The 1,153,433-nt window shown below is 39.6% G+C and overlaps 13 protein-coding genes and 2 non-coding genes across 40 annotated transcripts; 8 read left to right on the forward strand and 7 right to left on the reverse strand.

The window, feature by feature from the left end:
- The first annotated feature begins 27,413 nt into the window (after positions 1 to 27,413).
- Positions 27,414 to 33,517, forward strand: SEM1 (SEM1 26S proteasome subunit). Its single transcript, XR_015774107.1, has 3 exons — positions 27,414 to 27,576; positions 31,327 to 31,420; positions 33,314 to 33,517. It is a non-coding gene; the product is annotated as an SEM1 26S proteasome subunit (transcript).
- Positions 33,518 to 137,332: 103,815 nt separating this feature from the next.
- Positions 137,333 to 239,026, forward strand: SLC25A13 (solute carrier family 25 member 13). 4 transcript variants are annotated; one of them, XM_088063437.1, is made up of 19 exons: positions 137,396 to 137,417; positions 139,647 to 139,661; positions 160,760 to 160,813; positions 165,389 to 165,531; positions 173,201 to 173,316; positions 190,134 to 190,273; positions 196,714 to 196,860; positions 198,424 to 198,562; positions 199,394 to 199,487; positions 199,656 to 199,740; positions 201,906 to 201,990; positions 202,452 to 202,610; positions 209,214 to 209,266; positions 210,246 to 210,326; positions 222,416 to 222,556; positions 232,876 to 233,014; positions 236,679 to 236,837; positions 236,917 to 237,007; positions 237,881 to 239,026. In XM_088063437.1, exons 1-19 carry the CDS (start codon positions 137,406 to 137,408, stop codon positions 238,068 to 238,070), a joined length of 2,043 nt encoding a protein of 680 aa, XP_087919563.1. In that variant the 5' UTR covers positions 137,396 to 137,405; the 3' UTR covers positions 238,071 to 239,026. The 4 variants fall into 4 exon arrangements, with proteins under 4 accessions (XP_005518873.1, XP_087919563.1, XP_087919559.1 ...); XM_005518816.2 differs by lacking the exon at positions 139,647 to 139,661 and having other exon boundaries at positions 137,333 to 137,417; XM_088063433.1 differs by lacking the exons at positions 137,396 to 137,417; positions 139,647 to 139,661 and adding an exon at positions 142,047 to 142,104.
- A 5,587-nt stretch (positions 239,027 to 244,613) lies between these two features.
- DYNC1I1 (dynein cytoplasmic 1 intermediate chain 1) lies at positions 244,614 to 446,161 on the reverse strand. 5 transcript variants are annotated; one of them, XM_014248490.2, is made up of 17 exons: positions 446,146 to 446,161; positions 411,684 to 411,801; positions 409,455 to 409,569; positions 406,563 to 406,620; positions 389,293 to 389,352; positions 385,218 to 385,333; positions 327,691 to 327,780; positions 318,694 to 318,856; positions 317,398 to 317,497; positions 312,398 to 312,523; positions 292,335 to 292,481; positions 288,081 to 288,194; positions 285,150 to 285,283; positions 282,752 to 282,896; positions 269,129 to 269,269; positions 262,794 to 262,919; positions 244,614 to 245,564 (listed from the first exon to the last, which is right to left on the reverse strand). In XM_014248490.2, exons 1-17 carry the CDS (start codon positions 446,148 to 446,150, stop codon positions 245,454 to 245,456), a joined length of 1,869 nt encoding a protein of 622 aa, XP_014103965.1. In that variant the 5' UTR covers positions 446,151 to 446,161; the 3' UTR covers positions 244,614 to 245,453. The 5 variants fall into 5 exon arrangements, with proteins under 5 accessions (XP_014103965.1, XP_014103963.1, XP_087917942.1 ...); XM_014248488.2 differs by having other exon boundaries at positions 406,563 to 406,653; XM_088061816.1 differs by lacking the exon at positions 446,146 to 446,161 and adding an exon at positions 428,519 to 428,677 and having other exon boundaries at positions 406,563 to 406,704.
- Positions 446,162 to 456,149: 9,988 nt separating this feature from the next.
- On the forward strand, positions 456,150 to 466,349 carry PDK4 (pyruvate dehydrogenase kinase 4). The gene is made up of 11 exons (XM_005519125.3): positions 456,150 to 456,397; positions 457,235 to 457,376; positions 458,399 to 458,470; positions 459,055 to 459,239; positions 459,675 to 459,764; positions 460,338 to 460,415; positions 461,038 to 461,114; positions 461,611 to 461,709; positions 462,003 to 462,113; positions 462,823 to 462,936; positions 463,880 to 466,349. Exons 1-11 carry the CDS (start codon positions 456,250 to 456,252, stop codon positions 464,021 to 464,023), a joined length of 1,260 nt encoding a protein of 419 aa, XP_005519182.2. The 5' UTR covers positions 456,150 to 456,249; the 3' UTR covers positions 464,024 to 466,349.
- Positions 466,350 to 478,512: 12,163 nt separating this feature from the next.
- Positions 478,513 to 489,003, reverse strand: ASB4 (ankyrin repeat and SOCS box containing 4). Its single transcript, XM_005518813.3, has 5 exons — positions 488,725 to 489,003; positions 485,027 to 485,326; positions 482,382 to 482,872; positions 480,652 to 480,765; positions 478,513 to 480,037 (listed from the first exon to the last, which is right to left on the reverse strand). The coding sequence occupies exons 1-5, from the start codon at positions 488,936 to 488,938 to the stop codon at positions 479,849 to 479,851; spliced, it is 1,308 nt and encodes a 435-aa protein (XP_005518870.1). The 5' UTR covers positions 488,939 to 489,003; the 3' UTR covers positions 478,513 to 479,848.
- A 15,563-nt stretch (positions 489,004 to 504,566) lies between these two features.
- On the forward strand, positions 504,567 to 522,777 carry LOC102101075 (serum paraoxonase/arylesterase 2). 3 transcript variants are annotated; one of them, XM_088063912.1, is made up of 9 exons: positions 504,567 to 504,639; positions 508,452 to 508,522; positions 513,141 to 513,196; positions 514,053 to 514,218; positions 515,309 to 515,435; positions 516,249 to 516,449; positions 517,044 to 517,125; positions 517,612 to 517,740; positions 518,678 to 522,777. In XM_088063912.1, exons 1-9 carry the CDS (start codon positions 504,593 to 504,595, stop codon positions 518,834 to 518,836), a joined length of 1,038 nt encoding a protein of 345 aa, XP_087920038.1. In that variant the 5' UTR covers positions 504,567 to 504,592; the 3' UTR covers positions 518,837 to 522,777. The 3 variants fall into 3 exon arrangements, with proteins under 3 accessions (XP_087920038.1, XP_087920031.1, XP_005518868.2); XM_088063905.1 differs by having other exon boundaries at positions 504,583 to 504,677; XM_005518811.3 differs by lacking the exon at positions 504,567 to 504,639 and adding an exon at positions 505,007 to 505,104.
- Positions 522,778 to 523,277: 500 nt separating this feature from the next.
- On the reverse strand, positions 523,278 to 657,338 carry PPP1R9A (protein phosphatase 1 regulatory subunit 9A). Of its 5 annotated transcripts, none has more exons than XM_088063883.1 (20): positions 657,204 to 657,338; positions 654,058 to 655,733; positions 586,426 to 586,558; positions 585,792 to 585,912; positions 579,242 to 579,346; positions 565,332 to 565,467; positions 556,875 to 557,030; positions 552,354 to 552,407; positions 550,277 to 550,506; positions 548,799 to 548,895; positions 548,496 to 548,667; positions 544,192 to 544,349; positions 543,332 to 543,632; positions 539,198 to 539,285; positions 539,020 to 539,097; positions 535,797 to 535,995; positions 533,127 to 533,246; positions 531,207 to 531,230; positions 529,882 to 530,064; positions 523,278 to 528,926 (listed from the first exon to the last, which is right to left on the reverse strand). In XM_088063883.1, exons 2-20 carry the CDS (start codon positions 655,513 to 655,515, stop codon positions 528,714 to 528,716), a joined length of 4,026 nt encoding a protein of 1,341 aa, XP_087920009.1. In that variant the 5' UTR covers positions 655,516 to 655,733; positions 657,204 to 657,338; the 3' UTR covers positions 523,278 to 528,713. The 5 variants fall into 5 exon arrangements, with proteins under 5 accessions (XP_087920009.1, XP_087920006.1, XP_014104043.1 ...); XM_088063880.1 differs by lacking the exon at positions 657,204 to 657,338 and adding an exon at positions 656,831 to 656,942; XM_014248568.2 differs by lacking the exons at positions 531,207 to 531,230; positions 657,204 to 657,338 and adding an exon at positions 656,831 to 656,942.
- Positions 657,339 to 693,179: 35,841 nt separating this feature from the next.
- Positions 693,180 to 726,317, forward strand: SGCE (sarcoglycan epsilon). 6 transcript variants are annotated; one of them, XM_088051359.1, is made up of 13 exons: positions 693,180 to 693,323; positions 701,475 to 701,579; positions 705,401 to 705,523; positions 708,154 to 708,311; positions 711,017 to 711,089; positions 711,912 to 712,110; positions 714,099 to 714,261; positions 717,462 to 717,673; positions 718,416 to 718,442; positions 719,136 to 719,324; positions 720,899 to 720,942; positions 721,782 to 721,816; positions 723,474 to 724,373. In XM_088051359.1, the coding sequence occupies exons 1-13, from the start codon at positions 693,215 to 693,217 to the stop codon at positions 723,522 to 723,524; spliced, it is 1,488 nt and encodes a 495-aa protein (XP_087907485.1). In that variant the 5' UTR covers positions 693,180 to 693,214; the 3' UTR covers positions 723,525 to 724,373. The 6 variants fall into 6 exon arrangements, with proteins under 6 accessions (XP_087907485.1, XP_014104204.1, XP_014104206.1 ...); XM_014248729.2 differs by lacking the exons at positions 721,782 to 721,816; positions 723,474 to 724,373 and adding an exon at positions 724,830 to 726,317; XM_014248731.2 differs by lacking the exon at positions 721,782 to 721,816.
- Positions 726,318 to 727,187: 870 nt separating this feature from the next.
- Positions 727,188 to 755,719, reverse strand: CASD1 (CAS1 domain sialic acid O acetyltransferase 1). 3 transcript variants are annotated; one of them, XM_005518807.3, is made up of 18 exons: positions 755,493 to 755,719; positions 750,277 to 750,373; positions 749,509 to 749,629; positions 747,908 to 747,952; positions 745,614 to 745,676; positions 744,398 to 744,442; positions 741,510 to 741,633; positions 739,659 to 739,873; positions 738,305 to 738,730; positions 737,814 to 737,903; positions 737,129 to 737,248; positions 736,016 to 736,172; positions 734,446 to 734,525; positions 733,486 to 733,587; positions 732,192 to 732,332; positions 731,587 to 731,664; positions 730,527 to 730,619; positions 727,188 to 729,527 (listed from the first exon to the last, which is right to left on the reverse strand). In XM_005518807.3, the coding sequence occupies exons 1-18, from the start codon at positions 755,623 to 755,625 to the stop codon at positions 729,261 to 729,263; spliced, it is 2,397 nt and encodes a 798-aa protein (XP_005518864.1). In that variant the 5' UTR covers positions 755,626 to 755,719; the 3' UTR covers positions 727,188 to 729,260. The 3 variants fall into 3 exon arrangements, with proteins under 3 accessions (XP_005518864.1, XP_087907479.1, XP_087907482.1); XM_088051353.1 differs by lacking the exon at positions 755,493 to 755,719 and adding an exon at positions 754,707 to 754,923; XM_088051356.1 differs by lacking the exon at positions 755,493 to 755,719 and adding an exon at positions 754,671 to 754,692.
- Positions 755,720 to 761,154: 5,435 nt separating this feature from the next.
- On the forward strand, positions 761,155 to 761,228 carry TRNAN-GUU (transfer RNA asparagine (anticodon GUU)). The gene has a single exon. It is a non-coding gene; the product is annotated as a tRNA-Asn (tRNA).
- A 6,230-nt stretch (positions 761,229 to 767,458) lies between these two features.
- COL1A2 (collagen type I alpha 2 chain) lies at positions 767,459 to 806,512 on the reverse strand. The gene is made up of 52 exons (XM_005518806.2): positions 806,320 to 806,512; positions 803,907 to 803,917; positions 803,262 to 803,279; positions 802,543 to 802,578; positions 800,821 to 800,904; positions 799,492 to 799,548; positions 797,304 to 797,348; positions 797,154 to 797,207; positions 796,805 to 796,858; positions 796,375 to 796,428; positions 795,836 to 795,889; positions 795,551 to 795,604; positions 793,773 to 793,817; positions 793,519 to 793,572; positions 793,372 to 793,416; positions 791,291 to 791,344; positions 789,839 to 789,937; positions 789,709 to 789,753; positions 789,501 to 789,599; positions 788,860 to 788,913; positions 788,653 to 788,760; positions 787,789 to 787,842; positions 787,586 to 787,684; positions 786,672 to 786,725; positions 786,199 to 786,297; positions 785,392 to 785,445; positions 784,800 to 784,853; positions 784,620 to 784,673; positions 784,467 to 784,520; positions 783,545 to 783,589; positions 781,367 to 781,465; positions 780,605 to 780,712; positions 779,720 to 779,773; positions 779,092 to 779,145; positions 778,539 to 778,592; positions 778,377 to 778,430; positions 778,168 to 778,275; positions 777,189 to 777,242; positions 777,050 to 777,103; positions 775,950 to 776,111; positions 775,126 to 775,233; positions 774,568 to 774,675; positions 773,579 to 773,632; positions 773,363 to 773,470; positions 773,099 to 773,152; positions 772,670 to 772,777; positions 771,873 to 771,926; positions 771,634 to 771,741; positions 770,969 to 771,215; positions 770,357 to 770,550; positions 768,444 to 768,686; positions 767,459 to 767,872 (listed from the first exon to the last, which is right to left on the reverse strand). The coding sequence occupies exons 1-52, from the start codon at positions 806,387 to 806,389 to the stop codon at positions 767,726 to 767,728; spliced, it is 4,095 nt and encodes a 1,364-aa protein (XP_005518863.1). The 5' UTR covers positions 806,390 to 806,512; the 3' UTR covers positions 767,459 to 767,725.
- Positions 806,513 to 974,192: 167,680 nt separating this feature from the next.
- Positions 974,193 to 981,750, forward strand: BET1 (Bet1 golgi vesicular membrane trafficking protein). Its single transcript, XM_005518805.3, has 4 exons — positions 974,193 to 974,384; positions 977,779 to 977,894; positions 979,892 to 979,948; positions 980,500 to 981,750. Exons 1-4 carry the CDS (start codon positions 974,366 to 974,368, stop codon positions 980,653 to 980,655), a joined length of 348 nt encoding a protein of 115 aa, XP_005518862.1. The 5' UTR covers positions 974,193 to 974,365; the 3' UTR covers positions 980,656 to 981,750.
- Positions 981,751 to 981,910: 160 nt separating this feature from the next.
- Positions 981,911 to 1,059,651, reverse strand: LOC102107530 (putative acyl-CoA dehydrogenase 6). 3 transcript variants are annotated; one of them, XM_014248371.2, is made up of 9 exons: positions 1,059,501 to 1,059,651; positions 1,046,513 to 1,046,633; positions 1,012,185 to 1,012,314; positions 1,007,534 to 1,007,640; positions 1,001,445 to 1,001,612; positions 996,102 to 996,275; positions 989,860 to 990,021; positions 989,589 to 989,739; positions 981,911 to 982,718 (listed from the first exon to the last, which is right to left on the reverse strand). In XM_014248371.2, exons 1-9 carry the CDS (start codon positions 1,059,612 to 1,059,614, stop codon positions 982,628 to 982,630), a joined length of 1,218 nt encoding a protein of 405 aa, XP_014103846.2. In that variant the 5' UTR covers positions 1,059,615 to 1,059,651; the 3' UTR covers positions 981,911 to 982,627. The 3 variants fall into 3 exon arrangements, with proteins under 3 accessions (XP_014103846.2, XP_087909588.1, XP_087909592.1); XM_088053462.1 differs by lacking the exon at positions 981,911 to 982,718 and adding an exon at positions 982,728 to 986,382; XM_088053466.1 differs by lacking the exon at positions 981,911 to 982,718 and adding an exon at positions 986,397 to 987,276.
- A 102-nt stretch (positions 1,059,652 to 1,059,753) lies between these two features.
- On the reverse strand, positions 1,059,754 to 1,063,376 carry LOC102099867 (guanine nucleotide-binding protein G(I)/G(S)/G(O) subunit gamma-11). 3 transcript variants are annotated; one of them, XM_014248453.2, is made up of 3 exons: positions 1,063,266 to 1,063,376; positions 1,063,030 to 1,063,133; positions 1,059,754 to 1,060,180 (listed from the first exon to the last, which is right to left on the reverse strand). In XM_014248453.2, exons 2-3 carry the CDS (start codon positions 1,063,123 to 1,063,125, stop codon positions 1,060,055 to 1,060,057), a joined length of 222 nt encoding a protein of 73 aa, XP_014103928.1. In that variant the 5' UTR covers positions 1,063,126 to 1,063,133; positions 1,063,266 to 1,063,376; the 3' UTR covers positions 1,059,754 to 1,060,054. The 3 variants fall into 3 exon arrangements, with proteins under 3 accessions (XP_014103928.1, XP_087911702.1, XP_005518861.1); XM_088055576.1 differs by having other exon boundaries at positions 1,063,262 to 1,063,335; XM_005518804.3 differs by lacking the exon at positions 1,063,266 to 1,063,376 and having other exon boundaries at positions 1,063,030 to 1,063,239.
- A 3,167-nt stretch (positions 1,063,377 to 1,066,543) lies between these two features.
- TFPI2 (tissue factor pathway inhibitor 2) lies at positions 1,066,544 to 1,073,062 on the forward strand. Of its 2 annotated transcripts, none has more exons than XM_005518803.3 (5): positions 1,066,544 to 1,066,806; positions 1,066,896 to 1,067,075; positions 1,067,547 to 1,067,726; positions 1,068,914 to 1,069,087; positions 1,071,469 to 1,073,062. In XM_005518803.3, the coding sequence occupies exons 1-5, from the start codon at positions 1,066,725 to 1,066,727 to the stop codon at positions 1,071,567 to 1,071,569; spliced, it is 717 nt and encodes a 238-aa protein (XP_005518860.2). In that variant the 5' UTR covers positions 1,066,544 to 1,066,724; the 3' UTR covers positions 1,071,570 to 1,073,062. The 2 variants fall into 2 exon arrangements, with proteins under 2 accessions (XP_005518860.2, XP_087911689.1); XM_088055563.1 differs by having other exon boundaries at positions 1,066,554 to 1,066,806; positions 1,071,466 to 1,073,062.
- The last annotated feature ends 80,371 nt before the right edge of the window (positions 1,073,063 to 1,153,433 follow it).

Raw genomic sequence — 1,153,433 nt, forward strand, 5'->3', positions numbered from 1 at the left:
TATTTCACTGTAGCCAAGTGTCATCCTTTGCTTACTTTCTATGCTGCTGTTGAATACAGGAACAATTTGTACATCTTCTGTGGTTCATGAAAACAAAGACAACCCATTGTATTTAAAGTTCCAGGACCACAAGCCTCTCCAGAAGGATGTTGTTCTGGAAGAGCAAAATTGATGTGATTCTTTTTTCAGGTGCAGAAGAGATGTATGTGATAGTTGTTGTAAAGTCATCTTAGCAAATGCCTATGTGGAGTGGCACTGATGAAAACACAAAGTGTTGAGCAATGAACTGCTTCATATAGAAATTGTCAGGGAGATTCCTGTACTTACAGGGAGGTGGACTGGGTGTTCTAATAGATCTTTTCCATCTCAGTTTTTTATCACTATGATTCATGCTAATTGTTAGTGGAAAATCACTTAGTGTCAGTAATAGAGGTGACACATTCATTTCTTTTTAGTCATTGCACATATATTGTATTTGAGGTGAAAGAAAGGGTTTATTTCTCTTCTCCTTTCCCCAGAAGCATGTTTGGATTTCATGCATAAATAGTCTTTCTTCCCTTAATCTGATTCACATGACAGTATGCATTTGCATAAAGCTTCTTCTTGGGAAAACCATTCAAACCTTTATCTAGAAAGAGTAGACATGTCGCAGAATTATGTCCTGCTATACAAGACAGCTTCTTTTTTTCCTTTTTCTGATGCATTATTTGTAGCATATGCTAATTTATTATAATGGTTATTAAGAGCACAAGGCCTTGCCTTTCAGCTTTCCACATTTCCCCAGGCATCCCCTAACATTCCTCTCTTTTCAGCTGTGCTCATCTTCTTCTGTCAGGAAGTAAAGAACAATTAACACATACTGCAGATAAAAATGTTCACACCAACCCACTCATTATTTGTTGTGGCTAGAGCTCCAATGTGCTTTGTGCTTTCTAGACATCCAAGCTGGATCTGCCCCAGCAAGAACATGAATTTTAACATACCATAAAGCTGCTCATTTTTACCACACCACCTGTGGCTAGTCAAAGGGACAGTACTATAGTATAGCTGAAAATCTATTTCTGGGCCAAATAAAGCTCAGATTCAGACCTGGCACTTTAAATTCCTCCAATGCCTGCTTCAGAGACACTCACCGGTTGAGAGAGGATGAGGAGTTAAGTCAGGATACCAATTGCTCCTGCTGGCTTTCTGCCATCTTGAGTTAAAGGCTTACACCTGATTGCTCTGCTCAGGATCTCTCTAGACCAAGAGTGAAGAACAGTCTCCTTTTCCACTTCAAACACAGCCAGTCCCCTAACCAAGAAGGAAGGTCTCAAACTCTCATCCTACCTCCTTCCTAAATTCTATGTGGAAAAGCTCCTATCTGAGGGGGAGTCCATACTCTAAAGTTTTGAGCTGTTGTTAAGTCAACAGAGCCATACTGAGAAAAAGCTAAGGTCTGACTCTCTGGCTTGCATTTTGGCCCCTTTTTAGTTCTGGGATTCATTCTGATATGTAATGTAATGCATACATTACAAGATGTAGTTCATGTAATAACTCATATCTGTGGCTATGTAGCTGAAGCAAAAGAGACCCAGTCTATGCAATCTCAGTTTTGAAAAAGTGTAACCTAGAAATATGTTAGTAATCTAGATATAAATTTTTATAGATTATATATATGGATTATAAACATTATTATAATCTTTATAATCTAGATATATTTAATGGATTTTAATAGATGATAAAATTGCACTGGACATTTTTATGAAATCAAGTTTCTTTTGTCCCAGTCCTGAAATAAAAGTTTGAATAGATCCAGTGTCAATGTTTTCCCTTTTGATAAAAAATAATATGTTGTAGAAAGCCAAAATCTATAAAAAGTTTACTATAATGTTACTTTCCATAGAGTCACAAAGTCTCAAGTTGAAACAATCTTTACTATCATAACTGAATTTTAAAGTATCTTTTTGGGAAAGAGAAGTAAAGATAGATGTGATATCAACATTTAATCAACAGTTAGAGTAACAGTAGATTAACATCTATTGAACAGAGAGCTGGAATTGTATCAAAGGGTTTGGTGACACCATAGACCACAAAAGCACCAGCCAATTTTCCTCTCCTATGGCAAGATTTTGAATTTGCAGCTCAGCTGAAGCGGCTCTCAGTGAACTAACAGAGCAATAATCATAGCAATACATCACTGTGTGCTTGTTTAGATACCCACTTAAAATAATTTCAAAGAAGTCAGAGGAATGCCAGTAGGTACTTTCCAATTGAATGAATGAAGGTAACAGTCTAAATCCAATTGTTGGTATATTAAAATCACAGTTATTTTTACCTAATTCCACTGAGATAATTAGTAATGATAATGGCTTCCAGAATGGGACCCTGTATTTTCAAAATGTTGCAACAGTCCCTAATTATCAGGCATATTTAAAGTGCACACAAACTAAAGAAGGTGAAGGTTAAATATTATGTTCAAAATTTAGTAATTGGGAAATGAATCCTTTAAAGAGGCAGAAATGATTCTGTGGGAGGCAAGTATTGTCCTTCTGCTTCTCAGTGCAACCTTTCCATTTCTAATTATTCCATGTTGAGTAATATGTTACAAAAAGGAGAAATGATTATGGATGTGTAGATCCAATTAATTTCTAAAGGAAAGTGGTCTGTCTCATCTCCAAACAAATGCTTTCTTAAGGAAAGGAGAAGTAAGGTATATCAGAGAATGCCTCCACTATGAACAAATAGCCATTGAAGTTTACAATTCAGAATCACTTTGGTACCCAATGTACTGCAGTATTGAGTTATACCTCCTTGGCTGATGGAGATAACCATCCACAGGAAGAGTTTGTTTTGCTTTTTGGATCTGGAGAGCTGTCATTACCACAAAACAACCGCAATGCTGTGCTGCTTGGACTGAGCTAATGGCCTGTCTGTAATCAAGTTATTCTGCTCAGCAAAGAGGGACACAAACATGTTTTGAAAGAGAAAACGTTCACAGTACTTACCGCACTCCCAGCTGCCTTACACCCTACGGGTCTTCCACTCTTTGATGAACCTGGGGTTTAATTTAATGTCTGCAGTATATTCTGTCATAAACTTGCGTGTACAGCATGCACAGATTCCTCAGTAAGGAGTTCTTTCCTTCTACATCCTCACAGTCTCGCTCTAACTTAATCCAAGTCCTAGAGAGAAATTAGACGAAGGAAAAACTCACCAGAGGGAGTTCCTGATAAGCATATCTCAAATATATTCCTTTGTATCTACTATAGTGAATCATGTACCCAGCCCTTATGTGTAAAGAGCTCTCTTGTGATAAGCAAGCACCTTTCCCACAGGAGCAGGGGCTCCACTAAGGCTCAGGCTGGATTTCACCCCATCCACTCGAATTCCTCTCCTGTTTTTATTATCACTACAGCCTGCACAACTAAAGAAGATGATCTACAGGAGTGAGAGTGCCAGTGAAAGGAAGAGCTACTGGAGGTAACCCCTTTTTCTTCCAACAAGCTGGATCTGCAAAAGATCTGTACTATATCCATTTAAGAAGTATGTATGTCTTCATGTTGTTTTAAGTCTATCCACAATGCTTATTCCACAGGGTACCATCCTGTGGCTAAGAGATGTCTAGGAGATGGTGACAACACCAGGCTATCCCTAAACTATTTTTTCTTTTTTTTTTTAATCATAGTATATTCCTCTCGATCCTTTGTTGTTAATTTATTATCAAATTCGGAAAAAAAAAAATAAGTACCTGAACCAAAAGACAAGATTCTCAGTTTAAGAGTTCAAACAAGTCTCTCAATGGGACTGAAATACACCACATCCTAAGGCAGGAAGGTCTTGGAGAGTGGCATGTACAAGGGCAAACATTGACAAAAAGGGATGGAGGGACCACCTTTACTCTTTGCACTGTTCTGACTTCATTGTTCCAGTTCTTCATGCAAAATCACTGCTGTGGAAAGATTCTTCTGCTTTTGGTGTGCTGTGGTGTCGTGGTTTTAACAGAAGAAAAGTGTGGCAATGAAGGGCATTTATCTCCCACTGCCCAACATGCTTTCCCACTCTGTCTTCATATCCAAACCTACTCCAAATTGCTTTTTTATTCCTTCTGTCCTGTACATGAAGTCAAACTGAGATTCATTTTCAGAATGGTTTGAGTAACCACTGCTCTAAAGCACAGAGGGACCAAAACAATAGTACAGCTCTTAAGAGACTTGCCTGTTCTTTGCTAAAGGGGTGATAGGGAACAACAGGGTCTGGACAGCTGAAATGAGCAATGTGACAGTGAGCCTCAGAAATCTATTTGTGGATAAGCCCCTACAGCCATAGAATAATGGCAACACCGTAGCAATCCCTAAAGATTGATCTCACAAGTACAAATCTACTATACCAAGAGAGCACTGTCTCCTGAGACTGCTTGTGCTGCAAGAGGGCATTGAACTTTGGTGTACCTATCCTAGAGGTTTCCCAAAGCTAACAAAATGTAACTAACAAAAATCACATAAACCTGCGTTTGTGACCGAAGTTAGGACTTGGGTTTCTGGGTTGAAGAACAGCTGCTTTTTCTTGCTAAGATCACTCACAGCTGAAGAAATCCAACAACGTTTTTTTATGAGCCCCTTAGAGCTTGTAAAATGGTATTAGCTATTATCATAGTTAATATTGCTTGATGTGGAAATATAAACTTGGGAAAACAAGTACTAAAACATTTGTGTAAATGTAACTCCTGACATTTATGTTTATTAATTTGCTTTTGAGCAGTTTTCCATATTAAAAAAAGAGATTGATTACTCCGAACGTGGAAAATACCACGTTGTCACTAATATATATTATTTAATTACAAAAGCAATAGAAAGAGGGTTTTAATATAATTCTCCTGCACAATTCAGTATGCAGGATTTTTTAAAAATCTAACGCACACTTGACAAGAAACAGATATGTTGAAAGACATCAATAAATGTACTGATTAAGACTTTGAGACACTTACTTTAAAAATGTGGAGCAAAGGATGACTATTCTAATTACCTGAGACATGTGACGTCAATTGTCCTTAATACTTTAAGAATGACAGATTACAAATGAATAGATATTAGGGCTTTCTGCTCTGTTGCTTGCTGAAGAATCTGTTGAAGGACAAGTACTTGGATATGTCACCTTGTGTCTGGGGAGGGGAGGGGAATAGAGAAGAATGAAAGGATGATGATGGGAAAAGTGAGATTATCTCAGTGTTGCATTCTTTCCTAAATCCAAAGTGGGAACTGATTCTTAAAGAGAAAACAATGCTTTGTGTTTTTCAATTTGAAATACCTAAAGGTATATGCAGCTAAGCTTCAAGCATTAGCTTCCCTTCACAGCTCCGAGGAGTGCTAAGAAACTGCACAGACCATATTTCCCATATAAATAAAAAGAGGAATTAATTCTGTTTAGTGCTGGACATGGCCTGCTAACCAAAGAGTTTGCTGCTTTCAAAGGGCTCAAAATGAAAATTAAATTTCTAATGGTGTTAATACAAACTCTCAGTTAAACAAAGATTATGTCTTTTTTCTAAGCAAGTCTATGAGCACCTTTCCCCTCAAACAGAAAAGGCATACCCAGGATCCAGCTCTGCTCCTCTACAGCCAGGAGAAGTATAGATTGAGGTTAGCAAGTGCAATGTTTCCTTAAAGTAATGATTTTTATGTGGAAAAAGACTATGAGAATCACACTGTGATGCCAGAATTAGCACAGCTGTCTACTGTACATCTCCTGCCTAAAATAAGCCATAATTTGCTTCTTCCAGCACGTAAGCCTGGTGGGGATCCTTTGCCACTGGATTTTATACCCAGCCGCAGGAGGCAAAGGACACCCAGCAGAAGTCACACAACAAACTCAGCGAGTGCTATGGCCAGGAGGTTCTCTCAGGACAGCCACCACAAACAGCTGCAGCCCAAGGCAGGGCACAGGGTGACAGCCCCCTGGCAGAGGCAACGGGGCTGGAGCTGACCTGAATAACACAGCTCGGTCTCTGCCCCTCTGTGACAGACAAGGGGTGTGCATTCTCCCAGTGACCAGTGCTCATGCATGAACGCCTTCCTGCCACTCTTGACACAACCTCATTGAAACTGCTGACCTCACCAGGGAGGTATTTATGACATGTTCATTACCCAGAGTCTGAACACCTGGAAGAGAAAAGGCTCTGGATTCTATTACCAATCCTCTAAGTCATCCTGTTTCGCTAATTACTTTTAATTCTCATTTATTATAAATAATATGGCCTCTTCTCTGCCCATCTTTCTTTCTGCACAAAATGCAATGTAGAAAAATTATTTACTCTAAGTCACCAAGTAAGAAAATGAGACAATATTTCTCTTCAATTCTATGCTTTTAAAGCAAAGAATTGCTTTAAAATTTTTTATGCATAAAATAATAATGTTTATTTATGTAAATACATATTGGCATCTATTGTCCCCAATACAATTAGCATTCCTTTTCCAGAGAATAATTCACTGGCAGTGGCTGAATACAAAATGCAGCTCTTGAGAAGAAAGATTTCAACAAACACAAATACCAGTGCCCCTAAATATATCATAATGGTTAAGAAAACCAACAAAACCAATAAACCACTGATAGCCATTATAAATTCAGCAGTAGATCAGCTAATATCACAGTCCTCTGAACACATTAACCCTGACTGAATTTTAGCAACATAACCTTCCTTGTAGATACAAAATGTCAGTTAAATAGAGGACTGTTCTCCTGTGGCTTTGCCAGAATTTAACCCAAGATGAACTCTAGCTACATCTATGCTGTTGACTGGTACCCACAATGCACATGAGACTGATGATAAATGTTTCTGTAAGGGTTTTTTTGCAGAAAGACCAATCCCTTTAGAGTGAAGAAAGTAAAGCAGCAGACAAAAGGCACACATTTTAAAGCCTCAGAACATGGACTCCTTATTTCCCCAGTGATAGGCTTAGAAAAAATTGTGGGTAGCAGCAGTGCCCAAAATTCTTATTAAAAATTTGAAGTGGTTTTGCTCAGAAATACTTCTTAGAAGTACTCAAAAATAGAACTCAACATTATTTGATGGTGTTCTTCTGAAAGCATAAAAGGTGAGAGAGAAAGGTGAAATTTAAAGGCAACAGGACAGTACCTTCTGCCAGGACCAGAAAATAAATTGAAAGCAGCCCTATAAAACGCTTATTTATAACATGAAATCAGTGAAGAGGTAGAAATTGAACTAGAGAATTGACTTCTCATCCTCTCACTTTACTCCCTCCTTGAAAACAATCATAAAAATGTGAAGCAATTTGGCACAATGACCTGTTCTCCTGTTAGACTCCTTAATACATTTAATTTCTTCTAGTTATTCTGAAGTTCTTAATTAGACAAACAATTACATGATTCATGCGCATCCAGGACAGAAAATATTTTAGTGAACTATTACAGTTCTTGACTCTACATTCTTGTGGTCAAAACCACAGGGAGACAGGACAAATTTATCTATAAAACCACGCAAAGCTTTTCGTTTTCCCTAAGGTATAAGAACTAGATGTAATTAAAATTAAACCTTTACTTTAATGAAAATATTTTCATACTACTTCTGTCCAGGTGTGACAAACTCACCCATATTTCAAGGACTTGGTGAAATAAGAGTTCTGAGAAAACTGAAAGACTGTAAGAGACAGAGACTACAGAAAACAAGGTAACTTCCTGCAACAAAAAACATCACAATGTGACTTTTCAGAAAGAAAATTCCCAGCTTGAAGATGTTCCAAAGCACATTTTCTCCCAAGAGTGCTTGGTAAAGGGAAGAAAATACAAAAGGAAGAATATTGCAAAATAGAAGAAAATCCACCTAACTCGAACCACAGCCATTTTCTTGTCTGATAAGTCCCAAGCCAGGTGGCTAGAATAAAAGATTGGTGTTTATCTGTTAGAAGATCTGGGGCTGATTCATTCTATTTACTGCAGCAAGCTCACCTGTGAGGCTTTATAGATGCCTCGGGGGTAAAAAGCTCAGCAGGGGTTAACTTCTTGTTGTGGGGGAAGAAAGGAGAGGTGAGATTTGAGTTTTAATTGGTGGAAGGGGAAATCCCCTCTCTTTTATATACCTGGTTCAGAGAAAAACACAGGTAATAACAATAATAAAAAAAAGTCTTAGGAGCACAATTCTTTAAGCATTTCCAGGTCATCTTGGAGGGGGGGAAGGGAGTTATCGTTATAAAAGCTTCCCCTGAGGTTCAGTAGGGAACTCAGTTGTGAGATTTGTAGGAAGCTTTAACTTGTGTGAAATCTGTGAGTTTATTGCTTGAATTAACTCTGAGCTGAGGAATAAAGTATACTTAATGCACTTTTAAAGCACTGTTTTACTTCCCCATTTGTTTCTATAAAAGGATGCTTTCCAAGCTGATCTGTGCAGTATATTTGTCCCTCTGGGTTTTACCTTAATTTGCTTGCTTGATCCAGAACTAAGAGATTTGAATACCTGGTCCCAGAAGTTATTCTTTCATTGTGTACCACTGTCATTTCTGTCTTGCTTTCCATTTAAAAGATTCCAGCTTCCAGGACTGCAGTTTTCAGGTACTAGAAACCTAAAATGGCAGTGCTTCTCTCATGCGTAGTAACTGCAAAGATAAAAGAAATCAGTTAAAAAACCCAGAACAGTTGTTTTAGTCCAATTTGCAGTTGATGTGGGATAAAACACCAGCTTGTTTAAAACTAAAAGTGAGAACAAAAACCCCCTAACTTTTACATATGGCTGCAAGGCAGTTTATTTTGAGCAAGAACCCTCTAAAGCTATTCCAAAACTACTTGCTTGTAGAGGCAAGGTTTTTCTATAGCAGCAGGCATGTGGAGGTGTGTTGCCCTCTACTCGGCAGGGTTAGCAGATCTGCTCCCACCAGCCCCCTTGCCCGTCAGCTGCCAAAGGCCACCTCAAGTAGCACAGCAGCAAAAGGTGGTGACACACTTCACCCCTTTTTTGTGTCAGAAAGATATTTTCATGTCCTCCCCCATGGGTTTCCTCACTGTATGAAAAAATGCCTGAGGAATTATATTACACTTTTTAGACAATTTGATCAGGAAGCACTGCTGGCAAATAATAATGTTTCATATTTGCAAATTTGCCTTTTTTTTTTTCTTTCTGCATCTAGCTCCTTGTTAGGGTAGGCAGCTACCTACTTTGTCTACCCTTAGAGCTGGTCCTGACAAATACTGTGTTGTATTCCAACTGAGCCTATAAAGTTTACAGAATAACAGGGCTGCTTTAATGTGGCAAATGGAAAGGCCGGAGACAGGCCAAAATTACTTTGACATTTAAAAAGTCCAGCCTCTTTTGCTTTACACTTTCACTTAGTGCTGGAGTTGAGAAACATTTAGAAAAATGAAGCATTACAATTTCCTGTTAATTCTAACTATTCCATACTGTGTAATTAATTGTGCCCTTGCTCTTTCAATCCTCTCAAACTGAAATTTATAACAAAACAAAAATTTATAACAATAACATTGTGGGAAGCCATGACTTTTACAGAGATGTGTAGTTTAAAAACTGAAGAAACGCTGATTCAAAGAACAAAGTGAGAGAAACATAATAAACATTCTGTCTGGGGGAGAAATGAGCTAGTTTCTTCATCTCTTGTCAGCTGAAGTCTCTGAATTCCCCCACCTCAGTACATCTCATGAAGTGAGTAATTTGGAGTAGATGACTTGTGGATGTACAGTATGGCAAAATCTTCCACAGCACTTCATCCGTTATGCTCTGTCAGCTGCACACAACACAAAAAAATACGCAGTTTAACCTTCCATCCCATTTAATATCCAGGATCAACTGATGATGGGAAACTGGGGACTGAAGTTATTTGTCCTTCATCCATTTATTCATTTCACAGAGTAGAAGTAGCTGTATGCTGTTGATTTTACTGTTCTGTAACTCAAAAAGGAAATACTACTGTGGTTTTTTTCTCACTATTTTCCTGCACTCTGGCCTGATCTGAGCCACACAACTGCTGGCAACAGCACAAGGCCAAGCAGTGGGATAAAACACAGATGGCAAATGTTCTTGCCACTGCTTCCCACACAGGTCCTGCTACATCTCTCCCTTGGGGTCATTCTGTCCCTGGAGGCACATGCCATCCTGTCCATAAAGGAAACAAAGAAAGTTCATTGCTGCAGTGTCAGATCAAAACCAATATAGATCCTAAAGGTCAGAAGGGTAATAACTCCACAGAGCTGGCCAAGATAACTTCATCACACTGTAGAAGGATTGAACATATAATCCTAATTTAAATGCCTGGTGTCTGGCCCTTTTATTCCCTAGTGAAGCAAACAAGAAAACAAAAGTAAAGGATCCTGAAGTTTCTTGGATATGTGGGCATTCCAATAAAATATTCATAGAGCCAAAAATAAACCTTGCATGAAGAAGGTCCAAAAGAAGTTTGGAATTTTACCACCAGCTGTGGTGGCAGCAGCTGTGCCTGCACTGGGGCTGCACAAGATGGAGTTGTTTTTTTCCCAGGGCCAACTAAGCAAGGACTAGGAGTCCAACCAGCTTCCTCCAAGAAAAGCTGCACCCAGTGCTTCCCACCAAGAGGACTGGAACTTGGCCACTGCTTTCATGGATATTGGCATGGGGTCTTTCATGTCGGCGGCTGCTTTGCTGGTCCTAGTGGATTACGGTGCTGTCCAGGGATGAGATCTCCTGTCATTGCCTTGAGCTCTGCACCTGACTGAAGTGATTTTTCCTGGCATCTGCCTGTGTGTTGAGTCAAACCCACCTGCAAATTTAAAGTAGAAAAATGTAGCTAATAATCAAACAAATCCTTTCAAAGTGACTGGAGGGCAGGAAGAAGGAATAATGGCAAAATGAATAACAGAAAAAGGAAGAAAGGTTTGGCTGAGACCTAAAAAGGACATGTGAGATGAGTATTTGCTGTGCCTGGTAGTTAAGCATCTGGCTACCTGCATGGGTTTATTTCCCTGAGTTAGGTACTGATGATCTCCGCAGAGGGTAGGGCCTTAGTTCTCAGAAAAATTAAAGCAGTTAAAAGTAGCTTCTCAGCCCCTGGGAATAAAGTCCTAAAAGCCACCAGTTGGAGGAGAGAACTGCTCAACCTAAAGTAGTAAAGGACCAGTATTTCTAACTTGTGAAGAGAACAAATTCTATCAGAGCAATTCTCACTCTTTTCTTCATCTACAAATATACTGGACACCCTTATATGGATTTGAACATGCCTGTGGAGAACACTAATTTGGCTTTACCCAAAGCTGTTCCCAAATTACAGGTAAAAAGAAATGCAGAAAGAAATGTTGATCTGCCTCCCACATTTGTTGTTCTTTAAATGAGGCATGAGCCTGCTTTTAATGAGTAACTTGAGAGACAAAAGGAAGGCTCTTAGCTTAGGTGGGAAATTCCCAGGAATTCAGGAGCAAAATCCCGCCTTTCAGTGAGGTGAAACTATTTTCTGAATTTTTATCCCAAGATAGAGCAACTCATACATTAAAAATCTGTATTGCTTAGGGAATCAAATCACTTGCTACAGCTCCTGTAGTAATTTCCCAAAACAAAACATATTTGTTTTTTCTGTTAAAAAAAATTTAAGATACTTAACACACATGCCATGCTAAGGGAATTCTTGCTTGCAACAACAGTAAGAACATAATGAGATCCAAAATACTCCACGTGGTAACATACAGGAAAACAAAACCTCTGTTCCTCAGATATTTCAATCTTTTGGACAGATAAATAGCTAACACAAATCATTATGCTTTAGCTCACTGATTATCTTCTCAGAGACCTCCTAAACTCCACACACCAGGAATCCATTTATGCATTGCACCAGCTTTTGCTGTTTCCTTTTTCCCTGTCTTTCAGAATGATCCTATTTATTTTAATTCCTACATGTCTTTTCTAAAAATCATTCTGTGGGAATATTCTGGGGCAGGATGTACCTGCCACTTTGAACCAGAGATTGAACAGACAATGCCCCATTGCCATTGTCTTGGCATTATCTCACTATCATTACAGAAAAAAAATAGGTTTATTGCATGTCTAATAATCATTGCTACTGTTAATTATACTATTAACATATTTTTATGTCAGCTATTGTTATTTATACCATCTTAATAAAATCTTAACATGTGTAAATTTATAAAGTAAAAATGTATAGTGTTAGACAGCACTCCCTTTCAGCTTAATTTCTCTTGGTTGCTCTTTACCTACTGGAGGGACACAGCCAAAGGATATGGCATTGGCAAAAAAATATTTCTGAGGTGGGAAAATCCTTCCGCATTGGGAGAATTCTTTGCCACAGCTGGCTGTAGTAGAAGACACCTGAACCCAAACAGCTAGGCCATTGAAGGAAGTCTGGTATTTCAAACTTTTTCAGTAGAGTTATGGTGTTAGTTTCTGATCTGCAGGACATTTATGGGCTCAAATCTACACACACAAGTTGTTTTCATCGCAGGAATACCATGGGAAGCATGTGCAGGAACGTTTCAATAGAGTCACTTTTTACACTGCCTTGTAGCTGCTCTCATTTTCTGATGAGCCAGATGAGGGTAAGCACCTTCCCATCTTGCTTCTCATGAAAATTATATTCCAAGGCAGTAAGTCTCAACTTTTTTTACCTTTTTTTAACTTTTTTATTTTTTTCTTCTTTTTTTTTTCATGTGAAAACCTGAAAACCCTTTTTGGGGAAAAAGGGGACCAGGCTGAAACCTGTTAACAGTAACGCTGCTTTCCACAGGACTTTTTGCAGAGTCCCTCTCTCTTCTCCTTCCAGACTGTCTCAGACCATGGGTTGAAAAACATTGCTGTGAAGTTGGTTTCCAAATGACAACATAAAGCAATGAAACATAAATCCCTCTGGCACTACTGTACTATATCAGAATATTTTAGAACTACAGGGAAAAAGGATGTTTCATCTAAGGAAAAGATAAAGTTGCTTCATAGGGACATAACCTCATATTTTTTCAGAAAGTATATTTGAGTCTTAATCAATTCGGCAATTTAAAAGCCTGTAATGAATTAAAGATATGATTTCTTTGTGGTTGCATAATGGTTGGAAAATTGATTTCTTAGAGACAAGAGAACAAATGCTTAACCTGGGTTACTCTGCTGTGTTCTCTGACAATCCTCAGGTGAGACTGAGTTTTTGAAGCAATTTTACTTTTTGCTGTGCTGTTCTTTAGATGTGAGAATCAAAGTTGTGCAGTCCTAAAGTTACAGGTGTGAAGATCAACTCCTTGTATCCTTCCTTAGCCATATAAACATGCATCAGATTGAGATGGGTTGGTGACCAGTTTTTTATTTTGGTAATTTTGTTAACAGTCTTACAGGAAAAGTGTTGGAGTTTGAAAGTATGCTTTGGGGATTTAGACACTTTCTTCCTTCTGTGGCATTTTATGGGTAATCTGGTGGTATCTCGGAGCATAAAACAATTGCCTGTGGATTTGTAATGAGCTGGCTATATTATTTCCCTTTGCAAATAAAATTAAAGACATTAAGGACACAAACTGGGAAATTCCCTGTTTGAAGGATGAGTGTTTTTTTTCAGGGATGGCAAACAGACAAAGTAGATAAAAGCTGATATTAGCATTCCTACATTTAGTTCCTGTGACTATAGACATTATAGACATTAACCTGTTTAATATGAATACTGTCTCACAAAATGCTGGTAATAAGAGCTAAACCGTGCTGTATTTCATTTCATTCCCGCTGATAGCATTTATCAGCAAAATCTGGATTTAAAACCCCCCAAAATATGCAATTTAAGCCTCATCATAACTGGACTGCTGAGGAGGAAAGTGAGGGGATTATCTGGAGCCTGGAAGCACAAATATAAGAGCGTATTGTCAGCATGGGCTATAGGCCTTTTAGCAAATGGTAGTGTAAGCTTCAGCTGACAGGCCTTTTCACAACTGACAGATGAAAATATGAAACTTAAATTCTTCATGACAGATAGCTGTGCTGAATGAAGAGGCCAACGGGACAGTGCTGGGCTGGGGGTGAGAGTGACAAATACAGGCCCAGTGTCTACAGCGCAGGATGGCTCTTTGTAACTCACACACAATTCATTCCTCAAGCCTCTCCCATTTTGCCAAGCAAACTGTTATAGCAGACTGAGTTCTTTTCCCTCTCTTTTTCTTTCAGATCAACGTCTTTTTTTAGTAGATGAATGCCAAGTCTTAAAAGACGGGGGTGGAAGATTAAATTTAATGTGCAGGCATGAAAGATGTTTCCTGGATGCTTCTCCATTGGACTTTTCCACCCAATCTAACACACTGCTATTGTAGGAAGCTTATTCAGTGTGCTTAATCCTCAGTGTTGCGGAGCTTTGACAATTTTTTTTAAAAATTGTATTTTGAAATCACTGCTCCTTTCTGTCAGCACCCCACCTCTCCAGCCCTGCCTGCTCATATGGTTGTATTCCCAACTAGGACGCTCCTCGGTGCAGGATGGGATTCCTGGCATGAGATGGAGGTCCTGGGAATAGAGCCCAGCCCAGGCCCTGCCTCCAGATGTGGTTTTGTAGCAGGAAAAGCACAGGCAAAGGTTCTGTGCAGTCAGAGGGGCCCTGTACACCTTTGAATGCGGAGCCAGCCCCAGTCTTGCTGCCAAGCTCTCTCATGGCTCCACCACTGGTGCCTGCAGCACCTGCCTGCAGGGAGGTCACCCTCCCATGGCCCCAAGAGACTCCTGAGGTACAGCTGCCCCCTGTGGACAAGCAGCTCCTGCAGATGTTGCTACCTCGTCTGCCAACGCCAGTTTCCAAGCTAGTCTCCTTCACGCCATGCGCTGTCCAAGACGTGGCCTGTATGGTTGCCAGGCGGTTTCCTGGCAGGAAAGCTCCTTGGCTTGGCGTTCTGCAGGGCATCACATCAGATGATGACAAAGGTCTCCTCTGGCCCTCAACTCTATGAAAAAGAAGAAAACACCCAGGCAGGTTTTGTTGGTTTGTTTGTTTCTCCTTTGCAGAGGGAAGTGCCCAGCTATGGAGTCATTATGGTCTCCCCTGTGTTTTCAACCTCGTTAGTGGGCTATAAAAAGGGGAGATGGGAGCCAAAAATAACAACACACAGTATGGCCTCTGGCCAATCCCAGAGTCATTACCTCCACAGAGTTCCCTCTGAAGTCAATGGACTGTAGGATCCAGTCCTTAGTATTTGTCTTCTTTTATACAATTTGTAATTATCAATACAAAAAAATAGAAAACCCTAAGGTAATATGTTAATTCTTACCAGATGTACTGTATGTATCCTTATATGCTAGAAGCCTGGCAGGACTGCAATGTCACAACAGACATTTACTGAAGTACCTGGGGAAATGTAACAAAAAGTGTTAGTAGAAAATGGTCTTTCAGCTAAATTACCTAATATATTTGCTAATGGTATCTGATTTAAAAGCCATAAAAATACTAAGTTAAAAGCACATTAGAAGATGTGGTATATTTATAAGTGTTTGTCACCTTGGCAACAAAAGAGAAATTCCAAATCTAACACTAGCTTTCATGGGCCAAGACCTTTGAAAATTGATAAATACCTACTCTTTATAGCAATGATCTTCCCTCAGTGAAGAAATACCCCACTGTAAAAGGAAGTTCTTCATTGCATAACAAGATTTTTGATAGCTTTCAGCTACGGTTTTGCTCTGTCTGCCCACTGTAGTATAATTTAAAAAGTCTTGACAATGAAAACAATACATTTGTAAATATGGTAAAGCACTGATTTTTTTTTTGTACCCTTTTTATAACTTTGAGCCCTAATTTCCTTTATATAAGCCAGGTTTCTTAGAATCTTTCTCAGTTCTGACGTGGCCTTGGTCAGTTTGCAGATCTATAGCTCTGATGTGATGGGGGCTCTTTTTTCCTGCCTATGAATAGCTGTGCCACAAGCACTAAACTATGCATGCCTTGATAAATGAAGTACCAGTTTCAGCTTTGCCTTCCTACATAATATATGGTCCCATAAAACTGCACTTTAAGACTAAAAGGAAAGCTATTTGCTTGCTTGTAATGCAAATGCTTCCAGTATATTACCTCTGCATACAACTGAGTATAGATCCTTATTATGTTAATTCTCAAAGCACCACTGGTTTGCCCACTGATCATGGATGAGGATCATAGGGACAGATCTACACAAAGAATTAACAGTAGCCAAAAAAAATATTCACACTGTCCCGTGGACCCCTCCAACACTGCAAAGCTCTGTTCTGTGTGATGACAACAAGTTTCCCCGAGGAACAGGGAGTCAAATTAACCATGAAAAAGAATGTCCCTAAAACTAAGCATTACCCAGCATAATTGCCCTTTACCTGTATCCTCACATCTGACGGAACTGATTAAACAAATTGATCACAAAAACAAAAGCAAAATCTGTTGTATGTGGGTAATCTCTCAGCAGAGGTGAAACCCTATGGATTCAAAGCTCCAAAATACCTTTAAGGATTAGAGAAGCCTTTAGAGAGCTTTAGGTAGCACTAGATTAGATGCTGCTGAGCATCTCATATCCCTCTTTTTCTTCCTATTTTATAGACGCTTTCATTTTTCTTCTACTGTTGACAATTGGCTAAATTGAATTGACAGCTGAATTGTCCATGATCTCAGGAGACACTGAGCCAAGCTTATATTTATTCTTTATTTGAATCAAGTATCTATGGGAGAAAGGAAATTATCAATATGAATTAAAAATCTGGAGAAGTTTCTTTGAAAGGAACTTTCCATTTCAGAGTTGTTTAGGACATATCAGTATTAGTGTATAATTCTTCTGTCCTGAGTCTAAAGTTTGGGTTTTTTTTAAATAGGAAATTTAAAACCACATATTTCTAGTCTGATTTAGATTTCCCTGTGCAAGTGTTCATGCCTAACTAATTTTCATCATAAGCACACCTTGCTTTTGTTAAAATTAATGAGGACTGAGAGTGCTAATCAGATTGGACCTCCAACCTTGCCAGTGTTTCAGTGGCCTGAAGACCAAACTCACAGCTCTATCCATCTCTATCCATCCATCCACTTGTGCCCCAACACCTCCTGAGCGAACAACTCCAGTGAACCATAGAACTGACCCTTGTATTAGGGAAATTGCTTTTTAGCAAAATACGTGCAATTTATATGGAGCTGATAAAGCTTCTATTAAGGCACTGGTTAATAGATGTGGTTGGAGCTATTTTTCAAGTATTGATAATAGGGTGGGAAAAGGGTTTCAATTAACGGAGGTTGCAAGAAACATATGGATAGACATGTGCTCTTACACTCAAGTGCACAATTTTCACTGATTGATAAACCTAACACACCACTTGAGACTATATTCTAGTTACATCACTTCACCATTAAATTCTTCATTTACCCCCAAATGAATAGTCATTAAGTAAACTCTATTGAAAAATGGTACATTTCAGTGAAACTTCAATGTAAATTTGTAACATAAAAGATTACAATTTAGCCTTTGAAAGTCATTATTTAAAATGTACAATTCAAGTTTTTTATGCAATAAATGTTTCAGATATGCTTGTTCACTAAGTTTATGGGAATCTGCAAAAGACTAGCTACCCCATGTATGTATGTATATAATATATGTATATAACATATAAAAATATAACACATTTTAATAAATTAATAATATAAAATTAATATTAAAAGGTGATTAAATTTTATTATAAGGGTTATCATCCATATTATTTTAGCAAATCTGTATTCATAGTTTTTACTTGCTCTTATGTATGCCTCAAATAGATTGGGGTTTTGTTTTCTTTAAAATATATAAGGCAGGTCCTATGATTCTATCTGTAGAACCAGCATTTTTTATGCTAGAAAAAAATTACGATATTACAGGGATGTTCCTGAAAGTCGCTGAAAATGCAAAGTAGATGGAATTGCCTTAAGAAGAGATATAAAAACAGTACTGTTAAAGGATTGTCAAGATTGTGGCCCAAATTTTGAGGAACATAGAGATGTCCTGTGGAAACCAAATGTCTAAAACCCACATTGCAATACCTCAAAGAATCAGGACTTCAGTACACAAAGTTTGGCTGCCTGCAGAACTAAAGACCAATTGCTACTAGACTGTGCTTTTAAGAGGAGATGGTTTTCCATAATACCAAAAAGGCAGCTGTCAGGAGTCCTTGGTGAATATTTGGAGCCCCTTAGGGTCATTAGCAGTATGAAAAGATAGGATGCTTCTTGTCTTGTATAACTTAGGAATTCTTAATCACTGACAGCATAGGGCAGATCTGTCAACTTCTTTTACTTTCAGCATTAAAAATAATATACATTTTTCCAATTGTCTTTTTAGGTTACGGTTTAAACTCCTACAACTGAAGAGCCAAGCATTTGGATGCATTCGGTTACACTGTGCCAATAAACCATGCATGTGATAACTGGTTGGGATATATAATTCTAAATTTAGTTACATTTTTGGGAACTGAGGAGCCATTGCCTCTCAGATCTACATGTGATTGCTTAAATTTATTTTTCCTCGTGGCTTACATACAGCCTGCATAAACACTGAACATACAATTTCAAACCTTATTGTTTTACTTTGGTTATACTTCAGACTGCAGCCACCTCAAACCACTTCTGAGGGAAAACACATTGGTAAAAATGGACTTTTATCTCCAGATGAAAAGGCAATGAAATACAAAGAACAAAAGTCTACTTTTTTGAAGCATTGACTTTTTATTTGGCCCATGAATCATCTGCCATTAATGTGCAAGAACCTTTGTGAAGATGGTGCCATAGTCAGGCAGAATGATGCAATGGAGAGGATCTAAAAGTCACAGCATTTCTGAGACTTTCTTTTTTAAACAATTGTTGTCTTAACTTTAAATATATTATCGGTTTCCTCAAAGATTGTTCTGTTGACCAGAGTTACATATCTTACTGGTAAGCAAAAACAATTGACTTAAAACATAAATATCTGTTCTGAATGGTTTTAATAAAATATGGGTTACTACAAAGGAATAAAAAATAATATCTAGATTTTCAAGAACATGAAAATAAGATTATAAAACCATCTTCTAGACCTCAAATATCTGACCTGCAGAAAAGCTTAGCATTGCTATCTCTGGGTGCTTCGGATCTTTCAAAATCAGGCCCAGAGCCTGAATAAGAATGTCACCACAAGACATTTTCATGCTATTTGCAGATTTTCTTTACAATACCTCCAGCTTTTGATTGTGCTAAAGGCTTAAAAGCAAATCAGAGAAAAGACTCCCCTATTGTGTATTACAAAAGATACAAGCCAGAAACAGTAAAACTGGGAATACTGTTTCCTATTGCACTCCTTCACATGACAATCAGTTTAGATCTTTTACTTTCTTTCTCAGCCAACCTCAAAAACCATGTATTCAAATCTAACTTTTTTGCTGTAATATACTGCTTTAGGTGATCATGCCAATTTTTAATTTACTTTGTATGCTAGAATATTAATGACCACCACTGTACTATCATATTAGCCTGCCTAATTGCATAGTTTATCTGTACAATAAGCACTGTACAACTAAATATTTTATGTGTGTGTATACTATGTTGACAAAGGATTTTATATATATTCTCAATAAAATCATTGGTTTTGTAGATTCATTTGACATATGCTCACCATTTACTCTAATACTGTTTTTGTAAGAATTCCAGGTGTCACTGGTGTTACTGTATTTGCAATGGGGCTAAGAATTATAGTTACAGAAGATTTATGTGCTTTAGAAAGCAGAGTAGGACAATGAGATTTTGTTTTCTAGGATTTTCTTTAAAATATAATTAAGAATAAATTCCTATCTGACAGAAACAAAAAGAACTATCAGTTTTTCACAGTTGTTTATACAGTGGCCCAGAGCTGGCTGGGCCAACTGCTGCACTCATGAGAGCTGGTTGGATGAGCTGAATTAAGATCAGGACTTGCCCAAATTGCTCCTTGTGGCTTTGATTTGATGTACTGCATCAACTTCACTTGGTAATCTAAGATAAAAAGAAGACTAAGATAAAAAAGGTCTCAAGAGTGTCTTTATTTAAAAAGAATTTAATCGATGCCTCTGCACACGGCACAGTGTTTCTTCATTAATTTCTGTGGAAAACCACTAGATGGTTCATCAAAACCTCTATGCTTGCTGAAGAAGACATGACAAGTCAACGGGAGCTCTGAGGAAGAAGGTATCCTCTGTTTTGAAGGATGGATGAGGAGGAGCTTTGAGGCTCTATGGGTTTCTTCATGCCATGGGCACCATGTCTGCTTTTCCAGCTGAGGAGGCCTTGCTGCCCCCCTGCCTGAGCAGCAGCTGGCAGCACGGGGGCTGGGGGGCCCAGTGTGGTGGCCCTGCTCATGCATCGCACTGAACCTGCACTGCTGGCCCCTGTGCTGCATCTCTGGGAGCTACATCCAGGGCTGCAGGATTAAAACAGGCCTTAGACACCAGACTTTCATTGACTGCGTAAGTCTGTGTGATAAAATGCACCCATCTTGTTTTCCTGACACGTTTGCAATGAAGATGAGTCCACAAGCATAGGAAGTAAACCAACTACACACCACTTCTTCACAGGCTATGGATGAGCCACACTGGGGCACAGGAGCAGTAAGAAGTGAGGAGAGCAGAGGGCAAGAAGTGATTTGCAGAGACAGAAACCAAAGTACCTGGACCCCAATTGCCTGTCACCTCACTGAAGGGACTGGGAGGGAAGGAAAGTGGGAAAACAAAGGGAGCTGGGGTGAGAAAGGAGGGAGGAGAGGTGTTTGACTGAAGGAGGACTGAAGGAAGATAAGGAAAGGTAAGGGAAATAATTCCCTGAGTTTGTTCAATTGTATGTTTCTTTTTTCCCCTCAGTACACAAATCAGTAATTAAAAGGCTGTATTAATTTGCAATAAATTAAATTAAGTGAAATTCCCTGCATTGAGGCTGTGCTGCCTGTGACACTGCAGAACAGCTGAATGACAGCCAGGGCTGGTGACAAGCAGGCCCCAAGGGGCTGGAAGGGCAGCGAGTAAACTCTTGCCTGCCAGCACAGCAAAGCCAACACCAGCAGCACGCTCTGAGTGACACACACTGCTAGTGCCAGCTCCCACCAGATACACTCAAGAAGCTCCTGAGGGAATTGCTGAGCTGTTAAGTGAGTTAAACAGATACATTTAGGGCTAAAAATGCCCTGGAGGAATTTTGCCAGAGAAATGTGGCCAACAAAGATGACTGCTCTTACTTGAACTTGCAAGAGATTATTTCCATCTCCTGACTTTCCATACATAATTATGGGCAAGTCTGTCTAATATAGTCAGAGATGAGATAGGTCCCTTCAAATTACATTTCAGGGCTGATATTTAAACCCAGGTGCTCTGAACCTCCACCTTGAACAGCCCATTTATGTCTTTTCCAAACTGAAAGTACAGAGGGGCTGTCTGAGGGAGTCCCCCAAGGTGAGGTTGGCTTCAAGTTCAGTGGCCTGAATCTTGCTCTTGAAATAGTCTAGGTATTAGTAAGTCCCACAGCTCACCAGAATTGCTGATGAATAACTCTGCTTGCCTATCTGAACATCAGAAATAATGCTTAATAATTTTTCCCAGTCTACATTTGATTTTATTTGGGTTGAACTTCATCCTGGCCTCACCTTAGACATATAAAGGTAGAAGCATATTTGAGCTGGAAAAAGAGGGCTACTCTGTTCACCTGATTCCTAAAAGTCATACTAACCTATCCAGTGACTATCCCCTGTTGAGGCTACCACAATGTACTATTCTCAGGGCAGCCGTGGCAGAATAAATAAAGTCAGTTGTGCAGTAACATGAAAAAGACACTTGAGCACAAAACACATTTATTTAATAACACACAGTTATTTCAACAAATGGTAGGAATTCAGTCACTTAAGCATAGGCAACTGATGATATTTTGGAAACCCTGAAGTATTTTAACCCATCTCCAGTTGCAGTTGGGAAGGGCCAGGGTCTCCCAGGTTACATCAGGCCCTGTGTTTTAGGGCATCTAAACTGAACTTAAAAACATTTGTTTAGTGAACTGAATTCTATCCTGACAATGCATGGAGATTCTAGCCATGGTGAGAGGTACCTAGCGATTAATTACATTGTGGTTACCCCTTTTATGTTCAAAACATCCTTACAATTTTACAAGGTTCCACAATAAACATTCTGCTGATATATCTACATGGAATATTCAGTTATCCCAGGGCCACTTAGCTTTGTGAAACCTGGTTCTGGATGTATCTGTACTCTTCCAGGGTGTAGAGCTAAGCGGTCAGAAAACAAGTGGTCAGAAAAAGAAAGGGGAACAGTATTTAGGAAGCTTCCTGCACTTCCTATACAGAGGAAGAGTCAAAGGAAAATGATGAAAATTTGTAATGATGGACTGAGAGGAGAAGAAAGACGATACCAGAAATGGTAAACAAAGGCAGGAAATAGCCTGCTGGTGGTGTTAGTTCTTGATTAAGAGCCCGTTAAGTTTTGGCTAGAGGGCTAAACCCGAGGAGACATTTTGTCAGCCCCAATGTGGAGAGAAAACAGAAAGACAATAGAACAATTAGACAAAGGAAGAGAGCAGAAGTGAACAAACATATTGCCCCTATTACAATGACACACAGCTAGAGCTTTGCAGCAATACTGCCCAGCTGCCTTTAGACCGAGTGAAAATGAGAAAATAAATCAAACCCTCTTTTGACTGTCAAGGGCAAAGAGAGAACTGTTTCTATTTCAGCCACTGGTAACCTGATAGCTTGCCACAGTATATTTCACATAAGGAAGTCTGTAAAGCAACATCTAAGTGTTCCTTGTGATTAATACTCCTTATGATCTGCAGCCACCTAATCACATCCTGACCCCAGTGAGCGTCGGCTCTGAGAACGGACGGGCTGTGGGAGCAGGGTGGGCTACCAGGAGGTGCTGGTGAATGATGGAGAATATGGAGAGAAAAAGAGGACCTCTGCAGACATGAATAAATAAAATAGTGGCAAACCCAAAGCACTGACCTCAGGAATAATGCCATAGGTCCCAGAGCTGTGCATATCTATTGAAAGAAAGAGGGCAATCCATTCCTCACTTCCAGATGCACTGAATGTAGGATATGCTTTTTTTCCTTCAATTTAACTCAAAAAAAACCAACAAAAAACTACAGCATGAAACACAGCACTATCCAGAGGAACAGAACACTAGCTCTGAAGGGATTCCTAGGATGCATTAATCAGTGCTTGGACTGCCCAACAGGACAGATATTCCGCACTGCACAGTAATTCATGCATTCTGAATGGTAACAATGCTAATAAACTTTCCTGTGGGTTTTTTCCCCCAGGAATTAGGTGCATTCCTGGATATCTAACAGCCTGGACCATAACACAGTCCCTCTCCCAGCCAGATAAGCTTTGCAGGCACCACTGATCTGAGACAGACATGTCTGGGCTGGTGGGCCATTAGATGTAGGTCTCTGCCCAGATTTCACATGATATTGATCCACGTCTGGATCAAACACACACAATGCCAATTTCCTTTGCAGCACAGGGTTTTTCTGAATAGGCACTGATTTGGAACCATGCAGACCTCCAAAACAACAGTTTACCCAGTATATCTCAAATGCTTAATATGGCTTTGAAATTTTTTTTCAACAGGACACCTTTGACTGCTTATAAGCAAATTAATTCCAATCTGTTCTATTGTCTCTTCCTAATCTTATCCATAGAATATGCTTTCAGACATTAAAGCATCCAAATCAAAGAAAATGGGCCCAGGCACTGAAGTGACTAATAGTCCACCTAAAAAAAATCTGGAAATCTTTATGAGTGTACTACACACACTTTTTGTTTCACCTTGAAGGGGAAAAAAGGCTTTAATTCTAAAAAAAGTGTTTATTTCCATTTTTCATTTATGCAAATTACATTCTGAATAAATAAATTTACATAATACATGTCCCTGCTAGACAACTTGGAGCAACATTTGCCAAGAGAAAGACAGGCTTTTCTGATACTAATGCATAAAACATGCTGAATAAAAAAATTAAAACAAATCATATTGTGTAAATAGCTGATGTGCAACTCTGAAAAGAATAGAGGTACTGATGAATTACTCAGGATTGTCTTGTTCAATTATTTCTTACATGCTACCAGTTAAGGGTATATTTAAGTAAAGGTTTTAATAGAGACAGTCATATCCCAAACCACTGAAATCCATAATAATTTTCCCCCTTTAATTTCCATGCAACAGGCATGTAGATTTCTCTGCTGAAGCACCCAATACTGTCAGGCTTTTGGTCTTGGAAAACCAACCTGTTTAGCATGTAGTTATATGCTGTGCAGAGGCTGCAGCTCCAAGAAGGCAGATCTCTTATACTGTTTTGGAAATGTAGGGAGTGCCTTCCCTACTTTAATCAAAACCTAATCCTTGATCTGTGTATCCTGTGTCCATGTGAAATACAGGTTTCATGACTGTAAAGGTTGCTTCCAGTCTTGGAACTGCCACAGGGGAAGGATCAGACAAAAATCACTGACAGTATGCTCTTTAGAGGTATCCATGGCCTTTCCCCACTGACTGCATAGGGTAGATACTGAAAGGCAACCCTTATTCTTTATGGTCCATCCAGAAACTGTCAAACTCTGATCATACTTGGAGCTTGGACACCCTCCTGCACATTTTCCACATTGGAAAATCTGTTCTGGTCAGCTGAATCCTTATGGTATTTTCCCTGAAGAATGAAAACTATTCATGGGCCTGAGTCCCACAGAAGGCTTGAGTACTATAAACGGCATCACCACATTTTTACATGCTGTGATGCTTTGTAGAATTTGAAGATACCTTTTCTAGGTGCAGAAATGTGAGTTTCTCACATGCTTCCTTGGAGCCACTGAAGTGTGGGATATACAAAGCCTACAGACTGGAAGCTACATAAGAAGGCCAAGAAGAAACCTTAAGAAAATATAATTTAATCCCATGCCTCTGCTAAGAAATCCCAGCCATAAGATTGGCACTAAAAACAGTGTTTTCTAACAGCTACCTGCAGGAGAATAAATTCTATTTGCTTAATGCATAGTCTGGTTGTTAGGAACATACATTTGGGATATGGTACGTCATACCCATCCACCACCTGCCAGGAGATTCCCCTTGGAAGGCTGTTTGCTGTTGCAGACTGAGTCGTTTACTTGTCAGATCTGCTCCACCATGAGTGAAAATACCTGAGTGTACTTTGGAGGAGTTTGATCCCCAAACAACCAGCAAACAGCCTGTTGGTTGTGACACTCAGCATTCATACCAGGTCAAATCCAGCTTGGACACAGTGGAAATCTGAAGGTATGCCTTGTTCCTGCAAGGTCTAGCAGGTTGGTTTGGAGAATGTTTCACAGCTCAGGTCCTTCAGGCAATAGAGGATGGGTATACCTTGATGAGAGAAACACAACATGGCAGATACCTGTGCCCTTGGAGACCCTACTAGCAGAGAGTTAAAGGGTTTGGATAATTACAGTGAGGTCTGCATTCATGCATTCATCCCCTAAAAATGCTGGACAAGCTAGTGAAGTTCCAGGCTTACAAAACTTGGGGTATTTGATTTAAACCAATGTAGAGTTCTTATTTTTAAAATCATTATTTTAAAGCAATCTTACAAGTAAAATAGGTAAAATAAGACCCAGGCTCCTTATTTAATGACAGAACTTCACAAACCACAAATTTAAAAGAACCATCAAAGAGTTTGAGATTTATAATAAAATGAGGAGAATTTGACACTACAGAATTTTGTGTCAACACAAGATTAAGTCTGGCTAACTGGTGATACAGGAATACTCCAGCTCCACCGGTGGGAAATGCATAGGAGGCCTCAAATCCGAGACTTACTCTGGTCAGACTCTACATCAGTAAGACACTGCTTCAGGAGTCCTTGATTTTCCTTGTTTCACTGTGAAGTGGCTGGCCATATTATCTTGGGAAGTACAGATTCTTCTTTTCATGGGTACTCCAGAGCTTCCTAACTAGCATCTTGGCAGAGAAGAAAGAGAAAGAAGGGGTGGAAAGGACTCTTGCATCTTTTCTCTACAGCAGATATGTAGGGAAACTGTGAAACAAGTTCAGGCTGTTTCCTGCTTCAGGAATACTTGAAGCCACTTGCCCATAGGAGTTTCCAATTTACATTCTTTCTTGGATAATCTAGGTGCAATTGAGTATTTTGTTAATCCCCAGTGTAATCCAGACTTTATAGTTCAGTTTTAGGCAAAAACTACAGGGTTTGAATATGAGCTTTAATAGCTGAATGATCATGGATGACTGCAAGCTTTTGGTATGACAGACCCCTATCCACTTTATGACTTTATCTTGCACTCTCTTCGAGTAATATATCTATTATTCCAAAATGCATGGCTTGCTTAAAATCACAGCTAAATTATAACTGGATTTCACATACCAATTTATTAAACTGGAGTTTTAATAATTTCACAGTCACCTGGCAGAAGGGCTCATTTCCCACCTTGCCTTTACCTGTGGCTGCATGCCAGAACATGCTTATGCTGCATTGGAACTCAGTGATGTATGAATTCCCACATCAGTATTTTGTTGTGTCCATGACTTTAAATCTAGGACACAGTAAAACCCAGCTGTGCAAGTCATTGCCTTGTGAATGAGCTTCTCACAGAGTAAGGGAAAAAAATCCCAGCTCCTCCACCAAACTGGCAGTATTGTTATAAGGTGATTGCTGGGACAGAAGCCACCGGTGCTGCCATGCACACAAACTTGTTCAGGCTAGTAAGTGCTGAACTTTGCCTTTGTTGAAATCATCAACAGAATCTAGATTTAAGTGAAATGAATACACTTTGGAATAATAAAAACCAGTAGCATTTCTACTTTTCATGCAACAGTCTAAACTCTTAGTGAATAGTTTAGTCAAACTATCTCTTTCAAGCTGCTTGCTTGTTTCTCTGATGTGAAGGACAAGGAATTTAGAAGACAGCAAATTAGTTATAAGTTTTCATGGAATCACAGAATCAATTCGGTTGGATAAAACCTCTGGGATTATGGAGCCCAACCTGTGGCAAAACACCACCTTATCAACTAGACCATGGCACTGAGTGCTACGGCCAGGCTTTCTTTAAACACCTCCATAGCTGTTTTAATATTTAAAGATAACTCATTCCAACGTCTAGTCATTCTTTCTGTGAATGAATTCCTCCTAATGCCTGAACCTCCCCTGGCGTTTTGAAACATTTAAAAGCCAGAAGGGAAAAAAACCTCTAACACCATGACTTGGAGATTAAGGACCGAAGGCTGGTTCTCGATGGGTTTTGCCTGCATACCAAAGCGATAACGAGAGGGAACAGCCGCGCTCGGCAGCGGTCTGTGCAGATCGGTCAGGCGGTGCAGGAACGATCCTGTTGCTCCCACAGCAGCGCAGGCAGCGCCGGCACTTCCCGCGGCCACCGAGGCCCCGGCCCGCCCCGTGAGGGCCCGGCGGCGGCGGGCGGGGCCGGCAGCAGCCGGGACCGCAGGGCGCAGGCGCGGGCCGGAGCCGGGCCCGGCAGCGGCGCAGGCGCGGCGGTGGCCGCGGGATCCCAGCAGGCGCGAGGGCGGTGGGACGCGGTGCGGGCCCAGCATGTCGGAGAAGAAGCAGCCGGTGGACCTAGGACTCCTGGAGGAGGACGACGAGTTTGAGGAGTTCCCGGCTGAAGGTGCCGGGCGGGGGCGGCACGGGACGGGACGCCAGGGCACGACAGGCCGCGGCCCGCAGGCGGGAGCGCCGCGGCCTGGGTCGGGCGGGGCGGGCGGGACGCGGCGGGCGGGAGCGGCGGTGGGACTGGCGGTGGGACTGGGGCGCCCTGGGCGCGGGCCCTGCCCGCGGGGCCCCGCGGCTCCCCGCGACACCGCTGTGCTGCCGCTCCGCAGGGCCCGGCTGAGACCCGCGGAAGCTTCCCCGGTGCCACGCGGGTCCCTGCCCAGCCCCCACCCGGGCAGGGGCGACAGCGCCGTCAGAGCCGCGATCGAGCGCGGTCGTGGTGCCCGTGGCCGGCTCTGTGCCGGTGTCACGGCGCTGGGCACATCGCGCTGGAAGTGCTGTGTCATTGTGCGAGAGGGCTGGGAACAAGTGCGGGAGAAATGTACTGCTTTTTGGCACTGGAGATGAGAATCGGAAGGAAGAGGAGGGATGAGGGCTGGAAACTGAGCGTAAGGTGGAAAAATGTGTGAAAATGAAATGCAGTGCTCTGTAGTTACTCCAGGTCTCTTTACCTATTGAAGCACTGATACGTGTCTGCTGGTTTGCTTTTCGTACGTACAGATATACTTAATAAGGAAGTTAAATTCGGTAAAACAGCTGTGTCCCTTAGCAGAGATAGACTTGGAAACATCCCTGTTAGGGCATATTTGCTTTTTATGTCCTTAATTCTGGGGTTGTCTCAAGTTGTGAATCATGAGAAATCATATATATCATGATGAATGTAATGTCAGGACTTTTTTTCTCTAACGTCTTTATTACATGTGGTTTTTCTGTGGCCTTACAAGCCTTAGGTGTTCTGAACCCTTTGGTATTGCTAATATTAATATTTTTGCATGCACTTATAGAGAAAGTTCATGACACAGGATATTGGCTTAAGTAAACTTACAAGATCGTACTTTCTTTTTCATAAGTGTTTCCTAAACAGGAAAAAAGAGTTTATCTTATTTAATGTCTATTAAGTATTCACAGTAGGGGAAGTCTCTGAAGCTTCTAGACCTTGGATTGGGCAGAGCCCTGGCTTGCTGTTTCAGAAGGTGAAATTAGTTTTGCTTGACTCTAGTAGTAATGCTAAAGCAAAGTACTGTGCAGGCTTTCTGGGTGGACCAGAGAGACCTACTAAAAACTGACCATCATTAGGCTTCTAAATGTTCTTTCTTATAGAAAATAAGAACCTCTAAAGGGGTCCATATGAATCCTCAAGTGAGGTCGTAGTTTTGAGATGTTGAGTGTTCAGGCCACTTTGTTATCTCGAGTATTTAGGAAAGAACTGTGATAACTGGGCTCAAACCCACTCCATTTAATTATTTCAAATTAAAACACCGCTTTCTAGCAATAGAAGAACTTTGTGTTCTATTACCCAGTTTTTATCCAAAGGAAATTAGATCATGCAAATCTGTGTTGAGGGGTGAAAACATGGACTTTTGGGGTTTATTCCAACCTAAAAATTTACTTAATTTATGAAATCAAGTTATGTATCAAAACCAGATGTGCCAAATTTTTATAGGATAATTTAAACTATAGCATAAGTATACTACAGTATATGAAAATAGGTGTAAACGAGTCACTTAAGAATCTTTTGTATAGTGCATTTCAGAATATAAAAATGTAATGTGTAAAGTGATAGAGCAGGGGTTAAAAAAATCCCTAAAATCCTAAGAATTGTTTTTTGTTTCTGAAGTGCAAAATTAAACAATCAGTGATCAGCATATGAAAATGTATTTTTAAGGAGCTCAGCCATGACAAGGTTGTGGTTTTGTTGTATATTAGTAATTCTTAATGGCAGTGATCTTAATACTTTCAATCCCAGATAATGCTCTACCTTTTTCACTTTTGTTTAGTCACAGGCATATAATGTAGCACAGAGTAATAACTATTATACAGTTGGAGAGTAATGGTTTCAATATCCAGATGCTGCAGAATCTTGTCCTACGGAGATGAGAATGTAATTTAGGCTTTACTTTCACCCACCTCCCCACCCCAGCAAGGAAGATTACATGGGCCTTTCTGACTCCTCTTTACTCAGTGTGATTTAGAGCATCATTTTGCAGTCTGCCCTGCTGATCTTATATGACTGAAGCTGCTGTTTGTTGTGCTGGATATGAGTTACTGGGAGATTTTTTTTCAAGTTTGTAGTTCTGTCTGAGCTACTTGTGTGCTTGTAGATAAAAACGTTTGTATTAATTTTAAGTTGTTTGAACTTTGTTTTTTTCTCTCTTTGAAATCAATAAAATTTGATGAAAAAAATCAATGGAATATAAATTGACAAAATTTTGTTTTGATGAAAAATCAGTGGCATATAAATTGGCAAGGGCAAAGCTTATTGCAGGTAGTTCTAAAGGATAAGCTCTTCCCTTTGAGCAACTAGCAATACCACTAAATCCAAATAATGCATTTTATATACAGTGTTTTTTCTTCACCTTTTCTTCCCAGTTCTTTTCTTTTGCTCTCACAGCACAATTTCTATGCTACTTTGTCTTTTCCCATGATATAATTTGAGTAGGGAAATTTAATTGTAATGCCTTCCACACGTGTGTCTTTAATCAGTGACAAATGCATTTTCCTGTCCTGGTGAATCTCAAATATTAATTTTGTTGCCTGTCAGTGTTAGAAAAAGGAGGAGAAAATGCAAAGACCAGGCTTCATTCTTAGTAAGTTAGCTGTTCACAGTGAATTAGTTTTTGATGTTTTACCGCACTAAATTTCTCCCCTGCTTTCCCCATATCTCCATTAGTGTTTTATGTTACTTTAGGCCTTAGTCTGCAAAGCTTTCTGTGCATGGGCAGCAGATGGCTTACTAAAATGGAAGAGGAAGAACAGTGTTATCTCTTTAAATACACTAATAGACTTTGAGAAATAAAAAGTTCCAAGTGTCAAAATTAGGGGGCATTTTTTTTTTTTAACATTTAAAAAACTGTCTTTCAGTAGGAGTAAACTAAGAAACTGAAAAAAAAAATCAAGTAAGCCAACTTCTATTTTCATAGTGATTCTGAGCCTTTCATTTTCATTATTTTTCTAAACTATTTTATTTTTTTTAATAATGAATCATGAAGTGTGTGATCAGTAATTTGTCAAGGGTGATGTGCCAGATTACTTTATTATAGGAAAAATATAAATAAGGTTAGTAAATGTGTTATGTAGACATAAAGTGTTTCCCTACAAAGGCAAGACAGCTTCTGCTGTCTTGGGAACCCAGAAATAGCTGATTAGAGGTATCAAGTGATGTTTGCAGATGCTTGTCTCAATTTGCCTTTGCTTCTGCATCACAGATAGTTTTTGTCATTTGTCCATCGACTGTCTGCATCTGATTTGAGGGAACAGAGAATCTGTTTTTCTGTTTTGGCAAAAGCATCTGATACATATTTACTTTTTTAATCTGAAAAAGGTGTTTAAATACAAATCTGGAAGGATAATGCTACGGATTATCCATAAGTATGCAAAATATCTCTTAGGAAGTTTTAATCTCACAAGCCATGATGTGTGTGTAATGATGTTTTTCACCAAGTTTCATTTTTGTTGTAATTACAGAAACTCTGAGATGTGTTTTAGATCTTTTTGTCTCATAAACACTTGAATGTGATCCAGACTCTTCTGGTAAATTTACCAGAAGTCTGTCTTTCCCTGTGGCTGAGCTAATTGGTCAGCAAGACATGGTATCAAAGCAGCACAGCATACAGCACAGCATTTAGATCTGGTTTTCTGTCTTTAGATTGGACTGGTTTAGATGAAGATGAAGATGCACATGTCTGGGAAGACAACTGGGATGATGACAATGTAGAAGATGATTTCTCCAATCAGTTAAGGTAATGTTATTTAAACTTACTGTTCTAGAAGACAGGTAAAATACTTAAAATGGAGTTGATTAGTTAATGGCTTAAAGTTTGAAATCTGCTTACTTTAAAAAAATAAACATCTGAAACAGAAATAAATGGAAGTTCTACTTTTTGCTTTTCTCTTTAAAGCCTTTTAGAACTAGGGATTACAAGACTCTGAAGTACTGATCAGCATTTCATCTTTTAATAATTATGCTGAAATATGCCTTAGGAAATATGCCATTGTGGTGACAGAATTTTGCTCTATTACACAAACAACGCAAAGATCAAAGAAAGCTGAGATACAGTTGACACTTTGTCAATTTAACATGAGTGGATCCTCTTCTAATGACTTTTCTATGTGTGTGTGAAAGTTTGGAATTGTACTGCCAAGATTAATGGCAAGGCATCCAAGATTATCCCTTTGTGCTATGTGGTGTGCAAAGTATGTTACAGTTTTATGTCTGTACTTTAAAACAGCACTGCTGTTTGTCCAAATGGGCAAATTTTCTGGAGATTAGTCATCTGTATGGAAGTTAAGGTTCTTTCCTATGTGATCAACATACTGTTTAGGAGCAACAACAGCAAAGTAATTGTTAATTACATGCTTTAAAAAAAGTGTTAGCAATTTGTGTACCTCTAAACCAGTTGCTTAATCCTCTTTGTCACTTGCAGTTTCAGTAATCCTTTACTGACGCATAATTGTAACTTAAATTGTTTCAAGCATTCAGAACAAAGCCAGATTTTATAATTAATCCCTCAATATGTTGCATGAAGAGCAAAATGTCTGTAATATGCCTGCTTAAACAGTTCCTGGGTTGATCTCCCTTGTACTCCAGGGAAAGAAATTAGTTTTGTATCTTCTGCATAAAAAATTGTTGGTATAGTTATTTCATGGTTATTTCATGGTTGAAAGGCAGTTAAATGGTAGTATTGGAAATCATGTAGTGAAACAGACTTTCAAGAAGTACTGTAATTCTTGATAGACATATTTGATCTATATCAAACTTTCTGTAACTGGCCTCAGTCGCAGACTGCAGTATTGCTGACCATATAGTGGTTTGCAGTGTTGCTTGGTTGTAGCATGTTTCTTATATCTCTAGAAAGCAAATGCTGCAGTCCTCCACTTTGAAAGTCCTACTACTAATTGTGCAAACTAACCCAAAATATTTTTAGAGATCTGTACTTCTGCATCTAGATACACATATGTTAAGACTAGGGGATAAAACAGGATGCATCCTTGCTGGTGTCTTCAGAGGCAGGTGAGAACCAAAGTGATGGCAGGGCAGGAGTGATAACAATTGTAGTTCCTGACTTGCTGTCCTGGCCACAACTGAGGACAACAGAGCAATTGTTTCCCTCAGAATTGTTCACTACAAGGTGTATTGCACCAAGACATAAATAAAAATTTCAGACTGCACTATTCTAAAAGCAGGAAAAAAAAAGCTTATAATTGTTTTGGAAGTACATGCATTTAAGTCAAATACAATAGTGAACTTGCTTGAGTTAAGGAAATCTTGAGAATAATGCGTAAGATTCTTGAGAATATAATGTATAAGATAATATTCTGGTTATTCTAATGAGTTTGGAGATGTTGTAGGTGCATAGGTGCTGCTTTGTGCCATATGGTGGGTCAGAGGGCAATAACTGATTAAAACAGATATTTGAATTTTTCACTGAGAAGTCACTTAGAGTGATCTAAGATAAAAAACTGGAGTTCAAGAACTAGAGCAAGTAAGGTTATGGTTGTTGGTATGACTCAAAAAGCAGTATGATATTGCTATTTAAAATGATTGTATATTGTTTAGTATATATTTTTTTTTAAAAATCAAACATCTAACACTATTGTATGTGTTTCAATACATCTGTCTCTTTTTTATACAGAGCTGAATTAGAAAAACATGGATACAAGATGGAAACATCATAGTTTTTGCAGAAAATGGAGTGGTTTAACACTGAACTGTGGATAGACTTTATTGAGAAAAGAAGAAAAAATGGAAAGTGAGAAGACACACTTAGTTCATTATCTGCTTGGATTTATTATTGTTTTGTATAAAAAATAAAGTTTTTAATCTTAGCCTAGTCATACATTCAGCCTCTACTCACCTGGTACCTTGTATTTTGGTTCTGAAATTACTTGTGTGGCGGAATTCATGGACCTGCCTGGAATGCCTCTAATGGTCTGTCAGTGGCTGATGCTCTTGCACCTGTCCTGGGGAGCTAAACAGGTGTAACCAGAATGAAGACTAATGAATGTTGCTGTCACAGGAAATAAAATACTTGTGTGTTCCAATTAAAATGCAGCAGAGATAGAATGCAGTTTTAGGGAGTGATACAGCTTGTTTTGCCTCCGCATTTTATTTTATAATTACTTGGGATTTTTTTCATAGTCATTTCATGTGAGTGCTGGCTTAATAAAACAGACTTCAAAATGTCTTGCAACAGCAGAAATCCAGACTCCCAATCTGGTCCTGCCGTTTCTCAGGACTGATAAAGAGGAGACTTCTGTGGAGGTGAAAGTTCTGTTCTTGCACGTATTTGAGCCTAGGAATCTCTGCTGAAATTGCTTCCAATTTGCCAGTTACAACAGTTCATCTGTATCACACAAACATACCTGCTGAGAACGGAAATCAAACTTCCAACTCATTTCTTGGAGGCCAGCAAAGATTTGCCAGAAAGATATCACAGTAGTGACTGGATTCAATTACTCTCTGAACTAGAAAACAGAAAGTGGAAATTACCACCTCTATTACCACTTCCACGAACGCTCCCCAAAGGAGCTGTTAAAGCTGGTGTATGCAAAGACAGAGGGAGATGGCAGGCATGGCTCCAAATTAAGTTAGTTTTTTTTAATAAAGGCAACTATAGTTACATACTCATGGAATGTGAATGAGCTACTTGCTTTTTATCTGTTCATGTAGAGAAAAAGAGACTTAACTGTTATTTAAATTTAGTTTTCAGAATAAAGGTATAGTTTATGAACATGCAGTTATTTAACCTTGTTAACCAAATAACTGAGTATCTTGTGTTATAATGACATTGATTAATGCAAAACGTGAGGAAGTTTCCCCTCCCCCAGATTATTAGGTGGTGCTATTTTAATGGTGGTGGCAAGATTCACTGCAACCCTTACTGCTTTCTGAAGATAGCTATGTAAAGACTGAGAACTTCATTGCCATCTGAATGGTTCTGCAAAACTCAATTTTTGGGTGGTGTTGGATATTGTCAGTTTACCCAGCTCTTTGCTGCTTGGGGAAAGAAAGAGAAGGCTTTTCAAGTAGGCTTGCCCTAGTTATTTAAATTGTTCACATTGAGATGTGTGGCTCATGCAGCTCAGTTCAATAGAATACAAGTCCTGGAGTTCATATTTTGAAACATAACAAATGTAAAGTCTGTGTATTGAGTGGCAAATAACAATACAAACATCCTCAGGTTAGCATTGGGAGTTAAGGAAAAAAGTATGTTGAATACAGTTCTGGGATTGCTGGTGTTATTAAAACAGCAGTACTGGAAGGTTAAGTAGCACAACTGACCAAAAGAAGATGACAAAGTAATTGTGGGGATGTCTGGTGCAATCTGGCTAGAGACAGCTGCTCTCCATTACAGGACTCTGGAAACCTGACTAAAGCAGCCTTGTCCCATTGATTGCAAACAGCAGGAGGAAGCCATGGAGATGGGAAAGCATCTTTGTCTCAAGAATGCTTTGTTTTTGCTGAGCCTTAGTTGTATTAGTATCTTTCCCTCTTTTTTCACAAAAGCAGAATTGGAAGGGAAGCTTCAGCTGAGGAAGTGGCTCCACACTCTTGTAGTATTAACCTTCAGCTGCTGGGTTGTGATATGAAACCCCCAGCTGCAAAAAAAGGAGAGCAATCTGCTTTGAAGGTCAGTTTGATGATACGGTCTTAAATGGTGTCTGCTTAAGAGAATGTATTGCAAAGGAGTAAGTAAGTCATAGGCAAAGTGCTTCAAGAATGTAGCTTACTGCAAAATCAAACACTTCATGTGGGCTGATTTTCTATATAATTACCACTGATTTTCACCACTAAATTTGCCCCCTCTCAAGTTTACTGTGTGGTCACATGGTTCTTTTTATGCATTCTAGTTTAAATATGACTTGGGAACTTTTCTACTTCTGATTTCTTTCTGGAAATTTTAAAACTTGGCTGCTTTTGAGACAAGCTAGAGGCTTTTTGCCTCTGTTGGTTCACTTTTGACAGCTTTGGTGTTCAAGAAGGAAGTTGAGGTGGTTGGCCAGGATGTTATAGTATAATGTACCCTAATGTGCCTGCTATTCAGCTTTAAAAGGAGCTAATATTCCTGTGTGCCTTTTTTAGATTGGCATTGCTGGGCGAGGTTTCCTTTGGAAGACGTTCCTGGAAGTGTTGTAATGACCCCTGTTAGATGATGGAATGCATGAAGTGTGGGAGACAGGAGTACTTTGGGGTTGTGAGGGAGGACCCACTGAGAGAAGACAAAAGATTTCGGAAGGAAGATCTGCAGCCAGTCAAGGGTGGGAATGTGTTGAAGAGAGGGAGGTTTGGCAAAGATCTGAGTGGAGGAGAGACTGGGCTTTCTAGTCAAGAAGTTAGGGCAGCACATGGAGGTGTGTGTGTGGCGATGGCTGGGTGTGGGCTGCTGGGTAGTCCCTGTTCCCTCGGAAGGAGATTTAGGTTGATGTTTTCCTGTGTTTGGGGACCTGTCCTCCTCATTAGCCCATGCCTCAGCCAAGCTGTGCAACTCTTGGCCAGTATCCTTACTCTGAGCCATGCCAGGGTATGTAGCACACGTCTACAGCTCTGCATGAGGAAGGAGGGGGTGTTTTGCAGCGTGGGGAGGGTTGACTCGCTGTGACCTAGATGCCGAGGATGTCTCCAAGCTAACTTGGGGGAAAGCTCTGGAACATTCCTGATTGCCAATGTCTGGCACTCATGCTCTCCCTTGATCCTTGAGAAGCCATGCAGAACTGAGAAGAAATGCAGTCAGAGATAAGCACACAGAAAAGTGAGCAGTCCAAAGGCTGTTTGGAAGGCCTTAAATTCAGCTCTTTTGTTTCAGAATAGCCTTTGCTGTTTCCCCCCCAGGCACCTGCCTCTCCCTGCTATCTTGTGCAACATCACGAACAGCTTGCCCAGGTATTTTCTGCTGCTGGCTCACTGTGTGTCCTGTTCCCCTCCTGCTGCACCGAGTCCACGTGGTGCTGTATAGAACGAGAAAATGTGGGTCTCCATAACCAAGCAGTGCGGCTGTTTCACAATTGCTCAAATACATTTTCCACTGTCTCTGGGAGAGGGAGAAGTGTTTTCCCCTCTTTGAAGTGTACGATTATTTTAAGTGTGAGACCCCAGGACCTCATCTTTCACTGGGTTTGGTAGTATGTAAAATGCTCTGCACGTTCAAATGTTTCTTTAGCTTCAGTTACTGCTGTGCATATTCAGCGTTTCTGCCAATCAGGATTTATGGGGTACCAAGTCAGCCACCCAGAAAAGGAGGCACATGCATTACAACCTTTGCAGCTTTTGTAAGGAATGAGGCAAGGACTCCACAAATGGCTACCTTTCCCTGCTAGCTTTTTCTTGAACCTTATTTTTTTTTCTCATCCTGTTTTCTCTTGAACATTAACAAGGACTAATAAGTCCCCTGAGGGAGGGGGTACATATAAGAAAACATGCGATCATAAAATTAAAGACTATAAAAATACATGTGGATGGGAAAGGGAATTTATATTTCACAGAGTCTCAGTTCCAGCATTTCCTATCTTCTAACTGTCTCACTTTACAGCACAAATAATAATCTTCTAATGCAGGTATGATTTTTTTTTTGTTTGCATAATGATACAGCTAAATTTGATTTAATTTCAAGGCATGCAGGGAAATAAGAAGATTGATGCCCAGAAAGTTTTTGTGGTGGAATTTTACTAAAGAATAAATGTTACATAACATTTCAAACACAGTGAGATCCTTCAAGATGAAGTGTGTGATATAAATGTAAAATATTTGCAAACTATAATTTAGCAACCGTTTTAAAATCACAGTCAGTTCCAACCTCTTACATGTAACGGGTGAGATCCTTTATCAGCTGCAAGCTAAGGGCAGTGAATGTGAGATTCATTAAGTAATTATATAGGAACATTAATTTCAAATTAATTTCAACAGTTGTTTTAGACATTAGCAACCAAATTAGGGGACCAAAGGCAAACAGTAATGCAGCTTAATACTTTTAATAAATGAAGGCATTTGAAGTGATTTACATAAATCGGATGATAAGTTCTCATTTAATGGGCTTCCAAATGCCCCCGCCTCCCCTTCCCGTTCACCTTCCAGCGTTTCCAGGCTGTGTGTGCTCTACATTTACCCAGCTCTCCTGTTACATCGTTGTTACATTATTACTCAAATCCTTCCTACATCGGCTTTATAAATAGCGGTCAGACTTTCTGGAATTTGTTACGGTGAGCTGGAACCCTTTAAGGCTTCTGAACCTACAGCGCTGGGAGGCACGGGAAGGGAATGGAGCCACTGTTGACAAGGCTTCTAGGAAAATAAATGGTGGAGAACAAAAAAAGCAGATTAGGGTATTGGGGGATGCGTGCCTACAGGCAGGGCAGGGAGATGAAAACCAGCCCATCAGCAAGTGAATGGGTCACATGTAATGGATAATGACCAGCCCTTTTCTTCTTTCCTGCAGTGAGCTCAAGGCTCTTAATGAAAAGGAACAGGCGCTGGTCTGGATTTACACTGCACCTGATGGAGGCACGGCAGCTCGGTGACTCACAGGGAGGCGAAACCGGCGCTGCCAATGCTCCAGCCACCTCACCTGCCTTGCGTCCCTCCTGCCACGAGGAAAAGAAAAGCCCTTCCTTCACGGGGGAGCTGGTAGTCTGTGAGATGTAAAAGGCAAGATAGGGCAGCTAGGGAGCGTGGGTGATGGGCTGTGCTTCCCTTCCTCGTGGTATCGGTTTGCAGTGTCCAGCTAGGATGTGGTGGAACCGTACAATGCAAGCCTCTAACAAAGGTTCCTCTAACATCCTTATGTTAGAGGAATTGTTCCAGTCACCAGGTTGTTCAGTGATACTGTCCAGCTGGCAGTAATGTCTGAACCCTGTTTTTCAAGACTTGGGTAACAAACTGATGTTATCAGCCATTTCTCCCTCAGGAAAAGCAGTGGGGTGGCTGGGTGGTGACAGCATATCCAGAAAACAAAGGTGCAGTGATTCTGTTTGTGCTCAGCTAGGCGCTGCTTTCTTATGCCACAGATATCCAGCTCAGGCCAGAAACGCACAAAGAAGCATAAGCTCTGGAAGAAGAATTTGATCAATCTTATTTTGAAATATTTAAGATGTTAGTTTTCTCCTCCCTTCCCAAGCTGGCTGTTGTGCCCTCTCTGCAGGTGAGTGTGAGCTGGCAGAGCGGAGACCCAAACATGTTTTCTTTTTGGCTGGTAGTTAGCCATGGATGAGGATCCCAGAAGGACATGAGGGCAAAGAGAGAACCATGGCAGCAAGATTAAAAAAAACACCTGTTTTCTCTCTGGAGGTTAAAATGGGAGAGGGTAAAAATCCTTTCTAAGCAGAAAGCAGCATCTGGGAGGGTATGTGAGCACATCACAGGTTGAATCACTGTAAAGGGCAATTCACTCCAAATTATACCTGTGAAATGGCAAGACCTCTAATGTAACAAGTCACGTAGATGGATCCGTTTCAAGACTATTGCTTCAGTGGCTTTTTAGGGTATATTATTTTTCTCTTTTTTTTCCCCCTGGGGCATATTAAAATTGCAGAGGGTGCTGTGCAAAGTGGACTTTATCCAACAGGTATCACCTTAGTTCTCTGGGTCTCCTGCTGCAGGGCCCAGCTCCTGGGCACTCAGTGCTGCAACCAGATGTGGCTTTTCAGAGCCAGGTTCCAGCTGCAGCTGATCCCTGCTACCTCAGACAAGAAATGGGCTATGCAGAGGTGGCACCAAATGGGTACTACTGTGTGTTGCCCAATGGGAGCCTGAGCTTCAGCCTAGGAATGTGATCTTCTTGCAGCCTTAATTTCTTAAATTAAGAAATTTAAGGGATTTCACTAAAACATGTGCTGGATTCTGTTCCTTGCTCTGCTACTCTATGATCAATATCCATTAGAAGAGAGAGCACAGGAGCGTTTCATTGCCTGTGAGCATGACTAAGATTACCATGGTACTGTACATCCCTCCCAGGATGGCATTTCTAGGCTGAGCCATGCCTTGTTAGAGCCTGTCTGCCCCCTTTGTAGGTGCTTGCTGTCTGTACCACAAAGAGGGTCTGGCATGGAGCAAGCCAGCCTTAGAGGAATTATAGCAGTTAAAAAAGAAATTAAGAGTAATAAAACCAATGAGTAGAGATTTGATTGGAACTTGATGGAGCTGCAGAAACTGCATGACTCATCTTAAAAAGAATATATATATATATATATATATATAACATTTATAAATAGGCTTCTTTATTTCTGCAGTTCCTGTGGAATAGTTAGCAATTGATGTTCTTTATAAAAATAACTTAGATGTTATACAGATATCTAGGGCTTGCAGGTTGTGTTGTTTATTGAGAAAACACACCCTTTAGCAGTAGCCTTCTGTAAGAACAGGCATACATGGTGCTTTTACAAACACAGCATCAGGCATGGCCTTCCTGCCCTGAAACTGTCAGTGAGACTAAAACAACACACAGGGTACTCTGCAGGAGAGAATGGAGAGGGTTGTGATGGCCACTGGTAAAAGGACACAAGTAGTGGATGTTTGGGGTCAGGCAGAAGGAAGTAAAGAGAATTCTCCTGAGTGAAGAGGTTAAGGACACTGGTTCTGCTTCAGTGGATAAAATGGACTGGATCCAGATTGCATCTGAATTGAAAAGGCTGATGTGAAATGAGTTCTCTTCCTAATCTGAAGAGCAGCATACCTGAAAAGCATAGGGAACTTAGTCAGTTTGTTTCGTCTCGGAGACAGTTGAATGGCAATTTAATCGCAGTTCTCAAGCTCCTGTATGAAGAAAATTGTCCCATAAGGAGATGGGTTTTTTAACCTCACTATAAAGGTAGAGCAAGGCTGAGAAACTGGAAGCTCAAGTTAGACAAATCTATGTTGTATATTTTTGCAGCAGATTCTGAACTGAATCACTCTCAGATTTAGTGGTCTGCCCACCATGGAACTGGTAATCAAGATTCTTCTTGATGCTTTGTAATGGCTGAGAGAGATGGTAGAGATGCTGTGCAGGAATGGCAGGATGGAAATACGGATGTGTTAAAGGGGAAAAGGGCAGATGAGAGTTTCAGTCTTTCCTCACCATAGCTTTTCTCTTTTCCTACTGCTCAGCACTGCAGGGAGTTTTGCTGTGCGTTGATGGTGCATGACATGAGTTCATGTTGTGCCATCTCTAACATCTTCCATGACAGAAGGCACTAAATCAGGCAGTTTGTCTTCCAGGTCTTTGTCTCTTCCTGGTTTTGCTTCCTTGATGCCCCAGGGTGTTTATCAATTTCAAATTGATGTGGGATCAGAACCTGGAGCCTGAGAACATGGGGCAAAAATGATCTTGCAGCCATGGACCCAAGGAACCACCACAGGGTTGTTTGTGGTGTACATGGAGCTGTTCCCCAGGCTCCACTGGACTACTGGGACCTTCTGTGTGGGGGGGCTTTGGGTTTCCTTTCCCTCCTCCTTCAGAAGGCTCCAGAGATAGAGATCTAGATGCAAGATTTTAACTAGATTCAAATTCCTTACAAGGTTTAAAAATACTGATCAAGGTGTACAAATTCTTAAATATTCAGTGTTTCCAAGGAGTTGGAGTACAGTGGTTGCAGTCCATTCTGATAGTCCATCCATCCTGGAGGAACAATATTGTGGGCTTCAACTGAATTGGGAACAAAAAAGTGATTTTTTCCCTTAGGAAGTCATATTAGCAAGAGCACTCAGGGAGCTTCCTCCTCAGTTTTACTGAAACCAGATCCAGTAGGTGGAGGAATCTCATGTTGGGCTCACCTTTGCCATTTCCACAAAGATTTTAAAAGCAAGAGAAGGAGTAAAGGAAGAACCATGTAGCTAACTCCAGAGAGATTCCCCACAGTAAGACTATTGTACATATTGCCAACGTAGCACAAAGCTATCACAGAGCAAAACCATCTTAATACAGTGATGGTGCCACGTCTGAAGAGTTTCTGAGAGACTAGTGACTCTGTGCCCAGAGGTGTCAGCTGCGAGGAGAATCTGGCTGGGAGGAGTATCACTACAGCCACAGCTGCCCCTCAGAGACATGCCACTAGTGCTACTGGCAGGTAGACACAGGTGTCCTGTTTTGAGTGCAAAAATGGTTGTGGAGAAGCGTTTTCACCTTCATGTGTGGATATCTCCATGGTGCAAGCTGGTGACTTTTATAGCTATGATGAGTGACAAGCAGCAGTAATCGTTTGAGGCACTTCAGCATCAGCTCTGTAGTGAGTACCATTAATCCTCACCACTGATTGCTCTTACTGAAGCTTCAAGTGATTGGAGGAACTGCCCAATGTTCATGAAAAAAGTTGAACCTCTTTAATCTACCTCTGGAAAATCTTGAAAACAAATATATTGATTTGTTTGGGAGGGGATGGGGTAAGTCAAATATTGTTTTAGCGAGTTTGAAAAAAGAAAATGTAATTGTAGAGACAGCAAGAGAGATGTGAAAATGCAAAAGAGGTAAACCCCTGATCAGCCATTGAACTGAAGAGGATAAGAAAGATTGAATCCAGGCTGTGACCATCTTGGAGGCAAAGGATCCAGTGTTCCCAGGGAGCTGCATGTTGCATCAGGAAGAGCACTTGTACCTGCTCTCCATGCCTGAGTGCTGTGTTTCACCAGTGCCTGGTATGCAGAGCGGCACCAGGCTGTGCCTCTCTGTCAACATACCTGTTTTAGAAAGTGATGGCAAGCTCCCAGTTGGATGTCCTTTGTGGAGAAACCTTCCCATGGGTAGATACTCCTCCTTCAGGAGGCTGTTCTGGTTTTGCTTGCTTAGAAATGTTGGAAATAGTTGCTGGTTTTCCAAGGACACCATGTTGTGCAAGCTGTTGCATGTCCCCACCTGGGCACACCCTGTGGTGTTAGCCACAGTGTCTCTGTACAGAAATGATTGGTTTTCAGAAAACCTTTAGCTCCTGAAGCCAAGAGTGTCTGCAGGAATGTATCTTCTTGAGTTACGTTCAGATCTGAGATCAGGAAAATCACAGAAGAGAGCAGGAGACTACAGGGATACCGACAACTCCTTGTCCAATGGCAGGAAGTAGCTGGGTGGGTGGAGGTGCCCTTCCACACCCCTACCTACACCCACCAGTAGAGGCTCTGTGCTCTGGGTGTTGGAGTGGCAGCCAGAGCCACCAGTGATTTGCCAGGCAGGGTCTTTGTCACTTTTCATGCAGAGTTTCATGAGCTCCTGGGTTGATGTTGAGGAAATGGTAGTAAATTGAAAATTCTCCTCCCCACCCCCTTTTTGTTTTTTTTTTAAAATCTCATACCACCTATTCACCTATTTCTGTTATTTTAAGGAATTCATAGTGTAGCACCCTGTTGGTCATTTTTATGTGGTAAAGTTTGCTGAATTTATGGTTCTCACTATTTTTCAATCACTTAAGTATCTGAAATTTGTACCTTCTCATAAAAGGTTCCTCATTTTCTGCTTTCTTCTGACAAAACAGTCTTGCTCAGGTTGCCATAACTGTCTTTTAATAGGCTTTCCAACCACAGGAGGGCTTTGATCTCAGTCCAACCCAGATGCATCCATATATTGTTACACCTCCCATGGACCCTACGTCTTCCAGTCTGGCATCTGCCCTTCCACTTCCATCAGGGAATGTGGTACATGTAATTGCCCACAGATTTTTCATTTCTAGTATGCAGATTAAAACCTATCCCCTGCTCAGAGGTGCACAGAGCTCCAGGGCACCAAGGAGTAGAGGTGAATTGAAAGCTCCCCTCAGCTCCCACCTCCGAGCTGGCGAAGGCCTTGGGGTGGGGAGAAGAACAGACATTGGCTTCTCAGTAGGGTTAGCACTATGACAACACAGTACACCACTTTCAGTATTCAGCTTTACTACTACCACTGTCACTCTTACGATTTGCAAATAAGGAAATTACATGCTATTAATGATCAGAAGAAATTCCTATAAGAATTTACAATTAAAGTGGTCTTTTATGTTATTGGAGACCAATGTTCCCTTGCATATAGTCACCCTTTACTTCAAGAGCTTTGAAGTTGCATTTCTGTTTCAACTGACAAAAAACTGACCAAAGGCAATATTATAGTCACAGGACTCTGTTTATTTTCACTGGCAATGCATTAGCATTTCAAGGAAATAAAATCTACCCAAAAATTACTGGATGATCACCAGAGCATTTCTCAAAAAGATTGTGAAGTCACAAGGTGAAAATTCAGTAATGAGTAATTCCATCTCCCAGTAATGAGATGGAAGCTGAGGAACAGCGAAGAGAATGTCCATAGAACAGGAGGTGTGCAGAGCTGCATTACTATGAGGGCCATCAAATCACACATATGGGGAGCTGGCACTGCTGATTTTGCTAGAAATTCAGCAATTTAAGTAACCTAATCAAGTGTCATGATTAATTGGAGGTTAATTTCCTCTCTTGGAAAACATGAGGGGTAGTCATTGCTTGCTAAAAACAAATTAACCCTCCCCACAGGGAGGGTGTTTCTCCCTCTTGCCAACAGAAAGCCATTGGCAGCCTGCATCCAGGGTGCACAGTGGGCAGTCACAGTCCTTAGAAAGGGGTGCAGTGCACTCACACATGGAGGGATCCCTGTCAGGAGGATGCTGGGCCTTTCACAGCAGCTTCACCATCCATTAGTGAGCTGCCCTCACTGCCAGAGTGGGGTGTGTGCTGGGAAGTGGTGCTGAGCGACGTTACTGTGGTGTTGTGTTCTTTGCTGCATCTGTGTGTGAAAAAGAAGTCTGAGTGCAGAGGTGCCCAGGTTTGCCCCTCACACAGGTGGCAGGCATGGCTGGTGTGAACTCTCTCTCCTTCCTCCCAGTAATGCCTGCCAAAGCACAACCAACACTCTGTGGAAGAGTGTAGCTCCAGCAAAGGGGATCACCTCTGCAAATGCACTATCCAAATCATGGGCATGTCCAGTGGTGTTAAACGCTTCCCATTTCACACATAGAGAGCCAAGCATTACTTCTTTCATGTGTTTTGAAATATCCTTTCTTGGATTAGCCCATAAAAGAGATAACACTATCTCTTAAAGTTTGGCAAAATGAATATCTCAGTCCATAGGAAGAGGTTTTGTAATTTTATTTTAAGAAGCACTTGGAAGATAGTTTTATTTGTGAAAGAAATGTAAACAAAGTTAAAAAGCTGTCATTCTCGTAAATCAGAGTTTCTGACCTCCAAACACACAATATTGTTTTCAGTGAGTGGGCTCTGCAGATGTACTTTCTCCAGGTAGCTACTATTGTGCCAGCTTACTGTAATCATTGTAATCAGCCAAACCAACTACAGAGTAGCAACCTACTATACACATAATATTCTAGGTATATATTAAGGATGTTCTGTTAAAATTGATAAAAGTTCTTTAGCAAGAAGAAAAGCCTTCATCACTATTTTTTTGTGCTTCATTTTAGTGAGGACTTAAATATAGTAGTATTTATATTTTTCACCTTGGAAAATATTTGTACTCTAAAATAACACATTAAAGCTTTGAGCCTGAAAACACTAATGCACAAGAGTGACTTTATTTATACATTAGCAATATTTTAGTCAGATGGTCTAATGTTTGCAGAATCAGATTCTGAAAAATAATGTACTATTTTATGTTGTATCACTGTTGATTCTGAAATTAATGGATGCTTTATTTAAATCAGGCGTTTAGAGAGAAGCTTTGTAACTTGGCTGTTTTATGCTATCATATTGTTATCATATGAAGAAACATGTAAATAAAATATAAGGGAATGGGAATTGAAAATAGAGGGAATGAAATGAGTACACATGAAATGTTCAAGATGTGAAGAACACCTGCCTCAGTCTGAAATGTCCCAGATTCAGAGCAGAGACAATTTTCAACTTTTCCTCTGACCCAGGATTTAGTAAAACTCTTGATCCGTCTTTTCACAACTAAAAAATCCTTTCATCGTTTTGCTTTCCATCAGCCTCAGAGGTTAAATCTTCCCTTTCAGCTCCGATTATCACAGATGTGGCTTTGTATGAGTGGAGACCCCAGGTTTATCCAGGACTGGCCTTTGCATTCAAACGCAAATGCCTTTTCTTCTGAAGCTCACACAGACCAATTTGTTTAATGTTCTGGATATTAAGTATAGTCATTGCAGAGAATGGCTGGGAATTTTTAACTAGAAGAGTGAGCAGTCTGTGGCTTCATTCAGGATGGAAAGAAGAAGCTGAGGTAGACAAGCAACACTGCTAGAGGAAACACAGATAATTCTACACACAGATGTCCATTTTTGTTTCTGGCAGTAATCCTTATTAGACCTTTTATTAGAGATCTAAGGTGCTGGTAATGGGAAGACATAACACCTACCTCCATCAAAAGTACTTCTTGACTCTTTTAAGATTAGATTTTGACCCCAAAGTTCAGGTACCCTTTTCATTGCCGTTTCTGTCACCCCTGAGTACCCAGTGTGGTCTTGCACCATCGTGGTGTCCACAGGAGAGGTGCCCAGGTGGTGACTGGACCCACAGCACACTCCAGCGGGTGCTGACTTGGGTGAGCTGTAACTCAGAGCTGATGCAGAGCTCTCGTGTGGTTAAGCAGTTTCTACCATCAGTACTATAATTTACTGGTAGCAAAACAAAACTCTCATTAGAAAACCCAAACAACCATATACCTGAATAAATTTTATGATGTCCTGTTACTTTACAGTCACAATTCACAGTTTCATGCTTGAGCCACCAAGGTGTGGAGACCAACCCTTCCCACGTGCTCGTGTGGCAATACATGGACATTTCACTCAGAGGAGCACCAGGGAGTTTCCCAAAAGCAGCAGAGCTGGTTGTGTAGGGAAGCTAGGAGTAGAAATGCCAGTGAGAATGAAGTAATGACAGTCACAGCCCTCCACCTAAAATAGAAGCTCAGTTGCACAAACTGTAGTGTCACCACACTGTAACTCCTTCCTTGACTTAAGATCTTCACAGAAATGGAGAAGGGACAGAAAGAGACCCCTGGATGGGATATTTCATGCTCGCCAAAATGGGCTATTGCTTTCCTGAGTAAATGCCATGTGGACTTGTTGAGAAACAGATCTGAACTACTTCAACTTCTACATGGCAAATGGTTTTCTACTGCATCATGACCCACAGGAATGCAACTTACCTCTGTGAAGGCCTGGACATACATATTTATTTTTTTTTTTTCTGTTTTGTCTCTCTGTGGTTGTCCAGTTTTGTTTTTCACTACAAACATCCCTGGACTAACAGCTTCATTATAAACCTTGTGGTGCAAGGTTTTATATATTCTTGGACTAACAGCTTTCAAAAATGATATCTGCCTTTTCTTCCTAAATAGACCCCTTTTACACAATAACTACCATGCATTTCTGACTGTGAATATGTAAATAGGTAAAAAAGAAAATGTATCCACTGTCACAAAGAATAACATTGCAGCCTTAAACTTCAGATCCATTCAGAATGATTTGCTAACATTTGGTCCTCCAAGCTGAAGTTCCGAAATTGCCTGCCTTGTGCAATTTTCAAACATTGCACCTGCACAGAGTGAAGAAAAAAAATAGCTATTTCCAAGAGAGAGAAAACTCCATTTAACATGTTTTACAAAGTACTAAATAGCTTTCATATTTCAGATGAAGAGCAGAGAATATGTCCTCTGTGCTGTACTTACTAAGTACTTACAATATTGTCTATTCCATGTTGTTTCAAAGACACTATAACATTCTGCATTACTATGATTATTTATCAAAACCAAAATAATGTACTTTTTTTATGAGTCAGGAGCTCAGTGGGGAAAATTTAATTTCTGTTGCTTTTAATTTCTTGAAGAACTGAAATCATTTCCATTGAAACTATTTTGGAAGACTAAAGCTTTCTCTAGTCTGCTTGCTAAATACAATTGCAACTATAAGGTGCTTTGGGTATCATTCAACAAAAAAGCTGAATATCTATTCAATTATACCTAATCTTAGGACTGGTACTGCCTTCTTTACTCCGAGTCCTCTGTCACATTAGGGTTTTTTATAGACACAGGAGATTATTTTTCCCTGTGTAAATTCTAAACAATGTAGCGATGTATAAACACATTTATGGACTGCTATTTAATCTGACAGGTGAAGGGTGACTCCCTATAAAGTCTATTTGCATGACAGTCACGTTTTCACAAAGAAAACCTGATTTACACAAATGCAAACCTGAGCTATAGAGGATAGTAAAGAAAAGGCTCAGTAAGACTTGTGCAAGAGAATCTAAGCTCCGTGTGGGGCTGAAGCTGTACAATTATTTAGTTCTGATATTTGAGCTGAGGGCTGCCCTTACAGTTTGCAGAAACCTACCCCACAAACACAGGTTACTGCAGAGCATATACACTATTTTAATTTATACTAATTCTTCCAAGAATATTGATACTTTACCATTGTTTTTTGTTAGCAATTGTGCTTACAAACTTTTCTGAGAAAGAACCATGTTTTCTCATCATGATTAAGAATTCAGAAACCTGGGGCTACTTTGCATTAGGTAATGTTCCTAAGTACCCACAATTCCTAAAAACATCTAAATTATTCCTATGCTCTTTAAATTGTTAAAATCGAACAAATTTTCCCTCAAAATAATTAAAGGGTAAACACCAAATTTTTGCTAATTTGCAGTTGATTTGTATGTGATGTAGAGTACCTTTGAGTTGTATATAAAGGATCATATGATTTTTCTTCATGTGTTGGAATCAGGTCAAAACTCGTAGTCAGCAACAACTGATGCTAAAAATTAGGAAAATTTTTATGGCAGAAAGAAAGGAGTCTTTTGAATGGAGGACATTAATTTGTGGATATGACATAGCCAAGACTTCCTTGCCATATTTCCAGCATTTTGTCTTACCCTCTGGGCTTGAACTACCAGGAGAATAATTTGTCTTGTGATGTTTGGCATTTCTGCTGCTGATGCCAGAGTAAACTAAGGAGAGAAAGGGCAAGTGGAAATTAAAAGCCTGCCACATGAGAATAAACTTTAGATGGCTTTTATTTTAGTTCTTCACTTCCCTCTAGTATGACCTCAAATATACGACAGCTACTTCTGAGGGTAGGTCTCTGTGGTATTTGCCAAAACAACCAAAATCACACAAACACCTTTAGAATGAAGTCTGGTTAGATGCAACCTGAATCACTTCAAGCTCTGAGCTGTCATGGTTGCAGACAGAGCATTTGGCAGCAAAACAGCACATCTTCCACTGAGACATGCACATCACCATCTGCATGTCCCAACACCTCCAGTGCTGCTGAGCCGACCCCTCCGAGGAGCTGCTGTCACTGGCCCTGCCATCAGCAGAGTCCAGAGTGTGACTGCCAGCATCCCTAGGAATCCGAGCCTTGTTCCCCGGGGGCAGTGGCTGTGATGCTGGCTGAGAGCCAGACCTGATGGAAAACTGACATCTGCAGCTGGGGCAGCAGAAGTTTTTCCTGGTCAGAAGGGAATCAAAGGGGAACTTTGAGTCACCTGCTCAGTGCTGTCCTGTGAATCAGGAGTGATGGCTGGTGGCTCTGGTGTCAGAAGACGTTGCTGCACAGGTGTGCAGCAGAATAAAAACCTTTACCCCAGAGGAGATAGATTAGATTAGATTAGATTAGATTAGATTAGATTAGATTAGATTAGATTAGATTAGATTAGATTAGATTAGATTAGATTAGATTAGATTAGATTAGATTAGATGGAAGGACTAACAAATAGTCCTGAACTGAGTAAGGAATATTTCAATGATGTTAAAAGACACTTGGAAATTAAAAAAACATTACTGACCTACCAGTACTGAGTAAGTGCCAGCAAATGCATCAGCTCAGTGAGAAACAATGATGATGATGATGATGATGTGCTCTTTGTGAATGTGAAGATGTTTTGTGGTGGTGCAGGAATCTCCAGCACTGTGGCTGGAAAGTCAGCAGGACTTTTGTTCCCAGGGTACTGGGCAAACACCAACACAGAGTCTACACCATGCAGAAAACACCTCCCAGATCAGTTTCCAGCATTTTAGGAAAAGTTCACAGCCAACTGCTCAGAAATAGCAAATATTTGGCTGCACTTATGGTAATTTCTCACAGTCTGCTCCCTCCGTGTCAAAATGATTATGTATATACTTCAGAGTTGATAAAGTTACTCAGCTCCAAAGCCAAAAACATGTGTTGAAAAGCTGAGGTTCATTAAAGGCTTTTTTTTGATTCCAGCCATTTCACACACATTTTCCCTGAGCTGTGGCAAGCTTCCAGCATCGCTGAATCCAAATGTTGCTCCTCTTACAGGCACATAATTTGCCAAGACTAAGGTTATTCCTTCTCCTTGCAATGCAGTATTTCTTACTGACCACTGCTATGTAGAATGAACCTGGTGGCACCAGCTTGGCTGCTGCATGTGAAAAAAAATCCTGATCCCTCAGTTTTGGGAGTTTTGAAATGTTTATTTCCATTTATTTGTACACCTCTAAGCATTATTCAATTTTCAAACAATCACTTTGGTGGTGAGAAGTCAAGTAAACCATAAAAATGAATTGGCAAGATTTTATTTGTAAAAAGTGATTTGTCTCCACTGTAATGCACATAGATATTGTCAGGTTGGGAAGAGGAGCCTTCTTGAGAAATCAGAATTAGATTTATCAGCTCAGTTTCAGAGTCATGTTAGCTTGCCTTATTTTCATAGCATAGCAAAGAAAATCCAGCTCTTCTGCTGTTTTCTATTTCCTGAGAGCCCCCTTCACCCCTCTCACCTGTCCTCCCTTTGTTAGTGCCACATAAATAGAAAATGGTGTTGGCATATTTTACTTATGCAGAAAGCTTGTAACCTTCCCCCTGATAATTCTCACATGCAGCCATGGAATCATTGCCAGAAGGGCATTTCTTCCTAAGGGCATATGATTGCTACTTCTATTTCCTGTCTCAGCCATAAACCTGCACAAAAAATGTCACAGATCACAGAATGTTCTGAGTTGAATAGAGATCATCAAGCCCAGCTCTGAAGTGCATGGCCCATACAGGTATTGAAACCATGGCCTTGGTGTTGTTAGCACCATGCTCTAACCAACTGGGCTAAATAGGATGCTTTTCTTTTGCTTTGCCTTCTCAAGGCCCCAGTCTTGGCAAGAGCCACAAGGCAGAGCCTGGTGACATGCAGGACAAAGCTGTGCTGGCTCCTTTTGGGGCACACCAGCCAGTGGGGCTTTTGGCTCACATGAAGGACAGCCCATGTCTGAGATATTCAGTGTTATAACAAAGTGAGGCTCCCAGACCATCCATTTAGTGCTGTCCCATTTTTCTTGCTGCAAGGCTGTTTCTTGGTTTTACTCAGATTCTAACTGGTGCCAGGACTCTGCAGCCATAGGATGGCTCTGCTAACTCTATTACTCAGCCATAGTATGAGTCTTCTAAATATGGCTTGTAAAACCATGCTTAGCTAGAGAGCCGTCCTGTTCATTTTGTGACAGCAACAGGCTCATCGCAGTGTCTCCATTGCTGCAACATCTTTTGCACTAAAAATCAGTTTGGAGCAGTGAGGCAGGCAGCAGACACATTGTCAGTGGGTACAATGAAGCAGGGCAGCGAGGTGAGTGTGACAAAAGAAAGACTGGAGATTCCATGCCACATCTCTTCACAGCTCTTCAGGTATTTTCAGAATAATTTTTCTAGCTTTTATTTTTGGGTTCCTTGAAAAAAAGCTTTTTGCTTGTCTGGAGCTTCTGCTTCTCAGTCCCTGGAGGCTGTGCTGCTCTTCCTGTTCCACGACGTGTCAAGCAATGCATGAAATATCACAATTACCCCAAGGGTGGCAGTCCCTGGGGAGACCTGACAGCACAGTTCAGATCAGCAGAGACTTTGAGTTATTTTCAACTAGTTTTAAAGATCATCCAGTAATTCCCCTATATATTCTACGGATTCTGATCAAGATTTTCCTCTTGCAATTTTTTTAAGTCAAGAGCAAAAATCAACCCTTATTTTCTCTTACAAGCAGGAGTAAGAGGACTCTTCATTTCAGTGATGCAATGGCAAACTATGAATTTAGGGCACCAGGCTTTTGAAGTGATAGTCCAAGGGAAGCACATCTGGTCTTTTTTTCAGATTCAAAGAGATAAGACCCACTGACATTGATTTTGAGCTACTTTTAGATATCCTTTCCTTGGTCTCTTCTTGGCCTCCTTCTTCCACAAGACATTTCCTTTCAGTAGACCTACTCCACTAGAGATTGTGAAGCTTTCAGAATCCCTAAAATGTCAATGGATTGATTCTTCTCAGTCCTTGACAAGGAGGTTCAATCAAGCACTGGAACAGGTTTCTCAGGTTGTCTATTCACTGTCCATCCTAAGAGGGGTTAAAAGTCTGGCTGGGTAAAGCCCTGAGCAATCTCATCTCATCTCATCTCATCTCAAGCTGACCCTGCTGTGAACTGGACGCTGGACAAAGACCTGCTGAGGTCTCTCTCATCCTAGATTATCTGGTGGTCCCATAGAGTGCATCGGGTCAGTGTAGTATCGTCTACTTAAAGCTGCAAGAAGTTAGAGGTGGTTCTTTCCTGGGACCTAAGAAAGAACTCTGAGTAGAAAAACAGAAAAAATCCATCCCTCTCCCTGTGGGAGATAAGTGATAAATGTGTAGACACAGAGTGTCTCCCTCTTCATCCTGGAATAGTAAACTAATCCATAGTCTGGCTGTATATGGTTTGAACACACAGCACTGGCACAGAGTTTTGGAAGACTCTCCTCTGGCTGTAAGGGTTATCCCACCAAGTGACACTACAGAAGAGACCCTTCTAGGGTTAACCATTGTGCTGAATATCTGCTGGCACCTTTGTTCTGGAACCTTGGCACAGCCACACTTTGGGAACCCCGCGTGCCTCCAGCTGCAGGCTGGCAGTGAGGGATGGGAAACTCAGGTCTCTGCAGCAGGTGGATCAGGATGAAACCCTGCAGGGTACAGGATACAGGATACAGCTGTGTTTGTATCCTGATGGAGGCTGGTGGGGCAAGGAAAGGGAGATCCAACTCTCAACATTGCCTGTGGGGCTGTTCAGAGTTTTCAGCAATTTCTCAGAGGATATGACCATGTCAGTAATTTGCCAACATCAAATAGCTACTCTGAGCAGCATGGGCTAAGGATGACAGAGATCTAAGCCCTGTGAAGCTTCAGATCTGAATATGGGACATGACACTGAAATTGGTGGTTTGTGTAACTTCTTTTGATTTTTTTTGCTTCTATATTGCAACTACCACATAGCTGGCATGATTGCTAGCAGAAATAGCAATTTCTGGACTTGTGGAAACTCTGATACCAATGGGATGTTTTTCACTGTCTATCAGAAAGTGATCAGATATGTAACCAAATTCAGTGTTGCCAATTTTTATGTATTTGTTGTGACTGTGAAAAAAAAAAAGTGTTCTACTTACAGCTCCAAACTGCTCCTTCTGTTTCATAACTATAGCTTTTTGTTTGAATGAAGTGTATGTTTTCAGTCCTGACAGCTGGAGACAAAAACTTGAGGCCCAATAACCTGTGCAAAGACACCAGCAAAGCAGATGTGTGATGATCTATGCACTATCTCCTTCTTGCTTCTAATTGTATCCAAACTAACTCAGTACTGCCTAGCCTATGTTATCACCTACAAGATTTCCTCCAGCTGTTGAACATGGCTGGGAAATCCATTTTTCTGTTGATGGTGCCCGTATCCCAAGAGCCATTTGTTACCATAACACGTTGCTGAGCGTTGTCCTACAGCTCTGCTGCCAAAGAAAGGGCTTGGGCACTCCTGAAGCATCTCCTTGGCAAAGCCAGCTAGCTTGGATAAAGGGTTGAGGATGCTGATCTGCACTTACCCAGCCAGCTTTGCTGGCTGAAATCAGGGTAACTGCTTTCCACCCACACGTAGCAGGATGGGCACAGCAAACCTGAAAAAGGACCTCAGTGTGTGGCCATTCCCCCACCATTAGGGCTGAATGGAAGTTCTGGGCAAAGCTTTCCACATAGGAGCAGCCTTTTTCTTCCTTCACATCAGGGAGGTGATGTCTGTTTTTTCCCCTTTTGGATGCTGTAGCAACTTAGGCTGTAGAATTTCCTTTCTTGCACTCAGGAGACTTTTTTAATTCCCTAGCTTAGCACTCCATAATAATTTTGCTGTGGAAGGAGGTGGCAATTTTAATGTCAGGGCTGCTGGGCACAGAGCAGGATCTGGATGATAAGTACAATAAAATGAAGGTGTCAGATAAACACCTTTGCAATGCCTTAAGAATTATCTGATATCCTCCTTCCACAAAATGAGGGTGTTTCCTCAGCCCATACTTTTCAATCACTCATGGTCACTGACACCCTACTGGCCAGAGAACTGCCCAAGATATCCTGTAGGCACACGCTCACAGCAACAGCACTTAGTGTGTGTGCTGTGTGGGCAACTTAGGCATTAAATCATCCTGGTTATCATCCCTTTCACTCACCCCCTGCCACGAAAAACCGCTGCAAAGGAGAGGTGGGGAGAGGGAAGGGGGAAGGGGAGCTCTTGCAGGAGTTTTCACCTGGATACAGTTGCTATAGGAACCACTTACGGAGCATCTCGGTGCCTCCACTGTACATGAAAATTTGCTTGTCCTTATTAGTGGGAAAAGTGATTTACCCATAGGTGCGGACACTTGGCCCCTGCTGACCCCCAGCAGGACAGGATCTCCTTGGCCGGGGCAGCAGGGACCACCAGCATTTGCAGCAGGGGAAGGGGCTCCTTTGTTTAATGGAACAGGACATGGAAAGAGTGATGCTCCCTCTGCATCTGCAAATGGCTGTGGTGGTGCTCAGAGAGCTACTGGGGTTAATGGACAGCAGTGGAGGGTCTACAGTGGACAGGGAAGATGAGAAGAAGCCAAGAGATAGGGACAGAAATCTGGATTTTTATTGCAAAGGGTTCAGGAATAGAAAAAGTATATGTAAGCTCTGGACAAAAATTGAGTAGAGGAAAAGATGAAAAAAGAAATCAAAGCTGTAGGAGAGATGGGTGGCATTAAAGGTGTAAACCTTGGAGAGTGAAGCAGCATTAGTGGAAAGTGCCCAGTTTGGTATTTGTAATGTGCACTGGGATCCTAGGATGAAAGACTTAAGTAGAAAGAGCAATACTGTGTCTTTTAATATAATTTTGATAGCCTTTGCAGTAGCTATTAGTTTCAGTCCTTGAAACCTCATCTTGATGAAAACTGCAGTGGTGGCTCCGTGTCATTATCCTGCTGCCAGGTGTACATTTGTACTTGATGGTGTGGTACAAGTGAGGAGATTGCAGCTGCTGGAGCAGGGGCTTATCAGCTCCATATTAGGGCAGCTCTTGACCCGTGGTTTGTGGGGAACAGTTCATTGGCAGCCAGGAATAGACCGCAGACAACAAGTTAATGACCTTTTCCCACAAGTTCAACAGGAAATGTAACTGCAAATCTGACATTGCTGGCAGAGCCTATATCAGAGGAGAACAGCACTAATCACTGCAGAGCAGTGAGGGGAGGCTGTGAGGCAGGGAAAAGATTAAACCGAATTACATCAAGGATGCCCAAGTTCAGCAAAGCACTTGAGTAGCTGCCTAATTTTAAACCATAACAAGCACAAAGTATGAACCAATTTGGAGTGATCATAGAAGGAACAATCTAAGGATGGATCAACAGAGCAGTGTCACTTAGCAGGAGCTCAAATGAGCAGAAGAAAAGCAAAGGCAAACTTTAAAATGGCTTAGAGTAGGCAACAAGTAGGTGAGCAGAGGTCAGGTGAAGAAGTGCAACATGACAGAGGAGGAAAGTGGCAGCAATGGGAGTGAATTATAAGCTATTATGATACATGACAAATGGATTATGGTAAATCTTCTTGATGGCCTATTTGTAGGCTGCAAATCAACACAGGTTGGAACCTATTTACCATGAGATGCACTTTAACTTCACAAATTAATGATATAACCCTAAACAACTTCTGCTAAATGCACCACTTCACAAAATTACACAATTTAGGTAAGGAAACCTGAATTGCATATGTCAAGTAATATAAATAACAATATTTATATAATTGTATTTTTTCAAATATATGAATTTAAAAGAAACAAAACCCACACACAAATTGAGCAAATGAAAAGTTTATAGACTTTATGCTATAAACATGTGCTGTTTATGCACTGCCAACACGACCTGGATTGAAAGTGTTTTTCTTGTATTCTGCTCTGAAAAAGTTTGTCGCCATGAAGCTCCTGACCTCAAAAATTATATATGCTCCTAGATAGGTCTTTATGCATACTTTCTTTCAAAAATATCCTGCCACTACTGCCCTTATTTTATACCTAATCTCACAAAGGGCACAAAGAAGAGCACTTGGTAAAAGCCAGGGGACTCTCATACACCAGCAGTTGACGTGCACAGGGCTAGTTCAAGTGGTGATGTATTTGAAAAATACTGGCAATGATGGTCTGATCCCAGCTGTCCTCTATAGAGGCTACAAGTTTCCAAAAAGTGCTGTTTGTGCTTAGTGGATTCTTTGGTTTGGGCTCAGAGCTCTCTCAAAACTGTGACAACCATTTCCCCTGTGGCCTGGATGGGCGATACACACATCCCACAATCAGGCCTCACAACTGATCTCCCAAATATCAAGGAGAGAGCAACAGATTTTAAACTGTAACTCTAAAGGGCAGGAGTCAATCAACACAATCACTTTATGGGCTTCTTTAGCAGGAATATGTGATAGAAACTGTGGAAGAGAAAAAGTGGAGAAAGGCATTTACGTTGCCAATATTCAAATTAAGAAATAGGCTGAGCTCTGAGTAAGGATGACAAAGACCAGTTGAAAAGTTTTACTACTGTGTCTCAGGGCAAAGTATATGTTGCAAGGGGGAAAGGCTGTCATAGGAGACAGCACCAGCCAAAGCATCAAACTTATTCTAAATCTCACCAATAGAGAAGGTGCTCTTTTCACTGGGACAGCAGAGATTGGAAACAGGAATGTTGGAAACATCACAAGTATTTCAGTGTAGAAATGCTCCTGACAGCCAGTAGGAAGATGGTGGCATTCAGGAACTGGAGGAGAGGCTAGTGGCAAGTGCTGTTGCCCTTGTACACAGTAACTGAGCATCCTCTAGCCTGAGCAGACTGGCAGCTCTTCCCAGGCAGGAGAGCTGCTCCTCTGCTAGGCAGGGATTGCCTTCCACAGGCTTCTGGGAAGAGCTCCATTGCATTAAGACTACTTCTCTGCTCTGCTAATTAACTGTTGGCCTGATTTCTTCTCCAAGAGATCTGTTCTCCTTTTCTTTTATCATCCTCCCTTCTGGTTACTCTAGATGTGTTTTATACCCATATAAATTTGGGTATCATGACATCCCAGGGACCTGGTGATGGCAGGGAGCTCTGCAGGCTGACTGCACACTGTGTAGAACAAACATTTTCTGTTTTCTAGTTCAGTAGTCCTCCTTATTAAAAAATGTAAACTTTTCTTTTTCTGGCTTATCATCAGAGACAAGAGACGTTCCCACTGTAATTTCTCTTATACATACATTCTTCTCTTACTGAAAACTGACCCCATTTTTCCATTCTCTTTTCAGAGGAGAGTTTTGACAGCCTGGCTCCTCAGCTGTCCCCTGGCTGGCAGGTTCCCCTTCTCTTCAGAGTTGGAAGGCAGAAGAGCTCTGCCCAGCTTTGCAGATGGGGCTCCTCTACTGCTTTTAACAGAGGCTCTGTATGACTGAGTGTGCTGTTCCCTGCACAGCAAAATACTTGTTTGCTTTTGGGCTCTTGGCTGCATGTTAGGCTGGACTCTTCCCCATGCTGACAGTGATGGTGTCCATCTCCCTCTCTCCAGCTGCTAGATTTGGTGCAAACACTGCAGGATCCAAGAGCCACTGTGTCTGCCTTCCTCCCACCCCAGTGCATGACATTTTGCCTCTCTGTTGTAAAACAATGTTTTTTATTACTAGCACTGCAGTCTCACTCGTTTCCCCCTGCATAAAAGATTATTATTATTGCCAGGGTTGAGTGACATAATAATATCCAACACATTGCACAGGATTTTTATCCTCAAATGTGAATTCCCAGCTCCACTGAAGTCCTAATAGATTTCAACATATTTTCAGCATTTTATTCCTTGTAATATTTATAACATCACTTCAAAACTCACAGCAGCCCAAAGAAATAGGTTTAGTGAAATTCCAGTCATTCAAATGAACTAAGATTGGCATGAAATCAGTGCTAAATAGTAAGAGACCATGTCAGAAATATTCAGCATTTCTAGGTTACCTTCCACTAGATTCCATCACATCTTGAACATTTTGATGTTTTGCAGTGTTAACAGAGTGGGCCACAACTTTGATTGGTTCTGTTTTTCTTTTTTCTCTGGGAATAAAGCCACATAAATAACAACAGATCCAAGCCACTTATTCCTGTAAAATAAAAATGAAGCTGAAATCTTTTCTTCCCATGAAATCTAACAGAGAAAAATTACTGTGATTGGCAAAAGATTTTGCAGTCCTTTCATCAAGTGAAACCTATCTCTTGAGGCTAAGATTTGAGACACTGGCTCTTTTTTTTTTTTTTTTTTTAAAAGAGCCTGTCCAGCTAGAGATCTTTGACAGGCTTGAAACGCGGCAGCAACCTTTAATTTAGAGAAATTATTTCCAGTAGGGAAAGTGGCTGGTCATGTGCAGGACTCGAATTAGGACCAACAACAACAACACCCCCCACCCCCAGAAATCAGAATGCATAACGCCATCCAGGCTTGCTTAGCTCTGAGGCTGATTTGTGTTTCAGTAGCAGCTGTTCAAATAAGGAGCTGCCCTGAGGAAAGATCTGTAGAAATGACGGGGCAGGTTTTGGGTTTGGGATTTGTTTTCTCCTTTTCTTTTTCTTTTTTTTTTTTTTTTTTTTATTTTGTTTTTCAGTTCTTTTCAACCTCTCACCTAAAACCCTGAAACAACTAGTTGCCCTTGTGATGGATGATTATAATAATTATTGGAAAACAACTGAAGTGTGATCAGGCAGGGAGGGTGGTAATTGAAATATTGACAGGTGGTTGCTTTGTGCCAAACAGGAGTTTTTAGGATCAGCCACACTTTGAAGGACTCCCAGCTATGATGTTTATGATAAAATCTTTAATTAACTGTGCTATAGATTTTACTACAGAATCTACAGAAAGACCACAGAAAGAGCCACTAGAAGAAGCCCTGAACTTCATACAAATAATCTTTTGTTAAGGAATTCTTTAGTACATGTTTTTATATCAGTTTTTTGTGATTATTCCACCTTTTAATTTACATGCAATTATAAAAGCAAAAAGCTTGTCTATCTTCTCTGAAAATCAAATATCATTGACACATAATGTTATCCCAAAACATCATTTACACAGAGTATGATCATAATTGGGTGATACTAAGGAAATCACATCATGGAGCCACAAGTAGGAAGGGCACAGTTTATTCCCAGGCAACTATGCCAATGCTAAGGGGATGACAGATTTGTAAGGATTCTGTGGGCTTATTTGGGACTCAGAGAGCAGATGTTGTGAATTACTGAGAAACTAACATTATTAAGAAGTGCATTTTTGTTGAAGTATTGCTTCTAATAGAATAAAGAGGAGTGTTGCCAAAACAGTAAGAAATACATATTCTTCAAAATCTCCTGGTAGGAAAAGTACTTCCTGAAAGGATAGCCTGAAAGGATGCTAAATTTGAACTTCCCCCTGAAGCATTCCCTCTTTATTAAAAGTCATTTTGTCAGTTATTGTCCAAGAACTGTACAGAAGATTTAAACACCAAATCTTGCAAAAGTTTCCACAAATGTAACTTTTCCTGAAGCATGAGATCTGAGACAGACACTGTCCATCATTTTGGGCCCTAGAAATGATGTATGCAGTTTCCCATCACCTGGTGAAATGGGATCAATTCCTCTGCCAGCAGTGAACACATCCCCCAAAAAGAGTAATGATCAGGTGTCATCAATGAGCAAAGCATGAAAGACAGGGCAGGGAACTGCAGTTTGATTTGCATAGGTAAGTGGCTTACAAATACACACTGGATGAGCCTCCTGCATCAGCTGAAACACCTTTGCTGTTGCAATTGATATTTCTGAGTGAGCTGATTATTTGTAATTTAAGGCTAGTGATCTTCAGTAAACATTGCAAGTAATTGAATGCTCTCTTTAACCGTCACCATAACTTCTACCATCTCCACAATTAAGCAGGCTATTTAGAAGCATCTCTGCAGTAGAATTTGTTGGTTAATTTCTAACATTTTCATATTAACTGTTAACAAATTGCAGTATCCTTGCTAAAACCTTTGGAACAGCCAGAAAAGCTGTTTCCTGCTGAAGCTTCCCTGGCTGGTTTCCCTGAATGTCTCTGGCATACCAAAGGGGCACAGATAATGGCTCTTACTCGCTTCTCTCCCATTTTTGCTTCATTTGTGTCTGAGGCTGCTCTCTTCCTACATCCATCAAGGACCAAGTTTACCAAGGCATGTTCTCTGCTGCTGCAACTTGGTACCTCATGGTATGTTTTGAGGAAGGCACACCAGCTGTGGGCCTGAGCAATGAATGCAATTTAAATGCACCCTGTAACTCCTCATGTAAATGGCTTGTGCACTGCCCAGGTCCATGGTAAATGGATGGGAGAGAAAAGTCATTCCCATGATTTCTCTGCCCCTGTTTCTCATGGATTATCTTGCAAAGGCAGGGCCTGAATGAAGGTCACCCCTGGGGGGTCACAAGAACTTTGGCTGAGGGACAAAAGAGGAAAAAAGGGACTTGTATCCCCAAATCAGCTTCCTATAGCCCCTTTTGCAGAGGTAACTAATGAGATTTTTTTAAAATAATCCCTGATGAACATAGTGTTAGGCAAAGAAAAGTCTGTAAATTTCAAATAAATTCAAGGGAAAATTTCAGCACCCCCCATGGCCATAATATTGGGAGGGAAAAATTCAGGAAAGCCAAACCTGATGGGACTTTCCCCTTTATAAAATCGTTTGTCTTTCTGAAATAAAATGTAACTTTGAATGTTTAATTAATGCCACTCACTATTTTTTTCATATGGTTAAAAATACCTGCCCATGGCTTCAGAAACACCTTGCTTTGAGTGGATTGAAATTCTCTGAATCTCAATTACATTTGCATTACATCATTACAAGGTGACTTTGAAAAAAAAAAAAAGGAATTAAAAAAATTCTGCAAATCCTGTTTGTAGCTGGCAGAGCAGGTTGCTTGTGCATTCTGTTATGTGGGTGACAGGACAAGCATGTTTTGTACCACATCACATGGAGTGCATGTTGTGGGACCTGATAGGGGAGATGCTGCACCAGCCCACAGCCCTGTCCTCCTCACAACAGGATCAGCTGCATGGCCAGACCTCTTCATGAGCCTCTTCCTGTGCCTGGCAAGCTGGAGCAGATTTGCCTTGTCAGTACCTAAGTCCTTCTCCTGTACATAAATATAATCCAGTCATCCAATGCCTTGTTTCCTCATCCTTCCTCGGATCCTTCTCACAAGTACTTGACTGAACATGGGAAAACAGACCAGGTCAGTTCATTCAGTCCCTTCTCTTCAGTTTGCTCTTCTTATCTGTTTTGGTTGCCAGTCTCTATAAAGTACATCCTCAGGAAAATCAGTAATGTAAAGCAGCAAGACCAATGTTTCAAAGCTGGGCAGTGTCTTGAGTGGGGCTTTTGGTTACATTTATTCCAGCTCATACTAGTTTTTAGAGGGTCTGCAACTTAGATTTTGAGTTACAGAAGCACTTAATTGTTCAAGGACAGGTTGGATGAGGCTTTGAGCAACCTGATCTAGTGGGTGGCTTCCCTGCCCATGGTGCTAGATGATCTGCAAAGTCTCTTCCAAACCAAATTTTTCTATGCTTCTGTGAAGTATAGGATATTTATTTAGGTTGCAGACTTCAGCCAACACACAGCCAAAGACATTGGCCTCTGTGCTTAGATGACACTTTTTCAGTGTAGAGAAGTTTTTATGCTCCAAGGTAAAAGCTCTGTTTCTCCCGCAAACAGCTCATAGACCTCGGCTGCTGTTTGAGTGCACTTGGTGCTTTACACCACTGCAGTGCCTTTCTCTGAAGTGTAGCGTGCAGAAAAGACCACACAAGACGAAGCTTGTGCTGAAAATGAATTTTTAACATGGAACAAATAATATCACTATGTAACTGGATCATAAGACATAAAACTGCATAAGCTGTACCTATCAAGATGTGGTGAGCTATAGCTTCCCATTTAAAATGCATAGGAAAGAATCCAGAATTAAGTAAAGAAATGAAAGGTTTCCAAATAATATACAGTGGAGAAGACAAGAAACATATTTTCACTGATTAGATTTTCTGAAGGAAGTTGAATGTGTTCAGAAAATGAATACAATTGATATGCAGAAACAAAAAAAACCCAATACTGTGTTCACTTTGGAGGGAGTTCCATCAAGCTGCAGTTTGATAATTTACAGCAGATCCCAGCTGGAAGACTGGAAATCTGGATATAGAAGGTAGTCTTTTTTTGCACAGGTCGAAGAGTAGGAAACTCATAACCACTTTGTAAATGTTGTCTTTTAATGAACATGTGGATTCTTCTTTTTTATCTACTTACCTACCTACCTACTGGACTACCTACATACCTACCTATTTAATAAACAAGTCTGTACTTAATAAAAAGATAGGATGTTGATTGAAATAATTTCAATTATTTGAACAGCACTAACAATGTTTTTTTTTTGTTTTTTTTTTGACAAGCAGCTCACTGCCTTACAGTAGATACAGAAAGCCCTGATCTAAACAGGGATAAGAAGGACAAATGCTCCAGTTTATAGCATGTCACCTGGGATGCACCATGCCAGCCTTGCTGGAGGGAGAAGGATACAGGAGGATGAGGACAGGGGAAGACAAGCCTCTCTTTCCACAGTCCCCCTACCCTTGAATCCAGTAAAATGGTATCTGATTAGTTTGTTCTTAATTTCCTCCATTCTTAAAAATTAGGCTAAATCCCATTGCCAGCTGCCACCTAACAGGGTTTTCTTTGGCAGATTATAAATATAGCAGGGATCAGAGCATCACGGTGAGTACTTTTAAAAACTACCACAGAAAATGACTAATGGTCTTGCCAGATTTTGATTCTGTTGGCCCAGACTGTTGGCCAGTAGCCCACGGGCTTTGTTTCTCAATTTTTAGAATAGCCTTTCTGGTCTTTGTGTAGCTGCCTGATTCACTGGTGTCGCAGGAGCTGCTGAAAAATGTATTCTCTGTACCTAGAAAGAACCTGTATAAATATTCTCAATAAATAAATAACAGTTGTCATTTTCAAAATATGACAATCTCCAGTTGCCTGTGCTTAAATTGAATGACATGTCATTTATCCTAATAGATGTGAATACATGTATAGTACATATGAGTGAGTCACCTAATTCTTATTCACCTCAGCCTTGGTCTCAGTTGGGGGCAAGTGCCTCTAACAGGGTTTGGATGGATCAAATCACAAGCAGAAAAATCTTGGTCAATTATAGATGCCTAAGACTAAAAGGGCTAAAAGGTCTTTTCCTCTTCTTCGTTTTTTTTCCCCCCTAATCTCACCAAGTGCAGGATGCCCCTCCTATCCACAGATTTACTAAAGGAGCAAGTCAATCTCTGATCTGTGGAACTTCTGGGAATATCTCTTCTCCCTGTAATTTAACGTGACTCAATTCTCCATCCTGATAATACAAGTGGTGAGAAAAGCTTCTAATCCTATTGGCATACTCTCTTGTCAGCACCTCTTTATTTCACTGCTTTAAAGGCTCAACATGTTTTCATTTACAATAAGCACTAAGATAACTGCAGGTGCCCTCTCTAAAAGCAAGGTTAACTCACCTGAGATGAATTCTTTTATTAGAAACAAAAGCAACGCATGAGCAGGAAATACAATTAATACAGGTGCTTCCCTGAAATTTAGCAAATGCCATTTGTCTTGAAATGACATAAATCCCCATTATATAAACAGGCCCCAGAGGCTTGATTTGTATTATTTCTGGAGAGGAAGGATTTAAGCAAAAGATAAATGAAGCGGTGATGGTGGGGAGAAAGAAATCCTTATACTTAAAAGGTATTTATTTGACAGTAACACTGCTAGTCTGCTATTTTGTGATTGTATTTAAAAATACGCAAATGCCTGAAGAGAGACAAAAAATCCCAGTCTAGGTGGGATTTGAAAGTTAACTGATTTTTGGTGATGATGTGTAATATCCTGTGTACTTGCAATACAGCATTCGAGCGTTTAGTCTGACACACAAATCTCCTAATTATTTGCTGTTTGGTGATAATGTCAGATCCTTCTGGACATTGCCAGATGCTGAGTACCTTGGGTCTCCACAGCAGTAGAAGGATGCTCCTTCCCAGCTCTCTCAAGGGGGATCTTGCAGGGTGCAGCCTGAGCTCTTGCTCCTGCTCCCTTTGCACCACCAGAAGTATGGCTCCAGACCTTCTGGAGGCAGAGGTCAGGGACAGCTCCATGACACCTCCAAGTCTACTGCTGTCCCCAGGGATTCTGGAGCTCAGGATGTCTGGTGAGTGCATGCTGATGCCATAGAGCTGGACATTAGGTCATCCCCTGGGTACCCCAGATGTTTACTTTGCTTGACACTGGGGCACCATGTCTAAAACAAAGTAGAAATATGCTAACAAGGAAGCAGACAGGGAGGGCAGCACAGGAGATTCTGCTGCTGAAATATTCTGTTCCCTTTTCTTCTCTGCTTCTGACTTATACTGAGCAACCTTAGTCAATATAAAACAACCTTATCTCCCCAAGGCTCTTCATGCCCCTTTCCTCTGCTGATTTTTTCTAGCTAGTCTTTCACTCCAGGTAGACCACAGGGCCAGGTTTTTAGATTGAACAGATATTGTGGTCTGGACAACAATCTGCCTTACATAATTTTCTGAGAAATGTGTGTTGCTTTCCTGAGACTGTGTACCACTCTTCCCTTTGCAATTACCAGTATGAACTCTTGGTGCTTATAAACAGGTAGGAAGAAGGTATAAGGCTGTCATCATAGCTGTTTACAGTCTAAAAGGCCACTTCAAAATAGAATTTATTACCCATTTCCTTTATAATTCACATATAACTACCTAAAAAACAGACTCCAAAATTACCTAAAACAAATAAAAAAACAAAAACTGGAAGAAAGAAATTGTAATACTTAATAGGATCATCAGACAAACAACTGCAATTATGTTGACAAGTATAATACAGTGGTTTAGATATTTGGCTGTATCATCACCAAATCCAGTACCCCCCTTTTCTTCCCCCAAACGCTGTGCTTTGTCTAATGAGTGCTCCTGATCTTCAGTTTCTAACAAGTGAGGCTCTGATTTTTGCAACCCTGCTTGGCTGGATTTCTGCAGCCCTGTGGAAGCTATTGCCCTCAGGTTAACTATGACCCCAGAAGGTGTCAACCTGCAGAAAGCAAATTGCATCATCTGGGCCAAAGCTGAGACATCAAGTTGGACTGATGTCTTTCCTCTGACTGTATTATTATAAACCAATAACTTCCAGTATCAAGACTTCAAAGGACTAAAAGTTTATTATTTCCCCCCACACCTCTCCAGGCTTGAACCCATTGCACATCCCAAATGTCCTCAATTGTCCATTGGACCTTTAGGTGTCAGAGAAATACTGAATCAGCCCCTTTTCCCAGAAAATTCAGGGTTTATTCAGACAGCTACAGCAACATTTAGCAATCCCAGTCTGCAGACACTACCTTCATCAGGAATGACAAGTTGACATGGTTGTATGCTCAATTAAACCTTCTCTTCCTTTTTAAACAAATGCATTAGGCTTCTAAATTTTACACAAGTTTTCTTGTACACTTTGACTACATTAAACTTCAGATACCAAACTTCAGTTGCAAACCTGAACTTGGTTATTTGGAGACTTAACACAGTTTTTTTTTGTTTGTTTGTTTTTTTTACAGATATTTAAGTAAAATTAAAATTGCTTTAGAGCTTTTTCAATTTTCTAGAAAATATGCAGCTTCCCCAGAAAACAATCTTTAAATGTATGAGGTATAAAACAAACTATGAAAGCCCTACTTTCCAGAAGTCCCAAGAACAAGCAATTTCAGCTGACAATGGAGATAGATAACCATTACATGAAAATCTAGCCTTAATGTTCCAAAAAACCTGCTTTGAAAACTTTATCAACTACTCAACTCTATACTTGGATGGCATGTGTGGCATTTTCACTTAATTTCTCCTTTCTTACAATTGGTCTCCCATGAACAAGCCCTTCATGTAAAACTCCACTAGGGTAGCAAAGAATGTGTGTCTAAAAATAGGTGTAATATTTTGCAAAATATATATATTCTGAACTGGCTGACTGGCTGTGAATGTAAATATCCTTTTGGGAAACTCAAACATTTTTATAAGAAAAGCTATTTCTACTTAAAGTCTTTAGGATTTTTGTTGTCTGCTAAGTGAAAGAAAGCTTAACCCAGCAGAAGTAGCAAGCTTCTCCTGGTTCTATTCTCCTTATCTAGGGTATTGATAACTGTTTCTTTAACAGAAGGAAGAGTCGAGCAAGCATCTCTCTCTCCCAAAATAATTTCTAATTTTCTCTTAAATGGGTGGGTGGAGCACTTTTTTCCCAAGGAAAAGTGATAGACAGCCTACCTGTGTGAGTAGCTGCAGAGGAACACATCATGTCCATTGCCTCCACCATGGGTTGGTGGTTTCACCTTGCCACAGTTCAGCCTCTGAAGCTGGAGATTCCAAACTCTTTTCTGCTTCATGAAGCTGTTTTACTTTCTAAAGGCAGAAGTTTGCTGTAATTCAGGAGATCACTGAGAGGCATTTGTGTCTGAGATACCAAATACTGAAAGAAAAGGCTGATGTAAGAATAGCACAGAGCTGAAATGCTTTAGGTGCATTGGCCTGCTCTGTAGGAATCAGTCACATTCCTTGTCTTCCCATCCCACCTGAGAAGACAAGCACTTCTATCATGGGCATTACATTGGTCTAAGAAGGAACGTACACTTTTCCATAATGGTTTGATATATCCACCACTTTGAAGATTCAAAAAATCCTCCAGAGGGAACAATAAGGAGTCATCCCAGCCCAACCATTCTTCAGCTGCTGTTAATATGATTTGCAGCCATTGGCTTTAAATGATGTACAGAGAATCAGAGATGAAGATTTGCCTATTGCATTTAATTTTCAGTTTTTCTCCTCCTATGAAATATCCTCCAAGCTTTGGGTTCACAAGAGATTGCAGTTAAAGAAAGTTTCCCTCCAGATAACGTAGGAACAGAGATCTCTTGCAAGGCCATGATTTTCATTGTGGCCAAAGGCTAGACCTTCAAGCCCATGCAGCAGAAACACAAACCTTTCACTAACCTTACAGAGATCTGTGGTGAGCCAAAAGCAGAGCAATGGTGTTCTCCTGCCACAAGGGAGAGAAAAGACTCTGTCCCATAAATGGAAGAGCAGAGGACTGCTCAGGGTTGGGTCCAGAGGAACCTCTTGACCCAAAGGGTGATACCAGACAAGACTGTGGGATGCACCACATCCACACAGAATGTGTGCAGCTAAAAGTTTAAGTAGTAAAAAGATAAATATAATCTTGCACACACACACTCACCAACTTCAAATTCCATGACAAAAGCAAAAAGAAACCTCTGTCAAAATGTTCTTATGATAGACCTGGGAATGTATTTTATTTCCTGCAATCTCTAAAAGATTCACAGAGATCTAGACAAGGAATGTAAAGGACATATGTCTCTGAGACTCACAGACTTGCAGGAAGATTTAGGTGCCTTTGAATGTAATGTGACCAAAATGATGATAATATTTTATATATCAATTTGATTTGAAGTGTTTGCTTCAAAGTGCTTTTGATTTGAAGTGTTTGCTTTAACTGAAATAAGCAATGCAATTTGTACCCTCATCCCAAAAATTTGTGTGGTATTTAGATAATTTAAAGTTGGAAGATTTACATTCTAGAAACACAAGCATTTAACAATGATGTGTTTAGGGAGCACTGCATTAATTAGAATGGATCTGGAGGATAGGAACAGTATTTCAGTTTGAGTACTGAAAGAGGACTACAAATTCTGCTGGGGTGCAGAGAAGGGGAAACTGCATGGTCTGAATGAAACCATGAAAGACCAAGAGTGACTGAAAAGATGAAGAGCCAGAGGAAAACAGGGCTGTGGACAAGACTTCCAATAGATGGGTCTGGTGATATCAAGACAAGTTAAATAATTGCTAAGGAGATAGTGGAAGTAGCAGATACTTGAAGCAGTACAGGTCATTTGCCATAAGATCAGACCTGACTGAATAAAGGGAAAGAAAAACAAGGTGTTAGAGTAGTAAAAAACCATATGGTTTTCTCTGGATTACCATTCTGCAGCTTGAATATGATAAATATGTATGTTTTAGGCATGATATGAAACTTATCTACCAACTGTTTGTGAAGAAATTAGACTGAGAGGCACTATTATGTCAATAAAAAAAATACACTTTGCATCTTCAAAAATGTTTTGTTATTTCTGGATATGATTTTCTGATGTGCTTGATCCCTAGCTAGTATTGCTCTCAGTCAAGTGAACTTCACTGTAAAAGTTTGGTGTTTTTTGAAAATCACACCTAATAACCCCTCAGAAGTTGCGAGTGAAGTTACTTTAAATCTAGGGAAATGCAATATGTGCAATACAAATTGTCAAGATTAGACATAAATGCTGTACATGCAGATAGAGAGACACAAATGCTCATTTGCAAACAGACAGAGCCGCACCCAGGCGCTGGTGCTATTGAGCTGCTGTGGTAGATTTGGCATTCTTATCGCATTTCTGCTTCAAAGTCCAATTGTCCTCACAATTGTTGTTCTGATTATTTACCAGAGCACAAAAGTAATATTGTTCTCCATGTTGCTGTACTAAGAGATGTTTTTCATGCAGGAGAAAAACACATTTCCTTCCTTTTAAACTCTGTCTTCTCCCCCTCATTTTGTCTAGAAGCCGAAATGTATATTAAAAATGTGTCTGTCCCCATATTCTTCTAGTTTAAAAATCATGGGTTGTGGCAGACCTTCTACCCTGATTTGACTCCTGTGCCAACATCACTTCATACACTGCACAAACAGAAAATACATGGCAGTCTCCTGCTGGGGATTTTTCCAGCATGGCAGATTTTCTGGGTGTGCAGAAGGAACCTGACCAGTGCCCGCTGCACTGGCCCAGCATGGGAGCAGGACGTGACAGAGGGGCCAGCATGTCCCAGCCACAGCTCAGGTTAGCTGCAGCATGCTGGAGCTGTGGGGAAGCAGCTCCGGCTGAAGGTTTCTTCCCAGACCTTCTGGTTTTAACAGGCCTTTCAAACAAAGCCTTCTGCCTGCCCTTAAGTGTGTTGAGAATTCTGAAGCTGAATGCCATCCCTGTAAACTCTATTTTACATGGGGGATGCAAACAGGTCAGAGCCACTGCCAAATTTCCAGTGACTTCTGTGAATGACACTGAAGTGATAGATATCACATGAAAGAAAAGATAGCTAGAATGTGCCCTGAATTCAGAGCATGCAGAAAAAATGTGAAGAGAGGTATTAGCTAGCTGGCATTATTTTCATAATTATAAGTAAATAGGCTTTTAGCATCAGCAAAGCCCCCATAATCTAATACTAGTAATCTAATTAAAGACCTTGTGAAAAACAGATTCTATATCCATATGATGATGTGATGACCTATAAAATGATGATAGATGTTCCTAGCTGACATTGGTAACTAGGAGAGAAAACCAGGTTTATTGCTTGCATTATGTGAAAATGTAAATTCTTTAATTATACACTGATCTGTCCATGGAACCCTGGAGTTCCAGTTGTTAAGTCTGCAGATTGGTTGGATGGAGATATTTAAAACAGGAAATAAAAAGGCATTATAGTATAGAATATAGAATAGAATACAACTATTTCAGTAGAAAGGGTTCTATGATGATCATCTGTTTCAGCTACCTGACCCCTTCAGGCTTGATCAAACCTTAAAACATATTATTAAAGTCATTATCCAAATGCCTCTTTAGCACTAATAGGCTTGAGGCATCGATCACTTTTCTGGAAAGCCTTTTCCAGCATTTGACTGCCTTTTTTCCAAAGCCTTTAAAACATCATTGTGGAAAGCCTATGCCAACAAAAACAACCCATCTCCCATCAATTTTCTCAGTAACAGACAGTATCAGCAAAAAATTTTGTACCATAGCCATCAGAAATCAATCCTGCCTAGCACATGAGAAGCAAGCTAAGGCTGTCAGAATAAGGGACCAGCATCTCAAATGTTGTCATAATCTTTAATTCAAAGGACAGAATACCTTTTGACAAAGTATTCTGCAAAACAAATATGTTTTAAATCTTAAAGATTTAAAAACATGATACACTTTGTTTACACTTCTCTTTCATACAGCAAGTGGGTTTTGTACTGCTTCATGCATTGATTGAAGATGCAAGACACTACAGTGATATGTAACTGGGAAACTATTAACAAATTGCCTCCATAGAGATTCCAAAAAATGCAGCAACATATTGAAACAAAAAATAAAAATAAATTATGGGACTAACAGACTGTATTGGGTTTGTGTGACAAGGTTTTGGTAGCAGGGGGTCATATGGGTGGCTTCTGTGAAAAGCTGCCAGAAGCTTCCCCTCTGTCTGATGGAATCAAAGCCAGCCAGCTCCAAGACAGACTCACCACTGTGGTGATGCCTCAGAGATAACATATTTTAAAAGGGGGGGAAACAGCTGGACAACAGCAGACAAAGAGAGGAATAATAATATGTCAGAGGAACAGCCCTGCAGACATCCAAGTCAGTGCAGGAGATGCAGGAGCTCCTCCAGGAACTGGAGCTCAGATTCCCCTGCAGCCCATGGTGCAGCCCATGGTGAGGCAGCTGTGCCCCTGCAGCCCATGGAGATCCACAGTGGAGCAGAGATTCACCTGCAGACTGTGGAGGGCCCCATGCCAGAGCAGGTGGATGGCCAAAGGAGGCTGTGACCTTGTGGGAAGCCCATGCTGGTGCAGGCTCCTGTCAGGACCTGTGGCCCCAAGGAGACAGAAGTCCATGCTGAAGCAGGTGTGCTGGCAGGAGCTGTCATCCTGCAGGGACCCACCTGTCTGCTCCTGATGGACTGCACCCAGAGGGAGGGACCCCATGCTGGAGCAGTTCATGAAGAACTAAAATGCATGAGAAGGAATCATGAAGGTCATGGAGGACTGTCTCTCATGGGAGGGCTCCCATGTTGGAGGAAGGGAGAAGGGTGAGGAGAAGGGTGTGGTAGATACAGTGTGTGATGAACTGACCTCAACCTCCATTCTTCATCTCCCCTGTGCCAATGGGGAGGAAAAGGTAAAGAATTCAGAAGTGAAGACTGGGAAGAAAGGGCAGGTGGACAAGGTGTGTTAAGATTTGATTTTATTTCTCATTATCCTACTCTGATTAGATTGGTAATAAATTAAACTTATTTCCCCAAATCAAGCCTGTTTTGCCCATGACTGTAGCTGCTGAGTGATTTCTCCCTGCCCTTATTTCTACCCACTAGCCTTTAGTTATTTTTTCTCTCCTCCAGATAGAGTGGGTTTGGTGGGAAGTGGGTCTCCAGGCAGGGTCAACCTACCACATGACTTACCTCAAAGTCAGCTGGGGATTAAGGAAGGATGGATTTCATCTATGGGAAGTATATATGAAAGAACTTTAGGTCTTGCTTCCTTTAAATACTGAGTTCATATTTAAAAGTACTGAATATTTCAGTGTTTGTGTTAAATCCTCTTCACTTCTTTATTTCATAGCCACAGTCTTTCTATTTTCCATTTGCTAAAAAAAAAAGAAACTTTGCATTTAGGAAGAAATCCCTGCTATCCGGCACCATGCAATTAGCATATATGAATAGAAAATGAGTTCCCGCTGCTCTGGACCATTGTTAATCCATATTGATGGGCTAGAAAACATGACATCAACTGTAAAAATCCAAGAACATTCCTTAAAATATTCAAATACTGTACCTGGTCCTGTATTCACTCTGCATCTCAAATTCTCACTGACTTTGTGGGTGCCTGGAATGCAGGAGGAATGCAGGATGAGGTACACAGGCTACATGTGGTTTGCCTACCTTGACAGTGAAAACAGTTTTATATTCTGTCTGAAATTCTCTGAGACATATATTCAGGTCAAAGGAACTGGACAAAAAATACACACAAATTTTGCACAGCTGCTATTTGTTCTGGGCCAGATGCCACCCTGAGCTCATTGGGGCTGTGTTTAACTGCTGCTGAAGTGGTGAATGCACACTGCTCTGTGCAGTGCTAGAGAACGTGGAGCTAAACACCGTTTGAAGTCCCTTATTAGACCCACACCTGCTTGTTCATTAGTCCCTCTTATTTTTTACAACTTTTATGCAAACTGGTAGCACATAAAATTTGTCTTTAATGATGGTAGAAAAATATCATCATAGTGATTGTTGAGATACTGAGCAATTTTGTATTTTCAGTCCGCAATAATTAGTGCTGTGGAAGTGCCCTGAGAATTGCTGAGTAGAAAAGACTTAGGAGTCATCTCAAGTGGCATATATTAAAGCATCCCTAAGGTTGATCTTAAATCAGACAACCTCAAAATTAGCCCCAAAATGGCACTAGAGATAGAAGATGTCACAATCACATTCACTTTCACCATTCTTCATCTTTTTTCATCCTCTCTGTGCAGAGGGAAGCATCCCCTTTCAAGCCAACAAATTTTATCTGTATATCTCTGCCTCCATTAAAAAATGCACATAGAAATATCCTAATCTATAAAGAGATGCACCTCTCTGAGTTCAGATCTGTCTGGAAGACAATATCTGAGTATTCCTGGAGTCTCCAAAGAAATCTATCTACCTACCTAATGTCAGCCCACCCATTGTGTGGGCTGGCTCAAAGGCTTTCTCTCAAAGCCCATTTACTTAAATCGTTGTTCATAAATTGTTGGCCTTATCGAATTTAATGACATTTTCTGAACCATCATTACTGAGAAGGGAAGTGTGTGAGTCATTTCTCTCCCAACAAATAAAGGTTCAAAAGTTTCAAGCAGCAGCTAGACCTTTACTTTTCAGACAAATCTTTCTACCCCCAAAAGTCAAAGCCATTAGCCCATTTTAGAATTTGCAGGCTGTGAAATGTCATAAAAAGAACAACCTTTTTGAGATATTGGAGTACAAAAGGTGCCTTATAAAGGTATCACAGTACCATTGATAATAGCTTTGGCAAAGACCTTTCAGGTCACTTAGTCCAAACCCCAGCAAGGAACAGTTATGCTAACCTTTTGTACAAGCCTTGTTTTGAACACCTCAAAACCAATGCTACTCCAGGACTGAAGGCTTGGTTCCAGCACCAATTCCCTTCTCCTGTTATCCCCTAAAACTCACACTTTCTTTCTTTGGAGTTAGGCCTCCAGTCTCTCTCTCTCTCTCTTTTTTTTTTTTCTTTTTTAAACTTCAGTAGCACAAAATGTTTCTTTTCAGAACGCTTGTCCATTTTTACCTTAGATGAGTAGGTCTAGTTTGGTATCAGTGAATCAGTGGGTTCCTCAATTTTTATGGGGCTGTTTTCACTCTCTTATCATTCTACTGGGCTTAATTTTTTTAAGCTGACATTTTCCAGCATCTAAGTGATTTCTTTGATGGTACAGAACTTAAGCTGAAGGATACAACAGTTTCCAAAATCAACAAGAGGGAGAACATGATGTTAAGATAACTGGGTGGTGTTTTTCGGCAAAGGAATCTTAAAATACAGGAGGACTAGTTTTCTGTGGAAAATTATGCTTTTTAAAAGAAACCTGTTCATAGTAGTATTGTGTTCTGTAAAAGCTGGAAAGAATAGGTTGGGACAGGCAAATCAACACGGACCATCTAAATATCTGTCAGCCTTTAGGCAATACGTCCTAACTGGGAAATGCTGCAGAAGAAATGCTGGCTCTGGAAAAAAACTAAGCTCAGTAGTTCTCACTTTCTTGGGATACCAAACTAAGTCTCAAATAACTCTGCTGCAGAACAGTGAAAAGAAAATACCAAGTCATTTCAAAGAGAACAAGAAAATCTTTAACTGGGAATCTTCATTTTTAATGGACTTTTCTTGTGTAGTCTGGTGAATAAAGCATAGAGACTCCAAATCCTCACTGGATTATACTTCTAAAACAATTATTTAGTTTGCTGCAATCACCACATTGCCAATCAACTAATTAATACTGAATTTCTTCTGAAAGTTCAGAAGAATCAATTTTGTCATATTTCAGTGTTTCTTCTCATGCATCAGCCATTAAGTGGAGAAGCATCAAGTTTAATCCTACCTGAAGGATGGGACAGAGAGGTCAGTGGTTCAGTGAGCACCAAGATTCAGAGCCCCTCATGCAGTGGATGCCATGCCCCTAGAGGTGGGGTCACCTTCCAGTCCTCGTCTGCCAGACCCTGTGCCTTGCTTCCCCCCATCCCTCCAGGCAGGTGGGCAGGCAAAGGCAGGCTGGTGCTGTTGGTTTTCATCTGCCTATTTCCTCGTTGCTATGACAACCCACCAGAAAGTACATCAAGAGCTACATCATCAAATATCACAGGGCCAGTGACAGGAGGTGTGTGCCCCACGAGCCTTTGGCCAGGACTGTGTGTTCTGGCAATGGTGTCCTGCTCCCATGGCCGTGGGGTAATAACACACACCACCCTGCTCAGAGCCAGCCTGGTAGCCCCTGATGGATGCAGTAGCTGGCTCCTTGTGCTCCTAACTGTGGACAATAAAATGTCTTCATGTGGCTATGTTTTCTATAGGATGAAGCCTATGTAAAATGAGTATTTCCTTTTATTCCTTGCTCCTTCCCTGAGCTAGAATATTCTCTCTCCCTCAGTGTTACCACTGGTGTCTTTCCTGCTTTCAAAACACAACTTAAATTGAATTATTTTTTTAAACTCTCACCAAGTTTCTGTCTAAATGAGGTGTCTTTATTAGATATTGTATTCCCTGCTTTGTGTACTTGCCTGTGCTTTGGAAGTGAAAGCACAGCCTACCTCTGTTTCTCAGTACTGTATAAGATCAAAGCATTACAGAAGCTGTGTCACATAGTGTATTTTCTTGCAGTATATGTTATTAATTTTGTTTTTGTTAGCAAAGCTGTGTCATTTCAACTCAGGAAAGGAAGGGATAGCTTCTCCCTCCATGTGAGTAGGTGGCAAGGCTGCCATTGGTATATTAGACAATGGGGGAGTTTATCCCTCCCAGCCTTTGGGAAAATCTGGGGAAATGAAAGCCTCTGTAGTCATTGCCAGATATCAGCTCCTAATTTTAGCCACTCAGCAGTGTTTCTGAAGGTAGATGATTGCTTTGAAAGGCCATTGTGATGTTTCCTCAGCCTTTCAAAAGCAATGTATTATTTTTAACTTGGGGCATTTTACCATCTTCTCGAACACCAACCTGCCTGGATTTCTCCCTTATTATGACTCCTACACTGGAAACATTTTCTTCTCTCATTATTTGAAAAGCAGAAGTTTCCAAAGCTATATAAATAATTCATGAGAAAGCATGCCTGCCATGTGTGGGAATAAATTGTATGTGAGAGGAAGAGTTCAGGAAATACAAAAATTGGAACAAACAAGTGCAGAAGATGCTAAAACTAGGCTGGATTAGTGGCTAATCTCTACCAGGCCAGTAAAATGCAACAGAGGAAAAAACAGAGAAACTGGTCTTGAAGTGATGACCTAACCTGGAAGCAATTTGGGGTCAGGACAGCATGTTACATGTGTGTACAACATCTGAGTACATGTTCATGTAGAGGAGGAGTGTAAACTGTTGTCTATATATGAACCATAATATGGCTAACCACACTCATTCACTACTAATGAAAACCAGCAAATTGTACCTTTTACCTCCCTCACAGTTAAAAGGACAATGCAAGAGGGTGGTGAGAGATGTTCTCACTTCAAAAATGAAAAATAAAACAAATCTTAAAAAAAAAAAACTACTTTTAAAAAAACATTTTTTTAAAAAAGAAGCTACCTTGATTTGTGTACATTTTAATTGACTCAGGATGTGGGAAGCTTTACAGAGATGTTAGCCTTTGGAATAAGCATTTTCTCTTTTTTCATCCATCAATGCCACTAGAAGAAAAACAGTTGAGATATGGAAATCCATCCATTTCTAAAGCTGAGAAGAGGGCTCAGTGTTTTGTTTTGAGATCAGACTGAAGTGTGGGTGATGCAGATCTTTCCTGACTAATTTCCTAATACATTCACTTCAAGAAAAAAATGTCAAAAGCCATAATTTACAAAGCATGTGTTGGATGCTGGGATTGTTGGCTCCCTTTTGCCTTTGCCGTGAGCATTTTAGGCACAAGAACAGTGGAATATACCCCTGCAGTGATGGGGACACCCAGCCCAATGAGTTGAGAGCTGCACTCGGTAGGTAAGTGACTGCTTGAGAGAAAGCTGTGTGTGACACTCCAGTCCCTCCCTAAGAAAAACTGCCTGACTCAGGACAGTGAAAAAACTCTGCAGAGTCCTTGGGCAGCAGAGGGTCCCACCTGAGTTTCTTGACCTGGTAGGGTGAGGTAGGTTTTAGGTCCTACAGTTAGTGATTAGGAATCTGCAGAATGGATTATGCATATTTCCCAGGGACATTTTAATGTGAAGTAGTGAAACAAGGCTGAGAGCTGCCAGGCACTGACAGACTATCAACAGGACAGCCTCAAAAGGAGGCTCAAGGTGTGTCTGGGAGAGGCACAGGTACTCCTGCCTTCCTTTCCTCTACCTACCAGCTTCACCCTGTGTTGAGGACATCTTGAGTCCTTCAGATAGACTAGGCCCCAGTGGAACTCCCTCACTTGATGAAGGAGCCCTTGACACCTCTGAAGGGATGGAGAGCCAGCTCCAACTCTTCAGGACAGCCCTTGGTATGGGGCTTGTCCCACAAGTATGCTGTGGCCAGTCACTGACAGCATCAGCTGAATTAGGTCCTCACAGGACCTAGGTGAAGAGAAAAATGAATTCTGTCTGGAGCAGCAGTGGAGTGCCAAGGGGTGCGAGCTGAGAAGGAAACCTGAGGTTCATGGGTTAACTTCAGCCTGCCAGAGACAAGTGTTTTTGTTAATATCTGCCTGGGATCCCACTATAGCCAGTGGAGATAACTGGGATAAAGCATGCCAGACAGACACCTGTTTTCCTTCCACTGACTATTGCCATTGCTTAGACAGCTTTCTTCAATGATATGTGACTTCTGGTTACTTCTAGATAGCTAAAATTAAAGCAACTGTATCCTCTTCCAGGAATCTGGTAGCAAAAGTAAAGAAGGGAGGTACTGAGGCATTCCTCACCTATTCTAGGAACTATGTGGCCACTAGAAATAGGTTTTTTTGACTCCCAACATTTGCTTTAAGCAAATAATCCTGGCTAACTCTTGTTTCAAGCAAGGCAGTTGCTGTATTCACCTCCTGATGCTAGGTCAAAATACGTAAGGCAAAGTAAACACTGAAAATTTGGCCCACTGAGCTTTAAAAGAACTAGAGGTCTTGAAGAGCTAGTGGACTCAAGTGCAGAGGCACGTGGAATGTATTGCTAAAATGAGCTTAGCATATTCTTGTTATCAGTATGTATATCACCTTAGACATTGCTTGACAAAAACATGTCTTCTAAAACAAGCACGTTCCTTCTGCACAGCTCATAGAGATACAGAAACTGAAATCGTATTTTATGAATGGAAAATGAAATTAGCCAGAAATTACAGTGATAAATGTAGCTTTAGAAAATCTTAATTCACTTCAGTCGAGTGATTAACTTCTGCCATTCCACAGTGTTCAGTTATTGCAAAGTCATTTGGTGACATTAAACAATTAAACTTTAGACCTGGGAATAATTTTGCAAATCTTTATAGAACCATAAAGTTCATTATTGTTTTACATGCTTGCAATGAAATACAGTGCACAACTCCAGCTGTTTGCTCTAGCATAAAGCCAGCCTCTGGATAGAAAATGATAAGCTCTGGGCAAACTACCAACTCTCCATCAGTCCAGCTCTCCCAAATGGTTATTCTCTGCAGGGCAGAGACTTTATTTGTTTCTTGTAGCGAAAAGTTCCTGCAAAATACTTTCTGCTGTAATAGTCTGACCAGAATGATAACTGTGGGCAACAGTGGTCAGAAACAATCCTGGTGCAAATGGGCTCTTGCTGGGGCCAGCTCTGCCCCAGTGAGCACTGGTTTCCCAGGTGGTGCTTTGGAGGCTTCAATTCACCTCACCTGGCATTCAAAGCACTGGAAATAGAGGTGTTTTAACTTTTCTTTGCAGTATTCAGCCTGGTGCCTTTCTTTGTGTCATTATTCCACCACAACAGGAACATTTTCATTGTAAATAGCCCTATTTCTGAGGAAGAAAACTGGGGCCCTTTAGGAAGAAAATTGTTGTTTTACTAAAAACACATGTGAAATGTCATGATTTCTCATTTTTTCACCACCAAATTACCATTTTGTGTGACACACAACAAAACCAGAACATATGTATGGGTGTGAAAATGGGTAATAACACAGCAGAAAAAATGTAGTGAATGTTCTCAGCGATTTTTCAAGACACAGAGTAGCTCTAGTACACATTAAACTAATATGCAATATGTATTTGATTTCCATAACGTCCTTGTTGACAGCAAAGGCAGCTAATTAGTGTAATTGATATTTGTATTTACTTGGCTGTTCTCTTGTGTAATTTTGGAGAACGGCTGCTCATGCTTGTTATCCAAGTGCTGGGTGTAAGGACCAACCATGACAGTGGCATTAGGTGTTTTAGGGTTGGGCGTGGACCCCAGGAGGATTCAGTGAGCCTGCAAAGCCCTGGTTTGTCACTGTCACTGTCATGACAAATGGAGGATTCATGGGCTCAAGCTCAAAATCTCCCATTGTCCACCCCAGCCACCAGCCCCACATGGCCCTACTTCATTCCTGTGGCCACTGTCCAGGGGCTGCAGCTTGGAAACTAATTTTTGAAGCCTGGAAATGCTCATTTCCAAGCAGATGCTTATTTCCCAACAGAAGCTTAATTTTCATTAATTTTTTTTTTTTTCAGGTTCTGGCTACCAAATGTTATTTAGAATGAGCTGCAAGGCTACAAAGGTGGTACCAGCAAGGCAACAAATCGCTGCATGACAGTACTACTTACTGTAGCAAGAAACAGCTTTTCTCTGTGACCACATTTCTAATTGGGCTGTAAGAAATAGCATTAGAGCAGTGGTGGATGAGAAGAATCATATTTGTATGAGGCTCATGGCTTGCTGTGGCTCATCCAGATACCACTTTACAACTTCAGTCATCAAATCAGCAGAACCACAACAGGCTCTGGTACAAGCCAAAGGGGGAAAGTGCCATTGTAAAACTGAATACAGCTGCTTCCATAATAGAACTAATTGCATATTGCATCGCAGAGCTAAATTAGTAGTGAAAACAGTTATAAAACCAACAGACAGTGAAACATGACTCACCAAGCAATTGCTGCCAGTTTGGCGAATTCTCATTGGCCCCAGTTCAACAGCCCACACCTGCATTTTCTGAATAGTAAATATATAATAAGGCATAATTACTAGAAAAATACGCAGCACTCCAAATGTGACAACACACTACTTGTTTATTGGGATAGTGAATAGTATATAATAAGTTTGACCCAAAGTACTTCTGAGCCACCTGGGGTCAGAGCACAGAGAGGAGACAGACAGCACAATCCTGAACCGTGTGAGGCAGTAGAGGTTATCTATAACATAGCTGATGGCTGCTTCCAACTGAAGTGATACAAACCTCCCTGTGCTACTAAATCAAAGGAGAGTAAATAGGAAGAAAACATAAACAATAATCACTGTTTTAAAGAACCCAGATATTTATAGCCCGGCTTAAAAATTCAAGCTGCAATCACTTGGGATGTCTCAGCTGACTTTACTCACAGTTACAGCTCCCTCAATAAAAAACAGATGTAGAAAGTGAACTTCATCTGTTTCTTCTGCTTATGGTTCCTTTCTCCCCTCTCTTTCCAGGGGGTTTTGTGACTGTGCTGCCCACAGCTCTGCGTGAGATGTGGGAATCAGGCCCAGGGCACGGGGAGTGAGGTGTGAGGTGTGTGAGGAGTGTGAGGAGTGTGAGGTGTGAGGTGTGTGAGGTGTGAGAGGTGTGTGAGGTGTGTGAGGTGTGAGAGGTGTGTGTGAAGTGTGAGGAGTGTGAGGAGTGTGAGGAGTGTGAGGTGTGAGGTGTGTGAGGTGTGAGAGGTGTGTGTGAAGTGTGAGGAGTGTGAGGTGTGTGAGGTGTGAGGAGTGTGAGGAATGTGATGTATGTGAGGAGTGTGAGGTGTGAGGAGTGTGAGGAGTGTGAGGAGTGTGAGGTGTGAGAGGTGTGTGAGGTTTGTGAGGTGTGAGAGGTGTGTGAGGTGTGTGAGGAGTGTGAGGAGTGTGAGGAGTGTGAGGAGTGTGAGGAGTGTGAGGTGTGTGAGGAGTGTGAGGTGTGAGGAGTGTGAGGTGTGTGAGGTTTGTGAGGTGTGTGAGGTGTGTGAGGTGTGTGGGGCAAGCTCTCTCCACTGCAGACCTCGGAGCCGGTGCTGACTGCCAAAGATAAACCCCTGCTCACGCTCTGAGTGTGGCAGTACCTGGGCACTGCTCCAGGCTCAGCAGTGACTCTCAGTTTGAACAGTGATTTTGAAGGACATTGAAATATTTGGGCCCTGCTTTCCCTCTCTCCCATGTAATTCCTTCCTCACCGATTTCTGCAGAGCGTAGGTGGAAAATCTTAGGTTTACCTCCATCTTTATCAGACAAAAGACACTGCAATGCTCCAACTGCTTCCTTCAAAGTCTGCTTTTACACCTGTCTACGGACATAATGGGGGAACTGCTCTAGAACAGGCACATTAGCATTTCTTGTCTCCCCTTCAGGGCAGCAGATGTTACTGAAAAAGAAATACAGACATCCAAATTCATTTTGCATTTCCACTAGTGCTTCTACATGTAGTTCACAGAAATAATTTCTGTCCTACATCTCAGCTTTCAGAGGTGCTGGAATCTCTGTCCTGAGCTGCTCCAGACTCATGAGTAGTGTGACTGTAATTAGGTCATTTCATGTCTCAAGTCACTTGATGAGCAGCTAGCAGGACTAGCCTCACATGGGGAGGAAAAACTTAGTTTGGGTGCCTTGAAGAAACAGCTGTCCCTGCTTTCAGAAGTCTGCTATGGCATCACTGCCTCAAACTAACTTGTGTTATTCTGTTTTTCACTCCCATGAGGACTTGAAACTTTTCCTTGAGCAGACAAAAATCTTCACTATTTCAAGTGAAGCTGAATAACTAAAGTTATTCCCTTTAGTAGAAAAAAGAGATTTTCCTGTGCTTCCAGGACAGTGTGTGCTCCAGCTGAAACATCTGGCTGCTAGCAGGAGCAGTAGAGCAGCCCCACATTGCTGGGCTCTGGGTCTCCAAACAAGCCACTCACTGTGCATCTCCTTTCTTCGCCTTGTAATGCCTCTCACCACATTCCTTGTGAAGAACAAGAGGTGTGGGTAGGCTGTCCCTTAAGCTGGACATGGTTGGTGCTGCTTCACGGGCTTGAGGACCATCTGGAATCAGGGAGTTTAATTACTTGACAGGGCACAGTACATTTTGCAGTACATCACATTTCTGCCATGACTTAAAAAAAAAAAAAAAAAAAAATCTATTTCAGTTGTGTAAAAATCAAAAGCAGGTATAAAGTCAAAGGCTCCGAGTCTTCCATAAGAAAATACTAACCTGCATAAAGGTATATCATTATATACCAGGGATTCCCAAGCATTTCTCCCCTTTCTATCCAGAAATTTTGTCTTGTCAGAATTTTAGAATTTCTAAATTCTAAAATTGTCCATATTTATCTGGGATTTCCAGGCATCTGGGAATGTTATCAACTGGCAGCCATACTGAATCAGATTTACTTTGCATGTACTGAACTGTATGCAGTCTGGAAATTCCATGCAGGGATAAGATAGATTATTCGTGCATGGAATAAAGCAGCTGATTAAAACAATGGGAGATCTATTACTGACACAACAGGGCCAGTATTTCACTCCACATTTTGACAAAATATTTTAGGAAATAGGATTTTGCCCATGATAGTTTAATTTGAAGGAATGATGAGTACAGTAGGTTTTTACTTCTAGAGGTCCAGGTTCAAATTTATGTTGTAGGACTATAGATCTTGTTCTGGTCCCACCTCCCGAAACCAGATTTTAATTTCCATGCACACAATTTTCAGAAACATAGTCCTGCCCTGGAGAGCTCAGATTAGAGCAAGAAGAGATTTTATAGTTCAAGACATCAGAAGGCATCAAGAGCACCATATAGAGAACTGCTTGCCTCAAGTTTTATGCTGGCAAGTAGCAGAAGCCTCACACACAGGAACAAAGATTTTCTTATATCTGAGTTAAAATTGTACTGCCAGGAAGGAAAAAAGAAGAATGGAAGGGAAGGGAAAGAGTGCTTCAAGTTCATGCGTCAAGTTCTCCCTTGGTTTAAGACACTGAGAAATAGCTAAAGCATAAGTGTAGGTCAGCCAGAGCCTAAATCCAACTAAGATGTTAAGCCATTTGTGTATTGCAGGGGAGAAATTAGAATGCATAGCAGAAACATTTTTCTTACTGTGTACATTCAACCTGCATATCTTAAACTTGAAAAATTCCTTGTTCATTGTCAGTTTTCTTCCTTCTCTGTGTGCATACAGAAAGTCTGCATGTGGGGCGCTCATGCAGACTTAAATCCACTTTTCTCTGGTAAACTTTTAAGAGCTTAAGTGTAAAACATTATGCAAGCAAGTATTTCTGTGAAGCTTTGGAAGGTATTCAGAAAGCCTTGTTATCGGCTTCTTGTTGGCAGGCTCGTTGGTATTGCTTAAAACCCAGTGCCAGCCAGCACTAACAAACAACCCCTTATTCCTCTACCACATCAGTTCCTCAGAGCTGAATATTTCTACTCATATGGCAATATTTTAGCAAGCTGTTGAGTTTTACTTCAGTGTAACTTCAGCAACCAAAGAGCTGTACTTTTTCAAAGTTTCAGGGGAATGGAATAAATTTAGGTTAAGTAACGATGATTATTCTAGGCAAAGATTTCCTTCATTTAATCTTCCCATAACCAAAAAATGCAAGCAGTATTACCACTCATTTTTAAAGAAAACTAATGAATTTCCAAGGGAAATTAGAGAATCAGTCCTAAAGCATTTGGATTAGGGAATCTAATTCTGCAGCCTCTTTGCATATGAAGCAAAAAACAGAGTGGATGAGAGCCACATGCTATGTAGTTCCTCAGTCTGGCAGATTTATTTTTCATTCCTCTTCTCTCTGGCCAGAACTTCTGTTTCATTCTCTGCACCCTTCTTGCTCCAGTAAAGTTGCTTTACTCTAATTTCCCTAGGGTTGTTGAAAACCCAGACCTGTATTTAAGCTTTTGCAGAGGTCTGACCATTGTTCCAATGCTTGACTTCTGGTGCCAGGACTTGGCCTCACCTTCAGAAATGATCTGAATACTCAGTCACCAGCAGGTGAGTCCTCAGTGCACCTTGAATGAGGATGCAGTGTCTGCTTTACTGTTGAAAGAGACATTTGCATGCCTACAAAACACACTGCCTAGCACAGGGAACACCATCTTTCAAAGATTTCCCCATCTCCTTTTAATTTGAAAGCATTCCCAAGGAAAGTCAACAAACTGAGACCAGATGTATCTTCTCTGGCAGTGCTGGGGGGCTGCCCAAGTTCTGAAACTGCCATGTTTTTAATTGTCTTACAATGGGGCAGCACCCATGAATGCAGGGTGTGGCGGTGGGATCCAGCACCATCCTGGCAGGAACAGCAGAGTGGTGGCTCCTCAGGAAACTGTCTCAGGAGCTGTGGCATTGGAAGGTCCACTTATTTTTACCTCTGTCTCACATTTGCTTAGTTTAAAAGGTAAAACTCTTTTCTGTCTCTGACTTTCAGTCCCCCAGACTTCAGACATGCTGTAAGAAACCAGTGAACGACGTTTTACAACAACTGCACGTCTGAGGGACACTACTACCACCCCCAAGTCCCCTTTGTTTTCCTATAGCACCTCTGCAGCAAGTCCATCCTGCCTGTACAAACTCCAAACTGAGCAGTTGTCTTCAGACAATTAATATTTCAATATTTTGGTATCACTGCTGGACCAGCCGGTCTTTCCTCAGTTACAAGTCAGTTTGACTCTAGAAAGGATAGAAAGGTAGTGAGGACTGAAAGACATGGAGGAGGGATTTCTCCCACGCTGAAGAACCAACCATCCTTCTCCTACAAAACAATATAAGGATCAGATAAGGATCAGATAGTAACATATCTGGCAGAAAGAGAGGGCAAGGGTAGAAGGTTCTTTTTGCTATGTTACTGGACAAGGTCCCAGAGGTCTGGTTTTAGTTCATCACCAGACCTAGGGGTGCCTGGGTGTTGTTTAGGATTTCTTCATTTTGTACCAACCCTTTCCACTGACTTGGTTGTGACATGAGTAGCTCTACCTCAGCCCCCAAACTGCCAAGCAGAACTGCTCCTCCACCTCCTGAGCCCCTGTGCCACCTTGTCTATTCAAATCATAATGAGTTTGAGAAAAAAATATGCTTTGGGCAGAATCAGTGTGCCAGATTTGTCTGTGAGATGGGATCTGCAGGTCTGTCTTTGACAGGTATCGTGTGTCAATACACAATATCCTGCCCCTGCCAAAATGTTGAAGTATGGGAGGCAGGTGATGGGAGCGAGGATGGAGAGCCAGGGACCTCAAGGAGCTCTATACCTGCCACCAAGGAAACTGCAAACTGCAGCCAGAAGATATTTGTAATGTCATTTCAAAGGGATGGTCAGATTCCCAGAAATTTGCTTCTCTTCAGAGACATTTTCCAGACAGGAGAATATGGCAGGATCCTTCTAATAAACTGTTCCTGCAAATTACGTGCCCAGCTCCTCCATGTGTGCCTGTGTGCACACATTGGGCACTGTTATGAGTGTCTTTTTTAGGGATATCTCAGGCTGCATCTTGAATCCCTGAAATATGATGTTGAAACAGAAATTCTGGAAACCAGGAAAAAACCAGAAATGGATGCAAACACAATTAGAATGTATGGTGTGCCGTCTGCATCTTTAATAAATGTTTGTCTGCAATGAAATACAATTAACATGTAAGATAATGCAGTTTACCTCATTTAGCTCTTCACTGGTTTATAAACAAATTCTGCCAGTTAACTGTCCTTGTTAAGCAGATGCACTCACCATACATGAGCTAAAACACACCGCAGACTGCAAACTGGAACAGGTGCAGGGATTATAATAGAATGATGAATTTGTCAATTTACCAGCTCCACACATTGACAACAAAGAATGCATTTTATTTAAAACACTCAACATTGAAAAGCAGTTCTTTTCCCTAGTCTAAGGATTCCAAGGTGAAGGGAAAAACATGCAATAAAACTTCATAATGCATTCTAACTTCTAATGCTGGTGAAGAAGGTTATTTCAGATAAATTCTATGTACTCTGTACTAATTAAGAAGGCAAATTATGCCATTGATTTTGAAATGGAAGGATTACTGGAGAACAACATAAGGAGAGCTTCTGACTACTCTAAGGAGGTGCTGTGAGCAAGGAAGATGTGTTAGAGAGGAAGCTGCTGAGGGAGGGGGCTGTGCATAGCACAGGACAACCTCCAGAAAGAACAGACTGCTTATGGTATTCACATCACAGTTGATTCCAAAGTTGGTTTTGTGTTTACCCAAATTACCATCCAGTCTGATTTCCACAGCATCCTGTAACCAGGGTTCATAGGCACCTCTCCAGTTCAGTCACACCAACAAAGGTAACGGCTCTAATTACCAATTTGCATCTTTGAACACCTAAATATCTGCAAATCTGGGCTCTTGTGCTTGAATTCTCAACATCCTGACAATGCTTCATGCTCAATCTTGCTCAGAAGCACCCTGAAGGACAGTCATCTATTGTCAAAAATGTCTTCTTGAACCTCATGCCTTTGCTTTGTAATTTTAGCTCATATCAGAACATATTAATTGCTGTTAATTGTTTCATCAGTCTCTATGATTTCACTTGGTTCTCCAAGAACAATTCTGTTCAGGTGAAGTTTTTCTCATTTTTGCTCTCCAGCTAGGGCTGGATCCTCACCCAGAATAAATGAAGTTGAAGGAGCTAAGCCAACATACACTTCTAGGGAACGTCATGCCTATATTGTGAATAACAGCTGAAATGTTACTATTCTCAGCTACTTTTTCAAACAAATTATGCTAGGTTTAAGTGTAGATAATGAAAGCCTGGAATCAGCCTTGGTGTAAAAGGGTAAAAACTCCTTTGACAGCAAGAAAGCTGCATTTGGTTACCCCACAGCTGAATTTAGCCCAGCCAGTTCAGCTTGGCACTATCAGTGGGAAGATGTGGCTGTGAGTTCATGAAATGTCACAGCCTTATAGCTATAAAGGTGACACTTTAAATTGTCTTAAAGAATAAGTGTGCATTTAATTTACATTTAACAGGATGGTTACTGTATATCATTTAAATACTAAATCAGTCTGAGGTTTAGTATATGCCCTAAGGTTAAAGAGTTACAGCAACTGGGGAGAATGGGCCAATTCACCTCTGAGGAAAGGGTGTTGGCTCAGTGGAGCTGCAAAAGGGAGCGTTTTGGCTCTTTTGTTTTGTTTTTCAGAATCTTTCAGCACAGAACATTGAAGAAGCCTGAGACAAACTAAACACTTTTTTGCTCATGTTTCCATCTACATGGTAAACCTAAAGAAAAATAAGTGTTCCCAAAGGCTGACTTTTCTACTGCTGACACAGTTGGTTGCCCAAAATTGTGGCTATATTCTTCAATTCCGCTTCAGCTGCTGATGCACCTTTTAAAACTGCATATCTTCGTCCTAAAGGCACAGGATAAACAGCCAGAGATACAAAGGGGTTTGTGGGTTGTTTTCTTTTGTGGGGGAGTGGTGGGAGTAGGGCAGCAGGAAAGCAAAATTTTTCATTTTAAAATGTCAAAGTATAAAAAGTGATCATTCCAGAATAAAACCCCAAAGCATTTCTCAGAAATGGAAATAGTTGATTGATATGCATGTTCTACTGTTTCAGTTTTTTAACTTAATAACATATCATTTGATTTTATTTTAATATCTATTTTTTTACAACAAGAAATGAAAATTATTACAAAAAGTCATCTTTCTGGGAAATGGAAATGCTGTGTTCTTTGAGGATAGAAATTTTTATTTTTCTTTCTTATATTTGAAAACAGATTCTCATCAAAGGTCAGAAATTTCTGCAAAACATTTTTGCCTTTGACAGTTTTAGTCAGGGAAACAGGTTTGTAAAAGATTGCCACTAGCTTTAGCAAGCAGAGCATTATCAGGAGTACCCAAGCTAATTGCCTACATGCACACAGAGGATGGATGTTTGAGTGAAATTGTGCCTACAGGTACTTTAACTTATTGCTGGAATTTCTATTCTATGCAGAAATGTTCTTCTTCCCTTTACCTCCCTCCCTGCCAGATTTCAAATGTTGCTGGATATCAAAGGAAAAAATGGAGAGGAAGTGAAAAACATCCTTTTCTCATTTTAAAGGCAAATGTCATGCCTCTGTATTTAAATTCTTTCTCGTTAAGGAATTAAAGGCTGAGGATTGCTATTTGTGGACAAAGCAGCTGTTGTTCTACCCCAATTGCATCATTTTAGCAAGAAATGAGAAATGTACCTTTACGGTTTTTGAAAGTGTGTACCAAAATCTCAGGAACAAAAATGTGACAGTAGGATCTTCTGTCTAAAGGAGACAATGGAAAATTCTCAGTGCTTAAACAAGCTACTTTGGGGCTACTGGCTGTTTTGTTATGTTTTACGTCTTTAGACAAAGGCCAAACTTTCTTTGTAAATCTGAATTTTGCTTTGACACCTACCTTTAGTGCTGTATGTGACAAAAAGTGTATAACAGAGAACAAGTTCAAACTCTTGGCATTGAAGTGAAAATTGTCATCAATTGAAAGTATGTTAGAGGCAGTTTTACTGATGAAACATTAAGCCTAGGATGTATTTGATTAGTGCTTCTTTTTTATACCTTTGGATTTACAGGAGATAGTAATAATCCCATCAGCCACTGTTACGAATCTTGACCATCTTAAAGTTGAGGATTGAGCAAGACAATGGAGACTCCACTAAAGCCACTGAGAAAGCACACACAGTCACTTCACTGGAGCCAAAGTTTCATCTGAAGTTTGGTTCCGACTGATCTCTAACAGTACATCTTCTGTGGCAGCTTGACAAGTAAGGCTGCATTTTTTCTATTTATAGGATAAAGACTGAAGTAAAAGCACTTAATGCACATAGCATTGGGAAATGATATATTAAACAGAAGAGGTTTTTTAAACTCTTTTGGCCTTGAACCATAATAGAAAGTTTGGGAAAACAGTGCATTTACATACAAGATGATATTTTTTGTATTCTTTGGGGAATTAAGATCCAAGAGTCATATTTAATTTGCCAGCTGGAGAAAAAATCCTTTGGTTATTGAAAGTTACTTAAAGTCACTCCTGCTCTGTAGTGCCTGCAATGCTCATGCTTTTATTTGATGGTATGTGGAAAGTCTTTTAAAGTGGTTTACCCTGACTAGATTGATTGTCTTTATATATATACATACATATATATGTGTAACTCTGAATATATATATGAATACAAAAATAAATAAGGCACAAACTATTTTCTCTTAACTAACCCTGAGAAACTGTGGGGTTGCCTGAGACTGCGAATCACCAATTCTGTAAATAGTTTTTCCTCAGCATGATCTGGAGATCATCAGCCTTTGATGAACCCCTACATTGTTTGGCAGCTCACCCCATGCTCAGTGCTGTCCCTTTGACTCTCACTGTGCTTCCCAGGCAGTAATTGTTCATTAGGCAACACCTCACCACTGCAAGGCAGATAACTGCTACAGAAAGGCCTTGGCAGAGGGTTTAAGTGCCTTGTGTGCAGTGGCAAACAAGGGCAATGTCCAAGTTGGAGCCCAGAGCTTTCCCTTCTCATCCCTACCTCCAGTCCTTAGACTTTCCAGTGCCAAGAAAGAAGATGGATAATGTGGTAAACTTCTTCCTTAGTAACTTATTCTGAATTTTTGAGCTTGTGTATCTCGGTAAGTAGCTGTCAAATTAAACAAAATAGGAGTGGAGGAGGAAGCATTAGATGTCAGAGCCCAACTTAGTCTGCTTTCATTTAGCCTAGTTCATGCACTGACATTTTCAGACAATGCATTCAATTTTTTTTATTCTAGAAATGAAAAAGCATATTTTCCTCTTTCAGCCTGTGACCTCGTCTTCTGCTGATGACTTCAGTCATTGTTTGCAATAGTCAAACCCCTGGGGCAGACAACAGAGTGATTCATTGGTACTTGGGGCACTTGGATTTATAGACCACTAAACAGACTGAAATTATTCTGACTTGACTCTTGCATGAGACAGTCTTCAAAACTAGAAATGTTGCCAAACCAAAGCCCTAGATCCAGATTCAGATTTCAGTGGGCAGTGCAACCTGTTTCCATAGCAGGATGAGATGTATAGCAAACTTTTGGAAAGATCTCTGTTATGATTAGCCAAATTTACGAGCATTCACTTATGAAGGAACTCACCGCTATGTAAATACTAGACAGCTTTACTGACAATTAAGTCAAAGCATGGTGTAAATTTCAGCCAACATATATATTCTACACAGACCATAAATTATTACTCAAAAAATGGTACTGGCTTAAGATGTTGGAGTGTCCCCTGCCAGCAGCTGCTGACCTCTGTAAATTGTCACCATCCCTGGTCGCAGCTTATCTGGGCACTCCCTCACCCACTTCATCAGCAGCTCTGCTTTTCTGGCTCCTGCAGCCACACCTGGCACTACAGTAGGCTTAAACAAAGGGCAAGCTTTGGTAGTTCAGGGAAGTGGGGTGGGTGACCATTCCACAATAGTGCCAGGGTGCCAGGAGCACCATCCCATCTTTGAAGTGCCATCTTCTGGGTGATATCAACTAACTTGTTAATGAGAGAAGGCTAAAGCCAGGATTATGTACTCAGCTTCACCCAAATCTGAGCCAGCACTGGTTTTCATTTTGCAAACCAGGACCTGACAGGTGAGGATTTGCAAATCCAGATCTCCTTTGATTTTTTTCTTTAATAAAGATAGGTCAAATGTAGAACTCATTGCTACCTATGAGGAAAATTTTGAACTAAATTGGAATTAGCCTGACCTCCCTTCTGGATTCAACTTTGCAAAACCAACCTCTGACAGACAAGCTCTTGTGAAATCCAAACATCTCCAGTTTGGTCATTTCTGCTATGCATATTTCAATAGCTCTTTGCCAGCTACAGTGCTTATGATAATAAGAATAACAGAAACCAAAGTGAAACCACAAGTTAAGCTGCTTATTATATAATTTAATTAGACTCCACTGCACTTTCTCTTCCAATTCCCAACTTACAAGGGTTGAATTGTTAGGTACATTTTTCACATTGGGATTCTGAAGAGTTTATTTTGACCTGGCAAATGATTTTAAGTCTGAGGAAAAGCAGGTCGAGCAGTGGTGAAATAAAATAGGAAGTATGCAGTTTCTTCTCACCAAGCCTGGTATCTGCTTGACTCCAGCACACAAAGAGCTGGTGTGAATTTCAGGTCCTGTGCCTGCCTTAAATCAAGGCATTTGCAGAAATTAGTCATGACATGGTTTACCCAGTGGTCTTTGCTAAAGGAGCATTTTGGGGGGGGAATTTTTACATCAGATGCTCATAACTTATTGGCTTCATGAGGTCACATGTACCATTGAGTTAGGAAGGAAGCAAAAAACATGTAGTTATTAGCAAGCCCCTCACCTTCTTCCCTCCTTCTCCCTTCCCCCCTCTCCTCCGCCTTCTTCCCTCTCTTTATGCCTCTGGTATGAGCAGTTTCCTTCACAGTATCTGCTAAATCTGCACAGGCAGGACAAAACGCTCCCTCTTCCTTTCACAATGTAAGGTCCAGTGTTTCCTTTCTGCCTGCACATATATTGATTTATATCCTTTCAAGCCAATTGACTGATTGTCCCATAACACACCATTTAACTTCTGTGTCGCCAGGACATTTGTTGTCTCCCCTTCATTCTTCTTTCCCCCCACTTTGGCTTTAAAGGCCACATTTTCCAAGAGGGAGACAATCATGAGAAATAATGTTTTTTTGAAAAGGGACTGATTGTCACTGAAACCAATACGTCTGTGTGATAACAAAAACTGTCATTGCCTCACATGGAACATGTGCCCCAGGGACTGGGAAGAACAAAGAGATCCTTAGAGAGGAGCAGCGAGCCATGTGCGTCCTCTCATCTCTGTGGCACCAGGCAGAGCCCACAAGCCATTTTTCTCATACACCACTGGGACAGACAAATGAAGGAAGCATTTGAACGGTTTCCATTTAAGGAAGGAGTTAAATAGTTGAGTCATTCTTTTCAGCTATATTATTCCTTCTGCTGTTTAGAGCACCAAGACGCTAGAGGAAGGACCAGGGAGAAGCTGCCTCCTCTGAATGTTGGGGCTGATCCTGCAGGTCCTCCATTTATTGATAGAAATATCATCTAGGGAACATGGCTTTTTCTCCTGTTCTCTTCCTAAGCACAAGCTCTTCAGTTCTCTGGAGGGATGCAGGTCACCTTCTTCTCATGTTTGCTTTTTTAGCAGACTGAAGCCACAAAGAGAACTTTTGTTTCCTGAAGTATTTCCTAGAGAACAGATGAGAGCAATATTCTGAGTTTGTGGATGGCAAATGTCAAGCTTTCTGCCATCTGTTTAATCAACTGATCTGCTGCTATCTGCCAGCTATTAGCTGTTAATTCACTTTACTTTATCAGCTGCACAGTGTCACTACTCACATCCTTTGTGTCACTTTTCTCTATTATCATGAGATGCAAAATGAATAAGTTGGAAAATAACTGCAATCACATTTGAAAATGAGCCCTAAACAAAATTAAATAACACTGGCTGAGCTGATCAATGATCACTATTAAGGCTGTGCAATAAAAGGAAACACAGCTCAGCTCTAGTTGGAGACAATAGGACCCTGTGGGCCACTCGGAGGTTAGCAACTTTTCCCTCTGAGGGATTCTGTAGGCATTCATTCCATCAGCTGTATTTTCCCCAGTTTACATGGTAGTAAAATGTGATAGTATGATGTGACTGAGCTCACAGACCAAGACGTGCCAGGTCTGTCTGCAGAAGCTTTGCATATCAAAGCTGAGGGGACAGGGAGATACGGCTGGCTTGCCTAGGCTGAGCTGCAGTTACAGTATTAAGGTGAAGCTCAGATAAGTCTCAGGTTCTTGTACCTCATGAAGTGTGTCATGGTACCGAGGTATAGATACCATCAGAGGCTTTCTGGCTGCTCTAAACAGAAAGTACCTGTTGCCATTTCTGCTGCTGGATAGTGTAACTCATACTTTTGCTGCTGCTGAGGGTGCACTGGGCAAAAAAATAAAAAAAATCTTAGGAACTACTGAGGACAATTAAGCTTTCTAAATTTGCTTTCTTACAGCTGAATCTTATGAATGACAGGACATGAAATTAACTATCTATTTCATTGACAATGAGTTGGATCCCCTAAATTTTCAAATTCTCAAATACTCTTCATGGACCATAACTTCAGTTGGCTTCTAGTTTTTGAGAAGGATCTGGAATCCCAATACCTTTGAGAATTGGAACTAAATGAGTATTATCAGGTGTGAAGCAGCAATTTCATATAGACACATAAGGGAAAAGAATTCTTCAGCAAACTTGTTGCTCCTCTTATTTTCTCATATGGCAAAATCTCCAAGAGGATATCATGGCTCATTATAAGATTGTATGTAAAATGAAACATAATCCTGCACTTCTTATTTTCTACATTGCAAACCTCAAAGTTAAATTATGATAATGTTCAGAAGCAGCAGTTGCTTATTGTTGTCAAAAGGCATAAAGCAAAAAGGTTTATGTTCTGCTGAGAACAATATAACAAATGATAACTATGTAGGGGGTTAAACCCAGGGATCTGAAACATGTGCACTAGGAGAAAAGGACAGCATGAAAGGTCTTTGCACCTGTGTTTGTACAGAATGCTAGAAGGTGTTCATCTAGAGCAGTCACAGAAAATCTTTCCAATGGGCAACCCAAACCCACAATAAAAATTATTTAATAAAATCAAATAGGAGTTTGTCCATCCAGCCCCATCCTGCTGCTTTGGGGTGTCAGCAGAGCTCACAAGGCCACACTGGGGCTGTACTGAAGCTGCCCAGAGCAGCTAGATGGGAGCTCTTGACTCCCTCTGCAATGCCACCAGACAAAAGACCATTATTCTGAAAATTTCCATGTTGTAGACAGAAAAACAACAACAAGGCAAGCTGAATGGCCATCAAGAGCAAATAAAACCACAGGGCATATGATGCACTATTGATTTTATCTTTCTCCATTAAAATTGCTTCAGACTGTGTTTGTTTACAAGCGGTATTATCAGATTCAGGTAATGTTAATTATAAAGCAGAGCCAGCAGAAGTGTGCTTGCCACAAGGGCTCTCAGGGCATGAGAAAGCTCCCACCCAAAAGCCCCAAAGCCCTGGTGGGGTGCATACCTAAGAGCTGGAACCAGGAAGGGGAAAGCACAAGATGTTATGTGAGTGAGAATCATTCACATGAGAGATGTTTTGCTTAAATCCAAATGGATGAATCGTATACATTAACAGTTGTTAACGGTGAATAATTTTGCATTACCATAAATATAATATTTGTTCCAGGTTGTGGGTTTAAAAGCAAATCTAGGTTGCTGCACACAGGTGAATAAGACAAACCAGGCTTTGTTTTGTCTCAATACTTAGAGAAAGGAGGGAATCAACTGTGCTGTTGCCTATGGCTGCAGCACCTGTATCTGTCTCTTAGCAGGACTTGCTGATTAATGAGTACACAAGCCCAGTCAGAAAGCAGGTTGTGGTGCTGGAGCAATCCAGCTCCCTCCATCAAGCCATTAGGTGATGCCACCAGTGTCCCACCTACTGGTCATGGGTGCACGCCACTCAAAATGGCAGTCCTTGCCCTGAAGGGCTCACAGCATCAGAAAGCAGACACAAGTCACACAAAAAAATTTACATGAAAAAGAGCCCAAGCCCTCGACTGTTGGAGGTAGAGTCCTCTGAGAGGGCATGGTCCCATTCCACCTGTGCCACCTAGATGTTTCCCTCAGAGTCCAAGGTGAGATGGAGGAAGGTCAGGTGTACAGGAACTGGGCTCTATCCTCCTACACACATTTATTTATGAATTTGAACCTAAATTCATAAATAAATTGAATTTGAATTAAAAAAACCCCAACAAACCACTCCAAGGTTGCTGGCTGGTACTTGCTAATCACAAGTTGACGGATTTTCCTCTTAGATCCGCGTCTGCTCATGTACCTCTCTTTTAAAATCCAGCACCAGGTCTGGTGTTATTGATGTTACCAATTATCCCATACACTTTGTCTTTAGTGGTATCTGCAGATAACACTATCATCTAGCCCTGTGATAGATGGCTATCAACGCCTGTCAGAATGCCTCATGCTGAATCACTCACAGGAGAAGATGCCCGTACTAGCCTCGCTGTGTTATGGTTTCTGAATGATTCTGTGCATGTAAAAGAAACACCCCTTCAAAACAAGCATCTCGTGTATCTTATAAAAATTACTTCTAAATCTTACATTACCCTTCTAGCTCATCTATTATTTGTGGGGAAGGTTGAGTTTCTTTTTATTCCTGTCTGTCTTCCATTAAACTAAAGAACTCTATAAATCAATAATAACCTTTTAGAGATGAACCTCTTTGTAATTATGTCTCCAAAGCCAGGTAATTGTTTGCATATTTTTATAGAGAAATAAAGAAACATGTGTTCAGTATGACCGAAACAGAAAAAAAACAAAGAATAAAAAGGTAATTGAAACTGGTTATCAGAATTAATCACATTCACACTTTTCATCAACGTTTTGTATTACTCTTAGACAATTAACTTCTTTTGCACAAGAATCAAATCAATCAAACAACAGTACACACACAGGAGAAGGGAAAGTACAGTCTCTCAATTGGGATCTGATTTGGGTTTTATTACAATATGGTCTTTATTAACGATAATAATCTACAACCTCTGAGTTAAGGGAATGGTTGATTTGAGTCAAATCAATCTTTGTGTATCTCTCTGATGCCTCACTGACATTTCCCAACAGGAAGGGGCTAAGAGCCCAAACGGGAGTGATCTCCGATTAAGAAACAACACAGACATCTTGAAGGCACTTGGTTTGTAGAATAAGATGACAGCAACCAGAGCGCCCTGGGGCACTTTTCCAGGATGCCTACTCCGTGTGTGCCAGCCATCTGGGTTCATTTAAAGTGCCTGCCTCTCGTGTGTGTGTGCGCACACGTGTGTGCGAGGGGAAGGTGGGGAGCTGAGCTGGAGGGGGTGTTTCAGGTTGCAGGCTTCAGTGTGGGCTGTGCTGGGGGGCTAAACCCTCCCGCCTGGACCTTCTCAAATCCACCAACATCATCTGCTGGTCCCTCCAGAGGAGCAATTTCAGCAGGACCAGCTGCAGGGGGTATGTTTAGCATATCTTTTATTCAAAGTGAAAGATGTTAAGCAGGAAATTTCAGGAGCCCTCTTGTTCAGAGAAAGAGAAAGAAAAAGGAGGATCAGGGGAAGAAAATAGAAACTGGAAAACATCCATGAAATTAGTCCCAGTCATTGCCTATACCGAGCATTTCCTGACAAGCTGTCTGTCATATATTTGCAGAAGGTTATGCAAAAGTCTCTGTTGCCAGTAGCACATCCACATGAGTAATGTGAAAACTCAGCTACCAGTGCTTCAGAAACTGCATCCACCAATGTGTTTTATTTGGAATTAATTTTTAAAAGGAGCATAATAATTTCTGAAGGGAGAACTCACACAGGATACGGCCAGCAGACAGCTTCAAGCCATATATTTCCTCTCCTTATTGCCCTGGATTTTGCAGCACAAGTGCATCAGTCTGAACAGGCGTGCTACCCCACTCCCTCCCCTCTCAGGCAGTTCAGCAGGGGCAAATAAGCTTTGATGTGGCTAGGGGACTCCTAAGGAACTGCAGAACAGGGAGAGATGGGAGGACTTGAACTCTAGAGCCCACAAGAATGGCAAATAGGCAGAAATTCAGCAAGACTAAGTCAGTTCTGAAGATACAAAAAACAGATATATAGATACAGAAAATCACAGGGAAAAAATCCAAGTGGGTTTACAGCATGCTGGACTGAGTAGCATGACACCAGCATGAAAGAAGGACCATGCAGTTCACATATACTGAACATACAGGATTGGATATATAACAGAATGAGAATTTAATTTTTCTTTGTGTTTTTATGCATTAAATTGTAATAGAAATTAAATAAATTATACAATTTTGATAGTGAATTTTTATATTTTAATTTTAAATGTTTAATTTTAAAATCCACAAATCAATTCTAGAATTTTCAGACTGGCTTAGTTGAATTTAGTGGTTTTGTCTTCACTAATCACACTCTAAGGGCTGAATTTAAGAAATACCATGCTGGGAAGATGTAGAGTTGTGACAGTAGCTATAGCTACAGACTGTGTGGCACAAAGAAATGACCTAGCTCCATGCAAAAGCAGCCCAACTTTATATATTCCAACAGACAAAGCCTTTTAATATCCCAATAGATAAAGCACCTGCAGATAAAGAACAGTGCTGAAGCTCTTCCCAGACAAGGAGGGTGTTTCTTGGTCAAAATTTTATTGTATTTGTGTTTGTGCTGATTGCATCCCTAGGTACCAGATGTTCCAGTTTCAGGTGAGATCTGCAGCTGGTGGCAATGGTTTCACAGGCAGGTCTATGCTTCTGGCTGGGTCAGCCTTGACATGTTCTGTGGGATAGGTGAACAAGAGAAAACATCCAGCTCCTGCTACCCTTTACCACTCTGGTTGATGGGGAGATCCACTGATCTCATCACATCTGCAGAGGCACAGAGAGGCCACTCCTCCCATGTCTGGGCTCTCAGTAGCCATCTCCCAAAAGCCTCAGCTCACCAAATTGCTCATAAGCAGCTGCATTATGTACTGACTCCAAGCAAAATATGGTCAAAGAAAATGGTAGGATAACTAAATGTCCTCCTGCAAGGACATCACAGTAAGGTTGTACTTGTGCATTCAGGTTTATATGTGTGCATTTTCTGTGTGAGCCAACATGAAAAAATGAATGAGGGAGGATGTAGCCAGATGGGACTTTTCCATGTTTGCTGAGACGTGTCCAACTTTTTGAAGCAAGAAGGTAAGACAAGAAAAGCATTGGGGAATTACCTACTGATCTCATCTGTATCCTCTGACACCATGTAGATGAGGAGAAGGGCCAACTACCTCCATCTGAGCAAAATCCATCAGGAGAGCAGATTGGATTAATTCTGCTGACCATTCCTCAGGCTAACTTATTATTCTTTCAATGTTGATGTCTTACATTTTATATGACCTTTTTAGAAGTCTTTTAGGAAGCAAAAGCCTGTTTTTTTTGGTGCAGTATAAAGATAAGAAACAGTTCCTGCTCCACAAAAAGTGTGTGGAGCTAATAGCCACACATTAGAAATAGTAATTGTGACAGAGGCACAAAGGAAGAACCAGATACAGCACACAGGGCTTTGCAGTCCTGTTTCTCTGGTGTATCAGCTAGACCATATTGAATAGCCCATGAAAAAATAAATATGTTTGGAATGAAGTGGTGTTAAGAGAAAAATTGCAAATTCATTCCCTGAGTAGCCCCTCTGAAGCTGGTGGAGTTGCCCTAGGGATGAATTTGGTCAGGTATATGTCAACTGGCCATAAGACATAATTTGAACTTCTACCTTTGCCAAATGAGCGAATATACACACACACCATTTATTGCCAGTTCTGTTGGTTTAAGAGGTGCTCTGTGTTTCAAAGCTAACATTTGTACCACTTGTTGCTGTGGTTGTCTCCTATTAACACAGCAAATAGCTAATGAAAATCTATGGCCTTGGAAAAAACCAGCTCATAAGTTAGGACTTTTAAATAAGTCTGCCTGACATGTACACACAGCATGGTACCCTGCTATTTTTTGTTTTATTCAGTCAGCCCATTTATAAGGACACAAAATCATGGGGTACAAAGGTTGCAAGGAATTTTTTTTTCCATGAGGAAACAAGCCTGGCTCAACTGCAAACAGCTCGTGCTCTATTTAAAGTCAGGCATATTCATTTCTCATGCCAGAGAACCCGATTCATCCAGAGCCTAACTCCACAAACACCAACAAACTTCTACTAGAGAATAATTTAGTCCAAAGTTCTCTAAAATCTTGCTTAATTTATACATGTTTCAGTTTGGCTTTAAAGCCATTAGTTTCCACCACCTTCCCCCAGGACCAGGTGCCCCTGTGCTGGCTCCCTCAGCAGAGCACAGAGGGAGATGGCTGAAAGCTATTTCCTTTCCCAGACTTTCTTCCTCAAGGCTCCTGTTCTGCAGAAAGTCTGACACCAACCTGCCTATGATAACAGTGTGACCCATCCAGCAGTCATGCGTGTCCCCAGTTTTGGGCAGGAATTTTTTGAGATCACACTTCCTCCAAGGAAGCTAAATTTCTTCTTAATAAAAAGAGGACAGCTCTTACATAGAGCTGTCCATTTAGCACAGTTTTGCATTGCCCCATGTGCAAGGGTACATTTCTGTAAAGCAAAAATAAACTGTATAAAGTTCATCTCAGCAACAGCTCCCTGCCCTTCACCAGGGACTAAATTAGCCTGTAACATTTAAACATCAAAAAAAGTGGATTTTCTGAAGCATCCTTTATGCTTTCTTTAATCTTCAGTAAAACGTCCATCTCTTAGCAGGAAATTCATGTTCACCCTAAGGATGCTTCTAACATATGATGTGAAAGCATGATGCACTGACAAAGGGATTGTACCCCAGCTGTAATCACCAGACTTTCCCTAATGGGACCTATACGGGTCAGATTTGCAGAGGCTCCTCCCAGAATAATTAAAGCATTGAGCTGTTAGGATTTTTTAAACAAGGTTTCTGGCCCTTTACAAAGCATGTGTGCTATATATCCTTAAACGTGACATGTTTTCCTCAAGGAGTTCCTTGTCAAGAATCTTTGTATTTAATAGTGGGTGATGATGAGAACATGCCCTAAATGAAACGTAATTGAAAATGAGATTATGTAACTTTACTTCCTCCATAAGTAGACTTTCCCTTGACATATTGTAGTCAGGGTTTGCATTGAAGTCTTCAGTGTTAAGCAAACTGACAATACAAAATTTCTTTAAGAAATTAAAAAAAACCCCACTGAGATCTGATTAACATCTGCTGGTCTTCTGCAGCAGGAGGAAACAGAGCTGTGTTCCAGAAGAATAAACTTAAAAGAATAAAATCCAGTGGGTGATGAATTTTAAAAAAAGAGTTAAAGTGAAAATCCTGATGTCACTCAAATAAATCCGACATCAACACAAACAAGCTTTAATTTACTAATTACCCTATTGGTTGTCAAATAAAATTTTAGTCATTCTTAGTACAGCTGCACATGCTCCTCTTGATGAAAATGGACAGAATTTTTGTTTTATTAAAGACAGCTAAATCAAATATGTTTTTTACATCCAGGCCTGAGAATGAGGCAATATTTTGCTTCAAAGTTTCCATGCCCTTCCAGGAGGCAAAACACCATGTCTGATTAACTGATTCTCAGTGGGACCTCAATAAGTTTGGCTGGCAATTCCTCTTCAAACCAAAAAGTAAGATTAAATTTACTATTTTAGAGAACGCAAGAGTGCCTACACTTTAAATGTCCATATGTTGTCTAAACAATAATGGAGTTTGTTGCCTACAAAATACCAGCTGCCAAAAGCATTATAGAAATGGTGCACTACTCTTTTACAATGAACTGGATTCTTTTTTAACTTGGCCTGTGATTCCAAAAGTGATATTATTCCTGAAAAAATCTGTCAGTGGGGCAGTCCCTTTTAACTTATTTTTTTAACTCTTCAAGACTTGCAATTTATGGTGCTGAGTGCTGAGCAAAAAAAGTATTATTTTCTCTTGCAAAAGTGACAGAAGTTACTATCAGTGAGCTGTTTTACTCACCATATTTATCTAGCCTGCTAGGTTTAGTTGAATCAGCTGGGATTTTGCTCATGCAGCTTCTTTCTGAAAATGATGCTGATATCTGCTCCATTTTCCCCATCTTTGCCAGGTGAATAGCAGTTCTGTCCTTGAGGGCAGACCACGTGTGAACGAAATGATCAGTAAAAGTAATTACAGTATCAACAGGAGCAAAGCTTCTGCCAATGCTGCTTCTCCCATCTCAATTTTCAGTTAAACCAAATCACCTTATAAAGTGTCTGGGGACGAGATTTAGGCATCCGGTATTAGAAATGGAGATGAGAAATATCTTTTTGCTGGGGGCAGTCCCCTCTGGCCATGTATTTAACATTCATCCAGGAGGAAGGAGACGTCAGTTGGAGTAAAGCTGTTGCTCCCACTGTGCTGTAAAAGTTATGACAATGCACTTACAGAATCACAGCAGTTGGTTGAATGGCCAAGGAGAGGAAAGAAATAAAACAGCTGTTGATCTTTGAGCCAAACAAATAAACAAACATAAAATGATGCTGCCACAGATTTCTGACTCATACATAAGAAGCTGTGATATAGGGGTCAAGCCTACATGAGAGTGAGCTGGGCTCTGATCTGAGCACAGGTGCACCAGGTTACATGGAAAGAAGAGGCAGCTCTGATAGCAAGGGTCACTGTCCTACTTCCCTCTCCATGGGGCAGCTAAATGTGGACAAAAATTCTTCCTGATAAAGTAGATTTGCGCCTCTGCATGTCTGAACACTGCAAAAGATGAGTAGAATGACCTTTATGTTTAGGGAGGGCTTCTTATGAATATGTTTTCATTTGCTTAGGTAGGTTTGCTCACCAGAGTTTCATTGGGGTTTAGGACAGTCAACAAAGCAGAATTTTCCTTATATGAGAACTAAAGAGCCCCTATCAAATATTCCTCAGTAAACTGGTAATTCCTCCGGTGTGTACCCTTTTTCTTGCATTTTGCATGAGACATAATTCTCTGACCCTCCCAGAGGATCATTTCAGTTTCCTAAAAAGTTGGGTCTGAGGCTTAGAGATGAAGGAGGACACAGGGAGTAGCTGCAGGTGGTGGAGTGTAGCCATTCCAGCCGTGGCTCCTCATTCCTGGCTAGCTGAATGCCAGGAAGGTCCCACTGAGACATTCTATGTGCAGAGCAGTCTCTTCACGATAATGTGGTAGTAAATACATGTGTGAATGGGGCTGCAAGTGCTGTGAGAGATTAAGAGGCTGTGGAGCTGGTACCTGTTATTGAGAAGCTGGGATCTTCTGTGATCTCCTGGCAGCAGCTTTGACCCTTAATGTTCCAATTTGGGTAAACAGGACACCACTCTAATGGCTCAAATAACTCCAGACAGCATGGGCTTGATCTGCAGAGGCACAGTTCAACATGAAGGGCTGGGACAACCTCTGTCCTCAGACTCCACACCAGGACTATGACAAGTTTGGCTTCAGCCTGACAACGGGGGGCAAGGGGCAATGTCAATGTGCCCAGGGCTCTTCTGGTTCTGAGGCTGGCTGGCATGGGATGGCTTGTGTCCGTGCTATTAAACTGTCAGTAATCCCCAGACAATTTGAAAGGCTGAATGATTGATTTCTAGTGCCTGGAAACATTCTTCAGTGCTATTTAATTTATTAGTATGGACAGAGTCAATGTGAACTAACAACCAAGTCCAGACAAGGAGCTGCAGTCCAGCTGTGTAGAAGGAGCATCATCAGCTGTCCATAGCCAGGAGGCAAGGGTGGGGAGATCAGAAGTACTGCTCCAATTTACTACCACATTTCTGTTTTTCTGTGTTTGATGTCCCCTATACAAGGAAAATTTTGCTTTCTTGTCCTTTGGGACTCACTGGTTAAGAGTGGAGAAATATTGCCACCTGTGAGTGCTCAGACGTCCGTGTTCCTTCCATGGGATAGAGACTGAATCTATAATATCTAAGAAAATGCTTAAACACATACACACCTCCAAGGTCTAGATTTTTGCTGAATAGATTTTAGAACAAACACATTTGATATCAGAGAGACAGATTTTTAGTTTCAGTAACAAAGTAGGTTGAAAAACGTGGAAAACCCACTAATCTCCAGCCATATATTAATTTTACTGCATGCAAATACAGTTTGATATATACTGATTGATACATGTTTTAACTAATCAAAGGAAGAATTACGGAAGCAGTGCAGTTTATCAACAATTTTTTTATCACAAAGCTATCAAAGCACTAATATAGTGCTTTCTCCACTCAGATATAGTTTTTCAGCAGTCCCAGTGAAGCTCTCCGGCCTTTTCAGTGAAACTAACACCAAATTTTTTCTCTTATTTGGGCTCGTCTGTTCCTTGGAATCTTCTTATCATGCACATATGCCATTTTCCAGCCTGATTCTCCCTTCTAGTACTCAGCTGGAAGCTCTTCCATCTAAGCCACTACCTATGGGCATGGCGGAAGTGGGCCACAAAGCAGCCAGGATCAGACAAAACACTGAAGCATTTGAAGAGAAACTGCAAAGAGGAAAATAATATTGCTGGCTGAAAATGGGGTGAAAGTTTTTCTGTCTCTTTCCTTCTGGAATCTTTTTGTCCAGTGTTTGCTCTATCTTTTATGTTTTCCCCTGCACTGCCTTATCCTTGCACCCCTGGGATCCCTTTACTTCAGTCAATGCTTCAATGTCCTGTCCTGCTCTGCACAGTATATTCTTTGTTTTTCTATTTCCCCTGTGCTTCCCAACCCTCATGTAGCCTTAAAGCTTCAGAGAAATTGATGTAAAATTCCTTTTTGTTGCAGGTGGCTCATTTTGTTTTTATGACAGCCGCATTTTCTATTTCTTATCTGCATTTGTATGTAAACATACGTTCAAATTCCCTTTATATAAAAAGGGGGCAGCTAGTACAAATGGCCAGCAGAGCTATTGAAAAGCCACCACAGGACATACATCTATATGAAAGAATACACTGCTTTTTGATACCGCTAGTTGCAAGGTCATTAATGGCAGGAATAGGAGACAAACAGTGTTAATAACAGGCTAGCGAGGAACTGAAGGAGCTTCATGCTTCCTATGAAAGCTTTTAGGATTTTCTTCAAATCCTTCCCCGACAGGAAGGGAACGAGAGGACCGGGAGATTTCTTCCACCCTGGCCGTTTCTTTGGTACACCACAGCCAAAGCAGGATGCCGCGAGGATAAGTGTTTCCTACCTGGCCGATGAACATGTTATACCTTGACCATGGTGGCAGTGGAGCTACCTTTTTCTGCCCTCTTCTACCTGCACTCCTCTGAATTCATAGAGGATTTAGATTATATCTTTCAGGGTAATTGTTGAAATCCTCACTCAATGGGGAAAACTGAGTGGTTATGAGAGATTAAGAGGTTGAGAAGGCAACCAAAAATGTTATAGTCTGTCTCTTTTGACACTTTCCCTATTAAAGCTTCATCCTCTCAAGACACATCCACCTAGGTGGACATGAGTGAGGTGGCTCATTCCCGTGTGACTGTGAATGAGAATTTGGTTCAATGGCATAGATAATTTTAAAACTTGGGAATAGATTTTTCTCCAACAACAGTACAATTAAGAACAACAACTACTTGGGATCTGGCTTTCATTTCTGCTGTTTACAAGTTTAATTTAGGTTGAGTTAGACCTCTGTGAACTTAAAAATGAGCAATTGCGATCAGCTGTTCATTGACCAGCTGATCAAGAGCTGCTTGCTAAATTAGGAAAGAGGAATAATTAGCTTGTCAACATTTAAACCCCAGAAGTCTGTAGCAAAAGGTTACTTTGAAGGATTCCTATCACCATATTTATTGACCTTTAAACTCTTCATCTCTTCTGTCATTGATGTTTAATCGAGTCACTTAGGCTGTCAGGCTAATAACTAAGATAATGAAGTAGTCTAGGACCTTGGTTTACTGCTTTGTTATTCTAATGCTAATTTTAGAATGCTAAAAATAGGTTCACTAAAAATAAGACATTGTGGGTGGGTTTTTCTCCTAAAACAATTGAGCTTTTGTTACTTCCCTTCCCAAACTATTAGGATACCATTTGATTTTAAAGAGGTTATTTTTTAGTAAAATTTAATTGTAATTTTTGTTGTGAAGGGCTTTGTAAACCAAATTTCTGGGCAGGTTATATTTGAGGAATAAAGAAAGATGGATTTGTTACTTGTTTACAGTTCTATATTGCTAAACATGAAGAGAAAATAACATTTATGCCACAGTAAGTGCACCAGGAAGGTGAATCATTTTATTAAAGGACAATATCTTTAAAAAAAACAAAGTCACTGAAGCATAAGTGATTGATACTAAAATGTTTTAATAGTATGCTGATTGCATGGAATGTCTGGAAGGACAATTTAGGTTCTTCAGACGTTTACCTGAGATGCTTTTTTTAACCTTGAGTTGCACAATTTTTTTTTTAAGCATGACTTTGTTTAGCAAATTTCTGTGTGCACAATACTTGAGCTTCAGATAATGTTGATATGACTGCAACCTCTTTATTTACCCCTTGGTTCCTGGTATACATTTTAACCCTTGCAGCTATTTCAATATATTTATATTTTGGTACAGCTAGCAATATGCATAGATGAAAGCACTGTGCAGGAAAAAACACAGTACTAAAACATATTCTGAGAAGAAAAAGAGAGCATCTAAGTATGTTTTTAAGAATACTTGCTTGACACATATTTTTCACAAACCACTTTATTTTTGGTTTTATATTTTCTATTTGGTTTTACAGATTTTATTTTACCCCAAACAGGAGCTCCATCTATTCAGATACTCTGTCATGCCCAGAATGTTAAATCAATTTATGAGTTTTTGCTTTTCTTTTAAAGTAAAATAACTTTTGTTCTTCCACCTTCCTTTGCACAATAACATGCCCTTAAGACTTGTAAAAGGTTCTATGAGATTTTAAGGCAATAAAAAACATTGAGGGGTGTGTTTTTGGGGAAAATGTATTGAAGACTGTTTAACATATTGGAAAATTGTGTTTCAATGGGATTTTGCTTAATAGGAATAAAAGAAAATAAATTGCTTACATTTTTGATTTTTTTTTTCCCCTCAAGATGTTAGCTCCTCTTCATTTTAAATCCTCTGTTTGCTGTACCCCATCAGTTTGACCTAGCAGCTTTGCAGCCATAAGGACACTTGGTTATTTTATTTTGTCTGTAATGGAAGTTATGCAGACAGCCTTAGATGTGTCCTATAGCCTGACCAGTTTCCTGGATTATTATCTTGGAGGGCACAGCTGATTGTGTTAAATAGGAGGAATGATGCTACCGCTACTCCCTGAGTCTGTTGAAATCTCTCCCTGTCTCTCCCAGCCCCCTACTGACTCGTGTTTTAATGCTGTGTGCTCTGTCTAGTAGAAACAATTCCTCCAGGCTGAAACAGGATCAGTTTTATTTGTCTGGTAACTACTGTGTTAAGGCACCACACAAACAACAGTAATGTCTTTGAGACTGGTTACATTATTTGCTGCACTTTCATAGGAGGCTTAAACGTGCGGGCTCCTTCAGTATTAAATAATTCATAACAACTGCTATGATCTGGCATGGCTTATACCATCTTCTGGAGTACATCTTTCTTCTTGTGGATGCCTGGCTTTGAATGAGATGAGATTTTGCTTCTAGTGAAAAGTCTTGGAATTTCTTCATGATTACTCCAGGCCAAGAAGGCTGTCAAAGGTTTCATTCAGAAACAAGACCCAAATAAACTAAATCACACTGACCTCTTTCAAAAAGGCATCCTAACAAAAGTGCATTCTCCTGCATCACAGTACCTTCTGACCATACTTCCCTCCAGCGTTGGCTGGAGCACCTGTTAAAGCTGAAAGGCAGCATGGAGCATCAGTCCTATATTTTCTATATTCAGTCCACAGCAATCCTTCTGTTAACTGGGAGCTTCCTGAGCTGCAGTTTTGGGAATGAGGCAGCTCTGGGTTAGAGTCAGTATCAGAGATAACCACATTTCACAGGCATACTGATACACCCCACGCTCCTGGGATTGTTTTCTGAACTTCATGCTCCTAATCTGATGCTGCTTTGGTGCCCCATTTTTTGGCTGCTGATAGAAGGCACACGGGAGCACACTTCCTTGGGAAAGCAGTTTCTGCATGTCAACACAGATATCTCAGTCACAGCTCTGGGGGAACATTTAACAGAGTGGTTTTTAACTAGTCCTTCCCACACAGACAAGAGGTGTTTTGTGTCATCAAGTGCACCACACACAGATCACAGCATTGTTGCAGCCAGAGGACTTGGGGGTTACTATTTCAAATTAAGATAAACCCTTCTAGAAATATATATATCCATTAGTATACCAAGAGAATAATTTTATTCCCATAATTTGCAAGAGTGTTGTAGCATTCTCCCAATTATAAATTTTGATTTTCCAAAAGAATTTCTTTATGCAGAAACATTACGTGCAGACCATATTTCATCTGCATCTCCAAGATATTCCTCTGATGAGCATTCTCTCTACATAGTAATTATTATTCTGAATTTGTTCTTGGCAGATACCTGCTAGCATCTCATTTCTCATTGCTCTGAGAACAGCCACTGCACTTAACTTTGGTTTGTCTTTCCTTAGAAAAGAAAACTAGTATCAGGGAATTCACTACTTCCATCCAAACTTGCAGGCTTTCCCAGATAGTATAAGCTACCAGCACTTAGATTAAACTTAAACAGGGGCTCAGTCTCACCTCCACACAACCAAAAACTGTTTGCAACACTGATTACAAGGGAAGGAGGCTTGTGTCTGATGTGGATCCCCAGAGCACAGTTAAGGACATATTCCCCAGCTATATAGCCACAGCAGAGATCATAAATTCGGCCCCACACAGAGGAGGCACAGGAGGCAGAGGTATCCTCACGGATTAGTGCTGCTGTGCATCCTTGCACACACACTGAGTCTGCAGTGCCTCCACACGCTCCCTGAACCTACGGCCCCAGGCCTCCCTGCTAGAGCCACCTCCACCCACCAGCAGGCATCTCCTGGGACAGCACACCTACACCTCCATGCCCTTACACTGAGTCTTTGATCCCAGACACAGCATTTTTCTTCAGTTTCTGTGGTATGGTCAGGAAACTCAGGCCTCCCATCTGCTGGATGGGCCACACAGATGTGCCACCCCCTCTGGCACCACCAACAAGAGTGCTTTCTGCCACCACAGGGCACCAATCCCACACTGGAATCCCAGTGCACCAAGAAGTTTTTATGTCTGAAAAAAAGTTATTTATTTTTGGCTCTCACCAGTAGTTATCTGCTGCAAGATGATATGTGTCTCATCTACAGAAGGGCTCACTTCCCCTTGATAAACCCCAGAAATTACCTCCCTTCTTTTTCCAAATAGCTGATGGCATGTTCTTGGGCAAGTCTGGACTCTGCTTGTCTCTGGCCAGATCCCTTGGCTCCATCAGAAGGAAGTGTTTGAGGCCTTGAACTGGGGGCTGCCAAGGGACACCCCAGCATATGCTGGCTGCGAGTCCTGCACAGCAGAAAGCAGTCAGACAGCAGCATTGCAAGAGATAGGAGCAAACTAGCTGCAAGCTCTCTCCAAAATTAGGCTTCTGCCCCAAGTCCCGCCTTGCCTCAGTTACAAAGAGCTGCCTTGGCCCAGTAGTGACAACCATTACTGCTAGAAACATGCTGCAGATTTCCTACATGTCTTAGGCAAATCCCTTGGTTACCTCAAGGCATTTCTCCGGCACAGGTTTAGGCACCTGAATCCTGCCCTAGATGGCAGTAGTAGGACAAAGAGAGATTCAGAGCACTTGTGTCCAGTGGGTGCCCTACCTTGGACACGGCCCTGCAGAATTGCCTAAGCCTGTGTTCAACTGAGCACATGAAAGTGAAAGCTCATTGATGTTGCATGGCCAGCTGTAGCTTGTAGGCACACCAAAATGGAAAAACTCGGTATTTCTACTCATAGTCAGCTAGATCCTATTTTTCAAGGCATATTAAGATTTCTCTTGCTAGTTATCTTCTATAGAACACAATGAGCATGAGCTTCTCATTAACAGAGAGACCTCAGTGCCTGACGCTGCCCCATTCAGGGCTGAAGGTGCTTGTACACTCGGCTGCAAACAGCACACACTGGTACACTCATGACTTGGGCTAGTGCTGGTTCAGCACTGCCCTGAGTAAACACTGCAGCCACTCACCCAGCCTCCTGTTTTTGCATTCTGAGATATTTCAGGAACACATTTGAGCAACACGCTTCACCGCAGCTGTATTGACTCTGAAAGAGAAATGGTGGCCTTAAAAAACATTCTACCTCTCTAACTCAGTGAGGGGATTTCCAGACTGTGACCTGAACTTCTTAGTGTCAGAGATATTACTCTTTGGCTATTCAGTATACTTGGATGAGTTGCCTATTTGCTGTGCCCTTATGGGCTTTGTAAAGATATTCCTTCTGTTTAGAAAACACCTTCATTACACTCTAGGTACCTGAAAAATATTTTGCCAAGTGACTAAGGACTTCAAAGGAAGCCAGAGTCTTTGCCACAGATGCCTTTAATGTCAGATGCAGCTATGCTTTCTTTTATACATTTATATTATATATGTGTGAGCATGTCTGTGTATACATATATGAAGATATTTATTTTAGAAGGGTTTCAAATTATTTCATCAGGTTTTTTTCAATATGTATTATTATTTTACAGTTACACTCCTTGTACTTGAAAAGCTTATAAATAAGAATGCTACCAAAAATTACAATTCTGAGTTTTTAATCTCACACACTTTAAAAATAGCTGCTTCTTCCCTTTGTGGGCATGCAGTGGCATTCTGCCATTGCCCATGCGCACAACTGCCTGCCTGTGGGATTTGTTAAACAGGAATAGCTCACACACAGTCTCAATGACTCTATGATTTAATGAATTTGACTCAGATGTATGAGACTATAAAAGACAGTGGATATGCAGCTGATGTGTCACAGGGGATAAAGGTTTTGCTAGATACCACAGTAGCAGCACCACATTTTCCTGACAAGAGCATGATGACTGCATTTTTGGGTGTTTGAGTAAAGAAAGGGTTTATATGTGCATGGAGAGATTGGTTTTCCCTGGAATAGCTTGAAGTCCTGTAGGTGCTGAGCTCAGCTCACATAAGATTTTTCTCAGAATGCAAGCTGAGGGTTGGCTTTATGTCTACAATTCAGTATTTGTTCTCTTCTCTGTGCCAAATCCTTTCATCTCCCGTGTACTGAATTGATCACTGGTTTATTATTTTGAAAACAATCATTTGAGTCCATACTTCAGCCAGCAGTTTCTTTTTTCTTCCTCTTTCCTCCTCCTCCTCCACCTAGTTTGCCACCGTTTGCCGTTGTATGGTGACTTGCTGCGTAGAGCCCAGGACATTTTCCAAACTCGTTAATGACACCCTTCCTACCTCAAATGATTCACCCTTGGCTTCCAAAATGGGAGGTCATCTCTTTTCCTTTCCTACGGAGTCTCACATAGTGCTGTTGGAGGAAAAACTGTCAGCTATATTTAAGTGGTGTGCGTGGTTATATTTCACCGATGTTTGAACAAGTCTCTTCAGGATTGCTCCAGATGAAAGCACGCGCTCTTTATTCCTGTCATTAGCCAGAAATGCAACCGAAAAGCTTTATTTCAAAGTGTGTGCAGACATTACTCCTTAAGCAAGTTTCTGGCATGACATCCAAAGGATCTTGGTGTTACTAGTCTTCTTCAGTCTGCTACTGGAATAAAAAGCTTGGCTGTAGCATCCTGAATTCGATAATTTCCAGAGCAGCCTTGATTCTCCAACTGCCACCTCTCAGAGTAGCACCATGGCACTGCCTTGTAGTACCACAGGTATCTTTGAGAAAGGACATTTTGAAGTCCTGTTGCCACTTCCTATGCCATCAACTGGCCATACAAATAGAAGATACCAGATTTTCCTGAGTAAGTAGGATCCTTTTAAGGTGATGTCTGAGGGTCGTGAGATTTTTCAGAACAAAATTTTTGGTCAGTTGATCTTGTGGCAGAGAAGTTTTTAAAAATTTGCTAATCTTAACAATAGGCTCTCATGAATAAAAACACCCACTTCATTAAGCAGAGCCACAGTGCCATGACTCCCAACTGTGATTTAGCAAGAAATATTTCAAAAGTGTGTGTCAATGTAATATCTAAACACTCTTTTGGGAATATAAAAATGCAGAGATCCACTCAGAAGGACAGTATATCAATTCAGAGATGAGAAGTCATATCATATTTCATCAAATATAATTCTATTCATGTATTCAGCTGTACCCCACTGCCAGCCATTGTAGGAAGCAACAAATGTGTTATTCAAAGGTCTCAAGGCTCCTCCTGGAATAAGTGAATAGCATTGGCTCAAACCCCACTCCAAATTTCTGGGCTCACTAAGAAGCCTCCCAAGGGGCCCTCAGAGGATGACATCTCACTGTGGGTGTCTGCAGAGGTTATGCACCAGGGGACTTGCATGGAGGAAATGGTGCTTGGCTCGGGAACACACACCCTGTGTCACAGCTGCAGCCTCATGCCAGTGTCGTTTAAAAGGAACATTCCTGTAGGGAAGTGCCCCATCATTGCACCACTTCCTGTGAGCTGAATAGTTTCACAAACTAAGTGTGATGATGTCTGACCTGCCTTGAAGTCCTTGAAAAGTGCAGGAGTCCTCCTGTTCTGACAATTCCCTGAACCAGCCATGGTGACCTGGTGCACAGAGAAGTCACTCAGCTCTGCCCCAGTTCTCGCGTCTCCCTCCAGGAGCCCTGCCAGTGTTAGAGGCTTCTTGCTGGAGGACAACCACACCTCCCTGTAACCCTGAGCAAGGTCCTTGCTGGAGAACTGTGTTGCCCACCACAATGCAGAACCTCCTCTTCTCTCTTTCTTTAATCTGTTCCTCTCAGCCTCTCTACCAATTCTGCCTGTGCAGTATTATTGTTCTGAATCTTGTTTTGTCAGCAGGCCTTTGAGGTTCTAGCAGGCTTATACTGCTGAGTCTTCCTGCACTTGACATCCAGGAAAGGAAGGAAAGAGGACTTAGTCTCTCTGTCTGTATGAGACCTTTTTGCACTGCCACAACTGATAGAAAATTTTATTAATCAGCAAGCTACAAACTCAAATAACTGTTGAACAAACCCCATATGCTTGTAATGTGCTCTGAAGTTCAGGAGTACTCAGGAGGAGATGGAAGAGCAACAGGAGAACCTCAGGGCTGGGACCAGTGCCTAGAAAAAAGCTGATATTGTAGGACAGTCAACAAATAGATGATCAATACTGCACTGCTCAGTTAAATCAAAGGAACCATCTCATCAGATTTCATTACAAGTCCTGAGAAGGCATGGCAGAAGAAGCAAGAAGTTCTCTGCAGGGACTGCTGCATCACACCATTTGTTACTTCTCTTTTCTCAAATCCCACCAATACATCCCAGCATATATCCAAAATGTATATAAAGATCAAAAGTAATTTAACTCAAGCTTTGTGTAAACTATTAGGAAAACAACTGTAAAAAGTAGAAAATTTAAGATCAAACTTTAAAGTGTTCAGAAATGCAAAACTGGACAGTGGGAGAACTAAAAGCTTAGATTCTTCATAGTAGCATAATTTTTTAATATGCTAGCACAGAAGTCTTCACATTAAAAGAGGGCTAATAATGCTCCTAATTCTTGCAATTTTATAGTGGATTTTAAGCACTTCAAAAAAATCTAATGATAACATGGCTATTCAAAATTCATCTTTAAAGATGAAGCTAAAGAGCATAGAAAACAAAAAATGTCACATTGTTTGAGGATTTAACTCTCAATCAATTCTTCTTGGCCATAGTGAGTTAAAACAGGATATTGCAACTATGCACATAGCTGTTTTTGTTATGAAAGACATCAAGTGTAAACACAGAGGTCAAACATCATCCCTCATTCTGAAGATGAATCAAGATGTAGAGAGTTTTAGATCCCATTTATTGTAATGTTTTAGATCCCATTTATTCCAATGTTTTTCATTCTTTAATGTAGTAATGGAAGCAATTTCATTGGCTCTAAGCCTTCTCTCTGCTTGAATGCAAAGAACACAATAGTCTCCCTCAACCCAGAGCATAAATCTGGGTAGTCTTCCAAAAGAAATCAGCCAAATGATCAGGGGAAAATGATTAAGTGGTTTCAGCAGAAGGATTTATGTGTTTTCCCTGCTAAATAAAGAATTAATAGGTATGGAGTATCAGCAGCTGGGATCTGTTGATGTGTTCACTCCTGGTTTAATGGTTCTTCTGCAGAAGTAATGGGGAGTCCTTCTCATTACAATTACAATTCTCATTGCATCACAAGGGAACACCATTGGCAAAAACTGAGTGGTTTTGAAAATCCCAATGATAGTATTTTCCAATTAGACTCTATTTTATTGGTGAGCTATGCACTATCATGTAATATAACAGGCACAAATATCTTTCTTTTCTCAGAATGTGTGAGAAACTAAAAAGAGGAGATTATTTACTTTTTGGGATGATGAAGGACATTTGCCATGCAAGGTGGAGTGCTCTGGGCTCTATTTTGTCCCTCTGCTAAAGCAACATTTACTATTTTGTTCTGCTTTTTCCTATTTCCTCTTAACATCATTACCGAAGCAGTTTGTTTATTTTGTCACGATTACATCTTTACCCCAGACAGAAATGCACCTAAATAACCCCTGTGAGTCTGCTGCCAAGGCTGCTCTGTGAGTGAGCTGGCAGGGGATGCTGTTGGAGGCGTGCAGCCAGGACACCTTCCCAGGGATGCTACACCTTGTCCTCATACTCTGCCTGTCTGCCCTTGCTCTGTGGGACACGACCTCCCACCTGGATGGTGGCTTTTGGCTTCCAGCAAACAGGGCAGTGGTAAAGAAGTCCTTTGGTTGCTTGACCCCATCCATGGACTGGATCCATCCAGGCATCATCACCCATCAGAAACTGTTTGTTTATTTCATGTCTTCTACTGGCCCCATGGTAAAAAGCCATAAATACTGCCTTTTATCCCTCTTGAAACTCAGAAGAAATGAGAATGTTGTCTTAGTACATTCAAGACTGAAATCCTTTGAGAGAAAAACAAAACATGTTTTGCCTCCATTTATTAAGCTTTCTCCAACGTGTGTGAAGGGCTCCTTATTTTGCAGAAATATGAAAAGGTATGAAGTCCATAGCCCTACTTGTGTGGAGTGCTCATACCCTCTGGCTGGCTCAGAGCAGCAGGAGTGATGTTTGGTAATCACACCAAGAATGGAAACTTCTGCATCTGCACTGTATTTAAATCACTTTTAATGGGATGAGTGAGAACTCAGGTGAAGGATTTGGGTTCAGCTATTGGAAGTACAGGAGATGAGAGATAGAGAGGAGAATTATGTCCATTGAGGGACAAGGGGGCTGGACAGGAGAAGTTTAGGCTGACCAGATATGAGATCAGGACTGCAAAGTGTAAGGCTCAGATTGATGCTCATTTCAAGACAAGGGTTACTAAAAAAAAAAAATTAAAATATAACATAAAATGAGTGGGAACTTAAGGAACTAGGCATTTGTCTGTTTGAAAGGTTTCCACACTTTGGGATAGCCAAGGCATGGTTGGCATGAAAAAGCTACTTCTGGGTCTTGCTCTTTTGCTTTCTCATGCTGAATTTCAGCAGTAATGCCTTAGCAATATATATGTTGGAATTAAAAGAATAAAAGAAAGTATTTGTTAATTTTCTCAAATGCAAGCCGGTAACTGTGGTTCAAAATATGATATCCTATTCTTGGGGTAGAAGAGTGACAGGAAACAATATGGGCACAGAAATATTCATCATCATTCTACTATTTTGCCTTTATATCTCATCTGTTTTTCTTGCATGGATTTTCTGAATACATTTCCTCTCTTCCTTGCTTCTGAAAAGTGGGTACTTTTGGGTATAATCTGAAGGTCTCTTTTGCATCACAGCAACCATTAGTGCTGTGAGAAAAGGTGGACTGGGCAGGGATGCTGCTAAGAACCCTAGCTGGTGTGACAGCCCCATGCACAACGCACCCCCACTGCCCTTTCCTCTCCACATCTCCATTGCACCAGCTACAGATGCTCCTCTGTGTTTTGGAGATGTCCCTTTTCTCCAAGCACTGATGTCCTATCATTCACATGAGGTGAATAGAAACACTGATTTTTTGTTGGCTTAGCCCCAGCTAGTCAGGTTTGGGAGTCAAACTGGCTGGAAGTCTCCATGAGTGAGTACTGGGCCAAGGAAACCTGTTTGCATGTTGCAATTGTAAAGGCTGACATGAAAACGTGAGTGATTGTACACATTTGCAATTACTAATTTGTGAGTAGGTAAATAGAGATGTCTGTGGCCAGGGAACAAACAGGTTTACACATCCTGTATGGAAACCTGGGACTGCACCCTTCTTCCATTGTTTAATATTTACATTATGAAAATCTAATTGACAGTTAAGATGCCAGAGGTTAAAAATATTCTGCAAACTTACCTGAAAAAACCCAACTGTCAAGAGTTCAGGTAGTTTCTATTTTTTTTTAATGTGCTGTCAGTAGTACATTCACACTTCAAGAGGCTCTCATATAAATATTTGCTTGCAAATGCCACCAGAACAGAAAACTGCATAGTGAGTCCTGATGCTTTGAATGAGGATCTAAGCCTAAATTGGCCAACTGTTTTCTACAGCCTGCTTTGGTAAATCTGCTGCCTCACTTCCAGGAGATCTCATTTACTCTTTATCATCCAAATATTTGTGGAAAATTGTTTACTTCTAATTTTTAATAAGTCCCTATATTTTTAAATATCTTCTGCAATATTGTGTACTTAGAGGACTGCGTCCTCAAATGTTGCAAAGCAGAATAACTATAGTGAACTTAAAGGAGAGAGCTTGGTATAAATGAGCTGAAAATCTGGCCACCCTGACCTATATGAAGAATTAATTATTTTACTTTTTGAACTGTTAGTAAATTAAGTTAAACTGAGATATAACAGTAACGATGCAGCTTCTTGGAATCTGGCTTCTAAGCTTTACCAGGTTCTTACTGTAATAGCTGTTAGAAGGTAAGTCAGTGGTCTTCACTGATGACTTAAAAATGTACTCTGTAATATCTCCCTCCCTTAGTCATGGATGTTCAGAGGTTCAAGGTCTGAAAAATTATCTTCCTGGTGGACTCCTCTCTGAAACCTCAACTGTCTAGAGATCAAAGAAGATCCCTTGTCTGTGTTGTCATTTTGAGTGACAGATCAACAATGTGTAATTCAGTAGAGCAACCCCTACTATGAAAATAATAATACATCTTCCTTAGTTATATCAGTAAAATCAAAGTGATGGTCTAACACAACTTAATTTCATCCTTCAGAAAGAAGTAATTCTTGTGCTCACAATAACCTCAGAGATATTTTTTTGAAACCGTTTCCTAATTAACCGTTCCACTGCCCAAGCCCATGCTTGATTTGTCTGTTATTACTATACCACCTTTTTTTTTTTGGCTTTTTTTCCCCTCTCTTTTTCTTCTTTCCCCCTCTCTTTTTATAGTTGAGAATTATTTTAATAAAATAGCTCAGAGGAAAATCTACATGTGGAGGCCACAAGGAAGCAGTAAATATTTGTGGTAGCAGTGTCATGAAACACAAATTTCTGTAAAATCTGCCAACAATGTCAGTCAAGTTCTCTCTGAATGTCTGTGTGTGTGTTCCACAGAGTTTTTCTTGGCATCATAAAAATACATTTGTACCTGCTGCACGAAAAATCTGCTGAAGCTCAAAAGTGATGAAGGCGAGAAGCACAAATGACCTTTTGGGATGTAATTGGGAAGTGAGTTGACAAGGCATTTGTGGAGGACCACATTTCTGTTTACAGGGAGAAAAAGGACACAATCTCACTTTTGGCAGCTGCTTTTCTTGCCAAATTTGCAGTTCAGTTTCCCCTAATATTTGCTTTTAGACATACTTTACCCTGACAGTACCGGAGATGTGAATATTTGAAAGTGCATTTGGAAAATTTCTAGCACATGGGCACATGTTGTATAACATTTGCAATCCAAACATGTACAGTAGCTGGTAATTGCAGAATGGCCACATGGGATCAGCTGGTTTGCTCTGCAGCAGTGACCAGTACCAGCTGCTTCAAAGGAAGATGCACAAATCCTTGCAATTAGCTTTTACAGCATAGTTGGTATCTAAGGTAGTTTCCCTGTCATTTTGGCTTGTTAAGGATGGCTCATAAGATGGCACATAAAGGGTCAGCAATTCTGAGTTTTTTGCAGCTCTAGCACAGCACTGCCAAGGAATTATGGGCAGATCAGGCACAGAGTGTCTGTGAACTCTGGCATGAAGAATTTGTTGATTTTCCCCCCTCAAAGGCTTGCAAAGGCTGAAACAGAGGCACCTCTGCTGCATTCCTAGTTCTTACATTGCTAGTTCTGATTATTTCCTCTGTCCCTTTTCCACTGCCACCTGTCCCCATGAACCCCAGTTTTCACCATCTTTCAAGCTTTCAGCTACCCATGCCGGCAGTGGCCGGGAGGAGGAACGGAGGAGCAGCAGAGCTGCCGCGTTTCCTCAGTCCCTCGGGAGAGACTCTTCACATTTGCTCAGTGACACCACGTACATGCTGTATCGTGGCAATATGTCATGTCAGCTGGATAATAACAACCAAACCTGAGACAGGGCAACAGGAACTTTCTGTCATTTCCACCCGCCCTGTCTGATGTTGCAGGTAGAATGTGCACTGTTTGCGACGCACACTGCATGAACTACTGGACATCTGAAAGCAAGGTGGGATGATAAAACCAAGTATGTCACAAAATTAAGCCACTGTTTTTCTCTACAGATGATATTTCCTCACTGGATATCTTTACACAGGCATAAACTGCTCTGACATTTTCAGACTCATAGACCTAAAATACCAGGATAGTCACTTCCATCTGATGAGAACAAGAGACTGTTTCACGTCAAAACATGGGATTTACTCAATTTGCCCCATTGAATTAATGTCAGGATTTTATGTTAAAAGTTCAGGATGCTTATTAACTTTTGGAAGAAAACACAAAAGCTCCATTATATACCTTTACTGTATTAAAAAACCCCCAATCAATCTTTGATGTGTTCAGCATGAAACTTTTTGAAGTTTCAAATATTATAGCAGGCGAAGCGTGGAGCAAAGCACCTTTGCTTTGGTCCTTGAGTCTATTGACCTGTGATCTCAAGCAATAAGCAGCTAATAAAAGCAAAATTAAGATACTGGAACAGATTTTCTTATAAAATTAGGCTGCTTTTTGTTTTAGCAGTCTCAGAGTCTCAGCAGTGTCTGCATGCTAACAGAAATTAAACTGCTTTCAAAGGGAATAGCAAGCTGTACAGTCAGAGACAGAGAGAGTTAAAAACCCTTCACATTCATTAAAATGTATTTGAGGAAAGATAAATCTTCCTTGCATGTCAGACAGCCATCTTTTCTGCTTTATTTTAAAAGCTGCTTTCCAGAGGTTTGAGAGTAAACAAGCATGCAAAGACCCCTTTAACTGCACAATTTTTTACTTTTTTTCCCCTCTCTAATAAAAGAGTGTTTATGACTTCATATGCAGGACTGGAAAGAAAAGGATGTGACTAACAAAGATTAAAGGTATAAAATCCACAGGCTACATTTAAAAGTAACTTTGAGAAGCTTTATTTAATGTTGTATATGAAAATAAATTATTTCCCCTGTCTGTTTAAACAAAACTATTGCAACCTCCTTTTTTTCTTCTATTTTTGTATTTAGATAATTTTATTACTTGGTATCAGCTTTTGTCTGAACCTAATGAAGGTTTGGCAAAGCCTAAAAAGAGTAACAACATGTCCTGCATTAACTGAACATACAGCATCAAATGATAAGTTTTAGAAACAATCTCAACTAGAAGATTAACAGCTTAATGCAGAGAACATTGCAGTCAAGTGGTTCTAATTTTCTGGTGTTAAATGGGATGACTAACCACACTGATGGTGTGGCTATTTTCATAAACACAGATTATCTAGAAAGAAAAGGGAAATCTTCAAGAATTGTAATTGTCACCTTTGATTGGTCTAACTAAGGCAAGAAGAATTTACATCAGGAGATTTACCAGGTTTTCTTTTCAACTTGCTTACCCACAAAATCATAAAGTGCCATCTCTATACTTTCCCCAGCGAAGGATGGACTACATAATCAATGTATTCATAACATATACATTAAGAATGCTGTATTAGTTTAGTTGAAAGGAAACATAAACCCCATTTTATATATTTTGTAATTATGGCAAGTGACTTTGCTCATTCTCTGTCTTCAGCTATGCTTCCTAGTCAAGAGTAATGATGCTCTATATTCCCTTTGCTATGTGTGCCATGGAAGTCATCACCTATTTTAATACTGCTGTCAGCTCCAGATAGTCCTCTCACCTCCCTTTTCATTTGCAGTTGCCACGGTTGTGAGTATCTCATGCTGAGACATCCTAATTCCATTCCAGATACCCTCTGACCTTCTAACCAAGATTTTCATGCAAAGCAAATATGGCCTGTATGATCAGGAATTATGCATTTTCCTGCCTCACCTACAGTAACAAAAAAGCCTTTGGATGCAAATATCTACCCCTTTTTGAAAGGCATCTTTCATTTGCTCTGAAAATAGGTAGCTTCCTAATGCTTTTCTGATCTATTTTAGAGCAGCAAAAATCACCATTAGCTTATTACAACATAAAACAAATTTTTGGGGAGGGTATTCAGAGAGTATTATCTGAGGATATCACCTAATTTCAATTCCTTCTCTTATAGGCTTTCTACATGACCCCAGGACAATATTCTCTTAGGATAAAATTTCTGAGACGGATTTGTACATTAAGTCTTGATCTAGAAAAGGGCTTATGTGATTAAAATGGAACTTAGGGAGGTTTTAAGTACCTGTGACCAAGACTGAAATCCTGCCAATTCCTGCTCAACTACAGCTTAACCTCAGAGGCACTGAAGGAACATATGGGCCTGAATTTTTATTTTTTGTTAAAATGCTTTAGAAGCATAAGGTACTACAAAACACATGAAGCCATTCTGAAGCACACAATTGTCCTTTAGCAATGTATATGAAAAATAAATGCTAATGAAAGGCCCAGTGGTTTGACTACAGGGTGCCTCTTTCCTTCTCCCTCTGGGTCTGTAAGTGATAATATTAGTGATGTTCAATTAACAAGTCTAGGGTATTCCCATATTCCCAGGCCTAATTTCCAATTATTTTAGTAGGAGCTGACAGCCCATAAAATTCCGAGGTTTGTTCTTTGGATGCATAACCTGCTTTTGAAGATGTGACTTACATATTTTGGCGATGTTACTTGTGGTATCTCTGGATCTCAGCTTTTTGTCGGTGAAAGGGACTTGGAGGTGCTTCCCTGCTAACCTACCTGTATGCCAGGTGGGTGTATTTACAAACATGTAGCTCCTAGCTACTAATGGAAATCTATACTGGATTCGTTTTGACTGAATTGCACTCAGTTAATTTTATGTTATGTTAGAAATAATTTTAAATGCAGAACAGCCCCAGAATGTGTTAGGAATCAAAATCACACAATGGGAAGTGCTGGAATTGCCATAAAACACATACCTTAATATTCTGGTTCTTCTCTGAAATTCTAAAGGAATTTAGACATTATTTATTACCTTTTTTCTTAAGCTATTAAAAAAAAAATTGTCAAAAAGTAGAGCAAACATTCTATATGGCAGAAAAACATCTCTTCAAGAGTCTTCCAACATCTGACAAGATAGTACATTTTTTGTGCTACATGACAGTTATTTGTGCAAAGTTATGTGCTGAGTCACAAGGAATGATGCATGCCATGCTCTTTAAGAAATTCTTTGTAAAGTGTCTGCAGAATCTGCAGAAAGAATGGGAATCTAAATGTGGCACATCCTCCTAATGTAAAGAGACACTGACCTCTGACACAAACAAGTTCATAAAACTGGAATATTTTGTTCTACTCCTACGTACTTAAAATTTGGTTTGTTTTGTTTTCTAGGTAGTTTTTTTACTAAGTAAGAAATTACTTTCATTATTTTATGCATAATTTCCTCCCTGTTTACTTGTCCAATTTAGTATAAAATAACTCTTAGCAAGGAAGTTTTGGGAACCATTTTTCTTTGGAAATTGTTTCACAGTCTCATTGATATTTCTGCTTGAAACTCACTCCTGTTATTTTTTTCAAAATTGTAATTTGCTAAAATAATCACATTAGCTTCTAATCCTTGCAACCATTCCCTTCAAAGGCTTTTCAAGGTAACAGGCAGTGATTAAAGCAGCTGTCTGCCCTCCTCCTATTGCAGCCACTCACACATCTCATTCTTCATTTGCTCCCCAGGATTTCCAGCCCCAGTTTCTGGGTATCAATACCAGAAAACACTGTGAAATGATCCTGGAGCTCAGCTTCAGGCCAGGCAGGTGAGGACACTGGTGAACTTAACTTGTCTCACTTGTGTGAGTCATTAGTGCTGCATTAGTGCTGCAACCAAACTCTTTGTGAGCATGCTGCCAATGCCTGGGGAGGTCTCCACCTGAGACTTCTTGCTGCCCTCCCCCAACTTCCTTACACACCTTCTGCAAAAGTCCTGCTCCATGAACACTGAGGGAAAAGAGGCATTGTCTTGACAATATGCAATCCTTTGCAGAGCCAGTCATTCAGATTACATCACTGCTGTGCTAAACCCTGCTTCAGCTTAAATATTCTTGCCTACTTTTTGCTCACTTAAGCAACTCCTGCCTGCATGCTCTCCTGTTTAGCAATAGCCGCTCTCAGCTGGCAGTCCTGGCTCTGTATTGGGAGACTTTTTGGCTTGCTGTGTATACTGAGTTGGATGTTTGGTTTGCAGGGTTTTCCATATCTGAGCTCAGCTGTGTGGTTTGTTTAGTTCTTGGAGACTGGGGTTGGCCATCTGAATTCCTAGGTCTTGTATGTCTGGAGCGAACCAGTTTGGTTTTACAAAAATATTCTCTGGTATGACAGGCTCTTGAATAGCAATCAGTGTTCAGCAGCAATGACAGACAGCAGTATCCACAGGAACTGGGTAATCTATGGAGACTCAAGTAATTGGCATGCTAACGGTAAAAAAAAATTAACTCATTCTAGGAAAATGAATGGCATGGACTCATGAATGGTACTTTTTTCCGAAAAGGTTGTGATGTCAATATCAATAATTGGCCCTTAGAATATTAGCATAATGGAAATATTAGCAATGGCTGTGTTCCACAGGGAAGAAAACAATCTGTCACAAGAAAACATAATGGTAAACTAGCTACAGTATAATAAAAACAACATATACTTAAAGCCTAAAGGCTTATTTGTATGTTACGATTGCAACTAAACCTCTTACTGTATAATTGCTAATGACTTAATCAAGTGTTTGAATTTCAAGTCCTCTCCATGACAGCAAATTAAGACCTTTTGAAACTGGAAGTTCTTTGGGGCAGGCACCTATAGCCGAGAAAGGTTTGCATTGTACTAGCCCTCCCAAAATTCTGGTCTGAGGGTATTTTAGTAATGTGAACAGCCATTAGGACTAGGATTAAACCCCTCAGGCACTTGAGATGAAGAAAAATGTCTCATAAGGGGTCACACAATGTGTAACATTTTTCTGTAAATGGCAAGATATGACATTTATACCACATCATCTTTCCTTTTCATTGGTCATAGCATAACTTTTTTTTTTTTTTTTAAGTTATTTATCATAATATATTAGTATTTTCTAACTGTCTGAAATGACCTAGTTCTGAAATGACAGGATTTTGCACACCTTGCCAGCAGGAAGATAGCAATAAAAACAAGAAGTTGGATTAAGTTTTATGTTGTTTTCTTCTATAAGCTAACACTGTTAAAAATGTCTCCACTAGCTCCTGTTTCCAGCTTTCTTTAGGAAAGGAGACGTTGGTTTCTTCAGGAGCTCTACTTGCTTTACCAGAAGAATCCTCTGTTACACATAAATTAGTCTGTATAAATACAAACCACGTTTGAGAAAGTTACTCCCAAAATGCTGATGTCTGACAGCCATGCAGCCAGTGGGAGAAAAGATGTATAGCACTGCCGTTTTTCACAGAGGGAACAAAGGGACACGCTAAGTTACTATGTTTCTTCTTTGTTGATATTGGACACTTATTCTGGACAAAGTGATCCAGAGGAAGATAAATAAAAAGACTTTGATTTTTTAAAATAGTGACTTTGAATTGGCCAGAAAAGAAAAATAAAGAAAGCCAGTACCAAGTTACCACATGCCAGGAGACAGTGGTAAGTTTTCATTTTTATAGCACATTCTGGAAAACATCAGGGAAGGAAAAAAAATATCACAGAATCACATAATTATAATTCTCTATATTAGGAATTAAAATGCATTTTCATATCACTTCTCTTATGTTACCCTTTAGGGGATAATTTTTCACATTTTAGATAATTAGCAATATTAACCATTAAAGAGATTAATAAAAAAAGAAATATAAAATATGTCTGCATTTCAGTGAGAGGAAAATATCTAAGTAAATCTGTCTCAGTTTCTGAGCTTACACCTTCAAAAGTGATCTTTGATGTTTCTGTTGGCTAGTACTGGGCCTCTGGATGCATGGGAAGTTCTCTCTGTGTCTGATTGCAGGACTGGGACTTCATGTGGTAGGTCTTTGAATGTTCACCACTTTACACAGAAAAAGCTCTGGTCTACTGGTTACCACAGTGTAACCAATGCAAGTCTAGAAAAAGGGAAAATGGAAGAACTGCATAATTTTCATCGTCATGTCCAAAATAGCAAACCCATTAAGATGACAGCTATATAATATATCTTTTGTTAGTTTCCAGTGAAAGTGGCTTTTGCGCTTTTGTGGAAACCTTCATTCTTTCTTTTGAAGTTTATAAAAAGCTCTGTCATTTCTATCTAGAGATCGGATCCTGAATGACCTCTGTGACCTCAGCGCACTACACACATGGGTTCTTCTGGCCACAGTGGAGTCCATTTTGCCATTGCCTTCAAGATACAATGTTGTAAGAAAAGAATTTTTTGGGTCTGGCTAAGTGGACCAGGCTACAAAATCAGTCTGACATTTCACAAAGCTGAGCACCTTTGAAAACAAGAGTGTTCCTTATAAATAGCAAAAGGCAGAAGCTGCGGCTTCTTGAGGCCAGGGAGGCAATGAGCCAAACTGGGGTTGCACAGACACATGGCTACAGACAATCATCTGGTGTGATGACAGGAAGGCCAAAGAGTGCCTGAAAAGGGCATATCACAGCAGTTCCTCATTGCTGAACACAGCTATTAGCCACCTATTTATAATTTCATGGAATTAAGTCTCTTTTATATCACTGTAGAAGTTATTTTTAGACAGCAGAGTTCCCTGCTTGTTTTGAACAAGCCAGTTCTGACATCAGAAGAAATACAACCATATTTTCCAGTGCTGAGGCTATAGCAGTACAACATCTCTGTCTCATCAGCATGGCCAAACCCAACATGGACTGAATAAAAGCTGTGACCAAAGGGCCAGACACTCCACCAGAATTATTTTAGAGTGATTTTCAAAGACAAAGAAAACAACAAGCAGATCTCTAGTATTTTTTTTCAAGGCAAAAACTTTAATTTATATATTAAATTTATAATTTTATCTTATATAAAAACAAATAAATACAAATTTTAAATCTTACAGATGGATTATAACACATTTAACAGAGGCAATCTCTCCTGGAATCTCTGATTCTAACATAAAATGGATAGATGGTAACGCCAATATCAAAGAATGGCTGAAGACCTAGACTGGAGTACCCAAATGCTAGAAACCCAAGGGCTTTAGGAAAAAGTGGAACTAAGGAAAACAGAAAGTTAAAAGCTCTTTTGAAGGTATACAAATGTTTGTAATCAAACTCAAAACTAAAGAGGTAAATATCTGATGAACAAAGCATTCAAAAGAAGGGGAAAATGATGAAGCAGTATAAAAAGGGAGCTTCTTATTTCAGGATGCATGCACAGCAATGGAGTCTTTCCATCTCAGGCAATATAGCATTCTTATTACTCAAAAGTAGTCATTCTTTCAAAGCATAATAAAAATTACCCACAGAACACAATTCTAAGTTATAAAACCCCCAACACTTTGAAAGAAAAAAATCAAGGAAGTTATCTTTTCTTGGCTCCAGCAGCATTTTCTAAAATTCAAACACAATTTGTGGACTCAATATAGTTTTATTCTAGTAAATGTAATAGAATGGGTTTCTTAGTATTCATAACAAAAAATAATAATCTGTTTGGTCTTGAGTACCTTAATGCAGCCACATTTTGTAGTGGTGGCTTCAAAAATGTACTTATGCACAGTGGAAAGGGGCATCTCTTTTTGTAGTTTTACACTTACTGCCTTTCAATTTCTTTGAAAGTCAGTCCGCTCTTGAATTTTTGAGAGAGCCAAGACTATTAAGCTCGTTTTTTCCTGGAGCAACTCTTTTCTTACAACATAAGTGCCATCTTCTTCCTGAAGCAAATCACTTCAGTTGTTTTCAGTGTCTCCTTAGATTCTTCTGCTTTCTGCCCTCCAGCCCTTTAACTTTTGCTTGCTTTGGCTTGATCAGTATTTTGAGATTAACTTGATGGAAATCAAATATGATATCCACCATCAGATACCCACTAAAAGCAACTGTGTCAGAAATGCCATAGCTGTTTACTGTTATAATTCCGTAACATAATAAGGGCTATTAGCTGCTTTTATTCTTAATAACATACCATGCTGTTAGTTCCTGCTTTCTGTTTTCTCCTGACTGCTATGTACAGTAGGATACCAAAAGCAGTCTAAAGACTGTGTGAGTGGTATGGGCTAAAAGGAGCAGGGACAACACAACAATTTTGTGCTTTTCTTTTAAACTGACAAAGTGTGTGAGCCTGCATGGACAAAGTGGAAGCACCAGCACTTTGAAGTACATTCCTCCTGCCTATGCTCACTGCTTTGTCCTGCAGACACTTAGAGTCAAGCACATAAACTTCTGAAGGGATTTCCTCAGCATTCCCTGTATGCACAAACTATTATCAGTTTCCAAGGCAAAATGTTGACATCACCTGAATCCATTCTAGCTGGACTAGAGAAAACAGTGAGAAACTGAGCAGGGTGAAAATGGCTTAAATACCCTTTGCTATGTTCACATTCAAGGATTTGCAGAAGACAGTTTTTAGAGAAGCAGACATGATCCTATGTATGAATGTGGATTTGTCTAAGCAAAGCTCAGAGCAAATAATCAGAGAGATGCTAGAGTTCACGGTTATTCAGTTGAGGAGACAACTTTTGTAAACTGCTTCCTGAATCAGCTATCACTATAGGGGAATGACAACAAACATAAAAGAAGAAAAGGACACCTCTGTGACTGCATTCTGTAGAAGTGGTCAACTACTATAACAGCCAGAACATGCAATGTGGGAAAATATCAGTTTTACCTCAAACTATAGACTGTATGCAGAGTTTGGATCAAAAGATTCTTTTTCCTTAAGAGTCTTCTCCACTCCAGCAAATAATGCTGTTGACCTCAGAAGGATTTTCACTCATGTGACTCAAACCCATTAGATCTACTCTGGAGAATGTGATTAGTTTCTTTAACTAAGTCTTGCTCTGGGTTTCCTTAGTTGAAATCTGAATTCTAAGCCATGGCTTATGCTGTCATACACCCCTTGGAAGAAATTGCCTGCCTGGGGCCTTAAGGAAAATACACATCACAAAATTGTCCCAGAGAGTAAACATGTTTGTGACCTGAATCTACTTTTTCTTTCTAAAGGGTAGTTTGAGAGAGCTGCAAAACCTCAGACTCCTATGGTTCATTCATTGCAATTGTTGCTCATAGTTGTGGTTGTTTTCCTTCAGACACTCGTTCTCCTTTTCCTGCCTTGTGGCCTGTTTTGCACAGTTCACTTGCTCAGGCAATGGAAATAACTTCCCATGGAAAACAACACTGAAGATCTGCAGCTTAAAAATGTCATAGCAGTGCAGAAACGATTGCAAAAAACACTTATAAGAAAATGACAAGTTTTCAGGAATACTCTTCAGTTTGAAATGTAGTCCTTAACAAAATGGGATACCTTCAAGATAAACTGGATTTCTAAAAACTACCAATAGATCTCTGTAATGGAGGATTATTTTTTATATTTGCTTTGCTTCAATGAGAAATAAGATTTACAGTTAATGATGACTTTAGAATTAAACTAGAGCATTGTTTTGGTTTGTTTCTTGATAAGTAGGGAAAATTCAAAATTTAGAATTAATTAATCTATAAATAAAAAATCCATCCTTTCAGTTTGGTTTATTCTTAGCCTAACTTTGTTCTTCAATAGCTGTAGCCTTTAACCAGCTTTTTATTGTGGAGCTATTTAAAACCTTTTCCCTCAACTTCCAGCTAACCCAACACGACTACCACAGCCTGAAGTCAGAATTTCTTCCAGGCATCTAATGGAAGCACTCATATGTATGTAACTTCCACTCTCAAGAACTGTAGGAATACACTGCAGCACATTAAAACTCTTTTTACACTAAAAATGAATGGTGCATATAGTCAATGCAATCTATTATTTTTCACTTATTCAGCAAAAGAACAATGCAAACCTAAAGGTGGGATCTTTATCTACACTAACTTCCAAATTCAGGAGTGTACCACACTCTTCCATAAAACATTATGATTAAGGGTACTGATGATCATCATGAGGCATGAAATCCCTGAGAAAATTATTAAGAACCAATGTATTTCCACAGAACACTGCCAAGCCATGAGTGTTGAAATAATATCCATAAGATTTTATTTTTAAAGCTGGGAATCCTAACTTTTACATCAAAAGTTGTATTCAAGTAAATGTCTTTATTTTCTCCAGTAGTGTAAAATAGATATTTCTTTTGCATTCGCAAACATAAATTTGTAACCCGTTTTCACCCTACCTCTGCAATTAGTTCCAAATGAAAGAATAGTTACAGGAATAAAATTGAGTACTAGCTGAAGCAAAAGACAACAAAGAAATCAGTGGTTTGCATAAATCCTGTTGTAGTACATCAAAAATCCCATTTCTAGTTGGAATGCTTTCTACTGTTAGACAATTATTTCTACAACAGTGTCAAAGAGCATTTTCCTCCAGAAAATTTAGTTCTGTCTTGCCAAAGTAAATATTCTTAATCTGTTGTAATTTTCTGTCATTCTCTAAGGTCCAACATACCTCTGTTGGAGGCTTTACAGTGTCTGATCAATGATTGTTTCAAGGAATGTCAAGACTTTCTATATACATTCTGTGCAGTCATTTACTTTTCTAGAAGACTCAACACACAAAGAATTTTAATTCTGACAAAAAATAGTGCATTTAATCTGAGCTATTTTTTTATAACCGGCCCTTTTCTTCAAAGCAAGTGGAATCTCTCATCTACTACTTCAATACAACAAGCAATCACAGTTATTTTTCTGCTCTTCTACTATTTCTAATTGTACCTACTTACATTCTGTATCTCAAAAAAGAAAAGAATGCAATAAAGAAATAAATGAGATTACACAAATAACTTATTCATCATCCAACTGGAAAAAAAATATAAAGTTTTTCAGCATTTTCTATTATAAGTTTTTTCAATTGCCTACAGATTAATCCATCACACTAGGGTTATCCCAGTTATAATATTATCCATAATATTCCATGGAGCTGTCTGGCTCACAGTAAAGTTTTTTGAAAGTCTGAGCAAAACTGGTGCAGTCATTCTGAAGAACAAGATGCAAAGAATGTCTTTTCAATGTTAAATATCTTTAAAGATAGTTAGCTGTGGCACTCAAGCTATTCTGGAACAGATGGATAAAAACTAATAGAGAGCTAATACTTGTATTAGGGATGTGCCTTTTTATTACTACATGCCAGTAAAAATGACCTAATTTAGACAAGATGAAAACTTTGGAAAATTTGGAAAAGTCTGCAGATTTGCAGGAATGGTTTGGTCAGTGCTGGTATCGAAATTCTTTAAATATTTGTTCTACATTGAATCAGCAACTGAAGGATGTCGGCTCCCCACATTCCCATAGAAAGGCTCCTCTTTGATGTTGTTGGATAATGCAATACTTTAGATCCAAACTACAGTTAGGGAACTTCTTTTCTGCTTCACTGCACGAGAGAGGATGAAACAGCTCCATGAAGGCACAAGAGGAACAAGTCAGAACTGATGTGCTGGGTTACAGAAGCAGAGCTTGAGGTAAGAAAACTGAGGCAGAGGAGTCATTGAAAAGCCTTAGACAGAATGGCAAAGGACTTCAAGCACTGGGCTAGGAAAGGAAAACTGGTGAACTGAAGAAGGATGAGGTTTCAAGTACCCAGATTAGAAAAAAGTCAGACTGAGCAAGGCAGAAAAAATGAAAGGAGGACCATGAAGAGAAAGGCAATTGGCCAGAGAAGGAGGTTCATGAGGAGCAGCAGTAGGGGAAAGACCAGGATATTTTCTGTGCCACAGCATAATGACTTAGGAATAAATAAAATCAGCAGACATCAAGCAACTGAGAGGCACCAGCATTTCTACAGACATTTCTGGTGCTTTCACTGTCTGTCGTGTACCCAACTGCAAGCCACACTGTGTGAAAATTTGTTCAGTGTCCAAAGTCCCTGCTGAATCAAATCCTCTAAGAAATGCCAGTTCCTGACCCCAAGACTTACAGAACCACATATGGTGGCTTCTCTAGGGTTGTAGTACCTCCTGACTCTATTGAGGGAAAAAAACAAAAAACTTGCTTTGGAATAACATTCCCAACTGTTTCACTATCTTTTCCTGTATCTTACACAGAGAAGTTAGGATTTCTCTTCAGGTGTCACAGGTTACAAAAAACAGCTGACTAGGCATTTCAGGATCACTTACAAAAGCTGGATGCAGGTTAGTTAAGCAAAGAGAACCCCAGGTACTGACCTCTGAAAAGTTGGCAGGAGCTTTTGGAATCACATTCTGATATGCAGCAAGTAGTTGACAAGTAATGATTAACAGATTCCATATATCAACTTCAGGCCATGTAGTTGTGGTTAGAATAAATGGTTCATGTTAATGATTTACACAAGCATTTCAAACTCCCTGGCACCAAAGTGAGTATCTTTGATTTTAGTAACAAGAATATAGAAGATCTGCCTGAAAGGAATCTGAAAGCTCAGCTATTGTGATACTTGACCTAAGTTCCTCCCTGAAACAGAAAGTGGCATCTTAGATGCTTAAACTGAGCTTTTTTCTACATAATCTCTCACGGAATATTTTCTTTCCTCCAGAGAAAAAGCTCTGACTGGGACTAACAAGACCCTCAGAAGGTATGATTTGCTAAGTTTCACTTAAAATATGTCAATGCAAAGTTAGGTAGACACTTCTAAAAAACTGATCAGAACTCATTTCCTCAGCTCTTGTCCAAAAATGCACTTTACAACAGGCTTTGCAACAGGCACTGCATGTCAGCAAATTCAGGCCTTCCAGAATCAAGAGAAAACATGCTTTGGAGCTCTGGAAAATCATGCCAAAGTTCTTCAGGATATGGATCTCCTAGTTGATATGAAGTACAGCAAGGAAATACAGAGAAGGCTGCTAGTTTGCCTTACTTTTAAGAGCAAAGAGACCAAGACCAAAATCTCCACTATATACCTAGGGACATATTTGGGAACCAATACAAGATTGATGGAGTGGGAGATTAAATACTGCATTTTGCAATTGCCCAGAGTCAAGAAGTCTGTCAGATGTGTCTCATCCAGTATAAGAGTTGCTGTGGCAAAATGCTATTCTATATCAATTTCCAAACAATATAACAATACTAATGTGCCCAAGACACGATTCCCCCAATAAGCCATAATATTAAGTAGTCACCAATACACCACTGAAGTTCCAAATGCTTTTTAGATTCAACTTCTGTGTGGATCTCATAAAGCCCTGTTTCAAACAGGCAAAAGGCAAGTGAGCGGATTTTTTGCTAAAAAAAGTGCCAGTCCCTTATGGGAGAACAACCAACCTGTACATCTTCAGTGCTGGTTATCACCTCAGCATCTGATTTGTGGCTAAGGATTCAAGAAAGGTAATCAAATCTTGGGAGCAAAAGGTGCATGTATTCTCTCAATAAATACACCCTACTTATATGAGTTATCCGGCTGAATCTAGTCATGAGTCTCAAAGTGATTGCATATGCTTTCCACTGACAGGAATATTCTAGAAAAAGAGGAAACTACACAAGCCTTGAGTGCATTTTATGACTATTTCTCTGATGCTCCTGCAGAAGGCTAAGGTAATGGATTTCCTCACCAGGTGATGAACATTTCAATGATATGCACTTTAAGTCACTCTATATTAATATAAACAAAAAAGCAGTACATGACAAAGTGGTTCTCCTCACCATAGCAGAAACTAACATTTTTTTTTCCTCTTTGCAAGTTTTCCATTCTCTCTCTAGAAAAGGACATTTTGCTGACTCACATGTGATTAGCTCTGTTGCTGTAGTAGCAGTGGAAAAGGAGAAAAAATATGAATTCTTTTCTGCTTCATACACCTCTAGCCACCCACAAAATCTAACAGAGGATAAATCATAATCCCAGATGGGAATTTTCCTACTGGTTCCAGCAAGCATAGCAGGGGATTTTTTGTATCTGTTATTTAAATCTTGCTAACTACAGAAATAGTGGACTAAACAACTAAAACAACTGTCTCAGTTAAACTTTTAGGAACTTACTTGAAAGCCCTGAAAATCTCCTTCTGATATGTAAGGTGTGGACATCAGGTTAGAAAAGCTCTGGGACACAAAAACACAAAAGCTGCACAACTCATTTTTACTGAGTCACCACTGATCTTACAACTCATCCTGAAAAATATCTTGCCTACTTCATGAAACTACAGATGCAGATGGTTTCTTCCCACCTCACCAAGGCTGGTTCCAACCAAAACAACAGCAAACAAAATGAAAAGAGGAAAGAGGAAAGAAACAATCTAGAAAGCAAGCAGCTGTGTGAGCAGAGCAACCTATAAAGCCTGATCTCCTGTATTCTTCTGGAGTTTAAAGAGGTAACTAGCATACAAAAGCAGTGTGACCTGCATTTCTTGGTAATGAAATTAAAAACAAGTACTCCAAATAATTAGAAGTTACCATCTTCCCTAGGTAAACACACTTGATATCAGTGGTTCCAATCTTGTAAGTAATTAAAAACCTTTTGAACTTTTGCCTCAATCCATCTCATTTTAACAAAACAAATACCAAAAACTGGCATACACTGATAACAGAGAGCTGTAAATACCAAGGTAAGTGATAGTCTTCGACTTTAAGCAAAGCATTGAAACTAATAAAAAAGCTCCACTTGGTTTTAAAGGACTTTGAGCCAGACCATCTTTTTTCAGCTTGTGGAAAAAGACTAGCTTACAATGGGACCTATGGAAATGTGTATTAATACTTAATAAATTTATCTCCATGGAAAATAAAAAAAATACAGGGTTTGCCTGGAGAATGAAAGAAAGCATTGAGTTTCAAGATGACCAAATGTTTATATTTTCAAACATGTAAGTTTATTGAAGCTAAGAGAAACTCAGTGTTTCATACAAAACTCTGCAGAGGTTCTGTTACTTTCTGCAAAGTTTTGGCTAATCAAAATCCAGTTGTCCTCTTGCACACAATGCAAGTTCAGCATATGCAGACATTTGTACATACACTTAAAAGACCTACAAATGTTGTTAAATTATCTCTAGTCTATTCTGTGAGTAAAGTCTGATTGAAGTAGTATGTCTATTCAATGGATTTAGTAACAGATTTCAATCTATCCTGTTAGGGATAATACTTTATATTCTAGGTATTTTGGTGACTAAGGTTAACTTCATAAATAGCAAATTAATATAATGTATTAAAAATCTCATGTACTTTTGCTTTTTATTTTGCAGTGATTGACAGATTTATTATAATTTTTCCCTCTTCATAAATGCTTCAGTATTGAGATGATCTAATCCCTCTTTTGGTATTTTAACTTGGAGTTGCAATTTAGTTAAGGTAATAAATAAAATTGCAGAAAAAAAGAAGGTAATTTACCTCTTGATAAACCTCCATCTTGTTAGCTTCCATCTGTGAATAATGGCTAGTGAGTGTGCAATGTGCTTGGGGTACCGGTTGGATTTGGTGTGTGGTGAAATAATTCTGATGGTATTGTTAGGAGCTGTCATCTGCACTTATGCAAATTTTTACTGGTCCAGAATAACAATGATTTAATGCAGCAGAACAGTTCAGCACTTGACATGCAAACACAAGTGTTAGTGGGCTTTGTTTTTTTATATCCCTCTTTAAAAAAAAACCCAAGAAAAATATAGGTAACTTGTATATCTGTAATATAATTTACATTCAGTACTTAGCTTATAAAATGTGATACTATTAGTACATGGTATGATAAATATTCTAAGCATACACAACTTGCACTAGGTGATAAAATATTCTGAGCATGTCCTAAAATGATTCTCTCATCAGAGATGGCTTGTTACCTCCACCATCAGCAGATACTGATAATTAATCAACTGAAATGAATCTTTACAGAATAAACAAATCTGTTATACATGAAGGATGATTATGTTCTTTTGGCTGTGAAGATTTTTCATAACTTATTCATGCCAATGATGTGCCTGAGTTATGAAGCATTTTTCACTTAAGAAATAAATATAGCATCTTTCGTTTGTCCTGTATCCCCTCTATCTTTTGGGCTTTACCAATGTAAATCAGCACAAATCTACCACCTACACTGATTTACACCAACAGAAGAATTAAACCCCTACTCATCATCAGCAGCAATGTTTCCTTAGTTATTTCAGATGCATTTCTAAACCATAGCTTTGGTAAAGCATTTTCAGCTGTTTCACTTTTACAGCAATGCCTGTGTAAATGCTATTATCAGCTGTAAGACAGAATCATAGCTGTCTCCTTCCAACTTTGTGAATTCCACTCTCCTGGTAGACGTAATATGCACACTGGGAGATAGTGTTGCATTTAGAGATGGGAAAGCTGTGTAAATATACTACCATTTGTATGGATTTTTTAAATGAATTATTCATACTTCAACATGCTGCTTTCATATTCACTTTTCCTAGAACTATTTAAATGACCAGTTTGTTTTTTCATTGGCAGAAGCTCTGATAGACAATGAATTCTAGACATGCACGTAAAAGTACTTGAAAATCTTGTTTTAAGAAAGGGAATAAGATCATGTTTGGCTGACCTTCTCAAAAATCACAAATAAACAACAGAATTTAAATTAAGAATATGTGTGACTTAAAAGTACAACAGTAAAAAAGAAATATTGACAATCATTAGACAATGTTATAAAATAACCAGAAAAACAACAAATATATTTGAGGAAATCGTGATCTGTAGTGAATATCTTTCAAACAGAAGAATTGTGAATGATTCATTCAGAGTGAGTCATATTTTTTAGAGAAATTCTCAGGGTTAGGCCTACTGTGCAAGCACAAATTCTTGGCAAAGTCACTAAAACTGACGTGCTAACTCACATCAGCCAAACATCCTTTATTAAGAACAAAACAAAATAAAAAACCCATAGAAAGAACAAAAAATCCACACCAAACCCTTGACCTAAGGAAGGGGATACTGCTTTGTGCCTTTCCTTAAGACTTCACTGAAGGAGAGAGGTCAATAAAGAGTTTTAAGAAACAAGATCTGCTCAGGAAAACCTTATGCTTATTTCTTTTTAACATCCAACTCTTTCCCACTAGGATTGAGGCCCCTTGGTTTTTGTGATTATCAGCTGTACTTGCAGGAAGATGTACTTGATGCCAGTTTTGTGGTAAGTTAGCACACAAGAAAATGTCGATGTTGCTGAACATACAGTATAACACAGAAGGAGGCATCTGGAATATAGTTTATATGTTGTGAGGCAGAGAGAAGGTATACTGAGGAAAACATTTCAGTAATTTGGACAGCAGCACAGATCTTGAGGGCCTTGGGTCAGTCTTTGCTTTATCTCAGCCTTTCACCACGATAGTCAGTAATCCACATCTGTCCAGTCAGATTTTTCCAGATCCAGTCCTCTCCAGACCTCCCCAGATGCTCTCAGACCTTTCTAGATCCAAGAAGATATTTATTTGCCTTTAAGCTACATATTTCAATGCCTACATTTTACTACATTTTAGGCATCTGACTGCTCACACAAAATCCAGAACACTGTAAGAGAAATCATAGAAACAGTAATCAAAGTAGTAATAGAAAGAGTAAAGAATAAGATCCAAAATAGCCAGCACACTGAGCTCTGCCTTACACTGTCAATAGGCAAATGTTAATTCTTTATTAGTTGTTTAGTGAGTCTAAAAAACCATGAGCCCCAGGCTGTTGGTCTCTCCAGGGTAATTGTTAATAAGCTCAGCAAAGATTGTATGTGCCTACTGAGATATGTTGCCCTGCTATACAATACCCTCATAGTTAAAACATCAAGTACTTAATCAGCTCTCATTCTGTCTTCTACATGAAAATTATCAGAGCCTAATTTTTCACCTCAAGGACAGTGTCCGGATACTTGGTTGTGATTTCTTTTGGGAACAAGCTACAGCTCTTCCAGCAAAACCCATCCCCTTGTGTACAAACAAAATCAAGATGCCATGTCAGAAGAGAGCACAAGGAGCTAACTCCTTCAGCTATCTGTTTCTAATTGTAGAATGGAGCCTAGAAATTACTGTGCACTCTGTTTTGTATTACATGTGAAATACAGAAAAAAAAAACAACACTGGCTGGAGACACACCATGTCCTGACTTCTCTAAATAATATTTGTATGCTTTGTGATGAAAACTTCACAACTTCACTCTCATCTCTTTACATTCTACCATATAAAAGAGTAAAGTTTCTCTCCAGTCCAGTTGATCTCAGATTCTCTTCTTCACAACGACATGTGAAGAATGACTAGAAAGAATGAAAAGTGTTCCTCCTCTCTTCCCCAGAGCAGTCTAAGGCTTTGTGGTTAAAGCATAATGAAATGAGTATGACACATGGACTCAAACCTAACCTCAGTCAACAGTGGACTTTGAAAACAAATTGATTATGTGGTCAAGGAGAGTGCTGTAGTCCACTACAGTCATGTAGCTTGTCATCTAAAATGTGAACATTATTCGCCTTCACTGCCTTTTCTATGAAGATAAGGAACTTGGGCCTGCTATGCACATGTTGGTCATGATCAGAGACCTATGAGGCCAAACTCAGGTTTTCCTGCAACCGAGGCAGTGACCTTCCAGTCCTGTCAAGACCAAGGCAGTGCTGAAGGCATGCTCAGATCTTGAGGTGCCTGGAGCTCTTGAAGGATGGGAAATGAGGCAGATTTAGACTAGATAAAGGAAAGGACATTTTTTGAAACACTGGAACAGGTTACCCAGAGAGGTGGTAGACGTCCCATGCCTGGAAATATTCAAGAGCAGGTTGGATGATGGAATGATCAAGATCCTTCTTGTTTTCTCTCTTCAGTCCACTGCTGTTTATGCTTTTGGGCCTGAAACTTGTAACAATTGTCCTTGGTGTCAAGCTAGAAAAGGAATTGTTTTGTCTACCTACTCTGTAAAGAGAGCTCACTAACATTTAATATGAAGCTCAAAACTACACACCCAGGCAGCACAGAATATGAAAAATATGAGAGCTAAAACTTGAGGCATCAAAAAGAGGTCAAGCGCTGTTGTATTTAGGGAGCAGTTGAATAAGACCTTCCAGGATCATCCTTTTTAGTGAAAAACAAATCCCTGAATTTTACCACCAGTCTACTTGAAATGTAGGCAGTTTCTTGACTTGTGTTTTTCCTTGGCAATTAAGACCATGTGTCAGTATAACATGAGAATTCTAGAAATTTTCTTAGCAGTCTTAAATGGAAAAAAAATCCCGTTGAAGCCAGTTTTCACAAAGATGAAGCTCAATAGGACTGACTTTCAGGCTCACATCTAAATATCCTGACTTATTAATATACACAGAATGTAGTATTTGTATTCTAAGACAACTGTTATGCTATTTCCTCTATGTAATTTTTCTCTTCTTAGTGGTATCATTAAAATAATTGAAGATTGTTTTCTATTGTTTATAAATGGACTGCTATTATCTATTCATTTATGACAAGGTGACAGTATTTACTTATCTAGTTTGCAGATAAGCACTATGTAATCTGGTTTTTTGTGTTTATTTGAAAAAGTGGGGTTGGAGGAAGGCTCCAAGTCTGCCTTGATCTAACTGCTATTTTCTAGGTCAGGGAGTTGCAGCAAGAAGAGAAAGGTTGTGCTGTCTCACAGAACTGCTGAGCACATGCAATAGGCACACATATGAGGGGCAAGTAGAAAAGGAAGAGAATCCAGCAAGTGGGAGGATTTTACAAGAAGCTGAGACTGGGAGACTGCTGAGAAGGGGATATATCACTCACAGGTGATGGAAGAAACTTCCAAGAGGCACAGGGGAGACTACAATTTGCTCAGACACTGGAAGTAGTTAACTTGGACTGAAAACATAAAAAAAATATATTCTTAGTAGATTTATAGTGGGCAAGTACAGATATGTTTTTGAATCCTTACAGTTTCTCTACTGTGAAGAGACATTTAAGAATCCTTATCATTCTCTCTCTAGGACAACTAATAGCAATTAAAGAGTTAATTGGTTTTGGTTTATAACGTAGTAGATCTCTCTGAGATCCTTTGTCTTTTTAGCATCTTTACAAAATTCAGTTTATGGGAAAGCACTGAAATATCTACCTCAGAGCTATGACTAACTTGAGACATCGTTATTAACTTGAAAACTTGCCCTGGAGCTGTTCTTTTAAGCAACCTTTTAGTTACACGCACGTGGCAAACTCCCTGTCTCCACTACCGAACCCAGTCTATCCTAAAATCCCCCCGAAGTCCCGCGACGAGCCGGAGCGGGCACTGGCAGCCTGGCGATTGCCCCGGAGGCAGCCCCAGGCCCGCATGGCGAATGCTGCAGTGCCGAACGTGCCCGGGCAGGCTGCCCTCGGCAGTGTGCGAACCGCCTGCGAGGCTGAGCCTGCCGCACTTGTGCTCCTCTGGGGCACAGCCCTGGACTGCGGCGGGGGCTGCTTGTGTGTCATCCTCATGCTGACTTAGAAACTAGCACGGCATTGTTTGGTTGAAGGCACAGCTCGTTCATGGGACACCCCAGAATGAGGGCTGGGGATGCTGCAACTGCATTAAACGTCCCTCGAACAGCAGCCTGTCTTGAGGGGAGGGAAACAACGCTGGGAAGGACAGCAGGGTTTGATGTGAAGCTGCTGGCAGCCTTTCGCTGCTCGCCCCGGTGTCCTCCGAACACGCCGGGGGCATTCGCCGGGGTCAGCAGTGCGAGTCACCAACTGGGGACATGGTCACCGTCTCCAGCGGGCAGAGAGGCTGCAGGGCCTCCAAGAGCTCGGACTCCCCGTGCGCCCGCTGGGCCACTAGCCGTAGCCGTGGAGGAACCAGGATGGCAACTGGGCCCTTCACAGGGACGAGGCGGTGCTCGCTCCGCTACGCCGGCATTCCGCTGGTGCCCGAGGCCGCCTCACCGGCGCCCGGCGCGCAGCCCGCGGGCAGCTCCGGACCGTGCCGGGCGATCACGGGGCCGCGGCGGGGCCGGGCGGGGGCGGCGCCCCGTCCTTGCCTGTGAGAACGAGCGGTGACGGCCGGCGCTGGCGGGCTGGTGCGCAGGCGGGGAAGCTGCGTGCCGCGGTCGGAAGGGAGGGGAGCGGAGGAAGGGAAGGGACGGGAAGGGGTGGCCGCGCCGGGCACAGCATGGCTGCCAAGGTAAGGCACCGCCGCCGGCGGGCGGGCAGGCGGCGGGCGGCTGCGGGGAAGGGGCCGCGGCGTGTCGGTTGCCAGGTTTGACCTCGGGCCTGTCCTTGACGGAACCCCACGGTGGCGCCTCCTCCTCCTCCTCGCGGCTCGGCGGGCGCTCGCCGCCGGCCCGGGGGAGCGGGGGGTGGGCAGCGGGCGGCCTCCCCGGCCGGTGGGGCCGGGTGCCAGCGCGGCGAGGATCCGCAGCTGCCCGCGCCGGGAGCAGCGGGCCTGCGCTCCCCTTGCGATGCATCAGCGGCGTGAATGACACTGCACGGCGCCTCCCGCTGCCTGTGCCGCTGCCGGTGCCGATGTCGCGCTCTCCGGAGAGGCCCCGCACTGCCCCGCCGGGCACCCGTGCCCTGGCCTAGCCGCGGCTCCGCCAAGCGTGTTTGGGCCCAGTAGTGCCTCAGTGAGAGGCACTGCTCTCCCGCCGTGCATCTTCTAATACAATGTGCGGATGCATAAAGATGCACCTACACACGATATACATGCGGACACACACACCTCTGTGGACGAGAGGATGCAGCGGGTTCGGGGCACGGCGGCTGGCAGGGCCCGGAGTGGGCACAGATGTTGGCCCTGTCCTGCTTGCAGGCCTTAGCGCGATAGTCCCTTTTTGCTTTTCCCCCCATTTTCTCCATGTACCTTTTTTTACCTTCTCTTTTCACATCTGGTTATAATTTCCAACCATTTTTACTTCTCAGTGCTCTCCTGTCAGGTGGGTACCTGCTATTTAGGCTTTTTTGCTGATCAGAAGGATAAACAAATGGATAAAGCTTGTTTAATCGCCTAATAGTATACTCCCATCCCAGAAATAATATACTCCCATCCCAGCCATTAGCTGGATCAAGGCCGTATCTAAAGGGAGATAAAATTAGATGTAGTGTTGGTGTTTCAAAATGTAATACTTTCATTAGATTTCATATTTGAATACTGACACTTGAAAAAGAAATTACTCCGTGGCCTTTTATTGAAGTCAGTGATGAAACTTACATTGAGGAAACATCAGGAAACAAAGCTTCCCTAACAACTCAAAGCAGCACATAGCTCAGTATGGCTGGAGTTGTGTGCTCCTTTATTTCAGCTAGTGTATAACAGAGATGCTTTGGTCAGCACCTTTTTCAGTAAGAACTTAGGTTATCTGAACTGAATGCTGTTTTACTGGATTGAGCAATATTTGATTCCTCTTTGCTAGTGTATATAAAATAGTCATGCCCAAATGTTCACTATTTGTAAATTTCAGCTGACCTATCTAGCCTTTTGATTTTGATTTTTTTGGAAAATTTTTGATTGCCCACTGTGGTCCATACACACGTCAGCTACATCTTACCAAACTATTGGTGTTTAAAGACTTAAAAGTCTCCTATTCTCTGGCGTTTTGAACCTTTTACTTATTTTCTCTTCAAGCAGTGGTTTGTAATCTGCAATCCATCTGAACCTATGCTAGTCACATATACTTAAAAATACTATATGTGTAGTTAGTGTTTGTCTAATCAGGTACACACACGTGCTCCATGCTACACATTTGTGTGGTGTCCTTTTTCTTTAAATTGGATTTCTTACACTGTCCAGATCCTAAAAGCTATAGCTTCCATACACAAGCAAATGTTGGAAAGATTCATCACTTTAGGAGCTACTTAATTGAATATTGTATATTATGTATTAATATGTCAGGTTACATCAGGCTTGGGAGAGACATACCCAATAAAAAGAATAATGGCTTAATTGTCATGTCATAAGCATTCTTGGTGTATTGCAAGGCAGAGATGTAATTCTTTGTACCCCAGGGTATACAGTCACATAGCTTCCAAGGAAGGCTTCTGGTCTGTATGCCTAAACACGTTCTGAGAGATTTATGTTAAAAACAAACAAACAAGCTAGAACTGTGAGCAGCTAGAATGAATTAATTATATTACTTTGTGAGACTTCAGGGGGGTTTTTGTCGTCTTCAGCTGAAAAAGTTAAACACAGGTGAATTTCTATTTATATTGTGGTCAATAGCAAAATGTGAGTAGCATTTTGTACTTTGAGAGCAACACCTGAGCTTAGGTTCTGCAAGCACACATATGAATAACTTTGCCATGAAAGAGCTTCTAGGCCTGAAGTTATTCACGTGTGCTTGCAGGCATGGGCCTTGATTTGTGTTCTAACTTCCTCACTGATGCATCTCAGTAATGTTTGCCTTTTTCACCTCAGCCAAACAATGGACTGGTGAGTTAAATGCTTTTTCTAAAATTTCTTCAGTACTTTTTCCTTGCCAGTATCCTGCATGACTGCTTCCTTTGATTTTTTCATTATACCCTTTTAGGCATATGAGTTTCTGGGATTGAATGTAATTGGTCTTTGCTTGCAAGAATTCAGATGTTGAAATTTTAAGCAGACTTTAGGAATTCAGTCTCTCAGAAGGAAAACCCAAATGGGATACTGTTAAGGCTGCATAGTTAAGCACTCAGGTATCAAGAAATTGGCACTACAGCCCTGTTTAATTTCCTTTGTTTTATATAGCTCAATGTTTGCAACTTATGCAACATTTTAAGCAATGTGTGTTACACATCGGTGTCTTTTCTTAAACTTTGAAAACATTTTCTGAAACTGTTTTGGGAAAACTCCGCTGTAAATTATATTCACACAAATTTTCAGTAAAAACCAGAAGTGAGATTTTCCAGTAGATTTTTATTCCATTTGTAACTAAATTACCTCCTTAGGACTGTCTTCTTTTTTTGCATTGTGCAAAAAAAGAGGGTCGGTAGAACATTTTTATGGTAGTGCAGGTACAAAGCACTAATATTTTACATAGTGTGTCCTGCTTATTTCTTCATTTTGAGTGTTTAACGATGCAATCACAATGTTGTTTTTCTGCCCTTTAGCCAGATAGTTCTAAAGAGAATTTACGTAGTCTAGCTAATGTCCCTTGCTGTTCATCTGGTGTGTATTTTACAGCAAAATTAAATGTTTGTGTTGAGTGAATGTCAGTTACCCTTGATCCCTATTCTGCTACAAGTTCTGGGCATAGTTGTTGTCTCATGCATGTGCGAAGTGTGACTTGTCTTTTTAAAGTTCTACTGCTTGGTAAAATAAAAACATATTTTCAGTGGGAGGTTTTAAGGTATGTCTCAGTGAGACTTCTTTCTGTAGTTGATTTTGCCTTTGCTACTTTGTCTGTTCACCTTAAGGTCAGAAATTGATATTTATAATGGGAGTTAGTATATATAATATTTTTAAACTTTATATTTCATAACCACTAAGCTACATCCAAAACAGTTAAAAATTGCATTAATGAAAATTCAAAACTCTAATAATTTTGATAGATAAATCAAAGCCTAGAAAACTGTAAAAACAGTGGCTTAGCATGGAAGCACTTGAACATCATTAAACTTTATCTTTGCTATGGTTAGCATGTGAATAAACTTCAGTAATTGTATGAACTGCGTAACAAGGATACAGGAGTTGATTTTTAAATACTGTGGAATATCTCTGTTTCTAATGTAATTTGTTTTTTGTGTGTTGTGTGTGACCTTTCATCCATTGGACTCGTACTAGTTGCCCGTACTCCCCAGAATGTATGAGTTATTTTAAAATTTTTGTCTTATGACCAAAGTGAACACAAACATTGCATGCTAAAAAAGCTAGTTGTAAAATGACTGTTCAAGTGAAGGCATGAACCTTACATCAGTACCCAATGGGACTGCTTGCATGCTTAATTTTAAGTGCATGTGTAAGTCTTTTGAAGATCAAATTCATGACTGTCAGAGCCACATCAATAATGTAACAAAAAGAGATTTGTTGCTAACTTATGTGACAATATTTGGGATAGTTCTAATGCAAGGTAAAGAAAATTGGTTGTGCAATTTTCATGTGTTTAACTTTTTTTTTAATTCTCTTTTCTCTTGTGTTTTTCTGAAACTGTTTATTATGGAAGCTGTGTCAGTGGAGATGAATGTTGTTTCTGGTTACTGCCACATCTACCTCTAAAATCCTAAACCTTGTCACATCAAAAATAGTTAGTTCCCAGGCACAGGCTCCTTGTATGTCTTGGTGTTACTATAGTCAGACATCTCACACTGAACACCCCAGTCCTGCAAGATGCATCACCTCAGCTGTATTAACTGGACTTCTGTGAGGCATTGATACCACTGGCCCTCCCTCTACAAACCTTTTTGTCTGCAGAAGCGATCCAGTGCCTGCCCTGGATGATGTGAATTAGTGAGGTTTGGGTAAGCAGTGTTTGAAATGCAGGCACAATGGCAATGCAATTCTAAATAAATGTGATTGCAAAAAACGCCAGAACTATTAGATGCTGACACAACCATGCCACTCTGATTATTTTGCTGCCATGCACACATAGTGTGTCCCTTTGTGCATCATCCAGCTCCATTTGGCCTCTTTGTTCAGCTCCTTCTCCCATGCTCGTCTCTCCTGTGCTAGCAGTAGTGTGGAGTGTGCCTGGGAACAGGTTAAATTTGCTCTTCTTGCCCTCAATCGTGCCATTCTTCCCTTCCTCCAGCAAAATGGAAGAGAAGAATTGCATGGCATTGGACATGGATTTGTTGGGCCCTCAAAAAAGAAGAGGTGAGGGATTCTGGCATCATGATGGGCTCCTGTGTCCATGAAAGGAGTGGAGTCCATTGTGGACAGACTCCAGCCACTCAGTGAGGTCAGTTGGAGGGGAAAGTGGTTGGTGAGTAAGGAGAGAGAAATCTGTTTCCCTGAAGCACCACTGAGTTTATCTGCTATAGATTTAATAGTGCTATGGCACTTAATGGTACCATGGTAATTTTTTGGATGTGATAGCACTGTGTAATGTCCACGTGGAAAGTTCTGTTGCTAGTCTGTACAGGTCCAGAAGTACTTGCTCATGCGTAGTTATATTTTGGATCTGTGCAGAAAAAGTAAATTATTAAACACTATATGTATCATAAGACTCATTTTTCCACTTTCCCCTCAGAAAAAGCCATGTATTTATGCTGCTTATGACTTATTGCTTCATCTTGCTTTCTTAAGAGACCAGAATTTACCTGATGGAGGGGCATTGAATTTGTATGAGTGCTGATAAAACTTCAGACCTTTTCTAAGTACAAAGTAGCATGACTGATGACTGCAGCCGAAAGGAGGAGAAATGAAGTAATTTACTCCACTGTCCAGCCTGTCATAGTTTGTGTTTAGTTTCATTTGGTTTCTTTTACTGCATAAATGGTTGCTTATGATGCGTACCCTCAGGAGAACTGGTTGAGTCCTAGTCTCAAGACTCACAGGATGCTACAGGGCCCACTGGCAAGAATAATCCCAGGAAAGACTCTCATAGAGCAACTCTGCTGTGGAAAATGTCCATACAGCTCTCTTCCGCAGTGAACGCTGAGTTATCCTGAAAAGAAGCTTTATTACAGTGGGTTTTTTCTCTCAGTTGAGTTCACCTATGTCTTTGTACTACGATTTCCTCTCTGACCCCACCTTTCCTTGTCAGAGCAAGGTGGGGGCAAGAGGAGGTGGTGGAAGAGGTTGCTTTTTGTCTTCAATATGTTAGGTACTGATGGCATTGCATGTTGCCACTGCCAGTGGTTTTGGAAAGTTTTTGAAACTTGCTGCTTTCCATTACCGTATCCCTGTAAGAGGGTGACTGCTTCATGTATAGCCTAGGAGAGAGCTACTGGACTAAGCAGTTATGTGTATACCTTGTCTTTTGTCATGCCTGCTGGAAAGTATTTAAAGTTACCTGGATTTTATCACATTGGGAAATAATTTGCTCTTTCTATGCAGCTTTGTGTCTCAGGAGGCTAGAGGAGCTCTTCCAAGTGTGCCTCAAACTGCATGTTAAAGGCACTCCTGCTGGAGCTGTAATGTAGACAAGCTTACAGCTCTGAGTGATAACAATGTGTCTTCTGACCAGCTTGTTTAGGCCTATATCTATTTTATTTGTCTATGTTGTCCAAGGAGTATGACAAGGAGGTATGTGATACTGTATTTCCTGGAAGATGGTATGAACGTGCTGCTGAATTTTAGCTTCATTTTTGCTTTTGATCTATGGAATTGCCTCTGCTTTGGCTGTAGAATGGCTTTACCATACTGAATAGAGCCTGTGTGTGTGTATGGTGCCAAATCTAAACTTGCATAAGGCCTCTAGGTACTACTTGTCTCTGCTGATCATGCCATTTTGCTTTTGCTACAACATAATCTTCAGGAACAGAGCAACTGATGTTTTATGGTGTTAGATAACTATGGCTAGTAAAATGTAAGGCTGCATATTTTCAGGTGTATTCTCTTTCTGGAAAGTATCTGTATCTCAGTCATTTGCAGAGAGGCAAAGAGGTCCTTATAAAAATACTCTATATTCAATTACTTTGGAATAAAGCAATTTCAGCTGAAGCTGTGTTAAAACACTTAAAGAAACACTGTAAATGCATTTTTCATAAGTTTTAAAAATAGTGTTGTGCTATTTACAAGATCTTAGAAACAGGCAATTGCAATTATATTCTTTACCAAAAATGTTACTTGACCTGAACAAAATCCGGTGTGTTAAAGGATGAAATTGCTCACAAGGAATGGGTTGTTGGCATTTTTCTTTTCCTCTGAAGAGGAAATAGAGAAACATTTGAGAGAGGGAGTGGCAATGTGACTGCATGTACACCAAACTATGTGCATTTAGAGGAGAAACAGAAGAGATGTAGCTTGTCGCAGGACTAATCACATTCCTCTTGTTGGATAAATATGAGATCCCTAAATATCAGCTGCTGGATTCATATATTTATGATTTCTTGCTTGCCTAGGCAGTCTGCAAGAAGTGTTTTTAGCTGACCAGTATGGTCACTCTTCGAGCCTCCTTGGAGATCTGCCTTACACTCTGGCCATGTGAAAACCAATTTAGAAAAAGATGATTTTTTGGTGGTCTTTAGATTGACATCTCCATGCTTAACTTTTTTACCCACTTGACTTTGTAATTAAGAAACCTACCAAAGGTGTCAGGAATTGGTACCAAAACAGCCAGTGTGGTGACTAGGGAGTATCTAAGGCAGCCGGCTGGAAATGAAGGAATAGGGATGAAGAAAAGGAAGGTCCCTGGAGGATCTTTAAAGAAGCAAGTTTGCACTTCTGTTTCAGGCAGGGCCATGGCACTGTGTTGTTGTAATGCAACAGAAGGACTGGGGGCAAGAGGTGTGGGCCAGAACCTGATTCAGTTTCTAGCAATTAGGGTACCTAGCTGGGAGGGGGGAAGATTTGGATTCTCTCTTGCCAGCAGTGTTGATGCATTTTGCATGAATGATGCTTCCAGCTGCCGCAGTTTCAGAGGGTTGCTGCCTGGCGCTTACTGCCAATGTACATTAGACTTGTTGCTTGTGTGGTTGCTGGGTGCCTGGTCTGCGTCTGAAATGTCTATACGTGCTCAAATCAGGGCTGAGGCAGTCCTGGATGTGCACCTTGGTGAAACTTCTGGAATCCTAAAACCTTAAATTGCATGTGGCTTTCTGCTTGTAGGGATGGAATGGTTTTTGCATCATGCTGTGACTGGAGGTAGTGGAGTGTGCTAATGGATCAGCCCCTCAGAGGCTGAGCAAAATGGAGTTTGCAAATACACAAACACACATTTTATTTGTAGACAGTGCAGTGAGATGGGCAGACTTGTGCCCACACAGCCAGAGCTTTTAAAAATACTTCTAAAATGTTAGTGTCATCACTACTTCTATAGCTTTGGGGTCTTACTGGCTCTTTTTTGAAAGCCAAGGCTAGACCAGATCTCTGGGACTGGTTTTTTGCCTTCCTGATACTGGGTTGATTGTTTCTCTGCTCTGATGCCAGGGCTGGACTTGCTGTAGCTGTTCTGTTGGTTGGGTTGATGTGGAGAGGTATCTATTTCTTGAACTGCCAAGTCACTGCAGTTTTTAAAAGGTGGTGGTAGCCATGAAGTTGTGATTTCACTAAATCATTCAGTGGCAATACTAGGGTAGTGTAATGTGTGAGGATGAATTGGAGTGCATAGCTGATTGGGCAAAAAGTGACACATTTTTTTTTTTCTTTTTTAGTACATATAAATTGGTTTTGTTTGCATCAGATCAGATCAGTTCCCTAATATGGTTCACAGCAAAGCAGCTTAAAGAGTTATGTGGATGGCACTGAGCACAGAAATACCTGAAGCTGGAAACCTGCAAAGGGTAGTTTAGTGTGACCACTATAGGACTTTCTACTGCTGTGCATTTACAGATACTTTTGCATTTTCTGCTGCTCAGAGAAATGAGAAGGCAGGGTTTTTTACTTTTGGTAAGTGGTTTGTCTGTTGTCAGTCACTGTTCATGCAGCAATAGCCATAGAGGTTGTAGGGATTTTTCCCTAAAGGTAGGAGGTGTGGCACAAGGATGCAGCCATGCAGATGTAACTGTAATATTGCATAGGCAGAATTGTGAGATTGTCATAGAACTAATTGGTCAACTAATTACCCACCAGTTATTTACATGCCAGTGGGCAAAAATTTAAATTGAAAGAAGTAAAAAATGGAACATCAAGAAAGCTTTGTCATAATTTTTCTTTTAAATATTTATACTCAACTCTTTAAAGTATTTTGTCCCATTTTCTCTATATAGTCTAATATCTGGACTGATAGGAATGTTTTTAAAGGGAGTTTTCTGAGTAAGCAGAAATAAAACGTGGTTTCTACTGTTGCGTTCCTTTTGTTTTTTCCAAAAGATGTGTCTTTGATTGGCTTACTTATGTATTCAAAAGTGACCTGATTTTGCTGTAGAAGGAGTAACTACCACTTGCTTTAAGCAAGTTTGTGGTTGGTTTTGCCTTGATTAGCCTAGCTGGTCCCTACATGTTTTTCTAACAGTGCTGATCAGCCTTAGCTCAACACCGCACACAGAAGATGACTGCGGCCTTAGTCTGTAGGAGTAAGGCAGCTGGTGAAATTCCAACTCTGAGAAATGAAATCCTAACTCCAGAAATTTGGGAAATTAAAGGAGGGTGACTTTGACGATGGATGCTGAAGATGAACGAACCTTAAGTGCCATGCAATAATCTGTTTTATTTTCATTTGATTGGTAGTTTTTGAATAATTGATATACATGTGAATTGTTAAGCACTCTGTCATTTTATGAATTATCCATATTAAAATGTATAAAATGTATAAAGAAAAAATGAAGCTACAGAGAGGTTTCATGCATTTGTGGTTTAGGTTACTGTTGTCTTTATGACTTATGACCTCTACATGCCCTTGGTCTTGCTCCCTACCAGCCAGTCCATGTTAGCATCAATAATACTGTTTTATCCCTTCAGCAGAAGACCCATCTCAAAGGTTCTGGACCAGAGCTAGAGGGAGGGTACTGTGGGAACAGACATCTGAGACCTTTCCTGGGATTTGTCTTTGTGTTGTTTTTTTTTGGTTTTTTTTTTTTTTTTTTCTGGTATATTTGGTTTGGTTTGGTTTGGTTTGGTTTGATTTTTTTACCCAGATATAATATTTGGAAAACTTAGGCAATCTAAGTAATAAATAGTACTACCACAACTTGTGATTGTTCTAGTTACTCTAAAATATGTTTCCATTCTTAAGTGACAAATTTTCTTTACTCTGCACATCTCTGTAGTCTTTTCACATTTTTGGCATTCATGCTGTTAATATTTTAGGTGGCTGTGATTGCAATGGATAGAACAGATAACCTCTCTTGAGACTGCTAATTCTCGCTCCACAAGCTGTCCTTATGACAGGTGAACACTTCCCAACCCTATTAATGCTGTTTGCATTATTACTGGTTCTTTTTGATGAAAACCAGGTGCAAATAATGGAAAACAATGTTAACACTGCATTTTATTGCATATGACTGGAATAATGAAATTTGATGTAATGTGGAGAGAAACACAGTCGTATATTTATTCAGACCGGTAAGATTACATTTTTGTGACCTGTGGTGCTTTGCAGAAAGCTAAGACTGTACTCCAGCACTTCGTGGTTATCTGGGACAGGATTGTTTGGCAGCAAAACAGACTGATCAGGGAGGCAAATAGTTAATGATGTATTGCAATTTGAAGAACAATCCTTTAGAAACTGAGCATTTTAAAGATGAATAAATGCTTTTTGACCAGCATATATTATCTAATAGAAGCTGCCAGAATACGGAATTAAATTTACCTGCTAAGGTCCATGTTTTGGTGAGCTGGCAATAATAGTCCTAGAGTTGTAGTTATCTGTAGAACTATTGTTAGATTATGTTGAGATTAGCCACAAATTATATAGCTGGAACTTGATTGTGTCTTCTTTTCAAAACAGAAATATCAAAGAATAGTTTTACTTGAAGGGAATTAGCATTACACTTAAAGGGCGCAATCTTTAAATTGTTTTCCATTCTTCAGGTCCCAGTGTGAATCAATCCCATGTGAAGATAATGTACCCTCCAACTCTTAATGTCTAGGTTTATTTTAAAAATTCCATCAGTTTAAAAATTCCAAGGCTTTTAAAGGCTATTTTTGCAATTATGGGGACGTATCACAAGAGTAATACATGTGCTCTTTACAACTATGATTGTTACGGCCTTGATGATTAGGGTAATTGAAGGATTGCAATGAGTAAACTTAATTTCAAAGCTAGAATATGGAAGAAGATGTTGTGTAGCTAGATGACCATAGTTTTAGCCAGCTTTATAAATGCGTAGAAGCAGAGTTTGTTTTCCCTCCTCCTTTAGAAGAGAAGACTGAGGGGACACCTCATCACAGTATACAACTTCCATGTGAGGGGAAGAGGAGGAGCAGACCTGATCTCTTTACTCTGGTGACCAGTGACAGGACCCTAGGGAAGGTTGGGCAGTGGAACAGGCTCCCCAGGGAAGTGTCGAAGCACCTAGCCTGACAGAGTTTAAGAAGCATTTGGACAATGCGCTCAGGCTCATGCTGTGACTCTTGGGGATGGTCCTGTGCAGGGACAGGGATTGGATTTGATGATCCCTGTGGGTCCCTTCCAACTCAGCATATTCCGTGATTCAGATGTTTTTGTGTAATTAGTATTCTGTAGTATCAAAACCATGGCTGTTGAACTAAACAGCTTTTGAACAAATCTAAAAGATACCATTCCTGAGCAGTTGTGGAACTGCACGGGGAGGGAGGTGTGGGAAGTCTGAGTACTTCCTGTATAGTTGAACAAATTTCTTAGACTGAAAACTTTAAGAAAAGGATGAGAACAGAGATTTGATACATTTGAATTTTGCTTGTTGTTTCCCCAATAGAGTTTATTCTTTCTCTGTGTTTGTGACACTGTCATCTTGCTTTGTATTTCCTTTGTAATTGAAATTGATTTACTGGAATTCAGATGGTTATGTAGAATGACATTGACCAGAGATTTTTCCAGCTCCATGCACTGTTTTGTATTTACCTTTTCACATTTTTCAGTTTCTGTAGGTGAATACTATCTGATCTTTATTCGCTGAGGATTTAGAAATGTTCTTTCCTGGAGCCAAACTTCATTTCTATCTGACAAGATAAGTTTAAACTTAATAGGAAATGGAAGGTTCAAAGAAGGTTCTGTGGCAGGTTGGAGTCTTTTTTTAGAAATGGCTTTGCAAGGGGATGAGAAAAAAATAAGTAGCATTCGCTGGCTTTGTTTTTCATTCTGACATCGTGTACAGGGAAAAATGCCTGAAGATTTCAGAATATGGAAGGGCATACATTTTTCTACCTTCCTTCTGATGATGTTTGCCCACTGCTTAGAAATGCACTTAGTCAACAGGGGAGGATGCTTTCACAAGGATGATCCTAAACCAAATGCCGATCATCCAGCTAGCAGAAGGAAGAAATTCTAATTGTCTTTATCTTTTAGTTGCTGTTTCTTATCCCAACTTCCCTGAACTCTCTCAGTCAGTAGAATCATAATTTTGGGGGGTTTTTGGGTTTTTGCCTCAGCCAATGGAAATTTAATTCTAGAAAGTTACCAAAAGTGCCCACGTCATCAAAGCAAAGAAGTGAATTAGAGTATTTTTAAAGGAATAAATTAAAGCAAATCATTCAGTGTTGGAGTAGCTTGAGCGGCATCTGACTACATCTTTCGTCAAAGGTTGATGGGTGTTAATCAAAATGCAGGTAAGCTCTCCAAAACACGAAAGGCCGTCAGCAGGATCATAACACAAGGATTCTGTCTGTGTATGCAACTCTGGCTTAAAGGTCTGTGTTCAAATGCATAGGCACATGGTTTCCTATACTGAGAAATAAAACCTTCTGTCTTACTGCCTCTTAGTAGTGTGTGTTTATGGTGTGGCTTTGATCTTTTTTTTTTTTTTTTTACATCAGGTGCTCTCTACATCTGCTTTGTCAAGTTTGGGGTCTGATGTGTGCTCTTAGTGTAGGAGAGAGACTGGGATGTTGCTTTGTATCAGTAGCAGGGCAGGAGTCTCCCTGCTTAAAAGAGTTAATTGAAAGATACATTCTGCAATAGTAGTCATGCGTTATCATCTGTCCTTTGTTATGTGACTTTCCTGTCATGTCTGTCCATTGCATGACCTGATATGTAGGTCTTATTTTAGGATAGAAGAGGTCTGCAAATTAGTATTACTGAATACAAACTGCAGACTTCATTGCTGTTGTCATTTTTCTGTGCTTTGGAAATACAACCTATTTCCAGTCTTTCCTGTATCCTTGGCTACTAAAACCTCTTGGTCACGTATTTTATTATTGTAGTTCTTTATCATGTTTGACAACTACTGTTTGATGAAACATCGCTGATTTAACAGATCTTTGACAGAAGAAACCTTTAAGTGCGGCACTGAGTATGAAAAGCCATTAGAAAAACATGGTATGTAAAAATACTGTGTCTGCCTGATTCCTTCTCTCAGCCCATTGTGCAGTCTGAATCTGACTAGAGAAATCTTCACGTGTTTAAGAGAAGAAATTTTTGAATAATTTCACATTTCCATTAAAATAGTTTTTGTCACTGACATCAAGTCAGCCTTCCTCCTTCCTGTCACTTCACCTGTCTAAGATTGCTTGCCATTGTGTGTCAGTCTAACTGGAAACTACTTTCTAAAGATCATTAATTAGTCCCATGTTGATGCTGTTCAAAAGGAAGGAAAACATGGCAACAACAAACTTTATACAATTGCTTTTACTGTGTTCACAGACCTAGATCAGCCGCTTGGTCTGAATCTTTTCTGTCAAGATTAACAGGTGTGAAGCAGCAGGTTCAGTCTTTACTGTGTTGTGAAGATTATACTACAGACGTTTTGAGCCTCTTTTATCTCCATAAAGAAAATATTGGTTTGAAACTCTTAATGATTATAAAACTGGCAATTTGCTTTTGGTTTTCCATTACATGCAACCTATAGATTCAGTATCTCAGGTATGAGAATAACCCAAACCAGAATACTTAATTCTCAAGTGTGCAAGCATTCAAATCCTGTGTAATTGAAATAGCACTCAATAGTTCCTTATTCTGTGTGCCTTTGACAAGTTAAAGATAATAAACCAGCATTTTCCCTTTTCCTGTGGATGTGTGGGGAAAGAAGGAAGTAAAGAGACCACTGAACTCTTGAAAATGATGGAAATACCTTAGCAAAATGTGCACAGAAAGACTTGTTTTTGGAGTCTTACTTGGGATGGTGAACTTGCTGTTCTGAATTCATTTGGTGATGTCAAGGTGCTGACATCAACCTGAGTGTCCTAGGAATGAAATGGAAGAGCTCCTGGTTACTGAGACATCAAAAGAAAAGTGCTAGGTTTTCTCTAGTGTCTTAAACACCACTCTATGTTTCTTAATCTGGTATTTTTAGAGTTTAGTTTGACTGCAATGCCCTTAAAAGCAAATGGAAATGCTTTTCTTGGGAAAAAAAAAAAGTGGTTCGATGCTGTTTTCCCCTCTGCTAAAAATGCTTTCCTGAAAGTAATTTTAAGGATTTTATCTTTAAATTCCCATCTTTAAATCAAAATGTTCAGTTTGACATCATCATAGTTATTTCCATTGCAACCAAGTGATCTCACAAAAACATTCAGAGGGCAATGCAGCAGAAATAAATTTAATGTTTTAATGAAACAGTTATTGCTTTATGCAAATATCTATGATAAAATAGACTCACAGATGAGAAGCCAAAATCATTCAAGCTAAAATCAGAATAATTTATAATTAAAATGCTGAAAATGTTTCTGCAGTTTCTTAAGGAGATGAGAAGATTTTAATTATTGTTGTCAGGTATCTTACAACTTAGGTGAATTATGGAGTTATTGTGAACTCTTTAACAATTTTGACTGAGGTGTGGCAAGTCAATGGCAGATAAACTCTTAGGATTACAGTGACAGCATTGCATAAACAATATAGGTCTTCACTGGATTATTTTATATTCCCATATGAAACTGTAAATTTTTTCCAAGTACCCTCTTCGATAGCTTTGCCTTTCAGTTCAGCTCTTTAGCAAGAACGAAGGTCACACAACCACAGTGTCCTGTGGCAACTGTGTAATCTGCTAATATTTAAACATTAAGCAGTTGTTTGTTGTTAATATTGAAGGTAGGAATTGTGAAATAAAATGTTAAACTGCCTTTACTTTGTACTCCCTGTCTTCAGGGAGATTATGTAATAAGTTTAAACGAAAACCCATATGGTGGTAGTTGAACAAACAGTCATACCCTTGTTTACAGGCAAAAGAGAGTGTGTTTGCAAGCACATATTTTGACATATGTATTTTGAGCTGACAGGTAAAAATATTTAAGGGAGAGAGATACTTTGTTAACATGAAAGTCCAGGTTTTCCATAGTCAGAGGCTGATTAGCATGTTTATGTGAGAAAGGTGGATAGTTACTGTGACTCAGCTTTCCAAGACCATGGATGGCCATGCTTCCCGTGACCCAATATGCCACTGTGTTGAGTGCTGTTGGGATTTAAAAAAGGAAAACAAATAACATACTTGTTTTGTTTCAAGTAGGAAAGTATTACTTTTTGCTCAAGTATGTGCCTGGAATGCTCCTGTTATTTTTGTTAGCTATGGGGAAGGATTCCTGACCACAGGACTTTAGCTTTTCTTTGAGTCTCACCATTTATTGCCTTTTAATAATTTTACTTGGTGTATGTGATGTTGTTTCCCTTGTGCAGGTAGCATTTATTCTTTTTAAGGTTGTAGATTGTATCCATGCACACATAAGGATTCATGCCCACTCCCACACCCTTCCCAGTTCTCTCAGCTGCTGAGATGTAGCATTTTGAATAGAGCTGAATAGATGGAATTGATTATAAATAGGATCTTGAAAAATGAACTTCTGTCTTCAAAGAAGAAAACACAACACTGAAACAAAACACATTTACTTGTCAGTTATTCCTACATAATTCCTGTCATGCAATTATTAGTCAAGACATGTAATGTATAGGAACTTCTCTCCAGCACGTTTCCTTTACTTGCTCATTCACAAGCATGAAGTCGCAAATTACAGATTACTCTAGCAACAATTTAAGATGCTGCCTATAAACTCTCCACAAGTTTATGGCAACTGCGCATAAGTAAATTATACAATTTTTTGTTATTATAGAATTAGTAGTTATTTAAGAGCAGATCATTCTGGTTATGATACCCTTATATGGCACTGCTCCAGGTCTGCTTTCTTCAAAAGACAGTAGAATTTTGTTTATTATTGCAAACAGTCTTGCCAGTGAGTGACTGGGACCTTGCATTGACATCTGGGAGAGAAAATTATGCAGAAACCTTTTTTAACGTTGTTCAGGGAGTCTGTTCTTGCTATTATTGCTTCTGTAATTCATGAGGGTGTCAGATAAAGCATGGAATGCCTCTTTTTAGGTCTCTGTGTACTGTATGATATCACATGCAGTTGAGGACTCTGAAGAAGTTCCGTGAGAGTGCAGCATTATACCTTTGTTTTGAAACTTTGGATTGTGACTTTTCTTGGTGGAAGCACCTCTTTAGGCTGTTAAAGCTGCTTTGTGCTATGGCAGGGGAGAGTGGGTGTTTGGGTGGTGGTTGGGGTCTGAAGCTTGAAGCTAGGCAAAACCAGGAGTGATTGCCTCCATTAAGCTGTGAATTGTTGGGAACCTTGAGCACAGTGAGTATGGGTACCTTGGAGATGCTTGTTACTTTTGTGTTGCATTCAGAGATGGATCTCTCAGAGGTCACTGTTGCTCTGTACAGCTGTGAGACAATGCTTCCTGGAGGTGCCACCTCCTGAGAACCATGGTGTTAAACGGCCTTTTGTCTTTCCACCTCCCCATTGCTTTATCCTGGTTCAAAAACATATTTTATGCTAGTAACAGTAAGTGCCAGGTAAGATTCATGCTGCCCTAATAGTCTGCCAATTCTCCCTTACAATTTTTGAATGATAACGGTATCATTCATTATCTTCACTGCCTGCTTTTTTCAGAAACTGCTTTCAATCCTGCAGTTGTTACACCAGAGAATTTTCCTATCCTTTGCTTCTTTGGGTGAAATTAATGTTTTTTCTGCTAGATGTAAGCCTCTAGAAGACAAATTGCTGGAACTCGGGTGACTGCTTTTGAAAGATGAACATGAGACAGTTGATGTCTTGAACTTCTGGTCAATGCACTGGTTATATGCACTGGTTACAGTAGCATTGTTGTTGTAACAAAGCATGACCTGGGAGAATCAAAAGGGAAAGTCTGTAATCTGGGCTGAGGTAGCCACCAAATATGTTTTATCAGGTTCATAATTCTTAGATATGCCTCTGTTTCTGAAAAATGTAAGGAAGCGAAGAAGAGAGCAGAGTAGCAGCATTAACATCTATAATCTCAGCCATCTAGGGTGAGCAGGAAAAAATACCTATGACTGGATGAAGATGTCACTTGACCATTCTCAGCAGCTCCTTTGAAGAATAAACTTTTTTTTTGAAGGACCCCTTATAGAACTTAAGAAGAATTATTACATTCTTCAAGTGAATGGTGAGCTCTGGTTTGCTGAGATGCATAGGAACATGTTAACGTTGCATAGTGGCCATTACAACGTAGCTGGCAAGTGAAAGAAATTTCTGTTTTTAACAAAGTTTTGGTTTTCAGGTTCAGTTTCTTACTGTGGTGTAGTGTTACTGCTGAAGATGAATAGATAACATGAACAGAGGTCGAGGTGTGGTGAAAGGAAGAGTTTATTTTTCCTCCCAGGATTTATAGGCTTTTGACCGCGGCCAGGGATTGGATGGTCAGGATAACACTTTCTCACTGCACTGGCCATGAGAGATGCCCATCACAAGATGTGTAACAGAAAGAATGTACACATATCTATGTTTACAGTTACTGTCTTGGGAAAGTCCTTAGAAAACCATGTTAGCAAGCTCAAAAGATGAGTTTTCAGGGCGACAGTGTAGTGCATCGATTTTTGTAGCAGGAAGGACAGAAATTGTATCCTTGTCCTGGTCTGAAAGCTCACTACAAATAGTCCAGTTTGTTCCTAACTCCATTTTCTGTTAAGTGCTTAAAGTTTGGAGTGGTTTGTGTTGACCACAGTATGGTGCTTTTTCCTTTACTAAATAATTTTGCTGAGCAATGCCAATGCCTAGCTATTTTTACCTTTGTATTAGGGTAGTTTTATTGTCCTATTTTTCAGGTCTTTAAATACAAAAATTGTAGAAGTACACAGTCTAATGCATTTTTACGTAGCATCAATTAGCTAACCTTGGAAATTCTTGTAGTAGTTTTTCTTAAGATATGTACTACTCCCACCTTGGTTTCTGTACCTGCTTGGAAGTATTGTGCAAACTGGACAAGGATTTTCCTGTATGTATATGCGTAGTAACTGTGTGTTGGTCCCTAATCAGTTTGTGTGCAAAAATACTATGACTCATTGGGAATCTCCCTGTGTGAAAACCATCTTATGAACAAGCCATCTGCATTTGTTCTGGGACTTTGAAAATAGGATCAAAGCTAGAAAGTAATTGCACAATAAAATAGGTTTGTTAGCTTTGATGCGCTTGAGGGAAGTGAGGTTTCCACCTCCCATGGTGCAGAAGACTAGGAATTGCCCAGACATTTATAACTATGATAGAGTGAAGATGGATGTGAATAATTTTGCCTGAGATATGCTGTCTTTGTTAGCTAACAAATTCCTTTTGCTTCACCAGTGTGTTGGGTAGACTCAGCACAACTGTCCAGTTTCAATAGTGTTTATTCTGTATCTCTTCATGCCAAACCAGTCTGTAGGATATGAAAAATCCTACAGAAGATTGTTGGTTGTTGTTAATAGCATTAATCTTAGCTTTGCTAGGTGTTATTAGACAAAGGAATGCAGTAACTGCTGCTTAGCATAGGGTTAGACTTTTGCAAAGTGTAGTTGTAATGTTTGACTGTCAGGATCAGAACTGTTTTTGGAAAAGAAAGGTTTTTATCTCAAGGCTCTCTGTGCTCACACTGATCAGACTGGATATACCTACCTGCTTGGTAGTTACCAGCTTCTCTTGCAAGTCTTGTTTCCCCAAGCCTTTGGGTAGGTATGTCAAATGCCATCTGAACTGTATTTTCTAGTTGAGAAGGTTTTTGATCTGTATTCAGTACCAGTTCTCCTTGCAGTTGTCTTCATTCTCTGCTTGGTGAGCTGGTCCACATCTTGCTTGAAATCTTCCTTGTAATGTCAAGTTCTGCATATTCACTTTCCATTGTAGCTCACAGTCAAGTTCTTTTGCTGCAAGAGGAATGGCAGTTCTTTTGCTGAGGTGAGAATATGCATGTTGGACTACCAGAAAATGCTTATCGAGGCATCTGAAACAGGAGACAGTGCCCTGCACAGATGCTGATCCAGAACAGTTGTAACTTTGGATATGGGTATGATGATGGAAAGTGACCAAGGAGAGTTGCTATGTTAGAAGAATGATTATATGTGTTTATGGTAGTATTAGTCTAAATATGGAAGAAAGATAATTATCATCTACATAAACAGGTTAGTTGCATTAAAAACTGGTGTGTCATTCTAGCATAATACTTAAACAGTATTAATGAGTTTCTGGTCTGAATTCAAACTTGGCCAGTAACTGTGCTTTAACTGGTTTCCGATATTCCAGTCACTCATTTAAACAAGAATGTAAGGTCAAACCCCAGTCTGATCTCCTTTGGAGTTGCACATTTGAAGTGTATATGTATACTTTTAGCCAGAAGGAAACATTACGATGATCTAATCTGACCTCTTACATAAACTGGGCCACATGTGTTTGAGTCTTACAGGTGGACTCAATAACTTGTGATGAAACTAAAGAATCCCCCTACAAGACATAAGGTTTCAATTTTAATTTGAGGTCTTTAGTGGTACGAAATACATTGCATTCTTTAGTTGCATTTAGGAATGGATGAACTTCTGAAAAATAACCTTAATTTTAACACAAGTTGCAAGAGCTTGTGATCACTTGTTGAGCCTTTCATCCAACATCTTTCCTCTGTATGTGTCTGTAGATGGTCTTCTCTAGAACTAACCAGACTGAGCTCACCACTGTCAGCCCTGCCACAGCTCTGGCTCTCTGCTTGGAGAAGGACTGCGGTCCAGCATCTTACCTGCTCATTGTCAGGAGGTTTTAAATATACTGAAGTGTAGAGGGGCAACCTTAACTCTGTCAACTTTTTCCTTTACATCTGAGTTCTATTCACATTAAACCAAGAGAAAGAAAGAATGAATATGAGATATTTATCTCCTTGTCTTTGGTTAGAACTTGTTGTTGCAGTAAACTTTCTGGAATATTGTAGCAATTCGCAAGTATTCCTGGATCACAATCACCTTTCTACTTTATTCAGACTGTGGATACGAAAGTGATTTGAAAGGTGAGAAGATCAGATATTATATTTTTGCCATTAGATTAATACTATATTGACATTAATTCTGATTTTCCTACTTCCCTTTTTCTTTCTTGCCCACCCATTTGTTGTTCTTTACTGGATGGAGCACACTCACTATTATTAGTCTTTTTGTGTCTTTTGATACCATACATTCTTGAATAACCTATGTCTTCTACCTCATGTATGACAAATATATTAATAGAGTTGGTTGGAAATGTAAAATGATTTTCTTTGATTCTCAATGGATTCTGTTTTCTTGTGTTGTACAGTTATATTTTTCTGGAAAGACTATTCATTTAATTTTGAGTATGGAAGTGAGGATGAAAATGCATGTCTCTGTAAACTGAACATAAGTCAACGAGGAGAAAAGAGGTCAGCTGGAGAAAATGGGCTGAAAATAAGGTCAAGGTGCAAGGGAGTCTAAGGATATGATGAGCTCCAGCATGCAGATCAATCTGTGTTACTGTCTCTCACAGAGCTTTCCATTTTTCTCTGCACCCTTTATTGAATGCTATTGCTAATGAGAGAGGCTCAGCATTTTTAAGTGCAGTTCTTATATTGCCTGTTCTCTCTCATTCTTCATATATGTTATAACACACATGTACACATAGTATGTTGATAAAGACTTTCAGGTGTCTACCTAGGAATGAAAATCCCCCCTGATATTTTCTATATGTTATACAGTCTCTCCTGTGGAGTGTTCCAACTTGATTATAGTCCTGCACTTCAGTTGCTGTACTCTGTTGTCTCATGTGTTTTTTAATAATAAATGTTTGTTGGAGGCCTTTCTTTACTGAGCCTTACTCAATAGAAGTTGCTGTTTTATTTTAAGTGTTAGTGTCTGTTACATAGTGTTTCTTTGTAAAGCAATAACAACCTTATTTCCCTCAGATCTCCTTTATCAAATGCCTTCTCCTGCCACTAGAGAGGTGTTAGGCCTGCCAGCTCATAGCTGGTTTTATCTTTTTGGAGAAAACATGCAAGTAAAATGCAGAACTCTTTCCAGTAACAAAACACATCACCTGAACCCAGTTATGTGAGAGTCAGTAAATATGACCTGAGCTGACAGAGGAGAAGCAGCTTTCATCTGTGGGTCACTTTTCATCAAGCATGCTACCTGTCAGCTTGCAGTCCGTGTTGGCATCAGGTTACTTAGCCCTTCAACTGTTGACATAACAATTTATGGAATGGTATGGAAAGTGATATTTTGACCTTTTCTAGAGTGGGAATCTTCTAGTAACACCTGTCATCAGGATCAATTTTTGTGGCTCTGCATAAGCAATTTCAGCCTTGCCCATAGCTGGGTATGGGTGAGAAGCTGGATTAAATACTTCTTTTAACACTGGTATGGCTGCATTAGCATCAGTCTTCCTGAAGGTCTCATTTGATAGAGGCTCTGTTCTTTAATTGGCATCAGATACACCTTTGAGAATGGACATTGATGTCCATGGATGTACCAATTAACATTAAGGCAAATAACATGGTCTTAACCATGCCTTTTCTCTCCTGTTTGCTGGGAAATGGAAGAATGTGGAAGTAGACTGTGGGAAATGGATAAAACCTGTGGTATGCAGCCACTGCTTGGGCTGCCAGTCTGCAATTCTTCTGTGCATTCATTGGCTTCACCAACTTCAACTTGTCTTTCATTATATGGTTTGAAGAAATTGACAGTAAAAAACCCCACTCAAATTCCCCCATAATCAAAAAGGGGCTGAAAAACGGCACCTGGCTTGTGAGCACATCTCCCAAGTTTCTCAAAATTGTTAATATCAGTGGAACTAAAGAAAAATTAGTGTAGGTTAATGTATATTTTCCTTTTTTTCCTCCCCTGGTTTCTTTAGGCTTAGCTTTCTGTGACAGTATAAACTTTAAACTTTAAGGCCGATAAAGTATGATGCTGATTTATATTTGCTGGCTAAAGGTGTTTGAAGTGTCTTTCCTTTGCCTGTATAGTGGAAAGGTTCTGGATTGAAGCAGCATAGAAATACTGGGATTTTTCTTTCCACCAAGTTCCCAATTGCTCTAGACTATCAGATTTTTACGAACAGGGTTAAATGAAATCTTTGCTCACAGTGATTATATTTAGAACAGCTTGCATTTTAGAAAACACACATTCTTGTATTCTTAGGTTCACAATTGCACTTGGATTTTTTGCAACTCCCTTCACACAGATTTCTGTGCAGACACAGGATTGGGACTCCAACAGTTGAATCCTAGCATAGGTGTGTTTTTCACCCTTTTAAAAAAACTACTAGAATATTATAAGAAACCTTAATCGTACACTTTTCTTAAAATACTCTGAGTTTTGGTTTGGTTTTTGGGGTTTTTTTTACATGTTTTTGTGGAGTTTTTTGTTGTCTTCCTTAGTTTTTAAATGACCCATTTAGATTAAGGACAAACTTACTGAAGATTTGTTATTATGTGTACGTACATGTGAGGATATAATGCTGTCGTGCAGACTTACACAGATTCCTGTTTTCTGCCAGTATGCCAGTATGCTTCTAGAAATGTACATGGGGTCACATTTGCCTTTACAGTCTACCATTGCTATAAAGAATTAGGAAAGTAAAGTAGTGTTTTATTGGTAACATTTCTGATGTTTGATTTTTAAGTGAGGGTAAGATGGTATGTCTTGTCCTTTAGGAGTTTATTCCCCATTACAGAGATATTTTCACAAGTTTTTTGAAAATCCAGGTTTGCTTGCAAAGTATTTTTGTTTTTAATTTGAAATAGATTGATGTTCTGAATTGACTTGTCAGATGAGGGTTGTTATGTTAGCAAGTAAGATTTGATCAAAGTATCCTGAAGAAGGAAAGGGAAACTATAATAGGCACAGACTGAGGGGACACATTCACTCACTGACAAAAGCAGCAAAAGGCTTGTATGGTATGTCAACCAGGATAATACTGATGGACTTACTCCATAGTGGGTTGAATATTTTTTGATTCAGTGTTTTGAAAAAAAAATCTAATTACTTTGGGCTTGTGGTGATAAATGTAACTTAGATTTTAGTTTGGACTTGTTAATGAGATCTGCAGAAAAATCTAGATACTTTCCTTTCTGAATTAATCTCATTAAAGAGATCAGCACTAAGTTTAAAATGGTGTAAGTAGTGAACCAAATAGTTAACATGGAAATTCAGTTTTTTATGGAGCTGTTTCCTTGAACAAGTTTATGAGTCTCAGTATTTAATTCTTGCCATTTATCACTTACGGACTGCATGTGGTACTCTAATATCTTTAGGTGAAAGGTGCTGGAAGTGTAAAAATCTGTGGTAAAGATGGTATAATGCTGGATCCCAGCAGAGAGGTATGCTATAGAGATTTGATTCTTGAATATCTTTATGACTTGCTAATGTGTGCTTGTTTAGGAGTTGTGGGGGTTGCATAAGGAAAGCAAAACAAAAATGTTGAATAACTTTATGTAAGTGTGAAATGGATAAAATGAGCATGGCTAACTAAAGCAGTACCTAATTTATCTAAGGTGAACATTTATTTTCATCACTCATTCTGTTGTTTGTGTTGTTTTTAAATGATGCTTTGACACCTTTTGTGTAAGTTATGCATATTAATGTAATTGTATTTACTTGTAGGTGGCTCTAACCAAAAGAGCTGATCCAGCTGAGTTGAAAACAATATTTTTGAAGGTATGTGTAAAGTAAATATTTTACTCTCTCTGCTTAAATTTTTCGTATCTTTTGCTCCATTATTGCAGCATACAACTCTTGATAGTTTTTTTCCAACCATTAATCATTCACCGTATTATTACCATGTTAGACTTAAATACCATTATCAGAATTGAACAATGCTCACCAAGAAGTCAGATATATTACTGAGTGATTATTGTATTGACTCAGAAGAAGTATTGCTATCTTAGAAAAAACCCACATTGTTCAGAGAATGTGGTAGGAGTTTCACTATTGTTCCTACATGTGGTAAAACATTCCTGTAGACACCTTACTGTTAGGTGATTTGGTAAACTTTCTTCTTCTGTCCTTGCCATCTTTCCTTCCCTAGGGTTGTCTCTGCTTCTGTTATTTGTAGAAGTGTTAGGAAGATCACCTTATGAAGTGCTGGCCATATATATTATTTAACTGAAATTCCTTCTCTGTTGGCCTGCTGTGGAAAGCATGCAAGTAAAGAAATTACTCACGTACCTGTTTATATGCTTGAGAGAAATGTACTTTAGTGTTTTGCTGAAAACTGGGAGGTGATTCTCCAACCCTACTCTGTACTTGTGAGACCCTACTTGGAGTGCTGCATCCAGCTCTGGGGTTCCCAGCATAAGAAGGATGTGGGATGTGACCCTCCAGAGGAGGGTCACAAAGACAGTCAGAGTGCTGAAGCACCTTTGCTTTGAGGATAGACTGAGAATTGGGATTGTTCAGCCTGGAGAAGAGATGGCTCCAGGGAGATCTTATTGCAGCCTTTCAGTACCTCAAGGGAGCCTAGAAGTAATCAAGAGGGACATTTTACGAGTATAGGGACATTTTACAAGAACATGATAGGTCAAGGGGAAATGACTTTAAACTGAAAGCGAGTAGGTTCAGGTTAAGGAAGTAAGGAAGAAACTCTTACTGTGGGGGTGGTAAATCCCAGAATATCTTGCCCAGAGAAGTTGTGACTGCTCCTTTCCTGGAAGTGTTCAAGACTAGATTGGATGGGGCTTCGAGTAACCTGGTCTAATGGAACATGTATATGCCTGTGGTAGGGAAGTTGGAGCTAGATGATCTTTAAAGTCCTTTCCAACCTAGACTATTCTATGATTTTGTGGAACTGGATTTCCTTGACCCATTTCCTAAACTTAAATAACTATTTCTAGCCTTCCTAAGGTTTATTAGTCCAGTGTTTGGCTAAGTTTGATATTCTGGTATTAAAAAAAAAAAAAAAGTACAAAAATTGAATGGTTGTGGTTCTGAAGAATGAGGCAGATGCCACAGTGCTATTATAGAGCTGTTGTATCTGAATTATTTCTACGGAGGTATTTGAGGGCCTAAGAGAACTCATACATTTCCAGTTTCTTCCTTCCATCTTTGCTCTCCTGCATCATGCCCCACTCTCCATGTAGTTCTTGGTATTTTTTCCATTGTCCCTTGTGAGCTATTATTAACAATATGTGTAGGTGTCACAATGTATATTGCCTGTATTTATAGTTTTATTATATACTGTCAGTATTTATAGCTCTGAAATCAGATTTTCAGTTGAGAAAGCCAGGATTTAACTTCTTAAGTTCTGGAACTTGTATCTGTAAGGAGAGCAAAAAGACTCTTGCAAAGGAAGCATTTATGTGGTTTCCAGAGGAACATACTTGAGGAGCAGGAGCATGGCAGCAGAAAAGGCAGACAGGGAGTAGACCACTGAGAAGATAATAGCATTGAGGAGGGAAATACACACACTAGAGAGAAACCTGGTCCCTTCTGAACTGTGGGGTGATCCTCAGTTGGAGAGTGGAGAGGTTGGTTAGTTGGTTTGCTGAGAATAGTGTGAAAATTATTTCCTACCTGCCTGTGAGTACTCTCTTGCATTTCTGCAGATTGTAGCCCCTCAACCTTTTGATTTGGTGGATTGAATGGATCGTAGTTGAACACACTAAATTTCACCTGTGACATCTTTTTCTTCCTCTTTTCCTTTCCCTTCCACTAAAAAGAAGGGATCCCAGCAAAGTGAAGTAATGAAATATGAGCTAAATGTTTTCTTCAGTATAATGCAGAATTGTCATGCTGCTTACTCCCAAGAAGGAAAAATGATGAATAAATGTGTTATGTTGTTTCATGATCTAAAGATAAGTGATAGCAAGAGTGTTAATTAAGCTTCTCCAGATTATTTTAAATGGTGAAGCCAATACAGCTGCTTCTGCAGATTGTGGAATGTTCACTTACAAAATAATTTGACAACCATTCTTTTCTACTTCGATTAAGAATTAAAAAATATGGTTTCCATGTAAGAATGGTACCCACAGTGTAGAAATAAATGTGAAACTATCAGTTTAAATGCAGTGGATTGCAGTCAACTTTTAGCATATTTAGTATGTCAAATCCCCAATAGAATGTTTGCAAATCTTACTTAAAATGGGGTTAAACTTGTTATTACTTGACTATCTAAAATGTATGTAAATTACCAAAAAGCCATTAAGTACTATTGTATAATATCAAATTCTCTGAATAATTGTCAAAGTGGGGGGAAATAAAATTGTAAAGAATCAATTTTTAAATGTTGCTCCTCCAAAATGAATAGAATTGATGTTTTTTTTCTTTTTGTTATGGTAATTTCCAAGAGTACTTCTTCAAAGTCTTCTAACATAACCCCTAAGAGATTAGATTTTAGTCAAAGTGATCAAGCTGACATTTTTCAAGGTCATTTTATATATGTAGTATAGAGTACGTGATTGGATTTCAAATACACTTGAGTAAATCACAATGACAAGAAACAGGGGGACACTGAAACCTTGTGCTGTTTTCTGTTATTGAGTGACCTAGCAGGGGGTAAGCCTGGATGAAAAAAAAAAGAAATACAGAAGCATAGGCTGTCTGACTTACTTGATTTGTTTCTCAATAGCAGCAGTGTTAAAAGTTTCTGAGGCTGGGATTCTGAGGGATTCTGTCTTTCTGCAAATGATTACATTGAAATCAATTGATCTGTTAGTTCTTATAAAAGTATACAATTCAAAATTCCTTGCAGTGTAGCAGCTAGAAAGCATGTGTTACAGTGTCTATTGAAACAGGAATCCTTTAGCACTAACCAATATATAGATGCCAAAGCGAGTTATGTTTTGTTTGGGCTCGCTTCTCTGAAGCCTTGTTTCTTGAAGATATTGCTGTACCTGAAAATGGTATTTATATAGCACTAGAAGAAAATAATCTACTTACTGTAACACTTTGGCATCCCTCTGAGAGTTATATGCCTACAGCAGGTATAACGGTATGCTGCAGGCACCAGTATGAAATGAAAACTGGCAGTTTCTGCCCCTTTAGCAAAGCCATAGTAATGTGAAAGAAAACGTGTATTTGAAATATACTACAAAATAGCGATAGACATCTAATTTATTTATTACTTTAGTGTGGATAATGCTCTATGGGGAGCTGCAATGATAGTTTATCATCCTACCTTGCCTTAAAAGAAATAAGAAAAGAGAAATTAACAGTTTCTTTCCTGTTCTCAGTGCACATTTGTTATCCCGAGATAGACCTGTTTCCCTTAAAGCTAACACATGGTTCTGCAAGTCTTGCCTGGGATTTCTTTTCCTCTTAATGATTGTTCTTATCCTTTTTCTTTTCTTAAAATGCATTCTTTAGGGTTGATTTCAAATTTGACCTTCTTCAGGAAATGAGGACTTTAAAATTTGAGGGATGACCTAGCAATGAGGGTAGGGGTGGTAACAAAGGGAATTTTATTTATTTATTTAGATATTATCTTTAAAAATGTTTATTTTCTATTTGTAGCACATTACTGGAGGCTTGCCCTGGGAGCAAATATGCTTGGGTCTATCAATAGCTGTTTTCTGAAGTAATATGCTAGTTACTGTGTGTAAAGCAGGGATAATGTATGGCAGGTGTCAGAACTATTTTCCTATATCTGCAGTGTGCTGAACTGTCAAAGTTCGTGTTTTGCTGTTATATTTTTTTGCAAATGCTATTCTTTGGCCTCCTTTCAGCACTTCAGCCAAGGAGGAGTACCTTTAAGTTCTCCTTTCCTTAAGGACCAGCCATGGCTGGAGGTGATGCAGTAGAGTTCTTCAGAACAGCACCCCCAGGTGGATATTCCTGCGGGAGTATTTACTCCACTGGCATTTTGTGGGTGTAACCAACCCTGCCTTCTCATCCCAAAGTAGAATAGTTAAAAAAATTACTCATTTCAGATAAATAAGGTATGCTGCAGTGTCCCAGCCGTCAAGGTTTGACATACATGCTTGCAAATGTGCTTATGCTATTTCTGCTTCAAAAACATATCTGGTATGGAGTATTTCTGGGCTACTATGGAGAAATTGTTGACATGACAATCCAAAAATCATATGTCTGCCATTTGTTGTCTGGGAAGCCAAGCCTTCAGTTGCTTGATTATTCCCCTCTTACTCTTTCCTGTTTGGGTTTAGGCTGTAGGTTCACTGGAACAGAGCTGTCATCTGTTGTAAAAGAGGCCTGCTCGTGATTGGAAACTTTGGGTGGTGGTAATAAATGCCTGGAGAAGGATGTGTTGAGGCACTAAGTACTGTATTCATTTAACAGTATGCAAGTGTGGAGAAGAATGGAGAATTCTTCATGTCTCCTGATGACTTTGTCACACGGTACCTGAAGATAATTGGAGATGGTTTGCCTAATGCAAGCACTGTGCAGCTACTTGCAGGTGTGGTGGATCAGACAAAAGATGGGTAAGTGTTTTTTTTTGTGGTTTTGGTTTGGGAGTTGGGGGGATTTGTATTTGATTGGGTTATTTATTTTCCTTTTTCTGTTGTTAATTTAAAAAAACAAAACTTTTTTTTCAAACAGTCTGATCCTTGAACGGGGAGGGGGGGTGTGTTTCTTTTGTTTTGTTTTGTTTTTTGTTTTGTTCTGTTTTGTTTTGTTGTGTTTTCCCTTGCAGGTCCATAAAGGAATACAGTATCTTTTAAGTGAAAAGAGTAGAAACGTTTTCAACTGAAGTACCATTTAGTGGTGCAAACCATTTTCTGTCTGCTATGTATTTTTAATTCATGGAACCTTTCATGTTTGTTGGCTGGCTTCTCTAACTCCTGCTTTTCTTTCCTTCCCTGAGTTTTTCTGTCTCTGTTTACTTTATGTATCTGTCCCAAACACATTCAAATAGAAATCCAAATTAAGTTTAGATGGTGTAGGAAGAGATCCTAGAAAAAAGTGCCCCTGCTTTGTTTTGCCATGGCACTGTTAAAGGTTTTTTGCTGCTGTGTTTTTTCCTCAAGAGGGAGGAGGAGCACCTGAGGTATTTAGGGAGCCACTCTGCAATCTTGGGAAGACAGCAGTGAAGTTGGTTGCACATGGTTTGCATTTGAAAGGCCGACTTTGCCAATAGGCAAGATTAGCTTCCCTTCCATCTTCCTTCCCCCTACTTTAATGAAATCCTAGCTTTTGCTTTTGGTACTTGCCCAGGCAAGCTGTCTCTTCACCCATATGAATTGCTGAACCCTCCCTTTAAAGTATCTTTAGAGAAACTTGAGAATAATTAGCTATGGACTTAAAGTGTGTAGTTGTGGCATTTTTAGAAGCCAGAAAACTTCAGGCATGACTCATATCAGTGGTTGCAGGGAGTAAAATGTGAGATAAACAAAGCATGACTAGAGAATGCAGTCTTCCTAGGGAACAGATGCAGGCATAACTGAGAAGTTTTGCAGTCCTTTCAATGCTTTCTTTTCTGCTCAGCCAGTCTTATGTATTTGGCAGCTGGGCAGCTTAAACTTTGCAGATGAGTTAATGTGAAGATTGCTGCCCTGGTAAAAGAATTCTGTAAAAGGTTTTGTTGGTAACATTGATGGCATCAAGAAAGCCATGGCTTCAAATAGTGTTTGACTGAAGAGGTTAAACATTTCTCAGATTTCTTCCCTTGGTTTGATGCCTGAAAAACCAGCATTTTCCAAATTACATGGCTTCAAATCTGTTTTGTAATAAGAAGATTGTGAACATAATCCATACCTTGTGATTTGGATCTCCCTCACAAACAGAAGCTGGTGTCAGGAAGAACAAAATGTAAAACTGTAGCCAATGTGAACTTGTTGACAAGCTGGGATTTCATAACTTGGCGTGATCTTATAAGAGTTTTGCGGTGTAGTATTGAGGCTTCTAATTGCTGCTTTCAGCCGTGGGTAAGGATTGTTTCTGTAATCCACACTGTGCACTGACAGTTCATAACGTGTCTTCGGAGAGTCTCTTCTGCTATTCAGGCTGTCTTCCTGTTTAGCTAACATGTGAAAAATGGAGGAAGTTTGGAAAGTGATTAGCATCCACCTCTCTAACGTGGCATTGTAGCATTTTTTGCCATGTGGCTTAGCATTTGTACCTTGTTCTCCTGGTGTTTAAAGTAATCATCTGAGGCAAGGGTGAGTTGCTTTTTGGTTCCTATCATGAGATCTCCTAAAGACAGCAACAGGACTATTGGTCTTCTTCTATTGAATTCTGCCAACTTGGCAGTCCAGAGCTCACGGTTTTACAGTGAAGCACAAACCAGCTTTTGTTGGTGTTCATTTTTAATAGGCTTGTCAGTGTTTAGAGACTTACATCTAATTAAGATCATGAGAGTCTATTCAGTAATTTAGCATTATTTCTGCTATAAAATAGAAGCTATCTTGCAAGAGCAATAAGTTAATTTTATTGCAGTGTTAGTGACTTAAAGTAGTGCAGTTCTGAAAATACTGCTAGGATATTTCCAGAACCATTGATCCCTCTTTTGGTCTGAAGAAGCAGCTGTTGTTCACAACTGGTGACATGACCACTTGTCACTAAAAGGGTCTGAGCCTTCACCAAGGTTGTTCCTTGCACTCTTTAGAATGCTTCTTTCTGAGTTTGGTGACAAGTTAGGTATATGTACGAAGTGTAATCAGTGTGAAATACTTAACTGGGTAAATACACAGGTGAAAGGCAGACAACACAAGAACATCTGACTCATGAGCAGGTCATAGATGGGAAAAGGTTTCTTACCCAAGAGCTGAAGAGGTTCTGAGTGTGAAATGAAAAGAACCGTACAATCTCACAGTGGTTACTGTAGACAAAATCTTATGTAAGTCTAGTGCAATTCCTGCATTGCCAGAGATTTAGAGATTTGAGGGTCTACATGAGCTACTGTTCTTGTGACAAAGGTACGAGACCTCTTAAGGCATACTCTGTTGTTCAATGAATATCCGTTGCCATGGGAGCAAGTTTTGCCTCCATTTTAAGCCAGGGCAGAGGTTTATTTAACGGTGGGCTTTCCTGCTGTTCTCTTATGGAGGCGTGTTTTTAAGGTTTCCTCTAAGAAAAGGGAATACTTGCCTTGCTGATGGCCAGACAAACCTTTCAAAGTAGTCAACTGGTAATAACATAGATTTTAATAAGTGTTATTTTGTGTGGTTGTTGTTCACATGAGACAGATTGAAGAGCCTGGTTCCTGGCCTTAAGCTTCTCACTCCTAGTCTAAGTTAAACAAAAAAAAACCCAAACAAAAGAAGGCTTCATTTGACCTCAGCTGGATCAGAAATTTCCCCAAAATACAGTAGCTTTCCAAAAGCCTATCAGCAACAGGCCAGGCATTTTCCATTCTGCCTACTGCAATATCGTTTTTCAGATTCTTGTTGTACTTTTAAACATCTGCCTAACGAAGTAAGTATTTACTGCACATCTCTGTTTGGACTGTAGTAACTAACACTTTACTGAGAAATGCCATATGCTTTATTTTTAGAAAGGACAAAGTATTCAAAAACAACACTTGGAAATGCCAGTATTTTCCATTATTATTGGATATCAATTTATCTTCTAATGCACCAATTTACACTGTACTTAGTTTACCTAGCTTGCAGTGAAAAATTATAGATGTAGCTTCAATTTGTGTCCCATTATGTTACCATGTTTAAATTGCTGATACAGTAAAAACATCTGCATTGATTTCTGAAGAAAAACTCTTCATCATTGCATTTGTATGTATTATTACAGCAGGTGATAGCTTTTTTTCTTTGCGTGGTTGCATGCAGACTTTCTCTGGTGGGAATGTGTCATGTCTGTGGGGTGTCCAGATACCATGGGCATGGAAGAAAGAAGAGAGCAGTAAATAATGGTTTTGCTGCGCCATACCCAGTTCTGTTTAGACTGGTGCTCTTGTATGTGGATGCTTTTAAAATATCAAGATTTGAGCCTTCCTTGAATAAATTGTGTAGTATTGGCACTGGTAATGAGGATATGAAGGTGAAGGAAGATTTTGACTTATTTGGGTGGAATATCTTCAAAACTAAAATAAAATTTTGCTTCCTCTCCTTGTGCTGTTAAAATCACTGGGTTTTTCTCTGCTTTTGTAACAAATGACTACTTGTTTAGGTATATGAAATAACTCTTTAAGTAGTATATTAAAGTCCATGTTAACATGTGCTGTTTAATGACACCTAATGATATTCACTGAAGGGTTATGCTAAACCCAAAAGGGTGATGCTAAACCAGAGAGAAAACGTGTTACCCAGGCAACTACCCTTGTGCAGTATAGAGAAGTGAGCATATGGCTATGTAGTACACATTTTTTCAGCTTCTTTAAGCATTAAGAATCACACGTGTAATTGACTGAAAAATTACTGCTCAGTTACTGTATTGTATGGTCATAATAGAAGTAAATGAATACGTCGTTGTTAGAATAGATCTGTTGGGAATCACTAGCAGGCTAGTCTACTTAGGGAGCAAAAATACAATAAGAAGAAAATAGCTGGTTTAATTAACATGTAAAAATTGGGTTAATTTGAATTCAGCTGGCACAGCGGATATTAATGTCTCTTCTTTAACAGTCTGGCTAGAACCACACAATTCGTACACTTTTAATCTTCCAAGTTCTATGAATAATGGTTTTAAAAAATGGATATAGGGTTATTTTAAGCATTTACCTGTGACTTATTGGGGGGGGGGGGGGGTTGCTTCCAAGTACTGAAAAAAAATGCTTCTACCAGTATAAAATCTTGTAAATATGTGTTAATACGTGGAGTTTTAGTCAAACCCAGGCCTAGTAACATAGAATATGTTCTTAACATGGTGCTGGGATAGGTGTTGTATTTCTTTGCTGTGTCATCACTGTATTATGATCTGTTGGTAAGAACATGTGCAGGTTATTTCACCCAAAAAGTGGCTTTACCAAAATGGCGTTGGCAGAGATTTTACATTTACAATTCCAAACAATCCTATTCTAGAGTCTTGTCACCTGCTGTCTTTTTTGTATTTTCTCTGTGCATGTATTATAATCTTTGGGACAGAATTCATTGCTTTGGATCTGTTTACTGTTTGGTAGCCAATAATAATAATAAATAATAATAGACTTTTATAGCCAGTAGGTCACATTGTAACAGTAAATATGAATAAATACAAAACGGAGTGGGTTGTGATATACTGGTTTAAAATTGAAAGAAATGTTACTTTTGAAAAGCTTCCTGGCTTAGAAGGGATGGAAGTTTTCTTCCTTTGAAATACTGAGTATCTGTGTAGTCTGTGTTGAACAGTGGGGAGGACCGAGAGCTCCCAAGGAGTGTAAAGGACTGATGGATTGCTTGTGTGCTAACATGTGCATATGGAACAAGGCACAGACTCCTTTGCCAGTAAAGCTTAAGGCATTCTTATATGTTTGCTGACATCATTAATTGTGAGTTTAATCTTAAGAATACCTGAGGAGGTTTCTTTTTATTTACTTCTTGCACTATATTATAATTTATGGTGGCAAGCTGCTAGAGTTAATTATTTGTTAGACCATTTCATACTCTACATTTCTTTTATTTTTATGTATTGCATGTATATTGAGGGAGATAGTGTAGAACAGCTTTTAGGCCTTCTCTGCGCTATGCTTTTTTTTAAGAAATGTCCTAATTTATTAATTTTGTCATGTTTTTATGTTCCTCATGGAAGTCAGCTTGTTAGCTTATGTATGTTTGGCTGCTGATGTGAAGTAAGCAAACTTCAAGCGTTCATCTAGGAAAGCCAGTAGTTGTAATTGTTTTGGACTTTGGCGAAGTTTATGATACCGTCTCTCATAATGTCCTTCTGGACAAAATGTCCAGCACACAACTGAATAGCCCTGCTACATGATGGGTGAGTGACTGGCTTACGTCAGGCACAAAGGGTTACAGTGAATGGGGTGACATTGGACAGGCAATGTGTCACTAGGGGTTCTGCAGGGCTCCATCCTCGGCCTTGTGCTCTTCAACATCTTTGTGAGCGACCTTGATGCAGGACTCATAGGCATACTAAGTAAGTTTGCCAACTGCTGACACCCTCAAGGGCAGAGAGGCCGTGCAAAGACACCTCAACAAGCTAGGGAGATCACCAGCTGTGTGAGGTTTAACAAGGGAAAGTGCCAGATTCTGCACCTGGGATGGGGCAACCCTGGACAGACAGACTGGAGAATGAGAGGCTGGAAAGCAGCACTGTGGAAAGGGACCTAGGAGTCCTGGTAGACAGAAAGTTGAACATGAGTCAGCAGTGCCCTTGCAGCCGGGAGGGCCACCCATATCCTGGGGTGCATCAGGCACAGCATCACCAGCCAGGCAAGGAGGGGACTGTCCTACTCTGCTCTGCAGTGGGACGGCCTCACCTTGAGTGCTGGGGGCAGTTTTGGATGCCACAATATAAAAAAGACATTAAACTGTTAGAGTGTGCCCAAAGGAGGGCAGCAAAGATGGTGCAGGGCCTTGAGGGTAAGCTGTGTGAGGAGTGACTGATGTCACTTGGTCTGTTCAGTCTGGAGGAGGAGACTGAAGGGAGACCTCATTGTAGTTTCAACTTCCTCATGAGAGGAACTAAACTCTTCTACTAAACCCTTCACTCTCATTACCAGTGTCAGAATTCAAGCAAACAGCATGAAGCTGAATTCAGGGAAGTTTAGAGTTAGACATTAAGAAAAGGTTTTTCACTCAGAGTGTGGTTGGGTACTAAAACAGGCTTCCCGGGGAAGTGGTCACAGCACCAAGTCTGTCTGAGTTCAGGAAGGACAATCCTCTCAGGTACGTGGTGTGACTCTTGGGGATGGTCCTTTGCAGGGCTGGGAGTTGTACTCCATGATCCTGATGGGCCCCTTCCAACTCAGCATATCTCTGAATTCCCATAAAACAGGTGACTGGAAGTTGCTTTGTAGTCATGGGTCATCATAACTTGAGGTCACCTGGCCACTTGATGGAAAAAGTATCTTCCCCAACTTACTCAAACCCTTGGTTCTTCACTGTTACTGCATACTGAGTAGAAGTTTTCATTGAACTGTCTGCAGTGTCACTTCGGATCAAAGTCCTAAGGATATAGTTAGTTTCCATTAAAAATCCCCTGGATTTATGTGTTTCTTGACATTGGATACACTGAATTTTGTGCTTTTCAGAAATAATCCTTGTTCCCCAGCTGCTGCCACATGAGCCCATTAAATCTATGTGCCTACAACACTGACATAAAGCAGCCTGAAAGACAGCAATCTTAACTATCCCAGACTGCTAGCAGGCCCTGCCAGCACATATTTGAAGATGATTTTAAATTTTACAGCCTAAACATTAAAGAAGCAGGAAAACAGAAGAACAGTTGTCCTTTGCCTCTTTAAGAATAGGAGCTTGATCTCCATTTGAACTCTTGGGTGTGATGCAGACAAATTAGAATGTTCAAGGTCTTTGCTGTATCAAACCTACTGCTGGAAACAATGCCAAGTTGTCTAATTATGTATTTCTGCTTATGAACTAACTTCTGTAAGGACAACTCTGCTATTATCTATGCCCTACTACTGTGCTAGCACATTGGGAACCTGACTGTAATGATGAATTTGAATAAACTGCAGTTGGACTGAGGAAGAACATGCAGACTACTGATTGAAATTTATGACTCAACATGCAGGACTGGAGGGCTGTGATGGATGACTAATAAGTTGCTAGCAAATGGATAACACATTCTGATCGGTTCCTTCTGAAGTGAGTGGCAGCATGTAGGTCTTGAATGGATTTGCTTTCCAAAAGTGCTAAGTAGTGAGTCTTGAGGGAAGTTACTCATGTCTTTATTGGCTCTGTCTTGCCAGTGGAAGGAGGTAGGCTCCCCCAGAGGGCAGTTCAGTTAGACATTAAAGCTGAGGTGAGTAGCCATGCTGAGTGTTTTGCTTATTTTATGTTCTGTTGTGACTTGCCATGAGGAATAATGCCTTGTTCAACAGACATTTCTATTTAGTGATATAAAGGCTTCCTGACAGCATTGGGGATAGGGCATTTTAGGATAAATTTTAATCCCTACTGAATACATTTTGAACACATTTTGGTTAAGGTTTTGTTTCTTTTGTATAATCAATATTATATTATATTTCAGTTCTCGGCAAGCATGTTGGTTTCATAGCTATTGTTTTCTTTCTTCATCCCTTAGGTTGATATCCTTTCAAGAGTTTGTGGCATTTGAATCAGTCCTGTGTGCTCCAGACGCATTGTTCATAGTAGCCTTTCAGCTGTTTGACAAGACTGGCAAAGGAGAAGTTACTTTTGGTAAGACATTCTTAAATGTGCATTCTTAATATAAAGCAGCCAAACTCTGTTTTACCTTCTGTTACTGTAGGAGACAGTGATTGGTAGTGGAGCTGCACTAATGCCAAGCAACTTTGTCTGCACTTTTAAAATTTATTTATTTGTGTGCAGTATGAAGCCAAAGTCATTGTCATCATCATAGTTTTCCTTGGAGGACTGGTCACTTCTCTTTTTCTCTTCCCCAACGTGCTTGTGCAGGTCCAGACCAGCAGTGATAGGTGACTGTGGGAAATGATTGTAAAACTGCAAGGAAGTTGCCAGAAGACCTGTGTGAATGTTGGGTTTCAAATCGTTACCCTGAATTATATTTTGTTTAAATTGGCTATATTTCAAGCTGGCTGACTTTTAAGGCTTAAAACTGTACTCTGTGAGATTTTACAGTAATGAATTCATTATTACATGCTGTCTTCTGTTCCCTTCCCCTGTAAAATTCAGCTGTACGTTGGAAGTGTGATGTTTGCACTTAATAATGAGATACTCAGGGCAGTTTAAAACTTGATTAAGAGGACTGTTTGTTTCTAGATATCCTAGAGATACCTTTTGATATCTGCAGGGCTATCTCCCACCTGCCTAGTGATAAGGGTTGTTCACTCTGAAAGAAGGATTCAAAATTTAGCAGTTTGGACTAATTTCTGATATTGAGCTTGCACTTGAAAAGGTATGGGGAATTTTTTTGAGTAGCTACACTGGATAAAATTGCTGTTTCTAATCTGCTGCATTTGGACATGGTTATTCCTATATCAAGTTTTATTGTTTGGTTGTTAAGCAGTTCTAAGTAAATGGAAAATTTGATGACATTGACTTTTTGTCTTTGCAAAATAAATGGTTCACACATCCATTGCCTTTTACTGGTATTTCCCGCACAGGTCTTATGCTCAGTTAAAAAAAGCCCTTCTCTTTCCATCTGAACTAAAAAGATTCTGTAACCGTTGCTTGAAGCATCATTGTATTCCTTCTACCATCTCCAACAGCCTGTATTAGAAGCTGATGCTGTTGAGAAGACTTGCTGTCTCTTGTGTCTATTTTGGTTTTTTTATTATTTTCGTAGTGTGTTGAGGGTGTGACAGATGTGCTTTTTGTGTATAATACTTCAGGAGTTCCTACAGATGCTAAGAGATTTTCAGAAAAAGATTCTGCAGATCATAACCTCGATGAAGGAAGTATTTAGTGTCTAACATTTTTGTGTATGTATATGGACAGAGAAGCAGTGAGAGATGCCATGCTTTTATAACAGGAGGGAATGCATATTTTACTAGGGTTTTGTTTCAGTGAAGACAGACCAGAGTTCCTGGAATGCCTGTGATGTGCAGTTTCTTGTCTGCGTCAGAGCCCCTGGTTGCTTGGAGCACTCATTAATAATCTACGAAGAACTGTATTCGTTTGATCTGAATGCTGAATCAGTCCGACTTAACTTTTTAACTCTTGGCATTCTTGTTCCTATTTTTCCTGCTGTCAAATGCTTCCCTTGGGGTTTGACACAGTGAGTCAAAGGATTTGTTTGGCATTTGAAGTCCATTGAAGTCCTTCTAGTGATGAGAGAAAATCCCATGCCAGACTGTATTTAAGGTATTTGAAAGAGGAGACATGCCAACATTGGCAGAAGCTCAGGTAGTTTTTTTTTAATTCCTTCATCTCCCCTTTTGAAACCATAGATGTATTTGTAACTTCTGTGTAGTACCTTGTGGCTGCCACCCCAGCGAATGCCTCGACTGGGGAGGATGGAAGAGCTATCTCAGTGTTGTGCATTCTCAGCAGAAATGGTTGACCTTTAGACAAGGCTAATTCCTTATTTTCTATCATGAGGAGAAAAAAAAAGAGTTTCATTTTCTTGCTATTATGGAAAAAACCTAATATTTTCATAAGAACATTATTAAAAATACTATCCTGTAACTTTGTCACTCAGTGCCTCAGTCATGCATCTTTGAGGCTCATTATGAGATCTTTTTCCATTCACTTGAATGAGAGTGGTATCAAGTCCTTATCAAGGTTAAGAGACTTAAATAGGGGTTTTGTATACTGTGGAATTACAGTATGAAAAGAACAGAAGAATAGGTAAAGGATAATTTTTCAGTATACTGCTGTTAGGTGTAGTATCTCATGGCTCTCGTTTTAAGTCTGTATCTCATTTTATTGTTGTAAAGAAACAGCATGGCTTATTTGTGCAGTCGTTGTTTTTCTGTACAGTAAAATAATGATATAAATATTTTAGCTTATACCAAGCAGAATAGTTCCCAGCAGTGAATTTCATATTTTCTACCATGAAAATCCATCCAACTCTTACTCTTTCACAGGTGCACTTGGTTTGGCATCTTTGTTAAATGAATTAATAATGAGCTTTATGCCAATGAACTTTTACACTGAATGTGAGGTCCAGGCTGTGGATATTCAGAGAAATGTTCTGGGTAAAGAAGTTCCAATTTAACACTTTGCACTTACTTTTCTTGAAAAATGCTGCACTCTTCCTTTAGCTTCTGGATTGAAAACGGATTTGCATTTTAGCTGTATGTTGATATCTCTACAGTTTTAAATGTTTTATTTCTTTCGAGTTGCAAATTAGCTGTACCTGGTTCTTTGACAGAACTATTACCTATTTAAAAGAGCTGATTTTCAAGCAGTGTGGGTAGATGTGGGTGGGGTGGGGGGTGGGAAGTATTTCTAGTTTATTGCTTTTTGAGGCGAATTAAATGGCCACTAGTAAATTAGTGGCTAGTGGCTGATTGAGACTACACCTGGCCATTGCATCATGTTGTAGATTTACTTTCTGCTGAAGTGTCAAAGCTTTGACAGTTTGTAAGGAGTTAAAGCTCTCAGCAGGAAAGTGAGAGGAAGTTTAGCTGGCTTTTAAATTCGAGGCAAAGAGCAAACCATTGCTTCTTACTGTTGAGTGTTGACAGGCACATAAAAGCTGATAATGTAAGTCCAGGGGTTTAAGAGACTTAGTAGAGTTGCTTTTTTTGTCGTATGACTGTATTTTAATGCCTCATTAAAGAAGCAGAGCCCTTTGAAATTCTTTACTAGATGGCATTTAAAAAAAGGTGAGATGGTTGGGCAAAATGTGTTTAAAAACTGAGTCATTGTAACCTTCATCTTTAGTTTTGGATGGGTAAAATAAATGATGGTACCTAACAGTTCTGAGTTCTGAATAACACAGCAGTGATACCCAGGAGCTGGAACATTCATTTTCTGATACCGGTTCTCACAAGCCCTAATGAAGAGCAAAGTAAGTGTTGTCCATGTTGATTTTGCTAAGAGAGTAAGGAAAGGTGCAATAAGAGCTGTGGTTGTCCAAGTCTTTGCTGCCAGCCATTACTGAACCTGCTTTAAAGATTTTAATTCTGATTTGTGTTAAAGTAGAATTACCCACCCAACAGAAATTCTTGCTCTTGTACTTTAATGAAATGGAACTGTGGTATAGTGTGTGGTTTTATGGTTTTGTTTTCTTTTTTAGAGGTCCTCTAATTCAATCTGAAGCTGTTTCAAAATGGGTGCTGTGTTGTGCTGCTTTGGGAAATATGAGTATGCAGTAAAATGTCAGTCCTTTAATTAAAAAACCCATCAACAGCCTCCCCCCAAAGCCAGCAAAAACATGATTGGGAACCCAACCCCCAAATTTTTGTTTGTTAAGTGTAGCAGCTGCAGATTCAAGCATTGTATTTTGCTTTTGTGTCTAAACAAGACTTCATTGGCATGCAGACAGCAGCTATTGTGGGTCTCTGCTTCTGTTATTAATTATATCAGCACATTTCTTAGATAAACACATTAATTAAGGTTACATCTTAAGAAGTGCTCCTGTTTGCTGATACCTGATACTTGAATTGCCTGAATAGTTGTTTGTAAACTTTCTAAAAGGACATAGCTCTTAAGAGAGGTTTAAATAGCTCCACAGCTATTGCGATGAGCTTCACAATTTTTTCCTCTATGATAATGCTCTGATATTTTTTTAATACACAAAAAGTTATTACAGGAGTTTCCCGATTGCTTTCACGACCAAAGAATTAGCTTCTGATTGTGTGATGTAGCTCTTGCTTTTGTCACAGAGGATTACTTTTTTTATGCTTTGGACTGCAGTTGATGGTATGACTTGGTTCTTATGGAATCTGTAACTCTTTTTATCTCTTGAGAAACACCTAGCTTAGTGGTGCCCAGCCTGGTACACTGAATACCATGTAAAGCAATGTAAATCTAAATCTGAACTAACTAAATAAATTGCTGTAGCTGTAAGCTTTGATCTCTTGATAAGCTGCAGTATTTAGTATTTATCAATGATACTTTCATTGCAGTTCAAATCGTCTTGAAACCAGTTGTAGCTAGTGATGTGTTAGCTTACACATCATAGTTTCATCTATACAGTGAAACATTTGCTGATTTATAAATGACAACTGCCTAGATATGATGGATCCAGTGGGAACATTACAGATATGAAATCTGTTTAGTCTCTGATGTTTTTTGTTATTTGTACAATATTGGATTTTGCACAAATAATTGGCAGTTTTAATTATAAAAGGATGTAAAGTAGACTTGCTAGTATATTTATTTTCTTTAAAACAATTTTTGAAATCTTCTCAGACTATTCTTTGAGAATTTAATTTCTAGGTATTGTTAACTTGGAGATTTTTTGTTTCGGCTTTTTTTCTTTTAACTAAAATGTTATGTAACCAGACAGACTTGGATGCAAGCATCTTAAGTAAAAGGGAGCCTGTTTGGTTACAAAATGAATCTGTCAGTCTAAATATTAGGAGAAGCTTTGTCCTATTACATGTTTGGTTTCATTTGGTATAGAAAATGCGTCATCCAGAACTGAAATTCAGTGTTTCAGTTTGATCTTTGTTGGTTTTGTTCTGTTGTTTTGTTGGGGATGGTAAGAGAATCATCAAACAGTTCAGATTGGAAGGAATTGTGGCAGCCAAATGGTTCAAACCCTTGCAGTGCCACCCTCAAGACCAGTTGCTTGAGGGGAAATATCAATGTTTTAAATAATCAGTGAGGCTGGAGACTCTGCAGCCTCTATGAGCAAGTATTTCCCAGTGTTTGATCACTATTACAGTGGAAGACTAAATTCCTGAGGCCTGTTTGGGATTGGCAGTGTTCCAGCTTGCATCCATTGCCTCTTGTCCTTCCACCAGGCAGCTCTGTCTTCCCTTTACCTGTTGGGTAGCTGTAGACAGCAAAGAGCTCCTCCTTTAGTTCTCCCACCTCCAAGCTAAGAAAACCCCATTCCATCAGCCTCTCTGTGCATGTCACATGCATCATCCCCTGGCTGCCTTGTATGGAGGAAACAGAAGTGATACTCGGTTTTTGTTAATAGTTTGTTGTTTACCTTGGTGAAAGTGATCTGGGTTTTTTAGTGATCTGGGTTTTTTGGGGGTTTTTTTTGGTTTTTTTTTTGTTGTTGTTTGTTTGTTTTTGTTGTTTGTTTGGATTTGTTTGGGGTTTTTTTGGTTTTTTTTTAATTATTATTATTACTCAAGGCAAGAGGAATAAATTTATTTTTTATGCCCACAGGGGGCCTAGCATTTTTCAAACTTGAGGCCTTAGGGCACTGGCAGTTTGTTGCTAACTTCTAATGAGGTCAGGAAAGGTAATAAAAAAATGTAAGGCTGTTGCCAGTGAAATTATGGATAGCCACATTCAAGTAGAAATATTTCCAAGGGATTGCATTCTGGAAAATTTCTGAAAATGTTTTAAGTAAGCAAATTATGTAATATTCTGTGTGTAAATACATGTTATTCTCCCTTACATACGGCGGAGACAGAAGAAGCAGACAAGCTTGAATCCAGAGTCTTACTTGACTTGCTCAGGGTGATGGTACTTTTTTTTTTTTTTTGGTGGTACTTGCAGTATTTAGCATGGGTAACAGAAGTGCATGAGTATCTCAGTTAAAAATTAGGGCCAAGTAGAACAGGATGCTGTACGGATATGTCATGAGAAAGTGGATTAGTAGTTTTCAGAAGTGACAAGAGCACAAGCAACCAGAGCAGGTGGAAGGTAAGAGGGTAGAAAAGACAACAGTTTCAGCAGATTTGTGAAGTTGAAGCTTATCATGGATCTTCTTAATTGGGAAAAATCATGAAGGCATAAGCATATTCTGTGTGTTAATGTTTTCAGTAATGTGAATTAATCTGTAAGACTGGTCTGTCCTTCCAAACGTAAAAGTTTGGCTAGGGCAGTGAATTATGTTCAGTATCTAGCGTCTGTCTCCTGAAAGAATGCATGCTGAACATGTTTTAGGACTGGTACTGGACTTTATGGTTTGCTGCAGACTTTTCGGGGGATCTGTTTTGTTGTTGTCTTCTTTAAAGTCTACTTAAAACGTTTGATAGGCATTTATTTACCAATACTGGTGTTCATCTCACCTCTGTGTACAACAGGAGCCGTATAGCCTTTATTGCTTCTTCCAGCCACAAAACGGTTGTGGTTCACATCTGAGCAGAAGTGACCAGTTTTAGAGGGAGACTCCAGCCTCCTGCTTCTCCACCCTGCTGTGGCTGCCTCTAAGGATGGTGGCACTCTACTCAGGCTGTCACAGTACAGTCTTTTTTAATGCCTGAGGGTGTGCCAAGTTAACCAATGCATTTTTTAAGAGCAGCTCAACAAGTATCATAACCTTTTGCTTCTCACTGGTGGGCGTCAGATGTTGGTATGTTATCTAGAGGTGAAAAAACATTGTGAGAGCATCCATTTTTTGTATATATGGACCTTTGTTGCACTTACTTTATTGATCAGCTTTTATTACAAAAAGAACTACTCTGATTTTTGGAACTTTTTAAGTGACATTTGAGTGTTTTCTGAACAACTGAACGTAGATACATGGGAATATCAGACTGGCATGTGTGTGTTGTATGGTATCTTGTCAGAGATCTGAAGAACTGCTTGGAAGATGTTCCAGTCCAGTGGGTTAAAAATCCTCTTTTTACAGTTGGATGACCAACTGTAGATTTGCACAATTGACTATAATGGTTCCAATTTGAAAAGATAGAGGTAGCAGAGAGCACTTCCAATTGGGATAGTTCAAGAATACTACATGCTCAGATGGCTAAAATATTGTGCTTTCTGCTGCTACTTCATGCTACTTAAAAAGAAAAAATATAGGTGCAGAAAAGGTGGGAACACGCCAATTTGAGAGTCAATTTCAACTGTATGAGGTCACTCTTTGGTTAACGGAGTAACTCTTTGGTAAGCTGAGGATCAGCCATCTGTATATCCTGTTGGGAAAAAAAGCCCAACATGATTACTAGACAGCACTTGGGGAGGCACCAAAAGCTTTCACACCAGAACATATTTTAAACCATATCAGGAGCAGTATATATCATTAAGATTGTTTTTTGTTAAGATTTTTCGCCATTCAATTTTCAAACTGGCCTGGAATTGCAGATTAGAAAGGAGAAACTTAAGCAGGTTCTAGAGTGAGAAAAGTGTTCAGTTATTGCAGATCTCAATATGAAATTTCAGATAGCAAAATGCAGATATTTCTGTGGTGTGTGTAATTCAGTTTTCTAAATTGGAAAATCTGCTGTTACCTAGCAGTTAATGACTATTTTTTCCTAACTTTGGAATTCGGGACCTGATTTGAGAAGCTGATAAAAGAAAACAAAACTGAGAATATGTTGGAAGTGCTCAAAGTGAAAATTACAGTTTAGATAGGTTTGAGGGTAGATAGTTAGACATTTTAATTGAACTAAAATAGTTTTATACTAATACAGTACTGTTGTGGGAGTACATTTTGTGCTGTATTTGAAATTGAAGTATTTAAGTGAGGGAAAATGTATGTTAATGCTTTGCAAGAAAGTGATTTTTTAAAATTTTTTTTTATATCATCTATCTAAGCAAAATAGCTGTTAAAGACATAGAGCTCTCAAGTCTATGCTGGAAAGTAAAGTGTAAAGTTCAGGGTTATTTCTTTGATCCAGAAATTTACTTTTATCACTTTGGTTGGTATATTAAAATGCTGTAGGAAACAAAGATGTGAATTCTGAAGTAATTTTTTTATTGCTGGACAGCTACAGTGAAATTAGCCCCTGCCAGTGTAAAAATAGAAGAGGTGTTGGTTCAGTCTGGATTCTGAAAGTTGTGTTTTTACATCTCCATGATAGGGATTACAGAAATGAGTCCAAATGATGATTTCATTTGCCTACATGGGGAATTGAATTTGATATTCAGCTTTGATTAAACACAAGCAACACTGGCTTATGTTAAGCAGCAAAATACAGCACTAGTCCACAGTTGGACTAGCTCAACATAATTGGTTGAAATTATGTTTTTTATTTTTTGAGTTAAATTTGTCTTTGGGAATTTTCTCTAGATTTGGAGAAGCTAGCTCTGTGAAAAAAATGAACTACCACTTACATACAAAGTTATCAAAAGAAGTGAATTCTGGGAGTTTTCAGGTGTTTATATACAAGTATATATGTGCAGCCGTGTATTTCGGGTGCAGGTGAAACTGATCTTAGTCTAAATGGAGCAGGTGCACTGAGGCAGGGTTTTGCACTCTTTTGAATGACTCTTTTCTAGAATGGTAGTGATACCACATGATAGAGCAGAGATACATTGCACTGACCTGAGCTGCTTTTTTCAAACCACCCCCCCTCCCCTTTCTGAGTCGTGTAATACACTCCCATTATCTTCAAATTATGTGCTCCATTTCTACTCTGCCAGCTTCACTTTGAGTGTTCTACTACTTTCTTTGTAATATTTTAAAGAAAAAGTAACCCAATTAAATATTTTTTTTTAAGTCACAATTGCAGAAAAGGTTGTGGTCCATGTTTTGTGAGGAATTAAGAGGAAGTGAAAATACAGCATTAGTTTATTATTTCAGGGCTTCTAACCTGTGGAAAAAGGTGGCTGTGACATCCCTTCCTGCTCTTAATGCTTTATTGAGAGAAGTTGGAGGGGTGAGTACCTTTCCTTTGCTGTCCTTGGTAATGAATGGGTAATGAAAGTATTCCAACATGTTATTCAATTTATTGCATGGCCACCATAAAATTATTTCAACTATTTCCTTAACAAAGCAGCAGAGAAATGAAGGTGATTGTAATGCTTGTACTTCCAGAGTGTTGTTCCTCTTCTACATAAGTGGGGATAAATGGAAAACTCAGCCAAGTACTTGGGCTACTTGTCATTCCACATCTTACCTGAACAGATGTGATGTTGACATACTTTTTCCAGAATAAAAGTCATCATTATCAAGGATGGAAATAAATTCTATTCTAACTAGCTGTGAATTTGAAGTCCACAACAGTAAATAAAAACCCAAGAAAACGAAACAAAGCCAAAACAATGAACAGACAAAGAAAAACAAAACTAAAAAAAAAAGAGAACAACTAACAGTTCCCCCCCCCAAAAAAAAACCCACACCAAAAAAGTCAAAACAAACCACCAAACAAAAATATACCAAACCAATCTTGGATAAATCCCAACAATTCCAGTAAAAGAAGATAATACATGGAATTATTACTTGATTATTTCTGACATATATATATATAAATATATGTATGCAACTCTCTCTTTATACATGCTTTTGTACAAGTTTATTGCTCTTCCAAAATGTCATAAGTAAAACCAGGCTGGCAGAAGGCCAGCTTGGCAGAGCAAGGATCTGCTTTGGAGCTAAGGCAAAAAACAGAAAGTATATTCTACAGAGAAAATTCATGTGGCCTAAGGTCAACTGGAGTTGAAACTGGCCAAAAATGTGTGGGACAAAAAAAAAAAAAAATATAGCAAAACAGAGTCCAGAAATAACATTGGCTCATTACGTGATGAGAATGATCACTTCACAAACAGGGACATAGACAAGGCAGAGATGTTCAACACTTCATTTGCTGTTGTCTTCAACATGGATGATGGGCTAAGGGGGTCACAGTGTCCTGAGCTGGAGAACCGTAGGACCTGAGGAAATTGCATGAACCTGCATCAGGAGAGATTTAGGTTAGATAATAGAGAAAGATTCTTCACCTTGAGGGTGGTTGGGCACTGGATTAGGTTTCCCAGGGAAGTGTCACAGCACCAAGCCTGGCAGAGTTCAAGAAGTATTTGAACAATGTTCTCAGGCTCATGGTGTGTGTGATTCTTGGGGTTTCTCTGTCCCAGGCCAGAAGATGGACTTCAGTGATTGTTGTGAGTCCCATCCAATTCAGGATATTCTGCTATTCTGTGATTTTTCTGTGTCCAGGAGCAGCAGAAGCTGTCTGGTCCACCAGACTGACAACCCTGATGTGAAAGAGGCTGATTCCTGGGCACAGCTCTCACTGACTGGGGGTGCAGTCCCATGCTACCTGAGCATGGACAGAAAAGCAGGTCTGGTGACAAGTGACCAAGGTCAGCCAGACATGTCCATAGGCATGAGGCAGGTCTGAGATAAGGCTGGGAAGTTAAATCAGGGAGTTGGGGGTCACTGAGGTATAGGCATCCCTACAGCATACCTCATCCAGAGAGATTAAGACCTGAGATGAAGCTTCTTCCAGCTCTTCCTACTGCGATGTTATGCCTGGACCCATATCCTTCATGCTCGTGCACGAGGAAGAAGTTGTCATAGGGAAGAAGTTGCAGAATCTGGTGGTGTACTCAGGATCATGAGGCTTATGAAAAATGTGCAATTGTTTCAAGTGGTTAGTGAGAACCAAAGCCTGTGGAAGTCATTCTGTCGTCATCTCCTCTGAACTTGAGGTCAAATGGTTGGTAAGGTGCTGGGGTATCCTACTCATGACATTGAAACAGCTACTCTCATCAAAACAAAATTGTTTTCTTCTTTGTAAGAGGTAGGTAGTTCATGTTCTTTACAGAAGTTGCTATTACAGATATCATCAGGGTAATACCATTTTTTCTCAAGGCCTGGGGCTTTGGTGCATGTTTTCTATACTATAGAAAATGGTTCAAATAATAGTTCATATAATTTAATTTTGTAAAGGAATAAGATATATAAAATCCATGGATTTTATATAAAATAGAGCTGAGGATGACAAGTTTTCTGGAAAAATGTTGTTGACTGTTTTGTAAGATCAGTGGATTTTTGTAGATGATCATGAAATTTTTGAGATTCTGTTGAGACTGTTAATTTTACTGGGCTTAATGATGACAGAATATGAAAAATATATTTGCAAAATACATTTGAAAAATATACTTGCAAAATAAATAGTTGGAAAGAATTTCAGATTTAATATGTCGGATACTTATGGACTATACCCAGTAAAGATTTTAGTAGCTTGTTTTGTTAAGTGACTTTCCTTAGATACAAAATGCAGTGGAGTAATTACTTTCATAGTTTTCCTTTTAAAGTCTAAAATTCATAAATCCAAATTTCACTTGGACAATATTGGTGGTCCTTGTTGCATTAAGAGTGTCTGTAGTTATTCCAAAGCATGTTTTATTTCTATTTTACGTCTTAATCACAGGAGATGGAATGTCATAGGAATGAAAATGTGAATGTAGCATGTTTGTTTGTGCAATAAGCATTTAAACATACCCATTAGTACTCTGCAGAGAAGAAGGTCCCCAAGACTTAAAGGACCAAAAATCCCCACTGTAAATCAGCAGGCAGATCACTTGGAGGGAAAACAAAACAACTCTTTCATGCAGTGATCAGAAATTAATGGCAAGGTAGCTATTTTTTAGTTAGAGACCATGGAGGGACAAACAATTATTTGTTTTAGGACCTTGCAATTTATTTTAAAATTGAGTTTCAAAGTTGAATTTTTTAAAAGGTTGATAAAAGTGACTGCATGGATTTCTGAAAATGAGTGTTTAAAATCTTCAGCCAATTGTTTGTTTTGCTTTCTGACAGCTCTGGTTCAAACAATGCAAACAAACAAATGGTTGTATTTTTTGCTGGCTTTAGATTGATTTTGTGCTGTTATGGCTCTTGACATTGAAGCATTAACATTTTGCTTTTTTAACGCTAAAGCAATTAAGCAGTATTCTGACCTGGATTTTAAAGCTTCCATTTACCAGATATTTTGATTAAATACTTGTTTAGGATCAAAGCCCAGTTGCCCAGAGAGGTAGTGGAATCTCTGTTGTTGGAGATACTTGCAGAATCACAGTTTGGGTCAGGTTGGAAAGGACCACAGGGAGTCATCTGGTCCAACCTTCCTGCTCAAGCAGGGTCATCCCAGAGCACATGGCACAGGATTCTGTCCACATGGTTTTTGAGTGTCTCCCGTGAGGAAGATTCTGCAGCCTCTCTGGGCAATCTGCTTCAGTGCTCAGACACCCACAGAGTAAAGAAGTTCTTTCACATGTTCAGGTGGAACTTTCTGATTAAGCAGTACTGGGCCCAGTATTGAACCTTGGGGAACGCCAGTAGTGATGCTGCACCCTGTGCCACTGATTATGACCCTCTGGGATTTCAACGTTCCCTTACTGGACATCCTGAGTCAGAAATTCATGAGGGGGTATTCGAACCTCATCTGGCCATGGCCCTGAGCAACCTCTTCTGGTTGGACTTTCTTTGCCTGGTGGCTGGACTCCACGAAATCCAGATATCCTTTCTGTTACAAATTAATCTGTAGCTCTGAAACAGGTTCCTTTAAAAAAAAAGTCTAAACAGATATAGTAACTCCTAGCTTCTGAAGCACACCTCAGCTTCTCTGTGTTTTGCTGTGTTTAGTTAAGTGATTTGTGGATAGCTGCTGAACTTCCAACTGCAGGTTTAATGCAAAACTACATTTTTTTTCATTATCCATTTTTTAATACTGGACTTAGATGATTAGGAAATTACCCTGTTAGAACTGAACAATAATTTGGAGTGAGTTCTGGTACATAACTGGATACTTTTTGATGGTTAAATCACAAGCTAAAACACTTCAGATTTTTCATGTAGTATGAATGGTTTTTAATGTCTGAATTGGGCAATCTGCCTACATATGAGACTTGAGTCAGTGATGTGGTAGATGAATGGGTATTGAGACCTAGCAAGGGAAGAGGAAGAGGACTATTTACTGGGCATAGGAGTTTGTGCACCATAAATGGTTGCAAAAAAAGAATTCTGGGGTATGTGTAAAAAGGCAGTGGTAAAGAGGATACCATGTCTCATGCCATCAATGAATCAGTAGAAGCACAGTTGGCAATCTTCCAGTCAGCTGCCTGCACTGTATAATCCAACATTTTCTGTTAGAAAAGCATCTGGTAGTAGTTGCCAAGTCATATTGACATCAATATACAGTGTGATTGTGAAAAGATCAAGTTGTGTGGGTTCTCTTACTGTACCTACACTAATGTGGTTGTCTGTGTTTTCCAGGTCATAGGAAAAATTAAGTGCACTTCTTTAACTTGGGCTGTTTAGAGAGATGTTTGTACTTAGATGAACTTCTAAGACATGCTTGTGGCCTTTAATGTCTAAAACAGACAAGGGAATGCAAATGGTCTGGATAGAGACCTTATTATATTCCTAATTGGCTTGATGAGGTTTTCACTTTTATTGCTGTGTGTTCCTTTGCCTTTTGTAATGCCAATAATTAAACATTGTATTTAGTCTGAAGATACCATTCTTTTTACTTCTTGATGTTTGGGCATGTCTTGGTAATGTGCCCTTGCAGCCCAGAAAGCCAAATGTGTCCTGGGCTTCCCCAAAAGCAGCGTGGCCACTAGGGTGAGGGAGGGGATTCTGCCCCTCTACTCCGCTCTGTTCTGCTCTGCCCTGGTGAGATCCCACCTGGAACACTGCATCCAGCTCTGGGGTCCCCAGCGCAGGAAGGACATGAAGCTGTTGGAACAAGTCCAGAGGAGGAAACCCATGATTAAAGGGATGGAGCACCTCTCTTCTGATGAAAAGTGGAGATAATTGAGCTTGTTCAGCCTGAAGAAGAGGCTTTGGGGTGACCTAATTGCAGCCTTCCAGTGCCTAAAGAGAGCCTACAAGATAGGACAAGGGGGAATGGTTTTAAACTGAAAGAGAGTAGATTTAGGTTAGGTTTATGGAAGAAATTCTTTACTGTGAGGGTGGTGAGACACTGTAACCCAGAGAAGCTGTGGATGCCCCACGCCTGGAATTGTTCAAGGCCAGGTTGGATGAAGCTTTGAGAAACTTGGGTCTAGTGAAGGGTGTCCCTGCCCATGACAGGGCCATTGAAGCTAGAAGGTCTTTAAGGTCTATTTCAACCCAAACCATTGTATGATTGTATGTTTCATTTTCTTGAGATGGAATTTTAATTTTGGGCTCCAGCCAAGGAGAGTTTACAGGGCACAGAGCTGGGGGAGCAGGATACATTGTTCCTTCAAGTTGGCTAATGTATGATAATAAATTAAAATAAAATGACAGGGGCATATTCAAAGGAGACTCTGCAGCTTTCATGTGCTAACAATTTGAAGTAAGAATTGTGTGGAGCCTTGCCCCATTAAAACAAAATTGAGACTCATTTTATGCTAGCTAAGTGTCTGCTATCTCTTACCTGGCATCAGGTAAGAATGTGCCTTTTTTCTCTAAGGCAAGTCTGGCGTCCAGTGAAACATAGCTTTTGGTAAATGATGATTTGTTCCTAATTTCATTCACACAGGCTCAGAGGCTTGCTGTGGGGAAATTCTGGAGGTGGGATGATAGGGAAAGAGGAAGCAGATGAACATCTGATTTCTCTGCGAATGTCTTTATTTCTCTGGAAAAGCAGTGGTCACTGCCAGAAAGAGACAACCTTTATATCCTCTTGTATGCAGGCAATTCAGGTTGTCCTTTTCCTGCTGGTTGCTTTCTTTGAAGAAAGTCTGGCAGAAAGCAGGGACTTGATAAATGTGATCTCCAGTGACATGTGGCCCGGTGCCTTGAGCTGTGTCGGTAGAAAGCACCCTAGATGGAAGACTTTACATAGAGGGATAGGACCTCACCCTGAACCAACAGACTTTCTCTCCCTCTGCCTTGAGAATTTTTCCTCCTGGAGAATGCTGGCAGACAAGATCCAGCCTGGCTTTGATGGAGCTTGAGACATGAATGAACAATGGGGCTGTCCTGGGGGCCTTGACTTTGCTTGGAGAAAATTCTCATAGGACATTAGGACTTGGAGTTACGAATTTTATGAATTTGAGGTTAACTGGGGTTAGTGTTTCTGTTTGTAAGTTAAATCCAACTTGCTCTTTCACCACTGATTTCCTGGGGTCAGTGGATGCTGTGTTTTTAAAGCTGAAACTACAGACTAGGTTGTGAGATAGGAAGAGGTCTGCATTTTCATTTCTGCTCTCTTTGTGAAGCCTTCTTGCTTTAGATTAAGGTATTCTTGTGGATAATACCATCTGCAGGGCTTTTGGATCAGTGCAGCAGGACACCTGCCCCTTTCATCTCTTTGTAACTGTTTCTTTCTGTGTCCTTATTCTTAATTTACTTGGGCTCTTCCTGACATCTTCCTGGCTCTCAGTGGTGCCACTTCACTCTGACTTTTTCCTGCTTCCTTGCCTAAAAGAGGGAATTCCACTCCGGTTGGATTTCCCCACGTCAGAAGAGCTGCTGTGCCTGCCTGGCATGGACTGAACCAGAAGCTGGAACTCAACATGCGCAGGAGACACAACCTCATCACCCCAAGGAGTCAGCTCCCACCTTTGCTTGTGGCAGTGGAATGGAAGGTGGCTCCCAGTACTGCCTGGCAGGCAGAGGCTGCCTCCAGTGGGGTGACTCCCAGCTTGTTCTGAACACAGGCAAGCACTAAACTGTGCTGATTTCCTCAACCCCAGGCACCAGCCAGGCTTGGGAATTGGCTTACAGCTCTGCTGCTCACAGAGACAGACAGGAGCTCGTGGTTTCGACTCCTGGTCTTTCTTCCACAAAGCGTGAAGGGAGCAGACCAGCTCCTGGCCCAGCCTGTGGGTAGGGAGCGACTCCTGGGAACCATCTCTCCATGCTCCCAGGAACCCACAGCAGACAAAAACTGGCTCTTGGCTTGAGTTGCTGGAACAGTCATAGAGCAATTAGGAAGGCATATAGCAGCTGGGAACCTCTGGCCTTGAGCTTGTCTTCAGAGGCTTTGCCCTATTCTTTTGGCTGAGACAAAACTCGAATTGGGCTCTGTCCTTTGAGACAAGTACTTGCTCAGATCTCATTGCTGTTTTCATTGCTCACAGTGATGCTGTCAGTAGTTGCAGAAACGTATGGTCCTTACTACTGATGGTGTATCAGATAGTTGCTTCTTCACAGAAACTGCTCTGTATTACCAGTCTGCCAAGTGTTTAGTAAACTGTGGCCCAGTTGTGACTACTAAATATGAAGCTCGTATTTAGGTGTGATCATACTTGTCATGCTGCCCCCCTCCTTGTAGAAGAGATTTAGGTTTAAGATCTGCATAGTGCTGGTGATAAGTTGTTTTTCCTGCCTGCCGTGTTTCCCCCCATCCCCTGTCCTGCTTTTCAGTGGTCCATAAGTAACTCCAGAAAAGTGGATCTTGAAATAATGGTATTTTTGTCATTGATTTGTTTGAATGTGGAGAACTCTGGGAAAAATTCAAACACATGAATTACAGTCACACAAAACTTTCATTATTAGCAACTTGAAAAGGTAATGCCTCAGTTTGCCTTAGTCATCTTTTTATAAGTTGTCTTTTAATTTTAATCTTCCCTTGTTTGAATTTGAAACTTGAAATATCTTTCTTTTAATTAAATGCTGTGCATATAAAACTTAACAAATAAAAGTATTATTCAGAAGCTAGTTGAGAGGGTGATGATTTGGGTAAAAAACAAACATTAGGTTTGCTTTGCAGTATGTTACTAATTTATATGAACAGTATTACTTTCCTGTTATAAAATATCATACTTGTTTATATGTTTGTCTCTATTGTTATTTTATTACTAAATTAATGTTTTTCTTTTCTTCCCAGAGGATGCTAAACAAGTTTTTGGCCAGACCACGATTCATCAGCACATTCCTTTTAACTGGAATTCAGAATTTGTACAGCTGCATTTTGGAAAGGATAGAAAAAGACACCTAACATACGCGGAGTTCACTCAGTTCTTACTGGTGGGTCTAATACAGTATGGTTTGTTAAGAGTAATAAGAGGGATGCAAGAATCCAAGTATTTGCAAGCTTGTGAAATACCATGGTGGTAGCAAAGTTGAAATACATACCAAGTGTAGGCTTTTACAGTCAGTGTGCTGGACTTGTATAGTATGTTGATAAATAGGATATGCTATTGTTAAAACTGCTGATTCAGGCTAGCTGGGGTTTTCTTTCCTTCCCCTTTGCTTTTTTCACCTGTATGCAGAAGGTGATTTTTTTCTATACTGTTGTGTAGAAAGACATGAAATTAAAAGCCTGGACTTCAGTGACTGAAAATCTGTATTTTTAAATCTACAAGTCAAAGAATGTTAAACAACAGTATTGAACATTTTAGACTCAACTTGCCAGACTCATATTACGAAGTACTTCTGTCTGTAAACAGCATGTTTACCAAACATATATTTAATTCAGAGCTGATATCCAGGAATATTTGTTACAAGCCATTTCCACACACTTTACTTTTGATCTTTTTGAATTAAGCTTATCTTAGGGAAAATTTGCTTGTAGCATATAAAGAATAAAATTCCGCTTTTTACAAGGAATTCTTGGCTATTCATACTTCTGTGTACTTTGTTACAGGAAGTAAAATATTATGCTAATAAAAAAATAATCCAATTATCTGTATTTCAGCAGTACTGTTAAAAATAGGCTTCAGTAGGAAAAGAGGTGAAACACGTGAGTTTCTTGTCGGTATTCCTCCTGAATACTTAATGCCTGTATTAGTATTTACACTAGAGAGTTTCAAAATGGGAACCTGCTTCAAGACTGTAAGGTTTCTTTTTTTCTTGTTTACACAAGTATGTTAGTTCACAGTAGGAGGTGGTATCATTTTGATGAGGAATAATTAAGATAATGCTATTGAGACAAATGTTTCAAATTGACTTCATAGAACAGAGCCTAATTAACTTTGTATGAAGAGGACGTCAGGTATCACATGATTAAATCATATTCCCTTAGGCTTTGTATTGACTACTGTAACTCCTAAGTAGCTAAGACATAAACCAGTTTTGTGACAGAAACAGGAATCAGAACCTCTTTTCAATGAAAAAGCAAATGTGCTACTTGATTAGGAAAAAATGCCTCTGGCAATGTGTTCTGGTATCTCCTTCCAACTACAGAATAAGCCTCGGAAATGAATCCTGATTTTGGTGGTTTAAAGTCACAGTTTTAATGAGCTACCAGTCTTTTTTGCCTCATCTGTCTATTTGCTTAGAGATCTGAGAAAAACCTGTAGAAAGACTCAGAGTAAAAATATGACACTTTTCTCACCATTGGAAAAAAAAAGAAAAGGGTATGTGTAGAGGATTGTAGTGAGAGGTTAAGAGAGGTTAAGAGTCATAGATCTAAAAAGAACTTGTAATGTTAAGACTGGATATTTGGAATATTTGAATTCTTTCTTTGTGTTCTTTTGTGTTTTAACTTGAATTAGGAAAAGCAAGCACCGAGGCAGGAGTTTCCTAACTTTGGAGATTAGTCCTAGCTATTAGGCTTTCTCGTCTTGTGGAGGGATGATGCTGTGGGGATAATCGGTTGTGTTGGAAGATGTTGGTGGTCCTAATGAACCAGCCAGCCCTTTTAGTGATAATCCATATAGGTCTGAAACATGGGAGGAAGAGCATAAATCAGGAGAATAAGGATGGCAATTCTGTGTGTCTCTGGAGAGGTGAGATGCATTCAGGAAAAGTTCTAATGCTGCTAATAAAGATGCTCTCAGCGCTGGTGCAGGCAGAAGGACTTTCAAATAAATTAATTGTCCTAAGACTGTTGAAGCTGCCTATTATCAGTACAATCTATTAGGATGCTCAGTCAGTTACAGTAGTTGAGTACATCTGTTTACCCACTTTCTAGAACTGTAAATCCTTGAATCACGTAAGTTTCCTTGACGATTCTTGCCTTGCAGCATTGTATTACAGAAGCTGAAGTTTGGGCACAGAAATGGCTCTCAGCACAAAGTGGAGATGGAAATCTTCCTTTAAGCTCTGTAACCTTTAAATGTTCCTTCTCACAATCTGCCTGTGCATGAGTCACTGCTTTTGGTCTGATGTCTAGACCTTGGACCTTAGACAGCAGGAGACCATAGTGGATACCAAATTACCTTTCTGCATTCCTTATGTGTGAATGCACTTTACATTACCCTTAACATGGACCAGATGGTTCTGTAAGGTGCTTCAGGTACTGCTTTGTAAGTACAATGCAATTTGCAACTTCTGATGGAATAATCTAGCTAGATTCAAATTCCTTTACATTGGATCCTATTATGTCACATAAACTTGTTCCATGATCATTATCTGTTGCAGCGTTTGGACTAATCATCACTTCTGGCAAAGCTCAAGGTAGTTGGGAAATAACATTGGTATATTTTATCCATGCACAAGATGGATCTCTTGTGGCTTTAAATATTAAGTATTTATATGGGATTCTGAATATTTATATCCTACCAGCACTTTTTCTGTCTTAAATAACAGAGATGCCTGAAAGGATAGCCTCCAAACTCCTTGGCTCTAATACAGTTAACAATCTATTTGCATCAAGCTAGAGCTCAAGGTGTGTTGTTTTACCCTGCTCATTTGCTAGCTTAAAATTAGCTCATCTATCTATGCTATATATCCATCATATGTATCTGTTTGGATATGATCATGTTCCATCATCACTTAAGTGGCAAGTCTGCCTTATGAAGAGCAACATCAGCCCCTTTCTCAGCATGTAAAATCTATTCCACACAATTCATTTTAACATATGCTTATATGTGGGTCTGGTAAAACCATTTCTGCATTGTCTGGGAATTTATTTATGCCCAGAATATTAGCTGATGAAGTAATACTCTCTATAATTGAACCTTGGGATCTACTCCAGTGGCAAAGATTGTGTTGTATCTGATGACTTGTAGATCCATTGGGATGGAATGCAAACATAAATTTTTATCTAAGTGGAAGGTAAAGAAGCTTTTAATGAGCTGTAAGTGAAAGCTGAGGTAAAATCTCTAGAAGAGAAATAATTTCATTAGAATTCTGGTGCCAGCATGCCTGCCATGATGTATGAATTAATTTTTCACAAAGTCTTACGCTACCTGAGGGAATTCTGGACTTCCAGCATCAAGGAAGATGCTTGTTTTCTATGTATATATAAGTTTACAGAAAGTCTAGTTGGAGGAGGTTCTTTAGGATGTGTAATTTGTATTGCAAAGTAATGAGGATTGTATTTCTTTAAATTTTAGTCTGTCTAGGTAAAATAATATGGGAGTGAAATAAAACTTTTAACTATAAATAAAACAATAAAATTATTGCAAGTCAGATAGCATCTCTGAAGATTACAGCTTTGCTTTATTGTTTTTCAGTTTATTTTTAGGGTGATACTTTTTATATTAGCTGCATATACACAACATATGTTACAAACATCTCATGAAGAATTTCCTGATAAATTGCCAGTAGCTACTGAACTCATTTTGAAGCATAGTTAGTTATGCTGTGAGTTGTCTCAGCTTTCAGGCATAGAGGCTGGGGGAATGGATAGCCTCTCTTTTGAGGTGAACACTTTAAGGAATTTATTGTATTGATATGCACTGTGCAGTGATCAGAAAGGTGATACGTCTGGTTTGTTTGTGACAGACTTCAGGTCTGTCTGGAATTCAGTTCTGAGATTGTTTGTTATCATGTGATTGCGTGTTCTTGTGTGCCATACTGCTGCCATCCATGGTCATGGATTGGGAATGTCATGTGACTGAAGATCCCTGTGCTTCTTTCTTCTTGGCGTAACTGAAAAATGTGTAGCACTGCTCAAAATAACTGTATCCTAAAACGTCTCTACCTTTCTGAGGCCGGTCTTCTTTATCTATGTGCAGTATGCATAAACCATTTTGAACCGGAACTTAGTTTCTGAACTAAGGAGGAGGTGTGAATAGGGAGTTTCAGAAGACTGACATCATCCCATTCAGACATTCTCACAGCTTTGTCTTGCTTTCTGTCTACAGCTAAATGGCTCTTTTCTGGCTGACAAGAAGTTGTATAAGTGGAAGCACCAAGACCTTGACAATGTGTTTAACCAAGTGGGATAATTCTCTCCAGTGGGTTCCAGTTTATCAAGAAAATTGCAAAGAATCACGTTAGCAATGAGAGGATGGGATGTTATGCCTTGTTCTCAGCTATAGTACTAGCACCCTTTTTGCAGTTAGCTGGGTGATGACAAGAAACATGCACTAGACGCACCTCTTTGGAGCACGAGCCCTGCTTTGTTGTGTGGCTAAGACATCACTGTCAGTCAAGGTTGCACCAATGGTATAATATCGCTAATACCTCCAAACTCACTGATGGATGTACACAGACAGGAACAGATTGGACTTATGCAAGTGATGTCCAGGTTTTCTTACTGCATTTTAGTGCTGGATTCTGCCAATGAAACACTGCCAGCAGTTGCAGTGGTTAAAACAAATTGAATGAGAGAAGGAGAAGAAAGCAATATTCACTGTTTCCCACATAATCCTTTGCTAAATAGAGTTCATTTTTTCTCTGGTGGTACTTCCATTTAATGACAAGCATTTTTGTTCATTTGTTCATACATTTCTACCTGCTAGGTGATGAGTATTTAGGATACAAGCTTTATTGGACTTAACTCCTCTGTAGAGCTCTCTGCCTCCCAAGTAGTTGCTTGCCTCAAGCTGATGAAGTCATTTTGAGTTTTTGTGCTCATCTCACCATAAACCTTCCAAAATTGCTTCCTTCCAAATTTCTGTTGAAATTATAGTCTCAATTGGAGTGAAGTAAGAACTTGCATGGCTGCATCCAGCCAGAGTGAGTATTATTGCTGAATTGTAGCACTTCAACATAGGGGTCTGTAATGTAAAGAAAATGTGGCTGAACTGAAATTGTACCACTTCAAATTATAACCCCCACAAGCATTTCCCATCAAAAGAAGAAAATTCAGATTAATTCTGGAATGAAGCATTGATCACTCTTACCTCCACCCCTTTCTTTCCTCTGCCTAATACATTAGGAGGTTTTCATCATACAAGGTACAGTGCTGTAATTAGAAATAAGGACCAAAACTGGCGAAGTCAGAAGGCTGAAATAAAAATACAAGCATGGTTTGAGTGGCAGCGTGAACTGAGTAAATAGAAGGAGGGAGGGATGGCGTCTGCAGGCCTCTGGCAAGTCTGATCCTACTCCATCTAAATTTGCCTTTTTCCCTTCACTCTTTATTTACTTGAATGCTGCTGTCAGACAAATATCAACTTACAGGAAATCATATTTACTGTGAATACTTCATGATGGTGATTCTTGACTAACTTGAGTCTTGAATTAGTATGTATTTTAAGGCACGTATTTGTAAATACAATGGAAATCGTTGGATAGTGTCATGGTCCACAGCAAGACTTGCTTAGTATTGCTGACATAGTTCTACTCTGATTCTATTTTCTTAATAACTGACTATGAATACGTATTCAGAATAAGCACTATTTTTCCAGTGAAGAAGTTTTTATAATCCTTAAAACTTAAAGGGAATACATGGCAATGATTTGTGTACCTCCATTCAACTAAAAAATACAGGTTGGGAAGTCTTAACTGCATCGCCAAAGATATTTCTTTCTTTACAAACCTGCAGAACTGAACAAAAATTCATAAGTAATATCCAGTTACGCTCTGTGCAGGGTTATTCCTTTTAAATGACAAAAAAAAGAAAGTAGTCTAACAGTAATTTAAGAAGAAAGTGTGAAGGTCACAGTAAGAAAAGATACAACTTTGAGAGATTATATACCTTTTTACTCCTCTTTTCTCTCAGTAGTACATTTGAATCACAAAATGAGCTTATCAGGTAGTTGTATCAGGTAATGTTTATGCCTGTTTCTACTACTGAAATACTGATAACTGATATTTAATCAGTCATGATACAAGGAGTTCTAAATTAAACTGGCGTCTTTTTATGTCTTAACGAGCACTTTGAGGGAATTCTTTTCAGATTAGTAGGTGTCTACATGGAAATCTCTGATGATTTCATTGTCCTCATTTGGGGAGTAGTGAGTGCTTTTACAGAAAGTATTTTGACCTGCTGTGACACATGCAATAAACTGGATAATGTACATCGTGGAAAACTTTAATGTTCATGAGTGGGAGATTACTTGCACTGGTGTGTTGGTATGTGTTCTCCATTTCTCAGTTAAAGGAGTTGCATGTCATAATGTCCAGACAGCAAAGAAATCATGATGTTGTCCTAGGTGCTAAGGTCAGTGATAGAGACCATAGGAAAGGCTCAATAGAAAAGCCTGAAATTTGCATAAAACATACATACAACAGCCAATTAAAATTAGATGTAATTGTGTTTTGTTAGGTATGAGAGTCTTGTAGGATTGCATTACTTATATTAAATGTGATTATTTTTAACCTAACTGCTTTTTTTTCCCCATTTTCAGGAGATACAATTAGAACATGCAAAACAAGCCTTTGTACAGAGAGACAATGCTCAGTCTGGAAGAGTTACAGCTATGGACTTCAGGGACATTATGGTCACTATCCGGCCACACATGCTGACACCATTTGTAGAAGAATGTCTAGTAGCTGTGAGTAGTTCTGGTATCCCAGCTGGCAGACCTGGGATGCAGATGTGGGGTTCCTTTTGTACCTTGACCACTACATGACATGTAATCCAGCTTGAGGATGCGTGTTGTGAAGTCTAGTGGTTATTATCTACACATGTGAAAATTAACTCTGATTGCTGAATATAAATCCTCAATGTTCTTGGTTGCCAGAGACAAAAGACAAAGTATGTTGATGGACCTTAGTAAGGGCCTAAAAATGTAGAGCTTGCCTTTTTCCAGCCATTCCATCATAGGAGACTGTGTCAAATATTTTCGAATGCCATTACATCCCAGTTAGGACATCATCCTCAAAGAACCTGCTTTGTATTGTAAATTATAAGCTTCTGAGTGTAATATCCAAGAACTTGGGGACAATGTGTGAACTAGAACATCAACCTAGGACATTCAATGTGTCTTGACTGATAGTTGTTACGCTTGACTGTGTGTTTTGTCTAAGTTTGGAGCGCATAAACTGAATTAAATACTGCAATTCTGCAGTTTCACTAAAGAAAAGAGGTACATTTGGTTTTGACCTCAGTTTATAATTTTGAGAACTTGTAACAGCACATCCCAAGTAATCTAAAGCTTGGCCATATTCAGGTTTGACGATCTGCTTAAAAGTCTGTTCTGCTTTGAGTTGCAAGGGAGAATTTCAGAGAGATGAGTGAAGTGATGAGGAGTCCAAGCTCTAATGAGACTATTGGAAGATGCATGAAGCAAAAAGCATATCCAGAAGATTTAGGGACTGACAGTGATATCTGGTACTTTCTTCCATGGTTCCCTCACAATCTTGTTACCAGCCTTCCTGGGTCATATTCTCTTTCACAGAGAACATCAGATAATATTTTTGATTATCCCTCAAGGTCAGTTAAATTTTGGCAAGCTCATGCATAATTTTTTCAGAAATTTGCTTGACCATTGATTTTAAAATTTAAGTAGTGAATTGATCCAATAATTTTTCTGTGTGCAGACCCAACACCACTTTAAAACAAAGGTTTAAGCTCAGTTCTCATTTGAAAATGCATAACTGTTCAAACCTTATGTTTGACTGCCTGATATAAGCCTTAGAGTTTACTGCTGTTTTTCCATGACTTGATTTTTAAGGTTGAATTTAAAGGTTTCAGTTGACCTTTTTCAGAATATGTTTTGGTTTTGTTGAAATTTTCTATATAGTAATACGCTTTACATGTAGAAGTAGATTTCCTCATTACTAGAAATGAGCCAACTTATGAAACATTTCCAACTGAAGCAGTACTGAAACTTGAACTTTGTAAATTACTACTGGTTATGTTGTTATAATCCTGCATATGTATTTGTTTAGGTTTGTAGGGTGGGAAGAGTTTTATATTCTGGTCATGATTAGTTTCAGTAACATAAGAATCTTTCATAGTTTAAAGTTCTTTATTTTGCAGGTTTTTTAAAAAAGCAAGCCTGTGTTGCGGTCACTCTAGTAAAAGAACATTATTTGAAAACTTCTATTTCAAGTTTTTTTTAGTCTTACAACAATCTCCTTTCTCTTTTCCTCTTTTACTGTCTGTACTCTAGGCTGCTGGAGGTACCACTTCCCATCAGGTCAGCTTTTCCTATTTTAATGGATTTAATTCTCTGCTTAACAACATGGAGCTCATTAGAAAGATCTACAGTACTCTGGCTGGAAATAGAAAAGATGTGGAAGTCACTAAGGGTTGGTAGAAATATTTGCAGTCTGGAAGTTTCCTTGGGTATTTGAATGGAGGGGAAGACCTCATCTGTATGCTTTTAAATCAATTGGTGGGGGGGGAGGGAAGCCTGCCTCGTTACCATTCCTTGGTTTGCCACTCAGTTTTGTACAGTCCTGTCGTAGTCCACCCTCCAACTTTTTCATTTTGTTTCAATCAGAAAAAGGTCCTAGTAAACTGGTGGTGGGGGCAGGGTGAGGAAAGTATGTAAAGATATTTAAAAGTTTAAAAAACTTCCTAGGACTCCTGCCAAATTGGCAGCCTATTAAAGTGACCTTCAAGGGTAGTTGAAGAATTCCATAAACTTGTATTGGCGGCATAGTAAGCTGATCTACAAGCTTGGAACAAGATGTTATCTGCTATATCTAACCACTTTTATAGAGAATTCCCTGTGCAACACCAGAGTTTCATTAATGTGGCCTCCTGGGACTACGCATGAAAAGTTCCACATCTCTTGACTCCTGTTTTGGGGGTTTTTCTTTGTTTGCTTTTTATTTTATATTTTTCCCTCTGACCTGCAGCTGATTGATACCGTATGTCAAATATCCTAAATCCTGCTGGTAGCACTAAGCTTTAAGACCAGAGAGCTGTACTTACTTGCATGAAGGACAGACCATTTAAGGCACACATTTATGTAGTGACAGGAACACTTCTGTGTTGGGTAACTTACTCCCCTTTCACCCTCCCCAACCAGCGTCTTCTACTTTATAGTAAAATACAGTGCAACTTTGGGGTGCTCTGGATTATTTTTTCTGGTTTGATTTCATTAAATTTTCTGTATTTTTATTCTGTTGCAGAGGAGTTTGTTCTGGCAGCCCAGAAATTTGGTCAGGTTACACCCATGGAAGTTGACATCTTGTTTCAGTTAGCAGATCTTTATGAGCCACGGGGGTAAGTGGAGAGTTATCTATGCTCCTCTCTTTCCTTTTCTCTACTACTTGGAAGGAGTGGGAGGTGGTGTTGGGGAGCAGGAGAGTACTGTAGTGGCCTTGTGCAGGTAACTGTAGTGGTCTGGAAACCAACCTCTAAACAAACACTAATGTGAATTAATTTCTTCAGGCGCATGACATTAGCTGATATTGAAAGAATTGCCCCTCTGGAGGAAGGGACGTTGCCCTACAACCTGGCTGAGGCTCAGAGGCAGGTAGGAACAGAAGCCAGCATGATGTTATTATTTGTTTCCCATGCCAGGTAAAGAGACAGCCAGCCTCTTCCTGTTGTTGTTATCTAAGTTGCTTTTCTCTTGTGTTCTGTAATAAAGGTGAGGAGCAACATCTTGTTAGAATTTATTTTTTAACCTGTGTCATGTTCTCTCCATCTCTGCTTTGTGTCCCTTCCTCTTGGGCTTCATTTTGGCAGGTGAAACGTAATTTACGTTGGAAAGATAAAGTGTCTAGAAGTGTCATCCAGGCATTCAGCAAATACTAGATGCATGCCTGTGTGAGGTGTTTATGTTTTGTGATTCTTTTGCTCTGTGTTCTTGTTAATGAGGAAAAGAGACTTCCTACGTCAAATATGGATGGTTAAATTCAACATCTAGCCTATGAAATGGCAGCCCTTGTTCACAACACATATGCATTTTCCTGGATTCACAGTGTTCTCTGCTTTGCTTTATGCTCTGTTGAATATCAAAATGGGAGAGCTTATGTATAGACTAACATCACAGTTTCGGTAAAAGTGTTAATATTTTCTTCATGTCCAAAACCTAAAGGATATTTACTTTCAATGGTATAACCACAAATGAACTTGTTTTTTTGGTTTTGAGGCAAAAGGAAATAGGATTGTTCTTTAAATGTCAAACCTGTTGATCTTTTAGTTTTTGTATTATCATATTTTGTATTTTCATTGGCACAAGTTTCTATACAGATAGCTTTAAAACTAACCCTTCTGTTTCTCTCTGTCTCTATTTTAAGGCAGTCTTAACTTTGTGTCTTGTGAGACTAAGGGTTTTTTGTTGGTTTTCTTTTTTCCTGCTCTGGGTCTGTGCGGAGACGCCAGTTTGACCACAATGAGTTGATCCAGGCTACATTTTTAGGACTACCAGGCCATAAGCCAGGCCTCTGTGTGTGTGTGTGTGTGTGTGTATACACATGTGTCTCTTTTCCTTCTCTTTTTTATTCTCCTGCCTCCCTTACAAGTGAACACCCCCACCACCACTCCAAGACGGTAACAGGGGTGGTGGTTTTCTGTTTGAGCAGTTACAAAATGGTGATGATGCTGGGATGAATTCAAATGAGTTGGCTCCCAAAAGCTCACCATCTATTCCTAGAAGACTCGTAAAGGAGTTAAAAGCATTTGCATTGGGCTGAATATCAAGTAACGTAAGTTACAATAGGTGGCAGTAAAAGGTAGACAAAAATGTGTGATGAAAGTAGCAGCTTCTTCACTTTTTGTTTTGGGGCCATTGCTACCATGATATATGTTGTTCTAAGAGGCGAGGACATATGAACCTGCTTAATTCTTACAATGTATTTTGTGTATCTGTCCCACATTTTAATTTTTTTCAACGCTGTTCCTTTTTAATGTTATCTGCTTGATGCTGAGACTGAAAAAAATTTCAGCTACATTGAAATCTTCCATTTATTTCTGGTCAACTCCACCTATATTGGAATTAAGTAAAATGTAAACACAGGAAATGTATCCATATTTTTATTTTGTTGCTTTACTTGTAGTGTCCTAAAGAGAACACATTGCAAAAAGTGCTAGTAAATATGAAAGAATTAATGCCCCTGCAGAGCTTTTGTTTTCTTCATATTTTAGACATGAACATAACATTAGACAGCAATGTTAAATCTGGAACACTTCTGAAATTTATTTCTCATTGGGTTGAATCTAGCACTCACAGACTGTGAGCAAAATGAAATTGTGCAGGTGCTTTATGGAACTTTATTTTCCTTTAGCTAATCTGTGTGAATGCTTGCATACTTGTTTTGGTAGCCTGGGAACTCTGTGTTGGCGACAGTAGAAAGGAATTCCAAGCTGGAGTTGCTTTTAGCTGTAGAAAATTAATGACTTAAGAGGCAATATGTAAGCCCTCATTTAGACCATTGATTTTGGAGTTGTATAATTTTGTTGTAGTGTCAGTCTATTTTCTTTGCTATTCCAGTTTGAAGAGGCTGCCTTATATGACACTTAGAAATCGGTGGGAAAAAAAGTAATAATTGAGAACAAAATCTCCAGTGTATTGTGGAATTTTTTCCAGGTATCCGTATACTTGTATCTGTCTGATCATGAAATGTACTGTTGGGAAATGATATGTTGTGATTATTTTCCTTGTCTTTCCTTTTGTTTTAAATCCTGCCTTGACAGAAAGCTTCAGGCGATGTGTCTCGACCTGTTCTCATCCAGATTGCAGAATCGGCGTACAGATTTGCCCTTGGTTCAGTTGCTGGAGGTTAGTAATGGCTGAACAAAAGAATATTCATCTTCACTGTTCGGGTTTTTTCTTCTTTTCTTTTGTCCTTCTTCTCCTTCTGCCTCTCATTTATTTAAGCATGGAAGGCTTCTCAGACTTTCCCTTGGAGCTGTGTCTAAGGGATGGGATGACTGTAAGGTTGAAGGGGAAATGATCATCTGGTCTACAAGAATTTTGGAATTTGTGAGCTGTTGGAGTTTCCAGGTAGTATTGCTATCTGATTTGTCCCCAAACAAATTTCAGGAAGATGAAATTAATTGTGAAGTATGACTGGAAAGTGCATTTGGTTAAAACTGTGGGAGGTAGTTTAATGTATCCAGAATATATCATGAAGAAAAGATGTAAGTGATATGTTAGATGTAAATGTGACAGATGACAGTTGCAGTCAAATAGTGCAAATGCAAAATCATGGTTTCTTATATCTTGAATTTCATTTGCAGCTGTTGGAGCCACTGCAGTCTATCCAATTGATTTAGTGAAAACTCGCATGCAAAACCAGCGTTCGACAGGCTCTTTTGTGGGAGAACTTATGTATAAAAACAGCTTTGATTGCTTCAAGAAAGTGCTACGTTATGAAGGTTTCTTTGGGCTTTATCGAGGTAAGTTTAAAAAGCTGTTATATACTAATGATAAGATATTATTAAGGGTTTTATGTGACGGTATTTTTAAGTCATTTTAGTTCATACTTCAGTTTTGTTTCTTCTCTGTTGCAGGGCAAGGATTTGTGAACCTCTTGGTAATTAAAACTTCACTGTAATGAGAACATTTCTGTAGGACCTCTCTGTTCTTTCCCTCCTCATCTGCCATAGGGAAACATTAGTGATTTCCTAATATATTGTTAGTAAAGCACAAATATATTGTTAGTAAACTTCTCATTTCCTTAGCAGTGCTTAGTGCCAAGAGTGTTTTGTCCTGTTTGGTAAAGAGTTAGATCATTTGTGGGTTTTTGTTCTTTGGAGTACTTTTTGTTGTGTTTCTTTTGAGACAACAAAGTCTCTGTGAACCAGTTGCATTTGCTTCAGTAATCATTGGAAATAGTCATCTTTATCTAGTTTTATGTATACCTTTACTTAGGTTGTCACTGTGGAGTCAGCCAGAATGATTCACTGGGTTTCAGCCCACTTAGCTTTATATATGTAACCAGTACACCTAAGTTCCAAAGTTACCCATTCCAAACTGCCTTTGGAGGCAATGGAGAAAGCTCCAAAATCTATTGACCCTGTTCAGGATGTAAATCATTCTGACTTTGGATATCTTGGTGCCTGAAGTTTTTTTGTTTGTTTTATTCTTGTCCCAGTTGTGGCATCAGTGGTGTCAGTTGAGGTAACTCAGGAGGAGTCATAAAGAATCAGGAATCTTGGCATGAAATTCCAGTTCTTCTCTGTCACAGAGTTAAAGTAAATTATATTTCTGGTGTCACAACTATTGAGATCTTTTATCCCCCTCTGCCATATTCATAGGGGAGAATTTGAAACTTGCATTACCAACTTCATTTTTAGCCAGCTTGCTTAAAACCTTGTCACTTGTAAAAATAAGAATTGTAATGAAAGAAATTAATTGCTAAAAGCAGTTGAGTAAGGAATGAAGAACAGAGGATTTTGGTAACGTATGGTTATGAACTGGTGAAGCTATGTGCACCTTAATAAAAAGCAACAGTTCATAAAACAATGTGGGAAACAACATTAAAACTAGGTGGTGTGATAGGTGTGTACATTATAACATATGACCTGAGTTACTGGGGGTTGGCTAAGTAGCTCCTCTGCAAAATACAGACTCTGTAATTATTACAGCACAATTGGAGATGGGAAGGCTCTCTTAGTACTGACTGAGTTGGAGGCCATTTTTGGAATAGACATAATAATTTAATAAAGAGTACTGGCGTGGTCTCTATTTTGTAAGGATTTATAGCAATCAAAGTCTTTTCAAAAGTCTCATATGACCTAAAGAACCAAATATATTCCTTGAAAAATTTTGTCTGCTTCTTCCAGCATCCTGAAAGAATAAATATGCAGAATTCTACTATTGCTTTATTCTATTTTATTGAAATTCCGAAGGACAGTGATTTTTTTTTTTTCACCTGGGAAAAAAAGCCAAACAGATAAATCAGAAATGTCACAAATGCATGTTCTTAACTCTGTTTGCTTGTCCTTGAATTTGGAATTATTTTTTTCATTGCCAGGTTTAGGGAACCTTAGGAAACTTCATCGGTAGAGCTTGTCTTTCCATTCCCCATTATCTTTTACTTTTCAGTTTTCCAAGGAATACTGAATAGTGAAATCTCAGACAGTTTGGTGGAGCTGAACTTCTAAGACCAGGCCAATAGTCTAATTTCTGGATTATATAGTAGAACACCATCATTTTAGAGGCAAATTGAGATCTGTGCTTCTACAAATTCTCTCTGTAAAGAGCACCCTGACTTAGCTCTTTTTAAAGAGGCAAATAGAGAAAACTTCTTAAAAATCTGGAGCTCCCTCTGTGCAGTTCTGTAAATTCGGACTGTTGCTTAATTTCTACGGAGATATTGAAGAAAGTTAAGGAGCTGAGTGCAAAAGGAATTTCCCAGTCAAGCTTGAGAGGACAAGAAGATTTGAAAGGAACATTTCATAGATTAGTGTAATTACTCAATGTAATACAGTAAATTTAGCAAGAATCATCATATTCTAGTTTCGAATCGTACACTAGGTACGACACACTCCAGAGTACATTACCTTTTGCTACTCATTGGACACTGCAATTCTTTCTTGAACTGATTTTTCAGGGTTAAATCAGTGTAGTGGTTTTGTCCCCACTGAAGGAGGGAGTAATCATTGGTAGACCTCTCCTTAGCTGAATAGATGCAAAAGCTTTTTAAAAATTGTACTAGAAAAATTCAGAGCAGTGGTCTCTTTGTCATGATGCACTTCAAGAAAGCAAGCAGAATTTGTAAGCCCCACTCTGAACTCAGCCATTTCAGATCATATTTTTAATAAAAGGCTCATATTTCCATCCAGCAAAGTGAACTGATTTTTTTTTTTTTTTATCACTATTTTTTTCCAAACTTGGAAACCATGTTTTAAACCACTATCTCAGATAAAGATAAATTACACCATCTTGTGGATATATAGAGAGCACTAAATTTGGTTTGATGTCAGTTTGGTTCTAAGTATAATCAGTGTTTCCACTGAGAAGACACTTGGATTAAAAAACAAACAAACAAACAAAAATAAACATGATATAAACCTTTGTAGAGTCTTTATAATATGCATTATATGAAGGCTGTGTTGTTAGCATTTTTTTAAAGACTTTATATCTGAGATAAATTTTTCATCTTTGTCTCAGCATGGCTGAAAAGAATGCTCATCTCATATACCTGTAATTTACTGTTGTGTCTGTGTTCATACCCGAAATGCATATTTAGAAACTCATGGGTATTTTTATACATGCAAATTTAAGAAAATTTTGAAAGCTGTGATTTGTCAAGGTCTCTTCCAACTGATGAGGTCACCTTCCTGTCAAAATAGAATTTTAATGAGAAGTCCACCTGATGAGTCACAGAATGCCTCACAGACTTAAGCAGTGCATCCAGTAGAGATTGTTTCACACGTACATGATAGAAGTTTGATGGGAAATTTAAGTACCACAGATAAAATGTAGTTTAGGAAAATGTTTGGTAGCCATGCTGTTAATGCCACTTTGCCTAGAGGATGGAAAAGACAGGGAATGCTGTTGAAGACATTGTCATCTGTGATCATTAACTGTTCAGGAGCTTGCTTGTTAGTTTTATTTCTTGTTGATGGTGCTTCTAGCCCTGCAGTGGCTCCAAATGCTATCTAATTTAGATTTTAATGATTTGTTCATCATTCAGCTTCATTATTACTGATGGACTCCCATGCTAATAATGCAAAAAAGACTGTGGCAGAAGCTTTCCTTCCAAATTATGCAATGGAATAATTTATAAAGACTGGAACTACAAGCCTGTTTGTACCCCAAGTTCTGTCAAAGCACAAGATTTTCAGGAAATACCCCATTTCCAGTCTGAGGGAGCTGTATTTGAATGGCAGCTGATGATTAATTGTCTAGTTTATCGTGTGAATCTTGTAATGGAAAAATGTGGCAGTATTCCATTACTGCCTTCCTATAAGATGCCCTAATGGTTTCACAGATTTTATCCTTTTATATATTAAACCTTCAGTCACTGTTTTTTTCCTAATATGAAGGGAAAATCACATGTTACACAGTGAAACTGAAGCTTCCCTGTTAGACATCTGAAAAAATACTTTGGCCAAATAAAATTTTTGTTTCTCAGTGCCATCAGTACAGCTGGGCTGGACGAGCTGTTGTGTGTGTATTCACAATGTATTGAACTGCCTTCAGAAAATAACTTGTAGGGTGTTGCAAACTGAATGCAGCTTTTGGTACTCTCTCTTGCACACACCTTCCCCTTCCCTGAGAGTCCCACTATGGCTGTGTCAAATACGAAGTGGTACATTGTAATTGCTGCTAAAAAGCCTTGGATATAAAAAAGGCATTGAATAATGTGTTTACTATGTACTATACTAGCAGGCTGCCTATGTGCAAGATATTATGCTCTGATGTTATACAAGGCATGCATTTTTAAGGTACTGTCAGACACTTCTAAGCTTGTTCTCTATCTCTGTATATGTCATATTGCTGATCTGCTAATGCATAGTAACGCTGAGAAATTCCCACTGTGTCAAGATAACCCCAATAGAAACATGACATTTTCATATGGGGCCTTTGATGTGCTTTCTTTCTTTCAAAACTTAGCATCTTTATGATGTTTAGAAAATTTTCAGCAGTGTTTCAGGGCTCACATCAAAACAATAAAGAAAATAAAAATTAATTTTGATGATCATAGCATATAGAATGTACGGGTACCACTCAGAGATAGGTATGAGATCAAATGAAGGGTCCCTTTGCCTTCCTAAGATGCTGGAGACAGCAGACCTAGCTGGTGCCTCGTAAGGCTCTAATACCTAGTCTTAAAATTCATGCTACCTTTTATAGAACACTGTCTGCTATCTTGCTTTAGGTATATACAGCATTATCTGTAATTAAACTTACAAAGGCAGGAAAAGAGAAAAATGTTCTAAGTTTTGGTTGTTCAGTTGGGTTTTTCTGGTGTTGGGTTTTTTTTTAACTGCTACATATTCTATTTAATCTTTCTCTTCTCTACCTCGAAGTTTTATGGAAAGCTTTGAGTTGTAATAGTCCCATTCAGATTTGAGTATAAAAGGAATGAACTAGATGAAAAAAAACAGCAAAAGATTTGTGCCAAGATAAACCTCTCTTATGACTTTACAAATATTTTTACAAATGCAAAGTTTTGGGAGCTGAAAAATGGTTAAAAGACCATTTTCAGATCAATTCAGTGAAAATGGATTTGATTCATCCTGCTAATGTTGTTTCTAAAATTGCATAAAATTTATGCAGATCATTAACTGGACTACTTGAATAATTTTCATATATTGATATTTTAGAATGTCTTTTTCTGTGATTTATTTGATAAAATATGACTTGAAAGTCATGGTATATATAGCTTGGGTATAATAATATATGTATATGTAATTTTAAGATTAATGACCTTCGTGTTTGGAGTTGTATCTGCTGTATCAGACCTGCTTAATTTTACTAGATTCAGTTTAAGATTAGGTAGTGTGCTTTTAGAGTACATGGAACATATTTTTAATCTCTGAAGATATAAAGTCATTTGCCATAATGTTTATATAAAGCCACACATACCCTATAGCAAGCTGTAAATATAGCAGTTACAAAGATAATTTTGTAATGAAAAAAATCCTGTTCATTTTATGTTACTGTGTTTCCCTAACAGGGCTGCAGATAATGTAATATTTAACTACATAATTCTGAATGGCTTAATGGTTTTTCATTGAGGTCTGGTTTCAAGTCACTGGTACAAGTAAAACTTCTTAAGAAACTCAGATTCTGAAATTTAACTTGCTCTGAAGATTCTCCTTTGGTTTTGAGCAATTGTATATTAATTTAGTTCTCCTGTATGTTTTTGTTTGAGTATTCATTCATATGATCATAATGCACCATAGTTGTCTTGGGTAAATGTTACATGTATATGTATATCAGCTGTATAAAAACATCAGTATATAAATATGTGTCAATTCTTTATTAAGAGTATCAGTAGGAACCAGTAAAGCTGATGGATGGAAGCAGGATCAAAGAATATACTAAACCAGAGCATGTGCATTTTTCTCTGTGTTATTCTGAAATTTAGCTGTTTAAGAAAATGCTTTTCAGCAGGTAAACTTTTAGAGGAGGAAACTTTTTTTTTTTTTAATTTGAAACAAAATTTAAACCATGGAGAGGTGAAAATGTCAGGCTTTGTAGGAAGTACCCAAATGTGCTGCCTGAGCTGCTAAAACAAAGAGCTCTGCAGCAGGAGCTCTAGCTGTGGTGATTTTCTCACATTTTTGAATGGTGTCCTAATTTCATTATGCTGATGAATGCTTGCAACACCATGCTAGCTTCAGGCTTTGTTGGTAAACTTTGCCTATTTTTAGGCTGTGTCATTCAAGTGTTTACAAAATATCGACCATTCACTTCAAACAAGTGAAGCTGACAGTCAGAAATTCACGCTTCCAGTTCTGTAGCACATCACTTCTAACAAAATAAAATAGAAAATTCCCTACCTGGGTAGAAAGCAACATAACTTCCTTTGTTTTAAGAACTGATGATTTACTTGGGAAAAGAGCTCAAGAATGCAGTTTGAATGTTTTGCATTATTTTTATTCCAGTCCCCTTAGATCCTGCCATCTAATGCCATTGTTTTTACTACAAAAAGGTACTGAGGTTTTGACTTTTGAAGTGGATGCATTGTGTTATCTCACAAAAATTAATTAGTCTTGGTTTTGTGTGAAGATGCAGAAAATAAAAGTCAGTTTAGGACAGTACTGAAACATATTTAGCAAATCCGTATTGGTGTTTAAACATAAAATGAGCTAGTATGAATTAAAAAGAAACAAATATGTATAGACAGTAGTAGCACTTGAAGTGGTAGCACAAAGTTTGTTCTCAAAATTGAATGTTTAAGTACTCACATTATATATAATAATACAAAATTGCTGCAAAAATCGCCTGTTTCTAGGTGCCGGTCTCTACATATATTTGTTGATTTGTTTATTTAATACCAAGTTACTCAATGCCCTGAATTCTTTATTTCCTTGTTATAGGTCTGTTACCACAGCTATTAGGAGTAGCACCAGAGAAGGCCATAAAACTTACTGTAAGTTTGTAAATGGATTTTTTCACATTTCTCCACATTGTAAAATGCATCAAATTACAATTAGCAACTGTTAATATATGATTTGTGAATAGTACAAGTGGCATACAAGTCTCATCCAGAGGTGGACATGAACATTTTAAGAATCTTACTGAAAACTTAGTTTTGGTCTCACTCCAAAATATGACAAGCTCATTCAACTTGTTCAGCTCGTCTGCTTGTCTGTAAGTAGCACAGGCCTTTGGTTTCACTTCTTAGCAAATCAGAAGAATTATTTATTGGAGGGCTTTTGTTTTTGTATCTCCATGTGGTTCCTGTATACATGATTCTAGTGGAACAGGAGATAGATAATATGAGCAGGTAGTGAATTGTTGATAAGAAAGGAACTTGTCTGCGTGATGTTTTTTTCTAAATGTTTTACTTTTGTAATTTTGTTATTTCTTAAGTGTTTGAAAGGCACTTAAGAATTTCTTATTATAATTCAGTCATAGTATATTGTTTATTCACTGATTAGGTAGTATTCATCAAAGCTAGTAGTATTCATTTAAAAAAAAGGCACGTAATGCTACTAATTGAATTGTCATTGTGTTAAAGCTTAGTACTGAACATTCTGATATTAATTTGACATTTAATTTAATTTTTTTAAAAATTAAATTAAAATTTATAAATTATAAAATTTCATATAATGAGCATTTAAAAAATATAATGTATTTTATAATTTTCTGATTTTTAAAATTACCTTATTAGTGATGATTTTTTTTTTTGAGTAATAAGTATTCAAATTATGCTGCAAATTCTTGTTAGAAGGAAGAGCATAACTTTAGAATATTTAATATAAAATCTAAGACTGATTTCTTTGATATCGTGTAGTTTGGTAGGTTTGGGGATGTATTTGCATTTTCATTTGCACAGATTTTGCAGCTGATGAGTGTTTTCTCTGACCTTTTAATTTATCAGCTTTCATAAATGTTTGTCTTTTAAGGTTAATGATTTTGTGAGAGATAAGTTTAGGACTAAAGATGGATCTGTCCCACTGGCTGCAGAAATTCTTGCTGGTGGCTGTGTAAGTATCTTTAATTTCCTTCATATGGTATTCATGAAAGTGCAGTTTATAAGATTAATTGTGTGGACTAAGGCTTCTGTTTAACCACAGATCCGGTTCAAGAGCAGATTCTCCTAGAGCATCTCAGTTCTTTCCTAGATAGGCCATCCGTTCTTGATGAAAGGGTAAATGTTTCTGTGCATCGTGCCTTTTAACTGTGCTCTGTAATTCTCACAGTTTAGAGTTTGTTTCCTTGATAAAGAATGTCTTTATTCATGTTGGCTGTAGCTTACGGCCTAAAGAGGATTCATGCTAACCTTTCCAGAAGTTAATAATTAGTTACTACTTTGTGGCACCCACTCTACCACGTCACTTCTTTCCTGATGTGTTATTGCACCCACTAATTTTCACTTTTTGCAGTGATACTGGCTTTTGAAATGGCAAAGACTGCTCATGCTTCTTTGAGTTCATAGCAGACGTAGGCTGTGTAATGTTAACTCAGTGCATAATGCATTCCTGAATGTAGGCTGTATTTAAAACCCACTAAGATTTTAAGAGTGTTTTCCTTGCACAAAGTAGTATCTTAATGAACAACTAGCATATTACTGGATAGATGATAATACTTCACTACTTGGTCTAGTTCTATCTGTTCATATTACAGCTTACTGTATCTGGTGTATTGATTTGTTCAAGCAAATGTAAATACTTTAGGTAAAACTAATAGTTGTTCAAAGACTGGTGCATTTTACAGATAAAGAGCACCGTTTATTTAAAACAGCTTTGATCACTGGGGCAGAGCAATGTTGGTGTATTTTTAATCTATCTTTGTTTCTGCTGTCATAAGACAGATGAGGTCACATTTTCAAGCGGCTTTTACCTGTGTCAAAAACTACAGTGAGCAGCAACTTAAAAAAAAATAAATGCTTGCATCTCAACCTCAGTAGGTGCAGAGATTTGTGCTGTATGTGCTTGCAGAAAGTGAACTACGATTACCAGCCTCAGGGTGCAGTGGCTCTGTTGCATTGCAGGCTGAGAAGCCCTGGCTTTCTGTAATTCTCAGGAGATGGGGCAGGATTTGGCTGCTGTCTCACTGCTCCTTCTGTTTGATCACTGACCTGTTGTAGACTGCCAGGTAGGATCCCCTTGTTCTGTAACTTTAGGAGCATTCAGGGAAGAAAAAAAGAAGGGGAGGGAGAGAAGAATGTGGGTCTCCAAAGCACTAAATAAAAAGCATGCTGTAAATGAAGGGAAAATGCAATAAAGCGCTTGCAGAGTAAAAAGTGTTTGCCCCTTACACTAATAAAAAGTCTCATGAACATAGCAGCCATAGAGAATTCAGCAAAATTTTCATTTAAAATGTCATTTGATCTAGAGTTTTTATTTTACAGACTGCTGTGAATTTTTTAATGCAGTACAAAAAGCACTCTTTACAGAGACCTGTCATTCATGAGAATGTTGCAGCAAGCTTTTTGCAGCAGTTCACTGTAAACGAAGGATCTGCTTTAAGAGATAGGTGGTTTGAAATGTATTTTAAATGTGCTGTAAATGTTGGCTTGTCCTAAATTTATATTAACAGTGAGAAGCTGCATGAAGCTGTAGCAGTAGACGTGCAGTGGCAGAATGCCCTGAGTTTTCTTTTAACTGTAGTGCTCCACTTAAGGGCATAGTTTGGTGCCAGGTAGATAGGTTGCAACTTGTCCCTTCTGCAGGTGGTCTTTGGGTTCTTTTGTAATTTTAAACCAAATTCAGACTAGCGACTCTCATTACCAGCGTTGCCTAGGTTTTTTGGGCTGAATTTTTCTCTCAAGGTGTAAATATATGTGTTAAATATGACATGCCAAAGACATGCTTTTTCCTCTAGCTTTCAGGATTGCATTGGCCTAACTTTTTGTCCCCGTTTAAGCCATCATGAAACCTGTGATTTCTCTGTGGAAGCAGCACGGACAATATTGAATGCTCAAAAATTGTCAGTCTTGGATTTTTACCTCATTTCACAATGTAGTAATCGCTTATGTGGGAGGCAAGAAGACAGGAGAGCATGATGTTTTAAAGTCTAAAAAGGGGAGGCCAACTAAGATGAATTTTCTAAGACACCTGTCCTATCACCTTTCCGCTTTCCACATCTAATTCTCAGCTGGGATTGTGTTACAAACACAGATTTAAATTTTTCTTCTTCAGTGCTTCTGTTTCCTTGGAGTGTATTCACTGTTTAAGCAAGAGCCGAGTGCTGGGATGCATGCTAGTTTGTAATGTTTTAAATAGCAGCTCTGTGAATACGGTATAGTAATAGTACCTAGGGAAGGGAGGACAAGCAGATACTTGGATAGTTTGGGTTGTTCAGTAACACAAAGGGCTTTGAAGGGGTCAGTATCACCTGAGTAGCTCCACTCTGCTGTTTGCCCAACCATTGCCAGGCGTTGACTTTTAAGTCTCCAAGGAGTTCACTTTGCATCATAATTACTGTGAATTAGTACACATGGCTGACTTTTGCACTTGTAACTAAAGCTGATTGTTTCATTGAACAAGTCTTTTTCTGTTTTGTAAACTGTTTTCTCTCCTGAAAAAAAGAAGAAAGAAAGAAGAAAAGAAAATAGATCTTTTATTTCATGACCTTGTGACACTTAATTCAGTTAACAGCCTGTTTCATAGCTTTTTATTACGTGAAGATGAAAGCAATAGGTGGGTTGAGTTGGTTTTTTTTTTTGAGACCCCCAAGAATATAATTAAAAGCATAACCTTTTTACTTAAGGAAGGCTGTTATGTAAATTACTGACACAAGATTTCCATCTCCTTTGTTTGTAAGAAAATTTCCTAACGGCTATAGTATTTGTTACCCATAAAAATGCATGTAGCTTTCAGATTTGCACAATGCCTGACACCCACCATGAACTCTGATCTCTGCTGCGCATTTTGGACTCTCATCACTCATGCAAATCCTATATAGCCCTTATCATTATGAGGCTAGTAAAAAGCTTCAGTTTCAAGGCATGGTGTAATGATGCTGTAGAGCTAAGATCTGCTGAGCATCTTAACCACAAAGCTGACTTTACCTTATTGAATTAAAATGGGCACAGATATGCTAGGTTTGATTTCTGCTAATGCTATAACTTACCTTCGGAGTTCCTTAATAAAAGGATGTGTAAGCTGTAAGTACAACTTGAAATATTTTCTTTACAGTGGCAATAATCTTGACATTTCTGGAAGCTTTATTTCATGGTGTTTTACTTCATTTTATATCTTAAATAAAAATTAAGTCATACCAAGTTTAGCTGTTTGCTTTTTTTAATCTTAATTCACTTACAGGCATCTGTTGAAAGTAACCTTTTTTTTATATAGCATTATATATTCTTATTTTTTTGAGTTTTATTAACACATGGAAAACTGCAAAAATGTCATAAATACTATAATATTTGGGGTTTTGAGACATTATCTTTAATACTAGCTTCTTAGGTGAGACAGTCATTTTGCGTAGTACCTTTAATAAAGCAATTCAACATTTAATGAAAAATTTACATTTGTGTAATTGGGAAGGAGATTCAATGAGCAAAATAAAGAGTGATTTAAAACATAGAAGAATACTAAGAAAAACAGAAGCAGGATTATAGCATGACTAAAAAGAAATTTCTATATAATGTATGTTGCCTTGTCTGCATATATTAATACAATGATATTGGTAAGTAGGAGGCGTAATTTTCAGCAAGAAAAGAGAATTACATTTTGCTTTATTAACCTTTCCTTCTGCTCTCCCTTCTCCTTCTGAGCACACAGTCTTTTCCTTCCCAGCTGCTCAGTGTGTGCTCACTATTAGCCAGCTTAAATCATGTAGCACAGTACAATTACAGATCCCATACAGATCTGCTTTTGTTTAAATTGTCAAGGCAATTTTAAGCATATTTCAAGAGACTTTGTAGTAATCAGAATAAAGTAAAAATATATTGGACCTGCTTGGGCAGCCTCAACTCTGCTATGGAACATAAAAATTAGATACAGTTAAGATGGAGTGCAAAATCCTGCCCAGAATTAATTTTTATAAAGGAATATGATGTGAAATTCCATGAGAATTGTGCCAAATAACAGATCCAATGCAAATAGTTTTATTAAGCTACTTAAAACATTTATTTTATGTTTCAGAGAGTACTAAAGATAAGTCCACATCTGAGCTGTATTTTCTTCGTGGCATTGCAGTGGAGACAGAGGGTGTATAAACTGCAGTTCCCACATTTAGATCTCTTACTTGCAAAAATTCAGACATTTGGAAGTTGTGGACTAAAGGAGACTGAAGTTGCCATTCTTGCTTTCATTATTATGAAACCTAAATATGTTAACACTTTACTTTATTTGGCTAGGGAAGCGGAGCTATGGGTAGAATTAAACTGCACAGTATATATGCCAGGGAAAAAAAATTCCTGCATGTATATCTGGGAAGGAAAAAAAAAGCAAACAACTGCTGTCACACAGAAAAGTTTTGGTCTAATTTATTGAGATAGTTAAATGAGAAGATGGTCATCCTGATGAACTTTGACAGCAAATGGCATATGTCTCTTGAGCACTTTGCAGATTATTCTCAGAGGTCTGTTCTCCCAGTGGTTGGGGATCCTTTACTTTCGAGGGGAGTTCTGCCTGCTTGTGTATTCCAAACTTTCACATCTGCTTTAAGGAAAACTTCAGAATCTCCTAATGCATGCATTTTCCCCTTGATTAAATTTAAAGCTATTTTTTGAGCATAAAATTGATGTTCAGTAAATTATTTAGATTTAAATTCTGTTTAACATAATGAATATAATGTAACTGAGTATACTATAATTAATTAGGTATTTTAAAACTGTAGTGTTGTTCTCTGGACTACTGTAAGTCTGGTTATTTTCACCATGCTGAAAATAATTTAAACTAATTGTAAATTTTTGGTAAAAAAATTCCAACTAGATCTCGACTTAAATTTTATTTCACATTTGCAAACTCACTGTGTTTCCACACTGCTCTGTTTTAATTGTCTCTGATAAATTTTCAGCCAATTTTAGATTTAAGCCTTACGATGAGGTTTGGGAAGGCAACATACAGTAACATGATAGCCCTTTCCAAGAGGTACCAAAGTGTGGGAAAGTTAGTGGTATAAAGTTCCAGCTTCTCTTTGACTTCACCCCATATTTCCTTGCAGGTTTGGATGTTTTTAAAATAACAGCTTGCTGAATTTTTCACCCAGTCATACCTACTTAAACTAGTCTTTCCCCAAATCAGCAATGAATTTTGAAGATTTTCCTTTTGCATTAGTTAATCTAAATTTAATGTTTTTCTTTTTCCAAAAGGTATTTTTCCATAATGAGTTAGAGATACTTTCCCATTTTGCTTTCCCTCTCATCTTTATTTTCATTTTCTTTCCACCTGAAAAAACAAGAGAGGGAAAATTTTTCAAACTGTAGAATGAGGAGGGATGCCTAGGTTTAGGGTGATAGTTTTCTGATTCCAGAACTAAAGAATTCTGTATGCTTTAAAAGTCCATTTTTCCCAGCAAACTTATTTAATATTAATTCAATTTGAATGTTACTCTCTTTTTCTCCTGTTATATTAGAAATAATGACTGCAAAGTTTTACATGAACGCACACTGCAGTTTAATACACGGATTTGTTTTGACAATTATATTTTATTACATATCCCTTTCTCCTTGTACTTCTTTTACTGGCAGTAAAATATTACAGTGTTTACCAGTGAAGGTTCAAAAAAACCCCAAATCCAAAAACAAAGGCTAGAACTCAAATCAGGAATTAAAATCTAGCTTTCAGTGAGAAAAAGGAAGATATTTATGATGTCACAGTAATTTATGATGTGACCAAGAAATAATGGGTCACAGTTTTAATACAGCTACCATACCTTAAGACTTGAAAGGTCTGTAAATCATTAAATGATTCTACAGCTAGTCAAAATAGACAAGTAGAACAGACAGAACCAAATGTTAACAGATTTGACAGGTCTGTAAGTTAATTGCTTTTATAATGCCAATCAAATAGGCTCCACTTTGATTTTTTGGCTAGGCTTCTGAGAAGTGAATTACCTATAACATGGAAAATAACGCACAATTTCAATTTGTTTCCCGTTGCAGACTTGGTCAGTGCTTATAAACAAACCATACTCCTTTTTGTTTCTGTTTAGACAGGTCATTAATATTCTATTGTACGACAGTCCTCACAACTTGTATCTGACTTTTGGAAATCCAGGGCAGTAGCAGGAATGTACTTCTGTTCAGACTAATTGCAATTCTATTTATGAGCACTTTTATGCAAGGATTTGGCAGAACTTGCTTTACATTTTATGTACATTTGGACATTAGCAAGACTGTGATTCTGGCAGCGTTCGCTGTTTGAACTGTACAAAGTAAAACCATAGCCAGACCAAGGGAAGGCTGTCCTCTGAAGACAAGAAAGATTAGCTAGAGAAAAACAGAATTCTGCCTGAGCAGCATGAAAGCTGTTTCTGTGATAGGCTGATCAGGGTAGTGAAAAGCAGATGATTGAGGCCTCAGGAAATCTAGTGATCTGAAAAAAAGGTATTTACTATATGAACTCCCATTGCTAAAGAGCATTATCAGAATGCTGTGTAGATAGGACCATAGATGAGAGAACACAAAATAGCATGAGATGGCTCATCTAGATTTTTGAGGCCTGGCTTTTTGGAATGAAAAGGTAGCATAGAACTAAGCTTTTGAGAACCCTCTTGCTTGGGTCTTGACATACAGTACCACAAAATTAAGGTTATCACCTTTGAGATCTGTAAGAGAAGCAGTCACTTTGGACTGCTCTCTGTTACTTGGGACCTTTTCTGGTAACAGGAGAGTCCATAGTGAAATCCCCTCTGCAGCAGTTTGGCATAATTCATCTAATCCTCTTGGGACCTACTGCCATGCAAGCACCAAGACTTTTAGAGGTAGTTCGAAGCACTGCAGTGGCACTCTGTAAATCTGGCTTTTAAGCCTTGTTCTGTTGTTGAGTTGGGGTGTGATTTTGTGGTAAATCATTGAACAGTTCTTTGCCTTAGTTGCCCTTTATTATACAATGGGGATGGTAATTCTTCCATTCTTGAAATCATCAGTACATTTTTAATTTAATTTTTGTTCATAACAAAGAGCAATCTTTATTTAGTGGTCTACTTTAGGAACCTTGACTTTAATTAGGATTAATGGATGCTAGGAAATGCACACGAAAACAAGCTGCATCTGACAACTGAGAGTATAGTATGCAGTAGGACTGAATATGATAAACAGTTGACTAAAAATCTTGGAATTTGATCTGCTTGTCTTTTGTAGATTAAACAAGTAACCAAGACATTGTAGACAATTTCTTTAGCAGAGGTTGATTTTTGGTAATTATATAATATATTGCTTATGTATTTTTATGATTGCCATTAATTGCTATAATTGCTATCCCTGGGTAATATTGTTGAAAAAACATTAACACTCTAATAGCAATAGTAATACTTTCTTCATCCATGAAACCATAAAAGGGAATATGTGATAAGATGGATGGGATGCAGAAGAAAGATCTTAGGCTGACCCTAAAAGCTGTTGCTGAGAGCAGGAAAGGGGCTATGGTTGGAAATAGGTAATAAGGTTAATTAGAGGAACAAGAACATTCAGTAGCACTGAAAAGAAAATAATCTAGTACTTTCTTCTGGAATGGAAAACACAGAATCTCCTTCTTTAATTGCAAGCTGCACTCCCTCCAGAACATACACCAAAGCTTTCAAATGGAGATGTGAAAGCCCGAGGAGAGTTGTGTCTGGTGTGCTAATTTCTTAATCTCATAAGGACACAAAAAGCAGTTATATTTAAAAGAACAGGAATTTCTTCTCTCAATGTAATGAGGGGGGTGAAAAATCTGTTTATTTTCCAGTAAGTTTATTGCAGAGTGATTTGAGCACATGAAGAAATAGAAAAAGTTTAGACTTCTTAAACTGAAGTATTGTTAAGTGGTTGCTACTAAATCAATTTTTTTTTAATTACAGAGTGAGCTTTATTTCTCCCCGGACAAAAAAACCCCAACCAATCCTCAACTATTTCTACTTCTTCCTTCTGTTCAGTAAAGCAGGAAAGTAGCAGGAGTCATGATAGACAGTACTGTATTACTGTGCAAGACTATACTGCCATCGAGAGGTGTTGGGTGATATCATACTGATAGCAGAGGTGAAGAACTGCTAAAATGGGAGAAAAACCAGCTTATTTTTAAAAATCCACATGTGTATGGGTACATAGCTAGATGACTTTGTTAAAGGACATTTAAAGGCATGTAGATTTCTAGTTATGCATGTATGAATTGTTCTTCAATGACAGTGATATTTCCCTTTTATTTTATTTGTTTTAAATCAAACAAGACTGTAAGTGCTTGTGATTAGGTCAAACGTTAAATTCTTTCAGTATAATATAAGCCCTTTGTGGGCCCTTAGAGATAATTATCTATGCAGTACCTCTGGCTATCTACACATATAAATAACTCAAAATTGTAGTTTAATCACATGATAAAAACTGAAAAATTATAGAGTTACTTATACAGTCAGATCATTTGTTTAAAAAATGATTGGAAGATGTGATAAAGAATTCAGAGTTGAGGGTATTCAAGTTTGTAACTTCAGTACAGCAAAATCTGTGTTACTGGGAAGCATCTGTATTAAACAGTTGATGTATTTGATTTTTCTGACACTTAGCTGAGAAATCATTAAACTTGAGTAACCTGAGCTTAAATGGTGTTTATTTAAAAAACAAACAAACAAAAAAGTAGTTTTCTTCCCTTTGGGAGCTTATTTCAAAATTTTATAATTAAATGCATTTTTAACTGCAAAAGCTAGCAAACCAGAAGGCAGTATTCTTCAATTTTTGAACAAACAAAATTAATGAACAGGGTGATACAATGTGCTGAGGATGTTTTGTCTTTTTTCTTCATACTAGTTTATACCAGTACCTTGAAAAGACTGGAAAAAAAAACAGATTGATGAGATTTCTTTCATTGCATTCACTATGCAAAAATTGAGGAAGAGGACAGAAGCCATGCTATTGTGATTCAAGCTACTGATTTGGAGATGAGGTTATCTAGAGACTGTTACAAGTTGTGAATGTTTGAGCTGGGGGAAAATGCACACACTGGTCATACAATTAAACTGTCTGCCTCAAAACCCCTTCTTGTAAAACCGGATTCATTGCACTTTCCTCACAGAAGCACTGGGAGAAAATAAATTAATATTTATGAGACGCTTGCATTACTGTGATGATGAATAACACAATAGGAGTTACCAGTACTAGATAAGCAAGAAATCATTTCATTAGAGAGCCATCTCCGGTTTGCTTCCCCCCCATTTTGAGAGCAAGGAGCTGCAGTTACCAGCACAGATGCTCAAATAACAGAATGCTCAAAGCTCCCCACCAGGCGACTGTGCTTGTTACCACTGGAACTGCCTCTGCACAGGCTGATAAACCAGCCTTCCTCTGCATCACAAGGCAGGCAGGTGGTAGAAACCCTCCTACTGAGACCTCTGTCAGGTATTGTCTGGCTCGTCGCTTGCAGTTATTCACCGTTTGATTTTTGGAGTTTATCATTGATCAAATTCAGAGTGTGACAGAGGTTGTTCAGGGAGTTCTGGGATAGTATCTGGACTGTCTGGAAACACTGGAAATGACTGGTGTCTCTCTTCAAACCTGCTGTGTGGGCAGCAAAATTGATAGTCCTTTTAGTACTGTCATGTGCATGCAGGTTTCAGTGATTTTTTAAAACTTTGAATGTATTGAGCTTGGTTGTATGCAGTGTGTAAATAATAGCATCCATGTTCTTAAATAGCAAGCTGAAGCAGAGGAAGTCCTGTGTGATTTAGCCAGAGCAGCAAATGTCTAATGCTGGAAGTGTCAACACAGCCAGGCTGGCCATGCAAACACAGGCATTTATATGTGCTAGCACCTGAAGTACTTCCCATCTGTTTGTATTGAAATTATATTGTATGGAAATAATTTGTCTTTATTCTTCTTTAAAATCAGAGATACCTTTCTACTTCCTTTCTTTATAATAGCATTCACTTACAAACATTTTAATAGATTTTTTACATTATTCCAAGTTTTGGTGCACTAATAGTAGTAAAGATACTAATTTTGTACTAATACCTAATTTTGTTGTAATCTTTTAAAATTTAATATGGTTTTCCTGTAGTGAAAATTAAAGGAACATTTCTCACGGAGTCATGGCACAATGAATTGCAGGAATGTTATACTGAGGGAATGTAGTTTAATTCTGCTAGTAGATCAATTGATATGAGTTTTTAAGTAATATGTTTTAGGGAATAACATAGAGTATAACAAACTTGCAAATTAACATTATCACCTGCAATTCAGTTTTTATAGTTCTAAAGAAGAAGATATGTATGTTGGCATATGGGAGTGCCTAATAATTGTAATACCTACACCAAAATTTTTATTATATAGAAGTATGCAATTCATCAAAGAACCTTTCCAGGATTCTTTTTATTTATTTCAAGACTTTGCAAGATGAATAGACAAGTAAAAGGAAGAATTTTTTGTTTTGAATGCTTACTTATTTAACATTCAGCTTAAGTGCAAAATTTAAATCAGCATTATGTGGCAAATAATTTATCAGTCTAATTTTTGATGGCAACAAGAATGGCGGTTTTATATACATCAGGATTCTGGTTTGGTAAAAGCAGTTAAATTAAATTATTCCAATTTGAAAGTCAAAACCAGTTGAGTTACACAAGAGTATGCTTTTCCTGGTCAAAATAGGAAACACTTGGGATATTTTGGGGGTTATGTAAAGACTTTAATTTGTAACTACATTGTGTATGCTCACTCCAAGTGGTAGACAAGAATAGTTGTTCGTGTGATTTGCCATTTCTTCAGCACATTATTTGAAACATATTACTGCGTGTATTTTTTATTTTGAATGATAGTTAATCTGAGCTACAATTAATTCTTTTAACACTGGGATAATTTTTAAAATATTACATACTAGACATCACTACATGCAAGTGCTTTCAAATGCTTATTTTATTTTAGTCATTACCTTCTAGAACAAAGTAGTTATTTTGTTGTAGGGAGGGCGAGGTTTGCCCTTTGCATACTTCACATGATTTCAGAACCTAGAGAAGAGCACAACTGTCACACTACAGAATTACATACTTATCAGAAGTTAGAATGACATTCTGTTGAATTTGAGCCAGAAGGAGTTTGAATGAATATTTTTAAATGCACTTAGGTAACCTTCACATACCTTTTTTCCTGGTTGCAGATTTTTAGCTCAGGATCTGTCAGTGTAGCAGAAGGGTTATGCCCTAAGTTACATGTGATGAATGAGATGGACTTTACGAGAACCAGAGGGAGTCCAAAGTGCTTTCCACCGTTGTGTTTTAAAGCAGACTTTCAGAATTGATTGAGTGGTGTCTTCCCAACAAATGGAGACTGACATATGGGAAACATTTAGCAGTTCTTGATTAAGAGAATCCTTCAGTCTGTAGACCTTCTTTTCTATAATACCTGGTACCTAAATAATGATGTAGAGCTCAGACTCTTGAATCAAACAGCATTGAATGGCACTGAAACTGGTAGTTCAGAGGGTTTTTTTAAAAAGCACAATATACTTGCAATTCAGTTTATTGGAATCCATGTGTTCTTTGTTATACGAACTCATGTGAAAATTGGAAAGAAGTTTCTGCCAGATTTCTACTCTTCAACAGTATGTTTTCACTTTCTGTATACTGCACATTACAGCTGCTTTACTAGTTACGAGTTCTTCTTTTTACTTCAGTACTTGTGTTACAGTGTTCTTGGCTTGTCAGTATTGCATAACTTGGTGTTGGTGAACGTGTTCTTGTAAAAAGAATTGAGCTAGTGTCTGTCTGATGTACTGCAGTGTCCTGCAGTGGCTGACCTGCTTCCTCTGTTTTTCCTGACAACTCATCTCACGGGGGAGTAGGTTTATTACCTTGTGAGGTGCACTAATACTAAAACTCTTGACTGCTAATAGCTTAACAGAGTGCAGCAAGATTGAAAATGTCTTGTCTTGAATGTAACAGGATGCACAGTGCAAATAATGTGGCAGGTTAATATATTGATTTCTGCTTTTAATTTCAGGCTGGAGGTTCTCAAGTAATCTTTACCAATCCACTGGAAATTGTCAAGATTCGATTGCAGGTGGCTGGAGAAATTACTACTGGTCCACGAGTTAGTGCCCTCAGTGTGTTAAGGGACTTAGGTTTCTTTGGTCTTTACAAGGTATGTTTTTAAAAAATATTAAAAATAAGCTTATTATAAAACTTTCAAATCAACATATAATTACATTGTTCTCGCAAACTTTCATGGGTGGACACAGTTGTACTTTTTAAAAGAAATATTACATGATAGTATATCTTAATTTTTTTCCTTTTTGATTAAGGGAAGAAACTGTCTCATCTTTTTGAGCATATGGTTTTTGTAAATCTTACTGAGATTTCTTTTCTTACTTCAGCATGTTTAAGGTTCATTGAGTATTAGTTTGTGATTCCTGATATTCTGCCTGCTGTAAAAAAAAGCTTATTTTCATCTGCTACATGATATAGGGCTTACCGTTTTGGAACTTTGTTTCTACTTTCTGTGTTTGATTCAGCAACTTTCCCAGATGTCATCATTCATTTGGTGATGGGAATTAATTGCAGCACAATAATAGTGAAGAAATACAGACAGTGGGAGCCCAGCATAAAAATAAACTCCTAAAGCAAGCTTCCCCTAGCTTCTTTAGAAGAATATTACCCAAAATAATACCACAAAAAGCTGCCTTTGTGAGTGTATGCTACAGACTCCACAGTTCTGCTTGCTATATTACTGTCTTCACATAGATACATAAATACGTGTAAGTTACGTTAGGCTTAATGATGACAGCAGAAATAAAAACATCTTCTGAATGCTGAATCTAATAGGATATATGCTACAAACAATTTAAAGGATTAACATACTTTTATGATGTCTTTTACTTTTAAATGAAGGAGATTAGATATGGGGGGATATGAAAGGTCTTAAATATTTTGAGAAAGCCAGAGAAACTTATTTTGAGAAACTTTGTTTCAAGTATTGAAACAAAAGTGGTAATTAATACCATATACTGCAGAGCACCGTGTGATGTTTCTTCTTACTCTGCAGCCTAAAACTCGGGGAAAAGCTTGCATACTTCCAGTTTGTCCTAGGATTTCCAGTGAAGCAGGCAGTATTCCTGTTTCTTATTTACAGCACTGCAGCCATAAATTGGAGATGCTCCAAAAGACACCAAATGAACCCCATCCCCCTTCTCCCCTGTATTTAAATTCCATCTGCTTTTTTAAGCATCCAGTCTTTCTAAATTGTTCTGTTAACATTACAAAGAGGGAGTCTGCCCGCGAGAACGTGTCTGTATGTTTTGGCCTGGAGAGAAGTTGCAGGTCTGAATAGGATTTAATGGGGAGTTGTTTTTCCCTTTAAATTGACTTGCTAATTTTTTTAGGCGTTTTACTGAAGCTGAGGCTATTTTGTAAACTCCTAGTAAATGGCATTGTGTGTTGATCAGATTAACATTTACAACTGAAAACAGGGATTTTGTAGAGTCTGCTTCCCTGAGGCTGTGCAGGAATGGAGGTCAGCTACTGACTTTTACTTGGACTAGCAAAAAGAAAACACAAAATGAGAACCAGCGATGAACTAGTTTACTAAGGTAGCAACTTTTGATTTTTATTTTTTTCCCTGAATACCTGCTCTTGGTGGTTGAGCAGAATTTGCTACGTTTTTCCATTTTTAATGACATTAATATCTAGGGTTGTATCATGAATTATTTCTATCCACTAGAATAAATACCGGTGGTTATTGTAAGGACTACACATGAACAGGAGCTAGTTACAGCACTGTGTTGCATTGAAACAGACAGTCACTTAATCACAAGACACACCATTTCAGTGCTTCATTTATTGAGTTCATTTGCCTCCACAAAAAAAAAAAAAGAAAAAAAAAAAGAAAAAAAGCTACAGAAGGATTTGGGTTTGGTTTTACTCAGCTGTTGTCTCTGTTAACGACTCCCTCAACCCCTCCACCCCACTTCTTGTGTTCATGTCCTTTTGTATGTCCTTAGGATTCATTGCCTACAGAAACTTGAGCGATTTGACAGAACTAGAGAATTTAGCCTGGCAATGATAGGCACCCACTAGGCATAGACCGTGTCACAAGGCTTGTGTGGTAAGCCTTACCTACTACTAAGGTCGTTACAGCTAGGTCTGTAATTACGCAGGTTTATGCTCCTTTTACCAAACATTTGGCACTGCAGTCAAAAGAAAATAGCAATCCTATCTGCCCTCTTTCCTGTGTACCAGTCAGAGAATCAGTGCACCCACATAACGATCTGGAACAAGAAAGTCATTAAAGCCTCCTCCTCCTTAGGGCTTAGTTTGTTCTGAAACCAGACCAGCTCACTCTGTAACTTCTCAGGATGGTTGTACCCAGTCAAAGGGAGGAATGGCTGTGGCATGGGGAGCCAGTCTGTCTCGGAACAGTTTTAAACTGCCTTGAGGTGCTTGTGGAACAGCAATGTTGGAGGCAAATGCAGCCCTCTCCTGAATGCTTGTGCTGGAGCTGGCAGTGTTTGTGAGGCCAGGCAGATATTAATAACTCATTGCATCAGTCACCAGCTCCAGTAAGTGTTACCCAGAGACATCAATGGCTCTTAATGAATTTCAGATGAGACTAGATTTGGTAGGTGCTGCCTTCTTTGGTGGTGCTTCTAAATTAATTTAGTAAGTATAATGACCAAGTGGACATCAAAGAATAATGAATCTTCTACTAATGAGAGCTGGAATATCTTGGTATGTTTGGAATGTTCATACTCTTAACAAGTCAAATTAGCTTTAAACTATGAAACAGGAATGAGGATTTTATGACTATCTCAGTACTTTGCATGTTGTTCACTCTAACAATTCCATTTGCGTCTGAAGTCTTTGCTTTAGCTTTGTCTTTTGTGTTTTAAGACGCAAGACTTCTATCTCAAGCCCTTAATGTACTTATTTTAGTAGATCTAGTTATGACTTCATTGATACTGCTGTGGAAGATCAAGAATAAATAGTTATTCTAGAAATTTCATTTGGGAATCTTGAAGTTTCTTTCTTGAAGGCTTAGTGGATCTTCAGGTAAGTATTCCAGCTGTTTAAACACTTTCCTGTCTTAGCCATGACTTAAATTTTAACTGATTGACTTTCTTCTGCAAGTGTTGAAAGCAGAATTTTAGAATTTTAATTTCAGGAATTTTAATTTGAAATAAATGAATGTCTTTTTCAGTTTTAACTCAAAATAGTTATTATTTACCACATGGCAAGGATTGCAGTGAAAATTCTCCTTTCTTAGTTCAGAGAAAGATCATCCCTGAAAGTTGTTGTTACCACTACAGATCCATCTGGCATGTTCTGCTTAGTTCCCATGAGTTGTTTATGCTGAAATTTAGGTGAAAATCTGTAAGAGTCCCATATAGTACTCAGCAAGGAAGAATGTATTAATTATAAGTGCAGCCAGAAGATGTGAAGAGTTAGTTTTAGCTTCATGAGACAAATTCCTGCATGCCTTAACAAGAGGTACTACTTGTTATTTGAATTCTTATATTTTGTGTTATTTTCTATCTATGAAGCACTTCCTGTGGATTTTGAAATAAAATGCCCACACCCCCCTGATAGAGGTAATTTCAGTGCTCCTGTCTTGCATTAACAGAGAAAACCAAGGTACAGACAGATAAGTCTTACGTCTCATGACAACAAATTAACAAAGGAAATGCTATATAAACCCTTTTTGCATCCAGCTGAGTGAATCTTGTATTGGTTATGATCATAATTATCCCCACATTCTAGTCCAAATGAATATCCTTTGAGGATCACAGAGAAGCTGGATTGCATAGTTTTGGTGCCCCTCTGTATAAGTGAGTGTAATATTCTTTTGGGTCATTCATTGGCATGTTAATGTGCACTTTACTGTGCTACAGACAGAAACAATTCACAGTAGTACTGTGCTGAGATCTCTGCTCTGTGCTCTCCCTACTTGCAGATTTGATGTTGGAATAAGTTCTGTTGAGAGCCAGTCCTGGAGGTCACCTGGGCAGCCTGGCCCGTTACTTGACCACCTTCATGGTTTAAAAGCAAACATGGAAAAGAAAAAATCCCACACCTCTTTTTTTATGCCTAATTGAATTGGCCTTGTTCAAGCTTCTGATCTGTGCACCTCCAAGAGTAGTTTTCTTTCCCAGCACTCTCTTTAAGTGAGCATTAAGGTTTCTCCCTAGCCTGCTCTTCTTGGAGCTGAGCACACTGAGTTCCTCTTTTATATGCCATGGACTACACAGCTGGTTTGATGGCCGGGCACTGGGCTCACTCCAGCGTGAAAACATCTTTCTTTCATGGGAGAGAGCAGAACTGGACACAGCCTCTCACTATAGCACACTATTTCCCCAATTCAGCATCATCTGCTGAGAGTGCAGCTCATGTTCCACTGGTTTAGCTATGGGATATGATAACAGACCTTCTCAAAAGCCAGGCTTTTAGTCGAGGTGTACAACATCCATTTATGTCCCCTTATCCACAGGTCTGGCATACTGGTTGGTCAGCTGTGATTTGGTAAATCCGTATTGGTTGTTCCCAATATCTCTTTTGCTCTTCATATGCTTGGAAATGGCTTCCCAGGGACATTTTCTCCATAAACCTCCCAGGAACAGAGGTGTGCCCAGACATCTTGTAGTTTCCCAGATCTTCCCTCTTACTCTTCGAGATGGGTGTGATGTTTGTCTGTTCTAGTTCCACTTGTCTGACTTGACCTTTTGAAGGTAGTAATAACCTCACACCATCATCAGCCAGCTGTCTCAGCACCACTGGAGGTATCTCTTCTGGTCTCAGGATTGTCTATGTGCAGATGGCTCCAAGTGCCCTGTCTGCAGGTAATGCAGACTTTTCTGGTAAGCTTGTGGAGCTGAGAGGTCTGGGGACAGATTTTACTAGTAAAAAACAAGACAAAGGTAATTCCTCTGTTTTTTCCATGTGCTTTGTTGCTAGGTTTCCTGCCCCCATCATGCAACAGCCTCACAATTTATTTAGTTGCCCTTTTGCTGCTCATGTGCTTACAGAAACCTTTTTTACTCCCCCTTCATATCCCCTTACTAGATCAGTCTCCAGCTGATCCTTGACTTTTCTGTCGCAATTGTTGCACACCCAAGCAGTGGTTCTGTATATCCTGGGAAGCCCATACCCGCCTCTGCTTCCCTTTAATTTTCTGCATTTGAGCTCAGTCATGAGTTCCTCTCTGCTGGTCATCTGACTTGGTTGCTCAGCCTTCTGCACAGTGGAATAAACCTTCCTAATGCTTTGAGGAGACTGTCCTTGCTGGACCTTTGTAACTCTAAAAGTTTTTATCTGGGAGAAAATTCCTATCACAGCACATAGAGGTTGGGGTCAGATAATTGATATCCCCTTCTCTTCCTTCCTCACTAATGAACTAAAGAGCAGTAGGTCTGGCATCATAATAAGTGCAAAAATTTACAGTCAGCGCTTGCTCCCAGACTCCCTGCTCCTTCACTGGGTAGTCAGATATTAGCCATTCCATAATGATATGCAGCTTAGAAATAAAATGCATGTTAATTCCAGCAATAAAAAGATTTGACACATACAGCTTGTTAAGCTGACTGCTGGGTTGAACCCCTGTAGTTCTTCAAAGCTAGGAAGCAAATACTTTTTTCTGTCTTTGTCTAAAATTCTGAACTACTTGTGTAAATAAATATTTTAAAACACTGTACTCAAAATCCAGATGCTGCTTTGGGGAGGCACATAACAGCACTTTTGCAGAGGGAATTTATTTCCTCTGTTTGTGTTCTTTCTCCCAGTAATAGTTACTGTGAAAGCACCAGGGCATGGAAGCTTGTGACTAGTAAATGCTTTAGCTACAGATACTCCGTAGATGACAGCTGTTCTTAAAAATATAGAGACAACATATCGCAGTCAGGGAAAATATCACTTAAACTAAAGCAAAATATCATTTGTGCTGGCAGAAATGGGAAGAGATACTTTTTTGTTTTTCAATATTTTTAATAGATTTTATATACTTTCTAGTCACAACTGAATATTGAAGTAATCATCCAAGATTACATTAATACATTTTCTGTCTTCTGCCTCACACCTTAATATGAATAAAGTCCCGTTAAAGTTAGTTGAATTTATATTCTCTGGTTTTGAAAGACAACTTTAAAGTGTCCATGTAAAGAAACACTGTAAGTATACCTACTTATTTTGTAGATCACAGAAACTCATATCCATATAATATCTACCATAAAAGGTTTAATAAAATGTTACTCCTCTTATGCATAATCATTTTGAACAGTGCTTTGCAACATAACAGTACCGCTCCGTAATTTTCCACAACAAAGTTATTCTGTATCCCAGGAAGACAGTAAATAATAGAGTGGTAAATGATTCTTTTAAGGAAAGGGTACATTGGTTGTGGTAATGTTTATTTTTATAATTACTACAAGGTATTTAGCTCAAATTTGTGCTTTGGCTGATATTGCCAACACAGTTTTCATTTCCAAAACTAGTCAGAAAAGCTTCTAAAAGTCTCCTTTTCCCCTGCTGTCCCTTCCCCCCAAATGCTTCATAGACAAGTTTCTGGTGTGTTGACCTGGAAAGTGTAATCTCAAGTGACAGGATGTGTACCAAGCTCTCACCTGGTTCCTTTGATAACAGCTGAGCTATTTCATGTCATGAAGCTGAGTGTTTACAGCAGGAGGACAAATGTATGAAAGACAGTAGTAAAAGTTTTGAGTTACATTTTGCATCCATCATGCCTATTTGTGACTGTTATATGTCAGAACTTGCTTTTCAGAAATTTCCTTTGAAATTAACCAAAAAAATGCCTTTCCTACTAAAACAGCTATATTTTTTCCCTGCAAACTGAATTGAAATTGCTGGTAGAACATTTGAAGTCGACATTTTGTTCCTCTAATGTGATGTTTTAAATCAGTTTCATATTTTGGTTGGTATAAATATATGTGAATAAAAACCTATAGAAGCTTTTAAGTCAATGTCATTTTACAGTAGAAAAAAAAAATGTAGCACTTGAAAGCAAATACCAATAATATTTGACTGACTGTTACAAAACCTGTTAGGTGCTGATAGGGCTCCAATTCCAAAGGGTTAAGTCTGTAGTAAAACCCAAGAAGAATGCAAAATGATCAAGAAATGACATGCTGCCTATTGTTTGTAGCTATAGGATCAAAATAACAATTATACATGCCAAATAAATTCTAAACCTGTAAAAGAGAAAAAGAGGAGGTGGCTGTAAGTACAGGTGCCAGAAGCATTAAATAACTCTCGCAGACAAGGTGCACCACTGTTGTCTTGAATGCTGCTGGGTTCCCCCAGTCTGGCATTTTTCCCCCTGCACTAGACAATGTGCATTCACTGCAGGAGACTAGGCTAAGCCTGCGTCTCCCAGACCTGCCGGCTCCTTCTGCCCAACCCGACACAGAGGTGCCTTTGTCAGTATAATTACCCTGCCCTTGTAGTAGAAATAGTTTGTTTAGAGCCTTATTTGCAGGTAGAGCTGGTATAAGCAGGAATTAGCATGCTAAAGAACCTGCCCCAGCACTGACTTGGGTTTATTTATCCGAATCTTTGACAACCAGGGTTTTTTTTTCCTCCGTTGATTTATTCAGTGAGATACTATCCGAGATTAAGAGCTTTAAGGTTATTAAAGAGATTGAAGATGGGAGCCAACAGGCTGTTGCAGAGGAAGGCGCATGTCCTGGTGTGTAGGATCTCCCAACAATTCCATGCCTGGCAGGTCTGCACCTTGGCTGCCAGAATAAACTCGGGCGGATGCTCCTTACTGCTTTCTGGGGATTGATTAAAACTCCCTTTGGCTTTCAGCACGTTGTCCACATCAAAAAGGTGCGAGAAGTAAAATAAATGTTTCTTTTGCTTTTCAAGATACTGTGGCCAAGCTCCCTAAGCCTTCCTAATTGGTCTAGGCTGGTTGCAGATGATTAACTTGACATTAAATGGGGCCTGCTTTTAAACACACTTTCCCAGACTTTAAATGGAGTGATGGGGGGGAAACTTTAGACTGTTGCAATGCTGGATCAGAGCCAACTTTGGTTATTATTAAAGTGGATCCAAGTTTTGATCCAGGTTTTGTTTGCGCTGAGCCAAATGATCAAGACATCCCTCCCTCTCTGCATACCTGAATGTATATGATTAGTGATATTAACAAGATGTCACTTCTGCCCCATGAAAAGGAGCCTTTTAATGAAGGGGGAGGAATATTAACAGCTCAGGAACTGAGAGTTGCTTGCATTTGGACTTTATTGATTTCTGTATTTGGACTTTATTGATTTTAACTATATCAGGATATTTCAGGGTATGCAAAAAATGCAGAGGAAAAAATCTGTGCAGTGTTTAATGACAACATTGCAAAGAAAATAAAAGTATTGTGCCCTGAGGGCAAAGGCAACAAGGAGATTTGCTCTGAGGAAAAGCATGCTCTAAAAATAAATCTTTGAAGAAACCATGTCAGTCTGTGAATGTTTCAGTTGTGAATTTCATAATTTTTCTATGAAGTAAATACAGATATTTGATCCTTAAAAGGCTGGACTTTTTCATGCAGAAGTTGGTAAAACCCTTGTCTTGTCTATATGAAGATTAAAGGTAAATTGTTAAACTGGCTTCTATTGTGCATGAGAGTCCAGAATACTTGCCTCTGTTGAATACAAAAAATTCACCTTCTCTGTGTCCTGAAGGTAGAGCATAAGGGGTAGAGCAGCACCAACACCAGTGCTTTTCGAGTTCCTTTGTGACATTTTGCCTAGTGTCTCTAGAAAGGCATAACAAGAACCAGCGATGGGCAGCATAAATCAGACATCCAGCTGAGTGAGAAGCCAGAGGGTCTAAACAGCAGAAGTCATTAACCTCCAAAGGGAGTGTCAGGGGAAGTGTTCAGTACTCAGTCTGAAAACATCAAGAAATAAGCTGAGAAAGTGTGGTGGGAAGCACTGAGGGCTGGAGCAGAGCCTGTTGTGCTCCCTGTGTTCAGTAGATGAACAGACACAGAACAGCCAGACACAGAAAGCCTGACTGCAAGATCTAATGGCTTTTTTAGATAAATCTTTATTTTCTCAGAGGCATCTCTGACTGCAAACTGCACTTATCAGAGTCTCCTGAAAAGTAGCTTGCAGGACCTGTCACACATCCTGCTGCCTTGATCTGCCTTGCCTCATGGAAAGGCAACTTTACGGTTTTTCTGACACTTTGCAGCTCTTTTGTCTGATAACCAGCATCCAACTTGGATAAGCGCTATATTTTAACTTGTATTATAGTACAGGCTAAGCTTACAGATGTGTCCAGGCATATCATTAGATTTAATTAAATTATGTGGATATTAGCATGTCCCCTGTGAAATGTCTGGCACTGAGCCATGTGCTGGCAGACCTGTGAAAAAGAGAAGTACAGTAAAAAGGGCACCCCCCCGAGGGTTTGTGGATGAACCTCAAGCAGTTTCACCAGGTCTCCACCCTTGCTTCAAAGAGAAGAGGCTTAGGCTCATCCATGAACCATTTCTTTCTCAAGCTTGAAAGATTTTACCCATTTTCCCAAGCCACCTCTTGTTTGTGGCTTCCTCCTGTCTTAGTCCTGGCAGGCTCTGGTGTCCTCTGGATCTCCATTCTGAGGAAAGGCAAACTGCAAATCCCTTCTGCTGTTGGAGCATGGATACTATTTGATATTTTATTTTGGCTGACCTTCCCTAGTGGCCTTTTTACTTTTCCTCCTGCTTGAAAAACATTTGATTGCTCTTCACTACCCCAGAAATTTCCTTTTCTGATTGCTTCCCTCAGATTTGAAACCAGCTGCATTGCTGGTAACTTCACTGGCTGATAATGGTACTTCCTCAAGTTGATAGCAAGGCAGATTTAACAGTAAGAGATGAAAGTTACTGAAACAAACTGTATCCCAGATAACTTGTATTTTAAAATTCACAAGTAAATCATGCTGTTACTGTGCTGCAAAAGACTTGCTGTTATGCACCTACTCCCTCAATATATGTTGCATTATCAATTATAGTGTCTGTATAGAGGTATGAACTGGGTTTTCCTGGGAGTATTAATTTTAAATGGGAGTGAGAGGTGTCAGACCTATCTGTGGCTCTATTTCAAACACTTCTTAAACTCCCACTACAGGTTCATGGCTACAAGGTCAACTATTTAAAGTTTTCCAAAGGTGTTTTCAGAGTTTACTCAAACATGTAGCATTTTCTCCATTACCAGCACATAACTACAGTACTTCAGAGTGAGGGAGAACAAGTAGACAAGATACATACAATGACAAAAATTACTGAACCAAGAAAGAGCACAGAGACACTCCTCAGCAGGGATGCATGTATCTCTCAAAATTTTGAGGGGGAAATTGCTTTTTCTATAAGGCCTGTGCAGCAAAATGAAAAAATACAATGTTGCTCTGTTCTCTGATATTCATGGTTCGTCATAGTAAATTTGCTCATTCTCAAAACTCATTCTCTTTTGCAAACAGGGTGCTAAGGCATGTTTCCTGCGTGACATCCCCTTCTCTGCCATTTACTTCCCCTGTTATGCTCATTTGAAAGCTTCATTTACAAATGAAGATGGGAGGGTTAGCCCTGGAAATCTGCTCTTGGCTGGATCAATAGCTGGTAAGTTCCCAGATTTCTTTTTTCATGGCTCTATACTGCTCTGGCAGCACAATTATTATGATAGTGACAACAGTGAAAAAATGTGCAAAAGGACTATGTGCAACAATACTGTATTTTGCAGCCTTGTGCAGAAACAACAAAGTTACTATGCTTCAGAGTGAGTTGAAGATACTGTAAGTTCCTGGTATAATCAAAAGAAAGGGAAACTAAAGCTTTTTGCTGATGTTTTTTTATCATTTATCATCATTCCTTGTGAAGTTACTGTGCTGGTTTTGGCTGTGTCTCACTAGTAGGCAATGTTTTATTGAAATTATTTATGATCTAATGAGTCTTGAATTTTGGTATATATAGTCCAGAAGCCACACTAGAAGCACAGCTCTCCAAACACAATGATATTAAAGGTGACAAAATTATGACTGTATTTGTTACCCTCAGTATCCCATTGGAGATCCTTGGCTTCTTGAGGATTTACCTTTATCATTTTTTAAAATATTAAACAAAGCAGAACATCTTGAAAACATTGCTGCAGTGCCACAGGTTGCTAATTCCTCACATACCCAGATATGACAGAGGGTGCAGAGTGTGATTTTGAGCACTTGGATGTTTTAGTCTGCTGCATACCAGACAGAAGAGCCCAAACATGCTTAACTTCTCACAGATGAATTTAGCTTGAGTGTGCCAGAGCCTAAGGGAGGAGACAGAGGCTTTGTAAGCCTCAGCTTGCCCTTGTGTCTGCTGCAGGGCTGGTACCTCCACAGCACCCAGCTTCTACACCCAAAGGGGACTGCCACTTGATAGCTGTCTGCTGGAGAGGGCAGCTTGAGAGACTTGCTCCTGCAGTGTCCATGGTTTCCTCCCTAGGAAACAAATAGGCTTGCAAATTTGTGCAACAGGACTTTTAGGGGAGTGTGTAGCAAGCAGGAAGGGTCAAATCAGCTGGGGGCTGCTTGGTCTCTCTAAGCTGCAGCCAAGTTCCTTCTTCAGCATGGCCCCTGGCAGACTGCTGTGACCTGCCAGGTGAGAAAAACGAGGGAATAGCATGAATCCAGTACAGAAAGGTTGTTTAGCAATATTTTCTCATTTGATTTTAAGCTTTCTCCTCCCTGAGAAAACTTCTTGGTCAAAATTATACACAGTGCTGCATCACTTTGAGAGCAAGGCCCTTTTATAGCCAGTATCTGGTCTCAGAGAACAGCTAAGATTGGCTGGTTTGTCGTGTTGTAGCATACTGATTTCTATTCAGTAGCTCATACTCCAGAGAAATTGAGCTGGCACTAGCAAAGCCAGCTGTGTTCCAATGATTGCTGCTCAAAACCCCCTTGTCCTCTCCCCTCCCCCACACCATTCCAAAGCCAGGCTCCAAACCCTCCAACAGGAGCTTTTACAGCCAGTTTATTTCTTACCCATTTTACTGGAACAAAACAATTTTTGAACTTTAGATCATATTTACAGACTTGAAATATAAGATGGCATTTTTAAGCCAAGTAATTTCTTAGATTTTCCTATTTTTCTCTTTCTAGCCATTGTCAGGTGATTGCAGACTGAGATAACCGTCCCTTTGAAGTTCAGGCACAGAAGCAGTCTTTATTGTTGCTGATATGGCTCACCAATCTAGCTATAATGTGAATTTTATCCAGTGCTTCCTGTGAACCCCATCCTAGGTTAACTCTCATGAGCAAATTACAGTGTTAGAGATACAACACTCATCATACTGTTTACAAAAACAAGAAATTTGTTTTATTGGGTACATGTAAAGCGTGATGGGGGGGGTGGGGGGAGCATGTCTCCACTGTTTTGCCAGAAGAAAGTTAAGGGAAAGACAGAACAAAACACCCACCACTTCTGAAAAGCTGGCTTCGGTCTCTTCTCCAGCCAGGGATCTCACCTGGTCATCAAGACTTCAGATGTGTGCATGAGCTCTGGCTGCACATGGAAAACTCCCCCTTCCCACACACAGCCCATGGTGCTGGGATATTCAAGCTAGCCATACTGACGTGGACGGGTCCTGCTTGTACTGCCTACATTATCTTCCTTTCCATTGTGGTTGGGGTCACAGGAACACACGTGTCTTCTATCTTGATCTGCATCTGGTTTTCAGACATCTCAACCTGTTGTGCCGTAGCATATTCTGAGATGATTCTAATATCATCTGCAGGGTCTCTCCTTACTTTGCTCTGTTTGCTTATTGCCTCCATGAAGTTCCTTCTCCTTCCCTAGCTCCTTTTTATTCTTGTCAGCTCCTGCTGGGCTATTTGTCACATTCTGATTGTAAGCTTCTCTTGGCAGCAATCTGTAACTTCAATTTGTCTGTAAACGCTTTTGTCCTGTTCACATAGTTCCTAAAGAAAGGATTTTAAGTATCTCCAGTGCAAAATATACTCAATAATATGGAGTGAGTGATAAGGAGATGGAAGTCAACGTGTAGAAAGCAGAATTGTTTCTAAGTAAGTTCTTAGGTTTTCTTGAAAACACTGGTTGGCTTTTGAAGGACAAAAGTCTGGCTTTAAATTTAATATTCAAGCAATACCCTGGTGTGGGTAAGGCTAAGCTAAGAGGAATTTCAGTGTTTCTGGAATTCAGAAACCTTGACCAGGTTTTAATGCTTGCCTGCCAGACAGCCCATGCTTGCACTGAGTGCACACTCAGTGTATGAGTTATTTTGGGGAGGCAAGGAGAGGAGGAGGAAATCTTTTGGTGACATGCACATGATTTGATCTCTTGAAGCAGTCTGCAGGAAGGGTGCTCTGGAGCTTGAGGCCAGACCATGCTGGTTTGGACAAAATTTGTTACAGAATTATTAAGCTGGAAAAAAATAAAGGAAAGGAGATTTATGCATCTACATCTAACCAAGTTGGTTTGGAACAGATGCAGAATGGAAAAGTAATAAAACCATAAGAGACAGTGTCTTCTGGGTACAGTCTTGGTGCTTTTCTTTGCCTTTTTGGCTTTTTTTTTTTTCCAATTCTAAACATGCCCCAAGTTTGGATAGGGATGGTTTTAGAAATACCACCCATCGGTAACTTGGTATTTTTTACTTTCAGTTGATTACCTGCCAGAGTAAATTTAAATCTTCCTCCACATATTCTGCTGAGGATATCAGCTGTGGCTTTGCAGCTGAGCAGTCTGCCATTCCTAATGAGAAGAATGACCCTTTTTGTAAGCCTTAGCTCTCAAGCAATGCTGAGCATGCATGGCATTATCTGGTTCTCGGTGACATTGCTGTGTGAGGGGTGTTTGTGTGTCTGTGTGTGTGTGTGTGTGTCTGTACAGCCTATTCTAGCACAGTGTACTCCAGGATGCCAGGAACCACAGAGAGGAGTGAAAACGAAAGGGAAGTATCAACCTTTCCTCCAAAAGCTTTGTGTTTATTAACTATGCAAGTTTCTGATTAGCACTGCTAACTCCAGTTTGTGCCTCCCAGCTTGGCAGGAAGCATGTGATATGGTTGTTCCTCTGGAAGAAGCTCTCTCTGCATTAAACCATGTCCACAACAGCAACCTCTTGTTGCTTGTTTCTTGTTCTCCTTCCCAGGTTTTGCTTTAATCAAATGTGGCTGAATTCACCTGATGTAAGGAGGAAAGACCTGCTTCCCTGTCGATAAATGAGATGTGTAGTATACGTGCCAAGCCAGTGGTACCGACCTGATGACTTTTGTATTGTGCAGGTATGCCTGCAGCCTCTCTGGTCACCCCTGCAGATGTCATCAAAACAAGGCTACAGGTGGCAGCCCGAGCAGGACAGACCACCTACAGCGGTGTTGTGGACTGCTTTGCCAAAATCTTGCGGGAAGAAGGTCCGAAGGCTCTCTGGAAAGGAGCAGGAGGTGTGTAAAAGAGCTTTGATTGCCAAGTGATTACTAATTGTGGCATTTGTCACTTAGGAACTCTCTTTTTTCTTTCAAGCTCGTGTATTTCGATCTTCTCCTCAGTTTGGTGTAACTCTGGTGACTTACGAGCTACTGCAGAGATGGTTTTATGTGGACTTTGGAGGAGTGTAAGTATGTGATGTCTGAATATACCAGGGATCCTGAAGTTACCCTTGGTTCTGTTGGGTCTTGGTCCTCCTCAGGACATCAGAGCCAGGGGCTTGCTAGGACATGTTGTAAAGGCTTTGTAAATATTATTTGCAACCACATTTTACTGGTGGAGGTTGGAATGATATTCCAGTACCTGTTTCATAGCAAGATATTGCCGCATTTTATATCACAGTTTCAAGCAGGGGACCTATGTTAGTGTAAACAGAGACAGTGGGAGGCTAAATAATGGGCTGGGGATGAAAATGCAGGAAAAATGTGATGCCTACCAGGTCAGGATACACTCTGCCTTAGTTCTCATTATTTGGTGGAGAAGCCTCATTAGGCAGGGCATTTGATATCCAAAAAAATATGCAGTTGTCACCAAGGTCAAAACCAATTTGTTGGAGCTTCAGCTGTGCCTCCTGCCTTTGTTGACAATACAGGTGGATGTGCATGTAGCTGTTTAACTTGATCCCAGAGCAGCTGCAGACTCTATGGATCTTTGGCAACAGCAGCTTGAAAGCCATGACAAAAATTACTTAAATTCTGCTATGTTCCTGGATTGGTTGTGTGCTGCAGCAAAGACTTATGAACCCCAGCTACCTCACACTAGTTTTGATTAATGCGCTGCAAATTTTATCTAGATTTGACCGTACTCAATCACCATGAAGGCTCCTAACTATTCTGGAAAGTTTAAAAACAGGGTATTTCTCCTTAAATTGCAGCATTTAATTTGGTTACTTACAGGGAAGTACACTCAGATGTATCATTCAATTTACTTTATGGAGGAGATTTTTGTGAATACTGATTTTAGTCTATGCAATTAATTTATTATTTTTATTATTTTGCAGAAAACCAGCTGGATCAGAGACAGTTCCTAAATCTAGGATCACGCTCCCTGCTCCTAACCCTGACCATGTTGGTGGTTATAAATTGGCAGTTGCCACTTTTGCAGGGATTGAAAACAAGTTTGGACTTTGCCTACCTCGGTTTAAGCCATCGCCACCTACCTCAAAGGCTGCTGCAGCAGTAGGACCCTAAGTTTATCGCTGTAGGGTTTTTGTTATTAGTTGGGAAAGAGCCACTTTTCTAATTGGTTAATACTTTGTTCCTTTAGCTTCTCATCATATAAAAGATTAGCTTCATTTGAGTTTTAAAGTAATTTTCATCTTAAATAGAATCATTTGTCTTTGTGCTTCCGTAACCAGATCACTGTGAAATTCTTACCAGTTGTTTTAAGTTTGGGACCATGAATGTATTTGTCCACATCTGACATGTGCTTGTGTTGGGAAGACACTAATTTTAGGTTCCGTTTATTGGGGAGGGCTGGGTGAGAGCTGTGAACCAGATCATTTTACAGGCAATGCTCAGTTGCAGATTACCAGGGCAGATGTCACACATATTCACTCAAATGGAAAACTCAGTGGATATCACGGTGCTCAAAGCGGAATGATTTGGACTGTGTGTGTAAATTGGTTTTAAACTCGGTGCGTGTCTGTAGAGGTCAGCAAATATATACCCAGTACCTAGGTATGCCAGTACAGCTTCAACTTCTTAAATCTGTACACGCACAAGTTCTGTTTCTGGATTGTATTATGGAGCTTTTATGTGGAACATGTTTTTTTAATGGAGACCACATTTATAAATGTTTAGCCGTTGTATTATGTTACTGGTATCAAAATGCTCAAAAGAAAGTGTTATTGTCCATAGTCTTTGCACTTTATGGCAGAACTTTTGGCATTCTACTACACATACAAGGAAGTTTCATAACTAGGTGCCTATCTTGGGTTGCTGGTGTTTGGAATTCAGTTTGTATATGCACTTCTGTAGTAAAACGCTGCTTGTTTAAATAACTGCAATAGAAAATTCATGCACTGTATCAATGGTACCTGCCTTAACTGCTGGCTTGTAATTGGCAAATAGATGGTTTCAGATTCTTATTTACTTCATTGAGTCAAAAGAGATTAAAATAATCTAAAATAAAAGATTTTACTTAATTTTTGGTGCCTTGCACAGTGTTCAGAAAATTCTGTATTTATGAAGATAGAAATAAACCTTTCAAACAGATGCACACATGTTATTCTGTTACGGAAATAGCGCAGTACATTAAATGTCTTGTTCAACTTCAGTGATGAAGTCAGGTTAAGATGAAGCTAATATTTGCACTTGTAGGCTATAAAAACACCTGCAGCTTGAGAACAAATTACTACAATTCCCCTGCCTAGAAAAGACATCTGTTGGTGGAGATGTCACTCAGGAAAAAAGAGAAACTTTTTACTCAGTCAGAAGCCAGGATTGAAGCTTTTATATTTTTATCTCTACATTTGGGGAGAGGTTAGTGGATATAAAAAGCCTGATTACCTAGTCACTTGAAGGTCCTGTTGGGTGTCTTCTATGATACCTCTTAGGATGAGGAATTTGGCCTTGCTTGTCTCCTTGGAGTGGGAGGCATGAGGGTGAGTGCCTTCAACCTTGACTGTACACTGAGGGAATGCACAGATGCAGCATCTGTGCAGAAGAAGGGAGTTTGCTGTGCAATACCACACTGTGCTGTAATTTGTGGAAATACTGAAATAGAAATCTCTCTTTATTTTGCATTTCTATTTGGGTCATCATGAAAATTATTCTCCTGGGCTAATTTGTATTTTGAAGTTACTAGTGACATGAAGCTCGAGGGTAGGAGTAGCACTTGTGCACATGAAGGTGAGGGGAGCAGATGACATTTACCTGCCAGCTGCATCTTGGAGTCTGGCTAAACCACTGTGCAGAGACTGCTCTGACAGGCAGCAGCTGCTTCTTGCCAGCCCTGTGTATCCAAGTCTCCCCAAACAACAGCTCCTTCATTTCAGAAATAGGGGAGAAAAAAGCTCTCCCTTGTAATAACCCTTCAAAATTAACCAGGATTTTTGGTTAAAGTGTGTCACAGAAGTAAAACATTCTCACTGGGAGCTGCCTGTGCTTCACACATGAGATTTTAGGCTGTTTAAGAGCTGGTTTTATACTTCACCTCTCAGGTTTGCTGACATACCACGTCAGGGGTTTCTGGGGAAAGTCAGCAGCTCTGGGAAGATGTCTGAGTGCAGAGCTGCACCTTCTCCCTGATCCAGGAGAGGAAGTGCCTGGCCACTGGATGGGCTTGGTTGGCAGCTGCTTCCTCTTGGCTCATTCTGGAGAGGGACACCCAGGCTGCACCCACCAGAGCACGTCCCTGTGCTGCCTGACCCTGAACCCCAGCGCTGCTGGGGCTTTGCAGCCAGGAACGGATGAGGAATTAGAGCTGGGTAATTGTGGGGCTTGCACAACTTCTTGGCTCCTGTGATAAAGACCATTCGTTGCTTGTGTTTCACAAAACCAATTTCTGTGCCTCCTGGTGCCCTCTCATTCCCAGGCCTGGCAGTATATTTATGACTAGTTCTTTATTCTGGGGATGAAGGGCAAAGCTCCCACCCCAGGAACAAAGCACAGGCACAGCTCTCCTATGGCAGATCCATCTCAGAAGGCCACAGCCTTCATCTTCTCTGAGCAGGGCTGGACTGCCACCCCCACCCCACCCATGGTGGCCTTTCCCTTTGCCATTAACTTTCTTGGAGGATCGTTCTCTCCTGCACATTTCTTCAGGGTCAGTAGACATCAGATGTAGGGGCAAAAGTGTTGAAGAGCCAGTGGCTGCTTGTTAACATGAAGTGAGTTTAAAACATTCCAAATCATACTGCAGCTCTGCCCAGAGATCTTAGGGAAGATCTGTGCCCACATTCGGCTTCCTCCAGACACAAAAGGATGCATTCCTGCTCTGAAAAGCTTGCAGGCCAAGGAATTGCCAGATTGCCTTGCAAACAAACAAAACGCCCTGAGGACATTGTCCTCTCTTGGTTTCTGGGTGAGTTATGCAAATGGATAAAAAAGTAACCTCACTTGCTTCCTGCACTCCAGCTAACTTCCTGTGACAGCACTTCTAGAAAAAAGAAATGGCCAAAACCTGGTGATGTTACATGTCAGACTGAGAGTGGGACAGGGGTGTCCCTGAAGCAGTTACCCCGTTTTTGTTTCTTGGTCCAGCAGAAGCCAGGAGATGCTTTCCTGCCTGGTCCCCAGGGATTGGGTTGGGTTTAAGCTGACTTAATACTGACAGTTTGCAGGGATGCTTTTTTGAGCAAACTTACCACAGGGCTCAAAAATAAATTGGGCAGGTTTTTCTAAACCTGCTAAAAATACAAAACCTGACAAGCAGCTCTGCATCATCTTAGGAGGGGACAGCCTGCTTGGAATGACCCTACTCTCTGTGCACATACATGTCACACTGCATGCTGCTGAGATCCTCTCCAGTCGCACAGGGACAATCAAGAGTCCTCCAGCTTTGCTGTTTAAGCACTGCTGTGAAACTCAGACTCTGTTTTCGGTTTAAATATTTGCCTTTTTTGCATAAGCTAGAAGGCGATTTCCAGAGATAGTAATCATTTGTAAGTTATTTAATGGTTGAGAATATACCAATCTCAAGATGTTTGTATTTTAAGTGTCTCCAGAGACCTTCAAACACATCAAATAACACAGAAGCAGCTTGGGATGAAGTGGTTTCTTTAATGCCTCGTGCCATATGGCCGTTCTGCTTTCTGCACGGTGGGCAGCAGATAACTCAGGCTGTGAGACTGGGCAGCCTTCCCTAGTGCTGAATGTGGGGATGTCATCAAAGTGTCTGTTGCCCTTCAGAGAGATGACATTTGAAGTGTAGCAATCATTTTAACTACTCCTTGCACTGTTCCTCATCACCACGAAGCAGTACTATTGCTTGCAAGATTCATTCCAGCTGCTGTAGTTAAATTGCCTGGCCTTCCTCACACCCCAGGCTGTGCAGACACTCTGTACCAGACATGGTGGTATTACTTCAGAAGTATCTTTGTGTGTGACTCTTGAAGGAGAACCGGTCCTGTAAGCTTCCCAAGGACAGGCAGCTACCCTATGGCACCCTTAGGCACTGAGTCCTGCCTTAGACAGGAGAGTGGCCTTTGTCACTGGTCAGTGGAAACTGACCACTTTGTCACTCCATGTGGGATGCCGTTTTGCTTTGTGAGGGGTTTTCAGTATTCTGCTGTGCATGCTTTTTATCAGCTGCTAAAACTCTTCAGAGAAGTTTTCCACTTGTCTTGTGTGAAGAACCTATTCCTAGTTGTTTCCATAGATGCAGACTGTCACTTGTAGTGTGAGATGATGCTATTCCAGGGCATTGTAGGGCCTCTGATGTTTTCAGAAGTAGCAAATGTTTGGGGCACTGGTTTTGAGACCGAGGAGGAAACACCATCCATCTTGGAAAATTTATTATGGAGCATTTGCTGAGTATTCTGTGGAAAAAGCTGCAGCTCTTGAATCATTGCAACCCAGCATCATTTGTCCCACCTGCTTTGTCTCTTTGAAGTAATAAGCTACAGGTAACTCTGTGGAGTGTAATCTCAGCAGAAAAGACTTGTTCTGATAGCCTTTCCATGCAGATGTTTGTGGTGTTCCCAGACTTCAGAGGTAGCCTGTTTGACTTCCATCTTTCAAAGACCCACCAAGTGCTGTTATTTACACGATGGACCTGGCATTCCAGCCTCATGCTCAGTTTTGTGTGTCCTGGTCAAATTCCAGGTTGGCCAGTGCTGTGCATGTGTTCTTTCAGTATACCCTGGCTATCATCTTCTTTCTCTGTTACCATAGGGTCTCTTGAACAAAGTACATGTCATAAAGGTGAAGAATCCTGCTTTACCTTTCAGCCAATGCCTTCAGCTCCCACCCCCAGTACCTGTCATGTCTCCCTATGTCCTTTCACAGCTCCTTTCAGAACAAATCCATGTCCCTGGCCACATCATTCCTCTTCCTCTCGCCTGTGCTGGTGTAGCTCTGATCCTTGGCACTGAAATCAAGGGAGACTCTGAACTTTCCTTCAATGAATATAGGAGAGTCGTCCCTTCCACATGTACCTTACAGTCCTGTCTTCCATCCTAAACCTCAATTTAGCCTCTTCCTGCCACTTGCCTGCAGTAGTTTGGTTTGCTTTCTCTGACCTCTGTGGTTCAGATGTGCTCTCTGGCTCAGTCTGAGCACAGCTTATGTCCTTCACAGAAAGCTCACTTGCAATGGCCCTGAAAGAGCCAGGCTGCCTTCTGACCCATTCCACACCTGGAGCAGTCATGGCAGCATCCTGGCAGTGCTACAGCAGAGGACATAACCCTTTATGTTCTTCCTTCTATTCTCTGGATGTTCCTAGGCAAAAGAGACGGGAGAAGATGGTTTCTTTTTGCTCAAATTCAAGGATAATTTTGTATTTATTTCCCTACTGGGCAGATTCTGAGTAACATTTTGTCATATGGGCTGTTTGAGAAAGCCAGTGAAATGCAGCTATTTGTTTAGCAGCAGGAAAATCAAACAAACAAGAACTGTGGGAGATTCCGGGAAGGGAGGCAACGAGGGCAGGTCAAACTCCACTGCAGGATAATCATGAGCAGCAGAAGGAAGGTAAATGCCTCTCGTTCGTGGGTGCTTTTCCATCTGCTTCAGCTGTGTGAAATGACTCTTTCATGTTATTGCTCTGTAGATAAAAACCTGGTGATTTCTGTGGAAATTCAGATCTTTTCCTTGTTGCCTCTGTGTACTGCTGGACCCCACACACACACAAAAAAAAAAAAAAAAGGAAGAAAAACACAAAGTTCTCTAACATGGCTCCAATCTCAGGAAGCCACCTGAAAATGACTGATAAATCTCTGCTGTGTACTAGGCCTTCTGGGAGAAGATGCTCTCCACAGCTCAGTGGAAGGACACTCCATGGGCACTGGGAGTTGCTTCTAACCACCAAGAAGATAAGGGCAGCTTTTCCAAAGGATACATTTTTCTCAGCCTACTCTGGCTTTAGCAGTGCAGACTTGCCAGTGATCCATTCCTCAACATGACTGCCCAAAGATGAGATGAGCCAATGCGATGAGAAACTTTAATGTACAAGATCTTTCTTGTCAGACTCACAGTGCTTCTTGCTAAAATGGTTCACCTCCATGCCCCTGAGTGTGAGCCACTGCTAAACTCAGATGGCAGAGCTGCCCTCTGGCTCAGCAGAGTGCTGTGACATGGACGTATTGAGGCAGCCTCATCACCAATATCCATCTGGGCCACAGCACTCAACAAGACCAATCTGCACTGTTCCTTTGCTCAGGCCACAAGATTGTCATAAAGCCTGTTCCTTTGTCCCCTGTCCCAACCTGTCTCTCAAGACAGTCTGCAAGGCCTTGTCTCTCCTATTCCTTTTCTTTTAGCACATATGGCAGCACGCTGCTGCTCTGTGTGTGCATGTGTGTACAGGTAAGTACAATAGGGATGGCGGAAAAATAAAAATTAGCCCAGAAGCTGACATGCATTAGTGCTTGCCCACGTAAAATTGGCAGCAGGGTCTGATCCACACAGGTCCATTACTGGGCAGTCCCAATGACAAAGGTAACTATTTACAGAGCAGCGGCATGAGTTTGCTGTGAGTCAGTGCAGTCACATTTGCCTGGTGCCTCAACAGTGACTGGTAATGAACATAGTGAGCACTGCTAGCAAGGAAAGATCAACCACACTGCAACAGAACAGGCCTGATACATTTTATTGGCAATACTGGTGTCATACTTGGGAACCACAACCCTTTGTCAGACTGTTAGTGTTAACTTGCGTGACAAGTATCAGTGACCAACTGAAATATAGTTAAAGTGCCTAGAAATAATAGGCATCTTAAAAAAAAAGGAAAGGGAACTCATTCCGTCCACTCAAGCCAACCTTTATAGATCTTACATCTTAAGCACAACTGATGTACTGTAATTGTTACGTGGACTTCAGTGTAACCTCTACAGCAGCACACAGACAATGCAGTTCTCTCATTATGCACATGCTTTAAGATCGTTTATTTTAATGCTTTCAAATAAATACGTTCCATGCAGCACACCGCAATAAATAAGGAGCAGCAACTTTCGTATAGTACATCCATTCATAATGTAAGTCACCATGTGATACACCACATCTAAAGTCTTTGGCCCAGTCCCATACAGTGAAGCACACCACATCTGCACATAATCATATCTGGCTTCATATGGATTTAATAGGACTATGCCAGAAGGGCAATGTGAGCACAAGTTTAACCAGGGGTTCCTAGCTATTAAATACAGCTACTAAGTAGTTAAAAGGCAACAACTAAACCCATAAAGGGTTGATTTGTCTTTTCTTTCTTACTTTTCAGACAGGAATATAAAGTATGAAAATGCTCTGGATATTTTCAGCCTTTTATAAAGCAGTGTGATTAATATGGAATGCTTTGAGCAATACTGGCATGTACACTGGCATCAAAAGCCACAGCAAGACTGACTCTGACACTGAACACTGGCGCACTCAGCGGGGGAAGCTGCTGTTGTGGCGGGCACTGCTCCTCTCCCTCTATGCTGAAAGCTCCACCGCCCCCTCTTCTTCACTGTCGGCTCGGTTGGCGCGGATCTCCACCAAGGTCCGGGCGAAACGTGTCCACTCGTCGTTGTGTGGCACAGCCAGCTGCAGGACAAACCAGGAGAGAATTAATTAGGACACTGGCAGTGCAGGACTGGTTCTTGCTCTGGCCCAAAACAGAGGCACCTTTGAAGAGGGCTCCTACTGCTATCAGCACGGCTGTGCACAGTGAAGCACCGAGGCATATCCTGCACCAGCCCACTGGGGGCTGGTACCTGGGAAGTTTGGCCAAGCTCACAAGGCACATCTGGCAGTTTCCTATTCAAGTACCAGACAGAAGGAACCTTTAGTCAGTGGCAGACCGAAAGGCTTTATCTGGTTGATTTTGTAGTGTTGCTGCAAAATCTACCCCTTGGTTAAAACATTTCAGATTTTCCAAACTAGAGCAAGGCCTTGATGTCTACATGTACACACGCGTATGTCTCACACACACACGAGCTGGCCATTGGCAGTCAGCAAGGCTGTGCCCAAGTGTAATTGTTTGCAGGACCCTGGTCAGTGTGTACAAGGTAACAGTGGTAAAATATGGTGTTGAAACTATTTTCCTGAAGTTCATTAAAGCTCTAAGTAGTAAAATAAATATATTGTGTTGTTTTAGTTACCCTCCTCTATGTTAAGGAATTCACAGTTACCAGAAATGCATTACAATGGAAATATTATACCAACTGGATACTGCATTACTAGTTGGATTTTTTTATATCATCATGCAAGATCCATTTCTATTTAATACCATTGATGTTTCTAATGAAGAGCTCTTGAATATTAGGCTTCAAGAGGGACATGTAATCTAAATAGCTGAACTTCTAGACAAAATGCTTTAGTGCTATGGCAAAATAATACTGCAGTCGTTTCCAGCTGGATCCAATATTGCAATTTCTGGAAGATAATGCAGACTGGGACTGAGATAATAAAAAAAAAAGAAAAAAAAAGTAACGAAACACCAAAACAAAACAAGCACTTTTCTCAACTTTGTTTTCATTAAGTCAAATTCCAGAAAACAGCAACAAGCATCCACATGAACCACGCAAGTTTTTACTGCCCTCCTGAAGCGCTGTGATCACGTCCTACATATAATATGAAAGAATAACTGTTTCAAGACATTACACAGTGCTTGGTACTGAAGAAGGCAACTCTTTTGGAAACTACAGGAAACTATAATAAACTGCTGTCCACCTTAGCAAATGGATGCCTTTGGACTGAAGAATGGGTATAACCATAGCTAATCCAGTCTGTACTACTTAGTATTCAGTCTGAACTGACTTACATCTTTTAATACACCACAAGAAGTGCCAAGCAAATGGTCAGCTAACTATGTCCACATGGCACTAGTAGATCATAGGTGCCCATGAGACATACATATGGTACATTGCAGTGGAAAACAGTCAAATTATTCTCTTCTCCTTACATCTTGACTGGATATACAGACCTGGAGACTAAGAAAAGCATGTTACATGACCCAGCTGGCAAAAGAACTTGTGTGTGTGCCCAAGATTAACTGCATGTGAGAGCTCCATATAGACTGCTGCAAGTGTTAACTGTATGGACAGGAATTTGCAATACAAGATCTAAACATCTCTGGATCTCACTGGTGATGATGAGGTTTTTTTCAATTATTTTTTATCTAGCTTTGCCTCTACATCCAGTATTTTGCGGAAAACACAGTGTGTTTTTCAAAGCTCAGTACATAATACATGTATTATATATATATTATACATAATACATACATGTATTATACATATATCAGTGACTGAGTTACATTATGAAGGGCTGGTGTGCAAGTTTGGGTTTTTGTCTGTTGGAACACCAAATGTAGTACAGTTAGCATTAGATGAGGCTACAGACTGAGAAATGCAGCCTGTGAAAAAGCCCTCTCAGCCCAGTTAATACAGGCATTGCTGCCGTCTCTGGGTTTTCCCTTGTCTTCCACTTCTAGCATTTTTCTCCTTTACTTCTCCCAGGAATGGAGACCAGAGTTACAAGAGTAAATAGTTTCAGACAGCTGTCTCTCATGCTCACATGCACAGATGTGGATCTGGGATGGTCTATATTTGAAAGACCACTCTATTCTTTCAAAATCCTTCAGTAGAAGGAACTGTAGCACCAGAAGAGAGGTCAGTGCACCAGCACACAAGTACCTGTAGCACACGTTTGGCCACAGCCACACACCTAGTTTGGATTCTGTACAGTAGTAAGGGGCAGTGCAGAGATCCTTCTATCAGAGATGGAACCAAACCCAGCTGTGCAACCATCTCCCTGTTATTACTGCTTTATTTCTTCTGATGTGTACAGCACTACCATTTGTCGAATTCTTGAATGAAGTGAGTCTCACTGATTTCAAGTAGAAAAATCTTTATAGTGGAGCAATATCCTAGGCAAAGGACTTTCTGAATTTAATAAAGCATTCCTGCTCCTTGTCTTGTAAAGTCTTTAACAGCATTACATTGTATTAAGTGTCTGAAAAAGAAAGTATGTCATTCTAAAGAAAAAAATTAAATGTATTTATGATATTGAGATAATTTAATTGTTTTTACTCCACAGCATAGCCAGAGACAAATAAAATAAAAGTCCAGGCTATTAAAAGAACTTGGTATCTCAAAGTGTCTCCCAAGGAATGTATGCATTACACGTGTTATTTTTAGCTGATAGTGTTAGCAAGGTCTGGGCCATTTATAGTGACTCAGTTCACAAAGCAATTAATGACCAAAGTCAATACCTTTAGCACAGAGGAAAAAATATTCAGCACCCACATGCAACCAAATTCCTTACAACTTCATCTTATTTTAACTTATTTAATCTCATGTACTGCATCATGCTTTCAACAAGGGGCCAATCCTGCTAATAGACTGTTAGTAGAATAAACCTCTCTAATATAAATTCCTCAGGGATGCAGCGGGAGACCTTGGCAATAATAAAGTCAGAGGAAAAATTGTCTTTCATTCTCCAAACCCCTTCTTTCTGCAAAGGCCCCAATACTAAACCACAATAGGTGGTTCCTTTTATACAGGAAAATACCACAAATAAAACCAAAAGTATCCACAAACTCCAATTCAAATTCTTCTCTGGATTAATGCTCCCCTTCCAGTCATTTTCCACTCAAGTTCCTTCATCTGGGCACACCGACACCCACAAGTGCTGGAGACCTGGGTTTATCTGTGGGATCTCTCTCTCAGCTTTTCTGCACATGTTATTTTTTGCAAATGCTGGGGCAGAGGTGGAAGAAATGAGGAGATACCCCATGGAGGAAGGGCAGAGGTTTGAAACTATCTGGGTGTTCCTCACTCATGTGGCAACTTTTCTGTCCACTTCCAGTAACTACAAAGCAGCACGTGTTAACTTTCCTGTCATGATGTTGATGCAGGGTAGAAATGTTCAGCAAAGCATAATAATTTAATATAAGAACTTATTTGAGTCAGAAGGTTATTTGAATGAACTGATGCTAAGGTATGGAGCAAAACAAGAAGACAGAAGCTATTAAGTGTTTTCCTCTGGTCCCTTTACAATGGAAGGTGAATGCTACCCACACCTAATTAATTGAATTACACTGCTTTAGCTTTAACATGTTAACATGTAACATATTAACCTATGTTTAGGTTGCATGAGACAGTAATTCTAATGAGAAAAACCAGTATTATCTACAAAAAATGGCAGCCAGGATCTTCCTGACAAGCACCCATCCTTGCCTTGCTGATGCGTCACTATTCTACATGATTTATGCAGTACACAACCAAACTGTATCTCAGTGCTACCACGGAGCATTTGAACCTTCTGAAGCTTCTGTTTCTTGGGAGATCACTCTAGCCAAGCACTTCACTTATCTGTCAGCTTTCCTGACGTGCTCTGCTCCCCACTGGGCTGACCAAGGAGATGGTTTATGTGTGACACCAGATGCAGTGACAGAGTGTTCCGCCCCTGAGGCTTGCCAGGGAGCACAGGCAGCACCAGGCACATGAGTTCACCAAAACCAGCCTCATCCATCTTCTCATGGAGCCAGAGACTTCCTCTGTGTGCAGACCTTCCAATGTATACACCAGAGATTTGACAAACACAAGCTGTATTTTTGCGTTTTCCTAGAAACCGTGCAATTAGCAACTTCACTGAATACTACTCTGAAAACTGTGACAGAACTCGGGAAAAGGAGATGCTCTGAGCAGACAACTCTTGATGCTGTCCTCTGAGTCAATCAGTGCTGGGCTCCCTGAGCAAGCAGGAAAGGAACAAAAAGCAGTGCCTAAAGATACAAATCAACATCAATTTCATTTTCAGATAAATTAACACCTTCTAGTATATTTGCTCTTTAAACTTAGGGAAAAGGAAAAGGGTAAAAAAAGGAGACAAGGAGAAAAGGAGAAAAGTTGAGAAGAAGAGAAGAGGAGAAAGATTTTGAGACAAAACCCCCAAGTCTTTGAATGTGCCTTTTAAACGAATCTATCCAGATGGTTGAAACAAGATATTAGAACATATTTCAAGACTTTTGTATATTTCCCTCCTACCCATCTTTTTTATGGCTGAGTATGTTTCAGCTGAATTTGTCCAAATCCCTGTATAGCTTCAGTTTCCCTAAAAAAACATTTTCCAGCCAATGAATTATTCATTGAGGATATTTCACTTTATTTCTGGCTCCTTGCCTTCCCTGAAGTCTCTAAATCTTTGGGATGGGAGTGGACAAACTCTTCCTGCCTTCATCCCTCCAAGCTCTTCTCCATCACAGCTCTCCTTTGAGGGCAGTGGACTCTCCTGAGAGGAATCAAAATACAATTTCAGCAGCAGCAGCCACCTCCACTTCAGAGGAACCAGTGTCCTATAAAGGGACACTTTGTGTCTGTCCTCAGTGTGCTCAAAGGGAACACAATTGTCTATATTGAACTGTTCCATTTCCTTTTAATGCCTGTACCTCATGGGCTTATTTACCTGTCACTGAGACACTCATAACCTGCAGCACTGATCACTGGTGGAATTATTATGTGATCTCAGTCACCAGTTTAGTAGTCACTGTTTTTTTGGCTTCACCTAGAGCTCAGAAGCCTCAAAGCAAAAAAGCTATGGGAAGAACCTCCTCGACATCATCAGTGACTGAGAGGTTGTTGTGAAGGGGCAAAGTTTTCCAACCAGCATGGCCCATAACACTTCTGACCCACACATCCCGTGGACACAGGTGTAAATGGAGACTCTGACAACGAGCAGCTACACCACAGCTCGGAGGATCTGCCAGAGCCTGTGGTTGCAGCCAGCCCACGCCGCCCTGGTGCCACACACTGTTTTCAATTACATGTTTGCAGACGAGCCGGCATGGTGGTCCAAGATACACTCCAAGGGTGATAGCGGCTCCCAGCTCAAAAATCTGTGACCCATTCAGACATTTTGTAGAAGCACAACACTTTCTTATTTTTGTCTTAAGAAAAAGCTTGTTCTCAGCTAAATTGGTGGCTTTCTTATAGCTAATCACTGTGCTCCAAAAGGTCAGACACATTCTGATTAACATTCATCTTTCGTTAGTTGCATTTGGGTTTGTTGCTGTTTGGAGGCAAAGGGTGATCTTATTTTAGACAATTCTGTTTATTTGTCTCTGCCTCCACAGAGCTGTATATGCCATAAAATATCTTATCTAGCAGGGAAAATAAAAACTATATAAAAATTAATGTTCTAAAATAGCCTGTTGCTATTAAAATTTCTTAGAAGGGCAAGTTAAACACTCTTTGAAGAGATAGCTAATTAAAACTTAGAAAATACTCAGATTAATCTGAGTTTGTGGACAACAGCAAGTCTGGTGAACTAGTGACTAAAATCTCAGACTTCACACTAAGTTATTTATGTATGTGGCTTATCACCATTTTTATATTCCTTCAATTCAATTTGACAGCATAATCAGATAAGCATAGCTTCAGGCAAATGTAGTTTTAGCTATATTTTCTCTGAACAAAATTTTTGTCAACCCATATTGTCCGTATCTCTAAGTGCTGAAAAGAAATCTGCAGCAAATACTTCAAACAATGGATTAACATCTGAATGCAGTTATGACATTGTAGGTAAAAATGTGTTTCATGATGATAAACTGTAATACTTGAACTTGATGATTTCTAAAAAGTAGAACAATCACTTGGTCTCATTTTCTGGGTAAAAGACAGCACTTACAGAATGAGGATCGCAATACAAACAGTGACAAACTATTACAGCTCCACTTTCAGAACTGATCCTATCGTCTGGAGTTCAACAGATGTTTTGTCACTCTCGTTGTGGTGAAAACAGATATGACAATGCAAATATTAAATATCTTGATACACACATACAGCAGGCAGGAACACACCTATTCTGGCCCTGGTCTTGCCCCCCAGAATCAATTACTTTGATATTTTTCTCAACCTATATGGATATTTTATTTCCTGAAAAAGCCTATATTTTTTCAGGCAACACCCTATGCCACACACATGGATGGAAACAAAGTGGGAGGTAATATGCAACGAAACGGCCACCAAAGTAACCAAGAGCACCCTTTCCACATAACTGAAGTACCACTGTATTTAACTCTTGGGAGAGCTGAGCATCACTGTTAACAATGGATGAAACCACTGGCAGGAACTCAAACCCCACATACTGCATGCAGATGATTTTAATAAGATACAGTGTTCAGACCACAAAGGATACACTCCAGAGTAGCTCTATATATATTTGTTTACTTAATTGAAGGGGTGGAATACCATAGGCAACCTAAATACTGCATTTATTCTATGCACAGCAGTCAGTCTAGTGTCACAGACACAATATACACCACCCTTCTATGAAGTTAATTACTTAGCCCTCATCTAGATTAATGTCTGTTGTGATTTATTTCGTTGCAATTCACCAGCAGGGTCTGATTTAACTAGTGCTGCCTTAGTAAAAAAAAAAAAAAAGACAAAATATTAGCTAATATCAAAACCCCTCAACTTAAAAAAACCAATCAATTTTCAGCAAACTCAGACTTTTTATTCTAAGGAGAACAGTAACTTCTGAATTGTTACACAGCTGATGCCAAATTATGTTTTGAATACCATGCTAACAACAGTGTGATTTTAATAATTTATATGTAATGTGCAAAGATATGCTGTACAAAGGGCCTACATAGGAACTGAATATTTGAATGCCCATTAATTCTTTTCTAAACTTAGTATTCTTCATCTGTATCAGTCATCTCAATGCCAGTCTAACAGGAGAACAAAATAAAACACAGCCTGTAAATTACACATACGTGACACATAAATACATATTAACAGAACATTAAGACTGCAGACCGTAACACTTCAAAGATAGGAAATGTCAGAGTTAAGACTAACTCCCTCAATTTGAGCATGTTATTAATTTTGTGTTATGGTACTGTCTTTAATCTTAAAAGAAAAAAGAAAAAGAAAAAGAAAAAAGTAAGAAACAACAAAACCTGCACTAGAAGCAAACACCAATTATGGAAAACTTCAGCCTGAAGGTTTACAACTTGCTAGGGTATATAGAAAAGAAAACAAGGAAGTGAGAAGCATCTTTAATTGTAGACAATGCTACAGTTCCACCTCTAAAACCAGAGTTGGCTTAGGTTCACCTGAATTAACCAGAAGGAATGATGTCCAAGCTATCAAACAGATTATGCCTCACTCAACTAACGTATCAAAATGCTGCACTTGATATTGACTACAGAGGATAAAACATTTAGTAATCATCAGACATCCTGAAAGAGTTGACTTCAAACTCAAATTTCAATAACTTTTATTTCCTTAAATCACCTCCTATTTTTAAAATATTACGGCTGACTATAAGTTTACAGCTTGTTCTTAAGCCCACTTAAACTGCTTTCAGCAGTCATATTGGGAGAAGTCTCTCTTACACATCTCCCTTGAGGGATACTTTAAATGGCAGAGAGGATTGGCCTGTAAGTCCTTAGAAACAAAAGAGATTTAATACAGTTAATCAGCAGAAAGAACAAAAAGTGCATCTGCCTACGCTTGAGGAAAGCTCAAGATTTTGCTTTAACAGAGGTGGTGCCCTAAGCAACAAAGTTCTTGCAGTTCCTGCCATTCCACTTCTTCTGCAATGCCATCAATTTACTGGCGGATTGAGAAAAACAGTGAGGAATGCTGCCTGCCATCCAGCTCGCATGGGGATCTCAGCCCTGCTCCAACTGTCATTTCTCAAAGTCATTGAAAAGTCCTGGAATTTTTTACATGTGTTTCAGGACATTTAACATTTGGAGCTAAGAGATCAGGATTCCTCCTCCACCAAATTATATTATCAGTTGTCATCATTGCACAAGAAAGCCTAAAAATACCAAATGAACTAAACTAGAAGGTAAGGAGCCCTCGACCTGTTCTTTCCAATACCGGCTATTTTTTTTTACGGAAAACTACATTAATTGGAAGAATGGGCCCATCGTTCTCACTTGCAATAGCAGAGCTTCAGCTTGTGGGGTAGCTGCACTGGCAAAGGTGCCTCCTTGGAAGTTCAGCTGTGTGAAGCACTGTTGCCTCAGGGGAGAAATAAATCATCCTCAGCTCAGCTTGCTTCTCATCCAGACCAAGCTGGCCATGTCCATGCCATGATTCATGCCAGGAAACCTGGCAGAACAGGAACTGTAAAGGACTTCTGTCACAGCTTTCTGGCTCTCAGCTGGCAAATGGACTCTCACCATAGCACCTGATAAACTGCTCAAAGATTTTAGTCAGCAGGACAGTTGCTGCTTTCCCTGAGATTTTGTATACATTCCGTTATCTGCAAGAGCTCATCCATCATGAAATAGCCATGGGTTTTATTTTGTTGTTTTTCTATTTAATTTTTTTTTTTTTTCATTTTGGACATAGATTCTTCCATCACTTTAGGCACTGAAGTATAGGTTTCACATTTAAATATAGAATATAGAATTTTATACAGACATAAATATTTATAAATATAGAATATAGAATTTTAGCTGCAAAATAGGGTGTATTAAGGCCAAGAGTTATCCTCAGTTGATATGTTAACTGTTACTCTCCAAGTCACGAATTAAGTATTTTTTCATGTTCAAAGTACAGACCATTGTGCAATCCATAAAGATTGAAATCACAGTTAAGGATTCTCAAAATGAAAACTGCTACTGGATATGACAGGTTGAAACCACAAAAGCCCCCTGAAAAAAATTAATTATACAAAGCAGCTCTTGCCTCAGAAGTGTTTTAACACCACAATGGTAAGTCACAGATTTCTCTGAAATTTGCAAATTGCTGCACACAAACTGAGCTTAAACTGAATTTCATACTTGACAATTTTCCTCTTCCATACTTTCTATAACTTAAAGCTATGGACACTTTTCAGTAAAATTGCCTCTTGACAAGTTTTCAGGAGAAGCAGTAACTGAGGAAGTCATAGTGAAGCCCGTTGGTAGTGTCCATGTGGATGGCAGTGTCCATCCAGACGGGTATGTCCGATCTGGGCTTCCCTTTGCTCCTTTTCTCTTGCCCTTTACAGTGCTTCCCAGCTCAGCAGGAAAATACCAGCAGGAAGACTGTCACACACAGCTCTCCCTTCTCCCCCTCCTGCAGGCTGCACTGTGCAGACAGGGAATGATCTCTTACAGATTCTCTTCTGCCGCTCTCATCACTTCGTTATCTGAGTGCCTTCCAATAGTGCATTTAGCTACATGATTAACTCCTGTCACATGTGGCTTGTTCTCTCTGATCCTCTCTGCAGGGGGAGGATCTGGGCCTTTGCAAAGGAAAAGGAAACATAAGTCAGCTTTAAAAGTAGTGTGCAAATGAATAAAAAGGACTAGGGCCAGAGTTTTGTTGGTTGGTTGACTGGGTTTCTTAAGGTTTTTATTTCATACGATGAGAAGTTGAATATTTCTTCTAAAATATATTTGTATCAGATTGGAAACTCATGTCTTTTTACCCTGTGAAAGTCTCTGGGGAGCTAGTAAGCTGTCTCTGGAGAACCGCTGAAATATTTCATCATAAGCAAGTAGAAGCTAAGAATAAAGAATCAACTGAATTTTTAAGATGAGCATTTAAAACCCCCAGCCCTTTCTGTCTGTTTTCACTAATACCCATTTAATTTCACTGTGTAAGCAATAAATGAGAAAAATGGCACCTTCATTAAAAATCTGACACTTCCTCCTTTAATTTTAACAGGTAACATTCAGATAGTAAAATGGAAGTAGAATTTTGTGTCTATTTATCTGGAGAGAGAAACAGAAGAAACTGTTGCCAGGAATAAGCAAATATCTGGGCTTGGGCAGGAGAGTAACTCTGTACACCAGGTGTGACACACTTCTGCATCCCACATAAACACATCACAAAATCCTGGGGACAGGCTACACTTTGAGAGGATGTTTGTCCCACTGTCTCTACCTGCTCTGGCACTTCAGCCTTCTGATAGTTAAAAATATTCTTTTAACTTTTGACTCCAGTGAATACACGGCCAGCTTGCAGCCACATGCGCTGGTGGCAGCATGTCCTCAGCTCCACGAGGTCTCCTCCTCTGGCCCCAAGCACTCTGCAAGAACATGGAACTTCTACATTGCCACCAGGCTCACACCTCCCTGGCTTCAACACACCAAGTTCTTCTGTCCCTTTCTACAGGCGACTCTGCTCTCCCTGTAACCCAGATCCACATCCTTCTCTGACACATTTCAAGAGTTCTTTTTTAATATAAAATACTTTTTTAAAAGTATTATTTTTTAAACATAAGAGTAAGGGATTTTGCAGTCATACTGCAAAATATGGATATGACCTGGAAGAGATAGATGGGGAAAAAAAAGGAAAAAGAAGTAATAGAAGTAATAGAAGTAACAGAAGTAACAGAAGTATCAGAGGTAACAGAGGTAACAGAGGTAACAGAGGTAACAGAGGTAACAGAGGTAACAGAGGTAACAGAGGTAACAGAAGGTGGACAAGAGGCTGCTTCTTTTACAACCAAAGGTGCAAAGAGCATTTACAAAGTTTTGATCTTTTAAACAACATCAGTTTATGAAGCTGCTTTGTAAGTCTGAAACCTATGATGAGGGAGACTGAGAAGAGCAGAGACCCAGTGATGCCACATGATATGCAAGAGGTGGCAGAGAAAGGAAAGTGCAAGGGCCCAGGCTGGCACTGTAGATAAAGAGCTCCAATCCTCAGCAACCAGCCTTAGGTAACTCAGATTAATTAGATCACGGCTCAGTTTTCTCTCTTAAAAAGTACTTCCTGAATAAAGATTGTTATTAGGAACATAAGCCTCCATTCCAGCTTCTTTAAGTACACAAACAGACTGAAATAACAAGGTAACTCGTATCCCTTTCCATTTCTTATCAGTTTAATACAACCTCACCAACAAGCAAACAGCCTTCAATAGGTGTGTATAGGGAAATTTATATTCAGAGGTATAAATTTACACATTTCTATGTATGGATGTAGCTAAACCTCCTTTTAAACTGTAGAAGTATATAAACACTTGGTTTTAACTTATCAACATAACATTGTTTTTCTACAGAGGAATAAACCAGTGCTTACATAAAGACCTCAAAGCGTTCACAGTAACCTAAAGTAATGAATATTGTAATGAGAAACACAAGTATTTAGGGTGATAATGACTGGACTTTGCTCTACTTAGATCAGCTCACCCCCTATGGAGGCTACCAAAGCTTAAAGATTTTATCACCCTAGTAATCAGCAATGGGTAATGGCCTTCATAAAACACAGTAATTAAATTGACTGATTTCAAACTAGTGCATTTTTTTCATTAGGGAGTTCTTATTTAACCTACTTCAAAAATCCCTTTGTGAATACAGACTATATCAGTCAAAATTGAAATGATGAGGGACAAGGAGCTTGTTCTGCTCAATATTTCAGACATTATTCAAGTAAAAAGTTCCTTGTATTTTTTTTTTGTCATCTCTAAATGACTTCCAGTTTTTTTTTTCAACTTATAAACTGGAAGAAAAGACGAAGCAAATAAAAACCTTAGTTCTTTACATTTTCCAAAAACTCTTAAGAGATTCTGCTTTGTTAAAACAAGTTTTTAAAATTCTCTGAGGCCAGGGTTCCAACCTCCCCAGCAGAAATATCAATGGTGAAATTTAATTATCCTTTATGCCTGGATTGTGCATGTTGTTGTAACTACTGTGTCTTACTTAATCTTTGAATGTTTTTGAATAAAACTTGGTTGTAAGCACAACCCCTTATTATTGCTCAAATTTGCCTTCATGATACATGTATGAGCCATTTATCTGTGTTCCAAGAATACTTGTAACTCAACATAGATTTTAAAATAAAATGTTTTATGGTGAGTCTCAATTCTGCTTTTGTGGCAGAAACTTCCCAACTCAATATATACTCTACAGAAGCTTTATGATGGCAAAAGCAAACCTACTGGAAAATCTACCTGGGTAACTACATGACACAAAATATAGCTCCATATTTCTCTCTCTGGGCTACAGCAGTTTTTAACTGCATGAAGGAGATGCTGGATATGTGTTTCCTGTATGAAATCTATAGTGAAACGCAAGGATCTCAAGACAGGAGTACAAAGTACAAATGCTTCCCCACTCTAGCCAGAAAAACAAGTGACTTAATAGTCATGCTTAAATGTGAGAGCTGGTCATAAATATATTTTTGTTTCTGACTAGAACCCTAGGAATTTCAGAGCAGCTGTTAAAGGCTGCTGAAATCAAAGGAAATTATTTTATAGGCACCAGCACGATATCCTTACAGTACAACTTCATCCACATACTTCAGGGCAGTTACCAGCTCCTCCCTCTCTGGTCATGTACTTGAAAATGAGATATGGGATTAACACCTATCATGGAGCAAATGGGGAAGTACACAATCAACCTAACACAGCAGCCCTAAAAAGGCTTAAGGTAGTATTAACTCTGAAACCTAACAAAGTCACAAACTTCCATATGATTCTGATTTCACTGCAAGGAAGCAAGGACAGAGGTAATAACCATACCAAGAATCCCAGGTAACTGCTTCGTTGGCAGAGCCAGCCTTCCTAGATGGTCTTGAGAAAGACATTTTCTTACTTCTCCTCAGTCCACCTGTCATACTAGTTGCCTTTTAAAAGCATGACTAGAACTAACTGTCTGAAAAGCTACCAAACAGATGCAATAGTTTGTCCCATAACCACTTTAACAGAATAATGTAGTGCATTATGCTCCTTGTGATTACAGTTTCAAATTCCGTGATCCTATGTTGCAAACCTATTTTATATTTTATTAGAATCAAATAAGAAGTCATTGACTCACAGTTTTTATCTATGTACTCACAGTGCAAGCACAATATGACCTGGAAGACATAAATGGGAAAAAAAAAGAAAAGAAATCATAGAAGGTGGATGAGAAGCTGCTTCTTTGACAACCAAAGGCACAAAGAGCATTTGCAATAAGCCAGGTAAGCAACAAACATGGTTGTTAGAGAATATTTATGACAGCAGGCAGTGTTTAACATCACTGAAGCGTGCACAATGGGAGCAAGCTTTCTAGAAAATATATCTGCAAAACAGACATGCAGTTAGGGCTAACTATCAATCACTTGAACATGTGAATAAATCTATAGGCAGTGGTCCATGCTCTGTTAAAACCAGCTTCTACCATACAGAAAACTTGCTGCCCAGTAAATTAGCCATAAGGCCACAGAAGCTAAAATATATTATACAAACAATCACAATGATAATATCACAACTACTATGCCAGCAATAGTTTGAATATATAGAACTTACGGAGACTAAAGTGCATTTACAATGATTGGTTATATGTACTAGTTAAGTTATATAGGTTTAAGATCCCATCACACTGAAACAATCGGATTTTTGCGTGTTTGAGTTTCTATTTTATTTTATAATTCACATTCTTTAAAACAGTGTTTGCTGATCCGCAAAAGCACATCTATATGGACTGTTTAAGTCTCCTCTCCACTGGAATTGTGTGTGTGTAACTCCTATTAATGCTAATGGGCATAAAGCACACGCATAGAGGAGAAAATAGACCCCTCACTGTGAAAATAAATGTGTTCAGTTATTTTCAGATGTGATGCCAAAATCAAACAACTAAAAGTACATAGTCAAAGAGACAGCACTATATAGCCTAACTGAAAGTGTCACCATTGCTTTTAACTCCCTGGTCATGGACCCTGCCATGTTCTTCATGTGTCTGACATTTCTTGTCATAAAGACCATGACTGGATAACGTATCAATACGGGCCAATCCTAAATTTTTACACAAGTGAAAACAGCCCCGATCCCACACTCCTTACCTTCACAAAGGATGCAAGGTTAGGCCTTATGTCTTATGTTTTTCACTTGGGTCACGTTTTCTTTTTATACCATAGGGGTTAATAGCAGCAGTAAACTTTACTGCTCTCTGGGATAGTTCCTTAAAACCATGATCAATCTATCAAAGTAAAAATTCCTACCACTTAATTTTTCCCTTAATGGTTGATAGCCTGATATTTTCTGCTCTGACCAAAATTCACAGAGTGAATGCTGTCTAAGAAACAGGTAAGAGAAACTATTTATCTAGTAAGGTAAAATTTAAAGATAAGATGCTGTATTAAAATACAAATATAGTATTTTTTTCTTCTGATGGAACCAGTGCTTTATGAGTTTACAGCTGATCTAATATGACATTTGGAACAGTCACAAAAAAAAAACCAGTTTTTAAAAGGGTGCAGTACAAGTGGAGCATTCATGGTTTTGGTGCGTGTATTTAGGGTCTTTCTAAACTGGCCTGCTGACTTTCTAATGCAAGTAATCACACCTATCTTCCCAAATCAGGGAGATGCACCTTCAAACAAGTAGATGCTACTGAGTTATCAGCCAGGCAGAGATGAGTTCTTCCAGTGATGAGGCCTTTTCAGAAGCTGATGTTGTAGGAGACAAGGAGAGTGCTGTCACACAAAGGCCACCTTTCACAGCTTAGTGTCAGGATTTGCAACAGTGCTGGGTCAAATACGAAAGTTAGCTGCTGCTGGTGCTGTACAGTCCAGCTCCCAGCCCCTTGACCCCAGCCACATGCTCACTCGTCTAATTCCACATGAGTCAGTTCATGGAGCAAAACAGCCCGAAGAAAACAAAGCAAACAAATAAATAAATACTTCTCTACTGATCCGTCTCTCTCTGCATAAGCACTGCTACCTGCACAAAAACTGGGCAGTGAGGGATGTGGCTAAGGATGGCTGCCAGGAGAAGAAGAACTTTTCTTTTTAAACTGTCAGACCAGCCCCATCAGATCCCAAAAACAAACCCCTACAAAATAGACAGTCAAAGGAGGACCCCAGCTGAGCCAAAACCTGGCCAGTGTCTGCACACTGAAGTAAAGCAAAATCCCTAAAGGCTGCCATATTTCTGCACCAGACACTTCCAAAAGTGCATGTGCACTGTGAACCCCCCATGTGTCGTGCCTGAGGACAGCTAAGGATGGACTCTCATCAAAGAGCTCTTTACAGACTGGCCCACAGACTTAATGACCCAAGAGGCTGCTACTCACTGTACATGCCCTTGGTTCCAGGCACTTGATCTGCAAAGTATTTCTGCATCTCACTTGAGGCTTTGTAGTGATAACAGCTGGCCTAGGAAATATACAAGCACCCTCTCTTTTAAACCAGAACAAGGCATTAACACCACAGCAGCCCCAGCAGTGCTGCAGCTCAGATGACCTCTCCTAAATTTCATACAGTAATTACTGCAGAGACTGATACTGCCTGACTGAACCAGGCAACAAATTAATGATTTCCTCCAATCATTACAGAAGAGGAGGATTGGCAGTGGTCTGTCAGTAGCCATGTGGATAGACATCCATTGGTTTACTTAAGCACATATGGAGCTGAGCTGGAGACACTGATGCTCTGCAAGGGCAGGGCACACAGCATCCCTAAAGCAGAACCCTTTACATAGCACTGAACTGGACTCACACAAATCAATACTGCTGAATGACTCTGTTTTCTTTTTCAAGTAATAGAATCCCGTCTTTCTTTTTTGAGTGTATCACTGTGACTCATTTTGCAAGATGACGTCTTATTATACAGAGGAAAGGTCAAAAACTTCAATATTGCTACTTCTGCGTAGAACACTATTTTCTTCTGGGTGAGCTTGCAGGAGTAAACAGTCCTATGAATGATTTGGTGTATGATATGCAAAAAGAGACATTTCTACAGCCTGTCTAGACTCTCAGACAAGATCAGACTGTGCTGTCATCAAAGACATTTCCACAGCCTTTCGTATCACTTGAAAGACAGATCAGTCATGCAAAAATGAAAAATAAATAAAAACAGCTGACCTGCCAGTGTCACTGTGGAAATCTGAGCACAGTAACCTTAGACAATTTAGAGATTATGCTAACAACATGGCAAGAAGTTTTAGCAAACATTTGTGAAGCAGGGCAACTCCTGCACTAGTGAATGAAATCCAAAAATGAGTCATGCACAAGCAATTTTGCTATGGGCCATAAAATCACTTTATGAGAGTTACAGATAATTCTGTATGCATTCCATAATGTTTCCCTACTGTGTAGAGATGAGTATCTCAGTATCCTATCACAGATAATGATGGAAAACAAATTCTCTACATAAAAGCTGATTGCTCAGAGATTCACCCTTAACTGTTCCAAGGGATTGTAATGCCGATGGAACACTTTATACTGCATTCATCAACAAAGAGTGAGATTCATCACTGCCAAACAGTGTAGTTTAGATGCTTGTTATAAGATGTAGCAGGGTGAATTGAGAGCAGCCTTAGACACAGAATATGCAACCTGCTATTGTCTATCATGCATGCACCTACCATCCCTCAAAATGACACCTCTCATTTCCTCCTGTTAGTACTCTTGCATGTATTCAGACATATGGAGCAGTATCAAAAGAAGAGATGCATTCTGTGCATGTCATGCTGGCAAAAACTTACAGCAATAAGCCAGTCATAAAATAACAGATACTGGAGTATAAAAGGTGAACCCTTTAGGACCAACTTTAGAACAGCACTGCCTCTTTCTGCACCTCAATTTTTTCTTTATGTTCTTTTCATTTTTTCCAAGTGTACCCACAGGATTATTATAACAAAACAGCCTGAAAAACACTGGAAGCTTTCAAAAGAGGCTTCTCTCATGAGACTTTAACAAGTTAACTCTTTTGCAAGGTAGCTTTACAACTAACACACTGTTGGCAACCCAAATTCAACGCAGACTCCACTGAAAGAATAAGACAGAATTATTTCTTAAACTTGGATGTGGCAGTCTTCAGGAGCTGAGCTTAAAAACAAAACACAAACCCCAACAAAACAAACAAACCACAAAATAATCCCAGAAGAAGATACCTCTCCAACATCATAGACCCATATGCGGCCTTCTGAATCACCAACTGCTACCTCCTTCCCAGCCTGGGCCCAGCGAACACGGTTGAGGGCAGACGCTCCTTCTATGGTGACACTGGCTGTGGGAACCTGTTGAAACAATAGGAACAGGAAGGACAATAATATCACACTGCCTACAAACCCAGGGGTCAGTTTTGAACGTCCCACATCAGTCAAAGTCCTCTGGCATTGCTGGAAGAAGCAAACGACTCTCATTGAGGTGAGAAAAAAAAGGAAAAGGGTTCATGTGCTAAAAAGAGAGAAGAGTCAGAGATTGCTTGGAATGAACAGTAAAGGGCAGTAAGTGAAGCCATTTTTTTTCCCCCCTTAGCCCTGGAAACATGCAAAAACAAATCTTTTTTCTCAAAAGTCACTAACATGATCAAGAAACAACTGAGAGCAGGATTTGGCTTCAGTCCTGCCATGGCTTCTGACTCAGACCCAGATAACCTGATGGTCAGCAGACACATCTCTGTATTCATGCTGACATATCCTCTGAATCCATACTCTCCCCTGTGGCTAGATGCAGAGGCTGAAACTTAGATATTCTATCAGAAAAGTCCTGAGCTAATCACTTTAGAGTGACAACATGGCAGAAGTGAGAACAGCTGAGCTGACATTTTGGAACTCCTACAATATATTCCCACAATTCTCTTTTACATCCCCAGGACATTACTTATCCTTTAAATACACCTGGATGCTGTCTAATTCTTAAACCTCCTCCCTGCCCCAAGTCAACCAACTTAACAGGTGATCCACAAGAATACATAAAAATTCTGGTTAATGCGTGGGGTGAATAAAGCAACGAACATGATCTTAAGAGAAGTATTTGTCATCTACGCTGGAATGAGGGCATCAAAAGATGCTGCAGGAGGAAGGAACTGAGTGGGTGTTTGTCCCAGATAGGTGGATCACTCAGTTGATTTAGGTCACCTCATATGACAAATGACAGTAACCTGAAAGCCTACTAATGCTCCACCCAGCTGCCTTTAATAGGAGAGAACCTGCCTGAGCAAGGAGCCTGTAGCTTGGCACAACAGTCTTCCAAACAAGGCTTTTTAGTTTCTGTGCCTTTTAGGTCAAGGCAAACAGGATAGGATAGCTGCAAAAACAACTCCTCCACCAGATCTATCTGGTGGGAAAAGGTTTCAGTCACATTGTGAGATGACAAGGGAGTGTCCCAGGATGTATAAATGGGCATAGAATGTAGAGCAGTCTAGGTGAAAAGAGATAGCTGGACAAGAAATGGAGTCCAGGCTACCCTGAGAGGAGTGACAGGTACTCCTTCTGTCCTTATTGGCAGTACAGTGCAGCAGGAGTAGGAAGAAAGCAGCTTGAAGGTTGTATTAAACCCTGGTCTAAACACTGACAAACTGGCAAGATTAACAAAACCAGTATTTTGCTGACCTCATCTTGGTTCTCCGACTGTAGCTGTATGTTTTTCTTGTGAGACAGGTCTAAAGATCCTGGAGGAAAATAATTTTAAAATGAACATTATGTAGCTCTGATGGCAGTCTCCTCCTCAGCCCTAATGCCTTCATTGTGTCACAACAGATGAGTGACAGCAGAAAGCTGAAGCTCTGCAGACTTGCTGAGACTCTGTAACAGCCACAGCGCGTGCACTGCCACGCCAGCAGCTGGACAAGAACCGGGAAGCAGGGCTGCTTCCCTTCCTTCTCCCCCTGGAGGCTCCCTGCTCCCCCTCACCAACCCTGGCACCAGGCTGCCAAACCAGCTGGCACCTCAAGCACAAGGATGCTGCCACAGCTAAAGCATCACCTCGGCAAAGGGCTTCACAGCAGCGTCCTGAGGCCCAGGAGAAATGCAGGAGGATTTTCTTTGCAGAATGATGAATGATGTAGAAATAATGCTGGATATCGGTCAGAAAGCAGATACCATCCTCCCCCTCTTTAGGAAGTCATTCAAATGCAAATAACCACTGGACTCATCTCCCTGTTGTGCAAGGCCCAGGTCCTGTCCAAGGCAGTATTACCCAAAAAAGTTGGCATGCACTAACTCCTTGTCCCGAGTCTGTTACCTAAGAAGGGCCAATGGCCTTAAGCTGACATGGAGTCATTTATCCATGATAAAAATCACAGTAGAAAACAAGCAAGTTTAACTGCTGCCATCACAGATTTCTTGGGGGGGGGGGGGGGGGGGGAAGTGCAGCCAAAATTAATTTCATAACATCATTTGGGAATGGGTTTTTTCAAACAGCTGAATGCCACATTTTAGAGGACTAAGCCACAAACCAGCTATGTTTCTCAGAAAACTTCAGATCACAGATATGTGTTTCATGTAGAAATACACAGTCTATACTTAAGGCATTGAATTTTCACAAAATCTTTCAGGAGGTTGTAATACATAACTCTAGAGCTGGGCTTTGGTTTAGGTTTTTGTTTTTGGTGGTTTACTTTTTGTTGTTGTTAATACAGCATTCTTTCAGAGTTCCACATAAAAATAAGCAGCATGAATGCCACAGACACAAGACACAACCCGTGCTTTTTTCAAAACCCGATGGTTTTGAAAAATCCTGTTGCTAATTCACAAAGCTATCTAACAAAATAAAAAGCAATACTGAAACAGTCTTTAAAAATCCAAAGAAAAAAACCTTTTCTCCAGTGATACGGAGAGAAATATAGTCAAACCATGGTATCTTAAAATAGATTTGTCTGCTCTCAGTAGTGATAGTTTAAATTACACATGCCTAGTTTAGACTTCAAGGTAAGAGTTTATTTATAATGGTAGCATTATGTTTTTAAAATTACATTTGAAGTACTTTATAAATCCTCTGAAGTTGGTGCTTGTCAGATTTTAAACAATTTTAAAATGAAATTTCAACAGATAACAGATTAAGAAAGATGAAGCCAGAAAAATCCGCATGATAAGAATATAGATTTTTGGGTTTTTTTATTGCCTATGTAGTGTCAAAACCTGCTTGCAAATATATCTATTACCTGTTTCTAGATATAGACACCGTTCGCACTTTAAAAGCCAAGGTACAGCACGCAAAAAACCTGAGAAACATCTGAACAGGATATTAACACAGAAGAAATAAGTGGCTTTGTCAGCTTCATATCAGTTCATACATAAATAAGAGTCATCAAGCACCAAGATATCTTCTCCACTCTTGATCAAAAAATAAATGTTATGGATACATAGGTAAGAAATCAGCATTTGCTATCCTGAAACTGTTTGCAAACCTCACTAGACTGATCCATAAAAAGAATATTCATTTTGCAAAAGAATGATGGAGTGGGTAAGGATTTTTTTCTTTTCAACTTTTTCTAATATGCATTTATAAGGTACAAAATAAAACGTGCTGGTTTTCCTTGCTATTACAAAAATAATTTCTGATATGCAGAAATAAACATGAAGTACACCAATAGCCTTGCAACTTTGCAATGAGATTTTGAAAATAATTATTACACTGATTAAATCCTTGGTACAGTGTAATAATCTAAGTTATTTGGTCAGAAAGCATCTAGCTCTCAGGAAAAATATTTTCAATAAATACCGAGAGCAACACTAATGGAAACTCTGCTGCGATTCAAAAATTTGAAGGTAGCATATGCTAACTAAACCCAGGTGTTTTTTTAATTGATTTTCAAAATAATTCCTAAATATTAACGTGGCTTATTCCCCAAATTAAACAAGCCAGGACTCATTAATAACAATCATATCTGGATTTTACACAGAGATTTTTATCAATAGCTAGCAGTTAAACACAGTAATAGACCTGTCATTTTCTACTGCCTTCACAAATACTTTGACATCACATATCTGACATCTAAAAGTAATAATGATCTAAAAAATAGGTGTTTCAAGATCTCTTATTACAAAGGCAGAAGTGCTGACAAGGAGTTTTTCTTAGCAAATAGCTGTGCAGACTTAAACAGCATAGTCAATTACAGAAATGGCATAATCAATTACAGAAACGTGGAAAATTATTAGCTAATTACGACCTACCAGATAGAGGGTTAAAGCAAACAACGATCACTTTCGGTTACAATGCTTAGAAGAACTGTTTGCAGTTCTCTCTTTCAGAGATAGTTCTATTGCTTCTCCTGTGTAACAGAACTTCACATCTATTCAGAATCTGCCAGTTTATCCTTTCTACAGATGTTTTTATTTGTTTCATCAGTGCTCAGTAAGGAAACCAAATTATATTTCTGTGTTCAGAGACCCAAACTTGATTCTCATAAAAATACAAAGCTCAGATGCCATGGAAATAATTCCAGTCTGATCCTTACATGAGAGCTGATTTTGACCTCTCAGAACGGAAATAATTTGTGAAATCAGGGGGTGGCCTTGCATGCAGAATAAAAGCAGGATGAAGCTTGAAATTAATTCTTTTTTCTAATGTTCCTATATATTTATATGTAAACACACTGAAAACATGCAGCAGTTTGCTACGTACAGCCTTATTATTGATGGGAATGGGATCAAGCAGTCCAGACTAATTTTTTTGAAAGAAATTATGGTCTCCTTGAGTAAAATGGCAAAACATCAGTTGATTTCAATTTCAGCCCTGGTACTTGGGGGGAAAGGGTTTTTTTTTTTCTCCTCAAAATGCTGTGTTTTATGCTCTGTGTTTAAGCCTGCATTAATGAGAACACCTGAAGGATATGTCCCTCCCTTCCCAAAATAAATTCTTAGGAGACTCCTCCTGTATATCCTCCAGCTGTATGTGCTCTAATTAAAAAGGCTGCACTGCTTCCTGCTCAGAGCACTTCAAAAGGCCTCGCTGCTCCCCTTGACAGTGCAGTGCCTGGTGCTGGTTCCTCTTACCTGTCCATGCTTATTTATGGCAAGCAGCACTCACTAGAAGCCATAAACTGTGCCCGTATTTTACTCTGACTGAAATGCATAGCAGGTTTGTGTGAAAGGTGTATTAATGAGCCAACTAATCTTAAAATAAATAATAAAATTTAAAAATAGGGTGTATGAATGAAAATATTGCCACTTGCTCTTCCATCTTCTCTTTTTTGGACATACAAAAGAAATTTGCCAGCTAATATACGATGTTTTATTTTCTTACAGTCCGTTTGTTCTAAATTTTATGTTGCATTAAGTAAAAATATGGAAGACTTTGTGTGTTGAAAAAATAACTTCAATTTTTGTGCTGAAAACTGATGACCGGCCATCTAGGATTGACCTCAGGTGATGACAGGTTTTCTGAAAATCATTTTGGGGTGAAACTCAAATCCAGAAAAGACAGTATCAATTTAAGCCTCTGCTGGCTTTAAAAATTTTTAATAATAGGAGGGAAAAAACCGGGGTTTGGCACATTTAGAAAGACACTTTTTAAAAAACACGGTGTTTATTAGTCTCAAGCTTTGCTAAAAGTGCTCCGATTAATCCTTTCTCACCAGTCAAATTCAAAGTCGACACCTTTCCTTTCCAACGGTCCCCACTATTTAGCTAACAGCAGTGAAAAGAAAACTTGTTATTTGCATTTGCACCTTCAAATTCCGCAACAAAGTTTAAAAACAAAAAATGATGAGGGTGTATGGCCCTCAAATGGCATTTGAGAGGGATGCCCTGTACTTTTAAAGACTGAGGCGGGGTACTAAACAGCTCACAGGCAGGGTTCGAGGGGAGAGGCAGGGGCACACGCTTGGTTTCTGACACGCTGGAGGCACTGGCACGGGGTTCCCAAAGCACAGTCCCCAGAGAATCTGGCGCAGAGGACAGTAAGTACAGAGGGAGAGGAAGTCTCTGAGGCAGTCCAACACGAGCCCGGTCCCCGCTGGCGGTCAGTGGCGGCGTGGCCGGGCTGCCGAGGTGGGACCCCTGGGTGAGGGCCGGCATGGCAAACCTGGCGCTTGGAGCGTCGTGCCCCAGGAACGGGGTGGGGGGGATAAAAAAACCCAAACCTGAAGAACGGGCGCGCTTTAGAAGTGCACCTTAAAATAACAGAGGGGGAGGGAGCCTCCTCCCCGAGCCGGCACCACGGCATTTAATTGCGTTGGCTTTCTGCCGGGGGTGCCGGAGTCGGCCCTCCCGCCCCTGACAGGTACCGAGAGCAGCAGCCCCGCCGCAGGGGAGGGAGCGAGAGAGGGAGGGAGCGAGAGAAGGAGGGAGGGAGCGAAGGAGGGACGGCGGGCGGGCGCCCGCGGCAGCGGGACCTGCCCTCCCTTACCCTCCCCTCCGCACCCGAACGGAGCCCCGGCGGGGAGGATGGCGAGGGGTGCCCTCGCAGGGCAGCGCCGGCCCTCACAGGGTTAAGGTCTCTCCCGGCGCCCCGCTGCCCGCCCGCCCGCGCCGTCCCACCGCCGCCTCACGGCCTCCCTCACCTCGGTGTCGTTATTCAGGTTCCACAGATCCAGGCGCCCCATCCCGTCCACGCAGGCGAAGAGCGCGGGATGCACTGGCGACCACATGACATCGTAGACATAGTCGGCATTGTCTTCAAAGGAGTAGAGCGGCTTGTTGTGCTGTAAAGCAGAGAGCGGCATGAAGACTTCGTGGCGCTAGTGCTGCCTGGGGCTGTCTGGCGAGTCTAATTAAAAACTTTGCACATTTACAAAGTGTCATAAAACTTCCCCAGATGAAAGGTCCTCCGCGAAGGGCGGGACTGCGCTTTAATGGAGCAACAACTGTCCGGTGGGATAAATGAGATGCCCGGTGTGAGGGGTGTGGGACGCGCGGATGACGGCGCGGGGGGAGCGGCCGCTCCCGGCCGGCACCCCGGCACCCCGGCGGCGGGCGGGGGTGCGGAGGGCGGTGCGGGAGGCAGCGGGCACGGAGCCCCGCTCCCGCCCGAGCCCGGCGCGCCGGCGGAGGCTCCGATAGGGATCGTGAGGGCGGCGGGAGCACCGCGGGCGGCGGCTGACACCCAGCGGCGGGCGGCGGCAGCGCACCGGCCCTGCCCCGCCCCGGGCTCCCCGCGCCCGCCGGCTCCGCAGGGAGGGAGCGAGGGAGGGAGGCAAGGCTGTCATCTGCAGCAGGCGGGGAGTCGGAGGGAAGTTAGGAAGTACACCAGGAATAAAGTGTAATTGTCCCTCATGAATTATTCATTGCATCTGGCTTGTCTTTAATTTTTGCATAATGGCTTCGCTAATCCCCGATCAATTAATGGAAAATGAAATTTGAATGATAATGAAAACTCCAGAGATGAAAGAAATTAACTATTCTCATGGCTTGTGACAGAAATCTAAACAATGGGACTTCTCCGAGGGTCTCCCTCAGTGCCTCCCTCCTCCTGCCGTTCCCTGCCGCCTCCCCGGCGAGCGCGGCCCGGCGGGACCGGCCCCCTCGGTCCCCGGCCCCGGGAAATGCGGCATCACGGAGCGGGCTCTGCAAGTGTCCAGGTCCCACCCGTAGAACACCTCGGTCAGGTCCCTCTGGAATGCACCCTCGTGCATTTTACAAAGGAAACATTGTCCGGAGTGCCTCAATGCATCGCCACGCATTATTTTTCCGAAAAGTGGAGTGACTAGTTGCAATTATTATATGGCTTTCCTGTCGTATATGATTAATTTAAAGCGCTAATGCAGTCGGTTTGACATCTATTTACAGACGAGTCCTTCCTAGCTTTGGATTTGGTGCTCTTGCACCCCAAGGTGCTTGGATGGATGCTGGGACTGGAAGCACTGCAGGGTCAGTGCATGGGACAGCTGTGTGTCCATCTCTGTGCTGCAATGTCTCTGAGGATTGATGTGCTGTGTTGCTGTTGCAGCACTGAAAACAATTCTGTAATGTTTCTGGCCATCACAGGTACCACAAAAAATTACTGGAAGTATTCAGAGATTTAATTACATGACTTTGTAATTTGAAAATGTACTGAAAATACATAGGGATTTATTCCAGAGGCTGGGTTTTCCCCTGCTTGAATTAAAGAAAGATGCTTTGATTACAAGATCGGGTCTCAAATTTTTGTAACCAGCCTAATGGATTTTATCCATTTCTTAAGACTAACAAACATTTTGTGTAACAATGAAATTAAATTAGAGCTTGACCTTATTACCTCGAATTTATACAACATTTAATTTCTTTTCCCAGGCTGGAGTTTTGCAAAAGAAAATGAAAAAAAAGTAGAAAAATATTTTCGTTCCTGAAGAAGGTCTTTTTCTCCAAACACCCATGTGTCTGCTTACTGTATTATCAGTGGAGTTACTTACATGTGTTAATGGAATTACTTACATGCTCATGCTAAAGCTTTTCCAGGCTCTAAGGCCAAATAAACACCAAATTTTGAAGAGGCAGAGGTATTTCATAAGAAATTTCAAAGTGAATCTTTACAACTGTGAGCCAGGGAACAGTATTTAGAGAGGGCTACATGGATTCCCAATGCTGCACTGTGGATTTTCACTGAAAACATCTAATTTAGGTTCAGATATATCAAGTGTCTAAATCCTGGTGGGCATTGAAGATAGTAGTATAACAAAAGAAAAAGAAATCTGGTCAGCTGCTAGATGGATGGTATATTTCTTATTCATTGAAGAAGCGCTGCACATACAGTGCTTTTACATATGATGTCATGGGAGAAGTAACAAAATTCCACAGAAGTTAAGGGCCTATTAAGATATCAATCAATCCAGGGCAGATTTCAATCAGCATTTCCTTTTTGTCAGCATATCAAAACTTGTTTTGATCCTGAGTGTGGCACTTTTTAAATGGATTTTTTAGTTCTATTACTTTATTTTCCACTTCTTGCATAAAGACCAAGGCATTAGAAGGAAGGGTCAGGAATTTTGGTGCTAGTCTATATCTTGCTGTACACACGTTGTATAGTCTCTGGTAAACAGCTTTAGCTGATGTGCCTCTGTTTCATTTGTTTTTATCAAAATAAAAACACTTTCAAGGTGCTGGGATTTGACGTGAAAAGCCTCAAATACCAAAAATGAAATGCTTTACCATGACAGTGGAAGTATTCGGTCAGATAGATAGTCAGAGGAAAAGTGTGGACAACAGGCACAATATGACTTTTGAGAAAGATCTCAGACATGCAAGGAATGACACACAAAATAATGCAGAATAATAGGGCGTGGAGCACTGCAGAGAAATAAAAAATTGCAGGATTGCGAGCAGCCCAACCAAAAGGCAAGATGAGCTGCAGTGTGGTTAGGAAATCAGGGAGAAATCATATGAAAATCAGGCAGTGGTAGTGGAGCTGATATACAACTTGTCACTGCCCCCAATATCACTGTCCTCCCAGCTTGACTGGCTGCCAGTGAAAGAAGAGAAAGTATTTCCCATACTGTCTTGTCTTCTTGCACTGTTTAACCAGAGAGGAACACAACAACTGCATAAGGACCATCTTGCTTTGTGTCCTGTCTTCAATACTAACAGCGACTGGCCTTTCTTAAATGCTGATGTTTCATCCTGGTCTGAGAGCAGTTACGTTGATTTCATTGTGAAGGCTCCATTTCTGAGTTTAAGTGTGTATATGAATGCTCACAGGACTGCCTTACTGTGAGCCTGCTTCCTTACTACGGGCCCAGGCCTGCAGATCTTGTAATACAACGATTTATGAGTAAGGACCGATACCGACTGCTTTTAGAAAATGTTGAAATGTGGAACCATGTAAAGGTCACTTTAAAGCAGTTTTAAATTACCAAAAGTTCAGACCTACACAATCCATAACTAACATATGGCTATTATTATAAAACAACTGAAATTTAAGCTTGATGAGCTTTCATTCTTAAATATCAACCCACTCTGTTATTCAATAGAACAGAAGAAACAGTTTAAAGCCGTATCTTCAGAAAAACTTGGGCCAAATCTACTTATTAGTGAAAAAGAAGAGTGTAGGGTGAAAATACAGTCCTAAAGAATCAATGGAGTTTTGCCATTGATTCCAAAAGGACGTGATTTGAGCATTTAGTGGAAAAGGCAAAAAGCCAGTTCCAAGACATGATTTTTTTTTCTCATTTATTTAATAATGTTATCAAAGTCAATCATTTATCCTCAGTATTTGTATTGGGGCATTGTTTAAGAGGACAACGAAGAGTAAACATTTTAATTATCCATTGGCTGTCTAGGAAGTAAGACTTGTCTATGAAATAAGAAGCTCACCTAAATAAATTCTACACATTTATATAAAAGAGGGGGGGGTTTACACATAAAAATTTGACCAGTCTATTCCACTTATTTGCATAGAAGAATTTTCTTTAATCCAGGAGGCGCCACACATAAAGTAGCTAATTATCCATATTAAGGAATGTATACATATCCACAGGTTTTAACTAGCATCTGACTTCTGGAAAGCCATGGAAAAAACTATTGGCTTTGCCCACTTCATGAAACGAGCATTTTTTTTTTTTACACGTTGCCACAATTCCTGTGGGTGTCAGCTCCACTTAAAGGTACTTTCCTAGACTGTACCTTCAGCAGTACAGATGTGTGGTGACACCACACACTCTGCTGTCTTCACTTCTTTCTTTCTACTCGATTGTCTTCCGTCCTAAAGATGATAAGCCAAACACCATACTTCTGGCTCTCACCATATTAACAACAGCCATCAGTGTTGTGCAGTATTGCCAGTTGATTCAAGCTGATTTGGTTTTTCTAGGTGTGCAGCAAATATGACAGATTCATTAGTCCTTGGCATAGAAACTTTCTGAACAAGCTAATGTTGTTTGCTTAAGCTCAAGCTCAGGCTTTCAGGCACTTGGAAAGAGCACAGCCAGAGTGGTCCTGAGCAGAGGATCTGTTCCTCTGTCTGGCCCTTGAACAAACCAGGGAACAGGAGTTGGGAATGAGATGATCTTTACAGACCCTTCAACCCAAACCATTCTATGATTCTATGAACTTGGTCTCTGTGAGCATTCTATAAAATATTCTATAAATAAATAAAACCACAACCTGCAAAAGGGTGTCAAAGAAAGACATCTCTTTCAGAAGAGATAACACACAGGGAAGGTACAATCTTCTGTCTTTCTTTAACATGAGTGCTGTAGTGTCACACTGACTAGATGATGTCAAAGAAACTGGGACAGGGCACAGCTTGTGGAACTTCTGCTCAGGATAGGATCTGTGCTTGTTCAGTGTTTTATAGGCCCACTCTTCTCCATCTTGAAAGAGAGCCCAATGTTCTTCTGAATCCAGGCTCATTGTTTCCCTTCTGACAGTGACATTTAACCAGGCCTTAAAACATGCAGACAGCATAGCAGAAACTAAAAGCTGTTGGGAATATTGAGGCAAATACTCATCGAGTCTGGTTTTACTCTGGTCTTGGCCTTCAATGTTGTCCCACTTGGGACACCATCTATTAGCTTTTTAGGGTTGTCTGTCCATACCTCTTGTGGTGAGAAGTGCTCTGTTCTGTACAAGGCTCAGCTGCTCTTGCAAACCTTCATGTTCTCTCTCAATTGGTATTGAGTCAGAGGCCCTGGTTTTCATTCAGACTGACTGATCTCCACAGGAATTTTGCCACTTCTGGACTACCATGTTTCTCAAAAATCTGTTTTCTAATGGTTACAGTGATCTAGGATTATCCAATAGCTCCTACTTGGATACTATACTTGTGCGACTTGACTAAATTCAGTTTATGCTCATTTTTAAGTTACAACATTCCCAGGAACTGTTGCTAAATATCATAAATCAGAGGCAGCAGTTACAGGTACATCCCTGATGGCTCAGCAAAGCCTGTCTGCATTCTCCACAAAGGGTATCATTATCCTACAGACCCCAGCACTATACAACTCACAACTTGCAGCCTGCTCCACCTTTTCCAGAACTAGCCAGATCTTCCAAGGATGGCAATGGGAAAGCAAAAGGGGAATGTTCTGCTTCAGCCACCCAATGTCACTGGCTAACTGAGGTACCCTGAACTGAGTTACAGTTCCTTTACCTGCCTTAAAATTCCTTCTGGTAGTCAGTTTCAGTGCTGGATTGCAGATGAGCCTCTGGGACTCAAAGAAAATTTCACTGGGCTATGACTGATCTGTATGCTGTGTCACCTCACTGTCAGCTAACTACTAGGTCACTGAACCAAGTCTAAACTGACTTGATTGGCAAGATAACAGGCTTAAGTTTTAGACTCAGTAGCAACAGGGGGAAAGGAGTGAGTGTGGAAATGATCCCTATACTCGTAACAACCCTTTTGTTTAAGTGCTGTAGTATTGTTACACTGATTGGGTTTTGGCATTCTAAAAGCTGCAGACAGACAAGGCAGAAAATTGTTCACTTTTAGAAATCATTGTTCTCACAGAGATGCTGAAACTGTTGCCTTTCTTTATTGTCAATAATAAAAGAAAGTCCAATATTTTTGCATTAACATGTGGGAATTATTATGGATGGAGGAGGGGACAAGGCTAACACCGAAAGGAAAGGGGCTATGAGAGCAGACCAAGTCTGGAGATAACCTGATGATTACATTTTTGTGGTTTCCTTCAAAGTCAAAATGCCACGAGTGAGTATAAAAGAAGGAAGCAAAGGAAAAAAGGTTTGATGATTGGCACAGGCGGTTTTAATGAGAACTGATCTTAATGTCTAATACTATGGTATGAAGAAAAAAATAAAAGAACTTGGAAAGTCAGACAGCACTTGTCTTTTAAGAGCATCAGAAATTCAAACAGCAGAGCTTTTGAAATCTGTGAAGATAGCCTGGAAGCCAGTTTTACTGACAGGTAAACTACTTACATGGTTAATCCTTCTTAACTCTTTACGTGCTCAGCAGAGGTTCAACACATTCTGGCTGTGCTGCTCTACTTCAAAAGTTCTCTTCTACCACACCTTTCCACTTACCCATGGGAAAAAGACCTTTTTATTTTCTAAAGAAAAAAAGCAGAAAGCGTGGCATTCCTCTTCACCACTGCATATTAGCTGAGGAACTATTTTCAGTGAGTTTGATATAAATGTGCATTGCTTGATGCCTACTGTAAATTTAAATTATTTAAAAGATTTGCTTGCAATGGGTGAACTTTAAAAACATCAGAATGTATGTAAGGCAAACTGGCTTACAGTGTTCCCCAGCTCCTTCTAGCTGTGGTTCCTTCTGGCCAGGCTGGTGTATTGTTTATGCATTTTAGATCATCGAGTTTAATTCCTGATCTGGAGCCTCTCTTACTCCACAATTACAAGAGTTGTGCCTATGGGTCTCCACTCTGTGAGGTTTAATATCCTCTGCTTCATTCACCCACATCAAGCTGGAGGCAAGTGCAGACAGCAACACTGGAAAAGCTTATACAGGTATCTGCCATTTGTTCTGTACTTCCTCAGACTGCAGACTTCATCGCTGAATGGTAATCAAGTTTTCCACCTTTTACTTAAAACATGCATCTAAAACTATGCATTTGTGTCAAGAGACTTCTTTAGAAAAACTATTGTTTTCTTTTGGAATTTCTACCTGCTTCTAAAAATGGCTCAATTTCTTTGAAGAAGCTCAAAACATTACAGGAAGTCTTACTGCCCTTGCCTACCAAACTGATTCATAGTTTCTGTAGTTCATATTCCTGCCTTTATATTACTAAATTCCTGGATTATTTTTCAGAGAAGCTCTTGAGGGACTTTCTGAGAAATATAAGCAAGGCATGTTGATTGAAGAACGACCAAATCCTGGTCAGAGGAAACACAGTGAAACACTGAGGGGCAGATTTGGCCTTCTACCTGCAGTTGTCACTCCCTGTGGGTTTAAATCCCACACAGATGGGACAAGGCAGCAGGGCTGGAGAATGAGTGGGATGATTTGGGAGAAGCTGGATGGGTGCGCTATCCTTTCCTGTCATGCAGGAGAGGCAGCAGCACATGCTGAGGTCCTCCTGCACGTACCTCTTCTGGGGTCATTGGGACTGGGCTCCCTGCTTCGGGCCTCAAGTTGTTAAAGAGAGGTAGTTTAGCTCAAATTGCAAGGCGAGGAGAGGAGTGGGATAATGTAGCTGCGGTTTAGTTGTTTCCCACCTCTGCGGCTCTGATGGGAACGTTCAGTATGAGGCCCCTGAAAATTCAATTTCTCTTTTTAATGGAAAATGCCGCTTCATCGCAGGGTATCTGGCTCAGCATTGCGTGTGTACTCGGCGAATTGCCAGGCTTTCAAGTGACCCTGCTGCTGCAGTTCAGCTGCCAGGAAGCAGGAGCACAAGGAACATTGCAGGATGGCTGACACAGCCTGATGTTACAGCACTGTCTGCTAAACAGTCAAGATTAGTATTTGTAGCTGCTGCCACCAGGATGCCTGCAGAGCTTTCATGGGTCAGTAAGCAATGATTTTGAGGCTAATTATTATTGAAGACAACTTCATCTTGTAGGACTTGGAACATGGCTTCTTTTCTTTACTGAGAACAAAAGTCTGTCACATGGCAGAGAAAGGATGGCTGCCTGAAGCAGGTGGGAGAAAATTTCCATTAGGGAAGAAGTCCTGGGCTTTATATACTGATAATTGTCCTGAGATGTTTCACTATTGCATGTGAGCTTGATCCTCCAGTGTAATTCTGCAACAGAACTGTCAGTGGGAGGTTTGCATTTTGATTTCAGGGAGAAAAGGAAAGATGACTTTGTTTTGCACAGATTATATAAGCTCCTGAAATCCAATTCTGCTTTCCATGTGCAAATAGAGCTTTCACTGCTACAGCTGGATTTATATTAGGGTTTTCTGAAATACACTTTAACCCACTGAGCTTTTTAGAACTCAGTATTTTAGATAACTGTTTTATTTGTGTGTGTGCCATTCTTCCTGAAATATATCACAAAGAAGCACCATGTTTCATGTGAGCAAATTAATTATGTTGGCCAGCTGATGAATATTTTCCTAACACTTATCAAATATGGCTACACAGAAAACCAAAATCATGAGAAGTATTTCAAGTGAAGAACTTGGGACTCATTTCAAGCCACCTGACTTCATTCTTCATTTTGGTTTTGCTCTTTAAAATTACCAAGAAAATACTTTTTTTTTTTTTTTTTTTTTTTTTAATACAGCTGGATGAGAGCCAGACCTCTGGCTCCAGAGGTAAAGGGCAAAACCTAAAAAAATCCTGTCTGAACAGGCAACTCCACCCTCTTCCCCAAGTCATCTTGGCCTTTTGACAGAAAGTGTGCTCTGAAGCAAATTCATTCATTGCCTCGTTTTTGGACCAAACTCAAAATTCTGAACTCACACCACATAGAGACCTTTTCCATGAAATCCCAGCCTGCTATTTTATCACCTTTTGTCATTCTCTATAATCAGATAACATTTGGGCAGTGATTAATCAAATTAATAATTTTCATTACTTTTATCAAAGAGAAAAGGAACTTTGTGTGGTAATGCAGCAGTGAGGGAGACCATTCTAGTCAAGTATCTAAAATAAGAGGAGTGAAATTGTCCCCTGAGATAGACATTTGAGCTCCATCAAAATCAGTCAGAGGGAGGAGTAGTAAAGGATTCCACAGGATTCTGGCTGCAAATCAAGGTGCATATGTGTATGTGTGTGTGGTGTGGGATAAAGAGGCTGATTCCTTCCTGGTAGTGGTTTGGGAGAAGCCAGAATAAGAAGACAGACTTGGGAGCTCAAAAGTGCTGACATGTCTGCCAGTTTAGATATGGCCTGAAGCTGTCCAGATGCAAGAAAGCCACCAAAAGCTACAGCAACTGATCATCTGCCAGACTTGGGCTCCTGCATAGTCAGTGGCAGGCAGGAGTGGTGGTATCTCCAAGAGATGTCTAATGTATGCAGTACAGTTACTTCTTTCCAGTGGCTGCACAAGAAACCAAAGTGTGAAAGCTCTACATAATAAAAGATCCAGGAGGATCCAACTTCATATGAAGTAAGAGTCATCTAAAATGCCTTACATGATAATATGAGAAGACAGCCCAAAGATGACCATCAAGCAGTGCTCTGGTTCATTCTGCAACACCCTTTTCCATCACAGTAAATCTGGTCTATTAAGTAGATCTAAGCAGATGCTATCAGCAAAGCTTCTGGGGAAGGGCAGAGTCACTATAGGTGTTACAATAAAACCAACACCACATGCTTCTTTGCATTTTTCTAGAGGTAGGCTTCAGCTTGGAGGGGATGGTGTTCAACTCAAGGCTAAATGACAACCAGTGGAGTCTGAGGTTACATGCTGATAGGAAGGTATGACAGGTAAAATAATTTGCTCCAAGAGACAGGAGGACTGGTTTGTACCCAGTGGTACCAGGTTGTCAACAAGCACATGGGTGTAAGATGTTCAAGGTACAGAGATGGATGTGAAGGCACATAGCATAGAAATGGGAATGTTTGCTGTTTAAAGTGTGGTTTCTCAGAAAAGCTCAACAGACTGCAGACTGGAGCAGCACAGCATGCCAGAAGAGAAGAGCAGCATGTGAGGAGCATAAGAAACAAAAGACAAAGGAGAGGGACAAGGAAGGCACTACCGCTGATGCACATGCTAGTAAAGCAAAACTGAGCATAGGCACACAATGGGTAGTCTGTCACTGATGGCACAAGTGACCTCTGGTTCCATTAGACCCTATTAATGGTTATGTGGTGGTCCTGATACCATTCTCCTCACCTCTGAGCTGCCTTCTGATTATGGCATTTACCACCATTACTTAAACATTAGCCAGAGGGAGACCAGCATGCATGGGGATACAGCAATGTTGTTACAGTTATTCCAGTCTCTGCCCACCTGGGCTTGACTCAGGCATACTGCAAGAGGAGAAAACAAGTCATTAGCACCTCCCCTCAGTGGAAGGATAAGAGCTAAAGAAGGCATGTGAAGGATGAAAAAACTAACAAAATCCAGCTCTCTGTCCAGATCCTTATTAACTCCCTTAGCAGCAAACAAGCCATCTTCTAGGCTTCAGCTGAAACCAGCTTATGCTTTGCTATGTTTTAACAATTCCAAGACAACTTCCGTCTCTTGACACAATATCAAAAAATTTGCTCTCCAAACAGCAATTGCTGTAATAATAACAACAATACTTACATTTCATTATTTAACCTCATGCTATTCATTCATGAGGATTAGTGTTTAATTAATTAACAACACTTAGCATTTCCACTTAGCACTTTACCTCTTCAAAGCATCATACCGACACTACCTAATTAAGGGCAGAGCTCTACAGACACTTCACATCGGGACTTCCCTTTCACAGCTCTGCATCCAAGACTTGCTCACACAGTGTAGCATGAATTCAAGTTGAAAGCCCTATTAGCTTCATCAGGAACCAGGTAATGCCATGGTTATCAAGGAACTATATTTGCAATTTCTGTTTCTTTTCCTCTTGCTTCTGGTTGCTTGCTATTCACACAGGGATCTAATTGTTGGCTAATGTGATGGATGATAATGTGAACCTTGTATTAGTGTTATCTACAAAACGCTCATTCATCTGTTAGTGAAAATCTTGTTCTCAGTCACCTGGTTGAACTGCCTTTAGCTAGAAAATGTGTTAACCACGAAAACATTATAAAATGTCAAGCGAGAGTTTTTAAGGGAGATGGTGCTTTCAATCCATCAGTCAAATGCCTGCTATGAAAAGTGCCTTTCTTGTAAGCACACCAGGATGCTACACAACATCAATAGACAATATAAACACAAAGCTTTTATGGTTCACTTTACAATTGGACATTGACTCTGAACCTGTGAAACAGAAAGGAATTGAATTTCATGACCAAAGAGGATAATGTGCACAGGATTAAGTAGACAACGCTTGTAGAAGCAGGAAAGCAATACGGCTTTGGATGCTGATAGGGAGATTAAATTTACAAATAAGAAACTAAAGAAATAAACCAATTCCGACTAAAAACTTGTTAGCCAGCAGAAGCACTTAATACTTCACATCAATCCACTATTTTTTTTCAGAGCCCACTGATTGACTGAGCCTTGACTATGAGAACTGAACAAAGAGAGCCTTAAATATGTAGTAGCTCCAGCCAAGAAAATTATTCAGACAATATGGAAATAAACTTCTGATGCAGTTGAATGGGGAGAAAAAGAAAACATTCATCACAATTCAAGAACTTGTCTAGTGTCTCAGAGGATGTTTTCACAGGGCAGTGGCTGGTGGGGCAGCAGCTGGGGGCTGCTGCTGCTGCTCAAACCTGCTCGAGAAGAAAGTGAGTGATCCAAAACAGCAATGTGGCTTCCAGCTCTGAGCAGTGCTGTGGCGTGTCACATGCACATCACAGCTCACCCAGCTCGGTCAAACAGCTCTCTCAGGAAGCCCCTCTTGCCAGATGAGCCACAGCTTGATATATATCAGAAATTTAAATGGTTTGGTTCTTTGAAAACTGATTGTCTTGAACAAAATCAGACTCAACCATTCTGACACTGAAATATTCCACAAGGGTAACTGTGTGTTACTATCTGCAGTGTCTTTGTGCCCAAAATATGCTGTATTAGTGTTACTACTAACTTCTAAAATCCCAAAAGTTTAAAATAAAAATCAGGCTTTATTATCTGTTCAATGCAATTTCATTTAAGCTGCAGATGAATGAGACCCTCATTGCCATATTCAGCCTCAAGCTGACAACCAATCCTTTTCTGTACATGTGTGATTGGAATTCAATACTTGCCTTTCATCTTCCCTGCACTCCCCACAAACTCTTCTCCCCTTACTCAGCTTCAGCTTCAACACTCCAGTATTCCCCTGTCACCACTGCCCTTGTCCCACACACCAAGTAGCCTATCTAGCCCCAGTGAGCCAACATCTAAGCTGTCCATCCTGCAGCCTTTTCTAATGTTTACAACCTAGGAACCATCCCAGACCCATTCCAGCCTGCCCATGTCCATGCCTCTGGATTACTTTTGCATTGGTTAAGGCTGGGTCTAGTGATAAATATAGTGAATATAGTAAAGATGTGAATTAGGTAAATCATGTATCTTTCTCACTATGAGTTTCCTGAAGTGTAATGCTCAAGACAAAACCATCAGCTGTGGTTACTGCTGATTAGGAAAAGATACCTGTAATTAGCACACACATTGGATCAGGCCATTAACAAAAGCATTAGGAAGCCACTATGGAAGCTGATTCAAGTTGTAATCTAGGTAACTGCTTCTTTTTCCAGCACAAGGCTGTCACATGAGCCCTTCTGATCACTTTCATATTTACATTTGTTGTGCATCTGCTCTAGCATCTCCAAGCCCTGATATCTTGGAGTTACACATGCTGAGATACTTCCTGACTGGTGTCAGCTTCCAGTACTGGAACTCTGCAGGGTGCAGCTCAGGATGTGAATCAAATGCAGGCATAAAACTAACTCGGTTAAGGCAAGAACCTGACATTTGGAAAACTGTTCTCTGTGTGGTGTATGGAAAAATAAATTTAGATGACTTATATAATTAGGATTTTACATCTCATTGTCCTGTTTTACTTAGCCTGGACAACAAACCAGGTTGGTCTGTTTAGCCTGTCCCATGGAGGGTTGGGGTTTCAAAGTTTCACAGGACTGTGACATTTCTGCTGTTCTGCTGCTCCCTCTGAAAGAAGTCACAAGCAGACGGCCATAGAGTAGTCAGCAACAGATCCCTGGTGGTCATGAATGTAAGTTCCAGCATGTACTTCCTGCTTCCAGTGTCTAATGTCATTGGGATATTTTATACCTTTTGGCTATCACAGCCTCCTCCAGCAGTGAATTTCACAAGTGATATTGATTGCACTAAGTTGCATGTGCACTTCCCCTGTTGCTTCATCAGAGGAAAGTGTTCCTGCTTGTGCACCACCACAGTGCATAGTATTAGCCTTGCAATTTAGCCTGCACTGGGAGTGCTGAATGGATTGTTTGATGGCTGAGAGTACCAGATATCCTCATCTCCCTGCCTTGTGAAACTGCACAGCACTAGGGTTAATACCGAAATGAAAGCCTGCTAAAGGGCAAGGCATGCTCCAGGGCAAATATGATTGAGGGTTACACTAGCTATATATTTTATTTACAATTCTACCACTATGCTCATTCTCACCTCAGCCTTTCAATTAATTGGTTCTTAGGACTTGATAGGATTAAAATATTTCTAACAACAGCATTTTCACAAGCAGCATTACTTGTACCGGCCCAACTTTGACTTCTTACCTTTGTGGTCCACAATTTCACTGTCCAGTCAAATGATGATGTGACAAAGAGATGGGAAAAATCTATTGGACCCACTGCCATGTGACAATTGATTCCTGTGACAGGTCCTTGGTGGCCTTCAAAAATTTCACCAATGCCAGCTTTACTACAGGAAGAAGAAAGATTTACATGCAGAGAATGATTTACTACCTAATGATTTTATATAAGTTTTCTTTACTGTTAGGTTCCTGTTTCCTTTTAAAGTTCTACTTAACCTGCAAATCTGTCTCCTTCTTCTACGGCCTTTGCCTGCAGAGGTTTACTCCAGTGGGCAAAATTAATGCTCAGAATCAAGCACAGGGAGAATTTATCTTCTGAAATACTTACCTTACTCACTTCTATATACACTGTCTACTCCTGTAGATTGAAATAACATTTCTGTATAATTATAAAATAATTCTAAATTGTAATTATACTATAGCTTATGCCTCTGAGTATGCCATTATCACAAGGAATAACCATTAAATAACAATGCAGATATGTTAATGACTTATCATGGGCCATTCTTTTTCTCTTAAATATCTAAGATAACTTTTCATAGCAGTCAATCAAGTTACTAGGAAGTAAATGCTTTTTCACAAAAAGTGAAGGAACTGATCCTGTGATCAGGTATCATACAGTCATTAATTTGAACAAGGGGAGATGTGCATTTAATCAGCCAGAGGCTAAAATAGCTGTTAGGAAGGAAAAGTACAATGCTGTGTAAGAGAGAATGTTCACAGCTTTCTTCTTCCTGGAAGCAAATGATGCCAGATCAGTTGTCAGTGCTGTCTCACAGTGTACACAGACAAGGGAATCATGAAATTACCCTTTTAGCTAGATTGTAGAAAAATTGCGAGTGGAAGAATATACATTAAAAATAGCCACAGCTCTGATGAGCCTGTCAGCCCTGTGCCAGTGTGAGTACAGTGTACTGAAATGGGATATGGAACTATGCCAGAGGAAACTGGTTCCTCATCCAGCTGGTGCAGCGTCCCCTCACCTCTCCTGTGTGGACAGTGTGGCCTCACTTAGGTTCCCCTGCCAGACCCCGCAGCATGTGCTGGAGCAGTGCTGGATACAAGGGACACCTCTCATTTCATCCTGGCTATCTGCCAAGTAGTCAGTAGGGTAAGGGGAGTTCTGGAGCAATGAGACCATTCTGTTTATCTGCTGTGCTTTGATACACCTTTTTCCAGAATAACGTATGGCTCTTCACAGTGCCAGGCTGAAGGACGCAGGAGCCTCTGGAAATAAACCAGGGATGATAGCAAAAAGCTCCAGGAAAGACAGGCAGGAGCAGAAGGGCTTTTGTCAATGGACAGTAGAAGGTTTCTAAAAAGGTGTGCCAAAAAGAAGATCTGGCACCTTGCCCTTGTGAGGAACAAACCAGGCAAGTCTGGAAGTTCAGAAGTGAGAAATGCCCTTGGGCATGCTCCATTCATTTTAGCAGCCTAAGACTCATTCAAACCATGGTCTGCCACACAGCCTATCAGCCAGTATATGCCTAAATAGACACAATTTTGGAATACTGACAGTGGTCAGGCTAAAATAAAAATCGTTTAAAATAAAAACACTGAACAAAACATATGCAAATCAGTATTTATAAAACATTGGGGATGTGAAATGGAAGCCTTACAATCTTAAACCACTGTATCAATGTCTTTTTTGGTCAACATAAACTCAGAATATGATAAAATACGGATTCAGAGAACATTGCATACTACTGGTGGGGATGAGCTCCAAGTCTATCAGTGGAAAAAGTTTGTTCTTTACAAAAACCTTTCAATTTTCCCAGAGATTAAACTACTACTGGAAGTTAACAGAACGCACTAGCATCCTGCAGGTTTGCAGGGTGCAGAACAAGGAACTTGCAGTATTAGATTACAGCCTGGGTTATATTATGCATGACCACTGTGTATGAGAGAGAATAGGATTCTCTAGAACCCAGGTGGCACACTGTGGCTGCATCCATGTTATTAAAGGAACCAGGCCCGTGGTGGCTTTTCTCTGATTTATCCGTGTAGAGACTCATCTCATCATCTCATATCTCATCTCATCACATCTCTGACAAAGAGGCATTTCTGAGGGCCCAGCCATCTTCTCTTCAGGCACATAACTGAAAAAGGTGAAGGAAGTGAACCTAAGGGTAATCATTGCTCCCCACTAAGTACACAGGGAGCCTGGGATAATTGCCCCAGTATAACAGACTGTAGCAAAGATGCTCAAAGTCAGGCATCTCCTGTACTGGTCACAGGAACAGTACAGACATTGTTGATCCAAGAGAAAAAAACACAGAACACTCTCCACACACACACTTTGCTATCTCTCATCAACACAGGTACACAATGTTTTATAAGTACAAAATGCTGAACTTCACCTTCCATGACGACAGGCTGTGTAGACTGTCCCCTCTTCACTGCCCACAACAAAGTTATTGACATCTCCGGTTGGGAAAGCCATTCCTGTGACCGCCACTGGCTTGGACTTATTGTATACCAGCTCCATGCTCTCCTACCAAAACAGGTTTTTGTTATTATGCTGGGATCTCCTTTTGTTAGTCTGGGTTGGGTTTTTTTTATAACTGATTTCTAAATATTACATGGGGTAGCAGGAGAGGAATATGAAATAATTTGACCCAGTCACAGAACTTTAGTTTCTGCATAAGATGTAAGAAGATGCAATGGCACAAACCAGGATGCTCTTGCCATCCCCAGTACTGTCTGTCACACGAATGAGACTGGCAGGAAGGCAATGGTCTTTTCTGCATCATCTTAAATCAGCCAGAGATGACAGGTGAGAATTTAAAATCTAATGGGGCAGAAACTAAAGATAATACCTTAATGGTTACATTTGCCAGCCTCAGGCTTTAATAAATCATGCAATACCCTTCTATTTACATTCTGGAAATCAGTTGTCAGGAAGCACATGTAACATTGTGTGCATGTGAGGCATTTATTGCACTGTGTCATTTGTCCCTTTGCAGAACGAAATTTAAAAGTACAGGTCTGGTCACTACCACCATTCTAAGCATTGCTTAGAGTGGGATTTTTCTGAGGTAGCTATAAACACTCCCTCTAGACTCTACCATCAAGCTACAAACCAGCAGGAGTATTTTCTGTTTTCATTTGGTAGCTATATTTAAAGTAAATCAGCATGACGATTTTTGCAATTGCAAATACAATCACCGTGCAAGTTTGTGGCTGTTGCGAGATGTGTACGCTTTGAGCAGATTTTGCACAACTTTTTAGTTTTTCAGCCTAAATGGTGTAACCCAAGAATCCACAAAAGGCCTGAATGATTTCACCATTTTCATTTTTAGCTATTTAAGTGTTTATGTTCTCTATGTTTAAAAAGTCTGTGCTGCTGTTCTTCTAGGGCCAAAGCCTGTAGGGTTTTTCTCAAAAGGGCTTTTTTGCTGTAAAGAAAGTGGGTATCCCTGTGAGAGGAGAATGATGCAAATCCATGGAGAAATGCTTGGTTTATACTTTTCCTTGAAATAAATTATTTCTATTGTAAAGGCAAAACAAGGCATGGAAAATACACTGGGAGACCACTCCTTATTTCTGTAAACATATGAGAGAGAGAGAGAGAGAGAGAAATTCTGTTAATATGGGAAAGAGACCATATATTTTTGTTAAAATCTTCTCGGCTGAGATCATCACTTAGTGTCTCTGCAGAGGAATGACCATAGGCTGTGGTGGACTTTCTGCTCCCAGTGCCCACACCATGACTGTACACAAGTGCTCTGGAGCTGTGTCTTTGGAAAGATTCAGACTGACACACATCAGCAACACTTTACTCCTCCCAGTTTAAAGCTATGGCATGCAGCTTGACATCAAGCCCTGTGCCTTTCTTTTCTAGATCACCACGAGCCATGTGCCAAACTTCAGTGTAATGTGGGGTGTGTTCCCATCCTTGATGAGAGCCAGTTTTGGAGCAGGGAAATTCCATTTGAGTGAGGAGGTACTGGAATTCAGATGTTCACAGATCTGTGCTTCAGACTTTAGTATTCCACTAAGTGAGAATGCAGGGGTGGGATTTGTCTCCTTGATGTTTAGGTGAGAAACTGTGGAAGGGATTAGAGTGCTTGGACATAGGTGCCTGGGCCATTTTAGAGGCCTCCATTTCTACTGCAGAAGAGATTCTGACAGTCCCAGGGCACAACTGCCAGCCCCACACTGTTGCCTGACATGAGCAATGTGGTTGAACTTTGAAGCTGGCCTCGCTTTGAGTAGAGGGGTAGAGTGATGACTTCCAGAATCCTCTTCCACCCTAAGACAGGATAGTTCCATGTCCTAGGGTGGGTATCTGAATTAGCTTTTCACACTTGGATGGGATGAGTCATCCTCCAGAAGTACCAGCCTCTCTCTGCCTCAACTGTACAGAAAATTCTAATTTCTCAGACTTGACACATCAACTTTTGGATGGTTGAGGTTAGGATAGAGGAGTCCCACCTCTTGTGTCAACACTGAAAAGCAAATAATTCAATAGTAATTGCACATTAGTGCATGATTAATGGAATCATTATCGGGAGTTTCTATGCAGCATTTTGAAACAAGATCAGATCCCATGATGCTTAGTAAAAATGATATTAATTTTTTTTGTAAGAAATTGTGTATAAAAATGAGTGATGTGTTGGAATAGAAAATGTGCTTCTTCAGAAGATAACACTTAAAAGATGCTTTCTATACACCTTTTTCAGCATTGGATTCTTTGTTTAGTTTCCATTATTATAATCACAAGTGGTTTGGGCAATTTTCCTGTGTTTCTTTTCATTTCTAATACAAAGGAAAGGAGGGGAGGGGGAACAGACAATAGTAGCAAACATTCCAGAGGGGGAGAATTAGTTCTAAAACTTCTGATTTGCATTGTTTGTTCCTTTGGCTACTGAAGGCAGCAAGTTTCTGAGTTTCTGACTGTGTGCCTTGGAAACCTGCAGTGCCTAGGGTGTGTTCAGCAGCAGTGCAATCTAGTCCATATTTGTTAAACAATGCTGTAGAATAAGTGCAATTTATACCACAGGCGACTTCTGTAATTACCGTGCTTTAAAATGGGCTATTTCGTTTTCACTTGAAACTGACCTATGTATTAACGTATTACAATAATTACACGATTTGTGGTAAAGGAAATGGGGTTTGGCTCTTAGCAGAGACTGCTGGAAGCAAGCTGTACTCTTTCAAGTGCATCCACTGGTTTTAGTTTGTATAGGATGCGACATTTTGGCTTTCAGGAGCTATATTCCTCTACACAGGTATCCTGCTCTACCAAAGACACTTTTTCCCCCCTGTGTAGATGAAAACCAACCCACCTGTGGAGTTGAGAGCATGTCCAGGCTCCAGGAGCACATTTTGCCATCCGTAGAGACAGTGATAAGATTGTGTGCATTCTGTGTTCCAACTACATTCACACAATACACAGGATGCTGAAAACACAGAACACTGCAAGTCAGAGAGTCATTCTTACATTTTGACAAAAAAAAATTTTAATGTCTCATATGTTATTTTAAGGAATGATTAAGTAGTCACACAATGCCTGGAAAATAGAAGACTCAGCTTTTGCCAGATAGGAATTGTTTTGGTTGAGTTTTTGTGTTTCTTTTTCATTTAAATTTTAAGAAGTACATTATGGAGGTGGAAATGTTTTCAAAGTTTCATTTTCCTCATAATAAAACAGCCCAGCTGAGTAATGCTGTGAAAATACCGAATTATGTGGATGAGATTTCACCCACAGGGACATGTATCATTCTACTGATGGCTTTTGACACTGAAAATAACCAGCAGAAAGAGGAAAACTGTCCAAACGGAATCAAAATGAAAACTTTATTCAAGAAAACAGCTGCACAAAACTTGAACTCAGTCAGAATTTGGCTTGCATGCTAAATATTTGCAAATGTACTCCAGTTGAAGGATATCAACAAACCCATCAACATTCTTCAGCATTGGCCAATACACCTTTTAGAATCTGTCATTGTAAGTGGGGAGTGACTAAATTTAGGGTGTTACACCTGGTTCACCATAGTGCAGTCATTCCATGGAGGCTGAATTCCAGTTAGTATGCATAATGAAACTTGGCCTATTCCTTTTCCAAGGAACCTGGTAACATTTTGAGCCTAAAGTGTCATCTGATATCTGACGGTGACATATGAGGGATGGGTCAAGTTCAGCAATCTCCAGAGTGAAAAATCAGTCAGACTGAGCAGTAAGATTTAATTTCCTTTGACCAGTACAAGTGGTACTGCTAAATTAAAGGTTAGACATATAAAAGAGTCAAGCAAAGAAAACTTAATTTCTCTGCTGCATTTACCAATAAATAGAATACCTGCATCTACAGAAAGAAAAAACATTTTTCTCTAATTGTCTAATTAAAGAAAATTAGGACCAACTTACAAGAGACCCATATGGAGCTTCTAAGCCAACTCCATGTTGTGTTAGGAATGTAGCATTTGGTCCTGCTGAAAGGAATGGCAGAACTGCCACTTATGTCAAGAGCCAGCTGCAGGTCACCTACCCAGTCAGTGGGGAATGTCAGAAATCCTCAGAGCTCTGGCTCACTCTCACATTTGATAGCTGAGTGGGCCCACTAAATGTCCCCTCTCCAGGAGCAAAAGGTGCAGCACCTGTACAAACAGTCTTTGTGCCCACACTGAGATGGACTAAGCAGCTGCTGCTGAAACAGTAACTTGTGCTTGGAGGAAACCTGTACACACCAGCAAGTCACGAGGTCCATTTGATGCCAATTTTTTTTCTTTCTCTCAAGATTGTCAGGCACCTGGTTTCTCCCAGATCATCAGATGGACCCCAATTTGTCCCTGACCTGTGTCTCACACTATTACCTTCATATCATGGACCTTCTTCCTGGTTAGTTAGTGCAAGCTAATGACCCCAGTGCTAAACATGATTACTGCATACTGGTGTGTGAAATAAGCACAGACCTCTTTTTTTTTCATGGGCTTTTCTCCTCCAGTAGTCCAAACAGAGTGGGTGGGAGGAAACTACAGCAAGCAGTGGAATATCTAGAATATTTAGTGGGGGGGAAAGAGTGAGCCATGTCTTCCCAACAGCACCTCAGTGTGTCAGGCCTGGCTTTAATCAGGGCTACCAGCCATCAATTTCATGCACAATAAAACTCATGGCAGAAATGAAAAGATGTAAGGAAAGCAGACGAAAAAGACAACCAACTGTATGTATCAGAAAGTCTAAACAGGCTCCTTCCTTTCAAAGGGTTGCTGCCAGCTTGCTTTTATTTATCTTGGAAATGAAATCATCATGCAAAAAGGTTTTGTCTTAATTAAAATTTCCTGTTGTCCCAAGTGCAGATGTGTGGTGGGTGTGAAAGGAAATTAGTGAGTAAGCTGTGGGTAGACTTCTCTTTCCTGGTGAATCCAGGCAGTAATCAGTGATACTAAATTTCAGGAAGGTTTAAGTCAGGGAAAACAACACAATCTATCTGTTTCAAATAAACAAAGCAAGAGAAAAAAAAGAGAAAAATCCTTTTTCCACATACAGCATGAGTTCAAATTAAAAAAAGACTATTCAGCTCACGTATCTAGCAGTACAAAAAGTAACATCACTAACACAGTGCTGTCTTAATTTATTTTTTTTTCTTGTCAGCAGGGATTCAAGCCAGCCTTTTGCAACCAAGACCTCATTTACAATTTATGTAAGTAATTCCTATGTATGAATATAAAGTAAGCAACTTATTGTAAAATCTGAGCACTCCTTAAAACATCATGCTTCCTCATGTTAGACTATGTAAACACTTATTTATAACAATCCATGACAGCACATAAAGTGCCCATCCACAACTGAAAGTAATTTATTTATATTTTTCAAAAGCAAAACATTACATATTGTTCTATTGAAATAGCAAAACTGCTTTAATATATAATTCCAGGAGGTACAATTTTGCCTTAAATGATTTTTGAGTGTAAACAAATTACTTCCCATTAATCTTTGCTTTTCCACTAGATTTTGAGTCCCAGTTGTTCAATTTTCACTGACAGTCAGCTTCTTGCCACTAGTTTTCTGGTCTGCTACATCTCTAAATTGCACTTCCAGGAGAGACTGTTTCTTTTCATGCAGATTGAACAATATTACTGGCAACAAAATGAGCAAAAACATTAGGGAAATGAAAAGCAATGTTGAAGTTGCAACCCATGGCACAGATCATTAGATAATTACATCAACATTCATGATAGTGGAAATTTAGGGAACAATATTTGTATTGCCTGGCCCACTAAGCATGTCTGTGCACACCTGTAATTTTTAATATAAGAGACTTGCAATCATAATACTGGCCCCATACTGAATCTTCAGCAGTAATTCACATGGCATGGCTTCTGGAGTTGTCTTTTAACTCCAGGGATTATGTTGTCACAGTCATCTGAAAGCTGAACCTTGATCTGTAAATTCCAAACATTAGAATCACAGAATTGTAAAAGCTGGAGCTGCGAAAGTACTATCACTTTGTCTGATCCTTCATTCTGCTAGAACAAGATTATTATCTTATCTCTCAGAGTGCTTAGTCGAGTTCAGTTCCTTATGTTAAAGAAAATTCGTTTTTTTCTGCACTCTTATATAATACTTTTGCATTTTTCTCCTTTCTACTTTCCACTCAGGAATTGCCCTAAGCCCATTTCCAGGATGAGCAGCTCCACCTTCCATCTCTCCTGAAGAGCTCACCCAAACCCAGACTGTGGAGGAGGAGAGCTGAAGAATGCACAAGATATTTGTGCAGGATGGACTGGATGCTAGTGCCACAGTGGAGTAAGGACACTTTAGCAGGGAACCCAGGCTTGTCCTTTCCTCCAGCACAACATGAGCACTTTGTGATGTAAGGGACTCTCCTATCACAGACATCATCCTTATATTACAGACAAAATCTCTTCTTTCTCAGGCATTTTGTGTTACTGTTCTGCTCATTTATCTTCCAGACATCACTAGAGCCCTCTGCCACCATCACTAATTACCTCCAAGCATCTGTGTGTGCCAGCAAAATGCTCTCCTGCATCATTCTACTGAAACAATCTCTCCCTCAGTGTGCAGACTCTGCCCTGTGGCCCTGTCTGGAGCAGAACACCATGGCAGGGATTCACTTCTTTCCAAGGGCACTGGTGTCAACTTACAGGAATCCACTCTGAGACCTCCACAGGTGCCAAAGGAGAAATTTGTATATACCAAGACAACAGTAATGACTCAAATTGCCTGCCATGTCGGACTGAGAAGCATACAGCCTCCACAGTGGTCTGTCTCTCTTTACAGACGATGGGACAAGAATTGCAGTGCCATGGTGCTGGCACATATGTGCCTCACTCAGGTGTTGTACTCAATCCTGCTTTCTTCCTTGGAAGGGAGAATAATATCCTGACTTGACTGTACAACGTGTGATGATTAAGCACTTACAAGAGGTGGTTGTTCACGTCTCATATCTACTTTTTTCCTTTCAAGTACCACAGTTTTGTTTTCATCGGTGTGGGAACTAGCACTGTAGACACAACTAGGCAGCTGCCTTTCCCTGATGACCACCTCCTCTAAGGAAAGGAGGAGGTGACTTTTATCCTTACCGTGTGAGCAGCAGCAGATAAGGGAGTTCTCTGAACTGGAGTGCGCCTGTGACTGCGATTATCCCACAAGACAATTTGGCCAGAGTATGTTCCACCAACGACCAGGTTTGGGTGAAAGCGGGCAAAACAGACTGACATCACGGAGGACTGGGGGAAAAGAGGTAGAGAAGAGAGGGGTTACAGTGGTCAGCCATCTTCATTTCTCTCCCTAGGGAAGCACACCATAATTAGCATTTTGTATTTTAGGAATCACCATTTGAATTCTATTCATACTTCTTGCACACCAGTAATTCTACTAAAGCCAACAGGACACATGCAAAGAAATAACTTTGACCCGAAAAATGTGTTGTTCCCCATTGGTCCTGGGGAAAATACAGGATGAGTCTGAGCATGATGCTAAAAACCTGAGATAACCTCTCCATGACAGTGATGGTAAAGTGCTTAATTACTTTCCCAGAAGTGAGAACTTCAGCTAACCAGATGCCAGCCAAACAGAGAATAGCATCCTGGCCCATGATATCCCATCAGGGAGAGCTATTTCCCTGTTTTTCCTCTAACTTTTAACTCAGGCGGCTTGAGGCAAGTCTGTGAAAGACCCACTGAAGTTCACCTCAAGGTGTGCTGTCTTGAGAGCATCAGCTGACAAGCTGTGTCTCATTGTTGAATCAATTCCTCTGATTCCTCTGCTACCAAGGTCTTCCAAGAACAAAGGGAACCACACTTTACACTGCTTAAGCAGAACTGAGTTCTTCCTCATCCTAATGACATCCTGAGTTATCTTTGGGTTATTTTCTTTAGCTGGGGATGCTCAGGAGCCAGACTGGTGTGATGGGTACCCTGGCTACCTGGTAGAGTGCCCCACAAGCCAGTATGGAGATCGTGATCTATCCCAGCTACCACTTTTCAATGTCTTTAAAATGACATGCAACAGCTGAAGTCCTCAAGGAAACAGTCCCAAGACCTTCATGTGCCAACAAGCCACAGCCAAGAGCAAGAAGCAGTAACTCCTTCAAGTCTTCTATGCTCTTCTTAAATAATTATTTCCCATTTTTATGTAATTGGTCCTGCATGTTATGCCTTTGTTTTATGCAAATCTTTTTTTATATTTTAATGACTGGATATTTTGAAGTATTGGTATTCCTATCTGGGAACACACTTTACTCAATGACAAAGGGTTAACTAAATTACCATATTTCATTTCCATAAAAAGCATGGCAGACATTTAAGTAAATTTTGTTGAATTAGGAACACTGGAGCTGCCAAACTGAGCTAGACCCAGTGTCTACCTAGGTAATGGCCCTGTCTCTGGGAGAAGTGGATGGGGTTGTAAAACCCTTGACATGGGCAGATGTGTTACCTCCTTTTCTTACTACCCCTCATGATGATTTCTAGTGGCTAGAGACTGATTTGAACTCACAAGAGACTTGAAACCCCTTCTGATAGGGATAGAATTAATGATGCTAACTCTTGAGGCCTATAACTAGATTAGTAAGAATAAAGCAAAATGGAAAGTTTAAACAGTTTTTATTGAATTCATGTGGCTGCCTGATATCAATTGTTTAAAGGCAGATTATATGCTAAGTGAACTTAATAGACATACTTACAGCATACAGCAGTATATTTATTACTGGGTTTTTTTTTTTTTTTTGACCTAATGAGATAATCAAGACAATGAAAAAAGCTGCCATTACTTTTTTTCTTCCCCACTCTCTCTGGATCCTCCTGGCTGTTCACTTGACATCTTTTTACTTTCCCCTCTTGACTAACACTTCTGCATACATTTCTCTGATGTTATATAGTCTAGCACCCAACGACTAGATGATTAGTGTACATAAATGCCTATTTTATTCCATTTCTAAGTACTTGAACACAGCAATTCCATTATGGTCAGTCATAGTAATGAGAGGTAGCTTCCAAACAGCATTTCCAAAGGACCTAGATGTACAGAAAAGAAACTCCACCCCTAAGGAGCAGGAGTTACTATTAAAAAGGGGTTTAAAACTCAGCTACACTGCAGCTGCCATCCAGTTTCCACAGATCCCCCCCCACATTATAATTAAAACGACCCTACAGCACATGTTCTACATTTTATCTCTTTGTTTAATGGCTCCGTGAGTTGTTTTAATCAACCCCTCTCATTCCTTATAACTAAGCTGACAGATATTCTTACATGAAGTGAAATAGCTAGATGATTTTAAAATAGTACAGCTCCACCACTGTGTACACCCCACAGCAGCTACAAGGCTCCACGTGTATTTTAAGAAACCCCAATTCAAACAGTCATTCCACAACAAAGTTCCCAAGTTTGTCCCAAACAAACTTGGGAGACTGAAGCAGGGCAAAGAAGCGAAGTGGACAGTGTATTTTTAAAAGTTCTGCTTTCATGGTTAGCATGTTTTTGCATTTAGGATGCCAGAATACAGTTGAATGGTCAGGATATAAACTGCCAAAGTGTGTTTTTCATAAAGTTCAAAAATAACCTACAGACATGACATGGGCTTGAGCTCTCTGCACTGCTCTTAGTCTTCAAAAGGTGAAATGTTCACATCCTTTTAATTATGTCAGCATTATTTTTCTATCCAATAAAAAATTCTGTCAAATATTAGAATTTAACAGTTTAAGGACTCCATTCCATAGCACTTAATATAGTGATTATTTTCTTAAAATTAATGGCAGTACACAGATGAGTAAGGGCTGTAAGATCAAGCCCATTCATTTAACAACTTGAAAAGTATTCATTTCTTAGTCTTAATGGGAGAGAGTGGCTGACAGGTCTCCAGTCTGTCTGAACAGCTCTGTGCTCAAGGACAGCAGCAGAAACCATTCCCTGTAAGCCTCTTCTGCCCCCAGGCTGCCTCTTGTTTGCCTGTTCAAGTATTCTCACTCCTCTGAAACAGCTTTGTCACTGACTTCAAAGGGGGAGGAACCAGCCCATGGTCAGGTTTTTAAAATAACAGCATATCCTTGGTTGCACTTCTACCACACCCTTCCAGGGAAATCTCACGGCACTTTCCAACAGCAACGGTAAAGCTTCCCAGTTTTTCAGTTAGGGATATTTTATGCTGTAGGTGCATAGTTACCTGTAGCAGAGGACAGAAACAGCAAGTTTCACAGTATATGGCGACAGTGCATAAATAAATGTAGGAGGAATCATGTCAGAAGGCAATTACACAGAGTTTAGTGTCCACAGTGGAAAAGCAGCTAGGCTAGGAGATTCCCAGCATTATCTTTTTATGGGTGCCACAAAGCATCTATCTGAGCAACTGCTGGGACCCACAAGAGACAGGCAAAAGCACAGTGTCTGGTCATCTGCATTTCTCTGAATTGCACTGTGCAGTGAATCATTTCAGTATTTACTTCAGCTTAATGCTCAGGTGCTTTCTCCCTCTATGCAAATACAGCCTACTGGATTTTGCTTTTTCTGTCTCTCCTTAGCTTTCTCAGTGGCCTTACTAAAATATTCCTGGTGCTTCTGGCTTTGTGATCTTCCACCCAGATGTTGCACTCTTAGTGGGCCACAATACTGGTGCTGCTGCCTCATGCCATGCATGCTCTGCCTCCCTGCAGAGGCAAACAGATATCTCCAAGGGCCAGAGGAGAAAACCTGAGTTAGTTCCATGTGGGAGCACTGCCCAAGCATAAGAGAGAGCTCAAACCTGGGGATTTTGCCTGGCAAACAGGCAATCCTGGTTCTCAAATGCTACAGCTTCTGCTCCCAGCTGCTGCAAGAACCGCACTGAAAAGATAATTAAGAAACAAAACATAAGATGTCCGTGCTCTTGTTGCTGCAAAGAGAGGGCTGGGCCTCACAAACAGAAGTGTTGCTGAGCCCCTGGAGAGGTCTGCAGTTAAGGGGAAGAAGCAGCACCCTTTGCCCCCTGCCTTGGTGGGGGGGTCAGGTCACCTCAGCCCATGGGGAGGAGCACTGTGGAGCCACCTCTGCCTCCCTGCTCCTTCCCTCCCTCCCTCCCCATTAATGCACTGATCCAAACAGGCCCCCAGCCCTCTTCAAGTGGCTGGCAAAGCTGTTTTTTATTTTAGAAGCTTAATACAGCCCAGATTTGGATTAATGATGGCATATCCCGTCAACCACAGGTACACGTGCTTGGGACAGACAGTCATTTAGCTTCTCCCTACTGAGAAGCCTGACCTCAGTACCCACATCTGATGTGTGTAAGGCCCTGGAGACTTGGCTGTCTCTGCTCATGTCCATACGCTCGGATGGCACTCTGCCCAGCCACCAGTCAAACAAGTTCACAAAGACCTGGGTGCTAAATAATAATAACAACTCTCAATAGGCAGTGACTACTGCCTTCAGCCAGACCTCTTCTGCAGGAAACCACCCCTGGAGCCAGCATTGCCATACTGGTGCCATATGCCTATGCCTGACACCAGATGTATCTCAAAACAATACTTTGTCAGTGGGAAGAAGCAATCCGAGGAGTTCACAGGGATTTCTAGGCTCCAGAAGACCAGGTTATATTGCAGCAGGCTCTCAGGAAGCTCCTGGGTGGATTTTCCAGCTGAGCACATGCATGTGAAAAAGCACTACCATCAGTGTCATGCTGCTGTGGGTCAATCTGACACAGTCAACTGTGGGCAATGAAATCAACTGCAGCTGAAATCATAGAATCATAGAATATGCTGAGTTGGAAGGGACCCATCAGGATCATCGAGTCCAATTCCTGCACAGGACCCATTAAGAATCACCATGTGCTGAGAGCCTTGTCTAAACACTTCTTCAATTCTGTCAGGCTTGGTGCGGCAACACTTTCCTGGGGAAGCTTTTTCTAGTGCTCAACCACCATCTGAATGAAAAACCTCCTCCTGATATACAACATAAATCCCTCCTGACACAGCTTCACACTATTTTCTTGAGTCCTGTCACTGGTCATCACAGAGAAGAGATCAGCACCTGTCCCTCCTCTACTCCTCATGAGGAAGCTGTAACTGCAATGAGGTCTCCCCTCAGTCTCCTCCAGGCTGAACAGACCAGGTGACCTCCGCTGCTCCTCATTCGCCTTCCCCTCCAGACATCCCCTTCAGCATCCTTATGGCTCTCCTTTGGACGCTCTCTAATAGTTTTATGTCCTTTTTATATTGTGGCACCCAAAGCTGCACACAATACTCAAGGTGGGGCCGCCCCAGCTCAGAGCAGAGCAGGACAATCCCCTCCTTGCCCGGCTGGTGATGCTGTGCCCAGGACACAGGTGGCCCTCTTGTTGAAGTGGCAGATCCTTTTCCGTGCTGGAGGGACTGAGAGCAGAGGGACAAAGCGCTGGTACTGCTCCTTAGCTAAAACTATGAAAAGGTTCATCCATCCAACATAGGATGTTCCCTGAAGAACAAGGACTGAACCACTGATCACTTATGTCTGCTCTCCTAAGGAATAAATAAATCAAGAGGAAGGCCAGAAGCAGACTTGCAACTTACTCATAGCCTTTTCTTCCCAGTCCTGCTCATCAAGAGCAGCATTTACAGAGTCTCAGCACTCAGAGTCCCTCTGAAAGCTGCCTAACCTTCTTCTGACCAGGCAATCAGGAGACCATTTCATTCCTGCATTGCTATACACACATATATCTGGCTCTCTTCATCATAGGGATGATATACTTCTACTGAAAATGTGGATTAAAACCATCTAGAAATAAAACAGCAACTGAATTGTTATATAAAGCCCTTTTTTTGTGACCAGTCATGGACTGAGAATAATCATGGAAAGTAGCAGTATCAGATCTCAACACTTTCTCTGGTTTAGGAACCTTTCTCTGGTTTTGCATCACAAAAGGTGTGAGATAAAAAGGGAACTTCAGGGTGACTTTGGCTAACGAGATACCTGGAATTGTACACTGAAATAGAGCCTGTGTCACTTCAAAAGTTTATTTTTAGTACCTGCTACTGTGAATTTGGATATTTCTGAGTTCCATATAACTGTCTAAGCATAATTAGTAGTAACAAGAAAACAGCAAAGAGAATAGCAACAGAATTACAGCTAGTTTTGAAATTAAATTTGAAAAGGAAGTTAAAATGCGATTTAACAAAAGAGGTAACCTCTTAATTCTAAAAGCTTCAGATTCCAAGACTTCTGTACTGCTCCCCTCCAACCATCTTCCTATTAAACTATGAAATAACATCTGAAAGATTTTTTGCTAGAGATTATTTGCAGTACCATACAAAATTCGTCTCTACTAAAAATAAAATAAAAGCAGTTGACATCCTTCACATATTAAGAAAAATAAATAAAACCAAACAAACACTTCTTCAAACCAAATGTCAGAACTCTGTTTAATTAAAAAAAGGAAGTTTATACTTGGTTATGGTGTGTGTCGACATCTACCCCTTTGATTTACAAGAGTATGGACGGGAAAGAACAGATTGCTTTATTCAAGAGAAAGAAAGGAGGGAGGGGGCCCAGTGTGACAGGAAAGAGTGTAGGCTGTATTAACTTCAGTGCTTGTTAAAACATGAAGGATTAATGGTAGAAAGGGAGGGAAGAATTGTGAATGTCTCCAGTTTAGGATCTTCAAAAATGTTTGGGGATTCTAAGAATGTCTCACCAGACCACATGAAAGCTGCACAGAGAGACTCAGCCACACGACTGCTCTAAATCCAAAGCTGGTATTGCTCCACTTATACCATCAAACCAATGGAGCTGAAATGTAGCCACAAATTAAATTTATTTTTATTGAAAAAGTACTAAGTCCTTAAAAATAAGGAAAAGAGTATGTCAGGAAATGCAGCCTTTCTTAGCTGAGTTTACAGGGTAGGTAACTCTGACATCTAACCTCACTGCTGACATCTGAGTATTGCAGCAGAATCAGAGCACTCTGCCCAAGTCTGCAGAAAGGCAATATCCAGCTTTATGACTTCATTTTAGATAGAGCAGAAAGCTGGAGCTTTCTGCTTTCATCTCTGTAACTGCAGGTTCAGCCCATGTAACTACCAGAGAAAAATAATCGGGAAAAAAATCCACAAGCTGCCTTTGCAAAAGGGAATCTACACTTCAGCCCTTCTGCAAAGTTCATTTGCTGTAATTATAATTCAGCAGTGTCATGGTGACTAGGAAAAACAGCAAAACTGCTTGCTGTATTGCAAATGCAGATAATCCAATTTAATTTAATACAGGGAGATCCTGTGCGCCTTTATCCATGACTGCAACAAGCAATCAACGTAGTAACCCTGAATTATTGCACACACATGCAAGCCTGAGAATAGAAGTCTTTGCTGAGCATCAAACTGTCTTTGTTAGACTGACGATGAGACAATTAAAGCAGGAGAAGTAGGGAGTCATTTCAAAACAACAGCACATCAAAATAAAGTTTTCTTTCCAACCAACTACTTCAATGTTAAGTACCCAAATATGTTTCTTTTCTCTGATTAGGACCTGACTGCTTATCAGATCTCAGGGTCAAATGATTAATATCTATGTCCCTGCATGTTGGAGAAGCAAGCACTTCCTTGGTTTGTCTATTTTATTTAAGTCATGATGCTCTACAGTTATTCATAAGCACTCTTAGTTGTTTTGATTAAATTATTGACAAGCTTGAAATGATGGGTCTACACCACCTTTTCAGACCTGGTTCCTGAGGGCATGTGTCTGTGGGTGGAGTGCAGAGACCTTCTGCCATCCCGCCTATTTCACAGGCTGGCCACAATTTGGAGCAGATGGTAAATGTCAGCTTGAGCATGGCAGTCTGGCATGCAGCTTGCATGCAGAAGGGCTCATTGGTTTCAGCTCAGCACTAGCCAAAGGCTTCTGGACCAGAGCTGCTGTACATGTAGGGTCATGGTGTCACTGCCTGCCACCACTGCTAACTATAGCTGCAAGTTTTGTGGCACAGAGACTACTTTATTATGATGGGTTTGTAACAAAATCGCTACTAAAGCATCTCAGTCTGCTGAAGGCCCCTAGAATTGAGAAAATACTAGCATTACCTGAAAAATTCACTTTGTACAATGGTTAGAAATACCATATAAGCATCTTATTTTAAGCACTGCAAATGAAATCAGATCTAGAGGGGCACATACTCAAAACATCATGCAAATCAAAGCCTTCTGTAAGTGTTGCAGTTAGCCAACTCCTAAAGCATCTCTGAAGGTGAAGCCACTTCTATATAGCAATTACCTGGGGAACTTGGCTGTGAGGTCCAAATCCAGGAATTTTGGTCACTCTTCCTGAATTACTTCTGCATATTATCTCTCTGATATGATCTGATATAGAACACAGGTGTAGACTTGCCAGTCAGCCCCATGCTCATAAAGTGTCCCAGCCATTTATCTCAAGATTTAAGCTTCTTAATGTTGCACACTTCTGCAGGCAGAATCTCCTTCCTGCTGGAAACAGGCCTCAGGAGTGAGGCTTAGGAGTCCCTATCCAGAGGTGTTCCCATCTAACATTATGCAAAAGTAGAAGAGATCCCCCAGAGACTGAGGTTAGACTGGGATTTTGGTGTCCTGGCCTCTTCTCCTCACAGTGAAAGCACAATAGATAATCACTTGATGGCAAGTTCTGGAAATACCAGTGTCAGACTTCAGAGAGCCCACAGAGATAGAAAATTCCAGATCTAGAGCACAGGAATAGAAACACAAGTTATTCTCATGATGTGGTGATGGTTTTGTGGTTTCTATGGCAGCAGTTCCTCAAACCAATGCATTTGATCAACCAAACTATGTGAAGCCACAGATGAATTAGAAAGCAGTACAGATGCTGCAAGAACCAATTATCTACAACTCAGCCTGTGAAGTTGGGTGTAGTAGTCACAGCTGCTTGTAAGAGTCACAGATAAATCTCAAGTGTAGCACTGAGTCCAAACCCCCAGAAGAAATGAAAAGGCCATGAGAACCGAGGCACAGTCAGAAGATTGAACATATTGAAGCAAGAACACTTTAAATCCCCAGACAAGTAAAGAACTTACTTAAGTCCATCTTTTCTCAGAAGTCCATGACCTTAATTGTAATTAATTCTAAGTTCTCCATTATTTTAATGACTCAAAAAACTGCTCACAGCCAAACAATTTGGTAAGTGCTTTCCTAAACAAGCAATTTTTGTCAATTCAGGCCTTCTGAAAGCAAATGACCTCCATTCTGTGGGGAACAAAGGACACCCTGATGTTCAGATGGTTCTGGGAATACTCTGTAGACTTAAAGACAGTCTCAACCTGACAGACTTCCACATCAATATCAGAGATAGGGAAGGGAAAATGAGTATGAAGTGTCAGAGACAGACTCACTAAGTTGCCAGTGTTGGGAGGTACACCTAGAGATTGTCTAGTCCAACCCTTGGTCAGAGCAGGATCAGCTGGAGCAGACTGTTGATGACTGTGTGTAGCTGGGTTTTGATTGTCTCCATGGATGGAGGTCCCATCGGCAGCTCACGTTGAGTTTCTCATCAACCAATACCCCCAGGTCCTTTACCTGCAAGGCTGCTTTCAATCCCTCCCCTTGAGCCTTTATTTGTATTTATTGTCCCTCCCCAGGTGCAGGACCTTGCACTCAGCCGTGTTGAGCTTCACGAGGCTCAATGACCCAGTGCTCAAGCCCATGAGGGTCCCTCTGGATGGCATCCCTTCCCTCCAGTGTGTCATCCAAACCCCACAGCTGGGTGTGGTCAGTGACCACGCTGAAGGTGCTCTCAATCCCACTGTCCACACTGCTGAGAAAGATGTTAAATAGCACTGGTCCCAAGCCTGACACCTGGGGACACCACTTGTCACTGGTGAGCCCTTGGGCATCGAGCCATTGACCACAACTCTTTGGGTGCAACCATCCAGCCAATTCCTCATTCACTGAATGTTCCATCCATCAAATCCACGTCTCCAGTTCAGAGACAAGTGCAGGACTCTGTGAAATGCTCTGCACAAGTCCAGGTAGATGATGTCAGTCATATGAAGACTAATATGCTTTTAAATTTGCTCAAATCCCTCACTTTCACTGATGTAACTTTTATAACCAGTGTCACTGTGTAATTACAAATAATTGGAAATAATTTAAAATTAATTTAACATTGCACATAGATGTGGCGACTGAGAGACCAAAAGGCACAAATAAACAGCTATCTCGTGGAAACACGGAAGATACCACAGGTAAGTCTGTATTTAAGAAAGGGTGGAAACATGATTTGCTTCCACGCTGTTCATGTAAATTACTGTTACTTCAGTAAATTATTGAAGAGATTCTAGTATCAGTAGCCTGACTCTGCACCCACAGAGCATTAGGAAAAAGCTAAGATCACAGAGGAATGAATGAAACCCATTATAGACAATTTTTAATTCCCCTTTCTCCAAACAAACCTTAGTTTTCTGAAATTTCACATCCTGCTTTTGTCACCTGCAAGGCTATGCTGCTTGGTTTCTACAATTTTTTTTGCTGAGTAGTTTTGTAGAGGAGGAAGGATTGGGATAAATGTTTTCCAGTCTCAGGGTGAAAGCCTTAGTAGCACTAAATCAGCATAGTTAGGCCACATTAGAGTTTCTGACTCCTGGAGTATCAGCGGACCACCTCTTGAACAGAAACAAGCATCCCTGGGTCATTCACTCTCACCAGTGATGGGATGTTTCATAATGCACCTTTATCCTGCCAGGAAGAATGGATTTATCCCAGAAAACTCATGCCATTAGTTCTGCACAACTCCAGTACAAATTTGGCTTAGTCTATTTATTTACAGATGTAAACATGAGATAGCAAACGTTAAGCATGTTTTTCCCTCCATGAAATGAGTGGTGATTTAGTGTATGTTCATGAACAACACGGAACTGAAGTGGGATTGATATTTTTCTTAGCTACAAAAATACTAAACAGTGTTACAAGAGCAATCAAATTAATTAATCACAGGTCCTAATGCACTCTGGCACGTTTTGTTGTAGAGGTAATGAAAACACTCTGATCTCTGCAATATGACAAATTGTTAAAAGCGTATTGCTTCTTGTATGTAGGACATTTGCTTGTCATTTTATGCTAAAATAAATGTACTTTAACTTGTCTTTCTCTTTGCCCCATGGGAAACATCTTCCAAGGATAATATCAGTATCTCAGCCACAAGGCACGTGCTTCTGCTTTCCCTTTGTGAGAAGCCAGGAGTGTTAATCATCATTGAATCAATATTGTCCATGTACAAAAGTTCTTTTTAAGGAAGAACTTGTCAGTCATCCACCCATGGGGGCAGAGGGCAGAAAACTGTTGATTTTAGACTTAAGGCAGTGGACAGTTGTATCCTGCGCTGTAATGATGGATTCCTTGGTTTCTGGGGCCCTTTACAGCAATTTAGAAGAGTTACTGGTTTATATTTTGTGCCAGGTAACACAAAAAGAGGCTTCACTCCTCACATAGAGCTCCCACAGAGACAAAAATCATGAGGTGAAATAATTTTCTTGAATGTGGACCAAATCAACTCTCCATTGCAAGTAGTTTACACAGAGAACAGTTACATAACCCAAACAGAAATGTCATGCCTATGGCTGTTTATCCATCATTTGCAGTGCAGCTAGGGAATTGCATGGTATTTTACATCCTTTATGGAAAAAAATTCGGTGGAAGGATCTCAGTGACTTACTGATTTCACATCTGATCTTGCATTTCTTGTTCACCTAAAACACTTTTAGCACTGGGAGTTTCAAATATACAAAAAATATATAAAAAATAATATTCATATCAACAAGGGAAAATTGGGTTCTTTTTTCCCTTCCTTCCTTTTTACACTAGGCTGTGTTGAAATGTAACCAAATCAACAACTACTAAACTATAAAACAACCCCAGGAGCAATTGCAGAATTTGGTGATTTTTTTCTCTGCAATTTTGGGATAGTGTGACAAATCTGCATTTTTTTATCAACACAGATTTTCAAAATTCTGAGTTGAACGAATAATGTCATGTGTTTGTAAGTATCAATAATCTAAGCCATCTGCAAAGGAATGGTTTTGCAAAGGCATTTCTTTCAGGACACAGTGGATTTTGTCACTGCTTGAGGTTTTGGCAAACCATCAATATCACTATAATTTTCTCTCATGAAATATAATTTTTGACTGAGATATTTTTTTTTTCCCTTAGCTAGCTAAAGTTTAAAAATATTGCATGTCTAACTCGGCAAATTCAAAAGTTAGGCTTTCTCCAAATTGTATATTACATGCCAGTAATTCAGAAAGGTATAATGCAAGTTATCAGTGAAATAAAGGAACTTAAAAAAAAATAAAAATTGAATGCTCACTGTATCAAGTAGCCAACATATTCTTTATATTTGGTTTGAAAGGAAGATTACAGAACTTTAGGAAGAGAAATAGCATCTTTAAGTACAGGTTCATTACAAATCTCTATTTTCACACTTGCAAAAAAGCACAATGCTATTGCTAGTAGTGACAGTGTATCATTTAAGTGTATGACATCTACCCCCTCCAAAAAAAGCTTAGATATGAGAACAGCTTGAAATTTTCTATCCAAGACAAGCAATTGTCACTTCTTAATTATTTGATTCATAATTGAAATCTCAGTTTCAAATGAATAAGACGATTTGTGTTAAGCCTTGCTCTAAGCAAAGGAGCATTCTGTTGCTAGCAGACTTTGTATGTATAAACACAGTCCTCAAATAATTCAGAATGTTAATTACCAGTGGGGGAAGTACACCCACCTTTTGTATCAGCAGTCATTTCACAGACTGACATGGTGTACAATTATTTTGTTGTAGAAATTGTCTTTGATGGGTGTGTTGCTCTTCAGGGCTCCGTACAAGACAGCGAGAGAGCCAAGTGATCATGGAAAAAACCAGCATTGCTAAGGGTTTGTAAAGATACAGTTAAAATCCAAAGGAAGGTACACAACTTCATGACATCCCTTTAGTCTAAATAATGATGTTTATTTGCTGTCTGACCTTGCCTTCTCTCACTCTTGTTATGAATAATATAATGATTTGAGTTTTGTGGAAATAAGTCTGGTTTAAGAGATTTTAGGACTGAAAGGTGAAGGGATACATGGAAAACATGGGATACTTGGTTTTGAACAGCAGATATTAGTAGACTCCATGCTAACAGCTGTGGCATTTCAGCAGAAATCACCAAGACTGGTGATTTCAGGACTGCCAGACTGTCAGGACTAAGACATTGTGGCATCCAAGCCAGAATATACATTTTACATTTTCAGTGCCTTTTCTGTCCTCCCCCACCAATGTCTTTGACAGGAGACCTGATCACTTGTACATGTGGTGCTCTTTGTTCCCCTCTACAAATCTGCTGCATGCAGGTCACTCCTCTCGCTTAAGACACCAAAATCCATTTTCCAAGTGCTACACTTAGTCTTCAGATGTGTGAGTGTAACTTCTACTGACTCACACACCATCTCTCCATAAGTATTGGGGCACTAATCTTAGGCCAAGTGATAGTTACTTCTAATCAACAAAGGCTAAAAGTGATGTAGCCTCCAATGGGAGGAGCAAAAAAACCACAACTGGTATCCACTGAGAACAGAGGGAAAACTCTAAAACAAAAGCCTAAGAGACAAGACACGGGCTGTTTCTTACTGACATCTTCACAGCACAAACTGTGTTGTGTATTTCCACATCCCAAGCAGAAACATGGCAAAGGACAAAAGTTTTGAAATAGGAACAGAGTTAAGTATGTCCTATCACAAGCTGTAGCTGGAACTCTTCTCCCCCAGTCATATAGTTAGAGTAAGAACTTCCCTAAACCGTAATTCAAAATGGCACAACTATGCATCTGCATTAATTATTACAGTGTGCAAATAACCACATGGGCACAAATGTAAGAGCAGTAGTGTCCCAGAGAAAAGGCACAGCAAGCTTTACACTGCTCCACAAAGATCATCCTACCAATGATGCACAGCAAGAGACAAAACTGAAATGAAAAGAAAACAGCCCCTTTATCTCTGAAGAAGCCCTCCTTGGCACGATTGACAACATTTTTATACGTGTTATAGAAGTCAGCAACAAATTTGGGACCCTGGGTGCTGAAGTATTCCCACTATGACAGCTGTCTCAGTATCTTCACAGGCAGACATTCAGAGGCACATTTACCAGGGAACTACTATAAAAAAGGTAGAATCTGATTCATGTTTAGGATCATGGCATCATGGGGAAACTCAGGCTGGAAAAACTTTCTCTTCCGAAGAAGGGGTTTGGGGTTTTTTTTTTGGAATATTTGCAGTGAGCTCAGAACCATGTCTTCTTTGACATTTACAGCCCAATAAAGACTGATCACAGGTACTCTCTTCTCACTAGAAACTGAGGAATTGGGCAAGTCAGCTCTGGAATAGGACATGCTGGATTTTTTGATTGATTTTACTTAGGAAGGTTTGTGAAGCTTAGATAGAGTTCAGGGTCTTTAATTTCTTTTATGTTGCTGAATAATTGAATCCTTGCTTGAAACTTAGTGCTAACAAGGTGAGGAAGTTTTCCTAGAAAAGCATCATTATAACTACAAGAGAAAATTTTCTCTTCTTTGGAAAGTATTCCAACCATACTTTCTCAACTTTCCTAAACTTCTTGTAGCATTTCTTCTTTTTAGAAGCTCTGAGCTCTGGTCTGGCTTCCACTGAGAAGGAAATTCAAGGACGAGAGGGAAAGGAGGATATTAGTCATTCAGGCTTTTACCTCAGGCTGTTCCACACACAAGTTTTGTGGATTTGGGCGCTCAGCACCTTTAGAAGTCGGGCTGCTGGAGCAAAAGGCACATCTGAAGGAATTTATGTTGATTTTGAAAGAGCAGACAACAACAAAGGAACCAAATCGAGAAAAAAACAAGGCAACTCTGGCCAATATCAGCCACTAAATATAGCCTTTCACTTACCTCAATGCATCTAATTCTAAGATATGCATTTATGACTCCATCCATTTAGTTGAAAAGGGAAAGACCACACCAGGATAAGCAATGAAGAGTGGTCAAACACATAACTTAATGGCAGTGTATGGAAGCCACTACAAAAAAGCTAGGGGAGAATGAAACATTTTGTGGTGCAGCTGTGTAGCTGATTTCTGTACCCAATCCACCAATATTTTCCAAGCATGGACAGCTTTTCTTGAAATTAAAATAGAAAACACAAATCCCCTTTCCCACAAAAAACCTGACAGTTTAGTAAAAAGATGGGACTAACCAAGTAAATCTGACTGCATAACATTTTAGGAAAAGGACAGAAATAGCTACAGCTACTGAAAGTGATATACTGCTGAAATATTTTTGTGATTATGCTAAAAGCCAATCTGACTCCTTGAAAGAACTCTTAAATGGTTACTGTTTCCTCAAATAAAAGCCACTTCATATGTGTTCTCCTTCTTTAAAAATACACTGAATGTAATTGCGTCTAATGTCAGATCTGTACATCTCACTGGCCTTTTGAGACATTTGGAAAAGACATAGCTGACAAAGTGGAAATTAGTAGATCAGGAAATAATCCATAATAAATTAAAAGACAGTCAATGCAGTATTTTTTTGTTTCTGTTATCATTAGATTGGGTGTAGTAAAGCAGAATTCTTTACTCTCCAATAACAATACAGAGTCCTCCAAATCAGAAACTAACATTCAATTTGGTTTATTTGCATGAAACTAATATCTTTAGCTGTCTTCCTCCTTCACCCCTCCTCTTCTGAAATGATGGATGTTTCAGGCTGAGATCCAGATACCTCAACCAGATTTAATGACCCCTCTTCAGTTCCAGAAGAAAGGAAATGGTTTGCAATACCCTCAAGTCCCTTAGATACACTGATTATTTCTTTTTCCTTGTGACTTCTGTCTCTGCAGATCAGCTCTAACCCAAAAGCTATGAGATCTGATAGAAGAGCTGTGCTGTACATATACTAGCAGGCCCTGCTGAAAGAAGGGGTATAAAGCTCAGACTATTATCTACTAGCCCATCTACTGCAAACTCTGAGCTCTCATTTACCTCACTTGACCAGATATGTTGCTGTAAAGTTTCAGATACTTCCTCAGGTCACTCTGGCATAGAAAGCTTAGATCAGACCACCATGAAACAGAAACATCATCAAGGGCAGAGATGATGAGTAGTACAAATAGTCCTCATAAATGTAGATTTTTATTTCAGTGTTCAGGGAAAAAACACATTAAGGACATAAAAGCACCTCCTGAAAAGGACAGAAATATTGAGAAATATGGTTGGTGCTAGTCCATCGATCAATGGAATGGGAATGTTCACATCCATGTCCAGCCCCATGCATTGCAGAGATCAATACAGGATTGAGCACTCTTTGAGTCAAGATCATCAATAACTGTGAGATACTATTTTTGTTTTTGTCACTCCCACCTAAACAGAAACCAGCAGTAGCTGAGAGAAGCAGTGTGAACCACTGCTTAAAATTCTCCCAACTAAACCAAGGGCAGAGTCAATGTGATTTCCATGTTGTTGCTGGAATTCATTCCATCTCTGGATACCGCCAAACCAACCCAACTAGAGATGACTCATCTGCATGGTTTCACAAAGTACTTCTGAAAGGCATGTGTCTTGCCTTTGGAATGCTCTGGATTACACCAAGAGTATGTGATGCTCCAGCATGGGGGAAGAGGACTTCCCTGAATCTTCCCTACAAAGATATTCCCAGTCTGCACGCCGCAGTATTAAATGCATGCTCAATTTATTTCTCACTACCTAAGGAAAGCACTGAACATGCATTCCTTTGACAAATTATATCACCCTCCCATTCCAGTTTTGCTCCTGATACAATGATTTTTGCTTGCATAGGAAAACAAATGAACAAATTGCCCAATCCCTCATTCTTCCCTGTTTTCCTATTTCAAACTTTGTGGTAAAGAGATGTATGATGAGCTACAGAGGAAAAAATCTGGGAGTCACAGCTAAAATACTGTCTGCACATAAAGCAGAAATATAAAAACCCAAAGAAGGGCAAAAATAAAAGACATACAAGAAAAAAAATATTCCGTGGGAGGTGAGCGTAAAAGTCATCAGGACTATTATAGAAAGCATCTGATAGAGCACATGACTGTACATATGAATTAATGAGTAAGCATATCCACTTGGCTAATTATAATTTTTTCTTTAATGAATACTAACTAAAATTGAGCCCAGTATTTGTAGCACAACACATTGTAGAGCTATGAAATTTACTACTAAAATTGTTTTAATGAGACAACAACTTAATATGACTTTAAATTGGGTAAGAATTTCGTATTTACAGAATACACCACCCCTCACGTTTGAGGACTGAAATCAAGTGTTTTGCTGACTGGAGCTAGGCAAAAATATCATTGCCAGTAGATTTTTACATCATTGTCTGTCATGGCTGATAGACAACTTGGTTCTGGCAACTTTCAGCATTTCACATTCTCATATGTAAGATTAAAAACAGTCTTAGAAAGAGGTAAATAAAATGAAAAAAATTCCATGGTGCACACCTGGATAATAGAACAGGAAAAACAGGAAAACATTAAGGGTTCTAGCTTCAAGAATTTACCAAATGTGCACAACTGGTATCTGAAGTTCTCCCTGCTGCACTCCAGCCAGATCTTTAGCTGTCCAGAGATAGTTCACAGATCTATCTCTATTGATGGTAGCAGAACTCCTGAGGTGAAATTTCTTAGAAGTTTCTCAGAAATGCCTTCATAAACCTATTTATTGATTTGGCTTATCAGAAGTGGCTTGCAAATGCTCACCGACAGTCACACCTGAAATGAGTTTCCACTTCCTTGAGTCTTGCTCTCTATGCCCCAAAAATTGAAAGGCAAAAGGTATATTAGTCAGCATCTTGTAGGATTTATCAAGATCCCTTTTTATAGAAAGTCTTTGGGAAGGAAAATAGAGGCCTATTGGGGAAATACACTCAAAGTACTGTGTTTGTCATATCTGGTCAACCTAGCTGTAACAGTAAGGTGTGTGTTCATCTCTAGCTGTTGGACTGGACTGTTGTAAGGTCATGTGCTTGGTGAAACAAAATTGGGCCTCTCTCTAGAAGGCCTAGAGAAATAACTGAATCAGGACTGAATAAGGGAATGTTTCTCTAGCAAAATGGTAATATAAATTATATGGGGCTGACTAATTATACAGTTAGTTTCCACTAACAGAATAACATGATGATCTATAGAACTGAAATCCAGACTATGAGCTAAGATACTGCTCTTTTCTTATTTTCCATCTGAGTCAGTTACAACAAAACCTGTGTTCAAGAGACCAAGTTACATACTTTTTGCTTTCCCATTTAATCACATGTGGGCATCCCTATCTGATCTGAAGATATGCAGAAGATACTCCACATCAAAAGCCCTATAATGGTGGTTCAAAGACAGATCCAACTCATAACGGACTTAAAATGCAAATTATCTATGGTCAGTTTGAAAAGAAAAAAAGTATTTCTCATGGGCAGAACTGATTTTCTTTAGCTGAAAGAGAATGAATCCAGGATACATGTACAAGAATGGTGTCATATATGAATCAGAATTCATAGGTTTTAAGGTTCCAGTTCTAAAAGGGAGCACATCCAACCATGTGAGGATTAGACAGAAGCTCAGCCGTGCCAATGGCTTTGTCCTTTGTGTGTTTCCCTAATGGAGAGCGTAGCCTGTCTCATTGCTTTCAGTGCAGCAAGCCATACCTCTCCTGTTTAAGTGTATCTGGACAGAACTTTATTGGAACAAATTGTTACATCTTTAGTCAATCTTCCTCTGTATGCAGGAGGGCTACCCTGAATCTGGCCATTATCTTGCAAAATCAATCTAGTTTAAGGGTTATCCTTCCTAGAAATGCCATCTCTTCTCTTGGAAGTTTTGTTCAAAACATTAAGCTGCATGTACATTTATAGAAGAATCTGAACATGGGATCTGAGCTAAGACCTTAAGCAGTCTGAAAGAACACATTGGCTGCCAAATATGGTATCAAGGAAAATACAAGCCCTCATTTCAAAGGTAATACACACACACACACACACACACACACACACACACACATATATGTATATAAATCTGTATGGCATATTTGCAGGCCTGAACTCCTTGTGAAGTTGTTTTTCAGTATAGCAAATTAGAAAAATATGTCCAGAATTAAAGGTTACTTAATCGGGTTGAAGCAGCAACTTCAATTCCAGCATCTCCCTCCCACTATGTTACATCTGATAATGTACCCAAGTCCAAACATAAACTTAGTTCAAAAAGATGTTTGGACCTCAAATGTAAAATGACACTTAGCTTACACAATTAGCCAGGTAATACATATCCTTCCAAGAGAAGCAATTTTTACCACAGAATTATCTGCATTTTACTAATCTCTGATTGTTAAGTTTTACTTGCTGAAACTTTTCCATATGGCTTTTTGAATGCCACTGTCCTGTATTTAATTACCACAGAGGGATATTAATGAAGAGGTTTGAAATTTGGCCCAAGCCCCGTTCTTCAGTTTGAACAGTTTGATGAAGATAGAGCCAGTGAGCTGAACACATCTGTCAATACGAGGCTGTGCCATTTCACACACAAAAGCACTGACAAAACAGGAGTAAATAGACATACAGAAATGAAACACTCAACTATTTTTGAATTGTCCATAAACTTCTAAGCCAGCATAATTGTAAAATAGCACTGGGTGAAGAGAAGCACTATTTTGCTGACCTAAAGGACAGTCAAACTGACTGACCTGAAGGAATAGGTGGACTAGTTCTTGAAATTGAGACTATTTTGATCAAGCTGGAAGTCAGACACATGTCCAAAAATGCGAAGTTTACTACCCAATTTTAAAGGGAAAACATGATATTGAGCAGAACCAAGGCAAGGGTAGGCAGCTTGAGTGCAGAGGATGCGAGGAAGTTAACGTGGGTGGGAAAGCATGTGTGACTGCCTGGATGAGGAAGTGGTACACCACAGTTACTTCATAAGTGCGAGGGATTTATGAACTACATCTCCTAGGGACTGTTTTAAATAGATGAAGAATGATATGCAGCCCTGACAGGCTTTTGTTTGAGAAGGCTGGTTGCCTTCTAAAAACACTGGACTGTCACTTGTACTTTTACTAAAAATGCCTGTTTTTAATCTTAACCTTTTCATGTGAACAGTGGGGAGATTCACCATGTAGTAAATTGTTTTGTCTAGCATAAAATCAATGGCTTCTTCAGCCTTACCTGACAATGGAACACATATTCTGGTGTGGTTTTCTTGAACTTCATGTTCCACACCAAGGCTACCCCATCAGGCTCATGTGGAGCATCTTCATTATTGTTATAAGATGCAACCATCAATTCAGGGTACTAGAAAGGAGAAGAAAATGCAAATGAAATAACATGGATGATGAAAAACCTACACAAAATCATATCAGACAGAAATAATCTGCACTAAATGTGCAATATCTGGTTTTAATTAAAATGCATGCTAGTTCAATCATATTATTCTGCTTCATTTTGGTTTTACATTTTACTCATCCCTAACATCCTTAAAGCCCCTGATACTTTCTCTCTGTCAGTTATTCTCAAATATCCCAAAGGCAATGTTATTTTCTGCAGATAATTCTTAAGAAAAGACAATTAGCAAAATAATTATAAAGGGAATGAAAAGGAAGGAAAAGGAAAATTTTGAAAGCTTTAATAATTTTACTGTATTTGCTTAAACATCTCTTCAGGGACAAACTACTATCTTAATTGATTTTGATAATAAAACACTATGACCATAGGGTTGACTCGCTTTTTTTCTGAAATTCACATTTTTTTAAGCATTCCTGAAAGCTGTTCTTTCTTATTTCATTATGAACTCTTATTCACTTATGCACAGAATCAACTTGAAAGCTCTTCTTGATGACTCAAATGGCAAACAAAATATTTTCTTCGCAGAAGCTCAATTTTGCAAGATGCTGAGGTCATCTTGTGAAGCACAGGGTGACCTTGAATTCCACAGACTCAGTAAGACTGATGCAATGAGGGCTCTAAAATCAGAGCCACACTTTTTTGTATACCCATTATCCACTGTTTTATAGATGTAGATATGCAACACGCATATTTATTTACTTTGTTTATATATGCAGATCTATATATACATAATATCATACATGAAAAATCAGAAATTCACACTATCTTGATGACCTTGCATCATTTTAAAACACCAGAAGAAGCAACAATTTATCCACAATTAGTTACTTTCTGTCTACATAGTATTCCCAGTTGTACACTCTCACATGTTTGACACCAGGCACCTCCGGTAACCTCTGTCCTTCCCTCTAAATCTTTTCCTGTTTAGAGGGAGAAGGCAGTGGAGATTATGGCATGTCCAGAGAAAAGCATGTGGCTTCTGCAGACCAACAAGTCATCAGCCCAAGTTCTGCAATACCTACATTCTCCTCTTGTAAATTAGAAATGCTTTCCCTCAAAATTTCTCAGTATCTGCAAATTATTGTCACTTTTTTGTCTTTACCAGGTAAATTCCTGCCAAACCACCTACCACTTTACAGGAGAACAGTGCAGCTGGTAGATTCAAAGGAAGCAGGACAAAGAAACTCTCATTTGGAAGCTGTGAATTTGATCCAAAGGCACTTTAACAATAAAAGAAACCCCAAACCACCACCCTTTCTATTATTATTATTGGGGTCTGAACCTCTCTGCTCTCAAAATCCATTCGGAAGAAATAATGTACACAGCTGTAACTTCTGCCACCAGCAGCTGTTGCTTCCCACATTCTGTACACTTCCATGGATAATGTATCACAGAGCTGATGATTTTTCTATTCAAGCTCATAGCTCCAAATGAGCCTGGACCCATGTGTGGAAGAATCAGCAATGACACATGGACACCATAGCCTACCCCTTTCCCATTTGAAGGAAACTCTGACTGGATTGTATTACATCCCTGCAGACCCTGGCTGCTGGCACAGCTTGTAAGATTTAGCTCCCAATTCACTTGCATGGAATTTAGAGGATGCAGTAGACCAACCATGTCTTCTCCCTCACCAAGACCTGAAGGACACCTGAGGGTGGATTAATCCCACACCTGAGATACTTCCTCTCTGGACACAGTTGCGCCAGCTCTGCCCTCAACTGCTCTCATCCATCTTACCCCTCTCCTCTCTCACTCCTGCAACAGAGCTTACAACCACTTTTGAACAGCAAGCTCTGCTTCTCCTTTGAACCTTTTCATCCCACGCTGGCCCATGTCCAAGTAAACAGAGTGTGCAGCAGGCTCTTGACAGGGTACCACGTTTTGGCTGAGCAGGTCGGGGACTTTCATACGAGTGGCTGAGCCTGCAGTCATGAAGGGGAAGGTAGGTGGGCAGGCAGAATCAACAAGCCCTCCTGCCAGCGTGACTGCAGCCAGCTAGGGGGTGTGATCAAGTCCAAAGTACCAATTTTGAGGCACTCTGGGGCTTGTTCATGCTCCTGTGAAGTTTAGTGAGCATGGTTAGCAGCATGTCTGGCCATAAACAAACACTGACTCAAGTCTTGCTGGTCTATTGGTAGGTTTTGCAATCAGTTTATGTATTCAACTGGAAGCGCAGTTTAAAGTTTATGCCTAGCTGGGTAACTCCATTATGAGGTTTTTTGACTCTTAAAAAACAGCTAAATGCAGCACCCTAAATCCTCTCTGGCACTTCACACTCCAATGCTCCACTCAGTCTACTTCCATTTACACAATTTCAGTCCTCACCAGGTGCCCAGATGTCCTGCAACTGAAAACAACATGAAAATGGTGCTGTGCAAAACCTCATTCAAGGCTGCTGCCTGAGAGTCAAGAAAGACACATCCCTATCCACAAGATCACGGTTTTCTTGGCTTCAGGCTAAGTTAGCTCCCATGGACAGAGTAAGGATAGAATGCTATAATTCTTTTGTGTTTACTTTCAGTCTGTTGGGCCTTTCTCTAAGATTCTTAAGCCTCTAAGCCATTTTCTTGTTGCTCTGTGAAAGAATCAAGGGGCTAGAGGGTTAAATCGAATGGTATGAATGATCCCACATGTTCAAGACCATATTCTACATGTGACTGGGAACAGAGTCATTTGTTTAATCAATGCATCAATGTCCTTTGTTTGATTAAGCTTCTATTTTCCTCCAGGCTGTTTCGCAGCAGCAGTTTTATCGGAGAAAATTGAGCAATGTGTTCTGCAGTTCCCATGATTATTCAAGTTATTCTTTGGCACAGTGGACACTGTCATGTCCTGGAGCATGTGTGAGCAGCAGAGCTGGTGGTTAGGTAAAATAGCTCTGTCTGCCTCCAGCTCCTGTCCCATACAAATAACTCAAAGCAGGAAGGAGAGGAGGCAACTCCATACTCACAAGCTACTGTAGGGCAGCATGCAGAAGCCCCCCACACAGAGAAGCCCCTGCTGGGGTGCCAGGCAGCTGAGCATGAGGAGTTAACAAAGAGGAAGGCAGGAGAGGCCACCCTGGAACAAAGAGGTGGGAAGCAGAACATGCCTTCAAGCCCCAGGGGCTGAACAATTACATTTGGCAGTGCTCTTCTGAGGCGGCTTTTTTTCTTGCTGCCCTGGGAATACAGTAAGAGCTGCCTGTTAGGAAAATATCAGATAAGAATTCCATGTAATTTCCAGCCCCTGAACAAGTGAACAACCTAAGATAAGTGTTTCCTCAGGCTTATATTTGATTTCTGTGGAAATCCATATGTGCTTAAAGGCCACCCACATCACAATAGTGCATACCTGTTGCTAGGCTGATATTTTGTATGAAAGCAAAGGTATAAATCCTTCATTTCACACACGGGGTGCAAGCTGGCTATTACAAGAAGCCTCTCTGCAGCTGGCTGTTGTGCACCACCCAGACCTCCTCAGCCTAGCAGCCATGCCCAGTGGGACCCCCTGATTCTTCTCCCCTGCTGCCTCCACATCCTCTGGGCAGTCAGCTGCCACCTTGCCTGGGAAGTACCCAGTGGGATGGAAGCAGCTCTGCTGCCTTTCCAAGGGGAAAGGGAGAAGCATGGATTGAAAGTTCCTGTGCCCCTTATCCACTGCTTCTCTCCAGCCTGCACACAACATTTATGTACTTGACCTTGAGCACTTGCTCTTTTCATGTGCATGTCTAATGTGGTGCAGAAAGAGCTGCTCCTTTAAGATTAGGCAAAGCTTGCTCATAACACTGGGCTGACTACATCTATAGCACCTTTGCTACCCACACCAGGCTGCACCGGGTCTCTGGAGACTCCGTGGCACACCTGAGGCTGGGTTTGGGGCCAAGCAGGCAGACTGGCTTGTGCTCACATTTTTCAACTCAATGTCTTCTTGGAGAAGTTTTGTTATATCTGTATGGTGGATTTAGGAGCAGTCTCCTTGGTTCTCTCCCCAGGGAAACCAGATGCTTTGCTCCAGGCTAGAACCTAGGAACAGGCTAACAATGATGAAACAGGACAAGGGGGGCTGCAGTAAAACCAGAACCAAATTCGTTTAACAGGACCTGTGACAATGTCTGCTAATCCTAGCTCCCCAACAGAGTAACTAATTAAACTGGTTTCTGCACTTTGCTGATGTGATTGCATTGGTTCTGGAGAGCTTAAGCAGGTCTATCATGAGTTTTATTTTCCAATGACAATGCTTTGCACTGCAGAGAAACTGGGTACATTCCAGGCATGCTGCTTTAGCATGACCCAGAGCAGCTGCAGCCTCCTCTTCCATCACTTGAAGAGAGGACCCAGCAGTTCCTGAAAGACTTCTTTTTCATCTCTCCATATTGTTCATATATTTTCACATTTTTAGTTTTAGTATATTAGATAATTTTCTCACCATTTTTTCTATTTTTATATGCTACTATATATAGTTATGCATATTTAATAATTTAATTTTTGTTAGTTTAATTTTAAATCTTTTGTTCTAAAAAAATTTCCATTTTTGGCTGAAGTAGTGAAAGAGGGAGGAAAAGTAAAGACTTCATCTTGGTAAGTTTGTTAATCTAAGGTTTTAACACAACATCCTGATTTTGAAGACCAAGTAACATATACAAAAAAAAAATGGCAGCTTCATTATTGTTCACTACTCTTCTTTACAGAGAAACATGCTTCTGTTCACCCACGGCCCTGCTGTTAACTCAGAAATAACATCCTGCTCTGCATAAAGAAGAGCAAACAGAAGCTGCCCAGAAGTTTTACAGGGAGAAGTGGAAGTGGTATGGAAAGGTATCTCCCAGCTTCTCATCTTACCTGAAGAGACCAATCCATGCAGGTGACCACACGATGCTTTGACCAGTGCTCATCATAAAACTGCCGATTAAAGGAAAGGTTGGCTCCTGCTTGAACATCTCTGTGTGAATTCAAACAAAGTGACAAATTTTCAAGTACCAGGGTTCAAATGCTATGAAAAACAGTGAGAAAGTTTTTGACTACTTCTCAGATATCTGCTCAGCCTGGGGAAGTCTGCCACCTTGATTTAATTCCTCTCACTGACTGTCTGGCTGAAAATGATGCAACAAGGAACGCATTTTAGATCTGTTTCACAAAACCACATTTTTAAATTTCTCACTGCCTGCCTGACTCTTCTGAGTCACCCTGGGCCATCTGTGCCCTCTTTTTCTCTCGGGATGAACTCAGGAGAACTCAGCTCTCCCTTTTCTGAACCTTCACCTCCAAGCTCTAACCAAATCTCTCTTACTTTTGACTCCTGAAATCTTAAAGGTGCAGCACCTCCTCCCAGAGATGGAGACAGCAGATGCTGTGTGACACTGCAAGGACAGGCTGAAGCTCAGTGCTGGCCCAACACTGCCACGCTGATGCACTCAGCTGGCCCACAGGGATGATATTCTGGGTTAACCTCCAGTAACTTCCATGCAACACAGCTACTAATTTCCCACGAGGCTTCAACAGATACATAGCTGTTGCAATGTAAATATTTCCTCTCCAACTAACAAGTTTTACTGCTTTTCTCCCATATCAATTGCTGAAAACAAAACTTGTCACTTCTCATCTTGGCTGCTTAGATTGCAAATGCTTTGGGAGATCATTTTCATCCCCACAATGCATGGTATAGTGGGATCCAGTACAGACCTGAGGCTGTAGTAGAATATAAACAGCACTAGTTTGAATTTGTGAAAATATCAAAATATCATAAGCACATACACGTCCACTGCTGGAATGTTCACATTTATGTATACATGTATATACACACATTTATCTATTTAAGTTATTTTTCCAGAATTTTAAATTCAATCACAGAAATGAAACAAAAAAATTAAACCTGCTGAATAATATGTCAAATTAAAAAAAAAAAACCAAAAAAAAAAAAAAAAAAATCCAAAACCCAGATCAGTAAAGCACAAGCTTTACAATATGCTACTTTACAATATGATTTCAGATGACAAAGTGACCCAGGCCTTCATGAAGAGATTATGAGCTTTTCTTAACTACTAAAATGTTACATTTTGTTTAAAGTTAAGGCTTCCTGTTATTTGAATTATCTCTATAAAATTTATTTTACAAGAGCAAAAAAACCTCCAAACTGACCCATCTTTCTCTTCTACGTCTCTGCCACTATAGTCAAAGAAGATGTCAGAATCTTCAGCCAAAGCTCGCTCAATTACACGTATTGTGCGGTCAAAAAATATCAGGAATTCTTCTGAATGGAGAACTTGTTGCTTTTCTTCTTCTGTCAGTTCTCTAGGAGGAGCTTGGAAAATGAAAAAATGTAGTTAGGAGTATGACATTTCACCCCTTTCCCAATGAATCAACATCTTCAGTGGGTTTCTTCTGACATGAAAGCTTGCTATAGCCATGTCAGGAAAAAGAATCAAAGCTTTACTCTTAAAATCATAACTAAGAAGTTTTTAATATGTCTAAACATACTCCTGTATATTACCAGAATATAGCCTTTACATAGACGAGATCTTATATCTTATGTATTTATTATTCTGAAATGGAAAACACTTAAACCTCCCAAATTAAATAAACTCAGTGTTCTTATTTCAGGAAATGGCCTTGACTGACGTTTAGGCAATACCTAACTGGAAAAAGCAGAACACTTATGTAACAGAGGACCTGTCAGAGGAGCTGAAGATAAAATAATCTTCTTAACTTATACTACAGTTCTTTATATTAAAAGGTCTCACATAATCTTTCCCTTCAATTCTTCCAATTTCTACTTGGTGTCAATGATAAATTCTGTCTTTGCTTCAGAGCTTTTGCAAAGTAATGAAGTGAATAACCAAAAATATTCTCTGAGACAGCAAAATTGAAAGCAACCAGCCAAACAGCAGTTTCTTTAAGGCAGTGTTATTCCTTGCAGAGGAATCCTAAGACCCAGGGCAACAAATGTCACCGAGCCATGGGCAGAGCTGCCCTGGGAAGGGTAGGGGCAGTCTTGGGCAGCAGTAAGAATAGCACGTCCCCCACAAGATGAAGCTGCTTCTCTACTTGTACACAGAGATGCTAAACCTTTACTTCAAATATTTCCAGTTTGGCCTTCATTTGAAAAATGCTATCTTTAAAGGATGCACCAGTGCAATGTCTCCATCAGTTGAATGACCTGTTGGTAAATTATAACTCAAACATGAGCATCAGAGGGAATGAAAGTCTGGATGTTACTACAGTACAAAATTCTGTTCTCAATTACACTATCAGGGTCATAGTGATATTGAGGCAATATTGTATATTGATTATGCATTTGCCCACATGTGCTTTTGAATCATCATTTTGGTTATATTTCAGAATTACTTGTATTCCAAGAAATGACATTAGTATCTTTATAGTTACCCTAAACCAACCTTGCACCTAGCCTAAATTCCCAGCACAAAAAGCTCTGTTGATGGAGAATTTTGCTCCAAATTTATAATTAGGAACACAAACAACATATCATAAACAGATTTACTGCAAAACTGCAGAGACTACAATGTAAGAGTTTAACAGATGATCAAAGGTCTCCTGCATTTGGCTTTACACTACAGATTTGAGGTGTTTACCTGTGAAAATGACCTTGCAGTCTCCATAGGCCACATTGGGTTAAAACATCAGCAGCCAAAAAAGGGAATTCAGCAGTTCAGAGAACACCCACCATACAGCAAAGTTTAACTCCCAGCCCTGTCATACATATCTCAATGTTTAATTAAACAATGAGTGACACAGTTTCAAGCTACAGCTCAAAATGATTTTCTAGTTTCTGTGCCATGCCACACAGCTTCTTTCAGTGATCAGGCAGATGTGGCCCTTGCTCTCCATCTGATTTTTTCTTCACATTGGATTCATGCACTCCAGTGCCCAACGGGATGGGGCACGATGCCACCACCAGCCCCCAGGACAGGAATGGATGGCAGGGCACAGCAGCAGGCTGGAGGAGTGACATGGTCATCACTCCTGCCATCCTCAGCCACCCCTGCTTTCAGCATACCTGCTCTCAGAGCTGCTGTGGTTGGGAGAGGCTGCTGTCACCACACTTTGCCTCAAGTTTGCCTCGAGCTAGCTCTGAAAGACAAAATCTCTGCACTACACCTGAGCTAAACAGAGAGGGCAGGAGAAATGCAAAAGGTGGAGGAGCGATCTGGCCCTCAGGAGACAGAGCAGCTAAGTTACAAACTTTAGCCTTTGATGATCTCCTATGGCCTTGGTCCTATGCCTCCTACCAGCAGGTTAGTGGTCTCTGTGGAGCTCCAAACATCCAGAGGATATCTGCATCCCCTCACATGGCCCCCCTGAGTAGCAGAGTGACAATTACCAAGGCAGGAGCACAATTTGCCCCTAAGTGCTTTACACAGAAGCAATGCATGTGAGAGGAAAAGAACCACTAGCAAAAAAGTACAGCTTGACCTATTGCAGCATCCACTGCTGAACAGCAATTGGCACTGAGGGAACTCATCTGGCAAGGAAGCCTGTAATGAGGCAATATCCCATCGTCACCACTAAAGCATTGCTTTCCGAGAATCAAAGACAACAAGCATGACAATGCAGCAAAATGGCATAAAGTGGGGGAAAATAACTGCAAAGGCAAATGGAAAACTCGTTTTAAACTGCTCCAAATGGAAAAAATTATTTGCTAAATCAAATCCTCTCTACAGCTTGGAAATGTGAATTTATTACTCGAGCATTTGCTGACTATAACTGTAAAGAAAATACAACCCAAAATCAATAGAAAGGGAAAAGGCAAAAAATAAACAACTTGGGACCTGTGGAGTGCTCACAAGCAGTGGAGGCACACATGATTGTAGCTCTACCTCAGCAAAATCTCTCTTGCAGTTAGCAATGATCTGTGGGAGGCCAGCAGTCTATTAAACCATCAGGAACACCTTGGCTAAAGTTTTTAGGGCATAAATCAGCTTACCTCATTCATCTGACTGACACACCAGATGCCCTCTGGCAATATTAAGCTTCATATTTTAGCCTTATTTTCTTCTTTCATTCGGCTGCCTCTGAAGTTTTATTTGAGGCAATCTCTTCTTACAAGAACCTTAACATCATTACTTTTTCCAGTGTAAAACATTGCTGTAACTACTGTAAATACATGAAGTATAAGCAAAAAAAAAACCCAAACAGACAGGTTTGTTCTTTCAAATATGGAGGTCTTCTAACCATTTATCTTTCAGAGACATTTCCATTTTCTCCTTGTTCCTTCTCCCTGTCTGTCCATTACCTCAAATAAAATAAAAAGAACCCATGTAATTTTCTGCCATTTTTCTTCCAATCTGGGAGCTTACAATGACTTTGATCTCAGCTTTCAAGAAACACGGGCTCTCTTCAAGGAAAACTGAGAAACATAAGTAGCTGATCAAAGTGGTTTTTTTGTTTTGTTTTGTCACAGAGACCTATGTGATGTGACAATATCTCCAGAAATTCCCTGTAAGAATACAGTATTTGTCTTCAAGTATCTGCTCTCCTTGGCATAAAACCCAAACCAACCACATCTAACCTTCTGTGCTGAACAAAGCCCAGTGCGGTGTGTAGTTTACCACTGCTAAAAGTTACGTGCTTATTGCCCAGAGTGCAGTGAAAATTCCTGCAAAGAGAGCTCCGCAGTTTGCTCTTGTTCCAGCACCGTAGCTTCCTGATGAACTGTAGTGCCTGTGCTGTGATCCCACCCTCAGGAGCTGAGCCCATCTGTGGCCCTGCACAGCTCATGGCAGGAGGATCCATGAAGCCACCAAGTGCTGCCTTACTCCCGTAAAGGATGTCTGCCCAGGAACCCACTGAGACATGGGTGGCACCCACCAGCAGCAAGGGCTCTGGGGCTGTGCTCAACAAGGTGTGCCAAAGAAGCCCTGTCTTCATGCTAATGGATAATACCGTACAAAACAAAGTGGAATTTACATTTAAAATTAAATTGCTGTACAGAGTAATGTATGCGCAGAGGACACCACAGGGAAAGAAATTGTGAGGTGTATCTGTAAGGAAAGATGTGCTTGAAAAGGAAGGTCTAGAACATGAAACAATAGTTGAACATGATGTGAAAACAACCAATTTATTCAAGATGTATTTACAAAAATAAGAACATTTTATCATTTTATGTGACTTAACATAATCCTCAGAAATACCATATATCACATCAGGTCCTTTGTCCATAAATTTATTTGGACAAAACAGAAAGAAACAAAAAATGATAATAAAACATCTTTTTGAATCCTTAAGAACAAAGATAAAATTGCCTTAGGCTTGTTCTTATTCAGTAGAAGCATGTTTGTAGTAAATATAACATAAATAGTTGGGAAAACAGTGCAGGAAAAAAATTAGAAATATTCAAGTACCAGGATTTGAGTCTTCTCTCAAGCAAGTTAAAATTATAAAGAAAAAAAACCACCGAAATATCCCAAAACAAAACAAAACAAAAAAAAAACCACCCCACATGTAAATAAATAAAACAAAGATTCTTCTGGAATCTCAGCAATTCTAAAAACTTGACAAGAGAAATGAATATCAAGTCCATTAAAGGAAAAAAAACAAAACAAAAACCAAAACCAAACCAAAAGAAAAAGACCATAAGGAGTAAGCGAATGAAAGAAAGGGCAAACTAATAAAAATAGTAAAGCAGGAAGCAGCCTTGTTATCAACCCAGAGATATAATGAGAGACAGAAGGAGATTATTAAAACCCCTTTAAGAGCTCTAATATTTCTTTCAGCATCTATTTAAATCCATGTAAACTTCAGATGTGCTGACTACGGAGGATGGCTGAAAGGTACAGGGTGAGAAATGCAAAGTGTGAAGTGGCTCTTAGCAGCTTTCAGTCCTTGCCTGATGATACCTTGTGATCCTCCTGTTTTTCCTTGTGCTTTGCACTTTCATCTCAGGCTTGATATATGCCATATCCTGCTTTGCTGTGCTCCATACCATGGTTTGATATATGTCATGTCTTTGTTGTGCTGGCAAGCCACTTCATGGCATAACCACCGAAGATAAAAAGGAAGATTTCAAGCTTTATTTAGGGATCTTTTGACTATGGAGTAGAGAAAGTTGCAGAGCCTAAAATTTGGTACTGTGGCAGGCAGGGCTGTTTCCACTGCCTGTGCTTCTCCAGGGGCCATGCTGGACACCATCCCTGAGTGTGCATGAGCTGACCGAAAGGATGGGTCGGCACACCCGAGCTCACTGTGGTGTTGGTGGCAGTGAAACCGTGGCATTTCTGGCAATGACAGACATCACCACAGCCTGTCTTGCTTTTCCAATACTGATGCCTGAGCTGTGGAGAGTGAAACCATCCCCACCAGCCCAGCCTGCACTGCGGACACCCGAGCTCCATGCACAGAGCCAGGGCAAGAGCAGGGTGCAGCAGGTCTTTGGAGCTGCAGGTCCCAGCCTTTCCCATCTCAGAGTTTCGTGCAAGTTTCTGTGGATATGCCCATGGCTTCAGATAAATGCAGGTTGAGGCCCACTTTCAAGACCAAGCCTGTCCCATTGTTCATGTGGCTTCTATTGACACAAAGAGGAGCCTTAGGTGGAGCTCCAGAGCTCTCTGGTGGTGGAAAACCCCATCCCACTTGATGCCACAGTTTGGGACTGGTCTCTTGTTTATGTGGTCAGGAGAGGCTGGGAACAGGCAGAGCCCAGCCGCTGCCAGGTATCCCACACTCAGTTCTTCCAAGAGCAATGGGGTGCTCCCATGCACACGAGACATGGGTGGCAACAGGCAGCCTCACAGAAAGAACGCAAGGTGGTCCCAAGGCTTCATACACTTCAAGTGGTCAACAAGTCAGTTCTTCATCTCCCACTCCACTTCGGGGGACTCAAGCTGCTTTTCTGCCCTTCACGCCTCCTTGGCAGTGAAGTTCTGCAAGAGGTGCCATGCCAGACAGGCTGCCCCTGCCAGGGCAGGTGCACTGTGGGCCTGACAGTGATGCTGGGACATGTCCAGAAGCAGGGTCAGACCCTACAAACACCCCTGATTGCTGAATAATCCCACCAAACCCCACAGAGCAACTCTGGGGTGTGCAGGGGGAAGATGAGGAAATTAAGCATGAAATAAATGTCTGAAGAATTCAATTGAACTACCTATAAACCACATAGAAAAAAAAAAATCACATTTCCTCTTAAAATACCATTGTAAAAATAGAGCACTCTTGTCATGTAGGTTTGGAGAGAGGAGACTGAACAAACCGTATCCAAACTTTATTTTTTATCCTGACCAATTTTTGAGTTATATTCATGCAAAAATGGTCTGCCTTTCTCTCCCTGCACTTCTCTCTCCCATGAATTTTTTCTTAACACTCCTATAACTCAAAAAAGGCCATGCTGATTTTTTTTAATCTGTTAAAAAATGTGCTCCCTGAGCTGAAACCAAATTTCAGCCCAGAGCAAATTTTTACGTCTGGGTTATAAATCCCTGAAAAACAGGATTCATAATGGAAGTGCTGACACAGCCTTAACTACTATATAGCAGTGTGAATGGCGCCACTATAATGTCTATTAGAGATTCTTAAAAAAGTTTGCAAAATATTGTCTTGCCTTGCAGAGAAAAAGAAGCCAGAGTACTTAATGCCAACATAAACATGCTTTTAACCCATTATGTGCTAATTTGCAGAAAAGCTATTAATTCTGAGTAGGCACACAGAGTGCAGCACCGACAGGAAATGTTCTTCTAAACTCCTGTTTGACTTGTAACATGGTTTTAATCACTTCCATGAAACACAAACGATGGCTTATAACTCTGAATGTTGCTCAGAACATGAGAAGGGTGATTACAACAGAGAGGAAAATGGGATTTTGTAGGCAAAAGAGCTAAAGCCAACAGGAAGAGAATGACACCAAGCACTAAAAAATGGGACTCCGTTCCATGTCAGTTTGGGGACAATGGCTTCATTTGATTCACAGCATTTAATGCCTATCATCAGCACACCACTATTTTATCTATCACAACACATACTACAGGTCAAGTTCACTTTCTATCAGGCAATGAGCATGTTTTCTCCTTCCTTGAAGCCCGTCAAATGTTAGCACCTCACAAAGCCGGTTCTGCTGAAACAAGCTGTGCCTTGCTTTTACAGCCTGCAGTTTGAGTGTCTGAGACCAGTGCTAAACCAGCCCAGATGATCTACTGCTCCTGGGGGTCTGCTAGGCAGGGAAGGGGAGCACTGCCCTCTGACTAAAACACAGCAAAGAAATAAAAGATGTTGGCAGTGGTGGCTGATGAGCAAAGTACATAAAAAGCTAACTTGAAAGACCATAAAAAAAGTGAAATATATTAGTTCAGGGTTCTATTTTGCTCTTCTTTTCTTCTCTTCTTGCAGGAATTTGTGCTTTCTCCCTGTGTATAAGCATTGGCATCACTTTTCTGTGGGAATAAATGGTTGTGGGGTAAGCTGTAAGTTGAATACTACAGGGACATTCAGCAACTCTGGACAGTGCTTATGCACTGTGTGCATTAGTAGAGGTTTATATGGCTTTCTGTTGCCATCAGTAAAAGAGATACTGTGTTAGGTCCCATGACTGCAAAATCTCATATGCAAGCTGACCTCACAGTTTTGGAAAGAATATTAATTTTCATGAAAAATGAAGATTTTCTATGTTGACACATTCCTTGCTCACATCCTCAGTTCTGCCTTTGCAGACTTGCCTGACTCCTGTTCCTGCTGTGCCCACTGCTCCCCTCTGCCCATGGCATCAGTGGCTGGGGCCAGTGGAAGATGCAGAATGATAAGGAGCATGAGGACTGAGTTTATCTCTCCACATTTCTACAAGGATGTAAACGAGCAATGAACACTACAGAATTTATGGCATGGGTGATTTCTGTGATGCTCTAACAAGGGAAGAAAGATCAATTTATAATCAAAATGGTATGGCTAGTACTGCAACTCACTTCAGTGGGTGAGGATAGCAAATGTGGGCACTGTGTACCTGATTAATTTTTTTTTGGATACTGATGAAAATATACCAGTCTCCCCTGGATGAAAAACAAGCATCAGCTGCTGTGTATCCAGTTGAAGATTTCATGGACTTCCATGTAAAATGGCTCCATATTTTTCTCCTAGTGAGATTATCTTGGGAAAACCAAGCTTATGGCTCAAATATCCTGGTAATGAATCACCATAGCAAGAAATTACTTAGGCCCTACCTGAAGAAGTAAGATACCTTTCAAGAAGCTAAACAGAATTTTGAGCAGTCATGGCAATACAGAAGAAATGCTGGAGAAGAAACCCATTTCCTTCTACCCTGGATCTGCTGCTATTTTAGTTCTTTTTCCATACTCAAAAAAGGAGCATTGACTGTTGAAGGCATTGACACACTAGAATAGCCAATACCCTAGTAAATTTCTAGATGAGGAAGGCCAAATTTCACATCCTCCTTCTAATTTGAAAGCTAGGACAGGTCTAAGGAAAGGAAAAGAGACACCAAGCATATCTACCACATCCAGTGCTGACATGCATGACTTAAGTGTCTCTTGTCTGCACCAGAAGCAAGTAGTAACCTGAATTTTCGTCTCTTGTAACCATGCAGAGCACCTCAATGCAGAGTAATGGACAGAAGGGCTGGTCCTGTCTGGCTTCAGGGTTTTTTTTAAGTTCCTTGAGGCAATTCCCACAAAACGTTTTGATTTTGACAGAAAACATTTTTCAAGTGAAATTATTTTCTGCTGGAAGATTCCTGACTACCATTAGGTTTAAGTCTGTTCATCTCAAGCAGGCAGACATTTATGGGCTCCAAGTACCTCTGAAGACCAACAAACTTTATAGAGCTGCTGGAATGGCTGGCATTCCCATTTTAAATCTTTTCACATAAGCAGGATATTTGAGCCAGAGGACAAATTAGTACCAGTACTGGGATCCAAGAATCTCTACTCATTTTCAAATTATATGGACACGTAGCTTCTTCTAAACAGCTCAAGTCTCATGCCTGTCACAATCTTCTCAGGCCTACCAGCTGGGTCTCTGGGATACAGTTTTCTGCTTTTATGCTACTCATATGGTTTTGAATCAATAAAACTGGTGACTTTAAATTTTTGTGTTCTCAATAGTGGAAACTACTTATAAGAGTAACTACTGGCAGGATCCAGTCCTTTAAACGTCTGTCATCCTTTTGATTTTTTAAGGTACCTTCTTTCACCTCCTGCTTCTGGTCTTGATTTTCTGTCTCCAAGTCATCCTGTGTTTTTGGTTCCACCATCTCTTCGTCATCTTCATCCTCTGAAAGGAAAAAAAAAAAAAAAAAAGGAAGAAAAATATTTGTGAGATTCTCCTCTTTAAGGGGCCTGGAAATTGTCTGACTTGTTTACAACTGTGAACCAGCAGCAAACCCAGGTAAAGCAAAGTGCCCAGTACATGGAACATGTATATTTATGCTCAGAGTGACACTCTCAGACATCACCCTCCCGACTGCAAGACGATCTGCTCACACAGGGCACCTGCCACTTCTGCTCCCCGTAACTTCCCATCTCAGATGTCAACTGAATATCTCCTTGACCTCGGATATGACTTCTTGGATGGCATGAGGACAGACACAAACATGTTTCAGCCTGGCAGCTATTCCACAGCTGGGACACCTGCTATCCAGATACCTCATTTCCAATTCAATTCTCACCAGATTAATTTGTCTTTTGACCTACAGGAATAGGTTAAACAGAAAACTGACCTCAGGTCAGATGCCACTAGCAAGGAAACAAGTATGGCACAGTTCTGAAAAGTCATCACCATCAGCTGGGGGAATACAGCAACCAAAAGTGGCATTTGGAGCTTAGGAATCATTCTTGCATTAATACAAATTTAATGAACACTAAAATTTGACACATGTCAGTTACTAATGCCAGATGTTTTAATGACCTTTCCCGACCTATGCAAATGCATCTCTCCCTCCCCCTCTCTCCCCACACTCACATGTTCTCACTTTATTCAGGAGGGCAAACTATTCATTCCTTGATGTTTCTCTGAAGTTACAAGGACCCAGACCAGAATATAACACAAGCAGAGCTGGAAAGACAGCGATGATCCAAAATGGCTCAGAGTCTTCCTAGCCCTCATTACTTGTTACCAGCTTGTTACAGCAATGTGATTCCTTTTCTCTGTGCCCAGGGCTGGCACCCAATCCACTCACATTCTTGAGAGGATAAAGACATACAGCTTTCCAGATTCTGTGAACTATGAGGACTGAAAATAGATCTCATCCTAAAAGTAACAGTAAGGATGAGTAAATCCACAGGCTATGGAGGAGTTACTTTGCAGTTATTTTGGAGCTTGACATACCACCAAGGCATAGCAAGCATCACTGGTACACTGTGTTGGTCTGTGGCATGAGAGAGCACATGTTGTCCTGTCCCTGGGGCATTCAGCCATCAGGAAAAACACTGCAGTTCCTCTGGGGCTTTCTGAGCAACCCGCTGTCACCATACAATTCCTTGTGTTGTGGTGTTTCTCCAGGCACACTTCTTGCTCTAACCTGTCATGCTAATGGGGAAAACATATCATGCTTCTCCAGCTGGTCGGTTACTGGCACCTTCTGCTGTGCAGGCTGGCTGTAATCAGTCCTGGCTTCTTGCGAGATGGTGGTGCTGACAGGCTGTGTTCAACCAACAGGAACTGTACAGGCAGCTGTATTTTGTTTTGAATAACGTAATAGGCACCATACTATTCCCACCACATTGCCTACCCTAGGACTTCTCTCAGGAGCCCAAAGGGGACATGTTGCTAGTAGGACTCAGTGATCTTTGTGGGTCCCTTCCAACTCAGAATATTCTGTGACTCTGTGATTCTGCAGTATCTTGGCTGGAGATCATGGCTGAGACACATACTGTAAGGAAATGTCTCAGCATGGACAGATATGCTTTTCCCTATTGGGAAAACAAGGAAATCTTGGCAGAAGATGTGCCATCACTTCCCTTACTGCTAGTGACTGCAGTGGGGAGAAAAGGAAAGCTCATCTCCTCAGCCACCAGAGAAGAGGGATAACCATGTGCTTCACAAGCTAGAAAGGGAGGAAGAATCCAGCATGGATGAACAGACATTTCCAGAATTAAAAGCACAACTAATGAATCCCACTCCTTTATCAGGGATTTGTCAGAACATGGAACTTGAAGTGGAAAAAAGGTAGGATACTCACAATGCCTCCCTTTGGTGCCTACTTTTCCCTAGGTACCCTACACATAAGGACTAAGGAAGAACTTTTAGAGAGCAAGCCAGCGTGGTTCAGCTTGCCAGGGTAAATATGTTGCTCTGTCCACTGGCTGAAAGACAGATAGCATCCAACACAGTCAGCAGAGAGTCAGCAAGAAGAGCTCTCCTGCTGCACAGGAGGGGTGAAAAAAGGTCCTTCTGTGGCACTAGTGGAGATGGGGATGCACGGAAGAGAGAGGCACTCCCAGTTTCAAAGAACAGGTGAGAAGTGTGAGCGCCTGGTGCAGCAGGGAGTGAATACTCTGCTAACCTCAAGTACCATGCACACACTGATAGGATCACAATGCTGTACAGATATATATGTACATATACACACAGACAGAATTATGGCAGATACTAATAAAATCAGCTCCTACAAAAGTTTTGTGAGTCTTGCATTATAAGTTTTCATTCCCTAAAGCATCAACTCTCAGAACCAGCTGTTTAATTATGGATTTCTGCTTCAATTTTTAACTTGTTTCTAGCCTGCCAGATTGTGCAGGGAAGTTTCAAAAGGTGAAAGGTTTGAGAAAATTTTCAGGCAGCAAACAAAAATGACACCAATATTCAACTGAAACATCTGGGATTTTTATGGCTTCTTGCAATGCTTTTTAATGCTTCGCTTGCAGTTTGGTAATAGATAGGAATGATGTAGCAAATTTAGAACTTGAGATTTAGTAGCAGGTTTTCAGGTTGAAGTGAAGCAAATTTATCCTTTTTCTAGAAGTCCTTGATCCCCCTGATTTTCGGCGTCAAATTATTTACTTGCCTATAGCCCTTTCCTGCCTGTAATGCAGAGTAGGGATAAATGGAAGTAAGTAAAGGTTACTAAAACACATGGCATGACTTTTTTCAAGGGCACAAACATCAATAAATTAGTTTAACTGAGAAAGCGGTGCAGGAGTTTTTAGCAGATTAGACATGGTTTAGATGTCCTTATTTATTTACTGAGAAATATATACACATACACAGAGAAACTTGGCTAAAGGAATGATAGGGTTGTGAGTCAAATGCTAAAATCTTAGCAAATGCCAGAATTTGGATTGTCTGGGCATGATTAGCTCCTTTCCCCTCCCCACATGTAGGCATGATGACATAATTCTGGAATTTCCTCCCGCTTGAGTGGTTGGCTTCATTTTCTGGGTGCTCAGCAAGAGACACCTGGGGCCTAAAATGCAGAAGTGCTGAGAGCTGAAGTCAACTGGCCCTGTGCTTTGAGTGGAGAAAGTCTTAGGGAAATTCTACATGTGCAAAGGCTCCCACAGCTCCCTCTTTCAGCTTTCACTGAAAGCTGTCATTGTGACACTTTTGTCCTTTCTCCCCCTGTGCTTACGTCCTTTTGCAAGGTGGCAATAATATAAATATATTGTATAATATAAATATATTTTATAATATAAATACACTAGCACCAGCAGCAGTGTTACACCGTATTCAGAAGAGAGCAGGGTGTAACACTATCAGAACACAAATGTCTATTAAAGGAACCACATGAAAAAGAGCTAGTAATGGAGACGTGTATAACTGCCATGCAACACTTCTCCTTTGTAGATATAAAAGGACTTTGCAAGGAGGCCAGTTTTGCTATGCCTATTTACCACACAGAAGCTGACAGACCCACTCGCTGCAGATCACTCAGTAAACCAGCAGCTTAGGGAAGATAGAGTGGGCTTCAGAGTTTCAGGCTTGAGTCCTGCCCACTAAGGCCACCCTGCCTTTTACTGTAAATAAACAAATCCTCAATGGAAATGATCATTAAATGCTTGGATAATGATGTTTGCCTACAGAAGCTGGTGGAGCCATATGTGGGATTAATACAGACTGAGATAACTGGACCAAAAACCTTTTCTTCATAACTCAGTGACTGATGACTCTCCAGGCTCTAGGAGGTGGCCAATCAGTCTGGACAGTGCTTGACAAAGTAAAAGCAAAGCAGTTGTTTTCATCTTGGTCTTAGCTTGAACACTCCTGCTTCTGTTTCAGACCAGAAGTGGTCTTGTCTGTCTAAAAGCTTGTCTGTTTTTCTCAACTACAGAAGTTGCCCTAATAAGGGTATGACCACTCCCTACAAATCTGGGTTTTTTTTCATCTGGGTGTAAATACTAATTTTCAAATGTTATCTGATTACTAGTTCCAGTGAGCCTGCTCTATGCCTGGTCTTTGCCTTGGCCACCACAACTACTTGCAATAGGTGATACAGGGGAAAGCCCTGTGAATACATGGCCATCTCCCTGGCAACTGTAGAAGAAATGCCCAGATGTGCTGAATCGGATCAGATATTCACAGAGAGCACAGATGATCTCAGAAAATCAGACCCTGCATTTTTGCATTTTGCTGGACTATTTGATACCTACTTGGACTTTCAAGGGCTTTAAACCACTGTATTTATTTTCACAGCATATAAAAACATACCAGGCACATTCAAGACAAACTAGAATACTAGAATAAATAATTGCTTCTGAGAGGACTACACATGACATTGGCTTAGGGTTTTAATTCTTTAGACGAGTACAGTTTTGCCATTTTTGGATTGCCAGTTTTAAGCAGTCAGCACTGGTACTTCTCAAATAGATGAATAGCTTATTTCTGGGGGGATTTATGTAGTTATAGGTCTCTGTTCTGTTAATACATGTAGCATCAATTAAACAGCAGGCAGCATGTTGTGCATTCTTCTTCAGTGGAGGATTTACACCTCCTCAGACCTACACTTCTGAAGCTAAGAAGTTGCAGCTTCTGTGTATTGTTTTTAGAATTGACAGCTATACTGAATTAGACTGATAGCTCTGGTTTTAATTCTGGGTAGGTATAAAAAATTCCTTTGTTAAAGACACAGCCTTAAAATTGCAATTTAATTAGCATCACAATTATATATTTTATTGACTGAGTCAGTGATATATGAGAAGCCAGTGAGTTATTACATGGGGTTTTATATCAGCATTGACATGCCTTCAGTGCATGAGAAGGATAAGCCATGCATATGACACATTCAATAAAATAGAGTGTCTTCACAAAAAGCAGACACCATTTTTGCAACAATGAAATACCAGAAGCCACTGTATCAGTTTTATATTTACAACTGTTCAAAATAATTTTTCTGCTTCTGTTACAAAAGAACTACAAACTGAACAAGGACAAATGCATTGTATTTATATTGGCATAAGCCTGGACCAAAGAAGTTGAATACCGTTGGCATTATCCTAGGTAGGAGTTAAAACACTGCCTTTCCTTTATGAATATGTTCTTTCCATCACTAGCAAAATATGCAGCAAGCAAAGGAAGACATATTTTTTCAAATAGGATTGCCTGACATTCCACATTTTTGAAAATCTATGATTTGCAATCTGGCTGAATGACCTATTTTTCATATAATGTCATTTTTTGAAATATGTCCAGTTTTTCACTTTCATCTTTTGACTGCCCTTGGAAGCAAGAAGAGAATTAATTCATCAGTGGATCTTGTTTGCAGAGTGGGTTGTGAGACTGGACGTACACTGGGCACATGTTAGTCATCCCAGATGGAAATATTCTTGCATTAGGGCTCTTCTTGGCAATAGGCAGCTGCCTTCTAAAATGTATTTCATTTAGCCAAAGCAGGGAACACTACTCAGACCTCAATACCGAGAAAAAAACCCACAGGTGAACAGAACTTGCCCTAAGCTCCATGAAGCAGGCAGCAAATTTCAGACGAGAATTTCATGTGAGCTGAAGCTTGCAAGTATTTTTGCAGTCAAGAATCATATGTATGCAAGGCTGCTCACTACCCAGAAAAATACTTGAATGTGTGTTAGAAGAACATAACAAAGGTCCAAATCATCCCTGTGAAGTTCCCCCATCCCTGTTAGAGAACACTCCCACCATCTTGTCTTTATGAACTAGCACAGGGAGTTGTGCTTTCCAATGGACATCAGATGGAAAGAGAACACTAGAAAAAGAAACTATATAATTGATGAATGAATTTCTGGAACCATCTTTTGTAGGCCACAGCACCTACAAAACTTGAACAGAAGTATATGATGTTCTTCCTTCACTTTCCACATACATGATTTTAGTATGAAGAAAATGGTCTGTCTGTATGTTCCTTGACTGCCGTTCAGCAAGAGCAAGAAAAAAATCACAGCACAAGAAAGACTGCCTAGCATCTTCAAACTCCCTTGATTTTGCTATCTTTGTTATCTTTTGTCATGTTTTGTTATCAAAGTGCTGTCATGCTCTTATGCAAAAGAGAAGCTTTGCATATTGGTAGAATACAGGTTGTAGGAATCATACTACTTTTACCAGAGTCAAGCATATTGTCTCAGTAATTTTGAAGAAAATATTGTTCTGAAATTTATGCATAAAATAGTATACTATGTATATATATAATACAAAATAATATAACATTTGACACATATGTTATTTCAATCCAGAAGACTGCAGGGCAGCTCTCCATGGGATTAATTTATTTAGCCTAACATCTTCCACAGTTAGTAGACTAGTAATGATACATCACTTTTAAAAGTGCAAGACTAAGGGAAAAACCTAATTTTCTTGATTTTTGTAAAACTAAGTACATCGCCCATATCTCTGACACATTTAAGAAGGGTTTTCTGATCTCATCCCTTATTCTGCAATGCAAATTTGCAAGACTTCACCTCTCATCCCATAAAGGGCAGGTGTTATTACCAGCCATTACAACCAGATCCCCAGAGTCCTCCTCTCAGGCTTCAGCTATCCTTGTACAAGCACAATGAAGGAAATACATATTTCACCCCAAAAACAAACACTTAGCCTGGCTGACTGAGAGGAGTAATTTAGTTCAGAAAATTTATTTTGCCTACAGCATAGGCCATGCCTGTGCTATTGCCACTTAAAAAATTGTCCTAAAATTTACTACGCTTCCCTCTTAAAACAAGCACACCATAAGTAATTTTTACTCAACATTTCTTCTCAAAGCTCTCCTTAACAATTACCACGTTCAGTTACTCCTAGTCAGGGGATTCTGAGGTCCCCAGTATATGATTTCTCATAACCATCTCTTGATCTAGGGTTACGCCACTCAGCTCCTGTCCCTATGCCTCTTCCTGACTTGTGTTTGCAGTCAGATTTCTTTTTGGTACATTATGAAGACAGAACTTATTTTTTTCCATTTTGTGACAAATGATAGACTAACAGAGCCAAATGGCAAGAAAATGTCACAGAAAAATTTGTTTTACTGTACCATTTCACTAAGCTCTTCATAGCTCTGACTGCAAACCTTTGCACTGGTTCAAATGTTAAGATCACTGCTTCAGAATACAGTCATTTCTTTACCAATTAAAATGGAAAGCTGCTTCTGACTCTTCAAGGAAGCATTTCTCTAACCCAAGAAACTGATTTTCCAGTTCCTTGGCCTGAACACAGTTTTCAGTTGTGGTGAGAGTCTAAGAATTCAAAGTGTCCCTTGTTTTTAGTTGCTGGTTGGTCTAGATCAGAAGTGGATTTTTCTCTCCTCTTTTGGACTGTTGCAACATCACACTGGTTGAAAGCATTTTTCAGTCCCCAGATAACTAAACTGAAAAGTATCCCATTGGAGTCACCTCTTCTAGCTGTCTCCCTTTTCTCCTCTCATTCCCTCTCCAAAGCTCATGTTCAATTCTATTGTGCTTGAAAATAATCCAGTTGGAAGATGTAACACAAAAAGGAAAGTACAGAAGTTTCCTTTCCTTGGCCATGGTTGAGCCTTCAAATGAAAATGCCAACATGAAATAATGTTTGAAGAGCAGAAGCCTTACAGTAGCATTTACAGCCCCCTCCAGCTCTGAAATCAAATAGTACAAATTTAAAATACCCTGCTCCAGTATAACTGCAGTTAACCTTGAGGAAGCAAAATATGGAGAACCTTTATTTCTGTGGATGAAGAAGGGGGTTGTTGAACCATGCAGATTTTCACAGCCTCTGAAACCTGTGAGGATTTGTTCCTGCTGGAGGAAATCATGTCATGCCAGCAGTGTGAAATGACTTCTGCCCTGGGAAAGGGCACTGAGACACGTGGCAAACTTCTGGATAGGGCCTGCTCGAGTCATTTTCAAACATTCAGATCATGCAATAGTGTTAAATCACAAAAACTTAAGTATGTTAATGAAAACCAGTCCCCACAAGCTATGGCGTGAGCAGCAATTGTAAAACAAAAGCTGCTTTCACATTAGACACACACACACACAGAGATGAAGTATCTGGCACATACACTGAGCCCGATACAGAGGTCAGTCACTGGGTACTAGGTACTTAAAACCTTAAGTACAGTGCAGACCAAATAAATTCTGTGGGACTGCTACTTCTGAGACTAAGACTTCACTCATAGACTCGTTTATTCCAATTGAAAATTACTTTGGACTCCACTGGCCATCTCTCCTATTTTCCACCATGTTTTTGCATAAGCAAGACTACAAAATCTGGCTTTTGTAAACAAAATTAATTCTCTACTTCCATGCTGTATGTCTGCTCATGCAGCCATACTAATATACTTTAGGTCAAATTCTTCAGCCCTGACTCTGCATTTAACTTCTCCTTCAGGTATTAGCATTGAGTTCTGGCCTTTCAGAGTTTTTCCTTTTGTTTTTGAACATGAAATAAAATTTCAGTTCAAGGCCCAGAAATCATCTGAATGGCCACACAGTTTTTTGTATCTGAATGGCCACACAGCTTTTTGACCACGGTTGAACTTTTAGTGCCATTTTTTCCACAAATCTCTCCATCTCAGTTTGATGGCATTTTATGAATAAAACCTGATGTTTAAGATGTAGCATATTCTTTTGTAACTGAAGTATCTGACAGCATGAATCTCTGCATTTACACACAAACCTCAACCAACAGAAATGGAATCAAGGCTGCTAATATATTTAAACTGGAAAGGATAATTGGAAAAAACAACTATATTCAAAAACAATTACCACAGCAAATAGACAAAAACTCCCTCTCTTCGTCTCCTAGACACACACATGCATACATTTCTCTCAGCGCTTCAAAAATAACCATTAGTCATACGGAAAATGCATTTTACATGGGCAAAGATTAATTTCAACATTTTTCTTAGGAAAAGGTGGGCAAAAAATGCTTTATTAAAGAATTTTAAACTACAAAAGAAACGCTGGGTCAGGGCTCGATGAGTGTGTGCTTATTACTTTTATAGGCACTGAACGGACCCCACTTAATTCTGTTTCCCACTGACGCCGCTTCACCTTAGTCACTGGTGTTAGCCATGATTTGCATCAGCATATGTGAAAAAGGAATTCCCTCTGACAGTTTTGAACTTGCCATATTTTAATTTCATTTTCAATTTAATGTTTTTGTTCTACCACACTGGAAGAGGAGAAGCTTCCACTTCTCAGCAACCACTCCATTGCAGGGTATCCAGGCGAGCAACACCTTTTGGTGGCAGAGAAACCAGGGCACAAGCACATCAGCTTCTTGCCCAAGGTCACTCCTGAAAAAGCTGCAGATGACAGAATGAAATCCTGGTCTCCTGATTCCTAAACTGATATTTCAGCCACTGCTTCCCCTGAGGCATGTGATCAGGGCTGCTTTGGAGGCTGCTCAGCTCTCATTATGTTAAACCAGCTGTTAAAAAGCACAGCCGGTTTCCCCCAGCTGCTTGTTGCAGCCTGTTGGGAGAAGACCCAGCTCCCGGCACTGGTGTCCCCAGGGCTGGGAACCCCCTGCCCGCACGCCCTCTGCCCTGACCCCTGCCTTCACCTCCCTGCCTGCCAGCTCCTGCACCCCTCTGCCCACCCGGCTGCCTCTCGCCTCCGCTCCCACCCTCTTGTGCTCAGGGTCACACTTCAAAGTCTCCCGTGCCCCCGGGAAGGCCTCTTCCTTCCTCCTGGCCCCTCTCCAGTCTCCCTGGCATTTGGTTTTCTCAAAGCAGATATCAAAAATTCCCTACTTGCAGTCTGGTGCTTTCTGCACGCCAGGAGCCCTACCCACCTGCAGATACCTGTTTGACACAGAAATGCCCTCTGATCTGGATTCTCAGATGAACTTCTAGGTTTTTCTGGGAACTTGGGTTATAAGACATTGATTAAAAAAATAAAAAAATAAGAGAAAAACCAATCCCCGTCACCCAAGTTCACAATTGCTATGGTTAAAACCCTATTTATCTGTTGCAACTCAAAGGATCAGCTTAAGCTCAACAGACTTCAGTAGGTTCAGACATCTAAACAGGCAGACTGCACCTGCAGTCGGGGTACAGGGGAAGATTGCACTGCACCATAACCACTCACTGGAATATGCCATCTTTTCCCCACTTCACAGTTGAGACTCATCAGGAAAATCATTTCTGTGGCTACTTTATATCTGTCCCTCTTTGGAAAATGGATGCTTTGAAGTGCCACACAATGCCTGCCTGCAAATTAAAGCCCTTCTTTTTCTCCCAAAACACTGCCAAGTCCCTCTCCTGCAAGCTCTTGGAATCTCTCAGCTACAGACAGGAGTCTGGAGAACTCTCTGCCTCATGATCCTGTACTTTAAGAAGCACCTCTGCATCAATTTATTTTTTTTTCAGGAAAACAAAAGAAATAAGTTGCTGGCTTCAGACCCTGTGTCCTTTCACTGTAACACAGCTCACAGCTGCGAATTCACATGTGTTAACTTGGGATGCCACAAACCAGGCAGCAATGAGGTTGTCATCCTGAACTGAGGAAACACAACGTGCAATGAATTTACTGCGAGTGAAGCGTTTTGCTGTGATAATTCAAAGCACATTATGCTTCATCAGCTGACTCTTCCATCTATAGCCAGATCACAAAAGCCAGCAATGCTGGAGTTATATTCCTTCAAAAAGGTGCAGCTCCATCAAATCTTGGTATTTTTGCAAAATGGTGCCACCTTCTCTGTGGAAGTGGGAAAATTAAAAAAAGAAACCAGGATGAAGAGGCAGTCCTGGCAACATTAAAATGGCCTGTTCTCACATTTTCTGAATGGATTTTTTTTGGGCCTTCCATTAAAAAGTACTTATTGTATTTTTTTACTTTTAGACTACTTCAGAATATGAGGTAATGCAAAGTAAAATTGAAAGTTTTCAGTTTTGTTAAAACATAGATATTTTAAGTAACCAAACTGAAAAAGAAGGCAAAATTTTACTTAAGGTGGAGTGTCAATACATTGGAGTCTTCTTCCAAGCTGGTACAAAATTATTTTTTGAAATTTGAAATTTCACAGCACTGCATGAAAAAGAGATTCCTTCTGGGCCTGACTTTAAAGGAATCACTGCCTAAAGGATGTGGCAATTTTAAAATCTGATATTAAAGCAACATAGAAGCACACACTGGATTGGGAATAAGGATATATTTCATTACCATAATGCCAAGATGTCTCTTCCTGTGATCTGAGATTCCCTCTCTTAAGACCTATTATTCAGGTTAATAATTTCTTTTAGATGGGACAAACCTCAAATCCTGCTTTCAGTCCTGAGTGCCTGAAGGCAAATTTCACATCCATGTCCTGAGAACAAGATAACAGATAGTGGTAACAAACTTGATGCACACCTGAAACACAGCCCAGTACACCAAACAGGAGGTTAGCAAACAGGTATTTATTGCTTTTGAAGCCTGATCCTGACTCTTTGCATTTGCATGCAAAACTCAAAATGAACAGGACAAATGCATTATGAAGCCAGGAAAGTGCTACAAATTTGTCTTGATGGCTCTTGTATGCCATCAAGAAAAAGTAGACAAGCCAAGTCTGACCAGCATCTTGGAAACCACTGTCCTGGTTGCCTGTCCAGTTAGGTGGTTGGATAAAATAGGAAAATTCATTTAAACAGAGGTGTTTGTTTTGGGGGTGGGTACTGGGGGTAGTGCTAAATTCAGCAGCCACAGCAGAACAAATAGAAATTGTGAGCTTTCCACTACATTAATGAAACTTCATTCAAAAGGTGGAGAGTAATGTTCTTCTACAAGATGGATAATTCACATAAGCTGTGTGATTCAAATACTCATGTCTCCACACCAGCTCCACACCACCTTGGGATTTATGTTTTATTTCAGTTTTCATCAGGCTGCTTATGAATGACCAATGACAAAAGAGCATGTGTGCATTTTTCTTTTTCACAGGTCCCTGTTAATGAGGACTCTGTTGCATTAAGATAGTCAAGACTGTCTCTGGCAAAATGTGTTGAACCAAGGTGTTTGCGCCTGCATAAAATTAAGCCACAAGTAAAGCACTTACTTCTGACAGCAGATTTATAATAGGAAAATCCCAGCAGGAATGAAGAGTTACAAACCCCCGTTGTAGCCTTTTTCATAAACTTCACCTTGATTTAGTATTTCAAACAAGTAGCAGGAAAGGCTAACAGCAGAGGTAATCCTATCATCTTTTCTCCAACAGCACCATTCCATCTTTTTGACTTCCTCATGCTGCTAACATGAATTCAAATCATCTGTGTTTAAAGTTAAATACAGTGATTGACAGATCTTTGTAGTCTCAGTTCATACTGAAGATTATTCTAGATACCTATCAGTTATTACTACAAGCTCTGTCTGATATTCAATACCTACAGGGAAAATTGTTTTTAACAGTGTAATGTCTGATCTATTTTGAAAGCTATTTTAAAATAAGAAACTAACTATAAACAGGTGGCTAAAATCTAGACAGGTTTTTTTATAGCTTGATTTTTGGGAAGAGAAGGTTGGAGATAACAGCAGAACTGTCTTACACTCCAGTAACAACCATGATTCAGAGCAAATCTCAGGCAAAAAAAGCATTTTGTTTTGATTCCATGACATCAATTTCTGTAAAAACACCTATTCCGATTACACAGGACACAGAAAGGTTTAGGGGTTTTCTCCTAGCTCTTGGAACAGACTCATGACAGTACACGCTGCTATGAAGTAATTGCTTCCTTTTATGAGCACAAGCTCATTTACTGTGCTAGAAAACTGGGATGCTGGAAGAGACTTCTGGATGTCCTAAAAACCTTACTGTAGACACAGATGTGAAACAAAATAGAAAATGCAGTGGTCAGACCACTCATGGTGCTCAGGGACCTGTGATGCAGAAAGGCAGAAGGTCCTCTTCCATGAACACCTGCTGTGCTCAGCTCTGCCAGCCCCACTGCTGTGCTGAGCCATAGTCTTGCTGCTCCAGTTACAGCTGTACAGAACAGGCTGGCTTTGGGCACAGGAAGACCAGCCACTTGTGTGGGAAAGCACTCTGGTCAATGCCCTGTGCTCACAGGGAGACACGTGGAAGCATTGCTCTCTTTCATGGGCAGCTCAGCAAAGGTGGAAGATGGAGGAGGGTGGGTGGGCAATGACAGCTAGTGCCCATCATTCCTTCCATGAGCTCACTGCTCACTTCAAGGCAGGCTGCTCTCCGAGTCCCATTCTTCCCCACCACTCCATTTCCCACTGAAAGATTTTGGGTAAGTTCTGGCCTCATTCTCCTAGTGTTTACCTCCACAGAACTGAAATGTAATAGCAGGGAAAGAAGTACCAAGAGAAGCAGCTTGGCACAAGCAGCAGGCGGGATGCTGCCCCTCAAATTCCACCACTTTTCAGAGCTCCTACCAACATGACTGAGATCCCACACAGATCTTTGTGAAACTCGATTAACTTTGTGCTCATAGTTAAATGAATCTGAAACTGTTAGACAAGAGCTTAACAGTGTTGCTCAGTTCAACAAAGTCTTTTCTGGTTTTGTGATTGGGATGTGAGGAGCAAGCACAGATAGTGTGTTTTGGCTGTAAATCATGGTAGGAGAAGAATAAACAAAACTGGGGAACTGAGCTTGTGTGTCTTGGGTTAGTTGGGATGGTTCAGGCTGCTAAAAATTCCTAGTGGCTTTTTCAAGATTGAATCTATCCCTGGTTGTTATTCTGTGTGCTTAGCAATGAAAAAAAAAAAAAAAGTACATAAGAGTTGAAAATACAGACTTTATAAAGCCATACTCAGCCCCCTAAAACTAAAGGCAGTAATGGCATCAGTAAATGCATCAGTAGTTTGCCCAAATTGGAAAGTTACGAAGATGGGCAAATTCCCTCAGCAGAATGACAGCTAAAAATAATCTTGCATGGAAATGTGTATGGAAGTTCAATTTTCATGCACTGGGCAAATAAGATCTAATTGGTTTTTGCATTCTCAGTATTACCCCATTACACTTCACGAGAGCTTGAAAGAAGATGATGATTTAAATAAAAAGATCCTCCCCTGTTTGTCAAGTTGTCATTTTTCCATCTGCAAATAATGAAACATAAACTACTCTAAAAGGGAGAGAGATGGAAGGGAATGTATTCCATGGATCTGTGGAGAACCACATAGAAACATATACAGAAAAAGAAGCTGCAGCATGGAGCACTTCCTGACCTCCTCTTGGCTACGAATCTAAAAGAAGTCTCCAAGGCAAGAAGCATGAAAGAGCTTAAACAAGAAACCCTTCAGAAGTACAGCTCTTTGCTGCATGAATACCACAACACAGGGAAAATCTGCTGTGTAGGAGTACAGTCCTCCCACTTGAAAAGAGCTGGTAATGCCATCATGTCACGGAAAGATTTTCTTCATGGCTTTTGTGCATTGAAGGCATTAGCAAAGTGGGAAAAGTGTGAGCTGACAACTGTGCGAAGAGTTTCTTAATTACATTGTAAAGTATGTCTCATTTAAGCATGCAGCAGAACTAATGTTAAAAATACATGTCTTCCCATATAAATGGATGTGAAATCAGTGCAGGTTAATCTAGCAGATAGTGCACTCCAGAGCTCTTTACAAATGGTAAGAAGTTAAGCTTCATCAACAGCACATTAGTATTGCTACCACTCCAGCTTCTTCCTGCAGTGTTTGCAGTCCATGGCTGGACCTTGATATTAGTCGGTCCATGCTTCAGCATTTGGCCAAATGTTTTTGTTTGTCCTGCCTGTTCATCATCTCTCAGTTTACAAACTCACAGTTTGGGATGTGTTGACCCTTTCCTATCCATGTCTGGATGCCTGCTCGTATCTCCTGTGCCAAGTGGTTTCAACCAATTATACCCAGCGTGCTGGTGGTGGTGACACTGGAGCTCAGATCAGTGTCTTGATGTGTTCCCACCCAACTGAGTTTCTCCACCTGGGGATCAGAGCTGGCTCCCAGGTGTACCAGACTGCAAGCCAAGAGCCAGGCAATGTGGAGCACCAGGGCATTCAGCCTCGAGCAGAGGCTCAAACTGGGAACCCTCATGACAACAAAAAGAAGTAGTCCAAGTTTCAGAGATGAGAATTGAAAACAGGGCTCTGGTTTTGGGTCTGATACTTTACACAAAAGGCTGTCTTGAGTGACCAAATCAAAGTCTTTAGCACCTGGAATGTGGGTAAGATCTACTGGCTTTTGAATGAGGACCACTGCCTGAAGACCACACCAGGATTAATGCCTGAATTCCCAGATGTTCTGGAAATGAACATACTTACTCACACTATTTCCTTTTGTTACATGTTGGTGAATAGCAGCCTCCATTTCTGTGCATGTCATTTTTCTCATTTCAGCTGGTATATCTGTCACTGTGCTGAGCCTGCCCAGCACTGTAAGAACCAGAGAATATCCTATACAAATTAGTGACACAGACACTTGTACAAAATCCTCACTTTCAATAAACGCCAGAGTACACTTCCCCCCTCCGTCCTGCACATGGAATTCAGAATTAAAGGCCAGAGTTGCCTTCTTTCTCTGCCTTTAGAAAACTCTAATAGCATTATTGCCCTCCTGCCCACTGATCCTTAAAACGGCATTTTCCTTCACTAGCATGCTTTTCAATTTGGGAAACCCTTTTTTCCTTTCCTTCACTTGCCTTGGAAGTCCACTGTTGCACATCCAGAGCACGAGCTCTGTCTCTTGTGGTGTCTGCACAAGGTGGAACGTGCACATGCAAGCTCACACACGCGAACACAGGAACCGACAGCACTGGTGCAGCTCAGCACCTCACCCTGCTTTGGGCTATGCTTTGATACAACAGGCACAGGAGCTTTGCAGCGTGGCAGCAACGAGCTGTTCCAAACACGCTTTGTGTTTTGTCTCCAGAGGAGGTGTGGTGGAGCACAAGGGATACTTGATCATAAAATGCTGAATATTTAAGCCCTCTTGCCCTCCCACCACCCCATTTAAATCAGCAATGCAGTTGGAAATACAACTCGGCTTTCAAACATTTTCTTATTTAATTCAATTTACTACTAGATTGATAGTTAAACTCAAAACAGATTTTACCCCTTTTCTCCTGGATGAGGAAATAGAGATGACCACATTCCCTTTGAACTTGGTTTAAAAATGTTTCTGTTTTTTCCTGTTAACTAAAAGCAAGCAAACAAAAGAAAGCAATTATTAAAGTGGTCTGTACAGGATTCATTGACACAGGGTGAAGAGCTGAGTCTCCCCAGGCCTAAGGGACAGGTGTTTCTAGTACTGACATACGGGGTGGCTGTCTCAAAAAAAGGGCAAGGTCTTGAAAGAACGTTTTAATTTTAGGAGCAAGATTTCTCTATGTTAAGGTGTGCTTTCTCTGAGTTAAGGTGTGCTTTGGGTGGTAGGAACTGTGATTTTGGGGGTGGGTAGATCCAAGAGACACCCATATACATAAGGAGAAGACGGGTAGGATCACAAGAGATAAGGCTGAGAAAAGAATGTTCTCAGTCATCACATGTGTCATGATAGTTAACTTTTGGAAGGAGTTAACCCCAAAGTAATACTTGATCACCTATTTTGGGAATGACATGAGTAAAGGGGAATGGAAATTGATAACAAAACCACAGTTTCCAGTTCTGTAAATGCTAAAATTCACCACGTAGAAATTTCTAACAGCCTAAACAGGGAATAGTGAGAATTTTTTTGAGTGATCCTTCAGCAGCATGGAAGATTTAAAAGATTGTGGACACAGGGCACACAGTTCTCGTGGGAAAAGTACTAGGTCAGCCCAGCTTGGACTGAACTCATGCTGCCAACAGCTCTGTTCTTAAGCAGAGACATTTAATATTCACAGATGTCAATTTCTACTCTTTCATAAACATTCATTGCATATTAATACTCTTTTTAAATGGCTTTTTTTTTTCCAGTCTGGTTTTGGTGACTGTCCCAGAGCTCAGATATTTCTCCAAAGTTTGGATGACTTTATTTCAACATCTATTTTTTTCTCAAAGTACATTGGAAATACAAGAAAATCTTCCTGTTCTTGAATCTCCACGTCTTGCAGGTTTAACTTAGGGAAGGATTTAGCAACTTGCTCACATTTTTTTTTTTTTCATGGGTTTGCTCAAGTGCAAAAGGTAATAGAGAAAAACGATGAGTAGATGATCTCCTGAGCTCCCTTCTGGCATCTGTGAAAACTTACTACAAATTACACTAGCTGTGTCTTCAAACGTATGAGCTGTTTAAATTTTGGATAGACGAGATTTTTTTATTTGAACATTCCTATTGTCAGCATTTACTAATAAAATTCTAAACTCATTTTGTTAGTAAATGCATTTCTGAACAAACAAGTACCATCACAGTGTTTGTAGCTGAGGCCTCTGTTCAGTTATTTTTGATAGCCTGAGACCAATGTGAAAAGGGCTGTTCTTTTACTTCTGTAATTCTTCCAGAGCCTACGGTAACGAAACACATCTAGAACCTCCCTCTACATTTCAGTTTAATTCAGAGGCCTATTTTACACACTCCAAGCACAGCTCTATTTCACACCTCTCTCATAACTTCAGTGAGTGCAAGTCCAGGCACAAAGCAGGTCTGCTTCTGAAGGACTCAGCCCTGCAATGCCTGTTCATGCTCAGTTCTGCTCTGATGTTTAAAAGCCTCCCTTTAGAAGTACTTTACAATTCAAAAGTCAGAGTGAACTGTTTTCTGTTCAGAAAACTGCTCTGTCCTCCCTAGCAGACCCAGATTTCCTCCATCTGCACAGGAATGCAATAAACACACAAGGAGAAAAAGATCTACGAGGAAAATAATTTAGAAATCAAAGGGTCATAATATACCACTTAAAGTATTTTGTGGATTAAATTACTGAATAATAATGAAAGATGAGAGATTAATGACAACCTGGTCCAAAGACCTCTATTTATACCCAGGCCAAACAAAATGGTAGGCAGGTGCAGTGTATCCCTGAATCCATAGAGGATTTCTGTCTGCCCCTCACTTTTCAATACCATTAAAGTTATTATACATGCTTTTGTAAAAAGACAAAAAATATTTCCCAGAATTAACAACAAATGTATTTTATCTTTAGTATTTACCTCTATCAATTACATTTTTTGGCAGTATTATAAAACAATGCAGGGCAAAAAAATCTCAATCCATTCTAAGTAGAAATCCATTCAAAATTGCTTTCATCTTTGTTTAGAGGAAATCCAGACAGGCTATTAAAATATCTTCTATTCTTGTTGTTTTTTATTTCTTCCTAGTGTGAACAATCATCTGAGATGTTTTTACTCTTTTAAGAATTTTAGAAATTTTTATTTTGTTCTTTGTTTTGCCACGGCAGTGTCATCACAAAATTGCCAGAATAGAAAACTTTAGCACAAAAGCAAATTATTTCTAGAAAAATCCCCAACATATATTTCCTCCCTCCAAACAGTTTTTTAACATTCATGTTACTGCCTTCTCTAGCTCCTGTTCCAAAGGTTCTTCTATTCTTGTACAACTATTTGTTGCACATTCATACTTTTTTTATGTTACTTTTTCTGTAACAAAGAGAAAAGCCCCAACAAACCAATTTTCTGGAAACAAGTTTGCTCATTTATGAATTCTTTTAAAAATGGGGGGGAGGGAGGGGGAAAAGATGCCCTATTAGCAACTTACAGCATCAAATAGTTGTTTTATACGCTGTAAGTTAAAGTTCTTTGTGATAAAGAACCACACCAAATGTACCAACTAAGATCAGAAGACTGAACATAATGGACTTTCCAAGCTGAATCATAAACAATGGCACATATATTGCAGTGTTCATGTTATTAGGAAGAGTAATGACTGGAGAAATGAATTATACCAAGAAATGGTCTTGATGACTTCTATGAATCAAGTTCTGTGTGATGGCAAGAAATAATAGCTACCTGAAAGCTGCTCACCAGAATATACAAAGTAAAAAGGTGACTTTAGTCTATTTCCTCATAGAAAAACACCAGAAACATACTGCAATAGCATGCTGTACATCGAAGCATGGTGAGCCAGGATAGACACAAAGAGTAGCAGACATTTAGGTAAAAACTGCTTTGTCAAAGAACTTTGACAAAAATAAGCTTTTGGTACAGAAAGGGCATCACCTTAAGTCAATTGCAGGATACCTGCAATATTAAAACTCTCCATAGAACATATTTTAGTGATTCTCTTTGGAAGTGTCATAGAGCAAATGCAGCAGACATCACTGCAAAGTGAAGCCCTATAGAGAGTAACACAGTTTAAACCACTAAAAAGAGTGGGAGGAAAGGAAAGAATGGGAGCTCAGCTCTATAAGCCTTTTTTAGGCCAAACCCTAGAAAATCAACCGGGAAGGCTGCGTGCTCAGCACTTTGGGTAACCAGGCTATTTGTTTAAGTGCCTGTATACAGATTTATGAGCCAAAGTTTCAGCTCTTTATAAATCCTTAAGCACAATGGCAGAGGGTTAATATTTCACAAGTTCTCATTTCTTAATTACAGTAAAAAAGATTAGGTACAAATCTACATTGTAGAGAAGATTTTCAGAAGACCTCAACACCTAGCAATTCCCAGTATGGCCACCTTGAGTCTTGTAGAGAATCAATTATGATGTCTACTTATCTTAGACCTAAATAAGACCTAAATGTATTTACATCCATGACCCCAGGACTCTCCCTAAATGCAATAAAACAGTTAATTTCTGTGCCTACCTACTATTAGATGGACTGTGTAGGACTTGCCCCATCTTTAAGGTCTCAGCTTTGCCCTTTCATCTCAGCTGAATTTCCCTATCACACAGGGGTTTTACAATTCTTACTTCATCTCAAAACTGCCATTGCTATGTGAGAGCTGAAAGGGCTGCAGAAGACATGGGTGTGCCAGAGGTGACCTGGACAGGTTGCTCTTTCCCAGATCTGTCAACTTTCCACTAGACCACTCTTCCTGTGAATCCATGGTCTTCAATATATCCCCAAATCAGGGCCAGGTTCAAAATACTGGGTGTTGCTCTCACAGCTTTTCTCAGAGGAGACCATACCATCATTTTCCTAAGGACCACTGCTTTCTAAACAAATGCATTGCTGAAAGAAGTCTTGAGGACAGGGGTGGAGAAAGGAACTGGGGTGGGGGGAGAAACCAAGATGAGGGGGATTGACTAAAACCAACCTAAGGAATATTTTTCTTATTCCAGCATGAAATGTTGACAGAATTAAATGTGGGATTAAAAAAACCAACCTTCTAACGCACAGTTTCATGTTACCTCCGCAAGAGTTTTGATTCCACTTATGAGACTTCCCGAATGAAAATGCTGGCTGTGTGCCTGCCTCCAAAATACATTTTTTCCTCAGCAGAGTGGGTTTGCCAGTTGTCAATGCCATTTCTTTGCTAGCCAGCAAAATACGTTCATACTCACAGCAGGCAATTACCATTCTTTTCTCTACTGGTAAGGGGCATGACTTCACTCCTAGGTTGAAGATCCCTGGATCCTTTCTGTATTGCACAGTCTAGTTAGCCAGTGTAATTAACCCTTAAAGCAAACGGAATAATTATTTCCTTTCTTTTTAAAGCAAGTTTAAGTGGTTTCATCTGAGAATGGTTTTACAAAGAGGTGAATCTGTTTTACACATTTGTGGCCTGTTCCAAGGGGCATCGATTGCTGGGAACAGAAGTGCCGCTGGAGTGAGGCTGCCTCACACCACGGCTCAAAAACCTCTGTTACAGGCTCTGAAAACAAAAAACACCGGCGATCGGATCCAAAACATCTTGAAGTTAATGGGAGCCTTTTAATTACTTTCAGTGTCTTTGGGGAAAACCCTCAGGGCAAATATTCCTTTTTGAAACTTGTTCTCCAACTCGTGGGGCCGGGAGGTGGTATTTTTCATGCATACACAACAGTGTGGCAAATGCTCCCAAAGCGCTCTTATTACAAGCCCCAAACCATACCGGGAAAAGAAGGAAAAAACCCCCAGAGGTCTCTGGATTACAAGTCTGATCTGCTTTGTCTGATAAGAACAACATTATTCCAGCAAACAGTGAATGTGATAGCGCTAACAGATCTGGACACCACACTCACTTAGAGCCAATGTGGCAGATTACTTTTAGGGTACTGCTCGATGTGAGTAAAGCATAGCACACTAACCACTGAAAGGGGCCACAGCTGTATAAAGAAAAAAAAATTAAAAAACAATTTAGGGTCCTTATATGAAGGCCATTGTGAATTCAGCTGCACAAACCAGTTGCTTAAAAATGCCAGGCAGAGAGATTTGCTACAATCAGGCAGATCTTCCATATCTCAGCTGGGAAGTTTGGGGATCAAACCACTAGACATCCACGTTAATTTACAGAATACATGGATCTTTCCTTGTCAAGCAGAAGCACTATTTCTTATTTCTGCCACTACACAGTACACACTCCAAAGCCAGCATTGTGCTGCAGATAGAATGACATTCCAAAATATATGTATCACAGCTCTTCACTCAAAGGAACAAAGTTATCAGCTTTACCCCATGTTTACACCACAAAAAATGGGATCAGGATCAGCACCACAGTACATGGAGTGCAACTTTCCAGACCAAATACAGTCCTGGAATTATGTAGAACAACCTGTCTGTACCAGAAAATGCAGACAGCTTCTTAAGGGTTACATTTCCTTTTTACATACTTCTACATCAAAACCATATTGCAGCACAGCCTGGGATTCAAACACATCCTACAAAAACAGGCAGCATAACTCTGATATTGAACTCCAGCCCAGTTCTAATTGACTGCCAGCTCTCAGCCACTTCCTAAAGCTCCAGATAGCCAATACCAATGTTGTAATTTCTAAATGTGTGCTTCTCTCAGCAGGAGACAAACTCTAAGGGCTTCAGCTTGCTTTTTGAAATATAAACATGGTATCTTAACTCCCACAGTGGACCCCCACCTTCAACACCTTCCCGAAGGGGAAAAAATTTAAGGAAGGCAGCAGGGAGGCAGTTGCTTATTAAGAGGATATCCTTGAAGTATAAACAACCCAATATTTTCGTCATTCATTGACAAATCATTTACAGTGCTGCTGGTAAAAAGAAAGCTCTTCAGGCACTGGCAACACAGTAGACTGATAAGTATTTTTAATTAATGCCACTGTAATCATGTGTTCCATATACTTACAATGGTATTTTCACGCCGATTGTTAACAGCAAAATGGTTTTCAGTGCATGCTTCAGTTTCCAAAAGCATGAATCTACAAAACTCAGAAGCAGCACTCTTGGGCAAGAGAAATGTTTAATCATGGGAATTTAGGTGAACAATACACACTGTACATTGCTACAGCAAGGACTGGCTGACAGTGCACAGACACTTTGTCCTAGCTGGGTATCTAAGAGCATTTCTAGCCTTTCCATGCCAGAGGGAGTTTAGGGAGAAAGCCAGTTGATGAAGTAATTTGGAGGCTCTTGAGTCCCTCCCTTCTTAAAATGGTTATTCCCCATTTTGAATGTCCATATTTTTCCAATTCACACTTCCTCTGCAGAACCTTTCAGTGGAATGGTAAACAACATTGCATCCCTTCCTTTCAAGTCAGAGTAAATCTTTAGGTGGAGACCAGGGAATAAGACAGTAATGCCAAGGTCTGGAGGACTCTAAGTGTGCTAGCAGTAGCATACAAGAAGAAGCAACACTAGCTTTCTTCACTTATAGGATTGTCTGAAATGTTTCAAAAGTGCTGTGAAAAACATAATGTCACTTCCTGAAGTAGGCATAAAGACATATAAAAACATGTTTTCCAGACAGCCAGAGAATGTGGTTTTGGTAGCAGCGAGGAAGCCGCCTCTGTCACTCTGGGAAACGTGTTTAAAAGTAAGCTGAGTTCCAGTCCTGGCTCCCAGTGTAAGGGGAGTGGTGATTTAGTAATTATTTCTCTTGCTCATTATAGCATCTCATGCCTGCAAAGCTTGCAGAATATTGGCACTATCCCAAAATATCTCCAGTGCTGATAAAGACATCACAAAGCACCAGAGTGTAACGATGCATCACCACCTCCCCACACAGCAACATGACATGAACATCACTGAAGAACAAGACAGTGACTTTATCGCTGAGTAATTTAATTGATGACTTGAGCTCTAAATAGCCACTTCCCTTCACCTCCTCAGCTGCATCCCTACTTCTAAAGATGTCATCCACACTGAACTAGCACTTACTGTTGTGATACTGATTGATGCTTCATGGCAGCAAGTAAAAGGAAACAGCTCTATTGGAAGTTCATTAACTTTAAGCTAATGCATTTCATGATAAACAACAAACTGAATCACTGGGGGAGGGAGAACAGCTTTGATTAATAGGAGATGATCTGTAAAACAGCAGGAATGACCAAAATCCAGATGGAGCATAGAGTGAAACAGAGGAAGATGGAGAAGCTAGAAGAATGGAAGAGAATACTGTCTCAGTGCAGGGCTGACAACACAAAAACCCTAAGAGGTAGGTTCCCTAAGTATATATTAGAAAAAGTAGGATCTCTGTCCCAATGAATGCCTAGAGTATTCATTTATATCATTCCTTTTCAGAAAAAAAATACACAAAGGAGCTGAGGGGAGACCTGAATAGGAAACCATGTCAGTTTATTTCACATACTCTGACTCCCATGATCTTTTTGGTCACCAGCAGTTTCAAGATAACTTGAGAAATCAAGTTTCTGCTTATCCTGAAGAGAAGCTGGGACACCACCTCATAGCTCATCAAACTTCTTGGCTGTATTGGTTTCTCCATGAGCACATACACTGATGGAGTTACTTCGCCTTTCCCACCCAGTCCCTCCTCCAAAACTGCTTTCTCTATTTGTGCCTTGGACAGACCCGCTTTGCCCCTTTGTAATATCATCTACAATGCACTCAAATGCTTGGTTAAAAGACTCCTATGTGATCTGGACTGAAACAAAACCTGTGACCCTCTCCATATTTCTAGGTGTCATTGCATACTGAGACTGAGGTCTCTTAAATCTCCCGGACTTGGGGAATGCAGGCAAATTCCCACAGCTGAGCAACTCAGAATTGCACAGGCTTCTAAAATTTCTCCTAATTTCTTCATTCAGTCTCTAAACAGAATAGGGATGTGGAACATGTTGGTACTTGAAGCTTAGAACTACCTCTTGGTTAATTATATAGTTGATTATGTAGGACTCTGTTGGCTGACACACACAAAAGCTAGGGCATTCCAGAAAAAAAAAAAGTAAAAAAAAAAGTAAAATAAATAGAAAGACCTGCTGCCACAACGTGGCAGGAGCTAGAAATGATGAGAAACAAGGTCCTCTGGCTTCATGTGTGGCATTTACAATATGGAAAACTCAATGCCACACATGAAGTACAGTAAAAGTAACAGAAACAACAAAGTAGTTCTTGGTTTCCTTATTTAAACACTTCAACTACAGCTGGAAGCTCCCTTTCTGCAAAAGCAACTCAGTCAGCACAAGCCCTCTGAACTTTTTCACTCGACTTGACTGGTAGAAAAAATATAGTTTTTTGCTTCTCTGTAACTAAATTTTTAAAAGTATGTGCGCATATTTAGTGAGGTTGTTGAATTATGGAAACCAGAGCTACACCCGACAGATACTCCTCAAAAAAAAGAAAAGGCTTTTGTGCATTTTGATTGGAATGACTGCTAAAAATACTCCAATGCAGCTGTTTAATTTGCTATAGCTCGAATGCTAGTTTTACACTTTTAATTGCTACTATACAAAATTCTTTGATTGCATTTGATGAAATTAAGATTTCCAGTGTTTAGTGATTAAACCTGGGGAAGAAAATGTAACCACATGCTAGTTAAAATGTAAATTGTCTGTGTTGGGAAACCTAGGTAAAAACCTATTCAGATAGTTGTCAGAGGTCTGGTTATACCCATCTTGATAAACTTCTCAAAAAATGATTGTTCTACAGTCTCCAAAGGGTCAAAAAATGCATCATGTATCTCTTATTAGTAAACCTAGTTTACATGGCAGTCACATAATTTTGCACTTACTTCTGAGGATAAAATGCCTTCCTGAAACAGCAAATGTCACATTTTCAAAGACCCAAGATAGCCTGGTTTAGGCACAGGTAATTTTGTGGGTGCAGTTTTTACACACTGGCCCTCAGGCATGCAAACACTGGGATTCACACGGACAGAACCTAGACGCTGAGAGCGCGCAAATACCATGCGTATAAATAAGAGAGATGTTTACAAGAACACACAGAGCTTAGTGGTTGAGGTGTTTTGCTATGCATACAGACACACAGGGTTTGAGCTCGCCTGGACTGATGCCGAAAGCCAACCGCATTGAACCACATGTTCTTTTGTGTGCTGTACCTTGACCACCTCAAGGCAAGAGACTGCAGAGGAGAGGGTGCAGTTTCCACCTTAGGACATCAGAGCTCTCACTGTACTGTTGCCATTCAGCTACTTCTTCCTTGTGTAAGATGCATGCCACAGCCCTTCTCTCTCTAAAATTTGAAGTGCTCCAGATTGTTTAGTCTTACTGTAATGATGCTGTAGCAATCGTGCACTTCATCTGATATATTTCTTCTATCTGGCATAGGTGACTGTTGTGTCAATATCTGGGATAATGAGGCTGGTGTTCAGATTATCCTCTGGGAACTCGAGTCTATCACCCCAGACAGTGTTATTCAAGCATAGCTCTGTCAATAAAACCAAATATATACTCTTCTTTCAAACAAGAGCCAGCCATATGAAAGAGAAAGCTGAAGTGCCAAGGAAAAAATACAGTGGGTGTTATTGGAAGCATGTACCACAGCAGCATTTGCTCTCACAAAGTCTGTAAGAAATACAGCAATGGCTATAGCAAGCTCTGCTATCTATTGCAGAATCCAAGTCTTTGTGAAAATCCACCCCAAGTACTGGACTTTGCTGCTGAATAAAAACCTTCACAAGCTGCACAGGGACACAAGGAATCTAACAGAAGCCTCTGCTCCTATGCATGTATGCAGTAGGCTGTACTTAATTCAGGCAAGCCATTTTTTTAAATGCTGTTACATTTTTACCTAGTAATTATATTACAAAGGCACATAGGGAAAGGACAAGCACACAAAGCACACTCTCTTTCCATTTTCTTCCTCACTACAAAAATGCCAGCATTTGAGATGATCTCTGACTGAATTTTTCAGTACTAAATTCTACCTTCTTTTAGGAATCTAGTATATTTTTGCTATGGAATTTTACTTAACCAAAATATTTTGTGTCAGGCACAGCTTCTGAGCACTACTGTCTAGTGTATAAACGCTAGCCATACTTACACAGAGCAATCTGCAAAAGCTTTATAAAGTCATTTCTTACAGTACCCCAAATGAAAGAAGCATGAAATCCTATAGTCATGTCAGTATGTCAATTGTGCAGCTCCCATGGATTACAGCAAAAGTGGCATGTACATCTGGGATTTTTTTGGTTGGTGTTGGGTTTTTTAATGCTCTTTTTTGGTTTGGGTTTTTTTTTTGGCATGGGGGTAGGAGAGGGGGTTTAGGATGGGCAACAAAGAAAAACATTTTGCATGACTACTTGCAGAAAGAATTGGACTAGTTTCCTAGTCCAGAAATCTGAAGGAGGTGCTGTGGCAAAGATTCAGTGCAAGACTGGGGTCAAAACACAGATGTGCGAACTCTGTCTCTGGCAAGGAGCTGATCATGATGTGCCTGTATGACATATTACTGAGGGCAGGAAGTGGGACAAGAGTTCCATATATATGCCAAAATTCCCTGTGCATCCAGATGCCTGTGCATCATCCATGCTGCAACACGTGTTTGTGTATGATCCAGAATGTGGAAGAGGTGAAGCCTGAGCTCCCTTAACCCTGTAACGGAGTGTCCCTAGATATGTCCCACACTGCACCCTATGAATAGTGGGAGCACAGGTAGGGAAGAGGGCTGTGCTCTGTGACTCAGCCCCAGCTCCATGTGCCTACATACAGCACAGGTGTAGCCAGCATGGTTTCAGAGAAGTCCCACACTTTCTTTGCATTGCTTTCCCTGCTACAGAGCAGATAGGAAAAGCCTGACCTGTCTACTTTCTAAGTGTGTAGCCATGGCTAGAGTATTTTCAGGAAACCACACCACAGGTATTTCCCCTATATGTTAATAGAAACGGCACCTGCATTAAGCAGTAAAAACACTCACGTTGATTTTGCTACATCCTCTGGCACTGATGCATTTAGGTCCTCAAAGGCTCATTATGACTTAGTCCACTCTTATCCTGCTAAATATATGGTTGCAGAAGTTAAATAAATGTCATTAGGAAAGCTGTGATCTTCCCTCAGTCATCTCAGGCATTTGCTAAATCTGTCTTTTTCCATGGTGTTTTCTGTGATCATTTTGATGCCTGCAGCTCCAACAGAGGTAGTAACAACAGGAGCACTTGTTTATACAAGCCATGAAGAGCTGTCTACATCAGAGTACTGTTCTCTTTTGATCTGAAACACACAGTTTTACCTATTGAGTCCATTTTTTTTTTTAACTGTGGCCACTTTCCCCATAATTTCCAGAGATCTCAACTCATTAATGTTAAAATAGAATTTCTTCTGATTGACTGAAATTTTTTTTGTGACAATAAATACAGGGGAAAAAAAATCATGTTTCCAGCTTCATGATTCTAATTAAATAATTAAGATTGTACTAATGGCATGGGCTTCTTATAATGGCAGACAATATTTTTTGATACAAAAACAAAATAATAATCTGGAGCGATCCTGTCTCATTAAGCCTGAAAACAAGTCAGATTTTGAAGTGTTTGCTGCGGAATTCACAAAGATAAGGGGCAATCTTGCTGTTTATTGATTTTTACCAGAAATAAAGATTAAGAGCTATTACAATGTTTTCTCCTAATCTTTGCATTGAAGATCGAGGCTTATTCAAATTATAGTGAGCAGCAAAACCCATGCACTCTGAGGCATGACTCATGTTTTCTTCTTCTGAACTCCCAGTCCAAAAGCAGCATGCGTGGTAGAAGGCATGGGTTCATTTGCCAACGCATGACATTTTTCATGCTGTCACAACACATCTTGTGCCAGCTAATCTGCCAGCCAAGAGTGGCACCCACCAGCTGCAAAGGATGCTCATCACCTCCGTTCCCAGTTCGTGGGAAAATGCCATGTAGGAAAAAATTTGGACACATTGAGCAATGTTGTTTCTAATAAGTTATTTGTAAAAAAGTAAACAAAAAACAACCCCCTTATGACAACACTGAGAAATATAGCAGTGACACAGTCTTTCAGAAACAATTCATTAGAATATAAATATTTATAACTTATAAATATTTAAATATTCTTATTTAAATAAAAATATTGAAATATTCTTATGCACGCTCTGGCACAAAAAATACTGCAAAGTCTGTATAGCCAAAGCAAAAGGTGATGAAAGTTCCTGTACAACCTCAATTCCCCCTCCCTATCCCTCACTCAAACACTGAAGTTACCAGGGTTACACAGATGTTTTGAGATCATAACACAGGGTCAGAGGATAACGGGTAAGGTCAGCTGGAAAAGGGGGAATGTAAACACACTTTTTGGACTTTCATGAATGGGACTCTCAAAATAGGAACTTCAGCCTGGAAGAAAAATGAGATAATCTGACTCCACTGCTCTCCTGTACTGTTATCAGATTGTCAGTGTCTTCTACACAACTCGAATTTGTTTTACCTGCTGATTTTTGAGTGCCACTCACAAAAGGCAATAGTAAAGGGACCAAAAGTCAAACCTGGCAAGAATAATTTTACATTAAGGAATAACAAATAAATGGAAAATACATTTTGGAGGTTTTAAGCAAATCAACTAAAGATTTTCTTCTGTTCCATCATGATAGAGCAGCACACTCTACTGGCTGTTTCCTTGCAGTTTTCTAGATAAAGCCTTACACATTACTGGAAATCAGGATCTTTTACCGTTCCACTGACACCATCAGAGAAAACATGCTGTAGCTGGAAAAAAAGGAAAACCAAATGATATGGACAGCAAGTCCTGCTTCTGCCACCAGCTCATGTTGCTGAAGGCAAATGACTCGACTTGCAGCACTGCAGTTTCCATATTAATAGAGCAAGGAGAATGAAACCAACCCCTGCAATGCACACTGACCTTCACAGTCTAAAAGCACAGACTGAGAGAATTAGTACTGTTGTTTCAATATTCACAGTGAAAACACAATGGTAGAGGTTTATGTTTCGTCTTTCATACCAGCTCAGTCGTTCAAGATTCTTCGACGCTGTAGCACAGCATCGTCTCAGGAGAATGATGTCTGTATACTTATCAAGATGTTTGTGGTTAAACTTCCTCTCTTCTTTCATTTTGCATCTCTGTGCAAATACACTATTTTGCCTGGGAAGCCTATAACTGATGAAACTGAAGACTGCTATTTTGCTGATTTTGCATGGGGTACATTACAAAGAGATGTCATTCACTCTCATGAAAAGTCCGTCTCAAAGGCATGTGCCCCACATGCCAAGTTGTGTGTCAGACCACAAGAAACAGTTAAACTGGTGCTCCAGTGTTGTGTGAGGTTTCTGATGTTAGCACCCAGTACACAGAATCCAGTTTCATGTAACTGATGGGTTTAACGTGTTATTCCCTTCAAAATATACTGATTCAGTATGTTCCCAAAATGTTACAGTTAATAAAAAGCTTGCATACTTAAACATCCCTGGATGTCATATACAGAGAACTAATTCTTCTTTCAGGTTGAAATAAACTAACCTATTAAAAAAAATCTCAGCTGCTAAAGCAAAAACTGATATCACAAACAACTGTCAGTAGTCATTAGTGTACTGAAAAAGTTTAAAACAAATATCTAACTTTAAATTTATGCAACTGTTTGTAGAATATCACTGCTACTGATACCTTTGCTTCCTTAGGACAGATTACACTAACTTCTTTGTAATTCAAAAGACCATAATTTCATTCCCCAACTATACCTTTGCTTATGTACATACTACCTAGAACACTATTTTAAAGAAACTTCCTAACTGGAGATACAGAATTAAGACAGAAGAAAAGAAAGTAACAAAACCCCCGAGTCTACAAATAATTTTGTTCATAATTACATAGCAATGTTTTTATTAATAGCCTATTTCTTTCCTATAAATTCACTTAAAGATTTTGCCTTTTTCTGATTGCAGATAAAGAAATACAACCAAACTCTTACAGAGTTAACAAAAAAAGACAACATGATTGCAAGAGACTTTCATCTTTTATTCTACAGAGAAAGAAACAATTCCATGAGGGTCACTGAATCTCAAACTGGCTCTTATGTGCAGCTGCAATTTTTAGTTTATATGAAAACAAATCAATATAATGTCCACAAAACTATGACTCTTTCTAATAGCACTAAGCTGAACTCCCCTTTATCAAATTTTCAGTAGAATTTCAAGTTCATTTTGCTAGGTTTAAAAGAGATTACATTCAACCAATCACACCTATAAATAGAGTATCCAGCCCTTTTAGCTGAAAAACTGGACAAGAACTTGTTTTGTGAAACTACTTCTCTGTGTACAAAAGAATACATGACCATGAATAGTATCACAGGAAAATAGGTAAGATAGTTTTCAGAGAAATGTTCTTTCAGAGAAATGGGGCAACTGGCACTTTTCACACACTTCTTTCTGTCTCACAGCTAAGGAGGGATGAAATTTAACCCTGTAAGAGAAGCTAAATCCTTCTGGTATTATAATTCAGTCAGTCAGACTTCAATTCCTTCGTCCTTAGGGCTTGATTCAAAACCTTTTGAAGTCAACAGAAAGACTTCCCCTGACTGCAGTAACTTTGGCTCAGGTCCTAAGCCATGCTTCTATACCTTTCACTCACCCTTATACCTTCACACCCTCCCAAGCCTTGGAACCAGCATGCTTGTTTCATGGCTTAGAGCAGCCTCAGGGCTGCTCTGAATTACTTTAGCTAATATTATCTCCCAAAGAACTAACTGGGGGGCGATACAGCATCAATCTATTGTACCTTCTCCTCTGCTGTATCTCCATAATGGCCTCAGAAGAATGGTTGGCTTGGGAGAGCTGAGATTTTTAGTGTGCCAAAAGAATTCATATCCAGAAACTAATTCAGCTGTTTTTTATTTTAATGGCAGAAAATAATGCCAGATTTTGACTGGAAACGACTACAATTCATCTCAGAAAACAACTTTCTCCCAGCCCTGCATTCCTTCCCAGCAAAGGGGACCTACGCAGAGCTGGGCTCTGGGAGCCCTTCACGGCAGGGGAGTGCATGGCATAAGGCCCTCCACATCCCAATAGCTCCAATTAACAGAACAGACACTTAGAACAGTGAGGGTCAGATGCACAAGGACTCTCCTTTTTTATGGCCATTACAATCAGTCTAAATTTATAAAGGTAGCATTCACAGTGCCCATTACATGTTTCTTAAGTGTCTCTAAATCTGGCTGAGTCCTAGCAGGATACCATCCAGAATCCTGGGTTCCTCTTGGAGAGGTGCTGCCTTTCTCTTTTTTCCTCTATAATCTCCATCTCCATGGTATTCTAGGCAGCCATGCATTATTCAGCAGAGCATTGAGTAATGTGAGTGACATTTGTGGGTCCTTTTTCCCTTCATATTCTCATCAGAGAGAATTATATTTCATTGTTATCAGGCCCAGTGTAATGGTCAGATGGTATGGACTGTTGGCAGAGCCACTTGCCAGGAACTGCTCTCCCATTGTCACATACATGTGTCAAAGCCATTTGACCACACAAGCATTTCCTGAAATTCCATTTTATCTCACTGCTACTGAAATTAAGGTACATTCCATGGGTCTGAGCAAATGAGCAACACAAAGGTGCTGACTGCTAACCTCCATAAAAAATGTAGTCAGTGCAATCATAATTGGGAGTATAACAACAGCAAAACCAGGATAAAATAGAGGAAAAAATTTACCAAGAATAGGGATAATGGGATATGGATCAGTTGTGTTCAGTTTGCACATCTAGATAAAAATTAACTTCATTAATAAAATGACATCATTTTCAAATCCAGAAAAAGTCTGTAATTTTCTGGCAAAATAAGAAGTGCAGAACAGTTGAAATGCAGATTTCACATCTAGAGAAATACAGATTTTACTGCAGACAATATAATATACGAATATATCACTCTCCACAGGAAAACCAAAACTGTATTACACAGAAAATCAATCTACAAAGCTATACAACCACCAAAGCCATTACCTTTTATTTTGACTAGTTCCTGCTCACTAATTTTCAACCTTTCTTTTAAGTGCAATAATAATATTGAATGGCTCCATGTTATTTACCTACCTCCTTTAAGATAATGTGACTGTCCACCAACCTGTCTGAATGCTCATACCTTCTCCATTTGAATTAACGAATTGCCTTAACCCCACAAAAACAAGCAGCTATGTTCACTCTGTACTGTTTGTACTTTTTACTATTTCTTAACTAAATTTGTTCCAAAAAATTTTTGTCTAATCACTGACAGAAATTCCAGAATACAAACAGTCACAAAATTCCTCTTCAGGATTTTAAAAATGCCAATGTAGAGAAGAAATCTAATGATCACATCAGCTCCTCATCAACAGACACAAATACATCCTTCTAAAATAGACTCTGAATTACATGTTAATAAACACCTAAACTGTGTGGAGTTATTTCTATCTTGTGACCTAGTATTTTTTGAAAGCTTGATGAAACATAAGCATGAATGCAATTCATGAAATAGGAAATAATCAGGGGTCTGCCTAGTTTTAGTAGCACCATCTAAATGTGGAAGACAACTTTGACCACTGTGATTACTAAGCACATAGCCAGCTGCATCGATGTGTTCTCCTTCCCAAAGCATCTTTCAAACACTTTGCCAGACAATGTGTCATATGTGACGGTGCTTGTGGGCCAATGACCCTCTATGTTCTCCACAGCTGCTGCCTGCTGACACAGGTGGGTTTGCTCCTAGCTGAATTCAGCCCAGTAGACGTCCCTGACTACACAGGCAACTCCAGGAACCAACAGAAACAAGGAACTCCACAGCAAGATGGGTAAGACAAATGCTGTGCTCAGAGATCAGGCTGCAGAGGGGGTCTTAGAAGGGTCTGGCTCAGACAGTGATAAACACAGCACCCACTGAAGTCTTTGCTAGGTGATTCTGGACTTCAGGAGAGTCCTAAATTACTCCAATTACTAATTACTGCTGGGCATTAACATCCTTACTCTATCCCATCAAGTGGTGGGTTTTGTCTCTTCCTACATTTATCTACATGGATTTGATCTACTGGTGAATAAGAGAAAAAACCTTGTAATATTTGGAGAGCCAGCTTATAATAAGGACATTTATGTACCAGTGTACCTACAGCATGAAGCTGCTAAGCTGTAGCTTGAAATGCCTATTACACTGTACAAGAGCAAGAGAATAGTCTACAATGGAACAGCAACAAATTCAAACTTGAAAAGAGGAAACACTTTTTTTTTTCAAACAAGGTGTAATTGGACCTTGGAGCTCATTATGACAGGATGTTACTGGGGTTGTGGTCTTATGAGAGCGTAGGCATGTACTGAAACAGTAGCAATACCCAGGCTTGTAATAGTTAATGCTTAAAGGAAGAGTATGGGAACAAAAATGAAACCTTATGCTTCAGGATTTAAAGCAATCTCAATTTACTAAGAGAGATCTTTTCTGAGTGTGATGAAAAGAGGGAGAAATTATCCACCTCTGCCTGCTCTGAGCTGCTGAAACATTTCTCTGAAATACCTCATTCTGGATGCTGTTGAAAATAAAAGTACTATATTGGACGAATCTCAGATTTGATCCAGGCTGGCATTTATGTTACCAAATATCTCTAACAGTATATTGCACTGTTGATTGTATACTACAATAGATTGTAGTGAATGCAAGGTAGCTTTCTTTAAGGACAGAATATTCAGATGGATTAACTAACTACTTGTTTATTTGTTTACTTTAGTGTCAGATACGTCTTTTCAAGCCACATATATATTCATTTCACATTTAGACAGTTACACTTTGGAGCTCATAATCACACCATCTTCCTGGGATATATGTATGTAAGAAAAGACTTAGTATTTTTAGCTGTCTCTGAGGATCACAGAGATCACAGTTCAAGTAGTTTAAGCAAGGAAATTCTTCTGGGAAAAATGGTAGGGTGTGAACAATTCCCACTGACACTGTCAGAGACAGTACATGCAAAATGATGGTATGTGCAGCCCAAGGAAAAATGCTAAGGGCAACAAGGGAGGGTTGCACATAACCCACAGAGGTTTCAGCCATATTAAAATAAGATGGGTTATTGTTAGTACGAGGCGAGAAACTGTCCCCTCATCAATTAATAGAAGGCCTGAAATACAGAATATGCTGAGTTATGTGTTTTTCTGGGGAAATAACTAGAAATATTTTCTAACTGAAAAGGAGACAAGTGGATTTAAAACATATCGTGTTTTTAGACGACTACGTTTCCTCCGTATGGAAGAAGAGGTATAAATATTGCATTTGAAAAATGTCATGTTGATAAAAAAAGCTACAGTTTCACCGATATAAAATATGAATGTAAACAACATGTCTGTCAGACATGGCTATAACATACTACTTAGCACTGCTAACTTATAATATGCACCTATAATTGTTAGTTCTCTTAATGAAAGAAAGACACTGCATAAATTCTTGAACACATGTTTCACTTTTCCAGCTGCCTTGTGCTGTAGAACATCATGCTAACAAGAAGTGATGCTAACAAGAAGCTAAAACCAGTGTAGCAAATGGGGCATTTAAATATATATAAACATACAGACATTCATATATAAATAGAAACTAGCTATTTTGGGGAAATGAATGGATCCCTAGACAGACATATTTCAGTTTAATATTACCTATATTTTCCTACATGGTAACCATTACAGTCCTGCTTAATCAGAAAAAAAAAATTGTTATGCTCAGTGCTAAAATGGAAGGTCAATATTCAGCTATCATCTCTTTTACGTTCAATATGAAATTTTGTCTGTCAAGCAAAGGGAGGAAAAAGTATATGACTTTTGACATTTTTCTTCAGTCACTTCAAATCGAGACTTGACACCTATATGTGTTAGTAAAAGGTGTGAGTGCTCATGTTCAGACCAGTGCCATAAAGACTGCCAGTATGCAATGCTAACAAAGTCAGAAACTCTAAATCTGTGATTTAATAACTAATAAAAGAGCATATTTTAATACCATCTTCAAATGTATTGTACTTGCAGTGTCTCAAAGAGGTTATTTTTTGTTCTTTCCTATGCCAAAATCCACATCTTCTTTTGTGATTTTCAGTCTTGACTCAAGTACAAAGCATCAACATCATTATTTACTGAGAACTGCAGCCCAATACTGCTGTAGGGTGGCATACTTCTATCTGACCAGCACATCATAAAAATGGTATTCTGTTTGCACTGTGCCCTAAACACTGACTGCATAGTCATATGCAAGCATTAAGCTATCATCTTTCTTCTGAAACAGGAACAAAAACTAAAAACAAACCAAAGGGACCTATATAAAATAGGCTGAGATGTTCAATACCTGATGGTGATCACTAAGAAGTCTGTAAGCTTGAGTATCTGATTAAACAGAGGGGGAAAAATGACCCTTTGAACTTAAACCTACTAGGGGTGGTTTCTACTGCAGTAACACCCCATTTAAACCCTGTGGCTACAGTACATCTGCGGTTCACTGGCTATAATTACAGCTTTAATACTGTAACTGTAGCAAACAAGTCCCATGGTGTATTAGACTAAACACACGAGGCATTTTGTCCTCTCAACTACAGCCTGTTTAATGGCATTTCAGGCTCCAGCACGTAAGTCTGCTCTTGGCCACGCACTCCCAAGCAGTTAAAGCTGGCCTGAACTAGTTCCAGAGGAACACCGATCCAGCCCAACTGGGCATTGGACAATTACTTGAGAATATCATTTAGGGTTGAAACTGATATTTATCTAGTGATTGAAATCAGTTGGGAACTCAGATACTGTTGTGTCAGCATTATGTCTTTCCTGGAGCCTTCGGCACTGTTGGTTTGGCTTCTTCCTGCACTGGGCATTTACAGCTGGGCTGACGTGGCAGCTGAAGAAGCAGCACACTGAGTGTATTTGTTTGTGTTTTTTATTATACTTCTCTCTTTATCCTGGCCTCCCTCCTGAAAAAAAAACCAAACACAACCCACATCAGGAGAACTGAACTCACTTTGACTACACTTTCCCTTCCTTTTCAGAAGTCTGTCCATGCTCCCCCCCTTGCCATGCACTGCAGGCAGGAGTCCAGCCCAAAGCCAGGGACTTACTTTGAGCCTCTTTTGCTGGACATGTTGCAATGTGCAGCCTCATCTCTGTAACTTCCCAAAGAGAAATGGGTGTCTACTTAGGGTAAATGACCTGGGGAAACTCTTTATATGTGATGTTTCCCTCCAACTTGATCTCTTTACCTCTGCCTTTAAGGATTGGCCAGTGGAGCTCCTGCTGCCATACCTCGTGATCTATGTATGAAGATCCCTGTAATCCTCCCTTTACTGAGAGGTTTCATCCAGCCAGCCTTGTCCAGAGGACCGACTTGAATAGCTCAAGTTTTCCTTAAATTCTGCACTAAAATGAGTCACTAGCAGTCATACCCTTCTCCTGACCTTCAGAGTAAGAGCCAATTTTATTTTCCAAGTAGGATTTCACTTTTGCTTTCCTTCACAAGATTACCATTTTTCCAGTTTTCTGATTATATCACTTGGTCAGTGAAACTTGGTCCTCCCCATGCTCCTGCCTACCACAGCTGGATATTTCTCTTACAGACATTTTATTTTTTTTTTTTTTTCCCATCTCCTTTCAAAATAATTATTCAGTATTTTCTCCTACACAGTATATTTATCTGAATGCAGAGTGACCCTGAAGACAAAGAAAACCTGACATTTTGCCTATGAGGTGGAAATAGGCACCAGACTTTAAAGCAAGGCCCTCCCTTCCTTTGCTCCTCCACCATCCACCCTTGAACCTCTGTTCCTCTGTGCCTCTGTTCCACAGCTCCTCCCTTTTAACTGTCCTCTCCCATCACCATAAAACACCTGTATCCACACTCCCATTTCTTCAGCTGGAAAGCCCAGGGATGCTGTTCTAGTCCTACAGGCACTGTAGGGGCTTGAAGGGGGCATGCTGTTTACTTGTCTGTGTGTTAAGTAAAACATCCAAGTTCCTGACCACAAAAAAACCATGGTGAATATGAGGCAAATATATTCTTAGAGCAACTATTTAGAAATAAAGTTTTGTTTGTTTTTTGTTGTTGTTGTTTATTTGTTTTTATGTAGGAGAAATGGTAAATTTAATAAACATGCAACAGTAGCTTACACCACAACCTGAGTCTGGTGGGAGCTGTTTCCACCAGCCACAGGTAGAGAGCAAATCAAAGAAAGCCACTTACGGCCCCGTGCCACAGCTACTGCCAAAGCAGGCTTGGGCATTTCCTTAAAATATTGGAACAGCACCTGGCAATCAGTTTGGTCAAGGGAAAGAGCCTGCATGTGGATATTTAGATGCCCACTACATATCACCAAAATAATGTAGGTTAGAACTTTAAAAATAATATCTTGCCACTAATAATAATAGTAACAGTTCACAGGATTGTAAGTACCTTTCAGCCTAGGTTATCAAAACACTTTACAAAGGCAGTTAAGTAAGTATCATTATATCTATTCTACTCTGACGTGACAATGACTTTGTGTCAGCTATAACTGAAGAACAATCCAATACTTACCCATTATTCAGCTTCCCAAAATAACCTGCAATTCTCTAAGCAGCTCTAACAGGAAAACCAAGTTACAAATGGGGCAACAGAATGATTCATCCAACAACAAATTTAATGGTTTATTCTCCTACTGGCCAGAGCTACCACCTCATTGAACTCACACTGTAAATAATGACAGTTTGTATCAGCACAGGATCTTTCACCCTGGATGTTTGCAAAACCCTCCACAAACTCTGCAGTAACATCTGGGAACTGCCACATGGCAGCACAACACAGCCACCTCTGGGAAGGAATGCAAGCAGCATACTGAAGCAGAAAAGTAAAGAAAAAATCCACGCAAACATTAGCTTTTTCTAAAGGAAATATGAAAAGGAGCATAAATTCTCAGTGTAGAAACATAGCACAGCTCTTTTTGGTAGGTAACATGAAAGCTACGGTGAGACAATCAGTTGAAGAATTCAGGGGTTTCCTAAATAAACAAAAAAGCCAGGGCCCCAGCAGGTGGCCAAGTTTGATATTCAAATCTAACATTTTACATGTGGAGTTTTCATTAGGACAAGGTTACCACATGATGGACAATCTGTATATATTTGCAGATGTGGCATGCAGGGAAGTCAAACCTGGGCAAGGAGCATAATTCACAGCAATCTCTGCCCGAGAATAGCTGAAGGCAATGTCCAATCAAAGTACTGTCAGTGCAGCGCTCGGCGAATAAATGAGTTGCTTTGACAGGAAATTCCAACAGCAATTTTAATTCTGATCAGGCTTCAGGAAGTGGAAAGAATAAAAACACATCAATTATAGTGACAGGAAGTTTTAAATCACATGGCAAGCAGCTGCTGCCAAAGGACACGTCTGCCAGCTTTGTTAAGAAGTATGGTATTTTGGTGCGACCAAAATTTTACACCAAAGTTTTACAGGCTGACATCAGTCTCTAATTGCACGTTATCCCACTACAAGGTTAAGGAAAATGACACAGTGCAGACAGCACACCATCATTACAACAAATCAGAGAGACCACTTTTTTTTTTTTTTTTTTTTTTAAATCCTGACCCAAACTGAGCGTATTTATAACAAGTCCAGAACACACCACCAGTAATGACATGGAACACATGCATATCTACCTCAGTAAAGCAGGCAATGCCAGCAGCAAGGCAAAGAGACCATCCTTTCCTGAGAGCAGAATGATCAGCACTTCAATCATTTTACATGCACTGCTTTTTTTCACTAATCCATGTTGCAGACAGTGACCACTACAATGAGTCAGTGGTGCACCGAGAGCAAGCCTGAAGTTTGCTACCAAGGCTGACATTTGTTGATGTTCTTATTCTTACTGTATGTTGCAGGCTCAGTCTACCAAACAGCTTCTTTTAGTTATATGGTTGCTTTTCCATGTTCCCTGTGCAGTACCATATAATACAAACAAATTCTAGGCTAGATTCTTCATCACAGAATACTGAGGGTTGGAAGAGACCTCTGGAGATCATCCCCAATCATAGAGGTCATCATAGCCCAATCCCCCTGCCAAGGCAGGGACAGAACCTAACTAAGCTGGCTGGGAATGGGATAGTGGGCCTTGGGTGGGCAGTGAGCAGAGATCTCAGACTACATTGCTGATTTGCCTCTATGGGATCATCCTTCAAATGGCTCTCACTTCAGCAAAAGTCATTCAAATAGATGCAAATTGTTTTGGCCTCAATTTCAGGTACACTGAAGCTGTCATATACAGCACTGGGATGGAGAAGGGCATTAAAGCTAATGCAAATGTGATTTACAGTCTAGCACAATGCTATAAAGCAGCCCAGTTACACAGGGGACTTAGAATGCTGAAATAATATCTTGATTTCAGTTTTATCAACAGGTATTTTGTAATTGGCTTCAGCAAGCATTTCTCTGCTAGAGTCCAAGAAAGGAATTGTTATTGCTGCCTACATGAAGGGAATTGTTATTGCTGCCTACATGACACACATCTACAGAAGGTTAGTAGGACATGGCAAGTGCCATTTGAGGCAAAGTGACCAAAGAACTGTGTTGAGCAAACATTGATTGACCCATATTCTACATGGATAACTGATTTATATCCCTCACAAGCAAATTATATCCTCTGCTGTACAGCTTCCTGGCTCAAATAACTCCCACTGTCCCTTCACTAAAGTCATCAAGAGGGTCAAAGGGTTCACGTCTGAAGACTGTTTCAGGGTGCGTAAGCATAGGACAGAAAAGTTTTCCCTCAGAAAAGGAAATGTTCATGAGTTTTGCTATTCATGTGGACACAAATAGCACAGTACTTTCTAAAGGACTTTCTAAACTGCAGAAAGAAATAATCAAAAGTGACAGAAATATTTATGCAGATTTAGCAAAGGTCACCAAAAAGTGTGTCATTTTAACAATACTGGCAAGCTGAGTATAAAGTTCAGCTTTTCAAAGAGAATACTTTTCAGTATAAAGACTACTGGGGGAAAGACTTAAACTACATAAAATTTTTCATTATTTCTTTGGAAACTGTGAATGTTGGATTCCAAAACAAAGAAAAAAAACCTGTCAAGATAAGACATGATACATCTTTTTATTTCATTTTAACTTCTACTTAAATAGTAAAAGAAGCTAAAACATGAAAGTGCTCATAGCTTCCTGCATAATTATCCACATTCAGATTTCTCCTCAGGAGAGATTCTGTGGGCTTTGATCCAGGGATTTTGAAGCATTTAAGGGAGATTGAGGAGCCAAATCTCCTATTTCTTCTGAAGAAAATATGGTATAATTTGCTTATGATTTTAAGGATGTTCCATGCACAGACAATCTAGCCTGAAGCCAGAGACAAGGAAAAATACAGGCAGACTTATTAAATGTCCATTATTTTTGTAAGTCTGCTTCTATTATTTTTTATTTTTGTAAGATTCTCTTTATATTCTGACAGAATCAGTGTTTCCAATCCAAAGACTTAAAAGCTATCTATAGTGTAGCTTACTAATTGTCCATATTTTTAATCAAAATGACCCTGTTTCACCCTAAAATGACACCAATCTATGTTCACACAGATTAACGATGAATATGATGGTGCTACAGGGTTGAAGATTAGACTTAAGGATCCTAGAGATCTTCTCCAAACTTAACAATTCCATGATTCTATGATTTCTATATACAGACAGGCATGTACAATACCTCCTAAAGACCACTGTGGCTCAAAATCACTTTGTGCTTCAAAAACTACCTAAAATGGGCAATATAGTAAGTGGCACAGATTTCCTGTGTCTGTTCTCCGCTATTGTCCTGCCAACAGTTACGAATCTGTGTGTACAGACCTCCTTCCAAAATCCAGCAATGGCCTTAATAATCCAGAAGTTTCCCACTTAAGTCACCTAGAAGTGTACCTTGAAGGACAAGTGTCCAAAGGCAGAGTCTTGGATGCGTGCTTGGCTACCTTCACTTCCTGTCAAAATGTTCTCAGCAGCACCATTTTCCACAATGCCCTTGTTATGCATAAGGGCTGGGGCAGGCAGTGTTGCACTTCAGCTGAGCTGAGAAAGGCCCTCTTTTTCGCCCTAAGATCATTCTTCAAGCCTCTGTTTCTGTGGCAGTTTCATGTGCCAATAAAACCTGCTACATGTCTGACCCTTGCACATCTTCCTCCTTTATTCATTAGCCACTTTGTGCAAAGTATCTACAAACCATGGAAAAAAAATCCTTGGTTTCAGTCATCTGATTTCTTTCCTGCTTGATTTCTTCTCTGTTTTTTAACAGCAAGACTACAGCCAGCACCTGGACTCCTACACTTTCTTATGGCCCTGCCTTTCTGCTTCAAAGGACCCACTGGTTCACTGTCAGACTGTCAGTGTTCACAGGCTGATGAAACACTAACAGTATGTCATGGGTGTGTGCAATTCAAACTCAGCCCTTGTAGTCCCAACCTTTAGTCTTTCTCAGGTTTCTTTTACTTTGTTTCTAAAACTGCTTATCAAAAAATCATTCCAGGAATAATGTTGTTTTAGAGCTGGAGACCACAGGAGTATAGAGCAATGCCTAACAGCTTGACCACCTGACAACATTAACCAAAGGCAAAGAGCAGTACTGCTTTAACCACGAGGTGAGTTACAGAGCCTTTGATGTCCTGACTGATACTGCACACTGAAGTTCATACCCCCATGATGTATGAAGAAATTATTCATTGTTACAGCTGTGTGATCCCCCCTTCATGTGGCCCTGCCTGTGTCCAGAGAAACTTCCACACCACGATGCGCAGCTCTGAGACAGCCACCTTCATGCTCACACTAAATATAAACCATTCTGTTTTTTGCTGCACAGAATCCAGTCCACCAGCTGACAACAGACCCCAGGGACAGAACACGCCACTCAGCTGCTGGTACATTTAGTCCAAGAGCTCCCTGTGCTAACTGACAGAAGCTCTTCCTTCCCTGAAGGGTACATTGCAGCTTATCAGAACAAGTTTATTTGATTTGCTCTAACAAACAAAGCTTCACTGGAGACTGCAGTCAGAGCATCTGGAATCAGGAGCAATGCAACAAGATGACTCATTAGTCTGTGGTCAGATTTTTTCCCGTGTAGGACAGTCAACTCCTCATATCCTTTCCTTGTTACCTCCAGGAGTATCCTGTTAATTTCTGAGGAAAATACAAATATGTCTTTGTGATTTTCAGGACTTCCTCCACTTTCTTCCAATTATTTCTTCATTTAATTCCTTTTCATTTCTTCATTCTCTACAATCTAGTATTTATCCACCTTTTTTCTCTGTTCATCATGCTTTCCTTTTCATGCCTATCACCAGGAAGTATTCTTCAGCTTTTCATGCTCCTTCATCTCTTCAGGTCTTTGTCATTCCACCAAGTGCCAAATGACACATTTTTCAGCATTTTTTTTCCAAAGACTTTTTCTGATTTACCTTGTGACTGGTCCTCCCCAGCATCATTTTGTTTCTTCATCAGTTGGGTAAAAAGAGAAATGGTGATTTACTGTTGTTATTACTATTTGCTAAACTTTAGAAAACAGTGTTAAAGATCACAGGTGGATTCAACACCGAGATCCCCCTCCCAAGAGAACAGTCTCATCTCCAGGTAACCACTGACTGTTTTCCAGCTGATACAGTGATACTCTTGGAAAGCTTCCTTTTAGTCACCTCCCAATGAGAGAGTATAAAAGGCTCTCCCAACCTCAGTGAGTTGATCAGTGATATAAAAGGGTGATGCTGGTACAGGGTGATTTTGTAACCAGTTTCCTATCCAATTCCTGACAACTTTTAGAACAAGACACATTATTTATGAAGATGCCTTTCAACATTCATCTCAGTTTTCCAGTCTCTGCAAAACCACTGGAAGTCTGTAACCTCCATTGCAGACATTTCTCCAGGGATCACGCTACACCCTGTAGAGATGCGAGTTGTTCCTAAGTCCTATTCCTCTGGTCCAAGACATCTTGCTTCATTCATTCCTTCCCTGAGGAACTTGTTCAAGATTCTTGCACAACTGAGATCTCACCATCCAAAGAACCACAAAAATACAGCTCTGTTTTTCAGTCTGGCCACACCCAGACTCAAGATCATGGAAAGAAAGTGCTTAAAACAAATGAAAAGCCTACCTCTTGTAGCAAGAGCTTACTTCTTGACAGAAGAAATACAGATTGACAGCATGCAGGAAAAGGACACAGGTCACTGCCCTTTTAAGAGACCGTGAGTGAAAGCCGTAACACACGAGAGATTCAGAAGACTGAAATTCCACTCACTCTAACCAGCCATGGGAATGACCCAGCTTGTTGCAGTGTCTCAGCATGTCTCATAAAATACACTGAAACATTTGCTAACGAGGCTATCTGCATGTTATTGTTCATTTTTATTACAGCAGCACTAGGAGTGCCCATCAGTATCAGGACCTTGTGCCTGGTACAGATGTAGTGTGCTAACCGAAGGAGAACACATTCAACTTTCTACCCCCAACAGAAGCAGTCAAATAACAAGACCCTTTCATGTCAGTGTGCCAATTGTACAGACAAATGCTCAGCAGCATGGGTCATAAAAGCTAGCCCACAAGGACTGTTTCAAGGGGGAAAAAAAGATTCTTAGATTTATTATAAGATTCATATCTATGCATCCATGCCTGTGCATTTAACCATATAAATAGTTCGCTTAAGTTTAAGAGACCTGCTTTTAAAAACTTGACCACTGTGTCATACCATGGAAACTACCTCAGGGCTACTAGGAAGGGGGTTCAACATCCCTCTTATAAAACACATCATTATGCATCAGAGGAAACTTCATTCAACAGAGAAGAATGGCACACCAGCTGGAGGTGAACACCATAAACCACATAAAGTTTTAATTAAATTCATTAAAAATTCTTTGTCTCTCACTGTGTTTGGAGGCAGATAGAACCCTTTAACAATGGCCAGCACACAATCAGGTCTGTCAAAACTAATAATAATACAAAAGCATTTGCTTACCCTGGGATATTTTGAAAAAGTTTGAGTAACTGTATTATTTTTAATATGGGACATTTATAAATTATTGCAAGATGTGGCCAGTATTGGAGCAGAGCTGCTCTTTCTATTGTTCACTGGATTGATAAAAGGTGTTAATAATAAAATGCACATTTTTAACATTTACCAAAGTGAATCAACCTGAAGAACAGGGAAGAAGCATATTTTCCCATTTAAATGCAGATATAGATATAGGTATAGATGATATAGATATAGATATAGATATAGATATAGATATAGATATAGATATAGATATAGATATAGATATAGATATAGATATAGATATAGATATAGATATATGTGTGTAATACATATGTTTAGTAGGTTCTGTTGCAATAAAACAAGGGACAATAGCTTTAAACTAAGAGACATAAGGAAAAGATTTTTCACAATGAGAGTGCCAAAGAGGTGGCAGATGCTCCATCCCTGGAACCATTCAAGGTCAGGTTCTACAGGGTTCTAACCACCCCAGTCTAACTGAATATATCTCATTGGAGAGGGATAGATGGATTAGATGATGTTTAAAGGTCACTTCCAAACCAAATTATTCTATGATATATCAATACATTTTTCATGATCAATATTTCTTTACAGCATGTTTTCTATATTTTGTACTGGTGAGTATGAAAAATAAACACATTTCCTGCCCTTCAGAGCTTGCAGTCTATCAGCAAAACAGCATAAAACAAATGAAAATTACAGCACCAGATCCCCTCCTGCAAACACATACATGCCTGATATCAGACAACCAAATATGTCAGAAGACTAACGATGAGCACAGAACATGCATAAATATTTGCAGGATTAAGCCTGCTAACCAGGGTAAAAGAGGATAGCTATTTTGTTGCCTGGCTCTTATGTAAATGACTGTTTTTCAATGCTGGAAAGCCTAGCAAAATAATTTTGTATTTAATCAAATACAAATAACATGATTCTACAATGTACTGAAGGGCTTCACATCATGAGTCACTGACAATGTCAACTATTTAGGCTCATGGCAAGCACTTAATTTGGTCCCAGTCCAGGTCCCATTTTAGTCAGTGGGAGTCTTTTCCCTGATTGCAACATGAGCCTTTGTTACTAAATTATCTCAAGCTGATGAACTGTGAAACAGAAAAGGTACTTTTACTAACCTTTTCTGATCTAGATTCATTAAGGATTATCACAAACTAGTACTAATTCAGTAATTAGATCTGAAGATATCCTCACTGCATAGCTAACACCTAAGGGTTGGGTATTCATTTTTTTATACTTCTTCAAGACACTCTAATACAATAAACATCAGAGGTCAAATGAACAGTCCCACAACCTATGTGATATTGTTGAAAGTGATGAAAGAAGAGATAAAAGCATATATTCCCCATCCTACACCTCAGTAAACAAAGTTGTGGTTTTGTCCATCTCAGAGTCATGATGCTATAATTTCTAGATCTAGATATGTATCCACTTGATGCTCAGCACTCCTTGGGGGAAGGAATTTGATGAGCTTTACTGTATGGCAAAATCTTCGAGCAAAATGGAATAGAAACATGCATTTGAGGACATGCATGATATGCATTGATAATATGCAAACTAGACTGATGTATCAAAATAAATGTTAGCACATAAAATGTAGTATTGAGCCTACACAATAAAGTCCTCTGAATAGTATGAAAACACTACTTAATTGAAGATATAAAAGAGCAACGTAATTTTTCTACTTTTTCTCTATCCAATTGTCTTTATCAGCTGAGAAAGAGCTGTCCTCAATTACACAGGTTTCAGAGGAAAATAAGATGCCTGCTTTTTCACTTTTCTTTCATGGAGACCCAAGAAGCAGCTTCAAAGAGGTGAAGGAGCTCAAGAAAAGAAATAGCAGTAACAGTAGTTCCAAAACTGTTTCAGGGGATTACAGTAAAATACTTCATAACACACTTGCCCATATTCCCATCAGAAAATGGTGGGAATTACCTAAACTCAACCATCTAAAAATGAAGGTTTTAATTTGAATGCATTGGCTAAGTCGTGTAAGCAATGGAGAAAAGCACCAATAGAAGATGATTTTTCCAGTGTTGTGATAAATACAGTACATAGGGTAAATTGCCTTCAAGGAGGCTGTGCCTCACTCTTTTGGGTATGGAAAGTTCACACAAACAGGCTCAAGGTAGAGCTATTGCATGTGATTACACTGAACTACTGAAGTATCTCCACAAGGATGCAGCTAGTCAGCTTGGGTACTAGCACTAGTCATGCTGCTAGACCAGACAGCTCTGTGATGGCTAAAAATCCTAATAAATGATGCTGCTGTGAGTTCACTTAGTTCATGTTTAAGCTTTTAGTGGTCTCTGCTTTGGGGAAATGAAGAGATAGGCCCATGTCTCTGCGCTGATTGTAACTCAGTTTGTGACTTGCTCTGAGCTACACATATAGACTGTAACAAAGATAAGACTCCTGAGACTCACACAGTTGCTCTGAGCCAATTTGGCAGGTGGTGAGGTCTGGTAGTGGTCAGCTTTATGTGTGTATCTACAAGTATCTGTAAATCCACAGAGATAATATAGATAGGTAATACATTGTGTAAACATTGTATCTATAGCTGTACCTATATGTAAATAAATAACTATATAAATGTATCTGCAACTTTTAAACGCATTTCCATCCACAGACTAGAGAGACAGTAAAAGAAAAGAGAGACCAGATTCATCTCCTGCTCCCTCTCTGCCTCCATCCTGTTCCACCCTAGGAATGGCAGAACAGATGTTTCCCAAGCACACAGTGTCATGGTGCACTTGTGCCTGAGCACTCCAGCTCTGTCCAAGGCATTCTTGAAAATGGAAGCTCACTGTTCACTAGACACCTTTTCATGACTGCACAAATGAGAACCAGATGTAAATTTGTTCTATTTTTGCTTAAACAGCAGCTCTTACATCCCTAAAATGTACGTAAACATGCCTAACTCTTAGGAACCCTGCCTACTTGGAAATCCTGAATCCAAGCTTTCTGCAATACCCAATTTAGCAAAGAGGAAAAGGCAGATTATAAGAGATGCTTATTCCTAATCAGTACGAATAGTGAGCATGTTACAGCACACGCAGTTCACATCTGGACCAAATTAACTAGTTCCACTGGTCTGGGAACTTGGGCACAGTCTGGGCTAGGGTCCATATCCCCCTCACAAGACTGTGTTGGGTTCAGCTCCTTTGGCCTCAATTATCTCCCCATGCGAATCCCAGAGCATCTCACATCACAGGTAAGAAGTTTGTGAAACACAGGCAGGAGGAGTTTGTGCTGTCTCATTTTGTAAGATGCTGTCTTCAACCTGCCCATTATTTGTGATGCAGTACCAGCACACAGAGAATTCTTCATGTAGTCATAAGCAAGATCTTTAGTGCTTTCTGTGTTTCATAGCAGATGAGTGGCTTTTTTGAGCGTGTTGTTGCTGAGTAATTGGTGCCTACGAGAGGAAGAGTGAACATCTGAGTGGAGATGACAAGGAGGAAAATATGTAACAACCATGGATTAAGGGTTAAAATTTCAAAACTTCTCCAGTTGTGTAGCTTGGGAAATACCTTCAAAGAAGTTCAGCTCCAATTCTGAGGGAGTCCTCAAAATCCAGCAGCTGCTACTGAGATCAGTGAGTCTATTCATAAGTGCAGGGATCTGCTTGTGCCAATCACAGAGGAGCTGAACCCATACTGAGCTTGGACGTAGCAAGCTTCACAACACAATTGGGATGAGGAAAAAAAAAAGGAGTATCCACAGCAACAACATGCAATTATAGACTTAAAATAAGTGTGAAGTTTCATGGCTCAAGCTCAACACATTTCAGAAAAATGATGATTATGTTTTCACTTCCTGTGTGCTTTAAGTAGGGTATTAGCTTGTAGGAAGAGAGAGTGCTGGTTTGGAGGTTTATGGCTAGGACATACATCTGAAGTAATTGTGGCTCAGAGTGAATACATGCTAAGTTTGTTTTAAATAAGATAGATGGGCAAGTGACAGCCAGGGTCTGGTTGAAAAGTGACATTATTCGTGGAGACAGTCTATTGTATTGCAGCAAAAGAGAATTCCATCTTCTATTAATAGTGGCCAGTGGGAATTCACGCTGAGAGTTTTACTTTACTGACATACCCATTTCATTAAAGGTTTCTTCATCCAGATCCTTTCTTCAGTTTTCAGAGTAACTCTTGGTGTGCGTGAGAGACTAAAAGGATTCTCTGGAAAGGATCCAGCTACTACTGATTTTGAGCAGGGATTCTCAAGTATTACATACAGATGAGACCTACAGTTTGCCATTATACTAAATACAGGATGGCTTTACATGACCTTGGAGCAGCTCTTGGAAGGAAGAAGGGGGCCCTGGGGTGCCACTGAGGGCTCTGCCCAGGTGCTCAGGTCAGATTGTGAGGACACACCTGGTGAACAAAGATGCAGCTTGGGGTGCATCCCCATTCATCTTCAAGGCCGGGAGTCATGTGGGGTGTGCCAAATTCTTCACTCTGCCCAGCCCAGCCACTTGGCTCCCTCTCCAGTCAGTCTGAGGGCAAGCAGCTGACACTGCTCTATCCAAGGCAGGTGGCCTCTCCTATGGAAATGAGCCAATTAAAGGAGACTATAGAGGGGCACAATTAGCCAGCTTCTTAGGCTGAGGCTCAGCTATAGAATTGAAGATAGAGAGGTGCTGAACAGGAGAATTTTCAGCTGTGTAATTTTTGACTCAGTACATTAGTACCGTGGGTTAAAACAGAAGAGGGGATTTTGGCACGTGAATCTTTTTCATCTCTTAGAGTCCAAGTGCCAAGGATCAAATTGAGAAGTGTGAAGTAACCAAGCAGTTTTCTCTACATCTTTTTAACACCACTAATGAAAGCCTTTCCACATTATGGCCTGTGTCTATTTCAGGCCTGATTTTGTATCTACTTACAGGATTAGAAAGATTAAGTGCTAATTAGAGCACTGAGGATTAATAACTGCTACTTCTGCCATGCACATTTTTCTTAATCTTGTCTTAAATGCTAGTGGAGATTGGTCCATGTTACAAAGCCAGAATTTGCCAAAGGTTACTAAACACATAATAGAAGGTGCTGGGTATTAGTTTTCATGTATACACTGAATAGGCATCACCCATTAGTCTAAAGAAGGAATTACAGGAATGGCAGGAAAAAGCATGCTTTCTGAAGAAAACAAAAAGACATGTCTTCATTGTTCTGTTGGAAGCACTGTTAACCCAAATTTCACCCTTTTTGCATTTTCAGGTCTGAACCTTCTTGTTTGAACATTGTAATATGTATACACATTGCTAATTCAAAGCATATTCAAACACTGCTGAAATTATACATAAAGTGATAACTAGGAACATGTGAAAACAGCAAATAGAAAAAAATTGGTCACTGTCATGCCACTGACTGCTGACTGGGGAAATCACGGTGTTGCTCATTAGTGGGACAAATTCCTTGTTCTCACGTTAAAGCTAAGTTACAACATACTAATAGTCATATATTTGCAAATAAGTTTAGAAATATTTTGTTGCTTGAGGGGAACATTTAACAAATCAGCTCAATACAGCAGTTGTTCATGTGTAAAACATGGCCAGGATCTTTTCCAGTGAAAAAAGACTGAAGAGGAAGGTTTTCATTTCCAGCCAACAAAGAACTCAATTTGCATACAGGTGTTACAGGGCTTCTCTCTGAATTCATGGATCACTGCTAGTTTCAGATGTCAGGACACAGAGATGGGTCAAAGGCACTGTGAGATGACTTGCAGCTAGTTAAAGGAGTCTGAGGTCAGGGCTCTTAACATCAGCTCTGTTGTTTTCCATCAAGCAACACCAGATGTAGCAGGATCTCATTGCATTATTTCCCACTGCAGCTAAAGGAGCAGGTTGGTTTCCACACAAGGAGACCGACTACAATGCTTTTTGGGTTATTCTAGGAGACAACAGCTTCCTATCTCTCAGGTGGAGGATAGGATCCACTTGCTCAAAAGCACAGAGCAAGGATCACCCATTAGGATCGAGAAGGTGCAAGGAGGGGTGGTACAGCATGGTCCCTCTCCATGACAGCTGCAAAAGCTCTGAAGCAGTATTGTTTCCACGCACAGAACAAAATTGCACAACAGTCCCCTCCAAGGCAGCACAGGCCAAAAGCTGGTTCCCTATTTCATCAAGAAGGCAGTTAAGCTTTGGTTTGTTCCTCATCTTTTGTTGCCTGAATGGTTTGGAAATGGCATAGTTCAGCTGTGACAAGTCTGTTGTTCTCTCCCCACCCTCATACAGAATTACCAGATATACTTTCTTGGCTTGGATTTAATGCAGAGGTACCTTGTGCAAAAGATACCAGAATCTGCAGAAGGTCAGAGACACTTTAGAGCAGAAAACTCCTATGTGTATGTGCCTGGCTTTCAGGAGACCTGCCCAAAACTTTGTTAAGATCGTGGAGGAGCTGCAAAGAGTCAAGTTACTTGATTCCTGAGTAATTAAATGATCAAGAAAAAGTCTAAGATCTCTAAAGAGTTTTCTTTCTTCAGACCTCCAACTGTGTGTGGCCAGAGGCAATCTTCCCTCTGCTAAACCAGTTCTTAGCAGATAATTCCCTGAGAATTACTGATGCTTAATAAATTGTCAGATGTGCTTGTTCAAAACAGTTCAGCATTAAAAGGGCTCTCTGCATAGGACTATCTGAGAACACCTTGAGAAAAGTCCCTTTCCAGAAGTCTTTAGAGAAAACCTGGAAGGAGAAACAGGGAATGGGAAATTGCAAATACTGAAGCAATGACTGCAGATTAATATACCGTTTGGCCACCTTTTTGAAATGGACTGGGATTGTCTTACAGAAATCCTGTTTGAGCCCAATCCTGTTACATGTAATAGGAGAACAAACATCTGATGTCCCTTTCTGCACTCAAACAACTAAGTATCCAGGACCAGACTTTGGCCTCTTCATTCTTCCTCCCAGAAGAAATCCTTAGAAATGTCAAATGTATTGTTCTGCACAACAAAAAACTGAGAAACAAATTTCTAAAGCCAAGATTCCTTATTCTAATTCTGTACCACATAAAATTATCATGAGCCAGGTGGTAAAGAAAGCCTTCAGAGGCATACATCCAATGTCTGTAGCCTACTAGAAGTGGAACACAACACACTTGGTAGCTGCCTGTTGTAGCTGTTCTGGAATAGATAAATTAACAAATTGTACTTTACTAATTGTACTTCAAAAAGGCATTGGCAATAGCAAGAGTTTGCACCTGATTTCACTAGTGTATTATTGCCCTGAATACCTATGACTGATTTTCCAAGGCATTTTAACATTTCTAAATACTATGCTTTTTTTCCCCCTGAATTTCTGTGTAATGCCTTGGTCTCCTCTCTCACTTCTTTCATCAGCACTTGCATTAATACATCTCAGTCATACAACTCAAGCACCTTCTGTTAAGTATAATTCTTTTTTTTTTTTTCCTTGCCTCAGACAAAAGATGAGGCGAGGGTTTTTCCGCAGGTCACTCCAGCATCCCCGCCTCCCTCCCTGCCAGCATTCCTCAGGAGCGGCGCCTCACCTCTGCACCACCAGAGAGCGCTGCCTGAATGCCTTTGAAAGATTTTTATGTCGAATTCAAATTTAAAAGAAAAAAAAAAAATAAAAATCCACCTTGAAAACTTTGTTATTTAGAAAAGGTGATGCAGTTGTGACAGGAAGAAAGAGGAATTATTGAAAGACTGCTATACAATGCAATGCCTCAAATCTTTGCATTGTTTCATTCTAGTCTCATCCCATCTTGTACAGTCTGGTACAACAGTACAAACTAAGCTTTGTTGATTTAATCAAACAAAGCCGTCTTGAATCAGAGTGCTTATGCCAGCTATTGAGATCCATGGTACAACTCTGATGGACTGCAGTCTGAGAAGAAAAGACAAACTGGATTTTTACAGCTAACTAAGAACACCTAGTGACACATTGGTACCGCTTAGGATGGAGCATAATATTTTACAAAATTACAAAAAAAAAAAATCACAAAATTAGTGTCCCTTAGTACAAATCCTAAGGCTCTGTCTCTTTAAAAAGTCTCTTCTTTAACACCGATTCATCTTTAGGTTATCCTCTCTTTTTAAGAGTGATTTCTATCCTAGTTTTGCTATTCAGCACCTCCTTTTGTTTACAGCAGAAGGTCTTTGCTTTCCCCCCAGTTATGTCCAATTTCCATCACACATTATCATGTATCCTGACACATATGCTACATGCATGGTAATGCACAAATGGGCATCTGCATTTCCCATTAAATGATCAAATGTTCAAAGCTATTCTTGGGCCCAGACTCGTCCTTTTCAGACTAGAGCTGAGCTTACAATTCCCTGAGAGGGAAAAGCCAAAGTAAGCTCTTTAACTTAAACCCCAGTTCTGATCCACAAGCTTTAGCCAGGCTGGCCATGGGAAAGCTCAAGTATGATCTCACTTAGTTCCGGGACTGGCTTTTCCAAAGTGTGGCGTGAATTCACAAAGCTAGAGCTGAGCTGCAGTCAGGCACGGCAGGCACAGTAGCATTGGGGCAGAGTTTGCTGGGCTGGAGATCTGCTGCACAGTATCCTAAAGCATTTACAGAGACACATCTCCTCAATGATTAAACCTGGAAATCTCGGACCTTGATCAATCAAAGTATAAATTGGTTTATCCATGGATTTTTTCATGGAAACGTTGAGATTCCAGAGGCCTGACTTGCTTTCACAGCACTGGAGCTCGTCAGTCCTAGTCACAGATAACTTCCCATTCAATTACCAAAACTCAAAGTAGGCCACAGGCCTCACATGATGCCAATGTATCACTCTTTTAGACATATCCATTCCACCCACTATTGACAAACCTAAATCAATATGACTATATAAAGTGCTCTCTCATCAAGTTAGTCAGTGAAGAACTAGTCAGTGCAATCAGTGGCACCTAGAGAATTTTGTTTCACCCTACAGTAGGCACTTAACATTTGCTATCTCACACAGATACCTGAACTTGTGTCTCATGAGCCTGACTGTGAGCAGAATTCCCCTCTCTTCCCGCACTGCTTTAAAAAGGGTAACTTTCAGGAGCCTTAGTTAAGAGAATTGCACTGTCAGACACACGCAGAACCCAACGCAGCCTCTGGAGCTCCACCTCCATTTTGCCACTTCATTCCAGCCTACTTCCAGATGGAGTAGAGAGCTTATTTTACTTTTTTCTCTAATAGTCAAAATACCCTTAGTGTTTGAAAATGTCAGATAAATAGATAGATCAAAGGTCTCAAAAAAAACCAAAGTTCTTTGCCAGAACTGGGCTACATTTGTGACATAGGATGGGGTTACCCTGCTCAGGAGGTGAGTATGGCAGATCATTTGTTTTCCCCTCATGAACCATCATCTGTTGAAGATGATAAACTCATGAAGTGCACACGACTTCCATTGTTTTAAAAATCAGATCTTTTCTTTTACACGGGACATACTCTTTCAGGAATTCATTTCTGACTAACCCATTTGCAGTGACAGTCAAGCCAGAATGTCGGAACATCTCATTTTATTGATGAAGTAGTTTCTGCTTCACAAAAGAGGAATAACAACACTCCTGACACTGGACAGCAAAGCCAGAAAGCTCACAGAATTTCTCCTTCTCGCAGCCCAGAGTTTCTGAGGGGACACAGATCAGAGGAGTATCTCCCTTCTCTGAGATTTTACCTCCTGGCCCATTGTAGAGCAGGACAGTAAGCTGGAGATGAGACAGGCATCTAGCAAAGCCTGAATGTGGAGAGCGTTTTTCTGTCTGAAAGGGTGGACTGCAGGCAGTCATACAGAGCTCAGCCCACTGCTGCACAGCATGAGGGATCTGTCCTGGGCAGAGGTCAGGCCAGATCAGAACAGATTTTCTGTTTTCTCCTAGGTGCACCTTCAGCAAACAGTGGGTCTGCAGTGCTTTACAGGGTCCAACCATTGAAGGCTACATGAGGCTGCCACTCCTGAGGTGATGTGAGAGCTTCTGCTCAATGAAGGAAGTGTCCCAGAGACCTCTCAAAAAATATTTGTCATGGGCTAGGTCTTAATCAACTCCAGAATGGAAGAAATTGGACAAGTAAAATGTCTCTCAATGCCTACAAATACCTGAATTCAAGTTCAGTTATAGAAGGAGGAGGGGGAAAGTAAAGAACACATCTTTTTCACCAGGCTCCAGAGCCAAGATCTGTGTGTTTTTGAAGTCATCCTGGAAGGAAGAAAAGGCTGAAGCTGACTGTGACCTAAATAAAGCATACGAATTAGGTACTTGTGATCAAAGGATTGAATGATGCATATACACATTTCCATAAATAATAGAGTTGGTGAGGGAAATGACATGTCATTATTCCTCTGAAATAAAGCAAATTACCTGTTCTGAAAAGGAGTTAATATGTTTTTTATACAGTGAAGAATAATGCCACACTATTTCTTCTAAAATTAGCAGCTGACAAGCTGAGACCAGTGCACACAGCACCTGGCTCTCTGGCACCGCATGGTCGTACCAGAGTGAACCCTTCCTTTTCCAGTTCTGTAAGATCTGGTGGGCACAAAGAACATCCACTGAGCTCCAGAATAGCAGTAGGCTTAAAGTACCTCAGAGTTTCTTTCCTGCTCTCTAGAGAAGCAAATGCAGAAAACCTGATGAGAGTATTTCAAAAAAGCTGAAGAACTTGGAGTGGAGTCAGAGTCCTCTTTTCACCCATCTTTCCAACTAGCTGTACCCTTCATTAATTGTCTTCCAAACAAGAAGCAAGCATGGGACAATCTCATCCTAAAATTCTGCATTTTGACAGTTCCAGTATTTAAGGCAGGCAGTGAAAAATGAATTTCAAATGCTGAAGTCAGACTCATCCAAGTTTCTTGTTTTCTATTCTCAAACTCTAAGGCTTCAGATGCTAAATAACTGAGCCCATAACCATAGTAAAAGGCTGAAAATTTTATTTTGAAAAGACAATGGCTTTATTTTATCACATGAATGCAGAGAAACAGTGTAGAGACTTCTCTAAGCTGCTCTCCTGAGGAATCTCTCTGCTGTTCAGGTTTGGACTGACAGTGTGATGGCTTCAGCATCCATAAAGAGGCTTGGGAGATTGGAAACCTGAGAGTTCATTTCCATCAGGCCTGGGAGACCAAAATCATGGTGCTTATTTACCCCCTAGAGAATTTCCAATTAAAAAGCCTCTCAACAGAATAACCAAACTTTCCCAAATCTCCTTTACTGATGCATAGCCATAATCATATCCAAGTTAAATGCAGAGAATTTCCCAGCAGCAGATTGGAAAGGAAATGTAAGTTACACTTTCTGTCCCTCACGCATCTGAAAGAAGAGATTGGGTGATATTTCCTCTGTGTTTCAATATGTAAAACACCGCTACTGTTGGTGTTTTTTCCTTGGTTGTGATGACAGAGAATAGGACAGATAGCAAACCCAGTCACCAAACCCACATATTTGACCACTTCCATCACAGTTTTGGCCCAGGCAGTTTAAAGTGCATGATGTTTTATGTTTGCACTTATCTTCTTTCACACAAAGGAGGAACAAGTGACTTTCCTCAGCGCTGGGAGGACCAATTGAAACCACACTGCCTCTCTGCTCATTGTCCTGACTGCCAGGCTCCATGGCATCACACAGTTGTTTGGGGTTCTTTCCTTGAAGGGCAGGAGATTGTCCTCTTGTCAAGCAAGGAAAGGATTTTTTAATAGTTGAAGAGCTCCTTGGGAAAAAAAAGCAAGATCCTACTGAAAGAGGATGCTTCCTGAAGTGAGCCTGTCTTTTTCAGAAAGGCAGGTCAACTCATGAGTGCTGGAGTTGTAGGCCTGAGGAAGGCAAACACAAAACCATGTCTTAAATTCCCCATATCCCTAAGTTCTTGCATTGGATAAAGACCATGTGTCAGAGAGGAAGGTCACCCTCTCCATCTGATCTAAGAATGAATTCACTATAATGCTCCAGGCTTGAGCATCAACTGGTCTTAAGCAAAGAAGATAAACACTTGGGGGCAAAACCCATTTTCTTGAGGCTTCAGCAGCCCACAGACAGACAAGCAGAGATGAGCTGGACTGACCCAGGGAGGCTTCTGAGACAGCTTCTCCCTATGAGCAGGCAAAGCTCTCTGGACATGCTGCTGAAGGAGCATCATCCAAGCAAAAGGGCTGCCTGGGTTTGAAGGCACTGTTCCAGTCCACAGATGACCAGGATAAACTTGTGCTCCAGAAAAGTAGAATCTGAGCATCTAGCTCAGTGGTTTCTATTTCTGCTTCCTAAGGCAGAGCTGGTAACCCAGTTGCAAAAAAACTCCCCAAAAAATGGCTACGTTTATCACTCTTTTCTCCCCAACAGTAACTTAGACAGATTCACCATCACCACCTTCCAAACATGAGTATTTTTCTTCTCTAAATGAAGATGGGTCAAGTTCTACACTATCTTCTGCAGAACATTACTCAGTTGTTGAATTTTCCTGGATCCTTCATTGTTAACAGCAAAAATTATGGTCAAGACTGCTGTGAGTTTCTCCTCTTCTATCCACTTTGTTCTAGTGCATATATAACCTCAGGGTAATGCACAGTTTTGCATTCAGTTTAAATGGTACCACTGACCTGCAATCAGCATTCTGCAGTACAACCCTGGCAGATCAGCAACCCCCTGCCACTCTGTGTATTTTACTTATCAACAAGAGAGCCCAACAGCCAACAAACAGCTTCATGAGTACAGATGCCAGCATGATTGTCAGCAGAGAGAAGGAAAGACTGCCCACATCCAAGTATGCAAACCTCCTTTTTCAGTACATGGAGCTAAGCTGCAACTTCTCCCTAAGCTTCACCTACAGCAGGGGGACATAATTACCCTAACTAAAGAACTGAGGGCAACTTTCCAACACTGCCTCTTTACAAAGCACAGAATTTATAACTTCCTTGAGAAAGCATAAAAAAATTGAATAAAGCACAATTTTAATTATATTCATAGTGGTGTATTTTTTAAATGTTCCCATTAAACTGCTATCTGAACACAACCCATTGTAAGTCAGTAGTTTGGTTCCACCTGCATTTAAAGTGATTTCTATAATTATTCTCATCAGAACAGCCATTAATCACATAAACAATAACCAGCATACAGAAAATACATGATAAGCAGCTATGTTATGACTCACTATTATTTTTATTACATTCTTTAACTTAGATGCAAATTTTCTATTATTTTTTAAAAAAACAAAACATCTTACCTTCAGATTGATGTGTGGCCAGAGGTGTCTGTGTCTCCTTGGAGTACGATACCACCTCCCGAGGTAAGAAATCAACCTGGGTAATCTTTGACACCCCTAGTTTGTGCAGTCTGCGTCTAAGGTGGAATACACAACATCAAAAGGTTAGTCATGCTAAATGTGAATCATCAGCAGGAACAAATGTTTGCTGTTATGAACAGGATAAAAATACCCCAGTGTTTGTTGAGACGAAACACAACACAGTGTGCATGAGAAGTACCTCTTTGTAGTGAAGAAAATTAACCTGGGAACCATTTTCAATAATAAAGTACAGTTGTGGAACCTCTAGATTATGCTGGTGAGAGGGACTGCAAATGGGAGAGAGAAATAGCCTGCTTGTGTCCCTCTTAACATGCATCAAAATTCTCTTTCATACCATCATTACTATGATGTTCTGCCTGCTCAAAGGAGCTCATCCTCAGCCTGGGCTACATAGCTGTGGAAAGGGTATAGTGGGTTTAAACCAGGACAGATTTGACTGCCAAGTGTTCAGCTGGGAGTAGTAACAGTCTTTGACTGGCAAGGTGGGTAACTTCCACAAATAAGAAGATTCTCCTCCTTCCACAGGAGTCATTAACAATGGCATTGAACTAGGTTTATGACTAGTGGAATACTAATGCAAGGGCTAGTGGAGAGCTAAAACACAACTGGAGCAAGGCAAGTATAGCCTTCTCTTTTGTCTACTTCCCTTACTTTAAATAAACCAAATTAAATGAATCACTGAAGCAAACAAACTGTAAGCAGGTAAGGGAAAAAGAAGAGAGGCAGCTGAGCAGGGTCATGAACACTTTTAGTTGTGCACAATTCACTCAGGAGCAGGGGGAAAAAAATCAGTTTATTTCTTGAATATTATTTGACTGTCTGCAACGAGTGAAGAATATAAAAACAGTTGCTTGGAAGTGTTTTATCGGAAAAAATGCCAACTTTAGCAGAGAAGTAATGCAAACACAATAAAGAAATTAACTAAGTAGGTCCAGTTACCTTAATCAACAAGTGTGAGCATGCTTGTGCCTTTATGGGGAAATAAATTGCTGGACACAATGTTTCTCAACTTGCCACATTACTGAAGAGAACAATTTGGAAAACCAGAAAATTCTTACATATTATCTATATCCTCTTCATTTTCCAGATTGTCAGAACAGAAGTCATAGGGGTTTTGATCTAATTAATTTACAGTGGTCTAGGTATTCAATTAAGATTGATGTCCAAAAGGAAATGGGAGTTTCAAAAGGAAACTGTTACCACTGGAAAACACCTACTGAACTTTTCAGCTGCATCAGCTATATTTTTTTTCTAATCTATTTTACTCCCTGGATTGTTATTAAGCTGACTGCAATTAGATTCAGCAGGTAATCAGTACAAATCAGCCGTATTGTGCAACAAACCACTAGAGCAGAAACAGTTGTTGTAGCTCTGAGTCATTCCTCTTTTCAAAGAAAAATTAACAAGTCTCCCTTCTTACAACCATCTCTGAGTTTACCAATATGAACAAAATCTACAATTGTCTAAAAACTATACAGAAAAACTTCCACCTTATTACTGGGGCAGAAAAGTTTCTTCAGCTAGCAAAACTTTTAGTAGTTTTACATTTTACAGCTGCTTTAACTTGTGCCCTGTGTGAATTCAATGAATATTTAATATTATTACCAAAAATATTCAATTAATATTTAATATTAAATATTTAATAAATATCTCACCCCAGCAAACTCTCATGTTCTTTTCCCTCCCCCAGCACCAGATGTGCAAGCTCTGCTGCCTGCTTGGTCAGTTTGACTTCCCTATGTAACCAGTCTCCTGCTGCCCCAGGCTACTCTTTCCATTTACTGAGGTTCTTAAGCCTTTGCATTTAAAGAGTCTCTTGACAGTGGTCTTGGTTAAATATAATCCCTAATTAATTATGTCTAATCTGGACCCAATTAGAACCTCACCTAATTCTAAAACAGTTTCACATGAGGTCACTGTATCTCCAGGGCTGCCAAGGATGGGGAACATGACCCTAACGGAGAGCTGGATTTAACTGCTAGATGGGTGGATTGAACCTCCTTGCCCACTGTGTCCCAGAAGTGAGCTACTTCCCACAGCACTGTGCTGAGACAATGCATGGAATTCTTCATCTACAACACTTCCAATTCAGTAACTGCTGCTGCCTGCACAAATGCATTGTGCCACCCATATGATGTAATTACTGGTGAACACTGGGAGGTCCTTCTACATCTGAAGGAATGTGATCGACTGGCCAAGCCACCTCTAATTGTTCTCATGTTACTAACAGTTGGCCTAGTCTTTGTTCTCAAACACTCAGGGACAACTGGAGCATCATTTCAACATCTGGGCTCTACCAAATATGCACTGTAATGTTCTAATCTCTAGTTCTTCTTAGGGCAACACTAATTAGTCTCTTATTTTCCCATCCACGTGTTTCATCTGAGGTGCTCATAATTCTCATAAATTCAATGACTATTCATCTTAGAGATCACATAAGCTTTGAAGGATTCCTTTCCAAACTGCCAATGGGATATCAGGAGGGGGATAGTGATTAAATCCCATGCATTAAAAGTGATTCTTCTGTCGATAGGTATCATAAGAAAGATATACATCTAAAGATATGCTAGAAGTGTTTACACTTCATTTAATTGCTGACTCCAGGATTTCTTTTGCATTTGTTTTGCTGGTTTGTTTTTTTTTTTCTCTAGTCTCAGGACACCAGAGGAAAGTTTAACTCTGCCTTTGGTTTGAAGACAGTTTTCCTTCAAAAGGGGCAGGACATCCATGAAAACGTATACCTGTGGATTTGCTCTTTGGCATACTTTTTTTCTATCTTTGCACTGACCACTAGTAATTGATTGAAGTATTGTAGCTACATACAGAGTTATCTTTTCATGTGTCAGATAAAGGCACTTGCCTTGCAGAGCTGTTTAAGAAGCCTTGCTCCTAGGAGTACTCATCTATTAATCCAAACTTCTGTAAAAAAAGCAGCTAGGATTTCTAAAAGTTTTCTGTAGCTTAAAATAGCTCAAAAACCTCTACCTTTTTGGTGCAGCCCAGGTAAAGTTGTAGAAGTGTGACCTATTTGAAGTCACACTTTTTTATTTTGTGTAAACTACAAACATTCCTAGGAGTTCTGGATCTTTCCTGGTGAATAGAACTAACACACCTAACTGGAGCTGGGAGCAGTCAGTCAGCAGCTAAAGGGAAGTTGTTTTTCTTACAGAACGATGAATGAAATAGCCCATGAACAAGTGAAAACACGAGACACTTGCCTGGAGACTTAAAACAGGCAACTCTAACTTCATTGTAGAGCAAATTCTTCAGTGTAGTGATTTGGTTTTACCTATGACTCCTGCTCTGAAGAACTTGAGGTATTTTCAGAGGAACAGGCTATCATAAATATCTCTGCAAGCAAGCATTTCTACATTATTACTACAAATTAACTTTCTTTTTTTTTTCACTTATATGGGGGAATGAAGTTCCATATTAATTTTAGCTCTATTACAATTTTTAAAAAGCCTCATAGGTCTGAACTCAACTGAGGTGGCACTTATTCTTGGGCTATGATCATTCTTAAGTGCAGAATTTTAAACACATACATAGCTCTTAAGGAAGAAGGAGTCTTGTTACTGCATGTGGAAACAGTGTAAATATAGCCAGCAGAAAGAAGGGGGAAAAGTATCTTGCAAACGATTCAGAGGGAGCAGTCTGAATCAACAGGTACAAACAAGATCAATGTAACTACACATGCACATGTGTGCCACAACAATAACATTTCATCCACAATGAAATAGTTATTTGTATTGTGTTTCAAGCAACAGAAATAGCAATTTATCTTTTCATAAGCTTGTTTAAATAGTTGGGGTTTTTTTCCACAAAGCTGACTTTTCTGACACTTCTTATTTATGAAACTGAAAAAAGGAAACTTAAATTATGGTCTTTTTGAGACAAAAAAAGCAAATGAAAATCACATACAACCAGCTCAACTAGGAAGCATTTTCAACATAATTCTTGCAAAGAAATGATAACAGAAAGAACTGACATATACCCAAGTTCAGAGTCAGACTGGAGTTGCAGCACTGAGGGGTCTGTGTCCCATTGCAAGGTCCTAGGGTGGTAATCAGCCGTGCAGCATGAAGGGGAGGGAAAAAAAGAACACACAGAATTAACTGAAAGGATGAACAAAACCCCACCTCCTTAGTTACATGCTCTACGTAGTACATTCAACCTCCAGGTGCAAGCAACAGCCACCATATGTCAAACAAGGTTTGTAGGTCAAACAGAGACAGAGCAGGCAATTTACTAAAACTACATATTATCAATAAACAGAGGAAAGAAGCTGGATTTTTCTGTCACATACTGATTAACGAAACATGGGGTTGGGTTTCTTCTCCTTTTCCTGAAAAATTCTAACTCTTTAACTTAGGTTGATGGATTCACAATAATTTGTAAAATCTGCAGGCACAATTTATTTACGTTTTTATGGTAAGGCATTTCTGAGTTAGGCAGTAACCCATCCTGTACAGCGCTGCTCTGGGCAGGAACCTCGCATAGTGCATGTGACAGTAAATGGCACACTGATACCAGCTCTGACATACTCTGAGGGCATCTAGGACAAACAAACAAAGTCTTCTTTTCCTCCCAATAAGATTCCTGGGGAAGAGGGCAATAATACATCTGAGAAGATCAGATCTATGAGAATCTTTTGTCAACTGCTGCCAGGTGAGGCTATCACCAAATGCACAAATGTTCCAGAGGTGCGGTTTGAAGTGAAGATGTTGCTCCTTGCACTGCAATGCAGTTTCCCATGTGACCAGCTCTAAAACACCTTGCAAACACTCACAAGAGGCTTTAAGGGGTCTTGTGAAATATTCAGAATGCTCCAATTTAAAAATGCAGAAACTGACATATCAAGGCCAACATTTTCAAAAATGCCTGCTCCTTCCCTGTCTCTTAATTTTACTTTATTTTTCCACACTCACAAAGCCACATCTGACATGCAAGAAAACTGCCGGAATCCATGAAAGAATCAAGAACACAGGATTGGCTCCTGAGCACCTTTTCCTGTAGTATGAATACTAGATTATGCATTGCTCTCACTAGCAGAAGCTAGAGCAAAGGAAAGTGCTCCTTCACTAAGCAAGCTTCACCTCATTAAGACATGCTGGATAATGATAGTTGTCAAAATTAAAAACTCCCCTAATTTTTATCTGAATACAAATTCTGAGGATATAGAGATCATAATATTAACAGGTTCAGCCAAAACCAGCCATATAATCAGCTGTGGTCAATATACACAAGTCTTTCTGCAACAACAGCAACCTCTGCCAATGAATCACTCATAGAAACTAACAAGTTACTGAATTAGTTCAGAAATAGATCTATTAAAGCCAAATAACTATTCTACCTCCTGTCCTTAGTAAACTCACCCATTCTATTACCAGTGTTAACTCACTCTCTGGAGAGACAGACAAGGGCATGTGCTGCACTCTCATCATTTCAGAATGAAAAAGAATCAATCTCAACACCCTGTGCATACAAAAAGAATGAAAATCTGTAATACAGAGCTGCCTTCTTATGCAACATAAGGGCACTCATTTCCCTTAACCTCTTATGAGTAGTAATGCTTATCAGGATAAAAGACATTATACTGACAGAGAAAAGCTTCTCCAAAACTAAACTGTATTACAAAAGGTCAGAGATAAAATAATTCAGCAATACAGATTTTTCCCTTGTAACTTAACTGCAGTGTAAGTACAGTAGAAAATGGACATAAGATCTGAATGGCTGATGCAAGGCAAAGGCATCAATGACTAATACATTATAAATACCCCATTAAAAATGCTATCTGTGTGAAGATTACTCTTGTAATGTCACCAAGGTCAGTTGCATATATTAGGCCTTTCTATAAGTGCCAGTTTCTAATTTTATGGCTGCCTAGGGGCTACTTATAGATTCACGTCCAGGTCTTCCAAACTCTTAAAAGAAAATACACATAATTCATTTTAGTTTCCTCCCCCCAACATTCACTTTCAAACCTACAGGTTTTGCAGGGGGGTAAAGGCTTTTTCACCAGAAAGAACACCAATAGCATTTGATTAAAGCAAGAGCTTGCAATAGGTCTCTAGAACTAGGATGCTTATGTTCCACCTCCAAGAATGCCAGGTCACAAGAGAGGGCACCTTTACCTGGTACCCAGATAAAAATGCTGAAAAAAAAAAAATTTAGAGATTTCCCACACTCAGGACAGCACTCAAATCCCAAAAATATGAGAAGAGCAACACCTATGGTTCAGGCCATCACATGCAGATATGTATTGAGACACATTCTTCCCGTAAGTACTTATTATCTGGGTTCTCACATACAGCCTTCACCACTCTGGACACTGATACCTACTTTTAATAGCAATTCTCCTTTGTTACCACTGAAGATGAATAGATCACACCGACACAGATCGAGGTGTGGTGAAAGAAAGAACAGAGTTTATTTTTCCCACCAGGATTTATAGGCTTCCTACCACGGCCAGGGATTGGATGGTCAGGATAACACTTTCTCACTGCACTGGCCATGAGAGATGCCCATCACAAGACGTGGAACAGAAAGAATGTACACATATCTATGTTTACAGTTACTCTCCTGGGAAAGTCCTTAGAAAACTATGTTAGCAAGCTCAGAAGCTGAGTTTTCAGGGCGACACTCCTTGACTCCTAATTATATCTGTTTTCAACAGTTTTAATGCATCTGCAACATATTTCCCAGATTTGTGCTCCACTGTGCATCCCTGTGTTACCACTTGCACAGGTGTGAGAAATTGATGAGGAAGTGATCTGAGTTGTCCTCTCCAGCTTGGCTGAGCAATGCCATCACAGAAAATGAGGCTGCAGGTAACAAATCTTCAGGTTTCAGGTCTCTTGCCCTGGGAGACAGAACACAAGTGGCTACACTCAGGTAGTAGAGGCTGGAGAGCACAGGGAAGTGACTCAGTGTTTCTAGGAACACTACTGATTTGTTCTTTGTCTCTTCCTGGCACCTGAAGAATGTCATCAAATCAAAATGATAGTGAGTGAACAGTAAAGATGTAATCTGGACCTGCAATTTAGCCAGTTTCCATGGCAATAACATCAAAAAAGAAAGAAATAGATTCTTTGAGGTTTAGCAACCCAAAAATGATGTTGAATAGCCTGTGCTGTCATCCTGACTAGAAGATTAAAGCCAATCTGTTTGTGATGAACAGACATTGCATATGACATTCCTTGATCATGTGGATGAGCAACATAATTACACTTGTTCTCCTGTGGACTCTCCTCAGTGGGGATTTTGAAATGCCACTGGATCTGAGCAGAAAAGCAGTTGCCAATCTTTTTCCAACTGGTGCATGAGTTTCTCCTCCAGACACCTATTGATGAGGAAAAGGATTAGGTGTTGTTGCTTTTCTTTTTCCTTTCTTACTTCTTCATTAAACAAAACTATAACAGCTTGTCCCCCAGAGACAGAGGCAGAAAATGTAATGTCACAGACCCTGAGGACAAGCGCATGGCCTAGGAGCCAGCAGCCAGGCTGAGCTGCTCCCACTCTGGACCCTTCAGAGAGCACAAGTTGGTCAAGGTTCCGCTAAATGGATTCAATGGATTTTGGCACAGGTCTGTGTAGAAGAGATGTAAAACATTTAGTTGAACATTTTTATGGGGAGCAGAGAGGAGCGCTAGACCGAGCAGGTAAAAGTAGTGCTCTCTACCAGTCTCCAGTTCTGCAGACTCCTCCCATGGGTGAAGGAGTGACACAGGCACAGCAAGGAGCCCTGGAAACTCACTGAACAGCACAGTCAGAGCTAAGCTGGATCGGTCTGTTCCCTGCACCCAGACAGCACTGACACTTTTAATCAGAACTATCCAACATTGTTTCAGAGCCGGGTGCTATATCAGTCTCCCACATGGCAGCAAACAATAGCCCTGTGTCATGGTCCATCCCCCTTTTACATTTCAGCTGATCCTGGCTCACTGATGGATAAAAAGCTGTATTACTAAATAACAGATTGTTCTAAAGCAGCACAAAGGGAATGAGGGCTGTTAGACGTCGCACTCAGAAGACAAGGTACAAGTGTTATTACCTCTCTTTAAACTGATCTGCTTTCACTCTCTTCCTTTAGACAGACATCTCAATAACCTATTTTTTCTCAAATTTAGGACAGTATTAATGCTGGTGCTGTTTCAGCTCTTACTACTGAAGAAGTACCAGATAATTTTGACACATCATCTTTTAATAACATGAAGAAAGAAACCAACAAGAGGAAGAGGCCCAGATGTCATATATTTACTAAAGGATCAGATGGTAAAACAACACTTATCTCTTCTAAATTCAAGTCCAAAGCATTAGGAAGATATTCAGAGCACAGTTCTAAAAGGACAGAGAACTGTTACAAAATTTAAGGTAGGAGGAATTTGAACAGAAGCATTCCCTTTTCTGTAGCATTATTTTTATTACCATGGAAAAACAGGCACTGCCATGTGTTACAATGACCTGTGTAACCTTACCTCCAGAAGATTTTATTCGGATTGCATAATGTCAATTATGTAGATTAAAAATGTGGAAAAGACTAAAATAAATAAACTAAAAACAAAATAAAACACTTGAAACCTTTTGGAAAATTCCCAACATCAGAATGCATTAATGAAGCATAGATTCTGACAAACCAAAACAGTCTGGAATCCCTGAGAGCTTCTCAGCTGATTCAAGCAACTTTATGTCTGGCTTTAGCAGTAGTGTATGAAACACGTAAGGCATCAGTTCCAATACATATACTTAGTAATCTGCCATCATAAAATGATACTTAATATCTGTAATCATGGTCATATTGCAACAGAACTTGGCCCTGGGTAAGTGCCCCAACCCAACACTTTTCATATGCAACATACTGACAGCTTAGTTCTGGCTCTGCTTCCCTGAAGCCAAAATCAAATCCTCCCTCATCGGTTGCTGATGCTGCAGAACATGTGTTCTGCATGATTTCTTTTCTCCCCCCACTCCCCCTTCCCAGGTCAAGAGCAGCCAGGCCTGAAAATCCATGCTTTTGAAAAAGAGGCTCCTCACATGAATAACAGGAAACTCTGCCTTCCCAGGGGCTTTTTGCAGGGCAGAAACCTCTTTGCAGCATTGCAAATCACACCTTCAAGCAGAAACAGAGGAAAGCAGACACCATATTCTGGCATCTCCTGTCACCAAGAGCTGCTGTGCTCTCCAGACCAGGAGAAAACTGTACTGACAGTGCACTGAGACCCGAGGTATCTCCTAAACTGAGATATCCATATGTGTCCCTAATGAAACACCATTAGATCTGACAGGCCCCAAACCAAGCATCTCCCCTTGCAGCAACAACAGTGTCCTAAAATGACCCTTCATATGGGAAAATAGTGATGCCCTCCTAACCCTAAAATTCAGTGGCAGACTGTGCCATGACTCCACAGATTAGGCTGTGCCAGGGTTTTTCAGTGATCAAAGGCCAATCCACTAAGAAGAGCACAGACTGTTACTAAACTGAAGCACAGAGACCAGAAATGAAGGTGGGACTCACCCAGAGCATTTGGACTCACCTATCCTTTAGGAAGTCTCAAGGCACCTTTGCTTACCAAAGCAATATTTCTAAATGGATGTGAATGTGACTAGCCTCATTCTCCCAATCTGTGGTGGGAGGGGGTCTTGTTGCAGAAGGTATTTATACAATCTTCAGGCACCCAAATGAAGGGCTCCACCAGGGAAACATTACCATGGACTCTTTCCATACAAACAGAAAGGCAGGAGATTGCTCCATGGAGCAGTTCCAAGCACCCAACTTAGACTCCAGTTGTGAATAGGTATTAGAGGTGGTTGGTATCTTCACTGTTCAGTCTCATTTTCATCTGCTGAGAAACAGATAAGGAAGCAATCAGCTGCTACTTGACAGCCTGCAGGCTTCAGTCTGCTTCATGCTTTCTTTTCTTCTAACTTCAAATGCAACTAGCAAAAGAAGTAAATTAGGAAAAAGGAGCTAACCAACAAGCTCAAAACAGCAGAGAACACAATTCTTGCTTCTGACTTTGATGTAAAGAGGAGCCTCATGTTTAAAATTACAATTTTAACCCTGGATTACAATTTCCAAAAGATTCACAATTGCTTACATTGGGAACTCTGCACCTTCCTAGTGATGGTGTATAGAAAAACACGTTATACTCAACTCATATAACCTTAAAAAATACTGGGCACAGCAACTGTGACATAAGACACCTTTTTTAAAATCATCAATAGAATAAAATGCTAAGATGTGTATGCATGCATTTTTTCAATATGATACCAAATACTGTTAGCAAGTTGCAATCCAGTAGTATTTGCAGTTTCAATGTGTAATTTATCATGTGTCTAGACCACTTTTTTTTTTAAATGTCTGAATATTGCCAGAATGAATTTAAGACTGCATAATTATTTAGCTACTTCAAAGAATTCCACCTACTTTTTGTGTCAGTTTCTCCAAAGCTCCTAACTTGCTGCTGATTAAATAGAAAATCTGAACTAAGAAACCGTTGATGAGAAATTACTGCAGATGTTTAAATATGTGTGTACAGATAAGCTATTTATTTTTATTCCTTTCACTCTACATTTTTATAATTTTAATTCTCTCCACTGTGATTTTCACTTTCTGATATTTTTTGTACATTTGAAATGTATTTCCAAAACAAACTACACACACACAAAAAAGAAGATTCAAAGCTGCTAGTTAGACTAGTATGACTAGTATGACTATCACTAGACAGAGATGGAAAAGTACCACTTGCCTCAATGGCTGCTTTGCATCTAAGCCACTATTCTGCTGCCATCTGTTTTGTTTTACTCTGTTTTGCAGATCTGTTCCACTGTGAAAGGATTGGCAAAAAGAAAATACCTTCCTTGTGCTACTTGTTTTCTGAAGCAAGATGGCTATCAGCAGTTGGGCAGGATTTGTGCCTCTCAACACCACCCTCACTTGTGCTCGTAGAGCAGAAGTCTGCTCTGGCTTCACTGTGTGTTCTTGTGTTCAGAACTGGGCTGCTACTGCTAATCATAAAATAAAATGCCTTAATACATTCAGAGAACAAGGAGTTTGGCGCTGCTGCTGGAGCACAGCCAGAAGGTTTTGCTTGGCTTTGCATTTACACTTCCAAGCAGGCTGACACCTCTGACTTCCAGTCTTCACCAATAAAAAGAGCAACTCTGACCTCCTTGAGAGCACAGCACTATCTTTTAGCTGCCTGGGAACCATAAGAACCCTTTTCAGAATGGCATGAGTTTAAAATATGGGGTTTTTTTTAAGGTATATTTATGTAAAAATCACAGACAAATAATACTTAAAACACACGTCTATGTCAAAATTCTTCTTGAATTAAGGTTATTCTATAGAATGGATTTCATAGTTTTCAAAAACCATTTGAGTTTTAAATCAGGATGAACAATTCTGGCAAGCCTGCAATAATAAGGCCATATCACAGGACCAACACCTTGCTGTTTTCCATTTCACAGAATTTGACTAATTAAATCAGAAATTTAATTCATCCAATCTGCTGAACTTAGCTGCTGTATTTGAAGTCTGTCCTTTTGATTCGGGTCTGCATTACAGATCTCCTGGCAATATCATATTCACACTTTACATTCTATAGCCACAGAAATCTTAGTCTGCAAATTTATGCTGGTTTACCAGGAGGGTCACTGTAGGCAGCAGGCTGGATCTGTGAGGACAGAAGGTCAAATAGTTAGAGCTGACACAGATTTACTCTGAGAGCCAGATACCAAAATGGTCATTTTGAAAGTGCAGTAATAAAAAACAGGTTCAGAGGCATGGCACAAGTTGTTTTATTCCCTTAGCAAACCCTGAAAATTCTTTTTTCAAACTATTTTTGTCTTGGCTTTCATACCAAGAGTAAGTCTGCGTAGCAAAACAGAACTCAAATGATCACAAATGTAAAGAAAGAACTTGGCAGGAGAAGTTTTACATGCTATCAGCTCGTGCAAATGCTTGAAAGGAGCTGCAGTACTCACAATAGGAGTCTTTGATCCAGACTCCATGGATATGCATATGAGGAAAGTTTCCTCATAAACTTCAAGGGGCTTTGGGTACAATTGCATAAAAGTCAAAAAAATATTTAATAGTCAAATCTAGGAAAGGCAATCCATAAACTTGCAGAGGACTCAAAGAGGTAACACCAAGGTTGGAACCTACAACATTTAGGTCTGCTATTATTCATCTGAAGAAGAATGTGTAAGATTTCAGCAATTTTTTCATTTTGCTTTGATATTACAATCCAGTAACTGCTAGATGGAAGAAGAGATAGTGTTTCCCATCCTTTATATCATTTACTTTGTGGTAGAAAAAGAAAAATCATTCCAAAAGGGGATGAGATTTTTGTTACAATTAGAGCTGAAACAAGAAATCACTGTATGAGAGTTATCAAAAATTTTTCACACTAACAGTCAAAATGTCAGAAGTTCTCATGACCCAATGATCTGGCTTTTAATAGAACAGCTCAGAAATTATTTTCTGAGTTTGAACCATTAAAGTAAATAAGTGCATCTAAAATTTATGAATCAAAATCAGTTTTAAACGGAAAGCCATTCATTTTCATAGGTTCTGCTTATGGAAAATTTTACATGGCATACTTAGACTGTTTCAAAACTCCTTGGGGAAAAAAATAAAATAAAATAAAAATAGCAGTATCTCACTTGTGGTAGCAATTCCCACATTACACGTTTGAAGAAAAATCGTGAAAATTTCATTACCAAAATAGTTACTCATTGAACCTTTTTACTTTTCCAGATAAAACATAAAATTGTGAATGAAAATTTCCTAAAGTCTTTTTAATAAGCTAGAGAAGGAGAAAACATCAATATGCACAAACTGTATGAGTTTAAGATAGGAGGTGATCTTGCACAGTTTAATTAAATCAAGATGAAATTCAGTGCAAGAGAACTGTTTAAGCTGAGCTAGCCTTAGCAAGTAACTTGTTTTGTTTTAAGACGATTAGGGTTTTAGTCCCGAAAATCATCTGATTGTCTGACAATATATGATGATATGCCTGTAAATAACTAAAGAGAACTAACTATAGCTGGGCTGATAACCTAAATGGTTAAGTGGGGCTTTATACATTAATTTTATTTTCTTCTGGATGCAGCTGGGGTTCAGGTTTCTAAGGCATTTTACGAAGCACCCTGGGAATGGCAATCTTTCCTTCTCCTTTGATTTATAGCATGGAGATGCTTGCTAATGAGAAAAATAATCAAAGATCTGGAGGACTGAACTCTATCAATCCTTTAGGAAGGAAAGCATGAAAATCCTTAATGATGCCAGAGGCTCACATGCTAAAAGGATTGCAGATGATTCTAATTAATATGGACCATTCAGACTTTGTAACTGGCACACACCAAAAAACACTCCCTACTTTCTAGGTCAGATATAACAGACACTTGAAAGCGACTGCCAAATATCAATCCCTAAGGTGACTGCTTCTGTCTATCGGCTAAAAAAACCCCAAAAAACTGGCAGGGAGAGGCTTTAGATATCTAGGGCTAAATATTCATTGAATGTAAAGGAGAAGGATTGTGGTTCTTGTGCAGGGAGAAAAGGAGGGAAAACAGTGTAAGAGATCTGCCATCCCCCAGCCTTGCATCCTAATCTATGCAGGGCAAGCTGCGATGTGCAAACAGCCCAACACAGTCACCCACTGCTATCCTGTAATCAGGCTGATGCTGGGAAGTGTGGGAGATGGCAGCTTCACTTTAAAAAGCAGCAGAGTTCCTAGGCCAAAGACAGCAGGGACAGCCAGGGGTCCCCCCTGGCAAGGGGAGGAGGTGGCACTGTCACTGCTTCACAGAAGGCTTAAGGCATGATTTGGCCTCTAAGTCTGCTGGAAACTGGAAATGAAATGTGTGCCAAGCAATCCTGACAACAGAGTTGTGGTAGTTTAATGGGAAAAAATGTAACAGCTGGGTGTTATCAATTTCTGTCCTACCATGTAATGGCGCACACCCCATACTAAGCCCCACCAAAACAGAGTGACAACACAGCATCCCACAGGCTATCCGATTTATCTCTAGCCACCAAGCAGAAAAATTCTCTTGACTCTGCACTGTGAAAGACTACACAACAGTCCCTAGGGTTACAATCCTTCTTTGTCTGAATAAAACACCATGCAAGCATAGTTTGCCATGAAGTAGTTTTCCCTCAGTCTTTCCTGTAGCTCCCTTAGAGTCTTTAGATTGTTCTGTACTTCCCTTTGGCTCAGCCCATTTATTAAATAAGTATGCCACTAAAGCAGCCATTTAGAAAGCATTTTGTACATATAAATTGATCTTACAAAGAAGCACCATAAAGAAAATAATCCACTACCAATAACTGTTACAGCTGCTGCTCCTGAGGCAATACATCACAGGCCCACTTGTCCTGGAACAAGTGAAGAAGGATCCCTGTCATTTCTGAATGTGGTAACACAATGGAATGCTGGTAATGCAAAGCTGAGTGGCAGTGATGAAACAGCATCATGGCAAAGAACCTGTCAAATGCATTTGCTTAATGATAAAGTAGCTAAGCCCGAGGCAGTGCGGTTCTGTTGGCAGTGGTTTTAGCAGGTCTTACAGAAAACATGGTTTAGCTAATGTCTGTGAGAGATGCTTTCTACAGCTAAAGAGAACATAGGAAATATGCTGTATGGATGATTAAAGGTCATCTGCTACAATAATACAACCTTCCTGCACAAATTAGAGACCAGAATCTAACTTCATTTGCCTTCTTTTTCTGTCTAATTAAATACAAAAGTAGACACTTAATAGAGAGAATGGCATTCTAATACCCTTTCTTCAGCTTGTTGATGTGTTATATTACTGTTCCAGTTAAGAAGCTGTTTGAAAATTAAAGCTGAGTAGCCAAGCCTGATTTTTCAGGAAAAACAGACAGAACCCAAACACTTTGATGGCATGTAGATGTACTCATGAGAGATCATCAAACAAAAAGCATCTTTCTGATTTTAAATATTATGTAGTAGGAACACACTGGAGTAAAGATAGCTTTTTTTTTTTTTTTTTTACTGACAGGGAACAAGATTAAATACAAAACTATAAAATAATGACATGCTTTGACTCATTTGGTGCCCAGATACTCCAGAGCTATCTCTTTCCTTTTGACTGTGTATCTGAAAAGCATGAAATGTTTGTGTTTGACAGTCAGACATGAAGTAATGTGGGATTAACACAAGACTGGTGTGTGTGTGTGTTTAGATACTGCATTATAAATCAGAACACCTATTACCTTTACAAAAATGAGTAAACAATATGCTGCAGAGAAAAAGAACTGGAATCATATCCTGCACTGGGCCAATACAATTTTGGAGTGAACATCAACACATTGAAAGAAAACACATTCTAGTGTATTTCTTTTTATAACAAAATGGCTCAAAGTGGCCATGGTAGATGGAAGGAACACAGGATTATATCTGATGAAAATATACACAAATGCAGACTGTCAGCAAACTTCAAAACAGAATGAGAGAGAAGAAGACATGCTCTTGACTCTTTATCAGTAAGGACATCCAACCTAATGTGACAGCTGCTATTATATTCTCTGGAATACAACTGGGAACATTCAGAGGTCACAGTGACTGCAAGATGAACTGATCTAGTGGACAAAAATATCATGCCATGAGCCAAAGCCAAAGGGGATACTGCTCCTCAGAGAAAAGTGCTCCAGCATTGTAGACAGCTGTTCTATTTCTAGGATTGCTCATTTATGTATTTTATGCAGAATAAAAAAAACTGGTGATGGTGAGACAATCAGGATTCCAGAGTGATCTAACTTTTCCAGCGTGTTACTGCTACAAAATCTCTTTGAGAAATTCAGTTTCCCTTTATCTTTTGTTTTCTTTGCTACCTAATGCTCAAACGCATTCTCACAGGATCTTTCATTAAATATTTAGAGCTTCGTCCAAAGAAGGGCTACCCCTGCTTTACTGCAAGTATGCTTCATACACTGAAGTTAGTTAATTGATTTCAGTGCATAAAACTTATCACAAAACCTGTGATATCAAAGGAACAACAACATAAATCACATATGAACCATTTAAACCAAGTACTACATTGTACCCTAATCCAAATAAGGACAATAACTACAGAATGAGTAGCTGTAGCCAAACAAATCCACAGCACAGTCCAATGGGCTATGAGAGAAACAGCACAAAATAATCCAGCTTACATTATTTTACAACAGATAAAGCACCATTTTGAAATAACCATCCTCTGGAAGAAGCCACCAGAAGATTAATGTTTTTGTCTTTATGTGAGCCCACAAAATAATCATCTACCTAAACCTATGCACAGCAAAATACACAAGTTAGAAAGCAAAAGAACACACATAAAATTCTTGCAGAAGGGAGGGCAACCATTAACCTTTACACACCCAAGACAGCTGAGCCTGCTGCTGTTCACTGAGCAGATGGCAGGTAGGAAACCTTACACCCAGCCTGATGGGATTCTCATGTTCCCCAATGCACAGCAGGAAGTGCTGCACACATGGGACTCCACTGGGCACACACACACACACACAATTCACAATAAATGAGATGCTACTGTGCAAGCCTACTACTGGAGGATAGTGAAGCTATCTGAGCACATGGAGGTTGTTACCAGCCAGGAACACATAGGAGCAGTGAAGGATACAGGGCAGATTGGGCCACAGAGTTAAATCACCCCTTGGTCCCCAAAAGAAACTCCTCCCAGCATGCCACATGCCAGGTGAGCACAGGAGCCTCTGTAGGTGACACAGGCACACACACCAATGCAGGCTGGTGTGAGCCCTGAAGGCTGCCCAGCCACAGCAGCACCTCCTCCCAGCACAGACGTATTTCTGCTATCTTATACTGGGTTGACATGCAAAGGGCAGATGGACCCTGCCTGAGCCAGGATACGAGATCTTTCTAGGGAGCTGCTCAGCCCACAAAACCTTACACTGCACTGCCTGTCTCTGAGGCACTGTACAAGGTCTGTCCTTGTGCACTTCCTCAGACAACAAACCCAAAATTCACGTGTGAGTGCTGCAAAGACGAGAATTACAAATGCCTAAGGTATGCTGAGCAGCAGAACCTACCTCTCCATGGGCATGTTTCATTGTGGCTCAATTATATTAGTTAGCATCCTCTCTAGCACACTGGGGTAGTAAAAGTTCAGAGTATCCAGGGAGATGTACATAGTCATTACAAAGGAGTTTTATTTTAGTAGAAACAGATTTGTGTTTCACACTATGCTACAGCACAGGAGCTCTCAGCAAATGTCTTTACCTCAGCCCTTGTCTTCATATGCATTCAAATCTACACTGAAGTTGTGCATGTCTGTGTGTGCATAAGCTGACCATCAGCAAGAGGACATAGGGAATCATCAAAATGCTTACAAAATGCTAAACAAACCAAAACACCTATCCTGAAAGAGCCAAGCATACTCTATTACAAGGAGAATCTCCATGCAATCCTGCAATACTGTCTTACGGAAAATGAGTCATGTCTGACAACATCATATAAGAAAGCTCTGTGAACCAATGACCCATCTATTCAGAGATGGATATCTGCTCAGGCTATGTCATTTTTCCATCCTATCTGTGTTGCACAAGCAACACAGGCATCCAGAAAAGCAAAATGGGATGTGTAAAGCAATGTGGAGACAGGTAAGTAGTTCTCTGAGCAACAACTCCTGTGAATTGTTCAGTGTAGCCTGGTAACTAAGAACAGCACCAGAATCAAAGTGTAACACACATCTGGCTACCCAGATATGATCCCCAAGATCACAAAAAAAAAAAAATATGAATTTGGCTCTCCTGTCCAACTGAAAACATTCAGTCAGCAGTTTCTAGAACAGTTATACATCTAACATCTGCTTATTCTTACAGTTGCCGTCATGGCTCAGAGGGAATCTGGAATGCTGCTCAAACCTAATGTTTTCCCCAGTGAAAAGGTTATGACAAATAGGAAAATGGTACTAAAGATTAATCAGCCAAAAAAATAACCCATAGAAACCTGGGATGCCGAAGATAGAAATGGTTCCTCTATTACAAAGTCCACACCTCCTCTTCTAATACAGTGAATCAGAGAGAAGACAACACTGCTCTGGCTATTGTGCTGGAGATAATGGACAATGGTCCTGAAGGATAGCAGCACTACTAGTCTGTAGGTTGCATGGCAGAAGTGACTATTGTGGCCATGCAGCTTTTCTTCCTGTGCAACAAAAGGGCTGTACAACTTTTATGAATGAATTGTTGTTTGACCTATTGTCTGCCTGTTTGCCAGGCACGTTATCCTGGACAAGAAATGACCACTGATAGAAGATCCCACAGACTCTTTAGGTAAATTGTTTTAGCAGTGAATCTGTCTCACTGTTGAATTTTTTCTGTTTTATATTTCTCCAACTTCAGTACCAAATACCTTGCTGCTTTCACCTTTTCTGCTGCAGGAGCCTGTTTGCTCCTATGTATCTATTAAACTTGGTGAGCAAGTTACTAATCAGTTTTCATCTTGCAAAGTAAGACTGAGTGAGATCTGTGGTTCCAGGACTACAATTAAGCAGTGTTCAGACTCTCAGTTTATCAATTTTCTTTCCTGAAAAACAGATGTCATAAATCTCTGTTTCTGGCTGAACTACATTCACTTTGATATAAGAAATCACAGATGCTTGCTGATCAAAGCATATCTCAGATATATTTGGTGATATTGGGACCAACAGATTAAGTCTGACAACTACCAGAAGTATCAGCAACTCAAAGAAGTATGAACACAACCTAGTTCTGTACCAAAATATGTTCCCTCTTACAGGAACATATGAAGATCTCCTGCATTCTTCAAAGCTTTCAACAGTGCCTCTCTCCTGTAACGAGCCAAAATCTGTGACTTCACTTCGCTTTTTTATTTTTAAGTTTTTTTCTTTAATATCCATCAACTTCCTCCAGGGAACACTTCAGCAATGAGTAACCAGACTGCCCGCAGGATTTCTGCCAGGCTGTGTGAGCTCATTATTCCTGCAGCAGTTAGCAGCAGCAACAACAGACAAGCTGTGATCACTGAGATTGGGGCATTAGTAGCTTTGAAACTAATCTGCTCTCCTCTAAAGCCTGAGCTCAGCCTAGTACAGAAAAGTGAGTGATTTAATAAGCGTGATGGCATGACAGGGGATCCAGCAGGAGTGCCCCCTCTATCACAGAAAGTGAAAAGGAAAAATAAATTAAAATGAAGCAGGATAACCTTGTCTATACAGATCAACAGGCAACAATATATGTAGTAAAATAAGTTTAATAAAATAAGTTAGATGAGAGGTCTGTGCACTTCTCAGAGAAAACAGCTGAGGTGGTTTCATCCTGTTTACCCACTATGATGACAGTTCTATCAACATCTTCCTCGCCAAGTCTGACCACTCTATCACACATGCAGGCTTAAGTGCACCTGTTCACAGGGACGCTGAGCACATCTACCTGCACCCAGTGACACTAATTCAACTAACTGCCACTCAATAAAACCACTGCTTACACACATTCCCCAGGGCCTGGACCAGACATTATCGTATTTCCATTACCACAGACCAATCGCTCCAGGCAAAGATCTGCAAGCAGCCTTCCTGGCGCACAGCACAGCCCTTTCAATACCTAAGAATATGCCAAGCAAACTGGGAGACTACAAGCAAGGTCTTAGGATTCCCACTGAATTCCTAGTACGGCCTCAAGAAGCCGGAAAATGGCTCCAAAATGAAAGCTCACAATGCAGAATGTCATGAGCTCGGAAGAAGGGGACAAACTCCATTCTCCTCTGAAAGGACACGTGGTCATGTGCTTTCATTGCGTGTTGCTGACAGAGAGCCAAAGTGGGTAACAGCCAAATAAATTCTTCCAAGAGCCTTTTTTTACCTTAATAGTAAAACAGTTACACCATTAGGGTTCAGAGGAAAAGCAGGAATTTAGAAGTCTCCACCCAGCTTTGTCAGAGCTTCATGCAGGACTGCGGTAAATAGCTTCATCCTGAACAGCAGGCTATACTTTGCTTAAAAAGGTTTTTTGTTCTACTCAGAGAATTTTGTCTTGTGGAAATGTACTGCATTTACTTATTAAGGCAGAATTACACTATTTTCTGTGTTTTAAACTGCTACATCTTACAGGCTAGGTCTTTTCACTTAACAAGCTCCATTTCTTCTAGAGGGTAGTCCTGGGAGCGGGGCTGAGCTGATTTAATAGCAGCTGTGCAGCATCCACATCAAAAGGGAGAGTGTTTGCATCTGGCTGAAGGGGACACTACAAACTCTCTGCTTATGGAAGTGTGATTTTTCTAAGCAGAAGGCTGGTGTGGCGTGAAATCTGGTGACCTGAAGCTCTGTCACATTGCAGTCTGTGTCTGTAGAGGTATGAGCACTGTTAACTACAGAAAGCAAACACGCTGCTTTCAAGCCATTAGCAAAGTCTTGGCTCACAGAATTGGATGAGCTGGCAGCTCAGCTCTATCTTGATTTAGTGTGATACAAAAGGAACTATTAGGTTCCATTTTTACATCTTTTATTTTTTCCCAAAATATACAGTATAGCTGCTTGTACAGCATCCTCATGTTCTCCTTTATTTTCTGTTCCAGAGAAGGAATTATTTTTGGATTGCCACTTCATTTTTTATTTCTCCCATGGAAACAAAAATAAGAAGATTACTCTTGTTTCCATCCCTCACACACATTCCACTTTACAACAAGAGCAGAGCTGTTTCCCATCCATTATTCATTAAACTCTCCCATATCCAGAGTTTCCAAGACAGAACTGCCAGTGGGTCCTGGGATGTTTCAGCCTGTTCCTGTCCGAGCTCTTCTCTGCCCCTTTCAGTGGCACACACTGCAATGAGCAGTCAGCCTCAGGAACCTGAGGCAACCTGGTGTTGCATGAGGAGGAATTCCAAGGGGACTGATTATGTGAACAAAGATAACTCAACATGAATAACAGGTTTTACCTCTGAGCACATCTCCCTTTTTTTTTATGTATTTCCGAACAGCATGACAGCTTTCTGTAGGCCATTTTAAAAGTGTAAATTAATCTCTTGCTTTCACTATAAGGTTTGGGGCTCAGAGCTTAAGATCCATTTGCTGCATGCATTTACTTGCCTCAGATCTGAGACCGCTCTTACTGGGTAACACCCAGTGGACAATGCAGAAACAAAAGTACACATTCAATACTGCATGCTCTTATTTACAGCAGACAAGGAAAAAAGGGGGAAGTAAGAACAAAGTGAAAAAAACCTCACATTTATTCAAGTCTGTTAACTCTGTGTCTTACCTTCCTATGGGTCCCAGATCCCCTGAGTCCTGGCTGCCTGCGTCACTGGGTGTGCTCACTGATTTCGAAGAGGGAGACATAGGGGTTGGGACTAAATAATGAAAATAACAGGTATCCCATGTTAACACATGCAGCGACTGCACTGATGAAGAGCAGTGTCAGACAAATCAAAACCAATGGACCAAAATGATAGTGGATGAATGAGTAGGAGAGTTTGAAATGGTGAAAGCAAATAAGGAAGGAAAGAAAAAGAAAAGGAAGAGAGTCAAGTGAATTTTAAGTCTTCTGGAAGTGTTAAAACTGACAAGTATTTAGACAGGACTGAAAGCCCAATGGGAATCTACAGCTAATCAATGGAGAAGCTAACCTGTGGAAATAAAACAGCACTTGTTTTCTTGAGTCTGGTTTGAAGCTGACTTGCAAAAGATTTTAAAGGTATGAAGAAATATTAGGGGCTTGTCTTGTCAAAAAACTAAGTGAACTCTTCTGGTAAAGTCAAGTAGGCAACAGAACAAGCATACTTTTCAAATTCTGATTTTAAATCAAAAGCCAGTGTCCATTAGATATGCTCTAAGGCTGCAGTGTGGAAATGACATAAAAAAATAAAAGCTAAATAAGGAAATGCAGCTAAGTTAAAATCATTTCCCAAAGATGCTGAGAATACACATTAGTTTACTTGGTGATTGTTTTCTTAAGTAATGTAGGTCATAGAAAAATTTCCATTTTGGGTGGGACATGATTTCAACACACAAGGAAAAGTTTCCCTTGGTTTACACACTATTTGCCCAAGCACTTGAAATTATTTTCTCTTTGCCTTGCCAGGGCTTTTGAAGCATATTTCATGCAAAGGCAATTTTGTTTCCTGAAACAGGAAAGGAAGTTCATAGCTCAAGGTCAGCCCAAGTTAAAGCTCTTCAGCAAAGAAATAATAAATAAAAGAGTAAAAATATCCTGATTTCTTTTAAAATGGTTTCTCAAAAATATTAAAAATTAGGAGATAGCTCCAGTCAAGATTTAAAGTAAGTATTCTTCAAAGCAGCCACATTGAATAAAACACAAAAAGAGGGTTTAGTGCAAAAGCAAAGTTTCCATTTGGTTTAAATCATGTGCATTTTCTTTTATAGATTTAACAGAGTAAAACTTTAGAATACTTTGTTATGTTTCACAATGTATAATGACAGACCTGTCAAGAGATTTGGATTTTCCATGTGGTCAAACATTTAATGCAGGTTCTCCCTAGAGACTGTCACAGAAATGACTGCAGCATGAAAAGTGAATTCATCTTCGTGACAGCCCTTTGGCAGGTTACAGGTATGTCTGGTTGTTTGCATATTCCATATTCACAGTGAGACCTGGCATCGTGCAAAGGTGCAGTTAGACTCCTTTGTACATTAATTGTGAGTGTATGTAAAAAAAGAGAAAAAAATATTATTTTTAACTAAAAGGAATCACATCTTACACGTGAATTTACATACTCTTTTGGCAGTATCAAACACAAAAAAAGTAACTGATAAAAACTGATAACTCGCAACGTGAATATATGTGTTTTGTTAATAAAATTATAAGGACACATATACTCATTCTTACATAAAAATGACTATTTAAAATGTTATACATTAAAAATGTATCTGATTTTATCTTGAACCTTGCTTTTGTAAAATTGTATCATTTTAAAAACATATTTTATTATAGATAAAAATAACCTAACCATTACTTGTCAGACAATTCTTCTGAGAAGTGGTATCTAAAAGCTTCAGTCATTCAACCATAACTTATAAAAATAGTAACTTTTCTCAATAATGTTAGTTGATGCAAGTAATTAATTCAAATTCCAATTCAGAATGTCACTACCTACTTGGATATTTACTCAGGCATCTGTAAATGTAAAATGCCTAAACCAAAACTTCAATATTTTGTCAAATTTGAAGTTTCTCCCATATATTACTGGCAAGAATAACTAGGAGTAAAATCCTAGATTCAGTCACAATAAACTAAATAAAAAGGCTTGGTGGCTCCAGAGAGGCCAAGATTTCAGCTAAAATAGTGAAAGTGATCCCAAATTTGAGGGAGAAGGGAAGGGAAAAGGGAACAGGGAAGGGAAAAGGGAAAAGGGAAAAGGGAAAAAAGGGAAAAGGGAAAAGGGAAAAAAGGGAAAAAAGGGAAAAGGGAAAAGGGAAAAGGGAAAAGGGAAAAGGGAAAAGGGAAAAGGGAAAAGGGAAAAGGGAAAAGGGAAAAGAGAAAAGAAAGGAGAAGGGGAATTTCTCGCTTTAGGATCATTCAATAAATGAGGCAGCTCTTAATCAAGGTAACCCATACTCAGACACTGTACTGAATACTTCAGGTTCTAGAACTGAAACATCAAAACCAAAAAAGAGGTCAAGCACACGAAACCAGAAAAAAAAATCTACAATAATGTCTCTTGATAAGTGTTTTTCCATTTGAGATTTGGGGTTTTTAAAATTTTTCTTCTTCAGTTTTGCTTAATTTTAAAAGAAACTCAGTGGGAGTTCTCACATGACTATGCTCCTCCTTCCTTACAAATACTTAATTTGAATTTTTAGAACAAAACTTGGGGCTAATGAAGTACAGCACTTATATTTTTGAGTGAGAAGATAAAACAGTCCATCAGAAAAGAAATCACTGCTGATATACAAAACCAACCTGCATTATGTTAATAAAAAATTCTTGAAGAAATGAAACAGATGTTTTAGGCAATGACAAGTACTCAAAATGCCATGAGCTTGTATATGTGAATGGTATGGCAGGCATTCAAACAGAAGAGTTCACTTCACTAATACAGCCAAAAATCAAAAAAGCCAAGCATGCTTTGGTAGAAATAAAGCATTAGTTGTGGCAGAGCTGAATGCTTTACAGTGTGCTTCTCTTAAATACCTAGAGGTGGTTCTGGGGATATACCAATGCTCTGTAACAAAGCTTCTGTCTCTCTTCTTTTACGGTCTAGGTCAGAATCTTCCTGAGCTGGCTCCTTCTTCTGTTGTAGATCAGCCTGAGTTAAGCCAGAAGAAAACAGAAAAAATTATTTAATATATAATCAGCTCTAGGAATTATTTCACATATAATCGGCTCCAGCAATTATATGTGTGGAGATATTCATATGCTGTTCTGCTTAGGTACAATTTGAAATTAATGTTGATACTTTCAGGTAATCTATAACTTAGATAATTTATAATGTATATATCAGTATCAGTATTTTTCCCTAAATGGATGGTAAGACCAGTCTTTACAAGGATATTTGAAAGAATTTTCAAAGGACAATGATGGAAATTTTCTGCTTCTCACTCATTAGGTGCAAATTTTTTCAACTAACACAAAAGCTGACCGTAGAACAACATGTATCAATATCCTGAATAAAACTGGCCCTTTCCTACTTACTTCAGGTTCAAGAATGAAATTTCATTGAAATGAAATGAAGTATCATTTCAGTGATGTGGCTTAAGGTCCTACATTCTATTCCAAGAGGTACAAAGCCCTCTAAACTAGGATTTTGGCAGCCCTTGGCCCACTAGAGGTCCACAGGACCCTCCCCACTCTGCTTAACTATCTCTACCTCCTTGGAGCTTCCACACATTAGCCTTCTCCCACTCTGATCTATGGGCATCTAAAAACAGCAGCAACACCTGCATTAGCCAGAATCCCACAATGAGGCTGTCCTTTCTGCTGAGACCAGAGTGTTGGAAAAGAGGACTTGTACAGTTCCTCAGACTGCTGTTGAACTTGGTGCAGGCACAACAGAAAACCTGGAAATTTAGCAGCAATCCCCATGCTCTCCAGTTCGGACCCAGCCCAGAAACACTGATTTTATAGTCAAGGCCCAGGCATATTCCTGTGCTCAGCTCTTCTCATGAACTCTCTCACTGTATGTAAGGTCCTGCACCTGTGTGAATGGCCAAGCACCTTTGTGAGTGTCAGCCTTCACTCCTGGACACATCCAGCCCCACAGCACAGCCCATTTACACAATTATGCACTGTAGCATTTTCTGCAGACAGGGCTCTCAGGGCCAATGCAAAGTTTTAACCACCACAACTCCTCCACGAGGCATAAAGTCAGAGTCAGGGGACAAAGAGAAAGGACCTAATAGCTCCCTTGAGCCATTAGCCTGGCCCCCTTCCCTCCAGTTCTTTAGCAATGGGCACTGAAAGCGTTACCATTTAAAGATCTGCTCATGGAGGACTGCCCCAGCGAGTCCGGGAGCCTCTCTGGGGCGTGGGCTGTAACTGCACAAATGTGGCTCAAGTGAAAAAAAAGATTAAAAAGACAGCCAAAACTGGAATGCTGATTTCTTGGATCACATCACATTTCCACGGTAATTCCATGAAATTCATGTACAATATTAAAGTGTCAGTTTAAAAGGAAACCAGTTATTAGTAAAGGATAACAGGTGCTTTAAACTATAGTAAGTGTTGACATTTGAAGGAAAGGAAGCATAATCACTTAATGCTTCTCTGACTTTGCATGAAAATGAATATCCACTCCCTGTCAATTCTCACCTCTATTCCACTAAGTGACTGAATAAAAAGAAGTACAAATCCCTTAATGATAAACCTAATGCATATTGTCAAGGACAAATAAACTAATATGTCAATCAAACTTTAACAGAACTGAAAGATGCACCCATGCCAAAAGAGGAAAATGCAACTGCAATTATATTTTACTTTACTGGAGAATAATAATTGTAAATCTGTTACCTTAGCTAGTAATCAAACTAGTCTTCAGAGTACAAAAATACATATTTAGATTGTAATGGCTTGAAAAAATGTGAGTCCTCTTTCTGCCTTTCCCCACTCTCCACTCCCTTTCCATTGAAGGAGAGCCCAGGAAAAAAGCATTGTGGCAAATCAATTTTTCTTTCTCCATACACATGCACATCATGTTGTCTAAACTGCTGTCATTTGACAGTGCTGTGGTTTTGAAGTCAATTCCCTCACCCCAACATTCTTGACTAAAAATAAGCTTTTTGATTTTAAGGTTAGTCTGACGTGGGTTTGAGTATCTCATTCCACATAGCAGATGCCTTGGGGCATATAATACTGAGATGCCAAAACCTCAGCAAGCCCCTTGTCCAAGCATGAGCTATCTAAAAGGTTGTGTTGCAAATTTACCTCTTTTTTCTTCCTTTCTTCCTCCTTCCGTTTCTTTTCTTCTCTTATCTGAGCCAAACGTTGTTTTTTGCGCTCAAGTTCTGCTTTTAAATCACTTTTGTCTGACATTTTGACTCTGCTGAAAACAAAAACATGGAAATCAAAGTGAAAATTGAATGGTTACCCTATTTACTGGAAAAAAGATAATTATATCAAAAGGAGGGCTTCTAAAATTACAATAAATATATTTCTATATAAACACTGGTCCTTGGACTATACTGACATGGTAGGAAGTGGAATATTTTATTCACAATTTTCATTTCAAGAAATTAATTCTAGACCAGAATATCACCAAATGTGGAATATTTCAGACTGCCTCTACTACAAAATAACCTTTGTGAAGCAAACCTATTGCTGTTCAAAATAATGCTTTAATGCTTTCAAAGTGAAGCTAAAGTATTTTGATTTCCATGATCCTCAGCAGCTCTGCCAGACTGTAGAACTCAGATCCACAAACGGATTTCAAGTACCAGAATCAGAGCTGCCCCAAACAGCCCATACTTCTTAGACAAGTAATAATTTTACTTGCAAAAAATGGAAACAGGAGAGCTTTTGCTTCTGCAGGTGCTTTGCACAGCTGCCAGGCAGGATCCTTTGTTCCACCAACACAGTCCCACACAAACCATCAATTCAGTCTCAGTATCTTTCTCACATTCACCCCTCCAGCACTCTCACCAAGCTATGAGCTATCCTGCCCAGGAATCTCCTCCACTCTTTCCAGGGAAAGCTGGGCCATTCCTCCAAGAAGCTGCAGACAAGGCACAAAACCAGGCAACCCAGTAAATGGAAGCTTCTCTTTAATGAAGCAGCACATTACTCTGCCAACAGTCCTGTGTTCAGACCATCTTTCCAAGAGGCAGAAGACAAGCCTAACACTCCTGATATGATACCAACCACACAAACTCGGCAAAAACATTTCTTCTAAAATGCTGAAAGACCTCTTCCACCACTTAAACCCACTTTTCTTATTATGTGAAGCCACAGATACACTTTGTCTTTTATATCTCTTTCAGCCTATGCTGATGTACATGAGCCTTGAAAATGAAGGGTAAAGAAATAAAAAGTCATACTATACAGATAGAGAGCCAGATCTTTAAAGATGATATTAAACCAAACTTTTCCTACGGTGTTCCACCAGTGTTGCAAAAATCCGTAACTTAAGCGGCAGATTATTTATTGATTTTCTAACATCATCATCATTATGAACTGTAATCTAACAGTATCAATACTGATTTTCTTATTAGGACTTTGTTTCAAAGACAGCTCTAATATAATATAGTCATTCATGAAAATCATGTCTAATATAGTCATTCATGAAAAGAGTTAACTGTGCCCTTCCTGTTCACACATCACCGACCATATCCTCTGCTGCAACTCAAAATCAATCAGATCAATGGCAGTGCCACGTATACACAATGGAAGTCTATTGTTCACTCGATGCATGGGAAATTTGAATGTCAACTCTCTGTTGGTACAATGAGAACTCTGCTCATATTACTGCCTGGATGGAATTATCTGCTAAAAATTACATGGCGCTTTCACCCATCATAAATTTCACTGCAGACATCAGCTTCCTCCTCAAAATGATAAAAGCATAGTCAGCCTGTGACATAGAGGACACTGCCAACAAAACATCACCTGCACATTAAGCACAATCTTGGCCCCGAATGCTTTGTTGTCTTTGCAAACATTTTCCTTAAAGGAAAGAATGGAATAACATTTGGAATCAGACAAGGAAACTACTTAATGAAAAGACAGGCAAAAGAGCAGCTCAAACTCCAGCTCACACTGTCACAGATCCTGCACTTCAGCAGAGCTGCCCATGCTGGCAAGGCACCCTTTCAAGGCAGGGGGACTCTGGTTCAATCCACAACAGCTGCCAGCAAATGGTATAGCTAGGAAGGACAGCTGCCAGCCAACAGGACCACTGGATACACTGGCTGCATGTGGAGGACCACCATTTCTTTGTTCCTCCATCACTCTCATCCTATCCATAATAGTACTGCTATCAATTGGAAAAAATCAAAACAGTCAGAAAAAAAAAATGTATTTGATATCAAGAAAACTAAGCAGTAGCACCTTAAACAACATTAATCTGTGTGATCAGCTGACATCAGTGAGCTGTTTTTCACATGAGAAATGCCCAGAGGAAAAAAACCAAAAACATTTTAATGGCAGTGCAGGTAGTGTTTTGCCTACCAATCTGTTCAGGATTTCTGTGTCTCTCTTAGATATGGTTGAAATCCTATTTGAAGTAATTTTCCTAATCTGTTGCACACATTTGAATTCTGATTGTGAAGTTGCCCCTTCAGAGCTCTTTGGACTAGATAGAGTTTTTGCATCCTTTTAGTTCTGCAGTTTGACAACAGAGAGAGAGCTCCCGTTTCTATGCAAAAAATATGCAAATGAATTTTAAGGCTACTGACAGAAACCCTGAGGGTTTGGCATCCCTTTCAAGCTGTTTGTCAGATATCAATGAACAGCTTTCTGAAAATTCATTCTCTTAATGCCAGGGATGCTAACTAGCTTTTCCCCTGATTTGAGCATCAATGGTTTAGTGCCTGGCCCCTTTTTTACAATGCTCCAGTCAGGGTGATCAAATCCTATTATAACTTTTCTCTATTTTTAACAAAATAGATCTTGCATACAACAAAGAGGATGTATTAAATTTCTTTCAAAGAATGTTGCCAGAGCTCAGTTACATACTTTCATCCTGAATATATTATAGTTATGCTTGAACCCCCCAGACAGCTTTACCAACCTGCAGACTGGCTGTTTACAATTTTAGCACAAACTGAACACCAAGGGTATGTAACCATCTTTCTCAGACTCCAGCAAGCCAGCAGCAAGCAAGGAGGCAAATGTACTTATCACTCTGCTTGGCTTTAACCACGCAGTTAACACTGCTCATTACTGGGAGCAAATTTTCTAATAAATGCCATTGTGAGTGCCAAAAGGCATGCCACACCAAGAGAGATAAAGGCTAACAGAAAAAGAGATTTATTTCTAACATTCTCTGTGGTGCAGAATGACAGGCTCATGCACAACCTAATCTCCAGTGTGGGAGAAGGCACTGGTCAGAGGGAATCACTGAGGAGCACATTTTGTACTGAAGCAATTAAATCCCCTGTGTGGGAGAAGGAACACAGAGGAACAAACACACTGAACGTTGAGTAAGTGTAGAAATAATTATCATAGCAGGGCAACAGCCTGGGGCTCCCCTCTTTAAGGGAGATGCATAATCCTAGATCTTAGATCAATTTCTATTTTTTTTGCACAGTTTATTGTCATGGATTTAAAAGGGGAGAGAGAGTCCTCTCACTCCAGAAGAGCTTACCACACATGCTAGCACAGGTTTTTGTTATCAGGGCCTTGCACAGAGAGCACCTGTCTGAACTCCCAATACTTGGAGAAAATTCTCCTCCCTTTGAGATACTGAAGAAAGGAGCTGGCTCCTCATGGCATGCCTTTTAATGAAATGGAGTGCTCCATTTCAAGATGTCAGTTTTCCCCATGTGCATTAAACATGCCTCAGAGTCCCCTTTTAGGCTTGGAAACACAGTAAATTCCACTTACAGACCAGACCCAGCACGATGGCAGCTGCCCAGGCCTGTGCACACGCAGCGCTGGCTTCCAGGGACTGCTTTCTGGAACTTCACCATCTACTGGCTTAGCTCACAGCATCCTGCATGCCCACACTGTACATGCAGAGCTATCCCTACCTTCAGTACAGGTAAAATCAAGAGTCTGGGTATCCTAGGAAGTGATTCCACTTTTCCTGAAGCAGATGTTTAAAAGCAGCTAAGATCAAGCATGCCCCAAAGTCACCAACTCCTTTTTACTGATGATAAAGAGTCCTGAGCGATCTACATTAAGTTCTAGAAATCTCCACTGTAAATGTCCCAGACAGGGTGAGAAGAATCCTGTCCTTAAAATGCTCCCAGGAGCTTCTTTTAGCTTGTCACTATATGAAACAAGATATTTGAAAGACAATTTACATTCACCTTAAAATAATAATGTTGTTTGCACAAACTTCTCGCTGTACACAACATAGGTCAAACTACTCCACTAAGCTCATCCCACAGGTAGTAACATCTCATAACCATTTCATTTGTGGTAGCAGTAAGAATACAAAAACGTAAACAACAGCATTTTATCCTTGACTGGACTAAAAGCCATGAAAGTACTTTCACAGGTACAAGCCAGTTTTACTACAGCTTTATAAACTACAAGGTCTTTAACAATGATCAATATCACAATGTTTGAGCAGATATTTTTCCAAAGCATTTATATGAACACTTAACAGCAGAAACAGTCACAGGTATCTAAAAAGGTTTTACTTGAATTTCAGTACCAAGAAGTTGATACTTGTTAGAATAATAAACCCAGAAGAACAGGTACAAAGAGTTGCAAGACGTGTATGTAGGTTGGACTAAATATAGGAAAAAATAAGCCTAAAATATCCAATGTATATCAAATAAAATAAAAAGGCAATTACAGCAGTGCACTTTTTAAGTAGAAAAAGTAAACTATATATAAGATCCCCCTTCCTTCAAGGCTGATCTTTGTATTTGCTAGAACAACATTTTGCCTGCATGCTTTCGCCAAGCTCATCTGAAAAGGAACCTAAGTTTGCAAATCTGGTAGCTTTGGAAAGCTACATAAAAAAAGCCTACAAATGTTACTGCTTTTTGGTGTTTGCAGGATTTTTATATGCTGTTCATTCAGTAGGCTGCACTAGAGTATAAATTTTCCAAAAGGAGTAGAGATTTTACCCTTCCTGAGCTTTGAGGTCTTTCCTGGTTTGTGACTTCCTGTGCGGCCCTTTTTGTTATTATCTCCATTGCAATTACCAAAGGGGTTCATTAAATACTGTTACATATGGCATTAGTGGTCCTATAAAATTAACTATAAATAATTGATTCCTTAATATACTTATCTAACATAAATAGGCAGCATCTAGCATTTAAAGATGCTGTACATGTATTATTCATATGCCTTCATAAATAGCCACTTACTTGAGTCCAAAACTGCAAAATGTATTTGTGTGAAATGCAAAAGATGATGCACAATATTACTCAATGGTTTTGGTTTTAAAGAGCTGGAGAACTATTACTATTGAAACTCTAACATATGAAGTGTTCCACTGGAAAAAATTTATTCATTTCTATAATGTATTGTATTTACCTCTACATGGTAAAAATTGCCATCTTTCTTACAGTTAGAAATATTATCTATTTTTGCAATAGAAAAAAAATTCCCCTGAGATCTACCTGTGACTTCCACAACTGTGAAGTGTGCATGCAAAGTATGAAACTGTACAAAGTAAATAAACATCTTTGGTCTGCAAGAAACCAGAGGGAGTTGCTAGCCTAGTATAAATGCATTCCAATACATCACATTCATTTGAAAATAATGTTTGAAACACACTTCAAATGGGCAAGAGGGGCTAGAAGCATCTCAACAGCAATTTTTAAATAAACATGAGTGCCTCTTTTCATCATGCATCAGAATTTGTACTTGACTTCAGTAGAACAACATAAATAATTTTGCTAAATGGGCATATCAATGTTTGCAAAATCACAACAATGAGCAAATATTTGCAGCTGCAAAAACTCAGCATTTGCAGTATTTAAAGAAATCTCCTATGTGTGATGAATTCAGGAAAACACTAAGTAAAATTGGAGAGACTAAGTATTTTTTCTACATAACCTTGAGGCAAAATAGTCGGGCTTTTTACACTGCATCTGTGTATTTATCTATAAATAAAAATAGTTGTCAAGTGTTACATTTCAGGGAATGTACCATATTTCTCCTTCAGCTTCTGAACATTTCTAGCAGATGGGCAAAGGTCTTGTACTTTGTTCTGTAAAGGTTTACAAATCACAAGCATCCAGAGATTTGGTTCTGCGCTTCCTCCTGGTTGCTATGCAACAGGTCAGCACGTCTTTAGCCTATTTATTTTAATGCTGACATAGTATAAGATATGTACCCACAACTGCTCAGTTACACATCCCTTAGAATCCATTACCATTTAATCTTTTCACTCTTGTTCTTTCATCATGGCCCTACTACAAAATTAACTCAGTTTCAGCAGAATTGTAGAGTCCCCACAAAGCAACCTGTCAGCACAACACTACTACTGCCCATTCTTTCAGGAGCAGTGTTGACAAAGCAGCACCTTCTTGTCATCCTTTTCTCTCATGCCCCTTTAGTCTCTTAAATTTACCATGAAGTTTTCAATTTCAACAAACCTAGTGCCATGGAAGAGCCATCAAGGTTGAAGGGAAGAAGCTGCTGGCAACAACTTGCTGGAGATGAGCAAGAAACACACAACCTTCCAGCAAGGAGCAGAAGGAACTCAAGGACTCATACTAACATGTCACTCTAGCTAAACTGCTGCAAGTCTTTATATTGAGTTCCACAGAAACAACTGTGCCTTTCACCTCAAGGAAAACTGAGTTTTAAATAGGTCTTTTAAATATCTTGGATTTTCTCTCAATAAGCATTAATGAGCCCAGTTATAACTGCACAGTGATCTCAGATATGCTGCTGTGAGATGGTCCTCCATGATGCAGCAGCCAATACTGATATGTACTTCCCAGAGATCTGACTGAGGAATTGTGCCCCAGTTACAAAGAGCACACCACCTGCATGCTTGACATTTAGATCTTGTAGAATATAAGATTCCTAAGCATTCTTGATCACTGCCCTCTCTATCAGCTTCTTTCTCTGTTATCTTTTACTGTTTGGCTGCAGTAACACCCAGGACTCCGTATGTGGCTCTGTATATGGCTAGGAAGGGACATAATAAAATTCCAAAATTTTTGACTCTACATTCCTCACACATTAACTGGTCTTTCTTCTTGCACTGTGTTATTTTTCTGTGAATTTCCCAGCTTTCTCAAGAGAGGAATTGCAGGATGAACAGATCAGGAGTAGCCCTGCCCAGAAGGACCTGGGGGTGCTGGTGGATGAGAGGCTGGACATGACCTGGCCATGTGCACTCACAGCCCAGAAAGCCAAAGGTGTCCTGGGCTGCACCAAAAGCAGCGTGGGCAGCAGGGCAGGGGAGGGGATTCTGCCCCTCTGCTCTGCTCTGGTGAGAGAGATCCCACCTGGAACACAGCGCCCAGCTCTGCGGTGCCCAGCTCAGGAAGGACATGGAGCTGTTGGAGTGAGTCCAGAGGAGGCCACCAAGTTGATTAGAGAGATGGAGTATGTCTCCTGTGAGGAAAGGCTGAGAGATTTGGATTTGTTCAGCCAGGAAAAGAGTGGGCTTTGGGGTGACCTAATTTCAGTTTTCCAGTACCTTAAAGGAGCCTATAAGAAAGAGAGAGAGACTTTTATAACAGCACGAAGTGACAGGACAAGGGGAAAGAGATTCAAATTGAAAAAGAGTAGGTTTAGATTGGCTATTAGGAAAAAGTGGTGAGGCACTGGAACAGGCTGCCCAGAGGAGCTGTGGATGCACCATCCCTGAAAGTGTTTAAATGCCAGGTTGGGTGGAGCTCTGAGTGAAAGGTGCCTCTATCCACTGAAGGGGGCTTTGAATAAGGTTATCTCAGAGGTCCTTTCAACCCCAGCCATTTTATGATTCTGCGACCTAGCAAAATTATTTAAACGTGTTTTCTGACATTAAAAGACAACCAAATTCAAGCTGTAAATTGGTAAGATTTTAGAAATGGATAATGTGAGAAAGGTAACAATCTAAATCTCAAGCTGCAGGTCACTTACCTTTGATTTCAATTTCTTTTGTATGTATTTTTATACAGTGATCAGATGTCAATTACATCTGCTCCTGTCATTAATATGACCATTTCTTCAAAACCTATATAAAATACCTTGTTCATCATGACAGTACCAAAGTGCCTCCCAGGGATAAATTTAATGATTTACTAAACCTGAACATCGAATTTTGCTTCAGGATGTCTGCTAGTCTCTCCTGAAGTGTAACAAAGACATTTTCTCCATCCTGAAAATATTTCAGCCATTAAAACATATACTTTCATTCCATATGGGGGGTAAAACTGACCCCTCTGAACTTTTCCACCCTCCTCCTGAGATAACCCTAGTGGTACATGGCCAGCAGAGTGATACTTTAAGCCATTTACCCAAACATGAAAAATTCATGCTCTAGTGTCTGCTTCTTAACCCAGTTATGACAACTGCCAGAGAGACATCAAAGAACAAGCTATGCTGCCATCACACAGGTTTTGCTGGAAGACTTACCCAGATACCGTTTCTTTCTTATGACAAAATATGCTTTGCTTCGCGCTGATGTCTGTAAGGATGTAACTAGGTTAAAAATATTGCACATTAATTTCAGCTCTGAAGTCAAAGCAGCTAAAGATTTAGAAAGCAGGGAAGAGCCCTGGTTTTAAGAAATATGCAGAAAGTTCACAAAAAGCAGAATAAACAACACTACCATTCTCTTTGTACTTCCCAGGGCTTATCTGGCAGTACTAATAAAGCTAGATGAATGCTCAGAGTCTGCCTTTGCCAAGCATCCCTGTTGATCAACAGAAGAGAAAAAAGGTATGTCCAGATAACAAGGCAAGATGATAAATGCAGACGTCTGACAGCATGATTTAAAGGACATATGCAAAGAACTTCAATATGAGAGAGGACTAAGAATCAAAAAATCTATGCCTTTCATTTATCTTTTCTGTGGTTAAAGCATTCAAAATAGGAGGAACATGTTTCAGGGTTTGTTTGTTTATGGTTTGTTTTGGGGGGAGGGGGGAGTTGGACTTTTTTGTCTTGAGAAGACTGAAACCCACATTCCTAGGGTGACTGCTGGCTAATAAGTGAGAAGGACTGGAGGAATGGAGATTGCATTCTTAATCATTGAAGCTATTTTCTATTAATTTCTTTTCTGCAAAGATTCATTGGACCAGAAAAAGCAGATGCAAGAGAGCGAACAGTAATCCCTAACAGAGGCCCCTGGGTTCTAGTCTTTGTTTCAGGGTTAGTTTATATTATACGCAGTGACTGTTTAGTTTATAATACAATGCTGTATTTAGTATCTGGAGCCAAAGACTCCTCTTTCCTCCTGAGTGTTTGAAGCAAGGTGCTGAAGAGTCCTTTCTCTTTTGCACACATCCTCTGTTGCACCCAAAGAAACTTTAATACTTTAAACTTATGTGAAGTAGCTTCAGCAGGAAAGACTGGAAAGGTACATACTGCAGAAGATATATAGGTTGCTGGTCAGAGAACAGATGAAGGCAAATATCTCTTTAAGCAAAAGTAAAAATTACCTGAGACTCCTGTACTTTAGGTGAGTCCCATTAAAACCAGGAGCAGATGCTGCCAGCTGCAGCTCGGCATGGAGCACAGTCTGGCTCCATGGGTTTGAGGAGTGCGATCTAGGTGAAGCAGCCTCAGAGAGACAGAGTGAACACCTTGGCTGTTGAGTCTGGGGGCTCAAGGGTAAGAACACATCAGAAAAGGGCAAAAAAGGCAAAAAGAGTGAGTTTTTAGAGACTGCCTGTGCTTCAGGAGCTAGGTGAGAGCCAAGCTGATTTTTGAGGACAGCAGTTTTAGTTTCTGTTTCCACACCATTTTGTCAGTTTAGGTGAAACTGAGCTTCCCAGGCACCATAAGAACTTCCAGTTTGTGGAATTCAAGTATGCATCCCAGGTTTAAGATGTGGACATGTTTAAGCACAGCCTCCTACAAAGACAAGGCTGGCTGCACATGAGCCCTTCTCTCCCATGCACACACACATCTCTCAAATGCCCTGGCTTCCACTGAGAAGAAGCTTTGCAAATGGGCTGGCTGAGAGCAAAAGAAAGCAAGTCCCCATCTAAGTGCTGGGGCAATCACACCCCTGGAGCACACTGCAGGACACCTCCAGAGTGTGGAAGGCCCAGGACACCAGGACCTTGGCTCCAGAATTTGAGACCAAGACATTAGAGACCACCAGTTCTCTTCAAATGGGGAACTCGATACAGGTAGTTTTGGAAAACAGATCAATGTTTACTAGTGGCTGTCAAAATACTGGACCACTGAAGGTCCACAAGGCAATCAGAAATGGTCCATGTCTGGTTTTCAGCCACATCCAACTGTTAAACTGGTTCCAACAGGTCGTCTTAAGAGCAGAACATAGTTTAAAAACTCTACAGTTCACTGCAGTATCAGAAGAGAGAGCCAGAGAGAAGGCAGGAGTAATTGAGTAATAGTTACAATTAATTCTTTAGAAAAAGTAGACATTATATGATATGAGAAAGCACAGCAGTCTTATTGCCATATATACATATATACACACATACATATATATACACACACATACACAGTACCTCAAGAAAAATAACACAAAAAATGGGAGGCAACCAACTTTAATCATACTTACTCCTAATTCATCACTTGATTTAGTGAGATCAGAAACTTTCTGGGGAAAAAATTAAACTTAATTAAACTTTACTGAATCAACTCTGAGGAGGCATGGTCTCCACTTAAAGACCTCAAAAGCAATACAAGTATTAACTAATATTAGTGCTGCATTTTATTACAACTTTTTTAGAAAAGACTCGTATGTTTGTCAATGTGGAAGTCTAGAGTTTTTTACTTGCCTGCCCCCAGAGTCACTGATAAGTAAACAATAAAACCCAATAAATGTTATGTATATAAAGGCTGCTATAAAAGGTGTGCACAGCACCAGTAGTAAGGCTGAAGCACAGGGGTTTTGCCACCTTAGCCCCTAACAAAGATTATTATTTACTGTAATCTTCTGAGTTCTATGCTTTAAACATATGGGAAAAATCCTAAGGATCTTTAATCTGTAATTATCAGACAAAGTACTGAATTTGCACAAGGTGTTTTTAAAATATTTTCAGAGGCCCCTAAAAGCTGAGAAATCTAGCATTTTCTTGCTATTCAGCCTTCTGTGAAAAAGAAAATATTGTGGGAAATAAAGGGACAGTTTTCCCACGGGCTCTTTTAGTACAAAGAGAGAATGGCATCACTGTTTTCTTTCATTTTGTCTCCAGTACAATACCCTCCTATCCCATCAGCAGAATTTTTGTTGTATTATTATTACTACTGTGGAGATAGTGAAAGGCAAGAATACAACATGCACAGGCTTTGCCAAATGCAGCAGATTATGTACATGAATAGCTAACTGCACACTAGGGGGTATGATTTAGGTCAAATTTCTTGTTCCATTCCAAAAGGTTATAGATTTTTAAGCCATTCATTGTTTAATGCAACACACAGTTTACAGTCATAAGTGCATATAACTTGAACTATCTTTTCTCTACTTTTTGCAGAAGTAATTTGTGTTCCTAGGCAATGAAGACTGGCAGAAGTTGATAGCCTGTAACAAAGTGCTATAAGCGTGTGACAAAGCTCTATGAACAGTTTGAGCTAAAAAGAACAAAGAATTAATTCATTTAGGGGCAAGCTAAGATCTGAAATAAATCAGAATTATGATACAAACCACCTTCTGGTTCAGCAATTGCTCAAAATGTAACTAGAGACAAACTGATGAAAGAAACAACATTGTCATAAGACTTTGAATAATGAGATTAACAAAAATGGTATATATTACTTAAAGAGAATATAAAATGTCATGAGTCTAGATAGTCCCCCAACTTCATGCTGTGAGAATCTGAGAAGAAGTTCTTTTAAAAGCTCAGTGTCAGTGGAACAGTCTTTAAAACAGGACAAACAGGTTCAAATAGAAGAAACAGTCTGGGTTGGTTTGTTGTTGTTTATTTTCCCCTGTAACCCTGCTTTATTAATATTTTAATTTCTAGAAATATATAATAGCAATCACTGGAAATGTCTTTGCCCCAATTACCAAGTGACCTGGTAACCACTCTGATCCTAACAGTGGTGGCCTAATGTGCAAAACACGAAACAAGGGCATGCCTTGAATAGTAAGGATTTAATATGGCTGTCTATGCCCTTTAAAAGCTAAGATCTGTTTCAATGGATATGAAACGGAAGGGGTGAATAGTTTAAGGCAAGAGAAATCCATATTTTCCCTGCATGTGGTCTAAGACCTACAGTGATTAACTTTCAATACTAACACAGCATAGTTTCAGTACCAACGTAGCATAGATTTTTCTGTCAAATTCAGCCTGAAAATATTAGAATCAAAGAAGGCTTGATTATAAAGTGATATAAATAGATAAGAAATATATCCTCTATTATACTTATTTATATTTAATCATACTAGGCATGTTTGTGTCTTTGCCTTACTATAACTCCCCATTGTTTGAACACAAAACACACTGCATCTTTCTGCTGGGCTGAAGTGAAAAATTAATAACTGAGGAGCAGGATTTGGAATTATTTGTACCACATCACAGATGAAGGGAGAAAAGAACAAGGAACTAATATAATTTCTTTGCTAGGGAGAGAAATCAAAGGGGAGGAGAAGGGAAGGCCAGCAAGGAGGGAATGTGATGTTAAGACAAGTATTGAGGGAAGCAGAAAAGGGGAAGCTTCAAAGAATGATAACAAGAGGGAAAGGAAATGTGAAGAGAAGATACCACTATAAATAAAAAGGTCCTTAAAGGATTCCTTTTGTAATAGTTTTCTTCTGAGTGGTAATAAATGAGCCTTTTCCTTTAATCAAATTATTGATTAATTATTCTAGAGCAAAGCAGAGACAGTCAGCCAGAACCTGGGGAACACACAGGATGGAACTGCACTGCTCCAGAAGGACTCCCAGGAGGTCTGTTCCTCAGGTTGATGTAACTTTTCTCTCCAAATCAACTGATTCACATGCATGGGAGCAGTGTTAAATATAAAACATGTACTTTTACTGTAAGATTAAGAGCCAAGAAGCACAGGAGACATCTAAGCAGCTATTATTCATCAGGTAACACAGATACCTGCACACATGTCAATGCAGCAGTTAGACAGGGACTCATACAAACTCTGTTAAGTCAATGTGAAACTCTCATTTCCTTCAATAGCGTTTGGAGAAGTATCATGGCTCTCAAACAAGGAGGGCAGCTGACTTCTGCCATCAGTCCATAGGCTCAGTTCACCACCAGACGAGTCAGAGAGACACTCCATTACTGTCAGCAGCTGAGACCTCTTTCCTTAAACTCGAGCATGAAGTTACAGTGTGCTGCCCACAAAAGGCTTCAAGGAACCATCACTCCTGCTCCATGCCTTCTCCATGCTGCACTACACCCCCAGATACTCATCAGAATGCCTCTGCCTCAAAAGGTACAACAGAAAGTGCTGAAGAAGCACAGTAAAAAAAGGCAGGGGTATAGTTTTAAGCTCAGGAGGAGTTGGTACATGACTTGTCACAGGTTATCAGAGGTGTCTTGTATCTGTATGATCTAGTGGCTCACACACTAGTCTGCTTCACAGCTTCCTGCAGCTCCTGCCATCTGCCTGGAAGTAGCCATCTTCCCAGAAAAGCTGGCAAGATGATGCCACGTGAAATGAACAGTATTGGGGGAACAAGCTCATGTATACTGCCTTATTTTGAGGCTTGCAGATGGCCAAGTGAACAACAGCTCCCAATGTCATATCTAACTAAAAAGAGCTAGCACACTTTCAGAGGGATTATTAACAAGTAGCAATGGGACATATTGCATCGATCAGAGGTTTAGACTGAGTCAGACAGTATCATTCCTGCACTACCATTTCTGCCTGCCTACAAACAGCTCAGGGGGAGACCATTTGAGTCCTCACCTGAGAAGCAAACCCTCATACAGACACATAAATGTGTACTCAGCTGCAGGACTTGTGTTGCTCTGACAGAAATAAAGCTGCACTGGCAAAAGCACGGTTTTACTAACACAAGTTGCGTCTGTACTAAGGGCATTTTGCCACCATATTCCACCAGTATTTTGGCTGGAAATTGTCCCTTTTAAACACAGATTACATCTAGAGTCATTATGGTTTGTTTCATTTAAGGTTTTAAAAATAAAAATCTGTAAGTATCAGATGAGTATTGCACTGAGAGGTCATTATGTATGACTATGGCAGAAAGCCTGAGATGATATCTCTGCAGTATGAATTGCATGCACCCCATGCACTTCAGTGAGGATTTCAGTGTTACTTCCCTCCAACTTCTCTGAAAATTGAAGCCCATGGAAAGAACAAGGAGGATCATTCTCTTAACATACCACCACCACCTCCAAGCAGCAACTCACTGTGGCATTAGGTGCTGGTAACTCTGAAAGATTTCTAATTACTGCTTCTGCTGCTGGTCCAGCCAAGCCAAAGGAGCTCAACAGGGCATTCGAGGCATAGCCCTGGTAAATAAATCTGAGTAGTTCTAGAGGGTGATCACAAATACATTTAAAATCTCTGTGAGAACTTAAGTTTGAGGAGCTGAAAGATACCACATGATTAACTGATTCACTAGCAGAAGTAAATGAAGCTTTCAGAAACAATACTGCCTTTCTATACCCTTATGTTTTTTTCTATTTCAATCCCTTATCTTTTTCCCTTCCAGTTCATTTCACATCTTTATCCAGTATTCTGCAATGGTGGTACCTCTAAAACAGCCCGTTAGATAGAGCAACCAGCTCTTTCTAGTATTCCCCCTCTTCCTTCTTGCGGGCTGGAAAACAGAGGGCAGCAAGAAAAGCTTTTTGAAACCTGCCTTACAAAAGAAAAGAAGACCAAGGGAATGAATCTGTTAATTTATTTGAAAATAAGGCAGATAAGTTCTTGTTGTATCGTTTAGAGTACCTACACTGAAGATGGAGGCTAAAGCAAGGCTTTTATCTATGAGAGGCATAATAGGAACCAGAAACCTGAAGTTGGAAAAATACACTGGAAAGAAAACCTATTTCAATAATGAAAAAAATAGCCACTGAAAGGCATCACAAAGGAGAGCAGCTCACTGCCCTTCCTTCTACAGAAAGACCTGGAAGGTCAGCTTCTTAATTTAAGATCTGCAAGGTACAAAATATTTCCCTGACTATTCTTAGAGTAGACAGTTTTCTAAACTTCCAGTAATTGCATGTGTAAGGTGTGGTTTATTGGTGGTCCTTTAAAGATTCCTCTCCTAAACTGTGGATAAGGCAGCATTTCAGTTAGTGCATTTTTATGCTAGACTAATTTGAGGTAGAGGTGTTTAGAGCTGTGAGAAATCTAGCCAATCCAACTCTAAACCATCTTTTGGCCCTCAGAAGTCTCACTTATCAAGGAAGATGATGGCAAGTCCCAATCTTCAAAACAGTCTGTTCACAGAAAAGGCCCAGAAGGGACAACACATTTTGTATTTTTATGGACTATAAATGGTTGATTTTGGGAAAATAAAATAAGAGGATGGGTATCACAATGAGCGCTCCCATGGGGAGAAGACCTGGATGCAGCCCCAAGGTTTGTGTGGAAGAAACCCATTCTTGCAGAAAAATGCTGCAGAGAAATTATAAAAGGAATTTTATCTGCCTTCACTAAATACAGACAATGTTGCTAGAGATGCCATCTCAAATGAAAACAAAAACAAAAAACAAAACAAAAAAAAGAGTTTAAAATAATCAGCATAGCAAACACATAACTTTTCCCCCTTAACTTCACAAGAACAAATGAGGCACTTCAACAAAGCACATTGGTAGTAATAGAAATTAAATTCCCCAATTGCTCTGATAATACCATCTATCAGGAGACAGGCAGTCCTGGGACCTGGGATTTCCATTCTGAAAGAGGTTTTGCAGTCCCGTGCTTCAAGCTATTTAGTGCAATTTCCAGTGTAATTTAAAGTCCTCATGCAGAAGCAAAGCACTGACAAAACCCTGTATGTCAGGATAAATTTCCAGGTGCAAGAGCCAAAGTCACGTGCCAACTTCATGTCAGGTCCTTCCCTCTTGTGCCCTCTATATTATCAAGCTAGATTGCTTGGTCTGCCAAGAAGCCTTACGTTATATGCATTTATAGCCCAAATCTGTACTTTCTGTCAATGGCAATATTGACAGAAAAACAAACTTTGTTCCAGTCCATAAAACGGGGGCTTTGTCTGGGAAATCTGGGGCCTCATGTTTTCTGCAGACTGTGGGGGACTCCCAGTATGATGTAACTGTAGTAACATCCTTTTGAAAATCTATTTCACTGGACTACCAGTGAAGAAAGGCCTCTGGCCCTCCTTCTCTCACCATTTTAGTCAATTACCTTAAGAAGGGGGAAAGATCTATTTACTGTCCGCTATCATCCTGGGCTTGAGTAAACCCACTACCGCTCACACTGTAAGAACAATTATGGATGAAAAACTTTTACCACCTCCTTTTGCTTTAAGCTGTTCGGCGCTCAGGCACCAGCTTGCGGTCGCTACTCGCAGCCGGGGCCGAGAGGCGCCCCAGGGACCGGAGCAGGTGCCGAGGCCGGCGAGGCTCGCTCACCGCAGCCCTCCCGCAGACGAGCGGCCAGAGCCCACCCGCGCCGAGGGCCGGCCGGCTCCCGCGGGGATGCCCGCAAGCCCAGCCGGGGATGCCCGCTCGCCCAGCCGGGGATGCCCGCTCGCCCAGCCGGGGATGCCCGCTCGCCCAGCCGGGGATGCCCGCAAGCCCAGCCGGGGATGCCCGCTCGCCCAGCCGGGGATGCCCGCTCGCCCAGCCGGGGATCCCCGCTCCCCCGGCCGGGCCGCCTGCCCGGGGAGCGCCTCCGGCGGCTGCACCAGGCTCCGCGGCCGCTGCGCATCCCGCGGAGGGGCTCCCGCCCCGCTCCTCCGCCGCCAGCGCCGGGGCCCAAGGGCAGCCCCCGCTGGCCCCTCCGGTACGGCCCCGCCGCGTCCCGGCCCCGCCGCCCCGCGGGTGCCTCACCTCCGCCGGCACCCGGGAGATGCGGAGCGGCTCCCGGCGCCTTGCAGCCCTCACCGAGCCCTCGCCGCCGGGGAAGCAGAGGGATGCCCCGCTGACTGAAGGGCTGCTGCCAGTAGCTGCGCCCAGCCGAGCCGAGCCGAGCCGAGCCGAGCCGAGCCGCCCTCCGCTGCGGCAGGACCGCCGCCGCCGGCTGAATATGCTGTCTCACGGTGGACAAGCTCCTCCCGAGAGCTGCTGCTGCCGCTCTCCTCCTCCCTCCTCCTCCTCCTCCTCCTCCTCCTCCTCCGCCCGCGCGCCCCCGGTAGCGACACCCCCGCCACCGCCCGTGGGACCGGGGCGGGGCCGCGGGGGGCGCGGGCAGGTGGCGGCGGAGGGGCCGGCTCAGTGTCCCCGCCCGGCCCCCCAGCAACTCCGGCCTCAAGTGCGCTCGCTCGGCTCCTCCGTGCTCCCCTCGCTGTCACCCCCACAGCGGCGCAGGCTTCGGCTCAGGAGCAGCCGAGCCTGCAGCTGAGCGGCTGGCCGGCTGTCAACACAACACCGGCTTCACAATCGACAGCCCAGGCAGCATCCACCTCCGCAGCATCCCTGACAGCATCCCATGGCAGCAGCCTTCAGCCCCACGACAGCTGAGGCAGCATCCCCACACCATCCTCACGGCAGCAGCTGGCAGCCCCACAGCTGCTTTAGCCATCACTCTAAGCTGCCTAGGACATCCCCCCCCCCAGTCAGCCTCACCGTCACCCCCACGGCAGCCTGGCCATCAGCCCCATAGCTCCCTGGTCAACTGCCACGGCGCCAGGCTCCTGCTTATTCCTGTCCCTTTCTGGAAGAACAGGGAGAGCTCCAGAACAGATGAACGAGACCAAGCTTTCATTGTTAAACAAGGACAAGACTGCCCAAAGGCAGAGGTTTTGTTTTGTCCCTGCTTCCTCTCACCACTCATGGGGACAGGAGGACCAGACTTCTAGCATTGCCCCTGCTTCTCTCCATACACTGACATATCCCTCTGCTGGGAGAGAGATCCCGCATTGCACACAGGTACATTGCCCCACATGAGGAAAACATGCACTCTTTGGTACTGTGGTTCTTTAAAGATGTGAAGTCCTGGACATATGGCTCACTGTTGTCCATCCCTCTGGTCTAAGAGAGCAGGAAAGGTACTCTCCAGACCCCTGTCCCCAGAGCCTAATCTCTTGTTTTCTTTTGGTGGGAAACACTTATTCCAGCCACTGTCATTGGAGGTCTAGGGCCTGTTCTGGGAAGAGTGAGGTACACTGAGTCCTCTGAAAAGCCATAAAGGGATTCACATCACCTCCAGTTCCTTCCAGATCCAGACAGATTGCACCTCTCCAGGAGATAAAAAATCCTGAAGAGGAACAAAAGCCTCCATTGCTGGTGAGGATACAGTGATGAAGTAACAGTTCCTCAATTTAATTGGAATTGAATTGGGAAAGAATACTCTTTTGCTCTCCTGTGAAAGTCCTTAAAGAGCAACATCTTCTGCTTCTGCAGGTTGGAGCATGTGGAAAACCAGTGGTTTTAAATGCACAATTTGAAAAGTTTTGTGTTTGGGGCTTTTGGTTTGCAACTCTTTATTAAAACAAGGCCCTTCCAATATCAGGCAACCAAAATTGAACTTCAGAAACTAATTTTTGCTTTTGAAAGTGTTGGAGTGTTGGCCTTAGCTCTAACATAAATGCCACAGGGTTTGTTTAGGTTCCTTTGAATTGCGTGTCACTTGCAAATTGCCTGCAAACTCAGTGGATTGCTTTAAATTATTCCTGACCTTCGAGGGCCTTGGAGTCATTTAGTATTCCTGAATCAATAGATGAGACTGGGTCTCCATGGGGCCTGATGAGATCCTGCTATTGTTAACATGCTGTCCTACCCATATATAACCATTATGCCGTGGTATCACACACATACCATGACATCACTGTGTATGATGATACCAGGCATACTAAAATATGTCATAAATGGGTTTCCAGAGATTGTTTAGCCCTAGATTTTTTGTTACAAAGTAATGGTATCTTGTGTTCTAGTAATAATTGCATGAGATGCTTCTTTAAAAAATCCTGTAAACCCCAGTTCAATGAGACACAATTTTGATATCTATTACATTCACATTTGCCAGAGGTGAAGTATAAAAATAAAGGATGGAAATGTATGTGTCAAGGAAAAATTGTTTAAAAATCCTCATCAAACATAATGACAGATTCAGTAAATTATTAAAAAACAGGCAATTGTATACAGAGGAGCTCAGAAATAACTTCAGTGGCCAGGGTAGTATATTAAAAAAAGCACAAATTTCTCCTCAGAATCAACCATTGTAAAGAAATCTCCAAGGAAATTTGGAGAGAAGCAATCCTAGGTAGTATAGGTTACGTGCTCCTACAAGTAACAACCTCCAGGAACTCAAGAAAAAAATTATGAGCAGCCCAGTAAAGGAGGTCTCTGAAGGAATAACAAATTTCCCCACAAGTGATGTTCTGTCCTCTTTGACCTCAATCTCACCATTGTCTTTTCTAATCTTCCACAGCAAAAGATCTCACCATTTTTGTGGATTTCTTGCTTTAGGCATGCAAATTCTGTTGTCACTAATTTTAGAAGGAAGGAATAAAATCTTCATACACCAAGAAGATATGTTTATATTCACTTTTCAGAAAAAAAATTGTTATGATCAATGATGTCTTTGTAACTTCTTTTAATGAAAAATATCCAGTCATTTCAGTATACCTCACTAACATTACATTTTCCGATTAAACACAAATCCATAATATTATCCAACTCAATATAGTCTTCTAGTAGCATTATCTGATTACATATATCTTAATCATCAGGTGAATGTGCAGTAGCAGAGAGTTAGGATTATTTTCAAAACTTTTATGTTCTCATTCTGAGTTCAGAAGGTGGTTATTGTAGCCCCAGATTGCTTTATGAGAACAACAGAGGGCAAACTGGTCAGCAATTACAGATGTCTGACAAGCTGCCTTCCCTGCAGCAGAGGTCAGTTGTACATGGACACACAGCCACTATGCTGTCATCTGAAGAGAAATCAAAGATTAAGGGAAAATCTGAGGTCCATCACAGACCATGCATTGTGTTGAAAAAGGCTATTGTTAAAATTACAAAAATTAATTGTTTTCCTGTCTCCCCTCTTCTAGCTTACACATGTAAAATGTAGAGGTTTCCGTGCACATTAATAAGTGCAATATGTGGTTAATTGCTAGATTGGAAAAGTTCAAGAAAAAACAACTTGACAGGCTTTCTTTTTGAAGTTACTTTATATGGAGTTGTTCACATTTAAGTTATTAATGAAGATGTGTATGAGTTGCTCTGGCAAATGAATAACTGTTTATGATGCAACATAAGATAAATAATTAGCAATAATTAGTAGTGCATTGCATTTCCCTGCCTTAGGCACCAGAAACTCCTACATCACAGCAGGCATTAATAAATGAGAAAACCCTCTAGGAAGTTTGTGCCACTTGAAGATTAAAAATTAATTTCAAAGCAGACATTTCTAAGGCTTAGTGAAAATGGCAGCATATTTTAGACACTTTGCATGGTAGGCATCACCTAGGCTTGGCAAATAACAGAGGATGTTACAAAATGCCTTCCAGCTTTTCAAAAGCAGTGATTTAAACAAAGGATCAAGAGGCAGAATGAAAGCAAAATTTAGAATAAGTGAGGAATATCACTTCTGAAGTCAGGTTTACTGTTACAGCAGTAAAGTCACGATGGGCACTATTCCACATGGCTTCAGAAATCTTTCATTCACAAGTGAACTAGTTAGTTACTCATGTAAGAAATGCATGGGTGGTTGCTCAGTTAAAAAAAAAAAAAAAAAGTTAATAAGAAAGTATTGGAAGACATTTTTTACTGTTTGCTGAAATCAGTTAGATCTCCAGGCAGATCACTGAGTTGAAATTACTGCAAGTCTGAATATCCACAATACATTCGAATCACTAATAATTCCTCTGTCAATTGATTTCCTATTGGTAGATTTCGAGTTCCAAGATCTTTGCCAAACACATGTACAAAGCCAAAAAACCCCACATATCTGAAAAAGGATAAATTCTTCCTCAGAAAAAGAAAAAAAAATCAATAATAAGAGATAATGTATATAAGTAGAAGGTAAAGTGAAATGGGCTTGGGGCAGTACTGGACAGTTTAGGGAACACAGACTCTGAAAAGCTCTCTTAAATACCAGTTACACAGTTGTCTCCATTCACCTCTGTTTCAAATTCCTCAGAACTCAATAGTTTTGTTGAAGGGAACAAAAGAAATGTCTGAGTTTACAGAATTACCAGCAGCACCGAGCAATTATTGCTCTTTTTTTATTAAAAGTTTGTCTCATTTCCCCACACTACCTTTGGTTTGAAGTCCACACCTTTATGTTTGATTTAAAACAACAACAATTTGCATTTTTGCAAACACCAAAGGATGCTACTCCTTTATAGGATTCCTGAGACCTCCCAAATATTAACTTGAAGCTTAGCTTTACCAAAATTAAAATCAGCAGTACATACAAGGCGATGCATGAATTTCATACACCATGAAAATGTATTAAAATGTATGAAAGCAGGTAAGTGCTATTTTTGACAACAAATTGAACCTTATGGCAAATTATTCATACAATTGAAAGTAGAAATGCATTATGCAGAGAAGATTCTAAAGGAAAGTATTTATCTAAAATGTCTCTTTGAAATGTCCCTTATTTTTCATACTTTGTTCTGACCAAGACAGTCATCTTTGTTCACCTTCTCATTATGCCTTAACCATGAACTGGATGGAGTAATTGGTATGAATTAATAGAAAATTCTGGCCTTAATGTTCCATCTAGAGACACAACAACGGTAGGTGCTAATTACAGTAATGATCTGTATCTTTGTAGAAGTGCCTATCAAGGTGTCAGTGCACAATGACAGTTTTCAAGCAGTGTCCTAGCCCTGAGTTTATGCTGCAGTGTTAGAAAACCACTTACCTGGGGCCTGAGGCCTCCAGCGCCAGCTGTGGCTTCTATTTTTTAACCATGCTCTTCTCATACAGAACCACTGCTTATTGACAAATATGTCTGTAATTTTTATTTTCTCTCACCCTTATTTTTCCTGACTTAAAGTCTCCTGATAAGGATAAGCAGCAATGTTTGCCTGGAGGACTGGATGACACTCACAGAGGGAAGATGAAAGCAGCAGCAGAGAAATATAACAGTTTAATCTTCTTAAAAGGGGATAGCTGATAAAGCAGTTCTGGGGTGGGCTTGTTCCACTGCTTCAAAGTGCTGTTTGGTTAAGGGAATTTATCATTGCACTATGTGAGCATGATTATTTCAGCATTGCTTCTGATCCCAAATAGCTGTCATTGCATAGAGTTGTAGATGGGTATGTTTTTTTCTCATTGAAATCTAAAAATAAATACTGGAGGAGTTGGGGAAAATTTCTATTGAATACTATGAGCTTTCAGACATGGCAACCATCGTAACAAGGAAGCCTAAGGGAAAAGATATGGCAGCACAGACTGTTCCATCAAGACAAGGCAAACTAAAATTCAGCAGACAAGTGGTCTTCATACACAGGCTTTTAGAAAATCAAATCAATTATACATTTAGTCCAGAGGAAGGAGACTGCTTCCACACAGCCAAAATGAATAGGACTGCTTAGCATGACCTGAAACGAGCTATCTATCCTCTCTTCTCGGTAGAGAGTGCTGCATGTGTGGCATATAGCAGGTAAGGTGATTTGGAATCCCTCAGCTCACAGGACATTGAGATTATGAATTGGAACTGAAAGTAGGCAAGCATCCAGTGTCAGTTCAGACATTGTGGTGCATGACAATGATTCACCTTGACTTCCCCACAATTTTTAACACACCCATGTCCTGAATGGGATGTCTGTGCTTGGTAGGCAGCACAATTCCAACATTTTTGCTTTGAAGGATGCCTATGTCACTGTCATATACATACAGATAACACATCTCCACTAAGCCTTGTTATGTAGACATTTCATGCCCTCGGCCATTCTCAAGGACTGCCTACCTGCTCTCTCCAGGTGAGACAGAACAATGTCTGCGCCAAAAAGCATCTCTAGAATGATGTTCCAGGGATAAGACTGAATCTTACCACTGAGAATAAAATCTCCTGCCCCGCTCTTCTTAACTTGGTGAAGACTAGTGAAGACTGCAGAAGAGATGGAGGCAGAAGGCTTAGGAAATTGTACACTACATGGTTACAAAGCCAGTGACAGAGTAAATAGCAATTAGGGAGAGTTTGGGACTGGGATAAACTTTAGGTCTGGACAGGGGCAGAACAAGCAGCTCTGCAAGATATAGGCAAGGGTCCAAAAGTTATAGGCCTGAAGATCTGGGAGGGTCTGAAAGTGATTGTGGCACCTGCCTTGTCTACTTGGATTATAGTAGAGGAACTCACCCCTAAGCCTTTTGAGGAGGAAAGGTCTGGCAGCTGTTGCAGAGGCTGAGGTGGCAGTAGCTCCAGGGGTGGTTCTCTGTGAATAAATGACAGCAGTCACAGCACAGTCATTCCCTGAGTGGTAAAGGGAGAGGTGGTGAATGTCAAAGATGTTGCTGCTGTGATGTCAAGTTTAGATGTCAATCTAGTACAGCCCAGTTGAGACAGAAATGGAAGGAGGAAAGATGCTATGTCTGTACTTCTGTATGAAAAAAAAGGAAGTATCTGCCTAAAATTCATAGTCCCAAGCAGTGGCAACTTGTCTTACCTTTGGGGCTGTGATCATCAAGTACAGCAGGGCCTCACTTGAGTGCCAGCTTTCCTTCTGCACATCAGCTTGACAGAGTTCATTATTTGGAGAGCTGGGATAGTAACTGACAGTGGGAAATACATCCATGACAAATTACACAGTTAGAACAGTGCTCTGCAGTGCCAAAGAGCCTCAACAATTTGTTGTGGAATAGTTGCTGTTTTCTGGAGTACATTGGGCATCTTTAGAAAACAGCCCAAAATATGAAGCACTTGATTGAGAAGATAAGATAAAGGTCATGCTAGAAGAATAGTTATTTTTCTGGAAAGCTGTATGCTGGAAGTTGATGAGCTACAGTGGAGACTAGGGAGAGAAGGGGGGGTCAAGGTTGGTGTTCCTAAGTCTCTCTGACCTCCTAGGATGCTAAAAGTGGTCAGACTCTGTGGTGGCCAAATCATCTAGGTGCCCATCCACAGACCATATTCCCATGTAGCCTGTGAAGCATCTGGCAATGGTCTGCAGAAAGAAAGGAAGAACGTATAATCTGGTCAGAAGAGAAGTACTGTGTGTTGGCTTGGTGGTGTCTCAGTGATGAGCAATCAGTAATGTCATTAGTAGACACTTTGTGTCTGCATTGATATCTTACTGCCTGTCTTGCTGGATGCAAAGAATTGTGTTGACTTTAAGTGACCTGTTTCTTGCCCTATGAATTTACTTTCTCACTGCAGCAAGTGTCCCATCCCAGATTCATCTGTGTGCAGGCAGCTGCAGAGTGGAGCATCAGTCAGATGTCACCTGAAAACCCATGGGCTCACATTCCTTATGGGACCATGTGAGCACAGCGCAGGGCATGTGACAATCCCCAAACTGTCTGTCTGTTCATGATGGCCAGTGTGAAGATGTGAAGGAGAAAAGGGAGTTCTTGCCAGAGTTATGTCATCTCAGAGGCCCCTCACAACACTGTTGACCTCCTGGAAAGGGTTGTTTCCTTGTGGAGGAGGGAGAAGCCATGCTTTGGAGTAGCTAGACAGGCACACTTTTTGACCTGCTTACAGCAAAGCTATTTAACATCATCCATCAGAGCTGATGCAGATCTGCCATGAGTCTAATTTGCTTTATGGTGCCAAGAGTCTGAGGAATGCATGAAAGAAAGACTTCAACACAAACTTAGGATTACATTTTCCTCATGAAAATTGTCTATCATCAGAAAAATCTGTCAGTGCTGTCTTGACTCTTGTGCAGTATTTGTCCAAGGAACTGCTGAGCCTTGCTGCGAGCCTGTCCTACCCCAGCCATTCCTGAGATAAGGTATTTCTTCTTGACATACATATTATCAGCAGAAGGTAGTGACTGGCTGAGGTGTGGGAATTGTCCACTTGAGACTGGAGATCTGCTGTCCCTAGTAATGCTGCTGCCCACCAGCCCTGCAGTGATGCTGGCATTTCTGGGACCTTATGTTACAAGGGGAGGGTCTCACTGTTGGCAAAGAACATGGGCTTCCAAGGCCTTTTTGTTGCAGGAGAGCTATGTATGCTACATGGGAGAGGGGTCCCTCAGAGCTGCCCTGCAGCCACCTTGGCAAGCAGCTCAGGGATGCTGAGCACTGAACAGCTCCACCTGCAGCCTTCAGTGCCTCCGGGCTTCCCTCTGAATAAGCAGGGGAGGGAGGTATCTGCTGCATGACTGAACGCAGTCCGCAGCTTTGGGAGATGCCTGTAGCCTAAATGTGAATGACACCTTTTAGTCAGATGAACTACACATCAACTAGACCCATCCATTGTAAAATACCGTGTAAGTGCACATTGTGAGAGATTCACTTTTTGTCACAGCCTGCTCCTGTGCAGTCACAGCTAATGGCAAGGCAGAGGCTTTGCTGCAGCCTTGGGACTGTGTATTTCACATGGTGTGCCACCAGCTTATATCTCAGCAATATATACATCCCTCCTCATTTCTGTGTCAGTGGCTAGTGTTGCTCCATTTTCCCTGGACTGCACCTGCTGTGCAGTGTTTTCTTTGATACCTTCCTTTACATAATTGCCTGACAGCTGCCTGCAGTCCATATCTGCTTCCTGCGTCTCACCATTTCCCAGAAGCACAGCTGCCAGGTCTGGCACATATAGCTAATGCCTCTCCAAAACTATCCAGGAGCAGTAACTCATTAGCAGGATTTAGTTTTTGAAAATTAACTGTCAGGCTTTGCAGTACAGCAAAATCCTCCTCACCACCAGTAGCTTTTATTAATGTGCTATAAATAGAACTAAAGCAAGGCAATATGATGATTACATGAAATTATGTTAAAAGCATTGTAAGCAGTCTAAGAGTAAAAAGTTTACAGAGGTGCTGCAATTGTCTCCCCGCTGTATTACACATCCTAAAAATCTTGTTCCAGGGTTACACAAGAAAAGAAAACACAGCAGATCTCATAAAGATCTAGAAAGGCACTGCTAACTTTACACTACATTAGTATGATGATGGAGTTTTGTGTTTGTAACCACTAATCAGAGTAGATGAATTTATAAAGGCATACTGCTTTTTCAACACATCCCCTACAAAAACAATTACTGTGGTATTACTGTAAAGGTATCACAGAGTTAATAGAAAAGTAAGTATCTGTGAAAAATGTCAAACTGAACCAGAGGAACCAGTACCTATATTGCACTCTACACTAGGAAGATTAATGTATCCTCACCTCAGCATGGTTTTCTCACCATGACTCTGATGAAAATAAAATAGTTCTCTGTGTGTCTCGACAGTATACACACAACTCTGTCCAGTACATAAACGTATTTTTTTTGAGCATGACCAGATACGCTGCTTTCCACTGATTCATCCTATACACATACTTTTTATTTAATTTTTAATGACTATCCTAAAGACAGCTAACTGTCTACTTTTAATAAAGATTTTATCTTCCCAGTTTACCTGAAGAATGGTTTTCTGTGTAGAACAGGAAACTTCATTTCAATGAATTTCAATGCATGCTGAGATAATTCTAATATTTAATTCTATGTGTTTTGGGTTTTGTGGCTTTTATTAATATTTGGGAGTATTCTATCCTTGTCCCCAAATCTCTGACATGCACATAAGCTATGAAACAAATTGTGGAAAAATTTTCAGTGAGCTCTATGAGACATGTAAGTATGCAATATTCCAGCGACAAGCCCCAGGCTCCTATCTTTGTACAGGAGCCAATGATGATTACATGGAAGTCAGTGCCAAAATCCCCCTTGCTCAGAGTGCATGTAATGTGCATTGTGCACAACTTAACACCGAACAGATATGTAGCATCACCATCTGGTGTCACACTGAAGGAGAAGCTTTTGCATTACATACCACTGCCATGTCTCTGCAATTATTTCAGATCACCACCCTCCTTCAAGATAAGCTGAGTTATGTACAAAGTGACTCTTGAGATATGATATCAGTTTGGAATGGCCATTGACACAGTAAGAGAAAGCATTTGGGAACCTCATAAACAGATCCTTAGGTTTGTGCTATTGATATCAGTCCCATGTTCTGCTACCCAAAACTGCAGCCTCTTTCATGTCTTGTGATCTCTCCCACAGAGGTGCTCGCTGTTAGTCTTCCACTGTAAGTGCTTTTTCTACCTCTGTCTAAATAGTATGTTTTCATAACCATTTTCAGACAAGTCAGGGTCTATCCAGTTGGTTGATGGGAAGTTGAGTCTTCAGATGAAGTGGCCAGGATCTTTCAGAAGAATGAAGTGCTCCACAGCACCTGAAATGCTGAAAAGCCAGCATTTTATCCACTTGATGATCCTGCTCTCTATCACACAAACCATAGATTCTGTTCCTGTATGAATATGTCCTTAGTCCATTAGCCTATCACTTTAATTATTACTATTGCAAAAATAATTTCACTCTACATTGCTTTATTAACCATCAAACTTTTCAGGAAAATATGATGGGTAAATGAAAGGGCACAGGTATATTCCATGGCAGGACATACACATAATATAACAGAGTGAGTGGGACAGCCACCATTCATTTTTGATTTTTTCTCATTTAAATTTTTATTTAATAACTAAGTTTTATGTCTAAATTATAGGAGATAAGAAAATCATCCCTAATAAGTCATTACTTATTATAACATCAATTTGTTTCCTTACTCAACTCTTTATTTTGAATTTGTTCAAATACTCATGTTTGATACACTGCTAGCAAAATACAGTTATTCATATTCTCAATCCTATTTATTCAGACTTCTCATTATATATCAAAACTTCCATTAAGATTTTAGACATTGATTGATGCTTGATCTTCCATTAGTACAAACGGGGTTAATACACCGAAAAGGAAAATAAAACACCTCCTTAAAGTGTGAGCATCATGATAAAGCCAGTATCACAGACTCAATTACTGTTACACAGCGCCGTGTTGCCACTAGGTGTCAGGGACACAATTCACTCTGCCCGGGCAGCAGGACCGCAGGCTTGCTTAGCTATGGCTCACGTCCCCAAAGGATTGAGGGATAATTTTGTCTACACTCTTATACTTCTTAGTTAAAGGTTTTAAAACCCCAGTGGAACTAGTTCTCTCTTTGAGAAGATCACTGTTTTGAAAAATGTGTACTGGTGCACTTAGCTCTGCCACCCTGGCGGCCATAGAGAGGGAGTTACAAACACAAATTAGAGGCAAAGAATAAAGAAAAGTACAAGACGAAGGCGGAGCAGAAGATATTGTCTACTTGAACTGCTGTGAGGCCTTTGACACTGTCTTTCACAAGAAACTCACAGAGAACCCAGTGAAGCATAGCCTGGATAGACATACACAGTGAGGTACACTGAAAACCATTTGAACATCTGAGGCACAGAGTCTAGTCAGAGGCCAGGAACCAGCAGAGTACCTGAGGGGTCACGGCTGGGTCTAATTCTGCTCAAAATCTTCATCAGTGGTCTGAGTGTACCCTCTACAAGTTTGCAGATGACACAAATCTGGGAGCTGGGCAGAGTGGCTGATATACCAGAGGGTCATGATGCCATCCAGAGGGACCCTGTCTTGACAGGAACAGGTGAGCAGGAAGCTTAGGAGGTTCAGTAAGGGAAAGGACAAGTCCTGAATCTGGGGAGGAACAGCCCTATTCACCAGCATATGCTGCAGGACACCCAGCATATAAGAATCTTTGCAGTAGATCTGGGGTCCTGGTAGATGTAAAATTGAACATAAGCAAGCAATGTGCCTGTGTAGCTGGGAAGGCTGAAGGGATCCTGGGCTGTGTTAGGAGAAGTGATGCCGTCAGGTCAAGGGAAGTGATCCTTCTGTTCTACTCACCACTGCTGAGGCCACACCTGGAGTACTATGTCCAGTTCTGAGGCCACAGTAGAAGACAGACATGGACTTATTGAGGGAAGTGCAGCAAAGATTTCACACCTCTGATCACCACCCCCTGGGCCTGGCTGTTCAGCTGGTTTTCAACCCAGCTTACTGCTCATCCAGCTCATATATCAACAGCTAGTTTATAAGGATCTTATGGGAGACGGTGCCAAAGGCCTTACTGAAGTCCAGGTAAACAATATTCACAGCTCTCCACTCATCTACCAGGCCAGTCACTTCATCATACAAGTTTCTCAAGTTGGTCAAGCCCTTCCCCTTAGGCAAGCCATGCTGACTACTCCTGGTGATTTTTTTTTTTTTTTTTTTGATTGTTCATGTGCCTGGGATTGGTTTCTAGGATTAGCTGTTCCATCACCCTCCCAGAGATCAGGGTGAGGCTGACCGGCCTGCAGTTCCCTGGGTCTTCCTTCTTTCCCTTCTGAATGATAGAAGTGGCATTTACCTTCCTCCAGTCTTCAGATACTTCTCCCAGTCATCATGAACAATCGAAGATCAGTGAAAGATTATTGAAGATGGCCTCACAGTGACATATGCCAGCTCCCTCAGCTTCCTGCCATGGCCTCATATGTCCAGTTTACTTAAATATTCCCTGATCTGACTCTCTTTCACCAAGGGCACATGTTCCTTGATCCAGCCTTTCCTCCTGGTCTTTGGGACCTGGGATTCCTGAAGGCTAGTACAGATGAAAGCAAAGAAGGCATTCAGAACCTCAACCTCTTCCAAGCCCTGCATAGCCAGATACCCCACCTCACAGAGCAAGATGCCCACATTTTCCCTGGTCTTCCCTTTGTCACCCAAGTACTTATAGAAGCCCTTCTTGTTGTCTCCATCACCCCTGGTCTGATTCAAATCCAGCTGGGTTTTAGTTTTCCAAACTTCATCACTCAATGTTCAGACAATGATTCTCACAGGTATTCCTCACAGGTTACTCATCCTTGCTTCCTTTTTGTGTTTGAGGATGGCCAAGAACAACTTGTTTATTCACATGGTCCTCTTGAAATTTTTGTCTGTTTTTAATCATTGGGATGGAACGATCTTGACTGTGTAGCAGGTAAGCTTTTAATACTAATCATCTTTCTTAGCCCCACCTTTCCTCCAGGGCCTCATCCCACAGCATTTTTTTCAAGATCTCTGAAAAGGCCAAAGTCTGCTTTCCTGATGTACAGGGTTCTGACATTGTTTTTCCACCCTCCCTGCCCTAGGGATCCTGAATTCCACCATCTCATGGTCACTGCAGGCTGACCTGCACACAAGGCTGTCTTTGATCTTCACATCCCCTCCTTGGTGAGGATGTGGTCCAGCAGTGCACTTCTCCTAACTGGCATCTCTATCACTTGGAGGATTGGAGGAAAAAGTTATCCTAAATGCCCTCCAGGAACCTCCCAGCTTGTTACGTTCTATGGTGTTGTTATCACTGTTATTCTGCAGGTAATACTATCTAAATCTGTGCCGTATATTGAACTTGTTATGCAATACATTTTACTCTCTTGACACAAACTGACTTCCATGGCTTTGGCAGTCCTTTGTGCAGGATCCACAAAACTACCCAAGATTCCTTTTGCCATGTCATCTGAGGATCTCTTTGTGTGTAGGGACTGGACTTGGGACTGGACCCTTTCTATTATGTTTTATTATGTTTTATTTATGTTTTATTGTGTTGTAGATAAGATTCTTGTTTCATTTCTAGCCACCACTGCCACACTCAGAATCATGAGATGCCCTGAAAATAATACAGAAAACAGTGAGAAAAGTGTTCAGAAAAAAGAAAGATTATTTTCTAGCATCTGCAATAAAGTAACCTCCGAAGTATTTACAGATTTTCTACACTCTGTAGAACTGTCTGTTGGTAATATATAATAATGTGACAGGCTAGTTTTGGTAGTAGTAGCCTGAAGACATTTCTTGGAAAATGGTTATTTTTGCTCAGAAATCTTCAATTGTCATTCAAACTAACACACCTAAATAATTCTTTAGCTTTAATTCTTTAACAACAAATACATTAAAATGACCAACTATACACACTGGAAACAAACAAAAATAAAAATAAATAGGAATAAATAATAGTCCTAGGTATGATTTTACAACCAGGCAAAATAAAAGATGAGCATTATAAGAAGAAAACATTTCAGGATCTCAGCAGGCAACATTCTTGAACTTAGACAATGCCACACAGGCAAACCTAACCTAGGCCAGGTTAGCTGTCATGATATCCTGCATTGCCACAGAAATCTGCTGGGGTGCAATGTCTCAAGGAACACAGGCAGAATTGATCAAATTACATAATGTCTGCTGCCCATTTAAAAACCTTTTGCTTTCTAGATAAAATAACTCTGGTTTTACAAAATTTTGCTTTCTTTTTCTGCCATTTATTAGAATATAATTAACTTAGAAAGTTTTCTCTGATTATTTACCAAGAATGGCTACAACACACATTCCTTTTAACAGCTACATAAATTATGTTTGCACAGTGCACAGCAAGATTCCAGGAGCAAAATCTAGTTAAAAGCACTTAGCAGAAACTTACTTTTTTCTGGGCCAGGAAGAATGAGCCTTTCTGTTTTGCAACAGCTTCCTTAGCACATATTTTCACTATGCCAAAGATGGGACAGTAGTGTCTGTCTGCTCAGTGTCAGTCTGTAAGTCAACTTTGTGAAAGAACAATTTTTGTCCATTTAAGATGTTTTGAGCTGGACTATCAGAAACTGGGGCACATAAAAGGCATTTTTCAGTTCTAAAATAATTTCATTTACCTGATTTTAGACAGAAAAGTTGAATGTATAGAATAATATCAGAATTATTTTCAATTCCAATGAAAATTTAAATTTTCAACTCTATAGCATTTTCCTCCAGAATATTACAGAATGTCTGTATTGAATGAGAAAATAGGTTTAGCCCTACTAGAGGCCTAGATTAGATCTGACAACTTGACTAGAATCCTAAATACCCAGTCTATTTCTGTACACCTATATCATGTTTTCCCTTACCACCTCTGCTCAGAGGGAAAATACAAATCCTGCTGCATGTGGATACTTGGTCACATGTAGGCATGCCAAGCTCTTAGACAAATACCAGTAAATGAGGAATTGCTTCTTTTCACTGTGGGAAAAAAATTATGTGTTATGGAAATGCTGACACTTCACAAATGAGAAAAAATATTGTGTCTTCAATAAATTCAGCCATAAGGAGGAGAAAAGGTCCATGGAATAGCAAATATTTCTCACTTTATTGTGTTAAGTTGCAAGATGGTATTTAAGTACTGTCTGCCAGAGTAAAAGAAGAATGACATACTGTTGCACGGCTGCCTTCATGTTTTCATAAACAGGCTGTTTCTAAGTGCCATAACTACAACTGCCATGGTTCTCACAGGAACTAAGTTGTCCAAGCTATGTTTATATCTCTTTCATATCTTCCTTAAACTAACAAATTTCTATTTATGTGAGCTAGTAGCTTCAAATTTATGTCATGCAGCAGATGTAATCCAGGCTCCAATTATGTCTAGACTCAGTTCAAATGCTCACAACCTTCTTTGCTTTGAAAGTAGATGACAATAATAAACTAATATACTAGCTTGTTCATTGTCCTACACACTTTGTATCTTTAGTGCAAAACTGTACTGAAATTTCATACAGAACTAGGGTCAGTTCTCACCAATATTTTACCAAGGAAAAGGAGTCATGTGAGTTTATACTTATGGAAAATTGATATCCTCAAAAATCTTACTGTTGAATCTTACTTCTTTACCTTGAAGTAAAAATAGCAAAGTAACTAGTGCCCACAAGAAAATACATGACCTGAGTATATTGATGAAAATGTTGTCTAAGTGCACTGTCAACACCAGACCTGCCCATGTCCAAGCAGATCCCACAGGAAATTATGCTATCTAGCTTATTTCAATTTTCTTTTTACTCTCCTGAAGTGTAACTCTTACCCTAATTCTAACACCACCATCCATCCTAATATAAAGCATAGGGTATTGGCTCTCAACGCAGTGCTGAACACTGCCCAAGGGCAACAAGAGCTGGGACTGAGGATTTAGTGCTCACCTGACACTCACCAGCCTTTCACACTCAGTCCAACCTCATTCCAATCTGTAAAACCCTTGACACAGGGGTTCACACAAGAGCATGCCTTCAGTGCCTTCCAAGTCCAGTGCTTACTCCAGCTATGCCTACTGTCGTCTCTTCGCAGCTGAGCAGAGCTCTCCCATCCCTCAATAATATCCCCTGTGCCAGATGAGATGCTTCTGTGCACCTGACTTAAAAAAAATTACTTTCCTAAAGGATAAGGTACCAGGTCTTCCATTCAGAAGCCCTTGCCCTTTCCCCCAAATCAGCTCTCTTCCCTACTCTACTCAGAAGTGCAGAGGGCTGCCAAACCTCGATCAAAACTCAAGGTGTGGGCCTGTATGGATGCCAACCCTCACAATATCCAAGGAACCATTCCTAAGTTAGCACAAAGAGGGAGGTCAGCTATGCCTGGGTCCTCTCCTCTAATTGTTTTAAAGAGGAATTCAGGCCATCTTTCTCAGACTCATTCTTTTGTGATTATTTGCTCAGACTGCCTTTTCTTCTAAAAAATCTTCAGCTTCTCCTCATTTTGGATACAACTTTACAGTGAGAGATGCCTTCACTGATTTGGATCTTCAGACTAGATGTCTGCAGTCAGCAGCAAATGGCATCTGTGTATTGTTCCCTCCAGATGTTGACTAACTGGGCAGAAACAGTCTTGATCTGGGAGCTAACACAAAGGCCAGGGTGGGGTGTGAAAACCTTTCAAAAATTTTGTTTAGCTTAGAGCTAGAGACTTACTATAGAACACATAATTTATGCAATTCCTTGAAGCGCCTTAGGGATGTTTCCCATGTTTCATGAGGTTTTACTGCCTGGATTGAAGCAGAAGCCTATATCTGATTCTCTGCTGAGTTCCCAGTTTCAAAATTTAGGCTTAGGTAGACAACAGAGTTACATCTGTAAGATATCTAGGGAGTTTCTAAACATATATATATATCACTGAGTCGTGGATAAAAACCCAAAACACTGTTCATCCTGATAGCTAGAGCATCTATCCAAAACCTGAAGGAGTAAGGAAAACAAAGATGTTTTGACAAGAAAAAAACAGAAGACTTGATTGCTCTGCAAAGAATAAACTGTGCAGCAACTTACAATCCATGTCTCATCCTTTGACTAGTCTTGAGTATGGGTACTAAGTCCACTTTTTCTTTCACTTTCCTACCCCTCCCCAATACCAAAAAACCCAGCAAGATCATCTCTCCTCTGTCATTAACTATTACACTTTAGCATAATAGCAACAGCTAATCAGAGTCCTGTATATGGTGGTACAAATGTTAAAAAGGCCTTGACAGGATCTCTCTGTGGGATATCCATTGTAGAAGTCTACACTGTATGGATATGGGTGGGATGGCTCAGTGAAGCTACCTAACATGCCATGCTTGCCTAGTCTGGGAAGCTCACAAGAGCTGTCTGACAGAGCACGGTGGCCCCAACAACAAATAGCAGGAGGCTCTTTTCACTGAGATCCTGCATAAAGCAATATTCAATCAATTAAAAATTTCCATTCAGAGCTCCATCTTACCTTTCTAGTATTTTCTTACCACATTTGGAGAAGAGACAGGCAGTTCCAGGGTTAGGTGTCCCTTACTTCCCTTCTGATCACAGTCCTGATTACAATGAACTCAGATGTTGATCCTCACATGGGGGAATTATCAGTTCCTCCTCCTTTCCTGCCCCTGGTTGCTGTCACCAGATCTCCCTGATGGTCTCTCTCAATTTGGATATCCTATGTTTCCTCTGAAAGCCCATGAGCAAGACATTGGCAGAGCACTTTTAAAACAGAAGTATTGCTTATTTTAGAAGAACAGAAAGAACAAAGCACACAGAGAAAAGTATTTCAAAACAAGAATAGGAATATCTGGTTTATTTTTCCTTGCTACAAAGGTGGACCAGTCACTGACTTCCCCAAGTTAGACAGTCATAAAAAAAAATAAATAAATTCAACTCATAGAATTAATCTATGAATAATGTAGGAAACTGAACAAAGGGAAAATCAGACTTAAAAAAATACTTCCCTAGAAGTCTTTAGAAATTATTGAAAAACTAAAATATGAACCATAAAACTGACTTTTTCCTTTCAGCGTGCCTTTTGCTATCTCAAATCTTACAGAGAGACGTTTGATCCAGTTCCCACTTAAAACTACAGCTGAAATGACTGGAAACATTGAACTGAATGGCCATTGAATTAGGACTTCATTCACAGTCATTCACACTGGTTACTATCCAGTAACCGGAAATAACACATGTACAACTTCCCTCTGGCTGAGAAGTTAACCCATCACTTCAAGGATGTCCTAGCAATTCCCTCTAGTATCTCACATTGCAGTAGCTATGCACAGTACTTATTATGTGCAGTTGGCAATAAGATTTCCCACCATCCTGCTGAAAATCATCCACTTAACTCATACAACTCATGAGTCACTATCTGAACTCTGAGTACAGAATATTACAGCCGGCTTTTCAGCAGTGCAGTAGTTAGTGAGCATACCAAGCCTGTCCTTTCCTGTAAACAACCTCTCCTTATTTTCAGACACAGCTGTCAGAGCCCCAAATACTCCAAAAGGCACTTGAAAATCTAGGTTGCACCCTACTGGTGATGGCCCAGTTTCCCAGTCATGACACAGAACAAAACTGTTCTGCAAGCATAAAGGCACTCTTTGGCCAAGTCAAGGTTATGTACAAATACACACAGCAGCTAGGATCAGACAGACCACACACTTCTACTAGAACTGGGAAACACATCCTTTTGATGATGCTGTAAACAGTGTATCAGCCATAAAATTAAATTTCAAAAAATAAAAATGTTAATAACTTTCATAGTGATTAAAAAAAAGGAAGAATAAGGCAATTTCATATCTCAAAGCTAGTTGTGCTGCTCAATACACTTCTGGAAAACATGTTTATTAAAATGAAAACAGTGAGACAGGACGGGACCAGACAGGGTCCCTTTTCAAAGGGAGCTGTGAATAAAATAATTCAACTGATGTGACTACAGGGGAATTGTTAGGGGATATTTACATGAAAGAAAGCAATGCTATTCTGGCTCTGGTCTGGGCCCCCTTCAGCATTTCCCAGCATCCAGCACACTCAGGCAATGTCTGTGTCATAGGGCACACCCAGTGTCATGCTACTGCCTTTTAGGTCCCATATCAAGATGACAAGGGACACTTAAAATGCCACCCTCAGACTACTGTGGTAACTGGCACACTGACTCAGGACAACTGTGAGATGCTCTTAAGGAGAGTTAAAAGGTCATTTGCACAGCTAATGCACTAGGAATGTTAGCTGCTACATAGTGTTGTAATGCCAGCAACTGTGACATTCAGGCATTTGCCATATCCTGCAAGCTGATCAATACCAGTACAAATTTCATAAAGCTGCCAGGAGCTTAGATTATGTTAACACAAATAGCAAAGAAAGAACAGCCAGAAAAGATACTGAGAAGTAGGAAAGATAGCAAGGCACACAGCCCTTATCACAGCACTGAGAAAAGAATCAGGACAAACAGCTTTGGATGATCTGCACGAGTACTTCTATTCCTTTGAAATGCTGGGATATGTTTCTTTACCATAGAGGGGGAAGTTAATGGAAGAGATAGTGAATGGATGGAAATAACATGAAGTGATTTATGTTCAGGTGAGAGTGGCGACTCACTCCAGCAGCATTTAGTCTCTAAAGTATATAAATTACATACTTGGAAAACTGCAAGTTGCAGGTTGTAGCCTTGTTTTATTTGGCTGTCCTAACTTTAACTGGGGTTCAATAGATCCAATTTTTCAATTTCAGACCATTAGAGAGAAGAAGGAAAGGAGGTTGTAATTTTTTTGTCTTTACTACCTTGTGATCTTTTCAGCACATAAAGGTCACCTACAGCAGATGTCAATAATCACACTCTTCACAGTTTCCTTAAAGTTCATAATTTTACAGAACTATTTCACAGGTTACTAAACCAAACCAAATTACTTCTCAGCTTGAGTGAATTGGTGCCTTTCCTATATAATTTTATGAGTTCCCTCTGGGTCTTCTCCAAGGATTTGAGCATTTGGCACAATATTTGAATCATGAACTGACAGTAAAGGACTGGAATTATCTGGATGTTTCAAAAGTACAATATTAGATACTTTTCTCCAGGAATGGTTAAATAGGGACAACCTTTTTATTTGAAAGAGAAAATTCCTGGAGCCAAAATGCTCTACCTGGTCTCTTTGAGTGACTTCAGATGGAAATTTATCCCATGTTTTCAACAGTACTATTTAATTCAGCATGTTGGTCAGACCTAGCACATAATTTCTCAAGGTGCTATGGGTTCATAACTCTGACTGAAATCCCTCAGACCTGCAAGGTCTTGCAGCTTTTATTAAGCAGCCAGAAGTGCTCATACAAAACTACAGACTGCTTCTCAAAATGCAGTCCAACACTTTTTTGAGTCTTTCTCATGTAAAGGGCAAATAATACCATATCCACTTACTGTATGTCACAAAAAGTGGGGAAATGTAATGAAGGTTTGACTAAGGCAAATGTGATAGAAATGTCCTTATTTGTTCAATTTTACTAAATCACTGGGTTTTTTTCTCCAAGGCCTTGAAGAAGGTAATTTTCAGCAAAAATTACATCCTAACTGGGATCCTTGGCATTGATTTGATTTGACTTCTTTTAACTGAAATGCTTAAAATTTAAAAACTGTTTCCATACATGAGAAGAGATAAGCATGTACATCATTTGATGTGCATGCTGTAAGCCCAAAATACGAAAAAAAACAAACACAGATACACTTGTTTACTTCAGCATGGCAACACTCCCATGCAATATCCGTTTCAGACTTGTACTCCAATTAAATCCCACATTGCTTTGATAACATTCTTATCTCTCTTTCATAAGCTTCAGCATATAGGGAATTTCAAATAAGGAACTGGTTTAGAGGATTCCATGTAGCAGATCTGTAACAAAAAGCAGAAAGAAAACTGGTTCTCCAACACCTAACCCAGGGGAAAGCACTGCCCTTCCTCATAGCACCTACTGAATGCTAGCAAGGGCTCTTGTGATGATTACCAAGTTTTCTCTTGTCTAGAGTATCTTCAAGATTGTTTACCTTGGATTTATTTATTGATCTGAATATCAAAAATATTTAATATTTTTAATATTTATAATATAAAATATTAACATTTAAAAACATTTATCCAGAAACAGAGAATTAGAAGCTTATATTTCTTTCTGGGAATGATGAAATGCCCAAATATTCAACTTTATTCATAATGAGTATCCACAAAATGGAAGGCTTAACAACTCTCACTTCAACAGTAGTTGTGTGAGTGTGTAAGAAGAAATTACACTGCTTCTTATATGGTGTAAATGAATTTCTTACACGTTTTAGTAAATCTGGTTTTGTGCAGTGAAAATATGTCATGTTAATATATATTTTTTTCAAACTAAATATGTAATTTAATTGGTCTCACAACAAAGATACTTTTCATCTGTATTTCACAAACTGTATCCTCCTGTATGTTAAAATATTTTCTTTCAAAAGTGGCCTTTTGAACCGATGCTTTCAAACGTATTGCTGATCATTTGTACCCAGATATGCCCCAGATAAGAGAGAATCAAAACTTCTATTTCCATATATTTTTAACTTTTAAATAGGTAAATATTTGAGTACTTTCTTCCTTCGGTATTTTTTGATATCTAGGGGTTCTCTTCCCATATAGAAATTAAATGAAATGTATGTTCATGAATGCCTGCATATAAATGTAACCACCATAGTAAATTTATAATATTGGTGTAATTTCAATAAATGAAATGAAGAAATATTAAATTAGTGTGGTGTGGATTTTTATGCCACTTTAGGTAGACAGAAATCTTGGAAATCAAGTGCCCCATAGCTCTGATGATTTTGTTTTCATTTCAGTAACTATTAGATAAGCACTATATTGAAAATTGAATTTGAAAATACCAAAGTGGATAGAGTAATAAATAATATTAAAAAAATTACAGTAGCAAGAAAACTTACTTAATGCTGCATAGCAAAACTGTGGATTTTGTCTAATATACCATGAGATTTTGCCACAATAAATGGAGAGAGGGAGACTTCCCTTGTTTATACTGTTATTAATGTTCCAGCAATGTTGCATTGGCAATTTACCCATTACCTGTTAGTCACAACACAAAAATATTTTGCACTTACTCAGACCCAAAGGCAAAGCATTTTAATTATTCAGTGCAACATTTTTTTATTGTACTGGCTCTTTATCAGGAATATTTTAATACACAGCTACATTTTCATTTTTAATTGCAGTTATCACACCTTAGCCTGTGGCTATACATTTCATCAAATAAGAAAACTCCCATAGACCTACTGTGTAGACAACTCCTGTAAAGCATGTTACGGAAACTCAGCCTTTATGAGAACAGCTGATTAGTATCTGTGAATTCACACTTCAGTGATAATAGCCAGGATGTTGCAAACATAAAACAAACTTCCCTTGGGTAATCCAAAGCACTAGGGAGAAGTGGTATTCCAGAGACACCTTGAGCCTCTTGGAAGTGTGGCCAGGTAACACCATAGAGAGCCCTTTTCTACATGTCTTGGCTTAGTATTTTCTATTATTATTTATTTTCAAGACTAAACTTCTCATTCAAGTTCATATGATGTGGACACTAAAAGAAAAACACTTTCAAGTCTGATGAAGGAAATGCTGAGACGGAGCAACTGGGAATGCTTTCTAAGATCAGCCTCTGACAACATAACCTGGAATAAGAGTTTCAGGCTCCAGTTCAGAGCAGAAACTCGAGTCACCACATCCACTTTACCAACTGTTCTGCCACAGTCAACAGTATCAAGGGCAGCCGATAGAAAACTTAACAAAAACATCTCCTCTTCACCCAGAGTGGTCTATTCTGAAAAACAAAAGTAGTATGTGTACCAGTTCAAAGTCTCTGACCCATGTAAGGGTTACACAGGTGAAGCTAGAACTCCTTTTCAGGGTAAGGTGTTTCTTAAGATGTCTAAACTTAAACTTCTAATTTGAAATATCCTGTTCCACTAACCCCTTTTCCATATTCTTACAGAAAAATATAACTGTTCAGATGAAACATATTTAGACCTCAAAAGATGTATTCTTTTGCCCTGACTTTTCACAAGGTGTCCACTTTTTCCCAGGTGATCTTCTCCAGAGCAAGGCTGTTCACAGTAAATGCAGCCATGGCCCAAAGTGGCAGCTGTCCTGCCGACACCTTTCCTCTATTTTCCTCTGCATCTGCAGCTCTCATAGAGGATGCCACGTGCTCTTCCACAAGAACTGCTACAGTAGTCAGCTGAGGCTGGAAAAGGACATTATTTTGTGTGTAGCTATGTACTTTAGCTCAGTGCCAGCCCACCCTGAAAGTCTACCTTTATTTCTTCTGCAATGGTGTACTTGGCTGAAGATTACTGTTCCCCTACTCAGTAAACAGCCACCTGAATTGTGACAAACATTTCAAGATAAACACTTTTGAGTCCTACGTTTATCACAGTTTGAGTCCTAGCTTTATTTCCTGAATGGTACAGCTATACTCCAAAACAGTTTTTTTCCCTCAGCTATTTCTACATTCCCAGTTTAAACACCCTAAGTTAATCTCGTGCAAGCTTCTAGCTATTTTTTTGGAAAAGCAATTTTGAAACCAGCAATCCAGTCTCATTTTCCATGATTTTAAAGGAGATAACAGATAATTTCAGACATGGGTAACAAAGGCAGGGAATGAGGAAAAAAGGTGTCTCCTGTTCAGGGCTGCTGAGTTGCCATGTTTACAGCTCTAAGAAGGCTGCTGACCAGCCACAGATCCATCTGTAAAATGATCCAGCTACTGTACTCTTGACTTTTGCAAGTTAAAAGCAGCCGTGGGAGATTGTGTAAGTGCTGAAGCAGCTGCAGAACCTTTCCCTCACTGAACTACTGAAGAGGCACGCCAGCTTGTTTGTGTGCTCCTCCACAACCTTTCACCTACTTTGGCTGTTTTGGCTGTACTGGGAGCCCCCAGCAGCTTGACAGCTCGTGTGGCAGCAGTGTCGGGTGACAGAAAGATGAGAATGGGAAGATATGACCCTTGTTTATACTGCTATTTCTGTATTTTTTTCCATGTAAAGGGTGATATAAATATTTAGAAAAAGAAACGTATTAGTAGGTTAAAGTATCAATCTAATTCCATAAAAGCAGACCCATCTGCAGGCGGAGAGCCAGTGATTTGCCCTTGATACTGCTGGAAATTTCACAAGGTGTTGCGAATACGACTCACACACTTGTCACCAGACTACTCCTTCCGCTTACATTCCAAACTTCCTCGTGCTACCATTAATTTCCACCCAGACTTACTGCTCCTTCTGGGTATCATTTACCCTTCCTTACAGAAGTTGAATTAGAAGTTGCCTTTGTCCCTAGCAGAAAATGTTAGTCGGTTCTGTAAGAGAAAAAACTTTGATGATGTTGCCTGTCCACCTGTTCGCCAAACTATCCCTCCTAAGTCAAATTTGAGTAGATAATCTTCTCCCTAAAAATCTCTGTACAAGCTGGCAGGTGGTTTAGGGTGGAGAGATTAGAATTTTGCTCCATACTGGATAAAAAGGAGAGGAAACTCAACCAGACTCATTCTACTAGAGAGCAGCAACCATACCAGTAGTCATCCCACATGTTCTGGCTGGTCAGGAGGGGACTCATCCCAGCACATCCTATTGGGTCTCCAGCACTTGTTGGGTTAAGAAGAAGAGCCTTACATTTTTGTCCCCACAGGGAAAAAGGTATGGAAAAAGCAACCATGATACCTTCTATTAGACATCAGCAACATGGTCAGTTATTACACATGCTAGCTGACCAGGAACACAGCTCTAAGTACGGCACGTTGTGTCTCCAGCAGGGGCGAGGACGTAAGAAACATGAGGCGACAGCTGATTGCAATGGAGAGCTATTAGGAGGCAAATGGACAGGAATCCAGGCTTCATTCATTCCACTCTTCTGGACCCATCTGTTGTGGAAAAAAGCAGAATGTTAACGCAGCTCCATTTTCTTAAGCACAGTCAGCAAAACATTACTGTGACCAAGCAACTGCGAGTGTTGTTACTGCCTTTTTAAAATTTGCCCCAGGGCAGTTCACAAGAGGAAAGTTAAAATATCTAATCAGCAGAAATGAGACCTGCTCTGATGAATATCACAGTTCAGAATTTGGCACTGTCCTTCAGAATCATTGTTCTCGGACACCTGCACTTAAAACTGTCACATGTTTCAGAAGGAGGGTGAAACGGTGGTCTGGAGAGGAAATAAAGTGAGAACACTGCTAAAGACAGGATAGATGGACGCATTATATGAAGTGATTACAATTTTCACCTGCCTAGTTCACCTGCAGTTTGGCTGATGATGAACCATCATATATTGTTCCATTTGTGCCTAAAACTTAGCTTTCTTGCTCAACATTCAGGACTACCACAGTAGTTACTTCACAGATATAAGCAAGAATGGAAATTTATGTTGTTCAGAACCACCTGTAATACATAACCATCATACAAAGCAAGAAACAAATCTGAATTATGAAGGAGACATGCTTCTTTTAGAAGCTCATCTGAGTAAAAAAAACTCAGTTGTGCTTCTGATGTGCAAAATTCTTGTAGAAGTTTGTTTTGATTTGAAAAACACCCAGGTTTTGAGTTACTGGAACTTTGTCCTTTTAACAAATGGGGAAGGTAACACGCTTCCTGTATTTCCTGCAGCTACAATATTACCTTTGTTCACAGCTAAACTGAATATGTAAGATATTTGTTCATACCTTACTGCATGTAACTACCAGGAAAACATTAAGAAAAGTAGTTGCTGTAAAGAAAATTAATGCAAACAACAGAAATTGTTCTTAGTAGACCATTTCCCTATTCAGACTACTCACAAACGATATTCGAGTTACTTATATTAAGCAGGTTCAGCACACTAACAGATTAAATAAAGTATCTTGTAGGAATAGAAATAGTGACCTTATAAATTGCAATAACTGCCTGCTGCAGAGAGCTTCCTGACCCAGATTTTATTGCAGAGAGTTAATTTTGAGGTTCCTGCTTGTCACCAATTAGTGGCCTCAGGAAGAAAGTGGAACAAAACAAAAGCTATCCTACAGATTTGATGGTTTAAACAAATTTGTATTATATTTTCACTTCCATGGCTCATCTGCAACTTGCAGGCAAACCAAGTTTAAAAAGTCAAAAGCAAATAGCAAATTCTTAAATTTTAATTTTTAGCAAGTCATTATATTTGCTGCTATTTCATGTCTATATTTTGCTTCATTTCACATTTCATATGCCAACATTTGATCACTGCAGTAAACCAGAATGTGTTTCATGGAAAAATAACATAATAACTCTTCCAATAAAATAGTAAAACAGGGAGCAATAAAATAATAAAACAAAAAGTACAGTGGGAGTAGAATCATAACTAGGGATAACATATATACTAGAAAGACAAAAATGAGATAAAGTTAAAAAACACAGTCTATTGACAAGCTAAAGTATTTCCCTCTGTCTATTAAACTAAGGGCACAGATTTCTTGTGAGGAATTTGATCTCCCCTCCCATGAAAAAGAGTTTACATGTCTGTTTCTGTAAATACATGCATATAAAATTCAACTGGGGAGTTGTATGCAAATATTAAGGAACAATTTTTTGTATTATTTTACTGCCACATGCTCCTGCTGTTACAGACGAAGATTTCAGACGTCAGAAAGCCCTCCGCTGACATTAATTCCATTCTTCAATGCGTAACTCAAACCCTGTCCCCAGTGAGGTGGACTTGGCGTGTCGGGAAAAGGCCAGGCAGCACTGGAGATCAAAGCTCCTTCTTCAGCAAAGAGGAAAGGTCAAGGGGCTTTTCCCAGATCGACTGTGACCCTGGGAGATGAGCCGTCCCTGAGAGCACGGTGTCAGCCCCTTCTTAGCTCTAGTGACAGTAAAAAAAGGCCACATGCTGATCTGGGGCCAGTGCGTCACCAGCACAGCTGTCCTCGGGTATTTGGTCGCTATTAACCAGGTCACAGACACGACCTACATGTCGACAGCCTGAACCCTGCGGCTGGGATCTGATTTTGCTCCCTTTGCCTTCCGCGCAGTCTCTGCTCCGACGCTGGAGCTACCCTGTCAGTACCAGCACCGCCAGCACCCCTGTATGAGTGCAAACACACAACTCCCCCGGACACCATGGCGCCCCTCACGCCGGGCCATTGGGTGCTCGTGCACAGCCCGCGGCCCGTGAGGGGCGGGAGCAGCACGGCGCCCCCGCAGCTGGCCACGGCCACCCCGCCGCCTGGCCCGGCCCCTGCCCGCTGCACAAGGTCACCGCGGGCGGCGCAGCAGCACACCCGCCGCTCGGTGTGCCCTGCTCCCGCGGCAACCCCGGCCGGCGGTGCGGGCGCTCCCCGCGGCGCTGGCGGGGCGCCCGGCGGGCCCGGCCGGCGGGCACGGGGAGCGCCGCCAGCGCCGTCACGAGCGCCGGGGGGGCGGGCCCGCCGCAGCCCCGCCCCCTGCGAGTGAAAATAGAGGCGCCACGGGGAGCGCCGCCACCCACCGGGGGACAGCGACGGTCCGGGGGCCGTCGGAGCTCCCACTCACTCGGCGATCGCTTGCGTGCCACGCACCCGCCCCGGTAGCGATGAAGGCTGCCCGGATCGCCCTCCGCAGCGCCGCCCCACTGGCAGGTGCCAGTGCCGGCAGCAGCAGCGGCCGGTTGCCGCAGGAGGTGGAGCAGTTTTCCCGCTTCTCCCCCTCCCCGCTCTCCATCAAGCAGTTGCTGGACTTCGGTGAGAGTCGGGAGGAGCGGGGGGAGGTCGGGGCTGGGGAACCGCCCGAGCCCGGCGCTCGGAGGCTCGTTTCCCCGCGGAGGGGCGAGCCCGCGGGAGGGGTGCGGGAGCGGCGCTTTGCGGGACAGACGAGGCGGCGATCCCCGCCCGGAGGGGTCGGCGTTCAGCCAGCTCTGAAGTCGCTGCCGCCCCCCGGCTCGGCTGCCCAGCGCCAGGGCGGAGGAGGAGAGCGGTCCCGCCAGGTATTCCCAGCCCCGCTGGGAATCTGCCGGCGGCGGGGAGGTCGCTTCGGCCGGGCACCCTCGGCCGCAGTTACCGGCGGCCAGGTGCCAAGGGCTGGAGACCTGTGAGTGCCGCCATCCGAGCTGAAGATGCGCTACAACACTGTTTGGGTGGTGTTGGTAGGGTGCAGGCACGGAGAGGGACACGGGCTGCGGGGCGTGTTGGTGCTCCGCGCACTCGGAGTCGGGCGGAGCGAACGCGCTGTTCCCCGATCCATTATCGCTTTGGCAGCGCTGGCGGCTGTGCGCACATGATACTGCCAGACGTCACCCCGAACAACCTCCTGTTTACCGGAGTGCTTCTCAGGGGGTGGCAATTAAGTCTCATGTCTAAATGGGAGTTGTACAAGTATTCCGTCCAGGAACACGCTGTGTCTTACTGTCATGTAGACACCGCTCAACACAAACCTGTAACACCTAACACTTAGGTGAGCTGGCCAGTAAAAGCCTCATGAATGCAGGGAAATAAAGTCCTGAAGTTTATGGAAAGTCAGCAGTCTGTATTTGCATCTTGAAACTTCTTTAAACAAAAACTTTATTTTGGATTTATTCGTAGGCTCGAATAATGGATGTGAGAGAACTTCTTTCTCATTTTTACGACAAGAACTTCCTGTGAGGTTTGCAAACATCCTGAAAGAAATTGATCTTCTTCCTGATAAATTACTAGGCACTCCATCAGTAAAATTAGTAAAAAGCTGGTAAGTATGACTTGCTTGAATTCAGCATGCAAAGTAACACCACTTTGAGAACTTGTTAAAGACTTTTTTGAATAGTAGAAAGCATGAGAAAATGCAGTAGAAATGCAGAATGCTTCATCAAATCTGTGTTGCAAGCTGTCACACACTGTCCTTTTCTAGCATGCTAAAATTAAATTGAAAAGCAATATGGTTATATTGTTATCTTAAAATAGGTTTGAGGGGCAGAGAGTTAACAGTTCGAAATAGTTAATAGAGCAAATCTTACTTATTATTTAGGAAGGGAGAAAAGAAAACATGTTCTGTTTCCACACAGCGTTACCTGAGACCCACACAAATTGGGAAAGCAGGCTATGTACTTGTTTTGATCTCTTACTGATGGAGTTACTAACAGAGCTTCTATTCTAAAGTATATTGCCTTGACCTGTGCAGCAAGTGTTTGAAATTCAATTAACATAATCTCTGCAGATGACACAGTGGTTGAATCTGATTTAACCTTGCTTACTGGCACAGTTGCAGCATTTGCCAGGATGGCTGACATAAACAGCAGAAGTATTAGAGTGAGATCTATAAACTCTTCTTAATATAGCAAACTGTTGTGCCTTTGCTGTATGCGTCAAGGCTGTCAGATGTTAGTGCAAGAAGCTCAACTACTTAGCTTCTGCCAAAGCTGATCAGATTTGGAAAAGTTTTGCTTTCTGATTGGCGTTGTTGTTTGGATCTTCCTTTGAAATACATCTCTTTTCAAGAATTATAGGGGGATCACTGGGTAGCTTAAGTGAGGGTTTAGATTCCTTTCTAGTGGCAGGCACAAGGAAAGACTTAAAATTTCTGGAGTTCAGGCAGTCAAGAAGTGTCCATCTGTCATTCCATTGTTGGTTGTAACTTGGATATTTCAAAGATACTTAAAACTCCTAGATGACTTGTTAGGACTAATGGTGTGCACATGACAAAGTATTTTTCATATTGCTAAATTAATAACAATCAAATTAATAGCATATATTTCTTGTGCTCCTTTTCCATAGGTACATCCAAAGCCTAAAGGAATTGATTGAGTTCCATCAGAAAAGCCCGGATGACCAAAAAGTCTTATCTGAGTAAGCATTTCATTTTTTCTTTGAACTTTTTAGTTCATATTCTACGTTTTACAACATACTATAGACTTACAGTTGTGATGAGCTGAATTTTATAATCTAGCAGGAAGAGCTGAACATAGAACAAACTGGTTGAAATCTCTGACCATGTTTAGCAGTATTGCAAATAAATGTGACCTGTTGCAGCCTAATTTCAAGGTCATATTGCCCCTTGAACTGTCATAACAGCGAAATATTAAAAAAAAATTACCTGTGATGTCATGTCTCTGCTTGTTTCCAAGATGTCAGCTTGGGATCTTCTTCCTTTACTTACATTTTCCTCTGCTCAAATAAATGAGTACACAGGTGGTAAATTTGATATGGCTCATTACACCTTTTGTTTTAAAAATGCCAAATACTTCTGTATTAGGGCAACGAAGAATTACTTTTAAAAGAGTAAAAGAACCACATTGTATTTTAGTATTAAGGCTGTTAAGCATTTATCTCTGCTATCTAATCTAATTATCTAATATAATTAGATAATTATACAAAGCTTGCTTCTATGTAGTCTGAGAATAATATTCTAAAACAATCTCTGTTTAACCTAGCTTTATAGATACTCTAATTAGAGTCCGAAACAGACATCATGATGTGGTTCCTACAATGGCACAAGGAATAATTGAATACAAAGACACTTTTAAAGTAGATCCTGTCACCAATCAAAACATCCAGTATTTTTTGGATCGTTTTTACATGAGCCGCATTTCCACCCGGATGCTAATGAACCAGCACAGTAAGTAGAAATTTTTACCTGAGAAAAAACTTCAACCTAATGAGTAACATGTTAATGTAAACACTTCTTAAAACTGCTGGAAAACTGCTTCACATGATTTTGTGTGACACTGAAAAGTTAGAAATTGAATCTGTCACTTAAGAAAGTAATGGGAAAACTTGTTTCCTAGACTACAGAATAACTGAAATAACTCTTTCGTTGAATATGTAGGGATATCATTCTTTATGTCTGAAAAAACTTTAGAGGTGAGCCACAGAAAAGCCAGGATAGTTTGCTGACAGTAGATGGCATTTGAACTCATGAAAGGCATAAACAACATTCAGTATTTTATGTGATTGTATCTTGCAATCACACTGTATTAGTCTCAATTTTGGGGCTTTTTTTTTATAACACAGTATCTGGGATTAAATGTTGTATTGTTCTCATGTCAAACAGCTCTTCTTTTTGATGATAAATCTGGCTCTGGGCACCCAAGGCACATTGGAAGTATTGATCCTTGCTGTGATGTTGTTGAAGTAGTGAATGGTGCGTATTCTCAGAGCTTTAACGTTTCTCTTCCTGGTCAGTATCTATATCTGATTGCAAGCAGTTTTGGTACCAGCTTCTGTTGTAGAGGATATTGACTGGCTTTAACTGAAGTAGCTGAAGGCAGGCTTATCAAAGCATGAGCTTCTAGAGAACAGAATTTAAAATATGAAGTAGTGGTAAAAAAACATGTTGAAGTAAGTCCTAGCAAGTAACAGATGAGGTAGGAGCTGAAGTTATCTGAGGTGATGAGGTTGGTCTTACCTACTGGTAGAAAACAGATGCATCAGTTCTATACAATAATGAAACTGTACAAAGATTTGCTCATGCTTCTGTAATTGCCCATTGTTCTTGATTTTTGGTGAACACAGTGGATGCAATGTTAATCATTCCCTTGAGACACATCCCCTTAGCTATGTCTTAGAATGTCTAACACCTTAGCAGCTAATGCAGTTAAAAGCTGTATTCTGCCATGGATTAGAATTAATTTTTACATTGCTTGATATTATATTGCTTGATATTATTGATTTGTAATATTATATATTACATCATTCATTGAAATAATTATTTCAGATGCTTATGAAAGTTCCAAGATGTTGTGTGACCAGTATTACCTAACATCTCCAGAACTGAAACTTACTCAAGTGAACGGTAAGATGAGCGCTTCCTATCAGTAGCCAAACTGCTTCTTCTACTGAGTCAAAAGGCTCCCAATTCTGTAACTTTAGTGCACGTACCAGTTCATCTGACTTGGGCTAGTTCCTCTTCATTTTCTATTACAGGCATCTCATTTAACCCCCCATGTTAGAACTCAAATGTTGGTGTATCTTAAACACAATATTTTTGAGGTACCATTTATAAATTTGAGAAAAGTCAGACAAACCTGTACTTAAAGTAATATGAGAAGTTGCTAGAGAGGACCTCCATATCTGGAATGAGGAATTGACTCAAATGCTGGGTCTGGTCTGAGCTGCCTGCATGTGTCTGATGACAGCAGTCTGCTTAACGTTTGAAGTCCTTTATTTATAAAGGGGAATAAATACTTGATTCTTTTATTTATTTGAAAAGAAACTTATTAAGCAAGTGGCAGTTGCAATCTAAATGCTGTTATGAATGCATAAAGCTGTTTGCCAGTTTTGGAGGGGGGGGAAACCAAAAATGAAATTTGATTTAATTTTTTTATTTTTGGCAACTTGCCCATTGTAAAATTTGGGTACCATATAAAAAAATGTCATCACTTTTTTAATTGTTTTTTATTTTTCTTTTCCTTTAGGAAAAGCTCCAGGAGAACCAATTAGCATTGTATATGTTCCATCTCATCTTTTTCACATGCTTTTTGAGCTTTTTAAGGTATGTTAGTATAAACTGATAGAGTGAAGTGGGATGTGGGGTTATGACCACCAGTAGCCTTCTGCTTTTAGAGATTACATCTGCAGGTTTTCCCTACTGCCTTTTCTTTGGAGTGGACAGTGTATTTAGGAGTGCAGCTGAACTTGGGTGCTGCCAACATGATGTACAGAAATCTGGCAGGCTTTAGCAACTGCTGAACTTTGCTCTTCTCCAGAAACCTGTTGACTTTAAGGGAGTTATGTTATGTAATTTACAGTGCCTGAGTTAATGTTGGGCAAGAACATTGTAATCTTTCACTGAGAAGAGTCTTGGCTATGCTTAGACACTTTTAGGTGTGTGACTTCTTCTGTTCCCATTATGCCAAAATGCTAAGTGTGTCCCTTGGAAACCAGGCACTGATAGGAATAAGGGATAATTTTGCCTCTATGTTAAGGGGATATGGTTCGAAGTGCATGGATTCAACAACCTCTGATCATGGTAACCTTCTTTTCCATAGAATTCAATGAGAGCGACTGTTGAATTCCAAGAAAACAGTCCTACCCTTTCTCCGATTGAAGTGACAGTTGTTCTAGGAAAAGAAGACCTGGCAATCAAGGTATTTTGTTGGCCTACTACAATGGACTTCATGTAATCTTTTTTATTATACGTGCTTAGCTAGTTCTACTAAAAGATCTGGCCTCTGAGAACAGGTCAAAGACCTGCATGAGCACAAGAGCACTCTCTTGATGATATGAGCCTCCATGTAGCACAATTATCTAGCTGAAAAATAATGTGCTGCAAAGCAAATGTTTGCGTTTATGACTGTTGGAAAGTTGTGTTCAAACGACAGCATTTTAAATACCATTCTTTGTGCACGCTTGTTGTTAACTTCATTCTCTCCTAAATCAGATTTCAGACCGAGGAGGTGGTGTTCCAGTGAGGAAAATTGAGCAGCTGTTTAGCTACATGTATTCCACTGCACCAAGGCCAAATGTGGATGATGGTCGAAATACCCCTCTAGTAAGATACTTTCAATACTCATGTTGCACTTAGGTTGTTGTAGGTGTTGGTGGGCTAATAATGAAGCTCTACGTCCATCCTGCTGCTTTGTGGGGTATGCAAAGGTTACCAAGCCCCATAAGTATGAATTTACACTTTCTGAAACAGAATTTTAGTATTTAGCTTAGTGGACAAAAATACTCTTTTAAAGGCATAAACAAAGAAGAACATTCCAACCTAAATTTAACCCCCCCACTTTTTTTTTCTTTTCTTCCTGCATTCCACTGACACTAATTTACTTTGTCTTCACTCTCCACTCAGTCCTCAAACTTACTGTAGATCATGCAGTCTTTCTGGAGACAAGCACAACTGGAACAGTCTTTTAGATTATTATGTTTATCTCCCAGTAGCAAGCTCCTTTTACTAATCAAGCTGTACTAACAGTATCAAAGGAGAGAAAAATACTGAAATTTAATATGTAAAAGTGGAACATATATATAAACCCTCCCTCTTTTATGGAGATCTTTTTCTTATGACTTCGGTTTTTTAATGGTCAGCTTCAGCATTCTCTATGAAACTGGTTAGAGATTTATGTTTTCTTCTAAGAGAAGAGGAATTGCAAAGGATTTTTTAGCAGCTTAAACATCTCTGAAGTCTTTCTAGCTATTTAACTTTAAGCCATTAGAGCTAGTATAAAAATAATTAATTTTATATTGTACTTTATTTTTAGGCCGGCTTTGGGTATGGCTTGCCAATTTCTCGTCTGTATGCTAAATACTTTCAAGGAGATCTAAATCTTTACTCCATATGTGGTTATGGAACAGATGCTATCATCTACTTGAAGGTATGTATTTAAATTTAATCAAATAAAAGACTGCTATCGTTAATGCAGTGGGATAACTACTTGCTACCATTTTAAGGTAAACAGATACTCTCATGAATAGCTCTTGTTTTTTATTGAGAAATGACAGATTTAGTAACTGGTTTTTAACTGGTATCAAAAAAGTCACTTAGTTTTAACTAGTCTACTTGAACAGCTACTAGTGAGAGCCCTGTTGGTTTTCATGTTGTGTTAAAATGTTATCTACTCATTCATGGAATACAAAGCAGTTGGAGAGAGCAAAGTAAAGGTATAACAACAGATCTGGTTTGTTTACTCTGAAAACCAGAAAGTCCGTATAAACTAAATCCTTAAGGAGTCAAGGTGCTGTTGAACATCTGCTGTATAGCCAGCCCCTCTAGTGGATGCAGATACCAGTAATTTTGAATGCTGGGCATATAACTTGCACTGCTGTTTCTATAAGAAACCTGCAAATAGCACTACATGCTCTTTCTACTTTCTGTGCCTAATCATGGGGAAAAAATTGCTTTAAATTTCTCTTGCTAGACTGAAAACACTGAAGTGCAATCAGAGCAGAAGTATGAAATGAAGAGACAGTTCAGCTATATATATGCAACACTTCCATTGAAAAATTTTGACTGGAACCTTGCAAATCAAAGTCCTTTTCCATGCATTCCTGGACTATCTTGAAATCATGTTAGAGGGTACTGCTTAAGGCCTATTAAAAATGCATAAATAGGATGTGATGTTACTGCATTTGTCCTACCAAATTACCCAAAGCAATCATAGATACTGAAGCACATAAACTACCACATCTATTGTAGAAACATTTGTGTGAATAACTTCATTTTGTAGTGCCACCGGCTTAATACTTTTGGCATGCTGAATGAATTTTTGCTGAGTGACATTATTGAGAGATAGTAACCTGTTCCTTCTTGACCTTTAGGCCTTATCAACAGAATCAGTGGAAAAACTCCCAGTTTTTAACAAATCAGCTTCCAAGCATTACCAGGCTACCTCAGAGGCAGATGACTGGTGTGTCCCAAGTAAAGACCCAAAGAATATGGCAAAGCAGAGTGCAGCTTCCTGAAGAGAAGCTGGTATCAAGACATCCCAGGGGATCAAGCTGGCTTTAAGAGCAGCATTTGGAAGTATTCATCTACCTTCAAACAAGCAAGTTTCAGGACTAGCAGAGGAAAAAGATAAGACTATCATAAGCCTAAGCTATATGCACTGAATCTGAAATCTTGCTGTGGACTTCTGGATGAGGAAAATAGAGCACATGTCTTTAAAAAAAGAGCTGTGTATAGAGGAAAATCAAGCTGTTTTTTTACTGTGATCAAAGACTTGGTGTGGTAGAGGTGTGCAATTTATAAATCCTGTTTAATGCTTGAATTCTGAACACTGACTGATAAACAAGTTATGCTGATGCATATTTTTCTGTTAGAATAGTTATCAGCAGTTTATCTTACTACAGAACTTCTCAGGTAGACAGATAACATCCATATTTTGAAGTTGTATTTATAACATTTGGAAAAGATCCACTTAACAGGTTAGTCTTGTAGCAAGATACAAACAGCATTCAAGTACAGCCTGACTGGAGGAGAGGGAGCCCTGAGAAGTAGGGAGAAAGTGTTTGCCATATATAAGGAAGTCCCATTTTTTAAAAAAAGCTATTCCAGGAATAATTCTTATGTGATGCCTTGCTCTGTGACTCACGTTGCTAGATATTTTATGTTGAACTGTTTATGGGAATTAAGCTAAGTAGGGCTTCTATGAATAAGGTAATGAAGAAGAAAATCAGGATATTTTTAAAAGCTGTTGGAAAGAAATGGAAAGCTACTTGGTTGTAACAGCTCTAACATTAGGGTACATCTGGCCTATGTCCCTGTATTCTGGAGGATGTGTGCCAAGTCAGTTAGGATTTTCCATAAACTGAAGTTAGACATGCAAGTTGAACAGAAAGGCTTCAGTAATATGTACCATTATAAGCATGTTGTGAAAACCAGCATGTTTAAAACACAGTCTTATGGTTTGTTTCTGTTGTGGGATTAGTGGCTCAATACATTCAAACAAAATCTGCCAATTGTCTTTTTCAAATCTGTATTGGACCACATCAGCTCAAAGATGTACATAGGAAATCCATATCCTGAAAGATGTGGGTGAGCACTGAAGGTCTATTGGAAAGGTTTTCAGGAGTGGTGGATGAACTGTAAAATTTATTCTGAGAACTGTTCATTGCAATGGAAAGGGTTTAGGACAGCACTGAAAACTCCAGGAAAGCTTTCATGAACAGCAAAATGGGGGGATTCCCACAGGAACAGTGACAGTGGGAGTTGTTCAGAAAATATTCCATTCTCAGTAAGCTTCTTCCTTGCCCATCTTCTTTGTGTGTTTCCACTCTTGAAAGCAAGGTAAACTTAACAGATGCTAACTATTGGCAAGATGCCAGTCAAAAGTTCATCAGGGCTGTAGAGTATTACTTGATTGTTTTTTACTAATTATCATATTATTGTCTGTTTATATGATCCTTTGCAAGAAGTTGCAGATACAGTAAAGCATTCTGCTCAGTATGACAGTTTTCTATTAGAGATTTCTATTTGTTGGACAGAAAATGACTCCATATTCCACTATGAATCTAAAATGGTTTTTAACAGGAAACTACCTTTGTGTTCTTGAAGTCCTGTTGAGATGTATTTCTCATTGAAAATAAAATAGTATTTTGATATGCCTCATTTATTTTAAAAACTAATTTTAGATGTATTAATGGTAACTGCTGAGTATGATGACTTTAGTACTGCATGTAGGCTGTTTTTATTCTGCTGAATTAGCTGCAGTCATCAAAAGTCACCAGATCATGCGTGATGAGCTCAGCTCAATGAAAGAAATGGCTAATAAAGAGGAAGTACCTTTGTCTAGAATATACAGGTGTGAAAAAGCTGCTTTCACTGTCATAGCCGTTCATTGATTTTTGAATTGAACACAAGGTCACAAACACAGACCTAGGTCATCATTGTTGTCAAGTAAACACAATTGATACCTTTCTGTCTGCATCCAGTGATGTTTGAACCTGAGTTACGATCTGATGGTACATCTGTAACACAGCTGCAGCTGCTCGTTAGTAATTTCTGTTTCAAAGTACCTGAGGCACATGGGTGCTGCGAAAATGTTGGTGATGCTGCTTGCAGAGCAAAGCTGTGGAACATTCATGATGCAGGCAGCGGTTGTCAGTGTAAGTCTACTTAAGGAACACGTATGAAATCTGTGTAATATTACAAATTACAGCTATCTTCCTAGACAATATGGCACCTTTTTCAGCATTCACTGACTTTATTCTGAAAGCAGAACTGTAGTTTTAAGCCTTTTACTTGGATGTAGATGTTGAAATAGTTTTATAATAAAATCCTTTAAATGGTTGTCTGTATCTTTGTTTCTTAAGAAATCTAGTAGAAGCAAGAGCTTTTTTATTTTCAGCCTTATCAAATTGAGATGAGAAAAACAACACCCATACCAGGTTCTCTCCAGTGGGGAGAACCACTGGAACAATGATCTGCTTATGCTTAATGTTGCATTGATTAAGAGGTTATCTAGTACCTAAACTCAGTTCATCACCTCACCCATCTCCTTACTCTTTTTAATTAGGACAGTATTAATTTTGAGATGAGAATTGTGAATCTTCCATCAGTGCATGTCCTATGCTCTAAAGTAGTTGTCTTTTGTTTAGTTTAAAAAAATAATATGAAAATTGACTAAGGAAAGAAAGACACCTATCATTGGGTTTATATCTAACTAAGAGTTTGCCCACAGACTAAAGGGATAGCTGTCTTACAGCTCTGAAGCAATGGGACGGCTTGCAAAAGCTGTCCATAGCTGGTGCGTAAGAAAATGGTAGTGATCAGATGGTGTCATGGTCCAACAGTCCTGTACAACTGGGCCTTTAGCAGGTTTGTGTTGGCCTGGGACATCCTGCATCTCCCTTAATTTTAAGAAGATAGAGCAACTGTAAAAATGGATGTAGATACTTTACCTGAAAGAGCAGAAGTGAAAACCAGCCTGATTCCAGGTGTCTGGCAGCAAGCCTAAAAGTGACAGCCTTTTGTACCGAGTTTACCCTCCTTAAAAATGAAGGATTTTTACTTGTAATGCCAGAGAAGCAGATTACATAGCATCTTGTTTTTGCATTTTGCAATTATCAAAATGTACCACTCTGACATATACCAGTATGCCAGGTGTGTTGGGAGAAACAACCCCAAATGTATTAAAGTACAACAACCCCATGATGTATTAAAGTACATCAGGGACTTCAATAAACCACTACAGCAAAAAAAAGGAAAAGAACAACAAAAACACCCACTGTATTTTCCCATCATTTTTACTGTGCTGCAATCTCTACTTGCATATCTCCTGTCAGGTTTTTCAAAGCAGAAATACACATGCATGCATTCTGTATCTTGTCCAGGGAAGGCTTGGGAGCAGGGATGCCCAAGTGCAGCAGGATGGACCCAAGCTGCTGTCTGCAGCTGTTAAGCACATGGCCCCAGCAGACCCAGGTCTCTCTGCAGCACACTCTGCACAGACCATCAGTCCCAGCCAAGCTCCTGCAGCTTAGAAGACAAAATGTGGGGATTTTTCCTTCCCCTGCACAAGCCCAGTGGGTAAGAGAGGCCATGCTCCTGGTCATGGTGCAAGGCTGGCTTGCTGATGGCATGTCAGGGGGCACTGACATCAGCACGTTTACCCACGGCTGAAGAGCGTTCTGGTTTCACAGGAGAGAGATAAGCAGGTGTTGCACTTTCGCCCTTTGCCTTCTGATCGGGACCTTACACAGCCAGGTTCCTGATGTCAACAGAAACCACGCCAAAGCACCCTGTGTTTTCTCTTCCAGATCATTAGCTAAAAAGTGTACACTGATTACTGGTTAGTGGTACGGGTGCCTTGGGCACATATCCCGATTAATCTCCCTGGAGCCTTGATACACAGTTGTACATTATCATCATTTCCCTATCACTTAACCAAGTTTTTAAATCTGCCAGACTTTGCCCTTTACATGCAATAATGTCCTTCCCAAAGAATTATTACAAAACAAGCTTTGCTACCTTTGATAAGAAGCACTAGTGGACTGGAAAAATAGTTGTTTTTTTTCCCTCCTTATGGCAGCAATCATGACTTCAGAGAATTGACACCAACTTTAGACTTTAGAGGTATAACACCTAAGAATTTTCTGCCCTTAAGTTCTTTAGTAGTTTTGGCAAAATGAGAGGTAGAACATGGCAGTTTATGATCCCTCATCTCAGCTAATTTTTGGGGGTGGGGATGGTGAGGAACAAGGGGCACACTTCTGCATTAACATCTTTGCATTTGTATTTCCCAAGAACTGACAACACAATTTTAAATGCCTTTGTCCTCACCCTGTATTACAGGCCCTGAGGTGGCTTTACACATCTGTGGTGTCATACACGTTCAAGACAGAGTGACTGACTCAGTATTTGGCTACATGCTGCTACTCCTCACGGTCAGCAAAGAGAAAGGACACACTGGTAGGCAGCTTCAGTCAGTCCTGCTTCTCTCCGCTCACCTCACAGGGAAGAAAGGGCAGAAATACCCATGGGCAGTCTTAATTGTTCCCTGCAATCTCAAATGTTGGGTGTCAAAGCAAGTAGCTGGAACACAGCTGAAGTCCTGGGTCTTCAGAATATCCTGAGGGCTCTTAATAATGTAAGATTTTTATATAAACTGAAAAATATGTATGGAGTATCACGAGCTGCTCCTCATCAACTCTCCTCAATATTCCTTCTGCACCTATGAAAAAAAATCAAAGCAGAGTGCAACAAATTGGCCCATGTAGAGTTAGCACAATTTCCCTGTGTCACTCTTGCTTTGCAGTTCCTAACAGGAAGAGGAAAGAAAGGAAAGCATCTGTCTGATTTCCTGCTGTGTGAGGGGCACAGCCTGGAGCAATGAGTCTCACCCCCTTCCTAGGAGTCATGTCCAATTGAAAATCCAGATAGAACTGTGATGCAGGAAACACAGCAAGAGGAGTGACCACCAATCCCACTATTTTGAGCTGCTGAACATTGTCACATGGAATGTGACAGAGAGTCTCTAGTTTAGAACAGGCATGCTTTAAGTTACATCAATGTAATACAACCTGATCTGTAAGGCTCAAAGAAGAAAAGAAAGTAAAAAAAAAAAAGACACTTGTTTTCATTGCCGATCTAGGTTGGGCTTTCTGTACACTGTCACATCACTGGACTGGGCCTGAAAGATGAGAACCTTGGCACAGGATTCGGCACACCAAGTACGACACCTTATCATGACACTGTGTACCTGTCTCTGCGTGTGAGCTGAGGTGTGAGTTGGATATCTCAGCTGCCTGCCATGACCAGGGTCAGTGTATCCAGAGGACTCCAGAAAGCTTCTTCTGAAACAAACTCTGGTGCCTGAATAGCAATCCTGTCTCCAGTGGCAGAGTTCAACTGACTGTAATGGGATCCTAGACACGGGGGCACCTCTAGGCACCTGTATTTAGATGGCTTCAGCTGTGAGCTGGCTCCCAGCTCATTCAGTTACCTAAAAATAGACACCCAGTCCTATATGAGGAAGGCTGGAGTACTCTTCCTGTCTCTCATCTGTTACTCTGGAAGACAGAGGTCTTCCACAAGTCCTTTGTCATGCCTGCCAGTCCCATGCAAATACCTTGTATGGACAATTCTGGCTTTCTAAAATATCAGTGAATATTTATGTTTAGGTAAATGACTCAAGTTCTCTTACTACTTCTGCGTGGTTGTGGAAAACTGGAAATACAGAGCTCAAAATTATATCGCTGCTGTGTCACTGCTGGCAAGGGTGGGTATATAATGGAAAATCCCAGACAATATTTATTCTGCAGCAAATGCCAATGGGATCACTACAGATGAGCTGGCTGCTGGCACAAACTGTGTCAGCCTGGAGCTGCCTCTGATCACTGACATTGCTGATGTCTGAGTTTGGGACTGGTCCCAGGGCCACATGATTGGAAGAGCCAGCATCACTCTGCACCCCACAGGGCAGCAGTGCTGCCAGACAGCTCTGAGCCATGCTCACTACTCCTGGGACAACTAAATACCAGTTGCTGAGCAGACCTTTCACAGAAACTTGGGAACTAGCTGTAGCTGATGCTGACTGTTAAATGCCATGTGGTATACTGAGAAATCACTGAAAGATCTTTTTTGCAGTGTTTATTCCTTAGAGTGGTTTTCTCTTCCTAGCAGCTTTACTGCACACAACGCTCTGGGTTGATTTTTAACAAATTAACTAGAAAACAGGTTTAAATACCTGCCAGGGTACTTGTCATCTCCTCCAATCACTGTGGCATGCAGCAGTCAGTAACATGCACTGCAAAGACTATTGGTGACCCAGAGTCACTCCCCTGCTTACAAAGGGCATTACAGGTGGAATTCAACCTTCCCACAGGGGTGGATCAGATAGTTTGGACTACTTTCAGTGTTACCTGGTTTGTGTCATTGCCTCACAGACCCCAGGAAGCTGTTTGCTCAGGCATAAAACTGTTTGTGTTGACACAGAAGCATTTGTTTCTGCTTACTTAGGACCTGTTATAAAACCTTCTGATCTCACAACTTTCCCTTGCTTCTAATCAGCTTTGCCTCAGGTTTTACATAAATGCACAATGAAGAAAGCTTCATTTTCAAGCTCTGGCCAGGGGTGCCTGAAGTTTTCATTATTCATGTTATCAATGGAGATGTGCAGAAGTCTTCTGCTGGTACAAATTTACTAATGTGCTTCTCCTCCATGGCCTTGCCCTCTTGTTCCTGTGTTCTTCATACTCCTGCTACTGATGCCTGGCTCTGCATGCTCTGAGCTATTTTCTGTAGCCAAAGGATGGGAACAGTCCTTTGGAGACATGTCACACTTCCAAAAGCTTTTGATGATTTTTCAAGGCCACTGGATGGTCAGTTGGCATGAGGAAAAAAAAAAAAAAAATTGTAATGCCTTCTGCATATTCCCAGGCTTCCGTCTTTTGAATGGCAACATCTGTGTAAGAACAGCTGAAACAATGGCAAAATTGTTCACTGGAGTGCCATAAATTGATGCAGACAGACCCTGGTAATTATGTTACAAATCCGTCTCCAATGGATTGTTCTTGCCTTTTCCTTTGCAGCAGAATGATATTCCTCACCTCTGAGTATTGATCATAAGGGAGAAGATTCGTCTTGACTTTAAATCTGAACTATAGTAGTCAAACAAATTAGAGAACAACTGGGGATCCTCCCAGTTGTTCTTAGGAGTAAACATATCTACTGCCTTAGGAAATGAGAGTTTTTGGAGGGGAAAGGTCTACCCTTATCAGGGGGCTGTTTCAGAAGAGGCCAGTTTCTTGTCATAAGAAGAAGATTCCATCAAAGCTGTTGACAATGAAGGAGTAAAATAAATATTTTTCTTAATTTCTTTGAAGTATATTTACACTGGAAAGTTTAGGGGTTTAAAATAATGTTAACACTTCTAGGAGAATAACAGTATAAATTATGATAAACTTTCACTTAAGGAGGTATTTTTTTAATAATAGATTCAGAATCAGTTATTCAGTTGATCTTATTTTAATAGTGTGTGAGTGTGGAATACAGAATATAGATGATGGACCAATGGGTTGTCCATAAACATGTCTGAGAACTGCTGATCAAATTTCCTGTTCTTTTCTGTGATGTTTCTAACCTATGAAAACTCTTTTTCAATCAATAAAAGAGTGTTATATAGTGGGATCAACATATTAAAAAACATGATAGATATTAGAGTAGTAATAACTCACCTTTAGATTTTACACCATGTCCACTGAAATCTGACAAGCTTCCTGCTGATACCAGTGACTGGTGGACAAAGCCAAAATGGTTTGAGCTGCTGATATATAGAAGAGATACATACACCCCTAAAGGTCTCTAGAAAACAGCAAGCAAACTAATTTTTAAGTCCTTCAGAATGCAAGACCAGACAAGAGGTTGGTCTCACTCTGTTACCTGCCATGAGATCAGCTAGATGGCACTCATTGTGCAGGAGGAATTTAAAATCAAGAGCCATACCTAGGAGAGGAAGAGAAGTGTATGACTGACATTTAGACCTTCAAGATAATGTTGAACAGAAATGTGTGTATGCACATATGGCAAATAAATGCCCTGAACTGGCTGACAGCTCTTGCTTCAGCTCATCCTCCTTACTTAATGCACTACAGCCTTTACACTGGAAGCTTGAGATCCAAACACCCCTGAGCAGAGGGAAGTCAGCTCTCAGCCTTTCTGTTCAAGCCAGGCAAGACCAAAAGCCCCAATACATGCTGCAGAAGTCTGTGTGCAGAGACCCCATTGTGTCTGAGGTATGTGTGTGTCCCTGTTCCACAAAGTGGGCACTTTGTCCTTGCATCCCCAGCCACCAAGAGCCCTACTGAGATAAAGGCTGAGGCTTTTTTAAAAAAGGATTAAGAGTGTCTAAACCCCAGACAATATGAGGGCCTGCTTCAATATGCCTGGAAGATTATTCCAGCTGTTTGGGGCCAGACACCTAAAAAAGCGAAGCTTGCCTCCCATAGTTAGTGGAGCTCCAGACACTTGGGCTTGAATAGCTTGGTTTAAGCAGAGGGCAGGCTGGTAGCTAGTGCTAGATAAAAGGAAACAAAACAGCACTGTAAATAAGAAGTGAACAATTATAAACCTTAAAAATACCCTGCAGGAAACACATGGCTGTTGTCTGCTGCTAGCTGCTGGATCTTTTGTTCTGCTTACAGCTTTCCATCCTTTTATTTTCTCTCTTTTTTTTTTTCTTATGAGGACAAACCCTGGCTGCATATCCAGCACAGCCTGCTCCAGCTGGGACTGGAGGCACAGGAAGCAGTGGTGCCTCTGGGCACTGTTCTGGCAGCCTCCTGAGCCAGGGGCAGGAAACCCATGGGGACAGTGTGTTCTCTGCTGACTGCACTGGAAGCTTCAAAACATGTTTATGTTGAGTCAGCAAGAACCACCCAGACTGGTCATGCCACTGCTCTCTCTCCTCTTCCAGGCTGCTGGAAGGAGCTGTGTCAAAGTCCAAGCCCACATCTAAGTCTGTTTCAGGTGCTGCATGCAGTTGGCTCATGCCTGCCCAAAGTCACTTAGCCACTACCTCACCAATGCACCCAAGTCACCTGAAGTGAAGAGCAGACAGGGCTGACTCTCTGCCCCTCTCCCTGCTCTGTGTCGGAAATGACAGCTCTCCCTGTGCTCAAGTGAGCTCCAGCAACTGGGCAGAACTCAATGCCATTTGATATCAAATCCTTCCACACTCACAGCACAGCCAGACTGAAAACGGAGTCCTCCTCCTTGATCTTCCACAGACAGGACGCACCCCCTGTCAAAGGCTTAAAGGGACACCAAGTGTGTAACTCAAGTACGTCCCTAAAGCACGGAGGTGCTGTGTAGGGTGCCCTGCAAGAGGGGACCATGACAGCTGTAGCACAGCATGTGAAGTACTTAGTGGAGTTTCCATCAGCTGGAAATTAAAGCAGGAGAGAGCTGAGTTTCGGAGACCTCCAGCATTCAGCTCTCCACAGGCTGTGTCAGGGTCTCCTGGATGCCTCCATCCAGCCTTGCTAGTGCCAGCTAGGGATAGCGCTGTGTGTGCAGCTGTTTGCCCCAAAGTGATGGAGAAAACGTTTGGGTTTGCCTTGAACTTGCAGTCACTGCAGTGGAAAGCTGCTCTGCACAGAGGGGCTGCAGTCCTGTGAGCCCTGGGTACCAGGAACAGGCCCCTGGGTGTGCCTGAGGGGGAAGAGCACACAGGAACATTGTGACCAGATGGAGTCTTGTGTTCATAATAACACTGTCAGCTTCAAGTACCACAAGTCATAGTTCACAGCCCTCAAAATGCAGATTCGCATTGTTAAGTAAACAATGTTTAATCCTCTAATTTAACATTAGATTTCTTTTTTTGTTTTTCTAATTTGCTGTTGAACTTCACCTCCAAATGTGCATAGCAACTCTCCCAGGTTTATTGAGACACTCAGTATTCACCATATCAAAATCTACAATATCAGTTCTAATTCTAATGCCGGTTCTCCCCTTTCTCTCTCAGTTCTTTTCCCCACCACACACACATCATGTGGACAGACTGATCTCCTCTCTGCACAGGTCTGCCACATCTGCTCGTTTCCATCCACCAGGCTGAACTGTCTCTGCCAGGAAGGGTGCAACCACTGCTCCAGAGGCACACAAAGAAGCTGCCAGAGATAAATGGCTTTGTGAACAGAGGCTTTGCTGATAGACTTCAGGTCTTTAGAGCACCCTGGTGTCATTAGAAGCCAAGGTCACTGGTTTGTATTGCTTCCCATACCACTGGAGGATGCAGAATTTGATTTCTTGGAAAGCTGGCAGAACAAGGAGTCTGCCATGTTTCTGATTACAGGGTAGAAACCTCCTGCTATGCTGACAGGTGAAATGTGTGAGCTCAGCTCAACTCAGCTGGTGCTCAGCAAGGCAAAGCCCCCTGACTACCCCACAAAATCCATCCAGCATTTGGGTTTCATCCACCCACCATAGGGATGAGGGGTATTTGAGAGAAGATTTTGTTCCAGCAGACTGAGTAAATGAGTAAATTGCTGTAGGTTAGGAAATCCAGACGTGGTGGAGGATGGCACAAACCTACAGAACCACAGGGGTGTAGAGGGGTAGTGGCTCTGCTGCCCTTGATAGAAAAGGGTGTAGTGAAAGAGTTGGAGGGGGGTCAGGCCCTATGTCATGTGCCAGAGGCTATATAGCCACAAAGGAGAAGAGAAGGAAAGAATTCAGTGAAATTCTGTGGGTTAATGATGAAGGGAAGGACAGGGCTGTGGAAGAAATGGACCCATATGGCAAACTGAAGTCCAAATTTCTGGCAAGATATAGTTCAGAGCTCCTGCCACCACAAAATGTGCTCACCATGGATACAGGCTGACAGTGTGCCCTTGAGTTCAGGACAGCCATGCACCTCTCCCCAGCATGGAACTTGGGAACAGCAGGATAGACTCACCTGGGGGTGGGCTCAGCCTTTGGGATGTAGGTGTAATTCAGTGGGCTCTGTTGCCACTGGGTCTTTTGGGCCAGTTTTACTCTGCATGAATGTTATGGCTTTTCCCTGACTGCAATGATGTCACTCTGCTGCCTGCACTTTCCAGCATGCTCTGTGCTCGTAGCCAGCTCAGGCACTGCCCTGCCCTTCAGCAACACCTGTGTTTTCACACTGTATGAACCAATGGCCATATATTTATAAGGCTCACAATTCTGTCCCCTCTTTTGTAATTTAGGAGCGCTCCATAGGGTGCCTCTGAAAGGTGAAGGGCAACACACTGCTACATGTTTAAAAAAAAAAATCCATTGTCACTTCTGCACTTCGTGTCCTGTGAAGCTTAAGATGTATTTGGAGAAAGAGTCAGAAACAAATTTCTGAGCAGCCAACAGATTTCATCTGACAGTTGCTGCATATAGCATTTTTTTCTGACCCACTCATCTGCTGTGCCAGAGGTCACTGCCTTTCTACAAAGATAGGCTCTGGCAGATCTTTCCACTGCTTTAATATAACTCTTGGGGAGGTTAAGATGTTAGACACTGGCTAGGCTTTGGCACCTCTGCTAAAACTATGTTCTGCACTGTCATTTAGTAGAAGAGCAAACCTTAGGGATTACAGGGAAATTCTGTTGACATATCCTGAAAGTAAATGGAAATATTGCCGTGTTTGAGCCATGTGTATCTTGAAGTGTTTCAGAAAAACAACAGCAGCCCTTCAAGAGCCCTGCAAGCCTTCCAGCACTGAAAACCTGGCATGCCTCTTTGTCCTCTGGGAATTTAATAAAGATGTATAATAGCACAGACCACCCCAGACTGTTTCAATCTTCCCTTCAATCTCAAAGACTGAACTCTTGTATGTTTAATTTAAAGGTATTTGTCCCATGAGCAAAATCTGCTGCCAGAAGCATTAGTGGTTTTTCAAAGGATGTTCCTTAAATATGAATGAGCTGAGCCCCTGTGATCATTTTAATTGATCCAGCAGTGCTTGCAGCTAAAAGTAAAGCTGCCACCTTTCATGGCAGACCAGACCTTTTCCCCTGCTGCCTAATATTTGTATTCCTGACATTTTACAAAAATAGTCAGTCTTGCTCAGCCTGGGAGATTTCTATAAATTCATGATCACAGCAGTTAACTTGATTCTGTCAAAACTGGTATATAGGCTGTAAGATATTGCTGCATAGAAAAATGAGAATTTTTTCTTTTAAAGATGGTGAGTGATTTTGAATAAATAAAATGTCATTGATGCCAAAACACTTATGGGCATTATACCACCAGGACAGGCAGCAATGATGGAGAGATAAACCATCCAGGCTCTTTTAGGTTCCTTGTCCTAGTATCTAAAAGCTGACCAAGTATGAACTGACTTTTTAAGCTTGTGCAGGGAAATACAGTCCTGAACACTGTTAGACTTCAGTTTCACCTACAGACTCTCCACGAATAAATTATTGGAGTTTTGAGTCAAGCTGGCAGACATCAGGGGCTAAGTTTTAAATCTTTGCAAGAGCACTTTAGAAAGAGGATGCCCATATTTCCATGAACAGCTGCATTGGTTCCCAAATACATGCAGAGTGTCCCTATGGTCATAGAATGGGTAACTTCTTTTGTCCACAACACATTCGGCTGAAGAACAAATCTCTTTATATACAACTTTATATATATTATATAAATATATATATATTTATATATTTATATTGTCTCTTTAATTACAGCTTCTAAAAAGCACGAAGACCAAAACCTAGAATCCCACTGTTATCCATTGAGAAGTCATAAAGGGAGCTCTGGGAAAGGGCTGCCAATAGGAATGGGAAAAGATCGTTCATTCTTTGTGCCCATCTGTGCTTTAAATATTCTAACAGGCCATGGGATGCAGTGGAAATGTTTCAAATATGTCTACATCTCTACTAAGAAGCCAAAAGGCAAAAAGAAACTTATTTCACAGAGAGCACCAAACAACCCTGAAAACAATTTTCTGTCATTTTAGGTCATGACTGTGCTCAAACTTGTGGTGTAGAGGTTTCTCCTCCAGGTGGAGTCATGCAGTCAGATATGGCTTTGAAAATACAAAAAGCATGATCAGGAATTATATGACAGTGTGAAATTTCAAGATATCCCACAGAGTCACAGAATCACAGAATATGCTGAGTTGGAAGGGACCCACAAGGACTGCTGAGTCCAACTCTGTCCCTGCATTAGACTGTTTCCAAGAATCACGACAAGAGCCTGAGGGCATTGTCCAAACACTTCTTGAACCCTGTCAGGCTTGGTGCTGTGACACTTCCCTGGGGAGCCTGTAACACCGCCCAACCAGCCTCTGGGTGAAGAAAGTTTTTCTGATATCTAGCTTAAATTTCCCTGAGACTTCAGGTCATTCCCTTTGGTCCTAGAACTGGCCACCACAAGAAAGAGATCCTTCCTCTGCCCCTCCTTTGTGCATCCCATGAATTTAATAACTGATGATCTTATTTTCAGGTACTTCCACGCCTCACATGAGCAACTCCATCCAGTGTGTGGGAAAAGAGAACAGTAACAAAGGAAAAAAGTGCTAAAAAGGAACAAATATTAAGGCTTGCTTACTCTTGGTTTCTAGCTTCAACAACAGAAGCAATTAAAGTGCATCAATCAGGTCTTTTTTTTTCTGTGATAGTGATGTTCTCTAGTGTTTTTAACAGCCTGCAAATTCCTATGACTATAATCAGCCTGATCCCACTGTGCTCCCTGTCAGATACCACAATGGCTATAATCTGGCACCTGCTTGGTACAAAACTTGGAAGCGAGCCTGGGTGCCCACAGAATAAAAATTAAGCATGTTCACTGCCGAGGGAGAGGATCAGAGGGAATTTAGGAACATTGGTGACAGCATTTATTCTTCTCTCTCAGCAAGAGAGTCCTGGCTACAACAGGTCAGAAAACACTGCTATTGTTCTGCCTTAAACCTCCCTTTTCCAGATGCAGAATTTCGCTTTCAGAAGGAGCCAGTGTGGGGAAGTGTTTGCAATAATATCAGCTACCCTACATCTGTCTCTTCTGGACTGCCCAGCATGCCCCATTGTCAGGCTGTTCAGAAACCAACAAATTTTCTTGCCTTGACCAGCTGTCAAATCCTCTTCCTCATGCCTGACTTACAGAGATGCATCACCTACAAAAGCAATGGGTTTAGATAACCTATGCTTTTTCATCCTTCCAAATTCACTTTTTTTCTGCAGTGCAGAATCCAGTGGATCCCATTGATAGGGAGGTGTCTTAAGCAGATTTGTCTGTCTCTGATGCTGATTTGTCTGTCTCTGATAATGATTGTTCTCCCCAGTAAATTGTTGTGGTATCTCCAATAGAGACATCTCTGCAGCTGTACAGAAATCTCTCACTGGCTTAGTGAAGTACAGCGACTTATATTACAACTTTATTCACATAAGAAAGCATTTACTCATGATCTGCATTCACTTTGAAATTCCTTATTGGAATGGGAAACTGTTAAACAGCAATCTTCATTGCTGTCCAGTTAAACATAAACAGACCCATGAACTGGATTCTTGTACACAGTGTACAAGCTTTAATTAATGAAAACTGAAAGGAAAGGAAAGTGTACAAGCTTTAATTAATGAAAACTGAAAGGAAAGGAAAGTGATTTGTAACACTAAGTCTGCACATTCCTGCAAATGCTGCTGTTGCCACTTTGTGAGACACAGAGACGCTTGAACAGCTTGGATGCTCTGGTTTGTCTGGGAAGAGCCTAGCATGCTGTGGGCTGTCTTGCAAAGAGATAATAGTAACAACAGGGACTGACATCTTCATAGTCAGAGATGCAATGAGAAGTCAGGAGTTACTGGCTCCCAGTGGTGGGCCTGACTTACCTCTCCTTTCACAGAGCCCAGAATTGTCAGGACCTAAAAAATGGAACAGCCCAGATGGGTTGCATCAGCCTCTCACCTGCACCTAGCTTCCAAAAATGAGGTGTCCATGCTACCAGGTAAGGTTCATTTTATATTGAGTGAAGAGAAGGGTCATATGCTTCCCAGATCACATCCAGCATCATTCTGAGAGATATTAGGGATGAGTACAAGAACAGCTTTGCAGGTTTTTTAACACTGCCTTTCTTGACACAGGGATGTTAATTTATCATTGGTCATAGTGAGAGTGCAAACAGGGACAGTATGTACTAAAAGCTACCTGGATTTGTGTAGCAACATACAAAAAAAAAATTCAGGGCTGCATGTTTCTATCATGTTTACATAACATGGTTGATAAAGGAAAAAAATTCTTACAATTAAAAAGGATAATTATGACAAAGCTTTATAAGATACAGACAGGTAGTGAACAGTGAATTAGCATTGAATGTTAGTGCACAGGAAAAGGCAGAAACTAATGAAGGCCTGTCTGTGGTCACAATCCAAAGCGGTTTGCCTGTTTCATTCTGGGAAAGCAATTCTGTGGCTTATTTTTTGACAGTATCCTTTCTTTTACTCCAAAAAGGACAGCTGAAGAAAATCATAGTGAAACAATATGAAAGGTTGCTCAGATTTAATCTAATGCTATCTAGCAGGCAGAGGTATAAGTACTGACGGAAGCAGCAGCATTGTTTAAGCCAGGCTGAACAAAGCAGTGTGTGTCCTTGGTGTGTTTGGAGCGGGGGCTTTTCCAGCTCTGCCTCCCCAGCACAAACTGCAGCCTGCAGCTGTGATTTCTCAGTGTAGGGAAAGAGAGCAGCTCCATGGAGAGCCAGTAAATGCCAGCCCAGCTTGCAGGCTGCCAGCAAATGGACACACACCCAGGGCTGTGTCAGGGCTGTGCCTGGATCTCTGGCACCCCACAGAGGCACATGGATCCGGGAAAGAAGATGCCAGCGCCTGCTCTGTGGCAGCTCAGTAGATGATTCCTTCTGGTTCCAGCAGCAAGTACTTCTTCATGGACAGAGGAATGGACAGCAAGGGGACTTGTCGATGGCACCTTTCTGATAATATTGCCCGAATTGCACATCTGCATAAGTGCATCAGTGACCGTGGTGAATTGCTGCACACAGTGAACAAAGAGTCATAGAAATCCTGGTGCCGCTGTAAAAAAAACAACCACAAGTGTGTTTTAGGGCAGCCAGAATATTTGGAGTAAGGATTTTTGAATTAAAGGTATAATTATGTCAAAGCATATAGTTTGTCCCACAGTTTTGCCTTTTGACCACATTTTTTCCTCTTTAATCTCTTACTTTTCATTTAAATTCTCCCTTGCATTTGCAGCTAACTCATCCTGTTCACAGAAGTCTGATCCATGAAACAGAACTTAGATGTACATAGTAATACCTTTCTAATATGGCACCTTAAAAATATTTGCTGACTTGAAAAAAAATATAGATATACATATTGACAAATCTGAAGAAACAACAGTCACAGCCAGAATCTTTTCACTGGCTGACTAGAGGGACAGCTGAGTTCCTGCTGTAGCACTCACAGAGGGTGCTCCAAAGGATAATGTTGCAATTAAAATATCAAAAATGCATCTTTTTTTCAGTGAGTGATATGCTTTTGTCAAATGAGAGATATTAAGAGGGAAAGCCCCCATCCTCTGAAATGTTCTTCTCTTTCAAAACTGTTCTTTCTTTCTTGTGGTTTGGTATGGGTTATACAAATAATAAGCCTGGATTTTACTCAGTTGTAACTCATTGAGAGCTTACCTCCAAGACATCCTCAGGTATGGCTGCTTTCCACTTAGATGTCGATTTGATGTGTTCATAGGAGTTGACAACCACCTCCACAGCTCTGGGGTGGGAATGACAAGCTTGTAGCACCTGCAGGCAGGATGCATGGAGACCATGAGTACCACCAGGGAGCTGGGGCTAGCCTGGGTGCTTGGCACTGCACAACGGCAAACTGAGACACAGCCAAACAATTGTGAGAGGATAAAGTTGGAGATGCAAAAGACACAGGGCCCCTCCACACCTTACTGCAAGCACAGTAAGGAACTCCAGGCTCATCCACAGTTTAAGACCATACAGAAATGCTACCTTAGATCTCCACAGCTGTCTAGATGGGGTGGGCTTTATCACCCAGATCTTGTTCATAGCTGGGTTGAGTGACTCAACACCAGGCAAAGCCATGCACAAAAATTCTTGCTTCAGCACATGCAGCTCATGAACACAGAAAAACCCCATCATATGAATCAAAAATGCATAGTTAAAGAAAAAAATTAAAATATGACCAGAAGAAACAGTTCAGAAGTAAGGCTTTCAAGCCACACAAGGCACCTGACACAACTGTTTTTCCCAGTGATTTTAGCTCAACAGGAAAAAAACCCCAGTCTATTGTCACTCATATGCAGGGGATAACATTGCATTCACCCAGTTTTGTCCCATGCAGTCTCCAGGTTTCACAAACAAAACTGCAGAACATCCCTCTGGGATAAATAACCTACATTTTTACAGATGGGCAAATGATAGTTTGGAAGAGAGACTCACTTCATGCAATAGGATGCAGGAAGAGGAGATTTCAGACATTGCTCTCAAATACCCTCTAGGAGACTAAGCATTGTTCTGCTACAGACAGAACCTGCTCATCCTGGGCTCAGGAAGGCACAATTAAAAAAAAAATTTGGCATTTTATTCAAAGGCTTCTGGTTGCTTGGCTTGTTAAAATTTACATATACAGTTGGGGAACTGTACACTGTTGCTTAGGGTACTGAGATGAGAGAGAATAGGTTCTGACTTCAGCAAGCTTAGTTAGTACTCTGATATAACAGGACTCTTAGGTACTCCTGTCAGTGTCATGGGCTTTGCAGGTGTTTAAAAACTTTTTAGGATGGATCCTGCAATACTTTTTTCTTTTTTTTTTTTTCTTTAATTTTTTTTTTTTTGTCATCAGCTATGAGCCCAGGCCCAGCACCTCTCCTTAATTCTCAAATTTCCTGGGAATAATCCAAAACTTTATTGAGAAGCATTTCATTTTGAATAGATTTGAGTAGATTTTAAAATGTCAGATGTGACAAACTGAATCAAGTGGTCTCATTGCTAATCCTTGGTGGAGACCACGAAATATGCATTTCATATAACTCAGTTAAACCTGTATGAAGCCATTGGTTTGACAAAGGGATGTGAGTTTTCTGAAATGGGAAAGTGAATCTGCTCTGAAAAACTAGGCTTCAACCAGCGTTTAGAGTTTGGCATTTCAGGTTGGTTAAGAGCAAAAATTAGATGTGTGTCTGGTTTCTGGTACAGGCAACTGTAATTTCACTGCAGTTAAGTGATACCACTCTTACAGCAGGTCATCTCACAATGTTTTAGGTATTCTGGGCCCACACTGACAGGACTCCTGCAAATTCAGATAGCACTAAATCCTGAGGTTTGGATCTCTCATCCCATTCCTGTTCAAGACACCACCTCTCTCCATACCCCTACTGTACGAAGACAACCTTATGGAACTGCAGAGGGTATATCCTAGCTGCTCCATGATTCAGTAGCAGCTGGTAGCAGATGTCTGGCTGAGCAGCTGGCCGCACAGATGTCACTTTTATGATGTACTGTAGGGGTGCACAGCCATTGACATCCATGATGTTTGCTTCTGCTCCTGCCTCCAGCAGCATATGCAGCAGGACGTGATCACAGTTCCAGGCAGCTTTGTGGAGTGGTGATTTGAAATCCTCATCACGAGCATTCACTTCAGCTTTATAGTCTAGGAGCATCCGACAGATGAGGTGGTGATCCTGGCTGTATATCTGATCTTTATAGTGGAGGGCCCAGTAGGCTGCACAGGCCAGGGGAGTCTCCATGTAGGCATTGAGAGCATCCACCTGTGCTCCCTGTTCCACGTAAAAGGCCACAAGCTCTGGGACACCCAAACGTGCAACGACGTGCAGAGGAGTCTCCTCATCTTTGTTGTTTGTTCTTATGTTCACATTTGCTCCTGCCAAAGAAAGATGATGGGGGAAATGATGGCAATGAAACACTTGTTTGGCCATCTCTCTGTATGGGCCCTTCTTCCCAAGGAAAAGGTCAGGGTGGGCAGCTGGCATGAAAGATGTGTAAATGCAAACAGCATGGATCCTGCATTAGTTAAGTCTCCAGGGAAACGCTTAGAAACTCAAGGTTCTTGGATCCAGCTTCAGATGTGGTATGCTGGCCCCAAGCTGGAAGACCTTATCTGATCATTCTATTTCAGAGCAGCATGCAAGCCCAGATTTCCGTGTAAAATGCCTTTTCCTATAAATTGAGAACTGGTGGAGAAAGGAGAGCATTACTCCTGCTCCAGAGAGCAGCCCTGCTCCGCTCTGTACCCTGAAAACACTCTCTGCAGCACCTCGTTAAGGCGAGCCTGGATGAAAGGACATTTCATATCAGATCCGGGGTATTAAAGATACCATATATTAAAGAAGCATTGCCAGGGTCCCCGGTGGAGGGTCGGGATGCCGGTTCCAAAGCGCTGCGGAGCGGGTCCCGCAGCTGGAGCAAGAGCACCATCTGCCGAGCGGCGAGCCTGCACGGCGGGGACAGCGGGCTCCGAGCCGCCTCCGGGCTGCAAAACCCGGCTGCTAATGCTGCTAAGCCCTGCTGGGTGTTAGTCGTGTTCCATGTCCCTGAGGCGGCACCAAGGCAATCCAAGTTTGGAGTGGTAACCAAACGTGGGATCAGCACGGCTTGCCCTGCCGCCCCAGCCAGAGGGGAATAAACTGCAGTGACCTGGATGGAGCCCAAGGGACACCACTGAGCGGGGACGGCAGGTGAGAGATGCAGCTCGGAAACTGCGGCAGGGACATTATCTGACACCCTGGCTTCAGCTCTTGCAGGGCGCTGCTCTGGGAAAGTGCACACCCGGCACGGTTTGCTCCAGACCTTTCCCATTCTATTTGGAGCATCAGCATTCAGCTCATATGGAAATCAGAGTTTAAAGGGTGCTTTGGGAGGAAGGGTGGCTTTTAAAGTACTATTATGCTGTTTTTGACAGGTGGGTGGAGAAAGCCTGCAGATTACATCCTTTCACTTGCATTCATCCTATACTGTGTTTCATAAGAGTACATTTGACTTTTAAGCTTTTCTGTGCTAGCAAATTCAACTCCTGCTGACAGGACTGTTTGCTCTGGGCAGGGTACAACTGGCAGCATTTATTTTCCTTTCTACCAAACAAAATAATATGTATCTTTCCAGCAGAAGAAAAGCAATGTTGTTATTCATTTATGACTGCAGATTGTCTTGCCCACAGAGCATGGACTTTGCACTTGGGCTCTGAATCTCAGGGAAAGCTTTCAATAACAACACATGTAACAAAACCAACCCAAAATCATTTGTATTGCCATGGCACAGTGTGATAAACAGAGGAGTCTCTCTGTAACTAAAGACTTGAACTGTGTTTCTCTTACTGTGTCCTGTGTCAGTACCCTTCTGTTCAGAAAATAGTGTGTGACAAATATGTTTATGGAAGAATTGCATCTATTCATATCCTCATTTGTTGCAGACAACCTGCAGCATCATGTACCTTACTTTGGGAAAACAAAAATCTTATATAATGCTCTTTTTTTTCCTCCAGGCATGAGCTTGGCTGCATCCATGACAAATGAAAAGACAATATGAAAAACTGCATCAAATTTTTCAAGGCCAGATCTCAAAAAACAAGTGGTTGGAAAAAATTTACTTATGTCCAGGAAATTTGAACAAGAAAGAAGATGAGGGGTACCCTTTCATGTGAAAATAGCTCAACAGTAAGCCTAGATGAATAAGACAGAAAAAACCCCAAGAGAAATAGAAACTCTGTGATTAAGAGGAGCTCTGCTGCTGATGGACTGATTGGGCAGTGGACTGGAGGCACTGAAATGGGAAACAATCTTGGAGTAAGGACCAGTGGCAAATGAATGGAAAATATAAATGAGGTGAGGAAACAGAATGGGAGGAATTTCCTCTGATCAAAGTGATGAGGACAAGGGGTCTGAGATGAAGACATGAGTCACCTGTGGGTGGAAGGGATAAATAGACATCTACTTTGAAAAGTTGCCTCCTAAGAGAAAGGCCAGGCCAGGCCCACCATCTTTGTCCATGCCATGAGAGGTGCTCCAGAGCTTTACCTTACCTCTCCAAAGCAGCTGCTGGGCACAAGGCATGGAGGTTCGTGTTGTACAGAAGTGCAGGGGCGCCTGCCCGCTCATAGAAAAGCAGTTCAGCTTAGCTCCGTGGTTGCAAAGGATCTTGAGACACTCAACATTTGCCATTTCACAGGCTATGTGGATGGCAGCTTTTCCATTGGGCCGGCAGTTGATTGTAGCTTTGTGATTGAGGAGGACCAAAAGACTCTCCAGATGTCCATACATGACAGCTAGATGAAGTCCAGTTGCCCAAGATATTTTTAATTTGTAGCTGGGAAGCCAGTACCCTGTACAAAGTGAGAATATGTTACCAGTCTTGGCAAAGACTTTTCTTTGGACTATTCACCTACTGAGAATAATTGAAGGGGAAGAAAGGGTTGGAGTTTTAATGTAATTTACTGTAATTTCACCAGCATAATGCACACAAAGTTCTCTCAAGCATAACTTCATTAAGCACTGTTACTATGTGTGCTGAATAGCCTGCCTTTTGGGAAGAAAATTCCCATGTAGATGTACTCCAAAAGAAGCTATTAGACTTTTTTGTGACTGGTATAGATTAAACAAAAAAAGAAAAACAACAAACAACAACAACAAAAAAAAAATTGCTTAGAGAGTTTGAAATGCCACCAGCTAAAAAATATGGGGGAAGTGGAATCTCCAGCCTGCCAATAGCTGAACAAAGGTGACATTGGAATGAGACAACAGCATTTACTTAGGACAGTGACTCAACAGACAGCTCATCCTACTGTTTCTGTGTGGGAGATGGCAGGATCTTGCATGTCAGGGGCTGGATTCAGACCTCCAGGGATGCATTGCACATAGATGACCCTTGGCAATACAGCTGCAGCTGTGTCAGGGACCTCCTGCCAACTACTGCCCTGAGGAGCACAGAGTGAGGAGATTGGATGCTGATGTAAGTTAGGCTGAAGAGCCAAATAGAAGCAGTGACACCTTAGCATGAAATTTGGCTGCAAAACGTTTGGATTTTTCTCAGAAAACGTCACAATGATTTTTTTCTTTTGTTTATTTACAAACAGGTGTAAGGCCAAATAACACATAAATACTTGTTCCCAAGTCAGGACTATATGCTTAATGACTGCACAGACACAGCCTCAGAAGTGATTACTATCACCACTTGTTTGAGAAAAGTAAAACATCATAATGATGTGCAGAAGGGCAAGAGAAGTCTAAATATGTTTTTTTATATATAGTACCTGCATCTTAGCTAGAATGTGACTATAAAATTCTCTGAGTTTGATTTATCTATTTCTCCTTGGACAATTGCCTGGTTGAAATCTGTTATCATGTGGAAAACACACACAAAAAAATTAGAGACATATAGAGAGGTCAAATTAATTCAAACCTTCTTTTTTTAGTCTCTAGTTTAATGCAGTTTTTCAACACTAATGTCACATATATACAGTTTTTACAGTATTCATTAGGTACAAGCAGGAAGGAAACAAAGTGCTGGTGGCAGGGAGAAATGGATTCAAATTCTTCTTCCCTCTTAGATAAATTACAAGTATATTTTCAGATAGGGGCAAGAAACTGCAGACCATGACATCTACTCTAGGACCAAATTTTTGGGACTGCCAAACCCAGTTCTCAAGGAACCCACACTGTAAATGGCAAGAGCAGCAGCCCTGAGGCCCCAGCATGCCCGAGCAGGGTGACAGCCTCCTCTGAGGACACTCAACCTGCTGACTGTGCAGCTTACACTGGCAACTCTGTTAGGGCAACCTTCTCATCATAAACCCTCAAACCAGGCACAGACAAGGTGGGCTGTATCCCAAAGTCTCTGCATATAGCAGAGCAAGCTTCTTAAATCCCCTCCCTGTCCAACTGCACGTGTAGTGTTCCCCCTTGTTACCGGTGAGCTGTGAGGCACTTCCAGCTTATCCCACAAAGGGCTGGCTTTCCCATTTATGGCCAGATATAAGCAATAAATTATACATTAACAGCAGGAAAGTGATATTAAATGCCAGGTTATCACTTCTTTATAGCCACAATTCTCCTGCCTGAGTCCACAATATATTTCTGTTGCCTGTGCTGCTTGCAGGTGAGTTGTGCTCAGACATTCCCTGGGAAAATCTCCCATATCCTCTGCCCAAACCTGTCGGCATCTCCGAGCTCAGAGGGACAGGGACAGACGCTGAGCTGGAAGCAGATGTGGGGCCCATGGGAAACCTCATTCAGCTTACTTGTTTCTTTGGTTAGTAACATAAAAAACCCATGGTGCAAGCAACATCAGCATCTTTGAGAGCTCTCATCCTCTATGTAAGAGAGGACGAAAAGTCACTCTGTCACCCTTGACATCTCTTTTCCACTTCATCACTAAGGGCTATGGCAAGGCTCAGACTGTCAGAATGGTGGGGTGGTAAATTTTTCTCTCCCCTTCATCCTCAAGGAAATCCCCCTTTCATACTCGTATTTCACAGTTATCTATCAGAACAAAATTAAAATTTACACAAAAGTTGATAGAAGTGTTTCCCGCCTTTCAGAAAAAATTAATACAATACTATGATTTAGGCCATAAGGATACATTTTCCTCTGTCTCTACTTTTTGGAAAACAGAATTCTGCAAAATAGAGTAGTTAATGATTGCAGTCAATTGATCTGTGATTAATAATCTTTTCATTAATCTTGTAGTCTCAAACCACAATCAGATTGCATTTTAGTCTGCTGAGGACAAAAGAAGATAAACTCAGCACAGTGTAGCTTAGTTCATACACTGTCCCTGGGGGAAGTACATCATGACTGTACCATCCCCACCCTGAAGAAATCAAAAGAGCAGGAACCAATCATTAAAGAAGGGGTAAACACAGGAAAAGAGAAGAGGTGAGATAGTCCCTTCTTTTTGCCACAGAAGAGAAAGTGCACTTGCTGTGCTGCTGCTTTCGGAGGTGTTTATCTCCACATACGATTAACTTCTGGCAGAGACTGATCATTACTGCTTTCTAAATACAGAAGAAGAGTCTGTTGGCAAGTAGGTCATGAAGTACGTGGATTTTAGCAAAGAGCAAACTTGGTTTTTTGCTTCAAGTTGTAAGGTTTTGGAAGCTCTTTCAGTGTCTGGCTGGGAAATGGTTTGGGTTTTCTACACTCTAAAACAGATGCTGTGTTGATTGTTCTGGTTGTTTTTTTCCAGATTATTTTTCTGTTTTGATAAACTAGCACATCCTCATTTTCTGTCATTTGTACAAATAAACCTTCTCCCATCCAGCAACATCCAAGGTCCACAGTATTTCCTTAGTTCCCTTGAGCTACGGAGAATCCACTTTACTTCCATTGAAAATAGAAGACAGGGAATATTTTATGTTTCTAAATAGTCTTTATATGTGAATGGATTAATGCAAGAAATGTATACTCCCCCTTTTAGCCTGCACGTGTCTATTCTGGGATTTGCACCCGAGTTCTCTGTGAGGAAATGGCAAAGGGCTCCTCTTCCTGGAGTCTCCTGCAGCTGCAGCACCGAGGCTCAGGCTGGGCTCTGGCCTGCCCTTCACCAAGCCCACACAGCTGATAAGCTCCCCTGCTACAGTGGCCCTGGCCATGTGAGCCTGCTGAGACAGTACTGCCTGTGGATCAGCTTCTGCTGCAGCTTCAGAAGAGATAAAAGGCCACAGCTCCTTGAAAATCACTGAAACCCCTCTACTTCCTGTCTGGTGAATGCTGCCACATTTACCTTGTTTGTAGGATGCCAGAATCAGGTTTTCATCTTCCACTTCAAACACTGTGTCCACGTCTATTTTCTTTTGGCTCAAGAGCTCTTCCAGTGTTTCAAAGGCATTGGACTTCAGGGCTTCGAGGAAAGCTTTTTTCACCAACTTAGCAGCTGCAGCTCGAGTAATTTTCCCCTCTGTGTTCTCTCCCTCTCTGTATGTCTCCTCCAAATCCATTTCCAAATGTATCTGTTTGTGCTGTGAAGAGGGGCACACTGAGGTCCCTACAGCACAGTTGCATGCTGAAGTTTCTGAAGACCAGAAGGTAATTTTATCACTCAGTCATGCTGATCTGCTTGTTCTATTTATATGAGGAGCATTTCGGGCATCGAAATGCCACGCTTAGATATCACCACGCTCTTTTGATGAAAGTGAGGACAGACACACTGGCAGTTAAAACAAAATAAGAGTTATCTCCATGGGCTTCATACACATTAAGCTTCATTAACCAGCTGATTACCTTCTGGTCCTGCCCATACACTTACATTAAAAGACACTAGTTCTGGGTGTTTTTTTCTCAGCTGGAGAAGCACCCACACTCCCTTTCAGAGTTGCCATGGCTGATTATTGGCTGCAGTGGGATAGGATGCTTTGCCTGCAGATGACTTTTAACTAGTGCAATTCAGGGGAAAAAAAAATCTAAAAAATCTGCAAGGCGCTCTCCATGTGGGAGGTAACCCACTCTTCTCCAGGACAGCATCCTGCTTGCTGGTGCTGAGTTCAGGGGAAACAGGCAGTTCTCCTTGGAAGGAGAAATGCTGGCACAAGGGGCCTGCAGGGCTGTACAGCTGCATCATGGGGTGGGGGATCTCATACATTGCAGGGGGTTTGTGTGTGAATTGACTCAGCTGCAAGCACAGGAGGCTTCATGAGTCCATAGGCTCTTCTTCCCCTGCTCACCCTTCATCTAAATTCAGAAGTTCTCTCTCACAAGCCCATCACCCACTGAACACTGCCCCCTCCCTGCTTTTTCCTGCAGTCTTTGCCAGCCCCATTCCTATACTGACAGCAGTTAGAGGATGAAAACCCACACGTAGCTAGCATGAGTTGCTGCCATGCATCACCTAGAAGTGGTTCACACCTGCACCCACCTGGGCTTCTGGGTGAGACCATAGCTAGAAGGACACTATTTACCCTTGATTTAAATCACCCAGCAAAGCAGACACCGCCACATACACCATTATAAAGCAATCTTCATATTTCTCCTTCCTGTGAGTTTGGCTGCCAGCTGGGCTGATGGAGAGATGTGAGCCAGGTGACAGTGGAAGTCAGAGCAGCCTCTCTGCTCGAAGGGTTTCCAGGGGCCAGGTTCCTCGGGCAGCCCCATCAGCACCTGCAGGACCCCTGTCCATGGGACTGCTCACCAGCTGTCTCCTACAACCTGTGCTCAGCAAAGGTGGTACCAGACAGCAGTTCATATTTGTGAGTTCCTTCTACCTGTGTACTTCCAAATGAAAAATGCTTTACAAAAACTAATTCCCCAAGGTAATGTACATTGTAATAGACACAAGGGGAAGGAAAATGTCTTACCCTGGTGCTATAGGTCCCAGGGAGCTCATCTGTGTCTTTTGAGGCTTAAGAGCAAAGTCAGCATTAGGCTCTTCATACCTTTACATTCCCTCCTGCAGAACCTCCTGCTTACTTTGTTACTTTCAGTAGTGGCTGACTTCAGGCTTTAAAAAAAGTGTACCAGCTTCTCTGGTATGAGGAGAGGAACAGGATGTGAACTCCAGATCTTACAGGCTTCTTGCTACCTGCAACTTTATTTTTGAACCATTATATTCCTGGAAAGTCATGGATGCACAAAGCACGGATATCTGGCTGCAATCAGTTGTCCACCTCAGCTACACTTTCAATTTGGAGTTGATTAGCTTTTTATCTATCATCTTTCATAAATGGTATTACATGACAGGAGGATGTTCAATCTGGCTGAAAGGCTTGTGCTGGGACATCTCCATGCCTCTTTGCTGCTCAAAGGTTGGCATGCACGAGCACATTGCTGTAACAGATATTGCACATCTGCTGATCCATCCTGCTTGCTCTTGGTTGACAAGCAAGGTGAAGTAATTTGTGCTGGCTTGGCCCACAGTGAAAGAGAAGGCTGCTTTAAAAATTACCTTACATTTGTCATGGTCCAAGAGTATGCACAGGAAGGAACAGCACCTCAGACCAGGTTATGCATTACAACTTGCTCACCTTCAGCAATTTGTGTGGCCCTGCTCTGACTCCCACAGAAATTTTTCTTAACATCATTAAGTTTAAAAGAGAGAAAAGAAGCAATTATACATATGTATATAGCTTATATAGATACCTATGTGGCCTTACTAGTTAGTGTTTTCCTGTAAGCAGGACTTGGGTTCAACGTTGAAAAAATTTATTCATATGCATGGTTTCAGTACAATTACACAAGAATAAGGAAATGTTTCTGTATTTAGCATTGACAAACAATCATAAAAAGATAGTCTTTCTAAAGCATGACATAATTTTTTATTAATTTGCCTGAAGAATAGTCAAAACATATTGAAGAATACGTAAATGCTGTAAGACATGGGGGGAAAAAAGGGACCCGTTTTTACTATATATTTGTATTCCTGTTGTCTGTACGATTTCCTGCAGAGTTCTCCCACACCATACCACAAGGTGGCAGTTTGATTTTGAAAGTCAGCACCGATGTCACCCAATCCCCAGCTCTGCCAAATACTCTGAACATTGTACTGTGAAACAATAGCTCATCCCTTGGTTAAACAAGTGGCAGCTACAGTATTTACCATTTTTATAAGTTAGACTTGAGGCTACTTTCATGGGTGCTGTGCATTCACATACTGTGCCCAGTAAAAAAACGTGGTTTCCACATTTAGGATCAATTGTCTAAATTACAGAAATAATGCAAAGGCACATTTTTTTTCCAGGGAGACAACTCCTTCCCCCAACCCTTCCTTGTGCTCCACTCAGTGCCACACAGGACAGGACGAACCACAGGCACACAAACACCTGCACCTCGGGGGACAGGCTGGATCTGCCCCTCAAAAGTGGTTACAGCAGCTCATACATAGCAGGTGTGAAGGTTACACAGCAAACAAGAGCACAGCAGACAACCTCTTGAGGTGCACTCTGCTTCCCACTTCAGGTGATGAGGTCTTTGTCCCTGGCCTTAGCTGGGCTGCTGGGGTCACTCTCCATCAGCATTACCACAGGCTTATTCTGAAGTTCACTGAAGTCAAGGGAATATTTCCACTGCTCTCAGTGGGTCATGTCCTTTATCAGGTTGGGCACCAAGCAGCTGAGCTGAGCAGGGGATAGCTGCCTGGAGGTGAGTGTGTGAGCACCATTGGGGTGGTGTTATGAGAAGGATGACGGCACAAGAGTGTGAATGAAAATCAGAGCTGGGACTGCTCATAAGAAGATAAAGACAGGCTTAAGCAGAGAATGACAAAAGACATACTGCCAGACTGTGCAGAGCACGATTCCTGAGGAGCCAGCACCCCTTCACTGACACTTGCTGATGTAGAGCAGTAATCTGTTGGCAGCCACATAATTCACAGAAGTGCTGGGAACAGCTTGAAGGACTCCTGAACTCTATGCTGGAGCAGGCAGGAAGCCAGCAAAAGGAGAAATGCTCCCAAAGAATGGTGGTGATGCAAGCAGAAGCATGGGGCTGCTCCAAGTTGTGATGGTGAACATCCTGGCAGTCCCTTGGCAGTCCCCTGGCAGTCCTGGCCAGCCAGCCTCTCCTGTAGCAACCCTGTTCCTGTGGCAGCGCCACAGCGTGTGGAGAGCAGCAGTGGATGCAGGGTCACCCACACAGGTGGTGTCACAAAGGTTCTCCTCTGCCCAGCTGCAGAGGGAGCTGCCCTGCAGCAGTGTCCCAGCACGCCTGGCCAGGGAGGTTGGTGGCCAGCTAATGGGGGTCACTTCAACAGCAGGAGCACACCTCATGTTCTGCTCTGGAGCCTTACATACTAAGGAGGGAAATGCACTGGATGTCAGATCTGTGGGCCTGAAGCAAAAAGCAGATCCTTGAGTTAATCCCACACTTTGATCTCTTCTGAACAGCTCATGCTTGTAGAAATGCTGTTGCAGTAGTGATCACAACCCCTCACTCTGCCCTAGCCTTTTCAGCATCTCAGCATCAGACCAAGTCTGACTCAGTGGGCAATATTACCTCGTATATCCCTTGTGCTGCCAAGTGTATCCCTTGTTTCTTGTCAGCTCTTCGCTCCCAAACTGGATTAAGCCCAGCTCTCTTATTCATCTAGCACATTTTTTTCCTAATATTAATATTGATTTTTTTTTTCACTGCTGCACATCTTTCTGCCAGCTTTAGCCATCATTATATTTTATCTGATTTTCTTTTTCCAGGATGCTGACTCTGGGTGTGAAGATTACATAAATCATCCCCATGCTTCTTGCTTTATTTCTTATTAGGACAAAAGCACTTTAGCTCTGCCAGGTGCAAACTATCTTCTTCAGGTGCTCAACTGTAAATCATCTTCTGAGAAAAATCATCTCTGTAAATTCATCTCTGTGACTGGTTAACCTGAAACCTTCTTAGTATCATTAGTTTTGAATCCTCTGTTTGTTCTTTGTTATATTATTTCACTTTTGTTCTCTTTTGCAAGGGATGGAAATGGTCTCAGATACTGAAAGGCATTTAGACATAAACTTCCCAAGTCAGTGAAATACAGCTCCTAGGAACTGGGAACCTGTGTGCCCAGGAGAGCTGGGATCTTGCAGCTTTATTTTCAGTAAAGCAAGAGTCATTTAGAAATATGGAGCAACTGATGAGCTTAAGCCTTAAGGTACACACATGTTACAAAATCAAAAGCTGCTGGAAAAAATCCAGATTTTTGTTCTTCTGGAGGTTCTTGTCTTCATGGTGAAAACTTAGCCCACCCTTCCACAGTTCTTTTTTTTATTTTTATGCCTGTTCTTTCCATCTTCAGCTTCCCCAGTGGAACCCCCAGGGATCCATTTCCATTGTTCCAGTTCCTGCTATCAGTGTATTTATTAGCATGTTCAGAAATTCAGAGTTGGATTAGCCATTGTTATTGGAGGGGTGGTGTTAAATTTAGGGTATTTTACATTAAAGAATAGTCTTTCAAAAACTCCTACTAAGATAATTATTAGTTTATTGGCCTATAAAAGGTATGTGCAAAATGCATTTGTTTTACAAAACCATTATAAGAAATACCATGGATACCAAACCAGAATGCTTGAAGGTTCTCTTTGGTTCAAAGGGCATAAGTGTTGTAAGCACAAAGCATGAACACAGAATTTAAAATCAGGTGGCCAGTATTTCTAAGACATGAAGAAGACATGTCTTGCCTATCTATGTTTAGTAGAAAATTCTTATGTATTTTGCAGTTTGATGTCTGAGTATCCAACCGTATGTAAAACAGTAGGACTTAAACATGAATGTGAATCTTTACCTCTTTTTCCTCCTGATGCAGTGAGGTTTGGACTATGGTTTCAACAAAGCCTGTGGAAAGCAGTTCTTTAAAGACAAGCATTCTTTCAGAGCAAAAATAATCCACTGCCCATCGAAAGTGCCTTGCAGGCAGCTGCCTCTCCCCTACCCACTCTGATGTGGAGCTGCTGCTGTTTGACTGGGCTCCCTGCTGGGGCTGAACCATGGCAGCAGCTGGCTGAAGATGATCATCAGCAGCTCTTCCCAACAATTTTTGCCTTGCCTGTCAAAGTGAGATTTGTGTAGACCTGAGATGGTGTCTCTGAGATGGTTCCTATGTATTAAATTATCTCCTTGATATTAAATATATATTGAATAAAGTGACAGGAGTTTTAGGACAGGCAAACAGCCAAAGTGTGAAAGGATCTCCAGTTCTGAAACTGCTCTACAATGCCAGTTTTCTTGGATCAAAATGCTGATGTATGAAAATATAAACACTTTCAGCAGAAGCAGTGTTGGTATTCTTTAAACAGACACCAGAGAGCCAACTCCTTGCTGGCCTGGGAATAAAACTATTCTTGTTCTGAAGGACTGAATTTGTAGCAATGCCGAAATAAAGCATATGGAAGAATCTGCCGAAAGGGTAAATGTGTGGAAGGGAAGAGGAGATATCACAAATTAGGCAGTGCATCACAAACACGGCTGGAGGCAGCAGAGAGGCAGGGACAGCGCAGGTCCGATGCGGCTTCATAATCGTCCTACGCCCACGGGGTTGTGCCAGTGCTCTGATTAATGTTTTCAATCTCTGCTGTTGTCTGTGTTTCCCAACCATTGCTGATAAATCAGTCACTCATACACGGTGGCTGCTTGCTACATTTCTGAGCAATGTAAGCTGTTAATCTTGCTCATTTGGGGTATTGACCTCTACCTTCCCCGAGCACAGCGGAACAAGTTGGAAGGTGAAGAAGTGACAATATTGTGTGACAATATACTGTGTTAATCTAAAATAAGATATGCACATCATCTTATACGCTGGTTTTATTGCTAGTGGACAGGATAAATCCTGTTCCAACTGCAGGAATTCCAGCTCTTGTAGACAGACATCCAAAATGTGCATCCATGATGCAAGGCTGGCTTGGCTTTGATGCTGTTGTGTGGGATGTGGAGCAAAGGGAATTATCTCCATCACTGTGCAGTGGGAGGATGTATGAACAAACTCTTGCATCATGGAATGGAGCTTAATATGTTTATTCACCATTCTGAGACCATTAGTATAAAAGCCAAGAAAATAAAAGCAAATATTTCTCATTTAAGCTTACAGTTGCCTTGATTTACACCAGTTATTAAAATACTCCCTGAGGAAAGAAAATAAGTAATGTTACCATTTACCTCCTAAGCCTCTGAATGACTGAACCAGTAATATGGTAAAAGCATCATATCATATCTTATAGCTATTTATATTTTGATTTTCTGTGTACTGCTGCTTCCAACATTATATAGAATACGTATTGTAAAATTATGTTCACTTTAATGAGCCTGAGTTAATTTACTAGATCTGTATAGAAAAATGTGCCTGCAGTATTAAAAGCATTTTATTTCCATTTAAAAATCTGTTGCCATAGTGACCAATCACAACTTTCTCAGTATCTTTGTCTAGGCATTGGATGTAGGCTTTATCTTTGCTTCATTTTATTTTTTCCTTCTGCATTCTCCAGGCCAAGTCCTCATTTAACTCATTTTTTATTCTTTTTATAGTCTGTCCTTTTCCAACCATATTCTCAATTAAGTCATTTTAACTAAGTTAAAAATAAAGATCACAACTTGGCTCTTCCTTTTAAATCATTATGTAAGAAACAGGAAAATACAGTGCTGCATGCTGTAGGCTTTCTTTGTTGTCAGCAGATTACCTAGATCTAACATAAGAAGTCCTGAAATTTCAAAAAGCCCATGAGTCTGACACCTTTTAGTATCAATATAGTCATGTCAAAGATCTGGTGAATTGCATCTACAACTGAAAAGCACTTGGAGAAAATTCTTGATATTTCAAGAAGATTCTTTATATTTCAACCTTTAAAAAAAATCAACCCACTTACCATTCTGTAGAAGCACAAATCTTGTCAGCAATGTATTTCCTTCTGAGAAATGGTAACTTAGAGTGGTGGTTTTATTCCAAATTGAAATATATAATTTCTCCAAGAGAAGAACAGGCTAAAGAGCCTGCACATTGCTGTATTCTCTCCACCTAGGGCTGGTGGAAGATTTTTTACATGAGGAGAGGCACAAGAACATTTCTGAAGCAAGGATAAGTGTAGAGAGGAGATCTAGTTACTCACTTTTGCCATCACCTTCCTCAAGATGAGACTTTCGTGTCCTTGGTAGGCACAGGGAAGCAAATAAAACTATTCAAAGACAGACGCAAGCCAGAGTGAGATATCTGGGAGGATTATGTGACTCTTACAGCACACCCAATGCTCAGCTCAGACAAGAAAATTTCACCTTTGCCCAAACATTGATACCTACATAATAAATAATTATTTGTTTATTTAACTACAGCATAAATATCTGAGTCTTGAGTTTGTCACATTGTCTCTTGCAAGAGTTTGTGGAAACACTTGTAGGGTGCAAATTCACTTGTCTGAAGATGGAAATCAAAACCAGATCAAACATACTCCGGAAACATTGAGTGTAAAATAAAGCAAATATAATCTGTGTTATAAATCTGATTGTAAAGTAAGCCAAATGAAAGAAGGCTACAAATAACCCTCTGAAGGAGAGTATTTTTAGTAGTAAATGATAGATGTTTGTCAAAAGCAGTAATTTAATCCATATTTAGTTGAGTTGATTTTTAGAACATATTTAGTAATAATATGCATAAATAAAAGTTAATTAGTAAATAAGGTATGTGCCATGGTGATGGTAGAAACTGCTTTCAAATACTATGCAGAAACAGAATACTACTGGTTTTTATTAATTGAAATTTTTGCTTACTTAACACTGAAATCAAATTGAAATCAATTTTTGATACAAAATCTATTGTGCTATTCAGCAAGCTACTTTTTTTTTTTTTTTTCCCCTCTAAATCCATCTAATTTCTCACCTCTGGGTCATTGGAAAGTGCACTGAAAGATCTGGTCATCATACAGATATGCCTGATTCCTGGAGGAAAGTCCACAGAAGAAGTCAGAGAAATCCCTTTAGAAAAAAATTCCAACTTTTCTTTCTAGGGACATTCTGGTCTTATTTAAAATGACCTGCTAAAAGACAAATTTCCCCAAACCATACTTATATAATTCTGACTCATTTTCTTACAAAGGATATGCATTGTTCGCATGCTAAAAACTCTGAGAAAGTTGGTACTGCGAAAAGTGACCATAAATATCCAAATTTCTTGCAATCTAATGCATCTCTGAGGAAACAATTTGAGGAAGATTTCTGTCTGATGTGCAGTTCTGTCACTGCTGTTTGATGTCCAAAGCAGGGTGGTCTGAAGAGAGAAAACTACCACAGGATGAAGAGGTCTAAATATTTGGTTTTGGCCATTGGTGCCTGTGGTTCCTGGGGCATGTGAGGGGTGGAAGGAAAGGTTGTGGCTCCCAGCAATGAACTCTTTGCCCAAACCATTCCCTCTCAACACCCAAAGACCAACACCCTGGGGGACACCCACGGCACTGTGTTGGCAGTCTAGTGGCATCTGCACCTACAAGTGCCCAGTGTACTCCTAGGGGAAGGAAAAGAGTAGGAATTGCAGACCAATCTCTTAGCCATCTCCATAAAACACAAGACATTTTAGGCATTTTAGGACTCAGAGCAAAACTAGACTCTTGGTACAAAACTTGGGGGAAGCTGCAAGCAAGAGGCAGTGGTGTGTGTCCTGCTGAGGATGTCAGGGTTAACAGGTTTCCCTTTCTGTGCTGTCTCTGGTGACGCCCAAGTTCTGTGGCTGTGTCTGACCTGCTGTGCAGAGACGCCCCTGGGCCGGCCTGGGGCCAGCAGACTCATCTTTTATTTTGAGCTTTGCATAGCACTCAGTTGTGTCAGTGACACATTTTACACAACAGTTGAAGCCCCACCTAGGCTTTAAAGGAAAATGCTGAAAATTCCAACTATGGGCAATTGTATTGAATTGTAGAAGAAAACATGAATTCAATGAGTTTTGAAGCTGCTAATGGGAAAAAAAACTCAAACCCAAACACCAAACCCACTTATATGAATACAGATTTTAAATATATTGAGATAAGAGCTTAATAGTAGATCACAAGAAAGTTTTAACAGGTGGTTCTGAAGTGCTTGACAGCCTTCTGACCACTGTATGTAGTATTGCTGAAAGATGAAAGTACATGGCTTTATTTCTTGTTCATGGTGCTGGTATCTGTAAGTCAAATTAATGTGGTCAAAAATTGGAACATGGTCAGCACTGTGTGTACCACACTTTGATCAGAAAAGGTGAGTTTCACTCAAAGTTGCTAATCAAGGGTTTAACATATAATCACTGCTGCTTTCTTATCATACAACAGAAATCTGCTGTTTGCTTTTAAATTTCAAATTTCTGCTCATGTTAGAACAAAAGGTGAACCACAGAAAAAAAAAATGTGTGCAGTGTCTCCTAAAAACCGTTGTCAGCCAAATTCCAGTGGTTTTGATATCACATGCTCAAGCTGTCTACCTGCTGGAGGGCTGCTGGAACCAGTCACCCAGGATACTCCAAGGAGAAATACAGTGTTCTGGGGGTCCAGCATGCAGTACTCTGTGCTGTGTACTCTCCAGCTCTGCTTTGTTTTCCTTGTCCAGAAAAGACAAAGTCTACCTTCTTCTAGCAGGCTCATCAGAGCCAAATGAGATTCAAGTACAACCTGTTCTTGAGCTGAATTAGGTTGGGAGTGAGACAGATGTGTACATCTGACAGCGCTCTATAAGATCCCGTGGGTGCCATGTGATGCCTCCTCCACAAAAGCAGAGTGAAGACGGCAGGGGTGGAGGGTCTTGTTTTTGGATGCTACAAAGGCTCTGGCACTACCAAGGCCACGTTCTTTGCTCTTCGGCACACATTTGCAGAGGAGAGGCTATGATGTAGCAGCTCTCAAGGATTTCAGTACATGTTGGATTAGGTCCTACAGTCTTTTTCACATTATCTGTTCATAGTTTATGCTTAAAAGAAAAATTAAATAGCTTATGATTCCACATGAATTATATCTTTATATGGTTATGTTGGACTGTCTTTCACTTTGTGCCCCAAAACACAGCTATGTGCAACACATAATATGTGATATATGCCAGTGTACATAAGACTGCAAGAGTCTTTGGCAGTGGTTAATATTTGACAATGGATCAAATCTCAGCATTCAGGACATTGACTTTTCAGTTTTTTTATTTGCAGATGCATGAAAGTAGTGCACATAGAGTGGGCTGAGAGTCAGAGCAATTGTTGTGTATTGCCTGAGAGTCTGGCCATACAGAGGAGTGATAATGACAGGAACATGCTCTCCTTTACTTGTCTTTGAAGTCAGGAATCTCCTTGCTTTTATACACAGCTTTAATCTTTCAAAAGCCACATGGCCCTCTCCCTCAGCTGAATTATCAGTCGCAGTGTTTGAGGAGCTTGCTGCCACGATAGCAGAATGTCACCTGCAAGACTGAAGGATTGTACTGCCAAGGCACACTACTGGCTCAGCATGCTTCTGGCTGAAAAAAGACAGCGTTATTTTCTTTATGCTTGTGACAGGGCTGAACTGTGGCTGTGCAGTGAAAACCACCAGTACTATCCTGCACACCCAGCACCCTGTCAGCACCAAAGGGCAGATTGCCTGAGAGAACCTCTCTGACTTTCGATTTACCCTGGCATCTCTCCAGTTGAGCAATTCTGCCGCCTATAAAATAATTAAAGCAGCTTGCTTTGCCACTCCTTCCAGATGCAGCAACAAAAACTGCTGCATGAAGGCAGTAAACAAGAGCTGGGCTTGGACATAGCCTTGCTTGAGGCTGTTTTTGACAGTGACATGTTTTGACATCTTGTCATCACAAAGAACCTTTTCATTACCTCACATCATCATGAAAGAACCAAAATATACTCAGAAACTTATCTGGATACCCAAATTTATGCAGATGCCTCTGGGCTGCTCATGGCTGGCAGTGCTGGAATCTTCACCCAGCTTTGCAAAGGCCAGGTAGAGACTTTCACTTGCTTTGAAGCAGGACAGAGCTAAAAGCCAGACTGTTTCTGCAAAAGCCTTTTCAGCACCCTCACTCACAAATCTGCTGATGTCACTGTGACAGGTATTTTTGTCAGCAGTTGAGAAAATCAATGTATCTTGCTGTCACTGCAGGAATGTTTTTACCTTTTTCACTGTAAAAGGTACTATGCATATGTCTTCTTGAATGCCTTGAGGTACCAATCTCTTTATTAGGTGATAGTAGTGAACTCATGTTTTCTAACTGGTTGGTGACACTCACTGTATTTACATGCACTGGTAGGGTGTGAGCAGGGACTTTGCCTTGCTCTGTGGTAATGTGGTAGTCCCCAGATGTTGTAGGAATTTCTGCTCCTAGTTTTTGAATGGGGAGCTGAGAAGTGGCTTTTAGGCCTAACAGGGCTAAGGAATGCAAGGTTTAAGAAATTGCTGAGATATTTGAGTAGGCCATTTGCAATTTCCCTTTGATCAGCTAACTGGGTTAAAGTGGTTTTAGGCCACAGCATTTGTAGAGAATCTTGTAATTTCCATGATCTGCAGCTTTAGTAGCCTCATCTTTCCCTCATCTTTCAGTTGGCAAACCACAGGCTTTGCTTCTGATTTCTGCCTGGTTTTGTGGGAAACAGCTTTCTTGCCTGCCAGTTATTTTTACTTGAAGCTAGTTCAGCACCTGCATGTCAGCAGCAGTGTGATGCATGTGGCCTTTACATTAATCCAGTTTCAAAATCTGAATTCAGCAAAACCAGTGAGTTCAGTTTAAGATCTCATTAGACTCTCTTTGAACCTTTCCACACTGCTGACATCTGCTTGTTTCTACAGTGAAACTATAGCAATGTCTTCTTTATCTTCACACCCACATGTCTTCTGAATATCATTCAGTATTTGCAGAGCAGCTCTGGGTCACCAAGCACTGCCTGACTCCTCAAGAGCTGTTGATCAGACTTGCCCTCAATGCCCTCCAGAGCTTGGGGCCCTCAGTGCCCTCCACGAACTGAAGGATCCACCTGATATTATCACACCTGCATTGAAGGCTTTTGTATTTAGTCAGGTAAGCCCCCCAAAAGTGCTCTAGAATTATATTCTAACCTTTAATCTTTAGTGTAAATTCATTGTAAATACTTTGGTGATGCAGATATCAGTGGATTTACTTCAGATTAACATCACTATAGGAGAAAGTACAATCTGGATAAAAAGAGAGTTTTGGATTTTTAAAAGTTTGTTTGGCAAAACATATCATGTTTCATTAATGACTCAAGAATGATGCATTATGAAATTGTTGTGAAATCCAAATCTGTGTGTACATAGCTTCTGTATCTTACCTGTTAAAAAAAAGATGATGATACAAGATAGAAAAGCACACATAAAGGGCACATCTTTTCCAAGTGAAAGATTTCCAAAATTTGTAGTAGAAAAATTTCCCTTTGCCTTAAGTAATTTAAAAGCCCCCTTTTATCCTCTCAGTAAGCAGCGTCATTTCCATCAGTCAGGAGAGAAAGGGAGAGAGGAAGCCTAGGCATCTACAGACTCTACTTGTCCTACTTCGTGCATGCTTTCCCAGATGGAATAAATCCACCCTTGGACTTGTTTACTGAGGGTTTTTTTTCTTTCATTGACTGTACAGGAGTCTAAATGACTAAATTAGCATAAGACTTTTCTTGTCTCCCTGCTCTGCTAATTTCCTTCACTACCAGGCTTGGTACATATCCCTCTCCAGCTGATTACACACAACTCATTTCTGCTTTTAGTCATATGCTGTGTGGCAGGGGCTCACCCCCAGGTCTCTCCTGAGTGTCCCAAAGCAAAGACCACAGGGGGATTTGCAACAGACCGAAAAGCAATCAAGAGTTTTCCAGCACTGCTGCAGCCGCTTGGCCAGCCTGGGCGCCGGTGAGGGAAAGCCAGAGTGGATGTGACAGTGCCAGTGGGCAGACCCCAGGCTGGCTGGGACATGCTGAGGAGGTAGGCTGCTGAGAAGCCCAGAGCTTTCCTTCGGTCAAGGCTGACTTGATAAGCAAAGACTTCAAGGGAGATTCATTCCATCTACCTTCAGGCATCTACAGAGCAGATTTCTGCACTTGAATTAGTCACTGTAGGCTCCTTTCTGATGAATGCAGACAAATGTCCACTTCCTAGGGAAGATTTCTTTATCTATTTTAGGCACCTTTTATATGAATTGCTACCTCAAAGTAACTGTTTTCCTGCTGTGACCATAAAGGGTGCCTAGGTGGCTTGAGACCAGAAAAAGTATTGAAAAAGCACAACTCGCTTCAAAGAAAGACAGGAAAGTACCTGAATGATAACTCTGTTAGGGGTTACTAAAATGGTAAAGCACATCATACTGAGCTAAAAAGAATTAAGAGTTAGGAAAGAAGCTTGGGAGATTTATCCAGTTTGCTCCCCATTTCCTTACTCTTCCTAAGCCCCTGCTTGCTGCCTTTGTTAGCTGTTGGGCTGAACCCTTGATCTGATACAGTATGGCCACTCCTGCAATCTTATGACCAGCTCTGGTGCCTTCATCTCCTCTGCAGACATCGGCATTTTATCAGATGAACTGTCTCAAAATTGAGTTCCGGACACTAAACAGTATGTGCTTTTGCAAATTAAACTGCAGTGTAAATAAATGAAAAATACTATGCCAGGAAAGTGGTCTTAGTGTGAAACCTGAGATAAGAAATCAGCAGAATCTGTATTTTTTCATCATGGCTCAATCTACATGACAGCAGTTATGTTTGTGACAGACGGGATATGCCTGATCTCAAAGATCTTGCCCAGTTAGAAAGGCTCTTTGGGAAAGCTTTAAACTAGATTTGAAGGGGAAAGGGGATAGAACCAGTCTAGCTAGAGATAAGCCTGGAGGCAGTACATCAGTGTTTGATGGATAGTGTGCCAGCATGTTCCCTTAGTCTGCTGCCTTTGTGGCAGGGGGATGGAGGTGGATGGAGATTCACATGGCAGCAAAGATGCAGGTGTCATTGAGGTGTTAGAAATCACAGAGATGTGTGAAAGTGGTCATGCAGGACTTAGGGCTTCTACCCTAACAATTGCCCAAATCAAGAACATCTGCACCAGTGCATACAGCATGGGCAACAAACAGGAGGAGCAGGAATTCATCATGCAGCAGGAAAAACCATGATACAGTTGTTAGAATGGAAATAGGGTGAGGAGGCTCACACAACTGGAGTATTGCAGTGCAGTCCTGTCAGCCTGACTTCAGTGCCAGGGAAGATCATGGAGCAGATCATCCTGAAGGCCATCAAATGCAATGTGCAGAACAAGCAGGGGACCAGGCCCAGCCAGCAAGGGCTTGAGAAAGGCAAATCCTGCTTGCCCATCCTGGTCTCCTCCTGTGACAGGGTGACCTGCTCAGTGGATGAGGGAAAGGCTGTGGATGTGTCTACCTAGACTTTATAAATCCTTTGACATCATTTCACACAGAATTCTCCTGGAGAAACTTCTCCAGTGTGGATGGGTACACTGTCCACTGTATGAAATAACTGTCTGGATGGCTGGACCCAAAAAGTGTTGGTGCAAGGAGTTAAATCCAGATAGTGGCCAGTCATGAGTGGTGTTCTTCGGGGCTCAGAATTTGGGCTAATCCTGTTTAATATATTTATTAAATATATTATTTAATATATTTATTATTTATATTTATTATCTATAGTCCTGTTTAATGTATTTAATATATTATCCAGATCTGGGGATCTAGTGCACCCTCAGTAAGTTTGAGGTGACACCGAGCTGTGTGTGAGTGTTGATCTACTGGAGGGTAGGAAGGCTCTGCAGCAGGATCTGGATTGAATCCACGGGTTGAGGCCAATGGTATGAGGTTTAACAAGGGCCAAGTGCCAGATCCTGCACTTGGGTCACAACAACCCCATGCATTCCTCCCAAAAAGTCTCATCTATCTATAATTTCAAAGTTATCAAGGACTAGAAAAGGGTCAAGGAGTATTCCAAAACTGAGAGGGAAAGGTATTTTAGAGTCACTCCTCTTCCCTGAGACGCTTTATTTGAAGTACTACTAAGTGCGGAGCATCTGCTTGGCCTTGAGGGCGAGGGCAAAAAGAGCAGAAAAGCCCTTTTAAGTGATTGCTCAGATGTTCAGAAAAGTGCAAAGGAATGTGTGCAGGGGAGGACATTCACTGAGCAGGGAAGGGAAAGATAACTGCTGAGTGGGGCCATTAACCTGCCAAGTGTGTTCCTCCAAAAAGCAGAAAGCACAGGGAGACCAGCACTAAAGATGATGCAAAAGCAGATTGCTGCATGGAGGAATCCTGGAGCCCCGAGGTGGGTTCTGCAGCCCCTCTCCTGCACAGAGGAGAAAGGTATTGGTGGGAGGGTGGCAGTGGAAGAAACATCATTGCGGGGAGAGCTTTGGTATTTGGTATGTGCACATATTAGCGTGCACATTCCAGCAGAGGCGTACACGGAGCACCTGAACGTTCAGCATCACGCAGTCTTGGTCTGACACACTTACTTTTGTACAAGGCGTATGTTTTTTTATAACGGAGCTGGGAGTGGGTGCTCCTGCCTTGCCGGGGGGAGCCGTAGCCCGGAGGCCGCAGGGAGGCACAGGCTGGCCCGGTGCCGCGGGTGCGGGCACGGCCGGGCGGGGCCGGGGCGAGGGGGGCAGCGCCGGGCCCGGGGGCGGGACGGGACAGGACGGGACGGAGCGGCCATGGGGAAGCTGCTGCTGGTGGCTCTCGTGGGGATAGCGGCAGCCTTGGCTGCGGAGCGGCTGCTGGCGTTCCGGTGGGTGAGCGGGGTTTCGGAGCCGCGGGTGTCGGTGCCGGTGCCGGTGCCGGTGTCGGTGCCGGTGCCGGTGCCGGTGCCGATGCGGTGCCGGCGGGGCGGGACGCGGCTGAGCGACCCCCGGGTGCGGGGCTGAGCCGGGCGGGGCGGCGGGCGCTTCCCTCCGCCCTCCGAGCGGCGGGACACCCGGGCTGGGGCACAGCTGAGCGAGCACCTGCCCTTGCATCAGCGCAGTGTCAGCCAGAGGGAAAGGGCTCTTCGTCATCATCATCATCATTGTCGTCAACATTATCAAGGGAACCGTTCTTTTCCCGGAGAAAATAGAGGCGCTGTGATGCCCTTTTCATCCGGTTTCGGCATGAACTAACTTCGGGACCAGTTATGCAGCGGAAATGCCCTTTGCACTGAGTGGATGTGAAATACTCGCCAGGACGATGTTGGGAGCGAGGGGGACAAGGGGAGAAGGTGCCATGGGGCAGGGGGGTAGCACTTCTGCTTTTATAGAGCCTGCAATTAACAGGGATGTGCCAAAAGCACTGTCTGTGAATTTACCTCATCTCCTGACAGCTGGCCAAACAGTAACCCCAAAACAATTTGCCAGGAACTTGGGTTATTTTCTACCAAAGCTGGACAAAATTAGCCCCTATGTACATGTGGTTTCCTCTGATGGAAAACAGACTTTGGTGATCCTAAGTTGTGACCTCACTTGCTGTGAGCTGAAATACCCAGCCATGTCATGCTCCATATCACACACCTCATGCCATGAGGCATGAATGTGAACACTGGTGTTACAGCAGCTTCTGTCCTGAAAGCTCCCAAATGTGTAACTGGTTCTTTCAGGTCACAAAACTGAGGCTGAATTACTATATTGGGAGGTGACTAAGTCATTATAATTTTGCTGAAGTTCACAAGGACTCCAAATGCCTGATTTCAAAGCCATGACATCCAGCTAATTGACCTTTGGGTATATAGTAATTGCATCCAACTACAGAAGGAGAGCTTTACTGCCTGCACCCTGGTACCTGGCATGGATGATGGCTGCATTAAATCCACCTCAAGTGTTATTGGTGATAGCCACAGTGGTAGTGGGGCCCTCCTGTCCTGGAGTTGCATAAGGTGGGATAGCAGAACTGGAAGATAGTCCCAGGCTTTAGTGGGGTGAGCCATTTCAAAGTGTGAAGAGCAGGGGACTCCACCTCTCCTCCAAACTGAATGAATAAATGAAACATTAGGAATCTGGTAAAGGAGAAGCTCTATGAACAAACAGGATCCCTCTGTCTCTGTATCTCTCTGCGGGTTTTTCCTGTGTGCTGCATTTCCTGCAAACTGCAACGTACCAGCAGTCTTAAGACAGTTGCCAAGTTTGGAAACACACAACCTCAGATCACAATGTACTCTAAAACTAATTTAACACAGTCTTGAGAGGAGAAACTGTAGGTGGTGTTAGCTCTTGCCAAGGGTCTCTTTTATTCATCCCCTACCCAGAGGGCAGGAATTCAGCAAAGACTTTGTGCAGTTCCTTTGGAATTTGTAAAAAAAAAAAAACCCAGAATCAAGTCCAGAAAGATTCATGATTGGTTAGGCTAGAGGTGAGGAAAACTAAAAGAGGTCTTTGACAGTGCAACGGGTTCTTTCTGAAGAAAAGGGAAGGCCTATGGTCTGTGTCCCATGAAGTAGGACAGCAGGTGGAGGACTGAAACTGGAAAGAGAAACTGTGAGGGAAAAGGTGCCATGCACTGGAGTTGCACCAAGTAGCAAAAACCTCTTGCTTTCTTTGAAGTTGCATCCCACACATGTTGCAGGTCCTCCATATTCCAGGCTGCTCTTGGTACGGCCAGTTTGTAATCTGGGCCATCTGGCTGCTTGGCTGAGGCTGTCTGAGCTAGATAAACTGACACATTTTGGAAAAGCCTCTATATATGCTGCAGGCTTGTGACTAGTGTCCTTTTGAATTATTCTCATTCCAGCCTATGAAGTGTTTCCCTGGGAATGCTGTCGGGATATCATCATCCCTTGCTGGCTGCTGGCTGAGTCCCTGCTGTGATTTTGGCTCAGGGTGGCTTGCAGCCTGCCTGGGAAAAGCTGATGAAAATAGGGAAGGGAAAAGCCCTAAGCAGGCAGCAGTGCAAGCTTCAGGCAGGATCACTCTGAGCCACCCTCGAGGGCTTGGTGGGTTTGGCTGTGCCAGTGGGTAAGGGAGCAGCTGATAGCCCTCCTGCGCCGTCTGTGGGCTGGGAGCCAGCGTGATCCTCTGTCAGTACCTCCTCTGCTGGGAGGGTGGGCTTGGGAGGGTAAAAATGCAGGGCTGACATACCCTACAGTGCTCAGCAGTATCACATACTTTTCATATCACTGACTGATACTGCTGTTTAGTTTATGTTTATGCCTAAAACTATAACATAAACATGGCAAGGTTTTGCTATGGGATCTCTGCGTTCAGAATTTCCTGTGCATGCAGCAATAGCCTCAACACATTCATATAATAGTTACTGTGTTAGGTTAAGTGCTTCCTTCTGGGCAGAAAAAAAATTAAATTCTAGCACGCTAGAATACATAGAAATGCAACATATTTTCTTGTGTCACTGTGGACCAGCATGGTCAAACCTCCTGGTTGTGAGGCGTCATTCATGCAGATTTGCAAACAATTTGGAACTGAGGAAATGGAAAAACACAAACTTGTGTGTGCCTGTCTGTATCTGTTTGTACAATGAAGTATGAGCCAGAGGTGGAATTTCATGAGCATTCATGAATGAAATACACACTGATGAAAGGTAATGCTTGGAGTGGTTACCAGGAGAGAAGAGGAGGGGATAGGGTAATTGCTGAAAGCCATACTACTAAGTCCTGCTTGTTGCAAGGAAATGAGCACTCCTGCCTTGCAACACTGCTATTGCTGCTTTTGAATGCAGACCAAAAATGAAGAAAGTGCAGCTGCTGGTGGCCCAGTCACCAAAAATAGGCAGTGGGTTGCAGTAGAAGATCGCCCTCTCCTCTTGTGAAATATTAGTCCTAACTCCAGGGTGCTTCTATATTTAGGTGTCTGAAACCTGAAGAAAGTGTGGTTATGTTATCATCTGAGCTGCAGTGGGTCATGAAAGCTTATTGCTGAAGCTCATGAACAAAATGAAGTTTCTGAAATTACTCAGTGTAGAAGAATCACTTAATCCTTGGTGAAACCATTGCCATGATTTGGGGCAGTTGCTGTTGTTGGTTCTGGAGTTTGCTTATTCAGTATTTTACAGCTGATTTGTTACTGCAACATGGCAGACAAGAAAACTGAAAACTAGGAAAGTTACCTGTTTTAAAATTGTCTGTGTGCTGTTTAACCCTGCTCTTTCCTCTTGCAGGAACAGACTCAATGCTTCACGGGAAGTTGCCCCAGTGAGCCTCCCGAACTGCCGGCTCATTAAAGGGATTGGTACGTGCTTAAAATTACTGAGCACATTGCTTTTGTCCAGCCTTCTTTTGTCACGGCTTCTTAAAGCCAGCTTCCAAGCCTGATCCCAAAACCAAAGTGCTGATTTGACTTTCATTTGCTACTTGGACTTGGAAATAGGGAGAAACTGCAGGAAGAAAATGGTACTGGAAAACTAGCTGGGTATAAGCTGGTATTTAGTTTCTTTTCCTTTTCTTGGAATTGAGCACCTTGCAAACACCTCTGCTTTGCTAAGCCACTTAGGAAGTGATTTGGCTTTCAGATGAGGTGTGCTGGTTCTTCAGGCAGGAACCCACAGGTGGCTCAGCTGGTGGCATCTTGGAGATGGGAAGTGCAGCAGGGGTGGGAGCTTTAGGAGAGAGCCACAGGCACATGGCAAAGGAGTGGCTGCTAGATGCCAGCTGGGATGTCCCTCCTCAGCTGCACATTTTGGGGATATTTAGGAGCTGGCTGGTGCTGTGGTGGCGGTTGCAGCATGAGCTCGGTTGTGCAATGCAGCTGTGAGGTTCCAAAGAACGAGAGGTCATGTTTTTCATCTTAGTCTGGTTTGCAGAGTGGCTGAAATGTTGACTTTGTACTTTGGGCCATGTGTTTGACACACAGCAGTATTTCTGTCTTGTTTTTTTCTCTCCATTTCAGAACACCAGTTTATAAAATGGATAGCTTTGAAATTGATTATTTTTTTGTGTCTCCATTTCTCCCAAAAAAACCCAATGCAGGCTTGATAGCTAAGCATTTCCCCCTCCTTACTATTTTTGGAAATATCTTAAATTATGGTGACATTTTTCTGGATTTTTCATGGGTAAAAAATCATTGGATGAGCTTTTACAGCCTTGCCTTTGAGTTTGCTGAGTCAGTGAGTTGATTTCATAAATCTTGTTCTTCCTTGTGTCAGGATTCAAACGTCTTTATAAAGTCAAATTGCTACTATGGATGCATATACAAGGAGTTCCTGTACTTGAAAATAGGTACAGAAAAAATTTGCATTAAAAAAATTTCCAGGTCTTCTAGATTAAGCTGTAATTTACTCATACAAGACAATGAATAATGCTTGTTGGATGGTGATGAATATAAAATAATTTCTGAGTGATTTTTTTAAGCATATCACTATTGCAATCTTTCTAAGACTTTTTTGCAACACAGTTGCAAAAAAGAGGAAAGAAGGAAACCTAGAAAAGACAAATAGAGTTGTGTTTCATTTCTGAACAGTATCTTGGTTTTTGTGCCTGACATTTACATGCAGATTAGGTTATTTTGGAGAACCTGTCTCTGCTTAGAGGCAGTGAATCCATTTACAGAGCTTCATTTCTGCTTCTTGCTGAATTTTCTTAACGCTGTCCCTTCACACAGAGAACTGCACCTTGCCTTTGCTCTGCAGTTTTCTATTTATTAGAAAAATAAAAACACCAAAAATTAGTTTAGCAGGTCCAGTGTGGCAGAAAGAGAAGTTACAAAGGATTGTACAAACTTAAAAGTTGGCATGTTCACTCAAACATCTTCTAAAACTCATTTGCTGTGACTAGGGGGCTTATATCACTCAGGGTGACCAAGGATCCCTAAAGCTTAAATGCTGCCTGTGTAGTACCACTCAGACATGGGGTTCTGCTGTACTGGATATGCAAGCTTGCTTGCGTGGGTGACTTTGTGTGAGGATGTCTTTGTACATGGATGTCTTGGCCTCCTGGGCCTTTTTCCTTTAAAATGCTAGGATAAAGCTGCATAGACAATCTCTCTTTATTTTAATGTTTAAATCAGTCCTTCTGAACTCTTAAATGTGACATAGGTCCCAGAGCTGGATCAGCTGGATCTGAGCAAAATAACTCTAAACTATCCATTCTGTACATAGAAGAACAAACCTCTGGTACAATCTATGAATTTTAAGTGATGGATTTATAATAAGTGAAGCAAACACAGAGTAAATGGAAGACTTCTCTAGTGGACCCTTTTCTTTCTGTACAATTTCATTTTTTATCTTTTTTAAGACTTTAATCTATTCTGCTTTTCAAATATTGTGCAATATAAGCACAGATGCAAACACTGAACAAACAAAAATTTCAGCTTGTCCTAAGCCTCATTCACAAATACGTAGGAAAGGCTATATTTCTAGAATAAACACTAGCTTCTGAGTTTTATTGGTGTCTCATCATGTTACTGGTTTATAATAAACTAATCATATCTCCTGTACTAATTCCTAAAGTTCAAGAAGCTACTACAGAAGTTGCTAGGAATACTTGCATCTTGGAGCAATTTGTGGGATATGGGCAAAACAGTGTCACACTTTTGGACATGAAATCCAGATAGGTTTTTTCATTAGATACACCTGCAGAGTACATCATACTAAGACAAAATAAAGAACAATAAAAAGCCAACATTTCTAAAGTAGGCAGCACTTTTCAACACTATCTTCTGATTTTTCTTAAATGCCACTTCTTCAGATAATCCCATGGAGAAGCTGGGCTCGGTGATAGAGTTAAGCACCAGAGTGCATGGAAGTGATACCTAAGGGGTCAGTTCCTAACTCTGCCGGCTCACAGAGTGTCTGGAGCAGCAGCAGCAGCAGCACAGAGCCCTCCCAAAACAGGGCGTGCAGGAGAGTCCCTGTGGCCAGCTGTGTGTCTGCAGCCCCTCCTGGGTGTGCTGAGTCAGCAGTACTGTGCTGACTCAGCATTCCACTGCTCTCCTGACACCACTCGCTTCCACACATTCCAGGGCCTGGCCAGGGAGCACCCAAAATGTGCTTTGCTGGGCAGTTTCTCTTGAAGCAGCTGGGTGCAGGGCTCTCACTGCGTTCCTTCCGCGGGAAACTGGTGGTTTTTAATTATCTGCTCCCAATTAGCCTGCTCATCTTTCTGCTTGGCAGCCTCACTGATTCAGTAGCGATAAATGATTAGATCTCTGTTTATTCGCTTGCCACTGTGTACTGCCAGTAAAAGCTGTCTGTCCAGCTCATGTCACCATGGCAATTGAACCTCTCGGCATTTATTTATGCTATTAGCCTCGCAGCAATCCTGGGAAGTGGAGAATTGCAGCCAACCCCATTTTATAAATTAACCCAGAGCTGGAGAGACTGGGGCAAAAGAAATGAGTTTGTGGCTTAAACCAGAATGTAAGCTGAGCTGAGAAAAAAAGGGAAGAAGAGCCCAAATTCAAAACTTTAATTGAAAAATACAGGCTCTAAGTGTCTCTGGACACATCAGTACAGATGTTGTCTCCTGCCTGAATTAGTCAAAATTTAGAACCTAGGGGTGGGATAGCAGCTGACTCCTCCCAAAATGCATCTTCAGACTTTTTGCTCTTCAGAAGGCAGGGATACTCTGCTTGTTGCTGTCATGGGACAGAGCAGGAACTTGCTGAGGCTGAGGAGCTGGCCCTGGCCAGAAGTGAGATGTTGTGCCACTGCATCTTCCCAGGATTGAGCTGGGGAGGAAATTTCCTGAATGGGTGAATTTGGGGTTCTGGTTCCTCTCCACAGAGGCTGTCAGTGATCCCAGGATAAATTACAGCCGAGCCAAACCAGTGCTTGGATATAGGAGTTGCTTAAAAGCAAACAGTAAACCCAGCTCAAATTTGCAGGTGCTTCCTTGGAAGGAGGTGTTGAGGTGCAAGGGATTGTGTGACCCATGCAGGCTCACACGTGTGGTTATGGCAAAGCAGGAGGGGGTGTGGAGACATGGGACAGCTGGGTGGAAAAACCTGGGGTTGATGGCTCTGATAAAGAAAACCTGCTGAAGAATTTTCTTTAAGCAGATGCTCCTGAGTGGTTTCCCTTATCATCTGGAAAGTGGCTTGTGAGGAATGCTGTTTTTGCTGGTGATTTGGAGAAGAGAGGAGAGGCTTCTCAGGGGAGTGGTGCAAACGTGGGATGGCAAACAGGCTTCAGCACTGGAATAAAAGCTCTTTGGAGAGTGCTTGATGAAAGCCTAAAATTGTTCTAGTGTTCTTACTGAAGGGTTTTTATTTTATCTTTCTTTCTTAGCAGGGAAAAATATTACAGGAGCTACAGGAACTGGCAATATTGGAAGTGATTACCTGTAGTTGAAAGTGAGGTCTAACTATGAAAGCCCTTAGCTGTTACAGATATAGTAGGTTCTCTGTCACTTGAGAGCTTTAACTAAATATTTGGCAATCCATCTTTATGAAGTGTCCTAGCTCAATCAGGAGAACTGGTGTGCACAATTCCCACAGCTGCCTTATGCAAGCCTGAGGCTTGAGTTAAGGGTATGGTCCCGGCCTGGAAATCTCCTTGCCCACACTAATTGCTTGCTGCAGAACATATCCTCAGGAGCTGGTGGTTCATCCCACACCTGGTGATTAATCTCACAACATCTAGGGGCACATGGAGCTGGGTAGGAGACTGCCTGACCACTGCAGGGGCACCCCTGGGCCCCCAAAATAGGTGAACCCTGGTACTGTTTCCTAACCTGATGTGTTGTCTTCTGTCTTTTAATGCAGTGTGATCTTTCCTACCAAACTTCATCATGTGTGCGGTCATATCAGAAAGGGTCATTCATGAGAGCTGGAATTGTAGTTAAAGGGATTTTTTTTCCAATGGGAAATACTTAATGTCACTTGAAAACCCCTGTTTATCTGTGTTTTGCAGAAGCTGGTTCAGAAGACATTGATATACTTCCCAATGGACTGGCTTTCATCAGCTCTGTAAGTTCCCATGCCACCTCCCCATGCTGGGCCTTGCCTGCTTCCTTATCTGCAGAAACCATAGGTGAAAACAGCAGGAGGGGCTCTGTTCTACAAGGCTGAGTGGCTCCAAAAGAAGAGCCCAATCTTGTGTTGGCTTAGCCATCATTTCCCTCTGAGCAAACATGTTTCTTGACACAGAAGTGGTGTTGGTGGCTCTGACACAGGTATCCTGTTGCACAGACTTACCTGGCCACGTAACCTTGACTTTCTTCCACGCTGCCTCATTGAAATGTTGAGATGTCAATTCTCTGCTGTGTTAAGATGTGTTATTTCCCTAACTTAAAAAAAAAAAAAAAATCAAATTTGTGTATAGATTTTGCTGTTCCTGATTTTTTTCTTAGCCTTTAGGAGATAGGTTTTCAAGCTTTGCAATTAGGATGGCTGGCGATTATTTTCTAAAACAAAAGCTGATGTTCTCATCTATGTGCTCCAGGGGCACCGAGGTAATGATAATGTTGTAAAATCCACGCCAGGAACTGTGAGCTGTGCATTGCTGCTGTTTCCCATGGCTTCACCATGTGTGATGCAGTCTGGCTGGGCTGCCAGTTTGTCCCCACTGTGTGTCAGTTTGCAGACGCACGAGATGTGGCTGTGGTGCCTTGGGCATGGCTGCTTGTGCCCCAACACAGCCTCCTCCCTCTGCCAGGGGTGGGCAGAGCCAGTCCTTGCACCTCCCTCACTGCCCAGCAGCCTGGAGCAGAAGGACATCCTCATGTGTGCTTGCAAGTCCCATCACGGCCCCAGCCTTTTCAGCCCTGTGATGCTCTTGTTTACCTTTATCCAGGAATTATTTTCTTATGTTTGGATTCTACAGGGCTTGAAATATCCAGGATTAAAGAGCTTTGCTCCAGATAAGCCAGGTGAAATATTTTTGATGGATTTGAATGAAGACAGTCCCAGAGCAGTGGAACTGAGAATCAGCCGAGGGTTTGATCTGGCATCGTTTAACCCTCACGGAATCAGCACCTACATAGACAGAGGTAAAGAGCTCGAGATGGTGGCAAATATCAGCCTAGAGAGCACAATCAGGAATCCCTTTGCAGCCTTGTCTTGCACCCTCAATGATTGTTCTTGCTGGAAGACAAAAAGGTTTTGGGGTCTTTTTACCTTTGGTTTGCTCTTTTCTAAATGTCAGTTGCTAAAGGAAACACACTTCTGCAGAATTTCAGTTTGTCTGAAACAGAAAGATGCCCTGGATTTTAAAAGGAAAGAAAACATGGTAAAAGAGTAGAAAACTGCAGAAAATTGATTTTATGTTTACATCTGTCTTACACCATGTTCAAGTGTTTTGAGGAGATACATCCTTCACTGACTAGTAGTGCCCAGAATGGAAACTTTTGTGGCAAAACAGGAAATTATCAAATCTCTGTACATCACCAAAACCTCCGTTACTCTTTGGCCAAGCCAGGATTTCTTCTCCAAGATACGTTCTCCTGTGTCAGGGTCTGATTATCAATAAAGTATTTTTTTTTCCCCTGTCCTTTCATTGGGGATTTTAGCAGGGCAATTAGAGTTCTGCAAATATAAAGAGAACAATTGCTGCAGCTTGACCTACATCCCCATACAGTCACCCTTTAAGGGAAGGTGTTGGAAGAGTCAGTGGTGGCTAATGTAGGGTCCTGCCAGAAAGGCTGGACAGATGGGCTGCAGCCCTGCACAGAATGCAGGAGAAGGATGCTCCTTCCCCTCTCCCAGGGGATGTGGTAGACAAACCCAAACTGCCTGGGCCACAAACCCTTCTTCCAGCTGACTGGGGCTGTTTCACAGATTGCAAAACCCAGTGGCTTGGGTATAAGGATGAGGTGGTCACTTCTTTCTTCCTTGGAAGAAACAGCAAAATTCTAGTTGTCACAGCAGTTCCCTGTAGAACAGCCTGGGAGAAAAGCAGCTGGAGGTCTGGATGTGGTTGGAGGCATTTTGCAGAATGTGGGTACTTGTCCCTCTGCCTCTGCAGAGCCATGAGACACCAAACTCAGCAGGTGCTCTGTACTTGAGGCTGCCTCAGGGCTGGGGGTGCTCAGCCACACCAACTGTTGCAGAGAATTCAGCTGTTTCCATTTCTTTTTCAAGATGACACCGTGTACCTCTTTGTTGTGAACCATCCCCACCAGAAGAGCACAGTAGAATTGTTTAAATTTATAGAAGATGATAATTCTCTTGTACACCTGAAAACCATTCGACATGACCTTCTGACAAGGTACTGGACTCAAATACAGTCTTCCCTCAGATCAGACTGCATCGGTGAAATCCAGTGTAGGATGATTTTTGGGTTTAGGCTATTATTAATATGAGATACTTCCTCTTTAACCAGCATCCCTGTTTCTGTTATTGATTACTTCTTATCTGTGTAATCAAAAGCAGTGTTTCTTCAATCTCTTCTCTAAATTAGAGTTTTAGTAGTTGTATCACTAAATTAGTCTTAAGCACTGCTGTGACTGATGCCAGTGAATTAACTTGGCATCCATTTCTCCTTTGTTCATGTAACCCACACTCAGGTCATTGCAGATATGAGTCTCCAGCTATTTTATTCTCTTTTTTTATTTTAGATTTTCTACACTGTAGAAATAAACATACATTTAGCTTTTTCTGGTTTTTTTTTTAATACAAAATTTTTAGATCTGTCCTACTGTGATATGATTGTAAAATAAACAGCCAGATTGATAAAGCTGTCACAACACCTACTTGTTCTGTTTTCTACTTGAATGTAATGAAAAAGAAAATAATAATAATGGTATAATCATTTCCATGTACTTACAGTCAGGTAGCCAGATCTTTAGCTGATGCCATATAGTCATGTTCAGGTGTCAGCACTGCAGTAGTAGAAAATAGAAGTAAAAAGGATCTAAATAATTTGGTGACTACTTTAAATACGTCTATAATTGCAGCCTCTTTATGGGCATTAATGACCATGTCCTGACTGTATTCTGGGCAGTCCTAAAAAGGTCCTTCATACCTCTCATTTAATTTTTATTTTGTTTAAAATTTCCCCATCTCTTTATTTCTTTTTTAGTGTGAATGATATAGTTGCCATGGGACCAGACAGTTTCTATGCTACCAATGACCACTACTTCTCCGACTTCATCTTGATGTTCTTAGAAATGTTCTTGGGTTTAACCTGGTCAAATGTTGTTTACTACAGTCCAAAAGAAGTTAAAGAAGTCGCATCTGGGTTTTATTCAGCCAATGGAATTAACATTTCACCCGATAGGAAGTAAGTTTCTTCTTACATTAGATTTTGTTTGATCACACAGAAGTGTCTGGAGATGCTAATTTGTGCAGGTGGTACCTCTGTGGTCAGGTGTCTGAACTGGTTCACGTAAGGCAAGGTGCTGCCCGTGCCACACAAGTGATGCAGAGTGTTTGTAGCACAGAAGTTTAGCAGCAATGTTTGCTGCACGGTGTGGTACTTTATAGGCAATAAGGTCAACAGTTGCTGCATTTTAACCAGCTGATACAGGAGTTTGTGTGTCTTGTTTGCAAGGATTAATGGGGCAGGGTTTCTGCAAGCAGGGAGTGCTCCACAGTCCTACATCTGTTTGACTAAATCAACCAGTCCTGTGGTGCGGACAGGTGATTTTAAAAAAATAAATCGTAATTGTGACTTTCTGGTTCCAATTCTTATTTCAGTGTCATAATGGGAAAATTGGCACAGTGTGAAGCTACACTGGCACTCAGCAGGTTGTGTTCAGTGCCCTGTGGCTGGCTTGCAATGTCTGTTTGTGTGTGGGCTTGCACAGGAGGAACTGTCTGGTTTTGGTGTCTGCTTACTCATATACATTATGAGGTGCTTTTCTTTCTTTTGAAGGTACATCTATGTTGCAGATATATTGGATCACAATGTCTATGTCATGGAAAAACATGCTAACTGGAGTTTAACCCATGTGAAGGTAAGGTGCTGCTGTTCCATGAAGAAGAGGCAAATCTAGATTTTGAACAGAAAAGTTTTGATGAATGCTTGCGATCTCAGCATGATCATCTGTAAAGCTCTGATCTGGGTGGCTCCTGCCATTACAGAGTTTCAGGTCTTCCACCCTCCCACCAACAACCAGGGAAGAATCCTTGGGAATGCTGTTGAGCTGTAGTGGAAGGCTGCCTCAGGCAGTGTGGGTCAGAGCACTGAAAGCATCCACAGACCGGTAGGTGTGAATGAGCTGATGGGGGAAGCTGAGAACAGCAAACTGGTTTCTCACAGCATAGGGGTGGGGATGATGCATACCATGGGAAAAGGAAAACAGAAATGGGGGAAAAAGTTTTTCTTAAAAAAAACAAACTAGTCTAAGTTGTGTCAGATGAGACAAGTCTGTTGGTTATGTTGTAGTTTATTTCCAGGATTTCTGATAGATTTAACTTCCTGTTTTTCCTGTGTTGGACAGATGCTGCAGCTGGACACTCTGGTCGATAACTTGTCTATTGACCCTCACACTGGAGACATCTGGGCAGGATGTCATCCCAATGGGATGAAGCTGTTCTACTATGATCCTGAAAATCTTCCTGCATCTGAGGTGCCTTTTGGGAGACATCACTGGTCTCTTGGCTATGTCTGTGCCAGAAAGTTGTTTTATTAAAATGATGCTGGTATAACTTAACTGCATTTCATACAAAGTGCTTGGCACAAAGTGCCTTTGTTAAAGCAGAGACCAAGCTGGCTTCTGCACCCAAGTGAGAGCCTGATCAGCATATACTCTCTAACAATCACCTATTCAATAGGCAATAACTAAATAATTTCCAACCAGTAGCTCAGAGTCACTCAGAGTGACCAGAGTAATTCTGGACTCTCAGGCCACTTCCTGTGCAGCTGTGGGCATGCACACAGATTCTGATGAAATGCATTAATTACCTCTTTGCCAAGCTAAATATAATTGACTGAGTGCAGAGTGTGACCAGAAATGTTTCCACAGGAATGATTAATCTGTGCAAGTGTAGTTCATCTGTAGGTAACACTGTAATTCTTTCTAAGAAATCAGTGAGGTACTGGCATCAGGGAGATAGTGGCTGTGAGTGCAGCTGGCTCCATTTGATTTCAGCCTTGTCTGAAGCTCCCTGTAAGACACTTCTCAAAATTACTATGTTCAATAGCAAGAGATTTATGATACCAGGCAGTTGTTTACTCTGTCTGTGAGAAACATGAAAATAAGAAGATATTAACTAATTCCTAGTCTGGAAAAAAAATACGCATGTTCCTAGTGGTGGGGACAACTGCCTTACTTCTTTACAGATGTTGTACAACAACTATTAAAAAAAATCTAAAAAAACCCCAAAAAACTCAGTATTCATGGACCATGCTTCACTAAAGCTCTCTTACAGGAATCACATGGTTGTAATTATCAGCAGCTAATCATTCTTACTAATTTGTTTAAGTTAACATGCTGATGCTCCCCCTATCCCTGGAGCATTTTCACCTGTGACCATTTCAATGGATGTATCCTCCCGCTCCGGCAGGTCCTGCGCATCCAGAACATCCTCTCGGAGCAGCCTGTGGTGACACGTGTCTACTCTGACAACGGCTCTGTGCTGCAGGGAAGCTCAGTGGCATCCATCTACGAGGGAAAACTGCTCATTGGCACCGTCTTCCACAGAGCTCTCTACTGTGATCTATAGCTCGTCACGGGGAAGACCTGCTGCGGTGGAAAGGATTTAATTCCTTGGGAACTCAGTTTCTGCTAGATCTGCTAACAACAAGACTGTTCCAATAAAGGTTAACTACAGTAATGGAAATGTATTTTAGCCTTCCTCTCCAAAATGAGACTTCTACACAATAGTAAAGGAAATGGAATTGAAGGTGAGAGATCAGTTTGTCTGTGTAATGGGGAGGACTCTACGTTGTTAACACAGGGTAGCCTTGAAGTTCAATTTTGTATTGCAAATGACTAAACTGTCAGACACTGAACAATGTGCTGGCTGGATTTCTAGTTTGTTGTTTGGTTGTTTTTTTCCTCCATGAGAAATCTGATTTTGTAAATGAGAATTGCTGGCTACCGGTGTGGTGTGCATTCTTGTCATTGACACCTGGGCCTTCCGAGGGACTGATCTAGGGGTTTTTCTTCCAAACCTTCCTGTTGGCTTTCCCTAATGCTTCCAAAATAACTGGAAAGAGAATAAGTGTTATTTTAGTCTCGTTCATTTCCCCTTCCCCCTTAAAGCCATTTCCTAATGTTGCTTCAGTTTCATAAATTTGTTTTAATTTGATGAGAAAAGAGTAGGGAATTGCTTTGGAGAGGTTTCTTACTGGGAGAAGGGAATTTAGAAAAGCATTTTTTTCTCTTAAAGAGTAGTAAACACCTCCTGCACACCTTCAGCAGGAAGTTCATTAGAAGTTCCTGTTGTCTGTCACCCCAAAGGGAGCATTTCTGGGCACTTGGCAGCTATTCCCCTGAGCCATGGTCACACATGTTCTGTGTTTAATTTCAGCTGGTGTGGAGCAATTTCTGTGGCACAGCTGTGCACCAGGCAGCCCTTCATGTTTACCTGGCATCAGTTACTGGCATTTTGCACTGCCAAAAGCCCCCCAGGTTTCCTTCAGCTAGTGTTTTTGGGATGATGTCATTAGCAATGAACTGAACTCATTATCCTTTGAAGCTGGAGCTCGTGGAGCTAGCTTTTCTTGCATTAGTGTAGATGCCCTTACCCTCAGAGCAGCTCCTGCTGTGCTTTCTGTGAGAGTTCCCACCTGTGATCAGCTCTCCAGTTTTGTGAGAGTTGCTGACATTCAGCTAAAGGCTCCGTGTTTGATATGGGATCTCTCCTGCTGGGGTTGCCACTGTCCTGCCTGCACTGGCCCTTTTCAGCATCTTGGCAGCCCCTCCGAATGCTGCCACCAGACATCCCCGAGGGCCACCAGCCCCTCTCCATCTTCAGCTGATGCAGTAGCTTTTCCTCACTGCAGTTCTTCCACCACTGTGGAGAAGAAAGGCTGCTCCTGAAGTGCAAGCATGGGAAGAGAAAGCCAGTCCCTGGGTGCCGATTGCTAAGCTGGCTTTGCTGCTCCCTCCTGCCGCCTGCTGCAGCACCAGCCACAGCCCCTCTACTCTGAAGAGTAGAGGGGAAGTCCAAAAAACACAGGAGTGCTTCTGCCTTTAAGACAGACCAAATAACCTGCTCTGTAGTGGCCCAAACACTGAGATAGGATATGGAGTATGTGCAAACTCTCCTGTGTCTGTGTTCTGCTGTTCTGGCTGAGAGGAGGCAGTACTGCAGGCTGAGTTTTGGGTGACCAGTGTCCCTGGACAGTAAATGTGTGTGTACTGACACCTCTTGGCTCCTGCACCTTTCCTTTCTAACAAGCCTAATGGCTTTCACCCACTGGTAGGAAAAGAGTAACTGCTCCTTTCCTGAGCCAAAGGCACAGCTCTAATGAGCGGGAAGTCAGAGCCAGGGCTTGTGGCCGGGGCTGTGCTGCTCTATGGGAAGGAGGGTGTCATCCCTCTTCTCTGCACAGCTGAGCGAGCTGTGGGTCTTGCCACATCCCTTCCTGTCCCCAGAAAGCCTCTGCTCCACCCCAAGTCCCCCCCCCGCCACTGGCTCACTGGCACAGACACCGTGGTGTAAGGCACATCCCTGGGCACACGAAGCTGTGTGAGGCTGAAGAGCAGCCAGTGCCATGCTGGCCCTTCCAAATGCCAGCAGCTGCCCTCTGCTGCCACGGCAGACAGCTCGTACCACCTGCCTACCCCCGGTGGTCCTGTTATTTGTGATGTTTTGTACCAAACAGCACGTGCTGCAGGGGTCAGTGGTGGCTGAGGGGCACACTTGGTGTCAGGTAATCCCACCGCTGATGCACGTGTCTCTGGGGGGCAGCTCTGCATTAGCAGGTCCATGCACGAACTGCTTACAGCTCCTCTCCCAAATGCTCAGTTATCTGGGGACCTGAGCACTGCGCAGGCTTCACTGTCTGCCCATGAAGGCTTTGGTGCAAGGACTCTTCGGTTTGGATCACAGTTCTGAGTCTTTTGCTGCCCATGGCCTGCAGCCCTTCCACAGAGCAGAGCCAGCCCTAAATGAGGGCAGCTTTTGTCTCATCCCTTTGCTGTACTTTGGCATTACCTAACTGGCTTTCCCGCTCCTTCCTTAGTAACTCCTCTCCCTGCAGGACACTTGCAGCTTCCCTCCTAAGTGATGTACTTTCTTACAGGAACTTGTAATCCATTTTCAGCCTTGAAGAACTGATGTCATTCCCAGAGCTCCAGCTGAAAGAACTGCTCTGAAGGAAGTTCTCACAGTAAGGATAGGTTGGGCTATTCACTCATTTGTGATTAGCCATCAGTGGCTTGTGCCACTTTTTGTTCTGAATTGCTATGTTCTAAACAGTTACATCATATGTTAATGGCAGTGACACAGCTGAAATGCCAATCAGCCACTCTGCAGGTCCTGGATTTACTCTTTGGTTGTAGAAGGGCAACAGCCACTTCCCTCAGCAGTGCAGAAGTAACCCATCAAAGCATTATTTTCCTATTTTACTGTTCCTTAAAGCATCTTCAAATGAGAAAACCTACATGTTGCTGGATCTTGTCAAACTTCTATTTTTTAAATTGGTTTTGGCCTTTCAGAAAATCAAGACTATCTTCACTCGTCACTGGCTTTTTTTTTCTGTTCTAAACTTCTCCTGTGCTGAGGAGTTTCTGTCGGTGTGCCTAAAGCTGAACCATGGGCAAGCAAGGGGCCTTCTCTTTTATCACAGCATTTGAGAGAAGAGACATCGTAGCCATCTGCTGTACCAGTAACATTCTGACCTGAGGCAGGCAAGGCAGGAAGCCCATTGCCAACCTCCTCCACAGGTATCCAGAGGTGGGAATTGGAGCAGGGACACCAGTGTTCCCTGGTGCTGGGCAAGTGTTGAGCAGCAAGTGCTGGGGGACAGCTTCTACCTCCTGGCAGCCTCAGTGCAGAAACAGCAGTGATGTAGGAACAGCAAGATGCAACAGCTCAAAGCCTGGCTTCCAAATTACATGGTAACCTGCACACTAAATCAATACTAAAGTAAATTAATACTAAATACTTATTTTAATAAAATTTAAAATTAAAATGAAAAATTAAAAAAATAAATACTAAATTAATGCTAAAGTAAATGCAGGCCTGCAAGCCCAAGGAGGGCATACCCCATTATCTTTAAGATGCTGCAGAGACTGCAGCAGTTCTGGGCATTTCCAAAACCCAGCCGTAGCTATCTGAGACAACCTGCACAAACAAGACATATGTACAGATGCCTCCAGCCTAGGGAGCTGCCGAGCAGACACATTTTACATGTCAGCTGTGGACCTAGAGCCTCTTAGTATATCTATTTTAATTAAGATAATAATTTTATGAATTGAGGATTCTTTTTATCTTCTTGCAGTGGTGGCTGTATTAGAGGAAGGCAAGATTTATTATTCAGTCGTTAGGAAACACAAACTGGGTTAGACAGATTAAGTGCACAGTATTTGGCCTAGATTCTGCCAGATGTAAACCCACTGAAATAACTACAGAAATTGCACAGTCTGTGCCCTTCAATTTCCCTAAATTAATGCTTTACTAAAATCCAATAAATAAAAGACGTATTAAACACATTCAGTAAAAGAACTGCTGGACTTTGAATGTATAAAATGCCCATTTTAACTAACCTACACTTGAGTGTAAAATGTTTTTATGTAACAAAACCAATCCAGATCTTTTAAACACACAAACATTGACCAGTATCAATGTGGAAACACCCTATTTTTACATCAACCTCCAGCAAAAGACTGCATGCTAAATTTCATCTACATATGAAGAAAAAATACAATTTTTTTCCTTAATTTTTTTTTTTTTTTTACTTCTTTCTACATAGTTACAAAGTATAAATGAGACCCACTTGGAGGCTTATGAATCATGCCAATTTGGCCAAGAGCTGGGATTAAAATAATCTTCAGTTGAGCAGAAGGAAGCAAACAACAAGCAGGGCAAGGTACATATTCACCTGACCCCCTAGCCTGACCCATGCAGCTGTCCAGTCATCCTCACCATTTATTATTTCTTCTGGAATGACCAAGCAAAGGGCAGAAAAGTGAGGACTCATTACAAATTCTAATAAAGATTCAGGATTTCTCATTTTATTGCATTCGTTGTCTAACAACAATAATACTCATTGGCAAGAAATTTATTTACACTAACAAATTAACTTTAAACCACAAGGCTTTGTTGTTTGTATTTCAACTTTGTAAGAAAACAAAGGGCCACCATGATGTTTTCTTTTGATGTCTCCCAATAACTAAATATTAAACAAAGTTATCTTGGGGAAAACTCAACAATCTAGAGAAGTTCATATCAACCAAGCACAAGAGAACAAGCTCAGACATGGCACTACTGTGTCCTTCATGCAGGTGGTCAGACACCAAGATGTACAAACAAAAAGTTCAGGATAACATGCATTTCGTATACATTTGACCTCTTTAAAAAAAGAACAGAAAAAGGAAAAAATCTGAAGCACAACTATCTCTTTAAGCATATAAAAAGAAACTATGTAAGAAGCCAATTTTTACAGTAAGCACAGTGCATTTTAGTCTTTTAGCTGCCTGGTCTTCTAGCAATATGTGTAACACTTGTCAGTGACCAGTGAGATACCGTTGCAACGTGACTGGGAAATATGAAATCAGTTGTTGAGTGAATGTGTATGGGAAAGTGTAGAGTCAGAAGATGTTCATTGTGCACTCTTCACTTCTTAATGGGCTGGTTACTCCTTATGCCTGGTGCCCTGAGATCCCCCTTTCCTTCAGACACTTCTGCACAGGGCCCAAATCCACTTCCCCTGGTGGCAGTGGCAAAGCTCCCACTGGAAACCCATCAGGAGCTCCAGGGTTACGTGGGTTGGATCTGATCTCATGAGCTGTGAGCCTTCCTCACCTCTCTGGAATAAGAAACCCACTAACTCAGCAGGTTTCACAAACCCTACAGCTTGTTCTTAACACAGTCCACACTTCCCAAAGAAACAGGCAGCCCAAGGCACTACCACCAAACCTTCCTGGAAGATGTGCGTTTTTTAAAATCATTACTTAATGCTAAAAGCAAAAAGTACCAGCCGGTACAGCTGATTAGTAACAGAAAGCTCATTTTGTATTGAGGGTTTGGAGGGTTCAATGTCATGACTAAGATACTACAGCTTTAAAAAATCAGTTTCAACAGGTACAGAAAAAAGTCCAGTAAAATCCACAGGGAGGTTAACAAAAGAGACTGTGCCATCTGCAGATGACCCACACTCCACTCTAGTGAGTGGGCAAGTCTCCTTGGATTTCACCTGTCATCCTGCTCAGAAACAAACTGCTGAAAGTGCTCAATAAAAATCAAAGTTGGGGTTAAAAACACACGAAGAAGTGTTTCCTTGCTAGAATACTGACACCCAACTACATGATGATCCTCTTCCATACTACTGTAGAACAGTACAAGTGTACACCAGTACATTCTGCACTATGTACAAGAGTGGCATTTCTTTCTCTTCTTTCTCTTGGAAGTGGAACACAATTCATTCTCAAAAATGACACTGCCCACCTCTTACCACCAGTCCATGAGCCAGGAGGTGAAGGTGTAGCAGCTCAAGAGGACAGGCGGCTTTGATAGAAGCAATAAAGTATGAGGAACCCTCATCTCAAGTGTCAAGCACCTCTGAATGTCAATGACATCTAAGGGCTGGCAGGTTTTAGAAGAAAGCTGCTCAGTAATTCTAGTAAAAGCTCAATTCTTGTGGTATCCCTGCAGCAGACTACAGCCATAGCGAAAGAGATGCCATTGCAAAAAAATTTTTGAGAAGCTGAGAAAATACAAAAGCATTTGTTTACACTGAAATACAGACATCTAATGCCATTCAGCTTTTTATTACTGGCTTCCGTTCCACTGTGTATTTTGAACCCATGACCTTGAACAGGCTCCACTCCCAGCAACCCCCAGCAGGACCTGCTGAGGGCAGTGGGTGAAATGCAGACAGTGGGCAACTCTCTGTGCATTGCAGTAAGAGGGTGCAGCTCCCTCCTCACGCCCTGGCCCTGGTCTCCTGGGGAAAACTGAAACCCAACAGGGAGTTTTAATGGGAAGCTGCAAGGGTGCAGCAACCCACCCGTGAAGAAATGGGAAGATGCAAGCTGGAGGTGATTAAAGTCAGTATGTTTGGCTGATTTGAACAGAACAAAGAGCCACTGCTCTCCTCACACTCTCAGTATAAGGACAAGTGTTTTTAGGACTAAAGTAGCCTGCAGTGTTGTATATTTCATTTTCTATTTTTGAGACTTTCACTTTTTCCTAATTCTCCGTTCTTCACCTTTTTAGAGGCCCTATATATTCACGACTTGCAATGCTACAGCAATGAGCAGAAATAGAGTTTACAGAACTGGCCCAACACCCTAGCCAGGGAGAAAATAACTTGGGCCAGCCTGCTGCAGTCACCCAGGTGTAACAATGACACAAGCACATGTCTTGAGGTGTAGAAATACCACACTGCCTGCACAGCAGTTCAGTGGTGGCCAGGCAAGTCAGCCTAATAAAAACAGCTTTACTTCCACAAATAAATACACAATATAGGTGACATTATGCCTGCAGGTCAGGTCAGTGAGAAAGGCTGTCTAGCCATTTACCAAATTTAGCAAATTTGTTTCTTCTTGGTACGTTAAGTCCCACATAAGTCTGACTTAGCATTGGTTTACAGAAAGTTTAAGTTAAGAATGATGAGACACCCACCTTTTGTTTCCTGTAAGTCATAATACAATACAAGAGGAAAAAGAAATTGCAACACAACTTTACAGGTCCTACAGAACAGCGAGAAAAGTTTCAAACTGTGCTTCATGTCTGTTATCCAGTGACATTTCTGCACTTCCCAAGATTGAGTTACTGTATTTCATAAAAGGAACCACATAAATCTTTTATCACAGAAAGAACAGCAAAACTCTTGTCATTGTTCCATTTCCTTAGTTGTCACATGTTGATCAAAATGCATTTTAATGGTTTTAATTTAAAGGTAAGCCACTAGGTTTTTTTTAGGTTAGATTTTTGTTGATGTTTTTAGTCTGAGAATAACAAAATAACATTATCACAAAGCAGTAAAAATCCCCTGAATACTTAAAGGACTTAAATTGAATTAGTAATTCTGCAGAATAAGTAACACGATTTACAAAAAGATTAACTAGGCACCATTCTAAGAAACAGGAATGAAAACTCAATATATAATGCCAAGCAGTCTGCTCTGGTTTCTAAATAAAAAAAGAACATAAAACAGTGACACCACCTGAGATTATTATATACAACCACTTAAACATTACTACAATGTAAACATAATTTAAAAAGAAAATAATCATCTAATGTATTTATCAACACTGCATTTCAAATATTAAATTTCCAGTTTCTTCCAGGTAACCTCTCTTACTCTAAGAATGCTAGTTTTATGAGGCTGTTAAACATTTGTAAATTTCTTCTCCTATGAATGAACACAGAAAGATTTACTGCAATGTGTAATTTGGGTTAGCAGGTGTATTTTGCTGCTGGTGGTTTATCTCAAGAAAAGTATCACAAGCCTTTAGAAATATCAGCAAGTGTATTTTATGGCAATTTAAATTTTAGATCTGAATAAAATATACATCAAAAACTTGTAGAAGTTAGATTTGGAAGGAAAAACAGAGCTAATGCTAAGGAGATCTGTTGTGTATTAATTTTGAATGAACTAGGCTCTCTCAGTTTACAGACCATTTTACATGTCAAAGAAATTACTAGGATCAAAAGAAATGTAACTCTTAACAGTACACCCTAAATGTTCCAAATCTGAGCTTCAGAGAACTTTGCACACACAAATCCGAATGCCATGAAGTACAGAGCAGAAGAGAAGCCAAGCCAAAGTAAACACGCTTTTTCTTCAGTGGAATTTTCAATTCTAGGCTGGCGCATTTTTAAGTTCAAGATTCTAACTCTGCATCACCATCTTAAACAACTTCTGGGTTTTCACAGCTAGATGAAGACTGCCACTTGCAGGCTGCATGAGTGGGAAGTGACGTTTCTCAAGCGTACACAGTCAGCTCTGACTGTAGAGCAGTCAGCTCATGCCTGCAGCTCCTCATTGTGGAGATCTGCCCATTGTCTGTCCAGTCTTTTGAAGCAATCCTGTATAGTTCAGTACTGCTGGTGAGGCAGTAACACCAAACCCTGCTTCTGTCACAGTCAGAACTACACAGCAGGCTTCATCCACGGCCTCACACACCTTGGAAATCACTGAAGTATGACCACTGCTAAGCCATCAAAACAATCTACAGCCAAAGCCCAAAAATTCAGGTTTTGGTTGGGTATTCTTTAAATACATCAATCAAAACAGTTAAAATGTGGGAGCTTTGGATTAAGTAACCATCATCTCCATGGCAGCATTGACCTTAACAGCAATGTACTGAATTTAATTTTAACCAGAATCACTCATCTTTCTCTTCTTAAAGTGCACTTCTGTAAAAACTGAAAATCTACAGCAGACTCAAGTTTGATAATTGTTTCCAATACCACCTTCATAAGAGCAGAGCACAAAGCTTATTCTCCCAATGCTTACTGACTGGAGAATGAATTTGAAGATGTGGTGTTTTGCCTGGGGAAAAACCAACTTGAAACAAAATAAACCCAGTTTCCTGTATGAAACACATGAAAAACAAAGCAGAGTGTGCTATAAGAAAGTTGCCTACGCACTGGGAGCACAATAAAAGTTATACAGATTTATATGCTGTGCTCTAGTTAGAAATTCATTCTTGCTCAGATATCTAAAGGATAAATGTTATCCTCAGATTTCTGTGTAAACCCACATAACCATTTAAGGCTTTGCCTCCTTCCTGCATTAACTATTGTACAGTTAACAGAAAGAGTTTAACCCCCTGTCCTTTACCCAGGGAGAACACTGACTCTTGTGTCTTTATCTCCAGTGTATAAGAAGTCACTGAACAGTTTTCACAGCAGTGTTGCTTAAAGGTACTGATGCAAGATGGAACTTATTCCAGCAGACTGAACTGAGTATCCAAACACCGTAAAGAAGATGAACTTCCAGTTAGAAAGTTAAGTCAAATCTTAGCAGACAGAGCACAACTCCTTTTACCCAGCTGAAGAAATGTTCCCCAACCATACTGACTGGCCATCCTTTGCAGAAGAGGTGAAACAGTGGACATGCTCCTCGGCATCATGCTGGTTACTGAAGTGACCAAACACACAGAGCTCAATAGAGAAGAGTAGTTTGGAAGGAAATACCACCACACAAAAAATGAAATCTGTTAGCTGTCAACAAGAACAGAACAAACGGAGGGGCTGGGATTATTTCACATGGCAACAGCTACGAGCGTGAACTGGATATGCAGGAAAGAAAACGACACAATATAAATTTCCCTAGTCATTCTATGTACAGCCCCCATCTCTCTTTACACAATCTTGGGTGATGAACACAAGAAAGCTGAAGGGGCATCAGAGTGGATATAAGTTTCTCTCTCCTTAACATGCCTCCACGTGCCAAACACAGCAGCACCTCTGCTTGTCACTGCTCATTAGTGCCCTCTGTTGCATCTGATGAACACTTGTCTGTTTTCTTTGATCTCCTCTGCAGCTGCTCTTGTTCCTTCTTTCGAAGCTTTTCCCTTTGCTTTTCCATTTTCTCTTGAACTTTGCGAGCCTTCTCCAAGGATGCTTTCATTTCCTTTAGCTTTCTTTTAATGATTGCTCTGTCCTGGGAAGATGTCATACCAAGAGCCTGAGGTGGGGAAACAAAATTTAAAAGAATTTCTTATGGTTTAATCTATCACGTTTTGTTTTCATATTCTATTTCAAATTCTCCTTAGAAGACTGTTACAACAAAGTGAATCTGTCAGAGACTCAGATACATCACTGATGTGCAAGTAATACACTTCATGTTTCTTACTTCTAGAATATTAAAGCGTGAAACCTCATTGCCACCACCAGTGTTGATTTCATTGCTCAAATTAGGCAAATAAATTGTTTTATTGAAATCATCGAAGTCCACACAGAACAAGAATTCCAAATTCTCACTGCTATGCCTCAGTCAAAAGTTCACCTGCGGTCTTCTAAGTCACACAGTTAGTGAAGTGCCACCAAAAAATTCAGAAGAGCAACACCACACTTGGACTTTCAGATCTACTGAGCTTCCTGCAACTCTGTCCTGTATTTTTGACTGAACTAGGCTCATATTGTTACTACAAGAATCAATGGATACTTTATACGTCAAAACCCTATTTAGTTCTAACATACTACAATTGGTATCAGCTTATGCCTCCCATATCCCATTAATCCATTATTCCCTTGCTGTTTCTGATATGTATCTATCCACTGTCTTCTCAGAATCATGCTTTCACAAATTAGAGCTGGGTGAGAAATACGGGCATGCAAATACTACTTTCACACACTGCTGTATGATCTGCACATGCAAATGCAGGTGTATAATGTACCTCATTATACACACCGAGAATTCTTACAAAGCAAATGCCTTGCATTTCTGAAGCTTCGGAATCCAAGTGCATATGGGAACTTCTTAAAGTGCTACCATGGCTTTATACTTTCTGTTTATTATTCTGGCCTATCATGACTCTGTGCACAAGGATTTGCTGCTTTCTGGGTGAATTCTTACTGCCTTTGAGATGATTTGAAGTGATGAAAAATACTTCAGTTAATCTTGAAACCAAACTAATTACCTTGAGCTTACTGCCATCCAGCTGAAGGAGATGCTCCCCATTAATGTTTTGGGCACTGAATTCAGAAACATACTGTTCAAGGTTCAGGCTCATCAACCAGTGGGAAACCTGCTGCACACTCCACTCGTGAACAGCACGACTCTGACACTGACTGTGCTTCGGAGACTGTCCTTCATCAAGGATCTGCGACAAAAATATTCCACAGTATTATTAAAGGGTAACACAGATGAATAACAACATTTTTCTGCACAAACTATCTTTGCACTACAGTAACAACAATCTCACACTGTTATATTACATCTCTATCTAACCAGACACCTAAGAATGAGTACAAGGTACCCAAAAAGTCTTTTATCTATAGAATCATAGAAGGAAAAGAACCTGGCATTCCTTTTAAGCCAAGCAGGGACTGAAATGGCCAGGTGGCACAATTCAAACCATGTATGCTCCCCCATCCCCTCACAAGATTTTTTCCTTCAAATTAGTAGGTTTCTAAAGGATGCAATGAATTGCGTATTCCACTTCCTGGGCTCATTCACAGATCTTTATTATTTGTTCAAACTATTAAAAAAAAATATTAGGGGAAAATTAAACCCTCAGAAAACCACTCTAGAGTTCAAAGTGATGATAGCAAACAGCCAGTGAGACTGATACTGTCTATGGAAGAAGACTTACAAGATGACACAGAGGAGTGGTACGGAACACACAGTGATCCTACAGACCTGGCCCTGCTCTCACCACTGCTGTGGCTGACAGCACAAACCCTACCAAAAAGGGCAAGTGTGGCATCAACTGCTGGAGCAGACCCATGTCCCTTCTCTGCCACTTTATTCCACCCACGGGTATGCCAGTGGGACCCGAAACAAAAGCTATTCTGTTCTGGCTGTAGTCAGCAAAGCAGCTGCTACAGGCTGCAGCAGCTGTCTGCCGTTAGAGCAGCTTTTTTTTAGCTTAGATGATGCTGGGAGCTCTCTCAGCTTCTGTCTGTCCAGTTGTCAGGGCTAGACACTATCTTTTTCTTCTCCTATTGCCAGCATAAGCTCAGCACAGCTGATGCCTGGTCTGGTAAATTTGCTTTGACACTGACCCTCCTCCTGCTTCCAGCATATCACAAAAAGTTCAGTTTGCTGTGGCCTTGAAAACTCAGCAACAAGGAGAAGGCAACTCAAGACAAGGAAAGAGGAGCCAGTGACATCTGTGTGTTCTGTGCCAACAAGGATGTTTGCCACACAACACCACAAGACAAGAAATGAGACTGCAAAAGAGACAGTACATTGCCACGCGACAGGCACGCAATTCACCACAACAGCACGCTAGTATCTCACCTCATCATCAATCATATCCAGGCTCTGAGTGAGGGAGCAACAAAGAAATGGGAAAGAAAAGCATTATAGAAACAAAATACCAAACATATAACAGCATGTGAAAGTTCAGGCAATGGCAGCACCAAGATCTGCAAACAGTTAGGGCTACTTAACGAGATTTAACAACAAGATTTCTTTAAAAGGGATTATTTCTAGATACAAAGAGGTTATGTTTAAAGCTCAGCACACATACGATTTGGCAGCTAAATTTGACACTACATCAATGGAAACCCCTTTGGAGTTCCTGATCTTGACACCCTAGAACAGGTGGGAACCTCTCTGATGGCTCCAATTTCCAAGAGCAAAAGCTCTTTAATTAGAGGAGAACCAACTCAAGAACTGGGTTCTCTCCCCACCCTTCCATTTTTCCATCTTCTAGAAATGCTGATGGGGCTCCTGGGGAAGCCAGAGCAGAGGAGTGCTTGCAGCAATGTGCTGTGGAAGGCTGAGGAGCAGCACCAGCCTCCTCCCTGCCCGGGGTGGCTGGGGAGGTTTCCAGGGCAGCTCTTGCTTGCCTCATCTGGAGGCAGCAATCTGGAACACAGCAGAGGATGGAGAAAACACAATCATTTTTATGGACCTGCTCAGGCCTGGTATTTTACAAAGTAATAGCTGAACACACAGAATGAAAGGATTTTCAAGCTTTTAATTCAATACCACTAGGAACAGGACATTGCCACAATCAAATACATAATATAAGGGGTTTAAACATGGTAAGATAATGAAATGCATTAGAATGACAGTACTAACACTAAATAAAGTGCAAGTGATGATTTTGCTATTTTCAGTAATTCACAGCATATGCAGACCTCTGTGCTGTTTCCTTCTGTTATAAACTTTTGCCCTTAATTACCTGAAGTAAAAGCAACCTCAAAAGAATGGCTGGGTTTGTAGGCTTGCAGTTTGGCAAACAGAGCTGCACAGAAAAGCTCTCATTCTTTAAATCCAAGTAAACCATGCAGGTAGTAATAAAAAAAAAACCTACCTATGTTTAAAACAACAACAAAAAGGTATAGAAGGTATAGATACTTTGAGTTCCCCCTCTCTAGTAAAAACAATTTGGCACAAATCTCACATGATAAACGTGAAGTTCTTATGGAGTGTTTGTAAAAGAACAAATACACAGGTTTCCTGACTCCACAAGATGTGCTGTCAGCTACTGTCAAATCGTACAACCTCACCTACAACTGAGTTACAAAACTAGTATCTTAAGAAGAGTATTTTCAATACATTATATTCACCTCAAATATGTCACCAATTAACAGGGTTAGGAATACCTTTTTACTTTATCATTGTATGAAAAAGCTCTGGTTTGGAGTCATTGACTTCAAATCCACTGTGCAAAGGAAGCACAAAGAATGCAGAGTGGATTAAGACATAGACATTATAACCAGTACACATACATTCAGGTACAGTAACACACAATTACTGCACGTACAGGTCATTCTTCCATGGTAGAAACTGGGGTAGGCGAAGGTGCCTTACATCTCAACTACATTTACCAAACTTTACTGTTATGTTTGGTATATCAAAACTGTCTTAGGCCTAGTTTAGTATGTTTATATCTATATTATAGATGTATAGTGTGTATATCTATATTATGTCCATATGTATGTATTTAGAAAAAATGTATTGGCAAGTGTGAGGATATAGCATCTCTTAGGACACCAACTGCATTCCACTTCCCTATGACAGTGCCACGGGGCATTATTTTAAGTCATTATTATATGAACAAGAAAAAACTGAATTTAGAAACCAAAATTAATTTCCTTCTCCAATCTTTCTGCCTAAAACAATTCCTTTATTATTTGAGTAATCAAGCGAGATTCCACAGGAAAAAGAAAATAACTGTTTCCCAAATTAAACAATTCATCCGCATACCTCATCTGATGACAGCGCTAAGGAGTGCGAGAAGCCTGGTGTTTTAGGTTCTGCTCCTAAACCACTCAAATCAGCTGAACTTGTGCTGCTGGGACTGAAATCATCATTGAATGTGAAATTCTGTGGAGAAAAAGAGGAGTAAGAATGGACAAATTATTGTTTAGGTGTGTCTAAAAGGGAAATTTGCTTTCTGTCTTCCATGTTGGCATAGCTCAGGAGTGATTTCAATCATTTATCAAATCACAACACACATGAGGAAGTCTAACGTTTTATAGTGTTACTATTTGTAGAATGCACAGTATTTTTACCACTCTTTATTTCATGAGACACCTTTGCCAGATTAATGCCTCAATAAATAACAAAGGTGTCTAAAAGCAATTTCCAGATTCTTAAGATGCTGGCTCTTATCCTGGAGCTAAATTACTGCTTCTGCAGGTTAATCATTAGCATTTACTGTCCTCCAAATACTTAGGAGAAGTGTAGCACAGGCAGTAGCACAAAGAATAGGACAGAGAATTAACAGAGAGAAGTGAAAACTCCTATTGAAAGAGCAAGGAGAATATCCTGTGAATCCACTTCTGAGTCCCAAATAATCTCCTTGAAAAGTGAAAGGATCCTCCCTCTTTGCCTATGCCTTTAGAAAAAAACCTGAAACTGAAAGTAAGAAGTATCTCTGGAAACTGAATATTATTTACTGAACTAATAACCATAAAACAAACCCTGTTTTTTCTTAACAATGCAATCAGATACATCACATCTTACAGCAAATAATAGCAAAAGCAAGCACATATTTTTCAGGAATACAACAAAATTACCATTAGAATAAGACAAAAATTTACAAGTATTTCACACTAGAGGGAGAACAATGAAAAAACCAAAATATATAAAAGATTAAGGACACGATGATATTCAATTTAACTTGAATACACACTTGACAATACAGAGACCTCTACTCCCTAACATCTAAATGAGTATTAAATCCTATTCATCTTTGACCTTCACTTTAGAAAGTGAAACAATAAAAACAGCACTACAAAAGTTATCCTTCTATCTGCCCCCCTCAAATACTTGACCTGTCTTTCCTGAAAACATGAAGACTTCCAAAAATATCAAGTGTTGTTCCTCTTAGTTTTGCTAGAAATCCAACTAAATATTGGTATCATGCTGTGCTTTGAAAGCCTGAATAGCACTACAGAAACTCTTAATTTAAGAGCCTGCAAACTTTTCAGAGAACGTAAGAATATTTTTGTAATCATTTTTCTCTCACCTACGTTTAGAATTCCTGTCCTGTTTTTCCCAGCTCTTTATAGAGGAAAAGAAAATCTGAGCAGCTTCCTTAGCTGCTTCCTTAGCCCACACAGCGTTCTTAGGCCAGGAGTTCAACAGCTCTACCTCCTGTTGTGTGAAGAACATATTTTTCTTTTTTAGGTACTCTGATTTTTCTTTCACCTCTGTTTTGTGCAAGATTCACCTTTACAACGGCTTTTCAAATTTCACTTTCTACAGCAAAACCACAAGATAGCTGAGGCCTGGTAATAATTAGGATAGCCCCCACAACCTCAACCTAATACTATCTAAAAGAGTGTGCTTTTTTCCCCATTTGGAAAATATTTTTAAACAATGTTTGTTTAAATACAAAAATAGGATTTATGGGTCTAAATTTTTTTTTTTTCCCCCTAAAAGAGAAGAGGTAAGCAAATAATTTCTGTTCAGAGATTTCATTGGTGGGGTCTTCTCTATCAATCTGATTTGGACTGCTGTAAGCCTTGTGTTGCTCTCCCTTCCAGGTAACACAAGAACAGATATGACCTTGCACAGCCTAGTGCACAGCAGAAGTAATGTATTACTTTTGGCATCAAAAAAGTAAGAAATGCCTGCGGAAACTGCTATTATGAACATGCATTTGGCGGTAGAAGACAGAGAAATGAGATTTCTGATTCATATTCCTATAAAAAGTTGAGAACCGTATCTGCTTCTTTATACCAGACCAATATAAAAAATCAACTGCCATAAGAAGTTACAGCCAAAGAAATATTTTCCAGAAGCGAAAACAAACATGAAAAAGCAAAGTATATTACTATAAATAAAGGTTATGTAAGGAATTATCATGCTGAAACATTCATGCACATAGAAAGGAATCACACAGATGTATTAAATTGCAATAGTTCATATTTACAGTTCAAGCATCTTCATACAGAGAATTAAATCCAACATCCAGCATGCATGACAAACAGATTTCATTACTGGGGGAAAAAAGGCAGATGACTGACAGCATACAGCATTTCTTCACTTGCAAACACCTCATTTGAACATGGGTATTCCCACTACCAGTCCTGAAGAATGGAGAAAAGATCTATAACTGAATACACAAATCTAGCATTTGTTCAGTGGATCCAAATGCTAATTTCCACTGGCACCACTTGCTTTTGTTACGCTACAGCACACCACAGTTAGTTTACTGGAATAATGTACATTAAGACAGAGTAAAAAAGGTAGAACAGGGAATGGTACAATGACAGAGATGTTCTGTTTGGATGGGCTGTTATCGTACAATGAACACCATGCACTGTTTATTGTAGTAGTCACATATTGGCCTGTTCTTTTTTCCAGAATCACAAAGCCAATTATGCTACTCAACACAGTGGGAATAAGGTAGTTTTTATTTTCTACCTTTGACCCTTTTTTAGCAGGGCTTAAATTTTCAGAGGAAGGTTCAGTTGAGCTGGTAGGCGACGGCAGGTTGCTGGAAGAATTGGATCCCTTGCCGCTCTCTCCATACCATGTGAATGGTACACAGTGTGGGAGAGAGGAGGATCGCTCTGCTAAAGATTTAGTGTTTGCTGATTTCTGCAGCATCTCTCTGACAGTCCTGTTTAAGAGAAAGGAGCAGGAATATGCATTAGATTATAAAAGATGGGGAAACAAAATGCCACAGAGGCAGTTAATTGTAAAGAGTGACATTCCATGTAGCTGTGACTAAAGAACTGAGTGGCATGAAGCTGGTTGGGGTATGCCTGAAATCTCTCTTTCAGCAAAAGAAAAAAGTGTGTTCCTTTGATTCTTTTTCTAACTCAGGCTTTCTCTAAGACAACATACATCCAGCAAATGGAGACAGATGCCAGCTGAAAATGCCTATACTCCCACCATTTGGATGAGACCCAGCTCCTGTCAAGAAGCCACACACTGTGTTTGTGCAGTTCTGAGCCCCAGTGGTATCTCAGCATGATTAAATCATTAGATTCAGCACTGACCCAAGTCGGCCCTGGTTCCCAGAGAAGATCTGGCTTGGATTTTGAGCACAGGCAGAATGAAGCAGTGTCCATCAGATGCATCTGTATCCATCTATGGAGCTGCTCCTTTGTTACAACAGCTAAATACACCAGGTACTATTATCTTGCTTTTAAATAAATCAAGTATTAAAAATATTGATATAGAAAAATGAAAGAAACACCTACGGCACTTTATCAGATTCTCTCTTTGTAATAACAAAGATTGCAGTAATCAAGGCAAAGGTAACACTTATAAACAAAAATGCTGAAATCTTATTTCCTAAATATATCATTAGTACAGTATGTAAATTAAAAATAATTATGCAAAATGTCAGCCTCCAAGAATTTATGTGTATGTCATAGAATCATATTATTTACATCAACATATATATTAATGTTTCAGAGCATTAAAATCCCACTGCTCTTAGTAGCCATGTGTAAATGAGGTAAATCTCTCTCAACATCTACCTTCTGGACAGCTTCTAAATCATTATTAACACAATCACAAGACCACATAGTTTGTGAAGCCTCTTTTCCATATGGATGAAAGTGAGGCTGTCAAAGGACCCCCACCTATGGAAGCAGAAGGACAATCCTACTCCACTTAGCAACTAAAAGAAAGGTGGATATATCTGACCCAGTCCTTTACTTCCCTCTCATCCTCTAACCTTGCTTGAATGTAGAAAGTATACACAAATGCTGTTGCCCAAATCACCTAACCTCAGGCAGGTAAATATATGCTCCTTATTTAAATGGGGTATTTTTTCATATCTGGAGCATTAGTGGTAGTTTCAGGAAATAATTTGGGATTTTATTTACACATCCCAAGTCCTACTTTCTAGTATTGGCAAAATAATGCATGCAACACTCATCTGACAACATGATTAATTCTAAATCAATCAGTTGCTCTAATGGACATAATTGTAATAATAATTGTAATAATAATGCTGTCTTTTCATCATCTTCCTTCTTTCAAAGAGCTTATACAGCTTTGGACTTGTAGAGAGAACATCCTCACATTTCTTCTGAGGCAAATTCTTTGGAGTTAGTGACAAAAGAAGTGGCAATGACTGTTTAAAAACAGTTATGATGAAACAGTTACACTCCAGTTAACAGAGGTCAAGTAAGAATGAAAAATGCTCATAAATTTCAACCTTGAAAGCAGTAATAAACTCTACTTTCAGCAACTGTAATTGGAATATTGAACTGTACTAAAGAAATATTAAGAGACAACACAAAGAACTGATTTATCACATGGACTAAAAAGCAACTGATCTCTACACTGAGATCTGCTCTCTCTAAGGAAGACACCTGGGAGATCTCACAAACATCTGTAACATCTTGTGTTGGCATAAGGGTCATTCAAACAAGCATACATTCATTTTCCCCAACCTATGGCTTGCTATCTAAATACTGCATGATGTCTAACACCCTGCAAAGGGCACTAGCTGCCTCACAGCCACATAAAGTGCAGAGATTTGGCTTTAAGAAACCTCTCCCTGTCACTAGGGAAACCCAGCAGTGAGTATCACTGATTCCGTGTCAGCTGCGAGCAGACGCACTGGGACAGGTTTTCTGACACCAGCAGAGAGGTGATGACTGCTGCCTAAAATCACTGAAGATCCTGCCAGGTATTTGTAGAATACAAATGTACAAATGTATGCTGAGACAGAACACTGCACTTCAGCACAGTGTGCCTGAGGGAGTAAAGAAGGTTTCTTCTCTTTTCTGACTTAATGGAGCTACACAATGTACTTGTAACTGAGTCTCCATATACCAGACTGCCAGTAGAACTGCACAAATGGCTACATACTGATTTTCCAACTCAATGTTTTTTTGAATAGCATTTAAACTTTGCTTTCTTCCAAGAGCTCTTTTATTGTGTAGGTTTTTTGCACTGTTTTATATGCAGAGTTTTTGAGTTGCTATGTCCTTTCTAGACTTTTAGAACATACATGTAAGGAGAGGCCTTCAATAAAAATCTACTCTAGCTTGCAGAGATGATTGCCTCCTGTCATTGTGAACATTCATTTATTTATTTATACAGCTCTACTGCTGGTGATGTTGTCACTATTCCTTGCCTGAAAGTTGTTGACATGACATGCAGTCAGCATTTTTCCTATTTTTCAACTTAAGATGTTTATCTTCAGAAAAAAACAAACCCTTCTGAAAGTGTTCCTCACGTGGGTGCTGCAAAGCTGCAGTGAACAGCTGCTGCTCAACCTCACTCTGGGAGCTTAAAAAAAAATAAATGTGGAATTGTGTCAAGGTTTCTGGTTCATGGATATTATTAACTGACTGGGTGCACCTCATAGGGCTGCTCTGAAAATCTGTTTCTGCAAATCCCATTAGTGGATGCAACAGCAGCAGTGATTGAGTTGGACTTGATGATCCTCGTGAGTCACTGCCAGCTTGAGATTGCCAGTTATGATGATTCTATGACATTATAAACCTCCAAGTCTCTTTAGATTATACGTTAGTCTTTTGCAAGCTCAGGTTATCTCAAAGATTAACACTTATTTATGAAGTCAGTGGGACTGTTAATATTCCATCTGCTAGGAGGATTAGGTTTTTCCAATGTTTCTAGCACACAGTTTCTCACATCCTCAATCTCTCACTCATACCTACTGCCATAGGTCACCCTAATAGCTTCTTTCTCTTTCCGCTTCTTGCCCTTGCTTGAACTCCTTCTCAAGGGAGCCCTATAAGAATATTAGAAAACATCAGGACACGTTTTTTTATATTTTACTTTCAATCCTTTTAATGAAGAAGAGAAAGTACTTTAAATAACAAAATGCTTACCCAAGATCTGCAAGTTTTCGCTTTAGTTTTTCTGTATGCCCTATAGTAGGGCTAGTTGTTCTTGCTGCCTGAGCACTTGTGGCACCATCTAGGATACATTTGTACATGGAAGAATGTACATTATTAACTTTAATTGCTACTTTCCATCCCGAACATTTTTTGTATCTTTTCATAAGTAGATACCCATACATGTACATTTGTGGGAGTACAAAATTTAATTAGGGGAATTCTCATTTTTAGGAAGATGGTGTGAAGAGGACTAGAAATAAAAACTTTCAGAATTTGAAAATACATAAAAATCTTATTTTAACTAAAGAAAATCAAAAGTTAATACTGATTGAGTTTTAATGAATATGTAATAAATTGAAAAATACAATTTATAGGAGAACATTGTAATGAATCCATTTTTAAACTCAGCAGCAGTTTTCTTAAGTTTATTTTTTACAGAATTAATTTATTATGTATGATTTACTTCCAAAATTACTTCTAAAATTCTTTTTTCAATTTTGGAGCCAAGGGTACTTTTTATGATGGACATGATATGAAAGAGTTAATCAGTTTAGCCTGAACATCTTTGTTAAACTGAACATGTTACCTAAAATCTAACCATTCTGAATTTAAAAACAATCAACCCCCCACCAAAACCTAAAAGTAGCTTAGTTAATAAATTTGCCCTGAGGCATCTATTAATTTTTGATCTCTTCTACAAATGCTATTAAGCCCTAAGGAGAAAACAGGCTGCAGTACCTATAAAACCAAAACAATGAATCTGAGTCTGGCAAACATCCTGTGAAATCTATATGGAAGCTAAAAGAAAACACACACAGTAGTTTAAAAATTCAGACACAGTGACTCTTAACCATAGTGTTCCCAAATACCCTAGAGGAAGCAAATGAAGGTCAGTCATTCATGTCACTTGTGGTTTGGTGGCTTTTGCAACGTGACCTCAGACATACACAGCTTGTAACTGGAAGCACTGCTGGGTTTATGGATTTCACCTACTGTTGCTGACTTAAACTCAACCCTCAAAATTAACTCAAAGTACCTCAGCAATATCACAGGACAGTCAACTGTGTATAGAATTTTGTGCGTTGCTTTGTAGATAATATCTGCCCAAGTTTTCATTTGAGCAAAAAATTTAATGTGCAATGTTTCTTAAATCCTTTGAAAAGTGGGAAAATAAACCTTTTGCAATACTCACACTAAAAGCCATACTATTTCCACCAACACAAGTCCTTAGGTTAAAAAAAAAAATTTTGGGAACAACTAACGAGCAATCTCATTCCAAAAAAGCAAACAAAATAAAGTAATAAGAAGAATGAAAAAAGTATGATGAAGTCTCTGATTAAGAAATCCATTTCCCATGGAGGTAGAAGAGAACTTTAGGCAATGCACTCTGCATCAACCCTACACTGTGCATACTTCTTTCCTGTTTCCTCTTACCGCTCCTCTTTCGTTTTTAATGCACACTTCTCATTTAACACTGCCAAAATTGTAATAAAAAATAAAACTTGCAACATTTATTTTCACACTACTATTCACAGGCAAGTGGGGCTTCAGGGCAAGGGACAGTGGGTTTTTTGAGAAACTTCGTAATGAAAGTCAAGATACTATAAAGTAGAGTGGTTTTGTGTTGGGCAAATAATTAAAGCATTTAGTAGATGGAAATTTTGCTGCTGTAGTAGAAAAGAATAGCCTGGAAAGCTCAGGTGGAATGCACAGCAGCTACCTGGAATGGCAAATATTCTGTTCAAGCTCTTATATCCCTATGATCCCCCTCCCACACATCTGGGGCCAGCCAGGGCCCTTTAAATAATGACGACTTGCTGAGGAAAATATTTGTGTTTGCTTTGGGACAGAGTGGAAAATGGACAAGCTAGTTCCCAAAACCAGCTTGAGTGGCAGAGTGGATCTGAATCTACTTCCTTGCATGCAGGAATGCTTGCACATGGCAGTGACCAAGAGCAGAGCCACAGGCACCCCTACCTGGGCAGGAGGGGGCTTTGGCCACCCTGGATTGGTGCATCCTCCCTGGCTCCTTGCAGCTCTTCAAAGAAGGTAAGGGAAAGCTGGTTTCTCAGAATAAATCTCACAGAAGCTGTTTAACCCACCACCTTCAGCCTCCAGCCTAAAGCTGTAGCACTGTGTGGCTGATGGAAGACACTGGACCACAGTCCCCTGCCCACTTGCAGCAGCCGCACGTCAGTGAGCGCTGCCCACCGCGGTCACCTCGCTGCCTTATCAAAGGCTGATGCTGCTGCACAAACCAGGCACAACATCTCATCTCGTACATATGACAAAGCTGTGGTTATAAACTCATCATTTTGCAATGAAACTAATCTCATGCCACTTCAGCCCTTCCCACAGCACTGCAGGATCTTGTAAGAAAAAGAAGACAAATGTGAGCTAGCTAATGTTGACTTCTGCTGCTGAGAGACTAACTCACAGCCATGTGTGTGTCCACAGAGGAGCTCTCTTTCCACCTCCAAAAAACCCCACCTGAACACAAAAAACAAATCAAATGCCTCTTTTTATCTTCTCAGCTGTAGGAGTTTAAAAGCCAAATTAAAAACATTTAAAATAGCATTGCTGCAACACTTGTTGCCAAACAACTGCTCTAGTAGCTTTCTTTTCTTTGTAGACTTATTAAATTTGATTATTTGCGCTTGAAATTATATTGCTCTGGTTAATTCTAATGTATTACTCAGCAGAATTGGACACACCCAAAAACATAATTTGTTTACTTAACAGTCACAGGAGGAAAGCATGACAGCAATATTTAGACAGATTTTTTTTCAAACCTAAAATGGAAAGTGACACAGTGGGTGGAATGCAATACCATATTTGTTACACTACAAGGCTAGTTTCCACTAATTTTTTTATCAAGGTATTTTTCATACATCAGTTGGAAATGCAGGATTTAGGACTTCCCTGACAAACCAATCACACCTTCAAGCTGAGTCTGTAAAGTCACAGACTTGTGCTCACACCCCTATTTTTACTTGCAAAACTCAAATATTGAATTTAACTTGGAATCCTTAACCATGTAACCTAGTTACAACTAGCAATTTCAGAACTCATGTAAAAATGCTTGCAATATATTAATCAGTAAATCTAAATTCAGTAAAGATTCATTACACCATTGTCTTTTATGAATCTGTTGAAAGCCATGTATAAAGATGAAGAAAAAAAAGGGTAGCAAATAAATAGCAAGTCTTTTAAGACACACAAACACAAATCTTCAATAAACTGTTCTTTTCAGTTAATTCAATCAAGCTGAAGTCGGTTATGAACCTATCTAGACCTCCTCCTGCAGACCTCACTTATGATCAACATTTTATTACGTATTTTAGCTTATGTAACAGATTGAGAATACATGCTAAGAATGCTGAAGTGGTGTCAAATGCTCATTCTGACTGAAATACATCTGAAAAGGACAGCTCAGTATTCTGTGACATATCACATTGGTTATTCTTATAATAAACTGGTATCTGAGACATATACCTGAACTACATACAAATGTATCTTGTTTTATCCACCTACCATTTCAAGAATCTGAATTAAATTGATAACAACAAGGCCAATCTCCCCAATAAATTACTTTATTTTTTCTGTAATTGAAAAATCTCCAGACATTAACCTCTCATTAAACCTAGACTTTTCTCCCTCTGAGCAATTAAAAGCTGCAATCTGTTCTTGCTTTACGTTCCTTTCCGCACCTCCCAAAAATTAATCTAGTAGTGCCAAAATCACATTATTTGAGTAAGTACACTGTGTTAAGCATGTTTTTAATATGGAGGTGTCCCAAGGCCAAATAATGTTTTTTTTTTAAAAACACAATAAAGCATTTTTTTAAAGGCAATTTCCCCATTGTTTCAGTGAGTTCTAAGAAAGTAAGAAAAAAAAAGAAAGGAAGCAGTTCCTTATCCCATTTTAAACTTTGTCCTTTTCTTATACCATCATACAAGGTAATTTTAAATTTTTTTACTTCCAGTTAGGCAAAAGAAATGACCTAGAAGAGACGATGACCTTCTAGTTGCTAAGGTACTGCTGCACAACAAAAGGCCATAAAGTAGATAGCTGTTAAGTGAGCAAAACGATGCATCAATTTATTGTAAAAAGAAACAGTAATACCTTTATCCTGTAAAATATTTCTGCCAGCTGGGTGATGCAAAGGAGATGCTTCAGAGCTGTGCCCAGATTTTGAAGGAGAGGAAAGTGGAGTGTCTCCCCGAGCATATGGGGAAAGGACACCTCCTTTGTGGTGCTGCTCTTCTTCTTGGTTTTCAGTTAGGTTGTCAAGTGAGATTGCTGCACTGCTAGCCACGGGGGAGAGGGAGGAAGCACCAGAATCTGATGCTGGTGAGGATGCTCTCATGCATAAGGGCAGTGGTGATTTTGAAATGTGCATGGGACTACTGTAACTGTGTGATGGCTGTTGGTATAAGAGATTATAAAGCAGGTTATACCACTTAGTAAGCAAACAGAGCAAGATTTACTTTGAACATGCAATTCTTTTATTCATTATGTAGCTTTCTATTTGTATGAAATGCTGTAGCAGTTCAAAGCATTACCTTTTGATACCACACAGAGTGTTTATTGGTATTTGCTTTCAGACCAAGTCAGATTAGGACAAAACAATGAGCAAATATCGTATCAATTGTGGTAACAAATTAACAAAGAGAGAAATGCACAATTCAAGCTCCTTTCACCTCCTGCATAAATGAAAAGACCCACTCTGCATTATAAAGCACATGTAAATCAAACAGACCAGGATTCCAGTTAAAACACAACAGAACCAAAAAACCAGGTGTGCTGACTCAAAAGGAGACCGGACTTGCACATCACTCAAGGACATTCACAGCAGACTGGCCACAGAGGAATAAATACTGCCTGTGCTACAATGAAAGGATAAAGGCAGAGGATGAAACGACTTACAGGGGCAATCTAGTACTCCACAGGAGTCCTGAAAGAGAGGGTAGAGGCCTTCTCACCTTTCGTTCCAGGCTGTCCTCCCCATCAGTTGAACTGATGCTATCATACAGCCGCGTTCTGGAAGGCCTCTGCCGCTTGTTCTTCACCGAGAGCTGAGCTCGAGTCTTCAGGGCTTTGGAGTCCAGCCTCTCTGTTTCTGGAACTGCTTCATTGAAATCTGTATGGAAACATTATTTGAAACTGTTTAACAGAAGGATCTTTCATTAAATTTTCTACAACTGTATAAACAATTGCAAGTACATGCATTTGCATAGAATCATAGAATTATTTAGGTTAGAAAAGACACATTTTACTTGTACCCTTACCTTCGTAACTCCTATAGTACACCAATAAAAAGTTATTTGCATAAACAAGTTTATCTGTACAGATTCAGCAAGCAAAGAATCAACTGCAGATATTTAAAAATTCAACTAAGTATTCCCACTGTTACACAGATGAGAACACAAACCCAGCTGTACCAGCCCAGAAAGTAGATCCACGTAGACTCCTTCAGAGGGAACTGCAGAGAGTTCTCCTCCACCAGGGCATAAACATCATGGCGTGATACATGAAAACTGGAGAAGTATTTAATATAAAAATGGAAACAATTAAACCATCTTACTTGCCTGGCTTCAAAGACACCTGATTCCTGAATGTCTCGTGAGTAAAGTATACTGAACACTTCATGTATGACTTGCCTCTACAGCTAAAACTAACATACTGTACTTGTCTTAGCTATCAACCATCCACTCAAATTAAATCTGAGTATCACAGCAAATTTCCACTCAAATAAAATCTGAGTATTGCAGCAAATTTAACATTTTACAAAGCTGTGGTGACTAAGACTAAAAAGATTTTTAAAGGTGTTTTTGTATTTTATTCTAGAAAAATAATAGATTCTTATGGTTTCAACAATTTTTTTTCAACTCTCACTATAAAAATCAAACCATAATCCATTACATAAATTGACTTGACTATATACTGCGTTCAGAATACATTAATTAATTAAAATCTGATCTTATTTTTGCTTTTTTCTATGTGTAAGAGATGAATTTTACTTCATATGATACTACAGAATAATTAGTATTGCCTGACTTGCAATGATGCTGCTGCCCTAAGTGTAGTTATCCTGTCTATCCACAGGATAACTACACATTGTCATGGCTTGAGCTGCTTATATTTGTTCTTTCAGGTGTACACACTTCCATACACCCCTTTGTTTCACTGCTGAAATTATGCAAACTATCAACACAGGACTGCAAATGGTATTCACAGAAATGCTTACATGGGCCTTCTTAAAGCAAGAGACCATCTGGGCCTGGAGCTTCCTACTTCCTCCACCCCATCTTGCCCTGCTTGGTTGCAGTGGAACTGGGCTGCTGCCAGATGGTCTCTGCCCCAGCCACATGTGCTGCCAGCTCCCTCTTCTGCAGAGAGTGGCTGGCCCTCACACATTCCAGCACAAACCCACAACCTCACATGATGCTGCAGTAATCTCCCAACCCACTGGGATGTCTGGAAAATCTCACATAAAAGTCATTATAGTTTGTATTTCACTCTCAGAGTCAATGTAATGAGACTTTCATCAGACGTTCAAGCACTTGACTCCAATGTTCTTCCATCTGAACTATTTCAGTACCACTGTGAAGCAGGAGGGAGCTCGCCTGTACTCCCACTGTTTTTCCATTAGACAGGCTGACAGAATTTAAAATCTCCTTCTGTGAACTGATGCATCTCTGGGTATCCAGACACCCAGAAAGGAGAGCCACAAAGTGGTTTGAACAGGAACTTGCACAGAGATGGCAAAGTCTGAGACTGTCAAAGTCGGCCTCAGCACTGAACTGTTTGGATTTCAAACCACTGACTCCTGCCACTAAACAGCTTGATTGTCTACTGCAGATACAGATCATGATCACTAAACCAGAAATCTACAATGCACTTCTGGACTCTCAGAATAAACCAAATATATGTAAAGGAAACGCAATCCGTAGTCTAGTGTTCCCTGGCAAAGCAAAGGAAGAATTATGTGGGCCACAGTAATTTTGATTTTCTTTTTAACTTCCACTGATGTTACTGGCAGCCCCTTAAGCTCAGTGTAAGCGCAGTGTTACAGCCTGAGGAGTCGTGCAGTCTGGCAGGATGCTGAGCACGGCCAGCACTGGCAGCGTCAGGAACAGTTATGCTCAAATATTTGCATCTACTGCTTCTATCCAAGCCTCCCACGACGAAAGAATGCAATAAACACCTCAGATCACACTGAAACAAAAACATACTTGATACCATTTTAATTAGAATACTGTATTTTTACATATTCTAATTTTTTGATGGAAGACAGACCTGCAAACCTCTGAACAAAATTCTGGGACGTGGCTGTCTACATGCAGTCCTACAGCAGGAACCTGATGCAGCGGCTTGATCAAGGAGCATGCATTACACTTGCCAAACACGAGCCAGAAAAGAGACTGGAGCACCTGTGTGAATGTCACAAAGGTAGTGTGCACAACCCACAGCACCCAGAGGGACTCTACTCACCTCCAAAACATCATGGACAGCTCCCCTGCCCTTTATAGCTCCTCTGCAAACATTCATGGGTTGATAGCAAGTTCTTTTCTTAAAAGGTTTAAATGAGAGTGATAGAGAGATGTAGGCCCCTTGCAGAGCAAGTATCACTACGTTAAGAGTCTGATACAGACCTCAGAAACTGACACAGAATTTACTGGAGAAGGTATATGGAAGCCTATAAAGAGCGCTACAGCATATTTAAGGATATCATTATTTTTAAATGAGGTTTTTTTGCTCTTGTTAAAACCACAAATGCAGCCTGGAATCCAGGTCTAACTATGCTGCTTCTGCTTTCGAAAATTCATTGCTGATTATCTATTTTACCTGGCTAATAACTTGTGTTCGTATTCATGTGGTTGAACTTGGGCACTTAAATTCAGAGATCATTTAGTCCAACACTCAGAAATAATTAACACTGGTAACATTTCTCCAGGAAAACATTTTTGGAATGAAAAAAGGCAGCTCCTTCAAAATTTTCATGCAAAAGCACCAATTAGAAAACATAATTTTGAAGCACCAACATGCAGATTTTTAATGCTAAACTAAGAACTTCCAACTTTTTAGAATGAATTTTACAATTTTTCTTTTTTTTTACATGTAGAAATTCCTGAATTTTAGCTCTTGAGCCATAGATGTGTGTTGACATTGTTACAACGTTAGATGTAAGCATCATTTTTCTGAGTCAAGTGAAGAAAACATACTTTCCTGAAACAAGCTACTGAAAGGATTTGTGTTAACAGCATTGCTAAGTATTAAATGTTTTATAACACTGAGTCTCTGTGGCAGAAATACAGACTTTCTTGTCATCCTAGCTGTTTTTCTCAATTTCAGAGATTTCATTACAATTAAAACTTGACAGAAAAAAACAGGCCTGTGAGGACTTGTGGAAACCAACTGCACAAGGTCTGCATATCACCTAATAACATTTCAGCAGGACTATCTAGCTCTTTTTTATACATATAACTTGTTAAAAATGTAATTCATATTGATTTGTTTGTAAAGTGATACTGTTGGGGTCCACACATGAAATGACTGCTAAAATATCAATTTTAATAAACACCCCTGTGCTTGCCAGGAATTAATTTATTTCATAATGTATCTTTTTTTTTTTTTTTTCAACACAGAAAAAAATAATATTATAGTTTCTAGGAATCCTGGGCTTCATTGAAAGCAGGGTGGTCAGCAGGTCAAAGGAGGTGATTCTGTCCCCCTGGTCTTTTGGGACTCCACCTGGAGTGCTGCATCTAGCTTTGGGACTCCCAGCCTAAGAAGGACATGGAACTGCTGGATCAAGTCCAGAGGAAGACTATGAAGTTGATAAGGAGACTGGAGCACCTCCCTCATGAAGACAGGCTGAGAAAGTTGGGGCTGTTCAGGAAAAGAGAAGGTTGTGCAGAGACCTCACAGCAACCTTCCAGCATCTGGAGGGGCCCTGCAGGGAAGCCAGAGAGGGACTCTTTGTCAGGAACTGCAGTGACAGGACAAGAAGTAATGGCTCAAACTGAAAGAAGGGACATTTATGGTATCTAGGTGGAAGGAATCCTTTACTGTGGTGAGACACTGGGACAGAGAAGCTGGGCATGGCCCCATCCATGGAAGTGTTCAAGGCCAGGCTGGAGGCAGCTTTGAGCACCCTGGTCTAGTGAAAGGTGTCCCTGCCCATGGCAGGGAGATTGGAACTAAATGATCTTTAAGGTACCTCCAACCCAAACTATTCCATGATTCTATGATTCACAGGAGTTATGGTTTGGTTCAAACAAACCTTGACTTAAGCCATCCAGGCAGGTCACTTGCTTAGTATCTAGATTTTCCACTGGATCTCCTCTAGAAACTTCTCCAAAAGATGTCTGCCTTTCAAATATGTTGTTGTTATTGTTAACCTGGCTTCCATTTTGCTTCATTAGCCTGAAAACTTCTGCTTCCAAGTCTTGTATCTGAAAGAAATACAATGCAGCATTACCAGTAATATTCACCTCAATACACCATCACCATTAGAGATGTTATTTTTCCAGAATATCAGGCAGAATTGTCTAATTCTTCAAATATAAGAGTAAGTGCTACTCACACGAGCTTGTAAGCCTTGAACCTCTACAAGGTGTGCTTTCTCCAGATCTTCTATTTTCTTTCGTTCAGCCTCTTGGCGTTTGATAAAGTCAAGTTCTCTTAGGGGGAAAAAAAAAAAGAAAAAAGATGATTTGCTGTGATCAAAGCAATCAGAGTGAAATGAAAAATAAAATGTTTTGCTACTCATCAGAAAGATCTGTCCTTAGCAAATAATTTATCACTTACTTAGTAAGAACTATGAAAATGCTATCAGGACAAAACCCTAAGCAATTAGTCTAAGTGAATATGCTAGGCAATGATATAAAAATGGCAAGAAAAACTTATTTGGGAAAAAAAAAATCAGTTCTTACTAACAGTCCTAACAGTTAAATTGGTTTCTTTTCCTAATCTGTGCTTACAACAAAAGCAATGTAACTTAGTTTATGTCGTTCTCTGTTGTAGGATATAGAGCAAAATCTCTGTTTTACTAGAATATTACTGTGTTCCTTCACAGAAAGGACAACCTGTAAGTTTTCAGGTAGAAATTGAATTTTCTAAAGGGAATCTGTTAGGTCAGTTAAGGAGTCTGAGGTATTCAAAAACTACTGACTAAATATTTTACTAATATGAAGCAGAATGTCAACAGAAAGCTAGCCAAACTCATTCTAGTGACTTTCCCTATCTCTTTTTATTTTGAATATCAAATAAATTTGTGATAGAAAGCATACAAGATGCAAAATAGCTCTGGAACAGTCACGAAATTCCAAGATAGGTAGTGATATTTTGACAATCTAATCCCCTTTTTAATGGGACAGGATATTAATTTCTGCAATCCCAATTATCACTTGACAGTGCTGTATGTCTTTGAGGTTTTCCTCTTTAAATAAGAATATTTCAATATAAAATGAAAAAATCTGCTGCCAAAACAAAAAGTAATTTGGGGAATGGAAGCTATTATAGAAATGTAAGATGTTATTATTCTTGCTAGCCACCAGGGAGAGGGGACCACATGAAACAGAGGGGGCCAGGAAATCATCAGTTAGCCCAACTCAGCTCAAACATTCTTGGCATCTACAAGAAGAAGAAAAATAAAATTTAAAATGTAACAAAACAATATTCTTTTTGATGTTACATTCGTACACAGCAGGAATGAATCCAGCTGATACAATACCCATATAAATTGCTGCAAACTTTGCTAATCAAATGCTTTACTGTGATTATTTTTAGTTGTTTGCAATCACACCGAGCTATCTCCTAATTCTGAAACATACCAACCTTGAGTATTACAGACTAAGTCTTTATTTAGGTACAGTATGACTACAGCTTGAATACTAGCATTTTTCCATAATAAAGAGTCCATGCTTTTCATCAATAAAAGAAGTGGAAAATAGTGTTTACCTTACAGGTGTTTAACAGTGGGTTTCATATTTCAAAATATATCATATACATGTTTTCTATTTGGCCACTAAGTCATTTGTTGAGCCTGGTGTAGCTGCTTACTTTTGCTGAAAATCCTTGATTAATTTCTTTGCCTTGTTATATTTCTTCTCCAGAGCCTGATACTGGCTTTGCGTCTCCTTGAGGTGCTCATTCACTGTGTGACACAGGGTTTGTGCCTCAATCCAATAACTCTCTAATTTCATCATCCTTTCCTTATTCTCCTCAATGTTCTGCTGGAGTTGGGTCTTCTCCAATTCCCACCTCACCTTCTCATTCTCAGCAGCCTGCAGCTGAACAAAGGAGTGGAGATGCAGTCCATAAAAAACTGCAAAGTGCAGCCTAATAGTTTAGGACTAATTCAAACAACACAAATAAAGAGAATCAGGAAATCAGCAAGTACAATAGTAATATGCTAACAGTGGGAAGAGTGTTCCAGGACAAAGAAAACAGGCTGATACATGTATTATTTTTCCTCGTAAAACCAAGCAGAGTTTTTGCTCAGTGTTCCAGTGCAGCCTCTATGCCTCTCTGGGTTATACTAACCGATCTGACCAGCTGACATTTAAAAACGTCAATAGTGGAGTACTCAGGCAAACTGCAGGGTTAATCAGCCAGCACATGGGATGCATTTTGCTTTGTACATGTGACTCAGGTGCTATAAAGCATTCCTACACTTTCAGAAAATGATGACATTTCTTATTTTAGGAAGAGGGAATTTGATTTTGAGATTGATTTTTTTCTTTTTTTTGTGTTAGGGTTCTCATTTCCTAACTGAAGCTACCTGCAGGTTTCAGTGCTTGGTGCTGGATAAGGGTGCTGTACATTTATACAGCATCTTGTGCAATTTAGCTCCTAGAATTAAGTGAACAGAAATGCCTTAACATCCTTGTTTATTTATCAAGAGTTTTTAATGTGCTCTAGGCAGTTCTGCTAGCATCATCGATGATACACACCAAAAAAATTAACTTGTTTGTAGTTTTATTAGTAATATACCTAAATCAGTCACCTTTTCTTCAGCTTTGTCGAAAAGATGAAGTAAAAAGGCCCAACACTAAAAGGCACATTAACCCTCATTTTGCAAATGGATTTGCACAGATGAATGTTTACACCCACACATGGATGCCATCAAGCCAATAGGCCTTGGCACAATCCCAAGGGATTGACTGTGTGGCTCTAATTGCTACATTGGAACTGGAAAGCAGAAGAAGAAAAGATTTTTGACTTTCTGGACTGAGACAGGACAACAGAAATTGTCCTTACAGGAAACAGTTGCATTCTGAAATTTTCTTTTTAACAGTCATTTATGCAGATTTGATAAACACTATGCAAAATACACAGTGAGTGCAAATGCTGCTGGAAAGAAATAATAATCTAAAATCTTTTTTAGAAGTATAATTTTCTCTTGTTATTATTTTTATTCCCTTTATAATGTTCTCAGACTCAAAGAGAAGGATGTCATTATAAAACATGGTATTGCTGAACAACTGAATAATCAGTTAGTTTCCAGAAAGGTTACTCTAGTACAAAAAAATCCAGTTCTTTTTTATTGCTATAGCAAATTTAATTTATTAACTAGCAACCGATTGTGAGATGTTTTCTTTTAAACTGATCATATTTTTCCTTCCTAGACTATCTTCTAAGGAGAACTGCAACAATATGAAACAACACCTTTCTTTCTGTATATAAAAATAATTTCTATTAAATACCTTTAAACAAATCAGGTTTTTTGTAAATGTCAGTAATGGAAAGTAGTGTAGGGATACTTTAACTTCACTGGTAAATAAAAAACCTAACTTCAACTTCAATATTCAATCCAAATATAATTTTAAAACCTGAAAAAATGCATCAGAATTTTAAAACTAGCAATCTGCCATTTAGTCATTATGATACCCCTTAAAATATATGTTTAATTGAAGCTACAAAAGTTGGCACCTTCTTTCAATAGCAGCACTTAAGATTTTTACTCGAAACTTGGAATAAAGAATATATACCAAGACAAGATTTAGCTGAGCCACTGTGCTTCTATATCAGCCTTTAATAAGGATGTTGACTTCTCCACCCACATAAAGATACGTCTTCAGATCTGATTTTGCATGAAGAAAAAAGCATCATGTATTAACCATATATTGATTCTTACCTTTGTCTTCAGCTTCTGAATTTCAGCTTCTGTAACTGCATGTTTGATTTGCAACTAGAATTGAAAATATAAAATAAACAAGTGAAGTCACAGAGAGTACTCCGGTATTTTTAAAGCCTGTGCTGCAAGTTGAATACCTTATTACGTAGCAGAAGGCCCCGAAGAGTGCTGCAGTGCAGTAGATTGTAAATTAAAATGTCTAGCTTGCAAAATGACTCAGTCTGTGCAACCTAATTAAAGATAGGATGCCGTCTAACCACTCATAATTTCAAATCAGAACATCCAATCTGTTTAGCAAAACCAAATGTCTTATGTTTAAAAAAAATAGATGTTATCCTGCTGGGCTTTGCTCTCCTCTGATGTGAATGTGAAATACGTCCCCGTGCAGAAAGTCCCACTGCACTGATTAAAGCAGGCACATTACAAATAAGTGAATATGGAAATATGTGATTTAACAACTCAAGAAGTCAGGAAGACCTTGAGGGAAGATTCCACACATTTATTTCATGCAAGAAGAAAGGTAAACTGATGCTATCCTTCACCAATAGCTGGAGTTACTCTGCTCAAGCCAGCTAATCTCAAGTGAGAGCAGTTACACAGTTACACAGGGAAACTGTAAATAACAGGAACAACATTCAAGCAACAAAGCGATTGCAAGCAGATTTACAGCCCAGGCAGTGTGCTAAAGTTGTAGTTACATCACGAAGCAGCCACAACAACAGGGGATCTGTACAGGGAAAGGGTGGGTGTGGAGGACCTGGCATCCACCTCTCACCTGCTGTGGGATTTCTCCCATACTAACCTACATTAGTCTGTTCTGTGAACAGTCACTACTCTGAGTGTATTAGGCAATGTCCTGAAGCACCTTTAGTTTTACCACAAAGGTCTGCTATTCACAGGCTCCAGGAATGCTCTGAAGTGCAAACTGAACCACAGCTTCAACAGCACAACCCTAATCCAAATGGAAATGATCACACACATGTACCCAACACTGACCTGCTCCCCAATCCCTGCTGTACTATTTAAAGCAGGCAGCATGGAAAGGCCCCAAAACCTTACCCTGAATCAGTGACTCGAGTACATTGGGTATGGTGCTGAGGGCAAGGGCAGAAAGTGAACTACAGCCTGAGCCAGCACTGCACTGGAGGTAAGGCATCACCCATTATTTATGAATAGAAGGAACAGTTACAGAAAAACATGTTTTACATGCAGGTTACTTCTCTTACAAGACAAACATGAGCTTTTGGGAATAGTTTATACTGAGCTAATAGAGTATATGAGGTCGTTGTACTGAACCAGAAGCTAACATCTCTGGTGAAGCAATGGCTACATTCTTGAAGAACCAGCTGTTAGCAACAATATGTGCAAATTAATCAAAGAAGTTCTTCCAGAAGAGAGGAATAATTTTCCAAGTAAGAAGAGCTGTCACTGAGCTGACCAGTACAAGTATCTCTGAAAAATTCTAAGCTAATTTAGAAACTCCCTTTTCATGAAGTCTCTTGAATGCCCCTTCTTGTGACATAGGAAATACACACTCTCAGATTAAGTTTGGATTGAAAGTCAGACTTAATTAATCTACTGAATAAACACAGACCTTTAAGGTGGAGAATTCCTCAGTTTCTGCTGGACAGAACAAAAGAGACACTGATTCACCCTTATTATTACATAGAAATAAACTCCAAATTGTTGCATAAATTACAATCTGCTCAGATACAGATGGTTTTTAGCAGTTATTTTCGTGCTCTCTGTTATTAAGTTAAAAAAATTAATATTGAGTACTCAGTCAGATCATTGAATCAGTACATGGTACAGCAGATCCCACTGAGGCAGAAGAAATAAGACACTTTTCTGCTTAACAGAAAAATGTGTAGCTGGATATGTATGTTTTTTTAAAAGAAAGAACTAATTATGCTTGTAGAATAGATGAGAAATATTAACACATTTATAGGTTAGACTAAACAACAGGCAAGGTCAACTCTTTGGCAAGAAAATCTGGACTCCATAGCTAAAATGTTTCAAGCAAGTTTACTAACAGGGGATCAGAAGTCTTTATTCCATGTCCTATTTAATGCCAGACAAATTCTGGGCAGATACTATTTTGTGGTTTTTGGTTTTCCTTTTTTTTGGTTTTAAGTCAATATAAAATTGTGAAGGCTTCACTTTAACAAAGACATACATTTTGAGTAATTTTTGGCACATTTCCTATTCAAACATGTCTTGAAAAGCTGATTAATTTTCTACAAAACAATGAAACTTCTTATAAAAGGTAATTTTTAGAGAGAAAATGGATTGAATTCATCAAGACTGCAAAAGGCAGAATAGGATGAAAGTCTAGAAAATGTTAAAATATCCAAAGATCCAAAGTACACTGGGAAGGAAAGTATGCAATAGGATCTAATAATCACCATGACAATTTTTACGTAATCATTATATATTTTTTGCATATAATAATCATCCATTCTTCATATTTTTCATTAAAACATGAAATAATGAATTCCTACGTAAATGTCCCTTCTCCCTACAGATCTTGTCTCTCTTCAATCATCACAGCTAAAATAAAGTTTCTATCTCTTTCTCTCAAAGCAGTTAAGAAAAATCAGTCCTATTTTTCCTGCTTTACAGCCAGGAAAACAAGACTTTCAGAAGTACAGTGATTCACCCAAGAATGCCCATCTCTCTTCTGACTTTCATTCCAAAAGCAAGTCATTTACAATAAGAGTGCTCCCAGAGTATGGGAACACATTTTTTGTTGCAAAGACTGAATTCAACTAATTAGGTCAAACTATTATGCTTAAAGATTATGTCCTACCCAGTTGCCTAATACTTTCATTAATCTCTGGAGTAAGAACAAGAAAGAACAGTTATTCTTTAAATACAATTCCAGAAAACACTGTGTGGGCTTGTGCAGTGTGATCATGAACAAGTCCTCTAGTGTTGAAAGAATTCAGGGCAAATACCAAGAAAAATACATGTACTCACTCGGCATCAGCCAACAAAATGCAGCTGTGCACTCTTAAAGACAATCAGTGAAACAAAAGTAACTGCGTGGGCTGCTGAAAGAGTCCACTCTTGGGCAGGAGCATTTCATGTTTTCTTCTCAGGCTCTCATCTACACTTACACTCGAGGATCCCCAAGTACCTCCTCTGGTCTCTAAAACAGCGTTCTAAGGCCATCACAGAAGACAGATCTGCAAATAACTTCTAATCAGTCTGGACAAGCTCAAGAATGGCAATAGCCTGAGTTTATGGAAACTGCATTCAAGCACAGATTTAAAGATAATTTATTTAAAGGTGAGTTTTTTGCCCATCACTGCATCTGTGTTTTGCACAGCCTTGGAAAACTCACTGGCACACAGAGAATGGTAGCAAATTCTCACCATCTTGAGACTGTATTTCTATGTACGATGCAAAGTATTAGAAAATGAAGTAAAATGTTCTGCTAATTTGTGTAAGAGCCTGAAACTCAACATATGGAGTGAGAAAATTTTAAGTAATGTAAAAAACTTTCAGGAACCAACAATGAATAACAGTAGGCACCCAGTGGCTGCGAGGGCTATCAGCAGGAAAGATTGGTTACTCACTGACTGATTACTTTCCACACATGACATTCACTAGAGGGTAGTGTGTGTATATAAACAATATATTTATACAAGATAAAATATCTGGTTTGAGTGATGGCAAGAGGATAAGTGGAGAAGGATAAAAAGGGAGTCCTGGTATTTTAAAACTCCTATTTGGTCCCAGATAGGTCCGGATAGGATCAACCAGCAGGTTCTGCTGCTTAAATCTCCTATGAGGTTCTGGCTACTTTCAACCCTTTCATCCTCCTGTGTTTAAAAAAAAAAAAAAAAAAGTTCTTTATTGCCATCACTCAGCCCATTACTGTATGCTTAGGTACATCCATTGTTTCTTATCTTTATTTGCATGAGAATTCAGGAAAGCTTAAAAAGAAGCCATATCAAAAGCACAGCCTAAAATACAGAAGAAATGTCCCTCTGTACCTTGGTATGTGAAATTATATTAATTCAAAGACCACAATGAACACCAGAATTAGTACAGGTGGATGCTGTACTCCCTAACCATGAACTTGGTATGGTTTTGGTAAAACTTTGATAAAAAAACATCTTGAAGTATGACTGCTTCTCCAATAGAGCATCTTCCTAAACACATGGCCAGACACATGACATGGCTATACACTGATGAGTTACTGTGTAGGATGAATTTCACATGTCTCCCTTCACTGAAATTTAACATCTGTTGTTTGGTTTTCCAATCACCTTTTATTGGCATCTTACAAAACCAAAGCAAAGCAAACCAAAGCAAAGCAAACCAAAATATCTCCAAAGGACAGTTCTACTTCTTTAGAGCAAAACTTTTTGAGTCATTTCCAAGTACTAAGCATACAAAAAGCTAAAAACCACCCCAGTTTTCAAGAAAAAAACCTCAAGCACTGAGCACTGAGATAACTAGAAATCTGATTCAGTGACTTATTTCAGGAGTATTTTCTGACATATAACTTACTTCTTTGAATTTGTGAGCAAGTTTGCTGGTGTCCACGTCACTGGGTGAGAACATGTCATCATTTTCAGGGAGATCGAACACTTCAATAGCCATGTCACCTCCTGGAAGGACAGGTCCCATGTCTTCATCTTCTTCATCTGTAGCATATTCCCCTGTCTTAATTTTATAGTATTTAAGAAATTCCAGTTATCATCTTATTATGCAGAGACTATTCAAAGAGTAATTAAGATACTGTGAAATCACAGAATTCTGCATACAAAAAAGGTTATCTTTGTCTTTAGCTATACCTCCAGTACTGATGAATTCTACCAGACAAAATATAACTCCACACTCGTATTTCAGTACATTAAGAGAGAAAACAGTGTCTTAAGCACTAATAAAACTCAGTTCTCAAGCATTACTGGCTCTGTATTTTGATGGTTTCATCCTGTTCAAAGTGAGCCCTCTTCTGTATTGGAAGAACTCTCCAAATTTATTTCATATTTAACAAGGAATCTTTTCCAAAAAGAAACAAAAGTAGAATATTATCAACAGGATCTTGATTAGTCATTAGTAAAGTCATCTGGATGAAGTAATTCTCCAGTGATATTCCATGTTGAATTTGAAAATTCACTGGTTTGTTCTTTATAAACAAATTAATGATAGAAAAGTCACACCCACACAGGAAGACAACAGTAGGAAAAAGAAACTGAGTGTCAGAGACAAGTTCAGAATCTGAAGCCAGAGTTTACTCAGTTTCCACCCTGAATAAGGAGCTGCTTTGAACCAGTTTTGAACAATAAAAGTGGGTGTTTCTTAGGCTGGTAAACCGTGAGATTCAAACAATTTGCTGACAAAACAGAATTTTGAAAAATTGTAAGCTGCAATCAGTATCTCAAGAACAAACCAAATAAAACAAAACAATAATACTGAAAAGAAAAAGCTTGCAGTATTGAACCCCAAGCTGTCTCCCCAGTCTTTTGCACACATGTCTGTGCTCATCTCTCCCTGTCCCTAAGGTGAATGGCACCACCTTACTCCTGCGGGGCTCCGTCTGGAAGATGGAGAACAGCGCGTACGGATCACAAACAGACCGCTGGCTGTGCAGATGACTATGCAAACACATTATAAAGCCAACACTTCCCCCAGGCCCACATCTGGATTTATAAGGCTTGGGACTAAATAAATACATGGAAAAGGAAGGGCGGGGGGACCAGTGCAGTCTTTTTCATGTTTATACAGTAACACCACTAAAATTTTGACAAAACTATTCAAAGTTTTTCTTCATGAGATTTCAACTCCTGAGATGAAGAAACATAAAACTATTATTAGAAGTCTATTCCCCATAGTGATAAAATGGTCTATTAGTGCAATTTTTTGACAAAAGGACTTTTCAAAACAAGAGTTAAGAACTCAGATGTTTGAACAACAGTTCAAACCTCAGCTTCCTACCTTAATTCAGTTTCTCAGCTGTTATTTAGGCTTATGTGAATCTCTCTCAACTAAAAAGCACTGCATGCAAGATGTTGATTCTAATTGCACAGGTACACACAGACACTACACACAATTATAGAATGACTAGTTTAAATTTAGTAATGATCTTTAAAGACCATGAAAAACCTACATTCTTCTTTTTTTAAACCACCAAAGTTTTAAAAAACAAAGCCAAAACACATAGAAAGCATAAAATAGTTTAGTAAAATTTTATGATGTTGAGAGAACTACTAAAAGAAGGTAAGTTACCAACATCCACATGCATGCTTTAAAACAGTCTCTGTAAAGCAAGGCACTTTTTTGGTGAGGTACTGCTGCCTCTGTAAATAGTAACATATACTATTTACAATATAACAATACTTCAATGAAATAAAGAGTAACCATTTATTTTATATACTTCATACCTACTAAGCATATATGCCTAAGTATCTCAACAGCCTTCTATAAAAAAAGCTAACAGCTGCTTTCGCTTCTTCTTTCCTTATTTAAGAGAAGCAAAGAAAACACAGTCCGTCTCACTGGAGTTTTCAGGCATGTAAGCATTATGGCTAAACAAAACAACACCTGAATTTGTCATTCTGTATGTCTACATCTCACGCACATACAAAAGAAATCTTCTGTTAGACTACACTTGTAGTAACTTCTGTTTCTAATTTATTGTCCCTATTGGCTATGTGCAGTAGCTGTTTAAAGTGAAAATTTGGCTACTAAGTCTCCTGGCTCTTTCCAGGAACATGTAATGCCACCTTCACACACCATCAGGGCAACCAGAAGCAAAAAGACTAACTCTTAAAATCACATTGAGATTACAGAGAAATTAATTTTTGTGGGGACAAAAGACTAACAGTCCATGTACTTTCCATTTTGCAGCCATTATCCCTGAAACAAATAAGGCAATACACAACTGTAATTTCTGCATTAAAAAAATAAATAAATAAAATCCTGACAGGTCCATTAGTGGTGGCAAGGAAATCTCATGAAGCACACAAAGAGGGGGCAGAAACAGGATCATTAACCAGTAAACTCAATCCCTGCTTATGTAAAAAACCCCGCAGATCTGGTTCAGCTACATGTGCATTTCAAAGTAATATATTAATACAAATTACATTTACCAATTTTGGCAAAGGAATAAAACAGATGAATTTAGTTAAAACTGCTTTCTTCAAAGACTTAAGCTAAGAAGTACTGAATACAAGAAGAAAAATGAACACACATGAAGGAGTAAATTATTCGGGAAAAATTCAAGAGCAGACAATATTCTACTGGCCTCAGGAGCTAGAGTGTTTGAAGAGGAACATCAGGCAGCTAAAAATGAACATAAAGGAAAATCTTGCTTCAAATTGCACATAATGAGTGTCAATGAGCACAGTCGTTTTTGCTTCAATTAATGAAAAAAGTAGCTGTCAAAGCAAAGCGCAGCTCAAGTAAACAAGGCACCAGGATGACAAGAACACATCACAGAACACAGAAATAAATGGGACTTTTGCTTTTGTCTTCAAAATAAAGGGATTTCATCTTACAGTCACATGAAAAACAAATTACAGGTTCAAAAGAACCAATATGTACATTGAGGGAATATGCATCATAAACTACATGAAACATACTTTCCTTGAAAAAATTCTCTCTGCTGACTTTTGTTCCACATGAAACTACCAGAAGGTAGTTGTTCAGACTCTGTGCCAGCTAGCTAGAATGTGAAATTCATTATTTTACAAGGAGCAGGAAGGCACAGAAAAAAAAGTCATATTACTTCAAATAACAAAGCCCTGTGAGGTAAGAGTTGTCATTGTAACTCCCTGAGGTTCCCTGCAATCCATTTTGTTTTCTTAGCTGGCAACAGCAATAATATTTTTTACTCCATAGTCAATGAAAACTTACATGCCACTGAAGGAAAATCTGTGCTGGTGAGCAAAATTCATCCAGGTAAAAGCCCTGTTTCTCATTTCAGTAGCACCTAGGGCTTAAGCTTGTCCCATCCAAAGCAATAGCTTCTGATATTAGCCATTCCATTTTGCCATATGCTATCACAGCTAATAACATGAAATTATCAACATGAGCTGCAATTTTCCACTTCTAAAGGGAAAATGTGTTACTTGCATTGTTTAACTGCCTTAACAGTAAATTTCTGATATGTGCCTAACATTCCCAACCAGAAAGCAGGAGCTGCAGCACCAGCCAGGATAATGCAGACAGACCTTCCCCAAATCAGCATTACAAAGGCTGCATCAAGCTACACCTTTTGTTCCTGCTGAAACACTCCCATAATCAGGGAACCATTTGAAAAACTATAAAAATAATTCAAGCCCATCTCTTAATTTGATTTTTTCTTTTGATGGTTTAATTCTTTCAAAAGAGTGAAGAAAAACATAATGGTACAGTATTAATCATTGCTTTTCCAGGAGTCCATCATATTAATGATGTTGGAAAAAAGGTACACTTTTGAAACATTTGGTTTAGCAAATATACTCTGGGTGCTAGATATTCAAGTACATTGCCTTTTTGGTTTTTTTGAGTGTGTCAAGATTTTCTTCAATGGTTCTAAATGTTGCTTTGCTCTTAGCATGTCCTAATGAATGAGATTTTAAAATGAAAAAAATATTCACTTGACTATTAGTGATATTAAAATAGATTAAAACATCACTTGCATTAAAGTACTTGTCTCTGGTCACAGAGTGAACAGAATCCTGCAACATATTACTCATTTCACATTTTGCATCACCCCATGCAACCTTCTGGGAAACAGGTCATCTGCCTTATGTGACTTTTGTCATTTGCTGCAGAACATGAAGAAGATAATACGAAGTTCAAATCAAAATTCCAAGAAATATCAGAATTTGACTCATGTGCACACAACAGTATGTTAACACAGGGAATTCAAAAGGTTTCAGTTAAGGGTGCAGATTCAGGTCCTACTTAGCACACTGAGTAGGAAATACAAAGACAGTGCCTACTTCAAAGCCTTTGAGTTTTATTTTCTGACAGGATTCTACAAATTAAAAGGATGTGGGATTTTAGGAAGCTAGACAAACTTGATGAGCAAACTCTGCAGTAGTCTATCTAGAGGCAACACACTCTCCCAGCTTAATGTGATTAGCACAGACTCACTAGGAAATGCCAGTGCTGCCTACTGTATGTAACACTTAAGAAATAGCTGATACTACTGGCTCAAGTGCTTGACTTGTGGGAGCTCAACAACAAATTGTGAGCTGATGCACACTTATCCTGTTAGTCTTTGCATGGACTCCACTGTGAACATCCATTTTCTTTTCATGTTCATCAGTTCTGCACAAGGGCTTTCTGTTTCCATGCAAAAACTTAAATGAAGGAGCATCTGAAAGGATCCTGTAACCCTGTGATGACCTGCAGCCCATGGTAACAGCACATCCTGAAAATGCAGGGATGCAGGGCATTTATATAGTAAATTATGAGTTTCCAATTTACTTACACAGTAAATGATATATGTTTTAGAAACACTATGTATTACTGTAAATCTTCCCAAAAAAATAGCTGTAAGGCAACATTCCTGCAAGGCAATGGAATGAGAAGGTAGTAGGCTAACACTGCATCTCTAAATTTAGTATCTAACTCAAGTCCACTGCCCACTAGCTGGCAAAAATCAAATCTGTCTCAAAATACTGCTTTTTGAAAGAACTTGATTCCTTCTAAAATACCTACATACTCCTTGGGCTGTGAAGACTGGCAGAAGTTCCAACACAGAGGAAATCCAGCCAGCTGGTGACACAGCAAGATAAAACACCAGAATTTGCACATGCCTGGCAGACATTCTCTTCCTGTGATTTAACCAGCTCTAACAAACACAAGTCATATGACATGACTCCAGGACTCAAACAAGACCACTGACTGCTCTGAAAAACTTAAAATGTTATTGCTGGCCTTGTGGTAATGTCTCTGAGCCTCAGAATCTGGCAGTCTCAAGATCATTTTCTTGTTTATTCATGCAGCACCCTGGAGATTCATGTTACCATATTTTAAATGGTGTAGGAAAATGAACAGGATGGCTTGACAGCTCTGAGACTGAGCAACCCGTGTATAATTCTGTGCTGCCTCAATACCAAACTCCTTACACTGGCAATCCAAATAGTCCTGAAATCCACGCAGTCAGTCACTATTCCTTTGATGGAATGGACTCAAAAGGGTGGTAGTGGTTTTTGTATACTTACAGATATTCATTCAGCCAGTGGAAACAGCTTTTCTTGCCCAAAAGGTGCCCTGCTTACCAGAGCCAAAAAATGCAGGGCTGGTGGTGGTGTCTGGCAGCAATATAAACTCAGCCAGACTGGTCCACACAGACCAAGGTAAGCTCAAAGAAGTAATACTTGTATTTGACAATAAATGGAGCAGAAGTGCTTGTGGTGACAAAAAAAGTGTCTTTGAACTGTGGCTAATGTGCATTAGATCACAGTTTACATAGTGTCAATTGTCCGGGAATGGTGCAAGTTATCTGAGTAGACCTGGATGGCATAGTCAGGTGGCTAAAAAAATAATAATGTTCAGTATTACTGCAGATATTCAATAAAATCTGCTTCTGGTAAGTCTCGTAATTAAGAAAGGGAACATCCTACACTGCATACTTTAGTAACTAAACCCCAGCATTTATTCTTAAAATGTTTACCACCCATGTCCCAAATATATACATGGCATCAAGTAGGAAATGGGCAAGACCTTCAATGATCTCAATGTAGTTTTTAAGAACTGCATTTATTCTCAGGCCTAACTCCTTCTCCTTCCAAAAGAGATAATTGATGAGACCATCTGGATCTCCCCCGGTAGATGCCTTTCCCTTTCTTCCTCAGTTCCTCATATATAACACAAAACTCCTCTGCACTCCAAAGGCCATTGCCAAAAATCATGTCATAGTCACAGAGATGGTCACCATCCTCAGCGTAGTGTTAGAATAAGGAAAGATACCTTTAATTCTCTTAATTCTGGAAAAATCTGGGAAAAACTTGCCCAATTTTATTTTCTCTCTATGATACAAAGGCACTACCAACAGAAAACAGTTTGTGAATTTAGTATCTTCTGTGAAAAATTTCTGCAGTGAACAGGACCTAAACAAGAGTTTGTAATCACTGAATTGCAAGGACAAGACACATCACAAAAAGTACCTGATACCTACTCACACCTGTCCTCTTTCAGTACTGAGAAACACCTGAATGGCCATCAGTGTGACAGTGTCACCATCAGCACCTTGACAGCAACAATCCCTACTGAAGGCTGAAGTACTACCAGCATCAGTATTGAACAGTATGGCTTTAACAACATCTTCTTTATCGACAGATCTTGAGTAATGCCACCTGTGTGGTGCATGAAGGTAAGAAATACAAACATTTGACTCTTTTTTGCAAGTGGATGTTTCCTACAGATAAAAGGTGTAATGCATCAATCACTCACACAGGTCAGCCACATACCCCTCTATGTGCAAGTACACAGTGAGAAATCATCAGGCTTACTTAGGACACACCTCTCTTATCTGTATGAAAGCAACCTGACCATGCTCACCGTAATATGGTACTGACAGTCTTTGAACCTTGACATCTACAGCACACTGTGATGACTTGTGAGAGGTCTCTTTTCCCAAAGGCTAGCTGTTCTCTTTTGTTTTTGAAGAGATTGTAAGAGAGTCCCTTCAAGAAACTTCTCTTGAATTTCACTGCAGACTAAAGAGAAGTTATGAGACTTGCATGTTTCTGTAGCTGGAGGAGGGAACAGAGAGGATATGGATTTTTCTATCCTTCATGGTCTCCCACAGGCACACATACATATGCATGTATATTCTTATTTATATGAGTTACGCATGTCCTTGTGACAGGATTAATTCTAAGATAGATTGAAATATTTTTATTCTTAGTATCAGTGGAAATTACAGTAAGTGAAAGCATTACTGGGGATAGACAGGATTTTTACTTAGTCTGCTGGGACATTTCCAATTGTTCTGACATACTGCTATGTTAACAGTGTGTTTCAAAATCTGAGTATATCCTGATTTTATGTCAAGAGTATTTTTTTTCTAAGAAGAAAAACTAACCTGAAATAAATGCATATCATGAATTCTCTATCTCCCCTTATCTACTGTTCCCTTACACAAAAAAAAACAAAAAACAACTGGCCCAGGATGAAAACACACTAATACATGGAGTCTAGCATTTCAAATTAATATTACTCAAGATGATGTGAAATGATGACAGTATGCTTGGACTATATGGAAGCAATTTGTTACAAAACCCAGCAGCTGATTTAGGGAGTAACATAGACAGCAGTAGTCTCTGAAAAAGCTCTCAAAGTAATCTTTCCAAGTATCTTGGTATTTAGGCATAGTAGGAATTTTATGAGAAGGGAAAGAAATTATGAAAATTTTACTGCACAATGTTGTTACTTTCAAAACCTTTATATTGGGACATCAGACACTAATTATAAGCATGAATATACACTTCAGACAAGGCAGGCTAATTCTCTATCCTGAGGAATATCTGCTGACACAGAAACAAAATTACAGTGTGAGGAAGGAAGGGTCTTACCCAGAATTTCAGAAAACATTCAGACTTCAGAAGAATATCAATTCTTCTTGGAAAAAAACCCAACTTCCTCAACCCCTCTAAAAGCTGAAAGGCAACTTTTACCATTTACAAAAAACTTGAACATTTCACTGCACAACCAAACAAACTTTACTGCCTTGTTTCAGAAAGGTACATGCTTTCAAGGAAGAGGAATGCTTACAGAAACATCAACACACTTGATATTTACTCTTCTGGAATACAACAAATACTTCAAATTCATGACAAAAAGTTTTTCTATAAATTTTTTCTTCAATTAAGATTCATCATCAAAATCTGTAAAAATCATCAGCAAAGATAAGGGAAAGGTCCAAAAGTTGACCTCTGAGTGATAAGTAAAAAAAAAGGAATTAGGAACAGAAAACAGAACATTGAAAAACACCAAACAGTGAAACACTGGACAGTCTGTTACCTCATCATCATCTGCATCATACTGTGCATAATGCTGCTCCAGCAGCTCTCTCTGGCGTCGTTCTTGTTCTAGAGTTTGGCTAATCAGCTGCGCAACCTCACTCACTTGTCCCGGTTTTTCTCGTCCAATTACAAACCTATACAAAACATTAGTGAAAAAATATTACTCCTACAGTTTACTGAAGTTCCAGGTTGGTAGCCTTTTCCTCCAAAGATGTGTAGTTTTGACTGTTTCAAATGTGTTCTGTGGATGAGATTTGTCACAAGGGCACTGTGGGCAGGAATAGGAGTGATCAGACCGTGAGAGGTCTGGCCACATGGCAGGAGGGGCAAAATAGAAGGGACCATTACAAGCCTCCACTCCAAGTTTCAGTGAAGTATAACCACTTCCATTCCCTTTAGAGCCATGTGTTTTCCAGGAGGCTACAGAAGACCAGACTGTTATGGATGCACAGTAAGAGCACAGGCGCACTTACGGCAGTCTATAGTGAAAGGAACATGCATCGGAGTAACTCCTTCCCACCCTGACTTACAATTACCTTCCATTTCTGAGCTTTTATATTTGCCTTCCTCCAGTCTAGAAAACAGAATCTATTTCCACATTTTAAAATCTGACAGACACTATTTGCTTAATTTTAGGCTGCATTTAAATCTGTCTTTTATTTCATGAACTTCTGTTGCTAAGGAACATTTTCTCCCCTGTTAGCTACTGCAGAACACTGGGCGCACACTTCCTTGGCTTAACAAAACACAAGGGAAGTGCCTCTTTCTTGGTTGAGACTTACAAGAATGCTTCTCAGTCTTGCTTTCAGCAACCAGAACTCTGAATTGAGTTTGTAACTCCCCGCTTTTCCTTTTCAGCACAGTGGCATAACCACATTTAGATATGTTGCTATCTCCAGAACAAATCATAAACACCCATTACAGAGTATCAACACACTGTGAACTACTGAACAAAAGCACAATTTAAAGATGTCAAGCTGAAGAATTATTTTCTTAGAAGGCTAGAAAGATAATTAGGTAATTACAGATGAAAGAAGTATTATGTAGAGCTGAAAAGCATAATAAGGTGACACTGAGATACTGGATATGGTAAATTATTTGTTTCCACAACATTTGGCTCAAATGATGAATTTCATTTATTATTTGAATGAGAGGCAGAAATGTGCATTATACCCCATGTATGAAAATTCTTTTCATTAGTACTGCCTATCACTGTTAAAATCCCTTGGGATTTGTCATCCAAGTGTAAGACAAGGTCCCAAGAGTGGATGACCCTAGGTCCATTTCCTATGACAAATAACTTTTCAGAGTCTATGAAGTCAGGCACTACAGAAGGGACCACAATTTGGAGATTATTTCAACATCATCAAAATATCCAAGCTACTCATTACTTCCAAAAGGATAAGAAAGGTAAGAATGAGTGACTCCATTTGAAATAATGGCATAAGGTGCTCTGAAAATAATTTGCAAAAAAGTGTCTTAGCTTAAAAACATCAATAGCAAGTACAGCAGAAACCAGAAGAGAAATAAGGCAGTAACATCAGCACTTTAATACTGATCAAAACAGATCACAGTTTGGCACTCATATCCCCCCATCACAAAATACAACATTAGATCTCAGTAATGATAAAGACCTTGGTCTGAAAGAAGAAGAATATTTCCTCATGGCCCCTACATTTCATCTGTTCTGCATACTGACTCACAGACAGATCCTGTTTCCTCTAAATTTTGATTTTAGAGCCAAGTATTAAAAAGACTAAACCAGTTGTGTTTTCAGACTCAACTGGGAGGAACAATGAACTTTTAAAATTACTAAAGGAAGTAAAAAAGGATTTAACCCATATCTGCTACTTATTTGTCTCCTCTAATGTAAAAAAAAACAAATTTAAAGTAAATATGGAAAAAATAATTCTGTTTAAAAAAAACATTTAGAGCAAAATTATGCATGAGTATATTACTTACACATAGTAGAGAATGCAGGACATTTGTAAACACGTGAGGGAAATCCTCAATGTGTGAAGTTTTGAAACCACACAAAGTGATGCAAATATTGGATTCCCTCTGGCCCTCTGCCTGGTAATTCACCTTCCTTGGAAAACACAAGACTCAAAATACTTCATACAATCATTTTTGTACACTGAAAACTTAGAATAGACAACATATACATCTGAAGTCTGGTAATTCCTAATAATTTAGAAGTGTTTTTTGGCACATTAGACTGTAATGCAGTAATATTTTCATACAAACACACAAAATTAGGCAGGATGTAAAAATATGAAGCCTTATTAATTGAATTTTTCTTCTCAAGCCGAAGAGAATTTAAATGTTAAATTCACAGTGATATGATTTCCAATCACATGTAAAAATGAAGTTACTCAGTGATACCTGAAGCTGTTAGATGACATACAAATAAAAGCCTTCAAGCAATGACAAAGTTTAAAGCAAATTTTCCAAAATAGAAATATACTAGTAATGTTCTATCTTCCTAAAATTTATTGCTTTAGAGTGAGACATATATAAAATATCTGAAAATAATTTTTTAAGAAGCATTCAATCTTCAATTTATGTCAGTTTTAGACAAAGAACTGTAAATTTGGAAAAAGGAATACTATGTTCCCAGCAATTAGAGATTTTACAAACTAAACCAAACTTTTTGTCATTTTACATTCCATGATCTTAAGAATACAATGCATATAATTATACTTAACTGGTAATTGAGGTAAATCATATAGTTACATTTTAAAGAGAGAGCCGAATAAAAATAACTTAGAAAATCATAAAACAGGTGCAGTTATTAAAACTCGAAGCATGAATTAGTTATTCATGGAATAGCTTTAAATTCAAGAACTATCATATTCTAAAGTGTTTAAATATGAGAAAGACATAAGGCTATGATTCACTGACCAAAAAATCAGTCACTGAATCATAATACACACACTTCAACAAAGTGGCAAATTATATATTTCAAATCACTTTTGCTCAACAAAATCAATCACATGCATTTCAGACTCATTAATTAGTCTCAAGGGCTAGAAGCATTATATAGAAGCATTATATACAGAAGAAATAACTATACATTCTGTCAGCAACAATATATTTGAAAAGTTGGTCATGTTTTTAGGTATGAGACAAATGAGCATTTTACAGCCTTTAAACCACATCACAATAATATTCCCCTAGATTATTAAAGCCAGCAAACGCAAAATAAACCACAGCAAATCTGTTATAAGACATCACTGTACGAAATCTCAGGTCATTACTGATTTTTTCTGAAGCCTGCAATAAAGAAGGAAGGAAAAGGAGAGAGGCAGGGCATGAACTGCCCTTGATACTCAAGAGTTACACTCAATTTAGCTGAATTACAAGCTGTGAATTATTCTTTGTGGCTGTAGTCAAAATGAACAGGGATGGAGCTAGAAACATAATTAATATTTGACTCTATAATGAATTTTAGAATAAAATAGAATTATGTGTCTTGAGAAATTGAAAATTAATTACAGTAGTGGTGGTTAAGAAAAGCATTCTACTGCAACTCCTACATCTCCTGCAATCCATGATTTAAATATTTTACACCGCACCTGATATACAACCTTCTTCATATGTCCAGCTTTTATTAAAAGAGGATCTGCAGACCTGTGCTTCTTGAAATAACATATTCATTTTTCTATCAGCTATGGGAACCAGAAACATTGTTATAAAAATTAAATTTAAAAAAATATTTCCATTTTGAAAATAACTGGTACTAAAAAAAATTGCAAAGGCACCAAATCTATGGTGCTAAACTGAAGTTCTGCAGCACACAGTTTTAGTGCAATAAATTAATGATTTCTCCTGAAAATACTTCAGGCATTATGTGCTGAGTTAAAAATACATTAGCATGGTTTCCTTCTATCCAACAAATATCAATTAAGAATGCAGCAAACACTTTCAAGAAAGAATGGGGGTTTTGCTGTAGCAGTATTCGAAATCTTTTCTTCTAACCTTTCCTAAAATACAGTTTGATACATTAAAAGGTACAGTAAAATTCATTTGGGGAGTTTTACAGTCAGATGCCTCATCACTGGATCTGTTCAAGGCCACTGTGGATGGGGATCTGAGTAACCTGTTCTAGTGGAAGGTGTCCCTGACAACAGCAGAGGGGTTAGAACTAAATGCTCCATAAGGTCCCTTCTAACTCAAACCGTTCTGAGTTTTAAAATGGTTTTTCTCTGAGCTTTAAAGTCTGAAGCTGCTTCAATTACCATTTATCTCATTTATTTCAAGATGTCTTCAATTACCTACTCTGGCTGCTTCCATTAGGTTAACAGGCACATAATTAATCCAAAGTGCTAAAAGGGGTGTGAACACTGTTAAGAAAGCAGTTTTATTTAGTCGCAGCAGCACAAGCTGGAATTTGTGTGATTATAATGAACAACCTCTCCCAAACATCACTCTCAAATGCAGAAGCCACTGACAGCACATACGAAATTCACAACCTATGAGCTTCCATTACACTTCTTGATATGAAATGATCTGAAACTCATAAACACTGAATAATTTCTGTTGGAAGGAAACCAGTCCAGCCTAAGCCCCTGACTTGAAAAGACAGGCAGCTTTGTCATGGCCTTGAGAATTACCCTTGCTGCAACTTCTATTCATTGCCTGTTATTTTGTCCAAGAGTATGAAGAATGTGTGTTTATCCATTCTAACTCATGGAAAGTAGTTGAGACAGCAACAAGACGCCTGACATCCAGTTCTCTTCTTCCTACTGCAGATGTTCTTTCCACCTCTTTCCAGGATGCTGCCTGTACATCTGCTGTCCATCTCACAGCGTTGCACAGGGATGCTGCCCCAGATGCTGGACTCACATGAGCCCTTGCCTCATAAGGTTTCTGTCAGCCCATTCCTGCAGGTTGTTGAAGATCCTGTGATTGCAGCTCTGTATTACCCTAGCTATCTCATCTGCAAACTTATGTCAGTAAATCCACCCACCCCTGCATCAGAGACAGGTATGTGCACACAAATCTTTGAAGCTACGAACTGGAACCAAGAGGACTGGTAGAGGGAAATAAAAAATGTTTGCTTGGAGATAAGTGATCCAAAACTAACAAACAAGTGAAGAACTCTGCTTGGAGATCAGCACCCCAAGTAACATAATGAAGTGACGACCATCAGTGAATGAAAGTGGCAATGACTGAGTGAAGTTATTTAAGGTCACATAAGAAACATCTTAGAGGGCAATATGTGTAATATATAGTGCAGGATGCTGGCTATGTGAAGTTAGTACAGACGAGCAGACTTTGGGAAGAGCCTCCAAGGACCCTGGAGATCGAGTTACCAGTAAGATGAACTGTTGTTCAGAAGTTCTGCAGCCTCTATCCTTGTCCCCAGACCCAGGATGAAGTAAAGTACTCTGAATTTAAAGACAGACAGCAGGACTTCAACTTACCACTTTGGGCTGGAAGGGACCATGCCATGAGCAGGGACACCTTCCATTAAATCAGGTTGCTGAGGTCCCTGTTCAACCTGGTCTTGAACAGTTCCAGGGATGGGGCATCCACAAATTTTTTGAGAAACCTGTTCCAGTGTCTCACTACCCTGTGAGTAAAGAACTTGCTAATCTCTAACAAAAATATCTCCGCTTTTAGTTTAAAACCATTTCCCCTTGTCCTATCACTACCTGTGTAAAAAGTCACCCTACCTCTTTTATATAAGCCCCCTTTCATTACTGGAAGGTACTATAAAGTCTCCTCAGAGTATTTGCTTCTCCAGGTTGAACCTGTCTCCAGTAGAGATGCTCCAGCCCTCTGATCAACTCTGTGGCCTCCTCTGGACCCCCAGCAACATGTTCACATCTTTCTGGGGCTGAGAACTCCAGAGCCACATGCAGCACTGAAGGTGGGGCGTTACAAGGCAAAGAGGAGAGGCAGAATCACTGCCCACACCCTGATGGCCACTCCTCTTTTGGTGCTGACCCAGAATGTGGTTGGCCTTCAGGGCAAACAGTGGTATCAGTGGTACTGGTGGATGAGCAGCAAAATCACAGATGAAGCATCAGAAAAGCCTCAGCAGACTCTCCAGAGAATCTTGGATAGAAGCCCCTGATAAACTATGTTACTATCAACACTAAATGGATATTGAGTCAGACATTTAGGAAGTCATGTAAAAAACCCACACAATAATATCAATGCACTTAAATTAATTATTCCTCCAGAAATCAATTCTAGTCTAGGGCCTCACTGACACATAAGCTTTTCTCAGGAGTACTTCAAAATTAGCCAAGGGATTCAATGTTTTGGCACCTTTCCAGATTCTGGTCCTTACACTGCTCTGTTCTTCTGAGAGTGCATGTTAAGAATCAATTCCTTCTCTTTCCAGACAGCCTGACAGTATTCCAACACAATCCTTGCTTAAAAGGTTTCCTTGCATACAGGGTGATAACCTGATCAGCATTTCCTATAGCACCATGCAATTCTTACAGGAATGGCCACTTCAAAGGAACACACTTGTCAATCTGTGCTTTAACATACCTGAATGCAGTCACCTCTGTTCAGAAGGTACAAACGCTAGCAGGCCATGTTTCTAAAAGAAACAGATTGTTTTCTGAGGTGAGATCTGTCTTCCCTCACCCTCACCCTTGCTGGCATCCGCAGGGAAGAAATACAAGAAGAAAATACAGATAGGTCACAAGTAAGCTTCTGAGTTCAGACCATGTTCTTAATCTGGATGATTACATGATCCAGATTCTAGGCGAGGTAGACCATCCTCACAGCACAGTCCAGCTAAATGCTCCTACAGCACCATTCATATATTTGGCTCGTTATCCTGCAAGGATGAACAGCAGGTATTTCTGCCCAGCTGTCACAGTGTTGTATCCCATAAATCAAGGTGCACCAAAACTGTGTGGGAGCTTCTACAAAATAGAATCTTGGATGAAGGAGTAAAAAAATGAGCTAAATAAACATATATTATGATACTTCAGTTGCAGGGTTAGTAGTTTAAGTTTAGATCCAACCAAGTTGAGGATGAACTGATTCAAAACTTGTCAAGTTGTTCCTTTTACCAGGAAAAGTAAAGAAAAGCTGCTCCTAATGAGATCCAGCCCCACTGAACCTTACTCATTCATGTTACACTTAATTTTAAAAGCCATGTTCTAATACCTAGAAAAATAGTTTATAATTTGGACAAAATATTTATATTTATATTTCGCACTCAAACATATAATTTCCTGTCCAAATGTGCAAATATTTTGAGAAAAAAATTGCCATAAAATTCAAATTAGCAAGAACTCAGGATACAGGGGCTATGCTTAAGCCAGTAAATTACACAGTGCCAGGGAATGCTTCCAAGTACTAGTAACTGGTCATCATATTAAAATCGTATTGCATCACTGAAACTGTCTTGGAAACAGTTTGACCCAAGTTAACTAATATTCTAGCAGCGAAGACTATTCAGACACAGTCTAGGAGTTAGAAAAGGCTAGGAGTCAGCTTGGATGTTTCCAGTGGACAGTTGGATATGGCCACCCTGCTCAGAAAGGTACAACTCTTTAAAGGTAGGAGCACTGACCACTCTGCTGCCAGCTGGCCTCAGCACAAAGAACAGTCCAAGGCACAGCTTGCCTACTACACAGGCACAGCCAAGGAATATAAACCAGTGAAGCAGTGATGAATGCAGTCTTATCTCACCCATGCTAAGGGGTCAGAGGACTCTTGAGTAATTTTTCATGTTCAGCACACTTCTGGTAATCTTACAGGACAATTACCAGTGCCTGTAGGAGTACTTTGCAGAAACCAGAAGGAAAACCCATTATGGAATCTCTGATATAACCACAGTGGATTAGACAGGAGAAATTTACACTACTTTGGTACACAGCACCACGCATTTAGTTTATGCAAGATCCACAATTCAGGTTGTGAATCAAACAATCAAAGAAGCAGAAAGTGCACCAAGCTCACATGGCTTCTGAAGCAGCCCAGCATGAAGTCCCAGCTCAGCAATCAGCATTACAGAGCAAAGAGCTTTTATTTCCTTCTCTTTTTATCTCCTCAGCTCTGGCACTTGGATTTAAGGAAAAAGAAATCGACAGGGAAAGGAAGAACAAAACCACAACGCCCAGGCAGAAAAGAGATAACACATAACACAGCTCTCTGAAGCAGACACGGAGTGTGGTACCCTTTGGTTTGGGTCCTGTCTCATTACCCAGTAATTAGCAATCCTGCCTCTACTACAATGTGGATCTGCACTTTGGAGAATGCCTGCAAAATTTTAAAGGACCCACCTGTTTCACAGGGTAAGAGTACAGGCAGGCAAAGTCAGAAGGAGCAAAAGAAAATCTGCACAGGCATGCACACTGAGAGAAGATTACTACCTAGACAAAAGAGTCACAACAAAGGCATGCTGTTCAGTGTTACTGGCAATAAACAGCCTCCCATTGGGGCATGGCTGCTGGCTACATCCTGACTTCATCTGTCCCCTACAATGTCAATTCTTGCAAAGACCTGACTGTATAAATTACCTTCCCAGATGCTGTGGTGGCAAACAAAACTAATGCAAATACTATTTTTGGAAACAGTGTATTTTTCAGAAAAAAATCAGCTCAGGATGGGGTGAAGAATTAGCTGAGGAGGGAATAAATGACATTTCAAGTTGATGTTACTGAACAATCAATTATTTTTACTTTTCACCCTTTAATTGCTCCTTGTATAAGAACTATATAAAAGTAAAAATTTGCATTAAAGATCGCATTTTCAGTTTAATATGAGATAAAAAAAATTAGGCTGCGAAATAATTGGGAGTTGAGACAGAACCCTGCTTTGAACTAAAAATTTCCAGAAAAGAAAAAACAAAAAATGGCAATAAATTATTCTTTATTAGAACAAAGAATAGTTAATAGTGAAAAGCCAGAGGGCTGTAGAGTTGCACTGCTGTTGTTATAACATACTCTTTAATGATCTAGAAGATTAATTAGACATGGCAAAATTGGCTAACCAATTATTTAAGATGGAAAGACTCTGATGCATTTCAGCAGAATTTAAATAAACAAAACCAGGTAAACTCACTGGCAAGTTAGAATTAATACAATTAATAACTTTCATGGTGGTACAAGTCATGATAAACCAAACAGGTTTTGCACAGGTTCTGTGTGGTTCCCTAAAAAAAGTCAAGAACTGACTCAGAAAGCACCATGAGAGCATCCACTCAGTGCCTAGCAACAGTTTGGAAAGCCTAGAAAATGTTTAGTCACATTCATACAACAGGATACGGAAGGAGGACACAGAGTTTAAGATTTGCCTTTCCAGTAAAGCACTGAATTTGGTTAACTTCCTTCAAAGAAACCTTTCAGAGGAAAGTAATAATGCTAAAAGCATAAAAGCAGCATACGACTACTGGGATTTTCTGATGAGTCTCTCATGCAAGACCCTTTCTTTTTATCAATGCAGTATGTCTTCCAAGAACCATGTCCTCCTTTCCTGGGACCCTGCCTCTCCCTGAGCTGTGTGAGCACAAATCTTTGTATCCAGTAAGTATGATAAAAGGATAAAGTTTTCTCTATGAAAGAACTAGATTTTTTTCTCTTGTGAATATGTTCCAAGGAAAAAATAAAATTCCCTGGAGGCATACAGCTTTCCGAGCGAGCTTTCTCTGGCTGAGACTGTAGGGTCTCCCAGAACCCTTTCATTATGATGAACAGGGGAAGAAAGTGTGGTTCACAAAGGCTTAACATAACCCAAGCAGCTTCAAAGAACAGGTCTAACACTCAACATCACAGTCTGTGGGTAGACTGCAAGCAAAATAGCACAGGAGAAACTCCATGACAGGATAGGATTCCCACTGTCAAGCTGTCTCCTTATCCTATCTTTCATGACTGCAGGCACCACTTGTAAACTTCAAACTGATAGATTACATCCTAAATGAGGTCAAAAGAAGCACAGAACAATTAGTGGTATTAGTGTGGCACTGCCCTCTGAGCCATTAATCTTAGAGCAGGGGCAACACTCAACAATATTGAAAAAAACACATATTTCAAATCCCTCCTGTATATAGTCGAATTCTGAAATCCACTAACATGAGATATTAGTAAACTGAACAGTTGTGTAAAATTATAAAGAAGACTTGATATTTACATCAATTGAAATAGCATTCATAGCTGTATTTGCCTGATTAGAGTCACGAGGGCACTAATTCTTATCCTGAAAAACAGAAGCTGATTGCCAGCTGGGATTATGAAAGAATTCCATCTCTTTCCTCTGCCTCACAGGCTACCAGAGTACATCTGCTGGGTACTGATTATCTTTCTAGAAAACATTGTAAGAAAGAATAATTTAATTTATCATCATTGTATAAATCAAGTTGGTTGAGCCAATGATCTTTCATTATGATATGATTAATCTGCTGGATAATCCAATACTGCAGACAATGGATAAAATAATCGTAGATGCTTTCGTTTGTTCTTCTTTCACCTCCTCTCAGCCTCACCTAGAACAGTTCAAAAGGTAAAAGCCATGTCTTCATTTTAACAAATTCTTTACTGTGTCAGCTACAGACAGTCTGATACATTTTTTCTGATAGAAAAATTGCAAAAATCTATTCTAGGTCAATGACTTCCACTGTCAGTGAAGTTCAAAGTGTTCAGAAGGCTCAAAGGAGAAAAATAAATCACTAAGTATTGGTATTATGGAAGGTCTCTGAAGAGGTATTGACTGCATTTATCGCAAAAAATTAAGAAGAGGCTTTAATGCCATTCTATTCATGAGTGTCCTTTCTGGACTGATCTCACATAATAAACCCTGTTATAAAAACCAGCATGCACTTTGACTAGATTAAGGACAAAACGACTTCAGATACATAATGCTGTGGGATATAAGCGTGAATTAATGCCAGTGAAAGACACACAAATCTCTGTGCGTACAGGACACCAGGCAGAAGAAAGGCACAGGTTTTGTATGCTATAATCACAAAGAGAACTATGCTTATTAAAGCAGTTCTATAAACCCCATCAAGCTGACCCTACTGAAGAGCAGGTACGTAAGTGCGAACGTGATTCCTCCTGTGAAGGAGGGATCCATGGAGCTGCCTTGTCTTGGATTAGGTGAGGTGTGCTTGTACACTGCCTACCCACTGGCAGCTCGGCTGGGACATCCTCTGCAGGGAAGGCAGGAGGGCTTTATAGAGCAGTAACCCCTTCCCCTGCTCCTGCCTCCTGCAGTGACACAGATCATTAACGGCAGCTGCCATGGGAATGGTGCGCTCCAAGGGCAGGAGCACTGCTCCCTGCACTGCTCTCTGCACTGCCAACAGGCAGCAGCTGACAGCTGGGGGCAAGAAAGGCATTTTGCCCCAGCAGACCCTCCCATGTTGTCCCTAACGTTTTGGAGCAGTTCAAGTGCAGAGGCTGCCACTGCCAAAGAGGGTGGAGATGAGGGATTCTCCATTCTAGCTGTAACGCAGCAGGAAAGACGAACTGTCAGAAACCAATTGTTCTCTCCATAAAACAAGCAGCAGGCAGGGCTATTTTGTCACATATCAAAAGAAAAACAGTCATGAATTAAAAATACCTTATTTCCTTTCATATCCAAATTCACCAATATTAGCTCTCAGTTTCTTTACAAGCAAATGTTCAAACCTGTATTGAAGCCAAAACGTCAAGCATCCTGAAATATCTGTCTCCAAAAAGAGCTTTCTGGAACCATTTTTCATTTTGTGCAACTAAAACCAATGTAGAGCATCAGGCAACAAAACCAGGACTGGACCAGAAGCTAAGAAGGAGCCTGTGCCACACAAGGCTTGGCTACCTTGTCAAGTCTCACTCAAGTCTCACTCCAACCTACAACAAACCAGGGAAAAAATGATGCATTTCTCAGCTGGCTTGCATAAAGCAGAAAGTAGTCTTTCTGAGCATTTCTTTTCCATGAACTTTAAAATGAAAAAAAAAAATTAAGGAAGTTGCACCAAATTCTACCCACTTCTTTTTTCTAATTAAATATACATATTAGTAAGATACTGCCAACCACATGGTATGCTCTTTATGTATACATTATTAATATTTTAGTATTATTTTATATTGTAACTCATACAGTCTTTAAAATTAATTATTAACTGAATATTATTTTATGCTTTTTTGGTCTAGTTTTGACACTAACACACTGGGTCATTTTTTCCATGAAAACTCCGTATCTTAATCTTACAAGGAAAAACTCAAATATCTCTCTTTGATAAATGAGACCTGTCAGTAGCCAATGATCCCAGTGCACAGGATACACAGTATACTTGAAAATGTAAGCTCAACAACGAAGAAATACTTTTTTCAGCTCCTTATTTTGTTACAAGAGTCTAGACTGCAACCAAACTCAATGTAATTTATTTCCTGAGAGAAGACTGTGGGAGCTCTGTGTGAAAATCATTTTATGTTTTTTCCCCTCCATTATCTTCTCAAGGAAGCAAGCATTCTATTCTATAACTTATGCAGTAATAACCTGATTCTAAATGTATATAATACATACGTTTTATGTGGGCGCTTTCTTTTTCCCTTTTGAATTAGAACATCAAACACAGAATATACATAACATCTGCTCTGTGTACCGAAACACAGGAACACGTTATTCCCTGTCATCAGAATTTCATGTTTGAAGGTCCCAACTATAAAAAACCTAATAAAGTATATACTCATTTTCATAGTTTAGTCAGTAGGAACACTCACAGCATGTGTGAGTCTTTGCAGAAATAGTAATGGTGTAACTTCAAATGTAAATGTTACACATAAATATACTCACCTAATTACCTGCAATTACCCAACAGTTTCTAATTTTTTTTTTTTCCTAAATAACATCTCTCAAATAAAAGATTGATCAACCACCCCCAAGATTCTTTGCAGAATTCACATCCCAGTGCTATTCCTTAATGTCATGCAGGATCAGCTATGGAATTATAGTGGAAGTGTGCACACCAACATATAGCACCACCATCTGAGCAGCTTTGCATATACTACCACCCATAGTTCAGTCACGGCTCAAAAGTCAGCCGTGAACTCATTAATCAAAGAATTCAGTTGTACTCCCTAGAGAAGGTTTTGAAAGAGAACCAAAAGGTGACTACAGAATGGCTGCTGGTTTTACAATATGCCAAAGATATTTTTTTGATTTCTTTTGTAGTGTTGAATCTTTACTGAAATTAACAAGCTATTGAAAAAATATGTGACTGCACAGGGTTTTAAATAGCAAACCAGTTCTTTTCTAGGGAAACAATGTTCATTTTAATGACATTTTATACCTTTGCACTCACATTCACACAAGTTCAGAAGCTTACTTGCAGTATATGTTACATTTTCTAGCCTGTTCAATATTTTATGGATTTTTATAGGGACACCTTTCAATGAACCATAGTACAGGCTCAGAGAGAAACCCACAGCTGCTGATGGGAACTCAGTTAATTACTACTGGTTACTTTCCTCAATTTGGTAGCTGTTACCACTACTGCATCCGTCTCCTCTCCTCTGTGCTGAGGTGGGATCTGAGGGACTGGAGTGCTCATCTCCTCCTGCTCCAACCCTGGAGCATGAACATGGTCAGTGTCCCCATGGGTGGAGCAAGGAAATGGTCACCGGCAGCAGTTTCCATCTGACCAACACCCACGACCTTCATCTTTCCAACTAATACAAACAGCTTGAAGCACATGAACATCTAGACTAGTCATCAAGAGCACAGTCATCATCTGCCTGCAATTTCAGCTTCTCTTGGTGGTAATATTTTAAAAGTCTCAGCCAAAACAAAGCTGTAATACTGTATTTGATCCCTCTCTTGGGATCAAAGGAGAGAAGACGCAGAGGCAAAACCCTCTGATTCTACCTGGGCAAACTGAAAAGCCTATGAAGGAAGCCAGGTAATCTTAATATTAAATTAAAATTTCTTTTTTCCTTCTAAAATACTCACCTGACTTTTTCTTTGGTGTTTCTAAGAACAGTTGCAGCAAAATTTTGTGTAACACCAACCAGACTGATGCCATCAACTTCCACAATTTGGTCATTCACTTGGATCCTTTAAGGGGAAAACACAAATGCATAAATAATTATATGAATTCTTGTGAATTTCCAGCCAAACTTAGCATAGAGATCTTTCTAGCTTGACTTTAAACAAAAGCTCAGTCATAAAATGGTTGAGGTAAATAAAAAATTACATCATTTATTGCACAAAGACATCTCATAAATCCAGCTTCAAAGTTACCATTACAGTTAATATCATCAATTAATTATCCCGTCTCTTTCCTTGTATAGAAATACAGCAATGCAAACTCTTGAATTTGTCATATGAATTAAATTAAATAAGATACTTGAACAGCTCTTATATCATTCTTTCCTAAGCCAATCTTGAAAAACAGCGTAAGACATAGCTCTGGCATTTCATACTAATGGAAAAAAAAGGTAGTATTTAACTAAAACAACCTGCTCATCTGTGGAGAAAAAAAACTTATGTATCAGATCCAACTGTGACATATTCTCTTAAGATATTTCATCTAACTTGTTCCAGAAAGATGAATTCCTAGTGTTGTTGTGATCTTGCTGCACACAATCACAAAACCTTCGGCTGTTTTAATGAGGACTCTCTTTATGAAACCAAACAACTATTTACAGCTGATACACTGTTTAATGCAGAAAAAGTTAAGACAGAATTAAAGCCATACTGCTTTTATCTAAAGCAAGCACTGCTACAAAATCCCTACAGCAGGTGCTGGACTCTTCTGGATTACAAATCCCTGGAAGATGACTGCTATACTACTCTTCAGAAACGCACAATCTCTGATAGTTTCAAAATAAAAACCACACACATCCACAACTAGTCAAAGGGAGCAATCTTCACATATTTACATGGATTCTATTGATCCAAACTACAGAGTTTACAAAGCAACCAAGAAACAGCTACGAAAAATATCCTGTTTAAATGATATGAAAATACCTAAATTGATGTATTTAACATCTTAGGATATATTAGTGATAAGACTTCTTTTCAAAGAACAACAGAGGCTTCAACAGAATGCTGAAGCATTATGACCTGGAGCACTAATTTCTCTGTCAAGTCTGAGGAAAGGCTTTGCAGTTTTACATGTGTTCAAGCGGCATCTTCCGTTCCTTGGATTCCAGTGGTGAGTAAGAAATACAGTACTTATTCTTTGGCAGCTTCCCAGCACAGAATGTCACAGTGCTCTGGGCAGGATCTCCCTTGAAAAAGGCAGCCTATAAACTCCTATTTTGAAAATCGTATTAGGCAATTTAATCTCAGAATTTTATTTCAATTTTTACTGAATCATTTGAAAAGCACAGCAATCACATTAATACTTATTTAATTTTGACTTCATTTTTTTTAAATTTTAGCAAACAGAGGGTGCAGTCAGATGGCCACAGGAGCTCCTGGAAAAGAACTTTTAAGAAGCTGGTGCCTACTAAATGGGAAACTGTCAGCCTCTTGGCTGAAAATGGTGGAATAACAGATTCCTTTTAGATGCAACAGCACCATACATCATCACACAGTGGACTAGCAGTGTTCATACAGATACGTAGGTACAGTATTTCAGGTGATGAAAACATCATGTTAGAGAACTGTTGCCTGAAACTTCCTAAGTGGCTCCATCTTCATTCAGTCTAATTCTATTTGTCCTCTAGGCATATTTTGAACCTCCTTTCTTGTTTGTATAGCTCCTAAATTAACTTCCAACTCTTACTTTTACAGTTGCTGTTCTCCAAAACTCCTTTTTTTCTATATACACATATATTATAATTATATATGAACATACATACATATCATGATACAAAGGGCAGACTTCCTCTCAGAGCCCATTCCTCCGTCTCTCAAATCTAACTTTAAACATGAATGAAAAATTAGGCTCAGGCTTGCCAAAGCCTGAATTATTGACATTTTATTGCTTTTATCATTAATAAAATTGGTAATTCTTCTGACAATTATTTTCTAATGCTCATGACTTTAAACTCTGCGTGCAGATTACAATGAAGTAGCAACTACAGAAGCAAACCAACTAAAGTTGAACAAATTACTTGCACAATTGCTCTGTATGATGGACTGGAAAATTTAATCTGTGCAGAGACAACTTCTGGAGTTCAAGTTAAGAACTACGTAATGTTTCAAAACTGTTGCTCCCAATGTTATCAAAATACTTTAAAAAGTGAATGACTCATCATCACAATATTTTGAAAGAAGCCGCTATGGATTGATTGATCCAGGAAAATATTTTATTTTTCATATTCAGTCTAGTGACTGATTTAAGATTTTTCACACTAATAATAACCTCTCCTAATACTTATCAACATGTTTGCCTATGGATTCATCTTTAAGCACCCTCCTTGGTTAAATATTGGCACACAAAACCTTTGAATGGGACAACTAAATGCTACCTCTGTTTGTCTACAACGACATGAATCAAGCCAGTGGTGTTAAATCACTGAGAAACCTCTTTGAACAGGATTTTGTATTTCCATGGGAGACAAGTACTTTGTATCATAATTTGATAGGTCTTTCAATAAAAAAAGTCTAACAGCTATACTACAGATACTGTAACCTTTTAAATTGTAGCTTCAGAAGAAGCTGGTTCAAGATTGCTATGCGATTCTTCAGAGTATCTGATGCAACTGTTGAAATAGTTCTATTTTCTGGTAAGAGACTTTGTTTTTCTATCAGTGTTAATGATTAAGTAGGCTTTTCATAAAGATGAAGTTAACAGGACCCTTTACAGTTGATGCACTTTATTATGCAGAACTGTCTGGTCCTGACTGAGAGGATTATATACCCCTCTCCCAAGTGAATGATCAGTCAGGCTCTCAAAGAGAAAATCAGAGTCCTATTTCTCAGCTGACTGAACATTCTGCTGTTGAAAACCAACACAAATATTAGAATGGTCAAAGAACGATATTATTTTTTCTCAGCTGACAAGTTCCTTTCAGATGCCATCTAGGGAAATGAAAGAAGAGACTTGTGATGGAACATTAACTTCTATAGCCCACTCAAACATGTGAATAATGAGATGAAAAGAAATTACAGATCATGACAGAGCAGCAGTGAGTGACTGATTTTCAACCAGAGAATTTCACAAATACCAGTCGTGAGCTTAATGCCTTCTAGCTGAGGTCAAGCATATCCTTCAGAAAAACATTCACTTAAATTTAAAGTAATGGATAAAGTCATGACACCTTGAAGTGTCAGCTTCTTCACGTCCTTTCATAATTTTTAAGCCTATGATAAATCAGTACTTGGCCTTCAATTTGATATCTTATTGCCAAGATCTGTAAAGATACCAAGCTCTATCTAGAAGACTATATACTTCAGTAATTTCAGAGCAATGTTACTAAACTTTGCAATCCCCTGACTTCTAGTCTTTTTAAATTTTTGTGGGATTCCCACACCAAACAACTTTTTGCCTGACTGAAAAGTTAGAGGTGTTCAACAAGGAACATGTTACTGCAATATATTTTTAGAAGACAGCATCAATGTCTTAAGAGTTTATTCCCATTCTTATTTATAAACAATATTTTCATATTTACTAATATAACAATACATTAATGGTTAAAATCAGAAAAAGAGAATGCAGATAAGTTGATTCAATTGCTTGCATACCAGAGAAGTAATATTTTATTGGCATGAAAATGTACAAAGTTAAGCACTGGGACAAAATGAAAAATTGTACAGATTGGAAGATATTTAAGAATCCCTTTCACTATTAAATGATTACATAATGAAGTTTTTTTCTATCTTCTAATGAAAAGAAGTTGGTTTGGTTTTGGCAGGTATTGTATAATACACAGATTGGCAGGTGTTGTATAATACACAGATAACTGTGCCTCTTGTGATAGGAAATATTTTATGTTGAAAAGGAATTCTTTATCCTTGATAGCAGATCTGACCATTAAAAAGTGAATTCAACTTGTAAACACCCCCTTAAGTACAGACAGAGTTCTCTTGCCCTCTTTGGTTTCCGGCTTTTGACAAGGTAACAAGCTCTGTCTTGGCCTCCTTCCCCCCTCCAGGCCGACAAGGCCGCAGGGAGGGAGGGGGGAGAGAAGCAGAGTCGGTCAGCTGAGCTTGGTTTTCAGTTTCTGCTGCGGGACTGAAACCTGACACTATGAACTCTTGCAGCTTTTTAAAGCTTTTAATTCTTTTACTACTTGGATAAGTGAACAGATTACTCCTTTTTCTCAGAAAAGACAGAACGAGAGAGACAATCAACATGCGAAAGACATCATAGAACCACTAAAAACAGTGAGGAAAAGAGTTAAGGTTAAATAAGAAAGAGGGAATAAGAAGATGCTTACAGCTGAAATATCTTTCTGTTAAAGCTATGGAGATGAACAATAGTAGTTTAAAAGACTCCTTTAATTCATGACTAGAGTATGAGAGGAATAGAGTGTTCAAAGTGGGGACTTTTGAGAAAAGAGAGAGTAGTTGTGATACTGTGGGTTGCTGGAAATGAGTAAAGTGAAGATTTTGAAGCCTTGGAGAGGCAAGGAGAAAGCTGTTTTCCAGAAAGGCTCACAGAGACAGATGAAGAAGACTTCTGCCTTTGAATAACTCATCCTTAACATAGTATCCCTAGACTCATTTGACCCATGCACACCTCGGAGTGATGTGGAATAGGAGGAGTGAACTCTAAAAACTCCATAGATCGGCAGAAAGAGACTCCTGTTTCTCTACAAAGACTGAAAGAAAGACTCTAGCAAAAATTGAAACTGTTTTTGACCACCAAAGTTCTAAAGATTTTTTTGTCTCTATGTTATCATGTGTACAAAAGAATAGTTAAATGGTGAGAGATAAAAGGGTTTTCTGGAAGTTTATTCTAGTGTTCTTATTCTTGTAGTTTGTTAATAAACTGTTTCTATTCCTTTTAAGTTTTAAGCCCGTTTTGTTCTTGTTCAAATCCATATCTCACAGAAAAAAAAATAGTAGTTTTTTAGTTACTGGTTTTAAACCACGACACCTGTGCATACCAAATAAGCAATTCTAGAAGCAAGCAGGTTTTTTATGAGCATCACAGAAGACTATACACACCATTTCTTTAGTGGGCAAGATTTATGGTACAGCTTCCTACTCCAACTAATTAATGTACTTTCAGTGCTGTAGGTATGAAAACTGAACTCTGGAACAGAAGACTATCCAAAATAAGAAATATAAAGTAACAGTCTGTAATAGTGAAGTTGAAAGGAGTGTATTTAGTAAAAATTTTTATGTTCAGATACTCAAATTATTTGCTTAATCACAGAAAAATCAAGGTCGGAAAAGATCTTCCAAGACGAAGACCAGTTCAGCCATCAACTAAGCAACTCAATCACTCCTAAACCACATCCCAAGTGCCACATCCAGATGCCTCTTCAACACTTCCAGAGACAGCGACTCCACCATCTTTCTGGGCATCTTATTCCAATGTCTTTTTCAGTGAGAAAAAGCTCTAAGATTTGATCTGAACCTCACCTGACACAAGTTAAGGCCATTTCCTCTCATCCTTTCACTTGAGAAATGTCAGAAGAGACTGACCCCCACCTGGTTACACCCTCCTTTCAGGTGGCTGTAGAGAGTGACACAGTGTCCCCAGCCTGCTTTTATCCAGGTTAAACACCCCCAGCTCCCTCAACTGCTCCTCATAAGACTTGTGCTCCACACCCTTCACCAGCTTTGTACCCCTTCTCTAGTCATGCTCCAGAACCTCAGTGTCTTCCTTGTAGTGAGAAGGCCCAGGGCTGGACACAGGACTCAAGGTGTGGCCTCACCAGTGCCCAGTACAGGGTTTACAGTCACTGCGCTGGTCCTGCTGGCCTTGGATCTTGCGGATCCAAGCCATGATACCTTTGGCTTTCTTTGCCACCTGGGCACGCACTGGCTGGTGTCAACCAGCACTCCAAGTCCTTTTCTGCTGAGCAGCTCTCCAGCTGCCCCTCCCCAGGCCTGTAGCACGGCCTGGGGTTGCTGTGACCCAAGTGCAGGACCTGGCACTTTGCCTAACCAAACCTCGTGCTGTTATCCTCAGCCCATTGATCCAGCCTGTCAAGATATCTTTGTAAGGATATCAAATGTAGAGAGACCAAATAATAAAATGTTGAACAGAATTCTCTTTCTAGGCATTGCCTATCTAAAGCTGGCTTGAAGCCAATAGAACAGGTGGGAGCTCAACACCTTTATAATCTAAACTACCTTCAAAAGTGACAGAGTTTGGAATCAGCAGCCTTACTCATGCTGAAGCATCTGGGTTCTCAGTAGTCACAAATACATATATTTGGCAAATCTGTTGTTCTTCAATAGTTTAAACTCATGGTACCAATTTAGTATCTTCTCATAACCACATCAGGTATTTGGACCTTGCAATGAAGCTTACTAACTTTACAGCTTGGATTACAATTACATACATTAAACAAACCACTATTCCTTATTGAAAATCACAATTTATAGTGACTATTGCTGATAAAATTTCAAAATACAAAGTCTAGTTTACCTTCCATCTCTTTCTGCTGTCCCACCCTCTGTTACTGTTTTGACAAATATTCCCAGTTTTTCAAGGCCTGCATCAGCTCCAACTCCCATTCCAATAATGCTTATTCCAAGTCCATCTTCATCTGTGAAAAAGGCAAAAGAAAGCAGAAACTTTTTACATTCATCTGTACAGTTATTTGGTAGGTAAACATTCATGCTTTGGTTCCTCTTGGCTTTCTGTGTCAATAACACTAGTATTACAGAATCACTATGTTGGAAGAGACCATATTATTTTGCTGCCTTTTAAAAAAAATATTTGACTACTATTCTAATTATACACAAAAAGTATCCTTATGAGAAGCTTAGAACAACAGACAAAGATTTTTATTCCTCCAGTGAAGAATGAACATATCACATCAAACACTGTAAAATCATGTTAATGGAGTGTCACAAAAAAATTCTCTTAAGAAGGTAAAAACTGCTTATCTCTAAGTTGCTTCTTTAATTCCTCACTGAACAATTCCTGAAATCCAAAGAGCCAAGGTGACTACAACAAATGAATGGAATTTCAAGACAGGCTCTGTAGACATGTGCAGACTTCCTCAGACTTGTAGGTCAGTGTCACAGGAAGTGGAAATGGCACACAGACACAATACCTTTTTCTAGCTCAACTGGGAAGAGCTCCAGCTTTTCCACACGCTTCTCGAGTTCATATTCAGCTGATGCAGCCACTGGGTCAACTTCGTCATTTCTCCTGTCATAGTCTTCATTAGAGTATGTATTGAAAACCTGTGGAAACAGATAAGAAGTCATTCAGGTACCCACTCTAAAGACTTCCAAATTATTAAATTAGCTACTTCTTCTGTCCTGTGATGTTGCAAAGTTTGAAAAGGCTTTTAAAAGACTAATTTCTCAGGTTCATTCAAACTTCAGGTTTTTAAATTTGTGCTTTTTTATTCAAGGAAGCACAAGTACACTTGCAAAAGTCAACTGAGTGTTTCTATTGTTTTTGAATATAAATTCAAAAGGTGATTGTTAATGTCTACGTTGGTCTATGCATGTAAATAATTGGAATACTTAATTTAACTCATTAAAATTCACTATTAATGAACATTAACAGAGTCAAATACATTGAAATTGTAATTGTAATATTCTGTATAGTCTTTCTGCAGTAGTCTTTAGGCCTTGTGAAGTTCCAGTTCACATTCATCCAAACAAAGCTCGACCTGAAGATTACTAATCTACATTTACATCACCTATGGATATTATAGAGATTATATTCTGCATTACGTATCAACTTCTTTAGAACAGCAATATACACAGCCATGGGTATTCTTTTAAACTAATGAAGTTTACAGATTTATTTCATCTCTAAAGCAGTAATTTAACAGTGACTGCATTAACCTGATTATATTATTTATGCTACTTACTATCATATTTTCAACATGGTCTTTAATCAGTGATTATTCAGATCTTCAGAAACATTAGTCAGGAAAAGCATATTTTCGTATTTTAGAGATCAGAGTTTGCCAGCCTAATTCATTTAACTGTCTGCACTTAGCAGTAAGGAATATGTATTATTAGTGGTAGTAATTTTACTGAGCTTCAGTCCCACTGATAGATCATATTCATCACTTCAAATAAAGGAAAACAACTTTCCACATTTCCTCTTCCTCTTTTACAGACAAACAAAAGAAGATATCATTATGTAGCCATGCTTTCCTTTATCACTGCTCCTTTTACAATATGAAACACTGCATCCTGCTACATAGCTACACAAATATTACAAAGTTCTCCAGAAGCCTGCTCTTTTACAGCCCTGCCTGAAGGCTCTGTCACGATGTCCCTGGATGGAGCACACATGCCAGCTGGCTGCCCAGTGCAGTGACAGGAGCTCAGGGGCATTGCCACCTGAGGTCTCACCTGCCTGAGAAGCTGTTAGTACACATTCATTTATTTTAAATAGTAAATATACTGAAGTTGAAATACAAGAATACTTTAAAATACTATAATAAGTCTATTGACTACATTATGGCTACCACAAAGCTACCAAAAGCCCTCTCAGTTTTACATAAAGTAGTGGTTGAAACAGAAAAGACAGCAGTCACTCAGTGGGAATTTTAACTCTTGTATTTCACATCAGTGTGAAATATTTAATTTCCTCTTCCAAGAAGACTGAGATGATAAGCATTTTACAAGAATTCAGCAAGCCTATCTCATTTTGATTTTTAGTATTATGATGCAAGAAAAAGGCTGTTTTAACTATATTATGCTCCTAGAAAGCCTTCATAAATACATGCAAAGCCTAAGTAAAATAAAACATACTTAATGCTGTCCAGTGCTGCTGAACTTTTTATGCTGCTTTAGTATCTCTAAGATTGGTGAAAAGAAACTGATGCAGAAACAAGTTATGAGGAGAGATACAATTCAAGGCTACCATTTCTAGCCTGACTAAAGAATAGACAAAACCATCTCAAAGAGTCCACTCAACAGCAATGAAAAAGTGGTACATCCTCCCTGGCAGCTTCCCTTCTCTGTGACCTGGCGTCCAAGGCAGCAGTTTTTACCCACTAAGGGTTCCATGTTCAAACCCAACCTCATTCATGCTGACACCAACCAAAATAAGGATCAATCAATAGAGAGAGACCCAATTGAAACATTACTGAGCTAAGATGTGACCATAAATCTTTAGGGTTCAAACAGAGCAGACATGCAGGCAAGTACAGGTTAAAAACAACAGCGGTGAATTTAGCTTGAATTATCTCATGTATTAACATGATGAGAGAGACTCGTGCCTCAAATGTGAACAGAGATGAATTGCATCAACATCAAGGGAGATACTGCTTGCTGGAGACAAAGAACAGCTGAGAGAAAGGTGTAGGGGAAAATTATGTCACAAAATGAGCGTATTTATTTCTGGATTGCTTTTCATCATGTTAACTAGCACCATTCTTTTCCTTGTGTTTGATGACTGGCATGAGAATATTGCGGAAGCAGTTTTAGATTTGTTGCAAAATGACTGAATATGCTTGAGGATAATTTTCTTTGAAAGCATCAAATCATGTTGAATTTGGATTTGGGATGTCTTTCTTGCATCAGATTAGACAGAAGAGATGGCTTCTTGGATTGTGCTCACTGTTTTGGAGTATTTTGTTAATCCCACTTAAAGGAAACCGTATATACTGTTGGTGATGAAAAGTTATCATTATGTCTCCAAATATATTATGCCACTCTTACCTAGTACCTCACCTAAGCATTCACTCTGAGACTGTAGATCACTCATTGCACAAAGCTGTTTCCTAACTGGCATTTACTCACTGTCTTTTGTACACTGGCCATTAATTTTTCCCATTGCCTTCAACAAGGCAGTTGCCTCCCCCTGACTAGGGGAAGAAGAAGAAGAAGAGGAATATTCTTGTAAGTCATTTATCTCATTTTGTGCAATCACATTTCATGGTTGACTGATTCTATTAAATGAATCTCTTTGTTTTAAACTGAAGAAAATTTGTGCTTGGAAATTTTCTTTCTTTGTGAAACAGTCTATCCACCGGAGTAATGAACTGCTTGCTCAGTACAGTCATGAGAACTGTCACTCAAGATTTTACTGCACTAAAAATAAGATAAACATTTATAACTTCTTCCTCAAAGTATGGTTAACTTGATTTAAGTGAAACTATTTCATCACGTCTGTTGCTGTTGTGTTTCTCAGAGTGTGCGTGGGATTTCAGACTCATGGGAATTCTCCCATTCCCTGTCATTTGACAGATTTGGTTTTACCGCCACTCTGGCCAAGTACCCAGCACAGTAAAGCCACAATCATAGAATATGCTGAGTTGGAAGGAACCCACAAGGATCACAGAGTCCAACTCTGGGCTCTGTACAGGACTATCCGCAGGAGTCACATTATAAGCCATTACTTATAAAGCATTACTTAAAAAGCAAGCTCTTTTCATGAAAATCCAATATAGTATCTTAATGTCTGATTTTACAACTACAAGTTGTAAAAAAACTTACAGGAAACTTTAGGAAAAAAGAAGTTTTCATAGAATTCACTTGTGACATTTTCTAGGATTTACAACAGCACTTGTGGAAAGCAAAAAGCCAAGAGCGGTGACATGTTGAAACAAACCCTGAAGAACTGCTGTTAACAGAACATACTTCTGTGTTCTCTAAAGTGACATAAAAAGGGGTCATCAGTGATTCATCCAGCACCAATATAGTAACAAACTGTAACATCAAAGAAGCAGGTATAATTGTTAGGCACCCTGGGTGGCATCCCCAGGGAAATCATACATACGCACACAGATCATTTGCGTCTCTTTGGTAAAACACAAGCTAGGGAAGACATGTCACTAACTATAAAAATATGTTGCTGACTAATTCAGGAAAAAAAACCCTACATTTTTGTTTCAGTACTTCATCTTTAGGAGTAAGATCAGAAGGATGAAAACTGATTATTCTTGAAAAAAGGCACCTAAGTTTGGGGTGTTTTCCCACAGCTCTTAACTACCAATATTTTACAGAATTCAGCTAACAGTAACCAGTAGGTAGTGACAAGGAGTTTTTTAAAATTTTTTTCATCAAGACAGAATTGAGATAACTTTATAGAGTTACAAGGGCTATCCTCCCCATGGGCTAACCAGCTCGGTGCTACACAAACCACAATATTAGTGTTGCATACTATAAACTATGCAACTGTGCAATAAAAATTGTTGTATCTGATGTAAGGCTGAGAGAATTGGGGTTGTTCTACCTGGAAAAGAGAAAGCTTAGGGGTAACATAACTGTGGTCTCCAACACCTGAAGGGAGCCTACGAAAAGGATGGAGAGAGACTATTTACAAGAGCATGGAGTGACAGGACAATGGGGAATAGATTTAAACTGCAAGGGAGAAGATTTAGATTATCTATAATGAAACACTGAGGATAACCTCTCTGTGCTGAAGAAGCTAAATGAGGAGAAGAAATCACAATTTGCCCATTACCTTGTGCTTTAAAATCTTTCTACAGCATAGCTTCAGGGAGGAGAGGAAGCTCTGGCAATGTCTGAAATTGGTGACTATTTTTTTAAAAAGTTTTTTCTCTGCAAAGTGGTGCTTTGTCACAGTGAAAGGCAGTGAGTCAGTGAGGAGGCTTCCTCCAGCTTTCCTGGCTTCATGCTCCCCTAAAGCCTGTGTGGGCATCAGCCGTCACTAACGCCTCAGCAAGGAAGCATCCAGGAGACAAATCTTCCCAAGAGGCAATTGCAGGAATGAGACACAGATGGGAATTAGACACCAGCAATATTGAAAGAAACTGCGTGTCTAACATCAAATCCGTGCCTGGGGTTTCCCTCAGAAAGCTCTGTAGGAGAAAGATCTGTTTTAAGTGTCCTGAAACTCTGGCAAAAAGACCTGCACAGCAGATTTATGTTTCTAAAATCCTAAAAGTATCTGGGCCCTAGACTTCTCCATTCCAGAGAGACCTCTTCAGACATATGACAAGCCAGGAGCAGCTGCTGTGACACACAGACAAACTGTTCAATTTGTTGAGGCAAACTGGAAAATATTATCTGTGTGTACTCTTGTTTTAGACAAGTGGAACAAGTTATCAAGGTTTCTACCTGTTAGAACATCATGAAGACCAATTGTACTAGAAATCCACAGTGTCACTGTCCTGCAACAGTGCCAACACATCTCAATTTGGATCTATACACCTCTGTGCACTACAGCACATCCTCCTAAACCCAAACCATGCCACAGTGGTGTTTCCTGGTGGGAGACAACCATTAAAATGCATGGGCTAACCACACACGTTCAGTAGTCCTGTAACATGAGGGTGTGTTTGCTTCATGGTATAAGTAGTTAAAGAACCAGCCAGACTCCTCTGTTAGGCTTCTTTCACTGAAACTAGTATCTTAAATTTTATACACTGCAGCTTTGGGCTGAAACATGGAACCAAAATTGCCTAGGTGGTACTGCGCATGGATCATCCTCCCTGTCCCTGCTATCTGGATCACTTTTGGTGTGATTTTTTTAAAACACTTGTTTTCATTAAGTAGTTTCCTAGAAGCAGTGAAAATTATTGTTTATATCCACTTACTATTTATTCAGTGTGTAGCTGTTTTATTGCTGAAGTACTAGTTTTATTACAATTTACATTGCTACTTGTCTACGTAGCAGAAAAATACAAAATCACTGTAGCAGTAAATGAGATGCATGCCCCACATAAAAACCTCATGCTGCTACTCAGTTAAAACAGATCAGCGTAATTAGCAAGCAAAGGTAAGCCCTGTTACTGAAGAGTAAAACCTCAGGTCACATGGAACTTGTAGCTCTATTAGGGCTGCTGTGTGTCTGTTTTAGTAAGTGAGTAAAATAGCAAGGTGCACTGAGACCTAGAGTTGACAAAGATATACAAACAGACTTATCTGAATATTCCTGCTTGTTTGTTGTTTTTTTTTTTAAAATACAGTGACAAGTCACAATTCCATGAGGATTTTTCTTTCTCACTCTTTTTTTTGTCATAACCATTAATACAAATGGCAAGTCACAGTACTGTCCTGTTTTATATTAATTGTACAGGCTGAACAATTTTCACTCAATTCCCTTCGATGAGTTTTGCATACCTGGGTCTAAATCTTCTCTGATAGTGGATTGGTTTTTCTAAAGCAGCAGCTTGGATGCAACAGTGCAATGGGAGGTACAAATGACTGGTGAGGTGATTTACCTGAGTCTTACTGATCATATAACAATCCCAAGGAGACTTTTTCAGTGTTGTGTACTTCACATGTACACTTCATATATAATTCAGCCCTTTGCCTCATCCTGCCTTTTTTTTTAACTCTACTTAGCACTACTGTAACTTACCAACAAAAATGTACTTTGCAACTGCTGCTGTCTATTTGTGGTCCATTATCGACTATTTAGATATAGAGAATAAAAATCACGAAGACAAAAAAGCTTTCTATTTTTCACTACAGTAGTTTGACAGTTGCAGGGGAAAGAGCCCAGAGACAATCCTGCATTCCCATTAAGCTCAGGGTTCATCCAAAGGTCCCTCCTACTGGACTTTCACAGATCCTGGAGAGATCAGAGATGTGGGTACAGCAATTTAACACCTTAGCATTTACAGCAGCGTGGTACTGACCTACAAACCTGAATGTCTTTAGCTGACTTTTCCTGCTTCAGGGAAAAGTAAAAACATTTGCCTACACCTTGAGAATGTCTCTATCCAGCAGAATAAAGATGCAGTTACAACAAGAGCACTCCAATAGCCATGCTATACAAAAAAATAATAAAAATATGAACAAGTGTATTTAAGAAGAAAATTAATTTCCAATGATAGCAGATATATTTTATCACTCTTTTGGCAGTTCCTTCTATTGCCAAGGTAACAAACCAGCATGCTCAAGAATTCATGGTATCTTTGAACATTGAAATAAGCAGGCAAAAGAGAATGTTTGAAGTGAGCAGAATTTGACAAATTAATTAGATTACAGTACAGGCTCAAATCTCGAATCTGGTGTCCAAACAACTTTAAACAGATAGGAGAGCATGAATCAAAGTTCCAGTTTCTGTCCCTAGACATTTATTCCTGAATCTGCTGCAGTATTTCTTCCAGATCTTTTCACTGCTGCCAATCTACATCCTAACTGATGGTGCTGTTTTTCTTCTGCCTTTAAGTGTGACACATAAGCTAGCCAAGAGCAAATGCTGCTTTTGGTACCAATTAGTACAGACTGCCATACAGTAGCAAAGTCACCATGAATCAACGAATCAGTGTTTCTTCTCCCAGCAATCTCACTCTCCCTCAGCCTACAAGTCAAGAGGTCTAAATGCAGAGTAAAAATGACACAAATGTTCTCTGCCAGAGGCAAGAGATAAACAGAACACTTGAAACAAAATATTGACTATGCATACAACATTCTATTTAAAATAAATATCAGCAGAGATAAATTGTGTAACCTTCATGGTCACTAAAAATAACTCCACAAAAAATTTCATAAGCAATTGCTTTTCTTCACTTACAGATAATACAAATCATATATATATATAAACTATACAGAAATAATTAATTCAACCTGAGTTTTATTGTGAAATTATAATATTTTATAAACTGAACAAAAATAATACAATTCTCCTATATAAATCTATATATAAAAATCTTTTAAATGTACTATAAGTAGTACACATTGCTATCTATCTCTTTACCTGAAACAGAGAAGAAAGCAGAGGTAGAAGAAAAGAGCTAGGTGGAAACAGTCTGTCTTGGTGTCTGCTTTTCTCAATATTACATCATCAACACAAATCCTATTGGCTTTTTAAGGTTGCAAAATTGCAACTTCTCCAGGATTTTTTATGACTCTCTCACACACCTTGTCTAATTCCTAGGAGCTATGGCATTTGGTACTAATTGCCCAACTGTTAACACTCCTGCAGACACAGCAAAAGCTGCAAGGGCAAGGGAGAAGGATCTCCAATGACAGAAACCAATTTATAGCCTTGCCTCAGACCAAGGGATAAAAGGCAAATGTACCACCACACCAGCTCATAGCAAGAGCCCTTTTGAATCTCTAAAGGTGTCCCACTACCACTTTTCACAATATCTACATTCTTGTAAAAATCTCAAGAGAGTCTTGGATTTTTTATTTTTTTTTTATGGGAAGTTCTGGATGAATTCTTTAACTGAGATGAGATTACTAAACATAGTGCTTAAAATCTTCAGATGAGTGGGGGAAATTCTATTATATTCTACTAAGAAAAACATCAGGAGATGTAATAAACTTTTCTTTAAACATATACTACTATACAAATACACAGCTTATGAGTTAAAGAATAGCTAAGTATGATGTTCAGTATTAGACAGCCCTTCAGTCTTCTGTACAGGGTAAACATACTCAATTTCAGATGGAACATGTTACAGAGGGTTATCTCTTTAGTTTCTAGTACAAGCAGATATTCTTCTACAGTAACAGAAACACTTATGATTCTCTGGAATCTAAAGCCTTTAGTAGCCTATTGCTACATTCACATTAACATCACCATGCAGTGATGTAAAAGAGACCCATTAGTGGGGCATTGCATTAATTTGGTAGGAGGGCTGCAGCGGTACAGCCTGTTGATGCCATTGCTTGTGTATAAAAATGGACAAACAGGCAGAGTGTAAGAGGATTAATGGAAAAGCTTCTGTAATACAGCAAAAGGTTTGCTGTGTTTTGTAAACATCTTTCAAATGGAAAGTGTGCAATGCCACATTCTCAGTGCCAGACCACTACTCAATTACTTTATATTGTAGACTTACCAATTCCTTAATTGCACCTGCAGGCAGAATTCATTTTGGCTGACTGCATTTTTGCTAATGATAGTTTCACATTCACACTGTTTAGTACAATGAATTGCATCCTAGTAAGATGTAAAAGTGCCTAGAGTAAGCAAAAGAATGTTTATCCATTAAGCATTCATACCAAGTGTATTACATTACAGTTAATCACACCAATGCTTCAAAAATGAGACAGTCTGTATTTCCAGAGGAATTTAGCCTTTCTAATGCCTCCTAATATGGTAGGTGGGGTAACAGACTCTAACACAAGCCAAGAACAGGCGTTCCCAGGTCTGACAGCATAACTGGTTCAAACACACCAGCTCTAAGTGCAATTTAAAATATGGTATTAATGCAGCAAGAAACAGAGGGTTACAAATGTTCACACAAAGTATATCCAAACAAACAGACAAAGAGAACGACAGATCATGGGGATAAGCCGGCATTAATGAATAATGCTAGCTTGGGATGAGACTACAGTAATAATGCCACAAAGTGGGGATTCAAGATAAACACTTTTAAAGTGACTCAATCCAACACTATTTTTGGACATTTTTCAACTTCAACATTTGCTATGACATCAGGCACAAAGATATTACCCCCTTGAAAACAATAGCAAAATTAACTTCATCAACCCCAAGGAAAGTCTCTTTCACAGCTGGTTTTCACTCTATCCTGTGTACTGTGGAAAAATTAAACAAGCAGAGAAACTACAATGAGTTTTGCTCACCTGAAGATTTTACACAACTCAACTCTTTCTGTCCGAATTTACTGAATAAATTCAAATTTATTACGGACATTTTCTATACACAAATCTGTGATGGATTTGAAATTTTGGAGAACCAAATGCAAAGTGTAGCACTCAGTGCTGTAGGAAATTGGGAGGATGCACTTATACACGCGCATTTTGGGACTGGGTGTTTGTTTTTTTATTTTAAAGAGTTTTGGTCTATTTTTTTCCCCAAAGGAACCCCTTGCTTTACTGTTCTGGGATTGACCAAACATCTCTCTGTGCATGCCCTTAATAGTCCTTGCATATTGTATTTAAGCAGGTAGGACACCACATTCTTAGATCTCTGTTATTGGATACAAAATCAGACACGGGATTAAACGTGAGCTCACTGCTGTTCCTGCCACATGCCAGCAGTGGAGATGGCTGTGGAAGCTGGCAAACTCCCGAACCTTTAGAACTGACCTGAGCCCTCTGAGCTTTGTTTTCCAGATGCAACTTCCTGACCTGCTTCAGACAGAAAAGTGAAGCTCAAGACAAACATTTCACCTTTGTGAGGGAAACTAAAATACAAGACATAACTTTCTGTCCAGATTTGCTCAAGCAGAGGAGGGAAAGCGCTGTTTATCCCCTGCAGCGACAGAGAACTATAAAAGCTACAGAAGAACCTCGCTATCTGTTGTGTCAATGCAGGGAAGAGAGCAGGGGCATCTCTGAGTTCAGTTACTCCAGCAGCTGAAGTGTGCAGCACACAGCTGGTATCACTGTCACTCACAGTAACTGTATTTTCGCTACAAACAGCTGCACATTTCTTTTAAAAGTAAAACAGACACCATTTAGCAGAAGCTGGACATACTCCAGACAGCAGATTAAAATGGGTGTAATCTGTGTATGACAGGCTATAAAGCCAATACAGTAAGCCTTTCAGTTATCTTAGCATGATTTTAATGGGTACCCCATTCTAGTATAATGAATGAAGAGAACATACCCAATATCTGTATAGAATACTGACATCTAAATATTTTTCAGTCAGCTAGTGTTAATTCTCTAAGAAAACTGGCAAGGCTGTGACTCTTGCCGAAAAGAAGAGCTGTGAATGAACAACTAGAGAAAGAGGGCAAACTAATCTCACAAAACTTTGATGGAATATATTTACACATACAACCTTAGATATTTTTATGAATCCATAAGTAAAAAAAACCCAAAAAGTACACACCCTAAGCTTTTTAGAAGCTCATCTTCTGAAATAGTATTTTATAATTATGGTTTCAAGAATATCCATCAATACTGAAAGGTTTATTTTCTTGGGCATGACTACTGTTCTTAACCCTCTGTAGATAAAACTTAAGGAAAAAGAGAAAACAATTCAAAGAAGCTCTTGTAAATCCCTCTTTAATATTACTAACAAAAGGCTAGTACTGTCAAGAAAAACATAAATTATAACATTAACATTCACTGCAAAACTGCAAGACAGACAATTAATACAAAGTATATGTAACTCCTGGCTGCATTTTACCCCTAAAACACCCCAATAGTGAATAAAACACTGCCTTGGATGACAAAGTTAGGTAAGTGGTGTGGGAAAATAAACATATGGTTGGATATCAAAACAACCAAGCTGGTAAAACTTCAATCTTGCAAACATTAATTTTAACCTTACTGTTACTGATTAAACACTCTTAAGATTCTAAAAAAAAATAAATCTTAACAAAAGAGTACCTTTGTCGCTGTTTGACACGAAATGATTCACACGGACACAGCTCAATGTGTGATAGGAAAAAGAGAGCGATTTATTCCATGATTCCAGTATTTATAGATTCTCAACAATGACCAGGGATTGGATAGTCAGGTCACCACCTTCCCAATCCCACTGGTAGTAAGAAACATCTATCAAAAGACATTTCTTTAATGGAATGTATAAACATCTACGTTTATAGTTACTTTCCTGGGAAAGTGGCTAGAAACTACGAAAACAAGATCAGAAGGCTTAATTCTCAGGTGACATACCTTTTCCTTGCAAATAAAATAATTGGAAAATAGCATGAAATGGCAATTTTTAAAAGCCTTTTCTATAGTACTGGTAAACTAAATAACCACGAACACAGTATTGTCCGTAATCAGATAAAGTTTTAGCTTCTGATCCCTTGCAGTAAAGTGTCCAAAAGGATGCCATCAACCACGTTAGTCTTGATAGCAAGAAACGTTTTCACAGATTTTTCAAGAGCAAAACAAATGAAAGTGCAGGCCAGAAGGTAAAGAATTATCCAAATACGTTCATTGCTCACAACAAACTGAGGCATCAGCCCCAGACACAAGGCAGCTGCACAAAGGCGTTCCTGCAGCTTGGGCACAAGAGTCCATCCACCCTCAGGTGTGAAAGCTGAGCCTAGGAGCCACACATGGGCCACGCAGGCAACAATCCCGAGTCAGGAATAAATAAAAAGTGTTGGCTGAAGGACTGTGCAAATATCAAATAGATTCCCTCCGGTTTTTTTGCGAGTTTTTTCCCGAAGAAAAAGGAAAATCCTTCCTCTTAAGAATTCAAAAATCTCTAGAAGTATGAGCATCACTCCAATTGCAAGGAGCACAAAAGAACAGTGCAGAAAATACAGGAGGGAAAAAAGGCAGTCAAGCTTTAAATTGCAACTGCAACTCTGGCAATATAGAGCTTTTAACATTTTACTCAACTTTGCAAATGACAATTTAAACCTAATGTCTAAATGGTTTTGGTACCACACAGAACATCAACAGTAGGTGATTGCCACAGAAAGAGATGCAGAGAACTGGTAATCTTGGTAAACTGGTTAACTGAAAACTGTTTGACAGTTCTTTGAATTAAAAGCAACTTGAACATATCATGCATGTTATTGCATATTTACCCTGAAAGGCATAAGACATTGCTTCAACTCAAGTTTTAAAAATGCTTTTATCTGATCAGGCAGGCATCATAAAAACAGTATTAAATTAATCCTACTTTACTTATCTTTGGTAAGAGGTAACCTTTAGGTTAAAAGCCTGACTTGCCAAAAAAGGGTCTCTATCAAAATGTGCTTTAAATTCAAACTTTTAAATAGTGAACATACTCCATCTTCCATGCCCTAAGCTTAATTTTATTTCTGATGAATGTCTTAATGTAACTCAATAAAAAAGGCACAAGAAAAATACAAACAGTAATTGTTGTCTTAATGTTATGACTCTGAACTAAGAGGCAAATTTGTGGAAAAGCCATAATGTCTGTGTTTAGGAAAGAACTTGTATTTTATTATCTCAGCACACTTTTCTGAGCTTTTTCTGGCATAGGTGCTTGAAAACCAGATGCACAAAATGAGTTCCCTGACTTGTACACAAAATGCATTTTAGATACAAGAGTCGCTCTTCATACTCAAGCTTTTTCTCTGTTCTACCGAAACTTTAGCTGTTTTACAGCTTATATTGATTTCTGCTAAAACAGATGAGAATAAAAGTCCTTCTACTGAGTAGTAAGAACAAAGTAAAGGTTGTTGTTTTGCCTTTCAAAAATGCTTAATTAAGGGACTTCTTTATGGAACCAGAAATTAGTCAGCAAGAGACAACTGCTACATGATAACCATCTAGATGAAAATCCCTGTGTGTGCAATGCAAAATAATTAAATCAACATTAACCCTCCCTTATGGAAGGTACCTCAAACTGCTGTTCTCCTCCTACCATACGAGCATGCACTGACAGCTACAACTAAATAAATCTTCTATCTACCACCTCCAAGGCCTGTTGCTAATGTGTAAGAACCTTATACAGGCTATCAGAGTGATGACAATATCCCACCAACAATATCCCACCTCCTCCATGGCTTCAGTCATGAACATTGTAAGGTTCATTAAACAGTAATGATCTCACATACAAAACCAAGAGCTCAAGTTTTGTTTGAGAGGGCTTTGTTATTACACCATTGTGGTGCACTAATGCACCCAGGACAGTCCCTGTGCTAGAAACAATGTGAAGACTGGAAAAAGCCCTTCTCAAATAATGGCTATGAAAACCCCAACAAGATAATAGGCAGTAAAAGCAATCAGTAGTTTTACAATAAACTATTCACTACTTTTAATGGATTACCATTACTAATAATACAGTAAAATAAAATGTACACCAGATTACGGTGAAAGAAATGGAAATCTCAAATTTGGCAGGTTACAGGTATTGACTAATAAAGAGAAATACTGGCATTCTCCATGGACTCAGTCACATTTGTTTCTCTTCAATAAGGTGTCAAATTATTTTTATAAGAAAAAAGAACATTTAATCTACTCCAGAGCATTATTGCAATGGTCTCCTAAATGCTGAGAAACCTGCAGCATGACTTTGTGTTTTTAACATCTTTTTTTTTTGATGGCAGTTCGGTTATTCAAGTGGGATGAGGTGTCCCAGCAGTCCAGTGATGTGCTATTGTGAAACACTCAGTAAGTCATCCAAACTCAGCCTGACCTCACCACAAATTACAGTGAGGACAGATCCACTATGTCTATCAGGGTGCCAGCTGAGACTGAGACTGAAGACAGACAGTTAGTACAGGGTACGCCTTTTGCAGGATGGCTCAGTACCAGAGAAAAGCAAAGACCACAGCTGCAGAAGTCAGTTTTGGCCAGAGGGGATGTGTAGCAGATCAATTTGCTGCATGAAGCTTAAAATCCAAAAGCCAAAATCACAACTTCAAAAGAAGAAAAGGAGTGGGGGTTTTTTTGTTAGATACAGCAGTACTTCTACGAGAAATTAATTTGGAGAAAAATAGCATGTAAGTCTAGCAAAGTCTGGCAGATGGAAATGCTGTGCACTAACAGCAAAATGACTGAAAGAATCAGACATGTCCTGACGCAGCTGAAAAATCATACTTTGGATTCTTGTTCAAAACTGTATAGATGAAATAAGTAGTTTTAGAAAAATAATAATATAAAACAAAGAAAGCGAGAAAGCGAGAAAGCGAGAAAGCGAGAAAGAGAGAAAGAGAGAAAGAGAGAAAGAGAGAAAGAGATAGATTATTTCCAAAGTAAGTATATTTCAATTCTATTCCCCACTACTTGAAATCCAAGGTGCTATGTGCTATTTCACCTATACATCCTTACCCAGATACTCTGGTTACAGCGGGTGCAAGAAACAGCAATGGTTTAACTAAGGCACAGATCAAGAACATACAAAGCCTAAGGACTCTCCTCTACTCACCTGAAGACCCACAGCACTCCTTCCTGAGGGAAAGGGCTGGCAGACCATGAGCAGGGGGAGGAAAGCAATGCTCCCCAGAAAGCTGGTCACAGCCGCCAGCTGCCCATCCCTCCTGATAGTTATTTTAAGTGCCCAAATTCAGTCAAATTTTATGCCAAATTTGAGAAATGAAGAAAAACAGGAAGTTTAAAACAGAGGAAAACTTTGTATTTTCACCCCTGAATTCTGACATAGGCAGTAAACTCCAAAAGTAGATATTCATGTTCTACAAAACTTCAGCAGTAAAATGACACAGTTCTGAATTTGTGCCAGATCATTGTGACCCAATAACTATTAGAGTAGTAATTGTAATACATAATGTATGTTATTCCTCCTTTCAAAGAAATGGATCTCAAATTGAACCTTGTTCCTACATTTCAGATATATCAGACTTTAATGCCCAATGTCTTTCCTTGCTGGAAAGAAGGATTCCATCAATCCCACATGGAACACAATGGGCTCAATGTCCCTTGAGCTGCACAGAAAATTAACCAGGCAGGCAGGCTGGTGGACATGCATACCAAGAACCTCCATTCCCCTGCAAGTCCATGACTGTAAGTACTGAAATAAATAAAATGGTATCAGAAAGACTTAAAAATAATGTAATATAGTCATATATTATACACATATATGATATATAGTTGATATAAAGTGTCAGACACCTCTTTGATGTAAGTTTTGGTGTGAACTAAATCTAAAATGTTCTTTCAAATAAAGACAATTGAAGAAAAATCAGCTGCAAAGGAAAGGGATTTTGGAAGCCACCAAGGCACACAGAGAGATTCTTGGTTTGATGATACTCATCCACTGTGTTCCAGCATAACCTGAACTACTGCTTAAACTATATACAAATACATAATATTAATTAAAAATTAAAATACAAATTATAAATTAAAATACAATGCAAATCATGTAATACTCCATTTTGGTCTATGGTACCTCCCAAACATAATAAAAGACTATGCAAAGTGAACATTTCTTCACCTCTTCACCTGTTCCTCCAAGTCCTTTCTAAGAAATGTAGGCAGCCTGAAGATGCAAGGTGTAGGTAAGGTGTCTAGGAAGAAGACATTAGAAGTAAAAGGCAAAAGAATGAATTACCAGAAACAAAATCCAAATTTGACAACAAATTTATAAGCAAATTTTCAGTGGTGCACACTAAATTAAAAAATTTACAGGAATTTGGGATTAATAAGCTTTTGCTGAGGGGAAAGCCAAACTGGACAAACTGGAAGATATTTAAGAGCTCCAGGCTTAGCTGAAGGGGCCAGAGGACCTCCAGAGGAGGTCACCAGTGCCCTGACTGGTATGGAAATGGACAAAAAGATTAGTAGGAATGGGTAAAACAGGAAAGAATTCACAGATCTGATACCTCCTTTTGTTGCCTTTTTGCTGCTTCTCAATTAATTTTGCTTACCCAGCAAGAAGCACAAAAAAAGACTGTAACTAAATGAATGGGACTATTCATTAACCAATCTAGACAGATCTTCCAAGGAAAAAAACTGAATGAGAAGAAACAATAGATCAGGAAGATGTGATACTACCAAGCAATTGTTTTAAAAAAATCCTGTTCAGCCCATATGGATTTTCTACCCACACAATTCCAGGCCTATCTCAACTTTTTCCATAAAGAATTATAATGAGAATCAGGTATTTGACAGAATATCACTGAATAACTGCTATTTACAGCCCCTGGAGTTCTCAACAGCTGAGTAAAATACAGAAACTAGTCCAGATGTAGCAATGAGAGTGTAAGGAGACATTCAGACTATCATTTTTTTCCCCTTCTAAAGTATTCTTGTACTGCTGTACTCACGCAGTCAGACCGAAACAAGCTCAATCCTCTGAAAACCCATTAACATCAAGCCAAGTTTAAAGGCACTCAGAGCTGCTTTCCAAACATGTCACAGAGACTTCCACAATTCATTTCAACACCATCGGTATCAGGCCAATATTCAGAGGCTGAAAATTCCTGCTAAACTAGCAGGTTTTTTTTCTTATTCTGGAATCATGGGTAAACACTGAATTGGAAAATTTTGAGGTTCTTCCAAAGGTTCATCACCAGCACCAAAACTACTCCAAAGGTTTTCAGGTAAGGCATAGTTGTACCTCCTTCCAAAGAATGTCTCTTCTGAAGTATAATTGAGCTTTGCTGGCTCATGAATTTCCCAATTGCTAATATATGAACTGCAAAGAAAAGACAACGATGCTCAGGGAAGGCAAAAATGTTGGTACATAAACAGGAGAGGTATAAAAATCTCAACAAACTCCTTTTGGCTGTCTTGCCACATGATCCAAGCATGCAAAGGGACCATGACAAATAAAATACTCCTGAAATTATCAGCGACTTCTAATTAAGAATTCTTTTCTGTATTTTTAACAGGAAGATAAATTAAACAAGGATACGCCACTGCTCATTCTCTTCGACAATAAGAGGAAAAAGTCAGCCTTTTATAAAGAACCATCCTCATCTACAGTCTGACACAAGAACATACCCTTGCCTCTTCTACTTTTCCTTTTTTAAACTCTTCTCTCTTAACACAAGTTAATATTCATTGATGCAATTTAGAACAGATGCTATTTCTGTTCTTCAGTTATCCAGATAATCTCTTAATTAAATAGCTGCATGCAGTATCCAGAGAATTGAATTTATATTTTAATCACATATTCCTCCCCTTTGTTACTTTGCTTCTACTTACTCTGGCAAGTGGGTTTATTGCACACAGCTGTTAAAAAAAAACCTGCATGGCTAAATTCCGTAATGCAGACTTTTGAAAGCAACCAAAGAATAACTTAAATATAAACAGTTCTGATTCTCAAAACCAATGAAATGCAAAAGGGTTTTACAAGATCATTATTTAAGCATCTATGCTTGTACTTTTTGTATATGCTGTATATACATTTATGTATTACAGGTGAAACAAACTTAATATCTCAACTATTTGAACAGTAGTATTATCACAGTCCTGAGTGGAAAGTAATTCCCAAAAGTCATTTAGAGAGCAAAAGCTTAAATGCTGACCAGCAAACAACCCTCATATTCTGAATCCTGCACTCCCTTTCCTTATCCAAGGACTTTAAGAGAACAGGCAAAAAACAGGGGGTGACGCAATCCTTTAATTAAAAAGCATCATGCGTCTGTACAGCAAACTGAACACTAAGATGATCTCTATTACACCAACATTCTTTAAAATATAATTCTAGTATGACATTGCTCCATCTTAACTAACTTTCAAGAAAATAGTTTTTTCAAGACATAATTGAACATTCACACATTATGGAAAAATAACCTCAGCACTACCTGTTATGGACAGAAAAGTTATTTAGCCTCCATGTGGGAAAAATATTCAGAGCTCTAGTATCCATCCCTCAGCATGATTCTCTAAGGTAAAAGTGGATAAATCTCCCTTGACACATTTTGATGGATGAAAAGAAGGCTGCAGGATTAAGTTAACGTTGCACTATCCATATCCTTTTCTTAGGCATCAGACATTAGATAATCTTAATGCACTGATTGATTCATTTAGTATGTTAAAAATACCGTATCACCTTTACTTGCCAGGAGGGAGCCTATGGCAATCTGTGTAACTGTTTATGGCACTGACTGTTTAAGTGTTTATGGCACTGACCAATTTTTGGCTGTGATTTTGTGTTCACCAGTTGTCTCATATTGTAACCTGTGAAGCAGCATATTTGTTAAGTGAAAGAAGGACAATTACATCATCATGTTAAACTTAAAAAATAATCTCCCTCAACAAATGAAACTTTGTAAAAAAACCCATACTGAATCCATGTAAATATAATAAAGGTTTCTCTTATTAATCTCTAGAATAGTTTAAATTTTTTTTGTGTATGCTTTTTTTTGGCTTTAACTTCAATTTTGCATATTTATGCATTGTGAAAAAATATTTAACATTTTATATTGACATTTACTATTAATATATTACATGTTTATTAAATACTTACTAAATAATATATTAGATGTATTACTAAATACTTAAATAAGTCATATATAAATATATAGCTAAAAGTGAAGGAAAATTTGGATAAAAAAAATAATAAATCAGTAATGTATCTAAAATAGAAGATGCTATACTCATTAGATTTTCTGTGGGGTGGGGGTTTTTTTTTGAGTTTTGGTTTGAGTTTTTCATGGTTGTTTCGTTTTGTTTGGATGGGTTTTTTTTAACTTAGAATGTGATCATTTGAAGAGCTTCCCAGAGTGCCCATACGGATTCCGAGCTGGAAAAGAAGGCTCTCTCCAAGCAGCACAGTGAACTCCCAGCAGGTCAGAGCAGCAGCTGTGCTCAAGGTGCGTGGCTGGCTCCCAGCACCCCATCCCTCCCACGCCAGGCATCACCTCCGACCCACGCCACGGCTGACAGCAGGCAGGGCAGGGCTCAACACCACCCTCAGCTGCCTCACAGCAGGGATTAGAGAGGGATCAGGGCTCCCAAGGGAAAGGACAAGAAGCCACAGACACAAGCCAGAGCATAAGACGTTTACCAAGCAAGAAAGATTCAATGTGACAATGCTCGAATGTGGGAACAGGGCATCCAGAAAGGCTGCAGAATCTCCCTGTCTTTGGGAAGATGCAAAATTGGAACGGGCTGAGAGACCTGAGTAAATTGGGCTGCTTCCACCTGCTCTGAGTGAGGGCTGGATAAAATGTCCCCACATCCCTTCTAAGCTCATCTGCTGTGACACCATTCCATGCTCCTGTGCGTGGGCACAGGAAAATTCTGTGTCAATGCATCATGTAATAAGCATTTAGTAAAACATTGGTTATCAAGACTGAGAGAAATCCCCAACTGACAATTTTAAAACACTTTTCTGAAGTGTTTCCTAAGAGCAAAGGAGAATTACATTCTGCAAGTTTTAATCACTCAGCTCCTACCTCCCCTATCACCTGTCCATTGCCCTGCCCCTGCAATCAGGGTGGTGAGTCCCACACAAAGCTCGACCCTCTGCCCTGTTCCTCAGAGCACACAAACATTTTGTCCATTGTTCTGGGGGAATGGTAGTCCTCTGAAACTGCTTACTTTTAACCCCTTAGTGCTAGTTACAGGTTTGCTAGCAAACAGAAAACTTTATGTAAGTATGTTAATTGGGGGGGAAATGAGGCAATCAGACTGTAAATAGCATGTTGGTGCAACAGAAAAAACAAATTTATACTGTCAACACTGAAAGTCCTTCCAAAAGTAGTACATTTAAGCTTCACGTGCAGCTGCAAGAAAGGGAAAAGAGGCATTCTCTGCACAGAACAGTGTAATTCTCTTTAACAGCTTCTCATTAAAGTAAATGCTGTTATTACTTCTCCTTGAAGGAACTTCATACCTCTACATGTATTTTATTTTCTCTTTCCACTACTGTGCCCCAACTTCCATGCATAGCTCCTGCACTACATTCAATGATAAACAGTATGTCCTGAAGCACTAAAAATGCACATCTGTCAAAAACATTTAATGCTGTAATGAATGGAACTCATCAAATATTATTTGACCCACTTTTCCTTCTGTGAGCCCTTGGAAAATCCCTTATTGTGATATGGTAGCTTTAATGTGATGCAATGATGGATTCCCAATCACAGAACCTTGTCTCTTTTTGAACAGCATCCTGCAAGCAGATCCTGAAACACAGGAGTTAAGCACAACACTTCAACAACATGCATCACGAAACCTGAACTCTGTCTTAGGGAAGATTTTATGATTTATTTCTGAAACATCTGAAGCCTGTATAAAAATTTAGTGTGCCATCTCTAAGTTGAAGGTTACAGAAATGGGACTACAAACAAAAGGACAATCTTCCAAGAAATTTTCTTTTGTATGGTTGTTTTTGCTGGAAATTCTGTTTAAGAAGGCAGTATTTGGAATATGTTTTTAAGTTTTGTATATATATTTCTAGAATGAAAATATAATTTCACTGAGTGGTGTAATTATTTAAGTATACCTGAAAATGACAATGAAAAACATGGGAAATGGTGGGAATTTTATGTTTCAAAATAGGGATTCATGCAAAGAACATTTAACATTACAGACAGCATATTGCCCAAATCAGAAGACTAATTAGCACCAGAAAAATTTGTAATTGTCTCCTGTAGGTTATTGTGATCTAATCAGACACAATAATAAATAAACAAAAGCTTATCTTTAGTCCAAAGTGAACCCTATTTGTTCAGTGAAAGGCTATGATGTGTCAGGAATGGTTTAGCCTACTCTCCCTCCATCTGTTGAGTACCTAAGTGGCTTAGCAACTTAGTTCTTCCCACAAACAATCATATATCATGTACACAGTTCTCACTGCACTTCCTTAGACTCAGGAATTTAAAGATTGCTAATGATTGGTAATCCAGCTATAAACAGAAAGCAGTGGATAATCTCTTTAGGAGGTACTCTCCTAAACATTAACAGATGAGTAGATTGCAGGAATATTAAAGATTGAAAGCTCAAGGTCAGTAACTAAGTAAAGGTTTGTCTGTTTTGCCTTCCTTTCTTAAACACAGGGCAACGATATATTGCTTACAATTAAGTCACATTATTTCTTATGACAGATTCAAGTAACAAGTTTCTCAATCCTCACATGTGAATTTCTCACATTTTTTCTGCGTCTTTGCATACAGAGAGGACAAAAGAGTAAAATTCAGGTCACTGTTATTCTTAATTACCCTGTGCAGGGTAATTAATTAATTAATTCCTCTTTTTCCCTGTCTGTTTGGGAGAGCAGGGATATGTGAACTTGTGACTGATGGCAGTACTCTTGATTGCCCTTCCACAGTCTCCTAATCTGCATTTTACATTATCACTGCTCAGAGAAACACTGTGCCTTTTCAAAGCTGCCATCCCAGCCAGATGTCAAGAGACGCTTGTGGGGGAGTCAAGTGTTTCACATAAAATTTTAAGCATTTATTTTGCATCATCATTGATGCACTTTCCCCAAGGAACACATAAGAAAAACATGAGCTGTAATCTCTTTCACCGGTCTGTTCCAAAAATGACTCAGAAGCCAAAAAAAAGCTAGCAATACCTTAACCAGCCTAAGTAGGATATTCACTGTGGATAGTGGGATAAAGAGTCAGGGGAAGTACAAAGGAAAGGGCAGACTATAAAATAAAAATCAGACATTGAATCGAAGGACAGAACAAAACACTATACAGCATTTTTAAAAACAGATCTAGAATAATCTCATTAATCTCATATTGATAAAGATTGGCCTGACCAATATTTTGTTTTACAGACTGACTTTTCTGCTTAAAACATCTGTAAAAGTGCGAAGGCAACCTTTCAAAATTTTCCAGTGTTTGCATGTATTTCAGCATGAAAAGTCTTTTGTGTGGCACAGACTGGTTAAGCCCTCATACACGTTACACTTTCCCCTTGGCATTTCTGCTCCTTGCCTTATCACAGGATTTCCACTGCTACTTCTTGAAGAAAATCCTCTCCCTGTGCAGAAAAGTCTCCTCTCAAAATACATAAGAAGAGCACAAAACATTAGACTCATAAAAAAAACAGGTCCTCATACTGTATCTGTCAATTCTTCAATTCAACAGTGTTCCTAAATTTCTGCTATGCTATAGAAAGTGCATATTTCAAAAAAGTTCTTGTACAAAGTTTATTGTGTGCCTGAACTTAATTTCAGAAGAATAAACCTCTTTAATTTTGTAAAAAAGTATCTACTGTTCTGGGCAGATACCAGGAAACCAAAATAACCTAGATTAGGTTATTAGAACTCTGGATCTTGTGACCTTCTGTCCCAGACACGTTGCTAAACCAAAGTTCAGTGGAAGTCCTTGTGCAGCAACTAAGATTCAGAGCCATTAGTGGAAGTTTCACATTTTATCCAAAATTCTGTACACTTATGATGGTATTCTGTCCTTGCTAAAGTAATTACAGAAGGCAAGCAAACCTTGCAGAAGGAAGCAAACCTGCAAGCCTGCCTGAGAGCTTCTCCTGGTGCTGCAGTTCTGGCAGCAGTGCTGAAACTGCAGCCAGCATGAGCAGTGCTGTGTCCGTACACCATCACCAGCCCAAGGCAAGGATGAGAGACAGAAGGTGGAGACAGAAAGAGATTTTTCAGGACCCTCTCCTGGCTAAACACGAGTCTGCCAGGAAAGGCAGTGATGGGACAAAGGACAGCCTCCATTCATTTTCATTTCAGGAGTTGTCATGTGAACCCCCCTTCTTTAAGACAACTCTCAAAAACCTTCTTTTGTATCCTTCTCTATCAAAACCCCTTTCTGGGCCAGACACATGAACCCCTTTCCCTACCCCTCAGCTTTCAAAAAGCACTGCAAACATAGGCTGGTGACCTGAGATGCCACTGCCCATTACCAGAGTTGGTACTCACAAAAGGCCTGAGACTTCAGGCTGTATCTACAGTAGTATGTAACTAACCCTAGCAATTTCACAGTAGGAATAACTACATCCCAGTGATCACACCATGCTCAGTTTTATAGGGCAGATACAACTCTGTGGAGAAATGTTTCTACAGACATCAGAGTACAGTAATTTAAAGGAAACAAAAACATACCAAAAGTCTACTTAAGACTTGTAATAACAAGGGCTGTGCAGGACTGAAAGTTAGATCAAATGTAATTAACTTCCATAAAGGCTCTAGAAAATAAAAGAAGAGCTGAACATATGCAGAAGAAAGAGGTGCCATAAAACCTAACCTTGAACTGAAACAAACTAAAGCCAACTCCCAGTGCATTATTACATGCTTCAGTGTCTCTAAAGGACTTTTCACTCTCTACAATAGTCCACTGTAATTGTCACAGGGTAACCAGATCTGTTGAGTACGCAGGAAATCACTCTTTCAAAATGTTACAGTGCTTACAAAGGATTTTATTCATTAGACAGATTAATAGATGTTCTTTGAACTCCCTCTCCTTCACCCAAGTCTGTGCTGAGTGTCAGTGCTGCCTGCAGGACATGGAGAAGGGCTTTAGGAACTCAACTGTGAGAGGAAAAGCGAGCTTACACAAAAAATCTTACTGGGAATTGCAATTGAAAATAAAGTTCTCCGGCTAGCACAAGTCCTTTAATTATTAAAATAGACTAACTATAAAAACAAAATCTCAGTAGTAACACAAGAGGAATCTGATCTTGATCTTACTCATCCCCCATTTCAGGATCAGATAATTCTGGTTTTGAAGTTAATATCTAGACTACAAAGTTCTTAGGTACCATGATACAAGTATTACAGAAGTTCCTGCTACAGACAAGTACATAAATATCTTGTGCAATACACAAATATAACCTAAGCACAGGTAATCTGCCAGAAATCAAGCAAGGGCATACTTATATCATGTTGATTCTTACTCATCATGTGCTTTTAAGAAAGGGTTACTAATGTAGATTCTTTGCTTATATGTGAGACAGTTATTATTAAAAAAACACAGAAATTATTTGCTACTTCTATGTTTTGGCTTTATAAACATTTTATTCATCAAACTTCTTAAATTACATTTTAAAATCACCATTAAAATCTACTGGAGGACACAAATATAATAAATTTTCATTTATTCATTTATTATATAATTTTATATACATTCTTATGTTCACCTTGTTATTAAAAAGAAACTGAAACATTCATTATAAGCAGGCTAAAGTGCCTGTATACTTTGACATCTGTATTGCTATATGCATATTTAAATAATGCATGAAAATGCCAGTATTTGTAACTTTCTTAAACGTTCTTAAGATGTTAAATTAATTTATTCTAAATTCAAACGCAAATAAATGATGACTAATATTAGAGCAAACTTGAGAAATGTTTTCCCAAGGCTGTATTTTCCCAGGGATGTTTAACATCTGAAAATGATAGTTCAATGCAGGATTAATTTTCTTCACTCTTCCTGTACCTGTGGTATTGCTACTCTGATTTTGCTTCAACATTTAGGGTAGCCTGGGACTCTCATTTTAAATGAAACAGTACTGAGAGATCAACAAAAAAAAAAAAAAAAAAACAACCAACCCCATTACTGTAAATTGGTGGCATCCAGTTTAATGGAATGCCATCTGTAGTTTTATTCAATTAATCTTTCCCATAGTTTTCATTAAGGGCAATGAAATGGATCCTGTGTACATCACTCTGGCAGAGCATCACCAAGGGACATCTGCACAACTACGCTAAAGACTTGGCTCAAGGCTTACAACAGGAACTACCATCTAAATAACAAATTAATCTAAGATGAATACAGGCATAACTGTGTGCATGGACACGGCCGTAACTGTATGTATGAAGAAATAAAACATCTGCCTGATCTATAGCTGAACTGCCCATGATAAAATAAAAGCAGCTATCAGAGCACCAACAAACATGTAAATGAATGTGAAAGCAAAACTGCAAGCATAACACTGCTAAACTCTCAATTCTGTGATAATCTTGCTAGACCCATTCACATACCTTGTGCAAATGTAGTTGCTATTTGCAACAAAAAGTAAAAAAACCCATAAAAGGGACTTCCAGGACAACTTGTGAAACTGCAAGGATCCCTCCTGGCAGAGCAAAGGGAGGGTAGTCTGAGGTGGTACACCGTGGTGGCAGGATCATCACGAGCTCTTTTAAAATTGTTTGAACATATGGAATGCAAAGGAGAGCCTGCATGGTCTCATTTCCTTTTCTTAAGGGACAATAGCAAGCTCTGCACATCAGAATTAATATTCATAGTACAGAAGTAAACAGCAGTCGAGGTATTTTAAATGGATAGATCACATTACAATTAAATCCAAGGCAATAGCCAGTTATGACTTCCAGAATAATTACAGCAGTGAGCAACAAAAATAAGGGCATTGCTTCTACTTCATACAACATACACATACACATGAACGACAGCAAAACTTTACTGAAAATTTCCCATATGCATTACCAGCCTATCCTTACAAACCGTGGAGTGAGCACAGGACTTGCACTCCTGGGCAGGGAGGCTTGGAAGAATGGCTGCAGGCCAAAGGAGGCAGAAAAACTCTTTATGAGAGAGAATTTGGGAAGACAGGCAGACAGGACACCTGTAAAGTACATTTTCTCCCCTGCTAAGAATTCAATTCAGCTTCCGTTCCAAGTCAGTGAGAGACTTCCTAGTACAGAAAGCTTGCTTAATTTCTTTCTGTTTTTAATGTGCTTATTCTAAATTAGACCTGAACTTCAGAATGCTTTTCTCCCTTGAGCATAGAGAAGGAAGTCCATTGATTCATCCTCTTCAAGTGAAAGACAGTTTGCTACTTTAAAAAAATACAAAGTTAAAAGGAAACCTCTCTCATGTAATGAACCACTAAACCTTGCTATAAACACTATACGTTAACTGTACTTCACTGAGAATTTCACTTAATATCAAAACAACCAAAGAGTGGCATCCCCCAAACTAGAAATCGTGTCACAGACTGCAAGGATCCTGCCAGTCTCACACTCCAGTGCAGGAAGGACCACAATTATGAAGAACAGTTTCAGCAAGACAACCCAGTCTCCCCGTTGTTTCACGTTATGTTCTGTCCTCTCCTAATCCCTTTCCCACAGTCCAATTTTTTTCTGCCTTCTGTCTTTTAATAATTTTATCTACCCAGGAAGAGCAGAAGCCTGACAGGGATGTTGCTGAGGAACATGTCTGGATGCCATGCTGCTGGCTTCCACCCTAGAGATGGACCTCGGCTACATCCCTTGAATGCTGGCCAGACTTACCCATATTCCAATGGGAAGCAATGGCTTTTAAATCAAAGGGTCTAAATCTGCCATTCAGTCTTAGCAGCAGCAGCCGTGCATAAGGCTTAACAAAAATATTTTGCAGGTGTCTATTTCACCAAAGAGCTGTATCAAGGTGGTAATCCTGACCCCCCTCTAGACTCCGGGAAGTCAATGATGCCACCATGAAGGGCTTTCCACAATCAGGAATACCTTAACTCAGAAGAGCAGTTAATTTTTTTCCATTAAAGTTGTTTTACTGGCTCTAATTTTCCACCTGCAGCTCAGTATCTCAGCAGAGTGCTCCAATTTATAAAATCCTGATGACTCCCATGAACACAGTAAACCTCAAGTAGCTGACAAGTGCCATAACTCTCATCACCGTTTCTCCTACCCACCCTTCTTCTAAAATCTTTGTTGTTTAAAGCCAGTATAGTCACGCAGTAAACATCCCACTACCCAGGCTGACAGACATGCTAAAATGTCTAGAAGCAGCCCACATTTGTATTTCTGTAAGTGCTGCAAAACTGCTGAAGGGTTGGCTGGCTGAGGCAAGGCTACATGCCTCACATTTTCTTTCCTTCTATTGTCAGCAATTAAAAAAAAAAAAACCCAAAAAAAATCACAAAACCAGAAACACATGCCAGAGAAGGATAAAGGATATAATTGGACTTTTAAGGTAGATAAAAAAAGAACAAGGAAGCATAACACACAACAGAAGGAAGCAAACCACCAAAGACATCTCAAAATCTTTAACAATTAACTGTATGTGTATTTAAGGAGACAATAAGACAACCAAGACATCAGGTAAAGATGTAAAAGATTGATATAAAATTGCCAAAATAAAATATGCCACTAAATCTTTGGCAGGAAGGCAAATGGAATCTATAAACAGGAGTAATTATACTAACAAGCAACTTACACACTAGAAATACTGAATAAAGACAAATAATAATTAATTCTTTGTGACAGCTGTCACTAGATCATAGCAATCACATTAGCATTCGGAAGCAAAACTATGAAAACAGCCACTAAAATAGCCTTTATTTTTCAAATGTTTTAATTAACATACCAGTTTTGGGAGCTGCTCAAGTCCATTCCTAAATTAATTACAATTCTGAGCTATGCACACTTCAGTGCAGGAAAATCTCACACCTCTCATTATGTCAATGAAATAACAGTAACACACTTAAAAGCTAATTTAGAAAATCAATTTCCAGTAAAAAAAAAATTAACCATTTGGGGGAGTTTACTTCCCATGTAATGTACCTTCAAGATCTTCTGTATCTGACTTTGGCTGCGCATATGAGTCCTGTTTTTTCCCAAGCAGAGTGGGTTCTTTTTTCCTTATTTGAAAATATTAAATTAATTTCACTCATATTTGATGTTCTTCCTTAACACACACACAAAAGGAGCATGTCATGACCTCTGCTGCTGCTCTTGAAAGGAATTTTTTACAAGGTAATTGCCGTACAATGTGCTGAAATTTCATGTTCCGAAGTTTAAGAGTCTTACTGATTAGGTAAACCTCACTGCAAAAGCAATTAGGAAAACTTATTGTTACAGTTTACTAAAGGCAATCTCTAACAAAACGAAACTATTTTTTTATGCTTCCTGTACATCCTTCATGTGGCTTCTGCTCTTATGTTTGTGAAAAGAAAGAGTGACTACAGAAAAGCGAAACAAAACAAGACTCTCCATATAGATAACACATCAATGGATACATTCAACACTTCCCTAATAGTTTTGTCAAGTCCATAGGTCTCACGGAAAGGCTGTAAAGAACAGTTAAAGCTACTAAGCCATATTCTGAGGTAGAGGAGGCTTGGTTAGATAAAAGGAAATTCTACAGAGGAATCCCTTAACATCTTCAGCTATACTGATATCACTCCTACCCTTCTGAGGACTTAACAGAAAAATGTGATGCTGCAGAACTACCTACTATGTAGAAAATATTTCCGGAAAGAAATCCACAGACACATCTTGAGGGAATGAATTCTAGCACAGCTTTCAGAATCACTGTTTTACTCTAATACAAACCAGCTTGAAGTTTGCTAGCTTTGCTTTTAACTCAGGACATTGTTAATTTCTGTAGTATTTTGGTCTTTTTCCTATCTGCTTGCTCTTTAAATAGCATTTGGTGGCCTGTAAAGATACCGAGTCATACTTCCTGAAAAGGGACTGTGATTTTAATATTGGCAGCATCTGATCCTGTGTGTTTCCGGCAGATAGAGCAGAAACACCACCTGATTTCTGCAGTTGTGCTCTGGATGTTAAGAATCATCCAAAAGCCTAAGAGAGCAGGAATTTGCTGCTTTGTGCCAGGTAAACCATTCTCCAAGTGTATGTAATAACTAACTCCTCTTTTTGCAAAGTTACTTTCTATTCAGATGAGTTCAGTGGCTCAGGTCTCCCCGGGCAGCTAAGAACATGCAGGTCCAGCTCTAAAAAGATGGACTGAAAGGACTGCCAAAGTGAAGGAAGAGAAGAAGACGCTCCTTCCAGCCGTGCCTGCTGAACAGCATCTGCAAGAGCAACCCAAGCAGTGCCTCCAGAGCTCCAACATCCCACTGGGAAAACCTATCTGCATTTAAAAAATTGCTATTTCTGGAATACTTACTGAAGTCTTACACAACACCTCTTACCAGTTGTGTTATCTGCTTCAGCAACTGTAACACCGTGCACTACAGCACACTTGGAGAAACAGGGAAAATGCTTTTTATAGCACATCATAAACCTTAAAGGGCCATGCTGCAGCTGGGGTATGTTTGTGAGTTAAGACAGTGCCTGATGCCTAAAAAATAGTGGCAACAGCAACACAGAGATGATGATGGATTTATCCAAACCCCTGTGTAAACAGGATTTAGAAGAACGATGTTGAACTAACTTTTATGACTTCATACAATCAGCACCATCCAAAAGACAAAACACTGCAGCACTGAGTGGAATTTGTGAGCTCATGCACAGGTTACCACCTTCACCTCTAGCTAAAATATCCATCTTTGGAAGGTATCCATTTCCTTGGCTGTTTAAACATGGTGTTAAAACAACTGAGCATCCAGCTCAGGTGCTTTTTCAAAACCCCAACTGTGAACCAATATTACAACTGACTATTTTTGACAATTAAATTTGCACATAAGATTATCAAGATGTTTTTGGATATTAGTGTGGTGGGACCAGAGAAGAGACCCTAGTAAAAACTGCTTTGCTTCCCTTCTACTCCTGTCTTCCCTCATATGCTTTCATCTGCATTACCTATTCTGACTCTGCAATCCTCCATCACCCAGCCCTGCTGAATTCCTCACGGCTCTTCTCTTTTATCCTACACTTTTCTCCTTATATGACATTACAGGGAAGGAGTGTTCACAGCGCATCATTTCAGATAGGAAGCTGACTTTCCTATTTGAACAATGGCTATAGCATCTCCGCCCAACAGCTGAGAAGAGAAACCTCCCCAGGAGCAGCGCAGGGAACCCACGCACACCCCAGAGGAGGCTGCCAGGCAGCCCAGCCCAGCAGGCAGACGAGCCCTCTTTCTGATACCTGAAGGCAGGCAAGGCAACTTCCCACGCTTCAAGCCCACTCTTTGAGCAGGATCGAAATCTTCTTGAACAAATAAAACCTAAAAAAGGAAATACCATTGAAATAGACATTTTTTTTAAAACTACTGTATAGTCTTCAAAGGACTCACTTCTTCTACTGCCCAGAAGTGGAGGATGGCTGAACAAGCACTTGCTTTCTTTACAGCATGAGCACCATACACAAATGGGCACAGGGAGGATATGACACCATTCTCCACTGGCTGCACTAAAGCCAACACATGAAAACCTTGCAACAGCAAGGAGAGCTGTGGGGCTAACAGAAGGAAAGCTCTGTAAGGAACTGCAGGGGGCTGTACTGCTGGCAGGAACTACAACCAAGATGAGGGATTTCTATGTGGACATGAACACTGTGTGCTGAACACGTTCCTGTTCCTTCCACAGGGCAAGAACGCAGGATAAAGCATACACTGCTGCTGAAAACCACAGCAAAAGAAAGCAGAAATTTACTGATCACAGTGAAAGGCACAGATATGGAAAATGAGTGCAAGCAAACAATTATTTATTCTTCAGAAGGGGAAAAAAATTCTAATCAACCCATATGCTCCAACAAGACTCACCCATCTGTATAGTAAGTGATGAGTGGGAAATTGATTCAGAACAAGTTAAAAGGCTAATTATAAAGCAATCACAAGAAAAATCAGTTCATACTCTTCCAACTCCATAGCAAGACACTCCAAACCATAAGTAAAGCACACTAGAACAGTTTACTTATTCACTCTTAGACTACTGTATGTAAATGTAAAGCTAATTTGTCTTTCCTATTTGTTTCCCTCACATGCTGAGCAAGCAGTGCAGCACCTCACACTTTGACCCTAGAATACATTTTCTATAGTGTAGCATTTGCTCCACAGATTTTGCTGAAATCTTAAAAAATATCTTATCTATTTTTTAGTTAAAAATAATTATCATCTGTTCATTTGTAACAAGTCTGAGCTGCAATATTTTTATTGCTGGATTGTATTGACTTGCAACCAGGTTTTTATAGATTCCCTGATGTCAGCAGCTTTTGTAACATTCCTGAAATTCAAAACCCGATGAACCAATTTCTATTGGTTTTCCTTTTGACATACTGTATTAAAAAAAATAAAATCACAGCTTTACAGCTTGAAGCAATGTCTCACAACTAAATTAATGGCTCCTGGACAGAGCTTAAAATGAAAAAAAACCTGCCATGAGCTACAGCATAAATATCAAGGTTAAGTTCTAATAGCATCCAAGCCTTTCAGCTAAGTTTTTGCTCACAAATGGTTTGTCCATTTTTTCAATGTCCAGTGATTTCCAAAGCCTGTTTACTACACAGGTGCTAGCTTAAGATAGTTATCCTCATATGAAAGCAATTCTTTAACATCACCATTCCTTTTCCCACCACTAACATCTTCTGATACTTTTAAAGGCAAATTTGCTTGGATTCAAAACCAGAAAAAGCACATGGTTTCACACAGCTATTTTTGTCTTTATTGACAATCACAGACAAGTTTTTTGCAACACAAACTGCAAGTTTTACATATCAAAACACAAAGAAATAAAAATATTACATATTTTCTTTCTGTACTGATAGTTTCCTTCAGCTCTTCTCCTGTACTAAACAAAATTGTTAAGAGAAAAATCCTTCTCTATCCACCCTCCCCCAAAAAGGTGGCAAAATTTTACCTTGCGGTGAATGTAATTATTTGTCTTGGATATATAGGAGAGTTTTAATTTAAACAAGATCACATTATATAGGGCTTGCCCAAAGACGTTTTCTCTCCATGCATTTCCATGTAAAATCCTTAAGGACAGAACAGTCAGGTGTTCATCATGGTTGAGTTCCACAAACAGCAGTAAACATTCAGGCTTGAGTTTAATGCAGAGAATTCTATATGATCTATACAGAGATTTTCCACCTGTTTTAAAGCATAAACTGCATAAAGCTCTCTACCAGCAGATACATTTGCCCAAAGGATGCCATCACAAATTGTTCTTATTTAGGTTTCCCTTAATGCTTCAATAAATCCATACGTGTGCACTTATTCTACAGTGCCTTCCAGGTATTTATGTATAATATACAACTATCAGTGTGCATGAGCATGCACATGCTTCCTATCCTTAATTTCACAATGCCCTTCTCAGCGTTCCAACTAAGGTCTTAAATTTAAAAGAAAAACTTCTATTGTTTCATGCAGTATTCTTTCAAATGACCACAAAGTGTTATTTAGCACTTTTTTCCCCCCTAAATATGTGAGAATTATTTATTGAAATTACTGTTTCCCAAAATTCCTGGAAGCTTTCCAACAACAAACTTCTCTTGCGTCTCTTCAAGGACTGTTATTATTTTCCTTTGATACTAGTTTCTCTGCTACAGACTCTTCGTGTTCATTTCTCCATGTCCAACTAAAATGCAAAAGGGAATAGAGCAAATCCTTATTCTCTTTGGAGGAAACGTTTTACCTGTGCCTGTCTGATCCCAGCAGCTTGTGATGCCTGGATCATGGGATAGTTCTGCCACAGCTCTTGGATCCCGGCACCAGTCACTGCTGATCAGCCTCCCTTCAGCCCTCACCACATCCACTGATGCCAAGGGGCCTCAACACCAACTCATAACACAAAAGATCTCCCCAAAAGTTTTCTTTGGCAGGAGAAGGTTTAGAAGAGCATTATACACTTTTCAGTACAGCATGTGGAAAAAAATGGTAGTGTTATTTGGAAATTTCCAAATATTATTTAGAAAAATGTCAGTGAAAGAGCTTCTTCTGCTTCCCACTGAGCCATCCACAGCATTTGAAGCATTTTTCCATTTCAAACAATTAAGATATCAAGATCAAGGTAGTACTACATCATTACAGCGTCTACTAGAAGCTATTAAGAATGAGCCAAACAGCAAAAGCCAGGGAAATACATCTGATTCATATCAAGAGTAACTCTTGTATTCTAAAATTGGCTGTACTTCTAAAGAAATTCAGAGTTTTTCCGTCTTCGGTTAATACATTTTAAAGAACTCATACAAATATTTTTCCAGAGAAAGAGCAGAAGATGTACCTTCATTTGATTTAGAAGAGCAACTCTGGACAAAAATAAACAGCCAGATCCATTTTTGCTTTTTCAATTACTGGAGGGATAGATATTCTAAAATAAATGGATGTGTTTCTCATATGTTTAAAGAATACTGAAGACCTCATTCAAATTATCTGAATTGTCACTTACTAAGCCAGCTGTAAAACCTGAAGAACGATGAATAGCTGCTCTCTTTGGGATTAGTTTTGCATTCTATTTAGCATCTATTTATCTTCTTTATCTCCCAAAAGCCACGATGACACCAAGCTAGATATATTTTTCATTGTTTGCTAATGCCTTCTTTTCTTAAATGGAAAGTTTCATTTACAGCTACCTTACTTCTTTTACACCAATATATAGTAATACCTCTATAGCTAGTAGAAGGTAGTAAAGAAGAAAAAACAAATAAAACAACTTTGTTATGATTTTGCCCTTTTTTCCAACAAACTCAGTGAGGAACTGACAGAAAATTCTTCTCTCCAAAACTGTCTTCCTTGTCAGAGAAATAGTATTTCTTGAGAACTTAAGACACAAAACAAAACAACAAAATGCAACAAACTCCCCAAATTCCTTCTGCAGGGGAATGAGGCTGAGGCTTGTGTGATGCTCCCAGACAACCTTGATGAAGACCTGATAAAACGGGCAGGTTGCTGCCAATGGGATGTTGTTCTCTTTCCTGAGCCTGTGTTTTTCTCACTGCTTCCTTTGCATTCAGACTGGCAACTATGGAATTGTGTGATCAGTTATTAACAATTCAGAAAGAAGTATGACTTTAAAAGGGGAGAAATTACAGTGCTTGGCAAACAGCCAATTCTCTTTCAAGGTCCTGATCTACTGCAGTTTAGGAAGCTGAGCTGATTTTAGCACCTCCACTTACTTCCTCCTGCTGAGCTGTAGCTTTGGAGCTGGACATACTGAATATACTTCTCCTTTTTTTAGTTACTCTTCCCATGTTTTCCAGAAAGTTCTCTCCCTTGGAGGCTTGCTTGCTTTAACACTTCTAGGGGACAAAAGAACAAGTGCCAGTAGCTTGTCTACTATAATTTCTGGTAAATGACAGATGCACTGTTTAACATCAAGAGTTGTCACCAATCTGTCTTCAAACCTGTACTCTATTTCAACTCCAGGGAGGGTTCAAGACAGAAAACATGACCTTACAGCTCTTGCATGCAGCTTTTATCAAGTCTGATACCAATGCAGTTTGAATAAACCAAAGAACTGACAATAATGCTAGGCATATGTTGAAACACAGACCATAACACATTCTGTTGTCTAAAATAGTATTAAAAAAAATATTCCAAGGCATTATTAAGGTGTCCTTGCAGGAAAGAACGAAATATCCCCCCCCAAAAAAACTCAAAACCCAGAAACTCAAACTCATTGCATTAGAATACTCTGAATTAAAAATAAACCTGAAGACTTCCCAACAAATATGTTAACAAGAGTTTTAATGAAACATTTAAAATTCAGTACCCAAGATAAACTCAAGAATGTTATGAAAGTTTACTTCTATTCTGCTCTTTCTGGCAATATTTGGGAGCTAAATTTATGCAACTTGGTCAGACTATACTACTAGCAGTAGTAGTGGGAGATGCACCCACTTTCTGCTAACAGAAATCCCTGGTATCAGCAACTGGAAAAAATTGCTGCTGCCACTGCACTTCAGAGCTGTTAGAGCAGCCAGCTCTCATGGTGTGTGATAGAAATAATAATCACAGGCACATGCAACCTGAGGCTATATAGTTGCTTCTTATAGCATCCCCTCCCACAAAAGGTGAGGTAAACTTCAGGGTTTTTGAGTAATCATGAATTCAACCAACTTTACTCCATGTTCCCTTCAAGACAAGGTTGAAACAGTAGCAAAATGCAGTGACATGCTCCATTCCTCAAAGTGTCTGCAGCAGAACAGTTGCTTTGAACTCCCTGACACAACCAAATCATAACATCAAATACAACATTTTATACTTGGTATTTTATTTACATGTACTCATAACTCAAGAACAATTTACTATGCCATGGAGTCAGCTTGTGAGCATGCTGGCCTAATGAGACAAAGTGCCATTAAATTAGGTCTGCAGAATCATGGAGATTCAGTAACCATCATCATAGACTCCTCATCTATTAGACCTAAAAAAACTTTATAATGGCTACAGAAATCACTTCACCTTGCAGAAGCTTAAGGGTATCTCCATCGCCCTATGAATAGAACAGTCAGCCTGAAGTTTATGAAACAACTGAAGCTTTTTACATACACAGAAAAGAAGGGAGAATCTGAGCTAAAACACATGCAAACCCAAACTAGAACCAGCAGGATACTCCAAAGGAAGAAGTCTTGATACTTTTTAGAAAGAATGCTGCTTGCTTAAAAAAGTACAATTTTAAAACCTTACATATAAATACATATGGATTTTTCTAAATTGGATTCCTCTTGTTTCATTTTGCATTTAAAAAATATCTTAAGCACTGCAGTCATTAAAGAGAGGGGAGTGAAAACACTTTATTTTGTGCCAATAGTATTGCACTAATTCTATACCACTTCCTATTTTAGATCCCAGTTTTTATCAGTGGTCATAAAAATGACTTTTCTCTATGTAGATCAGCAAAGCTTCTACTTCTATACTGCTTCATCTGTAATTTTGGCACCTACTGATTTTTACTGAGTACATTCTGTTTTATTTGAATTTGCAAATATTCAAAAAATAACTGAGTAAGAGATTACGAACATTTTTTTTTTGCCTATCATATAAAGGCCCAATACTGAGAATGTATTCCCCTCTGCTATTTGAGACCTTATATTCAGTAAATTCCTGCTTTCCTAAATTACATTTTCTCATGATTCAAGTACATAACTTCTCTGTGTAGGCTGCAAATCTGGTGGGGGAAAAAACCCATTTTTTAAAAATGTCGAGTACTATCAGATTATTATTTTGTGGCAAGTTTTCCACCTACATTAAAACCCACAGATAGTAAAAGTCAAAAGGAGCTGTGTTACACACCAGATTGGCTTCAGAGGGAATGGAATTACTGGTTTTGTTCTGAATTTAGTGGGTTTTTTTTAACCACTTCACATTTTCAAAACTGAACCTGGAAACAACTGTATTTTAAACTATCTGTGCTGTATTAAAATAGATATTTCACAGCAGCCAAATTAAAATGGTTTTAATTTTCCAAGTTACTCTGGATCTAATATTTCCAAATGTTCTACACATGTAATACTGTTTTTGGTTGAAGATTAGTGCTTGAAGATACCTAGGGAACTGCTGGTTTGTTTTTGGTTTTTTTTGAAACATCAAATGCCGTAAGTCCCTGAAATAAAATATAGATGTTTGAAAATGCAGTTCCTTTCATGAAGCTGAGTTCAAAGTATGCATGAACTTGCCTTAAATGACTATTTTTAGGGGCTAAACTATCTGTGAGAGCAAGCTTCAGGGTAGAGTCTTGCTTTGACTTCTATTATACAATGTGTTCTCCTGCAAATAATAGCAGTTTTTTCTTCAAGGCAATTATACATGTTTTAAAAAGAAACCCTTATATAAGCCTTTCACAATTGAGGAAAGAGTAATTAACTTGCATAATTGTTAGTTGTGACCTGTATTTTCAGTAAAGCAGCACAGCAGGCCTTTAAAATGTTCAGGCACAGGCTGCTAAATAGGATGTGTGAGGAAAGGAAAGGACGCAGTCAGAGAGTTTCACCCTCCTTTTCATCTATACACATCCCTGTCATGGCAGTAAACAGAGGGCTGATATAAGAGGACGTGACCTTCAAAAAGAGATCTCAGATATCAATTTTATTTCATAAATTTTATTCCTTCCATCAAGACAGACTATTTCTCCAAGGTATTATGGTTGGCTGAGCAGAGCAGGAGGAAACACAAATTAAAAATCCCATTACAGTAGCATACATATGACTCCATACAAGAGTAATGAAAGATAGGAATTTCCATATGACGTATGGCTAAACAAGCATCAAGAGAGGTTATAAACCCAAGTTAAAATGCATATATTAATTCTAGAAATAAAAAGAAAGTTTGAATGAAAAAAACCTGAAAGTTAAAGTAACTGAAATAAAGAATAACCATGTAAAACCTTTGTGGAAAAAAACTCCTTTTCCATTACTTCAGAATTGAAAGATGGCTAGCATTGCACTTTGCAGCTCAGAAATGCTCTAAGCATGATGCTGTACTAGTCCTATTACCTCCTCTTCACTGCACCTTCAAGCAGGAAAGAAGGCTACTACACTGAACCAACTGCCCTGGCCTCAGCTTGCTCACTAACCTCACATTTCTCAATTCTACATTCACTACTTGCCTTTTGTTCCTTCTCTTTTCAGCACTTAGAATTTGCTTTATTTCAAATGACATCTAAATACATTATTTAAGTGCCAAAGCAAAATTAGCAGATGCATGCTCTTGTCTAGTAGCTCTTCTGTAAAATTAATAATTAAATCTGGCCAAGTAAAAGCAAGAAATCCTGGACATCAGTTCTTACTTACCTTTCTTCTCCATTACTGAAATCCTCCTTTTGATAAAGGATCTCATGTGGGTATGATACAGCAACACCAGGCAGGATTTTAAAGAAATGCCATTCTCTTGCAACATTACCAGACAATGGTGCCCAAAAAACATCGCCACAATTGTTTTGTACTGACAAAGTCAATCTGTCCAAGGAGCTCACCCCTGTAATTGCTCTACAGAATCAGAGTCCTAACATACACAGGGGCTCTGATGAGAAGAATTTGCCAAACAAACCAAAGTTGCCTCTAATTTGAACCTGTATCACCTCTACACACCACCATATTAAAATATGGCATCTTAAACAGCTATTTATATTCACCTTTGCTGTATGTAAGGCCACTGGTAAAACCCATTTGCAGTGGCCTGGCCTGCAGAGCCAGAGCCACAGTGCACTGCCAGTCACAGCACAGGACACCAGAGCAAGCAGTCATGCCCCTGGCACTCCTCTCCCATCCTCCACCTTCTCCTTGGTGCATCCATGTCTGGAACCCACCCTGCGTACCTACCCCACTTCCCTCAGTGAAGCTGATTCAGAATCAAACTAAAAGGGAGCAAATTAACACAGCAAAAACCTACTTCAAATATAGGACTGCGTTTCCAAAAGCAGCCTTCCATTTTTAGAGCAACAGCTTTTAAGTCCTCTGCTTGAGACATCTTGACTGCTATTTCCATGAGAGCTGAATGCTTCATGGAAATTAGCAAGTGAGGTGGGTGCTCAGCATCTCAACAAGCCACAGCAGAACTTTTTTGCAAAGGAAAAATGTTAAACCTGAATCACCTACAATTAAAAGGTGCTATTAAGTTATAGAAACCATTTTAAAAAATAAGCTATTGGAAATTAAAAAAAAAAAAAAGAAAGAAAAATTAACTCAAAAGATGTATTGAAAAAAATCAGCATTTTAAAATGCATTTAATTCCTGCATCCCCAGACTCGATTTTTCATAGCCTTGGGGATGTGCCAGCATGCTGAAAAGATGAAAGTTAACATTCTTCCAAAGGGGTTACACAGATGACATGCTATTAGCCAACAACAAAATACTAACTACAATGGCTTTACGTTTATTTGAGAATATTTTGGACTAACAGAGTTCCTTAAAAGACTGTTAGATATTTTGTTATGGTGACATTTTTACATTGTGTGCAATTTGTACTCTACACAAGGTCTAAAATTTTAACACACCCAAAGGCTCCACTAGAACTGGGTATTTAGGTCATTTATATTACTGCAGTGAAGCGTCAATTATTTTGTCTGATACTCCTAGCCGTTCTGTAATTTGCCAAGAGTAATGTTTTCTGTCAGGAAACTCTGGCAAGTCAATAAGCGCAGGCTTGATTTGACTTGAACTGGCACCAAGGTTAGAAATGGAGAGGGCGAATGTGAATCTTCACTGTAAAACTAAATACTCTGTTTTGTGGGTGGTTAGCCATGCTTCCTGCTCCTTCTCCTCACCAGCTCCGTTCTCTTAATAGATGCAAGGGAAAAAACATAAAGAAATTTCCACTTGTCTATGAAAATGTCTATTTAATAAATGCTATACAGTGAATTATGAAGCAACATAAGCAAAATATGCTGGAGAGTTAGCAAAGGGTTTCAAGGAAAAGGAATGATCACTGAGACAAACTCTGAATACAACAAGAAGGGCAACATTTAGTTTGCATACACAGATAATAAATCAGGAATTTTTTGACTTACCCTTTTCTTTCCAGAGGGACAGGTTGGTCCCTGTAAGCTCCAGGGTATCCTGGGTCTTCCCCAGTTCTGCCCTTGGTAGCAGAATGGTTGCCTAACACCTGTCAATTATTTTGTAAATACATAAGAGGAATAGAAACCTCTGTCTGTCACTTCAGAACTTCCCTTTTCAGGAAAAAAAAAAAAGGATGGAGAGGTCACTGACACCATCTTCTTCATGCTGATTAAAAGACCAGCAGAATTCAGTCACTGCTGGATGAACCAAGAACAATTAACTTTTATTTACCCCTACATATGAGGTAAAAAGAGTTTTGAAAAATAGCTGAAAGCTACAATAGTCAGCTTTTTAAAAAAACTTATGGCAATAATAAATAGCAAATAAAGCCAAACTCAGGAGGTTGAAAACCTAAACCCCGAAATAATAACAGGTAGTTAGAACTACAATATTTATTCTAAAACCTAGTCACTTGTGTATTGTGTAATTAAAGCAACTAAATTTGCTTCTGTCTGCTTTTTTGGGTTACCATTTAATGTGCCAAACAACAAACTGTATTCATGTAGGACACAAGTCTAGAACAATTTAAAAAATCATGAAAGTAGTAATGGCATATACATTCATAACAGTTGGCCTACAAAGTCTTTATTTTCATTACCCTTAAGACTTGACTGTGTGTAGATGGCTGCTATTTTTCTTCTGGTTTTTTGTTTCTTCTGTCAGAATCAAAAGAATGTCATCATCACAATCTGCCTCTGTCTTCTGTCACTCTCAGCTAGTGATCAGACCAATCTATACTGGCATTTCAGTTAACAAAATTACTCCAAAGCCCTTTAATTAATGGACAACCAAATAACCATCTCTCTCAGCTAGTCATACTCCTTGTCAGTTCCCAAGAATCCTGCATCCATGTATGGAAAAAGGAAAACAATGATACATTCTAAATGGTAAGAACATTGACAGTAGATCAGTAATACTCTTAGTAGTCTTCAAACTGTTCTCTTTTCAACAAGACAAACAAAAGAAATCCATTTGCTTAGACCTTTCTCAAACTGCACATTTTGAAATTTCAAGTCAAAATAAGGAGCACAGATGCTATGATCAAAGAGCAGCTGCTTGCTTAGTCCATCAGGAAAATGATGCAAACAAAAGCTTAAATGAGCAAAATGATGAGAATTCAAATGTTGAGGCTATAATTTTTGTTAACTGAAAACCAGAGTATGCTTTTCAAATAACTGCAGAGAGGTAAAATAATATGCAGACATTAAATTGCTGATGGATTCCCAGCTTCAAAATATTGCATTGACAAAGCCATTAAAAACTACCATATAGCAAATATAGTGTCTTCCTGGTGATTTGAGCTAATTTCACTTCACAGCTGCTACAGAAACTGTCAGATTGTTTGGGTTATGGAACACAGAGAGTGCAATTTTTTTATTAAATGGCTTGTGCATCTAATTAGTTATTTAATACAACCAATGGTGCAAGCAGCCAAGTGGAACAGGTCTTATTTACTGAATTTAATGAGGTAATTTGTAAGGAAAAGTTACTGTGATATGCCTGAATGAAGAATGAACTAAAATTACAGGGTTAAGAAAACCAGGTTATGTTCAGCTCAGCTATATAATATTAATCAGATGAACTGAAGACTTTCTCCAGGCTAGCACCTGAATTTGAGAGCTAGGTCCATTGCTAAAATCTAAAAAAAAAAAAACCAAAAAAAAAACCAAACCAAAGAAAAAAATCCAAAAAAAACTTGTAGCAATAAAAAGTTCTTATCTGAATTGCTGCAAATGTAGTTACATCAGCAAGAACCTCACACACTCAATCTACTAAGTCAGGTCATTTCTGCCAGCTCTGTTGAGTCTTTTATGTTGTCTGCAATGTAAAGTACCTGCCAAAATACAGAAAGAATTCAATCTAAACTAATGGTCTAAAAACTCCTGAATCTTACGAAACTGACACCATAACAGAAGAGAAACAGTGGGAGACACAAATCTTCTCATCCACAGGCATGTTAAGCATAGAGCAGGAGTCAGAAAGGTAATTTGAGGAATATCTCCTTAAATTAAAAGCACTGAAGACACTGAACACTTAATACACGGCTTGTTGAAGTATGCTGCACAGGGAGTTCCACAAATTACAGGCAATGCAAAACCACAGGCAAGGATGCACCAGTAAGAAGGTCTCACAAAAGAGATCTAAATTGGTGCCTGACGTTTTGTCTTCCCACTGTACATTTAATGTCCATTCCTGAAAGCAAAGCAGCATGTCCAGCATAAGCTTAGTTTAACCCTAATCAGTAACAGAGATCAACAAATAATACTTTTAACTATTAGACAGTGTTTGAGCACTGGAAAAAGGAATAAATATCAAAATATCAAAACTTTCCCTAGTGAAGACTATGCAAAATACAGCCATAAAAATTGATTTACACCTAAACATAGTAATTCATATGTAAAATTCAAAAACATAACGTGCAATTTAATATTGCTTGCCAGAAGATCTCCTGTGGTACTTTGGTCTTCCTACTTCCTGACTTGCTACAACAAACAAGGACTCACTTGGTACAGTGAGGTTTTATACATATAGTCCAGCTGTGTAGCCTAAGCCATAACGGAAGAGAAAGACATGAACCATTAACTAAAGCTGCCTTAGGATACTAAAAACACTGATTTCATCCCAAATTTATTCAAAATATTTTTAACTGGAACTAATACAGCGTTCTGATATTTTACTTCAAGACTAAATGTTTCAGTATCTCCTGGACATTTCTTTTCTGCTATATATTTTCACAAAAACTAACTACAGATTATTTTTTGTGGGGAAGAGGCTATTGCCACAGAAAATAAATACTAAATGCATAATTTAGTATCATTTAATGTATCCATATAAATTTTACTTAAAATATAATTAGGAACAGCTAAGATAGCAAAGCTATGAAGTAATGCACTGTATGCACAGTAAATAGTTGCTTTTATGTCATCATCTAAAAGTAGACTAGCATACCTACAAAACTGATCCAAAAATTATTCACCTTTCTAAGATTAATTCTCCATCAATTTAAAACTAACACTGAATAAGACTATCAATAAAAAAAGGTAGCCTTTGTCAGGAAAAATCTGTTGTTCACCAGAAGATACAGCTGAGGAAGCACAATCTAGACACTTTACAAACCTACCAACAATTAACAGACCATTCCAGACTGCCTCTAAATTGATGGTATTAATAACTGGCATGAACAGTTACACACTGGAAAGTTTTAATGGCTCTTATTGCTCAATATGCAGAATTTATAGGTTTTTGGGGCACATAAAACAAATGGATTTATACTGAATTTGCTTTATGTTTTCATGCATCTTTAATTCTTCCTTTTTCTTCCATTGCCAGCGCTACCTCTATTGAGAGCCATCTGTAACTAAAAAGGTCATTTTTCCGCTCCACTCAGCACTTGTCAGACCACACCTGGAACACTGTGTTCAGGTTTCGTCCTCACTATGCAAAAAAGATGTGAACAGGTTGGAGAGGGTCCACAGAAGGGTCACAAAGATTACCAAAGGCCCAGAAAGCCTGTTCTTTGAAAATGGCTGAGAGAGCTGGGTGTGCTCAGCCTGGAGAAAACAGGGCTTAGTGGACATCTTTTCACCATGTTCCAGTATCTAAAGGGTGGCTACAAAGAAGATGCAGATTGGAGATCCCCTTCACATGGAAAAGCCAAGGGGTAATTGGTACAAGTTACTCCTAAAGAGATTCTGACTGGACACAAGAGGAAAATTTTTCACAATGAAAAAAAACTATCATTGGAATAATCTCTCCAGGGAAGTTTACTCAACACTGGGTACCCTGAAGATCCACCAGAACAGGGTGCTGGGCCATCTTGTCTAGACTGTGCTTTTGCCAAGAAAGCTGGGCCAGATAATCCTTGAGGCCCCCTCAAATCTGGTAGTCTATGATTCTATGACAATTCAGTACTTAATTTATTCAGACATACAACACTTAGCAAGAGAAGTAAAATAAATGCAAGTATGTGGTAATGTAGTAAGAATACTAATAAGAGAAAAAATGTCTCTCCAACTCCTGAAACCATTTTAACTTACTGAAAACTGAAGAGGTGAAAGGCTTGTGACATATTTGAGAGAAAACTGCTCCCAAATTATTAACACTAATTTAACACCATTTTTTTTTTCTCTTATGTCTTCTCAAATGCCATTTTTAAATTTTATGCACATTTTATATATACCCCTTTTCAACTACTTCGGTGCTTTACTGAAATAAAAACAATGAATGCTTCCAATTACCTTGAAGTTCAGAAGTTGTGCAGAAATCCCATTAAATACTCTGTATAATAATTCCACTGTTGTGATTGCTCTGAAAAGTAATCAGCTTTTAGAATAGTCCAGCAGAACATTACTTCCATTTCTTTGTGAATATATGAGATAACTAAGGAGATGGTCATATCCTGAAACATACTCTTCCAACAAAAACCTAGGAAATTAATAGGTAGGGTCCAAAATTGAAAAAAGATGAACTATCTTTTCAACACAGCTGTGACACAAGACCCAAAACCAAGGCTCAGAGTCATTAATGACATAATTGGAAAAGTACTTAATTTTGAGCTCTTAAGTATCTAGATACTAAATCTAAAAACCCAGGAGAACGAAGACATTTCTGTAGTGTGCGATTTTATTTCAGTTACAAATGCTACTTTAAAAAAAGAGCTTACTTAAAACAGAGCCCTAATGCACTTGAAATTTAGCTTAGAGAATATTATGAACTGTTGAGCAATGGCAGTCTATCTCACATGACCTGTCAAACAGCAGTTCAGTTTTCTTTAATTCATGGTATCTTAAAAGCTAAGTCCAACTTCACAATCAGTGTAGAGAATAAACAGGTTAATTTGCAAAGTAATTCAACTATCTATTGCAGACATCTCCCTTATGACTATATTAATTACACTGACTATAGTGACTAGATTGTCAGTGCCCATAAACCTTAAGGTGACTGCCTCCCATCAGTTTTTACCTATTTTTCTCTGATATCTGCCTTTGGTGAAGTAACACTCAAGACAGACCGCTGTTAACAATCTGGCAATTTTTTTTCCTGTACCTAAATACATTATACAAAACCGGGTGGCTCAATCCATCAGAAATGCAAGTTTTACATCTGAATCAACTTCAGAGATGTTTTATTCACTTCCACCCATAAACACATGAAAACTCTGAAATGTCAGTGAAGCACAAAAACTTCCATCTTTATTAAAAAGGTTTCTTTTTCTCATTATTCGGGCTTTTCTATGATGTGGCCGTGAATCAGCTGTTCACAGTGGAAAGCTGGCTCACAATGCATTTGCCTAGAAACATTTACAGGGAAGGATGTAGCAAAAATAGGCAAGCTGCCTAAGTGTCCACTGAAGTACTTAGCCCTGTACTCTGAGGCAGCATCCACTGGTGCAGTCACATCAGAAATCTCAGGTTCTGTGTTTCTTGGTTTAATTAAATTACATTTAATTATTTTTTAATAGAAAGCAGGACAGCTCTATTGCAACTTTTTGATTGAGTATGAGCTTCATTCACTATGTAAGCAGAACTATACTTGATACTAGTGGCATTCTATAGCTGACATGTTCATCAGTTCTAACATGTTAGAAAAATCCACAGCTCTTGTGTGATAAACCTGCTCAAAATGAAGTGGAAAAGCATGCTTCTACAAGCTTTAATTCTTCTGTCACTGACTGATTCAGCACACAGAGAGAAACTCAGATATTTCATTTCGGGGACAGCAACATGGAGAGAAACCAGTTTTCTTCTTATTATCCTGCTCATGCAGTATACTTTATAATCTCCTTCATGGATTTTCTGGAGTCTGCCTTAAGACTATTTATATGCCCTCCATCTCCATATGAAGACTCAAGGCACACGGGTCCAGTGTTGAAAACTGTCCTCTACTTTCCATCCTAAATTCACTCATGGCTTTCTTGACTGTCAGCTGTATCCATCACCACACTCCAGTGGAAAGTTTCTTAAATGCACGACCTTGGAATTGTAAACAGTCACCCTAGTTGGTTTTTCCAACATTTCACTAGAAATGCCTCATGGTATCTCTTGTAACAACACACTTCTTAGTACGTGGCTGCATAGCCTTGGTGCACTAATTGTACTACCTACGACTAACAGCAAATCCAGGTATTTCCTCATTTCTCCTGAATTTCCAGGCGGCATCTGTCATAAACCCCAAAGTGATTGCCCTTCTGACTGACTGTAAACTCACAGCTGTTACGTCAGTCTTCAGTGTCAAATTTTTAATACTGTTTACACCTCCAAATTTTACAAAATCAGCTATCTTCACAGTTGCTTTTTTAAACTGGCATCACTAATGAAAATATTCTTCAGCTATTGAGTATGTCTATCTAGTAGTTTCTCACTGGCCAGACTGCTGTTTTCAACCTACACATTGACATGACCTATTTCCCCAATTTGCTATCTAACATAATAAAAGTCTGCTGACAGGAAAAAAGGCCCTCTTCACTGTTACATATATAGACTAAAGTTAGAGAAATACTCGAAACACGTTTCACAGAATTCTTGATGTTGGTAGAGGCCTCTGGAGGGCATCTGGTCAAGCAGAGCCAGCTGCCCAGGATCGTGTCCAGTCATCTTTTGAAGATCTCCAAGGACAGAGACTTCACAATCTCTTACCCTGTACCAGCATTTAGTGACTCACACAGTAAAGCAGTTTTTTTCCTTAGGTACACACAAATGGCACTTCACTGGCTCATGTTCAAATCTGTGCTTTCCAGGCCCCCAGGCAGGTCTTCTTCTACAAAGCTGCTTTCAAGCTGGGCAGTCCCCAGCATAAACTGCTTCAAGGGGTTGTTCACCATTGGTGCAGGACTTAGCACTTTTCCTTATTAAGCTTCATGAGGTTCCTGCCCACTCATTTCTGCTGTTGAGGTCACTCTGGACAGCAGCATGACTGTCTGGCACATCGGTCACTCTTCCCAGATCTGTGCCATCAGCAAATTTGCTGAGGGTCCACTCTGCTCCATAATCCCAAGCGCTAATGAAGATGTTGCACAGGAGCATTAACCCCTGGGGTACACTGCTAGCTACTGGTCTCCAGTCAGGCTTTGTGCCTGTGCCTTCAGACAGTCAGTCAGTTTTCAGCCCACACTTCACTTCATCAGCTTCTTTGTGAAGATGTTACAGGAGACTGCTGGAAGCCTTAATGAAGTCAAGGTGGACAAGATGCACAGCTCCCCCCTCACCTACCAAGTGAGTAATTTCATCACAAGCAGCATCCGGGTGGCTGAGCATGACTTTCTCCTCATAAATCCATGCTAACTACTCCTGATGGCCTTCTTGCTTATTTTAAATATTTTGAACACACTGGAAAATATACTATTCATATTCAGTACTTTAATAGTTAAAAATTAACACAGTTAAATCTGCTTTAGTGTAAATCCACACCAACTGAAAATCTATTATTTCAGTTTTCTTCTGATTTCAGATACCCTGTTTCTTTTCCCAAGTAACCGAAAAGTACAAGTCTTAAAATCCACACACATTCTCTCCCAAAGGTATATGGAGAAAAAGAAAATGATTCATCACAAAAGAATCCATGCACATTTGCCATCTAGATCCTAAGTTTTTGAGAGGTTTTCTACAAACCCTAACAAAATTCCCTCCAAAATCCTGTCCCCAAATATTTGGTCTCTAATTCTTAGAATCTTAGCATGTAACCATAAGTAGACTAATCAAACAAGAAAAACTGCATTTCTTTTCAGCTAAGTATATAAATCCCGCTCTCTCGTGTTTTTCCTCTCAATTATGCAGTTTGCAAACTTGATAAAGCTTTGGGGAAAAGCAACCCTATTAAAAATTCTAGAACTCTTTGAGTCTACATAAATTTTCAGGATGAAAATTTGTTACCTGAACTCTGGAACAGACATATCTAACAATATACGAAAGCCCTCAGCACCCTCAGGATATTCTTCAATGACCTGAATGTGTCAAAAAGAGGGAGAAGCAGATGACCATACTGACAAAAAAATGCACAAATGAGAAACAGTAGATCAACCACTGATGGTATCATTGCAAAGAGTATTTTTAACTCAATTCAATATATGCTTAAAATTAAATTACTTTCTAAAAAAATCATTCATGGAACACCTGGTATAATTTTGCTATATAACTTATCAAAATCTGAAATATACTGGAAAGCAAAAGCATTGAGTTCTGCCTAGAAAACATGACACCACAATGAAATCTGGGAGTCAGACTGTGCTTTCTCTTATGAATCATTTAATTTTCAGGAAAGGTCCCCAGAAATAGTAAGTTTACACATAAAATAAAATATTGTTCTGGTTTTTTCAGAACAAAATTATTTAATTTCTACATCCCAGATAAAACCTTAAAAAAAAGTCTTGGTATCATTACAATAAATTTTCAGACGATAATGAGAAAAATCTGTGGTTTTATACTGTGACCACAAAACTGGATACAACTTCTAGTGTTTGTTATGTGAGCTAAAAATTGAAACTTTCATAGTGTGGAGATGAACGCAATACAAGCAATTACATGTGGAAAACTAAAGAAGAAGCTAAAGGGAAAAAAGTATTATCTTTACTTTTTTTTATCTCCTCTTGGTGACTGAACAACAGCTATGCACAACTGTACAAGGAGACATTTTTGAACCATCACCAAGCAGTTAAATACTGCTGCTACACTGAACAGCTGCATAAATTAGCCTCACCATTAGTAAACAGCTTTGTACCTCTTTATATTTTTTTAATTTTTACTTGCAGGCAGTTGGTTTCAAGAGATACCTACTTCTTCTTCAAAATACAGGATAAGGTTAGTTCTCTTTGCCCTTTGGTTTTAAAGGACTACAAATAAAAACAAATACAACTTTTACTAGAACCTGAAAAACAACCCTCTGAAATTCTGATACTTCTGGAACAAAGAGATTAACATTCTTCAATTAAGAAAGGAGAAAGCTTTCTTGAAATTCATTTGCAAGTGCTACATATTATTTCATCAGTTCAGAGATTAGATGTGCAGGAGAACCGGTTTCCAAGGTAACTGGGCTAACCATGGGCAAGTCATCAGGGTGATAAGGAACTCAAAACATTTAGGAGGTACCACATGGAAATAGAAGAGAGCCTAATGAACTGTCTCTACTTAGATAAGCCTAAAATGCAGTTATTTTACACAAGTGAAATAGGCTAGATTAGAACAGGGTCTCTAATGCTCACACTGCAAGTTCTTTAACAGTGCCTGAACACCTGATGTGGGACCAGAGGAGATGCTACTTCTCCCTGAACACCACAAGCATGAGCAGATCAAGCTCTTCAGTGCCCATGCAAGCCAGGCTGCCTCCCAAACCATGGCTGTAGGGTACAGGAAACCAGGGACACGGATCCCAGGAGCAACAGAAAACCTGGACAGCGTTTAAAACAACTGAGATGGCAGAAATAGGGGGTTTAGGTCTCCACAGGTTTCCCCAGCTTAGTTCCAGTACAAATGCCACTGAAAATAGTTAAGCTCAACAAAAGTGATCTTAAGATGCCTGTTAAGGGTGGGGTTTTTTTAAGTTTTAGAGCTTTAAGCAATTCCATTTCTAGAAATACAGTTAGGTAACAATGCAGAAAAAACAAATATTTATTTATATTTAATATTGTTATTGCTTATTTATATATTGTTTCTATTTATTATTATTTATGTTATTTAAATTATGTATATTGTTACTATATGCAAACCTAATTATCATTAAATACAGTACTTAAATACAGTACTTGACATTTGCGATTTTTTTATCTGGATGTCATGATTCAGCAAACCTGTGAAAACCAGAAGGCATAAGTGTTTCAGCTACAGAGAAACCCATAATTTAGAGCAAATTAAAACATAACATAGAGAAACAAAAATAGCTGGCCTTACATGCTGCCTTCTAGGTGCTGTTTGCTTTTTCCTCCTGCACTAATTGCAAACATACATCCATTTATATTATCAATCCACACAGAAATTTGAACTCAAGGCAAAACACAACCAAACCTTGTTTGTGGGCAAGGTTTTTATCTGAGGGCATTCACATAAGCATGCAAGCAAACTGAAAAAAAAAATATTTTGTTTGCAAAACAGGCAAGTTACTCCCAGTCTGCACCGGGAGGAGACAACAAGTTTCTTCTGCGAAGGTGGAAGAAAGGCTTTCTGGAAAATATGCTGAGTTGCTGTGAAGCATCTGCTGTTTCCCAGATGGGGCAGAAACTCTTGAGGTACAGCCAGAGCCCAAGGACACAACAGAGTGGACATATGAGGGACAGTTTGTGTCAAGACCTAGACTGGGTAGTTAATTTCATTTATGTTAAATACATCACTGTGACATACTATATGCAATGGATTCACTTCTGTTCCTCTATACTGTGGGAAACTGTTAGTTTTCTTTTTCAGTGCTCCAAATAGCATTTCTGAAGACTTTTGAAAAAATCTGTGAGAGAAAAGACCAGCTCATAACATCTGAAATACTTTGCAGAGCTCAATCCTGTAAGCAGATTCTCAGCTGGACACATCATCACCTACTGCAAAAATCCAGGGGGTTTCTGTAAGAATACAAACTGAAAAAGTTTTGCACTCAGTGCAGACAGTCCTAGATCACACAAAGTTGTCATATGCTTCTTGTACACTAATTTCTTAATTTGCAGTACCAGAAAAAAGTTGATAAGAGTAGAAAGATAACATAATACACACATAATGACTCTGAAAACTACTCACAGAACACAATACAGAATACACTTCCTTAAGATATCCACATAGAGGGGAGAAAAAAAAGAAAGGCAACATCAGCCTCCAAACTTTTAGCTTGACTAAGGAGGATTCACTGCACTGGGGAAGAGCTGGTATTTTTGCAGCTCACTAACAGCAGGATGCTACTGTCCTACATCTGCCCAAGGTTTAGCAAAACAAAGCTAAAAAAAACAAATCAAAGCCTGTGGAACACAGCAGCACAAAAAAAACCCTCTAGGTCTTATCACTCCATAAGGCACTTAAAAGACTGGCAGTCCAAAGAGCCTCATGATGGGATGGAATAATTATGTCAGCTTAACATGTTTGCATCAAGCATCCCAGCACCCTCAGTCTTAGGCTAACACAGGAAGAGTCACCACAAGTGCTGTGTAAATGCACTGTAAACCACCACAGGAAAAAGAAAAGGCCACTATCTATAAATCACATAAAACAACATATAGCTTCCTCTACAGAAGGACATAAAACTGAACCAGACATCACCTCCAAATTTAAGAAAAAAACTCTCTGATTCTTCAAATACTGTATTCTGAAAAACAGCTTACCAGAAACTTGCACTTGCATCCAGTGATATATAGAGAACAGGCATTTATTTAGTTGCACGCAGGATCCTAGATACTCCACCTAATCATGAAAGGAATATTTTCTTCAAATTGGAAGCCATCTAAACTACATCCTTGAACTACCATAAATAAAATTCTGGGAAAGCATCAAATAAGTTCATAATCTCTTGCTGTGAGTAGCATATAATTATAAGCAAATTCTGTAACCATCCATCAGCAATTAGCATTTGGAGAGGCAGGCTCAGTAAGGAAAATTTACTTGGCTTATTTTAACACACAAAATAAGAAAAAATACATGACTCTATTGTAAAGTAAATCAGTCTTTTATTTGGCACCCAACAGCTACAACTAGACTGCTTTTGGTACCAACCTGTCTTATTTAATTTTAATCCAGCTACACCTCATTTATACTGCTCCCTGCAGCAGCATATACACATACTCCCCATGACAGTCCCCCCATCTTAAATCTCTTTCTCCCAGATCATAACTTGATAGCATTATAGCAATGAAAGGAGAATAGATTCAGGAACTGTAATTTGTTTCCAACTTTTATCGGTCAAGCATATAATTACATCCATGAAAGGTAGTATTTTCAAGGAAGTATCGAGTCACATTGGACTGCTGCAGAGAAGAAAGCACTATCATAAAAACCACTAGGAGCTCAAAGCATGGGTTGAAGCCACATTTTTTACTTCCTCTATATTAATTTCAGTTTCAGTTCTGCTGAAGATAGCACTGACAACAAGCCCATCTTGTCAGCCAGTTAGAAGTCAGGGACAATTCCTTCCCCAACACATTACCTACCTTTTCATCATTTCTGAAACCTGGTTTCACAGCCAGTAAAGAGCTACAGTAAAGTGGGAGGTGTATTTTGGAGATGCTGAGGACCGCACAGAAGTTCTCTCAAGTCACAGTGGTGCAGGAGAGAGCAGCAGAGCAGGCAAGGGCTCCAGCACAGGGGGCTGCAGGTCCAGGCTCTTTCCTCAGATTTCACTTGTACTTCATTTACTTGTAAGAATGTGAGCACATATTGTAAACTGTGAGTAGGATTTTCCTTCTGAACTGTAGTATTATGACATCAATTCATCAGTATCATAAGACTCCCCAAAGGTTGTTTTACAGTTTTTATTTTCCATTAAAACTTGAAGGTCTTAATTCTACTCCTCTCTCTTCCACTAACCCCTTTGCATAACTGAGTACTATTTCATCTTGTTCTGACTGTTTCTCTCCCTACTGTCTGCTGTGCTCATTTATATTAATTATGCAGACAAAGAGACATTCTAGCTACGAAGTGAGTACCTTGATAAGGCCCTGACTGTGTCTTCAAGACACAAATAAGAAAGCCTATCCTGGTTAGCCTGGTTTTAAAATTATTCTAGCTTCTTTATTCATTGATGTTTTATTTATCTCTTCCCCCTATCCTAGCCCTGGGGGAATGCTGCACACTGAAATTGCTTTAGAGTAGTGGAGTTAAATGTTAGCCTTTCTCACCTCTCAGCCACCACTTTCAAAGACCATAATGGGAAGGAGAGACAATCAAAAAAAATTTTACAAAGAGGCATGTTTCAGCTAATATTGTGAGTGAAGAAAACAGGACGGAGAAGCATCCAGAAGACTGTTCTGGTTTGAGACACAAATAATATCTGTTATCACTAACTGGGGACTCCAACTCAGTAAAGCACTTATGTTATCAGTTGGTCAAAGAAAACCACAATATTTATGTACAGACTAAACCAAAAACCTGAGGTTGATCACTTAAAACCCCCCACAAAATCCAAAGGGAAATGAAGTTGCGATGGGGTGGTGCTACACAAGCACAAACATTCACCAAGGCCCCACCTAGGGTCAAGAATCAATCTATTGAGTACTACAGTCTCTCTGACTTCTTTCAGCTTAAAGCCCAGGTAAAAGCTGCAAACAGATGCCTCCTTTGTCCAGTGCTCAACTGCCTTCTGAAGGCAGGCAACTGCTGCACTTGATCAAAAACCCAAGACCTAACTCTCTTTGTGAAAGCCTGTCCAGGAGATGAAGATGACAGTAATGATCACCATATAAAAGGCCAAGCGCCTGTAATGTTCATCCACTACATGAGAGTTAAAGTTTAATTCCCCTTATATTGAAAAATCTCTTCTTAAATCTAACAGCTCCTTACAGTTTAATTTTAACGAATATTTCAGCACATCTCAGATCTCAAAGCAGCCTCCTCAGAGACTAAAGGAAACAGTCTAAATATTAAGCTATGCAGTCATGTTTGCCCTGGTGTTCTTTCTAGTGCCAGGACCTGCAAAATCATTCAGTACAGACAGTTCTTTTGGTCCCATGTTCAACTGAAATGACAGAAAAACACACTGTAACCCAGGGTGCAGTGTTTAGTGTTAGATGCTCTTCTAGAAAATTACAGAGGTCCAAGTCCCCCTCCTATGCACATCTTCCAAAAATGGTTACTCCTTCTCCATGCTCTTTTATTGTTTGGACCAGCCAAAGTTTTTACTAAAATGTTACTGCAGATTTTCAACACACATGAGAACTTGCTAGCCTTCATGAGATGATGTACATTACACTCCAAGATCAGTAAGAAATCTCATTAAGTGCTAGCAAATAGCAAAACGTTAATATTGATCAGGTTAGAGGTGCAATGTGATCACACAAAGGAGACTCACTGGATAGTAATTAAACTAAAAATCTGCTTTCAACTGAAGGTGCTACAGCCTCTTCCACGAATCTGTGCCACTTGTTATAAACTGTCAGGCAAAGACTACAGGATATTTTTTTTAGTTATACACGCAATGTACTGAGAATTATGAATTGAAGTAATTTCCTTTATTAACAACACAGCTTTTCATCTCTTTGAATATTAACAGATATTGAAACTATTTCCAGCAAAGCATCAGCTCACAGTTTCATTAGAGATCCACCTGAAGCAGACATTTTCTAACACAATTCTTGTAAGCGGATGAAGAGACCATCCCACCAGTACTTAGTATAATTAGACAGCAGACTGTATGTTCAGTGTACTGTTTTAGGCTCCTTGCATAACAGACTACAATTCCTAGGGCTGGCTGCTGTGGGAAAACAAAGTCAAAGCACAGAATAAAGGCCCACAATTGTTGTTATTATCTTAGCTAAAAAATACCCTACAGTCTCACTGTTAGACTTCTAGCACAGGTGGCAAGTCCACTGGCAATTCATGTAATGGTTCAGTCTCCCCTTTTAATAATCATAATCCAGTTTTAAGTAGAATTCCCTGAAGTCATCTCAATTTGAAAAAGCTTTTAATAATGTCACCTGATTTTGCTGTATTACACCACTCTCTGAAGTTCTGTTTGTTCCAAACTTTCCCATTCTGTTAGGTTTACTTGCTGTCACACATCCATGAGAAAAAGAAGCACGGTCTGCTTTGCAACACCGTTCAACACTGCTGAATGTCTTCAGGTCAGTGCCATCATCACATCTATCCAGGTGCCCTGTTACAAATGCACACTGATCGCTTATTTTTTATTCCAAATGGTACAGAAAATTATACAGGACTCAGTGATGTTTATTGACAATTTCCAGGACCACTGTCTGTCATTCTTATGCAGTATAGTTTGCATTCTGTAGTACAGAGGCGCTCAGGAATTCTTGCATGCAAGCTCAGTGCTCTCTGAATCAGTCGGTGGTGTAATCCCTGGAAACCCATTACCAGTACCACTAAACTAATTTACTGATCAAGTTCCTGACAGCAGCATGACGAAGGGCTGCACAATGTCTAGGAGTCCCAAAAATATCTTGTTTCTGATGGTGACACTGATGTCTACACCAAATATACAAATACGGATGTTAGCAGAAGCAGTTCATTCAAAGTTAAGATGTTTCAAATGTCATTTATTGCACGATTGCATTTTTTTCACTTTAGAAATGTAATAAAATCTGAAGTCTAAAAGGGTATAAGGGACAGTCCTCCTTTTCATCTGCTGCTAGTGGTTTTTTCAAGTAGTGAGACAAAAGATAAAATTTTGACCTTTATTTTCAAAGTAATCCTAGCCAGCCATTAAATGACAACTATTATTCATCAAGTCACCAAGTGATGTTGTATCTTGGAATTCCAGTGCTAATAAAAGACAAAGAATTTCATCTAGTATTTCATGGTTATAGTACCACTCCTGTTCAAAAGAGAACAAAAAATACTTAATACCAGAGAGAAGTCACGACACGCTTACCTTTAACAGACTTTTGCTACATCCTCTTGGCAGGTTTACCCTGCACTGCAAAAATTCTTGCAGCTAAAACAAGCTCCACACCCTTGGGAGAATTATGTTTGTAATGTAAGAATAAATTTCAGAATTTTTAAGACAAAAATTAATCTTTCAGAACATTTTGATGAATTATCACTACAATATTTTATCAGTCAAGTATCGGCATACATAAATAAGTTTGTTATTTTAATTCCTATTTTTCTAAGTGTACAAGTGTATCCTCTAAAAAGTAATGGCAGTAGATTTGCCTATAAGTTGGTCAGATGAAGCAGATACTTCACACAACACAGATCAGAGAAAACACTTTTTCTCCTCTCAGGTGTCAGCCACAGTTTTAAGGAAAACTGTGATAGAACATATGGCACATCTAGATTTTGTTGTCTCTCACACAATAAAGAAGCAAGCTATCAAAAGCAAAGCCTGAGATCAGAACAATCTGTGGAGAGTACAAGAACCAGAGAATGAACAGCATTCATGAAGCCTCTATGGGTATGAAGCTATATATTTCACACATTATTTACTCATTATAAATAATAAAATACATTAAACAAAATCTACATATAATGCTGCAACAAAAACTCGGTGGAGAAGGTACCACAGTAAATTCTTGACTCAAGTGATGAACGTAGTCTGCATAAAACAATGAAAAAATTATAAACTAAATGATTAAAAAGGTTTCTTTGTTGTCTTTTCAATTTTTTAATGCAATGCAAAATGTCAAGTATGTAGTCCTAGAAAACAAGCAAACTGAGGATAGGAGGGGAAATTCTGACCTAGACAAAACTGCAGCCCTGGGAGTGTCCAGAATCAGTGGCAGGCGGGGTGGGGGAAGAGGAAGAGGGAAAAAACCAGAGACTGCACTTTAAAACCAAAATATCTCTTCAGTGCTCAGGCAGCATCAGGTAGTCGAGTGAGGCAAAACAGTGAAGAAAAAGTTCAACTGCATCTTTTGCATAATGCCATACTGAAGGACTACTACTGCAGCAGGAAGCACCTAGCTCTTATAAAAAGGCCAAAAACCTGTCCTGTGGCTTCTTTTGAATCCTAAAGGCTGCGAGTGCAGTGCTGTCAAATACCACTGATTTATGAAAGCTGCACCCTGTCAGGTCACAGTGCTGGGTACTGACCCGGTCCCGACCCAGCCTGCGCTCCCACCCCATCGCCCAGCTGGGGCAGAAAACCACCACTGCTCCCCCACCACCTCCGAGCTTCCCACTGCTGGGTTTAGCTTCCAGCAGCACAGCATTCTCAAGGTAGATTCAGCTTCCTCAAACCCAGAAACTTAGGGTTCTTAATGGAAGGGATTATATACAGTAGTTCTGCAGCACGTAGAGACACAAGCAACCCTTTGCACTAGGAAAATAAAATCAATAAAGTAAATCATATGTGGGCACAAGAGACTTGCTTTAATAGAACCACTTTTAAGCCAAAGGAGTGAAAACAATTTATACTATTTGCTATCTTTTATTCCCTTTTTTCAGAGCAGTATTCAAAACACTTCTCACTAACCCTCTCATATTTCAGAAATGGCTGTTGGTCATCTCCAGACATACACATCGGTCTCTCTTCTGGGAGTTCTTAAACTTTACAAGAGCAGCAAAATGCCTCTGCTCTTCTTCACTACTGGAGAGATAAACTAGATACACTAGACAAAATCAGCAACTTGGTACATTTTACAAAGTGAGTAATTTCACTTAAGGTATACAGCCCAGGATGAGATTATTTATCAGTTTAACCACAGCTTTAGAGTATTTGGCCTCAACTGGGCACTCAGATCATATTCCCATTCCAATCAAGGCTTACCCCAGCAGCAGCCATCCAGACTTCAGCTACTGCTACATGCAAAATGTTGGTGGGCTTTGCCACTGCTGCAAATGAACACTACTCCTCAACAGTTTTATTTCTGTATAGGCAGTTCTAAATTTTTCCTCTTCATCATAAATAATAAAGTCATAATATTTAAGTATTTCCCCAAAATCTTTTGCCTTATTAAATGTTACTTAAAAGGTTAGGTCAATCTGCTTATGTATACAAAAAAATATGTCCCAAAAAATCTCTTAAAAAATCCTTTCTTAGTTGTTTCAGTTAGCAGTGGTAGGCCTAGTTTCTCATTAACAAGAAACATTAGAAGTCTAGTATCAAACTTAACTATCTGTAATTACAAAGTAAGAATTCCAGCTTTATGCAATGAACTCTTACTAAAATACTCATATAGATTTAAACAACATTAACTATTACAATCAAACCTACTGGAGCTGCTGCACCTGATAAATAATACAAGAGATCACTTAGTACATTTTATAAATAATAAAATTAAGAGAATTTATCTTGGATGCAATTTAACTGCTTCCTTTACTGAAGTTCACCATTAGGAAAATAGTTTCTATCTGATGTAAATGAAGCAACAGAACCACATGATGGCTCAAACTGGAAGGGAAGTACAAAGATCATCTGGCCCATTCCCCCCAGCTCAAGCACAAGCACTCCTTGCACAGGACCACGTCCAGACAGCTTTTGAGTATCTCCAAAGATGGAGCATCCATAGCCTCTCATAACCTGTGTCAGTGCTCAGTCACCCTCACAGGGAAAGAGCTTCTTGATGTTCACAGCGAACCTCCTGAGTTTCAGCTGGTGCCCACCCTGTCACTTGGCATAACTGGAAAGAGCCTGGCTCTGTTTTGTTTGCACCTTCCCTTCAAGTACTTATATACATTAATAAGACCACCATTGAGTCTTCACCTCTCCAGGCTCAGCTGTCACAGTCCTCAGCCTTTCCTCACAGGACAGATGCTCCAGACCTGTAATCATCTTAATGGGCCTTCCCTGGACTTTCTCCAGTCTCCTGGGCTGGGGAGCCTGGAGTAGGGCCCAAAGCTCCACATCTGGCCTCAGTGGTATCGAGGAGGGATCACCTCCCTTGACCTGACAGCAGCACTCATCTTAACACAGCCCAAAATACAATCAGCCTTTCTTGTTACGCAAGCACATGGCTGACTCACATTTCACTTGATGTTGTCCAGCACCCCAGAGCCTCTTTTGCAAAGCTGAAGAGGACCCACCCTGTGGATGGTCCCCCAGGATATAATGGTGCATGGGGCCAGGCGCAGGACTCTGCACCTCTCCCTGTTGAACCCTGTGAGGTTTGTGGCTTCCCACCTCTCTGTTCAGCCAGTTTCCAATCTACCTCACTGTCTGCTCATCTACCCTGCATTTAACAAGCTTCTCTATGAATATGTTAAGCTAAAAGCCTTACTGAAGTGAATGTAGACAATAGCCACTGCTCTCCCCTCACCTGTTAAAGCCAGTCATTTCCCTGTAGATGGTTATGAGGTTGATTAGGCACAACTTCCCCTTTTTAATGGTCAAGATTTACTGGTAATGACTGCATCATGCACTTGCAGTAAACCACAATAAGTCTCAGCAGTTATTTTGGATCTACAGCTGCTAAGCTTGGCAAATTATTCCCTGGCCATAGACAAAGAAAGAGTGAAAAGAACAAAAAAAAAAAAAGAAAAAAAGCCCCTCTGTTTAATGGTATTTTCGTACCCCCAATTTAAATATTAACATGAAAGAAACAAGCAAAACATCAAGGAAGCATTTATTAGTCAACCTCCTAAATTAAGAAAGATAAAATCGAGCAACTACCTCAGAGGAAAATGGCTGGGAAAAAGGGAATAAAGAGCTACGTGGTCTGGTAGTCTCCCCCTATCAAACGTCATACTGAAACATTCTCATTCGTGTCAGTGCACTTTGCCACACTGCTAAACCACCAGCTTTTTTTCAAGTGCTCTAAACCTCTGGATTAATGAGTTCTCTCTGGTTTGCCCTTGCAACACTAACATATTTTGAGTATTCTATTTAAACAGCCTATGCACAATGAAATCTACTGGGCAATCAATCACTCAAGCCAAAACTACTGAGAAAGTATCTCTGGGCTTTTAAGAAGGCAGAGTTAATAGGTATGTCAGATTCTAAAGAATCTGGAATGTGTCAGTACCTAAATATCACCATCCATCTCAAAGATGACTGCAAGCTTATGAAGATGTAAAGATGATTAAAAGCTAGATTAAAAAAAAAACCTAATGTTTTATCATAAAGGCCATGATCTAGATTAATTAGAGAGGAGTTTGATAGCATGAGTTTTGAAAGCCTCTGTAATTTATTGCTTTCAAACAACTAAGGCGAAACACAGTGATTTTATCAAATGGAAGTCCCTAAGTCTACAGGCAGCATAGATTGAATCCTGGAAGATATCCTTTCTGTGTGAACCAGCATCTTATGCCCTTGAGACTGTTCACTGAATATTAAGGCAGATGGAAACTGCAGAGTGGAACATGAGAAGTTACAGATGTGCATAGACTAAGAAGCGCAGCTTTATGTATAATAGCACAAGGCACACGGGTCTTGGAGATAAATTCTGCATTCACTCCTTCCACTAACTTTATCATATGGAATTATCTGAGTGATCTGATGAGTCTCTTGAATCAATTCTCGTAACTCCAGTAAAATTAGCTTCTCCCAATAGGACACTTTCTGTATAAAAAATGACACCACAGTATTATCCATTGCTTTCTAACATTAAATTACAGCCAATGTCTCGCACTCTTTTTAATAGATCATTTGTGGCCTTCAAGTTCAACAGAGCTGAAAGTAATTAATAATATAATATTGATAATTGGTAGATTATCAATATTATCATATTACATAAATAAATATTGGTAATTAATAATATATTTATCATTTTAACAATTAAAAAATTAACAGATACTACTAGAAAACACAGTAGTCTATCAGGAGCACAGGAAGAGTAGCTGCTATTAAAACTTCTTAATCTTAGTTGGAAAACATTCAATTTTATCTTAAAAATGAAATGCTGCCCCTTAGCTTTTAGGTGTCTTTTCTTTTGAAAGCAGAAATGCAATAACAGTCCTTTTCAGGACTTGTGCAAGATAAATTTCTTAAGGCCCCTGTTTTATGATAGCACTAACCAAGAGAAAGCACATAAGAGCATGAAGTTGCTACAGCTCTTCCTGCAAAACCACTTGCCTTAAGTAGAATCCAACAGACACAGTCCAGATGAAGTCTCCTTGGTGAGTTATAAAATGACACCCATAATTCCCTACTGCTTCCAAAATATTTTGCTTCATGTTATCGAGAATGCCATTTGCCTTCCTCACAGCTGCATCACATCATGGGATGCTGCTGTCATTCTGCAAGAGCAAGTCAGAGTGGCTTTCTCCTTTAGCTGTCATCCCCTACAAATGATCACTAGTTTACTGTGAAAGTTCTTAGCTCATAATCCATCCCCATTACTCAAGTTCTCCCAGTCACCCATATTTTACTGTAATCCTATGCAATGAAAAGGCTTCCCCACTTTCCGTCAGAAGGAAGTGTCATTAGTGCACTCCAACTTCCTGAGACAGAACTACTGAAATTTTTAACAAGGTCTTTTATCTTATCAAAGGCAGATCCTAGTTTAGTCTGGCATATACTACCTCTGATAAATCCATTTACATGTATTCCATTTTCCTCTCTGCCTTTGATTCTTTAAAAAGTGTTCTCTATTGCTTTGCTATGGGGGGAAAAAAAAAAAATTATAATTTTCAGGCAGCCAAAACCACCTTTTTTTCTACTTTTGGAAAAACAGCTATTAAATTTGCTCTTCTGCAGTTAAACACCATCTCTGCTTTGATAGTGCTCTTTTAGTTTTGAAATATTTGCTACAAGATTTTCTAAAACGCAGCTCCTTTGACCCAGCCCCATACAAACCTGAGCACTAGGAACCTGTAGGTTTCTTCTTCATTTCACTACATGAATTTCCACAACAAACTGGGGGTGATTACTGGCCATAACTTCACACTCACTGCACAAAAGTCACCCTCCTTCCTTGTTGAATTTTTAATGGATGAATAGCTTTTTAATACTTGGATTCTCTTCCTTTCCAAGGTCAAAATCAGCTTGACTTCTGGCAACTTCTTAGTCACATTTAAGACTTTTGAACTCTATGACATTCTTAATTTTTTCAACAACCACTTCTGCCACTCCTTCTAAGTTCTTGGCTAACTTATAATGTTCTCTTTGGCTGACTTTTCTTCTGATTAGGACTGCAATCATTCTGCTTGTGTACTCTGCTTTTTCTTGGGATGAAAATCCTACGCACTTTTTCTAATTCTGAATCAGAGTTCCCTTTGGTCTTCGGTTCAGCTAATTTCAAACCATTTCCCTACAGCTTCTCAGTCTGCATTTTTGAAATTCAAAACCTTTAATTGGAAACCCCTTTCAATCTAAACCGCATAAGCCTCTGATGCAATTATTTAACCCAAATTCTGTTTCTACATACAGTCCTAGAATGCCCTCAATACTTATGAAACACAGTTTTTAGGCAACATTATTTGTTTTTAGTTCAAGAACTATGTGTGTGAACACTGCACCCAGAACTCCTGATCTCTTGAATTAGTAGTGAAATTATGACTTTTATATAAGAGTTAGACTCCACAGCATATTGTAACAGGGAAATAACTTTATTCCATTTATTGTAATCCAGTAATTCCATGTATATTTAATATAAGAAAACCCTTTTGCACCTGAAATTGTGTACAAGAGACTCATGAGTGAAGGCATAAAATTCCACAGCAATAATGAGGTATCTTTGTTCACCACAGTGACTGAATCAAAATATTGATGATAATATTATAATAACTCTGAAATGCTTTATCCTTTCACTATTTGTTATCTGAGTGCATCCAGTCTTTGAATCCTTAATATTTACTTCTCATTCCTTCCTGTTTCTCTGCCCCTCCTCTGTATGGCCCTTTTTTCAGTAACATCCTGATCTTTCTCACAGAATGTTATTACCAACAATCCTCGGTTGGCTCCACAGCTACACCAGTAGGTGTTTGAGGATACATATTAGTTCTCTTATCTTCTAGGCTTCTACATGGACACAGGAGCTGAAGTAGTGAACCAAACTCAAGGAAAACAAAACATTCTTTCAGTGATTTTAGCAAGAGCTACGCATCTTTTTTTTAATCTGTAATCTTTAATAATTAACCCAGTCAAAAAGTGGATGAATTTCTCAGATTCTGTAACCATTTCAAATCTAACAAAGCCTCAGGATCTTTCTGGAAATCCTGACTTCCATACTGGCCTTAAATAAACAAGCGTCTTAACATGCACTGTGACTGCTTTCCTTTTAGAATCACAGGCTTACTGCAAGTGGAAAATGTGGATATCATCAAAATCCAACTCTGTATTCATTTAGAGTTAAATACACACAGAAATGATAAGTTTGGACTGTACTGAGCTTGTGCATGGGTAATCTTCTCTTATGATTCCTGTGATTCAAAATAGCTCATCAACATTTTAACAACAGGCAAATACTATACCGAGCAATGCATCAAGCAAAGAAATACTTCTTTTTTACACTAAGGCTTGAAAATGTTTTCAGCCTACTTTATTATTATGGTTATTATATAAAGAATAATGATATTTTAAATTAAGTATTTCAAACTTAATTAGTGCCAGATTGTTTCAAATTATTTCTCCACAACTACTTACATTCCTGAACACATTTTGTTGGGGCGGGCCCTGGTATCAATATAGGCTGAGGGAATTAAGAGATCAGGAGTAGCCCTGCCCAGAAGGACCTGGGGGTGCTGGTGGATGAGAGGCTGGACATGACCTGGCCATGTGCACTCTCAGCCCAGAAAGCCAAAGGTGTCCTGAGCTGCACCAAAAGCAGCGTGGGCAGCAGGGCAGGGGAGGGGATTCTGCCCCTCTGCTCTGCTCTGGTGAGAGAGATCCCACCTGGAACACAGCGCCCAGCTCTGCGGTGCCCAGCTCAGGAAGGACATGGAGCTGTTGGAGCAAGTCCAGAGGAGGCACACTAAGTGGATTAGAGTGATGAAGCACCTTTCCTAAGAGGAAAGGCAGAGATAATTTGGATTGTTCAGCCTGGAAAAGGGAAAAAGCTTACAAGAAAGATGGAGAGAGACATTTTACAAGGGCTTGTAGTGACAGTACAAGGGGGAATAGGTTCAAATTGAAAGAAGGTAAGTTTAAATTACGTATTAGGAAAAGATTCTTTACTGTGAGAGTGGTGAGACACTGAAACACAGAGAAGCTGTGGATACTCCATCCCCAGAAATGTTCAAGGCCAGATCGGATGGAACTGAGCAACCTGGTCTAGTGGAAGGAGTGCCTGCCCATGGCAGAGGGGCTAGAGCTAAATGACCTTTCAGGACCCCTCAGAAATGAGGAATATCTGAAAGAAAGACTCATTCGTTGAAACGATTTTGAGAAAAAGTTTGTAAAAAAATGTACTTCATAAAAAAATTCAAAGCAACTGTTAAACACAAATTTCATTTATGTTCTACGCTAAACTATAATCACAGCACTTGCAAATTTTCTTCAAAGGCAAGAGAGAGTTAGTTCCAATTCCTGAAGACCACTTGAACAAGACATGATCTGGAAAACTGAAGAATTGTGGGGTATAAAATTCAGTCGTGCTGCATGACAGAAGAGAGGAAGCACAATAGGAGGCACAGGCACTAGTGATTACGTTCTCTTCATACAGAATTAGCTGAAGTATGGAAGAGCCATTTGCTACATACCTTCCTTTCATGTTACCCTCCCTCCCACCTGCCCCCACAACTCAGCAGAGGTCTGCAGGGGTGTCCCTTCACCACTGCACACCTAAGGAAGCTTTAGAGAACAGTAAAAACTGCGGCAGAAGCTTGGGCCAAACCCCCTCGCAGCACCACAAGTTCCCTGCTGTCTGCCATACGGTCTGTCACATAATACCCAAACCCTTGGCTGGTAGGACAGAGGCAGTAGAGCAGAAGGTTGCAAAAGGAGGCTCAGCAGGAGACACAAATTGCTGTTAACAGCTTTAAATGGTTTAATGTGTACCTGGTGCCAGGAATCAGGCACCAGCTGAAGACACAGCCATCAGCTATCACGGCAACAGAAACTATGGACTTGGAAAGGGAAAAGGCGAACATTACTCTTCATCCTAATTCTACCTGGGATGGAGGAAGCACAGCTCAAAAAATGACTTATGATTTGGACAATCAATACATTTTCACTTGCTAGGGAGTAGAAAGCCACAAGCTAATGAATTCTGCATTACAGGCAAACTTTGCCCAATTAGCCCACCGTGTCTGGGAAGCAGTACATAACCCAACCCTCAGAAAAGCTTGCAAAACCCAATGGAAGACCAATACATCAATGAGTAGTGGGTTGGCAGGGGGAGGTTGGGGTGGGGATGTTGTTTAGTTTCTTTGGTAGAAAAGTACCCCTGGAAAAAACAGGGTATGTTTTTCCTCATCCCATTTACTTAACTTTTTCACCTCGTACGCTTGCCCTGGAGAACTTCAGTTTTATCCCTGAGCACAAACACAACACCTCAACACAAGAGCAGGCCAGTGCTGATAAAGGCCTCTGTCTCACTACATAAACAGTCATATGAACAACTACAGAAATGTTCACATTCCTTGTTTAGCAACACACTCCTGTCCACTGCCACTCTAGGGCCCTTTTGTACTCCTTTTCATTAACAGCACCAAGCTGATTTAAGCTCCCACAGACACACACAACTGCTCATGTCAGCAATACCACACTCAAATACCTAGAAACTCCCCAAGCCTGCAGTGGCCTCTGGGCAGTCACCTACTCCTAAAGGGATTTTCAACAGAGATGAAATCAGCAAATACATCCCATAATCCCAGAGCAGAGCAAATGGCCCATGGAGTATGGGATCTGTGATAGCAAAATTACAGACTGTAACACAGTAGAATTTCCTGCATGTATTGACTTGCGTCTTCCTCTGGATAGTTTCTTAATAATTGAGTCTTTTTCCTTCTTTGGAGACAAGCAGAATTCAGCCTTTATCAGTCTGGGAAGATTTTATTAATTTACCCTTCTGCCTATACTTCACTGCTTCTCATAGTCCTCGAGCATTTCCCCTAAAGCGACAAAAAAATCTCACATGTCTGCCTGAAGAAATCACATAGAAAAACAGTCCAAAGATGTTTACCTAAACCTGTTGAGATCTTCAAGTAACAACTTTATGGCAATAACTACCCACTGACTCCACAATTCACACATTCAAATGCCAACTTCATTAATTATTTCAGAGTTCTCCTGTAGGAGGAGAGTGAAGGTACAATACTGAAATCAACACTAAACATCTAGAGTCTGGGTTGGATTTTGCAAACCACTATGTAGCAGAATAGTTAAGTACAAATTCCATCATTTTCATAAAGACAGATCAGTTTCCAACAGTTCAGAAAATACTCCTATATTGCTTTGTATTTTTCTCTCTTGCAGTCACACCAAGCATGAGATGATGTTCAGCTACCTATTAATGAAACCAGTCATGCCCACCAGCACACAAAATTGTGTAGAACAGAAAAATCCTTAAACAGTTGCTGTCTATTCAGTCAGAAGCAACATCCCCGTGTACCAGATGGGCACAGGGAGTGACTGGGTAAGTTCATCTGCTGGCACTGTGTGAGGGGACAGAACACAAGTCCCCCTGGCTGCCTGCTGTGCTGCCAGCCAGCTCCCAGCCTCCTAGAGCGTGCCCCATGGGCAGCGCTGCTGGAGAAGGAGGGCAGGAGCCCAGGGACTCGTGAGCCACAAGGAGCCTCCAGGGGATTCTCCAGCTGCCCTCCTGGTCCCTGCCCATGGTGGCGTGGCCGGCCAGTGACCTGATGCCCCTGGCAGCCTGCCCTGGCTCACCCAGCTTCTCACTGCTGAGGGAATTACACAGCACTGCAGAAAGAATGGAGGACAGCTTGAGAGGCAGCTTCTAATTTTCCACAACTTTTGCTGCAGTTCCTCCTGCTAGGGCCAGCCTTCCACATGGTCTCACTTCTGCTTCCCCACATGACTAACAGATTGCATGCACCGGAGGCACCCAGGACAAAAAGCAGGAGATCTCCCAAACCTTCCCATCCCTCCTACACTGCTTTCTCCCAGCACAGCTTCTATGCCATTTTCTTCCCATCTACAGTAAAGATGATTGAATAATTAAAGCAATTATTCTTTTACTTTGGATAAGCTTAAGAGCACTTTATGCTTAAATGCATGACAAATGTTCTCTTTTAATTATTTACAAAAATTACTTTTAGAGCATTTTCCTGATAGGCTGTTATTATTACTGTACAATACGTAAGCCGACAGGAACACAGCATAAAAATTTGAAAAGAAAGAATACAAATAACTGAGAAAATACTCTTAGTGTAGTTGGCATGACAGCATGATTCAGACAGGCAACAGCAATACACTGAAGTAAAAATGTCACTATTAGCTCTTCCAGAAACAGCAAAAAAGTCTGACCATCTCAAGAATAAAATCAGTGAAGTCACCTTCTGTATTCTCATCTGCTGGAACCATCATAAATAACTGGTAGATCTTTAAGAAAAGAGAACATCATCTTGTCTATAAGTACATCTTGTATATTAGTTTGAGCAGGAAAGCAGTGGAGGGGACAACTTCCTTTGTAATCAAAGTTTTCCCCACTTCACCTCCCCCCAAGAATTCAGGAGGACCAGCTACTTTAATATGGGAATAATCAAGAGGGAACAAAAATACTCAAATTTTTGGTTCATGATGCAAGCCTGAATAAAACACTAACAAATTAAAATTAAAAGAAAAACCAATTATTTTGCCTTGAGATATTTTCTTTCAGTATAAAAAAAAGCTCTTTTCAAAGTATGAAGAAAGACTGTTCTTTTCTCTCCACCCCATGATAAACAAACATGAAAATCTGGTTGTTTTATTGAGACAAGAAGTTCAAAACACAATATACATCGTATCCTACTTTAAATCACAGGCAGTAAATCCAGATTTTGTAAATCACATTACTTTGAGTTTACCACAGGAACTTCTGTTCATTGACTTAGTAATTTTCATTACTAAAATCACGCAATGAAAACAGTCAACTTCAATTACACATTTTTAGTTTTAAAATGTTTACATTTCAAATACTCCATGGCATATTTCTGTTTCAAGAAGCCATTTCTGCAACAACTGCTATGGTTTTGAATTGTTCATTAGAGACATAAGGCATCTCCAGCCAGGGTCAAACCACCACATACATGCACTAAAACCAACTTACTTATATTTAACCCTGACACTAAGCAGTGAAAATCTGGTACAACAAAACATAACAAGCTATTGACCAGTTATTCCTTCTTGAACTGAAAACTACTGGAAACAATATTCTTAGTGGTAATTTCAAAGTACTTAAAAACAAACCTTATCAGCTCTGCAAAAAGCACATCCTTCACTAGGTGTTTTAGTCAACTGACTTCACCCTTCGGTAGCACCAAGATATATTCTCTCTCTCTATATATATATAAATGCTTTAAAAGTTTTAAAGTTGTGGCAATGCTACTAGAAAAGATGATACTAATTGAGATGTGGAGTATTAACAGTCCTCTACTACAGAATCACACTATACTTCAGGACACACTCTTTAAACATAGGTACTTTCAGAATATGCTGAGAGCTGAGGAAAAGTCTTTCAATCCAAAGAAGCTGTGATTTCAAAGGAAATGAAACAAGCAGCACAGAAGTCACAAAATACCCATATTGACATTTCACAATATGGTTACAGCCCAGTCTCAGAAGTCAAAACATACATGTTAAAATTCTTGAACTTCACAAGTCCAGCTGTCATTCTCAAATTCTGCTGGTTTAGTCAGGCACCAAGAAATCTAGGAAATTACATGAGCTCATCAGAGCTTAGCCGCCTTACTTCATTTAAAATTATGTTCACTGGCAGACTGCAATAAAAACATGTATCAAAAAATCTTCTGAAATCTTTTTAGAGGTGAGATCAAATGTCAAAATCTCCTTCAAGTAAAGCAACATTTGAAAACAAAGAAAACTGCAAAAAAAGGAAGTTAAGAAACCTTACCTTAATAGGAGCCCGGCTAAACTTTATTTTTCGATTGGCTGGGATTTCATCTTCATCTGGCAATCCATTAATTTCAGAATATTCCATATCAGGTTCATAACAGTTATTTTCATCACTGTCATCCAGATCATCCTGTTCTGTACCTGTCTCTCCCCAGTCAGAATTATATCTGGATCGTACCCGATAGACATTGTAGTCAGAGTGCATGTACACATGGGAACTCTCAAAATTATTCACATCTTCATGCCCATCTTTTTCACTTGCTTCATCATAATGGGACTCAGTAGCATCTGAAATTGCATCTGTGGCAAAATCACCACCTGAAGCTACATTTTTTGTTAACTCTGCAGCTTCAGGCCGATCAAAGATACCCTCTGTATGTTCTGACTGTTCCTTCTGTTGCACCAAAACTCCTGTCTCTGTTTTTGACTTACTCCTCAGACAGCTGTCCACAGATCTTTCACTGTCAAGCACACCAACCAAATCCTGTTGACCTGTTGCAGAGCTCTCAACAGAATCAGCGCTTGCCTCTGTGCTCTTTTTTATTTCTTCAGTTGCTTTTGTACTTGCTGAAGTGCCTGTGGACACTTTCTGCCTCGGTGTTGAAGGCGTGTTAGTCTGCTGAGAGTTCTCAACAGACATCACGCCTGTACTCTGTTTGGCTGGGGGAGACCACGTGCTGGCCTCTTTCAAAGGACTGAAACCCTCAAGGTTTGCAACTGGGGAAGAGATATTTGTGACAGCAGATGAAAGGTTTAGTGGATAGTGACCAGTTACAGAGTACTCTTCGCTGTTTTCTGACTTTTCTACGATTACATTGTGTGAGTCAGTGTTTTCAAATACTGCACTAAGCTGACTCACAGTTGGAGAGACAGTCTCTGTCCTTGGGCTAAGACTGTCCAGTGAATCAGTGCTGCCTCTGTGAGACTTCGAGCTGCACCACTCATCCGGGAGTTCATTAGAAATGCTTTTCTCTTTCTTTGGGGAATAGCGATTTGAATGTTCATGAGCATTTCGCTCAAACATCTTCCGAGTTTCAGTGAACTTGGAATAGGAAGGACCATCATGGAGAGTGTCGAATCTACTTATCCTTTCAGAGACGGACGATTCCAACTTTACGATTGAACCATCTGCTTTTTCTACAAACTCTTTGGGTCTAATTCGTCTTTGAGGTGATGGAGGGCCTCCCTTCCCCCTGGTTTTAGGGGCAACTCCAGCACTTTCAGTGGGCTCCATGCCCATCTGCATAAATAAGTTCTTGATCCTATTGACATTTGAGCCATATTTCCTTCCCCTGGTCTGTGAGGCCTCTCCTTCCTCTTTTGCTTTTTGGTCTCCATCTGATTTCGGTTTGTCAAAGGTGCTTTTCAGCGCCTGAAACTCAGTTCTGTAAGCATTTCTGTGAGGAGAGGCACTTCGGAGGGTGGATCTTTCTCCTGAAGACTCTGTTTTCATCATGTTTACTTCAGGAGCGTGAAACCTGCTTGCATAGTTTCTGCGGTACCACTCTCAGTAGTTTGTCACAGCAGAGATTCCGCTTGAGGAGTGTTTCTCCTCAGGGGCCACTGCCCCTCAGCTGGGCCATGCTTGACAGATCTGGAGGCAAGGATCTAAATAAACACGTCAATTTCGACAAAGCACGACTGAGGATTGTCAAGAACAAGGGCTGATTTAACCTGCAATAGAAAGGAGGGCCTTCTGAAACCATGTCAGGTACTTTAAATCTGTCACAACTTCCATTTACCATTTTCTGACATGTTTACAAAAAAACAGGAAAAAGAGAAATACAAACCAACACTGCACAGACATGTGAAAACTTGCCATTACAAACTTTTTCAAACTGACTGTTGCATAATTTACAATCTATAACATCATAGTGAAAGAACAAATAATCGTATCTTTCCATTGACAAGTATAGTATCATGGCACAAATATGCATGCAAAGGAAAGGCAATGTGGCATGAATATGAGGCACTGCAAGACAATCCTTGCTCCCTCAGTGAAACATAATGGTAGAAATACTATAGTACTTTTAGAAAGGCAAATTAAACATCAGCTCGAGGGTATACAAAAAACAGCACCCAAAGTTAACACCTTCAGCTGACAGGGTAAATGAAGTGAAATCCCGTAAGAGAAAGTTGCCCCTTGACACGGCCAGCGGTTTTATCGTCTGGAAGATCCTGGAGGTACCACCGAGGAGATGCAGAAACGGAGCCAGGAGCTGGACCGCTCCCACGCCCCGGCCCCAGGGGCTCACCCCCGTCCCCCGCAGCCCGGCGAAGGGGAGCACGGGGGTCTCCCGAGCCAACCCCCTCTCCCTTCTCCTCCGTTCCTGCTCCCCAGCCTTCGCCCTGCCGCGCCGTCGCCGCCGAGGCGGGGACGCCTCACTCTGGCCGCTGCACGCCCGGTGCCGGTACCGGGAGCCGAGAGCGGCGCGCCCGGCCCCGCGCACCTCCCGCTCCGCTCCCGCCGATCGCCACGGGCGACTGGAAAGGCCACGCGGCAGAGACACACGGGGAGCCGTGCAGCCCTCGCAGAAGGCAATAAACTCAACCCGAGAGAGCAGCGCTGGAGCCCCGGCGGCGGCTCCTGCTCGGGCGGCCGTGCCGTGCCGCCCCGGCGGGCTAGAGCCGCGGGGCCGCGGGCGGCAGCACCTTGCGGCGGGGCAGTGCCCGGGCAGGCGCCCGCCGCCCCCGCGGAACAAAAGCCCGGTGCCAGCGCTGCTCCTCGCGGAGCCCGGCGCCTCTGCCGCCCAGCGCGCACGCTGCCTTACCCAGCCGACAGCCGCGACGGACTCCCCCGGCCGCCCGACTCAGCGCTGCCCCCGCGCCTCCTCTGCGCAGAGCGGCCGCTGCCGCCGCCCGCCTGACAGGAGGCAGCAGCCGCCGCGTCGCCTCAACGCCATTGCAGGCAGCGGCGGCGGCGGCGGCAGCGGGGGCACGGACACGGCTCCGCGCGCACACCCGCGGCGGCGGCGCGGGGGAGAGTGGGGCGCCGGGCCCGCGGCGGCCGCGCCCCCCCCCGCCGCCCGCCCCTCCGCCGCCGCGCGGCCGCCGCGCTCCCGCCGCGGGACGCGCCCCGAGCCGCCGCCGCCGCCCGCCGCGGGCCCGCCCGCCGCCGCCGCCACCCGGTGACAGGGGCCTCACCTCCTCGGCGAGCCGCAGTGGTTCGCTCCGCCGGCGGGGCGGGGGAGGCGGCCGGCCCGCTGCAGTCCGGCCCCGGGCGGTGACTACCGAGAGGCGGAGGACGGGCCCGTCCGCGGCCACGCCGCCAGCGCCGAGTCCCGCTGGCCGCCCCCGGCCCGGTTTATCCCCTTCTTCCCTCCCTTGGAACGCTCGTTTCCAGCCTGACCCCCGCGGACCGGGCCCGCCCGGCACCCGCCCGTTTCGGGGGAGGCAGCGTGCCCGCCCCCGCGCGGGAGGGGCAGTCCCGGGTCCCGGGAAAGCCCCCGCGCCTTCCCGCTGCAGGGGGCACCGGGCGCACCGAGAGCTCCCTGCACATCCAGAGCCAGCGTGGTCCTTCCCTCGCTGTTGTGCCCGAGAGAGGAACGTGCTGGTGACAAACCCCGGCAATCCGCTCACAGCTCCGTGGGCATGGCTTGTTCTGGCAGCGGCTGACAGGGACGGAGGATCACCCTTGGAGCACAACCACAACTACAAAGCCTTTGTTGTTTGTTAGCTGGGCGAGTTCACCACAAAAAATGTTGTCGCTTTATAAAGGCAATAAGAAAACTTAATTGCAGAACATGAAATCTGTAGGTAATTTGTAAAATGGGCAAGCCGGGAATGTAATGACTGTTAATCACATAGCAACTCCTAAGCAAAGTTCGTTAAACTAACTGCACAAATACCCAGAAAATGGCCTGGGGATGAACACTGCAAAGTCTGAAAACTAATTATTATGTACACAAAAGGAAGACAGCGGTGACTGGAAATAAAAAAATGAGGTACAAAAATCCCCAAACTTAATCCATTACTTCTAATGAGACTGAAGTATGGGTACTATATACCATTATATGGGCTCACAGGTGTCAATCTCTAATTTGTACCAAGGGGATGCAGCACAAAACTGCTTGCCTCAATAAAGTTTAAATAACCAGCACGAATACCGTCAGGAAAACAACAAAACTTGTAAGATAGATTAAAAACCAGCATTTTGATAAATATGTACGCCAGAGGCCAGGAACAGAAGCGAGGCCGTTTCCGAATTTTCCCCACTGCTGGCAGCAGCCCTGCTCGGCCCCGCTCAGGCTCCCGGAGGCACGGGAGGAGCTGGGGGACTCTGGATGCCCTGCAGGCTGCTGAGCAAGGCCCTGCCAAAGCACGCCAACACAGCGGGGAGAAAAGGAGATCAGATGGATAAGTAATGAACCAAAATATAGGCAGCCCTTGAGCTTCCAAAGCAGTCACAGAAAGCTCCCCTTCCACGACCGCGTTCCAAAGCAGAAGAATGAAGGAATTACTTTTTCACAGCTGCTTGCAATAAGGAGTCCTACAGGTGATTCACTGCACAAGGACTGAAAATATTGCAACTAAGCAAGACATCACCTATTAAATTCTAAACATCAGATATTACAACAAATCTGAGGCCCAGCCTCTCTGTCAGTGTTTTTCTGTTGGCAGAATTTTGTAGACATGAAGCTATGGGAACACCTAGAGAGCCATTTGATTTTTGAGGATAAAAGTATATTAACAGAACTTCAGGTGTGGTTGAAGAAGAATAGAGATGTAAGGCAGAAATTTAAACATTTTATTTCCTTTGTGATTTTTGGCTAAGGATGTGAGGTGGTAGAAGACCTTAGCATGTACCAGATATGTATCATTAGGAGTTTTATAATTCCCACACACAGCCAAAAAAAGGGACACAAGCAAACCTTAAAAATCAGTGAAACAATTGAGACAATTTTAAATAGACTAATTCACATCTTATTATATAAAGATAATTAGAAAAATGTCCACTACCTTATCTGCATAAGTGAAGCCACAAATATCTTTAAATTCATTTTCTAACAGAAGTTGTGCAAACAAGATGGTCATTTCTTACTCATAATATACACATGAAATAATGTACCCAAGAGAACAGTTGTATTATTTCAGGGCAGAATAGTGCAAACTATCTCTATATTATACTTCAGTAGAAAGTAAGGAAATAACTCACTGATGATGATAGAAGCAATGCACATTAACTCTCAAGTTTTCCACAATGAAAGATAATATATTGCATTGATGTTTTCCTTAAATGTGCTCTAAGTAGACAACATAAATGTTCAGAATCTAATGCCAAATTATTTTAAGTAATGTCATGTTCCTTCAATATCACTTTAGGTTCTTTACAGCCAAGATGTGCAGAAACTACTGGAAATTTTGGCTGCTTTATCAGAGACAGTTGGGACCCTATTTAAATGTTCAGCTTTGGTTGCTGATCTAAGTTATTCAAACTTACATTATAATTACTTAGAAAAGTACATCCTTATTTACACAATGTGAAACAATATTATTATTATTGTAATGTCTAGGATAATAAATTGTATTTTATTTCAGTTGTTATGTTGCTCTTTAAGACAATCTCTTAAAATATTAACATAGCCATGCATCTAACTATAAAATTCAGAATTGTGTGTCCTTTCACATTTTCAGTACTTCTGTGATAATCCATTTGACTAGAAAGTATTTTTAGGCTTTGCTAAAGTATGATTGATATTTCTGTTAATTCCTGAGCCATATTAAAATTCTGCACACTATACTTTAGAGAAGATAAAAGACCAAGGGCCTTCTTACTATGTTAGTATAAAATCAGAGTAGCTTCACTGGAGTTATAGAATTACTCTATTTCCCAACCAATTGGAATTTTAAATCTGTTCAGCTTAGTATTTACACATGATAGAATATGACTGTCATTTTACTTGCAATGCAGTAACAACTCCATTCAATTCTCACATCTGGCAGGGAGAGACCCAGGTTGTTTAACCTTATTGGCATAATTTTAATTTATACCCAGTATCTTTTAAAACCAGCTTTGGTGCAGTCCCACAACACTGAAAAGAGTTGATTTTCTGTTTACTCTAGACGTGTGAGTTGTATTTATATATATTAAATTAAAGAGTTGAATTTATGGTATTAAATTCTCTAGATATATTGTATTTACTTTGGATGTCACTGATGCATTGTTTCAAGTCAATTCTCTGCTTTTAAGTCACTAGGTTTTTGTGATAGCAATTTATTTGCACAGTGGAGCAGCAATGCAAGTTTTTCCATGTGGCTCAGGCAAAAGAAATAAGTCATTCCATCATTTGTCTCTTGTCAGTGTCTTTCAAGTCTTACAAGATAATATATGTCTGTTCACGTAGAAATGGAAACTATTTATTTAAACTGATCTTTGGCCAAGAAATCCTCTCTGCTATCCTGCCAAACCATTGGTGGGGAGGAGGATTTTCTTCCTTGTACATATCACAACATAAACACAACTGAGTTCTATTTTTTCACAGTTCCCATTAATTCTTATTATGTAATCAAGCTTAAAGAAAAAGATCTGGTCTGAATAAAATAGTTACATTTTGGCAGATAAGGTACATTCAAGTCAGGGTTCCCCTGAGCAAGAGTAGCAGAGACTAAAATATACAACAAACAACTATAATAATAGGTTAATAACCTGTACTTTAAAACATGAGCAATCTGTGACTGCCATAAGTGTAATTCTTTTATATAGGAAACCATTAATTGTTAAAAATGGGAGTTCATTAGTATCACTAATTTGGTAACTTCAGAAGATAGTGCAGTTTTTACACAGAACATGTCAAACTACTTGAAAGATCAAGAATAGCATCAAAAAAAGAACTTTGTCCTGAAAGATCTGAAGAAAATCTGCTAATGAAAACAAAACTGCGTGTTCTAGCAGTTTATCAGAAAGGCAAATATTAGCATATGAAGGCCTAAACTAAGACTACCAAAGCCTTTTCTCAGTTACTCTGAGGAAACTTTCACATCCATTCTTAAACATTCTGCTTTTAAATTATTCAAGAAATGAACAGCTATGGCTAGAATAAAATCAAATTTTCAAGAGGGGAAAACATGAATTATACACTGCATACAACTGCTTACTTTGAAATGGTAGTTGTGCCTTTGTTAAAAGCTAGAAATCTTACGAATGGTTGAAAGAACTGTATTTCATACAGCTTTCCCTCACGAGCCCTCGATATTGAACTCTGCATTTACACCACAACATAGACAATTATTATTTACCAGCCTAACTAGAATGATGGCAGCAAGTTGCAGAAAATACATGTTCTCATGGAAAAGACAAAATGACAAAATGTTTCACCTGCTAGGAATTGTTAAAAATCAGACCCAGCAAAACGCATTTCATGTTAAACTATTTAGGTGAGAAAACTGTTAGGAAGCGTCCCATAAAACAGATTAGTTGACAAAGTGAGCAAGATCCTGCAAGGTGAGGATTACCTTGAATCATCAGGTGAGTATCATATGTAAATACATGGTATAAAAAACTCTCTAACATCACTGGGAAAGATTCAGACTTGGAAATGTTACTAATTCAACAATTTCAAACCAGAAGAGCAGAAATAAGAGATAGTTGAGAGCCTCACCATAATTCAATAATTATCTCTTTGTGGAAATATTTTCTTATTGTAACATTAATCTTCTATTGAAAAAGCAGTTTTTCTTTAAAGTCTGAATCTAGAATACAGAAGATAATGGAGTTTGGCAGTCTGTGCAAAAGCATTATCTTAGAGTATTTCTTGTGCAGTAGATATCCATTGTGACTCTTAAAGCCCACTTAGCCAAACTGGGAGAAGTATACTAGGAGGGAGAAATATACTTGATGATCAGAGCTCATGAGTGTACTTCAAATTGTCAGTAAATAACACACAAGCAAATCTGATTACTGAGCTCAGGAATCACTACCTTGGCAAGTCAGGTAACATTTTGAGCCATGAAAGAGAGAAGACAGCAAGTTCAATTTTCCAATTCATTGTTCAAATTCAGTGACACTTTGGAGCCTATACTGATGTTCTAGAAAGAGCAGAGGATGACTTCTTGGAGAGAGAAACAGAGGCCAGAGTTCACGAAATACAGCACACCACTGCTGCCTTGCAGTGTGCAATCCATTGCTAAGGTGGAAAAAATTGTCTGGATTGCTCCACCCTGAAGCTGATGCTTATGCCTCTATTTGAGTTCACATTTTAGCAGGCTGTGTTCCACACCCTCTTGGTAACATGAATGTAGGCTTGTTACAATTGCAATAGTGTAATTTGTTTCTCATTTTTCCTTTACAAAAATATAGTAATTTGCATAAATAAAAATGAGGAAGCAACTGTTTATCTCAAGCAGCTATCTGTTATAGAATGTAGCTCCAAATATTGTTTCCCATATTTTGGTTATCTGTCACTTCGATTCTCTTTTCCCTTACATTACAGGTACTCTCTTGCTAATGCACCATCAAGTGAAAGTTCTCTCTTAAAGCTAGATTTGGTAGACAATTTAATTTAGTGCATAAAAGCACTAAATACTTAATTGTTGTGTTCTGTGGGGCATCAGATAATGAACATAGGCCAGCCAAAAATATTCCATTATTTTGGAAAAGCTGTGTTCTTTGCCAAAGCATAGAAAGCATATCACAGTGCTGCAGCCACTGCAGAAATACAGGTTACAGTTCTGTGCTAACACTAAAGCACTGGAGTAAGAGAAAGAGAAATCAAGAAGGGATCACACCACTGAAAAGAAAGATGAGAACACTGCCATCAGGTTGAAACACAAAACAAGAATTAATGAATCTAAGTCTACAAATGTAACTACACCATGTTTAAGAAAGGAAGGAATACTCTTGTTAATTAGTACAGCATTATAGAGGAAAAGGTTTACATAAATATTTGCATGAAACAGAACAAGCAATTGCACGATACAGAAGAGAAAAGCTTTTGAAGGGTCTGGGCCATTGCTCAGGACAAAAAAGCCCAGAAATAGCTGCTATAGGGCAGCCAGTTTTACACAGGCAGAACCGTCAAGCCACGGGTAAGAGAAGAGCAAGCCCAGGAGCCCAGGTGCTGAACAGCTGGACTGACACTGAACTTTGGGGGATGTTTTACAAAAACCCCGAGGTTTTTACACCCGAGCCCAAACGCGGCTCTGGCCAGCGGCTCTTTGGCGCCTCCCGGAGACACCGTGGGGGAAAAATGCGGGGAATAAAGGTGGAAAAAGTACTGGGTTTCTCTATTGCTCTGCAGGGTTGTTATGTTCCTTAGCTCTGCAAGTACATTATGCATCTTTAGACAAGGGAAACCTCTTGTCATTTCACTGTCAAGTCAATGGCGAAATCCACACAAGATAGCAGGAAAATTAAAGTTTCCACTTTTTGGCATCTCCACTTCCTGTCCTTTGAGAAAAGGGCTGCATTCTGGAAAGCTACATTTCGTTACAAATACTCTGATGCAACACATATTGCTGGTATGAACAAATAGATGCACACTGTCTCGGAAGGGAAGCAGCCCTAGAAGAACGTGAGAAGCTGTAACCTGTATTGGCAAATGTTTGCCTAGACCTGCACGGTGGGTTTTGGTGATGCATCCTGGTCACCAGGAGGAGAAGGTTCTGCTGAAACCAGAGGCAAACAGCACTCTTGCTACCAAGGCAAGGTTTATTTACATGCAACTCGCCCATCCATTTTCACTAAACAAATAATGTCTGATTTGGTCATTTGTATCTTAACTGTGAAATGACAGAGACCAAGGAGCTCCGGGGTGTATCTGTTGAGTGGCACTTGGGCTTGAGGGGTTATTCCAGTGCCCGCTGCTAAGGGTGAGTGTTTTCATTTATTCAGGCATAGAGTGGTGCACACTTCAGCAGAATAACAAGATCACTTAGTAAATAAGCTGATGGTAGGGTTTGGACCTAACGATTTGTGTGTGCTGGTGTCTGGACAGCAAAAGCAAGTACTGCAAGCAGGTTGCCTCATAGCTCAGTAGAAACAAACATATCAAAATCAAGTCTACAACAAGTGAAAGGGAGAGAATGAAGAATCAAGAAGAAATAGGATGCAGAATTTTAACTGTTTTACCAAGGACTTTACATAAATTCAATTTATGGGAAAATTCTGTGTAATGAGGTCATTTTACTAGTTCTTCCTCTGTGTTGTATGGCATTGCTCCATGCAATACACCTCGTACAAATACCCAATCTCTCTTCCAAGCATTATCTTGTCATCTAAGAAAAATAGCTGTAAAGAAGGTGGGGGCAGAGGACTGGACTGAAGGGTGAATGAGGGAAAGTGGGATTACAGAGGTCTAAACTAGTTTAGGCCTACTACCTAGCAGTGTGCATTAGTTTCACATCATACAGTGTGAATGAAAAATCACATTTAGGAATAGCTGGTGAGGAGGGAGAGGCAGAAGGGAAATACAGGTGGGTACAAAACTGTCAACAAACTGTCAGTTCTGAGAGGGAAGTCATAAAGAGTGCATGAGAAGCAAAAGTACTTGACCCTTGTTATTTATCTATTTTGGATGTAGTGGAATTAAGGTAGGGAATAAAATGACAGAAACAAAAGAAAAGTTAGCTGCATGTGCCCACGCCTCTATATAGGCATCTTTGAGAATTCTACCAGTGCCTTGACCATGATGCCTATCAGGCATGTAATCACTGGCTTTGGTTCATGTAGGTTGTATGGCAGAGATACCATCTACTCAGTCCCAGATAATCCCAGCTGTAGGTAAACAGTTTTGCTTTATATTTCAGTAACTCCAGCTTGTCCTGTAATTGGAACAGGAAAGGAAGTTTTTTAAAATAAAAAAGAAGGAAGCAGCTCAGGCACAGCAACAAGGGAATAATTAGCTTGCATGGCAGTGCTCCTCCCAGACTGTGCAGAGGACTAAGAACCCAGAAAAAACAGGCAAGTAACTGGGCTGGGAGAGGGGGAGGACAAGAGAACATTTTCCTTGTATCCTATACTTGAGAACTTACTCAATTCACTTTGCACAACTGCTCTACAAGAGCAAATACAGACAGTGAAGAGTCTGATCTCGTTAGTCACAGAAATTATTTCATTCTTGCACTGCAAGGAATGAAAGTGGATATTTAATATAGTATGAGGTAGTAGTAACTCATGGTGCTACTACTGGTTATGCTCAGTGCCATTCAGAGAAGGAAAAAGAACACAGTGCACCAAATTTTCCAAAGCAGCTGAGAGAGTGGGAGTTTAATAAATCCCAAATTCACTAACACTACAGTTCGCCCATGCATGGTGTTCTCAGCAGTTTAAGTGCTTTGGGGAGGCCATCTGAAGCTATACATAGATACGTGCCTGCAAACGGCTACCACATTACTATTTTACTATCTTTCTAAAAAATAAGAGAATGCTAGGCATAAGTTTAACTACGATCATTTTTTCACTTCCCACAATTACAAAGCTGCCAAGCCCGTGCCAGATGCCTGAAGATTTGTGGATTGCTGGAGGGAGTCTGCACCTAGTAAGTGAGTTTGAGATTTTGCTATTTTTCATTTTCATTGCTCTCCATCCTCCCTGGACAGCAGATGGTGGCATTATCATGAATGGATCATTTGTTAAGAAGAAACTTCTCATGACTTCTTAGTGTAAAAATCATCTAAGTATCAGAACACAGGACACACTAGTGTATTACCTGTTTTAAGTTTAAAATGACAACTGAGACTACTTACCAGAAAAAAATGTGGAAAAAAATCTTTTCCACTGCAAAGAGAAAACACTGAATTAAATTCTCCTGCCTTAATTACTACAAATTTATATTGTATCAAGACACCAAATCCTGGGTTTTTTAATCAGATGAAAATTCTTAAATTATCAAGTTATGCTACAGCTTTCTTGAATTCATTATGTTTAAAATTTAGGGGCCAGTCAGTAACACTGTGAATCACTAAAGAGAATGGCAAATGACCTTCTGACTATACTGAACTATCCTGATCACTAGAAAAGGAAATAGATGCAAACCTCTCAAACTGCAGAAAGCACTGGCTTGTTTGAAAGTTAAGGTTATGACTCGGAACCTGTACTGTAAAAGTAGAAATATGGACAATACATGCATAAGGCTAAAATGCTTATTTTTAGACAGGCCTTCTGATTGTTGTCCAGACCATTTCCTACTACTCTTAAATGCCCCAAACACTTCTTATTTACCTTTTTAACAGACTTGCTGAAGCTTGCATTCAGTACTGCTATAATGGTGAACTCACTAAATAGTCAGCAGAACTGTGTGTTGGCAACAGAACAAAAATTGGGAAATATATACAACAATGGATGGGCAAGGCAAAAGAAGGGTTCTTTTTTAGGGAAATGCATATATTACCACTTTCTTTTAATGTGCTGAGTAAAACTGGGATGCAGTAGTAATACAAAAGGGTAAGTAAAGCATCCTTCCAAGAACACTGTATCTCAAGTTACTAAAGAAAACAGAAAAAAAACTCTATTAGGATCAAAAGACAGGCTGGACAAGTCACTAGGATTTCAGTGCAACTAATCAGCTCCCCTCACACCCTTAATTTTTATGGGCCTGTTCATACACATAAGTTTTAGAAAAATTGCATATACTATTTTCCCCATTTATATGTAGCACTCTTTCTGCCCTTGTGGTCTGAAGTCAAGCAACCAATACTAGCAGAAAGTGCAAGGATTCAGAATCTCAAATTTGAGGCCTTTATTTTTTTTCTGCCTTCTTTCACTGAAGGCTTTGCTCTATCAAACCATCTGATTGCAAGGAATGACTTCTGCTACATTGCTCTTTGAGAAAATCAGCCTCCTGCCCACTTCTGTTCTTTATCCTTCCTTGTCAAACTGTCTTGGTAGACATAAACCATCTGATTCAGCACTGATACAAATCACTGACCATGTAGCCTTGTATAATATTTTGCCTTTCCCCTTTCACTTGTAGTGAGCTTGAAAAGTATAAACTTGAAATCAAATATCCAACCATTTGCAATTAATACCATTACTAAGATATACAGTATTTCTCAGACTAAAACTCCCTGTAATACTTTGTACCACAGAATATGTGGTTACCCATGATACTTACCAGCTGTGCTTGTAGTCAGACTGCAATGCCAGAAATCTTGAGTTTGATCATGCCTTCCATTTCAGCAATAACTCAATAACGAGATCCTCGTGGATGCAATATCGAAAAGAAAATTAAGAACTTCTTGCTGATGAAATGAGAAAGCTTGCTAGGATGTAAGTCAGTATGGGTATGACCCTCAGGCCAGATAGGTGGAGAAATTCAAGAAATTTTTTTCTAGGAATGAATCATAAATTTTTCACTAACTGATTCATCTGTAACACAAGAAATTTTAAAGAGGAGGCATAGAGAACAGTCTGTGTTTTTCATGGAAGGCTCAAAATTGAAGAAGAAAAATAGAAGCTCCAGAAGAGAACTCTATTTTTTTAATTAGCATGCTAATCTTGGGCATGATTATGATAATGTTTATTTAACTTTTTGCCTTCTGAGAGCTGAATATAACTCATCACAAAACAGACTATTTTAAAAGAGTAATTGTTGCAGGCTATACTGCCTTAAAATATTCTAATGGTAACAATTCCTGTTAATTAGAAAGTTGTTCATGTCTCATTAAGTACCACTTGTTCTGTGTTGCTTTTTGAGAAGGGAGTTGGTCTGTTTATTTATTTTACGTACCTTACGTAGGTGTACTTGATTATGTTATTTCAAATATGTGCAGAATTACTTGTATAAAATAACAAGAAAATGTGAGGTAGTATTTGCTAAAAAAAAAGCAAAAAACATAAGTCTTAAATATTGGGCCATGTCATAATTATTTCTATGTACACCTTGAAATCTGTATTTTGATTGTGTATATTTAACCAATAGCAGGCAGTAGGAAGTTATTGTGATGACGCTTACTTTTATGTTCTTATTTCATTGTTTAGCCAAGCCTGTACATACAAATCCAATGAAGTCCAGATCAAAATTCTACTTTCTTTTTTTTTTTTTTTAACTCTTTTCAAACTTACTGAATGAAAAGGTTATAGACCAAAGTCAGGAGTTCTGCTCCTGAGGGGTTGTGGCCATGTAGATTGCTACAATATACTGAACCTCTTCCCCCATCAATAACAAAACAGAAGACATAACCTTCTTCACAGTAGATAGATGTAGAAACTCTCCTTTTTCCCTGTTCTTAGTTGAGTCAATCACAGTTTACAATAAACACACAGGAGAAAGACAACTACTAAGCCCTTCCTGTGGCATAATCTTATCCTACCACACAAGCTGTGGTCTTTTCTCTACATAGTTACAGAGCAGAGAGCGGCATGCAAAAGGTTTCTGCACCTCCCACGTTAGAATGCCATGCTTAGATACAGAAAACAAGGAGAAGACTATCTCCATCCCCCTTGACTACAAAGTCTATAGCTTTGCTTGCCCAAACATGGCAGAGCAGAGCTCCCAGTATTGTTCTCTTTACCCATGCACACAGGCAAGGGTTAAGTACATAGGTACATAGGGCCAGGGAGAGAGAGTAAGCAAGCAGAGCATTGTACCCTGGAGCCATTTTTTTGAGAGGTCAGAAAGGCCTGAAACATAGTGGTACAAGACCCCCAAAATACTGCCCCAAATTCAGTCTTCCAAGATTTACCCTGGCTGGACACCAGCTGCCCCCCAGAGCCACTCTATCACTCCCCTCCTCAGCTGGACAGAGAAGAGACAATATAACAAAAGGCTTGTGGGTTGAAATAAGGGCAGGGAGAGATCACTCAGCAGTTATGGTCATGGGCAAAACAGACTTGACTTGGGGAAATAAGTTTAATTTATTACCAATCAAACCAGAGTAGGATAATGAAAAAATAAGAAAAATAAGTCTTAAAACACCTTCCCCCACCACTCCTTTCTTCCTGAGTTCAACTGACTTCTGAATTATCTACATCCTTCCCCCTCAGCACAGTGGGACAGGGAATGGGGGTTGTGGTCAATTAATCACACATTGACACTCCTTTCTCCTCTGGGGAAGGACTTCTCATACCCTTTCGTAGCTCCAGCGTGCACCTCTTCCGCAAGGTGCAGTTGCTCAGGAACAGCCTGCTCCAGTGTGGGTCCCCCATGGGGTTTCCCTGCCAGGAAAGCTGCCCCAGTGTGGGCTCCTCTCTCCATGGGACCACAGGTCCTGACAGGAGCCTGCACCAGCATGGGCTTCCCACAAGGTCACAGCCTCCTTTGGCCATCCACCTGCTCTGGCATGGGGCCCTCCACAGTCTGCAGGTGAATCTCTGCTCCACTGTGGATCTCCATGGGCTGCAGGGGCACAGCTGCCTCACCATGGGCTGCACCATAGGCTGCAGGGAAATGAATCTCTGCTCCACTGCCTGATGCACCTCCTCCCCCTCTTTCTCCTCTGGCCTTGCTGTCTGCAGGGATTTTTCTCTCATATACTCTCAACTCCTGTCTTAGCTGGCTGCAATTGCTTCCACCAATAATTTTTCCCCCGTTCTTAACTATATTATCCCAGAGGCTCTACCACCACAAATGATGGGCTCAGCCTTGGCCAGCAGTGAGTCCAGCCTGGATCCAGCTGGCATAGGCTCTGTCAGATACAGGAGAAGCTTCTATCAGCTTCACATTGAAGTCACGACTGTAGCCCTTGGCTACCAAAACCTTGCCATGCAAACCAAATACATGGTGGGAACATTTTGTCTCTTGAAAAGAGCACAGTGTAAATCCCTGTCAGATTGCTGTGTAAGTCACAGTCATGTTGCCAAGGACAAAAACATAACCCTGCTTATTAGAGTAGATCCTCTTTTAGCCTAAGTCAGCATTGCTTGAGTCACGCTGCAACAGCCTAAATCGTGTATCACCAGGGCTTCTACTGAGTTCTTCTTAGGAGCCTAACTCCTCTGCTACGGAAACTGAATGGAAGAGAGCCTTTAATTTCAGTGAAATCAGGAACAGATCAGTCCTGGGGAAGATTATACTTCCAACATACTGAATTATAGCTATTTCTTGGGTGCTGCTTTTACTTGGTCCTGAACAAATTCCTTGCCAGTTGCTCTAGGATCTTCTGATCTTGCAGCCCTTTCTTTTGTTTAAAAAAAGTGACTTCAGTTAAGTTTATCTCAAGAAGTGGTATGATAAAAGGAATACCTGATATTATTTCAGACACAAACAGTATAATGCTTATGTAGTAAAAATAATCCTAGGCTATGTCATACACATTGTAACATCTGCCTAAGAAATGAAAAAAGGATGTAGCAGTTCAAGCAGTAGCTGGAATTAATGAAAAATGGATTATAATTCTTGAGCTGCTCCCCACCATTGTAAAAGTAGAAGTGAAGGTATTTTCATATTTAGCACACTCTTTTTGTCTCTTTCTTCACCTTACTTACTTATACTTTTAGGTTTACTTTTCATAAATTTAACGATTTCCAGAAAAAGACTTATTTTTTGGAGGACTACTTAGTGGTCATTAAGTTACCTCTTGCCAAATTGTCGAATAATTGCCTCAAAGGTTTCTGTAAAGTAAAATATATTTGACATATGTTATTGGAAGAGATAACATAAAACATACATTGCATCTTTTGAAAAAACAATTAAAATATTTTTTGTTTACACAAGACTACATAAACAAGTAACAAAGACTTTGCTGGTGTAATTTTCTCACTGGGTCATTAAAATAATTCTCCTTTCATGCTTCTGCCCTTCCCCAGGAATCAGATTTTTCTTTCTTTCTTTTTAATTTAAAATTACTACTGTTATCCTTGCAGTTAAAAACTTACCCCAGCATATTGATGTTAGACATGAATGTCACAGTAACAAGCTTCTTTTAAATTACTCTTGTGACATCCTGAACAGTGGTTTTTCTAACCCAACCTACATTTTAAAAGTGCCTTCAAACTTTTCATCTCATAATGCAGTTCAAATAGTAAAACACAATAAAACATAGATCACTGATGATCAAACATAATATCAGAGAATAAGCACAGAGTGGACAGATTTGTAGTGATTCTGAAGTATTTGATGCTTGTATTTCTTCAATGAAAAGCTTACTTACCGAGAAAACATTAATTCTTTCCTTGGATATGTAAGAAAAAAAATATAGATCTGATGGTTTTGCCTTCTGCTGGCATTCTGCACTTTACAGAGGAGTGAATTATCCATTGGCATTGTTCTACCAAGATTCTCAGCAATGAAGAGAGCTATATCATGAACTCTGGCTTGTACCATATCAAACTTAGATTAATTCCAGCAGTGAGGCCTACCTTTATGCAGTTTGAGGAGAGTATGGCTGTACATTCCACAGCCAGGACTACACAAGTCCTTCTCTAACCTCCAGAAATATAGGCTCTCATGGGACGGGAGAAGATGCCTGTTGCTTTACTGAAAGCTTTCCTAAAGCACCTACATTTTTATAATAACAGAGGGAACTGAATGTGTTTAATATAAATAAGACCACAGTATATAACCATAGCTACAAGAGAAAGTCACAGTAAATTTGATTCGATTTCAAAGCAACTTAGTTAGCAGCACACTAATCTGCACAAAATATTAATTTCAGTAAGTGTGACAGCAATATTTACAAAAAAATGAGTGCCTCATGCAGGTCTGTAGATTAGGCTGATTACAATGAATTAGCTTAAAGTTTGATTTTAAGTACAACACTCTCATGAAGACAAGCCCACTTTCTTGGAACATTGCCCACATTTATCACACTTGGACATTTTGTTCAGAGCAGACATAACATTTTTGATAATATATAGTATGTAGGATAAAGCTGCAGTAGTTTGTCATGGGTGGGCTGATCCTCGCCCACTCGAGTTAGACAGGTTTTGGAGGACTTGTGAGAACAGCAGAGCTTCTCTCGTGATTAATAGGCACGCAGTGTTGCTCCATCTCCCAGGAAACGGTGCTGTTGGATTGGGGCACGCTGTGATGAAATGGCACTTGTGTCAGCCTTGTCCTTTGTTCCACTGTCTCCTATCAGATGTTTGGGAACCACCACCATTTCTGCTGTTCCCATATGAATATCATCACATTCTTCCTCACCACACCACTCAGACCTTCAGAATAAGCAGCAGCCCTGTTGCCTTTTTCTCCAGAAGAATAAGTGATTGAAATCTATGATTCATCAGTGGTAATAGTCTTCAGTTTCTCCTCTAATAATCATCTTGCCTACTGTCTGTGGTTAGCAGTTGGGGATCCAGCTCAGAGAACAATAGGGAACAGCATTAAGCAGCCTACCAATACTAACATTCAGTGGCCTGTTACACACCTCAGCCACAACACACCCATTTTGCAGACTGTAAGAAGGAGAAGGAGCAGCCTCTTTCCCAGCATAACTTCAGTTAAGTCCTGAATGAAGGCCCTGGTCACAAGAATGAAAAATTTTTGTGATGTTCTCTCCTTGAAGTTGAGGCAGGCATAGAACTGGGTAAACACGAGCAGTAAGAAGTGAATAAACTCTTCTAGGCATTAAAACCATGAAATAGGTTTTATTTGTGTTTACCGTTGATTACCAGAGCTGTACAGGATAGTAATTTAACATGAAGACATTATAGAACATACAGTAGGAAATCTGATATTAGAATTCAAGGACAAATTGAACTTTTAAACTGCACAGCTCTCACTTGCAGGGTCTTTTTGTGCATGGCTAAGGAGGCCAAAATAAAGTGACCCAAAGCTGTGCTTCATCTGCCACACCATCCTCCTCCTGTATTCTTCAATATTACCAGTAATACACCTGGAATTTTATCTCAGAAACCCACCACAATACATCTATAATGCAGAAAAATTATTTTCGTGTTTTTTTTTTTTAATGCAAGCATCTTATTTTATCTTAGCTTCATGCACAAGCTAAGAAAAAATATTTTAGAGTTTGAGTCCTCATTTTTCAATACAGTGACTGCCATCAACAGTGTTTACAACACAGTAATTACTGGTAAGAGACAGAAATGGGATTGCTTAATTTAATTGCTGTATTAGATCATTAATCACTTCTATATCTGATATATTACACAATACAAAAATAACAATATTCTCCCTCAGGTTCCATTATTGCAACTAATTGCAAAAGATAAAAAAAAAAATTCAAAGCACTGTGATAATAATCTATGTGCACTTTTCCTTTTTCTCTCTTTATGTTTGTGAAAGGGAGATCAAAATAATTACACAAAGGCATATATTAAACACTCAAACCCAAAACTACTGGAAAACCATATGATGGTAAAGAATATAAAAAGCTGTTTAAGATAAAATACATTTTTAAAAAACATACCATGACATTTACCCTCCTATAAATCAAGTTTAAATTGTGCTATATTAAAACTCAGCTTATTAGCCAAATTTGATTCTGTGTAAGGAAACACTTCTGGTCTTTTCTGTGCATCAGCAATTTTAGAGAGCTGCAACTTGGCTGCAAGATTTGTGGAACCTGATTTCTTCTCCTTTTGGAGGTCATCTTTCATAACAGTATCACAGATCTAAAAGAGGGCAAACATTTCTCTATCTTTTCCATATTTTTCTCTCACAGGCATGAAATGCAGTATTCCTTCCTCAGTATTTCAGGAAAATAATCCAAATGACTATGGCAACCAAATAATGGCCAGTTTTGCAGGGCACCTCATTAGACTTCAGAGTGACTTTATTAATCACCTCACATCACTCCTGAGGGATCCTTCTCTCTCCCATGAAATGGCAATAAATAAACCCCATTGTAGCTAATACTCAGGCATGGTAAGAGGGCACACATCTCTGTCTGAAAACCAGCACAGTTCAGTTCTGAAGACAGGTCAATGCCAGCACCTGGAAAGCCTTCCCCAGGGATGCTTTCTGCAGGATCATTCAGGAGCCTCTAAATTTTTGCATTCATGATGTGACTGTATCTCTGCCACACACATAATTAACTCACCTTCTCATGACCACTACTCCCTCCTCACCGTTCCTGGACAGTTCACATTTAGATTTAACAGAGAGTTTCCCTTTCTGTCATTCAGGAGTCTACAAGCAGAATACAAGGAATAGACCTCTGCAAGGAGAACACAGTGGTTTTCCCTTTTAATACATCAAGAATGAACCCTTCAGGTATACAAAGCAGAATTGGTCTCCTTTCAGATGCCTTATTTTCCTCCCTTGTTCAAACCATAAGCTCTAGTGACTTCCATTAAACAGTGGAGAAGTAAATCTTTGCCCACTGGTAAAAAGGAAGATTATTATTTGACTGTTTCAAGACTCATCAGTTCTCACTCTCTGGTTCCCATGGAAACTATCCCCAGTGAAGTTTGAGAGGGGCTTTGTGTGCAGCAGAAATGACAATAATTATGGAGAGAATTAGGTTTCTGCAGGGTAAAATCTTAAATAATTTTCAAATTTTGTCCAGACCTTAGACAGCAAATCATCCACTAGTTTCACTTTTGCCAAATAATAAAGTATTAATGAGTATTTTGCCACATTCATGAGATTTCTTAGGGGAAAAAACGCACTGGAATAAAGTATATTTTATCTGAACAGAGACCGATGTGATCAGCATAAAATAAAGAGTACACTGTTAGGCTGAAATTAGTCCAACAATGTTTAATGAGAGAAGCTGTTTCTAAATTTATGGATAAACTTCTGTTGTGAGAGGTATATCTACCATCTCCCTTGAAACAGTGAGACTGTTTTACCGTACCTCTACTATAAATTAATTTCATGGAGCAGGAAGTAAACTGGCCCTGCATCTTCAACAGAAAAATAAGAGGTAAGAGGTTACAGTAAAAAAATGGGAGGGAAGAAAGGGTTGACTTAAATACAAGATTTTATAAGATGTATGAGTGCTGTTTTAAATTCTGGTCCTTGATGAATGCAAAGCAGTAGATTCAATAATGACAGTATTTCCTAAAAAACCCTATGCTTATAATTTAATTTAATTACATTCTGTAGAAAAATGTTACACAGATTTAAAATAAGATGGGTGTTAGAAGTAGTTGTAATGATGAGCAGTATTATAGAGACATGACTATCAGGTAAAATATTACAGAAATTGTGATTATTAAGTATTCTATATATATATTTTTTTTAAGATTTGTAAATAGAATAGGCAAAGAGGTAGGAAAAGGAGCAAGGACACTAACATGGGGCTCTGCTCAGTTAACACTACATTCAACAGAGAATCTTAACACCTATATAATTGTACAGCAATTCCAAAACCATAAACCAGGCATCTACAAGTGCTTACTTCAAAGGGCACCTCTTACTTAAACTTGGAAGTTTTCTAAAAAATTTGCTTCTGTACAAGCTGAAAATGAAACATCTTGGCAGTTGTGTCACTAGCCTATTCTATCTGAAGACCCAAAAATCCCAGCTGATGCTGGTCCCTAAGGAGCTAATAAAACACACCCAGCCTACAGCTGGAGCTCAAGGTACTTCACAAAATGAACAGGTAAACATTTTCTTTTAAAACACAGCCCAAGAGGACAATATTGTTGCAAGTGTTTATTTTCATACAGTATCCTGCTGATTAGAGCACTCACTGGAAAAAAACACGAGGTACCTGGGTTAAAGGCCTCTTCAGCATAAGGAGGCTCCTCTCACCTCCTCTCTTTCTGCTGCCTTAAAAACATGCTTAATTGGAGGGCAGACATAGCAGAGAGGAAGCTGAGCAGAAGACATGAAAGAGTACGTTTACCACTAAGTATTTTGGACTGTCACCTGAGTAACAAAAATACAGATTGGACCCCTTGGACTTGTTTTGGAGTTGTTTTTAAAATGCACAAACAAGTCTGGAAGATAAGACTCTGCTCCCCTCCCTGCCAAGAGAGCCAAGTCACGAGTCATCCTCCTCCAGGTCCCAGGACTCCCAGCTTACTCACACAGCCTTGCAGCACAGCTCCCTCCCTAGCTCCAGCCTCCCAGGCAGCCTGCTAACTTGGGCATTGCCCCAGGATCTGGGAGATGCAACTTCAACATGCCCAAGTGAGCAGTAAGCCTTCTCAGTCAATGCTTATGCTACTGATTCACGTATAAGAAGGGATGTGAGGAAGAGGGAGACCACCATGGCTTTGGTGGGGATTTGTGTGTTGGTTTGGTTTTTTTGTTTTAAATAAAAGACATAGAAGGATAAGAACATGTACCAAAGCTCAGAGCTTGCATGCACTGGCAGGAGAGGCAGTGTGCCAAAGGAAGGAGGTGCCTCCGGCCCACAGAGAGCTAAATGCCAAAGCTGCAGAAGGAGGCAGAGGTCCTGAAACATCCCTGTTCTTGCTAATTGGCTCAGAGCAGCTTCCAGCTGAGAATGCCGATGCTTTCTGATCACTCTTCCCCATATGCAACATCCATCACCCCAACTGTTCAACAGAGGCAATTAGGGTGCCAAACACCTGGAAATTATGCACAGGAGCCTGCTATTTCTTCCCTCTAAAAGCTCGATGAAATCCTAGCCTCTACGAAGCACTGTTTCCCCTTTATTAAAAATAGATAAAAAATAAGCTTTATATTCCACTGGGTGGGCAAGGATAAATGTACTGAATATTGAGGTGCTCAGGTATTCCGTAATGAGAGTTGTAGCACAGGACAAACCTTGTAGAAATAAGATCCCTGTCTGAAATTTTACCTATGCAAGCAATTAACATAACCAAAAAGAGTAACATGAATGTGATACAAAACTAATGGAATATTGAGTTGGTTGAAATAGAATGATCAAGCAACATTGTGGGAGTAAATTACCCCTGCGGGCAATGCTAAAATCACAAGCTTTCTGCACAAAAGCAGCAAAACTGCCATCAAAATTCTCTCCCTGTTCTGCTACATACGTGAAGGAATGACAGTAATAGCTTAGGCCAATAGTTATCCCTTCACAGCAGCACAGTATAAGTAAGGAAGGGAAAATCATAAGGAACTGGCACAACCAAAAAAAAGATAGAATTTTTTATCTCTGGACTGGGGAGGGATGAACAACTGCAGAAGTGAAAAGCTTTGCATAAAACAGAGCGGGGCTCACATTTTGACCCTGCTGCGAGGGCCACTTGAAGAAAGACATTTCTGCTTCATGAAAGCTGAAATTTCAAAATCTGTCTTTAAGCCAAACCAAGATGGATTTTTCCAAGCTGATGGTTTCCAAACATGACTGTTGGAAAATAAGCAAGATGCGTGATTTTCCATCCAGCAATGATCCTGTAATGCTAAAAGCAGCATTTGTCATAAAACCACAGAATTTAGACTTCAGCATCAGAGTTTTTTGGTTTTGTCAATGCAGCTTCAGTTGTAACTACATGATTTAATAAAAATTTCTAAAATAACTACATTTCTTGATGAATTTCTCTGTGAAGTTCCTGTCATTAACTATTCACAAATAAGATTTAATGTGAACACAAAACCACGAAAAAGGCTGAAACTGGACAGAAAGATCAAGTCAGAAAATAAGTACTAACCAAGAAAAAAGATTAATCTTTTAAGGCATAAGAATGAATGTAATATGAAGGCTATTTACCTTATCTTGTCTCAAGAGTGTATCTATCCAGAGTTATGCGGAGTTTCACAATGGTAGAGATTGCCATTAAATAGAAGTACGCTGATATGGGCAAGACTAGTGGACTGTGTGAATAAAGCCTTAATAATTCCATAAAACAAGAGCAAGTATACTAAAATTCATCAAATTAATAGTTCCTTTCTCATTTTTTTGCCAATCTGTCTCTGCTTTATCACTGTGCCAGAGGAGCTTCAGCACAGATTGATAGCAGAGCCTCACTCCTCTATATCCTTAAAATCATAGTCTGAAACTAAGATTGTAGATCTAAGGTTTCCTAACCTCCCCTTCCTTCAGGCACAGAAATAAATTTGAGAAGTTGCCCATTTTATAACTGAATCACATATATTCTGTCTTGTAAGTAGAAATATATGAAAAATAGAATAGGTGGATAAAAATAAGCTCAGTCTGGGACAACACAGAATTTTCAAATTCACCACTGTGAACTGTTAGGAGCTGTAGAGCTGTATAGCAGAGGCCCCAGTTTGGAAGCCTAAGGTTGCCATCTTTTGGAATTGCATGTGAATTATGTAGCTCCCATGCAGTGCCATTTCATGAGGTCAGGAAACAGCAATAGTTAAGTGAACAAAATTTTTGATCAGACAAATTGTCTATACTGCTAAAAAGACTTTACCTCAAAGTGTTTTAATCACATCCAACTTCAGAAGAAATTTCCATATGCTTGTCATAAGTTCTCACATCACCAAGGTAAGTTTAATAATGGTTCTACACAGGTCAGTGTGAAGGTCCTCAAATTCACCTCCATCTTCTGTGGATAAAATAACACCGAATCTACATTTGAAGAGAACATATGGAAAGGCTCTTTATTTTAACCTCCACCCAGTTGCCCTGCCTTGTACCTATGCTCTTTTAAAGTGTCTTCCTCCTCATCCTGGATGAGAGGTGACCCAGGGCTTACACAGGAGCTTTCCCATCTCCCTTCTGGTACAGAGTTACTTATTCCTTCCCTTCCATGCCCCACTCTGCACTCCAGCCTCCCCATAATCTGCAGCTTGTGTTGTTCTCCCAGAAGATGCCCTCTTGCTCTCCTTCATCCAGTATGTAGGAAATCGGACAAGAGGCAGCCTGTATTCCTCTCCTGGCCAAGATGCCTCCTTTCCAGCTCAGGATCTAGAAAATGCCAGCACTCACATGATGAGAATCATCAGTTTGTATACTCAGCTTCAACAGGAGTTGCTCCTGAGCCTAATGAAATTTTCATTTAAAGATACTATACAAGTCATACGCACCACTGAAGTGACAAAAATAGCATCTATATAAAGCAACTTTTCTTACCAACACCTCATAGTGGATATGCCTGGTATAGCTGGCGACTGAGAAAACTGGATTATGAATGACTTGGGGACCATACCATCTATGGTTCACTATATTCTTACTTCAACTCTCTGGCTTCCATCAAGCCAAACTTTGTATGGTGTTGGCAAAGATGGACAGCGTACTTCCAGGCTGTATTAAGAAAAATGTTGCCAGCAGGTTGACAGGTTCCCCTCCCTCCAGTGAGCACTGGTAAAACACTCCTGGAGTACTGAGTCAAGGTCTGGCCCCCACAGTGTGACATAAACATTAAACTGGAACAATTCCAGTGAAGTGCCATGAAGGTGACCAAGTGACTGAAACAACTGTCATATAAGAGGCTGGGAGAGCTGGGGCTGTTCTTGAAGAACAGATTGGAGAACAGAAAGCTCAGAGGCATCTTGTCATTTGTGTGTACAAATATTGGATGGGAGTGTGTGAAGATGGAGCCAGGCTCTCTTCAGTAGTTCCCAGTAACAGGATAAAAGCAATTGACACAAATTAAAATATAAGAACTTCCTTTTTTTATACTTTTTGACAGTTAGTGTGGCCAAATACTGGAACCCTGTTTTAAAATAGGGTCTAAACTTCCCATCAGTTCACAATGACCATGTATTTACTTCCCATAAATATGCCTTCATGATCCTTTTCCATCAAAGGCTCTCCTCTGAAACATCACCAAAGTTACAATACTATCAACCTCCAAGTCACATGGTAATGTTCCTGTTACAAAGTCTACAAAACTCTCAGTTATTGGGTTGTTGATGGCTGGTGATTACTACAGACCCAGGCACTCTCACCACCCTTTTCACTCCATTGTCTACATTCTTCTGTCATGTTTTATATTTAGTGTGTAAACTCTGAGAGTTAGGACTGGATTTTCATTCTGCAATTATACAGCCTCAAGCATCTTATGCATATGTAGTGTTCCTAGATACTATTGTAAAAGCAAGGATTAAAAAATTGATCTGGTGGTGTAAGTTTAGGAGAGTACATTGTCTATCACTTTCATTTTTAGATATTTGTTCAAGAAGGTTTTCATTGTGGAAAACATTTATTTCACTTAAGTTTAGCCATTTAACTGTCACAGACCTCATGGAAAGACAGATAAGCACCATCAGAAAGGCATTCATCTCACCTCAGGAGACTTGTCTCAGCCTGGTGTGATCCTGCCTCTCTATTTATTAGAAAGGGAGCATAGAGACATAAAATTCAGCCAGCTGAGTTTACACAAAAAGGCATCCTTTTGACTAGACATAAATCCACACACTTATCAGTAAAAATCTAGCTTTGAAAATGTTTACTTAGATGGCCTGAACAAAATCTCATCTTTTACTTTTACCCCAAAATGTCAGAGAATAATACAAGATCTCTTATAATACATCATTCATCTAATTTAGTTCCAGTGTTATGCTTTACTAGTTGTTACCTTTCTTCACAGAAGCTGAGAGGAGATTGCAGTGTGCATTTACTTCTTTGAGAAAACAACCATTTTCTCTCATCAGTCTGTAAAGCTGCTATGAAACACAAAAAGCCTCTCAACTGAGTTGTTCCAGTTTCAGTTAAACTTGCTTAAGATCTGGATTAGGCATTTCTATAATATCCTTCAATGCTTTGCAATTTAGATAAAATTGAAGTAGAACCAATAACCTAAAATTGTGTTGAGGACTGTGAAAGTAATGCTAGACTAACTGCAAGAGTTCTGGTAATTAAGTGCTCCTGTAAATGGCATTCAGTATTCTGACACTTCTGCTTGGGTGAGGAAAAGACTTGTTAGAAGTTACAGTGGATGACTGTTGAGATACAGAAAATGCTGAGCTCCAGCAGTCTGTGATTAACAACTTATACAGCCAAGCAATTAATTCTTGCCTTTGCAATATAACTTAAGTTTCAAAATGCCAGTGAGAAAAATGAGTTTTATTCCCCAACAAGCTGACCAAGGCTGTACAGTCTCCTACACAATCTGAAGCTAATTTTGAGTAAGAGATTGAGAGAGAGAACATTTTTCCTTTGTTGTGAAATTCAGTCATGCAGAGAGAGAACAAGTGTTTACTATTCTTTCAGAAAAAAGAAGTATCTGTGATGATTGCCAAGAAGAACTCACTCATTTAATAATGTGCAAAATCTTGGTCATGGGTTGGAAATATTTTAAGTTGCATTTGAATTTCAGAAGGACCAGTGCAAAAACTACTTTGTGCATATGTATCAGTCATCTACAGGGCTACTCAAAGGAGACAGAATTAATTTTGGACCTTGCTGTGCTTTGTAAGTTTATAATAATGCAACTATAGGATTGGCAAGCATTAGATCTTTTCATTTTTAGAAGGGTGCAGGAGGCAAAAAGAGGCAGGTAGGATTTAGGTTTGGTTTCAGCAGCTTTAACTCATATCTAAGCATGATTTTACTCACTAAATAGTCATAGTTATCTTTACATTTAAGTAGTTACAAGAGAGTTTAATTTCCCATAAAAATGTAGAAGGGAGAAAAAAAACAGATTAAACAGGCTTTTGAACCTAGATATCAGTTCAAGATTTAATGGCATTTTAAAATCAAAGGACAACTTAGCTGGCAGCACACTTCTCAGGATTATTCTACAGAATCTGTTTTTTAATATAATTTATGTTGCTTTTCTTGATATGAACTTAAAAAGCCAAAGCTTTACTAGAATGTTTAAGACAGAGTTCAAGTTGCAGACATTAAAAATGAGGTCGTGATATCAAATATTTCATCTCTTGTAAAAATTGTAGAAGTATAGAATTGTTTAGGCTTGAAGAGACCTTTAACTTCATCAAGTGTAACCCTTAACCCATCACTGCCAAATCCAGCACTAAACTATGTTCTCAAGCACCACATTTGCACATCTTTTAAATTCCCCCAGGGACGGTGACTCAGCCGCTTTCCCCTGTTCCAATGCTTGGCAACTCCTTCAGTGAAGAAATTTTTCCCAGTATCCAATCTAAACCTCTCCTGGCACAACCTGAGGCCACTTACTCTTGTCCTACCCCTTGATACTCAGGATAGGAGGTCAGCCCTCAGCTGCCTAAAGCTCCTTCAGGAGTTGTAAATTCCCCCCTGGGCCTTCTCCAGGCTAAACACCCCCAGCTCCGTCAGATGGCTCCTCACAGGACTTGAGCTCTGTATAATACTAAATATTCTCAAGAATAATGGCTAGTTGAATTCAAAGTAGGCAGCTGAAGTAAAACTAAACATAACTTCCTTGTTTTTATTCCTTTAGCAATTACAGGAGTTTGTGAATCAGTGAGATCTTGTGGAGAGAGAATCTGCTATGTTCCATGGATGTTCCTGTCCCAATATTTAAAGCTGTAAGACACAGCTCAGATATACTGTGACAGTCACACTACCAGCACTGGGAGTCAGTCAAATAGTAATTTGAACATGTGAGCTCTTATTGCAAGCCAGGGCCTGTCTTGTCACACTTAAGCATAACTGCTATACTTCCTGCGTGCACAAAAAAATATGTATTTGTTCTGTACAAGCCAACTTTTGTTACATGATTGTCAAAGGTTGTTTGTACCTGTTTCAAAAGCATAAACAGGAAAGGCACAAAAATGCCAATTAAAAGCCATAATTTGCTGTAACACCTACGTAAATATCAGGATCTTCAGTCTGGAAATTTCAATGGGAATATTCAGCTCTTTTCAACTACACTTAACACCTGACTGTGTTTATAATCTCACAGCAACTGCCCCATTCAAAACCATCTTTCTGTGCTTTCACAGCTCCAGCATCCTCCTGTTTGTCTGGCTACAAAATGATAGATGCGTTGTTCTTTCTTCTCTCCCACCTCCCTGAGTATTTTGCCAAGCCTGTTGATTCCCCCTTTATAATACGTCCTTGAAAAACAAGTTCTTTCACTGCCTCTGGGGGAAACCTTTGCCTGAGTTCTGATTGCCTATCTTCTGAAGTTCCTAAACCATTGCTACCTCCTCTGTTGCCTTTCTAATTCCTACTTGGTACTCTCACAATTGCTACAAACCCTTTCACAAAAGCATCCCTTCTTACAAACCATGAATTACCTTACTAGTTTTGTCCATCCTAGCAAGCAAATATTTACAGTTGTGCTTACCCTGTTCTTTCTGATCATTCATATTTTTCTTTCAGTCTTATATTCAATTGTATTGGCACTTCCAAACTGACTCCATTCATGCAAATTCACACCCCACAACCAATTTCCATTGTCTCCTTCCAGAATATATCACTACATACAAATCATTATTCTACATAGATCCTTTGGGCATATTTTTTCCCCAAAGAAAGCTGGGTTTGAGTATTCCTGAGTAAAGCAAGAACTTTTGCACACAGCTTTCTATACTGCCTGTGAGACAGGCTCACATTAGAACTTCACAGGGGATTAAATACTGTAATTTCTAGCTTAATGCAGCTGATCTGCTACATAAAGATCCTCCTACACAGTAAGTTCTCTCATGAAGAGATTTTGTCTTTGTTCTGACACTTTCCTAAGAACACACACATCTTTAGTTCATATAATATAGGACATCTATTCCTTGCAAAAGCAAAATAACTCCATGCCTTTCCCTTCCTGACAAAAATACAAACTACCCTCCCTCTCTCTCCCTCAAATAAAAGCCAATCATCAAACCTCTAATTAAACTAAAGGACTTGTATCATTAGCTTGTCTGGTGGAAACAATTTTACAACTCAAGGGATGGCACATGCTGAAAATGGAATGTTACTTTTTCAGGGAAAATACTCAAATTTGTTCTTCAGATAGATAATTTGGAGTGCTTTAACCTTTATAAAATTGTGTATTCACAATAAATTATGCGTTTATCTTGTATTTTAACTAAGCTTGTAGCTTCAAATTCAGCTACTTGTGCCTTACTGAAGAAAACCCCAACAAACCAACGACCAAAACTCTTCTGCATATGACACTGCCCTAAAATGCCCATGTGTGGGAAGGCTGGCAAGGATGCAAGACCTCTAGAAAACAAAGAGGGCATGAGTGCTCCCCTGTCCTGTGGCAAAAATATATCTTCTGTGTACAGTCACTTTTTGTAACTTGACTGGAGTGCAAATAGTTCAGTTTTACTCTCTGTCTGGACCATTACAGAGTAGTGCAACCTCCTACAAGTCAAATGACTGAATACCTCTCTGCTCTACCTTCATATATTCTGTGGGATGGCTTCTCTGCAGTTTCTTACCACACATGGTTGCTACAATAGGTAGCAAAATCCTGGGCTTTGCAGAACTGACTGATCTGCTTCAGAGTAACTACTCCCTGTACACTTACTTTTAGGATTCCATTTACTAACTTCTAAAACACAACTGAAGGAAACCATTTTGAAATCCTGCTTTCCTTGAGTTCCAGAATATTCCACTGGTTGTGTATAGCTCATTATTTCATTAGCAAAGTTATCACAAGTCTGCTGGTTAAAATTTTTTCTCCTAAAGATGAACAGAACTGTCACCTTCAGTAAGGTAAATAAACACTTTTTGTCTTGGCACATGCAAGGTGCCTGAGACTTTTCTTCACTTAGTTCCCCCCTTTAGGCCAGACTGACAACATGTATTCACAAGAAGATAAAGAAAGGGAATATATCATAGAAAAGATGAAAATTTCATGCTAAACCCCAAAACCTGGAAACTAATCCCTCCTGCTATCATTCTGGGCATACAACTCACTCCTCCCAGCAGCCAAACTACATCATGTGGAAAGAGAGAGCATGAGAAACTGCACACAGAAAAGCAGAGAGGTCTAAATATTGCTCTGCAATTTTCACAACTCAATAGAGAAGGAACATTTTCATTTCTGCAGGAACATTTTGGAGAGAGCAGAGTACATTTAATACATGTAAGGAAATACAGTGCATACACTATCTTGCAGAGTTAAAGAAGGAAGACATTGACAAAGGACTCATAATTAAAAACTGGGGAATTATTTTAAACTTGTAAAATTGTCTGTAGTAAAACTGTATGCATAGATTAAGGTTGCATTTTAAACATTTGAAGAAAAGCAACTTAAAAGATTTAAGGAGATTTAAAGATAAAAGTTCTAATCAGATAAAATAGGAAGATACACACATGCTAAACAAAGACCTGAAACAAATCTTGAAAATAATTCAGAGTTGCTGGAGGAAATCAAGGTCTGACTCTGGTAAAAAACATGAAAATTTTCAGAATGTTAACAGATACAATCTATAATACTAAATCAAGGAGTTTTATATCTGTATTTGGCATAGAATTTTCTTTGCAGGAGAAAATGGCACAGATGAAGATTTTTCATTTTGCAGAAAAACATGTCAGAGCAATGGAACTCATTTACATTCAAAATGCAGATTTGCCAACAATGCAAAAATATGGAAATGAGAGATCACAACCACAATTTGACTTAAAAACTTGCAATAATGCTGCACTTAAATTCCATCTCTTTCCAACTACTTAAAATCAAAAGACAGCTAGGGTTTATTGAAAGATAATATGTGAATGCTTAAAAAAATTCTTATAAAAACCTGAGGAAATATTATGGGACTTATTTTTTGCAAGACTCAGGAAACCAGAACTGTCAGGTACTGATGATGTTTTGTGGTCAGAGTCATTAACCTGATATATTTGTAAGAATTTACAATACTCAGCTTTTAGCATTAAAAAAATCCAGAAAAATAATAATATAGGTGCACATAATCCAAACACTTTGCATGAAGGCAAAAACAGTGGGCTGCCAGAAAGCAGTACTCTATTTCCACATGATAAACAGAGGAGCAAACCTAGAAGAGTCAGAAATCACCTTCCTTCTCCTACTGCAGAAGCAGCTGAAAAGAAGCATTTTGAATCCTACTGATCTGAAGCAGATCAAGCCAGCAGCGTTTATGGAAAGGACTAGACCCAGAAATCTGACAATTAAGGAAAGCTTTGCTAAATTTTCAGTCCTGCATAAACCCCTTCTAAAGGTGAGGTACACTGGATTTCTGACTTCCACAGTACCCCTTCCTTCTCCACCTTCCTATGATTATAGGCCTACGCTTAACAGCATTCCCAGTTCACAGTGGTACTGGCCACATTCATTCATGAGATAAAAGCACTATTTACATCTACTGCAATAACTGTACTCTTCATCTACCCTGGATATTTTAACATTCACATGATTTACTATCATCAGATAGAGAAACCTCACCCACAGAAAACTAAAAACCTGTCCAAGACTGGTAAGTGAAAATGTGAAATATGAATGCTCAGAAAAAGACTAATGCATTAACTCTTTGGGCACCCAAATTTAAAATTATCTAATTTTCCAGGGCACTAAATTCTCAATTCCTTCTGAAGTCAATGAGAGTCACAAAGGGCAGGACACTGTTTAGGCTGTTCCCTCTCAGATTAATTTCTAGCTTCTCTTATCACCTGCCTTCAGCTGGCTGGTCCTCCACCTCTCCAGATGAAACACTACAATTCAGTAACTCCCTGTTACATTACCCCCTGAAATATTTCATAAACTGAGACATCTGGCAACTGTTAGTTAGTTAATTTGAAAGCCAAACAACACCACAACACAGTGATACAGGATTAGCTTCTCCTAAACAAAATATGTCTTACTTGCCAAGAGATGTAAGCACTCCATGCATGAAGACATGGCAGTTAAATAACACAACCTGAGCACAACCTCATTTATATGTGGCATTTCTTCTGAAAACATTTTTTCCTTTGGTTATTATTTGCTGGGGAAAAAGTGTTAACGTTTCCTGCTCTCAGTCAACAGACATCTCAAAAAAACACATCTATATGAGACACAAAACTAGGCTAAGATCCTCTGTATGAACTGCACATACAGTGGAGTTCACTGTATGTGAAAAATATGTGAAAAGCACACAGACTAGTTCTGATGTGTTTAGATAAGGCACACCTTCAGATCCCAGTTTAGACAGAACCACACTCAACAATCTTATAACTAACTACAGCTGCATTCCACCCTTCCAGCCTCCATGTTCTCCTAGCTGTAAATCTGATTATTGTACTCTGCAGCATGCTCATTTTTTTAGTCTTTCTTAACTGCTACCCTCAAAGAGCCACTTTCAGCCTGGATTTCTCCATATAAGGTGGAGAAACAAACACATTGGAGAGCACATGATACTTATTTAAAAGAAAACATACAAGTATTTCACTGTTCCTCCAAGCAAAGTTTGTTCTGGAACAGAGAGAAAATTTGTTCTTTGTTCTGTGTGAACCTTGGCCCCTCCTCCTAACATCACTTTCAGATTTTATGCCTTCAGGCTGAAAATATTTTATTTTTCATCAAACTGTTTTCTTAAATCTGCATGTAACACACCTGTCACAAACTTTTGCTCTGCTCCTTTGAGGTGTTTCTGCAACTCCCACACTCTTGGCAAGAGCTTACTCTAGATAAAAATCCAACACCCTCCTTTATTCATCATCTAGGATGTATGATTAACTAGTTTTTTTCAAAGATGTTGCCTTAAGCTCTGGGTGTTGACTACTCCCATAGAATGAATTACACCTTGTTCAGTGTTGGCCCATGTTTCCACTTCTTTGGGCTGAGAATCCCTAATGAAGCTGGATCTATGTGTTACATAACCTGGCCAATATGATACTGACATCCAAGGTTTGGCATTTGCAAGAGTTCCTGCTAGGTGTGTCCCATTCCCCAAATTATACATAGATTCCATCTGGACATGGGAACTATTTCTTCCAAACACCACTGATTTATTGCACCAAACATAATAGAAGACTTAAGTTCACAGATATACACAATCTCACCTATGATGATGCACAAGAAATCTCTAATGAGAACTTGCAACTTAAAGTCTAGTTACATTTCACAGATTGTAAGTTGCTTGCACTACAAATACTGGTTCTAGGATAATGACAGACTTTTCCAGTAAATTTTGCGATAAATTATTTGGTTAAGGGAGAAGAGATGAACATTTTTGCCAGAGATTAGTATTAACTTACTCTGCATTCACCAGTGTGCTCATCTAGCCCATTTTTTTCTCTAATTTGAGCTATTTCTGTGCAGTCAGGGAGTGTATCGTCATGCAGCTGCACTCCAGGGCCTATGCTCTGTTAAAAAGAAAATAAAAAAGAAGTTGATTCAAACTATAAATATTCTCCTGTTTCCACACATAGGACTTCTGAGGTACAGAGGATCTTAGTTACATTATCAACAAAGGGTGCACAGCTTTGGTAAGACACATGTTAGCAGAATTTAAAAGCTCTCATTTTTCACCCATTAACTCAGATAATTGTATTTCACAAATGCTTTTGAACAGACACTCACTCTTACCTTCCCAGCTGGGGGAGATTCATCTTGCTGAGGATTACAAAAAAGGCTGAAACAAGGAATTTTTTAAGAATTGTTGAACAATGAAGACACAATAATTAGTTCAGAATTTTAAACTAATTTAGTCATCAAACTAACTTCTCTATGGAGAATTTACAATAAATTATGCCAACTTAAAAGCTAGCAGTTTAGGAATGGCAGAGCTCACAGAAAAGGTGAGGAAAATATTAATTTCATCCTACTTATACTGGACTAAGAAGCCTGCTAATCTGAGTACTACAGACAGATATTTTATTTTAAGAGATTCAGATAATGCTTCTGGTACTATTTTTCTCCCTATGATAAATCATTATATATACAGTATTAAGTCTCTGTGCCTTTTTACAGGCTGCAGCTTTTCCCAATAAAGAGCAAGGAAAGAAAAATTAAACTTACCAGTGTCTAGATATTTTTGTATTTTTTCTAGAATAGCAGTTTGCATCCCAGATAGCAATATTATTAAGCAACATGTTCCCTAAAAGCTTTGCCCACAGGAAAAATTGTGATGGAAACCACAGTCAATGATTTTTGGTTGGTTTTTTTTTTGTGTTTTGGGTTTTTTTGTTTGTTTGTCTTTTTGTTTTTTGGTTTTTTACTATAGTAGGAGCATCGGTGAGCACCCAGCTCACACCAGTGAATATGTTTGAAATGGAAGCTTTTCATAAAAGAAAAGCATACCTCAAAATGATTTCATTCATTGCTACCTGACAGTGCCCTGAAGAGGGAGAGAGGGGCTATTTGTACATATAAAACTGTAAAGCTTGCTATAATGTTGACCAGAACCAGTATTTTAGGTGCAGTAGAGCATGTTTTAAAAGCCACAAGAACTACACAGACATGTGAAACTATAACCTCTAAAATAAGGCCAAAGTTACTGTCACACAGGGCTTCTGGCTATACAAGTGCTGCTTCAGCAAACTGAAGTTACTTGTGGGCTGTTTTATCTTACAGTGCACTTCTTGTTTCTTCCAAATTCCTTTTTTTAAAAATTTGTTCCTGTTTATCACTTGTATATTTGGATATAGATAACCTTCTTTCTCCAAACACATGATATTTCCCAAAATATATGCCATATTCTAGAGATAACTAGTAGATAACATAATTTGATCTTTTGAGCTCCTCTTTACTCTTTAAAATTCCAGTAAAAGATAAAATACGTGGGCTAAATCAGCTAAAAACACAGCTCATAAATCTATTTCTGTTCAACTCTGGAAGTTTTGAATAATGTGCTTTGTTTCAATAAGCATCTGTTGGGTGCAGTTGACATACCAAAATACTTAACCCCTTAATTTTTAAAGGATTTTTTGTTGTATATAGTATCCTGTAGCAGTGCTGCATATAAAATACTTAGTTAAATACTGCATGAAAACAAATAGTGTGCTGCAGCCACAGATTACTACATTAACATGCCAAAAGGCTTCCAGTAAACATTAGAAAGACAGAAGTACAAAAAGAAATAAGAATCCTTGGAATGTAATGAAAGGTGGTATTATAAACTCCTCAGGACTTGCAAACTGGAACAAGAGTTGAAGTTGTTCTGTTTGTCTTACATAATGACTTGGTATACTAGTTGCTAACCTTACTGAAAGATATACAATATAAAAATATTTTTCTCAGAAGAATGCCTAAAAAAAGGAAAGAAAAAAAAAGACTGCCCTTTCTTCTTTTGTTTAGATGGGCTGATCTCCAAAACCACCAAACACTTGCAAGCATTCAGTACCTATAAAGATCAAGCTGGAGGAACCTGTGCTCTAAAAGAAAGGCAAATGGATTAGGTTGTATTCCTTCTGCATGAAATCAGCCTCCTAATGTGTCTGAACAACAAAATAAACCTTTGAAGTCTGCAGAATGCATGGGGAAACAGTAATTGTCACTTCTGCATCCCTGAAAAATGAGGGGTTTATACTCTGGAATTAAGAAGTTTTAGCTAAAAACTATCATAGTTCTTAGAAGCCAGCTTTTCTCCTTGCCAAAGTAAATGCAGTAAACATGGAATACAGAACAATTTCTGTAAAAATGTCTCATCACTGTGCCCTTTCAATTACTTTCAATAGAGGCAGTCAGTTAAATTACAGAAAAAGAAATACTTACAGAGGGAGTATTTCTAATCAATATGAAATCACTGGTGGCTGATTTAAGCAAGCTGTTGCATCCATATTAGTTCATTTTAGGAATGTAAGGGTAGGATTCTGAAGTGCACTGCACTAGCTGAAGTTTCTCAGGTGAGTCAGTCTGGCAGGGCTGGGTCAGTGATGTGTGCTTTGAATTGCGACCCTCAAGATACAGTTAACAAAAAAGACAGAGATACCCACTCACACACAAGTGCTGCCAGGAAGGAAGCAGGGGGACAAGGCAGGCTTTTGTGGCACTTCGTTCCATATCCATGACACATAACCTTTTCTTCTCAGGCAGGACACCTCACAAACGTGTTTTAGATAAATGGAATCTTCGTTCTATACAAAGGTGGCAAAGCACTGAACATTACTACAGTGCTGCTACTACATTAAAATGGTGTTGACTGTTTTATAGCATATAACATTTCAACATGAAATAATTGGAAAGAAAATGGTAATTAATAAGCTGATGACAGTACAGACGTTTACAAAAATCAGGCATTTCACTAGCATAAAAATTATTGTTGGAAAGCTACCAGTATATTATATAGACTTGTTAGTCTAAACATTACTATCATAGGGTGAGCTGGCTATCTGAGATTCTTTTGGCACAGCTGCATCTCTATGGCTTTCTACACTCACATAAGGGAATGAGCAAAAAAATCACATTAATTTCAGAGAGGAAATAAGCCTACTCAAAATCATAAAGTGCCATGAAACAGAAGAGTACTTCTAGGCAAAGGTAAGGGAAAGAGTGTGATTTCTGCTCTTAAATATCTTTGTAGGCAAATTAAAATTTAAATATATTCTGAAAGTCTCTGTGGAATGAGAAGAAAAAAGTCCTTTATCTAGGATAATGAGCCAGCTGACTAAAACACCAGAGTATTTTGCATCTTAATGTCAGGCAGAATATTTATACTGAAGAGCCTCTTGCTATTTAAAGTTCCCCTTCATGAGATGGATTAATGGAAATTTAGAGCTGTAACAAGACTACAGTCGGATAGGGTAAAGTCTTCTACAGTTGTCTTTTTTCCCTGGCTTATAAAGAGTTCAATAAGGTCAATACAATTTGAATAAGACAGATAATATTTCTTTCTTCTAAATCTCAAAAGCATGCAATTATTATTACTTTTTTGCAAATACATTTGGCTTGCTAGAGTGGAAATGCTTATGAAATTTCATGAGAAATCAAAATTCTCTATGTAAAATGAAGAAAGGTTATTTTCATGGATAATGGAAGACTTACTGTAATTTTCAAATAGCAAACATGACAGTCCACTAGAATGAGAAAACAAAAGTAAAAGTAATCTATTTCTTGAGATGGGGCTTTCACTGTGGAATATGTAGTTCTAGTACAGGGACTACTCTTAATGAATCATTCAGAAAGCTGAGAGACAGTAGCTCCCCAAAAGAAAATGCAGTATTTACATAGCACTGTGTCTTAAGCGATTATATATGATATATACATACACCTACTCTCAAAATACATCACCATTGCCAAGAACTACATTTGACAATATTCTTCCAACCTCCACAGAAAAATTTGCTTTCACAGCTCAGCAAAGACTGCCATAGCTTTTGGGCTATGCCACAGACATTAAATGACAGTCAAAAACCAGTAATGAGTCCAGAAAGCATAATGCAGACAGTGGAACTGAGACAGCACGGGATGAATGGTCAGTCCTGACACAGGAAATTGGATACAAGCCTCCACACAGAGGTGAGCCTGGAGCTGGGGCTATGACAACTCCTCCAAGACACCCCACTCACAACTCCACCAGCTGCACCAACAGCTGCTGAACACTGGGAAAAACAAAACAGCTTGGTGTGGAGTAAGGATATAGGCTTAAAATAGGGTAAGTAGTTCAGAAAACTACATTTGCAAGGGCTTTTGCCATGATGTCCTCCAAGAGCACGCCACATCTGTGTGCACCAGGCATGTCTGCAAGGTCCGGTCCTGCCCTACTGCTGGTGTCACAGAATCACAGAATTGTTAAAATTGGAAGAGACCTCTGGAGATCATCCAGTCCAACCTCCTGCCAGGACAAAATCACCTAGGGTAGGTCACACAGGAATGTGTCCAGGTGGGTTTTGAACGTCTCCAGAGAGGGAGAGTCCATCACCTCACCATGCAGCCTGTTCCAGTGCTCTGCTGCCCTCAGTGTAAAGTTCTTCCCTGTGCTGAGGTAAACCTTCTTGTGTTTTAATTTATGGCCATTGCTCCTCATCCTGTCGCTGGGCACGACTGAGAAGAGCCTGGCACCATCAGCTTGACACCCGCCTTTAAGGTGTTTGTATGCATTGATGAGACCCCCTCTCAGTCTTCTCCAGATTAAACACGCTCAGTCCTGCAGTCTCTTCTCATAAGAGATGCTACAGACCCGTAATCATCTTTTTGACCCTCTGCTGGACCCCCTCCAGTATAATGGGGTAAGGCGTTCAAAACGCTGCTGTTGGAAAGGCTTTCGCCACAAAGATATCCAAGAGCACAAGACATCCGTGTGCACCCTGTGAGGTGTGGGATGCCGCCCTCCCCTGCCGGGTCTCCAAGGGAAGGCGCGGGTCTAGGCTGGGCTGGCGAGGCACCTCAGTCACCGCCTTGCCCCCTCCACCCAGCGCACCACGGCTTCATCCCGCCACATCTGCACCGCGGAGCGGGGCAGAGCAGTCCCCGTCCCCGTCCCCGCCCTGAGGGGAACCGCGTCCCGCGGAGCCCGCTCCCTGCGGAGCCCGCGCCCAGCAGCTCCGCTCGCCGCGCGCAGCCCGCCATGGCGGCCACAGGCCCCTCCCGGCATGCCCGGCATTTCCCGGCCGCGCTGCCTAGAGACGGCTGCCGGGGCGGGGCGGGGAGGAGCGGGGCGGGAAGGGGAGGATGCTGCGGCCGCCGCGGGGCGAGGCGGCGGCGGTGGCAGCGGCAGCAGGAGTAGCGGTATTTGGCGGCATAGAGGATGCGGCGGCGGTGGTGTCGGCAGCAGCAGGCGGAGGAGCGGGGAGCGATGCGGTGCTGCGCGGCGGGGCCGTGGCCGCACAGCGCCCTCACCACGCTCCTGCTGACAGGTCGGTCACGGCGCGTCTCGCCGCGGCGAGCGGTGGCGGGCCCCGCCGGCAGCGGCCGGCCTGCGCCGCGGTGCCCGCCCTGCTCGGGCTTCGCGTCCCCTCCCGGCGGAACCGGCCCCCCGCCTCGCCCTCCGGCTGCGGCTCGCTGCGTGCCCCATTCCCGCTGCCCCGTGCCCTCTGTCAGTGCGGGGGCCGGGCTGTCCCAGCATCCCCCATGCCGCGGCTCCGGCGGCTCCCGGAGGACGCTCCATAAGCGGCGCAGGGACGGCGGCCTCCGTGCCCCCGCCGCGGGACCGCCACGGCCCCTCCCGGCACGGCGGGCGCGCCCGAGCGCGGCGGGGCCGGGGCTGAGGGAGCCCGGGGGCGGCGGGTGAGGCCGGAGCGGGACTGCCGGTGAGGTGCGGGAGCCAGGCCTGGCTCAGAGGCGGTGGATGGCGCGGGAGGCTCCGCTCCCGGGGACTGGGCCGGTCCCGCTGCTCTCCTCCACTCCCTCGACCTGGTGCCTGACGTAAGAGACGGGCTGTTTTGAGTACGGGAGTGTCTTTTGTGTTGCCCCTCTTTTCCCTTATTTCCCATCTTGACCACTTAGTCCAGCCGGGCCAGAATTAGGAATTCAGAAAATTCTTCATCCTGGTCCCTAAAAGCTAAATAATAGCTTTTATGCAGTAGGCAGGTTTTTCACCTACAAGGTTCTTCACGCTGAAATACATCAAACAGCTAACACTTAATAGCAGCCCAGCTACAGGACTGCCTTGATGAGACTTGCTACACTAAGAGTAAGTTGACAGCAAGATATTTATTTGGGTTATTTTGAGTTTTGAGAAGTCAGTGGTGTGTTATATGCAAGCAGTCTGCTCTATATCCTCTTGAATAGTGTCTAGGTACCCTCCTAGTACTTCTTTTACTTATGACCATACTTGTTATTGGCAGCAGAATTGACATGAGGCACTGGATATATTAAAGATGTGGTAAGTGCAAAGTTGTTCGATGTGAGGATTTTTTTCATTTGTTAGATGCAAGACACTGCTTTCCCGTTACGTGGAAATTTTTCCTATCTCTTCCCCCTTCCCCTCCATGAGTGTTGGTGAATAGCAACCAAGCAAGAACTAGGACAGTTTAGAATAAACTTTCAGTATCAACTGAAATAATGTATTTTTAAAAAGGTCACCTAAATGTTCTTCTAGAAACTGAGTTGTGAGGTCAATCTACAAGTCCTTTCCAGGCTTCATGGTAAGGGAAGAGGTCTTAAGGTTTTTTTATGATAACTTTTCCACTTGGACCTTTCTAAGTTGGTTCAGTGTTGTTTCTGAGAAAACAGAAAAATACTTGGTTTGAAACTGATATAAAAAAGGAGGCATGAACTTTAGTTCAGTTATGTTCTTTTAAGACATATCTATATGAAATTTGTTCTTTGGGAAGGTGGAGATTTGTAGTATGTTCCTGATCTGAAGGAAGCTGTCCCAGCTTCATCCACCTGAGCTCCCCTCCATTCTCCCTAAGTAAAGAATTTCCAGCCTTGTCTGCTGGATCCAAGATGAGCCATTGCCCAGCATGAAAATCTATTCTTTTTAATCCTGATCTTAAGTGAACTTTACAGTACTGCAGAGTTACTTAACAAGGCAAGAAACATCTTACAGAAAAAATGGCACATGAGAAGTGGTATGGCACTTGTAAATAGATTTCTTTCAGTCCTCCTCAACTAATATGGATTAGTTTTTCCCATTTGTGTTGTAGCACTTGATCTACAGAAGAAAGTTGACTTATGCTTTTTGCATTTCTTAAAAATGTATGGAAAAAGGCTTTTTTGAGAAGGATAGCTGATGTCAGAGGAGTTGTCTGCCTCTCACTTCTCCCTATCCTCCTTGAGGCACAACATTATTTCAACATCCGGGGGTTTCATGAGAATTAAGAATTTAAAGGTTGTAAGAGTGATTTCAGTTGCTCCAGAGGGTCTACTTATATTGAAGGTACTGACTCTCAAATGCAAGCTGATGATGCTTTGCTGCTAGGAAAACATGGATCTTCGTTGTGAGACGTGACATAAAGAATTAAGCATTTCTACTAGAAACTAGTTACGTGTTCTTTGACTCTGGCTTTATAGTAACAGACTTCCTAGAAGTTTGGTAAATTATACTAGTAGAGCTGTCTGTCATATTAGTTTGGCAGAGCAATGAATTGCCCCCATATTGTGTATCTGCAGAGAGAGTGGTTATCAAAACATTGTTTGAGTGACTGTGGCAAGTAGTTTTGCCCTGTATTTCTGCACTTAGAGTTAGTTGTCAGTGCCCATGTTATCCCTGGAACCCCTGTTCATCCCAGGAATAGGGAGTTGTAGAGCGATGAAGTTCTCCTTTCCCTGTAAAGGGGTCAAAATGGGGAAGAGGCTCATTAGTTCTCACTTTGCAAGCTGTGGTTATGTGGTCACATTAATTTGTAATAAAGCTGCACTGCTGCCAGAAAGCATTCTCCAGCCCTTACATAGCTAGGGATTATTTGCTGCTTCCCTTGGTGACGGGTAACTCGTACAGTGATACTGTGGATTGGGTCATTTGGCTCAAAACTAGTCGACCCACAAAAATAGTTCAGTGAAATGTACTGTCCAGGACTGGTATGGGATCGTTTCCACTGGTGTGTGCTAGATGATGAAGAATGTGCTGGGAATGCCCCCTTTGAGTGGGGCTGCAGACATGCCCGTTTAAAACAGCTGTGAAATCGCTGGCTGGGGCGGGGATCCAGGAGGCTGAACCAGATCCCTGCACTTGTCCTGCTGTTGACAGCAAAAGTGCTGTTGGCAACACTCCTCTGCTAAGCTGCACCCTGTGCAAGGAGGCAGAACATATCACAGATGGTCTGGTGTTTTCAGACTAATACCACAGCACACCTGCCCTTTTTTCTGTTGTGGGTGCAATCGTATGGACAGAGAAGCAGGTTTCCTTCAGAGAGCCTCTGGATATTTGTCTGCCTCTGAGGATGCTGCCTGTACTACTAGTCTGAGCCAGGTCAATACGTACAATCTACTGTCAATAACTACTTACTTGAATAAGCAATTACAGGAGGGGAAAAGTAGCCATTCCATTAATATGCTTTTCATTTCAGAAACACATTATTTATAGGCAGTACATGGAGACATCGTAGAGGTCCTGAAGCCAGACAATAAAAAGTCAGCTTTATAGCAGAAGATGTTAGTGTAGAAAGGCTTATTTTTGATCCTTAATGTTTTTAGATTTGGTTAGAAGTTCATTAAAGTACTTCAGGAATTGCAGTCACTGAAGTAAAACTCTTTCTCTAGAAGAAAGATTATTTCCAGTCAAACTAAGAAAAATTATTTACAACCTAGAAAAGAGTATTTGGGTTTTTTTCAGTATCTGAAGAGCTTTTGCATTCTTCCTGAATAGAGAGTGATGAATTTTACAGCAGCCACTATCATTGTAGAGTGCCTTCCTTGGCAGACTTCTAGAGGAAAGGAGGGAGTTGCTAGTTTTGATTACTTCCATAGGAATTTGAATCTGTGTCTAAATGTTGTTACAATTGCAACAGAAACAGCCAAAATGTCTTTTAAATGTGTTTATTTTAGTGACAGTCCAAGCTATGAAAGATGAGAAGTTAGAAAGAACAACCTACTGAGCAGACAGAAATCTTAGCGTATTGAAATCAATGACTTTTCTGAAATCCTTAGTCTTTCAGAACAATTGCCACCTCAGAAATCTGGAATGCAATTGCAGGGGTTCCCTGATAGCTTATATCAAAAGATGATAGAAATGTAGGAGACATCCTGGAGTAGCAGGCCACCAGGATGGCCTGGTCATACCCTTTGGTTACACCACAGGGCTGGAACAGGAGCTGATAATATTTTCCTCACAGGTGGAAATGCTAACCTAATTTGGTTCTCAGGCTTGCAGTAGGGGAGGGAATGGTGGTGGGTAAATGCTGCTGTTAATAAATCATGAGGGTTTTGTTCTCCCAGTAGTTAATTTGTAGCATTCCCATGAATGCAAATGCTGAAGTTTAACAGTGAGACTGACAAATGCTTTATTCAGTTACTTGACTTGAATGATTTAGGAGAAATATTCAAATGTTACAGTAATCAGTGGATAGCACAGGAACAGATGGAAAACCATTGCCTACTGAACAAAGGTGAACAAGAACAGAGCTGAGAAACATTTCTGGGGTTGATTTCGACTTTTAGACAGTTTGAATAAATGGAATGTAGAGGGACCTGAGCAATCTGCAACGGAGAACTAGCACAAATTAATTCCTGTTTCTTACATAGTAGCTGTTGTTGAAAAGGGTTAGAAAATTCCACTGAGAGAATTTCCTTTAATTCATAGTAAATTTCTGCCATGTACTACATAGTAGGGAAGAGGACAGTGCATGGAATTTGGAAGAGGAGGGAGAGTAGGTGAGTGCTGCAACTTCTGCCTCCTTTAAAGGATGCTGTGACCAACCTGGCAAGTATGCAGTGCGGACACCAGCGGATCCTCAGTAACTGCCTGGCTACAAGCTCTGATTTCAGCTGTGGGACAAGTACCTTGCAGATGGTTCTCTCTTCACAGATGTTTCACTTCAGCTTGTGGTGTCAGTTTCTAACTGTTCTGCTGTGTGGTTCTCAGCAGTCCTTCAGAAGAATGTGCTGTGTGTGGATCTGCACTTCCAGCTCAGAATGCAGGAAGGAGGATTAAGCCAGATGGGATATGCAGTACAGGAGTGCAGGGGTAGCTTTCTGGAGCAGGGTTGTGCCGTAAGAGAGTAAGGGGCAGTGTAAGCATGGCCAAAGGCCCTGGCCTGTGGCATCAAAGTAACAAGCATGTGTTTATGTCAGGTCCCAGGGGAAGATGGACATGTGGGAGAAAGGGGAAGTGGCAGTGTTTGAGAGCTGGAGCTGTGTGCTGCTTTAGTAGTGGGAAAGATGGGCATGAGATCCTACTTCAAAGAAGGAATAAGAGGATAGGTAAAGGTGCAGGATACTGTGTGGAGGTCAATGCAGTAAAGGAATGGGGAATGTGAAGTTGGTCCATGATACTTTGGTCCTTTTCTGATTGTTACATGGTCAGAAATTACTGTGGGTATCCTCTCTGTTAAATATTATGCAAATGTACTTTAAAAAGAGGAAAAATGTCAAAATTAATATAATTGTGGCTTTTATTTATAACCAATGCAATTATAATTAAAGAATAATTAAAAGAAAACATAATTGGAGAAAGAAGAAAAAACTGTGATATGCTTCTCTTGGGCATGTTCAAGTCGCAGGCACAGAGCTGTGAATTGCTCCTGGTGCTGTAAGCAATGGTGGGTTCTCCAGCAACTGTGGCAACACGTGTAACAGACTGAAGAGCCTGACACTATTAACATTCTTTCATCGTGAGTACAAGGCTGATTAAATTAATTCTAAACTGTCTCTTTGATAAAGTGCATAGTTTGAATCCCTGCATTCTGTAGTATAAGGTCTCTTTTGTCATCCTTTAATCATATTCAAATCTTCCCAGAGCCTTCCTCGTGTTGTCAGTTGCTTCTTGAAGGTTCTGCTAGACAGAGCATTTGAACAGTGATCATAATTGTGTCAAGTACAAAAATAAAGTCTGCCTGTTCCTCCTTGATGTTGCTGTTTACGTGTCAGCTGTTCTAGCCAGTGTTCTGGTGAAAGCTCTGTTCAACCTGACTTGCATCTCTAGGTTGTTACCCAAGCTGAGCATGCCTGAATTGTGTGCTCACAGTGTGTGTTTGGCATGCTGCTGCCTTTGTTCCTGGTGTGCAGTTACATTTTATTCTATTGAACTGCACATCACTGATCACCTTTTTACTAGACAATGTAGACTGTTCTGTCTTCTCTATTATTTGACAGTCTCCCAGCCTTTGTTTTTACCTGCAAGTTCTATCAGTATATTTGGTACATACAAGTCATTCTTTGTCTCCCTTCCCATCTCCGTTTCTTTCCTGCCTCTCTTCCCTCCATCCCAGTTACATAAGGCTAATGCCACAACTTTGTGAGACCCACTAGAAAGCTCATATAACAAATTAACTTTTTAGCAGCCCTATTCTCTTGCTTTTCACATCTGTCATTTGAAATCAAATCAATGGTGATATATATGGAAACATCACACTGTAAACCCTAGGATCTGAAAACAGGCATACTGATCGCTTTTCCAGTTCCCCTGTGAAATGCAGCATAGCATGGAGATGTAGACTGGTAACTTCTTCAATCCACACAGCCAAACCTAGCACAACTTGGAACCCAAATCAAAGACACTTGCCAATCACATATATTGAAAAACACATTTTGTGGAACTTGTCTTTTTTCTCTTTTTTTTTTTTTTTTTTTTTTAAATCGCATTTAAATATGCTGAAATGCTTTAGTAACTACTTTTTCAATCAAAGTGTTAGGTGATAAGCTATATAACTAAGGGTAACATCATTATTGCTGTCCATCAGGAAAAACTTGTGGGCTCACCAAAAGTATCTAAAAAGATGCATTAAATCCTTAATAAATATTAAATAAGGAGTGTGATAAGTATAATAATTTTGACAAGAATTGTGACAACTCTAATACTATTTTCCATTTAATAATTCAGTAATCTAATCTTGTATTAATTGATTTGTCTGGTACTGGTGCTGGTTTGTAGCTAAGAAGCCTCTGATTCCAGCTCATCCTGCTGGAATAATGGAACAACTTTATTCAACCTTTTTAGGAATTTCTTGAGTTTTTCAAGAATTATTAAAATTTACACAAAGTCCTATGCAGTACTAAATTTCATAGTCCCTAGGAAGTTATTCTATTAAGACTTGCAATATATGCAGATCATTTCAGCAGGGAAAAAGCTGTTAGAAATGTTATTGTGTTGGTATGATAATGAATGCATTAATCAAATTATTAAATTTAAGAAATAAAATCAAAAGTGCACTAAAAATGCAATTTTAGATTACATTTCATCCTCAATTTGGTTTTAGATGTTTTCTGTAAATTATCAATAATAAATATCTGTCTTACATGTGTAGATTGATTGTGGTATATCTTTATTACTGCTTGAGCCAAATCTGTTTGGCCTCCTGAATTCTGTTTGGAGAATGTCTTATCACTAATTTAACAGCTGCCTGGTGCAACAGGTCAGAAGTTTCTACAGATCTTTAGGCTTCTTTCATGTACTGTGCATGTTTTCCTATAAGTGTTTGTTTCTTCCTGCAAACTGGTGCATCTGTATACAAATTTGTACACTCTTTGATGTTTCTGGTATTGCTGTTTTTACAAGGACATTAAGATGCTAATCCAAAAACATCTTTGATCGAGGGTTTGACATGAGTTCTCACTCCCAAACTATTTAAAAATAAAAATACCTACTCATTATGGCCACTTTCCCTTTCCTAGCATCTGACTGCAGTTCCTTCCCTCTATACTTTCAGCTGGCATGTAACTGTAAAGCTGGTATACCTATTATTCATCACAGAAGAACAGGAACAAAAAGTGGGAAGTGAGGAGGGAGCTTTCTCAGGCACCTCTGCTGCTGGTGAGATGAAGTCTCTGTCAGCTCCACAGCTGCCTTCTGTCTCCAGTCATCATTTGCTCCTCACTGCATTTAAAACTTCCACCTCAGCTGTATATATCTAGCTGATTTCAGGCTGTGTTCTAGTTGTGTGGGATGTAGGCAGCCATTTTTAGAGTTCTTTTTTCAAAATTGATTATTGGTTATGCCTGCAAGGCAATCAGCCACATGTGTCTTTACATAAGCATCATTATAAGAGCAAAGCTTGCTTATATTACTTTTCCTACTTTGACCAAAATATAGTACTCCAGTGAAAGCTACCTTATATATTTTGCCTGTATGTGAGGTTTTAACAGTGCAAATATATTTATTTGAGATTGCGCTTCTTCATCTTTGTTATCAATACAATTATGTCAGCAGAAGCGTCTGCAGAGGTATAAGCATTTAGAGTGAGCTTAGCTTATTTGGAAAAATCAGTGTAATAAAGGTGGTTGTCAGAAAGATTATTATATATTTATATATTCAAACCAAACACTTCTATTTTTTGACCTGTGCTTCCTAAATTCTGACTAAAACCAAAACATGGTGTAGAAGGTGTCTGATCCCATCTGATCAGATTGTCTGTGGAAGTCTGTTATCTGACTAATTTGTTTTTTTGCATTTGTTTTATTCTGAAAAGCTTTTTTGCTAAGCTCTGCTGATGGCAATAATGGAACTGTTAACTGGACGACTAAGAGAGCCCACAGTTATGTTATCAGCAGAATAAAGGCTGTTCAGAAGAATGGTGAGTTTAGGTTGTAAATTTGAATACCCTGTTGGTTCAAGCAAACCTGCTTTTAACATTACTCTTGCTTTTCCAGTCATGTCCTTGTTTTAGGAGTAGGGTGCTATTTTAAGGTAGGTAATTTGGATAACTTTACATTTCTTCAATCTTCAAATATTCACAGACCTGCGTGTTCTTGTCAGTCTTCCCTGACTTTTCCTGTTCCTGTAGCTTTGCTTGAAATAATGGCTGTGTTTATACCTAACACTTCACATTTTCTTATCATGGCTGGTTGCTTGAAGATACCTCTGCGGTTTGCTTAATACAATAACTTCTCTGTAACAATTTAAAAATTTTTATCACACATGAATGTAAAAAGACTATTTCACTGTCATTTTTACAAGTACATATTAAATACTGTAGCTAGTGCACACTGGCTGAGAAAAAGCTTTGCACTGATTGCTCATCTGGACAGGCAATCTGGATTGGCCTCCAGATCAAGTTATTTCTGGGATTGTGCTTCATCTGCTGAATATCAGTGGGGAGAAAACCAATTGAAATTTCTAGGAGAAAGCCAAACTTCCAGGTGAATTCTTTCCTGAGGATCATTGGCATACAGGCTGCAATCAACATGGTGAAACTTCTGAAATTTCTGGAGATGGGAGTTTTCTGTTTCTGGTAACAGACTCTGGGATGCAGGCTGATAAAATCCTGTCTGAATGCCTGGCTGTGCCTGTGTTCAAGATCTTGGGATCTACATACAGAAAGTCCTCCAAGTGATCTGGAAACAAGAGGAAGGCAGTGCTGTCAAGGCAGCTGATTATACCAGGGATCTGATGTGATCCTAAGTAATGAAGATTTTTAATTTCCCATGATTAGTTTTAGAGAAGCTTTTCACAGTCCATGAGACTTTTATCTACCACAGGGAATTTGCCCAGGCAATTCACAGCTGGCAGTCTGCTGTGTTAGATTAGTGTCTCTTTGTTAAGTATATTCAGTTTTGTCCCTAGATCACCCAAGATGATGATTACACATTCATCTCCAGTCTCGCACAGTCTCACAAAAATCATCATGGGTTTTAAAGGCTTGTGAAGAAAGTAACATTTTACTTGTTTCATCATTGAAAATCTAGTGATAGGTGTAGTGGACTGAGGACTTATCATTTTCCTTTGGTTTTGAAGAAACTTCCTTGGGGAAAAATAAGGAGGGCATCTCTGACAAGGAGGGCAAGAACTTTTGAGTTCTGAATCACCATACTTGTGGTATTATGATGTGTTTGTCATTACAAGTTAAAGCAGGTTTCTGGGTTTTTTCCTTCTGAGAGATATTTCTAGACTTCCACCAAGATCAATATTTTATATCTGCATCAAATCCTTTCTGGCACACTTATTTCAGCAGCAGGGAATGTTTCATTGCTAGGAATGGGCAGGTATTTTAGTGGTGGTAATAGGTTTCCTATAGCAGACAAAATTATTATATGTTGTTTTTCAGTAACTGTTGATTCTATTATGCTTGTTTCGTTCTGAAAGAATTACTTATGGAGGAAAAATACACATTACTTTTTCACTGTTCTTCCTGTTTTAAATGGCTTTTCATTTTAGAGGAAAAGCATCAGAAATGGAAAAATTAACTTCTCTAGGCATTTGATGCATTTTCAGCTAGCCACTGTATTTTTTCAGTTCTTTTTTCTTTTGATGTTACTTTTTCAGTTTTTCTTGAAAGTATTTGAAAGGAAATTAATTAATTTCCTTGTGCTGTTTACACCTCATTCACAAAATTGAGTGCAGAGGTTTTTTGGATAACAATTTACTAGTTTTAAGTTAATAAATAAATGATCTTACTGTATGTAAGTCTACATAATGAAAATTACAGTAACTGGTTTATTAATCACATGGAATTGTAATTCAAATTTCAGGATCATTTTAATTTTGTCACTAAGATAAAACTGTTAGAAAGGTGTTCTATTCAGTATTGTGTTAAAAGTGGTTTTCAAATATGGGAAAAAACAAATGCTGTGGAATGTGATCAGTAGTATATTCAGAGCTATTCATTCTGCAACATTAAGCTTGAAGAGTTGGCAGCATGTAATTAAATGTAGAGGTCTACATTACAGATGTCTGCATCTCCTCTCAGATGCCTCTACAGTGCATGGAGATCTAGTCAGTGTAGCCTGGAATCTAGGACATGATTCATCTCATTTTACAGGAGAAATCAAATAAATCAACCACTGGAAGTGTCTGTTTCTTCTCCACTGACTATAAAAGGAGCCTGACTAACTCAGTGGTGGATGTTGTTTCTGTAGGCATCTAAATTTAGGTGAGAGAGATTCCACTCAAGAGTACGTGGTGTGAGAGCTTGAATGCCTGTGATTAATGCCTAATTAGTGGTGCCTTTTTTAACAGATCTCAAGTAAGAAAGTTGGTGTAATTATAAGGCTGGAGAAATGATGCCAGGATTAAAAAATTATACCAGCATTAAAAAATTACATGAACTTTATCCACATTTCAAATGTGTCCTGCTTATTCATCCAAGTGTTGAAATTAGCCCCTCTGGGACCTACAAGTTTGTTCCCAAGAATTTTTTACAATGATTCTGAAGTGTCTTTTCGAGTCTGTCTTCCTAGTGACAGCATCTCCATGCTGTATGGTCTATAATTTGTTTTTGGAGATGTGATTCCTCATGGAGGATTCCTCAAATTTGGCAAGCAAGGCTGGAGCTGCGTGTGGTTTTCTGTGATCTTTATCTACTACTTTTGTAATCTTCATCTCACTGACAAAATCTATTACCAATGATCAATTCTTTCAGGGCATTAACTTAAATTCAATAGTAATAAAATTAGTAATGCAAGCTACAATCCATCTTATTAAGGTGCTATGAGAAACACCTATTAAATCAGTATTCTTTATACTTACGTTTTGAAACTTGTTATTAAAGTGGCTTCTAAACCACCTAATTTATTGTAGTCATTTCTTCATTCTTCTAAGTCATTAAAATATGTATGTAGTTCTGCATCAAATGTGTTATACCTAAAAAGCTATGCCCTTATCAATGAATTTTGTACTAAATAAAAAACATCTTATTGCTTTTACATATGCTGATTGTTCTGAATTAAGTTTTCTTTAGGTTTTTGATACTCAGTCCTGTAAAACATGGCTTCACTTTTTTTTGTTTGGAATCAGTTTCAGCTGACTGGCCTATAAATACCCTTGTTCTTTTGTGTTATCCTTCAATACAAGCCTAACATCTTTAGTAATGAGCTCTCTAATTGAAGTTTGAGATGTATTTTACCTGGGTGGTCTGAGAAAGTCTAGCTTTAAGAACTCATAGCAATTCCCTTCAGCTGATTTTTATGTCCTTTTCTGCACAAGAATTGAAAAATCTGCCATTTTTGTTCAGTGGTGAATGAGAACTGTCGATTGGTAAGGTTCTTTTGTATTCCTCAGTTGCTTTCTTTATGTAAAATATCAGGAAAACATGATTGTATAATTAATTTATTGTACTTTTATTAAAGTAATATTACAAATAAACCAACTACAAAATTGTAATAGCCTTCCTCATTTTTTTAATTACAATAAAAATAAAGATTCAACTTTTGAAATCTTAACATATGCAGTTTATTTTATTGGAATCTTGGAAAGGATCCTGTTGGGCAAAGAGAGGGTTTGCTCTGTGTTCTGTTCTTAAATCTATGTAACCTTTTAAAAATCTTATTAACAGGTGTCTAATATTTGTTGCTTTCCTTCTCCCAGATGCCTGCATTGCTGTTGAAATGCATGAAGTTATCTAGAGCATGTCTCATTTTTGCCTTTTTTCTGTCTCTTATCTCTCCTTCTGCTTTTCAGTGTACACAATTCTGTCTAAGGTGCACTCTGATCGGAATGTATACCCTTCTGCTGGAGTTCTGTTTGTTCATGTTTTGGAGAGAGAGTACTTTAAGGGGGAATTTCCTCCTTACCCAAAGCCTGGTATGAAATGCTAAGATCTTCCATATTATATGCAAATACAGAAAAAATATTGTTATAAAAAATTGAAGTCTATTTAGAATGCCTTGTGGCTCAACATATAAGATAAACAAGACAGGTTTTAGTTTCTATTGAAATATCTTCAAATGAAATAAAACGTGTAGTCCTACACTTCTAAAATATTCTAGTTTGTGATCATTTGTGGAAAGATGCATATAATTGTAAATTGTGAAAAATGTACTCTATTTGGGAAGGTGAAGTAACACATTATATCTGATATTAAATAGTGCTCCTTCACTTTTGCATTAAATATGAAATTGTGGAAGTTTATTAATTATGTCTGTTAAAAATGCTATTTATCTGGTCATTTGTTTCAGACATAGTATGTATCAGGCTATATGAAGGAGTAATTTGAAACCATATAGTAAACATAACGTAGAAGATTAAATCAAATATGAGACTTCATAATACTGTTTTCTTTCATTTTAAAAAACAGTCCTTTAGCTTCAGCCTTCTTCCTTTATTTAGGAACAGTTTAATGTTAGTAAACAGCTTGGTTTTAGAGAAGGAGCTGTGGTTTCCTAAGTATGGTTTTGCCATACACTGAAGCTAAAAGACTGGTCACTGTAGGTTAGAATATGTGTAAGCAATCTGGGAGGGGTGGGAAGAGAGAGAGCATTCAGCCACACATACTTATCAACAATGAAAAGAAATAAATATATCCAACTTATATAAATATGACAATTTTCTTATAAGAATAAGAAAAACCTATGTACAGTGCATGCATAATCAAAGCCTGTTTCAATAATGAAGTTTGGAATTGATTTGAGAGTGCTATTACTGAGACTCACTTTAAAAAAAAAAAAAAAGCTTCTGTTAGCATTGGTTAAATTTTGAGTAAACATGAGTCAACCCTAAAAGTTTTAAAAATTTCTTCTCTTCGTAAAATGTGTGTTTTCCCTGGCATGGATACCCAAGTCCTCATTTATGTCATGGTGACTGGCAGAGTGAAGTTTGTGCCAGTTTTCTCTCAGTTTTGGCACATAAGTGGAAAGAATTTTGAAATTTTCCTAATGATGGATTGTCTTACAGTGGCAGCCTCTTGACATTTGTGTGATGCCAAGGCATCTGGTTTCAGATCCTGTTGGAATTGCCCCACAGACAGTCGTGATTATGTCAGAAATTCACTGTGAGGTCAAGTGTTGTCATGGTACTTTAATTTTTGTCTGCTGAGCTCAATCATTACCATGGCCTACCTTGATGAAGGAAGGGCAAACCAGAATGTCTCACAGGTTGCTTTCAGAATTTTCCCCAAATCATTTGTGGTACTGGGAATTTTAGACCAGGGTGCTAGTAATGCCAGGTTGTGGGTTCAAGCTCTGTACGTGCCATTCACTTAAGAGCTGTACTGCGTGATCCTTGTGGGTCTCTTCCAGCTCATATTCTGTAATTCTGAATTTTGTGATTCTGACTGCAATAGATTAGATTACTGGGAGTTCTGAGAGAATTGTGAGGAAGTTGTGTTGCACTCAAGTACTGTTTTGGTCTGATTCTGGTTCATTTTATTCAACCAGATGTGTAAATGTGTACCTAAAGACTAGTCACCCTTGGGCAACACATTTCGGTCTCTTTGTCCCTCTCTGGAGAAGATGAGAGCTGTTCATTCTTCACTGGGCTTGGTTTCTGCTTTCTGTGCCAGCCTGGCTGTTCCCTTCTTTCATCACTTGTCCTACAGTGCTGTTGCCCTCTCAAAGCTGAGTTGGAGTGGAGGGCAGGAAGTGTCTGTGTAGGCTCAGAATGGATTTGACTCAAGTTCTGTGCCTTAGCTGGACACTGCCTTGCTGGTGAGGATTTGGTAGTGTTCAGGCCTGATTTCATTTACAAGAGCTAAAATAAACTGAAGTAGAATCCAGACATTTATAAGAGTATCAATAAGAACCACAAGAACTGATGTTCTGGTTTGACTTAAAGGACTTTTACCGGTTTCAGCTGGACCACTGTATTTAGTAGCCATCAGTGGCTCCAGTTCAAGGAATGGAGGATCCTTTTTTGAATTAATTTTTTCTCTAAATTAAAATGACTGCCAGGCTGTTGGTGCCAAAAAACCTGTATGTTAATCCTAATGCTAACAGAAGCTTTCAGACATTATTGATTACACAGCCACTCTTTACAGTACATTGAATACCTGAATCCATCATTAAAAACTTAAATAAAAGGAAGCTGGGAGGGGGAATTAAAGGACTGAAACCTTTGTGCTTTTGTCTGTAAGGAGGTTAGGTGCTTCCATTTGAGGTGGAACTGGTCTAAAAATCAGACCCACAAGTTACTGAACATGAGCACTTAGCCAAGACTCTAGGAAGTACCTGCACATTATGTCTGCAGTTGGTTACACTTTCCAGGTATGAATTTCTTGATACCTATAAGTGCTGAGTAATAACAGTGACCTCATCTCATAAGTGAACTCACTTATTTCTGATATGGTAAAGGTTAGCAAATTTTAATTGTTTTTTTTCTTCTTAGAAAGGTTCAGAAAACAAGTGAAAGCAGCAGAGTAAGACTTCCTAGTTGAAAAGTTTAAATCAAAGCATTTAGCATTTCCTTGTAAATATTCTAATATAATTTCTCTTATCTAGGTGAAATAAGTAATGATCCTATAACATTTAATACCAATTTAATGGGTTACCCTGACAGACCTGGATGGCTACGCTACATACAAAGGACACCATACAGTGATGGAGTGCTGTATGGCTCACCAACTGTAGAAAACGTGGGCAAGCCAACCATCATTGAGGTATTTGCTTTCAGAAGTTCAAAAATATGTATTTTGATTTAGAGTATAAGGTTCGGAACTGTCAACAAGTTCTCCCTTGTTTTTGAAAAATTCATTACTATTCATATTGAAGTTTTATTCAAAATATAGAGCAAAAAACCTTTGTAAACAACTATACTTGGAGAATAACTGAATCGTAACTTTGTAACATTATACCTAAATACAGGTCAGACTTTTCCTCACTAGATGAAAGTGTTCAGTCAATAAGCAGTTGTGGGTTTTTTTTCTTGTGTAAATGTTTGGTTTTGTGTTTTGGTTTGATTGATTTGGGGTTTTTTAAATTATTTTTCATCAAACATCCCTTTGTTCATTATTCATGTTTATTGATAGGTTTTACTTTAGTTAGCACTTTTATGAATTTAATTCTTACACGTGTAACAATGACAAAACTGTATTTTTGAGAGTTAGCTATTCAAATATATAAAAGCACTAGTTATTCATTGAGCAACAATTCAAAAGGGAAAAGGGACAATATTTTCTACCATGTATTTCATAGACAGCAGGCTGAATAAGACACTGTGTGGTTCAGAGTGTTAAGAAATCTGCACATTAACTTGCTCCAACCATTTTGCTGCTTCAGCATATATTTGTCTTAAAACCTTGATGAATATATTTTTTTTCTAAATTTTATTTGATGTAGTTTTTCTTCCTCAAGCATGACAGCTCTGAATGTTAAGTTATATTATAGATAGTTCCACCCATGCTTAATTTTGTATTGATTCTGTTTTGATTTCAGCAGGACTAATAACATCTGAGAATTGATCATGTGCAGAAGTTCTTGCAGGCTTTGCTTAGTTTTATGTGGAGGAAACCATTATTTGAAGTTGCCAGTTTTTAAATAGTATGTGCTTTTAGCTTCTAGGATCTATATCGAGACCTCCATTCTAAGCATGACCCCAAGCCATATTTGAAGTAAATCTTGCCTAGCATATAAAATTAATTCCTTGCAGTTCCAGTCTTAGATATGGCTTTTGAATTAATTTTGCAGTATGTGAGGAGAGCAGATGGCATTTGATCCTCTTCCTAGTGCCTTCTGAGAGGAGTGACTGCATATTTCTGGCCTGAATATAACTTCCATCATGTTATAATTCCTGAGGGAATATCATGAGGAGGTCACTTAACTGGAGGAGACCTCCTGATTAGGAGAGGCTAGCATTCTGCATAGCACTGCAGCAGAGCAGGTAACACTCTTGAGCTCAAGCTCCTTTGAAAGCTCTGCAAAGACAGTTTGTGTTTGAATGAATATTCAGGACAGAGGCAATCTCTGCCATTCCTTGGTGTGATGCATAGTCTACGCTGGTAGCTCCCACTGCTGGAGTGCAGGTTCACAGTGGGTACTGCCCTGCTCATGTACAGAGCTTGTACAAAAAGGGGGTTTGATTTTCTGGGTGCTAGTGGTTCAACTTCTGGTGAAGCAACCCTTTGAAAAATTAGCTGAATTAGGACTAGAGAAATCTCCTGTTAATTTTATAGTGAAATTGTAGTGTTAAATGAGATCTGATTGTGTTGAGTAAGCTTTTCCCTCTCCATTTAAACCTGCTTAGATACTCTGCAGCATTTTTCCTTTTCATTCAAATACTTAAAAGAAACGCAACATCTGTTACTTTTATTTATTTAATAGTGTGACAGTGGTTTGTGGCTCTGTTTGCTGAGAAGCAACATAGTTCTGTCGCTGTTGTCACTCTGCCTCTCCTTTGGTCTCAAAATCAGTGAAATGAAATCTAAAATTAAAAACTTTTCTGTTTGTTTCATGAAAGATTTATCACCTTGCAGGGATAAAAAAGGTAGAGAAGATAATACATAATTATACTGATATCCAGCCTTATTCTTATGAATACATATTTCTTATATGAATGAGCACTTAATCGTAGTACAACCTTGGAGTACAGTCACCACTGAGAAGTAACCGCTTGCATGCATTTCAGGTATCCTAGATATTTTAACTTTTAGATCAGTATCTTTGCATATTTTATTCATGAAGGTGTATGTTTCAAAAAATAAGAGTCACAAATGTTGCATCTATCTCCTGGTTTTCACTTCTACATTTACAGATTCCATGATTTTTTTTTAAAAAAACTACTTGTGTTGGAGCATTATTTTGAGTACATTCATGGACTGAGACTTCACTGGATCCAGAGCTAAAACTAAATAGCAGACCCAAAGATGAGAATTCCTGGCATCCCAACACTTTTTCCTGTAAAAAACCTCTCCATGTAGTTTATTTCCTAGGAGCTATCAATGAATTTAGCTCTTACAGAATTGATGGAGGGGGGTTGGAGGCTGCATGGGGAAATGGAGAAACCAATCTGTCCTTATGGTGGTTCTTAAAGATAACAGAAGATAAAGAATACACATGTATGGCAGAACACTTCCATCAGGGCCAAAAGATATTATTTTTACATATATCCCTTTGTTAATTGTATTTGGCTATAGACTGGTCAAGAAAATACCAATATCCTGACTTGAAGGTAGTACTGCATTAAATAAATTACCTTACCTTTCAAATTTTATATCAGTGAATGAATGTTCATAGGTTTCAAAATAAGGAGGCAAGGTACTTAAAAGCAAATAAGTATTCCTCAGTTACCAATTTAACTTCCACTGATGTTTCATTTATATAATTTTAATTTTTGCATTGTTTTGTAATGTTATCTTTTTCACTCTAGATCACTGCATATAACAGGCGTACCTTTGAAACAGCAAGACACAATTTGATCATTAATATAATGTCAGCAGAAGGTATGTACAGAATATGGCTGGTTGTATTTTTAACTGAATCAGCAACACCCTCTTATGGGCTCCTGCTTTTCAAGATAAATACTGTAAAATGGTTGTCTGGTATTCAAACCAAACACAAGGCACAGGGCAGAAGTAAGAGAAGTTTTCCTCGTTTAATTCATTTTGTTTTTTTAATCAAGATTACTTCTCTCATTCAGGACTGCTTTTCTTCATTCAGAGTAAAATGTTTGCATATTTGTTTCTCATCAAACTGCTTCGAATTCAAAATTTCCCTTGTCTTTTCAAAGAAAAGACGGGTGATTTTACTCTCCGCAAGTTGTTTAGTTTTCTTAGTTCTGTGTGTGCCTTGAGCAATGAACAATTGTGTAGGCAGGATCAGAAAACAACAGGTTATAGCATACATGGACATTTGGACCCTAAAATTAATTCTCTTCATCACATTTGCATTCTGGAGTGTCATGAGTTGGAATCCATTGTAGCTGCAGATTGGTTTTGACTCACAAATTAGCATGAATGTAATTATATCTGTTTAATGAAGTTTTACAACTGTGACTCTTCTCCTGTAGTCTGCTTCTTTATCTCCCTGTTTTTTCCAAATACCTGAAGGGTTTTAGCTCAAGTAGCAGCTAATGGTACTCTCTACTGAATTAAACATAATCACAGTAGGTTCAAAATGAGCTAATTCAAACACACAAGATTTTTTGAAAGGTGTATCAGTCTTAAAGTATTATTACACTAATAATTTCTCCAGATATTTTGAAGATTTATTTTTGGATTTATTGAGCCTGTGTTTAATAAAACATTCTTTTTCCTCACAAATAGATTTTCCTTTACCATATCAAGCGGAATTCTTCATAAGGAACATGAATGTAGAAGAAATGTTAGCAAGTGAAGTTCTTGGTGACTTCCTCGGAGCAGTGAAAAATGTATGGCAGCCAGAACGCTTGAATGCTATAAATATTACTTCAGCCCTTGACAGGGGAGGGAGAGTTCCACTTCCAATTAATGACATGAAAGAGGGGTAAGCATGTGTCAGTATGGTGTTTTTGCTTCACTATTTTTTTTTGTTGTTGTTACTGAGAAGCCTAATATTTTTTCAAGTTTTTTAGAAACTTTGCAATTGCTGTTTTATGTTTTGGAATTAGATGTGAAAAGTTTATTCATGGTCTGAGCCCCAAGTTTATTGTGTTAGAAACCACGACAACAGTGCACAGTTCCTATATATTGATGTTATAATCCAAGGAATACTAATAAATACCATTAACTATAATTGATAGTAAATATGGGTTTTTTTGTGATCCCAGTTTTACTTCTGAGCAGTCATTTGACATGCTTTTCAAGTTTTTAACTCTTCCAAATTCATTAAGCTCAAAATTTTGAAGCAAGTTCTGATAGAGAAGAGATTGCAGAGATGCTTCAATTTCTGAGAGAAGTTAGCATGTAACAGTAATTTTTAGCTGCGCTCATGCTGAGTTAGTTATTTGATTCAAGAGCAGTTTTGACTTTCTTCTGAAAGTTGTAAATTGTCTGGGGAGCTCAGTTTACTAAGTGTAAACTGCTGGAATGGATTGTTTCCGTTTGTGATTTGTAACCGTAAATACTGTTCTAAACAGTATTTAACTGGAAACTAATAAGGATCCAGTTTTTTCAAATATGGTTTTGACAGTGCTTTTCTCTGGTGAAAGTGAAGATGCTTAGTTACTTTTAGATTATTTTAGATATTTTGGAATCAAATAGTATCTAAGAAAGGGATGAAGGTTCAAAATATGAGATGTGTGCAGAAAATACTGGCTTTTTCAGAATCCTTTTGTGTCTCTGGAGTTTTTGAGCACATTTAAAGAAGGAAAGTGACTTCTGTACTAGCCAGAGTAATAGCAGTCACTTAATACCAATGACTACACTTCAAATATTTAGATAATGCCTGCTGTAACAAATGGCAGCCAGGACCTAATTTCTGTTTCAAAATCCATTGGTACATTATTACCTGGTGCAGCAGACTGTATTTTACATACAGTGTAGTAGCTCTTATTTTATGTATGTGCTGCCTTGAGAAGGCTGACCTAGAACAGAGGCTAGACAGAGTTAAGAATAAAGCAGGTATTTACTGAAAGACCTTAAAGGATACACCTTGGGCAGTACAAGAGCCTGGCCAGGGCTGCACTCAAGATGGACCCAAAATGGTCACAAGGTGGACAACTGGTCATGAGATCTCACAGTTTTATAAGTTTTGGTCTATCTTTATATTGAGGTTAATTGTCCAATTATAGCTTCAGGTTATGAAGTCGCATTCTTCTTGTTTTCTCTCTTCAGTCCACTGTTTAGGCTTTTTACAGTTGTTTCAGGAGCAGAAGCTTTGTTAACTCTGGAGTAGTGAATCCAGGGTCCTTTGCCAGCATCTTAAGGCATCATATGGTAATGGTAAATCAAGTATTAGGTTTACCTTCAGCTTTCAGTATTCTGAAGCAAATTTTGTTTGCTGTGCATAGCTACAGTATGGAACCTTTTAGAAGAAACTGGGGGTTAGCATGTTCATAGCTCTATTAGGTTTAGCAATAACTAGTCATTGTGAATCTATTCTGAAAACATGGGAGGAATCTCTAAAAAATCTATGATGAGCAAGATTAAAGATTTCCTTTAAAAAAAATGCTGCTATTTTAATACAATTTTCAAAAATAGTACTGATTTACTTACATGAGGAAGCCACACTTGGAGTTCTTTGACTTCATAGAAATTGGCACCACTGATGGTAATGAAACATTTGCATTAACAAGCAAACCAGAAAATGTTGTAATAAGCAGCTAGGAAAGTCCTTCTGATTTCAGTCTGTTATTTGTATGCTTAAAGATATAAAAGTATACTATGAAGAAAAATTATTTTAAAAAGTAATTTCAATCTTTAAATAACAGCTGAATGTTACTGTGTACAGCAATAATGTTTGGAAGAGTACATCATTGTCCTTTGGGGATTTGTGACACAACCTGATGCTCTGTCACTCATCTCTTTCTGCAGTGTGTACGTGATGGTTGGGGCAGATGTTCCTTTCTCCTCGTGTTTACGAGAAGTGGAAAACCCACAAAATCAGCTGAGGTGCAGTCAAGAAATGGAGCCTGTAATAACCTGTGATAAAAAATTTCGTACTCAATTCCATATTGACTGGTGTAAAATCTCTCTGGTGAGTTATTTTATTATTGCATAGAAGTGATATTTGTAGAAGTACAGGTAAGAGTTTTGCCAGTCTGGTCAGCCAATGTTGCCAATTCCACTTTATTGTGACTGATATTTTTTTCCGTCTAGCAGACACTCTTAACCTGAAAGGATTTTGCTGTGCAAGCTAAATTCTGTTAGAGTTGAGCTCCAGTGAAACCACTGTATTTGTTTTCACTAGCAGTAAATTCTATAAATGGCTAGAGAGCTCCAAAGCTTAAAAAACTAAAAGTAATGAGAGGTGTAGTTCAGTAATTCAGAATGCTGATCCTGCTGGTTACATTTCCCGAAAAAGTGTGTGCATACATATATCTTTTCTCAGATACTGATTCTACACTGACCAGTTAATAGTACACTGTTAAAAAACTATTCCTGAAAATTGTCTGTTTTATTTATGTCTCTGTTTTATGTTAAAAATTAAATAGAAAAAGGAATGAAAGTAATGTTGACTAATTAAATAATAAATAGGAACATTCTTCTCAGTCAGATGCAAGAAAAATGATAACCAAAAACTAGAGTATTTACCATGAAAGGAGAATAATTCCCAGAGAGACTTTTTAAGTTGTTTTGTTTTAGTTCCCATAAGAAAGATCAAGAAATAATGCAAAGAGAATGTTGCAGATAAATCTGAACAATGACAGTGAAAGAATATAAAATAAACTTAGATGGTTGTTAAGCTGCTTCAGATATTACCCAGGAGGAAGCTGAAAGGGAGATATTAAACACTGGATGGAAAAAACTTATTGAGTATAAGGAAAGGTATTCATACACAAAATTGATTGGATAACTTCCAGTCTTTTCTGCCTATTCACTCTAAATTAGGAAAGGTTCTAGAAGGTTGGAAAATACATGTTTCAAAAGAATACCCAGATTATTTGCTTTTTATTTGCTTTCTGTTGAGAAATTGTAAAAGGCCCAAGTGTACACAGCAATACTTACCAGCACCTGAAAAATAGCAGAAGGCAGCTGGTATTTGGAAAGACTTGACTATGTCAAGTCTTCCATTTCTGTCTACAAGGAAGAAGTAGAACCAAGGTGAAAAAGCAAATGTCATTCCTTCTTGGTAAGGTTTTTTTATACTGTCCACAAGCAAGCTCAGGAACACGGCCTAGATGAAGCTAGGTCCTAGTGGAGAGCTGGTTGGTGGCCATAATCATAGCAGAATTAATAATAATTCCTGGCTATTCCTCATTAATAGCTGGATGATGGAATGTGCATATTAAATTAAATTTGTAGTTCCCCATGAAGTTGAAAGGATCTGCAGGTGCATTGAAGGACATGATGGAATTCAGAAACGTCGTGAGAAATTGGAGAAACAGTCTTGGAAAATAGGATGAATTTTAAAAGAAGCAGCAGAGGGATAATGCACTAAAGCAAGAATAGTCAGCAGTGCCCACACAGAAGGAAAATAAACTGGTTAGGAGTACTTCAGAAAAAAATGCCTGAAAGTGGCAGTGGCTCATAAACTTATCAAGCAGCATTGTCATGCTGGTTTGAGAAAAGCAGAGATCACCCTGGGATGTGTAACAGGAACAGGCTTCCAGAGAACTGTTATTTTCTGCAGCAGCTATAACACAGTCTTCTGGAATTTAGCACTTGTTTTGGCTGTGTGCCACAGTAACGGAATTTAAACTATCTCAGGGGTGTTTATTGTTGCCAGCAGCATTTCTGCTGTAACCTGCTGCATCGAAAGGAAAAGGGAGCCAAGCTTCCCTCTATCTAATCACAATCTGCTTTCTCAAGGCAAGCTGAGAGATCTGGGAATTCTCCCCAGATCTATGGGCTGTGAGGGAGTTGAGGTGTGTTTCCCATATCCACAATTTAAACAAGTGATAGAAAGTAGAGCCATCATATCCTCATCCTCATATTGTTTATGAGCTGGTGTTGGCAGTTAGCACCCAAAGCATGGATTTAAGTTTGGGGATCCCACATTCTGCAAGGATGGACAATGTAATAAGTGTTCCACTTGAGGCTGCTCTCTGACAACTTCTTCTCACGCTGTGTATGGGACTGTCAGTCACATCAGTAAGTACGTACTTTTTGTGTGTTGTTAGAGTTTGAGATTCAGCTAAGCAGCCAGGTAGAACTCAGTGTACCTAACAGAGAAGATACTCTGGAATTAATGAGCAGAGATCAATTCATTTTTGTTTAACAAACACATATATATGTGGGTGTGCACGTGCATTTGAGGCTCAGCGGGATTTCTGGAATTTCATAAAAATCTCTTCACCCATTGCCTAAGCTGTAATACAGCATTTTATGACTTGAAGTGTAAGTGATAAAGAAGTGACCATCATTTGCAAAATTTCTTAATGAAAAGACAGACAAAAGGTCAAGCATGTGAGCAAATATATTTTATTTGTTTTTATGATCTGGAGATTAATGATCTTAAAGCTAGCACTGGTAAAAATTGACAGTAACATCTAACTGAAGATAACAAAAAAATGAATGCAGAAAATTAAGTCATCTGGGAATGGCAGTCCAAAGCAATAGGAAATTTAGCAGCAAAACAGGTTTGTATTTCTAGGATCATTGAGTACGGACACACACATACACACAAAAATTGTGAGCAGGAATGCAGCTTTTGGAGGCTAATTTAATTTGTGTGAGGGAGACAATGAGCTGTCCTTGGCAGCTCAGTTGATGGCTCTTGATTTTTTGAGCCCTGGATGTAAAAGTGTGATATGAAGGAGAAGGAAGAACATTGTAGCTATGTGACTTCATTTTTGCCACATTTATGTAAGAGAAGACAGTATTATTATTTAGGAAGACTAGTAAGAAATGGATGAATTAATCAAAAAGAAATCAGAATGAGTTAATTAGGTTGCACTAAAAATGTTTACTGAATTAGTACTCAAATACTGTTTGTGTGACATATGTCTAAAATTAATCTGTCAAAGACATGGTATCTCTGGTAGGCACAAAAGAGAGTAGTAATATTATAACATTACTTATTACGCTGATCAGAAGCTTCATAAAATGAAAGCTTCTATTATTTAAAAAAAGTGGTAGGATTAAATCATATAGAATTTGTAAAATGTGTAATATGGTTCTTTTTGTATGTTAATGGTTAGTTAAATACCTGCCTATTTTTACATTCTGTTACTTTGCTATTTAATTGTGGTTTTGTTTTTTTTTTCCTTTTTCTGTTTTTTTCCTGGGTAACAGGTTGACAATACAAAACAAGTTTCCACCTTTCAGGAAGTGATTCGTGGAGAGGGAATATTACCTGATGGTGGAGAATACAAGCCACCTTCTGATACACTGAAAAGCAGAGACTATTACTCGGATTTCCTAATTACACTGGCAGTGCCCTCGGCAATAGCACTGGTGCTTTTCCTAATACTTGCTTATATCATGTGCTGCCGACGGGAAGGAGTGTGAGTACTTTAACATGCTAATAAGTAACTCTTCATTTTTCTAAGATTATAATGCATAGAAGGTTATTTGCTAGAATATCTCCATTGAGTTCATTATAAACATTTAAAACAGGCTAAAAGGTATCTGCTTGTAATTCTGAACTATTTTACACTTAAGCACATGCACTAATTTCCAAGCAAGTGGATGTAGGGCCTTTAGTTGTTCTAGAAAGGGTTAAAATACTCAACATATGCACAAAACTCCTCAAAATGTGCACAGCTCTCCAAAATGCCCCCAGCAAATAAAATACTAATAAAGGATCATTGGTTCAGGAAAATATTAAGTAATTTTTAAAATGGTAACTTTTATAACATAAACCTGGTTGAGGAGATTAACTGAATTAAGACATATTATCAAAGAAAAACACATAAAGGGAAAGCAGCAAGTAACGTGATTTCTGCCATTTCTTACACAAACTACAATTTCATTTTGTCACAGAATTTATTTTAGCCAGAAGCTTGTTCTTTAACCTGCATTTTTCATTTCCCTGTGTGTGTGTCTGTGTGTTTCTGCCACCACTATCACATCTCTCTACGTGCGTTCATCAAGGCCTCATCATAAACCCCGTTAAATGCTGCCAAGTTGCATTTAGCAATAACCTTGTCAGCATTTCCACATCATGTACTGTTTTCATCATCAGATAGATTAATGTTCCAACTATCAATGCTATTATTTAATTCATAAATTTTGTTTTGTTTTTAGGGAAAAGAGAAACATGCAAACACCAGAGTAAGTGTCTTCTTTCCTGTTATTTTTCTTTTACCATTTAATTTTCATTCTCAGTAGCTCGTCATGCTTCATACATATGTGTCATAATCTTCATTCATTCTCTCAAATTCATGGTTTAATTCATAAATGTGAAAGCTGCTTTTAAATCAGAATATTGGTAAAGGATAGAAGACCAGAATAAAAAGGGTTTGAAATTAAAGATGGTCAATTCAAAATAAAATAGTGTGGTTAGAATAAATATGTTAATATGCAATTAATACTCCTGGTTATTGGACTTTCCAACTTGTCTTTTAAAGACAATGAAAAGGAGAATAAATATCCTGGAAGGTAACCAGTGCCTATAATATGGAGTGTTTTAAAATTAATTTACAAGCTTTTATGAATCTACCACAAGAATCAAGAGTTAACCAAAACTTTAACTGCAGGAAATAAATGAAACATCAGCCACAAACTGCACAGTCTTGAATCCTATGAAAAATATCTATTCAAACAGAAAAATCTAATGGAATAATTACTGCCTTAAAAAGTTAAATAAATATTTATTAATTTAACTATGTGAAGGTTGTAATTGTTGCACTGTAGTCTGTAGCATGCATCAAAGTCCTTGTACTTTAATAATAATAATAGAAAAATTCTCTCTTTTGATAGAGCACTTAAAGTATGTACTCACTATTTTATTTTCTTCTGACGCAGCATCCAGCTGGTGCACCACAGTGCTATACAGAAATCAACCAAAGAGCTTCGTGACATGTCCAAGAACAGAGAGATCGCGTGGCCGCTTTCCACGCTGCCCGTGTTTCACCCGGTGACGGGCGAGATCGTCCCGCCCCTGCACACGGACAGCTACGACAACACCAGCATGCCTCTGATGCAGACACAGCAGTAAGTGTTCACACTGGTTCTTAATGCTCACTGTGCTGCACGACCTAGATTCCAGTGCTTGTCCTCCAAAATGTGTTCATTATGGGAGGATTCAGTAATGACTCTCTAGTTCAGGATTGCTCTGATGTTTGCATTTCCAGCAGGACGAAAGGCCTTCTGTTGTAAGATTAAATGGCTGGCTTTCAGTCTGCAAGCTTGCAAGAGGCTTGGCATGGGACAGTTAGATTTCTGCATGTTTTGGAGGAAAACTGCTTTTGACAGAGGAATCAGTTAGAACTGTTCTATTTTAGACACCTTGTCTCTTGACCCATATTTTTGGGGTTCTGATTTCTGGGTTTCAAATCCAGACTTTGTAAGTTAGCCATGTACCTGTCACACATGGTTTGTGTTTGAAATGTTGACATTGAACATACTCCATTGCACAGATAATAAATTCAGACTTGCCAAGAAAAATGCTCATAGCCCTCTCCTGTTTCCATTGTTGCCACTCTTTCCAAGAAAAAACCAGAAAAAAAATTAATTCCCGTTCCTTAGAGTTCATTTATCAACGTAGTGAAACTAGTAAGGCAGACTCAATGCTTTGCGCATGTTCTAATTCAGACAAGTCCGTAGAGCTATAGCAAAGAGGCATTTCTGGGAAGGTTTGGTTAAGGTGCCTGGGGCTAAGCAGATCTGGGGCAGTCTCAGAAGGTCTCAGAAGTGGTTGGTATTCTCCAGTGCTGTGTTTTAACACCAGCTCCAGCTGGTACCTCCTCTGCTGTCAGGCCTGCATGGCCCCAGTGGTACTGGTCCTGTACCAGCTCTAACTCAGCCCTAATTTACACATGCTAGTCCTAAATTCCCTTCACAATGTAGAGCCATGCTGCAGGTGTGTTTTCTTCTCCCTGTCCCAAAAGCTAAATTCTCCAGAAAGGACAGCTGTATAAATTATTCCTTGTACAAGTGCTGCGAAGTGCTCTGCTTCATCTTCTACAGCTTCTCTTCTATATTCAGAATAACAGTTTTTATGACTGGGGTGTCAGATCTTGTACCAAAGGCTTTCTTGAGTTGTACATAGAGTATTTATCTGCTTCACCTACATTGTAACCTTTCTGTAAAAACACATCTATCTGGTAGCTGTTAAAATAGACACTTTAGCAGAGCACAAAAATGAAACTGCCTTGATTAGTGAACTGGTCTGACACGAAGAAGTAGCTGACCATTCATTCATTCTGCAGCCAATAACTATGTTGCAAATGCTGTCACCTTTGCTGTAGTCATGGAATATGGAATATTCACTTAGAGAAATCAAACTGCTGAACTTCAAAACCCATGGTGACTCTTGTTGCCTCTGGCATTCCACCAAGTCTGAACTTTTGAATGTAGCTGACAAGTGCAATAATAACAACTACTTTCACACTAATTGTCTTTATTTCATGGTCTTGGCTAACGTTTGGACATCTGTATTTGCAGAGTGAAAAAAGATTATTGCTTCATAAGAAAAAAAAAAAGGAAGTGTAAATACTGAGCTTTTGTCACAATACACTTCAGACTTTGTATGGAAGCATTAAAGATATTAAATGGTTTTTTTATAGGAACCTGCCACATCAGACTCAGATTCCACAGCAGCAGAGTGCAGGTCAGTAAATACTCAGAAAATACTGTAATTATTAAGTGACCAGTGTGGAGAAAACACTAGTCAAAATGTATACAGTCTGTGGACAGTGAAAAGAATTTGCAAATAGAGTAAAGTATTACAGAATTGTCATTCTACAATTTTTATTTTTTTTTTTTTACATCAGTGAAAATTTTGGCATGGGATTGATTAAAAAAGGAAGAAATGCTACGTTAGGACTCTGCATGAGAGGTTAGAATTTGGTTCAGTTAACTTAGAAACCTCATATAAATAATTTTCTGTTACGTGAAGCTACAGCCAGATTCCCAAAGGCAATCACATGGTTCAGATTCTGACACTTGATAGGAAATTTAAATTTGTAATTCTCACCAATATTAGTTAAGCTTTGAAGAAGGAGCTCTTAGTTGCAGTTACTAGACATAATGTATTGGTACTGGGGAATCTGTGATGAGGCACATCCATGCTTTAGGTTTCTTGTGTCACAGTCATCACTTTTATATCATTCTCACAAATGCTCGTGAACTGACTGAGGTCAGGAGTGACCATCAGACTGTGGACTAAGGCTGACTGTCCTCTCTACTTAGCATCTCAGGTTAGAGAAAAACCTACAGCCATAGCCATGTGAAAGGGGATGAGGACCATACAGGGAAAAAGTAGAGGCCAAGTGTAATTTTTAAATATTCAAAGAGGTATTTAATCAAAACTCTAGAGAGATACGTATGTTTTGAACATAATATGGGAACTACAGCTCCAAGCAGATGTGTTTTAACTCAGGACTTACATAAGCAGCTTTCTTTTCATTGAAAATCCTTCTTCTTCATTACTGCTTTCGGGGATTAAAGGAGAATTTCGTATGACAACATTTCAAAGATTTGAGGCAAGTATATAATAGATGTTTCTCTTCATGCAGGTTTTGTTATGTGAAAATTAAAAACACAGGTACAAAAAGTCTGACAGCAGTTCTGGTAGCTTTGCCATTTGTGTTCTGCATTGTACATATGCTGGAAATGGTGGATGACCCTGGCAGTCAAAGCCTTGATCCAGGGCCTCCAGCAATGGGTTTACATTTAGCACAGCTCTTCTCATTCACACTGTTTAGAAGGTAGAATCAAAGTGTCACATAGTGCTGCTCCTCTACTATGACTGTTTCATTTAAAGAATTCCAGTCTGTCTTGCAGCAAATAAGATGCAAAATCACCTGGTAATACTGTACAGTGGCAGCAGTGAGGCATTTTTGCAAAGGTATGAAATACAAACTAGCACGGGTCTGTCACTTTTGAGTTGCACTGAAAAACTGCCCTAAAATTAGATCTTTAAAATTCTCCTGTATTTTCTGCAGTACATTATTTTTGTAGAATACAACTGTTCTTTCATATTAATCCCAGATGCTGCCTGTGACAAGCTCTCAGAAATCCAGGGGGGTGGGTGGTGGAATGTATTTGGGACAGAGGGCATTTCCTCCTCTTCCCTTGGTTTATCATAACACCTTGCTTTGTAGCTCAGATGTGCAGGTGACCCTGCAAGCACTTCCATGACATGATGGCATGTGCCTTTTGCAGCTTTTCTGAAAGGATATCCGTAACTCCTTTTGACAGAATGTTAGCTTTTCAGGAAGCTATGATTTAAAACAAACTTCAGGCACTACTAAGAGTTTTTTAGTAGCATGAATACAAACCTAGCCATCGATTTTATTGACCTGTTCAAGTAAGAAATTTGCAGAAACAGAATATCCTAAAGCCAAAAAACCTATAGAATGAGGCTTTAATTGTTAAATTTTCTTCCTTTCCTCACAGTAATATATTCAGGGAATTTAACATACTATCAGTCACAGCTGTGAATAAGAAATTTTTATTTTAAATCTTCAGTAGATTGTATTTAGTAATTTGAAAAGCAGACCATGGATAATAACTGTTGTCCACTTCAGGAATTATCTGAATCCCCAGTAAGGAATAGTTTTATTTTAACCTTATATAAAAAGGCAGACTTAATAGCTGACATAATGCTTGACTTTTTCACAAATTAAAATTGGGAAAGAATTATGTAAGAGGTGACAACTCCCATCTAATGTTTATTACACTGATGAAAATTGCTACTGGTCTCCATTATGAACAGATACATTAGGTTTTATAATTGTCTCTCTGTCAATCGGCAGAATTCACAAGCACTGTTAAAGGTGCTTAGATGAAAAAGCTTTTAGGGTATTCCTATAAATAAAAGACTAAATATTGCATGTACGCTATGTTCCACCTTTTCAGTTTTGTGCCTCAGCCTCCCTATGAAGCCTGTTAGATCCCCCCAAATAGAAAGATAAATTCCCAATTAATCTTTTCCCAGCCCTCTCCCTTCCCAGAAGAATGCTTTGTCATGTGTATGTCATCTTTTCATCCAGGTTGTACTTGGAGTGTTTCTCCAATGTGGTTGTTGATAAAGGAATAATAAATATTATTTATGTGCTGTGCTCATACTTGACAGTTGAGTACTATTGAAGCATCATGTGTGACTGATGGATTATATAAATTCTCATCTATTTGCAGGTAAATGGTATTCCTGAGGAAAGAAAACTAACAGAAGCAATGAATTTGTAATCAAAGAAGGCAGCAAATTGTCTCACTTCCTTATTTGTTCTGGTTGATGCATGAGTTTTTCTGGTGTATATTGTGCATGCCCACAGTATTATGATGCTTTCAGTGCCAGGAGTACAATCACTTCCATATAACTGATGTACTGTATCCTTTTGTACTTTGGACATTTTTGACAATTTGTAAACACTTATAACTTTTTATATTTGTTACATTCTGAAAGTAATCTTTAATGTATATATATATACATATATAGATGTATATGTATGTATATATATATGTGTGTATTAATAAATATCAAGCTTTATTCTGTCTTGTGATCTCTCCTGAAAGTTTTAACAGGGAAATCAAAACTTTAGAGATTCAAAGGATTTCAGACCGTTAATGGGATGATATAATTGCCTAACATTTGCACAGGAAAAGCTGTAGTGGACAAGCATGAAAACTTGTGCAACATGATGAGGCTCAGAAATAGTATTGCACATATATTAGATATTAATTTTTTAGAGATTACCAAATATAATGAGCAAAGTTATTTTTTAAAAATAAATAACCCCCCCAGAGAAAATAACTGAACTACTCATGATAAAAATTGGATTTTTGCTCTTTTACCAGATATTTATGCTATTTCAGATCTTGTAAGCAATAAAGCATTTAAAATCTGTCCATTCATTCATCTGGTTATATTAGTAGAAACTGTTACAAACTAGTGTAGGTAAAACTTAATGCCTGCATTAAGTAATAATAATAATAAACAAGGGTTTAATTTGGTACAGTATACCTGGACTAAGTCTTTAAAAACACTCCTAATTTTCTTTTTTTTTGTGATATTCCCAATAAACAACCCCAATGCTGTTTATTTTTTATATCCTCCACATTTTTTTTTCATTTTTGGAGCACAAACTGTTGTGGGAGAATTACATATCCAGTAAACCAGGGATTATATTTTCACATCTTGAAAAGGACTTAATTAAAGGCATACTTTGCTGGGAAGTGGTTTTTTTGAGAGGCATTCGTCCATGCAGCTGAAAGCTCAATAATATATGGACTTTGCTAAAAGGATCTGAACTGGGGTTTCCATGGTTTTCAACAGACAACTATAATTCACCTACTGACACTTTTCACCAGATTTTAAATTAATTTCTGATGCTTCTTTAAATCTTCAAATTTAAGGACATCACACAGGACTTCAGGGTCTGCAGCTGTAGCAGCTGACACCAAGAGTTTCTTGGGGTTTTACCTCAAAGCATGGTATTGTTTTAAGCTGACACTTACACTTTGTCTTTTTTTCTGTAATATTTTCTCTTTCAGAAGCTGTATGTTCATCAGGACATTGCATTGTAAGCAGAAAACTGCGTCTGCTTTAAAATTGCTAAGTGCTGGCTACATTTCCTTAGCTGAGGTTCCTGAAGTCTCTGCTAAGAGAAATTTGAGTAGTTTTGGAATTTAAGACTGAGGATAAAAGGAATCTGTAAAATGAGGTCATTTTGTATAAAGACCAAAGTAGTTGCTCTTGTTTTTGTGGTTTTTTGTTTGTCTTTGTTTTTCTCTTTTTACAGTTATGACCCAGTTCTGTCAAATAACAGAACCTTAATTTACCTTAATTTTTAAGCACCATTGACGTGTTTGTAGGCTCGGACCTGAATGCAGGATCCCAGCAGATAGAACAAGTCCTGAGCTGCTTAGACTAATTTTGAGCACCAACTATGATAACTATGGCAGCAAAGTATATAAGCAGTGCTCAGTATGTGGTACCTACTTGTATATTGTCAGACCTCCAGAATCAGTTTACAAAGCTGCTCTGCATGCTCAGCACAGCCCACCAGGTGTGGCAGCAAATCCTGCTGGTGGTTGTTCGACCAGGTTGTTAGACCATTCAAGCTGAGAAGTTAAAGGCAGATCACGAAACAGGTGGAATAAAGAGCCATTCCTACTCACTTTCCAAGTGGCATCCATCATGCCTTCCTACCTCATCCAAAAGATACCAGGGAAGAGACTTCACCAGTCAATCAGCCTCCTCAGAGGCACCCCCCCTTCTTTCCAGCAGCTTGGATGGTTATCAGTGAAAAGCCAATCACAAAACTGCACACTGAGGTTTATAGCAAACTAAACATTTTCATCTCTTACCCAAGCTGAAAAAAAAAAACTGAAGTACAATCAGCATTTAGCTTCTATTAGTTTATACTATTTTCAAATGTATCAGCTGTCAGTGTTTTGAAACCAAAATGAATGGAGTGGATTTTAAATAATGATTTTTAATGCAATGTAGGATTTAAACTTTGTAAATAGTTCTGGGTGTGGATCATAGTAATTTCTGATAACTCCAGGATGACATGACAATCAATGGATCTACCCCTCTCCCACCTTATTTGTACTAATGTAACAGTGCTGATATATTTAAGGAAATAACCTGTTACATACATGCATAAAGAATCTGTTTGTAGCAGTGGAGGCTCCGCCTATTTTGAAAATAACCTAATGATGTAGGTTGGCTATTAAGAACCTGAACTATTTTATGATTGAAATCTTCATTTATCTGAGGTAAGTTTAATAACAAATTATTTATTTTTGCTTATTAAACAATTACTCTGAAAGCATAGATTTATAAAGCTGGTTAAAGACAATGGCTAAAGAATTATTAGTAATTAAGACAGTAAATTCACAGCCTCTTTTAACATTATATGATGGCAATATGAATTGATATTGTATTAAGTTTCAACCAAATTAAACAGAAAGCCCTACACATCTCTTTGTACATACATGAAATGTATAATCTAATAAAACAGAAAACACAAAGTAGTGAAGTTGTTGCCTGATTATTTTACAAAAGGGTGCCTAAACAACATTGTTACAGCTGATAATGTTCCAGCCACAATACTGCACGGTCAGGTCTGAGACCTGGGCTAGAGGAAATGGTGTGGGATTTGTTTAACTGGGGATAATGCCTGACTGGATGCCGTCACTGGAGAGGGTTTGCCACACTTAATATCTAATGTGGGCCCCTGAACTGTGATTCTCCTTGCTGATAAAATCAGGAGCTTTGGGGAGCACAGAATATGCTGAGTTGGGAAGGGACTCATCAAGATCATCAAGTCCAACTCCCAGCCGTGCACAGGACCATCCCCAAGGGTCACAGCACGTGCCTGAGAGCATTGTCACAATGCTTCCTGGACTCTGTCAGCTTTGGTGCTGTGACCACTTCCCAGGGGAGCCTGTTCAACCACCCTCTGGGTGAAGAACCTTTTTCCAGATATCCAGCCTGAAGCTCCTGACACAATTTCAGGCCATTTCCTTGTCTCTTGTCATTGCTCACAAGATTAAAGAGATTGGTACTTCCTTTGCTTAAGGATCCCCTTCTACTGCGAGTGGGATTTAAATAGCTCAAGTAATTCTGTAACTCAAGCAAGTCTTAAAGATGGGCTTGGTTTCTTGATGTTGCCAGACCAAAGAAAGAAAAGCCAAGTCAGTTCCTCTGCTTTCCTGCAGAGCTCTGCTGCAGAGTTCCTGGCAGGGAAAAGTATCCGATGCCTCTGCTGCAGAGCTCTTCTGAGGGCCCTCGAGCTTTGGCTACTCGAGCTGTAATTTCATCAGAGCAGTGCAATTTACTGCAGAGCAGTCTTCCTGCATTGCATCTGCCTTAGTTTGTGATACAGTGAACTGCAGCACAGCTAGAGACAAGCAAGAGAGAGCTTTTACTTAAATGATCCTGCTGCCATTACAAAAATAAGCATCCACAGCACATTTATTTAATGTTTAAATTACTTCATATTTTTACATAACCTGAAAAGAAAATATATTTATCCCACATACAGTAAAAGTAAACAAGTGCATTATTTCAAACATTAAAAATAAATCTTTTAACCAAGTCTGTACAACAGATAAATAGAATTATATCTACAATAGTTATGTTGTGAAGAACAAAACAAAAATTATCCCTCAAGCTCACAGTTCCCTGTTGCTCATAATACTGGCATAGATGAAGGTTATGCTTGCTTATCCCCCACTACAATGTCCACCTACACCCTTTCATTCGGTCACTCAAATGTATTGATCGATGAGGTTAAATTCCCAAGCACTGGAAGCAATATGCACACAGAACAAACAGCTGAGTATCTGTCCAGTATCTTGAAAACAGCTGGCAGGCTTAGTAAAACTGCTGAATTTGGGGGAAGTGAATGATTTCTTTTTTGTTTTTATTATGAATGACTGGTCATTCTTTGAAAGAAACTGTTCTCCATCACACACAAGAAAATAAAAATTGAACTAATTATTTTCATAACTTTGTTTTGCATTCATTCATGGCTGCAAGACTGAATTCAGTGTTTTACCTGGGATAAGAACAAAAACATGCATGTGACAGTATATATGGTATAAATTAGGATGATGTTGTTTATAATCATACATAATTGCACATATGTTTGGAAAATTGTGTTCATATTTTTGACAGCTAACAAATAATAAGAAGAATAAAATGAAAAAGCAAAGAAGCCAAACTATTACTTGAATCAAACCCACAACCAACCAAGAAATGTCCATAACTTCACTGATAAGTAGAATGTAAACAACAGCTTGTCTCTGCCACACTGAAGGACTATTTCTTTCAATTATAGGGTTTTTGCTACAGGAAAAAATTAGTAAGAAATACTGGGCACTGCTGAAAAGGATGGGAAAAAAGTTTTCTCCAAACAGCTCCAATCTCATTTCACTTGTAATTCTGAGACTCAACCATCTGCATGCAACAAAGCTGACCACTCAATCCCTCCTGCTCATGATACCAACAGACTGACTAGCATCCTCTTAAATGAAAATGTTATTACAGCATAGAATATGGCACCAGTTCCCTAATGAGACCTAATTCAAGGTCACCTACAAACACAGGGAGACTGTCAAAGATCACAGTTCCCCTAAGAACTAATGGAGGGGATATTATGGGATTCCATCTGACTGAAAAAGCCTGGAGGGTCTTCCAAAAATTTCCCATCTTGAACTGAGTCTCTGAAAATTATTCATTTGTTTGTTCACTGGGATTATACACAGAACTACACACAGTTAAATGAACTAGTGAAAAATTTATGAAAAAGCAAACAATTTTAGGAAGAAAACACAAATTCTCTTCATAAAAAGATTTTGTGTCAGAATTCATCATATTTGCTGAACACATGTTAAATTTCTAAAAAACCCCTCATAAAACTTTATGTAAACTTGTATATAATCTTCAATCACTGAATTGATGATTACTTTTTACTTCCACATCTAAAGGGCTTCATATAACATATTTCCACCCCAAACACTAATTTCTAACCAGCAAATTAGCACTTTGTTCAGAACAATGCCCTGGTCTCACTGCCTCAGCCGCGGGCGGTGGTTCCGGAGGCTCCGGGCTGTGCTGGGCGTGCTCCGTGCCGTGTGCGCTGGAACGGCCCCTCGCCATGGGCTCGCCCAGTGCCAGCTGAATCCCGTCATGTGCCCGTGATACTGCTCAACCACTGCACTGCTTCATGTCTCCTTTCAACAGATATGTAAACAGCAACAAACATCCAGTAGAAAAGACTCATTTTCACATGCAATTCTGTACAGTGCACTCTTGTTTCTCAGATTATTTGAGAAGGCTATTTCCACACAAAATATGTACATTTCCACTATATACATTTTTCACACGCTTAATTTAAATGTCTTCTTGTACCTCCAGTTGAGTATTTTTCTTCAGGCAGACACAAAGTAAACCTGAAGAAAGTTTCCAAGTCAATGCCTTGACTGATCTTGCATTGCTGAGAAGAAGTGTAGTCCAGAAAAAAATCCAGCTATGCATAGCATCCTTTTCATAAGAGTCGAGTTATCTTTAGGAACCACAATCTGTGCAAGATCATTAGTGATCTGAGAAATCTCATGTGCCACGCACACAAATATGAAAGTGCTGACAAGAACATTAAACACTGGATATCCAGGAATGAGCACCAAGATCCCCTTTGTGTCTGCTGCCAGCCAAATATGGTATTGGCAAATGAAAAGCTAAAAGAAAAAAAAAAAAGTGTTTAGCAATACTTATATATATAAATATTTTACTTACTAAACCACATATAATTATTACTATTGCATCAACTGACACACTTTTGCTTAAGTTAAAAGCTGCTTTCTACATGTTTTTGCTACAAACCATGAGCTTGTTGAATCACATAGTGAAATAGGTTTTCTTGGCCCTTAACCAAGTGCATACTGGATACACTCCATCAGAGCAGGGAAGAATCTGCCTCCCTCAGTTACTGTCTCTCTGGTGAGGGTCTGAACAGACATGCCTGCAAATAAGGGAGAATGCTTCACCTGCTGATGGGTGCACAGCTTCCTGGAGCTGATCAGCACCTAAAGCCCACCAGGAATTGGAAGAGTGAAATGTGATCCTTTAAAAAACCCACAAAATCCTGTACTCTATAAACACTGTACTGCAATGAGTTTCTCCTAGAAATATATTTTAGTAATACAGTACAATGCCACATTTAGTATCACTAAACAGCAAATAAAAGGGGAAGCAAGATAATTACTACTGTTTCAAAATATACACTCAGTGGAACAAGGTAACAGTTGCATTAAGAAGGGGTTTATTTGTAATGGTACATTTCTTTATTAGTCACAAAAAGCTTGCTACAGCAAACACATTTATAAGTGTACTTATACTAGTAAGCATAATTCATGCAAATTCTTCAACCGGTGTAAATTCTTATCTTCCAACTGCATATACCTCACAGCACACTCCAGCATTTAATCCCCACTCTCACAACCTTAAATCACCCCATCCCCTAAAACAGTACAAGAATTAAGCTTGGTCCTGTGAGACTGCTATTTCAGCCATGATTTTTAAGTGCAACAAAAGCTATAATGCTAAAAGAGGTCAAACATGACAGCATGGCATTTAGCAATCCAATAAGTGTTTTCTCTATGTGTTATAGTCCAATCTAGACAATAACACCACCTCTCTAAGTTTTGATTCACTGTACTTCCAGTTGTTTTACTTACCTCTAAGGAAATTTTGCCAAACCAGGCGAAGAATGAGCTATACACAGATCGGACATATCCGGGAATGTTCCTGATGAGGATGAAAGCTAAAATCTTTATTTTTTAAAAAAATAAAAAAGGGTAAAACAAAGAAAGTGACTGTGGATGATAAACCAAACAAACACATAAAAGGTGCATCCACTTTCACTGCACTAAGTGAAATGCATCCTGCATTAAAATTTCTTTAAAAGCTAATAAAAATATAAACCAAACAAAAATTCATGCAATTTATACTTAACAAAGTAGATATTGAAACTAAAAATATTGTACACCCATTCTTACAGCATAGCAGGTCACATTTACATCTCCAGTAGAATTGTGGCCTTGATGCTGTCAGGTGTTACTACATGTTTCCCAGGCATGGCCACAAAACATGTTACACCATGCCAGCCTAGAATGAAGGTGGCCTCAAATCTGAGTTAACCCTCAATTTTTAAAAAGAAGGTGTCAAGATGGACAAAATAATATTAAAAAATTAAGTCTCTCTTGCTGCCCCTCAAAAGAGCAGGACAACTTAATGAGAAAAGAAACAGGGCACAGAATGAGACAACTGGGATATAGTGGGGCAGGGGACACAGCAAGAGGAACATCTATATTTAAGAAAACCACATGTGGCCTTGTGGCCACTCTCTGTCTGGAAGTGACTACAGGATCCCACAGGCTGATTTCTCCACCAATACCTCCCAAACACTCCTGCTTTTCTACACCCTTCTTCTCTTCCACTTGTTTTCCACTGCTACGCAAGTAGGCAAAAGTTGGGACTGGACCTAAATGGCACATATGAGACCTACACTAAAGACATCCAGATAAATCAAAACCACAATCAGTGTGCAATTTCAGTGCTTACAGGCAATGAAAAACTGACTAATGTTAAATTCTTTTTCACTTTCAGACACGGGAATGAAGATCAATATCTGACATTCCATGCAAAAGCACAAATATACTTAAAAACAATTTTTAAAAGAACTCAAGTAAGAACAGACTAGATTCTATCACTGTACTCAAAAGGACTAATAATTACCTGCACGACAGAAACAGAAGGATGTAGCTCATTGCACTCTGTCTTGTTTTTACAGCTACTAGCCCAAATAGAGTAGGTCTAAAAGATATTAAAAAATTAGTCTGTGAAGCAATTATATGTACATTTAAAAATGAATCAAGAGTACAATATTTTGAATTGCTTTATTATTAGTTGGTTCACTCAGATGTGGGACAATAAGAGAAAAAAAAGACATGACTTTTGTGTTTCTCTCAAATTCTTCTTTGCAACTAATGAATCCTTATCTGATGAATAATTATTAATACATCTTTTATCATCAAAAATAGACAAGCCATCAAGTGTGGAGATAAGAGCTGTCTTATCTATCATGTTATTTTTATGATCCTATTTTCTTTTAAGCTTTGAAATAAATTGAAAGAGTTATGTTTTCATCTACATCTGACTGAACAGAAAAATATTTTATTGAGTAGACAGGGAGGGCTGTACAGAAAAACCCAGCTGAAATATCTCCAGATAAAGATTTGAGTTTTCAAGGTTTGTTATATAATACTGACTAAACAACTTCAGTAAACTTATTTTTCAAATATTTACAAACCTGATTACACTAGGTTAGAATAGGTACTTACCAAAAAGGACACAATTGAAATAAATAATAAAACATTCGAAACTCTGTTGGAGAAAAGAGGATCTCCTTTTCCTTCTGATATCATCTGACGTTTCTGCAATGCCAGATAAATAAAAGCAAACAGCATCCCATGAAAAACCACCTGTAAAAGAGTTATAAAAAACACCTGTAAAAGTTATGTTTCAAAAGGTCCCTTCCCAGATTTACAGAAGCAAACAAAACCAGAGTTTCTACAGAAGATAGTCATAAACTGTGTTTTAAACTCAACTCAAAACCTACAAATAAAGAACCTTTACTAATGGTTCAGAGAGCATTAAAGACAATGAAACTTCAAGAAGCTTTCAAGTACTTACTATCCCCTCTGAAATCTATGCCAGCACTGAAAAGGCTTTCTCTGGAGAAAAACCACAAGTCTCTGGCTTTCTCCCAAACTGGCAGGTGAAAACATTCAAGAAGCAGGACAAGTGTTTCCCTCTCTCACAGACAATTCTTCAACAGAGTGTTTTACAATCATATGCCAAGTTCTCATTAGCTGGCAACACGACGCTGTTTCAGGCCCACGCAGTGCTTGTCCTCTGCATTTATTTTGAGCTCTGCTCTTCAGCAGCACCACCCAACGCACAGTTTTCACAGCAGATGCCAGGCAGGGTGTGACAGCGCTCTGTGACCCAGACTTCACCTCCCAGGGGCCCCAGAGGGACACACGTGTGACTGACCCCGTTAAGGGTAAATCTAACACATAAAAGCTTCCATCTAAGAAACTCCATCAATGTCTCCCTGTTCTATTCAACCACTTTGTAGGGTCAATAACTGGAAGCAAAGCACTTTCCCAGTAGAAAACCATTTAAAAATATGTACAAGAACAGTCTGGTTTGGGCACCAAGACCCTGATTTTAAGGTTTTAAATATCACCTTTAAAGAAATATATCCTTAATTGATTCAACTTCCAGGAAGTATTATTAAGAAAGCCATCACAGTAGTTTTCCTTGTATTTCAACAGCCTGAAGTGCAACAGGTGTTAAATTTTCACAGTAAAATTTTTGAGAAAAGACAGATCTAGGATACTTTATATTTAATTTTTTAAATCCAGAAGCAAATAAATCAAGCTTCATCCTTTACGCAAGGCTTTGATAGACATTTGCAGAACAAAAGTGCATGTAGCTTGGTCTTTTACTAAATACCGAAGCAAACAAACTCCTGTTTTCTCTGGAGGAAAGGAAAACAACCCTTCCTCTTCCCACAAATTAAAACACACACTTCAAAGATGAGTATAAATTTATGCAAATGTTACATACATAGCGATCCAGCTTCCACCTAAACCACCATTCATAGACATTCCCATTCAGTTCAAAACACTTGGACAATGGCCAAAATGAAAATATCTTCTCAAATGCACCCTGTAAAAGACAAACATGGAAAAAGCATTAACACTGATGTCAACCGTGTTTACTAAATTTAAATCAATAGCATGCTTAATACTATTCTATCCTTATTTCACTAGCTACATGCACTAGAAAAATAACAGGATTCTTTAGAAGCCTCTCCCCCACAAAAAAATAAAAAAGACAAAAAAAGAAAAGAAAAAAACTTCTTCACATGAGATAGAGTTTGAGTTTTGCCTCCCCTTAAAGTACAAGCCTTCCATTTTGTACTGCTTCTCAAAGGGAGAGATCTACTAACAGGCTGTGATAAGGAACATGCACTCCAAGACTACAGTTCAACAGGATGAAAACCAGTGAGGGATTAAAACCACATAACCCCCCTGTTTATCTTGGAGTGACAAACTCTGCCCTGACTTCTGTCAGCTGTACTTACAGTATGCAGGTAGTTGATAATTTGGCCTGAGAACCAGTCTTTTGACATGGTATCAAAGCCAACACTAGGTCTCTCTTAGAGACACAGAACTTCACTATCACCATATGCATCCCCATATACTGGCAAAACCCACTAACTCTAAGCACATAAAAAACCCCACCCCAAACCCACAGCATAGGCCCTTGTATTTACTACATTCACAGCAGTACATTGAAAATTTGTCAAAAATAATAAACCAATGAGTAAGTCACACAGTTGTGGTTTTTTCCAGCACCCACACTAATTCAAATATGAGAAGAAATCAAAAGACTATTTTTTATTTTTCTTCTGTATTTATGACACTAGAGAAAATATAAAAATTATAAGCACATCAAAAAGTAGAGACAGGTAATAATATACTCTTGAGTCGTTAAAGATAAATATAGCCAGGATTTACAAACCTGAGAATATGACAGAAAATATATACATGTCAGTAAGCAAATCAGTTTCAGCAGTAAACCAAAGTGCCACAGGCAGTTCCCTGAGGAAGAAATAAATTAATCATTATACTATCATTAATTTTTCAATAGCAAACCCCAAGACACATTAAATAATAATGCCAATTATTTAGTGTAGCTGTGCTTTGTAATAGATCCATTCATAAATAAATGTTCAAATATTACCTGCAATATTTTATCACTGTCTACATTTAAATTTTACTTTAAGCTATTATAATAAGCATTCACAGCAATTAAAAAGCTATTTAGCCTAAACTGAGCTTCATGTCTAAGACAGGGACAAAACACATAAAGAAGAGAACGTAGGTGTTCAGACAGAAACACTGTTTTAAAACCTGTGCTTTCCCAAACACTCTGCATAGGCAGTCCTTATTCTAGGTGAATGTAAACAAATATATACATAAAAATGCCTGCCTTTTGTCATGTGAAACAAGTAAAGTAAATATTATTTGACTTTGAGATACCAGTTTTGCTCCAAAGTTCAACTGCAGGTCATTAAGGACAAGTATCTACTCCTCAAAGCTGTCCACTGACATTAAGCTCTAACCAAACCTCAGCATTGCAACAGAGACCATTTCCACTCCTGCCATATAAACTGGCAGCTGTAAACAGGATCATAAACAACTGAAAGTTATAATTTAAAGAGTTTCTAGCTTCACAGTACACTATTGCTCTGAAGTACACAAGAGTTACTTCTCTGTTTCTGCAAGAGAAGTGCCTTTGTAGAAAAAAAAAAATTTAATTGAAGATATTTGCCTTTGAGATAGCTTGTAAAACTACTCTAAGTGTATTTTTGCAGCATCTATTCCTGGTATATATTTGGTATATTTTGTTGTCATCTTCAGGCTATAAAATGGGGATACTCCTCCATCAATAGGGAATGAGGATTTGAGGCTCTTAAGGTTTTAGTTCTAATTTAGGCAAATTAAATAATAAGCATTTACTACATGCTTTACAGGTTTTTAATGATCTACAACACATAAACTGGGATTTTACTTCCATTTTTATTTGTACCACAAGACATAGTTCTGATAGCTCACTTAAGCTAAGAGATTAGGATAGCAAGCCCCATGTTCTTATTTGGCCAGTTAAAGCAGAACTGGTGCTCAACACAGACACCTTGGCAACACAGAACGAGGAAGTCTAAACACTTCCTGCTCACGCTGCACTCTGAGCATCTGACAGACAGCCTCAGCAAGCACAGACAATGCAACCTATGGTTTTTATTTCCATTCAGTAAAATTACAATTCTTGGTAAAACACATTTTTGATGATCAAAACATATTAAAAAGTATTCTAATCCGACTGTAAGAAGAGGTAGAGTTTAGTCATCAGCTGTTATATTTTTCAACTGACTTAATTCACCTATAACAAACTGTATTTCTGTGAGCAGCTGTCTATCATATTTTGACTAACAAAGAGACTGAGACCTACCAACAATGCCATTTCTGTATGATCATCATTGTAGTAACATGAAAATGCTTTATAGCAGTAAGAAAAAAAGAAATCTTACCATTTGATTTTTTCTGGACAATCTGAGGCCATACAGCTAAGGTGGCATAAATGATCATAAACCAGACAGTGACTAATGGCACAAAATAGTAGAACTGGTAAGGTCGGTCCATCACTATGCACAGTACCACAACCAAGAAATTGAGACGAAATAAAACCTGGGGTGTGTCAGAGGAGAGAAGACAGAGGATATGTAAACTGGGAGGCAAAGCTGAGAAAGATGAGGACATTTTCCTTTAGCACTACACAAAAATATCTAAGTATTTTACATCTCACATGCTGATTGTATTTCAATTGAAACACAGAAAAAGTAGCACAGGGAATAGCAGCAGGGCAATGGAAGACTGCAGGCTGATTATCTGGTTTTGGACCTGTCCTACCCTGGCCTGCACAGGAAGAGATTGCAATGAAAATAAGGTTAACCTAATCTGACTATTTCCAAGTCACTGGGAACCAAGTGCCCCAGTTGCTGGATGCTGTTAATGTCTCTTTTTTCACCCCCATAGCTACCTGGGATAGCTCAGTTAAAGCCAGGCTAATGCCATTACCAGGTTGTAAACATACATTAAATAAGCACAGTGACCTGAGTTACAGGACAATGTAAGACTTAACAGCAATAAAATACATGTATTAGGAAAAAACATTAAAGTACTACAGCATATACCGCAAAACTTAGGAGGGAAGTCACAAAACCAGGTATGTTTCCCAGTATTGTTATGGTGTGAAAATTATTTTTTCTTTATTAATAAACGTAGGCTCCAATACACTGTCTTTGGAAGCCCAGCTGGCTCATTACTTATACATTGCTATATGCTGTATATTGCTACTGCAATAGAATCTCCACTGCTATTTATTAGTAAATATTTGTCTTGATATTTCAGAGAGTATGTACTTGCATTTTTTACATTGTAAGTATTATTTATATGGTTTAAGTTTGTATTAGATAAACACTACCAATTAAACAGATCAGATTACATAGACACAACAGCCATTTTTATTGCTTAAACCTTGGTTAAGTCATCTGATCTCACATTACTTAGAGAGTATGAATATAGTACGGATATTTTGCTATCTGACAAGCTTATTTATAAAAATAGTAGACAGATATTCTTACCTGACACACTCTGTATACACCGAAGTCTCCTTTCAACCAAAAATATGAGAAGTGCCCATAACCTGTTTGAAACAGATACGCAGCAACCAGAACTCGAATGTGCATGTACACAGGCAAAAACTGTTGAGAAAAATAAAGCACCTTTTATAAATGTCCATGTAAATATTTTTGGCATTCCTTTTTCCCCTCTATTTTAAGCTACTTCTGCATCACAGTAAATCAGATTTAACTAAGGGAAGAAACACTGTGGTACACATTGCCCTGTTTCTTACTAAGCTCTTTTGGTGTCCTAACCTCTGATGTTAAAACCAATTTTTTCTATTTATTGCTTTACACTTGCCATATACTATTACTAGTTATGAGAGGCTTAAGAAGGGCTCTTTGAAAGCTCACCTTCAGCAGTTTCAGCTGAAGGTTAAACTGCTAGCAATTAAAAATAAATTAATTAAATATTCTACACATACGAAATTTTTTTTCACTGGTCAAGTAACATATCTAATGTTTTTAGCAATGAAATCTACACTTAAAAAAACTAACTCTGCTAATACCATGTTTAAATCTACTGAAACAATAGCATTATTTATTAATTCCATTCAGTTCTAATGCCCATTTACACTATCCTTCTTTTGAAACAACATACACAAATTGTATTCCCCCTAAAAGTAAAAAAATTCAAATCACTTACAGTGCTTGCTCCAGAGATATGATAAATCAAAATAACAAGTTGCATCCAGCCCTTCCATTCATCAGTCTGTTCTCTATTTAACACTTTAGTCTAATGCAAAACAAAACAAGAGTGTTGCTATTCCAAAAAGAACAAGGAATATTTACAAAATGAGGAGAAAAAGTTCAAAACAATAAACCACTTTATGGGTAAATGGGTCTCAACTGTAAAAGTCTTGTCTAGTGGGCACAGATTTAAGATAATTTCAATTTTCTTTTAGCTGAGCTCTGATCAATTCCAGTTTGAAAGAGTGAGAATGACTAAAGTGGCAACATCCATATGGCTTCAAAAAGCCTTTACATGTAATTCTATGCAAACATTATACTGCTTGAGAAGGCATTTTTTGCAGGTGAGTTATACTAACTTTGAAAAATTAACCTTGAATACTGAGAAATTGGTTATCTTACATACAAATGGGAAACATTTTAGTGGGATGTCAAGGTGATCATTACCTCTTTGGTATTTTCAGTATAAAATACCCCCAAAACCAAGATATAGACGATTGGTATGAAGAAAGATGAATGTGTGTAAAATTTATTTTCCTTCATGAAAAGATTTGCTCTGTCACATAGATAAAAATAGGTCATGATTAGACCAAGTTTGCAAAAGCAGTGTAAGAGCATCTCTAAAGTAGAAACGTTAGGTGTGCTGATGGCAGGTTTCTTCTCCTCTCCACTTTCCAAATCAGTGCATGATTTGTTCTTCCGATAATTATTCCGATGAATTAAGCTGATAATTAAATATCCAATAATGGACAAAGTAAAAAAACAGAAAGCTATCTTCTGTATCAGAGTGAGAGGAGGCTGAGGCTGGCAGCAGGACCCATCAATGGGCTTCATTATTTTATTGCAGTAGACATTCATAAGAATCATTGCATTCTGTAAAAAAAAAATAAGCAGTTTTGATAATTAATTTCTAATTAAAAAAAGAAACCTTCAAAAGAGATTTTCTTCTGCATCATGCACTGATGTAAGACATGCAATTCTCCCTTATCATTACAAAAATTAAATCTTCCAGTCCCACCATATACCCAGTTGCATTCAACAGTCCAGTCAAAACACTTCTTCACAAAAATGGCTGATCTTAGAACAGGAGGGTTCTCTCTACTGGCTGTAGAAGGTCTATAAATGAAAAACAGCTCACAAACTTGGGTTCTAAAGGGGCATAGTAATGCAAGTCTCTAAAACATGTGAGACAGAAACATGTGATGACATTAAGTTCATCCAGTACTTTAAAGCAACTTAAACCTGCAAAGGAATGGAACCAAAAGTGACATGATGGGACAGCTCTTTCACAAAAAGGGCAGGCTGAAAAGCTCACATGGGCTCACTGCATGCATATACATATTGCTCAGTAAAAGATTAGAAAAAAAGTCAGAGGCACTCCATGCAATCAGGGAGGTCTATACTGTGTGTTTGTTATCCTCTGCATGCTCCTTACCAAACCAAATTTTCTGGACACATAGGGGAAAATTTAAGACTTATTTCTTAGCACTGCTTTATAAGTCATTACCACCTCAAGTCATTCATACACATGAAAGCATGAAGTTTGCATTCAGGATCTAAAAGATCTGGTGGTTTAACAGCTATTTTAAAATAGTTATGCACTAATGTGTTTTCTATTATGTTTTTAAAATGCCTATAAAACTGACTGCACTCCCTCCCACCCACCGAAATTTTTTGAACAAAATTCCCTGACAAATGTGGTCCTCATTACATCCATACTGTCTGCAGTTTCAGAACATTCACTTCAGATCTTGTTTTACTATTGCTACTTTTAATGTTGACCAGTGATAGAAACACTTACTGTATCTCTGCTTGATTCAGGGAGATGCAGGCCATCTGCAGACTTCATGATAGTTTCTTGTGCTATCAATTTTGATACACTGAACACTTTAACTTTAGCTTTGGAATTTCGGGAGCTGCTGTTCAGAATACGAACAGCTGCTTCATTATAAGCATCTATTTTCTCATTAGTGATCATTTTCCGACTTTCACTCAGCATATCTTCATAAACAGGATCTGAATTTGAAAGGATAAAGAATGAACATATAAATCTTCTACTTATCAAAGAGTTTCTTTAGCTCAAGTTGCATGAGCTACTTTCATTTAAGAGGTCACAAATGTTTAATTATACAGAAAAAATGTGCAGCAAGGAATAAATTACTGTTACAGTTACCAGAGCTGTTTATCGTGAAATGTTCTTATCACCATTCCCTATTAATGCCTAAGTAGTTGTAGGTTAAAAAGCTCTGGCCAGACATGAATGCTTGTTTAATTTCTCTGAATCCAGGAAAAGCACATAATGCTAGAGCGCAGAGCTGCTTAGTCTTTCTCTCAGAATGAAAGACTCCAAAGGAAAAAGGGCAGAAAACAGGAAGCAGAATAGACATATAAAAAAAAAAAAAATAACAACTTTCTCAAACCCTCTTTTTTTCTGTGGAAAAAACCAGCTCCTCATTTAAGCTCCTCATTAAGGCCATAAACATTCCACTTGCTCCTGTTGATTCCAGTTTGACTTATGGCAGAATCTCATTTTTACAGAAAAAAGGGTAAACTTAATTGCTGACAGGCTTCAGAAATTATGTAAAGCTTAAAAGAAATTGATATGGGGTTCTACATCAAAAGGTCAGCCGGAGGTCTTTAAGTTCCTGTAAAAAGCTCCTGCTCTGACACACTGTGAGATGCAGATTGATTTACTTTAGGCACCTCATGCCTGTGTTTGGATAATCAGTGTCTTGATAACTCTGTACAGACTGCTTCTCCTCCCACTTGGGCCATTAAAGAGATCAGAGATTATATAAATGGGCTAGGTCCTTAGCAATACCATGATGGGACAAGTCTGACAACTAACTGCTTCTGGTATAAACAAACATGGTTTTGAAAGGAATGGGAAGTTGATTTGTTGATTCAGATTCACTTCCAGAACCACCTTTCAGAGGAACTTGGATGTGACTGTAAGGGTACAGCTGGGTATGCTGCTAACAGGTCTCAAAATCTGCCTGTTTCTTACTGAGGTGATGGCAATCTAAAATGCTGTGTCCTGTGGCTGAGAAACCAGGAGAACATTCTACCTATGAGCTCATTGTTCAGTTTCAGGGAAATATTAAACAAAATATTAAGCTTGGTGCCATAATAAAAATCTCACTAACTCATTGTGAGCCATGATTTCTTGTCACAGTGTAGAGAATCAAGTTTCATTCTAGAGACTTAAATTCTCCATGTTCTCAAGAGTGTGTCTATTCATTCTAGACACACACAGAGGATGCACTTGTTCAACTTCTTCTATTACTAATATAATCTGAAAGTTCAATTGAACAAAACCACAGGAATACTGCTGTTGCATGCACCTGTGTTCTAGACTCCCAGGAGGAATGTACGGAGCACAACACAGGGAGAATAGACCTGGCATGTTGAGTCTGAGAGTAAGCTAAGAAGAATTAAGGCAAAAGTTTTTCCTGATAAAGCTCTGAAGTCTCTATCAGTAGTAGCAGCTATTTATGTATCAGCTTAGTTAAGACTGCAAGAAAGGAGAGAGTGAAGTTCAACCAACACCTTTTTCAATCTGCAAGTATAGATTAGGTTTTCCATGTCCTACAACATAATGATTCCACACACAGTGAGGTTAAAAATTGTTACCTACTGTTCATTACTTTACCTTGTAAGACCCAGTAAACATCACTACTTATTGCTAATTTTTCCAAAAGAGGTGCAATTGAAGTGATATTGATTTTATATTGTGCAAGGGCTTCGTTGCTGCCATTGTGAATCTTGATAGACCACTGGAGAAATAAAGAAGTAAATTCAAAACCTGTATGTCAGAGGACCCTTAATTATTTGATTCCCTTGCTCCACTTGTAGCTATTTTACATTATTTCATCATATACAGGTAGATTTCTTCAGTTTTCTATTCAAAAGTGCAAAAAAAATTCTTTTGGACCAAGTAGCTGTCCAGACAAATAATTACATTCAATCACATCATCTAAGTACAGAGTATTTACTGTTCAACTTATGTGTATATTTGACTTTTCATGAATTAAATTACACAAGATGTTTTAATTCAAAGTCAAAGGCTTTATCCAACAATGAAGTAGCAAAGCCAGTCTTGTTACTGAAAAATCTTGGCCCGTTCAGCCAAGTCTACTGTAGAAAAACTGACCACAGCAAGAAATGCATGCAAACAAAACTTGATGGTGGTATCAAGTTCCAGTATTTCCACCTGTTTTGCAGATATCCACAAGGGGTAAAAAATCCCCAAAAAACCAAACAAGAGCCATTTTAATCTCTGGTTTAATCTTCTATAGGAAATCCCTGGGAGAATGCTATAGCCATACAAAATGAAAAAATATTTTTTTTAAATATTATTTTTTTGATAATTATTTTTTGAAAATTATTTCCCACACTAAATGAAAAATGGATGCAACATTTTTTTAAAATGTTACTGTATTAACTATCTACTAACTTAGTAAAAACTAAAAAAAGCAAAACCAAAACAAATAGCCTAAATGTAGCAAACTCTATTTATCTCTAAATAGCTACATAAAAATTTCATCGTAAGACAAGTACACTGATTAATGGACTTCCTGAAAATATTATTCAATATAAATTAATACTTCATGAAACCAAATAACATACAGATGTTCTGAGAACTCCCACTGGAAAAAAAGAAACAGTTTCTCCCAGCAGCTAAATACTTACTTTTGAAACACCAACAGTATTTAACAGACAGTTCAAGCAGCACATTCTATACAACAGGAAGTCAGGAATTAAGAAGCAGAGCACGGTAGTGACATTCTCAGAGAAGCTCCTTTTCCCAAAATAAGCAAGCAACTGACTTTTGTATGAGCTGGAGTTCCTCCAGCTTGTAAGACTTTACTTCTATTTATAAACTGTTATGCAGTTGACATCTTAAGACAGACATGTCCAGGCCAAAGTAGCATGACCAACCCAAGAGCTAAGCTAAAGATACAGGTAAATTTTAAAATGCAGCGAAGTCCAAGAGCACATATCAGTTTAATCTAGTGGCAGGTTACCACACCAGTGTCAGCTATGGTGAGGTTACTGATGTGTCTGAATTTTGAAGCTTTTATTTTTTTGGAAGTCCCTTAAAATAGGGGATGTTTCTCTTTGTCCAATTCTAGATATCATATTAAATGTCTTGTATAAATATGCTAGTGTTAAAAAGAGCAGAGCCTCCCCTGCATATTGTTAGTTTCTATCTCCTGCTGTCCAGAGAAGGCAACAAGCTATGGCTAATCTATACACACGAGTAAAGAGAACTATTTAGCTAAGTGTCCTGTAGTTTTGCAACCTGACCTTCTGCATGCCAGAACATTATCCAATATTAACCATAAAAATGCCAACAAATGCCAGCATTTTCTGTATGAAGTGACAATGACTCATCCTAGTAATAAATGCTACATTCTCAGACTGAGAAGCAATTTTCTAGGCTTACTACAATTCCTAAAGCTCAAATATTTATGTCAATCCTTCAGAGGAAGGGAACTTAGGGGCTCACCTAAAGGAAAAGGAGAATTGTTGATGCCTCAGGAAATGTGTGGAGGTCTACATACACACATGACCTCCTCTTAAAATTGAGTGAATTCATCCTTAGATGGGCATGCCCAGAAGTTTCCAGACAGGTAGTGTGCCTCAACTGTCTCTAAACCAAACTGCTTTTGAAGGATTTTGTTGTAAATGCAACACATTTTCCTCCCTTTACATTTCAGCTGGTATAAAAATATATTAGCTAATTCTTTCCAAATTCCAATTCCCAAATATTTGGAAGTAAAGGACATTAAATGTGGAAATAATGAGATGAGCATTTGTTTGACTTGACTTTGTTACTAGAAAGGACTAATTAAGGGGGCCTGTTGAATTCCATCCCTGGAAGTTTTTAAGAATTGGTTGACTCTAGCCAAGTGTAACACAGGTAGAAATGTCCTGCTTGGTGGCAAACTGACGGGTTAGAGCACCTCTTCTGGTACTTGCCCTGTTTTCAGCACATAGTGGTGGAATCTTCAAGTGTAACACGATTCCAGAACTCCAGCCTCTTTAGTTGTTGAATTATCCATGTAAAATTATGATTTCTAGCCATATATATACACATATATATGTACATATATACATATAAAAGAAATACGTGTGGTAAAAGAGACCATCCCAGATTGGGCCATGCTCAAAAGTAGAATTTTGTGATGGAAAAAGGTGTATTAAAAATACACCTCAATTAGTATGTAAATATTTATTTAACTTTTAAAATTAATAATCTGCTTTTAACTAAATCTACTCTATTAGCCAGGTTAAAGCAAATTAATGCTTATTAACCAGTATTGTTGACAGAAAGCAAGTACTGTACATCACAAAGCTATAATAAAGCACCCCAGATATTTTAAAACTACTTTTTGTAACAGCAAATCCATTGAGAATAGATATTTTACTACAAAATGTGTTTAACAACTTGAACATGTAACCAACTTAAGAATATTAAAGTTATCCTACAAGACCTTTCTTCTTTACTAAAACCCCCTATATATATTAACTTACCGTGGCAGCTCCTACTACAATTATATGAGGTTTTGCCACAGAACCCTAAGAAACAAAAAAAAAATTAATTAGTTTTAAAATATTCTTAACTTACACTCATTATTAAGACTCATATCTTTATTAACTGTGATTCACTTGCCATCAGCTAATGGCTACAAAAGAGTAGATTGCAGCTATATCACGGAGAACATACACCTGATATATGCAAGATAGCTGATTTTTGACGTAACATAATCTACAAAAGCATTAAGTATCAATAAGCAACTGCAGTCCTGATCAATTTGGCAGCGTAAGTTCTCTTTAAAAGCTATTTAAACATCTTCTCCTAAGGTCAAGTAAACTGTAGAGCACACTATTGAACTTTTTATCTCAGTCTCAGCATTGTCAAACATCTGTTAGAGCTGCTGCACTGACCATTGTCTTGTGTAGGACAAGAACAAGGGCCAGTGTACCCAAACACAAGAGAACAAGGAGACAAACAGTCCTGAGCAACTCAGTACCAGTTTTATCCTGGCACAGCAAGGAAAACCAGCAGCTCTCAATTTTTGTAGAAACCAGAGAAAAAGAAAACCAAATGATAACTTCAGCTATCCTGATGGAAGGTGTTGTGCAAGAATGATCGAGAGAATAGAAAATAATCACTGTGAGCTACTACTAAATAACTCCAGGCTATTCAAAGATCAACAATGGAAGAAACAAGAAAAAATGAGTCACCAATCTGTAAATGCATTACTTGTTGTCAGAATTACATACAGAATAACATGACAACCTGTATCATAACTGAAACATATAAAATAATTTGTGTGTTAATTTAGGGAGATATCAAAAACAAACAAAATCAAAGAATTCTTGACTTTGCAAATTACTTTTGCCCTTCACTCTGAAACACTCAAATTAACATATATACAAAATCATAGAATCATAGTATATCTCAAGTTGAAATCTTGAGATATAAGGATCAAAATATTTGGTCACACTGGAGTCATTGCAGCCACAGAGGAAGTAAAATGCCAAACCAGACTGAAAATCTTTTAGCTCTTTAATAGGATTAATTAACCTGCTCCTAGGAAGCAGGGTTTTTCTACTTTACTTAGGGGTTTTTAAGGTCCATGAGATACCATCCTTGGAAGACTAGGAGATAGCCAGAAACATAAACACCAGTAAACATCCCCCTTTCACTACTTTGAAGTGAAATTATAGACCTCTTAAAACAAACCTCTGTCCAAGATTTGATACGTTGCCTCATAGAGCCATTAACTTCTGGATACCACAGAAAATCCTGTAAAATAAAGGCAGATTTACTCTGCAAGCTTAAAAGACAATCAGTAGAATAAAACCAAAAAATGCAAAAAACCAAACTAATTGCCATCAATTCAACTGTAGAGGAAAAACATTTGGCTTAGTGACTTGTGATTTCCTTACAGTTAGCATGGAAAGCCTGACATCTTACTCCAGCATGGAAAACAGAATGCACAGGAAAGAAAAGGGGAGAAGAAGCCAACAAACCCACAAAACTTTTCTCTCATGAGAAACAATTTTTTATTTATAGTTCAGGAGCTGGAATTTCACCAAGAAGGTAATTTTTTAATGTCTGCCAAATGGGATGTCCTTGGGTTTCTAATGCAATCAAGGATAAATCCAAAGTCACATCTATAACTTACTAAAACCTGCTTTTTGCTCAGTTTTCCAGATTTTTACCAGCAGGTTTTCTTTGTTCCAAAGTTTAAAATAATTGATAGCATGAAATAATAATTTTCAAACAAAACCAAAACCTAACAATTTACCTTACAACTTAATAAATTATCATGTGCTTAAATCTAATAGTGTCATGGCTATTAAACATATTACCCACCAGCATTCTTTTAGGTGCCAGGAGCAGTGCTCAACTTTCATCTAGGACAGTCTAGACTAGCGCTTTTATGTCTCCCAGGGAAAGCTGTGACTTCCTAGCATTTAGTTGTTCCTTAGGACAGCACTATTGAATAGTCTAAAAATACACATTGAAGGGAAATGGCAGGGACTACACATGCAGAACCTATTGTGAGGAAACTTTGTAACAGAATATTGAGACACCATCAGCAGAGAGGACATCTCTATCTTCCATTCCTCTGGACTGTAACATTTTGGTAGTTCATTTGAGTACTGTCAATTCATTATTTGGCTGTGGAACCTGTGAGCAATCATGCAGTCCTCTGCAGTGGCTGAAGGATACAAGAGTTACTGTGATGGCTAGAAAGGGCAAAATTAAATGCTTCACTTGTTCCCAGTAATTTTCTCTTTTCATGGTCAATCATATTCCACATTTGTATTATTGAGTCACCTCACAGTCTGAATATGGAAATTCAGCTACCATGCCAAAAATGTCGAAGAGCAACACTGCATCAAAACAAGGAAGCAGCAGACTGGGAATATATTAACTACCAGACATCTCCCAAAACCCCAGACCTGCCATCTCAAATCTTCGTGATTAAGGAGTTTTGAAGATGTGATCCTGTCAGGCTAGCCCAATGCAAATCACACTGCATCAGCCCTTTCACCCTGCCTTGCGTTCTGTCCCACCTTTTCCAGCATTCAGATAACCACATATGAGCCACATCAGACCAGATCGAAAAGGAATCCTACAAAGTAACTTTTTGGCTGAATTGACTCCTGAAACAGCCCACTCTACAGCTTACCAGTGCCAGCTACAGCACCAACACAGGCACATACTGTGAAGGCCAACGGAGTAGGTCAGCACATGCTTAAATTGCCATGGGCTTACACCCTAAAATGTTATTCTGTACCCTAAATCTTAACCATGTACACAAACAAGTACTGAAAACCCACATTCAGACAACTCAACAAACACACTGCTTCTTTGGTTTTGGTGAATAGAGAACGAGTTTTCTTCAGGGCATAAATAAATACATGACTAGCACAATCCCAGCACTGCTGACAGCTGTCATGGGAAGCAAAGAAAGCTATTGAAGACAGCATTTCCATTGCCAGGGCAGAGGAGAAGAGAGTCCTTCAGAAAAACTACCCTCAAGTACTTTGTTTTCTTTTTTTAAATATCCACATTATAATCAACATTGTGCTTATTTCTACATGCAAAAATGGTGGAAGGCTTACTTGTTGGGATAGCATACAAAGCTCAATGGCAGTTACAATTAGCAGCCCAAGGAAGACCCAGCCCAAGGAAGACCCAGATACACATTTTTACAGCATGAAAAAAGTAAACTTCCTGTCAAAAGGTATGCTTGGAAAGGCCAAATTGTAAGATCTGACAAAAATTATACACGATTCCAGATCTTATGCCCAAAACCAAGCCACAATACAAGTACTCCATGCCAAATTCTCTTAAAATATAGTATGATAAGATATACTGTGAAACATCTGTGAAATATTTATAAAGAATGTTGATGGTCTTAACCTTCTTTTAACTTTTCAGCTCTGACAGCATTTTCAATTACATTGTATGAAATAATAACATGATTATGGTTTGCAATTTAACACTAGATAAAAACTTACCACTTTAATTGATGCAGATTTATCTTCAAATGGGATATTTCCATGCTGTCAAAAAAAACCCAAAACAATAAAAACAAAGTAAGAAAAACTTCCAGAATGAAAACAAAATATTTACATACCTATACTAACTTGCTCTCACACAATATTTACCTTCAGTGGAAAGGATTTTTCTTGTATAAACTTCTCAGAGGACTCATGCAAAATATTTATGTTGCTTTCTTGATAAAACAAGCTACTAAAATAAACAGTTATTTTTCCTAGAAGCAATCTAGCCAACAAAGTCTGAAATACTTTCTATTCAGTCTGCTCCAAAGGTATCAAACATTTTCCTAAATTTAACCTCCCGACATAAAAAAAACTTTACTTTTCTTCCTTCTTTTCTTACACTGCATTTTTCCAGCCTTCCTTTTCATCTGCCCATCTCCTTTACACAAAACAACCAACTAGTTTTAATTAAAGAATAAAAGAAAATAATCTCAAGCAGAAATAAAATCTAGAATGCATTATTAAATTTTCTGAGTGAAAACTGTAATAAACAAGAAAGGAAAGAGTCAGATATGCATACACAATACTCTTTTAAAATCATTAAATACAGTATTAATTTTGGTCCTAGTCCACAAGAACAAGTGTACTTCTCTTCTTCAAACTGAGATCTTGATTTCAGTAATGCTTGACAAAAAATACTCTCAACTCAAAATCCATTACAGAACTCTATCATCTCACCATTACTGCTGGGCAGCAAGAGTGACCTAACCAATTTACTAGGAAAACCAGAGCTCTTGGATCAATCAAACACCTTGTTTTGACAGGTGGAAGTGCCTGCATGCTGGACAAACTGCCAGCTTGCACTTCTAAGTGACAGAATTACTAAATAAGTGACAAATCTGATGTACTGCTGGAAGCAAAAGGTATCTTTTCTATCACATATGTATGTACATCTATGAAGACCTGTGCCCTAAAAGTATCATATAGCAAAAGAAATCAGCATTCTATTCAACAAACAATACACCTAAGTCCTTTCTTCCTCCTTCTTCCCGACAGCAGTTTACATACTTCACCTTATCAAATTCAGACAGCTCTTCATCAGTGATCAAAACTAAGGTAAGACTTGAAGCTATTTTTAGTTTCAGCTTCAAGTTAGACCTGGAAATCTGTCATTGCCCCAAGGATTTTTATGAACAGATTAGATCAGTGATTTAACTGACATTTTAAATGACAAATTAGAAGGCACAAATTACTACTATTTAAAAACATACAAAGGGAGCAATCATCTTCTCATCAAGAAACCAAATACGAAATATCAATTGCTATGGGACAAGTCAGCTTCATTAATCTATTCCCAGGCTGCTGCAAGCTTTCTCTTGAGCTTCCTAGTTCTCAGATTCACAATTATCTCATCTGTACCCAAACAATTATTTTGGTCCAATCTTGTTCTTCTTCAAAGAACAAGTAAAATCTTCTTCTTCTGTGCTTCTCCTTTCATATGGCTAAGCCAGCAAAAAGTACAATTTGCTTTTTTGAAGTTCAGGCAAGAGTCACGAGGTAAATTGGGAAGACAGAAACAAAAAAAAAAAACCAATCAACAAAACAAGCTATCTCACCTTAATTCCCTCTTCTTTGACTTGAGGATTTATCAGTTTTATGAATGAGTAGAACATCTGTCGAATCCTAGAATCTCCTATAAACACAACATGTTTGTCTATGAGGCAATTTTTTGCTTCACTGTAAAACAAAACAGCAACAGTAATGTTACAGAAAACATGTATCTTAGAAGTATGCTGAAAATCTACAGAGCTACACAGATAATTGTAAGCATTATATTCAGCTCTAAAGCATGACAATTTTTTTTAAACATGCTGAATTAATAAACAGTTTATTGCAATTTGCATAGAACTGAAAATTAATTCTCCTGCTAATGGGATTACGCAAACAGCTAAGCAGGTTTTCCTATTATGTGTGCTACAAATACAGTAGTTTCAAAATGGGAATATACAGCATAACTCAAAAAAAAAAAAAGTTTCTTACTAGTAAGTGAAAAAAGTGATTGGCAATTTTATTTGGGATATTTTTACTTGCAATTTGACACATACAGTCAGCAATCTGAGAGTGACATAAGCAGCTTCATGTGGCTCTCCATAATTTGTGCCAGTACCTCCATCACCAACATTTATTTGTATTTTTATAGAGAAATACAACTATGGTTAACACTGTAAACACACAAAGTACTTGGAAAAGACTTCTTTCTGATAAATGTATATTTTTGAAAGCCTGGAGAATCAGATATAAAATGAACAATACTGCAATTACTGCAGCTGCAGTCAAACAACGACTCTTCTTTTCAAATGAACAGAAGACATGAGCTGCCTTACCTATTTTTATACTTATGCATCATACAACTGTGAGGTTGCCATACTTTTTCTCCAAGAAATCTCCCACTGGACAGAAGATACTCACATGTATCACCACCTTTAAAATGTTATAGTAAGATTAGAACTCAGACACGTGAAATGTAAAACACAAACTGTTGCTATTATAAAAAATATTTTGACAACATCAGAAAAACAGAAATTTAAATAATCAACAGTAGTAAACAAATTTAACTGATTATAAATACACCTTGCATAAGTTTCTGCAAGTTGCCTTCTCACTCATACAATACTGTTCTGTAAATCCCACCCCTATCCACAAAATGTTAGTGATCCCACTTCTGCTGTGAGAAAGATGTTGTGACTTAGAATGACATTTCCTTTAAGAGACACCAATCCACACTATCTACTATCCAGAATACATTAATATGAAACTAAAGAATACAACTGTTGAATAAAACAATCTTCTACACAGAATCACCATGCACAGCATCTTGTATGAACACAAAACTCATCACAAGGTTTGCAGGACAGTCTATTACATCTCCCTGTTTAAGACATACAGTCATGTGATCATCTTATAACCGGTGATATGGGTTAATACACAAAACAAACAAACAAACAAACATTTACACATCAATTTACTAATCATTCTGCACTTATCTTTTCCAGTCAATAAGTTTTATGCTAATTAAGATGACTCATTTTACAGGTGCTGGTATTTCAGGTCATGTTAAATCTCAGATATGTCAGTTATGAAATCATAACTGTTGTGACTGTTATCTTCCCAACTCCATGTCAAGCAGATTCTGCTGCTAACTGAACACAACTGAACACCATTCAACGCAAGAGAAGTTGCTCTCCAGCATTTTTGTCATACTTGGCATTTCTGAGCACTGACAAACAGGGAAATGGTTGTGAATGAAATAGTAGGGACTTGTTTTAGCTTGTGCAGAAACAATGTACCACTGCCCATACCTAACACTTTCTGTGAAACCTTCACTTCATTATGCTCACCTCATACTTTGGTTTTTAGGCTACACAATTTCCCTGATTCTCAAACTTGCAAACTCATGTAAACTATTATTTCAAGTAAGTTGCATAAAAAATGAAACTGTCAGGAATAATAAAAAGAACTATCTAATCAAAAGCAACATTAGTTGATAATGAGGTGGCTTAGAGTTACTACTGATATTAAGTCCTCCACTTTGCAATGATGACAACAAGTAGATGTATCAAAATGATGTAAGAGTGAACTTCGTAAAAGAATACCCACGACTAATCAGACTCACTCTGACATCCATTAACTTGCTGAGAAAGATGTGTAAGAAAATCAGGACAGTTATTCATAGACAGACCAATGATCAGTCTATCCTGGTATTCTGCCTCCAACAGGGTCCAAACGCAGATGCTCAGAGGTAAGTAAGAAGGCAAATAAACATTATGTTCTTGCCTAATATTCCTCCAACCATGTTCATTCCAAGGACTTCCTAAAATGGAATGCAATCTTCAAGTCCTTAGAACCCACAGAATCCTTGCAGAGTTTTCTACATCCAGAGCTGATGCTTGAAGAATCATCTGCCTTTATTTGAAATAAGGTTTCTACTACATTTACTTGGCACACTCCCTGGTTCTTCCATGGGACAAGATAGTTTGGACTTATATCTGTCATGATTTGTAGACCACTATCACTTCTTTCTCAATCAAGTTTTCAAGACTGGAGGATGTCCTTATATAGAGGTCATGACCCAAGCTCAGTACCTCTGCACTCCATGGCACTCCTGCCACAGTAATTGCCCATAAAACAATTAATCCTTCATCCTACAGTATGCACACTGAAGTAACATTCCAAACATCACACACCGTATATATTTCAAACACAGAGACAATATTTCATGTCAAGGGGTTATGCCTTCTTTCCCAACTCCAGGTACGGATTATCTTACTATTGCCCTGAGCAATATTAGAAAGCTCCTGAAACTCATTTGGGCCATTACCAATGGTCGATATCTTCCTTCAAACGTAATAGTATTAAATAAGGGAAGAATATGAGGCAGGGGAGTAAAACAAAACTGAAACAGCACCCAAGAAAGTAAAGTGGAAGTTACAGACCGGACAACGCCTCCAGAAAAGCTCAAGTCTGGCTTTAACAGGTGAAACAGCAGCCAAAGAACTATGCTTCTTTTAATACACCACAAATTCTTCTTAACCATCAATGAGATCTTAAAAGAAAAAAACAAAAAAAAACCCCAAAAAAACAAAACCAAAAAACCCAACCCAAAACCTAAGAATTCCAAATGCCATTGTATACACAAAACACAGACCATTCTTTCTAAACTCTTTCTTTATGTAAATTATCCTTCCAACATACTAACTTTTATGCTTACTTAGATATGCATTATAGTTATACAAAGTGTATAATTTTTCTGAATTTTATTATGTTCATTCTTCTAATTTATCATTCCTCAAAATTGTGGTTATTCCATTGGAATTGTGAAATTTCAAAGTCTTCATTCAGTGCCAGAGCAGACACAAAGCTTTCTCTGAAACACATACTCTGAAAGAACTGGAAATTCAATTGTCCTCTATTAACCAAAGTAAAAAATGTAGTTTTAAACAGAATTTACTAGTGTTGATTTTAAGATGCAAAATTTTAAATAAATTCTTATTTCCAGAAAGGTTTAGGACTTTACCTTTGAAATATAACAACTGAAAACCACAAAGCACTAACTTCACTTGACAGTATGTAAGTGTTCAACCCACTTAACTCTCCACAAATTAAAGACAGTCTGTACCTTCTCTTTATTCACATCCTTTTGCAAAAAAAGTGTAGGTGACCCCTAAATACAACAGTCTTCCTGAACATAAATCTGACTTTCTACAACCCCAGTTCAGCATTTTTTCATACAAGTAAATTTTATACAGGCAAGTTTGATGAGGAAGTACACTGGGCTGCTCCTATCAATAATATGTACTTGCATGGCTATGGCCAAAATTCGTTAAAATCTTTATATGTAATGACAACCAGACAAAAGGGAAAGCATAAAAGCAGAACAAACACAGCAATCCCTTATGTGACATGGCCTGGCTTTCACAGCCTGGCAGTTTTGAACCTGTTTGCAGCTCTATCTCATACACCCTTCGGAAATCAGGATAATCTTTTTTGGGATATTTTTGATATAAAAATCTTGGTGTAAAATGTCTTATGTGTAAAAGAAAGCGCATTCTTGCAATCATTTAAAATGTATTACCTAATTTCATTTGTTAGTTGACACCTTTTGTGTTATGACACAGTAACAATCAATTTATCTTCCCCCAATAATTCCTATCATGAGATCATTAAGAAATTACTAGGTTTCTGCTGTCCAGGCTACAGAATTTTATTCTAGTTCATTTTTTCTCATAGAGAAGTTGTTTTATTCTTCTGCCATTTGTGTTGCTCTTTTGTACACACTTTCCAAGTTCTATTATACCACTACTAAGAGTCGGTGACCAACACCACTGAGAGTAAGTGAGGTGCCAGTGAGCTTTAGGTGTGCACTATCAGTGAAAACCACTCGTTTTTTCATTGCTTGTCAAACGTATTGTGGCATTTGCTGAATTTCAACTGTTTGATATCGCTGCAGTTCCCAGAATGATCTCTTTTTTACCTCTGCTTTTATCTACCCTAAAAATTTGTCTGCTGTAATTTTTCCACCTTCCTTTTGTAAACTCTTTTGCACATTTTATGTTCATAGAAGCTCAAACTGGTAAGTCTGTTTTCACTATGACCTCCTACCATTTAAACACTTATGGGAAAACCTTTCCCTTACCCTTTAATTGCTTCAAGAAACTAAAGGCCTTAGTGAAAAAACTTGAACAGTTTGTAACAATTCATACTGACCATATCAATTTACATAAAGGCTAGCAAATTCTCACCATTTTGCAATCTAAGACTTACCCCCCATTAACTCTCCCAGAATTTACTGAAATTATATATGTATTATTTCCCTTGTAACATGCTTGATGTGTCAGTCCCCTTTTGCTTAGTCTTGCAATTCCTCTTTAAAAATTTGCCACCCTCCTCCTGTCTAGTTTTGTGACTCTCTTGTGCCTTAAGGAACACTGCACAACAGGCAAGTTCAATTATCTCATGCTTGATCTACTCTAGAATTCAGTAAATGCTTCCAAGCCTTCAAATTTAACACTAGTCAGTTCAGACTTACTGACATGCCAGCTAGAGGACGAATCTAGGGAATTGTAAACATAAAGATCCCTACCGGTTTTCCCATTTCCACCGTGACCTGCCTCAGCCTTGTCTCCCATGAATGCTGTTCGAGCACACCAGTTGTGCTACAACAGAGCCGCGGTCATCTCCCTACAGATCAACTTTTTGATTTACTCACAAAAAATCATACCACATTTTTTAGCGTGACACAGAAACAAGTAAATACTTCCTTCAGCAGCTCCATTTGTATCCACGGATCATGCCAAGATTCTCTGCATCAGGGCCAAAACAACCGTAGCGAGAAGGAACGAGCAGAGCTCCCAGCGCCCCGTAACCGAGGCGCGCCCGTGCGCAGCCGGTCACAGCCACAGACACTCGGTGCCCAGAGCTCGTCCGCGGCCACCGATAAACACGTGAAACCAAACAGCTCTTTACTTCGCTTCATCCACCAAAGCGGCTGATTTCGTTATGTCTGAGGCGATGGTTCAAAGAGTGAAACAATATATACCAAATCTCGTACCAATTAAGACTTTAACCACTAACTGCCAGGTAATTAGCCATTAATCATGCCGTACGGAAACAAGTGACAGGGAAGAAGACACCCTCTACCCCTGCAGCTTCACCTGCCGCAGGCCGTGTCCCCGGAGCTGCGGCGCGCTCTCAGCGCAAACACCGCATGGCCACAGCCCCGCCAGCCTCGCTCGTTTCCCTCACTCCGCGGGGCCTCACCCGACCGGCGGGGCCTGCGGCGACCCCCAGGCCGGGCCCGCAGGGCCCCGCGGGCCGGGTCCCCGCCGCCGCTGTCCCCAGGGTCGCGTCCTCGGCAGCCAGCGACCCGTCGCGCCACGCTGCCCAGACCGCCCCGGCCCGCCGCGGCTGCCCCGGGCGGAGGGACCCGCCGCCCTCCCTGCACGGCCACGGTTCCCGAGCTCCGCCGGGGCTGCACCGGGGCTCCGCCTCCCCTGCCCGGCAGCCGCAGCCCCCCGCGGAGCGCCCGCGGCCGCCTCCTCACCTCGGTAGCGGCGCGAGGCGGCGTGGCAGGCGGTGAGGAGCAGGACGGCGCCCAGCGCCAGCGCCTTGGCGCTCCTCACGCTGAAGTAGTAGTTGATCTCCCGCTTGCCCCCGGTGTAGGCCAGCGCCGCCATCTTGACTCCTCCATGACAACAGCGTGCGATGGGGCGGGCGGGCGCGGCGGGGCAGCACTGGGTCCCCGCCGGCGGCCAACGCGGACCCCGCCGCTGCCGCTGCCGCCGTCCCCGCCGCCGCGGCCGAGAGCAGCCTCACACCCCGCGGCCCACGGGGCGGAGCCGGCGCCCCTCTCGTGGTGCCGCCGCCTCCTCCCGGCCGCCAGCGGGCGGCCCCCGCGTTCGCCTCCCCGCCCCGCGGCGCCGTGGGGATGCGGCGGGTCCCGGTGGATTCAACGGGATCTCACCGCGCTCGGCCCGAGCTCCGCAGCTGAGGGGGCGGCGGAGAGGCGGAAAGCCCCTGGGGGCTGTGCTCCGTGAATGAGGAGATGGGCGAGGGTCTGTGCCATACGCGGTCCGTAGCGGGCACTGGACAGTGAGGGCTTCGTTCCAAATAATGCGTTTTTTTAACACTTGTCACGCTTCTGTTGACAAGGAAATGGTCATTCCAGGCTGGGAGACGCTCGGTCCTTTTCAACACGGGTAACTGTACAAGCAAGCTGATACACACGGAATCATAGAATCAGTTAGGCTGGAAAAGACCCCTGGGATCGTCGAGTCCAACCTGTGACCGAACACCACCATGCAAACTGGACCATGTCACTTAAACCTAAGGAAAGACATGTAGTCTTTCCTTAAACACCTCCAGGGATGGTGACTCCACCGCCTCCCGGGCAGCTCATAATCACATTTTCTCAAGAAATTCTTCCCAAAATTCAACCTAAATCTACTGTGGTGCATCTTAAGACTGTCTTCTCATCCTATGGCAATTTTCCTGGGACAAGAGGTCGACCTCCACATATTTACCTGGCTTTGGGGAATGCATGAAATTATTGCTGAAATCAAACCTTGCTAAGATTTACAAGAGGGAACTTCTGCTCCTCCACAAGCAGCTATCTGAGTTGGTCAGGATATCTAGGCTCCGAATCCAGACCCTCATCAGTGGTGGGGCTGGGGGGCTGCCACCAAACCCAGCAGGCCCAGAACAGGGCAGACTGTCATGGGAAAGACATTTCCACAAAATAAAGTAACCATATAGAAGCAAACTTAAAACTTAGGGAATGCATGCAGTCTGTAGTCACATAATGTAATGTACATAATGTAATGTACATACAGAATTTGAGTTCTAAGTATTATTCTGACGTGTGCTGTTACTATATATTCAATGTATGTCCCATTTCTACCTGACCAATGTCTTTACTATCTGCCAACATGTAGTGTATACTTCTTTTCTACTCAAATATGTCTGTTGATTCATTCACTTTTTCAGTATTGTTTTTAAATAATAAAAACACTTCACTATTTTAAAGTGCTCAGGTTTATTCTCTCAGGAAAAGAGCGAGATAAATGGTACAGATGTACAGTATAGATGTGTAGTTATTTGGTTATGTTTTTCTACAAAACCCCAACAAAACCAAACTAAAACAATGACAACAACAAAAATCCAAACAAACCAAGCCCCCCCCAATTCTGGTTGTAGTAGGGATTCTTTTACTTAATAAATCAAAAATTCTCATTGATGCATTATTTTTTTTCTCATGCCTCATTCAAAAAGTCAAGAATTTTCAAAGCCTTCTTACTGAGAACAAACCTTATTGTTTGTTAAAATATTCTTCCAGGGATTCAGTTTCTTTGTCTTCATTTCATATGCATTTTACACTTTAAGAAGCAACTTAAACACTTTTTAACATATTCTCTAGCTAGAATATTTTCTAGCTTTTTGCACTGTTGCTCATTAATGATTCTTTACAGTCTTATAAAATATATCTTTCTTGCAGTCATTAAGGACCACAGATACTCTTCTTCATCTGTTTATATAATATTTGTTCATGAACAAGTGAGACTTTTCATCCAACCAAAACATATTTACTTCAGTCTGTCTCATTCTGTAATGTAACTATGTTAAGTTTGAGGGCTACCTGGCAAGTCTGCAAGGTGCATTTATGACCGTGAGTGCAGCTCCTCAAAACTTACCCAAATTACTGCTGTTACTGTAATCAGTGTAGATGCAGATAGCATGGGGTTCTACCAGAGCTCCTGGGGTGTTGACTCAGCTTCTCAGTTAGGCTCGCTACAATGCTTAAGCAGGGAAATTTAATACACTATTTTTTTCTCAAAATCAAAAAATGAATTCAAGTGTCCACAGCAAGGTGTCTCTCTGCAGAATTTCAGGGATATTCAACTAAATCATGTAGTTTCTCTAAAAGAGCAGCAGGAACTAAAATGCTATCAAAACAACCATACTTCTGTTTATAGATATCTCAGAAAATTGCAACCCTTAGAAATAGTAATTCTGTCCTGTAGCCTTTAGAGGGCTCTTTCAGATCTGCTGCCTGCTGCTGGAAGTCCCTGGGCATTCCTCACTTGCCATGAAGACCTAACACTGATCTTCAGTAATGCCTGAAAACTCCATGTGTGGATTTCAACTGTGTTATTTTAAGACTGTACAAATTCAGTTTGATACTGTACACAAAAAACAGCTGATACCATTGCAGGTTGAGTATCTTAATTGAGATAATCAATCTCCCTGTGCATATTAAATATTTATATGTATGTGAGCAAGACATCTGCTTTTGCTTCCTTGTTTCCTTGGAAACATTGCTTAGGTGTTTGATAATTGAGATCCCTATAATTCAGAAGTCAGAAGCTTTTGGCTGAAGTGCTGTGAGTTAGGAAGTGATTTGTGTGCATGTGGTCTCATTTCTAACAGGTTCCTCCTTGTTTTTCACAAGCTAATTGAATTTGGCATCATGACATATACCTAAGTAATTCACACTAAAACCACTATACATAAAAGGCCTGATAGAAAAGGCTAATTAGGGATTGCTAAGTACCCTATAAAACCAACTCCAGACATGAACTATTATTAGCTAGAAGCAGCTTTGTAAATTGTGTACCTACTTTTTTTTTTTCCTGTCTGCTGATCAACTTAGTGTGCTGGAATTAAACCAGCCTGCTAGCTCTTCTGATCAGTCAAACCTCAGTTTTTGGTTTGCAAATGCTATAGCTTCCTGTTGGCTTTCTGCTTGCTCTGCTGGAAGCTCCAAGGGCCGTCAGTGGGAGGGGAACACTTAGAGCAGCCACAGAGAGAAGACCCAGAGAAGGGAAAAGTGCCTTTGGGAGGCAGTGGAGATGTGGCACTGCTGTGCATGTGGGATAATGTCTATGAATATTAAAAGTAAAATGGCTCTGGAAGAATTTCACATTTGTTTTTGCTACAGGTGTAGCCTTGGGTTAACTGGATTAATTATTTTCATAAGAGGCTGTGGTGTTTTATATGGTCACTAATGACTGACGCTGTCATTACTGTGGTTTTTGGCTGATGTATTTCCTCTATGAGTCAATCTAATAACAGTCAGGAATGAAGGGGCTCATCCCACCTAATTCCACTAACTCAGAGAGAACCAATATATTTTAAACTACTCACCCTCCCCCTGTAGAACTGAGAGAGCAAGTAAGGTGGTAATTTACTTGCAAGTTAGAATGAGGTGAATGACTTACCATGAAGAATGGTGACTTTCTGTTCAATTTAGAAAATAAATTTAAATTGGACAGATGTCATTTACACAGGTATAATTTAGATGAGGTAATTTTTCTTTTAATGCTTCCTGACTTTGCTTGGCAGGCTCAGCATAAATGAAAGGAGAACTTTGTGCCATGGGTCAAACCTGGCATGCATATATAAGTTTGCTGATAAATTGAGTTCAGAGGAGATCTTCTTTCTCCTGTTTTCAGCATTACAGCCTATGTAACTTCTCGAGTTGGAGCTACTGTCCTCAGGCAAAGGCACAATATAATTACAAGGACTGGAAGCATGTAAAAAGATAAAGTGGCTAATGTAGTATAAAGTCAGATGTAACAGACAGCTGATACTTAAATATTCTCAGTCAGAGGAATAGTATGGCATTCTCGTGATACTTTCCCCTTTGAGTTTGTGTATGTTTATAAGAGTGTAATTAATTCTTCAGAAGTATAGATAACAAGGAATATAAACACGTAAGCATGAGAGCGAGAAAAATATTATCACTTACCTCTAGTCCTGAAGTTTCATAAGGAAAATGATCATGTGTTCATAAGGAACATACTGTTTGTTATGTAATAACTAGAATATTCCCTACATTAATTTACAGCTTAAGTGTTGACTAATTCATTAATAACATCTGCCATACCCCAAACCATATCACTTCTTAGTTTAAATGGTGCAGCATTGCCAGATTGCTCTGGTCAAATTGTAATGCCAGAAATAAAGCTATATTTCCAATGGATTCCTGGGGTGTAGTATTTTCGGTTATACAGCTTTAGCCTGGGCAGTTTTTGGGTACCTGCCAGATGATGGCATCAGACATTTTAATTTCCAGGTTTTCAGCCTCATAATGATAATCAATTTTTCCCTAAGAATCAAGTTTCCATGTGGCATGTGTATGCATGGTAGCTGCCTATTGCAAATTTTTGATTGCATTAATGAAGAGGGAGTACAAAGTGTAAGAAATCTTTTTCTCAGTGGACTTGTTCAATCAAGCAGTGTAGCCTGAGTACTGAATTTGTAGCCAAATGCTGAAAAAAATATGCCCTCAAACCTGTAAGATTCCTGGATGTTCTATCAGAAATTACTGCTTTTACAGATTTCTAGTTTTGTAAGTTATAAAAATGGTTTCTCAATAATCTGTACTAAAAACAGATTAATATTAAGTGATGTAATTATGAAATCACATGTACAAAGGCCATGTCTAGCTTTATCACTAAGAGATATATACATCTGCTGTTCTATAACGAGGCTTGATAGTGTTTTCATTTCAGGCTTCTGTGGGTCTGTAACAAAGATGGATCAGATGAAGACAGGGAAGGGAAATGGGCAGATAGCAAATATTTAAATCATCTGTCCCTTTTCATTAAGGACAGTTAAGGGGCCACACTTTTCTGTATCATAGGATATGTCATTGCTGTGTGGCTACAGTCTTGAGAAAGGGGCTACAACCCAGCTCAGCTCACTAATACAAATTCATTTTCTTTCAGCTGCTTGCATTTTTATCCTCAAAATTTTGTATCCATCAAAGTAATGGGTTAAGATGAGTTTTTTGGTATGCAGGTGTAAGTTTTTTCTAGTTCCTCCCCCTCCTCTTTTCTTGACTTCTGGTTGAAGAAAAATGACCGTCAATGTTAGTTCCTTGTCAAATTGAGTTATTCTTTTTTTCATGAACACTTGGTTTAATTTTGTTCCTTTTTCTGGTTCTCCCTTGTGAATTAAAATTCGGAATTTACAGGGCAGCCTTTGGAAGCCTCCATAACCACAGTGCAAGCTTTGCAGTGTTTGTGCAGCACTATAAGCCTCTCCTTCCGGCTGCCAGCAATACAGATGCCATGTGATGACCATGTTCTCTTTTAATATCTCTGCACTAAATCCCTGATACTTGAAATCAATGTTTTTAGGAACATAAATTTATTTTGGGTAGGAAAAATATTTTTTCTTATGAAGATTGCAGTGCCAGGGGAGTCTCTGTGGCGCAATCGGTAAGCGCGTTCGGCTGTTAACTGAAAGGTTGGTGGTTCGAGCCCACCCAGGGACGTGTGTTTCATTTTCCTCTGCCATGGCATGGGGTTGGAACCAGATAACCTTAAGGTCCCTTCCAAACCAAACCTAGCCATTCTGTGAAATTTTAGAAATACAGAATTCTCTGTTAAGCCTCAGGTTCACTGAAACCGTAGTTTGCTAAGTATCAGCAATGGATTAACAGACTAAAATATTTCCATGCATCATTATTTAAAAATGAAATTGCATAGAAATCATTTCATTTTAGCCAAATATTCCCTATTCTGTCATATTTGTTTGTCTAAAAATATATAAATTTTAAATTCATTATTCATGAAGGCATGCTGTTCTAATTTTCAGAGCTTCAGGTTGTAAAAGGCTATGCGTTCAACTCAAAAATGTATTAAGCTTCATAACCATACTAAGAAACAGATGAAGGAGTCAGAAGAGATCAATGCAAGTAGTCTCCATAATGTGTCTGGGTAGTGCATTTTCATGCGAGTGGAAAGAAGTTGTTCAGACAAAGCCCACAGAAAATAGCTCCTGAATTGTTGCATATGAAATTTCCACAGTATTTATGTAGAGTTAACATAGAGAATGGATTTTTAGACTAAACTTCTGCAGCAGAGAATAAATAGAATGTGAGAACATTGCTATGGACCAAGAAAGGTGGTGTGAGAGAAACTCAGTTAATCCACAGGTCAGTCCTTGGCCCATAATTTTATTAGCAGGGTGTCATACCTGAAACGAATACCCAAGCCTTATTACAACGAAGAGATCTATAAGATCCTGATGTACAGACAACAGTAGAAGCACTGCAGATGGTAATATCATTGTATATAGGGCCAGAGAAACGTTGCCTTAAACATGACTGGGGTGTTAGAAACAGCATTTTTTACTCTTGGATATGCTTGTCAAAATACATATTTAATGGTTAACTTGTGGGAGGGTGGTCAATGGGGGTTAGGAATGTAGTTCCTGAATCTGCAGGAGAGTCAAAGTGCTCATTCTCCCTAAGCAGCTGAGGGCATCCCAGCACTGGAGGAGGGAGATGAAATGTGGGTTCCTCTCACCTGGAGCGAGTACAAGGACACTGTCATCTGTAGTCACAAACCACCAGCTCATCTTGCACAGGTCTAATTCTTAACCTTAACTCTTAATCTCCAGAAAACTGGAGACCACTAACGAAAATAATAGTTTCTAAAGTTACAGGAACTACATGAAATAAAGTATTTAAAACTTTACTCCAGAATCACATATGAAAATGTTCAAAGGACTTCTTTTATCTGTCTGTATCTATTGTACCTATATGCATCTCTATATGAGTATAGAGATGTATCTATATGAGAATTAAAGTAGAGAGAAGAATGAAGTAAAACTGTATTTTCTACTCTTTGTCTACTGTGAGGCAGGTGCTCTTCACTGATGTGGTTTGTTCTCTTTGCTCTTTCTGAGAAGAATAAGCAAATGTCCTTTGGATCTCATTGCAGAATCTGAGGAACCAATAATTTTGGCTATTGTAAGCTTCTGTAGGAATTGGAATTTTAAGTGACTGTGGGAAAGCAAATGCGGCATAGAGGCAGGTACCCACAGCCATAATAGCAGTGGATGTTCTTTTGAACAGAGGAATTAGAGTTAGTCTTACTCCCTGTTAAATGCTGAAAGATGAAAATAAATGAGAAGGTAGCTCATTATTAACTAGAAACAGTAATGAAAAACATTTTTCCCAAATTAAGTCAGGCTATGTTTGGGTGATTCCTCTTGTCACACATTCTAGGCACTGTTGTAGAGAATATAGTGGGATATATTGGGAGCAGAGACTTACATCTTGAGATGTTAAATACCTTAACCAAAATGTAGTGGTAAATCCCTTTGGATAAAATTGCCCAGAAAAACTTACAGTCATTATGGTGGGAGGATGTAATGAAGAAAAACCCTTTACATCACTACATAGAGAAGATAATTTCAGAGTCATAGAACCTGACAACTAAAGGAGTAAATCTAATTATTGTCCTTTATTTTTGTGCTCTGAGTGAGCCTGCAGTTTGCAGCCAAAAGCTTTCCTGTTTGGATGAGTGCTCTTCTCATATGTTACTGCACATTTAGGGTGAGTTCTGATGCTGACATTTTGAAGAAATAGCCTATAGGATAGTCTTGGCACAGGAGATTTTGACAGCAACAACCCTGAGATTAGCTCAGTTGCTGAGAGCATGGTGCTAATAACACCATGGTTGTGGGTTTGATACCTCTATGGGCCATTTACTTAAGAGTTGGACTAGATGATCCTTGAAGATCCCTTCCAACTCAGAACATTTTGTGACTTTAAATGACAGTGAATTCGGGAATAAAAGCCCTAGAAAAAGCCTTCAGGGGCTGGTAATTAGTGTGTGAGTCAGTAGGTGGTGCACAACAGCTATGAAAATGCCGGAGAACTGCTCTGCTGTTTCACTGCGTCTTCAGAATTGATATTTGGAAAAAGTTTCATTTCACCTGAAGGTCCAATTTCTGTAGCTTGAACATAGTAAAATATTGATAATTATTGGAATTTATTATATGTATATATTTATTATATGCATTTCAAATGCTTGTGTTCAAAATAATATTCAAATTATGTGTTTTGTTTGTTTTGATAGTTATATTTGCCTTAATGAGAAACATAATTTCCTGAGTATTTGGACTGTGTACATAAGCATGGATTCATGTGTAGGAAATTTTGCTCCTGTAATATCCAACCACATGTTTTCCTGGAAAGTACAAATGAATTCCAGCCTTAAAATATAAACATACAGTAATTTCTTTGTTTAGACACTGTAGATTGCATTCATTATGCATCTGAGATTCATGGGAGAGTCCTATAAAAAATAGTGTATTTCTAATGAGCTCAGAATGAGGCACAAGTAAAGCTAAATGAATTAGGGGTTACTTCTGTTTGCATGTCTAATAGCTTTGTTTAAGCTTGCTCATTGGAATTGGATACATGATTCTAATACTGTAAAACACTGCATCAAGAAGGTGGTAGAGAGGCAGATTCTAGGAGATCCTGTCTGAAACCACAACAAGAAAAATAATCAAAAGTCACGTCAAAAGCTTCAGCTTAAATCTGAGTGGTGGAAGTGTAGATATGTTGTCTGTTAATGTTTTGTCACTCGCCTGTATTAAAGGATATTTTTCTGTAGCACAGTATTTGTATTTTAGACTGACAAACTCAGATCCTGAAGATAATTGGCAGTGGCTAGCGTTTCTCCCTATGGGGCTGCACAGTTACAAATGCCCTTCTAGAGCCGTGCTACATGGTTTGAGTTTCTTTTTGCTCCATGTTGGTCCCATTGGTGTTCTCCTTGCCTCTAGATTTTACTTGCTTAGTCCATATTAATGCAAAAGCACATGCTACAGAGAGCCCAATTTGCTGCCAGCTGAGCCTGCTGCAACAGGAAACTGCACGGATACAAAAAGAAATATTTGTACTAGAGACATCCGAAGTCGGTTTAGATACAATTTGAAGTACATACTGACAGGAGCCTTTTCATCTCTGTCCATCTCCTGGGGGGAGGGTGTAAAATAAGCTGATAGAAGCTATTTATTAATCACACAGGTGAGGGTCATCAGTCACACAGATTCCAGGGAGGAAAATGGTCTGAGTGCTGCAGTACTTTGGTTTGCACAATTGTATCACAACCGAGCACTGCACGTCAGTTGTCTCTCCACCCAGCTTTACAGAGCTTCTCCAGCAATTCTGTTCCCATGTGGTACAGCCAGGGCTTGCAACAAACTTTGCCTTTCACCTAGTTACTCCAGCTGTTTTCCTTTCCTTCCAAGATTCTTGTTACAAATGTAAACTTTAATCTATTGTTTTAGCTAATTTATGATAATACTCTAGATATATTGATAATGAAATTCTCCAAAGTTAACATTTATAGGGAGGCAGAGCACTCCCAAAAATAATTAAGATCACTTTACCAGAAGTTTATTCAATGTCTTATATTCCCAAAACTAGACAATATTAAGGCTCTCTGCCCTGTCTGCCATTTATCTTTTATTTTTGGCTATGACCTTTGAAAAACAGTTTCTTCAATATCATACATAGCATAAGCAAAATACTTGATCGTGCAGTAAATTCTGATAAGATGAAAACCTGCAAGGAAGACTGAGTATCTTTCCAGTGCTAATGAGGCTGGAATTTGTGAGGTAGACACTATATATTTTACCAGGTTTAATTTCCAAATGAGGCTGCCTTTAGGGCAAAGATCTGAAACACATAATTTGGATGTTGTCAGTGAGCTGACAGAAAGTTTTTTCCGCCTAGGAGGACATGCCATGGAATAGATCACAGAGAGCAAAGGAGAAATCAGAAGATGACAAAAGGAGACAGTGTTTGCTAGGTGTAGTTTCCCTTCTAAACTCAAGTGCTCCTTTAACTGTGGTTTGGGTTTTTTTTTCTCCCCAGGCAACAAAGGGCCACTTCCCTATCCTAGTGATAACCTTTTCATACTTTATAGTGAATTGCATAACCCGAGGGACAAAATTTTAGCTTTTCAGTCCGTGTAGGAACTTCCTGTCTTGTAGTTAATCCATACGAGTAAAGTCTTTACTGTTTTCAAATATTGAATTACTGTTTTTAGAACTACAAACTTATTTTGAAATGGTAAAACAATGCTTAAAATAAAAATATTTTAAGAAACATCATGGTCCAATGAATAAATGCAGGTATTTATCTACAGTATGTTTTACTCAGTGAAGAAAAAACAGGCTATATTTCATAATGGAAATTCCCATTTTACTCATTCAACACACAGCTGCAGGAATATAGCAGCTGCACTTAAGATCATGTTTTGGTATTTGCCCTATTTTCTTTAATCAGTTCATTGCAAGCAAGAACAACAACAACAAAAAAGTCTTTAGAAACAGATTTTAGTGCTTGTTCCCCCTTGCACCATTGGGAGCTGCCTTCAGACTTAGCTGCTAATCTTTGGAGTGGTGCTTTCTTCAGGGGACTTTATTCTGGATATTTTCTTCATGCCTCTCTTTGGGGGTTCTGGCTGGCCATCTCTCCTCTTACCTTACATGCTTTTGCTGTTGTCTTCATGGTCCTCTGTGGGTTCTCTCAAGCATCTTCCTCATCACAAAAACATGGCTGTTGGAATTACAGTTCATTTAGGGTTTTCAGCAATCTTCTAAAAGGTCTGAGAAGTCTTTGCTTCTCATTGTGGTTTTTGTGACAGAAAATTATTAATGTTAGAAAAAGCATATGGTTCTGCGTCCCATACACAACTGAATAAACTCCAAGGGCCTACCAAACACTGACCTTCCTGACAAAACAACTAAATTTGAGATTCTTGGCTTCTGCACATTCTTTCTAAAGCGCGCAGGCCCAGTTTTGCTCATTACAGCACAGCATCAGCCAGCACAGCTCTATCAACAGCCAGGAGCTTTCTATCCTCAAGTGAAAGGCAAAACCTTCATTTCCCTTCAACCTTTAAGTGAGATGATGATCCTTCTTACAGCCATTAATCCTACTTAGTATTTGGAAAAAAGGAAGGAATTATTTCTGCTTCTGAACTTCTCATACTATGAGGCACAGTTACTGTGTGAGTTTCTTAAGAACTTCTCAAAAGTTAGTGTTGCAGTCAAGTAGACAATCACACCCTCGAGAGAGTTGTAGGCAATCTTTTGAGGCTTTAAAAAAATGTTTTATAGCAACATGCTAACAGTATTGTAAAATCTGGGTTTGAGAATCTCCTATGCATCTAAGCAAGTAATTCATTAAATAGTTTCTTTTGGAACACTGGACATGCTTTATTTCATTTTTTTTCACAATTTATTTAAACATCTCACATATACAAAATACATTTTCTTTCTTTTTTGAGAAATGATGATTTTTTTTTACCCATAGTAGAAGATGGAAATGAAATTTGAAAGCAGGAACACCTGATTTTGGAGGAAGACAAAGAAGAAGAAGAAAAATTATCCACATGCTTAAGCTGTGGGTGAGACAGGACATCCTAAATTTTAAGACAGACTTCAAAGAAACAGAGAAGCAATACTTTAAATGCTACTAGCACCATCAAAGTTCAAGTATTGGAAAGATACTTTGTAATTATGTAATTAGCACCACTGTACTTTGAGTGGAACTGAAGTACCTCAGATCACAGGGAGAAGTTCCTACAAAAGATGTGGATCACTCTTGATTTAGTGTATGAGGTAGTTTAAACCTTTGGAAGTCATGGATTTAAACTTCCTCTGTGGAAGATATTCAAAGGCCACAAGTGGTGCAAACTTTCATGACTTTTTATTTTGCTTTTTTTTTCTTTACAAAGGTTGACATTTCCCAAAACAAGGTGTTAAATCTTGAAAGACTTCCAAGTCCATTTGGGGCTGTATTAAATTGCACAATGCTCCAATCAATTCTTCTCCTTCTCTTTCGCCCAGAGTTTAAGCAAGTAGATGAACAGAAGAAATGGAAGGAGTCAGCTTTCATTATAAAAAGAAATGACAAGAGAATAATTTGGGAGAGGCTTTAAGTTAATTTTAGTTCATTCATTTAAAACAGACTGGGCCAATGTCCAAACCGAATTCTTGGTCAGCGCCGCCAATATCCAAAGGTGCAATGTCAAGAATGGGCAAGCGGGATGGCTTATTTGTTCTGTATTCAATGATTGTTTTGCCCCATTCGTTGTTCTTTCTCTGTAAGAGAAGATTGATTGCAATTGTTATTGCATTGTTCACAGTATTAAGAATTGTTTCATCTGAATGGGTAATTTCTGAAATAATTTAATATGAATTTTGCTTCTATTATTTGCAAATAAGATACCCATATCCAACTATTTAGATCTCCTATACAGAGAAAATATTTACTTGAATCTTCTGTAGTCCTATGTGATGCCCTATGCTAACTACCATATTAGTCACACGGATGTTAGATGTAGATCCTAAGAGAATCCTGCCTGATTGTGCCCCTCCCATAACTTGTGCACTGTTTTCTTAGCAATCTTCTGTTTACATAGAATTTGGATCTAGTCCCTCTGAAAACCATTTTTTTGGCCACATGTACAGTACAACATAGGATTTGTTTGTAACCTCTTCCTTCCCACATGTTAAGGATCTGCCATGGTCGGGTTTGTAGGCTACACATCTTCACCAGTAAAATTTTGCTAGTTTTTCCAATAATCTAATTCTTAATTGAAGCACAACTCTATCCCTAATCACATGCTTAGGCCGGGGCAGTCACCATGCCCGTGGTTTCTGCATTACTTACAGAGCAGCCATCCTCGAGAACACTGAAGGTGAATCTGCTGTTGCCTTCAGCTCGTAGTTCAACATCGTTGGATCCCTGCAGCACAACAGCCTTTTTAAGGTTGCCAGTTTCTGCATCCATGTAGGCAATGCTGTTCTTGCAGTGGTAGGTGATGTTCTGGGAGGCATGGTTGGCCAGCAGACGCATGAAGGCGAGTTGGGTGGCCATATCCTTTGAGGTCACTCCTTCACTGTTGTATTCAAACTGAAAAACAGATAGGAACCCAGTCAGTTGTATTGCTGGGGAAAGGAGGATGCTTGTAATAAAAATGTGTGATAGCTGCTCTAGGCTCCTGGTTTCAGCTAGGGTAGAGTTAATTTCTTCTCAGCTGTTGATACAGTGCTGTGTTTTGGATTTGGAATGAGAATGGTGTTGAAAGCACACTGATGTTTTGGATTTTGCTAAGTCATGATTATCCTAAGTCAAGGACTCTTTTTTTTCTTTTGTGGCTCATGCTCTGCCGGTGAGGAGGTGTGCAAAAGAAACTGGGAGGGAGCAAAGCTGTGGCAGATGACCTAGGCTGACCAAAGGGATATTCAACACTATAAAAAATCATACCCAGTGTACAAGCTGGGATGAAGTAACCCAAACAGGCGGCCAATCTGGGTTCAGGAAACAGGCAGGTCTGGTACCAGTCAGCAGCAATGTCATTGTGCATCACCTATTGTTTTCCTTTTCATTATCATTATTATTTACCATTGTTACTGTATTTTATTTTCAATTATTAAACTGTTTTTATCTCAGCATGCCAGTTTTACTTTGATACTTTGATACCTCACCCTTCTATGGGGGTGAATTGGGGGGAAGAGAGAGGGAGTTGGGCAAGCGGCAGTGGTACCTAATTTCTATCTGAGTTTAAACCATGACAGCCAGGAACTTTGCAAAAAAGTATCACAAGTCTGCAATCACTTTTCCATTGCCACTCCAGAGCTAAAGATCATAAAACAGAAGTAGAAGGAGGTACACTGACAACCAGACATTAGTGGATATAGTTAAACATGTAGTAGAGTTCTGTTCCAAGATATGGCGTTAACAGCTTATATGGATTCAGAGACAAGATCAGATACACTCAAGGAAGACAATCTACTGTTTCCACAGCTACACACAAACAATCCCTGTCTCAATAAAACTGTGAAACATTTTTTGATAGAATTTTGAAACTTTTTTTAATATAATAGTCTGTAGTACAAATATTTTCTTCACTCTCATATTCTTTTTACAGCATCTACTTTCAGCCACTCTAAGAAACAGGACCCTAGACTGCTCTGATCCAATGTGATTAAATCTCATCTTAGATGCTTCATCACAATATCAACTCAATTTTATTTAAGAATGATGTAGTTAATCTCCTTAGCTGTACAAAAGTGATGTATTTGCAATTTTCTGGGACAGTGTCTAACATGCAACTAGTAGTTCTTGGTTTTACTAGCACCAACAATTCTGAATGTCATGGTATGCACTCAGAATCTCTGATGTGTAATATAAATATCTTTCCAGGAATAGTGTTGTATGCATTTTATGTAACAAATATCAATTTAAAAGACTGATGTTTTTCTTATTTTTTCAGACATTTCTCTGGACTGTCTTTATATGTACCATGTTCTAGTCCAGGCTTCCCTTTGCAATAACCACTAGTCAGTGTGAATTGGTCCTTTGCAGATATCAAGAAAAGCTAGAACGATACTGAGAAGTACTTTTAACAAACTGATCTAAACTAGAATCAGAGCTCTATACTCTTGAGATAAAAGGTAGTTGTTTTTTTATTTTTTTTTCCTTAAGAACTTAATTTATCTGTTTGCTTCCTGAGAGTCAGTGCATTGGGAACTCTTCAGACAGTGCTGTAGGAAACAATCACCCTGCCATACCTCACTTACCTGGCTACCACCATTGAGTGTTTCACCAAACCATATGTGCTGCTTCTTGTCCTTGGGATTCTTGTTGATATACCAGTTCTTAGCAGGAATATTGTCAGGGTTGGCATAGATGCAAGTCTCACCATTGGAAAAATCACAGTATGCTCTAATGGCATCTGCAGTGCAGCCTTGGTTGGGATCAATCCAGTAGAAGCCTGTCATTGAGGGAAGAAATGTGAACAGTGGTTCACTCAGCATAAACTTTGCATTCAGTTCATATTCACTTGTCTGATATAGGAACTCAGGCCATAAATATCACAGCTAGGTGCAATATTAAGGTGATAAGTGGGATACAGATATTTTGGATTATTAATGTATAAGGAACTGTACTTGAAAGCAAGGGTTAAATATTTTTCTATTACTTTGGAAAATTATTGCAATAATGTGCAACAGTATCTACAAAGAGCTTTTTCAGGATGTAACTGTATCTATTTTCATTGGAGGCTGAAAGTACTTCTTCACTGGTCATTTAGTATGTTTTCCACGTGGCCAAGAATACCTTCCATTGAAGAAAGCTAATGCCCTGGATGTGCTCCCTGAGCCAGAAAGAGCAAACATCTGGCACTAACATACCGCTGCTCCATTCTGGGTGGCTAAGTCTGAGGTCACGACAGGTGCGAGCTGGGTTCTTTCTGGAGCCTTCTGGGGTCAGCAGGGTCTCAATTTGGTTGTTAAGTGTTTTCAGAGTGGCATCAACTTCATAATCCTTGGGTCTGAGAGAAGGCTGATCGGCCCGGTAGTACTCTGCATCAAAGCCAACTTCATATCCACCACCATTGGGGCCAGGGGGGCCGGGGGGACCAGGAGGACCAGGAGGACCCTGAAGTTTTCAAAGGCAGCAGACAAAAAGCAAAGTTAGAGATATGGTGCTTTTAATGAAATGCTTCCATGCATGCATAGTCCTGGTTAACTCCTGACACCCTCAGCTCTAATAGGAGGCAGCACACGTGGATTGCCCTGTGGTGACTGCTATGGGTTGAAGCAGTGGAAGATGCACAGTGCAGGACTACCACACTTCCTTTGTGTATTTTCCCTCTGGCCATAAGGAGTGAACAAAGCCTTTTAGCTTTGTTAATGTTTAATGTCTATTAAACATTTCCCTAATATTAAATACCTTTTTTTTCAGAAATAAAACCAGGTGCATTATTAAACTGCTAAGATTCTGAAGTGATGTAATAACTAGGTTTATAGTGTAACATGAATGTGTTAGATCAACAACAAAAAAAGGCTATACTCACAGCAGGACCTTGGCTACCATGAGAGCCACGCACACCAGCAGGGCCAATAGGTCCAGGGAGACCATTGCGACCATCTTTACCAGGAGGACCAGAAGGACCAGGTGGACCCTAAAAGGAAATTCAAACAGTTTAAATGGCAGTAAAAATGCTAAAAACAGGGTTTCAGATGGATGGGAGCATATATATAGATTGCACAAAGAGAGTGGGAGTTATTTGAATATATTCTGAAATCCACATACCCTTGGGCCAGCAGGGCCAGTGTTACCAGGAGGACCTTGATCACCATGTTGGCCCTATTGGGAAAGATACACAGTCATCAAAAAAAGAGCAGTGGAACATGTTTGTGTTTGCTTGATTCGAGAGGGAACTGTATGTAATGTGTGTTTGGGCTCAGAGAATGGGAATCTAGGGCTAGTGACATTTATTAGTGGAGTTAGGGTATAAAATACTTGTTCTGGGAAGAGAGAAGAGAGGGCATCAATATACATTTAAGAAGAAAACTTATAAAATTCTTTATATTACATATATACATATAAAATAAAATTCTTTATATTGTTTCTTCTGATCTTCAGAGAAGGCTTTAAAATAAAAGTCAGAATTTCTAAAGTTGGTACCCTAATTTAAAGGGAAGAAAAACCACAAATTACTTTGGCCTTTCTGAGATCAAAGTTTTACAATTTCTGGCCAAAATAAGGAATAATGCTAAAACAAAGGGATAAGAATTTTTAATTCTTTGCTAGCCAAATGCAATTGAGCTTCAATGGGATCAATGGTATGCCAATACCATTGGTAATGCCAATACCAGAATTTGCCATTTTGTACAAAAAAGGTGAATGTTAAAGAGACTGTTTATGACTTCAGTTAAAAAGTCCTGCAGAGTGGAGTAAGTGGTATTTACATGCTGTATTGTGCATATATAATTCCTTGCTAGTGTGACCTTATTTTGTTTTTTTTTTTTTTGCTCTTTATACTTATTTATTTATTTATTTATTTATTTATATGTATATAAATAAAACGCTGAAAATAATTTACTTACAGCAAGACCAGGAAGACCCTGCAATCCATTGTGTCCCTTCAAGCCAGGCAGACCTCTAGGACCCTTATCACCAGGTAGACCTTTCTCACCACGTGGACCTTGTGGGCCCTAGGAAGGGATATAGGTGTCAAAGAAATAAATTAGAAGGTTTCAAGAACATACTCCTGTCCAAGCAAGAATTAAGTGTAATATTCTACATTAAGCCATATCTCAATGTATATAATGGACATACCCTTAAATCACCCAGGAAGAGTGCCAATCTCAAAAGCTTCAGGATTGATCCCACAAAAGAGAATTCTGAGATTCTAAGTTCCTAAATATTTTCAGGTCCTTAAGCATTACTTTTTGGGCCCCTTGATCATAGTTATTGATAAAGCATGTTTTCTTTTCTTGCACAAACGTGATAATGTATTTAAAAATCAGACTTACAGCAAGACCTCTTGGACCAAAAGCACCAGCAGGACCAACAACACCAGCAGGGCCCTAAAACAGGAATAGACAATACATGTCACTGCTTTATATTGCTCTAATGAAGGTTCCATGCTCAACGCATCTCTGGAGAAAGTGAAGTAATTATCTATACATTGTAGAGGTGGGATGTACTTTGTATATATGTATATATGACAGACAAGTCTTAGTCCTTTTAGGCCTTAATCCAGAAGGCTAAGGTATATCATCATCTCATTGACTTACGGGTTCACCACGGTTTCCAGGCTTTCCAGAAGGACCAACTTGGCCATGAGGACCAGGAGCACCCAGAGCACCACTGGGACCAGGATTACCAGGAGCACCACGCTCACCCTGAGAACAAAGGAATGCAACAGGAGACACGTGGTATTATTACTGACTTATATATATTGGAATATTTCTTCCATAAAAATGAAGTAAAAGAAAAAAGAAACAAGTTACCTTGAAACCAGGAGCACCATCACGGCCTGGAGGACCATCATTTCCAGGATTGCCCTATGAAAATACCGTGAAAAAAGTTACTAAATTCCATCACCTTTCATCTCACACAGAACTGTGTCTCAGTCTAATTGCTTACAGTGAGAGTAAGAAGATATTGAGATAGGACAATATAAATTTTAAAGACAAAAAACCTCTTCCTTACACATGCCATTCTCAAATGCCTTAAATATACTAATGTTCTCAGAAATGGTCTTCAAATATATTAGGTTTTAAAAGTTAATAAGGGAAAAAATTACTGGGCTTTGCAACACTTCTCTAAATGAAAAGCCTAAGACAACAGTGGTCTTCAGTAGCTTGCACTCTTTTAAAACTGAGACTTTCTTTTTGGATGAAAAATGCCAGTGGAAGGAAAAGAACCTAAACAATAGCTACAACTATATTACTTTGTTGTGGTACATTACAAGGTTAAATGCTTTAATTTTTGAATGTTAATTTCACTTCAGCACTTATGCTGTGTCAAAAAACCCCTTTTCCTTCAGAAAATTCCAGTGAAAGAAAGTTTGGGATTTTTAAATTATTATTCTCTGTTCTCTTTGAAATCTTGCAAAGTCTCTGCAAGATTTTTATTAACAATGTATTAACTACACTTCAAGTTATCAAATAAGCTTCCCTGATAAGGCTGCAATTTTTATACTTTCATGAAAGATACATATGTTCCCCACTCCACCTTTCTTGGCATTTAAGTAAAAGTGAAAAGATTCTGGGAGTGACTTCAAGATGTATTTCAAACACAATTTGTGCTGTAAAAACTCTGTCACCTAGTTGGGCATAGGAATCTGTGTCTACAAAAATCCTGATACAATTTTCTCTGAAGACATTGTACAAGTTTGCTAGCAGAACAGCCTCCAGTTCCATCCACTTTTCCCAAGTATTTGTATTTGGATCAGAATAAAGGAAAAGCAACCTGAAGAGGATAAAAGACAGCTTACATCACGTCCAGCTTCACCAGGAGCACCATTTGGACCAGGAGAACCCACAGGACCAGAGGGACCACGGGCACCAGGAGGACCAGAAACACCCAGGGGACCAGGTTCACCCTAATACAGGAACAGTTGTAAGAAAATGTGACATTATAATACAACACAAACCAGTCTTACAGAACTTTTAGCCTTATCTAAGAGCAACATTTCTCTGCAATGAGTTTAGGAATGAAAAAAAGAATCAGGACACCAGAAACATACCTATCTATATCAAATGTTATCTTCATTCTAAATGTTACTATTAGAAACCTCTTAATATTTCTGACATTTCTGACATTCAGAAATTTGCTCACTTTCAGACAATTCTGGTTTGTCTGCAACAAGCCATAATTTCTTCCATTGATCTAGGTCTGGTAGGCTCATATCCTCTGTTTCCATCAGCAATAGGAAGAGCATAATCTGAATCTCCCTGGCTTCCCAGAAGATGGGACCTCATGGGTATGGGGTTTTTTTAAATTTTTTATTACATGCTATCTGTTTAAAGCAGTTAACTAATCATATACTCACTGTTGCTCCAGAGATGCCTGGAAGACCACGTTCTCCCCGAGAGCCAGGCAGACCAAGGATACCAGGAGCACCAAGAATACCCTGAGGACCTGGGGCACCAGGAGGACCCTATGACATGAAGAGAAAAATATTTATATTAATAGACAAAAATAGGTGTAACATACATACCAAAAAATGACACTGAAATTTCATTCTCAGTTGCAATTTCTGCAGACCACAGAAGAATTTTCTATAATTTTTTGTTGAGTAACAATTGTAGTATTTCACACAAGTGCTTACTTCAATAAGATAGAAACATGTATGATTTTTTTAAAAAAGCCAGTAATTCTGGATGTGAAAGCTTAAAGGTACTTAAAGGTAATTAATTTATTTGCATAATTGTAAGTCAAGCTGTGAACAGACAACTTTAACCTTGTAATTCCCACAAATCAGAGTTTTTGATGCAGCTATGAATTGAGATTGTTCTACATGGACATTCACAGGTTTCTTCTTTTTCTATCCATGAGGATCAATTTCAGAGCAGAAGATGTGCTTCCTTTTCTCAGACTAAATATCAATTTCTTCTGTAGTTAAAGATACAACTTACCACAAGAGAAAAAAATAAATAAAACCCTGACCCAGGGATCAGGTTCACTTTTTACGGCATGTTTGTCAAGCATGCCTATAAACAATTGCCTGTGTCTCAGTGAACTTCTACTTAAAGGCTTTGCTAAATTTGTGGATGAAGTAGAAAAGCCTTTCACAAACACCGAAAGTATTTCAGAAGCCATAACATTTACATGAAGAGAAAAATATTTAATGAGATGTGATACTCAGTAACTTACAGCAGCACCAGCCTCTCCAGATGGACCTTTCTCACCAGCAAAACCAGGTGGGCCAGCAATACCTTGTTCACCAGTGCGGCCAACTGGTCCAACATCACCACGTAGACCTCGAGGACCATCTTTGCCAGCTGGGCCAGGAGGACCAGGGGGACCAGTGATGCCCTAGGATTGAGTATGAATATGATATTGTTACAATACAGACCTGGGGATAACATAGATAAATTTCATTTTAAGTCCATGTGAAAAAACAGTCCATTGCAACGAGCAGGTCATCACCTGCTCCAAAGCAGCAACTTCTATTGCTTTGTTAGCAGTGGAAAGCTGGAAGCAGTAGAATTTTTTGACTGCTTTTTTTTTCTTAACTCTGGGGCAGGTGAAAGTGGCAAAATTTGGTGGGAAAATATAGATCTCTCTCTTGTTGGAGACATTAATTGCAACTATAAAATCCATGAGAAAAAAAAACAAACAGTATCTTCCAATTCAAGAGGATTATTTGCTTTGGATACCAGGAGTTAAAATTTATTTAAATCTAGAGTATCTAAGAAAAGAAATGCCTTTTGGTAAAGATTGGAAACACCTTTGAAAAGAAAAAAGACTACCATGTCAATCTCGAATAAGAATTTATTGCTGAAAAATAAAAAAATATTCACATTCCAAAACAGTGTGCTTGCCCTGCTCAAGACAGGGGCTAGAATTGCAGGTACTTTAGAAAATGTAGACATAGGATAACCTTAACATTCTTCTGAAGATTGGACATGACCTTCTTATTCCACTCCATCGGGGGTAATTGCATAGCCATTGATTTGAACAAAAGCAAATAAACACAGATTTTTTGGAAATGGCTGGGTACTTCAAGACTTCCAACTTCAAGGGTTGGGTACTATGCCTAGTGATGCTTGATGGATTATGAAAACTCACAAATTAAATACATAGGTTGTACTCTGGGAGTTTGAACAATTAGATTTTTTTCTCATCCAATTCTATAAGGGTCTGAGGTTATTCCAGTGCAATTACGATTCACATCAATGAAACAAAAGTTAGGATTATCCCTAAGAAATGTCTGACTTATCTCTCATTAGAATTCTTCATTAGTTACTTACCGCAGGGCCAGGAGGACCAACTCTTCCAGCAGCACCAGGGAAACCAGTCATGCCCTAAAAACAAATTTGAAAATGAAGATTAGGTTTAATCTTTTCATGAAAAGCAACAATATCAGTACATAAAAGCCTGAAGACTTACAGGAGGACCAGCATCACCACGGGGGCCAGCAGGACCAGCAGCACCAGCGGGGCCCTAAGTAGAAAGGATTGAAAAAGAGATGGATCAAGCAAAGACAATTAATGCTCCCTAATTAGAATAAGGGCTCAGTCTCACTATTGTGAAAGCTAAGGGTAATTTTTACACCAGCAGGAGGAAGACTGGGCCCAAAACCATGCTGCCTATCCTGATAATAGGGTATTAAATTTTCACAGACATTTTAAATTGGTATCATAAGGCCTGAGAAAAGTTGCATAAGGCATTTTTGAATCAGATTAATTTCCTTGCAAATGTTACACACATCTAAACAGATCTGGAAGTCAAAATGTGAAAGCAGGGCAAAATCATCAATTCCATCAATCACTGTGTGACCAATACAGCCACATAGTGAAAGATCCTCGTATTGTTCTATTAAAATTATACAGTAAGTAACCCAAGCCACATTATCCTGCAACACTTTGGGGTATTTGAAGTATGTGAGTCTGACTTTCTGCATCATTTCAACCAGTTCCCCAGGTGTCAGCACATGAAAAGCCTATGTGTAAATGGGTGCATGGACAAATTTGCACACATGCTTCTGGATGACTGAGTCTACAAATCAGACGGTGACAGCACATCCCATCTTTGAGATAAAAGTGCCAGTGTCCTCAGCTCGAACTTACCCACAATCACACCCTGAATGGTCCAAGATAGAGTGATTTTGCTGATCTTCAGAGCAAGTTGAAAATTAGCTATTATTTTTCTCTTCATTTCAGTTCCAGACTCATGATCTGAGCCCACATAAATAGATTGATAAAATTTACATAATGTGTGAAAATCAGAATGGTAACTTTTCTCACAGCCTAGTTTGAAGTTTTGCTTCTTTCTTTAATTACCTTTTCAGAATTCAAGGCTTTCAGGCTATGTATTGCTTGCATGGCACAGTTGAGAACAATGCATTTCACAAAGACAATTCACTTACTGGTGGCCCAGAAGCACCAATTGGGCCAATGGCACCTGTTGGTCCAGTTTCTCCCTTAGGTCCTTTGGGCCCACGCTCGCCTTTAGCGCCAGGCTGACCAGCTGCACCCTGTGGGCAGAAAAACAGACAAAATGAGGAACTGAAAACCTTGCAGAGGAAACAGAGGAAGGTTATGGCATCAATATGAGAAAAGTGCAAACAAAACTCACAGGGGGTCCAGCAAATCCACTGGGACCTACAGGACCAGGTTCACCACGTTCACCCTAGAGAGAGGACAAAGAAGAGATGACTGGTTAGAATGGTCTTTAAAAGGCCAGTTTTCTGAACATCATGTCTTTGACACAGGAATAATTGCAGAAATTGCTACTTACAGGGATACCACGGGCACCAGCAGGACCAGCAGGACCAGCAGGACCTCCTTCTCCCTAAAAGACAGCCCAAAACATTTTGACACTGGGAAACAGTCTTACTGCAGCCAGAACAGGATTGCTCCTATGGTACAGATATATAGAGTGAGTCTCCTTGAGTCTCTAGTGCAGAGAATGTTACTGAAAATGTTTCTGGTTTAGGGGTACCTATAGGGTCTGCCCTATATTAATAATTTCTAATGATTCTCAGACAGCATAAAATATAATTCTGAGCTAACATGTGGTTATTCATCATTGTATCAAAACATCCTCTCACAGTGCAAGTAGGATTGTGGATTTTAACCTCAGCTGGGAAAAATTCAGCCCAAGGCTGAACCAGAATCCTCTTCAGATATAACCCACTGCTGTGGAGATGTGCATCCTCCTTCCTGCCCTTTTAGAAAAAGGTTTGGGATCCTATGGCAAGCTTCACTGAATAGTCCCAACAGCTTCCTCAAACTGTATCATCAAGGCATTTTTTCATTCAAAGAGTAGACCAATACAATTACAGACTTACCCGATCACCAGCACCACCAGCAGGGCCAGGAGCACCAATGGCACCAGGGAGACCCTATAGGCCAAGAGACAGCACACGGTTTCAAACAAAATGTAAGTAGGACCAAACTACTTTAAATAAACTTTCTCCTTCCTCCTGGAGAAAGGTATGTAACTAACTTTCTTTCAGATGCTCTCATTATAAAGGATACATGATTTTATAAAACAAAATCTATTCAGTTACTTTCCTTCCTAAAGTATGAATTCTAAGAAAGGCACCTGAAATCTCAAATTAAGGATAGTCTTGTGTAACTTTGCAGGCTGCCTTTATAACTAGCTGTCTGGGCTTAGCCCATTAAATTAAAGAGGACACTGTCACACTGAACAGCTGTGCTATGTCTGTGCAATGCTCTGCTCATGTAATTTCTCTGCTTGGATGCATGAGAAATGATCACTTTTCTCTCTCTCTCCCCCTGAATTCAATCATCCTTGGACAAGAGGCAAAAAAACTACATTGATTTGTATCAAAAATGAGCAGATATAAGCAGTAATGCAATACAGTGAGAAATGCAAGCTCTGAACATCCTTCTCAGTTATTTAAGTTCTGAGGTGTAGCAAGGTTAAGTCAAGTAGAACCAGAAGATACTTACACGAGCACCATCTCTTCCTGTTGCACCTGTATCACCTCTCAGACCTGGGGCACCCTGGAATACACAGTGGGAAAAATTGTATTGGTAGTGAACTCAATAGTTTGTATGAAAGAAGTCTTGAGCTGCTTGCTGAGTATCTGTACATTACTTAGACATCATACAAAAAGCTTATCATGCTAGGTTTTCTGGAGAAATGAGCATTGATTATTATTTCATTCTTATTGATGAGTAGGTACTGACTTGTAAAATGAATGTCTGGATGTTTTGGCATGCTTTTCAGAATCAACCTTCTGTCATGGGAAACCTTCTTGGTTTCTCCCAGGTCCCAAGAATTTTGAATGGAATTAGAAACTGAAAATCTAGCTCACTGAAAATGTCCATGCATATTACAAATGATGCATATAAATCCCCCTCAAAAAATCTCTTTTATTTTGGTCAATAGATGTCCATTTGTAAAAATTCTTCTAGATTTTCATGTTATACTTTCTATATGAAGCAAGAAAACAGCTATTAAAAACAATGATGTCATATGGACAGACACATAAAATGCCACGTTTCATATAACAAAAAGTTATTTTCAGGCCATCACTGGAATCAAGAAATCAGATCAGCACTCTGCTCTCTCTCTTTTTTTCTTAATACAGCCTAGTGTTCTGCATTAATCTGCATGTTGATACATAGGGTTTTTAAAAAGTTTTAGGATAGCACCTTATAAAAGACAGTCAGTCTGTCAGACCAACAAAACCTTTACTTGCTGACTATTGAGTAATACAGTTTTACTGTAAATAAAAGTCACATTGTGATAACCTGCAGGTTTTTCCAAGTTAATGAAATTTAGGCATCTCAAACCCGTGCATACAGTAACAAGCCAGTTGTCCATCTTACCTTTTCACCCTTGCCTCCTGGAACACCAGCAACACCCCTCTCTCCTGGGATTCCACCAGGGCCAGCAGGACCAGGAGCACCAGCAGCACCAACATTGCCAGGCTCACCCTAGCAGCAAGAGCATATCATGTAAGTCAGGGTCAAGTCACTCACATAATGGGGAACAAAATCATCATTACTATTCTGCCCACCATTCTACTTGGTTGCAAACAGCGTGAGTAGTAACATTTTTGTCTTAAGCTATTGTATGTGTCTTACTTTTCCAGCTAGTGAAGATGATAGATGTGAACAGTCTCTCTCCTATTCTGTGGGATCCTGAGGTTTTAGGTCCCTTTTCCAAATTAAACTTCTGTAGAATGACTAGCCATGGAAATCCAGAAAACCAAGACCCAGATTCACTCAGCACCAAGCCAGCATCACATTTGCTAGGGGATCACTTATTATTTCACTTTTATTTGGGGGAAAATATTGCTTACTAGACACAAGAGCTTCCTGTGTACAAGTTGGGTGTGGGTATAAATAGAAGTCAGCATGAATTTTGGTCAGAATCTAAGATCCTATGTCCAAAAAGAATAACAGCATACCCAGCTGACAACCTGTATTCAAACTGACTTCCCCTCCCATCATCTGCAGTACTAAACATAAACCCATTTAACATTAGTGTGGACTAGCTGGGATGGAACTTCACCACTTGGAGAGAGGTTTTGGATTGCATTCATCAGGAATTCAAGAGCAAGGCACTGGCAGCTGGAAAAGGCATACCTTGTTACCATCAGGGCCTGGTGGGCCAGAGGGACCACGGCTTCCAATGGGACCAGCAGGACCAACAGCACCGCTCTCTCCAGGAGGACCACGTTCACCCTACAGGAGACAGCCTGATCTGAGAGCTTCCTTGAATTGTTCTGTAGCTGAAAGCACTGGCTAGGCACCATGACAATGTGACACATTTTGATCTGAACAAACTAATCAGAGTTGTGCAGCTATTAACTAAATTGGTCACAAGAACTGGCTCTAGCTTTTGACACAAAAATATCAAAATTAAGTAATAAAGTCTTGCATCATGACAACAGATGACAACTAAACTATTAATACTTCTTGAATATGGATTTTGGCTACTGTGCTTGTTCTGTTAACAGTGTCTGGCATTCTACTGCCAAATGGAGATTCTGTTTTAGAACAAATAATGGATTCTAGTGAAATTAAAGGGTTAGTAATTGGCAAACAATTATTTTTACAGTGGCAGATGCCTGGTGGCAGGGGAATACAGGTAACACCTCAAGCCTACTAATGTGACCTGTACATTGTAACAGGTAGAAGGATAAATTCTGAATCATAGATCTGGAGACATAGAAATAGCCAGAAACTCGATTTAAATGCACAACAGATCTATCAAAGATAGAAACACTAGTTTTACTAAAGATATCTCAAATTATCTCAGTGTGATCAAGCTGGATATCAGTGAATAATCTGATAAGGCATAATAGAGTTTTTAGTTATGCTGGACAATTTGGAATTTGTGTAAAAACTACAATGTGATCAAAGAACTGTCTTAAGGGGAGATAGCACACCAGTAGAAAGCACCAGTGATGCAACAAATTAATTTATATTGTAGAGATGTTCCTAAATTATTTTTTTTCCCCCACATTTTGTTAATTACAGAGAGGGAGAAAAAGAAGAAATATGCAGAAATCACAAAGGTGGAAGCATTTGTCAACAGGACAAAGGACTGGCAGACTACACAGGAAGAAGTGAATAACCTGATAGATGGCTGTAACAGCAAAGGGATAAAATTCAAGAGTGCAAGTACCAGACCATTTATTTAGGTACCAAAACTGAATTCTGCTGTAAATGGAGGTTTCAATGGAGAAAATGACTGAAAGGGAAAGGTAATAGGCTAGAATATGTCACAGACGTATAAAAGGAAAATGTGATCTGGCACAAGCAGTGGGGTATTTTTAGGAAGTGTTAGTTTTGTGTATAAAGCATCAGTAAGACCTATTTTGAAATACACTGAGGGCTGGATATGTGATGCTTAGGGCAATCTAGAGCAGAGGAAAAAACTGCTACTGCTATGACAAAGGGAACTAGGCTTGGATGCACAGGCAAAATGAGAGTTTAGAGCAAGACATGGTTTCTGATACAGACTCAGGGCACTAAAACATAGGGAGCAAAGGTCCTGTTTAAACTGGTTGAAATAACTTATAAGAGAGAATGGGAATACTTGTCACTGGATACATTTAATCTGGAATTCAAAAGAAAAGAAGAAGCAACAAAAGTAGGTTAAACATCAGTCTCTTTAGAGGCAGATTTGGAAAGCAAATAATTAATTGAGCCCTTTATAAACTACTACTTGCTCTACATAAATGGAATCTTCCTGTCATGCAGGAAGGTGTCCACACAAAGCTCTTTGAGGATGTTCACTGACACTTCAGAATTAAAGGAGAAGCAATACCTTCTAATGACTATTCCAGTTTCTGAATTCAGCTTACTATTTATTCAAAGTCAGTACTGAGGAGCTACGAGCTGCCTAGCAAGGGATAGTAAAACTGAAATGGTCAGGCTAGGAAGGTCTGTGCACAGGCACTGCAGATGAAAACTCTCATATTTGTCAGGCCCCAGTCCTTTATCATCCATAGTCTCATTGTAAGGTTAATACAGGATATCATCATTTGGGTAATATTCATACTTATACAGAAGTTTACAAAGACTGGCAACTATGTTAACTCTAACTCAAATACCCTAACACCTGCAAAGAGCAGAGAATATTATCCTTCATTCCTGGGAGTCTGCTGCAATACGATATTCTGTAACAGAGAAGAGCTTTCTGCCTTGAGGAGCATGGAAATGTATATAGTTGCTATTATTATGGAACACTTCATTAAGTGTGTTTATAACACATTATTAAGACAGTCTGTACCAGATTTCAAATGAGTTACTCACTCTTGGGCCAGCAGGACCAGGGACACCAAATTCACCATGAAGACCCTAGAAGAGAGTAGATAGAGTGGTAAAGTTTATTTTACTTGCTTAAACTGTACTTTGTTTCTTAGCAACAAATGGAAATTCTCAAATTACAGAAGCATATTGAAAAGTTTCAGACAAATTTTAAGACAGTCTATTACATACATGGAAATAAGCCCTTTTCCTCCAGCTGCACAGTATTTCAGGGTACACATTAGATAATATTTTTTCATCTGAAGAGTTAGTTATTAAATGACAAACTTTTTTCAGGTAATGTAAATGTAAATGCAATGTAAATGGTAATGTAAATGTAAATGTAATGTAAATGCAATGTAAACTCTTTTACAGGGACACAGATGTAACTATAAATGTCAAAAGTGATTATGATGCAGAGAATGCACAGTTTGCAGACTACATCTCCCACTAACTATGCAGCAGCTAGAGCATGAATCACAAATGAACCACCGCAGTTGGATGCCATTGTACATTCCCTGAAATCAGCTGAGGTACAAAAACATAATTGGAGTAGTACAGGTTAGATTGAACCTTGAAGATTTTGAAAGAAATGTGAAGAAAAATATTTTTCATGTACTGTCTCTTCTGGGGGAAGAAGCATATTTAATTGCTACTCAAGGCCCAAAAAGCAAAGGACTATCTTTGGTCTGTTTCATACCAAAACTTTGAGAAAGGAAGTATGATGCAAGCTCCAACGCAAAAGGGACTATTAAAGTTTGCATGTTACCCTGATTGCTTTGTTTTGGCAAATAGATTCAACAGGCTCTTGCTTATTTGAGGTTAACAATAATAGGTTAAAAACCCTGAAATTTTTAACCCTGCCATTGCAAACAGAGCCCTCATGCAATGCCTGCCCCATCCATCGAATGCTGCGTCTGTCACTCACCCTCTCGCCTGGTTTACCAGCCTCTCCAGCAGGACCCGAGGGACCTGGCAGACCCTGAGTGTAAAGAAACAAGAATACAAATATAGTTAAGGCAGAAGCTCCTCATGCTTTTGGAAATGTAGATAAGATTGAACAGAGCACACAGTTCCTTACCTGGAAGCCAGGAGGGCCAGCAGGACCTGTTTCACCTTTTCCACCTTGGTTGCCCTGGATGGAATGAAAAACAAATTATTAACTTGGAAGAAGGAACACAGGGAAGTGGACTTAAAACTGGGAAGTCCCATTAATGAAAAGTAAATCACAAATTGGATTTGTGTGGAGGCTGTTACTTACAGTGACACCAGGAGGACCTTGAGCACCGTTGTTTCCCTCTGGACCAGGAGCACCCTATATATGTTCAAGTAGAAAGCTATTATCAAAGTTTTGATTTGATATGAGCAATATCTCCAAACAATTATGTGCCAGTTATTGCAGCACATTCATACCTAAGAAAACTTATTTTGGAATTACAGAATATAGAAACCTTGCTGATAGCATTTTTCCCACAGCAGACTGGGTTTTGGGTCCCTTAAAGGGAAGAATTAGTAAGTTTCAACTATCAGTAAAAAGTTGGAAATTTACAGGATGAAGTAGAAACCATATACCATGGTCTAAGAATTAAGGACAGGGAGTGCTATATTTTCTTTTCCATAGGATAATAGCCCATGATTAATTACCCAACTAATACCCAAGAAGGGGAGTTTCCATTTATCCATTAAGTAATAGCTCCCACTGACATGAGGCTAAAAAGAATGCATTCCCAAGGGCTTTTCTAATTTCATCATCTATTCATACTTGCACAAGCCAATGTAATCTTATTACAGAGGTTTGGAAAATCTACTTTTTTTTCTCTCTGCAAGGTGATAAAGAAAATATATCTACATACCCGTGGGCCAGCAAGACCAACATTGCCTTTTTCACCAGGTTTGCCAGGTTCACCCTGAAGTTGAAAGAAAAAGATATAAAAGTTAACCAACACTTCATATTAGATGCAGCTTAAACGACTAAGCAGAGACTTATACTCTCACTGCCAGAAGATTTACTGTAATATTTCTTTAACCCAAATTAAAACACACACAACCTCCATCTGTCTTTTTGGATCACTTAGATTAGCTCAAAAATAATGAGCTAAAAAGAAAAGTCTTTTCAAAACTCGATGCCTTTGTGTTTTGTGTAATTGATGGCACTCCTCATAGTATCCTATGCAATACACTACATTTTTGCACATGTTTGTATGTACATCAACACCCAAGCCCAGGACATGTAAAGAACTCCACTGAAGTCACTGGTAGCTTTTATCCTAAGATGAGTGAGCTTTGTGTAGTGCTCTATAAATAACAATACTCTGGAACTGGTTTAATAGTCAAACTTGACAGAACTTTTACAGATGTGAATATACAGACGTGATAAAATGGACATGCTGAAATCATAAAATATACATATATTATTCTAATCACTTCAATGTCAAAATATCCCTCAGCTAATTAAACTGCTTTTTCCTTTCTTTAATCAGATTTTAGGTAACTGGAAAATAATTTTAAACAAAACTCTTGAATGTAAGCAGATGTAAGCCATCTGATGAGCAGCAGAGGAGAATACAGGGAGATGTGTTAGATTAATGATAGAGTTGAGAACCTACAGATTAGTCTGGAAATACTTTCATAGTAATAAAAAGTTTCTGTACTGTACTTACAGTGGGGCCTTTTGGTCCAGGGAATCCAATGTTGCCAGGCTCACCTCTATTACCAGCTGGACCAATTGGCCCAACTCTACCATCTGCTCCAGGGAAACCCTAGAAAAAGAAATCATACTATTAAATGGCTGAGGTAGTTTAATTAGAGCTCAGCTTTAGGAGAAATATGTACTGACAGGGAGCAAATGTCATTTAACTTTTCACCATTGTTGATACATTGCATGCTCATGCATCCCTCCCTTTTTCTCCTTTTTGTAAAACTCTGTATTGATTTTTCCCCTTCCAGGACACAGGCCTGATCTGAGACCCACAGAAATTAATGGAAAACTTAACACTGATCTTCTGAGTAATACAATAGAAAATCTTCCTGTTTTCACACAGCTGTGTTAGAGCTCAGTGCTCAGATGTCTGCTTTATACAGTTGTACTTCATTCTTTCCCATGCAATGAGGGAATAAAAAGCAAGGTACTTACAACAGGACCTTCCTTGCCAGCAGGGCCTGGGCTTCCAGGCTGACCTGGGAGACCCTGAGAAAGGAAAAGTTTCATGTTTTTAGAAGGAAACCTACTCACCCAACACATAACCACCATTTTTTCTAATGCATACACACACACACACAGGGGTGCTAAGTTATCAATGTACACTTTTTAAACAGGACTGTAGGTGCTATCACATTTCCACCTGAACCATACTGACTGTTGATCTGGTGGTGCGTGCTCCCATGCCAGATGAAAATCAGTATATGGAAGTACCTAAATTATTTTAGACAAACTAATTTAGGCTCTGCTTTAGAGGATAGTGTGTTTCAATGTTTGCATATGCCTAATACTCATATGTGCACTGCAAACTTTTCACTTCACAGGGTAGGGTAGGAAGAGAAAGAATAAGGAGTATAAATATAATGAGATGAACATAATCTGACTGCAGCCAACACTACTAAAAGTGAATGGCTGGTTTCAGTGAAATAATTTGCAAAATAAAAAAGAAATAATTGAGATCAGCAATTTCACATCATTTTAGTAGGGTCTCCTTTCCCTTGAGTTCTTTAAAGAGAATACATACACCTCCATTGTGATCATAATGATCACACTCTGTAAATAATCACAAGTGAAAACCCCTTACAGAAGTCAATGCAGTATCCAGTACAAGAGTACAGTGCTCCATCCCAAGGCAATCAAATGCTTCCCTAACAAAAGTAACTCCTTTCAACAAACATTTTGATGCTTCTTAATCATTCCTAGTGGAGTTTTTCCAATTGAGTGGTAGAAGTGCCCTAACTGTGGTTAACACATGTTGAATTTATGCAGTTGGATTTCCAAATAATTTTGTCCTTTAAGTTATTATCTTTCTATGTAGTTCAAACTTAATCCACAGAGTTCAAACTTACTCTTGGACCCATAAGACCAGGCTCACCAGGACGGCCAGCATCACCATTAGGACCCTTAGCACCAACAGGACCACTAGCACCACGGTTACCAGCAGGTCCCTACCAAAAGAAATAAAAATAAAATTAGGCAGAAGTAGCAAAAAGCATTGCACATCTGTATATAAAAGGTGGTTCAGAAATAGTGACCCAGAGAAAAGTCTTACCATGACACCAGCTCTGCCATCAGCTCCAGGGAGCCCACGAGATCCAGGTACACCCTGCAAGTCAACACAAAACAAATCAGAAAAGAAGGGAAAGAAATAAATCTGTTCTTGTGAGGTGTATAGTGCCTACTAGATTTCAGCCTTCCAAGCAGGTCTGCTGAATTTGAGGTAAGCACAGCTTAAGTACACAGTGTAAACAGGTATTGTGAAAGGATCTCTCCATTTCCTGTAGATTTGCTTAAATTCTAATCTGTTTGTATTATTTTCAGTGTTCATTATTACTAATAGTGGCTCTAGCCAGCAGCTAGGAACCCACAACCTGTCCCACACCGTTCCACATTCCCTGTAGAGAGATACCGACTCTGAATTCTTTATCTCTGCCAAAAAGCAATATGGGGAAAGCACTGCCATTTTTCTTATTATTTTCCTGTGAATTCTTTTCCTTCACAAAAGCTACATGCCTCCTGAAGTTCATGAAGTGGCTTTCTCAGCTAGTGAGAAGTTTAGTAGCCATCCTTGAAGGGACTGAATTGAAAGCTTTTTCCCTCCGTTATGTGTGAGCCTATTATCTGTTTTAAGCAGTTAGATCCCATCACAAACTTTTAAGAGTAATAAGATAATTCACTAAATATTACACAGTGGGTAAATCAAAGCAATCTCTGAATACTTCAGGGATAAGTAAGCATTAATGCAAAGCAAAAATGGGTTTGGTCCCAACTAATCAAAAGGCTAAGGATTGAAAATTATCACTGCTTAGCAGCATTAATGTAAATTTAATTACTCATAATTATTTTATTTGCCTGTGGGACTCTAAATTGATTACCACTTTTCTTTTTACTTCTGGAACATGAAAAGAAAACCTACTCTCAGACCAGCAGGGCCTGGGGGACCAGCAGAGCCAGGTTCACCAGGGCTGCCTCTCTTGCCTTCCTCACCACTAGGGCCAGGAGGGCCAGCAGGTCCAGCAGCACCCTATTTTGGACAAACAGAGAAAAAGAAAATATCAGATGTGGTGTTGCAGATATTATCAGGCCTTGGACTGAAAAAGCCTTCATATTTTGCCATACTTACAGGCTCACCCTTCATACCACTTTCTCCCTTGGCACCAGCGGGACCTGGTTCACCCTGGAGTCCGAAACAAAAAGAATTAGGCAGCATTCCAAAAATCTCTCCTCTACCTGGAGAGCTTACTCATGAAACAAAAAAAATATTTTATCATCTAATGGCATGCTTCCCTCTACTGTGAAAATGGTCAATGAACACAACTGTATTTTTGACTTAAATGGCACAAAACCAAACATGTTAAAGATACTTAGGAATGACAGTAGTGAACAATGACACATTTAGGTAGGGCTGGTTCCTCTACTGAGGATACCCACTGAGGGCTTAGTTGTGAGACTGCTGCCACATCTCTCAATGCTATCAACATGGACAGAACTTCACAGTCATATAATATTATACTTTGTTGGAAGGGACCCACAAGGATCATTAAGTCCAACTACTCCTTGCACTCATAGGGAGCGCAAAGTGAACCTTTTCAGTCTCAGCATCTAAAGCAAGTAATGAGATACAAAAATTAACTAAAATGTTCAATTATAGTGCATCAAGAAAAAATGTCTGCACTATAACATAAATATATCCAGAGGAGATCTTTTACAACTGTGGACACTGCGTCTGGTTTCCAAATACATGCAATTTAAGAGGTCACTTACAACAAGTCCTCTAGCACCACTAGGACCAGCAGGGCCAGGAGGACCAAGAATACCACGGGGACCAGGCAGACCAGGAGCACCAGCAACACCAGGAAGACCCTGTCCAACAGAGGGGGAAAAAGGTATTGTGAACCCATCGTCTTTTCTGCTGCATTAACTGAATTGGGTTTTTTTTAGAGCAAATACGTGTGAGCGCAGTTGTACTTACAGCTGCACCTTTAGCCCCTGGAAGACCATTAGCGCCGGGGTTGCCCTGTTAAAAAAGGTAACAATACCAGTTAGTTCAGAATCAAAAGTGCACACATCTGACCATAGATAAAATCTGGCAAGTTACTCACTGGAGGGCCAACAGGACCACTAGAACCAGGAAGTCCAATCTCTCCTCTTGGGCCAGCAGGACCACTAGGACCAACATTACCAGCAGGTCCAATTTCACCCTGTTGGAGAGAAGGGCAGAACCCCCTATCAGCGTACACAGTGTTATGGCAACAGTGAAGCAATCTTGTATCAACCTGGCATGAAGATAATCATATTTGTGTATTCCCACTTCAGAGGGCAGGAAACCGAGCAGCTGAGAGCTTTTAATGGATTTTAAAGGCACTCAAGTTGGGATGTCTATTTAGGCTCCTTCTAAGGTAATGGCTAAGACAGGAAAAACAGGTGCTTACCCAGAAGGTTGACCAAAAAAATCAGAATTCCAGTCTCATTTACACCCATGTGCCTCCAGAACTGGCCTGAAGTGCCACAGGACATGAGACCTAACTGACCATTATTTTGCACTTTCAGACTGCTGTGGAATAGTGTTCACAGTGGAGTAATTGACAGAAAAATGGTTCTTGCTTTTATTTTCTGACAGTTGTATTACCTAATTTGACTACAAGAACCTGAATATAGTGACAAGTTTTCTTCAGCAGTTCAGTCAGAGTTCATCCAGGATAGGTAGACAGCCTCCTCTTGGAACTACATGATATACCCACACTTACATCTGCGTTAGAGAAGACTTAAAGGCTTTCATAAAGCTTGCCTTTTGAAAAGAATAATCAGAATGGGATCTCAATTTTTTTCTCATTTTCCCTGAAGTTAAAATTAAAGGGTCTAGAAAATAGTACTTCTTTTTCTTTTAAAAGTTGATTAAGTTTTGTCTGATACACAGAATGACATGGATTTTATGGCAAATGGTCAGCAGAATTTTTACATTAAATATATGCAACACTTTCCTCAAATGTTCTGTCCCTCCTTGGACACCAAAAATATTGAGGCTCTTACCAGATAAAAAAAGCTATGATTTGAGCTATAGGGTGAATGATTTAAATTATAGTCTGCAAGAGCAAAATGGTAGCACCCTAAACCTGAAAAATTTTAATGCAATTTCTGCATTGTAATTTCAAGGACTTAGATTGGAAGCAGCCCCATAATCAAACTCAGCTTCTTCATCCCCCACTATTTCTGTAAACTGCTGTTAACTGCTGCTTTGCTTGTTTATCATGATTTATGCCATCCTTGGAAAGGGTATGTAAGTGCACCACATAGGAAGCAGTAAAAGGGTTATGTGTCTTCCTGAACCTGCCTAGCATCCATCTCCAGCTGTGAAGTAAGGGCTATATTTTAAATTAGCACTCATATCTGATGTTCTCCAAATACAGATCAGGATGAGGATGAAATCCAAGAGTAACTAATAAGAAAGAACTCTTAGCTCATGGAGGGTGGGGGCTTTTTTTCTGCCTAGAAACTCTGGTTAGTACATTTCAGCTTCACTATCAAATGTACCACCATGAAGAGGATGTTCATACCTTAGCACCAGGAGCACCTGGGAAGCCTGGAGGACCAGCAGCACCAATAGGGCCCTGGGAGATGAAAGGGAGGCAGTTGTGTAAAGTTATTCAGTGACAATAGAAACATCTTGCTTGTTGAAGAAAACAGATTAAAAAAATGCACATTTACTTATTCCACATATTACCACCTCTGCATATTAGCTGCCTTTTGCAGTTCCAAACTGACAGATTTGGTTCACTACAAACAGTAAAGAGCCAGGTCAATGCTTAAAGAACATATGCAGTACAAATTAAGCAAGAATTGGTAAAACCCTGCCTTGAGGCCAAACACCTGAGAAAGAACAAAGGATGAGCAGAGGCAGGATGACTGATTCTACAAAGTTCATCTATTGCTGTGAGATTTATAATTACATTGGGACAAAGTTCCAACATACCAGACACTACAAGAAAAGATACACTGGTGGATTCACAGCCTTAATTTTTTAATGCATACAAAGGGTTAGTTTTTCTTCAATTATTAATTAAAAATACAACTCAATAATTAATATTCTGCATCAATATCTACTTTTTTCTTAGCTAAGATCTTCCAATTAGAAATATTTATAATAAAACCGTTTCACAAATCCAAGGTATAAAATGTGTCAGCCTGTATGACAAAGAGGAATTGGCTTCAGATGTTCTATAACCTACTGTGTTAGAGTGGGAGTACCTGGAATTGTCACTAGTTTTGCATAATCAAAAAAAAAAGACCAAATGCCCTTTAGGATATGTTTGAAAGCATAAACTTCCAGAATTTTCACTGCAATAACTTTTTTACATTTTAAATTTCAAGTGGAAAGAAGGATAAAACTTTTTTTCCTGTTTTAGTTTTAAAAAACGAGTGTTAATAACTGTTTTGCAGAGAATTAAGGCATCATGACCTAAGTATGTGATAAACTACTTCAGCCTGGGACAGACACTGGGACATCATGGAGCACTGTGCCCATTGTGAATAACAACCTATGCAATTAGCAGCTTCAGAACATTTTTCCTACAGCAACGCAACTGCCTTCATTCAAAACGTCTTCAGCTAAAATGTTTGGGTTCTCCTACATAAGATCTTAGCTGTAAGATTTTTATTTGCCTGCAATTTAACTGCCCAATCACAGATTTCTTAAATACTCCCCATGGAAGAACTTAAGAGAAATTCACAGCCATGCTTACATGCTCAGTTAAAGCACAACAGGTATCTGAAGTAACAAGGGGTATTAAAATCAACTTTGGCAAAGCAGAATCAAGTACAACTTCATCATAGACTCAGTTTTTGAAGATAGGAAGAAAAAAAACTATTAGCTGTTATTACTATTGTTCCCGTGTATTCCAGATTTGTTTTACAATTTCAAAACTATATCCTTGCACTCATATTTGTGTGACTGAGATAAATGAGGTTTACTGAAGTCAGGGGTAAATTATGGCAATGCTAACTCCTTTTAAAAAGGGAAAATCTGCATTGTATTAGCTTTTATTAGAATAGTTATTGTTTACCAGTCAGGTCAGAAGAGTTGGATCTTGCTGGCCTTTCACACTAGTTCACATCTCAGGTAAAAGTGGTGAATGAAAAAGGTCAGTGCCTGTTAGGCTGATAGGACAGTGCTGCAGGTACAAAGCACATATATCCTGTTTTGCAGGTATAATTTACAGGATGTATATAACCATCTGTAACATGTGCATGGTATGGATCTGTCAAAAAGTAGAAAGTCTCTTTAGCTTTGGGATGAGAATTATTCTGTTAGACGGTTGGAAGTGAGAATTCTGTGCAGTGAGTATTTCCCAGTGAGACGTGCTGGAAAACCTTCTCATTAAATCACCAGTGCAAACAAGAGAATATTTGGTTCCTTTGATATGGATGTGTTTAATATAAATCCCAAGGCTCTCATGATACAGTTGCGAAAGATTTGTTTCACTAATTCTCTTTGGGATGGTCTAATAAGCAACAAAGAACCATGTTAAACACATCAACACAATCAACTTCTTAAAAGCCCAAGAAATCCTCTAAAAACAGGAAGAGAAGCACAAAGCCTAATGGAACCAGGCTATCAAAAAGCAAGACTGAAACTTACAGCAGGTCCAGTGGGGCCAGCACTGCCATCACTTCCACGAGCACCCTGTGAGGAGAGAACATGATAGTTTGAAAAGAGAACTGAATATCTGAGGAAGCCACAGTAAGTGGCTGGTTCATGACAACAGACACATGGGAAGCCACTTACAGCTGGTCCAGGGGCACCTACTCTTCCTCTCTCACCAGGGAGACCACGAGCACCCTTGAAAGAAAAATTGAATGAACTTATACCTCTTCATTGAACATAGATATATAGAGATTTTTTTCCTCTGCTAAGTCATATTACTATTACATTAGAATATCTGGGTATCTGGAGTGTCAATAATGACAAATATTGAAGAAAATGCTGGCTGATGGAAATCTTTAAGATTATAATTTCCCACAGCAGCAGTGAATACTTACAGGCTGTCCTGGGGTACCGTTTTCACCAGGGGCACCAGGCTCTCCCTATGAAGAAGAAAGTTTGGAGGCTTAAGTTACTTAAGGATGCTTTAGACAGATAGTCAAACACTATGAGAGAGATTTTCAGCTACTAGATCCCACTGTCTTCTGTAGCATTTTATAACACATGTTTCTGTATCACACTATTCAATAACAGCACATCAAGTCCTGAGGGTGCAGAGACTGCAATTGTCCCTGCATACACTGGAACACAGACAGATGGAATCCTTTTAGAAGGGGAGGGCCAGAGAAAGTTGTGCCACTTGCTCAGCTTTCCTCACCCCCTTTCTTTATGCTGACATTTACTGTGTAGTACACATTTAAGAGACTGGATCTGGATAGTGAACTACAAATCCAGATCAATCAGCAACTGTTTTTTAGCTAGAACAGAAGCAGAACAATGCTTTTTTTTGCCTTAATGTAAGTTGACAAAGTCCTCTCAAATGGCTTAAAATAAGGATCTGCCTTAAATACCTTAATAAAAAGGTATTATTATTACCTTAAAAAGGTATTTGTAACTTAAGACCAATAATATTGAGTATTTGAGTAACAGCCATTAATACATGGCTCCTCTCCCTTCAGGACTGTAGTCTCAACAGCCTTCTCAACAGGCCTAGGCTGAGCTACAGTGACAAGATTTGTCTTAGAGCACTTGTATCCTGAATACACCTGAATGCACCTAGTCTTAAATGCTGCAAAGACAACAATTTTTTATCTTCATTGCTGCTTTCAGCACAGTTATATAATAAACAACCTTGATTTAATATGCTGGTGTTTTCTAGTACTCTTACTAGTAACTGTTCCATCCTTATGTGCTTTCTGCTTTAAATCTCCATTGTCTGGGCAGACTTTGCCATCTAAACTTTTTCTGAAGGTTAACAACTTGCAGTGATATTGAAGAACGCTATGTTACAATTAAAGACCCTATAACCAAGTAGTGCTAAGCTCTTAGAAACAAGAAAGATGGATAATTAGTATTTGACTTTTTCATTGTTATATTAGAAGTCTGTGAATACAAATCTCCTGAGAATCAGTCAGGATTTCTAGTAACACAATGATGCAACAGTAAATTTTTCAAGAACACTGATATTAGGCACTGAATTTGAATGGGAGAAGAAAAAATTAAAAGACAAGGAGTTTACCATAGATGTTTCTAGACTGTATTTCAGAATATATTTTTAAGGTTTTTTTTTTTAAGGCTAGTGTTCAAATGTGCACTAATATGAAGATGGTAACAAAAAAAATGACTGTGAGGATCAAATATCCTTAACTCAGAAAAGCACTACATCTATCCAGTTCTTTAGCAGGAAGCTTTACACTGAACACGTTTCTCACACATTTGTGTTTTGAGTTTTGTAGAAAAATGAGATGTTGTCATTTTAGAATGCTTTAGAAAAGCCTACCTAAATGTAGAATACAATGCAGAGAAGAGCAGAGATAGCAAAAGCAGTCTGAAGCGCTGCTGAATAGTCAATCATCAAGAGCCCAATTCTGCAGCCTTTATTCACTGGAAGCACTACCTTGCTTACAACTTGATTGAGGGCTCAAGACTAAGGCCCCAGGAATGTTTTCTCATTACAAGATGCACGTATTTGTTCTACATGGATCCACTGACTTCTAGATTACTGCAGCTGGGCAATGTTTAATGGCAACATGGAAGACTGATTGGATGGGACTTCACATGTGTTTTGCTAGGAAGAGCTACAAATGCATCCTACGTTTTCAGATTTTGTCTTTACCTTGTTACCAGGAGTACCAGGTTGTCCCTTTTGACCGTCCAGACCATTGTGTCCCTATATTGAGTAGAAAAATAAATATTGATACATATTTTCTCTCAAATGGCTATATGCAAATTCTTAGTCTTATAAAACCTTCCTCCCACACAAAATTATTTCCTAATACAGGTGATATTAAAAACTTCAGAGGTTCATACACTCTTCACTTTCAGAGGGTTTCTAAGGGTTTTCAGTACGCTGCAGTGATCTTAGCCTTAAATATTCAGGGAAAAGTATATATGTACTCACCCTAATTCCCTTAAAGCCAGGCAGACCAGGAGTTCCAGGGAAACCACGAGCACCCTAAAAACACACAGTGCATGAATGATTGTCTCTCATATTACACAGGGCAGCTAAAAGGAAAGATGATGAATAAATCTTTCAGTAAAATTAACAAGTAGATTTGGAGTAAGGAACAGAATCCAGATCCTAACCTGTTTCAAGACTAACAGTAATCAACCTGATTTTTACAGTTCTGAATCTCAGAAATTTCATGCATTACCATGTGACAGCACAGTTTTTTTAACTTTCTATGTCAAGGTGACAGCTTACCTTGTGTAACTCCTCACTCTGCCACTTCAGTTACTCATTACTAGCTTTAGTGGGAATGGGGTAGGGAAGCAAAATAAAAACGTAACTATATTATGTCTCTGCAAGTAAGGGCTGAAACTGTATTTATCTCTATAAGGATTATTACTAGACTGTTAATGTGGTGAAATTCAGAAAGGTTGTTAGGTTTAATTGATTAGTGAACTGGTTTGTACTGTATCCAGTGGATCACTACACACCTGAGGGCCAGCAACACCCCTCTCACCAGGTCTTCCAGGTTTGCCAGGGTGACCCTAAAAAATGCAATAAAGATGCACTAAGAAGGAAAGCTTCTTTTAAAAAATAGCAACACAAACCACTAAGAAAAAAGAAAACACAATGGCAAGGCTTCTCTTTGTCCATAGATAAGGGAGATTCTTAACTTTTAAGTTTTCTTTCCCCGGTGTTCAGGAAGTTAAATAATGTGTTTGGAGTGGTTTGGAATTTACCCGATTTTCTGTACATTTCCAGCATACTGCATCTCTTGTACCATAAAATAATTATTTCAGGGGTTTATTTATTTAACAATGTAAAACATACAGCCAATAGAATGCTAAGTTTGACAATTATGTGGTTGTTAGAGTTGAATCACCACCCCAAAGAGAAGAGAAACATTTAATAACCACTTACGTCTTCACCAGCCTTTCCTGGAGGACCAGGGGGACCACGAGGACCCTGGGGACCCTGTTAAAAATAAATTGAGAATTACCTGAGGCATCACTCTTCATATATGTCTTCCCACTGTTTTCTGACTTGAGCTGGGGCATAGCTGGAGCTTAACTGACTTTGCACTTTATGATTCCAAGTGGAGAGAGCTTGAATCTGAGTGTTCAGCTCAGTTTCTGTAACAGGATCAAGCAGGAGTATCCAAACATTCAGAGAAGTGAATATGGACAGGAGAAATGATCCAAAGCATTGCAAGCCAGCTCTGGTGTGCTGTTCCTAATGCTAGCAGTGTCTGTGTGTGATCTGTACTTACTGTTTGACCAGGTTCACCAGGCTCACCAGGAAGACCTTGGAAACCGGGAGGACCCTAGAAAATGAGGGAGATATTATTGGTTTCCAAACAAGATAATTTGTAACTTTACAGGTATGTCAATGTCAGTAGGAGAGAGCAGACTGTACTCACAGGGGGTCCAGATGCTCCAGGTGGGCCTCTGGGTCCCATTAAACCCTAGGGAAGAAAAAATCACAAGATCTTTTTAAGAACATCACAATTGTATAAACTCATCTGTAACACCAATTCCGGGCATTCCTAAAATATTTGTTAGCATCACAGTTTCCACTGTGCAATGTTCAAATGAAATTAGAGGAAGTTAAGAGGTCTGCATGAATTTGCACAGGCAGTCCAAGTGCAAACATCTTCTAATGCCAATGAACCAACACAGAATCCAGTGGGATGATTAGAAATGTACCATCATGGCTGTGAACTTTATGATTCATCTTCTCAATCTACTCTGGATTGTTAGAAAATGAACTGGTTCATTCTTTTTTGAATTCTTCCCTCTACTCTTCCTGTGCAGAAAAATCCAGAGTTTAAAGATGAGGGCTGTAATGCATTATGAAAGGCTCTTATACATATTGTGTATACAACTATTTCCAATAATTATCTACTTCTATTTAAATATTTAATTGTTTTCTGGTGTTGAATAAATTCTTTTCATATCACTTGAAAATTAAATCACTAATATACTCTCCTTGACATTATTTACAATTTATATACATCTTGAAAACACAGGGTGAGAAAAGCACTCCTAAAAAGGAAATTTCCATAGATTTGTGCTCTCTCTTAACAGTTACTTTAAGGTTTACTAAGCAAGCAAACAATTGCAAACTGAAATTTTACCTTGGACTTCTACTCCAAACAAATTATTTAGGAGAAGCTTCAACAGAAATAATTATGTTTTAAATTGATTTTAAAGCTTTCTAGGAAAGTCTTTTAGTTTTTCTCATTACAAGATTAAAATCATACACCAACTTTTCAGTGGTTTATGTAGCTTTCCCATAAGACTGAAAACTTTTTATTAAGAGGAATAAATGCACATTAATTACAGGAATTTACTCATGGAAGTTAAAGCGATGTTGTGGATATGAAAATACACAGTAATTTTAGGAAAAATAACAGTTCCTTGACTATCTGTATCATATCTGCTGCATAAACCCTGTGAATTTCTTCACAAATAATATTCTATAACTACTTTTCACTTCCCAATCTTTTACATATTATTTGTGAAACTTAAAATCTTCCTCACAATAGGTAAATTTTACTGCTATTACTGCCAAATAAACCTAACTGATTCAAAAACTGAAATGGTTTCCATTGAAAACAGAAATGGTGACACCTCAAATAAATCCTCATCTATGTTTTCTGATTAATCATCAGACATTGAGAGCAGAACTTGATTAAAGGTACCTGCAATTTCCTATATTTCATAACTAAATAGATGCCAAAGTATTTTTCAAAATCCATTTAATATTACAGTGATTTTGGAAGTGAACACAAGCACTTGACCCAAAATAATCCTGGTCATCCTTCATCCGGCTGCTCACCCATCTGATGCACTGTCTGTGACATCAGTGTGTGTGGTGAATTTAACCCAAATTCTGCTATCTGCATACACTGAAAATGTTTGCTAAGATAAGGAGGGGTCAGAAACTCATATGGAGTGGCAATGAGACCCCTTAAATTCCATTTGTACATAGTATACAGTGAATTATAAAGAGTCCTCCTCAGAACAGCCTCACAGTACCAAGTATCAAGCCTCACAGTATCAAGTACTAATGTTCAGATGTTGAGAATCAAATGCATCAGCCAATTTCCTAAAATCCTCTGCAATCCAAGGATATCAAAAGAGTTGTACAGCCGTGGAGGAAAAATCATCACCAACTGGAGCCAAGATGCTGAGTTACATTTTAGGCCTGTATCTGTTTTAGAGAGCAGCTTTACAATTAATCTCATTCCTAAAACACAATCTTCTGTCTCAATATGGGTAAAGTAATACTATATCAAAGTACATGTGTTATCTAACATCAGATTATGAGATTCATTGACTCATAAAAGTGTGGTCAACAGAGTTAAATCACAAGACACAGCAGTGCTATATTTAAGATAAATATGCAGATTCAAGACCATACTTCAAGTCCACAGACCACTTAAAACACATCATCATTCTATATTAAAGGATCAGTTTCTAGTCTGAGTCAATATATGATCAAACCACTAATTTTAACACACTTTTTTTCATTAATGCAGCTGAAATAAAGGAAAATTCTAAACACATTCATGTGAGTTATCAAGTGCTATGTCATATACCTACCATAGGTCCTGGGCCAAAATCTGCTGCTTTAGATGGATCATATTGAGCAGCGAAGTTCTGTAGATAATAAAAAAGTTGAAATCAAAATAAAAACTTAACTTTAAAAAATATTTTTAATCAACATTCTGTATCTAAATATCATCTGGTTTGTTATACTTGCTATGGGGTTTTTTAAAGCAGAATACATATAACTGAGTAAATATAGCCCTATTATAAATACATTTCTATCCACTTGTTTCCAAAAAGACTTGACTTTACTGGGAAGGCCTTTTCAAACCTAAGTATCTCTGCAGAAGTTATACAGAGGCATCCAATAGTGTGAACTGAAAATTAGGAATGTAAATTCAGTGCTCATTTAAAATTGAAAATTTTCTTGAAACTCTCAAATTATTCAGCCTAATTTCCAATGAGGGAAGTCAAGCAAAGCAGTGAAAAAAATATGCACAAGTAAAATTCATGTACCAGCCCTGAGAAGCTATTGCATAAGGTGGGCCCTTCAGTTTCAGAAACATCTGAGGAGAGTGCAGCCTCAGAAACACTGCAATGGATTTTTGATATTTTATCAAAATAGAAAAAGGTTCTCCACAACACAATCAAACCCCTTTTCTTGCTTGTTTCATTGACATATTAAAATGAAAAAAAAAAAAAAAATGAAAGCAGTTTGATATTTGCAGCTAGCAAAATAAAGTATTGCTATTCACATTGAAATCAAAAGAGTATTCTTCCGAGCAGAAGGAAGATCAATAAACTTGATCAATACAACACTGCCTTCATGCTCCCTATGCAAGATAATGTCAAGCTAAGAGTTAAATTCAGCATTCTGCAGAGAATACATGATGGACACTGGTGCACAAACTGTGTAGGCAACAGCCCATTTACAGTTCTGCAGCATGAATACAAATAAAAATAAAAATTTCTAAAGAACAATACTCTAAAATTCTATACACTTCTAATTGATTTTTAGCTTAAAGCGTCATCTCATTCACTTATTCCAATACAGTTGCTATCTCTTGAATCCAACCACAAAGGCTTTTTTTCCCCATCCACTTAACATTATCACATCACTGTGTAAGTTTGTTGCTAAATAACAGGGTTGATTTGCTCTTCTTCCTAAATCCCTGCTGAATACAGAATCCAAATTTTCCATGGAATATATACACCCCAAGGAGGGTTTCATTACAACTGGGACCATCAATTTCTTATGGCTCCCAAGAGAATGTTTTCTCCACTCTTCAGCTCAACAACACTGTTTTCCAGCAGATACAAATTTAATCTTGGTCACGAAGCACAGCTTATGAGTTTTGGTAATAGAAAGTTTGGATGCCTTACTCCACCAAGACCTGGAGGACCAGGGGGCCCTGGAGGACCTGGTAGACCATCTTCACCATCTCTGCCTGGTGGACCTGGTGGACCCTAGAGGTGAAAAGAGAATTATACAGTGAGAATTAGAAGTGTCTGAAGAAATCTCCGATGTGATAACTTCACTAACAACCAGGCACCCACAGAACACCCTACAGCACTGCAATATATTTCACTAAATCATTTCAATAAATGCTTAACTTGAGGAAATAGCCTGATTTTATGTTACCTTGCTACACCTTGTATCAGGTATGTACTGGAGCTTCATATTGAGAACATTTATGGGGGCAATATTGGATTTATGCTACCAAAGCATAATCGCCAAATTGGGAAGTTTCATCTTAAGTGACAAACTGGACCTCCAAACCCCAAGTGACCCAAGTGGACCCACACAGCCTAGCAGATCCTGTTAGTGAGAGCCTAAAATCTGACCAGCTGAGGACTAGAGAAGGTCAGCCCTACTGATATGAGTTACCATGGATCCATAGTAAGCCCAACACCAGATTTTAATCAGTATAGATAATTTGCTAGTATAATCATAAATCCAATTAAAATTTAGCAGTGCTCTTCTACAGATTTTTGATACCATCTGTCTGCTACCACTGTCAGAACTTCTTTTACAACAGGTTGAAATTACCTGTGTTCACTCCTGTAACATTTGCCCCTACATTCTTTCATCCTCGGTACACAAAGCTGGTCCAGTTTTGGCATCATGGCAATTGATGTGGGGTATTTAATTTATCGAGATTTTTGGACCCAGTACTTAATGAAATCCATAATAAATGGGTTTCTAAAGGAGCAGAATTAGGCTTGCTGCTTTCAGAACAAAGAAAGCTTTGTTAAAAGCATTTCATTAAACAAATTTAATTAGTGGCAGCCTAAAGTAAATATCTAACTGACCACACTTATATAGTGTTCCTAATAGTTTCCATTACATTTGTCAGCACACTATGATCTCAGAAATCTTCAAGAGCTCCCTTATAGTACTATGGCATTTTCATTTTCAGATGATATAAAAGAAGACACATAGCTACACACAACCCAGATAAGTATGTGAAGTTCAGACTACCGCTTTCCAAAAAGCAGCAATGATGCAGAAGCAAACCAGAATAGCAGATACGAGTGATATGAACGAACATTACAATTAAATTATTCAACTGTCCTTATTTATGGTTACTTTTACGGTAGAGCCTTCAGCAGTATAACACCCACTTTGACTAGCAGAAGATAACAAATGCCCAGCTGCCAAGAAAAGAGCTTTTCCAAAACATTGTTGGAGGCACAAATAATGAATTATCTTCAAAACTGGCTTAGTCTATTCAGGTTTTATGTAGAGAGCTTACCCATACACTATATTATTCAAAGATTACATTTTTGCATGTCAATTTTTCCCTCTGCATTTCTATGCATTATTTCCACTGTGAGCAGCTGGAAAAACATTTTTCAAATCACCACTTGAACAGCTAGGCTGCCCTATGATCTCAACCACATCTGCTCAGGCAGACTGAACATAACTGGGCTGAATTTGGTACATTGGTAACTCGGTTTCTTTTTTTAATAAAATTGTACATTCAAGCTTTTACAGGTACAATCATTTAATCCCACAGCAATGCTTAAACTTAGTTTTTTCCTACTGGTCTTCCAACAACAACTGTTCAAAGATCACAAGTAAATGTCAATCAAATTCCTTACCCTTTCTCCCTGAGGCCCTTTGTCGCCTCTAGGGCCCTGCCGGAAGAAAACAACACTCAATGAGTTACTGTGAAAATTTTCCAGGACAATGCAGGGAAACAGATATATTAAGGATAATTAGTGCACATTAAAAAGGAAAAGAAGGCTGCATATAGAGGTTCAACAGCTATTTTTCACAGTCAGTGTATTTTTGTCCACAATAATGTACTGGAAATAGATTAGCCACTGCCACTGTTGTGTGAATTAAAAGTGTCACTGCACGGACCACAGAAGTACTTGCAAAATTTGGGTTTGTTTCTACTGAATAACTAATTCCAATATAACAGCAGTGAGTTTTAAAAATAATATAGAATCAATTTAGTCTTTTAGACCTGTATGGATATTGTTGCACTATTCAATCCACATAAATCTTTATAGAGGAGCTCTGTTTAAATAAGAATGATGCTTTGATGCCATTTAGGTTTTGGTAGGCTTAGTTCTGCTCACAGGTAAAGCACTTTAATTCAGTACTTGAATTTACCCTGGTGTTAAAATGCTGCATTGATCATTCCTTCCTTTTTTCCTACCTATTCATCTCAGTGCTACTGGTATTTTCAGAGAACACTGAAAATAAGCAATGTAGTCAATTTTCCCTTCATCCAATAGTCAACAAAACATTAACCTGCTGAAGATTGCCAGATACATCTTCATCTTCACATAAGAAAAATAAAAATGCTTACCTTGCGCCCTGCAGGTGCCTGGAAAAAAATAAGGAAGAGAATTTCAAAAAATGAGTTACAATTTCTGCCAGAATTTTAAACTAAAATAATGCATAAACTTAGACATGTTTTCTTACATAACTATACTTTTTCTCAGTCCAATATATTTAACTATCCCCTATGACTTAAAATTACTTTGAAGGCTAGGAGGTTATATATTGCAAAGATGAATGTAACTATATTAAAATGTTGTGCTGAAGACTGACAATTTTACAGCTATAATAAAGCAATCTAAAGTATTAGAATTGAAAAAAAAGAAGTCACACCTGAGCTCTTTCATAATCCTAATGTGCAAGAAATTTAGAGTGTAAAACTGGCTTTAAAGTAGAGTCATCTCCAATCCAAACTGCCAGGTACAATGTCCAAACAGCACTGCTCCTCTACTTTCTCCTCATGGTCTCTACACCTATGAAGGCAGTCTCTCAAAAAGGCCGTCCCACTTGTGAAATTGGGGTGGGTACCTTTCCAGGCAGTGCCTTCAGGATTTGATCACCACTTTTCCATGACCATCTTGGGAATGAATGTTAGAAGATAATACTGCCACAAGAAGAATAGCCTAGCCTGTTAATTGGAGTGTTACGTTTTAGATAAAAAAATTATACTGACCTCTCTCACATCTGCAAAGAGAAGGGAAAGAAAAAGAGATAATTAGGGCAGGGATTCAAATATTTTACAAGTTTTACATTTTAAACTTGATTTCAATTCAAAATTATATTTGCTGCTTTTAATTTGAAATGCAATTTTGTTGATTTCCTTAATGCAATAAACATTTTCCTAATGTAATTTCTTACTGTTAAGATGATTATCTTAGACTGGAAAGACTCATGGGAGAAATTGCCATGTATTTCAAATTCAAAATGGACTTGCTAATTAAATCAAGACAAGTAATATGGCTGATACAGTAAAAGGGCAGATATCAGCTATAAACCTGCTCTAAATATGCTTCAACATACCTCCATTGAAAACCTCCCACACTTATGTATTTCCACGTATGTGTTCATGCAAGAGATTAATAAACCCAGGCAGATTGAAACATGTGAAGATACTAAACTGTAGGAGTAATCTGAAATTTTCAGATAAATGGCCCAATCCCACTTATATGGGGAAAGATTCCAGCTAAACATCCCTATTTCCACATTTTCCTGTACAACTGTGTAACAGGGAAGAGTTTGAAGCTATTAAACACCAAACTGCAAATAACTATCTCTGAATGTTATGCACTGCTAAGTGTATGTGCTTTTTTCATTAGTTGGAGAAACAAATTTTCTGAGATTTGTAATTTCAAGCAACATTACCACTAAGTAACAGGTTGTTGGATGTTTTTCCACAACGTGTCACGTCGGCAGTGTATGACCACACCAAATGATGATTCGTGCAGACCAGAATAAGGTAAGAGTGCTGAAATGCTGAAAGCACTGGAATTGCGCGGCAGTACACACACAGCCTGCGCTCACCCAACACAAAACCAAAGCCACTGCTGCCCGCAGGTGGCGGTGAGAGCGGCGCCTACCCAAACTCCCTGCGGGGTGCTCACTTCGGGGACCCCCACACGAACCTCTCCGTCTGCATTGCGAAGGCGCAGCTGCTTCCCGTCACCGGGGACGTGTCCCCAGAATGCCCGTCCAGAACCGCCCCGCCGCTGCCCCCCGCCCCGCCGAGGGCGACCCGGGGCACCTTCCGGGGAGCATCATTCCGGGGGACATCACCCCGGGGGACATCACCCCGGGGGACATCACCCCGGGGAGACATCATCCCGGGGAGACATCATCCCAGGGGGACATCACCCCGGGGGGACATCACCCCGGGGGGACATCACTCCGGGGGACATCATCCCAGGGGGACATCACCCCGGGGGGACATCACTCCGGGGGACATCATCCCAGGGGGACATCACTCCGGGGGACATCACCCCGGGGGGACATCACTCCAGGGGACATCATCCCAGGGGGACATCACTCCGGGGGACATCATCCCAGGGGGACATCACTCCAGGGGACATCATCCCAGGGGGACATCACCCCGGGGGCTCCCGGCGCCAGGAGCGGGCAGCGCACGGCTGCTCCCACCCTCCTCCGCCCTGGAACGCAGCCAAACCCCGGGTCAAAGCCACCGTGGCCAGGGGCTCGGGGGGCTCTTCACAGGGCGCTGCCCTGCAGGAGGGCTCCGCTTCGCCCCCAGCCGAGTGGCGAGGCGCGACTCCGTCCCATCTCAGTGTGCGGGGTGTGGGTGTGTGTGTGCGCGCTTCGCTGACTGCGACGAGGGAGCACTACATTCTCATCCAACGAGAGGCGGAGCGCTGCGCTGAGCCCTCAGGGAGCCGCGCTCCCTTTTCCCGCTAGAGCGGAGCACTGTTCCTCCCTGCCTGCCTCCTCCCGCCCCACACGGTGCCCCCCAGCCGGAGCCCCCGGCTCCGAGCCCGCCCCGAGCGGCCCGCAGGGGGCGCCCCGCGCGCGGAGCCGGCCCCGCTCGGAGCCCCGGCCGGGAGCGAAGGGATGGATAGATGAGCCGCCGCCGTCCCGCTCCCCCGGCTCCCTGCCCGCTCGGAGCCCCGGCCGGGAGCCAAGGGATGGATGGATGAGCCGCCGCCGTCCCGCTCCCCCGGCTCCCTGCCTGCCTCGGGGAGCGCGCCCCACGTCTCACAAAAGTCTCTTCCGCTCGCAGCAAGCACTCTCCTCCCAGCCTGCATCTGTATGTGAAGGTGAGGCTTTGCGTTCTCCTCCAGGTACGAGCCCGTCTGTGGGTTGTCCCTTTTTTTTCTTTTCTTTTTTTTTTTTTTTTTTTTTTGGTAGAGGGGGTACTCGTTGGCCATTTGCCATCTTTTTTTCTGAGGGAAAGAAAGAATCTAGAGTCTGATCTGGGACGGAGGTGGCAGTTTATGAGCTGGTCTCTATCGCTCGGGAAGAGGCAACTCCCCGCAGACTGCCGTGCGTGGGGCGGGCGTCGGGACAAAGCACAGAGCGCAGAGCCGGACAGCCACCCCTGCCACCACCCCTGCCACAAACAAGCGGAAAGCACTTACGTTGGCCTGTTGCTAGGTATGAAGTTACTGCGAGCAGCAACCAAATCCGTGTATCCACAAAGCTGAGCATGTCTAGTTGCAAGACATGCAGACTCCTTGTGGTGCCGAGTCGGTTGGTTAGCTATCGCCTGTGGGACGCAGGCATACAGTCTCGAGGAGTAACTCCAACCTTAGCAGAAACCTGCTGCCAGGGACGCTAAATTAACCCAGCCCCGCTCCGCCGTACTTATACCGCAGGAGGGTCCCGGCGCCGCCCAGGCCATCACGTGCCCCGTGTCTCCAGCCCTCCCCGGCAGCCCTGGCAGCGGCAGCGGCGGGGGGGCGGCGACTCTAAATTGGTTCCATGCTTTGAGGACGTGGACACTGAGGCTTTCGGAAGGAAAATCTGACTCGTCGTCTCGGTTTTTTTTTTTTTCCCTTTTCTTCCTTTTTTTTTTTTTTTTTTTTATTTTTTTTCCCCTCAGCCGTCCCACGCCCCTCTCGCCCCGCTTTTCTGGGAGCGCGGCCGGGAGCGTGGCCGGGCAGCCGGCTGGCAGCGCCCCGACGGCGTTCAAAGCGGGAGCTGTCCAGGGCCTGCGGCGCCTCCCGCCCCGCGGGGGGGCGGCCGGGGCAGCCGGGAGGAGGCTGGATCCCCGCTCAACCTCTCTCCGCAGTCCCACTGCAACCAAAAGCATAAGGCGACATTCTCCCCAGACCCCCTAGCACGACCCCACTCCGGTCAGTCGGGTCCCGCGCCCCCGGCGTTTCCCCGCGGACAGCGAGAGCCGGGGACACCGACAGCTCCTCAGCGCGCCCCAGCCGCGGCGGAGCCCGTTCGCTGTTTGCTCTCTCCGGGACACATCTCCGTCCAGGGCGCGGGCAGAGCCACACCAGGCTGCCCTCCCTGCTCCGCGGCTCTCGGGCAGTGTGTGTGTGCGAGGGGAGCCCGGGGTGCCCCGCGGCCGCCGCCCCGAGCGCTCCCCGCCTCCCGGCCTGCTGAACGGGACTGTCCGGGCGCGGGGAGAGGATGGGCAGCCCCCCTTCGCGACGGCCACCCGCCCACCCAGCTGAGGGAAAGCTGGCGGGCTTGTTTGCCACGTCTGCCCGCCAGACGGCTTCTCTCTTCGCGGAGGAGGGGGGCCAAGGTGGGTGTGAGAGGAGTTGCCCGCGCTGTGCCCCGAGGGCCGGCTGCCCCACCGTTCCTGGGCCCCGGGACCGGGGTCGGGGCTGCAGTCACTTGGGGTGGCCCATCGCGGCCCCCGCGGCTGGGGGAAGCTGACGTGGTGCCTCCGGCCAGGCCAAGCGGCAGCCGCGGCCAGCCCGCCTCCCCGCCCAGGGGCTCTTCCAAGGCGGGCAGCCCCCACCTCCCAGGCCCCCTCCGCTCGCCGAAGGGAGTCCCGAGCAGAAGGAACGGCGAAGCAAACAGAAGCCCCGCCTCAGGGTGGGGGGGACCTCTTCGGGGCGGAAAAGGCGAGGAGAGCGCCCGTCCTCGCTGCCCTTCCCTCCCCCAGGCGCGGGTCGCCGAGCAGGCGGACCCTGCCCAGGCACAGCAGCGAGCCGCGACAGCCGCCGGGAGAGCTCCCGACAGCGGCTCGGCACCGCCTCCTGACCGCCCCGCAGCCTAGAGGGTCGTCTCGCCCTCAGCCTGGCTTAGGGGAGGTGCCGGGGGTGTATCCAGACCCTATTTATCAGCCGTCGGGGGCACGTGTGCAGAAAACATGGGAAAGATGGGTCATGGATGTGCACTTGAGCGGGGACCACACAGGGGTCGCGTCTCAGGGGCACTGCCTGCACCGAAAGCAGCATCCCTCTGCCACTCATCCACGCGTGTCCCGGCGAGCCAGCCGCTCCCGGCTGCACAGCCTGCCTGAAGCTGCCTCCGCGGACAGGACTGATACTCGCTATCCAGAGTGCCGGCGAAATGGAAAAGCCTGTGGTTTGGATAGGAAAATCCACAGCATTAGGAAAAGGTGATCCAACGAAGTGTGGTGTCTGACCACAAAATGGTAGCACAACAAATTATGTGATTGAAACACTGTAATAAAAGTATGTATGTACGGCATAAACGGTACACGAGTATTCTTTCAGTTTATCTTTCATGTGAATGGTGACCAAGAAAGATTTTAAATTAACCTGAACGCTGAAGATAACGATTTGAAAGTTTATACCAGCATATACCTAAAACAGCTCAGTGAGCTTCAAACAAGTTAAAGTAATAAAGTATTATTATTAAAGACCCAAAGCACTGTGGCTCAAGTCCAAGTATTTCCTGATACCACTTTCAGTGAATAGTTTGGTTTTTTTCTGAACTTTTTCCCTGAAATCACTCATTGACTCTGTTGGCAGTTTTTCTTTATTTTGATTCTGATGCATCACTAGAACAGTTATTGAAGGATTATAATTGTAACTAGAGACTTCTGAGACAAACCTGTTCTAAATGCATATGTACAAACCTATTTTATGCACATTTTCAATAAATGATAGCCATTTTCTATTAATGAAATATGTGGAAGGTGCAAGGATGCAGACACATGTGCCTTGACCAAATAAAACTAAGCCACTGTTCTCATCCATCTTACCCATGAAGTTTCACACAGGGAGGACAAGCTCCCACCCAAAGAACAGAAAAGCCCTGCAAAGATGTGGATTTTCAATCACCACATCTCCCATAATACAAATGACTGAGGGAGACCTGGAACCAGAAGTTCAGCAACACACAAAAGCATTTGAGATGGTATGAGACTCCTCAGGCTTCCAAAGAGATGAATTCTCGGTATACTCCAGCCATTTCAGGATTGCTGCATATGGACAGAATGAAAGAGATGCAGAAGAATAATTAATTGATATGGATTTTTTCCCATGACATGTTCCTGGCCTTTGGAACCTATGGAGCCCTTGGCCATTTTCCTCAGTTTCAACCTTCTATTGTCATCGTATTTCAAGGAAAAATGAGGGGGAAAAGAGAGGAATCTCTTCTCCCTCTAGCATCAGCAGTTACTCAAGCCACCCCAAATGATTTTAGGGTAAGTGACAAAGGCCTATTAATGCTGATCTTCCTGCAAGGTATCTCTGTCACAGAGGCACTGCCACAGCTTCTGTTGTGAAGACAGGCTACAGTGCTCATCTTCTCTACCTGAGCATGCAAAAATAATCTTAGAAACTTGGGGAAAGAAAAAAACTATTTCTTTAAAAAAGTAGTGCCTAGTAACTTTGGTTCTATAATATGAATTCAGAAATACTTTTTCCATAAAATGTAATTATGGTAAATGGTTGCTAGTGTGCAAATATCATTACTAGTACAAGTATTTCTGAAGTAATACAAGTAACATGAAAATTTTTGGAGCCATTAGCATACCAGAACTGATTTGATCAGCCAGCTTAAAGAAGTAAACATCTAAGAATTCTTTTTCCCTTTGGATCATACCTTTTTAAAGGAACTATTTCACACTAAAGCCAGTAATGCCCATGGCACAATTTAAATTGAAACTTTCATGATAAGAAAAAGAATTATCCTCTACAAGATTTGCTGTTAGGGCAGGCTTTAAAAGAGAGGAGTTTCAAGGTGATGTCAACCTGGAATTTATTTCTCATTATAACCAGATTTATTTCTCATTATTTTGAAAAATTGTTAGAATACAGATGAAAAATAATGAAAACTTTTTAATGTGTATACTGGGAAGCATTTTCCCTGCATGCTGTTTCAAAACTTATGAGCCAATCACTGAGCCATTATCATAGAATAATAGAATGGTTTGGGCTGGAAGGGGCCTTAAAGACCATCTAGTTCCAATCCCCTTGCTATGGAATTCTTTTCACTAGACCAGATTGGATGGTCAATCTGGTCTTGAACATTTCCAAAGATGGGGCATCCACAACTTCTCTGGACTTGTTCCAGTGCCTCAGTAACCTCACAGTAAAGAATTTTTTCTCAGCATGTAATATGCTCTCTTTCAGTTTGATACCATTTCCCCTTGTCCTGTCACTACAAGCCTTTGTAAATCCTCTTTCTCTGTCTTTCTTGTAGGCTCCCTTCAGGTACTGGAAGGGTCACAATTAGGTCACCCCAAAGTCTTCTATTTTACAGGCTGAACAAACACAAATTTCTTCATCTTTCCTTATAGGAAAGGTGCTCCATTCCTTTAATAAACTTGGTGGCCCTTCTCTGGACTCACTTCAGCAGGCTGATGTCCTTCCTGTGCTGGGCACCCCAGAGCTGGATATAGGAGTCAAGGTGGGATCTCACCAGAGTGGTGTAGAGGGACCAAACAATTATCCAGCCAAATAATTTAATACTGTCTGGCCAGTACCCTACTACAAGAAAACACAGAACAATGCTAAAATTTGGAGAAAGATCTGCGTCTTTTTAGGCTGTCCCCAAACCTCATACCCCAGGGTGGACAGCTGCATTTGGTGTGCTCTCAGGTTCAAGTTCTCCTCCAGCTGATGTGAATGGGAGAGCAACAGTGTTTGTGGTTGGTACAAGTAAGTTATTAATTAATTTTCATCTGTTCCAACAAACTTTCACACATTTGTTCAGATGAGGGACGCATGCCCCACCGTACAGCAGCAGTGGGTGAGCAGCAAAGGTGCCTAAGGGAAGTGGTTTCCCTGTGGCATGAGTACTGGGGCTGGTTCAGTGATGTGATCCAGCTTCAATCTTCCTTTTGTAGATTCTATATCCTTTGTATGGATATATGGAGGGTCTCTATGATTTCATGCAACACTAAGCTGAACCTTGGAAAGTTTTTGCTTGATGTCTGCTCTGTAGCCATATCAGCTTCCTTAGAGCTATCTTTAATTGAATTGTTTATGATTCTGGGCTTCACACCTTAGCTTCATTAGTCAGTATTGTGCATTAACAAGGAGAATAGTACATTGTCAGTGAAGATAATATGGAAGTGGTACCATATATCTCCCTTACTGCATCTCATTGTGTCATGTTTGCTATTTTCTTCTTGACTGCTTAGTCAAAAAAAAAACAACAGAAAAAAAGGAATAAACAAACAAACAAACAAAAAAAAAGAAAAACCAGAAAAAAAGAAATAAAGAAAAAAGGTTGTGCTATGCTCTTACAGAAAAATCCTGTGGTGAGACAAGATACTGCAAGGAACTTCCAGCAGACCTCTGTATCCAGTGTTGAAGGGCCAGGTGTGTTAAGGCTCCTGTGGCCTGTCCTACTGTTCCTATATAACACTGAAAGTACTCATAGATGTGAAAGCATGGCACAGGCACACAGAGCCATGACTTGGCTGCTCCAGGGATCATAATTTAGAGGGAGTCCATGTGGTGCCACTAAATGTTAAGGAAGAAGGAACATTATTCCTTGTGAAAAGAACTCATAGCCATTGACTTCTAATACTTCAATATTTTAAGACACTTCTTTTAGAATCTATTTAAGTGGCTTTTGAGAAGTAGTCCAGCAAACTGACTTTTAATGGGAAACAAACAGGTTCTATGTGAACAGCTATGGCTGCTGCTTCATTTAGTTTCTGTTCCCCAGTGGCTGTCTCGTGTCTGAAATAAATCATCATCCATTATCCTTAGCAGGATTAATGGTCATCAGTTCTCAAAAAGAAGCAACTGATAGGCAGCCCCTGTGGAAAAGCTGTTAGAGGGATCAGTAGATAAATTTAATGGAAAACTTTCTTCAATTATACATCAGTAAAAGCAAACAAGAGAATGACTCAAGGCTGCTTTACTAAAACTGAGATGTCTAGCTATTCTTTTTTAGAGAGGTTAACTTCCACAGAAGCAATCAGTGAGCTTTCTGGGTGGTATTTAAGTTACCCAAAGTATATATCATTATTTTCTCTTTTTTTTTCTTTTCTTATTTTTTTTCTCAAAGGTTACACATTTAGGAGTTGAGGAAGTCAGAACAAAGGCCTAGTTTACCTATTGATAGAAGGTTCAGCTGCTTGTTACTGAAGCCAAACTAATTTATCATGTTTAAGTAAATTCAGGATGCATTGACCTCTTTTCATGTCATTATCAATTCAATCTATTGCTCTGTGACACTGAAATTCATCCGATAAAAAAATGAAATTATTGATATGCTAACTTACTTTACATCAGAAAGCTAATTTGAAAACTTTATTTTTTAAGATCATTTGGACTTAATTTCTAATTCATTTAATAAAGCCATAAACCTGCATGTCTGTTATAAACATCCTTCCACACTGGCTCTGATTTTCTTCTCATTCTGATAATTCAATGGAAACTCACACTGACTTCAATAATTCAATATTCACTATAGTTGTATATCTCACAAGTATTTAACCCATATCACAGAATTTTGAACCTTTTTTTTTTTTTTCAGATTTCAGCTTTAACCATCTAATTTTTTTCCCTGTTCTATTTGCCAGCCTTAAAATTTTGACTCAAGGAAATCAAAATTCTCAACTCAAACAGAAGGCGAGAATGAAATAAAGCCAGGTGGTCCTTCAAGATGCTCATCAATCTCAGCAAATATTAGTAAAGCAAATTAAAATAGTGCTGGTGAGAATAATTTCTCTGAATGAACACACATTAATGGATGTGTGTAGATGGACTGTAAATAAGTTCATGAGTTCAGACATGAGGTCTGGTATGCCAAGCTTGTACCACCTGTTATTTAGAATATAATTGCTGAAATAGGGATCAAATCACAATATTAAAAGGTTGAATTGCATCTTTATGGAGTTGAGATCTACAGAGCCTCAGCCCCTGGGAACTTTCAGAGTTTTCTATATGAGATAAAACAAAAATGCAATGAATGTCACTTGTAGAGATCAGTATGGATCCATTCCTTTACATTCCCAACAAGCTTAGGAACGATAACTCAGAACTGCATAAATCAAGAATGCACTGCAAAACATAACAGGTAGAGATCAGTGGAGCAGTTGAAAGCAAGCAAACATGATCATGGGTCGTATTTGGTCTGTGTGAATATGTCTTTGCATGGAATGTTGTGGGCAGTATCATATAAGGCTCTAATTATTGCTTGATACAATTACTATTGTAATCAAAATCAGACAGGCAATATTAGAGGAATCTGCCAAATTATTGGTACCTTGCCTTGAAATTAACCACAGAAAATGTTTGCTGCACAATTAGAATTAAAAAAACCCAAACAAACCAAAACCATTAAAAGAGCCCTCAACTATAACAGTTTACTGCAGGTGGGAAAAGAATCAGTGTTTTTCTTATCTTCACGTCCTGAGTTTCAATTAGCATAATAATAAATGGTAGTTTGCAGATCAAGTGGCAATTTTCATCTACAACAAAGAGCATATAACCCATAATTTAATGGAAAGAAATCTGTCTCAGTAATGGAAGCACCTTCAACCTGATTGTTCATTATACGGATCCCACTTGGTATGCACACTGACAGTAAAAAATAAGCAGCAGTGCAAGTAAAGGCTTGTTTCAGACAGTGCAGATCACTGAAACTAGCTTCTGAAGCAACTAAATTCCCACAGGCTGTGGGGGTAATTTTCAAGTGCATTTAAATCCTACTTTGAAAAATGAAGCAGCATACAGATTTAAATTGTATTCAGCAACAACATTGCCCGGTCAGTCCAGGCTTTTCCATGACTAAAACTTTTCACCAATTGTCATCCTGAAATGCTTTCATCTCCTACAGCAACTGCAGACAGATCTCTGTTCTGCTTCACATGGAGTTAGAATCTCTCATTCTGGAAGAAGAATGCACAGGAAATCTTATGTGTTGATTAATTTTGGATGTCCTTCTCACAGCTTTCTCTTTCCTATTCACTGAAAAGATAAATCTACTGCTGCAGACTAGGGAAAAATGTTATAGCATCTGAATACAAGGAATTAAGGCGTATTTTTATGTCACACAGAGGCAAATGTGGAATCCCCGCAGCTGAAATCACTCATATACATCTTGGCTGAGAATATCAGGTTGCTGTACACCAGAATTGTACACCACAACATTCCCATTTTTAAGTGGTAGAATTAATGAATGGCATGCAGTAGAGTGTTGTTTCTCCCTACAAACATTTTTAAAGCTGGTTGTGCTTTGTTAAAAGCACTTAATACAGTTGAATGGGCTGTTGTTTGTTGTAAGAGCATGTGGTTTTGTAAAAAGCCCAGGGTGATTGCACGAGGGGTGGAACCCACAGACCTCGCAACAGATTGGCCAGAGCATGGTGCCCATAACCAAGGCAAGGTCACAGTTCTCCACTGAAGGGCTGGGCTCAAGGGTCCTTGTGGTCCCTTCCAGCTCAGAATGTTCTGTGTGTGGGATTCTGTGTGATACCGTCTCACACATCTTCAGAAGAATATGTGTGACAAACATCCTAAAACCCTCAGATTCTCCTTTCTCCTAGATCACCCTCTTACATCTATACCTGCTCCTCTCACTAGGCTCAGCTTCCTACTCTGCAGCTATCAGCTGGGCAAAAGCAGCCCATGTCAGTGCTGACCCCAAGCAGACCAGCATATTTGTACTTATTAGCCAGCTGGTAAACCAAACTGGACAGTTTTGGACTCACACTGAAGCCTTTTCTTCTTGGAGATGCTGATTTTAGTATTTTCCCTCTAGCTAACCTGCTCGTTTCATGAAACTTGCAGAATCTTTATATCTTTGTGGATTCTTCCATCAGTTCTGCTGAAGTGGGCTACAATGTTATGGGGAAATGTAGTGGGCAGGCAGGTAGGGAGGATGCAAGTGTCTCCTTACTGAAGTCTCTTGGGCTTCAGACGTGAATCCATTTGGGTGAATGTTGCTGGCATTCCTTACCACAAAATACCTTCTTAGCATTAACTTTGCTTGTTAATAAATACCACTAATAGATAAAGAGTGTCAGCTCTCCATTCTCTCTTCTATTTTCTTCTCTTTGGGAAAGGTTGCTCATCCTTGCCTTGGTGTACTCCTCCATAGTCTTGTGAGATGCTAAGCAGCCTTGTTGTAGTGCTGTACTCCACTTTTTTCCTTCACAGCGTGATTTTCACATGTCAAACTTTATTAGGATATTTGAAATATTAGGTAATAAATCAGTGGACTCCTTGAAACTCTACAAAGTGAAAATTTGCAAGTGGGAGTTGAGGCTTGTAGTTCCTGCACTGTAAGAAGCTAAAGACAGTGAGACTATTTTTAAATATCACCTCTTATATGTGTTGCTTTAAAATGTATTTTATTGGTCACCATCAGAGACAAGACAGTGCATTAGACACACTTTGATCTGACCTGATAGGTTCCAAAGTACTTGTGAATGAAACCCCCCCCCCCACAATATTGAAAGAAAGCTGGGTTCTTTAAAAGTAGTGACAGAATCATGGAATATCCTGTGCTGGAAGTGCCCCACAAGGATCATCAAAGTCCAGCTGCTGGCCTTGCACAAGACAACCCCAAGAATCACAGAATAAAACCAGATGCCTTAATAGAATCCATTAAATTGTTAATAATTTTATCAGTCCTGAGCCTGTGTATTTAAAATATTTTTTGTTTCCGATATGGTTTGCAGATTTATTTTTTTTCTCCTGGATTTTTCTTGGGAAAAGTAGATTATGCCTTAGACTGTTATCAAAAATTGAGTGGTAAAGTCTTGACAGGTATTATATCTATGGGACTCTGAGAAAAGTAGGATCACGTCTACAGAATCCATATTACTGAGCAGGCTGTACATGAGAATAGTTAGTCTGATTGTGCTAAACAGATATAGTGGAGACTATTTTAATTTGTAAATTGCTTTTTATCTGTGACAAGATTCTCAGTAGGGTGTATGGATAAGATCTGGACAGATCTTGCAGTGCAAGTACATGCAAAGTCCAGGTACAAATGTCTGCAGTCTTACAAATGATACTATATTTTAAAGTTATTCCAATTTTTTTATAATTTTAGAAATTACAGAAAGAATGATCAAGAACTAGGAGGTCTTGGTGAAATTTCTGTGGCCCCACTCATGTAACAGTGTGGTGGAATCCGGTCTCAGTGGATTCACCACAGGAAGTCAACAGGTTTTGTCTCAGGAACAGTGCCGGGAATTTAGCCCTGTCTTTAGTGGAAATGAGGCTCTATTGCCCTACAGGAAAGGTAGTGGTGCAGAGTGGGGTTACATCCTGAGGGAACAGACTGCTCTGCTCTGAGCTGACCACAGCTGGTGAACACAAAAGGGAATGCTGTGTTGTGAAGCTCAAGGGCATGAGCTGTGTGGATAGCCCAAGGTTGTAATGCCCTTTCAGGATAATTTAGGGCTGCAGCCTAAGTAGCCTGCATAGCCTCAGGAGGTTTGGTTCAGCAGCTGCTCAGCCTCCCCTGCAGTGGTCACAGAGCTGGCACTACAGGCTACCATCACCTCATAGATTATCCAAATTTATATCCAAATTGATTTTCTAAAGTTATTTGTGCCAAAAAGGTCTCACTGAATGGAAAAGGAGCAAATCAACAAAGGGTTAAAGTTCTTTTAAAATGTCCAGACTGGCTAATTAAGCAAACATATTTGAAAGGTCTTTCACTTTTGGAATGCTTCTCTGAAAGGTTTCAAACCACAGAGGCTGGTGTCTCTTTGTTATAAAACTACTATAGACAAGAAATGGGGGGTCATGCCTCCTACATTCCCCCCAAACACGAGAGTGTTTGTGTTTCATTTGGTTAAACCCTAAATGAGATCACCCTTTATGAAAGCACATCACCATATCCATTCTTACCGTATGACCTTAGCAGACTTAGATGGTGGATTAATCAGTCACCTGGTGCCAAACTCTCTCTTAGCCATCAAGTAACACCATTTTCATGAAATGAAGTAAATATTTTTTGTTGCAAGTGAAATGTGCCTTCCTCCATATCCCTGTCATGAAACAGAAAGACATTCAGAGGAGGCAGCTTTTCTGAAAGTTGCTGTGTACTCCTGGCATTACAGTCTAACTGTGTTTATGTCTTACAGAACTGGTCTATAAACTCCACCTCAGTTTAAATGCCTTTAGGAATTACTGCTTGAAACTATTTGTATTCAAACACAGAATGTGAAAGGGTTACATGAGCCTTAGTTAATTAATTTCTATTGTCAATACTAGTGCTTTTCTCTCTTAATTTTAAATGTTGAGACACTTTGTGCTCTCATTGGCCCTCAAATTCTTGCTTTGCATTAGCAGCATCAGCTGTGTCCAAGCCCCAAAGACATTTGCAATCTTTGTGTGTATACAGACATACCAGTTTACTCAGCTTTGCAAATTCTAATATTCTAAACTCTACTATTTGAAAAAGTTAGTGCATTTAACTTAGGTAGGTAGGTTCAAAATTCAAGTGTCATGTATGTTCTTCATCATCAGCTCAGGACAAGATTTGTTTGCCCATCCTGTGCAAACTCCAGCCTCACTGTACAGGTAATGGATCTTCAGTGGAGTCTGAGTGGTAAAAGAAAAAGAAAACTGCAGCAGAGATGTGCATCTTAACTTTCACAGAAGCTGTTATTTTTTCTTTTCTCTGAGTTAATTTAATTTTCTTTAGCTACTTCCAAATCCATAACTTACACTGCATCTCAGTGTTGCCACATTGCAGATGATTTCTGACTGGCGTTGCCCAGCTGAACTATTGCTTTGTTTCCAGACTCTCATATTTCTCAGCTCTTTCCAAATTGCTGGAACTGCTGCCCCTATTGCAGGGAAGAGCTCAACTGAAGAGAAACACATAAGGTTGTAGTCCCTTTGTTAAGGCATAAACAAGAGTTTGGGACAAGAGGAATAACATTATTGATATTTATGCAGAATTAACCCAGAAGACTGTTTGAACAGGGAGTTTTGTCATGAAACTCATATTTTAGGATTTCCTTAATAAACTATAGGGAAGCAGTGGTTTTCTTCTATTTTACATCAACAGGAAAGCTCTATGGAAACTGAACTATTCTGCCTAATGAGAAAGGGTTGATTTTCTCAGGGTTAGCTTGGCTTATGAGAAATTCTCTGGATTCAAAAATTTGACTTAAAATAGTTGGGTGACCTAAAGAATGGTGTAGAGGTTCCTGTCATCCTCATTTAAGGAAACACTGAAGGAAAGAGTTCAACAGAACACAACTCACGATTAGAAAAAAACCCTCCAATTTGTTTAGCCAAAAGAAGTATGATTATTTCATTCTAGGAAGTAGGCTTTGACTAGTGTTTGCTGATCATACATGGAACAAGAGTATTTCACATCTACTGCAAGGGAGGTGCTAAATTATAGAGAGAATTTATGTAACATTCAGGGAACAAAACCATCACATATCACATATATGATGGTGGAATTGAATCAGGGCTGCAGAACTTTGAGTATTACTTTCCCTTGTAAGCCTCTGTCTCTGCAGCCTTGATGCATTGGATTGATTTATTCCAACAACAGTTCTCTGGTTTGAGGGCAATGCTTCAGGGCTCTACAAGGAAATATTGCTAAGTAACTAACATGGAAGAGCTGTCATGATAATTTAAACAGTTAGATTTTCCCACTGTAATTCAAAATATAGAGGGAATGACTGGGAGGTATTAATATTTTAGAGTTTCATTTGGTAAAGAAGAAAACATGTTGCAAAGTCACTCCTACACTGTTACATTTCAGTCTTTAAAATTTAACTTTGCTTTCAGTTCTTCTAACCTGAGTAACTCAAAAATAGGAGAAAATATATACTTTGATGTCAAACAGGTCAGGCTCTGAAGAGTTCTGTATCAATGACTTCAAAGGAAACTTATTAATGAATTCCAGGTAATTTGTTTGTATGGAGCTGCATTTCACAGTTGCAAGGCTGTTCATTAAAAATCAAACTGTACCAATTTTAACACAAATTTCAGGTTCTCAGTTCTGACTTCTCCAAAGTAACAAGTGCTCCTAAACTAAGGTCATAGCAGGAGCAGGGGCTCACTTATTATAGACTCAGAACCAAAGAATGATTCCATTCACAACTGGTGGAATCTATTGCAACACACGAGAAAATTTCACTGGTGCAAGGATCACACTGCTAAAAATGACAACACTTTGGCTCTCATTCTCAACATCCTTGCCAAAATTAGGCAGATAAAAGTGAAGAATACCTTTCCATTTACTTGCTGCAGTGTAAGTTTCATAGTTTTCTTCTCTTGGTTTTTAACTTATTTTGCTGTTCTTCCTACTATGCTCCAGGTTACTGGTCAAATCAAATTTCACTCAGAAATCTAACTAATGAGTTACATGATAAACATGTTGCAAACACCAATATTCAGTTTCCAGGCCATTAATACAGTCAACAGACTCAGGTCAGTTAGAGACACTATATGCCAGTTTAACAGACCTTAGAATCTCCTTATTTTGAGGGGTCGTTTAGCTCCCAGACAATTTCTTGATTTCCAACAAATGGAGTGTTTGCATTCAAGGTATATCTGAAGGCACCATGATGGCATTTGCCATAAGACAGGCATTGATCATCACCTGAAGCCACTGGTTTGGCAGCTTACCTCTGGGAGTTTACCTCCTGGGTCCTTGTTTCTGCCCCTGCATTATGCATACAAGAGCCTTCATTTAGATGCTTTGCAGAGGTGTGATGCATGCTAATAGTCCCATGCAGGCTTTGAAGATATGCAGTTCAGCAGAGGTGCTAAGTATTCTTCTTTTAGTCAGCCCAGCCTTAATTCATGTGGCACAGAAATGTTAATGTTTTGGCAGAAGCTGACCTTGTGGCTGAGCCCTAATGGCAGTCAGAACCTTTAGTGTTGTGTCTGTTCACTCAGCCCTGCCTGCACCTGGGCATTACATCGCTCCAAGTAACTAATATTTTGAGAGCTATCTTTCAGTCATCACCTGTACACTCCTGTTAGACTGCTCACCACAGTTGTAGAATGTCAGGCCTTATTTATGACTGAGCTGGTACGACAACAAGGTTGGGAAAAGGCATTCTTGCTATCAGAATTCAATAGTGGATATAATTCAGTTTTTCAGCCATCTTCCCGCTACAAAAGTGTCTGCAGAGGTTGTCTTGCCATTAAAATGCTACTTAGAAGATATTGTCTTGATGATCTGTTCTTTATTAGTCAGTTCTAAAGATATTTGTTGCTGATTGTAGTTCTGAAGGCCTGAGACATCAGCTTTCATACAGCAAGGTGGTTGTGCTCTAGCTATTTTTTGTATTTCTTACATATACTTCTTAATGAGTTTTCCAGAAATTGTCTCTTGCAGAGGCTTTGCTCATCAAGTAAGGCTGTAAAAGAACCAGAGCAAACAGGAAGCCCCTGTCTTCAAGCCCTAATTTGAACAATATGTGTATTTACAAAGAACCCCTAATAAAAATTTTGCTGTATGATTAGGCTGATCAGATTTACAGAAGTCTCTTGGGTAGGCATAATGTAAACACATCTGGCATTTCAGTGCAGGGGTAGAAAACAAAGTGGAGGAAAATGATGCAGAGAGGGATCTAGAGGGGATATGGCCAAGGTTAGGAGATGACTTAAGGCAACCCCTCTGCCTTCCAAGTAGGCCTGTGTATATGTATGCGTGTGATACAATCTTTCCTGGGGTCTGGTCCTGCTTGTATTAACATCTTTCAAAGAAAGCAGGACTTCAGAAGCATCCATAACTGCTGGATTTTCCCTATAATAAATAAATAAATAAATAAATGTTCCAGGACTTGTCCCATAATTAGTTGACCTGGGTTCTCATGCACCTCCTGCACTGAGTGTGTAATTAATTGGGTTCTATGTGGTGGGAAAACAGCTAGGGTCACTCAGCATGGAAAAGAGACAAGGGGAAAGTGAGGAGCTTTGTGAAATGGCTGCTGTTCATCTGGCACCAAATATTTGCCTCTCTTCTGATGGGCTGGGAGTTGCAGCTGTGAGAGAAGGAGCAGTTTGCTGTGTGGGAAAGACAGCAGCAGGTCATGAGTGGAGCTGCACTAGCAGGCAGAGATGGGGAGTGGATACAAACACTGCAGTGCTTTGGGTCTCACTTCCCACTTCATTTCTGGGCTGTTCTTTATGAGCTGCTTAACACAACTGGGTCTACATAGCTGATAATTGACTGCTGCATGTTCTGGATGTAAAGTGGTTCGCTCCAGCTCCTACAGAACATTCTTTACTTTTCTATAAGCGCTTATATTTCACTGTTATGAGATATTAAAATTTCTTTACCATACTGTGTAACCTTTGATGGCAGATGAAGCATATAGTACCCCTTGGAATAAAGTACTCTGTAGTCAGAGTAAAAGAAACACAGGCAAAAGAAAGACAGAGCCCTATCTGTCTTCACAAGTCTTTATATACAGTATAAGCACAAAGATCCTGTCTACAGGTGGTCTGACAAATGATCTGTCACCAGCTGAGCTGTGATCAGCATCTCTGAGCATTACAAATAATCTGCAACAAACATGGAAAAACAAAATTACTTTATCTCTACTCCCTTAAGTGGTACAATAAATTGTATGCAAAATTAGTTTGCATGACTGCATGCATATAGACAATGACATAAACAGTTGATATGTAAACATATCTGAACTCATTTGACTGTATCTATGGGTCTCTATCTGTGTCCATCTAAAACTATGTACCTGTGGAAGTTATTTGTTCTCTTTATGAGAGAGAGGACCTAAATCTGTACTGCATGTTATGATTTGATAAATAAACACATAAATGAAATTATGTTTTCTCTTTGGTTTCAGTACCAAAAACCTCTCCCTGCTCCACCAAAAGTTTTCTGTTGCTGTCTGTATGGAGTGGTCAGTCTTTCTTGCAGAATTAGTTGAAAGCTACTTTTTGATGGATTGGTCCCAGAATCTATTTTAAAAAAACAAACCTGGAAAGCAAGAGTTCTTCATAGCCAGCTATGAATCATCTCATGTCCGTCTGAGAGTGCAGTTAGGAAATCTAGGAAAGAGCCCATGTTTCCTCCTCACATGTCATGCATCAGCCAGCACCCAAAGTGGTGACTTACTTTGGACTGGGCTGCCTGTGCTCAAGGAACTGAGGAGTTGCCTTTTTTCCCCAGCAGACTAGGCAGAGGGAAACTTGTGTATAGTTGCCTGGCACTTAAAGGTTCTAAAGCAGCAGAGAAATCATGAGTCAGAATACACGCAAGGAATGTTTTCCAACCCAAATAGTTTATTTGAGAATAGCGCAGCCTGAAGAATGGGGGCAGGGAGGGAGACAGAACTTCAGCTCAGACATTCTTATGATTTCAGCTGAAGTTTTTCATGTCCTGGGAGGAGTTAGTTTTCTTAACCCTCTCATTAGAAGTATCTGAATAACTTCAGGCAATGTCGCAGACACTCCATCTTTTTCTTACTACAACAGGGTCCATATTTTTGTGGAGAGTCAGAGGAAGAGAATAAAGACACAATCTGACATTTATACTAATTTTAATCTGGAGTAACTAGTAATCTAAATGTAATTTCTTCAAAGTGTCACTAGTCAGAATCAAAATTATCTACATCCTTAGGTATTCCTTTACATCTGCTGCTGTTTCTATTAATAGATTAATACTGCAATTGACTACTCCATGAATTCTATCCTAAAAACCCAGCATGTAAATCACAGCAAATGGGTAACATATGACTATGAGCACTATTTCCAGCTACCTGTATATTTACAGATGTATACACACAGTGTCATATTGGCACAAGGTAGGGTTTTTTTCTGTCCCCTTCTCCCTCCTGTCTTCTACCATTAAAAAAAACCCAACACCCAAACGAAACTTGTCTGACTTTTGTTCCCTCTGTGTTCTAGTGAGCTGCTGCAAAACTATTTTGTGGTTTGTCTTGATGCAGTGCAGCTGCTGGGAAGTACAGGATCTTTCCAGCCTTCCAAATGCTCTTTATAGCTGCAGCCATTTTCCCCTCCTCCTTTCTCTTGCTAGAACTGCTCGCAACTCCTTGATTTCAATATCCAGGCAAAGTTCATGCTGAGTAACCCCCCTATTATGAAATAGTGAGGAGGGAAGGTGAAAATAAAAAAAAAGAGAGGAGGGAGAGACAAGCTACTAAAAACTTGTGGTGTTATGAAAAATTATGAGATAATCATCATGGACTGTAAATAATTGTATTTAAACCACCTTTTTCTTCCATGCAGCCTTTCAGAAGAAAAAGGTTGTTAGTCTCAGAGGAAGTCTGAGCAGAAACACTCAGCAGTGTGCTGGGCTTACCTGAAAAGAAACGGGACTTATAATAACACAGAGATATTACCTGCTTTGTTAAAACTTTGTATTGACAATAAAGCCTTTTGTTTCTTCTGCTTCTCTAATTCTTGTCAGTGCTGTGCAGCAGTTCACAAGCAGTGAATCTTGTGTTAACTTGCAGCATATGAACCTGGACCCTAAAGTTGAAAGCTCAGAGAAGGGCACACCCTTTGGTCAGCATAATAACTGTTTGTCATTCAGCAAAATCCACACGACTCATAGTATTTTAAACACACACATTAAAGTACTAAATATATCTCTTAGTCTGACATATATATGAAAGGCAGCAGGAAAGGACTGGTTCAACCATAGTCTCTGGCTGTGACATCTAGCAGTTCTCTATTATTTAAACATGATGTCCAGTGAAACTCCCATTTTAGCCTTCAGTAGCATTTGATTCAGAGTAATTGCTTTGTGTGCACCACACTCCTTGAATGAAGATGTGAATTGTTGGAAATTACTTTGGAAAAATGCTTGATCAGGCCTCCCCTTTTAGCTGCATTGTATATCAGGTAATGCTGTTTCCTTTTGCCCTCTTATTAGTCTGGAGTAAATACACGGTAACTATCACCAAACAGGCTGAAAAATGAGGAGTGCTTTATTTTCTAAAGAAAGGCTTGGTCAGAAACACTTGTCTAGGCCATGAACCTACTGGTACAGAAGCTAAAAAGAAATAAGCCGAGAAAAGATTGTTCTGGTTCTTATCATAGTCTTGGAGTGCCTCGGCAGCCAGTCCCTCAGAAACAGACTTGCAAGAATGAAGAAGGAGAAGAGGGAGGAAGAGAGCGATAGTACTTCTGTAAGAACTCCTATCACTCCTAGGCAGTTTCCTTGAAATCCCTCCATCTGAGAACTGGAGGCCTGCTTTGGAGAGCTTACTGCTGAGCCACGTTTGCTTGTGTCTTAAGGAGGGGCCTGGAGAGCAGTGGCAGGATTTGCTCCAGCTAGATAGCCATGTGGCACTGCCGCTCCTGCTGCAATAGGATTCCTTCACCATTACGTTTCCTCCTCTCGGGCTCCACAAGCAGTTCAGCTCTCAGAATCTATGCTTAAAATTATGTGGTCTCAAAAACAGGAGAAAAGCCACACTCTGCCCTCCCCCTCCATAGTTTGAACATGAAATATTTGCAGTAGCCACGCAGCTCCCACTGAGCAGGCAGGACTGTTGCATTAAATGAAGCACGAAGCAGTCTCTGCCTCTCCCCAGAACGGGCTGCAAGTGCTCTGATGCTGTGCCTGCAGTACCTAGAAAGCACATGGCAAGCTCTGCTTGCTTGACCTGGGAATCCAAGTTCCCCCAGAGCCTGGGGAGAGCTGGGTTCTGGGGAAGATTCACAACTCACAACATGATGAGTGGGGGTTTCCTACTCTGGCTAATAAGGCAAAAGTTGGAAAAAAGCTTGCCTGTTTTTTTTTTTTTTTCCCTTCCCATGTGGTAGTAGGATTAATGCACTGAAATCACATCCTGGATTTAACCTCCTATGACTGTCTCCTTGGGACTGAGTAGTTGACTTGTGCTTTTCTTTTCTGACATGGGAGTTGCTGCTAGATGTACAGATTAATCCCAGCTATTTCTGACTATTCTGATGCCTCAGAAGGGCCAGCCTATATTTTATCATGTATCAGACATGCCCTGAAGCAAAGCAATATTTTAATCTGTGAAAGACAAATTAAACACAAACAATCTGTCAGAAATTTATTGTTTCTCTATATTCCATCGTTTGCTAAAAGCTTTTAAATCAACACATATAGAACTAGATGTGTCATAAATGTACAGAAGCTGGTATTCCATATAATGGTAAAATACTTGTAGATGAATGACACCTTCCAAAGCTTTTTTAAAATGGAGGACAAAATATTTCTTTCTCTGCAAATTCTTTTGACTGGCAGGACTGAACTAAAAAAACCTGAAAGTCTAGTAAATTATTTCTCTGATTCTAATAAATATCTAAAGGTTATTTCATTGATGTCTCATGGTTATGTGTTCAGTTTGTAATTAGCTCCTTCCACACACCTCTAAGATTCTGAGAAAACATAAAAATACACCACAGGAAGTCTTTACAGATTGACAAATTAAAAATCTATAGTTATGGAACCAACATAGATCTGAAGTTTATTCACTTAAATTAAAAAGAAATATAGAGGAGAAATTTTTTGTGATTTTTTTCCCCAAAGTGCCTTGTTTGATATACAGAGGATACTAAGAGCAATTGATACAGCATGTTGCTACTTTCACCTGTAGGTGCCCATGTGTTCTGCCTGGCTAAATCATATGGGGTTTTCTGCTTTTAGTGAGATAGTTTCTACAGAATTTCTCTGTTTTGAGGATGGGTGAAACAGTTTGGGTAAAAAGGCTAAAAAATGAGTTCTTTATTATTTCTGTAACACCTATATGTTCTCCTTTTTATGTGACGTTTCCTTTTTGTGTGGCATCTGTTTCTGTGTATTGACAGCATGAAGCATGGTAGGTTTAGTGGATCTTAAGGACAAACTATTTGAAGGACCTGGTGCTGTTCCTACTTATAGTACAGTTGCATCTGATGGTCTGAGCTGGTCTGACATCTCAACAACTGACAAAAAATGGGATTCCATTCCCACATGGTCTTGACCATGTAATCCCTTTTTTCCAGGTCGAGCTCTCATCTAACTTTTGGTGACCAAGCTCTGTTCACTAAACCAGCTGAAAACCACTAAGTTTTATCTTTGTTCTTATTTTTGGGCAGTTTAGTAAGCTGATTTACCTCACAAAGTCATCAGACAAACATTGTGCTGCGAAACTGCTCCTTTCAAGCTGTAAGTTCTCAGCTTCAACCAGCTCACCATTTAAATGTTCATCTTTATTTCATATTACTTAATTTGCATTTACAAAAATCAAACTAAAAGTTATTACATTGTAGTCTGGGATTTCTTACCCAAATCCCAACTTAAAAACTTTCCACCTTCATTTTACATATACAAAATCTTCTACACAATGTGTCACCTTCCTATCCCTTTGCTACTTCTTTTGTATTAAAATTAATCAAAGCTAACCTGTTCTAAGGTCTTCTCTTTTAAGGAAGATTATGTTATTGGGAACTTTTCCTTTCCATTTTCTCCAAACATAGTTCACTCCACCATTCTTTCTAGGATGAATGAAATTTTTTTTTGTTTGGTGTTCACTAGTTTTCAGTCTTTTTGAATTCTTCCCAGGAATATAGAAACCCAGTCACAAACAGAGCAACAAAAACAAAAATCAAGATCCTGAATGAAATATAACTGACATACAATGAAACCTTTTAAGCTGTGTTGAACTTAAAATGAAACCTTCTGAGCTCCCTAAACAGGTTGCCATAGGTCTGACTTTGACTTTTTGCTTAGTTGATGGTGAATGTAAAAATGGAAGCACTGATTTTCTAAATAGTTCCCAGTCTGCTTTGACTAGTCATTTAGGTAACAAATACAAGAAGAGGAAGGATTTTCCTGCAGTTAGAAATAGTGAAATGTGGATTAAATTCCTTGATGTCTATGGATTTCTTCACTGGGTGTACAGCTTCTGTGACCTACAGCTGTTTCATTTGTATTCCTGGCTGTAGCTTCTCCCAAAAGCTACACCTCTGCTTTGTAAGAGCCAGCTACTGCTGGGCTGAGTTGCAGGGTGCTTTTACTTCACCCAGTGCTGTGTGTCACAAATCGTAAAGGAAAGGCTTAGTTCCAGTTTAGGTGCAAGAGCATTTAGCCTCCTGGAGACGAGCTCTGCTGTCCCTCTTGCCCACAGGCCCAGGCAAGAGACCTTGCTCGTTACACCTGCTAGTATAGGTGCTACTACAGACAATTAGTAGGAAACATAGGACATCAGAATATGACCCAAATTTTTCCTCTGTTCTACATGTTAAATGCCCCATAGTGCTTATTTAGGAACTCATGTGAAACTGGGATTTCCAGGACACAACTGTATGATGACACCTTCGTGCATCCTTAGTATCATTTCCTCAGTCTTGCATGCAAAATGTATGAGGAATTGCTGAATCTACAGAATCAGTCTTGTGAGATAAAATGCAGAATCGAAGACATGATTTTCTCCATTTTTCAGTTTATTCATGCTGCAGCGTGAGAAGTTACCTACTTAAATAGAAAAATGTAGCTTGTTCTGGTAAAGGAAATTGTTTGGTAGGGAATTTTCTACTTACTGAGTTATTTTTATATGAAAGGTTTTTCACACGTAGAAATGTACGATGAACACATGTATGGATGTGCAAACACACACACATACACATCGCAGGGCATTCCCAGCTACTGTGCTTATAAATATATATAAATTACACTCTTAAATGCAAAATGTACCAATTTGATAGGAACATGAACTGTTTTCTGAATTGAATGATGTTTAAGCTCTCTTTTTTTTGGCATTAAAAAGAAGTTCACATACAATTATAGAACTGAATTCTATAGCTAAGGTGGGGACCCTATTTTTCCTGTGCAGAAGAGTTTATTGGACAAAGAGGAAGGGAAAGGGAAGAAAATTCTAGAAATATGGGTCTCTAGAAACATAGCAGTATGTTATTAGTGGATTTAGCTACACTTCTCTCTGCGGAGCTGCATCCATTTACCCCAGTCAAGTCCCAGACCCAGACTCACTTCCACTGCTGCTCTTTGAATCCATGCCAGGGTGAAGTATAATTTAAATCAGAAACAGATGTGGGTGACTGTAGCTGAGCTGCAGAATATATAAAGGCTCGACACGTGTTAATTTTCCAGGCATTTGTAACAGGATTGCTGAAATAACTGTAAAATCTTGTCGCTAATGGACCCTGAATGGTGAGAAAGGTTTCTCCTTCGTTTGCTGCAAATTATCTTTCATTTCTGCCTTCCCTGTTTAGATCGCACTACATTTATTTTGAATTGTTTTCAGCCTTTTCTGCTAAGGATCATGGGACAGCAAAGCTAAGTGATTGCAAATGTTTCTGTGGTAAGCATTTCCACTGGAGAAGCCAGCTGGATCATCCCCCGTATACCCGCTGAAACTTCTGTCCTGTCCTTTTCAGCAAAATGAAAATGCAGTGGGATAAATATTTTAACTTGTATAAGTATGGTCCTGAAAATGCAGGGGACAGGTATATAGGAATGTATAAAGTGAGCATTCCGTGAAGCAGAGAAGCACCAGAGTAAGAATTCTTTTTCTGCTCACTGGGTTTGGAAAGCAGACCAAAAGAAAAATGAGAGGTTTCCAGAAAAAACAGAATTATGGCCAAACTAAGCAAAATACTTAAAGTGAGCAAAGCAAAGCTCTGTCTGCTAACAGTTTGTAGCAAGGGAATGTATTTTCTTTACCAGCCTCCTACCCCAGGAACTTTGTCTTAACATCAAACAAAAACCACAGTAGGAATAAACAGATTTCTGGTGATGCAGTGCTTTGCAAAACCAGGCTATCCCAAAGCTAAAATAATGACTCTTCAGAGTCCATTTTTAATGGAAGGTTTGCTCCTGTTGTTCACTTATGAATCAAGACTAGATCACTGTACATTATCTTAACTCTGCAATGATTATATCAGATTTCCTGTGATCTTTTCCAAAGAAATAACCTTTCTTTAATAAGAATGGGTGTAGTGGCATTTACTTCTTGAACTTCAGGAGTAAGTAGAATGCTTAGGAAGATTCAGAAGTCCTGGCAATTTTTTTTTTTTCCTGTAATATTTGTTCAGTCTGAAATGAAGGTGAAGAGAGAGTCCAGTTTCCTCACTGAGAGAATTTCCATGGCTGCATTTCCTGCCGAGTCCTCACAGTTGCACAGTGGCTTCTACAGCTTTAATACTAAAATCTTAAGCAGCATACTTGCCCACTTGTTCATTATTCCATTTCTCTTCACCATTACAGAGTAGTTCTGCAGGGCCAGTGTCAGATGGACTGAGCTTGCAATCAAGACATTCAGCCTCTGAAGTTACTGACACATCTTTTATGTTGGAATTTGCTTTCTGGGCAGAGCACCAGCACAGTGCCCAACGTGCCACGTATGTCCCATCTCTCTGTGGATCGTAGGAATGTGAATAATTTGTTTTAGTTCCCCGTGCTTGTGGAAGTGTAATGGTGTCACTGGTGGTTTGCAGACCAGTTTTGCATCAGAAAAGAGCAGTCATCTCGCTGTGTTTACAGGCAAGAAAAAGAAAATGCTTCCAAATTTCTGAAAAATTTCCTGAAGAATGTACTGTTCTGCAGAGGTGACACATGCAGTGTATGTTGTGGGAAGGCTGAGATAGTTCTGTATTCTGTCTCTTATTGGAATGGCTAACGAGACAGATGGGTACGTTCCCAAAGAAATGTCCTAATGCTCTTCCATAGTAGGAATGCCTAATTCTTCAAATTGGTGAAAATTATAGCAGAAGTTGGGCCGTTGCAGATGAAGTGAGGAGAAGCCTGAAGAAGGCATTTGTCAGAATTCTAAGGCCACTAATAGGCCTGAATGGTGACCAGTCTCACCCTGGGGCTCCAGCCTCACCCCTGGTTCCAGGAGCTCCCTTGGGCCATGAGTCCTTACCTGAATTATGCTGTACTTGTCACTTCAGCCCTGCTTCCGGCCCTGCCTCCTGGGCGTACTTGGGCCCCGTGCAGTCGGTAACTTGTGCCTTGCAAGAAGTTTTGATGCACAGTGCAGCCTTGTCCCTCACCTGTCTCCTATTGCATGTGACAGGACTTCCCAGAAGGACCCCAGACCTGATTCCAGCTGAATTTCCAGCTCTTCCAGGTCTTCCAGGACCTCCTTCCCAGCACCTGACTCTTGTCTGCTGTGTTGTAGTCATCCACTCCTACCCTTGTGGAAACTGTTATTACACAGGCTTTAAAACAATTCTTATTTGTATTTGATTGTGGAATAAAAAATAAAACAAACCTGAGTGGCAGGTTTGCAAGTAGTTCCAGGAGAATTGTCATATTTTGATGTCTCAAAAGATTTTACTTTAGTTAGCTAAGGACACAAGGATGTATCTGTAAGTAGAAAAAATAGTAAAAACTATTTAGGGAAAAAAGGAATTCCTTTACTGAGGTACCACGTCTCACATGATGTCTAGAAATGAACACACATAACTAAAGACTCCCATGATACCCTGCATTGTAAAGAAACTATCCTTTGATTTCTGCTGAAATTCAGTGTTGTTCAACTGTACACTCATTAGTTCTGTTCATTGTATTTCATCTTTTTTATGGCACCTGTGTCTACACTACACATCCATATCTTTTTTTTGCTGTTAACTTCAGTTTCCTTCTGTAGTGGGAAGTACAGAAAGTCCTGAAGAAGCCAAGTACTTTAGAAGAATGTCAGGACACCTATTTATCTTCTTGCTAATTACTACACTGTTTTCAAATAATTGCTTAAAATTAGAAAAGCAAGAAATATTTTTTTTTTTTCTGTAAAAATGGTTACTGATTTTTTTTTTTTTTTCATAGCAGGAATTCTGCCTGTTCATCAGTTGTTCTAAATCTGATATGAAAAATAAGTTAAAGAGAATGCTGTTTGAGTGAGTTCATTTTCCATTCCAGCCTGCAGCTGACCAGTGAAGACATCAGTGTGTCTGGGTGACAAGAGGAAGTGTGCCTGCAAAGTGCTAGTGTGCTACTAGAATTGAAGTGATGAGCTCTCAGGTGTGCAGTTCAGAGAGGGTGGCAATCAATGTACCTTGGTATCAGCTGAACCCTTCACAGCCTGCAGGAACTCCACTGTCAGAGCAAAGCTAAAGACTCTGAAATGGGGAATCATCTGCAGTGGTGAGAGTTTACTCCAGGCAAATCCCTATCCATACAGAAATAAAAGTTCACGATGCTTAGCAGTACACTTGTCTCCTCAGTCATAAGTGGCTTCACTTTTGGATCATGGCATTGTAAAACCTCCAGCTGAGAAAAGTCAATATAAATGTGGGACCCCCTCCTCCATTTCACAGCCATAAGAGCAGCAGTCATATGTTAGAGCTGGAATTCGTGCAAGGCCTTTCTCATTAACCTAGAAACTGTGGCCAACTGGATGCCACAGCCTGGGAGATATGCTTCAATATATAAACAAAAACCTATGGAAAGAATGACCATGTTTAAGCCTTCTTAGTTTAGCTTGCTTTCTCAAAGTGTTTTTTTTTTGTTTTTTTAAAAAAAATCCTTCTTTTATTTTTATTTTTTTTTTCAATTTCTTGTAATGCTGTTATCTTTTCTGCCTTAGATAGAGAGAAAGAAAATATTTAAGCTTCATTTATTGTTGTTGTTACTATTCTGAACTAGAGAAAGACCAAGCTGGAAGCTGTAGGAAAACATTTTAGCCCGGCAGTTTAGGGGTGGCTATCACTATGGTATCAGTGATGGCCAAGTTCTGAGCTCCTTGGACAAACTTAAAGGAAAGCAGAGCAAGAGGCACCATTCTCCCACTGTCCAAGGGCTCTGAGTCCTCTGGTCTCCAGTCTTGGGCTTGTTTCTTTGGGAAATCAGAGTGAGTCCTATTTCTGCAGCTCCAGCCACACTAATGACCCTGGCACAAGGAGGGCCATTAACAGGAGCAGGTGGAAAAAAAAATGGATGAAAAGACAGAGGAATTTTAGTATTTGAATTCATCGTTATTGTTGAGCTGAAAAATAGATATATCTTTTTTCTTTCAAAGAAAAATGATTTTATTTTGCCAGGAGGACAGTAAAATAGTTTTGTTTGTATAGTGTCTGGTTTACAATAGGAACAAAGGCATGAAAATTCCATGTATATGTTGTAGGAACTTTAATTATAACATTTAATTATATATAAAACATACTGCAAAAATTAGGTTAATGAATTGTAATTAAGTCACATACTATGAATTAAGGTATAAGGAAAATCCAGGTAAAGAATGCTGCTTGGGAAGCCTGTACAGAATATTGTTCATATTAATTAGTGTGAATGGAAATGAAAAAATTGTGTCTTACATTTGTCAAGTAAACTAAGAAATAAATGCTGTGAACACCTAATGTACTGCCAGACTGTGGTGCACACAAGGAGTTTGTATCCTTCATCCAATATGCTCGTGCTCAAAGCAAACACTTGCAAAGTGGGAGACTCAAACACTTCCTCCTGTGTTTTTTTTTAACTTTTTATCTCAGAAGGAAACACACCTCTCAGAAGAGAGGGTTTCTGTGCACGTGTTTTCTTCTTTGAAGGTTGTTCAGTCTGGGCAGCAGTTAATGAGAGCCACAATTCAGAATGTAGATACCCACCCGTCCTTTTCTTTCCCTACTGCAACAACACAAACTTTACATAGGCAGGTGTGGATGGGCTCCCAGTCTCATTGGACAGGGAAAGAAAAGGACAGGGAGGATCCCCAGCTGGGCAGAAACATCCTGTGATACAACATCTCACACTCTGCATCCAGAGGCTAGCGATCCTCCTCACTTCCACCAGCCCTAGCCATTCCGAGCCTGGGGTTTTCTCCATCATCTTTGGACTCAAAGATTTCCCGTATTTCTTCCATGTGTCACTCTCCAGCAGAAGGAACCCCAGCCCCTGAGGAGATGGGGATTGCCTTCAGCTGGCTCTGGGACATGGCTTGAGTCTAGATTTTCTGATTCAGCACTGAGCATTCAAATGTCTGGGAACAGATATTTCACTGCCGCAGTGAAGAAGGAAGATAACGTATTCAGAAAAAGCGAGGAGCATTACAGAAGATTGTCTCTGCACCCGAGGAACTTCCAGGATGTCATATAACAGATCAGAAGAGTACATTAATGTTGCCCTTACCATAGGTTAAACACGTATTATACTGATTTCCATTACATTCATTGCATGCACAGGTAATCAGTGCATTTCCCTTTGTGTCATGCTGCAAGACATTCTTCACACCATCAGAAGCACTCATAATTCCTAGTGGAACATATAGCCTTGTATCTAGTTGATGTGATTTCAGGCAGGCAATTTACATTTAAACTGCAATAAGTTCAAAATATGGAGATGAGTTAGTGTGTTGGTTGAGTAGAAGTTTGGTTGAATTTAGACATTCACAGTGATTTTGTACTGAAGTAGAGAGAAACAACCGAGTATAAATAGGTTCTGTGGAACTCATGATACACTTTAACCTTGTCTTTGAAAGATCTCTTCAGAGACAATGTGGCATTTTGATCTCTAGTCAGTTGTGGAGTCTGAAGACTTTGTGGACTTCATTACACACCTGTGGTAAAGCTTCTGGGTTGAAACATTGGGTCCTACTGAAGCCAGTTGTTTACCCTGCATGCAGGTGAATCTAGGTTATTTCAATTTGATCCTGCTCTATTAGCACCATACAGGGCTGCACAATAACTCCCCTTAGCACCAGCAGAAAGGAGACCAAAGGGCTTTTTTGCTGAACTTTTGGACCAATTTGACTGACCTAAGTTGAACCAGAAATGGAGAAAACCCCTGCTTCTTCGATCTCTGCTACCTAAGTGGGGTTATTAATGCATTTTATCTTCCTCACTGTGTAAAGAGGTAGAAAGAGGTAAGAAACTAGGATTTTTTTTCTTTTTTTTTTTCCCCCCATCCAAATGTTTTTAAAGCTCCAGTGGGGAAAATCAGGAAGTGTGAAGAAATACATTGCTAACAATGGGCTATTATGAGTGGAGCACTAAAAATGGTGTGAGGCAATATTGAATTAGTGAATCAAAATTTCAGTTTTCTACAGAAAACTGCAGCTAGTCTAAAACAATCTGTCCAGAGCTGTGTTAAGTATTCAAAAATATTTCTGAAGATAAAAGAATACCAGTTTGTTTGACTCTGACTATTTTCCACACATTTTTAATTCTTCCAATCTTTTGAATTTGGGTGCTTGACTTTATAGCCATAAAACACTCTTTTAATTTGTGCATATAATACGTTTAATTTCTTTATTAACAACAAATATCTTATAAATTGGCTAACCAGTTTCAGAAATACTGTGCAGATGGTAGCTTGCCTGTGCTAAACTTTATGTAAACAAACATACCACCTCTTTTTCCGGTCTGAACTGTAGGTGTTTTTAAGCACCTACTTCAGGAGAGGCTTTGCTGAGGTTGCACAGATCCCGCAGTACCACGAAGTCCAACAAAAATAGTTCAGGCTGAATGAGCCAGTCATTGACATGATGGGCTTTTTAAGCTGTCCACACAGAGCCTAACCACATAAGGGACTAGAAACCACCAGCATAGCCACCTGTGGAGTTCATTAACGAGCCAGATGTTGTTCCAGAAAAATAAATACTTCCTCTACCCTGGCATCTAAGTCCTGCAGGTCTCTATCAGAGGCGGGGTATTAATGTAGTGGAGTTGGATGGCTGCTGCCCTGCCATGACACTGCAGCCACCTCAGGTCACTTTGATTTTTGCCATAAAATAGATATCAGTGCACTAAGTTCATAGCAGCGTTCAGCACATAAACATGGATGTGTATATAGGAAGTATAGAATAGAGCAATTTGACATCAGTTGGATTTGTGCACACATTTAATTCCACAATTCACACAGTCACAGAATTTTTGTATGGTAAATAATGTGTAAATTATTCAGTCATATCTGTTCTGGGAAATGGGAAATTGTCTCTGTTCCCCATGTGAAGAGATTATATTTCCATGATTCAAAAGTGTACTTGGACTAGACAAAAGAGATAACTGAACATCAGCCACCAACTGAGAAAAGTCCAGAACTGTATTTATTTTCTGGATGATCCAACACTCTTCTGTGTAGCTGTATTTATGGCTTCCTTCAAACTTTTCGAAAATATTTGAAAAATGGTACTTGAATACATTAATTTCCAGCTTTAAACATCTAAATCAACTTGCTTCTGTCTAGATAAAATATATTTTTGTGGGGGGGGAGACTTCACTTATTTCTTACATTTTTCTCTGAATTCTGATATTTGTTTCTCCTTTTTGCTCCCAACATAAGCTTTTTATAGTCCCTGTTAAGTCGTTATATGTCCCTCTTCTTTTGTGCATGTTTCAACATCCCAGATCAAGTACATGTAACAATAAATCTTAATAATCAGCATATGATGCCAGCTCTCATAGGTTCCAAGGATGGTTTTTACAGCAGACACTTCTACAGGCTCTTCTGTCCTCAAATATATCATGTCTGAAATAGGTAGAGCCATGGCTCTGTGTGCACACAGTCTTATTTCAGATATATGGTTAAATAGGTGTAAAAAGGCGCATGAATCAAAGGTTTTCTTTAATTCATACTTCGCTTCTTTAAGGGGTTGAGCAGATAAATGGGATGCTCGCACTTGTGCTGCTATCCCTACGGGAAGTGTCCATACAAGTGGTCACTGTTTGGCCTTGCTAATACAGTCATGAATTTTTCCTGGATCACCTCTTCATAGTGCATAGAATTGGAAATACACTTCACTGTTTATAAATGAACTCACTCTGTTAAAAAACTATGCAATGGGCCCAAAACCAGGTAAGGTGTCCCATACATGTGGCTCAAAGTCCCTCTCCCAACCTCTGGGACAAAAAAGCTTGAGTTTCCTGTATGCTGGCTACTCAGAATGTGAGCACAATGGAACCAAAGCTAGCCAAGAATGACATTTATGTCTTCATGGCAGTCACAACATCATACAGACATTCCTGAATTAATTCTAGAACCAGAAGCCATCGGGACCTGGGTCTCCTTAGGGTAGGAGCCGCATTGGCTCTCTGTCTGCTAGGCTTTGACTCCCAAGTCAGGTCAGGTACAACGTTGTGAAATTGTACTGCATGGTCTTGATATATCCTCAGTCTCACTGTGCCTCAGTTCTCTGATTCACAGAGAAGCTGGCTGAGAGGCTTTTGGATATAGAGTTGGGAATTTCCTAGTATACTAAATGGAATTAGGCACTTTGTGGTAAATAGAGGTTTAAAGTGTGTACCATCCCCTGCTGACTGAGATGTGAGGGGCAGAAGGGCAGATATTAGCAGGCATTTGGGTAGTTTTGTGCCTTGAATCACTTCTGTGGTGCATTTCAGCTCTGCAGTGACTGAAGAGTGCTGTGCTGGGCTATGCTCCTGCTGATGTGGCACCAGAATTTCCAAGTTCGTCAAGTAGAAGGTATTCCTGCTACCTCCGCCTCCTTTTGTGCACTGGAGCCCTACAGACGTGGCAGCTTCCTGAACCGCTTCCCAATTATATGGTATGCATGTTGTATGTCCCCTGTGACCATCAGGACAAGAAGAGAGTCAACAATTCCAAATTAAGAGCCACAGAGCACAAAAACCCCCGAACAAAAACAAAACCAAAAACCCACCCAAAACCTGAGAAGTCAGGAAAAATAACAAAGACTTTCTCTTCTTATTTTTCTTTTCACAGAGAATTTTTGTAGCAGAACAGCCTGATAGACTGAGAATTGTGAGATCTCAGGATCTGAGTTTTGTTCATTGTGGTTTCTCAGTAACATTAAAAAAATGCTGTTATGATTTGAGTAAAGTTTGCAAGATGGAGACATTTGCAGGGGAAATTTTCAGCCTTTTTCACCTATTCTTTCCGAAGGGGGAGAAGCTGGGAGGCAAGATGACTCACTCTGTGGGACTTTTAATTTTAAAGTGTCTAGAGCTGCTGTGAGTGAGGCCAGGCTGTGGAACACCCGGAGACTCGAAGGGTTTTATTACCCCTTTCCACGTCATCCTGCAGTTCTGAAATCCCTGGAAGAAATATTCAAGCAGAGCAGGGGGGAAGGGAATCATTTGCTTTTTGACCTGCAAGTTTTCTTGTTAAAGCAATTGCATCTTTAACCCACAAGCATAAATTTTGTCAACATTCTTTCCCATGGTATTTCGCATCCTATGGATTTGTTTGGAACACCAGAGAATTTTAAATTTTCCTTCTTGCCATTCAAAAGGACATTTTGCCTTCTCCTCTCTGCCTGTGCTTTATTATTGTGGGTTAGAAGTTACCCTATCACATCTGAAGCGTTCCATTTTTAAATGCAAACTACTTGGTTGTAAAAAACAGCGCTAGGGAGGTATCAGTATTTCTGAAAAATCACAGGGAAATAACGTGAAGGGGGAAGAAAGTTCTCAGTTCCATACCTTGAGTAGGAAGCAGCTTGTCACTGAGCTCATGAAGTAAATAAAAAGCAATTTGCAGCGAGGTGTTTGCGTTTCAGTTCGGAAAGCACACGGAGCCTGAGCCGCATTCTCCTCGGCAGCACTCGGAAGGGCAGTTTTAATGAAAAGCAAATGTCTAAACTTCCCTGCTCTCCCCCTTTATGCCTAAAAATTTTTCCCTGCTCCTTGGCACAACATAGACCCTGTATGCTGCATTATTATTATTTTTTTTAACTTAATCTGAGCTGATTCACATATCTGCAACAAAAGAGTGAAAAAATAAACTGTAAAACACATAGAGGACAGAGGCAGGGCTTCAAACAGTCTGTGCACAGTAAGATAAAAAGAATCTTGTGGGGAATGTCTGCTAGGAGAAGCTGGCTTGTTTCACTTCATGACGTGTCAGGAAGATACAAATGACAGACCATATCCAGGCTGAACACAAAGCCTGGGCAAAAACTAGGAATAACTTTTGTTAAACTGCCCCCTGGATCTTGAGGAGGAGATGCACCAGGGCTCAAGGTCCTGTAAACAAAGGGGGAAGTTAACGTTTAAGAAGTGCCCTAAATGATTGAGATTTTAGAAAATATGAGATCACCAATGAAAAATGAGAGAACAATATTGCAAAATAAGTTTTTAAGCTACTTTTTTAATGAAAAGAATGCCAAAGAGTTTTCTGCTTTTTGAAAGTTTAGTAAATGCCATTTTACATGGCTTGAAAAGTTTTTCATACTCCTTTTTGTTTCTGATAGTTTTGGTGATCAATATTTTTGCTAGAAACACCTATTTTACTTAAAAATAAAGGATTTAAATATATTTTAATTGCTTCTTTGTTTTTTTTTTTTTTATGAAAACTTTTCAGTATATAGTATGATAGTGGGGGGAGGGGGTTTATAAACATCAGTTTTTTAAATTTTTAAGCAAAACCATTACTGAAATGTTTAAAAATACCCAGAAATGCACTAAAACTAAATAAACATCAGGAAAAAGTTCTGATTTTAAAAATCTCCTTAAAAAAAAAAGTTCATGTGAAAAAAATTGAAAAACCCTTTCCAGCAGTAGCAAGTACCACTTCACAGAGTAAGGTATGTTGATCAGGATCTCTGGAAGTCTGTTAATTCAATTTCCTGCTTGAAGCATCAGAGCTGCCAATGCTGTATCAGGTCACCTATGAGTGAAAAGGTAACTCATATCCTGGGGCTGTTACTTTTTTGTCTCTGGGATGAGATTTCTCATTAGGCACTTCCCAAAGAAAGGGCAAATGAATAGGGAGTGAAGATGTTAAGAAAAAATTTTTAAGACCACCTGCCAAAAATAAATCTGCATTAAATAAATAACTCTCCCTCTACATTTAGTCTACATTATATCACTGCCCTTAATTCTTACAGTTTTAGGGAGGGGGAGCCCTGTTTATGAGAAATCACTGAAGGTAGAATTCATAAAGGATGAAGAAAAAAGAAGTTGGAGACAAGTTTTAGAAATTAGGTTTGGATAAGTAGTCTTGTAGTGGGACAGTCTTAGACAATGCCATAAATATAGTATCCTATAAATAATTTTTCATTATAAATGTTTAATTCAGGATACCTTTTTAATGTTGAAAGAGCTTTATGTGAGTTCTGCTCTGCTCAAGATTCTCAGGGCAGATTTGAACAGATCAGGAAAACATTTAAGTGTGACACCACAGTGGTGGCAGGGGTTGAAAGCCATCACCATTAGGATTCAGAGTGATCCTGACAACTTGGAGAGAGGGAGAAAACCCAGATAATTCAATAAAAACAAACACTAGCAAAATAAGTTTAGGAAGGAATGCAAACATTCGTACACAAAATTCATACACAGTGAATAGTTAACCTTGGTGGGTGTTAACACCTCAGAGAAGGATCTGGAGGATACAAAAGACATGAAACTGAGTGTGAGTCAATGGCACAGCCTCTTTGCAGCTTTGCCTGTGTCATTCAGAAGTGTATTAATAAAAATGTTGTGTGTCAGCAGTTAAATAGCATTTTTCCACACGCATGAGGTCTCAGCTTTTTTCACTCTTGAGATGCATGGGGAACAGGTTGGAGAGTCCAAGAGTGAGAGCAAGCAAAGGAGCAAGCAGTCATTCAATAAGGTAGAGGTTTAACAAAATAATTTTGAGGAAATTAAGATTGAATGGACATATAATCTGCATTATTTGAGTACATGAAACGTTGCTCACACTTCATTTAGAGCAAAACAAGCAATTTTTTCATTCTTCAGAAGACCAAAATCTTGGATTATCAATTAGAAGAAAACTTTCTGCTGATGGTAGTTACCAACTGCCACTCTTGAGACAGAAATAATTTCCTTACAAGTTTTAAAACAATATTAAGTATGTGTCACATTCATCTAGAAATATTTGACCTTGATTAGAAGTAAAGAGACATATTAAGATGATTTTTTGATTTCTCAGCACTACATTTCTGTTATATTTAATAAATTGAGTTTCTTAAATTTTAAATGGGCTTGCTATTAAAAGAGTTATTTCAATGTCTGCCCAAAGAGCTCAGCACTGCACAACCTTGGCAGGAGCTGGGAACTTTTCATGACAACAGTAATGCTGATGATCAAGAAGAATCTGGCAAAGAAAAGTGAAACTTGGATCCACCTGTCCAAAATTATTTGATACCTATGCACATCAAAGGGCATGGTATGGATTTTCTGATGTGAAACTTCCAATTTTGCCTCTAAGCTATCTGAAACTTTTCTGCCAAGTGTTGCTTTGTATGTGCACAAAATCTGTACATTCCCCTTTACACCTGGGCCATGCTGGCTATGATCACAGAGGTGAAATTGAACAAGGGGCCTGCTTGGGCACTATAAATGCTCTGTATTGTCAGAATGGTCCCTGGGCTGCTTTTGGCCCATGCCAGCTCATAGTCTGCCAAAGAGTTGTGAGGTTCTCTGCCTATTCCAGGTATCAGCCCCAAAATCATCCTTGTATGTAACACAGTGATCCAAAAAGGTTTCCTGGCTCAGAACCAGTACCTACAGCTCACCTCTGTGTACAGAATCCCTCTGGGCACGTCCGGTGTTCTGGTATGGACACACTTTGTCTTCATTGTGAATCCAAAGGTCTATCCTCATTTATGTTTCTATGGGCAAAGAGAATGTTTTGGCTTCACAGATGTTGAGATATTGTAAGAGACAGTAAAATAGAGGTTCAAAGTCTTATAATTTAAATATAGTAAAGAGTATATTCTACTAGGATTAAGGAATTATTAAACCAGTTCCTCAGGAGAGATCTGTGCCTATCACCTAGATTTCATTTTAAATCCAAATTGGTGCTAGCAGTTGCAGAGGGAGGCATTGTTCTTTTCTTCTTACAGATTAAAATTTGCAATGTTCTCTGTACCATTTTAGATACTCTCTTGGCAGAGAAATACAAGTAATTTTAATTATGCTTTATTGGTAAACGTTTTATTTAATGAAGAATTGTCATAGATCTCCCCTGTCTAATATGAACTCATTAACTGATGAAAAAGAAGGGATAAATCAATATTCCTTTTGTTACCATTGATTTTGTTGTCCTGCTGAGAGTTATTGGTCTTTGACTTGCACTTGATTAGTGTGCTGAATACTGAAATAAATTCTTTCTCAGTACCTCATAACAGACAGATCCACCTATTCTACTACAAGTCATAAAATTAAGCAAAAATTGGGTTGCAAAATTCCTTAGCTCAGTCTAATTCTGGCCAACACTTTGAAAGTTTTCTAGAGACAGCTTTCCCAAGTACTCTCCTTCTCCCAGCTTATCAGGAGCAGCTGATTTTACTTTTACATAAAATAATGTTACTCAAGAATTTATAATCAAGAAGGTTGATTCTCAAAAAGTGCTTGCTGCTTGGAGACCATCTAGTCTGGTACTGCTTAAAGCATCTCTGAAACACAGAGCAATTAGCCTCAGGGTAATTATGTATCTTGTGGGCAGCAGGGCAGGGGCGGGGATTCTGCCCCTCTGCTCTGCTCTGGTGAGAGAGATCCCACCTGGAACACAGCGCCCAGCTCTGCGGTGCCCAGCTCAGGAAGGACCTGGAGCTGCTGGAGTGAGTCCAGAGGAGGCCTGGATCATCAGATGATCAGAGGGATGGAACTCCACTCATATAAGGAAAGGCTGAGACAGTTGGGATTGTTCATCCCAGACAAGAGAAGGCTCTGGAATGACATTATTGTTGCCTTCCAGTACTTAAAGGAGGTTTGAAAGATGGAGACAGACTTTTCAGCAGGGCCTGCAGTGATGGGAGAAGGGATAACAGTTGTAAAGTAAAAGAGGGTATTTTCAGACTAGCTAGAAGGAAGAAAATTTTATGAGAGTGAAGGAACACTGGAACAGGTTGCCCAGAGGAGTGGTGAATGCCTCATCCCTGGGAACATTGAAGGTCAGGCTGGATGGAGTTTTTGGTAGCCAAGATGCAGAAGATGCCAGCACCTAAACCTCAGACTTCTTGAGGCAGTCCAGGACTGATAAAAGGATATGTTCTTCATAAGATGTGGGATATATCTCTTCTTCCCTTATGGATGGGAGGGCTGGAAGACACAACAGCGATGGGGGTGGACATTTTGAGATGGACAGCAGTGTTAGGGGAAGAAAGAATGTCTGAGTAGAGGAATGGTGGAATTCTCTTAAAAGATATAGAATAATGCATTCTGGGTTTTATCCTCTGAAAAAGTAGGGCTGGTGAGGTGCCTAAGGAGGAAGCAGTGGCAACCTGGCTTTCAAAGACAGGAGTTCTTAGCACTAATATGTTATTTTGTTCCAAAGGGAACAGAGTACCTTACAAATACAATACAGCTGTGCATGGGTATCAAACACAGCACTGCAGAAGGGACTGCTGTTTTGCTCTCCAGCTTAACAAATGCATCATGACTCTTGTGTCATCCCCTACGTGTGTTAGAGGATGTTCTGACCCTGCCATACAAGGTGATTTCCATCTGCAGATCACAGAAATTTTTGATACTGTGACTAAGCACTATTGTCTCCATTTCACAAGGGGGAAACTGAGGCACTAAGAATCAAGATTATCTGCTTTAGATGGCTCAACAGGGCAGAGACAGCAGCATGAAAATTATTTTGTGGTGGGGAGTTAGGTTTGTAGAGGTAATGTTTTTTAGTTTATTCAACTTCATTGTATTTGCATAAATATCCATAGATTCTACAGAATCTGCTTTCAACTCTTTCCCTACAAGGAGTATTTTTCTTTCATTTTATATCAGAAGTTTTCCTGGAGATTGAAGAGAAAGCAACAGGCATTTTAATTCTCCAGCTCATCACACATTTATATAACCAGAGTGAAATCTGTTTTCTGTTAGAAGAGAGGGGAGGAAGGGAGGGCAGAGTTTTTCCTTTTTTCTTTTTTTTTCTTTTTTTGTTAACAGACCCAAAAGTTGTCTGGAAACTGTGCCAAAACAATAGCCTAAAAAGAATGCATCTGGAAGTCATTAGGGAAGCTCGGAGTGGGCAGTGATTAAAGCAGGATGGAATTTCTACTTTTTTCCCTCCTGTTACAGTTTCTAAGCCATTCAAACGCAGTACAACTTTAGACCAAATCAAAGCCTAACACGTTTTAAGTCTTATGAATATGCAACCAAGAAAAGTTTCCCCCATTTCCCTCCCGAAGGCAATTCTAATAAACCTTTCTGTAATACCTCTGAACACAGTTCCCTGCACTATTTAGGAGAGTTCAAATAGCTTTACTTTTGTTCTGCCTGTTTTTCCTGTCATAGTGTTCACTAGAATGTTCTAACTTCTTTCTTACATTAAAAAGAATGGCTAGAATATTATACTGGCATTGTAAAATAGAGGGATATAATCTGGCATTAACCCCAAATCCCTGTAGAGAATTAGAAGAACCAAATTATGAATGAAGATCTATCTTCTGTTAAACTTCTTCTGCTGACAGATCTGTTTGCCTGTTTGCCTGTGGCTAGCCATTTTCCTCCTGCAGACATCAGTACTGTGGGCCAGGCTGTTACAGTCTCCACCCAACAGCTTCTGCCAATTTATGCCTTGAATGCAGCGATTATAGCCAGCTAAATAATGCCAGAGTCCTCCTTTCCTAGCTAGCTGCAAACCCCTCATAGGACCTCCTTCTGCTTAGCATATCTGGTGATGAAAAAGCTGAAGACTTCGTCCTTTACTATTCTGCCTTAAGTCCATTTTTTTTCCCCTTGCACATTTAACTGTCTCTAGCAGGGAATCTAATCTACTGTAAAGGTTAGAATCAGCTACAGTCAAAAATATGAGAACCCACTTTTCTCATCCAGTTTTCAAGATATGTGACATCATACAGAAGCATCAGCTGATCCCATTTCATCATCACAGACAGGGAGACAGTAGCTCAATTAGTAGACATTCTCACTTGTGCCTGGAAAGACAAAAAAGAAAAGATCTCTCACTTTGTATTTCCATACTCAGTGTTTGTACAATGTTCATCTGATGTAAGGGCTATGCTGGCAAGCTTGTGGTGCTCCACTTTGTCTGTAAAAACAGGGGTGATATTGTTTTCAATGCTCTTGACTCTAAAAGATGGAAATCAGTGAAAAACTGGAACGACCATACATGAACTGGTAACAGTAATGAATTTGTTCTGCCACTGGAGAACTGCGGACTTGGCCAAATATTCAGCCCCTCATTCTGCAAGTGTCTGTGGTCAGACAAGCAGCTAGCAGAGCACAGAGGTCTTGTGAGGTCCTTTTTTAACACTTGGATGAGGCTTACACAAACTGAAGTCTTGCACATGCAGATATGTAAATATTACAGCTATACCATACTAGTGCTATACCACTAAGACATATGCTGCCTGAAACAATTGCAGAACATTAAAAATGAACAAATAAATACAGGTCAAATGTTGCACTGAAATTTATTTATCATTTATTAATGTATTAATTATTAATTATTTTTATGATTATTACATTTTATTATTATTTTATTATTATATTATTTATACTTCTTATGAAGTAATTAATTTTCCTGTACCCTGCAACAGTTTAAAACTGTATACTATGAAATAGGAGATCATATGAAGATGTCCATTCCTGCCATTTCACCTGGCAGGAGCTCTATAGAGTGAGGAAGGACAGGGAGCTGTGGCCACCAGCCTGTGCTTTGCCCTGTGCCTGCAGCAACACAGAGGTGTTGCCTGAGCACAGGTGACCATTTTGCTTTACACCCTGTGTCTCCTCAAGAAGTATGAGAAAATCATATATGGGGATTTTTCCTGGCATTTCTCTGAGAGGAACAAGTACTTTCAGCCTCCCATTGCCTTAACACAAATGGGTAAAATGTTGCTAACAGGAATTAACCTATGTATTATTTTGGACTCGTCATCTCCATATGGAAATGTATGTATTTAGCCTAAGATCTGTGCTCTCCACTTTACAATCCTCAACTTTTCTTATTTGAACTTTGGAGCCGCTTATATCCCATTTTCTCCTCCTAGTATTTTCTTTCTGTTTGGCAGTTCTCAATTTAATGCAGAAACAGTGATGGTACCAAAGGGTCAGCCATCAAACTATTGCTTCCTGCTGTGAGCAGCGTTAAAAATTGACCATCTGGGGCTGAAGAGGTTTTGCTTGAAACCAGGTGCAGGTGCAGCAGAAAAATAAGCAATATTTCCCAGTGCTTGCAATAGCACTGGGAAAAGAGTTTGAAAGAGCCTGTTTCTGTAACATTTCTCTTAATTTTCTAACAAAGGTCAAAAAGAAAGTGAAAAATCAAAATGGGAAGAAGTGTGAGAGGTACAACAGTGGGAGAAGGCTGAAAACACAGGGAAGAAAATTAACTCTGGCCACGTGGGATCAACTCCAGATGTCTTTCTGCAAGGAAAAGTGCTGGAGTTCTCTCTCCCATGACTACCTCCACTGAAATCAGTAAGTTGCTTAGGTGAGTAGAGCGTGGGAATGAAGGAGGTAAGCCTCCCAAGATGAAGAGAATCACAGGTAAACAGACATTAATGATCATTATTCTGACTGGAGTAGTTTTCCAAAGAAAAATATTAGAAATACCTATTTTCAGTTATTTGGTAAAACCTCTAAGAGCAGCATTCATTAGCAGCACCTAAATGATAATGGATGAAAATTCTATGTTTTCCAGACATTGATATAAGAGAACTACAGCCTGAGGTGGGTGTGGGGATGTCAGATGTTAGAAGAAAACCGTAAACATCTCCCATTTTGCTGCTCTATAACTAAAGAGGTTTTTTTTATTCCAACTGTTTTTTCTTGTCCTTCTCAAATAACATTTAAGTTATTACTTATAGAGGTGAAATTCCCTGTGAAATTAACATCTTTTTGTTAGCATACCCAAAGGAGGCAGAGAAAACATGTAATTAATGTAAATGATAGCTCCAGGAAGCTTATTAGCATAGTGCTCATTTATTTCCCCATTCTCTGTGCTTTGACCTTTCCCAAAGGAAATGGAATATGTTCTGAGGAAATGGAAAACATCTTTAAAACAGCTTCATGTGTATTGCCTTGATGGTATCATCCTGACCTTTGTAATCAGGTATTGGTGATCAAGTAAGCAAATGACCACACATTTTCCTCCATTTGAGCAGTTATCCAATTCCTTGGGGTCAGACATGGAAACCACAAGAAACAATGGCCATTTGCCAATATAACCAGAAGTTCTGTCACCAGTTCAGAAATTAATTACTCTAGGTTACCCACTTTTTCACAGAGGTGAGATTTTCATGTCAGGAAAGAAGCACAGTGGGTGTGGGGACTGCTTTTCCAGTCCTGAAGAATCAGGGGGTTTCATACCTTTTAAAGTGTGCAGACCAAACATGGCAGGGAGAAATGGAAAGAGGTGATGGAGGAATAGATATGCAATCCAAAATAATTCTGTGGAGCTAGATATTTAGCTACGATGTGGGAAACAAAGACACAGATTCTTGCCCAAGGTCAAAACAAAAACTTGCATATTGGAACATCACCCCAAATTCTTGTCTTCCTCTGTTAAGTCATCCCTTTTCAGAAGGAAATGGCAGATTAAGGAATCAGTCAGTGATCAGCCCTTGATCTTCCCTCCTGTCACAGGATACAGGAAATAAGGCAGTAAGGAAATAAGGGAAAAGAAAATCAAGATGTTGAGACAAAATGATAGAAATTTTCTCTTCTGTGCATGTTTCTATTACAAATATAACCCTAAATTTCTAAGCAAAAATATTTATATAGATAGGTATTGGGGGAAATTCTAAGCGTATGGGAAGATGCTTGAGGCACAGGAGAAGACATTTAATCCTAGATATTAGAAAGAGACTTTATGGATAAAAAAAGCTATGCAAAAAAATAGTATTTGTTCTGTAAAGAGCTGGAAGGAAAACTGAAGGGACAGAAATGAATACTCGATTTTCCACATTATGAATGAACTGGAGGGAAACAAACCTCCCCCCACCACTTTCAAGATATATCTGAAGAATCTGTAAGTTAAAGCACCTTATTTAAAACTACAAGAGAGAGATCTGGGGAAGTTGTGAAGTCACAGGGTTTCTAATTTGATCCTCAAAGATGACCTAAAAGTACTGAGAGGAGTGGAGTGGAAAATGAGTTAGATCCTAAAAAACTGGTAAAAATCCAACTATACAAATGGCACAAGTGGTACAAAAGAAGAAATGAGCTAGTGAGTAGTGAGAAAGAGATGAAAGAAGAAAGGCAGAGAATTACTTGCAAATCTGTATCTAGGTAAGTACTTTGCTCCATTTTTAGTTAATGTTATGCTTTTATTTGCTAAGAATTCATAAAAATTTCACAGTGATACTAAAGCTTAAAAAAACCCAACAAAACAACAAAACCCCAAGAAATTAATACAATCCAGGTTGATTGCACTGTACAATTTTCTGGGCCTATCTTGTCATGACTCCTAATCTCCAAGTGAAGCTTTGCATTTCTGTACAGACCACCCCATAAAACTGCTCCTAATATTTTATTGGAATTGAATATAACCCAGCACTCTGTAAGGAAGAAATATTCATTGACCATATTTGAAGAACTTCAGAAAAAGAGTTAAAAGTACATAACCTGGATTTAGCTATGAGTCTGTAACAAAGTTTTGAGACTTTTCTGAAATCAGCCATTCAACATAAAGGTACCATAGATACAGAAAGCCCACCAGAAGCCTTATCCTTTCCTGTAACCCTTTCACATCCCTGAAGTTGTCCACTTGTTTAAACAAGACATATTCCCAGATCCTCATTTAAAATGTGTGCTTCAGCATGCAATGTGTGGGCAACACTGATGAACAGGTTTAAGAGGCTTTGTCTATAACAGTTTGTTTTCCCTATGGCAATATTCTCCCTTTGACAGTAGATCTTAATGTAATTTCAAGCAGTATCTTTCTGTCTTGATAATAAATGCACTCTGCTCTTTCTGGAGAGGACCTGCTCTTGTTCTCACCACCCCATATATATACAAGACCCTTTGGATAAGTCTTGGTGGCCAAAACGAAAGGGATGCCCTGTTGAGAGCATTGCAAATAAGCATTGTAGTGTGCTGATTTTGGCTCACTCATTTCCCATTCCACCCTAACATTTGTAAATTAAACTCCTATTTTCAGATTTCCAGAGACTGTTCCAAAGTTTGATTCCTTTAATTATGACTTGAAGTAAAGGGTAGTGCATTCCAAGAAGCCAGTAATTACCTGCAACATGTTATTACGGAGGGACTTGTGGAGAGCTGCAGCTTTTGTGAAACTCCACGAGACATAACAAGAAGAAACTGCTGAAGATGGATCCAACTAGGCTGCAAATAAAGAAGTCTCAGAATATGAGTCTTCTTTCAGTACCATAGCTGGCATAAAAGAATCAAACTGCAGATAGAACTGCCCTTTGAAAGCCTCACAAGGTAAATAAGGAGTGGTTTTCCATCAATGAAAGGAAGATGAGGAATTAAATTTATTTATTTTTAAGACTATCACATATATATTTGTCAGCTAGATTGCTTTTGACATAGGGAAAGATATTTTCAGCAGTCAAAAAAACCTGAAAATTCAATAGGAAATACTTTCCTTAGAAGGGTCATGTGGGGTGATTTTTCTGCAGATCTTCCTGAAACAGAAATCTGCTACACTGTAATTTATGTTTGGCAACTCGGTTCCTTGAACCTGATGATCCCCTCCTATGCTCTGTTTCCCTACATAAAACTCAGCACATTTTCTGATTTGAAATTCCCAGGGTAGATTGTGTTTCTCTAAAGGTAGATGTCAAGAGCAAAGGAATTTGTGTCTGAACTAGGCCTCCAGCTATAATAGGAGATTCAAACAGTCATCTGGGGCATAATGTTTGACATTTCGCTGCAGCATGTTATTGGTACATCATCACTCAGAATCAGAGTATGAACTATGACAGGACAACATCTGCAGTGGTTTCAGAAGTGTCTACACATTGGCAAAGCTGTAAAGTGAATGTCATAGCTGGTAAAAAATAAAATAGATCTTAGTGTTTATCCCAGATCATCAGAGAAGGAATACAGAGATGAGGGCTCCTTAGGCAAAAATTGTGGAGTCAGGGACAGGAAGAGGGGCACACCAACAGGTTGTCAAATGCTGAGATGGTTCTAGCCTTTATTGGTCTTTTTAATAAACTGTGTTTTTTTTGTAGAGTAGAAGTAAATATTATTATATTTCCAAAGTGCAATTGATTTTCAGTGTTGGCCAAATTAGAACTCCATATTTAAGACTAGGTTTATAATTCAACAGAAGTGTCAAGAAAGAAATTTTGTCTAGGGACTACTTCCTGAAGGCACCCATTTCAACAGATGTACTGTTACAGATCTGTGGTAGTAGAAGTGATCTTCGCTCTTTGCAAGTGCTCCAAGACATTTAGACTTAGGATCTGTGTAGATCCCACCTTCTCTCATCCCCATGGGCAGATGGGTGTGCTGGCCTTGTGGAGCACATTTAAAGAACGTTAGTTTTGGCGCACGGCTGGAAATTCTCTGTTGCTGTCAGAACTGCCTCATTAATTCACTTTAGGAAGAAATATGGACACTGCTGGATCTTGGTAATCCAACAGGATTCATGAGTTTAGAATTTGGTTGTGAGCACCCTGCTGTGTGTGTTTGCTGCCTGCCTTTGTCAGACTGCAGTGGGGAGCAGTGGAAACGTGGCTGTGCATGTGCCACACCTGAGTGTTGCAGAGGAGAGGGGATTTGTGGCCGTGTGCCAGTAACAATGGAAACATGGCACATGTAAAATGTCTTTGATGGCAAAACCAAAGATGAAACACAGGAAGCTCCCCAGAGAATGATGTACTTTGTCTGGTTCCCTAAATGTCCTTACAGAGCATTGTCCTAGACACCAAGCAAGCTCTCTACATTAAATAGTATGAACTAAGAAAAGCAAGTACAGGAACATACATCAGCCAGGGGGAGAGTATTTTCAAAATACATGTGATTAGTTTTGACCTAGCAGTTCTGATCATTGAGAGGGGCTGATGAGAAAGTTTACAAACATCTTTTTGAAAGGCAAGACTGGGAAATGTAGTCTGTGAGGGTGTTGACTGTCATTTTCAAGAACTCCAGTAGAGGTATTTACTTTGCAGGACATTATAATTTTTCTTATGCTTCATATATATATAATTGTTCATTGATGCACGATTGCCTTTTCTTTTCCTCTCAGTACTCCATACATGTAGGTAAAAGACTCCTATTCCATCTCATGGTAACACCCTCTTTCTCCATAGGTAGCAGTTATCTTTGTTTACTCAAATTGATTAAATTAACAATTCCCAACCTATATTTACCATGGATATGCTAATAAAAGGTATGAACTCTTCTATAAACCTTACTTCATAGATGGCTGCATAACAATACTCTGAGATCTAAAAAAATCACAAAGCTGTCAGCCTCACTTGAAAACACTGGAAAAAACAAGAAAAAAAATTATCAGGGATGCTTGGAATTCTTTCCACCCCAATAGTTACCAGTAGACTGTGTTTAAAGTGACAATAATAACCTGAGGCTACATTATTTTTTATAATGACAGTTTGTAAAATTTTCACACATTAAAATTCAGCCTGATTGAAATTAACATCTATAGAGTTAACTGCAGCCTTTCTGACAACAGAAGAATTTTGCTCAATATTATAAGGTGGAAATAATTTTTATTCCTATCTGGGAGCTGAGGAAAACTTGCCAGCTTGCCACCTATGTGTCATCTTAAATGTTCTAAACAATCAATCAAATTACATTAGAGATAACATTTGAATACCTAAATCATTCAGTCAAAATATTTCATTATTATGAAATAATAATGTGCTATGTTCCCATAGCAGTATCACCACTTACAGTTCAATCCTGTACATTTTTGTATTCTACCTCACTACAGCCTTTTCTCTATCATTTTCTTCCTTTTTTTGTTTGTGGTTTTTGTTTGTTTGTTTCTCTGCTTTGTCTTGTTTTGATTTGTTTGTAATAGCTCTCAGATTTAAAATAAAATAATTTCCAGTCACTACTTTTCCTAATGGTGCCAAAAACCTCTCTTGAATTCTTTGTTAACCTTTTGCTGCCATGAAGCACTTTAACATCTACTGATATTAGCACTCAGTTATTTTATTCTACTGCTTCAGTCACAGGCTTTAAGCCCTTACAGAAAGAAGTAATGGTAGCATTGTAAAAGAAAAATAAAATTCTACTGCTTCAGGGAGACTATATTTTTCCTGTAGAGTGACTGAGTTGCACTCTAGAACGAATTGAAGTCCTAGCTTAGAAGGTTGATTTAAATCCACCTAAAATCAATGTTAAGAAATTAGCTTTCCCATGTTTCTATTTACTCAGTACTTAGAATAATCAATCCATGATATGTATAACTCAAGCCAGCAATGAAAATCATATTTTTAATTGTGTTATCAGTGTCACATTCAAAATGTCAAGGAAGTCTGTCCTACCCTAAATCCACAGAGAAATGCATCTTCATTAGGTTTTTCTTTATCAATTAATTATTCTCTAGAGTACTAACAACTGAAGTTGAAATGACATGACATGAAATTAAATGAAATTAAATTAAAGTTCTTTTATTTGCCTGATCCCCTTCCCTGGTGGTAACTGAATCACTGTATGTGTCAAGCACAGGGTAAACCAGGAGACCAATAAAAAGTCAGACACTCAGCTGTAGGACAGATTGTGGATATCAGATAAGCAGAGAACAAAAAGGAATCTACAAAAGTATGACCTTAACAGAAAGAAGTTTTTAGGAGCCTCACATTTAGGTTGTAGGACTGTGACTGTGGAGCTCTGCCAAAGCCATTTTGCCTTCTGAATGGGAGGGAAAATGAGATGATGCAGCTGGTATTTGGATTAAAGTTGAATGAGCAAGATGCCTGCTCTTAGTACTTTTTGCACAAAGCTACTGCCAGAGACACTGTAAGAGGGGGTACAGTTCACCCTTGTTGCTTTTGAAAACCTCAACAACCTTTTCTTCCCCAGTGACTTCACCTCTTACAACATGGGAGGGGCTGCTGACTCTACAGCAATAGACAGGAGAGTTTATTTTCCCCAGTTTTTTGCTTTCCTCCAATTCCTTGCATTTTTTCATGCATGCTAAAATTCATTTGAATCAGAGAGGAGAAAAATGAAACTTAGAGGCAGTTATGTAAAGCTCTGTTTTAAAATTCTCCACAATCTCTCCATAGGCCAACATCTCTGCATTTGCTTTACTTTATATGAAGCTGATGGAATTCATGTGTAGCTCTTCTAGTTTGGTAAATATTTCCATAAATACAACAGTAATTAAATTCAGCTATTGGCAGAAGTATAGAAAGTGTAATGCTGCCAGAATAACTGAGTGTGCTATACTGAAAATTTAACCTTTTGCAAAGGACCACTTTGAAAGTCTATGCAATAGCTTCAAATTTCACAGCTTTAAAAGCACTTTAATCTTAGTCTGGGAGGATCATTCATCTCCTGTTGTATATACATTCATTGTGCATATCAGTTCTTCCCAAAGCAGCTCCAGAACTGCCTGCCTTCCATGCTAGCCTGGTTTAGACTATAGGCTGCTTGGAACAGAAGTTACTGCAGTGCCTTTAAAGCAAAACCAACTGCAAAATCAAGCCAACATCTAATTTAGAGATGTGACTTTTGTCTAACGCAAACAGACCTACAAGGAAAATATTTCCTAAGTGCTTTGCTGAAGCAAGGCAATGATCTGTGGGATGAAGATGACAGGGAATTTTCTGAAATTGAAGAATGCAGGCTGAGGTAGGAGACGTGACGTGGCTGCCAGTAGCAACAGCTAGTTAGGATCAACCAGAGGAGTTCAGGCCTCAGCCTCTGCATGCCAAATACAGCTCTTCTAAATGATAGAGTGGGAATTCCAAATAGAGCCTGGTCAGTCTGCTCGGATCTCACTGGACCGCAGTGCCAGGCATGGCAATTAGACTCACCAAGAAGGGCAGCAGTGGGAGCTCCCTCCTGTGCAAACCTTCCTTTGGCCATCTGGGGGTAGGGGGCTTGCTCCATTCACCCCATCCACCTCCCTTCACACATTGCTTCACTCATGCAACACGGTGGGACTACTGATTTTTATGCAGCCCCTGTATCAGAACAGTCTCTTGTAGTTGGTTTACCAGAATGCCTAAGGAGTTACTGCTTTTTTTATTCCTCAGCAGCCAATATGATATGTACCTCATATGAACCCACCAAGCCCACACCAAGGACTTATTTCAAATCCTCTGCTGCACAACTTCTGCGGTAAGATGAGTTTCCTTTCATGATTAAAAAATCAGGTAATTAGTTGCAAATAATAATAATGAGGGCAGACTTACCCATTTATCAGCATTTTTAAAAAAAGCTCAGTATATCAGTCTTTCAATTTTTTCTTTCTCCATGTGGAGAATACACATTCAAATAATTTAAATATAATTTAAAGATTGAAGGTTTTATGTGAACTTTATGTGAAGATTTGTGTGAACAATAAAAATAGATGGAAAGCAATAGAAATGGAAATAAAGAAGTTGAATCTAATTGAAACAGATTTAAGAGCAATGTATTCTCCTCCAGTTTCTCTGGTAGAAGGAAAATAAAATTAGTGGGGATCTAGAAAAAGTGTAAAAGATAATGATAGCTCTGCTTCCTGCTCCTCTGCCTGCCTTCTTCTAAGAAATGGCTACTTCTTAGTGCAATGGCCTGAAACTAGGGTAAGTTTCTCCTTCAACAAGAGAAAGGAAAGAGCATTGAGTCCTTTGACCCTGGCTACAAGGATGTAGGGCTTACATGCCATCCTTGAACTTCCATATTTTTTATGACAGTTATTTCTATTATTTTGGCCTATATTCCAACAGCTATGTTCTATCAGTTAGAATGACCTTTGTCTAAAGGGCTAAGAACCAACTGAGAAACACAATTCTTATGAGAGCATGTTCTAGGTATTTGCATGGTCCTATAAATACATGTGTGTCCCTACCTATAATTTTGTGGGTGCGTGTCTGTCCCTACTGATTTTATCTCTTCCATAGGTGACTGTATTTAGAGATGTTAGAAAAAGAGCTGCACCCTCAATAGCAAACACTTGAACCTTAAAGAATTATGAAGTGGTTTCGTGTCCATCCAAAATCAGCTGACAAGGCACGAAGCAGGAAGGCCATGTAGCCTAATTAAACTGTTCCAGGTTGAAATAATGACTGCACCAGAAACAGGTCAATTCAGTGTCCAGAACATTTCCTGTGCTATGACACCATCTAGAATCAGACTAGATCATTAAGTTACAGATAATTTTGCTGCCAATTGTTTCAATTTACCACATTTTGAATATGTGGTCAGTGTTTTCCTTCCAAGACTCTCCAGCTGCTGCTTACGTACCCACTCATGTTTTCTTTCCACATTCCTTAGCGAGAGACACAGAGCAGGGAGGTCTGAGGGATGCTTTGAGGTGAGCTACAGTGGCAGGGGGGTTGCAGAGGGTGTGGGTGCCACATGCACTGCTGCTGAGCTCTGCTTTGTACAGGTTCTACTGGGAAAAAATGTTGCTGAAAGCAAAAGAAGCAGAGCTCTGCAAAACAGTTTTGAATTTAATGGGAAAGAAGAGCTTTCAGATGAGTAGGGGAGTGGAAAGAAATCTTGGTTACACCTGCCTTCCCACCTGAACCCCAACAATTCTACCTCCAGGATGTCTATTCCAGTTTTTGTTGATTTAAGCCTGAGGCAGAATTTTTTTTAAAAAAAGTTTCCTTCTTCCTAGACTGCTGGATTTGGCATTTATTCAAAGGGCATTGGCCCACACAATCAGCCTGCTGGGACCTTTCCCAATGAAAACACCTCTCTGCTGCAAGCCTGTAGTCACTTGCAAGTGAGTACATGGCTGAGGAAGCAGGGGGAGAAAGGAATTCCTCCGCATTTTTCCTTTTGCAGCTTTTCCTTTAACTACAACCCTGCATGCTCCATTTCTTCAAACATTTTTGTTTCATGCAGCAGGAGAGGGCTGGCTGTGTGTCTATGGAAATAGTTTGTCAGCAACATGCAGTAATTCTTTTTTCCCTTTTACTAAAATAAAAATCATGAGGCTCTTTGCAGTCAGGCATCGTCCCAGACGATGAGAATGAGAAGCTAATCCAGAAGCAGGAGCTGTATGGCCAGCACCATTCCTCCAAGGCACAAAGAAAAATAGAAACAGAAGGGAAACACACACAAAAAAAGAGCTGGAGCTCTGGAAACTGCATTTGCAACTGTTTTCCCAGCTATCCATACCCCTCTTCCTCCCCTGCTTCCAGGCTGTCTTGCTCTCGGGGGCTGGGATTGCGCAGCAGAGCCTGTGGCCACGCTGCTGCTGGTGTCCTGCAAGAACCGTGACTGGAGAGAAGAGAGGATGACTGAGAGGAATTAGTCCTGCTTCATGCAGCTTTTCCTGAACTGTTTTTCCTGTCCTTAGAACGGGGTGAAGAAAAATTATTCATCTAAGTAACTGCCTAGTTGGGCTCCTCCCTCTGTCCATCCTTCCTTCTCCCCCCCTCCCCTTTCTTTTTTTTGGTGTGCAGCCCACTGACTACGTGGACACTGTGAAGCAGAGCCAGGGCAAGGGACACAGAAAGACACGTCCTCTGTCAGAACTCTTCATCCTTTTCAAAAAGCTATCTTAGATCTAGAAATTTTTCTTCCAGCTCTCCATTTACCAGGGAAAGAAAGGGAATTTAAGGAATAAAGATTCAAATTTATACAAATCACACTGAAGTTCCAGTGATTTCCCAGATCTTCAGCCCCAGTTAATTTCAGTTTGACTGTATGACAGAAATATTTTCTTAGCACCATTTTTCACAATTTTCCTTTAGCCCCTAATCTGTTAGACAATATTTTTTGAAAACTCAGATCATATCCCAGCACTTAAAACCCCTGCTGATTATTTGATACATAGCTTGATATGGTTCACTTTACCCAAGGTGAGAGATTGGGAATCAGCCTGGCCTTAATTATAAACACAAACACAAATCACTGTGGAAGTTTTTATGTAGATGTTGTGTTGCACTAAGAGCACTTTTAATTGTTACTGTCTGTCCTTTTGTCTTAGTCTCATCACCAAAAAAATATATGTGCTGCATGCTGAGGTAAGAAGTGCATGTAATGTGCATAGCAGTCTCAGGGGGCTTGGAAACTGTACTTGGAAAAGCAGAGTATGAGTGGGAGTGGACTGTGGATAATCATTGGGGCATGTGGGGCATTGGGGCATGAACCTGTGATGGGGTGGTGTGGAAGAGCAACAGAGCCCTCCAGGCTGCTGAACACAGTGTCACACTGGGGGTTAATGTCTTCAGGATGTTTGGTGAAGTATTTAAGAAGGTGCCAAGAATGGCAAGAAGGAGGAACAATGTGATGGTTTGGCAAGTAACACAGAGAGAATTGATAATATGCTATCAGATGCAGTGGCCTTTTGGCACAAATCTGTGAATATCACCAGAATCTGTGAAAAAAAAAAGATTCCCACATAACAGCAGAAGTTTCTGAGAAATTCTGAGAAGAGGCAAAAGCAGGTAGAGGGAAAGAAAGATGCTTTAAAACATTACATTCTCTGTCTCTGTTGGATATCCCTGCAGTAATGAAAATAAGAAGCACTCAGCCCTGTTGCTATGGCTGCTTTGTTTTTTACAGGAAAGCAAAACTAACGAGGTATCTTCATCAGGGACCAATTTTGTTCTAACATAATTAGTACTTGTTCCTCAAACTGGAGGTACCTCGGGATTTAGGGCCATCTAATTTTCTTAAAATATACCTAACCAATATGGTTGGTGGAGTTATGTGGACTTCTTGCTCCACTTTCCTCCTGCAGCTGCTCCTCCATCCTTATCCCAGGTCACTTCTCTGTGCAGCTGGGATTAGCTACCTCAGGGAGCATTCCCCTACAAAACAACCGATGCCTTTTCCACTGGGGAAATGGGACACCTGCCCCAAATGGATCCAGTCCTTGCAAAGCTCCTACCACCTTCGTTTCCTATGAGGAGAGGGGAGGGAGGACTGGATGAAACTCCCTGGGCAGCTGATAAATAAAGGCTATAATTAAATAAATGCTTGAGGAAAGCAATAGAGTGAGAGAGCACATAATAGAGATAACAGAACTCAAACTGAGAAGAGTAGGCGGTGGAAGGGAAGGGAAGGGAAGAGAAAATGCTGGAAAAATGCAGAGGCCAGTATTGGGGAAAACCAGTTTCATTACAGAGCTGCTCCTGGGAAGTCAGCCAGAGTATGTCTGTAGGAGTCTTCATCTTTCTCTCTGGCTATAAAACAATGCTAAGGCCTCATACAGCACCCAGTTAATGAGCTTAACCAGTGGTAAAGGGAACATCAGCTCAGAGATGACTGGATACCAGCTAATCAGTTCCCCAACTGTGTGGTTGGAGATTCAGAAATTTCCATCTCCTTTCCTGTAAAGCCTGATGGCTTTCATTAACCCCTAATTATCCCAAGTATTTTTTACTTTTCTTTGTGCTTCAATAGCACTCTGACAATGCACCTACATCCCCAAACTCTTGTTAATTTCTAGTAGCCCTGCTTCAAATTTTTCCTTTTATTTTTATAACATTTTTTCTGATAATGTAAATTTGGTTTTGATATTGATAAAGAAATAATGTAAATCTATTTATTTTTCAAGACCACAGATCTTCCTTACAAGAAGATCCTACTCACTTCCATTTGAGTTTTACCTGCAAGGGTCAAAGAATATGAATGAGTAAATTGGCCCCACAGAGGAGTAACACTGGTGAAATGATCCAGAGTCTGTAGATGTCTGAGTTGCATTCTGCAAATACAGCTTTGTAGTCTGACGACCTGCAGTTTTTTATTGCTGTGAGCCTCGGGGCAAGTCAGAATGGAAAACCAGGATGTCATCTAGATTCAAGAAAAGGACAGCACCATTTTCTGTGCCTATTTTTTTTAAATCTATAAATCCTGGGACATATTCATAAAGCATTTTGAAATTTATAGCATACTTCTGGAAAACATAAATATTATTATTTAAATAAGTTTTGAGTTGAGTCTTTGCCACAAATCAGAAAGTAGCCTTTTATTTGTATTTATTTGTAAGTCTCTTGAACCTTTTTCTGATTTGCAACATGGACCCATCAGCTGATACTTATACTAATTTTTTTGATTCATTTCTCAATACAACACACTTATTTTAATACCTTGTAATCTTGACACAGGTCATCTGGTAGGACCAACAGAATGGTTTAGTGCACTGGGTCCTCTCTAGGTCCTCTGGATAACATTATGCAGGTGATATAGTATTACAACCATGAGGCCTTTCAGCATTCAACAGGTTCCTGCTGAACATCCACACATTCATTTCCAGATAAAATAAAGGGAGCTGGCATAAAGAACATGCCTTTAAAACCAGGACACTGCAGTGCAGAGGTGCAGGTGTGTGTCTTCTGGGGACTAGTAGCTGTCATGTCCTGGGGGAGTGCACAGCTGGAGGCAGCATCTAAGCTCAGGTTATGAAGTCTGTGGCAAGCCCTGTGGTGCCTCAGCATCTCCTTGGACGACTGAGCCAGTCTTTTCTGCTCCCTCCATTTCATAGATCCTGGTGATGAGGGTCCAGCAGTCACATGGATTGCAACAACAATGTCAGAACTCAATAGCTACATACAGACAGATCTGAGGTCAAGTCTGACTAAATGGGAAGCTTTTATCCCCAAAATGGAGCTGTATACATTTTGTATAAAGTGTGTTGGCACGTGTCTGCGTGTATGTGTCTGTGAGTGTATGGTGTATGTACGTACATGAGAGACAAAGAGCTGAACACCTCTGGAAGGATGTTTGAGACCACACATTTGTTTTTTGTGCGAACAAAACCTCTAAAATTTAGCCTAGAAATGTTTTTTTTTGTTATTAATGGTACTCTAGCAATTTCCCTGTCAGAAAAAAATACCTATAGATACACATAAAAGTATCTATGTATTCTTAGGCATCATGTATGGGAAAGTGTATTTGCATGGTAGTGTTTGTGTCCTAAATAGATGCAAGGTGATGCACTTATGAACCAAATGTAGATTTGGAGGATGAAGACTTGATGTGAATATGAGAAGACCTGGCAACCGTAATAAATATTAATGGTGGCTTAGCTCTTATGCTCTTTCTGAAATGCCATGTACCATCTGAGCTTCCACTGTGGTGAATTATCCTATGCCCCACCTGAAATTCTTGTACTGGACCTGACATATGCAGCTTATGTGTCTTCTCCCTGTCCTTCCCAAGCTCAACAAGCAATGCAGACAACCTACAGACCAACCAAAGCATCCTCAAGCAGGATATGCAGAGTGCTGTGCCTCCTAGCTGGATGTGCTCACTGGATGGTGAAGAGAAACTGAAGATGTTCAATGCCAGGGAAATCAGGACTAGGGCAAGTGGGAGAACCCCCAAAAAAATCAACACACCTGGAGGGTCAAGAATTACCTTTAGCAGGGTAAGATGATGGAGGCACGATTCAGGAAGGTGTCAAAGACAACTCATTAGTAAAGGAGAACAGTGAGCTGGCAGGAGGCATGAGCAGTGTGTTGGGAGAGGTCTTATGCAAAAGAGGCTTTCAGGTAGTGTGAGAGGAAACAGAGGAAGAGTGACTTGGGCTAAGGAAGAAACAGGTCACAATTTTAAGGTTGTAACATAAAAAATGCTGCACCTTGTATGGCCAAAATTATTAACTGGAGAAGATCTCCCAGATCTGGTTATACTTTCTGACTGAGCTATTTATGAAGATGGATCATAAAAGGGGTGGCAGGGAGTAGCCTATATCTTCCAGTTCTTCAGACTCAGAGACATAGTGCTGACCAAGGCAATTTCTCCTCTCTCAAATTCAAAGGAAGGTTCCTGTTGTTTGTGAGGAAATCTCAGTCATTCTTGGTATTTATACAGTTCAAGGTACCCGTCACCTTTGGGTGGGGTGTGGGTGCTCCATCTGGGATCGCTGTGGTGACTGTCAGTGAGGCTATGGATGCTGTGGCAGAAGGGTGCAGCTCTTTCCAGGTGAGGCTTCTCCTTGTCTGTGGTGCTCACGTCAAATTCATCCACACTGGCCACAGCCTGCGCCAGAGGAAATCCAAAATTTGGGAGACTGCTCTTGGAGCAGGTGCCCAGCCCTCCTCCCCTTCAGGCAGAGGAGCAGCAGCGTGTCTATGGTGTGTGGGGATGGTTTCAAGCAGGAGGAATGTGGCTCAGGGACAGGGAGGTAGGAAAACAGGAGAGGGACAGGCTGCAGGAACTGACAACAGTGTTCACCATCCTCCCTGAGTTTTCATACACCACAGAAATAGAAGTAATTCCTTACATTTCTGACTCCCCTCACTCACAAGCAAGCTAAGGGGGGGACATTTGCTTTCATAGACAATCCTTTTTTTTCATCAGTAACATTGATCTGGCTCCTTTGCCTTCACAGTAGCAAGGCAGCAGGCTTTTTCACCTCTTTCCAGACTCCTCCTGCCTGACTTTTTCAGTTAAATTTGATGCTGACCTATTTAACAGAACTCATTTTGGAATATCTGGAAAATTTCAGTAAGGGTTGACTTAGGATACCTCATTAACCCTTGAAAGACTTTTAAAGTGTCTGAACATACATTGCAATTGAAATCAAGAATGACTTTGAATGAAAATTGTATCTGATTTTTACAAGGACAATAGCTTTGAAAAATAACAATCTTTTATGACTTCTCACATGGCAAAAACCAGGTGATATCAGAAAAAGAGTGTGTTTTAAACCTTGAGTGGGATCTCCCCAAATAAATCTGACTTGAAAACATGGCCAAAAGATCATTTGTACAATAAATTAGGCTCAAGTGATTTTTTTATTCATTCCATGGCTTTAATTCTGAAAAGAAGATGGGCAACTGCTGCTTTTTAAATTAATTCCTTACCTTGTGCTGCACAGCCTCCAACTTACTCATCTGAGAGTGGGAAAAAACCCCACATACCACTACTTTCAAAACCTCTCTATTGTACTTTTCTATTCTCTTTTTTTCACCTAGTCTTTTTCAGTCTAACTGCCACTCTGTATTATAGGGTGTATCCAAATTCGGGGAAAACCTCTGGCCAATTGTTTTTGAGGAACTTTCCTAAGGACTGCGCTGCTCTGTTTGGGAGACTGAGAGTGCCACGTCGCTCCTTCATTATAAAGGCTGAGAAAACCATCATGGTTACTTCTGCAGTTCTTGATGTGGTTCTGGGTGGTAACTTCCGATGGCCAACATTGGTTTTTTTCCCCTTGGCTGCAAGGATATGGCATGACTGTACTTGCTGAGGAAACTATGGAGGCTCTGAAGTGCAAAACTGGATCACAGGGACCATCTAGTGTTCTCAGCCTGCACCACCACAGTAGCAATGCCTTGTATCTGTGTAACACGGATGTTAATGTTCTGCAGTCTGCTGGATTAAATATCTAATATTTCAGAGGAAGAAATCAAATACCACCTGAATACTATAGGTCAGCACAAGTAGTTTTCAGCTGTTCTAAATGAGAAAATGAGAGAAGTACTTTTGAGTGGTCTTTTTAGGTGTTCTTCTCTAAATAAAATGAAAGCTGTGCTTTTCAATATAATCACAGAGAATCTATTCCTATTTTTCAGCTAATATATTTTTAAAGGCAAAGTAGAAAATACATTGAGGGTGGAAAGGACAAAAGAAACTGGCTTTAGAAAGTCCAAAGTTTTCTTTGACACATTCAGCACAAGGCACCACAGCCCAAGCTCCACTCTGCACGAGGTGCTTGGAGAGCAGCAGCTGAGATGCCTGGGCATGGATCAGGACATGCAGTGAGAGAAAGCTGAGCTGGACACCCGTGGGAGAGACATGGGGTTGCCATTAGATTTAGTAGTGACAAAATAGAGAATTAGGATGTTCCTGGGTCAGCTGAGGTATGGAGGAGAGAGAGGATTTCCAACATGCTGAAGTAGAGATGGGGTGGAGCATATCATGACTGCAGGCTGGGTTCTAGCTGGGCTCCTGAAATGGAAAATGAGGCTGGAAATGAAGCTGTGAGGCAGGGCTGACGGCGTCAAGGCTGTGCTTGCTACAAACCTCATTCCCACCCACACCAGCCAGGGCTGAGCATATCCTGCTGCCCTTCCCCTCCACCACAGGGTACTGCCTTTCCCACTCTCCTTTTGCAGACAGAAATTTGGCCCTTCAGAGTCTCAGGCTTTTGCAAAGGGACAGCAAGTTTGGGAATAATACCTGTTCTAAGAATATAAACATTATCTGTGTCTTGATCCCAAGCAGAAGTGCAGAAGTGTCTCTTTCCCTGCTTGGACACTTGAACATTTCCAGAATTTAAAAAGTAAACGGGACAGAATGCTTTAGTGAATTGTGATAACTTGCCACAGTCCCACTTGAAAAGAAAAATAAGAGGCAGAGAGTCTTAAGGAAATAGAGGCATTCAAACAATTTTAGTTTGCAGATAAGAAATTCCTCATAAGAACATCTAGAGGCCATGGAGGGAGGGAAAAAAGGAACACACTCCCCACAAGCCTGATTAATGGGGATTCTGCTGCACAGCAATTAATTTGGGTGATATTTTTTCACTGAAAAAAGAAGTCTTTGCACAATCCAAAAAATCTGTGAAAGTATTTTGTTTCTCAAAAAGGTTTAGCCTGCCAAAAAAAAAGTAAGAAAGAACTGGCAGAATATCTCAGAAAATAGGAAAAAATGTCAGTAATTCAAAACAAAATTAATTTCAAAATGTATTTCTACTTGTATATCAACATTATTAATTTTAAAGGAATTTAAATAATGTCCAAAACCTAAATAAATATTTTATTTCATATCAATCCAAACAACTGCTCAAACAAAGAAGAATTTTATGCAGTATTTTTCATCTTATACACCTATAGTTGCACCTCTTCTTTGTGGTCTAGATGTAAGCCCTGTGTCATTCTCTGACAGAATGAAAGCCTGGACACGTCTTAAAATCCCCCAAGTAATAGGAGGGACTAAAGTGGGAAAAAAACTGAATTGCTGTAAAAGTTTCCATGGAACAGGACAGCAAGGCATAACATTTATCCTGTGTGAGATGGAACAGTGTAAGAAATACTTCAACATTTTTCTAAAGTGTTAAAATCTCACCAGAATATTCAAAGAATATTATTTTACTATAGCTTTGTGAATTGCACTTTTCTGAACCTTCACCATCCCAGCACATGCTCTGGAGGTGGGAAACTTACTCTGATTAATTGAGATAAAGACACAGTTTTCACTCCAAGTCAAATTGTTTGTGTTCCATAATCATGAGCAGGGCAGGAAATATATTGTGTTAAACTCAACAGTAAACACATTAAGGTGCAATATATTAATAGACAATAGACATTGTCAGTGTCTCTACTGTATGCATTTAGCAAGCCACAAATGATGATTTTTAATTACAGCACATAAATGAATGGAACACCCTTAGTGATGTATGGGCTAACAGAAAAACTAAATTTAGAGTTCTTTTTTAAAAAAGCCTGGAAAATTAGCTTTTTTTTTTTCAAAACAAAGAAAAAAGGGGTGAAAATGAAAGGAGCTTCAGTAAGATGTAAAGTAAAAAAAAATTAAAATTAAAAAAACAACAACTCTGTGTTGGGACAGGCACAACAACAATGGTAACCCTGCTGTTGGGACTGGCACTGTTTAACATCTTTGTTGACAACATGGGCAGGGGCAGTGGGATTGAGAGCACCCTCAGCGTGGTCACTGACCACACCCAGCTGTGGGGTTTGGATGACACACTGGAGGGAAGGGATGCCATCCAGAGGGACCCTCATGGGCTTGAGCACTGGGTCATTGAGCCTCGTGAAGCTCAACACGGCTGAGTGCAAGGTCCTGCACCTGGGGAGGGACAATAAATACAAATAAAGGCTGGGAAGAGACTGGATCAAGACTGGATACCTGAGGAGAAAAACCTGGGGATGTCTGTGGACAAAAAACTCAGTTATGACTTCTCAGTGTGTGCTTGCAGCCCAGAAGGCCAGCTGCATCCCAGGCTGCATCAAGAGAGGAATGGCCAGCGGGTCAAGGGAAGGGATTCTGCCTCTCTACTCTGCTCTTGTGAGACCCCCACCTGCAGAGCTGTTTCCAGCTCTGGGGCCCTGAACACAGGAAAAGCGCTGGTCTGTTGGAGTGAGTCCAGAGAAGGGCTGAGAGGCCTGTCAGACAAGATGAGAGATTTGGGGCTTTTCAGCCTGGAGAAGAGCAAGTTAAGGGGACACTCCACAAGCAGCCCCATAATACCTAAAAGGTGCCATAGAAGAGCTGAAGAGGGACATTTCAGAAAGGCACATAGTGATACAACGAGGGAAAATGACATTAGGCTGAAGGAGACTGTAGGTTTAGATTAGATATTAGGAAAATATTCTCTACCGTGAGGGTGGTGAGGCACTGGAATTGTCTGCCCAGAGAAGTTGTGGATCCCCCATCTCCGAAAGAGTTCAAGGCCAGGTTGGATGGGGCTCTGAGTAACCTTGCCTAGTGAAAGGTGTCCCTGCCCATGTCAGAGATATTGGAACAAAATGGTCTTTAATGTCTCTTCCATCCAAAACCATTCTAAACTACTTTCCTTTAGAATGAACAACAAACTTATTTGGAGAGTAATATTTAATACCTAAAATTATTTCTCTGGTGAAGTATTTAATTTCTTAAATTAGACCTTTGGTTCTGTACTTAGCACTGATAGACTATCTGCTGTTGGTTTGGAGCTGGTGTGCATTCATCACATTGTAATGAATAGGTGTGACTGTGTTCTGTTCACGTGGTCTTTGTCCATGCCCTCCCTCTTCCAACACCACAGCTCTGCCTCCTCATCCTTTATCAGGCAAGAAGCAAAGCAGTCCTCAAAGCATATGGGGTGGCCTGTGTTAACTGGCTTTCCTGGGGTAAATACCTCCATGAAGTCACTAATTTAAGTCTTCTTCCTCCAGGTGCTTTATCTGGTGTTTTCAGGAACTGTCTCGCTGACATAGCTGCCATTCCTTCAGATCTTGCAGAGATTACTTACCACTTCAGAAGTTACTGGAGGAAGACCCAGTCACATGGAGAAAAGCTGTTGCACGCACAAACTCATAGTTTAAGGAAAATAGGTCTATGATGGAGGTGAAAGTAAGCCCGCTGCAGATGTTCAAGTGCCCTAGCACACTGTGCTGGTGTCTAGATCCCACAGTCACTTTTGTTCAGTGTAATCCTGCTCTTTGCCCAGAGCTCTCTACAATTACCTGAAAGTGGGTTGTATTAGGTGGGAGTCTGTCTCTTCTCTCAAGTAACAAATGATAGGACAAGAGGAAATGGCCTCAGGTTGCACCAGGAGAGTTTTAGATTGGATCTTAGGAAATTTTTCTTCAAAAAGGGTTGTCAAGCTCTGAAACAGGCTGCCCAAGGAGGTGGCAGAGTCACCATTGCTGGTGGTGTTTAAAAGACGTGTAGATGTGGCACCTGGTGACATGGACTAATGGTGGAGTGCTGGGTCAAACTGCTTGACTCAATAATCTCAGAGATCTTTTTCAACCTAAACAGTTCTCTGATTCTATGATTTCTCATCTCCTCCTCCTTTTGTCTGCTGGCACCAGCACTTACGTGGTTCAAGTGAACAAGGTCACAGAGGTGTGAAAGCTGAAGACAGGCTTGTGTGCTGGGTTGGATGCCCAGGGCTCTCTAAGTAGCCTGAATTTACTTCAAAAGAACTGTTTTCCCTGTAGTGGCCATGTTTTGCCAGACCAAGTAACTTGAATTCTTTAGTAACATGGCACAAGGGGGGTTTTTGGACTGTGAAGTTCAGACACCTCCATCCATGTCAGAACTCTGTGACAGTTTAGAAAAATCTCTGCAGTGTGTGTTGAAGGAGGAAGAAAGGAGCGGGGATGAGGAGAGAAGCTCTGCTAAAAGGAGGTTGGGCACATACAAATGCAAAATACAAGTACAGCTCCTGCTGCAATTGTGCAAATGTGCAGTTTTTTCTGCAATCTTGCCTTTTGAGCTATGAGGGCAAGCTTGTGCTGTGCCCCTGAAGGCCATAGCAGCAGCCCTTTTCAGCCTGTAATGATGGTAACCACGGATGAGATGAGTCTCCCTGATTAGCTATATAATATGATGAAATTTGTCCTTCAGAGCTGCTGTTCCTTACCTTTCCTAGACAGCAAACTTCTGAAGGCCAGATTTGAAGCAGCAGGACTAGTAAGTATTTCCTAACAGAGACCTTTTTTTCCTCTGTCTTCAGACTTCAATGGAACTGAAGTCCAAACTACTGTGCTTTAAAATGCACAACTTTGCTATTAGCATAGCTGCTGTGAAGATGTATGTATTCTTAGACTGTTTTTTTAAAAACAAACACAATGTTTTATGGCTGTGACTGCTGGTACCTTAATGTACCTTCAAAGGCAACCAATATGTCTATCTTCAAGAAGAAAAAACTATCACACACACATAAAGGTCTCTATTAATGCTTGTTTTTCTGTTTTTCTTATAAATTTTGTATTTTTTTTTTCCTTTTCATCATATAAAATTGTGATAAATGAGAATGAAGCATATGGTTTTCCTCTGTATATGATGAATATTAGCAAAGTACAAAGCATCAGTCTCAGAGGTAATGGACTAGTGAAAATCACGGGGATTTAAATAAGGAACTATTTACAGCAGATATCACAGGCTAGAATATTTTCCTGTTTATCTCCACACATGAATCATTTAACACAAATCAAGGGAGTTATTCCAGATTTTAAATCATATTATGAAGATCTAGATGTTATCTAGCATCAAGTTATAATAATGACAGAATTATAAGCACTTGCAGTAATGAAAATAAGAGTACTCTTTTGTTGTAAAAGCACATAGCTTTCCTCTGTGACTTTGATTTTTGCAAAACATTTAAGGAAAGGATGTATATGAAACTCTGCTGGTTTCAGAGCTTAAGTGTCAGAGAAAAATGCATTTTGTAAAAGAAAGGACTGACTGAGCCTCTGGCCAGGTAAGTAATGAAACTCAGAGTAACCCCAGACAGTACTTAACTCTCCTGGCAAACATGGTGATTCCTATTCTCTTTCCAGTCTTAGAGGGTTGCTGGAAGAATTCCCTTTCCTGACATGCACCAGTTTTAATCTTGCCATAATGTATTCCTAGCACCAAAGTGCTATGAGAGTTTGTGTAGTTATCAGCAGCACCACATGGTGTCCATAGTGCTAAAGGAAAGAATTCATACGAAATGCAACTTGAAATATTTTAGCAGTGGATTTCATTTTTTTTTTTCTTTGAAACTGACCACACTCAGTGAGAAAGAGGGAGAAAGCAGTGAAAGTAATACAACATTTGCTGCTTTCTAACAGGTGCATTACAGGAAACTGTCCAGGGATGAGAACCTAGAAACATGGAAAGATAGGGCTTGGAGGGATCTCAAAGGGTCGTCTGGTACTGCAACTTTATCTATGTCATTCTCATCAAGCATTTGGAAAAAAACACATGAATGGTGAGAGAAGAAGATATAAAAGTAAGATTTCCCTACATCTTCAAGGAATTTCTTCCAGGGTTTCACTCGAATTAGCACTGGATTTAATTTTAATTTTTTTTAAATTCAGTCTTTCTTGCTCAATGTCCCATCACTATGGACTTTGAGACCAAATCTTTCCTTTACTCTTTCACCATGCTCCTGTGAATTTTGTCCATTTGGTCCACATCTTTCTTGAAGTACAGTGACTCAGACTGAACTCAACTCTTCAAAGGAGACCTTACCTGCTTTGAGCAGAGCAGAGGTAATGACTTTTGGTCTTTGCTGGCTCAAATTGTATGTTTCATTGTAGGGTCGTATTTGTATTTCCTTAATATTTTTAATTTTTATTCAGGTTTCCACCTCTAAAAAAATCCCCCTTTTCTTTTTCTGTGTAACAGACAAAAGTTGGTTTCTTGTCCAATTAATTTTTCTGGATCAAATGAAGTACCTCGTCCCTGCACCATGACTTGCCAGAGTTTTATCTCCAAATTTCAAGGGTATGATTAACTCTAATCTTCACAATGACTGGTGCTATTCTCAAAGCAGTCATGTCTGCAGATCCTGAGCACCAGTAATGATATTAAAGACATCTGAATGCAGCTGAGACCTCTGCAGGACTTCACTCAATGCAGTCTTCCCTTCTTACAGTTAATCACTCACAGTCGCTCTCAGGGGATGACTTTCCACTCACTCTCCAATAGTTTAATCTAGGCTACTCTTGCCTAGTCTGATGGTGGATTAATTAATGCTGATTGCAATTTCCTGTTTTTTTCCTGTTTTGCTTGGTTTTTGCTTGTTTGTTTGGTTTTGGTTTTTCTTTTTTTTTTTTTTGGGTTTTTTTTCCCTAAAGACTTACAAACAGTTTGTTGGATCATGATGGGCATTTTTTTTAGGTTAACTGAGGTTTTGATACTGGGGTTTTTGATTCTCTGGCTCTTCCTTTTTAATTTTTTAAAGATAAGCATGTTTTATGCTAATGAACACATATTTCTCCTTGAATAACTAAAAATAATTGTTAGCAGTGCAGAGAATTATCCAACTAATTTTAGGTATTCTGGGATGTAGTCATCAGAACCAGATGAATCAAGTATATTAAATACTTAAAGATGAGGTCTTTCTTTCCTGACACATATAAATTATGCTACCTCACTTGATAGTGCTCTTTTTAATGAAGAGTATCTTAGTATCTTAACTGATTCTTCCCTTTAACTTTTTTTGGGGGCATGCTTTGTGTTAATTGCAGCTCATTCTATTCCTTGCCTTCCAAGCAGTTGTGCTATAACTCAGTATTAATGCCTGGTAGCTCAGACTTTCTTTTTGTTTTTGCCTGATAACTGAACTCCATGATTGTTAATTTTTTTGTCAAAAATGATCTTATATTATGCTTCCTATGCCCCTCCACAACTGGATAATTAACACCTACCCTTAGTAATAATTACTTATTCTTGTTCCCTTCTAGCTTTTTCTTTTAGCCCTCAGAAAAGGTGTTATAAAGAAATCCTTATCAGCATCATGAAGTCTCTATTTTTCTCTTTATTAATCATCACTGAGAAACTTTCAGCAGAACACGCTAAATAAATCAAAGTATTTGTATCTATCTTTGACTTAAAGGGCAAATTTTGTTTCCTTTTTGCCTTGCTTCTAATTTCTGAACAAGTTATTCCTTTGTGAAATAATATTTGTTCACATAGGTCATCTCACCAATTCTCTGCCAAGCTGTGGCTGTCTGCAGGTTCAGGCACAAATGACTAAACCTGCAGGAAAGCAGGAATGGCTGACACAGGCTGAAGACCTGTTTCAAAATATGTATCTTAATCCCAGGTTTCAGTCTCTGTTCCAAGTCATGGTTTGGTATCCTAATTCTCCTCTACATTTCTGATTTGTCTTGGCACTTTAACTGTATTTACGCACTTCTATTTAACAAGACTCTCAGTACAACTGTTATTCAAAAAGAAATTTATCCCTCATTTGGAACTACACTTGCACTTAATGGACAAATTATTTGCATGGATAGTTTGCACATTATTTAAGGCCTGTGTAAGTCTATTTGAGATGTGCAATCATTTAAATTATAAGTAAGGGATAAAAATAAAGTGAAACCTGATCCTTCTTTTCTTAATTCCTGTAAATAGCATGTATATCCTCTCGATTCATGCTAAGAGATGCAGAACAAGGTCTGCAGATTTATGGCAGGATTTTTGCTCCTCCATGAATAATAATAAAAGTATTTGTTTTATTAGTGAGTTGGTGGTTGAATTATTTTCTTGCTGATCCTTTTAAGACGCACATTTTCTTATGGAGTTTTTCTGTCTTTTGGGGGTCCTTCTCTGGTACCTGGAAGATAAAGATTCAAGATTTATTATCAAAATTTTTGTAAAAATATATTATTTAATCAGCCACCCACAACACATTCACAGCTGAAAGCTTGATTTTGGAGTGGTGTGAAAATAGTAATGAGGAGAATTATAATAAGAAAAGAAATCACTGACAATAAAGCTCTACTAAAAATTCTGTGAAAGTCAAGCTACTAAATTCTTCCTGTCACACTCCACTGCCTTTGTAGGGAAACTTTTACTCTTTAAAGTATTTTCAAGAGTTGAAATTAATAGCCAGTGTCCTTTATGATGACAGACACAGTATATACCAAGCCATTGGCTGACTGGGGTGTTTGGTGGGGACATGAGCTGGGTGTAGAAATGACTTTCAAGTTATGGGGTTTTTGTAGAAGCACTGAAATCACCTAGAGGAGGATGGATTGCCACCCTTGGAAGATGTTTGCATATCCCATACTATTTTGATTGGATCAAAGTGCATGGCCTTTATTAGTTTATTGCATCTTTACCCATGGGCAGTAGTGACAAATCTCACATCACACATTTTGTCTCCAACATAAGCCCATACTTAACAAACAAAAGGTGAAACAAAAAGGCACCATGCCAATCTTTCTGTCACATGAAAACAACTACCTTGTCTCAGTGCTGACCTCTGAGAAACAAAAAACACGCTGCAATTGTTAGTGCAAAATATCTGACTTCTCTGCCCTTGGCTAATTCCAGTGGGCCACCAACACACCAGACAGCAGTTGCTGGGAAGAGGTGGTCCTGGCAGCAGCCAGGGGGCAACTTCTGTAAAGGTTATGGCGTGAAATGGCTGGGCTCTGACTACTTTGAAACTGCTTTTAGATGATTTTTTTATGTCTGAACTGAGGCACTGGAAGAACGAAGGCTCTATTGAGCAGTGTTTTATGTCTTTATACATCCTGTAGCGCAGCAGAGCCGTTGTCAAACACCAGATGGTTTGGGCACATTTGTGAAACCAAGCCATCAACCAGACACAACAATCACTGCATGGTGGACCAGGACACCTGAATCAAAATACTTCAGAGAAGGAAAAAGGAAAGGGAAAGGGAAAGGGAAAGGGAAAGGGAAAGGGAAAGGGAAAGGGAAAGGGAAAGGGAAAGGGAAAGGGAAAGGGAAAGGGAAAGGGAAAGGGAAAGGGAAAGGGAAAGGGAAAGGAAACCTTTTCAGACTGTGATGATGCCCAAATCCTTGTTTCAATAAGGACTCTGAAGTTCTGAGTAATGAAAACAGAAGATCTTGAGTCCAGGACCATCAAAGTAATTATATACCCACCCAAAATCACTTATGCAGCTTGGAAATATTTTGTTTGCACTCTGTTTCCGGAAGTATAACATACAAAATAAAGTTTATTTCTAGTCTTATATAAATAAAAGCAATACATTTTAAAAAAATCAACACAGTGCTCACAGAAATCATATTGAGCTGACTTATATTTCTTGATTTTTCCATATGTTATGTATACTTTGCTGTTTATGGCAATAGAATCTCACTACTTTTCAGAGCTGCATTAACCTGCTGTAAAATTTGCAGTCTGGAATATCTGACTATATTAAGCATAGTGTATTTTCCATAAATTCATATGCCTTTTAATTGTTGAATTAAATTAAGGTCTCATATAAAACAGCACAGTGGCAAAATAATTCCAGGGTGTTTTTGACTTCCATATTTTATGAACATTTCTCTCATATTTCTGCTTGAATGATATCACTCTGCTTTCTAAAGGCAAATATACACTGATGGAACTTTGGTTCCATCTTCACACATCGTGAATGGAAAGATGGCACACTCTGCTGGCAGCACTCTTCCCAGGATTTTAAAATAATGTTCTGAGGAACAAAGCAATTTCAAAATGACTAACTACAAGGTTATTCAGAATTCATTGCTCGTTGTCATCATCACAGTGATTCAGAAGTTGTTTACAGCTATTTCTTAAAATCTTAAACTGGATTAACTTACAGCTACAAAACACATACGTAAAACATTGCAGATATTTAAGATACATGGTTAAAATGCAAAGTTTGGCATATAAGTGAATCTTTCATGATTTTGGGGAATACAATGCAGTCAGCAGAAAGATTCCCCTTATCGTTACAATGCTCAAATCCGGATGACTTGGGAAATTTAACTCCAAAGTGACTGGATGTAGCTCACATATAGTTTTATGAGAGTTTTGTATTTAACTGCCTTCCTGAGGCTGAGAAAATTGATTTTTATCAGGATTTTACCTTTTCCATGCAGGATATGCTCTGTTTGAACCACAAAGAACTAAAAGTAGAGTCACCTAACTTCAGAAAGCCTCAGAGTAAAAATTGGCTCCATCAAAAAGTAGCCACGTGGATTAGGATAGTAATTTAAACTTCATGAGACAAGATAAAAATGACTGCACTAAGAAGAATTCAAGGTACTCCAGTCAGCAGGTTGGGATCTTTTGGTCCTGGGTAACTCATAAATGATTAATTTATTTAAGCTGAATACACTCCAGGTGTTTACAATCTTTCCCACTTCCTAGTAGATCTTAATTTTGTCCCGAAGATTTCTTAACCAGCTTAATTGGCCTGTGCTTAATCTTTATCCTGCAGCTTGGTCTGAGCTTGCCCTTGGATGTGGGAGCATTTTAAGGATGCTGTCATGGAAGCATTGATCCTCTCTACATAGCAGCTCACATTTTGCCTCAAGAACCTTCCCTTCCTTCCCCTTCCCCTGCTGTCTTTGTCATTTAGTCCTTTGAAAACCAGCTTTACCTTGGGATGCTTTGGGAGGCATCTCAAGACTAAAGCCCACCAGTTTTGTACTAAGCAATGGAATCCACAGACACCAGAAATTTAGCCATAGGTGTCTGAACAATAATTCTTCTGCCACCATTGGCTGCATTTTTCTATAATCATGGGCCAAAAAAAAAGTTGTTTTTTTTTCATTTCAAAAGGGCTTCTCTTGGATGAGAGAAGTTTTGTTTTGTTCCTTCTCTCCAGAAGGTACTTCTTTCCCCAGAAGATCCTGAGGTGAATAAGCTGGCAGTGGAATTATTCTATGGCACATTTTTGTGTCTCCTGATGTCCTCCAGTTGGTCATTTTGCCCAGGAGATAGTGATAATATGTACCTCAGGGTGACAAGCTGTCTTCTCCATGGACATGTGTGTGTTTTGTTTCTTTACAAAACCTTACCATCTGAGACCTGTTGCAGTGAACCACAGGATCCCACCCCACAGTGAATTTCAAGCTCCATTCTGGTTTCCTGGTGGGTTTTACTTTTATTTCTAGGATATATCACTTGGAAACTGCTTCAGACTAGCTGCCATGTCATATCTCTATAAACAATAAAAAAAAAAAATCATAGATATAACCATTAATTGCTACATGTGATTAAATATTGCTACATGTGATTAAAAAGATAAAATTCTAACTTTTTCTCAAGCCATCTTGAAAATTTGGACCTATAGCCGAAGAAATTTCACAGCAGACAGACATCACACAATCATATGGATCCTTCATGTTGCATGATCACAATACCAACATATTAATTCTGTTTAATGGTGCATAGCTGTTCTTTGAAATATTTGTGTGGTTTTTTTTTCCCAGTGAACATTATTTATATCATAAATACCACCAACACACATATTTTTAATTGGATAATTACTCTTTAATTGGATACTCTCCTCTTGCCACAGAATTTTTTTTCTTATATGGATCTCAGTTCTATAAGAAACAAAGAGGTATCACTCAATTGATTTTATGAGGTGTTGAGCATTTGATTTCAATGAAAATTTCAAGCCCTTACCCCTCTTGAACAGGGGAAGTGAAATGGATTTTGGCAGATCTTGGCCTGCTAGGGAGACAGATTGGCAGAGTCCCTTGGGTCAAAAGAGTCCTGGAAAGCTGGACATTCTTCAAGAAGAAAATCCGTAAAGCACAGGAGCAGACTGACCCCATGTGTTGAAAGTTGAGTCATCAGGAAAGAACCCCAGTGGAACAGAGAATTTAGGCTGGAACTCTTCCTGAGCTGCAAGACAGGTATGGGTAGAAGAATGGAGTTCAAATAATCCAAGGGGAAAGGGTCAGAGACGTGCTGCAACATGTAGACACACACAGAAGACTATGGAGCTGGATGGGGAACCACTAAAGGATGTTGAGGGAGCTGGCAGAAGTGCTCACTGAGGCACTTTCCATCATTTACCAGCAGTCCTGGAAGGAGGATCCAGGAAACTCAGGCCTCCCAGCCTGACTTCATCTCTGGGAAAGGTCATGGAGCACTCCATCTTGAGTGCCTTCACATGGTATGTACAGGAGAAGCAGGGGATCAGGCCCAGCCAGCATGGGTTTGTAAAAGCCAGGTCCTGCTTCACCAGCCTGTTCTTGTATGCCAAGGTGACCATCTTAGTGGATAAGGGAAATGCTGTGAGTGTCTACTTGGACTTCAGTGAAAGCTCTGGAACCATCTCCTACAGCTTTCTCCTGGAGAAACTAGTCTGGAGAACAGGAGGCTCACAGGAGGGTGACAATATCACTGTGAAGGAGGTTGTTGTAAGGTTGGTCTCTTGCCCCAAGTAACAAGAGGAAGTAGCCTCAAGTTGCATAAGGGGAGGTTTAGGTTGGATGTTAGGAAAAATTTCTTCATGGAAAGGTTAGTTAGGAACCAGAACAAGCTGATCAGGGAAATAGGGGAATCACCATCCCTGGAGGTATTTCAAAGATGTGTAGATGTGGCACCTAAGGACATGGATTATTAGTGGACTTGACAGTGTTAGGTTTGCTTGAAGATCTTAGAGGTCCTTTCCATTCTAAACAATTCTATGATTCTAATTTTGTCTGCCACTAGCTGGAATGCATAAGACATTTTAATATGAAAGAAACAAATTATGCAGGTTGAGAGAAGTTAGACAAGTTAATTGCATCCTTCAGTTTGTAGCATCCATGTAGGTCCTAATTAAGCAAACAATCTTCTTTCTAGAGGTTATGTTGTGAGGGCTGGTTTCACGTGGTGCTTTGAGTAAAATGCTTAAATAATTTGAAGATTTTTTGTACTAGTAGTTGGAGCTCAGCTCATTTTCACCTGCAGATCTCCTCACTAAATATGAGGGCCACTGAAGTATCTGAGGTGAGGATAGTTCTCACCATCACATTCAAATGTGAATATTTAATAAGATGTTAGGAATGCTTAACAAGAATCACAGCAGAAGCAGGGACATGCTGTCTTTCTTTCCAGGGGACAGTAATCCCGTCTGGAAGAGATCCCATGCAGTGCCATGCGCTTCACCTGTGCGCTCAAGTAGCCCTGGAAAGTGGCCTTGTAAAACATCAATGTTTTCTGCACTCTCTCAGCTGTCACTTTTCTTTCCTGACATATTTAAGTGAAATTAATATACTAAGTCTTTTTGCACTAGAAGTTGCTGTTACCTAGTTTTTGTTAGAAATGTAATGTGCTGAATGTGCTTTGTTCAGTTAGCATAATGTCTGGTCTTCTGTGCACAGCGTATTTAATATTCCAGAGCACACTGAAGTTTCTCACATACAGCAAATGTCACAAAAGCCAGACATTGATTTTATTTCCAGTAAGGTGTATATGTATATATAGACCATTCTGGAGGAATTACATTGGCCAGTGTGATTTGTTTGATCTTCCTGTAGGACAAGATGAAACCACGCTACACTAATTATGTGAGCAACTGAGAAAATGATACGGTTTGTTAAACTGAAGGATTCTAAGCAGGAATCATAATATTTACATTCTAATAAGCCATTAGAAAATAATGGTGAGATATTTAACAATATGTTTCATATGTGAAGGGAATTAATTACTATGTTGACAGTGATTTAAGGTAATACAGCTAAAGAACAGATGCAGGTCTTGTTGCCTTATCCTCTCTTTTCAGTCTGCTGTTCAAAGAAGACTGATGCGCCCCTTCAAACTGTGGCCTTTCACCCCAACACAGCTGTGTTGCCACACCAAACTGTGGGACCAAGAGTTTTACTGAACTCAGATCCTGGGTTACCTGATAAAGCATCCTGGCAGAGTAACCTCAGAGGTCAGGGCTGGAGGCATTTGTTATCCAGATGACAATTTATGGGGCTGTAGAGTTGCCGTTCATGTCTCAGGTATTTAACAGATGGAAATTAAGGGGAAGTAATGCCCCAGCCCCCTACATTCTGTTCTCTGACCAACCATCCAAAGTGCTTCTTTACATTTGTAAAGCCAGACTTAAAAACTTGCCTGTGTTTACAGACTGAATTTTGTTTCTTTTAGAAAAGGAACATTCAAATGTTCTTCACTGCTGTTATTGACATCCACATTACACTAGTCACTTTTTCAAAAAAAGCTAAAATGTGAACAATATAAGCAGGTGAAGAAACTTCTTCAGAATAAATTAATCACCTCAAACACCTATGGTTTTATCTCTGTGGTTTTGTCTTTTTCTCTAACACAGAGGACCCTGAAGTTATTAATTTGTAAAAAGCAGCTTATTAAAATGTAACATTGAAAATGCAATTTTCCACTAGACGAAAACCAAAGAGAAAGGAAACAAAGCACAGAGGAACATAAAACAGTGATGTACTCATTGAACCATTAAAAGCAAGTCCTCTGAAACTGCCTACAATGTTAAGTGTTTTCCTTGACAGTGTTAATTTGCTGCAGAGATAATGGGGTGTGAGACCCTTTATGGAGTACTTGTGTACTGGTATGGGCTGCATAAAAGAACGGTGGTGAGAAGGCTGAGAGAAGCAGTCTCACCTTGAACTGGCAATAGTCCTGCTAAAACCCTCTAACTAAACTAAAACCCCTCTCCAATCAATACTTCTGTTATTGCATATGTGTATATGTTATGCAGTACATGTTAATATGTGCATATTGTACACCAGATCCTTGCTTGTGCTGCCCTGCCTTCACTGGACCTAGCTGGAATGGTTAGTCAGTGCAAAACACTTGAAATGCTTACACAAGCTGGTCTTGTAGTATCAGGTTTTCATATCCACAAAAATCTTAATTTTTCATGCCAGAATATCTTTTCCATCAAAATTCTGTTCTTATTTTGTTCTAAATTCAACTCAGAATAAAAAAGCAGTTTTGAAAAGCTGGTATGGAATGGAACCAATATCCTCAGGTTAGTGTTCATCTTGCCTGATCAGTAGCTCTGGAATACTGGATTTCAGCATTTGGTTGTTGAGCTAATGCTCGCATTTTATTCCTCCTTTTCTTTGCATTATCTTACTTTGCAAGGTTTTGTAGTAAACACTACTGGTTTACAGAGCACAAAGAAAAGTTATGTTGCTATAGAGATGTTGCTATAATGGTAGTATCTCATTATGTACTAAGATAATGGAATATTACACTCCCTGAGAGGAAGACACATACAAATTTTGACAAATGCAAAGTGCAGTGCAACATGAATATTTAAAAACAGACATAAAGCATAAAAAAAAAAAATCCAACATCTGTTTCAGAAGAATTTTAGATGTACAGAGTGAAACACTGAGCATTAAAGAAACATTGCTGATGATGCTATTTCAAAGTTTATGTAATTTATGTATGATGAGCATTGATGTTATGGTTATGATGGCGTGAAATTAAAAAGTGAGAGAGAAAAAGGAAAGGATTCATTTATCCATAACCAGCATCTGCAGTGAACCTCAGCATTTTAAAGAGCCTCTGTGGATAGGTGAGCACCTCAGGATAGATGCTGAAAACCTTGGATATTCTGAGCTGCATGGTTAAGGACTTCCAAAGAAATGGCAGACAACTCTGTGAAATGGAAGACCTGGAACTGGCAAAGCAAAGGGTAGATGGAGACAGAAATCATCCTGTACTCTAAATCTGGTCCAAAATAAGCAGTCCCACACAGGTGAGATTGGCAGCTTCAGTACTCACCACATCTAGTGACCTGTCTGAAGATTTGTGCTGGAAAATGAAGGTGTTAGGAAGTCTTTCCCAAATCATCCCAAATCATCACACCATCCTGCCTCTCTGAATTTATTTGGCTCACCCAAATTTTAGAAGAGTAAAATCTTCAGGAGCTGTGCACATCTGTGGAGCAGTAAAACCCCATTTTTATTTCTCTTTCCTCCCTGACTTTCCTGGAGTGCAGTACTTAGTAAAACTCTGTGTCACCAGGTCGCTTTTATGGCTTCTGGGCCATGACTGCATATGTGACCCTGGGGGGGGAAAATCTGTCTTTTTTTGAAAGCTTTTTTTGAAAGTTGTTTCTTAGCACAAGTTATATACTGAGTATTTAATTTAGCTTCACAGAAAATGTGAAGGAATGAAACAAAATCACTGACAATATTCGAGGTACAGAAAGGTACAGATAGTTTTAACTATGAGCTTGTGTGAATTCTCCAATAAAGCTATTGCCTTTCTCAGTGACCACAGTCAGGAACAGGGGAACAGGTCTTCCTAATTGTTACCCCCTCATGAGTCTTGGGTGTCTGGCTCTTCAGCATGACAGTTTTCCTGCTAGCTTAGGTGACTCAGGCTGGAAAGCACAGGAGCAATGCAATACAATGGGAAATTACTCTACAGCTGAGGGTTAGTATTCAGAGTGCTCTAGTCTACAGAGTGTGTGACAGCCTCAGTAGCATTATTGTATTCCCTAACCACCAGACAAGTTCTGTTCAGTAGGGGGGTAACAGGGGAGAAAGGCATAATTTTCCAATAAAAGTCAACACAGTGTCAGACTATAAGCTCTTCAAAGCAGGGGCACTGTCACACACTGGAGGGGTCATTCTGTCTGGAGCCACACCTCAAACTGTAGTCCAAATAATGGAAAAATAAAATGTATAGTGCTGCCCAAATGAAGAGGCCAACAACAATGCAGATGCATTTTCACTCTCCAGATGAATGAGATTGCTGTGAAAAAATCCAAACTGGATGTGAATCCTGCCTTTCTTCTTCTTCCACTTTGGGACATCCGTTCATACACATAACCAACGTTATTGTATAGCACACATACCCTGCTTCTAGCAGTGCCATGTAAAAAATTCCACAACTGGAGGGCATTGTAAGTGATGATCAGCCTAGGTCCTCTTCCATACAACTGCACTGAAGGAACAAGCTGAATGGTGTATTGGCTCCTGTTCAAAAGTTTCCTAGCAACAAAACAGGTAATGAAGAAAGCAGCAAGTCAACTTGTGTACTGTCAGCATCTGCAATGATGAGTTGCACACAAAAAATGGTACTTTTTATACAACAGATATGTGTCCTAAGACTCAAAATTGCCTGCAGGATTACTTTGTGAAAGTGAAGTCAGGAATAAAAAAAAGACTATGGCCCTCTGCACTCTGTTATGGCATTGATATCATCCCTAATCAATAGTTTAGAATTTTTGTATAAGAAAATAGGGGAAATTTCAACCAGAAGGGCTAGAAGCTGCTGGATCCTTTGTTAATATGTTTGCTATAAAGACAGCTATCCATACTGTTATGGAGCATGAAGAGCAAATAGGTGTTATGAGCACGTGTTCATATCATAGCTATTCATAAAATAGGTGTTAAAGTCTAGTCACTGACATGCTTAAAAATGATCATTAGATCATGACCACAAGTAATGCCCTGTTGTTCTGACTCACATATTAAAAAAGCATCAGCTTTGCTTTGGAACTTTGGCGATTATTGTTTTTTTGCCAGCTGGCAGTACTTTGGGAGCAGGACTCTTGGTTTTACAGTGTGGAGCACCAGTCCTGTGGGAGTATCTGGGCAGACATTTTAGTCAACCAGTTGCCTAGACACCTTGGAAGTGCAGATGGAAAGAGGATCACCCTAGTCACCTCCCACCTCCTCCAGATATTTTTCCCCTCTGCAGGCTGCCTTCCCCTCTGCTGTGTGTGCTTGTACAACTGTTTGGCTCCCTGACATCCCATCCATGTTTTCCTTCTATTTAAACAGTATCATGTGAAAGTCTGGTTCAGGAAGAGGGTCACAGAGAGAGGTGACCAGATGTGACCAAGGAGGCAGTAAGGGTCCAGCAATGAGGAGTTTCAAATAAAGCAGGAAGGGCTTTTATCTGACCATGCAACCGCTAAGTGCTCCTGAGCAAGAGGCAAACTGCCTCCATGCACAGTGCCAGAAGAAGGAAAGCTCCTTATTCAATGTGGATCCTGCGGCTGTGTTCAGCAGGTGACCTCTCTCTGCAGCTCCAGTGCTGGCTGCTGCCCGGGCAGTTTAATGGATCACCAGCTCATCCCCACCACAGCTGTCCCTGCCGAGGATTAGTTGTTAGTTCATCTCACCAACATCACTGATGGACAATGTTTCAGGAAAACCTGAATTGCTCCTGTGAAATGGGAAGGAAGTTCCCATGGTTATTTATCACCTTCTCTGACCCCTTCATAAAACTTCATGTAACTGCTTCAGAGAACTTTCTTACTAACTTTCAGTATTATTCAGTGGCTTCTGCTTTTCCTTGTTTCATGAATGAGAATAATTTCATATTTAATTACCTAATGTATTATTCACCTTCTAAGCCTTAGAGCAATCATGTTTCATTTTATTAATCTCTCTCCAACACTATTTCCTGCCTTCAGCTTGGAGTTGGAGTTTCATAGTGATTCTACCCTAAATAAGCCAGTTCCTTACACTCACACTGAAGTAATTTTTTGTTCCTATCATGTTCTGCTCTATTTTGACAAAGTCAGTGCACTTCTTTGTATGCTCATCTTTCTTGAGGCTTTTTGTCTTTAGCAATCTCCCTTGAAGTTGTTAGGATACGTTTTAAGGAGAAGGAGATGATTTTGCAAAATATTTCAATTGCAAGGGAAAAAAGCTCCAAATTTTGAGAGAACCAGAAAAGCCTCTGTAATCAGCAGTGGGACTCTTGGTTATTTCTGAAGGGAGGGACATGTTGAGGCCACTTTCACCAGGGCTGTGCCCCTGCTCTGGGACTTCTTCCCAAGCTGCAGGAACTGTGGCATCTGTGATTGTTGTTGCTGTTTTGGGTTTCTGAGTGAGTATTGTATATGCTGAGGAGCTTCTACCAATTGACTGTACTGGCTGAGCAGGGACACCAAGGCAAGAATCTTTTCATGCCTAACTTTGGGCTCCCATAATTTTTTCTCATTATTGATGAAGGCATTGCCTTGACAGCTAGGGTGGTGAGGCTTAATTTCACAAATAATTATTAATCAGTCACCCATGCTCGAGAAGACATGATACATCCTTGAGGTGACTTGTCTCCTGGTGAGACTCCTCAATGAAAGGGGTCTCCTGGTGGTCCATTTGCAGCCCAGTCCTCCTTAATGTTCTCCTTTGGGTAACTTGATGGGGTTTTCTCACACCAGTCCCACAGAAAATTGATAGGCTTGCAATGAGTCTAGAAATAGAAAAATGTTTTGCAATTTCAGATGGTGAGTTTGCAGGTGGAATGGGATTTGGTCTCAGGATTTTTGTGAGTGAATTTTGTATTGTTAAGCATTAGCTCCAAATATCAGCAAAAATAGCAGGGTTTCTAAGTGCAGCAGAAATAGCCCTGCCCAATCAAGGGAAAAAAGGACAATCAGAAATGCAACTGCTTCCTAAAAATGGCATAGTGAAACCACAGCATCAAAGAAAAGATCTTTAGCAGCTTTAAATTATACTGAGTGCTGAAATGGCTATTCCTTGCTGACAGCAATACTGATTTAGAAACATAAGCACATTGTAAACCGCTAGATTTTGACTGTGGAATCAGTCAGCTGTATCCTAATGGCATTTTGTCCTTTATTCTTCAAATCAACTAGCATTCACATATGTGCCCTGAGGAGGCAGCAAGCAATTTCAGACTTCTAAGTTTCTGCAGATTTTGCACAGATTTTTATCGCAGGAGATGAGGGGTCATACTTTAAGAAGTTCACACTGGAAATGTTAAATTTAATACACACATGGCAGATAATAGAACAAGTACTAGCTTTGGGAAGGCTTAGGTACCTCACATTGGAGACTGTGGGTCTTGTGGGTAGGAACAGCTCTGATTCTCCAGCAGATTATTTTCTTTTGAATCAATCCACCTAAATTAGTAACAAAATCTTGTAGTTCCTACCTCTGTATTTTTCAGGGTTACTCCTAGATGTTCAGCATGATCAGTCACAGTGACAGTTTGCCTACTAGGACACAGAGTCAGACAGACTCTGAAAAGCAAAATAAGCTAGAGAACATGATGAAGTTTGGGGGATGGGGCAAGGGTTATGTGATTTTATGCATTTGCTGAGCTAGACTGAAATCAGGGCACTTTTCTCTGACAGACCTAAGAACCTATTACTCAGTGTTGAAGCTAGTGCTCTTGTTACCCTTCTCACCTCCTTCCTGATCTGAAAATTTCCAGACAGAGTACCCAAGGCACCAGCACAGGCTAGGGGCTGACCTGCTGGAAAGCAGCTCTGTGGAGAAGGCCCTGGGTGTCCTGGTGGAACACGAGCTGCCATGAGCCAGCAGTGCCCTTGTGGCCAAGAAGGCCAATGGTATCCTGGGATGCATTAGCAAGATGAAGAAGGTGATCCTGCCCCTCTACTCAGTCTTAGTGAGGCTGTGTCTGAAGCGTGGAGCATGTCCAGCAAAGAGTTACCAAGCTGATTAAGGGACTGGAGCATCTTTGTCACAAGGAAAGGTGTGTTAAGAATCAGAAAGAGATGTCTGAGAGGGGACCTCATCCATGTCTGTCAGTATCTGAAGGGAGGGTGCCAAGAGGTTATGGACCAGGCTCTTCTTGATGGTGCCAAGCAATAGGACAAGAGGCAAAGGGCAGAAAATTATGCACAGCAAGTTCCTCCTGAATATGAGGGTGAACTGCTTTACTGTAACCACACACAGCAACAGATTGTCCAGAGAGGGTCTGGAGTCTCCCTCACTGGAGATATTCAAGAACCATCTGGACAAAAATCTGTGCAATGTGTGCTGGGATGACACTGTTTGAGCCATGAGGTTGGGCTGCTGTGGTCCCTTCCAACCTGACCCGTTCTGTGATCCTGTGATTCCGTGTCTGGGCCCTCTCTGCAGTACAACCCAGCTCCATGATAACCACTGGTGAAGAACACACACTAGAGCTCCATCTTGCAACCCAGGGGATAAAAAACAGCTTTTAATGTTTGTGGCTCACATGCACATGTTCACCTGTGGTTCACTTAGAAAAGAAGTCAGAGTTACACCTTCCAGTGGTGCTCTGTATACAAATAAAAGCAAAAATACTCAAATACTCAGAGCATCTGGAAGACCATAGGTCTCTGTGGTCTCTGCTGAGGTCAGATGAGGAGGGGTGGTGGTTGGACATCTAGTCAAGCTGATAAAAATTCAGGAGTGTTCTGTAATCCAAGCACAGGATGGCAACAGTCAGACATGGCACTCACACTAAAGATATCACCAGGCTTTGCACAGCAATGTTAAAGGATGACATTAAACACACTAAAGAAGACTTGAAGTGTAAGGACACATGGTGGCTGAAAATGAGGGCTCCCCATTCAGCAGTGTTTGAGGTTTATCATCCATCAGCCGGAACAAGAAAATTAAAATATTGAAGATATTCCTGAGACAAATATTTTTTGAGACAAATTTTTTCAGTTGAACTAGAACTATACTTAGGCCAAATCATTGGTATTAAAGCAACTTGTTTCAATAGGTTTAAAATGTGGCTTTTTAAGTATAAATCTACTGTGCTGCATAAGCAAGTAATTTTTAAATGGAAAATGAGAATTTTCCCATGAGAAAGGTTCAATACATTACGTTCTGATGTTTTCTCCAGTTTTTTTAGGTTACAGGATTCTCAGGAACAATTTAGTTTTCAATAAATGTACATTTTGCTATGAAAAAATCATAGCCAAGAAATTGCTAGTCACATCCTGAGACAATTATACAACCACAATATTAAAACATGACGCATTACCATTTTATTAAAGAAATTAAAAGCCAGAGGCAAACAGACAGTACCATATTATAATGTAGGAATATTAGCATTAGAAGGCAGTGTGGGACCCTTTACAGCATACTGATGTGTGCTAATCATTCACTAGATACACAGAGAGGAAATGTGGGCTTATGTTCAAGGTTGTATAACCTGTCAGATGCAAGATTCAGTCTTACCTTAGAAAAGACTTCATGGCTAATTAAATTTAAGATGCAGTATAGGAGGTTAGCAAGTGAAGAGGAGTGGTGTATGAAATGAAATGCCACAGTTTCCTATGAACCCTGACTGATGGGATCAGATTTGCAATTTTGAGAACAGCCATCAAGGGTGCACAGCTGTCAATAAAATTATCATCTGGATATTTTATAATCTATAATGATGCCATTTTCAGGGTGATTGCTCAGGAAGGAATCACATCCATTTGATAGTAATGTATGCTATTGCCCTTTACTATATACACAATGCATTTTATTATATTCTCATATTTACACACAAGCATTGAAGTTACACATATTGGAAATTATTACTGACTTCAAGGAAGAATATCTTTGCAATAAGGCTTTAATTATTTCAAGATAAGAATGTAGCTGAAATGAAAGTCTTAGAAGTTACTGTAATGGAAAGAGAAGTCCTTCACATATGAATTGATATGGATTATAAAAATTCAAGCTGCCTTCAACTTTCTTCTAAAAGTAAGAAATCTGCAATTTAATTCACTTGCTGCAGAAGTTTAATTCAGCTGCTGAAGTATTTCAGTACTTGGCAACAAAAACCTAAAAATAAGAATTCCATTTATCAATTTAAATTTTGCAAAAAGCTATCTGGAGAATTGGTGTGATTGCTCTGTGACGCCTTTGTTTCTTAAATATTGTTTGCAATACAGCATAGTGTGAATAGCAACAGTCCATTCCAGTTTGCTTCTCTTGATTTATCTTCCCTCCTCACCAAAAGAGATGAAAGCAAGATGCAGGATAGAAACAGTTTTGGCCCTTCACAATTTTGGAGAATGGCCTTATGGTTTGTTTCCTACTAATAAAAGATTTGATACAAAGTAAATTTCTGTCCAAAGGTGCTGGGAAAATGCTTTCCTGATCTGATCAGTTTTAACTGAGAGGTCCCTATCATAGCACAAGGTTGCTTCTTTTGTAACATCTCTTTGTTGCTTTCTAATATTTCTTATGTCTTTTCCAATTCATTGATTGCTAATTTTTCTTCCTTCATTTTCTTCTTCCATTTTTCCTTTGTTATTTTATGTCTTCTGGCTAAAAAAATGTAAACATAATTGACATTTTGTAAACAGTGCATATAAGATGAAAGGTAATAGTGAATTATTTCCAGTTTCAGTATTTCATATTGAGAAACTTTGTGACATTAACAATACAGACACCTTTGCACTTTATTTGGCACTTTAGTAGAAACATGATGATACAGTTTTCTGGTCCTGATTAGGACTGTGAAGCCTAAACAGCTGAATTACAGCAGAAATCATTGCCATAGTCAAGTCAGGGGTGCTCTCACCAGTACAGAAATCTGTAATTGTTGTATCATTCTATTTTTGGCTCCTAAAGTGATATGTGCCAGATGAAAGAAGATAACTACATAAACAACAACAAAAAATCTAAAATGGTACTAACAATGAATGAAACTGATGAAGAAACTCTGTAGTTTAATTGAAAGATTACGAAAGCAGAATCATCTTTTGAAGTAACCTTGCTTTCTTTCCTGTTGGAATACCTCCTTCTCCACCTATACTTCTGCAGCCACCTCTGGCTCTGCATCTCTTCACTGTCGCCACACTGTCTGGCTGGAGCAGCTGCTGGAAGCAGTTGAACCCATTTGGCAAGTTCCAGCAGACGCTGAAGATTATTCACTCCAGAGGACGCATACAGCATATGTGACCTGGAGAGTCCATGGGATTTAAGAGGCTGGGTCTGCCTCTCAGAAATATGTTGCACACACAAGGAGGATTTAACAGGAAAGCCCCTGAGGAAGGCAAAGCTTGATGCAAGGAACAGGAACAACAGAACAAAGAGACTGGCAGATTTTCTTGGTCTTCCAAAACTGAGAAAACACGTTGAGGATACAGGTGGTGAATAAATGAAATTCTCCCAAAAGACAGAACTCCTGCAGGTTTCTTGAAACTAAATCAAGGCAGATTTGTCTCATTAATTCTTATTAGTGGCTGGTTACAGACAGTGTGATTGAGCAGGAAAATGTTAATGTTTGCAATGGCTGACTGTGCACTAAACATAATTGAAAGTTGATGCTTCTTAGAAAACTGGTTCATGCACTTGAAATCAACATTAAAGTTATTGCATTTTTAAATCAGTGGCTAATTGCTTCTCATAGCCCAAAGTTCTTTTACATCTTAACAGAATAATTGTAATCAAAAATATACTGCTTTCTTTTGGTGATGGAAATGAAGGAAAGCATTCCTTGTCTACTAACTTGAATTTGTGTCATTATTTCCACTTGCATAATATGGATGTTCTTTTAGTAATTTGTGTGTCCATCAGCTCCTGTACTTCTTTTTTTTGTGAAAACTTTTGGACCTGCTGGACATTTTCAACCAGCTGTGGAAGCAGGATAATCTTGCCCCTAAAGGTTTTGTGAAAATAGGTATTGTTTACACTTTGAAAGCCATATGAGGTCACCAGGCTTATGTGCACTGCCTGGTCAGGCAGCAAGACACCACTTGGGACAGCCAGGAGTGGGCACCAACACTTTTTGAGTTCAGCAGTAAAGCAAGAAGAGAAATCTGAAGTGTCATGAAGGGCATAGAGAAAATGGGAAAGAGAGGTAGTATGTGGAAAGAGTTTGCGCTAGGACTTAGGACAGACACCTACAAATAAGAGACTTTGTTCTATTATATCCACAGTAAACAGAGTTGCTTGGTTTTCTCTGCATAGTGGATTGCAAATTAATTTCAAAATGTAAAATAGCATATATAAGACAAGAATTTCTGAATATCTACAACACATATACAACTCATCTTCCCAGTTATTGTCCTTTTTTTCTATTGCCTCTTCCCAAGCCATTTTCAGTACAGATTAATGTCACTGAATTAGCTTTTCCAAAAGTAGAGCAAAGTTTGATATAAGTATATAATATCTAGCAGCAAATAAGATCAAAAAGAATTTGGATTCAGGGGCTTCTTGGTCAAACAGCAAAATTAATTAGGACACACAAGGAGACTTTATAGCAGTCTCCAGCAATTTCAGAGATAATGTTTTGTGTAATTATTATCTACTTTTAAAATAAACAGCATCATGATAATAACAAATATTTACCCAGAATTTCATCATGCAAATTAAGGAAATCCAACTCTTCCTGTCTGGGTTTGACAATAGTTGGTGCTCCACTGCACTGCGCCAAGATCTATGTTGAACACAGAGCGTAAAGAGCAGCAATGGTGACCAGTTCCCAAAAGATTCTTCCTTGTGACTGGAGATCAAAGGTAGAACTAGAGCTCCATGATCACAGCTAGATATAAGGAGTTTTCTCTTGTCCCCAACCCCTTACATTCAAGGACAGGATCTGAAGATATGTTTCAGGCTCCTTTGTTTTCAAGCATGAAACAATGACATCCGGACGTAGGCCCACAGGAGCACTGCACATTCTGTGCTCTAAATAATTCCTTCTGAAACAGCTGCTGTCTTCAATACAGAGTTAAGAGTTAAGGCTATGAACCAACTCCTTTTTGGTATACTGATATGAATCAAACTGTATTCACTAATTAACTCTGCTGTGTTGGAGAGTTGTGGGCTACATATTACTGTGATTTGTTTCCTTTCCTCAGAATATATGACTGGTTACGTTTTAATTTAATTTAATTTAATTTAACGGCTGCATTATTTCTGGGTTTTTTTTTTCTTTGTCAGTCACATTCTCTTGGTCTACCAGCAGAGTGTGCTGATTTACAGGAACAGCATTTTTCAAGCAGAGGTTAGTCTGAGAGGAGATTTGAAATAGAAAAATAATTAGGCTAGTAAAAGAGAGAAAAAAAAACTTCTCTTTAGGGTCATTTTTTACCTCTGATGGCCTTGTAAATTCTTTTTTTTTTAGTCACCCAGACCATCTGGGCAATGATAAAACCCAGAATAAATATCCTAACTTTTAAATCTGAGTTTAAATTTCAGGATAAATGGAAAATAAATAAGATTTAGGTTGAGTGAAACTCACTCCAAATGTTTCTCAGATTTTGTTTCCTCAAAGTACTTCATTCCAAAGGTTCTAAATTTTTCTTCATAAGTGTTCAGAAATCCTCTGCTTGTTTGGAAATACTTTATTTCCTGATGTGATGATATATGACTACAGCGCAAATACAAACCATTAATCACTTTATTTAATGCTAACTGGAATTAGTTACTTCCTGCTTTCAGATAACCACCCTTAGACTAAACATCACTGTAGATCCCTCAGGACCCCTTGTCTTAGGGGATATGTGGAGAGAGCTATAGAGTGCAGCGTCCTTAGCTGTGTGCATGTAACCTTTGGGAGCCTGGGCAGAATCTGGTTAGGGACATGTTGCCACCTCTGTGACAAATCCTTAGTTAGAAATGTAACACATTGACCAGCCAGTGCAGAACTGGATGCAGGGACAATCTCTGGTTACACCAGCAGCTGGCTAGAAATCATACCTCCCTGCACTTAAAGCTGAGGGTTTTTTTCTGCTTTATGGTGGTCCCTGTGGCACAGTTCAAAATTTTCAAGTGTTTTCTAAGTTTGAGGCTTACTAAATGTGCACCATGTGCTTGCGTTGTTTTCTGGAATGGAATAAAATTAACAAAACATTTTATCTCAACTCCTTTTACTTGATTAAGCCTGGAATCCTCTTGGTCCTGAATTATAAGGTGTGGGCTGCCTTCTCCAGCTAAGAGGCTTCAAGCTTAAAACCCAAATCTTCCTCCTCTACTGCTTCTAGGCAACAGCTTACTCCAAAGAAAAATCAGTGCAATTATAGCCCACAAGATGCACACCCACACGAATACGAGAGGTTGCTTGAGGGTTTTCAAAACACAAAAAAGAAAGCTAAGTGACTTGAGAAAGAATTTGAATTGCATATTATTTCAACTTATTGACACTTTCAAGTAATTTGCTATTCCTAAACTTCTGAACACTGACTGTGAATAGTATGTTTCAGAATGCTATCCCAAGACAAATTTATAAAGTCTTAGATATGAAGATCTAGTTGAAGTGTCAAAGATGCCTTATGCACTGATCTTTATACAAATGATCTTCTTTAGACCCAGGTTGTCACCAGAAAAGCAGTCCCAGATACTTGTACTTGACATCTGCTGACATGGATCAAGATTTACTCCATCAGACTGAGGAACAGTGACACCCCATTCTCTTTTATCATCATAGAATCACAGAATCATGAAATCTCATGAGTTGGAAGGGAGCCACAAGGATCATCAAGGTCCAGCTGCAGGCCTTGCACAAGATCACCTCAGGAATGACACCATGAGTTATTGTAACTCTGTGTGAATTTAACATTGTTATAGAGGGGGCAAAAGTTAATGTTTACCTTCTAAAGCAGCTTGCATTTAAGCTGAAAAGCCTTAAATCGAGGCCCTTTGCCTGACCATAGATTGACCCTGGAACAGACACTGAGTCAATCCAGCTTGCGTTTAGGTACTTTACACAAAATGACTGCAGTAATGTAAGAATGGTCAGCTTTATCCTACCTGAAGATCATTTCTGCCACATTCCGGGCTGATTTTACTATGATCTTCTCCTGATCCTCTACTAGACCCTGGAAACAAGTTAGACTGGGTAGGGCTCAGGGCAACCTGGCCTAGACTAAAATGGCCCTGCTCACTGCAGAGAGGTTGGACTAGGTGACCTCTAAAGGGCCCTTCCAACCCAAATTATTCTATGATTCTATTCTAAACACATTTTCCCTCAGCCAATATTCATTCATATACATTCCATAGTCTACTTTAGAAGTTGTTAAATGGCTGTGGAAGTACGCAGAAGTAAATTAGGAACCAGATGTTCCCTTAAGGTTTGTGAAACATAAAATGCTAAGGAATGCCAAGAGAAGATTGCTCACTGGTTGCAATCTTACTGTAAGTAGTGATATAACAAGAGCATTACTAGTTTAACCTGTGGCCCTCTAATTCAAGAATCAGCAGGAGAGCAGGAGAATGACTACATGACACAGCTGGTCTCCACCCTGCCTTATATATCAAATAAGTGGATTGATACATCAGCAACTGCTTGAATTTCTGTGTTTGAAAGCTAATACCTGACAGAGAGACAGCTAAGGGTCACACACAAAACATGAAGAAATCCACACAGAACACATGGCCTGGATGTGTTCTGAACTTAGCTTGGGACATCCAAAGCTTGGGTGGACTGGGATCCCCTTTAGAGATGCATCTTTCTCTCTGTCACTTACAGAGGTGGAAGTGTTACATTTAAGTATCTTGACTAAACACATAAAGTTGTGAGTGCTGAACCAAGGCAGAATCTAGGTAAGTCTTCCTTTTTGCTATGTAAAGGATTCACTGGCACTACTGCACAGGGCTTGGCTGGAGAATATAGTCATAATCTCAAACCAAAAAAAACCCAAAACTTTATGTGTTCACATGTCTGCATAATTTTTTCCTAGTTTTCAAGTTAAATCCAAAACCAATAACCATTTTAAGAACAGCATCTTTAGTGATATGTTATTCACAGTTGGAAAGGTAGATTTTTATTAGGAATGTCACATATTACAGAATCTTTCAGGACCCCAAGGCCACCAATAGGCCTTAATGGCCTTGACCAGCCTCATTGGCAACATCCTATCATACTCTCTGCCTGTTGCTCCAAGAGCTTAAGGTTCACCTGGAGCCCTTAGATCAGGTTATCTAGGGCCTATCAGTCCAAGTATTTTATATTTTTAATGAGGGACATTTCACAACTTCTCTGGTTAACCTTTTCCAATGTAATGTGATGTAATGTCATGATGAAAAATTTTTTTCTTATATCTCACAACAAAGAGAAGAATGGTAGAACAGTAGAAACCAAACTGTTGAAATAAATTAAACTCTTTCAGCAGTGGATATTTGTTTGTTACCAGGTATTTTTCAATGGGTGCAGCTGTGTAGTTTATGTGTTAAATCAGATGCAAAAGTGGTGAGATCCTGACTTACACTGTATCAATGCTTTTTATTTTTCTGCTTTGCTATCTGCAACTGGAACCTTCATTTCCCTCAGCAAAGGTGTTGATTGGCTCAAGGTGTGCCTAAACTTCTGTGGAAGAAGCCATCGTAAAAATCAACTACATTTCTTTAGGAAAACACTAAAGAAAGCCACCAGGCTACTGCCACTGCTGCTATAACACAACATCCTTATTAAATTACGGAGGTCAGGTCAAAACACAGATCAGTCTTTCCATCCAGGGTGTTGGGTGTAAATGTCCCTGCCATCCCCCCCTTGAAAAACACTCAGTTTTCAGACCTGGGAACATGTTAAAACCTATTTTACTGCTGAGGTGAGTAAGAATGTATTTGTACTCACCAACTGTTTTGTAATTGTTCTCTTCCTTTTTTGTTTTTGTATTACCTTTTATTTTTATTTTAGATGACTACTAACATCACACAGAAAAAACATCACTTCTGACAATAAGCTGCACATTATTCGTGTCACACTGTGCTGTTTTTACGTGCTTAGTTGAAAAGAGCCACAATTAGCCAGACCTTACTTTTAGGCATGTTTCCTGGTAGGCTAGGGCGAAAATATCCCATTAACATGGCCTGATTCAGAAGGCCTCAGGTGATGCAGACAGTGATCTAATGGTATCTTACCTGTCCATATCTCAACCTATATAAGCAATGACTATTGAGCAGTTCAAAAAAAGAGAAGGCATTCATTGGTGACTCTCATTTTTCTTCATTCATAGAATTCCAGTTTTATTTTGGTTCTCATAGCTCTTTAGATCTATTTGTTAGTTAAGCTCAGATTACTTAAACAAAAACCTGTATTTAAAACAATAATGTTCAAAATATTTCCTTAGCTAGAGTCACTGACTTTGAGATGACTGATAAGCCATTTTATCTTTTCAGACCAAATAGTAATAGAACAGAGTGTGTTCAAAAATCAGAACTTTCCTATAGTCAGCCTATAAGTGAGAAAAGTAGAAATACAGAAACTGAAGAGAATTCAATTAATCCACTAAATTTTGCATTTTATCCTAGGGGAGGAATTGGTCGAGTCATAGTTCACCTGGAGAGCTGAGGAAAAAATGCTAATTGTTAGAAATATGTATTTGATTATTCTCAGTCTATCTCCTTTCTCCCAAATAAAAAGTTTTGTGCAAAATTTTCAGTAAGCCTGTCCATTTCCACCCACAGAGAAGAACTCATCTGAATTCCTTTGTTCAGTCCCTTCCATTTTACTCTTCTCACTCTGCTGGGTCAACTATATTGTTTTGCTCAGTTTTTCCCTTTTCTGTCCTGAAAGAATTTTGCTCTCCTCTTCTTTAGCCCCAGTTGCCACTTTCTTCTTGATTTAGTGTTCTTGTGCCCAAGACCACTTGTATCTCATCTCATTTCAGTCTTTCTCATATGCTCATCAAAATTTATTCCATCTATCCAGCCCTTTTATGAGACATATTCTCATAAGATTTCTCCAAGCCCACTCTGAATCCTTGAGAGTATCGAAAGGGCAATATGAAAAATTGTCAGTACTTTTGAAAGGGTAAGTGAAATATTGTAGCAGTGTGGGTGGATGGTAAACTGCTGCTACCTTCTGAAGGTGTCTCCATCTGGGGTCATTCGGGCAGGCACAGAACCATTGCTCAGTCCACACACAGCCCGAGAGCTTGTCAGCAAAGAAAGCAGGAAGGGTGTTTGTACGGAGTTCCAAAGGGACTTCTTAGATCCACCCATTGAAGGGGTCCAGGCACAAAGACAAGTGACAAGGGAGGGTCCAGAATTATATATGGGAAAGAGGGGGTGGAGCAAAGGAACAAGAGCCAATGGGAAAATGGAAAAGTGGTGCAGAGGCAGAGTAATAAAACAGGGGAACCAATAGGAAAACAGCAGCACACCACTGCACCAAACTGGGGCCAATAGGGATTAGGTGAGGAGAGAACATTCTAGGGAAAGTACAAATAAGGGGAACAGAGGCTGAACCAGGTGACATAAACTTGGAGGAGTAATGGGAGAGCAAACTCAACAATATATTAAAATATATTTTCAAAGACCTATGGGGAAGAGGCTTTCCCTCACCCCAGTCTTGGGAGGGAGTGCTTGTTGCCTCCTTTCCAAGATTGGGGAATGGGGATTTTCATCATAGGCCCTCAGGTCTCCACAGTCATAGACCCTCGGGCCTCCACAACATATTACCAAATGTTCTATTTTGGGTGGCTGAAAGACTTGTTAGATTCACAAAATGTCCTTTGGCAGAAATCCCAAAGTACAATCTGAGGTCCTGTGCCTTTTGTAGGAAAGAATCGGTGAAAAAAAGGGAGAGTTGATAGCAGTGCCATAAATTTACAGCAGTAATATGCACATGCTGAATGCTGGAAATGCCAGCCCTTGACTTCTAAAATCAGAGCTTGCTAACAATGCACTGAGGGAAAGTTATGGATGGCTCCTCTTCCAAAGTAAAGAGCACTTTAAAGAGTAAAGCAAGAGACTTGGGAGCACTCCTCTGAGAAAGTTCATCTGTGAAGCTTCCACAGTATTTTTAAGGAGTGAATGGCTTATCTTTTATAAGTAACAGATTCTCTCAAGTGGCAGAGATTAAAAAATGAATATTCTCCCAGGGGAAATAGGCAGGCAGCCCAGCCACATTTTCCCACCTGAAAAGGCCCAAGGTCTCTTCTCTGTACCACCTCAGCCAGGAACAGGGGTCCTATGCTCAACTTTTGTTCTATGAAGCTCCCAAATCAGCTCAAAGTCCAGTTTCTCTACAAAAACTGCAACTTCAAGCTAAAAATCCACTAATGATTTGGCCAGTAATAAGTTTGGTTTAATACATATATGCAGTGTTTATCAACAAATTTCCCCAAAATACTAATGCTATGGAGTTTCAAATAGTGGCAAGTTGTATTATTAGAATTTATACATTTTTATTTAAATAAGAAGTCTCAATAGTATTTGCTAACCTACATAGAGGCAATTTTTTTTCCAGAGAAAAATAATTTCTTTGGACACAAGCCTGAATTCTGATGGGAAGAGAGGGAGAGAGGCCAGTCCTCAGAAATAAGAGTTACATGCATAAATGAATCATTAGAGCATTAAGAACAGAATAAGAATGATGCCTCACTTTGATGAATGCTCTTGTGGCTTTTGTAGGCAATCACTTCTCCTAACCTTCACTAATTCTCTTTCTTTGAATTCAAAACAGGACTAAAGCCTTTTCTGTCTCAATTTCTCTGCTCAGTAAGCAGGAAGAACACAAGACGTGGTGCAGGCTGCTGGTCTGGGCTGTGGTCTTGCCAGGATTCAGCTTAGCTGAGGAATGAAACAGCTCATGTGTGCAACACTGCAGGCCTTTGCTTGACTTTAATTGACTGATAAGTACTAATTCTTTTAAGAGAAAACATTCCCAGCATCATCTGTGCTGTAGGCTGGTGATATAAATGGACTCTTTCCTCACTCGTCCTTTCTACTCTGCTAGGAAGTGGCAGACTCCTAAAAAATTGAGGGTGAGAACTGCAGCACTGGTAAGTCAGAGCCAATGACAAACAAGGCAGCACTGTAACTGGTAACTAATGTCCTGCTGTTCTACCTGTGCTGGTTTTGGCAGGGATACAGTTAATTTTCTCTACCATGGTGCGTGGCTGTTTTGTATTTGTATTTTGTATTTGTATTTGTGCTGGAAACTGTGTGGATAATCCAGCAGTGTTTTAGCTATTGCTGAGCAGAGCTTGCACGGCGTCAAGGTCTGCTGTGCTTCTCACACTGCCACACCAGCAAGTGCGATGGGGGTACAGGGGGAGCTGGGGGAGAGCACAGCCAGGACAACTGACCCAGATTGACCCACGAGATATCCCAGACAAAATGGCTTCATTCTCAACATATGAAGCTGTGGAAGAAGAAGAGGAATGTTTGGAGTGGTGATATTTGTGTTCTAAAAGTCACTGCTGTGCATGCTGGAGCCCTGATGTTGTGGACATAGCTGATCATCTGCCTGACCATGACCACGCCCGACCATGTATTATTTTTCTTGTTTTGTTTACATGCACTGCTTTTGCTTTATGTATTAAAATGTCTTCATCCCAAACAAGAGTTTCCTCACTTTCATTATTCTGGTTCTGTACTCCACCTGACCTGGGGAGGAGTGAGCCAGCAGCTCTGTGGGGCTGAGCTGCCAACTGGACTTAAACCATGACAGTACCCCAAAGCCATCAGGAAAATGATGGCACAGTTTTTCTGCATGTCAACACCAAACGGCAGTCCCTTTGTGTGAGGAGTCTACAGTCAAAATAGATAAAGATAGAATGGATTTTACTGTTTTCTCCATTTTGCCAGAAAGAAGTATGTTTCCTGAGAATGGCACACAGATCATTTGTAGCCTGTGCTGAAGTTGGCTAAATCTGCACCTCTGCATCTTCCAACAAATGCAAGCTATGTCCTTGTTCCAGTGGCCGGTGCCAGTTGTGTCACCACAATATGGGAGAACGAAGAAGCTTTGTCAGATGAAATCACAAGGACTTAGATTTTTCTAGATCAGGTGTCTGAACTAAGATACCAGTGCTGCAAAAAATTCAGAAATGAGTCCAAAGGTTTATCACATATTTGAGAAATAGATGCGGGTAATATTTTCTTTATACATGTCTCTGTTACATAATCACTTCCAGCTTTGAACATTCCTAGGGGATTTCGTTCCAGTATTCTGTGAAGCAGCCAAACACGTAATTATTTATCAATAAATGACAACATTTTCTGCACTGTGTATTTTCCTGTTTAAATGTCTCCCTGAATCCACATGCTTCATCCAGTTTCATAAGCTCTTTCACGTCTTCACAAAACAACTTATGCATTGCTTTCTTTGTTTACTTGAGAGTCTCCTTATTTTGCAGCAATTATCAAGGCTAAATCATGACAGTTTGTTTTGGGGGTTTATATATTTATCTTTTTATTTTTCTCATTAATGGTCATATATGACAACAAATTGCCAATTTATTATAGTGGAAATGGGATTATATAAATATTTCTGCCTGCTCCCTGGAAACTTTATTCCAGTTACTTTGTAATAATAAAGTCTCCTAATAGGAATATGGCAGAGATACTACAAGTTATTAGCACTGGAAGGACATGACCCTCAGATGGCACATACAGACATTTCACAGTATTTTTCCAAATAAAAATATTGAGCATTGAATGGGAAAATGCAATGCTCAGATCCCTGGAAACTATTAAAAACTACTGCGGCTCTTTACAGGTCTTTTTTAGCATGTTAAGATAATGCAATCTTAATTAATATCCATCTTAAGGGTGGGAGTTTTATTCTCAAGATATCCTTATGTGCAAATTTGAATTGAACAGTAAGTTTACTCACCTTTAGAAGAATCTTACCCTGTAAGAATTTCTGAGAATGTCTGTAATTACTTGCTCAAAAACCACCATCTAAAATGGATAAAGGTAAAAGGAACTTTAATAGAAAGATGAATTCTCTAAAGGTGGCTGTCAGTTTTTCAGTCTTTAACATGTTTTCATGGCACTGGGTTGTCTATACAGGCTAGACTTTATACAGAAGTTATGTCATTCATAAATTAAAAATTATAAGCTATTTTTCTCTAATATTATTTGTTCAAATGCTATTTCTGCAACATAACAATATGTGATGATATTTTGTATACTGAGTTTCAATTAATTGAATCAGCATATTTTTTAAATTATTACACATTTCTAGAGATCAGCTCTCATATTATTGTTCAGAAAACTTCTTTCAGGGGTCAGAAACTTTGGAGTTGTGCATGCACCATTTCCTCTCTTCCATGACTCCCCTAGCTAAGCTCTTCCACGATCTCCTGCTGCATCTCCACCTGCTAGTAGACAGGGCTTTGCTGTACACACCACTTACATCAGAGTCTACCAATTCACAAGGCCTCCTGCAGCATCCTGTTGTCTTCAGTGTTTCTAGTTTTGGTCTCCTTTTCTGTTGCTTCAGGCACCATCACTGTCCAATTATTCTTATTCCTAGAAACCCTTGTCTCAAAGTTCTCTGCAAATGGTTGTTACACTGATTTCTGTTGCCTGCACTGTCAGGGTGAATTTTTCCCCCGGAATATAGGATCTGTTCATCTTAGGCATGCTTGGATGGAGGATCATGTATTGTTTACTCCCCAAGTCCTATGTGAATATTCATTACATTCCTTAGATCTGATGGATTAAGTTTGGTTTTCTTACACAGTTTGTTCCTCTTTATTGCTGCCAGCAAACACTTGATCTACAGTTGTCATAATGTTCAGAATGGGTATTTAATTTTTATTAGCCAGAGCAGACAGTGATGCTCTTTTTCTCTTAACTGCAGTAAAACAGCTAAGAAAAAAGTGTTCTTATGTCTTTGTCAGGGCATAAATGTGAAAAGACTAAATGCAGGTATCAATGATGTCATTAGGAAGAACAGAATCATGGAGAAAACATCAGGTAATTTTCAACATCCAAGTCTGACTGTCTTTTTAATGCTGGATAAGCAAAGCTGTAGTTGGAAGTGTAGGCAATCTGTTAATCTTGTGGTCAACTAAAAAAATACCCTTCCTGCTATTTTCCCAGTCAAAATGCTGATGAAAAAGCAGTTGGCCTCTTGTTTACCTTCACTGTGAACTCTTTGTCATTCAACCATGCATGAATTGTATGGCTTCAGCACCAACTGGCAGTGTAATTTCTGAAGTGTCATTGCTGTCAGGCTTTAGAGACACTGTTATTCCCAAAGATCTGAGCATATTTGAGCACATGAATAGCGGTGTACCCTGTTTACTCTTTAGCACCTGGACAGCTTAGCTGTGACACCCCTACACCCTGCAAGGAACCAGCAATGGGTTTCTCAGAGCAAACACCAAATAATCGATGCCCAGGTTGCTTGTAGAACTTAAAGCAAGGACCTTCTGGTGTGACTCAGCACAAGCTGGCCAAAGACTAAAAGTCAGTCTTTTTTCTGTAAGTTTTAAGAACACAAGACTTCCTAGCAAAATATTTGGCACCTTCTTTGGTAAGGAAAGAAAATGCCAGAAGGATTCGCAGTGGTAAATATCAGAGCATAAAAGCAAAATGTTGCTCCAGGCACTGGGCAATGTTCCCATTGCTCTCTGTATGATTCAGAGGGAAGGATGCATGATAAAGGCTGCATAAAGACATTTTTATCTTTTGTGATTGATGGATACTGGTGGCACATTGGTCTCTGGGATAATTTAAAACACTTTGACATGAATGTTTCAAAAAGATAAGCCTTACCTATATTCAACTGTATTCAGCTGTTTCCTTCTGTATGATGGTGCATGAAACTTTACTGATTATTCCATACCTCAGGTGAAATAAAACATCTTCAGTAAGTAAATTAAATTTATATATAAAGGACTGGCTTGTGCTGTCTTTATGGAAAACACAAAATTCTCACAAAATCAGAGGCGTAACATTAGGAAAAAAAACTCAAAGAACTAAGGTAGGCACCAAAGAAGAAAAGGATTTGTCAGAACACTACTGGGTGCGTTTGAAACAGTTTCCAGGAGGCAATTAGAATGGTTGTTATCAAAGCAAGAAGATAGGCTTGACCTAGAGTAACAATACTTTTGAATATGATAACTAATTTTTCTGAAAAAAACCTGAGATATTCCAAGTTTTCCATTTTAGTATAAACTTATTTTTGCTCTTGAAGATTTTTGAGTTTTTCATAATTTTATCTAACTTCCATGAATTACCCTAAGAATAAGTTTGAAATTAAATTATTAAATGAAGGAATGCAAGTACATATTTTAGTTATCAAATATTCACTTAATTCTATTTAGTTAATTTCACTTAATAACATGCAATCATATGCAACACAAATGTTTAAGAGATTTATCAATCCACTCATTTGTAGTGTCTTCACAAACTATCATCCCAGCTGATTCTAAGATGTTCCTGGATAGTTTTACAAAGTTTTCAGAACAGATATGTGGGAAAATAGAAATGGTTGTCTAGAGTTACCTATGGATGTTTTACATTGGGGTGAGGGGAAGTGACTGGGCAGCCTCTTCTTGTAAGGTGACAAAAGCACATGCCACACATGGTGGCATTAACATGTGGGTGGGTAAAGTTGCTGTAGCTTCCCTTCCCAGCATGGTTTTCTCACTGACATTTCCACAAGGACAGTTTGTCGCTGAATCGTGGCAGGCTGAGCTCCTCCAGCCCTGCTGCATCAGTGACAGGAACGTTACTCACCCCTGCAGAGACATCCCCAGCTTGGCAGACAGCACAGAGCTGTCTCCTTGCCCCAAAACATCAGAAACTGTTAGGTTTTAAAGCTGCCAATCCCATTTCTCTAACAGGTAGCAAACAGAGTGGAAAATAAGCATATTTCCTTTAGGAGCCTGATAATACCATAGGACATAGGTTTGCATATTAAAACTGCCTGGTGTCAGCTATTTTTCTACAGAAAAAAACAGATTCTACAGAGGTGCTGAGCACAAAGAAGTCCCACTGAGTGACTGAGTATAATATGGATGTGCCAGTGCTGCTCTTTTATCTGCTTTGGCAGATTGACTCAGCAGTGCTGGAATAACATGTAGGACCCAATGATCTTTCAAAGGTCTTTCCCAACCTAAGTGATTCCATGATTCTATGATTAATGAGGCGAATGAAGCAGCCTAGATTTTTCCAGGGCTAAAGAGAAAAGTGTTTTTCTAAAAAAAGTTTCTTAACATTTTGTGAAAGTCTGACTACATATACTACATATATATATATACACATTAAAACACAGTAGAAAAAAAAGAGTAAGGTTGTGTGTGAGGCACTACAATTTAGCATTTTAAAAGAAAAATATTAATGTGTTAAACCATTTGTCCCTCCTTGGGCTGAAAGAGTAAAAACTTGGTGTAGATGTTAGTGCTCTGAGTTTTGATCTGCCCTAAACATTAGATTAGATCTAAAAGCACGAATGGTGTTAGATTCTCCAGTGTGCAGACTCATGCTGCACATATTGATCTACAGTAAATTATTTTTTGAATTGACTTTCATTTTTAAAACAATAATATTTCATTTATTTAGCATATACTCTGATCAGTACAACTAAATAATGCCCATGGGAACAATCTTACATGGGAAATTCTAAAGTATAAAAGTTCAAAATGCCAAATCAAATTATTTGTAATAGTTGGCTTTGTTATTTCTGTTTACACAACTATTAATCTATTATTAATCTATTACATAGTCTCCCTAATTTTCTTGGTGAGGAGCTAGCCGGGCACTTTTTCGTGACAGATTTGAGACATTACTAATTTTTAAGCATAAGAGTAATTTAATTCTTTATGAATTAGTGAAGACTACCTTGATATTATGAGGTGGCAAAGGAGAAAATGAAATTGTAAATTAGCATACAAATTATTCTCTGATGCCAAAGCCTCCAGAAAAGCCTGCAGACAAGTTGACTGCAAATACTGAACTGCAGACTAGCCATGTCCATATTTATTTTTCTGAAGTGGATCACTACTTCTACCAAGGTCCATTAAGACATAATTTTAAAAACATTTTATATTCTGCACTCGCTGTACATTAACAGCTACAATCATCCATTCAGTTAGCCATTCAGAATTTGCTAATAAGTATGTACTTAGCTTTTCATTCAATTTAATAGTACCCTATTGATCTAATTCAGATGTCTTGGGATCTGTTGCCTACTTTATAAATGTCAGGAAATAATTGCTAATTTGATCTTTAATCTGATACTTGCTAAATTTCTCCATTATGTAACTCTTCCATTGTTTCTACTTAGAAAAATGAAAGTGAATGATAATGGGAAGGAACAGTCAATTACAAAAATGAAGTGCAATGTCTTTTGCCTTCTGTCTTTCCTCTGCAATGGAATGGAAGAATGTTATCTCAGCATACAAAAAAGCAGCAGGATTTCAGTTATGAACTCCACGTCAATAAGAAGCAGGTTGTTAAATATCTGGCTCAGATATTGTAACTTAGTGGGATTTTTACGAGAATCTACCTTTACAGTCATATTTTCTTTTTTTTCACCATACTGATTTTTCATTTCTTTTCACTTTAGATTTGTACTTTATACCCACTTTAAAAATGTGATAAACATGCAGAGACTATAACTACCACAGACCACTATTAACCTCAATCATTTTGCTGAGTAGGTGTTTAGAGCACTCATACACTTAGAGCATTTTGTGAGGTGTTGTGATAAGTGTGAATCTTCTCTAGACTGATCTGACATGCTAATTACCATGTAAGTCTGCACTACCGCATCTTCATAATTATGTCAGTAAAAAAACAATAACTGGGATATATTATTGTAAACATCACTTACAAATATGTTAATTTCTATTTTGTAAACTTCTTTTTATTTCTCTCGCTTCATATAACTTGTTTATAGGTATTCTCAATGACATTTATCTGTGATGTAATTTCATCCTCTCTGTACATATTTCTACAGCCATGTGTGTGATTTTTTTCCTTGAGTTCCTAATGTTTAAATAATATATCCAGCATCAAAAGAACTGTTGCAAGAGGAGCTCAGGATCCTGCAGTTAGTGACTTTGTATTTAAATAACCTCACAGTGTTTGCTGTCTAATAACCACAAAAGTTGTGTGTGAAGAAAACCAAACAAAACAAAAAACTCAACCAAACAAAAAAACCCCAATGAAACAAAGAGGGGAAACAAACTATATATTTAAAGAATATTTTGGTATAAGGAACTGGAAGAAAATTGCAGGAAGCAGCCAACCACACAACCCCACTTTTCCAATGTTTCTGCCAAGGCCTTTGGGTCTCCTACAGGCTGGCCTCCTAAAGCCCTCCTTGTAAAAAACCAAAAAAAATCTCATCTAGTTTCTTCTGTTGTATCTTTATGTACAAAGGTCCACTAGGAAGCACTAATTAAATACCTGATTGTTGAGAAAATGTTTTCTTTTACTAGAGTCTTCTGAAATTCATATATGCTTCAGAATTTGTCTGTTCAACTTGTATCCAATACTCCAGTTAAAGAAAAACTCATAATATATCACTTGGATATGTGAGGAAAAGAGTGCTTTAAAGCATTCATTAGTAAAAGTTTTTGCTGGACAGAACAGGTTGATAAATTAGTAAGTTTGTAATCACTCAGTCATTCCTCCATTTTTATGTCAACTGCTGGAACTGGAAAGGGTGAATATTTCTTACCTGGGTCTCATCCTTTCTTCCCATCAGCAAGTGGCAGGAGGGAACTGTGTTCTTCTTCCTGCTCCCTCAACCCATTCCTTCTCAGCAATATCCTGCAGCTCCAGAGCATGGAACCACAACACCAACAACAAAAAAATTAGGGATTCCTAATGATGGTAAGGACTAAACTTATCACCAAACCCTAAGAAAATCCTGAAAAGGAGTAATTTGCTCATGAAATGAATGGCTCTCAGATTTTTTTTTCCACTTTTTTTTTCTGTTCAGTTTTACTGTCATGTAATGTAGCAATGTAGCTGTTCAGTTTTACTGTCCCCCAGTGCACTAAATGACTCTATGAAAGGAGAGAAAAGTGATCCCTTGTCCTCATTAGCCTGTGTGGAGATGTATCTTGAGAATACACACTGCACAGTGTCTCACTGCACAGTGAGACCTCAGATCCTTTTTCACTCTGGAGGTCCCTCATCCCCATCACCTCCCAAATCAGTGAGTGAGGTGGGCTGTGACACTGATTTAGTGTTCCCAGGTGGTCTCAAAACTTTGGTGTGGGTTTTCTCTTCTTGCCCTTGCTCTTGAGCACATAGAACTGAACACGCTGTCAGAGGTGCTTCTCACCAGCCCAGTCTGCACTCAGTGAGGACACAGCAGCAGTGAGTGCACTGCTCCTTCCTTAGTTTCTGTTTCCCTGCTGCTTCAAGAGTGTCAGAAGGTCTAATAAATAATTGTCTAATAAACACTATGAGTGTTTGAAATATTTGAAGATATTCTGTATGAAAGGGAACGGGGGAGTCTTTCTGAATAGGGTAGAATTAAAACACCTTATTCCTAGTTGAAGCAAGATTTTACAGTAATAAAATAATTTGGTCTTCTCTTAATGCTTTTTATGAAGCTGTTCTGTTTACTATATTCAATGCATTGTAAAATGCAAAATTTATTTACACATAAATTACACTACTGGCCATATTCAAACCAAAAACCCCACTATTATTGCTACGAAGAGACCAAATAAATTTGAATTTGATCATTTCAGATGGTTCTGCTGGAATTTAATATTAAAAATTTAATACTAATTATGCTGGAATTTAATATTAAAAGCTCATTTGTAATGGAATAAAAACAAGAATAATAGTTTTTTATGCAGATGCATGAAAAATTCCAGTTTGGATATGAATTGGAAATGTTATAGCAAATTTAAAGTCAGATGAAGCAGTTAGTTCAAACTGCATTTGCCTACATAAAAAGAAGTAACTACTCAAACAGTAACAAATTGCTTCATTCAGTATGATTATGATTTATCAAGGATTTGTATTTCTTTGCTCCCTAGAGCAGACCAGGCAACCATATCACTGAAAGGAGGCAGGTAGTTTCTGTTTAATTAATGATTATACTTCTATGGCAAAACACCAAGAGACAAATACATTGATTTTTCTTCAAGCAAGCTCTCAGTAATGTTAACAGGATGTTCCCAGAGGAAGTAACATATTGTGGTTACACACACAGACACACACAGTGAAAGCCCACTTAGATGAAGAAACTTTTCACAAGTGTCACTGGCCTTTGATCCTGGCCCTGCCAAGAAAATATTTTTGTATTTTTTGTATTTAATCACTAGGAAGGAAAAGAATTCAGCGAAGCATAGTTTTTCATTGATCACCAAGCAAAAATAGTCAATAAACTTATTATTTTATAAGAACTGCACTTGGTATCTTCTGTAGGAGATTAATGCACACAATGGGACCTTTTGTAAGTAATCAATATCTTACGTGAAGGCAAAACTCTAGGAACGATTTTCAATTTATTTCAATCTCTGCTGCACTATTCAATTTTATGCCATTAATTTGGTTTGAAATTGGTGAAATAAGATGCTTCAACAGCTTCTGAAGATCAGTAATGACCAAAAAGTTCTTAGTCTCTCTGTTCAAACTGCCAGTATGTCAGGCAGCAGGACTATTTTGTCCTCACAAGACCAAATGCTAGTTTGTACTGTGCATGGCCAGAGGCAGTAAGCATTGCAACCACTCTTAAGATATTCAAGGCAAATGAGCTTTAAGAGTCAATTGACAGAAAATTGGATAGACTTTTCAGGATAAATAAACCTGAGGATTTTATTAATATGATATAATATAATGGTTTTCCCATATTTAAAAGTCTTTATTTTACATAGTTCCTTTTATTAGCATGATAAATTGGGATTTATTGGATCCATGGGAGTAAAAGCACTCCAAGTCTTTAAATGCTTACTAGAGAACAATTAAATCTCTCTTCACAAAACTCTACTTACTTTTGATAGAGAAATCTTTTACAGAAAAGAAAGTGCCACGGGATGACCTTTCATCTATTCCTTTCTTTTCTCCTCTGTTTTGGTATTGATTCATTGTTGGTACTTGATTCATAATTTGTGGACAGGAAGGATAGTAAAAAGGAATACAGGGACCTCAGTTTCGGTAAGCCTAAGGGGAATGCTTGACAAAATGGACAAGGTCACTTGGTCCTTGTGATGTGAGTACAAGGAAGAAATGCACACATCATGACTTGTGTTTATTGGAGGTTAAGGTTTCAATTTGTAATGTTCTGACCTTGCATTCCCTCATTCCTTCCCTCACATGAGCATCGAGACTTTGCACATGCTCAGCCTCCCTCTCTTCTCTGTGCCCTACTATTTTTCCACTCCTCTTTTGTCTCCAGGATTTTAGGAAGAGCTTCTGTCAAGGTGCAAGGCATGTTGACAGAGTTTGGGATAGGCCATGGCATGCTGTCACATGGGTAGTACTCTTGCAATCCCTGTGTAGTGTGCCTGCAGTGGTCTCCACTCACCTTTCATTTCCCAAATGCCTGTTTGCCTGGACTGTAGGAGCAAAGTGGAGGTTGGCTTAGCTCAACTTCCTCTGCAGATCAGTCTTGGGAGAGTTTTTGTGACATAACAGCAAGCATTAAATAGGAGAATTAGACAGCCCACCCAAAACAGGTATTTCATACAAAAAATAACTTATTTCAAGGTAAAAAATATATAATAACTAGATGATACTTAAAAAATAATTCATTGTATTTGCTTTACACATTTTTCAAAGCTTATCTCTGGCCTATTGAGGTATGATGTTTTGAGTTTGGAAATACTTAAATATCATGGCAGAAAATGTTAGAAAAATGGTGAAAGAGGTAATGGTAGAAAGTCTGATAAGAGTGAAACAAGGGTAAATGATTGCCATTCTGGAACAAATACTGTTTGTAGAAGGAAGTGGTGCCTCTAAAACTAGCTTCCACCCAGAGAGAACTGAGAATGAACATCCTGTCATGAACCACCCTGAAAACTCTCAGGTCCATATCTTAGAAAGTAATTAGGTCAGCAGCTTCCATTGATTTCCAATTTTTACATCCTTAAAACCTCTGTGCCTAATTTGGTACAAGGAAAACTCAGCATGCTGAGGTGCCTGCAGGAAATTACTCTAATTAGAGTTTTGAAGAAATGTTGAAGCAATGCTGAGATGCTGCTTTTGTGCAGCAAGCACAACAGTACATGCCAAATAACTGCATTTGCTTTGGCAAATATTTCTAGGCAATTAAAAAACAACAATGCTAATACCTTCTTTAATAATTCTGTGAAGTCTAAATGTAAACACTGCAGTCACAGGCAAATACTGAATATGAGCAACTGTATAATAATAATAAGGGATGTAATTTTCTTGAAGTTTCAGTGCAGATTTTTTACCTCATCTTTATGATATAGGGGTATTTCATGTGAGATTTACAGTATCAATTGTCATTCTCAAAAAGTTTCATGAATTTATATTTGGAAATGCTTTTCTGTACTTGGATTATGAAAAGAACATAATGGATCTGCAATGTTCATGGGTCCCCGGAATCAGCAACACGGTGTCATAAAGGATACAGTCCTCATGGTGGAAATTGCTTCCATTACAAAGCACTTGATACTGTTCTCTAACAAGCTACTATCTAGGCCTAAGATTTTAAGTTTAACAAGTCTATCCAATGTTTTGTTCTTTTGGTTTAAACAAGTACTGATATTTTCTTTCATAATTTTCTGATTTTAAAAATAATAAATTATTAAAACAACTGGATAGAACTATTCAAGATCCCTGATGTTGTCATAAGGAGTGTTTAATGAAAAATGCATTTATTTACTCTACTCTTTATCAATTTTTAATGGCACTTTCTATACTTCAAAAATTTTATCTGCCATAGAGCAATGAATTTTCTGAAAGTTTTCATATCTTAAGAACAAAATAATGAAAAAATTCCCCCAAAGTGTTGAATAACTTTGAGGTTCTAAAGGTAACAATTCTGGTTAAGACTTGCAAAGCTGGCAAATTAATGTGTCCATGTACATCTGTGTCTGCATCTGCAGTTCATTTTTTAATTGGAAACAACTGAATTTAGATCCTCAATCTTACTGCCTGAAACTGTGTTAAACTAGTAGGTAGTAGAGTCCCAAATATTGTTTCTTCCATGATATCTTGTCTAAAAGAACTTTTTAGCCATCTGTTTGGCCATACAAGGAATTAAAACCATCTGGAAGGCACCAGTTTGCAGGCCTTTGAGGGGGCTTCTAGATCATATTAACTTGACATAATTAATGAAAACATCTCTCCAGTCACTCACACCCTTGAGTAAATTTTACTTCATTGCTGAAGGTGAGACCAAGCTCACAAGTAGCAAAGTGAATTCACACCCCTGTGAGGAGCACAGGTTAGGGAAGGGGGCTGTAGTGGGACACAAAAAAAAAACATACAGGTGTGAGGGATAACCAAATACCCAGAGTTAACCCTCAAAGGATATGGATTCCTTCCTTTCTGGTCGGCAAATTCTCTCTTGGAGGAGGGTAGCTACACAGAGCAGATGGTACATTGGCTCTTGGATGTTTTACTGAACTCTGAATTTGTTCTCAAATTTTGTGTCAAAAAAATCCTACTCAGATCTTCTGTTCCACATCCAAACCCCTCATCTAAAGCAATTTTCTCTCTTGGCATTTTTCATGCAGTGAGGGAAAGTGCTGTTTTCAGCTGTATCTCTCTTCCACCAGTACACGGATCTCTTCGGCCTTGGCCTCCTGAATCTATACGGCAGGTACCTCCAAATGCTTCTTCCTGGGATACTCCTGGAAAAGCCTTCACCAGCTGAGCTCTCAGCTGACAGTTTTGCGTGCAGCATCTCAACACACCTCAAAGAAAAATTGTTCCCTGGAGGTTGCTCTCTGACTCTATTCAAGATGAAGGCTTTGGGAGTTAATTCGGTAACACATTACGTAGTTCTTTAGTTTCCTGGAAAGCTAGGTATCTAGAGGTCCTGAAACAGAGAATAAATCCAGTCTTCAGTTTTAATGGTTCCCCCAGTGGTTTTATTTTGCATTTTCCACAGCCAGAGTACTATTTCAACTTCAGAATTTCAGAGCTTCTCCATATGTTCAGATTGGGTGTATGGAATATCTGGGATATACCACAACCTCTACAGTACCTAAACCAGTGCAAATTTTAAAACTTTATTAAGCTTATATATATTTATAGATGTCAAAAATATGTAAGTTTTATTAAGTTTGAGAGGTTATTTAGTTCTATTTAAAAGTAGATTGCCCAATTACTTACACCCTTAACCATGAACTGTTCACTATGGATGTCTTGAGAAAGAATTTGCAATGGAAAATACACAGCAAATCTGTCTGAAGACCCTAGATCAAGCTAGAGTATAAGTATGAAATGGTCAACAAACTGCCTGAAGAAAATGATCTCTTCTAGATTTTGTCAAGTTAACTCTCACCAGAAAAGGAAGAAATAACAGTAAGAACAGATGGCTCAGTCCAGCTTTGACCAATCTCTCATTACATCCAAAGAATATGTAACTGGGGAAAGCACTGCACTGAATGGAATACTACTCAATGATTTTATTTTCATAATGTGCTAAGTAATGTGCTTCAATAAAAACATCTATAAAATTGCTCTAAGAAATGTGCCCAAAGGAATAGCTCTTCAATTTTGAATGGACCTGAAATCTGCCCTACAAAGAAAAAGGCCATGGAGGCTAAACCCATGGAGGGAAGAACTACATGGAAGAATATCACTTTTCTGTTGAAAGACTTAGGCTCATTTAAAATAAGAACACTGCAATTAGGCTGCTGATTATACTGAGAAGAAACCTGACCAAACTAGGAGTAGCCCCATCCTAAGATCTTCCCCTTGCTCATCTATCTGCTCTCTTACAGCCAAAAACATCTGGCAGTATTTTCATGCTTTTCCTGCCTGGGAATTCCTTCTGCCTTTATAAATAGCTGTTGAAACAATGTTACTGCCTTTTTAGCTTTGTTTTAAATCACTGCAACATATGTCCCACTTGGCTTTGCTTGAAGTCCTATTTCTTTTGTTTATGTTTTGTTTCTTTTCTTTATGTTCTTTATGCTTTGCACTTGCTGTTCAGCTAAGAGTTTGGATTTCTGCACTTCTTTTCCCATTTAATCTTTACCCAATATGGATACAACAGATTTTATTCCTAACCAAAGTAACATTCTTAGCAAAAGAACTATCATCTGTTATAACCATAGATTTTTATAAGGGAAAACCGTCCCCCTGTTCCTGAAATTTTAAAATTAATTTTCTGAAGAAATTTTCCTCCTTTTAAAGCATTTTTTCTGGATGTAAATGGTTTAAAGACGCTTTTCTTAAACAATAACATTATCAAGTAATTATGTCTGAAAGCAAGCCTAGCATCACATCAACAATTAGAAAAAAGTAAATTTTTGAGAAATGGCATTCTTGTGAGGAGATAAATATTTCCACAGTTTCAAAACTGAAAAATTGATAACTGTTATCCAAGACCACAAGTTGTGTCTGTAGTAGATACCCAAAATCTTTTCCATTCAAGTCTATATGCCATGGGGCATCACCAGTTCCTAGTGTTGATTAATGATCTTTTAAAAGGGGTAGTTTATACTTGAGCAGCCTGCAAAAAAAAGGACAAAAATATTTAACTAAATCCCAAAATATCTCTGAGAGTAAGAAATGGGTGGTTTACATGTTTGGTAATGAATGCATAAGTATGTTTAACTTTTTGCTTGGAAAGGGAGAAGAATTTCCCAAATGCTGCAATATAAGCATGTATAATGGACTGCTTTCTTTGCTTATTGTACCAGTTTACTTTAAGGACTGAAATCTTTATAATAAACTACTCTAGTATTCACTGGATGTTATCAGTGAGCTGATTTTTACAAGCTTGTAAAACTTAAAAACCCACTGATTTCAGCTTTAAAAATCTTTGGAGAAAATTCAAAAATATCCTAAAAGCAGAGATAAAAGTCTAAGCATCTCTTTTCTTGGTTTGGTGCTCTACCTGAAGTTAAGATATTTACTCTTTTCCTGACCTTTTCTTTACCAACCATAAAGCAAATCTCCAGTAAAGGTCTCATCTTCAGATTCTGTTATTTTTAAAAGTTTGCCTGCACTGCAAGAGCCAGTGGAGGAAGAACACCAGGAATCACATATGTAAGTCAATTCTGGCATTTTTACTGGAAACATGCTATCATGAAACAGAAGGAGATAGCAGGGTGCCTTTCAGCCAAAGCAAGGAACCTGTCTTTCTTTCTCTAGTTTTCCATTTACCAGGCTCCTTAGGTGCTCTGGCAGGACTGTGGGATATGAAGAAAACAGACTGTTGTTTCCTCTGTGTGTATGTGGGCAAATCCTGTCCCTGGGAATGATAAAGCCAACAGAAGTTTTGTAGGATCCTGAAAAAATTCAGGATGAAGGTTGTGAAAATATGAATAAGTCCACAGCCCTTGTGTGAGTTTTCTCCTTTCAGGCAGTGTCCACTCCCTGGATATTGATCTGTACTGCTGCACAAACAGGTTTCATTGCATATCTACACACTTTTAACCCATGAGTACCTTTTAAAGCCTCTGAAATTATAAATGTCAATCTTCTTTGATGCACAGAGAGTCCCACTTTAATTTGTATGCAACTCCCTACACTCTCCCCAAGGCACAACAGGAATCTGTAGGACAAGTAATTTGCTGGGTTTTTTACTATGTTCGGTGATAATTCACACAAATCAATGTCATAACTGTCCCCTACGGTAGGGACTACAATGTATTGCAAATACTTTACCAAATGTTCCTGTGAGGAAGCTCTTCTTGAGTTATTCATACAGAGTCATTACTGTCACCACGGTCTTATAACTTCAGTGTGACCCAGAGTGTAACTCTGATCAAAGTAGTGCCCTGAGCTGTATTTTTATCAGTTCTCAGTTTTAAAATGTATTTTCAAGGTCAATAAGGTTTTTCTCCACAGGAGACAGCCATGAACCTGTCTGGCTCTGCCTTTGCTGGCTGGCTCTTGCTGCCCTGAGATGTTTCAGCCCTCTGTCAGATTGGTTATGAATGTTCCATGGAGCCTGAAGTGTGATGGTTGTAAGGAAGTTTTTGGAAATGTGCTGTTACCACCCTGAATGCATCCCCTGCACTCTGGTCCTCAAGGCAACCCCATTCTGGGACTGGGGAGAGCCCTGGACCTGTGCTGGGGAGCCCTCAGCCTATGTGGAGCCCTGATGTGTACACTTAAAGAAACAAGTATAAATCCATGTGAAAAAAAAAACAAACCAACAGACAGCTGTGAGACTTAGTAGCCTTCTAAAAACAATCTGTAAATATGCCTCCAAGGATCCTGCCATGAGTGTTTCCTCTAGTATTCCACAGAAGAGATGGAAAATTCTCTGCTAGGTCTGTAAACTCTGCTCATCTACAGTGAATTTGGGCCATTTTAGAAGGATTCTCTCTGCTGTAGCTGCATTTTCTAAGTGCCTAATCACAAACTGGGATCAAAATGCTACATAAAAATGAGATACTTCATCAAAACTCATTTGCAAAGCATATGAGGCTGTGCAAAAGCAAAAAGCTGCATAAGAGTTTAGTGTTAGCTTTAAGACCCCATGCTGCTCTGTTCTTCTAAATACCAAGGGGACAGAGCATGTTCAGTCCCTCATGCTTAGTTGTGCCTCTTTCAATCCTAGTAAATGCTCTATCCAGCTTATGGGCTAATGAAAGCCGCATGTATCTCAGATGTGCAGTTCCAGAACACATTCCTACCTAGACAAACCCTACATAGCTCTTTTGTCTTCTGCTCAAGTATTTCCATATTCCTGGAGTCTTTGAAGTCATAGTGAAATTTCTTATGCACTGTGCAAAGTATAGGGGAACAAGAGAAGTACCCTTCTACATTTTACATAAAAAGAAGGAAAGAAGGTTGTTATTAACCATTTTATTTATAAACTGAAAGGTGATATGTCAACATTGCCTAAAGTCCTTCTTGATAATATCTTTCTTCTCTCCTAAAACCTATGGGACTATAGCAAGAGTCTGGCTTTCAACTATGAAAAATATGCTAAGAAAGAAAAAATGTTTTCTTTTTAATTGGGCTGGAAAAGGAAAAGAGTAGTGATTTAGGATAAATTAAAATAAGTTCTAAATTGTGTTTATCAAAGTCATTCATGAAGAAAACTAAGAAGAAAAAGATACCAAAAACAATAGGAGAGGACTATGCAGCCATATATCCTAAAATATGATAGCATTTTTATTTTCTACAATTATTATACAATATTTCTTGTATGCAAAAGATGAATACTGATAGCAGACTAACTCCTACGATCAGTGAATATTTAGGAATGTGTTCACTTACAGGCATTGTTGACAGAAACTTTTCCTGTAGAGCTGTTTGTGTGGAAAGAAGTAAACCAGAAATTTTATGATCAATTTCCTTCTTTTTTCAGTTTGAGGCTCCATTTGGGAACATATGAAAGCCAAGCATAGCTAAGACAAGTACAATTCTTGTATCCCTTTTTTCCTTTCCACACCATGATATCCATGATCAATAAGCTACAAAACTCTCCCTAGAGAAATGTTTTATATAGAAATAAGTTTTAAATTTTCCTCGTGAGAAGTTAGAGAAGGTTCCATGTAATGGCACATAGCTTCATTATAAGAAAAAATATAAAATGCAAATTTACCTTTTTATGTAATTTATTTTCTTTTAATTCATGGCAAAGAAAGAAAATAGTCTGTTTCAGAAGTTTATTTCCAATTCTAATATGTTTACTAAGAAAAGTTTGGAATATGTAAGTGTTCTGTTGGTAAATCAGTCCTTTTTTATTTATTGCTTTTTAAATTACATTCTCACATAGCCAGTGGAAAATAAACCGACAAAGAAAATTTAATTAGTTGAGTGGACTGAAACTCAACTACTTTACAGACTTCAAGAGCATTTAGTGACAGAACAAGGAAGAATTTGTTCAAACTGAAGGAGTGTAGGTTTAGATTAGATATTAGGAATAAATTCTTTACCGTGAGGGTGTTGAGGCACTGAAATGTTTTTCTCAGAGAAGTTGTGGGCACCTGATCCCTGGAAGTGTTCAAAGCTAGGCTGGATGGGACTCTGAGAAATTTGGTCTAGAGGAAGGTGTCCCTGCCTGCAGGACTGGGGTTGGAACTGGATGGTCTTTAAGGTCTCTTCTGACCCAGGTCATTCTTGGTTCAGGTGTGCAGTAATCTAGGATGTTGTGTGTTTCAGATGGATGTGATCACACTGACATGTGTACTGTCACATGGTTTCCAGAGTAAGGCTTGCAGGCTTGCTCACACCCCGTGACTGTCCAGACCTGAGCACTTGAATAGGCCTGACACTAGTGGCAGATCTCCAGGAACATTCCTTTGGTTTCTGGAGAAGCCATTCTGAAAGCTGAGTGAGAAAGGCCAGCTTTAAGCCTGCTATGGGTATTCAGTACTTTTCCATACAACTAATAAAAAAGGAGCAAGAAAATTGTCGGAAGTGGGAGCTTACTGCTTTAAATTTGCTGTTATCTTTGTTCAGGATTACAGATAAACTTCATTTTTCTGAGAGTGATGAATTAAGTAGAAGAAATTTCAGCTTCCCAAACAAGCTCCCACCACCATTTTGGCTGTTTGTGTCTGGTAAGTTCCTGACTCGTGACCAGACCAACATGGTTTTATTTTGTCTCAGGCTGAATAATTTTTCCTCTTCCCTCAGCCTCCCAAGAACTTTCAAGATAGAGGCATATGCACACATGAATATTCATGTCTACTTTAGGAAACATTTATGCAAATAGATATCCACTTTCTGAAAACAAGAACAAAGAGTTCTAAGTGGGAAAGTAAATTTGCATTCTGGTTTCAATAAATAGGTGTGAATTTTTATTTTTATTTTTTTTTTGAGTATTCAATCAATTTGACTGAGACTTAGCTCTGTTGCCTAAATCCTGTGTAGGCAGAGATTTGCATATTCTGGTTCATGGCTTACTGGTAGATCACAGTGGAAGTAAATGGCAAATTGTGAGATCATCTGCATTGTAGTGACTTAAAGGGCCGAAGAGGTCTCATACAGATTAATGAGGAAATTTGGAGGGTTAACAGCCATCCTTTGATGCAAAATTGTTAGAATCCCGTGGTGTGAGAGAAACTGGCACAGCAAACCAACACAACTATGCAGACATGCAATATAATCCTACTGTTCAGTGCCTCCACTAATCTACACCTTCCATCATTGCTGGTAACACTGGGTATAAAGGGTAAACTCACATTTACCAGGTATCCCACAAAGCACAGCTATGCCTGCTAAATATCTCTTAGGGAGCTCATTAACTCAAAGCCAATGAAGTATTTGCACAGCAAATGGACCTATCATGTCTTTTATTTACAAAGGAAAATTCATGGACTTGCAAGAAACATTATTTCATTTAGTCAGATCTTTCCATATCTGCTTCCTGACTCAATATATTTCCCTCTCCCATGAAAAAAACAAAAAAAAAGAAAAACCCAAACCCAAAGCAGCAACACAAAACCCCACTTTTTTTTTTTCTCAAACCACATTTCCTTGAATAAAAAACATTTTTAAGAAAACTGAGGTAAAAAAAAGAAATTCTATCATCTCCATTTTTTTGGTTATGTTTCTGCTTTGGACTATTGAAAAAAAGAGGAAGAACTCAAAAACACAAAACTAACCCAAAATACATTTATACACCTTCTAACTGAAAGAGAATTGAGAAAATATTTAAATGTAAGGATTTTTTGAAACTGCTTTACAGTTCACATAATCAAGTTTCTTTGTTACCACACCATGAGAACACTTTAATTAAAACTTACTATTATTTGCATAATCCTTCATTAGTTCTTCCAGCATATTCATATGCAGGCATAACCAGCCTTCAGAAGCTTAACCTGAAAGGTACCTCTGTAAATAGCATTGCTAACTTGGTGGTGGCTTTGCTTTACAGTGATAAAAGAGAAGAAAGCAAGTCAAAATTTTGGTAAGCAGCATGCACATGTACTATTCTGAGCTTCCTTCTGCTGACCCTAGGAAGCTACAGAATACAGGAAATATTTATGCTTGTTGACCATCCTCAGGAAACAAATAAAAAAAGAAAGCAGTAGTTAAATGTGGCCTTTGATCAGTAAAATGTCAATCCATGCAAATGCTGTAATGAATTCACTCATTAAAAATTGTTTAAAAAGCACTTATATTATATATTCATGACTAATAATTTATACTTAACTTTTGACTCTTCTGCTGTAAGTATCACTCTTGAGTCTAGAGTTTCCTGGAAATCTTACTAGTTTGAAGAGGGGATAAAATTAGTGTGAAGATGGCAGAGGTTCTAGAATGTGACAGAACTTAAGCAGTAGCTGGCAGTTAATGTCTAATAAAAGTCAGCAGAAATACAAACTGTGGTAGGAGTGTGTTAACACCAACTTAATGTGAGAATTACCTCTTTTCTTTATGGTAATGAAAGGTACCATATTTTTCCTGATTCAGTTACTCACTTAAAAACATTTACTTCCATCTTACACAATTGATTTCATATGCTTTGTGAAGCTGACAGTTCTCTTTACAATATAGCTAGGAGACTTTTTTATTTCACGGTTATGACAGCCTTCATTTTACTTCTTTGCATTTTAGCAATGTGGGTTTTTTTAGAAAAAGAATATGATGACTACATATCTCTGCACTGGATATAAATAAGAAAACCCCTTAGCAATTTGTTCAGGGGGGTTGTTTTTCAGAGTGCACAAGCATCAAATCACTGAGTTCAGGGAAGCACAAGTTCCCTAATAATATCATATAGCAGAAGCAGAATTCAATATGATTCAATCAGTACAATGTGACTTCACACCATCTATTTAAATTAATGATTAATCAAAGTTTTGTTTTAAATACAGACTAATACACAGGGATGCAGCAGGGATGTTAAGATGTTCTATTCTGGAAGAAATGTGCCTTTGTATGTGAATTTTACAACACAAATGAACAAAGCAAAAGCTCTTTTCTTGGCATAAGATGCCAGGATATGCAGTGCAAGACACAGGTATATGATCTGATTTTGAATGGGTTCATAGCAGAACCAGACAGCTTTTCCAGGAAAAAAAAGTCAGACATGGTTCCATGACAGTGAAGCCAGTAATTCTAGCTTCACTAAGCCATAAGAATATGAGAGGCTGGATTATGCTAATCCAACAAATGCTGGTACTTTGCATTATAGACCTCAGAAGTTTTTCCAGAAGAGCTTCTACCTCAAAATATGTGCTCTTCAAAAAAGAATACAATTAGATGTACTCTGAGAAATTCTACATTTAATGATACTGATTTTATAACATGGTTAATCTTGATCTACATCAGTGAAAGATGGAAGATAATTAATTACTGTTCATCACAAAACAAATGTTGTATTTGGATCTTTTGCATTGAAATAGGAACAGATTTGCTTCTTTGGTAAGAGCTGTACGTGTGTTCAAGGCACTTGACCAAATGAACAAATCCATATCTAAGCAGTTCATGTCTATTGTGTCTTGCAGAGTTTTAACTCATCTGATCTTTGCTGTGATATTTTCTGCTATGGTACTGGAAAAATGAAGGGGACAGAGCAAATTATTATTAACAATAAGTACAGAAACCCACAGCTGTCTTGATCTAGTTTTCAGTAATTTCTCTTTAAGTGGGAGGCTGGATTACAGACATCCAGATATTATTTCTATGACTCACATTACTCTTCCACTATGAATAAAAAATGTAATTATTCTTCTTGGATTTGTGCATTATTAAAACCTTTACTATCTAACCATTAATTATTGACTCATAAAAATGGATTTATATGCATAGGAAGCATTGGGGCATAAAAAGTTTGTCAAATGTTATTTTCAGGACCTAGTTTCCTTTCAGATATTATTTCCTCAGATTCAAGACATTTTTGAAAGAATCTTTTCCTTTTTCAGCCTTTTATTTGCATTTTAGTATTTCTTGGTACTATTAATGTTTCTCAAGGTCTTTCTTGCTAATTGCAACTGTTTTAAAAAATCCTTACATTTTTATAACCAAGAGTGACCAATGAAATCATAAAGCTTACAACAAAATATAAATTTAAGCAAGAAAATTTTTACTAAAATATTGCATCTTAAAGATTGAGAGATGGCAACTGATGAACTTTGATTGAAATGGCTGAATTTGATAATCAGTTTGCCAGTAGGACATAGAAATAAAGAGCTGGTCAAGCTGCAACATAATAATTTCTTTTGGTGATGAGTTATAACAGCCGAATAGGAAGTAGCATAGAGTTGTGTCCTCTGATATCTGTCTGCAACAATATGTCCAGCCTCATTTACTGTGAGATTAAAATCAAATATCACCAAAATGAGTACTTAAACTGGTTCCATAAATGGCCACACACATACTGTAGCACTGCATTCAAACACATGGGTTGATACACACAGAGAAATAAAATTGTTTCCTGGTAGCATTATTTTTCTGCCCCATAGTTTTGCAGCATTCCTCAAAACCAGAGTGGTGTGCTTTCAGCATAGTCCTTGTTATTTTGTACACAATCTGTCACATTGCAAGTAGGTTCAAAAGGATTGTTGCTCTCTGTGCTTCCACACTCAAAAGAAGCCCTTTATTTTTCATTAGTACAGCTCCTGACCTTGGTCTTAATTACTGTTCTTCCATGGCAGCTGATGGCTTCTTCAGGTTCTTCATTTGAACAGCTGCTTTAATGAATGGGAATGATACCTGTCAGTAAAAGCTGTTTTAAATAAACCTGTCTTGAGACCAATTGCATCTCCCCAAGAAGGGCTGGTAAAAATATTTCTTTCATATTCAGTTTAGAAGGGTTAGGTGCTTCCCCCAACTCCTGCCATCAGCAATGTTAGGAAGTCCTTAAGCTCTATATCAAAATGCAGTTTGAGCAGAAGTTCATTCAAAAAGAAAAATAAAATCACTTTGAGGCTCTGGCACCTTCTGTGACTGCAGGAAACTGCTTGTACACCTTTTGTGGCCTCTTATTATAATTAAGACCTGTCAGGTTTTCTAGTACCTGTTTTGATATCTGCATGGAACGCTTCTTACAGATAATTTTTTTTTCTTTTTTGTGGAAGAGCATTTAGGGATTTTCAGAAGTGTAGTCCTTACTGAAAGAACTTTTTCCCTACTCAAAACTTAAGGCCAGAACGTTTTTTCCCCAAACAGCAATATCTTGCAATTCATTTTTGGTTTCAGAATATTTCTCATTTGAAAAATGTCAAACTGATTGCTTTAATAACGTGCTACCTCTTTGACTTCCTGCAGTGGTGTACTATTTTCCATTCTTCTCTTGGATACTTAGTCCTATCTGGCCTGTCATCTCTTAGACACTGAGTAAACAATCTTCTCCCCAACCACTTCCACCTTCTTTTTGCCAAAGATTCTGAACTTAATTACAGAATCACAGGATCACAGAATAAGAGTAGAATAAGGGATCACAAGGATCATTGAGCTCACCTCCTGGCCCTGCATAGGAGCATCCACAATAATCACACCAAGTGTCTGACAGTGTTGTCCAAATGCTTCTTGAGCTCTGCTGGGCCTGCTGCTGTGACCACTTCCCTGGGCAGTCTGTTCCAGTGCCCAACCACCCTGTGGGTGAAGAATCTTTTTCTAATATCCAACCTAAACCACCCTGACACAATTTCAGATGTGACACCTGAAGTTCCAGTCCTGACTTCCCTCTGGTCCTGTCACTGATCATCAGAGTAACGGGATCAGTGTCTGCCCCTCCTCTTCCCTTCATGAGGAAGCTGTAGACTGGAATGATGCACCTTCAGCCTCTTCCAGTCTGAAATGACCAAGTGACCCCTGTTGCTCCACATACAACTTCTCCTTCAGACCCTTTACTATCTCCTTTGCTCTCCTTTGGATGCTCTAATAGCCCTGTGTTCATGTGTTAACAAAAAAAAATTGAGTATTTATCTGTGTTGTCTTTTATTTACAGGAGGGTTCTTCAACAAAATTTTATGAGCAATCTTCATAACTTTTTCTTTTAAATCTCCCCTTCAACTCATGAAAAAATGCCCAGGAAAAAGAAAAAAAGAGGTGGGGAGTGGGGGGGAAGGAAATAAAAAATAAAAGAACATAACTTGGACTGAATCTATCCTGCCTACCTTCGGATAATTAATATTCCAAAGAGGAGACCAGTCACACAAGGTTGTCTTTGTCAGTGAAGAGAAGCAGTGATCACCATTACTATTGCCATAGGCAATAATAATAATATGAGCCTAGGGCAATAGAAGTGGGTTCCTTTATCATGCCACACCTTGGCAGACAGCTGGCACATGGTGGCTACTCTGTATTTGCTATTCAAGCATTCCAATCCAACCTGGCCTAACTCCATCTGTTTGAGTCCCAGCTGGTGATTGTCCTTATTAAAACTGGGTCATGTTTGGGCTGGTTTGTGGCTCCTCTGCAGAAGGGGCTGGGAGCTGCTCTTAGAGCAGAAATCCGAGTGCCAGAGATCTCCAGCTTTGTTCTGACTTAGGATATACATCTTAAATGGTTTATGTTCTTGTTTCCTTGTTGCCTTTAAACTCATAAAGTTTAGATCCTTCCCATGTTATATGAAAACAGTGCAAAGGGCTAATAAATGCATGTTGTCTTGTATAACCCGGAAATTACTGACCCTATAAAAGAAGACATGTGATGTTAAAGGATTCTTTTCATTTCACATGGAAATATCAAATTTTTGCTCAATTTTGGAAAGAAAAAAGACACAGAGATGAATCCAAGTCTCCACTATGCTTTCAAGTATCTATTAGTTCCAGATCTTTGATGCCTTAGATATTTGCATAAGGTCTTTGCCCGGAATTTGTACTGACCAGACAGAAGAACAGACTAAACCAATAATCTTTTTTTTTTGGTGCATTATATGGAAATGTAGCTAAATCTTTCTTATTTTCCTGCTGACATAGAGAAGAAAAGGATGTGGTTCTCAGACAGAAATATTAAATACATGTTTCTGTGAGAATCTTATAATGTCTGGAACTGGGGAGGAGCAGATAGGAGTGGAAGAAATGCCATGGGAACACCTGCAGTTACAACCACATACATGTGTAACTACACCATCACTCTACTGGAAAAAGCTTTTCTTGTCAATTTAACAAATCCTCATGTCATATATTTAACCATTGCCCTTGTTTTTCAATTAATTTGTTAGTAGTGGATTAATTTGAATCACAGTAATAATGTACAGAAAAGCATAATATACAGAAAAACATCTGGATTTTGGCTGTAGACCTCATTATCTCATTTTCTTATCTTTATTCTCTTTTTTAACTATTCTCCCCTTTTCAGTGTTTTTGGATGAAATTTGGATGATCTCTAAATATCACAAAAACCTGAAGAAAAACCTCAAAATTCAGAAATTATTTAACACTATTAGATGCAACCCACATAGATAACGTTCTGAGAAGGAGCAGGTTTGAATTTCCCACTGAGTCAGTGTTTTTTTTTCTGTTATGTCTTGGTGAATCAGGATTTCTCTTCAAGCTAGTGGTACCTCACAGCAAGTAAGAGTTTTCCCCATTAGCCAGACAATAAAATATTTAGCCTGGCTTTGAAGTTGTAGTGGCATAGGAATGAATGCCACTGCTGTCAGTAAGTTTTTGAGATGTGCTGCACTCTCAGCAATGGAAATGGCCAGGCTTGGGCAGACTTTCATGTTCCTGATGATGCACCTGGCAACACAAGTGGAAGGGTTGTGGTGTTGGCCAGCTCTTTCACTGAATGGCAATAAGCAACAGCCACCTTTAGCTAGGGTCTGTTGTGCTTTCCACAGTGCAGAAGTCACTTGATTCTTAGCTTATCTACTTGCTGCTGTTTTACAGACACTTGAGCTTTCTTGGGGCATTATTGAGGTGTTTGGTTCAACCATTCCTATCTCCCTAAAATTGTCAGACAAATTGTCAAACAAAAGGCAAGTCCAAAATTGGGAAAACAACCTAATAGTTTTTTCTAGATGGGTAACAAGTTATGTACAGACAGGAATAATGCAGACTTCTATTGCTCTTATACATAAGATTGGCTCCATTTTAATTTTCAGGAACAAGTTTTAAACTAGGCAGGTTACAGAAGCTGCTACCTGTACCTTTTATACCAGTGCCTTTTTTCTACTGTTTGTATTGTTTGTATTGATCCTTGATATGGCATCCTGTCTTTAGCCAAAGGAAACACAAATGACAGGACTCCAAGAAGGATCATTTTAATATTTTTTGCTTAATGAAGCCCGATTAATAAGTATGTAACAGTGGTGATCTTATGGGTATTATTTTAGACCACCTCCTGTCCCATTAAAAATTTCTCTTTGCAATTGGTTTCAGTATGTTTATTTCATGGTGCTTGTAAAGATGTTGATCAGACAGACCCCAGAATGGAGTGGGAGAATACCTGGTCCTGCTTCAAATGGTTACAAGCAAAATACAGATTCTGTCTGCTGAGATCAGTCCCATTTCCAGGGCAAGGGTAGCTTTGTCATACCCTTGTACTCCACACTCCTGAGCCAAATGTAATTACAGTGGACATTTCCATAGCTCCCAGAACTTGGAAAAGGCAATTACAAATAACTAAAGTTTGCTCTCAATGAGCTTTGAATAACTAAGATTCATGAAGCAAACTGTCAAAAACCTCAAAGGATTCAGCGCTCACTTTGAATGTTTCCAAATTTAAATCTATTAATTAAAGAAATTAAATTTGAATTACAGCAATGCAATTTCCAAAACGAACACAATGTAGTTGTATTAGTTGGTTAAATTAGATGCCACTCTATTGCATTGTATTTATAGTAATGATGTTGGATGGTTTGATTCAAACAATAGCTTGTTTATATGAGAGACAATGCTTTTATTCCTTTCAGAATGATCTTTGACCAGAAAAGTTGCTAAAAGAAATTACACTTGCTACTTCTATCACACAAAATGACACAGCCCCACTAGACTTCCTTCTCCTTGAGTTTACATCCTCTGATGCACCAAAAAAGTTGCAATAACCTTTTACTGCATCTTATTTATTAACATTTAATTTTGAAAATGGTAATTACAGAGGAATGAAAAGCATGAACAATTTTAACTGATGATTAGAAGCATTTATATGCCAGTGGAAAAAAAACACAGTACACCAAAGAAAATTAAGTTTATCTGGCCTTTCCACTTGTCTTACAAATCATTTGCAAATTAATAACCACTGACAGTTTCTTGAAACAGTGTCAATCTTCATGATGACTGGCTGCTGTTCAAAGAAAAATGAGTGTATAAAAAGGTTGTATAGGCATTTTCTATTCAAAAGCAAGCACAGAAGGAGGGGAAGGTAAGAGAAAACAATGGAAAACATATCAGATTTTAGTTTTTCAACAGAACTGTTATTTAGCTTATATGAGCAGAGTAATTTGGCTACATCAAAATTAAAATCAAGATAGCATGTAACAGTTTACCAAATGAATTGAGAACTGATTGATATAAAATATGGCGGGTGTCCTTAACAGTCTTACTGAATCCCAGTCATTAACAACTACTGTGGTTTAAAAGTTTTTGTGAAATCAAATTAAATATTTCCTTCATATCACTTTCCGTACAAAGAACATTGGAACTTTGGACGCTACCGTAGCCTGTAAGTCTTAATATTTAGTCATAGAAGGGACTCTTTGAAGTTTCACTGTTTGTAAATCAAGGTGATGTTTCAAGATTTTTTGGCAAGAGTAAACATTAGAAAGGTCATGCACTTTTCTCCAATTCATCAAAAGCTCATCAATTACAACAGGGAGGCAACCATTTGCATTTGATGCATATTTTAGGAAAGAGCTACTTAGGCGGGCAATAAATACTACCTGAGCTCAGAAATACTGTTCTTTTCACTATGTTGGCTTCTATATCTAAATCTTTCTATTTCCAACTACTTATCCTTTTCATTCAATTTCATCTAACAGGTCATTAAGATGTTTAACCAAATGTCAGAAGTTATTGTGAACCATTCCCAGTATAGTGACTATTATCTTAATGAAGATCTGGAAAAGAGAACTCACTGTTGAAAAAGGAATGCTTGAAAATAAATGGACCTTTCATGTACAATGATTTGTTATGCTAAACTTAATCACCACCTCAGGGTGTTCCTGTTTCAAATAGCTCTGTGACTGAACTGTAGCAAGTGTTAAAATTTTGAAGTTGCAGTATAGTTATATATTGCATATAATCACAACAAAGATTAGCATTTCCTAGCAATTCCACCCAGCACAGCGTGTATGAAAACATCAATTTAGATATTGCCTACCAAAATGATGCAATGGCTGTAATAATATCTTTATAGCAATGTAAGTTTATGTGTAGGAACCATATTTAATGATTCTAAATCATTAAAATTTTTCTCCATTTATGACTAAATATTTTACTGGTTGAACCCAAAAATTCTAGTTGAGTTCTGATTCTTTCACAGATGATCCAGATTTGCCTGGGTAGGATTCATCTCTGCCCAGCTTTGGATATCTATGTCTGAACTGACCATCTTGGAACACCTTTAAATCAACACAAACCAGACTGATCTCATTGGAGTGATGTGCTCTTCACCCTAGAGTGCCTATAGAAATTAAGTCAGATAAACCAAATTCTCATGTGTTTTCTAGTTCAGCCAGAAGTACCTACACAGTGATCCCTGGAAGGTAAAATCTGTGCAAGTCTGAAACCTTCAAGTTTACTTGTACATAGCTGAGCTTGTGTAATCCTAGTGCTCCCAGTAGGTGCTGTGCCTGTGGAAATGTTGGTCACTTGGGCAGCACTTCTTTTGATATATAAGTAACAAGTTTGGTTCACTAACCACTGCAAGAAATAACTGAGAAAGGTAAGAAGCTAAGAACCTATTAGATCAAATCTGTTGAGTAATGAACTTTGGCATTTACATAATCACTTTCCATGAGACCTGGATGTCAAAGAACAGCAATAGAAAAAAAATCACAGGAAGGAAGACTGTGAATAATTAGTATTTTTTAAATTCTTTTTTTTTTTCCTTTTTATTTTCTTTGCAGTAATTATTAGTGTGATAAAGAGAATAAGAATTGCCTGTGGATGTAATCTACCTGTAATTCAGTAAAGCCTTCTATGCAGTCTCACACAGCGTTCCCCTGGGGAAACTGGCAGCCCATGGCTTGGGCAGGTGCACTCTGGGTTAAAAACTGTCTGAATGTCCAGACCCAGAGGGTGGTGGTAAATGGAGTTATACCCATTTGGTGGTGGATCACTAGTGGGGTTCCCCATGGCTCAGTACTGGAGCCAGTCCTATTGAATATCTTTATGGTTATCTGGACAAAAGGGTAGAGAGCACCCTCAGACAGTTTGCAGATGACACCAAGTTGGGTGGGAATGTTGAGCTGCTGGAGGACAGGAAGGATCTGCAGAAGGATCTGGATCAGTGGGCTGAGGTTCAACAAAGCAAGGTGTTCTTGAGTCACAGCAACCACATGGAGCACTGCAGGCTGGGGGCAGAGCCTCTGGAAAGTGGCCCAGGAGGAATGGACCTGGAGGTGCTGGCTGACAGTGGCTGAACACAAGTTAACAGTGTGCCTGGATGGCCAAGGAGAACCACCTGGACCTGTATCAAAAATAGTGCGGCATGGTGGTGTTTGATCAAAGGTTGAACTCAAAGATCTTGGAGATATTTTCCAACCTTAATTTGAGATGGTTGGCTTGTATGATTTTCACTCAGATTCTGTCAAAACTGAACTTACAGTATACTGAACTGGCTGAACTGTCAAAAATCACTGGCTATGGCCTCATTCTTCACAGAGAATGAGCATTTATTGTTGTTTCCTTCTAGAGGGAAAAAAATGTTGTATACATGTGTGTCAAGTAATTCAAGCATCAGCCTGTTTCAACATGGCCAGCACACAGTCAACCTGTATAGCTACTTGGGGACAATTTTTCTGACTTCAGAGGACCAGTATAGATCCGTGGTTCTAACAGCTTCTGATTTTCATTTGTACTATTTTTCTCTGCACAGAACTTCACATACATCCTCACTGGATTTCATTTAATTGCTTTAAAGCCATGTCATGTGAATTTTGAGCCTGTTCTCCCACCCCTTCTTAGAACTTAGTGTCAGATGAAATATTAATAAACTATGTTTTTAATTCCATTATCGAAGCTGCTGATGAAAATATCAACCAGTTGTGACTCCAGTTGAGACCTTTGTAGAGCCTCACTTGAGGCAATCTTCCAGTTCAACATCAAACTCTGCTACAAACTGCTCTCTGCGCATCTGCTTTTGTGATTGTTCAATTCAGATCTCTTTGCTGCACTGCCAGCAGCTCCTTTTAGGTTCAAATTCATAAAAGTCTGCTCTTGACAATTCCATCTGAGTTATTTACCCTGTAAAGAAAGAAAGCTTTGACTATGTTTCTGACATTTAACCTCTTGATTTACCACCTTATTATACTCTAAGCATCCTCCTTAGACATGATCTTTGTGAGAAGAAATAGGTTTAAGCAACTGAACACTGCAAAAACCTTGAAACCACTCCCAGATATTTTTCTAAAGGATGCATTCACAGTTCAGCATGAATTTCAGTATATCATATACCTTGGAGGAAGACCAATTTGGAGATAAAAGTAATCTCTTGTGATAAACAAAATTACAGAACCAGAGGAAACAAGGTAGAGAACGAAATTATCCCCCAAAAATTTTCAAATCAATCAATCACTTTCCTTGGGTAATGGCAATACTTATAATTGATGATGTGCCCCACCAAATGAAAATATCTGAAAAATATCCTGTTTATCTGCTACAGCCTGGAGGTAGTCTCTTAGACACTGTGACACATTTCCCAGCAAAGTTAATAAGGGAAATCCACAGGGCTGACATTTTTAATGGAGAGCATCTGTCTCTGAATACAGCTTATTTCAGTATCCCAGAGAAATGTTACAGAACATCTGCCTTTTTTCCCCTGCAGACGCCATATCCTTGCTAATATTCTATTCTAAGCCTTTGTTTCCGTAAGCTAAAACATTCTGTATGTCTTAAAGAGGATTTTCTCTTTCCTTGCTGCCAAAGATCTTATATGACTTTGCAAGTATTCAACAGGTCAGTAAAGCACTGATAGCTCAGAGTGCACTTAGCAGACACCTAAGCTTTCCTTCTGCACATATGTTTTTGTTGTATTTCTCAATGGTATTTGAGGAAAAAAACCCGTGTTTTTATACATTTCAGCAGTCATACACATTTTAAAGATACCTGTAGGATCCATAAAGTATTGTTTGTGGTGTCCTGCAGACCTTCCCACTACTATGACAGCCTTGAGAATGGATCTCAGGAGAACTGCTCTGTGTCATTAGGTGGCACTGTACAGCAATGCTGGCAGTTCTAAGACTTCCTCAGCTCAAAAGGGACTTTTCGATTATCTAATCTGATTTCCTACATGCTGTGAGCTATAGAAATCCAACTAGGAGTTCATGCCTCACTCCAAAACTGTGCTTCAATGAATGCATATTTTTAGATATAGCTTTTGACCTCTAGAAAAATGAAAATAGACAGTAATGCCAATCCCTAATTTCCCTCTTTGATAACAGAAAACAGTTTGTGTTTCAGATCTTAATTTCTCTGTTAAATAATTTGGACCTCTTAAACATTACTGAGACAAAATATCTGTTTTAATTCAGAGTAAGCAAAAGGATGTGTGTTCCCAGCACTGCAGTAAAGCAGACCAGCATTAAATTCAGGATGACATTATAATAAAGCGTCTCCCTATGGAAGCACCAGTCTCAGAAAGGAGCATTTGCTTTTTATGAATGCTGATACTCTGATGCCCCTATAATTTCAGTTCCATTTAAACCACTTTTACTTTTGACTGACTTTATAATCTCCAGCTTATCCTTTCTGCTAACAGCCTATTTTCTACTAGCTGTGTAGAAGGTTGTGGCATGTCAATTTTTTAATTTAATTCCCCCAAGTGTGACTGCACACAATTTTCACTCGTCAGAGTGGCATCAGGCAGTGACTTTGTGCTTTCCACCAAGAACTCTGAAGCTTCATACAGAGGAGCAGATGAAGTTACGCTTTTATATATTGCTGCTTTATATCCACATTTCAGGCCCTGTCTTTACATAACTGCATTACAAGAGCAAGTGTGCGCTAAAATGTCCTCGGTTTTGTCATAAATTCAGATCTTTCTGTCCTTACTGCCAGTCTCCAATAAATATTTCTTGTGGAAGTGGGCCAGGAGTGCTTATGGATACAGTTAAAGCAGGAGAATGGAAGAGCTGGTTCCTTTGGTGGCAGATGAAAAGCCAGTGGGACACCACAGGATCCAAAGCTCAGTAGCAGCCAGAACTACCTCCAGCCTCAGCCTCACACCGCTTCCTAAGGCAGCCCTGATGTCCAGACCTCAGAAATGCTTCAGAAAATGGCTTTTGAGTGGAATGACGACCAAAAGGCATCTGATGGTATGAGACAAAAAAGCCCAACTGTATGAGATCCTCCTGCACACAAGAAAGAGAGATTCAGTATATATTTATAGATAAACAAGACCTATCAGTGACACTGGAAATTTGACTTAGCTGTAAACCAGTTTATCCTAAATTTAGATAAGCTGTAAAAACTGTCAAAATAAATCATCAGTATTTTACAATAGACATGTTTTTAAAAGCAGTTTTCAAGTAGAAAGATCAAGGTATGCCATTCTGGAATGATAAAAGCCAGAACACTTCCAGAGTTCTTGGCTTTTCCTTTTTTTTCTCAACCAGAAATTAGTTCTGTCAAACCCAGAATTCATGAAAATATAATTTTATTCTCCATTTTGAAGTGCTTTATGAAGTCTACTCTCCAGTCTTAATTTTTTTTTCTGAATATTTTAGAGCTTTCAGGCTGGGTTAATCAGCTTTTATGACCTTCTCACATACAAAGTGAAGAATTGTCTTTGATTTTCTATCCAGAAGATATGAGAGGGGTTCCTCGCCCTGGTGATAGCAAGGGAAATCAAAACACTTTGAGTTACATTTTTCATTTCTTCCTCTGTAATTTCCAGAGCCACAGTCTATTTTTGTATAAAGTCCCTGTGGATGTCTATGAGCTAAACAAATACACATTCAGAGCTTGCTTATTGTCAGTAATGAAGTAAAGGTCAATCTTTATATGAAGCCAGTGCTTGTGACTGCCAGAAAGAAAAAAATGCTTGTATCATATAATATCAAATGTAAGAGATGGCAAATAAAAAGGTGTGCTTGGAACAAACACTCTTTCTTTCACTTGAACTAAAAATGTGAAACGTGTGGGAGCCAAATCAGAGTCTCTGTGTTGTCTCTGTGATACCTAGTTCTGGAAGAGAACCCAAGCAAGACTCTGATGTCTTCTGGCTGGTTCCACTCACAAAAAGCAAGTGCAACTGGTGGACTGGAGGAAGCAGCTGGTGGCATTCCTCAAGGAATTAAAGACTGAAAGCATAGCAGGAGAAAAATCGAGTCTGGTAAAAAAAGAGCTTGTCCAGAGTATTTTTGGGAGACAGAATCCTATAGTGACCCAGCACATTTATTGTTTTCATTAATGACCCTGGCCACATTAGAAATAAGGGAACAAAACTGGCTGATGACAGAAGATGCAAGATACTGTGAATACAGATGAACATCTCAGTATCTTTCTGCAGGAACTAGATGACTCAGAGTGCAAAAATAATAGAAATTATAAATGTAACAATGCTGCCTGCAATGCCATGAATTTAAAAGTAAAAATTTTTGCTCTAAATGGAAGAAGCTTATTAGCTGAGAACAGCAAAAACAAAAAAGATCAAATTAAATGAGTTTATCAAAAGATAGTCAGCATTCATAAATATGATGTTGTATGAAAAAAAGCGAACATGATAACAGGATGTGTCAAGAGAGGGGTTTCTAGTAGAGCCAGGGAAGTGATGGAATACACGGTTTCAAAAGAAAAAGGTGGAATGGAAAAAGAAGCATAGAAAATGTAAATATTGAAAAAATATAAGCTCACAATAATGAAACAAGGTCTGCAAGGAATAAATATAGAGACAAAATCTATTGCTGAAGATGGGAATAGCTATGCCATTGAATTCAGTGGAGAACGGGTAGGTCTCCAGACTCACAGATACAGCTTCCATATGCCACATGTGTCATATGGAGAAAAATCTCCTTAGAATGTGTTTTAATCAAAACCACCTCTGTGTTATTTTAATCCAAAGGCTGCTTAAATTCCAATAGGAAATACAGGCTGGTTTTTTTTAGTCTTTCCATTAATCAGACTCTACAAGTTCATGAAAATGATATCCTGGAATGCACTATGGTATTTATAATGGCTCGTGTTCTTTCTTTCAGCACTTGCAATTTGTCAAGCAATAGCAAACTGTAGAAGGAAAGATCACTGATGCTCCCCCAGCATATTGACTGACCTTTATGTCTACTTTTGCTATTTATATTGGCAGGGAAGTATGCAGAGCAAAAGTAGGCAGGAAAACGCCCGAGTTTTAGGAAAATACTTTAAAAACTTGTCATTATATTGATGCCACCTCTTACCTTATCTCTTCGATTTAAAATTTTCTTGGCAATTTTCTGTTTGTAAATATAGAAGTTGTTTGGTTGTTGTGTAGGTTTTATTTTGCTGCATATTGCTGTATTGGTCAGGTAAATAGTCTCTAGGATGAAATAAATAATAATTGGCAGTTTTATTTTCTGGGGTCACATCAGAGCACAGTACATTCTTTTCAAGCAAAGAATAATGGAGCAAGCTATGAAAGTGTAAAGAATTTCATAGTCATTATTCCATATTGTTCTGTTCTATATGATAAACAAATAGAAGATATACAAAGATACACAAAGATATAAACCTGAAAGAAAGAAACCCAGAGAAACAGAAAGTCACAAAATTAATTTTCCATTTATATGAATTTATGTCTATTAGTACCAATGCAACTTTCAGTTAATTTCTAAGTGACTGAGATTATAATAACTTTTATCTAAATAACTCCTGTTTCATTGTAAGGTTTGGTCAGTGCAACTAAGTAGCAATTGTGGCTTCATGAAAGAGGAATGTCAGAGTGAATATCACCATAAATTTCCCTTTCTCCTTCTGTTATTTCAATTTTTGTTTTCACTTTAAAGCTGATGATACTTGCTGTGACAAAAGAGTGAGGTGGTATGGTACACATATTTTCTTACTTTCAACTTCTTCCACAACAGATCAGACTTCATTTCCCTGAGCAACCTGAGCACAGCAGTTTTGAAACTGAGCCCTGCTTGCTGTACTGAACTTCATGGCTTTGGGTACAGAGACTCTAGGGGAAAAGAGGAGCCTCCAGAGTCTGGAGTCTGTAAGGGGTGAGTGCCAAAGGCAGACTGGAAAGCAAAGCAAAGGCTGACTGAATTACTTTGACAAACATCTGTGGCAATAGGGAGTAATCTGATAGGCTACAAGGATGGATGAGGAGGAAAGGAAGAACAAAAGGAAATGATACCTCTTTATATCTAACTTTAAGAAATGTCTAAGTCTTGTCATAATGTTATTTAGCCTTATGTAGAACTACTGTAGATTTAACAGGGATGGACAAAGAAAAGGCCTCTACCTAGTCACATGGAACAGGATATTAGAGAGTCAGCTTTAGGCTGTAGCCTATGTGACAAAAATAGGAGAAACTGCAAAGTAAAATTTTTTGCACTGTCAGCAAGCCAATTTGTTTTTATTCCTAAAAGATATAAACTTTTAGTCTTGAAATGTCTGGTGGCTTTCAGGGCAGAAATAGGACCTTCAGACAATGTTTATTAGAGAAGCCCTCCCAGTTGCATTCTAAACTCTGAAAGGAGTCTAAGTGTGGCTGAATTGAATATTAGATTCAAATTTTTTCAACATTTTATGTCTAAAGAAGTGTATAGGATAGTATAGATATAATTTGCCCCTTATACAACTTAGTCCTTCAGGATTAAGGATGACAAACCAGATATATTTCTGTAAAAATAAATTATGTATTATGGTAATGACTGAAAGATCATAACTAGAATTATTTGCTGCACAGCATAAGAGGCTATAACTACTAGATGTAGTACTAGCATAGTACACTCTTTTTTTAAGTTACATTGATGCAATTGTATTAGAGCTAGAAAATCCAATCAGTAAGCAGAGATTGATTCTATTCACCCATACTGACAACCATAGGAAAATCTCTTTCACTTAGAGAAAGGAGCATTAGCCTTGAGGAGCATCCCCACGCAAGGGAAGAATCTCCACGCACACTCCCAGAAGGGATGTATTAGAAGACCATTAAAAAGTGGGAAAGGACTTTCATAGTAAAAAGTGATTGACTGTCAGTCATGTCTCTCTGGGCCAGCTGTGTTAGCTCAGCATTTTCAGATGGGTTATCAATAGAATCAATTTTTGGTTCCTTTATCAGGAACTTCACCACTTCTGCCACATCTTTCCCTCACTGTCAGGGTGTTTAACTTTGGAATTGAATCAGACTTATTCAGCATCAGAAGCAGCAAGACTACCCTTTCCACATTCACCACTGACAGCTTTACAAATAGAGTGTGGTTTGAGTGGCTTTTCCCCCATTCCCAGCAAAGCATACTGCTACAGTGGCTTATAGTTTAATTGCTTTAATTTGCACATTTAATTCTGAAAGAGTGATTCATTGCAAATTTATATCTCTCTAGGGCTATCAGTTTTGCTCCTCCACTTAATGAATATACAATATTTATATAGCTACAACTTTCTCTGTTCTTATGAGATTTCAGTAGATTATGTAAGTATTTTTGTGTATATTTGCTTTTATAGGAAGTTCTAAATCACTGTTTAAATCTAGACGATTAATACCCACTGATTATGGTTTTTATTATGGTATTTAAACTTCTGTTAAACATATGGATCCTGGGCTGCAATTTTCTCAAGCATTCACTGTCAAAACCAGTCATGCAGAAGCTGAAATGAGTGTATATATTCTGTGCTTGTATCAGATAGCCAAAATGCTGGTTTGTAGATATACTACATAGATATACACTTGAACTTCTATTTTCTTTGGATGTGTATTTCCAGTATTCATGTTCATAGGTTTGAAGGCTTTGTTTTTTGTATGTGCTCCAGCCAAACCTTCTCAGCTGAGGCCCTAATATTCAGTCTAGAAGGTTATATTGCTAATGATGTTCAGAGAGAATGAAAAAGCAGCCAGAGCACAACAAAAGTATGGTCCTTAACACACCCACCAGTATTCTTACAGCGCCTCCTTTGACCTCTGCTGCTTTGATCAATGGCCAAACCATATACTGGGCAAATGTTTAGAGGCTTAAGGCTTGCATCTTTTTTCTTTCCTAAATTGTCTAATTTACAGCACTAGAAATCCAAAAGAATTTCAAAGTTTCAGCACAGTTTTTTTATATCCACATCTGGATAATACACAGAAACCTGAGAATCTTGTCTCTACATGCAAAAGTTACGAACTTGCTCATAATGAAGGTAGCCCCAAAAGCTATTGTCACCATTAGTAAATATGATCTTGATTAAAAATAACTTACTCTCTAAATGTTAGTGCACATTTTCACTAAATCTAAATAATTAGAAAGGATTATTTTTTTAAATTTAAATTCAAGTTCTCTCAACACATTGATTTGGCTGTGCTACAGTCTCTTAGAAATTTATGCATAGTGATTTTGTATGAGACAGGCTATGAAAGAGCTGAAGACCCTCACTCAGATGCCAAGTATCTGAATCCAGGACTGGATCCTTCATTTTTCAGTAGTCTTTTGAACAGTATTTGCCACTTTGAAAAAGGCTCTTTCCATCTTGTATCTATAGATCTAGGCACATAGTGAAAAGCTCCATGTGTGTGAAAAACAAGCACTTAGAATAAGCCTGATTTCAAAGTATGCACATTGTATTTTCATGATGTTCACTGTGTCCCCAGCTTCTCTGTTAATAGAAATATTTTGTAATAACTAGATGAATATGTACAGTCTGAAAATGTTGTTACCTAAATCTAAAAAAAACAAACCAAAGTCTGTTTGTCTGTTTTCTGTTGTTTTTGAGAGGAAACACTTAAACTTTAGCCAGGATTATTGCCATTCTGTTTAAGTTTTCCATTCTTGCTCCAAGGACCCAGGTGAAAATGCAGAAAACTCAGCCTGGTTGCCTTGTATCTGTTTAATTCCCTGTATCTTGTCATATCATTATTTAAGGGCTCACTTATTTCCTGGCTCATTATTTCCTGGCTCACTTAGTATGAGGTTTAAAAGGCAGCGACATATACAACAGCCCTCTCTTGGAACTGCATCTAAGCTTCTGAGAGATCTCTTTTCATTAGACTATTAAAACAGTATAGCACTGTGATGGTAAGAAATTTCTCAAGCTATCTCCTTTGCAATGTACTTTTTCAAATTTTTGTGCTACAGTTCTGAAACTTAATGTCATTCATATCAGTCAGGCATCTTGGAGAATTTATTTTATTTCATTCCTTTGTTAAAATGAACTTTTTTTTTTTCTGTGATTGGTGTAAAAACACATCAGGATAGCTAAAAATAGGTATTTTAAATATAGAGGGAAGGCAGAGGTATTTTTCAGGTTAAGTGACTACTGTGCTTTTCTGGACTGACTCCTCATTCACCTTATAACACAGATATTCCACAGAAATGCTTTATAATTTGAGTCTCCTGTATTCCTCCAAAAATATTACTTTGCTACAGCAAACCCAATAAGATGTGCCAGAGGATATGACAAGATTTGTGATGGCTGAACTGAATGCTGAGGCAGGTATTTGGTGATAAATGAGGATGAAATAAAGGCAACATACAAATAGATTTGCAGGTGATACTGTGAGGACTGACTGAATGCAATGGATTGGATTAGCAGAGAGAGTAGAGGACAGCAAACTTCTCAAAATGTGAAAAGACAAATAAATTACTGTTCATTAACAAAGCTGTTTTACAGCATCCAACTACATTACCAGAGAAAAGAACCCACAGGTGACCTGGTGACCTGGTCATGACAAGGAGATGTGGAATGGGAAGTTATTTATTTTCTTCATGAAAACTATAATATGCTGTGGCTCCATGAGGGGGATGTGAAAAAACGCAAAATTCAAGGAAAAACTAATGTTTAATGTTCATTCACTTTAGCTTTAAATATAGAAGCTAGTGATACTAGAAAAAGTAGGAGAAATGGAGTAGCAGAAAGCTGGGGAATACAAAGGAATTGTAATTCCAAAAATGAAAAACTAAATTAAAAATCTTCATTTTTATTCCAAATTCAGTGTGACATGTGGGGAAGGTTCAGGCCATCCTGGGACTGCAGTGTGGGTTCAGCATGCCCTATAACAACCATCATATGTCCTTGAACCCACGTTCACGTTTGGCAAAGTTTGCATCAGGCAGAGCAGCACCACCACTGACAGCTCACCAGATTTATGCTACATATGTGACATCTGCCATCTTGGGCCCTTTTTAATTGTTGGACATCATATTGGAGTTTTTTAAGCAGTTTCCCCAAGGAGTTTTCCAATTATTTATACACTGTCTGATAAAAAGGCCTGTTCTTACAGCATCTTTCATATGTGGCTGATTCTTGTTGAATATTCATTTTCTATCTGCAGTAGAAGTTTCCCTGCCTGTTCCACTGAACTGCATGGCACCCCCTGAATAAGCTGTCAGCTTGACTACTACAAGCACTAAAGTCAACTTAGGTATGCATGTTACTCAAATATTTCACTGAACATCATGTTCCTTGTAGTATTTAAGATGTCTCATTTAGAAGAGGATTAGGTACCTCTGCACAGTTATATATAACTCTGCCATATAGACAATTTGTCAGTACTAATGGGAAGTGTCAATATTATCTATTAAACACAGGTACTTCTAATATTTGTCTTTTTAGGGGTGACAAGAGACCACAGCTATGTCATTAAATACAGAGATAGGAAGGTAGTTATTTTGTCATTCAGGATAATTATTGTTTTAGTCTCTGCTGCTCCATAGAAGCAGGTTGGCTGCACAATCACTGCACCATGGTGATAGCTGGTTGCATGTGGTAGGCTGGAATCATGAAAGCAATAAGACTACTGATAATGCAAATGGAAACTGTACTCAGCTCCTTCAAAAGTGAAATTAATTACAGCTGAGAGAATTTTTGCAGAAGATGACAAATCTGCAATCAATTTTTTGATGTAGAAATAGATGTGGCTCACTGACATTTCACAGAACCATAAAGAAGTTGAGGTTGAAAGATACCTTTAAATATCTTCTAGTCCAACACCCTTGCAATGTGCTGGGACACCTTCAACTGCATTTGTTTGATCAGAGCCTCATCCAACATGACTTTGAATGTTTTCAAGGATGAGGCATCCACCCCCAGTTATGGTAAACCCATTCCAGTGTTTCACTACTCCCATTGTAAAAAATATTTCTTTATAACTAGTTTAAGTCTACCCCTTTTTAGCTTAAAATCATTACTCCTTGTCCTTTTGCAACAGGTTCTGCTAAAATGTTTGTCCCCACCTCCTTATAAGCCCCCTTTAAGTACCAAAAGGCTGCAATAAGGTCACCCTGCAGCCTTCCCTTCTCCAGACTGAGCAGCCCCAACCCTGTCAGCCTTTCCTCATACAAGAGGTGATCCATCCTTCTCATCATCTGTGTGACCCTCCTTTGGACTTGCTCCCACAGGTGCATGTCCTTCCTGTGCTGGGACCCCAGAGCTGGATGCAGCACTGCAGGTGGGGTCTCACCAGAGCAGAGTGCAGGAGCAGAATCACCTCCCTCGACTGCTGGCCATGTATCTTTTACTGCTGACCAGGAGGTGGCTGGCTTTCTGGGCTTTGAGCACATCTATGGTGTTCAGCTATAATTTGGCTTTTAGTATAGGTTTTAATAATAGCTCTTAATAATAGCTTTTAATTTAAATTAAAATGTTTTTTCTAGAATAAGTTTTGTGGTATAAGCCAGATACATACACAAAAATCCAGGCAGAATGTTGTATCTCTTCTGCTCATGACACACACTCTGGTCCATAAAAGTATTTTGAAATGAAGCTTCTTCCAAAGAAGTGCAGATTTGGATAGACATGCTCCAATTCTTTCAGTTTCTGAAAGAAGTGGCTTGAAACTTGATGTGAAGAGGGCTTGGGTTAGTGTGGTTTAGAAGTCAATGATTTTCATTAAATGGAATTTCTTATCCAGACAATGTATAATAAATTTTATGTTAAATATTTTAAAGGGTTTCAGAGGTTTTCCCTGGCATCAAATGCTCAGAAATGTGCATAATTATAACTGTGTATAATATCATCAGATAGTCCTTTCAGAATCTCAGGTTCATTTCAGGCTAGATCAGGTCCCTAGGTCTTAACTTTTGTATGGGACTATTTTCAACAAAAACATTTCCAGGAATGGTTTCTTCACAACAGTTTTTTTAACCTGAAGTTTCACTCCTTCTGGTATCTGACCTTGTGCTGTCTATCTCCTAAAAAATCCCCAAACTAAACCCTTCAGATTGATAGCTAAGCTCTGGTAATCAGAGATGGCATATGACAAATTTAATTGTGTTGTAGTATTACTAGCATGGTTTTCTGTAAGAGGGATTGCACATAGTGAAGCACACAAAAGAAGAATACTAAGCAAAATGAGATAAGTATTTGATTGTTCTACACAGCTAAGAACTAATCTACCCCTGCTGAAATTAATAGAATTGCTGCCACAGACTAACAGATGTGAAGAGTCTGTCTGATCTAAATGAAGGGGGGTAAAACCACATTGCCTGAGAGGGCCTGAGACTCTCACAGAACCTTTTCTGTCTATGCTGGTGATAACACAGACCCTCTCTTACTGTACTGGCATGCTCTTTTTTTTTCTTTTTAGAGTAAAGGAGATTAATAAATGTATAAACGATTGCATTAAGGGGAAAAGAACAGAACCATGAGGTAGAGGAACAATAGACATCACTGGACAGCTGATACAGGCATACAAGTGTGTTGAAAGAGCCTGGTCTTCAAAATGGCAACGAGTTTTTTTGGCAGAAGCTTTACTTCTACTTTCCACTGCACTGTCCTTCTTCTCCAACTATACATCAAAGTAAACCCAGCAGTTTTAGTCATTTCTTTTGCTGTTACTTATACCCAAAGTCTTTGCTGTTTTCAGCAAAGAAAGGATGGGTGCTCCCTTTCTGTCCTCCCACCACAGCCACAGGCTTAATCAACAGCAGAGCTCCCAACCCAAATTCATCTGCCACTGCTGGAGAGCCAGCGGGTCCCACTGATCTCTGCAAGACTGGCCACTTCCCTGTGCTGAGAACAGGCCTGGAGCTGCAAGCCTGCTGTCCCCAAAAAACAGGGCAAGGTATATGTGCAAATGGTGTTTATTTTCACCTCCTATCGGAATGCCGCAGATGTCATCTCCAAGAGCAACCTGTGATGCAGAAAGAAAGAAAGGTGAGGTTCTCAATTCAAGGGGTTTTGCAAAGTGAATTTTAAGGGAGCACTAAATCCAAGCTCATGGTGAGGTACATAACTATATTGATTAATGTATAGCTACCAATCTTTCCAAAACCAGGCATTTATCTAGGCATTCAGCAAAGAATTCCTCCTTTCAGAGGAGCCTATTACTCACTGTATCTCTCAGGACAGTATCAGCACTTCTATAATCACATTTGCACTCATTGTTTTTGAAGAAATTAACTATTTATTATTGAAAAGGAGAAATGTGTTTGGGCACATCCAGTGAAAATTGAATTTTTATCATCTGTTACAGTGAAGTGAGACTGCCTTCAGGCACTGGTGACACATGACCAGTAAATACACAGTGAACATGCTGATAAGACTATCTGCCATGGTCAGGTATGCAGAAGCTGAAGAGAGGCTACAGATCATATTTACTTCTATTTTATTTTACTGTAGAGAGTAAAAAGCCAGATTCTTAATATTCTGTAGTATCATTTTTAAAATTAGATAAATATTCTGTTGAGCTTGCTGCCCAATTTTGATCAGAAGAGGTAGAATTCTCAATGATAATTAAGTGCCTACAAAATGTATAAAAGGGAGCAGACAAAAGGCCATGGTGCAAATATTTGGAAATTCATTCCACCACATTTTAGGTGTTGAGACTGTTATTTTGCTGCCCAGTCTCCTGTGACTGCAGCAGCCTGTGCTCTGTGGAAAGATGGTACAGGAGCACAGAGCATAGCCAAGGGCTTCTGACCAGTGCTCCCACCAGATCTTTCATCAAGGAACAAGCCATTACCAGGCCTCATTAGGCTTCTGGTACTCGGGATGCTAATTTTTTCCAGGCACAATTCTTCGGAATTCTTTCAGAGCTCTAGGAGCAAGAAAGGGCTCTGAATGAACTTTGACCTAAAGGTCCCAGGATGGGATAAAGGGTTCCCATAGCAGCTGGCTATAGCTTTGCCTTCACTGGAGAGCCTTTGGACAATCTCAAAATAAATGTTATCTGACATAGCTACGCTATTTATCACGGAAGTTCCCTTTCCTAAGGACTGCTTTCTGCAGCTCTATAGATAACTTCCTATTTTGGTAGTATGGTTTCCTTATTACCCAGGTTCTACTACTTTGCATAGTCTTGGAACATTTGGTAAACCTGTCTTGAAAATAATGGGTCACTGCATAGTTTATAAAGGTCTTCTATTAACAAATATTTAAATAACTAAGAGCGAAAAATAGATTTTAAAATATTTTTCCTCTTTGAGTGAAAACAAAATGTATTTATTATTGCATCTGTGAAAAGACAGCCCTTCCTAAAAGCAGGAATATCTCCTTGATTATGTTATAGTGAGAAAGCACTGTGCAATCTTTTAACATAGATACGTATTTTGAGTTATTATCCTTGCCTGTTTTCTTTTCTGTTCTTATTTTCCTCTTCCTCCCACCACTCCCCCATTATTTTATTATCTTAATTGTTTGGATATTTTTGTCATTGAGTGAATAAAGAAACACAGCCTGCCAAGAATCACAGATACAAAAGTAATGGTAGCAGCAATAGAACTTCAGTATGTCCAGAATACCTGACGTTTTAGTGCCCTCAGAATTTACTGCATGCACGGAAATAGCTGTGATCTCTTCAGAATATTTGCAATGGATATAAAAGCTTAATGATGTTCATAAAACTGCTTAAAATCAAGGAAGAAAAATTTGATTACTAGATTTCTTTTATTTTTATAGGATTTCTGCTAGTCCTAGAATTATCCTGTCAAATTTTTTCTTCTTGGTTGTTTCAAAGTAAAAAAAAGTTGATTGATTAAGGAATAAAGTCTTGCATTGTAAAGACAGATACCAGTTATTACTATTTGAATATTCTGAGTACTCATCTTTGCATAATTAACAGAAGAGATTATAAGAAACTGGTTGGGGAGAAAATGTATCTCTCCTTCACACCCTGGTTTTGAGAGGAGGAAGCTTTTCTAGACACTGATTTAGCTTAGTGGTACATGAAAAAAATGAAATGAAAACAACATAATAACAAGATCAAGATACTCTATAAGGCATGGCTATCAAGTGTAACCTCTGAACAACATAACAACCACAGAAAATAAAAGCTTGACAAAACTCTTAAAACCTTTGAATATTAAATTTTTTGTGGCAATTGATTTTGGTCTGAAATCTCTTGTATTTATGAATGACCAATGAACCATATTGCCCTTCCAGCATAAAGAATACTACCTGGTGTTACTTCACTAGGATAAAGGATTGATGGGCTTCTTTCGTGTCTCTTTATACAGTTACAGCTTAATGGTTCTGTCTGACCTACTGACACATTTTTGGGTCTGTTTCCTTCTGCCATTCTGAGCACCTCAAAGCAAACAGAGGAGAAATGAAAAATGAAGCTGAGAAGCAGAATTCTTGACAACAGGAATTCCCCACAGAGAACTCAAGGCAGAATCTGCACCCCCACCAGCTGTGTCTATTGTGACACAATAGACACAAAAATTACAAAACTCATTTGAAGTTTGGATGTAGTCAGCCACCCACAGATAACATGGAGTACCAAAACCAGCTGAAAACAAGCCCAAGATTGTGTATGTGGGTACATCTTTTACATGACATTTTAATACATTATGTGTATTTGTACGAAAAATAGCCTTGCTTCTTTCATTTTAACTAATAGCCAAGAAAAGTATATTTATTAAGAGCAGGGCATAAGTGATTACTAGCTACAGATATTTTACTCAATAATTTTTAGTCCTTTTCCCAGTGATGGATAGATCTAGAATTTTCTCAATGTGTAACAAATCTCTGAATGGTATTACAGGCAATTTAATAATTTGAGAGGCTCTTGAACCTCATCCGCCTCATATCTATGTGCATGACACAGTTTTTCCTCTGACACAACTATTAACTTTAATAAACTGGAGTATAGCTTTTGCCTAATTGGAATATGAAAGATTTTCTACTGCCTGTTTATGACTTATCAGATGAAAATCTGAAGTTCCTAAGATTTCTAGCATAGGTTTTCTTTTAAAAATCTGAATGCTCATGCACATTTATTCTTACATCATGTTTTTTACATGAATACTTTAGAAGCAGACTGATCTTAGAGCAAGACTATCATCAAATATTTTTCTGTTCTGTCTAATCTGGTCTAGACCACAACAAGAAAAAAATCAAGGACTCAAGGAGAAATTACCACAGCTCCATGCTAAGGAATCAGAATGCTCTATATATGTGATGTAAAGGACTTTCCTTAGTATGAAAGAAGTTTAGAAGATAATCTGAGAATTCTATGAGACACTTTATGTGCTCTTTTTCACCAGCTTTTTGGGAACTGTTGTACAATTAGCCTTTTTTTCATCACAGAATTTTTCACCCATTCCTAACATTTATGTACTGGCAAAAGACAAACAGAAGTGCTAGACAATGAATCATGACACAGAGGCAACCTACACAAATAGCACTATGAACCTTCTGTAATGGGAGGCTGATGAATGATAACATCATAGAAAAAAATAAACTTGTTGATTTATTCCTTACATTAAGGTAACACCTGTGAGCTGTAAAAACATGACCCCACTGTGCTCAGCATGTAGTAAAGACTACCATCTCTGGCCCAGAATGCCTTGTATCAGTATTATCTCATAAGGGCTACAATGCTTTCAGTAAACCTGGCTTGCATCGCCCCAGGTGTCTTACTACCTATCTTTCATCTCTTTTTTTTCAGCAGTCATGCTGAAACTGTTCAGCAACAGGTAACAGGGTTCAAAAATGCTCTAGGTGTTACCAATTATATTACCTGTAATCTATGTAAATTACTTGTAATAGGTATTATAGGGATGAGTAACACCTAACATCCTCACTACAGCAGTAATTTGACATTGAAAGGCATCATAATGAATGTATAAAATACATTCACATCCTCATGTGTGTCTCCTCACGTAACATCCCTTCTGAAAGCTGTCACACAGGGAACTGTAGAATTGTGGACTAAGATAGATATTTAAAATTGAGCTCTGAAGAGACAGCAAAAACACATAAGTTCTGATTCCATGACACTTGTCAGGGAGAAAAAAACCCAAGCACCAAAAATCAAGCAGAGGACTGTGTAAATGAAGAACACTTCTCAAATTAAAAGGTAAACACTGATCCTCAAAGTTTCACCTAAGAGACTGGCTCAGCTAGTTCTGAAAAGAAGCCTCTCAGCCCAAATGGAGACAAACAGGAAAGGGATTGGAAAATATAAAATCTAACTCTCCTGAAGCATTAGGGACCAGCTTCTATTTATTCTTTGAGGAACATTCTGACATTCAGGATTCTTGTAGTAAGAAGTTACTGACCTGCAACACTTAACTACTGTGCCTGAAGCTCTCCATGGGACACTGAGGAAATGAGAAGCAGACAGCTGGAGAGCTGCAGTCACTGCCGGAGCGCAAAGGGGAACTCAGCATAAATCAGATGTCAGAAAAAATAAAGCCAGAAGTACAATTTCAGAATGGAAAGACTTCCTGGAAAAGCTGGAATAGAAAACCCAGTTGGGCATTAAAAGTGCTGCTGCAAAATTGTGAAAGTTAGCTGTTCACAAAAGACACTTCACTCGTTTTGAGTAATGCAGTTTGAAATGTAATGTCACTGATTCTCATCTCATGGGCTCCAGCATAAAGAAAACAGCCTGATGGAGAAATTTCATAATTTTCAACATAAGGTTTAATAATTCAAGTGAAAGGAATTACCTAGAAGGACACCATTTAATTTTTTTTTCCTCATAATTAAAAATGAACAGGTGTAGGGGCAGTCAGGAAAACACCAGTCTGCTACAATCGGGAAAATCCCCATTTACAGTTCTTATGTAGTATCAGTTCTAGAGGGTGAGGCTATTTTCAAGTCACTCAAGACAAAAAAGATAACTCAGGCAATCAAGAGAATACTAATGATAAGCTATTTAAAAATTTCCAATAGAAGATGAAGGCAATGAGAAGGAAAACAAGAGAAAAAATACTCAATGTGTTGGTAAGTGGAAAATTGCAAAGATTAGAAATGAGTGTGGGTTTATTCGAGATAAGGATACATGAGTAGGCTACATGAGTTTATTTGATTCAAGGTAGGGTACATAAGGCTTTTTTCTCTAGAGAAATAGAGGTATAACAAGCAGACCAATATCAGGAGTAACAGAGATGGAAGTAAATGGAAGAGAAAACCATTGGTTCTTCCCAAGGCACCCCCAGTTACCAGAAGTGTCCATGAAGGGAAGAATTAGACCTCCAAGACAGAGGATGTACTTGTCTTGGACTGCAGTATAATGAGCCCAGGCTGTGACAGTGAAAAATAGGTTCAAAAATTGTGCTCTGGGAATTTGCAAAGAGAGATCATACCTGGGACAGGTGACCCAAGCTGACCAAAGGGATATTCCAAAGCATAGAAAGTCATGCCCAGTATATAAACTCGGGGGAGTTGTCTGGAAGGGTGGCTGATCTGGATTTGGGAAGGGGTGTCTGGCATTTGTCAGTGGGTGGTGAGCGATTGTGTTGTGCATCGCTTGTTTTTAACTTTTTCATTATCATCAGTATAATAATTTACAATTGTTACTGTACTTTAATTATTGGACAGAGTATGGTGCTTAATTTCCATCTGGGCTTAAATCCCAACAAATGCTCATAAGTTGCCTGGGAACACCATTCTATCTTAAGCAAGAACAAATCTGTCAGACATTTTTCCACTATTGCAAGGAGTTAATGCTGATTAGTCCTATGACTGTTGTTACATGGAAGGTTAAAGTGTTCTGCTTATAATATAACAAAGTTTTAAATTGACATACCAAGGGTGGCAGACAACTTAAAGACCATCATACCTCTCATTATGTTCTGTTCCAAGTTTTCTTAATTGTCTCATAAAATGCCCAATACTTGTGTAACAAGAAAAAAGAAATTGTCCTCCTAATGAAAATTAAATGGAATAGCAGTTCTTGTCAGATACAGGTGGAGGCAGAGTAGTTATAACAATACACCAAGGACATTATACAAGGCTATATAATAAATTAAGGCATTCATAGGCTGCAAAATAAAACTGAATTAAGTAATAACTGACTCATGACAAAGCTACCCAAGATGTCTTAGGGAATGTGGAGGAGAGTATTTCAGCTTAAACATTTCAGTCAAGAGCACAGGAATACACTTGTTTTATACATTTGACTCTTGTCAGAACCTTCATTCTGGGTCCAGTGAATCTCCTGACATCCTGTTGATGTGCTCAGGCCATGATCTGTGGGTATGTGTCAGAGAGCTGGCAGAGCTATTTGTGTGCAGCTCATCGGTCTCACAGCACACACCAGGGAGAGCTAAATATCCCTCTCCCTTGTCACACCTCTCACAGCAGGGTGGGCTGTTTTTGCTAATATCCTGTCCTTTAGACATCAGGCTTTTCAGGCATAATCTTACAGAATGACAGAGGACAGCAGCCTAAGGTAGGACAGTCAGCTATTTCAATGTGTCATTAATTAGAGCGTTAACTTGGCCATGAGGGTGGGTCTAACTGTACTTGGTGGCAAAAATGAGGCAGTAATTAATTGGACTACATTAACCTGAGCCTAAAACACATCAGGAAGTGGAGCAGAGAGTCCAATCTCCTTACTAGAGCGTCAGGCTCAACTTTTCTCATCTCATAGTAGGTGCTGAAAGAGTTTACCTAATTGTCTTGACTATAAACTGAGCATGATTAGCTTAGGTGGAAAGTGGTATATCTGAAGTTGACCAAGATGAAAGCCACTCCTAGTTTCAGAGCTCAAGTAACTTGGTGGCTGATATGTGCTTAACACAATAGTGTTTGATTCAAACCCATGTGCCTTCCCCTTCTCTACAGCCATGCACACTTACATTATTTGCTGAGAGGACATCCTCAGCTCCATCTGAGTTCTCAAAAACATCCAATTTTTTTTCCCTGGAACGTATTCAAAATACTCCAATTACCCTTCATAATAACAAAACCCCCAAAGACAAGAAAGGGTGGAAATTCTGACAGTGCCTCAAGAAGCAGAGAAAACCCTTGAATGTTCTAACAGCTGTTAGAAATGTTAAAAGCAAAATAGACAAGGAGATACTTTAAGCTGTAAGAACAAACCCATGACTACTATGCAGTTCTTCACATTGAAGATATCAAAGACCCAACAGCCTGAAAAAGAGATGTCTTCCCAACATTTAAGCTGAATAAACTTTTATTCAAAAAATCCCTGATGAATCTTGTCAGTAAATAAACCACAATTTACCTTGTTACACTATGTAGGTTTGTCTTTGCATAAACTGCCATTTAAGATGACTGTGAACATCATTCTGCCAATCTCCTGCTCCATCCTCTAATGCATCTTGCTCTTTAACAGCCAAATTTTTTTTAAGTTAATTTTGCATTTCATCATCAGTCTAATGCTAGCATATTCCTGTAGCAATGCTGCAGTCATTATTGCAAAGTATATTTTAATAAGAATATTTGCTAAATACATAATTATATACTCCACCACCATTTAAATGATTTATATTATTATGTAGGCTGTGCCCTTATGATTTGTTTTCCTCACCATGCTTTGCTTCCACTGCAACTTCTTGAACTGTTGCCAGAGTTTTGTGAAAAGCTAAAACAAATATGTATTCCAAAGCCCTACTGGTGAAGGATTTCTAACATTTTGTACCATGTAACACTCAAAGCAGAAAGTTCTGTCAGTGTTTCTTTTTCCATGTCTGTTTTTTTGAGAATTGGTCTGTGACTTTGTCTTGCAGTACAAACAGTATGAGGAGGTTAGGAATTCCTTTGTACATTCCAAACTCACTCCACACACTGGTTCTCATCCTGATCCATGTAAGTTATCACTCAAAATTCAGCATATTTTTAAGCATGATTGCTGTACTGGGATAGCAATCTGTACTCTGTACACCTGTGTAATACTTCCCACACTTTTTAAGCCTTTTAATTTTTTTTTTTTTAAATCTACTCTCAGATAAAAGACAATGGAAGTTTTCTCATCATGCCATAAAAATATTTTCTTTAAAGACAGTGAAAAAGAGGATTCAGTCACAAACTTTTTAGTTCCTAAGTTAAAAATGAATTAAAGAAAATATGTTGCTTGTTTTAAAGATTTCACTTTCCAAAAGTAGGATTAAAAAAAAGAGAAAAAGATTTCCAAGTTCTGACTTCAGCTTAACCATACAGCATGCAATATATTCATGAACTACCTTATCACTTGAGACCTAGGTTATGCTTCCCTAGCTAGTTTTAAAAGCAGCAATTCTCAATGTCATAATTCTTTCATATTTTATATTCATTTTGAATTGATGTCTATAAGTAGAGCTTGCTGCTCTGATTCTTTATAATTATTGGACCTGCTCCCAGACATCTGAATGTATTCAGCTGTAACTTTGGCTTGCCATAGGTCTTTAAAAAGATATGATAATTAACATTTATAAATTGAGATATTAGTGAGATGCTGATGTTGAAAAATGCAAATATAGAGCATAATTAAAATATATCCAAATACAGTGGCTTTCAAATGCATGAATGCTCCTTGCTTCTAGCAGAAATTTGTGGGGTTATTTGCCATAATGGGTACTCAGTGACAGCAGAGTAGCACAGTGTACTCTGAGAGCTGATGTAAGGTCAGGAGTGACCCCATTGAAGCTGAAGAAAGCAAGGATTACACCCTGCCCCTTTGAAGAAAGAGCATTCCAGACACACAGACTCTTGTTTGTCTAAGTCACTTATTAGCAAATTAAAAGTCCCCATTCCTACTAGAAAACCCAGTAGAAAAGAGCAAGTGGTTTGTAAGTCCAAGGCAATCCAGTTCAAGAATCATCACTGACTAATCCATTTATTAAAAGTTTTATAGCAAAAGGTAGGTAGCCTTTTAAAAGTGGCAGTGTCAAGGGTTGTATACCTGTCATAACAGAAAGCAGTGACAATAGCTGCTGGTCTTTATTGCTGGCTATGTCCTATGTTTCCTGGGAGCTTTTAGAAAAGCTAAAGACACTGATAATGCCTCCACCCCTCTGTGTGTTAGGAAAAGAGGAGGGTTGGCTGGAATAAACAAGTCTGAGATTTCAGAAGAAAAAAATAAGAGTTTTTAATCAGAAAGACTGTTGCAAACTGTCATTACAGAAAGAGGCTTGAAAAGATTAATTTCAGCCATTCAAAATTACAGTGACCTTTCTTTCCTGGAGACTGCCTTTGGTTTCCTTCCACACAGCCAAGAACACTTGCAGCCTTGGCAGCCTTGTTCAAATCCTCTTGAGCTGCCACTTTAGACTTTTTGTTTTGGGGAAGGGCTATGTCTTGAATGCTAAGTCTGGCTCTGTACCATATAGCAGCCTTCTCCCTGAAGCCTCCCTGAGCTCTTGGGGCAAAGTAAAAGGAACCATCATAATGCTGCAGAATATGCATAATACAATAGAAAATAATTTAATTGGAACATTCTTAGTCAGCTTTAATTACAAATCCCTAGAGTACATCACAACACAACCATAAAGCTAATTTTATTAAACCCTTGGTATTTCTGGGTAAAATGTTCTATTACAAGGCTATACTAATTGAAGCTTAGACAAAAGATCTTGAAATCACTACAGAAACATCCAGAGGAATATCTAATTCCTCTGTATGAAATGTGGCTTTAACCACATTCTTACCTTATCCTGCACTGGCTTTTACTACTGAATGAAAGCCACTGGCAAAAATAGAGGACAGTGACATGTGAGATGTGATAGGAAGCCAGGTATGCCTCAAAGCAGAGGGAATTCAACCCTTCTCTGAGCATCTGGCCCAGTAGGAACAGCAGATTTGTATTCTCTCTTTACCTCCAGTCACATCCCCAGTCAGCCTTCACATCTCTTCTGCTTGTAGAGGCCCCATGGTTTTGAGGAAATGCTAATTTTGTTCACTCTTCATAATTGCTTTGTTCCTGAGGAGCTTCATTCACAGTGATCTGCTGCTGCAACATGCCCAGCAGTGAAACTCAAACACAGGACTTTAGGACTCTTTTATTGTAGTGTGTGTCTGTGTGTACCTGTGCAGTAAAAACAGGCATATAGAACCTGGAGATGCTTTAAAAAGCAGATAAAGAGAAATGGGCACAAATTTCCACAGCATCAGATTCTGCAGTTTTGCTTCTCACACTGTTTTCCCTAGGTCTTCAGCTCATACCAGTTGCTCTCTGCCCTTTTCACTCTACCTGTGGGCAATCAGCAATGCTACTATTGCAGAAAGAGACATCTCTAAGTTTCTGTGAAAAGTATCCTAGGAAACAGCAGGATATTTCTCAGGGCATGAAAACTACCTTTCTTTTTGTATGGGAAATGGAGCCACAGTAATCGTGGTAAACATAGGAACTCATCGGAATGGCAGAATTCAATTTATGCTGGAAAATGGAAAGAAAACTGATAAACTGGACTCTTCCAGTAAGTATTGTCAGAAAACTAATTACAGCACATAAATGTGGAAATGAGATTTGATTGAATAGCCCCACATTCTGTGGAGGTGCTCAGTAACCTGTCTCCTTGCCAGATATTCCAAACAAAACTCAAGTCTTCAGCTAAAATAAGCATTTGAATGTAGAAAAACCAGGCATAAAGGGAAGTAGGAAAGCCAAAAAACACAAAAAACCAGATCATTAGCTGTCCAGAGGGAAAGAGCTGTTTTTTCATATTAAATTGTGTTGGCTTCCTTCTTTCAGGTTAGGGGCTCATGCAGTACTGTGGAGAGATAGGGAGCTAAAGAGTAGTTGCAATGAATGTTTTAAGTCCAGTTCTTCTAGACCTGCCTAAGAGCAGCCCTCTTGTACTCATTTTGAGTCTTTGGCTGTAGGTTTATTTAGCCTCTGGGGAAACAAAGAGATTGCATTAAATATAATTAAATGAAGCATAGCAGAGTCAGTACTGCAGCAAGGTCCCGATCCAGAGCTAATGAAAATCTAACTGAATTAAACCAATTAAGTTTGGAAACAATACTCATAACAGGATTATTGCATTTTCAATATTTAACTGCATCATGGGGAAGGGATTATAGCACTAGTAGTGAATGCAATAAGATTTAAGGCAATGGTACCTGCTAAACCATTGGATCTTGGATTACTGTTCATATCATCCATATTTGCAATAATACCACAAGGCAATATTTCACAAGATAGCCCAAGATCCAAGTGGGACTGTTTTCAGGCAGCCTGAACACATGGAGAAAACACATAGACATTTTATTAATACAAGAAAGAAGAAAAGAGCATGGTGTGGTCTCCTCACATCAGGTATAACATGGGCTGCTGCTGCTGTGGGCCTGATGACATCTCAGTTTACAAACTTTATGTAAACATAAAGTTTACAGCTTTAAGAATGATAAAACTAGAATTTTTCCCCATCCCCAGTGCTTTGTTAGTGAGATCTGCTATTTAACCATTTTCAGATAGAGCAGGCATAAAATTCTAATCAGCTGTACACCAAACCAAGTTAGTCTGTGTTACTAAACTTGACTTTAATTTACTGATGAATTGCATGTGTTTTGTTCCAGCACTGAAGGGGTGGTGAAAGCATCATCTGGCAGCTACTGAAAAACTCAAAACTTTGCTATATAAAGACCAGACTAACAGTTTGTGGTGCTATTAACAGCAAGGGAAAATCAGACACTACCTTCAGCTTCCACTAAAAAGCAGATTTTTCTCTTCAGCTGAACTTTAATTAGAAGCAGATGTCACACTTCACAGAGGCCTAAGTGGGAGGTTTTTCTTGCAGTCAGGATTACCAGTAGTAGAATTGTGTTTCAAATGAAACTAAGTACTGGAGGACAAAGAAGATAAAATCCAGAAAACCAGCACAGTTATACTCTATGTTTTATCACATAGTGCAAGTTTGGATGTCAAGGAAAACAAAGAATTCAATTCCAGTATAGACATAATTCTAAATTCCACTGTGCTCAAATGATAGCCACAGCAGATGTGTTACTGGCCAAAATATTAGAAGATACATTGCAGTCTGCTCTCCAGCTAGATGTTTCTTTTGCAAAACAGAACAAAGAATGCCACATGGCAGAAGGAAATTTTATTACAGTGGGGAAGTTGTTACAGGTTTGTTTGGGATAGTTCAATGCAATGAACATCCAAGGAAATTAAGAATCTAATACTCAAGCTATATTTGACAACTGTACAAACTTATTTTGATGCAATATATGTAAATACTTTTTAAACTACTGAACTGAACTTTTTTGAAAAGTGTTTTCTTGTTGTCTGTCAGAAGAGTGGCTCACTTCAAGACTTTCTCCACTGACATAAATCCTCCTTTTCCACCTACATAGTCATCACTATTAACTTGCTCTTCTTGGAGTCAAGGAAATGAAATCAAACACTGGAACAATTCATTTTACTGGGATGCAAAATATGAAGTGCCACTCTCTAGTATTCAAGTGCTATTGGTGTGGTGCATTAAAACAAAGTGCTTGGGAGAGAGAGAGGAATTCTAGTCTCAAGTCCTCATGCATTTTCAAGCAGAAAATTCAGAGAGCAGTCCCCAGGTTTCTGGCACGCCGGGACGCAAAGTGGGTTGCTGAGAAGCCAGCAGCAGCCTCCTGGCTCGCTCTGCCACCTCTGGACATTTCAGCATATACATTTCTGTGATGTTCACATTCCAGCTGTGCACCCATTCCAGGCCTGCTATAACGATTTAGGGTTTGATCTTGAATTGTTAGAAGGAAATGTTTTCCACTGGATGGAGACTTCATAGGGCAGCAATGAAACATTAATATAAAGGTTAAAAATGATCCTTAGAACTTTACGTGCTGTTAACTTCAAGTGAAGCTGGATAAAACTTAGGGGAAAATATAAACATCAAGTAGGAAGCATGTTTAAAATAAGGCACAGTAACAAGTCAAACACAGTGTCTAAAATATGAACAAGTTCAATTCAGATGTTTCTCTCCATTAAATCTATGCTATTTCAACTTTCCAGTTAGATACTTTTATATCTTGGCATCATAGAAAGGCCAATATTTTTGTATTCCCTAGAGCTGCACAGAATCTGGATGGATAAAGCAAAGGCTATATGGTTCCAAATTACAAATTCATGCTTCCTAAGATAAATAGTATGAGACTGCTGCAGGAATATAATCATTCACTTCTCTGAGATTTATTGTAAGCCGTCAGAAATAGTATCTCAAAGTCAAAGAACACTTATACCTACTCCAAGTCTTCATGTAAAAAAACTTCTATCAAGTCTACTGGTTCTTAGCATTGTGAATGGACAAAAATTGCATTTCAGAGATCCCAGTGTTTTGTAATCATTAGATAAATTAGGCAACAGAAGAACCTGTCCTGTCAAAGACAGAAAGGCATCTGGAAGTTGTCCTGCTTCAGAGCCAATAGGAGCTCTTTTCAGTGTGTTCCTCCTCTTCCCCATCCAAAGTGACATCAGATACCCCTCAGTGTCAGGCCCCCAAAACTAACTTTCCAAGAACCTCCTAAATAGCCCAGAAATTGTTTTACTAACCTAGGACTGATTCAAGTCACCAATGCCCTTCAGCTACAGAATTAAGCCTGAATCTCCTATGAATGCCAGGTTGTCAGTTACAAATAGCTTTTTTATCAAGCTTCTTGGAGGCTGTATAAAGGGGGAAAAATTATATTAAAACTGTAATTATTTCTACACTTGTTTTGAAACATAAAGTTAAGAGATTCCTAATTAAAATATAGCTGTCAATTACCTTTGTAGGCATTACATAATCATTTGATGTAGCAGTACTTTAAGATAAATACTCTTGAAAACATTCCTGAGAACATAAAGATTAACTGCTCCTGTTAAACACATTAAACACATCCAACATGCATATCACCAGGAGGTTTCTCTGGATAGCTGTAAAATGATAAGCATTGTAAGACTTTATTTATTCTGAGGCAGTTCACTCTGTACTGTGTACTAGTTGGCTGTACTATGAAGCACCTGGGAAGATGAAACACTGAAATAGAACCCGGCGCATAGGCCTGTATTACCTTTCTCTGCAGATGTCTTCTGGAAGGAAATGGTTCTTGCAGTGAGAACAGCTGTCCCTTTCTTGGAGAAGCACACCTTGAAATTCTCTAACACGTGACAGAAGACAGCCTCCACATGTCTTTGTAGTAGCTAGTTTCCCTCCAAATTCGGCTTTCCTAGAGTGATGCAGTGGAGGAGGCCAGTGCAATTTCATACAGCTAAGGTCCTCTCTGCAGTGCAAAACAGCTCAATGTACTGGCACCAAGCCACAGTCAACATTCAGATTAAAGAGAATTTCTCTGCAAGACAGAAGAATCCCTTTTTTGCTTACTCATTTCCTTCAGCTCAGCTTTGCAGCTCAAGCCAGATGTGGAAGCATTAAAATTCAAGTACAGTTTCTGGGTAAATGCTCATGCTTTGTAATGCTCTCTTCCTAGAAATTATGCTGAATCACAGGAAGTGTTGTAGGAACAGAGCAATATTCCACCAGGAGGCACACACTGGACCCAGAGCTTCCTTAGAAAGCTTACAAGAGCAGGATTTAACATGTGAAAAGAGGCGCAAATATCACTAAGATGAGAGAGAGGCAGGGAGAGGGAGATAGGTCTATACACCTGGACACCACTGGCCCCCTTGGCTACAAGGGCACTGCTGGATCATGGATGGACAGCTTCTTCTTCACCAGGACTCCCAGCTCCTTCTCCACAGAGCTGAAGTACCACAACACAACACAATTAGTTCAACCCTTTGACTGAAGTAGGTTTGGCCTATTATGAAAGAAAAGGTTTAAAAGCATGGGAGTTAGCACCTACTGCTCACTATCAGATGTTACTTTATGCAACAGGAGAATTATCTGTTTCTTTATGGAACAGGTGGGCACCATACCTGCTCACTCCCTACTTTTCTCCTGCTCTGTATGTGTTATGACTTGTTTGAGGGCTTCTTACTTGAGTTGATTTCACTTGAAACTATGTGTTGAGAAGCATTAAAATTAGCATTATTAAATTTTTTTCTTCAAATGAGAGAAATTCAGTACAGATCAACTTTGGATCTGTTTCATGACTAAGAACCTGTACTTTATTGTGTGCAAGGGATACATTCCATGGACTAGTATTATTCCAGAGCATCTAGGCAGTCCATGTGTAATGGAATACTACAGCAAGAGCTCTTCAATCAAAATATTTGTTGAAGCTCTCATTGCTCATTGTTCACAAACAATAGTAGGCTGGAGAGGAGCATTTATTAAAGCAGGACTACAATGTAGATGCAGGCCTGGGAGGGTAATGCTGTCCTGAGTGGGGACAGAAGATCCTTACAGGGACTCCCCAGTGCTTTGTAGAACCTGCACCTCTGATTCTTCATTTTGCCTTTTCTCTACTTCCTAATAAAAACTGAAAAAAAGCCTCTTTAGAAAGGCTGCTACAGAAAGTATTGAAAAATGGGAACTTTGTTATCAAAAACAGGCAAATTTAATCAGATGGGCAAAAACTGCAGAGTACCAGGCACCCAATGACATGAGGTGAATTAGCCTTCTCCCATGAGCTGAGAGAAACCTCAGGAAAGTCCTTTGCAGAGGTTACACAAATATGCTCCTATACAAAAAGCACATACTCATGCAAGATACATGGTTTGGTAGATAACAAGACATTACCATACATAATTATCACTTGCATGCTCAAGTGCCTATTTGTTTAGGCAGTAATTACACACCCAGAAATAATTTGCTTACATGCAACTAAAATCCTGTTATCTTAGCTCTTATTTGTGGAGCATTTCAGAAATTTATTTGGTTAAATTTCTGTGAGGAATCTTAAACAGTCACTATTTTGTAAGATTCATAAGATTAAAATACCAATTTTCTTTTGAATTATTTCCACATAAGACTCTGAATGACTTATAATTTCTAAGATGCCTTAGCTGGTACATGTCAGAAAGCATAAAAAAACCCCAAACCAAACCAAACAAACAGAACAACAGCCTCCTCCCCCCATTATTCTGTCACCTGTAGCACATAACTGAGGGGATGAAGGAGCATGACTTTACTATTAACTGATCAGGAACTTACTACAAGAGCATGTAGTGGAAATTCACAAGCAGGAATGACTTTAAACTGAGAGAAGGTAGATTTACAAAAGATATTAGGCAGAAATTCTTCACTGTGAGGGTGGTAAGATCCTGGAACAGGTTGTCCAGGGAAGTTTTGGACCCCACATCCATGGAAGTGCTCAAGGACAGTTTTGATGGGGCTCTGAGCAATCTGGTCTAGTGAAATGTGTCAGTGCTCATCATTCTATGACTATTAAGAAAGAACTTCTCCAGGATGTGACTGAAGTAGAGTGTGTGGGATTTTGGACTAGAGCTGTCTATTTAGTATGTTCTGCTGAGTTTACAAATACAATAGTGCTCCAGTATAAAAAAACTACTTCAGGTAGTCTTTAAATCTGGCATCACAACTATTTTGTTGTTCTACAGTGCAGCTAGGAAGAAAACATCTATTTAAATTCAAGGAGGAGTTGAACCAGTAAAGCAAGGCAAGTTTGACATCTTTTTAGCCACTAGCAGAGTGACACTTGATATCCTTCTAGCTCCTGATGGGGTCAAAACTTCCACACAAGAGCCCACTGCACTTGCATAAGGTCCACAGCTCACGCTGCTCTTAGCCAAAAATGGGAATTAGTATTTTTGCTTAGAGCAGCCAAGGAACATTGTCTGCTCCATGGCCTCTGCCAGCCTTGCTTACACCATTAGTACTTGTATAAAGCAGTTCTAGATTTAGAAATACTGGAATGGCTTTCATGGGCAGTGAACACCTAAGGTTTAAGAATTTGGTGAGGAAATAGTGCACTGCTTTTGTACACACAGGTCTGGAGTATGATTTTTCTTTATGGGGGATTTATTTTGCTGCATGACTACACTGATCAGCCCTGTTGCCCATCCCCTTTTTGTCTTTTGATTGATCTATTAGATCTGGAGTACTTTTAAACTTTTTTGGAGAAGCAAGTTTTGTGACTACCTTCTCTTCATGTCCGACACTTTGCAATCAATAGAACACATCTATTGTATGGAAGAAGTAATTTTACCATAAAATGGTGTTCACTGACTCAAAGTAAGTCATCAATGATTCTGCACACTCCTAATGAGCCTGCCTAGCCAAAATGTTGAGCACCTTAATCTGTTAGCTATGCTTTTAGTGCTTTGCATTTAAAAACCAAAATAACCCAGCTGTTTCTACTCTAAATAGAAATTAACAGCTTTGTCAGCCATCAATGAATCTCAAGGGGGCTTTATCCTGATATTTTCTCAAGTGGCAGTAAAATTGAGGACTATCTGGTGAAATAGGCTTGGGCCATTGTTTTGAAAGCTTATTGAAACAGACAGCAACAAGGGACTATTTCCCAGAGACATTCAAATTGTTTATCTTGAATAGTTTGGAGGAAACTTTTAATCTCAGTAGAGATTTTTTCCATTGCTGGCCACAGTGCGATCATGAACTCTGCAAATAATCAGTTACAATTGGCTTGCCAAAATATGTTTTGACATTTGAACTGCTTCATTGCTTGAACTTCTCTCTTCTTTGTCTCACAGGTGATAGAATGAACCTGAGAGTGACCTCTGGGACAGCACAGTTCAGATGAAACAGCTGCTGAGAGCACAATCAACCTAATGCTTTCAGTCAAGGTTGCATTTGTTACAGGGTGGTGAGCACAATGAAAAATCATTTCTTCATGTAGGTTTCAAGCAAGGCACCTTTAGAAAGCTAGAAAACCCAGATGATGACTTACAGCAATCCATGCTATAGAAGGGGGAAGCACTGAAAAAAGCATGTGGTATCACAGCCCATGCTGATAAACAAGCAAGAAGTTATTTGCTCAAGAAGAGGGTTGTCTATAAGATTGTTATTGAGAAGTAGGTAAGTACAAGATGATGAAGTTTGCTCTCACAGGGGCCTGTGGGAAGTCTTGAATTTGGATTTGTAGTTTCTGTTATTTACTGGACTGAACTGTGAATTGCAGCTGTAACTGTGTTAACTGTAAAACTTTTCAAGGTGAGACTTTTCCATATTTGACAGAACACCAAATATGAAAATTTGTATCTTTTGAAGTAGGAATTCTTAAATTATACTTTTCCATTGATGCGTGCTGAGAAGAAATTACAGCAGAAGAAACAGCAAAGTTGTTTACATGAACAGTTGAGATAAATACTACTAAAAATTACTATGGAAGTGCAAAATATTGCATCCTTCATATGAACTCAGTACATATCATTATTCAGAAAAATAAAAACATTCTATTTACCAGCTCTGCAAGATCAGCAGCAGCCCATAGTGTCCAATACTGGCACAAAACCTACAACAATTAATTTTAAGCACAGTGCATAAATGAGCTGATCTAAGTACATGCTGATTTCAAGTAGTCCAGTTTGAACATTAGCCTCTGTGATCCTTTGGTTTGAAAAACCCAAAGTGGTGTTTTGTTACGAGCTCTGTAGCAAAAGAATACACATGGTCTTTCATGTGTTGAATATACTCCAACACACTTAGAAATCTTAAAAAAAAAATCTATTTCTTTCCAACTCTAAGCATTTTTAAAATGAATAATGCACCCATGAAAGCTGATGCACTTTGCCAGAAGTATTTAATTCTAGTAAAATAATAAAAACATTGAAATAGATGTTTTAAGGTTATCAAATACATAATTTCTGACATTTCTGTAAACCAGAATTCAGCTATTTTATGTTTCAAACAGTATTTTCCTCTCTAAGTCAGACTATAATTAAAACTTAGGAAGAAGGTAGAAAGGTCAGGGATTACATAAGGCAACAGTTTTTTGATCTCAACTCATTTTTTTTCCAGACTTTCAGTTCTGAAAACCTTTATGCATACCTGCCTCCAAAATGAGAAAAGGAATAAAAAAATAGAAAAATTCCCTCTTTAAGACATAGTCTGTTATGCTTCCTTAAATGTCACTGTGGAAATGCTTACCCTAAACCAGTCTGTGTCCAGGGGTGGCTCAAGAACCATTTTCTACTTGCACCAATGGCTCTGCTCCTCTAATTTATCCCTTCTTCTATCCAGGTTCACGGTCAATACAAGCTTCTGCCACACCTCCTGGATTTCCCATAGCCTTAATTTACTTAGATTTAGTTCCTCCTGGCTTACAAAGTATCCAGTACTTTATAATTACTCTCAGGTTTAACGAGAGCCTGAGTCTACATGTTTTCTAGCTGATGGCTGGCATGGTAAGCACAAAGCAGTTGTTGAAGGAGATGATGGTAGAGGAAAGTGAAAACTTGCAGTATACCAGGAGCATCAAATCAAAGTAAGACCACATGTATTGTTCTGTCCTGACTAACTACAGGGGAAATCACTTTCCCCTTGAGTTCTCCCCAGAATAATTCATCAGCTTCTTGCTTTGCTAATGTGTTTATAGACACCACATAGAGCTGAGTCAGCCATGGTCCCACTGCTAATCTTGAGGATTGCTCATGGGTTTTGAAATCAGCAACAGAAGATTCTCTTATGTATCACAAACTTTTCCTTAATACATTAAGCAATTAACAATCATCTAATTAGGCCCCAAACCACAGTGGATTCACAGCCATCGTTGATTAGAGCAAATGAAATCAGATCTTTGCTTACTGACAGCATGTGTCTCTCACTGCAGGCACACTGCAGCACGCCTGGATTATCATGAGGTGTACATTTCTAAGCCATGGAGTTTTTTTATTAATATCTACTTGAGATTAAAAAAGGAAGATTGTTGGCAAAAAAGAACAGAGAAAGACTTTATGAAAAGGCAGCTAACAGAATGTCCTGAATGAAGCCTCATTAGCAAGCTTTCAGTTGAACTCTTCACTCTATAATCAGTATTCACCTTTATCATTTTTACTGCAATCTTAAGATATGAAAGCATCCAGAATTAACATATTTCAGTTTTAATAGAGAATGCACAAATTATGCTTAAGCAGTCCAGAAAAAATATCTGGTTTGAGAGTAGTCTTTCTTCCCTAATCACAGATAATTCCACTTATTTGGTAAAATATGGGAACTCCCTGTTTCTGAAGTTTATTCTATTTTCTCCCTGTGACATTTTAAATGGCCCTGAACCAGTGATTTGTACATTATGTGCCTTAACTTACTGCATCCATAGAACTCATACCAGATACTGTCAATAATATTCCACCACACTACTTGGGCATACTGTAGACACTAATCAGGTTGTAGAGCTGTAAACCACTCTTCAGTTCAGGCTACAACAGAACTTTGTGAACACTGAAAGAGTGAGTCCAGATTTTGTACAACTTTTGCTTACAACAGACTCTAGAGTCAGAATTGACATCAGCTACTAGTCAGCTGAATCTAGTCCAGACTGCAAGTTACGAAATTTGGCAACAACTCATTTGCTCTATATCCCATACTGTTTTCTGCTAACAGAGAGGGAAGCAGTACACCCAGGAGGGGAAAAAAAATATAGAAACAAAAACCAAAATAAGACAGGTTTAAGGCTTCACCTTCAGTCCTGGAAAATCCCACCCACAACCTCAGCTAACTCAGTTTTAGGCATTTGGAAATGGTCAGGAGACTAACCACTTCTCACACATTGCTGTGGCAAAAGAAGTGCAATCAGATCACAGTTCCCAGATAATCACATGCCTGTGATCCCTGAATGATGCACATGCTGCCTATGATCACTGAACAGGTAAGGCTGGAAGGGACCAAATCACAGAGCTTGTGAGGAACCCAAACACAAGTTTGGTAACACAGTAAATTTAGCACTTCTAGACTTACACAGTGTGAGTTCTTCAAGCCTTGCATTTTTCCTCTCTCCAGCAACTGTTCCAAGTAAATGCAGAGCCATGAGGCTCTTTACACGTATTTAATTTACCTGCTGTTAGCTCCTAATGACTTGCTAATAGCCCCACCTCAGAAATCATAAGCACATAGATGAGAAAGCAAATAAGCTCAGTAATCACAAGCATGCACCATATTACTCAAAGGAAAAGCACAGGCTATTTTATGGATTCATAAAACATAAACACAGACAAAATCCCTAACTCCCAAAAGCTGGACTATATTTTAATGGTTTCTCATTTGAATTAAATAACAATTTTTTTTCCTTAAAAATAAAAATCAGCTCCTATTGCCATCTGGTATTTCTACGACATTTTAAATCTACAGGAGGACATTTCTATAATAGTACTATCCATTTAGAGTCAGTCATCTGACAGAAAACAAAAGCACTATCTCTAGAAGGTTCTCCAATGCCTCTGTTTCCAAAAACAAGACATCTCTTTTGAAAGTAAAGGCTACCCATATGGTAGCTTAAACAGCAGATTTTTTTTTTTTTTTAACATAGTTACGTGAAGAATGATTTTTAATAGCTATTTTCACATTTTTCTTCACAAGTGTCATACCTTTATAACTTTCCTTACCCAAAGGCACATTTATCAGAGAAACAAAACTTCTGATTCAGACTTCACTTAAAATTTATTATACACACACAGATTTTATATTATGATTCAAGATCATAATATAGAGAGCTGTCAAATTTGAAATATATTATTTGGTTAGAAGGAAGTGGAAAAAAGTGGTGGATTCAACCAAATTAGTAAATGTTATTTTCTTTCAGTGTGACAGCAATATGTATTGTTTTTGTTGAGTATATTTTTGACTTTGTGAGAAGATCCAGTGTTCTTCATCTTAATTAGGATTTTATTTTCATTCAGACTTTGAGGTATTGTTATGTATAATCTTCAAAACATCTATTTTTTTTCTTTTTAAATGGGATCTCAAGCCCTGAGACATTTGAGACAGCCCAATTTCATATCACAGTGAGTTGCTGTTATGTACCCCAAACTGGAATGAAGACTGTGTACAAAGGGATTTCTACTCTAGAGGATTTCTTCTGTGTGACTAAGATTTCACCCTTCCAGCAACTCACTTATTCTTAACTGAAATCTGCTGTCTTCATAATGATTACTCCAAATGTTTTATTCAGCTTATTAAAACTCAGAATTCCAAAAATGATGCCTAAAGTCCATGAGCAAAAACTTTGACAATATCAACAAGAATTGCTAAGAAAAGAAGTGTGAGGAAGGAACATTCTTGTGAGCTCATATACTAGCTAATATTTTCAAACTACTGAAGAAACAATGACATTTTGTGTATTTGAAAGAAAACACATTTATTCATAATCATCTCCAGAAATCATTCCAAGCATGAAAACACACAAAGGCGGAAAAAAAAAGTAGTTAAATTAGATTTGCTGTAAAACCTTAGAGTGGGTAATATGAGATTAAGTATTCTATATAGCAATCAAAAGAATCTATATAGCCACATCAGGCTGCAAGTCACCAAAAGTCTCACGTATCTGATCTCTAAATTGAAAATCCTGAGGAGGTCAGCCTTGTCCAAGCTTCTGAGTCTGAGTAGAAGGACAAGTTTAGAGGACTGTGGGCTTAGGAGTTGAAGTGTGTGCATTATGAGACAGAAGCTGTGAGGAGGTTCCTGAAATTGCAATTTGGGATTTGAAAGCTAGGTATTGCCTAAATCCCTCTTTCAGAGACACACTTTATTTTATTTTTTTTTAATATCCCTAATTAAACTTTCGGTTTTTTATTTTCCACCACAATGCAGAAATACCAGAGTTTCTTGCATGATTCACACAATGTGAAGGAAATTATTAGGATTACAAGATGTTTCAGACACAGCTACAACCTGCCCTGTGTAAGGACTGAAGATGAACCAATTCACCCCATAGCATCTCCAGCCTCCCAAGCATCTGCAGACTTCAATCTTCACACTTCAATGTGTGATAATGCATAAGCAATCCTGCGTGCAGTAAATCTGAAGGCCACTCTGAGCAGACGTTTAACACTCTACAAAATATTTGGAAAAGGCCTCAAAAGTAGTGAACCCTAGAGAAATAAGGTATAATTTATATTTACAGTCGTGAAAAGCAGTGATCTTTCCGACAAAATAATTTGTAAACACTTACTTAGAGACTCATATATGATACATATATCCTTCTGCATTATTCATATGTTCTGAGATTGTTTCAGTGCAGATTAATTCCCCTTGCATGTGGAAGCCTGACAACAGGAAGCACACTGCAATAGTTCTGTAAACCACAGCAGAGAGATTTGCAGCTAGGGCCCTGAGCAGATACAAATAATAAATCAGCTGTGATTCCTGAATTTACTGGACAAATATTGAACAGACACTGAAAAGCCACACAATGTAAATGAACACAAACCCCCAATATTTAGTGGACTCTAACAACACATCTATGCATATCTCTGATGTGTAAAATAGTGAGATATTAAATATTAACAGAGTAAACAATGTATTTTCATTTTGACCTAGTAGTAGTAAAAAAAAAAATCTTTATTCAGCATAGGTGAAAAGATTAACTTTTTCAATCCTCTGTCTTAGGTACTACATTCTAGGTTTATAATTACTTCTGTCTGTAGTTTTTTAGGACTCTGTAGTACATTTGTAGTTCCACATCCTTTCAACTGTCCATAGATAAATATATCACCTTTGAGATGCTCATTTTCATAAGCAATTATTGTTGCCTTTTCCTTTTGGAATACTGACCCAAAAGAGATTTTTCATGGTTTTTGTTAATTCTCTTGTAAACATTCATAAAACTACTTCAGAATATTATTAATAAAATTCAACTATTACTTATGCAAGTGTCAGTTTGGGGCTTTTTCCTCATTTTAAGTGTATTTGTCAAACTAAATTATATCCATTAGTTTTTTTGTCAGTGACCTGACAACTGCCCTAGAAACATTTTTCACCTGCTGGACATACAGCCATACATATGTTGGTTTGCAGACTGCTTGAATGTATAGGTCACAGATATAAAAGCAACCTTTTTTTTCTGAGCACAGAAACCTCCCAGAGCCTCCTTTGTGGTTCCTGTGCAGCCACTGTTGCACTCTCACTGCTGCTGGGTCCAGCATTAGCATCTCCTGCTTTGTGTGAGTTATTCTGCAGCACTCAGCTACCACTTTCAGACTGTGTGTGCTGGCTCAAGAGATTACACTTGTGCAAACTCAGAGACCTCAAAGTGTATACACTCAAAACTAACAGAGAACATGGCCCTTCATGAGTTAAACTAGATGGTCAGTGCTGACACAACCACAGGATACTCCTCCTCATCCCCTAATCTTTGGACTGGGGTACTGCACCAGTTCTGCCAGTTTATTTCATAGAAGGCATGTGAAAAAATGTGATGGTAAGTTTTCAGCAGGTCTTCAACTTCTAACACTTCCATTGACCATGTGGAACTTTGTAATCCATGGATCCTTGAGACTTAGCAGATGGCAATTAAACAATTGTTTAAGGGAGATGTAACAGACACGTCCCTGCTAGGATACTATACACACACTATAAAAGGCCCAAATCTGTCAAATGAAAGAAAACGTGCTCTAATTCTGTGCTAAGAAACAAACAGCCCAACAGTCTGATTTCCCCTCTCAATGTGCCATTATTAAATGACAAACCCAACTAAAATAGTTTAAGAAAAGCAGAAAATAAACTACATACAATAGAATTGTATATTAAGGGCTATTTATTTCTTCACATTGAAGAAATCCTCTGCCCTGCAATCAGTGTTATTTCTTGATGCTATCAGAAATTGCTGCTAAATAAGTTTTTGATTGCCATTTGTCTGGTGTAATAGATGTGTGCAAGCTTTCTATTTGTTGCCATATTGACTAATACATACTCAGTATTAAGAAAGCTGCTTGGTATCTCAGATTAAGTGTTTTCTAAAAAATAGATAAAGCATCCAGCAGAAGCAGGTGATAAGTGGAGCATTTGAAATGCAGTGAATTCTGTCAGCAAACTGCTGTGGGTTTGATAAAAGGCTGGACTGGAAATAAAATTGAAAACTCAAAAAATAGAACAGCTTATGAAATTCCTCAGCAGATTTCTCCCAGTGAAACATAAAACACAGTAGGAGGCAAATACTAAACTTAAGACATAACTGAACCACTCCAGTGTGTTCACTTGAGATTCCAGGAATCTCAGCCCAGACTCCCAGGTAACCCCTCTGTACAGCAGTGTAATCACTGTGTATGTCACAGCCCTGAAGTGGCCAAAAGTGTCCTTGAGGTTTCCTCAAAAATGCTAAGCCTGCTTTCAGAGTGCTTGTAAGAGTCATTAAGAGACACAAGATAATCAACATTATCCCTATCCTTGGAGACACTGTCCTGGAAGCCTTCTGGCTGTGAGTCTGTTTGAGCATGGGCTTGGACCAGTTGACCCCCAGAGGTCCCTTCCAATTTTGATACTTAGTGAAATTTAACATTACACACAATTTGTAGTACTTGATGCAATATCTCAGTTTATCTGGAAACTTTTCATATTGAAGCTAAGGAATGCATCAACATGACATATTTGAACAGTGAACAGACAACTTCTTTAAAATGCTAATTATGAAACAAAAATTATTAAGCAGCACTGGCCTAACAAGGCTTCTAACAAGGTAATTGTCAGCTTCTAAAATAGCTACAGTTTGCTATTTTTATGTATCTTGACAGAAACTATAATTAATTTAACAAAGTTCTCAGCTTTTCTGAATCAGTAATTTAAAAGAATGTGTAAATCTTTCAGGACAGCAGGTAGGACAGGGTCACTCTTCCTCACAGAAGAGAAATGTGCCTGTTAGAATTGAGGAAGGCGTATATTTTAATCTATACTATTACAAATGTACAAGCTAAAACCTAACACCTGAATCTGCTTCACATCAGACATCTTTCTGGATCCTCTTTCAGCTATTTGTTTCCATTTCAGGATCAAAATTCTGTGCTCTTTCACATCACTAATACTAATTTATTTTGGGTCAGAGATTCCACCCAAGTTGTATGAACACAGGCTAAATAAAAAACTGTCCAAGGAGCAGCAATTGCAGATTTTACTGAGTTAAACCTACTGAAAGACATTGAGTAGTAACATCTCACATGACAGTACGTGAGAAATTAGTAATCAACAACTAAAGCAAATTCAGAGCAGAAGCTCATGGTAAGTCTTTAATATAATAGATAAAAGAGTGAATATTAGCAAATATTCAGGACTTTTGAAGGAAGGAAAAAGATTTTCATTTCTTTTTGCCAGTCTACCAGCTTTCAAATAATTCAAAGTGAAAGGTTTCAAAGATTTTTATATTTCTTTCCAAATCTTTACAAGAGCCAGCTACCACTAAGGAGTGTGAAACATTAATATCTTAATTTTAAATCTATTTCCATTTGTAGTAGGGTTTTTCCAGTTGGTGAGGATATATTTAAAATTATAATTCTTTTTACATGAGAGGAAACAGTCTGAGAATGAAAAAAAATACTTTACAAGGAAAGAGGGTGAGCAGAAGAGATGTCCTTCTCCATCCTTGGCACTACTGAAAATGTTAGCAAGGTCTCCTTTCCTGCCTCTGGTGGAACTCAGCTGATTCTCCAAGTCATACATTTTAATGCTTCCCAACACCACTGAGTTATTTCTTATACCTCCAATCTTGTACACTGTGGTTCAGGTTAATTTGCAAAAGCCATTTCCATTTTTAGGACATATTTATAAAGTCATTTGCATAGCTGACAACTGCATTTCTGTGAAAGACTCAGAGCGTGGCTTCTGATCTCCTGCTAATTGAGGTTGGAAAGTCATTACTGATGTAAAAATAATAATGATACCCTGCAACTCAGTACAAACCTACTAATAATTCAGCTGTGGAAAGAAAATAATCTTTTCAAATCCATTAAATGTCATTTAAAATCCTTGTTAGTACTCCATTAAATAAAATCTTAACTGTCGGTGCTTTATGGTCTCCCAGAAAGAGGTTTAATTGTTTTGCTGATCGTTCACAGTATGTGTAAACAGTTTTATTTGACTTCAAGGTGGTATTCTCCAGAGCTTTAGGGAAAAAAACCCAAACTCTTAAATGATTGAAGGCAGTGAGTTGGACTATTGTAACAGCCTTGGCTAGAACTGATTACTATCAAGGTTTTTACAAGAATTGCCTCAAAACTGGTTTTGTACAAAAGAGTTCACCGAAGAACATCAAAGTTAAGATGTAACCATTCTTCTAATTAACCTCTTAGCAAAAGTCACCCCTAAAGGAACATACTTTAATTTTCAGTTGCCAGCAATATTCACATCCCTTACATGTGAGTGTCCAGAAGGATTTGACATCTTTTGAGAATTCTGCTGGGTAGGGGCTGTTGAATATCTCAGCTCTCTCAGCACATCTTCTACACAGCGTAACTTCCTTGCTTTTGCATTTGTACTGACCATGCACAAGCCTTTAAGTAATTTCTACCCCTCCACATATTTTCTTCCAGTCTAAGGAGGTCTTTCTCCCTTCTTATTACTTCTCCAGGAGAGGGGTCTTGTCCCAGAAGTCTCCCAGTGACACTGCATTCTGTCCCTGAATCCATTTTAGCACAAGCCCTGGCTAATTGCTGTCAAATTTGAAAAGGCTTCTGACCTTATTGGTGTTGAATTGCCACAAGTGTCCTGCAGACACCTGACTAGTGAAAATAACCCTAATAACACATCAGTGGAGTGAAAGGTATTTTGCAAGTTCTTCAATCTTTTAGGCTACACAAAAAAAAAACCCAAAAAACAAACAAGTGAAAGATTTCATTGCCTTCATTGCTCACAGGAAAACTTGGAGTAGACTCCACATCAGGCAGCTCCCAAGGTCCCTCTTTTTCCTCTTCCTTGTCTCTCTGCTGCTTGGGACCAGCACCAAGGCTGTCTGACTTGGCCAGAAGTGGAGACAACAGCTGTGCTCATCCCAGCACCCTCCCCATGGGCACCTGAGCAGCTGATGCTGAAGGTGCTCAACCTGAAACAGCAGAGAAATGTGCAGCTCTTCTGTTTTCAGTTCTCCTCCTGTGCCTGTGAGCACATCAGGGTGCAGGGATCCTTCTGAATGCTGCTGGCTGCTTCCCTCCCTGCTGGCAGTGCCATAAGGGAGAGATGAATTTCCTCTTTGTGACAATCAGTGGCTGGGGGATGCAGGGAAGGTCAGGAGGAAGCTTTGAAAGAATCAATTCATACTATACAATAGAACAAATCTGCTTTTTTTAACTGTCTGCATCTAAATTTTCAGAAATTGCTATGAATGTGTTAAAGGGTGATTGATATCAAATATTTCTTTATAATTCCTAAAATGAGCTTTTGCTCCACAAATTATGTGATTCCTAAGAATAGATTCTTGTTACCACTAAGGGCACACACAGAATTTGTATCTATTCCATAATAAAACACGACCTTGAAGAGCCTCACACAAAAGCTCCTTGTATATAACTGGTGTTGTATGTGAACATGATTTTTCAAACTTGTCTGCATATTCTGTGTTTTTTTCATAAAACTGGAAATTCCAGTGTAACAACATCAAAACAAAGCATATAGCTTCTTTTATCAAATGTACATTATTTAAAGCAAAAAAAAATCTATTATAAAGACGTATATAGAATATATATTTTATATACTGTTATATTCATGTATTTCTATTCAGTTTGCACTTCTATATATTTTTTCCTTCAAATGGTTTCCTTATTGCTAAAATGAGGCATAAATTTAATGCCCACAGTAGGATAACATACTACAGGAGTCATAAGAGTTATAAGGCATCTAGGAGAGCTGTTGTGCCTTTCTATAAAACATACAAGATAAACTGTATCATCTGACTCTATTATAATGCAAAAAAAGGATCGTTCCTCTCCCACTGACTCTGAGGAAGGAATCATGCCTCCCTATGTAATCTGCATGATAGATCAGGTCATTCGTTTCTACTGCAACACAAATAGTGGACATTATTCTTTCACTGACTATGAATAACACTTTCCTTTCCTAAGCCACATTTCAAGGCATTAGAGTGTGTTAGTAAAAATGATTAAATAAACCTCTTAACATACTTGGCAAGAAATTAATGTTTTAGTGACAGGGAAAAAGAGGAACAGAGATGTCTTTGGCTCCATGCCAGAATTTAATTTCAAAGTTTAGAATCCAATCCTGCCTCTCCATCCTGCATATCACTTTCTAGGAACAGTTTCTGAGCTGTAATTTGCACTTTGTGCTACAAGAGAAATGAGTAAATACTGTCCCTTTTCCAGCAGCAGCATGTGAGCACACACTGAGTCTCACTTTTCCTGTACCTCCATGTTATCAGGCTCAAATCTAGAATTAGAGCCAGACCTGCTCTCCTGGCAGATCACCAAGATTTTCTCTGAGACTTGACCCAGGATATTTCATGTTTCCTATGATTAATAAAGGCAGTGAGTCATATCTGAGAGAGGTGGGTTCAGTGCCATGTGCACACGTACGTCGACTTGCACACACATGGCACACGCTGGAGATGTTACACTTACACAAACCAGCTGCACACCAGCAGTGGCTCCAGTCTGACATCTGGCACAGCATGAGCTGACCTGGATGTGCCAAGCAAATGCCAAGCACAAGAACCAGGTGCATCAGACCTGCCTTTTTTTGCTGTCTGGTTTTGCTGGTTTTTCCAGCAAAAATTTTCTTTCTGTTACTAATTTCTTAAGAACTGTAGTCTCTGGAAAAAGCCTGAAGCAATTTGGACAATGCATCTGGACAATGTTCTCAGGCATATGGTGTAATTCTTGGGGCTATCCTGTGGGACCCTTTTAACTCAGGATATTCTGTGATTAATATACAGTCAGTCACATTGTAGTTGGTCATGATTTGTCAAGATACAGAAAACTGCATCTTGTAAAACATGATCATGTGGCCAGAATCATCCCTACATTTGCTGTGGTCTGTGATCCATGCTGACCTATGAAGGAGGAATGTGGTTAAAGTTCATACTGCTGACACCACTGAGCAGGAAGCCATCAGAGGAGCTTTTGAAGCCAGATCCATGACCATGTATCTTGTCAGGAAATAGGGATTCTAACTGGGGTACTAGTACACTTCATTTAGTAATTCCTAAAGCACAACTAAACCCCTAAAGGTTTCCTAACCCCTAAAGCATAGCATTTACACATATATGGAATACATAACTTAAAAGACAGTCATATTGAATAACAACTTTTATTTTAATGAATGAGGATATCCCAGTAATATTGTTTAAAGAAAAATTATCTTTATAACTAAAGATTCATGAATATGAAATTCAGATATGCTGTCTGCATTTTCTTTTACACCAGTGGAATATATGGGCAGTCAGCACTGCTCTAGTAAACTAACATTTGTATTTCAATTTTGTGAATTTCCAACAGAAGTACAAGTAATTAGCATTTGGATTCAACTCAGAAACATCACTCTGAGTAAAGTTTGTTGTGTCTAGTGAAATCTCCACCTTACTTGAACCCTTTCAGGAAAAGATATTCTCTAGAAACCACCAGCCTGACTCTTTCCCCTGATTAAGGAATTCAGGGAAGAGATTTGGATAAGAGGGTTCAGTTAAATCATTAGATTCTAGGTAAAAGGATTCAAAAATACCAACCCATATGTACTTGGCTATGAAGAACTAGTGATTATTCCAGACTTATCTGAGCTGCAGGGGTATCGAATGGTATTGACAAGGATGAACAAACTTAATGAGGTCTCCTTAGCAAAGCATAGAAGGGAAAGAAAAAGTATTTCAGAGACATGTTTAATTTGTCACACATCAAACAGCAGGGAATGGAGTTCCTGGAGGCCAAGGCCAGCTCTGAGAGTAAAAGACAGAAGAGGAGTCCAGCAGACTTGAGCAGTCAGCCAGGACCCAATCCACCACATAGCACCAACTGGTGGACCTTGAACCAAGGAGCAACTCCCCACTGGACATGGGCTGGTGGACGTGAAGCCATCCACAACAGGATGCAGGTTTTGTGCCCTTGGACTGGGGTTAAATGGGGTAGAAATCTTTAACCCTATCTCCAGACCTTTTGCCTAACACGGTCTTTAAGGTGATAGAGGATAGAAGTTATTGTCTAAGTGTGGGTTTCCAAGTACAGTTTGTGTCAATGTAGATGATTTGTGTGTGGTGGCACAGATGTGTAGAATATTATTTAATTTGAACTCATAAATCATGTCCTTTTTGACCACACAAGTGACAATGACAAGTGACAAGTTATTTTCAAGTAAATATTACTTCTGTTGGTGACTGGTCTGCATGGCATAGAATAAAATACAATAAATTTTTTTTTAGCTACATTTACAGAAAACCATGAAGAGAACCTATGACTTTTAATTCTGAAACATAGTGATTCTTTCTACACTGTAATTACTTCAGTCTTTGATCCCATGCCATAAAAAACGATGTAGTTTTGTTATTAGTTTCATTACAAGTCAGATATTGTGCTCAGTAGGTTAAAATAGCTTTTCCTTAGAAGGTCATTGAGGCATCTTTGTGGAGAACAATGTTACACTTTCTTCCAGTTTGTTACACTGCATCAAGCAAATAATATAAATACAGAAATTATATATGAATTCTTGTGGCCCAGTGTAGTGCTATTCAGAAACACATAAGAAAACTCAGAATGAGCCACCACAGGACAGGAAGTCACATCTTCCCATTAGCACTGTGCTCTGTCCAGCACAGGTAATTAACCCAGCTGCTGCAGTCCATGCAGCAGTCTAAGAAAATTATCTTTGTAAAGGTGCTTTGAATGGGAAATTTGCTTATAATGGTCTTTCTGGAAAACAGGTGGCTTGCAAGAGCTTTTGCAGATTTATGTTCAGGCATTAGCTTCTCTAATGAGTCATCAAATAAATTGGTTTGTGTGCAATTTGTTGACTTGTGAGAAAACTAGAGAAGTTAGTTTTTCTAACTTTCTAACTAAGTCTTCTCTTAGGAAGAAAGTACATGATGGTTTGGTTTTTTCTTCTTAAGTAATTCTCCAGTGGCCAAGCACAAATGTAGAACAAAGCTAGCTCAAATATCCAGGAATCTTGACTGACATTCTCCGTTTTGCCTTGCTGGACAAAGAAACAAGCATGATGTCCGCTCCATTTGTCTCAAAGAATATCCTGTAGGAAAATGCTCTGCAAGTCTGAAAATAGTCCTCCCTTCACTGAAATTCATCATGCTCAAAGTCTCTGTTTTTATTGAACTGTCTGCTTTAACTGGTGAAAGCCTTTCTCACATATTTGAAAGGTCAAAACAAACATAACACAAATCATCAAATTACTATTTAATTACATCTTATGGAGCATTGGGACTGTATGCTCCATTCATCCCATGCATTTTTTCTACTGAAATGAAAAATTACTTTGACTTCCACTTTTTATTTTAAATGTATTAGTCCTCCTCTTTAGACATTACAGTTATTAACTCTCAGGCTGCTGCCATGGCTCTGAATTCTTATCACTCACTCAGCTGATATTATTACCCAGTCAAAGCTGACATCAGAAATGGTACCTTAATATTAGAGAAAGAAATCATGACTGGAATTATTCATAGATTACACAGCATACACTACTTGGGAGACAAAGAACCAGCAGAGGTGGTTTTTTAATAAAAATTTATAGCCTGATCCAAAGTCAATACAAAAATTCTCCATGACTTCAGTAAATTTTGATTCTAACCCTACATAATGAAATTTAGGAGGGAGACAGAAGTTGTGTCCCTAACCTCTCTTCTCTATTTTGATGTAATTTAACAGCACTGACAAGAAATTTATAAAAATACAGCAGAGATTTCTGGGTGTTTTCCTTGCAGAATCAAACAGGAGCCAGAGCAACTTATGATACTAAAAAGCAGCTGAAGGAGAGGGTGAGAATAATCACAGTATTTTGAAATTAGGTAAATAATAATTAAAATATATTGTGAATCAGCTAATATAAAGCTCAATACTTCCCTAATACAACTTATATCAAAGAGAAAAAAATGATGCTTTCACTGTTAACAAATTTTAAAAATGTTGTAAAGGTGAAAAAGACCACACTTTCTCACTAGACACTTTGCTGCTGATGCAACTACAGATATTGTTTCTCTTTCCCCCAGGTGATTCTTCGCTGCTGATGTGTGTCTGACAAACCAAACTTCCTGAGGGACCTCTACTATGACTGTAAAATAGAGATGATACTGAAATCAGGAACAAGAAAATAGTGTGGAATGTGCTCTGCCACAGCTTTATATAAATACAAACTGGAAATTTTGCTCTAAGCTTATTTACTGAGTTGTAAAACCTTATGATAATGTGATTTTTCAACCTGTAATCATACACATATGCAAAGCTATGAGATAGGAAGTTTTTATAGCTACAAAGTGTTAATGATCCTTTGAAGGCTTAGGATGACTAGGCAGGGATAAATATGATTATATATATTCAAGGAAGCTCCTCTGATTCCCTGCAACGTGGTTTTATAAAAGATTACAGGAGTTCTCAAAATTTTGTCCAGGTGGATATCTTGGTTATCTTCTAAAACAAATAAAAGGCTATTTTGGCAGATACTTGATAACTGTCTTATTAAAATAGCATAATTAAAAAAAAAATTAGAATACAGAATGAGATTAAATGAGTCCAAACCTTATTCCAGAAGGAAGGTACCAGCTATGATGGAAGTGCTTTAAGACCAGAAACAGTCATGGCTCTCTTTGGCAGCATTTACTAAAGTTTTGAGTCATCATGATGGGTGACACCAACAGGTTTGTTGGTACTTGCAGTGATTTACATACGGTCTCATCATTAAAGAATTTGAATGATGACTGCACATACTATTCCTCTGGTGACTTGGATGGTTAATTCTGTGCTTGACAATCTGCATGGCAATGAGCAGAAGCCTCCTTCAGCCATTTAAAGTCTTACAGAAGGTGTGGTTTTACACAGTATTTGGTTTTCTTGACGGCATTCTTTGATGAATACAACCAGGAAGAACAAGGCTGATGACATGCTAAGCCCACTATCAGTTTTGTCAGCTTAACAACATGGGAGGAAAGTCCTAAATGATTTGACTGGGTTTGTTGGAGCAGAAGCATTTTGAGAGTCCTCAATTACTAAATAGTCTTAGGACAAACTAAGACATTAATTGACAAGGATCCTGATGAAAGATACTGACGTTACTCCTGTTTGAAGATATCGAGGCTAATTAAAATAGTCTGTTGTTTTGTGCTGCTTCTCTGTCAATGTTTTAGTTTTATTTAGAAATGTCAGCTGTTACTTAATTGCACAATGGATCAAGATTTAATTAGCAAGAGGGTTTTTTCAATATTTGAAGCTTACTGCTTAACAAAACAGTGATTGAAATATTTGATACTAAACATTATATCATGTGATATCTGCTTTTCAACTGGCTAATGATGCCTGTGGCTAGTCAGGCTGTTTTCACAATCCATAATTTTTGAAAGCAGCAAGTTTATAATGAAGACTGTAAAAATATATCTTTTAAGCATATAAAACCACTTAAATTCTTGTTACTTATTTAATAATTTGATTAAAATCATGTCATTATTATACCATGTTAGTAAGTGTCATGGGTTTTCAGCTGTGTATTGGAAGACTGATTTTGCAGGATGTTTAAATCAGATTCCCTGTGGTATTTTTTTTCCCTTTTTATTGCTTTTGCAGTGGAGTCATGGAGTAATCCACTAATAAAATCTATGGGCTGTTTGCTATATAAATGTATTCATCTAGTTTAATTTGAGTCAGTAAAGAGAACCAGTAGAAGTCAGTAAAAATGGTAGCACTGATAGGACAGTTGGTAGGACATGTGGAATTCTGTTCTTATAAAAGATGTAATTTTTGGTTTTTTAAGCAGTAAATTGTTCACTAATATTTTGGGGAAAGGAGAATGACATGCACATTACCTTAGCAGGGTCTCTGACAATGACACACACCTGTAGCAGGCTACTATTAAAAGATTGTAAAAACATTGGCAAGACAAGTAAGCTTGCAGGCTTTATTTCTTTTTTTGAACTTGCTTTTTCTTCCTGTATGTTGTCACTGGTAAATTAAACCTTGATGAGTCACTTGTTTAAAAACACTTGCTGACTACTCATTTAGGCTTCCTGGCAGGAAGAAGTGCAGATGCTACAGAACAGCTGCAGCCACACCTGCTAGCTGCCCATGCACAGCTGGTTTGCAAGGCTGAGGAGTTCAGGGCACGGTCTCCATGCAGGGAGCTGCCAGGGAATGGGCCAGAAAGCCAACAGCAGTACAGAAAAATTGTATTTATTTCATGGACTTGTTCTGTGAAATCATTAACATGAATGCAAGCCGTTCCATGGAAATATAACATAAACATAGTTTAAAAAATGAATTTAAAAATTAATGACACCCAGTTGATCTCTGTGTCCAGCCTCTGCTGTGAGACGGAATTGTGATTTCCTTATTGTAATGCCAGGATATCTACAGAATTAACTTTCCTATGAGGTACTTCCAGTGTATGAAAGAACCATAAATTCAGTGTGACTAAAATGGATTTGAAACATGAATCATGTCAGGATCATTTTCATGCTTTGCTGTAAGAAACTGTAGAATTAAATGTGATATTATAAGTTGCATATAGACTCAAGATGTTATTTCACATCATAAGATTATATTATATATATTATATATCTAAGATTATATAGATCATAGATCTATATAGATCTATATAGATATATATCTTTAGATTTTTATGTATATACATATATAGGTATTGATATATAGATATAAATATAGATATAGAGATAGATATATAGATATCTATAACTATAGATCTATATCTATATCTATATCTATATCTATATCTATATCTATATCTATATCTATATCTATCTACACACTATGAGTTGTGAACACCTTACATGTGGTTAATTGGGATTTTATTTTGCAGATAATGTAAGTAAAAAGGAAAAATGAGCCCCTTAACATGAATTTTAACTACAATCCTGAGATAATTGAGAGATATACATTTTACCTAGTTATGTATAAATCCTCATTTAGTGAAAAGTGGAAGATGAGTCATGTGGGAAAGAAAAAGGTGACATATAATATGCAAATAGTGTAAAGGCAAATGTTTTCATATAGAAATGTCACCAAATGCAATCATTTTCTTGTATGAAGACAAAAATGTAAATAAAATTACACCTTACAAAGAGAGAGAGAGAGAGAGAGAGAGTCAGGCCATCTCTTATGAAAAGACATTTCCTACTGCCTCCTAAAACTTCATTTTTAACTCTCTGATTACTTGTTGCATAAACTGTCACATTAGCTCTCCTTCAAAAATTGTGGTGATGAGGTCATTGCTTCTGACAGAGCTCTAGTTCAAAACACTCAGGAAGGTTTTCTCAGAATCTGTTCATTTTCTGTAATTTTTGCAACATCTAAATTTTACTGCTCTATGCATGTAATCCTTTAAGAGACCTCTGTGCCCCAGCAAGGTAAGAAATAGGCCTTTCTGTGAACTTCAGATGGATTTACCCCAAAGGGCTAAATCTTTGAGCTTTGATCTGGTGACAGCACTTTTCCCTTCATTGAAAAAACTGATGCATTTCCCTGAACTGCTGTAAAGTCTCAGGTTATCAATAATGGCAGCTAGCAAATTCCTGTAAGAATTGCTGAGTTCCAGACAGAATCCCACAGAGATGAGCTTCACTGTGAGCACTACAGGGGACAGCTCTGCAGCTCATTTCTTCTCCTTGACCTTCTCTTCTGTTTTAGATGTGCAAATTATGCTGTTCTTGAAATTTTAGATAAACTGCTTAAATTATCAAAAATTAAATAGGTATTTTTTGCGTTAGCTAACTTCACTTTTTGTAATGTTGTTTGAGACATAGGCATCCAGAGGTGACAGAGAGGTAAATAAAGCAGCAGCTTCTCAGCGTCTGTCCTGAAGCTGGACAGATACAAGACTAAGGTCTCAAATGCAGTTCCACAAATGGAGAGAAAAGAAATGCTGCAATTATTTTTGGGTTTTTTCACTGCAAAAGGAGACTTGGGGTGTCTTACAGCAATTACACAGGAAGACAGCAGGATGCCAGCAGGATGCCATGGGCCTTCTTTTTGACCAGGACTAATTTATTCTTCCTTCTAACAACTCTACCTGCCTAGGTGAAGACTCCTGGTGTACTGCAAGCTCACTGAAGAAGGACCTGTGGTCCGTGTTTATACACCTTGTACAACACAAGCAGGTGCTGGTCCAGTACTGAGGATCCCAGCTCCTACCAGAACTCAAACACTAATGAAATTAATGAAAAGGCAGCCTCTTGTAGTTGGAAAGGCAGTTCAGCTTCATTAGTGCAGTGGGTACCACACTTGAAATAGCAAAGTAACTCTGAATGGACTCAGTGGTGTTTGCTTTACATGAGAGAGTACTGATAAATCCTTCTGGTATCATTCTAGCAAATAAATTCAATTCACTGGTGTAGTGTGAGTCACATTTTTCATATAAGCAGACAAAACCCATATGTGCTAAAGCATCACAAGGGGTTAAAGAATGAAGGAGAAATTATCTTCAAAAACAAAATTTAAATCATTCAATAATAATGTAATCTTCAAGTTTCCAGTCTAAGTTTCTGTATGCTGCAGTGGCATGCCTGTTACTTCTAAATCAACGGTGGAGGGGAAAAAAGGAGTGAGAAGCTCCTCTCAGCGCTTAATTTTAATTTTTTTGGCAGTCCGTTAAGGCCCTCGGCCGGGACTACAGCCCCCAGCAGCCCCCGCGCGGCCCCGGCGCGCCCCGGGCGCGCACCCAGCGGGCCGCGCGCGTAGCGCTGTCGTGGCGCTCGCGGGTGAAGGGTCCGCGGCCGCCGCGCCAAGCCCCGCCGTGTCCCTGCGGCGCTCCCGGCCTCCTCCTCGTCCTCCCCTTGTTCTTCTTCCTCCTTCTCCTCGTCCCGCTCCTCCCGCGGCAACTTAGGGCAGAGCCATGAGGCGCGCGGGGCTGGGTAAGCGCGGCGGCGAGGCCGGGCCGAGCCGCGACACGGGCGGGGCCCGGCCCCTGTCAGGGCTGGGGACGCGGGAGGCGTGAGGGGCTGTGAGGGGCTGTGCCGGTGGGTGCAGGGTTGTGGCAGGGCTCGGGAGCTTGGGCGGGGAAAGGCACCCCTGCCTCTGCCTCCCCTTCTGGCCCAGATGGACTTACGGAGCAGCTCTAGGGTTTGTGTTTTATCATAGAATCATAGGATTTGGTGTGGAAGTGACTTCAGAGACCATCTGGGTCCGCCCCACTCCCATGCCTTACTCAGGTTGCTCTGAGGCCCATCCACCCTGGCCTTGAACCCTTCCAGCGATGGGGCATGCACAGCTTCTTTGGGCAGCCTGTTCCAGTGCCTCACCACTGTTGCAGTAAAGCATTCTTCTCTAATGTATTTAAACCTACTGTCTTTCAATTTGAACCTATTCCCTTTCCCCTGTCACTACATGCTCTTGTAAATAGTCTTGCCCCATTTAGTTGTTTAGTTGTTCTAACACCTAAATGTTAGTTTGAGCTGTATTCCCATGGATAGGCAGATTTGTTGTCCTTTCCAAATTCAGAAATTTTTCATTTGTTTAGTTTTTTTAAGTACTTCTGCATGTTTTCCTACCATGTTTAGGGAGTAAACAACCAAGAATCACAACTATTATAAATTTATTACAGATATAATCTGGTGCAAATTGGGAAGTCCTTGCAGAGTTCCTGCTGAGTTTTTTGAGCAGCTGAGGCCTCATTTTTCAGCCAGCAGTCATGATGATGACTAGAAGGAAACTTTGAACTCCCACGTCATGTTCTACAACCATGTGGGTGCTGTGACGGCACTGTAAAGCTTAGGAGATGTTTACACTTCTGAAATGTATGACTGAGTTCTGGGGCTTCCTCCTAGAAAGGATACAGGGCTAAACCAGTTGTGTCTGACACTGCCCTAGATTTACTCGACCCTTCAGATTTGTATTGTGCAGTAGTATTTTTGTGAAATAAAACAAGTCTTGGGAACGCTTTTTAGTGAATCAAGAGAGGTGTTAGGATGTTTATCATCCAAAAGTGAGCATTTGATAGTGCTTAGGTCTTCAGTCCTTTCCTTTGTCAGACTGACAGCTCTCTTGGTTGGAGTGCAGCACCCAGCTGTGTGCTGTTTCTGAAGAGGGGATGGGTGTTTATGCAAGGAGTTCTGAGGAAAAAGCATGCCTGCTTTTAGTCTGACTCTAGCAAACAATGCTTTAAGGGTCATCCTGAAGCCTTTTTGAAAAAAAAACCAACTTCTGGAAGGTTAAACAGAACACTTAAACATCTGGTACCAGCTGCAGCAAAATTTTCTGCTTCATCTTGACATTCCAGCTGTCACTTCAGAACTACTTTTTATTTAATAGGCTGGAAATAGAAGCTGGGTACCAGCACTTCTGCAGTTGTCACCAGCTACCTGGTACCTCTCTCTTAGCCTGCAATTATATTCAGTCATGTCCCTGTTACATGTCAATGAGCAGTGTAGCAGGACAGCCCATAGAACTGCCACGCTAAAGTTTCTGTGCTTCCCAAGTAGCTTCTTCCTTGTGCTTCCTGTGACAGATTCCAACAAAAAGAAGCAGCTGTACCTGTTGAGAAGCTTTGGGGAACTTGTTCATGTCTGCATTGTCACAGGCCATTTAAGACAGCCAGTTTCAGTGTTTTGGCATGAAGCTGCATGGTATATTAACTTACAATCAAAATCATCTTCACTTGGTAGGAAGCAGTGTAGTTAGATGCACTTGTAAAATCAGACACAGTGGGAACAACCCTGACTCTACAAATTATAACATTTTAGGTACATTTCTGTGTTAAGTATTGGTACTTTTAATTTAGGTCAGGGTAAAAAGGCTTCTTGACTCACTGTGATGAAATAAAAACATGTATTTCATTGCAGTCTACAATTTCCTGGTAAGGGGAAGAGGAGGGGCAGGCACTGGTCTTTTCTCTTTGGTGACAGGACCCAAGGGAGTGGCCTGAAGTTGTGTCATTGGAGGTTTAGGTTGGATATTAGGGAAAGGTTCATCACCCAGAGGGTGGTTGGGCACTGGAACAGGCTCCCCAGGGAAGTGTCACAGCACGAAGCCTGACAGAGTTGCAGAGGCATTTGGACAACACTGTCAGGCACATGGTGTGCCTTGTAAAGATGGTTCTGTGCAGTGCCAGGAGTTGGACTTGGATGATCCTTGTGGGTCTCTTCTAACTCAGAAGATTCTGTGATTCAGTCTTGTTGAAGATCTGTCTAGCTTATCTTACAGAGTAACAATTTACAAGTGTGAATGAAAAAAATCTTCATTACTTAGGTCTAAAGGATGGCTTAATGGGTAAATATAAAATATCAAAATAGCATTGTAATGCTCTATTTTAAAATACTAATATTATGTATGCCAAGCATACAGTGAAATTTTCTGAGACAGAGCTCTCAATGTGAATGTGCTTGGTGTCTCTTCTGTACTTTTTTCCTCAAAATCAAAAAATCCACCCAAACACAAAAGTCTTTAAAGTGTATTTAAAAGGCATTCAATTTTAGTGTGCCATTCTGACTAGGCAAGAAAATATGTTTCTATTTAAAAAATATTTATTAATGTAACTGGATTATTAGTTGAATTAATCTAGTGGGATCTAAGGATCCCATCCATAAAGCTTATAGTAGTTCTTTTCTGATTGCCTTTCTTATTCTTGATCTCTCATCATTGTTTTAAATTTTTAGATTGGAGGTCTGAAACTGATTTTTGTCTTGACTGGACATGACTAATTCTCCTGTGTCCATGCTGCCGTCCAGCTGCTGTCTGTAGGGACAGACAGATCTTTATTAGATGTTGGAGGCAGTGAATGTGTGGGGCTGAGCAGCTTTCATTCCCCTCTGCCCCTCATACTGTGCTGACTCAGTTGTCTGGAGGACAGCCCTAAACGTCCATCACCCACAAAAAAAGGCAGGAGCGAGAACAGAACTGCAGAATGGTGACTGAAGCAGCAGTGCTCTGCTCAGAGGCCTGGCTTCTGCTCTAAGGTCTTGTTTATAAAGAAACTCGTGTGATCATAGTACAGTTTCTTCTTTCAATGTGTGATCAAGTGATATTTTTCTTTGTTAGAGAATGGTCTCAACTTTCCTATTTTCAGTTTGATTTACCACACGTAATGGCCTCAATGTTTTCTTCAAATCTCCATGAAATGCCTGGATTGATTTCCAAAGAACTCATCTACAAATATTATCAAGGAAAAAAAATTACAGCCATTCCTTAGTTTCTCTTGTTTTATTTGCATATTGAAGGGTAACTTGTGCATTTAGAAGAAGGTTGAGTCCCTGTTCCAGGAGCACTTGCTGCAGTGGTGTTGTCTGTCCCTGGCTACTGTTGTGTTTACAGGTGATGGAGCAGCTGCAGGGAGCTATGGCTATACCAACAGTGGCTACAGTGTTTATGAAGAAGAGAATGACAGGTTAACAGAAAGCCTGCGTACAAAAGTCAGTGCCATCAAATCGGTACGTATTTAACTACAGTGCTATCACCACATTCAGTACACTCAATTATATGAATCAGGGAAGCAGCAGACTTAGTTTAAAACCCAAATTTACAACTATGGTGTGTTAACCTGGTTGGATGTCAGGTGACCACCAAAGCTGCTCTATACCTCCTCAGGTGGATGGAAAAGGGAAGAAAAGGTACAATAAAAAGTTCATGCATCACTGTAAGGGCAGGGAGAGATCACTCACCAATTATCATCATGGGCAAAACAGGCTCAATTTGGGGAAATAAATTTATTGACAATCAAATCAGTACGGTAATGAGAAATAAAAGACTTAAAATGCTTTGCCACTACCTTTCCATTTTTCCTGGGTTCAGCTTCACTCCCAATTTTCTCTACTTCTTAACCCTCAGTGTTGCAGGGGAATGGGGAATGGGAGTTACAGTCAAAAAAATATGTAATGTGAAAACAGCTCTTAGAAATAGCATGCTAATATCCTCTGAAGGAAAAGTTTGGTAAAGTTTGGTGTTCTGATGTTTCTGATTCCTTTCAGAGATTGAGGACTTCTTTCAAACAAGTCTAACTGAAAGACAGCTCTGAGATTAAAGTTTTGTGGATTTCTTGTTCTTAAAGTTAATAAATAAATTCTTATTAATAAATATTAAATAAATTATTAAAGTTTTATGAAGAACATTCCATTGAATTTTTTAGACCTGAACTCACTCAAAATCTTACTGCTGATCCTGTTGCTCAAAATTAGTTTAGTCTCAAAGAGAAATTTAACAGGTTTAGAATAAGAATTTGGAGCAAGTTAAGGGGTAAAAAAAACAACTTTGACCTTTGTTATCAAATTTAATTTCTTGTCTCCTGCTATGGTATGTTACATTTCAAAATCTGTGTATGTCAACAGAGCAGTTCATGGTGCCCCAAAGAGCTCCTTCTGGAGTTGCATCTTTTAGTGCAATGAGATAATTTTGGCATTTGGAATAACCTTCACATAATCTTCCAAGAAGCCTCATGTAAAATCAGTTTCACTGTTAATTGAAATGCATCAGTATGAGATAATGAGATTCAAGTTTTGACATGTGAAAACAAACGGGTTTTGGCTAATCCAAAGCATGGAGGCCTGGAGTGCGTTTCCCTCCATCCCAGGAGTTGTGCAGGTTGTTCAAGGCCAGTGTGCTGATAATAGAGGAATAGCTGCAAAGAGTCAGGCTCAGTGCCAGTTCTCTCCTGTTTAACTCCAGAGCTGCTTTAAGCCAAGGCTTCTCTGGCTGGCTCCCACCTTTGTGATGCAGCAGCTGTGTTGCAGCTCCAGCTGTGCCTGGTCTCATACCTCCCTGATTCCAACCCTAACCTGAGTTCATTTTCTGGCTCTGTCTCAGGCTTCTGCCCAGGCCATTGCTGGCCCTGGTCACTGTCTCAGGACTGGCTTTACCTGGTCTGTGCAGCTTTCCTCCTTGTCCTGCAGTGCCCTTCTATTCTGTGACACAAAGCAGAGAAGGGCTACACAAATCCACTGAAGAAAGTCCCGTTTATAGCACAGCAGCAGCTTGTCAAAAGAGATGTGTTAGCAGGTTACAAGCATCTACTGCAGCAACACTTAGAGTCAAACCAGTGCTCATGGTTCTCTCTGCTGTGTGCCAGCAGTTTTAACAGTTGTTCCAGGAAATGGGTGATTGCTACTTCAGACTTGACTAGATCTTGAGTTTTTAAAAGTCCATGCAATAATTGAAGTAAAATATTATCTGGAAAAGGGGAAGAGGAGCATTGAGTACTTTCTGTGACTCTTCAGACTTATCTAGTCAGATGAAAAAATCTTTATTTCCTTAAAGGTTATTGATAGAATACTGTGCATGTTATTTTGTTTTTTGAAAATATGAGGTGTTACTTTCACTGGGGAAATGCTAGTCATGTCATGTATTTTCGGTTCTCTAATCGATGTGTTAACTGATCATTCGTATTTAATACTTCTTGGTTTTCAGTTGTTCGTTGTTTTTTTTTTTTTTTTAGCTTTCCATTGAAATTGGAACAGAAGTTAAAAACCAGAATAAAATGTTATCAGAAATGGTAAGTGTTGAGTAGCTAGCTTTCATTAAATATGGGTCAGGATTAGAAGTTAATAATGTAAAGCATCCTGTCATTTAGTATGAACATTGGTATTATAAAAAATAATAAAGTTTTTGTTCAGGTTATTGTTTACTGTGACATGTGATTTGTCAGCAGTATCAGTATTTCTGTTCAAAAAGATAAGATGTGCTCTTAAGGCACAGCCAAGATCTTTACGCCTCAGTTATGAGTATAGGTTTTCAATTAGAAAATGTCTAGTATCATTAAAAATGCACTTCTGTATTTAATTGTATTCAAGAATAGAAGAAGGAAGCAAAAAATAAGGGAGTCAGAAATGCTTTTTTTGCTTGCACTTTGCTTTGGCTTGGGGTAAAAATAGCACTGAATAAATGGGTGAAAGTTTTTCCTGGTTAATTTTTGCCTCTAAAATAATTTTAATTTTGGGAACTTTGAAGAAAGCTGTATTTAGTAAGGGTATTTCTTTTCTCAAAGTAAGATGTTTTTTGTTCTTTTGTTTGCTTGTTTTTTGTTTTTTTTTTTTTTAAATGTAGGAGAATGATTTTGACTCTACGGGTGGACTTCTAGGTGCAACTATGGGCAGGCTGAGAACACTCTCCAGAGGAAGCCAGACAAAGCTATTATGCTACATGATGCTCTTTTCATTATTTGTTTTTTTTGTAATATACTGGATTATTAAACTGAGGTGATGCATGTTACCTCTGGTTTACACTGACTAATTTCAACTGTAGTCTTGGTTACTGAAGACATTGATTTAAAGTGGCACATTTTGTGGATAAAACAGTGAAATTGTTGTAAATTGCATTAACAATTAATGCGAAGTTATATATAGTTTTCTTAATGTATCAGACTTTTTCCATCACCCCTTTTTTGGGGAGATTATTTGTAAATATGCAGAAACTGATAGAGTAGAGTAGTGGGATGGATTTTTTTAGGGGAAGATAGTTTTTTTAGAATTGATTGAAAAAATTCAAAGAACAATGGTTATTTGAAAAAAGTAATTGCAGAATTTCAAGGCTTTGTTTTTCATTCTTGTTTTCATTCTGGGACATGCTCTAAATTAGAGCTCCAGTTTCAAGCATATAGTAATTTCAGTTGCAAAAGCACAAAGAATATGTTGATCTTTCTAAATAAATCTTACCTGTGGATTTTTAAAAGGCTGGCCTGAAGCTAGCAAATGTAATAGTGGTATCCCCAAAAATTACTTCCTGATAATATTTAAGTAGTTTAAACTGCATGTTTTGGCAAGAAGTTACTTAAAACTGGATTTTTATTTTTTAATTTAAATGTGATGGATTGTGTTTACACATCTACTCTTCTAAGCAAATGCCTTTCATCATTGGGACCAACCAATATGGACGCAGTACAAATATTTTCTTTATATTTAAAGTATTTAAAATTGAAATGATTCTATTGAATCACTTGAACTTTTACCATTAGTATGTTTACTTTTTAATTAATGATAGTCCCTAAATCTACAGTGCGTGATGTCTGAAATACAATGGCAGATATTTGGAATTTTATATTAAAGTATATTATGATGCATTTGTTGGAGGTGCAGTCACATTAATTCACTTTATTTTGAAATCTTTGGCTCACCAAGTAGTTTCTAATCATCGAGGCTATTATATTGCTGAGTTTAACATTCAAAAAATATTAAGTTTCCTAGATATTGAAATTGTATCTATGATTTTTGAAAAACTTTTCTAGAAATACTGTATGATGTGTTACCATTAATAACCAATTAATAACTTACAAATAAAGTGTCCTGTAGTGTTATCCTAGCTAGTGTTGTTTATATACATTTTTTTCTACTGTAGAATAGTATCTTTTTTAAATGGTGCTGTATTTAAGGGGCAATTTTTATTTTTTTAATCAATAATACAGGCTGCATCTTCCAGCTTAAATGGCTGTTTTAGGAAGACTTTAAGTAATTATGCACAGTTTTCATATTAATGTGTTTATTTTTAATATTTTTCTTAATAATTACACACAAAACATGGTACATTGCTGCTGAAGTTCAGGCCTCCACAACACTTAAACAATTGTTTGTGGAAGTCTGCAAATAAAAATTTAACACTACTCCCATCACCTAAAGTCCATGACAGAGTGGAGTACAAATTGGTAGGGATTTGACAAAGATGACAGCACATTTTGATGATTGCTTGCTAAAAGTGAAAGATAGGGAAGGTACCTGTAATTGAGAGGAAAGGCACTGTTCTGGGGTTTGATTATGGCAGGGATTCGTTTGTGCCGTAATTGTTCACTTTGCAAGTAAAGCCATACTGAAATGAGATCAAGCTACATAGCTTCCATTCATATGGAAGTTCTGTTTCGTAATTGTTAGCTTAGATGCTCTAAAGTGTAGATAAAGCTTGATTAAAGAACACATTTTTTTCTGTGTGCTTAGCATGGGTCATTGGAAAACTTAACCCACTGAAAAAACGGAATGCAGGAGGCTACAAACTTTGAGTGCTTCATATCAACAAAAATTTGACACAAGAAAATAGAGTGGTAATGGTGAAAGACCTTGATTTGCATTTTGATGGCAAAATTACTGATCTATTTTCCACTCAAAGCATACTGCCTGCTCATCACCTTCAGTGTGCAGCACAAGTCATGCTCTTGCTTTCTTAATTTTCAAGGAAGAGTGGAGATGCGTCACTTTCTTGGAAGTATATCCATATATTTGCATATGATGGAAAGCATGGTTTCGTCTGTGCCCCCTCCTATTGACATCAATCTCAAGTCCCTGCAGAAATATAAAGGGTGCATTTAAACATTTGCATGCTGTTCTGATGGTGACAGCTGGACAGCTTGCCCAGAATGACGTACACATTGCATATGGACGCCACGTGCCTGCAGAACCCTCATCCACTGGCTCCTGGGCAGGTGGTCTGTGGTGCTTCCCACAGCAGCCCTGCTGCTCCTGTCCTAAACCTGTAGGTGCCTAAGCCTGCAGTTGAACTGTAGGAGGGGAGGGAGCTGTTCCAGGGCCAGCAGCAAAAAGTGTTGCAGCACTTAAATTTGCTTAACTGTCATAAAAGAGTTGACCAACACTTGAGGTATTGGAGAATTGCATGAAAACAGTACAATTTCCATACATTCCATTCATTGGTTTTTAACCAATCCAGGTTTTCCTAATGGCTATGTAAGATCTCATAAACGCCTTATTAGTATTATATAGTACCTTAATGTTACATAGTTTTAGTATTCTAGTATGTACATAGTGTAGTATTCTATATATATATATATATATATTCTATATTATATAGTTTTATATAATCTATAGAGCTTCTGTGCCACTAAATGATCCCTAACAGTATTGCCCAAGTTCCTTGTGCTAGCCAGAGTGCTAACTACTGCAGCCTTGAGCAATTTTACTCACAAATTTTGACCTCCTTTGGGGAGAAGAAAAAACCACTATCAATAAAACTACCAGAACAATTCAAAACTACCACTGCTTAGTAAGCTGAAGATTCCCCACCTTCCTATGGGCCTTGCTGAAGGCAGCAGACGTGGAACACTGTTAGGTTGCTTGTTTTTAGTGCTGCAGTGCTGTCTGCTTTGTCAAGCTGCCGAAAGACCCTGCCAATGCCCAGCATTTGGCATCTTCACTGTAGCAACAGCAAGTAAGTAATCCACAGAACTCCCTTGTGATGTCAGTAGAAATCCTCGCTCTGCTGCACACATGGGGCTTGTTCATACGAAGTTAGAAATAGGCAGTGTAAGATCTGGCTTTGGTGGTGTGTGTGACAGACAAGTCAGGCTGTCACATATAAAGACACATCTCAAAAAAACAGAACAGCTTTTGTATGTTTTGTGCTTGTGTGTATCTTTACAAATTTGCCAATAATTATATTTTTGTCTCTGGGTGAGATAAGGAATATTTCTTACAGAGTCTGTAGCCAGGTGACTATTGCTGATATCTCCTCTAGGGAGACAGTACAGAAGGTTTCCCCTAATTTAAGTGGACTATGACAAAAACCTCAAATTATTTTAATCTAGCAGCCCTCTTCTGGGAAAGAAACTTGCTTTTATCATAAGAAAACAAAACCATGGGATTAACTATCCTACTAGAAACTCTATAAGGAAGCTGGGGAAGAGGACACAGTAAAGTCAGCTTGTGTATCAGTTATTTAATGTATGCTTGTGGTTTGATAGTTTATATTATATAAACTATATATATATATATATATATATATATATCAAGAATGCATTATTAATACAGCACAAAAATATTTCAATATATATAAATACTGGAAGTAAATCGCTTTTTTAACAAGGGCATTGTTAGGCTACTGTTGTAAAGGCTTTTGATCTGGCACAGTAACATTTTGCTTTTGATTTCTGCATCACCTTTTTGTTGCCACATGGCAGAGCACCACATCCTGAACTGCCTGCAGCCCTGCTGAAGTGAGCACCAACCTGTGGTGGCTTCCCCCTGACCAAGGGCCACGAAGAACCAGCCAGCAACACATCAGGCAGTTTGTAAAGGTGTCATTTTGAGGGCCCAAACTTGTAGCTACTTGTTGAATGTCATTAAATGCTGTTTTCTTTAGATAGAGTGGGAGTTAACTTGAGGAAGGAGAGAAATCCAACTACTGTGTTCTATCCCTCTAAAATATTCCCTGTGAAGAGTTTCCTTACATTTGGGAAATCCCATGTGTCTGAAATACTCACTGTAGATTATAAGACTTCACTCAACCAAATCAAGAGATATAAATGGTAAAAATTAATGCATGTCTTAATGAATAAAAGCAAAATATTCTTCAATGTCAAGTTAAAAAACTGCACTTAGGAGGGAGGGTAAGGAACTATTCCCACCCACCAAACTCATTCCAGGTTATCAATAACTTGTAGTTAGGTAGCAACAGGGAAAAAAAGCCCTCCAACTAGAAAATCATGTTTCCTCTCTCCATAGAAGCCATGTCAAACAGCCTTCAGAAATGTGTCAAGCATTGCTTGAAGGAGAAACAAGAAGCCCCCTTTAACCTTGGACTACCCTAATTTGAAGGTTATGAAATAACAATGTTGTTCTAATGATTAAGAACCCTCTAATTTACAGCCTGAAAATGTATTTCTGAATAGTGTCATCCAAAAGAGTCTGCAGTTTAACATTCCTCTCTTGGCTCATGCTGACCCCTCTGCACCCTGAGTGACACTTGGACCTTGTTTTGCATAAGGTAAGCCATATCTATTACCTGCCCCTAAAACTCCTGGTCCCAGTTTTCCTGAAAATTTGGTCTAGTCCTTATCCCACTCTGAGGTCTCCTTTGTGTGTGATTTCCCTAAGCATAAAGCAGGGACAGGTACCCATTCACAGCACAAGTAAAATTTTACACCTTGTAATGTGCTAAATGCAGCTCATGGCACCTAAATCTGTAGCTTCAAGCTGGTAAAATGTGGTTGTGTTTGCAGTTGTGCCTTCTTCCAGAACCATTTATTACCTACCTGTACATTTATTGCCTACCTAGCTGAGCCTACTCTGGGAGCTGCTCTACACTACATTTTCATCTGGAAAACCATATGGAATTGGACTGAAGCCCCTTCTGTTCCCAAACCATCTGAGAGGAGCCTGCTCCACTATCCATGGTGCAGGTGTCTTCAAGAAACTTCAAACTGCTGCCAAAACAAACCAAGAAATTTTCTTTCCCTTTTCTGGAAGTGATCAGGGCCAGTCAGACACGGGGAAAAAAAGCGAGTTTTGGTTACTTAAACCTGGTTTCCCCTAATAGCCTGGCTTTATGGCAGCAGTCCCTCAGAGATGCTGCTCTCCACTTCCCTGGTTAGAAGGCCTTTGGTTAATCCTTACCAAGGTTTGCAAGGCTCAGAGTAGCACTGCTTGCCAGGCCATTTATTCACTGCTTCTTTTCAGCACAAACTGCACTTGAGAACCTTTACCCTTTTTTCCTCATAACTAACGATTTTTAGGTTTTAACTGTTTTAAGGTTTTATTACTGGCAAGAATTTTCTCCAAAAAATTTACTGATGAACCCTCAAGCCTAATATTTTGTGACATATGTCTTCAGACTCAGCTAGATTACCTATAGGCTGCCCAAATTAAACAGAATCTGAAAGAGGCTTTTTTCTAGAAAGAAGAGTTTGAGCTGGTGCCACTCAGTGCAGCAGGCCTCTGACCAGGCTGGCACTGCCCACAGCTGTGCCTGCCAGATCCCATGATCCAGTCCCTTCCCCCTCAGGGACACTCTGAAGGCCAGGATGAGGGAATGAGCATCACCTTGGCCTGCTCTGAGCATAATGCAGAGAGTAGAGCATAGCTCTACTTTAAAGTCATCACCTGCTTTGATTTGCTGTCTTTAAGTCAGATGTCATGTGCTTCATCTCCTAAATTCCTTCTCAAGGTACTCGTACAAGTCAAACAAAGTGGTAGACGGGCATCTCTCTCAATGTCTCTGCAGAAAAAGGTGGAAACTGCAGATTTTGTTTCACAGATGACAGGAACTGGTATTAAGTCTTGTCTCAGAAGCTAGCTACAGGCTTCAAAGCAAATTGCTTTTGTCAGCAGAAATTGATAGGTTTAATTTTGTTTGGTACAACTATAAATTGCTATAATGAAAAAACACTCATTAAAACTCCCAGTTGTCTGGACTCACTCAAGTTTAGACATGTTTTGTGAAGAATGAAAGACTACAAACAATGAAATAAAAAATGAAACAGAATGAAGTATTTGAACTAACTTTAAATTTGTGAAGGAAAAAAACTAGATGGAAATACATTCCTAATAAAAAAAAAATCCACTTAAAATTATACAGAAGTTTGTTTTTTAACTATCCTCAATTACAAATAGACCTTCATATTGCAATAACTATGTGACAGTTGAGGAGAAAAATAAAAACGTGTTTCTTCTGCAGCTATGCATTTGCAATGCTGCTTAGAGTTCTATTTCACATGAGTAGTCAGTATTTTTCACTATTGCTTTCTTGAGTCTTTCACAAAGTAGCCAATAAAGAAATGTTCACTTCTCCCTATCACAGCCCACAAGAGAGAAACTTCTAAGAATTCAAAGCAGTTAAACATGGTGTTTAGAAGTTGGTAACAATCTTAATTAAAAAAAACCCGAACAAACTAAACTCTTCTAAGAAGACCATGTAAGTTCTTCCTATAACAATTGAAGTGCACATCATTACTATTAAAATATATGGATCACCACCTGAAATATTTTAGAACTCATGAAATCTGAAAAATTGCAATAAACTTGATACTCAAAGTTTTCTTTCCTCTGATCTCTCTTAACCTGGGTTTTTCATACCGATCATGGGTTTGTTCAGTCACGATGTCTTTAAGGCCTTTCAGACAGAGGAGAGAAAAATAAACAAGCATGACTCCAGGCTAGTGCTTTCCTTCTCCAGAATCCTGCTATGACATGGTAAAATTTGGAAAGTCCATTCTTTATGGGTTTTATATTGGCTTGTTTTTTTCTATGAACCTTGTGATATTTGGGCTCTAAGCTTCTTTTTTTTCTTTTTTTTTTTAATTAACCTAATATTAGAATCTTTACAAGTAAGACATTTACATATGTAAAATCAACCCTGTATAGAAATCTACATGGTGAAGCAGCTCTCTTCATGTTTTCTAGAGAAAAGGTGCTTAAGAAGTACCAGTTATTCTACAATGTTTAAAATGTTAATGATTAAATGTCAAATATGAATAAAGTAAGTTGGCAAACAGTTTTGTGCCGTTTCTGTTTATGATCTTTAGCTGACACTAATAACTAAAATTCAGAGACTTCATGCACTAACCGTGCTGTGTGTTCTTTGAGGAGTAACAGCCCGATGTGTCAAAGACTAACCAACATTTCTTTGGGAACTTCATAAATTATGCTACAAAAATGTTTGTACATTAGGACTAGATGTTCTGCTGTGCAATTATACTGCTCCTACTGGACAAACATCACAGTGACGTGAATGGTTACTCAGATTGCTGTACTAAAAAGAACGGCTTTAGGGAAGTTGCTGCTTTACGTATTGTTACAGATTAACAAGATTCTGACCTGAACATATAATTGTTTATTTAGGTAAAACTCTCCTTGTCCCTTCCTGGACCTTTGGTTACTCAGTGATGGAATTTTACTGATTCATAGAAAATTTCAGAGTATAAATATCACACTCTCTTTAGAGTAATTTATAATAGTGTTTGTTTTAGAGGAAGAAAGATACATTTCTTTAGCCAGCTGACTGTACATCAACAGGAAACACTCTGGATTTTTTCTAAGGAAAAATGTGACTGTGCTGGTATACTTGGAAATCACTCTGGAATCTACAGAGAAAAGCCCTGCTCACAGCACTACTATACTGGGCTAGGAAATCTTAAAACAAAGCTATGTAAAAGCATGTACACATTAACAGACTACAAGATTTACAGTAAGTGCTGCAAGACAGGGATTCATGTTATTCAGAATGCCTACTGCAGCAGCTCTTAACACCTCCATCACCAGTGACCATTAGTTGTAAAAATAAGGCTGTGAAAAAATAATTAAGGAAAGCCATCATATTGACAGCTGGCTTAAAACCACCATCATAAAGCTGTCTGTACCTTTGTAAGAAAATTTCAAGAGTCCACTTGTCAAAAATATTGAGGATTTCTTGACTTACTGCAATGGCATTCTTGTTCATAAAATGCTATTAAAAATAGAAAAAGTAACTCAACCTACCTAAGAAGAAACAAACTTTTTGCAGATTTTCTCAAGTGTTCTGCTCTCACTTTAGACAGACTTGTTTATCAAAACTTTCAACTAACTGAACCACCAATTTGGCTAACTTTGGATTAGGTATTGTCTATGTAAGGGCTGAACAGAAAGCTATTACTGCAAGAGAATCCAAGGTCAATTTTGGTCCTTCTCCAGAATATAAGACACTGAGGCCAGTTACCAAAAAAACTGTTTCCTCAAGGAGAATTTTGTTCTAAGTAGATAGAGACTTAAAATTTGAAGGGACTTCAGCCAATTTGCCAAAAGGCCTCTGTACCATTTTAATGATCTAACGACTTTCTGGAAGCAATTACATCTCTTGTATGTCTCACATGGTATCTGATGTGACTAAGCGGGTGGAGACTGCTATCAGAACAGACTACTGCAGAAGCCAAGTGGTGAACTCCAAGTTCACACATATCCAGGGAAAAAGATGAAGTTGATTTTCATTCATTTTAGAAGAAAGATTCTGGTTTTAGTTCTGTTCTTGTAATCGAGATTACAAGTAAACAAAAAGCAAAGAGAACAATATCACTGGTTGGTAGCTCTCAATTTTTTCCCCTCTTTTTTCTACTCTGCGGTAGATACCAGAGGACCATCAGGGAAAAATACTGAGTTTTTCTCTTTCATTTGACATTTAAGCTAACCTGTGATTAGTTCAAACTTCCCAACTGTAATGCAAAGCCAAGACTTGGCAAAAGAATAGTAAGTTCCAACACGTGTCTACCCAAAGCTAATGGCACTGGGTGTCCTTGCGTCCACAACCCACTTCAGTGACATGCTATGAAGCAGAACAAGACCACTCACACTGGTGAGGAGCTGGTGTTCTTTGCAAGTAGGTGATTCTTTAACAAGACATCTAAGAGGCTAAATTTCAGATAAAGCCATTTTGTATTTTCATCACTCCCTTACCTGTAAAACCTGCTCACGAGAACTTCACTGGTGAATCCCATTCCTCCCCAAAACTGGAGACAGCTATCAGTGACTTCACGGGTCAGACGACCTGTCTTTAGCTTAGCCATGGAAGCAAATTTTGTCACATCGTTGCCTTCTACATAGAGAGCTAATAAAAAAAGAGATAAAAAAGCAGTCACTCTGGAAATCACCTCCCCATGTTCCTTTAGCCTGACAAGGTTCTTTGCACGAAGAGAAGCACATCTGGGGAGCAGATGTGGGAGCTCACCCACAGCACGGTGCAGCAGCGAGCGCAGGAGCTCCACTTCGGTTGCCAGCTCAGCCAGGCGGAAGTGCACGGTTTGGTTGTGCAGGACAGGCTGGCCAAACACCTTCCGCTGCCGGGTGTACTCAATGGTTTCTTGTATAATAGTTTCCATTGGTGTCAGGGCTGGAAGAAACAAAGCACAGAACAAGACAGCATTTTAGCCAGATCTGATTAGCTTCTTGTTGAAAAAGAAGGTTTTTTTCACATTGCACAACCAACACGTTAGGCTTTTTAAAGCAAATTGATACACTCTGTACACTCAGTTTGGGGTGAAGCTTAAATTCTGAGTCCAGTACCTCCTGGTACCTTGAAGACTTCTATCTCAATTGAACCCCTAACTGCCAAAACCTGGAGGAGAGGAGAAGGAATTGGGTAGGCATGAGGAGATTAATAGAAAGTACCAACATGGTGAGGTAAACTTTACGCCTAGTGTCTCATTTGGGGACCCAGCAAAAAACTTGTGGCAGCTCCTACTTTCTATGCTACCTGTGTCCTGAAGGTTTTCCAAAATCCTGGAAAAAAATCTGAAGGCAGACAGTGTAGTGTGCTTGGTGAGGAATGCTGTAGAAATGTAAATTGAAGGAAGCCTTCAGGGAGAAGGCAGAAATCTATTCTGAGATCAAGGAATGCAAATAGACTGCTTATTACATCTGCATTCTGTGATCAGATCCCAGCACAGAGAAGAAAAAATTCACATCCACTTTAAAAAAAAAACATTAAATAATTCTCCTAATGGAAAATAGTTTGAATGAAAAATAGAATGAAAATAGAATGAAAATAGTGTACTGCTGTAAAACAGGTCAGAGAGGCAGCAGACAATGCTTTAAAGCAGAACTAGTTTGCTGCTTCTTTTTCTGCAAACTGAGACATATCCCATTTTAAACAAGAAAAGAAAGGGAAAAGTTTCTTTTCCAAGGCAAACCAGCCTTGAAGTGAATGACTAAGCCATCAGTATATTGAGTATAGCTGTGATAACAGCAGGTACAGAATGTGTGAAGAATTTTCTTTGCAAATGTGGACCCATGTTACTATGACAAGCAGTAGGGCATGATTTCACAAATCTATCTGTATGTGAAGGGTCACATTTTATAGTTTCAAAATATGCATATCCACATCCATTTGCATTTAGAGTCTGAAACACTGAATGTGAAATGCAAAATAAACCTAATGGACAACTATGAAATCCCTTTTCCTACCTGCCAGTTACTCACATGACAGTCCCTTGCAGGAGCCTGGTGTGGTTCCACATACCTCTTTGCTTTGTTTTTGAGATCACTGCTATTTAAACTTCATCTCTCTACTGCTCTCCTGTGTAGACTCTGCATCCCACCAATGCCCCCTGACATGATCATTTACCATCACTTCCACAGATCACCATTTTTCACGTCTCCACATTCCATAGGGTGATCAGCCTTTCTCATTACCTAAATGTATTCCTCTCCTTTCTCATACAACTGACTTCAATGCACATTTTTCAGAAGAGCATATTTATAAGAAGAAATGTCCTCATTTCTTCTGTGTTAACACACTATGTTGTCACCCAAATGCTATCTTTCTGGACAAGAAAATAAATTTCTGTTTTCAGAAACATCTCTTGAATAGAAATACTGTCCTTCCAAAAGACAATGCCAAACAACACTGTAGCATGTGTAACACCAGCAGCTTTTTTACTTGTATGTCTATGGTCTGCAGCTTGAGAAATATAAGGAAAGAGCAAGGAGTATCCAGGCACCTCTTGTCCCTCTCCCTCAGACTGAAATCTGGGAGGAACACAGGGAAGTCTGAGCTGCTGGGTGGGAAACTAAACAGTACATGCCAGTGCTGAGAGAGCAGAAGGGAGGTGGAAGGGATCAGGACAAGGGACTAATCTTGTGCTATTCTGTCAGAGAAAGGTGCTCCAGCACAGCTTGTGTGGTTCCCAGCATCCAGCACGAGGGAAAGAGGGGATGGGAAACTGCAAAGAGGAGGCAGGAGCAAGATCAGGTAGGAAGAAACAGGACAGAAACTGTTTAGGTCCTTCTTGCAAAGGTCTAAAGATCATGAAGGGACTTTGGCCAAACTCTGCTCAGGCTGCCACCACACACCATGGCTCAGACTGGGGTTCTGGGAAAACTGCTCTTATAGTGTCGACCTCTCCAATTCCCTGCCTCCTTCCTGCCCCTGCTGATCCATCCTCCTGTTTCCTTAGCTGCCATTACTGCCCTTTTTCTTATTTCAGGAACTGTCATTTGCACACAGAAACAGAGGAAATCAAAGGACTGTCCTGGGCTGTTTCAAGAGGCCGTCAGGTCAAGGGTCATGATTCTCCCCCTCTATTCTGTTTTCCTGAGACCCCATCTCTAGTACTGCATCCAGCTCTGGAGCCCACAATACAAAACAGACACTGATCTGTTGGAGCAGGTCCTGGAGGAGAGTCCTGAAGAAGATTAAAGGGCTGGAGCACCTCTCCTATGAGGACAGGCTAAGAGTGTTGGGGTTGTTCAGCCTGGAGCAGTGCAGGCTGTGGGGAGGCTTTATTGCAGCCTTTTGATATACAGAGGGAGCTTATAAGAAATATGGGGACAGAGTTTTTACCAGACCCTGTAGAATCAGGACAAGGGGAACTGGTTTTAAACTGAAAGAATGTAGATTTATATTGAACATAAGGAAGAATGTTTTGGAATTGGAATTACATGATCTTTAGGGTGCCTTCCAACCCAAACCAATTCTATCATTCTACAATTCTAAGAAATTCCTTAAGACAGTGGTGAGACACTGGAATATGTTGCCCAGAGAAGTTGTGGGTGCCCCATGACATGTCCATTCGCTGGACATGTTCAAGGACAGGATGGATGAGGCTTTGAGCAACCTGGTTTAGTGAAAGGCATCCCTGCCCATGGTGGAGGGGTTGGACGTTAAAGGTCCCTTCCCAAACCATTCTGTGATGCTGACTAGAGGTATTCAGAGCTCTGAGCACAGCTCTAACATGGCAAAGCTTGGCTGTGTAGCAAACAGCACCAAAATGCAGCACATCATGAATACCATGACAGCCAACAGCTGTGTTCAACAAGATAACAGCACACAATATTTTGCCAGTCATACGAATTCAGAGAAATGCCATTCATGATAAGGAACCCCCCTATTTATTTCTGTGTATTTGTTTCCTTCTTTTATACAATGTTCCCCACATCCTTAGAAAAACTTAGCCCCGTGGGTTTCAACTGACAGCACATGCAGGAAATGTCACTCTAGGTCAGCCTAAGGAATGTGTGGCCTACCACACAGCTGAGAATTGTGAAAGCACTTGAAGTTGCCAAATGGAGAATAATCTTTTCCTTGTATCTCCATCCAACTTATATTACTCCACTTGAAATTTCTGCTCACTGTAAAGACACTTTGTCTTGTTGCTGTGTCTCCTCTCTAAAGAAAAAGAAATTAATATATTTCTCTTAGGTTGTGACTGATCACTCTCTAATGAACAGTGAGCTCTAAGCTGAGCAATATGATTCTTAAGGATGTGCGTTGCCCATGCAAAAGGATCTGTCATCCCACTTACTGGCCGTGACTCAATGGTGCTCATAAAACTGAAGTTGCAGGAGCAAATAGAAGTCATTAGAAAAGTGCCATTCTGCTTTCACACGCACACTGAATTCCCTCTTTGTCTCTGAGTTAAGCAATTCACAAAACAACTGTTTGCTTTTTTTTGCCATAGCAACATTCTTTTCCTGTGATCAATGCAACAGGTCCTCAAATGGACAGTGTTTACCAAGTGTCACAACATGGGAGACACGTGGCACCCTTTTTCTTTCAGTGAAGCAAGAAACACAGTGACTTTGACTAATGCCTTTGATAATATGTCACTCAGAAGAAGAGACCACACCTGGGACCAAATTTTGCAATTCCAGGAAGTTAGTTTTCCATTTATATTTTATACCTGTTTGGCTGAAAATAGATGTTAAAAGGAAAAAAAAAAAAAGGTGAAGAAAGATAAGAAGGATACTGGCCACAAAGAAGATAATTAATAAACAAAAAGAAGCCTAAAGCATGTGATACTTGAAGCTAAAAATACATAAATTCCCCAGCAAACAAAGAGAAACAGAACAAAAAACCCCAAACACAACAAAATAACACCTCAAAAGGAAAAACAGAAAGAATGCAGTCAACTGCCTTTTCCAAGTTAAAGGGAGCAGTGAAAGTGAGGATGCCAGGACTGGTCCCTAAAGCATTTAAAAGCAGATTGATGATTTTCAATGTTACAATCATGAACTGGGAAGGAACAGAAATGTCCTACTGAGGGGCAGAAGTGAAGACCAGGATTAAACATGCAGATCTAATCACAAAACTACTGAAGGCACTTACATCACTTATCACATGTGAGCCTTCAGCAGAGCAGTCATGGTTGAACATAGGTGAAACCATTTGCAGGACTGGAAGTTAACACCTCTTGCTGTTGTGGTACAACAAACTGCAGGACTGGAAGTTAACACCTCTTGATGCTGTGGTACAACAAACTGCACCCATCAAGTACCTTCTGAACGCTGGTTACTCTTTTTCTTGTTTACCACAATTGGTGATCTCTGAAGTTTGCACCTTGGCCCAAACCATGGGTCTTGTCCCTGCTGGCAGTGCTTTTATGCATTTTATATCAGATAGTTGAAAAAAAGCAAACTGGAGGGGTCCAGCAAGGTTTACACAGTAGCTACTGCAAAAGACAGCTCCCTCTCCTAGGTGAGCTCCTAGGCTTTCCCTCCCTGGTGGCCCCTGCCTGGCCATAGCAGGTGAGGAGAGTTGCCCTTCCCAGGCTGCTCATTCAGGGCAAGGGTTCACCTGCTCCTGCTGCGTTGTTTTGGACAAAAAAAAAAAAAAAAGAAAAAATAATTGAAACCTGGTGTTCCAGTTCCTGGAAGAGCAGAGTGACAGCCAGGCAGTTGTGCAAGACTGGACAGTACCAAGCTGCCCGTGGTTTAGCAGGAGTGATCTAACCTGCCATGCTTTGTGTATTGATGCTGTCAGTGCACGTCACTTTTGCCTGGGGCATGACTAATGCTGCCAGCTACTCTGCTGCCTGGGGAGTCTCACTGCTGCCCAGAGCTTCTGATGGTTTGTTTAATTTAGACTTCAAACTGAGCATAAAAATGCACATCCTTACAGTCTGTATACACCTCAATTAAAGCAGAAGCAGTGGTAGGATCACATCTCCTGCTTGCCTGAGTCTGCAGTGACATCCTTGGCAAATGTGACCTCCTGTCCTTTGCTGAAACTACTCTCACATGTACTACTTATCTCAGGCCGAACTAAGAACTTTTTCTCAAAAAACGATTTTTTTTAAAAGGCATTTGAACTCCAAAATATTTGGTCTGGGATGAACCCGTTCACTGAATCAAAACACTACTTCTTAGAATGCTCAATTCTCCAGTCACTCACAGTGACAGACAGGGAATGCACAAGAGCACGAATACAGTAACATTATTTAGTCAACCCTGGAATCTAAAGAGGACCAATCTTCTTACAGTGAACCACATCATATTTAACTTGAAGAAGCAAACACTGAGGGGTAGGGAGGAAGCAAACACTGGGGGGTAGGGAGAAAGTTTGCAGACTGAAAATAGACAATCCAGACTTGGATCTGGTTTCCTGCAATATCCAGAATCCATATAACCCAAATACATGGATTTGAGTACAGCCTGAGTTCTGAGTAACATAAACTCTGTGACAACATAACTTCAGGGAAAGGAATGTGGTGCTGTACCACTTATGTTCAAAGTGTGCAGAGGTAAAACAGATCTGCAAAACAAAACTCTGACATCCTGCAAGAGCCACTTCTTTACGCAGCCAGTAAGTTAATTTTCTAAAATCCATGATAAGAATCAGTAACTCACTGTACTACAGGAAAAGTCACTATCCTTCTTTTCATGCCGGTATTTTGATAGCCTTTGCACCGTATTTGTAATAGACATAACATGATGCCATATTTTCTTATCAGCAGAGAAGCACCAAGAAAAAGAAACAAGGCAAAAAGAGCCTCTGCAATGGCTCACAAAATATTTTCTGCTTCAGGTTTTCCTACACAAAAGGGAATGTTGTCTGTATCCAGGCTATGATGGATTTCAAAAACAGATCCTGAAAGGTCATTGCAACTTACAAGAAAAGAAAAGTGCTGTTAGTCATGCAAAGAGTGACCCCTGTGTCCCAGCCCGACTGCAGAAGCGCGAACCATGACTTACCGACGGCTACTCCCCACAGCCGCTCTTCTTGGAATTGCAACATCTGGTATGTGAAACCCTTTCCTTCCTCACCGATGAGGTTTTTGCAGGGGACCCTTACATCTTCAAAAAAGATCTGAGCTGTGTCTGATGACCTCATACCCAGCTTGTCTATCTTTTTAGCAACATGAATACCTGAAGAGAAAGGTGTATGAGAAAGACCACAAAAAAGAGAAGCACTGTGAACAAGGACAATGTTTTCAGAAAGAAAAGTCTGCAGATCTCAACGTATGTTCCGTGACAACAGTGAAACCTACCTTTAGGAAAAACTTAACAGTATTCTGGAGTAAAATGGCCTAAAGCCTATTTTAAAAGGTTTTTGCAGTTTATTAAATCAGCAAATCAGAAACTTTAAATGTAAAAATTCCACTTTTCATTATGTCCCCAAATAATAAATATTTACTACTCATAATAATCTTACTCCCCACAGGTCTTCAAACAATGCAATATTTATTTGTTTATGTTTGATTTTTATCTAGCATTATAATAAAATGCTGAAATTCCATTTGGCAATATTTGCCAAGTGCCTGCACTGCTATGAAACTGTACACAAATATTCAGTAAGGACAAAAACAGAGCTACATTTTAAGCTGCAGCTATGAGTATTTCTCCTCCTGGAAATCCTCTTCCTACCCTCCCCTTCTTAGCCTATCCTGATTTTTCCTGGTACAGTGATCACTCTGAGTTCTCGTGTGTGTATATTTTTGAGGAGGGTTTGCTTCCCCACAGACCTCTGGACACAGCACTGACTCTGACCCCACGTGCACTGGGCTGTTGAAGATGAACCTGGTTTATTCAGGTCTGGCCACATAAGGGCTCAGCTACCTTGTCACACCGGGCAGGACTCCTTCCTGTTGTTTGTTTTTTCATAGCTACAATTTTTTTCTTGTTGTTGTTCAGATGCAAGCATGGCTTACCACTGTGCCACAAGAGTTTAACAGGCACCCACTGTTTTCCTGCAGCAATTCTCCTGTCTTCACCTTTTATCTCCCTGTTGATCTGGAGCTAATTCAAATACTCAGGGTGAAAGTCAAGAATGTTTCAAAAGCAAAAGGAAGACAACAATCAGGCATAAGGATTCGTGCATAACATGTTAATTACATCTGACAGGTCTGTATATGTAGCAAAACAGTCCTCCAACTCAGCATATGTATCTTTGCCAGAAAACCAAAGCTTTTTACAACTCATGTACATGTTATTCCAACCAGCTTTGTGATGAGGAGGTATTCTGCTGTTATTTTCCTCTTTATTATTTTTCAATCCTCTACTACTCCCTGGCATGGCTCAGTAGAAGCTGGTTGGTCACCATACAGATTGTTGTGGTCCCTCTGTACTTGTTTGTACCTTGCGGTTCTTCACAGTTTTCAGAGAACATCTCTTTCTGAATTAATACAGATGTCTCAGCTTCCACTCATGGGAGGCCTTCAGCCATATGAAAATTACTTTGGTTTTGCAGGCCGAAGAAGTTGGCAGTCGTTTCCTTCAAATCTGCTCTCTCTGGCTGCACTAAATAAGGTTACGGGAATTTTCATCTCTTCACAGAGATGAAATACTGAAAGTATTTACAAATGCCAAGACTGCTCTGAGAAGAAGGTCCACATAGATTTCCCCAAGTTCCACTCATGATTTTTTCTCCACCAACCAAGCTGTAAACAGATTATGTATTAGGAAGACTTGCTTTGATACATGATCAATGCAGGAATAAAATCAGGACAGCTGTATAAAACTTCTTGACTCTTGAACTGAAAATTATCCAGCAATTTGTACTCAGTCAGCCAAAAAAGCATTTGTGATTTGTTTCCATATTAAAAAGGGAGCTAAATAAGCATGCACTGAGCAATTTACAAGCCCAGATGAAATCTGGAACATTGTTTCCCATTGGAATATTGCTATTTGGTCTCTTTGAGAGTTGCAGAGATCATGTATGGTCTAAAGCCAACTGGCTCTATGCAATCAGTGCTCCTCACCCATATGAAGATGCACTTACTGCTCTTGTTAGTGGGTGGTTTAAAAGGACTCTCCTCAAGAAAACCCAACCCCTGCTAGTTCATTATATTGCTAAGTTAATCCTGTTGTTTACTTCCCAGATCCACATACACCAACAACTATTGAAGAGATCTCTTACAGGCTTGGTTAAAGGAGCTAAATGTGCTAATGATTTTTACCTGTAATTCTTCCAGATCAGGTTGAGTGTTCTGGGTCCAGCAGCATCCCCCTCTGTCATGCCCTGCCAGCTTCACTTGCTCTTAAATCATGGTTCTCACCCACAAGGAGACCAAGCTTCATGAGTCTCATGGGATGCCCCTTCTGAGGCTAGCACATGCTTTACATCATGGAAGACAATTGTACATAATCATCTCTTTGGCCACTATGGGGGCATCAAAATCTCCCTTCATTTAATTATCTTCCTTCTCTTCCTAAGAGGTACTACAATTGAAAAATTACCAGTGGCAGTAGAAATTACAGAATAACTCCTGGTATTTGTCTGTATTAAATAAATCACCCACAATAACTCAAAAATCTCAATTTAACAAGGCCAAGTGACTTACTAAAATCACTCTAACAGAGCCATTTGAGCTACTTGCACCAGTATCACTGAGATAGATTTCTATTTCTCTGGCTGGGCAGTTCTTCCCAAGTGTCTTTGATTTTTCATTTTCTCCCATTCCTCCAGCCTTCTGACAATCTCTTTTATTTCCTGTATTCTATCTTGAGAGAAAGGCAGTTGCTCTCTCCTGAAACCATTTAGTGCCATTACAAATGAAAACAGACACATTTTAAATTGCAACCCAAGAAACATGCTCTTTCGCCTTTCCTGGTTGCTCTTCTCTTTATTAACTCCTCCTTGCAATCTCCCCTAGAGCTATCTGAGGACTCAGAGGACAAACCAGAGGACACATAGTTACCAGATCAGGGCTGCAAGCCATTTGTCTACATACTTTACACACAGATGTTTTGCAACTTGTTAGATTCTTTTTCATTATATGAAAAATGCAGTGCTTTTTTAAGACATTGTTATTTTATGAGGAGTATTCACCTAATTTGGATATCTGTTGTGGATCCATGGTGCTGTTACCCAAATTTCCTTTAAGAGAAATGTATTCAGCAATGTCTGTCAATATCTAGACCATGATTTCCTTCAACCCAGATTAGAGAGTATATATACCGAAAATTAGAAGAAACAAATCCTACTTTGTCTATCCAGTAAACTACCGATTTTTGAAATTAATAATTTACTTTTGGACATGGAATCTTTTTTTCTCTCTTTTTTTTTCCCCCACCACACTATCTAAGTGCAAAACAACTTAGATTTTTTGCAGAAATACACCACAGATCCTTCCTTATCCAGCTACATAGGCTGGTGCCTGCAGAGGTGAGTCAGACATAACACATTTGCTCTCCATTGCAGTTGTTTTTGAGCTTTGACACACATACATCCACAGACGTTTGAGAGTGCATCATTTGGTGATGTCCTCCAGACACTTCCCGTACAGCCTTGTCCTGCCACCCTCCATGGAGCACAATCTCTAGCAGACAGACATCCTTAGGATGTACCAAACCAGATGGAGCTTCCTGAAAAATCTCACTTCTGATATGACTCACCCACTGAGCATAATCAACAGTCTTAATACTTCATTTCAAAAGGTCACCAATCTTGGTACTGTGACCACTTTTGAGGTAAATATACATATCACCACAGAAGAATTAAAACATGCATTTTGAGGGGCATAAATTTTGCTCCTAGGAAGACTTCTACACTTCTGCAGATCCGCTTAAGATGTCTCAGGCAATTTTCCCACTCTAAATATCTTTAATGCAGGTAAAGAAGGTCTGTGTGTAGGCTGTGAGATCTAAAATCTCCACTTTCCTAGAGCTATGACAACTTGTGTCTTTTTGGAGCAAGCAAAGTGGCTAAAAACCTCTAAGTCAATTTCTATATATTTTATCTGCCACCAACTGTGAGTCAGCTGCTTTGCTATTTTAGGAAGATTGATCTCAGAGAAGTAATACTGTATTTGCATTCTGACCTTTTCATGAAAAATCACAAGAAGGACTTCATTCATTTATAAGCAGATGGCTGATAAGTGGATTTAACTAGAAATTCAGAAAAATTCTGGTCCTGAGTTACATGTTCATTCATCACTTCTCAAAGTTCACAACTAGTGAAGCAGCTCAGGTCTGTCTTCCGTGAGCTCCCATTCAAAGCTTGTCTTGCAGGAGCAGAGGTAGTAGAAGCTCACAATTCATTCAGAACCTGCTTGATTCCCAACAAAACTCACTTGCTCGACTTACTCCATGCTGAAATTCACCTAGGAGACATTCCCTTTAGAAGCTCTCATTGTCCACCTGTGCAACATTGGAGACCTGGGTTTGTTCTCAGTCTAATCCATTAAATGAACATGCAGACATTCACTTCACTGCTATGGTGGTGTTCCTACATGTGAAATGCCAATAATGGCACATATTTTGTGTGTAAAATACTCTGAATTGAATGAACAAAAGAGCCCCAAGTATAAATATTTTACATATAAATGCATTAATATATACTATTATAGATTTAATAAATATTGTTTTAAATTTTCTTTGCATAAAATAAGCATGAATTTTTAAAATGAAATATTAAATATACAATTATATAGTGCATAAATCAATGTTGCATATTTTTTAAATATTAAAATGTGTTAAAATTGAAAAGGTTTAAAAACTTTTGAACAGGTGTCAAAAACTGCAAAGGATTGCCACCAGCAAACCACGATATTAACTTCACCCTCTCTGGATGATGTTGTTTATGCATATAGCACTTGTGCATTCTGCAAGGTCTGCAGACTACTCAGGAACACTCTGTGGACTGTACCACTGAAACTGGTGCCCGTAGTTCAGGATGTATCTCTTCCATGTCTTCACCTGAATTGCTGGTCTTATTCAAAACCAAATCCGTACTTCCATGATATTAGAATCTTCCAATCCAGCCCACATTTAACTCAGACTATTTTTATAATTTAACTGGTAGTAGTTCCCTGGTGAAAGGATCCCTTTGTACAGCATGGCCATGAAACACTCTGAATATGCCTGCAATTCTCTTCAGCAAGCCCACCAGGCTTGTTTTGAGAGGTATTTCCCAAGTCTGAAATCTCTAAACTCTTTACGCTTTTACTTTCATATGGTTATGAATCATTGCCATGAAAATGTACCTGAACAACTTTTCTAAATATATTTTTGGTTAAATACCTTTCCTTCTTGTATTAGGCATAAAAAAAATCAAATTAAAATCAAATTAGAAGACAAAGAGATCTGTGTTATTACCAGGTAGATTCATTGGCAGACATATGAGAGATTTATTTCGATGGGGAGGTCCTTCGCTGGTGTTTGCCAGGAGGCACATCCAGTCTGCCTGGCTTCCAGATGTAATCCACATCTTACCACCATTTATGACATATTCATTGCCCTTCCTCACAGCCGTTGTCTTGATATCTATTTCAAAACACAGGAAATGAAGAGTTATTCTTTTGAAGGAGGGGTATATTGGTCCAGGTATGACTGGCAGGGTCACTCCATTGCTCTCAGACAAAACTATTTGGTTCTCCCTCATACCCCCCTGGTCCTATAATCCTTCCAGGCCATAAGACAAGCCAGTCTGGACAACTCTTGGAAGTCAAGCCAGGGAAACAGGACTACTTCTCCCTCCTTCCTTTAGATGGAGTCTTCATCCCAATGGATGAGAGCAGAAAACTTCCTAATTAAACGTGTTGGCCAAAAACTTGTGACAGAAGCATTTCACTGTGAGGTGGTCTATTAGAGTTTCTCTGATAGAGAGTTTAGAGACCCTAGTCCTGGGTAGGCCATTAATTCTGGAGTCCTGACTCAAACAAACACAAGCCTTGGTATCTGTGAATGTATAAACATAAACTAACACGCGCTTCCTGCATGCTCTTGGTCAAGATGCTGCAATATGTTCAAAACTATTAAAGGCCAAGTCTGAATGCAATGAGTGTCTGGACATGAAGGAGTTCTAAACACCTGCTATTTAGACACCCTGGCAAAAAAAAAAATCTTATTTTTATCTGCAGCGGTTCACACCATGCTGCAAGCAGCCCTAGCTGCAACAGACAGCCAGAGAGAATCATTAGTTATTATTTACACTCCAGCAGAGTTTCTAAAGGTCTGGCTTCTTTTCCCTGCAATTGAACTTCTTCAACAACAACCCCAGATGATGAAGACTCTCCAACAGATATCCAGATGTAAGTAGGTGGTGGTATAAGAGAACACTAGCACACTCTTAATAGCACCTGTAAATATGTATGAAACCCATAACAGACCATCCACTGAAGGGGGACCATAGACTTGGAGGGTAGGAGTCAGACACCACGTGAAGTGGGCAGGCATGTTTAAGTCATCTGGTTACACTTTCATACACAATCACCTCAGCCAGCACATGCACATTCCTCCCTAGGGATCTAAACATAAACCAAAAGCAAACCCAAATGTCTTCCTAAATGATCTTCATTTAGGAGATAAACTGGGACTGAGGTCAGCCTGGCTGAAAATCAGTCTTGTTAATGAAGGCACAGGAGAAAAACGATGGGAGAAAATTGTGTAACGTATGAAATAAGGAAGTATGGGATATAGCTATGGCTAAAGGAATGTACCAGCTGATAATGATGAACAGCAAGGGAAAGAGATAGTAATGATGTGGATAAAACCAGCAGACACAGAGGAATTCACCCAATGAAAGGACTGTGGCAAATCTGTCCAAGGGACTTGATATGAAATCTGTATAATAATGAATGCCAAGAAGCTTAAGTAATCTAAAGTACTGGCACTCATAAGACATGGACACAGACATTGGACACTCATATACATGGAGACTAAATAATAAATTAAGGACACACAAGAGCTGGAATAAGAAATATGACTGTAGTGAAATGGTGTGACAAGGACTGGAGCATACACAGTGATTTACATCATACGTCCCTTTGCTGTGGAATAGCTACTGAAGAGATTAGATAGAAGTCCCAGAGAAGGTCTGCAAAGGAACAATGAGCACTGTGATGTTACCACAAATGTAAATAGTTCTTGCAGGCATGGCGTCACAGCGGTCTAACCACCCAAATACAGATTAAAGAACAAATGCCTTACTAATGAGAATGTTCAAGTACTCCAGATTCAATTGTTCACAGCTTGCTTCAAACACTTGAGAAACAGCTATTTTAAATGGTCTTGTGAAGAACTGGTTCTCTTTAATTAGAAGAAAGATGATCAAATCAATACATAAGTTTTATGTCTAAAATACAGCAGGCTTTGAAAACCTACTTAACAATTTACTATGGCCAAGTAGACTCAGGAATATGGCTATGAAGATAATTTGGAATATTTGACTATTTATTTTGCCTGATAGAGGATAACTCTGGGATAAGGCTACTTCATTGGGTACTCCATAACTCATATTTGCAGGCCCACACCACTGACCCTCACAACCTCTTACACAGCATGCTCTGAGGCAGAGGTGAATGATACAGCTGTGCCATATAAGCAACCACGGCTTGTCATATCACTGTTCAAATCACAGGTACTGGAGCCTTAATTTTCTTCTCCACTGCACTCAAGTCCAGCCATGCATCTAAACAGATCTGACTAAAGCTAAGGTTGGCTTCAACTTTTAAGGTCAGTACAACAGTCAAAGATAGGCAACACACATCCTTAAAGTCAAATATGAAGAACACATATCTGAAAGTTACACCATAAGCACAGGAAAGAAACCCCAAACCCAAAACTTTAAAGAAATAGCTTCAAGTCTAAATGAATGAAGAATCACTTAAAAAAACAGGAAATTACGTGCAGGAAATGAACCATCATGAAAGTAAGTTACAATTTGGAGGTCAGAAGATAAGTACTGGTTGAACAGGTTGAACTAAGTTAAATCTTGCAGATGAAAACCAACAAAATCCAAGGAGATTGTGGTGGAAAACAAAACTGTTTCAGCCACATAAATGAAAAGATGGTGTCCTGGGGTGACTGCAAAAAAATGAGGCATATAGAGGATACTTAAAAAAAATAAGTATTTCACAGGAGATTACAGACAGATTCACAGTATGGTTGACAAAGCAAAACACCTATAAGAAAGTCTGTACAAAAACTGAAATCAGTGAAAACAGAAGTTGCTATTTTTGGCAATCTGAACAGCTTCAAAATACATTTGGAAAGAAAAGATAATTAAATTTACCCATGATTTGGTAAATTTGGGTTGATTTAAACCCAGCCTCATTTATTATGAAATTGGATTTTCTAGAGAAAAATCCTGTTGGACCCAAGGAAGTTAAATTGACACTACTAGGCTACTGTGAGTTAAAATTTGAAAAGGTAAGTATTAGAACAGAAGTGGAAATGTGCACAAAGAACTTGGCAAAGCAGAAATTGCATCAGGTTACATTAAAAGAGGAAGTTCTGGTGTTCAGGGAGAGTACTAGTTAAGCCCCTCCTTGGATATCAGCCTCTGGGAAAAAAACTACTGAATATTTGCATTAATGATCTTTAAGAGGACAGGAATGCATTAATTAAATTTGTTTGTGACACAAAATTGGGAGACATCACCAAAACAGACAACTGAAGTATGGCCCAGCAGAGAGGAATGATCTTGAGTTTTCAAATTCAACATGGCAAGTACAAGTTCTCAGACACAAAGTAGTAAAAGTGATTGCTAAATCCTGCAATGTTTCAATAGCAAACTGGTAATGAAAATGATCCACAATTATAGGATTCACAAGTCTGCAAGCTGTTGTGTAACAGAGTTGTTATTGGAGAGTAATACTTCTATTAGGGTTGGAAACATATTTGTGGCATTATAGACACCACGTGTAATTCTGGGGGTTTATGCTCAGAAAAGACAACTTCAATCCAGAAAAGCAGAAAGGCTGGATTCCACTGAGACAAAATGAAGCAAGATATTTATGTTGAAGAGGTAGATGTGACCAGTGTTACTAGCTGCAGATACCTGGACATTGCTTGAAGAAAGTAGACATGTTTTCCATGATGTGTTCTTATATATCCCCCCAGACTACATTCTATAAATTGTGGAATCAGAGTGAGATCAAATGAGACAATATCATTCAAACTGACACAAATGTTTATGCTTTGTAGTACCAGAATCCTGAAATTAAAGACCAACCTGTCTGTTCTGTACCAACTGTACTGCTCTGTTTTTCTCCTCAAGCCAACTCTGTGCTAGTTTTGGTGCACATGGTCACTACTATGGACAATATAGAACTACACTTGAACGCAGACTGGTGTTCCTTCAAATCTACATTAATTTTGTATTAGACTAATATACACAGTCCTTTTTGCTCTGTTGAATTCTGAATAAATTAGTTTGAGGCACATTTCAGTTCTCATGTAAATACTGTTTTTGTCTTCTGTGTTCATATCACCTTCAGTAATTTCAGAAATGCAGGGAAAAATGTTAGAGATACCTTATTCTTTGTCATTCTTTAGTTTAAAATGCAGAAACACATCCCCAGCCTTCACATGTGAACAGTTGCTATGTCCCTTTACTTAGGGAGACAAACATCCCAACAGCATGAGCAACAAAAGGAAGCACCAAGTGCAGTTTCACAGAGCTCAGTCCACTTTACAGCTGGGCCATCTGGAGATGGTGCAAATGGTGCAAGTCAGAACAAAAGCTATTGTTGCTCATACCTAAATAGTCTGCTTAATTGACCTTAAGAAGCACTGTAAGCTGGATTTGGTATTTATATCAGGGATCAAATCTTCCAGGACAGGGGAAAAAATATTTTCATTTCATCCTGCAGTGTGTCTCCAAGCTGCAGCATAGATTCATCAGATAATCCTCTTTGATTCCCAATTAGTTTTTAACTGCATTAATTTAAGTGTATCATACCACTTTAACTAGATGATAAATAAAATGCTGCTGAAGGAATATTTATGCTACTTATTATCTGGGACACCGCATAAAAAAAAAAATAAATTCCTATTTAGAATTTTCTGATAATCATCTAATTAAACAAGAGAGGTATTTATTAAAATAAATGATGTTGTATTTCTTACATTAGCAAAAATCAAATTTATAATTACTGTAAAAAGTAAGCTATTAAGTATATTAAAAGATTTATTATTCACATCTTAATAATACTTAAATTACAACAAGTGGTAATGTTAATTTAAATAATATTGAAATTTATTATTTATATATCCATTATTTATAACTATTAAGTATTATTATAAGTACTGTTTAATAAACAAGTCTACTAAAATTATGGAATTTTTCTTATGAACAAATTCAATTAACCCAGAAAGGAAAACAGCATTAGATTATGCAGGAAGATTTAATCCCATTATTTCATTATCCACATTAACATTCTTGAAATCTACCTGCTTCACCCTTGCTCGAGCACTATCTATTTGCCTTGAAAAACAACAGAAGTTTAGTCATGGAGATGCATACAGGATTCCTCAGATAAAAAATGTCTGTCATGCTTGGCAAGTTTGTCTGCAGGAAGATATCTCAGTAATTTACAAGAACATGTGTTCAGCCATGCTCTGTCCAACAACTAAACCTCTAGAAGTGGCCACTTATCATTCCCTTTTCTGTGAAGTCCATGATTCATCATCAGAGGAGACATCTTTTCTTTTTGTATCTGTTTGGATTTAATTTTTCAAATTTTCTACTGCCTCAGGCACTTCAGAATAATAGTTTCATTTGTCCTGGTTTCTAAACATACTCTTCCACTAAACCAAGAAAAACAGTTGCATGCAGAGTAACTAAATCATAAAGATGATATACTTGACATTGCAAGTTCTTCATTAGATCTAAATAAAGCAATCATGAGTTGAGAGACATTTTTGCTTCACAGGAATGACAGAAGGGGCTGAGGTGAGGTAAGGATGAGCAAGAGGAAATCATTGTGAAAGTGATGCTGTCACTGTCAGAACAGAGTGGCTCTGTAGCTTGCTCCATTCAGTGGAGAGGTCTTTGTCAGGGCAGTCCAAGTTCTAGTACAGCTGAACAGGTTATGCTCCCTCTCATGTACACCTAGAGTTGCATTACTGACAGTGGCAGTGTAGCTGATGAGGTGCTGGAGTGCTCCTGACAGTGGTGAGCCTGGACAGAGCAGAACACTAGAAGAATAAAAACTGCATTAACCTGTTGTGCTCAGCCTATACAAGGTTACTCCATTGATTCACCTGACAGATAGGTTTAATTGCTTTTGGATGCATGAGAAGTGTGTGTTTTGTTCCTGGAATGTTAGTTTTTGCCCTCACCACACCAGACTTCACTTCCTTTTGTTTCTTACAAGGCAAAGTGAAGATTCAGGAAAAACAGATTCTTTCCATTAAAAGATCAGGCTGTCTAAAACTGGCAGTTTTCTAGGTTTACTTACTTGCAACATCTGACCCAGCTCCAGCTTCACTGATACCCAAGCAAGCCACAAAATCACCTGCTATAGTTGGTACAAGGAACTGTTTTTTCAACTCATGAGAACCAAACCTGCAACAATATAATGAAAAAGATAGGATATTAAAATATTATTAAGATAAATTTTATTCAGAAATTAGTTGCAAATTTTGTTCTAAACACACAGTGATCAATTTTCCTATGACTAAGTAAAAACTGTCCCAGAGACAAAAGATAGAATAGATACCCTCCAAAGATGTTATTCAGAGTCTTCACCAGAAGTGCAGTCACAATTATTTCAAAGAAGTTTTAAAAAGTATTCAGGCATCTTACTCCCACAGAAACATGTGGTCTAGATGCCCAGAATCTATCTTTATGACTCTTGCTTTAAAAGTTCCAGATCTAAATAAAGATAACCCCTGAGGATTCCCCTCAATGTTCCTCTACCACTGCAGCCAGCCAGGATGGAGGACCTGCTCTCTGTTTACCTTCTGACTTTTGCACCATCTCTTTGCCAGGTTTTAGTGGTGACTGAAAACTTTTGACATGTGATGGCCACCTGCAAACACCTGTATTTAAATTATTTACGTTTCACATCTGCATTTAAATCACAGTAAAATCCATTAATGCTTCTTCTCAGCTGTTCTTTTATCTCCACAAAAATAAAAAGGGAAACAGCAAACTGTTGATGGTATTTCTACACAAAAATTTCACTTGGCTGTATTTAAATTCAGTTCAAAGTCACATGCTATTTTCCCATTGTTTAGAAGATTGTATCCATTCAAAATATGCTACATCTCATTTCATGCTTGATTTTTTTCTAATTTACATTCACCTGACTGGCTTGATTTTTTTCTAATTAACATTCACTGATTTCCTCTTGCAGTGTGAATGGGGAGTTCATGGTCTGGTTCTTGAACCTTTCTCGTGTGACTGAAAAATTCCTTGGGTCATGAAATATCTCATGTGTCCAGGAATCCATAAATTCAATAAATTCAATTCCTCCTCAGCCTCCTCTTTGTTGAGAGGTTTCTAAGGTCATCATCACCACTTGCCTCCTTAGGCTTGCTTCTAAAATATTGTCCCAGTACTTCCAAAGGAGTGGTGCCATTCAAGCTAAGACTGAGTCATCCCCTCCAACCCACCCTGGCACAAAGGACATAGGACAGCCAGAGAACAGGTTGGGATCTGGCAGACACTTCCCCGTGGTGCACACAAGGAGCTCAATTCCTAGTCCTGTCCCTGCTGAAAATCACAGCAGCAATCCCAAATAAATACAAGAAGCAAGTTTGGAGTGCCTACTCCTTCCTCTAGCATACTGGAAGTTCCTATGTCTGTTAGGCAGCATACTTTGTTTTTTAATTTTCTACAAGGCAAGATCAAATGTGGATAGCTTCACATTCATTTGTCAAAAAAACCTCAAAAAATCCCAAACAACAACATGAAAAATCAGATTATGAGAGCAGATAGTGGTGATTATTGGCAATGCCTTCTGATACTTGAAACTTTGGTAACCTTTAGCATTTCAACAGAGGATTTTTCACAGCAAGAGCTTTGCTTAGAATAATATTTTTGTTTTGATGTCTTTCTTTGTTTTGATTTCCAGAAAATAGTTCAGTTCTTTCCAAAAATGTGGCTATAAATGATGTTATTTTGCAACAAAAAAAAGTGTTGGGCAACACTATCTTCAGAAGATGGTGGGTCTCTGCCTTGCAGGAGACAGCTAGCTTCTTGTTCAGCTGCTAGCTTTTGTGTTAGAAATATGTCACTTCTGTAAAATTCTACCTCTTAAAGGCATCCCGGAAAAATCTCAGGTTTGCACAAATGCAACACATTCCCAGTTTAACAGCTCCAGAATTAGAAAACTGTTTTCAAATGTTCATGCTCTGGCTCAAGACAGACTGGACCATATCGGCTTTCTGGCTGGGGCCATACCCCAGAGGATAGTTTCCCATGAGATTAACTGTGCAGCCTTAGCATCACTATGAAATACATTTCTATGCATTTGCCTATCCACACACACACACAAGTGTACAATGAATCTACTTGATCCTGTGTAACACAGAAGTCCCACGTGTGAGCTTCTGACACACTGACTTGCATGAAAGTGGTTCATCCTTTCTTGCTCCATACTTTGTAACTAACATTAGTGGAATGCCATGAAAAAAAAGCAAAAATTCCAGTGCTATACAATCTTGTAATTAGAGGGTAAAAAGAAAGTAAAACCATGGTAAAATACATATGTAACACTTCTGTGATCCACACAGTTTTGTTTATATGTTCTAATTGTCAGCTGCAGCTTCTCTCTTTATAGCAAACAATAAATCAGATAGGAAAACTAACTTTTTTGATAATTCCCAGGGGTTAATAAGGGTGGAGAAAGAATCAGTGATGAAATAGAAAAGCATTCTCTTCCTAGTAAATAACCATCATTATCCTTACTATTTGCCTATAAACAACAGGAAAAAAATATAAAAAGGTAAAGTTCACTGCCTACTGCTGAGATAAGCAGCTCCAAATTGATCTGGTATCAGTACAGATGTGATACCCTACAGGTTTGTCTATAAACCCTGGGAAATGCATATCATTCACTGCCTCAGCTAGGAGCTGCTTTCTCCACTCTATTTGTAAGTGGAAGTATTATATCTGAATGCATTTGAAAGACCTGACAGAAAGTTGACTGTACCATCCAAAGTAAGATCACTGCTGACAAATCATTTTGCATTTAGTTCTTAAATTTAGAAAGTCCTACTGCTTCACCCTAAGTGAAGGATTCTGGGAATGATAGGAATCACATTCAAGGAGTTAGTTTGTAGGTACACTCAGTACGTGCTGGATAAATGCTGAACAAAGCTTAAAGTTATGAAAGCCAACAAAGAGCTACAGAGGCTTTTTTAGGGGTTGATGGTTGACTCCCACATTATTGGTTGTGACCATCAATATATTGATTTGTGCAATAATGCACAGTCAAGATGCAAAACATGACTTATCTCTACAACCATGTTTAGAATCCCCATAGCACACAGATGGTTGTAAAGAAACCATCCAGGACATGGGTGCCCCTTGAATCCACAATCCAGGACAAGCAGTTGGCCCTCCCACTATACAGCATGAGGAAAAGATGCATGCAGGCAAAATCTCCTGTAGCAACCAGCTTTCTCTTTTCATTACCAAGTTTCACTTTGACATGTGTGGGGGGGGCATTATACTGTATAAAGAGCCAGTGGAATTGGCTCAGCAGTGGAGGAAAAATTGAATAATGCAGATACAAATTCAATTAACAGATTTCATCAAGTTAACAACAATTTCACTCTTATTTTCCAAGAACTTCCACTGTAGGATTTCACTAGCATAAATATACATAAATTCCCTGTTTTGATAGAGCAGAACAGAGTAACAGAAGGCTAAAAAACTGCAAAGGAACAAAATCCCATTTTCTTTTACCCACAGAGTTTCTTTAACCCCCTGAATAAAAGGCTGTCATGGGGGCAAGACAGTACTGTCTGAAGTCTTTTAAAATACTATTCTTATTCTCAGTTGGACTATAGCTAAGCCACTGTTGCAACAGACATACTGAACTCCATGCACTTAGCAAGCTATTGGTGCATTACATACAGGAGAAAAAAACTTTAAGAAAAATTTGCTGTAGATGAGACTTCCAAAGTCACGAATGCAGCAGGATAAGAAGATGTCAAGGGAATAGAGCTTATATTCCAGACTCTACAGCAGATTTGCAGGCATTTTCATTCAGAATGGGAAAAAAAATCAACAAGCCCCTGAAAATTACCAAAAAATCCCTAAAATGTTCTTCTGAGTATAACTTCCTTTCTTGTATATCTGTTTAGTGCAGAGGAATTCCCGATTTCAACATATTCATTAGAATTTTATTCCCACCCTTATATTCCAGAATTTTAGGTCCAGAGGCAAACTGGTCTATCAGCCAGTTGCCCCACTCTAGTTTTAAGAACTGCTGTTATGATTGAATGTCTGTGAAAATACTGCATGAAGAAGTCGGTAACTCACTTTTACTGAGGGAGGATAAAACCCCAACAAATCAGGTTAAGATGATTCAGGAGTCTGAATGATAGTAAGTGATTAAAATGGGAACATTGACATAGCTGATGAGGAAAAGAAAAATGATTCATTGTCTAGAATGGGTGTATTTAGGAGGCATGATATATGTGTGACAACTTTAGGGCTGACCCCTTGCAAAGCTGGAAAAAGAGCAAGTAAATTATAAAGCAGAATTAGATTGATCCTAATCATTACAATTAAATGCATCCTTAGTATTACTTAATTACTTAGTATTATGGACCTGGAATATAAGAAAGAAGACAAACATGAACAAATTGGATTCTGGAATTAATTTTTTTTTTTAATTGGTTGTGACACCAAGATTCTGTGTTTGTAAACGTATCATCTACTACTCAACAAGGTTTATGTTTTAACATATAATTAATATAGATCTAGCATATAAAAAAAAAAAAGAAAAATAATTTTCTCCCCTTAACAAACTGTCTGAGAAAGTAGAGAGTAGTTTCTTTCCTCAGGCATTACTGAATAGCAATCTACACAGTATTGTTTTTTCTACTCATGACAGTCGGGTTTTAGGTTAAACCAAACTTTCTGAAAATTACCTTGTAAGAGCAGGGGTAGCCATGCTAGCTTGCACTCCAATAGCCATGGGAATACCTCCACAACGGATATTTCCCAGCTCTTCTGCTACTGCAATACTGTAGGAGAAGTCCAAACCCATTCCACCATATTCTGAGGAAAAAACAAATCTGTGATTCTCATGTTCTAGACTGACATAAGCAACAAGAAAAACAACAAGATGTTGCTACTTCAAGGATTTGCCAACTGCAGTTTAACTGTTAATTTTTAAGTATTTGACAATTATCTTCCCTTTCAAAAAAGCAATACCACATTATTCTCTAAAATATTGAGAACTGAATTGAGAACGACACCTGCTTTAATTATCTATGTGCACATCACCTCTGAGTATCCTAAGTAGCCTCACTACTTTTACTGGAAACAGCAGGAAGAAGAGACATGCTGTTGAAAATGATACCAGGAGGCAAAATTATTCTTTCCAACAGCACAGTCATATGAACAAATCACACCACAAGGTAATAAGTGCTTTTATTTCCCCATGATAACACCTGACACCTGCTCTCATCACACAATGCAATCATCCTTCTCAGACACAGAAGTCAAGTCAGCACAGAGTGTGACCACATGCAGTTGTGTTTCCATTCTAAATTACTGCTGTAGCTCAAATTTCATGTTAGACACAACTACAGTACTGAACACGCTCATTCCATACCCTGGCACCTGCTCTGTGCAGTGATTAAAGCACTCTTGGTACACAGGGAGCTGACAACCTGGGGTGCTGGCCTGCTGCCAGCACAACCCAATTCTCCCCCCTCACATTCCAATCTGCAAATTCAATTAAAGAAGAAATTATTCTTCACCTCATTCCCATGCCCAGTGCTGATAAACCCACTACATAGTGAAGCAAAGAAAAAGGCTACATTGCTATGATGGATGAGGTAATTTTAAGCTGTATTAAATAGCTTATAGTCCAAAGGAAATATGGTGAGAAAGTGAAGGTTAAGGTTACTACTTGACGTCATTAGTTGGCTGAGCAGCTTTGATTAGATAATGTTGCCTATTTTTTTATTTTTTTAACTCCTTTGAAGACCAGCTAAGAAAATTTCAAATAAATAGATAAAATCCCTCACCCCTCACACACACAATAAGGGGCAGATGACCCTCTTCTGTTTTCACTTGCTGACCTCAAATATTGAGTACACCCCTTCACTGACCTGCTCTGAAGTTTTCAAAAAACACCATTAAATAAAGGTCAAAACACCACAGTGCATACAAACATGGGGCTTTGCATACTATCATCTGTTTCCTAAACCCACAGAAACTATCTTTGTGCATCCTTTCTCTGCTGAAAGGGAAACACAATAGGAAAGGCTAAGCATAAAGTTTGGTTTCCAAAAAACTTTTCTCCTTAGGTCATACTGAATAGTCCAGACTGTCAGAATTAAAAATGGCTACTTTTCCAAACTTTTGCTTGAAAAAAATGTTTCTTAAAAATATACACAAAATTAAAGTCCCTAATGGGAGCTTAAGCAGTACAATGAAACAACAGCAATATGGAAAAATATGGAAAAAAACCCAACAAAAACACAACAGATAATCTAATTTTCTTGCCTCTACACAGCCCCTATCAATAAATAAATGCTCTGAGGAGATTTAAGGAAAGTGTGTGCATGTAAAGGCAAGACTATTTAAAGATATCTGGCATGAAAGAGATTTTGCTAATTTGGTACAGATCTATAGCAGAATTATAATAGATAACCTCAGTTCTGTCACCTCACAAATCCTTTTACATAGATTTTTTTTTTTTTTTTTTTTTTTAAATTTTAAATCAGTTAATACTTTTACTGCCAAACTACTGTTATTACTGATTTTATCTTCAGTTTTGTCTACCAGGAAGTTATATTCCCATTTTTCACTTAAATTTCCCAGATCAAAATCTTATGTTCTTGACCTATCCTAAGTAACTTCCCAGGAGGAATGTTATGCACAAAACTGACCCAAAGAAGGGCTACTTAACCAAGTACACATCTTAGAGACATTTTTGTCCGTACCCCAACCCATTGTATATTACCACATAACAGACTCTTCTTGCTCTCATTTAAGATAAATTGCTAAGCAGTACAATTTAAAAACAAAATACTGCAAAAGGCCAACTTTTAAAGGGATAACAACGAAAGAATTTCTGACTAAAGAGAATAAAGGAGCAGAATGAAGCTCTGGGAACTGGAGGTGGAGATGGAAGCCCTGCCAGGCAAAGAGATGATAAAATCACAAGATTTTATAATCTGGGGATAGATAACACAAGAGACAGCCACAGATGCAGGCAGGAAGGGCAGAAGCAAACCACTAATCAGACCACACCTAAGCCTTCATCAGTTCTGTTCCAGGAGCCAAGAAGCTAAAGTTGTCTGGAGAAATGTGAGTGATTTGATAGACAGTGATAGGGAATGTCTTTCTGAGCCCCAAATACCTGATCAAGGTGGAGATTCAGTCTGTGCTGTTATATCCCTGTTTATCCAGGTAATTCAGGCTGTGGCTAAGCACAGTCGTGTCCCATCTCTTTGGAGAACTGGCCTCCGTAGCAAGCCAGGCTGCCAGTGGTGTCACACACAGCATTAGCAGGCAGTGCTGGCTACAAGCACCAAAGAAATTTCCTTTCTTCCTCAGTTTCTAGTGGCAGCCTGGTGCTCACACCACTGCCAGCACTCCAGCCAGCGATTCTGGGGCTGATCCATGCACATTTGCCTGCATGTCATTGGACTCAGCTCTTAATCGGAGATAAAACCACCAAGCCATTCTTATTTCCATCTCTCATACATGATTTTGTTTGGTTGATCCTAGAAAGATCACAGTCCCCTTCAGTACTTGCTCTCTCATAGATACTACTTCATCCAAAAATTTCAAGACAGGTAAGGACTTATTCTGCTAACCAAACTTTTGGCATCACTCATGATCCAGTAGCCCTTGGAAAAAGGAAAATGTGGATTGGCTTCTCATATACTTTTCAAGCACTCATGGTTAGCAGCACAATTACAATCCCAAGAGCAATTAACAACACAAAATGTGTGTTCCTGCAAAACTCCGTCTGTATTCTGTATTCTATATTCGGTATTCTGTATTATTCTCTACTGTATTCTGTATTCTGCTCCTTCTTGCTACACAATTCATGACAGTTGCCACCACAGAAACCAAATTTACTGAGACAAAAAAGGTGATTGTGTCTGTCTGGGACTGTTCTAGATTAAGACAGATCTACCCTGTAAAATAGAGAAACATCTCACACAGGATAAAAACTCTCCTATAACACCACCACAAAATACCACTGAGCAGATAAATACTGCCACTAAGCAGATAAATGCACCACACAGACCTGGCCTCAGCTAAGGACAGCATGGAGACATTTAAAAAGGGTTCAAAGCTGTATAGGACACTTTAAAAATTCAGAGCATTATATTCTAAATCACCAAGCTGCCAACAGCCACACTTGCTACCCTCTGATTTCTAAAACATCCCTCAAAAATTTGTAAGTTTTCTTCATTTTGTAAGTGGTTATGCAGACTCACCCAGTGACACAGAGTTAGTAATCACATCTGCATAAAATCTGGAACTCAGAAGGTTATGAGAGCTCTAAAAACAGTATCATACAAACCCCCAAAATTCTGTACAAACAATGTTATGGAGAAGGAAAATCTAAGCTGACAGTACAATAGAATAAAATGTCCACATGGCAACGTAAGAAACATTAACAATGTAAAAGTTGCAGTAGCCAAAAAAGAAAAGAAGAAAAAGAAGATCCAAAGTGCACACAGTCCCAGGCACCTGCTATTGCATCAGCTCCAAGTCAATGAAAAACTTTCAGCAATCCCCAGTCATAGACTCCTCAGTTTTGCCTGGTGTTAAATGGAGCTTATTTGCCCTCCACTCAGCTCTGATCCAACATCTGTTCCAAAGAAATTGAAGTTTAATCGAAATAGTTTTTCTTTATAGCTTTTTCTTTAAGGTTAAAGAGCACAGATCTCAATTATTGTACATTTGAAAATTTTGGTCAAACTAAATGCCACAGCATAAAGTAAATGAAATAAACAGCAAACACATAGAAAAATGAAGTCAAGAAGTATAAAGGCTGAATATCACCTTTTCTGAGCTTCAGTGGAAAAGCCATCTTACTTCTCATTGGGCTTCTCTTTGGGCAAGCTCATAAACAAATCATAGAATGCATTTCAAGAATATAACCTTTGCAACCTGCCTGCTGCTTGATATCAGTCAACCAGCAACAACTGCCAGCCTCCTTACCTACATCGAACACGCACATTGCTGCCAGCTCTTGCACAGTCGCCTGCTCTGAGCTTTGCTTGCAGATACTCAAGGAAATTCTCTGAGTCAGATGTACCCAGCAGTGAATGCTGGTCCTCTCCAGTACAAAGGTGGCCACCCTTCTGATGATCAGGCCACCACTGCATCAAATCCTTCAACACTGTGTGTGTCCACTGCAGTCCTCCTGACATAAGTGTAAGTCAGCCCTCAGGGGCACCGAAATCCATCATCATCATCATCTGCAAGCCCCATGTAAAATGTGCTCTTCCTCCCAAGAAAATGTCTGAACAGCTGCTCAGCTATCTGAAATGTATTTGTTTATGTTGAACAGATGATGGTTAGTTACACACCTGTATAAGGAGGAAGCTGGTATGTCACCCTCATGTGCTGCTGGTGCTTCTGTTCAGCTCATCCTCTCACATGAACTGCCACAAACTCTTACAAAAAGTTTATGTTACTCTGCATCACAGCAGATTTTCTTCCAGTAGGATCTTAAGTGTGAATGCACAAATAGATATTATAAGGGATATACAGTAATGTACAGCCATTCAACCATCCATAGGTCAGCAGGGAAAGAAAATGGAAATTGACTTATCAACGAGTAACCAACAGAGATATCCCAAAGAACATTCCCCAGTTTAAGCACAACAGAGAGAAGAGGTACATTTGTAAGGAATTTTTAAAAACTGGATGAAAAGAGTCAGTTTTGTAGCACTCTATGAGCAAAAAGCAGACTTACTGCTTTCATTTCTTTAAGGCATCCAATTATTTTCATTTCTTTAAGGTATCAGGATATACAGCCAATACTAAAAACATCATCCTATTTCTTCTGAGTTCCAAATAAATACATAATTAATCTGAGAAGCAATACTAACTGATTTAAGGATTACAGATTTATTACATTTGCTACTTATTAAAATTTCTATGCTAAGATTTAATACAAAGGCTAAATATTTATCAGCTGAAATCTATGTTTAATTTTCTTCCCGGCAAGATCTTTTATTCCAGTCCAAGATAATAAATAGCTTGTTGGAAATTCACATTTGTCTGATATGAAAAGCTTTAGACACTTAATATGTCACACCCAAAGACATAAATTTTACTAGATCACACTTTTCAAAAATTGCAATCTACAAACGGAATTATAAATTGAGAAGTGAAATTTTGGGCATGGGGGTTGAAACTTGAAAAACATTAATTTTCAATAACTTTAAAAAAAAAAGGATTTCAGCATGTGTGCAGTGAGTATTGAAATAAACTGTGGACATGCCCTGGAGCTAGCCTGGCCAGCACAGGGGTTTTAGTTCAGTGGCACCAAACTTGCAACAGAAGTGCACTGCCGGAGGTTTCCACAGGAATTTCCAATCAGCACAGACTGAAAGGACTAAATGAATTTCCAGTGGCTGACTCCTTAAGTCCTTGAGATGATGGGTCAGATACTGAGAAAAACGTAACATGCCATCCTAGAATGCCTGCCACATTGCAGGTCAGCATGGTCCCAGCACAGCCACAGACAACAGATTATTAAAGAGACATCTATCAAGTAATGCTGCAGCTAGAAGTACAGCCCTCTGTCACTAGGTAATTTCCATATTTACAAATTCTCTTCAGCTGGCATGCTGCCACAGTGTGGGCAGGGCTGGGACCACCAGTTCCACAGCTCCTTGTCTCCGGCAGCTCCCAACCACTCACTCTGCAGATAGGACAGCCCATTGTGCTGCTGCAGCATCTCCAGAGGTTTCAGTTCCCAAGTACAGCAGAAACCAAAGGAGACCATCTTCTGTATTTGTGATTGTTGAGAAACCTGACTGGTTTTGAAGCTGCTTTCTGTTAGCAAAAGCAAAGCAATAAAAGAGTATTTCTAGATCTGAGCAATGGATTGTGGTGAGCTCTTTGAGACAAAACCCAAATTAGCAGTTTTCCAGGAAAGGCAATGGGCTTGATCTCAAACTGGGAACAAATGCCAAATAAAAATGAAAAAATATGAGTATTTTTATAACATTAAATCGTATTGTAATAATGAAAGAGTTTTTGCAATGTCAGAACAATGCCTTCCCCTTCATTTTCTCCAACAAAGTCAATATTTCAGTAAAACTGGTACATTTCCATGCTTTCTCTATCTTGATAAATTTAATGGAGAAAAAATTTCATTAACAACTTTTACTTGGTTTAAGGAGTGTGAACAAATGTATTAAACTGTATTCTAGAGCTGAAAATACCTGGCTGAGTTCTCATTTTTGCCTATGATTCTGCGTGCATCCTTGTCCTGAATATTTGTCAGCCAGACTGTATCACAAAACAGATTATTCCTCTCTGTTTGTAGAAAAGCTGACAGGACAGAATTCTAATCTGAACTGCAATCTCCAGTGTGGAATATGCTACTCTGCTATTTTTATTTATGCTGACATTGGAGGGTGTGACTTGTATGTGCTACCGGCAAAAAACAAAAGGATTTTCAGTATAGTGCAAATACACCACAAATAAAATTCTTCATTCAAGATTATTTTCTGGAAAAGAATCTTCTAATCAGAGTATTATATTATTTCTATTAGCATTTCATCACCCAATGTTGTCTCCTCCAAGAAATGATTATTGATCAGAATTATCTTTTTCTTCCTACAGATTTTTTTTTCTGAAATCAGTAACAAATCAGCTCACAAATCAATGAAAAGCAGGTGGTTCCAAGGGGGAACAACAGTACCCTGCTGCAGACCAGATAAAACTACAATACAGTTTGCAATTAAAATCACATCAAACTGCCTAATACACAATTACCAGTGTGACACACTGAGGTCCATAACATACCTAGAGAATGACCAAGGTCAAAAGGGAACAATGACATGGCTAAAGGTGTCTGCAGAAGACTGAGATGAGTTCAGAAAAATAACAAAACCTCCTCTCCAGAATATTCCTGTCAACTTCCTTGATTCCCAATCCTACCTGAATTATAATTACTGATCCTAAGAATCCATGCACCCAGCAGTATAAGTACCCTTTTACTATACAGTTTAGCTATAATTTTTTGCAACAGAAATAGAAAATAGATTTAGCCATAGCAAATTAAAGTCTGCAGTAAAGTACAGTAAAGTCTACAAGCATTTTCATCACTTGCTATTTAAACATTTAAGTCTCTAGCCAGACTTCTCCCAGTTATGAATATTACCTGTGGTTTACAGACCATTCAGGAACCCAGGAAGGGTTCACTACTCATCTCAGTAATTTCCCTTTTCATAGGCAGCTATACAAAAAAATTATTTCAAATTCTTCTCAAAATATCACTGTAGAGTTACATAGCAATAAATGTGTTTTTCAGGGCAATAACATATTGAATATGTGGCCATATAGTAAATTTGTAAAGGAATTAAATTTCATTGCATTCTCCAAGAAATTCTGAAAGGCAAATTATATTAAATCAACAGATGTATTGTGTTGTTATGGGATGTCCCTGAAACTGAGTTTAAAATATTTATATTTCAAAATAAAAGAAGCAAACCAATTTTTATTGAGTGAAAAAACCTCCACCTTCTTCATTCAGAAATTATTACAGGAGATATTTAAAAATGCTCTGAGAAGTATTGCCAAATACCTAAATTTTAACGGCTCAATAATACACCAATAATAGCCAATAACACGCCTTCCTTTCAAATGTAAAAAAACCCAAAACCAAAACAAACAGACAAAAGAACACCAAACAAACAAACACACAAACAACCAGGGAGGCTGGAGTCCCTTCCACCTCCCAAGGACACAGTCTTTCCAGAGTCATCATGCTTCCCCTATCTCTCTCACACATCTACATGTGAACAAAGTGGGGTAATGGGGGAGGGAAAAGTAGCCTTTTCATGCAGGAAAAAGCTTTTGTCAAAACTACATATTACTAATTTTTTTAATCGGTCTTGTATGATGGACTTTCCATTAGATCCATCTAATTGCAAAGAATCCTTAAAACACTTGTAACCATCCATCAGACACCAGGTGTTTATTACAGTGCTGTGTGTACTGTTTATAAATGAGTAACTGAAACATCTGAAATAAAAAATAAAATCCCATGCAATTCATTGGCAAGTAGTGTAAGCATCTCCAGAAACAAAACACACAATTAGAAAATTATTTTAATATATTAAGGCTCTTTGTCATGTTTTTGAGTCACATAACTTTCCATCTCATAAGAGGCACTATTTTAGAAGGACACTCAGTAGTCACAAACTATTTGCCTAATTTTCGCACGTGTCCATCAATCACTGCAGGCTCCTGTGGCCATGAGACCCCAGTGGGCAGCACAGGCCTGTATGGAAGAGAAGGGAAGAGGTTTTATCACCACAGGCACCTTTTGTCACAGTTAGACATCCCACTGTGCAGCCACTCTAACACTGCTGATGAATCCTTTGTTTTGTCTGGTCTCCTGGACATTTCTGTCCAGAGCAAGAAATATTTTCCACCACCTACTTGTTACTCTTAAACAACATCTCCAAAGAGCTTGCTGATAAACTCTCCAGTATTTCAGAGGCACCCAAAAGAGGTGCTGGGCTAAATTTGTTTCCTCATTTATGGGCAGTGCATGACATGGGAGGTGGCTGGGACTGCAGGAATCATCCTGATGACACACAAAGAGCCCATTGCTGCTGGACCCTTGGACTTCACCTGCAGCTGAGACACTGTGTGCTTTCCATGTTGCACAGCAGATGTGCAGATGTCTGGAATGGTTCTGGCTTAAAACGCATTTCCAGCACATGTCTTGTATCTCACAGCCATGCAAAAATGTAGCACGGTCAACATCTCTGAGTACCCTTAGTCTGGTGGAGACACCAACCTCAGGCGGACTCAGAGTGTGTTTGGAAACTGCCCAAGAGCCAGGTCAGCTGTTCAAGGGTGCAAAGCAGCTTTTTTTTAGCATGATCAAAGTGCAGAGCTAGGTGCTGAAGAAACAAAGTCATGTATAAGCATCTGTAATGTGACCCATTCCAAAGCTTCTGCAATGTCTCAGACAAATTATAATAAATGTGTTACAACTTACAGGCTTCATGATGCTGAGCATACTGCACATGCTTTCAGCACTGCATTATTATAATCCTTTTCCTCCTTAAGAGCTACAACTATTTGTTAACTCATTATGATTGATCCAGTGCACAGCATCTCTCAGCATTAGGTAGTCCCGAACTCAGTGATTCTGGCAACAGCAAATTAACAGAGAGCAAAGCAGCAGTGACTGTGCCTCCTTTTCCCCAACTTCACCATTACACAAAACCATAAAGAATGAGAAAGCCCGCACCAAAGACATCAATTCATGCTCAACTCTCACCCTATGTTTAACATAGTTGAGGAAAGGACAAATATACTGTTCATTGAATACTGAACACTCTAAATTAGCAATAAGGTTTAAGACCATGCTACACATCATTGAAACCAAACCAACCAACCAACCAAACAAGAAAAACCCAACTAAATTAAAGAAGAGAGAAGGGAGTGAGAAAAGTTTTTCGGTCTGGAAAAGATCATAGCATCTTCTAGGCTACAGCCTCATCACTTCAAGTCAGGTGACATAAGTAAAACATGAATTAATGCATATCTTCTATCTCAAAAAAAAAGCCCAACAAAATCAAAGGGAAAAAAGAGCTTATTTATTTTGCTCTCATTTATGCAAACATGGTGTAACTGTAATGACTGAGCTTCTCTTTTTCTTACACCACCAAGCATCAATAAAGAAGTTTTTCTTGTTTGAAATTCATCTCACATTTTGGGTAATCCTGTTTTCTAAATTTTGGAGAAGCACTGATAAAGTACGGACTGAGAGCAATTAACTAAAGAAAGACATGAAAAATGCAGCAATACAAATTCACTTATATAGAATGCTAAAAGATAGACCTGAGCAACTACATTTTCAAACCAAACCATTCCACTATTTTATGCATTTTAAGGAGGTTTACATTAAAGACTAGACACATATTCCTGTTGCACAGATTTTTCTTACGTGTTAGTATTGCCATGGAAAGAAACAGAAAAAACACACAAAAAAACCCTACAACCTTTTACCATTTTAGGGAAATTGCTGTTTGGGAGCTCTGCTGCTGCAGACTGAGGTCACCCACACTAATGTTTTACCCCTGAAAAATGCCTTCCACTTGTGATTTAATTGCAACTCACTCTGTGAGATTTGGCTTGCTCCTGACTTTGTGTTGGAGTGGTTAGTGCTGCTGGAGTTTTGTTTAATCTTGCCCTGCAGTTGAAAAGATGTGTGCAGCCTGTCAGCTTCCAGAAAAGTTTAGGCTAAAACTTTAAGCAAAAGAGAAGAGCTACCAAGATCTACTGTGTTGGAATGAAGCAATATAAGAAACTGGTTACTCTTATTTGAAGATGAATATGTTTGACAATCGAACAACAAACCTTGATATGATTTTTGTTTGTTTTCCATCTCTCAGTGTATCCTTCCATGCCAACTTTCCAGAGCTAAGATGTGCCTTCAGACAAATCCCATTCTCTGGTTTGTGTTTTCCATTCTAACCTGGGGTGAAACTGCTTCCTAATTTGTTCCTCAATGAAAGGTCTTTATCAGCTTTGGATACTATGCTTCACTCAGTCCTGCTTCCTATGCTAATGAAGATTTATCTTTTTTATCCCACATTCAGGATGATTTTGGAATATCTTAGCAAGATGAATGGGCATTATTGATCTGATTGTTTTGTTGATTACAAACACAGAAAAGATGGAAGAATCCAACCCAAATTCATACAGATTTTACAGCTGGATCAGGAGACCTTTTTGTTTAGCCTGCCAGCAATGGAGAATGTGCTGCAACAAGGTTATATAAAAGCTAATCATATTGGAATTTAATTATTCCTAATGTTTCCCTGTTGACTGACTTTATTGTTTTTTTTTTTAACTGACCTCTAGCTAAGTTTCTTAACTGCTGTCAACAACAGCCACAGTGTTGTGCTCTGCCAATTGCTAAGCAAAAAAACTCTCGGCTCCCTGCACTGCCTTGCTGCCTCTCCATTTCTTGATGGTCAGATTTCACTTAGAGATACAAGGCACTACCTGCTATCAGGTCTTTCCTGCTGGGGAAGAAAGGGGCCAAACAGTTGTACTTCTTATTTTTCATTTATCCATTAATCTACCTTCATTTTCTTATCTCCTTGCATAAGCACAGAAGCATTTTATATGTCTTCAAAATAAATGGCCAGTGAGGCAATAAAGCCCTGGTACTGTACTATGAACTTTCTTTTAAAATGCCTTACTACTTACTGAAAAGATGAAATTTTTTTCCCCTTAATGATGACAGCAGGTTTTATAGAACTAGTAGAAGACATGGAGAAGGATGGTGTGGAAGAACAAAGTAATTTAGAAATAGTGCATTGCCTGCAATTTACTATTGTGATGTTTTCGGTCTCTATGACAAAGTAGATGCTGCAAGATAATTAACATTAGTATAATGAGTAAGTCTCTTGATACACAAGTTATGGGATTTTATCACAGTCTTGAAGAAGCCAAAGGAGAAAAAAAACAACAGCCCTGAAACTGAGGATAGCATAATTAATTAACGAGGAACACAACAGAGGAACAATTTCAGGGAAGCGCATGTAAAGGAAGGTGGACATCTGGAGAGAGTGATGCTCACCATTGCAAAAAACAAAGGAGAAGGAAGTTTAAGAATAAAAGTATTTTATTTTTAAACTTAATTCAATGAAGCAAGGGGTGGAAGGAAATATCAACCCTCACAACCAACTTTGTACATGCTTTAACTGGAGATTCCTCCTGGAAAAAGCAAACAGTAAGAAAAAGCTTCTTCGGAGACAGGTAGAGACTGTAGAAATATCCCAGCTCCACTGCTCACAGGAACTCAGCGTTAACAGACTAAGGTTTTTTACTGCCATCCCATAATCATGTCTGGTATAAGAGTGGCCTCCATGGAAATGGGAATGTAAGGAACTAACAGCTAGGTGAGGATTCACAGCTCCACAGAGACTGCAGCCCCAACCAGATAAAGCTAAAGGTTTGGGACTTTGACCAGCTGGGACTCTCACTTTCCTTATCCCACTGTGAGGACTGGTTTGCGGATACCAGACTATCCCTAAGTATGAACCACTGCCCCATCTGCAAGCAGAAATCAGCAGCAGAAGAATTTCTGACCCCTGGAGCAGCCATGGCCACCACACTGCGGTGCTGCCAGCAGCTCTGCTGTTACTCCAGCCTAAGCATAATTTGTCTCTTGCTGTTTGTTTCCCCACTCCTCAGCCACACAGTCACAACCGCCTGAAGCAACAGAAGAGTTACCAAATAACCAGTACTAAAAAGTGGCAGATTGTTTTAAATTATACCACAGTGTACTTCACTGGCTTTTCCATCTCCCTGCACAACACAGTGAGTTCTCACTTTAAATTATTAGAAGGATACTTTATAAAATCAATTTGTAAAATTTACACCAGCTTTTTAAGAGCCTTTGTGGCAGGAAAGTATGCTTCCACTTTAAAACTCCTTTTTTTCTAATTCTAATGGACACTCTTCACACTCTTTAAAAAGTGTCACCAATCCCAACAGGGCTGGTCTGAAAAATGCAAAACCAAACTAGATGCATGAAAAACCTCCTGTCCCATATCCAAACTCTACATAGGAGTTTCATATTTGTCTGTTTAATGCTCTGTCTGGGTCTTTTACATGACAAAATAACGAAAGACATGAACAAAATCACACCAGTTTTGGTGGTTTGTTCCCCAAAATTTGCTTTAGAAGTCTTTCCATGGCATACACTCTCTAACTTCAATGTGACTTAACAAGCTGTCTAGAGGGAGCAGCATGAAAACTGAAGACTGATGGTTTTCTTACTTATCTTTTTCTTTTTACAGCTGAGATTGTTTTCTCATTAGCATGATAAATGACTTAACATTTTTCACTACTTTCAGTGATGACATAAACCAAGTTTATTTTACACAGAAACAGAGCAAAACTTTCTTATAAAATAAATATGTGATTGAAATGTGTATAGCAAATAATTTGCAGACAGAAATGGTCTTTTTGCCTGTTTGCTAATATAAAAGGAACTTATAAATGTGCATGAAATTGTTTAATAAACACTTTTTCTGAACAAATGTATGGAGATTCTGAAGACAAACTGCCTATTAGCAATACCAACCTGATTTTTTTCATTATTCACACTCTTGCACTGTTCATTTATATCTGTCTTATCTATAAAGATGCTCTTAATGATGATTAAAGACTTGAGAACATGAAAAAGAAAGCAAAGAGCCTCTACAGAAGTTCCCAAAAGACTGAGTCCCAGCTGCATATCTTGCACATCAATACAACTGGTATGTCTCCACCAGTAAGGTTTCCAACTTTTGGTGAAAAGTGATAATCTCTGAATTCCACGTGTTGGCAGTTTTTCAGCCTATATTTCTCTTCTTTTTGACCAATGTCCTAAACAGGTCCTCATTTGCTTGTTTATGCCAGACACATTGCAATCACATGACTCTAATCACTCCATAGCTCAACTAGAGAGCTCTTAAAATGTTCCTACAGATCAATCCTTTGAGCTTTCTTAATTTTTTTCTTGACCTCATTAGTTTGCCAAAAACTTTCACGCCCAGACATGCCCAGCTAATAGCTTCCATTCCAAATCTGTTCTCAGATTAGTAAAATATGCAGTTAATTTAGTTTTTGTCCTTAGAGCTGTAGATGAAAATTCCCTGAAACACAGAAAAGATTGATTCCCTCTGTTTTGAGCTTTCACTGGTAATTACAGTGATGACCTCTGCAACACAAGTGGTAAACAGATGCAGAAAGAAAAGCAGCCTTGTAGCAAAGAGAAAAAATAAAACATATTTTTAAAATAAAGAACGGGATCAAATTCTGCTCAAACATAAAGGATAACTGCAAAATCCTGACAGCAGAACATGGTTCAGTGCTGCTTACTGAACTTAGGTCTTTTACTGGCAGAAGCAGTCCAGCACCACAGTGAAGTTATTCCAACAGTCCAACAAGAAGACCTCTCAAAAATGTCTTTCTAGCAGATGAACAGATGGTTAAAAAAAAGTAAATCAAGATCACAGACCAAATTAAATTAGATAAAATACATTACTTGTCTCTAGCAGCATATAAAATGGTAATTTTTCATATTTTGTATCTGGGAAAAGCAAAAGAATCATAGGAAACTAAGGTGAGTTAAAAAATTAAAAACAGATCTAAGTTTATTTTTTATTATTGCCAGTAGACATGGTATGTGCTAGTAAAAGGGCTCTGTTGTTTCTATAGTTTTTAAAAAAGTAACCACAGTTTTCCTAGCCATTAATGTATACTGCATTAACATTAAAAATTATTAACATATAGATAACAGACTAAAAGACACCTTACTTAAGAATATTCTCAATTGCTACTTGGGATTTAGAGCAACCAAGTGCAAGGAGATGAAATTTTCACCCAATTAAGTCATCTTCCTGTCATCCAAACATGAAGGGTGACAGAAACTGCAGTCACCCTTACTACTACAGACTCAAGTTGTTCAGTCTGCAGCTCCTCATGAATATTCTCATGAAAAACAGACACACTTCATCTCCCATGTGTTTCAGGAGAGAGAGCTGCCTCTTTCATTCCCTCCTGCAATGGGAGGTGGGAGACAAGCATGGAAGCAGGCACAGTTTTGATGTCAGCGCAAAGAACGAACACGGAAAATCTCTGTGCATGACTGCGATTTACAGCAGCTGAGGGTCTCAAAATGCAGGGCACCTGCAGCAGCTTGTCTGGAATACCTATGGCCACTGCATCAGGAGCAGTTGTAAACACACAGAAATAAATCTTGCTAGTGTTTTCCTATCAGTTACTGCTGTACTGCCTTTAATAAGGCAGAAGTGGGGCTCATGCTGCCATTTGAACAAATGATGGACAGGAAAGTCTAATTCCCACTTTGTTGCATGGCCAGACCCCACAGCTGCACAGTGGTTTCTCAGACAGGCTCTCTCCTCTGCCATGCACATCTTTTGCTGCCCGGCAGGGTTGCAGGTCTGTGGGAAAACAATTAGCTGGTCAGGATTTGCACAGCACACCGCAGCAATGCTTCTATGCCTGCAAATCCACTGCTAACAAGTCACCTACAGCCACTCAGAAAGATGCAAGACTAAAGTCTCAGGTGAGAACCAAGGTACCAGCAGGGAAAATGGACAGCATTGTTTTGGAAAATTTAAAAAAAGAAGCATAATTTTCCTTTTTATTCTTCTAAGAGTGAGATCTAAGCCTCTGTGTCTTTACTGAAGTAACAAAGAGACTCAGGTGTATATTCCTTACGACAACTTGAGACTTCCTAAGAAATGTTTACACAAAACCACAAGAGTTACAAAGCACGAGCAAGCTTCCTCACTTCAATCAAACTGGCAAGTTTACAAATTTCGGTATGATACATTTATTGCAAGCTTACAGTAATGCCCATCTGCCCAGAAGCAGGAATGGAAAACTTAAGAGTTTGTAATGCTTCATTGAAATTTCATATGCTGATTAACAAATGAGCATCTCCAGCTAGCAGTATGTGTACTTCAGGACACCGAAACTCTGAAAAACAAGATCTCCTGCACAGACTCCCATATCTGTAAATCCAGCCAGGAAAGAGCCTCAGAAAAATACGATGTTCCACAACCAATACAATTATTTCACCCTTAAAAGTTATGGCAAAATAAAAATTACTCATTACTTTAAATGGAAATGGAAAGTACATTTGTGGATGATACTCTTTGCCATGTGGCTCAGTTTTAGATAGTCCTGAGAGGGGCAGGGAGCTGAACCTTATGATACTTGTGGGTCCCTTCCGACTCAAAATGTGTCAGGACACACAAATGCACACATAGACATATACGTACCATGAGACACACACATGCTATGCACATATCCACACCAGCAACACGTCATGCTGCTCTGACTCATGTTTCAGACAACATGACTGAACACCCCTGCTTGGGGCTGACCCGCTTCTCCTTGCAGGACAAATGCCAAGCACAACATTGAGATTGTTATGCCACTCCCCTCTTCCTTCTTTCAAAGGACAAAAGGGGTACAGAGAAAGCTGGAGAGATTTGCCTAAGTCTGTTCAGCCACACCTGAGATTTGGCCTTGATATAAAACTGCACCCAGTGTCTTTCACATGGACTGATCTCCTGCCATTCCTACATCTGCAGGCCTGGGTAATTAATAGTCAGAGAATTGGTCTAATTAGTTTAAAATTAAATCTTTTAAAAACTCACTGAGAATTACAGTGACTAAGCCATGCTAATTAAATATTGAAGGAATAAGTGAAAATAAGCATCGGGAGAGGTGTCTCTGTGCCCCATTCCCAATGCACAAAGGATTTAAGGGCATTTACTAGAACTCATTAATTGGATCTGTGAGCTTCTGCTTGACCCCTGATTATTCTTCAACATATTAAGGCTGCGTAAAATATGTATAAATGCATGAATATGCAAAGCAGAGCTACTGAAAATGGATTTATAAAGATTTTCTTAGAAAAGCCAAACCAGCGAAGGCTTTGATAATATATCCAAAAGAAAAAAAAAAAAATGCACTCAACAATAATAATGTATCATCTCAAACAGAAACACTCTATTACCAGTATGCAAAATATATATAAAAAAGCACTCTTGCAAAAACAGCATAGAAATTCTTGTCACAGATACCTGAATATATGCAACATTACATTAGCCCACAAGTGTAGAGTGAGGAAAAATTAATCAGGTGGGTAACCTGACAACAAACAGAGAAAGGGTGAGGGTAAGTACCTCAGTGAAAGTGGAAGATGGAATGGAATTTTTTTCTATAAATATTTATGGCATCAGTGATGATCACTACTTTGCCTGGTGACCCAGCAAACAAAAAATAATTAGATTGTGGTATTTTTTACCATCATGTAGAGGGCAATCCTGTCTGAGCTCCAGGTGCTCTGTTTTCCGTGCTCAGGCTTTCAGCACCAGCTCCCCACTCCAGGCCCTCAGGCAGCAGCCAGGAAAAGGGCTGGGGTGTACCAGGCAAGCAGCTCTAAATGCGGCTGCCCCAGCTGGGCCAAGGGAGTGGACAGCTTCAGCTTGCACCACATTTCTTTTCTTGGTGGCACACATTCTTGTCTCTCTCCTCTCACCCATTAAGGACTTTCTCAGACACTCAGGAACTGGTTATCTTTGGGACCTCAAATAAATCTTTGTAATATCCCAAAGTATTAAAGGAAACTGAGCACTTAATAAAGTAAGAGTTTTTTTAGGAAACCAACCCAACCCACATCACAGCTTCATAAAAACAGCTTTCAGTTCTGCCCCCCTCCACACTTCCAAAGACCACTGCTGCAGACCAGGTAGCATTGGTGTTATTTCATCACAGGTATCCCTCTGCCCAACCTTTAAAAACTGCTCTGGATAAGAAAGGGGACATGGTGACATCTTCCCATCCCCTGGGTGACACCTCCATGAGCGGCTCAAGGAGATGCCCGTGGCTGCAGGGAGGTTGCATTAGACAGCTGCTGCCCTTTAATCCAGGCCCTATTAAAGTCAGTGAGGATGCTTTAAAATCAGTGCAAGCAGCCCTTGCCACCTGTCTCATCAGTCCCTTGCTCTGCCTTGCAACAGTGTAATCATTCTGGAGACAGGGCAGGTCTGCAGCAGACACACCTAAGGCACACTGACTTATCCGGCTGCATGGTTCCAGGTAGCTTGAAGGCTTTATTAGAAACCAACAAGGAAAGATGTTCTAAGGAGGCAAGCAAAGAGGAAGCATATTTATCACAGCATTTCCTTTCTCTCATTACGAGCTGTTTTCAAAAAACTAAAATTGCAAATATGTCCCCAGTTGTCATTGATGTTCAGTAGAGCCAAAACCCAGTAACTAGCACTCAGCCATTTTATTGCACAGAGGTTATTTAAAGAAAGGTGATATTTGCCCCACAGCTGCTAAAAAGACACAGGCAAGCAACAGGAATGCTATATTCAATTATCCAAGTCTCTGCCAGCAGCCCGAGTGTTGAAAATACCATTGCAAGAAGATACATGTTGACATACGGTTTTAACATAGGATAAATTTAAAAACAATCTTGACTATAATCCCTCCAGTTTCATCCTTTGCAGATGACACACATCTCACACACACAAAAAAAAAAAAAAGCAATGTTTTGGTTGTGCTTTTCATTGATCAGTTTCACAAACACAGCGAGTTCAAAGCCTATGTTGTATGTGGATATTTTCATCTGGCCCTGTGCTTTAGAATGACTTCATATCATGGAGCTATTTTTCACTCTAAATGATGCCCTGATTGGTTGCAATTTGTTAAAATTGCAGATGACCATTAAAAATGCATTTGTGGCATTCTTCAGATTCTCCAGAGTCAGCTGAAATAAACCACCCCTGCCAAGTGGTTTCACAGCCAGATACCTGAATAGCAAGAACATTTTCTATGTTTTTAAAACATTTCCTTTTTTTCCTGAAATTTACCACTCTCACAACAACAGCAACAAAAAAAACCAAACAAACAGCCTTGACTCAAAAACATCACAGACAAGAGTGGGAAGGGTGGTTGAAAGCTGAGCAGGGATGTTGGGAGGTGCTGGAGGTAAACACTTCTCCACAAGGTTCATCTGTTGGGATCTTTCAAGTCTTGGACTACAGTAACTCCCTCAGGATTTTCTGAGAGCAAGCACAAACCATCCTGATCAGGAATCTCCTGTCTCCCACATTCATCACAGCTACCTAGACTCACACATTTAGAGTTCATTTCCTGGCTCTGCTCCAGACTTTGCCATATCTGCATTTCAGTTCCCAGCTGTGAAGCCTGGCTCCAGGTGGGCACCCATCATCCACTCAGCATCATGGCCCTGGTTACACTGGTGGCCTCCAGATACAAGCAAAAAGAATTATGACCATGTCAGGGTTTTGATCTCACTGTAATAACCCTGTAAGTGTAGCTCTTGGAGCAGGTGGTGTTTTTTTTTGGTTTTTAAACCAAATTTGGCAAAAATAAGCTGTCATAATTAGAGATAAAAAGGAAACATGCAAGGGCTTGTACAGCTCCAAAGCCAGGGATAATTGCAAAACACAAGTCTTACCTCATCACTGACTATGTCACATTTTGCAACTTTAGCCACAGACAAATCAGTGCCCATGTTATGATTTTTTTCCTCTTACTTTCTGCCTAATTTTCTTATTTATTTTTAAGCAAGACATCAAATAGATTACACTCCTTTTCTTTGCAAGCTTTTGTTGTTTACATTTGCATGCCTGTGAAATGAACCATGTAGAATCATAGCATGTTTTGGCTTTTACCTTTAAATGCCATCTAGTTCAACTCCTCCTGTGCTGAGCATAAACTCCTTCAGCAAGATCAGACCTCTGTCTAACCTGAGCTTGAATGTTTCCATGGAAGGACATCTACCACCTCTCTGAGCAACCTGTTCCAAAGCTTCAGCACCTTGACTGTAAAAGATGTTTGCCTCGCATCTAATCTGAATCTACCCTCTTTAAATGTGAAACCATTATCCCTGTACTATTGCTACAGGCCTTGCTAAAGAGCTTGTCCCCAGCTTTCTTACAAGCTCCCTTAAGGTGCTGAAAGATGGCAACGAGAAGATGGCAACAAGAAGGCTCTCCTCATAGGAGAGGTGCTCTGTCCTTCTGATCATCTTTATGTCCCTCCTCTGGACTCACTCCAACAGTCTCAAACTTTTCCTGTGCTGAGGATCCCAGAGCTGGATGCAGCACTGCAGGTGGGGTCTCACAAGGGCAGAGGAGAGGGGGACAATCACCTCCCTTGACCTGCTGGCCACACTCCTTTCTCTGCAGCCCAGGATACTTTTGGCTTCCTGGGCTATGAGTGTACATTTGCCAGGTCATGTCAAACTTTTCATCCACAAGTACCCCCAACTGCAGTGTTTTTCTCTGCAAGGCTGCTCTCATATTTTACAGCTCATAGATATTTGGGACTCAGAGAAGAACTCCAGTATTGCTCCATTTCACCTCTTCTCGCCAAGCTCTGTTATGATCAGAAATTATTTCAATTAATCCTTTTATTATTATTCAGCAGAACTTATATTTAAATTTTCTTTTCCCCCAAACGTACTTAGTATGCTTCAACAATTACCTTTAAAGATACTCCCTTACAAGAAATTAAACTCCAAAGCTTTGTGATTATTTTTGAGTGTTGTCTGTTCAAACTTCATATTAAATTAAAAGCTGTTTCATAACGTTAAAAAGAATGTTCTGTATAATAATCTGCCTTCTGATGGTAATTTTGTATAATTAATGCCACCTTTCCATGTAATCTTTTGTGTTCTAAAGTTTATTCTGTACTCCCACATGGAAAATTAGATCCTCCAGCATGTGGAGGCATTTACAGAATACAACTCGCAACTACCCATTGAATAAATAAAATAGTGAAACAAAGGGAAAAATATGTTAAAATATCAATTATTTTTTCTTTCAAGAACTACCAGTGTCTTCATTCAAATGACAGGAAAGGAGATGATGGTAGCCACTGCTAGAGATCACCACCCTTCACATGTGCTCCTTCATCTCTCATCAGGACATAGAAAGTCTCTGCTGGAGATTTTTTCCACATTTCATCACAGACAAGCTGATTACTGTGCTCACTGGAGTGGTAGGAGAGGGAACAGCTTCAAGCCCCAGTCATGTGCACATACCCACTCTCCATTCAGTTTCTCCTGACTAAACCCACCAGTGGAAGACTGTGCACACCACAAACACAGATCTATCCGAATCCAGGCAAAATACTTTCTAAAGCCATGCTGGACAGCCTATCCACAGAGCTCAGCACGAATCCCAGACAGTTTGAAACTATGACAGAAGAGCTGAGGATGCCTCCTGAGTGCCCATCATGCAGGCACAAGGTACAACATAGCATGTGTCCCCCCTCTCCACCCTCCCCACTTTGCTGTGCATTTTTCCTTGCAGAAACAACACTGTGCTATAGCTCTAGATAGTGGTTGCTGCAATGGTAAAAATCTCCTTTAATCTTGTCATTTTAGTTTTTGCATCTTAGATTATTTCAAAGTCTATTGTGTGAGATCTGGGAGCAATTAAAACCTGTAAAACCTTTTGCAAGATCAAACTTGGAAGATTTTTCTAATCCTCTGCATTTACATGTTTTATGTTTCAGACCCCTAACTAAACTGCTTGAAAAGTATCTTTAGAGAAAGTCCAATTCAGTATCTTTCATTGTTTTTCCAGTTTTTCTATCAGAAAATGGGTATTTTCTCCTCCCTTCCCTAATTTATCAAGGCAGCACCACAGAATCTGTGCAGTGGCCAGATTCTGATGCATCTCAAAGAGATAATACTCTGAAATCCTTGGAGCTACTTACGGGTTACACAATGCAGTGACTTTACAGGCCAGTTCTTGAAGAAGCATGTTCAGTGGGTACTTCCAAAACTGAGGATTCCTTCAGTTTTGAATGTACCATCCAGCAGAACTTACAGCATCTTTCATGTGCATTAAAGATCTGCTGGTAACTCCGATGATGATGAAGCAAACTTTTCAAAGACCAAAATACTCATCTATCTTCTAAGAGAGAAGGAACTGGATTCTCAGTAGCAAGAAATAAATGCAAATTTGAAATAAAGTAAAATTAGTATCTTGAAAATAGCTATAAAATTCTGCCGGTAGGAGCACATTTCCTGTCAAAATGAGTTGTATGTAAAGAATTTTCCTCCTGGTGTTGTTTCCTTTTGTATTCTCGTCTTTCCACATCCTCCTCTGGGGCAGTGGGGTCTGATGATACACAGTTTCAACCTGGGCAAAGACGGAGGATGGGATTCCCAACATTGTGTTGTAAGGACATAAGGAGAAAATGTAGGAAACTTTATTCCTGAGAGAATCAAGTTTATCTGGGCCAGGGAGTGCAGGTGAGACCTGTCCAAAGGTAGTTGTTTCCTTTATAGGTCCAGCAGCCCACAAGTTTTACAGGAACAACCAGAATGTACAGCTTACACAACTTTTCCCATGTAAAAGCATGTAAAAAAATAATACAATCCACAAAGAGGTCAGAGGTTGCATCAGGATCTGCTCAAATACCCCCCAGAATGCAAAGATGCTGAAACCTCCTCTTCTGAAATGCAGCACTGCTAGAAGTATTTAAAAAAAGCCTTTTTTTTTTTAACAATGCAGAACCTGATATGTGCAGAAAATGAATTAGTGTAAGGCTTTAAAAAAAAAAAAATAAATATTTTACATGGCTCTTTTCTGTTCTTCCAAACAAGCCCAAGCACAGTGTCCAACCAGCAAAACTGCCCTCCCTCCATGGTGCCAAAGGACCTGGCTAAAAGCAAAATAAAAAGCAGCCTCAGTGTGATGATTTTTTTTTTTTTTTATCATGTGCCAAGTATGACAGCAGCCTTGTGCACAGGAAGCATCTGGACACACTGGAAAGAATTTCCTGACCAGCTTTGAGTGACAAACTCAACTAACAGCTCCTTTACACCAGCTACAGAAGAGAAAATTGCTCCCATGCTATCTCTCTTGGGAAAAAAACAAAAAAAAGGGGGGGAGGAAGGAAGCCCCCGTCAGTATTCTAAAACAAGCAAACAATCAAAGCCCAAAAAGCCAGATAAATGGATTCAGAGGCTTTTTGGTTTGGTCTGCAAACATGGAATTCCATGATACCAGATGATTCAGCCTGGACTGCTCAGCCATGAGGAGAGAAACTTGGAAAGCAAAACCTTATTAAAATTCTGAATGAGTAAGATAATCTATTTATCTTCCAAAAGATATTTCACAAAAAGATTATTGAACAAAAACAAACAAAAGACCAGGTAAAGGAAACACTGTGTTACCAGCTGGAGGAAAAAAATGCAGTTTAGTCTTTCATAAGCTTCCTACACAATGCAAAGTCTGTCTGTCTAAATTTCTCTTAAATGACATTGACTTTTTAGAATAAATCCACAGCTGGTGATTTATGCTGATTAAAAAAGCCTCAATATTATCAGCCTCAGGACCCTGATGTCTTTAGTAATACCAAAAATATCTGATCATAAAAGATAATTCCCCCTCCTAAAACCCAAATGTTTTGGAAAATATTTTTATTACCTTCAGTCCTTCCAAAGTCAGTTAGAAGCAGCAGCAAATAGAAGTTGTTAGGGAAGTTACACAAGGACCCACCAGAACCCTCTCAAGAGGGAAAAAAAGCAAGAAGAAAGAGATGAGGCTCAGTGGGAAACACAAGTAGATAGAGGCGGCTGAAAACAACTGGTAAGATTTAGAAAATAAATATGGAGAGTAATGACTTGTAAAAAAATGTTTTCACAACCATTCCAACATACAAAGATGGAGAAAAGTGCAAAAATTAACTTGGCAGTGCTGGGTTAACGGCTGGACTTGATGATCTAAGAGGTCTTCTCCAAACTTTATGGTTGTGTGACTGATTAAAGGTTTCCTTGCTTGGGCTGGGGAAGGATCCTGAACAAGTCAAAATATGTATTGTGAATGTTTTTGCCAAGCTTAGGCTCCAGCACACAGCGCAGTGCTAGATGAGCTGTTCAGGGGGGAGTTGGTGAGGCCACAGAGTACAAGAAGCTGTGAAAGGGTGCGTTCACCTGCTAAGTGAGCAGCTGATGATCAGAAATATAATTACTCTCCCTGTAGTAACTGTGGATGATGCCACCATCTGTACATTTAATTTACAGCCTCTGGCTTCCTGTTAAACTTTGCTCCTTGTGATTTCTGTGGAATGAGTCTCACAGGTTATACATAATGTAAAAAAAAAAAAAAAAAGAATAGAATTCCTTTCAGAAGGCTTATTACTCACTGATCTTCTGCCTTGTTGAGAGACCCCTGTTCTTGACTAATAAAGTAAGGGTGAGAACAGTCCCATTCATTTCCTCTGACGCACAGTATAGGAAACAGAAGAAATGCTGACTTAAGTCACCTTCAAAGAGTTTTAAAGCATTCAGTGATGCCACGAAAAACTCAAATACCTTCCCTTGTGATACACATTCAAGGAAATTTTTCATTAATCCTATCTTTGTTCCCCTTTTCAGCTGTTCAAGTGAAGCTGATTTGCAAGTGGTTGAGGTTCTGGGCAAGTGCCCGTTTTCTGCCAGTTCACAGGCTCAAGGGAAGTGCCCGTGCATAGGTCATGGTGTTCCAAAGGTCCCACACAAGAAGTTCCTGCCTCTTCCAGAGTGATGTCACATTCCTGGCTCCTGTTACCCAGCACTGAAGGTACCTCCCAGGGCAGGCAAGACCACAGAGCAGGTTTGTAGCCTTATGGAGAACTATAGCTGCTGCTCTAGAGATAACAGAAATCAGCTATTCTAGGCCACCCAGGAGGGGTACAAAGAGAACAGACACATTCTTCGGGAATTACACTGCGAGCCCTGCACAAAGTATTTTGTTTATCACAAATGGCCTCCCATTAAGCCTCTGCTTAAGAAACAAAACAAAGGGGGGGGGGGGAAAACCCAGAAAAGCCCTGACACTGAGGTCTTACTTCAAATTTTTTTCTGTAAAACAGAAAAATTAAATTAAATTTCAGTGTACATACAATTCTGGTGATTGCAAGAACACTCCCCTTATCACTTTGTCTCTCACAGTTGGTCAACACTTCAAATTCTTAAACAGATACTTATCACAAGTCTCTGCATTCAAAAAAAGGCTCCAGTCTCTTTATGTCACTGAAAAAACCTTAAAAGATTAAGGTATTTAAAGGGTTTCTTGAGTGGATGGAAGGAAAATAATTTTAAAAAATAAAGTTGTATTTCAACTTCTTTTTCACTTTTTTTTTTAACTGACACACACTTGTTCTATTTTCTTTTTCTCTGCAAACAGAGTGAATCTGTATTTCCTCCAGATGATCATGACTTTGAAATGACAGCACAAAACCAAACACACCTGTAACACAAGTATTAAACAGATTTTCACCCTGTCTTGCAGCTTCTTTCCCATTTCCTCCCAAATCCTGTGCCAGGTCCCCAACCTCTGCCCCAGTAAACTTCTGACACCTCTCCTCCCAATGTTTCTATCAACAGGGTCAGCTGCAAAATAACAAAACAGCTACTCTAGTTTCACTGGCACCACACTACAGAAGCAAGACTGCCACAAACTCTGCCCAGCACATCCAACCCACCAGTCCTGCTCAGTGCTCTTTCCACCCTTAAAGACTGATACTGTTTCACAGAGCCCTGTTTCACAGGGTTTTGCTACTTTCCCATTCCTTGTTTTCAAGCTGCATTGTGCACCCATTCCCTGTGCGTATCAATCCAGTTTGCCCTGAGTGCTGTGTGTGTTTTCACTTAAAAGATGTTCTCTCCCATTCTTTTAAAACATGTAGGAGACCAGGAAAACAAAACCCATTAAGGCTTTGAACCACACTGAACTTCCAGCATGTTGATGCTAATCTGCACATTTTAGCTAAGCAGGACTGGGATTTACCTGGTTGGGGAACAGCTTTGTGGAAAGAGTCCTGTGAGTCCTAGTGGACAAGTTCAGTGAGAGAGAGGTGTCCTGGTGCAGCACAGAAAATCAGCAGGGTGCTGGGCTGCACAGCCAACACCAGCAAAGATAATGAACTCATTATCCCAACTCGCTCAGCACTCATCAGGCCGTGCCTGGAATACTGTGCTCAGTTTTGGTTCCTGCTACACAAAACAGATGTGGGCAGGCTGGAGAGGGTTCAGAGAAAAGCCACAAAGATGATCAAATATGGAGACTCTTTCTACAAGAAATCATGAGAAGGAGATGAGTGGTAATGGGTACAAGGTACTTCTGGGGAGATTCTGATTATACACAAAAGGAAAAAAAAGCTTTCACATGAGGACAATCAGCTATTAGAATAGTCTCACCAGAGAAGTGGAGAATTCTCCAGTGCTCGACACTTTTAAGATTCAGATGGACAGGGAGCTGAGCTATCTTGTCTAGCCCATGCTTTTGCCAAGAAAGATTGGAACAGATGATCCTTGACTTGGTCCCTTCCAACTGGTATTCTATGATTTTATGATTTAATAGAAAGAAAAGAATCAAAAATGCATTCTCTCTCTCTATATATACAAATTATGTATAAAATAAGATATACTTTAATGCAATATATGCAAAAATGTACAATGTGTATACAATCATGCTTATCACTACAAAGTACTACACAGAAGAGAATATTACTTTTCCATATATATGGAAATATATATATATATATATATATTACATCTGAAAAGAATTATTACATGCATCTGAGCCTCTGGTTCAGGGAACTTGGAAATTTACATTTCCTTCAGAGTTGCAAATACATTTTATAATATAATTCAATTCAAGTTATGATGGCCCCAAATACCCATTTGCCTCCCCACAAATGAGCCAAGTACTTGTCTTGCACTGGTCAGATCGTCCAGACTGAAGAACAAGTTTTGAAATTTTAAAACATCCTTCATCCTGTCTCAAATGTATCAGCACTTCAAAATCACTTTTTTTTTTATTTTATTTAATAATCAGATGAGAAGCTGAGGGTACATGGATTTATTTTTTGTATCTCAAGTCTACAATGCAGTGCATTATTCAGACAAACCCTATAAAAGATGTTCAACAGGGTTGTGCCAACAAACCAGAGTGTAGGATCCAAATACTGCTCAGACCAGTTTAATAGACTTTAGAAGTATTTTGGAATAAAACCAATTAACTCACTTCCTTCTTCACTTAGTAGAAGACACCATGCACTCTCTGATGTGCATATCAATATTAAATGGGAGTACAAAATTAATTCACAGTAGACCTAAAAGCAAGTCTCATGACAAATAACGAGGTATAGATAACTTTCAGGTTTGTTGTGAAATGATGACACCTATTCCCCACAATACAGAGTGATTAAAACACACATTTCAGTTCTCTGCATCTCTGCCTACAAACTCACTTGTTCCAATCCATCAAATAAGAAAACTGTAAACGGCTAGCTCTAACCTTATTTAAATAATAAGCCCAAGGAACTGAATTCCTTATGTTACTATCCTTCCCCTGACATCTTTTTGTTACAGTGTAGCATATGAAGCTACTGAGTGTTGTGTACACTAATTACACTCCTGTAAGCAAGTTGCGTGTCACACACAGATTCACAAATACTGGATCCCTTCCTTCGCCTGTCCTCCCTTCTGCAGAATTATAGAATGGTTTGGGCTGGAAGACACCACAAAGATCATCTAGTCCCAAATCTCCTGCCATGGGCAGGTACGTGACCTGCTTTTCAGCTGTATAAAAAGGCACTCTTTTTGTTACAGGGACCTCTGAACTTCCTTACAGATGCTGGAGTGACTAAGGCCTTATGCAAGAACCACAGGGATTAGATTAATAACAATGCATAAGATTTTGCACCAACTGTGTCACAAGGGATTAGAACTGTTAGAAGGAGAACCAAAGCTAAATACATTTCTTGTCTGTTTTTGTTTGGTTTTTTTTTTTCCCTTTAATTTCTTCTCATTTGGCTACACATGTCTGGGCTTGCACTGCCTGGACTCCAACTTATCGTGCTCAAATGCTGGGAATAGAAACACAACTAGGAACAACAAACTTTTACTGCAATCTTTTAGAATCTCCTCTTCAAGACAGATGTTGTTCAAAATTTGTAAAATGGGATCTGCAAGTGTTGATAAGTCAACAGCTTTTCAGAGATTTTTCATGTCAACATCAAAGTGACTGTTTAAAAATATTCTTTCCCATTTCAGTCCCATGGAAGAAATCAACCTTCACGTCCTACAATTCATAATGCATAAGTGAGTGGGTAAAACTGAATCAATCCTACACAAATTCACAGACATTTTCCCAAACTTACCACAATTAGTGTATTGACATGTAAGTGTAAGAGGTGCATTTATACTTTCAAAAGGCTTTTAAATGATGCCGTTTATGTACTGACATCCAGAATCTTGAGACTGGGAAAAGACAGTTGAGTGTAAATTAGAGAGATTTGTAATACCCAGGTTATTTTAGTATAAGCTCAGCCATTGGCCAAGCTTTGTCAAGAGACAGTCTTGCTATTTGATCTACAGAAGCAAAGAATAAACAAGACTCCTCTAACAAAAACTTCCTGAACAGTATGTCTTGATAATGTCTCAATCCCTAAATTCTTTTCAGGTTATATTATTATTCAGTTACATTATTTCATATTTCTTTAATATATTAAACTGTGTGCATTGATATGTTTTTATGTGTTTAATATATGTGTTATATATATATATATATATGTATTTATATGTATTTATGTATTTAGTATATTCAACAAGTATGCATTCTTCTCTTATTCACAATTATAAAATCAAGAACACCTGATTTTTAGGACTTGAAAATCCTCAAGCCTAACAATTTCCTACAAAATTGGAGGAAAGTCAAGCATAATACAGGACAGACTCTCCTGCACAACTCAGAGTAGAACAGGTGCAGAACAGGGACAGAACAGTGACAGCTGCTTGTTAACATTCTCACCTCTGCAAAAAGATTCTCAGTGCTCCTAGTTAGATTCAAGACACCACATGGGTCTGACACTTCGTGCAAAGCCTGTGATACACAGAAGTGAATTAGGCATGGCAGGTCTGCTGTGAGAGAAATGTGTCTCAAGAGCTCAAGCATTAATTGTACATACATAAGTGAGTATTTGCTCCAGTTTGATGCTTCTAATGTTCTCCAGGAAAGAGACATTTTAAATTGCCTTCTCAATATAATTTTGACATAACCTGTAACTATCTGTACACATACCACATTTCAGAAGTTCCTGAGTCTGACCCCTAACATATTGTTATTAGCACACCTGAACTGCAGGAAGTACTGCTGTCTTCTGCATTACAAGCCACAAGTGTAAGGATTTGCCTTATCTGGAGCATAAAAACAAAATCCCAGAAACTAATCTGATCCCTCTATCAGCAACACATTTAAAGGAAGATTAACTCTTCTGCAAAGACTGGGTGTCCTTCAGTAAGCCAGTTCTCTGCTGGCTGCTACTGATAGCTGAACAAGCTATTCCCAGAGGTACCACTGCATTTCCCAACCAGCCATGAAGAAAAGAAGCACAACCATTTCCCAAGTCATGCGCACAGTTGAGGAAAAAACCAAAAATGAACTCAAGCGCTCATTTCCATGACTGATCAGAAATTCTTGATGAAATACCTGTAAATTCTAGCAAACAAACTGTCCCCCCTTACCATTTTCAACTGAATTTCATCATGCACTTGCAAGGTACTAGATGGGACTTGAATAGTCAGCATTTCAAAACAGTGGAGGAGGGGAAAAAAGTCTCAACTACTCAGTACTCAGGTGTACATACACATACAAAACCCTGTTTTCCTGAGATTTCAGTCCAATCCACCAAACCAGAAGGTCCAATAAGCACCTGAAATTTCTTAGACTTATCTGATCAAGGTCTCCAAACCCCTGCTGCACATCACAAATTTTGTCATCAAATTGATTCAAATAAAACAGTGACTGATTTGGTCTACTGTTTTTTGGAGGCCTATCAAAATTATTTCTTGATTGCAAAACGGGTATAAATTATAGCTGGTAAACACTTGAGAGTGCTGATGTATCGGTTCATTAGTGTATGAAAACATGGCCCAAAGGCTTATCTTGCAAACCTTTAGAGTGCAAAAATTATTTATTAACTATTATTGCACTCTTTTGTAGGTGGGGAAAAGATGAAGTCGTTAACTCAGCTGACTATACTTAAATCTACTAAATGAAGAACAAACACTGCAGCTGGTCCACTACAGCCACACAGAAATGGCTTGGGGCAAATTAATTCACTTCTGACAAATATATCCCTCCTAGTTCTATCCACAGAAATACCTGAACATCTTCCATTTACTTTCTTAGATACCACCAAAACTATTTCACCTGAACTAGTAAATCCCTTTCAAGTTATTCCTCCTCCCAGGTCCTTCTATGCTCATTTTATATAATAACAAGGCTTAGTGTTACAGGAAGGGGAAAAAATAACCCCATACATTCTTTCCAAGTGACTCTCCATGCCCAAACTCTCATAAGGTCTCGTTTTACCAGAGAAATGTATACTTGTGAAGAAAACAACAGAACTAACCTTAGAGGATTGTACACATCTGTATTCCCTCACCACATTCAACACAGAGACACTTGTAATAAACAGGCTTTCTGATGGAAAGGTGTCATTTTCCAGCTGCAGTGCAATCAATCACCTGAAATTATTTTTGTTTTATAGATGCTTCCCTGTCTGAAGTGACAAGGAGGTACTGATTATTCCTTTCTCCAGTCCCAAATCTGACATTTGTCCCAGCAGTAGGGGAAGGGGACAGACAGTGTAGAACTACACTATCCCATCCATGTGCAAATCATAGCACGGTTACATAATTTTCCTGAAATATATAAGAACATATTTTCTAAGTTCACTGCTAAGTGTCTGACAGTAATAAATGAAGGCTACTATTTGGACCAACTTGTCATGATTATTTCTAGATGCTAACGCATTCCACTAAATATTCCTACAGCACTGCCAGTGTAAACACGAACTAAATACTCAGAGCAGGCATTATTATCACTCATATTTCACAGTGATGCCATGTGAATACGCAGGAGACCAGATGCTTCCCTCCCACAAACCCTTCTCTCCCATCCTTTACAGGATTCCTGTGCTTTTATATCACCTGATAAAACAACTTTTAATCATGCATTGGCATACACAGGCACACAGTACATTTTGAGCCAGCATTTTTGGCAACACATCCTAAAATTTAGCAACAGCCAAGGCTTTGATTCATAAACCGTAAGATCACAAATAACCGCATATAACTCTCAACTTTTAATCCAGTATCTCATCTAATCTGCACATAAAACAATTCAAAGGATGTGTCTTGCCCACTTCCCTTAGCAAAACAGACAGTGGCAAACTACCAAGACTGGTTAAATATTTCTGTTACCTTCCCTAATATTTTCTGCCCCTAGTTTTGGGACTGGAAGTAGCTCAATAACTCAGAATTTTATAATTTATGGAGAAATACACGGTAAACATAAATGAAGAATAATAAGTATATAGGGATGTTGTTTTTTCTTCTAAATCCTGAATGAAGTAATTCAGTAAAATATTGAAAAAATAAAAAATATTTTGCATAGAGCAAAAAGACACTTCTTATGCATAAATTATGTTCACTTTTCACCATGTATTTTACTAGTAGGAAGAATCTTGCAATGTAGCAGAACACAAGCTTTTTCCTAAGGAAAACTAACATATGCACTCTTTTTGAGTCATGTAGAGAACACCAGAGCAGAGAAATGGTTCAAAGACTCTTTCTCTGTCAGAGAATTGACCAGACGGTAAGTCAAATCTACTGATGATCTTAAAAATTATCCAATTATGGGTGCATGTCTGAGCTTTGCCCACAGTGTTTACATGACCTCCAATGAAGATCCTGAACTACAGCCAATATTCACTGGAACCAACTACTGTGTAAACAACTGTGAAAAAATATACAGGAAAAGCTTTGTCAAGTTTGTAGCCCACAACTGCATACAGTGGGAATTGATGAAGCCTTTGCAATACAAACAGCGCCCCAAATCAGTTATCCACACAGAGAAAGTTTCCAGTGATAAGGGACACATGTAAGGCACGTTCTTTTAAAAACCTGACTCCCATTAAGCAGCTCATTGTTCATAAAGGGAATAGTGTTTACACAGGAAAAAGTCCACTTTCAACAATTCTGAAATCCAACAGATGTTTCCTTCTATCTAAGCAAAATGACTTTGTGACCCATTACTGCCCAATCAGAAAGCTTCAAAATTATTTCTGCAGGGAAAAAAAACCCTCCGTACTTGACAGAATGATCTTGGAAAACAAATTCATTAAAATTGTATTTCAAAATTGCAACTATTATTAAACTGAATTAACTTTAAAAAAATCAGTGTTCTTTAAAGAAAATGTCTTATCATCTTGATACAACATGATAATTTTGGTTTGTGGAAGAGAAAGTAGGGCAGACTGTTAACTAACAAGTGCTCTGCATTGCAATTTCTATCCTCAAATCAATTTAAACCTCCCTTCTTCAGACCTCCTGCAACACCCCTCCAAAGCTCCTGGCTGCTCTTGGTATCTTCAAATCTCACAAGGCTTCTTGTCCTCTGCAAACAGCAAATAAATAACAGAAGTGGCTGAGCAGAATATAAAAGGTGGATCTTTTAATTTTATCTTACAGGATGCACTAATCATACAGCAAGCCTAAGCACTTTGTAGAAGCATAGAAGACATAGAATTTCAGGCTTTGCCAAAGTTGTACAGTTGAGACTGTGCTGTTGCACACTTTACTTTGACTTACCATCAGGAGAAAGTTTCAGGACTTTCAGGATGTACATGGTGGCATTACACAATTACAGAACAAAGCTGGATCTGGTGACATTCCGTTGCACAACAAAATGCTGCAAAGACAGCATCTTCCAAGGAGATGGTGCACCTTCTGTCCCCAACAATACTGAGCCGAGACGCACCACAGGTTGCTGAGGATTTTATCAAATTTTTATACCTTTCCTAAAATGTAACTGCAGAGGTCAAATAAGCTACATTAACAGCTAGATACAAACATCAAAGCTGAAATTAAAATAGTCATAAACATGAGTATGACAAATGTAATCAGCACATGCAACCTTCTGTGCCACCTTTACCTCCACGAGTCCCTTCTTCACTAGATTTCACTCCAGTTATCGTCTGTCCAGCTATTTTGTGATCATTATACAAAGTTCCCACCTCTGTATTGTTTTATGTGCATAAAATTATGTACAATACCTTCAGCACTGAGGTTCCTTACCCCAGCTGAAGCCTCTGCATGCCCTGAGAGGACTATATAATGGCAGAACTGAAATCTGCCAGCCGTGTGATGCACCCTTTTTACACCTTATTACACCCTTATTACAGCCAACATGAATATCAGCAATGCGAAGGAGACCCACTGAGACGCAATCCAAATCTGCCTATCAAACTATTATAGCAGAAAGTAGAAGTGGTTTTCTCTCTCCCCCAGTAATCCTATTTGTCCTCTAAACAGATCTTAAGCATAATCTTGAACTGTCAGCATTTCTGTAAAGAAATACCAGCTCAAACCTAATTGGATTTGTCAGACAATCACAGTCCAACAGTTCTCTGAGATCTAACAGCTGAGAAGCTGTGGGACAGACTCCTACATTGCAATATAAAAATATGAGTCCATTTCACAAGGGAATATTTCCCTTGAAATTAAGTGATAACAAGCCATAATTTGTTGCACAGAACCCTCTGCTTTAGCAACATCATGATATGGTGTGGCATAGCTAAGGTTGTGTAACCTGCTCCATATAGAAAATTATCTGCAGTTAACTGTTCAAACACTATCACTTCAGGCTGCTCTAAATGTAGGAAAATTGGGGTAAAAAAAATCACTGAGAATTCTGACTTGAACAGGTATGAGTAGCATTTGAAAAGAAAGCAAGTATCTATTATATCACATATAAACAAAAAAGATAGCAGAATATGTATTTTAGCTGATGAGCAGAAATACTTCCTATTCCTCTGTACTTTTTGTGTCACCTACATATATAAACATACATGCAAAAACTTGCTCTCCATGTCATCATCTTCCTGTTCTGTTCAGACTTCTATGAGCTGGAATAGTGCATTTTAAAGACAATCTAGGGGATAACAGCCTAAAGATCACACTATCCTCATCCTTTGAAATGATGGAGAGGTTGCATGTTCAGAAAGTATAATAAGCCAAATCTTAAAACACTTCCAAAGCCTACAAATTGTGGTCTCTTTAATGAAGATCTGGATTATTTCATATGTATCTGGATCCAGAAGAAAAGTTATTACTCAGATTTTTTGTTGAAAATTGAAGTGATGTTAATTTCCCTAATTTTAAAATCATACAGTCATACAGTAGAAGAAAATCGACTTAAGTACTCAAGAATGTTATTTTGTGTGTTTGCAGAGTTTGTAAACAGCATGTGTATGAGGAATATAAGTAAACTTTCCACTGAATTCCAACCCATGCCTTGACCTAGGGCAAAAGTGAATTAATGTATTGAGTCTATCACTATCAATAGTCAGGCGTTATACACTTGCCTACCTGTTGGCTTATCCACACCAAGGAATCCAGCCTCTCCCAGGATTTTAAACACTTTATGTGCTGGGAACTGTCCTTCTTCTTCCCACTTGTCCACAAAGGGATTAATCTCCTTGTCAATGATCTAGTTTTGGAAAACAAATCATAAAAGTTATAAACAGGCATCGTACAGAAAAACCTTTGACTACTTTCACCTAAAAATTGTAATTCAAAAAGAAAAAGAAAGAACAATATACAGGGAAAAAATCTGAAAGCCCACTAATTTTCTTACTTCCTGTTGGATATCCTTATTCACCCACAACTATTCCAACAAATGTAATAGGGAAAATGTAAATAATTATTTTAGCAATTACTACAAGAACAGGCCATCAGGGCTAATTTAAGCCTCTCCTAGGTCTATGAAAATGGCTGTTTCTCCCATTATTAGTTACTTTTTTGGGTACAGTTTCTAGAAAGTGACAGGAAGTGAAATCTGGATTATCCTCCAAAGAACCTTGGCAAAAAACGTTGATCTGTCCTTGATGACCATACACAGTACCAAGAAAGTCAAGCAGAAGAGATTAATTTTGATTACAAAAATATGGATGTGATCTAGTATCAATATCCAACCGAGATGGACAAAGACTCTTTAACCATTTCAGGGTTACAGAGTGTATCTTTATTAGCAGCACTGGGCTGGTGTGTTGGGTCACCCCTTAATACACATGGCCCTAAATACAGGTGAATACAGGCTTTTTATTTAGAGAAATATTGAATACAAATACATATTCATAACCCAGTTGCCACCCACTTTCCACTTCATATGCTAATTAAAAAAAAAATTAAGCATGTGTAGTTTGTTCTTTAAAATGGGCTGGTGGTCCTTTTATGAGTAGGGGTCAGGGAGGAAGGGATATGGCTCTTCCTCGTTCTGACCTTTCTACCTTTTCAATGCAAAGTGACAAATGGACCCTTGGCTGGGCTCCTAGTTTCATGTTTTCAATGAGTTTCTGATTTGCAATTGTCTTACGTTCTTGAAGTTCCTTACCAGATTCTTTGTTTCTCATTATAAGCCCAGCTGAACAAGCATAATGTTGACAGACAATTAGTTATTAGCCAGTGATTAACCTCTAATTTTAGCAAGGACTCTCTATCTACCTTTAATTTTAGCAAGGCCCATCTATTTATTTTAATTAGCTTTAGCAAAGCTTATTTTTAATTAAAGCCTTAGTTTCTCTAAAATCTTGAATTCTTCAAAGTTTGTCTCAATTTCCTCTCCCTTTGCTTGAAACTCTCTCAAGGAAGTTGGTGCTGTTCAGGGCTTTAACATCTAGTCTGTATTTAGACCTCCCCACAAGTGTGACAGAACATGTACTGGAAAAGTATGATCTTCTTCCAGAATTTATAATATTCCCCAATTGAGTCTCTGAGCAACTCCTGACTGTGCTACTGCTAGTGTTGCATACCTTCCAAAAGTCAGCGTCCCAAGCTGCCTGATTACAGCCCTTACACTGCTCAGGCTGCAGTGTTCCTTTCCAGCCTCTACGAGCAAAACACATCTGGAGTACAGACACTACATTCATCCACACTTTCAGGTTTCAGGGCACCAGAGCTGAGTGTTCTGCTCCACGAAGTCCCAGATTTCCACAGCCATGGAATAGGAGCAAAGTGGGCAGCCTGCAGGTGCGTTCTTGCTGCCTACCAGCTCATCATGAGGCAGCGGGATCATGCCCACCTCTACCTGCCTCTGCAGCCCAAACCAGGCCTTGCCACAGGCTGCTTCTGCCATGCAGCCAAGAGCACCACACACCTCAGTCAGCCTCACGAGGGGTCCAAATGGGAAACATCCTCCCCCCAAACTAAACCCTACCAAAACAAACACCAGTTCCCAATAGAAAGGTAATGCCTTAACCTGCGACCATGATTTTACTACTAGGCTGTTTCATGAAGAGAGAATTTGTTATTTCAAGAACTTAGTCCTCTTAGTCTTCTTTCCCCACTAAATAAACAAGTCCTGTGGTGCTAACTATTTCTTGAGCTGGAAATAGAATCCTCTCCCTCCTAGACTGCTGTGTTCTTGAGACCCTGCACAACCTTCTTCCAAACTATCTATTTACTGCACATTCTTTGGAGAATTTCAGCCCATATATGGCTACTTTCTGCCTTCCAGTTGGCCACAGAAATAAGCATACTTGAATCCTGGTAACAGAAAAATCACTTTTTCACTTCTCTCATCAAATTCTGAGAAGTTTGTATACTGACTATTCAACTCATCTGGTAATTATTATCTCTCTCCCTCTGTTATATTGATTTAATTTTATTGATATTGATAAATTTTATTGATTTATATTGATTTAAACAGGCCTAATGATCATTAGTAAAAAAATACTTGGCAAAACCCTATCTAGGAGAGTTCACGTTTCTCTTCTATATTGCCATATCCCATATGCTCAGATCCTAAGATGCTGACCCTCGATGTTCGAGGTGGTGAAACACCTTTTTGGCTGTATTAGCATCTGGCAATGCTCACTGGATAACACCCAGGGGAATATCTGAAAGAGCATACAAAAAATTATTCCGGTGTTTTGACGGATCTTGGCAAAAATATGTGGTGAATATACTAAAATAGAGTTTTATTTGCTATAGCTGGTACTGGGCCAAGTGTTTTCTAGCCTACATACAAAGTTACCTTTGAAGTTAAGCAGATTCTGAATGACTAAGCCATGATTTCTGCAGGTTTACTCCCATGCCTTTGAGTAAAACCCGAATTGCTTAAGAAACGGACTTATTACCAGGTGACGTTTGCCACGCTGAGTAAAACAAGATCATCCTTGCATGACACAACAATAAAAGCCCCAAAGACAACCTCACTGCACAAACCACAAATTGTGTAGGGCTTAAAAAAAGAATTTAAAAAAAATCACAGTCCAGGTAGTGTTCTTAGCTATTGGACCATTCACTGTGTTTTTGCAAGGATTTAAATAAGTTCTATCAAAAGCTTTTATGCTTCAGTCACAAATTGCTTGCAGAAAATCACACATGGTATTTTATAATCATAAGAGGATTGGGGGAACACCTTCCCTTGTACAACCACATAAAAACATAAGCCAAATTGCTGGAGAGCTGCAGTACTGCTCAATTGGCTGGTGTTTCAGCACTGATTACTAGGTGTTGTCATCCCTTCCTAGAAAAGCTCACTGAAACAAGGAGAGGAATTTTTAAAGGTTCACGCCATCAGTGACTGAATGATCATAAAATTTAACATTTGCTTAAAACCTTGCTGAAGACAGGTCAAATAATGCTTTGTATATAACCATCTGATTTGTCCCTTCCCTTGCCTTTAGCAACTTCTTCACATTTGTACCCTCAGAAAAGTATTTTACATTTGAACTTCAGACACATATTATGTAGACACCTTAACTTAAACACTTAGACACTTAACTTAAACACTGCACTAAATCCGTGCAGTGCTTGGCAATTATACAGAAGCGAGCTTTCAGCAGTATGTGAGTCTGCTTATTTATGTGTGACTATGGTCTGCTTATTTATATATGCTTCATCATGAGAAACATGGAAATCATGGGTGCCAGCATACAGACTTCCATCACTAGAATACCAACTATAACAAGAACTAAAACTTCTATCAGTAGAAATATCTAGCACTGCATACCACAGATGCCATCTGACAGATACTCCCAGCCACAAAAGAAATCTTCCCACCTGATCTAGCTTGCCAAATCTCAGTGGCATTTGGGATGTAGAGTTGATTAAGGAGCCATATAACTTTCCCACCTGCTGAAGTACCAGTAAACCACAACAAAAACTGTTATTTTCTTGACAGCAAGGGCAGAGAAAGTTTCACGTATGGGGCTGGTGTTTTTCTCGCGCTACTTCGCCCAAACACTGAAGATACAAACCTAGAGGACTAGGCTCTGGAGGCAGCCTTGGTTTATCCTGCATCCCAGCATGAGCTCAGGCTGCTCTCTGGGAATCCTCAAAAAATGGCCTCAGGGCTGTTATCAGCTGTGAATTATTAAAAACACTCTGGATACTTGCCCAGTCGGAAATGGATCAAGCCAACAAATTCACTTCATGTTGAATGACGGTAAGAAAAGTAAGTGTTTTCACTAGAAACTGTCTTGACAAAGTTTTGTGAAAACAGCACCTGTAGCTTCCTTCCCAGGACTGAGGAAATGCCATGGCAGGGTTGGAGAAGAGACAGAGAAATAAATTCAGATTTTTTTAGAAACAGGTAATTTTAATTTCTCTTCAGAAACAAACAATAAAAATATCCCCCCGAATCACTGCCATAGTTCCAACTATTTTCCACTGAAACTTAGTCTATTATTTAAATGAGAAAAGTAACAAAAATATATGATGCTGCTGATATTGTACCATCAACTACCCACAAACATTAGTAATTGCCATTTAGTTCTGCATTCTAAAATAAATGCATTCTACAACAGTAGAAACTGTACCTGAATTAGAGTACTGAGAGTATGTACAGATGTCCTTCAGAGCAATTAAAGACTAGTTTTCATTATTCACTGGTATGTTTACCTTCTATCACACAATTCAGAAATTAAAGACCATACCAGTTCTACACACACTACCTCTTCTAAGTGCCCCTTGTCAGCGGGGTACTTAGAAACTGTGCAGTGTACAGTTTCAGCACATTATTCACAAGATGATTAATTTTGAAACAATAAACTGAATTCTTAAAAAATTACACAGTTTTTTACTAAAGCTTCCTGTGAGTTATACCTCAGCTAAGATTAGACTAATTTACTAGAGAAGCAAGAGAAAATGTCTAAGAAAAAGGTATTTCGTATTAAGAAGATTAAATGGAGTCAATGAGGCCAGAATTAGATTAGATGTCAGGAAGAAATTCTTTACTCAGAGAGTGGTAAAACACTGGAAAAGGTTGCCCAGAGAAGTTGTGGATGCCTTGTCCCTGGAAGTGTTCAAGGTCAGGTTGAAAGGGGCCTTGAGCAACCTGATCTAGTGACCAACGTCACAGGGGGGCTGGAAATAGATGATTTTTAAGGTCCTATCCTACCCAAACCATCCTATGATTCTATGATTTTATGGCATAACTGTTACATATTATATTAGGAGCAGCATTTTCTTTTCCCTTTAAATCAAGTTACAGCAATTGAACTTAGCTCTATTAATATAATAACCAAAGATGACACAATTAATAGGATCTTTAATGTAAAAAGCAAATAAATAAACAAATGACTAATGGCAGTTCTTGAGTGGTTATACCTAGACATGAGCACAGCAATGACTTGAACAGGAGGTAATAGGCCATAGATTCCTTTTCTTTCCATATCAGCAATAAATAAAGCAAATAATTAACAGCCTTCAAAACAACATTTGTCCTTTAGTTTTAAGCAAAACCACAAGCAGCAATGCCTGCACAGTGAGACAACTCAGCATTGCAGCAGCACTGTGCTGCAGTCAAGGTAGCATTTTAGAAAGATGCAAGGCAAGGTTGAGGTGAGCAAACCCATGGGTGCTACCAAACCTGGACACTGAAACGCACCCCAGTGCTGCAAGGCAGCCAGGACCGCACTGGTGAGCTTCTGGCTGGCCACACATGCAGCCTGTGCAGGTCTTCTCAGCTGCTCCCCAGAGGGACCTGGGGAAGGCTTTCCATTATGATATGCAGTTGAACTGAAAAAGTTCTATTTAAAAGTAAACATCCATGTTATCATCCTGTGAGAAGCATGTGGAAGAAGAAAGTCCTAAGCCCAAAGAGCAGCCGCCCCCATGTTGATCTCCATCTTGGTTCCCCCAAGGTATGCCTCCCAAGCACACCTGAATGAGTTTCTCAGAATATATTACTCATTTCTTCTCACTCCTGGGCTTGGAGGTCACAGCCCTCCTTAATTCTCCCAGGACTCTTCCAAAGCCCTAAATAAAGTTTGATGGACAATCCTTTCCCAGTAATACTCATCAGAAAGGTAGGGAAAGGGCACAGAGAAGGAGACTGAGGTGTGGAAACACATTGAGGACAGATCTAGGGAGAACACCGGTGCATGAGAGAAGCAAGTCAGCTCCTTGTAGCAGTTACCTACTGGAGATGCTGTGGAGAGACTGAGCTTCTGCCATGGCAGCTCACTGATGAGAATGTCTGTGGCACTTAGTAGGCAAAACCATGTCCTGCTGTCCCTCCTGCATTTATGAAGTCCCTCCAGCACCGGCAGGATGGATGGCAGTGCTGTGCTTCCAGTCCCCAGGACACATGCTAGGAGACCCTAGCAGAAGGCAGGAGCTGCCCACGTGCCTGGATTACCCAGCCTGGTGGGGGTGAGCCTGGCCTGACAGGCTCAGTGCCCCAGCAGAAGAGGCAGTCATTCCGTCTGCGATGACATCGGCTGCAGAAGCAGAGGCAGTATGTGACTTAAAAGACCACAACAGGCTAAAAATAACCCCATTAAACAAATATGATTTAACCACATAGCAGCCAGAAAATGTTCCCTGCAGTGCTAACCTTGCCTGCTCATTCAATGCACTTTCTTCTGGCAAGCAAAATCCATTATTACAAGTTTGCCTGTGGTCTGCAGTAATCTAAGACAGCGAAGCTGCAGCCTACGGCTTCCTCTTTCATGATGCACCACCAGTACAGGGCAAAGGTCTCCAGGAAGTTTTGCAGGACCGTTTTCTGGGGATTGTTTTCTTTGTGGGTGGATTTATGGGTGGTTGTTTGTGGGTTGTTTTTGTTGGTTTTGGGTTTCTTTTAATACTAATTAAAACAAGGGGGATAGTCCTTACTCGTCCTATAAAAACATACATTATTAGTATGTTTTTAACTAACTGGAGCTCACTAGGAGACCTATGTAAAATATAACTCATTGCTATGCAAGGGGTCTTGTCGAGATAGCAAATGTCCCAGATGCTGCCAAAACACTTCTCTGCTTCACAGACAAGTCTCTTGTCTACAATATATAAGATTTGGTATTTGGATACCAAATGCACCTCTTACTCAATATTCCCAGTTGGCTTCTCAGCCAAATATATCATGTGACACACCTGGGCAAATGACCAGCTACAAGAGTTGCACATGGGATTTGAGGCTGAGCTTCAGTGATGATATGGAAACTTTCATACTCTGAGCTGTCATCAGACTATTTCTGGAAACAAGCCAAGAAAACAATTTCCATGATCATATGGGGTTGAACTGAAAAAGTTTAGTTTAAAAGTAGACATCCATTTCCTTACCCTGTGAAAAACGTGTGGCAGAACAAATGTCCTAGAAGCAGAATATCCTGATAATTAAAATAAAGAACAAAAATGAAGTAATTTTGATTTAGGCTTTTCAAACATTTGATCTCCCCAACTTTCCATTCATATAACGTGCAGAAGTCAGTTGCATTACTTGTTGCCTGCAGGACAAGATGTAGCCCACACAGAGAAAAAAAACTACTGGATGAAGATGATACTTCAAGCCAGCTGGAATACATCACTGAGAAGGAAAAAGAAAGTGGGTTTCTCCAACGCTGTTGCATATAGCTGTGGCCAGAACTGACCTTCCAGAGAAGTTTCCAACGGATTTTAAAACAATATTGAGTAGGCTTATTCAAGGAAAAAACCCAGAAAATTTTCCTAATAGCTGAAAAATATAAAATGGGAAATACATGTATTTAAAACTGATTAATTAGAGCATCACAATTCCTTTTTGAACCTTCAATTAAGCTGTGCCACAGGCAACAAAGTAATCTGCAATCTGCTACTGCAGTGGATACCAAAGACTGCAGTGATCACCAAATACAGGAACCAGCGTAACTAAATGAAACTTTCCCTTTCTCAGTGGAAAAAAAGAAAAAGTGGAGGGAACTATAATGTAAGAGTTGGCAGCTTCTCACTGTGTAATAAAACATACCTATCCTCATCTATTTTTACAAAATCTGATTTTCCATGGAAAAAAAGCATGCACGTTATAGGTATTCTTCAATTGTGCCTGGTCTATCCATCTGTCAGTATCTATACACACTTCTGTTTAAATAATTTTGTTTCTTCCTTCTCACTGCAATGCAGTTCCTTGCAACAAACCTAACAGATAAAGCAAGGCTGATTACTGGTTCAGAAATTTGAGTATTGATTATCTTTTGGTCCCATACATCTGGCTACAGTTTTTACCTCGGGAAACCAAAAAATACAAATCCCGAATCAACTACAAAAAGTTTTTGCCAACACTTACTGAAATCTTAAAATGCTACAAGTTTGCCAGGGAGTGCAGAAGCATGTCCTGCAGGGTGGAGACCCTATGCAGCTGCTGGCACATCTGGGAGCCCCACTGCTGAAGCAGAGAGGGCACACATCATCCCCATACTAAGAAAATGAAAGGTTCAGCCCACCAGCCTGGAACTGAGCCCTGCTCAACCATTTCCTGAGGAATGAGAGGCTAGAAGGCAGCTCAAGACAGGAAGGAACACACATGATCCCAGCCAACACCTTCTCTCTCCTTATGTCATTTTTTCAAAGACAGTTGCAAAGATGAATCCCTTCTGTGCAGACCTGAACATCTTGGCAGTCCCTGCACACTCACAACCACAGCCCCTTCAACTTCCCTATCCAAGGGTATGGCAGAAAAGGGAGGATCCCAAAATTTGTGAAAAAGCGAGTGCTGCAGGCACAGTTATTCCTAGGATCTGAGGGAGGATGCTTTCAAACCAGGCTAGGCCTACAAGATCAAAAATGTGTGCTGTGCCAATCTAGGCACTGGTCTTGGTCTTTTTGCTCCTGCAAATCATATATACAGAATGTATATGGGCTGACTATTTTCTAACATAGAGATGCTAATGAGATGTAGCGTTATGTCCACCTGGAATATTTGGGTTTGTGTCCTCCTTCCGACTCTGGCTTACATCCCTGTAGGAACAAAACAAGTTCTCTCACTGCAGCCCACACCCTCACATCTGAACTGTCAGACAAAACCTGTATCAACCCCAGGTGTTTGCTCAGTCATAAACTGCTTATTAAGACACAATTTTAGTTGTCATAAATGCATAACTGTATGGCCTAATCAAATGTGGCAATGACAAAGCAATATAACAACTAGATCTGAGACACAAAAACATCCACTAGGCATAGTTCTACTAAAAACTGTTCACTTAAAAGTCTAACTAGATACAGTGGAAATTTGTTCTAACATTGTATGGGGCAGGAAAAAAAAACAGTGTTAGGACACAACAACTGCACTCTCAGATATATACATTACTCTGACAATAAGTAACAAATAGGAGCACTGATTACAAAATTGCCTTTATTCCACTTTTGCTACACACTGAAGCATTTGTACAGAAAGTGACATTTTTCCTATTATGAGAAACAGCTTTGTAAGAGCTTGCTTAAATAAACTGAAACTCTTCCTTTTTTTTTTTCCTCTCTTGTTCTCCTACACTGATTCAAAAGCACTTCTTGGTAGGGCACTAGTACTGGTGTACTGGATAGTCTCTCGTATTACAGAGGTGTATTGCAGCTGCCTCTTCCAGTAACAACAAAATGCAATTATGAAGATTTCCTCTCTGATAAATTGCTACCAAAAATTCTTGGCAAGAGAATTAGCCCCTAAAGGTTTATGTAATGTTTCTGTCAGACACAAGATGAAAAAGAGTACTGCAATACCCCAGAATCAGGGAATATGTTTTGCTTCCCTTAGACAGAAGGGCAGTTAGTGCAGAATCTGTGAGCCTTACCAGTGCCACATCTAAATGTTTTCTTCCTGAAGCTTTCAATTCAGGTATGATGAATTAGGTTTTAAAATTACAGGTGCCAGTCATGTACTGTTCAGATTCAGCTGTGTGTTTTCTCTCTTCCAGCTTAGTGAGAAGAGAGTATTTAATTGATTCTTTGTAATACCGACAAGATATTACTTCACTGTCCTGTGGCAGGGGTTTATGATTTCTTACAACGATAAATAAACCAACTCCATCCAAAGTGTTCCAGTGGTCACATCTCATTATTTTGCAGGTAGTCAGAAAGAGCCATATTATTCTGACAGAAAATTTACAGAAATTTTACCACAAAGTTAAAGGAAGTGACAATATTAAATTCAGATACTGCATGCTCTAATATGAAGACATTAACAGCTGCAAAACATATATATATTATATTATATTGTATTATATTATATTATATTATATTATATTATATTATATTATATTATATTATATTATATTATATTATATTATATTATATTATATTATATTATATTATATTATATTATATTATATTATATTATATTATACAGAAACTCATGACATACAAGACAAAAGTGGCAAACAAAGTAGTAGAGTCCTTTGGTGGAGTCTCACTGTCATGGGGGAAATTATCATCCTACAGATAAACAACACAGTATAACTATACCCAGCCACCACTGGGCAAAAAATGAAATGTCATTTATATTACATGCAACTCTAGCAAAATATATGTCAAATTTCACCATTTCCCAAAGTTTATTACCAGTAATGCCAGAGAAAAAGACAAATAGACATTCTGTATGTGTATGAGTACTGTTAGACATACACAGAATAATTTAAACCCTTTTTTCTTCAAACCAGTTATACTAATTACTGAAGCAAGCTGTAGGATATCAGTGTGCTGCAAGCATTGTTCAACAAGTTAAGAAAAAGTACGTTTTCAATTTCCAAGAGGAAGGGTGGTGACCTATAAAGCTGTAAAGGAAACCACTCACAGGATTATTTCAATACCCTTGCTAAAAACAGCCCCCTGGAATTATAAGAGTCTCTTCCTCATCCTGCTCAGAACAATTGGGAAATTATAGATCATTTAAAGTACGTTAAATTAATATACTAAAAAATAAAATTTATGCAAACAAACAAACAACCCAGTTCTTACTCATGGAATTGCTCTTCTTGTTCCTCTGATTCCCCTGGTACTTGCATCTGGATTTAGCTACTGGAAAGGGTGTCCCAGAATATATAACAGGAGTACTTAAAATGTGTTGCATATACTGAATTGTCATTCTCTCCCAAAAACTTTGGGCACACTTTACCATTTATCCTAAAGTCATTTGAGACAGGCTTAACTTAAGCCAAAACAAACACTGCTAGAAGCTTTGTGTGAGCAACATCAGACTGGATTTGACGCAAATAGTGATTTTTCTTTTTTTCTGAAATGATCAGGGCAAATCTAAAATAAGCGCTACATAAGCATATTTTAAATGCAAGACAATGAAAAAAAGCAGGTTTATATTGCCTACCGTGATTTATTTACAATATATTCATCACAGGGCTTTATGTGATAAACGTAGTATCACATTCCCTCTTAGCCCATGATGTAATTATCTGCACTGAACCAAGCAATGTAGAGCATACTGTTACCTGCACTTCAGTAGGCTTGGTGGGCATAAAAACAAGGGAGGGGAAAGTTTTATAAAAAAAAAACAAAACATTGTGTCACACAGCAGAGCAGCAAACACTGCACTAGCAGACATTAATATAGATACTTCCCTGTCCTCAATAAATACACAGCTGCAAATACTTGAGATACAAAACAATGTGTGCCTTAACCTATCCATGACAAAGAAGCAGGACTTAAAATCTTCCAGATCACCATCTTCACAAGATATGGCCTTGTCCTCTGTGTTCAGGACATTAGCATTTTATTACTGCAGTTCTTGTCCCTGGGCAGGTAATGAAGAGCAGTGTACCAGGGAACAAGTTCATCAGGCAGATAGCTCTGCAGATACACAGATGTATGAATGCTCTCTCCAGACAGAATCAGCGCAAATTTGATACAGTGGTATTAGCTACAAAATTCTACACTATTAATCCAGGTGAGAGAGGAGCATTCATTTCCAGCTTCTTCTACTGGTTCTTTCTGTATCATCTTATCTCTCCAACGAGTCCAGGAATGTAGAGTAACAAAACTAATTTACTAAGAAAGTGACAGGTCATGCACCTCTTTCCCTTCTTACTCGGGTTTCTTTTTTATAACACAGAAGATGCACCCACTTCTCCCAAAGCTCAATGATAACAGATCTCAGTGATAGAAAACCTGATTAATTACACTAGGTTTGGGATATTTTAACACTGGAAGTGTGATAGTTAATGCCTAAAAAAACCAAACCTGAGTTAAACATCACATTAACTCCATTATCTTTTGTCCACAGTGAACTGGAGAAGAAGCGAAATTTGTTAAAAAATAAGTTTATCCATGGAAATGTAAGATTCTGCAAGTAATTTTTAAAAGCATCCACAAAAGATAGGACAGCACAGTTCCAAACTCATGTAAAAGAGTTTCTGGCAATCCAGAGCGTACTGTTTAAAGAAAACTACAACAGAGCAGTGCTCAACCAGCTAGAATTTGGAAACCTGCCTACAGGTCAATCTGAGATAGGTCCTTACATTCCCTTCTTCTGAACCCATTGGATGTTTTTTCTTATGTGGTGGCTACAATAATGCTGTTCGTCCCTTGCAGCAGGTACTGAACTCCAGCACTTTGCTCAGCCGTTCATAGCTTAAAGGTGGACGTCTCTTTCCACCGCTGCTCGGCCCCGCGGCGGCCACCTACACACCAGGGCTCCCTACAGCCGACCCGGCTCATTCTGTTTTTGGCAGGTGCCCTTAACAGTACCACGGGGATCTACAGGAGATCTACAGGTGTCTACAGGAGATCTACACGTGTCTACAGGTGACACTGACCTCGCTGACGGGAATGCACAGAGCTCGTCAGCACTACTGTTCCTTGCAGGTTGCCATCTGGCATTCAATTTACACTCTACGTTACCAGAAGCGCGCCGTTTCCTCTTGGTTTAGGATTTAGTTTTGCAGGAGGCTCCCATTATGTGTCCTTATCCTATTATCGTGCGCCCCTAGAACGCCTGCAGTGCCCGGCGGGTCTCAGGCAAGGGAACACACGGTTCTGTCTGTGGCCTCAGCAGAGGGAAGTTTACTTATCTGAGCGCGCCCCGAGCCGTTCTGCCGGCTCGCTGCCCTTGCTCGCTGGGTGTCCCAATGGCCCGCCGCTCCCCCCTCGGTACCTTCCGGAGGGCCTCCCGCAAGTGGCGGTGCTGCGGGGTGTCCCCGGTGTCCCGCGGCCCCGAGCTGCGGCCGCGCAGCGCCGGGCCCAGGCGCGCCCAGCTCCTCAGCGCCATGGCGGCTGGGTCCCCCCGCCGAGCACAGGCCCGGGCAGCCCCCACAGCCAGCCCGGGGCGCCCCGGCAGCCCTGCCCCGCCCCGTCCCGTCCCTCCTCCCGCTCCTCTCGGCCCCGCAGCAAGTCAGGCAGCTCTCGGGTTACGGGCAGGTTTTCTTTAATGCCAACGAACAGCCATGAAGCGACCGACAAGCGGGTGGCGAGCGGGCCCCGCACAGCGACAGGGGCCGGCGGGGCACAGCCGGCCCTGCCCAGCGGCCGGCGCGGGGCTCGGCAGCTTTCGCGCGGGGTTCTGTATTTTTGTAAGGAGAAACAGAAAATAAAAAGAAATTCGCTCCTGCGCTCATTCGACACGGGCCGGCGGCGGTGGGAATACGCTAGTGACTCCCTAGGGGTACGGGAGGAATGTCTGCTCCAGGGGCAGGCGCGGGGTCCCTTCTCCTAAGCGATGACACAGCCTCCCTTCTCCTTGAAGGGGTTCTTGTCCTCGGGAACCCCCTTCACCAGCGGGTCCTCTCCCGACCGCTCCTCGATGTAGTTCTTGATCTCTTCGGAGCATTTGGACACCTCGAGGGAAAGGACAGAAAAGTGGCTGCGTTAGGCCGTGGAAAGTGCTCATCAGAGGGGGAAATTACATTCTGTCAGTGAATTTAAATTCTCTCTCATTCACTTTCCCACCAAGCATAAGCACTAAGCACGTGCAAACTCAGCTTCCTTCCTCTGTTTTCACAGCCCGATATTGACAGAACATGTGAGTATCTCTGAGAATGTAAACGCCACTCCGAGCAGCAGTCGCTGCACAGTTAAGCCTGTGTTCATAATTAGCCAATCTAGTTTTATTAAGCTGCGGATCACACTCTTCCCTCAGCACCAGCGTGACTTCCGGCCAAGAGTTTCAGGGTTACTGACTTTCAATTCAGTTTCAAAGTATATAAATACTTTATGTGTTTTTCAGAAACAAAACATTCAGCAACGATTTTTTCGGTGGTAATCCAAATTCTTACTTTGCAGTTCTGCTATAGCAATGATGCACCTTGAATGAGAGTCTAACTAGGAAAGACAATTTATTTACTGTTTACCTGGAGTTATTTCTAAGAATGGCTAATAAAATAGCCTGTTGTGTTATGAGACCATACCACTTCCCATAGGATTCATACCAAACTAGCACTGATTCAGGTAAGCCTGCGTAGAACCCACACTTGGAGAAGTGTGTTTAGTTTCTGTTCACTGATACAGCAGCACATGTGGTAATGGTGTCTGTGCAGTCTGAGGGTGCACAAGTGAACATCTGGGGCTCCTGAGGTTCCTTGTGCACACACATCTTTTGCTCCCTGTGTCAGCAGAAACTGTCCCTAGATGCTCTAATACCTGCCATGCCTGAGGACACACTTCTGTTATGTCCCCACGTCCTCCCTTCCTACCCAAAGGCTCTGCAGTGTAGAATCAGATTCTGCTGTGCAGAATCAGCAGCAGGAACCAGCTGTTGGCCAGGCCACTAGATGATTAGTATTTCTAATTTAAGGCACCTTGCCTCCTCTGTTAATTATATTTTATTTCAAAATAAGACTACAACAAGAGAAATTTACCTGCTGTGTCACAGACAACAGAGCATGGCCTGTGCAAAATTAAGCTTTAACCTATCAGAAAGAACAGAGTTAACTCCCAATTAAACAGTGCACAAAGTAAGATCTAGCTGTCTTAGAGCAAAGAAGAAGCTGGATCTACAAATCCCATTACATATGCCTTGTTCTTCTCTACCTTGCAAACTTTTTTCATTCAAATTGGAGCACCTAACACCATAGTAAAGTTGCATGCCAAAGTATATGAAGGACCAGGGTTTGTTTTACTTCAGTCAGCACTTCCAGGATCACTTTCACTTATAAGAAAAAAAACCTGCTTAAATAAACATTTAGAAATTTTTATTCATTCCAAAGGACAGTTCCTTTTTATTCTGTAAAGTTGTTAGTGGGGGTCAAGAAAATTTTGGCTGACATTTTTATTTTGGTACCAACAGTAATTTGGTTTCTGCATTTCCCTATCCCTGTAACACCCATACAGGTACCAGGGGACTCTGGAAACTACAACACAGATTTCATTTTCACAGTGAAACTTCTGTTACAAAGCACTGGTAAAACTGAGCATGCTGTCTGTGCTTTACTACAGGAAAACTGAAAAATATCCATTTTCCTAAAGTGATCAGAGTTTTGGTTTATTTCAAAACTGTAGACAAGTATTTAAAATTATTATTATTTCAAAAACTTTACATCCTGCAGAGTGTATTTCAGTTGTCCAAGAATCCTCTGAGAGACAATATAGGTATCTACACCATCTGGATGTCCAGCCCCCCAATACTGCTGGAGCTTTAGACCATAGCTTAACATCTACAATCACCTAACTCACAACTAAAACATAACTCCAACATTCTTATTTTCTGGGCTAAAACCTAGACCTTCAAAAAAATCAACATGACTAATACTACTGATTCCCACATGTAAATGTATTTTTGGTCCTAGCTAGAAGTGGTTTTTAGGTGTAATTTGCTTCTGCTGGCATGCAGAATTAAAAAAAAAAAAAAAAAGAAAAGAAAAAAAAAGGAAAAAATAATATTAGTTTCATCGTGGAGCAAGATCAGTTCTGCACATCTCTCGTCTATAGAAAATGTACAAACCCATAAACTTTTAGGGGGAAAGTACTTGTGGGAAGGAACAATTAATGTAAATGTATAAATATTTCTATGGAACAAGGCTGGGTAGGTGACGGCTGGGCACGGGCGGTACTCTGGCTCCTGCTCTCCGCCCGGGCACTGCACAGCATGGGAAGCGGGGCGGGGACGCGGGCGGCCGAGACCCAGCTACGGGCCAGGGCAGGGCGGAGTGTCGTGACAGGGCGCCCCTGGCTTCTTTGGGGGGGACCATCCTCCCCTAGCACCCCAGAGCCTTCTGCCTACAGGAGCGGGGAGCAGAGCGCGACGTGCTCCTCCCTCGCCTGGCAAGGCTGCCCTGTGCCGGCCTTGGGCGCCAGGGACTCACGGGGAGGGGAAGTTAAGGGGTGCTAAATGCACCGGGAACAGCCCCGCGGGCAGGCCCGTGCCAGCCCCTCGGGGCGCTTTATCCCAGGGTGGTGCGCTCCTTGCCCCGGGCTCCGCAGTCACCCCCGGGAAGGAGCGGCGCTCCTCGGCGGTGTCAGCGCTGCTGTGCCAACAGCGCCGTCCCCGGCCCCGACCCAAAGCGGTGGCAGGACCCGTCGGTGCCAGCCGCGGCCGTCCCAAAACAGCCGGGGCTCTACGGAGCTCCACAGCCCCGCCGCCCCTGCCGCCGCCCGAGCCCCCGCACGGCCGCCCGGGGAGGAACGGGCTGCTCTCCGCTCCACACCCGGCCCCGCCGGGCGCCTTCGGGCCCCTCTCCGCGCCCGCTCACCGGCTGCCTTTCCAGCTTCACTTCTTTCCGGAGCTGCTCCACTTCCATTTTCAGTTTGTCCTTCTCGCTCAGGTCCTCGATGTTGATGGCTGGCATCGTTTACACTGCCGAAGCGCGCAGGGAATGAGGACAAAAGGTTACGTCTGGGTAGCGAGGGCGCCGGGGCCGGAGCCCCCGGGCGGTGGCGGGGCTGTGGGACGGCCGCCCCCGGCCCGCCCCCGGGCTCACTCACTCACACGCTGCCGGCCGAGGTGCCCCGCTGCTCGGCGGCGGCCGCTTTCTCTCCGGCGCTCCTGCACCCCTTCCCCACTCCGGCCTTTAAACCTGCAGGCTAATCCCCCCTAACCGGATTAGAGCCCGCCGCCCGGCCCGGCCCCGCTGCCGGGGCGTTGACACGGGCCCTGCCTGCACAGGGAGGTCCGGCCGTCCCAGCAGGAGCCGGGAGCTGGAAGACCCTCCTGTGCTGACCTCCCCGGTCTCACCCTCTACAACTTCAGTGCGGGACAAGAGCAGCGAGGTCGGCTGGGGCGTTTGGCCCAGCGGTGAGATCTTTCTCCCCACCACCTTCTCCGCATGCACCTCCTGGCCACAGAAATGACGCTCTGTGCCACCAGCATCCTTGGGCTGTGTGTTCTGCCCAGCGGCTAGGGCAGAAGCAGGTGGTGTGCATGGGTACATTCCTCAATATTTGTGCATTACAATTACAGATGAACTGGGCTAAGGTAGAGAGGGGAAGAAACCACTCCCATATAAAGTTCCCCTGCAGGTGGCCAGCCCATCAATGCCAGACATGGCAACTATTTGGTAGGTATGTCTGCAGAGCAGAATTGCAACTCTGCGTAAGAGGGTTATCGTGCCTGGCTTGCACTTTGGACACATGGCGTTATGAGATGTGTTGAGGTGGAGTACTCAATGTAAGGGAAGTGATGCATTCAGAAAATGCAAGAAGGAGTTAGGAAATTCTGTGGCGGCACAGAGTTAGAGGTCTAGATCCCAAATAGTGTTTTATGCTTTTAGGAACAGAGTGGTCCCTTCATGCATGTTTGTACAGCACCTATCATCTCTCATCCTAGCAGCTGCTTTCCTACAATAGCAATGGAAGCAGAATTCAGGACCCCTGAGACTGAACATAGCTACAGGCCATAAAAATGGGCTTGCAGTGCTTCTGTTATCTGCCACTTCAAATATCCTCAGAGCTAGTTAGCCTTCCCTCTATCCTCCTCTGTTTTTTCCCATTAAACACACTCCTTTCTCCTCCTCTCCCTACTCACCAGATGGAAGCAGCTGTCAGCAGCATGTACGATTTACATCTTCTCCAGCACTGCTACTATAGTGCTCTTGGGGTTTGTATTCATTTTACTTTAGCCTGTTCACTAAGGTCAGTTTCTCTTCCTCTCCCTATGGCTTCTATCTCCATCTCCCCAGCTGTTGATATGCACTTTCTACACCCCCATAACCTACACTGACAGCTGCATTCCTAAACCTCACCAGCTGCTGGTCTTGAGCCAGTCAAAAGAGGTGGAAGGAGCTGGCTGGCCAGAGCCTCAGAGGAGCCCAGGCTGTTGGTGGGAGCAGAAACATTATGGTTTGGAGAGGCAGAGAGCATGTGATGTGGTGGAGGTAGGTGTAGGGTGCAGGACAGAGCTCAAGGTGGGTTCTGTCACACCATTGACATGGTTAGGGTGGGAATAATTTGCTATCCATGGCTTTATAATGGAAAGCTTTCACTGACCTATCTGCTGACATGACTAGCTCTGCAGATGGCAGTCAGTCATGTACTTTCTACCACTCGCTGTGTTAACTTTTATTGTGGTTCCTATATTTTTACAGATATTTACCTGATCTAAGTTAAAGCAAAGGAACTGATGGATAGGTGGCTTTAACTCAGACTTTGATTTCTATGTGTCTGTGCACAGAGGAAATGGAAAATATTGAAAAAGCTGTTTGCATTACAGCATTCACTTTGCTGCTATTGTTTAAAGTGGTATTTAAATTCCTTTATTTGCAATTCAAAAAAAAATTGATGAAAATTAAAGGACATCAGTCTAGGACAACACATTAAATAACATCATATTAAAACCCCTTTAGTTTCCCAATATTAGAAAGATGACATTTTGCTTTCTTTTGGAAAAAGTATGTGGTTTTTTGTTTGCTGGTTCTTTTCTTCTGGAAAGACATAAGCTCTAATATAGCTGCTCTGCTTAATAAGCTGAACAAAATCCCTAAAAATGAGGACACCCATTTGTAACAGTTGTAGATATAAGAATTTAAAGCATGGCAGATATGTCCCATTGTGATGACTCGAGCTGCACCAAGGTTTATTTTCTTGTCATTAAAGCACCCACTTATCCTTTAGCTACTGGTGATCCTGAAAAAAGGAACAATTCTGAAAAAGGAGGGAAGGAGGTGCCCTTCATACCCTTTCAGAAGTTATGTAGGTGGGGTAGGGATTAAACTTGTTCCTTTCTTGCCTTTATGAAAAATAAAACTATGTCAGGAAACTAGGTTGTAATCCTCCACGACGTAAGCAAAGCAGAGAAGCTGTGGAGAGAAAGTCAGCTCAAATAATCAGGGTGATCTGAAGCGCCTCCTGCTTACAGCCTGTGTAGACTGTGGCTTGTTTCCTTCAGGCCACAGACATCCAGGGCCCTGTATTGAAACCCATCGAGGGCAGTGCCTGCTTGCAGGACTGCGGCCCAATGTCACTGTAAAGGGAGCAGAGAACAACAATAGGAGATCAGATTAGTTTGTTGTTATCTATGGAGAACATGCCTAATTTGCAGCCACTCTTATCTCTCTTACTATATTCAATCTGGGATAAACACTAATTAATGCAATGTGTCTAATAGATTAGAGAGGGAAAGTATGCTGTTATGTCTTACCCCGTTCTCCCACAGATCACACCCAATTGCCTGGTGGGGTTAAAATCTACAGAATAAATCAGGTCATGATATTTCCTGAAATCCATCTCTCTTTACACTCCATTCGGTCCCTCGGGTTTCCTCGGAGTCCAAGCCCTCTACAATGCCTCGATTTTCTCAAGTTTATCGGCGTTCTACACAAGGGAGGCAAAGTAATGCCGCGCGTTTGTCTCGGCGGCCCTCACTAAGCAGCCTCTGCACTGGATCAGGACCTGCAGCAGGATCAGCGTTTGATTTTCGGCGTCCCACCGCCCTCTATCCGGAGCTTCCGAATAGGGAGCGGCCTCGGGAGGGGGGGGGGGGGCGGGGGGGGGACGACGACTTGGGGAGAGAGAAGGGGGCTTTCTCTAAGTGACCTGTCCCGAATTTCGCCGTGATTTACAGGAAACGCTCTTTGAGCATCATCCCGTAATGTGAGTGGGGCGGGGGGTGGACCCCAGCCAGCTCTCCGCAGCCCCGGGGCGGAGGCCCGTGGGCCATGGGCGGCGCAGCCCTGCGGGGAGGCAGCTCCGGCGGCGCCCCCCGGCCGGCCCCCGCTGCTCCCCGCGGCGGGGCGGGGGCTGTCCGCGCCCCCGGACTCCCGCATCGCGCAGCCTTCCGCGCCCCGCTGACGGCCGGATCGGCGGCGACCTCCTGCCCCGCTGAATCAGACCTTCCCCTCCCACCACCTGCGCAAGGAGGCGGCCCGGGGAAGCCGCCTCGGTGCATATAAAGCGCTGCCGTCGGAGCGGGCAGCACCGCTCGCTCCCGGGACCCCGCTGCCAGCCGCCCGCCATGGCCCCCGGCCGCCGCCTGCCGCTGCCCGCGCTGCTGCTGCCGCTGGCCTGCGCCGCGCTGGCCCAGCGCCCCCTCACAGGTAGGAGCGGGCCCTCGGTGGGAGCCCGCGGGGCCGCGGCCGCCCCCGCCGCGCGGTGGCCTCAGCCCCGGTGTCTGGTGTCTCCGCAGAGAAGCAGCGCGCCTGCCTGCTGCCCCCCGACGACGGGCCCTGCCGCGCCCTGGTGCCGCGCTGGTACTACGATCGGCACACGCAGAGCTGCCAGGAGTTCGCCTACGGGGGCTGCTACGGCAACGCCAACAACTTCCTCACCTTCGACGACTGCGAGAAGAGCTGCTGGACCATCAAGAGTGAGTCCAGGGACCGGCAGTGCCCCGGAGGGCCGTGGAGTGGCAGGGGGCTGGAGGGGACACCGGGGAGGCTGCTTGGTTTTGCGGGAAGTTCTGCACCCACCCGATATATCACAGAGTCTTAGAATCATAGAGTTTTTTAGGTTGGAAAAGACCTTTAAGATGACTGAGCCCAACTGGTGACTCTCCTGCTTCTTGTGGCTTCTTGCTGATGTCAATTTTAGGCAGAAAATGCAGAGTGAGTTGACCCAGAGATGACGTATGGAATTAATCTATTAGTATTTTAAATATGATTTAGTATTGTGCTTACTCGCTAATCAGTGCATTGGATTCCTCCAGTAAAAAGCAGATGGGACAAACTGGGACTTGCCTGCAAGAGAAGTAATACTGTTTTGCCTACGCTACCATGTTATTCTGTATGCAAAGCATGAAGGGTTGGCTTTACAGAGGATGACATTTTTTTTCCTGCAGAGGTGCCCAAATTATGCCGGATGGAGGCTGATGGAGGACCTTGCAGGAGTTATCTAAGAAGATACGCCTTTAACTTGAGCTCGATGAAGTGTGAGGAATTCATCTATGGTGGCTGTTACGGAAATGGCAACAACTTCAGAGATTTGCAGTCTTGTGTGGACCACTGTCTGCCAGAAAAAAGTAATGGTTGTTCCAAATTTTTAATAAAATAGGTGTTTTGAAAGTGATATGAAGATGATACTTCATTTGATATTTTTGTCTGAATACCCATACAGTGGTATTTTTGAAGACTTGTGTAAAGCAGATGTTTATATTGTCCATTTAATTTGAATATGTTGTCTTAGCTGTTACTGGAAGAACATAAGTGCTGAGATCTTAAATACACCCACAGCTATACCCAACCAATTTCTTGATTTCTAGAGAGCTCTACAGGTGTATCTGAAGGGAAATAATAAGGTTGAAGATCTATGTTGAGGCAAATGTGTCAGAGATTGTGGTGGTCACATTCAGGGAAGTGGTAGTGTCATGTAAAGCAGGAGCACCTTTCTAAAATTCAGACCTGAGAGATGGTGGTAGGCAGCTCAGCTTCTGACAAAAGTGTTTTGCCTAATGTGATTCTTCACTGTCTCTTCATCTGAGCTTTAAGTAAGAATGGTGGTAATTATGAGCAGGTCACTATAACTAAGTTTTGACTTGAACACCAGATTAATATCCAGTTCAAGATAGGCTCTTTGAAGATATACCAGAATGTATAAAAGCAGTCACTGCCCTAGGCATTATTAGTGCTTGATGACATTTATTTGTGGCTGATGACAGATTGCCAGCATTTTCTTAGGTGAAAGCTGAATTATTTCTGTAGCACATACAAGGAGTTGATAAAGGGTCTGCAGCGGGAAAAACAAAATTTTGTTGAGGCAAAAAGAGGAAAGTTGTTGGATTTGTACTTTTTGCTGCAAGCAGAATTTGCTGGTAAAATCATAGCAAAGTTGTGCCTTTTTTTTCTCTGTAGAGGTTATTCCACTGAAATGATTGCTATATTCCTACATATATGGAATAAGATTATGTAAAAATCTTAGCTGTCATATGTATAGCACCACAGATGGGGAAGGCTGATGAATTTCACTTATGGGATATAATCCTGTTTCCTGGGATGACCAGTTGCTTTCTCAAATTTACAGCTCACAGGAATAAGATGCAGAAAGTCTCTGAAGTCATCGGTAATAGTGTCAATTCAAGGGGAAAAATAGCTGTTTAGACACAAAATTTATTGCAGGGTTAATTTTTTGAAGCCACATACAGAGATTACATTTTTGTAATTTTTCTCGCTCTCTTTTCTTTTTTTTCCCCTTTGTCCCTTTTTCCCCAAGCTGGCCCCTTGCTATGCTATAACCCAAAGGATGAAGGATTGTGTTCCTCTTCTGTGCCTCGCTATTACTATGACACCAAGACTAAATCATGTAAAGAGTTCAGATATACTGGCTGTGGTGGAAATGCCAACAACTTCGTCACTGAAATGGATTGCTACAATGTCTGTGGGAAAGGTAAGGGGTTTTTGTTGTTTTGGGGTTTTTTTATATTTTTTCAGTCACAAGCAGTTAAAGCAATCCACGTACCAGTAACAAGTGTTCATAGTGTTCTTTTACTCACCTTGGCTTGCTACAGAGGTATGTTTTTTGCATTTTGGACTCTTACATTTTCAAGGGCAGGGAAAATTGAAATGCAATGCTAAATCCTTCTGGCAAGATCAGTGTGATGTGAGGTGGCTACACCATATTTGAATGAAGTATAGAGAAGGGCACACAAAGACTAAGGATACTTTCTAGAGCCCACAAGGAATCAGTCTTTAAACTGTTCAGTATCTCCATGACTATTAATTAAGATATCCATTTATTCTGGATAGTTTTAAATAGGATTAAAGTCAGCTGTGAAATCAATTTACTTTTTTCCTTTTCATTTTCAGAATCCTACCTTAATTCCCTGTTGCCTACTCACATTTCTTATTCCCATTACTAAAGATTTCTGCCTCATCAGTTGTGCAGTGTCAGCTGTTTCTCTGGCTGTGAAACCTGGAATGATAATTGATTTTTCCTAATGCTTTTATTCAAACCAGCTCCTGGCTGTACTTGTAAATCAAAACACTTGTGTTTTTTTTTGCAGTCATATGTTCATACCAGCTATTGCAAGTTTTAATACTCTAGTTTAATTAATTTGATGTGAAAATAAATGAGATAGAGAAAAGCATAATTAATAAATAATAAGCAAAAGTATGTTGTTTCCCAGAACACTTAGGAAGCAGACATAGCACAGTATTTTTAAAAAATTGATACTAATGGGAAAAATATTTAAGGCTGTATCAAGTATGTACATGCCTTTGGGAAAAAGAAAAAACTAAAAAGTAGCTCTGTTTTAAACATGCATGTTTTGTCTGCACAAGGAACGAGTACTTCAATAGTTGTGTAGTCAGAAGCCTTATGTTGGGAGATGATTTTTCAGTTCTGGGCTGGAAATCCAGGACTGGGACAGGGATTGTACTCTGAGCACAGTCCTCAGAAATAAAAATATTGCCTGCCAGTTAGTCATGACAGTAATATTACTGTGGATGACAAGTCTGAGTGTCTCTTTCACAGTATTATGAGAGATTCTCTAATAGTATGTTAAGTTTATCTAAGATGCTTGTGATTATCTAATTTGCATCCATTACCACTTGTGAAGTGGTAGGGCCAGACTCCAGTGTAGAGTGTGCGGGGAGAGGAGGAAGGAAACTGCTTCTTCAGCGTCTCACCTCCACACTGCCCCTGCCCACGCCCAGCCAGATCCACCTGGGGATTCTCTCTTCCTCACCTTTTCTGTTGTTGTTGTTGTGGAAGAAAGAGGTGAGGAGATGCTGTCTGTCTTGTAACTAGAGCACCAGATAGCCACATGTAAAGTATCAGTTACAAGCTTTTTCATCAACTCATGGATTTCACAATTCAGTAAGGCTTGGTACAGCCAAAGACCAAAGTTAAGGGCATAATTAGTGCTAATTAATGTTGTGCTATGCATATTCATTTCTATAGCTTGGGAGTGCACAGCGGCATCAGGCAAATAATGCAGGCAACTTAAGCCACTCCTCCTCTCCTGCTTCCATTACTTCCTCTTCAGCATCTTTCCTGTTACCTCTTGGAGTCTAAAGTTGAATTCAGCTGACCTTCCCCATCCAAATATACATCCATTTGTTAAACTGATCTATGGTGTTTTGAGTGTAAAGGTTTGTGATTAATTTCATTTTTGAAAGTTTATATTGGAAAAGAAAGCAAATACATTTCAGTAAAAGAATTGGGAACTGGCCTCAGTGGCTCTGTGTGCTGGTAAATAGGTAGCAAGACAAAGTTTTCAGTCAAGATTGCAGAGTACTTGTTTTCTGAATTCATGCAGCCTTTGAAAGCAGGTCTGGAGTTAACTCTGTCTTGGGCAACTCTGCAGTTTCTGTGAGTTTTGTGAAGAAACTCAAATAATTTTATCTTTTTATCTCACAAGAACTGGCTGTATTTTAACCTTTGCCCCACTGTTCAGAGAAATGTAAGAATTGGTTGGGTTTTTTTTGTTTGTGTGTAGTTTTGTTTGGTTCGTATTTTTTGATAGAGGGAAGTGTATTTAGTTCCATTCTGCTGTCACTGCAGGACAGCTAGATAAGAAAAAGAAAAGAGGTTTGCTGCTCAGGAAAAGAGCAGCAAAGTAGGATTCCAGTGCCAGAGGTGAACACACTGGAGACCTTAAAGTGTGAGAATAGGGAATGCAGAACACATGTTAACAGTTTCTGGTATGTTATTATTGGACAACTGCTTGAACAGTATAACAAAACATGAAAGAAACCCAAACAATAACAAGTAGAAACAGTTTTGCCATTCAGTTTCCCTAACTGCTTCCTTTGTTTTGTTAGCAGGAAATCAGAAACTGAGAATCAACAAGCCAACAAATGTATCCCGCAGAAAAATAGTGAGAAAACTGATTAAAAAATCTCAGACGTATAACCCGAAGTCTTAAAGCTGATGTGCACTTGGCTGGTTGAAACACTTTTTGTCAATTTCACTTTCTTCTTTTGTAAGATATTTTTCACAAAGTTTTATACTGACATGGTTCTGTCTTTCAGAGCTGCTTTTTATGCAATTTACTTTTTTATAAGTGCATTTAATAGAAAAATGAACCTAAGTTTGGTTCTTCTCTGTTGTCTTTGCAATAATATTTTGGAAAGATTTGTTTTGATTTCCATGTTTTTATGGGGGGAATGTTACTACTGCCTTGGGAGACTATTTCAGATGTTTCAAATCAATTAAAATTTGAAAAATCAATTGTCTCTTATTATAGATAAGGAGAGTCCAACACTGAAAATGCACCATGGATTTCTAAAATTTTTTTTGCATCCTCTGCTTGCTAAAGAAAAGGAACTTTTTGCAAGTGTGTTCAGAGGTTTATTGCCCTGCCATTTATGTACTTTGGCCCTATCATTTAATAGATTGTCATTTACAGTTAATGTTCATAGCAAAAGCTTTCAGAAGCCTTCATAACAGTAAAAGTATAAATTTAAATGCATCTCACCCCACAGGACAGAATTTGGAATAGGAATGCCTTGATAAACACTCTGGCAAAGGCAATGAATAAGCTAGTTGAGTATTAAAATAAAAATGTAGCCATTATTTTTTCATGACATTTGAATTTTTTGCTAAGTTACTCCAGATCCTCATATGCCATTAATCAGCATAATTTTACTGATTTTAATGGAACTATGCTGATTATATCTCTGGAGGATCTTGATATTTGCGATAATGTAGTGGCTGTTGAAGCAGAGCAGCAGAAATTTCTGCAAATTTCATCTACAAAAGAGTAATCCCTCTTTCGAGGCATTTTTATATTTCTTATGGTAGGTTATGACTGTGGTGATACTTTTGCACATTCTTTTATATTTTGTATTTTAGTCCTGTCTGAATTTCAGTTAATTTTGCATACCACATTTTCTAAATTGACATTCATAAGTAATGTTAATAAAATGGTTTTTTGGGAAAAAAAAAAAAAAAGAGTTTGTTCTGTCATTATCCTGAGTTACATAGACCAATATGTGTAATGGAACCTATAATTTGTTAATTATGACTCTAACAGAGTTTAGTTGTCTCTTCAATCATTTCCTTACACAGAGGTCTTTATTTGAAGAAAGCCAATAAATTGCATTAATGTTATTCATCCCCAGCAGTTTTGTAGCTCAGCTGCCTCTGTCAAAAGAGCTGCACTCAGAGGAGGGGCTTAGTTTAGTTATTGTCTGCTGCTGGGTCTCCTGTTTGATGTTGCACTATCTGAATAGCTTTTGCGTGGGTAATAAGTTATTTGTTTGAAATTACATTGGCTTTCAGTTAGAATAATTGAGGTGTGTGCTTTAAATCTGTTTCAGAGTGGGAATACAGTGGGGAAACTAGTCAAGATCTTGTTTTCTTAGTGATGTTTCTCTCACCGTCAGATTTTTGATTAAAGCAGTTCTCTGTGCTTTCCATTGTCTTTCTATCATTCCATTTCTGGTTCTTGGTCTCAAAACTCCCTTTTTATTTTAATCATGTCTTGCTTAATGCAGATGAATGAGGACACTGTGGCAGACAATTGTGGGTAACTAGTGACACAGTTTTGAGTGCTTGTCCCATGCCAAACCTCTTGGTTACCAGCCTTCAAACAGAAAGGGGCCAGTATAAACTCTCTGGGGGAGCTAGGGCAGGTACCTGTGGGCATTGCCCATATCCCTTCCTGTTGGTTGTGAAGTTTGGCTGCGCTGTTCAGCGCAGAAGCCCAGAGTATCCTCTGAATATTTTTTTCATACCTAGCACTAACATTTAAGGCTGCGCTCTTTTCATGTTCTGACCATGGCTTATAAAAATCTAAGTCTGTTTAGGAAGTCAAAGTTCAATTTAAATACAGTTTATGACTGTAAAGGATGGCTGTCTTTTAACTGCAACACCATGGGGTATATAATATATATAATCTTTGGGATCATGGTTAAGAAATTACTATTACTCCTTATCTGTCTGTGTCTTTGATTTTCATACGAGTATCTTTGGATGGCATACAAAAGTGGACCTAGGATTTAAAAGGAGCCCTAAATCTGAGAGCAGCTCCACTCTAGTTTTTGATCTCAGAATTGAGACACATCATAACACGCCCTGAGTAACGCAATAACCTGCTCATGTCTTGGAAAAGATCCAAGAATTTGGCACTCTTCTGTTCATTCTAACTCAGAGGGCGCAGCAAGAGCTGTCCTGTTGGACCAGGGTGCTCCAGTGACCACTGCAGAACCCTGTGTAGTGCAGCTGCTCTAGAGGCGCTTCCTTTTCTTGTGTAAAAATATAATTTAAAGTCTAATGGGTTGCTGCTAAAGTGCTCAGTGAAAGATCACATCCCTTATCTACCTGGTATCATATAGAAATTTAATGTAACCCATGATTTTCACAGGGTTTCCTAGTGAGCAGCCTGTAGAGTATTTTGGAGGAGATAGGGCAGGGAAAGGAAGGGCTCATGGAAATTTTTTTCAGTTCCTCATTGAAGCTGCTACATAAATTGTACCATGTTTCCAGGTAAATGCCTTCATCTTGTTTTTTTTTTTTTTTTTGGTTTTTTTTTTTTTTTTTAGCTACAGAGATTTCCAACTGTCACTGTGTTGCTCTGCTTTGTGTTCTTAGGTTACTCTAATATCCCTTCACACTTGTCATCTAAAGCCTTTTATATGATTCATTACTTCCTTTTTCATTTTGCTGATGAAACAACACCGGCCCAAGGCTGGGCCAGCTGTTAGTGTTTTGCCATGTTGAAAATTAATGCAGCCCATACCATCCTACAAATTAACTTTTATTATAGTAGCCAGTGTCCAGCATCTGGTATTGTGTGTCACAGTGCAAATTTCTACTGCAGAGGAGGGAAGCAGTGATTATAATCAGTTGGGTTTGCATAGGTAAGCTGCCACTGAAACTCCTGACTAGTGATTTGCACAGGACAGTCATACCTGCCACTGAAAAGTAGTTGCTGGAATAAGCAGATTTGAATAAACTGCATTGCAGCATCACTGCTCTTTAACTTTCATTGTGACCCATAATTCCAGATAATTTCTTAGTGATATTTTGCAAAGAACTATATAAAAATGATAAGAAATTAAAATCTGCTCTGATTCTTCATCATTGTGCTGTGACAGTACTCAAGGATTTGCTTTGTAAGTTATTCCCAGAGTAGAAGATTGGCTTCATCTTTATATTTCAGTGGAACTTTAAATGTCATAAAGAGAAAAGAAAAAAAATCCATGTGGAAGCACATAATATTTTTATTGATAAGCTACATGATGGCAAGCAGAATTTCACCACATACCATTTTAAGTGATTTGACCCAATAAAGGGCTTTCTCACAATTCCATACTTTAGTAGCAAACTGACAATGAGTTCAGCTTGTGTGCCTGGAGTCAGATTCTGATTACCAGAAGCATTCCTGTTTCTCTGTCATTTCTCATCAGTTGAGGAGGCAGAAAACATGGAAATTTTTTTTAGAAAGAAGCATTTTATAGAAACAATGGGCCATGTTTAAAAAAAAAAATCCCTAAATTTGTGTCTGAGGTCAGAGGTGAGAGATTTTATCCTGAAGCTTGCAATCAGCCATATGACTGAGGGCAGCTGTTCTGATCCAGACAGAGACAAGAATTCTATTCTACCAGGGAAACACAGTCCAGCTATGACTGTATGCATCTGGACAAAGTGGGCTGTGGATGTGCCAGAATTATTATGCGTTTACTTCAGTGTTACTGAAAGCAAAATCTGCCTTATTATCTTTCTAGTAAGAAAGACTATCACTGGCAATAATAAACAGAGATATGTTTCTGTTGAAGTAAGCCTTGTTTTTCAGTGTCTGGTGGTCCTGTACAGTAATGTCTGTCATCTGAAAAATTACTTAATTGCTGAGGAGAAGGGGTGTTAATCATAGACTATATAGCCCAACAGCAGTTCTATTTAAAAAGTAATCTATGTAAACAAGAAGCATTAGCTACTGGTGTGATCCTGAGCTGTGATTTCCAAATAAATGCCAGAGAAATGAGTGTTCCCAGCTCATGTGTGAACTATTCATAAAAGAGAAATAGTTCAGGCAAGTTAAAGACTAATCTATGAAATGTAGAACATCTTATCTATTATGTGGGAATAAAAGAAGTCACTTTTAATGAAGGTTTCCTTTGTACTGGCAGTGCTGACCATAATTTCAGATGAGTATGGATAAAACTGGTGCCCTTCCAGACAAACTGGATTAGGTGCCCAACTGCTGTTGTGTGAAAGGTTTTAAATGCAATTGCAGCTCAAAGCACACTGCATCGTGTGACTTGGTGGGGCTAAACTTTGAGCTGGTGAGCATACAGGAATCTTAAGCCTTATTATTTCTCAGGCCAGATATTCATGAAAGGGCTTTATATATTAACTACAGGTTAAATGCTTTTACTGTATCGTCCAGTTGAATTACAATGGTTTTGCTCAGTGAGCTTTCTTGGAGGTAGGGCCCTACTCAGGAAATTTGCAGCAGCTTTCGTAAGATGGCAATGCCTGTTTACATTTTTTAAAGCTTAGAGTGAAATGCAGTAATAAAACTCATAATATCTAATAAATGCTTACGGACACTGTTGTCTATGAGATTTTTCCCCTGTGCGTGGGAAGCAAGATAAAGAGGATTATACTATTAGATTATACTAATAAAAGCTATTTAAAGAGTCAAGAGAGTAGAGGGTGAAAAATATACCACACAAGCAAATCAGAAAGAAGCTTTCCATCATTACAGTAATTTTCATCAGGTAAAATCTTGATTTTTACTGCTGTTGAAAAAGAACATTTCATAGAAATGCTTCCAGTAGAAAGTAGCACAACCACCCCCTTTTTTTTTTTCCCCTCTAAAAGTGTGAGGGAAGTCTAATGAGAAACACAGTGATGGCAAATGATATTTACTGCTCTCTCCTGGATCCAAGCTGCTGTGCTGGAGTGTAAGGTGCCTGTAGAATTTCTGCTGTGCCAGCCAGAGGGACTTTACCACGATTTCAACAAGAGCTGGAGTGAATCCAGAGACTTCAGTAACCTCCTTTAAGTGCAGAAAAATGATCTTGCATAGAGCAGCATTCCCCTGCAGCAGCACATGCATCTGCTTTACCTGAGATCTACTTCACCAGTGTTCATCGGTGGGTGCAAGCAAATAAAGGCTAAACAAAGTTTCCAGTCTTTATTTCAGTGCCCACAGAGTTGCTGGATGTGATTGCTTGATCTGGTGGGGCAACTAACTAACTGTTTTACTCCAGTACATCTTCAAATAGGATTAAAACTAAAACTGCTATGAAGACTATTCTAGAAAAACACTGGGAAATATCTGTTTTAATATTAAAGGCATTTCCTTGATTAGGTTTTATCAAGATTTGTTCCTTTCACCTTTGTAAAGACTTCTTTTAAAATCTAAGACAATATTCAGATAATCAGAGATCAGTTTATATAGAAGGAGGAATTTAGTATGGTTTAAATTCAACAGATAGTTTGGGTAGTCTTCTTTCCAATATATCATACATTAGTAGTATATGTATAAGTGCCCCTTTGGTACTGATAATTAAAATAAGTTCCTTAACTGGTTTCATACGGGCAATTTTGCATCCTTCTAATGTGAATTAACCTAAGCAATACTCAAACAGAACTGTACAGTATGAAATCACGTAAGTTCTAATGATCATAAAACTTTTTTTAATTTACAAACACTAAAAAGTAAATGGGTCACTGAAGTAGTGCTCACCTCATTTTTGTTTTCCAGTTTTCTATTTTTTTTTATTTAATATGAGACAAAAAAGATTACAGACTGTACTCTGAGGTAATGCAGATTTTTCTGCATTCAATTAAATTCAAGCTGCTCTTGAACTCTAGACATACAGTAAATAAGCTCTTTGAAAAACTATTGCAATAGAGCTGACAGAGAATTATCCAACTCTTTATTGCCTCATTTTTGTATAGACACCCGCAGTTTTTCTGTCCCAAACAGAAAGAATTATGTTTTTAAATATGACAGTGAGCATCCAGTAGCATTTAAATTTGAGGTTTTATTTTTTCTCAGTTTTGAGAAATCTGGTTTCTCAAAATAGCTTTCTGATTTCATCCCATGAAGTGTTTGGGAGGAGCGTGCCAACTCTCATCTGCAGAGGGTGAGGCTCCAGATCTCAGAGCCTCAAAATGCCTTCAAAATATTTACTGCTGAAACCCTCAGCTCTGTGAAGAAGCCACTGACAAAGAGTTCAAATTGCTTTCTGGAGAGAAAAGAGCTAGGACATACCTTAAGCACTTCAGAAAGGTAAATCAGAGGAAAATAAAATAGTCCCAGCTCTTGCATGCTCCTTCCTAATCAAAAGAGACATTTTTGCAAGTTGTGCAGCAATGATCATTCCTTGGCTAAGGAATCCTGGGCTGGAAGGAGGAGGGGAGAGGCTTTTTTGACTCACTGCACTTTCCTCTGCTTTGCTCTCTTGAGCAGCCTCTGTCTGCACCATGTTCTTGAAAAAGCCAGGAATTACAAGTCCTGAGCATGTCCTCTGTGCTTGTTAGCCAGATGCTCTGAGCTCCTTTCACTGCAAATTTTCCCATGAGTGTGAGTGACTGTCTCAAGTGAAGAGTAACGTAATGCTGGAAATGCAAATAAGTTTTCTGAGGAGAGCACAGAAAAACTAAGGATACAACTGAGTCCATCCACCCTTCTGGGCACCCAGGGTATTTAGGATTGCCATTACCTGGGGAAATCCCTATTCCCAGTGCAAGTTACAGCCTGTGCTGGAAGTATGAGTTTAATTTGGGGAGAACAAATCTGTCCCAGTGCTGTGCAGAGCTAGGGGAGCTCACTGCCAGGAGCATGAGCTGAGAGGTACAGAGCAAGAGGAGCAGGGCCTGAGGAGGGACACAGCCCTGGTGCATCACTTGGAATGGGGATGGGGAAGTGGCTATGGGGAGAGGGACAGCAGGAGTGAGCAGGGGGCTCCCACCACATGACCAGGCCTGCTGGGATGCTGAGGCTGGTGACAGAGCCCTCCTTCCCTGCCCCTTCTAGCAAATCCATAGCCCTGTCTATTCTCTAGAGTATGCTCTGTGAGAAAAGCTGCATATTTTATTCCAAGGAACAATGTTGATTTATATTCTTTGAGTGCTGCATTGTAAACTTGTTGGTCATGTGGTCATATTGCAGCACTATCACACACTAGCTAATGTACAAAAAGCAAAAGAGATTAAAAAATCAGCTGTCTGGACTCTCAGGTGGGAGCATAGGGTATTAATTGAGTTTTGAAATGCATCACTGTACTTGGCAACAGCCTAAAAGTTAGTGCTTTTCACCATCAGACAACTGAAAACATAAAATAATGACAATGTTGTTTTCCAGCCAATGCAATGAATCTCAGCAGCAGTGAGAGCTCTATTAAAACACACTAAAGCATGACTTTGAGATTTTTGGAACTGGTGGATGACTGTGACAGCTTTCTCTATTTTATTGCTTTCAAACAAAGCAGGTGTGAAGAGAAATGGCGATGCATAACTAAATCCATACCTAGCAGTGGCGTGGGTTATTGGTACCGTTCAATCACTATGGTTTGATAATGTCTCTTTCAGACGGTTGCATAGTCATGCTCTGAAACATAATTAGGACTCAGTCTTCCTGTGCGTAATTTCTGCTAAGTTTCCATTCAGCAGTTAGTCAATATTCAAGAAAAATGGTTGTTTTCCTAATCAGCAAGTATGGGACTCTGCCTTGACTCAGTGCATGACCTTATGGGATATGTTTGGGGTCTACAATGTCCCCTTTACTTGTAACACAGATTTTGCAGTCTGTACTTTGGTCTCTTACATTTCTTTAGTTTTAGTAAGAAGAAAGAAGAAGAAGAAAAAGAAGATTTAGAGGATTTAGAAGAAACATGGAAAGGAGGTTGTTGGTGAAGGAACTGCACAATCCTGTATCTGCACAGAGTGTTTGTATAGCTGAAGGTGAAAACAGAAGGGATCAAGAAACAAAGATTGCATTTGCAAATGTTTGATTTGTGCAATTTTAATAAGTGCATAGCTTTCTAACCCCTATTGATATAGTTCTTAAGAATTTTCCAGAAGCTTTTAAAACAATGTCTAGGGTACCTTATCTCTGTCCTTGGACATTTATATCTATCTTTATTTATTAAGGTAAATACCTTTGAAAATCTGGCTCCACCTCTCATTTTCAAAGTGGTTGAAGACTATGTGGTTTACAGTTCACGCTAAATGTCCTGCTCAGAACACCACAACTTGGCATTGCTGAAAATAAGACTCTTTCTTTTCTTGTGTGCTGAGGGCAAGGATCTCACCATGCAGTGTTCAGCAGGCTGGATCACCACGAAAAGCATGTGCATAATTCTACCTATTAGGTGGGCAGTTTTTTTAGAATGGGAAAGCTGAAAAACAGGAAAATTAGTGAAAAGTGCACCTATAAATGGCTGACTTGGTGAATTAGCCAGAGGTGAGTGGCCAGAAATGGTCAGAGGCTGCGCCAGATCCCAGTCTCTGCTCCCTTCTCCTTCTGAATGTAAATTTTGGGGCTGTGAATTTTGCAGTATTAGGAGTTGCCAAAATTTAATTGATTTGAATAAAGAAAAAAAAATATAAATTTCATAAATGCTGCAGTATGAGAAAGCATCAAAATGTGAGCCACTCCTGTTTTCAGAGTTGCAAACCAGAAACCTGTCTGACATTTTGTGCAATCAAAACCACACCCTTTTCCATTCAGCTTTGATTTCTTAACAAGAAAACTCCCGTGTCATTCCCTCTTTCCGTGGTTGCTGGTACTATCTACAGTTTCAGATAACATAAATGAAAACTTGCTGTGCCAAAGATGGCAGTGATTATAATAACATTTTTTTTAACACAGTTATCATTTTCACATTTCTATTTTTATGTGTTTTTGAGTTCTGAAGTGAATCATACATGGAAAAAAAATAAAACACTTTATATTAAATCTGTCTCAGAATGCCAAGAAAAAACATCTACCGCACCCTGTGATTAATTCATTAATCCATCTTTCAAAACAAGCAATCTAATTAGCTTGCAAACAAGAACATGACACACACGTGGCTCTTCAAACAGTGTTGACGTACTGAATAGTTTGGATTCCTGCAATACACAGCCTTTCACTTGCTACTTCCAGTTCCAGTACGACCCAAGACCAGAATATTTTTGATCTCAAAATTTACTTGATGCACAGTATGGAATGAGCTTGTGTTCTGAGGCTGGGACACAAAGAACAGATTCTTTGAAGAAAGTTGAAATTTCAAGTGCATCTAAGTGGCAGTCCTGAGCTGATCAGAATTGACTAAAAAAATATGCAGATGTGAGAAGGTCTGAGTGCTATTGATTGGCCTCTTCATGAGAACTGAACACTGATAGCTCATGCTATAGATATGTATTTGCATACATGAAAGAGAAGGTGAGTTGATGGGGGCAGACTGTGAAGATTGCAAGGACAGATAGGTTTGTCAGCTCAGTTAAGGGAGCTATGCCGCATCTGGAGGCTTTATGGTGCTCTATAAATTAAGGGTGATAGTTTCAGGGGGGAAGGTGGGACTGAAGGTGAATTTCATATGTACCTCTCATGCAATTAAAGGGCAATCCAGAAAACCTACTGAATAAACTATTACTATTCTATTCATACTGATACAATTACCTTTAAATATTTCTGAAAGATCAACCAGAATAAACAAGCTGGTTTTAATCTCTTAATTTTTGTCCTTAAATAGTGTTTTTTTTACTCTCCATGTTTATGTCTGACTCTGCTGCTACATCACTAAATCTCAGAAATGGGACTGAGATGAGCATGTGGTAACCTTGAAGGTCTCTTCCATGGCACCTGCATTATCAGTCCTTTCAGCTCATGGAGGTATTGCTGCACTGGATTAGTCCCTGTCATCAACAAACACGGCTACTCATACTGACTTCTTGAATGTCTGCTAACGTTTCTGGCATAGACTGCAATATAACTGGAAATATATGTATTTTTTGATGTTCAACACAAAAGAGAGAATTAAGTTGCTAGGTATATTGCTCAAGATTTTGTTTATTTTGGAAATAAATAAGGAACACAATCAGTTTCTAAGACTTAAATTCTCCCAATGACGGCTGAAAAAAGAGGAAAGCTATAATCCTACAACAAAGACAAGGAAGATGAAGGATCTATCACATTTACCCATGGCTGGCAAGATGTCTTCTGTCACACCTAATGTTTGGTTAGTGGCTGGGATGGGTGAGGAGTAATGTGGGAAAACACACATACACCTTATGTGTTGTGAAATGATTCTTGCGCTGGTTCCCTGCACCAGCTGAATCAGAAAGCTCTCATGGGATGGTCTTGTAGCAGGTTATGGGAAAGGCCAGAGATTTGGGGTCATGAAGATCCAGTCAGGCTAGTAAAACAGCAGGGAGGTTCACAAATACATTGATGGTTGAGAATGACCAATATATGAGTAAACCATGAACTGATGGAATTTCTCCTATAGAAGCCACACAGTAAGGAACTGGTTTGGAAGCAATCAGAGAACTCAGTATGTGTAAAATTCAGGCCTGGTAAGCACTGCTGCTTGTTATAACCCCAAATTTCTGTCCTTTGGGTAATCTCTAAGTTCCAAATATTTTCTTTTACTGCTGGTCTGGAACAAAAATAAAAGTATAAATATCAAGCTTTAATGAAATATTGTTTTTATAAGATTGAAATTCCTCTCAAATGTATCATTTTTAGTAAAAGAAGTACAAAAGTAGTCAAGTCTAACCAAAAAGTCCTTCACGTAAATAAACAAAATGCTTTGCTCCTTTCTGCCCTATAAAATGTGTGGAGAAGTGTGTTCTCACTAAACAGCCAGTCTCACATATCACATAATGATATCATATCACATAATGATATTACTTAACACAAAGTTTGTTTCTTTTGTAATGCTTTGACAAATCCAAGTCAAAGATTTTATATATGCCCTGCATGTATATAATTTTCATATCAATGAGAAGTTTTGGAAGCCTGGTAGATGAAAAGCGGGTATGTTCAATTGACGAAGAAATACAGGCAAACCTCAGTGTTATATCTTCTGAAGAACTGCAAGGCCTGGCTGTCCTTTCAGGACGCTTGTACATTCACCATGAACATTTATCAGAGATGCTTAATCTACAGAGAGGTGCCCTTTCTCTGAGGCATTTGGGCTAAAGCTGAGTGGGTAAGTGAACATAAAGAAAGTGTTTCAGCTTCTGCAGCTGCCCAGATCCCTGCAGAACCATATCATCCATCTCAGTGTTGCAACCCCAGGGCTTTCAGCCTGGAGATACCAGCCCAGTCTCAGCCTTGCATGAAAGCCCCAAGGCTGCTGTTGGCCTGCATGACTTTAAAAATATTGTGGAGCTGCATTTTCTTGGTGCTGCACACGAGCTAGGAAATTAACAGGGAAACAGGGACATCTTTGTACCCAGCACATGGCTAAGCCTCAAGGCACAGTCTCCCAGGTTATACATTGCCAGCTCTACTCACAACCCTGAGTGCTGCCTTGTGGATGAGGGAGGTCCCTTCATGATTGTCATGCAGAGCAGGAAAGAGAAGTCATGTCCTGTACTACAGTCAGATATTTCACAAAATTAGTGAAAATTGCTTGCAAGTTGGATCATAAAGGACCCAGCTGATTTGCCTAACACAGGACAGAAAGACTGGGATAGCAGGAAAACTTCATTTTGTGTAATTCTGGTACCTAATGCCAGGAAAACCGGCTCTCAGATAGGCAGCTGGTTTTAGCACTAATACCATCATGTACAGCCAGACAAGCAGCAGCACAAGCAAGGCAAGGCTGGGCCGTCTGCAAAAAGAAAGATGGGCATACTTTTAGTATGTTTAGCCAAATGTTTTATATGTCAATGCAAATTTATTTTATATTTTGTTTTCTTCTTACGTAAAATTTTTCTGTTCCACATTAAATATTTGGATTCTTTCTCTTTAAACACCAAGGTTTGAAATCTAGTATAATGGAAAGCAAAGTTACGTCAGCAATATTCGACATAGGCAGACACCAGTGGGATTCTTCTCACACATTGACCTATTTCTGTATCTCAAAAATGTTTTGAAAAATAAAATCTCAACAACTTTTTACAAGCTGCACAAACAGCCATGCTATTTTCCAACGTTAGATCTGATCAGCAGTTTATCTTGTTGCACAATACTGCTCTTTTTTACTTAGAGGAACAGCTTATTTAATGTTCTATAGAAGACCTGGTCCCTAAAATTTGTCATCTAAAAGATGGATGAATAGAGCACAAATTATACTGAAAAATGTAGGAGCATATACTTTAATTCCCTTGTATTCATTTCCTAATCACATAAAGTGTTTCTAGAAAGCTAAATGTGGGTAATAGGCTATTCCTGCTAAGTCATGATCTTAGGACTAAGCATTTATTTTTTCAAACTCAGGTTCATTATCATACCGTAGCATGAAAGAAGTTACTATCTCCCATTTAGTTTACTACATAAAATACAGTCTAGTTAGAGGTATTTGGAAGAAACATAGATGTTTCCCTCACTTCTGAAATCACATTTTCCTCTGAAGGTAAAACAGAAAGATTGGTTTACAGAGTGTTTGCAGTTAGCTGTTATTATGCACTGCTGGTTTTATAGCCCACTACTTTATGATCTGTAAAACTAACCCAGAAGCATCCCACATGTTCTTATTAGCCAAAAATATCTCTCCAGTCTTTTTAGAGGCAATACTCTTACTGAAATTCTTAGGAATGCCATAGAATTTGGGTTTAAAACATTCTTAGCTAATTTGATACTTCCATTTGCTTAATCAGTTTTAATTTTGGGCATGCCCTGTTGCAACCAAATATGATGACAGCATCTTTCAGAAAACAATACTAGCTTTGGTCCACTAGTTTGCTTGCCTAAAATTTTGCTCTGCTCTCTTTTACCCCTTGTAACTCAGCTTTTTTTTACTGCCTTTTACTATTGATAAAGAGTACTTTACAATTCTTCCCATACATTTGGTAAAATAAATGAAAACCAGTTAGCAATGACAATTAAACCAGGAAATGTTCTTAAAAAAATAACAACCAGGAAAAATGCTAAAGCAACTCTTTTGTTACCATAACAAGAATTTCTTTCTAAGTCTGAAAAGTCCTTTGAATTGTCCGGAGGAGTGTACATTTTCTTTTTTTTATTCCTCTCAAAAAAGGTATCATGTGCAGTCTCAATAAACACAAGATTTCTGTCTGTAAAATCATTACTGCCTGGAATTGTTTCTGAGAAAACATTTTCATGGTTCAGAAGGGGGATAAACTGACTTTAAAAGATTGATGTCCATCAGCCTTCCCAGCCCCTGCTGTCACAGTGGTGTGAAGCTCAGCCCTTGTGGCACCATTCCTTTCACAGTGGTGTAGCAGCAGACTGGGCTGAGTAAGTGATCACCTTGTGTGTTGGTAGAAACAAGGTTTGGATCATGCTGGGCTGGATTTGGCCAGAGAAGTCATGTGGCATTGCAGGACAACTACACAATCTGAATTTCCACATTACCCTGTCCCCCATGTAATTCCTCTTTTTATCCCACTCTGGTTCCAGGCCACACAGAGCTGACATACCCCACAGTGAAGTGAGATTCATTTCACTAATTACTGGAAAACAGAATGGGAAGTTATACTCAGTAAGGTTGACTAAGAAGTTTTTTTAAAATAAAAAATATAACTCAATTTTAAAATCAGTAAAAAATTAGATTTATATCATTACAAGCAGAGATGATTCTCCAGAAATACTGAACTGCTTCAAAGTGCAAATTGTCTCATCTTTCAGGAAAGCCAGTTTTCTGTGAGATCCAACCTGCACATTATAACACAGCAAGAAACAAAAATCAAGCCCAAATTCACTGAGTCCTGAGGAACAGCAGCTTGAAAATGGGGATCAAAAAGGCAAGATTCTAATTATATCAGGGCAGAATATTTTCCTCTTCTTCTTCTAGCCTGTTAGAAATACCAAGGGGTTTATCTTCAGAGCTCCCAGAGCCTTTGAGGTTATTTTTGTCCAGACAAATTAAATTCCTCTTTTATTTGTCTCATATGCAGGTAATCTGAAGAAATAAATATTTCATAACCATGAAAATTTACCAAGAGCCTTGATCATGACCTGTTAATACCATGTAGTGAGTGACTAATTTTGCCTGTAATTTGGCAGGGCACAGCATTTTTAGGCTGTAATGCATCACCCAACAAGGCTTAGTTACTTTAAAATCACAGCCCAGTGTCTGACAGGTGACATCGACTGCTGTCACAATATTGCTGTGAAAAGAACTTTGTCAGCTACAAATTAGCACTGGTCAGCTGGATGGGCCACCTGAAAACCTGTGTCATATCCTTAGTGAAATAGTAGTAGTGATCCCCTTTTTTAGCAAATTTTCTAATTTCATTGCCATCTTTTACATAGGAGCTGCTTTTCTGCTGATGAGGAAATTAGTGACTGAGTGGCTTAATAATGCAAGGAACTGTTCAACTGTTTTGAACCATTTTGATTTCTTTTGAATTGAATAAATACCTATAATATCACTAGAGTTTCTGCCTGAGTCTTCTCCCAGATGTAAACTACATTTTCTTTGTTTCATGCAGCATTGACTTTCTGAGCAACTGCATTGAGTATTTCAAGGAATCCCCCAAAGATGGAAAGGTAACAGGACATTCCCTTGGTCCCTTTTCACTTCAATCTCTTGAATGTTTGTTTTGAATGAAGTAAAAGGAAAGAGAAGGAAATGTTTTGTTAGAGTAAGCTAAAACTTTTTTATCTAATTTTGTCTGTAAATATCCCACCTGAAGATATTCTGCCAAGTGTGTGCCTGTTCAATGAAAAGTCTGCCTAGATACAGGGTCACTAATGGAGAAAATGAGAGGATAGGAAGAATATCAGGTTAGAAAGGAACAGTGAATGATTGGGAGGACACAAGAGAGCAGACACTGCTCTGGCTTATGCCATTTCACCATGAGTACTATGAACATGACATTTGCTTAGAGGTATTAGCTGCAACTCTGTGCATGCTACTTCAATCTCACTTTTATCTGTAGCATTAAGCCCCAGATCTCATTGTTGTACTGAACAGATAAATAAACATTTATAAGGATATTCTACCTGAACTAATAGAAAACATAATTTCAAGCTGAAAAAAGGCCACATAAAGCTCAAGACAAAAAAGAATTATTTCTGGTTGCAGGGCCTTGTGACAGGCTGACATACAGAACCCTGTGTGAGTCTTGCCTTTCAGTGTCACCATCAGATTCCTGATCCTCAGGAAAAAAAAATCTGGGAACATTTAGAAGCTGATTTAGATAGTTTCTAGAGAGATGACAAAAACACTTTATGGCCATGGGCCAAGCAAGTGTTGGAGCACTCTTGGTTGTTGCTGCTGTGGGAGTCTACATGTCCCAGCCTCCTGCCAGGAGTCGGTGCCAATACCATGATGTATGCTTGTCTGGGTGCCAGCAGAAGCTTAGAAGTGTCCAGGAAACATTCAGCTATGTTCAAAATCCTCATTATTAGCTGAAGATGATTCACCAAAAGAAAAAATAAGCTCAAGCATACTTATTCAGCCTCATCATAGTTGAAATGCAGAAACCCATAACGTCCAATGGCTTTCTTAAGGCCCCTAAATTGTACATGGGGAAGGTTTACTGACAGCAAGTTGTATCTATCATAGCCAACACTTAAGGTAGCCAGTAAAAAGCAGTCTTCAAGTGCATCAGTGGGACACAATTCAGTCTTAGCAGAGTACTGGCCTGTCATTCTGGCAAGGAATCCCCCAGTAGGGTCTGCCCTTTCAGGGGAGTTTGTGCTAAATAATGTTCCTACTGTTTTAGCCATCAGCTCAGTGGTTACAGACCTTGCATAGATGTGAAGACCCAGAGTCAGTTCTTTCCTCTGCTAAGATATTATAAATCCACACATTCCTCTTGAACACTCTAGCCTCACAATACAGCCTATCTCTTCCAATCTTCCTTGTTGAAATTATTCAATAATTCATTGAAAGAGAAGGATCTTATTAAACATAACTATATTCCAATGGAACAAAAAAAATGAGACAGCTGGATTCCAGAAACCTGCAGCAGGGAATATTTTGTATGAAAAATTAAAGTATTTGAATTTCTGCCTCTTCAAAAGAAAAGAAACCAGCTTTACAGTCAGATTCCAGCATCTGACTCATCTCCAATTTCCCATAGCCCCTTTTGTGTGCAAGGATTTCTCATGTGCTCTAAGAAGGTAAATGTCTAGATGATTATGAGACATGAAAGAATGACAACTTTGTAAATCTCACCAGGGTGGTTATGAGAGAGATGTTTGTTTACTTCTGACCATGTTTGAAAGATCTTTATTCACTTAGATCTTTGGAGGAAAATATCTAGGTATCTAAAGAATTTACTTAGTATTTTACTTAGAATTTTTCTAGGTTAGCTGGAAATCTGAGGACCAAAATTTTGAATGCAGAAATCTGTAGAGCACAAATGAACAAAATATTTTGTATGTGCCCTTTAATTTTGCTATTCATAGCAATTTCCTGGGCTGGTTCTCCAGTGTTACTCCTCTGGAGCCAGTACTGTTACACCAGCATGCTCTGCTGGTGGGACAGGTCACAGCTGCTCCAGTTGTGCTTCAGCACCAGACTCTTTTCAACACCAGCTTCAGCACCAGCTTCTTTTCAACATTCTGAAGTTTTTATTCCATATTGCTACTCAAATAAAGTAATTCCTGAAATTTCCTGTGAAAAAAAGTTCAGTTACAAATCTAGGAATAAATTACAGAAGTTAAATGTTCACCATTCCAGATGAATTACTTCACCCTAAATATTTCTTATGTATTTCTAAGTAACTGCGTGTTCCCTCCAGAGAACCGATTTCATTTTTCAAATGCAATAAATCTCACAGGTTAAATAATTCCAGCTGCTAAGCAATCCTAGTTTATCTGTTCTAAATGGGCATTGCATAATGCAGAGAAATAGCCAAAGAAGTAATTCAGGTAATAATTTCCCTGTGGTAAGGACACTTATGTTAACTTGAGGATACCACATCATGCCCTAAAGATCTGGTTTTACGGCAATATGCCCAGACCAATTGCTAGAGTGATTCTGTAGAAAGAAGGGTGTCATCTTGTACTGTGATTTTAATTACCTTACACTGCCACAGTACCTTTAGGCTGAATCTCTGTCAGCTGTGAGAAGTGGGGGAGCTTAAATGAATCAGTTTAGAAGACTAGGTTACATGAGTCCAGATCATTTCGTGGAGATAATTATTTTAACTGCCAGAAAAAAAAAATCTATGTAAAAAAATCTTGATTTTGTGGGCTAAAAGAACCTGATTGCATTTAAAATTCTGCTTTCTCAGTCATTTCTTATATTATACTTAAGGCTGAGCTGTATTACCTGAACAATCAGGCAGAAAAATTCTAAAATACCTAAGAAAAGGATTCTGGCAAATGAAATACTGCCATGATAAGTTAATTCCCAAGTAACTCCATAAAGATAGCACAAATAATGTCCTCATAATTTAATTTTTTTTCTCAGATAGCTTTTAAAATAAAACTTAGTGAATGAATTTATTGATGCAGAAATCAGGTCATGAATGAAACGGTGTTCTTACTGGAGTCAGGATGAATATAATCTATCCAAACTGATTCTAGTGTTTCCCTTAATTTCTCCCTGCTTCTTGAAAAGTTGATCACCTCATCTACCCAAGAAGGCTCCAGATATCTTCTTGTAAACTAAATCAATCTACATGTTAAAATGAGTAACTGAGCACATATGAACAAAACCTCCAGTGATGACTGATCTTCAATAAAATACTGATTGATTCCTACTGATTGATAGTGACTGTGTGCAAAATGGTCAGCATTTGATAGACAAAAAGTGGCTCAGTGCTTATCTCAGAAGATGAGGAATGTCAGAAACTGAAATACCTTGCTAGAGACTTTCTTGCATCTCCAAACACTTCTCTGTTTTGCTCCACACCTCAAGCCCCACAGCAGAAACAGTGTGTACAGAACTGTACCGTGTCATCACTGTGTGTACTATTATGGACTGACCTGGAGGTGTGAAAGAAGTTTTTTTTTTACCCTTTCCTCTTTCTTTTATACACTTTATGCTATTATATTTTACTTCAGTTGGGTCATCTGTTAAAGGTTGAGGACAAAGAAATAGAGGAAGAAATGGCTTAAACTCTCAATTTGTATCTGCCAACTGGACAGGCTTAAACAACTAATGGGAGTTAACCTGTGGATTCAAAGCTTTTGTGAAATTTCCTCCTTGCCTTCAAGAAAACTTGCACTCAGTATTATTACTCACTAATAGACTAGTGCATGGTGAAAACCTTTCTCATCTCTTTTTTTTACAGGAAAAAGCTAGTTGGAGTAAAGCATCCTTATACACACAAAGAGACGAGAAAAAATAAAAGAGGAAAAAGGCTAAGAAAGATTCTGTTTCTAAAAAAACTTCCTCTAAATGAAGAGGAACTTCTCATTTGCTGGACAAGAAAGGTCTAAGCACCCACTTCTAGTTCTGGGTCTCAAGAAAATAAGCAGTAATCCACACTAAACCAGACCAAGCAGATTAAATACATAGCATTGTACCTCATCTAGAACCCCTGTTTGCCAAATATAAGTGGCAATAATTTCCTGTTGTTATTACTGCTGGATGGGTAGCAAACAATAGCCTCCAGGAGTCATAGCTGTGAGCCAGGGTAGCACATTTGTCCTGTAAGGAGTCTGGTCTCATGACTAAGCACAGCTACCTTTTGATGTCACTCTTACATTTGTTTCCACAGCAGTGCTGCCCTTCTATCCCACTTAATTTTCTTTCAGATTTCTTTCATGGTGTCAACTTGATAGCCATTGCAAAAATGCAAATGTAAATTTTTGGAGTTCACAGTTCAGGTTGGACTATGAGGAGCCAGATATTTTGCCTAATGAATTCATGCCCAGTACTTTAAGACACTGCTTTCCTTGAAGAAAGGCATTCTTCTTTAGCAGTTGGAATTTTATTTTGACAAAATCAGACAGAACAATGAGTGTTTTTACTTCAGCAATTACATGCATGCAAATCCCAGGTGGTTTATTGTGTGACTTAGTTTTCCAGGTGTCCTTTTCCTCCCTTTGTTTTCACAGTGTCCACAGCAGTGCCCTGCTCCAGTGAGAGCTCCCAAACACTCCAGAGTCTTGTCAAATAAAACTAGTCATAGAAATGTTGAATATAAAATTAATTTCTATTTGGTAGCACACAGCAATGCATTCTTGGGCAGTTCTTTCTTATACTTACTATATCTGGGATCACTTTTCTGCTTCATTTTTATAGGTCTCCCAAAAAAATACTTCTAGCAAACATGTGGAGGAGGTTCAATGTGTTGCTTCATGATATCCTAACAGTTTAAGGAATTAATTAGAGGAAAATAGTAATATGAAATGGAAGCCTTTTTCAAGAGAGAAAGAGCAGGTTAAAATACTTGTTTTCTTCTATAAAACTAAATAAACTTCATGGCCACTATTGAAATAATAGAAAATAACATTTTACAGATTGGTTTTTACAGCAGCACAGGGCATAGGAAAGAGAATATAGGAAAGTGCTTTGGTACAAGCCTGGTTGCTTTGCACCCAGTTTTGCTCTGGAAAGCACTCAAAGGAGCCAGAAAAGCAACATGGCTTGCCAAGATCAGCAAGAATTATTACTTGGAGAGTACATGCACTACCAGGAGCTGGTGACTGGGGGAGTTAGGGGAGGAAATGATGTGTTTAGATGTGGGAAAGGCTTACAGAGATAAGAGAAATACCAGCTCTGTTGTGGAATCCAAGAAAGGGAGGGAAACACTTGGCAGAGGAGAGGAGAGAGAGAGGTGAGGGTCACTACTGCAAAGCTGACCCGGAGCTGACATTATCCATAGCAAGGTTAAACATGAAGATGATCAGATTTTAATGCATTTTCTCAGAGGAAATTTCAGAAGTTCATTTTTCTTTTTCCTTTTATTTTGCAAATACAACAATGTTTTCTATGATGTGAACTTTATTGCCTATCTTCCTTTTAACTTTTGTTCTGTGCTTATTCCAGTATCACATTTACATTGGATGACACGTGTGAGTTATGTAGGATGTTTGAAAGTTGAAAAAAAGGGTAGTTTATTTTTCAAAAGTGACATTTTATCTTTCACAAGGGCATTTCAGTGGAAATTTCCTTCAGGTTCCTTAAAAAGATTAGAACTAATAGAAGTGGAATAAAATCTAAACTGGGAATTTTATATAAAGATTAGCCTGGTGAGTGTCTATTTTCACTGTCAAATTAAAGAGACTGTGAATTATGTGAAATAGAGATAAATTATTTTCAGCATTAAATGAGGATAAATGAGGCAGAAGTAAGCTATCAGGCAGCCTCTGAAAATTAGCAGGACACCTGCAGAGTTCAGACAGAAGCTGTTAGTGTACCTGCACTTGTCAGCAAAGCCTTAGCAGCAAACTCTCCTCTGGGCACCACTTAACTTTCAGATCTATAATCTATTTCCATAACCCGTGAGCAGGAAAAGCTACTGCCCTGCTTTAACACCTGAGAACTGGAGAATTTCACCAGAGGTCCAAGACAGAGGTAATGGAAGTCCATGCTTAGCTTTATCTTTAAAAGAAAAAAAAGAAAGAAACAAAAAACTCTAAACTCTTACAACTCCCAGTTATTGTCACTGGTTCTGATCATGGTTTCACGTTTTTAGGACACTGACACAGTGTCCATGCCAGATGCTCTCTGTTTGTAGGGTAAGTGGTGACCTACTGGATGCTTTACCCCCAAATTGCTGAGAAGGTTGGCACATGGGATTGCATGCTGTAGCTCTTGCTGCACCAGAGGGTGATGCTCTACAGACCTTGGAAGAGTCCAAGCTCCCATATGTGTGACAGAACCTACAGCATCACTCCTGAACTCATTTACAAGGGTTTGTTGGAGCTCAGGATGAATGTTGTTTCCTTGGATTTGCTAGTGGATGATTGTGAGCAAGCACCAGTGATGCAGACAAATAGGACACAGAGGGCAAGAACCACAAAAAGAGCAGTTTCAGATGTTATTTTTGTTTTAGTAAAGGGGCTGTATCCCAGAAGGCAGACTTTCAGATGCACAGGAAGCACAAAAAACTACTGCAAACAAAATTATAAGCAACGCAAGGAAAATCTGTGAAGAAATGCACTTCCAGACTTTTGAGTAAGAAAAATTAGGATATCTTAAAAACACTCAAATTTCTAGAAGGCTCTGAATTCCAACCCTTTTGTAAGTTAAGGCTATTTTGCAACACATTTCAAAATCAGACAGAATTATTCTTTAACCTTGTTTGGATGTTGCAGCAAAATGAACAAGATCAGAATTTATTAAACAAACAATTTTACTGCATAGTTATGGGTGAAATACGTATCTACCCATATCCCTAAATGTTTAATCAAGATAAGGTGGAGTTTATCAGTAGTAATTTTAATTTGTTCTTGAAAGGATGAACTAGAGAGTAAAAGATTTCTTCCTGTTGCATAAATTCAACCCTTAACAGCCTCCTGCTGGGAAGTGGTAGGTGAATAATAGGTTGAGAAGCCTTAATAGTTTCAAAATAAATTTTAAAAGAAAATTAAGAGAGTGATATGATGCATTTGGCTGTAATAGCTGGGATCTAGAACATGAGTTATATTCTTCACTTGAGTTTTGACTGTCAGATGTAATGGTGTCATTGCTGCTCCCCCCATGAGAGGAAAATATTTTAGGTTTTCAGAAAAGGGTTGGAAGAGAATCATCATTTAAACTGGCAATAAGGGAGGTGACCCTTTCCAGAATAAAAAGTGCAGTGTTGGAGGGAAATAGTTTTTGTAAGTACTACAAAATGCAGCTCTCTTGGGGGCTGTGAGTGCTGAACTTGATCCCTTTGTGTCAGAAAGCAGCAAGGAGAGAAAGAATTGGCAGTGTTGTTATGATGACTCATTATTTCTCCAGCTCTGGCTCCCCTCTGGCATCTCCTGGTCATTCTTTTCTCTCATGTGATTCTTCCCACAAAAAACCCTCCTAAATACATGTCAGAGAATCTACAGCCACAACGCCGGCACAGCTTTTGTTTGGCAGCTGCTAGGAGTCTTCTCCCTTAAGTGGGGCCTGTAAGGAGCCACCAGTCCTTTGCGGCCCAGCTCATGCTAACGTAGGTGTGAGAGAACTGGGCTGCATGAGCATTTTACACCGGCATTTTACAGCAAGAACTGCATCCTCAGACCCATCAGGTACTTGGAAAAGATTCTTCTGGTGACCTAAGCTGTCTAGGTTTGTTTTGGCTGTTGAAATTTTCTCATAGGTACAGAACAAAACATTTGTGAGCAGAGAGAGACAGGTTCCTGGTAAAAGCACTCTGAAAAGAAAAACAGGTTTTTGACCTTAAAGAAAATGTAAAGCTGGATTCTGCCACCTAAAACTCTGTTACAAGGGGTGGCCAGGAAGTTCTGTTCACCTCCTCAGATGCAGTTACACCAGCTAGTAGTATTACAGATCTGTTGAAGGACAAGCCTGGATGGTTGGAGAACACAGAAAAACATAATGCATCTTGGCGCAACTGCAGTAAAAAATAAAAAAAAAATATTTAAATACATAAACAATATTTGCTCAAACCTTTTGATGTATCCTGGTATTTACTATCTGTGTCAGGAGCTGCCTTGGCAGATTTTCTGCACCTCACAGTTAGTCAACACCTGGAGGGATTTGGAAGAAGGGAGTAACTTGTGCGTCAGGGGTTGATTGGGAGTTTGCTGGCTGGGAGGAAATACAGAGATGCCAATCTCAGAGGGATGTTTCAGACTCTCTTCCCTGTACCTGTGATGTTTATGTGCTTAAGTTTAGTAGTGATCAGTCAGCACCTGAAAATGCGTCAATAAAATAGAATCTGCTCATCCTCCCCAACTCACAAGTTAATATTTCATTCTTCACATAGTATTGTCCAGGTCTGTGGGCTATCTCTGCTGACCAGATGACTGACAGTTCATCCTGTTTTCTCTACACATATATTTTTCAAGTCATTTCAGCTGCAGAAAAGACCCTATAGTAGCGCAAACATAGAGGTTTATACTATTAATTTGAAAGATTTTCACCTGTACAACAGTGGGATAAAAAAAAAAAATTCAAGAATCCAATCAAACCATGGCAGAAAACCAAGTCCAATTGTTATCTAGAAGAAGATCAAATGTTTTATTTTAATTATAGTGAGAGCAGAAAGAAAATGCTTGGAGCTCTTCCACACAGTGACTGTTATTCATGTGAGCAACTTTTTTTAATATTAATGATTTGAGCAGAAACCAGAGAAGATACACAAATTACTTTTCAGTTTGTTATCAAAGGAAAGTGATTTTAATGGGCCAAGCCTATACTATGCTTTCTTCTAGGCCCAGACATTATCACAGCATCGTATAATAGTTTGGGCTGGAAGGGACCTCTAAAGGTCATGTCCAACTCTCCTGCAATGATCAGGGACATCTTCAACTAGGTCAAGTTTCTCTGGACAACTAGATCAACCTGACCTTGAACACTTACTTCCAGAGATGAGGCATCCACAACTTCTCTGGGAAACATGTTCCAGAGTCTCATCCCTCTCATTGTGCAAATCTTCTTCCTTAGAGCTAGCCTAATTTTACCATATTTTAGCTTAAACCCACTACCCATTGTGTAGTTGCCATGGGGTCTGAAAAAAAAGTCTTTCTCCATCTCTCTCATAAGCCCCCTTTTAAGTATTAAAATGCTGCAGTAAGGTTTCCCCAGAACCTTCCATTTCTTCTTGGAGTTGAACAACTCCAACTCTCTGAGTCTCTCCCTCTGACCGCTCTTGTGACCTCCTCCAGACCTCCTCCAGCAGGTCCATGTCTTTCCTGTGGTGATGACCTCAGAGCTGGACACAGCACTTCATGTGGGGTCTCATTAGGAGGAAGAAGAGGGGTGGAATCCCCTCCCCTGACCTGCTGGACTTTAGAAGCAAGTCATTCTGTTTTGCTTTTCTGGGGTATTTGTGTGGGTCTCACTCTTTACTGCTAACACTAATTAGATGTTATGGATGTGGTGTCATCACCTACTCAGTGATGCTGAGCAGCTCTGGAACAAAGCCTGAAAATACTGCTGTTCTTGGAGCCACAGTCCTTGACCACTATGCCAGATATGCAGATAGAGATCAAATGGTTAGCCCAGTTTGTATTTGCATTTCACACTGCAGCTGGTTTAAGGGAACAGAAACTGAAAATATTAAAGCATCTCAAGCTGTTATCTGTGCTGGCATGAGTGCACAAATCTTTAGAAATAGTCTATAGGTAAGAAGGTATTCTATGCTAAAGAGGGAGAGGAGACTCACCTCGAGAGCAGCATTTGAGCTGCTGTTGGCTGTGCTGAGCCTGAGAGTGACAAGGCACGTAGTGCACAAGGGTATGCACTTTAACAGCCAGCTGCCTACAAAACGTGGCAATTGTTCCTGACAGGAGGAGATGCCAGACATGTTGAGGACGAAGCTTGACTTAGTTACCTTACTGAGCTTTTTCCTGTACATCTTTATTTGTTAAAGGATGAAATGATATTAAATTCTGCCTCCCATCAGGATCCAGTATTTGGCCTATTTACAGTCCTGTGGGCTAGGGTCCAGCTTTGAATTTGCATCCAAACAAGGCAGGCTTCTGATGGAAATACAGATAGATTCTTGCATTTGTTCATCAAGTATTTATCCAAACATCCAAGTACTTCCCTGGAACATTGCAGCACTTAACTGTGGAAGCTGTCAGTCTTCATACTGCATTCCATAGGAATTTTTTTGCTGATATTTTATCTCAGGGATGCTTTCTTTGGGAGCATTATTAGATGTTGTGATTTGTGGTAGATCTGGCAGTGCTGGGTTAACAGTGGAATTAATGACCTTGAAGGTCTTTCCCAACCTAAATGATACTATAATTCTGGTATCTCAGCCCAGATCTCTCCTCTGCCTTTTCAGCTTTTCAAAATGGTTGTTTATTCCCTAGTGGAATAAGTCCTGTAGGGATGGACACATACTATTTCATTGAAAAATAGTAAATAAAAAAACCCAAAACCCTCTCTTTTGTAGTTTCTCACAAAAGATAAGAGTATGATAATTTTAATTCAGTTTTATTCACAAATTACTGAATAATTATTGTATTTTCTTCTCATGCACAAGAAACTGGAAGGATAAGAGCACAATTTGACTGACTTCCTGACCTGCCATCCTGGATCTGGTGACTTGCAGCCCTGGTGCTCTGTCCTTGGAGGTGATCTGGTCATGCTGGTCATCAGGGTCATGAAGGTTCAGTGTGCAACCCTTCTCAAATAATGGGTTGAGAAATGAGCCAGAGCTGGTTGCATAAACCTTGTCATATTTCATGCAGACAGCTGCCAGTCTCTGCACTGCTTGCTGTTGTTTGTCATTTGCGTTTTCTGTCACCCAGATAAGATACCAGCAAAAAAATAAACATCTGAAGAGAAAAATGATGGCTCTGCAAAGATTGTGTTTTTGCTCTCTGCAAGGATTGCTGTGCTTTTTCTCTCCATGTGTATATATAGTGTTATTTTTTCCCAAGGGCTAGAAGAAAATAATAAAAACACATATTAACTCTCCCTTTAAAGAAGCTATAAGAAAAATATTGCTTGGTACTCTTAGTACAAATACACATAGTCAGTTTTTAAGATAAAGGTTAAGTTTTGGGTTGAAGAGAGGGTTTAAAAATCCAGGATCTGTAACATTTATTCTGTGTCTTTTGAATAATATTTTCACTGCTTTAGCAATGGTCTTATATGTACTGGGAAAAGTGTTCAGAGAAATCAGGCTGCTCTATGTGGAGCTCATTGCTAAGAAAAACGGTCTTGTTTTCTCAGATTATCAACTGACTGCAGCCCTCTGAAGTCAGAGCTCTGTGACTGAGCCTGTATTTATGTGAGTATCTTTGTGTAGAATTTGGAATGCATTTTTAGCAGCCAAATGTGAAAGTTTCGGAAATGTAAAAATTGCTGCTGGCAAGAGATAGAGATGAAAACATCCAAGTTTCATCAGCATTATCAGTGAGATGTAATACAATGACTGACCTTATTATTTCATGAAAAATCGAGCAGTAAGGGACTGCCTAGATCTTGTAGCAATGCAGATAGTGTGACACAGAAAAGCCCCTTCTGCAGGATAAGGACAAGGGTCATGGAAATGCAACATTTCTTCTTTGCTGACTTCTCCCTGGCTGTTACCCATCCATGGGAGAATACGAAGCAGAATGAGGAGCAGGGCAGAACTGTGATTTTTTTTTCTGTCCTGATTTGTCTGTGTTAATAATGGTGGCCAGTCACTGACCCAAAGCCATGCTGCATCTTTCCTGAGAATTACAGAGCTGCTGCTCTGGATGTGGGTATTGGATCCAATTCCTGCCAACAAGTTCTTGACTGGATTTCAGCCACAGCATGTGGACTGCTGATGGCTCCCCTGATCCCTTTGTCTCAGGGAAGACATCCTATCCCTAACCACAGACCAAATTCACTCTTATTGTGTTAATTACCTCATGGCATCCTCCAGGAAGAGCTGAATGATCCCAGAAGTACTGTCATCACTCTACCCCTTTCAGTGACACTGCAGCATCAGTCCTGTTTTGTCAAGCCAGCCCCTTCAAGCATTACCACGGGGATTATTATACTGTGCATGGCTGTGAAAGTGAAGGATATTTGCCTTCCTCAGATAAAAAGCAAAACAAAGCTTGAGACAGGATGTGGCTCCTCCCTGACCATGAAAATTGAACGACATTGCTAGAAAAAAGAACAAATGAAATAGAAAAATACTGTCAGTTTAGGATAGAAATTCAGAAGTGGTGTAGATCATGAGATCAGTGAGGTTTTGGAGCAGCTGCCTAGGAAAAAAATGAAGCAAAAAGCCCTTATTTTAAGAGGGATTTTAGCCTTTTTAATAGAAGAGATTTTAAGATGTGGTTTACTGAGCAGTCAGACACTCAGACACTTCCAGTCAGATGTGCTGTGTTGGGAGATCTCTCTTCCCTCCCAGTCTCCACTTTAAGTAGCTATTTTCCAGATGAAAGTTTGCCCAGTGGTCCAATAAAGCTTTTGTTCATGTGTACAAATGGCACATTCTCCAGGCATGTGATCATGGATCTGATCACAGTACATGGGTCATGCTGCTACTCACTTCTTACACAGCTTTAGCCTCCTCAGGAGGAGCTCAATTAAATATAAATCTGCTGGCAAGGCTTTACTCTTATTTTCTGCTTGCATCTCAGGTACCTCTTTTAACTGGGTCGAAGCAAACCCATTTCCCTCTATATTTGGTACACAGTAGGAACATTTACCTAGCAGAAATCATAACTCTTTAATGTTTTCTAAAGGATATATTGATTCGCCTAACCTTGAGGTCAGTCTCACTTCTAACTGTGTAGATGAACCGTGCAACGCCTCTTGTACATTTTGATAGCAGAGTTTCAGGACCAAAAAGAAGATGCTCTGATGTGCAAAAACCACCCTTGGTACTTTCCCTAAGTTCAAGACATGCCCAGCAGGGCTATAGGGGTGTCAGGCCACTTGTGATGTAGGACAAGCAAGGGCAATTTCTCTGAGCAGGTTCAGAAACCCTTGAAGGCTCACCTCTGTCCAGACCATTCCCAATGGGAGCTGGTCTCTTTGAGTATTGCCAACTCAAATCTAAGAGAGATTCTTTATGAAACATCTGTTCACACTTCAAAGTCATGCAACCACAGGCAGAGTCAACCCATCAAAGCTGGCCTTGCACGGGCAGTCTGTGGGAAATTGCTCATGCAACAAAGTTCACTGCTGGGAGGTGTGAAAGCAAACTTTATGTAGGAAAAGGTTGATGGTTGTCTTCTTTGGGGACTTTGCAACTGCATATTCTACAATCTATTTTGCAAATGGTACTACCCAAACTTATTTATCATTTGCAAGTTTGCTCTAAAATCTAACTCGTGTCTTCTCTGCCTCTACTTAAACTGAAGTTTTGTCTTGTACTACCCACACAGGCTGCCTAGATAATCACCATCTTTTCATATTGTTCAGTAATGTCCTAACTTAGATATCTCTTTTCTATTATATTATTATATTTTTCTCATTTTTTAGGTTTATATTTTCTAAATTTCAAATAATTTCTTTGGCTATTTAAATGTAATTTCTTCTAGTCTTTATGGGTGCTAAAAATAAGCTGCCTAAGGTGTAATTCTCTAGATCACAGTTTCCTCCACTTTTTTAAAAAGTTGTTCTCTTTATAGTATTTTTCCTTCCCCAGTGTTCTAGGGCTTCACTATATTTTGGTAAATGCTTTTTTTTTAAAGAAAAAACCCATAATTATTCAAGGACATACAGTTTGGCCAGTTCTGTAAGAAATCAAGGATACCTTCACTTGTGCTTTCAGTCTGAATATATCCCACTCACCTAGACAGTCTTTAATCTGCTCTTTCCCCTCTCCTGGTGTGGACTTTCCTCCTTAATGCTCCTCAACTGTTTAAATAACAATCACGATTAATATTTTTGTGAAAGTGGCACCTAATAGGTTCTAAACAGTTTGATCTTCTTCCTGCTGATTATTTTCTCTCCCTTTCTATAATAGATATATAGAAGAAAATGTGGCACATTATTTATTTTTTATGCATTTAGTCAACATTGGTTTTACTTGACACCCTTTTGCAGCTTTCTCTTTGAAATTAATTTCACCCCCTTCATGTGGCAATAAATTATAGATAATTATAGTTAATAGAACAGCTTTCTCTTTTTATTTCTCTTGGATTTTCTGGTTTTCCAGGTATGCCTTATCCAGTCCTTATCAATTCCCCACTATGGTATTTTCCTCTTATGATTATTATTCCACAGGAGGACAGAATTATGTTGTGTCCTTGATATTGCTTCATATAGGAATTAGCATTTCTCCTGAAATATTTTTACCCTTTGGAATTCTCCTCCACAAGCACCTTGCCTCCCCGTCTGCAGCCTGCTACATTAGCCCTTTTGAAGTACAGTGCTAATAGTCACCATCTGCTCAGATTCAGTCTTTTCTCTTACAACCATGAACTCTATCAGGACCAGATAATTTTCACTCAGATTGTTTTTTGCGATTTAAAAAAAATCCTGGTCAAACACAATAAAAACCAAGCAACCAGGGACAATTAGAGCCTCTGAATTCTAGGACAGTGAGTTGTGCCTCAAGGAAGAGGAAGTGTGCCAAGAATAACAACAGATGTTCAGTTTACAGCTGTCAGCATTACAAAGGGAACACAAAGCAAGTATGCTGACTATATAGGGGAAGAGCTGTTACATGAATTCCACTCTCAGAACAGCTAAGAAATGCAGGATGCTTGTGCTGATGAAGCAAAAGAGTGGCACAGTGGATTCAGCAGCAGCAGCTTTATGAGCAACACCATCTCCCTTGCAGAACTGAGTTCCCTCTCCTGGATAAAAACACAGCTTCCATGGCAAAGCCAGGCAGTTGTCCCACTGAATAGTGCTCCATCCAGTCACCCTTTTCTTCTTCCAGTCCCCTTTTCTGTCCTTCAACACTCTTCTAGGAGACATTGCTAATTTTCCTGCTGACCATAAATGCACAGGGTGTTGGCAGTCAGCTTGTTCCAGCCTGGGGAGAGGAAGCCATAGAATGGCCAGGTTGGAAGTAATAATCTAGTTCCAAACCCTGTCCATTGGCAGGGACACTTTTCACTAGACCAGGCTGCTCAAAGTCCCAACCAACCTGGTTTTGAATGCCTCCAGGGATGGGGTATCCACAGCTTCTTCAGGCAGCCAGTTCTGGTGTCTCACCATCCTCACAGTAAAGCATTTCTTCCATAAATTTAATCTAAACCTACTCTCAGTTTGAAGCTACTTCCCCTTACATTGTCACTACCTACTCTTGTATAAGCAGCCTCTCTCCATCTTTCTTGTAGGTACTTTAAGGTACTAAAAGGCTGCAATATCTTCATCAGATACCTTTTTTTTCCTCTAGTAAGCACTTAACTGTTACTGCAAGAAATGCCCTTCACTTGAATAAATTGAGTTACCCTCTCCATCAGCAACTGCAGAGATATAAGGAAAAACTACATTCAGGAAATGTTGAAAGCAGCAAATATTTAAATTTGGAATAAACAGTAACAACTGTTTTGCATCTTTCTTTTCCCTCAGATGTCTCCAGGATACCTTTCTAATCTTCTTCTTCCCTCCCCACCATCATACCTTAATTGTTGCTCATGGAATAATTTCATGCCTGCAGATAGCAAGGCAGCTCTCTGGCAACACGGTGTGAGCTCTCTCCTGTTCCAATTTTCACACAGTTCAATCATGTGGTACCTTAGTACAGCCCACGGCACTGAAAAACTATGCTGGTGTCCCAAGAAGTTACACAGAGATAAAAAATAGGAAGTGAAAGCTTTAGATCTTGGACGGGGTTTTTTCTGGTTTCATTTATAAATTTAAAATGCCACTTCCCCAGCATTGGCAGCAGGACCAGGTACAGATGACCAGAAGCTTAAAGAAAACTGCTGAAAACCTGTGAGCTTCCTATCTGGTGAGGGCTGGCCGGCAAAGTCATGAGAGCCATAGCACAGAGACAGACGCTCTCCACCTGCCCACAGTCTGAAGTGCCTGCAAGCCTTGCATTTATCTCTATTTTGTTTTACTGGCAACTGGTATTGCATAATTTCACATTCTTAATACAGCTGAAAAAGCTTGTAATTTTGATTTTTTAGTTCTTTTCTAGAAAGAAAGCAGGTAGATGGAAACCTGCCATACTTCGTCAAGGCAGGGAGGCACCCACACATAACGTCCCAGATTTTTAATTACTGCATAAGATAAGCAGACTGTCCCAATGAAACTTCCATTGCCACAGTGTTTTTCATCATGAATGCAACCCAGGTGTTTTTATTTGGCTGAATAAATAATTTGTATAGGCTTGTATGTGTGTATGCCTAAGATGCATTTACCGAAGTGGTTGCTGCTGCTATTTGTCCAGCTAAATATATTTTATGCTTTGGCATAAAAAATTATTTTATGCACATTACAGTCTCCAGCTTCAAACCTCTTAGAATAAACATCCTGACATTTAGAAGAAGAATAAGGATGTCTGTGAATACAATATTGTCACAGACCTTAGAGAAATTTGAAAATATTTAAAAGGAAAAGGGACAGTTGCTTTAAACTGGAAAGGTGGAAATCAATTCTTTTTTTATGTAATTACCTTTAGGCAGTAGTTTTTGTGTGTCTGTATTGTCTCTGCACTACACTATAGATCTTAACACTCAGTGTTGGATGCCAACTGAGTCTTGGGCATTGATTACAATTCTGATGTACAGCAAAATTTTCATACAACAAAGATATGTGTGCATGAAGGAAAGTAACTTTCAACCATGGTAAAGTTCTAAATTAAAAAAGAACTTAAAAAAAAAAAGAAAAAAAGGGGAAATGTTCAAAATGCTCATATTGAATATTTACCTTTAAACAGTAATCACAAATCATACCCTGAAAGAAACATGCCACTAAAGTAAACTCTTTCCTGGCTATTGTATCTGCATAAACTCTAGTTTTATCCAGATGACAAGTTGAAGGCCTTACTGGCTTACAAATGGCTAGAAGTGTGACTCAAGAACAAAAAAATTAATAAGCTTTGTCAAGTCTCAAAATCAAAATAGTGAATTTTTAGATGAGGTGAACCTTGAAGATATCTGGGCTCATCTTCTCAACAGCGCTTACAGCAGGCTCCTGTCTCTCAAAAAGGACATTTGTATTGGTGGCATTTTCAGAACTACTTTGTGGAAAGAGCTCGTCCAGCTTGTAGGCCATAACGTGATGGGCAAGCCTGTTCTTTTCCACTGTCTGATATCCCCATCACAAAAGTGTTGTTATTTCCAGGGTCAATATTTGCAGAGGGTCTCTTATGTTTTACCAAATCCCTTGCTTTTCTCCCTTCTCCAATGTGTTTCATGTGGATGTTTTTTTTTTAACATCCTCTTCTGAGTACTTTTTTTCTAGTTTTACAAACGCAGATTTTTGGCAATGATAATTGACACCTGAAATTATGTTTTCCTTTGACTATATAACCTCCATTGAATCTTGGGGAAAAATAAGTAAATAATCAAGAATTTTAGCTGTCTACAGCAATTTGTGCAAAGCACAGATAACAAGGTTATTTATATATGTGTTTGGCAGGACAAAGAATTCCTATTTTTGAAGCATGAGAGAGATGGGAAAACATGCTACTTCCTTCATTTTATGAACTATGTACCAGTCACCTGTCATCTGCCACTTCCTCCCTACCACTGTGCAAAGAGCAAATAATTGAAAGTATGTCCATCAAAGCCTAAAGAATTGATCCAGGATGCCTCATTCCTGCAGGTTATGGCTGAGCTTTGGTCCCAGGAGACTGACCTAATCATGCCAAGGGAGGGAAAAGAACCCTGAAAGCAACTGTTATTACTGTGTGTCAAAAAATGAAAAGCCTAACACATCAGTGTATGTAAAGGAAAATGTGAGATGACATACCCTGTCTTCACACAGGTCCCTCACTCACTCACTTGTGTGACAGCCTGTGATAGGAGAAAGTTGGCATCAGAGATATTAACTCAGCCCACAGAAACAGCAGACTTGAGACCATGTATCAGAAAGTTTCTTTACTTGATAAGCAGCAGAGCCTAGACTCCCCACTGGAGATTTATTTTCATCTTCTCATGTCTAGCTGATGATTAACTCGCATGCTTCAGCAGCTAAATGAGTCCTGGAAGCTGTTTTTGTTTAAAATGTATTACTTTGAAAAGATATTATTCTTTTTATTGATTCTTCATTTTGTAAGCCCATTTGAGTCAATCACAGAAGTGCAGGGTTTTTTCTCCCAGCATCAAGCACAAAGGAAAGGAAGTTTTCCTCCTTTTTTTTAATAGCAGAATAAACATTGAGAAAATCACCCACATAAAGTTTTATAGCAAATCTGCCATTTTTCCCCAACTAAATTGAAAGTTTCCCCCGGTCTGCAGAATTCTTGAATATACTCAAAACAAAGTTGAGAAGTTCAACTAATCAGTTATCCAAAACTTCACCTTGGCAAAAACAATTTTTCTGACACCCATAGCCTAACCCAACCTCTGTGTTTGCACAGGGCTTTTAACTACCAGCCTGAGGCAAGTTGAAAGCAGCAGGGGAAGGCAGGGAATAGATCAGGAAGCCACTAAGCCAATTTTCCATTAACCAGATGAGCAGGGTCCTGTAACTTTTCTTTGAGGTAAGGAAAACTGAGAAATGAAAGTCTCTCATAGTCTTCTGTAGGTCACTCATTAATTCACAGCTTACTGCACCTTCCAGACTGTCCAATACTGATTTTTCTAGAGGGCTGCATTCAAGCTGTTGATATCTACTGCCTTGTTCCAGTAATATCTCAAGAGACAGGCTTAATTTTTATAAATTAATTATCTTATATAAAGTCAGATGTCAATCTCCAGCAATTTTGCTCTAAAAAACATGATCATTTATTTTTCAGGAAAAGGAAAATAAAAGTAGCATTGCATTGCTTAAAATAAAATGCATTCCATTTGGAATTCATGCACAATTTAAGAGCTGAACCAGTTTCATATGCAAATTAATTTTTCCTTAAGAAAGCACTTTTCTGGACTTAGGAATAGAGTTGCACTTTTATTTTTTACAGGTACCAAGAAAATAACAGAACAAAGACATCACTCCTCAAGTTAATTTTTGTGATGTTTGGAATTTTGCACTTTGGAGGTAAAAACAACAAGATTTTAGTAGACAATTGATGCCAAATATCAAAATCCAAATTTTTCAGGATGGACACACAGGAGCTCAGTGGAACTCCTAGGGGAAAAGTTGCTTGGCAGTTTCATGTCACATACTGTAAAGATACAAATACATATGATAAATCCCCCTTTCCTAGAGAGATGAAATGACTTAGTAAATCCACAATGCTGGATGAAAAGTTAAACTTTTCATTACCATGCCTCAGGTACAATTATGTAACCCTCATGGACAATCATCACCATTAAAAGAAAGTAATTTTAAGAAAATCTATAAAAAATATTGTTTTTCTCTGGCAAACAAAAACCATTCTTCACTAGAAGCTCTGGAACACTGTCTGTGAAAAAAAAGGTCAGTTTATTCTCTTGTCGTAAATAAAACTGGCTAAAAACTAATCGTCTTTCTTACTGTGTCCTCCATATCAGAAATATTTAGCTGCGGGTGATACATCCTCTGGAGTTTAGCAGTTCATTCATTATAGAAACAACTCCAGGCTCTTGCATTTCTGAAAGCAAAAACCAGTTTCTCTTTGTCAATCCAGGCACAAAACCCAGATTTTGCTCTTTAGATTTTGCACCTAGTGACAAAGTCAGACTAAGAAGTTCTTGGCCCTTCTCTACCCTGGGTGCTCACGCTTCTTCCCAGGTGCTGCTGCACCACATGCTCCCCTCATCTGCACTGCTGCTTGGTGCTGGAAGCCAAACTAGGATTTAGAATTTATTTTTTTTTTTTAAATAAATATTATGAACTTAGCCCAGATCAATCCCCAATCTATTCCCAGAAGACCCCTGGCAGGAAAAAAAAAATAAAAAAAAAAAGGGCAGAATTATTAAGGCCATATCAACAGAAGGGCATGAGGAATGAGGTGCTACTGTAGATATAAATCTTGAAAGTCACGAGAAACTGAATGCCTGAGTGTTGGGTTGTCCCTGTCAGAAGGTGAAAGGACACATCAGAGAATGGAGACAAAAGAATATTATGTTTTTTAAAAGTAGGGTCACAGACTAATGAACTGGATTTGTTAAATCTTCATCTTTAGTGAATTCTGGGAACTATTATTGACACCTGACTTGTTAAAAAAAAGCAGTCGTTATACAGGAAGGCATACAAGTCAAAGTGCAGTATTCTGAAAGTAATAGCATGATGCCATTTGTATGCCAGGGGCTACAAATTATGGCTTAATTCCATGGTAATCTTTGCATTTTACAGTGTTTTGCATCTTTTTACAGTGTTCACCAAAGGGAAAATTCTTCCTCCCATCCCTTCGGTACAAGCATGATCATCCACTAGGTAATAATAAATAACAAGGTTCAGAGTTTCTTAAAAGTTTCACTGTAAATTGACTTTACCTGGTGTCCTGGGTTGATTATGATGTTAAATTGTATCCCCATTCGTCCACCTAACCCAGACACAGGTTTTGTATTCTTAAAATTCCATCTGAGAGTAAAAGTGAGTGGAAAAGAAGCACCGAGTCTGTTATCAGAGACTGTACTTGCTCCCCCCACATCGGGAGTTTTGACTACAGCACAGACAGACAACAAGACACAGATCGCCTTGGCTTTCCAACTAGCCAGAGCAGAGAGGTCTTCCTGGACTGTTTTCTTTCCCTTTTTTGAAACGAATCGAACCTGCTCTGGACTGGGGACTCGGGGGAGCACTGGGAGCTTGCACCCGTGGACTACCGGGAGCCCAGCCTGGGCAGCGGCATTTTCCAGCGCCAGAGGGACTGATAACAGAGCGAACACCCACAGGAAAGAGACCCTCTGAAGTTTGTCATCTTTTCTGAAGGGCGAGAGGTTTTGTAATTTGATATCGTTCATTTTTGTGCTGGGTAGTGCTGTGCCTGTGAAATAAACAGGTTTTTTCCACTTCTCTCAGAGAAATCTCTTCCCGAACCGGTTGGGGGGTGGGACAAAAGGGCCACGTAGGTTTGCTTCCCTGGAGGGGGGGAGGGGGGGAGGGATTGGAGGTTTTCTCCCAAATTTGCCCTAAACCAGGACATCTGGTCATCTGTTTAGCTGTCTGTGTTCAGGAAATGTAGTAGGAGATGTCTTGAGTTTGATTCAGGAGGCATAACAAAGAGTGATGTCAGAACAGACTCACTGTAGGGAGGTGAAAAAAACTTCGTAGGGAGTGAAGGAAATCAGACCTCACATGTATTACAGAAATACTCAGCACATGCAATGGACTAGGAAGGAGAAATACTGCAAGTGCAGCCTTGTGTGAGTCATTACATTTTACCAGGTGTGTGATATGCATATCCCCAAGGCTTCTCTGACTCCAATATGTGCTTCTTGTGATTAGATACAGCGTCACTGAAATGGAGAGTAGCTGGGTTCTTGTTCTCTTCCCTCTTACATCAAGGCACACCAGGAGCCAAGGGAGTCAGAGATGTGTGAGGATATTAGCTCTAATTCACAGGCTTTCATATGACTAGTCTGCTATTGAACACTTAGAACAAAATAGATTATTTTCAAGTTTTGTCCCCAGGATTATTTCCTCAGCTGCTCTCCTGTCTCTCAAAGAAGAAGCAGTACCCAGCACAGATTCAAGCAGGAAAAGGTAGGTTTAAGAAGCCTCCTTATGCTCCCTGCAGAGATCACTGTCTGGATACATATAGAAAATACATTTTTTTTTCTACCTGTAGTCAGTAAGTTTTCACTCTGAAGATGAATCACTAGGAGCAACTGATAGGCACAGTAAAACTGGAGGTTGTTAGTCTGTTGATGGGCAGTAGTCAAAGGCTGGACACTCTCCATGCTGAGATGCACTCTGTCTGGCAGGACTAGCTTGAGTTCTGCTTGAAGACAGTGTTTTCTTTCAAAGCCAGCGAGTGCTCCAGTTTCTTCTGTTCCATTTCACATTTGTTGGGTGTCTCAAGTCACACAGCTGCTGTGAAGAATGTTTGTAAACAGCCTTCTCCTGGAGGCTCTGATAAAACACCCAGGTAACACCCTCATAAAGAGGGAGAGAGTGAGCAAGAGCAAGAGCTCTGAAAGGAGAGAGAACTCACCACGACCTGCAAGGGAGGGAACAACTGCAAGACACTGAGATGCACAGGAGGATGTGGGTGTCTGGAGCTTAGGCACAGTGGGGTGATCCTGGGGCAAAGGAGGAATGTCCATCCCCTTCCAAACGGGCTGTAGGAGTCTGCAAAGAGCTCTTGGGGAACACGTGCTCTGCAGGCAAAATTACCTCACCCAGGGGAGTGCCCACACTCCCTGAGAACCCAGCCTCTGGGTGACACCATGGGACACCACGGGCAGCAGCAGATCCACTGGGACATCCTGCTGTGCCCGAGAGGATGAATTCACCTCTAGAACATTTGGTTTTCATGGTGAGTGACTCTTGGGGTTCCAGCTGATCTGCTGCTCACCTGGCTGATCAAAGCACACCCTTTTGCCAGGGTCAGACCTGGAACCCCTTGTGCAGGAGATGCTGATGGAGACATGAGAGAGCTTCTCAATAGAGGGGGAGTCCACATCCCGTCCCCGTTTCTGCCCGAGGGGGACCTAAACTCCATTTTTATTAAGAAATATGAGAAAATGTCTCAAAATGTAGAAAAGAGTGACATGCCAGATTTCACTTCTCTGCTTGACCTTTTTTTGGGCGGTTTCAGGTCTCATCCTCAGGAACATCAACTTTGTGGACCAGCCCCTAGCTCTGTGGCACTCTGGACATACATCTAGACGTACATCATTTCCATCTCAGGAGCTTCTTTGCTGGTGCCAAAGCAAAGACAAAATATTCTTCTTGCACTTAGATTTATTTAACATCTGCACATACAGAGATCTATCTCATCTGTTTCAGTTATCCACACAGCTACAAAGAGAATTACAAAATCTTTGGTTTTGGCCTAGGATTACTTGGTGTGGAAATTGGCCTAAGATTTGGCCTAGGATTACTAGGATTGACTCATCCATAGCTGGGGTATGTCAGAACAAAAATTCTTGGAAGAAAGAGAGATATTTGCAATTGATCCAATAGAAATTTTCCATCACCAGTATTTCCCTTCTAGTGTGAGCCCTGAGGACATATTTCAGATGCATTATTGACACAGAGAATATCCTAAACTTCTGGGGACAGCAATTTTATCATTCATGACACATGGTAACCAGTATTGCTTTAGAATCACAAATCTGATAAAAAATGTTCTATTTGTTCCAAAAAAAGTTCCCTGAAGCACAATTTATTCTCAATTTTAATAACTTAGAAATATTGTGATATTAGTCTTGCTTTGTTATAAAAGCAATGAAATGCTAGACAAGACTGTAGAAGATTAGGGGCTCTTTTTATAAGAACAAAAGCTAGGCTAGTTCTCTGAATAACATCTAGGAAGCCAGGTTTTAAATGACCTTGTGGATCTTTCAATATTTTTTACACTGTGTTAATATGAGAAGACTTATTTCTAGAATTCAAAAAGCCAGGAAAATCCATTATTTTCTTATAAAAGCACATATTTCCTCGGCCATTACCAGTAACTAGGTGTTAATAGAAACGTGAATATATATATATACACACATAGATAATATATATCTTAAAACAGAAAATTCTTTGAAATATACACCCTAGATTGCTGTTACTGTTCACAATAAATAGAAATTTAAAGAGAGGATGATGCTGACACTTCTGTATCATCAGTCTTAGAAAGGGTACAGTGGTATAGCATTGTGAAGGAATGTCCTCACATGTGCATGATGCTGAAAGATGCAGAGCACAGAAAGGAGAGAGTTAAAGGCACAGAGTCTGTGTTGTAATAATCATGAAAAAACAGAATGATTAGAGAACAATTACTATAAAATCTTTGCTGACGCACATGACCATTCAGTAAAGTATTACTGCAGGACTTACAGAGATCTTTGCCATATCAAGCAAACAGAGTCAAAAGTTTCCAGCCTTTGCTCTAATAAAAATCCTAAACTTGATAGTCAGCACTCACAATGGGTTAAAAGCCTGGGCCTCTTATATGTTCTGTCTCCTGAGATTTGTCTAGACAAACCAACCACTTCCTTTTGTCAAGGATTCTCATACCACAAGAGGAAAAGCCACAAGTTCTTGGTCATCTCCCTTATGTGAAATCCTACAGCAGAAGGGATGGGGTGGGGGAAAGAGCTCCTGCAATTTCCACCACAAGTTAGTTGGACACCAGTGCTGGAGCTTGCCTCTGGAAACCCAGCTATGGAGCCCTCCACTATGCATGGCAATTGGGCCATCCCATCACTACAGCTCTTACCAGCCATGGTCCTTCCAAGGTGCTGTGTCAAAAAAATCCCATGAGTGAACATTAAACCAATATTTTCTATAGTGTAGGTCCCAGAGAAGTCTTAATGAAGCTACAGGTTTTGTAATGTTTTCATCCATAAAAGGCAAAAATTTGGTTTATGGCTCTCTTCATCTTTCTCACTTTCAAACTTCTCTTTCTCTTACATTCAATTTACTATCTGTTCCTTTAGGTGAAGAGAAGGTGTCTCACTGTCTCTTTTTCCACCCCCTGTTAAGAAAAAGGCTTTTTTTTAGTATATAAGAGGTTAATATCCATTGTTTGGTGCGCTGCTATTACCCTCTACTACCTATATCACTTTAGTCAATGGGGACCAGTACAGGAGTTGCAGAGGTAGATAAATCAGAAAAGGTGCCAAGTATATCATGTAGCAAGGGTTGAGCATGATAAGATAAGCAAGTAGTGTTTGCTGTGAAAAGTGGTGTCATGAAACAGCATTTCTGTTATGAGTGCTGTTAAGAGTGTTTCTGCACTCATTGTCTCTCACAGAAAAACCTTTTTCATCCCTGGGACACCAGAAAATCCCATTTCACACTCGGTGCCTCTCTAAAGGCTCTCAGCGCTGCAGGCATCAAGGTGAAGCCTCTCCATGGCTGCAGCACCTCCTCCAAGGCTGCAGAGCCTGATACTGCTCCAGCTGCTCCTCTGCCTCTGCTCAGCTGTAGCATCCCACATGCTCATAAAAATCACTGATGCAGGAAAGGTGCTAGGGTTTGTGTATTAGCTAGAACCTGCTGGGACACACGATGTAACTGAGATTATAACTGAGCTTGGTGATTCCTATTGCCTAGGAAACATGTTACTAAATGGGGAAAAGACAGAACTTCAAAGCCTCAGGCAACCTGCTAAAATAACCCAAACAGGAAACAAAAGTCAGTGCCTTCATCAACACGGCCCAAACCGGACAGGTCAGCCTTCAGACAGATTTCTACTTCTTCTCTAAGTACATTGGTCTGCACCTTTGACTAATTTGAAGTCCAGCAGATCTAAGGTATCAGCTCTTGATTTGCTTTGTGCTTCCTCTTCACTTTCAGAGCTGGACTCTTATTCTCTTCCCTTCCTCTGCCACACCGACTCTTAATATAGTGCTAGGCAATTCACATTTAGTTAAAATGAAATCAATAAGGAAAACCAAGGATTAAAATAGCTGAATGACCAATTCAGCTTCCTGATGTCACTTCAGGAATATGACACTACTAAATTCTATTATTACTTAGCTTAATTGATGAAGAATTTAACACACCAGTAAAATCATTGGGAAAGAAATTCAAATAAATGGGTTCCCCCACCATGAACAGGCTGAAGTTATCTGGCTCACCATACAGATGATTTTGCTGTTCATTCTGATCAACTTCTGTGCCTGTGCCAAGGCTGAATTGTTAATTATGCTGCACACTTGTTTTGTGAACAGATTTAAAGGCCAAAGAAAGAGAGTTTAAAGGCAGTTCAGGTGCTTCATGAATAAGTACAGCTCTGAGTATGGCATAGAACTCAGGACAACACCTCTTAGGAGTCTCTCCTTCCAAAATATTAGGTATTGTAGAGTAGATTGCTGCAACTTCCACAAATGTAGGTGTGATTGCAAAACCAACTTTGTGAGCACAGCAGGTCCTGCTCAGGTCTTTGGAGCTTTTCCCTTCTCTGATCACTGTAATTAATAGCCAGTTTTGGGAGTGTAGCTTTTGGTGTAAAGTTCTTTCAGTGAAGAAAGGAACTTAAACCAATTTTTGAGCAGCTTCTCCAGGGTCAATGAGCTGAGTAAATACCAGCATTTGATGTCTACCTTGGTGTGACAGGTGAACAGAATGGACACTTGTACATAAACATGCTTTTTGGATTCACAGACAGGTCTGATTTGTTGCCTTTTCCTCTGTAGATGTTTATAATGAGAACTATGCTTGGAAAGAATAAATATTCTGATTATATTTTCTTCTATTAATTAAAAATGAGAAACAGCAGTGTCATCTTCAGCTGCAGAGAATAAAAAGTGAATTTTTATTAAAACTAGGACCACTCTTTGTCATGCTAACACACTAATTTGCATTTATTTCCCACCTTCTCCCCAAAGTACTTTGCTGGTTCCTTGTAGACTTCCTTGCAACCATTGAGAATTTCACCCTTTACAGGATTATAAACTCATTGAAAGGCAAGGAGGCAGCAAGAGCTGATAAAACTCTAAGCAGAAAATAGGATATTTTCATGGAAGAGGTCACAGAAAAAAGTAGCTTCTGAGTCAGGAGGTAGTTGTTGGTGTGCTGAGGTTTACAACTGAGCACATACATTCTTTCAGAGAAATGTCTTTTGTTGGACGTTTCTCACAAGCAGTGTGCTTGGGAAGGTTATAACCTGACTATCCAATCCCTGGTCATTGTCGAAAATCTATAAATACTGGAGTCACAGAAAGAAAAATTTTCTTTTTTCCCTATCATACATTGACATGTGTCCGTGTGAATCACTTTGTGTCCTACAGCAACAAGGGGTCATTCAAGCAAGGCAGAATATATGAGATCCACACATATGGAAATGGGTTTAGTGCTTTTTAAACCACTAGCACTCACTGTTGCAAAGTACTAACAGTGGCAAAAAAGTAAATACAATTCAAACTGGACTTGAAATTATAGAAACCATTGGACTTTTTGGTTGCATAAAACTTTAAAAACTATGGAAATGTGGTAAATATCACACTGCTCCTCTGAGCAGGTGAATGTAGGAGAAGGTAGAGGAGTTGGCAAAAAATATGATGATTTGATAATTATTTACATGAGTGTTCCCATACTTGCCCTCAGAAAGTAGTTAGTCTTCTCCAGAAATGAGGTGTGAAAACACACTGAATACTAAATTGTTCCAGTAGGTCAATTTGCTTGCTCTTAAGCATTCTCCAAAATTGAACCCAGCTATAAATTTTCCTTCAGATCTTCTGTTTCCACTTTGGTTTTTAATGCTTAAAATTGCACTGAAAAGTAGACTGTAAAAATAGTTTTCTGATGGCTGAATTACCACCAATTTTTTATATCAGGACAAAATAGTTTAAAAGCAAATGCTTGCTTCCCTGCATAATAACCTCTCACTTGCTTTGGGTGACCTTTTATTCCCCCTTTTTTTATTTGCTTGTTCACTCATTTGTTGCTTTGTAGTTGTTTGTTTGTTTTTAAAGCCTTCTAGTTCTTTATTTTTTTTGTGCTCCATCCACAGGTATAAAAGGTCGTATGGTGAGTTTTGACTTCAGAGGTATTTTTATAAATTCATTGCTCTCACAAGCATTTGAACACCTCCACAGTCTGCTCACCAGGCTGTCAGAAGCAGTCTGCCCTAAACATGAAGAAGCATTAAGTACCTCTAGTTATCACTGATTTTCACTGACCACTTCTTGCATGACAGTGATTTTATTTTCTCTGTGAACTTAATCTCCATAATCTGTTTTAATTATATGAACAAGAACATTCATATGGTACAAGAGGAATTCAGCCTGGCTGTTACTATGTGTATGCAGTAGCCATAATCTCTTTGAGGTATTGTGGTTTTTTGTTTCCAAATGTCTCTTTAGATTAACAGTATAAAACACCGACTGTCATTTGATATAATTTTGAACAATGCCATTTGGAGGGACCAAATTGCCAGTCATCAAAGCAGAGTGGGGTCAGAAGGTTGCATTTTATCAGTTTCATAGTAAGTCTACCAGAGGACATCATCAGCACATGGTGAGGTAAGAAAACAAAATGCTGGTTTTTTACTGTAGATAAAAATAGCAATAATAAAAACAATTATAGCAGTGATAATACACAGATGTATATGCTATTTCACTCCATTGTTCTCAAAGTACTTCTACAAAGAGGGGTGAGATGGTTTAACTCTAATAAAAGGTAGAGAGAAGGAAATGCATAACTGGCAACCAAATATCTTCTTTTCCCTGCCCAGTTAGGATCATGCTGTATCTTTCTCTCACTGTACTTGGCTATCTGTTGCTTTTGTTTCTCCAGTTCCACAATATGTGTAACATCAAAAATAAATTATATGTCATAGGGAAGCTAAACAAATTTGCAGCTGCTTTAATTTCAAAGTCATAGGAGGAAATGCCTTACAGCAGAGCTGAGATATATTAGCAATTTTACAACTGAAATGTGGTGTGCAGTTGTAATGTTATCTATGCTAAGTGATGCTAGACTAGTGCTAGCTAGCTAACTGATGCTGGATGTGCATATTATAAGCAAAGCTAGAACCAGCACTGGAGGCATTTGGCCTACCTCCTCTTGTTGGGATAATGGCTGGTTTGTGTATCACACTCTGGTACTGCAAGGTCACCGCTCAGCAGTCTTGCTGACACTGCTGAGGACATAAATATGTAGAAAGCTGATGGAAATAACCTTTTCTTTTTTCCTCCTCTGATTGCAAGTTCAAGCCTGATGGTTTCAGAAAAATGGAAAGAGGTGCAAGGAGAGGCCATATTTTGGACAAAATTCCTTATATACAGGCCATGCTTTGCTCTGATCAAAGCATTAGTGTCCTGAAGTGTGGGCTGCAGGTTCTGGGGCAGGCAGATCCTCCTCATGCCCCAGAACAGCTGAGGGAAGCTGGTCACACTGGTGTCATATGGCATGGGTTGGACACCAGCCCTGCAGCGTCAGAACTACAGTCAACAGAAAATATAACATTTCTGCCCATCTCCTTCTGAGGAGCCACAGACACCAGGCAGTCCTAGTATGGATTTAATATCTGGAGAAATAGTTGCAGCAGCATTTATAATTATTGGTGTTACAGCAGCACCTAGAGACCCATCCTGGGACTGGGATTCCTCTTCCTGGCAATAGGCAAAGAGGGGCTGGAGGAGGGACCCTGCAATGAAAAGGTCACAGTTGAAGTGGAAAAGACAGACAACAGCTGGAGGGAAAGTAGCTGAGGAGCAGAAAGAGGGGTTTGCCTCTGCCAGCAGATAGCCTGGACCACACTTGTATTTGTTATCACCTCAGCACAAGGGGCCCCACAACCTCCTGAGCTGCGTTGACACACAGTGTTTCAGTCTGAAGTTTAATACATAGGGTTATCTTTGGCCTTGACTTACCAGGAAAAACACTGTTAGAAATTGAACAATATGAATTGTTTAATTTCTATGCACCAAAACAAGAAGTTTCTGGTTCACTGAGATAATTCTGACAGCGAAAGAGCTGTGGATGAGGCTATATGGAAAATAAATATTAAGATATCAGTGTTTATCAAAATCAGCTGGCCTTTTGGAGTGTTGTTACAGTGAGCTGGAAATCAGACAATCTGGACTTTATCCACAGTGCTGTAAGAATAAATCATTTTTTCTGCCCGTTGCCTGAAACAAACAAATATTACCATAATATATAATTTTTGCCTAATTGAGGAAATGGATAGAAAACCACAAACATGCTCATTTTTTAATATTGCACTGTTTTAATTAATTGTAAAGGCCATATTTTGTTTATTGTGTTTGTATTTTAGGATCCTAAAGTCTCAAGTCTGGAAAGCTAAACACAAAATTAGAAGCATAATTAGAGACATCCATGAAAATATTTGCCTTATATCCTTCTGATCTTTCAATACATTCTTCAAAATTGTGTATTCCACCACTAGAAATAAAGTTTACTTTGTGTCTATAGAAAAGAGACATAAAGGTCTTAGCATAGTGTTTATTCATTTTCATTGAAAAGAATATTTTCCCAAGCATGACTTTACATGAGTTAGGAACCTATTGGGACCTAATGCAAAGTGAATACTTCCTGTATCTTGCAGGCAATGCTTTCAGAAATCACTATCTATTGTGAAAAACCTATAGTGAAAAGTATTTTTAAAATACTTTTTGAAATATTTTCCTCTTTTATTTTTAGTTAATGCTGCCTTAAGGGAAGTGTTTACTCTTTAATGCCTTTAAGTGTATGGGTAAAAATGATACACAGCAAAATACAAGCTTTACTAGAAGTAAGTAAAACAGGGGATTCTTCTGTGTTTGTTTTCCTGTGACTTCCTCAAAGTTGTGTAAAATTAAATATGTAGAGTTTTCTCTGATGCTGAGGAGTGAAGGATATCCTCTGCTCTGGGAGAGGGGGTCTTCAGCACTCAGCCTCTTTGGTGCAGTCCCTTCAAATAGCTATATTAGCACAAATTCTCAAAATCTGCTTCCCCATTCTAGATTATTTCACTAGGAGAGGAAAAAATGCAAGACTTTGTAATTTTTCATTGCCTAAGGACAAAGCTTCCAGTCTTAAACTTGGACCATTACCCTGAAAGCACACTAGAATGAGATAACTATAATTTGACCGCACAAATTGTTTCCCAATCAAACATCATTCTCAGGATATCTCATCAGCTATGCTTAATTTTTGAATCCCTGAGAAAAGTCCTCTGCAGAGAAATTGGCTCAATTAGTCCACAATTGGCTTTTAGAGGGTATATCCCCCTTCTAAGCAATCTTCCTTCTGAGTAATATGATCTGGGTCTGGTTAGAAAAATAAGGACCTTCCAGGGCCAAAGAAGGGGTGTTTGGAAATTTTGCAGGGCTTTTTTCCCTGTGCCATCTTCCTCATGCTGGACACAAGCAGTGGGCTGGAAGAGCCAGCTGCCCCCAGCAGGTTCCAGCACAGATGGAGCCCAGAACTCCCCTGGCCCCCCAGCCACCTCCTCCCAGCCCACCTCAGCGTGGTTTCACTGCTCCTCACCCAGCTGAAGGCTTGGCTAAAGATGGTTTGGGCATGGCCAAGGTCCCACAGACTCCAACTCCCAGAGGAGGCTTGGATAACCTCTGTGGTTTGCAGGATTTGGTGTAGAATGCTGTAATTCAGGAGATGATGTGTTTGCTGCCTCATGCCTTGACATGTGAGTGCCTCATCCTGTGATATTCTTTGGCTGGAACCTGGCTTTGTTTTTTTTATTTGCTGTAGATTTCAAGTGTAAGCCTTTGCTTTCTTGGCTATTAACTGTTGTGTCTCACACATTTAGAGAGGTTGGAAGAGCTGCTAAGACACCATCCATCATCTCTTCCCATGGCAATCCTCTGTTGGGACACAAAATGAGGCAGGTGAGGTGATGTGCTTGTGTTTCCATTGCACTGGTGGGATCTGTGGAGGAACCAGCAGGATCAGTCAGCAGAGGTCAGAGACCACGAGCTCTTAGGCACCCAGATCACTGCCCCCTCTGCTGTGGCACACAGAACTCTCCTTCCTTGGGAGGCTTCCTCCAAAGCCCCACTGTGATCATCATCCTGCTTGTGTTAAACATAATTTTAATAAACTCAGTAGGGAGGTTTCCATTAACTTCAAGATCCCAGTTCTGCTTTATAAATGGGCAAGATTCTTTCAGTCAATTTGATTTAGCCACAGAGTCACACACAGTCTCTTTAAATAAGGTTCAAAGTGATGCAGTTAAGGTTAAATTTTGTTCATACAAAACTAATAAATACGAGGTTATTCTTTATTATTTGCTTTAAATTTTCTTGCCCTTCCTCTTTCAGATGTCTTAGTTGTTTTCCTATTTACATTTTGATGACTTTTGTATGTTTTGAATTTTAATACATTAAGTTACAGAGTGAATTAATTTTTCAGTTAGTAAATAGGACAAAATATTGTGCAAAAGCATGTACTAGCCAATGTTTGAAACAGTCTTTAGACTTTTGTCTATCAATACTTCCCTGTATTTTGGATTGCTGCATGTATGCCCAAAGTTATCCAGGTCAGATATATAGAGGAATAATGATTAGCCTAAGGAAATTGTTCCTGCAAATTGGCTGTTGTGCACATTGTTGGTCACTTCACCAGAAAAATTTAAATGGAAAAGATACCAAAAGCTTCATATACCCACTTTATTTTTTTTTTTTTGTGTGTGTGCGCTAAATAATCTGAGCTGTAGAAATAATACTGCAGAATATGAGCATCCAGCATTTTGACTTTACATAAACCAAGAACCTCTCAGTTGTGATTAACTCAGCTGTGAAATAATGAATAGGAATAGGAAACAAACCTCTTGAAGTTGGGATTTTGGCACTCTTTTGGAATTGAGGGGTGATTGCAGAGAATGAAATGGGGCCTGGATGACTGGAGAACACTATGCTGTCAGCAGCAACTTTGTTTGTGGTTCTCTCTGAACTCCTGCCTGTGGTTTAAGGGAAGGCACCAGGAAACACTTGTGTCATTCTGATGAAGCTCACTGATCACAAAATACAAGAATGGTTCTCTAACTAAAGAAAACTAAAGAAATAAACTAAAGATATGTTTATTTCAACTGCCAGTGCTTCCCTGGATGATTGATACCCTAAGGAAGGGAAGGAAGATTTGTGGGGCCCAGATGAGAAAAAGAGCAGAAAGAGAGGGGGAGCTGGCTGCAGGTGAGCCCTCTGTACTGCAGGAAAATTATTACCTCCAATCAAGGGCTGAGCAAAATGAAACAAAGCAGATGAGACACAGAAGAAAATAAAAACTCTTTGGAGAATCCAATATAAGGACAGGAATATTGGTCAGGAGTTCTTCTAGTCTTCCAAAAATTTTGGGGTGTTTATGAGAAAACTGATACCGGGTGGGCCCCCTGCATGGAGATAGCAAAGAAGGCACTAGAACAGACAGTAGAAGCAAATTCAAAAATAACAGAAAAATAATGGTTTTATAAAGATTTCAGGAAAGCAGCTCAGATTGACAAATAGCAATGTTGTAGCCTTCAGAATCAGAATTGAACTCTGAATGAGAAACACTCTAAAGCCAGAGGGAAACTCATGAGGTCAGCAGTGCAAGGGGAAAGGCAATACTTCCATGGCTTGGGGAAACAGATGAATTGGGTTAGGAAGATTAGTAAGATAAACACATTTTATAAGGGTATCAATGCATGGAAGAGCAGATGTCTATGTCTATAAACCATGTCTATTAACCATGTCTATGTCTGATAAAGAACACGTAAGGAATCCTTTTCATTATAAAAAACTCAATTACAGAAGAGCAAGGAAAAGTACTTTTATGTGTCCATAAAAGGGAGATGTTTAATAGTGAAAAAAAGCTGTCTCCCAGACACATGAGCTGTTTGCAGAAGGATTAAATTTTGAAGTGATTCAAGAGGCAATCAGGAGCTCAGGAACAGCAACCTGGTGCTGATAATGTTGCCACTGAATTATCAGAAATGGGAAAGAATATGACAATTCTTTTCCATTATTTGGAGGTTTTTAAAAGAATTCCAAGACAAAGAAAGCAGGTAATGAGACTGCTGTTGGGAAAAAATAAAAGGAAAAAGAATAGAAACAGCAACTCCCTCATTTTATTGCTCTTTATGGCTGATAGTATCCTCTTGTTGATATTTTTTATCGTCACAGCCTTTTTAGTGAGGCTATATATGAAATATATGTTCTGGAAAAATATATCTTCTACGAATTAGCTGGTTTTGTTTTGCCATTTCTGAAGACAAAAAAAAAATTAAGATTATTCTAATGCTATTTTTTTATACATGAGCTAAACTGGAAGTGTGTTGAAAACTTGGTGCATTTATCAGAATGGTGTAACTGAGTTTGGAGTGTGAAATTTGAATAAAAAATGTGGAATTACATCTGTCCCATTTTGGAGACTTTGGGCAATAAACTAGCTCTGCTGCTAGAAAGAGAACTACAGTTACAGCACAACTCCCAAAACATCCAGTTTTTTGCAAACATAGGTGCTGCTTTAGCAATCCTGTGAAGGAAAAGCAAAAACTTGAAGAGCATTAAGAGAAAACTGAGACCAAAGTGCAATGCAGACAGTTGCATTTTGCTCAAATATAAAGGACAGGGAGAAATATGCCTTTAACAGGAAAGAAAGTATGAATGTTGTAGGAGATGCAAAGAAACCCCAGTCTTTAATACTATGATTTTATGATAGATTTTTTTAAAAATTCAAACCATGATACAACTTCAAATCATCACATTCACTAGACAGAATCATAGATCATAAGTATCTGAAAAAAAATTTCTTCTGATGTAATTTTCATTTAATCATATGTTGTGGTTTTGAGCCCAGCCAGGTGAAAAATAAGTACCATGCAGCCACTCACTCCCTCTCTCCCTCACCCTGGTGGAATGGGGAAGAGATTTAAAGTAAAACCTGTATGTTGAGATAAGAACAATATAATAATTGAAAATGAAATGAAGTACAGTAATAATTGTGATTGATAATAATAATAATGGTGATAATAATAATGATTGTAAAAAAAGAAACTAGTGATGCACAATGCAATCTCTCACCAACACTGATGCCAGACACCCCTTCCTGAGCCACATTTCCAGGCAGCTCTCCCTAGTCTGTATTCTGGGCACGACTTTCTATGGAATGGAATTGAATATCCCTTTTGATCAACTCAGGTCACTTGTCCCAGCTTTGCTCCCTTCCAGTTTCTCTTGCACACCTCCTCATTGGTAGAGCACGAGCCACAAAAAAAACCTGACTCAGAATAAACGCAAGTTATCAGAAAACCAAAATATCAGTGTGCCATCAACACCATTCTCATTCCAAATCCAAAACACATCATTGTAACAGTTACTGAGAAGAAGCTGACTCTATCCCAGCTGAAACCCAGATACCATGGTAAAATGCTACAAAGCATGTATTTGTATGGAATGATGCACCGTATTTCCAGCTGTGGGTTATGGCAAGAATAAACCAGTATTGAACCAGTATTCCTTGGTCTTACATTGCTTTTTAAGTTAATTGTCATGGAGTTACTTTACCTTTAAGAAAGTTTAAGTTGCTGGGAACTGCCTGGAGTCTTTTCTCCTGACCAATTATCGGTCATTGCTGAGAATTGACAGCAGTTTAGGCCATTGAAAAGTGGGATCAACTTGTGAACCCTACCTTAAAGTGTAAAACCAGAGCTCTCTTGGTTCTCTTTGTTTCCTGGCTGGGAAGGGTGCCAGAGCTCCAGGCCTCCCGTTCCCTGCCCAGGCCATGCGGCCGGGCGGGGACTGGGCTGGGCCCAGCGTCTCCCGGCCGGGAGATGCGGGCCCTGCGGAAAAAGTTTTCTCCGGGCTCCGGCTGGGCCGGGCCAAGCCGATCTCTGGCTCGGCTGCAGGTTTTTTGCTGTAACTAAATTCAGAAAAGAAACTGCTGAGTGAAGAAGGAGAGAGGCTCTGGACCTGCAGCGGGCTGGGCGCGGCGACTACACTCTCCAGAGCAGTCATGAGGAACTTTCCATCGCAGACGGCTCCAGCTCCTGCACCGGCCGAAGCCACAGAACTACCTACAACAGCCTGGGCAAGATTTTAACTCTTTCATTACCCAGATGAGACTTGCGGATTAATCTTTTTATCCAGACAGAGAAAAGAGAGTGATCAACATGAAAAGAGACTTTATAAACTACCAGTGACAGGAAAGAAAAGAAGCTTCAGAAAAGGTAGAGAATTAAGAAGATGCTTTAATTAAGCTGAAATATCTTTCTGTTAAAACTATGGAAATGGACAATAAGGTCTTGAAAACACTCCTTTAATTCATGACAGTAAATAGGGAGGAATAGAGTGTTCAAAGTGTAAATTTTGAGTAAAAAAGTAGAGTAATTATGGTACAGTGAAGTGCTGGAAGATTTGAAGCCTTGAGGGGCAATGAGAAAACTGTTTTCTAGTGAAGCTCACAGAAACAGATGAAGAAGACTTTTTGCCTTTGAATAACTTATCCTTAAAAAATCCCATCCCTAGACTCATGGCCCATACACACTTGAGAGTGATGTGAAAATGGGAGGAGTGGGCTCTAATAACAGCAGCTCTGGGCAGCTAACATTAGAGCAATGGAAAACTATAACAAAAAATAGTTTTTCTTGTGAGAAACTCCATAAATTAACAGGAAGAAACTTCTGTTTCTCTATAAAGACTGGTGAAAAGACTGTAGCAAGAATTGGGACTGTTTTAACCATCAAAGTTCCAAAGGTTTTGTCTCTTTTGTCATGTGAACAAGGGAATAGTGGGTAGACAGGGGATGAAAAGGTTTTTCTGGAAGTTTATTCTGGTGTTCTTATTGTAGTTTGTCAATAAACTTTCTTTTTTTTTTCCTTTTAAGTTTTATGCCTGTTTTGCTCTTGTTCTAATCCATATCTCACAGCAAGAAATAAGTAATTTTCTTAGTTATTGGTTTAAAACCACGACATTAATGCAGAGATGTTCTTGCATGTTCAAGTAGTATCAGAGAGTATCAGTTATTTAAAACCAGCCTCATAGCTAACTTTAAGGATTCAGCTTCCCATTTCTTATACTCCTGGGGGTAATCCAGGGTCCAAGTGCACAGACACAGCACAAGGTTAGCAGCTCTGATTTAACAGAATAAGCAAACCAGTACTATGAGGTGTGCAAATGCATTTATTTTTCCAGGCTTTAGAACTGATCCCACAAACTGCACTGAAGATTATTTTCCCACCTTTTTTTTATGTGAGTGCAGTACACACTGCAGACACTGTGCGCTGGTACACTGAGCTCCCACCTGCACCTAAGAAAAGAATGATCATTTGGAGGTATTTATTATTCCTATCTTGGCTGAGAGTTCAGAGCAGCTTTCCATTAGAGGAAACAAGAGAAGACAACAACAGACACAGAGGACACTCTTTGATGAGAAACTGCCTAGAAAAAAGGACAAGCCTAAAAAGATGGAAGATATAATGGTTACCTAAATTTCCAACAAAAAATGCAACTCAGTTTCTCAAAAAGGATGTAAAATTGGATGTCATGCGTCTTCTTCCCTCCTCAACCCCCAGTTCCCTTTTTTCCCCCCAATATCCAGATCTGTGGGGAGGCAGTTTGATTCCTGACTCCATCCCTGTCCCTCTGCAGGGCTGAGCTCTGCCTGCTGCTGGCCCGGCAAAGAGGGGACCCCCATCCATTGACTGCAATGTCATCTCCTGCTCTTAGGCTACCTAAAGGCAGTGAGGAGATCTCCTTATTTTAATTTTTTCTACTCTCCCTGGTGCTGGCTAAAGCAGGAGCAGGATGGGAAGAAAATAAAAACAGGGTGGGGCAACAACTATGCATGAAAGTTATCCAACACAGGTTGCAAAGCCAAGTTTCAATTGCTGGAGTGAACTTACAGTCCTAACTTTCAAAGAAAATGTTTCCATGGAGGGACAAGGCCAGAATTTACCCTAGGGCTGAGGCTCGTATGTATTGCAGTGTCAGGGAAGCCTGGACAGAGCACATCATGCGCCCTTGCTGTGCCAGAGAAGGAAATTTTAATTCCCAGGATGCCACTTGGTGTTCACACCAGGCAATTCCTGCAGGGCCTTTCTTTCCATCCAAAGAGCTGTTTTTCAGAGTATTTCCCTTGTGCCACATTTTGGTAATTTTTCATTAATATGCTGGATTTTTGTTTCTTTCCTGTATCAGAGGTAGTGTCACTGCTGCCTTCATTGTTGCATTTCTGTTTTCTCAGATGATATAACTGCAAAATAGAAACACATAGAAAAGAGTATCACACTGCTTTGCAACCCCAAAATAGGAAGCCAGAGAAGATTAAGTCTTTTCAGTTAGAAAAGCTTGTTTCTGATGGTTTTTCTTCCCAAGCCACATATAGGTTGAGATCAGAAAAGTACTGTTTGTAAACCAAGGCTCATAGTACAGACAGCAGGATTTTAAACTTTTGGGACAGGGAATTGGGGAACACTGAGCTGAGGTGTTCTAGAGGGGAATCCTGGGATTGCATTTAAGACTGAAGGGATGCATCTAGTCTGTTGTTTTCCCTGCATCAGGTTTGAACATTTCAAGCAATATTACTGTCCTGTTGTGGTTAGATATTACATTTCTGTTAGATTTCCTGTGTGAAAAAAATGAGGCTCTTACTGTGTTTTTCCCTTGGCTTTGTAATTTGGGACTGGCTGCTGCCTGGAGCCCTCTGTGATGAGGGAGAGAGAGAAAAGTTTATGAAGGCATTTGTAGGTATGGCTGGAAAAGCAAAGCTATCAAAGAAAGCACCAGAATGGGGAGGTGATGAAGTAGGAGGCAGAAAAAGTTATGAAAAAGTGCAGTAAACATGGAAAAAGTGAGAAAAAAAAGGGTGAAATCCTTCTGCAGTACAGAAATACTTCTAAATTACAGGCTGATCTTCTCATTGTTCTGTTGCTGAAAATCAAAACTGCTGCAACAGGTCCTGAGAGCTCTAAGCCTTGATAACTCACAGCAAGGGCCTGGCCAGCAGCATTTGTGCACCTTGTCCATGGAAATACATTCCTGCTTTGTGGATAAAGGACTTTAAAACTCCTGGGTCTCCTGATAGTAAAAAAAAGTCAAAAATTTAAAAATCATTTATATTTATACAGTGAGGGAAAGCAGATCAGAATCTGATGGACTCGTTTTCTATATATGGAAACATCTAGAACAGAAAACTGCAGTCATTGTATCCAACACCTAAATAACTTCTGAAAAGTCAGAGGGTAATCCAGCTGTCTAAAGGTTAAGGGAAAATGTGACCTGTATTATGGAGAAAAGTGATCCAAACCTTTAGTTGTAACAGAGTGGCTGGCAATTTCATTGCATTTAATAGGATCTAAGGAAGACGTTTTTCTTGCAGAAGTACTGCCTTATTTGTAAGGTACAGTCTATTTATCCTATTTTGCATTTATTTTATATATGCTTATGCATACCTTGAAAAGCAAATAAATGTGCTTTTTGTGTTGTAAACTAGAAGATAAGTAGACAGCAGAAAAAAGTTAGAAATTTTTTGGTTTTTTTTTTTTTCCTAGTGGAAAATACATTTTTTTTCAGTTAAAACACCCAGAAAGTAAGATTCTAGGCATATTTTTAGCTATGAAAATGGAAACTTCTAAGTAGCTCTTTCAAGCAATAAAAAAATCAAAGCTGCCTGCAGAACACAGGCGGTACTTAGAAAAATATTGTTTTGCTGAAACCTTAATTTCACATCAAAATCAGTTTTAAGAGAAAGCTTTTCATCAGTCAAAGAACCTACCATGCTGTTTGATACCCCAGCCAGTCCTACAGTGTCCCCATTGCTGCTCCTGCCATCCTCCTGCAGATCTAATCCACCACCCCATGGAGCTGTGGATCAATGCCCAAGCTGTAGAGAACAGCTCTGCCTCCAGAATAATTCCTAACAGGCAATGGCATCCGGGGAAGGATGCTCCTAGAGGTTAAGCTGTCTTCTGAAGACAGCTGTGGATCCACAGGATAAATTATTCTCCCAGTCCTCCCCTGCACAAGGATTGCAGCTGGTTGAGCATCTCACATTTTTCAATAGCTCTTCACCACTTTTTCAGCTGTTTAAGTACCAGCTGAAGCTGCAGTGAGTCTCAGCTGCTCAGCAATTCTCCCATCACTGGTTATGAGGAGGATCCAGTCCTGGAGCTTCTCTTCTCCATCCTTCTGTCATTTCACTCCATTTTGGTCTTCTAGTGTCTGCATATTTGTAGACAAAGGTCAATATAATGGTTTAAGAGCTGCTTTAAAATGTGTAAAATGATGAAGCAATGTATCTTTGACCAGAAAAGTGATGGAATTTGGCATGGGGTAGTAATGCTGTATAACACTAATGCTGGTGGGAAGGTGTGCTGGCAGGTAAGGTGCCTCACACTGCTGTGTGGCACACAGAGACAGCAGAGAAGGGAGCTTTTTGTCTGGATCTTTTTGTCTCCCCATGTCTGACTTCACCTTTACCATCTTGCTGTTGGCACAGAGATATTGCCACAGGATCACCAGCAGGCATTCATCACCCTACTGTGAGAAAAAATAGAAGAGAAACAAAAACCCACCAAAAAGCGAAAATAAAAGGCTAGCTACATTTTTCCTCACTGAAAGAATAGATTTCTTGCATTTATTTACAGAACACAAAAAAATGTCTCCAAGATTTATATCTGTATATTAGCTGGAAAAATCCTTCCTGGGTTTCTGGCAGTCACCTTGGAAAAAGTTGCCAGAGCTTTTCAGACATTACCTCTAAATGAGAGCTCTTTTAGCATCCCTTGCCACCGATGTTCAGGGTGTTCAGGGTATCTGAGGAGGCTTGTTTATCTGGAACCCACTGCTTTCTTTCCAGTTCTCAGTGCTGGATAGCAATCAATTTTGAGTGGTTTTATAGCTGAAAGAAAGGATTGCTTTGGTCATGATGCAATGACTTCTAGATAATCAAGCACCAAAACAAGCCAGACCACTGCAGTTTGTTCTTCAGATTCACCTCCATGGATGAGGAAGATTCCATTCTGCTTTTCACAGATGGTCTGTGGCTAGACAAGTGTGTTTCAGATTTGCTTTGGCTGGGACCAGCAGGTGGATTGCCATGCTGAGGGCCTTAGAAAGGGACACGAATTAGCAGAGCTGCCTTCAGAGGACTGAGACGACATGCTTGGCCATCCTTGTTAACCCATTTGCAGTAAGTAATGAATGAAAAAAGCAGCCCTCAAAATGCAAAAAAAAAAAATTAAAAAAGGATAAAACTATGGCACAATAAATGGTTGATTTACTTCCTTGGGTACTTGTTTCTAGTAGAAATACTAGTAGAAATACTCTGGGTTTCATGCATTTATCCAAACTTGTGAAACCTTCCAGATACTGATCTTTCAGACGTATATATAAAAAAGTGGAAAAAGTCTCTGGTCCTGGACAGTTAGAATTTATAAGATTTTCTTAAATGAGGAACAAATATGATACATTACCAGTGATGTGACTGTGCAATTTTTTCAGTCATAAATCTATATGTTCAATTTAAAGCAAGTTTCCATGGCTGGTCTTTATAACCTTTCCATCATGGGTCTTAAAAGGTTTAAAATTAATATTAAAGCCAGGCTCAGATGCACTGACTGCTCTGCCCTGAGCAAAGCCATATTTGAGCCTGGGATGGTTTGGCCATGTCATGACATGTCATAGGCTTGACACACACACCTGTACCACTGCAAAAACCACTTAAAAGCTCATTCTGTCTTCTGCATTGTTCCCCCTCTGCTTTCACTCCTGCTCTTTCACAGAAAGCATAACCTAGATCTTTTTCTTGACAAACAGGGAGGATTCTTCCTGTAGGAATCTGGCAGTAATATGAAATGCAGGCAGAAGCGCAGCGATTATCATTCTGTATGTGTGATTTGGGGGCAGTGAGGGACCACACAGCAACTATCACTGGCTTGAAATGGTGCACTAAGATGTTAAGGGCTCCAGGGGAAGATTTTTGTGTGTTTCTAAAACAGATGGGAAAAGCTAGAAGGATAGTAACTGAAAACTCCTCTTTTTGATTGTACTCTGCAAACATCATGAGCCAAGTTGAGAAGCAAGGGTCCTTAGATAATGAAAGGGTCACTAGATAATGAAATATTGTTGTGATGGCATTTCTCAAACAATTTTGCCAGTATCTTTGCACAGAATTAATCTACATTTTTAGAGGGGAGTACAGAGAATTTAAAAGAGATGTGCTTGCCAAAAAATAGTTCAAATATTTGTTCATTCTGGATGGGCAAATGTCTTTTGGCAATTGATGTCAATAACGATCTCCACTGCGTGAGTATAGCTAAGTAGGAGCCATGGGCTTTATGTGTAACAAACAGAACAGAACAGGCAAACAAGCATGAGAAAGAACAGTGTTTATGTTTTACAATCAATTTATTAATAATATATTTGTGCTGGGGAAGGAGGAGGTGAGACCATGTTTAAAAGTACCAAGATGTTGCAATGCTGCTTATTTAAGAAAAAATCTGAGCTTGCGAAGAAATAGCATGTTATGCCGAAAAACTCTGGCTGTAAACTTATCCCTGACTTTGAGCCTTACCCTGTCTGCTTGTACAGCAGTGCTGTGGGCTTGTTCACTTATTTCTTGGGCAGGTCAGTAAAGACAAATGAGGAAAACAGTTGGTTAAAGCAGTACTCAGCCTGAATGAGAGTAGTAAAATGTGGTCAGTAGTCCTTTCCTCATGCCAGTAATTTTTGATGGAAGATGAAATTAGGATCAATGACTAAATAAAAACTGCTTACAATCCACATAAGAAATTAATTTTTGGATTTCAAAAATACAGGACTTCAAGAACTCTATTGGACGTAGGTGAACTGATGAAGCCTGTTGGGCAACTATTTGCTCTTTTTTTGGCTATGGTAGAGGTAATTTTCTTCACAGTAGCTATTTTGGGGCTGTATTTTGGATTTCTGCTGAACAAAGTGTTGGTTATTCAGGGATGCTTTTGTTATTGCTGATCATTTCTTAACAATCAAGGCCTTTTCTGCTTCTCACACCACCCCACCAGGCAGAAGGCTAAGGGTACACAAGGAGTTGGAAGGGGACACAACCAGGACAGCTGGCCCCAGTTGACCATAGGGATATTCCAGACCATATGACATCATGATTAGTGTATGAAGGTGGGTGGAAGGTTGTTCAGGAGTTCTGCTTGGGCACTGGATGGGCATAAGTCAGTTGGTGGTGAACAATTATTTTAATTTTTAACCCCTATCTTTAGTTTTATTTATCTCTGCTATTTTCCTTTTAATTACTGTTACTGTTGTCGTTGTTTTTATTCACATAAATTTCTTGTTATTGTTATTGCTGTTATTATTATTATTAACTCCTCTCAGCCCAAGAGTTTTCTCACTTTTCCCCTTCCACTTTTCTTCCCCCATACAGCCTGGGGGAAAGTTGAACAAGCAGATGCCTGGTGCTTGGTTGCCAGCTGCGGTTAAACCATGGCACTCTTTCATGCCAAATACAATGCTACATATTTTTTACTGCTGTCTTGAACTGTTTATGAAGCTTGTGTAATTCTTGCCAGACTGGTGTCCCTACAGGATGTGCTCGTGCTGTGTCGTGCTACAGCCGTGACACCAACGTTAGGACAGAGGGTGGAGGTACAAACATGGAGCAATTACTAGGAGTAGTTTAATTCTCCTCTCAGTACTATGTGCCAAAAATATGTTCCAAGTCAGATTTTGTGGAATCCTAAGGCACACGAGACAGATGGAGATACAACTGCATTCTTCCGTGTTATCTTGGGTACACTTAAGCCTAATGGACAACTATTGCGTTTACTAGATTGGAACAAATACAGCACATCTTTAAGTTTTTCTGGTTTATATGAATAAATGTTTTTGCAAATGGTTTTTTTTTTTCCTAAATAAATTAATGTTGCATTAAAGAGAAGCCCATCCCTGTGTAGCAGGTATTCGGCAGTCTGAAACTCTGCAAGAAGTAATTTGACACAAATCCAACTCCCTGTTCAAAGAGATATTAACCTTTCATAATAAGCTGCAATTCCTGCTGAGAATTCAGTTCGTACTTAAAAGGAGTTTCTTGTATAAAACTATGACTTTAGTTGGCCTCATAGATGAGGATCTTTGTGCAGAACCAGCAGAGGTTATGACTGATCACCTGCTTAAGTGCTCTCATTTATTAAAGGACGGTGGAAAAGGTCCAAGAACTGCTTCAGCTGAAGTACCAAATTCCCTTAACAATAGTGTTTCACTGAAAATGGACCTGTTAAACTGCCTTGTTTCTATGAGGCAGAAAAATAAGTTGTGGTTGTCCCTTCAGGAATCTCAGAGGGTATGCAAAAAGGAACTGTGACATGCCAAAACAGGATACAGAGAAGAGTGTGGTGGCTTGGAGACTCCACCTCCATCGCAGGTAATCGCTGCCTGTGAGTCCTGGAGCATGTGAACATTTTCTTTCCCCTTGCAGTGAATGCCTGGCATCTGCTGGGAACCCCTTGGTGCTCACATGAATGCAGTGCTGGGACTGTATGTCATGACTAGACAGAGGAACACATGTAAGCGTGACCACTACATCTAAACCAGTCAAGAATTTGTAATTATGGACTAATCTGCAACCTGTATGCATTTTCACCTTTTCTGTTTTTGGAGGTTTGGTGCTCAAGAATACAGCTCCAGCAGTATTGTCCTGTCTTGAATTAGGGGTGGTGCATCAGAAAAGACTCAGAAAAGTAAGGTTGCTTCCTCAAATAACAGCATCATATATAAGCTGAGCTGTCTCCACTGGAATCCTCCTTCAGAGGGCCCAGGGAAACTCATGATATCCTTAAACTGCAAAAATGGGATGGAGAAATTAGAAGTGCTTGTAGGCTGCCAGGGTGACTGTACATAGCTCTTTTCTGTAGCCTGGCTGACCATAATGACCAGCCTTGAAACCAGGATGAAAGTGAAGACAATGAGAAAACTGAAAACATCAATGGCATTTTACTTTTCCATTAGTACAAGTTATGCAGACAAGAAGAATATCATGATATGCCATTCATCTGCAGCTTCTAAGAAGTAATAAGATTTTCAGAACTAGATCTTTGAATCTAGATTTTTCTAGAGGAGACAAATGGATTCAACTGAAAGCGAGCAGAAAGTGTGAAACAAGCTGAGAATCAAGTATTGTCTCCACTTATCACCATATATCTGTGATAATGAGTGACAAGTTCTGTGCTCAATGACACCGAAAACAAGAAAAATTTCAGCATTAATCACAGTGGTGGCAGTTCTCTGGAGAATTGAAACCCAGCTATGCATTAGATTTTGTAGTTTACAGTGTAATTCAATTAATTTCTTTAACTAAATGTGCATTAAAGTAATCCTTATTAATCTTATATGAAAAGACATCAGAGTGTGTCTGAGGATAACAATAGCATTTTTTCATCTCCACACACAAATAGAGAGATGATATAAACAGACATCATGACATATACATAAGGATAAAATAACTCTCTTACCAATATCACACTAAAGGTCATTTTACTCAACTTTTAGGTCTCCACCAGTGAGCAGCAGTGGTAGTTTATGGACAATAAGAGTGGATGTATGTCCAGCCAGTGGATTGGGGGTTCCTAAGCTAAAAGTAGAATGTGAGTTATTGTGCTTACTAAGCAGTAAAAGAACCCTTATATTGGTAATTTTGGCCACTGAAATATCCTGCAAAAATAAGTCCTATAATTTAATTATAGCCCAATAAATAATTCCAAATTTTTAATTCTTTAATTTCTATTTGCAAACACATCTTATGAATACTGTCAGGACTGGGAAAGCAATTTTAGCACCTAGACAAGCTTTTCAGGACTGCCTTTCCTTCAGACCTTGAGGAAGTTGGCAGAATTTGTCCACAATCACATTGCTGTCAAGGTCATGAGATCTCAAACAACATTAGGGATTAGAGACAGAGGACAAAAAGAACCCTTGCCCACTCAGAATTAATGTGTCAGCTGAGATCAGTTGTTTAATGCTTCCTTATAAACATCAATAGATAATAAAAAGGAAAGTGATTGCCTGAACCAACAAACCCATCACTAATGAAAATACTACTGTCGGGACTTTGAAAGGCAGTGATGGATGAGAAAGGAAAATAAGAGAAAAAAAAGGAAACTCTGAGATGTTTGACTCAATTTTGTGTGATGTCTCTCTTGGGAAAGAAAAAGCTTTGGAGATTAGTGGCTGTAACCCTCTCAAGCAAAAGAATCAAAGATAAAAGGTCTTTAAAAGGCAGTGAGTTGGCACAGGACATGGGGTAATGGTGCTTTGATATATACTGCAGGGTATCACAGGATTATACTCACATGGCCTCCTTAGACTACGGATTGGGTTAAGAGACAATTAAAGCTCGGTTTTCTCTAAAGAGAAAGATGAAATATTCTTTCATGTTTTAAGGAAAAAACATTGTTTACTGCTCTTCAAAGCTTACATTAATCATAGAATTCTGAATGGATTTTTTTATTCCTAATTGGAATTCTTTTTTTAGATAGATGTATTTAATTTTCACTTGAATTAAAAAGTCATTTTAAAGACAAATTGAAAAATAGCCTTAGCTTGCAATTTTTCCTCCTTTTGAAAGTCCCATTCAAATATAAAGACAAAAATGAAGCTACAGGCTTTGCTCTTAAAAGTGCATCTCTATCACTACTTTTTTGATGCACAAACATGAGAAACTCTTTGATGTAGCCTTGAGAAGATCCAAATGTTCTCAGATTCATGCAAACAAAATGGATATATTTTCAAAGCAGAAAATCTTTCAGCTCTTTTTGTCTATAAGAGATAAGAGTCTGTAAGAGAAAATGGTAGAATTTATACTTTAAAAAAAAAGGATAGATTTTGAAGATATATTTCATTCTGTTTACTAGGTGGTGATGCAGGCTCTACAATGATTTGTTTGTAAGAAAAAAAATGCTTTCGTTCCAATAGTATCTAGTTGCCAGGATATTTCCCTTATAAGGTATATAAGGTAGTACCCTTATATACCTTATATATAAGGTAGTACCCTTAGTTACTTTTTAAAAATTAAATACTTTTTTTTACTGGTTCATAAAAGTCCCCAGCTGGGGACCATGCTTCTGTTTTTGGAGGAAGAGAGATATCCAGTAGTATGAACATGACAGAGCAACTCAGGATCTGCAGTTAGGTCATCTGCTACTGATTTACTCTTGGGCCATTTAGTAAAAGAGTTCAGACCTGTAAGTACAAACACCAAGAAAAAGTATGGCTGGACTCTCCATCTCTATTAACACCCAACAGTATTATTGTATCTCCAGACAGTGTACAGCCTCAGACTATATGCTCTTATTAAAATGCATCACACAGAATGAAGCACTGGTGGTTTTTATTGGTTTCAGCAGCTGGAACATGTCAGTCAGCCATGAAGCCATGGAAGACCAAGGATTTTGGAATCATAACTTCTAGGAAAAATGGCATGAAAAAGAAGATGCCATTTTATTTCAAATGATGCTTGAACACATTTGAAAGAAATTTTTTGACAAAAATTTATGCAAAAAGAAAAATTGAATAGCATGAAACATTTTGAAATGGTATGTTTCAGTCTTTGTTGATCAAAGTATAGTTTAATTTTTTGCTGTCCCTTTCAATGTCATTTGACCAAAAAGTATGAGAAACTTGAGTATCTAACACTAATCCATGACTGCTTGGTTCAATCATACTTGGAAATAACTTAATTCAAAATTAATTAAAAGTCTCATTTATTCTCCAAGACTTCTTGCTATGGAATAAAGTTTGAAATTAAACAGTTTCCTTTGAAAGAAAGTATGGAGCTGGACTGAGGTTTCATTAGAAAGAAGTTGTCCAGCATTGATCAGTTTTTCTGGCAGCTGGGAGGGGATAAAACATCAAGGTATCATTAAGATCATTGATGTAACGTCTTTGAGTGGCCTGTAGTGAGCTCTGATATAAGGAATTTTCTACCTAGTGCCAAGACATTGTCTTTTAACTTCCATGAAGTAACCAGTGCTGGTACCCCTCTCTGTGTGCCAGGCTGGAGGCTCCCAGAGAAAGGGTTCACATGATTTTGTGCTCCCTAGATATGATGCTCTTCTCTTCTCTCACTGTGTGGAACACACAGTGTAGGAAAGAAGAGGAAATCAAAACTGTTCTTAAAAATTCATAATTCTCACAACAAAACACATCAATTCAGAGGGACCTGACAGTGTCCTTCTAAAACTGTGACAACTTGTTTTTTTGTCTGAGTTTTGTAGAGAAGCTCTAAGTTGGTTTTGGTTGGAGATATATGGGCAGTTGGAGATGACAAAAATTGATGTGGAAAATGAAAAATAAGTTTGTACAAGCCACTGGAAAGTGAGTTATGTTGTTTTCCACAACTGTCTCAAGCTGGAGACAAATGGTTGTCTTTCTTGAACACAACAGTAAAACCAGGATGCTGGAAGCTGATTTACAGTTCACCTGCCATTGCCACAGCTGTGATTCTTTCTGTGATTTCATTCTCAGAACTGTGTATGGCACCCCAGAGCTGTCTGATCTTGCAAGTTTTCTGCTTTTCTGTGGATGCTTTAAAGCTACTCTCAACCTGCAGATACTGAAGAGCACAGGTCTGCTAAGAGCCATGAAAAGAGGAGAAACGCTTCTACCCTGCAAGAGTAAAGAGGTATCCTAAGTGCTTGAAGAGGTGCTGATGTCTTACATCCTGGAGAAAAACTGAGCCATTTTCTGTCCTGTTATTTAGACAAGAATGGTTGAGTCCCTCTTGAAAAGTGTGTAAACTTTTTCTGACCTTTTTGGGTTTTTCAGCTCTGTTGTGTAGCTGACATTCTAAGCCTTGCTGATGAACTTCCTCTGCTGTTCGAGAAATGAAAGCTGCCTATTTGAAACAGAGGCAGTATGTTCTGGCTAATCCAACCAGAAGTGTCCAAGTGTCATTAACTATTTTTTCATACCTGGTGTCTTAGTTTAGGGCAAATTAGGAAGGAAAACTCTAAATGGGGATTTCCCCAGGGAAATGCCCCTCCCCACTAACTGGTCCGGGAAAAGAAAAAAAATTCTTTAGAGAGAAGTGGAAAAAGCTGTTTATTTAACAGAAATTGAGTAATATTAAATAATAAAACTTCTTGCTGTTCGATGGGATGGCAAGTCTAGGAAGAAAAGTCTTTTTCATGTGGTGTAGCTCGGCTCGCTCAGGTTCTTATCAGTCCCTCCGGCGCTGGAAAGTGCCGAGGCCCAGGCCCCGGTGGGCCACAGGCGTGAGCTCCCGGGGTTTAGCTGGGTGTTTAGTCCAGAGCAGGCTTGCACAGATCTAAGAAAATTGGGAAAAAAACAAACAAAGGTCTAGGGAACTCTTCTGCCTCAGCTAGCTAAAACTAACTAAAATCCAGAGAGAAGCTCTGTCCCGCTGTCTGTCCGTGCTGCAGACACCACAGTCCAGGAGCGGGATGTGTGGGAGTGATGTTTTTCCTTAACACAAACTGCGCGCTTCTTCTTCCCCCTCTCTTGCTCTCAAAGCCAGTTTTAAAGGTGCAGAACTTAATATATAACATAAACCAGACGATTGGGGATACCAGTATCATAAAGTCACTCCAGGACATTCCACCCCTTATCCCCATATCGTCAACTTATTATCAAAATTAATATATATATATTTTAACCCTACAACACATACATTATATACAGACAAGGGCATTTATTCATGATTTTCACTTAACCATCAGATCTCCCTGAGGTACACATTGTGTTGTTCCATCTTTCCGCATTATTTACCATGTGCAACCCGGTCTTTGAGCAAAAACAATTCCACGAATGGGTTTGTCTGTACTTGAAGTAGAATTGATCTAAACTGTCTTTCTTAACAAACTTCTGAGATGTACTGCTGGGACTTTGTCTCTGTTTACTTTATGCAGGGGCTCGGATTGGGCTGGGCCTGCTCGATTGGTGGAACCTCGGGTATTAACTATCTAGGTGGCCTTTGCTAGATGTTGCTCCCAATTTTTGAAAGATCCCTCACTTAACGCTTTCAAGGTAGTCTTTAACAGTTCATTGTACCTCTCCACTTTTCTCGCAGCAGGTGCATGGTAGGGGATATGGTACACTCACTCAATGCCATGTTCCTTAGCTCAGCTGTTTATAAGGTTATTCTTGAAATGAGTCTCATTGTTTGACTTAATCCTCTCAGGGGTGCCATGCCTCCAAAGGACTTGCTTTTCAAGTCCCAGGATGGTGTTCTGGGCAGTGGCATGAGGCACAGGGTAGGTTTCTAACTATCTAGTGGTGGCTTCTACCATTGTGAGCACATAGTGCTTGCCTTGGCGGGTTTGGGGCAGTGTGATGTAGTCAATCTGCCAGGCTTCCCCATATCTATATTTGGACTACCGCCCACCGTACCATAGCGGCTTTAACTTCTTGGCCTGCTTGATCGTGGCACACGTCTCACAGTCATGGATAACCTGGGAAATACTGTCCATGGTTAGATCCACTCTTCGGTCTCGTGCCCACTTATAGGTGGCATCTCTACCCTGATGGCCTGAGGCATTATGGGCTCATTGAGCTAGGAACAACTTTCTCTTGTGTTGCCAATTTAAGTCTATCTTTGACACTTCTATCTTTGCAGCTTCATCTACCTGCTCATTGTTTCGGTGCTCTTCATTAGCCCTACTCTTGGGGACATGGGCATCTACATGACGGACTTTCACAGACAGTTTTTCTACTCTGGTGGCGATGTCTTTCTACTCATCAGCAGCTCAGATTGGCTTTCTTTTGCGTTGCCAGTCGGCCCTTTTCCACTTTTCCAGCCATCCCCACAGAGCATTGGTTACCATCCATGAATCAGTGTAGAGGTAGAGTTTTGGCTACTTCTCTCTTTCAGCAATGTCCAGGGCCAGTTGAACAGCTTTGAGTTCAGCAAGTTGGCTTGATCCACCTTCTCCTTCAGTGGCCTCTGCGACCTGTCGTGTGGGGCTCCATACGGCTGCTTTTCACTTCCGGTTCATCCCTACGACGCGACAGGAACTATCAGTGAACAGAGCATAGCGTGTTTCTTCTGCTGGCAGTTGGTTGTACGGTGGAGCTTCTTCAGCTCGTGTCACTTGTTCCTGCTCTTCTTCATCAATGAGACCAAAGTTTTCACCTTCCGGCCAGTTTGTAATTATCTCTAAAATCCCAGGGCGATTTGGGTTTCTTATACGGGCGCGCTGCGTGATGAGGGCGATCCACTTGCTTCATGTAGCGTCGGTGGCGTGGTGGGTAGAGGGAACCTTTGCTTTGAACATCCACCCCAGCACTGGCAGTCGGGGTGCCAGGAGGAGTTGTGCTTCTGTGCCAATCACTTCTGAGGCGGCTTGAACTCTTTCATAGGCAGCTAAGATTTCCTTCTCTGTGGGAGTGTAGTTGGCTTCGGACCCTCTGTAGCTTCGGCTCCAGAATCCTAGTGGTTGGCCTCGAGTCTCCCCAGGCACTTTCTGCCAAAGGCTCCAGGACAGACCGTGGCTCCCGGCTGCAGAGTAGAGCACATTCTTTACATCTGGTCTTGAGGGTCCTTCCCCCGCATCACCATTATCATCATCTACTGGCCGATCGGTTTTGGTTTTGAATTTCATGCCTCTCGTGGCAGGAGCAACAGACACTGGCTTAGGCTCACTGTCTGGTTTGGCTGCTGGCTTGGCTGCAGCCTGAGTGACTGGGGTAGCTGCTGATTTATCTGCCTGCCCTACAGTATCTAGCAGCGTGCGATAAGCATACGCTAGGGCCCAGCTTATTGCAATGATATTTTTCTTCTTAGAATCATCACAGCAATTCTCTTCCAGATATTTCCCTACTTCATCTGGGTTCTGAATTTGTTCACGTGAAAATTCCCAGGCTGGGGGATCAGAAAATTCCTTCAGAGTCCGGCCCATTCTCTCCCATTCTCTACACCACTCAGGATTTCTCACACCTGAGTCTACTTCTGGGGCAGGGGTCTCGTTGGCTCCTCTGGATATCTCAGCCCTCACTCTAGAGAAGTTGCAGACCATATAGAGGAAGCTCAACAGCTGAACTACCAGGAAAGTGACCAGGAATGTGGTATCCTTAACACTCAGGGGAAACTGGATATTCTCAAAGAGGGACATAACAGATTCAAAGGAGAAGAAGGAAAGAAAAGGCTGAAAAGCCTCATCCCCTGCTCTTCCTCTAACAAACTGGGTGCTATTACTAATAAACTCCCAAAATGTGCTACTGGGACTGGAGGCAGGGTCGGGCGAAGAAACCATAAACCAAACATACCTGACAGAAACTTCAGTAGTTCTATAAACTTCCTATAAATCATTATCACCGAGCCCAGCACAATAACCATTCTAATCCGTGCCCCTCTACTGTGAAAGAGGGCAAAGACAGGTATTAAAACCTCAAAAACTTTTAGGGACCAGGTCCACATGAAGGCCTCCACCCCAAGAGACATTATGTATCCAAACAACATGGCTACTGACTGCTTTATCCCAATACAGAATAAATACAATCAACACTCAGTACAGGTTTTTCCACTTTCTCTTGCCCCTGTTCAGGCGCCAAAAAACTGTATTTGTCTTAGTTTAGGGCAAATTAGGAAGGAAAACTCTAAATGGGGATTTCCCCAGGGAAATGCCCCTCCCCACTAACTGGTCCGGGAAAAGAAAAAAAATTCTTTAGAGAGAAGTGGAAAAAGCTGTTTATTTAACAGAAATTGAGTAATATTAAATAATAAAACTTCTTGCTGTTCGATGGGATGGCAAGTCTAGGAAGAAAAGTCTTTTTCATGTGGTGTAGCTCGGCTCGCTCAGGTTCTTATCAGTCCCTCCGGCGCTGGAAAGTGCCGAGGCCCAGGCCCCGGTGGGCCACAGGCGTGAGCTCCCGGGGTTTAGCTGGGTGTTCAGTCCAGAGCAGGCTTGCACAGATCTAAGAAAATTGGGAAAAAAACAAACAAAGGTCTAGGGAACTCTTCTGCCTCAGCTAGCTAAAACTAACTAAAATCCAGAGAGAAGCTCTGTCCCGCTGTCTGTCCGTGCTGCAGACACCACAGTCCAGGAGCGGGATGTGTGGGAGTGATGTTTTTCCTTAACACAAACTGCGCGCTTCTTCTTCCCCCTCTCTTGCTCTCAAAGCCAGTTTTAAAGGTGCAGAACTTAATATATAACATAAACCAGACGATTGGGGATACCAGTATCATAAAGTCACTCCAGGACACCTGGCAAGGAAAGCAAGAGGCTGATAAATGATTATTCTCTTACCTGGCTGGCTACATTTGAATGAACAGAATTACAAGCAGCTGTTGCAACAGCCTTAAGAGAAAGCACTCTTGCTCAGCATTAAGGACTTCCAAAAAGTGTAGTAGAAATGTGTGAATGTCTTTTTACTCAGCATCATGCTAGAAAACTGCTAGAAGTTCCCCAGATTCTACCGATGATGGTATTTTTTGCAGCTTAGTGGGAAACAGAAACTGGCGGAAGTTTCTTTCAGCTACATTGGTTTCTGATTTCTGTTCCCCTGTTTGTTCAGCATTTCTCTGTGCCTTTCTCATCTGAGAACACATGAGCTCAACAATTTGTCACTGCTGTCCTAGGAAAATGGGGTATTTTAGTACTTCCTGCATGCAGAGCCTCGCCTCCCAGGTTCAGCATCTGCAGACCACAGCCAAAGGCTATTAGCATTATTTTCTGTATTGTTACAGTGCCCAAAAATTCCAGGCAAGAATCAGGCCTGATTGTGATGGGCGTTGAACAAGCACAGCTGGAAAGTCCTGCTCTGAAGGATTCATGGACTTTTCAACAGTAATCCTGATTATAATAGTTTACAGACTTCCACTAGCAGAACCTAGGGCAATCTATCCTGTGAAATATGTACGGTGTGGAGGAACTCAAGAAAATGGCACAAAGGCATATTCACGTGAAAAACTTAATCCATGTGCCAAGGTTTAGGAGACTAATCTCCTCTATAGTCACTGGATGATGGGAAGGATGCAAGAGCCCTGCCCTAAATCGTAACCTGGAAAAGCCCCATATTCCCTGGAAAAAAAAAAAACAAACAAACAAGAGCACTTCCAAGATGGACACAAATGGTAGGTTTCATGTTTAGACAGTTTTAACACCTCCAAACATAGAATTTTACAAAAAATTGACCCTGATAATAAATCTGATTTAAAGCATACCAACACTAAATAATTCTGAGAATATGTGCAGTAAAATTTTAAATGTATAGTATAACTAAGTTACTTTGAATGAAAAGGCTTGATATAATAGTTTGAAGTTTTGATTTCTACAGAGTCTTCTTGATTCATTTCTTCTTACCTTATTACTATATTAAATAGAGATTTTAACTTCATACCTAATGTTATGAGCATACAATCTTTTGCCTTTCTATTCTAATATAAGTAAAATTAATGGAAGCTTCTTAAACCTAACAAAAGAAATACTTCTGTGTTCATACAGCAGTTTTAGAAGCTGTTATTATTTACCTATATAGGTGCTGTTTGTCTACAAAAGATAACCTAAGCTGTATATGCAGTATCTAGACATTTACATAAAGCGTTAGATTTTTTTATACAAGAGAAATACATCATATCATATTTTAGCATATTAGAAGTTTTGCAATATCATTGTTTTTCATCACAATCTAGAATTACTAGAAGGAGGATAAGAATGAAAGGCCACAGCAGATGATTCTGAAGTTCTGTACAGCTCAATATCCTCTCTCTAACTGGGTCCCAGAGCAAGTGACTGAAGGAGATTATGGGCACAGAAGAGCACAGGACCATGCTGGATATGCCAGGCACAGTCATGGGTCTCAGGGTTTAGATGACTAATGTGGATTGTGCATATTCAGGAACTTCTAATGAGCTGATTTTCCTAGACTTGTCCAGTCCCCCATGACCCCATGCAAACTTTTAGCTTCACAACACCCTGCAGCCAGACCATTCACTTTGCAAGCTTTTGAAAATGTGTTTTGGTCTCCTTTTGGTTTCCTTTGATGTCCCCTGTCCTTTTGCTGAGAAAGCCAGAAAATCAATAGTGCCTGATTCACTTTCTCCCTGTGCCCTCCATGGATTTTATGGAGTTTGAAATTTATGGAATGCAGGAATTTTATTCTAAAGAAATTTCTGTGGAGCAGACTTCTGATTCTCAAAATTTTTAAGAGAATATTGTATAAGCAATAATGTCAGTCCCTTCAATAGCCACTTCTCTAGTGGCTTTCCATATGAAGCACATGTAGCATATGAAGACATATACTTTTCTAGGTATCAAATTTTTAGAATCTGTTTTTGTTAGTGAACCGCAGGAAAGCACAGACACATGTACACATGCAAAACAACAAACCTTTCACTTGTTTTCTGTGAGAGGAGACAAAAAAACAGTGCTTGCCATCTTCATATTGTTCAGATGCTTCCTAAATATAAGGGATACGAATATGTGAAAATTACCATTAGCTGCAGACACAAAAGTCTTACATTTGATTTATGTTAAAAACTACATTATACCATATAAAACATAATTGCAACTTTTTAGGATATTTTGGACTCCAGACACTTAGTATTATAAAAAAGCCTGAATTTATTAACTCCACCTCTAGTTCTAGAAGGCGATGTATGTTCTAATAGTTCACAGTCCATCTTTCAAAAAAACCCCCACCTTTCTATCATATCAGATTGTTTACCATTATGAATCTCACAAAGTCTAAATATACTTTGGAAACATTTTCAAGCATTATTCTCCAAATTCCCCCAAAATTCCAACTCCAAAGTCTTGCTGACATTTTTGAAACTACTGAGTATCTCTGAGGTATAGATGATTAATCTGCAGTGTAAAGCAGGTGGGGAAACTGAAGACAGAAATGTTTCATTTGATTGTTGATGTTGTTGGATTGTTGCTCCATGAAAAGTGGAAACTGAAGGCATTTTGGAAAAGAACAGGGCAGGACAATTTGGGATAATTTTGTAATTTAGGATTCATGGAGTCACTATGGAAAATTCTTTTTTTCATACTTGGTAGGGATACCAGCTGTTATCAACAAGGCTTCAAATAAGTATTGCATCATTATTCACCGTTATATCAATGTTATGTGTTTCAAATACCATTATTTTTCTTTTTTTAAAATTAATTTAGAAATCTTGAATTTTATGAATAAACAGCAAGTTTCTGCTGAGGAGTGCTGGAAGACCTTCACCAGATAAAGATTCTTGGATTTTGGATAAGCTGTCAGGTAACAACAGCTGGGCTGCAGCTGTCTGGAGCTGGAGACAGAGGGCAGGGGCCAGACCTGGAGCTGAGGTGTTTGTACAAGAGATGCTGCTGGCTTTCCTTGGCCCCTAAGGAGCCACATGTGGCTCTGGGACAGCCTCAAGAGAGTGAAGAATTGCAAAGTTACAGGCAGAGAGGCTTTGCCTCATTTTTTTCAGAACTCTGTGATGTATTGTGTTTGTGATTATTCCTATTGATAGCAATGTGTGCTATATTCAGCACATTTATTACGCTTAACATTAACAACAGATGCTGTAGGATGATAATACTAATGCAAAAGGAAAAATAAAGCAACAAGTTAAACAACTGTGAAATTGTTCATTGCTTCTTCAATACCTCATTAATCACACAGCTCACTGATGGATATTGGCTGGGAACCAATGTGGCAGATGGTGAATAAAAATCAATGTCTTGTAAAAACCACCCACAGCAATATATTTCAGTTTTACATTTTGGGCCTGCATCGCTTCTCCGAGCCATGAGGTAACGCAGCAGAAATACACATCTCTGTGAATAACTGCAATGAAAGGGGGTCTAAATCATCTCTAAGACAAAATGTAGGGACATTGCTTAGAAATAAGTAACCCTATTTTGGAATTTGTTTTCCAATGCATTATGGAATTTATATTACCTGATAGTACTAATATAAAATGTAATTGATTGTGTATTTAAAAGTAAATAAGTTATAATAGTAAGAAGAGTAAGTAAAGAATTTTCATTGAGAAAACCATCTCCAGGTGACACAAAGAGTCATATTTGTAAGTTTTTTATAGAGATTGCATAAAAAAAGGCTAATTTTATCCTGTACCCACTCTCCACTACCATACTTGTTCTGCAATGCTTGTGTTATGGCTTCTTCTATTGTCAGACCACAGCTGACATAAAAGTCAACTGGAGTAATCTTCTCCTTTTCAAAATTTACTAATTTAGTAGCACTACAAGACATGCTATAGTTGAGGTGTGGATACCTTCAGAATTTTTGTGTGCTTAGGTGTATATATACTGTGTTTGTTTTGAAATTAAAAAAAAATTAAATCATTGATTTGTCCTCAACAAAAACTCCTTGGGAATCCAAGAAGAATACCTTTAAATATTTTTGGATAGAAAATTTAAAAAAATTCAAAGCTTCAAGTGTTTTGTTTACATACTTGAAAAAAAAGTTCTGATTTCCATCTCTAAGTGAGGTTTTACAGACTTCTAGGCTGCACAAAGAAATTCCCCTATGTCATGTTGTCAGGCATAGGCAAGAAGAAAATACCTGTGAAAAAATTCCCACTCTGATGAAAGTCACCCACTGATTTACAACTAGTTTGCTCCTTTCCATTTTGTTATTTCACTCTGTGATATCTGACACATTTGCTTTTGATTACTGAACTCCTTTAAGCATGTCCCTTATCTAATTTTCCAAGCATCTGTCCCTTGCATCTTGTCTCCTTTTTTTTAATAAGATATACTTATCTAATATTCCACTTATGGTGGAATATTATGGATATAATAATATTCCACTTAGGGTGTTTATTTAGATTAAATATGGAATGTGAGTGCAGTGATTCATGTCAATGCCCTGGTTACAGGTTAAAATTATCCCTGTCCTGGCCAGAACCAGTATACAAAGAAAAACCTTTTGGTAGAAAAATAATGATTCTGAATTCCACCAGGATGAAAAATGTTGGATGCAGGATTCCACCACATCTCTGAGTTTACAAGCACCTGGGCAGGAAGCAGATAAGCAATAACAGCTCTTCGGATGGCTTACCTGAAACAGATGTGCAGGCTGCAGCAGAAAGGTGCACAGAACATGTGGCATTATGACCTGAGCAACAAAGCAGCAGACTGGGACAAAAGCCAGGAGGAAGCAGTTGGCTCCAGCTGGCTTTCCCAGCAGCAGAGCCCCAGCTGCCCTTGGAGGTGCCAACAAGCTCAATGCAGGTCTCACATGTGCCACATGTGCTGGATGGACGAGGGACAGCCCAGCAGCAGGATGGTGGTGCTGGCCCTGAGCAGTTTTACAGTGCTGACATCATGCAGGCAGTGACAAAAGTCAGAACAAGATTTTTGGCCTTTTTCTTTAGTGGTTAGATATATTAACAAGACAAAATCCTGCTGCCAGATTTGATTGGCTGAGTATAGTTAAGGGCACATAACATTGTCTTGCCAATCTAAGTTTTAGATCCAGCCTTTTTCATTGCTTCTGGTACTATTGCAGGTTTGTTTTTTTTTATCAGAGATTTTACTTCTAATAGTTAATATTTTGTTGTTGCTGTAGTTTTGGGGTTTTTTCCAAGAAAACTTTCTTAGCAGTACTCCTAAAAGAATAAGCCAGTACTGCACAGCAGCACTGATAAAACTTCTAGTATTCAAAGCATCCACAATTAAAGCCTGTTATTTCAGTTTCTTTTACAAGATAATACATTTCAAAAAATCCTATTGAAAGTACCAAAATACTCATTAAAAACCAATTAAACATCTTTAAATGTTTAACAGCTGTAAGAATTTTATATTGTGACTGAACTGTCAACAATAACATTTTATTAGCAGCTCTCCACATTGCAAAACGGCAGGGAGTAGATGCAGTATATCTGAAGCATATGAATAACAATTTCACAAACTGTAAAATCAGAAAATTTTAATATGTTTTCATTAAATGCTTTGATGGTCATGAACTGACTGTAAACAGAACATCAAGCATTAGGATAAAATCTATAGCATATTAAACATCCCGAACATGGTATGCTCCAAGCAGGTCTATGAGACAAGGATCCATATCAATGTTGCAGACTGTACTTCTAAAAAAAATTGCAGCTTAAAACATGCGTTTTACTAGCAGAAACTACAGATGGTCCCAGTCCAGAACATGACCCAGGCATGATAGTGGTCCAAAAGTTAGCATCAATGTTGCTTATTTACAGTGGGCAACATAAGAAAAGGTGAGTGGAATTGCTTCATCTTGTGAATGAAAAGGCAAGTTTTCAAATCTGCCATTTCTCTAATCGTATGACCTTTTAAATGTGCCCATATAAATACTTAGACCAAACTGCTTAGAACAAACCTGAGGATGAATGGCTCCAACCTAACATCCCTTCAATTATTCCCTGGGAAAACAAGTTGCCATAGGAGAATCACCTGCTACAACCAAAATCTTCTGCTCATCTGTTTCTATCTTCCACCTGGAAGACACAAGGCAGCTGCCCACTCACCCTCTCTCCTCCTGCCTCACATACCCCATTCTGCTGTCAGCTATTTTTTGCTTCTCTTCATTTGATGCTTGGCAACAACAGAATCCATTTTCCCTGTCCACGCTGACTGAGGTGATGTGATCCCTTCCTTCCTTGCTCTCAGCACTACTTGAACACTACTGTATATTAACAGAGGGTAAGACAAGCCATTAGGTGTTACCGCTGAAGATGAATAGATCACACCGACACAGATCGAGGTGTGGTGCAAGAAAGAGCAGAGTTTATTTTTCCCACCAGGATTTATAGGCTCCTGACCACGGCCAGGGATTGGATGGTCAGGATAACACTTTCTCACTGCACTGGCCATGAGAGATGCCCATCACAAGACGTGGAACAGAAAGAATGTACACATATCTATGTTTACAGTTACTCTCCTGGGAAAGTCCTTAGAAAACCATGTTAGCAAGCTCAGAAGCTGAGTTTTCAGGGCGACAATTAGGTATTCACTTTAAAGACTGAAACAGTAGCTGTTTTGCAAAGTAGAAGCATAAGATGAGGGAAGACAAGTCATATATACCCTGACACATGAGTAGTCTAAATCAGAGCAACAACACAACACAAAGGAGGCTACTTCTGTAAAATTTTAATCCTCTTTACCAGCTTCAGCTTTCTGAAGACAAAAGTTGCTCATCACATGGCTGTTACCCAAAAACCTGTTCTGCAAATTAACTAGTGATTTTCACTTCCAGTGAGGTCGATAAAATATTTCAAAACCATCTTTACAAAATATGCTCATTAAACAAAACGGACGTGCAATCATTCTGTTCTAAAACATGTAAAGTATTTCTCTAGAGCCTTATTTAGTCATCTTTTCCACTCTGAAAATAATTAGATCCTCAGAGTGAAGTGTCATACAACTTTGGTAAGGACAGTAGAATGACTCCTTTTCTGTTCATTACATGGTCCTTGTAACAGCACACAGGTTCATAGCAGGAGGTGATGAAATAAGACATTACACCAAATTTTCTCCAGAGGCAGCTTATAAACTCTTCTCCCTGAACCATTGCAGCCAGCTCTGTTTAGACCATTCAGAACCAAAGATTTGATTTAAAGGGTATATCCAAGAGGAACTCATCAAGCCATGTCACTAAACGAGAATTAAAAGCCTTAGAAAAAAATCCCTTCTCTGAACCCAGGCTAAGGCCGGTAGATTTGCTCTAATTTCAACAGTCTCAAGAAATCACATCCAGCACCTGCCAAGACAACCACCCCTACAGCCTGAAGAACTGGACTTTCCCTAATTTCTGTCCTGCTTAAGTGGCATCTTTTAAGACAGGGAGGGCCAGGAACTCCTTTACACGTAAAACGTATGTTTCACATTTTGCAGGTGTGATTTGAGCCCTGTTCTCACAAGACGATCATTCTTTTCCTCTGTGTGTGAGCTGGCAAGGAGAATAGGGACAGATGGTATTATTCCCAATATAAAAAAGGGAATTTAGGCACAGATCAGTAAAGATAAATATTCATTAATTTGAATGTCCTGTTTGAAGAAGTAGGGTCTGAATTTCCAGAGAGCATTGTGCTATTTAGAAATATATGTTCAAAATAAGACAAATTGCAGAGACTGCAGCTGTGGTTGCTATTTATGCTTTTATAAACCAGAACTCCTAAGTCAGACAGCTGGAAAATGGGTAAAAAAAAAACTATCCCAAAGACCACCTGTGAAAACTTTGGTTCACCTGATCTATCCAGGACTACTCAAAGCATCAGTGGGAAAATTAGAATTAGGCCCAAGTTTGTGGGGCAATGTTCTCTGCATATAGTGACTCCTCCCCCTTTAGTACCTGCCTAGTACCTCAACTCAATGTCTGTGTACTAAGAAAACCTGAGCTCCTGATTCATTCCCAAACCAGCTCTACACTAGGCAGAATATAAGGAAGTCCTGAAGTTAAAGACCACAATGGCCATGCACAATGTAATTTCTAAAATTGTAATTTTCTCCACAGCTTCTCTATGTTTTGAAAAAAAAATATCCTATTAGAAACAAAAACCCCAACCAAAGAAAAACCACAGTAGCTATTTAGTACAAAGGAGCCTCAGACTCTGAAATCTGGGCATGTCATCTTTTGCTAGTTCATTGGAGCAAACTGAAGAAAATCCCATAATTTCATCATAATGACAAATATCTTTCCCACCAGAAACATTCTGCTTCACTGTTGCTTGAGCTGAAGAACCTCCAGTAATGCATTGTCCTCCTCCTTGAGGACCAGCCCTGAAGAAGGAAAGATGTTCTGAGACCAAGCTGTATACAAGTTTTCTGTCAGAAAGAAGTGAACTTTGGAAACTCTGTTTTTTTCCCCCAAGGAAAGACCAAATATGGACACTACAAGGTCATCCTCAGTCCAGCCCTTCCCACCTCTGGCTCTTCTTCCCTCTTTATTGGGTAGTTCCTTTGCATCAGCTGAGCTTTGATGCTGAGATTGATACATAAATGCATTTTGGGATGCACATGGTAAGTCCTGGATCTAAATGACATGTACCTGGCCATGTGCTCCCCCATAGAAAGCATTGCTTAGCTTTATTATTTATTTTACTTTCCAGGAAATATACCTGGCAAGATTTAGTAAATAACTAGTCTGTAAAAAATGCATGAGCAGTGATAAGAAAAGGAATATCCTCATTGTATTATTTTCCATATTTCTATTTTTTGCTCTAAAATGAGCAAAATAAACAAAAATACCCAAACCTAAAACAAAATGACAACTTTTTTTTAGGGAATCATTATAGTATATTTTACATTGACTTGCATCTTAAAAAATGGGCAAAGTATGTAATCAGAAATTAAATTATTCAGCCTGTGGTAGTTGCTTAAAAAGCGAATTTAATTTCGAATGCTTAAATTCTGGAAAAGCTATATAACTGAAAAAGTATTATTAGTGAGAAATACTGACTAGGTTTAAAATAAAGCTGGATCTGGAAGTAAAAATTTTAGTTCACTACTTTTTTTTCCGAAAGATATGCACATACAATGCTTATGAAAATTTTTAATAAATTCATGCTATATTTTGATCTTCTGTTAACAAGAAAAATAACTTTACAATGTGTTTGAGGAGAATTTCTTAACACTTACTGAATTTTTTTTCTTTTACTCTCTTGATGTGACATTTTGACAAGTGATTTGCCTAAATTTGAAAGTCAAAAAAAAAAAAGGTAAGAAACCCTTTACCTTTCCCTTTCAGGAGCTAAAGTTTAGTGATTTTTTTTTCAGGTCAGATCTTCAGGAATTATTCTTTTGGCTGGTTACCAAATTGGAAAAAAAAATCACCCATACACCTCTAAATAAGTGTCATGCCTTGTAATTCCTTCACTTTTCCACTTCTATTCAAAAATCTGGAAGAGAACACATACACACTTTAGCCCTGATCTAATCAGAACATAAATACATATGTAGTACATACATAATTACATCTTTATTCACAAAGTACCTACATGGTTTTAGCACATGATTAGGTCCACTTGGAATTTAAATCTTAAAGTAAGTGAGGCAAAAAAAGTGTCTGCAGAATATTGTTTTTAAAACTGAATAGGATTTAGGATAAAAAGCTGGATTTGGATAACAATGCCTCCCATTGTTAATCCTAAAAATCAAAACACTTCCCACAGAAAGAAATTGGACACTTAGTAAGAGAATTTCTTTTCAGGACAGCTGATGAACCTGTGACAATTTGGCATGGCACTGATTTAATTCCCATTAAGCCAAAAAGAAAGAGGTTGAGCCCATGATGTTACTTGGCAGAGGTTTTTGCGCTAAAGGAACAGCTGTTCCTGCAAAGGTTTCTGTCCCTCTGGAGTCTCACTTAAAGGAGTGTCTTCATGTTATTTTATTCTACTGAAGACAGAAAGTGGATTGAAAAACCAAAACAACCCAAACCAAACCAAGTCCTTTTATTAATAGGTGAACTTTGTACCTCTGGAAGATCTTTTGTCACAGTGTAGAGATCAGCCATTTTTAACTGGCCCCATGTGGTAAATGGGACCAAATAATCAAAATTGTATCACCTAAACAAATCACATAAAAATCAAATTTTTCACAAAAATGCTGATATATTCTGAAGCAAACTACTGGAGTGGGTGAGAACAGAAACATCAGGGGTTAACATATGGGGAGGAACCTGTATCCTTCACAGAGTTTAGGCAGTGTTAGAGCAATGAACAAAAATTCCACATGAGCAGAGGCAATTGACCTGCTGTGTCAATGTATTCATTAGACCTTCAGTCCCTGGAAAAGCTTCTTCCCCAAAGCACTGCATTCAGCTGCTGCTTGCTCCTTCAGGGAATTCTGGCTGCCTATTTAATTTTTATCAATCAGCAATTAATTAGCAGTTTCTTACAGAAAACATCTGATAAACAAACATAAAATAAACTCATACAGAATTCCCTAATGATGACCCCCTCTTCAAAACACACTTGAAAAGAAAAGCTAGTATAAGATCTTTGTAAAAAAGGAAACCAAAGAAACACTCTTTAGTTTCAAGTGATTTATCCAGAGTGGAAGACGGATGGTCTTTGTACATTTGCCAATTGTTGGTTTATATTTGACAAATACAAGGACCTGCAAAAAATCAAAGATAACTCTAGAATTGACTACATTCTCTCCTTGCATACGTTTGTAAAAATCCTTTCAAACCTCAGGGCTAGCAGTAGAGCAGAGGAAAACTGGGTAATTTAAGGGAAGACCAAAAGGTACTTTTGTGTGAACTACTTTAACGGATACTTGAAAGGTAAATATAAAATTCTTATTAAGGTTATTTATTAATCATGTCTCTTTCAATTTCACCCCTGGGTCTTGCCTGAGTTTTAGCGGAAATTAAGTTCTTTGAGGTATGAGGAAAGCACAATAGTACTGATTTCCTCTCTCTCTTGTTCTCATACATGACTTGCAACCTCCAAAATATTTTTACCTTGCCAAAGAACACATCATCAATAAGAAACATAAAGGTTTTATTAAAAGAATAGTGGGGAAAAAAAGCTGTAAGTTTTATCTCTTCAATGCTAAGGAGACTGTCCACAACCTCAGCTGCATGATCCTTCATTTGTGATGCAGTGATAAAATTGCAGGGTGCCAAATTTGCCAGAAAGTTAAAAAAGAAATGTTGGGATCAAGTATGGTATTCTACAATAAAAAGTGGACCAATAAGGCAAGGTGTAAGAACTGTGAGCAGTCCTCATCATTCTATTTTCTGAGCAAACATGGAAGTTTGGACAACTCATTCTCCCTGTTGAAAACTCCCTTTCAAGGAGAGGGAGTGGCAGTTATCTAATTCAATCATATATTTGTTGTTGCCCAGCTGGAGCAAGAGCTGGGAGAAAACTCCAGCTCTGTATTCAGAAGAGGCAGGCTGGACTGCCACACCAGGCTTTGAGGTCAGATTTTGGAAAGCCTTTCAGAGGATGCTTTTTTTCTATGATATGTGTGCGTCATCCTGCAGGCTTTGTTTGCACACACCAGCCATTGTCCCTGTGGATGGAAACAAGTCTCTGCTGACACTAATGTGTGCTTGTGGCTTTGTGCAGGCCCAGCAGTTTCCTGGTGATATGAGCTTATTTGTTTCTCCAGACACAACAGACTCTGAAGCTTAGCACACGGGAGATTTTCACCACTTTCTCAGTATGCACTTTTCTCCTCTTTGGCCAGCTGTTTTCCAGTGCCTCTTCCTTCATCCAGACTTAGAGTCATGCACTGGAAAAGAGAGTTCTAGAACATCCCTTTCAGTACTGTGTGCTTGCTGGAGATGGCTTCAATATCCAAATTCAACCCAAATATCCCCAGAATTTGCTCCTCTATAAACACAGAAGCAGAACATCTGCAGGACTCAAGGGTGATGTCTGGGGACAGCCTGGTGTGCTGCAGGTGTTCTGACCCAGCTGGGAGCAAATCCCAGCAAAGAACCAGGCTGCTGCTGGAGGCAGAGAAAGCTCCTGGTAATCACAACAGCTATCACTTGAAGTGGGAGGAGAGCAGGATCCTTCCAGCCCTAGAGAAAAGTGGTATCTCTTATGTTCATGTTGATGGTGCTGCAGCACTCCTTTTACTGAAATCTGGGTGTCCCAGCCTGGCATAGTGCTGGCCCAGAGCTGGAAGACCTGACCAAATCCACAACAATTAGAAATCATATGCAGCCAAGCCACTGGGCTTTATACCATGATTTGTAAGTCAGCTGCTGCTTTGAAGAATGGTTTTGGACTGTCATGTATGCCATGTATGTTTTATCAGCTTAACCCAGTGTTACTGAATTTATCATTTCTCCCATTTGGAAGGAAAGGCTGTTGAAAGGCAGCACAGCTGTTAGTCTCTGGAGGACCTATGTCAATAGCAAGAGGGGAGTTACAGAATAGGAGCTCTAAAATCCTCCTGCCACAGCAGAGCGAGGCACGATTTGATTTGCTCTGGTGGATGGTCAGACAAATATGGTCTGTACATACAAATTAATTATTTGCATTCCAGGTGTCTAGGGAGATTAGTAATTCACTTGAGTGTGTTTCTGATGCCTGAAGAGTACATCTGACTTCCTTGCTATGTCTCCTGACTTCACAGCTGGGAACACAGTCAGAAATATTAAGCAAAACCTTCTGAATGATCATGGCAGTAATTTGTCAGTCCTGTTTTGCATGATGTGATGTTGAAACCTTAAAATGCACAAGACTTGGGTATATATTCCACACTAGTGCCTTGAACAAGGTAAAAGGGGAATTTAAGGCATGTGAAAAATAGATTGTCATCCCAGACAGACACCATGCAGTTACAAAATTAACTCCTTGGATACAACCCTGACTAAGGCTCTCCAGGTTCCTAGACCTACTCTCCAAAATATCCCCAGTCAGACCATCTTGCAGCCTATCCCTAAGCACAGCTAATGCCCCACCCTATAAGTTTCCTGTGGGATCAGACCTAGATCAGACCCAGAAGGTGTTTCCAGATTGCACGTCACATATATCCATCAGATCAGGCTGCTCTAAATCTGTAGTAATGTATTTGTTGCAAGATAATGTGGCTGAGTAGCTACATATCATTTCCCTTAAAGGAGGATATGGAGATACTTTTCCTTAGAACGTTTATATGAGAACCTGTCTGATATATTTCCTTTTTGATGTAGCTCCCTCGCTTCACTTCCTAATTTCTAATTTCCAGAACCCAGTCCCTCCTCGCATGTTCTCATGCTGGCCCAGTGGACCTTATAATCTGCACTGCTGGTGACCCCACATGCAAAAGGAAGGACTGCCCATAGAGGACAGCCTGCTGACCAATGCACTGCCCTGCAGGGTGAAAAACCTGGGCCTGAACTCTCTCAAGGTGAAGTAAAATTGAGCCTTCATCATCCAAAGAGTGGCTGGATATTGAACAGCAGAGGCAGCAGTGGTGTCAGTCTTGGTGCTTAATTTTTTTGGTCATCCCATAAATGAGGGATGGATGCTCTGCTCATATCCTGAGGTATCAGTCTTCTCCTGTGTATCTTACAGGGAACCATAGTGTTTTTTCCAGGACTCTATTTCATCTATATCCTTCAATGAATCTTGATTTTGGTTTATTTTGTGTTTCTCTGCAAATAACCCCAGCCATGAAATGCATTGAGTGAAAAGGTGGATAAACATCACAATTTGAAAAGGTCACCCTGTTAGTAAAATTTCACTCTATGAATTCATATGAATCTATGAACAAAATGCCTGAACACAAAGTGATCTTCATTCACTTTCTAGTAATGAGAAGTACAAATTACTTGGGCCTTTTGAGAGGAATAGCTCTCAAAACTGTATGGCAACAATTCTGAGAACAGTGACCTCCTCTATCAAATGAGGAAGAGCATTTCTCTCGAGAGCCGATATTGGTGTCAAGATACATAAATCTTCCAGATTCAAGCTTTAATTTTACAATCAATTCATTGGAAAGAAAAGACAATCAATAACTATCTCATCCAGGAATCCCTGGTAGCAGCTACATTGATAATCTCTCTTGGATTTGAAAAATCTTCTCCATACAATGAGATGACATTGTAAAGAAATAAAAACAAGATCACTTAAAAGTTTCTCTCACTTTCTTTTCTGAGAAAATGCTTCTGGCATGCCTGGAACCTTTGATTTTACCTGGAAACTATGCAATGTTCTTAAGACATTGACTGTTCTAATTAGAAATCCACTTTTAGGGAAGAAGCGAGCCAGTTAAGTGG

Source organism: Pseudopodoces humilis, chromosome 1, assembly GCF_049639895.1.
Source record: "Pseudopodoces humilis isolate 2021_Gansu_Grassland_sample_001 chromosome 1, ASM4963989v1, whole genome shotgun sequence".
NCBI classification, from domain to species: domain Eukaryota; kingdom Metazoa; phylum Chordata; class Aves; order Passeriformes; family Paridae; genus Pseudopodoces; species Pseudopodoces humilis.

Excerpts from the sequence above, each read along its gene's own strand:
- SLC25A13 (XM_088063433.1), top strand. The coding sequence starts at position 142,057 with ATGAAAGGAGTGGAGTCCATTGTGGACAGACTCCAGCCACTCAGTGAG. Across the intron at positions 196,861-198,423 it reads TAGAAGAATGTCTAGTAGCT|GCTGCTGGAGGTACCACTTC; the intron begins GTGAGTAGTTCT and ends TCTGTACTCTAG. Across the intron at positions 210,327-222,415 it reads AAATTCTTGCTGGTGGCTGT|GCTGGAGGTTCTCAAGTAAT; the intron begins GTAAGTATCTTT and ends TTTTAATTTCAG.
- DYNC1I1 (XM_088061816.1), bottom strand. The coding sequence starts at position 411,791 with ATGTCAGACAAAAGTGATTTAAAAGCAGAACTTGAGCGCAAAAAACAA. Across the intron at positions 327,781-385,217 it reads GGCCACACATCAATCTGAAG|AGGATGAAGATGACGAAGAG; the intron begins GTAAGATGTTTT and ends TTTTCCTTTCAG. Across the intron at positions 282,897-285,149 it reads ACAGCCTGTCGTCATGGAAG|TAAAGCTGGCATTGGTGAAA; the intron begins GTGAAGTTCAGC and ends TTCTTCCTGTAG.
- PDK4 (XM_005519125.3), top strand. The coding sequence starts at position 456,250 with ATGAAGGCTGCCCGGATCGCCCTCCGCAGCGCCGCCCCACTGGCAGGT. Across the intron at positions 460,416-461,037 it reads GAAACTTACTCAAGTGAACG|GAAAAGCTCCAGGAGAACCA; the intron begins GTAAGATGAGCG and ends CTTTTCCTTTAG. Across the intron at positions 461,710-462,002 it reads AAGAAGACCTGGCAATCAAG|ATTTCAGACCGAGGAGGTGG; the intron begins GTATTTTGTTGG and ends CTCCTAAATCAG.
- ASB4 (XM_005518813.3), bottom strand. The coding sequence starts at position 488,938 with ATGGATTTGGAGGAGACATACAGAGAGGGAGAGAACACAGAGGGGAAA. Across the intron at positions 482,873-485,026 it reads CCAGCAGCTGCTTTGGAGAG|GAGCAAATGTGAACATAAGA; the intron begins GTAAGGTAAAGC and ends TTTCTTTGGCAG. Across the intron at positions 480,038-480,651 it reads TACCTGAGGATGTCTTGGAG|CGGCACCAGGATTTCTATGA; the intron begins GTAAGCTCTCAA and ends TTTTTTTTACAG.
- LOC102101075 (XM_005518811.3), top strand. The coding sequence starts at position 505,031 with ATGGGGAAGCTGCTGCTGGTGGCTCTCGTGGGGATAGCGGCAGCCTTG. Across the intron at positions 516,450-517,043 it reads AACATTTCACCCGATAGGAA|GTACATCTATGTTGCAGATA; the intron begins GTAAGTTTCTTC and ends TTTCTTTTGAAG. Across the intron at positions 517,126-517,611 it reads GGAGTTTAACCCATGTGAAG|ATGCTGCAGCTGGACACTCT; the intron begins GTAAGGTGCTGC and ends TGTGTTGGACAG.
- PPP1R9A (XM_088063883.1), bottom strand. The coding sequence starts at position 655,515 with ATGATGAAAACAGAGTCTTCAGGAGAAAGATCCACCCTCCGAAGTGCC. Across the intron at positions 535,996-539,019 it reads AGGGTGACCTATGGCAGTAG|GACTGTCAGAGAGATGCTGC; the intron begins GTATGAGTGAGA and ends TCTCTTAAACAG. Across the intron at positions 531,231-533,126 it reads TAGCGCTGTCATCAGATGAG|AGCCTGGATATGATTGATGA; the intron begins GTATGCGGATGA and ends TCCCTCACTCAG.
- SGCE (XM_088051359.1), top strand. The coding sequence starts at position 693,215 with ATGCGGCGGCGGTGGTGTCGGCAGCAGCAGGCGGAGGAGCGGGGAGCG. Across the intron at positions 705,524-708,153 it reads TCCTCCTTACCCAAAGCCTG|GTGAAATAAGTAATGATCCT; the intron begins GTATGAAATGCT and ends TCTCTTATCTAG. Across the intron at positions 721,817-723,473 it reads CAACATTTCAAAGATTTGAG|GTAAATGGTATTCCTGAGGA; the intron begins GCAAGTATATAA and ends ATCTATTTGCAG.
- CASD1 (XM_005518807.3), bottom strand. The coding sequence starts at position 755,625 with ATGGCGGCGCTGGCCTACACCGGGGGCAAGCGGGAGATCAACTACTAC. Across the intron at positions 741,634-744,397 it reads TTGTAGTAGGAGCTGCCACG|TGGTCTATCAAGATTCACAA; the intron begins GTAAGTTAATAT and ends TTATTTCTCCAG. Across the intron at positions 729,528-730,526 it reads TTGGCAAAATTTCCTTAGAG|CTTTTCATTTGCCAATACCA; the intron begins GTAAGTAAAACA and ends TTTTTCTTTTAG.
- COL1A2 (XM_005518806.2), bottom strand. The coding sequence starts at position 806,389 with ATGCTCAGCTTTGTGGATACACGGATTTGGTTGCTGCTCGCAGTAACT. Across the intron at positions 791,345-793,371 it reads CTGGCCCCACTGGACCTGCT|GGCCCTATTGGTGCTGCTGG; the intron begins GTAAGTTTCAGT and ends TTCATCTCCCAG. Across the intron at positions 768,687-770,356 it reads CACTCAATGGTGGTAGCCAG|TTTGAATACAACAGTGAAGG; the intron begins GTAAGTGAGGTA and ends TCTGTTTTTCAG.
- BET1 (XM_005518805.3), top strand. Across the intron at positions 977,895-979,891 it reads AAGTCAGTGCCATCAAATCG|CTTTCCATTGAAATTGGAAC; the intron begins GTACGTATTTAA and ends TTTTTTTTTTAG. Across the intron at positions 979,949-980,499 it reads ATAAAATGTTATCAGAAATG|GAGAATGATTTTGACTCTAC; the intron begins GTAAGTGTTGAG and ends TTTTAAATGTAG.
- LOC102107530 (XM_014248371.2), bottom strand. The coding sequence starts at position 1,059,614 with ATGGCGCTGAGGAGCTGGGCGCGCCTGGGCCCGGCGCTGCGCGGCCGC. Across the intron at positions 1,046,634-1,059,500 it reads TGCGGGAGGCCCTCCGGAAG|ATCATTGACAAGGAGATTAA; the intron begins GTACCGAGGGGG and ends TTCCAAAACTAG. Across the intron at positions 1,012,315-1,046,512 it reads TGGTGTGGATAAGCCAACAG|AATATGGTGGAATGGGTTTG; the intron begins GTAGGCAAGTGT and ends TTTTTTCCTCAG.
- LOC102099867 (XM_014248453.2), bottom strand. The coding sequence starts at position 1,063,125 with ATGCCAGCCATCAACATCGAGGACCTGAGCGAGAAGGACAAACTGAAA. Across the intron at positions 1,060,181-1,063,029 it reads TGAAGCTGGAAAGGCAGCCG|GTGTCCAAATGCTCCGAAGA; the intron begins GTGAGCGGGCGC and ends CTTTCCCTCGAG.
- TFPI2 (XM_088055563.1), top strand. The coding sequence starts at position 1,066,725 with ATGGCCCCCGGCCGCCGCCTGCCGCTGCCCGCGCTGCTGCTGCCGCTG. Across the intron at positions 1,067,727-1,068,913 it reads CCACTGTCTGCCAGAAAAAA|CTGGCCCCTTGCTATGCTAT; the intron begins GTAATGGTTGTT and ends TTTTTCCCCAAG. Across the intron at positions 1,069,088-1,071,465 it reads CTACAATGTCTGTGGGAAAG|CAGGAAATCAGAAACTGAGA; the intron begins GTAAGGGGTTTT and ends TTGTTTTGTTAG.